This window comes from Balaenoptera ricei, chromosome 3 (genome assembly GCF_028023285.1).
Source record: "Balaenoptera ricei isolate mBalRic1 chromosome 3, mBalRic1.hap2, whole genome shotgun sequence".
NCBI classification, from domain to species: Eukaryota; Metazoa; Chordata; class Mammalia; order Artiodactyla; family Balaenopteridae; genus Balaenoptera; species Balaenoptera ricei.
Window position 1 is genome coordinate 7,062,447 of NC_082641.1, and position 1,153,433 is coordinate 8,215,879.

The 1,153,433-nt window shown below is 41.4% G+C and overlaps 4 protein-coding genes and 1 non-coding gene across 12 annotated transcripts; 3 read left to right on the forward strand and 2 right to left on the reverse strand.

The window, feature by feature from the left end:
* Positions 1–150,276: 150,276 nt before the first annotated feature.
* SEMA5A (semaphorin 5A) lies at positions 150,277–655,510 on the reverse strand. Of its 8 annotated transcripts, none has more exons than XM_059916090.1 (24): positions 655,068–655,509; positions 531,063–531,157; positions 527,026–527,246; positions 479,685–479,881; positions 427,673–427,772; positions 401,134–401,179; positions 333,480–333,542; positions 322,413–322,511; positions 320,597–320,810; positions 301,094–301,379; positions 298,526–298,661; positions 287,563–287,767; positions 257,803–258,010; positions 242,663–242,780; positions 229,083–229,264; positions 222,434–222,577; positions 212,007–212,154; positions 178,899–179,124; positions 177,441–177,659; positions 173,791–173,961; positions 172,096–172,251; positions 170,634–170,681; positions 165,278–165,489; positions 150,277–158,148 (listed from the first exon to the last, which is right to left on the reverse strand). In XM_059916090.1, exons 4-24 carry the CDS (start codon positions 479,803–479,805, stop codon positions 158,029–158,031), a joined length of 3,222 nt encoding a protein of 1,073 aa, XP_059772073.1. In that variant the 5' UTR covers positions 479,806–479,881; positions 527,026–527,246; positions 531,063–531,157; positions 655,068–655,509; the 3' UTR covers positions 150,277–158,028. The 8 variants fall into 8 exon arrangements, with proteins under 8 accessions (XP_059772073.1, XP_059772072.1, XP_059772077.1 ...); XM_059916097.1 differs by lacking the exon at positions 527,026–527,246 and adding an exon at positions 160,626–160,723 and having other exon boundaries at positions 158,038–158,148; positions 655,068–655,510; XM_059916089.1 differs by lacking the exon at positions 527,026–527,246.
* Positions 511,004–511,499, forward strand: LOC132363524 (small nuclear ribonucleoprotein E). Its single transcript, XM_059919213.1, has one exon. The coding sequence runs from the start codon at positions 511,062–511,064 to the stop codon at positions 511,338–511,340; it is 279 nt and encodes a 92-aa protein (XP_059775196.1). The 5' UTR covers positions 511,004–511,061; the 3' UTR covers positions 511,341–511,499.
* On the forward strand, positions 655,383–659,775 carry LOC132362255 (alanine and proline-rich secreted protein Apa-like). The gene is made up of 3 exons (XM_059916434.1): positions 655,383–655,548; positions 655,661–656,015; positions 658,410–659,775. Exons 1-3 carry the CDS (start codon positions 655,383–655,385, stop codon positions 658,507–658,509), a joined length of 621 nt encoding a protein of 206 aa, XP_059772417.1. The 3' UTR covers positions 658,510–659,775.
* Positions 658,241–658,310, forward strand: LOC132364223 (small nucleolar RNA SNORD123). The gene has a single exon (XR_009502768.1). It is a non-coding gene; the product is annotated as a small nucleolar RNA SNORD123 (small nucleolar RNA).
* Positions 659,776–736,289: 76,514 nt separating the features above from the next.
* TAS2R1 (taste 2 receptor member 1) lies at positions 736,290–737,186 on the reverse strand. Its single transcript, XM_059919214.1, is given in 1 exon segment — positions 736,290–737,186. A coding segment is annotated over 1 exon segment (897 nt).
* Between the last annotated feature and the right edge of the window lie 416,247 nt (positions 737,187–1,153,433).

A 1,153,433-nucleotide genomic window follows, 5' to 3' on the forward strand; every position in this document is an offset into this window, starting at 1 on the left:
CATAACTGCCTTGTTTTACCTACTCTCCTGAACACTAAAATCAACACCTGTTAATACCAACATTGAACAGTAAAATACTAATACTAAAAGTGAACAATAAAATCTAACCGGTGTTGAGAAAGTATCAATCTGTACACTTTTAACACAAAGAAAACACTTCAGATTTTTATTTTCAGTATTCAAAGATGTGGACAGAGAACACAGAATATGACTAAAGCAAAAAAAAAAAAAAACTATTTGGAGGCTGAGTAAATAAATGTCTGTTGATTAGTTGTAAATCCATTCAAGCACTAGAATTAAACCAAAGTGTTAGGAGACAATCCTCCATGTATTTCTCAAGTTTCTGAGAGTCATGTGAACCAATTGGATAATTGACTTTATTCTGGACTATCTTTCCAAGGAACTTTGTATAGCAAACAGCTTTGGAAGATAGTGATAGAGGGCACACTTACTGCTTAGTAAAATAAAGACACCGTCTCCCTCTAAACAAACAGTAGGCATGTTTACTGCCTATTTTAAGAGATTCGGGTTCCTGAAGCACAGGATTCCTCTTTTTTAATGCAATCCCTGTGTGGGTACAAGTATCATCTAGCCCTCCTCACATCTTCCTGTCGCAAGTGAAAAATGTATGCTTGAGCTCATCTAATGTGAAATAACAGAGATATATAGCTATGGAATTCAGTTAATGAAAGGTTCATGAAGACTACTCTGGTTCCAAAGACAGACCTGAAAACAACTGGAGGGATTGGCAGGAAGGTCAGTTTCTGGAAATTCTGAGCTCATCAGAATTGAATTGGTTAGTTTTTGAGGAAGTGTATCCCCAGCTCTTTAGCAGAGTCTGTTATGTGTTATGTGAAGAGAGGGATCTGTGCCTCAGGGAATGTTGGTTAGATGAGCTCCAAGTGGGCTCATTATATTCCTTTACTTTGTGGCTGGAGGACCTGGCTATTGAGAATGTGGAAACCAAAGGCTCAGCACGCAGACCAATGTGCTCTGCATATTCTATATTAAAGCACTTGCAGTCACTGAAAACACTACTAAGAATGCTAGCAATGTGCCTGCTTTCCTATCCTAACACCTTATCATCACTAATCATCACTAATCATCACTAATCATCTTTGTGTTACCGGATCCACTCCCTCTGCTTGCTGCACCACAGGCCAATGAATCGGAGACGAGGTGTTGAGGCAGGGAGTACGACTTTATTCGGAAAGCTGGCAGACTAGGGTCCCCCCAGAAACCATCTTATCGGGGTCTGGATGCCAGTTTCTTTTATAGAATCAGAGAGGGAGAGGCGGTGAGGAAGTAAAGTAAAAGGGCAGTCAGTCTTGCAAAACATCTCCTGGAATGACCAGCCTCGGTGAGGGTATGTGTTAGTTTCTTCTTTTCTGCAGCCGTCCACAGGTGGGCAGGGTCAGGTTGTCTCCCAGTGAGCTGAACTGCGGAGGGGCAGAGTTCCCTGAGGCAGGCCGTTATGTACGATTATAATAACAAAAGCGACGGAAAAGCAAAGGTTAAAGTCAAAGAAACAGATCCAACTTGGAGTCTGGTTTAGCTCTTCCCTGTTACTTCTGTTTCCTTTTTTCTTCTGGATAAATAACGGGAAACATTCATATTGAGAGGAAGATCATTCATCAATAAAATATGTCATATGCCGTTCATCTGGGATTCACCTTTAAGGATTATCCCAGTATAAATTTTCATGGTGGTTACACAACTCTCTGCATTTGTCAAAACTCAGAAATATACCCCCAAAAGAGTAAATTTTACTGTAGATTAATTAAAATGTAAGTTTTTTAAAGCTGACTTTTAAGATTTCTTCCAGATCTAACAGTCTTTATTTAAAGGAAGATTTTCACTTCCCAGAAATGTTTTCCAACATTTCAGCAGAGACTGTCTTTGAAGGTTTGCCTTCATAAGGTCCTGACTTATACCGGAGATCTAATTAATATTGAGAGAGGGCTACACCGTATTTTTCTTGGGCTGAAAAGAGTTTCAAATTACTAGTAGTCATGAAGTTGGCTTTCGAAGGAATGGAGTCACTGATTGAGTTGAAATAGCTTCCCTTGGAGTTTGCAGAAACGCAGCATGTTTATTTGATGCAAAGTAACACCTGGTGGTGTTTTTTACTTCCATAAATGACTGGAAAAAAATTTTTTAAATATACTGACATGAACAATCTTGGGGCACTGTGCAAAATGTTTCAAATGGATTGTTACACTTAATTCTCACAACAAATTTGCGACCTTGATACTATATGTTATTTTCATCTTTTGCAGAGGAATAAAATTAATTCATTCATGCATGATTATTCAACTATAACAGACAAGGCTGAGATTTGAACCCAGGTCTGGCTGGCTCAGAAGCTCACCTTGTCAATGACCTGCAGTAGGTCACACACATCTCAGTTTCTCTGAGCTCTATTTAAATTGATTTTGAAGCTCTCTCAGAGGCTGGATAAACTTTGTAGCCTTCTTAGAAAGCAGTAGGAACTCACCCCTCTGTTAAACATAATATCCTACAAATAGGGTGTGGAAATGCTGCTTTCTATGACTTAAATAATCACTTTATTTGACTTAATTTTTTTAAATCTTTTTTTAAATTTTTAAAAAATTTGGGCCACGCTGTGTGGCATATGGGATCTTAGTTCCCTGACCAGGGATCGAACTCACGCCCCCTGCAAAGGAAGCACGGACTCTTAACCAGGGAGGTCCCCGACTTAAATTTTAAATCAACATTTAAATCCACCATTTTTGCTTCCCATTTGAAATAAGGAAACAAAGCACTATTTGGGATTGTGAACATTCTCAGCCAATGTGCCTGCCTATGAGGTTTAACCTCTTTGTGATTCTCCTAAAGTGAGACGTGCCCTGTGGATGTCTGCAGGCTCCAGGGCTGGGGTAAGGTGGAGCTGGAGGAGGAGGAAGGCAATGAAGAGTTTCCTTCTCATCCTCAGGTCCCCTGAGGTTCATATGTTCCTGATGACATCATCCAGTGGCTGCCCTCAGTTTTCCTGGAGGGACAATATGTGGATTGGGGGCCAGCAGGGGGCGACACATTAAGATGTTCAGCCAGACATTTGCTTCTGCACGTTACATTGAACCAGAAGTCACTCTCCTCTGTGTCTGTCATATTAAGTTGTCTTTGACAGATCTGAGTAAATTATTTCTGGAAAAGTTCAGTGGCTTGTGAACCTCATGCTTTTTTTCTGATCTATAGGCAAAGAAGTTCTGTTAGTGATTCAGTGGTTGGGGCGGAGGGGGGTGAGTAGAGGGGATCTTTCTTTGCCTGTGAAGCCTCCAGGTGGTCATCCTGTACAATGACGGGAAATGAAATTACTGACCTCGGTAATTTAGTCTATGTTGCTGTTTAATCACTTTCATACTATTGCTTTAGGGAGGTTCCAAAGTCCTTTTCATGTGTTTTCTACAGATTCCTTTCCCACAGTCGTATTCTGTTCCCCCTATAAAATTACCAGTACTTGGGAAATATTCAATACAAGTAAAGCTTCTGTATTTTCCATTACTACAACTTTGTTTTCTGTTATAACAATCTGGTTTATGAAGCAATAGAAAGGACCTATGTTCACTTAAGAAAAGAGAATAATAAAGTCACCCCAATCCGTTCAGTTTCTTAGTGTCAAGGTTTAGGTGGAATGGAGATAAGTCTATGATCATGGCTGTAAGATATTTCTCTTCTTCCACAAAGCTATGCTTGACATCTGTGGACCTTGCTCAGAAACTGTCTGAAGAACAGGAGCCACTCCAGAAAACATGCTGCATTGTGTGTGTGAAGGAGGTTTTCCTTTTGCTTAATTTGGAAATGCATGCTGCAGTGGTTCCCTACAGAACATTAAAATCACAGGGCTGTGAAGCGTGAGTTCCTCTCACTAATTTATCATTTATTTGCACTTGGATCATTCTCTGACACTGAACATCTGGTCAGGAGCTTACCGGGCCCAACACGTCCCCCCAGAGCTTCTCCAGCGTGAGAGCAGCAGACCGACCTCAAGACCAGCCCAAACGAAGCTCTGTGCATTTCCTTTTAGTAGCAGGTGCTGCCTGAGCTACCATAAGCCTGACAACTTAGAGAAGGAGAGAAAAGATACAAAGCGATAATGCCACAAAACATAACTGCTTGCTGAGTCTCCTAAGACTCGTAATTTCACAACTTCTGCTGGGAACATGAATGGGGAATTAATTAGCCATTGTTGTGACTGATACTGAAGTCCATGATTTTTCTTTTTATGGGACTGATGTGTTCTCTAGGCTAATTTGCAGAAGTTTAATAACCAGAGGTTTCACACCAGCATGAAAAATAAATCCCATGTGATGAAAACCTATTAAAAACATTCAGATAATCAGTCTGCAAACTGCCACTCCCAATCACTGAAGGTCATCAAAAGATAACAACCAAAGGAATCCATTGAGAGCTTCAGCTAAAATTCCACATAAAAAAAAAAAGGACAATTTTCACATCTTGACTGGAATCAGAATTCTTAGAAACTCAACCTAAGTATAGATGCCTTGAAGGGCAAACTGTGCTTAAATCAGGATTTAAGAAAAGAAACCAGTACCACTGGCAGGTAATGACAAGCAGGAGGATGACATCCAAAGGATCAGGAAGGTAGACAGAGGCAGGACCGTGTGGGTCCTTTCAGGCCACACAAAGAAGTTTGGATTTTGTTCAACTTATAATGTGAAATTATAGTGGCATGTCAGTCTTTTACATTTGAGGAAGGTAATCCTTCTTCCTGAGTTGACAATAGGTTGGAGGAAGGCAAGAATAGAGGAGCAGAAAGACTCTAGGATGCTGTAAGAGAGATCCTGGTGCCACATGATACTGGTCTGGACCACGTAGTTAGCACTTGAAACGTGAGAAGTGGATGGATGATTGAAACATTTTTCAATGTAGAGCTAACTGGATGTGAGATGTGCAGGGAAGAGAAGAAACAAAGATGGCTGAAGTGTTGGCCAGGGCAACTGAATTTTTGGCGTTAGCAACTCATGAGATGGGGAAGGCTTTGCAGGAAGCAGATGTGTGTGTGTGCAGGGTCGGGGCTGAGGTGGGGAGGGAAAGCTACAGTGTCAAAGTTAAACAAACGTGAGGAGTTACTGTTGATTTCACTTTCCCTCCCTCCTCACCTGCTCAGTTCATCCATGAGGAGGTCTAGTTGACACTACCTCTAATACATCTATATCCTGGGTCCTCCCATATCCCCCAATTTCCGCAGCCACTTCCCATGTAATCATCATCTCCACCTGCATCCATTCTTTACTTCCTATAGTCCATAGTCCATTTTCCATGCAACAGTCATGTAAAGTCCTTTTAAAAATGCAAGCCTGATCCTATCACTTTCCTGCTTAAAATCTTCTAATGAATTCTTATCAGATTTAGGGTAAATGTCAAACCCTGGCTCATCAAGGATCTGTATGTCCAGTTCTGCCATTTCTTCATCCTCCAGCCTCACCACGCTCCCCTCTCCCACTGCAATCTGGCGTGAGAGCCTCCTTTTTGTTCCTCAGCCACCCCAAAGAGCCCATTTGTAGGACCTTGGGAATAACTATCATCCCTGCTTGATCTCTACATAGCTGGCTTCTTCCTGCCACTCAAATCACAGTTTAAATGTCACTCTTCAGAAAAATGTTGTCTGCCCCGCCTCCATCACATAACGCTATCGAAACTCTCATTATTACTCTCCTTACTGGCATTGTTCTTGTTAATTTGTTTGTTGTTTATAGGCTGCCTCTCCCAAATGTAATTAAGGTACATGAAAAGGGGCTCTGTTCTCTTTGATCAAGTCAGACAGTACCTGACACCTAGAAACTCAAATATTATTTAAACAAATTAATTGTTATTTCCCCAGTACCTCACAAGTGCACTTGGCACGTTCAGTGAAGGTTTTGAAGGGTTTTTTTTTTTAAATAAATGAATTCTGGAAGAAAGAGCCCAAAAGACACTCAAGAGTCATCCAAGTGTCTGATTTCTCTTCACTGTATCACTTGAGTAGGCAGTAACATGTAATTTTCATAATCTTTGAATCAAAATACCTCTGTGACAGCTGGCAGCCAAGTACTCTGATATGTCTAATATTCTCCTTCCGTTTTGGACATAGAAGCCTTATCTCAGGATTTTCAACTCGATTTGTCATGTATTGTTAAAAATTGTCACTAAGTGTTATCCCCCATGAATCACAACCATTTGTCCTGTTTGCCTGAGGATGGAGATTAGTGCACCTGCCTCACCCATAGAAGATTAGACTCCTCCTCTTCAACTGGGTAGGGGGGCATTTCCTTCTCTACTGGGAAACATTTCACTCTCAGATGCAGGGGTCTGGTTAGAAAAACAGGAGCATATTTGCAGATAGGCTGCAATAACCATTTATTGTAGAATAAATAAGTAAATTAAGTAGATATTCCTTTACTTCCCCACAGAAAGCAAAAAGCTAGTTCAGTCTGAATAATGAACAGAATCAGGTCTCACTAAAACAACCATATTACCAAATTGACTCTGTTACTCTCACGGGGATGATGGAGGAGAGAGGAAAACGAGGGTATTGGAAACATCATCACCCAACTGGGGTCTGAGCCCGAGAGTACAATGAGGAGGTCAGCAGTCTCGGGATAAACACGGCTTATTATACTGCAGCACTGATTTATCTCAAAATTTTGGAGAAAATGTTAGGCAATTAAACTTACAAGTTAAGATCATCATTTTTTTAATTAAAATAACACATTCTTAGGAGTGCTAAGAAGCAGAATGCATGTTCACAAGAATTTATGTGATACAAGATGACACTGTAAAGGGAGACCCCTTAGGCTTAAGGACCGTTTAGGTTATATAATCAGGGCCTCTGGGGAGTTCCCACTGCCATTCATTTCTCACTGCTATTAGAGATTTCAGCAGAAAAATTCAAGAAGCCCAATGATGAACAAGACCACCTTCCTACTGCCTTTGCCCTAAACCCCAACAGACACATCCACCTTCCAGGTGTGCTTTCTTTCCTTTCTTGGCAAACCCTAACTGGCTCTTCCATGACCTGCTCTTGGGCGTTCCCTCAAGGAGATTTTACCATAAGGAATCCACGTAAGGTACCCACCCCACATTCCACAAGGTGCCGAGATGTGCCCATTCCACTGGCCTTCACGATCTGTTCCACCACCAGAATGCAAGCTCCATCGCTCTAGCAGCCAGCTTCATCTCTGCATTCCTGACTTCTGGTACCATCAGGCCTCGATAGATACCTGAAGATTTCATGGACTTACTTTTCTTCTTAGATAATTGTGCTGGACCCGGCGATAGAATAGTGGACAAGAAAGTCACATGAGCAAGAAGAAGCATAAAGAGGGTAGGAAGTGAGGGGTATAACGATGTGAGATGACACTGGAGAGGTAAGGAAAATCAGACCATGCAGAGCCTGGAAGTTCAAGGCAAGGGATTTGGACTCAGAAGAGGTGCAATAAGAAGCCTTGAGAGTTTTCATGGAGGGCACTCATAAATTAGCAAGTTACTGCAATTTGCATATGATGGCTGAAGGACATTTTGCAAAGTACTTTTAAATCTTAAATTCATATAGTCTAAAATAATCTTAAATGTGCAGAGTTTATATGCAATTAAATGGAATGCAGAATGCCAGAATAGGAAGTGGTTTCATTTATTTTAAATATTTAATATGATTTAATTAAATTTTCTTTAAATTTAAATAAAATTTTAGCAGCAATAAAAAATTTGACATAAAATATTGTATTCAATAATTATGTTTATATTCTAACTTAGATGCATAATTCTTAATGTTTAACTTTTTGTCACATTTCCTTTAATTTAGATGTTTGAGGAAAATAAATTCAATTTTGTATACTTCAAATACAATTACATTTTACTTTTAGTCTTTTAGATTATATCTATAGACTAAAAAGTGAATTTGTCTCACAAAATTGGTGTGAAAAGCTTGACTATAAAAACAGTAATTTTGTCTCAATATTATTATTTATCCAAACATTGTCATCCTACTGACAGAATACTCAGACATAGGCAATTATAATTTGTTTCAGTTATTTTAATATTTTGTTGACTTTCAGTTATGTAAAAAACATACCTTTATTCTTTTTCAATGTAATCATTTTAAAAATATATCTGGAAATCTAGGATGAGAGAACATATTTTATTGGACAAATTGTTAGCTTGGTTTATATGTATTATCTGTGACATAGTTTGTCCCCTTGTCATGGGTTCTGCAGTGTTAGGGACAGATCCATTGCCCTTCACAGTGAAGCACAATCAACTCTCTTACCCAAACTGGTGATTCCTTTGTCCTTGTCTTTCCACTTCAACTCTGATCCAAACCCTGACTGTGATTAACACAACCATACTTCATGCGCCTCCTACACCCGGGAGCTGATCTGAGTGGGGCAGGGTCTGGGTGGGAGTTTGGGTATCCAGAATCATACAGATGGAGTTACCACAAATTTGTCCTGTTGCATTGATTGGCCCCTCAGTGCTTCACCACAGAGACTGTGTATCCCATAAGGCTGTTTTCTCCTCTGATGATGATGATTATTTCCACTCTCTGCTCCTCTCCAAAGTGAATGCTGATGAGTCAGAAGAGTTCATTGACAAGAGCAAGTATTTGAATTCTATCTCCACTATTTATTTAACTTGGCTAAATTCCAGAGCTTCTCAGAGCTCAAGATTCCTCACTTGTAAAATAGAGATAATAACCTCTATCCTTCAGGGTTGCCATAAGGATTAGACATAATCAACAGAAGGTGCCAGTCACACCTGATATGATATGTAAATGGTAAGAGTGTTACCAGATCCCTCTCCTCAAAAAACTCTCAAAGAAAATGTCATTACTTCTCACTAACAGAAAATAGGAGCCATGAAGCAAGACCTTTCTCAACTTCCTGAGTGACCAGTTAGTAATTACTCATTTTTTTATCCCTTCTCTTCTGTTGTAGATTGTCCCTGCCCCCCATAATGTAAATTTCATACCCTTACTTTCAACGACTACATTTCCTCATCCAATCCCCACTTTATTGTATCTTTACCTTCCACTGCCCATTGGTTGATACTTATTGGCTTTTAAACTAGCTTATACAATACAAAACCCAACAATTTTCTCCAAAGGAACATTATGTGGCTTAGGTCTTCTGTCCCAAACCATCCCCCCTCCCTTATGATCACATTCTTTATGTGGTTTTACTGGTAGTGATTTTTACTAAGGTGTGCCCATGGAAGTGAACAGGTCAGATGGGTTTTCCCCTTGATTCTACCAGAGTTGCTGGTTTCATCAATCCAGGGCTACTTTGTATGGTCTTGTTCCACTTCGTATGGTTGGTATTCCTGATCCGTGCAGGTAATGCAAATTCAGACTCCACACCGCTGTGTGGCCAGAACTCAATATTAATTTTCCATAATTCAACAGCTATTAACTGAGCACCTGTGATGTATGAGGCATTGCTCTGGATGCTGGTTACAGCCGTGAACCAAAGAGGTAAAAAACCCTGTCCTCATGAAGCTTACATTTTCAGAGGGTATAGGGTCTCTTACCCTGGGGTTACAGGAAGAGAGCAAGCTCTTTTGCCAGTTCTGGGTGGTGGTGGTTTTCCTTACATACTTGGACTGGCAACATTGAAAGAACTCTGGCTCTGTGCCAGGCAATCAGCTCTATTTCCCCTTCTTGGGTAGACTCAAGGCCACAAAACCTCCTTCCCATGGGAACCCTATCTATGCAGGATATATGTTTAGAACCCTATCCCCTTGTGCTGGTATCCAGAGCCTATGTCACCTTAAGCTGCTAGGAATTCAGCTTGAGTTCTCCAACACTCAGTGTTTCTCTTACTTTTGAGCTAAGCAGTTTATTAAGGTCATTTTTATTATTTAGTACATCTCAGGGTATCCACAGAGCCCGGAAATAGAGATTTTTTTATACTAAAGATGCCCTAGATGATGTTTCACATATTAATCTATGTTTTCAGACTTTATGGACACAACTGCCTGTAGAGAGCAGGTTTTGATCCCACTCAGTCCACCAAGCCACTGAGGATACATTCAGAAATCCTGCAGTCTTCACGTTGGGTGCCATGTCCCCCTTCCCACTTCTCACTTTAACATATTCTTATTGTGCAGCAATAGAAAAGGAATGAGTCATGGACCCTGTCCTGATGAGGATATACCGCTCTGCACAATCTAAGGCGCCAACGCTCTCTCCTCCTTCTCTTGCAGGACCGTGATCTCTGAGTCCATCCATTGTATGTTCTCTATTTTCTTCCAGGGTTTTGTCTCTGCCACCTAAGCACTGGTGGGGTATAAGCCTCGGTCCTCAGGTCTCTTTGCTTCCCACTCTACCCTAGGTGGTAAACAACATTTGTTCAGCCTGCCCAGCATCTCCTCCTCCATCCTTGGTTACTGTGGTCCTCTCCACCTAGGGAACTCTTTTCTTCCTCCTCCATGGTTGCTGGTGGGACTGTTAACATGAGTGCTCTGCTCTCCATGACGACAGGAGGGGAAAAGTGAGCCAACCTGCCCCATTTTATAGCAACTCCAATATTTCAGGTATCACAGCTGGGCAGTAAAATACCCCAAAGCTCAGATTCTTAAAGCCACCTTAATTTATATTCAGTAATGTGTTCTGTGAGATCGTAGGGTAGGTCTTCTCCTCTAAGTGAAGTGATCTGGTGCTGGTAGGTGTCCCACCTGTAATTCCTTAGGTCTGTCCACTTCTTAGTCCCCTTCCCCTGTAGCCAATTTACATCCCTCATCAATCCTTATGGCAACAGACTCCTTCCATTCATCTGATCCTATCCCAGTGCTGTTCACACTGTTGTCATGGTGATATTGCTGAAGCACACATCTGATCATGTCCCTTGCTGGACAGAATCCTGCAAAGTCTCCACTTAGACTTCAGAGTAAATCCAATGTGATGATGTAGCATGAAAGAACCTGTAGTCTCCTCAACCCTGTTATCTTTTCCAGCCACACCCCTTACCATATTTCCCCTTGCTTCCCCTGGGCTTCACCCATACTGAAATTGCTTCAATTCTCTAAATATATTGCACTTTCTTTAGAAACAGGGTTTTGAGACTCTGACTGGATTCCCTTTTTTGTCCTTTCATCTGATCCCCCACTCAGAACACTATAATGCTTGTGTCCAGGGGATTTTGGTAAGATTGAGGCAGCAAGTGGGAAGGAAACTATGAAATGAATATTAATCCAACATAAAAATGGACTTATCCCTGGACTCAAAAATTATACTTCTAGTTACATAGTAGAAAAAAGTATTCAGAGTTGCTCCAAAATTATTTCACTGCAACATATTCCATCACAGCAAAAATTAAAAACCATCTATATGTCTCTCCCTAGAGAACAAATGTATGGATACCAAGGGGGAAGCGAGGGGTGGGAGGAATTGGGAGATTGGGATTGACATATATACACTAATATGTATAAAATAGATAACTAATAAGAACCTGCTGTATACAAAAATAAATAAAATAAAATTCAAAAATTCAAAACAAAAAAGAACCTATAGGTCTCTTGGTAAGAGACTGATTAAAAAATGTTTTGCACATCTATGCAATGAAATATAATACTAGGACCCTGCTAGAGCCATATGTAATAGGACTAAGAGAAAAATCATATTATTAAAGAATATGAAGAAGCAGAGAGGCTGAACACTTGGGAATGCTGCACATAAGAGACTGTTACTTCCTCTGTTGATTAGAATTTTATTATTTATTATCAGAAAAAATGTATATGTCATTTCTGGAACATAGAGGTAGAGATGGGTTTAGATGTATCAGCAAACAAATCTTAACTTCTAGGTCAGAATTAGAAAACTTTCATCCTATAATAAAATCATCTCTTTTTCCCTTTGAGTCTTTCTAGTTTAATTTTCTGCCTGCATTTTGCTGCTAAGGTGCATGAAAGATCTATGGAATACAATCAGCTATGTTTGAGGAGTCACTTTTATTCTAAACTCTTGTTCTTAGTTACTTACAACGTCTTGGAAAATATTGGATTTGGGCCTAAAATTTCTCTAGCTGCCTTTAAGCCAACAGTAAATTTTATTTTAGAAAACTTAAAGGGGGAAAAAAACGTAGCTCCTTTCAGTTATTAATATTTAAACCAACGTGTTTCCTTATGCACTGAGAGAAAAATATAACATTTAAAGCCTTCTGCCCTTATTGATTAAAACCTGAAAAGGTTTCCATTGAATTGACCTCAGATTAGCATGGCTGCAGTCTGAAATTTTTTTTTCTTTTTTTTTGAAAGCTAATTTATTTATTTATTTTTATATTTATTTATGGCTGTTTTGGGTCTTCGTTTCTGTGCGAGCGCTTTCTCTAGTTGCGGCAAGCGGGGACCACTCTTCATCACGGTGCGCGGGCCTCTCACTATCGCGGCCTCTCCCGTTGCGGAGCACAGGCTCCAGCTGCACAGGCTCAGCAGTTGTGGCTCATGGGCCTAGTTGCTCCGCGGCATGTGGGATCTTCCCAGACCAGGGCTCGAACCCGTGTCCCCTGCATTAGCAAACAGAGTCTCAACCACTGCGCCACCAGGGAAGCCCTGAATTCTTTTTTTAGTTTTCTCTATTTGTACCTACGTCCAGGTGAGTAAAAGTGAGCGGCAGCAAGGAATTGCCATTGCCTTTGTGACTTCTCTGTATAAACGTCAATTTCCATGTGGATCCATGCAGATAAGTAAGTCTTTTCATGGAACCAGACCATTGTTTAAGTCTTTCCTTACATGAACACATTTATTTATGCTTGCTTTTAATTATGGCAGCAAGTCAATATGGCATCTCTCATATTTTTACATTATTCTCTCTCTCTCTCTCTCTCCCTCTCCCATCTGTTCTTTGACTCCAGTAGACATTTTTTCTCTTAAAATGATGAACGCTGGCATGGGTCTATTTTATAGGATACTATTTATCAAAACATTTCCTTCCACCTTCCTTATTTTAGCTCCTTTGTTCCCATGCCCTGAGATGCTAGATGGTGCCAGCTTGTAAGCCATTTGAAGAATCTGCCATGTAAACTGAGTAAACTGAGGTTCCCACCTTCTCTCAACATGATTTTAGAGTAGATGCGTTCTCCCTCAAATCACAGCATCATCTGGAAGCCTCGGGTGTCCCAAGTCTGTCACCAGCATCTTCTTCCAGATTCCAAAACCCCTTTGCTCTTGTGGCCTCTCCCGTAGTTTTGTGTTTTTTTAAAACTAGTTCTGTTGATTTCTGGAGGGAACAGATTTACTTCTTATAGCTTGAATTCCATCTTCCAACTTATCCTAGAAGTTTGTATAAACTTTAATACGAGTGCAACGTAATTCTCCCTTGTAAGTGGTTCTGGTAAGCTGAAATGGACAAAGAAAATTTGACCATGACATCCACGATTGATTCCTTATTATCTTAGGCAGAAAACAGGCTGAACTCTTCAGAACTACATGTAATAGACAGAATAGTATTTTATACAATAACAAATTAAACATATACCAAAGCAGCAGTACTAATGCATCTAAGTTCCTGTGTTACTGAAATATTAAAGAATCATTTAATATCTTACATGTTAAGATGCAAAGTTAAAACCTTACCTGTAAAATATACAAATAAGTTAAAAGAGAATTATGTAATGCCTCTGCATGAGGTGGATAATTATTGATAACTTCCCAGCTCTAAGATATTTGTTCTAAACCATGAACTAGAGGAACATTTGAAGTGAGTTTTATGGTACATTTTTTATTATACAATTCATCTTCTCCTAAAAGTACAATTAGAAATTTATGAGAAAGGAATCAGATCTCATTAAAGAGTAAAGCTGATATCAAATTTCTAATTTGTGGACTTTCAAACTTTTAGCCTTCTAAATTTACTTCTGAAAAACATAACTCATGAGCATTCCAAATATGTTTTTTTGGAAAATGGGTCTATACTCCTTAAAAGTGCATAGAGTGAGGGACAGTTGCTGGAAAAAAAAGTATGGCAATTATACTAGGAATGAAGGTAACTGTAAATTGAAGAAAGGAGAATTAAAGAAAACAATTTTATTTATTTCAGCATTCCACTGAATTTCTCATTTTGCATAAGCAGTCACACAGAAAATTAATTTAATACATGATTAAAATTTTGAAACATTTCTAATTGTTTTGTTCTTCACTGATTCCTAAAGTGCTTTATGATAATAAAATTCATGGTTATAGCTATTATTACTATGCAGAAGATGAAAAGATGTATATTTTTTTGCACTATCCAGAAATAGCATATATTATTTTCAGTCCTCCTCAGGCAGTTATTGGAAATATGCTTGTACATTATCAAAGTGTTTCTGCATTGATATAATAATAATTATTCTTCTGTTCTGTGACATACAAGTTTTGAGTTTAGTCAATAGAGTTTAAATGTAACAGCTTCTAGATTTGCCCCCGTTCAATTAATATTTGCAAATATCTTAGATATATATAACGTAAAAGGTTACTATTTTCTAGACGGATGACAAATTCTTTTGACTTTCAAAAATACAAAAACATAGTGCATGCATTTTATCTCAGAGAAATAATAACATATGGCATACTGCAGTAAATTTATATTTATGTGAAATTCTCTCTCTTTAAAAAAAATTCAGGGGGTATATCATAACATTCAGTATTCGGAGTGATGTTTCTAAGGCCCTGCAAATTCTTGACTCTTAGATAAATGAATGCTTCTCAACCTGCCAGCTTCTCCCAGGATCCCAATCAATTAAGAACTGAAAATGGGGCTCAGGCATAAATTTATTTTTAAAATTTCCCTAATCATAATGTGGATACAAGATTGATAATTACTGACAAAGTTCATCAAATAGAGGTGTCTGTTATATCTCAATTGTTGTTTTTCTGATAAATATATATATGATAAATAAATACATATTTGCATATCAACTATTAATCAGAAATTTAATTCCAAATAATTCTGGGTAAGTTTGTATTTTATATTTGTTTGTTTGATAGAATATATTAAAAATAAAAATTTAATACAGAATAATAGGGTAAAACTAGGGTGCCTTGACATATATCATACAAGAGAATAAATATAATCTCACTGAGTTCCTCCAATAACACTATGAACTTCAGGGACATAACTACTGCCATTTTAAGGTAAGGAAACCAAAGCACCAAATAGCAAAGTAACTTGCCCATAGTCACAGGAGAGGGAGGAACCAAGGATGAACCCAGACAGCCTGGCTTCAGAAGTCCCTTCCTTTACACTTACACCCACACTTTCCTACTCATATAGCAGTGATTTCCAATGAAAAATAGCCTTCCTGGAACATCCATTCCAAAGATGTCTTCCTTCTGAGTCTCCTAACTCCTGAATTGTTTTCTATTACTACCTCTCAAGATAACCAGAGAAAATATTTTCATTCTTTTTTCTAAGGACAGTACCCCCGAGTGTTGGTCCCTATTATTTCTATGGGGTATCCTGGCTCGATTTACCATGTACACACAGTTCACCAGTAACTCCTTCAAACACCTTCTACTCTACAGCAATGTGAATGTGGCAGATGCTCCAAGTCCATGCCCATATCCCCTAAGGCCACCCAGAATTTACCTGCAGCTTTGGAAGAGAGCTTCCAAATACACCTATGGCATCATTGCTCATGAACCCATGTCTTTCTGCCTAAGGGCTGTTCCTGGGAACAGGAGTGTCTAGACTCACATAAGTGGCAGGGAGTTGATGTTTCAAAAAGCAGTCCTTTACCATGAAGTGAGGGAGAACAGTGGATAAGAAGCCCAGATTCCTTGCTCCTCAGTGGTATAATTCTGTGTTGTGTTTTACACATTCTCTCAGAGGTTGCCCAGTGAGAGCCCTCTACCCTGTAGCCCATGGTGATCGCCCCCTTATTAATGCACCCCTTACTGGCTTTCCCTATTCCCACTTTGTGTTCCTGGGGTCACCTTCAAATAGATTACATGCACCAAATTCCTGATTCGGAGTCATTTCTTGGGGGAACCCAAACTAAGGTGATGAAAGATCACTCTTCTGGTTCTCCCCTTCCGTTCCTTGTTACTCTTTGTCCACCTCCTAAGGAAGCTCTTCTTGCTCTGTCCATTACTTGAAGGACGGTATCCTCAGGAAGCTGCATGGACCTATTCTCATCTCACTTCCAGAGGGATCTCATCCTTTCAAAATTAAATTATCTTAAATTACCATCTGTATGTTGATTGTTCCAAAATCATTAACTTCAGCTCACATGCCTCTCCTCTGTTTTATCATTGTCTTTCCAGTCAGTTATTCCACAGTACTAACTACACATTTATGTTGTGTCTGACACTGTTCCGGCCATGAATATAAGATCTTCAAACACAAATCCTACCTCAGGGGGTTCACATCCCATTATGGAGAGAGAGAACACCAACAGACAATTACAAAGTATAACTGACAAGATTATCTAGTGAGCATAACAGAAATACAATGGAAATTGTGTCAGAGATTCATGGAGTTGAAGGAGAACTTTGGCTAAGATGGAAGGCCTTCTGCAAAGTTAGTACCTGAGAGGAAACCTGAGTTTCCTCCTCTCCATTGAACAATCCCATCAGGTACCAGATTGCCTTTGTGAGAGCTCCACTTAGGTGTCTAGCTATTGAAAATGGAGCACACCCCACACTAAATGTGGGATTTTCACCCAGATATGCTTCTTCTGCATTCTTCCCCGTGGTCAACTCTCTTGGTCCAGTTTCTCTGGACACGGGAAAAACTAATGACCCATTCAAGTCTTGCTTTTATGATAAGTTAGGTGTGACCAGGGCAGTGTTTAATGTAGACTTAGGTATTCCTCACTATGAAGGCAGGACCCTTTGAGCATAATTCCATCTCTGCAAATTAGGAGATGTTGCAGTCTGGGTCATGGGAGCAGGTGCTCTTCTATCTGATTCTCTTGGTTGTTTCCTCCCCCAGATTTGAGGAGTTTATTTACACATATACACTATTCAGTACTCTGTGAAACATAATCTGTGAACATCTCCAGATCAAGACCCTCTGAAGACCTCTGGGTTTCTTTCTCTCTACGGGTCTCTTTCCTCTCTGATTCTCTGTCCTGGCAACTCTAGCCAGCTTGGTCTTCTGCTGATATTGGAGGAAGTAGTCAATTGATGTCTATTATATCCAGCTGATTGATGGTGCTATTGAATTCAACTATGTTCTTCCAGGTTTTATGCCTGCTGGGTAGTATGTGTCTATTTCTGATAGGGGGTGTTTCCAACTATAATAGATTCATTTATTTCTCCTGTATTTCTATCAGTTTTTCCTCATATATCTTTTTTTTTTTTAATTTTTTTTTAAAATTTATTTATTTATTTATTTGGCTGTGTTGGGTCTTCGTTTCTGTGCAAGGGCTTCCTCTACTTGCGACAAGCGGGGGCCACTCGTCATCGCGGTGCGCGGGCCTCTCACTGTCGCGGCCTCTCTTGTTGCGGGGCACAGGCTCCAGATGCGCAGGCTCAGTAATTGTGGCTCACGGGCCTAGTTGCTCCGCGGCACGTGGGATCTTCCCAGACCAAGGCTCGAACCCGTGTCCCCTGCATTGGCAGGCAGATTCTCAACCACTGCGCCACCAGGGAAGCCCTCCTCATATATCCTGATGCTCTGTTTTAGATGCATACACATTAAGGATTGCTATATCCTCTTGGAGAATTGACCCTTTATTGTTATATAACACCCCTCTTTACCCTTAATAATTTTCCTTGTGCTGAAATCTGCTCTGTCTGAAATTAATACCACTACTTCTGCTTTCTTTTCGATAGTACTAACATTGTATGTCTTTCTCCTTCCCTTTACTTTTAATCTATATCTGTCTTTTTATTTTAAATAGGTTTCATCTAGACAGCAGACTTAGGTCTTATGGTCCACTATGAACATCTCTTTTAATTGGTATACTTATAACACTGACACTTAAAATGATTATTGATGTAGTTGGATTAATATCTACCATATTTATTGAGATATAATTGACATAGAACTTTGTATAGTTTTAGGCATACAACATAATGATTTGATATATGTATATATTATGAAATGATTACCTCAAAAATTTAGTTAACATGCATCACCTCACATAGGCACTAATTACATTCTTTGTCATGAGAACTTCTAAGATCTTCTCTCCTAGCAACTTTCATATAAGCAATACAGTATTGTTGACTATAGTCACCATGCTGTGCATTACATCCCCAGAACTTATTCATCTTGTAACTGAATGTTTGTGCCTTTTGACCACCTTCACACAAAGCTTTCTGTTTTTATTTGTCATCCTTGTGTTTGTTCCTATTTTTATCTTCCACTCTTTGTATGCTTTTTTTGTTTGTTTTAACTGAGCATTATATATGATTCTATTTTCTCTTCTTTATTAGCATATCAGTCATATTTTTCTTTACCTTTTTAGTGGTTGCTCTAGAGTTGGCAATATACATTTAAAACTGATTCAACTCCACTTTCAAATAACACCATACCACTTTATAGGTAGTGCAAGTACATTATAACAATGACAAATTCCTATTTCTTCCTTCCCATCCCTTGTATCATTACTGTCATACATTTTACTTATACATAAGGATATATATATTTGCATACATAATCAAATACATTGTTGCTATTATTTCTAACAAAATGTTATCTGTTAGATTTATTAAAAGTAAGAAAAATAAAAGGTTTTATTTTACCTTAACTTATCCCTTCTTCCATACTCTTCCTTTCTTTGGGTAGATTCTACTTTCTGAACAATATCATTTTTCTTCCCCTTGAAGAACTTATTTTAACATTTCTTGCAAGAAAAGTCAACTGGCAACAAATTCCCCTAATTTTTGTTTGTCTAAGTGAATCTTTATTTCTCTTTCACTTCTGAAAGATAATTTTGCTGAGCATAGACTTATAGATTGGTGAGTTGTTTTTTTCTCTCAACAATTTAAATATTTCTCTCCATTCTCTTTTTGCTTGTATGGATTCTGAGGAGCTGACATATGTAATTCTTATCTTTGCTCCTCTCTAGGTAAGGTGTTTTTTCCTCTGGCTTCTTTCAAGATTTTATCTTTGATTTTCTGAAGTTAGAATAATATATGCCTAGGTGTACATTTATTGGCACTTATCCTACTTGGTGTTCTCTGAGCTTCCTGGATCTGCAGTTTACAATCTGACACTAACTGGGGAAAATTCTCAGTCCTTATTGTTTCAAATATTTCTTCTGTTCTTCTCTCTCTTCTTCTTCTGGTATTCTTTTATGCATATGTTACACATTTTATGTCATCCCACAGTTCTTGGATATTCTGTTCCATTATTTTTTGCCTTTTTTTTTCTCTTCTCTTTTCTGTTTTGGAAGTTTCTCATGACATATCCTCTAGCTCAGAGATTCTTTCCTCAACTGTGTACAGTATATTAATGTGTCCATCAGAGGCATTCTTCACTTTTGTTACATTGTTTTTGTTCTCTAGCATTTTGCTTTGATTTTTTTCCTTAGAATTTTCATCTCTCTGCTCACATTACCCATATGTTCTTGCATGTTTCTACTCTTTCCATTAGAGCCCTTATTATATAGATCATAGTTGTTTTAAGTTCACAGTCTGACAATTCCAACATCCCTGCCATATCTGGGTCTCGGTCTGACACTTTCTCTGACTCATTAAATTGTGTTTTTTACCTTTCTGTTTGCGTTATAATTTTTCTTGAAAGGTGGACATGATATACTGTGTAAAAGGAACTGCCGTAAATAGATCTTTAGTAATGTAGTGGTAAGGTGTGAGGGAAGAGAAGTGTTCTATAGTTCTATGATTAGTTCTGAGTCTTTTGTTAAACAAGTGCCCCTGGACTTTGAACTTCCACCAGTGCTTCTCAGTTATTATTCCCCTCCTAGGTGGGACAGGATGGCTAGAGGGGGCTGGATTTGGATATTTCCCTTTCCTCATGTTCAAGGCTAGAGGGAACTAGAGTTGGGCATTTCCCTTCCCCCAGGCTTGTTAGGCTCTAATAATACCCCAGTAAGGTAGGCTCTGGTAAAATAATTGCTCTTGAAGGCAAACCTTGTTAAGAAGACAGAATGCTCTGATGTATTTCAAGATGCTTACTTTTCCTCTCTCCCTGCTGGAAGCCAAGGGGATTTTTCTTAGATCTCCACTGTGAGAATCTGTTAAGAGTTCTAGGAAGTAAAGCTCACAAATGCATGGGGACCTCCCTATGACCACGTCCTCCTGAAGTTTTTAACTCACAGATCTGTCCATACTTAGTCTCCTGCAATTTGTCAATTACTGTTAATGTTTTCCTACCCTAGCACTGGTTCCCTGGGAGTTTTCTGCTCAGGGGTTTCTGTGTAGGTTAGTTGTGATTCTCTGCATCTGCCTGTCTTTCCAATTTTGGAGGCAACAGTTTGCCCTGTGATCTCACATCTCTGAAGGATCTAAGAAGAGTTGTTGATTTTTCAGATTGCTCAGCTTTTCACGTGTTGTCAGGAAGTAGTGGCAAATTCTGAACTCCTTACATGCCAGACCAGAAAACAGGAGTCTCTGATTCTACTTTGATTTTTATACTACTTCATAGATTAACCTTCATACAAGTAAGGAAAAGAATAAAATTTTAAATATAAACTCACTTTTTAAATACTGAGATAAAAGTGCCATGAGATAGATGTACAGTTTTCTTGGTTGTTTTTATTTTTTTTCTAGTGTGATATATATGGTTTGAAAAGAAAAAAAATAAGCAATTCAGTATTTATAAGTCCTGATATTAAATATATCTTCATTGAACACTATATTATGCTTTTAGCCCACACTGAAGAGTAACTTATAGGACTATATCCAGAAGCATGTTATTAAATATCTATGAAATAGAGATTTTATACTTTTTGGAGTCTTTGCTCACTTGGTAAGACTTCTTAGCAGAAAAGGAGGGTATAAAATCTGGATCCCTTGTGAAACTTGATTCTCTTTAAGAGGTGTCCCCTCCCACCCCAAATCATGCATCAAATTGGTAGTCAGATATTTTAATGGACAACACTATGGTAATTTTAAGAAGAGTTTTAGGAAAGGAAGACATTTCTGATATTAGAGAAGCATACTATCTTTGTTGAGAGTGCTTCTGTAGAGCCTGGTGTCCATGGAAAAAGGAGACTTCCACACACCTGGCCACTCTCACTGTGGAGTTAACCCAGGTCAAAGGAAATTCTCTGAAAAGACAGTTCCCAATTGTACCATCTCTTTAAAAGGTCATGCCACATTTAACCTCAGCCTGACGTGAAGTAATGTATTGCAGAAAATGTTTTTTTAAATATTTAAAAATTTTGGTGCAATATGTGAAGAAATCATATTAATACTTTACTTAGAGTCTTTTTGAAGTGATTGTCATATGTGGATACATCACTATTGAGTAACCCAAAAACCTCTTTGCACTTAAATAGACAAGATGCAAATATATGTCCTCAACCTCCAACCAGGTCTCATTGCTCTCTCTTTTCCTTGATTTCTTCTCTCTCTCTCTGTCTCTCTCTCTCACACACACATGCACACACACATATACACACACAAACCAGAAAATCTAAATTCAGTGGTCAAAATTCATCCCTTCGCGCATCTTATATTAATTGTTTGCAAGTGTTAAAGAAAGTTTATATGGTGATCTCTGAGTTATTCAGATAAAAATTCAAATTATTTTCTAATTATATTCTGTTATGTTAAATTAAATTAGTTCTCTAATTTAAAAATATTGTGTTACTGTGTAATCAGCTACAGAAGATAAATGAATTCTACTCAAAGTCCTCAGTTTGATCCTTCATATAGTGAATAAATATGAAATGGGACTTTTAAAATATTTATGTTTGCATTATCAAAAAAATACTTATTTTTTAATATGAAAACATTGAGAAATCTAAAAGAAAATTGACCTGAAATTTTGTCTAGAATTAAGATTAAGAGTAAAAAGTAGTTATCTGACCATTCCACAGACAAAATATAGAAAGTTCAGAGTGAAATTCTCTATTATTATTAAAATTGCAAAATTTTATACCACAAAAACATTATTTCACTAAAACATATAAAGGATAAAATTATCATTCTGTTCATGCTGCTCTTTGATGAATAGAGTATGAAATATGTAAATGCAATTTAATATACAAAACAAAAAATTAATATTAATTCCTTTACATGTATCAATACTTTTATTAAGATCATTGTCTGCATTTAATTATATTTTCATTTTTTTGAAGCTATAAAATCTTACTAAAAATACCACTTAAAATACACTATAAAATAACAGTTGTTAGAATAATAGCATTTTGTAATTAAAAAGGTTTTTGCGGAAAATCATATAATGTACCAAATATTTCATTAGTTTCCCGATATGTACTTTTTCAGAAGTTATCATTTATAACAGGGGAATTAATCCAGAAAATTCATCCTGAGTTATTTTTTCCCCACTGATCAATGGCAGAGCTAAATGCTGATGCAATTGGAATATTTCCTACTTACATATATTTTTCCTGAGGACAGTTTGAAATTACTTACATTTCAGTCATTAATTTAAATAGCTTGTATCACAAAAAATTCAAATTCAAACAGGTCACACAGAGCAGCTCCTTGTTTACGGTTTACTTGTTGATTGATTGAGCCATTGATTGATTCACACAGTATGTACTTTCAGAAAGGCTTTAAGGCAGTTCGTATTAATGCACACGATGTAGTAAGATAAAATACAATTAAAGCTTAACTGGAGCTGGAGAGTGGGCCATTCTTTCACTCGTGTGTCTCCATCCTGCCTTCCTCCACAGGTCACACAGGGTTACTCAAAATCCCTAATTCTTTGAGGGAAAAAAAATGGACCCATCAAAGCAAGTCGAATCTGACTAAGACACATGGTGCTGAATGTTCTAGAATGTCACCTGTGGGAATTCTGGCCATTCATGGGTCTACAATTTGGGCAATTTTACATCTGGCAGACGTATTTCACATGTGACCACCTGACTATTCTCACATTATACCTCTTTGCAGACTCTTTTACTTCACTTTTTAAAGTGGAGAGGTTGTCTTCCTAATCACAAGCTCACACAGAAGGAATAAGAACTGGAATTTATGATACTAGTGTTGCGGAAGCTTAGAAAATGCAGACTTAAATGCTCTGTGCTGTGGGACCAGCATCTGCTGGCCATCCAAGGTAAATAGCCATAAGCACCTGGAGCAACGAAGGAGCAAGCCACAGCCTCTGGCCAGGCCACCAACACATTCACTTTCTCAGGGAACAACCTCAAATAGGGCCTAATCAAAAGATAATTATAGCTACACACGACCTCTTGATTTGTCCTATTTGGTAACATAAAAATTTCCACAAATAAAATTATATTCATTACTTTTACAAAAGTCTCCATTACTTTAGCAAATTTTCTTGCTTCATAGATGTGTAGTTTTATACCACTTCTCAAAAGTGAGGCAAAATGAAAATTTTCGCAGGATAAAAATTTGTCCATCTTGACAAACTGGTGGTTTACCCTTTTCTTTCCTAAAGCCGATTGGACAAGTGAAGCCTAGAAAATGTCATCAGACCTCTGTGATTTCCCTGAATTCTATTCTGCCCCCTCTTCACTCAGACCACCAGTCAACTGATTATCCACCAGGTGCTTAGGGTGTGGGAGACCCATGCTAGATCCCAAAGACACAAACCCTACAGCATCTATCTCGATCTAGATGCTCCTGAAGCTCTAGGTCCATCGGAGTAGATTGTCCAAACAAGTAAGTAAGTAAATCAATAGGGAAATGATTAGAAACTGTGATGTGTGTTACAAAAGCATGAGAGCAGTGATGTGGAGTGAACCACACAAGCCCCAGGAGGCTGGGCTCTGGGCTGGGCCCCCAACAGGGTAAGAATCCAGAGGTAAGAGATGGGGGTGGGGGAGTGGATTAGGAATTAAAAGTGACTTCTAGAGGTTGTCATACTGAGTGAAGTAAGTCAGACAGAGAGAGACAAATATCATATGATATCGCTTATATGTGGAATCTAAGAAAATGGTACCAATGAGTTTATTTACAAAACAGAAATAGAGTCACAGATGTATTTAAACAAACTTATGGTTACCAAGGGGGAAACGGGGTGGGGAGAGGGATAAACTGGGAGATTGGGATTGATATATACATACTACTACAGTATATATATAATAGATAACTAATAACAACCTACTGTATAGCACAGGGAACTCTACTCAATACTCTGTAAGGCCTATATGGGAAAAGAATCTAAAAAAGAGTGCATATATGTATACATATAACTGATTCGCTTTGCTGTACAGCAGAAACTAACATAACATTGTAAATCAACTATACTCCAATAAAAATTAATTTTTTAAAAAAAGTTCTTCTAACCTCTAACTTCTAACTCTATGACCCTGGGCTAATAACCTCTGACCTGTTTCCTCACACTGTGACTATTGAACCTGGCATATAGTACAGTAGGAGTGAGTAAATATTTACAGTCTGTTCACCTTCCCTTTCCTTTGCTCTCCCTTTTACAGTGCACTTCTTCTCACCTCCATTCATACCCCAACCTGCATTTCTCTCTATTCTTGAAGAACTCACTGGGTCTGACCCAGGACTCATTCTACTCTTTAAGTCCTTTCTAATCTGATGACCAGGGAACCCCATATATACCTGAGTTCATCTAAACAGGAGAGGTGCCCTATGCTATCATGGCCTTTAGTCCAGCTTTCCCTTAAGTCAGCGACACAGGAGTCCAACCTGGGGAGCTATGGAAGGAGACAGTCACAGAGAACACTGCCACTTCCAGCTTCAGAGTAACAAACCTACACATGACCTGTGGCCACTCCAGGGATATTGCTGTACTGATGAGGGCACATCCTTGTTACCTGAGGATTAGCTACCACTGCTTCCAGTCACAGGTGATCCAGGGTCCTTGATTCTTCTGTTACAGATAACCTGGTCCTCAAATTTTATGTGTAATATATATATACCTGCACTCCCCACTAGTCAGAGTTATTGTAGTTTTTACTATAAATCTGTGTTGCAGACAGAATAATGCCCCTCAAAGATGTCCACATTCTAATGCCTTGGTCCTGAGAATGTCACCTTACATGAAAACCCAGGGGCTTTGCAGGTGTGATTACATGAAGGATCTTGAGATGGGGAGAAAATCCTGGATTTCCTGAGTGGGTCCAATCTAATGAAATAAGTCCTTGAAAGCAGAGAACCTTTCCAGGCTGTGGTCAGAGAACTACGTGACCACAGAAGATAGATCAGAGAAATACAATGCCGCTGGCTTGGAAGAAGGAGGGAGGATGTTTTGTATGCTTTCATGGATGATCAGTCAGGTACGACCAGAAGAAGACACACAGGAGAGATGCAGGAACACAAAATGTATCTCACTACAGGTCCTAGAGAGACAGAGTTACCGTACATCATGAGGGGGCCACATGGAGGGAGGATGAAGGGAGATGACTCCACCCAGCAGGGGAGGAGCCCAGAGTGAGGACCCTGGGCCAGTGCCTTTAACGGGGTCAGGGTGAAGTACACGAGCAAAGGGCACAAGGGGGTTTCATTGGTGCATGTGAATGTCACTAGGTCACAGTCAGGGGAGGGCAAGAGGGGAAGCTGGTCCCCTGGGAGGGGTATTTGCAGTCTGTTGGTGGGGACGTTCAGGCAGCAGGAAAATACTGTAAGTTAAAATTCACAAAACTGACCTAAATGGGAAGGAAATCTAAAAAAGAGTGGATATATGTATATGTATAACTGATTCACTTTGCTGTACAACAAGAAGCTAACACAACATTGTAAAGCAACTGTACTCCAATAAAAATTAATTTTAAAAACTTAAATAAATATAATTTATTTATTTTTGTGGTGCTTCAATATCAGCAGTACTAATTGGGATGGATGACATTTGCCACCTGGGTTGTGGAGAAGTTTAGGTGACTAGGACCATGTGACACAGCCCCTGAAGGCAAACTGATAAAGGCAACAACTAGGAAGAGTCCCGTTAGGCATACGATGAGGGCTTAGTTCCCACTTAGTACTTTGTGGGACTAAGTACTTAATACTTTGTCAGGCTCCTCTGGATTAAGGGAATCTGTTGGAAGATTTGGTTATGTTATGAAAGACCTTTATCTCTTGGCCTATTCCTCATACCTTGGCCTGCACCTGCTTTTTATGTACATTCAGCTGGAGGTGTTCTGAATGGCACAAACCCCTCCTTCCCTGGCTAGTAAAGCCAGTCAAGAGCCAGTCTCTTACCCACACCCGTGGCCCCTGGGGACCCTGGCAAATATGGGAGAAACGTCTGACGTCCAAAGCTGCCAGGGGTGCTGATATAACCAATGACCCTCCTAACATACATCAGCCTGACCACTTTCCTCCCTGCGGTCCCCTCCCAGTGCTACAGAAGCAGAGGATCCCCATGCAGGCGCTATCTGGAGATATGCCAGGGTGGAAATCTCTGTTCATCACCTCTGGATGTGACCTTGGGCAATTACTGAGCCTCCCCTGGCCTTAGCTTTGTCCTCTTTAAGATCGGGAAAATAAGTAGTATCCACCTCCTTGTGTTTCCAGGAGAATTAAATGAGTTGATATGTTTAACTGCTTAGAATGAGAGTGAGCAAGTAGTTAGGGCCAGTAAACTGTATTTTTCCCATGGTAATTATACCTCCTGACATTCATCTGAAAGGGGAAAATTTAGAGGAAGAACAAAAGCAGTCAAAAAACACAAGCACAAGAAACACTGGCTTAGATGCACAAAATTTTAGGACAGAAAGAATCCTAGATACACTATCTAATCCAAATTCCTCATTTTCTGAAGTAAGTACCCTCAGTGAGTTAGCAGCAGGACCTAGCCGCAATCAAAAATGGAACCAAGTGCTGGATCAGTGCCCTTTCTATACCACTGAGACTTCTCTGCAGACTCTTCTTCCAGAATCCAAGTGGAGAATTTATTTGAAAACCACCAGGGAAAACCAGGGTAACAGCATGTACATTCTGATGAGATATATTTGCTTCTTTTTCTCACTTATAATTCATTTTTTATTTCTAGTTTTCTACCTATGATAAAAAAGAGGAAGAACTACTTACTATCAACTGTTCCACTTGTGAAGAGATGCTAAATTGTCTATAAAAATCTTCTAAATCAGGCTGGATAAAGAAAGACCATCTAAGTCATTTATCTTCTTCAGCACACCAAGTTCTGACAGCTCTGTAAATGTCACAAGGCAAAGATTTTGTTGTCACCTGTTGGGTTCAACAGGGCTTTGAACTCTTCATATGAGAAAGGCTTTTAAAAAATCCCTCAAACACCAGGACACACACAAAGACAATTATACCAAGGAAACAGTTAGAATTGGGTGGTCTAGCTCTCATTCTAGGCGCTTACCAAGAGAATTCTAAATAAAATGGGTAAATATTCACATGATGAGGATTGAGAGATGCATGAGAATTGCCCTTTAAAAGTCAAAAATTTCCTTTTGCCCCCAAGAAAATAAAATTTTATTTCATGGGTACCTGGAAGCAGAGGTCTGGAGGAAAGGAGTGAATACATATAGGGCTGGCCTTCCTGATTTTGGATTACTGAGATAAGCCTGGGGTCAAATAAAAATATATCTCTTGTCACAGAAGTAGAGAACAAACTTATGGTTACCAAGGGAAGGAGAGATAAATTGGGAGATAGAGATTCACATATACACACTACTATATATAAAATTGATAACTAATAAGAACCTACTGCATAGCACAAGGAACTCTACTCAACACTCTGCAATGACCTACATGGGAATAGAATCTAAAAAAGAGTGGATTTATGTATATGTGTAACTGATTCACTTTGCCATACAGCAGAAACTAACACAACGTTGTAAATCAACTATATTCTAATAAAAATTAATTTAAAAAGAAAATGTAGGGACTTCCCCTGTGGTCCAGTGGTAAAGAATCCACCTTCCAATGCAGGGGACGCAGGTTTGCTCCCTGGTCAGGGCACTAAGATCTCACAGGCCACGGGGCAACTAAGCCCGTGCACCACAACTATTGAGCCTGCCTGCCACAAACTACAGAGCCCCTGCACCTAAACCAAACATCCCGCATGCTGCAACTAAGACCCGATGCGGCCAAAAATAAAAAACAAATAAATTAATAAATAAAATATTTTAAAAAAGAGAAAAAGTACCTCTTATCCCAGATACGCAAAATATAAATGTTTTAAGTTTCTTTTTGCTTCCCAGGCTGTTGCTAAGGTGCTATTTGGTCCCTATGCACTGGGTCTGTTCCTCTCTTCCCAGCCCAATTTGGCTCATTACTTTTTGTTTGGTTGGCTTGGCTTATTCCTGTTGTTTCCCAACCTCAAGTTTAGGTGTCACTTCCTCTAAGACACCTAGCTGACCCTCACTGTAGAGGGCTGGGTGTTCTTCTGTATGAGACTCTGTTCAACCACTGTCATAATGATTATCACGCTGTGTCTCCATTGTTTTGTCTATCTGTTCCTCTGAGCAGTGAACTCCTAGAGCACAAGAGTCTTCCATCTCTGTCTCCCTGGCACAGAACACACCTCCTGGGGCATAATGGACGTTTGGAGAAGACTTTACTCAATTAAGCTCCAGCCCTTTCTACTCTCTGACACCATCAGGGCACATGCTAGCTTCCATACCAACCCTTTATTATCCCCTCATGAAAGAGTTATTAGAATGTAAGTAATGGAGGGTCAGGTTCTCAAGGTAGCACTCCATCAACTTTGATACACAATAAACAAAGGGATACTATGAAACCACTCTAACTAGTAACAGATGGCTTGTAAAACACCTCATGTCAGATTACAATTGATAGGTGTTTTACTAACCTGGAGCTGATAAACTATACTCATGGATAAGGAAAAAGAAAGTTCTGTGGAACCAATATGTCCCCAAAACACATGAAGACACAAATATTACCTTGGCTCGTGTGAATTATGAGAGCTACACCTGTATCATTGACACCAGATGCTCCCCCATATTGCCCATGTTAAACACGAAGATATGGGGTGAGAGGAGCAACTCTCAAGAAACCCAAGTTAAATGCTACTTTACAATAATACAAGTGTCTGCCTATAGCAAATATATAATGACTCTCCTCCAAGGCATGTTAAGTACTAACCATAGAGGGGTAAGGTATAGTGAATTTAGGAACTACTTCTGTTATATCTACTTAGATTTATTTGGTAGCCAAGTCTACCCTGTTTTCCTGCCTGTGATTTTAAAAATGTAACTGTTGACTCATACTGTCAACCCAGATTACACTCCTAGTTCACAGAACTACAACAGGAGCTGAGGAAAATCGGCTGAGGAATTAACATCAAGAGAAACTTTACGAGATGATGAACTCTAAGCTGAAAAGAAACGTTCTGCCTTTGTTCCATGGTCATTAAAGTGAAAAGTGTTCTGGGCGCCATGGAGCGCACCTAATGACCATCCACGTGGAGGGATCCATCCTGTACGCAGTTGTCTCCTGGCAGTCAGGTGTGTACAGAGCACCAACCTGGAGACGTCAGCCCCCTTAAGGGAGAGCCAGATGCCAGTGCAGGGTTTCAGAATCAACACTGGCAAAGAGAGACGATGCTTTAAAATCAAAATGCTGTGCACTGTTCAGAATTTTTCAACATCTACTTTCTCCATGGAGGTCAGTGCTGATGGCATCTCCCATAGTAATTCAGTCCTGTGAAACCCCAGTTTGATGTTCAGCTCTGTTGTGGTGCATTTGCTGTTACCCTGTGTGAGGGTGTGGACCTCACAGGGGGAGCTGGGCAGGGAACATAAAGGCCAGGCTCCAGCCTGGCCCCCATATTGCACTTGGGTGCAGGGAGGTCTCTGCACTGAGCTTCGTCCAGCGATGATGACAGTGAGTGAGGACCTCAGCCCAGCGAGTCCACCAGAGAGAAATATCTGCCAGGATCCCTTGGGGTGTTTGAAACAGAAGCGAGCATGAGAAATGGGCATTGACAAGGAGTGAAGGATGATTAAAAGCATCAGATATGACAACCAGGGTGCAGTTTTACCCCAATTGTTTCAATGCTGCCCTCTCATTAAAGTCCATGAGCAACAAATGTCTACATCTTAAGGCTTAAGGGGACTCATAAGAGTGAAGGCAACTAACTTATGCAATAAGTTGCAATAATTTTTCTGAGATATCGAGGCCTCACTTTCGTCTGTTTCTGGGTGAGGTGAATCATAAGAACATTCCTTTTCTACACTGATGTCCCCCGTGAGCCCCCATCCAAGCCCATGTGAGCAAAGCTTCAATAGTAGCTTTCCGTGAATGTGATTTACTGGCTCATGGATAACTGACAGGAATGCTACGGACTTGCACATCAATGTCTCAGTCTTTTGTGTAAAAACCATCAACAGCACATAAAAGGTATCCAATTAAACATATGTGGGATGTTACAAAAGGCAAAGTTCCACATATGACAGAAAATGTGCCAGCCCTCTTGGGAAAACAGAGCCCATCAGTAAAGTGGGTTATATTTTTACTCTGAAATTACTGATTAAAATCAGAAAGTAAACAGGAGAGAAAAAAAGAGAGAGATGAGAGAATTTCATTATATTTGGATTTTTAGTTCATGTATAATTATTTCTGTAGGCTGTTGGATTTTTTCCATTGGAATATGGGATTGGTCCAATATTTTTATTTAATAATAAATATATTATGAGACCATGCAGCGATATCGTGCGTGTATTAAGGACTTTGTTCTTTTTATCCTACAAGCACTGAAAAAAATCATTGGAAGCTTTTATTAAGGGCAAGACATGATTAAATTTACTTCAGAATCTAAAAGAACATTCCCCATAGAGTACAGAAAATGGATTAGAGGATCAAGAAAGCTTGTGTTGTTGGATTGGACTATTTCCATGTTTCTCTTTGGCATTAAATGTCATGATTCTAAGATGAGAGTCTCAAAGCAGCCTTTTTTCCTTGTATGTGAGTCACATGAACTTGACCAAAAGTTACATTCTGTAAAAACCCTTCAAGGAATGGTATTACTTTTTCCAAAGATGCAAAGAACAGCTTTGAATCTATAAGACAGCAGAAATTCTAAGAGGCCAACAACAGATTCAAACAGGGTATTCAACAAATTCTGCATCCAACAGATTATCAGTGTTCTGTATCAAATGCCTTTCAGGATGGTGAGATTTCAAGAAAGTTTATATGACAACTGCAAAGATCATATTGTGTTGTAGGTCATTTTAGAATCTGTATGATATATATATACATACATACATATGTCATTTACCAAAACTAAGAATTTCAATATAGGCCATTTACTAAAAGGATGGGAATTGTGTGGATGAACTAAGTTAGTACTTTCATTGGACCAAACTCAAGGAGGTTTTGTGAATACTCAGATGTACCTTTCCCCCAATGAATCAGTTATGAAGTTCTGGTTATCTATTGCTGAGTAACAACCAACTGGATTAAAACAATTTGTTGTCATCTCTCACAGTTCTGGCAATTGATTCACAGTTCTGGTTCATCTGGGCATCTCTTTCTTGGGGTCCCCATCAGCTGAGGCAGGTCAGGGCTGAGCCTGGAGACATCTGAATCTCTCTTCACTACATGCTTGGCATCGGTCCTGGACCCAAGATGGATAGAAAAGCTGGGGGTAGACCAAGCACCTCTTTCCATTTGTTAAAAAATCTTGGGATCCTTGCATACACAGTAGTTTCAAGGGGTCAAACATCTTACATGTCATTTGGATTGCACCAGCGCAAGTGGTCTGAGAAATCATGGCACAAGTTTCATAGTGTCATTTAGGTTTCTTGTAACTTAGTCTCAGAAGTCAGACAGCATCACTGGCACTACATTCTTTTGGTTACACAGAGTCAGCTTGACTTAATGTAGGAGAGAGCTACCCAAGGGGCATGAATGCCAGTAGGCATGGTTCATTGGGTCATTGTTCATCAGGGCCATCTGGAAGACTAGTTACTAGGAGGTTATATTCTTCTACTGGGGGCTAGTGGAGCAAAGAAGGTGTGACAATAAGGGAGTATAGGTTTTCAGCCCAATTTCTTTGAGTAAGAGGGATGTGTGTTACACAGTATATCAGTGCCGTGATGCCTCAGTGAGCACACCCCACACAGGAAGCCAGTTTAATTAAAAAGGAAACTCATTATTATTTAATATTTGTTAATATTTTGGGAGGAAGCAGAGAGTAAGATAGGCACTGAGCATTGCTATTTCTTCCTCCTAGAAAAGGATTAAACAACTGAAATATCTCTTGGAGTCAGCAGGTTAAATTCACTTGATAAAAATTTCAGGAATGGTTATTTATTGCCAGGAAATGAGGAACCAGTCCAGTCCTTAGAATCTACCAGACCCTTGAATAGTCCCAGCAATCAAGGAAATTAGTAAATGATTTATCTGGAAACCAGAAATGCCATTTGTCTCTATCACCGACCAGGAAGATGTCCTCTTGAGATGCTGTAAAATGTGCTGCCTGGTACAAATTACCCACGATGAATGGATCTCTCTCTCTTCATTTTCCTCATCCTTTGGTGGCTACTGTCACAGGAATCACTCCAGAAACTCAAAAGCCCCAGGGCCTTTCTGTTAAACGCTGCAGTTATCTAAATTCTCATGATTACGAAAGCTGCATGTCAAGAGAAAAAGAACAATTCCAAAAGTGCTCTAAAAGTACCTCCTTGTTTAACTTGGCTGCCAGACAAATCGGCTAGCCTCCAGCAGGACAGAAGCTGCCTTTCCAGGAAGTGTGGAAGCCGCTGACTAATACAAAGCAACCCGACGTGAGAGGTTAAGTCAGGAAAGAAAAATGCATATGCGATTGGAATCCCAGGAAGGAGAATCTCCGTGAGCACCAGGAAGTATTCCAAACCCTGGGGAAGAGCCAGTGAGGCCCGCGGCCCCGGGAGGAGCTGGGCTTAGATGCTCAGGGGAGCCTCCGCCGTGGGAAGGCCCGCCCGCCCCCGGGCCCCGCCAGTGGGGGTCTGGGGCTGTGCAGGGGAGCTCCTTTGCCACCTGCTGGGCCACTGAAGACCCAGGAAGGTGCAGCCATAAGCACTAAGGCAAGAGCGGTGCGGCACACACACACAGAAGGTAAAAGCATCCGAGGACGAGCTAGTTTATGGACGTGCTCTCAGGGGATGAGACTCAACGTGGGTTTGCAGATACGTGAAAGGACAGTCATCAGATTGCTCACGTGCCACATATTTAAGCTTTTTCTTTTTTGCTAGTTCTGGAAGTCTGAAGTGAGGCAGTTTATAAATTGACTCTGTCTCGGAGCAGTTTAACAAACAGGAATAGATATGCAAGGCAAGCGGCACATCTCCACCCGGAGGACCAGGAGAGCTGCCAGAGGCGGGGCAGGCAACCGGGCTCATTTCTCTTCTCTCGAAAGTCCTCTTTGTGTTGGGCGAAGGGGGTGCTTTGTGTCACCTCCCAGGGAAGGATGTGCTGGGGTGCGGACGCCTTCAGGGCCCGGTCACACTCACTCGTCAACCAGGGACACCAAGCATGCTAGTGAAATGGCACATTCAGGCCCAACCTGACCTCAGGAAACAAAAGCAAGTTTGGCTCTGAACTGACTCCGTCAACGCAAGGACTGTTCCCAGCAGCCGTGCAAGACTGTTAGTGAACTCAGTCAGCACTATTCTTGGTTGATTTATTTCTCCTTAGTTCACTTTGCTAAGTCTCCCCAGATTCCCAGGATCAACAGAAGAATGCAATGTGGGGAGAGGTAGACACAGAACCCTGCGCTGGGCCTTAGGACTTGTTTCTAGAACTTTGTAGTTTTACAGCCTTGCTTGTCAACTCCATCCATTTGGATTTCATCCTCCTTAAACCAAAACACAGGGTTTGGACCAGCACATCTCTGACCTTCGGTGGCATTTAGAGGAAGCCATGAATGATCATGAAGCATAATCAGGATATTGCTGATTTCATTCATTCATCACTCACTTATTCCATGTATGTCTTTAGAGCCTGATACATGCCAGAAAGTTATGATAACAGAGATGATACAATGTAGCCCTGGTTCTCAAGCGGCCACCACCATAATGAAGAAACAGAGGCACAATGTCTTTGATTATGTTAATTGATATATTAAAAGTAATTAAAGTTTAATGTTCATTAGAAAAAAGAATGACCTCTGACCTGACTCTTCACAATTTGACACCATTTGGTTCCCCGGCTGTCAAAGAGCCCACACCCACGAAGCTCCTGTGATAACGGGAGGAGTGTAAGCACGCATCTCTTAATACAGCTTGTAGGGGTTCAATGAAATAATAGCTCATCAGGTGAGCAGGACAGATTAAAGTCCTACTACCTTCTCTGTCACACTGTTGACAGGTCACTAAACCCTGAGACAATTCTAGGATCCAACTCAGAAATTAAGACGTCTAAAGGACACCCCCAAAGTGAGGCTTCAATAAAAGTATGACAAACACTCTACGTGACACGTGACATTCCCCCAGCCACTGTCACGTGCGATATTGCATTTGATTATCTCAGAATCGTGTGAGGTACACAAATGAGAACGAGCTAGGTTATGGGAGTTTAGTCTTCTCAAATATTCCCAGCTCATAAATGGTGTCAGTGAATTTCTTTTAGTTGGAAATGCCGTCCTGTTTGTTGAAACAAAGGATGCCAACCCCCATCTGGCCTTCGTTCAGGTAATGCTTTTCCACGGGGCTCACGACCTGGGGTGAGTTATCAGGAATCCCACGCACAGTCACAGCAGAACAGCTTCTCGTGATGACCTTCAGCCCGTCCCCCAAGGCGGCCTCTTCAGCATTTGTAGCCACTTCTTAATCCTCATGGCTTTTGCCCTGTGCTGCTTTTGCTTGACCTCTAGAGTTCAAGCTGTTCTGTGCTGGGTTTGGCTTTTTTTGTTTTTGTTTTTGTTTTCTTTTCCACTAGTTCTGCTCTGTGAGGCACCAGCTCTCTGCACAGAGTGAGCTCAGGGTGACCGTCATTCGAATCTATGGGCAAAGGTCTAGAGAGAGACCACACTTCACGGAGAAGGTCAACACACTAAGCTGTTAGCAGATCATCAGGGAGAGGACTCAAATGTCAGGGGCAATCAGAAGTGCTCCTATAAGGTCAGAGCTGAGAACCACAGACTCCAGTAAACTGGGAGGAGCAGGGGGTTGGCTGGCCTTGGCTCTGTCACCTCCCCACTCCCAGTCAGCACGGGAGGGGAAAGGCAAGGCGGTGGGAAAGGCTGGGGACAGGCCCTCGACCGTCCAGAGCGTGTGGGCAGCGCTGGGTCCTGCAGTCGCGCCCCCTAATTCCCAGCCCGGAGCCCTCTGACCTCCCTGGGACCCTGTGCCTGGCTTTTCCCTTTGCCAGTTACAATGACCATATTTATCCAAGAATGGTGCCCATGGGGCTTTTCAGAAGACGTTGGGGAAAGGGCATTTCTTGCGAGGCCAGGATCCTTGACACTTAAAGCTGAAGACTGACGTGAGACTAAATCACACAAGCCGCTTGTGCCCAACAGACACGCGCCTCAGTGCTTGTCGTGGGAGCCTTGCAGGCGGGGCGGGTGCACGTTCTCTGCGCCCGTACTTCTCCTGAGCTGGGGGCGGCTGAATGCAGGCATTCCGGGGGCGAGGAGCGACGCGGGGAGTCTCAGCTTTCCTCCACGTCCAGCAGCCTCTGACGGGGCGGGTCCCACGGAAATGCCGCTGAGTGTGTGTGTGTCTGTAGCATAGGTTTGAAAATGTGTTTGCTGAGTGATGACGAGTGTAAGAGAGTGCGAGTGCGTGCGTATGAGAGTGTGCAAGTGTGTCTGTGAGTGTGAGCACCTTGTGAGTGTGTGTGGACGTGAGCCAACCGTGTATGAAAATGCGAGATTGTAGTTGTGACTAGGCGGATGGGTGTAAGTGTGCAGGAGAGCGTGAGAGTGTATTGGTGTGTCTGTGAGTGAGTATGAGTATGTGGGTGTGAGAGAGCATGTGTGTGAAAGGGGGTGTGTGCTTGCGTGTTCTATAGGATTGGGGAAAGGTGGTGAGAAGGGACATTGAGTCTTAAGCACTTTCCTAGGAAAATACCGACCCTGGCATTTCCCCTAACTCACGCTCGCATGTCTTGCTGAACCACAGGCCCCGAAAGCCTGTGAAAATGATGTGGCAACCCTGCAAAAGGAAAAATAGGCTCCCTTGTAAATACAGCGTCCCAGCGTGCATTCTCGCCCTGGCCCTGCAGCACCTGTACCTCGCGGGCAGCTCTCAAGGCAGGTGTGGGCTTGCGGTGCGGCTGGAAAGAAAGTCCGCTACAACCACCTGTGGAGATCTGGCGTCCTGCTCTCTTCTTTTTTCAGCCTGTCCTTTAGTCCCTTCGTACTTTCAGAACATATGATGCTGATCACTTGTGGGCAATAACGTTCAAAAAGAAATGATTTGGAAAAGGCCTGTTTGCTCATTTTAGATCCTGCTTCCATACACCTGTTAAAGCAACTTAGGTAACAAAATCAGCAGAAACTAGACGAATTTATGAACTTGCTGTTTCTGTTTTGCCCTGAAGGAATCCCCGTAATTGGGCACTGGGAGCTCATTTGAAAGTGTTAACCGGGGAGCGCGGCCGCACTATTTTCCCTTGTAGACAGAGCGTCCCTCCCCTGCTGGGGAAGGTCTTTCTCTCGCGGGCACTGAAGGGCTGTCATGGAGCAAAGGAAAACCCTCATCACGGCCGCCTCTTCTGCCCAATTGCTCTGAGAAAATGAGTGTTGTCAGCTCACAGCCCCCCAGACAGCTTCTTTCAATCCAGGACTTCTCTAGAAGAAGGAAACGCATTCACTTAGGGAGAAGGCAAAGAGGCAGCAACAAGGAAAGAAGACAGACTGTTGGAACGTCCCATGGGTGAGAACCTGGGCTCAGGAGTCAAGACCCAAGGTTTCCTCTTCAGGCTTGGATCTTGACATGTGATTCCAGTTCTGAAATATTGACATCCCATATAGATATATTCAATAATTATTTTGAGAAATCTTGCCTTATTCTATGAGCATCAAAGATCACATTAGAAAAGTTTATTAACTACAGACTTTTGAGGCACAAGCTAAGAGCTGTCAGTGGTAGCACCTCAACATGGGGGAGTTTCTGTGTCGATGATGCTGAACTACTGGCCCAGGCAGACAGGGATGGAGACATTTCAACCTTTCCGCTGGCCTTTGTCTTGGGTCCATTCTGCAGCTCCATACAGTGACCACTGTGGTCATGGTGTCAAGAGATGACCTACATAAAGAAGAGGCAGAGCTGGGTCAGGGTCTCCGTGCTCCCAGACATTGTGACCCCGCCCTGTAATTACTTGGTCTTGGCTGCTTTTTCTTTTCTGAAAATGCAAATAATGCCTCTCCTTTATCTATTCATATCGGTATATGTGTCATACATATTGATATAGTTGATCTTACTGGAAGAATATTCCTCCTGATTTGTTTCTTTATGGATTTTCACTTTTACGACCCTCATGGTTCTAAGATTCAACCCAGAGCCAAAGAGAACATACCTGTTAATACTGAGAAAGGCATTTCAGTGTCATTTCTAACATTTTAAGAAGCCAAGATATTTTCATTTCCAAGAAGAACAGCACCTTCAGCAGGGACTATGCCCTGAGCTTTCCTTACTGACTTAAAATAGAGACCCGGAAGGATTTTTAAAACCTCTTGATTGAAGAATGTGGAGAAGAGTGCAGTTCCACATATTAGTGACGTCTCTGGAAAGTTACCTGGGTCATCTGTACAGGGCCTGTCTTAATCTCTCTACACCAACACCCATCGACTTGCACTGGTTTCCTCCAGCCTCAGAAAGGCAAGCCAACATTCTCCAGTTAGGTGTGTGCTACAAAGAATTGAGAGAGAAACAAGGAAGACAAAACTAAGATTCCACATTGAACACTAGAGTATTTTTCATTGTAAGGTCACTATATTCAGATGAAAATCCCTGTATATATTGCTGTATGGTGACCAGGCCTTGTATCCAGTGAGAAAGGTATCTCCTTCAGTGAAGCTGAATATGAGTGTTTTAAGTTCCTTTGATTTGTTACTCATTGAAGAGAAACCAGGTTGTTGGTTCTGAGAAAATACTGAAACTAAAAGATCAGTGTGATGTTTAGATTAAAAAATTCAGACTTCCAAAATGGTATATTCCGGAGCATGGAGTTTAGAAGAAGTGAAGTACTTTTAGTGAATGCTGGGGCGAAATTTAAAAATGTGCATCCTGGCATAGTTGAAAGATTTTGTTTTTGGAATGTATGGAAAATGCAAGTACAGTGTTGTGTTACCCTACCAATACATGTCCCAGGAACATAATGAAAAGAAGAAAGAATGAATTCATATATACCAATTTAGACATTAAGAGAGGAGGGGCATTGAAGGAAAATGAAGAAATCTAATTGCCAATCAATGAATTATAAATTAAACCCTCATCTAAACAGAGATACATCTATTTAAGTAGAGCTAAAAATAAGAGTATTTCTCATATTGTTCTAAGTGTACCACAACCATTTTAGTTTTGTATTCATTGTCTCCATAGTATTTTGGACAACTTGATACGGGCTTTCCATGTTCTGAAACAAGTAGCGGAATTTGAAGCTTGTGGAAGCGTACCGTACCCTTGCCTACACTCAGAAAAACCATTGCCACTGAGGCAAATTTGCTACTCTTAAACATACCTTCTTGCAGCTGTGTGTTTTAGTCAAGAATGTAAGATTGCTTAGGGGAAGGTAAACCACACTGCTTGGATATTCCATTTGCTTTGAAAGATATAAAGAATAAAATACAGGTACTGAGTTGGTTCCCCAGTTGCTGCTATGACAAATGACCACAAATACAGAGGCTTAAAACAACAAATTTATGACCTCACAATTCTGTGGGCTGGAAATCCAGGTGGCTTGCCTGATTTTTTTGCTCCTGTTCTCACAAGGCTGGAATCAAGGTGCCAACAGAGCTGTGTTCTTTGCTGGACACTGGAACATCGCTCCTAGGCTCTTGAGGACGGCTGGCAGAATTCAGCACCAGGCGGCTGCAGCATTGAGGTCCCCATTTCCTTGCTAGCTTTTGCCTGGAGGTCATTCTTAGCTTCTAGAGGACACCTGAATTCCCTGGTGCATGACTGCCTTCATTTTCAAAGCCAATGTCAAATCCCTCTCAGGCTTCAAATCTCTCTGACATTCCTTTCTGCCTCAGCAGAAAAAGGTGCTCTGCTTTTATGGGCTCATGTGATCTGATTGGGCCCACCTGGATAATACAGGAGAATCGCCCCCATCATAAGGTCCAGAAATTTAATTAGATCTGGTAAATCCCTTTTTTTTTAAAGTGTACATTTCTTTCATTTTTAAAAGCATGCACACGAGAAGCCATGTGTTTCACATAAGAATGTACACATTAATAAAGCATTCCTTACAGTTTTCTAAAACGATTATAGTAGTATGAAATTTATTGATTAAAAATATCCAAATTTTTAATGTTACGTTGAAATCCCTAGAACTACTGGACATGCTAGACTTTTTCCAAAATCGAAAGAACAGAGACTCTGAATATGGTTTGTACTAAATAAAATTTAGTTTTAGCTCTACTGAATATATTCTATAAGATGCACCTTTGGGCTTCCCTGGCGGCGCAGTGGTTGAGAATCTGCCTGCCAATGCAGGGGACACGGGTTCGAGCCCTGGTCTGGGAAGATCCCACATACCGTGGAGCAACTAGGCCCGTGTGCCACGCTACTGAGCCTGTGCTCTGGCGCCCATGAGCCACAACTGCTGAGCCCACGTGCCACAACTACTGAAGCCCATGCGCCTGGGGCCTGTGCTCTGCAACAAGAGAGACCACCACAATGAGAACCCCATGCACTGCAACGAAGAGTAGCCCCCGCTCACCACAACTAGAGAAAAGCCCTCGTGCAGCAATGAAGACCCAACGCAGCCAAAAATAAATAAATAAATAAAATTAAGGAAAAAAAAAGATGCACCTTTATTATGCCTTTACAAACAGGATAACTTTCTTTAAAAACTGACCAAAATTTTCAACACTTATAGCTCTATATGACAGGTTACTGTGCAACACTATTCTCGTTGTGTGATTATAGACATATTATAGAACCCAAGAGCACCAGGTAAGGAAAAGAAATACAACTCTGAGCCATCTGAGCAAGATATAATGGGAAAAATTCACGGGATTCAGACATTGGGGTGCAGACATCTCTGTGTAGCCATTATTCTTTCTGTCTTGGGTACTGTTTTTAAATAATACAGAAAGTTTAACAATTATCCCCATATAAGTATCTCCTATTTTGGAATAAGATATTAGAATTTTGAATTTAAACTATTTGGAGTTATTTAATACTGAATTACATTGTTCAAGTATCTTGGTAAGGATGTATGTCTCATATTGTTTCCATTACTTATGTCTCTCACTGCACATGCACACATAATTTGTATGTTTGTATTATATATAAAATATAGCATATGTATACATGAATGTGTGCATATTAAAAGTATAAAATAAAGGTCACCGAATTTTTCTTATCTGTATTGAGTGTTTCAATCTCTGATGATTCATTACTTTCTCCTTTCTACTGTTTTTTGATGTTTGTTTGTGGTTTTGTTGTTCTTGTTGTTTTTTGTTTTAACGGTTATCATTTATTTTCTAAGTCATTACCAAAACTTTTAAAGACAGTTTCACTGGGGAAGAAAATTGCTCAAATAAACATGAAGGAGATCTGCCTCTCTTCTCCTACACATTTTCTCCTATAATATAGTGAATTATTTTAGGGCTTGTACAAAATGTAGTGGGTTATCTCTCAACCCAAATGCTATGATTGTTAATAGGGAAATTCTGAATTAATAGGGGAAAACTAAAATGATTATAGTTCACATTTTATTTATCTTTATAGTGGTCCACATTATTTTTAAGGGCATAATATTTACATATATATTTTGCATGTACATTTTTGCATTCATATTTACTAGAACCAAATATTTAACTTTCAAATTGCAAACTGGGTTGATTTCTAAGAAATACATTCCAATGTGACCCCACAGAGGAGAGATAGTTGCAAAGCCAGGGCCAGATGCTAATACCTGATGCTTCAGAAATCTTCATTCCAAAACAATGACTAAAAGACTGAGAAAGTACCCAGCACATCTGCATTTCAAGGGAAGCCTTTGGCTTTTCTCAGGCCACAGAGAAAATATACGAAAACCCTTAAAAGCCTGAATGATTTTTGTTGCTCTAATAATTTGTCACAGTTAACACTGTACGGGAGAAAACTTTGCTCCTGTCTGTCCAAGTTTCTAAACAAAGCACTGAAATTCAGATCACCACATTGCCAATACTCAATATGTTTTCTTCTTTTTTAAAAAGTAAATTCTTTTTTAAACAACAGCTTGTAATTTCTGTTCAGAATAAAAGGCTGATTTCAACTCATTTGCCATAGAAAATTTCTAATGTAAGAAATTCAGAGCAAAACAAATTGAATTAAATTTCTTCTAATGCGTTGCTTAGTGACGTCACCCCAGGCAGGGTGAGGGCAGGTCAGTCGCTCCAGCCTCACGCACAGGAATGAGAACACACGAACAAGGATGTGGTCACGGCACAAACAGTTCAGTCTCCCCGCGACAGGCAGGGGGTGACGGGGAGACCAAGGAGTGGGGTGCGACCCCCCCGCCCCATTTCCGCACCTGCCCTCGGCATCAGTCGGGGAGTCAATGAGCAGATGCCTCATTGCAGCACCACCCCCGTGCCTGGTAAAGGCTGTTTGGAGGACACAGGCTCCTGCAGAGGAAAGGGTGCTCCCTGAGCCCGGGAACCAGCCGCTCTCCCTCCTCCGCCCAGGCCAAGGTCAGGGTTTGCAGGGCAGACTCACTGGGTCGGGCAGGTGCCCCCGGAGAGGCCAGGACAGGATGGCGCCGGGCAGCTCAGCTCGCTCTTCACAGGGTCCCGGCAGGACACGGCTCTTCCCTGGGCGCAGCGGGGAGAGCGGGGAGAAGCCGGGAATCACGCTAAGGAGCTCCTTTCCTGGGATGAAGGATCAGGGATGGGACTTGCCCCCAACACACAGGCTTCAGGGTAGGACACCCCTGACCTTGACTCTGGACCAGCCACCCAAGGTAGGCAAGCTTCCTGATTCTCATGAGGTTTCCTTTCCTCATATGTAAATGCAGATACAGTTCATTATGTAGATTAAGGGATGGGAGATGAAATATGTGAAACAGCAGATGCTTAGTAAGTTAATATAAAAATTGTCACCCTGAGCCAAATGTATATTTAGTCAATCATGGTTTTTTGATACTTATTCATACATTAACATCTGACTGGTTACAGTTACACTACAGAGCCACTCTCCACTTAATCTCTCTGCATTCATTCTGATACAAGTCAAAATATCCTGGGCAAGGATAATGGCATATTTTCAATCAAATGCATGCAAGTGTAACTAGGTTATAGCCACGTGCTATGGATGGAACGTTTGTGTCTCCCCAAAATTCATATGTTGAAACCTAATCTCCAATGTGATGTAGTAGGAGGTGGGGCCTTAGGGAAGTGATTAGGTCATGAGAATGGAGCCCTCTTAACAGGATTAGTGCCCTCATAAGCGAGACCCCAAAGAGCTCCCTCACTCTTTCTACCATGTGAGGACACAGAGAGAAATGGCTCTCTCTCTCTGAACCAGGAAGCAGTTTTACCAGACACTGAATCTGCCAGTGTCTTGATCTTGGACTTCTCAGTGTTCACACTGTGAGAAATAAATTTCTGTTGTTTATAGGCTACACAGTACGTGACGTTTTTATTATAGCAGCCTGAATGGACTAAGACACCAAGTTTTCCCCCAAAAAAATCCCTCTATTAATTTTACCTTCTTAATATGGCTTAAATTTGTTTACCTTTCTCCCCTTTCTCAGATACAACCTTGGTGAAGGCACCTCTTACCTGTCCTCCTAAATAGGCTCCTGGTGACTGATCTGCTTCCTTCAATCTCTACCCCAGCTAACTGAGAGAGATTAATCTAAAAATGCAAATCAATTCAAGTATTTCCCTTTGCCTCAAGACAAAATCTAGGCTCTGCTTCTCTCTGCAACTTTATCAAACGCAGTCACCTCCTAGAATCTGGGCTCCAACCGTCCTTGCTTTAGACTGAGTCAGTTTCCCCCGTGTGCCCACCCTCTGGACCTTTGCCTTCTCTCATCTGCATCCTGCCCTCCTCTCCTGGCCTGGTAAACTTTACCAGCTTTTCACCTTCGTGGGTATATCAGTCTTCATATTAGACATGACTTTCTCAGGAAAGCCTTCTTTGACCACCCAAGCCTGGAGTAAATGCTTATATTCAGGCCATAATCTCATATTTCACTTTATGTTATAACTTAATTTTTAGCTGCCACTCCCACCAGACTGGACACTCTGCCAGAACACAGAGCAAATGACTTCATGAATGTTCTCACTACTAGGCCCAAGGATAAGCATATATTATGCCTTGAATAAACATTTCTCCAATTGACTAAGAATGAATGAATAGGATAAATGTTCATGACTTTACTTCAGTGACTCTCCTCTCTCTGTCCCCATTCAATATTCCTATTTTCCCAGTCACCACCTTTCCATCCCAGAGATCAGCTATGACAGTCCTTTACACTCCACAACCCCTAGTGTAATTAATGCCACACTTCCTTCTTTATCTGGCATAATCAGGGTAAGATTCAAAGTCAAGGTCGCTATTGTGACATAATGGTGCAATCAGTAGAGTTCTCAGCATAAAGATTAAAACCATAGAACCCACTTGGTGCACCCCTTTGAGAATCTTTTTTCTTGGGGTTTCTTCCTCTTGGATTTCTCTTCTTTTGCATCCTGCTTAGTACTTCCTCCTTCTGCATGTCATAATCACCCCTCTTCTTTTGGACTGGTCAACTTGAACATTCTTTTGGCTTTTACATAGTCAGTTATCAGCTAAAGCTGGCTACATCTGCACAAAACCAACATCCGGAACTTCAGAATGGACAGGAAAGAACCCAGAGGAAAAAAATTCAAGTCTTTGACCAGCTATATAAGACTTGAAGAAGTAAGCATCTCATTCTTCTCCTTACGAAGTGGAAACCTGTGGAGGGTGAAAAGGAGGGGCAGGTCTAGGTGTGTGAAAGATGCTAAAGACAAGTGGATTTTATTCACTTTGGCTGTCCTGTACAGGTCAGAACCAAGTCTGTGCAACTAACATCCAGTCCAGACTGGTCCACCAGGCACAAGTCTTCCACACTGTGTTCCTAGATCAAAGAAGAGAGTGATAAACATTTGCTTACTCTTCCCTGCTGATCTCCTTCAGATCCTTGCAGAAGTGGGAGGCGGTCAACTACTGGAGGTTTTAAAGACCTTGTATCCCAGCTACTTCTCCATGGGTTCTACACAGACAAGGAGGATATCATTGCCTCCTGATGAGAGGCAATCCCCCTCCTAGTGCCTCTGACTTTATCTTACCTTGCATGATTAAGCATGACTTCTATCTCGTGTCTCCTTTCTTCTCTCTGGTTGCCCCCTTCTTTTAGCATGAAGCAGTCTCTATTAGTCATCATCTCTAAAAGAAATCTTTCCTGAACCTTCTCATCATTTCTTCCTCTCATGCAGCTGACCTATCTCTATCCTTCCCTTTTCTTCCAAACTCCTACAAAGAACCATCTAGAGCCACCGAAACCACTTCCTTAACTTTCATTAATTGTCTAAGTTCCAGACTCTGTTATTTCCTTGAAATCAATTTGGTTTCTTTCTTATTTTTTGGAAATTCCATTTGCCAAGGTCAACAGCGGCCTGTAATTTGCCATATCCAATGATTTTCTTTTCATTCGAGGGACCTTTTCTAAGTAGGCTGTTAAAATATGTTTGGGGGGCTCTTTGGCCTTCTGAAAGCATGGCCCTCTCCCTGACATCTTTACTGACAGCAGTTCCTCACAGCTCACCTCTCAGTCACTCAGGTCTGCTCCTCCTCCTCCACTCTCTCTCCTTATCTGGTGTCACTCAGAGGTCTAAAATGAGGCCTAATTTCTTCACCGTCTCTGTGTCATTTACAGATAATACTATCCATCCCCATGTCTTTAGCTACCACTAAAAACTTTTAAATGTCTTTCAGCATTTTGACTTTTTTTTTTTTTTTTTGAGGTTTAAATCCACATTTCCAAACTGCAGAGAGCAGTTTCATGAAAACATCTTAAGGCAACTGAAATTTAAACTTCTAGAACCAGATCTTATTATCTATCCCTAAACACACTCTACTTCTCCTATACTCCTTATGGAGCCAAGATGGTTTTGTTAATAATGGTTTATTAATTATTTAAAATCATTACTGTTTTCCATAAGGAAGGTCCTATAACAGAGGCATTCTTATTGAGCTACAGAACACTTTCGGGTGGATGTAAAGCTGAGTTTATCAATGAAAGCTGGAGTGAGTTAAATGCTTGACATAAGTAAGAATTATGAGTGCCCAGGTGCTTTCCAGGAGAAAGAATGAGGAATTAATACAGGATAAAGGAAGAAGAGAAAAGAGCAAGTAAAATAATAAACTGCAGCTTGATTTGGTAAAGAGGAGTTAGTGAGAGACTGTCAGGGTCAGGGTAGCTAAAAGGAGACACAGGTCATTGTGAGTTTCAATTCATACCGAGTGCAAGGTGAGCCCTCCCAGCATTCCAGGAAAGAACCTTCTAGCCAATTTAGTGATTGCCTTAGATAGAGGGAGTAAAGCAGAAAGGATTATTTCTTGGGTCTGGAATGATACCAGGGCAATGACGTAAGGACCATCTTAAACCAGACACAAGACGATCAAATTCATAGAGGTAATATGTTGACAACAAAGACAAGGAAACGTGGATCCTGATGAAAATTTGGAGACATCTGGGGGATGTGATCAGACTTCCACAGTTTTTGGAAAAAGGGTTGGAATCAATCTTTTCTGATAACTCCCCCCAGAGTGGATTTCCTCAACTGAATTCACAACTTGATCACAACCAGCTATCTGAGTCACACTCAACTGAGAAATATTCACCATTACCACCTACATCTCCAACAGGTTCTGCTTCTGGACCTGTTGGTCTTTACCCCATTCTTCACCATCTTCTTGCTACTTTCTAGCACCAGGTCCATCTCTGCAGGCTTCATCTCCCACTTTCCCATGACAGATTTGTTCTGGTGGGATATGGCCAATGGGAGGCTCCAGAAGGAAATGAGAGGGTAAAGAGAAGGGAAAAATCAGAGCATTTCTTCCCTCCGTCTATTGTTGGTGGAGTCTTTGTCAGCCGCTAAGTCTCCTCTGTGGATCCAGACAGAATTCTGTGCTTGTCCTGCCACCGAGTGACCCCAACCCTGGGCTCTGGAGACTGTCTCCTGCCTTTGAGCTTCCAGCCTGCAGAGGAGTAAAGTCCTGTCCTGTGTGGCTCATCCCTCGGTGGCCTCACCAACACGTTCAGATTCTCAATTTCTCCATCACATGTATAAGCAACGTTGTTTAAATCTTCTCTGCTTTAAATACACGAAATGGTTTCCTTTTTCTTGTTTAAAGCCTCACTGATAAATTACTTATGGACGAAGTTTCCCCAAAAGGCTCTAATGAGACATGTACACTTGTGTTTCAGTTTGGATAGCATATTTCAACCGATATCATTTCTCAAATTGAATATTAGAAAGATATCTAATGTATTAAGTACATAATCTATACTAAACAGGGCTATACCAAGGGTAAAAAAGCTCTGGAATGTAAAATGTTTTCTTGGCATTTTGAACAAACCAGAGAAAGGAACAAAAGTCGTTCATCCATTCATTTCTCTGCACCTATTTGTTTAACAAACGTTTAACAGCATCTTCCATGAATCAGAAATTCTCTTTTGTTTCTGCAGGAGAGGGATTAGAGTGTGTGGACAGCGGTAAATTACAGCAAAATCAGAAACAACAACAGCAACAGAACCGGTTTCTGCCTCGGAGGAGTTCAGATTCAATTGCAGGAGGAGAACATAAATAATTACTGGCTCCAAAGAGGTTCTGCTCCCGCATAAATCAGTGCCAGCTGGGGAAGGAAGAACCCCACAGTCATTCTCATTAAAAACACAGAAGTGTGATTTTTAAATAAATATTTATTATCTCCTGTGTGTTTACTCTTACTGCAATTCGCTTTTATGCATCTTCTGTTTGACTTTCTTAAGCTTGTCGGATGCTCTGTCCTGCAAGCCTTGCATTGTCACAGCTGCTGGGGACTGAAGTCCATGCTTTTGTGTGAATTTGGTTTATCATACAGGAAACAAATGTGTGCTCTGCCAAAAGGACCAGAGCAGCCATATAACAAGACCTACTTTAAAACTGACTACATTATGTATTGCTTTTTTTCCAATTCTTTGAATATTTCCCAGAGCAGAAATACATTTAAATTTGTTATTTCGTAGACTTATCTGTGTACCGCCAAGCACAATACTTCATTTGATTTGAAAGCCGAATGCAATCTAAGCTGTTCCCCATATCTTTTATGAAATGTTACAGCGTGGCGCAAACCTCGAAGAATCACAGATTGTGAGTGATGTCGTGTGGATCACCTCGGGATCTGTGGGGCCAGACAAATCTCCGTGATTCGTAGCTAGGAGCATAATTTAAAAGGGGCACAAAAACGTTTTTGGAAATCAGTTGTGTGACAGACTGTATATACAAATGGACAGTGTCAGACCATATATGACAATAGAACTCTGACCCACAATCTGCAGCAACCAGCCCAGGAAACCAAACCATTATCCACATAAAGAGCCCAGGAAGCCAGCCTGCTTTCTGTGTCACACTTGTAGGAAGTCAGCCCACTATCTCTAGTGACTAATCCTAGAAGCTAACCAATAACCCCTGTAACAATTGGCCAAAAAGAACAAAGACTTGGTTACTAACTGACAGCTTCCCTAATTTTTGCTCCCACTTTTAATTTAGGACCAACCAGAGGAAACCAAATACTCACCCTTAACAGTCACATAGGATACCTCACTTCTAATGAACCTGCCTGCACCTTCCCCAGGCCAACAGCTTCCAATCAAGGCACACCTGAAACTGTCCCTTTTTTTCCAAACTAGAATTTCCCACTCCTCTGCCTGCCTTTGAGTCTCTGCCAAAATGCAAGTGATAGTAGCTGACTCCCTTGCTATGGCAAGTTCTGAATAAATAGCTTTTGCTTTTCTCATTTGGTTGGTCTTTATTTTCACATATGATTTCTCTGCTTTCTCTTTGCACGTGCATATAGTGGGCCAGACAAAGAGTTCATTACTGTGTTGAACAATACACTCAGGTTTTAAAGCAAGATTAATTATCAGAGCTTCAATAAGCTACTTCTGAGAGAGATTGTGAAACTGTTTATCATAGCATCTTGACTCTAAACTTGAATATATCTAATAAACCCAATAAATGTACTAAGAGAAATTCCCTACTGGGGTCTATGTCATTTGTGCTAAGCAGAAATGTAAGTTCTTATGGGGACAAAAGCTAAAGAGGTGAAATTAGAATGTGCCTGGGGAACAACTCGGCCATATGAAAGAGGATCCTTAACAACTACAATAACCGGGGAGAGGGTCAGCAGGACAACAGGGTGGGTCTGGAAGCCTCGTTAGAATGTGCCAGTTACAACGGGAGACAGTCCACCCATAGCAGAGATAAAGAAGAATTTCACAACTTTAAAGGGATCTGTGGTTGGAAGGAAAAGGCGGTCTGTTTTGTGCTGCTCTAAAATACAGTACAGGGATCAGCATGTTGAATGTATATGGAAAAAGATATTTCAAACGTATGATTTGGGGTGGGCGTTAGACTGGATGATTTCTTATCTGTCTCTAAGATTTTATGATTCCACACAACTATAATTATTATACTGAGACAATAAAGTAGCCAGATATTTGCATTGCAAATCTCCTAACTAGTGTACTTCCACTGAACAAATCCAGGACAGTGTTTTGAATTCAGGAAGGAAGTTTTTCTCTCAACAGTAACAAGAGCTTGCTTTATAAGAAGAAATGATAAATAAATCCAATGTTTTATCCTAGGTGAAATCCTGGAACAAAAGAAGGAGAATAGGGAAAAACTAAGATAATCCAAATAAAGTATGAAGTTTAGTTAATAATAATGTATCAATATTGGCTCTTTAGTTGTGATAAATATACCGTACAACGTAAGATGTTAACAGTGGGTGAGAGTGGAAGGAGATCAAGATGGTGGAGTAGGAGGGTGCTGAACTCACTTCCCCCCCATGGACACAACAAGATCCACCTACATGTGGAGCAATTCTCACTGAAAACTACCTGGAGTTTGGCAAAATGGCTCTTCTACAACCAAAGATAAAACTAAAAGAGTCCATCCATACTAAAATGATTTTACAAGAAGTGTTAAAGTGTCTTCTTTAAGTGGAAAAGAAAACACTACAACAAGAAGTAAGAATTTATAGGAAAAGAAAAATTCCACTAGCAAAGGCAAATATAAAGTAAAGGATGTGGATCAACCACTTAAAAAACTAGTATGAAGATTAAAAGACAAAAATTATAAAATCAAATATAATTACAATAAACCTTTAAGGGATAGACATGAATATATAAAATACAACATCAAAAACACAAAATGTAGGGGAGGGGAGTAAAAAATGTACTTTAGAATTGGAAATGTTTGAATTTATTTGAAATTCAAATAAAGTCAATAAATTCAAATAAAGTCAATAGTAAATGTTTGAATTTAAATGATTATAAGTTTAAAACAAGTAGATATAGTTACAGGTCAACATATATGAAGCCCATGGTAACCACAAATCAAAAACCTACTATTGATACACAAAAACTACTGAGAAAGGAACACAGGCATAGCTCTAAAGAAAATCAACAAACCACAAAGCAAGAGACTAAGAGAAGAAGAAAGAGCAGAGAAAAACTAAAACAAAACAAAACAAAACTCCAAAAAACAAGTAACAAAATGGCAATGCAATGTGTACACACCTATCAATAATCACTTAAATGTCAATGGACGAAATAATCAAATCAAGACATAGGGTGGCTGATTGGATAAAAAACGTGGATACACCTACATGCACCCTAGTTTTCATGGAAGCATTATTTACAATAGACAAGATATGGAAGAAACTTAAGAGTCCATCAACAGATGAACTGACAGAGAAGATGTGTGATACACACACACACACACACACACACACACAATGGAAAAATGGATGAAATTTTGCCATTTACAACAACATGGATGAACCTGGAGGGTATTATGCTTAGTGAAATAAGTCAGACAGAGACAGACAAATACAGTATGTTATCACTTATATGTGGAGTCCAAAAAATAAAACAAGCAAATAAATATAACAAAACAGAAACAAACTCACAGATATAGGGAATAAACTAGTGGTTACCAGTCGGGAGAGGGATGGAGGGAGGGCAAACTAGGTATAGGGGATTAAAAGGCACAAACTACTATGTATAAAATAAATAAGATATGAGGATATATTGTATAGCACAGGGAATGCAGCCAATATTATATAATAACTTTAAATGGTATGTAATCTATAAAAACATTGAATCCATATGTTATACCCAAAACTAATATAATATTGTAAACCAACTGTTTTTTAATAAAGAAGAAAAACAATAGAGGAAAGAGTGTAAAATATACAGGAACTCTCCAAACTACCTTTGCAGCTTTTCTTGAAATCTGAAACTATTGTAAAATTAAATGTTTATTATAAAAAATTAATGCTCCTTGAAAATGCAAATGACTGAAAGTGCATAGTTTTTTAATTCTCTTTCACTAGGGTTATTCAAGTAAGAACATTGTCAAAGTCATAACATATCAGAGATATTAGATTAAGTTCTAACCTAAATCTGTGAGGTGGGAGATTCAAATAAAGTGAACAGAGCTCATGCTACACAGACAATTCACAATAGTCAGTATATTTAGGAAAGTGTGAGAATCAGTCATTGCCATAGTTTCAACCCCAAACCATTTTTATTTAATAGTTTTTCCAGTGTTCAAGATTCATGTTAAGGCATGGGAGTAGAAATCTTTATTACAAAATGTATAAAATATTTTTAAATGGGCAGGTCCTTTTATGAGATTCCACTTATGGATTTGGATTTCCTTTCTAAATAGTGCAGGAATTTTACTTTTAGTCGCTACACTAAATTAACTGTTATAACCAAAGACTCTAGATAATGGTACATTATTTAATAAACAGCCACTAAAATATTCAATTATCGGGAGTGATGACAGAGCAAAATATAACATCTGCAGGCTCCACTAGATTAAACATCATGATTCACTCAACAGAACACTCCTTGAACAATTAGGTATCCATCATAAATTAAGCCTAATTAAAAGTTAAACACGAGAGATGAAGGAAAAAAATAAAATATTTGTAAGCAATTCAAGCAATCAACACTGGATTTCATTAGGAATCCATCATAGAGATATTTTAATGAATGAAAGTTAAATTATAGGAGACAATTAAAGAAAGATGACTTACTTTTGCATTTTGAAGTATGTATATATTCTGGAGCTTTAAAAAAGTTTTATTGAGGTGTAACTGACATATAATAAACCATATATAGAAACTGTAAAATATGTGCAAAAAACATGACTATTACCACAACCCAGATAGTGAACATATTCACCAACTCTGTAAGAGTCCTTGTGCCCTTCTGTAATTTCTCCCTCCCTTCAGTGTTTGCCTCCCATCCCCAGGCAAATACCAATTTACTTTCTAAATTTTCTAGACTTATATATAATTAGATTATAGGTAAATACACACACAGAGAAAGAATATACTTCTTTCACCCAGTCTATTTTGTGATTTATCAATGTTGTGTGTATTACTACAATAGCCCATCCTTTTTAATTGCTGAGTAATATTCCCAATATTTCATGGTATGGATGTACCAAACTTTGTTTATCCATGCACCTGTTCATAGACATATCAATTGTTTCCAGTTTTTGTCTGTTGTCAGTAAACCTACTATAAGCATTCACATACGAGTCTCTGTATGTACATAAGCTTTCATTTATGTTGCCTAACACTTAGAAATGGAATAGCTAGGACATATGATAGGTGAATGTTAATGTTCTTCCAGATGGTTATACCATTCTATGTGCTCCTCAGGAATGTATCTCTGCACCATCAACAATACTTTTTGTGGGATCTCTAAACTTTTAGCCATTCTAATTGGTATATATCTCATTATGGTTTTAATTTGCATTTCCCTAATCACTAATGAGGTTGAGAATTTTTCAAGTGCATATTCACCATCTATATATCTTCCTTGGTGAAGTGTGTTTTGATATTTTTTGCCCATTTTATTATCAGGTTGTTTCCTTTTTATTGAGTTTTGAGGGTTCTTTATATATTCTGGATACAAGCACTGTATCAAATATGTGACTTGTAAATATTTTCTCCCAATCTTCTGTAGTGTCTGTTTTAGTTCTCTTAATATTGCCTTTCAAAAACCAGAAGTTCTTAAATTGGATGAAGTAATGTGTATCCGTTTATATTTTACATATCTACATGTGTGTGTAATTTTATTACATATAAATCACTTCTTCCATATGTTGTTTGCTTGTTCGAATTTGCCCAGCACATTCTCATTCTCCAGGAATCCGTAAGAGCCAAATGTTTAAAAGACTCGCCCTCCCCCAAGGAAGTGAAGTATATCTTCTCATGCCTTAAGTTTGGGCTGCATATAGCAACTGCCTTCTGAAAAGTGCAATACTGAAAGGAGTAAAAAGAGTAATTTCACAGTGAAGAAACCTGACAAAACTACCTCAGCCAATTATCAAAGTTAACATCAGTAGTAATTAGTCATGTTGATAGTATGTACCTTTCATATGATGTGAGGAAAATGGCACTTTATCTCTGTGGTCTTCCTCCCAAAACCAAAAACCCCAGTGTGAGAAAAATAGACACAACCCAATGGAGGGGGATCCTACAGTATAAGGGACCATTACTCCTAAAACTGTTATGGTCATCAAAAGCAAGGAAAGTCTGAGTAACTGCCACAGCCAAGCAGAGCCTTAAGGAGACATGACTGACTAATAAATGCAATGTGATAGCCTCAATGTATCCCAGAACCAAAAAAAAAAAATTAGGTAAGAATTAAGGAAATCTGAATAAAGTATGGACTTATAATAATGTATCAACATCAGTTCATTAATTATAACAGATGTACACACTAATGTAAGCTGTAAATAATAGGGGAAATGGTGTGAGGCATATGGGAGCTCTGTGTACTATCTTTCCAAGTGTTCCTTAAATCTAAAAAGGCTCCATTTTCAAAAGTATATTTTTAAAAATTGTCTAAGGACTTGGACTTAATACCTTTAAGCTCTACTTTGGATGTAGATATTACGAACTGAAGGGTCATTTTCTATATTTCTTGTGATAGAAATTGGTCACCAACTGCCATAAAGCTGCTGATTATATAAGAGAGCAAATGTTCCTTTTCCTGTTCCTTTGGTCCAAGTGAGTTTTTATCGTGAAAAGTCACTGCATATGATTTACAAAAGTAGATAAATATTTCACATCAAAGGCTCCCATGGCTTATAGAATTTTCTTTGCTTGAGTGGTTTCTGAGGATGAAGTTCAAGCTGGAACAGATATTATAATGAAATCTTAGTGAACTTTGAAGAGTTCTGAAGGATTGAAAACATTTAGTGAAACAAGAAAAATATCACTCCTTTTCATAGATAATGCTGTAAAAACATAACCAACTGAAACATTATATTAAATAACTTTAGTGACATTTAATATTTTGACAGTTCCGTATTTACCATATGAACATAATGTGAGGATTTAATTACACGGTTGCTATAAAATCATTAATAACAGAGTGGTAATAACAGTAAGAAATAGTGCAAGGTGGTATGTCAGATTCTGGTCTCCACCCTACTTACTTGCTATACGATTTTAGGTAAACCATTTAACCCAGAGTGTTCATTTTTTTCCATTCTGTAAAAAAAGGGATAATAAAGTATCCACCTCCTAGGATTATGAGCTACTGTTATTTTTGTCATATCATTTACCTCTAAATACATCTTAAAACCTACTTTATAGTGCTGTTCTTTTAAAAGTCAATTTTCTTTTTTTTTTTTTTTAAAGTATTGTCCCCACCCCAGATCTACAGAGTCAGAGACTCTGAGGGTGAAGCCCAATAATCTTGTTTTTTTGTTTTGTTTTGTTTTGTTTTGTTTTGTTTTTTTAATTAATAGCTACTCTATTTATTTATTTATTTATTTATTTATTTTTAGCTGTGTTGGGTCTTCGTTTCGTGCGAGGGCTTTCTCTAGTTGCGGCAAGCGGGGGCCACTCTTCATCACGGTGCGCGGGTCTCTCACTATCACAGCCCCTCCCGTTGCGGGGCACAGGCTCCAGACGCACAGGCTCAGCAATTGTGGCTCACGGGCCCAGTTGCTCCACGGCATGTGGGATCTTCCCAGACCAGGGCTCGAACCCGTGTGCCCTGCATTAGCAGGCAGACTCTCAACCACTGCGCCACCAGGGAAGCCCCAATTTTCTTTTAAATGAAATAAAGAAGAAAGAACCACTGTCTTTTACAGTTAATCATCCATTTATCATGTATTGTGCTCACCATTCTTACCTCTAGATCCAAGTTTCCAGCTGGCCTCATGGCCTTCAGCCTGAAGGACAGTCTGTACTTACCATTTCCTGTGTTACAAATTGTCTCAGCTTTTGTTAACATGAAGGTATCTTGATTTCTTCTCACGTTTGGAGGATTTTTTGGCTGATAAAATTTTATTTTTTAACATCAATACTTAAAAAAAAGTAATGTTTCTGTAAATCAGTTTTTCTTATCTTTATATGCCTGTACATAATGTGTCTTTTTTATCCTCTGGCTGTTTTCAAGGTCCTTTTTTTTCTTTTCTTTGAATTTGGTTTATACCATTTTGACTATGGTATGTGTTGTGTGAGTCTTTTAATACTTATTTTGCTTGCGTTTTACTGAGATTCTTGCATACATAAATAAGTTTTTTCATCAGATCTTGAAAGGTTTTAGCTATTATGTCTTCAAATATTTTTTCTATTCCAATTTTACACTTTTCTGTTTCTGAGGAACAATTACATATACAATAGATAATTCAATATTATCTACAGTTCCCTGAAGAGCTCGTCATTCTTTTCCAATCTTGTTTTCAGATTGGATAAATTCAATACTTATATTTATATTTTAGTATCATAGATATTTACTATTTTATACATTTTATAGATAAATATTATAAATGTTTAATATGCAAAATAATATAATACATAACACATATACAATATATTACATATTTATATATCATATGTTATATATTATAATTTACAATATAATTATTATTAGTAAATATATAGTATAGTAATATGAATATATTATAATACAAATATAAATATTTATAATTCATGTAAATGATATATAAATAAATATATTTAACCTATAAAATTTAGACATATTTAATTTATATTTTGATTATATATAAGGTGTGTAGTATATTATATAAAAATAATGTATAAATATAATATTCTATGTTATATGTTTAATATTTTATACATAGTTCATGTAATATAAACATTTATATTTAATATAAATATGTAAGTATAGATGTATGTGACAATATGTGTGCATATATTTCAATATGTATGCATATTTTTGCTTTAAATAATATATGTTAATTTTTTATGACTCGGAGGCCTAGCTCCTCCATTTATCTTTTTGCAGATTATAATTATGTAGCAGTTACCACCATCCTTCCTCAGTAGATTTGTATTTCCTTGATATCCTGAGCTCACACATGGCCATACAACTTGCTTTGGTCAATGAAATGCGATTGAGAGTGACATGTGACAATTCCAGACATTTCTATAAGAGTCAGTGTGCCCTTCATCTGATATTTTCTTTTCTCTCTGCTTTGTTGTCTATCCGTCTTCCAGAAAGTTGAAGTCTCATCAGGCTGGGTTTGGCATGAAAATTACAATCATGCAAAGCAAAGATCTATAATGATCTGAGGGAAGAATAAATATTTGTTGTTCTAATCAATGAGATGTGGGTGTCACTTGTTACTGTAGCCAAGTTAATTTATCCTGCTGATACCTTAGATAATATATGTACTAATGTATTACAGTTTTAGAATAACATGTCATTTTTAACTACATTCCATTAGATATTTCTTGAAATTTTATTAGTCACACAGAATAATTCAAAGTAATAGACATATTTAGATTATTGAATCATCCCCTTCAAAAGGATAATGTGTGTTTCCATTTATGTAAATCTTCTCTTATGACACCAAGGAGGCATTTTAGTGTCTGTTATAGCATAATTTATGTCAACCTTTTTCTAATGAAGAGTAAGTATTTTTATCTTTAATCTATTAATAGTAGGATAATAAAATATTCTGCATAAATATTTGACATGACGTCTAATTAATCCCCCATCATAAATGCATAGAGTAGGATTATTAAATTAAAGATGATAATGATCTTTAAACTCTTGATTACTGCCAAATAATATCTTAGAAAAATTGTTTGCATTTACTTTCCCACCAGCAATATATCTATACTTGTAATTTCATACATACAATATTATTATTATTAAATTTTATCTTTTCTGCAGTAAAGCATTCAGATGGGTGAGTAGATGGATAGAGAAATAGGTAGATAATGTGTGTTTTGTGAGTGTTGGTGAGGAAACCTCCAACAAATAACAAGTATTTTAAATGCATGTATGTATATGTGCATATACACATGCACGTGTATTTTTCACCTAAACAGTGAAATATACAGATATATATTCTTACACATATTCATATATTGTTGGCTGTCGCTAGCAGAGCTAGAAATCATTATTTGGTCAGTCTTACTTAATTTGTAGCCTCTAACTTCCTATTGGAGTACAATGCAAATCCCAGACATCATATAATTTTACCTATAAATTCTTCACCCAAGAATCTTTCACAGATAAGAATGCAGCACCATTACTGCTATTAGCAAAATCATAGTACTTCCTTATATTGATAGCTATATGATATTCACTTTGCTCAAATTTCCCCAAATATCTCACAAATATTTGATGTTTCAGACTTTTTTGTTTTTTTGTTCCATTTATAAATGGAATTTTAGATGAAAAATTACTTAAAATAAGACTGCTTTTAACATGCTGTGCATATATCCTTGTAAATGTGTGATTCATCTTATCTTTGGTCTCTACATAAAAGTGGAACTGTGGGATCATGGAACAATGCATCTTCTCCTTTTTTGGGGGGATGATACTAAATAATTCTCCAAAGTGTTTATACTTATTTATCTAACCACTAATAGCAAATTATTATTCTTATTTCTTATTGATTTACATCCCAGCAGAATTTACTTATAATAGTCCATTATCTATTGCTAGATCTGCTTTCTCTAATTATTAGTGCAATCGAGAATCATTTCATGTTTAATTAAGGCTTTTGTGTTCTATCTTGATTTTTTGTTTAGATCCTTGGATATTTTTCTCTAATAAGAAGCTTTGTCTTATTATTATTAATTATTAAGATAATTTGTAAGATACCTATATATATTCTGAATATTAATCCTTTGTAATAAGCAATATAAACATTTTCTTCTAATCTTTGTTTTGACTTTTACAAGGTTTAATGGCACATAGAAGTCATGTAGAAGTTTTACATTTTAATGCAGTCAACCTCTTCCTTTATGCAGCCTTTTGTTTCCTGTATAAAAATTATTCCATATTACAAGACCATAAAGATATTTTATATATTCTCTAAACATTTTAAATGGTGCTTTCACATTTACATATTTAATCTATCTAAAATGTATTTAGGATATTTCTCCACTTGGTTAGTCACTTTCCTCAAAACCACTTTTTTTTTTCTCATTTTTCCCCCAACATTTCTGCTATTCCTAGGTCTCATATTCATGTTTCTACTTCTTGTTTACCCATTTTTTAAAAATTTATTTATCCCTCCAAGAAGAAAACTCAAAGATGGTATAATTATAATTTTCTGATAAATCATGTTATCTTGATTAAGTCAATTACTACTATTCCTCTTTTTCCTTCAACATTCTTCTTTATTGTTCTTAAAATTTTATTCTTCCACAGGAAGTTTAAAATTAGCTTATAAAATTTGATTTGAAAAATCTTATCAGGATTTTGATTGGAATTTATTAAATTCATACATTATTATAGATAAAATTAACATTTTACTTTGATTATTCCTGTATTTCCCCATTGTGTTATTCTTTTTTTTCTTTTCTTTTACATAACATTTCACAGTTTTCTCCATATGTTACGTCCATCTTTTTTTACTGTTCTATTTCTAAGTGATTGCAGTAGACTTTTCTGCTTTTTACCCACACTTCCATTCTCTCCTCTAGACCCTTGGAAGGATTAAACTACCCTACCTTGAAGTTAGATGTGGACAGTTTTCTTGATTTGACCAATGAGATGTGGGCAAAACTGATGTTTATGATTTCTAGATGTCAGCATTTAAGAATCAGTATCTCATTCCTTATGATCCTATAATGAACTCACAGCAACCAAGGATGTCTCATGTTACACATGGAAGCTAGGACAGTGTTGCTTCCTTCAGCCTGCATGGTTGGTATACGGGGGATATGAAGGATAATTGATCTGGAGACACAATCAGACTTGCAGTGGACACTGAATCACAAGAAAGAAGGTTTCCCGTGTTAAACTTCTCAAGTTGGGTGTTCTGCAGCATAATTTATTCTAATCTGATTGATATAGTACCCTCCCAGTAAATTTTCTATGTAGACTATATATATAACAGTAAAAATATTCTTTCTTCCTTTGTAACCCCTATACCACTTATACATTTTCCTCATCCTCTTGCATTGGAAAGAGTCTTCTGTGCATTATTGTACATGCACTGAATGCTCATTGGATAACAATGGGACAGAGGATGACTTTGTCTTGCTCCTTTGCTTAAGGGAATAGCTATTAAGGTATCTCTAAAAAGTACTACTTTTGTTGTAGGTCTCTGACAACTGATCTTTATCAGGTAATAGAATTTTAACTTTTATTCCTTCTTTATTTGATCAGTTTTTAAAATCACATATGATGTTGAATTTCACCAAACATTCTTTATATATCTTTCTCCTAAGACTTGGAATCTGGTGATAATTATTCAAGGTAGTTTTGTATTCTAGGTCCTTTGTTTTTACACAGAAAGTTTAGAATGGACTTGTAATTTTCAACAACAAAAATAAAAACAACAGCAACAACAAAACCCACTGTGATTTTTGAATTTGTAAATCTATTTGGGGAGAATTAATAGTAATAGCAATATGGAATGTTTGTTAACTTCATTATATGTCATTAGTTTTATATAAAAAAGACTGTAGACTCTAGGTCTGAGCTGTTTTGGTTTATCTGTTGGTTTGTTCTGCTTTTTTTCCCCCAGAAAAGATTATCCCTGTCCTGTTAGGCAGGTGTGATGAGGGGCTGATTTCAGCTCAATCAGGAGATGAAGAAGGTCCCAGTTGATAGCTGCTTCAGTAACACCAAGTCCTCCTCTGGTTTCTAACACGTGTAGCCTGTGAGTTCTGCTGTTAGGCTTGTTGCAGACTCTTCCTCCAGGGGGACTTTGTCTCCTGGACTCCAAAAGGATGCAGCCCTGCTGTGTACCCTCCCTTCCCAGTCCAACACTCAGCAAATGCCCCATGGAGAAAAGCAGCCTCCTCCTAGATGGGGTCCCCCTGACGTCTGACCTAGCAGCCTTCCCACTCTGCTGGTGTCTTTCTCTTGCAGAGTCCTGTGCCCTGAACCAAGATCATGACCATTCCCTCCAAGAATTGCCAAATGCCCCCAAGAAGATAATGTCCCATATCTCAGCCCACTGACTGAGGGCTCTTCTCCATAGAGAATTTTAGTTTAACTGGTCGCCTCTCTGACTCTCCTTTATCTTTAAAGATTTGATTTCTGTAATGTGTCCACATTTCTTCTGGTTTATGTGGTAGGGGGCAAGAGTTTGTCACTATCTACTATATACCCTTTAAAAGAGGAAGTTCTTGTAACATTTTTGAATGAACTCTTTGGCAATTTTGAAGAATTTTACCATGATTACCGATATTTTGAGATTCTGTACTTCTTGAGCTAAACATGGTAATACTGTTATCAGAGCATTATACATTCATACTTTCATGCATTCATTTGTTCATTCATTGACTTTTAATTATATTAGCATAGAAATGTACATAGCTGTCTACTACATCATCTTGTTACAAATTTAATTCATGTTTTCACTATTTCAAATTAATCAGTGATTTTTGTTTAAGCACCTTAATCTCTTTTTATCTCATTTTCAGTTTACACTTTTACTTTCCATATTTTATTCTCTTTGCTTTAATGTGTTTGATGTTATTTTCTACCTTTTCAAATATCCCTATATGTAAGAATACAGAGTGAAAATTTCTGCCCAAAATAATGTTATAAACATTAAATGAGATAATAATGTAAAGGCTCTTAACACAGGTCTTAGCCCATTTTAAGGGCTCAACATCATAATGATATATAAGGCTTTATTTAATTACATCTTTGACTTATACTATATTTTTGATACATATTACTCTCATCATAATTGTTACTTTATATAACTTTTAATTCAGTCCTTAGCCCATTTCTGATCCTAAACATATACATATAATATTTATATAAACTATATATGTCCATATATGTATATATTTTTATAGAGAGATACACACATGTATATCTAGAGGTATACACATATACATATAGAATAGAGAAGTTACACAGAAGGGAAGATTATATTTAATTGCTCTCCCTGATAAAGTCTCACCACGAACATCTCTCAGTGGCCCCCTCCTTTTGGATCTCCCCTCTCTCCTGCAATCGGCAGTCTCCTGCAGCCTCCCCGCCCCTCCATCGCCCACTGTGTCTGAGCATCTGTATCTAAGGAGCCATCCCCTAGCGCTCATCAGGCAGTGTTCAGTTCATTATGATTTTGGCTCATACCCCTCTGTATTCCTTCGTTACCTTTATTCTAAGCAGGAGGATAGGTTTCCTGCATTCACTTACACCAAATGAAATAACTATTTGAATAGTTATTACCTTACCTTCCCTGCACCCAGGAATAGTTATTACCTTACCTTCCCTGCACCCAGGGAAGGTAAGGCAAGAGGAGAAACTTGCAAGCAGTGGAGTGAAGCTTTCTTCTGCCCCATTTATTATTTGCCTGCCCATTTGTTGGAGGCACTTGCTAGCACTAAACCACCAACAGTCCCCTGTTTTTTTCTGTTGTTAGCTGTTGTGTGTCATCTAATGCATCACATCTCCATTTTAGCAAAGGCACAACTGATGTAATGCCAGAGACTTTCCTAGCTGCCATCATTAACCAAGAATTCTCCCTCAAACACCTGTTACCCTGCAGACAGAAACATCATTAGAGTATATCAGCCTTAAGGAAACATCTTGAACCCTAAAACATAGTGCTTCTGGAGAGCGGTGCTGCTTTCTTTGAGGGGTTGAAAAAAATGAAATCTTTCCCTCCTTGGCACTTTCACAGCACAGTCATTCAAGGGAGGGGTGATTCTTGCATATTTCTGTGTTCCCCGTGAGGACACAGTTGACTGTTTATGAGGCAACATCACCTAGAGTCTCCATTTTCATCTCACTTGTTAAAATATACACACCTGCCCTGATTCTAGTCAGTTTCTGCAAGAGAGCAATTTCTCTGTCTTACAGCAACACTTCTTAAGATCTTCCTCCTGACCTAAATCTCAGGGCAGAGAGAGAAATGGGACCACTTAGATGTCAGGGTGAAAGTATAGCTTCAGAGAAACTGAAATTCATACTGAACCCTCATGTTTCACCTGTAAATACCATGTGAATTTTTACCATGTGCCATTTACATTTATTTTTTTCAGAGAAGTAGTATTTTGTGTAACTCATCTTCAAGCAAAATGAATTCTACCTGAAAGTTCCCCGTCTTTATCTTGCAGCTTCTTATCCTCTCTGACATACTGAGTCCCAGTTTTTAAATTTAGGGTTTACGTTTCTTAGCTTCTCTTACTTGGAAATACTGTATCCCTTAAGTAGCAGATCATGGAATAGTTTATCAGTCAACTAGTCAATTACAGTTTAGTATGAATAAGCTTGTTAGATCTTTCTTAAGAAAGAGTTAGTGTAGAAGAAAAGGTAGTATAATTATGAGGATGCTGGTGAGCTAAGAGGGGAGAATGGACAGCACTGAGTGAAAACAATGACACCGAGCTGAACAGGAGGACCAACGAATGACTGTGAAGCAACACGCATCCAACTATTATTTTAGGAACTAGTACTAGGGATCAGAAGCTGGCCTTACTGTTTAATTAAGGCAATTTTAATAACTTCTATAAGCAGTAGTTCTTTTAATCTTACAAACTACATTCCTAATAACAATTAGCAATAAAAGGTAGAACATATTCCCAGATTAAAATGAGATCTAAGAGGAAATAGATATGAGTGATTGAGGCAAATGCAAGGTCATCTAAGCACACCTCACAAGGTTGGCACAAATAGCCTGCTCTAGGGGTTCAGTTCATGGAGAAGGGGCCATGGAGATTTTTAGAGGATGAAGATATGTTTAATAGCCTCATATGCATAATGTGGATAGTAAATGGATAGAATAGAAAAAATCAAGTTGTACAGGAAAAGAGCTCATGGCACATTTGAAAAATCACCAATGTTTAAAACCGACTTCATTTTTTTTAGAGCAGTTTTAAGTCCACAGCAACATCAAGCAAAAGTATAGAAATTTCCCATATACCCCCTGCCCTCATACACAGCAACTTCCCCATTATCAACATCCTCCCTCAGAGTGGTACGTTTGTTACAGCTGATGAACCTACACTGACACATCATTATCACCATAGTTCACATTAGGATTCACTCATGGTGTTGTACATTCTATAGGTTTTAACAAATGTGTAATGACATGTATCTTTCCTTATAGCATCATAGAGAAGAGTTTCACTGCCCTAAAAATCCTCTGTGTTCTGCCTTTTTATCACCCTCTCCTTCAATACCTGACACCATTGCTTTTTACTGTCTTCATAATTTTGCCTTTTCCAGAATGTCATATAGTTGGAATCAGACAGTATGTAGCCTTTTCAGATTGGCTTCTTTCACTGAGTAATATGCACTTAAGGTTCTGCCATGTCTCTTCATGGCTTGATAGCTAATTTCTTTTAAGTGCTAAATAATATTCATTTGTCTGATGTACCACAGTTTATTTATCTATTCACCTGCTGAAGGGCATATTGACTGTTTCCAGTTTTGGGCAATTATGAATAAACCTGCTATAAACATCTATGTGTGAGTTTTTGTATGGACACAAGATTTCAGCTCATTTTGGGTAAATACCAATGAAGACATTGCTGGATCGTAAGGTAAAAGTATGTTTAGTTTTGTAAGAAACCACCAAACTGTCTTCCAAGGTGACTGCACCGTTTTGCATCCCCACCAGCGATGAATGAGAGTTCCTGTTGCTCCACATCCTCACCAGCATTTGGTGTTGTCAGTGTTTTGGATTTTCATCATTCTACTAGAAATCATCAGTTTTTAACTTGGCTGGAATTCAGGGCATTTGTAGGGGAGTAGTAGAGGCTAAATAAGTAAATTGAGCTCAGGCTGTAACTGACCCTAACAGCCCCCCTAGAGAGACCACATCATTCACTAGACACATGATCTAAGTGTCCTCTTCCCATTTTTCAAAGGTCAACTCTTTCCAGGTCCAAGTGGAAAGAGAACAGAGTTTATCTTACAATCCTCCAGTTTGGGGCTCTGGACTTGCTTTTCCCTGGCCTCACCCAGTCCTTCCCAACCTGCCCCTACCCCCCAGCCCCTCCCACCTAGTGTCTCTCTGCTCATTCCCTCCCCTGCAGTTCCCTTCCTGGCCCCTTCCCACACTTCTCATTCTCTGCCCGCATCCCACCCTCCCTCCTACTTACCTCTCAGCCCCCGCCCATCTCCTCCTGCGCTTTTCCTCCCCCGCTCGCCCCAGTGGGACGGATGCTGCCCAGGAAGATGGTCCTCTGCGAGTGTCACAGGAAGGAGGCCTCAGCTGCCTTGACTTCTCTTCTTTTACACCCTGTCACCCGACCCCAGCCAAGGCTCTACAGGTGGGTCAGGGCACACCTGAGCTCCTAACACAGTACTTTCTCCTCTTCACGTGCCATGACTTTGAAGAAAGGGCACCACCCCAAACCTGTGATGGGTCAGTCTCTATCTGCCTTTCCAAAAATGGGACTCAAACTCATAGGGGTGGATTTGCCCCATAATCCATCCCCTCTCCCAGAAGTGCATGTTGAAATCTGACTCAAGAATGACCTGTGACACCCCAGGTGCCAAGAATGTCCCAGGAAGGGCTTTCATGATCCAGCTAAAGGTCCCAAGGGCTTCCTGGGACAACCCTGTCTACCCCCTTCAGAGATCATGGTTTCTCATCTTTGCAGGTGACAGTTTACTGTCAGACACAGGAACCACACACGTGTGTGGAGATTCTCCCTGCACAGACATGGACCGCTGCCACCAGCTCACCTGCAGCTTCCCCCACTGCCTAAAGGCCACTGGTCCTAGTGCAACCAACAGCCTGAGACCTCGCTCCCATCTGTTACCACAGGTCCCCATCCCAGTGATGCTGGTGTCCAGGTACTCATCCCTTCCTGGCATTTTTAGAGACAGCTATTTCATGAAGCCTGAAATATGGCTTGATCAATGCGAAAACAAATGCCTGCGTGCCTGCTTCTGGCTTGTCTGGAATTGGGCACCCACTCACTTGTGAGAGATAACGACATGGTGAGAGAGTAATTGAGGTCAGCTTCTGTCATGCCTGGAGTGTGGCTCTACCTTGCGTTTTTCATTTTTTCATTTCCTCTTAGCCTAGAAGAGATCACGGCAGTAACTGACCAGTTTGAAAAAACGCCAGTATTTTGATTTTGCATTTGAAGGTGTGTTTTGAAGGTGGTCATTGGAAACCATCAGCACACTCAAGGAGATTTTGTGAGAGCAGGCTTATCTGTTTCAGTAGTTTAAGCCTTTTGCTTACAAGAGGATAAATAACATTATAGAAAAAAATATTTTCGAAAAGCAATACTTTCTTATTAGTTTGTCAACCGAGGAAGGTAACTGGCATTCTGTTCTGGACACGGATGCACGTGAGGCAAGAGCACTAATACATGTGAGCCCTGAAGTCGTAGAGCTTGGGGCTTGGTTACCATGGCAATCACCCACCTCTCACCTATGGTGCACCTGTGACAATTAAGCTTAACTGTTGTATTTTACTTTTGGCCCATGGATGGACATCACAAAGAGCCAGTTTGGGAATTTATACAGTTAAAATCCCTGCTGGAATAAAGTATTCCCATGCCTGGATCCCACCCGGAGATTTTGGTTTGCTTGTTCTGTGATCAGACCTGGACATTGGAATGATTAAAATGTTCAGCCAGGATTATATATCCCTGATCACCATGCAAGGTGGGGATTAGGTCTCAGGCAACATTGTTCCAAAGCTTCTTTTCTCTTTTGAGTCTTGGTTTGAAGACTGATTAAAAAAATAATAATGGTCAGGCACCTCTGTTCACACATACTCTCCAGGATTCCAATTAGCTTTTGATAAGCACAAAGTTTTCTGGGCTTGATGGGATGTTATATTGAATCCAAGCCCTTTCCTTTTCCCAGGAGGTGCCTTACTTTACGTTAACAGACCCAGGAATGAATGACTTCACCAGGAACCTGGGGGCCATCTGAGGGCTGACCCACAGGGCCCTACCCTCCACCACTCATGGTTTTTCAACTTGTGAACTGAAGGTGTTAAACTGTGTTACCATGAAGTTCCCTCTCAACCTGCATTTCTACCAACAGATTAACTGTGTCACAGGCATTAGAGATATTTACAAATGGGTGTCTTATCCACCTTCTTCTGCACATGTCAAGGCTGAATTTCATTTCTCTCTTTAAAAGTGGGCTGGCATGTGAGTTGATTTGGCCATTCAAGTATGAATAGAAGTGAACTACATAACTGCAGAGTAGAAGCTTTAGGAGCCAAGGCATGATTTAATACATTCCCATTCACCTGCTCTGCAATGGTGGTAACTTGGGCTGAGATGAAGCTTTGTTAGTCTGAATATGGAATGATTATCCTGGGGCAAAACATCTTTGCCAACTCACATTGTAAAAACTAGAAACCTCAACTGTTTAAACCACTGAGGTTTCAGAGACGTTTGTTACTGCAGCACCACATGGTTCTTCTGACTCATACAATGTATCCCAACTTCTGAAACCTTCATGCGGATGTTTTAAATGCTTGGTGCCCCACCTAGAGTGACTTAGTCAAATGTGTGATGATCATGATAATCCTGATAGAGCAACTTGTTTGATTTACCAAAAAAGAGATTATTTTTCGTGTATGACAACTATTAAACATGTTTATGACTTCATTTGTCAATTTCTTGGACTTTGCCACTGTGGCTTACAGATGTTAATGCGAGCCAGAGATTTCTGATTCTAAGGATGAATGTTTAAGAATTTTGACTCTAAGTGGCAACTGCCAATGAAGCAGTGGGAGCTTTTTTGCAATTTAGTGGTCAACTATTTGGACATCAAATGCTACAGAACTTGTAAGAGAAGCTTCATAGGAAGTGAATTTCCCCCTCTGAGATTTAATATTATTGGGTTTAACTTTCATACCTGAGATTTGGTATTAGCTTATACTTGTGGCAATAAACTGGATAGATGGCATTCAGCTAAGATCATATGCACAAAATTACATGAAAAATTGAAATATCAAGGTTCATGTAGCACAGCTGCTTGCTAATGAAGACCCATTACTAATGAAGACGTTTATTCTCTAAAAGGAGCTTCCACCTGAGGCTGCGAAAATACACGAGAGATGAGTAAACTAAGACAGAGACAGGAGGCATTATTCCTAATTAAAGATCAGTGAAGTATTTGCTGAACCTCAGATACTGCAATGAATAGATCACTGGTTGTGAAGGTGGAATTCAGGCTCACTTCCTGGCTGATACTGTGCTGGACTAATTTAAATTTGAAATTGCCAATGTATTTTGCCCTGTGTTCCTGTCACTTTAAAATGCAGTTCCTTGTATCTTTGGTCTTGACTCATGCGTTCCCAAATAGGGCTGTGAAATACCAAACACTCTCGAACCTTAACAACAGTGGCCGCTGCAAACACGTACAGCAAAACTGTTCTCTTTCCTGCACTGAAGATGCTACAATACTGTTACCTGCCGGAGTCAAAGCAGGTCCTATAACTTGTCTGATGGTTGGAAGTGCATCTTTCTCTTTCAACACACTCTACAATGTGTACTTGCTTTGTAGAAAAACATGGTAAAAATGAAGAAAAAAAAAATCATCTATTTTGGATATTCCCAAAGAAGCTTTCAGGAATAAGTACAACATAAAGTAACAGAATGACAATCACTGAGGCTATTAAGTTTGAGGCAATAATGTGCAATACAGAATGGCCGACGGAGCCAATGAGGGGATACTGGCCAGACATGGAAGGCTGAAGTGCCAAGGACAGTTCTCAGCCCAAGGACAGTTCTCAGCCCAAGGACAGCTGATTGTAGATTCTCACCCCTGTGGTAGATGGCCTGATGCCACCCATCCACTGAGTGGTTATGCAAACAGGAATGTGTGGGAACATTTTGATGAAAGCTTATGTCAAAGGTTTTTTACAGACCTCAAATGATAGCTCATGTGTTGTTTCGTGTGCAGAGTTCTCCGGTCCACAGCAGCAGAGTGTAATGACATTTGGATACTGATGTCCACCAGTTCATCATGGGTATTTATTGTATGTCTTGGTGCCAGAACTGAAGATATATAAAAGGAAACAAAGCTAACGTCTGCTTTTCAAGGTGGCAAATCCGGGTGGCCCTTGAGGCTTATGTTCTCGTTTCTATGGGGTCTCAGCAAAGAGATAACTTAGCTGACTGGCTTAACTCAACAGAAGAACAGGCTGATACCAGCCACTGCTCACCTTTCCTAGCAAGGAACTTCTCACAACAGAGAGCATTCATTGGTGATAGTCACACAGGTGTTCCCTGCTCCCTGACCCTAAATGTCAATGAGCGCTCTACACTGGCGGGTTGGCCATGGGATGTGGCGATTAAGGTGTGGGATAGTAAGAGTTCAGGGGTGCACATGCTCTTCTGTTTCTCAGCTCTTAAGTTTTCCAAGCAAACCCCATGTTCTACCTGCACCAAGAACTAGTGCTATTGAAACCGTGCTACAGAGAGTTAACAGAAGCTGGTAAGTAGTAGAAATTCTTAAACTTGTCTTAAAGAACAACAGGTAAGGGAACAGATTATTAAAACCCCTTTGCTCATAAACTGCCTTCACTGATTAAGCTCATTTTCTTTTTTTTTTCTTTTTTTCTGTTTTTCTCTTTAACTGCATACCTTCCCAGCTTCATGCAGCCCAGTTGCTTCATAGGAATTTGGAGTCAGCTCCTGCCCAGTGAGAGTCGACTGGGGCTGGTTGGGACCACTAACCCTAAACCTGAGCCTGCACAGGTGTCTGATAAATGGCTGGTTGACATCAGAGGACTGGAAAACTCCACCCTCGGATCATGCTAAGCACCTCCATGTTGAACATGCATAAACATGTAACTGAGATGTACCTGTGCAAAACACTGTACAGGTTACCTCACGTTTTACCTACTTCCAATCATCTTTCCAAAGCCTCAGACCACCTTGCTTACCCCATAAATACCCCACCCCCCTCACCTTCAGGGGCCAGACCTGAGAATTGTTTCTCATGTTTCCCCACTTGGCTGCCTTGTAAGTAAACTCTTTCTTGGCTGTAAACCTCTGCATTCTCAGCATTTGGCTTGCTACACATCAGGCAAATGGAACTGTTTCGTTAGCAGTATCTGAAAGCAACCCCTTTCCACAGCTCAGGAGGAGCATGAACAAGTCAACCGCCAACCCAAGTACTGTTAAATTGGCAAAAAAGTAACCTTGTGTTGCAGGGAAAAGAGCACTAATTCCATCTGAGTCTGCTAGATGGTTTCACGGAGGATGAGGTCATTAGGTTGAGCCCTGAAAACCAAGTAGGATTTGTATAAAGGCAGAGAGAAGGCCTTGGGGTGAAAGCAGGGGTTCAGGAAGATGTGGATGCTTGGGTGGTGAGAAGCCTTGCAGGGCTGGGACGTATGTGCACTCAGCGCATTGCATCTGCCCAGAGAACCAAGCTTGCACTGGTGTTCTGGATCAGTGTCAGCCTATGATAGTGATGCTTTCGACTAGGAATGACTGGATACTCACCTGGTCCCATACTACCTGTGACAGTCCCCACAGACATTTCTCCACCAGAGCCAATGTCACGGCTGGACCAGTCCTTGTGCATCTTATTATAACTGCAAGTTGCACCACAGCTGCGTCCACCAGGTAACTTTAAAATAACAAAACTTGAGGAGGAGCTTCAAGACGGCAGAAGAGTAAGATGTGGAGATCACCTTCCTCCCCACAAATACATCTACATGTGGAACAGCTCCTACAGAACACCTACTGAATGCTGGCAGAAGACCTCAGACCTCCCAAAAGGCAAGAAACTCCCCACGTACTTGGGTAGGGCAAAAGAAAAAAGAAAAAACAGAGACAAAAAATAGGGACGGGACCTGCACCAGTGGGAGGGAGCTGTGAAGGAGGAAAGGTGTCCACACACTAGGAAGCCCTTTCGCGGGCAGAGAATGAGGTTGGCGGAGGGGGGAAGCTTCAGAGCCATGGAGGAGAGCGCAGCAACAGGGGTGCAGGGGGCACAGTGGAGAGATTCCCGCACAGAGGATCGGTGCCAACCAGCACTCACCAGCCTGAGAGGCTTGTTTGCTCACCCGCCGGGGCAGGCGGGGGCTGGGAGCTGAGGCTCGGGCTTCGGTCGGATCGCAGGGAGAGGACTGAGGTTGGCTGCGTGAACACAGCCTGAAGGGGGCTAGTGCAACACAGCTAGCCGGGAGGGAGTCCGGGAAAAAGTCTGGACCTGCCTAAGAGCCAAGAGACCATTGTTTCGGGGTATGCAAGGAGAGGGGATTCAGAGCACTGCTTAAAGGAAATCCAGAGACAGACACGAGCCGCAGCTATCAGCGGGGACCCCAGAGACGGGCATGAGACACTAAGGCTGCTGCTGCCGCCACCAAGAAGCCTGTGTGTGAGCACAGGTCACTCTCCACACCGCCCCTCCTGGTAGCCTGTGCAGCCCACCACTGCCAGGGTCCCGTGATCCAGGGACAACTTCCCCGGGAGAACACACGGCATGCCTCAGGCTGGTGCAACGTCATGCTGGCCTCTGCCACAGAAGGTTCGCCCCACACTTCGTACCCCTCCCTCCCCACGGCCTGAGTGAGCCAGAGCCCCTGAAGCTGCTTCTTTAACCCTGTCCTGTCTGAGCAAAGAACAGATGCCCTCAGGCAACCTACACGCAGAGGTGGGTCCAAGTGCAAAGCTGAACCCCGGGAGCTGTGTGAACAAAGAAGAGAAAGGGAAATTTCTCCCACAGCCTCAGGAGCAGTGGATTAAATATCCACAATCAACTTGATGTACCTGCATCTGTGGAATACCTGAATAGACAACGAATCATCCCAAATTGAGGAGGTGGACTTTGGGAACAAAACAATATATATATATTTTTCCCTTTTTCTCTTTTTGTGAGTGTGTATGTGTATGCTTCGGTGTGTGATTTTGTCTGTATCGCATTGCTTCTACCATTTGTCCTAGATTTCTGTCTGTCCGTTTTTTTTGTTTGTTTGTTTTTTAGTATAGTTTTTAGCACTTGTTATCATTGGTGGATTGGTGTTTTAGTTTGGTTGCTCTCTTCTTTCTTTCTTTCTTTTTTTTTATTACTTAAAAAAATTCTTTTTAATAATTATTTTTTATTTTCATAATTTTATTTTATTTTACTTTATTTTATTCTATTTTATTTTATCTTCTTCTTTCTTTCTTTCTTTTTTTTCGCCCTTTTATTCTGAGCCGTGTGGATGACAGGCTCTTGGTGCTCTAGCCAGGCGTCAGGGCTGTGCCTCTGAGGTGGGAGAGCCAAGTTCAGGACATTGGTCCACAAAGGACCTTCCAGCTCCACATAATATCAAACAGTGAAAATCTCCCAGAGATTTCCATCCCAATGCCAAGACCCAGTTCCACTGAATGACCAGCAAGCTACAGTGCTGGGCACCCAATGCCAAACAACTAGCAAGACAGGAACACAACCCCACCCATTAGCAGAGAGGCTGCATACAATCATAATCAGGTCACAGACACCCCAAAACACACCACCAGACGTGGACCTGCCCACCAGAAAGACAAGATCCAGCCTCATCCACCAGAACACAGGCACTAGTCCCCTCCACCAGGAAGCCTGCACAACCCAGTGAACCAACCTTAGCCACCGGGGGCAGACACCAAAAACAACGGGAACTACGAACCTGCAGCCTGTGAAAAGGAGACCCCAAACACAGTAAGTTAAGCAACACGAGAAGACAGAGAAACACACAGCAGACGAAGGAGCAAGGCAAAAACCCACCAGACGTAACAGATGAACAGGAAATAGGCAGTCTACCTGAAAAAGAATTCAGAATAATGATAGTAAAGATGATCCAAAATCATGGAAATAGAATGGAGAAAATACAAGAAACGTTTAACAAGGACCTAGAAGAACTAAAGAGCAAACAGACAGTGATGAACAACACAATAAATGAAATTAAAAATACTCTAGAAGGGATCAATAGCAGAATAACTGAGGCAGAAGAACGGATAAGTGACCTGGAAGATAAAATAGTGGAAATAACTACTGCAGAGCAGAATAAAGAAAAAAGAATGAAAAGAATTGAGGACAGTCTCAGAGACCTCTGGGACAACATTAAATGCACCAACATTCGAATTATAGGGGTCCCAGAAGAAGAAGAGAAAAAGAAAGGAACTGAGAAAATATTGAAGAGATTATAGTTGAAAACTTCCCTAATATGAGAAAGGAAATAGTTAATCAAGTCCAGGAAGCGCAGAGAGTCCCATACAGGATAAATCCAAGGAGAAACACGCCAAGACACATATTAATCAAACTATCAAAAATAAATACAAAGAAAAAATATTAAAAGCAGCAAGGGGAAAACAACAAATAACATACAAGGGAATCCGCATGAGGTTAACATCTGATCTTTCAGCAGAAACTCTGCAAGCCAAAAGGGAGGGGCAGGACATATTTAAAGTGATGAAAGGGAAACACCTACAACCAAGATTACTCTACCCAGCAAGGATCTCATTCAGATTTGATGGAGAAATTAAAACCTTTACAGACTAGCAAAAGCTAAGAGAATTCAACACCACCAAACCAGCTTTACAACAAATGCTAAAGGAACTTCTCTAGGCAGGAAACACAAGAGAAGGAAAAGACCTACAATAACAAACACAAAACAATTAAGAAACTGGTAATAGGAACACACTTATTGATAATTACCTTAAATGTAAATGGATTAAATGCTCCAACCAAAACACATAGACTGCCTGAATGGATACAAACACAAGACACGTATATATGCTGTCTACAAGAGACCCACTTCAGACCTAGGGACACATACAGACTGAAAGTGAGGGGATGGAAAAAGATATTCCATGCAAATGGAAATCAAAACAAAGCTGGAGTAGCAATTCTCATATCAGACAAAATAGACTTTAAAATAAAGACTATTACAAGAGACAATGAAGGACACTACATAATGATCAAGGGATCAATCCAAGAAGAGGATATAACAATTGTAAATATTTATGCACCCAACGTAGGAGCACCTCAATACATAAGGCAAATGCTAACAGCCATAAAAGGGGAAATCAACAGTAGCATAATCATAGTAGGGGACTTTAACACCCCACTTTCACCAATGGACAGATCATCCAAAATGAAAATAAATAAGGAAACACAAACTTTAAATAACACCCCATTTTCACCAATGGACAGATCATCCAAAGTGAAAATAAATAAGGAAACACAAGCTTTAAATGATATATTAAACAAGATGGACTTAATTGATATTTATAGGACATTCCATCCAAAAACAACAGAATACACTTTCGTCTCAAGTGCTCATGGAACGTTCTCCAGGATAGATCATATCTTGGGTCACAAATTAGCCTTGGTAAATTTAAGAAAATTGAAATCGTATCAAGTATCTTTTCTGACCACAACGCTATGAGACTAGATATCAATTACAGGAAACAATCTGTAAGAAATACAAACACATGGAGGCTAAACAACACACTACTTAATAACCAAGAGATCACTGAAGAAATCAAAGAGGAAATCAAAAAATACTTGGAAACAAATGACAATGAAAACACGACAACCCAAAACCTATGGGATGCAGCAAAAGCTGTTCTAACAGGGAAGTTTATAGCAATACAATCCTACCTTAAGAAACAAGAAAAATCTCAAATAAACAACCTAACCTTACACCTAAAGCAATTAGAGAAAGAAGAAAAAAAAAATCCCAAATTTAGCAAGAAGGAAAGAAATCATAAAGATCAGATCATAAATAAATGAAAAAGAAATGAAGGAAATGATATCACAGATCAATAAAACTAAAAGCTGGTTCTTTGAGAAGATAAACAAAATTGATAAAGCATTAGCCAGACTCATCAAGAAAAAAAGGGAGAAGACTCAAATCAATAGAATTAGAAATGAAAAAGGAGAAGTAACAACTGACACAGCAGAAATACGAAGGATCATGAGAGATTAGTACAAGCAACTATAAGCCAATAAAATGGACAACCTGGAAGAAATGGACAAATTCTTAGAAATGCACAATCTTCCGAGACTGAACCAGGAAGAAATAGAAAATATGAACAGACCAATCACAAGCACTGAAATTGAAACTGTGATTAAAAATCTTCCAACAAACAAAAGCCCAGGACCAGATGGCTTCACAGGCGAATTCTATTAAACATTTAGAGAAGAGCTAACATCTATCCTACTCAAACTCTTCCAAAATAGAGCAGAAGGAGGAACACTCCTAAACTCATTCTATGAGGCCACCATCACTCTGATACCAAAACCAGACAAAGATGTCACAAAGAAAGAAGACTACAGGCCAATATCACTGATGAACATAGATGCAAAAATCCTCAACAATATACCAGCAAACAGAATCCAACAGCACATTAAAAGGATCATACACCATGATCAAGTGGGGTTTATCCCAGGGATGCAAGAATTCTTCAATATACCCAAATCAATCAATTCGATACACCATATTAACAAATTGAAGGAGAAAAACCATATGACAATCTCAATAGATGCAGAGAAAGCTTTTGACAAAATTCAACACCCATTTATGATAAAAACCCTCCAGAAAGTAGGCATAGAGGGAACTTTCCTCAACATAATAAAGGCCATATATGACAAACCCACAGCCAACATCATCCTCAATGGTGTAAAACTGAAACCATTTCCACTAAGATCAGGAACAAGACAAGGTTGCCCACTCTCACCACTATTATTCAACATAGTTTTGGAAGTTTTAGCCACAGCAATCAGAGAAGAAAAAGAAATAAAAGGAATCCAAATCAGAAAAGAAGAAGTAAAGCTGTCACTGTTTGCAGCTGACATGATACTATGCATAGAGGATCCTAAAGATGCTACCAGAAAACTATTAGAGCTAATCAATGAATTTGGTAAAGTAGCAGGATACAAAATTAATGCACAGAAATCTCTTACATTCCTATACACTAATCATGAAAAATCTGAAAGTGAAATTAAGAAAACACTCCCATTTACCATTGTAACAAAAAGAATAAAATATCTAGGAATAAACCTACCTAAGGAGACAAAAGACTTGTATACAGAAAATTATAAGACACTGATGAAAGAAATTAAAGATGATACAAATTGATGGAGAGATATACCATGTTCTTGGATTGGAAGAATCAACATTTTGAAAATGACTATACTACCTAAAGCAATCTACAGATTCAATGCAATCCCTGTCAAACTACTAATGGCATTTTTCACAGAACTAGAACAAAAAATTTCACAATTTGTATGGAAACACAATAGACCCCGAATAGTCAAAGCAATCTTGAGAAAGAAAAATGGAGCTGGAGGAATCAGACTCCCTGACTTCAGACTACACTACAAACCTACAGTAATCAAGACAGTATGGTACTGGCACAAAATCAGAAATATAGATCAATGGAACAGGATAGAAAGCCCAGAGATAAACCCACACACATATGGTCACCCTATCTTTGGTAAAGGAGGCAAGAATATACAGTGGAGAAAAGACAGCCTCTTCAATAAGTGTTGCTGGGAAAACTGGGCAGCTACATGTAAAAGAATGAAATTAGAACACTCCCTAACACCATACACAAAAATAAACTCAAAATGGATTAAAGACCTAACTGTAAGCCTGGACACTATAAAACTCTTAGAGGAAAGTGTAGGCAGGATACTCTTTGACATAAATCGCAGCAAGATCTTGACCCACCTCCTACAGTAATGGAAATAAAAACAAAAATAAACAAATGGGACCTAATGAAACTTAAAAGCTTTTGCACAGCAAAGGAAACCATAAACAAGACGAAAAGACAACCCTCAGGATGGGAGAAAATATTTGCAAGCGAAGAAAGTGACAAAGGATTAATCTCCAAAATATACAAACAACTCAGGCAGCTCAGTATCAAAAAAGCAAACAACCCAAACAAAAAATGGGCAGAAGATCTAAATAGACATTTCTCCAAAGAAGACATACAGATGGCCAAGAGGCACCTGAGAAGATGCTCAACATTACTAATTACTAGAGAAATGAAAATCAAAACTACAATGAGGTATCACCTCACACTGGAATGGCCATCATCCAAAAATCTACAAACAATAAATGCTGGAGAGGGTGTGGAAGAAAGGGAACCCTCCTACACTGCTGGGAGTAATGTAAATTGATACAGCCACTATGGAGAGGAGTATGGACATTCATTAAAAAACTAAAAATAGAACTACCATATGACCCAGCAATCCCACTACTGGGCATATACCCAGAGAAAACCATAATTCAAAAAGATACATGCACCCCAATGTTCACTGCAGCACTATTTGCAATAGCCAGGACATGGAAGCAACCTAAATGTCCATCAACAGAGGAATGGATAAAGATGTGGTACATATATATAATGGAATGTTACTCAGCCATAAAAAGGAACGAAATTGTGCCATTCGCAGAGATGTGGATGGACCTAGAGACTGTCATACAGAGTAAAGTAAGTCAGAAAGAGAAAAACAAATATCGTATATTAACGCATATATGTGGGATCTAGAAAAATGGTACAGATGAACCTATTTGCAAAGCAGAAATATAGACACCGACAAAGAGAACAAACATATGGACACCAAGCGGGGGAATGGGGAGGTGGGATGAATTGGGAGATTGGGATTGACATATATACACTAGTATGTATAAAATTGATAACTAATGAGAACCTACTGTATAGCACAAGGAACTCTACTCAATGCTCTGTGATGACCTAAATGGAAAAGAAATCCCAGAAGGAGGAAGTATATGTATATGTATAGCTGATTCACTTTGCTGTACAGCAGAAACTAACACAATATTGTAAAGCAACTATACTCCAATTAAAAAAAAAATAGCTGACAACTGAAAAATAAATCATTCTCAAAAAAGTCAGGAAAAGAAAAAATGAAACATAAATATGCAATACAAATAGGAAGAGCATTAAGTACACACAAACCTAACAATATCAGAAAGCACACTAAATGTAAAAGGTTCACAATCAATGACACCTTCACTTATTTAAATTACACCTTAAGAAGACAGAAAAAGAGCAAATTTTAAAAAAATAAGTATACTGAAGGCAATAATAAAGAGTTGAAACAATGAAACAGAATACAGAACCACTAGAGAAAAACAATAAAACCAAAAGCTGGATTTTAGATTACATCAATAAAATTTATAAAACTCTAACTACACTTAAAAAGAAAAAAAAAAAAAAGCAAAAACAAACATTACCACTGTATTAATCTGCTCAGGCTGCCATAACAAAATAACACAGGCTGGGTGGCTTGAATACAAATGTATTTTCTCACAGTTCTGGAGGCTAGAAGTTCAAGATCGAGGTGCCTCCAGGGGTGGTTTCTGGTGAGGCTTCGCTTCCTGAGCTGCAAGCAACACCTTCTCACCGTGTCTTCACATGGTCTTCCTCTGTGTGTGTGCAGAGAAAGCAAGATCTCTGGTCTCTCTTCCTCCCCTTATATGGACACCAGTTCAATGGGATTAAGATCTCACTCTTACGGCTTCATTTAACCCTAAATACCTACAAATAGGCCCTATTTCCAAAGATAGCTACATGGGGGGTTAGGGTTTCAACATATGAATTTTGGGGAGATACAAATCAGTCCATAGCAATATCGCCCTCAGAAATAAAAGAATGAACATCACTAGAGATCCTGTTGACATTAGAAGGATGTGAAGTAATAGTATGAACAAATTTATGCCAGAAAAATAGACAACTTAAATAAGTAGATAAATTTCTCCAAAGATATAAACTAAATTAACAAAAAAAGAAGTAGAATATTTGAATAGTCTTATGCCTATTAAAGAAGTGGAATTTGAAACTAAAAGCCTTTTTACAATGACACAGCAGTTCTAGATGGCCTTACTGGTGAATCCCATCAAATATTTAAGGAAGAAAATAATACCAATATTACTCAATATTTTTAAAATAAAAGGGTAAAATATTTTACAAATCCTTTTATAAGGCCAGCATTGCCCCATTACCAAAAGACAAAGATAATGTAAGTAAAACTGTGACTTTCAAGAACATTTATTCAAAATCCTTTTAAAAATATTATTATTTAAGGGCTTCCCTGGTGGCGCAGTGGTTGAGAATCTGCCTGCCAATGCAGGGGACACGGGTTCGAGCCCTGGTCTGGGAAGATCCCACGTGCCGCAGAGCAACAAGGCCCATGAGCCACAACTACTGAGCCTGCGCGTCTGGAGCCTGTGCTCTGCAACAAGAGAGGCCGTGATAGTGAGAGGCCCGCGCACCGCGATGAAGAGTGGCCCCGCTTGCCTCAACTGGAGAAAGCCCTTGCACAGAAACGAAGACCCAACACAGCCAAAAATAAATTAATTAATTAATTAATTTAAAAAAATATATTATTATTTAGGGGCTTCCCTGGTGGTGCAGTGGTTGAGAGTCCGCCTGCCGATGCAGGGGACATGGGTTCGAGCCCTGGTCTGGGAGGATCCCACATGCCGTGGAGCAACTGGGCCCGTGAGCCACAACTACTGAGCCTGCGTGTCTGGAGCCTGTGCTCTGCAACAAGAGAGGCCGCGATAGTGAGAGGCCCGTGCACCGCGATGAAGAGTGGCCCCCGCTCGCCGCAATTAGAGAAAGCCCTCGCACAGAAACGAAGACCCAACACAGCCAAAAATAAATAAATAAATTTATTTTTTAAAAAAATAATATTATTATTTAGCAAAATAAATATAGTATAAAAAAGTATAAAAAGCTTAATTCATTATGGTCAAATGAAGTTATTCCCAGGAATATGAAGTTGATTTACAAATCAAAAATCAATTATTTAAATTCTTCATATTGAGAGAATAAAAAAGAAAAACTATATGATCATCTCAATAGAGGCAGGAAAAATATTGTCAGAATTCAACACCCATTCACAATTTTAAAAATTCCTCAGAAAACTATAATTAGAGGGGAATTGTCTCAACTTTAAAAAGATCATTTACCAAAAATAATAATAATAATAACTTTACACAAAGCATAATATGGAATTGTGAAAGAATTAATCCTTCCTCTCCAAGTTTGAGAATACTCAAGTATGTCTTCTCCCACAAGTTCTATTAAACTTTATATTGAAGATCCCAACCATTGAAATAATGCAGGAAAGTATTACATTGTAAGGCAGTGAGATGGGTTATAATGTCATGGACTCATCACATAGAATATCCTAAAGAATTTTCATTAAAGCTATCAGAGTTTATAAGTGATGATCGCAGGGTAATAGCATATAAAAAGTCAACACACAAAATAAATATATAATATACAAAATGAGATATATACTCATACAAATGAACACTTGAAAAAGTAAAACAAAATCTCTTACAATTACATCAAAAACATGAAACAAGACAAATTTAATGAAAATATTCAAGAGCTATATACTGAAAACTATAAATCATTGCTGAGAAAAATTAAAGATCTATATAAGTGAAAAGATATATTTTGTCCCTGGATCGGGAATCTCAATATTGTCAAAATGTCTATTCTCCTCGAAGTGTCTATGGATTCAAGGTAATTCCAAATCAAATTCTAGCAGGTTGCTAAGGAAATTGGCAAACTATTTCTAAAATGTATGTAAGAAATGCATATAAATTAGAATAATCCAAACAATTTTCAAAAAGAACTACTACACTTCTTTGTTTCAAGACTTATGTTAGAGCTAAAAGGCATTAAATAGGAGCAAGGTGGATAAACCCACATGTGGCTTCATTTTAACTCTGAGGCTGTAGAAATTATGAACTTCTAAAATCATGATTCCAGAATTCAGGATTCAGTCAATGACAGAATCATCAGAGATTGTCACTAAAGCCGTGGCTCACTTTTGCTCCAGGCTACACTAAGAACAGCGGGGCATGGACCTGTAGACTCAGTATATCCCCATTCAGAGGCCCTGACAGCCTGGGCATTTCTGGACTAAGGAGTTAAACATCCTTTAGCCTTATTTTGCTAATTTCTTATACCTGCTCTTATGGGGCGGTGGATGGTCTTCTTTTAAAATTTTTCTTAATCCTAAATAGTCTCCCTTAAAATTGCAAAGGCATGTTTAATGCATATAAAACCAAAGGAAACCATAAGGGAAGAAATTAAAATTTGACCACTGAATAATAAGAAGAAACTACTTAGTACTATTTTTCTAAAGCCATACAAGCAGAGATACAGGCAAATGTGAGATGAATGTCAAATGAATATTAAGAAGCTGGTTTGGACTTATCTGTAGCAATAAACGTCAAGACAGCAGTTGCCTTCAGGACGATACAGAGTAGGAAGGAGCACTTGGAAGCCTTCAGGATGCTGGAAATATTCTCTAGTCACATGTATGTGTAAATACATAGAATTAACTGTGCTGCACACTTGATTAAGTGTGCATCTTACTTTATGCATGTTTCCCTCAATTAAAGAGCACAAGAGAAAATTTGGGAACATTTATCTTGCTAGATGTGCTGGCCGAGAGAAAATACAAAATTAAATATGGAACTATTTTATTGCCCTGTCAGAATCTTTCTTCTTTTAAATAGATCTAAAACAAATTGGGGTCAGGAGAGGCAGGTTTTGTTTTATCACGCAGCTCAGCGGTCATGTGGGATCCAATTAATGAGAAGAGAAATAAAATCATCCCCCATCAATGAAAGTCCCCAGCACCCAGGCCTGGGGTTCTGCTGAAAGGCTGAGCAATGACCTGCTGACTTCACAAGCAGCACGCCTACGAGAGTGCCCTGTCAGTCTTTATTTATGACACTACACACTCTCCCACGACACACTCTCTCACACTTAACACAGGCATCCCATGTGCAGGTTGTGTGTGCCAGCAGATTTTTAACTACCAGGATCACTCTGGATCATGCCACTTGGGGGCACGTTCCCTCTCTGAGAATTGATGCCCATCAATTGTTCATCTTTCACTGATGCTACATTCAAAAGACATAGGCAAAGTAGCAGCAAATTAAGGAAGACTGAAAGCTGAACCCTGGGAGGCTCTCTCCAGACAGGTGGGTTTATTTGTTCTCTTTACAAAGCAAGATAATAAAGGACTTTAACGGGGCAGATCCCAATATTATTGCAGATGGTAATGACTGACTAAGGGACAGACTACTTAGCTAGCGTAGTGTAGAGTATGGAAGTCCTGGGCTTTGTAAAACAAAGGTCCTGCAAGGAGACAGGGTGAAATATTCTGCGTGAGCAATTTACAACCATTTCAAGTAAGACAAGCAAAATATTTGGAGGAAAAACAGGTGAACCAGAAATCCCAATGACTCAGCATAAGAGAAAATTATTTCCTGCTCCTGTGAAGTACAATGGATGTGTTCAACTTTGTGCAGGCGTTCAGGTGTCCATGCCACTAGAAGTTCAGCCATATGTAACATGTGGGTCCCCAGGCCACCTGCATTTGACTACCTCCCAGCTGATGGGGAGAGAGAGAGATTGCATGAACATAAATCATATCCACCCACATCCAATTTACCAGAAATCAGTGACCCCATTCAGATAAAAAAAAGGGGTCAGCAAAAATAGCTACATTATGGAAGAGATTCATGAGTCTTTGGTGACCAGAGAGCTGTCTCCACCACAGACACTGGAGTACTGTTTGAAATAAGTTTCAAGACTATTAATGCAGTAAGGTACTTGCATGGGTCCAAACCAGAAAATGCTTGCTCTGAATATCAAAATATCCGATATAATTAGGTGAGACTATCCAAAAATAATCTGCTAGAAAGATTTCTCTTTGGGATAAAATAATTTCCACTTTTAGGGGAGAGCAATAAGCAAAATTTAATAGGATGTGAATATACATGTTGAGAAAAGGGAATAGAGGCCAATATTTCCTAATAAGAGAGAGTTCTTAATGAGGATATGATTAACTAATTTCCTTATTAGGGTATGGGAGCAGAAAATTTAAAACATATACAACATTTAATTTTTTAAATAGCTGTTTTATTGAAATGTAATATATAAAAACTGCACAAGTGTGCACCTCAATGGATTTTCACAAAATGAACATCCTAGGAAATAAACACCCAGATGGAGATAAAGAACATGACCAGCAGCCCCCAGCCCTCTTCCGTCCTACACCAATCACAAGGCCAGATACAGTTAACTGCTCTCCTGGCTTCCTGCTATTCCATACCAGTTCTATCTGATTTTGAACATTATAAAAGAGGCACCATATGGTACGTACACCTTTATCTAATTTCTTTTCCCCAACATTGCATTTGTGAGATTCATACATGCTATTGCATTTAGCAGTAGAATACACACTTGGTTGCTGAATGATATTCCATTGCTACTTCTGAGACTACTAGTTTTCAGGAGTTTGTGCATAGCCTTTGTTTTCTGTTTTCTCTAAAATCTTTCTCTAGAATTTATCTCTAATTTCCACATAATACTGTACTCTCACTCATTCCACCTCAACCTAGATCCCTCTGCTAATGATAATGCCTGCCTTTTTTGAGAAGATACTAAGTATAGAGCCTTGAGGTACGGAGACTGGTCTATGTAAGTTCTGTCTGCAGCATTCTCCAGTCTCTTCAGTTAGGTATGGCCATATAACTGGATTTCAGCCAATGGCATGTGTGTCTAAGTGATGTCTGAGACTTACAGGAATGGCCCACAGGAATGGCTTTCATTTGATCCTCTGTGTTCTTTTCTCCCCATCACCAAGCATGGGGACCTTAGAAATCACCTGCTCAAGATGATGGAGGCTGCACTCATGAATCACTGCTTGAAGGAGAGACTTCTGCCAATCCGGAACACCAGTTATGGGATTTCTATGAGTAATAAATAGTCTTCTACTCATGCTTGAGATATTATATCTGTTTTTGTTTCTTACAGCAGCTAGAATCACCTTAACTAGTACACCCGCTGCAGGTGCACATAGCCAGCTGCCCACTGACAGCTCCCCTGTAGGTTTCATAGGCTCTTCAAGCTTGGCAGGTCCAGAATTGAACCTGTTTCTCCTTCCCCACCCCAAATGAATTTCACTTTCTCCATGCCATGTCTGCAATCCACCCACATATTTGGAAGTCAGCCTGGAACCACCATAACCCCAGAGTAATCCATCCCACCAATTTTATGGATTCTTCCTCCCAAGTATCTCTTTTCCCCATCTCCTTCTCTCATTTCTCAGCATCATTGCCTACTTTGAATCTCTATCATGTCTCACTTGAACCTCCTTGTTATTTCTGCTCTCTGATTACTCTCTGTATAAATCAGGGTTCTCCAGAGAAACAGAACAAACAGGATATATAGATATATAAGAGCAGATTTATTGTGAGACTTGGCTTACAATAAAGCAGTGATTATGGAGGATGAGATATGCCAAAATATGCCATATGCAAGCTGGAGAACAAGGAAAGTCAGTGGTATAATTCAGCCTGAGGCCAACGATTTGAGAAGTGTGTGTGTGTGTGTATGTGTGTGGCAAGGACAGGTAAGGGGTGCTAGACTAAGTCCCAGGGTCTGAAAGCCTGAGAAACAGGAGTTCTGATTCCAAGGGCAGGGTAAAATTGATGTCCCAGCTCAAGAGGAGAGAGAGAATTTGCCCTTCCTCTACCTTTTTGTTCTATTTGTGTCCTTCAAGGGATTAGATGAGACCCACCCACAGTGGTGAGGGCTGATCTTCTTTATTCAGTCTAATGATTCAAATGTTAATCTCTTCCCTAAACACCCTCACAGACACACCCACAAATATTCTACTGGCTATCTGGGCATCCCTTAGTTGAGTCAAGTTGACACATAAAATTAACTGTCATACTGTCTGTCAGAATATTATTCCTATAATAAAAATCATTCCAAACTTCAAAGTCCTTAATGGGACTTAATTTTTTTTTTAAAGGCCAAATATAGACGACTTTTTAGGATCTATGATTACTCTCCAGGCGCATCTGACACTTTCCCCAGCCCCTCCACTGTGAATGTCCACAGGCCTGACCACTGACACCATCCTGTGATTCACCGGTGCTAATGAACTTCCTCTGACATGTGAAGATGTGTATTTCCTGGAGATTTTCCTTGTTCCATGCTCTCTGCCTGGCACATCCAGCATCATTTTATGAATTTTGGGGGAATCTACTCAGAGCTCCCCGTTACCACAATCTACCTTCCTTAGAGGGGAGCCAGGGTTATTAAAATCATCTGTTTTCTGTGTCAAAAGCAATATTCTCTCTCTCTCTCCATACTGTTTTCCTTGGCATATCCACTTTTCTAAGCATTTCTGATCCTGGAGTTCCAAGCAGCTTCATTCATACCCAAGCAATTTAAGCCCCTATTCCAAAGGTGAGGTTTCATCTTCCATCATTAACAACTCATTTCACAGCAACCTGGCTTCCATGTCTCCTCCATGCTCAGATATTTCCTTTGATTTCCTAGCATAAGTTTAAACAAACAAACAAAAACTTCTTTTGGTCCTAACAACTTCCCATCTCCTTCAGCCATGACATCGAAGAGTTTAATTCCATCCTGACCTCAATTCCCTCCACATGGCTTGAGCCCTCTCTGGATTTGTTTGGGACTCTTGCTATAGTCACACTTCTTTGGCCGGACCCTCCCTCAAAGGCTCTCTCACAAGCTCTGTCCCTGACTCTCCAGGTTTCTGGTTTACACCCTTTCCTGGATGTCCTCGTGCAACTCCCAGGGCTGTCTGATAGCACCTGGGTGGTGAGGATTGAAAATCGGTACCCCAGCTCTCCTCTGGACTTGGGATTTCCTCTGGTGCCTAAAACTCATGATATCCCAAAGAAACCCTCTTTCTCTACCTGCCAATGTCCTTCTTCACTTTCCACTCAGCTTTTCAAGTAGTAACGTTTAAGCCTTCTTCAATCTTTCTTCCTTCCCTCCCCCAAATTCCTCTACCTCCAAAATCTCTCTTGTGTCTTTCCACCTCCATTCCTCACCAGGTGAGTTTCTGCCCTGATCACCTCTCTCCCAGGCCACTGGGTTTGCTTCCCTTCAACTTCCAAGCAGCTGCCAGAAACTTCTTTCTGAAGTGAAATTGGAGATATTACCATTCTGCCTAAAATGCTCAGGTGGCTCTTTATCAAATGCAGAGTATAATATGGGGAACCTTAAAGTAGTTTTGGGGTTTCCAACCAAATAATATTACCAGTAACTGAATCCTGTATCCAAAGGCTTTCTTGCTATGCTCTCCCCATGTGTCCTACCCTGGAGGCCCTCACAATGTTTTACCTTTATCTGAGCACACCATGCACATCTTCATATACCCTTCTGTCTAAGAAACCTTTAAATAATATCGTCTCATGCTCCTTTTAAATCTTAAGCTATTTTTAGAGACCCAACTCAGATATCTCTTGTGATGCCTTTTAATCCATCATTTCTTTGTATAACTGTAGCAGTTTATTAACATCCTTATTATAGATTTTCTTGCCATAAGTGAACACATAATACATTTCTATTTTCCTTCTAGAATATGATCTCTTCAAAATTAAGGACACCATGTTTTTCACTGTTGTATTCCCAGCACCTAGCATAACGCCTAGAATATGATAAATTTTTGGAAACATTTGGTTTTTGTCCCTATTGAAACTGAGCAGGACCCTGTAGGGCTCCTGGGAATGGAAGCCTTTCCATGTCTCCCATTTCTTGTTTGTAAGGAAGAGACTCCAGCCTCCATGACCTTACCTGAGCTCCAAAGGGCAGATTCAAACAGTTGCTAATCAGGGAAGGGAGGGGATACAGAGACAATGGAGGAGCAGCCAAGAAACAATAGTGCAGCCTTGGGGCAGGGTCCTGGTTCTGCCTCAAGGGATACACATAGCAATATTTTTGACTCTTTATAGAACCAAACCCCCAACAAATGGAGTTAGCCTTCTTCATTACAGAGAAGACCACCTGAAGCCAGATTAAAGGAACCAGAGAATCTCATCAAGAGATTACCTGAGACCGGATTAAAGGAGTGCAGGTCCTGCACACACCCTAATCATCAGCAACCCTGCCCTTGAACCATTGCTATAAAACTCCTTACCAAATTGGGTAAGGACTCACAGTTTTCAAAGGCGGTGTCCTGCTGTGTCCCACTTTGCCTGGCAAAGCAATAGAGCTATTCCTTTCTACTTCACCCAAAACTCTGTCTCGGAGATTTGATTTGGGACCGGTGCACAGAGGCCAAGGTTTCATCATCACTATCAAGCACTTACATTCTATTTTGTGTTATATTTCCATGTTGGAACTTGAGATACTACTAAAGCAAAGCCAGGAAAATTTGTATGATGTCATTATTAACTTGGAGAAAATGTTCTTTATTCGCATGATTATTTTTTCAGGGCCTCCTTTTTTCATAGAAGCTTTAAAGGTTATGTTCAGCACAGCATGTCTAACTACTGTGAACTCTGAGCTAATGGACTCAATGAGATTTTAGAACATAGAGTACTTTCTATCGTGGAACAACGTGATTGACATATTAATAGCAAAATAACAGCATTTAAAGTTGAGGATTCAAGACAAGTCAATCACTTTAAATACCCAGTAACTTAACCTATAGACAAACAATGACATTGGTTACAGTGGTCCTAAATATAATTTCATGTACTTTAAATCCTTAGATATTGTCTTCACCAATATGGGGGAAACACATGACAAATACACTGGTAGTGAAAATTAAATAGCAGTTAAAAGAAAAAAACCACTAACGGCAAATGTATCAGACTCATGAGAAAACCAGCTGGATATTCTTTTCATGACTTAAAAATCTTGAGATAATGTAATGTATATAAGAATAGTAAATAGTTGAATGCACCTCAGGCCATCTACAAAAACAGAAACTCTTTTAACCGTAGGAGAATTCAGATGCAGTTTCTATACCAACTACAAGGACAGCAAGGAAGCCAAAATGGGTCACAAGAATACCCATTCTTGAAAAGGTATTCAAGGGAGGATATGAACTTCCCTTTCCTGGAAAACATCAGCACTTACCTTATATCATGTACACATAAAACTGGAATTCCGCCAAGGACTTCTTGAACTAGAGATACCAAACATTCAGCTTCTGGACAGCCTACATTTTAAAGGACAGAGCTTAACTACATCACCTTGTTTCTCCAACAGAAATATATCCCTTTGAAAAGAAGAAAAGACAAAAATTCTCCATACTGAGCTCCGCTACATTTTTTTTCTTTTGTCTCCCTGCGTATTTTGTTCCAATGTCAATCTTTATAAAATCATGTTTGCTTCCTAGCCTGGTGCTTGGGCTTGGCTGTCTACCAGGATTATTGTTGATGTTGTGTTGCTGTTGATTCTGTAATTTAAGAGGATATCCAGATGAACCATTTCTACTTCCTGCCACCTGGTGTTGAAGGGCATGTCCTGGCTGGGAAATCTATGCCATGAGATGAGCATTACTTCTTTAATTGCTCTTCAAACAGTCCTCTGATCCATAACAGTCCTTTGCCTCTTCCTGAAGAAGAATCAGTCCTTCCTTCAAATGTTCCCAAGTCACAGAGTCGCTAGTACCCGTGTGACAGCACAGAAGGAAAGAACAAGTTTCATATACTAGAGGGAGTATATATTTCTTTTCTTCCGTTCATAAGTATACTATTTTTCATCTTAATAACTGAGTTTATTTGGGTAATTAGTTTTCAAAGAGGCTACTTTAACTCAGTTTTTCATTGATCTGAGGATTTTTTGTTTGTTTCTTTTTAAGACTGAGGAGTATTCTACATCATTTTCATTAATGAGTTACTGTGATTTTCTGCAACACATTTTCTCAATAGTTTTGTTCCATGAGCAGGTGATTCAGAACCTTCATCATTCTGTTGCATTGCTTCCTTTTCCTCAGTTCATTCCTATGGCTTCTCAGGGGAATTCCTGATGATCGGTTGAGAGAAAATGTTAAGATTCAAGCCTGATTTACAAGTGGGTCTGCACAATAAACTAGTAACACTTGAAAAATCAACAACTACAGTATTACAATCCCACTTGGAGAACTTTCTTTCACCACTGTCCTTCAAGGTCACCTCTGAGCGCTGGGGCAGACCCTTTCTCCCTCTCATCCTCTGCCTAGCACAGCCTACCTAGATGTCCAGTTCCTCTGAGACCTGGGGGTCTTCAGTGTTCTCATGAAGCTGGAGCAGCAAGAGGGTCCTCCATGGTCTTTGTAGTCCAAGGTCATGAGCCCATGGGAACTTCCTCAGAGAGGAGGACAAAGGGGCAGTCTTGTGTGTTTGGGGACACATAGGGCAGCCTCTAAGAGCTTCCAGAAATAACTGGAGGACTCTTGGGGGAAAGGACGGATGCTCCATCACTAACACAGAAGGAATTTATCAATTCAATGGCTACTGACTACATCATTATTTCACACAGCCATCTTACTGTCCCCATGAGCAGTTGCCATGGTCTCTTGGTTGAGGTGGTTTATACCATTTATACAGCAGACTTCACTTTCTCCTAAATAAATATATTCATGTTCTTACCATTTCTCATAATTCCAGAAGAATTCCACTCCCCAAACTGATTAAAATTGAAAAAAAAAAAAAAAAGATGATTCCCCTAGCATTATTCCTGATGGTCAATTCCTAGCACTAGTGAAGGTACTTGGAAACAAAGTAGAAATATATCAGGATAATCTTTCCAAACAGCAACTTAACAATCAAATAAAAAGCCTCAAATACATGCCTAACTTTGACCCAGTAACTTCTTTTACAGGAAATGTCTTGAGAAATGGAATATTTCTTGCCATATCAGTAAACAAAGGATGTCACAGTCAACATGATTGCAGCTACCTCCGATTGTGAGCTGGTGAGCCCTGAGGGAACTCAAGAAGGAAAAGAATACCTGCCATCTAGCAGCCATCAGACTTCAGCCACTCCCCATGGTGAGCCCTGAGGAAACTAAGATGTGAAAACACAGGATACTGGCCCCAGATAGCTGAGGTGCATATCAAAGGAATGATTTCAGTGAGCCCAGACTCTTGCATCTTCCTATACATAGAAAAGCACTAAATTCCTTAACTGGGCATACCTGGTTTTCTGTCATACAGAGTGAAGTGAGTCAGAAAAAGAAAAACAAATACCGTATGCTAACACACATATATGGAATCTAAAAAAAAAAAAAAAAAAAAAAAAGATCATGAAGAACCTAGGGGCAAGATGGGAATAAAGATGCAGACCTGCTAGAGAATGAATGGACTTGAGGACACGGGGAGGGGGAAGGGTAAGCTGGGACGAAGTGAGAGAGTGGCATGGACATATATACACTACCAAACGTAAAATAGATAGCTAGTGGGAAGCAGCCCCACAGCACAGGGAGATCAGCTCGGTGGTTTGTGACCACCTAGAGGGGTGGGATAGGGAGGGTGGGAGGGAGGGAGACGCAAGAGGGAAGAGATATGGGGATATATGTATATGAATAACTGATTCACTTTGTTATAAAGCAGAAACTAACACACCATTGTAAAGCAATTATACTCCAATAAAAATGTTTAAAAAAATAAATAAAAGTGCAAAGGAAAAAAATAAATCATTAACAATAATCTTTTGATGTTTAGACTACCTGCCCTTCATTGCAAATCCTGAGTCCCCCCTCGCCTCCTTGGAGCAGTTCTCTCGGGGTTACTTGAGATGCTGCCTCCCAGGCTTAAAGTCCTAAAAATTTCCACCGAATAAAACATAACTCTCAACTTTTAGGTTGTGTGTTTTTTTCAATCAACAGTCTTAAGACATACTTACAAAGACAGTCATCTCAGCCTTGTTTGTAATAATGACTCTTGGAAATGACCTAACTTCCCACAAATAGGGATTTTACATTTGTGACATGGAAACTATGGAGTCACTTAGCGTAATGGAGAAGAATACCTAACAGCTTGTTTCATGGAACAAATTCATGTACAATGTTAAGAGAGGAAAAACAGGTTAAAGAGTATTTGGCTGCATATTCATGAAAATATGTATAAATGCCTAATAATGCAAAGCCCTCACTGGAATAGGCACATTCTGGATATGGGTTTGCCTGGCTAGCACCACCATCCACAGATTCACAGAGTCCTTATCTATTATCATGGTGTCCACACAACAGTGCTTTTGATCAAGAACCCACTTCACACCAGTAAACACTGCAATGGGCTTCTATCCATGGAACGGACTGCTGTCATCACATTTCCCCTCCCGCGGAAGCAGGTGGCCAAAATGAATGGTGGAATGGTTTACTGGGGACTCAGGTATAGCACTAGTTTGAACACACTACCCTAAGAGAATGGCGTTCTTCTGTCTTACAGCTGCAGTTTATTCTTTGAATCAGAGATCATCATATGGTGCTCTCTCCCCCATAGCCAGAATGCATGAGCCTGGGGATCAAAGGTTGAAAGTTGGTATGTCTCTTCTCAATATTATCCCTAATAGGCAACTCACCAAAGTTTTGCTATCTGTTCCAGACACATTGAGCACTACTGGTTTTGGGGTCTTATTGCCCAAAGGGTAATGTTTGAATGAAGGGATACAGCAATAGCTCACTGTATTGGAAAATGAGACTACATCTGGACATTTTGGTCTTCTTATGCCATTGAACCAACAGAAAGAAAAGGGGTAACTCTACTGACTGGAATGATTGATCTTTATTACCATGAAGAAATGCAATCACTGCACAATGGCAGACAGGGAAGACTGTCTCTAGAACCCATAGGAATTCTCTGGGCCGATGCTTAATACTTCCATGCCCAATGGTAAAAGTTAATGGAACACTACAGTAATCAAAATAGTAGAACTCTTGAGTATCAATACTATAGAGGCATGAAATTTTGAACCACTCCACTAGCTAGAGAACCCTGGCCAGCTTAGGTTATGGCTGAGGGCAAGAGAAATGTGAAATGTTATTGGAAGGAAAGAGCCAGAGATAATCAACTACAGTCTTGTGACCAATTTTTAAAATGGGGATTATTGTATTGATATATTTGCATATTTCCTCCTATTTGATATATATTTATATTATTTGTAGATACTAATTTGTTTTTTTCCCCCTCCTTTCCATTTTTATTTTATGGGCAAGTTATTGGCGGTAATTTTACTATAAATATTTAGTGGCTGTTTTGGGAGAGACCAGCTTGCCTTTTAATTATCCATGCTTTCCTCCTTCCTCAGTCTTAACACTCAAGTAGGTAAGAAAAATTATTCCATGGGACTTGGTGAATATGCAAATGAATGGTTATGCCCACGCAAAGTCAATTATAATTAAATTTATCATGCTTTCAGCTTGGTCTGATTCATTACAGGAAGGTAAGTTTTCAGACAACTTTGAATTAATACTAGAATAGAATTCTGGTCTCCAGTTCCTTCCCTTGAATCACTATTAACAGTCAGCCAGTGGCTGTGATTTAAATGCATTCCATTTGGAAGCCAGCCAGAGGAACTTCCCTGCAGAATTAAGAGGAAATGAAATAACTTGGCATTTTCATAGGCTTATTTCAAACTGCACACTATTAAAATTCATTGAAAAATGTGTTTAAAATTCAGCTTCCCAATCTGTTCATCCTTGTTTGGTCACATTTCTAATGAAGTCGTTGAACTAACACACATCTTCCCAAAGTCACAGATGAAATCTCTGAACTTCCAGCAGTGCAAAAAGTCAAGCAACAATGCAGCTCAAAATACATGACATTACTAGCCTCAGTTTCCTTTTCTGTAAAATGGGGGTCAACTTATCAATTTCAAGATTTACTGGATTTAAATGAGATACTATTTTAATACCCAGTACCATGATTGCACCTCATGGTAGGTATGCAATTGTTATTTGTATTCACCTCCTTTTCTACTCACAAACTTCAAAAACTAACATCTGCTCAGTCTAGGGCTCAAGTTTATTCTCTGTTTGGCTTCAGTTTAACTTCTACCTTGCCTTCAATTTTTCCCCTAAGTCCTCAGCTCTCTCCCGAACTGTCTCGGTATCATCTTCCAATCACTGTGTGTTACCACCTCCAGCCTTGCTTCTGCCCTGCCTGCTCTCCCTTCCTTGCAGGCTCTCGGCTCTCTCCACCTCCCACACCTTGGCGACCCCCAGTTTTCCACCTGCTACCTCATGAGGGCCTCTCCCACCTGCTGCAGCATCCATTGGATCTTCATAGCATAGTCACTATCTCACTGTGAAGGCGAGGCCAGGTAGCACTGAAGTTAACGGGGCGGTTGGGGATCTAGAATACCTGACTTACTAGTCGTGTGACTTGGGCAAGTGCCTTAATTAATCTTGATGAGTCTCATACCCCTGTCTGTAAAATGGGATGACAGTGTGCCTGCGTCATAGATTTGTTATGGGTAAGAATCAAATGATGGGCACACCTGAAGTGCTTAGGATAGAGCTGGGGATCAAGCTCACTAACCCCAGCGCCCTGCATCGTGCAAGGACACGGATCCTCTGCTAGGGGGCCTGGCATCAGATGACTCATCCCAAAGCTCTCAGGGAAGCAGGATGCAAAGGGAACACCTTCTGGTATAAGCGAAATCTCACGTGTCCGCCATTGACAGCAAATAGGTTTCCAAAACAACAGAAACTGAAAACGCTACATTATACTTTTTATATTTCATGTGGTTCCACTTGATTTCTTTCAGTTTATATCTTAATTAGCGGCATGATTCCTCTAGGAAACTGAGAAACAATTAATTAAAAAGTAAACCGCCTGCTCTTAATTTTAATTACATTACATAGTCTATACATCATACTGTAGTTGAAAAATATTAACCCGGACTCTAAATCCAGCTTGAAAAATTACTGGCCACAACACCCTAGAAAAATGCATTTCCCTTCAAGAGCCCTATTGTCTTTATGTAATGAAACACAAATAAAACAGCTGGTCTCACAACCTAGTGTATTTACTGAGAGTTCAGATTGAATAGTTTATATGAAAGCTGTGTGAGAGCTTTGAACTACTGTTGAGTCACAAAAGTCTATCAGGAAGCTGAACTTACAACAATGTTTTAAATTACAAATTGCCTGGTGACAGGTTTTCAATGTATCAACTGCTCAAAGTTGCACAGAGCAAGGGGTTGTTACTTTAGTCCAGTTATGGCTTTTTGGAATTCACGATCAAATCAAACTGGGATGAAGTGTGGCCTTTTCTTTCCAATCTCCTTAAGTTAATTATTAATGAATCAGGTTTGATTTGTGTGTTTTTGTGTAGGAATAAGACACACAGCCATATATGCTAATGTCTAGACTCTCAGGAAAACCATAGAGAAACGACATAACGCTTCTGCTAGAACAGAGTGATTCAACGATTGTTTAAAAGGCAGAAAGAATGCACGTGATTCCAGATTTTTAAGGCTTCTTACTGTTTCCAGCTCCCTGTGTCCAGCAGGATTTCCCTGCACGGCACACCAGAACAACAAGAGTGTCACGATTGTGTGGTTCTGTCTATCTACCTGCTGTGACAGTGGCCATGAAGCAGGAGATGGGCACCATCACCAGATAAGCAGTGCTGTTTGTGTTTTTCTGCTGCTCAAATGCTGTCTATTTTTGCGGAAGTAGAGAGACGTCACTGCAGAGGTTGAGAGCCATTTAACTCTCCAGCATTCTATTGCTTCATGTACGGCATGGGGATGATGGGACCATCCTTCACAGCACGGTAGTAAGGATTAAACGAGAATTCACAGACAGTGTCATGGGAATCCTGTGTCTGGCTTTTCTTCCCTCTGTACCTGCCTGGACACACACTCCTTGCCTGCAGGCAGCTGGACTCCACAGGATTCCTTGTGCTAATATAGGAGGCGTCAACAGGTGCATCTGCCTTGAGAAAGCTTGCGATTTCTGTGGTTTCCGTGAGCGCTGCTTTCTTCTAAGTAGGATAAAGCACACAAAGCACCATTAGAAGTACCTTCCCGGGGTTTGCCAAGAGTGAGAAAGACAGGGCCTCCTTAACCTCTCCCCACCAGAGGCTGCAGAAAGTGCAGGAGAAGATCAAGGAAGGGAATGGAAAGAACTGGAATCACCAGACATTTTCATGTTCCCATTAAACCTCCCCAACAGCACTCTGAGTGAGGTTATCATTCCTCCCATGAAGAAGAAGTTGGGAGGGATAAGTCACATTCTTATAGTCACGCAGAGAGGGCACGCTGTTCCTGGTTGCCTAGGTACAGACTAGATCCCTTGGAAGACCCTGTATCCCCCTGGCAAAGGAGGGGACCAGTTCACCTCCAGGCACCCAGCCCCCTGGATGTGAGATGAAGGAGGGCAGGGGAGGCGGGGAGAATTACTCTGTGGGTTCACAAAACTTTTGCTTGGGGAGAATCTCTCTTTTGTTGACATGAGCAAAAAAGGTCTTCCTTTCTCCCTGTCAAGGTCTTTATCATTTTTCTCCTCTCAGTAACTTGGAGCCAACAAAGGATTGAGAAGCACCTGTGGAATGCCCCTCTCCTGTAGCTCAGAATGAAATGACAGGTGGCCCATGGGAGGGGAAAGTTTTGATGAAATGCCTCTCAGCCAAACCATTCACCTGGTAAAATGCTGACTCCACCGTATGTCTGCCTTAGCCTTTGCCAAGACATTTCTTGGCCAGTACGAGTGCAAGCCAAGATTCTTATGCATTGCTGGAAAGGAACAAAAGAAATACTCATTTAGTGAATCTGAAACTACAGAAAATTGGTCAAGTTAATGATATACACTTCAACATTTATCATAGAACAACTAAATTTATTCTGGATGTTGCAAGAAGGTACTATTATGGGACATTTATTTTCTAGTTGAAATTATCTTCTGTATAGCATGCATTTGTTGGCAGCAATGAAAATCTTTCAGATCAAGAATATAATGATTTGTAACTTAGCCAATTCAGAAATCCTGGTTTAGTAAGTTGCAATCAAATTCTGGACTGTGGTTGATACTGTGCCTCAGAATGGTTTACAAATCAAAATTGGCAAGTAATTGCCTCATCCATATATTATTATTATTAAACATTTATAACTGAATTCTTAATTTAAATGCGTTTCAGTTGCTTGCATTGGGAACACTTCTCATAAATGTATAAAAAAGGACTAGACAATTTGGATATTATGGCATAAATTTTTTGAAAGATTTTTTGAATACTGTGATTTTGCAGAGGTGACATTTATAGCTTAATACAAATTTTGAACACAAGATAGTAAGATGTGTGACATTGGAGCTGATATACTTAAATATTAATCTAAGGTGTGTGATACCAGGAAACTGAAAGAGCAGATACAGGTAGGTCAGGGCAGCAAACGTATGACACAGGACACATGAAATGTCTTCTGTAGAAATCATGAAGAAATTGTGCTGACCCCATGGTGATATGAGGGCAGTAAAGTTTGCATTTTCAGAAAAAAGAGATTGTAATTGTGCATTAAAATTGCATACTTAGCATGTTCCTGGTACCGTGCTGAGGATTTTACAGGAATGTCTCATTTAACCTTCAGGATTTATCAATGAAAGAACAGCAGGACTCAGCAACAAGGAATAGCAGTGAACTTCAGATCTGACTTAATAAGGTGGTATTGAAAATTACTGTTATGAATGGCAAGACATCCCCTGCCACCTAGGAAGAATTTTCTGCAAAGTGAGCGTTTCTTGACAGTGTATGCATGTCAAAGAGTTTCAGTTATTCTGAGCACCTTGTAAACTGATACAGTGTAAGGATAATGAATAAACAGAGAAAAATGCACTCAGGAGGAAAGGAAATTAAATAGGATCAGTTCATCAAACGAAATGGAGGACTTCCTCAGCCACGCCCCTCCAAATCCCAGAGTCAGACCAAACACATGACATCCTATCTTATTCTTATTACATCATAAGCTCAGCTGGGTCGGTGGTTAATTGAAGCAGAAGCTGAAGAATTTCTCTTTAAGTGTAGGTCATACAGTGTTCCTGGGCATGGCAGATGGAGGTGGTTTGGGGAGATAAATATAGTTCTTCGTATAGGCGCTAAACTGCAGATTGAATCACGAATGTATTTTCAAACATTTTTTAGTACCATAAATAATACAAGTTGGACATAAAATGAAACTGGGTCAGCCATCACACTTTTTGACCCATCTAGCTGTGACTTTGGGATACTCAGTTTTGGGGACTCTCATTTTCCTTATCTGTAAAGTTTGGGCAATTGATTACCTTGTCCCTTTAAGGGAGACGATTCCATGGCTCTGAAGAATATATCCCTTGCCAGGGAGTTTTATAATAGTGCTACACAGAAAATGTCAAAACATCCAATTTTCCTGCCCAATAGGTGAATTTTGTTTTCACTTCGGAACCCAACGTTCCCATAGAAAGATTGACACACCTACCCCTAAATAGAAGTAGTTGGGGATAGCAGTATACGACAGGTTCTCGAAATGGGGCCTGAGGACCCTACGGAGCACCTGCGTCCCTATCAGGCAAAATACAAGGTCAAAACTATCTTTATAATTATTCTAAGACATGATTTGCCCATTTTACTCTCATTCGGGTAGAGTTGAGTTTTCTAGAAGCCCCATGCATGATGTCACCATCACTCTGATAACTAGTAGAGCGTATGTTTGTATATTCCTGTATTTTCTAGAGTTTTCTAAAGTAGTATATTTAGTATATAAATATGTGTGTACATTTTCAGAGATTAACTCAGTTGTTCTCAGTATTCCTACATCCAGTTCTATCTTGAGCTATGTCTGCTAAATTTTCTTTAACCTCAGTATTATTAAGTAATAGTTATATTCACAGCTGGAAATTTTCCTTAGTCATATGCAGAAACACAATAAGAGGCAAGTACAATTTGTTTCTTTTGCAGTATATTTTTATTTTTTATGAAAAACTTTTCTAAATTTTAAAATTTTATTTATACCTTTATTTATTTTAGAATTTGATAATGCATTATTTTAAAATACAAGATTATTTATATTACCTTTCCATATTACCATATGACCCAGCAATTCCACTCCTCAGTCTATACCTAACAGAAATGAAAATATATGTCCACACAAAAACATGTACACGAATGTTCACACAAGCATTATTCATAATGGTCAAAAAGTGGAAACAACCCAAATACCCATTAAGTAAAATGTGGCATAGCCACACAATGGAATATAATTTGGCAATAAAGAAAGAATGAAGTATTGATACATTGTACAACATGGTTGATTCTTTAAAGCATTAAGAATGAAAGCTAAATAAAAGAAGTCAGTTACAAAGAATCACAAGGTGTATAAGTCCATTTACTTAAAATGTCCAGAATAGGCAGATCTATAGAGACAAAGTATATTAGTGGTTGCCTAGGGCTGTCCAGAAGCGGAAGTAAAAAGGGGAATGATTGCTAATGGGTAGGAGAGTTTTTTCAGGGTGACAAAATGTTCTAAAATTGCTTGTAGTGTTATTTTTCTGGATTTTGTGAGTTTATAGCACTAGTCATCTTTTTTAAATTTATAATTCGTTGTGATTTGTTCTCATTCTAAATAGTCTCTTCTGTAAAAATAAATAAATAAATAAATTTCGTCCACAAAATCAGAAAAAATAAAATAAATAAATAAATAAATAAAATAAAATACCTGATTATTTATATTACCTTTTCCTTGTGTTTGATGTTCCATCATTGGCCTAAGCAGGTGTTTCAGCACTCACTTTCTCGAACTGTAGTGGCACTGTCTGTATCTAAAAAGGCTCAAGAAATGGGGCTTCCATGTCAGAGTGCTCTGACTCATGAGAGAAAAGAATCTACTCCAAAGAAGCTGCGTAAAGCTATATATAAGATATTAAAATAAGATGCAGACAATTTTTCCTCTGGCTTCATAGGTGTTAATAACGGACTATATTGAATCTTATGTAATAGAACATTTTAAATAATATTATGGTGCCAGGTAAGCTGCAGCATCATTTTGAGACTAATCATTCGATGATTAAAGAAAAAGGAATTGACTATACTAAGTATAGATACAATGAGCTCGTTAAGAGACACAAACTGTTACAGACTTTCACACCAGAAATGAGAAAGCCGGAAAGCATCTTCCAGGGTGAGTTACTGCAAGGTATTGGCTGAGGGACCACAAACAGCTGAGACATGCACTGCTGAATGCCTGCAGGGTGACAATGCAACATACGAAGCATTGTCACTTTCCCAGGATTCAGTAACTTGTTGATTCACAAATTTTGCTACAAAGACTGAGTCAATATCTCAGGGACAGAATTGCACTTTGCCTTACAAATGGCTAAATCTATAGATGTGACAGGACTTGCTATTCTGCTCACATTGGTCCAATACGAGCACCAAATAGTCCTTTAAAAAAGATTTCCCAGTACAGTAAATGAATATTTAACACAAGACTTAAGTGGTGCTGAAATATTTGAACTATTGAATAGCTTTTAAAATTATAGTTTATCCCAGAAAAAAAACAGTATTGATGTTTTCACTAATGATACAGAAGCAGCGGTGGATAAAACTGCTGGCACATGAATCAAAGACGTTGCAGGAAATGGTACTAGCAGGCTGTATTCCTCCCTACCACATACTCCCATTAAACAAAAGAAACAAATTTCAAAAAGAGTTATACTTAAGAATGTCCTAGATGAAGCAGTAAAAATTATTATTATTAAATCTCAACCCTTTGGTATACATCCTTTTAAAAATATTTTGGGTGTTAAAATGGGAAATGTAATGGTTATCTCAAGAAAAATCGCTTGTGTGATTTTTTTAAAATTTATCTTATTTATTTATTTTTGGCTGCGTTGGGTCTTTGTTGCTGCGCGCAGGCTTTCTCTAGTTGCGGCGAGTGGGGGCTACTCTTTGTTGCCGTGAGCAGGCTTCTCATTGCGGTGGCTTCTCTTGTTGCGGAGCACGAGCTCTAGGCGCACGGGCTCAGTAGCTGTGGCACGTTGGGCTCAGTAGTTGTGGCTCACAGGCTCTAGAGCGCAGGCTCAGTAGTTGTGGCGCACGGGCTTAGTTGCTCTGCGGCATGTGGGATCTTCTCGGACCAGGGCTCGAACCCGTGTCCCCTGCATTGTCAGGCTGATTCTTACCCACTGCACCACCAGGGAAGCTCCTTGTGTGATTATTTGAGTTACAAATAATACTAGCTATTTTTCCACAGAACACATTTTACATTTGAAAAAATAACTGACAGACCAACTATGGTTTTTCGAACATAGATATTTGGCAGATACTTTCTTAAAAATGAATAAAGTGAGGCATTAACTTCAAAGGAAATAGCTGACAAGACTTGTTTCCAATGACAAAATCTGAGCTTTCAAGTAAAAACTGAATTTTGGAAACTTTATGTTGGCCACTGTGAGCTAGACAGCTTCCTGATATTTTTAAAATGTTTCTTATGAGCTCGGTAGCCATATTAAGAAACGTGATTATTTGCGTGATGTCTCAATAGATGGAACATTCATAAACAAAAGCTCTTTTGGAACACTCCTTAATTTTTTAAGAGTATAAAGTGGCCCTGGAACAACAACAACAACAATTTTGGAAAATTAGGGTAGTGAACTGTTGCAGGAAAACAGAAGAGAATCAGCGGGAAATAAATCCTGGTCAGACCTACCAGAAGAGAGACAATTTTCTTACTTCAATTCAACACCTTTGCGAGGAGGGACCAGCAGTATTTTTAATACGGAGCCACTTTAACATCAATATGGTTGAATCAATGCAGTGTAAACTGTGCCTGAGGAAGACCGGCTCTCACTGTGTGATGTGGGGCTCAGCCTGGCCTGGGTGAATGACCAAGGGACATCGGTATCATTGTTACACAGTCCACGCTTGCTCTGCTCGCCCCACGACAGGCCAATAAATCAGAGAGGGGGTGTAGAGGCAAGGAGTACGACTTTATCGGAAAGCTGGCAGACCAAGAAGATGGCAGACTAAAGTCTCAAAATAACCATCTTATCGGGGTCTGGATGCCAGTTTCTTTTATAGCACAGAGAGGGGGAGGAGATGAGGAAGTAAAGTAAAAAGGCCGTAAGATTTGCAAATGTCCCCTGGAATGGCCAGCCTTGGGGAGGAGATGTGTTCATTTCTTCTTTCTTGTAGCCATCCACAGGTGGGCAGGATCCGGATGTTCCCCTGAAAAACGGCACTTTGGTTTAACATTCAGGCAGAAGGGCAGGGTGCCTCGAGGCAGGCCATTATATATAGACAGTGTCCTTTTAGTGAACCAAAGCAGCAGAAAGCAAAGGTTAAAGTAAAAGAAACAGATCCAACACGTAGCCAGATTTGGCTCTTCCCTGTTACATCATGGCCAATGAAAGCGCTAATGTTGGGATAACAGGTGAGTCCTGGCTCTGTCCATAACCATTCTGTGACTTAAGTTGGGCCAACTGCCAGTTTTCTTACTTTTAACGTTAGGATACAGCAGTACGTAACTCATAGGGTTGTTAAGACAATGCACATGCATGCAATGTCCTGACGAGAGTGCCTGAAATAGAGTGAACCTTAGTAAATGTTCTCTGCCTGCAGCAATTTAGTGACCAGAGTAGCCAAACGGAAGCCATCTTCCTTAGAGCAGTGGTTCTCAAACTTGAGTGTGTTTTCGATCCTCAGCAGGACACTCCAGGGCCTTTGCAATCAGGTGCCCAGTTCTTTTACAGGCTCAGCTCCCACCACTGTATGAACAGACTGTGATCTCAGTAAATCACCGGCCTGGCTGTCCCCATTCCTGGGCCCCCTTCCCCTCCCTAGTTCCCTCCAGTTAAAGTGGAGCAGCTGTGCTACTTCTATCAGGGGCGTCATGCACAGCCAGAATCAGTGTCCCCACCTTCTGATTCATCATCACCCTCTGTGGTTTCTTATGACAGAATTATTTGTTATAATGTGTGCCATTGTTATATATGAACATACCCAACATTCTATGTGACACATAGATGACAATCTGGAACTGTTTCCTGAAGTGAACTGAGAAAATTTCCTCCATAAGGTGGCATATTATCAGAGAAGATAGAAACTTCTCAACTTCAGGGTGACCTTCCTGATATCAGTGTCTTGGTATGTAATGGTGGTATACCAAAAATGATAAGACATTGCAACAAACTCTATTGCTTTTAAATTAATGTGAGAAAATATTTCAATAAAAAGTCATGTCACTCTTTTGATGCAAGTCCAGTATAATGACAGAAGTGACTAGTGACAAGTATACTCTTAAAGTATTAAATGAGTAATAACCTTTTATGTTTATGTAAACTTTCAGGAAGCAATTTCTGAACTTTATTAACTTAGAAAACTATTAGATCATGTCCAGTCCCTGGTCATATAGGCAGTTCTTTAGAGGCCAGATTTTGTACCTATAGAAAGATAAAAAGAAGTCAACTGAAAGTGTGGCCTTGTTGCCTTTATTCAAGCTTGTTTCACTTCAAGTAAAAACTGTTGATTCAGTAGGATGGTAAAGTATATGTCATTCACATTTAATATGCAGAAAAACTAGTAGACACGTCTAAAAAAATCTAAGATCATAATACATGTGGAAAGTGAGTGTTTTATGGGATACAATCGTTCTTGGTTGTATTTGGTTCACTTGAATGAGTTGGGGTACCAAAAGTATCTATCACAGGCCTAATATTATGTTGCTTATTGGAACAAGTTTGGGCTTTGAACTTGGTCATCGACACCTGTCTTCACATTCTAACCCTTACGTGTTTGGCTATGATGCAATTTCCATTATTTCTCTGTGCCCCAATTTTTCTCAACTATACAGAGAGAAGGAGATTTTCACTTCTTTGCATTGTTGGAAAACTAAATGTGATACAGTACTCAAAGTGCCTGACAGAGGAATCATTATTTTTCTGTTTATTTTGTTTGTTTTTCTTTTTTTTGAATGTCGCAGGCTTCTAGGATCTCAGATATTTTAGAGGCTGCATGGGTGATCTCATTTCCTTATTTATGAAGGCATATAAAATATGGTACTGATATTAGGGGCAAAGGATGAATTAAACAATGAGTAGTATTTACTCAATAACAGTTCATTGCTACAAAGAAATTACTGGACAGAGACACCAAAAAAACTGGGTTTGAGACACTTGCAAAATGGGCATAATTATCTTTTTCTTCTCCCACAGATGTTTGTAAGATTCAAATCCAATAAATGGAAGTACTTTGAACACACACATATACACACATGTGCACACATGAAGGATATTGATTTTATTCTGAAAATTAAAGAGGAATTAGATTTAACATAAAGGAAAATATGCAACAAACTATAAACTAATCTAATTGTTCATCATTTTCACTGGATTCTCTTCAAGAACTTAGAATATGGATATTGAACACTCCCCACCACATATTCTTTCAACCAAATTATACAGCAAACTCTGTGCTGGACTCTGTGACAGGGAGAATGTCCATGCTATGAACAAAAAGAACACTATTCTGCCTTCAGAGAACCCTTTGTCAAGCCAAAAAGACAGACATTAAACAAACAAGAAACAAGGAAACAAAGACAACTTTAACTGCACATGTGTTAAGTCCTATAAATGAAAACAATTATGAAAAAGCAGTTACGAAAAGGAACCTGGGGAGGAGGCGGGGCCCTGATTTGGACCCAGGTCAGGGCAGTCTCTGCCAGGGTGATGTCTACCCTGAGATGGGAAGGGTGCACGGAGGTGAGGCAGGTGAGGCAGTGGGTGATCTCCAGAGGGGAGCAGCATGTGCCAACATCCTCAGCTAAGACAATGGGTCACCGTGGCTGGACGTTAGAGAGCAAGGGGGGGTGTCGGGAGTTGGGGTGGAGAGAGGGCATATGAGAGATTGTGTAACCTATGTGCAATGGGAATCCATGGGGAGCTGTCACAGGGGAATGGCAGGACCCAGTCAAGGACTGCAAAGGTCACTCCAGCTGCTCTGCACAGAGTACACAGGAGGGGAGCAGGTGGGTGAAGGTGGGTCAGCGAGGACAGCATCCCTGCCACCAGGTGTGTGGGGGGAGGAGGGCATCTCACTACTGGGAAGGGGTGGGGGAAGGGCCTCTCACTATTGCGAGGGGGAGGGGGGAGGAGAGCATCTCATTACTGGGAAGGGAGGGGGAGGAGGGTCTCTCGCTCCTGGGAGGGGAGGTGGGAGGAGAGCATCCTGGGTACCGGGATGAGAGGAGGGAAGACCAGACCCAGAGGGAGGGAAGGAGGTAAGTGGAGTCGGGATATATTTTGCAGGTAGGAAGGCCAGGTAGGTTTGCTTAAATTATAACAGCCAGACTGCATCATCATCTATCTCGCTGTGTGGGAGAGGCAATCCTATGAGCAGGAGGAAATAGGATGACTCTTTTAAAAAGAAAATTTTGCTTGACTAATGGCTTTTGAAAATTATTTGCAAATATGATTTAAAATGTTGTATAACTCTATTTTCCTCATGGGAGAAAAAGCAATATTCTAGTAATTTCTCAAAAAACAATTAAAGCCAAGTATTGGGTGACGCTAAGAGTGATAATTGGCAATGATTTTAGTCAATGTTATTGTTTCATTTATCCCAAAATTGAAAGTTTATCATCATAATTCTATAGTAATGATCTGTATCATTATTAGTTTTTGTGATTATACTTCAGCGGTATTATCATACATTTTCATTTGCTACTTCTACTTTTCTAAAGTTTCCCTACATATATTTTTACAGAGACATTTTTATGTTAAATTTTTCAATATATTAAGCATTCAATAATTATATTACTCACAGCTCTATTTGTATTTTTATCCTATTGTCTTTTTTTTAACTTGATTTTATAGCAAGGGCATTGCAAGATATGGCAGGTTTTCATAACCATTTTAAAAATAGATGTACTTAGGATGATATTTCTCTGTAATTTTGATAAAATATTAATAGCATTATGACTAGTTTGTCAAGGAATGGAAAAGGAACTTTTCACTATAGATACATAAATCATACACATAAATCATACAGAATTTTACAATAAACTGGGCAGCCAGCTAGCATCTGAGATAAACGTCTTCAGGTTTTATTCATCACCACATTTAAGCTTGTTACCTCCTCTGCATTATTATTAAGAACTCAATTATCCCTCCTCCAGCTCTGTCTGCACTCATGGTACTCCCTTCTGGGGAGCTGGGCAGGGTGGGAGGATGCACGTCGTCTCACATGAGGTACTTAAGCTGTCTGAAATTCTTCATCCTCTTGGCGATTTTCTCATAGCAAATGTTTCCATATACTCCTTCCTTTTCAACGTATCCAGTGACTGCTTCTGTAATGCATCTTTCATTCACCCAGGCACTCGTAAAAATAACGTAGTTTGTTCCATGACATCAATAATAGGAGAACTACACCTGCTATTTGCTATGACTGAAGATGCTACCTATCAGCCAATTCATATGAAATACATTGATCGTAGCAGCAACACTAATAAAGTTTTATATCAGCTTCATGTGTCTTAAGATTCTGAATTGTGACCAAAGCAGTAAATAATTAAGAATCAATCAACTCCACGAAGATTAATGGTTTCCAACTTAGCAGGAATCTCAGGAAGCCACCTATGGTACAGGGAGAAAGGCTTCCAAATTCCCAAGAGCTTCAGTTCATGACTTTATTGGGACACTTAGCCCTCCTGGAGGGGCAATCTTGGGGAAGAAAGAACTGGAGAATAAATTAGCTTGGCTTCTCTTAGATGTTTTCAGTTTGGTCAGAACCAGCGAACCTTAAGCCATCTTCTTAGGATCAATGATGCCAAAAGTGTTTATCTTCCCTCTGAGCCCTTAAAATTCATGTAACTTCAAATACTGGGGGGTAAAAATAGGGCATGTTGAGTTGCTTTGGTTCTATAGATAATATTCAATTACCCAGGAAATAAATCTAATTTTGTTTCTTCTCATAGTTCTGTCCTCTCTACAGAACAACATAATTACAAGGAGACATTGCGTGTAGTTTGTCTTCTCCTAAAGAAAAGAAATTCTACTAAAAATAGCAATGAAAGTTTTAAACACTCTTTGCATAATTCTAGAAAGTTGACATAGGCCTCATATCAGTCTCTCATTTTTATTTTATCCACATAGCAATGCAGTGAGGAAGGCAGAGGGGTTATGGGCTCTATTTCACAGATGGAAAAGGTCAGACAGGAAAGTTGTATAATTTCCCAAAGGAAATTGCAGCTTGGACATGGGGGCGAGAGATTCAAGCCAAGATGTTCTAGTCTCTTCCCCCAGTAACCTAAGCCTCCTCACTGCTCCTTTCTTCCCACTGGCTCACAGTGCTTTGGGACAGGGGATTCATGTAAATTCTATTGGTTTAAGGATAAACGTACATGAAAATCACAGATTTATTTAAATAATATTAGTACCTATTTTCATTATATTACTTTGTGTTGGCTTGGCTAGGTTTCTAACAAGTTATGGGTGGATTTGCACTCTTCTGATAATTGTATCAATAGATTAGTTTATTGCACTCCAACCGTCCCACCAAGAACAACTAGAAACACTGACAAAATAAAAGGGAATATCTGTGTGGAGGCTTTGTAGAACTACCAAGACAGAAGAAGCCAAGATCCCAGAGATAAAAGGAAGTGCAGAGAAGCAAATTGACCATGAAACATGATTTTTTCCCTTGAACCATTTGTAAATGAAAAGGCTAGTTCCCACTGGCTCAGAAGCCAATCAGGTAACTAAAGCTGAGCAGAACTTCCAGAAGTCTCATTGCATTAGAGACACCAGAAATGGAGTTCAGGTCTCAGCAACAGGAGAACGCCTGGCAATTAACCCAGGCATTCAGTGCAAATCCTAAAGCGCTACATAGTATGAGTAAGAACAAACTGAAATGAACCAACCCTTTAAGAAGAATACAGCTCAGCCTCTAGTTAGTTAATCCCTGATCAGTTTCAGTTTATGGTTTGCTTCTGAGCCACTGGGTTCTGAATTTTTAGTTCACAAAATCTCAAGGGTCATTGGTACTTAACAATGAATTATCTGCTTGTCAGAAGTAAAAATAGATCATCTCTAAGGATGATAGCAAATTATCTTTACAACATTTAAAAATGTATGTGTGGCATTAAATTAAAAAATTACTTAACACACCAGGAGATAAGACCAAATGATAGAAAACAAACAAAAGAAAACAGACACAGAACCATGAGAAATCCAGACACTTTATGTTATCAGACACAAACTTTAAATTATATACACACATATTAATATGATCAAGAAATTAGATGGCAAAATGGAGATTATCAATAAGGAAATTGAAGCCATAAAAGTGAATCTAATGGAAAATATAAAATTAAGTATATGGTATAAATATAATTAAGAGCATAATAGATTGTTTGACAACAGGATATTGAGAGCTGAAGAAAGGATTATTAAGTGGAAAGACAAGTCAAAAAAAAAATAGACTAAAACTGAGGGAAAATATGGTTCAGAGTATACAAGATAATATAGTTCACGATGAAAAAGATCTAACATTATTATGTTTAAGTGGAGTTTCAGAAGTAGAAAAGAAAGAGAATGCAGAAAATCTGTATAGGAAAAAATAAATGACAAGAACTTTCAAAAACTGATGAGCAATATACAGTATATACTAAAAAAATATATGAAGAGAAACACACCCATTGGAGTAAAAACTTTTAAAATTTAGGACAAACAGAAAATCAAGAGTGGATAGAGGGGAAAAAAAACCATAAAAACTTCAACGAGGAAAAAATTTGACAGAACTTCTCAACTGAAAAAATGCAAACCAGATTACCTGGTAGTAAAATCATCAACACGTTGAAATAAAATATATGCCAAACTAGAACTCTATCCCCACCTAAATATCATTAATTTTTAAAAGACAAAATAAAGATACTTTCAGACAAATAACAACTGGTGGAATTTGTAACCTCCACACCAAATAAATTATCCCAGATAGGAAGACAGGGATATAGAGAAGAAAAAGGGCAAGAGAAAGAATTAAATATGTGGGAAAACACCTAAATGAATATTGATTTTCTCAATTATATTGTTTCACTGAGTTTTAAATATCTAGAGTATTAAAATATATGGCAACAACAGCACAAAATATGAAAGAAAAGCAAATAAAATGTTCTAAATTCCATGTAGTAGTAAAAGTAAAAAGCATAGATTCAGGTTGTAAACTCTGGCATTTGTGCACCAAGAGACATGAATAAGAATGTTATAACAGCAGTATTTGTAATAGAAAAATGAAACCTGGAAACAACCCAAATAGTGATCAACAGGAGAATGTCTAAATAAAGTATGGTTCATTCATACAGTGGAGAACTATACAGTGATAAGAATGGACACACAATATGAATGAATGTCAAACACACAAGAAGCAAAGCACAGCAGAGTACTACTGTTCATGACTTTCCTTATAAAATTTTCAAAAATCCTTAAAGCTTAGCTATGCTATGTGAAGTGAAGATAGTGTTTTCCAACTCAGAGAAGAGAAAAGAGCTGGTGATGGGGAAGGGCAGAGGTGAACTTCTGATGTGCTGGAAATGCTCTATTTCTTGATATGGGTGATGTTTACAGGGTGGGTTCACTTTGTGGTAATTCAGTACATAGAACATCTACTATTTCTGCACTTTTCTGTACATATGGTATACTCCAATAGAAAAGAAAGAAAAGATGTCTTTGAAACTAGCAAGTAACGATAATCTGTGGCCCCTGATTCTCAGGGTAATATAGAATACCCTTTTCCAAAAGGCACCAGTGTTTGTGGCAGGCTGGAACCTCTACTGAACCAAAATATCTGCTTTTGCTAACTCGTGTAAATTTTCCTGTGTTTTCCCCAATGTTGATATTTTACTTTTTACTGAGGCTGGAAGGAATAAGGGAGAGGATGAGGAGGAAACATGAGGATCGTGTGGGATTGCATGAACGTGAGCCGTACAGAGCAAGCCACCCACGTGACTGGCCTGGAGCTGTGTTTATAAAGCAGTTAAGTTAGAATACATTTGCTTACATTAAGTAAAATGTCTGAAATTAAATTTAAAAATTAGAATAGAATTACTTATATTTATAACCATACCAACATTATTCATTTATAAGTTTACTTCTGCTGGAACATTACCCAAAGTGTAAGACCGGTTGAAATGAGTTTACAACTCATTAGCAACTGTATTAAAAGATCAGAAATCAACCACGGGGACTTTTTTCTAGTAAAATATAAAGTAGAGAGTACACACAAGTTCCAGTACTTCTCACTAGAATACTACGAGTAATACTTTTCTAAAGTTAGCTTTTCTTTATTCCTTTGAACACACTTCTCGCTTCTATTTTTTAGTATGGAATGATGTGGAAGAAAAAAGCTTTTTCTCCAAATCAGAAGTAGGCACCGAACAATATCATTGTACATTCCTTCTTTCGTTCATTTTGTGGTCTCTTATCTATTTGTCTTATGAAACCCCTGAGCTTTATGAGTCAGTATTGAAATCAAACTCTACCAGATCCTTACCAAAATAGTACATGGGAAAAGGTATAACCAATAGACACAGAAGCTACATCATATTCAGAGGGGATTTTCTTTCTATCTTCATTCAAAGTCATTACTAAAACTCTGCGAACTTAAATCAATGGTTTATTTTACAGTAAAGTTAACAAATATGTAGGAGAAGTTATCTTTAGTTTAAAATCAACATCCCAGAATGGAATGAGAATTTATTCTCATCCAATCCATTTGAGTCTCTAAACTATAACCAATTCACTTTCCCACTCTCTATGGGTTATTTCAAATATTTTCCCTCCTCCTAAAACTCCACTTCTACAGAAGCTCTCCTTTCTAGCATCTTTGGGAATTTAACCATTGCCTGATCTATGTCAGATTTTTATCACCAGTTCCACGCAGAAGTGCTTTCACTTGTATTCATCATTTCTTTCTCCCCTTCTGTCCTTGGGAGCAGGTGCTCCTGAGTTAGGCCAAGCTTCTCCCCACATACTCTGTGGGCTCATCCACTTAGCCGCCTCCTCAATTCACAGCAGCCCTGAACTAGCAATTATCTTCTTTCTGCTCTATATTCAACCTCACCTTTTTTTTTTTTTTTAATCTCATCAGCATTTTAAAATGCTCAAGATTCTCCCTTCCTAACAACAACAAAAAATGCCCTTGACCTTATATATTCCTCCAGTTACCCACATACCCCTCATTTCACACCAAAACCTTCTTGAAAATTTGCTACATTTTTTCCCTCCATTTCTTCACCACTACTCTCCAACTCAATCATAGCTCTCATTTCTCCCAACATGCAGTTCAAACTACTGTACATAAGGCCCTAGTGACTCCTTGCAGTCGGACCCAATGAATGTTTCGCATCTCTTCCCACCCAGAACGTGGTCCTCCTTTCCCAGCGGCACTGTGTTCTACCCGGAGTCAGAAACCTAGCAACGGGCACCACGGAGATGAGAAGAAACATCACCTTCCTGGTTCACTGCCCAGCCTCATGGGATCCTGCCGTGTTTCACAGACGAAGTAAATGCCAAACGCTTTTTAAGGCTCTTGAAATATTTTGGCAATTATCTTCGAGAATGTTATGTCAGTTTATTATTCTACTTAGAAGTGCACGAAAGGGCAGGATTTGACAACCCTGGGATATTTTCATTCTTTCTTTTTGTCTTGGCCAACGTGGTGAGTGAGAAATGGCATTTTATATTTTTGAATTCCAATAAGACTGGGATCTTTTCCCATGTAGCTCTTGGCCCTTTGTGTATTTGGGGCTTGCATTTTTATCTTTGGCTCATTTCCTTATACTATGTCTACTTCCTGGTTTGTAAACACTAAAAATTGATGTGACTCTTTTGAATACATTTTTTACCTATAACATATACCCAAATTATACGTTATTTTAAGTCTATTTACATATATATAAAATACAATCAAATAAAATCAGCTCAGGGTATGGTAGAAGGTCACCAACTGTCATTAATAAAATACCAGCATCACGGTAGACCCAGCTTTGGGGCTGGGTAGATAGTCATAGGGCCAATGAATTACGTCTTACTCAGAGCGAAGAAAAACCTTGAGTGTTTTACTAGTTCATTCTAGGACAGACACTACATTGCTTCTCAATGAAGCTCAGAGTTCTTGATTTTAGTCAGTCTTCAAGGCGGGAGGATTGCAGTCTGACTTTATAGCGAGCTGTGCGGTGCCTCCAATCTCTCCCGCGTGGGTGTATCTGTCACTGCGATGAATAGCTGCTCTGCTCCTGCTCTAGGGCTGGGTCAGGGGCAGTACTGGGAGGTCGGGGGGGCTGCAGAACTGAGCAGAACAGCTGTCTCATCAGGCCCCGGTATACGTGAGAGCTCTTTCTTTACAATTATGTGATCTCAGTGCTGACAAACAAGGATATGCAGAAATCTGGACTAAGCAAGAGATTGTTTTCAGCTCTTATCAGGCAGACTCCACGTGGTTTCCCGGGCGCTCTCACCCCAGCTCTCTCCACCCCTTACCTGGAAGATGCAGCTGGCCTTCCCAGCCTCCCTGCCTGCACTGTTCCCTCCCAGCCCGAGTTACACAAAGTCAGCCGATACGTCTCCCCAGACTTTGACTTTGGCGCTATCACTCTCTCCAGGCTCTAAAGGATAAGAGTAGGTTTAGGATACCTGGTTCAATGTCTGGCAGTTACTCCCTGAAGAAAGTATTCGTTCCTTTTCCAAACTTTGAATGATAATGATAATTCTTTTTTGTTTTATTCACTAGTTTGTTATGTTTTTTAGACTCCACATATAAGTGATACCATACAGTATGCCTTTGTCTGACTTATTTCACTTAGCATAATGCCCTCTGAGTCCACCCATGTTGCTGCAAATGGCAAAATTTCATTCTTTTTTATGGCTGGGTAGTATTCCATTGTATATATATACCACATCTTTATCCATTCATCTGTTGATGGACACTTAAGTTGCTTCCAGACTCACAGATTTAGAGAACAAACTAGTGTTTACCAATGGGGAGAGGGAAGCGGGGAGGGGCGATATAGAGGTGGGGAAAAAAGGGTCATTATGGTATTATATGAAATCACATGTGTGAAACTTCCGAAAATTGTAAAGCACTATAGAATTTAAAGAATCTTTCATTCAATAAAAAAAAAATAAAGGTGCTAATAATTCAATGAATCCAGTCTTTACAGATGGAGTGTAAGCATCTCGGTACCCAGCTGAAAGCCTTGCGTCCCCAGAGGTATCCACTGGCAGACAAGATCCTCTGTCCCCCTCTTCATTCTCCCCTAAAGGACTCGTGGACCCAACTCGCTTTGACCTGCCTTCTGCATTTACTAGGAGTCCTGGCTCCTCCCTGGGCACCCCGCCTCCCAACTCAGGCTGGGAAAACCCTGTCTTTCACCCAGACACTGTTTTTCCTCCAGCCCACATGGCCCTGAGGACCTCGAACTCCCAGTGCGGGTGTGACGAGCAGAGCAGCATCCCAGAGCCTCAGAAAATGCTGCATCTGGGCACACCCTGACCCCTGGCTCAGAATTTTAAAAACATCTGGAGGCCAGTCAACGCTCCTTCGAGTCTGAAAGCACTGATGCGACCACCCTCCACGTGTGACTACCCGCAGCTTTCAGCGCCTGTTTTCTTAGCTGCCGAGAAGCAGCCCCCTTCCTCTCCTTCCCTTTGCCCCTGGGCTCTCCAGGCATTGGCAGTGATCACAAATCCACTGGGCCTTAACCCCTGTCCCTCAGCCTCCTGGCTGACAGGTCTCAGGGCTGCCTCCCTCTCTTACCTGGAGCTTCTGCTGAGGCAAGTCTGGACCTGCCTGCTGGTACCTGGATTCCCTCATGTCCCACATGGGGCCCAAGGCTACACCTTCCCACAGAGTCTGTGGCTCAGCCCCTGCTTAGCCACACATGGCCCTGGGCTGGCAGACCCCAGCGCCCCCGGCTCTTCAGATGACAAGTAAATGCACCCTTCATCTGGCCTCCCCCTGATGCAGGGGTCCCACGCACAGGATTTCTGAGATTCCTGAAGAGGAAGGGGTTTCCTGGGACCGCCTGATCGCCCTGGGCACTGCTGGTATTAGGAGGAAAATCAGAAATCACAGAAGTACCTTCTCTCTGACACTCCTCCCTGTACCAGACAACGCAAAGAGAAAACCCAGTATGAGCAACCGGGAAATCTAAGCTTATATGTGGGATTATGATCTGCCCAAGACAGCTTGTTTTAGTGAGGCAAATGCCACCTGCAATTTGTGGGGAGGGGAATCCAGTATTCGTTCCAAATCCCCTGAACATTGGTTTGGGTTTGTAACTCCAGGGGAAAAAAGGACAGAAACAAAATCCCCCACTTTGCTGCCCTACATTCTACCCCCTCAACGCCCACACATGATTCTTAGAAAAAAGGAGGCAAGTACGAATAAAAAGAAAAGACCAAATGGCAAGAGTATTCACGTCTGATTCCTGTTGCTTTCGGAATGGTAAAAATCGCTTAACTCATTCGAATACAGAAGCCACTCTGATTAGTTCCTATGTGATCATAGCACATAGAACACTAATAAAAGATTTGGTTGATGAGTTAAGCTATTAAACATTTATAACAGTTTATATTCATTCAGATCAATTCATATTGACTTCTCATGAAGTCTGATTATATAGATCAAATTCAGGAAGAAATTTTGTAATCATGCAGTTACTGTCAAAGATGGTAATTGCCAAAAGAGATTAAGTCAGGTAAAAATGGCCTTCATTTCATGCCTCACTTATGAATTTTCACTGATCCTTGCAATTTTCCATTAAAAGGTCAAAAGAGAAAATCATGCAGTCTAGCCATTTGACAATAAAGATAACTACTAAGAAGGCTAGTTCTTCCTAATTGTGGCATGTCATTTCTTCTTTGATTTTGCAGAAAAGTTTATTATTTTCTTCTAACATCTCTTTCCTTTTTACCAAACTTGTAATCATAATAACCAGTAAAACATGTTGAGACTACTGTATCACTTTAAAATAAGGTGAATATCTGTCTAAATGTGTGTGTGTATGTGTGAAATATGAAAGTATGAAAGGTTAAATGCAATCGGGGTAAGATAAAGGAAAAATGAGTAGATAGTAACTACCTTATATTTGTCTAGTTCTGTGTTTCTTCTTGTTTTATCTTCTAATAAGTGCCTGTGGTCACATTTGGTTGCTGTTTTTCGTGATGATTGTTAAGATGTCTGGAATTCTATTGATACTTCTCATATTATTTTGTAACTTGTTTCAGAGTTTCCTTCAACTGCAAGTAATAGCAAACTGAATAGTGAGAATAGACTAATTAAATTTTCTCCAGAGGCACCAGAAGGGTAGGTTCATTCTGGTTGGGAGGAGTATCTCCAAACTGAACCTCAGAACCAAGTTCCTCCTACCTTCCTGTTCTGTGATCCTTAATGTCTGCCTTTCATCCTCATGTTCACGGAATGGTTGCTGTGCCTCTGGGCATCACATTTCTATTCCAGGCAGCAAAAAAGAAAGCGGGAAAGGGCAAAAAGAGTGTGCCAGCTGAGTCTGACACTTTTTATCAAAAAAGGAGCAGCTTCTCCAGAAGGCCCCCCCCCCAAATTTGGATTCTTTCTTATTGGGCAGAATTATGTCACATGGCCACCCCTAGCTAGAAGGCAGCCTGGAACATTGAGATTTTTTAGCTGGACACATGGCTGTCCAAACGACATAGAGGTTCCTTAGAAATGGAAGAAGAGGGGTAATAAATATGGGTAGACTAATTACATTGTCTTCTGCAGTTCCCGCTATGGTTAGGGTATAGTTATACGGTTATTTTAGATGTAATAATTAACACTGGATATGAGTTAGAGATATGTAAGACTCATAATATTTGTGGTCTGAGAAGAGGGAGCTGTGATCCAGTAGGGAATCACCAAACACTGTCTGACTAGTGTGTGGCAGTGCTCACGGGATTGTCAGATGAGCCCCTGGAGGACGGCTCTAGTACAGCTGCCAGTGGTGTAAGTGCGTGTTCCCTGGGTGTCCTGGTAGGAGAGTGGGTGGGAGAATGGCAGAGGGTGAACCGGGAGAGAAGGGGCTCCAGAGGTGCAATGTGGACCGGGAATGACTTACAGAAACGCTGAGAAGGTTCACTCCTGTGCAGGGCTTCAGATACCGCATCACCGTTTCCCTTGATACTGTGTTCATCACAAGTGAGTATATTTTCCTGCAGTCCTGCAAACAGAACACTGTCTAATTTCTCCACAGGACACTGGCTACCCCAGGGGAGACAGTGATGGTCATTATAAACACAAAAATTTATCCAACATGTGCTGGTAACTGAGTTAGATTTTTTTATTGATACTGCAGCAGATACTGTGTTGGTTTCTTCATCTGCAGGGGCTCTTCTAACCCTTGTAAAAGCCCTGCGAAGCAGGAATTATTAACCCCATTTACACACGTGTACCCGTGACCAGGCAGATCTCCTGCTGACCCAAGTCCACATGTCTACAGCATTGTATTATTCAGGGTTCTTCAGAGAAACAGAACCAATAGGATGTATAAATGTATATACCTGTGTGTGTATGTAGTGTGTGTGTGTGTGTGTGTGTGCACATGTGCACCTGTATGTGGGTATATGTGCATCCAGAAAGCAGAGGAGGGGAGAAATGGAGAAACAGAAGTACCCGCTGATCAGGTTAGAACCTCTTGGTCCAGCCATGCCCGAACTAGATTTCTGCTCTGGGAGTCATTAAATTCTCATTTTACATTAAGCTAGTTTGAGTTGGGTTTCTGTTTGGGTAGAATCTTTTCAACTGCATTTAATAAGCATCTCTTCTTCCCCAGCTGCCAAATGGATAACAAGCTGTACACATTTCCCTTTGAGGGGTTCTCCTTTCAGCATACATGAGCCATCCCCAGGGTGGGGGTGGGGGGGAAAGAACAGGTCAAGTGCAGCTATCACAAAAAATAAAACATGCACAAATACACCAACACACAGTTTCTAGCCATGAGAGAACTGTCCCTGCAAGGGTCTGCATGTGTAATTTTGAAGTCATGATTTAGAAAAATGGATTTGTACTCTTTTATAAAGAAAATGAATCTGCTCACCTTCTCTTCATCATATCTCCTCATTTTGGTGTTCTTTGCCAATGTAAAACAAATTAGGATTCTTAGTAGAATAGTTGATATTCTTAGATTGTGTTAAATCGTTTTGCATCAGGAAAATAAACAGAGTTTTGATCTGTGATGATACACATAATCTTTCTTTCATATGGAAGTCCTAATACGATGTGTCAGAAGGCATTTATATTCTCTCCCACCACTACTATGACAATTGCATCCTGAAAGGAGCACTTTCCTTTCCACTTAGTCCACTGTGAAACCCTCTGCCTCGTTTCCATCCCTCTGTGAGAATAAACTCTGCTTTCTCAATACGCCCTTTCATGCAGTCACTTTAAAATACAACCAATTTATTCTCTCTTTAAAGTATCTATTTTAAAATCTTTATAATTTCTGGAACTCATTGACCATGTTTCATGTTGACAAGAAAATCATCTGATTATATGATATATATTGAATGTATTCCATATGCACACAGCCAGACTTACTCTTCAGAAAGTAGTTTAGTAGCATAAATTGAGGACAAGCGAATTTACACATCTAGAAATAAATGTGGAGTTCTTTTATTCCTTTACTAATTTTCCAAAATGGTTGTCCTTGCATCCCAGCATTTGAAATCTGGCTAAATAAGGGAAAGCTAAACTCCTCTTAATCTTCTCAGATGTATCACCATGTCATAACTTCTCTTTCTGAGCAGGACTTTCTCTCCCCTGACCAGACTTCCCTCTGCTGGCACTTAGCGTCTCCCAAACCCAAAAATAACAGCTAATTTACAGGCCTTTTTGTTTCCACTTCTACCTAGTTCTGTGCCAATTGTTAAGAACCATTTAACTAAATTACTGGTGAAGATGATCAACCTTAAATTGACACTATTAGAACCAATTATTAAAAGCACATTTAGTGATTTGTTTTGTGTGTTTTTTCTTTTTCTCCTTTGGGCTTCAAGAAGTATAAAAGGTTTGTGTATTAGATTAAATCATAAGCAAATTTATCTTTGACCTTGTTTCCCAAGGTGGGGAGTCGTGTGGCTGGTTGAGGGTCATACAGATTGTTTTTGAGTTGGAAGAAGGCTTTGATACATGTGAAAACAACCACATTCAGGATGGACAGGGTCACAGGTGGAGCATCTTCTGGAATGTGTGCCGTGGGGTTTCATTTGCATATGACACTTGGGGAACTCGGTGAGCCCCAAGTGAATTTTTACTTGAGTCTGCCAACAACTGTGGCTATAAGGACATAGCTGTGGAGTCTCCAGCGATTATCTTTGGAAAAGCATGTGGGATCCAAGAGATTGCTAAAGCATAGAAAAAGATATTCTTTTTTTTTTTCATTAAAAAAAATGGCTAAAAGGAAAACCTTCCAAAAATCTAGGCGTAGATAGTCAAATTTAACACATAAAAGTACTGGAATGAATTGCCAAATAATCCATTTGTACTCACTTTCACAATCATAAGGGATTCAGTCCAGAAATCTATGGAGCTTTGTGAGGAACTTATTCAAGAAGACCAAACCAATTTACTCAGCTATTATGACATGCCTGAAAGCAGACAGGGCCAGTCTCCTGAGAAAGCCATTGTTCCCTCCTGCTCTCAGAACGCAGCTTAGAAAGTTTGGTCCTTGAGGTCTTAGAAGAGAAACACAAATCCCCTGTAAAGTTAGCCAGCACTGCAAGCCAGTAAACTGAGGATATAAGCAGACATAATTCACAGCAACTATTTACTAAGAAAATCAACCCTGGGCAAAAAAAAAAACAAAAAACACAAAACTTAAGAAGAGGCTCTCAGTATGATTATAATAAAATTAAGCAAAAGAGAAAACATAATTTGCACTGTATTCATATATCTCTATTGGAACTTTGCCTTCTGGGGCCTTAATTACTTAGTCATCTTAATTCATCTTATATTTTATTCAATAATCCAATAATATTTTTACTTACTATTATTATTGGTAATATTGAAGGAATACTATTACTATTAGGTATATGCAATTTCACATGCAAATGAACCCCAGTAATGATGCTGCCACAATTTCTGATTTTAAGGAGGAAGGATCTGGGTCTTCATCAGTTCACGTAAAGTGTCCCAAATATACACAGTGAGTGGCAAGAGCAGTGAGCTGAGTCAGGTTGTCTGAGCCCAGAGCCAAGTCCTGCGCACTTATGCACCGCTGCCTCCCAAATTCCTGTGCTTATTATCTGGGATTTAAACGTTGAAAAGGATCTTGAAACCAAGGTCACTAATTTCACCTCTGCTGGAGGCTTGACTTGTGTAGTTGTAGAAAATCCTCCCTCTGAGATTGTCTTTCTCTCAAGATGTTTAAATCAACTTTTGTAGCAGGTGCTTAAACTAAATGTCCACAGGGCCAGGCAGGTAACCTGAATGTGTGATTTCTCCGAGTATAAGAAGATACATTTCAAATATCTTCACCCGTCTGGTAGGCTGTCTTTTTGTTTTGTTGACAGATTCCTTTGCTGTGCAGAAGCTTTTTAGTTTGATGTAGTCCCATTTGTTTACTTTTTGTTTTTGTTTTCCTTGCCTGAGGAGACATATCTAGAAAGATATTGCTAAGACTGATGTCAAAGAATGTACTGCCTCTGTTATCTTTCAGAAGTTTTATGGTTTCTGGTCTTACATTCAAGTCTTTCACCAATTTTGAGTCAGTTTTTGTGTACCGTGTGAGGTAGCAGCCTAGTTTCTTTGTTTCTTTTTTTTTTTTTTGCATGTGACTGTCCAGTTTTCCCAACACCATTTATTGAAGAGGCTGTTCTTTCTCCATTGAATGTTCTTTGCTCTTTTGTCATAAATCGATTGTCTATATGTGCTTGGGTTTATTTCCAGGATAAAGAAGATGCAGAATATATATAAAATGGGATACTACTCAGCTATAAAAAAAATGATGAAATCTTGCCATTTGCAACAACATGGATGGACCTTGAGGGCATTGTGCTAAGTGAGATAAGTCAGAAGGAGAGAGACAAATGCCACATGATGTCACTCACATGTGAACTATAAAAAACTAATAAACAAACAAAAAACCAAAATAAATGAACAAACTGAACAAAAATGAATACATAGATACAGATAACAGAGTAGTGGTTACCAGAGGGAGAAGGCTGGAGGGAAAGGTGAAAAGAGTGAAGGGCATCAACTGTCTGGTGACAGATGGAAAATAAAATTTTGGTGGTGAGCACATCTCAGGATACACAAAATTAGAAATATAATGTTGAACATATGGAACTTATATAGTGTTAGAAATCAATGCTACCTCTAATAAATAAATAAAAATACAAGATGAAGAGGTCTGTATCTAAACATACACACACACTCACACACACACACGTGTGCACACACAAATACTACCCCAGGCATTCAAATTCACTTTTATAACACAATATAAGCTGACCGAAGGAAAGCACTCCACAATCCATATTGCACTTGTGGGCAAGGTTTTGTGACCCTATTTCTGACGTCAGCAATAAAATCAAGTGAGAAAAGTGCTCATTTAAAACTTTGCTCAAAGTACAATTAGTGAAGAAGATTCAGACTTTGAGGTACCTTTGCGAATGCTCTGAATAAGTAGGTTGTAAATGGATATTCTTTCACAAGATTGAAAAGGAAAACTATTGGAATGAAGTAATAAAATTATACTGTTATTCTGAGGGCTATTACACTGAGCTGTAGTGGAATAAAAATTGGGCCATACTAATATTCTAATTATATGCATTGTTGAATGCTGTTGCTGTTATAGACTTCTAAGTTTTTCGGAGGTTAAAGTCTTTTGTTCTTATCTGATGTGAACAATCTTCAGTTATTATAAATGAAAAACTAGGGATGCCAAAATGAAATATTCAACTCATGCAAACTCCTTGAGCATTTGAATCTATTCTGTAGCAAGTTTACTGAGAAAGATAAGGTTCTGAGCTTCTATAATTCATCTTTGTTTAAATTGTAAAGTAGTCTAGTGTTGAATCAAAAATGACTGGGAATTATATTTACCAGTGTTGGAGAATATTAAGGTACAATGTACAATGTAAACCTGCAACTGGGATTACCATGATCACTGGGCCACTTCAACTATCATAATGTAACTACCTTTCGGAATCACTGTTTTGGAAGAAATAACCTTTTAAATTTGTACTTTAGCTGCCTTTGGTTGTCTATACCTTACATCAGCAAAACATTGTGTTGACATTGGATTCACACTAATTTTCAACTGTAAATGGAAAAAAGAAACATAAAAAGAGGTAGGACTGTATGAGAAGATGTCCATGTGAAGGCAGAGACAAAGGGACAATGCCCTGTGAGACTGGAGGATTGGAGTGATGCATTTACAAACCAAGGAGTGCCAAAGATTCCCAGAAAACCACCAAAGGTTAGGAAGAGGCAAAGAAGGATTTCCCCACAGTTTTCAGAAAGAAAATGTCCCTGCCAACACCTTAAATTTAGACTTCTAGCCTTCACAATTTTGAGACAATAAGTTTCTGTTGTTTTAAAGCCACCTAATTTGTGGCACTTTGTTATGGCAACTGTGGGAAACTAATACAGTGGAGAACCAGAAATGAACCTAATCAGTACAATTGCCAAAGGCATTGCCATTTTACATTGGTTATCTTACTAATAACATTCCTTAACTCTCAAAAGTGACCCAGTTTGGATGAAAAATATTAGATGTTAATTCTATACCGTGCATCTAGCCAGTTTCAACTCATCTTTAATTCCAAGTGTTCCCATTCTTAAGCATGTGAGTGGAGGGTACAAAGAGTTAAGAGATAAAGCGAACAGTATCCTAGTAGGAGGTGGTAATTTTAAATAATCTCTGAGATAGAAAAGAAGTGTAGGCAACATGTACTTAGTTGACATGTAGGAAAAGTGGTTGCTTCAATTCCTAGCTCAGTTAATCTGCCTGTGAATGGCAAAGCATTCAAAGACTCAGGAACAGTGAGTAGAAACTCAGATAAAGAGAAGAGGACTCTGTGAGTTCCCATTTTTTACAGCTTTTAGCTGAGACCAGGCTTCAGTCAGGGCCATGCTGGGTGTCTAAAACCCAGATGGAAACACAAGGCCTTATTGGCTTGAGAAATGAAAGGACAGAGTTCAAAGTGAACATGGAAGCTGGAAAGAGAGAAAGAGAATCCTGATATTGGGAAAGCCACAGTGGAAGAGCCCCAAATTCTGTATATAAACTACCCACATCTCTGGCTGACTCCAGAACTATCCACATGTAGTTCTACATGTAGACTAAGCTAAGTTCATCTAAGGCTAAATGAACAGAACAGAGATTTTAGCTACTGCCCATTTCTAGGGAGACAGGGTGGGGAATTTGAGTTTAGTCACAACAGAAAACTAAATCGACACTTTTGAGAGGAATATGTCAGACTTCATAGTTTTTATGATGTCTCAGTCATAATTCACAAGATACAATCCAAAATTACCAGATGTACAAAGAAACAGACAATGTGACCGCATACTCAAGAGAAAAGGCAATCAATGGAGACCTCCTTCCCTGCAACTTCAGCAAAAAAAAAGAAAAGAAGCAAAACACTCAGCTATAACCACTTGCTGGCATATAGAAGCTAGGCAGAGCCTTACTGCCTTGGAGTACCCACAATATTCTCTTTTTATTTTCACAGTTCCATTGTCAAGGGCCCTTACTTCAAACCCTTATCAATTAACTTTATCCTTTATTATTAGAGTGATGGACAAAGATAGCCTGAGTGGGAAAGAGTGGAAAAGAGTAGGAAAGAGGAGGGAAAGCAGCTTTGTTTTCCTAGTTAGGTGAGTTTGTTTTACCTTTATTGGACTTGAGGATATATGACATTTATGGGAGCTGCTAAGGAACAACTTTCGAGTTTTGGTGATACTGCTACTCATTTACTATACTTTGCAGGATGGAGCAGAGGAGGTAACTATGTCCCTGTCAAAGATTGTGCATTGTCTCCATTTATCTCCACGTCATATTTCCTAGGTGCTTTGTTAATTTCACTCCATAAGAGCTTAAAGGGCCCTGGGTATCATCTGATCTACTCTCCTCTTTTAAGAATTAGTCCCAGAAAGCTCAATATATTTACAAACTTAAACAGCTGGTTAGTGTCAGTACTGGGCTACAACACCATACTTTAGTCCCCAGCACCTATGTTCTCTGCAATTCAGCATCCTTCCACCAATCAATCGTTTGATTAATATATTGAATGTAATTTTGTCACATGCCTATTAGGTGCCGAGAATTGTCCTGGGAGGTGGAAGTGCATTAGTGAACGTGATAGTGGAGGTTTATGCCCTCAATCTATACTTAGCATTCTGTCTTGGAAGCTATACAACTCCTGACTTGGACTTTTAATCAACTGATAAATTATTTATTTTTATTTTTTAATTTATAATTATTTATTATAATTTTCACTTCTGATAAAGAAATTTCATTTGTCAATTTTCCTAAACTGTTATCCCTCTGCCCCTGTTTAAGTGAGTTTGTTAAATAAAACTAGATGTTAAATAAAACCAGACACTGCAAAAAACTAAATGACACCTGTTTAACCTTTGCTATAACTAGGCTTGCTTCTAGGCATTATTCCCTTCCATTTATGCTATTCATCATTCATTAATGATTACTATCTATGAATCATTCATTCATGTGACAATGGACCCATTAAAGACCATTTGAAATGATACAAGTTACACTCCATGGAATATTCTCTATTCCAGAGTCATTTAAACATCTTTTACTTGCTATCCTCTTGCTGCTTTGTTCACTGCTGAGAACAAAGAAAACAACAGAATGAGTCATTACTTTTTACTTACTTCTTTTGGTAAAATTCATTGTGATCTAATAGAAATTCATATTCCAAAAATTTTAAAAAAAATTTTGCATATTAACATAAGATTCTTGTTGCTTTCCATGATTGTTTGTCTTCTCTTTGTTGAAACTTGACTCATGATATTTGGCCTTCACTAATTGGCTGTAACTATTAAAATTGAATTCAACTAAACTTTAAATGCAATGCAAACACTAAAATCGTGTGGTTATTCATTTGCTCTAAGGTGACTGAATAGGTAAGTGTGAGTGTTTATGAGTGTATATGTGTGGGTTTGGCTATTTTATTACATCTATGTTATCAAAATAAAAAATAACGTGATTTTTTTTAGAATGAACATGTGGATTACCATTTATGATATACTAGGCTATGATTACTTCTCATTTATATGCTGCAAAGAAGCCCATATCTTAATCTGCACTGTTGTACTATTCAAAATCTAATATCCAAAATCTAAAAATCGGTTAGCCAACATTTTAAGACATTAATTATACTACTCTCCAATTTACTCAATAAAAGAGTTTTGCTAATAAAGTATTACTGAATCTGCTAGTACTTTAATCTGTGCATGTACTTATATAACAACAGGAGGAAGAAATTTCTTTGATGATTTAATCAACCCTTGAGGATATTTTTCAGATTCTCTTCAAAGTTTCCTTTGTCCTACTTTCCAAAAGTGAATCATTATTTCTAAGATTAGACTTCTATTCAAAAGAGCAGAATATGCCCAAAGAACTCTGCCTTCCACTCAAAAATATAGAAAAAATGGAAACACACACACAGACGCATACACACACTCAAATACAGGTTAAAAAAATAAGCAAAATTGAGGTAATATATCTTTGTATATTTCTACAGAGGGGAGCCAAATATTTAGATGTCTAAATATTCTAGAATTAGAAGCAAGCAGTGGGGGCTCACATTTAATTTGTTCAGAGAAACAGCAATTGAATGCAGCCCACTAGTTGCAGGAGACCATAAAATGCCTCCCTACATGAAGTGAGGCCTAAGTCTGAGTTCTTTTCTTATGAGAAGAAGCTGAACATGCCCTGGGAAGACAGCTGCCATATTGTAAGGAAGCCCAAGCTGTCCCACACAGAGACCACAAGGAGAGTTCACCTTCAGTGGAATCCCAGGCCCTGGCTGAAAGCCAGCATCAACCAGCCAACATGTGAATGAATGACTCCTCAGGTGACTCTAACCTCTGGGTCTTCCACATGAGGACCCCGATATTGTGGGGCTGAGACCAATTGTCCCTGATGGTCCCTGTTTGAATTCCAGACCCACAGAATCTCTGATTGTAATAAATGTTTGCTTCACACTGCTGAGTTTTAGGGTATTTGTTACATAGCTTTAGTAACCACTCACAATTTATCTCTTTATACTTTACTGAATGTTGATGATTTTGCCAGAGCTCAGGACGAGAATATGATTTATTTTCTCCCAACATTTTCTTTTCATTAGAGAAAAATGCAAGTAGATATACACCAGGCCTGCTCTGCTGATCTTTTTCATTGGTGACTTTTGTCAATATGTATTTGCTATTTAAATTTATGTAAATAAATTGTACAAACTTTCCATAACCAGGGTTTCTCAGGATATTTTTTCATTAAGATTCATTATATCTCTTAGGTGGAGGTGAGGTGGGGAGAGTGTTTTTCTCACACTTGTTCCCATATTCTCCCCAAGTCCAAGGTTTAAGTAGACTCTGTGTTCTGTGTAAGAACTCGATACTCATGACACTTATGCTCCATTTCCATCCACACATACAATTTTGTCTTAAAAATAAGTAAAGTTCTAAGACCAAGTCTAAATAATTTCCACATCAACCAGAAATTAGCAGCTATGTGAAAAGTGAACTCAAGTCTGAATACATAATCTTTTTTTTACTATTTAATTGAAAGTTGGCTTTTATGTAAATTCTACAGTCCTCTAAAGACATATTGCAGGGTGTTCTTTGGCTAGCTTTATTTCTTTGAATAAGTTAATATTTTTGGAGTCACTTAGCATTTTTGTCACTATACCCTTTTTCCTGAAGCCAATATTACCAATGCAGTCATCTGACTGGCAACACAAACAGCAATTACGGTGGTTACTTGTCAGCTGCTATTCATGACTGTATCTTTTTAGTATTTTCATTAGACAGATTTCTCTCTAATCCACTGGCTTCACATATCATGTAGATTTGATGTCCTCCTCACTTGCACTAAGTATACATTTCCATAGACGATAACATGAGACACAGACTCTTTCAGGTGGAACTCAAGGGGTAAATTCCAGTGCTGTGCTGAAATTACAGTTCTTATGTGTTCTGCTGAGGGCAATTTAATTTCACTCTATCTTAATTTACTAGCAACGGTGATATAAAGTAAGATCTGGTTGAACACCTGGGGTGCCTACTCAGGGTGATGAAGATGGAGTGAGAGTCAAGATGCCCTTGGTGTTAGCCAAGCCTGGACATATCATGCCCCCAAATGGGTGATGATGAGTTTTCTTTAACACCTAACAGTGTCCTTCCTATTGTGAATAATTATGTTGTTATTTTGCATGTGGAAACACTCATGCTTCCCATAAGTTACCCAGTTCATAGTTATGAAACTCTACCCTCTTGACAAGCAAACTAAACTCCTCTCCAAACTTTTATATTTTTAGAGCTGTTTTCTGCTCTCCTTTTTCTTTAATTAAACAAAAATCTAGAGACGTAAACTAACATGACTACACGCCTCCTTATTTACGAAAAGGCAGGACACTGTCCACTACTAGTCACATCACTGGCAATTCAGTCCCACGTGTCTACAAGGAGCTGAGTTAGAGCAGTTGCAGCAAAGCATCAACTTGCACGTTCTGTACAATTCAAATTATGTGGAGATAAGAATTCTTATAATATGATTTCAACACATTGAATGGTCTATTATTAAAGTGGGAACAAATATTCTATTTATTTATTCACATGTTTATTTTTAAAATTTCTGAATCTAGCTTTCAGGGAAGACCTGCTGTATCTTATGTTAGACGCATTAGATGTGAAGGAGATAATAAGATAAAATCCTTTCATTCACAAAAAAAAAAGTCTAAAAGAGAAAAAATAGATGCTAACTGTAGAGAAAATAATCTACAGGCTAAGGCTGCCTTGTGTCCTTTCTTGAGTGAACTCTTCCATTTTTCTAAATTCTATAGCAGTGTTTGTCCTTGCATCTAATATGATGGGCATCTGTCATGGAAGTGGGAGAGAGATCATCAAGGTTTGGGGAAAAGATTATTTATGGTTGATGTTGAAAGAAAGCAAATTAAGAACATTGTTTTAAAATCCAGCATAAAATTTAAAAATCTTAAATTTTAAAATCTCTTAAGTCAATCAAAATATACTCCCCAATTTTAGGAATTCAATGCGTACTTACTTCAACGTATTCTACTTCACAATCTCACACAAGACTTCCATTGAGATAATCATTTTCGGGTGAGGAGTGACTACATTTAAGTGAAGCAATGCCTTTCTAGAAATGAGATGATTTCATGTTTGAACTTGGAATGCACAGGTGGAACTTTCTTCCCTACTTGAGTTGCAGAAAGCACATGTTTAGCCCCTTCTAATAAGTTAGCCCCTTCTAATAAGCTACTCATACTACTTTGCTGAAATCAGAAGATGTGAAGAAATGATCTTCCTTCTTTCCTTCTTCAGGACCCAGTGGGAACCTGGCTGGCCCTCCTCTGAATTAAGCCATCACTATTTACCACTCTTCTGGAACTTATCAATGTCTCCCTGGTGTTCTTACATAAACACATAATAAAGTATGAGCTGCTGCAGGGCAGAGTCTGTGATCATCTCGGATCCCAAACAGCCCCCATGACGGGGGTTGACTCTCTGAGGTTCATTCTGCACTGTGGTTTCTTGACTGTGAAAGGACTAGTTCCAGGATCCTCACGGATGCTTTAATCCCATCCCATCCTCAACAGGGCAACAGCTGCCGGTGAACAGTTCCCTTATATTGAAGAGAGACATTTTTTCCAGAGCGTGGAAACCGCTGTTATTTTTACTTGTCATAATGCACACTTGTGCTCCACAGATCTGCTCTCTGCCTTTTTGTTAAAATATGCTTGGCTTAGTCTACAGGCTTTTATTGATGGCATCTCTGCTTCAGCACTCCTGGTTCTGTCTATTATCCCAAACCCACATCAAGTGCAGCAAAGCTCCACGAATTTGTGCACAACCCAAGAAGACGGGTGTATTGATACATCCCCTTAATGAGGCTGGAAGATCAGTCTTGTCTGTAGGCAACTAGCGTAAGAGTGAGGACAGTGCCAAGCATGTCATCTGTGTTTTCATGCAGCTCAGGGTGCTTCGTGCCCTTTGCCTGGCTGAACTGAGAGGGGGGACCTTAGGGACCTGAGTGACACTGATAGGAGGGAGGCAGCCAGCATAGACCCTCCCACACAGGCTGCTACAGTGTGTGTTAGGACAGACGCACACTCAGGAGACCCCATGCCAGGACACCAAATGCAAGAAGAGTAGATCCCAGCCCTGACTCTGCCGCAGTGACATCTGGGACCTGGAAAGTCACTTTGCCCTCCTGCTTCGGTTTCCTCAGGGGTGGAATGATGGGGCTGTAACCAGATTAGCTCCAAAGGCAACGCAAGCTGTGGTACTTGGTTCTTTAAAAATGTTAGAGACAAACACAGTCATCTTGAGTTCTATCAGATGCCCAAGAGTTTTGTGACTGTAAAGGATGTACCTCTGTCTAGAAAGAGAGTTAAAACGAGATGTGTGCAGCTGCAGCTGGTGTTTCCTGGGACAGAGAAGCTTGAAGATGGTCATAAATGATCGCATGCCTGGAAGGAAACAAAAGGCATACAATATCCCAGGATTTCTATTTTTCTCCAAAGAATTTACAGAAGCCAAGGCCCTTCGATTTTATTCTTACATCGTACAAAAGAGAGGAGTGTACCCCAAAGCTGCACAACCTGAGGTATCAAGTTGTTACTGGAATAGGACGGTGAATGCAATTTTTGACAGTATTTTTGTTTTATGAGGAGAAAGGTTTCTATTTCATTTAAATTGTATTACCTTGAAATCCACGAGAAAAATAATGAGATGACAAAAATCAAAGAATCATTATCAAAACATGTTTATTGTATGCTTGGTCACTTTAAAGCATAGAAACAGTTTACATTGATTTTGCTACAGATGTCACTTTTTTCATAATGATCGTGAAAATTCTGTAACTATAATTTGGAATTAAGTTTTCTTTAAAGATACACATCTCTAAAACCTATCATGTGTAAAATATAAGTATTATCAGGTATAAGATGTAGCTATTTTTGGTAATATTCTTCTATGACTTGATTACCGACGCAGGGGATTATTACAGGGCATTCTCATGTCCAAGACACTCCTCTATGAGGTGATTTATGGATGTGGTCACCTTGGTCTTTCCTCTGGGGAGTTACAATCTGCGAGATAAATGCACACACAAATAACCACAAAACGTCACACTGACAGGTAAATACCTATACTAGTACTTCTTGGTGTAGATTGTTCCTTCTTAAACATTAACTTTGTGAATCCTCTTCACAAATCTGTGGAAGAGAAAAGGGTAGATGATATTATTCCAAGTTCACTAATGAAGATGTAACCTCAAATCACCCAAGGGCAGAGTCAGCAACTGAGAAATGCAGGATTTTACTTCATCCCAGTACACCAAGCTATACTTACAACTCAGGGGTGAGAATGGTTATTGCATGTCCCTGTTGAGATCAGTAACCAGAGGAAGCTTTTGATTTGAGTCAGAAGGAACAGGTGTAAGTTATCTTAATGGAGCCCAGGGTGTTGAACACTTCAGATGGAGGAAAGAGTATGAGCAAAAGGGCACGCATGACACAGTGTAAGGGAACAACACGCTGACTGATGTATGAGGCACCTGGAGGGGAACAGGGGCAGAAGGGCACAGAAAAGAAGGCTGCATGTGTCAGATCTGAGCTATCAGGTGGAGCTTGGACACAGAGAATTAGCCCATGGAAACTGAGAATCACTGGAACCATGTCAGCAAGCCAGTGATGGGTCAAGTAGGTGATTTGGAGAAAGTAACTTGGAAGCATCTTGTTGACTTAGCCTGAAAGAATCTAACTGGAAATAGAGTGAATTGGGAATTAATGATGGTGGAGGGTAAGAAACTCCACTGAAATTAAATAGCAACTCAACGATAAGCCAATTTTACGTCTAGAGGGCTGCCATTTCCTAACCACCCCAGCTTTAAAACCTGCCAATCCTAGTTGGAGAGATTGGGTTTAACAAACATGTATCTTCCTTGCTTAAGTAAATAAGAAACTCAGTGGCTAGATATATGATAGATGATGATAGATAGATAAATAGATAGATAGATAGATATAGATAGATATTTCATGGTAACCTCTTCCTTTGACAAGTGGTGGTTCCACCAAATTCCTTTGAAGAGCCTCTCTTGGTCTCATTCCAAGAAACCTGAAACAAGAGGAGGACCAAGAGGGCCCCTTGATCTCCACAATTGATAAGCCTTTTGAACTGCTGCTCATGAGTCTCGAAACAGTGATATCAGATCTGACTTATTTCATGGAGCTTTTACTGTTGAATTTATTTTGTTATTCTACAACTTGTTTTAAAAAATAGGTTTTTGAATAAAGGAATTTGACCTTTTCTGGGGAGGTGCAATATTTGGTAAATATCGTCATGACTAATCTGATTCTTGTACTGCTTGTCTCACTTTTACTTTTTGTTCCTCTGTCTGCACCGAGTCCTGTCTTGTATGTTTCCATTTTTTTCTGTATCATGTCTGTTGAGTGAACAAGGGGTTGCTCTAAGGGGAGATGCAGGCATGGGCCAAATAAGCCTCCAATCAAGAGAATCCCACGGACTGATGTTTGGAATCTGCAAGAATAATAACCAATTTGTGCAAAGGTCAGTGATGTTTGGGTCTCCTCTTCCCCCCATACTACCAACCAAGTCTATGTGAGGACATTCCTTGTCTTATCAAATCCTGAAAGAAGATCACGTTGCTAACTACATATTCTGAAGTCAGTCTGCCAGGTTGTATATCATATGGCTTTTTGCTAGCCTGTATTCTTCAAAGACCCAAGACAGCATTCATTAGTTTAGACTTCTGACAGACTATAGCCTCATTCATGTTTGCCATGAGCTTGTCTTCATCAAAGCCACAACCTCCTCCAAAGGAACTCCTGTTTCATATATTTGTCCTCTCAAAATAATCTCTGTGACCACCCTGATAACTGGCAATAGTTCATTAAAGAAGACCTAGAATTGCAACAGGCATTAAGTAGATGTTTTGGTATATAAAAGGTACATTTAAGAGGAACTCTAGAAAAGAGATAAAAAAATGAAACATAGTATGGTCAGCTTTCTCTGATTGGATGTGGAAGCATCAACAAAAAGAAAGACTCCAGGGGAGCCTCCCTTAAAAATTCTATAGGAAAACCAAGGAAAAAAACTTCACTGCCACTGGAGCCTTCTGAAACCTACACTCTTGCATCTCTCTACCTCTGACTTTGTCTTCGCCACTCATTCATACCACTTCCATTCCTTCTGTTCCTCCTTCTGACTTTCTTAAAGTGCTACATTTTGCTCAAGATTTGCTTGTGTCTTTACTTTTAAATAGAAAAGAAAAATCACATTGAAAAACTTCCTCTTAAAATTTCTAGATCCAAAGCAGATGAATTTATACCCTGGTCTAGAAATGAGTTGAGGACTTTAAAGTTATTTCCCTAACTTTTAAAAGTATTGATGCCTGTTTCATGAAGACAGACATTAGTGACAGAATTCAGGATTTTGTTACATAATTATTGTTGTGGACTACTAGGTCTGTAGTTCCTTTCATTCTTAGGCCCTTGGAAGGGGAAAATGGTTAAAGCAACATTGTGGGAAATTCCAGGAGAGGATTTAAATAATCTTACTGCACATAAATCAGAAAATGGTCTTAAGAGGGCTTTAGAAAAGGAAATGCATGATCTGAGGCCACTTCGGAAGTATTTCCCTTAAGTTCAGGTGGGGCAAAAACATAAAATTATAAACAAAATAAAGATGAATCAAAACAAAGGTGAATATCTTTTAAAATAGGACAGAAATAGTTCAAACAATATTCTGGGGGGACTTCCCTCGTGGCACAGTGGTTAAGAATCTGCCTGCCAATGCAGGGGACACGGGTTCAAGCCCTGGTCTGGGAAGATCCCACATGCTGCAGAGCAACTAAGCCCATGTGCCACGACTACTGAAGCCTGCACGCCTAGAGCCCGTGCTCTGCAACGAGAAGCCCACACACCGCAACGAAGAGTAGTCCCCGCTCGCCGCAACTAGAGAAAGCCCGTGTGCAGCAACGAAGACCCAATGCAGCCATAAATAAATAAATTAATTAATTAAAATAAAATAAACAATATTCTGGGGTACATAAAGAGTTGAATTGAAGAGAGATTTATTCCTCTTTAAATGAGGTTCAAATATTAAAAAGAGGCTTAAAAATGGAATTGGAGATTGTCAATTTAGAAGACTTTGAACATTTGGATGAATATCTTCAAAAAGACCTGGAAAGTATTTGCAAATCATTATCTGATAATATGTTAGTAATCAGAATACGTAAGAACTCCTAAAACTCAACAACAAAATGACAAACAACCCAAGTCAAAAATGAGCAAAAGACTTGAATAGAGATTTTCCAAAGAAGACATACAAATAGCCAATAAGCCCATGAACGAATGCTCAATATCACTAAACTTTAAGGAAATGGAAATCAAGGCACAGTGAGATACCACTTTACACTCACAGGATAGCCATTGTCCAAAATATAGAAAAAAACAAGTGTTCATGAGGATGTGGAGAAATTGGAACCCTTATGTATTGCTAATGAGAATGTAAATGGTTCAGCCGCTGTGGAAGACAGTATGGCAGTTCCTCAAAAAATTAAACAGAATCACCGTGTAATCCAGCAATTCCACTTCTAGTTATACGTCCAAAATAATTGACATCAGGGACTCAAACAGAAAACTGGACATCAGTGTTCACCAGAATTATTCATAATAACTAAAAGGTAGAAACAACCAAATATCCATCGATAGGTAGATGGATAAGCAAAATGTAGTATATACATACAATAGAACATCATTCAGCCTTAAAAAGGAATGAAGTTATAATGCATGCTACAACATGGATAAAACCTGAAAATATTATGCTAAGTGAAATAAGCCAGACACAAAAGGATAAATATTGTATTATTTGACTTATATGAGGTATCTAAAATAGTCAAATTCGTAGAGGCAGAATAAAAGAGGGGAGACTAGGGGTAGGAAGGAGGGGAATTATTCTTTAATGGACACAAAGTTTCCGTTCGGGATGATGAAAAATTTCTGGAAGTAGTGGTGATGGTTGTACAACAGTGTGAATGTATTTAATGACACTGAATTAAGCACTCAAAAAGGATTAAACTGATACATTTTAGGTCATATATATTTACCACAATTTTAAAAGAGAGAGAGAGAAAGTCCTAGAAAGTAAGCAAGCTAGGAAACAAAACAAATGTGTAGCATTCTATATAAAAAAAGCTGGATCCCAAAATAAAAACATGACCAAAAGACAGTTTAATTTTTTAAAACTAGGAGACTATGGATCAGGACACTTGTAGATAAAATAAGCACAAGGACTCCTGGAAGGACCAGTGTCCCATGTTGTCTAAGAAATAGAGAACAACTTTCAAAATCTTCCCAAAGATGCTCTGCCAATGGACACATCAGCACCCCCAGATTCCACGTCTGTAGTCCCCAAATCCAGTGTTGAATTTGTACATAAGTGTAAAATAACATGCCTTTTTTTTTTGTGGACGTGAGTCCCTCTATAGCTACCATTTATTTTGATCACTGACGATTTAGAGTATCGATGATTTGTGTGTAGGTCTTAATTTATGAAAGCAGTGCAGTGACGACACGCAGAGGTCAATGACATTAGAAGTTTAATGTTACCCACAGTTCCCTTAGAAATGAGAGGCACGGCGTGCCACGCAAGCCACAATGGGAAGGGAAGCATCAGAGTCGCTCAGGAGGGAGAAAGGAGGGAGGGGAAGGCATAGACCAGAGTCTTTACCGGAATCTCCAGGGGAAAGGCAAGGCAGGGAAGAGTAAACAGTTTAGGATTTGCTAGTTTTGATAATTCCAGCCAGCTTTGGGGCACACGAGCTATCCTTAGTTGTCTGATCCCTGGCCCTGGGTTGACTTAGGGCAGGGGAAATACCATCCTGGCGTCTGAGAGTCAGATAAAGGATGTGGCTGGGGGTATGGACTTGGGGTTAGTTGTTTCTACATGAAACACATAAGCTTTGTGAACTCAGAACTTATCTAACTTCCTTTATAGCTTTGCCTGAATTTGTAAGAAGAAGAGCAAATAGTAAAATTTAAATACAAGATGATGATTACATATCATATAGTATCATATGTCCGAGACAGTTTTACCTAGAACGACCACCTCTTTTTGAATCTGATGAGAACACGTAACACCCAGCCGCCCCCCTCTCATTCTCCCGAGACACACAAATTATAAATGGATAACTTACTCAAACTCCTGCAGATCAGAAAACCCACAGGACATTTAGCCTTCTTTGAAAAGAAAGGGAGCCAGCTCACCTTTCATATCCAGTCTACTTTCGATCTGACCTCTTTTACCTTTAGAACATGGCCCTTATTTGCCTGCCACTCATTTTCATTCCCAGGATTCTAGACAGGATTTCCCAAAGCATGTACTATGGAACACTGTGCCCCATGGAAAAAAACAAAGTTGTAAATAAATAATTTGGGGGGAACACTAATAAATAAATGAATGAATGAATGAATGGGAGCCAGAAGTCAAGGGAGAATCATCCAGTTTGGTTTAAATACTCCTTGACTTTAACCCATGTGTTGTTTGCAGAGTCATAGCTGATTCCATGATGTGAAAATGCTGAAAACAGAAGAGATGCCCTCATAATAGAAAGTACATACAATTTGATCTCTCCCATGGTGGTGGAAGGATTAAGAATCATTCATTTGACGTGCAAGCTAAAACCCATTAACATACTATTTCTTGTCAGTAAAAGTAATATGATCATGAATGTAAAACATTTCCTCAAATGTTATTCAAAGTTAATTTCAATTTTAATAATAACCACTCTTTCCTGATCTTTAGATGATTCATAATAACTGATTATGCGATATAGGAACCACTGAGTTGTCTCTTCTGTATTGGCATAATTTAAGAGACAGTAAAAGCACCTAATAATTTCAAATGTTTCTTTAATATCCTAGTTAACATTCTTCTTGCTAATGAGCTGTTTTTAAGTTGCATTACTCCTTAGAGAATATGCTTAAATATAGTCCTCCTTCAAACTCTATCATAACAGTTTGCTAATTAAAAATAGAGAATAAGTTATTCCTAAAGCTTTCGACAGAGTAGCAACTACAGAGTTTGAACAGAAATAAAAAGATACTACATAATTCCTATCTATTGCAGGTTTACCTTTTTTGAGACCCAAATCATGGTTGATACTGAGTGCAAAACTAAGCATGATGGGGTCTTTATGATTGATGTAATCGGAGGACACAATCTCTGAGGAAATCAACAACCACCACTATGCATAAGCTGTACATTTCAGAGACATGGTATATACTTAAGGCTGCATCAGTAGGTTTCCCAAGAACAATTAACACACTCCAATGGGGTATTGATAACGGTGTGTGCAAGGTTAAAATAGAACCAAAACGACGTTCTAACACCCCAAATTTAGCAATTGTAACGCTGTGACCCACCGTAGGTGTATGTCGAGGGGGGAGAGAAGCTTCCAGAACCCAACGAGAGAGTTGTAGCTACAGAAAAAGGTCATCCATAAGAAGCAGTGCCCTTCAGTGAAGGACCACACCCATTGTCCACCCATGGTCCAGTAGGCAGTGAACTGGGGTTAAATATTCAAACTTTCTTTTCCTCCCAAGCTATGATCTGCTCCTAGGACCTCTCATTGCACAAGTTCAGCTGGAATCCTGGGGACAAAGGAACCAACTGAAGCAGTGCATAAAGGCACAGGACAGTGGAGACAGGTGGAGAACAGATCTGGAGGAGCAGATAGAGAATATCCAGCACGCGAGCTTTGCTGCTCTTCACGTCTAGCGGAATTCTTCTTCCCTTCAAAGGGCAACAAGAACATTACCTTTCCACGAAGCCTGTCCTCTTTCAAGCAACAGCTACTCTTGGAGCCCTTTATACTGACCACACTGTATTGTTTCTCTCCTGCAGAGTTGCTCAGTGTGACCTCCTCGTGAACAGAGACACTGTCTTATTAATCAGTGTCTTCCCAGCACCTGGCAGGATACCTGGCATAAAGTGTGTATAAGAAAGGTTTGTTGATTGAATAAATGTGTACTTTATTGGCACAATAAAACTGTTTGGTATTAGTTAATATTATGAAAGGACTTTTCATTCAGTGGGGAAATTATAACTACAGTGGAACCCGGTTCTTCCAGAAATGCCCCTAGTGCTGTGTTCACTTCAGTAACAATCTTATTTTTCCCCACTAAGGCCGATTTCACGGAGTCTTCAGAATACTGCATTTCCCTGTCATTCATTACTACCATATGCCCTCAATCAGAGTCAATATCCTAATGAAATTTATCCATCACGGAGAAACTCCAAGCTTCCTGTCTTCCCCTAAATCCTGTGCTCTGCCCTGATTGTCCTTTGATCCTGGTCCCCTGAGTCATCTCCAAACACAGAGCAAGTGCCTTCAGTGGTCACCGAATTCATTTTGACTAGTCTCTCTGAATCAAACTAAGACCGAGGGAAGGTTTTCTAGCAAATTCCCTAAACAAACAATTTAAGAATCCAGTCCCTTTTCCTCACCTTCAACTCCAGCAGTTTTTCCAGCTGAGCTCTGCCCTCATTGACTGGGTCTCAGGGCTCCGCTTTCCCTTCCCAAGTTTTGTCCGGAGAATTCCAAATCCCTCTCTCTGAGTGTGTCTCTGGAGGCCTTCTCATGAATTGAAGTGGCTTTCTTATCAAAATATTTCTTCCAGACAAATACAGCACAAAGCTCAGTCTATTGTAATCAACAATGAATATTAATTTGCAGAAGAAATAATAGCTAACATTTATCTAGAGCCAGCTCTCCTTTTAAATGAACTCATTTAGTCCTCACTAACAACCTTATGCAATGGCTGCGATTATTCACCCCACTTTATGGGATGAGAAACTGAACATAATCAATTTGGCTTGACCCAGCCTGAATAAATCACCAGCAAGAGGAGTGGGGGACCTCGTGTGCTTTGTCCTAATCAAGACAATTCCAGCTGCCGGCTCGTGAATATCCACGCTGCACTGGTGAAGTGTACTTAATGCTGAGGAATAAATAGAAACATCTCATTTGCAGGTATCAGAGCATAGTGGCCAGGAGCACTGACTGGGGGGCCGGCCTGCCTGGGTGCAGATCCTGGCCCCGCCCTCACGAGCCATGTGACTCCGGAAAAGTTACTTAAGCTCTTGGAGCTTCAATTTTCTGATCTGAGGGGTAGGGTAATAATGGGACATACCGCAGTAGGCATGGTTTAAGGATGAAATTAGCTTAGGTGGCTTAATGTTGAGAAGCAACATACGGGCTGGTACACTGCCATTTCCAGTTAGATTTTATTGCCCAAACACGTATATAACATTTACTATCTGTTTGTTGAATGCCAAAGTGATGGTATAGCTTCAGACTAATAATAAAATTTCTCAAACTTTCATATTTTAGGAGTCTGTAATATTTTACACAGAGAGGGGGAAATTGGGGCCTGCCCGCTGGGTTTTAGAGGACACAGGGACCTTATGAGGGAAAGGTTTCAAGATCCACAATGAGAGCATGTGAGGCATGGGATGAATGGGCTAGGGAGAAAGAGGAGCTAGAAACTTCAAAGCTGGAAGTTTATTACTTTTCCTAGTAGAAAAACAGGTAAAAATAGTAATTTGTAATAGTAATTGAGCATTTCTAGGTGTCAAACATTGTGCTTGGAGGTTTACAGGTGTTAGCTCATGTAATCCTGCTAATGACGTTATGATCAAGTAATAGTTTCATACTCATCTTCTAGATAACGAAACAAAGACAGATGTTAAGTAAGCATGTCAGAATTATAGAGCTAGTAAGAAGAAAGAAAGAAAGAAAGAAAGAAAGGAAGAAAGAAAGAAAGAAAGAAGAAAGAAGAAAGAAAGAAAGAAAGAAAGAGAAAGAAAGAAAAGAGAGAAAGAAGAGAAAGAAAGGAGGGAGGAAGGAAGGAAGGTCCACCCGTTTCCCAGGCTGCTGCACTTTCCGTCTTACCACTGCTCCTTGCTGTTCACTGGGCTCTGTTACACCCCCAGACAGCTCCAAAGTGAAACAACACCACCAGGCGCCACCCTGTTTTTATTTAAAATGCATTCCATCCATTGCAGGCTAACCACGTTTCACTTTGCTCCTTTGCCAAGAGAATCCACGGCCCTGAGCACTTGCACCGGGTGTGTAAGGAATTCAGGGAAGCACAAAAGCCAATGCGCATGAGCGGGCAGTTTGCTCCGGGGGTCCAGCCCCCTCTCAGCCCCCCAGTAGGGTCCTTTCATTCCATTCACACCCATGGTGTTTGAGTTTGAAAATGGGAGGGGAGAGAGGATATTTTGGTGAGGGGAGACTAAACTGAGACGAGGAGAACTTTGAGGGGTCAAGGGACACCTGCTTGCTGAGGTCCCTGGAGCTGGTTTAAGCCTCCCAACAAGAGAGGATTCAGACGCTCCAGATTGCCTACCTGGCTGAAGAACTTCGTCACCTGGGTTGCTGAGCCGCTGACCTTGTGTCCAGAGTCACAAAGTAAAGCACCTTGTTGCGGGGAGACCCCTCCTGCCTCCCGGCTTCTTCTCCCCACCGGCCTGCAGCCTGGAGGTCCGGTAGCTCTGAGACAGAGACTGGGACAGCAGGGGGTCTTCCAGGGGTTTTGCAGGCAGAGCTGGCGGGACAGCGCGGGGCGGGGTGCGGGAGGTTGCCAAGAGAGGAGGGCAAAGGTACAGGATTGTGAGGGTACATGGGGCACCCTCGAAGGTCTTTCAAAAATCACTGGGGTGAAAAAAAAAAAAAAAAAAAATCACTGGGGTGGAAGGGATCCTTGCGGCAAAGGACTGATGCTCCATCATTAACATGCTAGGAACTTCGCAACCCAAAGACTGCCACCCACTGAATTATTTCACACAACACACCGCTGTCCCAGACCCAGTTCTGGTCATCTTCCAGCTGAGATGGTTTACGCCTTTCATACAGATGGACCTCAGCTTCTCCTAATTATCTGCATCTTCTTAGCACCGCTCACAGTTGCAGAAGGATGTTACAAAGATTTTTTAAAAAGATGATCCCCCTTAGCACTAGAGAAGGTACTTGGAAAACAGGTGGAAATACAAATTGGGGTAACCTTTCTAAAGGGCAATTTTGTAATCAAAAGCCTCAGATACCTGCCTAACTTTGACCGTAATTTCATTTACAGGAAATATCCTAAGACGTACTTACAAAAATAGTCATCACAGCCTTGTTTGTAATGACAGTTGGAAACTACCTAACTTCCCCCAAATAGGGGTTGAACATTCCTGACAGGGGAAAAAAGGAGCCACTTAACACGATGAAGAAGCAGACAGCTTGTTTCCTGGAACATATTCATGCACAGTGTTAAGAGAGGGGAAATGGTTTGAATGGTATTCAAGTCTGTATTTATAAAAACATTTGTATATTCCTAATAAAATGAACATAAAGTGATAGCAGTCATCTCTGGATGACAGGTTTATATGGCAGGTACTGTTTTTTATCCACATATTCACCCTCCTGCCCTTCTTCCCAAGAGAATCCTTCCTTTGTTTAGAATTGCAGTGTACCAGGTAAAGAAGGATACTTTCCAACCTCCCCTGCACCTGGAGGTTTAACCAGACGAGATGGCGCGGCCGTCTGACCACAGTTCTTAGGAATATTTTGCTGCTCTACAGCAGGACCACCCTTTCCTCCTCATCCCCTCTTACCTTCTTCCTGTCTGGAGTAGAGATAACACTTGGAGTTGCAGGAGGGCAAAGACCCCTTGCTAAGAAGAGTAGAAACACTTTGAATAGAGTTGCTATAAACATTTGTGCACAGGTGTTTGTGTGAATATAAAATTCACTTCTGTAGGAGTGCAATCGCTGAGTCATATATGTTATATATATGTATATAGATACACACCTATATATATGATTTATAAGAAAATGATCAGTTCTCCAAAGAAGCTGTACCATTTTGCATGCACATATCACAATCGTTTATCAAGGAATGAGGTTGGATCTGCCGATTGCTAGTCCGAAGACCTTTCTTTGAAGTTACCGTCTGCCAAATTTATGTTCAATTGTTCATATTTACTCTATGTTCTCAATATGTTCATATTTTCTCTAATATAACTCAATATGTTCATATTTACTCTAATATGACTCAGTTATGAATGAATGTCATAAACATTGCTATTATTGTCTTAACATTGTCATTATTTTAGCATGCTTCTACATATAGGTGTCAGCACCTTCTCCTCCCTTCAGTCTGTGACTTAGAATCATTTCTGTCTTGTCCAAGTTTGAGAAGTGCAATGAGACATACTACAAGTAGGTGCCGTGAAGGTTCCACAGCCAGCAGCAAGTGGAAACATGGTGAGATTTTTTTAGACGCTGTAAAGGTTGGTAATTAAAGTTTCTAAAACCTCAAATCATGGCTTCCAATTTTAGAAGCTTTCTCTCCTTGAAAGCACTTAAAGTATCTTATCTCCCTAGAGGATGCTATAACCTTATATTTTCCATTTCTCATCAATGCATAATCGCCATGAACCCAACAGTGATTTTTCACAGAGGCTTGACATTAAAGGTACTGAAATTCTCTCTAGGCATGACCTTGAGCAGTTCAAAACCATAACATAGAACCTCTGTCTCTTTAAGAAGTTACCTCTATTTTCTAGTAAGTACTTTGATTACTTTGGGCTAACGTGGAGAAAATATACATGGTGTAAGTTCAAGATCTTCTTATGAATAAGAGCCATTTTAAACACTGCTTGTCTCTAATGATACAGCAGAGGGAACTGACCAAACAAACAGTCTTGAAAAATGTTACAATTATCTTTTTAAAAGATCAAAGGGCTTAAATGCCTGAAAGAGGAAGCATGTTTCTATAGAAAGACACATTTTAAGTGATGTGTGTTAACATTTAGGGTAAGCTAACTGACTGAAAGAATAGATCTCAAATTGCATAATGGCTCAAACACCATAAGAGTTTGGTTCTTGTGTACATACATTATCCTGGTCAATGAGGCCAGGAGCCGGGGCAGGCGGGGGTAGGGGCATGAATTATTGATATATTGGTATATCAGCAATTAATTATCCTGAGTCCTTTGAGGGTCCCCAGTGGCAATGCCAATGCCTTAGCCGACACACAACTCCCAAGGACTCACGGACACCTCCAGTCAGCCCTGAGAGACTCACCCTGGAAGTGAGATGTATCCTTTTCCGTTGCTCACAGCCCATTGGTCAGAATCTTTACCCGATTCACTTAAAGGCACTAGGATAGGGAAATGAAGTCTCTCTCTACATAGCCACTTCCCAGGGAAAACTCTGGCCTATAATTGGGGGACACCAATCTTTTATGGACAGTTAGCTCTCTTTGACAAACTATTGTTCCAGAATCTGTCATTTGTTTTATTGATTTATAGAATACCGGGACATTGAGATATGTCTTGGATATTTTTCCCTAAATCTTTTCCTCTTTATTTTCCCTGAGTGTGTCTAATCCTTTTAGTTCTATCAACTGCATTAAATCTAAGCAAGATAGTATAAGCTGGTATCTGACAGTGCTTTTGAGTATTAATATACAGACGTAGCTGTATATTAAATCTTTTCATTGTTTTTGTCATGACTCTTCTATTTTGTATTTCATAGCTGTGGTTCATTTTGTCTTATTTCCTCAGTTCTGTCTTATAATTACTGTCTTCTCATCAGTCATATCTAATTTACCATTTACCCTTCTTTTGAGGTCTTTTTCAATGATTATAGGGTTTTTTTTCAGAATTTTGATGGATTTTCTGAATTTCCATTTTCTTTGTGCATCATGCCCTATTCTTGGCTTATAGACTCTACCATTTCTCTTATCTTTTCAAACATCTTAAACATACTTATTTTCAAATCATTTTATAAGATTTGAAGTAGCCCCAAACTAGAAATAACCCAAATGGTCATCAACTAATGGCAGTGTCTGAATATCTCTCAAGGTGGGATCTTCTCTTATGGGCCCATATTCTTTCCTTACCTTGTGTGAGAACTGTTTCAGGGAGACACACGTTGCCCCCTGGTGTGGAGAATTTATAATGAAACTTTACATTTGTCTCTGTCTGGTCCACAATATTTTATCAGTTTCTAGACTAAATTTTTTCCATTGGCATTACTGAAATATATAAATAACACAAAATAAATTTTAAGGGTAAACTTTCATCATTGTTGACAAATATATACATTCTTTTAACCATTAGAGTCATTTATATCACCCTAAAATGTCCCTCTAGCTCCCTTAGAAAGAAGGAGCTCCCTTCCCACCACAGCCCAGACAACCCCAAATCTGTTTTCTGAAGCAACAAGGATATACTATAGAGCACAGGAAATTATAGCCATTATTTTCTCATAACTTTTAATGGGGTATAATCCATAAAAATACTGAATCATTAAGCTGCACACCTGAAACTAATATAATATTGTAAATCAACTATACTTCAATAAAAATAAAATCTGTTTTCTATTACTATGATTTTGCCTTTTCTAGAATTTCATATCAGCAGACTCATAGATCACGTAATGTTTTTGTGCGTAGGGCTTGTTTCACTTAATATCATGCTCCTGAGATTCATATATTTTGGTGTGTATCAGCAGTTTATTCCATTTCGTTACTAAGCAGAATTCCACTTTATGAATATACCACAATTTATCGTTCACTAGTTGCTGGACATTTGGGCTGTTTTTACCATTTTGCTACTGTGAACAAAGCTGCTATGAATTTTGCATACAAATATTTGTGTCATATTTTCTTCTTTGCATGCTTGGTGTTAATGGATGCTGAAAATTGCAAATTTGTGTTGTTTAACGTTGAACTTTATTTTATTCCTGTATAGAGTATTGGGACTTGTTCTGATGACCAATTATGTTTTATTTCAATTGCTTTGATCTTTTTAAGATTGGCGTTTAAGTTTGTGAGAGTATGAGCAGATTTTATCATGATAGACTACCCTTCAACATTTATTTCTATATTAGATTTTTGCACATCACACAGGCTGTGGGTTCTTCATTGTCATGGGCTACTCTTTTCCAACCATAGCCCAGAACTAGTTCTCACATGGGCCTGGGATTCCTAAGTAGTGAGCACAGGTTGTTCATCCTTATGTCATGGATGGGCCTGACTTCCCAGTTCCTGACCCTATATCACAAGGTCAATTCTAGTTTGCTCCAGCACAAAGAATACCATCCTTGCAAAGGTATTACCTGGGTCCATGGTGCCCTACTTCTCTACAAGAAGGTCTATAACCTCAAGCCTAATTTGCACAACCTTCTGCTTTAATAGAGCATTTAGTTTAAGAGACAGCAGGCTTTATGGCAGAACTTTCTGGATGGGAAACCCTTAAGTATCACAGCTTTTTCTGTAAATGTATTCTATTTCCCTAGAGACACTCTTTGACTACGGGCAGAATGGGTAGCATAGAAATAGGGGACATGGTAAGCACTGGTTACAGTACTTTACAGGTGATATAAGAGCAATGCAGACCTGCTTTTCCAAAAGAAATAGTTTCCCTCTTCAAAACACATATAATCGTTAAAGGGAGAATCCAATGTAATGGAACAAACATAATGATTGTCTTCTCAAGACAAAACTGGCAATATTCTCTCTAATGAATCCATTTGTGAGTTACATGTGTTAACTTGCTTTTGTTTTAGGCTATCAAAATTTTGTAAATGACAATGCCCAGTTATGGCAGTAGAGATGTAGGATTGAGACGTGCCGGATATTTTCCCTAATCCCTTCCTCTCCGTTGTTTCCACGCATCTAATCCTTTTCGTTCCATTAGCCACAGTAAGCTGGGCAAGGACAGTGGGCTGCCACCCCTCAGGTGCTAGAAACAGATTCAAAGGGCATTTCCACCTGGGCTGGGTAACATCTCATTGTCTCACAAAGGATCACCTTCACAAGCCCAAGAAACTTCTTATACTGTTCGATAATAGGGTTGATTGTTACCTAGGTCCCATTTTCATTTTATTACACTCTTGAAAATTGTTTTCTGAAAAGCTCCCAGAAAATAACCTGACCACATTGTAAAGTTCACAGTGATGGGTTTTAAGATAAACAGGACGGCTGGCTGTTTTCTAAGCACTGAGAGCTCACCCTGGTGAGCGTCCTGGTCTCCAGGCCCGGCAACCTGACATTTGCTGACTGCCAAGGACCGAGGGCCCAACACAAGCCCAGCCCCTGCCCAAGGGGCCTTCCGTGTTCTCAGCACACCCATCTTCCCTCCTTCTTTCTCTCCCTCTCGATCACAAAGCCGTTTTCCCCTAGCTGTGCCGCGTTTGCTGCCTCCAGGTCTATGAAAGGACCATCCCTTCCCGGTGATGTCTTCCGGGCGCCGATTCTTCCCAGGGCAGCCGTGTGCTTGGGGGTTTGGACGGTACCTGCGGCCCTGGCCATGGGTGAGAGCTCGGAAGAAGCCGGTCTCTCTATGCCTCGCCGTACCAGCTCCACTCTTAACTGTTCTAACTGTGCTTCACATAAATTTATTTTAAAAAGAAAGGAGCTGCACGATTTAAAACAAACCAAAAAATAAGGCCACTCATTTTGCGTTGTTTGTGGTTTTGACAAAGGCTCCCAGAGCCGTCCGTGGCGGGCCCCTCCGATCTTTCTAACTTCTCTCTCCTCTCACCTTGCTCCGCAGAAACGCTCCGTCCTGTCAAACTCCTTGCTTCCTCCCGGCCTCACTGCAAAGTGCCCCAGGCGTCCTCTCCTCCTTTCACCAGCTAATACTCGCTGCTTTGCGCAGACGTACCCCTGCCGATTGTCACACCTGCCCTTCCTCTGCTCAGTCCCCGCCTGCTGGGAAGGCGGCCGCGGGGCCCCATCTCTCAGGAGTCCCCCCCCTCCCTGGTCCCGGCAACTCCACAGCGGAGCCCGACGCCTCTCCTCCTTCAAGGCGCCCGGGGCTGTGAGCATCGGCTCTGACCGCCCCTCGCCGCTCCTGTGCCCGCAGCAGCCGCAGAGTGGCCTGCTCGCCGGGGCCAGCAGTCACCCCAGCTCCACGAATTCCAGTGCTGCATAACTTTAGACAAAGATGTGCATTTTCAGGAAGGCATCTTCCGATGGGATTGCTCCTAGGAAGGAGTCGGTTTGTGTTTAAATTCGGCTGCTGTAAAAGGGATGCTTTTACTGAGTTACGTTTATCCGAGCAGGTGCCGGTCCCTCCCCAGGGACGAGGCGCTTGGACGCCGTCGGTCGACCTGATCTGGCGCGCGGTCCCCTCTTGTGAGGACAGGGACCTAGGGATGAACGGGAGGAGGAAGAAGAAAGGAGAAGAGCGCCGAATCTGGGCATCTCCCGATGAACGCCGATCGCACCTCGGTGCGCGCAGTCGTGAAACTTGCTGAGGTGCCCGACGCCGCCGTCCTGCCGGCCGTCCTCAACCCAGGCGTTTCCCACGTGGTGCCGGCGTCTCTGAAGGGGTTTCCAGACCCTCCCACTGCACGCGCCGTGGCCGTGCTGTCGTGATCACGCACGAACCGGCCCGCACTCCTTCCGCCACCTGCGCCCGGCGATGCGCGGCTGTCCTCCCGTGCGTCCGGGGCGCGCTCGCGCCCGTTTCTATTCACGTCTGGTTTCCCGGGGAACGTTCTCTGGCCCGGGTACCTTCGCGAGCGGGACGGGCAGCAGGTGGGCTGGAGCAGATGCGCTCCCGTAGCTGAGGGACACCTGCGCGCTCAGCGCTTCGCCCTCGCCTGCCCTCAGGTGCTCCGCAGGTGCTCGGCCCGCGGCCACCTGCACCCCAGGGCCTCGGGAGCCCCGGGCCGGGTCCAAGGGCAGGACGCCCACCCGTGGCCACACCGCAGGAAGGGGCCCCGTTCTCCTCACCTGGGACCACTGCCCTCCCTGAGATCGGCACCTCCTGCTGCCTCTGCTTGCACTTGCTACCACTCGACACCGCCCCCCCCGGGAGAAAGCCAGTGGTCCCGCCCAGGGCACTGCTCTGGTCCCCAAGGCCCAGGGCTCAGGGGACGGAGAGCTCTGGGCCCGCACAGAGCGGGGGAGACAGTGTTCTCCCCAACTCATGCCGCTTCTCATCACCACACCAAAGCTGTGCTCCCCAAGACGCCCCAAGATGCCTGCCTTCTCTTTAAAACCCTTCAAAAGCACATAAACACTCACAAAAGTAGCTTCACCCAAGAGCCAGCTGTTTCTCTGGGCGGCGGCCTCTGTTCTGGCTGAGGCTGCTCTGAGATTCCAGGCTGAGAAGCCCCGGCCCTGCCCTCCCTCCCCCCACCCGCTGACCCCATCACGCCTCAGCCCTCCTCACTGCGGGGCTCTCAGAGTCTCTGCCCGCCTCATTCTGTGCCCAACTCGGGGGCCCCCTTGCTTCTCAACACAGCAGGCCCGGGACCTTCCCAACTCCCCTATACATCGGGGGAGAGCACGGGGACCTCTGTGTCACCTGGTCACCCCGGACGCAAGGAAGACTCGGTTTCCTCTGCTGGCTTCCTCCTCACTCACAGCTTGGCTGGAGCACTAAGACTCACGGCCCAGCCTCAGTTCAAAGGGGACAGGAAGCGAGGAAAACAAACAAACAAACAAACAGGAAGACTGGCGTCAGAAATGCAAACTAAGTCATTTCAAAAGTGTTATCCTGGTTCACGTTCCAATCAGAGCGACACCTGAGCCCCTTTCCAGGCACAGGATTGGGGCTTTCACCCACTTTCCTACGTTGATCTCCCATCACCGGCTGTGGTGGGTTCTCCACTCTCCTTCCAAAGAAATCTCATCGCCCAGGTTCTGGTCACATGTCTAGGCCCTTCGCTTGGATGCCTCGGCCGGATTGGCGAGAGGCTCTGCCACGCGAAGCTGGTGCTGCCCCCGGTCTTCAAGCTGGGTCTGGACCTGGCTCTGTCCTCCTCGGGGGACAGTATCGTCAGGGCAGTGGGCAGCCGCTTTGCTGTCAAATGTCTAGACTTTCAATTCTTTTGTGAGTGGCTCTCCTTTGGACTGAATCACAATAGCTAAAAAGACATGTTTACATTTAGATCTGTTTTCTACAAAGTTTTCTTTTTCTGCTGCTCTCAAACACCAGAATCTGGCCAAGGCTACTTTGTAGTTATGTGAGTCTGTGCAAGTAAGACCCCACCAAGTGGCTTCAGAGTCCCTCCTGTGGGTGCAGCTAGCATGTCTCCATTCCAGCCGACTTCACTTGTTCATGGATTGCCTCTTACCTGGAGCTCCCTCCACGCAGGGGAACACTTCTGGGAAATTCCAGGACGCAGGCTGTCTGAATTTTGGTATTTTACAACTTTTCCATATCCTGATTTTCATAAAACTTCTGAAAAAACTGAAGCAGTGAAAAATCAAACCGAAAGATCAAATGAGAAAACATAAAATACATGGGTCATAAAATATGTTTTCTCTATCAGGTTTTTCTCAAGTTCTCAAGCAGCCTGTGTGGTGTCATGATGACCTTGGTCTCCACTTTCTGAAGTTCAGAGGTTGGATTTTTGTTGTTTTTTACCCCTTAGGGCTTCCCATCATCATTTCTCTTGACAAAAGAAAAATAGACCAGAAACAAATAAAATATTCAAAACTAACTGTCTTTTAAAAACTTGTTACTTTCTCTGGTTATCTCAAGGTCAAGGAGCCCAAGGTAACTAGCAATCTTGACTACTGACCACGAAAAATCTATCTTTTCCATAATTCTTGAAAATATTAAAGTACCTCACACTCTTTGTTTACATAATACATACTAATCATGAGAATATCGCCTTAGAGGTACAGAAAGCCTTCTTTCCAAGAGCTGTAAGAATATCATGTGTCTGAGCAAGTCCTTCCATTATACCGTGAAGAGAGGATACAGGTTGTTCTATATCCACAGAACAGAGCAATCAAGAATCTAAATGTTCCCTTCCTGTTGGCACCTCTACCATGGATAATCATTACTTGCCTGTGTTTTGTCGACCCTTGAGCAATCCCCTAAATGTGCATCTGACCAGCCAGATTCTCTGTTTCCCTGCAACGGATACATCTCTCTTCTGATAATCACTTGGCCTGAAAGCACATTTCCCCTCTTCAAATGCTGTGGGGTTTTTTTTCTTTTTAACTGTATAACATCCTAGTTGCCCCAAGGAGTGTTCAATAAAGTACCACTCGTTCAAATATTATTCACATTATCCTTCCATTTACAATAAAAGCAATAATAGTAATGACATGTTTGTTCAACGCTTTGTATGCGGCCAGGCCTTTTGCTATGTGCTTTGTTTGTGTTAACTCAATGAATCATCAAAAGGACCTTTCAATACAGGCAGATCTCTGAAATGTGGATTAGATTCCAGACCATTGCAGTCAAGTGAATATCCCAATAAAGCCAGTCTTATGAATTTTTTGGTGTCTCAGTGCATATAAAAGTTATGTTTATACTATACTGTAGTCTATTAAGTGTGTGATAGCATTATGTCTAAATAAATACATACCTTTATTAAAAAGTACTTTATTGCTAAAAAACGCTAACTATCATCTGAGCTTTCAGTGAATTATAATTTTTTGCTGGTGGAAGGTTTGAGAATTACCAAAATGTGACACAGACACGCCAAGTGAGCAAATGCTATTGGAAAAATGGCGCCAAGAGACTTGCTCTGTGCAGGGTTGCCACAAACCTTCAGTTTGTAAAAAACGCAATATCTATGAAGTGCCATAAAACAAGGTGGATTGATGCTCTTGTTATCTCCATTTACAGATGAGACACTGAGGCAGCCCCAAGGTCGCAGCCATAAGGACAGAGTCACTGTTTGAACCCAGCCCAACACCGCCTCCCTGTCATCAGGGATCCAAAGGCACAGCTGTCTTAGCCAACTCTGTTTTCCCATTTTCCAGCACAGACCTCGTGCCTAGTGGTCCAGAGATGGAGTATCATGGAGAGAATGGAGCACATGCTTCATCCCCTCACGTGCATATGTCATGTGGTTTTCTAAAATATGAGTGATTTTCTAAAATGTGATCAGGTAAAGAATTCAACTGCATGTAAGACTCCTTTCTCTTTCCATCCTGATTCCCCACCCCCCTATCACATTTCCCCTTCTATTAGGGGGCACTGGAGTGGCTGTGGGCATTTCTGGGAGGGTTTGTGGGGAAACTGAGGTGGGGAATACATTCAGCTGGACTTCGGGAAGAGTGTGCATTGATTTGCAGTCACCTCCATGTAAAGTGATGTTATTGCAGCGTCTTGTTGTCGATGTGGGAGCACTCAACCTCCCTCCGTCATGTCATCCACGTGCTGACACAAAGATGTGGCATCGGAGGGCCTGTCCTGCAGTGCACAGCCCCCAAGTCTGTGAATAGTGAAGAAAGATTTGGAAACACAGAGCCATAAGCTGGTCTGCGTAGGTAATCATCCTACTCCCTTAGCTTGCACATGAAGGAAAGTTGGTAGAGATGTTCCAGATGTTGACAAAAATCCTAAAATTTTACATGTGGTTACACATAACAGGGTAATCAACCTTGATTAATAATTATTTTCTATTCTCTCAGTAGAATAGTTTTTGTCTGGCAGTTAACACACATGCTCTGTTACTTTTCTTCAATTTATTACATATGTAGTTTCTGTTGTAATTTTTTTGTTTGAAGTTTGTACAGATTTCTTTTCTAAATCTGAATGAACATTAATTTTCATCCTTAACTTCATAGTCTGAATTTTGTATTCCTTTTCTTTCAAAGACACTCAAATTACATAAGCTCCAGATGCTTTCAAGTGGGATCTATCCTGAATATGTCCTACAAAATGCATGTGTCACAAAGAGTTAGGTTAGAATGACTTGAAGCCCATGGAAAATGTTTCTCCCAGTTCAGCTGTCTCAGGCATCTAGTAGCAGGAACAAGGAGGTGACAGCAGTACTGAGGTGGGAGAGAGGAAGAAGGAACTGAAGAGGAAGAGACCTGTGGACAGACCTCTGCACAGCACTCGCGTGTGGCTGTCTTCACTGGTCCCAGCTTTCTAAGGAAAGGTGGCCCATGAAACTGTAATCAAACCCAGGTTTGGCCAATAATTGGAGAGGCAAGTGTCAGCAGAAAGGAAAGGTGCTTTAATCAGTAGAAAGGAAAGGCGCTGGGGAGATGGTGGACTTGTGTCCAGAGACGAACTCTGAAGATTACACTCAGCCAGGTTGGTTTTTAAAGGGAAAAATGGGGTGGGGTGGGGGGAGAATCTTAGTGAATCATTGAGGCAGGAGGTTGGGTTCTGCATCTCCATTGCGTGCAGACGGGCTGACTCTTTCTTCAGACGTTATTCTGCCCGAGTGATCTGCCTGCAGTATTGCTTAGTGGGGCCTACTGGGGGTAGAGAGCTAATCTTACTTCTTTTTATCGAGGGGAAGAATCAACAGGTTAGACAAGACATGGTGAGCATTCAGGAGAGCATAAGACAGGAGTTAGTTTCAGTTGCTTAGTGATCTCACTCTTGTAATTAGGTTCTTTTAAGGTTAGGGGGGAAGAGAAATGGGCAAACAGGAAAGGGGCAAAAGAGCTGCTTTCAAAACCACCACTGTGACGAACAATTCACCCTCTGGCAAAGGCCATGGCAAATACCTGACAAATATCATGGAGCTCACATGCATTAAGATTGAAAAAGCATAGTTCAGCAAAGTTTTCTCTGTGTTTTATGGTAAGACTCATTTTCAAAATATTAATAATGGCTTTTGAAACTAGAGATGAACTTTTGCACTTCCTGTGTACTCTACGAGGGATCATTTCACAAAGGGTTACCTTTTGACTTTGCTTCCTCTGTTATGCTTTTGGTAACTGGTCTAAGGAGCTCTGCACTGCCCAGAACTATCAAATGTTTATCAAATGTGTTCCTGTTGCTTTCAGATCTGGTTCTGATTGTGATCGCAGGGGTGGGGTGAGAGCTTCATATACTCCCGAGGAAAATGTACGTCAAGCAGATTAATGAGAGAAAGGCCATTTCAGACATCAGTTTGTTTGATTTTATAAACAAACTCCTTTAAAGAAGTAAACCAAGTATAAACAAGTATAATTCCAGAAAATAAACATAGTTTCAGATACTATTTTAAGGAAAATTTCTTCTTACATTAATTCTCTACAGTTGTGCAGTCAATACAGTCAATCATCCCTACTATTCTTCACAAGCTGGGCTCAAGGAGGAGCTTTAAATGGAAATTTACATTGTATATTTCAAATATGTCCAGAAAGGGATTTTAAATGACATTTCAATTGTATTTGTTAAGAGTGAATGAAGTAGATTCTAAAAAGAGGACGTGGATACATGAGCATTGGGTGAGAATGTCTAAATATTAGAGTACATCACTGTAAATACAAAGATTCAGAAAAAAAATCACAAGGAAGAGAATTGTGGTACCGCATTCATTCCACTCACTTTCTAAACTAACAAACATTCAAATGTAGGTTCTTCATGGAATGCGTTAAGATTTTAATATTTCATCTAATACAGATACTCAGAATCCAAACTGATTTGGTCTGGGATGGGGTCTGGGTGATACATTTTTTTTAAAGTCCCCGGATAATACTAATATGCAGCCAGAACTAATAATCTCCTGGATTGTCAGCCTGCCTAATCAGGAAAAATAGACCTCCCCAAAAAGCTGTAGGAAATTATTCTTCTGCCCTTTTAGCACTAAAGGACATCCAACCTTCCAAAAGCAGAGAAGTCTTTTAATGTGTAGTCAGCCTGGATCATCTGGGTAAAGACAGATTTTAAAAATTAATATTTCATTAGTTGGGGTTAAAAGTAGGTTAATCATTATCACGTGCTTCGCTAGTTTATATTTTTGTATAGCTTTATTTTATTATGTTAATATTTGTATCCATATTAAATGGGCCTTTCAGCTTTGTGCTCAACTGGAAATTATATATATGTGCAATTATACACATGTATGTTTATATATACATGTATGTGAGTATATATTAGATGTATATGTGTGTGTGTGTGTGTGTGTGTGTATGTGTGTGTATATGGAGAGAGAGAAGGAGATGTAATGGGATCATGAATACTGAAATACATCTTTCAGGCATCTTCTAGCTGTGTTCATGCTAATAGTCAGCGGTTCATTCTAGAAAAACCTTGTTTTATGCAAGGGAGAATGGAATATGGTGTGCTGTAGAGAAGGCGAGCTTAATATAACAGCAAACTGATCATCAACAGTACAGGTTATCAACTCCTTGTAAATGAAAAACCTGATCGATTTTCCTTGGCCCACACTTCCTATTGTCCATAGAAATACTTGTAAAAGTTGTTTACGGCGTCACAGAATCATCACGAAGTTGGTTGGTCCTGTCTTGGCCTCCACGCAAGAGGCTGTGGCATCTGATCACATAGGAGCGTGTTATGGGGTTTTCCCCAGAGGTGGTCTGCAGTCTCACTCCAATGAAACGCTCTCCTGCAAGTAGTGATCGCGCCTCAGCACATCTGGGGACACAGGGGCCACTGAGGCTACGCAAAGAAAAATGCCACTAAATTGTTTCCTAAATGGTGGAATTTATTTCAATGCTAACTTACAATGGAATGAGACAGACTATTTACATAAAGCTTAAGTACAAAAAATATAATACATTTTTTACTGTACATAATCAGGATTCTCTTATTTTGTCCCCAAAATGTTGGCAGATAGAGATGAAGCGGGGGCTGGTATGGAAGGAAGCTTGGGGGACGGTTGGCAATACTCGGGATCATCCTTCATGAATTTATTATTCATAAAAGATGCAGAGGTTTGGGTTATAGAACCTGGCAATTTGCCAAGAGCAATGAGCGAGCGGGACACTTTCACTTTGGGGATACCAGCTCAAAAATATGCCTGTTTTCCTCTGAGTTGAGGCTGGGAGCCCGTGAGAGTTGGTTTCTGCTGACTTGTTGGGAGACACCCGCCCGCCCCTTCCCTGAACTTCCGGCATTGATCCAGGGCAGCGGGCAATGGGCTCCCTCCCTGCACTGCCTCAGCTGGTGTCTTAAACTGATTTTGAAAACAATGTATCTACCAGGTGTCATTAAACAACTTTTGTAGATATAGACCTGGACAGCTCTCAAGTGAGCATTTAAGACCAGTGACTTGATAAACAGAAAAAAATGAAGACCACTGGAAATCGGTATTACACATTTTTAACAACAAGGTTTCCAGTGAAACCTTGAAAGTCAAATGTAAGGACTGAAAAACCCCCATCCCCCATTGGTCCTGAGGGGGAATACCCAGAAATCCACAAGCATTCCACCAGGGCAACCAAAGCTCTGTTTTTCTCATTCCAATAAAGGGGAGACAGTGCTACCTCATTCTAAAAAAGCTCCATTATGATTAATATATATGGTCTTTTAAAAATTAATTTCAAGATCAGTAACTTTCTGTAAGTTTACCAAGGGGTCAAGGTGGCTTCGGAGAAGGTTCCATGAAAAAAAATGAAACAATCCCAAATAAGTTTATTTTGTATCACAGAACAGCAACAGCAAATTAACACAGAATGAGGCATTTAACATTTCATAACATCTTCAAAAGTCCCATCAAGTGGCATAACACACAAATTTAGTTAACACACTTTTGAAGAATCCTACATTGGACCAAGTTTGTGCACTTCCCTTGCAGACAGTGTAGAATTTTGGTGGTGGATGCAGGTGCTTGTGTTGAAGGTTCATAGTGTGCTTTCTTCCAAAGTGCAGAAGTTCAAGTTTGGTTTTGGCCAACGGTCATGGTACAGGGGAAAAGGAATCAAATTTAGCAGAGAAAACACTGTTAACTTTCTTAACCCAAATTAAGAATGAAAACTTTGTGAACTTACGAAGCAGTTTCGACATTGACTTCAAACAAACAAACAAGCAGCAGGCAATATTCTAGGTGGTTCTCATTCCACTCACCATATCTGTGTCAGTCATCACCAGCCTATGTCTGATTTTCCTGTATCTACAGACTTGCCTGAAGACAGACAGTAACAAAACCCTCTAACTTCTATAGGCATCCCATTGACATTCCTACTACAGAACAAACGTTAAGGTGTTTTTTGGAAAATGTAAAATTAAAGTGATGTCAGTTTCTGGAAGGCTGGGTTCACCTAAATTCTGAACACACCGTGGCACCCATTCTGGCATCATAGCCCCAGTGCGGGTGGAAATCACATCTGACAATGATGTGCTTCTTGTTCATTTTCTATTCCTGAGTTCAAAGAGGCATATAAGAATGATTTTCTTCAAAGTATAGCCAATCAGTCCTCTGCTTTCAACCAATAATATCCAGATGAAATGATAAATCATTATCTTAAACAAGGCACTGGCAACTTTTAATAGGAAATTAAACCATCTGCACTTACTAATCAGGCTCTTTCTTAGTGACATGTTAGGAGGATAGTTTGGATTTTCTGGAATCCAGATTTTGCTCTCCCAGCTTGTATTTATCTAAAACGGGGATCATTTTGAACTCTAATATTTGGGTCATTTTTGGCATTAAGTTGCCAAAAATCTGAGAAAGAACAGGATCGTGTTTGAACTGCTGGCCTCAGATTTCTGACTGATATGGAAGAGGTGGAATGAATTTTATTGCCCATCCAACATGTTAGTTTAAGAAATACCATAGAGTGGTTTTCTATCTCAATTTTTCTCCCTTCTGGTCTTAAAGTATCTTTCACTAGTTACCGTCATCATGGCAACAAAGTAAAACATGTTTGCCTGAATGAGAATTGGTAATGAATCATGGGTAATAAGCTTGATAGTTTTTTGGTTTTTTTTTTCTTTTCTATGGCAGAACTAATATGGTCTTTAGAAAATACTATATGAGACAGCTTTCACTAGGAACAGTACATTCATGTCAGGCTCTGATTTTGTTTTGTTTTGTTTTTATAAATTTATTTATTTATTTATTTTTGGCTGTGTTGGGTCTTCGTTTCTGTGCCAGGGCCTTCTCTAGTTGCGGCAAGCGGGGGCCACTCTTCATCGCGGTGCATGGTCCTCTCACTATCGCGGCCTCTGTTGCTGCGGAGCACAGGCTCCAGATGCGCAGGCTCAGTAGTTGTGGCTCACGGGCCCAGTTGCTCCGCGGCATGTGGGATCTTCCCAGACCAGGGCTCGAACCCATGTCCCCTGCATTGGCAGGCAGATTCTCAACCACTGTGCCGCCAGGGATGCCCTGATTTTGGTTTTGATGATGCTCTTAGACCCTTTGCAATATGAACTTACATTTTCAGAAGAGAACAGGTCGCCATTCCTAATGCTTCTGAAACATGTACCAAATGTTTGATGATGCAACTTATGATCATTAAAAAAAAACCCACTTTGATCCATCTGCTACAAAAATATCTATAACACATCTTTAACATAAAACCATAAAAAAGAGTATGGAATAGTCATTTTAAAAATCCCTGCCAATAGTCCAACTTTACGTCTTGTTCATTACTTTTCAATTTCCAAAAGAGAAAATAAGCAAGGATGAAAGCAATATATTTTCTTGTGTTTTATCAGGTTATCAAAATGGATAACCAGAATGCATTGGTTCTGTATTTATAGAGTCACAAAACATCTTTAAATCAACTAATATTAATGACTTCAATAGGAGAGAACAGCAGAAATAAATTCAACAATGGCCACTGGTCTCCAAATATTTTATCTTACATGGTAATACACTTGAAATATTTGGCATTCCCTTTTGTACATTTCTCAGGCCAAAATGAACGTTCTCCCACTTCACACCCATTGATCAGAATGGCTTTCTAGTGTCTGATAATAGTTAAGGATAGGTAATCAGAGGTAATCAATTTTGGTAATGTCATGTCGACATGAATCAGCAAGCCAACATAAATTACCATGACATGATAGAAACAGTAGAAGGAATAAATGTGCTGGGCATGGCCAATGAGATCTGTGTACTCCAATTTGCATCATCTTAAAAAATAAGAGCAGAGAGTTTGCATATGAGTAGATTTAAGGTTAGTGTTTTAATTCCCTGCCTTCATGAACGAGGACGATCGGAGCTGTGGGATTTAAGCACAGCCCTGCCACATGGAGAGCAGCGGCTTGGAGTCAGACTCAGTGCTTGGCATCCACTATTGCTACCCTACCTGTTGCCTCTGGATAGATGTTCCAGAGTCACTTTTTGAAACAGAAAGACAGAATTAAATATAGTTACCCCAAAATGCCACACATAAGAAAACTCCACTGAAATATAAAAGACACCCTGGGGCTAAGGAAAGTTGATGCCGCAGGGCTAAGTCAATGCTGAAGGTGGTTTGACAGTGTTGGGGTAATGGACACGATTGATTCTAAAAGTGACGGAAATCTCATAAAGGGGCACTGGGATATTTGTAAATTCAGACTCTAAGGAGGCTGCACCTCCAATGTGCATTAAGGACGTGTTTACACAAAATGACTAGCTGAGTGTAGACTTGATACATCTTTAAATAAAATCTCCTTTGATCTGCGGATACACAAACAGCATCCTTTCAGGTAGCCCCTGGGATTCCCCTGCTGAGACTTTGTCCATAACTTGGAAGGCATGTGACTCACGAACTCTACCAAAGATTCCAGTGGGAACTCTCTCCACACAGGCTTTGATTCCTATGAATTTCACCCTTTTGCAAATAAATAAGGAAACAGAGGCACCTTCGCCTGCACTCTGGGTAGTTGATCCCGGAAGATCCAGGGATCAGCCCACAGGGCTGTGCAAGCGGATCGTGGGTCCCCACCTGGGACCGTCCATGACATCTGGCTGGGAGGGACCAGGTCCCCTTCTTTTCAAGGTCACCTTCTCCCACATTCGCTTCCTTTCTCTTTGGCATCACTGGCGAGTCAATGGGGCCAGACCCCTGGCTCATGCCGTTCCCATGGGCTGAACCTTCCTGGGGACAGAGCCTTCTCCACGGCAGGGAGCCCTCACGTCCACTCACCCTTTACTCCTCTCAGCTCCTTTAAAATCTCTGCCCACCCTTGACACACACAGGGAACCCTCTTTTTTCCCAGTATTAATGCCGATTCTAGTCAGAATCTATAGGCTTAGTGAAATGTCTCTGAAGGAGCAGGGAAGCTCAGAACCTCCCATAAGTTTCCAGGGGCAGCAGCACAGAAACGTGCCTAAAGCGAGTCAGACAACTGGGTAAGGAAACACCCAAGTCAGGGGACGCTGGGAGTTCACATAGCAAAGCCTGATCCTGCGCCCCCAGAGCGCCTCAGAATTCATGGAGTCCATGTCATTCGGGGTGACAAAGCCCTCAGTGTCATCAAAGCCATCATCTTCAGAGCTATTTGGGGAAGGCCACCCGCTATGCAGCGAGCAGGGATTCTGTGGCACTGCAGGGTTGATATTAGACAGTGACTAGTCTAGTCTAGAGAAAGCACTGAGCACGGGGAATCACTTCCAAAGAATTTAAATGTGAGATTAAAGCCAGTTTCCTAATGAAAACCAGCCAAACTTCAATTGTATCCAGAAATAACCCTAGAAATTAAACTGTGATTAATGTCATTTGATGTGAGGCTCAGAGAGATGCAATTTAAAAATATTAGTCTCTGTCTGCACCGCTTGTACCAGAAAGAAAGAAAGGAAGGAAGGAAGGAAGGAAGGAAGGGAGGGAGGGAGGGAAAAGATAAAGAGAATGAAGAAGTCACACAGTAATTTAAAATGTGACAAGTGTTGCCAGGAATCCCAACCATCCCAGCCTAAGGAAGAGGTGCTTTATGAAGGTTCCAGCAGAAGTGGTAGGTACCAATGTGAAAGCCCATCACATGGGGGCTTGATGAGGAGTACAGAGGGGAAGCATAGACACAGAAGCAACAGCTCTACACTGACGGGAAAACAAAAGTTATTCCATAGGTGCTTAAAATACTTGGATTATAGCTAAAACTAAACAAATTGATATCCTGTTAAGTAAGAAGGAGGAATGGAGGGAGGGAAGGAGGACGAGAGAGAGGGGAGAACAATTTTCTTTTGAATAGAGTGTCAGGGAACAAAAATGAGTGAACTTCTTTGCAGTGATAATTGTAAAGATTTATGTAATCAACAACACGAAAATTCTGTTGTAGGGAAGGGTGGTTTCCCTAGTCATTGCACAAGATTGATTAAAGACCAACTTTGATGTCATTTGGGAAGCATTTCCCATCAAGACCAGTGATGCTTTTTTGAAATATCAATATCCTCTTTCCTAGGGGAAAGAGAATGAACTTTTAAGCTTTGAAAATATTGCGGGGGAGGAATTAAAAAACCGGCTAAAATGTGCTACACAAATGAGGACATTTTTCTAATAGGAAAGTGATGAGACAGGTCGAAGCATCCAATGAAAATCCAACCCAAGGACAATTAGAAAACTATCTGGCTAAATTTCACTTCCTAAGTGTGGACTTTGCGTAGAAACAGAGCAATCTCATACAGCATACAAGGAATACGGGAGATGTAGCATGAACTTCCCACTGGAAAGACCCGGAAAATCATTCATTTGAAATCTATCAGACCTCCCAGAGCCCAACTGCAATTTAGACTTTAATTTTAGTAGAGCCGTTTCTGAAAATTTGGGCATATAAGAATATTTTGAACTCACCAACATTCATTACTAAACATAGGATTTTTCAAATCTTTAAATTGGATAGGGTGAAAACCTAACCAACCTATGTAGGCTAAAAGTCTGTGTCCCTCAATGCCCACACTGTAAGTTTTCTCAGATCTGAAGGTTCATTTATCAATAAGAACATGTTTTTATGTCCACCCAGGCCTTTATCATGACACCCTGAGGCATAAAATGAATAATTTCAATCTTGTTCTTACTTTCAATAATTATTCAACCAACTGCTCTATGTTATGCATCAGTTTTTTGCGAGTAATTTATCCTGTTTTTTTTTTCTCCTGGGGACCCCTCTGAATAGTATCATAACACCCTGAAATGCTTATGAATGATCGAAGCTCAGAACCATGGGATCATTAAAAACCTTACTTGCAAACACCCTGACTTCTCAAGGTACTTCCTGAAATGCTGTTGCCCCCATGCAGGGAGAAGTGGGAGTGGATGGATGGCAAAGCAGCACTGAGATAAAAAACAAGAGGCACCAGAGCTAAACATCCCCTCCTCACCTGAACTAGAGGCAGCAAATGACAGCTTGGTACTTGGGGAGCACTTCAATATGTACAGCCACAAGCTGCAGAAAGCCAGCTTTACACATCATTAATGCTCTTGGTAGGGGCGGATGGCCATACATTAGTTCTATCAGGGAGACGGAAAATAAAAAAGTTGCTTTTCATTAAATGTCAGGTTTTTCAATACTTTCTGTAACATGGAAAATAAAAAAAGTTGTTTTCAATTATATTTCAGTCCTTTCAATACTTTCCTCATTAGTATCATGAATGTTCAAGATTTTTCTTTGCAGAGAGAGGGGAGGTGTAGAGTCTGTTATCCAAATGCTAAACAAGTGGTTATTTTACAGAGTGGTTCTTTACGATGTTACTGTGGACCAGACAGGTGGGCTACCTGGCCGACGCGCGACAAGGAGCTCCCTGAAATGCCATGAAATCCACAAGTCAGAAGAAGGCGAGCTTCACAACAGCATGTAGAACACGTTCCCCCTTCATCGTGTCTGTACCTCTGTTCTTTACACTCACCTCCCCCAGGGACAATACAGTAACGGCAGCAAGACCAAGGGTAGAGCATCTCACACCTCATACCATCACCTTTGAAGACATAAGCCAGGTTGAATCCCTGGGCGTCCTCAGGCAAGAAGCATTCCAAGTCCAAACATACACGGTATCATCCAGATTGAGAAGATGGAGATCCATGGTGAGTCATTGTATGGCCACATTCAGATTCTTCATTTTATCAATACTATAAACCGTGTGGAGGTGGGGAGGCTCTCACATAAAGTGCCTATTTTCTTGAATTAAAACATCATGAAGATTTACGCTCAAGGTCAAGAAGATGTTCATACTTCTAAAGACCCCTTCCATTGTGGGTGGTACAGTTATGAAAAAGCTCAAGAAAACAACTGACTTGTTAGAAAAATGGACTGAACACAATAAAAGAAACCTGCACACCATGGCTCATTAAACAATGATCAAGAATTGTAGACCAGATTTTCACGATGTCATGATTAGATTTTTGTTGCTTTTAAGAACGTGTCTTTTTGGCAGCAATGGGACACTCGTGGCTTGAAATGCACTTGAGATGTATCCAAACTCCATCTCTGAAGTCTTGGAGACATGGGCAGTCAGGGAGCACAGGCCTTGAGGAGCTGGGGAAGTTACAGGAAGCCAAAAATAGAAGAACTCTTAGTACTCATCATAGTTATTGAGATCTGTAAAGTAGGCATTAGAATACGTCTTCCCAGTGAGATGCGGGTTGAAGTATTTGTTTCTTTCCTCTAAGATCAAGTTGTTTTTGTTAAATGCCTGTAAAAAATGAAATAGAAGATTTAGGAATATTCAGTAAGTAGTATTTCAGAAAGAGACTATAGTTAGGAGACAATTACAGTTGACCCTTGAACAACGCGAGTGTTAGGGGCGCCGACCCTCCTCGAAGTCGAAAACCAGAGTATAACTTATAGTCTTCCCTCCAGATCCATGGTTCCTCCATATCTGAGGTTCCCCTGTACCCGCAGTGCTGCATCCTGGATTCAACCAACCTCCGATCGTGTAGTACCGTAGTATTTTATACAGTAAGTCCCTACATACGAACCTCCAAGTTGCGAACTTTCAAAGATGCAAACATGCGTTCCCATGTCCAATCACGTAAGTTAGTTCACGTGTCTGGCGTACTTTGTCACATGTGTGCATCCTCTACAAGTGGTTGTGCTTTTGTGTACTTTACTGTACAGTACTGTATAGAGTACAGTGGTACAACATCTTTATTTCTTGACTGTTCACTCGATGCCAGCCCCTGGATGCCAGCTGTTGTACTGTACTACTGTACTTTTCAAGGTACTATACTGTAAGATTCAAGTGTTTTCTTTACTTTTTGTGTTTGTTTTTTATGTATTATTTGTGTGAAAAGTATTATAAACCTATTATAGTACAGTACTATATAGCCGATTGTGTTAGTTGGGTACCTAGGCTAACTTTGTTGGACTTATGAAGCACTCTCAGAACAGAACTCGTTTGTATGTAGGAGACTTACTGTATTGAAAAAATCTGCATATAAGTAGACCCGCACAGTTCAGTATTGTTCAAGAGCCCACTGTATGTGGAGTTCGAACTCTCTCCTAAGGCTCCATTATTTTAAAATGTGTCTTCTCACTTCTCAGTTGCTTCCTCACATCATTTGCTGAGGACTTGCCTGGTAACTAGAATGAGGCTGGTAGGTTTTCAGACCAGACTTTACTTTGAGCTTTACTCAGAAAGTCTACTTTTGAACTTTAGTCAGGAAGTTTCCAAGTGTTAGAAAACCTAAATCAAAATCTCTTGGAAACCTAAAACTCTAGTGATTTCAAATTCATAAACACTTTGAATATTACCACTTATAACTGAATAGGTGTTTAAGCAGCTTTTGGATTGTCATGGTACATTGGTAAGAGATTTTGAAGGAACATATTTAAATAAATGCATGAGATTCTTAATTTCTCTTCATTTTCTACACTGTTGGAAGGTGACTACCGTGGCCATTTCTGACACAGATGCTCTTCCTCATTAACAGTCATGAAAGTTACCCGTACTTTTAAAGAGCTGAACTGTCCCAGAAAGAGGGTAACTTTTAAGAGGACCAAAATAAAGATGTGAGGTCGTAGGCATGCCCAAATGCCCAGGACTTGTCTGGGCAAGGAGTCAGAAGAAAGTTCTAGAAAGATTCATTAGAGACTAGGCAGCAGTACTTTGCCTTCAGAGCAGCAAGATTTCTGACGAAGTGCCTACTGGATCTTCAGTGAGAACAGAAGACCAGCTAAATTATCTTCCGATGCTTGAAGTAGTAGTCACCACAGATAAGCTGACGGGTTGGGATCACATTGAGAGGGGCCGCATTCTTGGGTCCTGGAGGTTTCTTCTTGAAGAGTCTTGCTCAGGGGAGCTCATGTTCCTCCTCACGCTCTGGGAGCTTGGTTCTGAGAGGGTGTGTGGGGTGTTATTAATTCCTAGTGCTTCACTTCCTGGCTCTGTCATCTGATCAGTATAAGGTGCCAATGGACTCTGGATCCTGCTGTAAGTAGGGCCCATGAGTAAAAGTGAATTGGCTCCATCTCTGTGCATGTGGGTGCCTCATGGCGGGGGTGGGGAGGGCAAGTGTGAACACTGCAGCTCCCAGCACACAAGACCTTCCAACCAGTGGCAGTTGTAAGGGCTGAAGATATTCCGTACTCCCACATGGGAAGGAAACTGAATTTCAAAGGAAACCATCATAGCAGAGAGAGGGCATCAAAATGCTCCCTAAGAATATTAAGGGGAACCACCAACTTAACAGAAATATCAAAATTTAGGTAACTTAATGAAATATTGCCATTTGCAGCAATGTGGATGGACCTAGAGATTATCATACTGAGTGAAGTAAGTCAGACAAAGACAAATATCATATATCACTTATATGTGGAATCTAAAAAATAATACAAATGAACTTATTTACAAAACAGAAATAGACTCACAGACATAGAAAACAAACTTACAGTTACAAAGGGGAAAGGTGGGGGAGGGATAAATGAGGAGTATGGGATTAATAGATATACACTGTTATATATAAAATGAAAAGCAAGGATTTACTGTATAGCACAGGGAACTAGATTCAGTATCTTGTAATAACCTATAATGAAAAAGAGTCAGAAAAATATATGTATGTATAACTGAATCACTTTGCTGTACACCAGAAACTAACAGTATTGTAAATCAACTACACTGCAATGGAAGAACAAAAGAGAAAAAAAAAACAAGAAAAAAATGAAGGTAACTTAGCTCGTGAGAACTCCCTGCATTCATGTGGGTGGTAGGGAAGGTTGGGTGCAGTAACAAGAGCCTGTGATGTCTTTCCAGCCACATTCCTGACCTCCTGTGTAGACACAGTAAGAACAACAGCCGCTATTTGCTGGATGCTGGGCTTCATGTACCTTAGTCCATTTAAACCTCACAACAATGATACAGGAGTACATAGTGTTAACCCATTTTAAAGGTTCAAAGAAGTAAGTAACTTGTACTCTGAACCAGGATGCAAAATGCCTCAAATAAAAACCGCTTTTATTTTGCCAGGCAGTGTTCAAGGCATCGTGTATAATTTACCTCACTTTATTCTCATTATCTCCAATTCACCAAGGAAAAAAATGGAGGCTCAGTTACTGTGAATACCTGGGAGAAGTCTACCTGGCTGGTAAATGACTCATGAACCTAGATCTGTCAGGCTCACCCCTTTTCCACCTTTTCTTCCTTAGAACAAGAAGGAGACTGGTCATTCACTCTAAATTTCTGGGTGAAACACTGGGTTATTAATCACCCACTCAGGAAATTTAACACAATGCATCACCTCCCCCCACCAATTGCACCAGCATCAACATTACACAGAATTGAAGAAACTTCATTAGGCTTCAAAGTTATTAGAAGATAGTCTTTATAATAATGTAACAATTGTTCCCAGGATGCCGTCCTGGGGGTTCCTGTAATGGATCTGTATATCTGATTGACCAATCCCAGTCCTCATTTCACTGCTCAGCATGTGCAGGTCCTCAGCACGGAGCGCTTCTCTTTGGTGGGACCGCTCTTTGGATGCTGAGGCACAGCGGAGGCAGATCTGGATGGTGACCAATCACTCGATAGTTTCCAGCATTTTATTTGTTGCCATTTCCATGTCCCATTTTTAACCTAACTCCCAATATGAGAAGCCACCTTTTCACAGGAACAGCAAAGCTTAAAAGGCACGTCAGAAAATGCTTGCTTGCTCCCTTTGTGGCTGTTGAGATGTCTGCCATGTGGCTGACAGGGTCTTGGTGCTTCGGCCAGGTGTCAGGCCTGAGCCTCAGAGGTGGGAGAGCCAAGTTCATGACATTGGTCCACCAGAGACCTCCCGGCCCCATGTAATATCAATCAGTGAAAGCTCTCCCAGAGATCTTCATCTCAACGCTAAGACTCAGCTCCACTCAACGACCAGCAAGCTATAGTGCTGGACACCCTATGCCAAACAACTACCAAGACAGGAACACAACACCACCCATTAGCAGAGGAGCTACCTAAAGCCATAATAAGTTCACAGACACCCCAAAACACACCACCGGATGCAGTCCTGCCCACCAGAAAGACAAGATCCAGCCCCACCCACCAGAACACAGGCACCAGTCCCCTTGATCAGGAAGCCTACACAAGCCACTGAACCGACCTCACCCACTGGGGGCAGACACCAAAAACAACGGGAACTATGAACCTGCAGCCTATGAAAAGGAGACCCCAAACACAGTAAGTTAAACAAAATGAGAATACAGAGAAATATGCAGCAGATGAAGGAGCAAGGTAAAAACCCACCAGACCAAACAAATGAAGAGGAAATAGGCAGTCTACCTGAAAAAGAATTCAGAATAATGATAGTAAAGATGATCCAAAATCGTGGAAATAGAATGGAGAAAATATAAGAAACGTTTAACAAGGACCTAGAAGAAATAAAGAGCAAACAAACAGTGATGAACAACACAATAAATGAAATTAAAAATACTCTAGAAGGGATCAATAGCAGAATAACTGAGGCAAAAGAACGGATAAGTGACCTGGAAGATAAAATAGTGGAAATAACTACTGCAGAGCAGAATAAAGAAAAAAGAATGAAGAGAATTGAGGACAGTCTCAGAGACCTCTGGGACAACATTAAATTCACCAACATTCGAATTATAGGGGTCTCAGAAGAAGAAGAGAAAAAGAAAGGGACTGAGAAAATTTTTGAAGAGATTATAGTTGAAAACTTCCCTAATATGAGAAAGGAAATAGTCAATCAAGTCCAGGAAGCGCAGAGAGCCCCATACAGGCTAAATCCAAGGAGAAACACGACAAGACACATACTAATCAAAGTATCAAAATTAAATACAAAGAAAAAATATTAAAAAGCAGCAAGGGAAAAGTAACACGTAACATACAAGGGAATTCGCATGAGGTTAACAGCTGATCTTTCAGCAGAAACTCTGCAAGACAGAAGGGAATGGCAGGACATATTTAAAGTGATGAAAGGGAAAAACCTACAACCAAGATTACTCTACCCAGCAAGGATCTCATTCAGATTTGACAGAGAAATTAAAATCTTTACAGACAAGCAAAAGCTAAGAGAATTCAGCACCACCAAGCCAGCTTTACAACAATGCTAAAGGAACTTCTCTAGGCAGGAAACACAAGAGAAGGAAAAGACCGACAATAACAAACCCAAAACAATTAAGAAAATGGTAATAGGAACATACATATCGATAACTACCTTAAATGTAAATGGATTAAATGCTCCAACCAAAAGACATAGACTGGCTGAATGGATACAAAAGCAAGGCCTATAAGACACTGATGAAAGAAATTAAAGATGATACAAACAGATGGAAAGTTATACCATGTTTTTGGATTGGAAGAATCAACATTGTGAAAATGACTATACTACCCAAAGCAATCTACAGATTCAATATAATCCCTATCAAACTACCAAAGTCATTTTTCACAGAAATAGAACAAAAAATTTCACAATATGTAGGGAAACACAAAAGACCCCGAATAGCCAAAGCAATCTTGAGAAAGAAAAACGGACCTGGAGGAAACAGACTCCCTGGCTTCAGACTATACTACAAGGCTACAGTAATCAAGACAGTATGGTAATGGCACAAAATCAGAAATATAGATCAATGGAACAGGATAGAAAGCCCAGAGATAAACCCACGCACATATGGTCACCTTATCTTTGATGAAGGAGGCAAGAATATACAATGGAGAAAAGGCAGCCTCTTCAATAAGTGGTGCTGGGAACACTGGACAGCTACATGTAAAAGAATGAAATTAGAACACTCCCTAACACCATACACAAAAATAAACTCAAAATGGATTAAAGACCTAAATGTAAGGCCAGACACTATAAAACTCTTAGGGGGAAAACACAGGCAGGACATTCTATAACATAAATCACAGCAGGATCCTTTTTGACCCACCTCCTAGAGAAATGGAAATAAAAATAAACAAATGGGACCTAATGAAACGTAAAAGCTTTTGCACAGCAAAGGAAAACATAAACAAGATGAAAAGACAACCCTCAGAATGGGAGAAAATATTTGCAAATGAAGCAACTGACAAAGGATTAATCTCCAAAATATGCAAGCAGCTCATGCAGCTCCATATCAAAAAACCAAACAACCCAATCCAAAAATGGGCAGAAGACCTAAATAGACATTTCTCCAAAGAAGATATACAGATTGCCAACAAACACATGAAAGGATGCTCAACAACACGAATCACTAGAGAAATGCAAATCAAAGCTACATTGAGGTATCACCTCACACCAGTCAGAATGGCCATCATCAAAAAATCTACAAACAATAAATGCTGGAGAGGGTATGAAGAAAAGGGAACCCTCTTGCACTGTTGGTGGGAATGTAAATTGATACAGCCACTATGGAGAACAGTATGGAGGGTCTTTAAAAGAGTAAAAATAGAACTACCATATGACCCAGCAATCCCACTACTGGGCATATACCCTGAGAAAACCATAATTCAAAAAGAGTCATGTACCACAATGTTCACTGCAGCTCTATTTACAATAGCCAGGACATGGAAGCAACCTAAGTGTCCATCGACAGATGAATGGATAAAGAAGATGTGGCACATATATACAATGAAATATTACTCAGCTATAAAAAGAAACAAAACTGAGTTATTTGTTGTGAGGTGGATGGACCTAGAGACTGTCATACAGAGTGAAGTAAGTCAGAAAGAGAATAACAAATACCATAAGCTAACACATATATATGGAATCTAAAAAAAAAAAGGTTCGAAGAACCTAGTGGTAGGACACGAATAAAGATGCAGACATAGAGAATGGACTTGAGGACATGGGGAGGGGGAAGGGTAAACTGGGATGAAGTGAGAGAGTGGCATGGACATATATACACTACCAAATGTAAAATAGATAGCTAGTGGGAAGCAGCTGCATAGCACAGGGAGATCAGCTCGGTGCTTGTGACCACCTGGAGGGGTGGGATAGGGAGGGTGGGAGGGAGACGCAAGAGGGAGGAGATATGGGGATATATGTATATGTACAGCTGATTCACTTTGTTATACAGCAGAAACTAACACACCATTGTAAAGCAATGTTAAATGTAAAGATGTTAAAAAATAAATAAATAAATAACTAAGGCAGGTCATCCAAAGAATTTGAAGAATAGATACATGTATATGTATAACTGAATTACTTTGCTGTACACCTGAAACTAACACAATGTTGTTCATCAACTATGCTTCAATGTAAAATAAAAATAAAAAAAAATAAGAGGAGCCACTTACCTTGTCCCCCACCCTGTCACCTATGCCACCACCACGGAGCTTTGCCGTCAGGGTCCACCTGCCGTCTTTGCACACCTGGCTACAGCGGAGGCTGCTGTTCTCTTACCTTGATGGCCTCCACCGAGTCATACTTGTCCAGTTTGTTGATGTGGTTAGTTATGCTGGTGTTGAGAGGGGCGGGCGCAACGGGGTGGATGACGGTGGCATCGTGGGACTGCTGCTGGTACCGCTGGCAGTAGGTGTAGACAAGCAGCGTAAGAAGGCAGCCCAGGATGGAGCTGCTGAGCCCCACGGCGATCATGTGGAACAAGTTGAACTCTGGGAAGACATCATCAAAAATGAGGCCACGCTGGAAAAGGATGTGCTCCTCCCCAGCTCAGTGGGCTCAGAGGAAAAGAGAAGGACCCAGTGGAAAGCTCCACACTCCTCCTAAGAGTCAGGAAATCATAGGGCCTTCCTTTGAAATGTCGTGGCCGCCAAGACACTTCTCTGCAGCGAGCTCAGTGTAGTTTAATCAACGCTCTTATGGATTATAGCCACCATAAAATATGGTGATCTTTTAAAGGTCACCCAATACGCTAGCAGAGACACTTTTTTCTTTAAAGGCTTGTAAGAGACCGTTCTTCTGTTTCAAGTGCAGCATGATCTGTGGTCTGGGGGGTTTCCAGGGAACATGTTTTCCATTTTCCTGAACAGGCTGAGTCCCTGCTTGCAGCCTGGCTGTGTCCCGGGAACAAAGCAAGGATGTATCTAGTGCTTCCAATTCACTGCTCACCTGCAAGCCCGACTATTACCCCCTCCTTTATCATTTCATTTTGTTTAAAAATGTGTTCCGATTCTATCGTTCTTATGTTTTCCATTACATGTTTTGGAACATGAAGATATACATATTGTATAACATATGATTGCATGAAAAAAAGTGCAAAAGGATATACAAGAATAAATCTTGTTTTCTTTCTGAGAGGGAACCACTGTCACCACCTTCTCCTGTGCTCTTCCAGAGACACTCTGCGCACTTGCATGCTGTGTGTGTGTGTTGTAAATATTATCCTGGGTACCATTTTTTCACTCACATTGTATTTTGGAGACTTGATAAAGAAAATGGCTTACTCCAGGGCTTCCCTGGTGGCGCAGTGGTTGAGAATCTGCCTGCCAATGCAGGGGACACAGGTTTGAGCCCTGGTCTGGGAGGATCCCACATGCCACGGAGCAACTGGGCCCGTGAGCCACAACTACTGAGCCTGTGCGTCTGGAGCCTGTGCTCCGCAACAAGAGAGGCCGCGATAGTGAGAGGCACATGCACCGCGATGAAGAGTGGCCCCCACTCGCTGCATCTAGAGAAAGCCCTCGCACAGAATCGAAGACCCAACACAGCCAAAAATAAATAAATAAATAAATTTATTTAAAAAAAAAAAAAAGAAAATGGCTTACTCCAAAGAAACAAAGGATTTGTGTCAAAGGAATATGATCTATTAATGGTCATGAAATGACCCTCTTTTTAAAGTGTTTTTTCTATCTAATAGCATCTTTAAGTTATTTTCTTTGAGTTATAAATACACATTGTTGAAAAAACGAGCTGACATGGACTCATGTCTCTAAGACAGGATTGGTTTGAGTGATATCAAGGTAGCTTAACCAAGAACTGCTTAATCTCTGACAAAGAGCAACAAAAGAAAAAAAGATATTCATTGTGTGTTTGTAAAACACCTTACAATCAAAATTTTTAAGGCTTTCAGGGAATAAAGCCTTTGAGGGAATAAGGACAACATCTGAGCCATGACCATGAAGCTGAGATGATTGAAAATCAGGTAAAGCAAAACAGGACCTCAATTTTTCTATGCTGTGTTGGCACCGTATAGCTAACCAGTTGCCTAAGGGTTCTTGGCCCTATGTCTCCACTGCACATCCTGGGGATCTGGCTTTTCTCCCAAGGTGTCCCCTCCATGCACCAGCAGAGGGCTGAGTGACACCCTTGCTCTCCCTGCACCCAAACGGGACCACTGAAGATGCCTGCTGGGCACCCCTGTAGATGCCGGGTGAGACCGCTGGGCCACGTGGGGAGGTCCCCGGGGCTCTCGGGGAGAGAAGACCCGTGAGCTTGTCTACCACACCCCGGTTCTGGGATGTTTTCTCCTTAAACACCTGGGCTCCTCCCGAGGACTCTGAGTTGTCCTCGCCTCACCTGGGATCCACAGCACAGGTGGAGCACCCTTCATCGGTCCCTAAACCCTCTAAGCTTCTCCCTTTATTTAAGCTGTGCCCCTTTGCTGTTCCTGGACACTGTGTTTCGGGGCCCTGGGCGCTGGGAGATACATTCGCTCCAGGGGGCGGATGAACACCGCGTGGGGAGGCAGCCTCGTCCTCTGTGCTCTGCGAACCGTCACCAACCTACTCCACCCACGCTGAGACTCCAAACAGGTGACTCCTGACACGCGCCTCAGGTGTCTTCCGCACCTGGAGCTGGATAATCCTGGAGGATGTTACTAGAACATTCCACAGATATCACCCACTCCCTGACATCCACCTCAGTTTTTCACTTCTTGATTATCCTGTCACTGGTTTAACCAAGTGAAAGGAATCGCTAAATCTTTGGCTGTTCCTGATTTTGTGTGAAGACTCTAGGGCTGAACTTGGGACAGCTGGATAAAGTATCCAGGGGCCATTCTACCAGCAACCGCTAGAAGCTTCTACTCTAACCCTGAAGCTGCCCTCAAGATAAGCAAGAGTGATTTCATACCTGTTGTCATCTCTCGATACTTTAGCCATTTGGACCCCCCAGGGTCAATGCAGCATATGGATAAAAGTACTTCTGCTGCACTGATAAAATAATATATAGAAGATGTATGACTCTCTCCCTATGCAGGTACTTTGTCATTAGTCAAATGAATCATTCCTGCAGGTGCCTGGGGAAGGCTGGGGCCAGCTGACATCTTTATGATGAGTCTTTGTGTCTCATGCAACTAAAAATAGCTAAGTTGGAACATTTCAATAGGCCTACATTTTTTCTGCATAAGAGAAAAATCAAGCCTATGAAATCTCTTGAATCTGCTTAGCGTGGCTCTTTGCTTTGAATACAACGCTTTTTGCTGTTGATTTTGGTCTATAAAGCTAGAATAGAGACCAACTACCCAGTCGATTCAACTGGCTGATTTTCTGTGCAAAGTTTGATTCTTTTCAACAAACTGAAAAAAGCACCCCCAAACTTCCTTGCTAGGTGATTGTTTTTACCGCTCAGCCCCACAATTAGCCCCATCTGACCTCTTACCCACCTATGCTGCTGTGTCAATGTCAGCAGCCTAAGATCTAAACGATTGGTTCTGAATATTATAGAGTAATTAAAGTTTCTATGATTGAATCAATAGCACCTCAAGGCTTGATTTGGTGCAGCCTTTGGTACAGCTGGTTCAAACACGCAGAAGCTGCATTTTAGGATGCAACGAGCCTTTGGCATCATGTTCTCCTGGGTGCTCAAGGCCTTGGCAGGACTCCCGTATCTTAACCCTGAGAAGGCTGGCCGAGGAAAGTGGTTTTTGAACTTGTGTTAGGCCTGGAGGGCCAGTCAAGCTGGCTGCCCCCAGGTTCTGCCTTGACCTCCCTCAGGGCAGGAACACTCTCTACAAGCTCTGCTCCCGTGGCGACCCCGGGTGTTGTCCAAGAGTGTCGCCTGGCCAGGGCTGCTGTGGCTGCATACCCCAGATACCCTCCTCTGGGACCCTCGGCACCAGGACCCTTTTCCCGTGGTGCTCCGGGCTTAAAGCTTACGCTGGGATCCCACTGCCTGGATCCGAAGCCGGCTTCACTTTGACTGTTTGTGTGGACCTCATCTCTCTGACCCTCATGATCCCTATTTATAAAATACAGATAAAAAGACGTGGTTGCTATTCCTTTTCTACAATTCCCCAAACGAAAATTTCTCTGAAAACTGACTTTTCATCACTCACCTGGCAGCGAAGCCTGACCTGACCTGATCGTTTGCTGCAGAACCAGGAGAAGCATTGATTAGTAGCTTCACTTCACCCACATTTCACGGCAACGTCATTAAAGAGGTTGGTTACGGAGTGCGACCCCCAGACCTCGGGGTGTCATACCTTATATGACCCGTATTACCCATCTATAATCTGAAGAATGCTGACTTCCGAACCCTGCTCTACCTCCAAAGCGTTTTACGTAAAGAACAGTGGGCTGAGGCACCCACGCGAACGCTCTTTGTGAGGATGAAACAGGATACCTCTACGGTGTCTGGCACACAGTGACTGCTGACCTAAAAATACTACAGCTATAATTCTGTTTATGTGAACCAGCCAACATTCACCCTGCAGCCGGATCCCCAAGTAGTGGCTCACTGAACTGACGCAGTCAGACACCAGACACTGCCCTTCTCAGGCACAGGGCTCTCTTGGGATATGACTTTTGGTTCCAGAGGGGCTGGGGGCTGTTTGAGTCCCCACTGTAAGCTCAACACCCCTCATAAAACTGACACAGAGTGGGTGCTCAGGAAAGATGATTGAACAAATGGAGTAACAGATGGCTGACTAAACAGATAGAGCGTAACAGATAGCAGATTCTTAACCAGTGTAGTCAATAACTAAGTACATTCCTAAAACACACCAATGAAAATCCAGATTCCTTCTGAGTGTGAGAGACCAAAGCCCGTTGGGCTGAGCTGCCTGGGGCTTCCCGCTGGAATGGATTATGTTAGAAATGGTTAGGAAGAGTCATCAGCTACACACATGAAGATGCCGGTCTTGTGTGTGGTTATTGGCTCTGACACCAAAGGTGGACCAGGGCTAGGCTCTGATCAATGGACAGCCGGTCCCTCCCACCCAAACAGGCTAGAACTAGATGGGAAAGTCCACAAGCATTATGGATTTGACCCAGAGAATGTGATTTCCGTCATTCAGGGTTGCAGGAAGTTAGAAAAATATCTCTGGAGCTATAGGTATAGCCTTTTGCCCATAATAAAATTCTGACATTTTATCATTTCAGCAGTTTGGAGATTTGAGGCTGGCTTCCATGGATTTGCAATCTAAATATAAAGAAAATGGTTGAATTCTGTTTTACTCATAGGAAATCTAACTGTAGCTAATACCGAGATCACTGGGCCATAAGGCTTATGTCCACTAGACTCACCTGAAGGGCTTATTAAGCCACAGAGTGCTGGTCCCCTCTCAGGGAGGTTCTGACTCTGTAGATGGTGGTGCAGCCTGAGAATCTGCATTTCTATCAAGTTCCCAGGTGATACTGATGATGCTGGTCTAAGGACCCCCTGAGAACCACAGATCCAGATGTCAAATATGGACTCCTTAGCATTTCTACTGCCAAAATATATAAGGTGTTTGGATTCAGGAGTTTCTCCAGTTTTATTTTATTTTTTTCTTGGCCAGTAGCAGAAACATCATATGAAACATATGGGAAGAGAAATGACTGGAAATACCTGAAATTAATTAAAAAAAAGAACTTACCTCCACACCTTTTCTCTTCTACGCTGCTGGATCTCGCCACAGATACTTCTGGAGAAACAAAGTTTAATCACAATGTATAAAGGGTGTAGGGAAGGAAGATCACATTAATGATTCATTTATGAAATGTCTAATGATTTTGAGTTTTATGCAAGTCAGTTTCCAAAAGCCTGATTAATTGTTTTTAAAAACATATTTCTTTCTTTTTTTTTTTTTAACCAACCGGAGATGTATTTGGTCAAGGTCACCTTGATTGGAGAGGGGTGAGATTCATTATTACAAAAAGAAAATGCTATGGTCCCTTGGGTTGAAACCAGGGCACTAGTTTCAAAATAAGGCTGGCATATGTGCTGATTTTCTGTTACAATGTATTCTGCCAGCTGTGGAACCCCACAGTGTTTGTCTGTAGTATTCCTGCCTCAGATTTTTTGTCTCATCAAAGTCAGTGTTGTCACATTCCCTGGGGAGGGGGACCACTCCACCAGAGCTCAGAGGAAATTGCCAAAACAAATAATCTTCCTACTCGGAGCCCATTCATGACCTCTGCCATGCCCCATGTGAAACTGACAAGTAGGATGCCAATAAAAGGAGAGATCCACCTAAATGTTTAACCCCAAGGATAAACACCATTTCAAGAGTCCAGAAACACTATTCTCTCCTGTACTGATTTCTCATTCGATAACAAGAATTAAAAATATGTCTATGGTTGAAAAGGAAACAACAATAAACACTCTTGCAGTTCTAGACCACAGAAGATTGAGGTGCCTTTTGAGGCTGAAGCTGATAGTTTTTTCTAAAATAATATCTTTCCTTTAGTGAAGGAAAACAAGGCATTCCCTGCTATTACCTTGTAAGAGGTTAGTCTCTGCTTTTGGTCCACATCAGAGCGCTAAGGCACACGGTGGGCATATATGAAATGATTTGTAAGTATCTAGCCCGTGCCTACAGTGAGCCTGTGATGGGTGACTAGCTATCACTAATAACTAAACATCGATTTCACATGGAAAAGCCTGTAGTCAAAGGGCCAAGCCAACCTCTTCTCCAAGACGAGAGCAAGGACAGCCTTCCATTTTCCCAAATAAACTAAGGCTGTATGAAGAGAATGGCCCTCTTTTCCCTGTGCAAACACATATGCACAACTTTGCCAAAGCATTTAACTTAATATTAAAGTAAACAAAGAACCTATTTTCATTTTTTGAACAAACTATTCTGACTGTGCTATAGGCAATAAATTGTAGAAGACATTGTGCTTAAAAAAACCTTAAAACTCATGGCCTAAATTCAAGTCTACAGACGCAGTTATCTACAAATCTATAATCGCCTTGAAACCATAAGAGTTGATTGAATCATCTCTGTTTCAGCAAACAGGACCTCATAGAACAGATAAAACTCCCACCTACGAATCACTGCCTCTCAAAGTACTGGAAATGATTTTGTTTGCACTAATAAGCATCTCCCCTCTTACCTGGGAGGAAATTGGAATCAAAAACACAGGGCCGGCTCTCCGTGGTGTTTCCGGAACACTGGCTGCCCACGGGGAACAGAAGAATGCATTGGCGGATGCGGACCTGGACTCCAGACACATCACACTCGGACCAGTCTGACCACTCCGACCAGCTCTCTGCAGCGGCCAGAAGACAGGAGATGCGGCAACAAGACCCACTAAGATCCATCAACCTGGAAGTTGGGTCAGCTTATGTACATTAAGGTTTCATATGATGTTTATAGTGGGTCTGTGTATAAATAAGATGGACTTGTATCTTATGACCAGTCCAGTAAATAAAATACAAAGGAGCAAGAATAAAAGAACTCATATACCTTTGATTAGAAATAATGTGCTTAAAATACATTTTCTAAAACTCACATTATTTTAATGCTCTAAATTAACTGTATTAGACACTCCATAAGCTAATGCATGAAGCCTGGCTGTGCGTGACCCTTCCTTGGTGGCAGAGAGATCATCAATGCAGACCCCATTCCTACGGGGTCATGCTCAAATCCTTCTCCAGAAAATTTCTACAGGCCTCAGTGCTCAAGCAAGAGAAATGACAGTGTGTTAATGAGAAAGTCCTGGTTGCGAAAGGGGTTCAAGCTACTACAAATACTTTCTTTCCAGTTGTGAAAACAACTTTGCAGGGTCAGTACGCCAAAGGCAGGCTGTACTCGTGGTAGAATTCACTCTATCCCTTGTTTACTGTCACTGAAGCACACAGGATCCACACACAAGTCATCAAGGCCAAAAGATGAACTAGCTAAAGTCACTTTACCCCAAAAAGGAAGATTCGCTAAGATGTGTTACATTCACCCGGACCTACAGATGTGTGAAAAGAGAGAATTAATACTCATTTTATGTAAGGAGGTTAAAAAAAATGAACTCTCAATAGTATTTATGAAATATTAATAATGTAAAATAATGTTTTTCTATGCAGCTTGGTTTTTTCCTCTTTTGAAATTAAATTTGGCAACCAAACTTGTGTTTTGATCCATTGTAAAGGGTATAATTTTTCCTTAGAAATGTGCAAAGTGCCAGTTTTGGGGATGACTGAGAATCTGGTTTCTAGGCACTTTTCAATATACATGGAACCTTCAAGGAAAGTCTGCAGGAGCTAGTTAAAAACGTGTGTGTGTGTGTGTGTGTGTGTGTGTGTGTGTGTGTGTTTCAAAGTCGAAGTTAGACTCAGAAGAGGTTGTCTCATTTTCATTCCAAGTGGTCCCTACATGGCAGAAAACGAAGCTAATTCTTGGATGGGTGGGCTCCTACAGGGCATCCACTGGGCACACGGGCCAGCTGGCCTCGGAGCCCGGAACCCCCATGCCCACGGTCCTGGGGGGATTCCTGTGAAGCCACTTCACAGGGGCTCTCCTGCTTCCCCACCTTGATTCTCAGCAACAAAATGTCAGCTCCCATTACCAGCTTAAATATTTTAAGAATGCTTGGTTATCACCGGTTTCTGTAACTAGTTCTGCAGCTACAGCGTGGTGAGAATGATTCCACTGCAGAACAATGTATCACGACGTCACTTCACTGGCAATAGTGCGGCATTGATGTGTCCCCCTCTTTTGGTCTTATCGTGATGTGGTTTCATCATTTCACCATTTGTACATCAGGAAAAGGGTGAGTCTGCCCTGCTGTCTGCACGGGCCTGGCCGGGGTGCTTACCGGGGCAGGGCTGCGTGTTGCAGAGAGCCTCTTCTGTGTGCAGGCCCAGGCAGATGTCGCCTCCATAGGCGGGGGCTGGGTTTGTGCACGAGCGGGTCCTCATGTAATGTCCACCTCCACATGTCGCTGAGCACTTTGACCAGGAGGACCAGCAAGACCACACGCCATCCACTGGGAAGGGACACAAAGTCACACCGCTTCTGAAATCCACATCTGACCCACGTGATGTGGCTACAGAGAGAGTCTGTGCTGTGCGAACGCGCTGTGCGCGCCACTGACCATCACAGGAGGGGATCCAGGATCTTCCACCTGGCTTTTCACATTCCTCCCTACGCTTCTTCAGTTCCTCCTATTCTTTCAGGAAATGGTTCTAAGCATGCAAAATGCAAGCACGAGGATGACCAAGGAGTGCATGTACACCTGTAGTACAAAACCCAGTCCCTGGGAAAGACCATGAACCCGGTTCTGTGGTTGTTCAGGTGAAGCCCCAGCTAGCGCGACCTCTGCCAGCCACCCAGGACAGAACCAGTGTCTTATCCTCCTTTTGTGTCACTTGCAGTTTACAGAACAAACTGTGGACTCAAAGATTTCATGGACAGAGAGGCAAGGAGTGTTCTTAGCACACCATAGGTGCTTAACTGATTCATCCACAGAACACACACCTGTCCAAATTCACTTTGATTCAAAAGGTCTCCCCTCCATGAGATACTCACTCACCGTTCCTTCTTCCTCGCACTTACTGTTTTCATAAGAAAGAAGAAATAAATTATCTTATTGAATTGGAATATGACTTAGGAAGAAAGAACCATCTGCTATCCTTTGTCGGCCAAGGTCTGGAATCAGTTCTGAATCAAACACGAATTGGGAAAAAGGAGTGATGGAGAAAGACCAAGCTATTGCTCAATGTTGGGAATAAATTATGTCGGTGAAAGTACTAGTTAAACCAAACCACAGAAGAAAAAGGATCATTTCAACATGGGCTCAACTTTCAAAGCTTACTGCAAGTTTTGATCCACATTAGAATTGGAGATCGAAGTTTTCATTGATTAATTTAAGAGGTATTTTTATATTTCTCAGGTCTTCGATTTATTTTCAAACTTAATCATAATGAGAAAACTTGTTTTTAAAGAAAATATACCACCCCTTTGTAACTGTTTCTTGTGGACCCAAGAGGACAAAGGAGGAGTAAATGCATAGGGAGGAAAGAGTCCCAAATGAAGTAAAAATAGCCTATAACTGGCCGGGCAGCTGAGCATCCAAAGCCCCGAGCTCTTCCAACCCCTCCGTGTTGAGTTGCATCCTGGCCTGTGTTAGGAATTTTCTAGGAGGTGGGAGAGAGAATTGACATTTGCCCCACTCAACCCCCTGAACTCATGTATTCCCAAGTGGAAAGTGAGGAGGGCCACTTTGAATATTTTCACAACCCTGTATGGAATCTTGGCTTTCAAAAAGAAGATGAGGACAGAGCTATTTCAAGACACTAAGGTTACGCGTACATGATACTGCCTTGACCATCAAATCAATGAAAATAAAAACAGCCACTAGATCATGTTAATGGGATGTCTCGGACGTGGGCCTGAGCCTTGCACCCGAAGGCCAGGGCAGCAACCGAGCATCTGGAGAGTCTGTACATTCAGCCGATGGCAGCATGGACCTGTGTCTGGAGCCTGGGGAGGCGGAGTGGATGGAGGGATCCTGACTTTCCCATGTGGCATTCCCTCCCCCACTTTACAGGATGGATCCTCATCTAATCATGTTGCCCCAGGGGTCCGCTCTCAGCCCCCCGGGGAGGAGCCCTTCCACTCTCCAGGCTGGGGCTGTGGGAAAGACATGTCTCTGTGACCTTTCCCAGCCCCTCGGCATCGCTTGGCCAGGAAAGCTGGGTAGTTTGGAGGGAAGCATCTCCTGAGGCTGGAGAAACAGAGACAGCCGAGGAGGAGTGGGGCAGCTGAAGGAGCAGGGACGTTACTGAGTGACCCAGCTACAAAGCTGGGAACTGTATTTTCAGTTTAATGTACATGTTGATTCATCCATCCATCCATCCATCCATCCATCCATCTATCCATCCATCTAATAGATGCTCACTAAGTACTGCTACAAGCCAGTTCCTTGCTTAAGGAACTCAGAAAGTTGTTTGTACCAACTGAAAAAGATGCTCTGTTTGCAGCAGTCTGTGCCTTTAAAACCAAGGTACACAGTATTTGGAATGACCCCTCATGCCCCACCCCTGCTTGTCTATATGGCCAAACCCCATCCGTCCCTCAAGACCCAGCCCAGGGGCAGCCTGCTCGGTAGAGCTGCCGTGATTCCAGCTCCATGGGTCCCCAGCTGACGTAGCCACTGCATCGTGTCATCGACCCAACCATACTGGGTTGACATTATTCACAGGATGCTTCCTCACTAAACTCTTCAGTTCCTTTCTGACCTGGACCAGGTCACTGTGTCTTTCTTTACTCAGTGAATAGCGCACAGCGGGCGATCCAAAAATGTCTGCTGAAAAACTGAATGAATAAAGAAAGGAAGATCAAGTAACCAACTGCTTATTTTCTCATCATTCAATAACCATCACTGAGAGCTATTTCGAGTGTGTGCCAGGCCCACGCTGGGAGCTGAGGGCACTGCTGTGAGTGAGATGGTCCTGCCCTCCTCGGGTGGTCACTCTGACAAAGTCAAAAGGCAGGATGCACAGCCAGAGGCCAGCACTCAGGATGGCCGTGAGGCACTGGGTTAAATTAAAGATCCTCTGACTGTGGGAAGGTCAGGGGGAAGCGATCAAGGTGACAGAGCTGCACTCAGAGCCGGGGCAAGAGGAAGGCACAGATGGTTAGAGCATTAAAGGCGACAGAGGAGCCTTCGGGGCTGTATTAGCAGACAACGCCCTGAGCGGGGGCGAGGGGGCTCCTTAAGGTCATTTTATTAACCCTGCGCTTGTGTGGGAATCCCGCGGAATGAAAAGCCAGGGACCAGGAGGAAGACCCAGACAGCACAGCTGCTGTGGGTCTCCAGGAGACGATGCTGCGTGTTCAGAGGACTGACCTCAGGAGGATGTAGACCCCTGTCAGCTGAGGGCACCAGCGACAGGCTTGGCAGGGCCCTGCGGGGCCACCTCTGGTAACTGTCACTCTGGTGAGGACTCGGGAGTATGGAGGGAGGTCAGTTCCGGGGGGCGCTGGGTGCATCAGAGTCTGGGAGGGACCAACCTCCAGTTTAAAGACAGGACACCTCTCTCTGGACCGTGGCAGCCCAGCCCACTTCTCAAGAGGTGCAGTGCTTGGGGCCACGATCCCTCAGAGGGGCTCCTGAGAATGCTTCAGTTTCTTTTAAAGCAGAAGTAATAGATGAACATAATCCAGCCTAGGTGATATCTGTCTTTATACCAATGCAATTGGAAGATTATATCTATATCTATCTATATCTGTATCTTTATCTACATCTGTATCCATATCTATATTTATAACTGTTATATATCTACATCTATATCTACATCGATACCTATGTCTACACTTATATCTACATCTACATCTATATTTATATCTATCTATTTATCTACCACAAATTATGTCTCAAACATAAAGCCAGGGAAGCTGAGTGAGAAAGTCTTCCAAGGCCCTTGATGTTTCGGTCTTTTCCAGATTACTCGATCCACTCACCTGGGCAGGGCAAGATGTTGCATTCCTGGTATTCCAGCGAGGGGCCCAGGCAAGGCATGCCCCCAAACTTGGGCTCCGGGTTGTTGCAAACACGCTTCCGGTTGCGAATGCCCCTGCTGCAGTCTCGGCTGCACTGTGACCACGAGGTCCAGGCTGACCAGGCCCCGTTGACGGTGTGGGCAGAGTACCTCCCAGCACGCAGGAAATCACCAGAAAGGCCTGCAAGGGAAATGGCCAAAGCACGATTCTGTTAGGAACTCTTAGAGTAACCAGAGTCCAAACTAACTTTCATTCTGTAGCGCTGTCTGCTTTGCTTCTGCAACTATACTCTCAGATATCAGTGGAACACTTTTTACACACCTCAGAAGCACAAAACCAAATAAAAATAAAATTGCAGTTTGCGTGATAATCTCCTATAACTCAAGCTTCTTTCTCTGCAGTTGCTATTAACAGGGGTGCAACTAAGAACTCAATTTGTCAATGTAGCAAAGTCCTTATACAAGTAAGAGGGTTTTTTGGGTAATAGGTCACTTATTGTTCTGAGAAATTTCTTACAAAGAAAATACACCTTTCTCACTTCCATTGGGAATTCTACAACAAATTGTCCTTGTGCAATTCATGTTCATTTTGATGGAAATGCCTACTGACTTAAAATATGAAAAAATATTCAGTCATTTTCTCAAAGGTAGGCAGTGTGACACAAGTTTTAACAAAAAACTCTCAAGGTATGCCATGAAGTTCTGGGGAAATGTGAGAAGGCAGATGTGTGAACAGTTCTATCCATTGTTAAGTTTCTTGGTTGTCTACTTAAAAATTCTGGCTCAGAAACCTAGGCAGATGCTCTTCAGAGAAAATAGATTAGAAACCTTTTTCTCTGATGAGAGAGTAGTTTGTGGTTAATCAATAAAGAACACACAATTTAGCCTCATTTCATGTGGTCAGAGGCAAACAAGTCCAATTTTGTATTCTCAATATATCAATACCAAAATGCATGGCTAGTCATTAGAACTTGAAGCCATTAAGACACAAGAAGGATGAAGTATTTTTTAAGCCATGCCCACAATATACTTTTGGAGGAAATATAAGAAGTCTTTTATAAATGTGTATCAAAATTTTTCCTTAGTTTATATCATTTAAAATGAATATTAGTGTTGGTTTTACATGTATCTGAGAATGGAAGGATTAAAAAATATATGTTCAGATAAGAGAATAAAGTTAAAGAAACAATGTCATTCATTTTCTCTGTTTTTACTTTGATGTCATAAGAAGTAAGTTCACAGCCTGCTCTGAAATAAGGGACTAAGTGATTGAATTGGAGACAGGGTTGTCAGATTTAGCAAATAAAATACAGGAAGCCCAGTTAAATTTTAGTTTAACTGGGCTCTTCTATGAACTTAGAGATAAGACAGAACACGTGTCCCTGGAAGCAAGTCAGTCCCTACAGAGTCGCTTACTCACCGTCGGTGGAGCAGCTGCTGGTTCCATCACTAGAACAGTACCGCATCTCAATTCTCTGCCTTCCCACTTCCAGCAAGTTTGGATCAGGCAGGCGGGCCTTGCACGTGTACCGAAATCGCTGCTCGTAGTGGCCCCCATTGTCAGAGATGTTGACAGGCGTCCAGGGTGTCCAGGGTGTGGTCTTCTTCAGCTCAGGGCATGGGTTGGTATTACAAGGCTGGTACTCCTGGCGGAGAAAACACATGAAGTATGCTTATCATACTGCAGAAATAGAGGCAGGGGCATCTTTCCTTAAGTGAAGGAGAGGGCGCTCTAAAACTTTAGGTCCTGACACCCACCAGCTACCCTGCAAAGTTAAAAGCACATTTTTTGGTCAAATTAGGCATTTAAGAGAATGTTCGGTGTTCAAGTTAACTGCAAAGGAATCTGCACAGTTTCTGCATCAACAATGAGAATGAGATAATAAATGTAATTGTATGTGAATAAAAATGGTGATTCCCCCCAAATCATCTTCCTTTCACTTGATAAGTGACCCAAAATGCTGAATATTTTGACGTTAACTTTAGCTTTTATTTATTTATTTTTAAGATTATAGTTAAAATGAGGGAACCAGAATTTGATTTTTGGACCTCATTATGTTCAGTCTGAGATTTATATTTTAAGCTCTGGATCGCAGATTCAAAGTGTTAGAATGGTAGCTTTCCAGTTGATAACACAATACATGATAACTTTTGGTCTATAAGAAATTTTCACAAGATTTCCCTAGTTAATACGTTGATGGCATTTTTCAGTCTCACCTCCCTTCCCCAGTACCAGATACCTCCATTGTAAGCACAGTGGGGAGGACCCTGGCAAGTGGGACACGCCATTTTTGGGCAGTGGAATTTAGGAGTATAAATTTAGGTCTCTTAATCTGGCAAGAATTTTAAACATTATGTCTCCAGAAACACGACCAAATCTAAGGGGCACAGGGTTTGACCTTGAACATAGCATTAGATGTTTCATTAGAGGGAAAACCCACAACATATAATACATTCAACTATGGCCATACTTTTAAAATAATTTTATTAATGTTAAACATACATAGAAAGGAAGAGTTAAATAGCTTTCTAAGATTTATTATGAAAAAGAGAATTGTTTTATCCTCCCCCCATCTCTTTCAGTTGATTATCTAGATACTTATCCCTTAGAGCTAACAACAAGAATTTTCCAGTATCAGGCATTGTCCATTAACTGTGCACTATGGGAAAAGATTTAGCTCTTTATTCTTTAACCCTTTACCCCTCTCCCTGTGTCTCCAGCCCTGATGCAGCCTTCCCATCTCCCATCATCTTAATGTAGTTATGCTGCACTTTTGGTTAGATCCAAATCCAGTGTTTGCACTTATCGCTAGATGAACACTATCCACAGATGACTGGTGCAGAGAGCTGATTGGTTTCTGTCTCATGTCCAGTTCCCTCCCAGTCTGACTCAAGGACTCGCCTGGTTTGTCAGGGTTGTTGTCTAATTTCTATGAACTTGTCATGAACTCACTCCCCATCAGGTATTTGGACACAGTAAGAACTGTGTTGGCTGGTTTATGCTTTGAAAATAAAAAAATCTCGGTAATATTGTATAAATGAATTCTGGTAGGAGAGAAAGTAGCCATGTGTATCCACACCAGAAGCTTTAACTGGAAGCTTGTTAAAATATTTATTTTGTCATGATTCTAATTAGTCTAACTAGTTTTCTTTACGCAGGGTCTATCTTTTAAAACTTTTTTACAAGGGACAATACTCGAGGGTTCTTCATGTTTGTGACTTCATACGCTTCTAACAGAAAACATGTAGAGTAATCATCACCACGTTCCTGATTTAACACCTCTTGCTTCCCTTCCCTGGCCCACACTGATGCTCTCCATCCCCACACCAACACACACTGGAAAACAGATGATTTCATTTTCCTTTGTTTACAGCACGTTTTATTATGGCATCTTTTGGATGCTGCCTTTTAAGTGAAAAAATAACCCCAATGGATGCCATAAACTCAATCATGTGAAATACTAGACAGAACATGTGTGTGCTCTTTTTCACTGGAATGGAGACCACGTAATAGGAATGCAATCGGCCTTGTCTGGGACCTTCCAGGCCCACTGTGTGGCAGCACTGCCAGCCCCAGATTGAAAATGCCATATGCATTCCCTTCATCACTCTGCGTCAGCCTGGCTGGGCAAGTGTCCAGGGGCGCCTGGCTCCTTGCCTAAATGGACTTAAAACATATGCTGTTTATGGACCCCTGCTTTTAGCATTAACAAGTTTGACATCACCTACAAAATAGTAAGATCCCATGTCTCAGTAAACAAACACAGAGGGTCCTCCCAATAATTCTGAGCTTCCTTGCACTAGAAATTTCACCTCTTCTATGGAGATGAAGTTTTTTTTTTGAAACAGATGAATAGAAAATATATTTTAAAGCCTGGGTTGGCCTCTGTGTACTGGTAAAATGCTCAGAAGGGTGGGGGGATGGTGGCAGCTGTCACATGTCCCAGAGGCGGGTACACCTCAAGGGTGAAGAAGATCAATTCAGGCCCATTAGACTTAAACCTCTGATAACAAAGTCTGTTCTTATGTTCCATTAGCTCCTCACTGTACAAAATCCAACAGGAGTCTCAGGACCTCTCCTTTCAACTGCCTTTTAAGATTTGATTATGATGCATTCAGTTAAAATATCAAATTATGAAATACTGAGAAATGGTATGACTGATCTGTTTTATATTAATGACCAAAATTATAAAGTGGTTCAATTCAGTGGTGAGTAGTTGTATGGCTTAACTGAGCCTGTATGCTCCAATTTACTGAGGAACTGCTGCTATAAGTAAAATAGAGAGATGGTGACAATCCAAGCAAACCCAAATTTGAATGGAACTTGAACAGCATTATATTTGATGCTAAAAAGAGAAATTATTTTACAAGGGATTTCAGGGAGCTAATTATTATACCTGTCACATAGGATTCTTAATCTTCTGGTGGAAAATATTAGATAAGAATGGTTAATAAATCAATCCCACTGCTGCTATATATCCAAAGGAATTAAAATCAGGATCTCAAAGAGATATCTACACTTCCATGTTCATTACAGCATTACTCACAATAACGAAGATATGGAAACAATGTAAGTGTCTAGTGACGAATTAATGGATGAAGAGCATGTGAGACAGACAGACACACACACACAGTGGAATATTATTCAGTCACGAGAAAGAAGGAAATCCTGCCACTTACAATAACTTGGTTGGACCTTGAGGGCATTATGCTAAGTGAAATAAGTCAGACAGAGAAAGACAAATTCTGTATGCTCCAACTTACATGTGGAATCTAAAAATGCCAAACTCAGAGAAACACAGAGTAGAGTGGAAGTTACCAGGGGTTGGAGAAAACGGGGAAATGTGGGTCAAAGGGTACAAACTTTCAGTTATAAGATTATCAACTTTGGGGAGCTAATTTACAGCATGGTGATTACAGCTAATAATACTGTATCATATACTTGAAAATTTCTAAGAAAGTAGTTCTCACCACAGTAAAGAAATGATAATTTTGTGACAGGACGGAGGTGGTAGCTAATGCTATGGTGATAATCATTTTGCAATTTATAAATGTATCAAATCAACACATTGTGCACCTTAAACTTACACAATGTTATGTTCAATTATATCTCAATAGAGCTGGAAAAAAATAAAAATAAAGACAGCAGCCGATGCAAGGACAAAAAAGAAAAGAAAAAGGTCAAGAACAACAAAGGAAAAAATAAACATGTTACTACATCAATTTTAAACAGTTCTCCTAACATGTTGCCTATGTTTTACATGTCCCAGTCAACAGTGATACAACCATCCATTTGAAAGTTTAATCTGGAAACCTGGGAGGTACCTGCCTGTTCTCCCTCACCTCTAGGCCAAGTCCTATAGATACGGCCTCTTAGGCTCCTTCTCTCCTCCCCATCTTAACTGTCTCTTTTCTAATTCAGGCCACCGTCCTCTCAGTCCTGTTTCACAGAATCAAAGCGTGTATTTCACTGACATTTAATTGTGTATTTATAAGTCTGCCTCCACAAACAGACTGTAAATTTGTGAAGAGCAAGAACTTTGCCATATTTATTTTATATTACCAGTCCTAAGTACAATACTATAATTTTTTGGTGAATGGATAAATCAATTCACAAATAAGCCCATTCTGGTGGAATCTGCATAAATCTGGGGAAAAATTAGATGGTTAAGCAGGGCCCCATTTTGCTGTTTATTTTTCCTTTGAGAAAACTAAAATATCTTATATTCCATAGGTTGAAAGTAAAATAGATGGTAACAATCCAAGAAAAATTTTGATACCATGTGTTTAGCACAAAATAAGAAAATTACCCTTAAAGTGTTTGCCTCAACAGCTGAATATATGAACTAAATATATTCTCGTATGGAATACGTATGGTTTCCATATGTAGTTATCAAATTCTCTTTCAGTAACTAAGTTGTTACACTCTGAAACAGAAAGCCATTCTGCACCAGAGGAACAAGAGAGTAATGCAGCTGTGCTCGCGAAGGTACCAAGGTTCTGAAGCATATGTACAGAGGTAGATCTGTGATCCCAGGAGCTTGAGGAAGCAGAGCCCAGATTGACAGGAAATCCTGGAAATTAGTTTAGTGGTCCCAGCAAGGAAGAGAAAGAAAAGGGAGACAGTGCATTCAAAATTATAATGCCACGGAATGACTTCTGCTTCCAACCAAGATGGGGTAACAGAAATGGGATGAACTCTTTCACCAAGAATAACTTTAAAATACATAAAACAACAGTTCGTAAGACATCGGACATTAGGCAACGAAGGTCAGAGATCACCAAGTTTCGGAACCATGAGGTGAGCTCCGCAACTGACCCAGCCTACAAACTTGAGAAGGTTTCCAGATGATGGTGGAGGAAGAAAAGACCCAGGCACAGACTAGTGACTGGGGAGACAGAACTGGGAGGTAAAGGAAGCCAAAGGGGCCGGGGTTCTCAGCAGGAGAGGGCTGCACAAAGAAGAAACTCCAGTTATGCACAGCTCCCCCGTTAGGTATTCAGCTGAGTAGAAACCCGTGAACGTATGTGTATGAAGAGACTACACATGGGTGGGGAGAGACCCACCTGAAAAGATCAGAGGGAACAGTGCACGCCACTCACATAGGGCTGGGAATACTGCTTGCTCCGAAGAGCCAGACTGAAAAGCTTCATAATTCTCCTCGCATCAGTTAGGGTACCAGGAAGGGTCTTGTCTCCACCATGGGGAAAAATCACCCCAGACTAAACTCTGGTCTGATATCAACTAAAGAGATCCAAAAACCAAAAAGATCAAACTAGTTTCACATAACTTGATCTTGTCCCAAAGGAGAGCTCTTGCATAATTTGGGGAATACAAAAGTGTCCAATGTACAACAAGGAAAAGGTCACAGTGTCTTACATCTAATCTAAAATTACCAGGTATGCAAAGAAGCTGCTAAAAAAACACAGCTTACAATGAGGAGAAAAATCAGTCAATTGAAATTGGCACAGAAAAGCCACAGATGACAGGATTTGAAGTGAAGAATATTTAAAACTGTTATTATAACTGTATTGCATATGTTCAAGGAGCTAGAAGAAAGACAACCTGTTAAGTAGAAACATGGAAGATATAAGGAAGAAATAAAATCAACTATACACAACATTCTATGAGGTCGACTTTAATCTGATATAAAAAACCAGACACAGACATAAGAAGGAAAGAAAACTACATGTGAATATTCCCCATTAACTTAGACACAAAAGTGCTTAACAGGATTTTAATAAGCAAAACTCCAAACTATTTAAAAAGGTCAATAGCTCATAATTATGTAGGGAGTACGTCAAGGGTGCAAGGTTCATTAACATTTAAAATTGGATCAAGGTAATTCACCTTATTAACAGTCTAAAAAGTAAACCCAGATGGACATCTCAATAGGTACAGAAACGTCATTTGATAAGATGCCCAAACCCACTCCTTATAGAAACTCTCAATCAACGAGGATAGAAATAAATTTCCTAAATCTGACAAAGGACATTTATTAAAAACATACAAGCAACATCTTAAAGGTTAAAGCCTGCATGCTTTTTTTAAAGCTGAAGAATATAAGATCAATATAAAATATTAAGTCTGTCTCTATGTACTAGCAATGAGGAATCATAAATTAAAAGAATGCCATTTACAATGCTATCAAAAATATGAAATACTTAGGAATAAGTCTCATAAAATATGTGCATGACTTGTACACTTAAAGGAAACTTAATCTTCTAAATGATCTATAGAATCAATGCAATCTTAGTCACAATTCCAGAAGGCCTCTTAAAAAAATAAAATTTGACAAGCTAATTCTAAAATTCACATAGAAATACAAAGTATCTATCAATAGAATAGCAAAAGCATTTTGCAAAGAAACGACATTGTTGGAGGACTTACACAGCCTGACTTCAAGATTCATTATAAAGGTACAATAATCAAAATGCTGTGGCATTAAGATTGAAAGATTGAGCAAAGGAGTGGAATGAAAAGCCCAGAAATAGACCCACATGCATATGGCTTATTGATTTTTCAAAAAAGGTACAAAGGCAATTTAGCGGTAAAAGCAGTCTTTTCATCAAATGGTACTGGAACAATTTGATATCCATATGTGAAAACCTGAACTTTGATCAATAACTTGCTCTACCCATGATAATAAACTCAAATGGATCATAGACCAATATCTAAAAGCATAAAACGTATAGAATAACACCTAGGAGAGTATTTCTGTGACCTTAGGTTAAGCAAAGATTTCCTAGATACAATGCCAAAAGCATCAGTCATAAGAGACGTAAAAATAAGTTGTGTTAATCAAAATCAGAAACCTCTACTTTTGAGAGACACTCACTCTTAAGAGAATGAAAGACTAGTCACACATGGGAGAGAGTATTTGCAAATCAGTTATCTGATAAAAGGCTCATACCCATTATACATTTAAAAACTTAAAACTCAACAATAAAAGAAAAAAACAGTGTAAGCATTGTCAAGTGTTATGGAGAGACATTTCACCAAAGAAGATATACAGATGGCAAAAAAGCATATGTAAAGGTACTCAACATCTTTTTTTGTTTTGTTTTTTTTTAAGAATAAAAGTAAATTAACACAGATGTAGGGAACAAATGTATGGACACCAAGGGGGGAAAGTGGGGTGGGGTGGTGGTGGTGTGATGAATTGGGAGATTGGGATTGACATGTATACACTAATATGTATAAAATGGATAACTAAAAAGAACCTGCTGTATAAAAAATAAATAAATAAAATTCAAAAAAAAAAGAATAAAAGTAAATTAAAACCACAAGAAACCACCACACACTTATTAGAACGGCTAACATGAAACAGAACAAAAGAAACCTCGAACCTGACAATATCAAATGCTGGTGAGCTTGCAGAGCAACAGGAACTCTCATATCCTGCTGGTAGGAATGTAAAATGACACAATTGCTTTGAGAACTATTTGACACTTTGCTAAAAGCTTAAACATACACTTACCATATGACCTAGACGTTTCCCTGCTATTTACCCAAGAGCAAAGAAAGGATATGTCCATACAAATACTTGTACATGAATGTTCACAACAGCTTTATTTGCAATAGCCAAAAACTGGAAACAATGCATATATCCATCAGCAGGTAAATATCTAAGCAAATCATATCCAAATAAGAGACTACTCAATAATAAAAAGAAATGAACTGTTGTTATATTCAACATAGAAGAATCTGTAAAGAATTGTCCTGAGTGAAAGAAGCTCCCCAAAAAGGAATGACAATGTATAATTCCATTCACATAAAATCATGAAAAGTGAAAACTATGTAGTGAAAACTCAAAAAATGAGTGGTTACCTGAGACTAGGGAGGGCAGGGAGGTATATGAGGGAGGGGTTACGAAAGGAAACAAGGAAACTTTTGAGTTGATGAACACATTCATTCTCTTGTGTTGATGGTTGCATGGATGTACATATTTGTTAAAATTTATCAAATGTTAAACATGTGCAGTATATGGTATACCAGTCATACCCAATAAAATATTAAAAACTATGTGGTCACTGAAAAACAATTCTCTTTCTAAAAAATGGCGGTTATTTTGCTAATTTAGAAGTGATATTCAAAACAGTTGTGTTTGCACGTACCTGCACACAAACTAAGATTACAATTATTTTATGGCATTCATGTTGGAATATTTGAGACCGAATGTAACTACTAAGTATTTGTAGATAAATGTTTCATAAATACAAAATGTGCATGATCAAGCCAATTTTACCTGTCATCCCACATCCCACATTGTATGATAGAAAATGTTATTTTCTATCATGCAATCAGCCAGTGTAGCAACTGCCTGTTTAGCCTACAGATACATGTGCATCAACTGCATTCTTTTATAATCTTATTCCTCTTACAATCAGTTTCTTTAGCTTCAGTGCATTTTCATGCTGCTACAGGTCTTTGAACATGAAGGAGTTAAAATGATCTTCCATGGGGTTTGGAGATGTTTGTGAGTCACAGGATGGCTTGATGGAAGGAGCACTCAGCCCCAAGGCCACCTTCTAACTTACTGTATAATCCTTGGCAAATCTTTTGAACATGTCTTAATCCATTCAGGCTGCTGTAACAAAATACCACAGATTGGTTGGTTTATAAACAACAAGAATTTATTTCCCACCATTCCGGAGGCTAGAAGTCCAAGATCAGGGTGTCAGCATGGTTGGGTGAGGGTCCTCTTCCGGGTCACAGATGTCTCTTTGTATCCTCACATGATGAAAGGGGCTGGCTAACTCTCTGGGGCCTCTTTTATAAGGACACCAATCCCACTCATGGGGGCTCCACTCTCATGATCTAATCACCTCCCAAAGGCTCCACCTCCTAATACCATCACCTTAGGCATTAGGTTTTCAACACATGGATTTTGGGGGGACACAAGCATTCAGCCTATAGCAGAACACACTGCAACAAACGCCAAATGAAGGGTTACACAGGATGATCTCAAAGAACTTAACAAACACATTTTGGAATCCACAATCTTGCTTTTAATTTAGTCGGCCAACCCAAAATAAATATTCAGTGCATGCACTTGAATCTGGTTCATAGAAGGTAAAACGATTTGATATCCAAAGGCTACATGACAAACAGTCTACGCTAGCTACTTTGAAGAGGGGATGCTGATTTAGAGATTTTAAAGAATATGCTTGTTTTATTTCCATTACTACTATTAGTCATTAAAGACCCAATGAAATAAAATAGAAATACTCTTTAAAATGTGAAAGCAATATTGGAAAAAAAAGAGTGAATATTTTTAAGTAGAAAATCCCACTGTTCTATTGTAGTAACTGCTTGCATTTCAGCAGACCTTCTCTGGGTAGCTACAGTCCTCTCTTTGGCCACGTTCATAAATCTTTACTGTATCACTTGTTTGCCTAAGGGTCTCCAAATCCTGCAAGCTTTTTGAGGGTAAAGCCTGGGGCTGATGCAACTTCCTTCCTCATTTGGGTGACTGGCAGCACTTCTGGCTCCAAAGGGGGAGAGGATTGAGATGAACATCTCAAGCGCTTTCAAATGGGTGCATTTATCAATACTTTCAACAAGCAGTCAACCTGCACTCTTCTAAGTGCAGAAAAAGCAGCAAAATATTCCTCTGCTTTCATATTAGAAAAAGATGTGTGTGCCTGTGTGCGTTAGATTATATGCGTGTGTATATCTATAAAAATGGAGCTGGCTTTCCTCCTTACACATACTTTTAGGCATTACTTTTTATAACACTGTAGAAATCCCAAGAGAATAAGAAAATCAGTGCTGTCGCGGGAAATCTTTTTTATTATAGAGGCTGTGATTTGTGGGCACTCTATAAACTTACATCTCAAATGAGAAGATCCATTTATTTGGTTTATTCTCTCACTATCATGCCCTTAAATTCTTAGTCCCTGAGAACGAACATCAAGAATTCAGATATCTTTTTTTCTGGCAAATACCTTGCAACAAGAGGAGAAACTACTTTTAGTTAGGAGTGAAAGCCTACCATTGGGAAAAATGTTTCCTTCTCAAACTGACCATTGAAATGGGTGACCTTGAGCAAAAAAGTCCACCCTTTATTTCCATTTCTCCATTTTTAAAGAAAAAAAATGCTTAACTGTAATATACTTGCTTCAGAATATTTGGACATATTTTAAGGGTTCTTATGAGGAATTTCGGAAGAACAAGAGTAAATAACACAAACCAAACTGATGTTGTGTTATTTAAGATTGAGGCTTTGAAAGGACAACTCATGGGGCATTGCTTTTACACTAATACATGGGGACAGTTGCCCTGGATTCTTTTAAGTACAAAAAAACAATGGTCACTTGCTTTCTTACTAGAAAATGATCGTGTGTGTGTGTGTCTCACCACCTCACCGCACATATACAACTGTAGAAAAACGTGGCTTAAGAAAAGAAAGAAAATACTCCCTATAATCACAGGATTTGGATGTTATGGTTATAGTCATATAGTCACATTTGTGTGGGCTAAAGTGGCTTAATTTCTTGGCAAGAAGATGCAAAATCAAATTAGAATAATGGAGTGGTTATGGAAAATTCAGTCATGAAGACACAGGCTAAAACCATACTCATGGTTTGGGCAAACCCTAATTAAAAAAATTAAATGTATTAAAAACTGTTACTTAGCAGCCTAGGCAACCGTTGGTATTTTACCAACACCTGGTTATTAGTCTGTGGTTTGATAAGTAAATATTTATTTTATATATAAATTAATTTCTAAAATAATTTGTTTTGAACTTTTGAGAAATGTATTAAAAATAAATGTGAGTCAGATGGTGTTGATAAATATATACAACTTGTTTTTACCTGACCATTGACTGCAAAGTAATTAAATACCATTTTCCTCTTTTAGATAATTTGGATGCTTTTACTTTTTCTTTATTCTGCTTGTGTAGCTAAAGGAACGCAGGCCAAAACAGAATTGTAATGTCTTTTTCTATTTGCTTACTCAATTGGCAAAATTCCTAAAGATATCAGTTTTCTTCTGCCTTTCGTCAGGCATGGAGGGTTGAGTAGTCGTCCTACCTGGAGCCTTGGGAGCAGCTGGTCTCTTTGTCATTAGTCACCTCCACCCTGATTCCTTGATTATGGCACAGCTATGACCTTAAGGGTGATCTGACAGTAAGCACCCACTCGCAGACTCTGGTAGGCAGAATTCTCACATGCCCCCAAGAGCCCCACCACCTGGGTATCACATCTTATGTAATCCCTTTCCTGTGAGTGTGGGTGGGTTCTGTGAAAATGATGGCATAGTGAGGTTCCTCCTAATCTAAGACCTCCTTGTAGTGGACAAAAGAGATTCTCCTGCTGGCTTTGAAAATGTTGGCTGCCACATTGTGAGGGGACCACATGGCTAGGACCTGAGGGCAGCCAATAGGAACTGACGACATCCTCCTACCTACAGCCAGAAGAAAATGAGGACCTCAGTTCCCGAACTTCAGGTCACTATGTTTGAGTGAAATAATGTTGGGTAAATATCTTTTGTTTAAGGGCATGAACAGAATTTAAGATGGTGTTCTGCTCCTTCCACGGAAGAGCTTTCCCTAAAGTGTATCTTCATGGGGTGCTCATGGTGCTACAGAGACAAAAGCATCTGTTGTCAGGAGGGACTGAGAAGCCCTGGGTTCAACAGAGTTAAACGGGTTTCATCAAACCAGGAGTGCTCAGAGCTGACCTTGGAGCCCTGTTTTTAGAGCTTCTCAGGGAACCAGAGTGGAAGAGAGGGCACCTTAGCAAATGCTGTCAGAGAGGATGTTACCTGGAATCAAACGAGTTCTCAAAAGGCGAGAGCAGTTTTCTCATCGGAGGACTGATGCTACCATCAACTTCATTGATTCAGAACTGAAAATAGGGGTGTATCCCCAGAGTTCTGAAGTTGTATGGAAGTCATCCCTCTCCTGCCAAACCTAAGCAGGATTTAAAAGATTGAGGATGCAGTCCTACGTTCATAAAATCTTTAGCCCACTTGACTCCATGTTCTAATCAGGAAAGCCATCTAGAATATCCCTCTCCTTCAAGTCTGTTGGTGGGCGGCTTCCCAGAAAGTGTATGATGTACAGGGAGCTGCACTTCATTTGTCTTCCTCCTCCAATGACTTCCAGTCTGAGTTTATTTATAAGTGGGCTAATCAGTTCTTATTGTGAGACTCTCTGCTCATTTCCAAATTCATTGCCTTATGTGATAACCAGGAGAGGCCACCAGGTCTTAACCTTAACCCAGGGCCTCATCTTTCTCATCTGAAAAATGGGCACATAAAGAAACATCATTGGGACCTCCCTGGTGGCTCGGTGGTTAGGAATCCGCCTGCCAATGCAGGGGACACGGGCTCGAGGCCTGGTCCGAGAAGATCCCACATGCCGCGGAGCAACTAAGCCCGTGCGCCACATCCACTGAGCCTGTGCTCTAGAGCCCATGAGCCACAACTACTGAGCCCATGTACCACAGCTACTGAAGCCCATGCGCCTAGAGCCCGTGCTCCACAACAAGAGAAGCCACTGCAATGAGAAGCCCGCGCACCGCAACAAAGAGTAGCCCCCGCTCGCCGCAGCTAGAGAAAGCCCACGTGCAGCAACGAAGACCCAACACAGCCAAAAATAAATAAAAATAAATAAATAAATAAATAAATAAATAAAATAAAAAGAAACACATCATAATTATCGGGGAGTGTTAACAAGATAAGGTGTTCACAGTGATTAGCAGGGATCCTGGCATATGGGGCATCTTTGGTCTGCACAGAAGCCTGGAAATGAAGATGGGATGCAGAACGTGAAAATATTAGGGGTTCTGCAAAGTTGGTCACTAGCAATCTTGAGAAATCATCCTCTGTCCAAGAAAATGCGGATGGTCACAAAAACCCCTAATGATCCCAGCAAGGTTACACACAAGGGAATGGATTTACCTAACTGGCAAAAAAAAGTTTAAACTTAACTTGCATCCAAGTTTCCATGTACATCATTTCACTCCCTTGGTAATGTGATCATCCAGTAGAAAATTATCTTCGAAATTTGTTCTTAACTGAGTTTACATGAAGCTGACTTTTTATCAGTTCACATTGCTTAAATAATTAGTTAAGGTTTCATGTCCTAAAAGATAGTAGTAGGAGCATTTATTTAATCTAAAATTCCTACACCATGAATGATGCATTTGGAACATTCACTGCTAGGGTCAAAGTTCTTCTGTCATTTCCTTTCACCAGTATGGAAATGTTCAGAACTCTTGGGTATTCTTTTGGCTCCCTAAGCTGGGATCCCATCATTTAATGGATCTGGGAAATGAAAAACACATATGTTTTATCAACATCTTTGCTTAGAATTTAAAGCACAAGGAACCCTTTTTTTGGTCTTCTTTTGGCCAATTTACCTTGGGAAATTATGTTCCTCAAATAAAGTTGTGTAAATGACTTTCTTCTTATAATTCAGATTAACTACGTTTCTATTACCTCATGAATCTTTCCTGCCAGAAATTATGGGTAATGTCCTAAGTACCTACATTTAAACAATTATACTTTTGAAATTAAAAGTCAAAGTAATATTGTACAAATGACGTTTTCAATGAACAACACAGTCATGAAAATAGAAGTATCATGTTATCCATCCATCCATCCATCCGCTCATCCATTAATCCTTATTCCAGTAATCATGTTGGAGCATCTATACCTCGTGCAAGATGCTAAGCTACATCCTCAGGGGATCTTAGATGTTAGTGGTGAAAATGAACGGGGGAAGTTCAAGGTAGACATGTGAAAGTGCCATTAAGTCCCACACCAACTATGTGTTATGGGAATTAAGATGCAGGGGGGACTTAATCTTAAATCACATGAGGACACAGTAATTGACACTGTGGCCAATGCCATGGGCCACTGGGCCTGGGGTTCTGTGTCTGACAGACCGACCAGTTTTATACCGAGGGGTGTATTACTCCACCCAACAGCTTAGCTGCCTTGAGCAACCAATTCTGGCTAAATTATCCATGCCTTCATAGTACAGTGTCACTGCTAATACAAAACAAACTTATCCAGTGCAATCTTATCCACTTTAAGAAAAGTTTCAAGTTTTGACTACAGAAAATAAAAAACCGACAGGTTAAAATATAAGTTGCCAAAAGAGCTGGGTATGTGTCCGTATTTTTTCTTAATAAAGTTAAAATTCGTTATGCCCCAATTTTATAAATGTTCAGAATGTGTGCACAGGGTCCCAGCAGCAGGCCTGATGAAAAGAGGAAAGTGTGACAGTAATCTGCTCAGGACTGTGGTCACAACTGATGGCCAAGGGTCATTCCAAGGCCTGGGTGGTGTCTCCAGATCATCATTACTCTACTGGCTTTCCTCTCAAAGCTGGGAGCTACATTCACAAGAGACCACCAATCTCCCAGCAAAGGAGACTCATTTCAACCTGAGGATAAAGGCGTTGCTCTCTCTTGGTTGAGTACAATCTCAATGCGGTAATATAAATATATAACGACTTTCCTCATATCGTTTTCAAATAGACTATCACAAAAGTGAATGATGTTTCTCACATAAACTATCACAAGAATGAATAATCTGTCTAAATGAAGTAACAACATCATAACACAATCATTTGTCTAAGACCGCTCTGGATGGATTTATTTCTAAGATTTATAAACTTCTCTCCCAGAACTTAATTTAACGGTTTATTGATGTCTTGGGCTTATAATTAAATTTATTTATTACTGACAATACTATTAACGTATTCGGTTTGTTGCTGTTGCTGTTTTCCAGAGCCTAAACACATTTCTCACATTTGCTTGAATTTTTTTTTTCCGTAACCTGAGTTTTCGGGCACAGCTCTGCTGTCTTATGCCCCCTCTTCTCGTGGTCCTCTTTCTCCCTCCCTCCATCTATGTGATATTCTGGACAATGGATCATTAAGCTGATTGGAGCACAGCGCAAAGAGAACAGCCAGAACTTGTGAGGGCTTGGGAGTCTGTGCCACAAGGCTGGACAGCAAAACCTTGGTGCACACCCGCTTCCTAAACGTGGCCCGACCCTGGCTGCCAGCGTTAACTGTGGCTGCTTTTCCGTCGATGAGGGCTGCGGTAGAATTAGGACATTCTAGATGTTAAGTTCGAACTTTAAGTTAAACAGTTCTGGCCTTTAATATACTTAACATGTGGCTATGATGCCAAACAGTTTACCTAGAAGTTTGCTATGAAAAATAATTGTCCAAATCAACTTTTAAAGACGGATCTACATTATGGATTTTCATCTACTTAAATATAAGTTGAACATCTATAAATTCCTAATATACAATACGGTGATCAAATTATTAAGTGGGTAAAATTCCGTCAAATCCATATATTTGTCAAAGATATTTATCCTGACGTAAGTTGTACATTCCTTAGATTTTAGCCATACAAAACTTTCCCCCAGTTGTCACTATATAAACACACTTGTATGTGTGTGCATGTATATATATATATGAAAATAGAAAAACTTATAATGGAGGTCACTTATGTGGAAGTTCCTATATGAAGATTATCTAAACCAATAAATGTGGTTACAAGTCTCTTGTTCTAGAATGTTGCTTCTTTAATAAAGCAGGGATGCTTCTTATTTAAAGTTATCTTTCAGGACTATAGAAAATGTCCCAGTTAAAATATTTAGGATTCTGTACTGTGAATGACTTTAAAATTCATTTTTTCTCTTCTAGGAAATATTGTAAAATTTAAGCAAGACTACTGACTGCTTTCTGCTTCAATTTATATTCATTTAGGCAAAGAAAAAACCATAAGGTGGCTGAATAAAAATGCCTGTTCTTCCAAAATATGACTGAAGTATCTCTAAATTGCTTTATTTTCCTACAAATATAAGTATATTGAATAAGAAAAATAAGCGGTACGTTAGGGTCACTATAGACATCTAAGTTTTCTCTTATGTTGTGACAGAAACAAGTTTCGTTTTCTTCTTTTAGATCACTCCTCAGTGTTAGAGGTTATTTGGCTTTATTATACCATGAAAGGTCCTAGCCCATATTCAGACAGAACATTACGGTCAGGGGAGTGAGATGTGCGGTTTTTTTCAAACAAGAGTTTATATGGGCAGGCAGGAATGACACCAGCAGCTAGAAGCCTAAATTTGTATTAACATATAGAATATGCAGTTATATATGAAATATATATATAATCTCACAGAATTATAGTCAAGGTCGTATACGAGGAGGCTCTACCGTAAGACAGTTTGAATGGTGGAGGCGGCAGCCTCAACAAACGCTGGCTAATTAGTGTTAACTGCATTTCCGTGACTCCATGTTACCAGCAGGATAAAGCCCAAGGTGCTCAGCTTTCCAGACTCAGAAAATTAGATCCACTGCCCTGGCTCAACCCCTCCCATCCTGTGGCCTTTATCTGAGCCATGTGGCACTGTCTTAAAGACCCACAAATACATAATGTGGCTTCAGGCTTCTCTGCCTTTGCTGCTGCTGCCTTTACTGTAACATATGATTCTCCTATATTTACCTGAAAATACCACTCCCTCCTTCATGTCACCATTGTGCCCTGGAAAGTAACAGAGGAAGGATGCAGGATCACAAGGACCTGCCTGCACAGGGGTGTCTCCAGTGATTTGTGAAGACACCTGCTACCTAGTTCTCGTGTTCTGTTTCTAGCTCAGCACTGGACACTTGCTGCTTGTCACACAGCAGAAGACCTCCCGGCCCTTCCTCCATCAAATATGGCACTAACGGGGTCCGTGCATCTGAAAACCAGCCTTAGCTCCTGTATTTTTGATAACTTTTCCTCAACGGTCCACAAAATCTTTAAAAATACGGAATAATCTTTCAATCAATAAACAATACACAAACAAAGATCAAGCGGCCATGGTTCAAGTGGGGTAGGGGCCAGGAGCTCGTCCAGCTGAGCACCAGCCCTGCCCCCAGTGCCACCTACAGGGGCTCAACGTGGTGTCCTTTGCCAAATACACAATAATGTCTGGCCTACAGCTAACGACTGGCCATTAACTAGTAGCCCCTGATCTTTGAGACATAGGTAAGTGAGGTGGCAGGAATCCTTGGGATAGATCATTCCCATCCTTGACCTGACAACTCTTATTTCTTTGCCTTGTTGCATTGAATTGGCCATGATCTCCAGAATAATATTAACATTATCAGTGCTGGCAGGAATCCACGGCTTTTCTTTGACTTTAATTGAAAAGCTTCTAACCTTTCACCATTATGTGTGATGGTGTTTGCTGTATCATTTTAATAGGTAGCCTTTGTAGGGTTAAAAAAGCTCCCATCTATGCTTTGTCTGCTGACTTTTTAAAAAACTGTTATGAATGAGTGTTGAATTTTATCAAACATTTGTTCTGCATCTATTGGAATGACTCTGACATTCTTTCTTCTTAATCTTATTAATATAAAATATATTATTTATAAGATTCTCCATTTGATCATTATAAATGTCATACTATGAATAGGAACATATAAGTGCAATGTAAATATTTATATATGTAAAATTTATATGTATACATAAAGTCTGATGAATTAAGGTTGCACAATATGTACACTGCACAAAAGAAGATCCTGGCAAAGGGGCATGTGAGGGCTCAAATTCAGCCTGCATCTTTTCCTAAGCCATGAGTTTTGGCAGAGGGCTGTCTGTCCCCAGAGGAAGGAGCAAAAGAACATGTTGGCTGCCTGCCAAGACCTGAGCCTAGGCCATTGTGACCCTCAGAAGGGGAAATATGTACTACTTCACGCAAAGGCACCTTACAGGTTAGCAGTGCTTCTGGGGCTCATCCATTTCTAGCCCTCGAGGTCAACGTCATTTACCAAGCAACTCAACCACTGGATATCTTATCTTGGGAGAACTTGCTACAGGGTTCTCTCACCTTTAAACAAATTGCCCCTTTCTGTCTACTGCTCAGAATCCTTGCCACCATCTCTATGAGCTGGCACCACTAGCTCTGATTTTTAATGCCTTTCCCCTACTCAAAGAGGTGGCCACGAGAAAAGGGACACAAATGTTTAAGTGAGGGAGAGAGATACAAATACAGCTTAAAATGATGAAGACCTGACTCTTCTTGCAAATATGATGATTGTTTGGGGACCTCTGGAGAGAATGCTTGATCTCTGCTCCTGGTTTAGATTTGTGACAGTTCTCCCTTCATCTGAATTTTGCCAGGGCCTTTCACACAATTCATTGAGCAGCTAGTTTGTGCCAGCTACCGAGAAGGTGCTGAGGGTGCAGGGCTGAGCCACAGAGACAGGGCATCTGCAGCTGGTGGCTTGGAATCTCACAGTGTTCTCCGCAAAGTATCCCCAACCCCCTGGGGAATCTCCCCTCTCTAGTGGAGAGGACCACAGAAAAAGCATCACCCAGCTTTCTCGAAATTCAAGCTCACCAATGATTTCACCCTGGTCCAGTTACAAGGACATGACTGACAACTTAAAACTGTGCCAAGCAAAGTTGTGTCTTCCACTGAGACATAAATAGGATGTCTGCAAAGTGCCAGATTGTAAACCTTTTTTTGTTTTTTTTGGCCGTGTCTCTCAGCATGCAGGATCTTGGTTCCCTGACCAGGGATCGAACCCGTGCTGCCTGCAGTGGAAGTGTAGTCTTAACCACTGGACCGCCACAGAATTCCCAGACATGTCTTTTATAACACTAGTCCCTTATCTTTTTTAACTTGAGTACATACGCTGAAAATTAATTAAGATTCCTTTCAAACAAATGAGGCAAAACCCGATAAATGTGTAGTAAACTCATAGCCACACCTACTCAGAGGCCTCCCCTACACAAATATTAATCTAAAAGCAACAAAAGGGAAATTGTAAGTTCTGCTAAAGAACAAGGAACAATGAGTACTGGGAAAAAAGTTACAATTTCTACTGATTATATATTTTTTTGCCAAGATCTCAGTAAAAGATAGAAGTGAAGAGTCAGAATTTTAAAAATTGACAATTTGTATCAGGATGGAATTGGATTTCCTTTGGCCAGATTCCTTTCATTATGCGGTGACCCCTGGGTCACTTCTAAGAATAATATGATGTATGAGCACCAAGGATGACAAACAAGACAAGAGAGAGCGGGAGAGGCCCTGAGAAGGTCATTTAAGATATATGCACCCAAGCAAAAGGCTGCCAAATCCTCACGAAGGCACACACATGGAATGATACCTCCTTAACAGCCCCAGGAATTGGGGTTTACAAAATATAAAATCAACCCCAATGGACCAGAAGTATTTACATTTCCAGTTTCCTGGCTGTGCAGGCTAAAGGACCCGTTTGTTTCAACGAGATCCACAGTGCATGGAAAACATAACAAATGCACTGGAGATGCTTAGGCAGATCTCTATTCCGCAGGGTAAACGGTGGGAGCTCCTCAGTGGATACGTGGGGGGTACCAGAGGCAAGGCCCCCCAACGTGCCCCCTCGGGGAAACGCCAGGGCCTCAGCCAATTCTAGTGCCAACCCTTCCTGTTGGAGCAAACTAATGGGGACACCATTTGTATTCGAAGTCCCATTGAGCACTCGTCTTCCTAACTCTCAGTCACCCCTAAAACACCCAACTGACTTCTCCTAAAATAGTGAGGTGGGGCTTGTCCAGGGAAACCCATCCCGTGTACAGGGGGCTGAAAATTGCAAGCTTGCCTCCTTGCATCCTCTGGACACCGGTAGCTTATCTTCAATATGGCACTGTCTACCAGGAGTTGATGTTATGGGGTTGTTAGTATTTCTCGTCCCAGGCTGAGAGCTCCTTGAGGTCAAGAATAGCAACTTACCCAGATTCACATTCCACCCAGCCTACATCCCAGGCTGTGGCTCATACTCATGGTTGCTCAAGACTCACTTGTCGAGGGAATAGAGCTCGACTCAACGTTGACTGTGAGCATGAAGTGCACCAAGGGAAATAATGCAGCATTTGACTAGCATGCAGGATGATGGTCTGCAAAGGGCTCAGGGCCGTTACATTTAATTCCTTATTTACAAAGGAGAGCTCCAATATTGGAATCTGTGCAACTTTAAAATATTAAATTCAGATTTTCTTTGCTAATTGGGTGCTCTGTAATAGTCATATGTACTCAAGTCTTGCCTATGGGGGTCTGATAAGGTCTTGGAAGGTCACTGCCAAGTATAATCTAATATCAAAACCAATTTTAATGAACTTCATACACTATTACTGCAGGCATACTGGCTTTCAGTGCTAAATTTGATTCGTTTGGAGCAGCCTTGTAAAACTAATTAGGAAGAATTCAAAATAGTTTAAGAATATGAACAAGAAATGAAATGTTCATAAGCTAATATCATGGAAAGAAAAATTAAATGTGAACGAAAGGCAGCTCCATTGGGGTATGAAGAGTCTCTGTGAAAGAGTAACCACAAAATATGTTCCTTTATAAGAAACTGTAAGAAAGAACCAAAGAGTAGACAAAAACAATATAATGCACAAGAATGATCACTTCGTTTGAAAAGATGTTGCTAACATTTTGCCAAGTTGCCATCATCTTTTAAAAACATTAGTACATAAATTTAATAACTAGTTTCATTTATTCATTTTCTTACACTCTGCTAGGTATTGAGGATACAATCACAAATAAAATAGATATTGTCCTTGACTTTAAAAATCTCAAATATCTTCTTTTGTGGTATTAATAAGTTTAAAAACAAATTAATTTATCTCATATTAATGTTATGGAACTTTCCCCTTTGAAATAGGACTAAACTCAAGTTTCTATGACATATTTGGGGGCAACACTGACCTTAATTTATGTTTTTTTAGGTTTAGAAGCACGTACTAAAGTTGAAATAACGATTGTGGGAAAGTAGCAAATTTCAGAATAAGGACTATACACCTACACCCCCACACAGATCTGCATGCCTAACGTCAGGTATGTATTTACAATTAGATGGCTGCTTTTAGATAGTAAAATCTAGACGATTTTTTTTTTTTTTTGCTGTAAGGAAAAATAATTGAAAACATGATGTGGTTTACCTGCTTGAAATCACTGATGGATTTATATTGTGGAAATATTAACACAAGAAAGTTATCCTAGCCCCAATTATGTAACTGCAGTAGCAAGTAAGTAAGCGTCAAATGGCTATCTATGCCCTTTAGTCTGATACCCAAGACCTTTCAGGAATGAAACACCTTACTTTCCCTGTCTGCGTCTTGCCATATTCCTTTATGCATCCTCAAGCACGCAAATGACACTACTTACGGCTCCCAGTGTATTCCCCACGCCCTTTGATTCACAGCCTTCGTTCATGTTTCTTTCATAAAGAAGCTCCCATTCCCATCTCAACTTGGCCAAATCCTAGCCACACCTTTGGGACCCTTGACCCAGCCAGCCAGAGGTAACCTCTCCCTCCTCTGGACTCATTGTTTTCTCTTAATGGTTCCATCGGCATTCCTGACTTCTTCCTTACATTCTGGTCATTAGATTTATATTTTTCTCCCTTGGTTCGGAGTTTTCTTGTATGCATCTGCATACCTTCATCTTCCATAGGACCTCGTACAGTTCTTTACACACAGTAAATAGTCAACATTTTTCGTTGACTACTTATAGAGATGAAAAGATCTGAAAATTCTACAGAGGGTAGAATGGAAGACATGAAACCAGTAACTGAAGCCATTGAGAATGTTCTTTTCTTCCATATGTAAAACTGTCTAGAAATTAACAATTACATATGAGATCACACCAAGCTTTAGGGAAATCAATTATCAAACACGACTCATGTAACAGGCAGAGTTCCTTTCCACCCTTCATTTTCAGATGTCAAGGCTTATCCCTAAAAGCTATTAGCAGCGGCAAGAAGAGAAGAGAAGGAAATCAATTACATAAGCTTCCTAAGGAAAACTGCTTGGCGAACATCAGAGAGCTCGCCCTGATGTCTGGATTCCATCTGTTTGCCCCTGCTATTTTTGTCTCTCTCTTTTTTGAGAGGCGATGGCTCATGTGCTTCTGCGGAGTCTGAATAATTTTATAAGGTAGATTCCACAGCTTATTTCTTACAGCCACTGCCATTTCTTTTTCCCACATGATGACACTCTATTTCCTTGAAAGACTGCTTTTCAATAGTTGTAAACTGGGCAATTTCATGGGACTAGGATAGACTGGAACAGATGTGGAAAACCTTTCACATCATGATAGAAGCAAGATCCCAAATAGTAGTGTGTAGGATGTGACTTTCTCACGCAGCTTGGCTTATATAATAATGCAAGAATGTGACATGGTACGAGCCAACTCCATCTTCAAGAGCCTTTATTGCAACTATTTCTTTCAAACCAGAACCTCATGAGATTCTGCATGTCAGACAGATCTTGAAAAAAACATGCCGTGGAGTGAAATGAACAGACAACTGTTCTAAGAATGTCTGTTATTATAGCACATCCTTAGATCACAGAGCAAAATAATTCAGCTTTTTAATTATTCTGACAAATGTTGAAAGCTTCTAAATGGAACCTTGTATTTCTACTTAGAAATATTAACAAAAAAATCTAAATGGAGAAGTAGCTTCTTTATTCTTTCTTGTATTCACATAGAAGAGTTCTGAGCTAGGCTCTTATTCTTAGAAAATTTGAGGATTAATAAAGGGATACCACTTGGGAAGAAAGAAACCACGGCATCTGTGAAAAATACTCAGTGCTTTAAACCATTTTTTTTTTCATGTTCCAACATCTGTTACTTCCTTCTTTACTTAATTACAAGTTGCTTTGAAAATTATTATGTATGTGTGTTGTTTTAACAACTGAAATTATACATGTTCAATAATTCCATTGGAGGCACTCAGATGAAATAATAAAAAATAGGAAATGCAAATCTTAAGCAAAACACCAATTAAAACATATTGTTGATATAATTAAACACTTATGCTACTTCCTCCAAAAGGAAGAACTGTAGGCCATGAATAAAACCAAGTGACAAGTATAATATGATCAAAACTTATTTTAAAACTCTCTGGCTGCAGTAGCATACATGTGAACCCTTTCTACAACACACCTCACTCTTGCTAAATCAAAATTGGCACTAAAGAATATTTTGAACGACAGCACCCACAAACCAAAACAAACTAATGAACAGACTTGTGCATAGACCAGTTCAGGTTAAGTTTCACAAGTGAAGAATCCTTCCCAAGTTTTAAGCAGGAACCATGAGTCCCTTACATTATTGAATAACTATTGAGCTTCTGCCCCATGACGGGCTCTGGGGATACCACAGTGAGTAATCACTGTGGTATCCCCAGAGCCCGTCATGGGGCAGAAGCTCAATAGTTATTCAATAATAATGGCATGAACATGAGTAAAAAAATTAAGATGCTCAGATTCTAGCTACATTAGTATGAGTGCATGCAAACATCTCTTAAGACTGTGATGTATGCAGGTCTTGCAAACCTGAGTCAGCACCACAAGAGGCACAATCAATTAAGTAAATGACAAAAGGCTTTGCCGATCAGAGGGATGTCTCCCCAGGCTTTTGTTTGCTTGTTTATTTCCTTGCTTTTAGAGGGGATTTTAGAAATGAGTCAGCTGAGGCAGTATGTTGGCTTCTATAACACAGAACCTACAGTAGATCAGACCCCGGCTTCCTTCCATCTTTCCCATCAGTTGGTTGAGCAGAGTTGGTCTCAAGTAGAACCACGGGTCTCAGATTGGTATGGCTGGATGGACAGAATGTTCTCATGCAGCCATGGCTCAAGATACTGTAAGATATGAAAATATCTCCTGGAAACATGGCCCCAGCCTGTGCAGTGAGGTGTTGGACTGAAATGTGATTTTTTAAAATTGGGGGGGTGGGGAGGGAAATACCCAAATGCAATAGTGCATCCTTGATGCTACAAACTGCACATGGAGGACAGGAAGTCCTCAACTCCAAATGAGAAGGATGGCAACACAGCACATCATATAAAGGCCAATTTGACAGGATAACTAAATTGCTTTTTAAAACTATGAACAAGCAAAGCCTGTTCAGACTCCAAGAGAGTGTTCTCTTTAATTGCAGTGGCAAGTGCCCGGCGCAACTAGAAGAAGACAAGGTGAGCTACAGAAATTGACCAAAAATAAGTGTCCAAATTGACAGAGACATCAAATCGACTAAATGACCCCAGGAGTGTTCTCTGTGGATAATCCACGATTAGCCCAGAGTGTCGACAGGTCTACAAAGACTGAAGATGCATTTGGAAAAGACTATTCCCTGATTGTTTTTATAGGAACTTCTACTAAGGCTTTAAATTTAGAAAGCCACATTTAATTACTCATTTTGTAGCAGGTAAAAATCTGGCATCATTTAAAAGAGGCCTGGGTTTCCTATAGCTGAGTATTTATTTATGCCTTTAGAAAATCAGTTTCTTCTGTGTGTACTGTGTATTTGTATAGGCCTACAAAAGATTTTTAAGCTCATGGCCATTTAGTGCAAATTGTTATGGCTGAGAATACTGTTACTGTGTTTCCATAAGTAAATTTTAGGTATTTTAATATCAGGTATTGGAAAATCTTTATCATGGAATTTATTGGTAAACTGTAAAGGAAGAATTTGTGTATGTGTTTGTGTGTGTGTGTGTGTGTGTGTGTGTCTGTCTCACTTAAGACACTTTTACAACAGAAAACCTCTATTCATGAAAATGTCTCTTTTCAACTAACTTTGCAATCACTGTATTTGAATTATTATAGTCAGAAACAAACCTGATTCTTTGCAAAGAAATCTGGGCAATAGACACTTCCAACACTGTAAATAAAACATTTTTGTGAAATGCTCCAGATCTCCACACCAATTATAATTACCAGAGATTGTAGAATAATTTTTATGTTCTAGAGGCAGACTTTTGATGGATTAACTCCTACAATCCATCATTTTCTCTTCTCTCCATCTGCATCATACATCATTCTTAAACTTGATGACCAAACTTCCAGTTCTAAATTTCAGAATGCTTACACTTCTTCAGCTCTCCACTGTACTACTACTTGATTTTGTGTACTTATATTAACTTTTTCAAAATACTCAAGCCTCTTTTAACAAAATGTGGCATTTTTACACTGACAATCTTTCATCTTTGCAAGGTCTTCACTGAGATCTCACATAACAAAGGAAAGCCAATTTTGCATTCCCATGCTTCGGAAGGTGTAATATCCAGCCAGTTTTAGCTAGGGAGAGCGATCATTCCCCTTGCAGAAGAATATGTGGAAATACACGTGAATGCATTTTATAAACACAGTGCAGTGGAAGAGTGATAGTGATGAAAAATATTATTTTTATCTATAAAAACTTTTCATTGTTTCCACTGATTTAGAATCAACTATTTGATTTTTACTTAATTTTATTTATTAAATTGTACTTCAGAAAATAGCCTTTTTAGAATTATGAAATGGCATTTTCATAAACAATGGATAAAGCTAGCTGTATTTAACCCAGAAGGGCCACTGGCTCATTAAAGTAACTAGAGCTTCCAGACAGCTCAATGAGGAGCCCATGCAAGAAGCCCAGGCGAGAGGTCAGCGTCTGTGACCGAGCTTTCAAGGTATTGCTGGGGCAGCAGATAAACATGCAGAAATGGATCTTGGTCCAAAGTGAAACAATAACCCTTTAACTAACACATACAGCTTAATGTAAACTGGCAATGTCCAAGTACCTCAATCTAGCATAAGCTGGGCTTACCTTGTACAAACTTAACAAAAGCAAACAAACATAATTGGACAAAGAGAAAACGTGCTATGTACCTCCTCGTAAAAATGTTCCTGTCCTCCACGGCAGGACTGTGGATCTCTAGAAAACCATCTTTAAAAGGAAACACTAAACCGGAGTGCAAGGGAAACGAACCACCCATACCATCAAGCAGCCAACTCAGAAACTACTTGTTCAGGTTTAAAAACTTCAGTCTCTCCCAGCTAAGGTTTCCTCTATATTTTATGCAGAAAGGAGGTGCCAGCTATCCCATCTGAAGAGAAGCAGGTGCCATTGCAAGGAGGTTATTATTCTCTTGAAGGTAATTTAGTACTAAAAAAAAAAAAAAAAGGGGCAGTAAAGATAACTTTATCATTTAGGAGAAAAGGAAATGAGCCTTCTAATAACTCCTTTTTGAACTGATCCAGCTTTGTGGGTGGGGACATTAGCTCCTGTCAGTTAATCAGGTCTTGTTCTAGCATCTTCTGAGGAGGCCACAGCATCCTGGACCTTTCAGCTCCTTAGCGGCAGAAGACCTGGACCCAGGGTCTTGCTCTGACAACCGCAGGGTTTCGCATCCATCAACTATTTTCTCTGGGCCCAGATTTTCTTATTTGGAAATCCAGGAACACATGAGATGACATTTCTCTAAATATTTTGTGAACTCCACTGTGCTACACAAAAACAAGTTATTTTTGTAATATTGTCATTATTTTCATACATTACAACCTATTTAAACTTCCAACTGCCAGGTTTTACTTGCTTCTAAATGTATCCATGGTGCCATTACTTGACCGGCGCCATTACTTGACCCAAACAAGTGTTAGCGTGTCATATCAACTCTGATTAACCTTCACGGAATCCCTTTGACAGCATGTATTGGTTTTAATGTCTTTATTCTAGACCCTTCAGGGGCTTCTGTGGTCCAGTTCTTTTGTATCTAGGATATAGATATCTCTCCTATAAGCTCCCTGCTGATATGTGAAATCACAGCTTTTGTCAACTGTTTTACACCGTGTGTGATATTTCAGTAATAAATATAGTGCTGGCAGGACTAAGTCTGTTTCTGCTTTTGAATAATCTTTGCTGTATGTGACACAGTCTTTAGCTTTATTCTTTCACACATCTGCTAAACATTTGAGGGAATTCCCAGTTGCATTAATTTGAGAAGCAATTCTATTTACATACTATAACATTTTGTCTTTCTTCCTTTTTTGCGTTGTAATTTTCAAACAAAACACATAATTAAGATTTGGGTTGTGAGTTCAACTTCAATTAATTTCCATGCTCATGAGAATCTATTAATGGAACTTTCATGGTTGGCAGAAAGGATATTATTGCAATATTATGGACATCAAGGGTGCTAATGAAGAAGAGAAGTGTTATGGAAAAAAAAAACCCTCCTCTTTCTTTTAAGATATACTTTGTACTTAATAAGAGTAAAGAAAAATAAAATCTTATCATTTATTACTTAACATTAATCAAAAATATATTATGCAAATGTAGTTGTGTCATTAAATTCTATTTGTGCCCAAAGAACCAGTTCTCAAATGCTGGCCTAGTCACCCACTAGCAGCTGGGTACTGGCTAAGTTCATTAATCTTTCTCAAGTTGAGTTTTCCCATCTCCAAGTGGAGATAATAATGAAAACTGCCTAGCAGGGACACAGGGAAAATAAACATAATCTATTTTGACCACTCTTAGTACACTGCATGGCAGTAGGTGCTCAATAAAAGTTAATTATCTGATTATGTAACACAGAATTTCTATCATAACACACCTAAATAATAACCCCAGTGTGCTTGGTTATAGCTTCCTTTCAACATTTCATTTGATATCATGCAGTAAGTTAGGATTTGTAAGACTTGATATAACAATGATCATCATGGCTATCATATATGACCGAAAAAGGTTAAAAATGAAACAAAAATATGCCAAAGATAATTAAGCCCCAAGTGGCTATTCTAAAATGATCTAACAATTTTACGTAAAATAATTATAACCTCGAACTTCTAAGTCACTGCTGTGATCTAGGCTTGAATCCCAGCAGTGGGACCTGGAACAGACCCTGAGCCTCTCTCTCAGCCCATCTTCTCGCAGGTAGAAGGGAAAGAGTGAGCAAAATGGTGCCACTTCTCCCTGAGGGCCACCCCTTTAGGGGCAGGCTCAGTACCCTCGGGCACTTTAGCCTGGGCTGTCTCACTTTCCTTCATCCATAAGCACTGGTGTAGTAGAGTCACACTTACAGAGTTGTAACAGAATGAGAGCAGATAGATTGCACCCAGCTCTCAGCAAGTGCTCAGTAAAGAACGTCATTTCTCCTTATTTCTATTGCCATCCAGGGTTACTGTGAGCACTTTGTTATAGGACACAGGGGTCCAGTCTATCATAACATGCCTGGATAACAACTCAAGTTTGTCTAATGATAACCTCATTTCAGTAATTCATGTGACATTAGGCAGTAAGTTAGGATTTATAAGACTTGATCTGACAATCATCATTATGGTTACCAGATATTATCAAAAGAGGTTAAAAGCGAAACACATATGCCAAATATAGGTAACATAAAATAATTTATATTTAATATAAATTTATATATCTATATAAATACAAATTCTACAAATATTAATATAAAAGTCATTTTAAATAGAAAAACATAAAATGTGACTTGTTAATGGTATATTATTCAAGAATAGAAAAATTTTCCTGGAGACTGTGACTTGATGCCAATAACGATGGTGACAATTTCTATTTCTGTTTGCCTATGTTGCTTTGTCACTGAGCTAGGATATATAGACATGTATCTCATACATTCTGTGTATCCTCGGAGACAGCCAGGTGTTTGCACTCGAGGATGCAGCCTGGAGACGCAGAACAGGGCCCCAGGTGTCCTGCCGACTCCGAGGCAGAGCTGGGGGGTGGCTTTTCCTCTCTCACCTGCCTACTCGCTCTGGGAGGCCACAGGCATGAAGGGATGTTGTGGAGAGCTGGGGAGGAGCAACGGGGACCGGAGGAACCCAGCACTCCTGTGGGTTCTAGACAAGCTTACTTGGAAGTGGGGGAAAATGCCTGTCCATTAAGTGTCCTGATGTATCTCATTCCAAACTCATCAGAGGCCAGAGAAGGGGTACCAGGATCACAGAATCAGTCATTTCAGGGCCAGGGAACTTGGACTCTAGCTGGCTTTGCCCTGCACTTCGCGGAGGAAGACAGGGGCCCTGAGGATAGTGGGTGGGCCTCGGAGTCACACAATTAACTGACTGCAAAAGATCCAGGCCCTCCCTCCGTGTGCGTCAATCAGCTCCCCAAACAACCCAAGGCTCCATGGGCCCCCAAGCCTTCAACATCTGGAACTTACTTTTCTTTAACTTTACTTTTTATTATTTTAGTTTGTCATGGTAAACATGACAAACATTTAACATGAGATCCACCTTCTTAAATTTTTCAGGGTTCAGTACTGTATTGTTGACAGAAGGCACAATGTTGGAGAGTAGACCTCTAGAACGTGTTCATCTTGCTTGACTGAAACTTGATTTCCCCATTTCCCCCTCCATGCCATCTCTGGCAACCACACTTGCACTCTTTGATCCTATGTATCTGACTATTTCAGATACCTCCCGTAAGTGGGCTCACATGGTATTTGTCTTTCTGTGACCGGCTAATTTCACTTCTAGCACCAATTTCACTTAATGTCCTCGAGGTTTGTTGATGTTGCCACATAAGGCAGAATTTCTTTCTTTTTTAAAGGCTGAGTGGCATTCCATTGTACATCTATACTGCATTTTCTTTATCCATTCATCTGTAGATAGACATTTAGGTTGTTTCCACATCCCGGCTATTGTGAATAGTGCTGCAATGAACATGGGAGTGCAGAGTGCTTTTCAAGATCCTGATTTCAATTCTTCTGATGTGGAGAAATTGGAACCCTTGCATGCTTTGGATGGGAATGCAAAAAAATGATGCAGCCACTATTGGAAACATCATGGAGGTTCCTCAAACAATTAAAAATAAAACTACCATACGACCCAGCAAGCCCACTTCTACATATTTAACCAAAAGAACTGAAATCACAATTGTGAAGAGATATCAACATTTGGAACTTTAAGAACAGAGTTTCACAGAAAAAACAAATGGCTCTCAATGAGGGTCTTTAACTGTCCGAACTGATCATCTCTTACTGAGATTTAAATAAAGGCGTGGAGGTTTCATCAAAGACAAGGATGTGTGAATTTCACGGGTGAAATATGGGAAATCTTTTCATGAAACTTCAGTTTAAAAATGGTGGAGCAAGAAAAGTTTCTCAAGTCTTTTTATCCCGTTCATACCTGAACTTGAAACCAACTCTTTTTTTATTGGCTGCTGTAGTGCTCAGGAAATTCAAGTTGTTATACTGTCCACAAAGCTGTCCTTTACCGTGTAAATAACATTCCATTAGTATACAGTCATTTGTAATAAGCTTGGGCTCAGAGAAGCAGCTGAAGCCCAGGAATAACAATTAAAGGAATGAGAGGAGGAAAGAGAACTCACAGGGAAGGTGAGACCTTGTGGCTGAACGTCACGGGCACCACCGCACTTGATACAGCAGCTCTGGGAGGGATGAATGATCACCCTCTTCTTAGTGGGGGAGACAGAGACTCAGAGATATCACCTGACTTGTCATCCAGCCAGATACCGGCAAGCAGATAATCAATTTCATGAATCCAAAATCCACAAATTACCTATACTTACAGCCACTACCATTTTTTCCAATTTAAAATGTCCTTACATTTGTTTCTTAATTCTGTTTTTTAATGTTTAATTTAATTTTTATTTTATATTAGAGTACAGTTGATTTACAGTGTTATGTGCCACTATCTTGGTACAAGACAAAACATCAAAAACGAACATACTTCGTGGCCAAAGATTTCTAAACTGCAACTAGAATATGATCAACATATTACTTTACTTAAATACCTATTAATTTTTTTTAAAAAATCTTAGGAATTGAATTGATAGGATACATTTGGTAAGCAATCCAGAGAAACCAAGCCCCTCCTTCATTCTGCTTATGTTCCTCATTTGGCATTCCTGCCTTAGAAGAGACAGAAACTGGAATAAATAGAAAAAAAAAAAACCATGCAGGAAAAAAATAAATGCTGTGCTTCTATCGTAAAAGAATAGATTGGGCTTCCCTGGTGGCGCAGTGGTTGAGAATCCGCCTGCCAATGCAGGGGACACGGGTTCAAGCCCTGGTCTGGGAAGATCCCACATGCCGCGGAGCAACTGGGCCCGTGAGCCACAATTACTGAGCCTGCGCGTCTGGAGCCTGTGCTCCGCAACAAGAGAGGCCGCGATAGTGAGAGGCCCGCGCACCGCGATGAAGAGTGGTCCCCGCTTGCCACAACTAGAGAGAGCCCTCGCACAGAAACGAAGACCCAACACAGCCATAAATAAATAAATAAATAAGTAATTAAAAAAACAAAAAAAGAATAGATTGCTCCAGTGTACCCTAATAACACCTTCCTGGAATGACATGGCCAGTAGATTAACTATGGTGGGGAAGAAAAAGAAAACTAAACTAAAATACCTAAAAACTTATATTAGACTTCTTAGAGACACTCATGATATTCCTCTGGATTTGAAAACTGATGTTATATTTTTTTCATAAACCATAATTCTGTAAATTTAGACACAAATAAAGCCAAAATACATGAACATTTTGGAAAGACATTCAGCTTTTACATTTATAATCATATGTATCACACACACACACACACACACACACACACACACACTCCAGTGACTACGTAGGAGATAGGCTACTCTTTCCTTAATGTAATTTTTCTTTCATTAAACTGTTTTTAAATGTAATAATTGAAGTCAGTTTGCAATAAGAAAATGAATGACTTGAAACGTTTTCTGAGTTCTTCGTATTGCAGAGTTTTAGAGACTAAAGTGCAAGATCAACTCAAGTCATCCATCCCTGTGGTTTCCCAGCAGAGGAGACAAATCTTGATATGGGAGTGGAGATCCCAGTGTTAGATGTCGAGCCACCGGGAACAGGACTGATATATTTCAGCAAAGAATAAATCTACCACATTTGAACTGTTTTCCTAGAACATGTGAATGTTCACAGATTTACCTGTCACATTTTCATAAATAATTTAAAATCTTAGCATCTGAAATATCAATAAATACGTCATCCGAAACTGGATGCTAAGATTTTCCTTGGTTGAAAGTTAGTTCAGGGTGACCTGGAAAGAAGTGCCTCTATAATCAGTGATAGATTCTATTAAAGTTACTGCAAACTTTGCCAGTGCAAAGGGGAAGAAATCTAATTGCAAATCCCAATAACAGAAATCTCCTTGGGTTGGGCGTAATATCTGGCAAAGCATCTAATAATCCTCTTCATCTCTCCAAATTTCCCAAGGCTATCTGGAGTGTGTGGTCTTTGCATCTCACAAAAACAAACTTTACAGCCACACAGAAACCTCCTAAGCCTCATGAGCCAACGTTACAAAATTGCTGCAAAGACCAACTGGAAGACCAGTGAGGAAGGGCGCCAAGCAAGACCTTCTCAGGCTGAACCTCTCCACCAAAACACCTGCACTGTCTTTGCAGCCACTCTGCAGGGCCAGCACCAGCGGCAGGCAAATAAAGTAAAAGCCCAGCAGCCTTTGGTGCTCAATCATTCTGACAGCTGACACAGGACAAGCAACAACAGGCCTTTGCACAAGTGGAATTTTATTTGAGAGTCTAAAGTGCTAAGGGAAATAGGACCCGTTAAGGCAGAAGAAAAACAAAACCATCATTTGTCTTTTATTCCCTCAGAATTGGCACCAAATGTGCTCTGACAATGGCCCCATAAAGTTTCTCAATCCTCAGTGTCTCCGGTTTGTCCGCATTTTATAACTTAGCGCGGGCCCAGTATGACGACCGTATCCCATTTCCCAAACCAAATATAGTGCCCAGAGTTAAGCAGACTGAAGTTTCTGTACTAGCTCAGAAATGAGAACTGGAAAACTCCTGGGGCAGTGTATCTTATATGAGAATATTTATTCCAATCAGCCTTCAGGATACTCTGAATTTCCAGTATCTCCTCCAGACATTCTCATTAACCAGAAAGACTTACGTGATTCACAGCATCTAGTGCCTGGATGTGTCATGTTTATGGAGCACTTAATGTTTGCAGTATATCTAGTGTCTGCTGAGGATCTTGTGTTTGCAGAATATCTAGTGTGTGAGAGCACCTAGTCCCTGCAGAGCACCTAGTGTTTGCAGAACATCTTGTGTTTGCAGAGCATTCAGTTTGCAGAACACCTTGTGTTTGCAGAACACCTTGTGTTTGCAGAGCATCTAGTGTGTGCTGACTCTGGACTCCCAGCTCTAGACTGTGGGCTGGGGATGAGGAGGACTACTCACCACACTACAGCCCGCACAGTCAGGACCATTCTCGCAGGTTCTGCGGCGAGCCTGAATGCCACCTCCACACTGTGCTGTGCACCGTTCCCAGGGACCCCAGCCTGTCCAGAACATGTGTGGGGGGCACAGCAGATGCTCATTGCAGTATCTGTAATGAGGAAACCAAGAGGAAAAAAGCAAGGGTTTAGTGGAACGTGAGGCCACAGGCTTTCTACTCTCTGGCCCTGCACGGGATGTTGAACCCATGGGCATGCTCCGCGTGAGGGGCGTTTCGTGTTCCGGGTGGTCACCCAGGGAAGGAGGCGGATGTGGCGCTGGCCATGCTGTGTGTGCACAGACAATGGGATGCGCGGGAGACAACGAGGAAAATGCTGGACTCACAATGCAGGATGGATCTTCCTGTGCAGCCAGTTAGAGGAGAAACAAACAAAAAACCCTTCAAATAGACACTCAGAAAATGAGAACACATAGAAAATACCTAAGTAGGGAGTTTATCTTCTAAACATAAACACTGAAAGATAAAGTAGGTTATGAATATAAAGGCAGCAAATTGTATTTGGAATTCATTTCTCATCGTCAAATCAAATAAGGCCCATAATCCTACTAATATGAGTAAAAGAAAAGTTAGTCTAATTTTAGCATGACGCTTCAAGTCACATACTGCCAAGTTATTGTATTTTTAAATTTATTTGTAGACTCTCAGAATGATGTCTAGCTACCTTAATTTAGATGACCACCTGTTACCCAAAAAGAGTTGAATTACTATTGACAATTAGTCCTATTTTTTAGTGATTAACTATACTTCTACACGTACATTCATACTGCCAACTTTTAGCCAAATATACATGGCTTTCCTTAGCCTTAGAAGGATCAAATTTCTCCTCATCTTTAATACTACAAGTGAAATAAAGCAAAGTGAGGGAAACAAACAAAAAATAAGAAGGAAACAACCTGGCAATGCGCAGGTTTACAGCTCATAGGGAAGAAGATGTTATTCTGAATGTAGCCAAACTTAGTGAGACACATTTGGCAATTGTGTCTCATTAAGTGCTCAAAAGCACAAAGAGTACCTCCCTATCACAGGTGTGTCCAACCTGAGATGCATACAGGGAAACAGACCCAAGTCCAGGATGTGCAGGATAGAACACACTATCTTTATTTTCTTATTGAAGTAGAGTTAATTTACAATGTGGTGTTAATTTCAGATGTATAGCAAAGTGATTCAGTTACACATATATATAAAATATACATTATATATATATTTTTCATATTCTTTTCCATTATTGTTTATTGCAAGATATTGAATATAGTTCCCTGTGCTATACAGTAGGTCTTTTTTTTTTAACCTATTTTATATGTAGTAGTGTATATATGTTAATCCCAAACTCCTAATTTATCCCTCCTCCCTTTCCCATTTAGTAACTTAAGTTCGTTTTCTATGCCTGTGAGTCTGTTTCTGTTTTGTAAATAAGTTCATTTGTGTCATATTTTAGATTCGGCATGTAAGTGATATCATATGGTATTTGTCTTTCTTTCTGACTTACTTCACTTAGTATGATAATCTCTACGCCCATCCATGTTGCTAGAAATTGCATTATTTCATAGTTTTTATGGCTGTGTAGTATTCCATTGTATATGTATACAACATCTTCTTTATCTATTCATCTGTCCATGGACACTTAGGCTGCTTCCATGCCTTGGCTATTGTAAACAGTGCTGCTATGAACTGGGGTGCATGTATCTTTTTGAATTAGAGTTTTTTTCTGGATATATGCCCGGGAGTGGGATTGCTGGATCATATAGCAATTCTTTTTTTATTTTTTTAAGGACACTCCATACTATTCTCCATAGTCAGAAAACACTATCTATCTTAATGAGCAAAACATACAGGTAAACAGCTGATTCCCAGAATGTAAGAGAGGTAATTCGGGGAGCGTAGTTTCCTGACAGCCAATGTTGATAACGATTCAACTGTCTTCCCATCAAACCAGGGACATTTAATGAAGAATGTGATGGATTCCGGAACAGGTACAGCCATGAAAAGCAAGAAGCCAGGCCAAGCTGAAGGGAGTCAACAGGATGAAGCAGAGTGAGCATTCTGGAAAAGAACAGAAGGTAGGAGCGGGAAGAGTGACGCAAAAAGGTGATGGAGGAGACGTGAATAGAAAAAGGCGAAAGGAGTGGAATGATCTCTCTTTACACAAATAGGGTGGAAGAACTTGAACTTTATTTGCAAGGAAGCAAGGAAATCCCACCAAGCTCCAGAGACAAAATAGCACCGTCAGAGTTAGAGTGAAGGCTGGACTACAGAAGTTGGCGTCTCATCATCCTGCTGGTGCTGGAGCCCCTGAGATGAGGGGAACGCTCCATGCTTGAGTGAGGGGTCTGAGCCTCCAAAGGCTCAGGGTGAGGGGTCACGTGCAGGAGGAGTTTATGGGGCAGATGCCGGCCAGGAGGGTATAGATGCCAGCCACCTGAGGGAGAGATAGCCCAAGTTGGACAAAGAGGATGGTGATGGCAAGAGAAGGGAAGGAACACCACATCCATGGCATCTGGTAGAATGGGAATAAGACGGCAGCTGTGTGGACGTACAGAAAAGCAAATAAGTAAACAGCAGAGTCCAAAGTCAGCCTCTCCAATGAAAGTGGGAGGCATGCTTACTTCTAGGGAGAGAGGGTCGATATTTCACAGCGGAAAGAGCCTTCAGAGAGTCGAGAACCAATCAGGAAAATGGTTAGGTCTCTAAATCTCCACATGAAAGAGTAGCCAGTGGAACTGAATAGTTATCGCTCTTCCTTGTGTGCTTGATTGTTTAAGACAGATAGTCCTCTGGGGCCCTGAGTCTCCGAGCTCAGGACTCTGGACAGTTTCACATGTGGGAAGGAAGGGGAAGGAGGCTTCTAATTAAGAGAGTGTGACCTCTAGATAGAAGAGCCAAAACAACACTGAGGACACAATAGATGAAAAGCATCTGACCTCAGGAAGCCTGTGCAGATGTGTAGAGTTACCATAAGTAAAGCAAAGCATCCTGACTCCTTAGTGATTATTAGCATACATGTTGGTGCAAGGATTGTTCTGTGAGGCAACTGCCATTTGTTTTAAGAACGCGTTTGGAAGAAGTAAGTCAAGAAAACTCAGAACATCAGAACTTTCAGCATTTAATTCAAAATATCCATGTGTAGCTTCTCTCATTGTGGATAGAAGGCCACCTCCTGCTTCCAAGGTGATTTTGCCCATATTTAAAAAGATCTGGACGTCCTCGACTCCTTGACATGAACTTCAGCTTGCAGAAACAGAAACAAACCGACAATAAGAGTAGGGAGGGCAAAGGAAAATCTTACTAAAAATACTTATAAAACCCTCGACTTTTAATAAAAGGCACAGCAACTGAGCTCCCACTTCCCCACAGCAAAATAAATCATAGTGCATAAATCCTTCCTCATCTCTGCCTACAGCAGGCCCTCCCTTGAATACGCTCAGTGTATTATTACAGCTGAAAGTCCACAGCTGGAGAATTTGATAACTGCGTGTAGCATAGAAATTTCAACCAGTGTTATAAATGATTTACTTGGCCTCATTTTTAGGTGGTCAACAATTTGCTTTCCCCCTTCTCTTTCTCTTTCTGTAGTAGTCCTATGACAAAAGGCACACCAGGATATGTGACTGTCGCCCTCTGCAAGGGAGGTCAGAGGGAACTAGAAATTGCCAGTCTGTCCCTTTATGTCTGGATTTCACTCATGAATTCAATCTGGGAGAGTCTGCTCAGAGGCTAAGCCCTTACAAGCTCCTAACTCTGGATTCTCTGCAATTTCAAGGGAGTACTGTCGCTCTGCCCCCCTAACTCCTTCACCCAACAAACACATGCCACTGAGAGACGTACCTCTTGTTAAACTGCTGCTTGGGCCTCTAGTGTTACAAACAACAATGGGTGTCTAAACTTAGTTACCTTGGTGACTCTGGGTGTGCAAGGATTTTTATTAATTTATGGATAAAATAGCTACACAGTAGACCAGCCACTGGTTCCTCATTCTCTGGTCCTTAACACACAGCTGGCTTTTACCAAATGATAAGCTAGACAGTTTTGAAATTTTATTTGCTCTCCTGGACCTCTAGCATCTTAAAGCGCTGACAGTCACAGATGCATTTCATGATGCATTAAAAATTAGGATTTTAATCTTGCCCATGACTGCTCATTCTCATTTTGCATTTAAAAATGAATTAATAGCCCAGCAATATTTCTCCAGAAATTATCCATTGTTCAACAAACCTAGTCTCTGTGAAGAGCATTGTCTTTCATAATCCTGTATAGACTAGACTTTCAATACCATATCATGTTCCTTGTCTTATTTCTTCAGGCTACAAATTGTGTTCTGTGGTGGTTCAATCCATGTTGGTTTCTCACTGAAACCTCTGTTAGCCTGAACCAATCAGAGCACTGTTAGAACTATTTTCTTCTTGGTTTGCTTTAAGTGATTGTTCCTTGGCTGGGCCACACTGGGATAATGGAATCTTTTGTGGCACCAGAGAAACTCTACATGTATTGAGTCCTCCATAATATTATTTTTTACCCCAAGGGAAAGCTAAGGGAACCAGTAGGATAGAGTGATGATAATGGCTTGCAAACAGCATCACTTTGGTTCATCACAGGATTAAGTAAACTTGCCCACGAAGACGAAGAAAAATCATATAATAAACCCCCATTGGTTCCTGGGTCTCTTAACTTTGGTAATGCAGTGGAAAGACTCGAGCATGGTCTTCATGAGCCTTGCTTCCTGGAATTCACATCCTGTGTAAACCCCTCCCACTCAGTGTGGGTGGGACCTGGGCCTTGCTTCTAACCAATAGAATATGGCAAAGATGACAGGCTGTCACTCCCATGACTATGTTACATAACAGTGTAATGTCCTTCTTTCAAGAAGTTCTCTCCCTTGCTGGCTCTGAAGTAGTAAGCAGTCAGATGCGTAAGGCCCAGGTGGCAAGGAATTGAGGGCAGCTTCTGGATAACAGCTTCGGTCCAACAACACGGAAGGAACTGAATGTGGCTGACAGCCACGGGATTTAGGAAGCAGTCCCCTCCCCTCTCCTACTGAGCCTCAGACGTGACCATGGCCACAGTCTACACCTTGGTGCACCCTTGTGAGACCCTGAAGCAAAGGACCCAGGTAAGCTCTGTCCAGACTACGAAACCACAGCAACTGTGAGCCAATAAAGCATGTGGTGTTTTAGGCAGCTAAGTGTGAAGTAATATTATTATGAATGACAACTAAGACAGATCTGGGCACCTAGGCATGTAGTGCTACTGTAAGAAATATCTAAAAATATGAAAGAGGCTTCAGGACTAGAGAATGAGTAGAAGCAAGCAGAATTTTGAAAAGCATGGTAGAGAAAACCCAAATCACCTTGAACAGACTGTTAGTATACATGTAGACTTGGAGGATGCTGCCAGTGAAGGTTTAGAAGGAGACAAAATAAAGAAGTAAAACTCAACAACAACAAAGCCATCCCAATTAGAAACTGGGCAAAGGCCTAGACATTTTCAAAAAAGATATACAGATGGCCAATAAGCACATGAGAAGATGCTCAACATCATTCGTCTTAGGGAAATGTAAATCAAAACAACAATGAGACACTTTATACTTGCTAGAATGGCTATAATCAAAAAATGAAAAATAACAGGTGTTGGCAAGGATGTAGAGAAATTGGAACGCTTGTACATAGCTGGTAGGGATGTAAATGATGAAGCCAATGTAGAAAACAATTTTGCTCTAAAAGCTAAACATGGAATTAATATATGACCTAGCAATTCTATACATATATATACACACACACTCCTACATATGTACACAAAAGAACTGAAACAAGGACTTGAACAGATACTTGCATTCATGGCAGCATCATTCACAGTAGCCAAAAGGTGGAAATAACCCAAATGTCAACTGATAGGTAAATGGGTAAACACAATATGATGCAGCCATGCAGAAGAATATTATTCAGCCTTAAAAAGCAATGAAGTTCTGATACATGCTACAACATGAATGAACTTTGAAAACAATATGCCAAGTGAAATAAGCCAGACATAAAAATGGCAAATATTGTATGATTCTACTTATATGAAATCTCCGAAATAGGTAAATTTATAGATTAAAAGTTATCAGGGGTTGGAAGGAGGAAATAATAGGGAGTTATTGCTTTTTGGTTTCAGAGTTCCTGTTTGGGGTGATGCAAAAGTTTTGGAAATAGTGTTATGGTTGCACAATACTGTAAATGTAATTATGCCACTGATCTGAACACTTAAAAATGGTTAAATGGCAAATTTTATGTTATATATATATATCTTTAGTGCAATAAAGAAATTAAAAGAAAATAGGATCATATTATTAGAAGCTAGAAGAAGGGAGACCCTTGTCATACAATGAAGAAATCTTCCAAATTTGTCACTGCAGTTATATGGAAAGCAGAATATGTAAGAGTGACTTGAGTTATATAGCTAAGGAAATTTCCAAGCAAAGTGTTGAAGGTGCCACCTGGTTTCTTCTTGCTGCTTATAGTAAAATGTGGAAGGAAAAATAATTGAGGGAAGCAATATTAAATGGAAAGAAGCAGGTCTGGATGGTTTTGGAAATTCTTGGCCTCTCCTGATGGCGAAAGATGCTAAAACGAAGAAGCAGCTTCTGAGCACTGTCAGGAAAGGTTGACATAGAATAAAATGCTGAGGATGTGACCGTACAACCTTTTGTTAAAACCTCAGAAACATCAAAAGATCAGAGTAGCGTTCAGTCATACAAGGAGTCCTTTCAAAAGGTCAAGAGCAAGAGTCGCAGATCCTCTCAGTCACAAGCAAGCTGGAGGGTGTTGTCCCTCAGCCATCTCAGCAGGAACCCCAGGTAGAGAAGGGCTATCTCAAAAAGATCTATGGGTGTAGATCTGTTTAGCGGAGTAAACCCCAAGGAAATTCACAGAAGACTTATAGAGTTTATTTCAGCAAAAAGATCACCAGCTTAGACTGAAATGTATGGAGAAAGTACAAATGAAATGAGGCTGTTGGAAACCCAAACTTGTACTGGCAGGAAGCAGGCTGATTAAACTGCCCAGCTGGAAGCACATGCTACCTTTCATGAGAAAGGAAGGATGATTCAGGGAACAGAAGTGAGAGCCCAGAACACAGAGCTAAGAATTGTGGAGAATCATGGCCAAGCCTTGAAACTTAATCAAGCAACTCCATACACTTGTCTGAATAGATTTCAGAATTTCAATGGAAATTTCTTTGTACTTTCCATTTCCCCCCTGTTTCAACGGAACTATCTGTAGCTGTAACCCTTTGCCTGTCCCACCATGGGTACACTGGGTGTGTTGGTGGCAGATAACGTGTCTCTCATTTTAAAGATGGACAGATTGAGATGAACTACACCCAGGAAGGCTCATTCACATATGGGTCTGACTTAAATAAGGTTCTGGACTTTGGGGAAATGACTGAATGGTATAAAATTTTGTGGAAACTTGGGAGGGGGGAAATGCATTTTGTACACATCAGGGACAGATAATCGACGCTAGCAGATAAACTATATGGTGATCCCAATGATCCCTGCCCTTCTGATGTTCACATCCTGTGTAATGTCCCCCTCTTGACTGAGGACCGGGTCTGTGACTTTCTTCTAGCCAACAGAATATAGAATGGTGGTGGTTTGTCACCTTTGTGATGACATTACATAGGAGAGTAATGTCCATTTTGCAAGGAGATTCTCTTCCTTGCTGGATTTGAGGAAGCAAGTGACCATATTGGGAAGGCTCACTTGGCAAGAAACTGAGGACCGTCTCAGGCTGACAACTAGTGAGACGCTGAGATCCCAGACTGACAGCCCACAAGGCACTGAATGCTGATAACAACCACATGATCTTGGAAGTAAATCCTTCCCCAGTTGAGCCTCAGATGAGACCACAGCTCTGGCTAAGCAGAGAGCCCAGATGAGTCATGTAGGAACTCCTGGTCCACTGAGACTTGAGTTGATAAATGTGTGTTGCTTTAAGCCATCAAGTTTGTGTCACACAGCAGGAGAAAACAAATACAGACAATGACATTTGCATTTTGATAATATTTATACACAGAGATCCATTGCTTCATCCTTGCTGGTAACCTTTTAAGGAGTCAGTGCTTCTATTCAGTTTCTGCTACTCAAGAAAATCATTTTCCAGGAAGTTTTAGAGCAGAAAAACAAAGTGCCCATGCCTTTTAAAGTACATCTAGAATATAAGTTACATATTTTCTTTATCCATTATGTAGAAAAAATGATGTAGCTATTTCTGAGATCTCTGTTGCAATAAAGCTCTCATTGAATTTTTCATATATTGGAGATTTTATCCCAAATCAAAAGTCACTGACTGTAGTCCTAACATTAACTTTGGGACTTTCCCAGGAGAGCCAATTTATTCATTTGTGGCCACTCAGGCGTTCTTTACGGTTGACGGTGTTTAAATAAACACAATGTGATTTTATTAATGATTGTGTATGTCTAGTCCATCGTCCTTTGTACCTTCTCAGGGAGACAAGGCTCTCCTTTAATCTCGAGTTTAGTTCTCAAATTTCCCTTTTTTCAGAATCAGAATGCTGTTTCTTTATATTACTTAGGTGGAGAGACTTCCTGCATAACATGGCAAAGAAACCTAAGAACCGTTTGTTTGTGAAGACCAAGAAAGTGATATCATGTGTTTGTCTTTTCTAGTTTTCATTATTTTCTTGAACGCCCCCTAGAAAGGCAGTTCCAAAGGGAGACTTCCCCGGGCCACAGGCCTTGTTCTTACCATCCAGGCGTCTATTACTTAAGTCCCAATGTTCCCTTCTTAAGCAAATATTCATCTAGCCCAAATGAGTGTTTCTTCTGTAAAATAAGAATGTTTTAAGTGTAAGTTCCCCAAACACATTAGCCATCCTGATCTCTTTCTGAAAATGAAGCTTTATGAACACTCATAAATGGATACAGAACATACACCTATGTTAACCACAGAATTAACCAGCTTCTTCCTTCCCGCGTGCTCAGCCTGGGAAAGGTGATAACAGGTGTGTGGTTGTGGAGGTGCCGTGATTCTAGGAGTGGCTTCGCACAGATGAAGGCGACTTTGCCTGAATGGGCTCTATTACGTGACAATGTATAGCATTTTACAACTTCCAACCAATTTAAGTCTTATAACCCTGGGAAATAGCAGGGAGACAACTTCCCCATAATCGGCTTTCCCACTTATCAACTGGTGTCAGATTGGAAATGACAAGCTTACGCAAGTCTGTCACTGGGGACTACTACAAAAACGACCAACCCTGCTTTGTAAAAGTCATCCTTCATTTTTCTCTCTGAGTCAAAAGAACGAAGTCTTAATTGGTGATTTAGGTACACAGTGAAGAAAGAAAAAAAAATGATTCCAGTTAATTTCACGTTGTGATAAATATTTAGTAGAGAATTATCTATACACTAAGCCTGTGGTTTTGTCTATATAAATATTAATCACATAGCAAATAACCGCATACAGTATTTTCCTGAGGCTCCCACTGAACCCATTTCACTGGCTATAAGCCTTACTACATTTTCATTAAAAAGTACTGAAAGCCAGCTTGTTTCTCATGGATCAATAGGATAAGTTTACCTGATATGGAGAGTAAGAATCCTGAAAGTGATGTGAAATTCACCTACTTGGATTTTCTCCCATAAACGAGAGTGTACTTTAAATATACAAGAAAGAGTCAATTATGACCACTGTAGATTTTTATGAGGCCAAAGCCAAATGTCTGAGTCTATAGAAAGCAACAAACTGTTAAATGCGAGACTGAACTCAAATGTCCCTATGATGTGCGGAAAGCTTAAAATACACGTGGTAAAGGATCCCCCCCTTCTGGGTTGTCCTGCAGCTTCACTGAGGGTACCTGTTAAGAGACTAGCACATAGTTGTAAATATAACCAAAATACTATGTTCTCACCTACATGCCAGTGCTTAATTTAGTTGTGATGGAAAACTTACCTCATCCAAGCAGTACCATCTGGGCCCAGGACCAGCTCAGGCCCTATTCAGAATTGGAGGTTTGAGACTAGAATTCAACTCTAGTTGAATTCCAACAAGAACAATCATTCTCCAGCAGACCCATATGCTTAGTCTCTGGGGAGCCCAGCGCAGAGGTGCCCAGTGACCTTGGATCTCCAGTCCCTCGGGAACTGCTCAGCTGGATGAACAGTGCAGGCTCCACCGTGGCCCAACGATGCTGTCAACCCCCAGCTTTGCTCAGAATTAAACAATGTCAGAAAAAGAGGAGGGTCATTCAGCTCAACACAAAGGGATGCCACAGAGAAGCTGAGCCGGATCCAAAACTAAAACTGCAGGGGAACCGACCACGCTGGGATGACAGTAAGCGCGAGGATGGCGATGCCGGGAGCAGGGAGGGTACCTACCTTTCCTCGCGGTTCTGTCCCACACACACCCGGCCCCCGTGCCGCGGAGTAGGGTTGCTGCAGGACCTCTGGCGCACCTGGAAGCCGATGCCGCAGGTGGTGCTGCAGGGAGACCACAAGGTCCAGGGGGTCCAGCCTCCACTCCTGGGGGAGGAAGCCACGGGGTCATTGGGTCCAACTGGCTCGGAGCCCAGCCTCTGTCTGCACCCGCCCCCAAATTCACACGTTCCCGACACGGACCACTGACTGGGGGCTGTGAAGGAAAAGCCCGCGAGGAGCCGTGGGAATAAAGGTCCTGTCACAGGAACCTCAGTCACTGTGAGGTTTTCTTCCCCACGTATCTGACTTTAGAATCAAAATAGGAAATCTGAGAGTCAAGTTTTAGCAATATTAGGAACAATTAAGAAAGTTTAGTTATGAAAACATTAAACTATAAACTAATGAAAAATAATGTTATTTCACTGAAAAGCAGTTAGAGATGAATCCCTGAAACCTGAGAGTTTATGAATTTAGTTGACTTGTACCATGTCAGGTGTCATCTATGAAAACTGCACATTTGAACAAAATACTCATCTAAATGCTTATTTTAAAAATCTGCTAACATCAGTGAAAATCAGTAACTTTCTCGATGGCATTCTTATTGATAAAGAGCACCAAAATGTGCGAAGTTTTAAAACAAGCTTTATTAATTAAAAATGAAGAATAGTGGGGCTTCCCTGGTGGCGCAGTGGTTGAGAGTCTGCCTGCTGATGCAGGGGACACGGGTTCGAGCCCTGGTCGGGGAAGATCCCACATGCTGCAGAGCAACTAAGCCCGTGCACCACAACCACTGAGCCTGCGCGTCTGGAGCCTGTGCTCCGCAACAAGAGAGGCCACGATAGTGAGAGGCCTGCGCACCGCGATGAAGAGTGGCCCCCACTCGCCGCAACTAGAGAAAGCCCTCGCACAGAAACGAGGACCCAACACAGCCAAAAATAAAAATATAAATTAATAAAGTGTAAAATTAAAATAAAAAAAAAATGAAGAATGGGTATTTTAAATTCAGATTCTTGGCTATTTTCTTGCAATTTGACAAAGACGTAGTGTATAAATAGGAAGTGCAAATTGCATATATCTTTATTTATGTTGTTATACATATAAAATAAGGTAGATATATTAAAAATGCAAAATAAAAGAAAAAGAAAATGAACCACTTTTATAAAAGTGGTTTATAAAATAAACTGCTACTAGCAGCTAGAGAAAATTTTTGTTTGATATTGTATTTTTCCCTTAAAATGGCTGCATGTAGAATATTTATAATTTAAATATCTCGCTTAGCAGTCTGTCCCTGCTATTTAAAAACAAGCTATAGGAATAAAAAAATTTTTAAGTATTAAAATATCTGTTAAATCCAGAGTCCAAACTCCCACATAGATGGCTTACTGCATGTAGAACTTTTTTTATTTCTCTAATTGCATATGTGTTTCTAAATAGCTGTTACCCTCATCTATAGGATTTATATTTCCACTGAAAAAAATCAACTCACATGAATTCTTATTTTACTTTATATGTTCCTTTAAAAGCATGGCGGTCCACAGCTATGCCATTGAAGCTCAAGGTATAAACAACAAATTAAATATGTAACTTCTAACACAATTTCAAATGAAAGTTCCTCTGAGAAAATACTTAGTGTATTTCATATTTCCCTACTTTATTTTCTGAAACTTAAAGATAATCTCAATAAAATATAAAGTGATACCTCAATGTACAATATAATAACAAAGCTGCTTTGTGATAATTTAACCAAAACAACACAAAATAAGACGGACTTCCCAATTTGCTTCTAAAAGTAATTAGTATCTTACACGTCATTACCTACACAATTTTAAAAAGTATCCAAGTAATTCATTGAATTACATGCAAAAATAGCAATTTCAACATGAATAAAATGACATTTTTACTTTCAAAGTTTCTTTATATATGAAAAAAGTGGTTAGATAACGCAGGAAACACTGCTTCCAAAATTGTTTGGCAATTCTTAATTTCCTAAACCTTTTAACAAACGTGACATCTGATGATACAGTCTACTTACAATCTATGGAAACTGATGTATACAGGGAGGTAGGTAAATGGAAGTGTTTGTAAATAATAGGAGTATAATACCTGAGGGAATAAATGAATATACTGTCCATGTGTGTGATTATTCTATGGAGCTGGGTTTGCACAACTAGAAACGCTGCTTGGGGGCAGATGTAGTAGCAGGCAACCAAAGAAGTAAGCATATATCAGCAGATGGATCATTTCTGTGATTAAGTCAGTCCAAAACAATCCACTTATGCATTTAAAACATCACTAAAGCAGATTCATTGATTTGAATTTTAGTCTTAAAATAACCACTAACTGTATCATGGCTCTGCTTAGTGAATGACATTCCACAACTAGAACCAGAGCAGAGGAGGTATCGATAAACAAGTCACAGTAATGCCTGTGATAGTCCTTTTTTTCCATTAAACAATATAAAAAAGAATATTATTCACTGACTATAATCTTCCAACAATAACAGTTCTATGGCTTTTATAAAGTTTCTGCCAGGCATCAGTGGAAACCAACTTAGCTTTATAGAAATAATGCAGCGCATAATGCAAGGTTGATATGCTGTTGTTTTCTGTAATAACACAAATAATCTAATCTCTGTAGCCCTGATGGGCTCCTTTCAACTTTGTGGAGTGATCTGAGCTGGCCTATGGAAAAGGTGAGCGGAGGGCAAAATCCACCCTTGTGGCTTGCCTTTCCTTATCTAACGGACCTTCTCCTCTTGGGCAGGCAGTGCCCTCACGCCCTGGGCTCCCATATGGTGTGGTCACCCTACGTGCTTTTCAGTGTTAGTGATGTCACAGACAACTCGCCCAGAGGTCTCTGCATTCTAAATAGGCTCCTGGAGAGAAGATAACACTTAAAAAAATATCCTACATGAAGTGAGGCAGAAGAGTTCGGAGACTGATCCAAGAAGCTTTCCTGGTGCTTGCTTTTTAAAATTTTTTATCTTTTTTATTGAAGTATAATTGATTTCCAATGTTGTGTTAGTTTCAGGTGTCCTGGTGCTTGTTTTAAAATATGAAATATTGCTGTGGTCACAGTGCTACAGGTGATGCAGGGAAGGGAGGACCAAATTGAGTATAGTTGTAAAAGAAAAATCAAACAAACAACAACAGAACAATATACAAAGGAGACAGGAAACCTACTCCACGGATCACACTGTTTGAACCATTCTCCGGGGTACCCAGCAGCAGACGTTAGCTGAGCTGGGACGTTCTGAGTACAGCGCAGAGCAGAGCTGTGTGATTAAGGACTTGGCTTCTATCTCCCAGCTACTGTCAAAGCGCGCAGTAGTGGACGCTGTGGTCTGCCTTTCTCCAGATGCTGAGGGTGCTGGTGGTTACTGCTCTCAGGTGAGAGGATCTAACAGCATCAAGGAGCTGCCAGCGCTGGAGCGCCCTGTGCGGCCAGCTGAGGTCTCTGTGCGGCCTGCAGCCCAGCTCTGCCCAGGTTCCTGCTCCCCTCCCCCACCCCAGGGGCAGGTGCTCAGAGGCCCCTGAGGTTTCATTACCGCACACAGACGGTCTCGCCGTCACTGGTTCTCCGGATCAACCCAGGACGGACACACGTTTTGCTCCTAGAGAAAAGTCCCCTAAGAAGGTACAGGTAAGGACTTCCCTGGTGGTCCAGAGGTTAAGACTCCGCGCTTCCAAAGCAGGGGCTGCGGGTTTCATCCCTGGCCGGGGAACTAAGGTCCCACATATATGTATGTAGAACTGAATCACTTTGCTGTACACCTGAAACTAACGCAACATTGTAAATCAACTATATTTCAATAAAAAAAAATTTTGAAAAAAGAAGGTATAGGTAACAAACGTTGAAAGTTGCGGACTTATTGTATTTAGGTGACGAAGTCCTGTCAAGGCTCCAAGCCTTCCTTGACGTTCTATCTTTCTGCTTAGCTAGCTACAGCTCTCTCTCTCTCTCTCTGTTCCTCCCTCCTGCCCCAGGAATTAGAATTCAGAAGTGACATACACATTCCTGTGTTCATTTTAATTATAAAATTAAACCAGATTTTCCTGATTGATAGGAAGTCTGACTTGACCCTGGTTTGATAATAAAGTCTGGCTTAGCTAATTACCTTATATTGTGGGTTCATGTCCATAAATTGAATGCCTTTAATCTGCGGCTCCAAGATAGTGAGAAAACAAATTTAAATGACGTGATACGATAAAAGCATTTCATCAAAGATATTATATTTGCAAAATGTATTGAATTAGCAATATTTTGAATTTCCCAACACTTGCTGAGTATATTGGATTAAACAATTACAATAATAAATAAAAAACAGGTTTAATTTAGCATCATTAGATCAGCCTTTGTAAAGACTTTTGGATGTTCTTTGCACAAATTGAGGAAGCACTTGACGTTGCTGACTGAGACAAAAAATATGGGTTTGTAAGTTAGGTGGTTTCCAGTTTTTTGCTTCCAACAAAATTGAGGCCAACATAAACAGGTTATCAACTGATAAAGGGCATTAAAAACAATCTCTGGTGTTAGATTACCATACTTTGGGCAGATAACTTCAAAGGAATATGTAGACCAGGAGTCCCCTGCTGCTAGATCAAAAAAACATTTGCTGCCAACTGGCCTAATCCACTTGCTCCACTGTCTCTTTCCTTTGACAGCATCAGTGGCTTCCAAAGGTTAGAAGCAAGTGAGTGCAATGGGCCGTCTCTCCAGACCCTGCCGTGAGGTGGTTCATAAGAGAGAAGGCAAATCTCAGATAGAATCTGGCGACACATGCGAAACTGTGACATGGCCTGTGTTTGTAAATGATGGAGTCCCAACTTCCTATCCCTCAGGCATGCTGAAATGTACACTCATGAGAGAGTCACATCAAGCAGATGTGATACTGCTGACAGCAGACAGCTGCTCTAGCCAGCTTTCTACTCAGAGCAGGGAAAGGTATCCTACTCCGTTATCATGGCAGTCACTACCCCCCAATCCATGCAAGGACACAGATGCATGCACAGGGTATCAGCTCACGTATTCTTGGACACCCCTTAATTCATCAACCAAAATTTACCCCTAACAGCCCATATACCAGTAAGTGCCACTCTCGTGCACATTTGGAAAGCAATATGCATTGTTAGAAGTGGGCTCCTCTGGAGTGTGAGCGCCAGTGTAGGATAGTTTTGGTAGTTTCAGAAGCGGCCCCTGGAGTGATATTCCTGAATCTGTAAAGGACAGATCTAGGGTAGCAACTAAAGTTCCCGTGATGTAGCTGTGATGGGACAGCTGTCACTCACAATGTTTGTACTTGGACAGTGTGGTTTCCGGGTGCGGTGGTCTTCATAGCAAGCTTCTCACCTGCCCCCTAAAAGAATGGTGATAAACTAGATACCTCTCAACTACTTGTAAGTTGGCATCGAATTTTTTTTTTCATCAAAAGCTTCAAAAGTAAAAAAAAAAAAAAAAAAAAAACTTCAAAAGTTGCAAAGGTATAATTTCTGTTACGTCACTAGTTAAATGCGTGAGGGAATTTAAATGCCATAGTGATTTTTGATAGCCACCTTCCCATTTAAAAACTTGATGAGCAGGGTCTAGTTAAACATTCAGAAATTTTATGTTTTTCCTTCTTCTAACGTCGTGCACACTCAAAATACTTTCCCTAATCTAACAACGAACACATGAATAGGTTTACATTTATCTCAACATATAAACAGGTTTAGAATCTAATTTGTAATTTTTTAAATTGAAGTACAGTTGATTTACAATATCCTGTTAGTTTCAGGTGCACAGTACAGTGATTCAGTTATACATACATATGTATATTATACATATGATTATGTATATATGTATATTACAAATCTAATTTGTAATTTTAAATCTGGTCTCATAGATCACATCATTTTTAAGTGGTAAGTGTCCCTGTCTTTTTTTTTTTTTTTTTTTTTTTCCTAAAAGGTTTCAGTTTTTATTTCCCTTTGCAAAATTGGCAGGTAGACAACCACACTTTTAAAGAACTGCATCTTCAGGGAATTAACCTAGTTTGTTTATTGGTTTCTCTGGTCTTTCAAATGCCTCTTGAATTCCTTTTGGGTTGAATGAGTTATATGCTCTTTTACCTAAAATCTGTACTTGGATGCTTTCAAATAAAGAAGGGCTTTTGTTGTTGTTAATATCTAGCAGAAATTCAAAGCAGTTATCTCTAACAATTCTTGTAACAATTCAAAAACACATTTCCTCCTTTTGACACGCTTCATCCACTCATAGCTCAGGCACTTATTAAGTAATTTGTGTTGCTTACTATATACATTTGAGAAATATAACAAAGAATCATGTGAAAATACATTAAAATGTGAGATAATATAAACTACAGGAACTATGAAAAGCTATGCAATACTCCAGGAGAAAAGTGATGAAAATGTGAACTAAGGCAGTAGCGGTAAGGAAAGAAGACAGAAGAGAAACAATTCTTTGTTAGAATGAGCAGGATTTGTTGAGTGTCCCTGTCTTTTCCTGACATTTCTCTTGAAGAGGGAAGGCATGTATTAGAAGTGGTTTCCTAAATTCCTCTGCAGGCTGAGCTCACTCTTGAGTTTAAGCCCGAGTGTTGCGAGGGACACACCTGGAACAGTTAGCGATCTCCATGCGGGGGCCCTCGCACTGCCAGCCGCCGCACCGGGGGGCCGGGCTGTCGCAGGAGCGGGTCCGGCAGAGGCAGGATCCCACGGTGCTGCCGTCGGTGTGCGTGCACGGCGCCCACGTAGACCACGCGCCGAAGTGCCCGTCCACGGTGAGATTCCTCATCTAGGAAGCAGACACAAACCTGGGTGTCGGAAAGGGTTACGGCTGCAAACATAATAGGGAAAAAATGAAGGGTCTCCCACAGGACCATCAGAGCTCATCTGGAATCTTTCATATTACGATTAAAAGGAGAGGAACAGGGATGTATTTTGAAGTAAAGCAGCAGAGGTCATCGGTGGAGACAGTGATGGAGGAGAGGGAGCGGAAAAAAGAGGCAGAGGGGAGGAGGGGGCAGAAGAAAAGAAGGGTAAGAAGGCGGAGGAGGAGGGGGAGGACGGGGAAGGATGTAACGACTTGTCAATCAAGCAAAATCAGGATTGTTCACTCATGTGAGAAACCCAAGGAACAAAAAGAATTGGAGTGAAAAATCACATATGTACTACTCTGTTGCATTTTTATGTACCTTAAAAAAATGAAAGATTGGTCAACTGGCATTATGTAAGACCTGGCCTCAAAAGTCACCTCAAACTGACAACATTTAATTTATAACATATTAAAAGAGTGTGTATTAAGCCACCGGAACCTACCAGTTGTCAGGTGTATCCCCTTTAAACCCGTCCTATATCCATCCTCCAGGAGTTTCTAAGCTGGCGAGGAGGAGCTGGACCGCTAATTATTACTGCAAGTAAATCCAGTGATGGAGCTCGGAGCAGGGGCCGTGGGCGGAGAAGGGGCTCTCGGCAAAGTCGCAGGATCCGGAAGGATCGGAAGGACGGTTAGGAGCCTGCGCTGGGCCCCGAGGCAGGAGAGAGGCAGCAGGTGAAGGAGCTGGCCGGGGCTGCTGAGGAGGCGAGCAGCCTGAGCGATGACAGAGGGGAATGACGCTGCTGTGTGGGACGGAGGGCAAGCGGGCTATAACGTCGCGGGGACGCGGGCAGCTGGTCCAGAGGCAGCAAAGCGGAGAGCTGAGCTAGGAGCCACGGCAGGGTCTGAGCAGGGGGCCCGGAAGCTCCGTGACATGGATGGTCTGAGGGCCTCCAGGGAGGGAGGAAGGGAGGGGCCTCTCTGGCGGCCCCCCCCCCCCCCGGCCCATGGTGACTAGGTCCAGTGCAGGTGGGAGACCGGACGATGTCACCGTAAATCTGACCAGGGGATTTTCTCAGGCGCCAGAGTGTCCTCAAGATTTGAGAGTCATGCGGCCCAGCCTTCAGATCACCCAGCCCCAAAAAGGAATCTCTCCTCTGAAAAGGGACAGAAGAAGGCCTAAAGTCCAAACCTCCTAAATTTAACATGGGGCCTTATGCATTTCTTAGAAAACATGACAAATGAAGAGAAGGGATTACAGGTAAGTTACGTGCTTTCACTTGACTCTCTGCTGCCTGCTGCCCCACCTTCTCGCCCAAATGTTCCCACCCTGGATGATTCTGGGGGATTAAAGACTCATCATTCACACAGGAGAGGACTCCACAGATGAGACAGTTAATTTCTCTGGGGCAAACTGTACCTGCACGACACAGTTTCAGAACAAAGCTGACACCGTATTTTGTGTGTGAAAATCCAAGTGAGCTTTACCTCTGATCTGTATCCAAATACAACAGGAAAGAGTAAACATTAAGTGTGTTCATTTCCTCTGACCTGGCTGGTTGCCCACCTCCAGCTGCCACAGTTATGACTCTATCCCTCTTGTTTCTTATCGGTACTCCAAGGCTTTATACTCCCACTAACCACACCTGGCTATTTCTATAAGAAGCTGGGACCAAAGGGAAGGGATGAAACCGCATGATCCTCTGGATTCAGAGTGATTCACCGGATCCCACCCAGAGTGAGGGGATGCACAAAGGCAGGTTTTTCCTAAGAGGAAAATATCCCCGTTTCTAAGGTCCTGTAACCTCCCCCGTCCCACCAGGATAAAAATACAGCTCCTACGCTGACCATAAGGAGACCCCCGTGTTTTCTCGGAGAACAGACCCCTGCGTGACAAGGGGGTTCACACCACGAATCTCTCCCTGAATTTGTTGTTCAAGCATCAAAGGCCCTGCCACTTGGGAGTTTCAGGATTCGCCCTCCATCCTTTAACAGCCCTCCTGCTGCCTCTGGCCGAAAGGGCTCTTGTGCAGGTAGAGAAGGGATCAGCTGATGCTCTCACTGGGACTGACCACGCTCACAAGTCCTCACGTGCTCTTAAGTCCAAACACCTGCCCGCTACGTAAATGTGGCTATGACTGTTCTCACCGTAAAAAGCGTGAAGCCCTTGCTCATGGAGCCAGCATCAGCAGTAACAGTGATCACACAGTGTATTTGTATAATATCTACACAGTATAGGTCCATATTATTTTGACTGATCGTGTTGATCATTACTATTACTTTGTGAATGTGCTCTGAGTCTGGGGAGCCCCCCTCTGCTGCTCTGCCCTCGGAGCGCCGCGCGGGGCTGGGCATGGGGGCTGACGCACCAGCTACCTGTGCTATGGGCATGGGGCGGGGAGGGGGCCCATCCCTCCCTAGTAAAGAGGGGTGATGAGAGTTTCTACCCTTGGGCTGTGCTCGGAGGCTAAGGAAAACGGCACCTGAGTACTTGTCAAGTGGTCGGCACAGGCACTACTGTCTAGTTAAGGGCCGACCAGAGGTAAAAGCGTTGCACGGATCACACAGAAATGATGCTGAGTTCCATTTCGATTTCACAAATGCAAATATGGTTCTACCTGCCTCCCTCAAGGCATCCAAATGATGCTCTACCTCCGACAAGACCCAGATCTGGGCCACAAGGAAGCCAGTTCCCTAGTCTTCCCCATCTGCTTCTGGCATGCAGGTGACAGCTGGAAGGGGAAATTGGGGACAAGAATTCTTATAGGGGGATAAAAAGGAGAAGGGGGGCTTCTACTACTGCTTGACACAGTTTCACAGTGAAAACATTTCATAACTTTTATTCAATTTCCTGGTAGGCTTGGGCCATTGGCTGGCTTTGTACAGGATATGAGGGATTCCTTACTGAGCGGGTTATTGGTGAACAGATAAACTGTGGAAAGGGGGGATTATCAGAGCACAGGACTGGATTGTGCTTCCATGGTGCTGCTCTGCGTGTGAATGTAGGAGCACATAGTTGTGCCTCTTACACCCCAAACACACACACAAACACATATGTCACAGCTCATGGAAAATCGTGCAAAAACCTAAGGAGCTTAAAAGTGAATTTTTAAAGCAACATGAAAAACCAATCAAAAGAGAATATCACCATCCATGTAGTTTATCACATCATGTTGACTCTAAAATTTTACATCAAAAATGTCCTCCTTCTCTGAGGGCCTGCTCTGCTGTGGACTAGACTCCAACCCAGCCCAGAAGGAGCCAGAAGCCTCTAGAATGTTTGCTGGAGGTTCAGGCACAGGGAGCCCACGAGTTACAGAGTATAAAATAACACGGCTTCATGATACCAGTGAGGTTTCAGAGATGAAGATCCAAGTCTTAAGTGCTTGCATTTATGATGGTCCTGGCAGAACTGTGGAACGAATGTGATGAAGGCAACCTGGGCAGAGGTGTGGGTGGGCTTAAGGGACCCATCAGGGGATGTGGAAGCCGCAGGTAGCAGAAACACGGGGAGCTACGACCGTGCTCATCCCGTCGGCCGGTTGGGGAGAGGGGAGGACAGGTTATGGGGGCCTGAGGGAAGAATAGAGCCTGGGAAGGGGCTGCCTGACAGGGGCTGTGATGCGGCATGAAGCCCTGGCCAAAGCTGTAGGCTGAGCTGAAGGAGGGCAGGAAGGAGGACCCCAGACTCCTTCTCCTGCCCGTGGTGCACACTGGCTAGACCCAAGACAACAAGAAAGCCTGGGAGGAGAGAGAGAACAGTCTGGAAGTGGGGAAGCTCAGGCCCTTGGGGCAGGGGTGGGGAGGGGATGTGGACTGACGAGCACAGACCAGCATCACCACCACCAGAGGCTCTCTGAGACTTCCGGTTCCTTCCATTTGCCTCCTTGTCTGTGACGATGAGAAGGGTCATGTAGGTCAGGGAAGTCCTTGTGATTTTTGAATGTCTACGAATCCCCCCAATACTGATTAGAAACTTTTGAAGGGGCAGATGATTTGGGGACCTGCAAAGATGGGTTAGTTCTCTTAAATCCCCCTTGGCTTCCGTTTCCTTGTCTAAAATGCAAAGGAAACAGCACAGAGATTGTTAGGATCTCTATAACTACAAGAGATCGTGAATATAGAAAAATCAAAGATTTGTGAAGTCAGGAGGAAATACAATATGATGGTGATGAATGAAGATGGAAGCAGCAATCATTCAGAATGTTGGAAGAGGACATTTTATGATGGGAAAAGATGTAGAAACTGGCAAACTAAAAGAATAAGTCAGTGACTTGTGGAAAGGGGCCTGCGGGGCCATAAGCTGAGTGCCAGCTGAGGTGGCCTTTGTAGAAGCTAAGTTTATCAGTGAGGTGAGGCACTGCACTGAGTGACGGACAGGTATTATCTCCCTGAATCTTCACAGTATCCCTAGAACGTACACCTCACTTTATAGATAGGAAAACTGAAGCCCAGGTGTCACTCAATAAGCTCAAAGTCACTCTGGTTGTAAAAGACCCAAGAATCAGTCTAAACAAGCTTAATCCAGAGCCTGTGATCTCAGCCATTTCATTGGGTAACGTGATTCTTAGAACTTTCTTTGATGAGAGTCTTATGGAAATCAGCTTCATACACTTTTACCACCAGTTGTGTAACAGCAAAGTTCCCTTCACCTAGGAAATAATGGACTTCCAAGAGCTGGCTAGATCCAACTTTTGTTAACAAGCATAATCCTTAATCCCACTTTTGATTTATTCATGTTCAATTCATTAATTCCCAAATGATGAAGGATGTAGATTCATTTGATGAGCATAGAGGTCCCTGGAGCATATCTTTAGGTTCTTACTGTTCTCCAACCATCATGTTCTTATGACTAAATTGAAGTCTTATACTTTCTATTTGGATATTTTTTCAGAAGTTAAAAGATTTTCCTTTATTTACTTTTAAAGGCTCATGTACCTTTGGTCACAAAACAGGATATTGGATGCACTCTTTGGAGAGGCTTGTCTCATGTTATGACATCAACTTAATATCGTCCTTAAGTCTATCTGTATAAATGAAGTACATGAAGGGAAGATAGCACCTTTGAAGAGAACTAAGATGGAACTCTGTGTGGCCTCTGCAAGATGGGTGAATAGAGGTAATCTTTATTGCCTCTGAATCCCACTTCTTCCATCTATGAGACAAAATGGAAGCAATAACATCATGAACATTAAATGAGATACTCCACTGAAAGTTGCCTGACATGGCACCGAGCACATGATCTAAACACCCAATTAATCTCAATTCCCTTTTCCTTCTTTTACAGTTGATTTCAGTGATACCTCTCAGGCTATCTGAACATAATACGCCAATGACTAATGGGTCACCAATCACTGAGTCCACTGACCAGCCACTGCTTTGGGAGATGTTGACAGCTGGGAATGACATCGTCTTGTAGACTAGGAATAATGTCAGAAGTACTGGATTTAAGCCGATTTCTTTCTCAATGTAGTTTCAGAATCTTGTGTAAACCTTTTAGTCTCTGGTCTATGGTACTGGCATCTAAATAAAGGGCTCTGGGCTTAATCACTGCTAAATTCTCCTTTCACTCCAAAGATGATAATTACACAGTAGCCAGGGAAGAATCTGTTATTTTAACACATTTAGGTGCTTATTTGGTCTATGTATTTTGCTAGTCACTGCACGACGTAATTTGGAATAGAGACTCATTGTATGCCATGGTATGCTAATAACCATATGTCCACACAGGGTGTGGATGACATTCACGTATAAATAAAGCCCAGGTAGATTTTTAAGATTACGCTATCCTTGTTAAGCAATATTGCAAGTTATGCAGGACGTATATATTTCTTGAATCACTCTAGGTATGTAAATTTAGATCTTGCTTGAGTACTTCAAATCTCTTAAACCGAGAACAATGTTTTAAATTACAATAATATAAGAAAAGAGAATGTTAACCAATATGTCGGTCAACTATTGCCCTGTCTCCTGGACAAAAGAAATCCATAAACATTTTTAAATAAGGATCTTTAAGTGGAAAATAGTTCTCTGTCTTTACTCTGGCCCATAAAGTCAAACCTTTCTTCCATTTCAGTCAAAAATTTAAAAAAAAATATATATATAGAAGCAAATTACTATTTTAATAGCTTTTAAAAATACTTCTTTAAGTCTGCTCTATATTAATGCTAATCATTTCATCTAACTCATTTCTTTCTAAGAGATTTTTTGAAAGGGATGTAAAATTAAAACAATATTTGGGTAATATGGGATTTCCCATTTTCTATCTGGTAGCCTATATAAGTCAGAAAAAATATATGTTTTTCTTTCCTGTGGTTTGCTAAAAGTGATATAATTTATTGTCTGTTGTCGGATGCTTTGCATATTCTTATCAGTAGTGTATCTTGATAAATGACAAATTACATTGGATGAGATGACAGAGGTGGTTTTGTGTAATGAAATCACCTCAAACCAGAAGAAAAAATACCTTGTTATGTATGTTTTAGGAACGGTGAATCAGAGATCACGTCTCAACTACATTTTTCAAAAAGAGATGGTGGAGGGGCAGCTGTGAAACCAGCGCAGGTCCACATCGCCCTCTGACCTTCCTTGAGTTTATAACAGAAGCTGTCCTCTCAGCAGAAAGAAGCAACTTTAGTGATAAACCTCCTGTCGCTTCTTAAATACCAGGTCTTTCATTTTCTGACCGTAGAAACATACAAGACGTACTTGTTATAAACTAAGTGGATGAGTGTGTATTTCGCCTTATGTAACTAAGCATGTCCCAGATATCCGCTAAAACAGCCTTGAGTCCTGGACCAATGGCTTTACTGCTTGAGAAGAACTGCTATTATCTTCCACCTTTTTTTTTAACCATTAAAACTGTAAGGTCAGACAGTTACAGAAAGATAGAGAAGATGAAAAGGCAGAGGGCTATGTACCAGATGAAGGAACAAGAAAAAACCCCAGAAAAACAACTAAATGAAGTGGAGATAGGCAACCTTCCAGAAAAAGAATTCAGAATAATGATAGTGAAGATGATCCAGGACCTTGGAATAAGAATGGAGGCAAAGATTCAGAAGATGCAAGAAATGATTAACAAAGACCTAGAAGAATTAAAGAACAAACAAACAGAGATGACCAATACAATAACTGAAATGAAAACTACACTAGAAGGAATCAATAGCAGAATAACTGAGGCAGAAGAACGGATAAGTGACCTGGAAGACAGAATGATGGAATTCACTGCTGCGGAACAGACTAAAGAAAAAAGAATGAAAAGAAATGAAGACAGCCTAAGAGACCTCTGGGACAACATTAAACGCAACAACATTCGCATTATAGGGGTCCCAGAAGGAGAAGAGAGAGAGAAAGGACCAGAGAAAATATTTGAAGAGATTATAGTCGAAAACTTCCCTAACATGGGAAAGGAAATAGCCACCCAAGTCCAGGAAGCGCAGAGAGTCCCATACAGGATAAACCCAAGGAGAAACACACCGAGACACATAGTAATCAAAGTGGCAAAAATTAAAGACAAAGAAAAATTATTGAAAGCAGCAAGGGAAAAACGACAAATAACATACAAGGGAACTCCCGTAAGGTTAACAGCTGATTTCTCAGCAGAAACTCTGCAAGCCAGAAGGGAGTGGCATGATATACTTAAAGTGATGAAAGGGAAGAACCTACAACCAAGATTACTCTACCCGGCAAGGATCTCATTTAGATTTGATGGAGAAATCAAAAGCTTTACAGACAAGCAAAAGCTAAGAGAATTCAGCACCACCAAACCAGCTCTACAACAAATGCTAAAGGAACTTCTCTAAGTGGGAAACACAAGAGAAGAAAAGGACCTACAAAAACAAACCCAAAACAATTAATAAAATGGTCATAGGAACATACATATCGATTATTACCTTAAACGTGAATGGATTAAATGCCCCAACCAAAAGACATAGACTGGCTGAATGGATACAAAAACAAGACCCATCTATATGCTGTCTACAAGAGACCCACTTTAGACCTAGGGACACATACAGACTGAAAGTGAGGGGATGGAAAAAGATATTCCATGCAAATGGAAATCAAAAGAAAGCTGGAGTAGCTATACTCATATCAGATAAAATAGACTTTAAAATAAAGAATGTTACAAGAGACAAGGAAGGACACTACATAATGATGCAGGGATCAATCCAAGAAGAAGATATAACAATTATAAATATATATGCACCCAACATAGGAGCACCTCAATACATAAGGCAACTGCTAACAGCTATAAAAGAGGAAATCGACAGTAACACAATAATAGTGGGGGACTTTAACACCTCACTTACACCAATGGACAGATCATCCAAAATGAAAATAAATAAGGAAACAGAAGCTTTAAATGACACAATAGACCAGATAGATTTAATTGATATATATCGGACATTCCATCCAAAAACAGCAGCTTACACGTTCTTCTCAAGTGCGCACGGAACATTCTCCAAGATAGATCACATCTTGGGTCACAAATCAAGCCTCAGTAAATTTAAGAAAATTGAAATCATATCAAGCATCTTTTCTGACCACAACGCTATGAGATTAGAAATGAATTACAGGGAAAAAAACGTAAAAAGGACAAACACATGGAGGCTAAACAATACGTTACTAAATAACCAAGAGATCACTGAAGAAATCAAAGAGGAAATCAAAAAATACCTAGAGACAAATGACAATGAAAACACGACGACCCAAAACCTATGGGATGCAGCAAAAGCAGTTCTAAGAGGGAAGTTTATAGCTATACAAGCCTACCTAAAGAAACAAGAAAAAGCTCAAGTAAACAATCTAACCTTACACCTAAAGAAACTAGAGAAAGAAGAACAAACAAAACCCAAAGTTAGCAGAAGGAAAGAAATCATAAAGATCAGAGCAGAAATAAATGAAATAGAAACAAAGAAAACAATAGCAAAGATCAATAAAACTAAAAGTTGGTTCTTTGAGAAGATAAACAAAATTGATAAGCCATTAGCCAGACTCATCAAGAAAAAGAGGGAGAGGACTCAAATCAATAAAATCAGAAATGAAAAAGGAGAAGTTACAACAGACACCGCAGAAATACAAAGCATCCTAAGAGACTACTACAAGCAACTTTATGCCAATAAAATGGACAACCTGGAAGATATGGACAAATTCTTAGAAAGGTATAACCTTCCAAGACTGAACCAGGAAGAAATAGAAAATATGAACAGACCAATCACAAGTAATGAAATGGAAACTGTGATTAAAAATCTTCCAACAAACAAAAGTCCAGGACCAGACGGCTTCACAGGTGAATTCTATCAAACATTTAGAGAAGAGCTAACACCCATCCTTCTCAAACTCTTCCAAAAAATTGCAGAGGAAGGAACACTCCCAAACTCATTCTATGAGGCCACCATCACCCTGATACCAAAACCAGACAAAGACACTACAAAAAAAGAAAATTACAGACCAATATCACTGATGAATATAGATGCAAAAATCCTCAACAAAATACTAGCAAACAGAATCCAACAACACATTAAAAGGATCATACACCACGATCAAGTGGGATTTATCCCAGGGATGCAAGGATTCTTCAATATACGCAAATCAATCAATGTGATACACCATATTAACAAATTGAAGAATAAAAACCATATGATCATCTCAATAGATGCAGAAAAAGCTTTTGACAAAATTCAACACCCATTTCTGATAAAAACTCTCCAGAAAGTGGGCATAGAGGGAACCTACCTCAACATAATAAAGGCCATATATGACAAACCCACAGCAAACATCATTCTCAATGGTGAAAAACTGAAAGCATTTCCTCTAAGATCAGGAACGAGACAAGGATGTCCACTCTCACCACTATTATTCAACATAGTTTTGGAAGTCCTAGCCACGGCAATCAGAGAAGAAAAAGAAATAAAAGGAATACAAATTGGAAAAGAAGAAGTAAAACTGTCACTGTTTGCGGATGACATGATACTATACATAGAGAATCCTAAAACTGCCACCAGAAAACTGCTAGAGCTAATTAATGAATATGGTAAAGTTGCAGGATACAAAATTAATGCACAGAAATCTCTTGCATTCCTATACACTAATGATGAAAAATCTGAAAGAGAAATTATGGAAACACTCCCATTTACCATTGCAACAAAAAGAATAAAATACCTAGGAATAAACCTACCTAGGGAGACAAAAGACCTGTATGCAGAAAACTATAAGACACTGATGAAAGAAATTAAAGATGATACCAACAGATGGAGAGATATACCATGTTCTTGGATTGGAAGAATCAACATTGTGAAAATGACTCTACTACCCAAAGCAATCTACAGATTCAATGCAATCCCTATCAAATTACCAATGGCATTTTTTACTGAGCTAGAACAAATCATCTTAAAATTTGTATGGAGACACAAAAGACCCCGAATAGGCAAAGCAGTCTTGAGGCAAAAAAATGGAGCTGGAGGAATCAGACTCCCTGACTTCAGACTATACTACAAAGCTACAGTAATCAAGACAATATGGTACTGGCACAAAAACAGAAACATAGATCAATGGAACAAGATAGAAAGCCCAGACATTAACCCACGCACCTATGGTCAACTAATCTATGACAAAGGAGGCAAAGATATACAATGGAGAAAAGACAGTCTCTTCAATAAGTGGTGCTGGGAAAACTGGACAGCTACATGTAAAAGAATGAAATTAGAATACTCCCTAACACCATACACAAAAATAAACTCAAAATGGATTAGAGACCTAAATATAAGACTGGACACTATAAAACTCTTAGAGGAAAACATAGGAAGAACACTCTTTGACATAAATCACAGCAAGATCTTTTTTGATCCACCTCCTAGAGTAATGGAAATAAAAACAAAAATAAACAAGTGGGACCTAATGAAACTTCAAAGCTTTTGCACAGCAAAGGAAACCATAAACAAGACGAAAAGACAACCCTCAGAATGGGAGAAAATATTTGCAAATGAATCAACGGACAAAGGATTAATCTCCAAAATATATAAACAGCTCATTCAGCTCAATATCAAAGAAACAAACACCCCAATCCAAAAATGGGCAGAAGACCTAAATAGACATTTCTCCAAAGAAGACATACAGATGGCCACGAAGCACATGAAAAGATGCTCAACATCACTAATTATTAGAGAAATGCAAATCAAAACTACAATGAGGTATCACCTCACTCCTGTTAGAATGGGCATCATCAGAAAATCTACAAACAACAAATGCTGGAGAGGGTGTGGTGAAAAGGGAACCCTCTTGCACTGTTGGTGGGAATGTAAATTGATACAGCCACTATGGAGAACAATATGGAGGTTCCTTAAAAAACTAAAAATAGAATTACCATATGACCCAGCAATCCCACTACTGGGCATATACCCAGAGAAAACCGTAATTCAAAAAGACACATGCACCCGAATGTTCATTGAAGCACTATTTACAATAGCCAGGTCATGGAAGCAACCTAAATGCCTATCAACAGACGAATGGATAAAGAAGATGTGGTACATATATACAATGGAATATTACTCAGCCATAAAAAGGAACGAAATTGAGTCATTTGTTGAGACGTGGATGGATCTAGAGACTGTCATACAGAGTGAAGTAAGTCAGAAAGAGAAAAACAAATATCGTATATTAATGCATGTATGTGGAACCTAGAAAAATGGTACAGATGAGCCAGTTTGCAGGGCAGAAGTTGAGACACAGATGTAGAGAATGGACATATGGATACCAAGGGGGGAAAACTGCGGTGGGGTGGGGATGGTGCTGTGCTGAATTGGGCGATTGGGACTGACATGTATACACTGATGTGTATAAAATTGATGCCTAATAAGAACCTGCAGTATAAAAAAACAAACAAAACAACTAATACTAAACTTTCATTGGGTTATTTGTATGGAAACATGTTAATATAAATGTTTCAGACATTACATGAAAAAAAAAAAAAAAAAAAAAAAAAAAAAAACTGTAAGGTCAAACATTTACAAGAAGATGCACTGATTCTTCTAAAGTGCGTGTCTGAACTTTAGAGCTACATTTCAGATACTGCACTTTGTGTTTTCTTCAGCTGCAAAGAATTTAAGGTGAACACCTTTGTGCTTTTAAAGAGTGTTTCAGACATTAAGAAGGAACTTCACACAGACAGTGGCATGTTTTAACCAATTTCACAAGACACTGCAAAAAAGTTTGCTTCTAAATTCAGAGATCCAAAGCTAAATAACCGAAACGATTAGCAGCTAACCCCACTGCAAGGCTTTGCTCAGAGCCTGGATGTGGTGATACACCCCCCTCTGCAGTGAAAGGCCTAGATCTCCTGCCAACATTTGGGGAACAACACTGGTTTAATAGCCCTTGCCTCCCTCATGACACTCTGCCTGATTTTCTCACTTACAAACTGAAGGACAGGCTTCGTGACATGTAGCTCAGATAATGGAAAGTGCAGGTTCCTTGATAAGAAGCGGACAAACTGTTCAGATGCCTCAGGCAGTTCTGAACAGAAGCAACAGCACGGATTTAAAATAACAGCCTGTGTCCCTCACCTTCTCACCTCTGTCTTGCAGAGGTGAGGCCAGAAATGACAGCATGGAGATCAGCAGTGATGTGACAGCAAAGGGACTTACTAAATTTTCAAATATGTTGAAGTCAATAGCTGTTGCTCATATTCTCTGAGAACAGAAAAAAACTTGGAATGACTTGATTGAGAGCTCTAGAGACAAAGGGGAAGAAAGGCTGGATCCTACAAGCGAGGACACAAACAAACTGGCAAAGGAAAGTGTGGAATCTCTTTTCTTGGATTCAGAGTCCGGCTCTAAACACAGGGGAATTTCTCCCTACTCTGCAGGGTTCCCTGTGGGAATGTACACTAGGCTGTTTCTCCCAGGACTTTTTGGGACCCTGAGCAGTAGCAAGGAGACTGTCCCATGTGGGGTTCCATCATAATATCCTTTAGTTTATTCTTTCCAATGCGCTACTTCTCAGCTTCTGGAATTACAGCTCCCAAGGGATATTGATGGGTGTGGAAGTTGCTATTTTATTAATGCTACAAAGGGCAAAATAGTCCACACCAAGCTCTGGAGATAAAAATCCAAGAATCAAACAGAGATGTGGCATCCCATTTTCAAATCAGCACTGTTTTCTCTTAAGATATTTCTCTTCAAAACAGACAGCAAGGTGCCAGCAGGATCCCGTGTGGCTCCGTGCAAAGAAGGGCTGAATAAGTTAAGAGAACACAGACTGGATTTGCGAGGAAGGTTCTAATACGAAAATGCATGGACACCGTGGAAGTGTGGGTTAGGATTGTAGGACAGCTTGGTTCCCACGGACAGTGTTTCCAGAGCGGGACACACGGACACTCACAGGACAGGCGGAGATGCTCTGCTCCCACTGCATCATGCTCAGGCTCTCCTCCAGGCTCGTGCATTTCTTCATCACCGAATCCCAGCCACAGTAAGGGTCCTGGGCCCCAATGCAGGCGCTGGAAACACACACCAAAGGGTCAAGAGAAAGGCAGGTTTATCTAGTACCATAGACGCAAGCTAAGAATTGACTCTTAGGACTTGACATGGGACCTAGCTATGAGAAACAAAGTTTTCGTCTGCACAGTAGAGAACATAGCTAACTGCATACACCAGTAAGTATCTAATTAAAATTAAATAGATTAATTTTATTTGAAATATCTATTTTTTTCTAAGATCCAGGGCTGACAACCAAATGATTGTCCATGCTAACATGACGCCTTTTGGTGTCATGAACAATCTAGAGTCAGAATCTTGCAAAGGCTCCAGAATACTAGCTGTCATCACCACCACCATCATCATTCTCACCCCCTTAATGACAGGTACTATTTGTTGAACATCTACTGTGATATATAAAATGATTACATCCTTTATACAGAAACAACTTTTACAGGAATGTATTCATGTTTTCACTTTATTTATCACCATCATAATCATTCTCACCACCACCACCATCATCGCTACTATCATTATAATCATCTTCATCCCCTTAATAATGGGTATTATTTGTTGAACACCTACTGTGATATATAAAATTATTATGTCATTTAACCATTTAAACGACTCTGATGAGGGAGGTATTATTTTAACTTTATTGATGAGAAAAATGAGACACCGAAGATTTCTAATATTTGCCCAAGGACAAACAAATACACCCCAAACCCTGCAACATGGTTGGTTCAAATTTAATAAAATAGAGAAGTGTTCCTTTTGAGTACCTAGCTTAAAAATGCATTAAAATTTTCAATTTAATAGTGGTTTAATATAGCCCTGTCTACAATATTCAACATATTATATCAGAAATACTGTAGATGGTAGATATTTTATTTTAGCTTTGTCTAAATGAAAGAGTTCATATACAACATGGGCATCATTAGATGAAGGTTTCAGCCCCCAAGTTATAAACACAATATAATGTAGATGTGGGGAGGGAGGAAACAGACAGAGATGACTGTGACAGAGTCAAAATTATACAGAAGATGACCCCACAGAAATGCAGGGCATTGGACACCTTCTCTCTGAAGGGTCAAGAGGTCAGGTGTGCAGGAAAGGGTTGTGAGGAAAGGCAGGTGAGTTCAGCGCGGAAGCGCCAAGGTCTTCTGAGTTAGGGCAGAGCTTACAAGGGGCTGAATCTGTTACAGAGTTACCAGTTCACCAAGAGTAGGACTAGAAATCATAGCATAGTCATCAAACATGGGGCCAGGGAGGCAGTCGAAGTAATAATGTCATTAATATTAATGATATTAAAATCCCCTTATTAACACATCAAATATGTAAACCTTGCATAAAGCACTGTTCTAAGAACTGGACCTCCATTTGCTCCTGTAAACCTCATAAAACCTTTAAACAGAGTACCTCCGTCAGCTACTCTGTTTATTCTCGTTTTAAAACGAAAAATTCGAAGCAGAGAAAGAAGTCCAAGTTCCACAGCTGGGGAAGATACATCTAAAGATAATAAATGAAGCAATAGAAGTATAAAACTATTACTGATTAAGTTACCATGCAATTATTGTGTATTAACCAGCCCCAGAAGTTCAAATGGTTAAAACTGGTGCTTCTCACAGCAGGACTAGGGGTGGCAAGGAGTGTGAAACAGTTACCTGTCACCATAACCTCGCTGGAACTTTTTGATAAGTGACCCTGTACCTGTTAAAAGATAAACTGAGGTCGATTAAACTGTTCAAGAGTTTATCTGAGCAAACATGTGGCAGTGCCAAGGGGGCACTGGTTAAGAGGCTCCGCCCACAGGGGCTGAGGAGAGGCTTTTACAGGGAAGATGGAGAAGCAAAGCTCGAAAGTTATTTGATTGCCTGCAGCCTGAGTGGTGCCGTATCTGGGAAAGCCTCGTTGTGCGCTCGCCGTTGGTTGCTCTTAAATTTCATCTTTTCCGATTCCAGGGCATTGCCAGGCGTAGGCAGGACCACAGCCCCTGTCCTACTGAACTGGCATCACTGCTGGATTCCACGGTGTACATCACACGTCGGAATCCTCTCCGTGTTGGATCCCGTTTTCCCGTCGGGGGGCAAAAAGGGCAAAGTTACCCTTCGAGAATTATTCAAGACGCCTGAATTCCGTTTCATGTTTCTTATTCAAGCAGTATGACCATGAGACAAACGTAAACTTCCAAAAACGAGGAAATTCCACCAAGTCCCTAACTTGGCGGCTTCCCCCTTGCAAAGCTGCCTGTAGAACTGAAGCAACGCCACAGGGTTACATGGAATATTTTAAGCTGTTTTCAATGAAAAGCTGCTTGTAATCACGTCTCTTTCTTCAGATACTGCGGATGGTTCTGTAGATTCTTAAGATTACACTTAAAATACTAAAACTTCTCTACAATCACAAGTGCCCATTCATTAAAAATACCGTTTATATTAACTATGTTTTCCTCACTTAAAATGTTTCATACCATGGGGAACATTCTGACGAGCTCTACCTTTATTCTAAATTATACCTTAAGAAAAACCAGTCATCATAACTTATTATTTTTGGAAGGTGTGTCCCTTAAGGAGATCATGTGGAAAATCACAGACTTCCTATGAATGTAGCCATCATGAAAGTGGCTTTTCTTTAGTCCACTTTGAAAATGTTTTTCTTTGTGTGATGAATATTTTTAATAAATTTTTTCTTATTTTGTTAAGAACCTTAGATTATTCTCATGTGATATATTACCCTGGTATCTGAAAGTATCTGAATTCAGAAAACAAGTTGGTCAGAATCTGAGGTTTAATTTGAGAACACATTTAGTGAAAGTGTATTTTAGAGCAAATGTATATTTAGAGGTAGGCCTTAATTCTAGAAGGATAAACTGCTTTCTTTCTTACAGGAAATTAATCTAATGACATTACAGTTTATATAAACACTTCCTTTACTTTTAAAGTTTGCTGTTATGCTATTTCTTGAGTAATAGAAATAAATGGGTATATTCATCAAAATCTTTCACTGTATTTCTGCAAAGCTGGAGCTAATTACTGAATATGATCCCCTTGCATATTAGATTATCTAAGTATCTATGACTTCATCTGGCTTGTTTCTGTCACACTAACTGCCATTATGTCAGTTTATTTCTGATATTAAGAACTCTTGCCTTATCAACAACATGTATTCATTAAACATGGGATTTCAAAAGTATTTCCATCATTCATTTATTCAGCACATACTTAGCACCTGCCTTGAACTGATTTTCAGAGTGTTTCCTGGGTGTACCGGGAAACAAAACAGACACAGTCAGTTGTACCCAAAGAACTCACCTCTTAGTGAATGAAATAAACGTTAAACAACTGCCCCGATAGGTATCAACAGCCAGTTGCAAAGGATAAAACAAAAGGGGGATGAGGAAACATGTGGGGAGAGACATTTAAGCTGGGACCAATGAGAGGAACAGAGTGATTGACGTGATATTTTTCAGCAAAAACAGAGTGTTTTGGCAGGAAGACTAGCACAGGGAAAGTGTACAACGTAGGAGGGAGTTAACTTGAGAGTTTGAAGAAACACCTGATAAATGAAGGTGGCGCTTTGGCGGAAGCTTGGGGTGTAGAATCTGCTGAGCCCTCAAGTCTCCCTCCCTAAGCATTTAGGTTCCCTTGTAAGTGCTGCACCTTTAAAGTGCTTCCCAAATTGTGTACAAAAATCACATGTCAAATGTCAGTATTTTTATTTGTATTATCATGGTGATGACACTGAGAGAGAACAATTTATCTATTCATGAATAATAGTGTCTTAATACCTAAGACAATCTCAGTTGCTTTATTCTTAACGGCTATGTCACCATATACTTCAGGATCTGCTTTTACTTTGAGTTGCATTAAAAACATTATCTTACTAAAAATAAGACTGGAAAATTCCAATTAGACAGTAACCTTCCTGAGGAATACATTCTAAGACATCCACAAGTCCCTCAATTAGTAAATCCACTGGAACATATTTTTTTTTCAGTTTCCTCTTCTGCAAAAGTAGGATAATACCTCACTGGGCTGTTCTGAGGATTAACTTACATCATGTGGTAGAAAAAAAAGTTTTTTTGAGATGGGCTGCATATACTTATTCTACTTAATCTATAAACATAATTACAAATTAATATATGCTGTCAACTTCTGGGAGTGTTTGAAAACATTCTATACCAAAAATACTAAATCTGTGAATGCCGTGGGGTCTTTATTTAATAAGGCGATGTGAAACACCACAGCGTGTTCCATTAAATGGTGCAAAGTATTTCAGCTACATGTCTGGATCCATTCACAATGGTTTTTTTTTACTACTTGCACGTGCAAGCACAGTGTCATGTCTTGAAGACACAAGGGTCAGGAATGAACTTGCAGTCTAGTGAGGGGGGAAGACGACGTTCATGACCACTGCTTGACAATGTCCTAGTGAGGAATGACTATTGAGAAGCCCTGACAACCGGTGCTATAGGAATCAGAGGAGCGAGCTGTGGCCCAGAAGAGTTTCAGGAAGAGGTGCTATTTAGGCTGTCCTTTGAATGCAGCTGGGGTTTGGCTGAATCGGAAGCACATCCCTGGTCATAGTGGTTCCAGGAAAGACGACAAGGAGTCATGGCCACATGGCATGATCCTGGGAGCTGAGCGGCTTGGCTGGGTTGAAGTTTCCTTAAGATTCCAGAGAAGTGTACTGATGTGATTAAAATATGGGGGTTTTGCTTAAGCAAGGGAAATTTGGCTGTGGTGACTAGGATTCTAGTAGATAGTGAAATCTACTAGAAGACGAATTTATAATTCCCAAGAAGAACTGAGATACAAGTACAATTGCAACAGTATTTTTGAAAGTTAGGACACATGCCAAGTAAGCAAAGACGCAATTACCAGTAAAAGTATATGTTTACACTCATTTTACATAACTTGCTAAAGGCATTTAATAAATATTCATGTTACATGCTATGATTTGTATAGGAAATTAATGAACTAAAATTTCAGTTAGTCACTAACCTTTAATATATTAAAAACTGTTCGCTATTGGCTTATCATTAAATTACACTGATTAAATTAAATGAGGATTTTTTCACATTTCAATTTGCTTTTTTTATTAATTAATTTTTAAAAAAGATTATTATAATAATAATTTTTTAAAAAAACTATAGTTCTTCATGCATCCTTTCCAACATGTTAAAGTGAATTATTTATGAATGAACCTTAGATGATGGTGATTCCATATTGACTACAGTATGAATTATCACTGACTGCAGTGCCCTGTAGGAAGGAGGTGCTCAATACATGTTTACTGCATGGCTATGAGGTCACTGCGCCTCTACTGGTTCTCTTTACTTCTAGCCCCAAGCTGTAGGAGCAGTCTCATGCATTCTAGAATCAACTTATGTTTGTTGTACTCTCTGAGAAACTTCTTCAACTTTATCTCCTAAACTGTTTATTGAGTTGCTCATATTAGTTTCTTATTGCTCTTAAAACAAATACAAATTTAAATAATATCAAATTTAAATAATTGATTTGTACTGCCAGTAATACTAAGCAAACGGCTTTTAGTTAAAATCTTAGGGACTTCCCTGGTGGCGCAGTGGTTAAGAATCCGCCTGCCAATGCAGGGGACATGGGTTCGAGCCCTGGTCCAGGAAGATCCCACATGCCACAGAGCAACTAAGCCCGCGAGCCACAACTACTGAGCCCACGTGCCACAACTAATGAGCCTGCACGCCTCGAGCCTGTGCTCCGCAACAAGAGAAGCCACCGCAATGAGAAGCCCCGTGCACTGCAAGGAAGAGTAGCCCCCGCTCCCTGCAACTAGAGAAAGCCCGTGCGCAGCAAGGAAGACCCAATGCAGCCAAAAGAAAAAAAAAAAAAAATCTTATTAGGTAGATATAAAAATTTTACAGTGAGGCATTATGGGAAAATTGATAGTTTAAAAAAACAGTGAAAAAAGTAGAGGGCATTTGAAGTAAGCAAAACAAAAATGCTTTCTGGAAATCTAGCACTTGCGGTCAGCTTTGGTTTCTGATGTGATATGGACAGTCCCATTTCACCTAATTTTCCTGCACAGATTCCTGAGCTGTTTACTTTGGCCTCTGGGTGGGCCTTAGTCACTGGGGACTTTTCTCTAGAACAAACATAACATTTTTCTGGAAAGGCCAATTCCGCCCGCTGAGGGCCCCTCTCCAGGGAAGGCAGCCTGTGCAGCTTTGTACTCAGGAACAAAAGGGGCGCAGAGACTAAACATGAGCCCTTCACAGCTCAGGGATGTTGAAGCAATTTCCAGAAGTGACTTGGAAAACGCTGTGTCCCTGTGCCCGGGAGGGAAAGAACAGCATCCACTGGCCTCTTCGTTCAGGGAAAAGCCTACACTCTGGTATTCGATCTTCTGTTGTCTGTAAACTAGAGGCGATTATAGGTTTCTCCAAGTCCACTCTCTCAGTCTACTCTCCTCTCCAGCCAGTCAAGGATAAAAATGAAGACACAATTATTTCTTGCCCATCTCATGTTTCTTCAAGAGAAACCCTTCTGTACATGAGGGTTTAGTAGGCAGAATCAGAAGACACAGGAGAGATTGAAGAGTCAGCAGTCAGACCTGAAGACTGTGCAAAGTGTCAAGTCATCCATCTTAAGTTTTACACAAAACCCTAGAGCACAATAAGTCCAGAGAAATTTTTTTATTATTACTATTATTTTGGCTACTTATAATTCACTTGACTTAACAGTCTGCCTGCGACTGAGTGAGTGAGGCTTGGGCCAAGGCGTCCTCCCGTGGGGCACAGCCCACTCCAGGAAGGACATCTGCCCATCTCAGCAGAACAGTTGAGGCACGTGTGGTACCCACCTTGCATCTGGATTCTCTGTTGCCCTCCCCAGCCACTGGGATGGGCAAAGGTAAGCACTTGGCTCTCCTCACACCCGGCCCTGTTCAGCCTCCATCAGCCCCGCTTGTATGCATATGTACCTGCTCACTTGAGACAGGGGATTACTGAATACCCACCCACAGACGCTCCTGCCCGTTGGCTGGGGCCATGTTGACATCACTCACCTACACACAGAACGTGCTCGAGGTAGAGTCTCACAACCGCCAGAAAATCCATTTGCCCAAACAGACCAGAGCGAGGTAAATAACTTAATGCAAGGAGCAGAATCTGGCCTGATGGGCCCTGTACATCTCAGACAAGGTGAAGTTGTTTAAAGGTGGAAGAACAAATTCACAGCAGGTCAGTTTGCCCTCTGTTTGGTCCAGAGGCAATGTGAAGTATATCTGGACAACGAAGGCAGATCACGCGTATGAGAGCAGCACGGGCTTAGCAGGAGGTACATGAACTGAATATAATGCTCAAGCAGCAAAGGAGAGGAACCGTCTCGAATTGGATTCTTCTTATTTGCCAGACCCATTATATGGTCTCTGTCTTTTTGCTCTAGTAACACACTGAGTAACCTCATAATCACACACTAAGCCAAAGGCTTATCCAGGATCCACCTGCATCCAAAGCTCATGATCTTTCTGTATGCGAGCTGCTTTGCAGACACATAGGGATGATGATTTCCTTAAGAATCATTAATTCACTGGACCAGGCTGCAAATACAACCTTAGGAGGAGCTCAGGGTATAAAAGCCAAGGTGTTTCTGCTCAGGATCACTCAGATGCAAGGATCTGGAGCTGAGAAAAACTGCTGCAGCCCAAGCTTTCCCATGGAGTTCTTTACATAGCGTTAAATCTGGGAGCTCAAAAGCAGGAGACCTGTAGAGTAGACGTTAAATAATGAAACCTCGCAGTGTGGGCCCTTTAGTTGTGCCTCTCAAACACACTGAGGTAAAAAGGCTGGTAACTGTACTGATTTTAAAACTTTATCCAAGTGACTATTTGGATTGCCATTTAGAAGACAGAAACATGCTCTTTTAGGAAACTGAACAGGGAGCGGAACCTGAAATTGTTGGGTGGCTATAGCATCTCTACAAGATGGCACTCAAATATTTTCTTTGCTTTTATTGTCTACCTGGATCAAATATATGTTTATATCATTGTCAAAGGTGGATTTACCATGAAGCTAAGGAAGCTTGAACTTCCTTACTTCATGAGACCCTTTAGGATTCTGTGATTGTAGGTGACATGGATGGAACTAGAGACTGTTATATTGAGTGAAGTAAGTCAGACACAGAAAAGACAAATATCGTATGATATTGCTTATATGTGGAATCTAAAAAAAATGGTACAAATGAACTTATTTACAAAACAGAAATAGAGTCCCAGATGTAGAAAACAAACTTATGGTTACCAAGGGGGAGGGGGGAGGGATAAACTGGGAGATTGTGATTGACACATACACACTACTATATATGAAATAGATAACTAATAAGGGCCTACTTATAGCACAGGGAACTCTACTCAGTACTCTGTAATGACCTATATGGGACAAGAATCTTAAAAAGAGTGGATATATGTATATGTATAACTGATTCACTTTGCTATACACCTGAAACTAACACAACATTGTAAATCAACTATACTCCAATAAAAATCAAAATAAAAAGCCACAGCCATATCTGATTTCTCTCTGTATTCCCTGCATTCAGAATAAAGCTTGCCTGGAACTGTTCAAAAAATGTTTGATAGATGAAAAAAAAAAAAGATTCTGGATTGGCCTCTGTCATGTTTGTATTTAAAATTTGATATTCTTTTCCTAAGAATAGAGAATTCCTTTTAGAATAGAGAATCCCTCCCAAATTGTGTGTCACACCTCACATAACCTACATTTTCCCCTGATTATTACAGAACAGTAGTATGACTTACATTTCTTAATTTACTAGTCTAGTTCACGCACGTTCATGTTCTACATATCACATTTTGACTGTTCCTTTTCCACCCTGCCCAGGACTTGGGGGTGTAACTTATGAGTTTCTGGAAGACACTGTGTTCCAGCCCAAGCCCACCTCGGACCCCCTCTTACAATGTTGTAATTAGCATGTTAGCATGTATTTCACAGTTGTAATTAGCATGTTGGCATTCATTTCACGGTTGTAATTAGCATGTTGGCAGGCATTTAACAAGTTGGCATGTATTTCACAGCTATGATTAGCATGTTGGCATGTCTTTCACAGTTGTAATTAGCATGTTGGCATGTATCTCGCAGTTGTGAATAGCATGTTGGCATGTATTTCACAGTTGTCATTAGCATGTTGGCATGTACTTTGGAGTTGTGAACAGCATGTTGGCATGTATACTTTCGGTCTTTTCCTTCTATGTTTTAAACAGTATTAATGATGGCAAACAAATGACGTGTCTTGCTTTTTCAGTTAATATCGTATCATACACATGTCTTCATTGTCATCATTTAATGCCTTCAGAATAACCCACTGAGTGAATACGCCACTGAGTCAGTATATCATAACCTGGTAATTAATTCCCTTACTATTGGAAATTTAAGATTGGAGCACTGGTTGTGATTCAGATATAGCTTAAAAAAATAATTGGACAGCGATGGCAGGCTTGCAGATCAGGTCCTAGTGGAGTCCAGGGTCAGACTTTAATGATAAATCGATTTGGGGATAAAGTCTAAGGCAACTCCAAGGCCCTTTGGCTTGAATCCACAAGAGACATTTGGGAGATTTTATTTATGTCAGAATTTCTCATTAGATTCTGAGCCCCGCGAAGACAGGGTCAGCGATGGCTCATCTATCATCATACACTCAGAGCCTGGCTTGGTGCTTGGTACACATAAGATTCAATAAATATACTATAAGTGAATTAACTAAGGAAAATCCACAGTCTTTAGAGGCTACACCAAAGCCAAAGCAAACAAAAACTCAAGATGTTGAGATTAGGAAAATATTAAGTTTATTTTGAAGGGAGAATATTTACTTTGTAAAATGGGTACATTTCAAAATGTCCTCCTGATGTTTATATGATTCATAACTGAATGGCTAAGGTTGTCTTGCTGGGGCACCTTGTGGGGATCCTGCAATTTCTCTCTATACATTGTGTTTCTCCCATCAGGCAGATGCTGTCTTTAGAGAATATGTAATTAATAAAGGTGACAACCTATTAACTCCACCTTTTAAACTGTAGCTCTTTCAAGCAATAAATATCCTACAGTAATTTAATTTCCACACTACTTTTCTTAATGAGATGTTATTTTTTTTATTACAGGCTGACTGAACTAAGAATGACTAGAAATCCATTCACAAATGGAGCCAACGTTTTTTTTCTTAATGGTTTCCTCTTTCCCTCCAGTTTTATAAAGCAAACTTTAGAAGCCGTGTCTCTTATGTTATATACAGGCTATGAATCTTCCAGTTCCCAGCTTTTCTTCTCTCTCCAAATAGTTTTTACAGCAAAGCAAAAATAAAATAAACACCTAAGGACTAAGGGTTTTCAATCTTTTGGCTAATGTTTTATATCACTACACTTTTCTGTAAAGGAAGCTTTTCTGTTACACAAGAACTGAGGTTTTCTTTCTAGGTTATAAAGAAAAATAACAGAAAGGGGAGAGGCAGAGTATCCATTTGTTAATTTGATAAGTATTTACTGAGCCTGTCTCAGGCCGGACACATGCTGAAGGCTGTACGGAACCTGGAAAGACAATGCCCAGCCTTCGGGAGCTCACATTCCCAAGGGCTGAAGGAAGAATTCTAATTTCTGTTCTCTGACTGATGATTCTTTGGACATTCTCCCTCTGATTCCGATTGATCCCTCATCTATAAAATGTTAACACTACAACCTGATAGGTTTATCTTACCTCAGAATTGTGGTGGGTGTCAAACAAAAAATAAAGGATATATGAATGTCTGAAGAGTAGAAAATGCTCTGTTGTTAATTTACTAGGGTTTAGAGTTAAATTATGGAATTTAACACCTAATTTTAAAAATTAGTGTATGTAATGATGTAAGGCACATTCATTCATTCAAAAGGCGTACATGATAATAATCTAATTCAGGAATCAGCAAATGACAGTGCATGGCCCTAATCCAGCCTGTTCCCTAAAGTTTTACTGAAACACAGGGTAGGAGAATGCTTGGCCCTGGTGCCCTGGCGGCTTTTCATGTCTCCACATAGGGCAAAGCTTAACTACAGCTAAGCTAAGCTTCGGCAGAGCACCCTGGGACCCGCCCGATCACGTGCATGGGAGGATTATGAACGCCTGCTACAAAGCTGTTTTCCTCCCACCTCCCTGTGCTCCAGGGAGGCTGTCAGGAGACGGTTTCTCGTCGCCTCCTGGGCTCTAATGAGGTATAAGGCTTTTTGCCCCCTACTCTCACCCCTACTAGGGTGCAGCCGCAGGCTATAAAACCGCAGCACAGAATCAGCCCCTCAGCAGCGTGGGGCCCAAGTTATCCCGCACATTGTCATCTGGCCTCTTCTGTTTTGGTGTCATCTGTGGGATAAGGGACCTGGGTAGCTGACACCTTTTCTGCTCTTACTTTTGTTGTCCACATAAGTAATAAACTGACTGAATCTAAAAGTGAATCCTTCCTTTGCCGGATGCACCTGTGTGCCTTTTGCTGACACACGGCCACACCCACTCACTATGGTCAGTGGCTGCTTCCATGCTACAAGGACAGAGTTGAGCAGCTGCAGCGGAGACCCTATAGGCTGGGAAGCCTAAAACATCTTCTGTCTGGTTCTTTACAGAGAAAGTTTGCCAACCCACTGATCTAATTAATGCACAATCCTTAAAATGGTTTTAAAGTCTCAGTCAAAAGCCTTTCCGTCACCACTTCCCCAAGCTTTCCTTTCCTTAGACCTGAGGAGCTTCAATCAGCCAGACTAACTGGAAGGTTACACTATTTCCTTGGGGGTGGTGGGGTGGGGAATAACAGCTTGATTTCTGGACGTGACTACTGCAGCTCAAGTCCTGTGATCATTCCTTTCTTCTTGAAGCAGGGAGGTAAGACCTCTATCAGCTCTTGGCCAGTCTGTTTTCCTCCAAGTGGCAAGTTATGACTTTATATTGGTACTTACATCAGTAGGATTAAGTTAGTGGCTATTCTTGCCTGCTTCACCTTGTGCATCCCTATGAAGACTTTTACCACTTTCACGCTGCTATTGGGAGCCCCTGGCTGGGCACCGGCCTCAGGTGAGGGTGGTGTCAGCTTACCTACCTTCCATTTCACATGCTATACCCATATGCAGCCCTTTCCAGATTCCCATATTCTTCAGAATTCAGCAAATCTTAATTCATTTCATGAAACTAACACATGCGTGTGGTAAGTAAGTCTTAGAGTACCAAGGATACACAGGAAAGGTAAAATTTCTCTCCCACTCTACATCCCCAGAAGTCACCATCCAGTCTGATGAGTTGCTTTATTATTTGCATAGCTTTTCCATGCTATTTCTTAAATGGGTTGTGCAAAAAAAAAGGTTAAAATCAAAACCAAATCTTTTTGCTCAGTTTTTGAGGTCAAACTCAACTGAAATATATTTTTAAAATATTGTTCTTTCCAAACAGCTTTCCGAGGAAAACAGCTATGGGAAGTTAAAAACACTGTGCCGTTGGCTCCAAGTTTCAATGTGTGCATAGTGTGGATGGCGCAGGCGTGCACTGTCTTCAGCCCCTCCTGGGTCCAGGGTCACCTTTAGAACAGCTAGAGAATGGAGACTCATTTTACAGTAACCCAGGGGTACACAACCTCTTTTTGGTCTGCTTAACCCAGCCTGGTGGCGGGCATCATAAGGCAGGCACTAATGGGAAGAAGCTGGGAGTAGTCATCAGTACACCTGAGTTCAGCCTGTCCTGGTACTAACTAGCTCTGGCTCGCAAGAACACCGTGAAAAATGCCATCAAATGGCTCGTCCCTGCTGAAATCTGGCCACTGAGCATGATGTCCTCATTGTACCAGGGGCAACACAGTGAACCAAAGATAAAGTCTGGGCCTTGAGGTCAGAGAGTCCCTCTCTGAATCTGGGTTTCACATCACATGAGCTATGTGACTTTGGGCAGGATGCCAGAAGTCCCAGACACTGTTTCCTCATCTGAAAAATAGAGATGATATCTGACTTTACTGTCAGGGTGTAATGATGAAGGAAAGTGGGGATAGGATCTAGCAGAGTGCCAGACATGTAAAAGAATCTTGGGAAATTGTATCAACTGTTATCATTTATAAGTGTTTTGATTGATATCAAACTGCACTGCCTCTGAAAAACAGATATTCAAAAAAATGAACAATGTGAATATGATTTTGAAGGAGACAGGTAATTTAGTTAAGCTCAATTTCTCTTCTAAACACTTCAGAATTCATTTATAAAAATGATTTCCTGATAACAAAATTACTTACATTGTACTATGAAAAATATATTTAACAAAGAAATGAGTATTTATTGTTACTCAATTGTTATCCTGTCCCTATGCCGTGTACTTCTTTAGGCATATTTCTTGAAAGTTAAAATTGCTTTTGTCCAGAAAAAAAACCCCACACTACCTTTCTCCATAATTTATAAAAAAGAGATCTGGTCATGTAGATACCAGTTCCTTAAAAATGGATTTTTTTTCTGCAATGAGTGTTAGAGAGGTTTTCCTATCTTTCTATAAGAGGAAGATGGCAGAGAAACATTGGGAGAAATCCAGAGAAACTCTTGGGTTGAAATCTTTAGATTTTCTTTTCTCTAATGGAATATTTAAGGGTCAAATACAAACTAACCCACTCTGGGTGTGAGCACACAGAAGACCACAGTCTATCAGTTTACAATAAAGTTATCATCTCTCACTGCTTTTCTCTGAGCGAGTGGACAGGCAAACAGCAGGGAGATTCAGCTCTAGATATAACTGTAAAATCTTGTCCTCCCAGGAGCCTGATAAAGACAGGCAAGGGGCTTATTCTCCTTGAAAGAAAAAGGGGGAACTGTCAACTCCTCCTGGGCGGCTGGGCCTGGTGGTGGTGATGGCTGTGGATTCATGGTTGAACTTCAAGTGCAGCTGCCTAGGAGACAGGAGTGGGCAGATGATGTCTGGCTTCCCTGACCTGATGCAGGACCTAGTTGCCTAAGTTGCACCTACAAGTTGCTGAGCTAGCAGAGCACCAGGAAAGAGGTGAATTGCCTCATGCTTTGCAAACCAGAAACTCCCATTTCAGCACCAGAAATACCTGTGTATGGCACAGACCTGTTTTCCTGCCTGTTATCCCCTGTCATGTCCCCCCAGAGCATGCTGGGCTGCAGCTGGAGGACTGGTGCCCTTCCAGCTTCATTTAACTTGTGACACTCCTGTTCATGAGACCCCAACCCTCCCTGTCGCCCACTGAACCATCAGCAACTGGGCTAGAATAATTCCTGCCCTAGGCTAGTCCTGCAGGAAACACAAACCAGAACAAACTTCAAGCAGCCATTGGTTAAATTTAGGGAAAAGGTGTTATATAAAAGATAGTTGTTAATCAATATCACTATTTGTTATTATTAATCACAACAGCATCATTATTAGTTGGGAGGTCCCTTATGTTATTTATTTCTCAACACTCTGATACCAAAGGAGGCAACACATTATATACCTCATTGTCTAAAATCATCTAGAAAGGAATATTGTAACGATTTTTATTAAACATAAAAACCTTCCTTCTACGTAAGAATACCCATTTGGCCCATTTGCATTTTACATTACATATATTTTCCCATTTGATTCTACAGCAATTCACATGTGTTAGATGAGAAAGTGCGGTTTAAAATACTTTAGTGGCCACAGGTTAAAAAAAGTGTGTGTGTGTGTGTGTGTGTGTGTGTATACTTGTAGCAGATTAATTCAGGAACACCAAATACCAGCATCATCACTGAATGTTATAACGCACTGAAAAAATTATTTTCACCCTGACATCTGCTTACAGATGTTATACAGTGGCTCCTCGTCCACAGATACTGATGTGTTACTGTCATCACAGAAACCTGGTTTGCACCAGAACTCTCTGCATCCTGGGATGCAGGATTCACAAGGATGCTAAGGTCCTCATCCCATTTAACCACGGGAAATCTGAAAGCCCTCGGGGCTCCTGTGCCCTCCCTCTTGGTGGCACCTCGACAAGGGGCGCCAGCACGCCGGAGGGTCCCCTGGGGCTGCCCTACCTGCGCGTGTGGTAGAACTGGCACCTCTTCAGTGGGATCTTGGCCACGTGCTCCCGCAGACCCACGAACAGGACGCTCTGGCTGTGGAGGATCTGCAGGCTTCTGATGGGCTCCGGCCGCCTCTCGGGGAAGAGCTCCATCTCTTCCAGCAAACAGCTGCCCGAGGTCTGAGTCAGGGGCGCCCGCACTTTTTTAATGGTGCCGTAATCTGCGGAGGCGACAGGGAAAGAAGAAAGTGAGGTCAACGGGTCTCACCAGCCACTCGCCAGCTGAGCCCCCGGGGTTCTCCAGCCTGGCTGCACGTAGGGTCATCTGCTGATGCCAGGGCCCCGCCCTGGACCTGTGCAATTAGCCCTGCTGTATGTGGGACCAGGCGCCAGTATTTTCCCAGCTCTCAGCAGCGCGGACACACAGCCAAGGACGAGAACCCCTCGGCTACTAGCTGCCCGGTCCCGATGCAAGTCTAGAGACCCAGAGCACAGAAAAGCTCACTGCGGCTCAACGCGGCCGGCTTTGCACCATCCCCTGGAGAGCATCAGGTGAGAGGAATCCTTGGATTCCCAGTGAGAGACAGAGGAGCTGGCCCTGCCGCCCCAGCACAGAAGACCCCGCATGGGGGACAGCTGCAGATACGCAGGGAGCAGAGGACCACCTGCTTCCCTCCTGCCCCGGAAGTAACTCCTCCTCTGCCTTTCTGGCTAGATCCCCTCCTTCCTCTCTCTCTCCCCCAAGCTTGTTCTTCGGGATGCTCTTCTGGGTCTCAGCTCCACGGCTTCTTCTCGCCTGTACTGATGAACATCCATTTCTTTTTTTTTTAAAATTAATTAATTAATTTATTTATTTATTCATTTTTGGCTGTGTTGGGTCTTCGTTTCTGTGCGAGGGCTCTCTCCAGTTGCGGCAAGCGGGGGCCACTCTTCATCGCAGTGCGCGGGCCTCTCACTGTAGCGGCCTCTCTTGTTGCGGAGCACAGGCTCCAGACGCGCAGACTCAGTAGTTGTGGCTCACGGGCCTAGTTGCTCCGCGGCATGTGGGATCTTCCCAGACCAGGGCTCGAACCCGTGTCCCCTGCATTGGCAGGCAGATTCTCAACCACCGCGTCACCAGGGAAGCCCTGAACATCCATTTCTGACCCGGTCCCCTCCCCACTCGAGGTTTTCTGCTCACCACGTGCTTACGCTCACTTACTTTGGCTATGAGCACTGCCTGGGGACAAGTGTCCTAGTGTCCCTGGAACCACACAGACTCTCCAGAGTGGCTGTGATGGGCACAGAGAAGGGTCCTCTCCACCAGGGAGGGGCACGGTGCAGCCAACCTCCAGGGTTGGGACCCAGACTTGAAACATGCTGTCGTCCTTGGTGCACTGTGGTGAGGCCCCCAAGGCCAGTGTGTAAATCCAGGGAATGAGACCCAACCCTCTAGAAGCACTTCTGAAAGCCGTCCACAAGTTCCTCAAATCACCCTGAAGGCACTGACTTCATAAAACCCATGGGGATCTGAGTTTCAAAACACTGTAATTCTTATTCTGTAAACACACATAATGAGGCTATCAAGTCATCTAAAGCAGGAAATAAAATCAAGAACCTCTGGCTTCAAGGCTTCCGATCAATCTGCTAATCTCACAAGAGGTTTGGACAGAAAATACCTTTCCAGTTTTTCATTCCTAGGAGAGTCCTTAGAGAGGAAGGATGTTTACATTTAGAGAGAAAATAACTAGGTGGATATATATTATCCTGAGTTCATTAAGAAACGTATATCCGAAACATCTCCAGTGAACATTTATTATGAACTGACTGTTTTAAGCACTATGCATGTAATAGTGTATAAAATTATGCATACACTAATGCATGCAGTATTAGTAAACCACTGCTTAATTTTATTTTAGGTTAGCTGGTTAAACATGTCACTTTTGAGAAAGTTCAAGCACAAACAGGATTACTATGTATACTGGGAAGATTAAAAATACAGTACCTGTCTTTTTTTTTTTTTTAACATCTTTATTGGAGTATAATTGCTTTACAATGGTGTGTTAGTTTCTGCTTTATAACAAAGTGAATCAGTTATACATATACATATGTCCCCACATCTCTTCCCTCTTGCATCTCCCTCCCTCCCACCCTCCCTATCCCCCCCCCAGGTGGTCACAAACCACTGAGCTGATCTCCCTGTGCTATGCGGCTGCTTCCCACTAGCTATATATTTTACGTTTGGTAGTGTATATATGTCCATGCCACTCTCTCACTTTCTCCCAGCTTACCCTTCCCCCTCCCCGTGTCCTCAAGTCCGTTCTCTGGTAGGTCTGCGACTTTATTCCTGTCCTGCCCCTAGGTTCTTCAGAACCTTTTTTTTTTTTTTAGATTCCATATATATGTGTTAGCATACGGTATTTGTCTTTCTCTTTCTGACTTACTTCACTCTGTATGACAGTCTCTAGGTCCATCCACCTCACTACAAATAACTCAATTTCGTTTCTTTTTATGGCTGAGTAATATTCCATTGTATATATGTGCCACATCTTCTTTATCCATTCATCTGATGATGGGCACTTAGGTTGCTTCCATGTCCTGGCTATTGTAAATAGAGCTGCAATGAACATTTTGGTACATGACTCTTTTTGAATTATGGTTTTCTCAGGGTATATGCCCAGTAGTGGGATTGCTGGGTCGTCTTTAAGGGAAGAGTGTGTGTTTGTGAGCGCACAGCAAGGGAGTGGGCGGGGACAGAGAGGGGGAGAGATGGGGAGAGGGAGGGGGGAGAGGGAGGGGGGAGAGGGAGGGGGAGAGGGAGGGGGAGAGGGAAGGGGGAGAGACGGGGAGAGGGAGGGGGGAGAGGGAGAGAGGCAGGGGCAGTATACGCAGCAAGGCAGCATTTTATCAAATGCTCACACTTAAAGCATGCAAAACAATTTGTATGTATTTACTGTGTAAGTCAACCTAATTTTGACTTGGAGACCACAATTTCCAGCTGGCGGGAAATTCAACCCAGTGATGTTTGGGTCTTCCTGCCTGCATGGGGCAAAGCATCAGAGATGAGCCCAGCACCAAGGCAGGGATGGGAACAGGTGGCAGCTTCAGGGAAGGTGACCTCCGCGTAGTGTCTCAGTCCCAATACCCTGAGAGGAGGTCTCCACCGGCAGATGGAAGTGCCAGCCTCCTGTGGACCAGTGACAGGCACGGAGCCTTTGCTGCCCTTTGGGACATCCTGACAATAGGACGCGGTCCGAGACGGAAGTTAGGAGCCAGGGCCTTCCACCATCCAGTGAGCTGCGAGGCTCTGATGGGTCTTAAGTAAGAGACTCTTGGGAATAAACACACTACTCTATATAAAATAGATAACTAATAAGAACCTGCTGTAGAGCACAGGGAACTCTACTCAATACTCTGTAATGGCCTATATGGGAAAAGAATCTAAGAAAAAAAAAAAAAAGAGCAGATATATGTATACGTATAACTGATTCACTTTGCTGTACACCTGAAACTAACACAACATTGTAAATCAACTATACTCCAATAAAAAATTTAAAAAGAGAGACTCTTGGGATAAAACAGAACATTTTAGAGCAATGCAGGGGTGGAGGTGAGGAGGGGCAAAAGAGGCGGGAGTCCAGGTGGCAAACTGTCATCTTTTGACGGTTACCACGCTATTTTCATGGGAAACATGGGTGAGAGAACTAAATCCTATTCAACAGGTGCACAGAGACTCCTGGCTGTTTATTATTTATTTTGCTGATGGATTATTACTCTGAGAAACCAAATCAGTAACAATTCAAACGTCAATATGCTCATACGCACTTTGAATTCTTAAGCAATTGTGCGGAGAAAAAACAAATCTTCAAAGATCTTTAACCATTTGATTTAAAAGAACTAACCAGCATTGATCCAAACTTCTCAACGTGTATTTCTGCACATCTTGTATCTGACTTTCCAGCTGACTGGGATCCAGCAAAACTGGAGGACTTCTTAGCATTTCAGAGAAGGGGACTTAGCGTGGACTTAGGTGCTCGTTCACCATCTACGCCTCTGCCGGGTCTTCTTCACTCTGAGCCCCCCGATCAAGTGAGGAACCTCGTGGAAGTTCCCCGTGCTATTGGTAGCAGGGTCAGCACATCCGGACCCCAGGAGCCTCCTTCTGTTCCCTCAACGCCTGCCCTCCCTCAGCCTGCACCTTGGCCCCAGTGTTCACACACTGTCACCTTAGTGTAGAATACCTTCCTCACCTGGACGCCCCCAGACACCCACCCTACTCTCCTCACTGTCTCTGGCGTGAGCATCTGGACACACGCACGACCACAGCCCTCTCCTGCCTCGGACCCTCTGCATCAGGTGTCAACACGGGACCAAGTCACCCATGGGCCATGTGAGGCCCGAGCCCAACCTGGTGTCAGTAAATCAGCTTTACTGCACGCGGGCAAATGGACCCAAGTTTGGTTTGGTAACAGAGCAAGGATGCGGCAAAGCCGTTTTTGTTTTCTTTCAGAGGCAGAAAGTCAGAGCCTCGCTCCTAAGAAACCAAGGAACAAAGATCCACTTCATATGAGAGGACAGAACTGCAGGACTCGGAGAGGTCTCTCAGAGTGCTTTTATGTTTTGTTGTCTTTGCTTTATAATATCTGCCACAGTTTAACTACTAATTTAATTGTCTTGTGGCGTCTACACTTGCCGTTATTAAGCTCCATGAGGGCGGACACTATTGGTTTTGTCCTCTGATGTCTGCAGAGCGGCCACCTCTGTGGCCCACGGAGATTAATAAATACGTGCTGGACGAGAGACTGAACTAACGAGTGAGGGAAGGAAGGAAGGAACATAGACAGGAGGGAAGAAGGCAGGAAGGAAGGCAACTGTTATGGGAATGTCATTATCACTTGTACCTTTGCTAAAAAGACTCCTGATTAATATGTTTGCATTGCAACATTTAATGAGAGGTACGCTATCAGTCAGATCAGTCAGTGTGAAGGTGAAACAAGTAACAGTATTTCCCCAATTCCCAAATGTTTCAACTGAAAGTGTCATAAACTAAATATGAATGAGGAAAATCATTTTCATTGGTTTCAGCTGAGAAAATATCAGCTCTGAAAATTTGCCATAGAAAAATAAAACCATATACACCTGAAACTCAGTACTCTAATCAAAGTCAGTGGAAGGAAAAGAATCAATGCTAGAAATACAGAAAACCTTCTCGATCAGTCTGTAAAGTTTTGAGATCAGAAAGGAAAGAGAAAATTGGCACTTCCTGTCAATTGCAGATTACTTCCCCCAGGAGAGAGGAGGAGAGAGAGCTTCTGGAAGTGCAGAATCGGAGCTGACAGCAAGACCACGGGGCTGGCACTGCCTTGGCCCCAATTCTCATAATATTCACCTTTTTGTGAGAATTCGAAATACTAATTATGTTACGGACACACATTTGAGGGTCAGATATTTGTAGTTTATCTCTAAAATTGAAAACCACAGCTACTCGTGAAAGAGAGCTACTGCAAGATTTTTCAGGCTGATGAAAGCTGATAGTATGGTTGCCATTTGAAAGACATGAATAGTTGTAATTACATGAAAATGTAAATATCGTGCTGAAGAACTTATATTTGCCTAATTTCAGCAGAACAGGAAGCATGCTTATACTTTAGGGGGTTGGCAGATTCAATAAAGGATGCCCACTTAAATTTGAATTTTAGATAAACCATTATTTTTTTTAGTATTAGTACATCCAATTCAATATTATTCATGGTTTACCTGAAATTCAAATTAAAGTAGGCATCTTATATTTTTATTTGTTAAATCTGGCAGCCTTATTATATCCACATCTCATTTAATCATCTCAGCAAGCTGGTGAGGATGTAACAAATATATGCATGAGTATTCCCACTTTACAGATGAGAAAACTGAGTTTCAGAGAGTAGAAGAACTGATATATATTTCCTGTGAACTGTACTTTCAAAATCCTGTAAGGGAGTCAGACATGAAATGGAGGTTCACGTCAATGTTGATGAACAAGAGAAAGTAACAATGGACCCCAAGTAAACATTAATTAAAAAGCCAGTGTGATACCTAGGAAAGGGTAGTTATACTTAGATTGTTTGCATACTCTTTTTATTCCATGAAATCTTCCAGAAGTCATGAAACGTAACCAGTCGGGAGGTAGTTAGAAGGAAGGCAACATCCTGATCCATCGGAAGCTGCCACGTGAAGGAAAAACGTTGTCAGCAGCTGCTTCAGAAAGCATGGGGGTCTCCTGGTTACCAGGACCACATTCCTTCTCACAGTCCAGGCACAGACAGGCAAACACGGTGACTGACGTCCGCGCTCCCTTACACCGTCTATCTAAAGACTGAGGCATGCAGAGCCAGATCAAACATGTCTGGATGAACAGAAGTTGTATGTACACTTAAAAGGCAGTATCTCTGGGAATAAGAGAAAGGGACAACTACCCCCCAAAACAACAGCCACGCAAGGCACCGTCACCAGACCAGACCTTGAACAAATGAAGGGCTTCACTGAAGTGCTTGCCAGGGATATGAGAACTCTTCTGGGCACAAATCATCAGACTGCAGGTCCAAACAATTCCTAATATTGATTTTTGCTGGTGACTAATAAAGTCATGGAAGACCAGAGGCACATCTGACGGCAGGTGGAAAACACAGAGGCAAAATTGGATTATCGTAATAAGAGAGGTATTCATTTCAACCTCAGTATTCTGAGCCATTAGGAAAATGACCAAAGGAAAAAGCAAAAGTCACAAACAAAATGGTATACTATGGTAAAGCTGGAACACTGTCACATGAAACAGTAATAAATCCAATTTTAAAAGTGACTTCTGGGGAAGAAATATTTACATAAAACTTATCAGAAGACTGGAGTGCTACTTGAAAAGGACATGAAGAAATCCTCCCCAAAATTCCAACCACAAGAAATGATCCATGAAACACTGAAGTTTGCTCCACGACCTCCAACCCACAGGAAAATATGTGCACGTCCTATAGCTAATGAGCTACCAAGCACCTTAGGGGAAGAGTAAGTAAAATGAGAACAAAACCAGGGCTTCCCTGGTGGCACAGTGGTTAAGAATCCACCTGCCAATGCAGGAGATGTGGGTTCGAGCCCTGGTCCAGGAAGATCCCACAGGCCACGGAGCAGCTAAGCCCGTGCACCACAACTACTGAGCCTGTGCTCTAGAGCCCGCGAGCCACAACTACTGAAGCCCATGCACCTAGAGCCCAGGCGCTGCAACAAGAGAAGCCACTTCATGTACATATATACACTACCAAATGTAAAATAGATAGCTAGTGGGAAGCAGCTGCATAGCACAGGGAGATCAGCTCAGTGCCCTGTGACCACCTAGAGGGGTGGGATAGGGAGAGTGGGAGGGAGATGCAAGAGGGAGGGGATATGGGGACATATGTATACGTATAGCTGATTCACTTTGTTATACAGCAGAAACTAACACACCATTGTAAAGCAATTATACTCCAATAAAGATGTTAAAAAATAAAAAGAGAGAAGCCACCTCAATGAGAAGTGCACTCGCTGCAACTAGAGAAAGCCCGCACACAGCACCGAAGACCCAATGCAGCCAAAATAAATAAATAAATAAATAAATAAATAAATAAATAAATAAATAAATAATTTTTTTAAAAAAAGAACAAAACCAAACAAACAAAAATGCATGTTTTTCTGCAGAAAAAAAAATATTTTGGTTTCAATGAAAAAATGATCTTAGAGCAAAGTGTGGTAGTAAAGAAAGCTGCCAGGACACATTCCTAATGCATTTCATGGGAACAGAGCGACTTGCACATGGGACCTGAGGAAGCAACAATGACTAGAATCCCCACAAAACTTTCGAGCACTGATGTCTGGACGCGAGAGCCCACAGAGTGGGTCTAGACCAGCATCATCCAAAGGAACTGTAGCACCATCCATGCAAGTAATTGAAATTTTTTCTAGCAGCCACATTTAGAAAAGAAAAAAAAGAGCAGGTGAATTAAATTTAATTACAAATTTTTATTTAACCTGATGTATCCAAAATAGTATACAATCTTCCAATATGTAATCAATATAAAATGCTTGAGCTATTTTGCATTCTTTTTTTCTACTAAGTCTTTGAAATGAGGGTTCAGTTCACATTACCCACGTTTCGGGTGTGCAGCAGTCACATCAGGTTATGGCTATGGTACTGGACAGCTTAGAGTTGTAGAGAGGTGGCCCAGCACTGCCCTGAAGAGCCAGGTGCCCACCACTCCCCAAAACAGGCAAGAGCTTCATAACCCACAACATGGCAAGCTTCATTTCACTGCATTTCACATATTTAGCCTTGCCATATGATTTCCACTGAAGAAAGGGTTCCAGCAGGAAGGGCTGAGAATCACTGAACAAAAGGTTCTGTCTCCACAAATGTTTGAGAATCCTTGCACTAGAGCTCCTACCGCAGGTAAGATGCTGTAGGTCCTCAAAGGTTAACTGAAGGCTCATGGTTGTCCAGCCAGTGAGTGTAGCCCTGATTATTAGAACCTGGCCCCTAACCCCTCACCTGGCCACCTGGCGTCACCCGCTGGTAATGTGCCCACAGGCAAATGACAGATGAGAGTGAATGCAATTATTGTCAGCTTATATCAGAACCTTATGGACTGCCGCAAAGTAAGCACAACCACTAAAGAAGATTCTTTCTATTTTTGTTCATTTGCTTTGTAGAGTTTTCCTTTAATTAGAGGTTAAGCTTGTCCCTATTCTTTTGGAGTAGAGCTTCTGTATCACTTTTCTGAGAAAACCAATGACCCTGACTGCCTTCCCAAACAGAACTGGTGAGGGCAACCTGACTTCATCATTCACAGCCTGGATAATCAACATATGAAAGCCAGTGCAAACAAGAAAAAAAAAAAAACAACACTGATGTATTTATACCAAAATTAAGCTAACAAGGAAAGAGAAGCATAGATGTAAACTTGACGTACAAATAGAAAACTACAGACCACTTTTATTTTCCTAATTCAGTCAATTTTCGGAATCCAAGATAAGTCTTTGGGGTAGAATATGAGCGATCCCATTGGTATGGGCACTCTAATTGCAAATCATCTACCATCATTATGATTTCTAAACTAAAATTTCAAACAGTCGTAGGACATTAGAGTTGGAAGGGACCTACAACAATATTTTGAATTTTGCAGGTGAGGAAAGCAAAGCCCAGAAAGGTTGAGTTCCAAAGATCAGACGATTGGGCCAAAATTTAGGTCCTCTGCATATCAATCAAGTGCTGGTTTCTAAATTTTTGAAGGTATTTTTGTTTTGAAAATATGGAAAGTATAATATACAATCCTTATAATGGGGCATCAGTAATAGTATGGCTGGTAAGTTTCTTAAAAGATCAGGTGGTCTGATAAAACAGTGCATTAAGCAGTAGTGGTTATTCAAGACAAAGATTAAGCTATGATTTACGGACACGCTTATCTTATCACAGAATTCCCTACACACGTAACTAATATATAAGTGGTGCCAGGACAGATCTGACTTCTCTACCAGGCTAGGGACTCTCATTTCCTCAAGTTCAGGAAGCAAACATGAGAATAAATGGATGAAAAATGCCTAGAATATTCTATTTCAGTTATTTTTTTAAAAAAAGAGGATTTAAGGTGACAAAAGATTGGTTTAAACAAAAAACTTTTACAATAAAAATGACTCTCTAACCACTAATTGCTTTATGTGATGTAATATAAACTCTAATGGATGTAATTCAGTTATTAGTGGTTGAAAATTCACTATATTTTTGACTTTGGGGGAAAATAGCTGGTCTTTCTCTAAATTTCAGCGATCACTTTGCTAATTAACATGGATTCAATAGTTTAAGCAAGATTCTATTCTGCATCTTGATAGGGATGTTCAAATACAGCAATCTCTCATTTGGTATGAAATATACCTTATAATAAAATATGGATTATTATGGGCTGGATTGTACCCCATCAAAATTCTTATGTTTAAGTTTTAATACATAATACCTCAGAATGTGACTGTATTTGGAGATAGGGCCCTTAAAGAGGTAATTAAGGTAAAATGAAGTCATGTGGGCGGTTCCTAATCTAATGTGACTGGTGTCCTTATAAGAAGAGGAAATTAAGACGTAGACTTGTGCACCCAACATGTGAGCATACCTCTGGAAGATGCCCGCCTGCAAGCCAAGGGGAGAGGTCTCAGAAGAAATAAACCCTGCCAACACCTTGATCTCGAACTTCTAGCCTCCAGAACTGTGTGCAATCAACTTCTGTTGTTTAACCCACCCAATCTGCAGTACTGTGTTTTCTTTGTTAAGGCAGCCTGAGCAGACTATTAGAGGGACTCCATGTCAAGAGTAAGAAGATTTTGTCACCAGATAATCTGCTCAAAGCAATTTCAAAACTGGACTGCAAATTATTTTTCCACATTTCCCTAAGATATTATGACTCAAATTCTAACGCAAAGGCATTATAAACTATGTTAGACAATTTTCTTTTTACCTTGTATGATTGCAACATAAGATTCATCTTAGTAACAGTCTGGTATTATCAAATATTGTCATGTATTTCACTTAATCCCCTGTACGTATGATCCTGGGCTAGAAACGCAGCAGGAGATGATAACAGAACATGTAGTATTGTGGAAAACGGATGCATTTCGATAAATATTATAAAATAATTCAAATAGCGGAAGCCTTGCTCACAACCTTTATGCTAACAACCCTGGTGATCTTTGGGGGACAACTAGAACTAAATGAGTGGTCAGGAATGAGCTTTCCAGTATTTGAGGGAAAGCTCATTGATTATAATGAGTTTCTTTTTGGAGGATGTCTAGAATTTTAGTTTCACCGAAATTTCGAGGTTTCATGAAAATATATATATATTTTTTTTTTGGAAAGAGGGAAGGCAGAAAGGAAGGAGGGAGAAGGAGAGGGAAGGAAAAGAAATATGATCAGCTCAATAAAACATTTACTACTGCTATAAATAAAAATAATAATTTTTGATTTTTCATACTTGAATACGATCAGACAGCCTTCTGCAATTCATTAAAGCTTCAACAATGAAACAATACTTAAAGAAAAAAGTCATCATGTCCTATGGTCCTATGTGTATAGCGGCATCAACTCTGATGAACTTGAGAACCCTGAATGACGAAAAAAGGCCAAGAAATCAATTCTTCTTGAGTATAGCAGCCCGAAGCACTTCCAAAACACAGAATAAATATATATTTCCTCTAAGGTGCAATAAAACACTTAAGAGGGTGGAGCTGTAACATACTGGATACATAGAGAATTTTTGTTTTAAGAGAGGGAAAAAGTCACACCATGAAACAAAGAGAGGGCTAGTTCAGGGAAATGTGATATAAAAATGAAGGATTATTGCAAAGCCCTGGACGGTTAAATCTTTTATCTTGACTCTGTTCTCCTCTTACTACTTTTCTAAGTTCTGTTGTGTTTTAAAGGGATGTTTATTATGCAAGTTGCCATGTGCTGAATCCAGTACAGAAATTAAACCTGTGAACGGGACAGGCAATTCTGACCATGGTTGCCTGTGACAGGGCTGGAGATTCACTGCGGACACCAAGGCCACTAATCAGGGAAGCTGAATTACTTTATTTCCAATTGTGCATTTGACTCTATTACATTCTCTGCTGTTGTATCCAAGAGACATTTTTCGTGTTTGTCTCATCGACCCAGAGTTACTGCAGAGTAAAAGGAAGCACGTTTTTTTGCATCTATTACTGTTCTGAGCATTATCAGTGAGGTAATGATGAAATGCCCTCTTCCACTCACTGGGCAGCATGTTGCCATAGCAACAGATCATTATATAAAGTTCATCAATTAAGCCAGTTGTGACTCCAAAGTAGCAGACAGCTAATATGTGTCAAAAGTTCTTTCTTTTAACCCATAATTGAGCAAATGAATTAAATTGGTCTTGGCAGTGGGAGCTCAGTATCGCATTTATATAGTAAAAGGGAATTAAAAGAAGAAAACAAGCCTTCTTGGCTAGGGTACGCCTGAAAAGGAGATTTTAATTAACTCAGTTTATCAGATTCAACTAATGGCTTATTTTTTCTCAAAAAAGGATATGTCAGCCAGCTTAAACATCCTAGTCATAAATTATATGCAACATTCTGTTATCCCAAAGTATTATTTTTAAACCATATTCCTGCATCCTCACCCTCGGCATACAAATTCCAGGTAGTTAGGTGCTGGGGGACCTAGCCTGTCTTATTCACCGTGATCTCACGGGTGTCTGTGCCTGACACACAGTAGGTGCTCAAGCAGAGCACACGGTTCCGTGTGAGGACCTGGAGCCCGATGATCCAAGTTAGACTCCTGTGTCCAGGTCACTCGCATCTGTGTCTCCTTCACCCTGGGGCCCAGCTCACAGGCCAGGGGCCATGCGGTGAGCTCATCTATGCAGAAGGCCCGGACGGTGCCTGGCACGCAGGATGCGTTACGTGAGAATTCAGTATTATTATTTTATTGCTATGTTTAGCTTATAGATTATAATCCTTACCCAAGTTTTGTCTAAAATGAGCAAGCTCCCTGCCTCTGTCAGCACTGGCTGCACACAAGGCAGAGGGGTGGATGATTGCTCTACTGCCTTACTGAAAAACAAAATGAAACAAAACACTCCTTTAAGTACTCCAAATCATAAGCTGGTGCTTTTAGGAAATTTACCAGTGGAGTAAATTTTTTATTTACTGTGAATAAATACATTTTTTATTTCTGTGAATAAAAACCATATTCCACTTAAAACGAGAGTGCCATTAATAGAGTCCGCTGGGTATCTTTTCTAAGCTCTCCTCTAACCCCACAGCTTAATTCTAACTCTCATCATTCTGCTAAGGAGACCATTCAAGTTTCTAAAAGGTAATTACTTGCCTTAGATTTACTGTATCTAAATTACAAAACAATGACCCAGGTGGCAAAGTCGGCAGCCCTTCTCTGACAGTCACCAGGCAGGAACACAGAGTCTAGATTAGCCTCTCACCCGCAGTGGTAACATTTATACTGTGCCTGGTCCCATTAGGTGTGGACTGAGATGGCTGAGAAAAATCTATGCAAAGAACTTTTGTAATTTTGCAACATTAATTTGGAAGAAAAGAGAGAGCTGTCTACTCAATGGAATAAGAAAATTATTTTGTCATTTTCCTGAATCACTACATTACACTAATTATGAACTAGTGGCTGAGATTCCAAGCTATTTTTTTTTTTAACATCTTTATTGGAGTATAATTGCTTGACAATGGTGTGTTAGTTTCTGCTGTATAACAAAGTGAATCAGCTATATATACATATATCCCCATATCCCCTCCCTCTTGCATCTCCCTCCCACCTTCCCTATCCCACCCCCTAGGTGGACACAAAGCACCGAGCTGATCTCCCTGTGCTATGCAGCTGCTTCCCACTAGCTATCATTTTACATTCGGTTGTGTATATATGTCAATGCTACTCTCTCACTTCGTCCCAGCTTACCCTCCTCCCTCCCCGTGTCCTCAAGTCCATTCTCTACGTCTGCGCCTTTATTCCTGTCCTGCCTCTAGGTTCATCAGAACCTTTTTTTTTTTTTTTTAGATTCCATATATATGTGTTAGCATATGGTATTTCCAAGCTATTTGGGAGCTAGACTTTCACATGCTTTCTTCAGGCATGATCTCATCCACTTCTATAGCTTCAAAGACAATCTGAGGTCTCCGTTACTGATCCAAACCTTTCTCTTTGGCCTCAAAGAAGGAGTTCCAACCGACTATCCGACCTACCACAGGAAACTGGAACTCAGCATATCCCAAAACTGAGCTGTGTCTCCCCTTTGGCTCGAATCTGTTCATGCATCTGAAATCCCTTTCCATTTGTTAGGATAAAATTTTCAGTCTGACACATCCCACATTTTAGCTTCATCTTCTGTCTCTCTATCCACAACGCCAGCCTTTCAGAACACTTTCGCCTTTCAGAACACTTCATGCCTTTCTATATCTGCAGGTTTTCCATATCCTGTGCCTTCTCCCAGGAAGGTCTGTCCAAACCTTCTCCACCAGGCAACCATCACCCTACCTTCCAAGGGCCAGTTCCCCCTCTCCTCTGTGGGGCGTTTCCGACCCTCTCAAGCCAGGTCATTGTTCCCAAGTCTCTGTGCCTCTGGGATCTAGAAGGAGAAACCCTTAACCAGTCTCTGAGGAGAGGATGGGGAAGGGAAAGTCTACAGTTTTCAACTGGACCTTGAAAGATGAATGTGCATTCACCCGGCAGAGAAGGAAATGAGGGCAGGTCGGGGAGGGAGAGTGTCCTGACCAAAGTGGGGAAGACTGGGGACCGTGGCTCACAGACGTGTAGGATTAAATGTTCCTTAGAAGGGTGATGCATTGGGTTGGAGCCAGGGAACGAACACTGGGAAACAGTCCAGTTTACATGTGTTTGTGCAATGCCACAAACTGGATCAAGTGCAATGAAGCTCTGATCTCTACAAAACACTTTGGCGAGCAATTTGGAATAGTGTAGCAGAACTGAAGATTCCCATACCCTGTGAATCAGCAACTTCAGCTTCGCAGCCCATGGGCCATGGCTAGGTTACACATATACCATGATACAGACCTCCTCCACTCCTGAGACAGTGTGGGCAGCTTTCCCCTGCTGGGTTGGTGCCCATGGTAGCAAGTAACCTTGATTTTTCCAATGTGCCATATACAGAACATCATTTTCTATGGCTGCCATGATTGGGAAGCCCTGTCCTGGACACAGTTCTTGGTACAGGCTTCAGGGGATGTGCACAGGGATGCAGGGACAGATGTAGCAGCACCACTTATAACAGCAAAAGACCAGAAAGCCCCCAAATGCAATCAACAAGATTACCTTAAATTCAGGCAGATAATGAAAAACTGTATATAGTGGCAAAGATGAAGGGACTTCAGTTGTGTGCATGAATATGGATGAATCGTTAATTTAAAAAATGTTGAACAGGGCTTCCCTGGTGGCGCAGTGGTTGAGAATCTGCCTGCCAATGCAGGAGACACAGGTTCGAGCCCTGGTCTGGGAGGATCCCACATGCCGCGGAGCAACTAGGCCCGTGAGCCACAACTACTGAGCCCGCGCGTCTGGAGCCCGTGCTCCGCAACAAGAGAGGCCGCGATAGTGAGAGGCCCGCGCACCGCGATGAAGAGTGGCCCCCGCTTGCCGCAACTAGAGAAAGCCCTCGCACAGAAACGAAGACCCAACACAGCCAAAAATAAATAAATAAAAAAATTAAAAAATTAAAAAAAGGAATTCCTTTAAAAAAAAAATGTTGAACAAAATTTTAAAAAGAGAATCTTAAGAGAATATACATAGATCCATTTACCTAAAGTTCAAAAGCATATAAAATTAAGCTGTGCCATCTAGGGAATAAAATATGGTGACATTATAAAAGAAAGCAAGGAAATAATAAAAACAAAATTCAGGGTAGTGAATACTTTGGAAAGAGGGCAGGGGTTTGGGGGGGTGGTGAAAAGGGGGGCCTTTAGAACACCTGTGCAGCTCTGCTGTGTGACTTGGTTGGTGGGTAAATTGGTGTGCCCATGTTATTACTCCTTATACATAAAATATATATCTAAAATAGTAGTCTAAAATTTCCCCCCCAAAAAACTTCTTAAAAATGGAAAACTACTATATAGAATGCAATTCTTGACCTTTGCAAACTTGGCTTTTTAGGTGGATGAACACATGTATCTCTTATACCATGTGCTATACGCCCCCCTCAAGACACACACACACAAACACACACACACATGCTTACACCACAGGAAGATAATTTAGATGCAAATATGTTACAGTAGAAGTGAGTATTAAAAACAAAAGGCATTATTAAGTATGTAATAAGGTGCATACACTCCTATTCCCTAATATTCCTCTGGGATGAAGGCAGGTATTCTTTGGAGCGTGTCCTGAACAGAGCTTGAGATGGGAGCCGACACGCTTCCCCTTTATCTGCCCTCTGCACCTGGATATGGGGAGGGGTGTCAAGGAAGGAAGGCTCCAGATGAGATAAGGGTAGGATTTTCGTTGGGAGCCTATTGAGAAAGAGTGAAAAGATAAAGGGGCGGGAGAGAGAAGGCAGGGAGATGGGAAACTGCCAATAAACCTTCCCGGTGACCATGGAACCTCCATGGCGTCTTCTAAACTCACACAATACTTGCTGTGTCTTGCTCTTTTTAAACACAATCTGGAGAAGGAGCTGACTTTGTGTCTGACAGCGTGAGAAACACAGTCTGCCTGAGATACACAGGACTTCGTGAGCATAAGCTCAAAATTAATAAACAGAAATTGTGGGAAGAGCTGAGACTTCCAAGGCCATGAAATTGGGAGTCTGAAATAAGGAACCAAATATTCAAGGGGCAGGCAAGTCCCAGCTGGTCTCCACTGGGCAGGCATGATACATGCCATTAAATGTCTGTGTGTAGGGGAATAGGCTTGCATTGTGATTCGTTTCCTGAGATGAAAAGCTGAGGTATTCAGCCACTAAACATGCCACACACTAACGATGCAGATTCCGGGGCCCTCGGCCTGCCAGCTTCAGCGCTGACTTTCCGATGTGGCTCCCGAAATTTCTGTGGGTGCCGATTTGTGACCCACATGGCAACCGAGTCCAGTTCTTACTCAGGCAGAAGACAAATTAGGAGTCCTAACAAAATTCCCCTAACTAGGATTCAAGTGGCTGAGGGCCAGGCTGGTCCCAACACCAGTTGTACATCCTCCAACCATGAAGGCCAAGGTGAGGGTCCCAATCAGACACCAAGAGAGAGAGGACCAGGGGGGCAACAGGTCGGTGTCTGGAGATGACCAGAAGGAGTGGGCACCCACTACAGGGCACAAGAATGGCCCTCTGCCTGGGATAAGAACATATCAGAGAAGATGGGATACAACTCAGACACTGGAGAGAAGATTGGATCACAGGCCACAAGAGATGTCAAAGGCCCAGTCACTAAAACTGGGTGAGGGGTCACAGCCCAGCCAGGGAAAGAAGACCTGGCACTGGGCTTGGGCCCTTGTGTTCCTGGCACACGTGGTGCTCAAGGCAGGAAGGCCCCAGAATCTGAGTAACCCAGAGGTACAGGTTAAGGAACCCCAGCTTTGAAAGTTAGAGGGTCCTGAAGACAAGCTGCAGGTGAATCATCACAGGTCAGCAATTCAATGAAGACCAGGATAACTGGCTCTTATCCAGTCCATGCAGAGAGAAATTAATGCTTCCCACAGTATAAAAAAAAAATGCCAACATTATGTAAGCAATACAATTTCTAATTTAAAAAAGAAAATTAAAATTTAACTCAAAGAGCAACAGTGCATTGTGAAGACTGCTTTTTAAACACCCAGTTTACCAAGGACAAGTCAAGGTCTCTGCCGATGGGGCTATCTTTCACTTTGAACCAGTGTTCTTTTGCTATGGTCAAGGTCAGATTTTTAAAATTAATTGATTATATCAATGAGGACCTGAATTAAATGCCTACACTGATAATTAATCTTTGAGATCACTTTCAATACTACAGGTAAGGATTTCATTTCTTATGAGATTTTGAATATTGAGACAATTATTGAAATTTTTATCATTAACACAAATACAAGAAAATTGAGGGCATAAAAACCTCATATCTGTTCTGGGGGTGTGAAAACCAACTTCTACTGGTCTTAACTCAGGATCATTGTAAGCAACTTATACTAATTATAGATAATTCTCAATATTTTAGCCTCACATGATAACAATGCTTAACACATATTTTCTAGTTAAAGAAAAAAATCACCTATCTTGAGCAAATTTTCTTTTCCTTTCTCTCCACTCAAGTTTAATGCCTCAAATAAAAAAAAATTACATATTTAATCAGTTTCATTATACTCAGTTGGAGGGCAAGATTAGACTAAAAATAGATAACAAGAACTGCCCTCTGAACATTGTTTTAATCTCAAAGTGCCTTAAAAATTTCAAACAGAGTTAAGCTTTTGTAGCCTTCAGAAAAAAAAAAAAAGTGATGATAATCATTCACTTGGTCAAAAAAGTTAATTTGCATTAAATGCTCTTAAATGGTGAAAAAGCTCAGAGTTTTTTTTCTTCTTTCATATTTGGGCTTAGTTAACACAATGACAATGGAGCTGGATGAGCAAGGACGGCTGGATGGCCAGATGGACATCTACCCATTTATTCAGCATTGATTTAGCATTTACTATCAGCCAATGCACAGCGGGGGAAGGTACTTTTTCCCTTCATGTTCATTTTTCTTTGGTCTACAAGAGTAACTTCGTGCATAATTATAATTTCTGATATTCTTGACTTTAGGAGTTGGTTAGGTTTGGGCTGCCTTGATTCTTCATCCAAGGTCTCATTAGCAAAAGTCACATCCTCAGCTTCTCTAAGGAAATACTTACTTATCCAACAGGTAAGTCAGATAAGACCAAGCAGGAAGAGCATTTGCCCCTAGCGACATTGGCTTAAAAAATTATTCCATTCTTTACACTCTGAGAATTGTATGGTTCCTTGATAAGAACCTCTGCAGCATCTTTTTGGAAAGACAATTCTGTTTACAGGCCATAAAATACCCTACTTAAGAAACATCGATTTGGCCACTTCAATATTTCAAAGAGGAAAGGGGGATGAAAATATTATAAACAAATAGTTGGACAGCTTTTTCATAGCACCGTGGGATTATCCAATTTTTTTGCAAGAAATAAATGAAAAGAAATTCTGATGTTGACATCTCCACAAATGACAAATACGGCTTCCCACACCCACACAGGTTTGTTTGCAGACCTGCACTGTCAATAATCACACCACCATCAAGCTGTTTGCACCAATCCCAGTTTGCTGCAGGCATCCTGGCGGAAGGATGAATTCCTTCCACCTGGGTTAATTCACCACTTCCTTTAATGGGCTCCAGGTGGGAAGTATAATATTAACAGGTATACCTCGCCCCCTGTACCTTAGTGCTCTCTTACTCCTAGGTCTGTCAAATCTCTTCCTTTTGCACTAAGGGATTTCTCTACCCACATCTCCTCTGCAAAGAAATGATGGGGTGTTATTTTCTTCCAGTCACTCTCCTGTGTAACGACTTCTGGAAGAAAGCCTGTATATAATGTCATTGCTAATGATATTTCATCTTTCGGTGGAGACTGCACTTATTCATTCCTGGTCCTTCTGTGTGCACTGCTGTCTGCTTTAGAATTTAATTACCTGGAGGCCACGGCCTAAATCTGCTTAGTAATGCTTGGCCATCATTGTTAGGCAAGGGTCGTATATACAAGCCAGTAAGGAAGGCAGAAAGTGCTTAGACGAGGAATGAGAAAGGTAGACGGCCAAAGCCAAGGCGTAAACAATCCTAGAAGTAATTTGCTGCCGTGATCAGATGTGGGTCCACTTCGGCCCAAGCAAACCGACACCTTTGCAAAGCTTCCATTACCATGTCCTCCTGCGTGTTAGACGAAATCATTTTAGAATGATTTACTCTGAAGGCCATGTTCCTTTCAAAAAGCGAGAGGGGCCAGCACTCTGGCCGAGTGGAACCCGAGTTTTCCTAGTGCAAAGATTCAATTTGTTAACACATCATAAACAGAATCAAATTATTCCAGATTTTATGGTACTAAGAAGAATGTCGCTTTCTGATTTAACAGCTTAGAGAATGACAGTGGTGGGCCAGTTGACAGCAATTTCACAGATTACTTGAATGCTCACCAGCAGTGTGGAGGGGTGGGAGAGTCCTAAGAGTCTGTTCCTTGCATCCCCAAAGGAATCACAAAACTGCATCCTGGTCCTGTGTGTTCACAGAGGTCCATGTCAACCTCAAGCGTCCGACAGGCTCTTCTTGTGGGAATCCTGAGAGTTCCCCAGTAGTCCTGGAATAACTGGGTGTCAGAGAGGCAGCACCCCCTGGGGGAGATAGGCGGTCGCCTCCCCGCCTGTAGGGTGACGTCAGAAGGATTCTTCTGGCAGGGTGTGTGTTTATCTCTATAGTCAGGAAAGGCCCATGCCTCAAGGTCACAGTACGAAGAAAGGAAGGAAGAGAGAGAGAAGGTAGACATGGTGATGGCTCTTACATTTTTAATGTTATAAGATATTTCATTTGTTTATTTGTTTTTGGCTTGTGAGGGAATTATCTGTTAAATGCCATAGAATATATGGCATTTCCCCCCTGCCTTCCACTTCTACGTTATTGATTTTTTTTTTCCAGTGCAGACATTAGCTCATGGAGCGCCACAGCCAATGAAAAATGACTTCATTCTGCCATGAGCACTTCAGCAGGGTCTAGATGACCAGGCACAGAACAAATAATCGATGCAACTAGGCAGCTCAAACTAGAGCAAGAGATGTTTTTTTCCCTTTACATATGAACAGCTCTAGTAATTCAAAGTGTAGATGTTTGCCCCAAGGAGAAACATTTTATATTTAATTTAAAACTTTCACAATTGAAACTTATATTTAGGAGCTCTTTTATTTGTTTGTTTGGTGGGAGTGGGTAGCAGGTATGGGGTGGGTGTTTCAAGAGAATTCCTGTAGTAGCAAATTTCTAGAGTGGCTCCACAATTACATGTGTGTGTATATATATATATATATATATATATATATATATATATATATATATATATATATATACCCCTTCTTCCTGAGTGGCCCAACCTGTGATGATGGTATGTCACTCCTGTGATTAGGTGACATTATATGGCAACAGGGAAGGGATTCTGCAGGTGTCATTAAGATCCCAAATGAGTTGATTTTGAGTTACAGCGGGATTGCCCTTTGTGGGCCTGACTTGATCAGGCGAAAGCTCTTCAAAGAGGGGCAGGACCTTCCCTGAGAAGAAAGGCTCTTTGCAGCCTGGACAGAGAAGACTGGCTGGGAAGGAGCTTCAGGCAGCCTGTAGGACATGAGAGTGGTCTCTACCAAGAGCCAGCAAAATCCTGGGGCCCTCAGTCACACAGACACGAGGACATGAACTCTGCCAACAGCCTGAATGAGCTTGCATGTGGATTCTTCACCAGTGCAGCCTTCAGATGAGACTGCAGCCCTGCCTAACATCTCGACTGCAGCCTGGTGAGACCCTGAGCAGATGACCCAGCTAAACCCAGGCTTCTGACCCACAGAATCTGCCAGATAATACACGTAAATTGTGTTAAACTGCTAAGATTACATATATATATTTAGATAAAATCCCTTTTAACAAGTTTTGTATGAAGAGAAGTAGTTAACAAGTGTTGGTAATAATTGTACAATGTATTTAACGTGTTTTGTCCCAGACGATGAAATGAATGAGGATGAAGTAGCCATTTAATTGGGAGATTTATTACCTATGGGGATGTTGGTTTTTAAGACTAACTAGAAAAGTTCTTTTATAATAACACTTGCAGGTTCATCATCAAATTGGCAGACAAGTGAGTCTTCTCATAACTGAATTTCCAGGATAAAAGTATCCGCAAAAACATATCCTAAGTTATGTATTTCAATAAATGGTGATCTACATTAGACTCACCTTACCACGGCATGGCTTGTGGGATCTTAGTTCCCTGCCCGACCAGGGATCGAACCCAGACCCCTTGCAGTGGAAGCTTGGAGTCCTAAAAACTGGACCCCCAGGGAAATTCCTCACAGTAAGTGGTCTGAATATTTCTCTGCAGAAGTGGAGATCTATAATTCACAAAACAAGAAAACCTGGGATATTGGATGGATGTTGCCAAAACCTGTTTGGAGTTATGACATCATTTCACACAGAAACAATGATATACTAACTAGAATTTTGTAGAAACAGGAGGACAGCAGGCCTGGGAACATGACGCCGGACCTGCCGTGACATCTAAAGGTGTTATATCAAAAATGCACATTGGGCAGGATTTATATGAAAAGATGAGGTGAAGAGAGATAGTTTGTATTTCTTTCGTCCACAGACTACAACGCTTTACTACCTGGGGCAACTGTCAGTCAATCCTGATCATGTGAAACATGAAAGAGAGAATGAAAGATTTACACGGGTCTAAAACAAAGAAAGGCAGGAGAGAGAAAGCAAATGGAGAAGAAAAGAGCAAAATTGTCTCCTCTCTAAAGGCAGAAGTGGATTGCATCAATTTAGAGTAAATTGGGACATTTACTAATTAGTGTACAACTTCAGATTATTTTGTGGTTGGGGAACTAGGCATAAAGTACTAAAATTATTCAGAAAACATGTTTAAAACCAAAACACATTAAAAAGCAAAAATTAAGGTTCCTATATTTAGTAAAACAAAACAATTAATTGTTGTTATACCATTTTAAGTGATTTGGTATATATTAAATTGTATTCAACAGATTTTTCATTTTAATTGGGCCTGACATAAAGTAATACTAAAATACTGATTTTGGTTTTTTTGTGTGTGTTTTCTTATGGATAATGAATGGATTGTTACTGTATTTATAAATATGCATAAATACAAAGTCATATCCTCAATTTATTATAATATTAGGTGAAGTGTAAAATCTATCCCATATTTTCTAACATTGACTTAAGATCCTGGAGAATTTATGAATAGATAATGCTGCTTAATACACTCATAGAGTTTATCAGATCCTAATATAAAATACTAATTTTGTTTGTTAAGTTCAGGACATCGAGAAGTGTCAGGGGAGCAGGAGAAAGCCAGGCTAACGTTTTAAATTGGCTGCAAGATCAGGTGCAAAGTGAAAAAGTATACCCAGGTGGATTGGTGTCCTGGGGCAGCTGTAATAGAATACCACGTTCTAAATGACTTAAAGCAATAGAAATTTATCATCTCACTGTTCTGGAGGCTAAAAGTCTGAAATCAAGGTGTTGGCAGGGCCATGCTCCCTGGGGACTCTGAGTAAAATCCTTCTTTGTATCTTCCCAGCTTCTGGTGGTGAATGCCCATCAGTGGGGGTCCCTGGCTTTCAGCCACATCCAACCTCTGCCTGTGTTGTCACATGTCACTCTCCTGTGCGTGTCTTTCTCCTCTTCTTATGAGAACACCAGTCATATTGGATTAAGGGTCCACCTACTCCAGTATGACTTAATCTTATCTAATTACATCTGCAAAGACCCTATTTCCGAATAAGGTCACATTCTGCGCTATTGGTGGGTTAGGACTGCAACATACCCTCCGTGGGAACACAATTTAACCATAACACCAGGTAACTGGAATTTTCCTACATTGCTGTTATTCACTACAATTACTTTATCATTAAACTCAAAATTCATTAAGTTTTATCAAATAAGCACTAGAACGACATAACGCTCCCTTTCAGCTGAATAGCCCATTGGAAGGAAAAACGAGAAAGGAATTTATTAGGTGGTTCCTTCCCATATCCTGCCTCTTGTTGGTTGAGATTAGCCTCACGGGAGTTAATCCTCCTGCACTTCCACGTTGTATCTCCCAGATCCTTTAGCATCTGCTTGAGAAGCCATATCCCAGGCCAGTGGTGTGATGTCTCATCCATGTCCAGAACTGGCACGAGGGCCTGGCCACCAGCTGGTCAGCACCAGTGGGAAGAACCTCATGGTCCTGCCCAGGCATTTATCAGCCCAGGTGGCAGCTGAGATGGAGCAAATGGTTGAGGGTCCAGGAGAAAGGAAGGCCAAGGAAATCTGAGGAGGGGCTTAAGACACGTCCAGTTCATGGACCTTCTCTGAGTGTTCTGTACCCACGACGCTTCACCAGCTCTCAGAGCCCTTCATGTTCTATACGACACTTTAATTTTTCTTTCATCTGAAATTAAAATGAATCCTCAGCTCACCACCCACTCTTTTTCCATGACTTCTTTCCTGATATTTCCGTTCTGATATTCTTCTTTAACTAGAAATCAAGGTTTTCTGTTTTGATAGATGCTATACCCCTAAATTCTCCATGTACCTTTATTTTTGAAGGAAAGATTAGCCTAGAATGAAACTCTTGAGTCACATTCAATTTTCCTCCAATTTTTACATATATTGCTTTACTTGAAATCTGGTCTGGAGTGTTCCATTATTTTGTTTTATTTTGTTTTCCTTTCTTTCTCAAAGCTTCTCCATCATTTGTTTGGCTGAATCTAGCCAGTAATTAGCCTTGTTTTGTGCTTGTAAAAGACACTCCTGGTATTTATTCTATTGCTTGAGATTTTCATTTTGTGGCATGTCTGCCTGTTTTCTTTATTCCTGGTTGAATATAATACTCTTGATTCATATTTTCTTTTTTTTTTTTCAGAATATTTTAGACCACATTTCACAGATTTATGCAGTCAGAGAGTGTTCTGGAACCACCTAACTTTTTTTTCCATTTGTAGGTACTTTTTTCTCCTGAGTACCTGAATAATTCTTTCTTTACTTTTGCAATTTAAAGACTTAACCTGACTACATTCAGTGTTCTTTTATTCTGAGTCAATATTGCTCAAATATGGTGTGCTTTGAAATGTTCAGCCTCAATTCTTCCTTTATTTCAGAGAAATCATTCCTGGTATTTTTGCCTGTCCCTGCCTAGACCACCAAGTTCTATTACATATGATTTCTGACTTTTTTTTTAGCCTGATATATTTTAATCATTCTGTATCAGCTTGCTGCATCCTAAAATATTTTCTTTCAAATCAAGTCACATCTGTTTTGCTAACTAGTTAGCAAATCATACCAGCAACTACAGAGATGAAATGTAAACATGTCTGCTCCGCTCATGTTGGATAACAGATTTTATATTTGCATCACAAACAATTAGAAATCAATCACAATAATGTCAGGGCCCAAGCACAGAGAGAGGCAAGGTACATTTATTATAGAGAAGTGATTCTAAGTTAAAAAAAAAAAAAGAGAGAAACAAAACAAAACTATAATTTCCTCTAGAACAGCAGTACTTAAATATGGAGCAGAAATGCCCAGCATTGAGTTGATCTGGGATCCTGTTAGAAACACCCCACTCTCTGTGCTGAATTAGAATCTCATGGGGTTGGGCTCAGGAACCCGCATTTCTCATGCCCTCGAGGTGAGTCTTAGCCATGCCCTCGTTGAACAGACACTGGTCTAAAATGTGCTCCAGAAATAAGAAGGGTTTGAGTTAAGGGAATAAACAGTTATGGGAAAAAAAAAAAAAATGGTTAGCAGAGGTGGCAGAGGGTTCAAAATTATAGAACGTGATACCTGAACAAAAGCAAGAAAGCATATGGGAGAAGGAGCAGATTGGTAGACATATTGGAATTGAGATCAAGTGAAAATAAAGTAACATATTTCACCCTAGAGAGGACAGTAGAAACTCTGAAACTGAATGGTATTTCCAGGGAGATACCATAGAATTAGAACAACCATAGCTAAGGGCAGAGCAACAGCCATAGGTGAGGGGCAGACAGAACACATGGAGCTGGCAAAGGAATATCACAGAGGGAGAAGTGCCAGAAGAGACAGGGTTCTGCAAATCAAGATTACCAGAATACGCGGATGGTCAACATGATGCTAATTTTATCTCTGTAGAGAGGAACTGAGCAGCTGTTTGGATATAAGACACAGCCACTTATAGATCTCCAGTCATAAATATCCTAAAGGAGTTACCAATGCCATTTTGCCTCCTGCTCTGAGAAGACCTTCAAAGGAATAACTTACAAAGTATTAGCACAGTCATGGCCCAGATAATGTGCCTAACCGCGGCCGGATTTCCAACAGGAGAAAGATGGGAGTAGCATGAAAACAGACCCAGAAGGGGTCCGGGAAAGGCTGTTTGACTCAGGGGGGTGGTCCCTGAGTCAAACAGCCTTCCCTGGTGGCCAGCAGGGAAATGCCATTCAAGCTGCAAGAAGCAAAGTGAACTGCACAATGAACAGAGGTTTCTTCACTTCAATTTTCAGATAATACTGACAAATAAAATTAACCAGCTTTCAAATGGCCATGGATAGGTGTTCTCCAATTTGTGCTTATTCAAGTAAACTCTAGGTGAGAGAAAACAAGTTATCATAAAACCTGATTCCCAAACCCAAGATATCAAACTGATTTTATTAGCAAGTTAGGAAGTATTCCATCTTCACATTCACTGGTTGTGAATGTTACCCTCATGCCCTGTCGGCTGAGTACTTGTTAATTCCTGAATAAGGTACAGCATGTGGACTCAGTTTATTCTCAAATGTATCCAAGGTTTGACTTGATGTAAACTACTTGGGCAAGGTATAAATAAAAGGCCACATAAACATCAGCCTTCTGAATTTTAAAGGTCAGATTCTGTAATCTTTGTCATCCCTACTTGTTAGGAGTTGTTCAGCTCTTAGCAGGTTTAGTTAAAACAGACTGGCGTTTTTGGATATTCTTTCTCATATTCCATTTTTACATTTCAATGCCTTGGAAATAAAGAAGAAAGCTATCTGCTGGATCATTAAAAATGATATCCTTTAAAGCTAAATTTTACTCTGAATTAAAACTTGTAAAAGAAGAGATCACCTTCAAAATGTATTCATCAGTGCGCTAAGAGATAAACAAAAAGATCCAGAACTTGGTTGAGACATGAAATTTGTACTTTAAGAGGTCCTAAAGTTAGAATCATCAAGCTAGTCTAAACAAACTTAAATACCATCTATGTATCCAGATGCTAGGAGAACTCTGCATGTCTGCCCTGAGTCCCTTCATGTGGTTGGGAGCAGGGCTCTCTTTGGGACCCCATGTATCCATGGTTATTTCCCTGCTGGAAGGGGCCTTCACCCACTGCAAAACCCCTTCCCCTTGAGTTTAATAAACAACCTGACTACTGAGTCATGGAAACTGCAGAAGAGTTCTATGTATGGCATCGTTCCCCATAATCCCATCCTGTGATTGCTGTTAGTAACATCTTTCTATGCCATGACTGAATTTACAAACAGGCAGTAGATTAAAACAAAAGCAACAAATCAGGTCTGCAGAACAAAAAAGTGAATCTCTGTAGGACATATTTGCTGAGTGGCTTGCGGTCTATCATTATCAGAATGAGAACTGCAAACCTGGAGCCAGGATCAGACAGCCTGGGGTAACCATAGCTACTTCAGGCTGAGCTAATCCCCTAGCTTTAGCGTGGGAGGGGATGGGAACCGGCGGGGGAGGGGAAGAGCAGCAGCCCAATCATGAGATCATTCAAAACAGACTTGAGCAAGCAAGTTTCTAGAAGGCTGTACTGTTTAAAAAGCCACAGATGCTGACTATAATTTAATCTCAGATTGGTAATTTATCTAAGTTGTTCTGTTGGAATTTGATTTAGATGCTGTTCAAACATGTTGTTTGTGATAAAAATCCTCAAATATTTTATCCCTGTGGCCATGTTTTAAGTTGATAGAACAAGTTGCTCATTGCTATGGACTGAATGTGAGTGTCCTCCCAAAATTCACACTGAAGCCCTAATCTTCAAAGCAATGATATTTGGAGGTGGGGCCTTTAGGAGTTAATTAGGTCATGAGGGTGGAGCCCCATGATGGGATTAGTGCCCTTATAAGAAAAGACAGGAGAGAGATGATCTCTCTCTCCACCAAGTGAGGACACAGCAAGAAGATGGCCATCTACAAACCAATAAGCACAATGGAAACAAACATGACCTTCCCATGGCCTTGGTTGTGGACTAGGTCAGGTTTCTCAAGTTGAGGCCATAGGCTGCTCTGTGCTGACCTACCCAGGCCTGCTCAGGACCAGCCCATCTCCCTTCACCATCCCTCCTCTAAGTACTGATGAGGAACTCAACAGCCTCCTAGATTTCCAAGAGGACTCTATTCTTTGTGGCATCAACCAGAACATTTATGGGAAAAAATAAAATAGGAAAATTTTGGAAAGGTCCATTTCATTCATTCCTCAAGCTACCACACCCTATGGGGGAATTAAGATGAAAATAGCAGAAAAAGGGTCATGGTTCCTTCTTAGACTCTGATGAGCAAGATAGACACTGTGATGGTAATTCCTTATCTGCTCTTAAAACAGACTTGAGGTCCCATCCCCTCAGGCTACCACATCAATCTTCTACAGGCCTTCACTGAATAGCTTCCGGAAGCCTTGCTCATGGTAGCTGTTTCCCCCTAACCTCCTCCATGCTCCCTCCCTGTACCCCACTCCTCCCTCAGACTGACCTTTAGAGGCACCAGTGGCCTCCTTTGGTGATGGAATGGTCACATCTCTGTCCTTAGCTGAGCTGACCACACAGCAGCACCAGCCACAGCTGACCACTGCTGCATCTGGCTCTTTGGCTGTGTCCCTCCTTGTGCAAAGCCAGCTCTTCCTCCTTGGTCAGCTCTGAGCTTAACCTCATCGGCCAAGCACAGGAGCCTTCCTGGCTCTCCTACCACATCACTTTAGTCACACCCACTGCATAAGCTTGGCATCACTTCTCACGATTTCCTTAGTAGTTGGTTCGTTATGTGCTGTCCCGCAGGAATATAGAGCAAGATGCTGCTGGTCTGCTCACCATCTCACTCATCAGCGCTCAGATGAACCATGAAATAGTAAAAGCTCAGTAAATCTTAGCAACTTTGTAAATAAAATTAACCAACTGATGGATATAAGATATTATTAACAACAACAGTGGAAACTGTGTTCTATGAAAAAGTGCCAACCATACAAAACACTGGACAGAGGATGTAGGGATGGGGTGGACTTCACAAAGTGAGATTTTTTATACGGGAGGACCTGAAGCAAGAAAGAGCTGGGCAAGTTTGTAAAACTAAGACCCAGCCACGAGGCTGGCCTCGGGCACCCCGTGCCATTCACATAATGAACAGAGATGGAACCTGCCTTCAACAGGTGAGTTACTGTAGAAACCGAAGAGGTCTAGTTGTCACTGATAATTTGATAAGCATTGTTGCCTGTGTTTTCTGTAAAATATTTTCTTATTTATGCCCCCAAACATATTCTTCAGAATGCTTCTACCTACAGTCCTACAACAGGAATATATTGCTGTGAGCACTGTTTGTAAACCAATTGGAAATCATACGACAATCTCAGGATAATATTTCACCGGACAATGTCCTCTAACAAATTTCACTGTCTTAAATTATCTGAATTAAAATGGTCTTGCCAAGAAAAGATGTATTTTATGAGTAGTTGAGAAATATTAGTTAAGAAATCAGTATTTACAATAGCCAAGACATAGAAACATCCTGTCTATCAACAGATGAATGAATAAATATATGATTTTATATATACATACAATGGAATATTACCCAACCATAAAAAAGAGTGCAATAATGCCATTTACAGCAACATGGATGGACCTAGAGATTATCATACTAAGCAGAGTAAGTCAGAAAGAGAAAGGCAAATACCATATATTACTTATATGTGGAGTCTAAAACACAACACAAATGAACATATCTATGAAACAAAAACCAACTCACAGACATAGAGAACAGACTTGTGGTTGCCAAGCGGGAGGGGGGGGGTGAAGGAGGGAAGGATTAGGAGTTTGGGATTAGCAGATCCAAAATAGTATACATATTATGGATAAACGACAAGGTCTTACTGTATAGCACCAGGAACTATATTCAATATCCTGTGATAAACCATAATGGAAAAGAACACAAAGAAGAATACACACACACATATATAACTGAATCATTTTGCTGCACAGCAGAAATTAACACAACATTGTAAATCAACTGTACTTCAATGAAATTGAAAGAAAGAAATCAGGCATTGCTTTTCCAATAAAAATTATAACTAACACAGTGAAAAAAGATGATGAGATTATTTTCGGAGGATGACGAAGATAAGGAAGCATCCTGGGCTTTGCTGCTTGGAGGAAAGAAGACAGGCCCAAAGCTTGACATTGAGATCTCATGTTTAGAATTTAAAACACAAAATCAGGAGATGATAGAAAGCTCCTCAGAGGAGGGCAAGCCCCTACCTGTGGCCAAATAAATGATGTGGATGAGCGTGTCCCTGCCCTGCACCAGGTCGACGGCCACGTGGGAAAAGCGGCTGTTGTCCTCCATGAAGGAGGGCACTGCAGTCACTGGTTGCACCACCTCATGCATCAGGATGAACTTCTGAGCGTCCTGCAGGTTCCTTTCCGTCAGGTTCACATACAGGCCCTGGTCCACGGTGCCACACTGCAGAAGAAGATATGCCGTTACTGGCACCACCCACCCCAGCTGAAGGGCGACTGGGAATCTGAACCCCTGAGTGGGCCAATGTGCTCCCTTCTCCATTTCCACCAAAGTCTCCATCCTTGGTGTTCCTCCCATTTTAGGTTTGAGCTTGTTATATTTCGGGAGTCTCTCCACTCCCATCATAAATGAATGATGAGAACAAATGAACTTATCTACAAAACAGAAGCAGACTCACAGACTTAGAGAACCAACTTATGGTTACCGGGGGGAAATGGTGGGGGGAAGGGATAGTTAGGGAGTTTGTGACTGACATGTACACACTGCTATATTTAAGACGGATAACTAACAAGGACCTACTGGATAGCACAGGGACCCCTGCTCAATGTTGTATAACAACCTAAATGGGAAAAGAATTTGAAAAAGAATAGATACGTGCATGTGTTTAACTGAATCACTTTGCTGTACACCTGAAACTATCACAACATTGTTAGCCAACTACACTCCAATATAAAATAAAAAGTTAAAGAAAAATAAATGAATGACCAGAAGCTTGAAAAAAATGGAGTAGAAGTCGTTGCTAACTTCAGTTCTAACAGCATATACAGAAAATCTCCTTATCACCTGTGGAGTCCCTTGGGAGCTGTCTGACCAAGCGCACACTATTCAATCTGTCAGATAAATCAGGTTCCCAGATGGAAAACACAGCAATCAAATGCATCACGTAGATTTGCTAGTTTTCCTTGGGATGGCGGGTTTATAAGAAAGATATGGATTCCACGGAGACAGAATTAGGTCATTTTAATCTGTAAACTATGTGATATTGTTCTACTGTCTTTTACATGGGCTACAAGACACTGTGCTGGCCTTATTGCTTTGTGCTCATATTCTGAGCTAGAAGAAGCAAAAAATTCACAGAGTCGAGCATCCAAGAAAAAACATGGGGCAGGGAAGCAAAACTTTCCACCCCAAAATGTCTCTCTGGCATGTGGATTATTTCGAGCTGAAAACAATGAAGGCCCAATAGACTCAGGAAGAAACTTTGACCTTCCCCCTAAATGCCTAAAAAATTTAGATGGAGGGCCTGTTCCTGGAACAGAGCTATCTCCAGAGATATCAGCAAAGAATATGGGCTAAGTGTGGTGGGAGAAACTCAGCAGGGCCTAGAGATCAGAGCCCCCTCTGGGTCCCATTGTCTCTGTAGGCCCAGCAAACACTTATTTACCAAGCATTTGCTTTTCTATCTCCAGGTCAATTGCTCTCCTCCCCTTTGAAGTCTCAAACCACTACCCTCAATATGCTCCTTCATCTTTAGCTAAAGATGGTATTTAAGATGAGGGTTTCGGCCACTTGGGTGAGTTACTCAGTTTTCCTGGGTCCCTCCCATGTATACGTGTTATTAAACTTTTGTTGGATTTTCTCCTGTTAATCTGTCTCATGTCAATTTAATTCTTAGACTGGTCAGAAGAATCTAGAAGGGCAGAGGAAACTTTCTTTCTCCCCAACAGTGATGAATTTTCAAGAAGAGAGGGGAGTAAGATATAGGAAGTGAGGAAGGAAGGGAGACGGGCAGAGAGAAGAGTGTAAAGGAAAAAATCAGAAGGAAATAGGAAGGAAGGAAGAAGATCCTCAGGTAGAAGAAATACCAGGAAGAGGAATCTGTGATACACAGGGAAAAAAAAAATTAGGCCTGGAAATTGCTGAGCATTAAACTCAGAGCTGTGCTGTGAAAAGGCTGGCAGGTGTTATGTAGGATGGTCCTGGGCAAGGATGAGGTTGAAAAAGGGGTAGGAGAGCAAGCAAAGCTTTCCTGGTGCAGAACATAGAATCAGAAAATTATCACCAAGCTTTCTCATTTCTTTCATGAACTTTAAATTGTGGTACCCATAAAGGCTGATCCTCGGCAGAACTTCATAGAAGTAGGTTTGATGGAAATGAATTTCCCTGTTCATACCATCTGAAACTACCTTTATAACATGTCATTTCTTTTTTTTTTTTTTTTTCCTGCGAAAATTTGTTTTATTTGGAAAAATGAAAAGGGAAGGAAAAGGGAATAATATGAACAAAAATACAGAGAAATGAAAGTGCAAAGCATTTGTGTGTGGTCAATGTGGTGGGAACTAGGGTGCATCCGTGGAAGAACTCTGGGTGGTGAGGCTCGAAAGGCTCTAAAGCGGGGTCGTGGCCAGAGTGGAAGGGTCTTGGATGCTGTGTTAAGGTATCTGGGCTTTATCTTGTAGGCCAACATGTGTTTGTTCAATGACATTGCATAAGAAGGGCTTCAATGTCAAATAAGGTTAAGACAAATACTGTATGATATCACTTACATGTGGAATCTAAAAAATACAACAGACTAGTGAATATAATAAAAAAAGAAGCAGAGTCACAGATATAGAGAACAAACTAGTGGTTACCAATGGAGAGAGGGAAGGGGGAGGGCATTGTTTTTTTTTTTTTTTTCACACACACACACTGTATTTTATTTTTACAAGAGATAAATCGACTGACACCAAGCATTGTACATGGATGACCACAACAAAAGCAACAATGATTGCAATTACGAAACATGAAACACACTCATACTATATAACATGTCATTTCTAATACTTGGTTTTATAATAGGTTAGAGGTGCAAAAGTATAAGATGGAAATGGCTTTTTAAGAATAGATGGTATTTTTGTAGCACTTGATAAAATATCCTACATGCCATAAAATGATAGGCTGATTTAGAATTAAAGTATCTTGGAGCAAAATGGATTCCAAGACTGGTCCAATGCTTAGTTTAATGTCACACCCTTGCAGGGGGCCCCAGGTACCAGGTGGTGGGATGGTCAGGTGAAGGTGAATGGCACAGCTCCGTGGTCTCAGGTGAGGCCCTGCCTCTCGGCCTCTGCCTCTTTACCTATAAGGTGGCTAGAAAAACACTTCCTCTGCTCCCTTCACAGGGCTGCTGTGAGGCCAACTGAGACTATCACTGGAGAGCATTTGTAAATTAATTGAAAGTGCCTGTAAGGGCCAAGGAACAAGGCCGTGTGCCTGGCACAGAGAAGCCATTCAAACAATGGTAAATGGTCAATGCCTCCGTCTAGTAGCAGGGCAGCAATTCTATGGGCCATTGAGCTGCAGGGGCCAGAGGGAATGAATGAATAAATAAAGGGAGGAAGGAATCAGTGGGTGAATACATAGCAGTTGTATTGGGGCAGGGGGGCGTGCCAGGAGATTTTTACATAATTAACGTGTTTAACAGTAACACTTGGAGGACAGAGACATTGCCTGTTGACAAATGTGTTACTAAATGCTCTGAAATCTATCCAGGTGAGTTCTAGTTCTGAGAGTGACAGTGTTTGGAGGTTTTCTATTCCTGAAATCAGCAGCAATACTTAAGTCACAGGTAGCAACGAGCAATCTGCCTGCTGGGTGAAGTTTTGCATGCAGGTTTTGTTTTCTATGCACCGTGTAAAAAATTGGCATCAGAAAAATCAGGAGACATAATATAAAACTGAGGACCTATGGCTGCTCTTGAAGAATCTGGGGACCTAAGTGACGCAGAGGCCTGGGTGGTCTGGGGCTTCAGAGCAGGAACCCCGACAGCTCCTTGTCGTTTTCACGACGCTTTATCTGACTTAAATCAGCAACCTGAATTGTCACTGTGATATTGTGATTTACAATAAGAAATATATATTTGGTCTTTGTCCCTGTTCTGTCACAGAGCTCCTAAAACCCTTGAAATTTCCTAAGTGATGAGAGCAATACAGGTGTCTTCTGTTATGTTAATGAGGTGACTTTTGGACCTCACCTAATGATGGGGGCTAGTCCTCAGGGGACCCAACCATGTGATTAGAGGGTTGGAACTTTCAGTCCCACCACCCTGACCTCCAGGAAGGAGAAAGGTGCTGGAGGTTGGATCCATCACCGATGACCAAATGATTTAATCAATCACGCCTATAGGGAAGCCTCCATAAAAACCCCAAAGGATGGAGCTCTCAGAGCTTCCAGGTTGGTGAACAAGTGGAGGTTCAGGGAGTGTACCCACCTCAGAAAGAGCTCCACGCCCTTTCCCCATACCTTGCCCTACTTGCCCTGTGAATCTCTTCCACCTGGCTCTTCCCGAGTTGTGTCCTTTATAATAAACCAGTGATCTAGTAAGTAAAATGCTTGAGTTCTGTGAGCCTCTCTAGCCAATTAACGAACCTAACGAACCTTGGAATGTCCCACCTGTAGCCTACAGGTCAGAAGCATGGGTAACTACCTGGACTTCAGAATGGCGTCTGAAGTGGGGCTCAAGGGCAGGGTCTTGCAGGACTGAGCCCTCCACCTGTCAGATCTGATGCTATCTCTGGGTGAACAGTGTCGGAATTGAGTTGACTTGTTGGACACCCAGCTGGTGTTGGAGAATTGCTTGGTGGTGTGGGAAAAAACCCCACAGGTTGGAACCGACTGACAAAATCTTTAGCCAAGAACTGGTTTTAAACTATACTCTATACTCTACAATGTCCTGGTTTCTTTTGCCAGTCTATAATGAATATCTCACCCAAGGATTCTTTTTCAAACATTTTGAAAGCTATTTAAATTTATAGCATATATTTATTGGATCATAAGGAACCCACTTAGCTCTCTAATGGGCTGCAAATTTTCCCACTGTGCCTTATACACCGGGCTCCCGCAGTGTCTGTGTGACACCCCGGCTACTCTGTGCAAGAGGAAAACAATAAAAATAGTAAAAACACAGCCATCGCCCTCCTGTGGCTTACCATCCATAATGGTTGTCTTGCTAACACCTCTGAAAGTAATAAGATCAATACTTGTACAAATTCTTAATACAATAATACTTGCATTCTTGTTTATTTTCTTCAAGGATGACAGATCCATCTTCGTCCTAGCTTGCCAACCCTTGGTGGGCAAGTCCACGATCACCTAGCCTCATGCTGAGAGGGCCTGATTTTGGTGGTACCTTTCCTCCCGTCTTGCTGCAAACATGTATCCTGTACCAAAGGGTGATGGCTTGGCCAAGTTCCTTCATCTGGTCCTCCAGCAGTGGCCTCCTCGTCTGCCTGACCACTTTTGAGGGTCTGTTTTCCATTTTGGCTCCATCACTTTTTTTTTAATAAATTTATTTATTTATTTATTTATTTATTTATTTATGGCTGAGTTGGGTCTTCGTTTCTGTGCAAGGGCTTTCTCTAGTTGCGGCGAGCGGGGGCCACTCTTCATCGGGGTGCGCGGGCCTCTCACCATCGCGGCCTCTCTTGTTGTGGAGCACAGGCTCCGGACGCGCAGGCTCAGTAGTTGTGGCTCACGGGCCCAGTTGCTCCGCGGCATGTGGGATCTTCCCAGACCAGGGCTCCAACCCGTGTCCCCTGCATTGGCAGGCAGATTCTCAACCACTGCGCCACCAGGCAAGCCCGGCTCCATCACTTTTGATTGGTGGCGATCAAAACCACCAGAGTCTGTCCCACTGCAGGTGTGCCACTGGATCTGAATAATGTTTTCTGGAAGTGACTGGTGCTTTTCCTAGTGAGGGCTCAGAGCCTGGGTGACTTTGGGGACTGCAGCCTCTAACAGGGCGGTCTTTCAGAGCACCACCTACCGTGGTTTCTAGATTGCAACTGATAAAAATAATACTTTGTTTTGTTTTGTTATTGTTTTCAATTGAGATTTCTGTATCAAATTTGAAACAGATTTCAAATCTTGAAAAATTATGCATTGTTCCTCCTAACCCATTCTTCCTCCTAAACCTGAATCATGTTTCTGCTCTCCTAATTAATTAGCTACTTCTAGTACATAAGTACTGCATAAAATTCCAAATGTCAGTAGGCAAACAATAATAAAAAAAATCTAACCACTTCTAACCGTTGGTTATTGCAAACATAAGGTCCTTTATACACAACTAGCGGAGGGATCCTTAATTCAAAACATATTCCCACCCTATGCCTGCCTAGATGGTCTCATGGAAGTCAGTAAGGTTGCCTTAAGTTAGCACGGTTATCAAGTATGGTAAACTGAAAGAAAACATTTGGTACCTACTTGCACCAGGAATTATACAAAGAATCACCACAATCTATAACTTTAGTTCCATGCAAATCTTTTTTTTTTTACCAAGAGTTATTATAACACTTTATTATTCGAGGCAGTATGGTATTGGCATAAGGGTAGACACATAAATCAATGAAGTAGAACAGAGTCCAGAAACAGATCCTTACATATATGGACACATGATTAGTGAAAAAAGTGGTACCAGATAGTGGCGGGGAGAGGCATTTCCACTGCCCTACAAAACTGGTTCTGGGCCAATTGGATATCCACCAAGAAAAAAAAAAAAAAAATCTCGACTCTCAGCTCACACTATACTCAAAAATTATTTTCAGTTGGATTGTAAATCTAAAAGTAACAGTTAAAACAATAAAGATTCTAGGGAAATAATAGGAGAATATCTTCATGAGCTAGGAATAGGGAAAGATTTCTAGGAAAAGATCAAAAAATTACTTTAAAAAACAAACATACTGGTATCAAGAGTAGAAGATATCTGAAAAATTAATTCCTCAGAGGAAAACCAAAAAAAAAAATCCAAATATAAAATTTAGGTGTATAAATTAACTTCCAACTTCAAATTTTTTAAATATGTACCTCTTAACTCCTATAATAAATATTTTAAAATATAAAAAAATCTTTTTTCCCAATAACCATAATCCAGAACCTCAATATTTTATTTTTTCTCTGATTGGATTGGGATGACAGATTGACCTTTCTAACTAGAAATCAAGGTCATATCAATTCACTGACACCCTTTCAGTCTTTAGTAGCTTTTATCTAAATTTCAAATATGGATCATTGGTTTTAATATTAAGTGGAGCTTGTTACTGAATAATGTTTGTCTGATGCTGATAATTATACTTCCGTATTTCAAATATATCATCTCCTGACAATCTGTTAGGGTACAGAAAGATGGCTGAACCCTTACTTTTATCTTATCTTTCATGACTTTTATTTTTATATGATTTTGCAACATATGTAATAAATCAGTAATGTTAGAAATATAGAATATTAAAAGTAAATACATGGATAAACAACAAGGTCCTACTGTATAGCACAGGGAACTATATTCAATATCCTATGATAAACCAGAATGGAAAAGAATCTAAAAAAAAAAGAATGTATATATATATGTATAACTGAAAAACCCTGCTGTACAGCAGAAATCAACACAACATTGTTTTTTTTTTTTTTAACATCTTTATTGGAGTATAATTGCTTTACAATGGTGTGTTAGTTTCTGCTTCACAGCAAAGTGAATCAGCTATACATATACATACATCCCCATATCTCCTCCCTCTTGGTCTCCCTCCCACCCTCCCTATCCCACCCCTCTAGGTGGTCACAAAGCATCAAGCTGATCTCCCTGTGCTATGCAGCTGCTTCCCACTAGCTATCTATTTTACATTTGGTAGTGTATATATGTCCATGCCATTCTCTCACTTCATCCCAGCTTACCCTTCCCCCTCCCCATGTCCTCAAGTCCATTCTCTACGTCTGCGTCTTTATTCCTGTCCTGCCCCTAGGTTCTTCAGAACCTTTTTTTTTTTTTTTAAGATTCCATATATATGTGTTAGCATACAGTATTTGTTTTTCTCTTTCTGACTTACTTCACTCTGTATGACAGACTCTAGGTCCATCCACCTCACTACAAATAACTCAATTTCGTTTCTTTTTATGGCTGAGTAATATTCCATTGTATATATGTGCCACATCTTCTTTATCCATTCATCCGATGATGAACACTTAGGTTGCTTCCATGTCCTGGCTATTGTAAATAGAGCTGCAATGAACATTTTGGTACATGACTCTTTTTGAATTATGGTTTTCTCAGTGTATATGCCCAGTACTGGGATTGCTGGGTCGTATGGTAGTTCTATTTTCAGTCTTTTAAGGAACCTCCATACTGTTCTCCATAGTGGCTGTATCTATTTACATTCCCACCAACAGTGCAAGAGGGTTCCCTTTTCTCCACACTCTCTCCAGCATTTATTGTTTGTAGATTTTTTGATGATGGCCATTCTGACTGGTGTGAGGCGATACCTCATTGTAGTTTTGATTTGCATTTCTCTAATGATTAGTGATGTTGAGCATCCTTTCACGTGTTTGTTGGCAATCTGTATATCTTCTTTGGAGAAATGTTTATTTAGGTCTTCTGTCCATTTTTGGATTGGGTTGTTTGTTTTTTTGATATTGAGCTGCATGAGCTGCTTGTAAATTTTGGAGATTAATCCTTTGTCCGTTGCTTCATTTGCAAATATTTTCTCCCATTCTGAGGGGTGTCTTTTCGTCTTGTTTATGTTTTCCTTTGCGGCGCAAAAGCTTTTAAGTCTGTGCAAATCTTAAATTCTACCCAAAGAAGACACACTCAGCTAAGCAAGCTCCCTGCCTGACAGGCACACCACATTGTGCAGGTTTCATTCATCACACTGCATGGCCCGACTCCCATCTCATAAACGTGAGTAAGCCCTGGCATTATAAAACCAGATGCCCGTGGACTCAGGAAATGAGGGGATTTGCTGTGTGCCAGAAATATATCCAGACAAAGGGGCTAAAAGTTATCCACTGCCTGGAGTCGGTTAGGCATCACAAAGTTTGTTAAGTCACTGTTCACCGTGAAGACATTTGCAATTGAAACGTCAAGACATTAAAAGAACCCTATAAGTATGGTGAGCATTTTAAATTTTTTTTTTTTAAACTTCAGGATTTTACAGTGGACTTTCTTAAAGGGAATGATATATTTCACCTTCATGGTTTTTACAAAGGGCCTTTTTAAACAGTTACATTACCCCAAGATCCAGGGGACACAAGTGGGGTTAAGATGCAGAGACTCAACAATGGGGCAAAGAGAGTCAGTGTTCAGTTAATAATTACATAAACCGTATATATCAGGAAAAGTGACTACTTCATGTCTGGTTCCCACTAAACTGTCAGCTTGCCTGAATTTCTTTGTCTAGTACTGAACTTGGTTAGTAGCGAGGCTTGGATAACAAATATAAATTTGATCACTCGGTTTCCTGACTTGTAAGTGGTGCTAATGATGCCCACTTCATAGAGCTGCTGAGAAGAGAAAATAAGACAAAGCATCTAAAAATAAATAATCCTAAAATAGTCCTCCTTCTTTATTTTATTGATGAAAATTAGGATGGGAGATGCTAAATAATTTTCCCAAGTAAAGCAGTAAGTGGTAAAGTGGACGTGTAAACCCATCCCAATTCCCAGCCCTGTGATCTTTAGGGAAAAAACCCTCAAAACAATTAGAATTGAATGGTGCCTGCCAAAGTCCAAGTAAAGTGTAAAGTAACTGAACTTTTCCCTACTAGCAGTTTTCTCAAAAGCCAGAGAGGTTTCATGTGTTGGGGTGACAAACCCATCAGAATTTGGAGGCCTGGATACAGGACCCAGTTCTAGCACTGATTAGTTACAAAAACTAAAGTTTCTCTCGTCGGAGGAGGTTGAGGCTTTGTATCTGAGGACTGGGGTTGGGAGCCCAGCTCGGCCACTAATCAGCCAGTGTTCTCGGCCTAATTACATGCTCTGAGGTTCAACGGACGCCCGTCTCTGTCTGTGGGAGAAGCTGTTACTGATCATAGCACAGTTGCCAGAATGCGACAAGATACATGGGAAGCACTGAGCCCAGTGTCTGGAACTTGGTGGTTCTAAAAATTACACCCATGATGACGATGATGACAATGTTATGAAAGTTCTTCTCAGAAGAAAGGCCCTCAAGGGAAGCCTGCTGTTATGCATGAATGCCTGTGTCTCCCCAAAATTCATATGTTGAAACCCTAACCCTCAGGGTGGCTGTATTTGGGGTTGGAGTCTCTAAGGAAGTGACTGAGGTCAAATGAGGTCATAAGGGTGGGCCCCTGATCTCATAGGATTAGTGTCACTCCATGTTCACTGAGGAAAAAAAGCCACATGAGGACACAGTGAGAAGGTGGCCGTCTACAAGCTAGGAAGGGAGCTCTCGCCAGAGAGTGAATTGGTCAGAAGCTTGATCATGGACTTCTAGCCTCCAGAATTGCAAGAAAATAAATTTCCCATCTGTGGTATTTTGTTACAGCAGCCCGAGCTGACTAATACACTTGCTGACCGACCAAACATGAGTAGATGGCTTCACCTCTTTGGGTTTCAGCTTCTTCTGAACATGGGTAGATGGGAGGAGATGATGTACAGAGCCCCTTACAGCTTGAACATGTGGCAATTTTGTGATTTGTACATGAATGGCCTCCACCTGCTCTTTATTCCCTCACAGCTGCCCCATCACATCCCATTCACCCCACCGGGAAATCTCACCACATTCCCAATTAGAGCTCAAATTCTGTTTGTGCATCTTCACTGCTCTGTGTCCTGGACCCCATTCATTACAGCGTCATTCATTAGGAGTCAGAGCTTCTGGGGACACAGAGTCTACCATCATTAGTACTAATTGAAGCTTGGACTCCCAACCTGCTGCATTATGCTGGCCTTTTTCAGTCCAGGCTCAGGCGTCACAGCTGACAAAAGGCCCTTTTTCGGTCGGGCGCCTCAGTAGACAAAAGGCCTCGGTCTATTTACATGAGACAAGCCGAGTGTGGGGCTGTCCCCAGGGGCTGGGTGGCAGCGGCTCACAGCCGCACTGTGCATGCGCTGGGGGGTTAAATCGCCCCAGCCAGTCTGTCTACACAAGGACTCTGCATGTTGTGTGGGGGGATGATGGGAAGAGTGCCCCTTCGTCCCCAGAATTACCTGGAAGTTGGGGTTAGGGTTGGGATACGGCAGCCAGGCGGACCGAGAGCTCTCCTGGTACTTGAAGGGCCCGTTAAAGGCCTGCGAGATGGCGCTGAGGTTGAAGACGCACACGGCGGAGGCGGCGATGCTGTTCCTGGGAGCAGAGGAGGAGAAAGGAGAAGGCAGGTCAGAAAGCCCCGCGGAGACCGCTGTCCTCCCACGGGCCCTGGGTGCCAAGGAAGCGCCTTCTCGGGGAAGACTCACCATCAGTCTCCTAAACACCCCAAGGATGAAGCTGAAACAGTGAACGGTGTCCCCCTGGGTTTTCTTTATAGGGGAACAAACACTTCACTCTAGGAACAAGGGTATTTAGCAGTTATGACACTCGTAATCCTGCCAGATGAGATGAATTCACCCAGCCACAAGGGGAGTGACAAAGGCTTTTGAGGAGCTGTATGTTATGCCTTCTGAATTCCTGAAGGGAAAAGACTTTCTCCTCCCGTGGATGGACTCCTCATCAGCCTAGCAGGGCTCTCCCCACCTGTTCATCTGCTTACTTTAGCTGGCAGTGGGGCAAGCTGCTGCTGCTGCTTTTTAAAAAAGCCCCAGATAGTTGTGGTTATATGTTATCCTTTAAAAAAAAACCAACTAAAAGCATTTTGCAAAAAGTGCCTGTCAGAGACCCTTCATATATATATATGTATATATAATGTATCAATATATATATATGTATTTTTTTAAATTTAAAAAGAATTTTAAACTCAAAGGGTCAGAGAGAAACATTTGACACAGCACCGACGCAGGACATCTTGAAGCCTTAATTTAGAATTCAAGCTGTGCAGAATTGAAGGCTATAAATGAGAGGCTCTCAGAATCCCGTGCCCTTTACTAAGTGGAAACAGCAATATTTTTTTGTTGTTAAATAAATCTGCATTGTGAGCTCAGCTATGGTTTTAAAATTTCGTGTTAATGCTTTTAGCCAATAACATGTCTACTTATCCATTTTTTCCCCGCTGAATCAAAGAAAAAGTCAAGAAACTCCAAAATGGAAATATCTACCTTAAACTTGGTTCGTCTGAAAAACACTGACTAGGTAGATGGTAGACACCTTCTAAAGGCTTTACAAACTCCAACTCATTTAAGCTTCATAAGGTAGGGGAAATTCACTGATAGGAAATTGGGACCCAGTGAGGTCAAGACACCTGCCCCAAATCACCCAGCTGCTAAATGGGGGAGCTGGACTGAAACTCCAGGTAGGTTGGTACCAAAAAGGGAAATTTTTGAATTCTTTGTGACACCTCTGTGTGGATGGTAATAAAAAACACCCCCATGGAAGGTTAGAGCCTTGAGAGCAGGGGTGCGTGTTCCCTCTGGAAGCTCCAGCACAGAGAAGAGAGTCTGGCGGGAAGACGCGTACCCCTCACTGCCGGCAAATAAACTCATAAACGATAAATATGAACTTATTCATATTGCTAATTTTACGCTTTTTTAAGAAGATAAGTCAAATTGTGTAAGGAAGAATTAGCCTTTGGACATGCGACGGGACTTCAGCAAGAAGTCGAAGACAGCTCTGCTGGAGCAATAATGGCCAGCCAGACCCACAGGAGGGGGTCTACCTGGGGACCAGGTGACCACGCCTTGGCCCTGGCACAGTGACAGTCGAGGGCGGAGTGTTAATAATACCTCCCTGAGCCCTCTGCCAAGTGCCTGAAAGGGAGCATCTTATTTATCACAGGGAACCTCTAGACCCTGAGACCAGCCTGATCTTACAGATGTAGGAACAAAAGCACAGGGAGGTTACTGAACCCAAGTCACAGACTGAGGGGAAGGAAAGCAGGATTTACACCTGCTTCGCATGGGGCCCGGGGGCTCATGCCTTTGACCCCATTGCTATGCTTCTTCCCAGGAAGGGAAGAAACGTATCGTCTCCCTGTTGGCATCCCATTTCTCAGTTCACTGCGTTCACTCACTCTGAAGGGGTCTGGGCGGGGTCCCTGGTGTCACTCTGGATGTCCCAGGGGCTGCCAGCCTAAGCATCCCTGACAGGTGTTGGTGGACACTTCTTTTGTCCCCCCAGTGAGCTGAGGCCCATCGGTACAGCACTTGTATGCCATGTGCACAACACACACACACACACATGAGCAGGGGTCCAGGTAAGAGTTACATTATCTCAAAGATCAAACTCTCCAGACAACACTGCTTTCATTACGCAGTGACATACGCGTGGCGTGACTTGTGTATAGGAGAAAAAAAGACATCTAATACATTCCAGCATTTCAAAAAGTGCCCAGAGCACACTGGTAAATCAGGAAGGAAAAACTTACAGAGAATAATTTGTCATGATGCTACCATGACAAAAGGATAGATCAAAACTTTCTGATTAGCTTTATTTTCCTAATACCAGTCTCAGAAATCACATCACTTTTTGTAACATTTAATTCATACTCAAAATTTCTTTTGGCTGTTAGCCCAGTAAAAGAAGAAAGATTACTTTTAAAGCAACTTGTAAACCTCAAAGGTCAGAGAACAGCAGACTCATTCAGAAGGAGTAGAAAAGCAGGGGAGGAATGATTTCCAGTTACGTACACGTTGGTGGTAAAGATGCCGTAGATCAGATCCAGCTCAGGCAGGAAGAAGGTGCCCTGCAGCTCATTGTAGTAGAAAGGGAGCTCGCCAGGGCGGGAGCAGTTGAGACGGGCCTTCATGAACGTGGTCCACGTGTCCTCCAGCAGGAACCGGCCCCCGATGTCGTTCTTGCAGAGCCGGGCCGCTCGGGAGAACACGGTCTTCCCACAGTCGTGCTCCACGGCATTTTCGCGGAAAAAGAAGTAGGTGAAATTCCCGATGTCATAAGAGGACACGAAGTTTGGTTCTAGAAACAGCAGGAAAGAAGAAAAGTCTCAACCTACTGTACAGCACAGCAAACTCTGCTGGATGTTATGTAATGGGAAAAGAATTTGAAAAAGAATAGATACATGTATATGGAGAACTGAATCACTTTGCTGTACACCTGAAACTAACACATTGTTAATCAACTATGCTCCACTATAAAGTAAGAAGGTAAAAAAAAAAGCAGGAAAGAAGAAAAGTCTCAACCTACTGGATGGCACAGCAAACTCTGCTCAATATTATGTAACAACCTAAATGGGAAAAGAATTTGAAAAAGAATAGATACACATATATGGAGAACTGAATCACTCTGCTGTACACCTGAAACTAACACATTGTTAATCAACTATGCTCCAATATAAAGTAAAAAGGCAAAAAAAAAAAAAAAAAACAGGAAAGAAGAAAAGTCTCAACATCCATGTGCTACTCCTTTGTGTCTTGCTTGCTCGGTATTTCTTCCAAGGAGAACTAATTTTGTGCGGAAACCCACGGTTCTTATAGAAGAAACAGGAGGCCCTAAGAGCAACTTAATGGTCTATGCCACTGGGTAGAACTCGGTACACGAGCTCTAAGTGACAGGAAATTGCCAGCATGATTCCAAACATCACACATAAGCATCCTGAGTTAAGGCAGAATAAGCATCCTGAGTTAAGGCAGCACTTAGGTACATAACATTAATACCACCAAAAATGGGCAGCAAAAATTTGCAATACACTTGAAAGCCATAGATAGTACTTCATTTGTATACTCTTACATCATCTTCAGAAACAGTGGGAGATGAACTGATTTACAAAACAGAAACAGACTTACAGACTTGGGGAATGAACTTCTGGTTACCAGTGGGGAGGGATAGATTTGGAGTTTGGGATTGACATGTACACACTGCTATGTTTAAAAGAAAATAAATAAATAAATAAAAGATAAAAAAAGAAAGGAAAAATAAATTAGACACAGTGAGAGATTAGCAACAATAACAATAAAATAGAACAATTATTTCAATATACTATAATAAAGGTTATGTGAATGTGAAAAGAAAAAGAAACAGTGGGAGGAAATGAGATTAAAAACATGAAATGTGATTCAGAATACAGGAGTCTGGTATCATGTTTGTGTAGAAGACACCAAAATTCTTTGATTTTACTTATATACACGAGCATGACTTTGACATAAGTTATGTGCTTTTAGTAAGGACTTTTAAAAATGTTTTCCATTTGTGAAAACTGAAACTATAAGGTTAGTGTCCTGAATCAGCTTTAGCAATTCCTGTTACTATGGTGACCATGTAAATGTGATGATCAATTCTTATCTTCTTATTTCCGGGTTTCTGGGGCATCCATTTAAAGGGGGGAAGTGTATTGAGATGGAGTCATTGTCTGGAAGCTTTCTGACCTCATGATTAGATTAAAATTAGGAACTTAGAAATGAAAAAATTATGGCAAACTTTTACTTAATCACCACGCTCATTAGGCATTCAGGAATTTATTATAGATTGTCAACTGAATTTCATACATAGCATTGGAAGTGTTATCTTCACAACTTCCTGTTTGAGTCTATTGATAATAAGGATGATACCCTTTCAGAAACAGGTGTGCCCTAATACTGTTCTTTAATAACCAGGTTTGATTCTTACTCTTCTCTCTATTGCTAAGAGCTTTCCACTCAATTAGCAAGTGTCTTAATTTATGGTGCAATTAGGATAATAGGACAATATCCTTTGGTGTTCAAAATTAATGGAAAGATACACACAACTATATCCACAAGGACGTATTTCAGGGACAATTAGTTTTGTAGGACAATTCAACTGGCCTTGTACTATGCCAGATCCAATCAGACTGTACCAACAGACATGCTATTGGCGGGACAACTAAAAATATGTTTGGCTACAAAATGACCCATTAATGTTAAGAGGAAGACCCACCACAGGCTCACCTGAAATGCAGACAGTGATTCAGAGGCTGACAGGGAGGTGGCACTGAGAACCCTGCTATTTTGTTCAGAAAGGCTACAGCCAGTTTTCAGTCAAATTCAACTGAATTTCAATCAATATTTGATGTCATCACAAAATGTTTCAATTTAACTCAACTTCACATTCTAAAAATGTAACAAATATTCTCCATTGTATATGTCATGTACTTTTCTCTTCAGCCCATGGTATTGTTCTTAAGTCATTTTAAGTACATTAAGTAACAGAGAATTTCATAAGAACTGATTTTAATTTATAAACTGTCAAACATAGTGGCTGATCACTTGCTTTAATTTGAAATGGATATTAAAAAAAAAAACCAAAACACCCTGGATTGCATTAACAGGTATGAGATGGAAGTTAGAAATATTTACCGTACAGTACGCTTTAATATCCTGGAAAGACGCTCACAAAAACAGGTTACACACCTCCGGCTTGTGTCTTCGGAAAGTAAAGCAAAGTATTGGGGGATTTTTGAACCTGTGTTCACTGTGAGTCTCCCAAAGAGACTTACTCACTGAAGCAGATCCCAAAAGCAAAGGTATGAAACAATTACAAAACTGTATTTAGTTTCTGAAGATAATATTCACATGTATGTCTAATTCTGAAGAGAAGGCTAAATCATATCAGAGCAGGTTCTGAAGCCAGGCTCATATAACCAGACTGCAGTTTGATCCTTGTACTGAAAACAAACAAAAAAACCACCATCATCAACAACAACAAACCTTACCTAAAATGAAGAAAACAAAGAAAGAAGATGCAGGACAGGTGTGTCTAGCTACAGGTCCCAGCACATGTGGACGAGGTATGAGGCAGAGTCCACAAGGTTTATCAAACACCCTCATGACTACCTTCTTCTGCTATTAACTTAGGGACAAACAGCATGAAAACCACATAGTAAAGAGTATCTAGGAAGTCTTGAGTAGGAAGTCGAGGAGCTGAAAAGGTAAAAAGATCTGCCTTGGTTTCTTCCAGCTCAAGGCTGGCCTATAGTTAAAAAACCCTGTTGAGTGGTAAACTCTTGTGTGAGGCTCTGAACTGGGCGGTCCCCCTTCATAAGCTCAGGAAACGCACAGGAATTATAGAGGGAGATACTGTGTTACTCCTCCCATTTCATAGATGAAGACACTAAATCCTGGAGGTTAAGGAACCTGTCCAAGTTCACACAGCCAGCAGTGGGGGTTGGGTTATGTCCCGAATCCAGACCGTCTGACCTCACAGCCTATACACGTACCATTATACTACACTGAAGAAAATAATGGACTGCAAGAGGACAATCAGTGGCATTAACAACGCTCAAGAACAGGACTTGGAATTCTGGGCAATGCTTTAAAAACCAAAGTGCTGAGTGGGGTTACTCAGAACCAAGGTGAGGAGGGTTTGGAAACAGACCAGAGGGGAAGACAGATGCCCAGATGAATCTTTACTCTGGAGCTATTAGAGACATCAAGGATGCCACAGAAAGAAGAGCAGGAAGAAGAAGAAGCCAACAATCCAAGGGCTTATTAAAGAAGAATATTGCTGGGAAGTGTTTGCCCCAACTCCAGAGATGACGTGTCCAATGGTGCCCACCAGAGCCCGGGAGTGCCCACCAGGGACCGTGAGAGCCTCTATCTGTGTTCATCATGTTCACTGTCTACCCACGGAACAATCTCACCCAGATATCTCATATGGGAGGAGTACTGAATCATGCCAAGCAGATTAGCCCACGGCTTCCTCTTTCCATGGAGAACCTCCAATGTCTCTCCAAACCACCCCAAACCCACTTTATGATAGGGTGACAAAGAGCCTTTTAGATAGAAATGCTCAACTATATTTTTTCCTGCTGGGAAAACAAGGGAAGAATTTGTGGCTGGTACGTAGTGTATGTGTTTCTCTAACTCACCACATATTACAGGTCATTTTAGTTGGGGAGCTAAACTACATTTGGAAACACATCGTGCAGCCCCACAGTGGTCCTGCAGGAGGATGATGGGCCCTGACTGGGTGACCTGCTGTCACATCAGGAGGCTCCAGACCCTTCTGAAACTCAGCCAGCATCCTATTCCTTTTCCAAAGATAGAAGAAAAGCAGAAATACTTGTTAAATAGACAGCCAAGTAGCTCTTTCATTTATAGATCTAAATCTGGAGGTAGGGGATGTTTGAATCTCACCAGGCAGGATAATAAGATGCATATTGTTTCCATTCCATTGTTTAAGCTCTGTCTCTTGTTAAAATGCAATTCACCATAAGCTAGTATCTGCCACTCCTGAGTGAACTGAACTAGCCATAAATCAGTCAATGGCCTCCTTGTCTACAATGAATGTGAGTGCATGAAAGAGCTCCTTTATTCATTATTATTATTAGAGGTACACAGGAATAGAAGGTGCTGCTAATTCAGAATAAAAACAGACATGAGTATGTGTCAGCTTATTACAAATATATGCGTGGAGAAGCTGGTTTTTTCCTCATGTTTGCAGACATACTGAGTTACAGATTACAGAGTATTCTACAAAATATGTCAGGGTTTAAGAAGAACTGTGTTTCATGATATGAGGACTTTTATTTGGCACACTGACTTACATAATAGCGACCATGCGGATGGGAGTACTGAGTAGGGAAACACAGTATAAATAAACATGAGCAATGAGGAGAGCAAAAGCATCAACGTCTTTGAGAAGATTCTGACCATGTAAAACCAAACACTGAACATCCGGATGGATCCTTCCCCTCTGCCTTCTGTCTAGAGGGGCACCAGGTTCAATGGCCCAATCTGATGATTGACTAGATCACTGAGAGGCTCTTGATGTAGAAATATTTGTCTAAATTGATGAAAATGGACATTAAAAGGAAAGGAATTCCAATTTTCCAACTCTATAAAAATCTTACTAGCATCAAAATCTATCAAAATTATTTTGCAATCAAAGGCCACCTGGTGATACACCTGTCAAAGGCAGACTAGAAAATGGTGGAGGTGAAGCCTGTATGGGTTTGACCCCGCCCATCCCAGCTTGAAACCCTGGGCTGGACCACTGACATCTGGAATGTTCCTTTATCCTGTACAACAATTCAACCTAAGGATTAAAGAGACTGGTACAAAGTAGCCTCGCAATAAATGATGGCTATAATTTTTCTTTCATGATTTACTTTTGATTTCCTTTTTAATAATTTATATTTAGTAGAACTTCACATAATGATAATGAGTAATCAAACATGTATCTATTAAAGGTGATCAGAATTTGAGAAACATAAATAAAGCCAGGCTGAGTTTTAAAGTAGCAAGCTATTCCACAAAAAGAAAGGAGTTAATGGAAACAATAATTAGATATGACACACCGTGAGCCAGAGGTTTTCAGTTCCCTAATTTGTTGATGTCGGTTACAACCAAAACCATTTCTGTGCATATTCCTAGATTTCAGGTACTCTCTTTATTGTGAACACTGTTTCCCTTGTCACAGCTACATGAACATGTGCTGCAGAGGGTTCCAAAGTAAAGCTAATTTTATCTAGAGATTTATTAAGAGGGGATAATTAAACCAAAATTAAATTAAGTAAAAAGTGGTTTAAAAGCCATTGATATACTAAAATTCTTTCCTTAAGATTTCTAGGAAAAGAATAGATATATATATAGATAGATAGATAGATAGATAGATAGATACAGATAGATGGATATACATGTTTGTGTGTGTATGTTTTGTGTGTGTGACATACATATGTATAGGATTGAGTTATATGTATATATGGCTCAATACTTCCACCTACTGGCTGTATGAACTTAGTCAAATTACTTAACAACCTACATTCTCAGTTTCCTCCTTTTAGAGTGGTGATAACAATACCCGATATGTAGTATCATTGTGAAAAGTCAAAGGCAATGCATGCCAAGTGCGTACCACTTGGTCGCTAATCATCAAAATATAGGTCACTATTTATTTATATATATAAACTATTATATAAATAATCAATACATAAATTAATAATAAGCATATACAAAAATATATAAATTAATACACATGCATAGGTTGGTAAGCATACCATCAGTATTTACTTAACAGGTTAACTCATTCAGTTTGCATTCTGTATATCAAATTAGGGTCCGTGTTCCTTTCAGCAGCTCTGGAACCAAACACGCCGGAGGGTCTGTGGTAGAGGTGGAGGCTAGCATGCCAGCCGGAGCACCTGCATCACCAGGCACTTCCTTACCACCCACTGTGGGGCTGTCCTACTGTCCTGGGCCCCGGGTATTCCACAACCCATGCCCTCAAGGCCACTTAAGGCAACAAACAAGACACAGACCAATGAGTCATCCCAATGAGGAGGAGGACCATGGGGGCCAGGGCAGCGAGGTGAATTCGAGAATCAGGAAGGAGGGGAGCAGGGAAAGGGCAGATGCCAGGTTGGGACGGGGCTCCAGGCCAAGAGCAGGAGAGAGAGCAGCCGGCGAGAGGACCCTAAGGGTGGCCAGGAACGGAAGCAAGCTAGTGTTGGCATGGAGGGAATCAATAGGACGGGCGGCAGACGGCTGGGCCAGGCCAGCGATCCAGAGAGGAATCTGGAATTCAAGGGCCACTGGAGAGACACTAAAGAGTTTTAAAGACAAGCTTATGACCCAAATTCCCATGTGTGTGGTGGCAGTGTCAGGTGAAGGTGGGAGTGGCACGTGGCCCAAGCGTGTCCTTAGTGATCACTGACATAGTAACATGAGCTTTGAAGCCCCAGGTCCTTCACTCACTGAGGACCCGGCAGAAAGAAAGCCATTGCTAAACCATCTCGGTAGGACTAGAAACATGGCTCCGGCACACATGATTCCTTCCTTCTTCCGGGGACCATAATCTGTTGAAAGTGTGTTACTCACATAGATTTGCTGGTTCAAGTAGGAGCAACTTGTACCACAGGGACACGTTGCTGTCTCTTCCTAAATGAGAACAGCCACCTGTACATCAGCTTGTACGCTAGGAGCCCAAACTCTCACCAAGCATTCTCCCTCTCTCAGTGTCAACAGGAGCTCCATTAACTGGCTATTTGTCTACCTGGTCTAGCTCACAGGGCCAGAGACATCCCTCTCTATCCTGCTGGCTCACTCCATTCCAAGCACCAAACCCCTGGCAGCCTTTCCAACCTCCTGTAAGATTCGACTAAATCAAACAGTCCAGGGCTCAATTAGTTATAAGTAATTTCATGACTATGTATTTCTGAACATTTTCAAAGCTGCAACTTTCCATTGACCATGTTTGTTTTTTCTTGATTATATTTTAAATGTATAGGTTCACTTCTTTCAGGAATTAATCATTTAACCTGCAGAACTGTAAAACTTAAGGAGTTTTAAAATTGGAATATTAACTTTAATTCAAAGATCTTAGAGATATTTTAATGCCTATAAAATATTTTTAAAGACTAAGAGGAAAACGTGCAAGATTGAATTGAAAGAAAATACTGGGCTACAACATTGTGCAGTTAGAATAAGTAAACTCGTATGATGGCTTGGTCTTTGTCTCTTGAGCTGATGAGGGCCAGGGAAAGAAAGAAGACAAAAACACAGAGATTATACCATCCAATGTTCAGCAGTGAATGAAAAAATGTGAGAAGGCATTGACTGAGGGAAAACAAGAAGTTTAATTGAATAATATGGAGACAAATTTAATGAAACACAGAGAACTGAGTATCTTATAAACAGGATGACAATATGATTTATGATCCAAACTGGAAATCTTTTGAGAGGGGAAAGGAGTAATGTTAATAATCATGCCAGGTGTCAGGAGTGATCCAGGACTGTCAACAGGAAACAGCTATGATGTCTAGACAATGAACATCAAAACATTTTCGTGAGTGGTTATATAAGTACTAGTCAATTTCTATATAGCATATTGTGTTCTCTATAATGGGGCATATCTTCTTTGTGAGGATCTTTTTTTTTTTTACGCAGGTTTCCATACGTCTTAGTGTATATAGTTGGTGCCTCTGGCCTCATAACGTCTTGATGGGGGAAGGAAGGGTGGGATTTATCCATTCTCTATTTTTTTAATAAATTTATTTATTTAATTTATTTATTTTTGGCTGCATTGGGTCTTCATTGATACACGTGGGCTTTCTCTAGTTGTGGCGAGCTGGGGTTACTCTTCACTGCGGTGCACAGGCCTCTCATTGCGGTGGCTTCTCCTGTTGCAGAGCATGGGCTCTAGGCACGTGGGCCTCAGTAGTTGTGGCGCGTGGGCTCAGTAGTTGTGGCTCATGGGCTCTAGAGCACAGGCTCAGTAGCTGTGGCACATGGGCTTAGTTGCTCCGTGGCATGTGGGATCTTCCCGGACCAGGGCTCGAACCCGCATCCCCTGCACTGGCAGGTGGATTCTTAACCACTGCGCCACCAGGGAAGCCCCATCCATTCTCTTTTGAAATGTGTAAATTGGAAGTCCAAATTGCAACTGAGCAGGACCCTTCCCAGGACAAACGCCCCACCCCCGCTGTCCTCTGCCTGCCTCTTGTCTGTAAAATAAGAAATTTGGCCAAAGAATAAATTTAATCAGAGAAATGGGAAAATACAGAAGCAAAGGAAAACAGTCAAGCAAGACAAAATAATAATCGTTTAGCCATTAAACAAAGTCAAGGACCTTTAGTTCCTCCTCAAGGGCTATAGATACTATTCTGAGCCATGTCCTTTGAGCTGTTTTGCAGATACTGAAGTCCCCACCAGGTGGAAGAAATTAACTGTATGCTGCCCACAAGCATGGAGACCCCAGACTGGGTGGAACCAGAAGGTCAGTGATGTTGACTCCTGGCTACCTCACCACTGCTCAATCTGAAACAGATCCACGAGTTGATCATGTACCCCGCAACTCTCTCCTCAGCACGTGGCCCCTTCCTCCTTTCCCTGTTTAATCTTTGAGCAAGACCTGGGGAGTGGAAGTTGGTTCCTGGGGACATGAGTCCACCTTCTCCCCAGAATGGCTGGCTTCCTCCATAAAGCCATCTTTCCCTTTACCTAACACTTGTCTCTCAGTACTGGATTCTTGAGGGACATGCAGCCGAACCTGAGTTTGGTGACAAAATGACTTATTGGCAAGTATAGAGCCTTCATCACAAGACTAAAGGGATTCTGTGGCTGCTCAGCTTTCAGGAACTCAGCACTCAATGACCAGGACAGAACACAACACTATTTTCAAAGAGCACCACAAGAATTGATTCCCTCCTGTCACCTACCAGATGTTTGTGTCCATAAAGGGCTGTGTTAAATAACCCCACAGGCGCTTCTTCTTTGGGTTTAATAACCCCAGCTCATTCTGTCTCCTTTTGCAAGCTTTCACCAATCAAGAAGCACCGGCCACTATTTTTCCAAAGTCCCTGTATCCCGCTTCCATGGCAACTTGTGCATAAAAATGTGGACATCAGGAGAGAGACGGAGGCAGCTTATGGTGGCGGTATTTCCTAAGATGTTGACTAAACAAAGGGGAGGCCAGGAGCCCACAGAGGGGGAAGGATCTGTCTTCAAATCCTAGCTCGTGCATGCTTCAGCATGTGGCCCTGGTTCAGATAACACGTACATGGAGTGTCCCATCCACCTGGTAAGTTGTGAAGAGCCACTGTGACTCCCCCTTGCACCTGGAGTAACAACTGGATGTACCAGAGACTCCAGCAGGTGCACAGACAGGCAAATGGTATGCAGGGAGGCCATTTATTTAAACTCTTTTCTGACCCTATAAAGATCATCAGACTTGGTTTACAACACTCTTTCCAAAGGGTGTTTACATCCGTCCCGCACAAGAGAGACAATCTGCCCAAAGCCCTCTGATAGGCTTGATCAAGCCTGAAAATTAGAAAAGGGCAGCTCGTCATGCTGGGTCTCATGTCACACAACTTTGCTCCCATGCTCTAAGTCCACGTGTCATCACCCTAACAAGTTGAAACTTCACGAGTCAGCTGTCAGCTGTTAGCCTTTCAGCTGCGGTACTGAACAGAGCCCACTGTTCACAAGGACGCCCCTCTGCAAGCATCTCCCCAGGTGCTGTCTGGTAAAGTACAAAACTAGGCTGCTGACTCCACAATCGTGATTTTTGTTCTGGGTTTTACCTAGCTTCTTCTCCTTGATAAACACTTCAGATTTCCTAAACAAGTATACTTCATTCCCAGGCCCCACTTGTCTTTATTTTGCTCGTCTGGGAACTCTGCCTGCATTTATGAATTTCCTGCTTTAGCAAATCTTGTCTGTCCAGGGAGAGCCTGGTGCAGACTGTTCACACCTTCAGGGACTGCACTGTGTAGACTGCCAAAAGTGATCTCACTGTCCCCAGGATGGAGCCCAACAGGGTCACCCCAGCCTGGCTGTGTCTGGACCCCCAAGAAGTGGTGTCTGCCCCCAGGGAGAAGCAGGGGAGCTCCACAAAGCACCTGTCTTCATGATAAGCAGAAACTATTTTTCCTTGAGTTAAGCACAGGATTTTTCTCCCTCCAAGTAAGTTATCTTTAATCACTAGAAGGTTAATCATTGTATTTTAAAGACCTCAAAGAGTCTATTTAATGCCTGGGTATCATCAATAGAGTTATTTCAAACCAGGAGAATTTGAGATTGTCACAGGCAGAGTTTTCTTAACTGGAAACATAATAGCTCATTAAAAATGATACAATGGATTTCAAGTGTGTTTTCCTCCAGGGCGAGGTCAAGGCTGGGATCTCAGAGAATGGGAGGAAGCAGCAGAGTTCGTGGAGAAAACCCAGGAGAGAGACAAACGCTGCCTCCAGGGAAGGAACATAAGCAGGTCACCACCTGCCAGTGAGATTAGGCCCCCCAAGATGTCCATGCTGAAAGCTCACTGATAGATTCCTTTTTCCAAGTTCCTACCGAGGTTTTAGCCCATGTGCAAGCAAGCAGTTCCCCCAGAACCCACAAACTCAATTTGTACAATGTTAATTTGGAGATGTATATTTTTTTCCCCTTTTCATGGGTTGACTGTTTCCCCGATTTGATTGCCAGTTTCTTGAAGGCAAGTTTTACAGCTTCTCTATTTTAAGCATAGACCGTTAAACATTTATTACCTTGCTTTACCATAATCATTTAATAAGGGTTATTAACAATTAGTATTTTAATGCATTAAGGCTGTTAAGGTATTTCTCTAAACACATAAGTTTGTTTTAAGAGTGATTTTGGCACAGGGGAAAAAATCCGATTTGGAAACTTATAGTCATGACCAAACATATAACTCAATGTTTCAAATTCCTCCAGAACATTATCCAATTAATCACACTGTCTTTGATAACTAACTGAATACGTAATGGTTGAAAATGGGAGTCCAAATGAGAATGGCAAAAGAAGATTCTTTAAATGTTTGGACCTGCATCGGTTTCAAACATACAAATCTATATTTTTAAAGTTCTGGGTTACAACTAATATGACACGTTCCCTTTGTTAACAACAAAATTCATATTTCTGCTACTTATGAATGTGCCTATCTCCTAGTCATTCAACAAATACTGATGAAGCCTCAACTGTGTTTCAGGCACCGTATGAAATGCTGACCACACAAAAATTGATCCCACCTAATCCCTGCCCTCAAGGAATTCAGAAACTCATGGGTGGGGAAAACAAAGATGTAAACTACTCATCTATTAGTTCATTTATTCATGTATGGGTGTATTGGGTGCTTACTATGTGTCCAGCACTGTTGAAAGTATATGGGATCCATCAGTGACGAACAAGTAAGCCTGGCCATTGGGGAACATTCATTCTAGTGGAGGAAAGGAGACAAGTACTAAGAGAGCATAACGCTAAGGATAAAGGTCTAACGCGGCTAAGGGGAATCAAGAGGGCTAGATGGGGGCTTCCCTGGTGGCGCAGTGGTTGGGAATCTGCCTGCCAATGCAGGGGACACGGGTTCGAGCCCTGGTCTGGGAAGATCCCACATGCCGCGGAGCAGCTGGGCCCGTGAGCCACAACTACTGAGCCTGCGCGTCTGGAGCCTGTGCTCCGCAACAAGAGAGCCCACAGTAGTGAGAGGCCCGCACACCGCAATGAGGAGTGGCCCCTGCTTGCCGCAACTAGAGAAAGCCCTCGCACAGAAACGAGGACCCAACACAGCCACATAAATAAATAAGTAAATAAATAAATAAATAAATAATAATTAAAGGTGCTAATAATTAAAAAAAAAAAAAAAGGGCTAGATGGAGGAGGGAGTCATTTCAAATAAGGTGGTCAGGGGTGAGGTCCCATTGAGAAGCGGCATTTGAGCAAAGACGATGGAGCTAAACCCACCGGCCAGCTGGATTGCCTGGGGCTGAGAGCTCTCCAGATAGAACAGGGACCAGCAAACTATAGCCCTCAGGCCAGATCCTGCCTGCTGGCTATGAATGAAGTTGTGTGTGCACGCAGCATTCGTGTATGCATTGGTGATGGCTGCCTTCGTGCTACGATGGCAGAATTGAAAAGCTGCAACAGAGACCATACGGACGCAAAATCTAAAATATTCGCTCTCTGGCCCTTTATAGAAAACGTCTGCTAATCCCTGGAAGAGAGGAGGGAGCCAGTGGCGATGCACGTAAGAGGTTAAAGCAGGAGCAAGCGTGGGTAGGAGACAGCACAGGGAAGCATTGGGGGCTGGCCAGCGGCACCTCAGCTTTCTCTGCAGGTGAAATGGGGGCGCGAGTGGGGTTGGAGCAGGACAGGGACCACGCGCTCCAGTACCGTGGGGAGAAGACAGCCACGCACAACGCCCGTCAAGAAGGGGTGAAAGGGACCCACCGAGTCTTGAGGAAACTGCAACTCCAACTGAACCTACAGAGGAGCAGGAATTACGGAGGAGGCAAAACTCAAGGGAAGAAAAACAGCATAAACAGCACGTGGGAAGGAGCACGGTGAGGAAGGCACGGTGCAGCCAGGGAAATGCACGCTCCGCCTTAAAGGATGCCGAGAGGGCACGTGGCAAGGTAGCAGCGGAGTCAGATCACACAGGCTGGGAAAGAGAAAACCCGATGGAGGGGTCATAGCCAGCCCTGCTGTCCTCTCCACGTCAGCCCTTGCTGACAGCTGAGGGCACGGCCACCACCTGGGTCTTGCTGCACTGGTGCAGGGGCGCAGGCGGGACACCCACTCATTGGTGGACAGCTGTAATGGGGGTGGTGTCATAAGACAATGCACCTGGAACTCTGGTATTAGATCCAAGGCGCTTAGCTTGCTCAGGGCAGGTTGTTGGAACTCTACCACGTAGTATTTATGCTGGGTCTCTGGGAGGTGTGGTGGGAAGATTAGAGGCTTGGTAGGTCCTTACGCAGGGCTGTCTGTATCCTGGCAGGACATCACCCTGGACAGCCTGATGTCACCATTTGCCTGAAGAGTGGCCCTGAAGCAAAGGAGGTCCCCAGAGGCTTGGGTCCCTGAAGGGTCATGACTTGCCGTGTTCTGTCTACATGTTCTGACAAGCTGAAGAGCATCCTTTGTGCTGCGTGCTTCTCTTGCTCTGGAGGGCCAGAGTGCTGATTTTTGCCAAGCCTTCACTGCAGTCCTTTGAGGGAGTAATTCAGACCCAGAATGAGGGAGGTGAAATCCACTTTAGAATGCTGCCTAAGAGAGAGGCACCCCTTCCCCAGAGATCGTGCGGTGGAGGAGGGATGCACAGTGGATAAGGTTACAGTTTAAGTGGATGGACTGTCCACCCCAGTGCTCTGGAGCATGGAAGGAGGAAACGGGTGCAGGCCGGCTCTGCCCTGGGCGAAGACGGCAGTCCCTTGAGCCCTACCTGAGGACTTCTGATGCTTATTATTGGGAACAAGAAGGCAGCGCTGTCTGTTGAGAACGAGGAGAATACAGCTGAGATCAGGAAACTGAGTGGCCAGAGGATTCACCCGCAACACAGAAAGAGATGTAACAGTGTCATTGGAAAATAAGACACAGAAGTTTAAGATTTCAACACTTGAGCGTTTCCTGATTAGGGCACTATTGCGGGTTGCATTGTATCATCCCCCCAAATATATGTTGGTACTTATAAATGTGACCTTGTTTGGAAATAGGGTCATGGCAGATATAATTAGTAAAGATGAGGTCATACTGGAATGAGGGGGGGCCCTAATCCAATAGGACCCATGTTCTTATATGAAGACGGCCACGTGAGGACGCAGAGCCACAGGAAGAAGACCATGTGAACAGAGAGAAAGACCGGAGTGATGCTGCCACAAGCCAAGGGATGCTGAGGGCTACGGAGCTAGAAGAGGTGAGGCAGGGCCCTCCCCTGGAGTCTTCAAAGAGAGCACGGGCTGCCGACACCTTGATCTTGGACTTCTCGCCTCCAGAACTCTGAGAGAACACATTTCTGTTTTAAGCTACCCAGTTTGTGGCACTTCGTTGCAGCAACCCTAGGAAACAAACAAAACAAACATGGCCAGCGCCCAAAATGTCGCCGAAGGCATGGCTTGAGCAAGGGGAGTTGGTCGGTGCCTGACTGCTGGCTGAGGAGGGAGATGCCTGCACAGGGCTGGCAGAGGCGAACAAGACACGCTAGCAACCGCTGTACCGGTCATGCCATGAGTTTGCCCTATATGAGTTAATTAACCCAATTATGGAAAGGGTCTACCTCCCTGTACAGGCAAATTATCCTATACACAGTTTAATCACAGCAGGGAAGCTGAAGACAAAAATTTTGCAGACCGCGGTTCATAGGTGCTGTCCTCCACACCTCCCCTGCCGAGAAAGTTCTCTTTCGTCAACAGAGAAATGTTGGCAAAAAACTGGTAAATGTCCAAACCAAAGACATGAGCTCTGCTTATCATAACCTGTAAGCAGCTGTCAGCTGAGTGATGGCCTCCCAGGGACCCTGAGCCCTGTGAACACCTGGAGGTACTGCGGACTGGGCAGTGAGGGGAATGCGTCTGGGGGACCTGGATGTGGCAGAAGCAGGACAGGGCAGCCAGGAGAGCCCAGAGCAGAGGGGCGGCAGGGGGCACAGTGGGGAAAGCACAGAGGAGGCTTGTCAGTGTCAGGAAAGCCAGGAAACAAGAGGCTGGTAGGTGTCAGCAATCAGGAACCACAGCCCAAAATGTTCCTCCACGCACTCAGCCAACAGTCATTTACTCACTGCCACTATGCATCCGATGTCGTATCAGACTTTGGGGAGTTCACAGTAATTACGTCTATTTATCGAGTCCCCGCTGCATGCCACTAATGTTCGTCATATCTTCACGGTCTGATTTTTTATCTCACAACCGCCAGGTCCGGTGGCAAGTTATTTCCAGGTTGCAAACGAGGAAACCGAGAATTGAGACAAATCAGCATCCTGAAGGGTGAGCACTGATTCGCCGGCAGGACTTTCCACCTCCAAAGCCTCCATCCCCTACCTTCTTATATGACCACTGAGCCCACGAAAAGACAGTGACCTCTGCCCAGATAACCTTGTAAGTTAACAGGTGTTTGCTACCCTCCTCTCTATCTCCTGCTCTTGACCTGGGATGGAGGGCTGCCCTTCCCCAGCTCCTGGGGCCTGGGTTCTGGGATCTGCAAGTAATAAACCTTGTGACTGTACTGTCTTTGCGTGAGTGTATTGAAACCGCACCTTCAAGCAAAGCCCCAGGGTTTTCACTTCCCCAAAACGGGAGGTCGGATGCTGAGGAAGGTGCCTGCCAACCCCACGTGGAAGCTTGTACCTCTTCATTCAGCAGGTCATAATCTGCATACTCTTAACACACCAGCCCTGGGATTTTCCAACACTAAGCTCTATCAAGAACAAATCTAACTCTCTGATCTCCATTTGGTGACTCCTGTGCCTTGATCCTCAATCAGTTGAAAACTCGGGAGAAGAATATGAGCATCATTTAGTGGGTACCTAATATCACACAGGAAATAGGACCCTTCTTGGATACTGCAGAACTAAGGATGTTTTTAGCTTCATTGCATTTCTTTGTCTTTGTCTCATGGAAGAGGGAGGAGATCTGAGCATTTTTATAAAAAGATAGTGATTGTCACCAGAGAGCAAGAAATTTAAGGATGTGAAAAAAAAGGATAACAGGTAAGGCACCAACCTCCAGTAAAGAAAGAAAATTACTCCAGAGCACAGCAGAAAGAACAGAGACAGGGTGTCTGGTCAAAGGGCAGATGGGAGGAAAAGTGTGGATTCCAAGGAGGACCGTGAGAATAAATGTCCCTGCATCCGGGCTCAGCAGGGGCACAGAAGCAGAGCTCAGTGGGGCTCAGAGGCCAGAATCTATGCTGGAGGGAGGGTCAGAGCAGAAAACCAGGGCCAATCAGAGGTAGAAATGATACCTCAGCGTTCAGTAGAAGAAGAAAGTGTCCCAAGAGAACACAGGAGAGGGAATCAACACTCAACACAGAAGAACTTGGGACCCTCAGGGCTCTCTGCGCTCTGCCCTGGGAGTGAGGGCCTTCCTGGTGGGGAACGAGAGGGCGACGCTCCCTGAGGACAGCGGGACAATTCAGTGCCATGCGAGTTATGATGACACCATGAGCAGAGTGACGGCTCCGCCATGTTCACCTTGGACTTATTTGTAATGGCCACAGTTGCTGGATAATATCATTTATGACTTTAGGACATATATGCCTACAGTGACTGTGGAAACCCTGGGTGAGCTCTTCAACTGTCCTTATGACATCGCCTGACTCTCAAATGGGAAAGATTGCACCCAGAGGGTTAACAGAATCTGAGCACCTGATCAGCCTGGGCATCTAAGTCACATGGAAAGAAACAGTGTTTCTAACTCATGCCATAACCTGAATTATTTTCCCAAGATATTCTTCATGCTGTCGCTTCTGGGAAAAGAAAGAGATTGTACTCCGAATTAATTTTTACTTCGCTTTCAGCAAACTCTAAATGCAATGCTTGTGGTTGGGGAGTAAGTCATTTTGATTTTTAACTGGAAACTGCTTGGCCAGTAAAACTCAACAAATGAATAGAAAGAACTTTAAGCTACACAGATGAAAGAAAGCATCAGAGCGGAAAGGAGAGTCGAAAGGTCCAGTTGAAACCAGTTCAACAGAAATAATGTTAACCTAGGGAATCTAGTTACTACTTTGGTTTGAGAAAACAATTCACGTTGCCCTTTGGAAGCTCACGGAGTCATTCAACTTGCTGAAGAAACTGGATGAAGACTCTTTTCTCTACAAGGGAGTCTTTTAAAGGCAGACTGTGATGGCTGGTTTGACTATCTTATTTGACAAAATGCTTGTGTGTATATATACACATAAGCATAAATATGCATAAGTGATCATTCTAAACCAGTGGTTCTCAAAGAGAAGCAATATTTTCCCAAGGGAATATCTGGCAGTTTCTGGACAAAGTTTTTGTTGTCACAATTCAGGAGGTGGGGAATGCTATTGCATCTTGTGGGTATAAGCCAGGGATGCAGCGAACCGTCCTGCAACAATCAGGACAAACTCCCTCCCCCAAAAAAGAATTATCTGGCCCAAAACATCAACAGTGCTAAGGTGAGAAACTCGGGTCTACAGTAATGAGCTTGTACTCGATGAAAAGCCAGTAAATCTTTGGAGGACTTGAAAGCTCAAAATAGTAAATATTATCATGGCAATTACAAGATTTCATCTTTATGCAAACTATCAAATAAACAACTGAGGGAATGGATTACATATGGTGCATACATCTATCAATAACATTGTGCTTGCTAGTGTGTGTGTGTGTGTGTGTGTGTGTGTGTAACCATATTCACACATGAACGTACCGATATGCAGAGGGCTGAATTTCAGCTGGCAGGTCTCAGTATATAGCCAACTTTAACTTCAATTTGGGTGGCTGGAGTCACTTTCTATTTGTTAACTGAGCAAGTGACCAAGTTCTAGCCCAGGATTCAAGGGAAGTCTTCTGGGGGTTTCTGATTTCTTCAAAAAAAGGACACAAGGAATGTGGTTCTTCTTCCACTGGATACTGTCATGTCTGGATGCAGTACCAGGAATTGTAGCCGCAGGTTTGCACCCATGAGCAGAGCTAGCCTGAGGGCCAACCTGACCGACTGTGGGTGGCAGAGACAGTGGTGACAGGACTTGGGTCCCTTACTAACTCTTGAGTCATTGAAGTGAGCAACTCTGAAGACACCTACCCTGACCTTCTAGTTGTATGACTTGATACCTTTTTTTAAAAAAATGTGGTCAACTTATATGTGGAATCTAAAAGAAAAAATGATACAAATGAACTTATTTACAAAACAGAAACAAACTTCGAAAACAAACTTATGGTTATCAAAGGGGAAACGTGGTGCGGAGGGATAAACTAGAAGTGTGGGATTGACATATTCACACTACTCTGTATAAAATAGATAATCAACAAGGACCTACTGTGTAGCACAGGGAACTCTACTCAATATTCTGTAATAACCTATATGGGAAAAGAATCTGAAAAAGAATGGATACATGTATATGTAGAACTGAATCACTTTGCTGTACACCTGAAGCTAACACAACATTGTAAATCAACTATACTCCAATATAAAATAAAAAATTAAATTAAAAAAAAATTGGTCAAGCTATTTGGAGCTACCTGAAGCCAAACACATTCTTTTACACAATTGCCTGAAACTTTCATGAAATGCTAGTAATTTCCCTTTTTAGGTATCTAATAAAGAAGTGAAGAAAGAATGCACATGAGGCTACAGATATCTTTGACACAACATCGGATTTCCTAAACTGCAAACAATAATATGAAAAAGCAGCTTCAGGTCTTCCCTGGTGGCGCAGTGGTTGAGAATCTGCCTGCCAATGCAGGGGACACGGGTTCGAGCCCTGGTCTGGGAAGATCCCATATACCGCGGAGCAACTGGGCCCGTGAGCCACAACTACTGAGCCTGCGCGTCTGGAGCCTGTGCTCCGCAACAAGAGAGGCCGCGATAGTGAGAGGCCCGCGCACCGCGATGAAGAGTGGCCCCCGCTTGCCGCAACTAGAGAAAGCCCTAGCACAGAAACGAAGACCCAACACAGCCATAAATAAATATAAATAAATAAATTAATTAATAATAAATAAATAAATAAATAAAAATTAAAAAATTATTAAAAAAAAAAAGCAGCTTCAGTTTGAGGAATGCTCATATCAGCATTAGCTTTATTATCATGCCCTAAGTGTGGAGAATATCACTTCTCTTCCGAGTTGGCAAAGAGCCACCTGATGCCTTTCCACACTGAAATCCAGAACCGGGTACATTTTGATTTCTTTAGAAAATGAAGACATTATTTTAGTTTTAGAAACGGTGACAGTTTGCTTTTGAGCACCAAGTCACCGGGTATCACAGACCAACGAGAGGGGAAACTGGGAGTGAAGGCAAGACTTACCGTTGAGCCATTTGGAGTTGTACTGCGCGGTGCGGAGAGGGGGCAAGACGCCCAGACTCCGGTAAATGGCGGGGTCGCGTCCGGGAAAGTCCATGGCCGTGGCTGCGTAGACCTCCCCGCCCGCCGTGAGGAGAGCCGTGGAATTGTGCCGAGGGCTGTAAGGACAGCGCGCCATGCCGCTGATCTGATCGTGGATCTCCGTCAGGTTGCTCAGCTAGGTGTGAGGACGAGACAGGGAAACAAATTATCCCCCAGGAAACCCCTTTAAGAGCGTTCACGGAGCATATCCACCCAAACTGCAAATGAAGCATGCACGATAAACTCTCTGGGGCTCGTACAACGTGACAAACCTCTGCACTCTGGCTTGGACAAGAACAGTACGCGGTGGTCATCCTGAGACAATCTACCCATCAACCTCTCTCATCATCCTTTGAGAGTTACTGAACCTCTGGCTTTTGGATACTTACAAAAGATGAAGTTAGATTCTTGTCTATGACTTTACTTACAATGCATGGGACAGTGCAGATTTTTCCACTTTAATTTAAAAACCCAACTTCCAATATTTATAGAAATACAAATTGCAATAAAAATTAGGTACAATTTTATCAATAAAAGTGAATCGAAATATTACGAATAGCCCAAAACTGCATTCATCGGTAAGGATGTGTGGATATTTAGCACCACGTAGCCCAAATTCCCAAGCCTTTAGTTTTTAGTTTTCAGAGAGGCAACTCAGTGTCTTGGAGTCAAGTGGTGGGAATCCAGCATTTGAGGAGCTGAACAACCACTGAATGAGAAAAGTTCTTTGGATGTGGAGGGAATCTTTGCTCCGCTGGTTTCTTTACTCTTACCTGAGAGGTACGAGAGCAGAGGGGTTAGGCAGGGGGGCTCAGATACACTGCCTGCTTTATTAGACGTGTAGCCCCGGGTAAGCTACTTAAAGCCTTTAAGCCTCAGACTCTTATAAAGCAGTGACCCAAAGGTTAAGCACCACATAGGGTGAACGTAAGGATGAAGTTGTACGGTGGTTAGGACAGGCCACGGTACCTAGGGATCTCTCTGTGAGCATCACTTCTTATCATCAACGTCCTCCCTTTCTTTCCAATAACTGAATGTTATTTGAAAATAATGAACAGTAAAAGAGGATGGTAAGCTCAGGTTTTGAGAGAAAGTGTGTAACCAGGAAATTAACATAGTGATATTTCTTCATCATGTTCCTGGAGGAAGATCAAATGAATATCCCAAATTAGGACGATTACACGTGTGCTCGGGTAACCCGGCAGTTCTACGGGTGTAAGACCTGGATGCTGAAAATTCCCCTGTCAATAACGACAGGTTAAAATAAAAAGAGGGTGGCATATAACTTTACTTTTCCTAGGGTTCCATTTGTTTGCTAGTTTGCTTTACTTTTTTTGACACCCTTCTCATCCAATTTGTAAACTGTATTTTCTTCACTTAGATTATGATTTTAGGGTTATTTTAATACCTAACAGCCTCCCTACGATAAAGAAGAAAAAGAAATAAGAATACGTTTAGGATTATGTTTAGGGTCTGGTGGGAAAAGAGCTGGTAGAAATAGTTTGAAAGCATATTTAAATTTAATTAAACAAGCTATAATTATTACCAGTTCTTTATACAATAGTGTTATTAGTAATAGATCAATACATCAAATATTTTTTCAGTTTGACAAAAGATGTTTTTTAAAATTAAAAAGCAACTCTTTGGAGAATAGAAAAACGTTTAAAACTAGGGTTTTAATAGAATGTTTGGATTTTCCCGGTATTAAAATCTGTCAAAGCTCCACCTGAAGCCGTACCGTGCGGTTGGTGCAGACCGGCGTGAAAGCGTTGGTTCCACAGGTAAATAACCTGTCGCCACCCACCAGCAGTACCCGGATGTAGTTCTGACATTCCTCCTGGAAAAAAAAAAAAAATCACAAGAAACTCGTTAAGGAGGCCTGAGCGCAAGAGGAACGGTGAATATGAATACATCTTGTCTAGTTAATAGATTAGATGTTAATTAACCAGTAAAAACAAAAACAAACAAAAAAATCCTCTCGGATACTGACCAAAAAATAACAACAGAACTCTAAAATAGTCTTTCTCTGCACACTTGCTCAATAGAGGAGGATATGTGTAAAGATAGATATAAATATATGTTCAGTTAAAATCTCAAAGCGTGTGTCTTCTTTTGATGAATGGGCTTTCATTTTGAGTTGTAGCTGATAACAGTGTGAGCCCTAAATTGCCTTTGACATATATTAGGAAAATAAATAAACACTGCTCATGAAACAGTGTCTTAGAAAACTTCCCCAGGAACTTGAAAACACATGGTGAATGCTTCTCCAGATGCTAGGGTCACATGTGAAACTCTGATTGCAAATTGGAAAGAGTTTTATATAAAGTTCTCAAAATGTATGCACAGCAAGAATCTATAAACATGTCTGATTCTTTGATGAAAAATTAAAATATAACTAATAAGTAAAGGATGTCTGGAACATGAGGCATGAAAGCTCATGCTAATGGATGACTCAGACCTGTGAATTTTTTTTCTGTGGTTGCAAAACATACATATAAATCTAGGGCATGGTCATAGTAGTGCAGGAACTTTCAGGTAGAAAGCTCTTCATTCATTCAGCCAGCAAGCATTTACTGATTAGATACTCTTTGGTAGAGACTGTGGAAGAAGTCACAATCGAGGCCCGTAGCGCAAAATTAAAATACACGGAGCTGCCAACATACTCTAATGAGGAGGCACCGGAGAACAGCATATTGCTATCTCCAGAGGAGAGGGGAAGGGAGGAGGTGTCGGAAGGCTTCCTGGAGGAGATGACACCTGAGATAAGTTTCAAAGGAAGAGGAGGATTTGGTGAGGCTTCCTGGAGGAGGTACCCCCTGACACTTGCAGGATTTTACCGAGCAAAGGAGGGAAAACACACTCTCAGCAGAAAGAATGGACTGACAAGGCATCACGGTTGGAGAAAGCACAGTGCTTTCACTGCGTACAGAAGAGGTGGACATAAGCTGGGGAGCCAGATACAGGCCAAGTGTGCCAGACCAGTGAGTTTACTTTTTATTCTGAATGTGAAGGAACCGTTTTATGTTTTCACTGCATGCAGTTTTTTTTTTTTTAAACATATTTATTGGAGTATAATTGCTTTACAATGTTGTGTTAGATTCTGCTGTATAACAAAGTGAATCAGCTATACATATACATATATCCCCATGTCCCCTCCCTCTTGCATCTCCCTCCCACCCTCCCTATCCCACCCCTCTAGGTGGTCACAAAGCACCGAGCTGATCTCCCTGTGCTACTGCATGCAGTTTTGACCTGAGGTGATGTTTGTAAATGAAGGACCACTCTGGACCATGTGGAAGCTAGTGGAGATGTGAGATGGCAGTTCAGGAGACAGGTAAGGAAACTACTTCCATAATTCAGTCCCTCCTGCTTCCGTGCCTGGACCACAGTGCAAGGTGTGAAAGGGCAAAGTCAGACTCCAGCAAATGAACAGGAAATGGTGACTGACCAACCAACCAGACCTAGAAGATGCTGCATGATGATATATCAGTTAGACACACATTTCCCCAATCAGGAGGATCTGGATCTAACGGCACAGCAATGCTCTCTTCAGTGGAATAGAGCCTCAGTCTCCACGAAATGTTGATTTGCCATAACTCAGCCTGTGGCATGGCCTAAGTGTGGATATAAAATGAGCTAAAATATTTGAATTCGTTTTCTAACTGTAAAGTGAAATATCAAAGGTAGATAATTTTCCTAATACTACTACTAACAATAAAAGCAACAAATTATCCTGCAGTATAAACAAACAAACAAACAAAAACTAATACTAAACTTTCTTTGATTTATTTGTATGGAAATATGTTAATATAAATGTTTCAGACATTACAAGAAATTTCTAAAAATCTTATATGTTCTGGTATAATGTTATAAGTCATAATTCTAGTTATTACTTTAAAATGTGTATCTCAGAAATAACTAAATTTCCTTGTCAATTGCATTATTATGAACTTTCATCAAATCTTTAACCGTGGTCATTTTTAAGTCTTTTGTCATTACAGACAGTTCTGTGTGTACTCTGATGCTTTTGCAAAAATGTTCCTATAAAAGGGTTTCATCTTCAAGGAATTCATGGAAAAGACTCTGACAAGTACAGGTTTCTGGTAACTGACTGTACTGCTGAACTGAATGAATAAGCATTTTCAGAACTCTAATGAAAAACTGATGAACTCATAAAAGTGCTAACAAAAGATCAAGATGGAAAAAAAAATTAATTACATGGGACTGAGTGAACTGATGAGGATGATTATAATTTTTGTGACTTTCTGTTTGTATAATAAAAAAAATACCACAAGGACTCAGAGGCAAAAAATATACAAATCAATTTTCACTGCAAAGTAAAGGAGCTGTTACAGTGGAGGATTACTGGACTGAATGTCAATATTATGACATAGTATGAGTGTGTTTCGTGTTTGGTAATTGCAATCATTGTTGCTTTTGTTGTGGTCATCCATTTACAATGCTTGCTGTCAGTCTATTTATCTCTTGTAAAAATAAAATACAGTGTGTGTGTGTGAAAAAAAAAAAGCAACAAACTATCATTGGCTGCTAAACTGAAGATACTTTGAGGAAAAAATAAAAAGGACAGAATGAAAGATCGAAGTTAACTATTAGAAGAATTAAGAAATGAGTGTCAACAGAAGACAATAAATTGAGTAACAGAGAAAGGTACACCTGATGGGGAGGCTTATTTTGTTCTGTTCTGTTTTGCTTTTATACCTGGGGAAAGGGAAGGAGAGTTCTGAAGAGAAAGAACAAAACCAGACTTCAAAAAGGCACATCGTTATCCGTTCCCAGGGTCAGGGAGCTCTCACTCGGAGAACACAGAGGAGGGGTACGCTGCCTCAGAGAGCAGAGGGGCACAGAGTTTGCAGAGACAGGATCAAGGCCAGGGTGGAAACACCAGACCTAATGGTGTCTGAGGGCACTCCAGAAAGACAACTCGGGGAACACAGGGCTGAGACGGCTCTTGATGGCTGGAATGGACAAAGCAGACACAACAATGACACTATAATAAAGAATGAGAGAAAATTACAGACAGTGGAGAGACGTGGGGATTTTGTTTGTTTTCTGTTGCTGCTTTTAGAACTCTTTCAAGAATGAGTCAAAACGTAAAAGAACTTTGCGCGTTTCGCTTTTTTTAAAGCAGGAGACTGACACAGGTAGAAATGCGCTAAAGGCAGTCGTATCACCGTGAACTTGGCCAAGGGTAAGTTATTCCAAGAGAATCATCCCCATTGAAAAGACGTGCTCTCATGGCTGAGTCTTACGGAGCCGGTGAAGAAAAAGCAAGGGCCTCTAATCCATTTTGGGAAGAGGAACAATAAAGATAACAGATGTGGTGTTTATCTTAATCTCCCAAAAGAAAGACAAAGGGAAAACAGGACTGTAGGTCATTAACCTTCCTGAAGGCCCATCACAAACTTGATGAAGAACTAGAAAGATGGCTGGCGATATGATACCCAGGATGCTGATGTGTGTCAGAGCCGAGGGACAAATCCAACTGGTTATCAAAAAAAAAAAAAAAAAAAAAAATCCTGGAAAAAAGTAAATGAGGGAGGGCACAATATTATTTCAATTAGAACAGAGAGGGACTTCCCTGGCGGTCCAGTGGTTAAGACTTTGCCTTCCAATGCAGGGGGTGAGGGTTCGATCCCTGGTCGGGGAGCTAAGATCCCACATGCCTCGCGGCCAAAAAACCAAAACATAAAACAGAAGTAATACTGTAACAAATTCAATAAAGACTTTTTAAAAATGGTCCACATCCAAAAAAATTTTTTTTAAAGAATTAGAACAGAGAATTTAAAAAGTATGTTCTGGAAATCACGAGAATACACTGTACCCTCTGGGAAAGGTTACCTGTGCTGTGTGTCTCCCCGATGCTGAGAGGGTCCCCCAAGTTGAGTGAGGATGTAGGGAAGGAAGCAGGTAAATGTCAGGAAACAGGACAATCGGACATGGAGGCCTATGCGGTCTTTACTAAGAGGATGCAGGCAGCACCAGCTCCGTGAAAGCCGTAGTTGCTTATGGTAAATGGGGCCCGCGGAGGGTAATGCTTTAGGTAAGCCCAGCATGCAAGATTGGAGGGAACAGGGAGGAGGATGGGGAGGAAGAGTTCTGTCTCATCACCAGTGAGGCTGGACGAGGTCTGCTCACCCTCTGTGTCCAATAGGAGGAACCACTGGAGGTGGGGTGATACTTTTGTGTTTCTTCTGAACTGTCCAGAGCTGAACTCATTCGCCCACAGTCTGGGTCAGCTCAGCTCAGCCCCTTCCTGTTTCACTCGCCTAAATGTTCCCTCATGGTTAATTCACAAATTGCTCAACTGATTCTAACTAGAAGCAGACTGGATGTGAATCCTAAGCAAATAAATACATTGAAAATCACAACTTTCTTTTTCTTTTTCTTTCTTTTTTTTGATGAGAGATTGGAGAAAGTCCAAGCAAAACAGAATGTAAAAACAGAAATGGAAGAAAGCAGAAGTACTTTGCTTTGGAGCAGAAGATAAATTTATGAATCAGAGAGTCAAAATTAAGAATGACAGGAAATGGCCTGAGAGCCAGGCCCCGTAATACTGAGTCTGCTCATGATGGTGATTCCCAAATCCAAATTCTCCTGTGGGAAAATCTGTAGTCAATCACTTTGTCAGTCTTTGCTACAGACAGGGGCTTTTCACGGGTTATCTGAACCTACTAGAAGTACTGCTTGGACCACCTGTTTTAAAATATAACACAGAAGTCCTTTTAGGAGGTTCTACTCTAGGTTTATCTTTTCAATGAGCTTATCTAAATGTCCATGATAAGAATCTCACCTGAGAATTTGTTTCTTTTATCCCATTTCTGTAGCTCAAAAATGGCATAAGGGGATTTAAGGAATTCCAGTTTTCCAAGAAGACACAGTGCACATTCCCAAGGCTCCTGGGAGCCTGCCAGCACATGGCTGCTGTTGTTACAACGAGACTCATCTACCTCACTTTGATAATAACACTTAAACATTAAAATAACCCATCTGTGCCTGCAGTCCCACAGGCGGGTCAACCTGTCCTTGACTTTGAAGCAATTCCTGCTTGAACTGATAGCTGACATGCACAGTTGCTGACTCACCCAAAGAGCTTTTAGATGCCACAGCCGATGCCCACTTGATCTCAAGGACATAAGACCAAGGCCCCAGCAGGGAGAGCATGTGTTTGGGAACAATTTTCTTCATGAAATAACTGGGTTTGCCCTGCAGCACTTCATCATATTTATTTCCCAAACAGATGTTCTGCTTGAAGAAAGACTCACTGGGTAGAAGGATGACCTATAAACAGGGACGAAGCCTCAGCAACCCCCAGCCCATCACCCACCCATCAATCTGAGGGAGGAGGAGGAGGGCGGAGCCCAGCAGCCTTTATGTTAATTACAGCACTCCCACTGACTGCCGTGTGTCTTTCCTTAATGATGCCATACCTTTGAGAGCATCCAAAGTGCAGAAGAGCAACTTATAGTAACTGCATGTGCCTTTTAGGCTGAATGTATACAACAAGAGTCATGATTACCAGGTGGATCTTGAAAAACTGTACCATCCAATCAGATGTAAATATATATATATAAACACATACACACACATATATAAGACATATATACATATATATGAGACATATGTATTACACATGAATATATATGCATACATATTACAGAAGCATTTATATAAATATAAAGACATACTATTATATCCATATTTAGATATATAAATATAGATATTTATATGTATATCTATAAAACTATAAATATACGGATACACATATATATGAATATATATTAAAAGAGTGTATGCTATATAAGTGTATCAATAAAGTATATCATATATATTTATTTACATAATGAGATTGTTTTCAACTGAGCTGACTCCAAGGGTAACTTGTTAGGGAACCTCAATTTTATGAACCAAAATTTGGTATGTGTAATCTGCACAGGTTGTTAGTACCTAATCTTAAAGAACCCTCCATTTTTGGAGCAATTATACAGAATAAAGGCAGTTCCGTAGTGTGCTGCCTGCACCAGTTAACTCATAGCTTTCCAAATACTGGCACCTTGGATGAAAATGTTGTTTCACCCCCTACATCACCAGGTTCCCAGGCGGGATGGCATCATGTTTTTCTTCTCTGGAATTTACCTGTTTACGAGCAGAATTTGACAAGCTGGGAAGCAGGACCACAGGATACAGCAGGAAGAACAACACACAGAGCACTGGATTCTAATCAAAACTCTCCCACTAACTTGCAAAACCATTCTAGGAACTTGGTGTTAAAAATACTGAAATGAGATCACAGACGAGAATCTTTTGAAAATTATAAAGTATAATATGTGCCTAAAGGAGCTCTTTCATTCCCTTAATAATCGGTTGTGTTTCCTCTGTAAAGTTCCTAAAGGTCACGGTGGGAAGGACTTTGGCTTAGACATAATAACCCCAAGCAGACAAGGAGCTTTTGTTAGATCACAAGAGAATCGACTATTTATGTTTAAAATAATATTTGTGTAAAACACATTTAAATACTTCTAGAAGCCAATGTCTATAATGATGTTTCAAAAATAACTAAATACAACAGATTTTATTATAAACCCTTTTTGAATCCATAAACAACACAGATTTCCCACTCCTGTTTTCATAGATAGGATGTTTAAGCCATTTCAGGCCAAGTCACCCCCTTTCTCCCAAGTGAGCTGAAAATTTTAAGTAAAATAGAATTCAAAGCTCACCAAGAATTGACAGTCTCCGTCCTCCCTTCTCTGCTACACAGGCCCAAATCAAAGATCTGGCTACATTTTCTTGACGTTGATTCCCTAAATGGTCATTTTAATCCACTGAATGTGAAATGATGTCCGTGTCGGTCCCAGCAACACGGGGAACACGAGGAAATGTGCCCTCTCTCTTCTCCCCTCTGCAGCCCGCGGAGGAATGCTCTCCCCAGAGGACTGAGTGGGCGCAAGCAGTACCACCCCTGAAGGCCCAGCGCCTCATCCACGCTCCACATTCTTGGCTCTGCAGTAAAAGGCATTATGTGGAGAAGCACAGACCACTTTTCTTAGGGTAGGAAAAAATGAGTTCAGACAAAATGGCTGGCATTTTTCTCATTTTTGAGATGTCACATTTTGCATTACTCTATTTCAGGGAGAAGGGGAACTTTGTAAATCTGTGTGTAAGTTTTCATATTACTCTAACGCCAACAAAAATAGAAAACAATTGAATTCTTATTTCTAAACTCAGGGCTACTAAGAAAATCTGAATTCCACTCCCCCAAAGAGATGTTACATTTCAGTCAAATGGACTCTATGGAAATGTCTTCTGATTTGGCTCCTCGAACTGTCAGAACAGGGAAATTGGGGTTGAATGAATTCTGAATTCAGGGGCTAGACCTTCGGAGCTGTTTGTTTCCTTCCCTTCTGTGTGCCAGGAGCTGGGCTCAGGTCTCTGATGGCTGCTGTGCCAGGTGCCACTTTAAGAAAGCCACAGAGATGCTAAATAAGGGAAAGGAACTAATAACAGAAAATGAAGAGCCCTGGATGTTCCTCTGCTCTCACCACCCCTGGACCAGCCCAGCAGCGCTGCCTAGGCTGCTGCCTTCATAGACCTATCACATCGTTTCGTGCACATGAACTTCACTGCACATGGTTCTGCTACAAAACCGAATTCTATTTCAACCAAGCGCAGGTTGTTCAAAACTGTCTGTGAGTTTATCAGTGTACTTCATGCAACCTAAAAGAATATGCCATTTCTCTTTCTCACATTGGCACTTTGAAATTCATCGTCATCTGTCTTAACGTATTCACCTTGAAAAAAAAATCTCATCCGCAAACACAGTTTGAATCGATTTATAATTACTGAGGTTTGCCATTGTTCTTAGTCCATTGAAACCAGAAACATGTGGAACTTAAAGGTACGATTTTCTTTGACAATGTTTGTTTTGCTCATTTTCTTTCTGTGTATCAGGAAACCTCAATTATGTATAATAATGATCTGTCCCTTCTGTGGATCAAAGATATATTCCTAATAGGCATGAAAGATGGCCCTTCCTGTGTGTTCTCTGGTTTTTACTTGCTTAACTTCTAAGCATCAAACAACCAATGATCACAGCTTAAGGAAGAATATGGGACGATTTTGATTCAGCAGAAGCAACTTTTCACCCCAAGGAGTAATAATCTACTCGTATAAGGCTACCACACAGATTGTTTTAAAGTGATAGACTCATAGGAGAAACCTTGGCTAGATTAAGTCATTGAATGTTATCCTTTAACACACAGGAGACTGAAGTCCACAGAGAGGACATTTTTTTAAAGCCCGTGAAATGAATAAATAAGTGTGATCTAGATGAAATATGAAAGTACTCTTAAAGGGAGAGCAAAATTCAAAACAGACAATGTAAAAGTTGCCAATACAATACCATCTTGGGAATTACACCCGAGTCACTGTCCGGCAATGTCTGGAGACATTCTTGGTTATTCTTGGTTGTCATGACAGGTGAGAGGAATGACCGGCATCTGGCAGGTAGAGGCCAAGAGGGACTCCACAGCAAGAAGTCGCTCCAGCGCCGGGAGCGGTGAGGGCAGAAGCCAGGTGAAGGCTTACGCGTTTGCTCGCTCCTTAGTGGAGTGAAACAGCCACTGCAGGCTGTGTCCTGGGCTCAACAAGAATTCATGTGGCCCAGCTCAGGGGAGGGGGCTGAATAATTAAAACACAGCCTGACCAGGAAATACAAATGGCTACTGAGAAGTGATGCAGAGTGGGGCGGGACAGGTCAGGCAGGAACCCCCGAGGAGAGGGGACACACACGTCCAGGGAGATGGGGGAGGGAGGCAGGGCGGGGGAGGGCAAGGGGGGCGGGGAACAGTTAGATGGGGCCTCGGAAGGGAAGGGAGGCCCAGCCACCCCCCGACCCAGGGCTACCAACTACACATGTCCCCAGACAGGCCTTAAGACAGGCAGGTGTCCACAAAGATTTTTGGCTGGGTTTCCCAAAACTGAATAGTGCTGCCTGTGGGTGTACCACAGCCCCAGCAAGAAGGAAGAGGAGGAAGAAGACCTAAAGTACCAGAGGAAGATTGAAGACAAGAAGAGAAAGGAGAGAAAAGAGGAAAAGTAAAAGGGAGAAGAAAGCATGGGCAAAATGAGGTCACAGATGGTGCCCAGGGACCCTGGGGGCACTGATGTCACCAGACAAAGGGGACAGTGTGTGCATGAGAACCCTGGAGAGAGAGGCCAATGCTTCCCATCAGTGGATCTTGCTAGAGGAAAGAAAGTCCTTTTTCCCACCCTCCCCCCCGAGGCAGATCTGATTCCCCAGCTTTCACTCCTCACTACGGGGGTCTTACTTGAAGAATTTCTTGTGCTCCGGGATGAGTGAGGAGCAAAAAAAAGTGCAGGAATCCACCTGTCATACCAAACATGCAAGCGTTACAGGGAGGAGAGGAAAAACCAAATAGGAAGAACGTTTTCAAAGGCTTCATACATAATTTATACAAACTCTTCTGAATTTGTTACAGGGGTAAATAAATTTACTATGTACTGATTTATTTATTTTGGGGGGTATTTTAAGAGACGGTATTCTGATTCTTTGGAACCTGGTGCCACTTTTAAATCTTCTTGTGCCTCTGATGATTTATCTCAGAGGTACTTTCTGAGGTTAGGTATCTTTCAGTAAACAGCATTCATCAATTTCTGCTTTTTTAAAAATGTCTCCAAGTGTTTCTCTAGCTAAGATCACATTTTCTTCCTTCTCTCCTTCCTTCTTCCTAGTTCTTTACTTCCTAGTTCTTTCCTAGTTTTGGGAAACCCAACGACTAAGTTTGCTGAGACCTGCCTCCATGTCTGACTCTCAAAACTGTTGAGTTAAAAGACGAAGAAACAGGAAATGAAATTGGGTAAAATAAAGTGCGTAACCCCCTTGGACAAACACAGGTGGTGTTAAGGATCTTTTACCAGCGCCCTCTCCACTTGCTGTATTTTTCCTCAAGCCCTTGGCCTTGGGACCACACTTTGTGCAGTGAGCCCTCTTTGCTGCTTCCCTGTGAGTCTGCTTTACTCGGTGACCCAAAGTGTGATTCACATCGGAAAGGCCCACGTTCCAATAAAGTATTAGATGATCAGTAACAGAATGAGACAATGAGCTTATGTACCAGCTGCAGAAGAGTTTCCTCAAGATGATCCAGTGGGATTTCCTCAGAAACACAGACTTCCTTGGAAAAGAGACTCATGTCTCTTACTGAGCCCACCAGTTGTGTGAAAGATAGGCCTGCAATGTGCACCGTAGCTCGAGAAATGTATTTCCAATGTTAGCTATAATCTGCTCTTTCCTTAGAAACTTGGTCATGTAGAGTTTCATATGGAGAGAGAGAGAGCTTATTTTAAAGACATGTTAAGATGAATTATAAAAAAAAAACCTCAAATCATTTTTGATATAATAATTATATTTATCATAGAGTTACTTTCTGGAGTTAGCTGTAAGATATGATTGGGGGAAATTAAAATAGTATTTTCAAAATTCAAGCCCATATCTTTCTAAATGACATCATAACCAATTAATTTCTTATCTTACTCTAATAACTGGGAGTGCAAATTAGATCTGATCATATGTTCTGAATCCTAACAGCCGATTGTTGTTAATCTTGCTTCCATGTTAAAACCTCGAGAATTTACTGTGCATATATTTTGAATCTTGCTTCTTTTTTCAGTTTCCACGGCATCATAAGTGGGAATAGCCTTCCTATTAAACGTTCTATGTACTGTCCTTCAAAGAGGTGGTGACCACCCATAATGGCGTCTTCCTTACCTGGGACTTGCCTTTGCTGTAACAGGCCTTCTTGGTTGCTTCGTCACACTCCCACTCAACAGCCTATAGGAAACACCAAAACGACAACAACTGAATAAAAGGACTTTGACTGAATAAAAGGGAAAAATATAATAAGGTATCGGTAACCAGATTAGGTAAGGTGGGCACACCATGGCATCAACATTTTCATACTAACATAGAATTTACACCAGAAACATGGAATTCAGTCATGTGGGTTTATACTGAGCTTTCACATTGAAGCATTTTAAAGGACTCACCCCCTAAGTATTTTCATTTACGCAGTAATAACGTGCTTTAAAACTAGTCACTATAAGAGAAGCACACGCCCTGAGTTGGTGACTACTTCGCTGATGACAGAAACACTCATTTCAGTGAAACTACGGAAGAGATTCATAGGATGCTAAAAAGAGAAGCCTTGAAACAAAATGATCTAAATCCTCATTTAGAGGTGTATATCTTAGTTTAACAGTCTGTCATTTATCAATAGTCACAGATAATGAAGCAAGAGTGATTTTGCATATCCTTACTCCCCAAAGACATATATAAATGATGAATGGTCAATAAAATAAACAGCTCATGCAAAAGCCCATCTACTACTTCCTCCCAATGCCCATAATTTTTATACAGTTATTAGCTCTGGCTAAATACTTAGAGCCACGACTTTTAAATTTTTTCCCTCACTTTCCAAATCTAACTCAGGCTGATCAATGTGATATGCAGTCTTTCACATCTGACGCTAACCTACAAATGGACCTGTGATTAGTTAAGATAACACACGGCGCCTACTTCACAGGAAGAAATGATACCTGCAAACATTAATGGCCAATATGTTGAGACTGTGAATCATATTTTGAAAAGATATAAGCACCTGAGATATTTATCTTTTCCATTATTTTATGGAATGTGGACTTTTATAGGGCAAAAATGTTTTCTCCATTCTGTCCACCTGTTATTACAATTATGTTCTATCTTACTATTAGAGTTGGATTTCTGAAGAATTCAAGATCTCTGAAGAACCAGTTAAATCATTTTCAGAAAAAATCGAAGCGAGGGACAATTTGTTTTTAATTTGGACTATTGTTACACAATAAACTAAACTAAGCCAACAAATACTAATGTCAAATATTATGAAAGAGAATAATGCCTTCACCCTTACTTCTAAAAAGAAGGGTTTTTTTTTTTGCTAATTCTTCTAAACTGAGGAGAATGACAAAGTCATATTAACACCATTATCTAATATCTACTGTTCTCCAAAGAATGTTACATAACAGAGATGAAAACATAAAACGCTGCATCTTGCATATCTTATCTTACTTGGCAAATATGAATTCATAAGAAAAGTGTTCTAGAGAGAACCACTTCAGTGCCTTTCAAACAGAAACAATACTATAACTGTTTTCCCTTGTGCAGACTTAGAGATTTTTGTCTGTGTCAACATCTGATAAGAGAATTTGTTCATTCTTCCTGTGATGTTTTCCTGTTCATAATGTTTAATGGCAACAATAAGGTTACAGCTAATTAGCATCTAATGCAAACAAATAACTTGAATTCCATACTAGAATGACAGATACTTTTATGAGAAGTGATGACATCTCCAGAGAAGAGATAAGAACTTCAGGTACAGTTGCATAATTATATATCCCTATGAAGCACAGATAAAACAAGCGCACTGCTGTTATTCTGAGTGGAGCTTTCCTTTAGCAGATCTCTGTATAAAAGCTCATTCTGTTGTTTTCATTTAAATAGAGATATCCATGCCTTCGCCCTTACTTAAACTCAAAACAGAATTGATACACTATGATACATTCTTTAGCAAAGCAGACCCCATAATAACTTGGATTTTATATCGTCAAGAGGATTTAGAGTTATATATCACAAAGAGGAATTTGTACTCTATAATTACTAGGAAAAGTATTCAGTGAAATGATTTAGATAAAGAGGAATTCCTAGTGGCTCTCACTGGTTTAGTGATTTTGTTGAAAGTTAAATAGTAATGCTGCCTTCAGTAAACTTAAGAGCTGCAAGGAGCAGAGTTAGTCCCGGAGTTACAAGAAGAATATTTATCAAATGCCATCAAAATTCTTCAAATCATTCTGCTGAAATGGCAAACAATCAGCTTCCCAAGTCTGCCTAATGTCCAAGTAACCTTTGCATTTTCAAGATAAACACTGGCCAAGGATTGGAAGGGGATAGTACTAGAAAAAAATGTGAGAGTTCTCAAAGATATTTCATTGCTTTATCCAGTTTAGCCAGAAAGAGCAACTGCTCACACAAGTTTATTAGGCCAACAGAAAATAGGAAAAATCTTATAGATTTTTCTGAAGACGGTTATTAAAAGTAGCAAAGTCACTTTCCTGGGGCATTTTTATTACAATATATCAACTTTCCAGTAATGTTCAAATCCAGAATTAATTAAAGACCATGATTGTATAGCTTTTCTGTTGATTCACTTTCTACCTGACTAGAAGGCAGGATAAAGGGAAATTATATTAAGAATGGAACTGAACTACCTATTGTAGCTGAACACATGTGATTGGATATCACAGAATTTGAAAAACAATGGAGTAGGAAAATGTGTCTTTTCCAGATTGGCCTAAAACTGGGTGTTCCAGACGAAATCGCCTACTGTCTGTTCACTCAGCAAACTAGATTTTACCTATTTGACCACTTGGCAGCAGTGGAGAAAAACACTTTCACTAGAGAGAAATATGAATATCAATGGAACTCCCCAGTACCAGATTTCTCAAAGTTACTCAGTTATTCTGTTTGAATTAGATTATGTTTTAACCTGGTCACAACTTTTCTTTATTCCACAAGATGTATTCTAATCAATTAAACTTCTTTAATCCAGCCTTCTTGTTCTATTCTCAATGGAGAGTCATTGTTATTCTTTCATGCATCATAATTTTGGAACAAATCCCACTACTGATTTACGAAGGCATCTTTCTGGTTGACTCCGTCTAAGACACTTTTCTACCCACCCAAACCTATGTTTATGACAGTCAAAACAAAGGCTAAGGGGGTTCTACATTCTACATTTCAGATCTCAATGCAACACTCATGATCTTCTATCCTGGGGATTAAATCTTTAATTTTTGTCATCTCTTGTCTTTTTCTATTGCACCAGAGCCTAGTAGAGAAAAGGGATCTTAATTCTCTACTCCATTCTGTATTTACTTCATTATCCCCTTCATTATATTTTTCAACAGCAGACACGTAGCAGTGATAATGTGTTTACTTGGATATCCAAAGGCAATGAGTTTGAAACATCTACATTTTAAAAGACACAGAGTTTCCTGTTTGTGGCACAGCTTTTTTTGTCTGTAAATAGTTAGAAATAACATCTGTGCTATTCAACAGTCTGCAGAGGTGTTGCTTTACGCAAACGCATTCACCATTCTCTCTTTCATTTAATAAATATTCATTAAATACCTACTAAGTGCAAGACACTGATAGATAATGAGTGATAGAAGGAAAAACACACATACAGATAATATTTGCACACATCAGATATTAGTCTACAATAAAATATAAGTGAATTCCATCAGCCTAGATAACATCATGCTAAATCTGAGAATGCATCTGTGGTCATTTTCATTGTTACAGTAGTCACGTTCATCTCAGAATCCAGTGGAACACTGGAACTTACAACATCATCAACTTTCAGGAATTGACAATGCTATGGACAGACCTAAAAGGAAAGCGAGTAGGTTTACAGAAAATCAGTTTATACCTGCCGAAACCCTGGGGATGTATGGAAGCACCTATTGTTTCATGACACAGTACACACCTCCCTGTTGTGCGCACACATTTGCTCAGGTTATGATAAACAGAACTGGGATCTCAGGAGTAAATCAGATGTGAGAAAGAAAAAGATTGGCTCCTTTTATGTTCGAGTTACATACATATAAATCCACAGTTCTCGGAAGTATATAAACAAAGTTGTGTATTATCACATTCTGCAGCGAGAGAAGTTAATTAGACAGGGACCAGCAAAGGCAGATACTTTTCATAAAAATGAAGAGAACAACATTCTAGGCAGATGGGCCAGTACTCTTTCAGCAGATGGCTTTGCTAATTAGATACCGGCAAAAGATAACATTAAAAAAAAAAACTAGTTTAATTACACAGTGCCAAAAATTAACAACCACCTGAGGGCTTTTTTTTAAATATGTTTGCATTCATATTCTTATGGCATGGATTTCTGTGAAATGCTGGAGAATGTTAAATTGTCATGGCGATTATAAACAAATTGCCAGGGAACGTGAGACTGTATGTGTTCAAAAGAGAAGCAGAGTGCAAAAGAGTCGGAACTTGAAACAATTGTGATTTTTATGTGACCTGACTCAAGTGTCAATCTAGTTATCCTTGAGCAAAGGCATCTTCTTTGCTAATGGCTTTTAGTGGTCACACATGATGGGTTCAAAACAAGTGGCACTTGGGAATTCCCTGGCAGTCCAGTGGTGAGGACTCCACGCTTCCACCGCTGGGGCCCTGGTTCGATCTCTGGTGGTCGGGGAACAAAGGTCCCGCATGCCTCGTGTTGCAGCAAGACATAAAGGGGTAGAGTTGAGTCACTTTGGAAGGATTTGTCCAGCTTGCCTCTCTGCCTTTACTCCTTAGCGGATATTTGGTGTATTCATTCACTTTTAATATCAATTTGCCATACCCCTGCACGTATGCCCGTGGCAAATATAGGCAAGTCCATTTCATTCTTACTGGTGGTCTCCAAATCAGAGAAGTGGAAGGGGACTTTCATCATATAGTCTAACTACTGATTTTTTTCTTTTAACATCTTTATTGGAGTATAATTGCTTTACAATGGTATGTTAGTTTCTGCTATATAACAAAGTGAATCAGCTATACATATACGTATGTTCCCACATCTTGCGTCTGTCTCCCTCCCACCCTCCCTAACCCACCCCTCTAAGTGGTCACAAAGCACCGAGCTGATCTCCCTGTGCTATGCAGCTGCTTCCCACTAGCTATCTATTTTACATATGGTAGTGTATATATGTCCATGCCACTCTCTCACTTCGTCCCAGCTTACCCTTCCCCCTCCCCATGTCCTCAAGTCCATTCTCTACATCTGCATCTTTATTCCTGTTCTGCCCCTAGGTTCTTCATAGCCAATTTTTTTTTTTTAGATTCCATATATATGTGTTAGCACACGGTATTTGTTTTTCTCTTTCTGACTTACTTCACTCTGTATGACAGACTCTAGGTCCATCCACCTCACTACAAATAACTCAGTTTCGTTTCTTTTTATGGCTGAGTAATATTCCATTGCGTATATGTGCCACATCTTCTTTATCCATTCATCTGTTGATGGACACTTAGGTTGCTTCCATGTCCTGGCTATTGTAAATAGAGCTGCAATGAACATTGTGGTACATGACTCTTTTTGAATTATGGTTTTCTCAAGGTATATGCCTAGTAGTGGGATTGCTGGGTCGTATGGTACTTCTATTTTTAGTTTTTTGAGGAACCTCCACACTGTTCTCCATAGTGGCTGTATCAATTTACATTCCCACCAACAGTGCAAGAGGGTTCCCTTTTCTCCACACTCTCTCCAGCATTTATTGTTTAACTACTGTTTTTTGATTCTTACAAAACTGAAGTCATCCAACATTAGAGAAACATCTAACCTCAGACAGTCCCATAAATACGTATTATAACTATTTTTTAAATCCTTATTTCAAAGCCCAAGATTTTCTTCCACAGAATGATACCAAATCAAACTTCCTCTGATCACTGCCCGGTGGAGCTGCCAACCTGTGAAACGCTCATTGGGGCTTTTCGTTTTCTAATCGGGCTTTTTAAATTGAGCGGACAATGTATTAGATTCCTAGGGCCTTTGTAACAAAGCACCACAAACTAGAGGGCTTTAAACAATGTAAATTTGTTTTCTCACAGTTCCCAAGGCTAGAAGTCTAAAATCAGCCAGAGTAGATTCCTTCTGGAGTCTCCAAGGGAGAAGAATCCCTTCCTGGCCTCTCCCGGCCTCTGGTGGCTGCCGGCCATCGTTGACCTGCCTCGGCTTATAGAAGCGTCACTGCAGTCCCCACCTCTGTCGTCACATCGTGTTTCCCCCGTGTGTCTCTGTCCGAATGTCCCTCTTCTTATGAAAACACTGGTATTTGAATTAGGGCCCATTCAATTCAGTAAAACCTTATCTTAACTAATTACACCTGCAAAGACCCTGTTTCCTAAAAAGGTCACATCCTGAGAGTCCAGGTGAGCATGAATTTTTGAGGGACGCCATTCAACACGGTACAGACAGCCAGACATCGTGACATTACGAACTCTGAAACTGACAATTGATAGCACACAGAGGGCCATTGCTCTGCTGCAAATTAGCTTCCAAATCTTATCAGAACACTGATAACAGTTGGTAAGACTTTGGTTACCTGCTAACCACAGCGCTAGGTGCTTTCACCCAGCGTTTATCTCATGTGTAAGTCTCTCTACAATTTTATGTGGAAAATACCGTTACGGTAATATTCCGGATGAGGACAGTGGCTAAGCCACTTTCCAAAAGCCACAAAAATAGTAAGTGGGGCACCAAGATTCAAATTTGGTAACTTGGAGGGAAGCCTGGGCTCTAAACCACTCTCCCTTCACTGAAATTGTCAAAGTAAGTGACCTTCATTACTGATTGTCACAGTTTCTTTCTTTTCCCCACAATTTAGAAAAATATATACCAAAAGCACAGAAATGTGTGCACATCTAAGGTCAGAGCTGTAGGCATTCAGTAAATATTAATTAATCATAAACGCCATCGATTCCCCTGTCATGGAATGTATTCATTTTTAAAGCCTCTGGACTCGCTCATGGTCCTAGTATTGATTTTAAAGGGGACATGATTCATCTAATGAAATTCTAGAGTTAACAACTGTATGGCCAGGGTATGATATAAAAACCTTCGGTTGATTTTGTGAAATTACACAACTTGAATATGAGAACACGGTCTGCTCTTGACACAGCGCAACGTTGTGCTTTTAAAACGGATGTCGAGATACCATCCCCTCTCTGCCACAGCCCTCCAGGGGCCCTTCATTCACCTGGAGTAAAAGCCAAAGGCATCTGGAATGTTCTGTGAAGTCGAGCCGCTTATTTTCTCTCTCTGGTTTCCGAGTACCCTCACTCTCACACCCTGCCCTGATCCTCAGACAAGGCAGACCTGTTCCCTGGGGCTCGTGCACCAGCTAGCCCCACTTTCTGGGACCCACACCCAGCTAGTGCCTCCTGCATGTCTTTGCTCAAGCGTTACCTCTTCACTGGGGCCTATATCATTATGCAGGTCAAGTGGCAATTGCTCTCCCCACCCCCTACTGGAAGGTGACTTCCACTTGGACAGGCATCTTGTCCTTTTGGTTCACTTCTATGTCCCCAGGGCCCAGAACAATGCTTCACACACAAGAACTCAGTTGTTCAACAATCCACTTGCTGAATAAACGCATGGGTATAGAATGCTCTCCACGTGCAGCCTTGGAAGTGGCTCCAGGTGCCCCCGAGTGGAAGGGACAGGTGAGGCTTTGGAGCCCTTGAGCTGGCTGGGCAAGACTACCATGCCCTGCACTTCTGCGGCCAGCGCCCTTCAAGGATTCCTCTTCCAAACCCTTCCCTGTATCCTGACAACAGGAAGAGGGACATCAAGGTGGGTGCAGAATCCACTAGAGCGCTAGAGCACGGATTTCCACACGTTTTCTGCAGAAGACTCATTTTGTTAAGTAAATTCTTACGCATAATTTCATATAAAAGAATGCAAAAGCGGTATTAACTAAATCCTTGTTATAAATATAATGCAAGATGGTAGCATTAAATCATTTAAAAAATGTGAGGCCGAGTGACCACTGAGTCATTGCACTCTCAGCTCCAGTCATTTCTGTATTTTGTTTCGGCTGCTTACTTGTGAAATAATACTGATTTATACAAATTAAGTAGTATTAAATAAGGTCACCTTTGAATCTCAGTTAATTTGGAGTAGAATTTGAAACGATAGCAGACAATTTATTCCCTGCTCTACAATAAACCAGGTTATCCAGGTAATATACAATAAAAGTTATTTCACTGAGGACGGCCAATGCCTTAAAATTTTGTATATGGTATACCCTAATGTAATTACTTTTTCAATAATAGAATTAAAACATATGCCATGCATAAAATCCCTCAGCATCTATAGAATTCTGGGGCTCCAGGAAGCATATTTGGTTCTAATGAACCAAGCATCTTTGATAAGCAATTTAAAGTGCTTGGAATGAACCTGAGGATGGAGAAAAACAAAGTAACAGAAAATGAGTTCTAATAACCCTACTCCTGGACATCAGTGAGCCCCTCTAGATGATTTTGTGAAAAAAAAGTGCATTAGGAAGGAGGCCAGTATCAAAGGACATTATAATATCTGGTATAATATTTAGAATTATGATTGTCAGACACCAATGCACCAAACAACTGTTATCCTTCCAAAATGTTGCCATCACTGAAAGCGTTGCTGGAAGGTAAGGCTAGTAAGAGCAGCTGCTCTTAGGTTCAAAGAAATTATTTTCATGAATCCAAGAGGGTTTGGTTTGAAAAATGGCATATTGTCCAATTTGTTAGCCTCAATGTAGGCAAAAGCATCTAATTACTAGAGAAATGACTAGTATTTTTATACATAAATTCGCTAAAGTATTTGTATATAAAATCAATCAAGCATGGGATAAAAGTGTTGAAATCAGAGTGGACTGACTTCTCAAGGACCAGCTCCCTAGCTGAATATTTCCCAAATGTCTGAAAACTGTGGCTTCGAATGCCAAGTTTTCAAACACACAATTACGTCCTCCATCACCCGGATGATGCAATTCAAACATCACAAAATTTGTGATGTTCAACCAAAATTGTCATGTTCATTAGAAATTAAATAGATATATAATAACTGAATTAAAATTAGACATTGTAGCTAATGTACCATTTATTCTGCACATGCAAAGAAGTACCCTGAAAGGAATAAATTGATTATATAGTCATGAAAAATATCAGACCAAGCTGAGCCTTTTAACACTACCTGAAGACGTTACAGGACAATGACGAGAGGTCTTGCAAAGTAAAAAGTAAAAATACAGGAGGAGCAGCATATTGGTATGGAATGCCCCGTAGAACCTCAATCGACTGGAAGGGTAAACAACTTTGTGTAATTAATGTGGTTTTGCAAGTGTCTTCACAAAGCTAAATTTGTAGTATGGCTTTGACCAAAGCATTCTTACGTAGAGCACTTGACTACTGGCAGTCACATTTTAGATCCATTGGGAAAACTGTAGAGAAACGATTCTGGCCCTGATACAGGAATGAGTTTCCCAGCCATACAACAAGATTTCATTTAGGAATACAGTTAAAAGATTCCAAAGGAATCTTCAGCGACCACAGCACGAAGATGCAGCAAATAAAGATGTAGACCCCTGTAAATCTTTTTTTAATTAATTAATTTATTTTTATTTATTTATTTTTGGCTGTGTTGGGTCTTCGTTTCTGTGCGAGGGCTTTCTCTAGTTGCGGCGAGCGGGGGCCACTCTTCATCGCGGTGCGCGGGCCTCTCACTATCGCGGCCTCTCTTGTTGCGGAGCACAGGCTCCAGACGCGCAGGCTCGGTAGTTGTGGCTCACGGGCCCAGTTGCTATGCGGCATGTGGGATCTTCCCAGACCAGGGCTCGAACCCGTGTTCCCTGCATTGGCAGGCGGATTCTCAACCACTGCGCCACCAGGGAAGCCCCAATAACAATCATTTTGAACTCCTGGCCTCTAGAACTGTGAGAGAATAAATTTCTGTTGCTTTAAGTCCCCACGTTTGTGTTAATTTGTTACAGCAGCCATAGAAAAATGAACGCAGACATAATTACACATGAATTACTCATATGCGCTGTGCGCACGCACGCACACACACACACACACACACACATGATTTTAACGTCATCAGGTGAAGAAATTCACCTCCACGTTTCTGCCAGACATCTGAGTTGGTCCCTGTACATAGGAAAGATGCAGTTTCTGTTATGCAAGGTCTGCTGGGGGGGATACTTGCAGTGGTTTGGGGAGCGCTGAAAACACCTGACCCAGGTGTGTTTAGGGATGAATCAAGGGAAGTTTCCCAGGATGGCAAGGCTCGAGCTCGACTGTGAAGGAACTGATGGTGGAGGGGCGGACGTTCATGAAAAGGGGAGGAATCGGCCATTAGGAAGGCCTGGAATGGGAAGAAAGTGTGTGTGTGTCTGTGTGAGGACCTGAGTCCCTGGGGCGGGGAACAGAGAGGGCCGTGGCTTTCTGAGTTGGATGCAGCTCAGGACAGGCCTCACGAAGCATGCCAAGGAGTTCACATGTTTTTCCTGAATTACAAGAAGCCACAGATAAGAGCGAGATGTTGGCATGGTGAGATCAGTAATTGAGAAAGAAGTCTCTGGGGATATGACAAGGCCTGGAAAGGAGCGAGGTAGGTGAACAGGAGATTGGCATAGGCAATCAAGCAACCAGCGGGCAGATGTCGAGGGCCTGAAATAAGCAGGGACAATGGGATACAGAAGAAGTGCTGAGTGACCAGCCACCTAGTAGTGGGAAGGGCATTGCCTGTTGAAAAAGTAGACGTGAGGGAGGGAGGTGCCCACTCACCCGGCCAGACAGTTGGTGGACGTCAGTAGCTCAAATCTGTCTAAACTGTAATACGAAACTGATTCCACCCACTCCTCTGGCTAGGTTTGGGCTAAGCGCTGTGCGCAATTCTGGCCTGCCTTCTTTCCACCCCACAAGTAACTCCAGTCTCAGAGAAACTACACTACGTTTACAATGCCGTTTGAAGTGAAACATAATAGAGCCGTAAATCTACTATCAAAATAGCAAAGTAGTTGACAAAAAACCAAATTCATAGGATGTTTTGATCCTCATACTTTTGAATCAAACATACTTTAGTTCATTGGTAATAAATTCTGGTTTTTCAAAACCACCTAAAGAAAAAACAGTGACAACCAGAGAAGCAAACCATATTCATCACATGAAAGGTATCACTAACATTATAGGAGTTCATAGTAGTTCAGTAAAAGGAATTCTTTTTCAAAGTCACACAATAATGACTTATTTGCTTAGAATTCTGCATCCTGAGATAAGCAAGTGAGATGATATATAAAAAAAAATGACACAAATGGAAATGAAAAATGAGGGAAAACTTATAACCCTTGACTTACAGGACATTTAATAAAGCTCAAGAAGTTGAAATTTTTAAGTGGAAAAAATAAGAAAAATACAATAGAAAAGATTAAGCTTTCGTGTCTGTTAGGAAGATTTCTCTTAGATTTTCACATATGTGGAAAATTCTGAGAAAGAAACATGCTATTAAAAAGTGAAATATTTATTCACTTCCTAATCAGCCAAATTCAGAATTCACACTGGAGTTTCAGGTATACTTGGGTTTCAATTACTATAATTCTCAATATTACCAGAGGAAATTTAATGCCATTTTTAGGGAACAATTTGGGTCTGACCCTGATTTTTCAAGTTGTGACTTTGAACGAATTCATTACTGCCTACCTTTTGAATCAGCATAGTGAGCTCAACCAGACCCAACAGACAAACATGGATGCAGAAAGCTGTCAGTCAATCTGGAGCTGACACAAAGTTACAAGAGGAGCAATACAACAGCAGAAACCAGGAATCAGACAGGAGTGACAGTAAAACACCCTCAAATACCTGCCGGAAAGATATATCGGGGAAAATATTCTAGAATTCCTGATGCGGATGATATCTGCTGTTCTCCTGCCCATCACTACAACGTCCTGCCCTCACAATAGTCACATAAAGCAGGCACTAGTATTAAGTTCATCCTACATAGTAGATAAAAAGGTAAACAACGTACAAAGTTATCCAAGCTATTAAGCAGATGACCTGGGATTTGAACCCAGGCCACCTGGCTTTAGCATCTCTGATGTTCGCCCATGGGCTATGGTCCCTTTTTTTAGAAAGTAGGGCACTAGCACCGCCCAGATTCCTAATGCCTTCCTGCCTCACCAGAGTCCTACACAAAGACGGAGTTTGCTTGCTTTGAACTTGTCAGAGGAAATAAAATGTGTTGCTTTCTCTTTGTAATAAAAAGAAGAAAGGCTCTTGGTGGGAAAATGGGAAATAAAATGATTTGGTTGAAGAGATGATTCCTGTTCACTCCGTCTTTACTGAGATTTTGACAAAACCATTCATAGTTTCAGCGTTGACTCCGGACCACACATACTCATTCATTCGAACGCGTTGGCAAGCATCCCCCTGCCCATCCCATTTGAGCTCTGAAAGGGCAGGGAGAACACAAAAGTAAATTTAATTGAGAATAGTCTCTCACTCTGCACTTCTGTTGAATTATTCAAACTCATTTGAAATAATATTCAAGGTAAGACACAGAGCATATATGAGTGGGTAAGTGTGTATATAATCCCATCATCCTCTGGCACCTTACATCTGGGTAAAGATTATTAAACTACATACAGGTAATTCAAACTGGGTTATATTCCCAGTGTGAGTTTATATGTTGGATTTGAGGGAATAAAGTAAAAACTCTCCCACAGAGATATCATGCAAGCTGATAAGCACCCAGGTCAACAGACCCCCAGTGTCCTGAATAGGGTATGACAGACCCACCCATTACAGGGGCACAGCCAAGAAAACAGGAAGTTCCAGGCTGAGATGATAACGTTCCATGTTCCTCCTGTTACAGCCCAAGGTAGGTCCCCATCTCCTCACGTGGAATATAGAGGCCAACCCCTTCTTCCCCCAGCACAGAGCAGGGAAGCCCTGAGGAGGTGTGAAGGGCCATTGAAGGGGCCATACCAGGGCTGGGAAAGACAAGGAAGAGGAACCGCGGGGCCTGGGGCACTCCTGGGTGCTTATACTCGCTGGGAGCTAGCCTAACTGGTCTCTCCTAGAATGTCACTCTTCCTTGTGTCCAAACAGTCTCAAGATTCCCCTTGCTCTCCTCTTACCAAAGGACCCAGCCCTGCAGAGTCTTCCTAAATGGTCCCCAGGTTGTCAACACTGCCACCATTAAAGGGGGAAGCCAAACCTTCCTCCGGAAGCCATCACACAGGCTGTAGAAAAGCACTGGCTCTAAATTTAGTATTTTCTAGCACAATCATACCCTAAAAAAGCCCTAACGTCCCTGAAATAAGTGATGCTAACGAGTGATCCTCCTTATTTCCTGAGGCCTACAGGTCTGATTGGGCTGAATAATTAAGCGAAGCTGTTTTTTCTTACTTGTTTTTCCAAACAGGATCACTTTTCCCCGTACACGTTTATATGTGCTCTCACCCAAGGGAAACTGGTTTAATGGATTATGATGATGGATAATTAGGTCTCTTAATTATTTTCTTAGGATTATTGTAGCTGTGAAAATCAAGCCATGCACACATACATTCAAACAGCAATGATAAAATATTTAATTGCTTTTTTAATTTAGAAATGATTTCTGGTTTCGAGAACTATCTCTGTCCGAGGGTGTTCATCATTTTTCTTTGCACATTCAAAGACCTTTTCAGTCTATTCATAACCATTTTGATTGGTTTATCTTCTATGGTGGTCTGACAAATGTCACTTGTCATTGGTTAGATTTGTGTTCATGATAATACACAATCTGGGTGATTCGACCAACATATAATGCTTAATTACCCAATTTTAATCGAATCTATTTAAAAAATGGATGCAGTAAGTCCAAATGTGGCCTACAAAACCTCAGAATTCCACCTTTTCTAGATATCCGACCCTGGGCATTTCTACATTTCATCCCTAGGGCTTCTCTGTCAGTTCTTGCTTTTCCTTTAAACAGTGATGGGTCCTAGGAGGGAGAAACTCTTAGCTTCAGGACATAGCTTCTGCGTTGCCATTACATACTGATGTTGCCATTACATCAGAGATAAACAAAATTATCATTGCATAATAGTCCTAAGACGGCAAAGCAAACTTTCTCTTCTGATGCTTAACGACACTAAAGACGGACATTGAGGCTTGTCTGTGTTTAATATTAATGAACTCATGAAACAGGAAATATGGATAAAAGCCCTGTGTAACCCTTAATCATTTGTAATTAGTTCTATGCCAAGAAAACACCCCTCCCCCAGACAGGCAATGTTAACTACCCAGTCATATTTCGACCTAACCCAGTTTACAACTTGTAAACTTATTTATCTAATATTTACTGACAAAGAATATTCTGCCTGTGACAGAATTCGGGATCCAACCGGCTCCTTTCCAAACCCTCCTGCGTTTTAGGAATTCTGAGCCTAGCAGAGGTGACAGAAAAGTCAAGAGTGATTATAACACAACTTGGGAAGTAAAAGTGTACCCCGGGAAAGCATGGAGAAAGGAACACACTGGGTAGAGGAAATGGAGCGTCACACGAAGCTCAGCCAGGCTCGCAGCTGAGCAGGGTTGGAGGAAAAAGGGAGGCTCCTCGGGTAAACGAAAGGGGCAGATGCTTCCTGGGAACAGGCAACAGCATGTGCAAGGTCTGTGAGAAGTGAAAAGGCATCTCAGGGTCAGGGAACTGCAAGAATGCGGTATGGCTGAAGGCCCTGAGGGATGGTGGAGGTCAGCAGGCTTTGATGCTGGAAAGAGAGAAAAGGTCGGACCATGAAGTTTCTTAGATGATGCGGTTTGAAAACAGACATTTTTGCACTTAAGGGATTTAAGTAGGAAAGTAATATAATAGTTTACCTACATTAAGACATTAATCACAGTATGAGGCAGGGGAAACTAAGGCACGGAGCATTGCAAACAACTGCCCAAGGTCAGGCATACGATCAGATAAGCAGTTCAGAAATTGACTGAGGAAAAAGGATTGAAAAAATGAGAAAACAGAAGACAACTCATGAAAGAACATTGCTTAGTGTAAGCCCATGAAGGATAAAGCAAAGAGGTCAAGTTCAAGAAGCCTGAATAAGGCAGAATCAGGTGCAGAAGCGGGCAGAATGTATAAGCACAGGCTCCATAACGGAGATGGGAAATTCCGAAGGCTTCGCGGGCTCTGGACAGAACATCCTGAGTCTGTTGTCTGAGATCAGTGTGAGGTGCTGAGTTCAAATGTCGGTGGTGCTATGAAAAAGTATTCTACTGTTCAGGAAAGAAGCTGAATTGGAGGTAAAGACAAAACGTTGTTTATTTTGAGCTTTATATTGTCTTTGCTTGGGAACACAGGGGCTATAGTGATATAAGAGTGGCTCAGAGGTTGCGATTTGGCTGTTGTTTTGTTCTTTTCTGGGAAGGGAATGGAACAAGAAGTTGCGATAGCTCACACAATCACGAATCTGCCTTCCACATGCTGATTAACAAACAGGCAGGGTCCATGCCCAGCTGCCGATCGTATTACCGTTATAACTGAGGATAAACCAAGACCCTTGTGTGAAACACTTGTTCAGAGTGAGAGATGATTTACTGGAACACAAAGACACATGGCCAGAGCACGGTGACATTAGGATCAAGAAAACTCAGTGCAGGTTGTTCTCCTGCAGAGCAGAGTGAAGCGTCCATCACAGCATTTGACTGTCTAAGCGTTTTGTTAATGACTTCTCAAAAGCATTAGAGACTTGACCTCTCTTTCCTTCTAGAACCACCTTCTCCCCACGCTCTTCAACTCTTACTGTCCAGGTTGTCTTCTTCACTCACTAGCTGCTCCTTCTCAGCTTCCTTTATCGGTTCTTCCTCTGCTGTGTTCCCTCCAAATGGTGGCCTGCCCCTGGCATCTGCCTGGCACTCTCATCTTTCCTCTCAAACTTTCCTTCTTGAGGACGATGACCTGGTCCCATGATGGTAAAAACCATCAGTACACTGTCTCTCCATTCCCATCCATTGCCAGGAACTATTCATTCTTCTAACCCTCTCTTGGATATATCCCATGGGATAATCAAAGGGGGTCTCCAGCTGAATGTATCCAAATCACCATGCATGGTTTCCTTCAGTGTGTCCCAAATTGTTTCTCCCCACGGTGTTCCCATATCACTACCCACTCGGTTGCTCGAGTAAAAAATATATGAGCCATCCTTGATTCCTTTTGTTTCCTCATTGCCAACATCCAAGCCACCAGCAAATCCTATTGACTGTAACAAATATAAAACGATATCAACCCATCCATTTCTTTACCAGTATCTCTTGTCTAAACTACTGCAACATTTTCCTAACTGGTGTTCTTCCTCCAATCTTTCCCCGTTAAAACCCCTTCTCTACACCTCAACAAAAAGTATCTTTTTAATATGAAAATTAAATCATATTTAATACCTTCCTGTGGCTTTCCACTGTACTTAAAATAAAATCCAGAGTCCCTGGCCTTGTTCACACACCTCATGAGATTTTACCACCACTTCTCTGACCATGTGATACCATTCCTCTGCCCCTTGACCACTAGGAACCAGTAACTCCTAACTTCTTTACATTCCTTTGGCTCACCAAGGTCATGCCCTCTTCTGGTCCTTTGGATCTGCTGGTCTCCCTTTCCAGAAAGCTCCTCCCCTCACCTCTGCCAGACTCCCCAACATTCAGACATTACCTCAAACATCGCTTTCTAAGGGTGGCTTTTCCCGACCACCTTATCTACAGAGCCCCACAGACACTGCCTATCGTATCACTGCATTTGATTCTCTAATACTTTCCTTAACTATCAATTGAGTAAATGTTTGTCTCCAACGGTTATCAAATTTCTAAGAGAAGAAAGCCCTTCTCTCTGGCTCACCCCTTTACTCCCTGCACTCAGAAGTCTGCCTGCCACATAGGACATCCTGATAAGAAAATACTGAAAGAAAAAATGAATCTAGGAGTTCAGGAAGGCACAATGACTTTGCCTTTAGAAACTTTCCGAACGGAAGATAACAATTGTTACTATTTTTTTTTTTGGCGTGGCATGTGGGATCTTCATTCCCCAACCAGGGATCAAACCCATGCCCCCTGCAGTGGAAGCACGGAATCTTAACCACTGGACCATCAGGGAAGCCCCTGGAAGGTGACAATTTTAAGGCAAAAAACCTCATTGCATTTGTTATCACGTGACCTTGTTTCAAGACCATAAGTTTAAGATGAGTGTGCAGTTTAGGCAACTCATTTTGCACATCTATATAACGGGAATAATAATCCCTGTTTTTCTTGTTTCATTAGATTGTTGTAAGATATGAAGAGATGGATGTGAAGCTCTCTATTAACTCTAGGGCAAAGTAAGTCAGTAGTAGCTGGGCCTGGGATCTTCTGTCTTCATTAGGCATTGGAAAGCTCATTCCTGTCCTGATGGATTTGCTGCCCATTGAGTGGGTGTGGCATAACCGGGGTGGTGGCCATCATCACACGGCCCTGAAGAGTTTTGCATCTGGCAAGAGTATTCGTATCAGAGAATAACTCCTTTGCAAGGTAAAAAACACAGAGAAAACTTCTTAGCTGTCATGTCTATTACTTCCTCAGAGCAGCCTGTAGTAAGACATTTGGATTGCTCTACAGATGAAAATCAGCTCACCTACTGCTTTCAATAGGATACATGGTACATGTACTATTACACTGGAGAAAGAGCCACACAATTATCATAACAGGAGAGAGTAAAGCTCAGCATATCTGGCAAACTATATATATATAATATGTATGTCTTTTTTTCCTACCAAATTAAGTTTCACTGAAAGCAAATCAAATGAAATAAAGGCTTCTGTGTCATATCTAAAAATGTTCATCAAAACAGACAGCTCGGGCTTCCCTGGTGGCGCAGTGGTTGAAACTCTGCCTGCTAATGCAGGGGACACGGGTTCGAGCCCTGGTCTGGGAGGATCCCACATGCCGCGGAGCAACTAGGCCCGTGAGCCACAACTACTGAGCCTGTGCGTCTGGAGCCCGTGCTCCGCAACAAGAGAGGCCGCGATAGTGAGAGGCCTGCGCACCGTGATGAAGAGTGGCCCCCGCTTGCCGCAACTGGAGAAAGCCCTCGCACAGAAACGAAGACCCAACACAGCCAAAACAAACAAACAAACAAACAAAAAAAACAAACAGACAGCTCCAGCACAAATTGTGTGGTTTATATTAGGGACTCAGATTCTGTATGGCTCTAAAAAATGGATTATAATTTCTCCTTGCAACAGATGAGGTCAGTGAATAATGTTTAGAAAAAATGAAGCCCCCTGCCTTCTTCCTCCCCCTACGAGAGCCACAAGGCAGCCCTAGCGATTCTGAACAGTGGTGCTGGCCGTGGCTTCCGGATGTCTGACGGGAGCAGCATCTCGAGGCGTCAGTGGGATGTGTCCACACGGTGCAGGAGTAGGTTACAGAAGAGTGAGCAGAGAGAGATGGGCTCTAGGCCACTCTACACACAGCAACGGAGGCCCCCAGGAGGCAGAGAGAAGGCTGGAAGAGCACAGGGTCGGCCTGGGTGATATCACTGCACCCTACGACCAGCCGCCGGCGCCTACAGCAAAAACCCAGAGGTCTGCCCCTGCTGAAGACTCATTTCAACTCAATACTGAAAACTGGCTGAGAAGGATCACTGAGGAGAAGAGTTGTCAAATGTCACACCGCTAACATCAAATAGAAATGCTCATGCTGATTTGGAAAGAATCTCTAGAGAAGTTACAAGTCCTGCCCTTTTCCCATCAAATAGGTTCCCCAAATGCTAGTCTGAGGTGTAACTCTATGTATTCATTTTAGTTCTTAAATGAGAAGGCTTGGTGAACCAAAATTTCACTACACAATCAAAATCCTAACTACTGGGTTAAAAACGTATAGCTCAAACTTACTCAGTCTCAGGGATGGTGTTATATTACCTAACGAACACTGATAGCCAAGCAGGCAGGCTGCCAAACAAGGGGAGAGACAGCAGGTCTGTCTGTCAGTCTGGCTTCTCCACTTGCAGACTCAAGGCCCAAGTCATTACCACCATGGGTCCTCTCTCTTCATTTGCTCCAACCATCCTTGGGTCTGCCTGGGGGTGGGGAGAGCTGAGCAGAATCCTGATGAAGGTGAACAGGACCCTGCGGGACCCGCCCCGGTACAAATATTTCCATGTCCCCCGTTTCTTGTTTGTAGCAAACAGGCTTCATTCAGCCTCCTTGATCTTCCCTGAGCTCCAAAGGTCAGATTCAAACAGTTGCTACTCAGGGACGGGAGGGGATGCAGAAACAAAAGAGGAGAAGTCAAGAAACTATAGTGCAGACAAGAGAATGAAGCTAAATGACTTATTCAAGGGCACTAGCCCAGCCAGCACTATGCTATTGATTTAGATTAAGAGTTTTTATTTGGCCAGTTGGATTGACCCCCAGAAAGTGAAAAAACAATTATCAAAGAGCTCGAGTCAAATACAAAATGGATATGAGCTTTTTTTTTAAATTTTTTATTTATTATTTATTTATTATTTTTATTTTTTGTCTGTGTTGGGTCTTCGTTTCTGTGTGAGGGCTTTCTCCAGTTGTGGCGAGTGGGGGGCCACTCTTCATCGCGGTGCGCAGGCCTCTCACTATCGCGGCCTCTCTTGTTGCAGAGCAAAGGCTCCAGACGCTCAGGCTCAGTAATTGTGGCTCACGGGCCCAGTTGCTCCGCGGCATGTGGGATCTTCCCAGACCAGGGCTCAAACCCGTGTCCCCTGCATTGGCAGGCAGATTCTCAACCACTGCGCCACCAGGGAAGCCCTGGATATGAGCTTTTATGATAATATAATATCCTGATCCTGGTGCCATATGGCAAAAGAGCTTGCACTGATTGAGAAATGGGACATTAAGTGTTGAAATAAATAGCACAAGGCAAGCAAGTGATACAGTTTTATAAAGTACTTTGAACTCTGACTTCCAGTCAAGTATTTTAACCAGAACTCTCCAAGCAGCATTCATATATATATCTTTAATATTTATTTTTGATTTAAATTCCAGGGTATCTTTAAATTTTTTTTCTTTTACCTAACAAGTATGTATTTATTTGACTTAGTGTCAGGAAGCTTAAATACATTTGTATAGGCATAGTTACTGAGTTTTAAGTGTCCAAGCTATAAATTTCTGAATATGGAATTTCAGATTGTAAATAAAAAATTCATATTTATATTCTTAAAAACAAACAAACAAACAATAGTGCAGCATTGGGAAAGTGTCCTGGTTCCTCCTCAAGGAATATACGTAACAATACCTTTGAGTTCTTCTGCAGGAACTAAGGCCCTCACCCAGATGGAGGATGGTAACTTCAGGCTGAGCACAAGATTCCCGAACGCTGCCCTTTTACCTCACCTCCAACCAATCAGAAGAAAGTCTGCACACAGTGGAAGCTAACAAAGGCTCTGACCCCACCGCCCAGATGATTCTTGCTTTAAAACTTTCATGGTCATGCAGACTCTTTGGAGTTGGTTTTTGTACACTAGTCTGCCTTCTCCCCAGGTTGCTGGCATCCTGCATAAAGCAATCTTTCCTTCCCAACCAGCACTTGTTTCTCGAGTATTGGCCTGAGAGCAGCGAGCAGCCGAACCTGAGTTTGTTAACACCGGCAATGTGAGTTGAGGGAATCTTTTCATTTCTCTCTCCCTTGTTATTCCTTATTGGTTAATGGGTATAAAAAGCAGCAAAAAATCTCAAGAGGTCATAGTGAGTACTGAAACTGAGCACGCCTAAAACTGAGTTCCCATGCCAAGGTTGATGAACCTCTCTATCCAAAACTGTATTTCCTTGTCCCATTCCTGTTTCCCTCAGGATTAAAGAGTATCAAAGAAAACGGGAGATTGAAAGGAGCAGAACCCCGAGGCGCCTTCCTGGGCACAAAAGCCCCTCCATGTCCCTCATCTCCTGTTTGCAGAAAAGGATTTAGTCTCCTAGCTACTAATTAGGGAAGTGAGGGGAAGCAGAAAAAACAAAAGGAAAAGTGGTCAAGCAAAAGTAATGATAGCTTAAACAACAGTTCAGTGATAAAAGAGAGACTTAGTTTCCCCTCAAGGGTTATACATAACAATCTTTAAGATGCATATCTTTGAGTTGTTCTGCAGAAAATAAGACCCCCAACCAGGTGGGATGGTGACCACACTGACCACAACACGTAGACCCAAGACTGGTTGGAGCCAGAAGATTGATGATTAAGATTCCAGAAACATCACCCTGTTCCCTCAACACCAACTAATGAGAAGAAGGTCCATGAGCTGCAGCCTTCACGCCAAATGTTGCCTTTAAAAACCCTTCCCTAAAAGCCATCAGGGAGTTCGGGTCTTTTGAGCATGAGCTGCCTGTTCTCCTTGCTTGGTGCTCTGCAGTAAACACTGTACTTTCCCTCCCCACAACCTGGTGTCAGTAGATTGGCTTTCCTGTGCATCAGGCTAGCAGACCCAAGTTTGGTTAGTATTAAGAAGGATTTATAAATGGCATTTAATACAGAGCCTTAATTAAATTTAATTATTTAAAGAAACATCCTTTTTAATCCCCTTCTAATCCTTCAGGTATCTGTCTTTAACTTGGAAATACAGCTACAGTGGAAGGGATAAATGCAAACAGCTACTGGGCAACAGTTTGCTTTTTATATTCTTAAAAGGTTCATAGTAACACATCTTTCCATGTGTATGGAAAAGAAATTGTTCTTTGCTTTGGGGCAGATTTGAAAATAAAATTTCAAACAAATGCTTAAAGAATTCCAAATGATTTGAAAAGCTAAATCCATTCAGTCAGAAAAAAAAAAAAATACAGATATCTGCCAAAAAAGTCTGTTCAGAATATTAAGTTGCTTATTGCAATATTTGGAGAAAGCTGGAACAAACAGTGCTATGCATTGAGGAATTCATGAAAATTTGTTATCAGTGTGTGATACAATGAGAAATGTATATTTGGTCTTTGTCCTATCCTTCTCACCCTCAGTTCCTGACACAGAGCTTCTAAAACCCTTGGAATTTCCTGAGTGATAGGAATATCTTTCGTTATTCATAACAAGCTACTTTCAACTACATCTGAATTTAAGCTAATAAGATGACTCTTGATGGGCCCAAAGATGGCTTCAGGATGGGGGCTCATTGCCGGGTGAAGCAGCCCTGTGATTTTAAGGTTGGAACTTACAGTCCTATCTGTAGGAAAGGGGAGAGGGGCTGGAGATTGAGTTAAATCATGAACACCCAAAGATGATTTATTCATCCATGCTGATGTAATGAAACCTCCCCCAAATGCCTAAATGATGGGGTTCAGAAAGCTTCCTGGTTGAGGTTGGTGAACACTTTAAGGTGCTGGGAGGGTGGTGTGACCGGAGAGACCATGGACTCTGCCACACACACCCTCACCCCATTGCCTTGCCTGATGCATCTCTTCCATTTGGCTCTCCCTGAGTTGCATCCTTTATGATAACCTGGTAGATGAGTAAAAGTAAAGTGATTCCCTGAGTTTTGTGGGCTGCTCTAGCAAATTACTGAATCTGAGGAGCGGGTGGTGCAAAGCCTTGATTTACACCTGTTGGTCAGACTACAGATGACAACCTGGATTTTCTGAAGCAGGTATCAGTCTAGTGGGGCTGAGTCCTGAAACTGTTGCAGGGTCTGGCGAACTCCAGGAAGTTAGTGTCAGAATTGAATTGAATTGTAGGACACCCAGTTGGTGTCAAGAGAGCTGGAGAATTGTTGGTGTGGGAAAAATACCCCTCATTTGATGTCAGAATTGTTGTGAGTAGACACAGATCAGACAATGAAAGGAATAAAATTGTCCCTGCTTTTTCACTCTGTCCCCCAGGTTCACTGAAGACACTGGAACACATGTATGTTGCCACTTAACCTTTATCTATGGCTTGAATTTAGCTTGCAAAACATAAGAGAAAATGCTCTTCAATGCCTATGACTTGTCCTAGTTCCCCACCATGTGATTACGTGGTGAAAATCAAGTTGTTCTTATTGATTACACTTGGGTTTTTAACCATGAGCTGCTCTAAAAGACGTCCATCTTGGCATGGGTTTTCCCTCTTTCACTTTGGTGTTTTTTAATATGCAGAGACGTTGCAGAAACAACCTCAAGTGCCATGAGGATTTCTCTTTTCGCAAACACATGCTCACCTCATCTCTCCCTATCTCCCCTGCAGAGACTAAGAGGTGAATTTAGCTTGTAAATCTACTTTTGTTGTCTTTAAGCAAATTGTAGGGTTGGAAACTCTCAAATGATGGCTATGTGCCTACTTTTTTTTTAGGAAATATGGGTCAGTAATGAAAGATGTAAACAAACTTAAATTCAAGTCTATTTTGGGGAATTATGTTGTAAGACCAGAAGAGAATAAAACATATCCTCGAAATAGATCACTTAAGTTTTAGTTTAGGTCTATTATTTCCTATCTGAGAACATTTCACATTTGCCCAACACAGTCCTATAAGCCAGGAGGAATGGGGCTTGTGGAATGAGGATAAAGATCATAGAAAGAAATAGGGGCAACAAAGGAGGGAAGGGAGAAAGAAACAGAGGCCAGGAAGAAGAGGGGAAATGGGTAACCTAGAAGCTAAGAGGGTGACAACGAGGAAGAGGGAGTTGGAAGGCATTAAACACCGGGCATTTTGTTTCAATAACGTTCTAAGAAAATCCCAGAATAAGGTACCAGAATAAGCACTTGAAGTTAAAACGTGGCCACACATTCAGGGAACCATTTTGTAAGGAAATAAGTTCAAAACTGATGTCAGATGAATGACTTGAGTAGAAAATATCCTCTGGTCCTCAGTTTCGAGATTCCAGGCTGGCCAGCAGTGGGGCATCCTCACGTTTACACCCTCCCTCTCACTTCACCTGTGGGTAACGTTCAGTGTTTCCTCAGTGGATGCTGGAGACTGAGATGGAAACACAAAAAAGGAAGTGCATCTCTAGTTTTATAATTTTGTATATCCTATTTGAGGACAAAGAAAGCTACCTTCCTCTCAATAACGACAGTATCTCTTTAACAAAGGACCTTCGTTGCTACCTAACATGTGATGTTCTCAAGATTTGCTGCCTCCAGCGTGGAGGGAAGTGAAGTGAGGGAGGGTGGCCTGTGGCCGAGAATCAAGTGTCTTTATCTACTAAGTAATTTATCCCTTATTTGGAGCCCCCAAAAGGTGAATAAGATTGTCTTTGATCTAAAATTCCTTCTAATCTGACTCTTGGGATTCTCCACTGTAATGTACACACACTTTAATATTTAGGAATAGAAAAGTAGGGAAAGAGTATTAATATATGAGCTGAGTGACCGAAACAATGTGTGAGTAGTCCATGGGGATTGCAAAGAAGTGCATTTTTTCTTTTTTCTTTTTTTTCAAGTGTGGCGGTGTAAGGCCTAAAATTAAGGTCTACTGTTATGTGCTGCCTCCAAATCTGGGGGAAACCTGGAGGGTCTCGAATGGTGTCACTGCCAAGCTCTCGTTCTGCTCTGCTCCAGTGAATAAGGTCCCTTAGCTAATGACCCTCCTATCACAGGACCAGGCACTGTTCCTGCTCATCCTTGTGTCATGGCTTCAGTTCCCTGTCAGCCCACATGGTTATTCAAACAAGCCCGTCACATCCTCCTGTGGGAACCAAGGGGCACCCCACCCTTTGATACTATAAAGCCTGCTTCCCACAGCCCCGGTTGCTCGCTCTCTTCCCAGTGTGGCCCTGCGTGCCTGCAGTGTCTTCCTACCCCAGCTGTGAGTACACGTGACTCACAAACTGTTATCATCTCATCTGTCCAGTGCTGGGTGTCCTGTGTTCAGCCATCTCTATAACCCCGATGGCAGGGGATCTCCTCGCTCACCATTGGGGTGAAAGAAGGCAATTTAAACAGACATCACCTCCAGGGTTAGGCTAAACCAAGTTCAACTGAGCTGCCCCCTCAGCTTCCTTCCAACCTTCACAGGACTCGTTTCGACCCACATTGAATGTCTGGGGTCCAGACACGGGAGCAGCAAGCCCGAGTCTGTTCCCCACCACGCGCTTGCAGGAATGTGAGGCACTCCACTGGCACGCCGTGTTTTCATGTTGAGGGCCTGGCATCTGAAAAATGCGGGAAGGAGAAGGGCAGTGCTTTGCGGAGGACGACCAAAGAGGAATTGCTAAGTTTTAGTATTCCTCTTCCCACAGCAGCCCCTCCTTCCAAGCCTCTCCCACATTTTCTCCCACCTCCACCAAAAAACCCACTTATCTTACATTTCCCAACCTGCTGGTGAACAAAGGACATCAGTGCTTGATTGCTCACTGTGTGAGCTCTGAATGTTGCCGGCTCTACGTCTGCCCTGAGGGCATCACAGGGGAAGCTGGATCCTTCAAGTCTCTGAACACAGGTTGATGTTTCCAAGGAGAGAACAGTCTTGGCCACAGTTTTGTGTTTTGTTTTGATGTTTCAGATAACACAGAATGTCAGAGTTCACCAGGGCACGTTCCAAAGCATTGAGAGGGTTTCTGTATTTTCTAGGTATCCTATAAATAGAATCTATTGGCAAACCTCTACTTGTAAATACTGTTAATAAACAGGATGAATAGAAACATATAATTTGGGGGATACTCTGTTATTTGTGACAATCTCTAGAGGGCTACGTCTCCATGAATGTGACTATTACACATTTACCAGGTCTCTATCAATATAATGATGTAATGCTTTATTGAATAAGCTCTTCTTATTTAATGTAATTTTAGGCTACAGTGGAAATCAGGTCCCTCAAAACATTACTAGAAAAGAATATGTTATGTTTAAAGCAACCTCTTCCCACCCTCTTGAGAAAGAATGTAGGAAGATTACAGCAGTGAAATTATTGCAACTACTCTCTTTCAATAGGAGGAAGCAAGCATGGTTAGACTAAAAATATCTTTGTTTCTCCCAGAGTGATGAAGAGAATTCGATCCATCCCAGAAGGCCCGCCACACTCTAGCCTCTCTCTGAACAGACCTTGTGTAACTCATCACTGTACCCCCAGGTCAGACTGCTGAACAAATTAATACAAATTCAACTGTATCGAAGCAATATTAACATGGAAGGTTTCAGAGGCTCTGGACATTTGAACAGTAAGTTCAAACACTAAATATCAAGCAACTAACTGAGTACACAAGAAAGGAGAGAGACTTAAATTATGGCCCCTTGCTAAATTTTCAGAGAACTCCTTAAAAATCCCATATTAAAGATTAGCAGGCTGAGGTTCAGGCTGAGGGAGATATCTCACTGAACCCTGCCCAGCTAGAAAGTGGCAGAATCAAGGTGAATTGCTAGGTTGCTGGCTCAAAACACTAGGATCTTTCCACGTCCCTAGGTACCCACACTACAAACAGTAGGATGAAGCTCTTACCTGGCTTTCATATTCAGAAAAGATTAGATTCCTATTTCATAAAACTATAAAGAGGTTGAGCTGAGAATCCAACCATACTTCACAGGCTCTTGGGTTTGGAGAGAGCCATGTGACTTCAATCTCACCTAAATTCCTTCTACCTGCCCCTCTAGGTCACGCTGCCAAGCTGTTGCCCTATCCACTTGATAAATCCTGTTGGTTGAAAACATCAGTTTCTTGTGACAGTCCATTGAATCTTCAGCCCACTTGGCTGTAGGAAGCTCTTTCTTGAACTGAGCTGATATCGATCACCGCATAGCTTTTACCTATTAGTTCTGGTTCTACGCCTTGGAGACACGAAGATAAATTCTTAACCTTCTTCCACATGATTGTCCCTTTCTTGTTTATGGACCCCTAAATCGTCTTCCTGGGTCTTCTACTCTCTAGACCAGTATACCCAAGTTTCTTTTCTCATTTCTCTGATAACATGGTATCCGATTCCTCTTATTATTCTGGTCCCTTTCCTCTCTCTTCTTTCAGATGGCCTGTGACTCAAAAGTATAGAATTCAGCCAAAATGTTGGGAGATGATATGACATGTTGTTTCAGATTTGCTTCAGAATAATCTGTGGCTAGGGGTGGGTGTGGGAGAAGTGGTTAAGGGAGTAGATGAAACAAGATTTGCAAAATACGTGGATAAATTTTTAAACTGACTGCTGAGTACACAGAATTTCATAATGCTAGTCTCTTTATTTTTGTCTAAAAGATTTTTAAACAGTATAACATCCGAAAACACACATGATACTTCAGACATGATAGGATTTGTTACAAAAAAGCTAAGGCAACACATTCTGTATCATAATATTGTACATTGATTAATGACAAGCATGATTGCTTTTCTTTTTTTTAAGAGCCATGTAAATTTTGTTGATTTGTGTTTCCTGAAAAACCTATGCTATTTCCTATTCTTGATTAACGTAATCGGTTCTTGTTTTTAAATATTATTTTGGAAAATGTCATCTGTTAAGCACCAAGGGACCCTAAAACTGTCAGTCAACTTATTCATTTTCGACTTTACACAAATATTTTTAGCATATCCTTTAAATCCTAATCTGAATCACTGGTGAAAATACTGAGAGGCTGAGGTTAGAAACCTGGAGAATGAACTTGCAAAACGTTTTGTGTGTGTGGAGGATGTGAGCAGTTAGCAATTCAGTCTGGAAGGCTGATTCAACAGACAATGGCAAGACCACCCGTTCACTGAGGAAAACACAGAAAATGAGGTCATGGAACTCTCAGAGAAGGAAATGTAAACCTTACTCCTTATCCTTTGTTTTGCAATAAAGTTCAGAATTTGTTGGTAATGTGATGACACTGACCCGGAATGTAAAAAGTCTTAATGACAATGGAACTAAAAATGGTATGTTTGTTAATAACTATTATTGTCCCTGAGTGGTAAGCGTTGCTGCAGAGGGAGGACATATTGAATCTCGAAGTGAGGGAAAGAGATAATTGGATGTCAATAAAGAATTTATTTTCCTTCCGCTGTGGCAAATTTCATTTATATCACACTTTATAAATAAGCACCTTCAACACTTCAACAGATTGCTGCAATTTATCATGAATTTTTAAAATGCTACCTTGTATATAGATAATGAATCAGCCCCAACTGTTTGATTTGTAATTGCTTAATAATTTGGGGATAAAGTATATTTATCTCTGTTTTAAACATACTAATTTATTTTTGAAGTAGGTATATTTCAACGTGTTTTAGAAACGATGACAATTTCATGATAAATAAGCTAGTAAGGTGTACAACATTTGCATCATACCATTATCTTCTGAGATGTTAAGCAAAAACACATTTTTTTCCCCCTCTAGATTGTAAGATCCAATCTTTAGACTAAAGGAACTACCAAAAATGCATCCCTTAGAATCATCACAGAAAGTCAGGCGTGGAGGGAACTGTACCACGAGAAAAACTATTAGATGAAGAGCTGACAGCCTCATGCCTCAAATTTGTTATGTCACGGAACCGCCTAAAGCCCTTACCTGCAACAAACTGCCAAGAATAGAATCCCCATCCCCAGTTTGAGACACCTTGGTGGCAGTTGGAGGAAAGGAGATAGGCAGGGAGATGACGTATAAGGGAAAGTTTAATACTATCTCTGGTAGGCATGAAAGAAACAAACAAAAAATTAATGCTAATAACAACCTATTGTGTTGCAGGTATGACTCTTATCTGACTCAGGACAAGACACTAGAGAAAGGTGTGGAGTTCAGAGAGCAATATAAGGACAGTGTTTGTGTGTTCTTTTTTTTTTTTTTTTTTATTAGCTATGCAACCTTGAGCAAATTGTCTAACCTGTCTAAGTTAGTTTGCTCATCTGGAAACACGGAAAAAAAATAAATGCCCTAGTTACCAAAAAACAGTGATACAGAGTTCAAAGGAGATAATGTCCATGAAAATACTCTTGTATTTTCACTAAAATAGACTATAAACACGTTAAGTACCATTATTCATGTAATACTAGGAAAAAAAAAGCATAAAATATAGAATGCAACATTTTGTATGCTAAAAGATGATCTTAAGGTTTCTATAAATGTGTATAGGATTTCTCAACATATATTCTCTTCTACTTATGCTGGATTAAAATATAAAAAATCTACATGGGCATAAAGTAAGGGGTAGTTCTAAGGGTCTTTTTTTTTTTTTTTTAAAGTGAGAACTCTTGTTTTTTGGGTTTTTTTTTAAATTTATTTATTTATGGCTGTGTTGAGTCTTCGTTTCTGTGCGAGGGCTTTCCCTAGTTGCGGCAAGTGGGGGCCACTCTTCATCGTGGTGCGCGGGCCTCTCACTATCGCGGCCTCTCTTGTTGTGGAGCACAGGCTCCAGACGCGCAGGCTCAGTAGTTGTGGCTCATGGGCCCAGTTGCTCCGCGGCATGTGGGATCTTCCCAGACCAGGGCTCGAACCCGTGTCCCCTGCACTGGCAGGCAGATCCTCAACCACTGCGCCACCAGGGAAGCCCTAAGGGTCTTTTCTGACTCAGGGATCCAGTGCTATTAAATTAAATTCCTCATGACAATGAACTCCAGTCCCCTTTTAATAACTGTACAGAAAGGAGTCCGTAGAGCAGATCTGAGAGTGTGATCCCTAGAAGGGCCTGTTTGCAAAGTTGGCCTTCAGCTGGTATCTGGGAGCTTGGATCTCGGGAGGGTTTCCACCATTTCCCAAGAAGAATGGTTCACTGCGCCTAAACCATTTATGGAAGGAGGTGGTTTATGCAGAAATCTGCTTTCCTTCAAGGAGTCTGGAGGTTTAGTAGGTCCCAGGCAGAGGATGCCTATGTGACCAGCCCTCATAAAACCCCTGGGCACTGAGTCCAATGAGCTTCCCTGGTAGGCAACGCTTCGCAGGTGTTTTCACAATCTGTTGCTGGAGGGATGAAGCCCATCCTGCATGGCCCCCCTGGGAGAGGACAATTGAAGTTCACGCCTGGTTTCCCCTGGACTCTCCCCTTGTGCCTTTTCCTGCCACAGACATGGCTGTGTATCCTTCACCGTAAGGAACCACAGCCCTGAGACAACTGTGTGTGGAGTCCTGTGAATTCTCCTGGAGAACGACGGCAGCTGGGGGGGGAGGGGGGCTTGGAGACCCTCCCCCGCCAAACACAATAACTTTACAAATGTATGCAGAAAGAAAAAAATTCAGAAGCAGATGGCCAGACACTTGAGCAGGTAGATTCCATAAGTCAACCTGAAACAATCACAACCATGTCTCTAGACTCTGGTCAGAAAAGAAAGTGTGAGGGGGCTGGGAGCGAGTCCTGGCAGCTCAGACACACAGCCTTTACTTTGAGACACCTTTTCAGGTTGTCCTGAGCGCTGCTGGCTTGGCCTTCGATGAACCACTGGAGAACGTCAGTCTGGACCCACTCTAGTCAGATACAGAGATTTCTCCAGGACAAGGTGATGAACCTTTGTTTTACCTGGAACTTTTGCTTAGGAAGAAGGTACTAGGAAACGTGAAGTTGTTTTTAAAATAAATAAATATATAATTCTATGTGGATGCGTGTCTGTGTTTATACCTTATAATTTAAAAATCTCTTCATTAACTTAACACAATTCCTGGTTGATAATATTAGTTAATATGAATTGAGAGCTTCTAGGCAAAATAAAAGCCATTTTGTAAGTCTCATGTAATCCTCACAATAACACTGTGAGGTAGGTGCCCTTGTCATCCCCATTTTATAGATGAGAAAATCAAATATATTATTATTACTGAATTAAGAGGGGTTATCAAAATTTAATTTCTAATATTTAACGATCTTTAAATCTACCTTTACCAGACTGACCTGGTAAAATAACAAAATACAAAAGCAATAGACAATTACTATACTTTGATAATGGCCTATTTACGTCTATCAGAATTAAATTTCCATTTTCCCTCTAACACAGAATGTCTCTCTACTGGAATTAAAATATTCTTCACCTCATTCAAGCACCTAAATTAATCCAGCCAACAGCTCCTAGGCAAACTATGTTTTCCTTGCTATTCTCGGATATGTTTATACCAGTGGTCCCAACTGGGGATGAGTCTGCCCCCTTAGGGACATTTGGCAATGTCTGGAGATGTTTTGGTTGTTACACTAGGAGGGGGTATGCTCCTGGCATCAGTGGGTGGAGACGAGGGTTGCTGCTAATCATGGTACAATGAATGCCTAGGACAGTCCCACAATGCAGAATTATCCACTCAAAATGTCTACTGTGCCAAAGTTGAAAAACCCTAGTTCATAGGAAAAGTAAATACCATCCCCATATTATTGAATATTTTATTGATTTTCTACTGATTTATTGATTGACAGAGCTATGGAGAGGTAACTAAGGAATATCCAGATTCTTACAAATATTTCTAAACAGTAAGGTAAAGAGAACCATGAAACTGGATTAAAAGAGATCAAGGAATGCTGCTGTCCCTGACAGGGGAGAAGACAGCTATTTGACATTTGTCAGGTCACTTAACCTCTCGGAATACTGGGGCCTCCTAAGGAAAGTGAGAGGCGGCTCGTGTCTCCTCTCCTTCCCACTTGACCACCAGAGCATCATTGGAATTCAGGTCAAACAAGGTTCATTCTCTGGAGCAAACAGATTAATGTCAAACATGCTTTTAAAACAATAATGAATACAAATAAAATTTCGAAGACCCAGCAAATGGAGGAAAGTACGAAAAGAAAAATGAAGCAAAGAGAAAATTAAGGTTGGAAGGATGAGAAGCCAGAACAAGCAGTGAGGCCTGTGGACATGCTGGTAGTGAGCCATGGATTTGTCCCTGGGCTTTTCAATAAGGCAAGCGAAGGGGACCCAGGACCCCATAAAGGCAGTGACTGGAAATGCAGTAAATGCACGTTCCCACAACTTTCAATCAAAGGAACACACATGTACAAAATGACACACTCTCTTTCTTTGTGAAATGAGTATTAAGGGAAATCTACATTATACAACATTTATTTATAGCTAAATCCACTTAATTTACTACCATTTCCAGAAATAGTGTAATCTCAAGGACCACAGGTACACTGAGGCATTACCCACTTGCTGGCAGTCATACCTGGCCAGATGGAGAAAGGAATTCCCAACTGGGCTCCCTGCCATGCCATCGGAATGGTCCTTCTGAAACACATATTCCACCATGTCGCATGTGTACGTCCCCAATTCCACGACATAAAACCTGAATTCCCAGTGGTAGGCAGAATAGAGATGTACATGCCCTAACCCTTGGAACCTGAGAATGCATTAGGTTACACAGCGAAGGAGGGATTTAGGCTGCAGATGGAATTAGGCTGCTAATCATTTGACTTTGAAATGGAGAGATTATCCTGGATTATCCAGTGAGTCCAATATAGTCACAGGGGTCCTTGTAAGTGAAAGGGGGACGCAGGAGGGTCGGAGTCAGAAAAAGAGGTGTGATGGAGAAAGCAGAACCCAGGGTGATGAAATCACTACCTTTGAAGATGGAAGAGGTCATAAGCCATGGAATGTGGGCAGCCTTTAGAAGCTAGAAATGGCAAAAGGAAAAAGATTGTCCCTGAAGGCCTCCAGAAGGAACACAGCCCTGCTGACACCTTGATTTTACCCATTTTGAACTTCTGACATCCAGAAGGGTAAGATAAAAAATTTACACTGTTTTAAGTGACTAACTATGGGGTAATTTGTTACAGCAGCAACAGAAAACAAATGCATTCTTGCTTTAGATTTCTATTGCTTCCTAACAAGTTGTCATAAACTTAGAGGCTTAAAGCAACCCATTCATTAGCTCACAGTTCTTGTGGGTCAGAAGTCCAGATGTGGCTTAACTCTGTTTAGGATCTCACCAGACTGAGGTCGAGGTGTCAGCTGGCACCGAGATCCCTTTTAAGGCTCAGGATCCTCTTTCAAACTCAAGGGCTGTGGCAAAATTCCATTCCTTGTGGTTGTAGGACTGAGGCCCTCTGCTCCTAGAGGCTGCTCATCAACCTTTGCCGGGTGGCCCTTTCCACAACATGGAAGTTTGCTTCTTCAAGGTCAACAGCAGAGCATCTGGCACTACTTTGGAGTCCCTTTTAAGGGCTCATATGGTTAGGTCAAGTCCACCTAGGATAATATCCCTTTTTGATTAACTTATACTCCACTCATTAGTGTTAATTACCTATGCAAAATCCCTCTACCATATAAGGTAACCTGATCATGGAAGTGAATCCTATGATCTTAACAATGATGCCCACACTCAACGAGAGAGGATTAGATAGGGCATGTCCACCAGGGGGCCGAATGCTGGGAGACACTTAGAATTCTCTCTACCACACTCCTTGGCTGGGAAAACTAGGTACTTGACCAGCTTGCCCCTGCCGACATATCTTCAACCAAATCCCACAACATAGGCAAATGAGTAAGTTGTAAGAGACTGCCCTGGGTATGCTCATGGTTACATAGAACCTGTGTAACCTCAGGCATGCCCCTCTCTCTCCAGTGATGGCCCCCAAGCGGTTCCCCCAGCTCCCTCTTACCCATCTCAAAGAATGCTTAAACTTCACTTTGTTTTCATGGTCAAAGTACCTAACACAGAACGTGGAATGCATGGAATTAATTACTATACACCTTAATGCACACGATCCATGGTTTTGGTAAAAATATGTATATAATGATTTTGTCTGTATCAAATGTGTTTTCCTGATTGAATACTCCAATTCCACGTGAAAGCACATTGTAATGAATATCTAGCAATGCAATCATTTTCAGAAGACTATAAAACAGTAGCTAATATAGAATTCTGAAAGAAACTAATAGTGACAAGGGGAAAGCCAAAGACCTTCATTTTCATAATGTAAACTCAAACCTAGATCTGCTTGCCTGAAAAGTATCAACGTTGACACATCCTGAATGAATTATGCGCAGAAGATGGCCCTATGGGAGTTAGCACTGAACCCTTGAATAAGGAAAGACCAGAATATAATTACTTCCGTTCCTTTTGTAGGACGGATCGGGTTGATTCAAATTAGACACTATTTATCAATTATTATTAACAATCACTAGTGATGGAATTGCTTTCCTTTATTTTCTAACTCAAGAACTCTTTCTTAGGGTCACATTTTGAGAAAATCACAAATGGAACAGACTCCCTGATCATGGGCTAGTGAGAACCTAGGGGGCTTTTATGTGAAATGAAGAACAGCCTTCTTCCTTGTTCTTGCAGTTTACAGCTGGAAGAAGCCTACCAGTTCAAAACGGATACGCTTTCATAAATAGCTCTCCTTGTGCCAACGCACCACACATTGCTTCAATTATAGTTCTACTCCAGCGCTGGGGGAGGAGGGATCAGTCCTCACAGCCAAGCCTCAGGAAATGTGATGGTAGCACAGGAAAGGGGGCTCCTCCTCGGCCAGCCAGATACGCTCAGCCAGTCTGGGACAGCCGGTCCAGCAAGAAAGCTCGCGTTTCCTAATAATTCTATTCTAATAATAACACCAAAGGAGAGGAAGGCAGAAGGAAACATCTGTAGCTGTGTGCTAAATTCCTCATGCCTCCAACACTTCCCCAGCCTCCACCCCGGCTTTAATTAGACTCATTTACACCTCCTCACAGTCTCCTTTGCCTTCCATCCACTAAGCCTAAGATGCCTTCCACTCTAGTAAGAATGTTGAGCATCTCTTGTTACAAACTGTTCCTGCCCACAAAATGCTTGCATTTCAGGATGCAACTCACCTACCTCCATCGTGTGGTGCTGGATTCTGCAAACCATCTGGGAGGGGATCCCAAGCGTCAGTCACTGAGATGGGAACCGGCCAAGACAGCGGCCTCTGTGAGTTAGCTTGAAAGGCCGAGATGCCTAGAGCTCTTCCTCTCCAAAGACACACGGGATTAACAAGGAACTCCTTACTTAGTCTCTCTACATCCTAATGTCCAAATTAAACACATCGTTTAACTTAAACCATAGTCGCCCTGTTAAAGCCATGAGTCATGAGACTCAAAACCAGCCAGGCCTGGTTCTTCTCTAAGCCAAACTTAGACATCAGCTCTCTAGTTTCCAGAACAGCTGTTTCTGGCTGCCTGATCCATCTCTCTGCCAAACAGTCATCTTGGGCAGGCAGTGGTGACCTCTGATGTATGGAGGGCTGATCTCAGGAACGCAGGTGAGGAGCATAATTTCCAGCGGGTCTCAGAACAACTGGCTCCCCCTGTGGAGGTGGTATCCTACGATGAATCATGACCCAGACGCTCTGCTGGTGGTTGCTTCATGGGCAGTGGAAGAAACACCATCAAAACACATGAATGCCTCCAAGAAAACTGAGGGAGAAGGTACAAGCTTTGAGGCAAATATTCTATAGAGCTGCACTAAATGACACTTAACTCTTTGTATAAAGCTTCCAAGAATACTAGAGAGTTATACCACCATCCTGACCAAATACAGATGCTAAATTAAAGCGCTACAATTCTATCTGTAATATTATATTGAAAAGAAACTACAAAGAGATTTCTCATGAAGCTATATTTGAAATGTACCTGTGTGCTGCATGTAGGTGGGATACCCTCACCTGATTGTATCAACATAAAGTCAAATTTTCAAATAGTTACAATTCTTAAAGAGCTATTTTTAAAAATTATATATACATATATATATACGGAATAGTTTTTTCCTACCATTTTATTGATAGCTTTACTTTCCATAGACTCTGGAAAATAAAGTAGACCTTTCTCTCTACCACGCAGTCCAATAGGTTAAAAAGGGTCAGATCCATCTTTGTGGCCTTATTTGGAATTCTCACATACTGCTTTGGGCAACAGAATAGACATTGGTGGTCTTCTCAGCTCCCCATGCGCAGTGCCAGGGAAATACTCCTTCAAAGAGTGGCCCCAAAAGACATGGGCAGTCTGCTTCCTGGTCTTAGCTGATTGGACCAGGCATGGACAGTTAACCTATCCCACTCCAAATAAGATATTCCTTAGTCCTTTGCTTTCGATCATCATTTATTGAACAATCATTTATTCAAATGTTCATAGTCAACCTCTTCCTATCTCTTACACACACACACACACACACACAATTAAGACTGCAAAACAGTAAATTGATGTCTGCCAACACCTGAAGTAAAGCCAATCAGCAGAGAAGAAAACAATCCGTGAAGAGACACATGTGAGTCTCCTGAGATCTGTCTGGGGCCAGCGTCCTCCCGTACTCTGACTTTGGACCCTTCAATCTTTGAACACATTCCCCTTCTTTAGATACAGTCACCACATGCAAGCCCATTTCGGCCCATTGCTTTTGTTCTGCATGCACCCTTTGCAGTGAAGGAGACAGCACACACTCCGCAGTGGTCAGCAATGCAGAAGACCAGGAACTAATGGATCGTGCACGCATGCACAAACACACATGCACACATGGAGAAAAGGAATGAGGACATTCACTTTTATATGTAACTCAAACATCAGCATGATCTGAAAAATATCATCTGTATCCACACTTGCTAAGGTTAATTAAATATCTGTTAAGTGGTTTCAGAGTCAGCAAAAGTATCAAATGTTATTTTTAGGCTTCACACAATACACTAAATATTATTCAATTCACACAAACTAGGCACTTACTCAAGTTCTTTTCATACATACGTAGTTCTTACAGGCAAGTATTTCTTTGTACACTGTAATTATTTTTAGACGAATATAACTAGGAGTTTTCTGTAAATAGAATTTAAATAATAATTTAAGCGGCAAAGTTTTTATAATTTTATCCATTGTGAAGCTTGGTAATTTATATGCCTTTAAAAACTCTATGCTTTTGAAAGGAATTATATCCATTTCCCAACCTTGTGTTACTCCAGTACAGAAATTAGCAAACCACAGCCAGCAGGCCAATCTGGCTCACCACCTATTACTATAAATAAAGTTTTATTTATACAGCCATCTCAGTTCATTTACATATTGTCTGTGGTTGGTTTTTGCAACATATGGCAGAGCTGATCAGTTGCACCAGAGATCACATGGCCTGCCAAAGCTTCAAAATTCACTATCTGATCCTTTGCAGAAAAAAAATTACCAACTCTTGCTGTAATCAAGTATGGCAAAGCACTTTGAAAATCTTTTTTCCTCAAATGAGGAAACCCTAACTTAAAAAATTTAAATGCTATCCTATTCAACCAAACTCAATTAAAAATGTAGATTCTTAAAAGCTCTGTCTCTCTTCAGAACCTTGATGGATAGAGAGAACTAGCAAATAAAGGACTAATGTAAAAGAAACACATGATGTATATGCTGTGTTCTAAAATAGAATTAAAATACTTCCAAACCTGGGAAAATCATAAAATACGTTTATAGGATACTTTATTAATCAAGGGTCATATAAGAAATATGCAACATCATCACATGAGATAATTTGAGGAAAGCTTAATAAGAGGACTATAAATTAAAATGTGAGTGGGTAGAAGGAAACACCAGAGTCCACAGTGGCTACCAGGGGGTCCAGATGGACAATGAGAGAATACTGGGTCCCTAAGGAGAGAGCCAGGCAGTACAGAGCTCTGATATGAGGCCCTGGGAAGCTGGCCTTTGGTCAAGAGCCACAGTCAGTCTGAGGTAACCCTATGGGAATGATAACCCTGGCCTCCCTCTCCTCTCTACCCAAGTTCTATGTGACTTCTCCATTGGTCCCATCCAACCAACCAGAAGCTTGAAGGCACAGCAATATGAAAGTGGTCCATGCAGCAGGGCCCCATGGAGAAGGGGAGAGTGTACTGGGAGGGGCAAGAGAAGATGCCCAGCACAGGTACACGTTCTTTCAAGGGTGATGAAATGGGAGAAAATAAATTCACTGCCATTCTCAGTGGTGTTCGTATTTCTAGCAAACACAGTCTCACAAATGAAATTCATTTTCTAAAATCAAGAATAAGGGTGTTCTTTTTTCCAACATTAAACTAAAAACCAATTTTACCAAAAACAGGTTGCATAATGAAGTGGTTGGAACCAAAAAGTAGTCTTGATAAGATTACAATTAATCTGGCAGTAGGGAATTCACAAGTTTTAAACTAGATCTAATTAATGCCATGTGATATTTGAAAAAAGTAGAAATGACAAAACAAAGCAAACAAAAAAGCAGAGAACATTTAATCATGTTCTCCAAGCAAAGGTTTTGTTGTCTAAAAAATATTTTTAAATGAAGTGGCTTTTTGCTGGAAAGAGAACCCTAGCTGCGGTAATATTTTTTTAAACTTTTTATTTTATATTGGGGTAGAGTTGATTAACAATGTTGTGCCAGTTTCAGGTGGACAACAAAACGATTCAGTTATACATATACATGTATCTATTATTTTTCAAATTCTTTCCCCAATTAGGTTGTTACATAATATTGAGCAGAGTTATATTTTAATTAGTTGTTTACGCTTCCTAGAGACCAGTATGTGATGTTCACAAAACATCTTTAATATGACTACCAGTATTTCCCAGAATGTTTTGCCCATACACTCTTATCAGGAAGACTTTTGACATTTACTCTCTATCAGTATATATTTCATCATTTATATATTATACACACATATTATATGCACAACTGTGCATGGGTACATATATATTTTCATTACATTTTAAAAGAATTACATACAGATACAGTGAAAGATATTATATAGAACAAATGTTGTTTTATATTTTAACTGAACAAGTTTTTTAAAATCTTGGAATAATAATTTATGATACAGTGATACAGTGATTTAAAATTTTGTTTAGAGAGTTCGTTTTCACATTCAGTTTATTTTGACTTTTAGTTTAAAACTGTTATAACTAAAGTAGACGTCTCAAACAGACAGGTAAATCCAATTGCATTCTTGACTATTCTTACTAAATTCTGATTTCTTTCAAACCCACCTTCTGATTAGATGATTTTTTTGTGTGTTGAAATTTGCCAGTACATTTCCATCCTAAAACCTCTTGCTTGAAAACTCATAAGAAAAGTTTAAAATGAGCACAAAGCACACTGAAACCCTCCAGTTGGAAGTTTTACAACCAAGTTAAAAGTGTAGATAAGAATGTTTAAAAAAGAATTTTCTAAATTTCCAAATCTAAAGTACGAATAAGGCCATTATTATAGTGACACTTTTATTTCATTTTCTTTCTTTTTTTTGGCCACGTGGTGCAGCATGTGGGATCTTAGTTCCTTGACCAGGGATCGAGCCTGCGTCCCTGCATTGGAAGCGTGGAATCTTAACCACTGGACCGCCAGGGAGGTCCCTTTTATTTCATTTTAAACCACAAATTCCTGTAAGGATGGAATTATTTTAAAGTGTCTGATTAAAAAATTACTTTTCCATTGTATTAGTTTTTATTGAAAAGCAGATTCTGTCTCATTCTTGAAATAAAGATTGTATTTTTTCCAAAAACACCTATTTAACACACTATTAAAAATCACATAAAGTTCAGCAAATTTGGACCACTTTTCTCTTTAAAAAGGATGGGTAGATAGATGGATAGATAGATAAATAGATGAATGGATAGATATTGAATAGATAGATGATAGATAAATAGATGAATGGATAGATATTGAATAGCTAGACAGTCGATAGGTGATAGACATATTCATATATTTGTATATACATACATTAAGTTTAATTATGTTTAATATATTAATATGACAATTTAAAAAATATGTTGCCACTAAATACCTATGGAACCTCTCTATGGAACACAAAGTAATGGTCCCTCCACACTTCATTACAAAACATTATGAAGATCCTACCACATAAATAACATAATGCAAAAATTCACTTTCCTAGCATTCGTAAACTAAAATCCTTCCCCATTTGTCCATGATTCCCTCAGGATACCCCAGAAACTGACCCCGACGTGTGTCAGCAGCTTAATATATTGAGAAAGTGAGGGCACCGGCATCACCTTGCATATTAATATTAGTAAATTTTATGCTACTTACTTTTATATAAAAATAATAGAAACAGAAATTCTAGTATTTCTTCCCATCTATTTTTGAAATAATTGCTTTTGACTCTAGACTCCCTGCATCAGACTCACCTCCAGGTGTTTGTTAAAAATGAAGATCCTTGGTCAAGGGGGTCAGAATCTATGGGAGGCGGAGTCACAGGACACAGGCCTTAAAGAGACAGGCAGACCGTGAGCCCTACAGATGGCTCCGCAGTGTCCCCCCACCACGGGCCCTTCTGCAACGGGACCTGCAGATCCCCCCCCAGAACTGGAGTCCAGGTCTCCACCACTTGGCATCCCTACAGGCCTGTGACTGCTTGACCAATAGAATACGACATAAGTGGCCCTGTCCCCGCTAGCTCCCCGCTCAGTCCTAACTGGCCTGACAGCCTAGCTTCCTGCCTCGTGAAGCCAGCTGCCAGGTAAGAAGCAGGACTGTCCTGAGAGCAGCGGGAGAGTCCCCTGGGGATAAAATGACAAGGAGGGGTAGGCAAGGAGATAGATGGGAAGAGTGGGGGGCTGGGGGACAGAGAGTGGGGAGAGAGAGAAGGAGGAGGAGGGGAGGAAGAAGTAGACAAAGAAGAAGGAGGAGAAGGGGGAGGAGGAAGAGGAGAAGGGGAAGAAGAAGAAAGCAGAAAGAGGAGGAGAAAAAAGCGGAGGAGGGGGGGAGAGAGAGAGAGGTAACCCAAGAAGCAATGAAGTGCAGACACAGTAGTGGATAAACCAGCTTGAATAAGGAACTTCCGGCTCCAAGGGCCTCCATCTGATGCCATGTTGGTCATACACCAACTCCCCAACTTAGGCTTCTGGAATTTTCCGATTCACAGAATTGTGAGCAAAATAGCAACAAAATGGTTGTTTTAAACCACTAAGTTTTGCGGTTGTCTTAGGCAGCAATCAATAGCCAACTGAAGCAAGGACTCTGCCACAACTCTGGGTGTCTAGTAGGGACACATTCCCTGCTAATCACAGGTGCGCGTGTCAAGCCCACCCTCCCGCGGAGTCTGCGCTCAGCCTGCAGCCCCAGAGACAAGCTGGCTTTCACCCCTGTCTCAACAGCCTGCCCAGGCTCCCTTTGCCCACCTGGGCAGAACCATAACTGGGGCAGGGACAGTCGTGGTACTTAGAAGATGCCAAATATTAAAATAATGATGTTTTTAAACGTATGCAAATGTTTAAGCCCCCTTCTCCCTTAGCAAATGCCTTTGGCCCCAAATTTACCAATGAATTCTGTGAGTCTCCCAGCCCATTCATGGTCTTCATCTTAAAATACAGCAGTTACCAGAATACACTTGAATTGTAAAGTTCGCGATTAAAACAGTAAAATAATAGTGACACCCATTTAGTGCTTATGACAGACCAGGCTGCTTGCACAGGGTTATCTGCATTCGCTCGTCAGAAAAATCTGCAGGAAGGCATCACAATTATTCCCAAGAGGAAACTGAAACACAGTGAGTTTAGGTAACTTTCCCAAGGCCACACACAGAGACAGGGATCACCCAGAGAGCATTTTCCAAAACTCCTCTGCACTGCCTCTAGTTATTAATACAGAAGTTGTAGATGAAATGCCAGATGGCTAAACTTTGCTGAATTTATAGGAAGATGAACTACTCTAGAATTCCTTGTAAGTTTACATAGTTTTCATGGTACTTTATTAAACAAAAACTAGCACAGAAAATAATATTTGTTTGAATGTCCTAAGTAACGTAATAGGTATTCAACTGCTCGTGTCACGTGGGTAATTCCAAAAGCTGAGCAATTGCTGTTAGTTTCGACCAGTAGCTCAATAGCCCCCCTCCGGCTCCAGGGAACATATGGAAATGCCTATGACATTTTGGTTGTCATAATTAGGGGGGAAAGGCACTGGCATGTGCAGATAGCCTCCTCCCTCCCCCACCCTTGTCATGAAAAAGGATTATCCAGCCCAAAATACCAGTAGGGCAAGGAACCCTGGTATGGAAGGTGACCTGAGCTTTGCCCTGTCTTCTCTGACTGTCTGGTCCGTGGTCAGTGATCCCGTCTGCCTGCTCTGAGCTCCCCTGTCTGATGTCACACCCTGGCACTTAATCACAGAGGGCCTGGGATAGCACTACCACTATTACTATTACTTTTGCAAGAGCATAAATCTTACCTTGTCAACTAGAACGTAAGATTCAACTGAGTTCTCAGGTCCCTTTCTTCCCTGACAGAACGCACTGCAAACAGTCAGCCCCTGATACCTATTTGTCAATATGATTTACCTTATGCTTTCTGTTTCTTGAAAACTTGAAGCGAGGGATTGAAAGCAATCAATCATTGTTTCCCTCTGAGAAAATGTCTTCATTCAACGTCTTTGACTTCTTAAAGGTTTATGAAGTCATCGTTTCCACCTCCCCCTCCAGAGCCATATGAAAAACAAACTCTCTCTAATTTTAAATTGCAGGAAAAAGTTATCATGAGAGAAACACAAATGGGAATTTTTGAACATGCAGTGTTGACAGCCAGCTGTTTTATATTCACTATATGGACGACTGGTTAATTGCTGCTTTTTTGCAATAATAATAATAAATCTAATGCATGTCATTAAATTCCACACTGTTCATACCTCAGTTTGTCACAGTTTGCAGAATCTTTCTTTCATGTCTGCCTCTCCTATACCATTTGCTCATCTAATTTCCTTTTCTCACTTTTCTCTCTCTTCTTCCTCCAAATTTAAATTTATTTAGATCATTTCTTGATCTGCCATATGCCTACGTTAGCCATGCTACACACAGTATTCAGAATTCAGAAACTGTTAACCCAGGTTAGTCACTGATATTCAGGTGGAGATGGAGGGGATGTTGGTATTTTTTGCAAAAATCAATAAATAAGTAAATAAAAAGGTGAATGCTATTGGCATCTATGTTAGCTCTATATTAACTATGTCAGCTCTATATTTTTCTCTAAAGTATGTTTTTCTTGATTTGCATATCATAATTACAGTCTATAAATTTCACCCTCTCTGACTTATCACCTGGTAGTACCTCTGCCAACAGAGGTATAAGTGGTTCGAAAAAATGTTGGCTTTTAATTAATCATATAATCGAAGGGAGAAAAGAGACAAGAAAATGCAATGGGGAACAGAAGCTCAGATCACACCCAGCAGTGGATACTCTCCAAATCATGTCTTTGAAAGATGGCCAGAAGGCACTGGGCTGGTCGCCATGCATCTGTGATGCAGGGACCCTCTAACCACCACCCAGCTCAGCTCCAATGTTGCTGCTCAGAATTTAAGAGCTGGAAGGGCCGTGACTCTTTGGAGGAGCTACACTTGGGAATAAGCCTCAGCACATGCAACCTGTATCACTTTGGGGAATCAGACACACCCATGAGATATTCTCCATCGACATCAGCAAAGTTGCCCCAGACCTGGGCAGCAACCCTTGCCTTGGGCTCAGAAGTCATGGTGCTGCCGGACACCACGAGATGGACACTGGAACTCATCCTTCCGTTCTCTCTTGGATTCTTCCTGCTGTTCCTCACACGAGGATTGACATTATGCCGCCGTCATGTCACACCCACTGGTGCCAAACTCCCTGCTTCACATATCCAAACACTCAGTGCTGTCCAGATGCCTTGGCCAAAAGCTCTTCATAGATCCGAGGACCAGCCTACTTACTTAACCTCTCAGAACTCCCAACCCTGCACCTGTTACCTGCTTTGTCCAAGGACACTGGAGTCCTAAGACCTCATCCACAGAGCAGACCGCTGTTTCTTCCTTTACACTGAGGACTCAAGGCAGAACTGGCTTCTTCATGAGCCAACAATCTAAGCCCCACTTCCAGACCTACCTGGTCCATAATTCATTCATTCATCCACTTATTCATTCATTTTCTCTCTCACTCTTTCACTTTCATTTGCTCTGTTTTCCTCCTCTTTCCCTCTCCTTTTCTGTCCCCACTAAGATTCTGAACTGCCTTTTCAAATACCCACTGGACAGCCAGCAGGATGCCTCACCATCACTCAAGGTCATTAGCATCAAAGGAGAATTTCCCATCTTCCATCTCCTCAACCCACCCACATCCAGCTCCTCCAACCCTACTCTTCTCACTGCTCTCCAGTACTTCTAGGCTTAGATGCACTATTTTCACAGCCCATGTGTGGATCCTTTCCCACAAAGTATGACTGACACCAGTGCTCAGTTCATGTTCATGAACTTTCCCAAAGTTCGTGTTCAAAGCAGGAATCCCAGTGGCTCAATCCTTATTCAGTAGGCATGGAAAGGATTTGGGGATTTTCACCTTTAAAAGTCTATTCAAGTGAATCCGATGATCTAACAGATTCTAGAACCACCGTGTTAAAAAATCAGTGAGCCTCTTGTCCTAACTTGCATTTGTAACATTCATGCTAGTGGAAAAGGCAACGCACAGAAATAAACTAACCTTTGTGAGTTAGAATTAAGTGAACAAAGAGAGAGATGAGAGACCAAATAATTCACAGCGAGTGCTTGGTAGAATTTTCCAGTGGTTCAGGTGGTATGCGGAAGCTAAAAGGGAAAGGGACGGACAATGGGGAGGGGAGGAAGAGGAGCCACTGTTTCCCCATCCTGCTCTTCAGTATTTATATTAGAAGGTTAAGAACATGCGGTACAGCCAGGAGGTCTGAGATCTAATCTGGAGTCCACACCAAGTTTACAGGTGTGTAATACTGACAAGCTTTCTTCAAATGCAAAATCAGGATAAAGATGGTGTCTATCAAATAAGAGTCCTGATAAGAGTCTAAGAGCAATGCACGCTGAGCTCTTAGCACACAGATATATATATATACACACACACACACACACACACCCACAATGATATCTCAATATTGGCTAAGGTCACCATCGTATCAGTAAGATTCAGGAAAATGTGACCTCCTTCTATTGTTAAATATCTTCAGAAAATTATATCTGGAAGATCTGGATGGAAATCACTGTCCCCATCCAAATAGCACCCAACAATTCTAGGTAGAACTAGAAGAAACTATAGTTTCTATTTGCCAAATAACAACTCTGATAACCAGTGGAGGAAATAGATTATTACTTATCATCTAAAGGGTATTTTAATGGGATGAATGATCATTAAGGACTCAAAACTTCAAATGCTACCATGTTAATTTAAAAGGGGATGTATAACTGGGGCAAGGAAATACAGAATTGAATCCCGCATGAGGAAAGCAATAGGGTCTAAAAAACACCAGTCATTTCAGAAGGTCAGGAAAAGGTTATCAGTGTATGAAATGTGTAATTAATATACTATCTATACCTCCATTTATAGGCTTATCATGTCTTAGAGGCTGACCTATGAATCTTCAAAGACGCTGGCTATATTTAAACTGCTATGACAAACTGAAATTTGTCAAAACCCGATAAAACAGGTTTCTTTCTAAAAAAGCTAAATGTGATATATTTATACAGAGCTCTCCAAGCATCAGGCTGAATGTATAGGATGTGGCATACCCTGTAACTATGAAATATACATTTTCCACGAAAATAGATAAGTCCCTGTGTTCTATTTGAAAAATGGTACTTTTCACAAATGTATTTATTAAAAACTAATGTGCCTTTTCTGGCAGAGTTCACTCCCATTTTGAATGCTATGGAAAACAATTAATAATTTGGGGCTTGAAATTTGACTTATGACCTAATAAATGTAAAAACAAAATTAACTGAAATTTACAGGAAGATAACAATGCTACAGTAAGACAAATAATTTCACTAGCAGTTTACTTATTGCATACGTGTCACGTACACTAAAGGGTTTTGTTCAAACTGAATCACCTTTTTCTCCTCCTTTCCAATTCACTTCAAGCCTATACATCTTCTCAAGTTTACCGCTCCTGGATCATGCATTTTCTTTTTGTGTATAAAAAGAAAATTCATGTTTCCTTGACCATGAGCAATGAGCTTAAGATCATATATATTTGCTTCAATCATGCTTTAAAATGACAAAGGCCATTTTAATTATGATTTCCTTGTGGGAAAAATCACCTATGATTAGAACTATACTTTTTTTTTTAAGCATTTAAAAATTTTTAATTGAAATATAGTTAATTTACAATGTTGTGTTAGTTTCAGGTATACAGCAAAGTGATTCAGTTATACATATATATATTCTTTTTCAGATTCTTTTCAATTATAGGTTATTACAAGATATTGAATATAGTTCCCTGTGCGATACAGTAGGTCCTTGTTGTTTATCTATTTTATATTTAGTAGTGTGTATATGTTAATCCCAAGCTCCTAATTTATCCCTCCCCCACCCCTCTATCCTCCTTGGTAACCTTAAGTTTGTTTTCTATGTCTGTGAGTCTATTTCTATTTTGTAAATAAGTTCATCTGTATCATTTTCTTAGATTCCACATATAAACCATATCATATGATACTTGTCTTTCTCTGTCTGGCCTACTTCACTTAGTATGATAATCTCTAGGTCCACCCATGATGCTGCAAATGGCATTATTTCATTCTTTTTTATGGCTGAGTAAAATTCCATTGTATATATATACCACATCTTCTGTATCCATTCAACAGTCAATGGACATTTAGGTTGCTTCCATGTCTTGGGTATTATAAATAATGCTGCTATGAACATTGCAGTGCATTATCTTTTAGAGTTTTCTCCAGATGTATGCCCAGGAGGAGTGAGATTGCAGGATCATATGGTAACTATTTTTTAGTTTTTTAAGGAACCTCCATACTGTAGAACTATACTTTTATTCACACATGCAAGGCTAATAAAAAAGCCATCAATGTGAAATCTCTATTTACCAAGGTAAATAAATTACACATTCTTTTCTGACTCAGGGAACACATTTACATTTATGGTTATGTGTAATTCCATTTTATACTCAGTTGTCAAAAGGCATTGTATTATTATGTGCTTGGTCAAATCTTTATAATGCCGGATTTTTTCTTTTTACACTTTATAATTTTGATGCTCAGGGTTAATTTGGTTACTTGTTTTTTCTAATTACAAAAGGAAATCTGCATTTTAGAAAGTCTCCGACCAAATATAAATGTAAAACATCATACAGAAAGTAACCTGGTCCAGATGGAATACTTTATTTATGATTTTTAAGTTTCAGGATTAGCTTATGAAATAATACCTCTGCAATATTTTATAATTTTTAAATTTCAGGATGAGTACGGATAGCAAAAATATCAGGCAGGGAAACAGGGAAAGGAGATAAGGGGAGGGAAAGACAGAGTACATTCTGTGTCTCAGTCATCATGCTCAAAAAAACATGTAAAAGTACTCTCCTTTCCTCGAGGAGCTTTAACTGAGTTATGGCAGAAGCTACAGGATCTCCCTCTGGAGGACAAGACAAAGGAAGCGATACATGACAGGCAAAAAATAACAGTTAAATTTCAGAGAGGACAGCCAGCATCACTGGATGCTCCGTTAGGAGGGAACAAAAGGGTGGTGAAAAGATGAACAACAAGGTGGCATAACTGAGTCGCTCTGCTGTACAGCAGAAATTAGCACAACACTGTAAACCAACTATACTTCGTTTAAAAAACAAAACGAAATAAAACAAGGTGGCATGGTGGTTACCTAAAAGAAAATCTAACAACAGCTGAGTGTTGTTGAAAAGTGATAAATTCAACTTAAAAAAAAAATAATTTTTTCTAAATTCCATACCATCAACTAAACTATTCCACCGGGGGTGGCGGGTGGGGGGGGGGTGTTGATTTACTTGTTCACACACGTGTGCAGAATTAAAGAATATGTAGATATGAACTTAGGTGACCAAAATGTCATCTATCATTAAAAATGATATTGATAGTGTTAAAGGTTGGATTGTGCCCCTCCCCCCAAAAGATAGGTTGAAATCCTAACCCCTAGTACCTCAGAATGTGATCTCAACTGGAAATAACGTTTTTATAGACGTAATCAAGTTCAGATGAGGTCATTAGGGTCAGCCCTAACCCAATATGACTGGGGTCCTTCTAAAAAGGGGACATTTGGACACAGAGATGGGTAAGCACAGAGCGAAGCTGATGTGAAGACACATAGCGAGAAGACGGCCATGAGACTAGGGTGACATCAACAAGCCAGGGATGCCAAGGACTGGTGGAAAACACCAGAATCTGGAAGAGGCAAAGAAGGACCCTCCCCTAGCGCCTTCAGTGAGGGCACGGCCCTGCTGACACCTTGATTTCTGGCCTCCAGACCTGTGAGGGAATATATTTCTGTTGTTTTAAACCACTCAGTTTGGTTGCTCTGTTACAGCACTCCTAGGAAACGAATACAGATAGAATAAAAGCATCCCAATCCAACCTTTTTTAGAAAGGTTTTTGAACAGTTCTCTCAAACGACCAAAAATGCATAAATAACAAGAAGTATTTACATAGTTTAATTTCCTAGTGCTGTACTGATTCCATTTTTTAAAAGAATCTTAAATATGAGTTCTGTTTTCTGGCATAGAATTCTGAACAAGGTTCTTAAAGGAAAATATCTGTAATTAAGGTGCTTTTTCAAGATTGTGGGAGTAGCTGACATTTTTGCAGCTTTAAATTACATAGTGACATCTTTAGTGAAAACGGCTGGTAAGATTTCAAACACTTTAAAATGGCCCCATTGTTGTATGATTTCCAAACCATTATCATAATATTTTAGCAATGAGCTCTCATAGTCTTCGGCTCTGCCCGCTGTAGAATGGAGGCCATTAGCCTAAGTAAATACTTGCCTCATGGAGCTGTTAGGAGCTTGGGATCTCTTCAGTTAGTCATTTGGACAGGCTTGATAAACCAAGCCCACAGTCAACTGGCCATTAAAGGCACAGAATGAGCTAGATTTGTTGCACTCTAATATTAATTAAACATTGAAAGGGAGCTTAACTGTTCTGAAGAAGGGGACAACCAAAGCAATTGAACATGTAAATCTCATAATCTTAGAGCCGAACGAGCCCTTGGAGATCACCCATCCATCTAGTCTAATTCTGCTGGGATGGAGGAGAGCAAATTAGAACTGGGACAGGAGCGTAATGAAGAAACAGCTGGCATGGAGGAGGACAATTAAAATAATAGTTGCCAAGAGTTGATTGGGAGGAGAATATAGACAAAGGCGTAGGGTCTGAACAGGAGAAACAGCACATGGAGACACAGGTGGGAGATCTGAATTCAGCTGGAGGAGATCAGGCCAACACTCAGGAAGCAGGAAAGTTGGGAATAATTAATTGATGCCCATCTTGTCCTGGGGACTTTCTCAGAGCTGACCTTGCATTTTTATCAGCTCGCTGTCTCAGGCTGGGCACTGATTGATGGACCAGGGAGGGAGGGCAGTGAGGGGGGAGAACAGGGCAGAAGAGTGTCACCAGCAGCCCAGCCGAAGTCCACCTTCGCAGGGTGGGGCTTAGGTGCCAACTTTAAGCATCCCCTTAGGCACAGCCTTAGGCAGAATTTCATCATTTGTAAACACCTGTCATTTGAACAGGTTTTGGGAAGGAGGCCATCAATGTGTAACACCTTTCTCTGCCCTCCTAACTGAAACTATAAAAAGTCAAAAAATATTTACAAGAAAAACTGGGCAGTGATTATTACAAATGGCAGAGAGAAGAGCTATGCTTCACGTTTCCTTTTTCCCTATGGGGCTGGACAACGGATATCCTAATGTATGAAATACAACAGAGGAGAGCTCCTGACACCCTTCAGGGGCCCAGCTCAAGTGAGAACCATAAGCCCCCAAGCCTGTCACCCTGACACATTACTGTACTGAAACAAAACAGAAACAGAAGGAAAACTGCATTCCCACCCTCTCAATTCCCCACTACTGTATCCAAAGGCGTTTCCAGTATGCTGTGCTCTCCCACAGCTGCCTCAGGGATGTGAGGATACCTGTAGCACCCGCTGGTGTAGCAGAACAAGCCGAGCTGTGATCATCTTCAAGGAGTCGTCTTCCAGGATATCACTGAGATGCGTGTTAGGACAAATATGCTCTATGCCACCATCAACCTCCTTGTATGTCTAAGGTATGTCCACTCCAGAAAAGGGTCAGAAAGGCAGGTTTCCATAATGCATTTGTTTTGCCAGAGAAAATCCATTCCTTTCACTTCGAGTACAGGAAAGGCAGAATTTACATTTGCCTCTGTGCTCTCCAATTTTCTGTTTTCTTATCTCTTTGCCTTTCTGTCAAAGACATTTATCATCATCATTGGGTGATGTGGGGATAGAGCCATGCTTCACAAGTGGGGACGATTTTGCCCCCCAGGGGACATTTGGTGATGTCTAGAGAAAGTTTTGGTGTCCCAACTGGGAGGCGAGGTGCTACTGGCATCTAGTATACAGAGGTCAGGCCTGAAGCCTCTACCCTACATCCTAGAGTGCACAAGCCCCCCCAGAAAAGAACCCCAAAGAATTACCTGACCTAAATGTCAATAATGCTGAGGTTAAGAAACCCTGAGACAGAGGAAAAAGGGAAGAGTCGTTATAAAAATGCTTGCAGAATAAAGACACAGACCTACTAGAGAATGGACTTGAGGATACGGGGAGGGGGAAGGGTAAGCTGTGACAAAGTGAGAGAGTGGCATGGACATATATACACTACCAAACGTAAAATAGATAGCTAGTGGGAAGCAGCCGCATAGCACAGGGAGATCAGCTCTGTGCTTCGTGACCACCTAGAGGGGTGGGATAGGGAGGGTGGGAGGGAGGGAGATGCAAGAGGGAAGAGATATGGGAACATATGTATATGTATAACTGATTCACTTTGTTATAAAGCAGAAACTAACACACCATTGTAAAGCAATTATACTCCAATAAAGATGTTAAAAAAAAAATGCTTGCAGCTATAGCACAAGGAGAAGTCTCAGAGCACCATGAATAGGTAGGATCTCTTTGAAACAAAGATGCATAAACTCGGAAAGATGTCTTCTAAAGACCCCCTGAATACTACCCACTTTGGGTTGAATGGCGGCCTCACAAAAAAGATATATCTACCCAGAACCTGTGAATGTGACCTTATTTGGAGAAAGGATCTTTGCAAGTCTAATTAAGGATCTCAAGATGAGATCCCCCTAGATTATCTGATGAATCCTAAATCCAATGACAAGTATCCTTATACAAGAAAGGTGAGGGAGATTTGAGACACTCTGACACATGGAGAGGATCATATGAAGATGAGGGAGAGAACAGAGTGATGCACCAACAAGCCCAGGAACTCCTGGAGTCGCCAGAAGCTGGAAGAGGCAGGACGGTTCCTCCCCTAGAGCCTCTGAAGGAAGTGTGGTCCTGCTGGCACCTCGACTTCAGACTACTGACCTCCAGAGCTGGGAGAGAATAAATATCTCTTGTTTTAAGCCACGAAATTTGTGGTAATTTATTACAGCAGCCCTAGGAAATGAATATGCCACCCAAAGGATCGTATGTTCAGACTTAACTTGTATGCTCTCTAAAGGACAGAACTGCCTGGTCTAAATGTGACTTCCAAATGAATTCTTTGAGATCTGTATTTATAAGCCAAGTGTGTTTCTCAGAGCTAAGTGACTCCCTTAACCAATGGTAATGTTTATTGTAAACAGAAGATAATCACACTTGGTGACCCAAATCACACTTTAGACCCAATGCTCTAAGACAGCCTCTTTTCTCAAAGGGTAGACAAATTTTAGGTGGTAAATGCATAAGCTTCAGGAGTCTCAAAATAAAGAGTACACTGGCATTCTAATCTATCTTGAGAAGTTTTAACATTAACATCAGACAAAATTAAAATCATTTTAACCAAGCCCTTAGAACTTGTCACTATCACTGTGACAAGTGATAAAAACTAAACTCCAATTGGTTTAAGCCAAAAGCAAAAGGTTTAAAATATTTTGTAACTGGGAAGTACAATATGAGAAACCCAGATTCAAGCACAGACAAGCCCAGGGATTCAAAGTATGCTGTAAGAATTCAACAGTGCTGATTTCTAGTTATGATAGCCTCTGTTGGGCCTTATTCTTCAGCAGACACCACATGGTGACAAAATGGCTGCACATAGCCTATAGTGACATCATCCTTCAAGTTCATGATTGCAAAGAAAAGAGATTAGCCTTGTTTCTTTCAGGGCATATTTTAAAGTCCTTTAAGGCAACTAATTAGCTGCACTTGGGTCATTTACAGAACCCTGGAGCAAGGAGATTGGATACTCTTATTAGGCTTCCTGGGTCACCAGCCTGACTGCAAGATATAAGAAATAGAGGTCATGTGCATTACTTTCCTGTGGCTGCTGTAATAAAATGCCATAAATTTGGTGGCATAGATGAATAAACTTTTATTCTCTCAAAGTTTTGGAGATCAGAAGTCAGAAATCAGTAACATTGGATCAAAAATCAAGGTGTCAGCAGGGCCAAGCTCCCTCTAGAGGCTCCAGGGAAGAACTCTTCCTTACTTCATCAAGCTTCCAGTGGCTGCTGCATTCCTTGGCTTGTGGCCACATCACTCCAACCTTGAAGGCCAACCTCTTCAAGTCTCCCTCTGCTCCATCTTCACACGGATTTCTTCTCTGCATGTGTGTGTTAAATCTCCCTCTGCCTCACTCTTAATAGGACACTTATTAATGCATTTAAGGCTTACCGATATAATTCAAGATAACCTCCCCATCTCAAGATTCTTCACTTCACTGAATTTTTGTCACAATAAGGTAACATTCAGAGGTTCCAAAGATTAGGACATGGAGATCTTTTGAGGGGCCCTTTTTCAACCTACCATACCAGGTCACTGGCAATACGGCCAGAATCACAGAGAGTGGGGTCCTGGTAATCCCAGAAGAAAAATAAACAAGCAAGGCAATGACATATGCCCCTTACAGGCTAAAACGTGGACTCTTTCAGTTAACCCTCCTGCTGTTGATTCTCTAGATACTCGAAAGTCATTAGAGTGGACCCTTGAACAACACGAGGGGTGGGCACTGACCCCTATGCAGCCGAAAATCATGGAATATCTTAAGTCGATCCTCTATATCCACGGTTCTGTATCCTTGGATTCAACCAACCACAGATCACGTAGTACTGCAGGATGTATTTATTGAAAAAAATACACACATAAGTGAACCTGTACATTTCAAACCCATGCTGTTCAAGGGTCAACTGCATGTACTTGAACCATCACATAAGCCAAATGGAATCTCAGACCTACTGTACCTTTACGGTGGGACTAAGAAGCAGATAGTGATGGAAACAGCATTTAATTTCATTCTCATTGTCATGTTCTGCTCATGACCATTGTGGGCTGTTTCTCAGGGCAGATTCATAATGATCATCAAGGCGTGATCCCAGATCACAGGTATCTAAGCTTCCTTGACAGTAATGTCAACCACATCCAGACAAAGCCAAAGCTTTAGAACTGAGACAGAAACAGCTGCTGTGCAGGTTTGAAATCTGAAGTCACTTGCTGGCACTGCAGGGAACCGTGTTGAGGGTGGAAAAGAAGATATGCATCCATTCTCTCAGAGTTTCTTCTCTGACTGCTCTACTGGGCTCAAGCTGAGAGGAAGAGATAGGGACCCCTCAAGAAACTCTAATTATAATACAGCAAGAAGTTCTGAAATCAGGGCTTCCCTGGTGGCGCAGTGGTTGAGAATCTGCCTGCTAATGCAGGGGACACGGGTTCGAGCCCTGGTCTGGGAGGATCCCACATGCCGCGGAGCAACTAGGCCCGTGAGCCACAATTACTGAGCCTGCGCGTCTGGAGCCTGTGCTCCGCAACAAGAGAGGCCGCGATGGTGAGAGGCCCGCGCACCGCGATGAAGAGTGGCCCCCGCTTGCCGCAACTAGAGAAAGCCCTCGCACAGAAACGAAGACCCAACACAGCCATAAATAAACAAATAAATAAAAAATTGAAAAAAAAAAAAAAAGTCTCCCTCCCAGGTTCATTAAAAAAAAAAAAGAAGTTCTGAAATCAGATTTCTTTTCCTTCGTGAGTCTATTTAAATTTATTAGCCTTTGATGATACTAGAAATAATGCATATATATGGCAGGCAATTATGAAAATTACAGTAAAGTTTAAAAAGGAGAATCCAAACCACCCACCACATAGAGATGAGCACCGGTTAACTTACTTATTTCAGATAATAAATATAAATTAAATATAAAAAAGGAAAGGAACTTGAAATCAAATTGAAGGAACGTCTAAATTTCATATTTCTTCACCATACATATAAACTGCTAAAACATTCCTAAAAGATACTATTAAATTTTGAAAATAAAGTTTTAAACACGTATAGGATGAGGTCATTAAGGTTGCTGTTTATTTTTTAACCACATATTTCTTTACAGAACATGTTTATGTTTCCAGGTAGTAAAACTTGGCTCAGTTATTTAAGAAGAATCAGAAAAAACAAGTAAAAAAAAACAGTTCTTGACAATTACAAAGTTTAACAAACCCTATATAAAATATTTTGAAATGGGACCAATTTTAAAATCTAAGCTTGCTTTTAGCTTGATTCTCAAAGAAATATAGAAGACAGAAGATGAGGATTTATCCAGCAAAATATCCCACTCATAAAAGACAAATCACTTGTTGGGGAAAAGTAAACATTATTGAAAATTGACTGTGTCATTAACTATAATAAATCTTAAGAAATTACATACAAATAAAATCTGCAGTCTTTATGCTCTATCCACATTCGTTGCTTTCAGTTTCTCATACTAAAAATCATTCCAAGTTTATTTTATATTTGGCGTATATTCTTGTTTTTAGAAAAGTTTGTTTTATATTTTAAAATGTTTGTTTTATATTCATTTTATGTTTACATTTGTTATATGTTATATTTGTTTTATATTTGTTTACATCCTGTTTTTAAAAAGTTTGTTTTATATTTGGAGTATATTCTTGTATATTTATTATTTATCTTTGTTTTCTCATAGAATTTATAATTGCATTTCTACTTTTCCTTTTGATAAAAATAGTCATCACATAACTAACCACTTTCCAGTTGTTAACCTTGTGATTTAGATAAAAAATATCTATTTTCTTCTTAAAGGCATTTTATGGAACCCTTTAGTTTCTTTCTGCATATTTTTGATGAATTGTATATATGAGACACCATATGTTTATTTCTATGAATTCTTTCTTGATAATGGTTTTCTCCTTTCCATGGCAGCCTTTTCATGCTTTATGGATAGAGTATCTTTCTTTATATTATTTTTTTAACTAAAGTTAAACAAGTACAGGGCTTAACACAGAAGACTGTGCTAAGCACAGAAAGCCCTCTATTTTGTGGCCCATAAACTGTTCTAAGTAAGAACTTCCAACTCTTTCACTGGCCTATTTTGGCATTTATCTCCAAGTCTCTAAATAATGCGGTTTCATTGCTGTTTCTTGATTGCTTCAGTTAAAAATATCATTTACTGGCTCCTTTTCCAACTTATCCCACTCCCCCATCAACACATACACATCCTTCCACCTCCACTTTTTCAGTATGGATTTATTATAATTCTGCTTGGATACTCCATGTTTACATATTTATGACTATGACAATATTCACAGATGTATACTCACACATACTCACAGATGTGCCATGGAATAAGATAAGTGTCTCAAAACAATTTTATTTTTTCTTGAAGGTAATAATAATGGTCTTAGCTTAGTCTGTTCAGGCTGCTGTAACAAAATACCAAAGTCTGGGTGGCTTATAAAGAACAGAAATTTATTTCTCAAAGTTCTGGGAGCTGAGAAGTCCAAGATCAAGGTGCTGGCAAATTAGGTGTCCAGTGAAGGCAAGATTCCTGGTTCACAGACGGTGTTGTAACCTCACATGGTGGAAGAGCAAAGGGATCTCTCTGGGGTCTCTTTTGTAAGGTTACTTATCCTATTCATGAGGACTCTGCTCTCAGAGCCTGTTCTTCAGTGATCCATTGCTTGTTCAGTAGCATATTGTTTAACCTCCACATGTCTGCATTTTTGGCAGTTTTTTTCCCCTTGTAGTTGATTTCTATCTCATAGCATTGTGGTCAAAAAAGATGCTTGATATGATTTCAATGTTCTTAAATTTACCGAGGTCCAGCATGTGATCTATCCTGGAGAATGTTCCATGTGCACTTGAAAAGAATGAGTATTCTACTGCTTTCAGATGGAATGCTCTATAAATATCAGTTAAGTCCATTGGGTCTAATGTGTCATTTGAGACTTGTGTTTCCTTATTGATTTTCTGTCTGATCTGTCCATTGATCCACTGATGTAAGTGGGGTGTTAACGTCCCCCAGTATTATTGTGTTACTGTCAATTTCTCCTTTTATGTCTGTTAACATTTGCCTTACCTACTGTGGTGCTCCTATGTTGGGTGTATATATATTTACAATTGTTGTATCTTCTTGGATTGACCCCTTGATCATTAGGTAGTGTCCTTCTTTGTCTCTTGTAACAGTCTTTATTTTAAAGTCCATTTGATCTGTTAAGTCTTTAATTTGTGACTACACCTCTCTGTGACTGCCAAAATATCCACTGGTCTCTCCCTTTCTGAACAGCAGCCATCTACTGGAGGCTCGGCCTCTAGCTAAACCTCAAATAGTTTTAGCTCCTCTCCAATTTTACTTGTTCTTGTGGGCTTGTAACGTTAAAAAAAATATGTCTTATGTCCTCAGAATGGTGTGTCAGAGAAGAACTGAGATAATCCTGAGTGTTCAGTCTTCCATTTCTCACTGAATATCTACAATATTTTCTTGATTCTCACTGAATATAACATTTGGAATTTCTTTAATATCCTATTATACTCCTTGAACTATTACTGATTCACCTGAAGTAATTAGTTTTGGTTTTATCTGGCTTTTACCATCATGTTTTGTACTGCAGTTTTCTCTGTTTTTTATCTTTCCAAATTTCCAAAAATCTGTTTCTCAAAAACACCTTCAAATTTGGTATATATATATATATATATATATATATATATATATATGATTCCATTTCTGTTCTTCATAGAATTTTTCCCTTTATGCACCTTTATCTTTATTTAAATGCTAAGTTTTGATGGATGGAAGGTCAGTACATGGGTTCTCTCCTCCTTCTTAAACCAGAAACTGATGGCTATACTTTAAGACTACCTTTGAGTTAAATATTCCTTTATTAAAATGATAATTAAAAATTTTCAGCAAAAGACTCTACAAGGTCTTTGTACTGCAAAAGTTAACACAACTCCATACATAGTTATACCCATTTCTTATAAATAGAATATTTATAATAGGAACTCTCATAGGGTAACTTGCCTCTGTGCCCTCTAGAAAACATGTAAATAATAATTGATTGCCCCCAAATCTTGAAAATAGGCTTGAACCTCAAGAGTTAAACTGTACAATCAACCCACATAAGATCATAACAGACATCATACCCTATAATTCGAAAGAGGCTGAGTAGCCTCCAGGTTAGTAAGAAATGATGCAAACAGATTAAATATTGTGACCTAATGAAGAAGTATTATATAAACTCTAAAAGGTTAGCTATGTGAGAACAGCAGAAGGAGAGTTTGATGGGTGTATACTAAGCAAAGGTAGAACCCCTCTCAGCTCTATCCACAGTTACTCTCGCCAACTCCATCACAGTCACTGAATAAATTCAGGATGACAAAGAATGTTAAAGAATCACCAAGTCAAGAGTTTCAATCCAGTCACTCCAGAGAGCAGTAGGTGTGCCAATGTGCCTCACATTTTTTCATTTATATTTCTCCCTTGTTATTCATTTTCCCTTGGCCCCTAGGTAGCCGGGACACTCCAGCTTCCAGGATACATAATCTCTTACCCAAACAAGAAATCCATTACTTAAATTTGAAACGAAGGCTTTTCCCGGTACGTTGGCTTATCTGTTTGTGTCAGCATTTTGGGAGAGGCACACAAATAAGGAAAAAGAAACAGACTAGAGAATTGTGAGCATATGCTCATCGTTCAACAGTTATGCCAGGCACTGGGGCCACTTTTGAAATAGAAGTAGAAATGCATTTTAGATAAACGAAATGGACCCCTCCATTTGTCTACAGCCTGTGACTGTCGGACAGTGTTTGCTATTGGCTTACAGAAACTGCTTGACCTCGTTTCAAGAAACCAAATGATACACATGACTAAGAAAAATATCCATGCATCTTCAATTTAGTTTTTGAGGCTGCAAATGAAGAATAAATTCAGAAATGGGTAGGAAAAATTATTAAAAAATAAGGCGTGTACAACGCAACAGAATGCGTTCAATAATCAAGTATGTGTTGCATTTTTTTCTCGAAGACATAAAAACATTTTGCTTTCTTGGTGGTGGGGACCAGTGTCTGTGCAGTCAGGGTCTAGAACATCAGGACAAGCTGAAGTAAGATACCTACAAATACTGAGGTACATACTATAGTGAGTGCTCCTGGCGCCCTGCCCAGCTCTCCTCACAAGCCAGTGCACCTTCCTCTGGCTGCTGTGTTGACGGATTCTGACTCAGGCTGCCCCCTTCTCCGGAGAACTGCTCTTGGCTGATGAGAACCACTCTGCCAGGAGATTCAACACCCACCCCCTGCCCAAACTCAAAAACCTGTTGCTAATGACTGAAGGACAAGGGGGGATAAATCACCATCCCCTTGCCTCAGAGGGGACCAACTGAGATTCCATTCATGCTCTGAAGTTCCCCTGGGATCAGGCTGATGCTGAACTCCAGCTGAGAGTAAATTCTCGTCCTGTTCCTTTCTCTGCCATATTCACCTGCTGAGAACACACCTTCAATAAAATACAAGCATGGGAATCTCTGTGTCAGACTTCCAGGGAATCCGACTGAAAGTCCAGATACAAATTATAATTATAAATTAACAACTGTATCCATTGTATGCCAGTGGTCGACCACAGGTGGTACGGCAGTCAGCACTAATGACTACAATAAAGTAGAGTGTACGTGATTAAGAGACTGTGCTTTGGGGCCCAACATGCCCCAATCCAAATCATAGTTCTGCCACAAACCAGTTGGGTGATCTTGGCTAAATCACATAAACTCTCCAAGCTTCAACTCCTCCTCTGTAAAATACTGAAAATAATACTTACACCTTAGTGCCCCTGAGAAAACAAAACTGAGATGATGTATGTGAAGAGCTGAGTACTCAGTAAGGGCACAGTAAACACCGTCTCCTATTACTGTTGTCCTCATTATCTTATGACAGATTAGGTCATTAAAGTTACATCGAATAAGCACCATGCCAAGTTTCCCGTTACAGGGAAAGTTTTCCGTAAAGAAGGAGGAACCCAGGAGTCGCATTCAAGCAGTGACAGAAAGAAGAGTTGGCAGAAGGATGGCACATATTAAGATCTTAATGCTGAAAGGGATTGCAGGGATGATCCAGCCTACGCTTCTCCCTGACTCTGCTCTCCAAACGCACCATCAAGACATCTGAGGTCCAAAGAGGTTAAGTGGTTTGTTCAAAGTATCCCTTCTTTGTTATTTACAGAAATGTTAGAAGCGTGGATAAATCTGTGTGTGTAGTAAAAAATTAGAATTGTTGGAATGGCAGAGGGTAGGCGCAGACAACAGGACCAGTTAAGTGCATCCCTAGGTGCTAATCTTGTTTTTCTAGCACCTTCTGGGAGAAAATGCTAATGCATGCCGATGGATGTCTGAAGGTCTGAGTTTTCTGCTTCTTCCCGGGTATGGAGACAAACTATAATCCCAGCCTCCTTGCAGTTGGTTGAGGCCACGTGACCTAGTGGTGGCCACTGGGCGGAAGGGAGGCATGCCATTCCCTGGCATGGCCCATGTAGATCTCCTCTGCATGATCCTCCACACTTTCTTCCACGCTGCCCTGGAGGTGTGGGTTGAAGATGGAGGCACCACAAGCAGAACACCCTGGGCTCCCAGATGGCAGCACAGAACAGAGCCCCTATAGCTGCTGCCCTGGACAATCGTCATGTAAGTAAGAAATAAGGCTTCTGAGTGTGCGTTTAGCCACTGAGAGTGAAGGGATATTTGTTAACAGCATTAATTCAATGTGACTAATATTCTCTGAAACTAGTAAAATCTGAGTCCTCATCTACACAAAATGTACATCAGCAACTATAAATCCTCCAGGAAGTTATGAGAAAAGGAAAGTAAATGTGTTTCAATAAACAGGTAGATAAAACAGCTCCTGACAGAGAATTTTCACCAAGGGAGTGGAAGAGACAAGAATCTGGGGGTGAGTGGTGACACTATGGGTTCCCAACCTATGGGTCACAGTCTAGGGAGGACCATGAAATTATAGCCCAGGGAGTCAAAATTAACACAGTTGTCCAAACAACCAAATATTGTCCGAAGAAAAGCAAAAACAAAGACAAAGAATTACACTGCATTATCCTGTGTTCACTCACCAGGAAATACTCACTGAGAACTTGATCTATACTAGTACCAGGTGACAAACTTTTCCTTAAAGGATCAGATAGTAAATACTTTAGGATTTGTATCCCAGACAGTACCTGATACAACTGGTCAACCCAGTTGATGTAGCAGCCATAGACAACATCCAAAGGAATGCACATGTCTGTGTTCCAATAAGATGTATTAATGATGACTATGGGCTGGCAATATGCAAGTGAATGGGCATGGCTGTGTTCCAGTAAAACTGTAACTATGATTGTCAAGCCTTAGTTTTTGAAACCCTGAAAGGTTTTAATAAAGATCTCTAAGCTCTTTAATCTCTAAGATCCCTGCCACTTCTATAACACTATGATTTCAAGAACATATTTGATAAAGAAGGCAAAAAAGAAAGTTTAGAATCATGACTGTGGATAACTACATGGGAGACCAGTCTCCCCTTGTCCAATATAAATATAAGACAAGATTTTAAAAATTAATACAAATATCTCATTTGAATAGTTACTCTAAATTACTAATTAAAATATCATTTTTAAATTATACAGAAGAATTCCAACAGAAGGTAGTTGCATCAAATTGTTATGACCCATTAGAGAGGGTACTGGTATTATAAATTGACTCTATTTTTAAATTTAATTTCATATTAATAAAAGGAAGCAATTTATACTCAAGAATCCCAGCAGCTTCTTTAGAAATGGCCACTAAGGGCTCATACACGTGTTTGGTTAAATATACAAAGGAATCTAAAGAGGAAAATTCCCCAAGCATATCAAAGATCTTCTGGATTCAATCAAGAAATGTTAACATCACAGATTCAAAAAGTGGCTTCTTCAAAACCTAACATAGGGTTTCTCAACCTTGGTGCTATTAGCATTCAGAGCCAGGAAATTCTTTGTTGAGCGGGGAGGGGCTGACCTGTGCATTGTAAAACATTTAGCAGTGTCCCTGGCCTCTACCCACTAGACGCCACTAGCATGTCCCCCTCCAGGGGTGACAACCAGATGTTTTCAGCAGGTAAAACAGCCCCTAGTTGAGAAACACCAATTTAGAAACGACTGGAGTTGAAAGGCAATTCCCCAAACCCAAATATACAAGAAACAAAGTTAACATTTACCTTAACTTTGGAGAGAATTCTCCACCAATATTGACCAGGTCGTCAGAGACTTAACAGTTTTCAATTTAGAAACCAGAGAGAGGCAGGTGGTAAACTGGAACACAGATTGCAATTTTTCTGCTTATTCCAGCAGTCATGAGTGAGAAACAAGCTGTGAATTCCTTTCCCTCAGTAACAAAACAATATAAAAATGGATTTTGAGCTATTTCCCAAAAGACTGTTAGGAAGACACTGAGGTGAAATGAGCTGCAGTCTCTTTGTGTTCTTAGGACCGTGCTCAGCGCACCTCTACCTCGGGCCATCCCAGGCACGATCCCAGATGGGCAAATGCTGTCAATTCGTCTTAGGGCCGGCTGCATTTTTATATTTTCCGAAAAGCTTTGTTCTTGTAACATAACCGCTGTGATCAAGGCAAGAAGCAAAGTGATGCTGAAGAGCCGGATCTGTTACCATGACAAGAAGTAGGAGAGATGCCTGGTGGGAAACCTCCACATCTTCTATCACTGTGCCTGAAAGTGACCAGTTTCCAAGACGTGATGTCTACATTTCAGCACACGGTGAGTTGCAAGGAGATTTATCACAGCCTCCGAGTGGAAAGACACCTTATAAATGACGTCACATGAATATTTGATTCTCCAGTCATTGATGAAAAACAGGTTTTGTTTCCTTCAAAGCAACTCTTGGTCTTTCACTTTAATACACTGAGGTATGTTTGAAAATCACAATATTCCATATAGAGCCATTCTACCACATGGTATATTTATATGTGAATATTTTTGTGGTGATGCTAAGAGACTTCCCTCAAACAGATAATGTTCACTGGGGGTAATAATAACCATGTACCGACCCGATCCTTGCTCAAATCTTGACTGCTTCAGAAACTCCACTAGTGACGTCTCAACTTTATTAGGGAGAAAAAGGGAAAAAGAACTCTTGATTCGGGGTTCTGTTGATGCCCGTTCCGGACTGTGGTTGGTATCAAGCTTATCAGGCAGTCTGACCTCACAGTTCATTTTCTCACTCTAAAGCCACTTCACAAAAGTCCATTTTTCTCATCAGTGGATTTCCACACGGTTCCACAAGCTGAGCCACAAGGCACAACCACGTTGGATGGACAACGTGCTCCTGTGAATAATGCCGGGAGCCCATGGCCCACCCTGCCCTCACCGCTCGGGCAGGAACAAGAGCTGGGACCCTTCTTCTCCTCTCACTAAAAACAGAAGTTGGGATCATCAAGTCACTGTGTGGGGACCACCTTGGTGTGAGGAAGGGAAGATGGAAGGATGCACCACGGGTGTGCCTCGTGCCCCCGCTGCAGCTGGGAACTGTGCCGGCTGAAGTACACACACTAGCGCATTGAATTCGGGGGTCATTGACTGGGGCGGGGGGGCTTAGAACTCTGTGAAAATCACTAAATAGAAGAATAAAAAAGGAACCTTGTTCAACAACTGCTTTCTCATTACTGATCCTAAAACAAACTCCAGGCAGAAGAATTTAGGGCAGAAGAAAAGTGCAGAGCAGTATCGAGCAGACAGGTGACTGGTACATGAGAAAGGAGTGGATCAGAGTCAGGGATTACCTGTACTGTCCTAGAAACTTCCTGTGGGGTGAGAGTGTGCACACGTGTGTTTTAGGATGCCTCTTCCAGCAGGCATTCCTCACTGCCCTAGTCGCTGGGTTTCATTACTTTCCTTCTCTTGAATTTAGGGACAAAAATATGAAATTCACCCATGCCCTACTAATGATAAGTTTTAAAAAGTTGCAGAGTGAACATATTTATTAAATATCAAGGGATTCAGACTTTCACAGACATTTGTCTTGAGTCTATCACCTGCCAGGTAACTGCATCTAATGACCTACTTTCATCTAATACTGAGGAGACAAGAAATCAAACCCTCCTCACAGCACAGAGTGAATTTCAATCTGAGACAAGAGGGGCTCATCAGAAATAAAGGCTGAGGCTATGAAATGCATCTGAGGGTCATCAGCCCAAAGAGACTCAAGGTGGGTTACAAAGAGGTGACAGTTAAAGTGAGACCAAAGGATTGGCAGTCTTCTTCTAGATCGAGAAGAGGATGGGGTTAAGATTGTTCACGAGAAAGAGGACATGAGTAGGTGCTAAAAGTTGGGAAATGGCCTCCAGTCTGGGAAGCTATAAGCAGCTTGGTGTTACAGACACAGGGAAGCGTCCCGAGGTGATGGGGAGCTGCCACTGGAAGTGGACCCTGCTGTCAGGCAGAGAGGGGCCAGGTCAAATGAAGCCTTATCTGGTGTTAAATAAGGGCTGTCACTCATTCTCAGTTCTAATGCTCTCCACTGTTTATGCAAATTGCTTTTCCTGCCTCATCTTCATTTCCTCATTTTCCCATGTTTCAACAATTACTTTCTATCTTCAAAGAGAGAAGGAAGGAGAAAATTTTTAGCCTACTATATCCAAATTAATCCGGATGGTCCCTGGAGAAAACAATATTTCTACAACGTAACTGAAGGCGTACAAGTCACAAACGCTTCTACTCCCCATGATCGTAAAGTGCACTGTCCAACTGGGTAGCAACGGCTCCACTGAGCTCTTGAAGGGTGGCTAGTCCAAACCCACATGTGCTCTAAGAGTGAAATACACCCCAGAGTTCGAAGACTTAATACAATTAAAATAAAGAAATGTATCTCATTAATTTTTTGTAATTATTGCATGTTAAAATGATATTGAGATATAACAAGTAAAATATCTTATTAAAAATAATTTCCCCCAAAGGGATTAAGAGGTACCAACTACTATGTATAAAATAAATAAGCTACAAGGATATATTGTACAGCACAGGGACTACAGCCAATATTTTATAATAACTATAAATGAAATATAACATTTAAAAATTGTGAATCACTATGCTGTATACCTGAAACTTATATAATATTGTACATCAACTATACCTCAATAAAAAAATTGTCCCCTGTTTCTTTGTACTTGTTTCAATGTGACCATCAGAAAATCTTAAACTACCCATGAGGCTCACATTATGTCTTTACTGGACAGTGCTGTTTGTAACACCAGTACAGCCCTTTCTTGATCAGTGTGCCAGTCTTTTTTGTCACCCTTAGAAATGGTCATTTAACTTAAAATAAAGTATTCATAGAAATCAAAAGGACAACTTAACTGGAGACATGTACGAAAAAGCAGTCTGTCCTGAAGAATTCCCAGAGTCCTCTCTCCACAGTGAGTGAAAGGCAGGCTGTAGAGCATCGTACACAACCACGAAACACAACAGAGGAGGGTCGCGCTGTGTGTACCCACCGCACCGCGTGGTCTGACGTCTGTTATTAGGGCCGTGTTGTCAAAGCTTCCATTCGGAAAGCCCCTGTCGTCCTGCTTGGCCCTATGTCAGCAGACTGTGCTCTCTCTTACCAGGAGGTGATGCTGATGAGTTTTCCAAACCTCAATAAGAACACTTCAATTTCATCAGTAACCTCAACCTGATTTCCACCAAAAGGTAGTCATGACAACGAGAAGCAATAGTGAGGAAACTACAGTTAGTTCCCTTGCCCCTAAAATAACATTATACACACAGTAATGGCAAATGCATCGCCTGATTTTTTGCAGCTATTTATTTCGAAATAACATCGAGAAAAGTTGCAAGCAAAGTTCAATGGACTCTCATAAACCCTTCACCTAGATTCTTAGGGTACCCTCATTAACATTTTATCGTATTTGTTTTAGCATTCTTTCTCTCTGTGTGCATGCATGCACGCGTGTGTGTGTGTGCATGTGTATGCCCATAAACACATATACATATATGTATATACACATACAGTAATTTTTAAAATCACTTCAGAATAAGTTTCAGAAATGATACTCTTCACCCTTATTTATCTCAGAAGGTTTGTCCAAAGAACAAAGACATTCTCCTTCATAACCACATTACAGTTATCAAAGCCAGGACATTAATATTAATACATTTCTACTATCTTCTCCGCAGACAGTAAAATTTCACCAGTTGTCCCAAGAGTGTCCTTTATAACAAGAAAAATTTTTTTTCCTGTTCCAAGATGCAATTTGAATCAAATGTTTCATTCAGTTGACATGTGTATTTTTTTTTCCCTTTATGATGGAATAGCTCTTCTTTCTTTTGACTTGGTGATTTTTGAAGAGTAGAGACCAGTTTTTTGTAGAATGGCCTTCAGGTTTGGTCTGTGTGATGGTTCCTCATGATGAAACTGGTTATAATTTTTGATTTTAATATCATGGAAATCTTGCTGTGGCCTTTTCAGTGCATCTAATCAGGAAGCTTATACTAATTCTTTGCCCCATTCCTAGTGAAAGTACCTTTAACTAGTTGGTTATCACGGTACTGGCCAGCTATCTTCATTATCAAGTCACAAGTTTTCCTCTGGCAATTAATACGTATTTTATAGGTAAAGACTTTGAGACTATATAGATATCTTGGTCATCATCAAACTCTCACCCACAAATTTTGCATCCATTGATCATTTTTGCCTGAATCAGTTTTTAGTGTGAGGGTTGCCAAATTATAATTTTCTAATCAAATCATTCCTTCAATATTTATTAGTTGGCATTTTAGAGTAAGGAAGAGCAGTCCCTTCTGTCTCATTTGTTTATTTGTTCATTTATTTTTATGTTAGTATTTACTCATAGTATTTACTCATATTTAATTCACTGTGCTATAACCTGATACTATCATTACTTATTCTAACAATCAAATTGTCCCAGATTTCTTCAGTGAGCCCACGTCAAGCTGGCTTCTAGATCCTTTTGACCTGCTCTCATCATTCTTTGAATACTCCCTTAATTTCTGAAACATCAAAATCTTGCAGGCTTATCTGGAACTTTGGTTGTCCAGGCCCTGGAATCAGCTACTTCTCCAAGAAGGCTTGGTTCTTTTTTTTTTTTTTTTTTGGCCACACAGCATGAGGGATCTTAGTTCCTGACCAGAGATCCATGCCCCCTGCAGTGGAAGCTCGAAGTCCTAACCACTGGACCACCAGGGAAGTCCCAAGGCTTGGTTCGTTTTAATGGAGAATGAAATTTAGAAACCAAGTACTGGGTATTAAGTGTGCTCATTGCTATTGGAATGACAATATTCTAGACCCTCTCAGCCAAAGGAGTTGGGAAACTAGGAAGTCAATGCACATGTATATGGAAACATACATTGGCACACACACATATCTGCACATTTCACTTTTTCAGCACACACAGTATGCCACATAATATACTATACCCAGAGAATCAAAATGAACATAATCCTGTCGAATGATCTATATATTTTATAAAAGATTATTTAACACCAGAGCTTTAAAATGGTATTCTGCATTAACTGCTGATCATTCTGAGTTCTTATTAATACACTCATAATTTTACCAATGATCAACTCATTTAAAGACTTCACTTATATTACCAAATTGCAGTGGAAGGACAATTCATTGTCCAGTGTGATGAAATAATTATAAGAAGTTATTATTTATTGTTATCACTTTTAAAAAACAAAAGCAATTAACATTTGTTGCAAAAGTACTATGCCTTATCTCTTGTGCATGCCTTACTTTATTTAATTCTAGCAAAGACAGTATGGGGTTGGTAGTGTTTTGTGGCCATTCCACAGATGAGGAAACCCACAATTGCTGGGAGTCACAGAGCTAGATAACAAAATCCAGGTCTATGGGTCTTCAAAGTGCTTTACCAATATTAGTTTTCTGGGGGGTATTGGCTTATTTTAAATCCCTGGTGAATAAAACATAGATCTAATATTAAACCCTAGATCTAAAGTTTCCTGAATGTTCACAAATATCAGCATCACGTAAGAGAAGAAAATAATATAAACTTCTCTCCAATCACTTCTTAGAACTTTAGTAGATGAGGGTGATTAAAGAATTTTTCCAAACTACACACAGCCCAAGGACTCTGGCGTGCTCCATGGGGAATTCCAGAATCTTGGTGAAGTGGATATTTATGCCATGACTCTGTCCTTCTCCAAGGAGACCCTTCTAAAAGAATAAAAGGGCGAAGTGGGCCTTTGTGGTTCAAATCTGCCACTAAAATAAACACTCCATTCAGGCATAAGCATCTCAGGTGCCTCCTCCTCCAAACCGCAAAAAAAACACAAGTAGGTAAATTTCATTTTTATCTATCGTCACTAATTCTTTGTTATATGTGGTTTTTAAACCGTAGAGTCATATTTATTTAATTATAAATAATAAAGAGGAAACAAAGATGTTTTTCTAAAGGAGGCTGATTTTTACAAGAATATGGCGGCTGGATGCATCACACTAAATAATCAATGATGATTCTAACAAGGGGGAAAAGGCCACTTCCTAACATTGAGGAAACGCCCTTCGAATTATCTGTCATTTGGTGAAGAGTAAATCAGGATGATACCCATGAAAGGAGGAGAGGCCGCACAGTAGGAAAAGGGCTAATTGGGAATTAAAGCAGGTGACGACTCATGTCAAAGAGGGCAGCCAGGCGTCCCGCGGCCTGACCCGCTGAGGAAGGAACGGCCTGCTCTGGCTCGATTAATACCTTCACATACATCTGTCTTCGTCCCCTCAAACACGGAGCTAATTGAGATGGAAAATGAAAGTTTGAGAAAAATAAATTGCACCTACCTGGATCAGAGACAAATCCTCAAGCTGTAACCTGAAGAGGTAGTTTCTACAAAATATAAAAAGAGAGCAGTTTCATTTTTAATAGATCTAAAAAAATTACAGTTTGTAAAAATTATGAGAACAAGGGGAAAAAAAACTAACAATTTTTGGCTCCCGAAGCAATCTCCTGCTAAGACTGTGTGTAACACAGTTTTCCTTGGAACTCAGAGTTCAAAGAGGCATTCAATACATCAACAGAAACACACATTTGAGACTGGTGAGAAAGCTAAGGAATAAAGGGGTGGGGACTAAATTATATCTAAATTATTAATCAGCTATCTTAATTGATGTGAAATGGACAAACGGAAGTGGGTCTTTGATGCTGAAACTGAATTTAAGTTGAGCAAGATGATATAAAACCACTCTTCACGAGCCTTCATCCTGACAGATCACCTACATTCACCATGTTGTATAATTAAAACACATCCAGGTTTTGAATTCACCAATGGTCTGAGCATTACACCGCTCTGCCTCGCTGGATGGATTCAGTGTGTAATAAGTTTAGAAGCACGAACTTGCCTGTCTGACTGTTTGAAAGAGTCAGCTCTGGCTGCCCAAGCGTGAAAGAGGAAGTCAGAGAAAAGGAAGCGATTAGCTTTCAACAACGAAGGGGAAGAACGGTGAAATACACAACAGACATCAGCAGAGCAAGGGGAAAAATGTAGATAGCAGTCACGTGAGACTTTGGACTGCACTGCTGTAACTTTTAGAAACAAGGGATTGGCCTCCAGCTTAAGCCATGAACGAACGTCTCCTTAACATCATGCAGATGAGAAGCTGGTGCAGCAGGAACAGCAACCCAGGGATGGATGGAGGAGAAAGTCCACCCAGGTGTGAACAACGACGGCAGGGAGAAATTGGCACGTAGTGGGAAGCAGCCCCTAAGAACGCCTGAGTGGGGAGGGGTCTCGGAAAAGCTGAGGCTATTGTTATAATGGACTGGTCCAAGGTGATTACTGTGGCGTCAGGAGAATAACAAAACTCTCCCGGCACCAGCAAGAAACAAAGTAAATGACTTTCATTCCCTGGGAAGGCGGGCAGATGTCTGACGTGAACACGCTCTCCCAGTAGAGGTGACAAGGGACAGCCACGTCAGGCCATGGGCACAGCCCTGAGAGAACCAAGAAACATCCCGATGGTGTGGATGCAATTTGTGTTTTGGAGCACAAATCAACAGGGACGACCCCATCCCGGGCTGGCTGCTACCAGTAGCACGCATGCGCACACTGCCGGAGGACGAGAAGGGATTTCGTTCACCTTTAGGGCGGGCTCACGAGTCCCAGGCAGCACCCTCTGCGCGCTCAGGGTTCTCACAATGTGTCCCCCGCCACGGGAACACTGCCATCCTGCACGCTGAAAACTGCCTCCTCAACCACTACAATGGCTTGTTCACCACACTCTTTCTGAGCCTCCAATTTAACCTCGGAAACAACACCAGAGAAGCAGTGCGTGGCACGTGGCGCTTCCCTCACAAAGCCATTGGGGGAAGCGTCCCCTCTCCTTCCTTACAGTCGAATCAGCCCTCTACGCAGAGCTCAGGATGCCTTTGAGGAGGGAATGTGGCAGCAGAGTCTACTTCTGTTTAGCCGGCCCCCTTGGAGAGGCAAGGTTTCCACCAGAAAGGTCGTCCTGCGGCGGAAGGAATGAGAACTCAGCGCAGATACGGGGGAGCGGAGCCGAGCTGCCAAGGTAAACGCCACTGGAGGCCGCCTGGCATTCGAGGAGTTGCCAGGCTCTCACGTGATGTGGAACAGATACCAGCACAGCTGCTCTAAGAGACGTTAGAGATCTACACGTACACACAGATAAATCTTTCAGAGGAGGGGCTTAGAAGAGCCCCCAGAGGCAATTACTGGCCCCGACGCACTCGCACTCATTGCTTCTATGAGCGCCACGGCTCCCTACCCTCAGGCTGGCTTCATCGCGGGCTTCCAGCAGCAGGAAGCTGCCAACAGCCCCTGCCCCTCCACTGCGGGGGGCAGTGTTGCCTAGTGGTTAAGGACATTTGTGTCCATCAACAGATGAATGGATAAAGAAGATGTGGCACTTATTTACAACGGAATATTACTCAGCCATAAAAAGAAACGATATTGAGTTATTTGTAGTGAGGTGGATGGACCTAGAGTCTGTCATACAGAGTGAGGTAAGTCAGAAAGAGAAAAACAAATACCGTATGCTAACACATATATATGGAATCTAAAAAAAAAAAAGGTCATGGAGAACCTAGGGGCAAGACACAGACCTACTAGAGAATGGACTTGAGGACATGGGGAGGGAGAAGGGTAAGCTGGGACGAAGTGAGAGAGTGGCATGGACATATATACACTACCAGACGTAAAATAGATAGCTAGTGGGAAGCAACCGCAGAGCACAGGGAGATCAGTTCGCTGCTTTGTGACCACCTAGAGGGGTGGGATAGGGAGGGTGGGAGGGAGGGAGGCGCAAGAGGGAAGAGATATGGGAACATATGTATATGTATAACGGATTCACTTTGTTATCAAGCAGAAACTAACACACCATTGTAAAGCAATTATACTCCAATAAAGATGTTAAAAAAAAAAAAAAGAACATTTGTGCAAAGGCCAAAGCTCTGCTACCAGACAACCTGGGGGGTTGGGGGGGGGAAACTGAGCACTGTATGCTTCAATCTTTTCAACTGTAAAACGGAGCTAATAGTCATATCTACCCCCTGATGTTGTTGTGAAGTTTAAAGGCAAGGAAAACACTTAGAACGGTGTCTGAGCCATTATCAGCACTCAATTAATAGTAGCTAATTCTAGGCAGTTTATGGAAAATATTAAAATTTCCAGCCATGTTGAAATTCTCAGCATCTTCTCCATTTAGGGAGAAGGAAAGAGCATTTCCGCCCTCCAGCAATGGCAGGTTACGGGCATAAGTGGGCACATTTACCTCTGTGTGTTCGGGTATTGGGGTTGTTGTCAGTAGGGATGGTGGCAGCACCACTGGATTTTTAGGAAAGAAGATAACACTGTTTATCTTGTCTTCATTCTGGGACCCAGTCATCACACTCTTTCCAACTCACTGGCTCTTTTAAGAAAAACTTTTTCTACAAATAGTCCCAAAAAAGAAGCCATTCATATTTTTAATCAGTGAATTAGTTGAGAGCTTTGATGATATTGCAAAGCTATCTCTCTCTCTCTCTCTTTCTCTCCTCCCACCCCTGTCCCGCACACATACACGTATACAAGCATGAATGCCCACACTACAGTATCTGTCTCTGAGAACTTTCTAGAAAGGCAGCTCTCATACACTAAGGAAGAGCTGGAAGGCCTTCACATCACTGAGGAAAGAAGATGGTAGTGTCCATGATTTTCTGTAGAGCTATGGGCAGGATGACTGGACAGAAAAGTTCAAAGTCTCTCTCGTTGTGCTAAGGGTTGAAGGAGGTATAGAGCCCATTCTCTGAAAACGCTGGGTCCCGTTTTCAGCTGTTTTTCACAGGGCAAGTGCTATGGTCTGAATGTTGATTTCTCCCCAAAATTCGTATGTTGAAATCCAACCTCAAAGGTGACGGTATTAGGAGGTAGGGCCTTTGGCAGGTGATTTAGTTATAAGGGCGGAGCCCTCACAAATGGGATTAGTGCCCTTATAAAAGAGGCTCCAGAGAGCTCCCTTGCCCCTTCTACCATGTGAGGATGCAGCGAGAAGTCGGCCATCTGCAACCTAGGAGAGGACCCTCACCAGAACCCAACCAGGCTGACACCCTGATCTTGGACCTCCAAGCCCCAGAAATGTGAGACATAAATCTCTGTTGTTTATAAGCCATCAGTCTGTGGTATTTTGTAAGAGCAGCCCAAATGGACTGAGACAGGAAGACATTGATTTACGATGACGAACATGCCACACTCTCAGCCTGTATCTCCCCAACAAAATCTAACTCTGCTGGCCACTTCTGTCTCTCAGGTCCCAACAGTCTGAAAAGGGACCCCTTTGTTCCCCGAGGCATTACCCAGGTGGATTTCAACCATTTACTCTTCCTTCCCCAGACACCTGAGATCTATGGTACCCTCACAACCATCTCACCAGTAATCAATCAGTATGGCAGAGGTATTCAATAGGTGAACAGAAGGGGCAGAGAAGAGGGGCATGCTTACTAGGAAAAACAACACAGTAATTATGAGATATCATCACCACCACCACCATCACCATGCCCAAAACCCTAATAAAGAGAAGCACCAAAGATTTGAACTTTTCCTTTGGTATTTCCTGGGTTACAAGATGTAAGGTGGTGATTTTTTAACCCATCCTCAATTCTTTTTGACCTAAAAAAATCATAGAACCCAAGAATTTGGAGCTAGGTTGTCATTAGAAAGTATATACCCCTCAACTTTTAGATGAGGAAACTTCTGCAAATTAGGAGGTGCACTGTGATTTATCCAAGATTATTAGGATTCAGAGAAAGTTCTATGATTAGAAACAAGACCTTCCCCCCACTTTGCTGTCCCTTATCCCATTGTGCCAAATGGCGTCACCAGTCAGTCATCCAATGTCCCTTTCTAATTTAACTGGCACCAAACACACACACACACACACACACACACACACACACACAGAGGAATCATTCTTACAGTACAATTATTTCATCATCACTGTTCATTCACAGGTGCATTTACAAATCATTTTGAGACAATTCAAGTCTTAGCACTACTCATGACAAGCTTTAGACAAAATTCAACACCCATTTATGATAAAAACCCTCCAGAAAGTAGGCATAGAGGGAACTCTCCTCAACATAATAAAGGCCATATATGACAAACCCACAGCCATCATCGTCCTCAATGGTGAAAAACTGAAACCATTTCCACTAAGATCAGGAACAAGACAAGGTTGCCCACTCTCACCACTATTATTCAACATAGTTTTGGAAGTTTTAGCCACAGCAATCAGAGAAGAAAAAGAAATAAAAGGAATCCAAATCGGAAAAGAAGAAGTAAAGCTGTCACTGTTTGCAGATGACATGATACTATACATAGAGAATCCTAAAGATGCTACCAGAAAACTACTAGAGCTAATCAATGAATTTGGTAAAGTAGCAGGATACAAAATTAATGCACCGAAATCTCTTGCATTCCTATACACTAATGATGAAAAATCTGAAAGTGAAATTAAGGAAACTCCCGGGAGGGGAGGTGTGGGTAGTGACCTGTGCTCGCACACAGGCTTCTTGGTGGCGGCAGCAGCAGCCTTAGCATCTCATGCCTGTCTCTGGGGTCCCTGCTTATAGCCGTGGCTCATGCCCATCTCTGGAGCTCCTTAAAGCGGCACTCTGAATCTCCTCTCCTCGTGCACCCTGAAACAATGGTCTCTTGGCTCTTAGGCAGGTCCAGACTTTTCCCAGACTCCCTCCCGGCTCGCCGTGGCGCACTAGCCCCCTTCAGGCTGTGTTCACACAGCCAACCCCAGTCCTCTCCCTGGGATCCCACCGAAGCCCAAACCTCAGCTCCCAGCCCCTGCCCGCCCCGGCAGGTGAGCAGACAAGCCTCTCGGGCTGGTGAGTGCTGCTCGGCGCCGATCCTCTGTGCGGGAGTCTCTCCGCTTTGCCCTCCGCACCACTGTGGCTGCGCTCTCCTCCGTGGCTCCTAAGCTTCCCCCCAACCTCGCCATCTGCCTGTCTCCACCATTGAAGGGGCTTCCTAGTGTGTGGAAACTTTTCCGATTTCACAGCTCCCTCCCAGAAGTGCGGGTCCTGTCCCTATTCTTTTGTCTCTGTTTTTCCTTTTTTCTTTTGCCCTACCCAGGTACGTGGGGAGTTTCTTGCCTTTTGGGAAGTCTGAGGTCTTCTGCCAGCATTCAGTAGGTGTTCTGTAGGGGTTGTTCCACATGTAGATGTATTTCTGATGTATTTGTGGGGAGGAAGGTGATCTCCATGTCTTACTCTTCCGCCATCTTGAAGCTCCTCTCAACAATTTTTTAAAAATTGTGAAAGATGAAACATACATGAAAAATTTGTGGAATTCCCTAATCACCTCCCTGGACCTCAGAATCTGACAAAACTTAGAGTGGATTCTACTATTCTCAAAACCCTATCCTCAAACTATTTGGTTCCAAATACAATGCCAAGTATTTTTGCTTGGAAAAATTCCAGCTCATCTAGCAACATGAGGGACCAGAAATCTCCCAAGACAGCTTGATCCATCACAGTTTAGGTCAATGACCTATGAAGTTAAAGGTTACAAAAAGAAAGAAAATCTTCTAAAGGGAATAAAAAATGGATACTCCCAAATGCTGGGTTACTCAGGCACTAAAGTAAGATCTATGGTCCCCTGCAAGTGGCTGCTCTCCAGGGCACTGCAGAAGAGGCAACCACTTTATCTTATAATTGTAAGCACACAGAGGAGGAAAAACAATATATGTGAGGTTCACGAGAAAGGCTACCAACCTTTCCAACAAGAAGGAGTAATGGTTCTGGCTCCCAGCCAAAGCGAATGTTAACCGAATGTTTCACATAAGGTCAGTTTCTCTAGTAGGGCAATGCTTTGAGCAACGCAAAGTATTTAAGCGGCCTCATTAATCTTCCTAACACCCCTAGATGTAAATAGGTAGTGATGAGGAATACTGCCATATTCTTCAGGGAGAAAGGCAGTGGTGCAGAAGGTTAAGAGATTAGATTCTAGGAGCGTATTAGTTGTGTAGCTTAGGGGAGCTAGTCTCTGTTGCCAGGTCCCCCCTCTCATCATAGAAATACAAAGTAAGAATTTAACCAGGCTGTAAAGGTTCAATTTTATGACCACAGTAAATGAAAGTATGGGATCTTCTTCCCTTGGTGTGAACTTACTTTTTTTCAAATGCCTTGGAATAAAATTTGACATTGCACATTCAAATGTAGTAACCTTATTACTTGTAGGAGTGATATATGAGGAATACAGAAATCCAATAAACTGAATAATTCATATCACAAAGCCATTTAATTTGGCAGATAGAAACTGACAATTGTGAAGTTCATCCTTCCCCCACTAGATACCTGAGTGTGTGGTCTCCCCTCTTCACCAGAGTGTATTTCTTTTTGACTATAGGACTGAATAACTCATTCCTGCCTCTCATCACATCCCCCAGTGGCCTATTAGAAGCAAATCACTAAGCACAACAACATATTCTCTGAGGTAGCAGTGATGGCCTTAATAGACAAAGTTCATTTGTGTCTTCATGTAAAGTAATAAAATTCAGCCAGCATTAAAGAAAAGGTTGAGCCATCATGAGCATATTAACTAAATGACTCATTTTATCTAGAGACACTATAAAACTCAACTCTGACCTCCATTAATTATGAAAGACACAGGTGTCTGAAAATGACATTCTCTTAGAATAACTCAATTGGTCTCTGATGAATATAGCTATAAAATCAAAGGAAAAAATTCCAAGTTCTTATTGAACATGTAGGTTAGAGGCTTGCTTATAACTGAGGCCCAGAAGATGGAATAATTAAGAAAGAAAGACTTGCACGTGGCACTAAGAAAATCAAGTAAATTGAAAAGAGACAGTAAACCTATAAAAAATGTTTTAAACAACAGTGATAGAAACTTATGTTTGTTGTTTAATAAAAGTTTAGACCATTGTTGATGATGAAACAATCTGAGGACAGAATACCCACTGCACGTAAACAGTGACCATTTGGGCAAATCTGATAGTGAAGCTAGTCTCACCTGTACCTGTGCCAGCTTCACCCGCTCTGTGATTTCCGTTCACTGCACGATTCTATCCTAACTTTGTCAATATCCCACTGGCACAGAGCCTGACACTGTGACTTCCTACATGACACCCGAATTTTCAGTTGCATTGATAGACCTAAAGATTAAAATATAAATGTGTGACTTTGAAGCTAAAGTAGTACCTATATCCTTTATAGCACAAAATGTTTTCATAAAAATTATTTTAATTATCTACATGTAAATATTTACTATCTCAGTCACATCAAAATTTTAAGAATATGAAGATTTAATTTCAGCATGTAACCTTGTCATGTAGTTCACGAACCTATCTGTACTTGCTATTCCTAAGACTTTCACTATGCCGATTGATTCTAAACAAATTCTAGGAGCCTTTATTTTTTTCTGTTATTATAACCATTCCAAAAATATCTCTTTAATGTTCTTTTCCCATAAGTTTCTGGGAGTTTAATTCAGTTTTAATATACCAAGTTATTTTAAAGATATAGCACTATATTTAAATAGTGGGATCACATTCAGATCACAGTTTTTGAATGCTGATTTTTTTTACTTTATTTTGAAATATGGTGACAAATGTATAATATTATGATGTCATATTATGAGCTACCTCCTCAGTCAGAATTTTTTCAACCCTCTTCAAAAAAAAAATATATGTACTTTGGGCTATAAAACATTTTAAATAATTCTGATTTTATTATTGTTGTTGTTATCATATGTGTCTAGTACTCACTCTCCCAAAATTGTATTGGCTTATCTCATTACTTAACCCAAAAAGTCTATTTCAAACCCCTGAAAAGTCTTGGTTACCAGGTTTCAAAGAATACATCAAAACCAAACTCAAACCATTTTAATAGTGCTCTTATATGTTTAAAGACCAAGATTAAAAGGCACAGAAGTAGATGGATAACCTCTTACTATTTTGCAAGTAGAATCAAATAACAAAGGTGGATTTGTAGTGGCAGGCAACAATTAAGACCAGAGTTGTTAGCAAATTTCAGAGATATGAAACCAGAAAAACCTTTTCCCATAAGCATATTTAGGGACAAATTTATTAATCAATACTGTCAATAATCACACTGATAATTTAAATTTTATTATGTTCTAAATATTATGTGCAAATCTCTAAGTGCTTTGAGGATTACAGATGGTGACTTATTGCTCTAAATTTAACTCACGACTTCTGCTTTTGCTGGTCCATTGGGTATTTGATTTGTTCCTTTCATTTTTCAGTTAATAGAGATCATTTTTCATTTGAAAAAATACCAACTGTGTTATTCTATGATTCCTTTAACCTATGCTTTCCTAGGAATATTCACTCTTCAAATTATCTCCATATACACTATTTTTCTGGGTTATCTTCAGAGTTAGTAAAATCTGAGATTTTTTTCTCATGTATCTTCAAATAATCGAAGAATTACAGCTCCTTTCTCAAATGCTCAATCCCAGCTGATGTTATTACAACAAGCCTCACTTTCAAATCTCACTCCCAAATCTTATCTTTGACCCTTGCCCTCATCCACCAATCGTGATTGGCCATCAACCACTGTCAAACCCAGCTCTGAAATGCTTCTCAAATCTGACTTATCTCCATTTGCACTCTCACTGTCTAAGTTTAAGTTCTCACTACTGTCTCCTGATCCACAGCCCCCGATTGCTAACCATACCTCCAAACTCTAGTGCATTCTGCACACAGTATGGTGGAAGCACCTCCCTAATGCAAATCTGAGCATGTAAATGTATGGCCTTAGAAATCTCCTGAGTTCCTACTGTCTTTAGCAGAGGTCCTCAAATTTTCCAGGCCAGGAGATTACCAGAGGCTTGATTAAACCAAACATTCCAACATTACTTCTAGAAAGTCTAATTCAAATGTTCTGAGGAGAGGAATGGCCATCAGCATTCTTGAAAGATTTCTCAGGCCACTCTCCTGACTCCCGGAATTGGAACCACTGGGCTAGAGGACGAAATCCCAGCTGCTCCAAAATCTAATGCTCCAGCCTCATCTACAATTACTCCTCCTCTCAGTCACTAACAGGTCCAGTCAAGGTGAGTTCTTTTCAGTGTCATCAGGATCTCTGACTTCCCCATTCTATGGTCCTTCTGGCAGGAAGACTCTCCCCCACCTGCCAGACCCCTAATTCCTCTCCAAGGCCCAACTGAAAAAGCACCTTCTCCGTGCACCCTTTTCACCCCCAAGGACCATCACCTTTCTTTCCTCTTGGTGTTTCCAGGGCCCTTTATTCAGGCCTCCCTGGAGAACTTAATTGCTTGTATTCCCCATACCCACCAGGCCAGGAGTGATGAAACCTTTTCATGGGCTAAGTAGCAAATCCTGCACCTTTGTGGTCCTGCTGGAACCACTCATCTCCGCAGTGAAAGCAGGAAGGCAGCCACAGGCAATATGCAAATGAACAGATGTGGCTGTGTGCCAATTAAACTTTATTTACAAAATCAGAAGGCCAACCTAGGGGCCTTAGCCTGCCAACCCTTGCGCTAGGCTCTAAAGTCTTTATCAGGTAGAGACCGCTGCATCTTCGTTTCCCCAGTGTCTAGGATATTTCCTGGCACACAGTAGGTTCAATAAATATTTGATGAAAGAAGAGTAACTATGTGAACTAATAAATTCTGATGGACCCCATGTGGGACTGGCTAGGAAACAAGCTCTCAACACTCAAAACTTGTAGCACACACACACACTCAGAGAGGCTGGTTAGTTTTTATCATGCTCCTTTGTTGACTCATTCAGGGAATATGGGAAAAGGGAAGACTGTATGTATATTTAAAACCTAATAAGTCACGATTCTGCTGGGTCTATCTTCTCCCCACCTCCAGCAGAGAAGAAAATGCAGAGATTATTTTGTTTTTTATAACAGCGAAAGGCAGACAATGGTTGGACGTCTTTCCCACAGGAATGTCTGCAGACCACCTGTTCGTTAAAAGCTCACACTCTGGGACCACCTTCCAGCCCCCTGTACCAACAGAGCTGGAGGGAGGGGCAGAGAAAGCTTCATTCTGAATGAATGCCCCGGGTGATACTTAGGTACACTGCTGTTGGTAAATTCTGGGCAGAAAGGTACCAAAGCAGGTAGACAAAGAATGGATTATCTTTTTTAACACAGATTAGGTTAATTAATCAAACGGGCCTATTGGCAGACAGGGGAGAAGAGGGAGAAGGAGGAAGATAAGCAAAGAGAATCTTAAGAGCAAAACACAGCTATGAATCAAGAGCCAACAGGGAGAAGGAAATATTTAAACCTGAAAGTACAATTTAAAAAAAATTCCTCTTGGGGTGGGCTAAAAATGAAAAGCAGAAATGACAGCTCCATCCTTCCTTTCCTCACCAGCTGTTTTCCTAAGTCATATTTAATGTAAATACAATGTCAACATCATCATTACCTCGGATTTCTTTGCATGATGGGGGTTTACTGCTTTTTGGATTCACTCCTAATTGCTGATTTCACTCCACTCAGCGGGAGTTCCCTTTAATTGTATAAACTCGACTAAAATGTGTCCTTTGGAAAACGGAAAGAAGCTGTGGCTACTGGAAGCAGAATTGCTGATCTCGTAAAAATCTCCAGTTTTTCTTTGAATTATAGACTGCTTCCAGCAGATTAATGCCAAGGTAAAACTTTAAAAGAAAAACAGTAATTATAACCACCAGAAAAAGAGAGAATTCTATTGGTCAGTTTTCAAAGGCGACACTTATGTGACTCTAAAATTTAGCTCCACTTGTTTAGAACCAATGGCAAAATCATTTTGAAAGGAGGAATTTACACTAATTACATAGAAGCCTGCTCATTCATTTAATGTGATCTTATGAGAACTTATGCTTGGAACACTTAAAGAAAATTCAGTCCCAGCATAACAAAAAGCAAGTTAATCTTTCCTTTTTATCTTTATTTCTGAAGATTCAAACCATGGGCAAAACAATGGTTTAAAGTAATACACTAAAATTTGTCAAGACCAATTTGCTGTGACTGTAGGAAAGACCGAGCTTTGTCTTGAAAGCACTTGGGTTTTAGTTTTTTGTTTTTAGTAGTAAACATGCTGATTAGAAATCCGTACTATTTGTCACACAGATACGTGTACAGAAATATCTTCCAATATACGGAAATAGTCTATTGACTGTAATGGCAAGTCAAAGAGTTCCGTACAAGGCACACACACGGCTCTGGGCTGGTACTCACGTGGGTCAGCTGTTGGAGGAGACTCATGCATCCCCGCTACCCTTTCAATTGATATCTTCATAATGTTCCCATTTTAATAGAGTTGAAATTAAAAATTTCCCAAGACATACATAAATCTTATCTTTGTCATCAGTTATGATTTTCACCTGACCCAGTGTTGGGTCTAAGAGCTTCAATCCCATCACCTTAATCATCGGCAGATGGGTGGGCCTCCTGGACTCCCAGGCACTTGCGCGAGAGCTCACGGGTGAGTGTCCTTCCTAAAATATCATAGGTTGCAAGACTATGCCCTTCAGTGATATGTTTCTATTAGACTGAAGCTTGTTAGAGAAGAGTAAGATAACCAGAAGTCAACTTACAGGAAGAAAATGAAGAAAGACCAAGAAACAAACAGAAAAGCTGAAAGAAACTCACTTTCTCTTTGATGAGAAGCTCTTTCTTTCATTACTATTGTATAGCTTTACACTTTACAAAAATATGGCTGATTTGTAAATGCCCTGATTATTGTCAAACACTGCTTTGTGTATGGATCAAGTTATCTGCCATTTGGAATAACATTTGAATTCGGCACAGAATCACTTGTCATGCATACACTGAACCCAAAACACTAAAGACAGATTCATTTGGAGAATAAAATGTCATCACTCTCTCTTAGATCTGCTGTTACAATCCTATACACCACAAAACTGAAACTTTTATCAGCTTTGTGAACTATTATTACTATCATTACTTTTATAATTATACAAAAACCTCTAAACGTCAACATAGGCTTTCATTTGGAATTTTCATGTATATATAAAGTAGAAACTGCTTTTAGTAGGTTCTTTTAACAAAGAAGTATACAAATCATCCATAAAATATTATCCCAATAGTATAAACAAACAGAAATCAAATACTGCGGGGATATTACTGAAAAGGTTAACTGTGATTATTTCTGAAATGGTGTTTTTTCTTTATGCGTTACAGTATTTTCTACATTCTCTAAAATGAAAGTGCCTGAGTCTCATCACTGAAAATACACATTATTAGTTTTTAAAGAGGCATGGGTAAAACAGAATATGAATATCAATGCTTTTAAAATAATATGAAAGATTATGTGCACCTTGGAAATGGTAAATTTAAGGATCCTTCCAGAAATTGCATGAATTCAGATGCAACTACCTTCTGGTACTAGATAACCACAAATCACCTCTAAAGAGAAGTGGCTTTTTGGGTTGGTTTTGTTTGTTTGTTTTTGTTTATGTTTTGTCTTTGTTTTTGTTTTGCAGCAGGAGAACTTCTTTTTGCAAAGAATTTTTAACTGATTTCAATTTCAGGAATATAAAGTATCACTGGTATAAAGTGAAACCATCCAATAAATGGCTTTACAAGGCCTAGTGCTAACTATGAAGAAACAAAAATACTATCACTGTATTTTTCCACTGCTCATATATTTAAACCATTACGGATTTCTGCAATATACACCTGCTAGCTAAACTTCTTTTGCTAGGTCAAGCCCTCCTAAACAGGAATCTGAGGGCTGGATTATTTTTAAAGTTTTATAACTGGCTCACACTCCCTCTCAAACCTTCTGAGCCTAATCCCACCAAGTATCTTAGGTAAAGTTGCTATTCTCTGCACTCAGTGGTATCTGCCCAAAATGCATATGCGCACGCATGCCGAAACCCACAGATACCCACACAGCTGCCCCACCACTGCACGCTTACAGGATGCCTGTCATTGTGACAATCTCTCTTCCTGGATTATTTCACTTAATCCTCACAACAGCTGAAAGGGGTAGAAATAATTATATCAACTTTAAAGATAAGAAAATTAGACTCCGAAATGGGCTCAAGGTCATGCAGTTAAGCAAGTCCATCTACCCCTTCCTTTCGTTTCGTTACTGAGTATCCACAATGTACCACGTCCTGTTCTAGAACAGAAATACAGCCCATGCTCCTAGGGTTGCTTATCTGAAATTCAAGTTTAACTGCACATCCTGAACTTTTATGTGCTAAGTCTGGTGATCCTATTGTTCCTGGTCACCATACCATAGTGCAAGCTAGGTTGACTCAGTGGGTAGGCCAATCCCTCCCATGGCTGCTCTGGGACTGTGGTGAGATGAGATGGATGGAGACCTTAAGAAACGCTGTTATGGAGACCTCCGGGAATGCTGTTATGGAAACCTCCAGGGATGCTGTTATGGGGACCTCCAGGGATGCTGGGATGGGGACCTCCAGGGATGCTGGGATAGAGACCTCCAGGGATGCTGGGATAGAGACCTCCAGGGATGCTGGGATGGGGACCTCCAGGGATGCTGGGATGGGGACCTCCAGGGATGCTGGGATGGGGACCTCCAGGGATGCTGTTATGGGGACCTCCAGGGATGCTGTTATGGGGACCTCCAGGGATGCTGGGATGGAGACCTCCAGGGATGCTGGGATGGAGACCTCCAGGGATGTTGTTATGGGGACCTCCAGGGATGCTGGGATGGAGACCTCCAGGGATGCTGGGATGGGGACCTCCAGGGATGCTGGGATGGGGACCTCCAGGGATACTGGGATGGAGACCTCCAGGGATGCTGTTATGGAGACCTCCAGGGATGCTGGGATGGAGACCTCCAGGAATGCTGGGATGGAGACCTCCAGGGATGCTGGGATGGAGACCTCCAGGGATGCTGGGATGGAGACCTCCAGGGATGCTGGGATGGAGACCTCCAGGGATGCTGGGATGGGGACCTCCAGGGATGCTGGGATGGGGACCTCCAGGGATGCTGGGATGGGGACCTCCAGGGATGCTGGGATGGGGACCTCCAGGGATACTGGGATGGAGACCTCCAGGGATGCTGTTATGGGGACCTCCAGGGATGCTGGGATGGAGACCTCCAGGGATGCTGGGATGGGGACCTCCAGGGATGCTGGGATGGGGACCTCCAGGGATGCTGTTATGGAGACCTCCAGGGATGCTGGGATAGAGACCTCCAGGGATGCTGTTATGGGGACCTCCAGGGATGCTGGGATGGGGACCTCCAGGGATGCTGGGATGGGGACCTCCAGGGATGCTGTTATGGGGACCTCCAGGGATGCTGGGATGGGGACCTCCAGGGATGCTGGGATGGGGACCTCCAGGGATGCTGGGATGGGGACCTCCAGGGATGCTGTTATGGGGACCTCCAGGGATGCTGGGATGGGGACCTCCAGGGATGCTGGGATGGAGACCTCCAGGGATGCTGGGATGGGGACCTCCAGGGATGCTGGGATGGAGACCTCCAGGGATGCTGGGATGGGGACCTCCAGGGATGCTGGGATGGGGACCTCCAGGGAGGCTGGGATGGAGACCTCCAGGGATGCTGGGATGGGGACCTCCAGGGATACTGGGATGGGGACCTCCAGGGATGCTGGGATGGGGACCTCCAGGGATGCTGTTATGGGGACCTCCAGGGATGCTGTTATGGGGACCTCCAGGGATGCTGGGATGGGGACCTCCAGGGATGCTGGGATGGGGACCTCCAGGGATACTGGGATGGAGACCTCCAGGGATGCTGTTATGGGGACCTCCAGGGATGCTGTTATGGGGACCTCCAGGGATGCTGGGATGGGGACCTCCAGGGATGCTGGGATGGAGACCTCCAGGGATGCTGGGATGGGGACCTCCAGGGATGCTGGGATGGGGACCTCCAGGGATGCTGTTATGGGGACCTCCAGGGATGCTGTTATGGGGACCTCCAGGGATGCTGTTATGGGGACCTCCAGGGATGCTGTTATGGGGACCTCCAGGGATGCTGGGATGGGGACCTCCAGGGATGCTGGGATGGGGACCTCCAGGGATGCTGTTATGGGGACCTCCAGGGATGCTGGGATGGGGACCTCCAGGGATGCTGGGATGGAGACCTCCAGGGATGCTGGGATGGGGACCTCCAGGGATGCTGTTATGGGGACCTCCAGGGATGCTGGGATGGAGACCTCCAGGGATGCTGGGATGGGGACCTCCAGGGATACTGGGATGGGGACCTCCAGGGATGCTGGGATGGGGACCTCCAGGGATGCTGGTATGGGGACCTCCAGGGATGCTGGGATGGAGACCTCCAGGGATGCTGGGATGGGGACCTCCAGGGATGCTGGGATGGGGACCTCCAGGGATGCTGGGATGGGGACCTCCAGGGATGCTGGGATGGGGACCTCCAGGGATGCTGGGATGGGGACCTCCAGGGATGCTGGGATGGAGACCTCCAGGGATGCTGGGATGGGGACCTCCAGGGATGCTGGGATGGGGACCTCCAGGGATGCTGGGATGGGGACCTCCAGGGATGCTGGGATGGGGACCTCCAGGGATGCTGGGATGGGGACCTCCAGGGATGCTGTTATGGGGACCTCCAGGGATGCTGTTATGGGGACCTCCAGGGATGCTGTTATGGGGACCTCCAGGGATACTGGGATGGAGACCTCCAGGGATGCTGTTATGGGGACCTCCAGGGATGCTGTTATGGGGACCTCCAGGGATGCTGGGATGGGGACCTCCAGGGATGCTGGGATGGAGACCTCCAGGGATGCTGGGATGGGGACCTCCAGGGATGCTGGGATAGAGACCTCCAGGGATGCTGGGATGGGGACCTCCAGGGATGCTGGGATGGAGACCTCCAGGGATGCTGGGATGGGGACCTCCAGGGATGCTGGGATGGAGACCTCCAGGGATGCTGGGATGGAGACCTCCAGGGATGCTGGGATGGGGACCTCCAGGGATGCTGTTATGGGGACCTCCAGGGATGCTGGGATGGAGACCTCCAGGGATGCTGGGATGGGGACCTCCAGGGATACTGGGATGGGGACCTCCAGGGATGCTGGGATGGGGACCTCCAGGGATGCTGTTATGGGGACCTCCAGGGATGCTGGGATGGGGACCTCCAGGGATGCTGGGATGGGGACCTCCAGGGATACTGGGATGGAGACCTCCAGGGATGCTGTTATGGGGACCTCCAGGGATGCTGTTATGGGGACCTCCAGGGATGCTGTTATGGGGACCTCCAGGGATGCTGGGATGGAGACGTCCAGGGATGCTGGGATGGGGACCTCCAGGGATGCTGGGATGGAGACCTCCAGGGATGCTGTTATGGGGACCTCCAGGGATGCTGGGATGGAGACCTCCAGGGATGCTGTTATGGAGACCTCCAGGGATGCTGGGATGGGGACCTCCAGGGATGCTGGGATGGAGACCTCCAGGGATGCTGGGATGGAGACCTCCAGGGATGCTGGGATGGAGACCTCCAGGGATGCTGTTATGGGGACCTCCAGGGATGCTGGGATGGGGACCTCCAGGGATGCTGTTATGGAGACCTCCAGGGATGCTGGGATAGAGACCTCCAGGGATGCTGTTATGGGGACCTCCAGGGATGCTGGGATGGGGACCTCCAGGGATGCTGGGATGGGGACCTCCAGGGATGCTGGGATGGGGACCTCCAGGGATGCTGTTATGGGGACCTCCAGGGATGCTGGGATGGGGACCTCCAGGGATGCTGGGATGGGGACCTCCAGGGATGCTGGGATGGGGACCTCCAGGGATGCTGTTATGGGGACCTCCAGGGATGCTGGGATGGGGACCTCCAGGGATGCTGTTATGGGGACCTCCAGGGATGCTGGGATGGGGACCTCCAGGGATGCTGGGATGGAGACCTCCAGGGATGCTGGGATGGGGACCTCCAGGGATGCTGGGATGGGGACCTCCAGGGATGCTGGGATGGGGACCTCCAGGGATGCTGGGATGGAGACCTCCAGGGATGCTGTTATGGGGACCTCCAGAGATGCTGGGATGGAGACCTCCAGGGATGCTGGGATGGAGACCTCCAGGGATACTGGGATGGGGACCTCCAGGGATGCTGTTATGGGGACCTCCAGGGATGCTGGGATGGAGACCCCCAGGGATACTGGGATGGGGACCTCCAGGGATGCTGTTATGGGGACCTCCAGGGATGCTGTTATGGGGACCTCCAGGGATGCTGGGATGGAGACCTCCAGGGATGCTGTTATGGGGACCTCCAGGGATGCTGGGATGGAGACCTCCAGGGATGCTGGGATGGAGACCTCCAGGGATACTGGGATGGGGACCTCCAGGGATGCTGTTATGGGGACCTCCAGGGATGCTGGGATGGGGACCTCCAGGGATGCTGGGATGGGGACCTCCAGGGATGCTGGGATGGAGACCTCCAGGGATACTGGGATGGAGACCTCCAGGGATGCTGGGATGGGGACCTCCAGGGATGCTGTTATGGGGACCTCCAGGGATGCTGGGATGGGGACCTCCAGGGATGCTGGTATGGGGACCTCCAGGGATGCTGGGATGGAGACCTCCAGGGATGCTGGGATGGGGACCTCCAGGGATGCTGGGATGGGGACCTCCAGGGATGCTGGGATGGGGACCTCCAGGGATGCTGGGATGGGGACCTCCAGGGATACTGGGATGGGGACCTCCAGGGATGCTGGGATGGAGACCTCCAGGGATGCTGGGATGGAGTCCTCCAGGGATGCTGTTATGGGGACCTCCAGGGATGCTGGGATGGGGACCTCCAGGGATGCTGGGATGGGGACCTCCAGGGATGCTGGGATGGGGACCTCCAGGGATGCTGGGATGGGGACCTCCAGGGATGCTGGGATGGGGACCTCCAGGGATGCTGTTATGGGGACCTCCAGGGATGCTGTTATGGGGACCTCCAGGGATGCTGTTATGGGGACCTCCAGGGATACTGGGATGGAGACCTCCAGGGATGCTGTTATGGGGACCTCCAGGGATGCTGTTATGGGGACCTCCAGGGATGCTGGGATGGGGACCTCCAGGGATGCTGGGATGGAGACCTCCAGGGATGCTGGGATGGGGACCTCCAGGGATGCTGTTATGGGGACCTCCAGGGATGCTGGGATGGAGACCTCCAGGGATGCTGGGATGGGGACCTCCAGGGATGCTGGGATGGGGACCTCCAGGGATACTGGGATGGAGACCTCCAGGGATGCTGTTATGGGGACCTCCAGGGATGCTGTTATGGGGACCTCCAGGGATGCTGGGATGGGGACCTCCAGGGATGCTGGGATGGAGACCTCCAGGGATGCTGGGATGGGGACCTCCAGGGATGCTGGGATGGGGACCTCCAGGGATGCTGGGATGGGGACCTCCAGGGATGCTGGGATGGAGACCTCCAGGGATGCTGTTATGGGGACCTCCAGGGATGCTGGGATGGGGACCTCCAGGGATGCTGGGATGGAGACCTCCAGGGATGCTGGGATGGGGACCTCCAGGGATGCTGGGATAGAGACCTCCAGGGATGCTGGGATGGGGACCTCCAGGGATGCTGGGATGGAGACCTCCAGGGATGCTGGGATGGGGACCTCCAGGGATGCTGGGATGGAGACCTCCAGGGATGCTGGGATGGAGACCTCCAGGGATGCTGGGATGGGGACCTCCAGGGATGCTGGGATGGGGACCTCCAGGGATGCTGGGATGGGGACCTCCAGGGATACTGGGATGGAGACCTCCAGGGATGCTGTTATGGGGACCTCCAGGGATGCTGTTATGGGGACCTCCAGGGATGCTGTTATGGGGACCTCCAGGGATGCTGGGATGGAGACCTCCAGGGATGCTGGGATGGGGACCTCCAGGGATGCTGGGATGGAGACCTCCAGGGATGCTGTTATGGGGACCTCCAGGGATGCTGGGATGGAGACCTCCAGGGATGCTGTTATGGAGACCTCCAGGGATGCTGGGATGGGGACCTCCAGGGATGCTGGGATGGAGACCTCCAGGGATGCTGGGATGGAGACCTCCAGGGATGCTGGGATGGAGACCTCCAGGGATGCTGTTATGGGGACCTCCAGAGATGCTGGGATGGGGACCTCCAGGGATGCTGTTATGGAGACCTCCAGGGATGCTGGGATAGAGACCTCCAGGGATGCTGTTATGGGGACCTCCAGGGATGCTGGGATGGGGACCTCCAGGGATGCTGGGATGGGGACCTCCAGGGATGCTGGGATGGGGACCTCCAGGGATGCTGTTATGGGGACCTCCAGGGATGCTGGGATGGGGACCTCCAGGGATGCTGGGATGGGGACCTCCAGGGATGCTGGGATGGGGACCTCCAGGGATGCTGTTATGGGGACCTCCAGGGATGCTGGGATGGGGACCTCCAGGGATGCTGGGATGGAGACCTCCAGGGATGCTGGGATGGGGACCTCCAGGGATGCTGGGATGGAGACCTCCAGGGATGCTGGGATGGGGACCTCCAGGGATGCTGGGATGGGGACCTCCAGGGATGCTGGGATGGAGACCTCCAGGGATGCTGGGATGGGGACCTCCAGGGATACTGGGATGGGGACCTCCAGGGATGCTGGGATGGGGACCTCCAGGGATGCTGTTATGGGGACCTCCAGGGATGCTGTTATGGGGACCTCCAGGGATGCTGGGATGGGGACCTCCAGGGATGCTGGGATGGGGACCTCCAGGGATACTGGGATGGAGACCTCCAGGGATGCTGTTATGGGGACCTCCAGGGATGCTGTTATGGGGACCTCCAGGGATGCTGGGATGGAGACCTCCAGGGATGCTGGGATGGGGACCTCCAGGGATGCTGGGATGGAGACCTCCAGGGATGCTGGGATGGAGACCTCCAGGGATGCTGGGATGGAGACCTCCAGGGATGCTGGGATGGAGACCTCCAGGGATGCTGTTATGGAGACCTCCAGGGATGCTGGGATGGAGACCTCCAGGGATGCTGGGATGGGGACCTCCAGGGATGCTGGGATGGAGACCTCCAGGGATGCTGGGATGGAGACCTCCAGGGATGCTGGGATGGGGACCTCCAGGGATGCTGGGATAGAGACCTCCAGGGATGCTGGGATGGAGACCTCCAGGGATGCTGTTATGGGGACCTCCAGGGATGCTGGGATGGGGACCTCCAGGGATGCTGTTATGGGGACCTCCAGGGATGCTGGGATGGAGACCTTCAGGGATGCTGGGATAGAGACTTCCGGGGATGCTGGGATGGAGACCTCCAGGGATGCTGGGATAGAGACTTCTGGGGATGCTGGGATGGAGACCTCCAGGGATGCTGTTATGGGGACCTCCAGGGATGCTGGGATGGAGACCTCCAGGGATGCTGGGATGGGGACCTCCAGGGATGCTGGGATGGGGACCTCCAGGGATGCTGGGATGGAGACCTCCAGGGATGCTGGGATGGGGACCTCCAGGGATGCTGGGATGGAGACCTCCAGGGATACTGGGATGGAGACCTCCAGGGATGCTGGGATGTAGACCTCCAGGGATGCTGGGATGGGGACCTCCAGGGATGCTGGGATGGAGACCTCCAGGGATGCTGGGATGGAGACCTCCAGGGATGCTGGGATGGAGACCTCCAGGGATGCTGGGATGGAGACCTCCAGGGATGCTGGGATGGAGACCTCCAGGGATGCTGTTATGGAGACCTCCAGGGATGCTGGGATGGGGACCTCCAGGGATGCTGGGATGGAGACCTCCAGGGATGCTGGGATGGGGACCTCCAGGGATGCTGGGATGGGGACCTCCAGGGATGCTGTTATGGAGACCTCCAGGGATGCTGGGATAGAGACCTCCAGGGATGCTGTTATGGGGACCTCCAGGGATGCTGGGATGGGGACCTCCAGGGATGCTGGGATGGGGACCTCCAGGGATGCTGGGATGGGGACCTCCAGGGATGCTGGGATGGGGACCTCCAGGGATGCTGGGATGGGGACCTCCAGGGATGCTGTTATGGGGACGTCCAGGGATGCTGGGATGGGGACCTCCAGGGATGCTGTTATGGGGACCTCCAGGGATGCTGGGATGGGGACCTCCAGGGATGCTGGGATGGAGACCTCCAGGGATGCTGGGATGGGGACCTCCAGGGATGCTGGGATGGAGACCTCCAGGGATGCTGGGATGGGGACCTCCAGGGATGCTGGGATGGGGACCTCCAGGGATGCTGGGATGGGGACCTCCAGGGATGCTGGGATGGGGACCTCCAGGGATGCTGGGATGGGGACCTCCAGGGATGCTGGGATGGGGACCTCCAGGGATGCTGTTATGGGGACCTCCAGGGATGCTGGGATGGGGACCTCCAGGGATGCTGGGATGGAGACCTCCAGGGATGCTGTTATGGGGACCTCCAGGGATGCTGTTATGGGGACCTCCAGGGATGCTGTTATGGGGACCTCCAGGGATGCTGTTATGGGGACCTCCAGGGATGCTGGGATGGGGACCTCCAGGGATGCTGGGATGGAGACCTCCAGGGATGCTGGGATGGGGACCTCCAGGGATGCTGGGATGGGGACCTCCAGGGATGCTGTTATGGGGACCTCCAGGGATGCTGTTATGGGGACCTCCAGGGATGCTGTTATGGGGACCTCCAGGGATGCTGTTATGGGGACCTCCAGGGATACTGGGATGGGGACCTCCAGGGATGCTGGGATGGAGACCTCCAGGGATGCTGTTATGGGGACCTCCAGGGATGCTGGGATGGGGACCTCCAGGGATGCTGGGATGGAGACCTCCAGGGATGCTGGGATGGGGACCTCCAGGGATGCTGTTATGGGGACCTCCAGGGATGCTGGGATGGAGACCTCCAGGGATGCTGGGATGGGGACCTCCAGGGATACTGGGATGGGGACCTCCAGGGATGCTGGGATGGGGACCTCCAGGGATGCTGTTATGGGGACCTCCAGGGATGCTGTTATGGGGACCTCCAGGGATGCTGTTATGGGGACCTCCAGGGATGCTGTTATGGGGACCTCCAGGGATGCTGTTATGGGGACCTCCAGGGATGCTGTTATGGGGACCTCCAGGGATGCTGTTATGGGGACCTCCAGGGATGCTGGGATGGGGACCTCCAGGGATGCTGGGATGGGGACCTCCAGGGATGCTGTTATGGAGACCTCCAGGGATGCTGGGATGGAGACCTCCACGGATGCTGGGATGGGGACCTCCAGGGATGCTGTTATGGGGACCTCCAGGGATGCTGGGATGGAGACCTCCAGGGATGCTGGGATAGAGACCTCCAGGGATGCTGGGATGGGGACCTCCAGGGATGCTGGGATGGAGACCTCCAGGGATGCTGGGATGGGGACCTCCAGGGATGCTGGGATGCAGACCTCCAGGGATGCTGGGATAGAGACCTCCAGGGATGCTGGGATGGAGACCTCCAGGGATGCTGGGATGGAGACCTCCAGGGATGCTGGGATGGGGACCTCCAGGGATGCTGGGATGGAGACCTCCAGGGATGCTGGGATGGAGACCTCCAGGGATGCTGTTATGGGGACCTCCAGGGATGCTGGGATGGAGACCTCCAGGGATGCTGTTATGGGGACCTCCAGGGATGCTGGGATGGGGACCTCCAGGGATGCTGGGATAGAGACTTCCGGGGATACTGGGATGGAGACCTCCTGGGATGCTGGGATAGAGACTTCCGGGGATACTGGGATGGAGACCTGCAGGGATGCTGGGATGGGGACCTCCAGGGATGCTGGGATGGAGACCTCCAGGGATGCTGGGATGGGGACCTCCAGGGATGCTGGGATGCAGACCTCCAGGGATGCTGGGATAGAGACCTCCAGGGATGCTGGGATGGAGACCTCCAGGGATGCTGGGATGGAGACCTCCAGGGATGCTGGGATGGGGACCTCCAGGGATGCTGGGATGGAGACCTCCAGGGATGCTGGGATGGAGACCTCCAGGGATGCTGTTATGGGGACCTCCAGGGATGCTGGGATGGAGACCTCCAGGGATGCTGTTATGGGGACCTCCAGGGATGCTGGGATGGGGACCTCCAGGGATGCTGGGATAGAGACTTCCGGGGATACTGGGATGGAGACCTCCTGCGATGCTGGGATAGAGACTTCCGGGGATACTGGGATGGAGACCTGCAGGGATGCTGGGATGGGGACCTCCAGGGATGCTGGGATAGAGACTTCCGGGGATACTGGGATAGAGACTTCCGGGGATAGTGGGATGGAGACCTCCAGGGATGCTGGGATGGAGACCTCCAGGGATGCTAGAATGGAGACTTTCGGGGACACTGAGCAGGAAACCTTCAGGCAGGCTGGGATGGAGCCCTCAAGGAACAATGGAATGGAGCCCTCCAGGGATACTGAGATGGAGACTCTCAGGAATAGGTGTCGCCTGGGGACAATTATCAGGTGCTGTCTGCAGTCAGGACAGAACTACGGTGATGTCTCTTCCAAATCTTAGTTTTCTCAGTGGCTTCTCACATCCCCATTAGGAGAATCGGTGTCACTGACCAAAAGCCTACCACCTGCAGAGTGTAGGCATATATGTGACACTGCCCTGTTTGTGTAGTGCCGAGGACCTCCAGAAACAATGGAGAGTCTTTTGAGTCAAGCTCACAGGAAAACTGTTTCCAAAGCTCTTTAGAGTTGAATGAGACATGCAGGACTCAGCTACACCAGTTGAGGCCATATATGTACCTGCTACCCCAGCAGGGGGCCCTTCCCCTTGGCTAAGGGTGAGAGTCCATTTTCCCTAAGGATTAGCTTTGGGGTTTAGAGGCTGCTACTCCCTGTGTCTTGCCCAACTGTAGGCATCTGGAATAAATTTGCTACAACTCGAGCCCCCCTTTCCCTAAGTGTCCTACCAAATGCAGAGGGTCACACATACAAATCAAATCCTGGAAATAAATATGGTGAATCAATAGATATCTCTTTGAGCTTCTACCCGGAGGAGAAAGTGTGCTACATTTTAGAGAAAACAAGAAAAGACAGCCCCATCCTCTACCATCTGGTACGTCACTATCTGAGAATGGGAAAGGGGAGAGTGAAACATGAACAGAAATAATGCAATAAGTACAGTAATGAAGAGAGATGGCAGGTGTGCCAACAGAACCGTACAGAGCAGGGAACATAGCAGCTCGGTCCCAAAGGAGGACCCTTGAGTCAGATCTTTACAATGAGTATGAGTTCACCCAGTGGATAACTTGAGATGTGGGTGGGTGGGTAGCTAATATTCTAGGAAAGCAAAAGAGATTACCAAATCCCAGAGACAAGAAAGAGAACATTCTATAGTTGTGGGCAACATAAATAATTCCACGTGCCTGGACTATGTGAGAATGAAAAGTGTGTCTCTATAGGATGTAGGATGACAAGCCAGAGGGTCTGATAGGCCACACCAAAAGAGCCTAATAAATCCAAATTAACCCAGATGATCCCTGGAGAAAATAGTATTTCTATAACATAAGTGAAGGCATACAAGTCATAAGAGCTCCAGTAGGAGCTACTGAGGGGTGTATTTTTAAAAGATGACTTTGACCATGATATGCAGAAGGAGGAGAAAATCTGGAGGCCAGGAGACCAGTTAAAAAGCCCTGCAGTGCACGGCCCAGGCTCCCAGTGATGGAATTTGATGGAAGTCAGCATTAGAAATCCCCCACGTAGTCCCAACGGGCTGAAGTAAGTAAAAGAATATCAAGTAAGCCCATCCAATCCACACTCACTGTTCACTCAATAAACACTAAAAGAGATACAAGTGACATGTTAAGTGCCAGGAACTAAGCCGACTTCTGTCTATTCATTTAAGTTATGACCGTACGTCTTGAGTCTTCAAGAGTTGGGTTGGATGAACGAGGTCTTCTTAAGATCTGAGAGCAAAAGCAGTGATTCTAGAAACTGTTCAGTTTTTCCAGAGCTTAAGCCAGATTTAGCTTCACTCATGTAGAAATTGCACAACCTCTCTTGCTATGAAAGGTATGTTTCATAATCTAGTACATTTGGCCAAAACAGATAATGTGCACTCCTCTGCCTAAAGTGCTTTCCTTGAAGGCCAGAAGAGTCCAAATCTACAAATCATCTCTTTGGGTTATTACATCATTTTTCCTAAGAGATGAATATAAAATGTTTTTAAAACATCATCCTCAAAACACACTGGCAGGATAGGTGATTTGAAGGCAGGGATTACACATGTTTTCTAAGGAAGTCATGGTAAATACGAGGGATGCAACACAAGATCTGTTCTGATTGGGTTCCAGTGGCCTCACCTTCAAACTAGAAGGTCAGGCATTGCCCTGGAGACAGGAGCACGTGCTCCTTAAGAGAAGTAAATAATAACAACACCCTTGAATTCTCAATTGACTGGTAACTATCATAATGGGGGTCACAAAGAAAGGTAGTGATGGGTGTTGGAATGGGTATCAAGGTCTCCTGATGTCTAGAATTGTGCTGAAGAGTATACTGACAAATAAGAACATGGCTTTTGGAGCCAAACTGTCTGGGTCTGAAACCTGGGTCCATCTTTGATTAAACATAATAAGTGTGTCCCCGGGGTAATATATTTATCCACCTTCTGTCTCAATTTCCTCATCTCTAAAATAGGGATGGTGACAATACCTATCTCTCAGGTTTCATAGGTGGAAAAAATGAATGAATTCATGTTAGAACTGCTCCTGGCACTCGGGAAACACCCAATAAACTCTGGCTATAAAGAGCAGCAGTCATCTTATTAGTTGTAGCACACTTCATGACACTCGTACGGAATTTCATTCTTAGATGAAACATTACTTAGCACTTGTCAACTATGGCAGAGAAGCTCATGTGTAACTGCAGAGATGTCAAATGAAGTCCGAAAATACCTGCGGAGGCAAAATGTAAGCTCTCTCACCTTGCTCCTACAAGAAGTTCTTTCTGTCCTGGGTCAAATGTTAACTGCGAGAAATCCACAGCATTCTTCGCTCTGAACTCCTGCAACCAGGGGCCAATTTCTAAAGAGGAAAAATAAATAAAAAGATAAAAATGAATGTTTTTTTCCCCCCTCTGGGGACCACAGACAATGCACATCAGGTAGCAAACATTACATTTCAGAGGATTGGAAGGTCCCCCCAGGTGATCATTTAGGGGCCACTGGAGGTTTCTGTCAGGGTGTCACATAACCCACACTGAGAATGTGTAAAACATAGAGGACAGCCACCCAATAAAAAGGGAGCAAAGCATCAATGCTTGGTTGTGATTTACAAGCCAGATGTGCATTTTCCCTTTGCCTCTGGACTGGGCAGAAAATAACACAGCATTCACATGATTCATTAGAGGAATATTGAATGCAAACAAGACCATTTCCTGTGCAGCTTGATGGGAAGGAGCCAAAGATGTGGAAAAATCACAAAAGCCACAGGAGCACCATTTGCCTTCTTTCAAAGTGGATATTCCATTTCCCTGTCCTTTAGATTTCTATTTGGGCCCCAAGATTAGACTAGTTAAACACACTCAGTCCTTTCTAGGTGAGAAATTCACAGTAAATTCTCGGCCTCATTTGCATTTTTTTTCTAAGGGAAATCAGAAAATAGCCACTCTTTAGAGACAGGTTTTTTATAAGCACTGTTAACTCCTATTAAATGACCTCCAGCCTAGAGTCTGATTATTACAACATGATAGTATTTGAAGAGGGATAGAACTCAGCCATATTAGCCATTTTTGCAACTTTCATTAGCTCATTTCTGACCCAGAAAAAATCTTCAGTGAGTTGTCTGCCATTTGTGCTGAACCTTATCATTATCCTTGACAACTAACCATGTGATCTGATTGTCTTTATCCTTGAGTTTAATATTCTGAGTGATATCACACTGAGTAAACAGGTGCATGACAACTGGCAAATCGACACAGTTATTGGTTTGGGGAAAAAGTGTATAGCACAGAAATAATCTCTTCCACAAAAACAGATGCTAAAAAAGATCTAATATGGAAATATGCCCATGTCTTAACACATGTCCTGTAGAAAGGCCTTTGCTGACGTAAATGAGGTAGATTATTTCCAAGCAATAGCTTTGTGTAACAAATATGGCTTTCCTCCACTATCAGTTATTGGGGGAAAAAACTGACATGAACTGAAAGTTCTATTCTGCTTAAAGGAAACCAGTGTTGAGTTATATAAAGATCTGTATTTGGTTTTTGATATTTTCATGGTATCTTGATTGTTTTTAGTATTTTATATAAAATTCTTCATTTTACAGGCAAGTCAATTTTTTAAAAAATCCTTATTTATTGCAAAATAAGTACAAAGGTCCTAGAGCTATAAAAAGATGTTAATAAATGATCTGTTCCAGGAGTTTTTAATTCAGTTAGGGAAGGAGCACAAATATCTTCTTTAAACACAGTATCTATAGATACAAGATCTTTACAGGTATTTGTAAGGTTACAGGAAGTATTCATACATAGAAAGGAGAGATGACTGAGGGGCTTAGGGACCAGGAAAAGAGAGATCTGACCAGAGATTCACAGAACAGATGTGTCCTGAGGAAGCAAGAGTGCCATGTGGGAGATATGGTGCCCCCTGTGGCTGTAACTGGTATTGTTCATATTCACTCCTAAGGGGCCCCTGATCAGTTTCTCTGCTCTTGGGCGAGAACACTAAGGCTCTTATGTCTGCATTGCTCACTGCAGTGCCTGCAGCTCAAGGTACAGTAACCTGAATGTATAGGCAATACTAAATGCGTGGAATGAAAAAGTAAGAAAAAGCTAGGGTCTGTCCTTTTTTTTTTTTTTAATTGCTTAAAAAATTATTTTTCTTAATAATTATTTTTTATTTCTTATTTTAATAACTTTATTTTATTTTATCTTCTTCTTTCTTTCTTTCTTTCTTTTTCTCCCTTTTATTCTGAGCCGTGTGGAGGACAGGCTCCTGGTGCTCCAGCCAGGCATCAGAGCTGTGCCACTGAGGTGGGAGAGCCAAGTTCAGCACACTGGTCCACAAGAGACCTCCCAGCTCGATGTAATATCAAAAGAAGAAAATCTCCCAGAGATCTCCATCTCAACGCCAAGACCCAGCTCCACTCAACGACCAGCAAGCTACAGTGCTGGACACCCTATGCCAAACAACTAGCAAGGCAGGAACACAACCCCACCCATTAGAGAGAGGCTGCCTAAAATCATAATAAGGCCACAGACACCCCAAAACACACCACCAGATGTGGACCTGCCCACCAGAAAGACAGGATCCAACCTCATCCACCAGAACACAGGCACTAGTCCCCTCCACCAGGAAGCCTACACAACCCACTGAACAAATCTTAGCCACTGGGGACAGACACCAAAAACAACAGGAACTACGAACCTGCAGCCTGCAAAAAGGAGACCGCAAACACAGTAAGTTAAGCAAAATGAGAGAACAGACAAACACACAGCACATGAATGAGCAAGGCATAAACCCACCAGACCTAACAAATGAAGAGGAAATAGGCAGTCTACCTGAAAAAGAATTCAGAACAATGATAGTAAAGATGATCCAAAATCTTGGAAATAAAATGGAGAAAATACAAGAAAAGTTTAACAAAGACCTAGAAGAACTAAAGAGCAAACAAACAGTGATGAACTACACAATAAATGAAATTAAAAATTCTCTAGAAGGGATCAATAACAGAATAACTGAGGCAGAAGAACGGATAAGTGTCCTGGAAGATAAAATAGTGGAAATAACTACTGCAGAGCAGAATAAAGAAAAAAGAATGAAAAGAATTGAAGACAGTCTCAGAGACCTCTGGGACAACATTAAACACACCAACATTCGAATTATAGGCGTCACAGAAGAAGAAGAGAAAAAGAAAGGGACTGAGAAAATATTTGAAGATTACAGTTGAAAACTTCCCTAATATGGGAAAGAAAATAGTCAATCAAGTCCAGGAAGCACAGAGAATCCCATACAAGATAAATCCAAGGAGAAACATGCCAAGACACATATTAATAAAACTATCAAAAATTAAATACAAAGAACAAATAGTAAAAGCAGCAGGGAAAAACAACAAATAACACATAAGGAAATCCCCATAAGGTTAACAACTGATCTTTCAGCAGAAACTCTGCAAGCCAGAAGGGAGTGGCAGGACATATTTAAAGTTATGAAGAAGAAAAACCTACAACCAAGATTACTCTACCCAGCAAGGATCTCATTCAGATTTGACGGAGAAATTAAAAGCTTTACAGACAAACAAAAGCTAAGAGAATTCAGCACCAGCAAACCAGCTTTACAACAAATGCTAAAGGAACTTCTCTAGGCAGGAAACACAAGTGAAGGAAAAGACCTACAATAATAAACCCAAAACAATTAAGAAAATGGTAATAGGAACATACATATTGATAATTATCTTAAATGTAAATGGATTAAATGCTCCCACCAAAAGACACAGACTGGCTGAACGGATACAGAAACAAGACCCATATATATGTTGTCTACAAGAGACCCATTTCAGACCTAGGAACACATACAGACTGAAAGTGAGGGGATGGAAAAAGATATTCCATGCAAATGGAAATCAAAAGAAAGCTGGAGTAGCAATTCTCATATCAGACAAAATAGACTTTAAAACAAAGACTATTACAAGAGACAAAGAAGGACACTACATAATGATCAAGGATCAATCCAAGAAGAAGATATAACAATTGTAAATATTTATGCACGCAACATAGGTACACCTCAATACATAAGGCGAATACTAACAGCCATAAAAGGGGAAATCGAGAATAACACAATCATATTAGGGGACTTTAACACTGTGCTTTCACCAATGGACAGATCATCCAAAGTGAAAATAAATAAGGAAACACAAGCTTTAAATGATACATTAAACAAGATGGACTTAATTGATATTTATAGGACATTCCATCCAAAAACAACAGAATACACATTCTTCTCAAGTGCTCTTGGAACATTCTCCAGGATAGATCATATCTTGGGTCATAAATCAAGCCTTGGTCAATGTAAGAAAATTGAAATCGTATCAAGTATCTTTTCTGACCACAATGCTATGAGACTAGATATCAACTACAGGAAACAATCTGTAAGAAATACAAACACATGGAGGCTAAACAACACGCTACTTAATAACCAAGAGATCACTGAAGAAATCAAAGAGGAAATCAAAAAATACCTGGAAACAAATGACAATGAAAACACAATGACCCTAAACCTATGGGATGCAGCAAAAGCAGTTCAAAGAGGGAAGATTATAGCAATACAATCTTACCTTAAGAAACAAGAAACATCTCAAATAAACAACTTAACCTTACACCTAAAGCAATTAGAGAAAGAAGAACAAAAAAAAAAAAAAACCCCAACGTTAGCAGAAGGAAAGAAATCATAAAAATCAGATCAGAAATAAATGAAAAAGAAATGAAGGAAACGATAGCAAAGATCAGTAAAACTAAAAGCTGGTTCTTTGAGAAGATAAACAAAATTGATCAACCATTAGCCAGAATTATCAAGGAAAAAAGGGAGAAGACTCAAATCAATAGAATTAGAAATGAAAAAGGAGAAGTAACAACTGACACTGCAGAAATACAAAGGATCATGAGAAATTACCACAAGCAACTATATGCCAATAAAATGGACAACCTGGAAGAAATGGACACATTCTTAGAAATGCACAACCTTCTGAGACTGAACCAGGAAGAAATAGAAAATATGAAGAGAACAATACAAGCACTGAAATTGAAACTGTGATTGAAAATCTTCCAACAAACAAAAGCCCAGGACCAGATGGCTTCACAGGAGAATTCTATCAAACATTTAGAGAAGAGCTAACATCCATCCTTCTCAAACTCTTCCAAAATACAGCAGAGGGAGCAACACTCCCAAACTCATTCTAAGAGACCATCATCACTCTGATACCAAAACCAGACAAAGATGTCACAAAGAAAGAAAACTACAGGCCAATATCACTGATGAACACTGATGCAAAAATCCTCAACAGAATACTAGCAAACAGAAACCAACAGCACATTAAAAGGATCATACACTATGATCAAGTGGGGTTTATTCCAGGAATGCAAGGATTCTTCAATATATGCAAATCAATCAACGTGCTACACCATATTAACAAATTGAAGGAGAAAAACCATATGATCATCTCAATAGATGCAGAGAGAGCTTTTGACAAAAGTTAACACCCATTTATGATAAAAACCCCCCAGAAAGTAGGCATAGAGGCAACTTTCCTCAACATAATAAAGGCCATATATGACAAACCCACAGCCAACATTGTCCTCAATGGTGAAAAACTGAAACCATTTCCACTAAGATCAGGAACAAGGCAAGGTTGCCCACTCTCACCACTATTATGCAACACAGTTTTGGAAGTCCTACCCACAGCAATCAGAGAAGAAAAAGAAATAAAAGGAATCCAAATCAGAAAAGAAGAAGTAAAGCTGTCACTGTTTGCAGATGACATGATACTATACATAGAGAATCCTAAAGATGCTACCAGAAAACCACTAGAGCTAATCAATGAATTTGGTAAAGTAGCAGGATACAAAATTAATGCACAGAAATCTCTTGCATTCCTATACAATAATGATGAAAAATCTGAAAGTGAAATTAAGAAAACACTCCCATTTACCATTGCAACAAAAAGAATAAAATATCTAGGAATAACCCTACCTAAGGAGACAAAAGACCTGCATGCAGAAAATTATAAGACACCGATGAAAGAAATTAAAGATGATACAAATAGATGGAGAGATATACCATGTTCCTGGATTGGAAGAATCAACATTGTGAAAATGACTATACTACCTAAAGCAATCTACAGATTCAATGCAATCCCTATCAAACTACCACTGGCAATTTTCACAGAACTAGAACAAAAAATTTCACAATTTGTATGGAAATATAAAAGACCCCAAATAGCCAAAACAATCTTGAGAAAGAAAAACAGAGCTGGAGGAATCAGGCTCCTTGACTTCAGACTCTACTACAAAGCTACAGTAATCAAGACAGTATGGTACTGGCACAAAAACAGAAATATAGATCAATGGAACAGGATAGAGAGTCCAGAGATAAACCCATACACATATGGTCACCTTATCTTTGGGAGGCAAGAATATACAGTGGAGAAAAGACAGCCTCTTCAATAAGTGGTGCTGGGAAAACTGGACAGCTACAGGTAAAAGAATGAAATTAGAACACTCCCTAACACCATACACAAAAATAAACTCAAAATGGATTAAAGACCTAAATGTAAGGCCAGACACCATCAAACTCTTAGAGGAAAACATAGGCAGAACACTCTATGACATAAATCACAGCAAGATCCTTTTTGACACACCTCCTAGAGAAATGGAAATAAAAACAAAAATAAACAAATGGGACCTAATGAAACTTAAAAGCTTTTGCACAGCAAAGGAAACCATAAACAAGACGAAAAGACAACCCTTAGAATGGGAGAAAATATTTGCAAATGAAGCAACTGACAAAGGATTAATCTCCAAAGCATACAAGCAGCTCATGAAGCTCAATATCAAAAAAACAAACAACCCAATCCAAAAATGGGCAGAAGACCTAAATAGACATTTCTCCAAAGAAGATATACAGATTGCCAACAAACACATGAAAGAATGCTCAACATCATTAATCATTAGAGAAATGCAAATCAAAACTAAATGAAATATCATCTCACACCGGTCAGAATGGCCATCATCAAAAAATCTACAAACAATAAATGCTGGAGAGGGTGTGGAGAAAAGAGAACCCTCTTGCACTGTTGGTTGGAATGTAAATTGATACAGCCACTATGGAGAACAGTATGGAGGTTCCTTAAAAAACTAAAAATAGAACCACCACATGACTCAGCAATCCCACTACTGGGCATATACCCAGAGAAAACCATAATTCAAAAAGAGTCATGTACCAAAATGTTCATTGCAGCTCTAGTTACAACAGTCAGGACATGGAAGCAACCTAAGTGTCCATCAACAGATGAGTGGATAAAGAAGATGTGGCACATATATACAATGAAATATTACTCAGCCATAAAAAGGAATGCAACTGAGTTATTTGTAGTGTGGTGGATGGACCTAGAGTCTGTCATACAGAGTGAAGTAAGTCAGAAAGAGAAAAACAAATACCATATGCCAACACATATATATGGAATCTAAAAAGAAAAAAGAATAAAAGGAAAAAAAGAAATGGTCAGAAGAACCTAGGGGCAAGATGGGAATAAAGATGCAGACCTACTAGAGAATGGACTTGAGGATACAGCGAGGGGGAAGGGTAAGCTGGGACAAAGTGAGAGAGTGGCATGGACATATATACACTACCAAACGTAAAATAGATCGCTAGTAGGAAGCAGCCGCATAGCACAGGGAGATCAGCTCGCTGCTTTGTGACCACCTAGAGGGGTGGGATAGGGAGGGTGGGAGGGAGGGAGATGCAAGAGGGAAGAGATATGGGAACATATGTATATGTATAACTGATTCACTTTGTTATACAGCAGAAACTAACACACCATTGTAAAGCAATTATACTCCAATAAAGATGTTAAAAAAAATTGAAAGAAAAGAGGGAAAAAAGGAGAGGAGAGGAAAGCAAAGCAATGACAACTCAAAGAACTATTGGGAAAGGTATATTGAAATATAACTGTAAAAAATTTACCTACAGGTTACCTCCTAGAGTAATGGAAATAAAAACAAAAATAAACAAATGGGACCTAATGAAATGTAAAAGCTTTTGCAGAGCAAAGGAAACCAAAAACAAGATGAAACAACCTTCAGAATGGGAGAAGATATTTGCAAATGAATCAATGGACAAAGTATTAATCTCCAAGATATATTAACAGCTCATACAGCTCAATATTAAAAAAAACAAACCACCCAATACAAAAATGGGCAGAAGACCTAAATAGACATTTCTCCAAAGAAGACATACAGATGACCAAGAGGCACAGGAAAAGCTGCTCAACCTCACTCATTATTAGAGAAATGCAATCAAAACTACAGTGGTGTATCACCTCACACCTGTTAGAATGGGCATCATCAGAAAATCTACAAACAACAAATGCTGGAGAGGGTGTGGAGAAAAGGGAACCCTCTTGCACTGTTGGTGGGAATGTAAATTGATATAGCCACTATGGAGAACAGTATGCAGGTTCCTTAAAAAACTAAAAATAGAACTACCATATGACCCAGCAATCCCACTACTGGGACTATACTCTGAGAAAACCATAATTCAAAAAGACACATGCACCCCAACGTTCATTGCAGCACTATTTACAATAGCCAGGTCATGGAAGCAACCTAAATGCCCATCGACAGATGAATGGATAAAGAAGTTGTGGTACATATATACAATGGAATACTACTCAGCCATAAAAAGCAACAAAATCAGGTCATTTGTAGACACGTGGATGGACTTAGAGACTGTCATACAGAGTGAAGTAAGTCAGAAAGAGAAAAACAAATATCGTATATTAATGCATATATATGGAATCTAGAAAAATGGTACAGATGAACCAGTTTTCAAGGCAGAAATAGAGACACAGATGTAGAGAACTAACGTATGGACACCAAGGGGGGAAAGCAGGGGGTGGTGGGCAGTGGGATTGGGAGATGGGGATTGACATGTAGACACTAATATGTATGAAATAGATAACTAATAAGAACCTGCTGTATAAAAAATAATAATAAAATAAAATTAAAAAAAAATTTACTTACAGGTTAAATAGTCTGGACTTGACCTCATCTGTGATAGCAAGGCTCTGAAAAGTTTGCAAGCAAGCACTCGACACATTAAAGCAAATATCTTAGAAATACAAATGAGCCATTGATAGGCAGGAAAGAGGAGGGAATGGAGGCAAGAATATTAGCTTTAAAAACTAAAAACGATACAATTTAGGTAATGGGTATGAAAATGCAAAGAAGATGTGATGGGAGAGTCCGGTTGGCCTGATAACTAATTGGAGAAGAGGCCAAAGGGAACAAGTTAAAGAAAACAAAACAGTTTTGAGATTCAATGAAGACGAGAATAATGATGACTGAGACATAGATGTCAGGGGTAAGGCTGGTTTTAGAGAAAGCTAATGGCTTTGGGGGCGACCAGGCAGAATGTTACCTATGAAAAATTTCCAGTAACATGTTGACTCCAAAGTCAGTCATCGCTAAGCATCCCTAAGACCTAGAAGTGTCAATCGAGTTGTTTTAGTTCGAGAGGCTCATCCGACAGATTGGAAACCCATGACCAGGGAGCCCTGCCCGAACTACAGTCCTGAGTGCACTTCTAGGGCTCCAGCCCCCCAAACTCACAGCTGCCAGAGCTGGGCACATGTCATATTCAAGGCATTGAGGGGGTCTAGGTTGTGTGAGGGAAGAAAAGAAGGCCAAGGGCTGACCCTTCTATTCCAGAGTGGAAATGTGAGCCTCATAAGGGGAGAGAAGACTGAAAAGGCAGGGGAAGAACAGTTAACGCTTCTCCCATGCATGCATCTTTCTTTTTATTGAGAAGAATTGCAAGAGTCTGATCAAAAGGAACCAGGATGAAGAGACATATTTCAGGTTTTGATTCCTATACTGAGCAACAGGAAAGTGATTACACTACTTCCTAAAGTAACTTCAAGTAATAAAAGGAGCCACATAAAGAGGGGAAAATGAGTTCACATCATAGAGTTCTATCAATATTGCTCAATTTTCCTTATTTAAATTTCTAATGAGCTCCCCCATGAAAACTGTATATTTTTATGGTTAACACTAGATCAAAGTTGGTCAATCTGCATATTCTCTTCTTTTCTTATTTCCTTGTGTGTCCTCCTCCAGAGGGTCGGAATATCTCATGATATTTGCATAATGCACAATCTTCTACATTACTGGTTACCATGAGGGCCTTGATGGAAAGTTCCTGCATCAATCCATCTCTCTAACTGAAAATATGCCTGCATCATTACATACTCTTCCGACTTCCTATATAAGATCAGAATCACAGAGTTCCATTCTCTTTTTGAAGACCAGTCCTTCCAACTTTTCTTCAATCCCATCTCTTCCTTCCTCTTTAATCCCGTCACTAAATTACCTCTTTTTTCCTCTATCATCTCCAATGTTACCAAGTCCCCTCCCCTCTGCCTGTAAGAATATGCATACTCCCGGCATTTAAGAAAAAACCTTTTAAAACACATTTTTATTACACTCTTTTGTTATTACAGATTCAAACAGCCAAACAATATACGTAATAAACTCCCAAGCGCAGTATGTTAAAAAGAGCTCAGTTGGTTTTACATGTAAGTTTTGCCAACTCCTTAACGAACACATAATCCCAGTTTTATACAAATTATTTCAGAGATTAGACAAAGGGGTAAAGCTTCTCTTCTCTCTGCAGTTTTGAAGCTCTTATAATCTTCATAATCTTGATACAAAAGCTGGACAGGATATTATGAAGAAAGGGAAATCCTGGGCAACCCTCATTTAAGAACAGGGCTGAACACATTCCTAAGGAAATACCTAGATTAACATATGACACACAGTGATATGCACACACACAGGTGCACACACGTGCACTATTTCACATGGGATAGGATTTATCCCAGAGACACAGGGATGGCTCAACAAGTGTGACATCAGAAAAGCTACCAGTAGAATTCCCCACTGCAATAACAGATTTCCATAGTAGCATGAAGAATTCATCAATGCTGCTTTCTAAGGACTCAGAAAATGAACAGGTATGGATGCATAAGTAGAGCTAGGAGAGAACGAGTCAAGTAAGGCAGGAGAGGAGAGAGCACCAGGGCAGGTGGTGGTGAACAAGCCCACCAGATGCCAAAGAAAGGTCAGGATGGACAGGAGAGCAGGGTGGGCACACAGCACATGGGGAGCTGGGAAGACACAATTTTCAGTAACCCTGACTTTCTTAATACGTCTAATTACCCCCAAATAATGAGTTTACCGTTCCCCCCCATCCCTCTCTTCTGATCTTGCTGAAAGAACCATATGATGAAATGGAACTTAAATATGGCAGCCAATATGACCACTGTTTGAACGTCAAGTAGTGACATAAAAACCTATAAATTCAAATTGAATAATTTATAGATAATTTTTAATATTTGATATTAATCATCCTAGCTAATCCATTCATTACACAAACATGGTTGTTGAAATATGGCCTGTGCCGATGACTTTCTATTGCAAGGTTAGTTGTTATGATTCATATTTGCCTTCTCTTACTGCCATATAGGCACCCACGTGATTGCTTTATAAACAGTCTAGCAAAGGTGTACCGATTCAATTTTTAGAAGAGCTCAGTGTTACAGCTTCAAGAAATAATGACTTTAATGAACATGTATCTATTACTAAATCTGGTCTAAATAATTGGCATATATAAATTAGAGACTAGTTTAACAGATTCAAGTTCATCTCTCCCCACCCACCAAAAAAGAAGAGAAAAAGGAAAAGGAGTAAAAGTTACTATTTAAAAAAAAAAAAAAGCAAAAACTCTAAAGCTGTCCAAGTTAGTGATGGTGGTATGTTAAGAAAGCCTTTTAAAGCCTGATGTGGAAGAATCACAGTAAGATTCTGCTGTTTAAGTCCAAAAGTCAGAAGTTCAGAAGTCCTGTCTGAAATTCTTCAAGTGATTATAGTAGATTTCAGCCCCAAAGCCTCAGGTGGTTGTTGAGTGGTGGATCAATTACAAAACACACCATCAGGGAGGGAATAAGCAAATTCACAAACATTTATGCTTGGGGAAAAGTATATCAGAATAACTGATGTCTCTTATTCACGCTTTTTTTTATTATCTATATTTTCAGTGTTTACTTGGTTTCAGGAACTATATTAGATATTTTTACATGTTAACAACTTCTTATTTCATTTAATGTTCATAATCCTATGAGGCTAGACCTGTACTTTTTGTTGTAGAAATAAAATTTTTTTAATAAAAAGCCCTGAGATTTTGACAAGTTAAATATCTTGCCAAATGCAGCAAAGTGGGAAGCAGTTTCATTGGAATTTAAACCCAGGTTAGGACTAAGGCAATATTTCCATAAGGTCCAAATTAAAAATCAACTTTCCAAGGCATGTATAAAGTACATTAATCCTTAGTACCTAGTAATATATCAGCATGGATTAATTTAGTGAAAACGGTGGTCGCCACCCACCAAAAGAGAGAAGAATTGGAAAGGAGGGACTTGGTGGTAGTTTTCCAATTAGGGACAGGAATGGTCCAGCCCAGGCTGTCTACCGGTCAGGGCACAGTTTGAAGAAAGAAGGTCCCAGAGGAAAGCAGAAAGAAGCCAGGGCCCGCCACAGGTGACAAGGCATCCAGAGGAAGAAGATGGCAAAAGTGCAAAATGTAACTCCTTCACCATTTTTTTCCAAGACAAGTCCTGGTTACATGGGCTAACTTAGAAATATGCAAATATGCTATGCCTTACTTTAGTTTTGTAGAAAGATTGGAAAATATCAGGCCAATTTTGTTTCTCCAAATGTATCGACCTCAATTATTTTAACGATAACTCCTACCCAGGACTTAGTAGAATGAAAGTAATTACAGTAGGACATGATATTAATTATCCTGCAATCCACCCTCCTTATTTTATAGTTGATAAAACTCAGGGCAAAGAAGTTACATGACCCCAGAGTCACAGGCCAATGAGTGGCAAAGTGGAAAACCTCAAGTCCTGTGACTTCTTTACCAATATATATTCTTCTCCATCACAGCAGGAGGACACCCAAGTGGAAAACCATGGACTGGTCTCTGTCAGACTTACCTGAGCACATAAAACTTTCCAAATTGTAGCATTTTAAGGGACCAAAATATCTATATCTATATTTAGGTATATATTTCTATATTCAAACATATATTGGTAGATCCATGTGTATTTACATATGTTTATTAACACATATATAAATACATAGATATGTAAATATGTATATACTTACATATATATCTAGATACAGATATATAGTTGTACATATTTATATCCAGATACAGGCATTAATATGTTCATATATACACATATGTGTATATACATATGTATTTACATAAGTATATGTGGAGAGATATAAATATATACACACACACATATATCTTACACACTGAAGACTTCAGTAAAGAGGAAAATAATGGTCTCAAAAACTTGCTACAGGAAACGATCAAAATGTTCCATTGATGTGAACTTTTCTTTAAAATAAAACAAAAATATTCAATAATAACCTGTTAGATAAATTAAAATATTTTTATATCAGTAAAAGCGAAATAATACAACTACCAAAAAAGCATAAAGTATCTTTTATTTACACTTTTATTTGCAAACATGACACATAAAACACAGCATTTAAAAATGCTAACAGTGCTTTGCCAGATCCTTTTTGTTTTTAGCTGCATATCTGCTCACCATGAGTCTAGCGTTTTATCAAGTCTCTTCATACGTTTCTTTGCAATGACATATAATAATCCATTTCTCACAGGTTCACTATAGGAAAAATCCACAAACTGCAAGTTGTACAAAATATTTGTGCTCTGGAATTGGGTTCTTCTAAAATTTACTGCTTCACCTTGGACAGCCTGCCTGGGTGGATTTCTAAGAAACCAAAAAGTTATGATAGTTCATTTTTCTTGAAGTGCTCCTGATTTGGGTGTTCTTAACTCAAAAGCAATTTAAAAACCACAAGTCTCAAATTAGGCTATGTTTTACAGCCTGGAATCCATGGTATAATAGGTATTCACAACATAAATCGACATTAAATAATAACCACAAATCAGTTAAATTATAGGAAAGAATGCATATATTATTCTAGGAAGGGCAAAAGCAGACAGCCTGTATCAGGGGGTAGCTGTTAGATAAGGCTGGCCAGGGGCAGGGTGAGGGCATGCTTCACTCTGAGAAGGACTTCTTGTGTGACTTTTGGATATAGCATTTCTCAAAGTTAGATAATTGCAGGATAACACAGAACTAAATAAATACATTTCATACTTATCCTGGGTATGTATTTTAAGAAAAATCTTAGGAAACAAAATTTCAGTGGGATCAACTACCATTTCATAACGAAATGAAATGTACTCCCTTTCTGAATGAAGTGTAGGATTTGTGATTTCCACTGTTTCCCCAACTTTTCATTCGTTTGCGTGATTTTCTGGCCATATCAGAAACACTTGTTCATTCTCAGGATCTAAATGTAAGTGTTAGGTGAGAACCAGGCTTCTCTGGTCCCCCAAATTCTGAGTTGTACAACGGTTACCGGAGACACGCCTGGCAAGGTATAAAGAGAAGCTTCTGGAAAGTTGTTAGTGAGTAGGGTTCAAAATCCACCTGGCAGGGGGCGTTGCCTTCTCTTTTGTTTATAACTTTTAAGATAGTGGAAACCTGTTTCATTAAACCATCTAGAGAACTTATTGCTGGTGACTGCAGGATAAGAAACAAGCTAATCAGTGGCAGGTTTTTACTGCTGGATAGCTCACACAAGAAGCAATTTCTATTCATCCATCCATCAAGGAAGATTTTTTTCGTTTTTTTAGTTAAAAGATTATGCAAATTCATATGTAAACTAGGCGAGACCCTCAAATTCCTGGCCTGTGGCTGGCTTTGTCCTCCAGGTTGTGAAGTTGGTGCCTGGGCTATCCTGCCCTGAACTCTGCTTGGCTTATAAGCACCCTGCGTCACCCACAGGAAACTTTCCTGGTGCAGAAGGTCTTAATTTTGCCTTGTGACCTGAAGCATATGACTGTGGGCTATAAAATCTAATTGCAAAATCTTAATGTTGTGCCAGAGGACATTAAAAAGTAATTTCCTTCACATTCACAACTTCAGAATTACAAATGATGTTAATACGACAAAAAGTATAAAAATGAGCGATTCCTATTCAACAGGCACTTAGATTATTCCAAGAGTCAGCCGTGTGCTTGCGTGTAAGCAGTCATGACCAGAAGTCTGAGAGGCACAAGTAAAGCCATTTGCCACTGGCTAACGACAGGGATGGCAGGAGACAGTTTCAGGAATTTCTTAGAACCTTAGGGTATTTGGTTTTAAAATGTTCTTACACTTTGTTCTGCCACATACTCAGGAATCGCCAGACTTTGGCTTTAATAAATCATTTGTTGAAGCTAACATCTCTTTCTGACAATTCATGCTCAGTTTCTTCTCTGTCTCCTTGCTAGTGGAAACAGCATATGTTCTCATCTAAGACTCTACCGCCACAGACCTCAGGAGTCAGGGGAAGAAGGAAGCCTCCACCACTCAAGAGACAAGCCAGGGTTGTCCCAGGAAGTCTCCTCATTTGAAGACATTTGAAAAAGTCCCCGCGTGGTGTCTGCACAAGTATTGATTCTATCTGTACATCACAACTAGAATGATTTCCAAAAGAGACCCGGATTTTTCCAGGAGCTTTAGGGTTAAGCATTAAGACAATATATACCAAGAATATTCTTAGATAGTTTACATAGTCAACTAATATTTCTTGAGTACCAGCTACATGGAAGAACCTACCGTAGGTACTGGCTAGGATACAAAGTTACATAAGACAGACCTCTGCCCTTGAGACACTTATAATTTAGTTTAAAAAGTGAGATATATACACAAGAGAGTTAAGCCAAAGAAGAGAAATGCTTGCTGGTCCCAAGGAAAGTGTGAAGATAAATGTTCCAAGGCTGCACTGCCAATGAAAATATATTGTTACCTACACATGTGAATTTTTCCAGTAGCGACATTGAAAAATGTTGATTTTCAACAATACAGTTTATTTAACCCATATAGCCACGATATTATTTCAACATGTTATCAAAATAAAAATTTTGGAGACATTTTCATTGCATGTGTATGTTCTAAGTCTCTGAAAGCCAGTGTGTATTTTGCACTACCTACCGTGCACCTCAGTTTGAACTAACACATTTCAACTGCTCAGTAGCCAAACATGGCTAGTGGCTACTCATGAGACAGCACATATCCAAGGTATTAGGAAAAGGGCCTCCTTGGTAATATAGAGGCGTGATTCTGCTACAGCCATTACTGAAAAGGAAGTTAACTCTGGGTCTTCTCAGAACCAACTGCCAGCACCAGTTGCCTTATTTTTTTTTTAACAAACAATAAAACAGGAAAATAATAGAACAATACTATGTGTTGGGAAGAATACGTAAATTAATTCCCAGGAAGCAGCCCGAAGAGTACCTAAAGCATGGGAGGGTCTCAAGAAATATCAGTTCCCAACCTCACCACTGGGGGCAGTAAAGGGTGGTTCTCACCCATCTCACAATTTTACCACGAGGATGGCTCTATTAAATCTTTTGACAACATCCTGCGGACGAGGCCACATATCTGACATCAGTTTTGCCTCCTCTTAGAACTACATTCACTTTCATGTATTGGGGCTGGCCAAAAAGTTTGCTCGGGTTTTTCTGTATGATGTTATGGAAAAACTCGAACAAACTTTTTGGCCAACCTAATAAATCACATTCTATCAATACCTACTCAGGGTGTAAGACCCCTGCCAAATTTAGAAAGGCATGAAGAACCATTCAAAACCAACTGAAAAAGTAACACCCTCTGTCAGAAAGCTATTAATCCAGTGAGAGGTTGTCCAGAAACGGGTTGACTCAGCAGGTCTGGGGCATTCAAACCCTGCACTTTCCGAATAAAGTCTGATCCTTTACCAGCTCCTGGGAGATAATCTCTAAGACCTTGGCATATCCTGCCTGATAAGAGTGATTCTGTGTACCCGGGAGCCCTGATTAATGGTGGAGACCTTTGACCGCGGTGTATCAGTCCGAGCTCCACAGGGACAGGAGTCTAAGTAACTAAGGTCAGCCACACGGGTGTTCCATGTCTACTGACTGAATCAAAAAAAAAAAATACCCTGGACCCTAAAGCTCAAGTGAGATTCCCTGGTTGGCACTATTCCATACATTTTGTCACGCATCTTGCTAAGAGAATTGAGTGCCGTCCAGATGATTCCACTGGGAGAGAACAAATAGCAAATTGCACCTGCTTGCTCCTGGACTTTGCTCTATGTGCCTTGTACCTTTGCTAATTTTAATCTGTATCCCTTTTGTGTAACAAACCATAACAATGAGTATAGCAACTTTGCTGAGTTCTGTGAATCTTTCTAGTGAAATCATTGAAACTGAGAGTAGTTTGGGGGACCCCTAACTGAGAGGTTATCCCCCTTGTGATGATAATCACAGTAAATAAAATAATAAGATCCATATAAATATTCCTGGGAGGTATTCAAATACAGACATGTGGGTTTAGGTGAGTCAGAAATACACAGAAATCACTCTCTCCCTATATCACAGGATTATTTAACCTGCTTTTCTAAGAAGAGATACTAGTTCCCTTGAACAGCTAAGACTCTCATAGGTAGCCTGTCTACAGCTTTTCCAAAGGGGCAATTCTTTCCTAGGATCAAGCTCACCAAATTCTTTTTGTGAGTTGTAATCGATCTATGGCTGGAAAACAGGTAAATGCTATTCATAATATTATTAGTACATTTCACTGTGATTTTCTTCACATATTTTACAGCCCCTGTCCTGTTTTTTGTTTTGTTTTCTTTTTGTTTTTCTTTTTGTTTTCCAATCCACTACAAGAAATTCTCTGCTTAGGAATTTTTACCTTGGATTCTTCCACAGAAACCAACAAGATAACAATAGATTAATGAAAATGAGCAGACATTCCATTAGAGTTTTCATTGTTCTATTCAATAATTAACACTGATATTCAATGAAGAAAGAAAGCCAAAATGCAACTGCTTTGGAGAGGTCTTTTAGGAGGGTTGGAAAAAAGAAAGTCAGCTTCCAAGGCATGAGTGTCCCAGTCCTCTCGTGCAATTCACACACACATTTGAAGGCACATTCTTAGTTTATGATGTCCCTGTGAACTTCCACCGACAGCCTTTGGAAGGCCATCCAATCTCAAGTGGGAAGGCTGCACTCTGTGTGCCCTGGCTTCCTCTGCCAGCAAGGTTCCATGGGCCACGGCCAACTGCCTCTGCTGGCCGTCAGCCCCTCTCAAACCCTCCTGCCCTTCACTTCTCTTCTGTTTTTCCCCAACAAAGCCCCGCTAGCTGCACCACAATCAGCTCTTCACTGAACTCATCCCCACTTCCCCACTTTGCTAACCCGATTCCACCTTTTCTGACCTACCTTCCTTCCTGCTCTCTAACAAATATAACAGGCTGGGAGCCACTTAAGAGTAGGGTGCAAGTTTATTAATATCTGTGTTTAGGATGTACTACAATAGGCCTCAAATGAATATGCACTTGAAAATGACAATGAACGTTGAATAATATAATGCTGAACATTTCAAGGCCCAGTGCAGTCCCAGAATCTACCTGCATCCTTCTTTAATAACCCTCACTATCCATTCTCTATCCCTTCTGGCCCACCAGATATCACCTGTATAATACCTCTTGGTTGTTGATTATGTTTCAGTGGCACTTATGAACTATGCCATTCTTTTAATTGTTTTATATGTGAACAAGTTCATATACAAATAATGTTGTATATTTATCTTTAAAAGCCATTTTTACTATTTGGTAAAGTTGTTGATATCTAGGCTCTAGAACAGGGACCAGTAAATGATGGTCCATGGGCCACCCTGGACCCGTTGCCTGTTTTGTAAATAAGTTTTTCTGGAACAGAGCATTCTCTTATGTATATTCTAGGGCTGCAATTGGGCTACACTGGCAAAGTTGAATACAGATTGTCTGACTTCCAAGGTCTAAGATATTTACGATCTGACCTTTTATAGCAACAAAAATGTATTCCAGCCTCTGCCCTAGAAGATCATAAACTAAGAAGAGCTCAATAAATATGTACTACAGATAATTAAACATAGTACGTATAATTCTTTAGTAACAGACACAAAAAATAATACACAACCTTTAAGTAAGAAGGAACCTCTAGACACATCTACTCAAATGTCCCATTTTAAGGATGAGAAATCTGGAGTAATCAATCACCCTACATGATTTGCTCTGTAACACTTAGCATCCATAATTAATAGCATTTCCAGAACATTTTATTCCATTAGTTTCATTTGTCCTTTAATATCTTTCAACTAAAGCAAAAAAAGGCACACAGAAAATCATTATTCTCCTCATGGACAAAAGTTGAGTGTTCCCTGCACAGAATCATTTTGAAACACCAGCTAATTACTATACTTCCATTTCCTCCCCCCAAAATAAATAAGCCTTTTGAAATTCCTAGCATGGCCTATCAGCTGATGTTATCTATGGTTCCAGAAAACTTATGCATCTCCCTCCCAGGCTTACTTTGGGACCAGTAGCACTAAGTCAAACACTCAAGATGTTAGACTGAAAAAAAATGTGTTTTAGGTTCGAAACAAAAGCTGACATCTATGGGTTTTTATTCCCAGCAGAGGTGGATTTCTGCGTGACCCAGCATCCCCCAGAGAGCTCTGCACTCCACGCCTTCAAATCACCAACCTCCACAAAAATGAGTTCACAAGTGGTGCACAGTCAGAGGAGACTAGGGAGGAAAAATGTTCTCTTTCCCTTTGTTTTGTCCACTCTGGGCTTATTTTGGTGACACTGTGGTTGTGTTCATTTCCGGTATTAACCTGACAGGGACCATAAGGCAGATTGTGTAAGAGCTGCTCTCATTCCCAGCAGGCAACCAAGCCCTGTGTGGACAAGCCAGGAGCTGGACTTCTAAACTCCTTGGAGAGAGCTGTGAATTCAGTGTCACAGTCACATTTCCAATCTTGTTTTAATTTTTTCTTCACAAGTTCACACTCTCATTCCCTGATGTACCTCAAATGATTTCAGAGACCCTTCCTGCTCTGTGCCCAATGTTCACGGCATTCCTCATGGTCAACTTTGATCACTGCTTGATCCCATTCATGTGTCCTCCCTGGACCACCCACTACCAGGCATGTGGTGGCTTTCATCTGACAGACACGTAGCAACTCTGCGTCTGGCCCTGTTTTAGGAACCAGAGACCCGGTGGGATAACAGACAGAGAAGGTTCTTCCTCTCATTAGACTCATATACTAGTGAGGAGGACAGAATCAGGTACATAACTAATAAGCGCCATGACGTAACTTGAAAGGATGACTTTTTAGGATGCGGCTTGGAGCTACATTACGCAGAGTACAGAGAAGACCGCTCTGCCGAGGGGAAACCTAAGCTGAGACCTGAGTGACAAAAACAGTCACACAGAGACCTGGCAGAAGGGCACTCCAGGAGAGGGACCTGTCTGGGGAGAGGCCCCGAGGTGGGCATGAGCCAGGGTCAGCGGGCAACACAAACGAGGCACGTGTCCTGAGAGCTGAGGCCAGGAGAGGCCAGAGGGAGGCAGGGCCAGCTCAGGTAGCGACTTGCAGGTGAAGGTGAAAACTTCAGACTGAATCCTACAGGAGTGACTGGAAAATTCTTGCTGTAAAGGGCCAGAGAGCATTCTAGGCTTTGCAGGCCATGTGGTCTCAGTCACGACTACTCAACTCCACTGCTGTCACTGCAAGCAAATACAAATGAGAGGGTGTAGCTAGGCTCTAATACAACAATATTCACATCGCTGGAGGTGGGCCAGATCTGGCAATGCGTTGCAGTTTTCCCCAACCCCTGTCCTATGGCACAAGGAAGCCAAGGTGTGAGGGAAGCGGGTGAGGATACAGGGAGAAGCATGAGCTACTTTGCATTTTTAAATTTCTTTATTAAAAAAATTTTTTTTTGGCCACAGCACAAGGAATCCTAGTTCCCCGACCAGGGATCAAACCCACACCCCCTGCAGTGAACGCGCCGGAAGTGAGGAGGCTTAACCACTGGACCGCCAGGGAAGTCCCAGCTTTGCACTTCTTAAAGCGCCTATGGTTACAGCGTGGAGAAGGACCCCAGGGGACTTAGAATGCAGGAAGGGGGCTATACCTCAGCAGTACAGGGGAGCCTGAGGGAAGGGGTGAATGTAGGAGGGGTTTTGAACTAGCTGATTGGGGAAAGATGGAAATGTGAGGGATTAAGGATGACACCCAAGTTTTCCCCTAGATGACTCAATCTATGGGGACATTTCTGAAATAGGAGAGATTAGAAGGAAAATAAGTTTGGGAGTTTGGAAATCTAAGTGGAGATCCCCACTAGAAATCCCAGTGTCGATACAAGTAGGTAGGCGCGGGGCAGTTCTGGGGCTCAGGAGTGGTTGAACTTGAGAGAGAGAAATCTGACCTCCATCCACACAGAGATGGTATTTGATATGGTTTTTGACAGGGATGTTCAAGGAAGCAAGTTATTCCCACATTGAAAGTCAGCAGGACGCCTTGTGGAAGGTCGAGCAAAGGAACAAATAGACACATGCAAGGATGAATGAAGGAATTCCACACTCTGCATTCATAGGGTCATGTTAGCCCTCCCCCATCATCTCCAGCTCCTGTAGAGTTCACTGTAGAATTTCAAATCTAATCGCCCTGATGGTACTGATTTTAGAATTAATTTGACTACTTAACCCCCTCCCTGAAACCAGTAAGCCCTTTATCTCATATGTGCTATTAAGTGTCTCCCAATTAGATGCTGTTTCTAGCGCCATAAATATACATTCTAATGTGCCTCCTTGCCCTTTATAGGTCCAGTTAGGTTCTTAGTCTCCCTGAAGGTGCATTTCCTCTCCGTGGGCTCCCTTGAAAGACATAAACTCTTTTGGTGGTAATTAGATGGATAACTAACATCTTTTTTGAACCAGTTACTAGATATTTGCTCTGATTTGTTTCTGCCTTTTTATGTTGTTACACCCATTTTATGTGCATGAGCAGAAAAAGGACCACGTGTGCGTCTGTGTGTGTATGTGTGTCTGTGTGTGTATGTGTGTGTGAAGAAAATTTAGTTCTGCCTGTCTTTGCCTCAGGGTATGGAATGTAACAGATGTTTCAGTAACTACAAATCTTTATGCTTTAAGAAAAGGATGAAGGAGGTGGAGTGGGCTGACTTGAAGGCTCTTTTGGATTCCAAATCAGACCAAAAAAAAAAAAGGCTTTGCACACAGTTACAAGAAGCGCAAGCAGAAAAGAACCCCCATGGAGTTCAAAGGGACCTGAGTTTAATCAGACAAAAACAATTTCTATAGCCTCAGGAACCCACTGGGTGAGCCAGGAAGTTGTGCATTAGGCATTAAAGCCAGCATGCATTTGTATTATTCTCTCTTTGTTTGCAACGAGTGTTCAAAGCAATTCACCTGGTAAAACAGATACTGAAGTGGACCAGACCCACGAATTAACATTGTCACGAAAAGCAGCTTCCTACTCTGAGCAAGATAACACGTGGCCTGTCAATTACACTCCCTGCCAAACTCCCCTCTCCCTGGGGTCCCATAGCCTGGTTCACTTTGTCTCTTCCAGTGATGCACTTGATATGATGACCATCAGGCTACCTCCTGACCTCACCAATGAGCCCGACTTCAAGAAAAAGCCCTGAAAGAAGGGGCAGCAAAAGCTGGCAAGATGTACAGCCCTTTTCCTCTGAAAAATCTTTCTCCTTCCTGGGCCCATTCACACCAGGCTTTGTCTGCTTCCTGCCTGAAGGTCACATGCATGGCCAGAACTCCATCTTATTAATTACAACTGTTGGCAAGCCATTAAAAATCTCATTTCATTTTACCGTTCACCCTCCTTTTAACTGACTTTTCATAATTATAATTCCATCTTTGATATACTAGACCTATTAAATTTAATGCCATACAGAGATTTTAGAACTCCTGAAGAAAAGACCAATGCTGGACTGTGTCCACTAAAAAAAAAAAAAAAAAAAAAAAATGTAGTCCTTGCTTGAGAATAAGTGAGGGGGAAACTGCAGAGAGTTCTATTTTCATGTGGAGAGAAAGAAAAGTCAAGTTAATTGCATATAGTCAGTATAATAATGCTGTCCTTCTGGAAGGGCTATAATTAGGCAGAATTGTTTTCACAAGCGGGACCGACCAAGCCTATGACTCTAGCTTGCATTAGTTCTTTTTTAAATTTCCCCACCTGTTATAAACATTTCTATTTTTATTCTTCCCAAAACATAAACACTACTACATTCAAGATGCCCAAGCATAAGAGATCCTGACAATATTTTTATAAACTCTAGGAATAAATATAAGCCTCTTTTCAAATGTTGTGTCTATTAAAAGGATTAGGGTGATGAGAGAGTAGTACTGTGACCCAAGGAGCCAACACTGAATTGGTGACGTGAAGACGAAAAGCCCCAGGTGAAATGTCTCTTGTGACTGTGTTAGTACTTGTACTAAAGGGAGACACACAGAAAAGTCATCTGATGCCCAGTGTAAAGATGAGAGGGTCATCTGAATCTTTCATGTCTTAACATTTATAAGGCCATAAAAAGAATGAAATAATGCCATTTGCAGCAACATGGATGGACCTAGAGATTATCATACCAAGTGAAGAAAGTCAGACAGAGAAAGACAAATATCATATGATATCGCTTATAGGTGGAATCTAAAAAAATGATACAAATGAACTTATTTACAAAATAGAAATAGAGTCACAGATGTAGAAAACAAACCTATGGTTACCAGGGGGTAAGGGGAGAGGGATAATGTGGGAGATTGGGATTGACATATACACACTACCATATATAAAATAGAGAACTAATAAGGACCTATTACTGTATAGCACAGGGAACTCTACTCAGTACTCTGTAATGACCTATACGGGAAAAGATAAAAAAGAGTGGATCTATGTATCTGTATAACTGATTCACTTTGCTGTGCAGCAGAAACTAACACAACATGGTAAATCAACTATACTTCAATAAAAATTTTTAAAAAAATTTATAAGGCAAACATTCTTTATCTCTACATCATACAGTATAATATCAATGAATATTTATGGATACATTTCTAATCCACTTTTTAAACCAAAGTTATTTAACTAACATTATTGGGACAAGAATTACGAGAATACATGTCCCAGTGCTGAAATTCAACTAAAAAGGTAGGAATGGTCAGGTTTTAATTAAACTGAACCGAAAGCAGTGAATTACCCTGGAATATACTGCAGTGACGCTCGCCCCGCACCCATTCATGGAATCCTGTTGCTTCTACTTCTTCAGTGTGCATTCTCTGTCCCCATCCCCCGGCCGTGGCTTTGCTGTGGGCCGTGGCTCTCCTGGCTGTGCGGAGGGTTGCTCCCTCAGTGCCCTGGCCCTGCAGTGTCCCCTGCCTGTGACCCCACGTCAACATCCCTGGATGAAACGTCAGCAGAACCACACCGACCTGGCTCCTCTCCAACCCATTCTCTCTGCACTTTGGGCTCTAGCTGTATCAAGGACTTTTGCTCCAGGGATTCTCCAGACCTCCCCTCCCCTCCCTTTCCTCACCTGGAGCTCTGCTACCTGTTTGCAGATGCCAGCTGTGACGGCAGCTCTTCGGGAGAGCCCGAGTCTCCCGAGACAAGAGGAAGGATACCTGCCACGCGCACACGTGGCACAAGCTTTGCCCTATCAGAACCCGGGATGCCTTGTCAATTTGCCTGTTCATGCAACTGTCTTCCCGCGTCCCGTATTCCCAGAGCCTAATACACAGGCTGACACAAAGCAGGCACCCACCGGGGAAAAACGTATTTAATGAATGAGCGGATGCTGGTTTAATGAGTAACTGAATGAATGAATGTTGAACACAAAGATGAATGAATGAACATCAGTCCTTAGGTAGCCGCTCTGCGATGAAAACCGTCAATCTGGAATATAAGACAAAGCTGACGATGTAGACGAGTTCTTCCAACTACACGTGGGTGGGCTGTCCCTCTGCAGTATAATAAAGAGCCCTGGAATCTAGCAAAGGAGACCCTTGTTTTGGCATGAGGTACATAACGAGATACTCTTGCCTCAAACTTTTTGACTCCAGGGGCACAGCGCTGGCTGAGAGCCCCTGGTAAAGCTGGCAGCCAGCAGGGCAACGAGAAGCTTCTGTTAACCTGAGGAGGGGCAGCATACATATGTAGGCTAGGATGGAGCTTTCATCCCTCCCATCCAGGCCCCCAGCTCCTCAGGGACACCCAACCCCCCCCCCCCCCGCCCCCCACCAACCTGCAACACACACACACAAACTGAGACATGCACAGAAGGCTGGAGAACATAGAACAAGCTCCTTCCCACCAACGCTAAGGGCTGCAGAATTTTAGAGCCTGACCTATGCATTCCAACAGGTCAGGGTTCCAGGCCCTGCTCAGCTACATATGCACCGCGGGCTTCTGGGCAAGCTACTTCACCTCTCTTAGCCTGTTTCCTGGGCTACATAAAAGGGTAGAGACAGTGCAACGTTATAGAAATTTCATAAAGACTAAAAACCTGTGGTATGTATTATAAAAGACTCAATAAATATTAGTTGCTGGGTTGTGAGGCATTGTTAGAATTCAAGACTGCTATTCTTTATTTTCTTCATAACCTGTCATGATTATCAGCACTGTTTTCCTGCCATAGATCCCCTTTGTAACACAGTGGCCCAAATAATGAAGTGGCCAGAGAGGGAACTTCCAAATATTAATTCAGATTAAAGCTGAACTGATGACAAGCTGACATCCATGGAATCCGAAATGAGTCCTTTCTCTCATCGAGGGCACTTTCATACCCATAATAATTATTCCCGTACACCCAATTTTGCCCCTTCCTTTAAAAAATTCAAAAAGTCATCAATGCCAGCTTGCTCTGTCTTTACGTTTGACACCACATCATGGTGGCTTGTTGAGCAGTGACATATCCACGTTAGTGTAACTCAACCATTTTCATGAGGGCGAGGGAAAAAAATCAACAAAAAACCACGGAAAAAGTTACACTTTGAGGACAAAACATCCACCCAGTTTCAAAAACCACTGAGGCAGAGGAGGCAGAATGATCTGGAATTCAAGACTGTGATAAGAAAGTTATTCCTTTGACAACCCTTCATGATTGATTCTCCTGAGGTCATGGTAACAGATTTTAGAATTTTTGTTGTCCTAATTTTATACGCAGATAATAAGAGACGATTTTTGTTTAGTTTTTAAATTCGAGATAAACAAGAATTTCAACTGTGACATCATCTCTTGGCAATGGCCTTTGAGCCCTTTGGGCAGTTCAATGACCTAGTCACCCAATGAACCACCGTTCACCTCTGTGGTGGGTACCATATCTCATCTGTACTGTTTGGACACTAATCCCAAGTTAGCATCAAGCAGGGGCACAAATACTTGGAGATAATGTTTAGGGCGCTATCCACAGGGATGGGATTTTGATCCTGTTAGCAACCCTAATAGAGTACAGTGAGCAAGATCTTAAGAAATTTGACAGATTGAATATATTTCAAAAGAGACAACATTTTAATAGTCTAAAAATCAGTAAAGGTGTTTTTTGAAATAAATACATTAAGAAAATAAAGGCAACTATAAAGAGAGGTTAGATTAAGAGACAGAGACAGAAAAGAACTATCTCAATAGTATTCCCCCCCAAAAATAATTTTTTATTACAACTCATACCTTGCTTTTTATAACAAGACAATAGCTACCAAATGAAATGAAGCCTTGAGGAATTTTACTTTGGATGATAGTGAAAATAATAAAATTACAACGAAAATAATAAAACCAGTGATGGTATGTATTTATTGCACACAATATTTTAGGCTTTAAGCTAAGAAAAAAGGTGGTTATTCTATAATATACATCCCTGAATCTTGAAAAGTCCTGAATGAAGCAAATATTATTATCCACATTGTAAGAAAACTAGAATTCTAAGAGTTAAAAGGCAAAGAAGAGCAAAAACCACAAATAATGAATACTATTTATTTCATAATTTTCTCTCAGTCTATGATTTACCTTTGAAATGCCTTTTTTTTTTAAATTTTCTTTATCCTATTGGAGAAAGTAAACCCTTTGAAAGCAAAGAATTAAATATAAAGTCATTCTCTCCACCATATCTGTGAAGTCCTTGTTTTGGGTACAATAACATATAAAACAAAAATCTCACCCTCTAAAAACCCAATTCTATGCAGAATCACATACTTTTCTCATTGAAAATAAGGGAAGAATATATGGCTCTTTTTAGAGAGAAAGGAGGGAAAGTGATAAAAATTAGACCATGGAGACTTCTATTTGTTTTCTGTGATGTAGGATTGAGTCATCTATTTCTTAAGTGTTATGATTTCTAGATAAATACTTAAATGAATCCCTGACTCTGAATTCAAAGAGAGATTAATCTATCCTTCTCTCTGTACTACATTTGCACAGATTTCCTCAGAATATTTTTCCAATTCAGACACTCTTCTTTGGTACATCTGTTTTCTGTCTCATCTATGCCCTGGCCTCTTGCACTGGACATTTTGATTCTACTTGGGTAACCCTTACACACTTTAAAATCTGTCGGGGGTTGGTCTCCTATACGGGTCTCGGGGTATAAGTTCTGCATTGACTGTGTCTGTTGACTCTCTTGGGGCGATTTATGGTCTCAGTGTTATGTCTTGTTTGACTCTGAGCTCATCTTCAGCAAGAGTTAGTCCCGCAAGAACCTATGATCCAGGAATGATGGAGGCATTTCTAGAGAGCAGAACACTAGAGGGCCCTCTCAGGGTCCAAGATCTGGTGTTTTCCTCTCAATTGTCAATTTCTTTGTTTGTGGCTCCTCCCTCACAGGGTAGTATATGTTTGGATCCACAATGGGATCCCATAAAGCAGGCGTGGTGTTTGAATTTCCCCTTCAAGGGTCTGTTTCCACCCACAGCCAGCTTCCCTCCCCCTGCTTCCTAGGGCCCTGCTTCTTCTGAACTTCCACTTGGCAGGTAGGACTTGTGGCTTGTAGCTTTATACTGGAAGTTGAGTTTCTACTCTTCCTGCCCATCAGGACCCCCACCACCCACTTCTATTCCTAAGCGTGTTTTAAAACCTCAGCCCCTAAGACTTTTCAACTTGGATTCCTACTGAGAATTCCGGACCTGACTCTTATGTTTGATACCTGTCCCCCAAGACTTTCCCCTTTTTGCTTTTGGAGCATCTCTGTATTTTTTAATGCCATTATATGAGGGTGAGGGATTTCTCCCATCAACTCAGTTTACTGTTTTGCTGGAAATCTTAAATAAGAACTGTCTTCTTTATGTTTTTGCATCAATTCCTCAGGAACTAAGAATATTACCCCAAAATGAACAGAGACTATTATTCCCAACATTTTCATGTCCATAAATATTCACATTTTAAAACTTCAGGGAAGAGCTGTGTAATTTTAAGTCCCTACTTTCTATTTAACATCTGCTTTTTTAAAATAGAATTTAAATTACTACGGTAAATCTCATTTAACTATTCATTATATCAAATAAATAAAGAAAGAAAGAAAGAACATAAACACCAAGTGAACACAAAATTAACCTCTGTGCCCCATGATTTGGGGATCCAGCCCACACACATCCTAATCTCTTTATGGGGCCTCCATGCTAGATAAATACCAAATGCGACATGATTTCAGTGGTTAGGAGCTGAGGTTAAAGTAGAAAACCTTTTATCTCCAACTCAAATCTTAATTTTTTCTAACAGTTTTATAAATCTTTTTTATTTCAGCCACCAGTCTGGTCAAAAAGATATGTGTGATAGATGCAAAAATCCTCAACAAAATACTAGCAAACAGAATCCAACATCACATTAAAAGGATCATACACCATGATCAAGTGGGGTTTATCCCAGGAATGCAAGGATTCTTCAATATACGCAAATAAATCAATGTGATACACCGTATTAACAAACTGAAGAATAAAAACGATGTGATCATCTCAATAGATGCAGAAAAAGCTTTTGACAAAATTCAGCACCCACTTATGATAAAAACCCTCCAGAAAGTAGGCATAGAGGGAACTTTCCTCAACATAATAAAGGCCGTATATGACAAACCCACAGCCAACATCGTCCTCAATGGTGAAAAACTGAAACCATTTCCACTAAGATCAGGAACAAGACAACGTTGCCCACTCTCACCACTATTATTCAACAAAGTTTTGGAAGTTTTAGCCACAGCAATCAGAGGAGAAAAAGAAATAAAAGGAATCCAAATCGGAAAAGAAGAAATAAAGCTGTCACTGTTTGCAGATGACATGATACTATACATAGAGAATCCTAAAGATGCTACCAGAAAACTACTAGAGCTAATCAACGAATTTGGTAAAGTAGCAGGATACAAAACTAATGCACAGAAATCTCTTGCATTCCTATACAATAATGATGAAAAATCTGAAAGAGAAATTAAGAAAACACTCCCATTTACCACTGCAACAAAAAGAATAAAATATCTAGGAATAAACTTACCTAAGGAGACAAAAGACCTGTATGCAGAAAATTATAAGACACTGATGAAAGAAATTAAAGATGATACAAATAGATGGAGAGATATACCATGTTCTTGGATTGGAAGAATCAACATTGTGAAAATGACTCTACAACCCAAAGCAATCTACAGATTCAGTGCAATCCCTATCAAACTACCACTGGCATTTTTCACAGAACTAGAACAAAAAATTTCACAGTTTGTATGGAAACACAAAAGACCCCGAATAGCAAAAGCAATCTTGAGAGAGAAAAACGAAGCTAGAGGAATCAGGCTCCCTGACTTCAGGCTATACTACAAAGCTACAGTAATCAAGACAGTACGGTACTGGCACAAAAACAGAAATATAGATCAATGGAACAGGATAGAAAGCCCAGAGATAAACCCACGCACATATGGTCACCTTATCTTTGATAAAGGAGGCAAGAATATACAGTGGAGAAAAGACAGCCTCTTCAATAAGTGGTGCTGGGAAAACCGGACAGGTACACATAAAAGTATAAAATTAGAACACTCCCTAACACCATACACAAAAATAAACTCAAAATGGATTAAAGACCTAAATGTAAGGCCAGACACTATCAAACTCTTAGAGGAAAACATAGGCAGAACACTCTATGACATACATCACAGCAAGATCCTTTTTGACCCACCTCCTAGAGAAATGGAAATAAAAACAAAAATAAACAAATGGGACCTAATGAAACTTAAAAGCTTTTGCACAGCAAAGGAAACCCTAAACAAGACGAAAAGACAACCCTCAGAATGGGAGAAAGTATTTGCAAATGAAGCAACTGACAAAGGATTAATCTCCAAAATTTACAAGCAGCTCATGCAGTTCAATATCAAAAAAACAAACGACCCAATCCAAAAATGGGCAGAAGACCTAAATAGACATTTCTCCAAAGAAGATATACAGATTGCCAACAAACACATGAAAGGATGCTCAACATCATTAATCATTAGAGAAATGCAAATCAAAACTACATGAAATATCATCTCACACCGGTCAGAATGGCCATCATCAAAAAATCTAGAAACAATAAACGCTGGGAGGGTGTGGAGAAAAGGGAACCCTCTTGCACTGTTGGTGGGAATGTAAATTGATACAGCCACTATGGAGAACAGTATGGAGGTTCCTTAAAAAACTAAAAATAGAACTACCATACAACCCAGCAATCCCACTACTGGGCATATACCCTGAGAAAACCATAGTTCAAAAAGAGTCATGTACCAAAATGTTCATTGCAGCTCTAGTTACAACAGTCAGGACATGGAAGCAACCTAAGTGTCCATCAACAGATGAATGGATAAAGAAGATGTGGCACATATATACAATGGAATATTACTCAGCCATAAAAAGGAATGAAACTGAGTTATTTGTAGTGTGGTGGATGGACCTAGAGACTGTCACACAGAGTGAAGTAAGTCAAAAAGAGAAAAACAAATACCATATGGTAACACATACATATGGAATCTAAGAAGAAAAAAAAAAAAAAAGGTCATGAAGAACCTGGGGCAAGACAGGAATAAAGACACAGACCTACTAGAGAATGGACTTGAGGATATGGGAATGGGGAAGGGTAAGCTGTGACAAAGTGAGAGAGTGTCATGGACATATTTACAGTACCAAACGTAAAATAGATAGCTAGTGGGAAGCAGCCGCATAGCACAGGGAGTTCAGCTCGGTGCTTTGAGACCACCTAGAGGGGTGGGATAGGGAGGGTGGGAGGGAGGGAGATGCAAGAGGGAAGAAATATGGGAACATATGTATATGTATAACTGATTCACTTTGTTATACAGCAGAAACTAACATACCATTGTAAAGCAATTATACTCCAATAAAGATGTTAAAAAAAAAAGATGTGTGTGTATGAAATTAATATGTGCTAGAAAGTAATGAATTTTTTAAAGTCTTAAGTTGCTGAATATTTTTTAATTAGGCAATTATTTTTGAGGTGTTTTTTGCTGTTTGTTTTTACAAAATTCTGCTTTGAGGATTTTTAAAAAAATTTTTTTATTGAAGTATAGTTGCTCAAATCTTAATTTTTACGTGCAAAACCATCTGTAAATGCTTAGAGGAGAAATTATGAGCTCCCCAGAAACCATTCAGCACCTCATCTGGCCCTAGGGAGTACTCAGGAGGATCCCTCAGTGACTTACTGGTCATGTAGGCATGCTATTTGTGAATGAGTCTTATTTTTTTTGTTTGTTTTGTTTTGCATTTTTCTTTCCTTTAATATGGTTAGGAAACCCACTCATTAAAGATCCCAGAACTCCACAGTACATTTCATTAGAGTAGGATTTTTCAAGAGATCTTATAATCGTGTTAGGTTCTTCGGACATTGTTTGTGTGGTTCTGTGGCCAGAGGAATTGGGTCTCAGACTATAAAAGGCATAAGTCCTTCTAATCTGCACATGAACAAACACAGCACACAGGAAATCATTGCCAAGTGCTGATAGAATCGTTTGTTTTACTCCATCTGAAGACGGCTGCTGTCCTCTCCGGGCGCACTGGTCCCTTAACGTTCTGCAGATGATAAAAACAAACAGCAGAATCTGCACCTAAAAACACTTACGGCTTCTACCCTCACCTACCGCAGTAGAAGAGGGAGGTCACCATTATATGGTAGGGCAGGAACAAGTCAAAAGCAAATTGCTGGGATGAGAGAAGTTCTAAAAGGCCACACGGTGGGATTGGCTGGAAAGTAGCTCCAGCTCTAGCAACTGCTTTTGCTTGGCTTGAAGTCACAGCAAGAGCTGTTGCTACATAATAGAATTACACATCCTTTGGGAGATATCTTTCTCTCACTTAGAGTGTGAAATTCCTGGCGACATCAACTGAAGTTTCATGTAGGTATAAACGTAGAAGAAACCCAGAGCGTTTGAGAATTACAAAACATGCCGCAGATGGAATATTATCTAACTATATGCCCCAGCCCCGCCCCCTGCTAGGCAACAGTTACATGGCTCTTGCCAAGAGCTACAGACCTGCAATGGGTCAGTTGCTCAGTTGCAATGAAAACAATTTTTAATTCATGCAATGGGATGGCTGAATCAAAAAATTAAGTAAAATAAAATAAAAAGGCATCTCAAGTGATCAGAAGAAAAATGAGTATATGGAAATAGGCAGGGCATGAGGCAGGATATAGCTGGGAGAAACACAGTATTTCATTGGTTGCTTACAAAAAAAAGGTTGCTTAAAAAACCAGGGGTGCTCAGGTTTGGCTCAGGAAGAAGGGGAAGTCTTAAATAAGAACAGTAATGATAAACACATGCAAAGCTCACTATAATCTTCCCACTTTTTCTTTCACTGTTGTGTACGTTAAATTTTCTCATAGCAGGCATCTTTAACAACCAACTATGAAAATTATTTCCATATGATCTTCCTTCTTTTCCCCTCAGTTCCAAACATTGCCCTCAAGAGCTTTCAAAGCTGAATTAAATCAGAGAAGACACTGAGCAGTTTTGTGCAGACACATTTGAGACTGAAGAATTTATATCTCATAAATGGTGTGAATAATACATTTGACCCTTAATACAAACTTATTTTATAGCCTTGCAGGAAATTCTCACAACATATCTATATTAGACAGGCTTCACAGGGCTAGATGAAATTTTTTCATATGAAATTTTCATCGTAGGAGGGTTACTTGTATTCATAAGGAATAGACTGATAGAATTTTAAAGCTTTCCCAGTGAGAGATGGTAGCCTTGCTTTTATCAGGTTCCTTGAGGGGAAAAAAAGCCTAAGAGGTTTCAAATAAACAGCTTATCAATATCACCTAAGAGTTAATCAGACCAAAGATAGAGTGAGATTAATATTACAGGAAGGGTGAATTCTTTTGTACCAGCTCTCATATTGCATAATTATAATTTCCACAATTTTGCAACATGAGTTCTTTGAGGACATTCTTAGTCACTCAGAGAGACTCAAATTCCCACTGCCCACTTCAAGAGACATGAAAAGGCACCAACAGATCTTTCTACCCTCTCAAACTTTTCATGAATCATCTTTTGTCTCAAGTCATTCAACAATATTTCTTTTAAAAAACGAGAAAATACAAAAGTGAGGAATTCTTGCTCTTCTTCATGGTGTCTCAGATTTGGTTGGAAACAATCTGCTAGGGGAAATTTTTTCTGTCTCCTATCATGAGTGTCTAGTCAGCGTTTCAGTCAAAAAGAGTATTGAGTACTACTCCTGTTCAGAAATAAATATAGAGTATACACTCTGTTTATTAACCAGGGTTTTAGACTATAAAATATTCTATGAAGCATATATAATGATTTATCCATGGGACAGATACACAAGAACCAGTGGCACAGCTCTGGAGACAAAAGCTATGAGCTGCTCGACAGTTCCACAGTTCCTCCTTGTGAAATTTAAGAGGGTGCCAAAAAACTCAGCAATCAAGATAATAATTTAATGCAATATTTTTCAAGGTGTAAATTAACACAAAAAAGCTCATGAAGAACAAACTATTAATATTTTAAATAAAGACATTGGCTCTCCATAGGGCTTGGAAGGAGACTGTACTGATCTTGACTATTTAAAATCTGGATAGTTTGTTCATCATGGATTTTTCTGTCATTTGTATTGATTTTAAAAAATATATATTGCATTAACGTATCTTAATTACCGAGGTTTTTTTGATGCCTCTTAAATATGCACCCAAGGTGAGTTCCTCATCTCACTCTATTCCCAGGCCTACTGGACTCAGGGGTTAATTCATGACTTTTCCCATTCCATTTTGCCAGATACTTCCTTTCCCTTTACAACTTGAGGCAGCCATGTGACATAGCTCTGGCCACTTGCATATAAACAATTCTGCACATGGCGCCCATGAAAGATTTTACACTTGTTGTTGATTTCTGATATGAAACAGATGGGTCAAGAAGTTGGTTATCCCCCATTCTCCTGCTGCTGCCAGCCTCTGAATGCTGCCAACAGCCATCCAAACATGAAATAAAAACAAAAATCAAAGGCCAACTCCATGAGGATGATTGAGCAAAATGACAGAGCTTGGGACATTGCTGACACTTCTGAGCTTGGATGCCTAATTCTTTAAGTCTAGTCAGGGAACAATAAATATCCTTATAATTTAAACCACTATTAGGTCAGCTGGCTGTTAGTTGCAGCCAAGATACTTCTAACTGATATTGTAAGTTTAACAGCCAGTGAGCTTTCAGAGTAGGAGTTTCTAAACGTCACTGCGTTAGTGACTTGAAATATAAATTAATATTTCACCTCTGAGTTGTTTGCTTCTAGATAGAAAAAGTGCCATGTCTAAAATGAAATTAATTCCACTTTAATACGTTAATTAATTGTGGAAATGTATGAAAATAAAAGGGCAAACCATTCTTTATATATGAAATAAATTCATTTTTCCTACTAAACATTTGTGAGAAAGATGCTGTCAACGTCAACAATGTCAATAGAAATCTCAATTTCTATTTTGCTTTTATAATACAGAACTTTACGTTACTATTGTTTGAGGAATAAGAGAGGAGGGAATTTTCTTAAAGACCTAAGGCGTGTCCCAAATGTCCTTTGGGTTACCTTATTATCCTAGTTTGAAGGGCAATAGCATCATAAGTATGGTAAAAACCTTTGATATAATAGTCCAGTATACTCATTTTTCATTTAAAGAAACTGAGATCAAAAGGAAAGACAACAAGAGATTGCCGTTACATTAGAGAAATAGTTAATAGCAGAATTATAACAATTACACAATTTTCCTTTCTCTAGCCCCGTTTTCTTAAAACATGAACCATGATGCTTTCCAAAAAACTGACTCAGAGAGGATGCCAGGACACAGGGCCTTTGCGTAGACACACAGGAGCCTATGCCAATATTTATTACATAGTGCTAGAAGCCAAAGGTCCGTACCTGTGCTATCCAACATGGTTGTCACCACGAATACATGCCTTTTTATATTTTAATTTTAGTGAATTAAAATTAAATAAATTTTAAAATTCATTATTTAAGTTGCACTAGCAACATCTCAGTCCTTAACCGCTACACATGGCCAATGGCTACCATGTTCGCCAGGGCAGAACGTCCTTCCATCCTCACAGAAAGTTCTATTGGACAGCGCTGCTTTACACAAATGGGTCCTTTAATTGCCCCATTCCTAACTGTAGAAGTAGGGAAAAGGAAAGGACCACTTATAGAAAATCAGCCCTGTAAAGAATAAAGAAGTATTATATGCACTATGACCAAAATTATTGTAGCTAAATGCATGCCTCTCTCATTTCCTCGCTATGCTTTTAATAGCTGCTAATTTCAAGAAGTAGTATTATCTCTTAAATTGAAAAGTAACTTACAAATCAGCAGTTCTCAGATGTGATGACATCTTCTCAAAGTACATATGAGTCAGAAATATTTTCCTCCAAAGATTATGCTTGGGCGGGGGCAGTGTTTGAAGAAGCACCTTTCTATATAAATTACCTCTCTTATACCAAGTTAACCTGTGCTACAGGGTTTTTGGCTTTTAAAATAGCGCTGGAGGGAAAAACTTTAATGATTAAAACAGCTTATGTGGTGGTTTTCCATTGAAGAACTGACTATCCTGGATTTTAAGTAGCTCTGCTGATACACACATACATAATACACACACGTCTTATTAAATGTTGCATAACATTATTACACATAACAATTTTTCTCATCATAAAGTTCTCACATAATGCTTGGCCTGAATGCCAAGGAAATATGGCACTCACTGTGTTTTGACAAACTCAGGCGATTTCTTAAGCAATTTGATCCTACATTCTGACAAGTCCATTCTTTTCCATTAGAGCTGGAACTAACATAGTTTTTATTTATTTTTTCCATTTTATTTATTTATTTTTTACATATACATGTATCTATTCTTTTTCAAATTCTTTTCCCATTTAGGTTATTACAGAATACTGAGCAGAGCTCCCTGTGAGAACTAACATAATTTTTAAAATTCACTTCACTGAGGTATCATTTAAACACAATAACATTTACCCACTTAAATTCAATTACTTTTACCAACTGTATAAACCTTATCACCACCACCTCAATCGTGACATACAATGATTGCATCAACACACACATTTTCTCAGGAACCTTTGCAGTGGATTCCTTCCCTTGCCCTGTACCCAGGCAACTATTAATAGGTATCCTGCTACTTTAGTTTGGTCTTCTATAGAATTTCACAAAATGGGACAACACAGAATATGTAGTCTTTTCTATCTGGAATCTTTCACTTAGTATACTACTTTTAAGATTCATCCATTTCATTGTCTGTGTTAAGTAGTTTATTTCTTTGTATTGTCTGGTAGTATTCTATTTTACATAATTAATTTGCCCACCCCCACTGATGGACTTTTGAGTTGTTTCCAGTTTGGATTAGATGGGACGAAGCTACTGTGAACCTTTGGGTACAAATCTTCCTGTAGACATTATTCAACTTTTTAATTATCCTTGGGCGAAGAGCTATGAGTGAGTTTGCTGGAATTTAAGGAAAGTGTATATTTAACTTTTGAAGAAACTGCATGTTTTCCAAAGTGGCTGCACCATGTTGCATTATCAGCAGCAAAGCATACGAGGTCCATTTTCACCGCATCCTCCTTGATGGATTATCAGTCTTTTTAATTTTAGTCACTCTGCTCAATGTGTAGGGATATCTCACCATGGTTGTCATTAGTATTTTCAAATTGTCTAAATCTCTAGTCCATTTATAAAAGTTGTAAGAGTTTCTTTATATATTCTGGACACAAGAAATTTAGGAGATACGTGTTTTGTAAGTATTTTCATGTAGCATCTGGATTGTTTTTCCTTTTCTCAATGGTGTCTTTGAAGAGCAAATGTTTTTAATTTTTATGTGGTCCAGTTTATCAAACTTGCTTTTATGTGCTGTTTTGTATCCTAACAAATCTTTGCCTAATCTAAGGTCTGAGAAATTTTTTTTTCCAACAGTTTCTTCTAGAGAGTTTATAAGTTTGTCTCTTAACTTTAGGTCTATGATCCATTTCAGTTAATTTTTGCATTGAGAGGTCCAGTTTTTCCAGCACCATTTTTTGGAAGAACTATATTTCCTCATTAAATTACCATGGCCACTTTGCTGAAAATTAATTGACAGTATATATGTGGGTCTATTTCTGGTCTCTGCTTTCTGTTACATTGATTTCTATGTTTATCCTTGTGCAAACATCACACTGTCTTGAATTCAAGTACTATAAGACTTCCAAAATTACTCTCCTTTTCAAAAGCTCTTTCAGCTTTTCTAAGTCTTTTGTATTTCCATGTAAATTTTAAAATCAAGTTTTCAATTTATACAATAAAAGCACATGAACTTTTCACTGGGTTTGTAAGAGTCTATAGATTGCAATGCATATGTTACAGTTGAATTTATATCTTAACATTAAATTTCTGATCTATAAATATTTATCTCCAATTGTTTTGGTCTTTTTAATTTTCTCAGTAATGTTGGGTAGCTTTCAATGTTTGGCTCCTGAACATATTTTGTTAAAGATATCCTTATTTCATATTTATGAGCTACTATAAATGATATAATTTAATTTCCATTTATAATTATTAAGTGATAGTATATCACAATGCAATTGAATTTTTTTATATTATGTATCTGGAAATCATGAGACATTCACTTAATAGTTCTAATAGGTCTTTTTAAAATTTCAGTGACCGCTCTTATTCTTCCTTTTTATGTATGCCATTTGTTTATTAAATTACTTTTATTATAATATATTATTTATTTATCTAATATTACCTTTCTCAGGGGCTAGTACAATGATAACCAAAAGCACTAAAAATAGTAATGGTAAACATCCTTGTGGGGAAAGCATTCAGGCTTTCACCGTTAAATATTATATTTAGATTTTTTTTAAGGTGCCTTTTGTCATGTGTGGCAACAACCTTTACTTCTAGTTTTTATCATGAATGTGTGTTGAATTTTATCAAATGATTTTTCTATATCTATTGAGATGAATTTAAAAAAATATTTTTGGTCAGTTAATGCACTGATTTACATTGATTGATTTTCAAGTGTTAAACCTTGGAAATCCTATGCAATCTTATATTTATGCAATAAAACCCACTGGGACATGATGTACTATCTTTTTTACAAATGGCTGGATTCGATTGCTGAACTGTTATTAAGGATTTTTGTGCCTATGATTGTGGGAGATATTGGTCTATAGTTTTATATATTAAAATGTCTTGTCGGATTTTGGTAAGAGTAATAATGACTTCTTAAATAAGCTGAGAAGTGTTCCATCCTCTTCTACTCTGGAAGAGTAGAATCAGTGTCCTTTTTTTTTCCTTGAGTACTCGTCAAAATTCACTATTGAAGCCATCTGGATTTGAAGTTCTCTTTGTTGGAAGAGTTTTAAGTACAAATTTAATTCCTTTAATGGATACAGAATTAGTTTATCTGACTTTTCTTAAGTGAACTTGGAGAGATTGTTTATCTTCAAAGAATTTGTCCACTTCATCTAAGTTGTCAAATTTATTGGCATAGAGTTGTTCATTGTTTGCTATTAATCTTTTTTAATTTCTGTAGGTTCTGTAGTGATGTCTCCTCATTCATTCCTAATATTGATAAATATATATCTCTCTTGTTCCTAACCAATCTAGTTAAAGGTTTATTGATATTATTGGTCTTGTTAAAGAACTAGGTTTTAGTTTCATTGATCTTCATTATTCTTTATTTCCACTTAAACTGATTTATACTCATCTTCATTTTCTTCTTCCTTCTGTTTCCTGTAGGTTTAATTTGCTTTTTTTTTGTAGACTTCCTTAAGGAAGATCCCAAAACCATTGATAGCAGATTTTTCTCCATCCCTAATATAAGTAAATAATGATATAAATCCCCCCACCCTGAGCTCTGCTTTACTATATACCACAAATTTGGATAAGTTGTGCTTTTATTGTCATTCAGATGAAAATATTTTAGAATTTCCCTTTAATTTTTTATTTGACCTATGAGCCAGTTAGAATTATACTGCTTAAATTCCAATATAATTTTCTATATACCATTTTGTTACTGATTTTTAGTTTGATTCTGATGTGCTCATTGATTACACAGGCACGATTTCAATCCTTTTTAATGTATTGAGACTTGATTTATGCTGGTCTATGTTTGTATTCTCCATTACTGTGCTATGTCTTGGAAACTACTTTCAGTGAGCTGAGCCAATCATAGGACTCATCTTGTTTATTTCCTTTCCCTAAGAAATTACAATCCTGTGCCATCCTCTGCCTGTTGTACATTGTCTGAAAACTGTACTTGCTAATATTTTGTCTGGTTTTCTTGTTTAAATCACGAAGGTAAATCAAATCCCTTTTTCCAATCATGGTCAGACAGAAAAGTCCCCTATATCATTTTTCAAATTAAAAATCATCTGTTTACCAAATCTTGGTCAAACAAGAAACATATATGACAGAAAATTTCTGTCAATTTATATACAATTTGCAAAATTAGTATTAGATGTTGTAGTTAAAAACTCTATCATGAAAGTAGAATTCACACATTCATATATTTTGCATTGGTTTGCATTTATAGTCCCGAAACTAATTATTTTGTGTTAGGGATTTATACTTTTATCCATGGATTTATCAGCTAAGATTTTGTTTTCTCACTATGAAATGGAGAAATTATTATTTCCATGCTGGAGCTTTACTTTTGTAAATATGTTTTTTTAAGTAGGGCTGACCCTTTGGAATTAAGAAATAAAAGCATTCAAATGAGCTCTAAATTTGAATGAGTCATGCTTTATATTATTCTAGTCTATTTTTTTTAATTCAGAAAATGTTTGAATCTGGCTTGAACCATCCATGCAATGATTTGAAGTTTTCTTTTTAACTACGAAATTATAACTTCTCAATATACTTTTGCATTATACAGTAACTAACATTAAAATCCAGACAAAAATCATAAAGACTAAATATTCAGATTTCTTGTTCTCTTCATCACTGCTAGTTTCCAAATTGCTGTGCCTCATAGAGCTTTCAAAAAATCGCTCCCCAGAAATACAAACTTGTATATGCAGCTGATTACTAGACATTTCCACTTGGATGCTAAAGAAACATCTCACACTTAACATGTCCAAAACTGAGCCTCCCAAACTCCTTCCAAGTGTGACTCTCTTACAACCTTCCTCATCTCAGTAAATAACACTTCCACTCTGATCAATCACTCAAGCCCAAAGCCTTAGAGTCTCTCTTGCTTTTCTCTTTCTCTCACAGCACATGTACAATCTGAAAGGAAATACTTTGGACTTGACTTCCAAATACACTCTATCCAGAATATGGTCACTGCTCCCTGGTGTCCACTGTTAACACTCTCAACTAAGCCACCACCATCACCAGTCTAGATCACCCACCAGCCCCCAAAATGCTCTCACTGCTCTAAATCCCACACGCCCAACCACAATTCAGTCTGTCCTCAGCACAACAGCCAAAGTGACCCTTTAAGTCATGTTAGTGCCTTACACTATCATTCCTCTGCTCAAAATCTTCCAGTGTCCCCCCTCCCCACAAAATAAAGGTCAAATTCATAATGGCCCTACAGAACGTGGCCCTTATTATCCTTCCAATCTCACCTCCATTACTCCCTCCATTCAGGCCACACTGGCCTCCCTGCTCTTACTCAGACCTGCCAAGTACCCTCCCACCTCAGGGCCCAGGCACTTGCTCTTCCCTCTGCCTGGTACACGTTTTCCTCATTTATCCACATGGCTTGCCCCCTCACCTCCTTAAGTCTTGACTCAATGGGTCATTCTGTATGCCGCACAATTTAGTCAGGAAAAGAGAAACCACCCTAGGTACCTCAAACAGAGAACATTTAATATAGGGAACTGGTTGTAAAGGTATTGGAAGATAAAGTACAAGAACGAAGGAAGAATGCATGACACGCAGAGATGAGCAGCTGCTAACAAGCTGGGCTGGACCCCATAAGCCCGTTCCTGCTGCTGTGCTCTTCTCAAGCAGCTGTGACTCAAGCTGTGACTGCCTGCTCCCCAACTGGGGACTTAGAATCGCCTCAGTCCTCAGCCACGCTACGCAGGCATAAACGTGATCCTCACTATTCCTCCAGCCTCCTCAGCAACTGCTGGTTCCTCCCATTCACACATCCTAACAGGAACCCAGCTGGGTCGGAAGCCTGAGAGATTTCACCGACTCTCTGACCAGTTGTACAAAGTGAAATATAAAAGGGACAGCTGTGGGGATGGAGGCAACAGGTAAATGCCGAGCACACCTGGTTACGCTGATGAAAACTGCACGACCCCTCCCCTCCTTAACGCAGTCCCTGCTTTATGTTTTTCCTCAGCCCTTAGCACCATATAACCCGGTCTATATTATATCATCTTATCATTGTCTGTCTCCCCTAATAGAACGTAAACTCAGCACAGGCCGAGATTTCTACTGTTTCACTTATTGGGGTAACCCCGTGACTGAAACCATTTCTGGCACATCATATGCACTCAATAAAGATTGATTGAATTATTAATGAACTGGAGCTCTGGTTTTATCTTCAAACAAGCAGAAGCTAAAGACTCTGTGTGATGAGGTGAGGGACTCCAGTGGCACAAAAATCAAAACTACGAATAAGAATGACAATCGTTAATCACCCTCTGAGAGCCACCAGGGGCACTCTGCCAGTCCAGCTGTTCTGGCACCAGGGTCTCGTTTCATTGATTTTATTTAATAGGGTTTGTAGTCTATCTAACACGCAGTCCAGAGGTGCTTTCAAGGTGGGAATGGTCAAATAGCATTACGACAAGTTTGTCATCTTGCAGATTGGCAGAATCTATTCATTTGGTGTGTTAGCATGCATTATCACCGCACTCTTGGTTATGAATGAGAATGCTTCCTGCCTCATGTGACCCATGTGATGAGGCTTTCTGAAGTCTATCCCTGACTCACATGAGGGAAATGGGAGAGCAAAAGAGAAATTAAAAAATAACTCCTTTTCTTTAAAAAGCTTCAGGAAAATAAAAGGTTATGGTGCTGATTAAATTAGTACACAAACTAAATAAGATTTAGAAAACTCAGTGTAGTCTTTTCTTTGTTATATTGATAACAGAAAAATTTCAGCACTGCTGTCTGCTGAAGTGGGCGTAATGTTTTGTCTCCTCAAATGTGACCATGGCAGATTACCTTGCCTTGATATTAGAAGAAGACAAGAAGTCATAAATCCAAGAAAAAGTATTGCTTAATTAAAAGTTTATTCACCCTACATTTAATCTCCAACTCTTACTCATAAATAAAAAAAGGATTAGATTTTTGTCTACCGTCATTGTGAGAAATGGATGAATTGCCCATTTAATGCTTAGAAAGACTATAACATGCTTAAAGATAAATAAAATACAATAACATACCATTTGAGGCCCAACGAAATGATCGTTTTAAATCAGAGTCCTGACAATAACTTCACAAACTCTTATCCCCAGTTTTAATGCAATCCCATTGAACTACTTAACTTCTAAAGTATTCCATTTGCAGTCTCAGAAAAATAGAAACTATTTCCCCACCCAGACAAATCAATCAAAAATTGATTATCTCAAGATAAAATATAGATGTGGAATCTTACAAATTATTTCATTAGTGGCGCTAGAACACAAAAGTAATCCAAAAGTTATTGATCATTCTCAAAACTCAGTAAGTTATTTTCATCAGAACTTAATCATTGTTTATAAAAAACATACAACAGGGACCCTCAGCTTTCATCAATCAAAGATCAATAAACATAAAAGTACAACACAGGTATTGCAACCAATTCACTCAATGAATAATGCGTAGTGGTTTTACAATGAGTGCATTTTCTTCTAACACCTCTATGCACTCATGAATGATCATTACATATCTACATTGTAGAGTTGAAAAGTAATGTGTTTTTTAATATTCCATTTTTTCAGATAGCAAACTAGCAACAGACTTTAAAATAAAAAATGTATTACCAAGTGTAGCTCTTAACGTATAGAATAGGCAGTGTACTTATACCTTAGTTGTTTCATTTGCATATAGGTTCAAATATTCTGCCCACATAATTTTGAGATTACATTATATGAAACATTCAGTCATTTGCATGATAACAGCAGTTAAATTATTGATGGGTCTAAGGACTTTTTATAGGATCCATAACAACACTTTTCTTTCCCAAATAAAGGCAAAGGAGGATAACTCATAACCCGTTATGAAACCAAAGAGAATCACACTTGATTTATGTAAATTTTAGTTTTTACAAAGAAAAGCATTGAGTTCAAGACACTTTTCAACAGTAATCGGTATCTTGCTATTATTTAATCAGATTCACATGAAAATATTAAAATGAATTTTATGCAATCTATTTTTAATTAAAATAAATTTTCCTAATTCTTCCTTGGAGAAAGTGGGCCATTGTCATGCAGTCATACACACTTATGATTTATAAAGGTCAAATGGCAGATCTGAGACTAGAAGAACAGGGAGAAATACTGTAAGCAATTTTAATCAAGGTCTTTACAGGGTCAAAGACTCTGAAATCTCTGAAATCTGACAGGGCCTCTAGAAATTATCTACGACAGTCCCTCCTGTGGTAATGAGCGTTCTAGATCCTAGGAGAAGAGGTAAAATCCAGCCAGGATCATGAAACCACATGCCTGTCTGGGGCATGAGAGACCACACAGCAAAAACCCAGAGAGAAAATGGAGCAGCGTGAGACATGTACAGAGCCCTGGGATGTTCATGAGGCCATGGGATAGGTATGGAGCCCCGAGACAGGCTTGGAGCTTTGATACGTGCATGGGGCTGTGAGGCCACATAGAGAGCCGCAGGACAGCTATAGAGCCATGGGACATGCATGAGGCCACAGGACAGGCGTGGGATCCTGGGACACACGTAAGGAGCCACAGAACAGGTGTGGAGCCCCAAGGGGAGCAGGTGGTGAGCCAAGCAATGCCAGTGGTCCCGAGGTCTGTGAGCCAGTCAAGGGAAGAGTGGTAAGAGGCAGGACCACGGGCAGGGTTGGCAGTTAACAGGGAGAGAGGAAATGTGTACGTGACACCCTCCAGACTGGGAGAAAGACAGCCTCTCGGAGGTAGGGAAGAGCTGGGGCTCCCAGTAAGTTAACATAAAGAAGAGCCAACAGAGAGTTACAAAACTTGCCACACATTTTTATTGTCAACACTGAACACATCAATGCCTTTAACAGGAAGGCAATGGAATATAGTTATACCATTTGAAAGAAAAACACAGGATCCGTGAAAAATAATCATTCATCCTGTGGTATGGGAATAGAACCCGAGTTTAAAATCCTGGGTTGGCCCCTTTCGGTCATGGTTTTTTCAATCACCCAAGGCTACATGTGGGGATAAGGCAGTTGTTTAAACTCCAGGGCCACATGCCACGTCCTAGTCCGGTCCCAGTGATGGCCCCAGCTGGAATAGCCATTTTGAGTCCCTCAGACCTGGGGCCAAATGTTGCTAATCTAGTGTCAAGCATCCATACGGTTCTTCCATAAGTTCCAAAACAATTCTCAGGCCAAACAACAAATCCAGAAGTAGGAAGACACTCGGCAGGAACATCCAGGAGTTACAGATAGAGATCCCAGGGAGCTGAGAGGAGAATTCACAGCACCTGGCCTGATTCTGCAGGCAGAAGTCATCTTGGGCATTAATAGTAAGTGCTGTCAATCCCAGTCCTGGGCAAATATGTGAACAAAACTATAATTCAAAAACATACAGGCATCCCTATGTTCATAGCAGAACTATTCACAATAGCCAAGACATGGAAACAACCTAAATGTCCATTGACAGATGAATGGATAAAGAAGATGTGGTACATATATACAATGGAATACTACTCAGCCATGAAAAAAGACTGAAATAATGCCATTTACAGCAACATGGATGCAACTAGAGATTATCATACTAAGTGAAGTAAGTCAGAAAGAGAAAGACAAATACCATATGACATCACTTTTATATGGAATCTAAAATACGACACAAATGAACCTATCTACGAAACAGAAACAGACTCACAGACATAGAGAACAGACTTGTGGTTGCCAAGGGGGAGGGGACGTGGGGGAGGGATGGATTGGGAATCTGGGATTAGCAGATGCAAACTATTATATATAGAATGAATAAACAACAAGATCCTACTGTAGAGCACAGGGAAATATATTCAATATCCTGTGATAAACCATAATGGAAAAGAATATGAAAAAGAATGTGCACATATATACATATATATGTATATTTATATATATATATATGTGTACCTGAATCACTTTGCTGCACAGCAGAAGTTAACACAACATTATAAATCAACTATATTTCAAATGAAATAAATTAAAAAAAATACTAAGTGCTGTCAGCTAAGACACTGAAAAAAGGCCTCCAAATTAGTCATGATATTAAAGCTGCAAGGCAAAGTAAGCCTGAGTACAGCATGACTCACCCCAGCGGTGGTCTTCCTCTGTGTGTTATGTGAAATTGCCCAATTCCTATAACTGGAGCACATTCTCTAAATTGCGAGCGTGCTGGGTGAACTTTAATCAATAAACAAACAAAAGCAGAATATGGCACTATCGCCTTAAGTGGACATTAAACATTTAAAACTCATTTCGGATACAGTTATGAGATTCAGTAAGCGTGCTGAGAAACACGCTGTCTTGAAGGGTCGCTATTTCCCCCCCTTTATTGGAACAGACATTTAAGCAAACGACAAGGACATAAGTGTGAAGGGTGCGTCTGTCACGGGTCAGGGTGTTTTAGCAGCCACTGCACGAGCAGGGATAAATATTCCAGAACATGCAGTCAAGGGAGTACCCTTGCAAACACAGCAAGCTGTTAGGGCTTGTTGAGCAATGAACTCCACAAGACAAGCGGAGCCCGAAGTGGTAAATATTTTACCAAGGCTGGGAAAAAAGATCCTGCCAGCACCTCCTGCCCAGCCAGGTAAATCACATCAAGACTTCAATGAAATGTGCTTCCTTGTACTGAGATGTTCCTGCAGACGCTTCCTGAGAAGCCTCCCGTGCAGGGTGCCTCCAACGTATAATGCTAGATCATGAAATTTTAAATGTACCCAGAAACCAAGATGGTAAACATCAAGATGATCCAGCCCTTCCTTTAGTTCTCTCTTATCAGTGTTTGATCACACCTTCTCAAACTTTCCTGTATTGAGCGCAGAAGAGTGTTTATGGGACATAGCCATGGCCCTGCTCAGCTATAACAGGAGACATTTCAAGGGCTGACTGGGCTCGAAACAGCCACAGGGAATCTTTTATGTCTGTTTTTGATCAACAGTCTTATCCTTTCTTAGGAGAAGCACTTCCTTCCTAAAGCACCCATACTCTTGGCCCATGGCCTGCATACTCCTTCTCAGCCAAGACGGAGGTCCCCAGGTACTCCCTCCAACTGCCCTGTATCCTGGGTGCCCTGGCCTCCCTCCCTCTGGGCTGGCTGGAGGTGGGGTCTCCTTCCTGTGAGCTAATCCCTCACCTCTGCCCAATATCCTATCCCCTCCTATAGCCCCGGGGACTTTGCCTAGTCAATTATCTCCCCCTGTCTTTTCTCTCTTCACCAGTACCATTTAAGGATGATTAAGTAATACTCTCTTGAAAGCCGTTCCCTGTCCTCATGTCCCTGCCAACTGAGACAGTAATTCTCTATTTTTATGTCTATTTCTTCACCTCACATTTATCCCTTCACTCATGAGCATCTAGTTTTATCCCCAGCACTGCTGCCAAACTGCTCTGATAAATGCCGTTTGCTACGGGTTGATGCGTCCACCCCACGCCCACCCAGAGATATGTTGAAGTCCTAACCTCATGCACCTGTGATGATTGTGACCTTATTTGGAAATAGGGCCTTGATGTAATTAATTAAGATGAAGTCATGCTGGGTGAGGGTGGGCCCTAAACCCAGTATGACTTGTGTCCTTATAAAAAGAAGGGAAAACAGACACAGAACACAGACGCACAGAGAGAATGCCATGTGACTACAGACTCAGAGAACTGGAGTGATGGGTCCACAAGCCAAAGAACGCCAAGGATTGCTGACAGCCCCCCGAAGCTAAGAAGCGGCCAAGATTCTTCCCTAGAGCTTTCAGAGCGTGGCCCTGGTGACACCTTGCTTCTGGACTTCTAGCCTTCAGCACTGTGAGAGAAGATACTGTGATTGTTTTAAACCACCCAGTTTGTAGTATTTGGTTACAGCAATACTGGGAAACTAATACACCATTGCTGACAGAGTTTCTGGGAGGGTGACCATCTGTCCCAGTTTTCCCAGAAGATAGTAGGGCTTTCAGTGTTACATCCCAAAAAGTCTCGGGCAAATCAGGATGAGTTTGTCACTCTACCTTCTGGCCCACAGGTGCCTTGAACTGGCTGCATCATGAGACACTCTGACGGCCACCTCCCTCTTGGAAAAGCTCTCCTTTCTTGGTTCCCATGACACCTGCTCTCAGTTAGTTAACTCCAGCCGATGGCAGCTAGGAACTCAGCTTTCTCGATCTGACATCATTTCAGATTCCCCTTCTTTATTTCGTCTGGAATCAACAGCCAAGAACTCAGGGCTCACTCTCAGTGCCTCCTGCCCCCTCCTGTCTTATATCCTCTAAAACATCAACAACTCCCTCTTCACATCTCCAGGATCCACCCAATTCTCTACATTTCTGCTACCACTCCCGCAGCTCAGGCCCTCATCGCTGCTCCCTTTGGTCACAGCAGTGGTCCCAGAATTTGCTCTTCCTGCCGGCATTTCTCCATCCTCCAAGGTGAGCCTGTGCAGACAAGAGGGGGACTTCTTTTTTTTTTTTTTTAAGACATTGATTATTCTTTTTTAAAAATTTTATGTATTTATTTTTGGCTGTGTTGGGTCTTCGTTTCTGTGCGAGGGCTTCCTCTAGTTGCGGCAAGTGGGGGCCACTCTTCATCACGGTGCGCGGGCCTCTCACTATCGCGGCCTCTCTTGTTGCGGAGCACAGGCTCCAGACGCGCAGGCTCAGTAGTTGTGGCTCACGGGCCCAGCTGCTCCGCGGCATGTGGGATCTTCCCAGACCGGGGCTCGAACCCATGTCCCCTGCATTGGCAGGCAGATTCTCAACCACTGCGCCACCAGGAAAGCCCAAGGGGGACTTCTTGAGATGCCTTTTGATGCCGTGCATTATTGAATCCTCACTGTAAGTTTCATCTCCTTCTATTTCCTCTCTGTAATCTGAACTAAGATTTCATGGCTTACTGTACTCGACACTTGCCAAAAACTGCTGTGCTCCCCTCATGAGATTCATAAACACCTTCTAACAATCATCTGGGACTCAGCTCTGGCGTTGCTGCATCCTAGAAAACCTCCTTAACCATTCCTCTACAGCCCAGGCTCTCTGCTTCAGACACCCCTTCCCTGGGCTCACACAGCACCCGGCAAAGAGAGGACCCTTAATACAATGTAATGCAACGGTCCTTTTGGTTTATATTCCTCAAGATATTCTAGACCCTTAACAGGAACTAGGTTTTTTACCTCTATCTCCTCCATATTTAGCACAGACCCCGGTACATATATAGGCAGTTATTAAATGTCTGTTGAATGTTCAGTACAAATTTTAAAAATGAAAATTAAAAGTATATTGAGATGCCATTTATGAGCTATGGGGTTTTCCCAAATCCCACAGCTTAACAGTGCACTCTGTTGGAAAGTCTAGTGCGAAACAGATACTCCTATCCAGGGCAACGAGAATGCAAAATGGTGCAACCTTCATGAAAGAGAATCAGGCAGTTATCTAGCAAAACCACAACTGCAGTCACCCCGTGACCCAGCAATCCCAATTCCAGGAATCTCTGTCAATGTTACACTTGCAAAAATATCAAAAGTGCAGGAGGCACTACACATTGTAACACTATACATGATCACTTCTCCCAGCAGGGAGTTGCTGAGTAGACTAGAGTTCATTACATAGAGGAGAGCTATGTGACTATGAGAAGAAGTGACATAAATCCATACTATTGGGACGTGGACTCCAGGGTATATCATGATGTCAAAAAATGCCAGATAGAGAAAACTCTGTATATATGCTACTTTTTAAGAAAAGAGGGTATGAATATATATGTGCATGTGTATGTGTGTGTGGAGTTTGGTTTATATTTAAAAAGAAGCATAAACTATAAACTATAAGTAAAAGGTGAGCTAAAGGCAGAGAGAGTGAACAAGGTAAGGAAAACAGTTTCTCTGAACACCGCTTGTTTTATTAATTTGACTTTAAAACACTACAGAATAATGTAATGTACATTTTGAAAACCTCGAAAAATCAAGTGAAATTAAACAAATGAAATTAACTGGATTTTGAGTTGGGGGCAAAACCCTACAAAGGGAAATTCTTTCAATTTCAAGGTGCTAATTTTGCTTCAATTTTCCGGTGAGATTTATACCCTGAGGACTAAAAGAAAAGAAGAAAAATCATCCGAAAGGGTTTTCTGTAGTCAACAAGGACTAAAGTTGCACAGAACTGTTATTCTGAAATGACTAAGTATGTATTACAGGAAAAGGCAAAGGAATAATTATGCTGACCTGCAGAGACAGGATTCTGTGCACAGGAGAGAAAGATAGAGACATAAAATGGAAGAGGATCAGAAAGTCTCTAGAGTCCTGGAGATGAGCTGGAAGTATCCAGAACAACTTCTGGTGCGTTTTAAAGAACGCTTTCCTTAGCTCTATACACTGAAAACACCTGACTTTGATCACCCCTATGCTTGAATCAGATAAAAATGGCTGATTCTCAGGTCAATAGAAGGAAATGGATAAGAGGAGTCTTATTATCCCGGAGAATAATCAAGCCATCCAAGGCCACTTGGGTTGTTGCCAAAGAACTCAGGGGCCAACCTCAAGAGGCTCCCCTAGGCCTGAAATGTGATGATTTCACCATCTGTAAGAACATAAGCTGCAAGTGATGGAAATATACCAAATATTGAAATCCATGTATTAAAAATAATTCTAATAACCACTTTTTTTTTTTAAAAAAGCAAACATAACATTTTATTTGTCCCCTCTGGATAATGTTGGAGAACCAACTAAGTAGGCTCTTTACAAAAATGGTAAAGGGAAGAAAAATAAGCATTCACTCTGCCTTTCCTATGTCAGTTGCACCCTCAGGATATTCAAATAGTTGAGGAGGGAAAGTTACTTTATGTAGAAATATTTTAGCCATTAAATGAAAAAAGAATAGTAAAATTAAAAACTCCCAGTTTTTCACCCATGAATGAATCAGGAGATATAGGCCGTGATCCTCGATGACTGATCAATTCACATCCCAATGAAGGACGCAGCACCATCCGTGACACAGCAGAGACACAAAGATGCACACCTGAATCTGGGCAGCCTCTGGATATCACTACTAATTTACAGACACGTTCAGGACGGAAAAGCGTCCGAATGACAGCAATGGGAAGCGCTGGGCAAACCCTGTACTGTGGAAACTCCACAGGACGATGGACTCAAGTTTCTTTAAAAATTAATTTGTAAGGGGAGAGCAACAACAACAAAACACAGCGAAGGATGAAGAGACTCAAGACATACACCAGCCAACTGCAATAGACGACACCAGCCAACTGCAATAGACGACACCAGCCAACTGCAAGAGATGAAGGTCCTTCCGTTCCTGACTCAGTTCAACCGTTACCAGAACAAGGCACAAGCATTCCTGGGACCATCAGGGCTCTCACAGGACTCACTGGATGTTTGTTAATTTTATGGCATTGGTTTTTGTCTGGGTTTCTGATGTTTTGGTGTGATTATGGCATCACGAATTCCTTATCTTCGATAGCCAAGAAGTGAAATATTATGGCACTATTGTATCATTTCTTGAATTTGCTTCAAAATAATTTGGTGAATGTGGGTAGAGCATGGGTGGGGATATACATGAAAAAAGGTGGGCCAGGGATTAATAAATACAGGGGCTGGGTGTTCCTTAGACTCTTCTATTTTTGTATATATTTCAAATCTTTTTGTGATATAAAAGTTACAAAATAACAGACCACAAAACTATTCATTGGATGAATTATTAAAATACAATGTCTGATTAATTATACTCAGTTTCATGATATAAGAGCAAGTTCCCTGAGGACAGAGACAAAGACTAGTTTACTTATCACCTTAAATGCTTAGAAATGTCCAGGGTGTAAAGAACCCTAAATAAATTTTGATGAATTAAAGAATAAAAGAATGTGTATACACACTAATCAATTGATCCTACAGATATGTAGGCATATTTGAGACAGTAAACCAATTCTGTCTGCCACGCAATGGCAGATAGAGACAAAGGCGTACATTGTGTGGTGGGACTAAGGCTTTGTTGGGAAATGCTGAAATGAAGAATTTTTTGTTTTGCTTGGTTTTGTTGTTATTTCTGTGGGTCACATTTTTCTCCCCCGGTTCAAATGCCTAGGAGGCTGACAGCACCTGTTAAGTAAAAGTGGCCTCAACTATGGGACTTTCTGCCTATGATTATTCTGAGCTTGGATTCTTCTTAAGATAGTGATCAGTTTCAGAATATGAAACTCTTGTGATGGGGGATTTTGTATTTTTGCTCTGATTTTAAACAACGTCTAAAACAAGACTCACAGAATAATAGAGTGATAACCAGTGCTATTATGAGTATGGAACGAGCATTTAAATGGTGCCTTTGCAATCAGAGCGTGCTCGACCCTCACCTTTATAGGAAATGACCGGGTGCTCTGCTCTCTGGCACTGAGATGCGTCTGTCTCCGGCTGGGCGAGTCTCCACCATCCCAGGCTTGAGAAGAGCCACGCAATGACGCAGGGTCCCTTCATGGTGGGCAGGAGACCTTAGGCTCTGGACACTTGTCTTTAACCAGAAGCTCGTCGTCCCGTCATGTGGGGAAAGTGCCTAAAACACGCAAAAGAGAACAAGTGCGTTAACATGGGTTCACGTTTTCTGGTGGGTGGTCTTTCAGTAAAGCCCCATCACGCCCTTTAAAAAAAAAGAGCCTTGCCGTGCTTGGACAAACACACCTTTTTCTAGGAGATATTTCAGAAATGTGTGAGTAATGATGTATGTCTCAATCTAGACCTCTTTTCCTCCCAATAATTTTATGAGATAAGCCATTGACTATAAAAGAAGGAATGTTCAAGTTTAAGCTCTATCAAGTTGTCATCATCCCCACCCCCGTGAAGAATTCGGTTTCAGAGTTGTGATCGTCGATTGGTTTTCCCTTGGAACATCATTCTTGCCCCCTCATGCAAATGCAGATCTATATGTGGAAGCCCTAAGAATCCCTCCCCTTCCCTTTTCAAAATACAAAAGCCCCTATTAAATAAGGCCATGACCGTTGTCTGTCCTTGACTAATAACCTGATTAACACTATGCTACCCAACTCTTAAAAATCATCCACAGTGGGTGCATTTCTCCTTTGAAATTTACAGATGACCTGCCTGCAAAGTTTTTGGCTAGAGATCAAGTGTGCATCAAATAAAACCTAGATGGAGCACCTACTGGGTGAAATGAAATGGCCGTGCTGGGAGCTGGGAAACTTTAAAGATTACGAATAATTTAAAAGATTAATAAGCTTTAAAATAAGATAGGCTCATAAAAATAACTATAATCCAAGCTGTTAGAAAATCATAAAAAAGAAGCAGGAGCGCTATGGGGGTTAGGAGAGAGAGTACGACTGCTATTTAGAGAGATCAAGAGTGGGTCAAAGGAAGACTTCATATTTGAGTTTAATAGTGGAGGATAAAGAGGATTTCAACAGATGGAGACTTCTGGAAGTAATCCAGGAGAGGATGAAAGGATGCACTTGAGGGCCAAGAGGAATGAGTAGGCAACATGTGTTTACTGTACTTGACCCCAGGGGATAGAAAGGGGAGAACTGGAAAGCAGCTTAGAGAGAATGTTGGGTTAAGATTTGGACGGTGAATGATACTAAGGTCTGAGGTCTCTGTTCTTAGGCAATAAGCTACCACAGTATATTAACATTAGAAGAAATAGTAATCATTCTCACCATAGCATACATAGGAAATCGGCTAAAGAAGAGCATAAAGGTCGAGAAGTTAAATTGAAGATACAGCAATCGTTCAGAAGAGAAAGAAAGGAAGCTGTGACTTCAGGTGGGGTCAATGTGAACAGAAATTAAGGCAAACCCAGCAAACACTCAGTGTGATGGGTAAGGCAAAGTACAGAAAATTAAAGATGCCCACAGCTTCTTCGACCTTCCTCCCACTGAAGGCTGGATCTTCACCCCCTCTCTTGAATCTGGGTTGGCTCTCTGACTGCTGTGCTCAGTCAGATACAACAGAAGTGATGGTACCCTAGTTTCCAAGCCCATACCCTAAGAGGCTAGCAGTTTCTACTTCCTGTCTCCTCTGGGGCACTGAGACACTGGGTCAGAAGTGATGGTACCCTAGTTTCCAAGCCCATACCCTAAGAGGCTAGCAGTTTCTACTTCCTGTCTCCTCTGGGGCACTGAGACACTGGGTCAGAAGTGATGGTACCCTAGTTTCCAAGCCCATACCCTAAGAGGCTAGCAGTTTCTACTTCCTGTCTCCTCTGGGGCACTGAGACACTGGGTCAGAAGCCCATTGTCCCTGAAACTGCCATGCCAGGGAGACCACTTATAGGTCCTCCTGGTGATGTTTCCGACTAAGCCCAGCTTCCCAACCAGCCCCACCAAGGCACCTGATATATGAGTAAAGTCGAAACCCACTGAGTGACTTTAGTATCACAAGAGCAAAGAAATCAACTAGTTGAGCGCTGTCCAATTTCCTAACCCCCGAAGTGTGAAATATAATAAATGGTTGTTGTTCTAATTTGTTAAATTGGGAGGAACAGAAAGCAAAGAGGCACAGATGGACTGAAGATAAAGAATGTGAGTCACTTTGAGGACAGTCATGCCATTTTTTAAAATATGATAATCAACAGAAGATGTTTTAGAGGAAGATATGATCATTTGGTTTTGTGCATGTTGGGTTTAAGATGCCAAGAGAATATTTAAGGAAATGCAGCAGATTGTGGAAAATCCAGGTTGGATGCTCAGGAAAAAAAAGAATTCAGAGACAGCATATAATCTTTGGAATGTTTAAAATCATGGGTGTGGTTGAGACACACCAAAGGAAAGCATGAGAGAAAAAAAGGGCTAAAGAGAAGTGAATATTTAGAATTTGTTCAAGAAAAGTAACTACACGAAGATGAGACAAGAGAACAGATATAGCGCATCAAGTGAACACAGCACCGTGGGAGCCAAGTTAAGTTGGAGGATAGAAATAACACGTTTTAAAAAGAGGTCTCAAATGTAAAATAGATAGCTAGTGGAAAGCAGCTGCATCGCACAGGGAGATCAACTCGGTACCAAAGCACCTAGAGGGGTGGGATAGAGAGGGTGGGAGGGAGACACAAGAGGGAGGGGATATGGGGATATATGTATACATATAGCTGATTCACTTTGTTATACAGCAGAAACTAAGACAACATTGTAAAGCAATTATACTCCAATAAAGATGTTAAAAAAATTTTTTAATAAAAAATTAAAAAATAAAAAGAGACCTCATCCACTGTACGCTGATGAGGTAGAGCGAAGACTACTGGCTTTAGTCAAAGGACAGTCAATGGTCAACTTTGGGGTCAGTTTCAGAAAAATAGGAGACAGAATCCATGACATGAGAAACCAAGAAGGGAACAGATGAAGCAAAAGTGGGGCAGAATATCTGTGGTACCTTGAATGCTAGGTAACCCCAGAAAATTCAATGAAATCAGGTAAGCACTGAAGGACCAAAGTTCAGAAAATTTTAGGGTACAGAAAACAGATCATTAAATGTGGCTTCTTTTCTGAGGAGTGGTGAGTGGAGAAGAGATTGTAGATTTAAGAGGGAGAGGTGGTATAAGATCCAGAAAAAAAACCGGGGTGGCAAACTATTAAGGTTCCAGTAGAGAGGGTTGTTATGAAAGGGAGGAGAGGGGTCTCTTCTTTAAAAAGGGGTGTGCACACGAATACATGGTGAGATGTCAAGATGGAGAAAACACGAAGTGGAGGGTACATCGAATTTCACAGTCTCCATATTTTGCGCCCCACTGACTCAATCCTCCCATGGATGGAAATGTTCAAATTAGGCAGAGAAAAAAGTAAAGGGGCTGCAAATCATGAGGAGGCAAGAGTATGGTTTCTGGAGGAGGGAGAGAGTCTGAGCATGAACGGGGAGGAAGGCATGGAGAGGAAAACTGGGAGCCAAGGATACATCTGTCCAATGGGTCCATAATCCCTGACCAGGCCAGTACATTGTAATGGACAATGGAGGCACACGTGCTATTTTTTCCTGGGTTATAAAGTTAAAAGTATGATTAATTTCACTCTTGGAAAAGGGGTCACAGTCTGCAAAACTGGAGACTGCTCCTGAACTCCAGTCTGGAGGCAAATACATGAAGCAGCCCATCTTTCTTCTCCCTCTGACCTGAGACTTACGACATGACATTTTACCAAATGACATATCTTAATAGGAGTTTGGGATTAACACATAGACACTACTATACATAAAATAGATAATCAACAAGGACCTACTGTACAGCACAGGGAACTCTACTCAATATTCTGTAATAACCTATATGGGGAAAGAATCTGTAGAACTGAATGACTTTGCTGTACACCTGAAACTAACACAACATTGTAAATCAACTATATTCCAATATAAAATAAGAAATTAAGTTTAAAAAGAGTAACACCTGTTAGAGGCGTTTTATTTTATTTTTTTTTATTTTTATTTTTTGGCTGCGTTGGGTCTTCATTGCTGCGCGTGGGCTTTCTCTAGCTGTGGCGAGCAGGGGCTATTCTTTGTTGTGGTGCGCGGGCATCTCATTGTGGTGCGCGGGCATCTCATTGTGGTGGCTTCTCTTGCTGTGGAGCATGGGCTCTAGGCACAAGGGCTATTGTGGCGCACGGGCTTAGTTGCTCTGCGGCATGTAGGATCTTCCCGGACCTGGGCTCGAACCTGTGTCCCCTGCACTGGCAGGCGGATTCTTAACCACTAAACCACCAGGGAAGTCCTGCTAAAGATGTTTTAGATGTAATTTTGATCTGTTCAGAGCAAGGAGATTTGGAGCACCCTCACCAGTCCACTTGGGAAAGGGCTGCAGGTAGAGTATCACTGCCCCACATCAAAACAAAATGGTGATTGTAAAAAATTATGGGAAGGATAATGAAAGTAGCAGTGAACTCTCAGCAAGTGCTAGCTAGCTCTGTGGCAGGCAGGACACCAAGCAATTACACCCACACCTGGCACCCAAGAGGCACCCAGAGCAGCGTCTCTGACACATCAACTCCCACTGAACAGAAATCCATCACAGAAATGGACGGGAGCACGGCCATCTCGACCTCTGAGACTGAGCTCAGGTCACCCTAGGGCTAAAAGCAAATTCTTCTCTTGCAGATAGTTTTCAGTGTGTCAGACCCAAGCCAACACAGAATCCCCTTCTGTTAACCATGAAACAAGTTATACAGACAACTGCCAATTGGACCTGTCCTGTATTTCCAATAGCCATGCATTCCCATCTCAATCCTAACATCTTGCTTCCCGAAGGAAAGGTGAAGAAGAATAACACAAGTGCCTGAAACGTTCCTTCCCTGGGATGTTGAAAGTGATGATTAGAGAAGAAAACGCCCTGTCAAGTGAAAGAGCTGCTAAAATAGGACAGACCCATGGTCCTTTGGGGATGAGATGAAATTATATGTTTGCCACGTTAAGCTAAGGGAAGCACATTTAATGAGAACAGGTGATTTTTAGAAGTTTATAATTTTCAGACTATAACATGTTACCTTTTTTAAAATAAAGGTACTGTAAACAGTCAGCCTGGTAAGGTACCAGGGAGGGGTGTTCACAGTCTTCATTTAGATCAGGGTTTTCTGAGCATCCTACCATGCAAAGCTAACTCGTTGAATAGTCCTTTACTCAAAACAGGCTCAGATCTAAATTATCAGGTCCTTCCATCCTGGACTCTCACCTCTCAGTGGGATATGGTGGGGTGGGGAGAAGCATATTTATATCAGAAATTTTAGTGCTCAATCTATTGACGTTTCGAGCCAGGTAATTCTTTGTTCTGGGAGCTGTTCTGTGCATTTAGCTGCATCCCTGGCCTCTCCACCCACTAGATGCCAGTAGCAACCCCCCAATCTGTGCCAACATTGGCTCCAGACTTTGTCAAATCGCCCTGGTTGAGAATCTCTGATTTCTATGTATCAAAATACCTCTCCCTCTTTAGAAATTAAATAAGCTATCATCACTTGAAAGATTATTTTTAAATATGCTTATATAAATCACCCAACTGAATTCGTATCGAGTCATTTCAGCAAAATTTCAATAAAAACGAAAGTCACGTTAATTATAACTATTTGCTACATCGGGGAAATACATGATGAAGGAATTTTCAAAGGATCAATTTCAATAAAAGTTGTTCGAATTTCATCCTACCACCTCTGGAAAATTAAAAATATGTTTGGTGACTTAATACTGAACAAGTTGATTTTGCCAATAGGAAGATTTATTACAGTAGGCCACTTTGGGCTACAAAACAGAAGCATTTTTGTTGCATCTACTTCAAAATCCCTGAAGCCTTCCCTTTAGTTTCCTGATGTGGGAGTAGGTTCTCTCTATAAGCTCGATCTAAATAAGCAAAACTCCGTATATACATGTTTGTGCAATAAATAACATTTCTCATTCACACCCACACTGCAAATGAATAGGCTTTGGCGAATAGAAAATAACTGTTCCTTTTAGTTAAAAAAAACTGCTGTCAGATAAAATAGAAATCAAAAGAATGAAAGCTTACACAAGAAGTTTTGCTTCAGGTACAAAGTCTAACTAGTGATTAATAAAAACAGATCCAAAATAAGCTTCATGTACTTTTTTTCAGGGGAGGCTGGTGTTCCTCTGAGTCTTTGACCCACTGTAAAGTTGGAAGTGGCCAGATCCATGGGCGCAACTCAGAGAGTCCACAGAAACTCTGCCAGCCCGGCTCCTACGTGATGGCTTTAGGACCTCCACTGCAGACAAGATGGAGAAGTCAGGTGAGAGAACTGACCAATGAGCTGCTCGGAGAGGACCAGGAAGCCGAGCCCCACACCCACTGGAGCACAGCAGCCCTTTGGAGGATACTTCGCGTGCGCATCTCAACTGCAAAAAGTTACAGTCTGTTGTAACATCAGAAGCACAACGACAGGATTTATAAGAAGGGGATGGACAGCTCTTCTGAAAGGTCTGTGTTTGCCCTCATCTTTCCTTCCATCTCTTGGCCCTATTCCATGGGATCAGATGAAACACTCCCCCAGAGAACTAAAGCCCCAGCCCGAACCGAAAGCAGCAGAACCACTGAAGAAATCAGTCCCTCATCTGAACAAACCATGGAGCCTTATTCCCGCACACCCTGGCACAGCCAAACATGGTGTTACGACATCTACTGCACAGTCGTCAGCTGCTGCCAGGTAAACAGCCTTGCCCTATTCAAACCCTCTCAGGATTTTCCACTGCTTTCCGAAGAGAATACTCTGCCCTTCCACCAACGAACCAACTCCTCCTAATTTCACCTCCACTACTCCCAGTGTCAGGGCTTCGCTTCAGCCCCTCCAGCCTAGCCACGGTCCTCCGGGTAAGCCTTGCACACTCTTTGCATGTTTGCTGACGCCTCGGGCCCCACTTCTGCCCCGAGTCTTCCCACTACCCAAGGTCAAGGCTGGCCTCCACCTTCTGCACACACAGCGGCCGCCTACTCCAGCCAAGGTGGCAGATCCTTCCTGGGAAACCCTGATGAACCAATTACAGTGCCTGCCTCCTCATCAAGGGTTCCATGGAAAGTCATATAACCTTTCGCGTTTCTAAGCTTTGACGTCTCCTTCGTATCGTAAACAAGCTAGGGGTTGAACACGCAGTTACAGCCCCAAATGTATGCATTCCAACAAGCTGAATCGGCCACCTGAATGAATCAGAAATCACGTAGCCGACGTTCTCTTTAGCATCACCAGAACTCAGCCATCCCTTGCCCCTGAACAAGCACCATTGTCGGATGGTTTACGCAGCCCCTTGGCACACAGGAGGCAGGAAGTGAGTCAACAACTCACTGAATCTGAGAGGTGGAAGGGCCGGCTGAAATCACCTCATCTCTCCCTTCACTTTGCAGCAGAGAAAGCGAAGGCTCAAATGAATTGAACAGATCTTACAGGTTAAGGTAAGATCAAGTGCGCAGTGTCAGGCCATGTCAAAACAGGAGCAAAACCCACTGGCCCTTTGCCTGGCACACTCAGCCTTCCTGCTCACACTGGTAAAAACCACACATTTATGGCCACAAGTTCAAACAACCCGAATTACCCCCAGAAACATAGTCTTCTCCCCAGAGTAAAGCGTAAGAGATGAACCCATGGCCTGGAAACAGGGGGCATCATTAATCCAGCCAGTCATACTGAAGGATGCCACCTGTGGGCAAGGGACAGCCCTCCAACACAGAAGAGGACACAGTCTGGGCATTTCCAGCTCACAGGTATGAGTAGTCAAGCAAGTAAAAGTCCATCTTTTGATAATTACCAAATTATCCTAGAAGTAGGAGCAAAGTCTTAGGGAACATAGAAAAGGGAGGAATCCCTCTGAATGGAGGAAGAAGACAGAAGCTATGGCTTCTGAAGGGCTTCAAGTTCAAGTGTTCAAAGAAGGGGGAATAAAGGTCAGGGGGCATCCAAGCCCTCAGTGTCTTCATGGCTGGAAGGAACGTGTTGAATGAATCTGTGCTCTTTCCTAGTAGTAATGTCAGACATTCTAGGTACTGAGCAGGAAATGGGATTAAATGAGGGATCAATAAAACAGTAAACTTAAGTTAATGCACAGTGTTCAAGTAAATAGATTCTTCTAACCTTTTTCAAAAACAATAACCGAACATTTTATTCTTTGAGAAATAAAGCAAAATTAAAGTTTTCTTGTTACTGCGTTGAGTCTATAAGGGCAATCAGGATGTTCACCAGACATATTGCATCTTCACTTTTTAGGTACATTTTTATGAAAATTGGATCCTCTTTATATTATTTTAACCCATGTACCGTGACTGCCAAATTTCAGCCAAAAGAGGTTTAACACAAATGAATTAGTGCAACGTTTTTAGGAATGTCTTAATGAAAACACTGACCGCCCTCAAGTACAGAAACACTGCCAGATGCCACCTTCAGGTAACTGAGTAAGAAAATGACTTTATTACTCATAGGTTTTCATCGTATCTGAACTGAGATGAGATAGGATTTTATGGCTATATAAAATGACTTCACGGAATAAAATGGGAAAAAGCAAACATTGACGTATTTTACACATTTCAATAATGGTTCAGCTCCAGTGACCTTATTTTATATCTCTCTTCAAAGGGAATTGTTATTACACTTTTGTTTTTTTTCCCCTTGTTTAGCTCCAGATCGCCTGGAGGGACCATAAAAATAAATGAAGTCCATTAGGTAAAATTATTATTTACACAAAGGCAATATTAATTTTATTTGTCAGCAGGTTTTAAAACTAAGTGTAGGTTCATTCAATCTACTTCTGTGCTAGCTAAATCAACAGGAATACTTTCTAAGAATGAAAAAAAAACCAAACCCTTAAATAACGAGTCTTTCAAGGCAACATAACTATATTGACAATTTCTAAAGGATTTATCTAGAGAGAGGAAACTCATAGGCACAGAACAAAATAATCACATTATAAATGACTCTCATAATGTGACAATTACTATTCATAGCTCCTGTTCATTTTTAGGTAAGATAGGCAGGAGCTGGAGGGCCACTTTGCCTCTTGTCACCTAGAAGGTGTGACGTCTATGATGACCTGCAAAAGCATGCAACATTGGCAGGAAGAAAAGAATGCTCCCCAACGTTTCTGCCCTGGTCAGCATCATTGGTCGACTTCTGATTGCCAAGTCCGGTAAGTTGATGCAACTGGACATCTATCACCATGGCATCTGCGCCCATGACCTCTCCAACTGAATATCTCCCCAAACCCTCTCCTCCCTGGTTTCCTTAACACCCCAATCTCCCTGTGTGCTTACTGCATCCAGAACTCTTACTCCCATCTTCCCTTTAAATGAAAGTGCACCCCACCCCAATTTCTCTCTTTGAGGACTCACCCACCATTTTCTCCTCCTTCATCTTCCCAAAGGTCATGTGTCATTATGTCTCTATGTTCTGACAACTCTTCCCTTTTACCCATATTTAGAATCATGCCCCACTCCCCACCCTAACCAACCCTCTCTATTTCTCACGTCTACATTGTTAGCTGTTTTTGACAGGTTTCCCTGCCTCTAGTTCCAATTCTTAAGCTTCATCTCTGAGTAGCCTTCTCTGACTTTTTCCCAGTCCCCCCCCCCCATCTCCATGTGGCCCCTCTGTACATCAACACTCATTTCTATTATAGTCGTTATCACCCTGAACTACAATTGCCTGTGTATGTGCCTCATTCTAAAATAGGCTGTGAAAATCTCAACCTCTGGACAATACAGGATGTAGCAGACACAAAAAGTTACCACCTGAGGAATGAGTTAATGGAGAAAAACAATGTAAATCAACATACACCTCTCTACCTTCTAATCAATATTTATGCTTCCATTAAAATGCAATTCTTGTTCCCTTTCCTTCTACGACTCTGCTATTCATTGTCACAGATGTTTTATTCCTCTATTAAAATTCTCTTAACATCTGGTCCAAATATGAGGATTCCCATGGTTTTGAGAAATGTCCTTTCTAAATGTCATAATTTTCCAATTAGTGGTCAAAGGGATGAAGGGATTACTATAGGCAGACCAGCTAAAAAGAGGAAGTCTCCCGGGTCTGGAAACATGAAAGCACATGGAAGATATAACTGAAGTGTGTGAACCCTGAGGGGTTTGAATAAATTATTCTGGCACACCATAATGTGCTGGAACCACTTGAAAAATCAAAAGACAAAAAAAAGAGAAAGATATTACAATTCACAGCAGAAGTAAATTCATCAAATTCATTATTCTAGGGTGAAAATACAAATACCTTGAAATTGTATCAGATAAACTTACAGATAATAGCCTACTGATACACTTGGGAAAACTAGGCTATTTAGTGAAAAGGCCTCTGATTGGTGTTTTCAGATTTCAGTTGGGAATGGCCCTTGTGTGTGATGTCTGATGATACCTATTAGGCCAGTGGACCAATACACCAAAGCTGATTCATTTGAGTTCAAATGTGTCACACTCTTTGGTCTAAGGACAAAAAAGATAGACCTCAAGAGCACTAATTACAATTTTGGGGTCCGTTTATTAAAAACAAGAATAAGAAATCCTTACAAAAATAAAAAATAACTATATTGTACTGCATATTTGAAATTTGCTAAGAGAGTAAATCTTAAAAGTTCTCATCACAAAAAAAAATACTGAGCCACATCATATCAAAATCAAAGATTCCGCTAATCGGAGAACAATAAAATACAAGAAAGTGCGAAGAAGGTTATATGTTGATGCACAGCATTAATACATCTCTGTTTTCCTGAAATAAGCCTGTAAAATAAGTATTAGCATTCTTTCCTAGTCTACAGATGTGAAGACTCAAGGAGGTCCCACAGATAAATGGAAGAGCTAACAATTCTAACAGGTACATCCCTGGCTCCAAATCCATGGTCATCTCGCTACACTGAAGGTACCGTCCCAGCGTATACCTCGTTTCTGCAGTTATCATTTATTGACTAGGAATCGGGAGCTCTGCTAGACACATGGATCCTCTGGCTAAAAAAAATTAGCAGGTGCTCTATTTCTACCAACTGACTTCAGTTGGGCCTGAATACGTGTTTGCTCGGGGACAGAAATTTCACGAAGTGACTGGCAGCATCATTCACCAGTCCTGGAGCCTGAGACCTCACTGATCATAATTTAATCTAGATAGTGAAGAATGTGCACCAGCCCTTGAACAACTACGACATGGGCTTAGCGTCTAGTGTCACCCTCTGCTCACCATCTACACATCCTCCTGGGAGCTCAAGTTATGGAAGAGCAACCATCAGCAGGTGAACATAGATGTATATCCCAGCTCCAACCTGACCCTGACACTGCAACTTCCATCCTCTCTTCTCTTCTACTTGAGTGCGGAGAATTACCTCCAACCAAACATGGACCTAACAAACCCTCAGTTGCCCCTCTTCCCCAAATCTGCTTCCCGCCTGAGTCCTCCCCATCACAGCTAGAGTCATTTTGGCTTCTCTAATTCCCCCACCTGCCACTCTAAACCATCAGTAAACTCTGTCCTATGGATCACGCAGCTGGCCCCCTCTCACCTCCATGGCTGCAGTCCCACGTGAAGCCGCTTCCTCTCTCCCCCCGACTCAGCAGAAGCCTCTCTAGTCGGGGTCTTGGGGCTTTCACTCTTGCCTCCCCTGCAACAAAGCCTATTATCTACGTTACAACCAGAGCAATCTTCGTAAAGAGACTGAACAAGTCAAACTCAGAGAAGCAGAGAGTAGAATTGGCTGCCAAGGGCTGGGGAGTGGGAGAAACAGGGAGATGTTGATCAAGGGGTACAAAGATTCAGTTATGCAGGCTGGATACGTTCTGGAAATCTAAGGGACAGCATGGTGACTATCGTTAATAATACCATATTGTGTGCTTGAAATGTGCTAAGAGAGTAGATCTGAAATGTCCTCACCACACACACACACACACACAAAGGTAACTATGTGACGTGATGGATATGCTCATTAGTTTGATTGTGATAATCATTTCACAAGGTGTACATATATCAAAACATCACGTTGCAGTTTGTCCTAATGATATGGTATGTTTATATGATTTCCTAATACTGGAGCACCTTTGCATTACAAGCCTAACTATAACTAAATCAAGGCAGATTGTTATTTTATTACAGCTGCTTAATTCACTTGACTAAGATCTTAAGTCAGTTGTGATTGTGTATTACCTTTTTTAGGTTTTGTTATCAAAGTTACATAAGTTTCATAAAATTGTTCACATAATTTTCCAATAAAATTCCCATCTTATTTGCTCTTTAAAAAAAACCCAAAAAACAAAAAAACACATCATGTTGTACGCTGTAAATATATGCAATTTTTATTTGTCAATTGTACCTCAATACAGCTGGAAACAAAGAATCAACGAAAATAAAATATCTGTATTCTTTAAAGGGTTGTCCCCACCCACTTCTGCACTTTCCCCAGCACTCCCATGCGCCGTGCTGGGGCCACGCACACGCATACACTCATCTCTCTGGTATTTTCGCCCACCGACTCATCACCTTTCAGATGCCACTTGCTGGTCCTTAGGTCCAGAGGTTGTTTCTCTAGGTCCTTCCAAGGGGCCTCCTTCTCATTACTCAGGTGTCCTTCAATGTCGCCTCCTCAGAAAGGCCTCCCCAACCAGGCCAGCTGAAGCACAGCCTCTTCCCCTCTACCAGATTCCTCTGTGTTCACTTCTTCAAGTCACTCAAAACTATGTGAAATCACTCAACTGATGTGTATCTGTTTATGGCCTGTTTAACCCACAAGAATATCAGAACTGGAGGACTGAGCCTGGGTCTTGCTTGCTGGATGTCCCCAGGGCCCAGAAGACAGTATGATATTAAGTATTATCGACTGACCGACTAGATCCTAGAGGGGAGAGAAACCAAGACAGCCTTAATCTAAGTGATGGAAAAATCATTGTAAAGGCCTGGATACTTTCTGCCAGTGCCGCTGAGGAGTGCTCACGGCAAGTTTTGGGAGCGTTTCCATGGAAAACTACAAGTTCCCTCACAAGGAATCAATCTATTAGGTGAGATTTCAGGAGAACAAGTCAACGAAGACCATGAATTAGCTGCCACAAAAACATCGAACGATTAGCACATAATGCAATGCGGGGACACGCAGACGTGCTGTGGACACGTGGTGTTTTATTCTTCAGTTCATTAGCCTGAAATGTGGAAAGGTCATTGAGGACATTACAATAAAGGTCTCCGTGGTTTAAAGTAATCCCCAAGTGTGTTAAATTCTGCACTTCAAAATATTAAAAGCTACGTGATGGTGGATATATTAATGGAAACACAAAAAGAATGATTCCTAAATACAAGTCCAGGAAAAGCAATGACAGATTGCACCAATTTGGCACACTGTTCCTTAACAGTGAAGGGGGCTAAACACTGCTGCAGGATGCCTGCTTGCTTGATTTTGCCTTGTGAAAATTAAGAACTACCTATGGTACCCCTCAGCCTACAATGTCCTGGTGACCCGCCCTGCCCACCACCGCTACTTTGGGAGAGGCAGCATTCCAGAGATGCTGAAAACACGGACTCTGGACCCAGACCGCCTGGGTTGCAATTAGCTCCAACAATAACTTTATGTCTCAGGTTCCATTATCTGTCATATGGAGATAAAAACCCATAGCTTAAGATTATACGAGTTAATTTGAAAGAACATAGAAAATTCCCTAGTGATTAGGAAGCACTAAAAAAGTTTTAATAAGTAAGAGCTATTTAAAAAAATGCTTCTTAAATCTTGCAGGAAAAGAAAATCTCTAACCACCAAATTAGTGTCTTCCTACAAAGAGATGATAAAATCAGTTCACTGTTTAAAAAGAGCTGTGATGGTGGGTGGCCTCAGCCTTAGGAAAATTCCACATCTCCCCAGGAAGCTTATAAAGGAACATTCATAGCAGCATTTTTCATAATAGCAAAGACCCAGAAATAATACAGGTGTCCACTGAGAGAATGGAAAATTTTATGGTGTATTATATCACGGGGAAAATGGATAGACACCAGCTACATACAACATAAACAGATAATAGAAACATCACAGTGAGAGAAAAAGTCAAGAATAATATATAATATAGTAAATCGCTATTTAGTGCAAATATACAAAGAAGCAAAACTAAACAATAATTTGAATTTGTTAAGACTATATTTAAACACAATATTGTAAATCAATTATATTTCAGTTTCACAAAGATAATAAATATCATGGAAACATGTTTTAAGACAATTTAAAAATGTGACAAATAAAACATAAAAAATGTATTTAAAAAGCAAGGAAATGTAAACAGAAACTTCACAGTCATGCTCACGTGAAAGTGAATAAATAACTGAATGAACAATGGAGATAATTCACTACTTCATCACGTCTCCATGATCAAACCACTTGGATCAATTAGACTCACTAATTCTCCTCAGCCCCACCCACCCTGTTTGTCCACTTCCACCTTTCTGCTTGGAACACACTCTCCTATATCTGTATTAGAACCCCATGCCTCCTCTGAGGTCCAGATCCAACACCAGCTTCCCCATTCCCGTGACCACTTCCCCAGTGAGAAACAAGGAGGCCCCCACTGAGCCTCCTTGTGCTACAATTGTCTCCACAGCCCTCAGCTCACACTGTCCAGCTTCTTCTGCCTGTGACATGGCATCCCTGCTGTATGGGAGGACCACGCAGGAGAGCCTGTGCCCTACTCGCTACTGTAGCCCCTCAAAGCCCACCACATTTTTTTGCACATAGAAAATGTCTAATATCTGTTGAATGAATGGATCAACCAACCACTTACAAATAGTGGAAAGAAGGGTCCGGCTAACATAGGAGGAGGTTGGAGAACAAGTGAGTTTTGGAAGCATGGGAATCATGTGACTGAATAAAAAGATCACATTTTGGGCAGAGAAACAGAATAAAGTCTCAGGGTAGAATTTACTGAGAATGGGGGTAGTAAACACATTTATCTGCATGAAATTTAAAGACCAAAGTTATAAGTAATGAAATCAAATAAATCATGGCACATCCATCCTATTACATAGTATACAGCTTGTAAAACCAATGTAGTAAAACTCTGTACATGGACGTAAAAATCCAATAATGATGCTGAGTGAAAAAATAAAGTGTAGATATTTATTTATCTCTAGAGAGAGAAAAGAGAGAGAAAGAAAGAGAGGGGTCCCATTTTTGACTGAAATAAACCAGATGAGTTTTATGTTTATATGTTTGTAGGTAAAAGAAAATTGTGGTTACTCTTAGGCAGCGGGGGTATTTTATATTCTTCTGTACTGTTTGAATTTTCAACAAGCATTGATTTAGTTTGTAACTTAAAGTGAGTAAAAATATTTAGGTTTAGTATAAGTGAATGGGGTGAGATGTGTTTTCTAGATTAACTAATGAGACTGGAGCCCTAATGTCCATCTTTAGATTCAGCTCAGGTTGACTCACTCGGGATAAGGGATAGAAGATGATGGGCGAACAGGAGCTGAGGGCAGGACAGAAAGCAGGGCATGTTTAAAGAGGGAATGGTTAGAAGGTAGAAATGTTGACAGAGCAGAAGCCAACTTCCTATAAGGATTCTCCAAACAAAACAGGAAATTCCTATTATTCTCATTTAAAGTCGGGTGAAGAACACTTATGATGAAAACACATGACATGCTTGTGTAAACCATGAGTCAGTACAGACATTTCTACAACTGGGACCTCCAACTCCTTTACTTACTACACTCATTTTACCTGGGAAAAAAAGGAAATCTTCACTCTAACTAAGAAAATGGGATTGGTTTTATCAGCCTTGGCAGATAAACCATAATAAGCAAAGCCCTCAGCTCATACAGAGAGGAAATGATCAGGCGGACAGGCTTTGACAAATGCTTTCCATCCTGACATGGCCATCCTGCATTTTTGTTCTCAAAGTTGCCCCTTTAGCTTGGTAAATAGCACATACTGTGAAATCATTACAGGAAAGTTAGCTCACATGTTTGTTTTGTCGATATGCGGTAGATCGTGTTTCCGGTTGAGTGCCTAGATGAAAGTGACGTACCTTCTCTAACACTATATGTAAGAGGCAAAATGTTATGGTTAAGCTCGCTATTCTGGAAAATTCACGCGGTTCTCTTTGATTACAACCACAGGACCACAAGAAGCAGGTCCTTACCCACAGAGATAAGATTGGAGGTGGAGAGGCTGTGCTTTCACTCACAAACACTTCATTCTGGAAAGTCGGATGTTTTCCAAGCACAAAGCTCGCTGTTTGAGGACAACCCCTTGCAGCAGGGACAGATCTATCTAGTTGGTAACTAGTCTCATGAATCATAATAAATTGGCAAGTTATGGAAGAAAGCTACGTATTTAAGAAGTCCAAAAGGAAAGCTCGTTTCCACCTTGCAGAATCCGGTATTGCTTTAACAATTGCTATTTTTGAAATGTGAACAACTAGGCGCTTGGCGGTGGCTATGGCTGCTTGACAAAACTCAATTTTTTTTTTCTTTGATACACCAACACACACACACACACACACACACACACAGAAAAATCTTAAGGGGCTTAATTGTATTCATACACTTTGCTTTGGCGGTTTCATCTCTAGGACTTTCTCCAAAGGAATTCATCAGATAAGTCAACAAAGATTTACTTTGAAATATATCCCTGCTAGTCTGATTATTATGTATTACAACCACGATCTGGAAGCTTCTGTTTACGGAAAGGGAAATATACAAATAAAGAAGATCAGGAAGGTCTGATCTGTTTTTAAGAGAAAAACAGTAAGAGGATACTGTTTTTAAGAGAAATTTTAAGGACATGAAAAATACTCAAGATACAATATTAAATGTGTGGGCAGAAAACTAAACTCTGTGCCTAGCATATAAACAAGTGCATGTGTGCACACAGAGCACACCCACAAATGCGAGCTCCCATGCATGGACACACAGACATTCTCATAGAGAAATGTAAACATACAAACACTGGGAGCCTGGGTGCTGAGTCTGACTGACATTGATGCAAATCTCAGTTCAGTTTCTTGCTGGTTGTATGGCCTGTATTTCTGTCTTCAAGTGGAGATAACCTTTGAGGATTTAATTTTTTAACCAATGTGAAACCCTTAGAACAATGCAAACCCCACTGTAAGTGCTCAATAATTGTTAGACACCACAACGTGGATCTGAATTGTTACAATTAACATCTGGAGGAAAATACACCCGATCATTAGAATCATCTGCGATGTGCGGTTCTGCATAGATTTTTAATACCTTTGGGGGTTGTTTTGCAAGTTTACTGCAGATGGGCATGTGTAATTATTATCATCAGAAGAAGTGTTTACGTATTCTTTTACTGAGAGAATGCTACAGAGGAGAATCAAGATGAGTTGGGAATGTAAGTCCCCTCTCTGACTCTTTTCATCACCAGAGGACAGAAGCAGCTCTAATAAGTCCAGTCTCTGAACATTTGTTACACGTGTCATGCTTGAAGATGCTAGCAAGAACAGGAAAGATGGTTTCGAAAACAACCATTAATCATTTTTAAAAGGACTAGATTCTTGCATCTCATCAGAGCTAGGTCACCACCTGAAAAGCATCCCCCTAACTCAGGAGCACCTACTACATCTGAGTGGTCCTCTTCTCAGAGAAGAGCTGATCAGGGCTGTAAGCTTCAGAGAAAAATGCAACAGAACAAGATGACATACCCAAATTCTCTGGAGGAAATTCCTCATGGCCAGAGATTTTGCTCACAGTAGGAAACTAGAATTTAAATTAGATTCATTACCTAAGCAGTACAGTGACCCAAGACCTGCTGGCCGAAGCCAGCGCAGAAAAAAACAAATCGAGAAAAACAGGATAATGTTCGAAAGCCTAGAAAAACTATGACGATGGTGTGGCATCAAATGTTAGATCAAATGAAGGGCGTTTGCGGTGGTCATCCATAGCTTCCTAAATGGAAGTCAGAGCTAAAGTGTTCAAAAGCATGTCGCTGGAGTCTTCATTTATCTTGTGAGTTTCTCCCATGCACCATACTGAAGGTAAAATACAAGGAGATCATAACCCTTCAAAAGCTTAGTTTATAGTCCAATATTTTTCACTAGTGGTTAATGGTGATTCTCAGAGATTAGAACAGAAGAGGTTACAGGAAGAGGCAAGAGTACAGACACATTGAGAAAACAATTTCCTAGCAGGTGAGAGCCACAGGTGAGTAGCCCGGTATAGCTTAGGATACCGAAGAGCTGCAATCCAGGTGTGCCGGGGACCACCCCGCTTCCGCCTCTAGGTAAGTAGTCTCCACCATTTACCAAATCTACCCACACAATGTTACCATTTTCTGCATGCAATGACAAGAAATACTTTGGAAAAAGCTGTGAGAGTTTGTGAATCACAGACCCGCGTTTTATCCAGTCAAGATACTATGACTCAGAGAACTCAAAACCTTTTGGCTGCAGGTTATCAGCCGTCTAGAAAGGGGCAGCGCCAGAACGTGAATTCACATGTGCTTGACTCAGAAACCACTGTGCCATCCTGTCTCGCCAATGGTATAATGACCGACTGCTTTAGGCAGACTGACAACTTTGCAGCCATAGAATACCAACCCCACTGGAGAAAGTCCCACATTTAAAAAATGTGTAGAGTGTATGCTGCATTTCAAATGTAAGATGGTACTAAACTACTTGTCTCTCTGTAAAAATGAATCCCAATGGTCTAGCAATTCCACTTCTAGGTATATACCTAAGAAAAATTAAAACACATATCTACGCAAAAAAGGTACATGAGTGGTGATAGTAGAATGATTCATAACAGTCCAAAAAAGAGGAAATAATGTGAAAGCCCACCAACTATTTAATGATGATTAGAAAAAGAAAATGTGGAATGTCCTACAATGGAATATGATTCAGCTAGAAAAAAGAATAAAGTGCTGATATAGTCACAACCTGGATGAACCTTGAAAACATTATGCTAAGTGAAAGAAGCCAATCACAAAAGGCTATATATTCTATGATTCCATTCATATGAAATTTCTAGAAGAGGCAAATCCATAGAGACAGAATATATGGGGCTTGGGGGAAACAAATGAGGAAATTTTGCTAATGGATACAGGTTTTCTTTCGGAGGTGATGAAAATATTCTAAAATTACATGGTGGTGATTGCACAACTCTGTGAATATATGAAAAAGTGCTGCAAACTTTAAAAGGGTGAATTTTATGGGATGTGAATTATATATAAAGTAAAGCTATTATAAAAAAATTCCAAATTCCAACTCAGGCTACCATGTTCTTGTGATGATGAAGCTGGGAGTAGAGAAAGAAGCTTTGTGTACAGCTGATTTCCAGGAGGGGTTTTAGGGGATCTTTTCAGTTTAGGGGAGGAGAGCCCCCAGCAGTGATGGAGGTGGCAGTGATGGTGGGGACCCCATAAGTAAGGAGAGACGTCTTCATATATAGAGCTTTTCATAGGCTGGGTTCCCCTTAGGCTGACATAAATGGGGTTGGGGGGCAGGGGTGAATGAACTACTGGTGTATAAAGAAGTAAAAGAGCCATACAAAACCCAATCTGAAATTGACATTGTTATTCAATACTTTGAGATCAAAGCAGATTTTTAAGTTGAGATGCACTAATTATCCAGATAGCTTGTTGCCGCATACATACTCATGAAACAACTGACTCTGCAATAAATTTAAATACCTTTCACTATTTATAATGAAAAATTACTTTATAACTTATATTATCCATCATTAGGAATTACCTGATCATTTATATTCCTTATATTCTATTAGTTAATAATTGTATTGGTGGAGACCTGGCTCTAAGCCCAAGAGTTGATGTCCCCAACATGCCATGTGCATGCACCTTTGGACAATCTCCAAAGACTATGCCCACACTTCCTCACCCAAACATATTCAATAGAAATTCCTATTCTTTTCCCAGTGTTTTTCCAGTGTGAGAGCAATTATATCAGATAGCTAAGGAAAGTTTTTCCAGTACTGTATTTCTCATTTTCCAAAGAGAAAAGTAAACAGAAGAACCAATGAGCATGCAGGTGGCTGGGTGGCATCTGTACCCTTGGTCCCCTTCTCAGCCTTTAAATATTAGTCTCACCCCTCCCTCCACTGTCCCCACAGCATGAGGTCACAGAGTGCTGTGAACTGTCAACTTAGCATTTCAGATCACAAAAGAGTAATGTTTTCCCCAAATCACAACCCTATATAAATCTTTAGCCAGCGTATCTTTACAAATCTATTCCTAGACCACGGAGCAAGATTCTCATCCTATGGGGATTTTCTGGGCAGGGTTCTCATCACATGGGAGTTTTCCTAAGGAATTCAAGGATAAGAATAGGCCTGGGGTTGCTAGCTAAGCACAACTCAGCCCTAACAAACAGCTGCCTCTTCTCCTGACTGTCACCATTCCTCCCAGAGCAGTGTCTCTGAGCAGGCCAGCGTGTCTTCAGCACGCTCTGATAAACCAAATGAAGCCTGTCCCAATCCAAGTGGGCCCCGTACGTGGCTCGCTAGACAGTCCTCTGCACTGGTCTACAGCATGGAGACTTGTGTCCTTATTTGCTGTAACCACGTGCTTAAAATGATTAACTCTGCACACAAACTCTCTCTCTCTCTCTCTCTCTCACACACACACACACACACACACACACACACAGGACTCAGATGTCTAAACCCTTTCCTCTTGGTGCACTCTTTTCACTGAATGTCAAAACCCATGAAGGAGGATCCATGAAACACCCACATATCTTATTATTAATAAAGTGATTTTGCCCATGGCCAGGGGCTAATTAGTTCCACATAAACATACAATCACAGAGCAACAAAGGACGTTGACATCTTGTCTTGTCTACTGACACTTCTCTGGAATTTTTAGAAGCAGCATGTTTCAAACTCGTCCTCCATCTCAGAAGAGATGCTACAGCTTTATCTCAAATCGGATTATTCCACAGGTCTTCCCAATGACTTCTGGAATCAGACAGATGTGAGTTTGAATTCAGCCTACCTTCTAGCTTGAGAACTTTGGAAGAGTTTCCTAACCTTTGCCAACTCTCTTTCCTCATCTAAAATACTAGGACCATCTAACTGTCATGGTTTGTGTGAGGACCACACAAGCTCATGCTTTTAATGCTCCCAACACGTCACCGGGCATATATTAATGGTACGTGGTGAATGTCCTTCTCTCCCTGCCCCAGCCAGCGTTCTGGTTGAATCGTGACTGGCTTTTTCTTTCTCTTCCATCTATCCCCAACATGGTTTAAACGCCTCTGTCCTGACCCTCTGCATTTGATCCTGGGGACAGTCCCTGAGCATGGCTGGCAAGACGCAACACAGTCTTACTCCAAACCCCCATCTCACCCTCCACCAGGCACCACGCACGATTCAGCATTCTTGAGACACCAGCATGCTTACCCTTACACACCCCTTTCACTCTTTACGCTCAGAATGGCTTCTCCCAACTACAACTCCTATCCTGTGAAGGCCCACCTCAGATGCATCTGCAACAGCGTGTTTATTTACCCACTCTCATCCCGCATGAGAACTAGTTGTTCCTCAGACCTTGCACTCAAAACCCATTGCACATATCTTTTATCATTCCACTTACAAAGTGATATAATTCTTCATGGACTTGGTATCCTCAATACAGCATCAGCCCATGGGCAGAGACAGTCTTATTAGTAGACTTTTTTTTTTTGATCACAATAGACAACTTAGATATTAAACATTATGGAGACACAGTCAATGTTTGTGAGACAAATGAGGAGGTACAGGAGTGGTTAGGAAGTCCAGCTCCACCATCAGCCTTCCTGAGTTTCTGCCCCTTGCTGGATGAGTGACTTTGGGTGAGTTACTTAACCATTCTAAAGCTCAACTGCCTCATTACAAAATGAGGATATTAATTGGACTTTCCCCGTGGGTTGTTGTGAAGGTTGTAATATTGAATTCTTTACATGCAGCATCTCACACTGACTAGCATGCTATAATTAACACACACCTGCTGTCACACTGTAACGAAAATTGGAACCCCTCATTTCAAGCCATCTCATACTCTGTTGAAAAATGGGCTAATCTTCTTTGCTGAGTGTTCCTTGTCAGTGCTCAGAGGTTTAAGCCTTAGAAACAAACAACTTAATAAGAGAGAAGAGGATGAGAGAAAAGACAAACAGAAACTGTACACACACAGCTCTCCTATTCTACTATTGGAGCTGGTCAGAAACACAGTAAAGGTGATACATGGCGTTTATATCCAAGTTCTAAGACAGGCTCAGTGTCCTACTGTGAATCATCTTTAGAAGACGTACATGTGGCCCTTCTCTTAATTTCCTCATCCATGAAACCCAGAGTTGTCATATTTCCCCTAACCATGGTGATACATGCTTTCATTAGCTGCCTGCCTTGAGGTTAAACTAAGCAGGGTACATCAATGATTTTTGTTTCTAATCAAAGTCATAAAGTCAAGTGGTTCCAACTAGCCCTCTCCTATATATATATAGGAGAAAAGCAGGCCTAAAATTGCAGCTTGGTTACCCATAACTTGGTAACCAAGTTATAGTTACCGTAACTAATACCAGTGATAAATCTCCAAGCCAAGGCTAAACCATTTATAAGATTTAGTAACAGCTCAAAGTCTCTAACACTATATCACTAGGTTCCTTATTTAATCAAATTATTTTGAAATGTATATTTGCAATGATGAGTGATTAGAAGGTTCCTCTTATAAAGGATCATTCCAGTGTCCCATTGGCACATAATTTGAAGACAAATAATTTCCCCTTATTAGGCAGAAATCATGATTAGACTCACCTCTGATAGCTAGTTCTTGAGATCACAGGATGAAAATAACCACAAATGAATGATCAAACACTAAGGCCTTCCAGGTAGACCGTCTCAGGTTACCTCCGAAGGTTAACTCATGTAAGGGGGATGCTGGCATTCCAACCCTAAACCAACAAGCAATGGGCTGTTTTGCTGTCTCCCTCTTTCCAACAGGTACTAGATTCTAGAAGGGATTATCCGGCCGCCCAAAGAAAGGGTGACTAGAGGGTAACCAGCTCTCAGGCATGTTCTCTCACTGATTTAATGTGGTTTGGAAGCAATTTCTAGAGTTACAGAAAGTTAATCAAGATACTCATTATTTTATCCTACCGTGAAATAACAGGCCCGAGCAGCCAACTCCAGGAACGTCCCCGGAGACTGTGTTTGCACACGTCAGGAAACAAAGGAGGGTGTTCAAAACACCTGCTGTTACAGCATTTGTGTCCCTTCAGAGAATCTGAATAACACTTAGAAAATGGCTTCACAGAAAAATGGTCTCCCCAGAGATCGAAAATTCTGCAGGAATCCCACAACGGGGACTGTCCTACATGCTCTCACAAAAATCCTCCCTATCACCCAGGGGCTATGACTTGGTCTATCTCAGGGCTTCTCAAACTTTCCATTCATACGCAGCACCTTTCCTAATTTTAAGCCATATTTAAAGGTAAGTTTCTGAAGGCCCAGGACAGCATTCCTTCCACACCTGGTCACCTTCCTTCACTCTCATGGAACTGAATGATTTATAATGTATAAAAAGCCAGTGGGGTTCTGGTGGAGAGACACAGTGAGAAGAATACATTACTTGGAGCTGGGCAGACGTGAGCCAAACACAGAAATACAAACCTTGGCTCAGTGACTTCAGCTCTGTGAGGTGAAATAAGGATACCACGCCCACCTCGCTGGATGATTGTAAGGACTAAATGAGCTAATATAATAACCTGCAAAAGGTTGCCAGGGTGCCTGGTGCCCCGCTGAGGGTCAGTAATCATGAATTCGTTTGCATGGCCTTTTAAAAGGGGGACTTTGAATCTTCTAGATTCTCTTCCATATCACCCATTACTCCTTACTGCTGAATGGACCACCTGGAGGACGTGTGTGGATAGACAACGTCTGTAAGAGGGGACACGAGCACAGCTGCCCTAAGTACGCAGAGCCTGCATCTTACACACTCACGTGACAGGCCAGCAGGAGAAAGGGACCCACAGGCCAGCAGAAATGACCAAGAATGATGAACGTCTGGGCTCTCCCTTTACCTACCAGGAAATAAGGAACTTTGGTTTGCTAATTCCCCATGATGAGGCTAATTCATGACCCCTGGCTTAACTAGTCAGAGAAAATGGACATGGGAGAAAGAATTTGTTAGAAATTAAATAAACAGAACACAGTGAAAATAACACCACCAAATCAGTTCTGTCTCAGAGGGTTTCACATGCCCAACAGCAGGAATCGTCCAAATAGATACATTTTCCTAAAGGCAACTGCTTACTCATCATTAAGTTTGGCAAAGTCATGGATATCTATTTATAATATCATAAGAAAAAGAGAGCATAACACAGGCTTTTCAAAGTTTGGCCAGCGGGAATAGTCTCATAAAGACTCTACCCTAGATTTATTAAAAATAAATACAATAATTAAAGCCTAGAAAAGTAGAAAGCTAAAAATATTTCCTCAAACATGAAACAAACTATCCTCATGTCAATATTCAAATCCAGTGAGATTTGAATGTATTTCTGCTTTGAGAGTAAAAGAAACACTGATTTTTCTCTTCAATGAAAGGAATTATGGATATCAAAAAATAGTATTTTGATTTATATGAACGCTTCAAGTATCCAATTTAAACATTAAATGTGTATTGGATAAGTAAAGCATGCATAGCACTAAACTACATGTTGTAAATAATTCAAAGAACTTTACACAGTATTCAGGAGCTTAAAACCAAATCTGGGGAGAATCAACCCATACATAAGTTGATTACTAAGAATTGATAAAAATACCAAGTGGAAATGCGTAAGATAGCTATAGCCTTAACATTTAAACTGGAAATGTTTGTATCTAGAGAACAGACAGAGAAGATATAAAAAGAAATTAGTCCAAAGCAAGAAGGTTTCTTGTGCTACACAGATTTCAAAGAGGCCTTTAAGTAAAGATTAGATGTTCACTGTCATGAAATTTGGAAAATGGAAGAGATTCTAGAATGAGAAACATGTATTCTATCAAATTTCTCATAGAATAAACACTACATACCAGAGTTTCTTAATCGCAGCATTACTGGCACTTGGATGGGATCATTCCTTGCTGGGGCAGGGATGGCGCTGGGGGGAGCTGTCTGAGCACTGAAGGCCGGTTAGCAGTATCGCTCGCCTCTACCTAGGAGATGCCAGTAGCTCAAGGCAATAGTCTTGACAATCAAAATGTCTCTAGACATTGACAAATATCCCTGGTTTGGGTGGGGGGGGTGGGGCCTGGCATCGCCCTCCCTCCCACTGAGAATCACTGCTACATACAAAGTTAGTATCTCAAAGAAGTTTCTGAGTTGTGACATAACAGAAGGACTACACGTAAAAAGGGAGCATTCCAATCTTTTCTTCGTACTTCCATTTTCTTGTCTATTTACTGTGCCAATATGATCCTGTAAACAGAATGTGCTGCACATATTAATCCAAACCGTACCCTAATCTCTACAACACACAATTTCGCCACAATGAACGGTGGGTTTCACAAAACAGTTATATAACGGAAACCAGATAAATGTGCTTGTTACCACAGTAACAAAGACAGCACAGTTTGGTAAATGAAATGAACACTGTCAAAATTTGTAAGCAAAGCCTTCACCTAATCCATTTCAAAAACCTGAACAGGAACACTGAATGTCCTGAGGAAGCGTCCTTTGATCTCTCAGCTACCTGGCTGCTTTTGTCTCGCTTTGCAGATGGGTAACGGAATTAGAAGCCAAGTACGCACCTGCGGAAGAGGCCATATGACCTTCACAGGGGTCAGCCATGAAGTATAAAAAGAAAGAAAGCTAACTGCCTATCCCCACCTCTCTTCTCCCCTTGCAGCTAAGGGCTTTCTGCCTTCAGTCCCAAGAGTCAACTGAGCCTTTTCTTATCAGTTGGCCTGGAAGCTCTGGGTGGGGACAGCACAATAGTTACTTAAGATAAAGAGGAGAGTCTCCTGTCCTGTCCAGTACCATCACCACCACCTCACCATCATCACCACCATTTCCACCATCATCACCACCACCATCACGATCACCACCACCACCATTTCCATCATCAGTACCACCACCATCACGATCATCACCACCATCATTTCCACCATCAATACCACCAACATCATCACCACCACCATCACGATCACCACCACCACCATTTCCACCATCAGTACCACCACCATCATCACCACCACCATCACGATCACCACCACCACCACTGCCACCATCAGTACCACCACCATCATCACTACCACCATCACGATCACCACTACCATTAGCTGGAAGGTACAATTCCTATAGCAAGGAATCCTGCAACCCTGCATTGTGCTCCAGCACAAGCTAAGCCCTTCTTGGACATAAGCCCACTAAACTTTCCCAGCACACACTTCTTACCCACACTACACTTTTCCACTTCTAGAACGTCTACATTTCCAAAACTTGCCCAAGTTGTTCTCTTGGCCTGCAACTTCTGCTCTACACAAATGCTTAATCTACCACTTTATGAAGCCAAGGTGCAAACACATTGGACACGCAGAAAATACTGAAACTGTTCACAAATTGCAGAAATTCTCTCCATGTTACAAAACAAGTTTTCCAGTGGATGAGCATTCATTTATTTAACTCTTACACAGCGCTTCTCGGTGCCAAGTGCCGTTCTTAATATTTTACAGCTATTAATCATCTTGCCCCATAACAACCCAATGAAACAATTTCTATCATTATTATCCTCTTTTTAAACTAATAGACTTTATATTAATTTTACATATATAAATTATGGATAATTAATACATTAATTTATATTTTTAAAGCTGCTTTCATTTCGTCGTAAAATTGAGGGAAAGGTAGAGATTTCCCACGTGCCCCTTGACCTCACACATGCAGAGCCTCCCCGCAATCAACATCCTCCCCCAGAGTGAACCTACACTGACAAACCGTTACCGCCAGAAGCTACGGTCCTCTTTTCACAGATGAGGAAACTGAGGCATGGAGACATTAAGAACCTTGCCTATGGTCATAGTAAACGGCAGAGCTGAGATTCGAACCCAGGAAGCAGTCTCTCCAGGGTCTCTAAACCACTCCACTCTGCAGCCACTCTAAACTGAAAACAGTTCCAAAGCTAATTTTGTGTTATACCTTTTGTAATATGTAATATTTTTTGTAAATTTGTAAGTTACACTTTTTAAATAAATGTCACAGATTCATACCGAGCTCCAGGAACCTTCGGTCTGCTGATTTGCAGCCTTTTTTCCTAACAACATAATCCTATGTTCAAAAGCCTTGACCCCTCTGCCCAGAGCACTTTGGGGAAAATCTGGGGCCATTTTAAACACAGTTTAGAAACCACCGATTTTACTTTGACCTTTTCTTTTCGCAGACATGGACACTGAGGCCCCAAGAGGGAAAGTCATTTGCCAGAGAACCACTGAGCTAGCTGATAACAGAGCTGAAACAAGAACACAGGAGTTCTGGTACCAACCAGCCACTCTTCGATTATTCCTTGGCACCCTGGCTAATCGACAAAAACATAAAAGCGCAGTTTATTATCTGAAAGTCTAGAGACGTGGCTAAAGACACACGAAAACAATTCCACAGGAAAGCCAAAAGATAACCACTCACTCAAACATACCTCTCTCTCTAAACCTTCAGGGTCAAATATCCTAGTGTGAAATCTGGGATCCGGGGCCGTATGTCTCAGCTACGGGGTCCAAAGCCTTTTCCAGGCAAATCTGGGCAACCAAGTCACCAGCACAGTTGGCCAGGGAGAAACTAGAACAAACACTTTGGGGATCTGAGTTGATGGCTGAGCAAGAACTAAAAGTCGGGTCCTCTGTCCTTCTGTCCATCGGTGTCCAGTGCGCTCGCAGCCCCAGGCTCTCCTTCCCAGCCCACACCTGGGAAGGGTCATTTACCTGCGTGTGGAGGAGACACAGCGGCTCCTAGGTGGCTGCTCTGTAATTAATTTACGAGTTGACCTTGAGACCTTCGCATCTTAAACCTTTCCATGACTAAGTTCCTCCCTGCGGATAAGTATTCCTCCCTCCCTGAGGAGTTGTTGAGAAATGATTGAACACACCTGGCCGCGGAGTGAAAGTGCCTCAGACAGAGGCACGAGATGGGGCGTCTGTGCTGTTACCAGGATGGTTCCCGTCCCTCATTCATGCAGCTGCTCAAACCAAAGTCTCCAGGCAGAGAAAAAGACTCCTGGAAAAATTGTGGTTTTAACAAATGAGTAAGACCCCCTACTGCTCTGTGGTCTCATGCTGAGATTAAGTGTGATCCTATATCCTTTGCTTAGGGTTTTTTCCCCTATATCCAGGCATGATGCAAGCTTAATAAAAAATGTTATGTATCTTCCTGTAACAATAATAATTCGATAGGAAAAAACTCTTCTAGCTTTTATTTTATCATGAGAATTTTTCTTTCCTAGAAACTGTTAATTAAAAGTTAGTGCTAGAGGGCTTCCCTGGTGGCGCAGTGGTTGGGAGTCCACCTGCCAATGCAGGGGACACGGGTTCGAGCCCTGGTCCGGGAAGATCCCACATGCCACGGAGCAACTAAGCCTGTGCGCCACAACTACTGAGCCTGCATTCTAGAGCCCGTGAGCCACAACTACTGAAGCCCGCGTGCCTAGAGCCCGTGCTCCGCAACAAGAGAAGCCACCGCCATGAGAAGCCCGCGCACCACAACAAAGAGTAGCCCCCGCTCCCTGCAACTAGAGAAAGCACACGCGCAGCAATGAAGACCCAACGCAGCCAAAAATAAACAATGAATAAATAAATTTATATATAAAAAAAAAAGTTAGTGCTATAGGTTTTATTTTCTGGCATCTTTCATTTGTTCTTATTAAATAAATGAAAGTGTATAAATAAGAGATAAGCATGTACCTACACCTATAATAGGACAAAAGAAATCGTATGGTTGTGTCAGTCTATTTATTAGCAAGTAAAAAATGATAACCATAATAATAAAGAACTCCAGTGAGAGCCTAAGATCTTATTAAAAATATCCTATGTGTAACTAATAAATTTTCTCTGACATTACATGGGCTCCAAAAGGTAGGACCTTTCTTTATTCACCTTTTCAAAGCATTTTGTTCCATTTTCCTGGGGCTGTTTTAATGTTTGGTTTCCCTGGACAGTCAGCTGTCAATCTCCCCAGGATTGGGATTTCCATTTCATTGGTCTTTAATCTTACAAAGCATCCAGGCTATTCTTTTCACAGATTATAAATAAGTAAATAAAACAATCTGCAAGTAAGGAAAAAAAGGCATACAAGCTGCTTACATTTCCACAACAAAGCATTCTGTACCTACTCCCTTTATTTATTCTTGAGTTACAGCAAATGACAATTTCCATCTGGTCATTCTTTTCATAAAAGGCATTTCGCATCTCATCCTGTGATAATTTGAAAAACTGTGTACACTGTGTAACCGTAAATAAAATAGCTTACAGCACCACTCCAAAAATTATTCTCCAACTGCATGCATACTAAAGCTAGCTGTTCCAGCCCAGCCAAAAGAAACAGCGTCAGATGATTGCACGATGGATGGGAAGAAATAAAATGGCATGTCTCTGGCATGTTCTCTGCTATGCTGCTGATTATCTTGTGGGGCTCCAGACTTTAATAAATCTTCTTAATTGGACACTTAGCTAGGCCACTGGGTTAAAGCAGTCAAGTAAGAGAAGACTCTTTTTCATCCATTTGTACTCTGTGCCTTGCCTATACCACAGGTATCCTCTGAATTCAGCCACTTCAGGGGCCATACATCTCCAGCCCATATCCAAGCAACATGAAGTGAAAGCAAGTGTGACCCTAGCTGCAGCCTGATAAAAGCCACCTGTCTCACGTATACTATCCTCAACTACAATAAGCTGGGCAATTCTCTTAAGTCACCCATAGACTGATAGTCAAGTCACATCATTACCATGTTTCACCCACTGCCAGAAGGATGGCTCATCTCCAACTCAAAGAATTAAACTGTGCTGTGAACTACCCACAAGGAAGGGATGGAAGAAGAAAGAAAGAAAGTTAAACTTGTGCCCACCCAATAGAAAGACTTACATTAAATATACAATTACGATTAGAAAATACCACAAATTATAACTTACAGGAGGATAAACTGAGGCTAAGTAAGGTCAAATGATATTGTGACTGCCAGTACTAGAGCTGTATTTAGAATGAGACACAGGGTCTTAGCTAAATCCATCCCTGGAATTAATAGACAGTCTCCTTTAAGAAGGCTGTGTCCTGTCCTTGTAAATGATGGGTGGAAATTCAATCTTGTCATGGATTCCTTGACCCTTCTCTTCTTCTGCTGCTTGTTCCAATTAAGCTAGAGAATTCTTCCTATGAAAACAAAATGTAGTCAACCACTTCCCAGATTATCCTATATGTAAATGACTTATCTTCGGAATGGCTATCCTGATTGACTAAGAATAATCTTTAGACATTCATATTAAGAGCATCATATAAAGCAAGGAACTATGAACCACTTTTACTGTGATTCCTCTACCACTTTACTATTGTTTTCAACACTGAACAGTCCCCATTGCTAATATTTTCCTGTATAAAGAGACTTCATTACCAAAACACAGAGTTCATCCATCCATCCATCCATCCATCAGCAATCTCTGGTGTTTCATCCACAGTGTTTACCATTCCATATAACCCACCATGTGAAATGTATGTGGACTTATTGCTAGTAGGTGGTAAAACAAAATCTGCATTCCCAGCTAGGGGCCATGAGGTCAGGCGGTCAGGTGTTGGGCTCCTTGGGGTCAGAGTGAAGAAAACTTTGGGAATGACAGGCACGTCCCCAGGAGAATGGGATATAAAATTACCCAATGACAGGACAGTGGGCAAAAATCTTTCCCTAAATCATTATTAGAGTACTCCAGGGAAGGAGAAAGGGCATGACTTAAACATATACCACCTACGATAGCAAATGTAAAAGTATATACTTGCTAGAGATGGGACTAATTGGAAATAAGGGAGTTGGGCTGAGAAGAGTGAGAAGGAATTCAACCGGCTTCTGCAGACTTAGATGAGATTTAGAAAGTTTAGGCGAAGAGTATGTAAGGCTTACATGGCATGCCCGTGCTATCGGGGAGGGTGGAGCTAGGACTTACATCAATGGGCGGGTGTACATTGCTATGTTGGGGTACCTTCTGGTACATTCAGTCCGACCTCCTAAAGGAAGAAGCGTAAGACTTACAATAGTATGAATTGGGAAGAATGAAAAGGTGAGCTGATTCCGGAAGTTGCTTTTTGAGGTAGTGTGCGGGATAGCGTGGTCTTTGTGAGCTTCCACCATGGCGTACCGGGGCCAGGGCCAGAAGGTGCAGAAGGTGATGGTACAGCCAATCAATCTCATCTTCAGATACTTGCAAAATAGATCTCGGATTCAGGTGTGGCTTTATGAGCAAGTGAATATGCGGATAGAGGGCTGTATCATTGGTTTTGATGAGTATATGAACCTCGTATTAGATGATGCAGAAGAGATTCATTCTAAAACAAAGTCAAGAAAACAACTGGGTCGGATCATGCTAAAAGGAGATAACATTACTCTGCTCCAAAGTGTCTCCAACTAGAAATGATCAATGAAGTGAGAAATTGTTGAGAAGGCAATACAGTTTTTTTAGGTGTGCTTTGTTAGAAGTGTAGTTCTAAAGCATTTATTCATATTGTTTTGCTCACCTTTATGTTATTACCAGATGACAATAAATGCTGTGGGATTGTTTTTATTAAAAAAAAAAAAAAAAAAAAAAAAAAAAGGTGAGCTGGAGTGTGTGACAGAAGGTGGGTAAAAGAGGGAAGGTTAGAAGAGAGAGTAAGAATGAATGCTTGAAATCGCTGCATAAACTGGAGAAATTAAGTCATGATGTATTTCCACCCTGTTGCATATACTTAGTTACAGGAACGGAAAGACAAATGACAGCAGATATTATTTCACAATGTTTTGTTATACATGGACAACAAAAGCTCTATCTGCTTAATAAAAATCAAATTACATAGCATTAATAATTTATTTGTTTCTGAAACATTTCTGTACTCTGCCTTTCCCCAACAGTCTAGCATTTACAAAGCCTATTACTTCCCCTTTAAATGAATTTCACTGAATGCAAGCAAGGTGTGTCCCAATATAGGTATGTAAAATCTCTATAAAGTAAAACTCATCTGAAGAAATTAGGAGACAACATCTCTAACTTTTTTTTTCTATCTAGTAGAATCTGATTCAAAATTATCATCTACTGTATTTCCTGTTTATCTAAAAGGATACCCAACTCTTTTGTCACTGTGAAATGAAAATTGATTATGTTATTATTTTAGGAAAACACATATTACATGCATAAATAGACAGTATAATCATCATATTTCATTGCAATAGTATCTGAGACTTTAAAGAATACCATCTAACAAAATTAATTTCATTTACAATAAATGAAGCATAAGATATGGAAAACCTTACTCAGTTATGTTCAAGATCTAGCAATTCACTATGAGTGAGAAAAAATTACTTTCATCTGAGATGAGGGTTTTTCTCCAGCTCTTTCTGCTGATGCCTAGACAGTATATTGTCTCCAAATGAGCATAAAATAAAAAAGTCCCTCTGATTAGATTTTATAACATAAATTTACATTCAGTGCTCTAAGTATCATGAATTCTGCATAAATATTAAGATGGAAATATGTCCATTTTCAAATGTTTATAAGGCATTTGCTTGAATGATGCTTTTATTGTCTACTAATCATAATATGAAAACATTGGCCACATTCTTTACTAGAAACCTTCACACAATGATACAAGAAAGTCATCCAAAAACCTTAGCAAAACCTACCAGATCTACTGATGAGAAGAAAATATCAACCGCAGGTATCATTCACAACTAACAGAAGAATATTTCCCAAAATCAGAACAAGGGTTTTTAAGTTAGACGATCCTGGAATGAATCTACCTTCACGATTCTATGCTGGGAAAGTTAAAAATGTCTGTGTCTCAGCTTTATCTATTAAATGGGAATAAAATCCTTTACTTTGCAGGGTTTTCATCATGACTGACATAACCCTCAAAAAACTCCTAGAACCATGCCTGACACATAGCAGGTCTGCTGTAAATATTACACCATTTCATAGATGGCTATTCAATAAATGTTACAGCATTTCATACATATGTCTCAATTTTGTGTGATTCATTGCCACCCAAAGCTTAGTGCACTCGATGCTGAGTTGGAGAAGATCTGGTCCCCATGGGTGATGATGGATCTGTAAGCAGATGGGCATTTGACCCAAATAAAACAGAGCCTTGTATTTTTCAAATGTTAAATCAACCACTTCTTGACTTATCCAGTAAGTGCTTCCAATCAGTAGTTACTTTTAAGATGCAGCTTTCAGAAAACTGTTTTCTTAAAGCAAAATTTCATCAAAGAATGAAAAAAAGATTCTCTGGCCAGTATACAAGAAGCTGTACCAACCAGAGGACCTTGACTGCTCACTGTCTAGGGTTCATCGGTTGTGAGATGGAGCTCTCCTACCTGATACAGTAAAGATGATCACTGAACACAGACACATGTAAGAAGTATTGGGCCTCGGAGTTGTTAAAGGACAGCAAGAGGAAGGGCGGGAATCTAAACACTCTGTTACACATACCAGAGGACAAACACTTACCAAAGAAAACTTAAAGGATCTTAATTTAACTTAGTTCATGTGTTAGAAGATGAAAAATTAGCATTGCTTTTCACATTCCTTTAAAATCAGTATTTTTATAATTTTTTCATCCTCTATCTTTTTTCCTTTCAGTTGGCAAGGTGTCAAAAGGCAATAGAGAAAATACTTCCAGACGGTGGGTCTAAGCAAATTGGGTGGAATTTTCCTTTAAATAAAATGGAAAATGTATGGAATAGAGGACGTGCTGAACGCCTATCAAATCAAAATGACTACTGCCTGCATTGTTATAATTCACTCACTGCTTTACGGCCTCACTCTATTTCAAAGAATTTCCCAAATTCACATCATGTTCTGCAGTTCCAGAGTTCGCATCAGGTCTCTGATTTAGCGCAAAGATACAGACTGTGTAATCTTCCGTTGCTAGAAAACATTCTTCTTGGGAACACAGTTGAGAAAGCTGAGCAACAACAAAATAATAATAATTTTTAAAAAAATTTGTGTCCTTTCAAAGGCAGCTTTAACCTGCGCTCACTCAGCACAATAAAATCCATGGGTCTCAGGGGTAACGTCAAAAAAACTCACTTTGACATTCCAAGTATACATTTTACTCTAATCATTGTGTTGTTTTGGAGGGTTGTCAGTTAAAATAAGGGAGGCAAATGAAATGATGGTAGAGGGTCATCAGATCATAGATTAACTCTCCAAGCTCTTAGAAAAACTTACTCTTAATTTCTTCAACCTTCAGTTGGGGGTTGAATTTTATTTGTTCCACCCTTTCCACTCTAAAATCCATAAATGAGGGAGAAAAGCGTTGAGATTTGGAGATGTGGGAAGTCAGGGAAGGTAGGGGTTAACCAGTGGCAGTGTTGGTCGACTCTAACCCATTTCTGATCACTGGTAACTACGGGGTGAGCCCCCAAGTCATGATTCATCAAAGGCAGGCCCCACACTACCCAGCAACTAGATCCAGGCGAGTTTCCCAGGGCCCCGAGGCGGGGGAGAGCAGACACTGTTAGCTGCGGGTCTTGCCCGCCTCCTTCCCCAGGCAGGGCTGTCTCACCCATGTACTGGCTAGAAGCTGTTGGCCCAAGGTCGGGAATACTGTCAAAGGCAACAGGAAAATTGCAGTGTATCGAGTCCAAGCCCTGGCCTTCACAGACGTATGGCTACACGAATACACACAACGTTTTCAAGACTTAGATTTGTCCTCCTTTTAATTCAGTAGAGTGCGTTCACATCAATAGCTCAAAACCAAGGGCAACTTTAGTCCCTCCACCTGGGAACATCTGGGAATGTCTGGAGACAATTTGGGCTGTCACAACCAGGGGATGTTACTGGCATCTAGTGAGTACAAGTTGGGGATGCTGATAAATTTCCTATAGCACACAGGAAAGCCCCCCATAAGAAGAAACTATCCTACCCAAAGTAGTGCCAAGGTTGAGAAACTGCTCCAGCCTAAAAAAAAAAAAGAAACCCTGCAATTTAGGGAGCACTGTGCCCTGTGAGGAGAGGAGGACTTGGTACGACCAATTACCCGTCGCAATGATCAGACCCCCTCCATGAGTGCAATGAAAGCCTTGTCATTTGCTCACAATTCCTGTCCCACCAGGAAAGCTCCTTATCCCCTGCCTGTGACACGTATTCTCCATAGCTCACAAGCTGTAAGCTATGGAAAAGTATAAGCTCCTTACCACTGAAACTTTTCTCAGCTGCTAAAATCGGAAGCCTGCTACAGTCATTGGACAACTTCCTAATTATCTTTTATATCCTATACAGATTCTCTTTTTATTCTACCATGTAAAAAATAAGAGAGGCAATTTATAGCAAGCATTTCAACTCTCTGCTATATTATTTCAAGACGCTGCTGCTTTTACATTTTACCCCAAAGAAGTCCCACTAGAATATAAAAACCAGTTGGACACAATTCATGAACAATTGTTTTTCAAAGAATATTTTTTTCAACGTCATAAGCTGCAACTTCTAATTAAATATTTGTTTCCACTGGATTGTACACGCAGAATGTATTTATTGTTTCTACTTAATGCACATCATCTGCTTTGTTAAAACATTTTTTTTAATTTCTCACGTAAATCTACATTTATTTAAGCCCTGAATGGGATCTCAGTTTGTGCATTTTTCCTCTCAACTACCCATACCCATCTGACCCCAGTTATTCCTTGGCACTGCCTATAACCTGCAAAGTAGGAACCGACTATTACTTCTTACAGTTTTCAAAGTTAAGAGGAATAAGAATGATCCTGAAGGTTCAATCCACCTGATTCCATAACTGCATTCCTGTCTCTGGAGACATTTTTCCCTCACTTCTGTGCTGTATCTTTATCGCCACAGATACTCAGATCCACACGACCCTTGCCTATCAGTCATTCTGTTTGATAACTTCATTTTAGCATTTATTAAATCCCTCCTGCCTTAGTCAGCTCAGGCTGCTATAACACATTACCAGAGACTGGGTGGCTTTTTTTTTTTTTTTTTTTAGACTAGGTGGCTTTAAGAGCTAATATTTATTTTCACAGCTTTGGAGGCTAGGAAGTCCAAGACCAAGATGTTAGCAGATTTGGTGTCTGGTAAGAACCCTCTTCCTGGTTCACAAAGGCTGTTTTCCTGCAGTGCCCTCACACTGCACAGAAAGAGAGGCAGGTGGGGGAAAGAAAGGGGGGAGGGGGAAGCAGTCTCATGCCTCTTCTATAAGGGCACTAATCCCATTCATGAGGGCTCCACCCTCAGGATCGAATCACCTCCCAAATGCCCCACTCCTGACATCATCACATTGGGATTAGAAATTTAACATGAACTTCAGAAGGACACTACCATTCAGTCCATAGCACCGTTTATATGAAAGATGGAGCAAAATTAGGGCACACGCTCCATTTTCCAAGTTCTTTTCCGCAGTAGGAGCAGCACTGGACTTCAGTCCACAATGATCAGACGCCCTCCCATGATTCCAATCAAAGCCTTGCCATTTGCTCGAAATCCCTGCCACCCAACAGGAGTGTTCTTTATCCTCTGCATGTGGCAACTGCCCTCCCTAGATGACAAATACTGAGGGCATGCTAAGTGGCAAGATCCTTAAGATCAGGAACTCTGATATCTGTCTTTATACACAGAGAGCAATAAACTTGTCCTAAATACGCTCCTGATGTTAATGAGGACGAGTAATGGGGTTTACTCTACTTGACACCCCCTGGTGCTCAGAGGGGCTCAGGTGGCCAACAAGCATCTTAACCATTTAGAACAAAGTAAAGGACAAATAGAACATGTCTTGGCCAGACTGTGTGCCTCACTTAGGAAGTAAAGGCAGAGGCAGAGGAAGAGTGGTGCAAAATCATGCTCACAGTCATGCTCAGTGAGGGAAACCTGCACCTCTGAGCTGAGCATCAAAGGGGACAAGGTGATGACAGCTACCTAGTCATGACAGGTAGCTACCTTGTCTCCTGGGTACAGCTGGGCAACCTTTGTGATGCTGTGGGTGCCCGAGAAGTCGTAGCCCATGGACGGACCCGATAGTGTCTTGACAGTGGGGATAACACTCGAGGCCTCGGGACATCCCTGGGGGTCCAGTGGTTAGGACTCTGTGCTTCCACTGCAGGGGGGGGGGGGGCCACGGGTTCGATCCCTGGTTGGGGAACTAGGAACCCACATGCCACGTGGCGTGGCCAAAATAACAAAAACAAACAAACAAAAAACAGGAGGCCTCAGCTTTCCTGGGGTCTGCATCCACGCACAAGTGCACGGCAGGTTTAAATATTTATAAATGACACCCACATGACTTCTGTTTATTAATCTGGGGAGCGTTTCACTTTCTTCAAGAACCCGTGTATGTCAAGATACAGCAAAGCCCAACTAAATGAACATATAACCGGTAAAAATAAATCAAGTTTTCAGAAAGGCAAATTAAGAACAACTTTTGTTTGTCTGTGGTGTCACATAGAGAAAAGTTACAACTAAGCAGACACTCTTTGATGTGCATCCTCAAAGCCCTACTAGTACATCTGCAGCCAAACCCCTGGCTTCAGGACGTGCTCTGCTGGGCCCCTGGCTACCATATTGGTTCCAGATGGAGTTCAAACACTGGAAGGGCATTTGCTCAAGGGCAGCACCACTGCATTTCTCCTTCGTGTCATTTGCTGGTACATGTGCTCACATGGCACTGGAGTGAACCATCATGAACCAAGCACGGTGCACTGGACATTTTCCAAAAGTGGACCAGAGAGTCTACTGAAACTCATGGGGACGCCCACGTTTGTCACTGGCTCACATGTATGTCACCATGCATCTTTCTCTCCTCCACCCCCTTGCCAGTTTCCCTTCTTTTAAGTAATAACAGCAGCATTCATGCACAAAGCAGTGCAGGAGGCTATATGAGGTTCAACCTTTCTGTTTATGCAGCACCTCTTGATAAAAAGTTACACCATTATAATTTACCTGAATTATAATATTTGTCACTACCCATAATACCCAAGAAAATTATGGTATTTGAACACACAGAAAGGGAAAAGGAGACCCAGGAAGCATTTTTGACTTGACCAGGTTACTCATGTGCTGGAGAGAAGGGGAAATATTAAATATCTGACATCAAATACCTAAGGGCAGACAGGATTTCTAATGTGCTGCTGGTGAATGTTTGCCTTCTATGAAGGGAACTTTCAAAGGAGAATGAATGCTATGAAAAGACAGTGAGAAAGGATTCCTGACATAAGGAAGCAATGGCTGGGGGATGAAGAAGAGCTTACACCCTTTGTAGGAATTATTTTAAGCACCTTAAAGAAATGCAAAGACTCTCTGATGATCTTACCTATATCCAGACCTCATCTACATCCAGAGCAACAGGATTAGTGTTCATGACCCCAGATTCCCCAGTCTTCATACTTCTGCAAGCTTAATGCCTACTGTAGGGCCATTTCTCAGAAGCTGCTTCTCCCCCTACCCACAGAGCCATCCTTAGCAGTCTGGTGGATACCCATCTAGATCTTTCCCCATGTTCACGTATCACACACAAACATGGTACACAGACTTGGGGGATGACGGTCTTTCTGCTTTATAACATGAGATCTACTTTTCTTGCTGATTAGGAAAATCTCTCCATGTTAACCAGGAGTGATTTAAATTAGTCTTTAAATTAGGCTGCATCATATCATAGGCATTCTTATAATCTAATTGATATATAATCTATAATCAATTGATACATACTCAATATTTGGGGTAGTTTTTACAGATTTTTGGGGGCAAAGGAGAGCACTGAAAACAAAGGTACCATAGACACCAAATGTACATACCCTTATACATGTACGCTGGTGTTTTCATTTTTATACTGTATATTCCCAGAAGTGGTAGTGCTGCCTCAAAGAATGTGTACATTTTAAATAAGAATTGCCAGACTGCTTTCCCCAAAATATAAACAATTCACACTTCCATCAGGAATGGGTGAGAGTCCTCTTTTACTAGCATCCTTACTACCAGCAGCAAGTGTTTTCTTTCCTTTTTCTTTTCTTTTTTTTTTTTTTGATAGTTGGAAGTGGATGGAACATTATTTCACCTACTTACTGAACATCAGAATTTACTCATATGTGAATTGCCTATTCATATCTCTGCCCATTTGCTTGTGGGCTGTTTGAATTTTTCTTATCAATTTACATAGCTTTTTGTATATTAGAGATATTAACCTTAAGGCCATCATATGCATTACAAATATTGTCTGTATGTGATACTCAACTTGTTAGATTGTTTACATTATCTCGTAGCATAGATAATTTTTTTAAATGGCAACCAGATTACATTCTAGTCCTTCAGTTGCCAAAAAAACAAGAGGAAATCAGCAGAAAATTCCCAGTCCGCAACTGCTAAAATTAAGACTCAAAAACCCATTGAAACATAAACTTGGAAAGGATCCAGTATAAATAAAACGACATGTCCAAAAGTGCACTCTTCACCATTGGCACAAACGTCATTTTTCCCCTTCCCTGGCTGAGAAGAATGTGACTACCCACACAGTGAATAGTGTGGCTGGTCCTGCCTGCCCCCTGGGGTGGATGTTACTAAATGTAGCGCTAGTTGTAATTCTTAAATCTGGGCAGATTGTTTGTTTGGGAGTTTTCAGCTACAAATACTACTCTGTGCTGTCCAGAGGATGGACTTTTTTTTTTGACCAGAGCAGATACATGGTATGCTTAGCTCAGAAACTATCTCCAGCATTGGGAGAATCAGGAATCCCAGAAGGAAACCAATGTAGCTGTGTATATGAAATGGGGTGAATTCGCGGGAGAAACTTCTGTCTCTTTAAAAAAGGTATGTGGCATCAGGGTTTTTCTCTACTTGAGAGGTAAAGAAACGAGAAGGCTAGCGTGAGGTACAGTCCTCCAGAGAAACGGTTCCTGACATTTTCATTGAGAGTTTGTTTTCCAGCTCTGTCATCTCCCAGAATCCTGCAAGGAATCAAGTCCCAGGCTTTTTCGTTAGGTGGTAAAGTGGGAGAGAAATATATTTATCATTTTAGCTGATCCTTGCAAGCACCTTTTAGTGTTATTGGGTTGTTTCATCTTGTTGAATTTTTATCGGACTTTCGTTGGTATCAATGTTAAAGATGCTGTATAGTGTTACTAATCCCAAAAATTGTGGAATAAAATTAAATGACACACTGGAAAAAAGTAACTTATTCTTTAGTTCAGAGCGCATCAGTGTTAACAAGTGCTTCATCACTGTGCCTTACAAATTATGGGTGTCCTTTTGACAACGGTCTCTGTGTGGATTCTGGATGCTCAAACCCATTACTTCTCAACATACAGCTCTATATCCTGTCTTACAGCAGAACACATCCGTCTCGGGGAATCTTAATGGCCAGTGCCAAATCTTATTTTCATTAACTAGGAGAAATGAGAGTCCTCAACTTTACATTAATCGGCTCAATGCATTTCTCTTTGACAGAAATCAGAATTCTAAGCCACTGATAAAATTCTGGTGACATCCTAAGATTTGTATCTTTGAGCCTTTTACAAAAGGTGTTAACAATGCAAGCGGGGTTAACTAGAATCCTTGCAGGGAATCAGACACTGAGTGGCTCTCTGGCCTGCATCATTATCCGCTGCATTATTATTAACAGCATGTCATAGAGTCTCTTACCCAGCACATTGCAAATGTTCATAGAGATTCATTTAGTCAACAAATATGCAGACGGCTGCCAGAACTGACGTTCAGAATGTGAAATTCACTGGCAAAAACATTCCCCAGGCCTCCTAAATACTGAACTTTCACTAGCCCAAGGTCCCTGGAAAAAAATATATGATTACAGTAATTAAAAGAGCACACTGAGGGATGAGAGAACAGTAGCACAAAATTTTAATGACAGAAAGTAGCATGTTGTTAATAAAGAAAACTGGGTAGGCAGTTAAAACCCACGTCACACCTTGCCCCATGCCTCCCAAGACTCAACTGGCAAGAGACTGCTTTTGAGAAACGGTGGGAACCGGAACTGCTGATTGGAAGAAAAAAGCAAAATAAAGGTTGAAAAGAAATTACATTACATCACATACAGTTGACCCTCTTATCAGCAATTTCAACCACAGATCAATCTGGGGAAACTGAGGACCAACTGTATTCACTGCACTCCACCATTTAATATAAGGGACTTGAGCATCCTCGGATTTGGGTATCCGGGAGGTCCCAGAACTAATCCCCTGCAGGTACCAAGGGAATACTGTACTTCACTCTAAGGATATGACCTTATTTCCCGTAACCAGAATGGCATTTTAGGTTACAACAGTGAAGAATTGTGCTGCTAACACGTTGAATGAATCCCTCAAGGGGAGAATTACCTCTGGGACTTTTCGTCCCTTTTAAGATCACTTCTGAAGTATCAAAGCACTAGTACGTCAAGCGGAGTATTGTGAAGTGCTCTCCAACGGATACCAGCCCCTGCTCAAAGCCTCCAACACCCACGGTTCTGCCTGAGGTGCCCTTTTACTCTTTACAGTCTCTCCTGGGTGAAAGGCCTGGACTTGAAATACTGTCAAATATGGAGGTGACTCCACAATACTGATCTCTGGTCCCAATCATCCCCAGACGGTCCAGACTCACATATATGACTGCCTATTCTCTCTGACTTTCAACCCCAGATTTCCATGACCCTAGGAGAATCCCTGACTTTCCTTCCAAAATCTACACAAGTCCCCAGAACTTCTGTCTCAGTAAATGGTCCACAATCCAACAACCTACTCAAGCCTAAAGCTTACTGTGGCTCCTAATTTTTCCTCCCCTCTCCCCCAGTGCCCAAGCCGCCAGAGTACCTTTGACCCTGCTTCTAGAAACATGCCACATCCATCCAGTTTCTCCAGCAAAACCCTAGACAGTACCACCATCATGCCTCCCCCGGTCCCCTGTGATGGCCATCTAGCTGGCCGTCCTTCTTCCCCTCTTGCTGCTCTACAATCCATTTTCTCCATGGCGACCACGAAAATTTAAATGACAGTTTAAAAATGCAAACAAATCCTGTCCCACTGCTACTTCGGCAAAGGCTTCCCAATGCCCATAATAAATATCGAGGTGTCCTGTCCTGTCTTACAAAGTCTTACGCGCCCTAACTCTTGCCCACCTCTTGCTCTCAATTCACACCACTCTCCCCTTCCCCACTGCACACAGGTGGTCCAAAGTTGCCCCCTAGTCACTGACTATCACATGACCCTATCTGGAGTCTCCGCATTGTACTTACCACTATATGTTACTTTTTCATTTATTGGGATGTCATTAGCGTTTATAATCTAACTCTCCCCCAAAACATACATTCCATGAGAAGTGGGAGGCTTCATATTTGCCAGTATATCACCAATACCTAAAAGAGTCTCCTACCCTGTGTGTACTCAATAAAGATCTGTTTGGAGAGAGCGGGTGGGTGGACACAGGTTATTTCTCCTTGTCACTTTCCTTGCAATTTTCAAGAAAAGTGGTTAGTGTGTTACAACAATAATAGAAACACAATTTCCAACCCGACATTAATTGGGTGCCCCTGATGACCCCCGTGTACAGGAAGAGATGCTTCAGAAGCACCATGTGTTTATACAGATGTTTTATCCATGACGGATTTTCCTTTAAGATTAACCACCAATCATGTGTTTTCTGCAAGGAAATTACACAGTGAGAGTGGGTTCCAACCCTCAAAATACTTGCTGCCTCAGTGAAATAAAACCAAGATACTATGTGCAGAAACCTATAGCTGCTTTTAAATAACACTTAGGATAGGTGGGTCTATTGCTCTATAATTCTTCTCTGTAATAGTCTGCCATGGGAGCTCCCTTGGTGACCATTATAAAATAAAGGGGGTAAAACACACTCTGGATTCAAAAGTTATATATTATTCACTGGGGTCGGCATCTGAGTAACCTCTAAATTACCTTAGCAAGTTTCTTAACCTCTCCATGCCTTGGTTTACTCATCTCTAAACTGCGGATAATATTAGAACCTGCTGTGTATGGTTGCTGAGAAGATGAAATGATATAAATAAAGTAGTTATACCAGTGCCTGGGATGTAGGGTGCGCTCAAATAACTTGAGCCACTGGTATGAATTATTGCTAAGTTAGTACCAGTGGTTTATAAAATGTTCCATATTATGAAATGCTGGAGAACCTCTATCAAGTTTCTATTATCATTTCCACATTACAAGGGGCTGTTCAATGACCTCCTCTTTTTAACTGGTCCAAGTCCTTCAGACCCAAACATGCAGGTAAGTGGAGGTGACATAGAATATTTACACTCCACCCTTTCTATGCGCGGGGAACTGGCCTGCATTCGGAAAAAGAAGAACCTACTCCAAATCAATAAAGTCTTCACAAACCATGCACCTGTGGTTAGAAATGTTAGCTGTAGGTATCTCTGACCAGTCAGGAGTTGCTTAAGAAAACAAAAATGACCTGTAAATGCTCTTCCATAAAGACAAAACCTGAACCAGAAAATGAAGGTCCAAGTTAGAATATACATGACACTTAACATTATAACCACAGAACAAAGTTAGACCATCATAATTCACTTTTCTTATTATTGCTATTACTATGAGATCCCAGAAGAAACTTCTAAGACCTTGACACCACCCTAATTACAGCTGGATTATGAAATAATCTTAGAAGAGCATAACAGCACATAAAATAGAAAGCTGCAAAAGAAATGTAATCAGCTCCTAGAAATATAGCAGTGGAATGATCAAGTTAGCGTATAACTACATATCAAATAGAGTTAAGAAGGAATTCCAGAAAAAAAAGAGAAAAGTCATAGTTGGGAGAAAAGAACTAGATTTGCCTACTAAAAATATGCTTGCTTCAGTGAAGATATTTCAGAATGAGCATTTGTATGGGAAATGTGGTCATTCAATACTTCACTGATGTTTTTCCTTCTTCTTTGGGTCCTACTGTGTGCCTGGCCTGTGGAAGCTTCCTACCTGCTGGTCACAGCTCAGCTCAGAACATATGTATGTGTTCTGGGACGGGTGATAAAAATGGTGGCCAGCGGTCCACACCATCCAATGAAAAACATTGTGTGTGTATGTGTATGTGCACGTGCTGTAGCACCAAGTCAGTGAAAGATTATTTAAAAGGTGCTGCATAGCTGTGGATCCTTCAGTAGCTATCAATTAATTTATCAGAAACTTATAATTAAGCCACAAAGCTGGGCTTTAGTACACTGTTTTAGACATTTATTTCATTGATTGTATTCCTGCCTTAGTGACCTTCATGAGCTCAAGGCTAGTGCTATCTGTGCCTATATCTACAATCCTATATATCTATCAATATATCTGTATCTATTTATATCTATCTCTCTATCTACCTACTTATCTATCTACAGATATACATATTCAACTGACTCAGAGCTGTACTCCCAGCATAGCAGGGACTCTGTAAAGGCACATCCATGCTGTTGTTTGAACATGCACATCCCTGATAACTGCTTTACAGGAAATACTACTTCAGAGTTCTGAGCCTGGTCAGCCCCATAACCTAAGAGTCATGCTACTCTGTGCTATTTTTACATTTAATAATACGTACTCCTTGAAGACGATACAAATGAAATTCCAGTGCGATACTAAGAGTGCATCTGAACACTCAATTTAAGAAACGTTAAATGCCAGGAAGAAGCAGACATCTGATCCTACTGCGTGGTGGAGGGGGCCATTGGTCTTGGTCTATGTGATACTAGACTACTGTCAACTTCTCTTCCAGTTATCTTCTCGACTCATAGACAACCATCAGGGAGAAACAGACTCCGGAAGGATCGTGCACTCTTTCCTCTCTAAGAAGTACTATGAATGATGTGCACTTACACTAGAAAGCAGCAAAGACTCTGGAAAAACAGTGGAATGAATGGCCTCAGCTGGACAATATGGGGACAGTCCATAATGGCTACCGCATATCTAATTATTTAATTATTGCAAAATCATGAAATAAGCATCTTAAATCAAACATAGCATAATCAGAAGGAGCACATTCTTATCACACTCTTAAGGACCATTAGAGTAAATCATGTTTTACAAAATTTTGGTCGGAATCACTTCACTAAATAACACGTACACATTCAGTGCTTATTGTATGTTAAGTACTGGGAAGATGAACACAATCAAGTCAAGGGTTCCCTGGTCTGAAAAGGAAAGACTGCATGTTTACAAGGAACAGTACAATGAATCCAACTTTAAATTGCCATTGTAGGGGCATGCCCAGGAACGTGGGGACACAAAGGAGGTGCCATGTAATTTATCTAGCCATGGAGAGAGAAGATAAGGGTCTATAGAGGAGGTGACATATGAACTGAGAATGGGTGAACAAGTAAGTACCCACCTGCTGGACAATATGGGGAAAATTATACCAAATACACTAAACTCTGGTTGGGGGGGTAGAGGGTGAATAATCCCATTCCTTCCTCTTGCAGACAATCTCATGTACTTCCAGTTCTGTATCCAAATTAGAAATAGGGTTTTTCTTATCCAGTTTGAAAAATCCCCAAAGATCCATCCATCCATCTACCCAACCAATAAACACTGACAGCTTTTATGTCTCAGGCTGTTCGCTATGCCTGAAGATAGAGCAATGATCAAACTAGGCAAAAATCCCTGCCCTCATGGAGCCTACATTATGCGTAGGGCAGAACTTATACAAATGGTGAGGATGGCGGGGGAAGAGGTGAAGTCAAGGCACTGAACCCTTCGGACTCCAATAGCGAAGGCGGATGAGCAGTTGAGGTGAATGGCCAGAGATGTGGGAGTGACACCAGGGAATGGTGGTGTCCTGAAGCCAGATGGAGCAAGTGCTTCTAGGAGCTGAGAAGGAGGGATTGTACTGTACGAACGCTGCTGACCCTGACTGTCACGTGTGAGGCTGCCTGCACGTCGACCACTGGATATAGCAACGTAGCAGGACTGATGGAAGGACCGTGTGGTCCAAGTGGGTTCAAGAGGAAGTGGACACACAGGAATTGAGGATAATAAATATAAACAAATGCTTTCAAGGAATTTTTCTGTACAGAGAAGAAGAGAATTGGGTCATAACTGGAGGGGAAATTCAAGTCAACACTTCATTTATTTTTAATGGTTTAATGTTTGCATTCCTATTGGAAAGATCCAAACAGAGTGGGGAAAGTAAAAACTGATGACGCAAGAAAGAAAGGGTCTTTGAGTAGAAGAGAAGGAATGGGATTTTGGTGCCCAAGCTGGAGTCTTGGCCTCAAGTAGAACTGTTCAGAGTGGCCACCAGGTGGGATGTGTGATTGGCCAGTTGGGGCAAGAGCCTCACCATCACTGGAGCAAGGAGGTGACTTTCTATGGAAGGAGGAAGAACAGCTCTCAAAGGCTGTGAAGCCGTGAGCAGGGCGGTCACCTCCCCCCATCCCCCCAAAAAATTCTGAGCAATGATAAACAATTTAGATATACCCACCTTATTCCTCAACGCTGGAAATGGAAGATCTGATCACTATTTTTAAACATTGTTATATGAGAATATGGTGGTATTTACTTCCCAGAATCTCCTGACCATCTTTCCAACCTTTGCTTTTTCTGCTTTGGTTTAACCAAGAGTGGTTACTGCCCAAGCTTTACGCAAAAGCAAACGAAACAAAATGACTCTGCGCCCTTTGTGGCCTGGGAGGCTAAAACAGACACAAACACACATGAAAACCGCATGAAAGGCCCCAGTGGATAAAACATGAACTGATTAGGTTTGTAACCCTGCAGCTATAGAAGCCTCTCCAATACTCTGATCTGGAGACCACAAGGCAGGAAAACCTCAAGTCCCATGAAATCCAAAAATCCAAACATGGGGTCATTTTTATGCCCTTTGGAGATTTCTGGCAAAAAAAGATCTTACGCACAGTTTAATCAAGGGGGCAGTATCCTCACACACACACACACACACACACGTAAAGCTTCAAATCCAAGCAATTAACCCCACACACCTCTGCCCCTCAAATCGGTGTCTGAGAATGAACAGTACACATATGCCATTCCCGGCCCGACTTAAACACAAAACGAAGGAAAGAAAATGGATTCTGAACTTCACCACACATCTGTGACTCACAAATATTTATAGTAGTCACAAAGCCGGGACAATAACACACTTGGCAGTTACTCACCTAAACAAGCAATTAAAAAAGGCCAAAATCGCAACAGGGAAGAGAACAGGAGAGAAAGCAAGGTTTCCCCAGCTCCGATGCCTCCTCGCGTAGATAATGGAAGCAGACAATTCTCCTGTCCGTGGACTTGGCTAACGTAGAGTGAGATGCACACGACAAAACAGATCAGATCTGCATGGGGCTTTTCCAGATCGCCTCATGGAGATTTTCCATCCGGCTGACTAGACATGGGACAAGAATAATAAGATGTGGAGACCACAGCTTTAGTATTCCAGACTTTATTGAGAACGACAGGCTAAATCTTGATCCCCAAATACAACCACTCAGTGTGTTTAAGCAAGGGCTGTACCTTGTGTCAATAATATACATAGAAATGCATTGCAAATACCACAGAATAGAATTCCTATCAGCACAGCGGCACCACCTGAAACAATGACAGCAAAACTCAGAATTTTACAGCCAACAAATCTAGAAAACTAAGGAAAGATGGAGACTTGAGTTGGGGTTCAATCTTTCCAGGTTCATGTCCATCTCAGAAAGAGAAATCTAGCTAATTCTCTATCTTTTATAACTTATAAACTATGAAACCATTATGGTAGGCACATGAAAATTAATAATGAAATTAATATCTTAGGTAAGTGCTTTAAAGTCAACAAGTGAAGACATCAACCAATACACATGAGATTCAACCACTGTTGCCTTGGTCTTTCAGATGCACCACAGAACATTTAATGCAAACACCAAAAGTTAGGTACAGAAATGAAACAAGAGGAAAAACACTGAGATATGACTTAATGCTGCTCAACATAATGAGTTAAGTTCTATTAAATAAAAAATGTGAAATACAGTTGTTAAAAAAATAGGTAAAATGCAAAAGTTAACCAAAAGAGGAAAGTAAAAGAATGAAAGAATTTCAGTTGTCTGGGTGTAAACTTGGTCTCTATTTGTAGGATGAAGCAATGTGTCGTTGAGATCTCTCATTCCTACAAATATTTTGATTGTCTGAACATATTCCTTAGATTAACATTGTCAGATAACTTTTGTCAGAGTGTTAAAAGAGAGGCAGAATAAAACTATGAGAAGAATTACAAAAAATGATAGCTATTCTTAAATAACTAAACTCTTCCCTGAATGAAAGAGTTGAATATTTTTAATAACATCAGAAGAAAGTAAAGGAAAATTTTTATTAAATTTCTAAGCACTAATGAAACAATTATGAAGGAACTATTTGGCGACACTAAAATGAACTTCTTTAAACTTAAAAGGATAAAGTTAACAAGCAAATAGAGTGGGGGGGGAATGACAACAAAGGGTTAATATTCTTAAAAATAAATTCTGTTAATATCTGTAAGAAAATGCTGAATCTCAAGAACTAAACGGGTATAAAATAAGGACTAACAATTCTTTCACACATGTAAGTTCCCTTTCTCCCTTCTACTTTCTCTCTCTCTCCTTCTCTCTTCCCCTTCTCAAAAAATGGCTAATTATCACATAAAATTTTACAAATCTACCAAATACCATAATGACTAAACAATAGAACATATAAAAGGAAGCAATACTATCAAATTGATTAAAAAATTAATGATGATAATGATAGTAAAGTTTTAGCAAAACAAACTCTCTAACATATTATTGGTGAAGTATAAACGTCTAGGACACTTCTGCAAAGCCGACTGGCAATCTGAGTAAAACTCACTGGCTCTGAAATAGCAAAGCAACTACAGCTATTCTGACTTAATGAATTAACCTTCAATTTTAAAAAAAGCTTTATAATAATAGCTGATATTATGAAGCATCTACTTTATGCTCCAAAATTTCTACTCTTCATAAGGTAGTGATAGTGTGAGGTGTAAAAAACCAGAAAGCAGCAGTGGAATCCAGGTGTCTGCTACACTCCCCTTGTCACGATCCTTTCACATTGTCTATGATTTTTGTTAACTGAAAATAATATATACCTCCAGCAAAGAAGAAGCAGTAAATTCCATTATAGTGCCTTTACATGATAGAATATTATGATGCATTAACATGAGATTTATTAACAATTTTCAATAAGATGATATAGGCAAAATTTTATGTCTAGTGTTATTTCAACTCTGTAAAACACTCACAAAAGACTACATTAACTGACAGCAGTGATTGTCTTTGGTGGAGGCATTACGGGTGAATTTTCCCCTTCTTTTACATAATTTCCATAATTAGCATTCACTATTTTAATCCTTTTTTTCATATTTTTAAACTGCAAAAATACAACATTCTTGAGAAAATTTTAGATAGTGAATATATGGCTCATAAAGGGCACACACCCTCAACCCCAGAGATAATCTACTGAGAGTTTGGTATGTACTGATGTATGTTCTAGCAGACTTTGTAACACACAGCCACTTGTGTGCAGAGACGGTGTGTGTGTGTGTGTGTGTTTAAGATGAATGGGATTATATTGAATATATTATTCTGCAATCTGCTTTTTCCAGTTAATAAGGTACCATACACAACTTTCCAATACTTTTATAATCTGAATTTTACTTTTTATATCATTGCCATTAAAGTGAAGAACACTTTTCTGTTACTTGTGGAACAAGTACCAAGGGACGAGTGGCTCTGGAAAAAGGCGTATCTTCAAAAGTGATCCTACATCAGGCTCACGGGCTTGCTACAGTTACTTATTTCTATGAAAGAATGAACAAACGAATAGGACAGGTCCCTGCTTAAACTCCTTCAAGAAACACAAATTGATTGGCTTTGCTTTACCCATCTTGCTAGATGATAAGCAGTGAGGTAGAGAGTCAAACAAGCCTTGAGGTGTCAGAAGTATCCTTTTGTAAGAAAAAGTTAAACAAAACACAAACCCACTTCATCTGATGTATCTGGCCAAGGGTATGGCCATGTTATCCCATGATTTAAGTATGTCAATCTTGTTCAAACTTGACTCTTGTAAACATCTGCTTTTGCTCAGAATAAAAGATGCAGATTTGATACCAGAACACTTCTGTGCAACGTAATTATAAGACAGCCCAAGATAATTGCATATTTGCCCTAATATGTATAAGTAGCAGCATGTATAAGGCTACAAAATAAAAATGTCACATTTAGAAATTATATGGAGACCAAAATAGGAAATGCTATCTGAACTTATCTTGTAAATGAGCTATACATTCTGGATTACCAAAATATTCTTGATCAGGCCCTGTTTTGAGCAGAGCTATAGTCTAGGTGCTTGGACTTAAGATTAATACACTCGGGGCATGCCGACCATGGAAAGCATTGGAACACCAAATGCACTCACTCCATGCAGTAGGTTTTTTCAGCTACAGTAGGCTTCGTTAAAAGTGGCTTATGAGTAAATTCTGAGCATCCAAGCTAAATTTTGTTAAAGGACTCATACCTACTGGCCACTAAAACGCTCTCACTCTCTACACTGGGATCTTTGAGCACTGCATGCAGATCAGGGTTCAATGAACTACAGCCTGAGGGCCAAATCCAGCTCAGCTTGACAAGTCTTTGTAAATAAGTTCTACCGAACACAGCTACGTTTGCTCATTTACATACATCATCTGTGGCTGCTTTAGGCTACAACACAGAGCTGAGTTAGTACAACAGAGATGATATGGCCAGCAAATCCTAAAATGTTTACTACCTCACCGTTTTCAGAAAAAGTTTACCATCTCCTGATATAGACTGCTGTTTGAAAAACTGATTGCTTACTATTTATTGTGAGCTTTTCTTTAAGGACCTGAGTATTTCCAGTACAGAATAAAAGTGTGTCTGTCCTTATTCTCAGGAGCCACTCTTAGTGCTAAGAGGTAGTAGTGGGTTAGGGCTTAGAACATCGGTTCGCATCACAGCTCTGCCTCTGACCGCTTGTGAGATCTTGAGCTGATTACTTAACTTCTCTGTGCTTTCACTTTCTTTCTGGAAGCCTGCTCATTCATTCACTGCCATTTCTAACAGCAGAGATAAGCGATGCTCATCAACCATCACAGTACCTCAATCTATAAAACTGTTGGCTTCTTCATTTCCTGTTTGAGTGTCCGACTTACCAAGGAGGGAAGGGATGGAGCGTTTCCTTGATCATGTATCACACCAAGGATCCACAGTCACTCGGGCAGTGCAGCCGAACTCTCACACACCAGTGCTTCAAAAAAGAAAAGAAAAAAAAATAGAGATTCGATTAACCCATTTTAAAAGAGGCCATGGTCATTTTTTATCGATTCTGGAAAGTTCCATGAATGCCCTGCCCAACCAGCTGCCTTGGCACTGTAAGGCTTAGCACAGAACAACAGAACAACCTGGAATCACAAATGTGACAGCCCTAGCCTCGCATCCCATGCACCAATGGACTTCTTTCTTCAGAAAAGAAGAAATAACAATTCAAATGTTAATATATGAGAACAAATCTCATGAAACTAATGAAAGGACCATCATTTCACACCGATTTGAATTACTTTTAGCAGTTTGAACATCAAATTCAGACAGGTTGCGTGAATCTACCCATTTTATGATGGCTCTTTCATTCTGTTTTTGGGAATATATAGTACCTTAAGTAATGCATTTCAAAAAATAGGAGATAAAGGCAGAAGGTATAGAATAAACTATAGTAGATTTTGAGCTTGTATTTTTATTTACATATTAATTTACCTGATGCACAATATGATAACTTTATTTTAAAAAGGAATTGTAAACCATAAAAATAATTCACTTTACTAAAACCAAGTAAAGTTATCCAATCTGCTCATTCAATTTAACACATAAAAATCCTGAAAACTTGATATCAGAATGTGATAAAAAACTACCACAAAGCACCAGCTTCCCTAGAACCATGTATGCCAGAAATTGAAGAAATGGGTTACTTTCCATTTCATATTCAAAAAAGAAATTTGTCCATTACTATTTAAGGATGCCTGTCACTTCATATACTACAATTTGGGGGCTCGTGCATTTTCTGTTGTCCTAGTTCATGTAGTGTCTTTCTACTCTCTTCACTCCGCAGTTTCTGGCTGCCATAAAGTTCAAACACACTGATGTTGCCTATCCCAACACAAACACTTGAGTAGCAGCTGAGGATGATGATGAGAAAAGGGGGAGAAGAAGTTCCCAGAACATTCTGGAACATTCTGGCTATCCCTCTATGCATTGATTCCTACACTGTCTACTTAGTAATTATCTAAAGGCCATCATCTGCCTGCAGAAGATCAACTGAATTACAGCATCTGGAAATTTATAAGATTTTCTATCTGCTGAAATGCCATGTGAAAGTCCTGAGGTTCAGAGGAGAGAGGGCGGTGGCTTGGTGACAATGTCCCTCTATGAGGCTCCTGGCCTCCATGAGGTGCCTTTGATAAGTTCATGGGAAGCAAGTGGGTGATCCAACATATTCAGAACTGCCCGGGAAGGCGCCACAGCCCAGGTGCACTCATGCGCTGCAACATCACCAATCCCTATGAGGTCCCAGCTGAGTCTTTGAAAGTCTGTGACTTCATACTTTGGAAAGGAGGAGGTGCAGATGCAAATCCTTGAGGCCAAAAGAGGAGTAAGGGAGCTCTCCCCAAGGTAAGAAGGCATACTCAGCCCAGGAAAAATTCCTAGGAGCAGCCAATTCCTTTCTCACAACACCAATAATATCTCCTTTGGGTGTGGCAACAAATATGTTAGTTGAGGCTTCTTTATTAAACAGCATGCTTGAATACAACAACTTCCTCTCTTGAGCCCTAAAATCTATTTTACAATTAGTACTAAAATTTCTTTGCATTTGTTTATCTCTTAATCAAAATTTAACTAATAAAGTTGGACAGGTCCATTGGTTACTGCCATGAGTACCCAGCAATTCCTACAGACTCCCATGTGTCAGAATTAAATTAAAAACAGGCCTGCTAATTAGGTCTGGAGGCTAAGCGCTCCCATCCTCCCTCAGTGAGATCATAAATTAGCTGATGTGGCCTCTCAGCTAGGACATCCAAGAGTCACGCCTACAGAGAATGGCCAGCCTCTTAAACGGCAAAGGACACAGAGGCCAAAAAACACATTGGAAGAACCCAGAAGCATTGACACAACCCCACGACAAATACCACAGGAAGAGAACATCCCTGCTGAATCCAGGCAGGGACAGCCTGCAACCTGGACAGCCACACACTCCAGGCCCAAACTTCAGACTTCAAAAGCGAGTCCCTTCCTTGTGAAAAGGCAACATTCAAGGCACAGAATGCCCATCGAGAGTTCACACAGCTTGGGGGACAACAGGACTCCCTTTAGAATCTGAAGTCTAAACCAGAAACTAGTTTCAGCAGCAGGATCCAGGGACATACACCCTGAGAGGCTGTAACTATGCCTGTAGTTACATCAAAGGTGAAAAGCACATTTTACCACCCTGGCCCATGACAGCCAAGCAAACAGCATCAGGACCTTCTACTATGGAGGGTAAAGCCTTGCCTGGGTAGGCATGCCACCCTCTAAAGGAATATATACCATTCAACATGACACCCACGTGTTTTAAGCAGTGTAGGGTCAGCAGCGGAAACCACAGCAACAAAGCAGTGACCTTGAATAGGCTAAGCTGAAGTCACAGATATTGGCCCCTTCAGGTCTGGAAGCTGAGCTCTCCCATCCTCCCCCAGTGAGGTCATAAATTAGCTGATGTATAAACTGTAAATCACTGATGTATTTTGCAGAAAACTGAGGGAAACTTCAAAAGGTTAAGAAGCTACAAAGCCCCAGAGGGTCATCTCAGACTGAGGTTGGAATATTTTAAAGTGCATATTTAACTTCCCATTAAATAAGAAACTGCTTATGTTTTATTAATATATATAAATGTCCCCATTTGACTCGATTCCATATTACCCTTATTATTTTCTCTTTTACTTAATAGCAACTTTAGTAGAAACAATTCCTGCGTCCTCTGCCTCATGATTCTCGATTAGAGCCTCACCACGGAAAAAATGCTGCCACCAGGAATATGTGGACCGGGTGGGGAGCACACAAGGCCAGTCTATCTGAAAGGCCACTCCCACGCACAGCTAAATTGGAAGGAAGGCTCAAAGGAGCAGCTCCAAGGAGCTAACAGACTAGAAAAGCAGACAATTAGGGCACGTTAACATGAAAAAGAGAGGAGACTTCATCCAAAGGAAGGGGGTGTCATGGAAGCCTCAGTAAAATGCCAGGATGAGAGTGGTATTTAGGAGAATCAATATGGCAGCTCTGCAGAGAATAGACAAGAATGGGAGGAACCACGGGCGAGAAGCTGCCACAAGAGAACTTTAGGTTTTAAAATATTTTTTTTTAAAAGACTATAAATCATAGCCCATTTTTGCAAAACATTAGTTGTACAGGAACATCAGTCTAGAAACTGAGTATGGACCCATGAGGAATGAATGTCTTTGAAATTAAGACAATAACAAGCTCTGAGAATCAGAATCTTCTCACTAGGAATGAAGATACAAAACAAGTAAAGGATATTGTTGTTCCCTCCCTCGTCCAACACCACTCAGAGGTGCACAAGGAGTTGAAGAAAATGGGTTGACTGTCTCTGTACACGCCATGTCGCTCCCCTCCCTGACACTGTCCCTGACTTTGCGGTCCTGCGTGAGGTCAACTCTGACAGTCTCTGCCGTTCCCTTTCAAACACCTGTGCCTCGCTGGATGGTGCTTGGAGAAATCAACAGCAGACACTGAGGGTAAAGAAAGACGCTGCCTGAAAGTAAGGCAGGCTCCTGTGGGCTGGGAGGGTCATCAGAAACCCCCAGGCATCCAGAAAAAGAAAAGTGCCAGCAACAGGAACAGGGAAAGGGGCAGGAAAGCAAAAATGGTAGAGAGGAGAGGGGGAAGAGGGAAAGAGGAAAGAAGGACACTTAGAAAAGCAGGGAGGGGAAAGAGAAGTAAATACACAAGCAGCAGCCTGCAGAGACACTGGGGCGCTCTGAAAGGTGCAGACTTCTAAGGACATAAGTGATCGCAGGCAGGCTGGGTTCCAGGCAAGAGGGACGAGGGCAGAGCCTCTGCTCCTAAGTTCCTAAGCAAAAATCCCAGCATTCAAGAAAACAACGTGAAGACTGAAGACGAAAAGCCAAATGCACGTAAAGCTTGAGGTGATGAACAAAGCATCTGGTAAAGGCAGCGGTCTGTACAGGGCCATTCTGAGCGTGCTCTGGGGAGCGGCCACCTGTCCCTCCCCTCCGGGCAGATGGTGGCTGGCGTCAGGGGCTGGTCCACGGGGCCAGATCTCCCCAGACATAAGACGGCCAACCGCTTTACACTTAAGATGGGGTCAGGATTCACGTTTTGAAAACTGTTTTGTTCTTAAGACAGGTCTGTTGTTTATTCAATATCCCCATCCAAACTTTGAACATTATTTGACATTATGATGTATAAATGCTGAAAGCAGCGTTAGAAAAGGATGTGATGAGGTGGCCCAACTCTTAGGATTTTTTTCTTTTTGGAAAGGTGTTCCTTCACCTCGAGGTTTGCCTGCACTGGCCAGCGTTACGGAATCTGTGCTGCACCCCCGTCAAATTCTGTTTACAAACAGTGTCTGAATCAAGTAGCGTTCCATAGGGACAACATCAGTGCAAATAGCTGTGGGTTTAGAAGGTTAGAGATCTCACACAAACATGCATGATACAACAAATGTATGGGGAGAAAAAAAAAAAATTTAAAATCTTTAGAGTTGTAACTACACAACAATATTGTATCTGAAAAAGCAAAATGGATGTTTTGCCTTACTTTCCACATCAGTATACACGGCCAATCAGTCAGTTTCCTGTGTCACAGTTGGGTTGAGGATGTATCAAAGAATGGCACACATAATGCGTGTAAGAGTCCTGTCCTCAAGGAATTCACCCTTTGGCTTTCCCCAAATCAGAAATAATCTCTTTAATAACCAACGAATTCATTTCTATACAAATAATGCCACATGTTGATCAAGACCACTTAGTAAAAAATCTCGTTGATAATTATCTCACCTACATTTAGAAAAGACAAGTACCAAATGTCACCATTTCCCTTCTTTAAATCTCTGGCTGTCTTAGGGCCAGAGTAGGAACCCCTGGAGACAAGCCCTAGCAATGGCCGAGGCTTCAAGTACAGTGTGTCCTCACGTGGGGACACAGGACCTCACATCTGGGTCATTTCACGACACAATCATCTGGCTCCGAGACCAGCAGAGGTAAACCCTACTTCCCTGAGTAGAAGAGACACTTCTGACAGTCGTATCCAAAGAGCAAGATGCACGAGGAAAAGACATACCCTAGGAAAAGACATACCCTTCCTGCTTGGAGCCTTCCCACCCAGATCTGCGCCGAGACCCCTCTCTCCATCAGACAGTCGTCACTGTGAAATGTGATGGTTTAGAAATATTAGACACAGCTGAGAACTACAGAAAAGGGAAGGCGGAAATTGGGGATTTCATTTCTCAAAGCGTTGACTAATCCTAACAACATTTGGGAAGAAAGAAACCCAGTTGTTTTCCATTTCGTCTTCCTGTAGCTCATCCTTTGGTGAGTATTTAAAGCTGGTAGGAATTGCTGACCCTGGAACAAATATATTGCCTCAGTAACTGACACAAAGCTTGTGTAAAAAACTCTTTCTATTCCTCTGCTCCCGCACCAGACAATGAAACATGTTCTGAGCTGCCAGGAGGCATGGGAACAGAGAGAAAGAAAGAGCAAAAAATGACAACTTTATTCAAGCAAACAAGTTGCCCAAAACTAAGCGACTGCTCAAAATGAGCAACTTCTAAGATCGGCTCTCTAAGGACACCAACGTCTCCGAATGGTGACTACTTTCTTCTTTCTGCTGCCATGTGCCTAGTTTTCAAAGGACAGCCTCACTTTTCACGCAGGCAGTTTTGAAGCTCTTGCACAAGTGGTTAATTTGCATGGGCAGTTGGCCTCTCAGCTTTCATTTTGACAGCTAAATTGATCCGTCCTTTGTAGACTAGAATATCAGTACTCAGAGAAAGAAGGCTGTCTGAGGCTTTTTGAAAAATCTGGTCTCTCAATTCCTACTTATTCAGAACAACACACTCAAGAAGACTACCCTGTAAGCAGTAGCTTGCCCACACAAAAGAGACTCAAGATTCAACTTGGGCTCGAAATTCAAATTTAACTCAAAAAATTACTTAACTACCGTTGCTACTTCTGTTAAAGAAAACAGGACGGGCTTGGGTTCTTAAATCAGCCCTTTGGTCATTACATAGGAAGAAGGAAATGCCTGCCACAGATTAAACTCACAACTGACACAAAAACCTTCTCAGGACGAAGCTGAGCTAAGGCAGACAAAGGTCTCGTGCAAGAGCATGAAGGAGAAGACGGTTTTTATCCCTGGAAAGATGGCAGGCTGTGAAATTCACAATGAACTGTTACTGAAACGGCAATGGAGTAAATCACTCAGAAAAAATATTTTCCTAAAAAAAGAACAGATAGAAGAAGTCTTTTGGAACTTTCCAGCTACAAAGGATGCTCTCTCTCCAATTCAGTAGAGAGAAACATAAAGATGTTTTCCTTTAACTCAGTAAAGACAATCAGATTAGTACAAACCCATACAAGCCAATCCAATATGCATGGTGGGCTGTGTCAGTTCTGGGTTCTCCATGTCTTCATTTATTTTATGTGCCCAGACTCTCATGCTGCTGTTTTACATGGGATACAGCAACCTGGGCCAAGCAAATCGTGTTTTGATTTAACAGTGAAACTATGCCCTTGTTTTTTGGCTTAAATCCAGCAAATGCACTGAAATCATTTCAGAACGTTCATATCTCCAAAGGCATGAAGAATAATGGACATTTAAAACCTGCTGAAATCAGTCCCAATGACCTGTTGGGTCTTCCATTGTCAAAGGTGGGCTCCAAGACTAAGAAAGAAGACAACTCCTTTCTTCATTACGGCAAGAGGCCAAGTTGCTCAGAGGTGCATTTGTTTCATGCTTTTGAGGCTACAGCAGGATTAACACTATATGAATCCCTGGGTGTGTTGCATAACCCAAAATCTACTTCTGTTCTATTTGCCAGCCTCTTAATATAAATTAGTGATAAAAATAAGAAATAGGCTACTCTGTGTTGAACCAGATGGTGTCTAACTTTCCTATAAACATGGCTGTGTTTAGAGTGTTTACACATGTAGGGGACTAAAAAGATCTTCATTTCTTTACATTTGGCAACGAGTCATGTCACCCATTTCAGCACAAACTGTACTGAAACTTCTTCCCCAGGAAGAATCAGCATAGCTTCACAAATGTTTAAAAACAACCATGTCAGCTGCCTTAGATTAGTCATGAAGCCGTTCTTCCCATCCTGCAGCCTCCAGCAAGGACAAGATCTGATCAAATCGGACTCGCTAAATGGAACCAGAAGGCCGGGCGTGTCCTGATGCAAACCTGCTGTAGAAAAGACACTCTTTTTTGTATGAATCAAAGATGTTTTCTCCATTTTCTTTGCGACACGCACCCTTAAACATGTCAGCCCACGACCCTGACTTAAGGGTGTCCCCCCTACCTGCATCTCTCTCCCCGCCCTTGATTAGTGACACCATGGACCAAAATATCAGACCTGGGACAGGAGTGTTGAATAATGGGGAAACATCTGAGCTTACTGACTATTAAAGGAGCCACAGTCAATTGCTAACCACCGCATTCAATACAAGCCCTGCTCCGCTGGACTAAGTGGAAAGGAAACGAGACTGGTTTGAAAGACAGACGGCATTTTACAAAATTGTGTTCCGTTATCTTCCACTGACAAGCTCTACCAGCAAATGTGACAACACAGGGAGAGTGATCCAGGTCACGTCTGACCCATACAAACCCCCAGTGACTGTCTGCCCTGTCCCTTCTCCCTGCCTCCACCGCGGGGTGGGTTTGGGTTTCCTTTTCATAAACTGTCGAGAAGACAAATCCCTCCTCTTTTGGATAAACAGGATGAAACTGACCACTGCCATTGCTTTGGTTTTTTTTTTCTTTTGATTTTACAAGCTACCGAGAAAGTAACTCCCTTCCTTGTGGTACGTATGAAGTTTATTTATGAATCTGAATCAAGAACTCTGTATTTCTTGCCCTTTTGGATTATATCTTGTTGGCTCAACCTCGTCACTCAAGCCAATCATTCTAAGAGCCGTTCCTGCATCCCAGCTGGTTCTCTGAAATCCACGTGTCCCCTGTGTCCCCATGCGATGCAGTCACCCCACCTCTGTGCCAGGACACCCAGTGCCCGCCTCTGGTTATATCATATCACCCTCTGTTGTTTATTTGTCTGCTTCCCCCATCAAGGGCACTCATCCTGTCCCGTTCAACTTTGAGTCCCCAAGCCCAGGCTTAGGTAGATGGGCAAACACCCGATAAGGTTTCCTTCATTTTACTTCCTGGCGTGTGCAGATGATAATGGATCCACGGACCCAGGGGAATAATCCTAAAGTCAGCTTCTTGAGATACTCTTCCAACTTGGCATCACATCATCCAATCTGACAGCAATCAAAATCACCCAGAAAAACAGAGCACGCCAAACCTAGGTGGGATCGAGATGCTGCCTGGCCCTCCTCCAGGTCTAGAAGATGCCAGGCGCTCAGCAGGTGCCCAGGCAGGAGATGGTGGGTGGCGGCTGTGTGGGAGAGAAAGTCCTGAGGAAAGGAAGTCACACCTTCCTGGACCAGAGGCTTGAGGCTTGCCTTGATCCCATCTCTGCTCAAAATAAAATTCTCCTTTCACCTCTCTTCAGAAGGATTTCAGGTCTCAGAGTCGGCTTTCTGACGTTACTCCTACAGGTTTGGGTCCCCTTTCTTACATCCTGTTTATGCTCTTGTAAGATCCAAACTTATCCCAGACTCTCCTGTGCAAAGAAGCCAAAATTGCTCTCTTCTTATCTATTAAGCCGACTGACATATACAAGGGTCCTTCTGCAGACTCCCTGGGGGAGCTGCCTCCACTCCCCCCGAAACCTCTCTAGGGGCTCAGAGATGTCCCCATGGAGAGATGGCCGCTCACGTGAACAGTCAGGACAGGAGAACAAGGGCAACCCGGTGGCCAACAGTGACCAGTCAGGAAAATGCCTTTCCTTAGTGATACACACATTATTTTTTGCAAATCGAATGCTTATACTGATAATTCCCTTAGTAAACCCATTTTTCACAGCTATCAGGTGAATTGCTAAGTAAACATTACTCTAAGTTCTGAACTTATAGTGTCCATTTGAACTGGAGTGTTTCCTACGTAGCAATTCTGCAGCGATTGATTAAAACAAAATCCACAGTGTTTTGTTCTTGGGCTTCCGTTCTCTCTACAATCAGGGGTTTCAGGCCCCTTCACCCACGCAGTGTCCTGAACATACTTGACCCTTGGCTGATGGCCTGCTCACCCTGTGTCCCTTCTCCCCAGTTAACTGCAGAAGAAGGAAGTATAAAGCAGCTCCCTTTCACCCTCCAGTTTTCCACGTCACACGTAGCTTTAGAAAACATGAACGGGCTCTGGCCCACGTGAACATGAAATTATGACGTGCCTTACCCAGTTAAAAACATATTAGCATTTTAGATAACTTAGCACCAGAAAATCAATCTGTGCTTGGGGACATTTTATGCTTGACTTTAAAATGTGCATTTTAATCTCGATGTTATATTTTTTGACTCCGTTCATACTTAGGCCTACAGAAGTGATGCTATTCCATGAGGGTAATGAGCCCAACAATTGAATTCAGCTTTTAAGAAAGGTCTATATGACTCTAGTGAAGAGGATGAAACAGTGACACAGAAAATAAAGTCAAGTGACAGCAGGACACAGACTTGTCCTTGCTTTGGGATTTTGTTTTTCAAACTATATACTCATGTTAAAATAAGACATTCTTGTCACATCAGGTTTCTCATCCACGTCCCCTCTCTTGGACCAGCAGACAGCTAGCCTCTCAGCACAGTGTTGGCGCAAAATCTGTCTCTCTCTCCTCACACATTTCACCAGAGGAACTACAGTCTAATTATGGACCATCCCATCAATGCAGCCATCACTGTGAACACCAGGGAAGTTAAACCATAAACAGAACCCCTCATTCGCATGGAAAGCTGATAGCAATGTGGGAAGGCGTGATAAGACCCGTTATTATTCTTGGAACAAAACATCTCGCCCTGTTGGCCATTTACGTCGTCATGTGCTTCAGATTGCCCTTGGGCAGGGCTATGCATTATTTACTGACAATTTCTCAAGTCATGCTGCCTTTCCAAATATTGTAAAAGAAGCTGTAAATCAGAAAAGTGGCATGAAATTTTGGTGACAGCTGCTTGTCTCAAAGACTCCTAAGGTAAACCACCAAACCATAGCTTGATGTAATAGCACGGTCTTTACCCACATTCCTTGACAAACTCCTAACCCCCAGCACATTAGGTCTCTCCTAGTTGCATATTCTGGGGGACACAGGGGTCTTTCAACAGAAGCTAAAAAGATGCAAATTGATCATAACCATCCTGAGATAAGAAAGACCCAGCTTTCATGATTTCCCTCTGCTGTGAACCTTGGGAGAGGTCAACCTCCCCATCATCATCTTCTTCTCTTGGCCATGGATGGCAGACGGGAACTCCACTTGGCAGACAAGGCACCTGACAAAGTGTGGACACCAGGTAAGAGTTTTGGTTCTATCTGAACCATACAGTAGTAGGAAAACAATAATCATCATGGAGGAAATCTGAAGAACTGGAAGGTTTTAGCGCTACACCTAGTCCTTCTGCCATCAAAGGACAAACTGTCAATAGAAAGACTCTTCCCCTCGTTCCCTTGCTTCACCTTTCCCACCAGCACTTTTTCCTTTTGTCAGTCCTACAGCCCACACGGGCTCTACAATGCTCCTTATGGCTACAACGGACCTTTAAAGAAAGGAAGGGCAGAGAACTTACAAGGACACGAGCTCTCCTCCCTCAAGGACATTCACTTTGGGAACTGTCACTGCTCAGAAGACATCTTCATCCCTGCCGAAATCACCAGAGGGAGCCCCTTCTCCTCGATTTCAGTTTGTTCTGACAGACACACAGTGATCGAGGAACCGCAGGCTTCCCAAAGCAAAATGCTGTGCAGGAATTTCAGAGCCGTCCTTGGCTTGTCAGCAGACGTCGGCAGCTCGGGGAGAAAGCTCTGTTGCAACTCAGCCAGCGTGCCAGCCCACGTGCCAATACACGATCTCACAAGCAGAAAAGCATCCCCGCCCAGATTATTCCAGCCCGGCCCCTTCTGGCTCCCACCAGGGCACGGAGGCCGGCACTGTGTTTCAGAAGGAAGTTTCACAGCCCTGTTAAAAGAAGAATCATGGTGGGCTCCCACAAATAAGGCCACATCTTTAACCCGGAGCAAATGAAACTTTCTTTTACCTTCCAGCCACACTCTCCCTAAGCAAAATTTAAAAAGAGAAACTAGAGATGCAAAGTAACCACTGTTGTCACTTGCTCAGTAGATGTGCCTAGTTTCCTCACCCAGCTTGTTATTCAAGGTGCTATTTATTACAAAAGCTCTAAAATCATTGTTCTCCTCCAGGTCAAAGCAGAAGCACTGATGTCCAGAGATAATGAGGCCACACAAGGACAGGCAGGAAAGTGTCCAAAGAGGTCTAATTCCATCAGGAAGAAGGAATGTCTGAGAGCTGCTTCAAAGGCTGGGAGGTTTTCCACCAGTGATGCTGCAAATACCAAGGACATAGGGATTGACAGAAAACGCTGCTTCCTTACCAGGAGCTTAAACATCTACTTTGCACCTATGGGATTCAGAGTACAAATGGAGTTGGACAACTCCAAACATTACTTCTTTCAAATGGTAACTGATATTCATGAAAGAAAAAGAAAATACAGTCAATCTTCATTATTCACGGATTCCACATTTACAGATTCCATATTTGTGAATTTGCCTACTGGCTAAAACTTATTTGTTACCGCAAAATGTGCTGTTAGCTGTAAGTGCAAAGGTAAAGGATCAACTATATATTAAATAAGGTGTCTTTATCAGAAATATGCATTAAAATGAGGTTCTTTATTCGTAGGTTGATGAAGATGTTGAGACCAGAAGCTCGCAGGAACCTAGCCCTGTATGTCCCCTAGGAGCAATGATTCAGGATTAGCTAATTCAGGGTTCATGATGAACTTACGGGGCATGAGTACTATGAGTCCTCCATAAGGACAGACTGTAAATAGTGAAGGTCATGAACAAAAGACAGAATACCATAACCATGTCCCAGCTCTACATGGGAATGTCAGACGCTGGCTGACGTAAGATGATGTGAAGGTGGGCGGCAGGATTGCGTGAGTGGAGTGTATGTCACACAGAGGAGGGGCCACCTCGATGGATGGAGATAAGGGGTCAGGCAATGGAAACTCCAAAGACACAAGCTACCTGACTGTTCCTGAGAAGAAAACTATTGGCCCTCTGGCTTCTGAGGAGCCCAGAACTCATCACGCTAGCAGCGAACTGTGGGAGCCCCTGGTGCCTGGCTGTCTGGCGTTAACCTTTCTAGAGTGACAATTAGACCCCTCAGAAACAGACATGGGGGTGATCCCGGGCATCAGGGATGACAGGCCAGTGGTCAAGGTCACTCGCTTGCCGACTGGGGGCTCTGGCTTTGGCTGGCAGGACTCTCTAGAGCCCTCATTATATGATGTGAACCAGATCCTTGGGTTCTGCAGCAGATGATGATCCTTGCTCCCTCGATTTAAAGGATGATGACAGTCTAAAGAGTTGATTGTGTCTCATTACACTTGAGATAATAGATGCCTGACAACTGAGGCTATTAACTTGAAGTTCCAAACACATCACACTGGCCCTCTGGTATAGTCCCATCGGTCACATGTCAAATAAGAAAGTGTTTTCTTGCTACACAGCGTGTAAAGGAGAAAACGCTAAACTGGTACAGAACGGCGAGTACTGTTTTTTTTTCCTAGTCCATGAAAGTCTTAATTCAATTGAGTCACTACACTACAAAGTACACTGAGACCTTTAACATTAAAAAACAAAATAGGCAAAGCAACCCATAAAGGCCATAAAATAAAAAGGCCCAAAGCCATTACTTTCTTGTTTCCTTATGGTTTTACAGGCTTTCTCCTCTAGAAAATTCTCCCCTTTTATTACAATATTAAGAATTATAGGGCTTCCCTGGTGGCACAGTGGTTAAGAATCTGCCTGCCAATGCAGGGGACACGGGTTCGAGCCCTGGTCTGGGAAGATCCCACATGCCGCGGAGCAACTGGGCTCGTGAGCCACAATTACTGAGCCTGCGCGTCTGGAGCCTGTGCTCCGCAACAAGAGAGCCTGCGACAGTGAGAGGCCCGCGCACCGCGATGAAGAGTGGCCCCCGCTTGCCACAACTAGAGAAAGCCCTCGCACAGAACCGAAGACACAACAAAGCCATAAATAAATTAATTAATTAATTAAGAAAAAAAATTAAAAAAAGAATTATAATTACTACCTTTTGGAATGGAACTGACTTCCTTGTAAACTACATTCCTCCTTTTATCATGAAGAAAAGGAAAGAAAACTGAGCATCTCCCCCCCCCCCCCAGCCTATACACAGGGAGTTGTCCAAAGAAAGAGAGTGAAAAGAACAGAAATGGCTCACATGTGCCCTCAGACTAAGAAAACATACTGAAAAAGCAATGCACAAACAATTTCCCAAGTTCAGAAAGAGTACTTTCAACCATGATCACAAAAATATAAGCCGGTAGGCGCCACAGACACATTCATAGAGAAAATCAGAATCATCTATAAATGATAAATCAAACCCAAGAATGATGGCTATGAGTCAGGTACCTGCATTTTTATTTCAGCAGCATCAGACAGGGCTGTATCTTGCCTACACCTGAAGCTGTGATTATTGCAGACTAACCACACCTCTCAAGGAGTTTCCTGGTTAGTTAGCAGACCAGGGGCTTAGCTCTCGAGACTAGGAGGTAATGTGCCTACATGAACAGGCCAGGACAGGAAACGGGTTTCAGACTGGGATCGAGCAATCCTGTAATAAGAAATCGTGAGAATTTGGTTTTTAACGACTATTCCATCTGGCTTTTCAGCCAAAGCTGGCTCTAAAAAGTCCCTGCTCTCTACGAATACTAGACGCTAAAAATAAGGACGTGTGTATACGTTAACTGAGAGGTTTGGAGAGATCTAGTGGCAGCACGAAAGGAAGGCTAAAGCACCATTAAAATTTTGAGCTGGAAAGCAGAGAAACAGTTGGTATTTGACTAAAACTTTCAGAAGACCCTTCCAGGTAGTGTGAGTCAGCAGGGTACACGTTATCTGGAGAGCCTCAGAGGCACAAAGCACAGAGAGAAGAACGTGCTCCAAAAGAGTTTGAGGACGACCAGAGAAGGTGCTTAGAAAGAATCAAGTCTCCATTCGCCAATTACTGCAGAAGTCAGCTCTTTGTTTCCAAGAAGCCTGCAGTTACGGGACTTAGATCGGGGCATAAATTCTAATTAAAGTAAATCCTTCTAGGTTCCCTGCAGAATTTCTACTCACCGGCTTCATCTTCCAGCAGGGTTTGAATTCCTTGTTACCCAGCTCAACAAAGAGCTACTCCGTCCCCAGCTGGGCCAGGGAGGGACATACGTGTCATGGTCACACTGTGTCTTCCTGGGCAGTTTAATCTCTCTTCTACAACCCACTGCAAATAATTGCTGCTATAAAGACAAGTGTCAAGAATCTGAGTGCAGGTGAGAATCAGGATTTGCCTGGGGAAGAAGAGGGGGTAATTGAAAGCAGAGAACAGAACATCACAAAAGGAGAAAATGAAAAACCCTGACTTTCAAGGGAATTCAAGGAGAACACAGAGAGGGGAGAAGAAAAGAGAAATGATTCTGGTGAGCGGGCAGAGCCCCATTAGGGGCACCTGTGACTCTGGGTGCTAACAGAAAGCAGATGTGTCCATGGCCGTGGTCTCCTGTCCCTTCAACCCGGTCCTAATGCTCCAAACAGTACCCCAAACCACAAAAGGGCTGGAGGAGACAAGGGAGAACTAAGTGGGTCCAGCTGCAATAACAAACCAGAAGGGTTGAACCGCAAAAGCTTTTAAAAATAAACAGTGTGATTCCAAGCGAGGGGGAAACCCAGCTCTGGGGAACTTCAAGGAGTACTGGACCTCACCAGAGCTCATTTTAAAAACCATTTAGAACTGCCTTTCAATGAGGTGTTTAAATGACAACAGAGGGGCCTGCCTCACCAAAAGAGAATAGGATCAAACAGGGAAATCCTCAGAAGAACTCTACTCAGACTGCTCTACAGAGAGACTCAACTCGCCTTTCCTCTCCCCATGGAAACTTCCTTAGTCTTGAACAGGCCTCAAAGTCCCCAGGGCTTAATACTGTTACCCCCTGAATTTTCTGAATCAATCCTAACAAATCAGCCCAACCATGTACCTATTTCAGAGCTTTTGGGAAATAATTGGTCTCCCTGTTTCTGCTAAAAACCTGCTGCTTCTAAGTTCAACTCCTGAAAGTACATGGCCCAGAACTTTCCAAGTTACTTTAAAAAGAACAGAAGAACATGTCACCCACCCATAATGGCTGTGCCTGAATGAATCCACAACTCCTTCTTCTCTAAGAAAAGTTGGAAAAAGGCTCCCCAGAGGACTAGAAATGGCGCCATGACCCAAGTTAAAACCCTGTTACTACTTTCTACCTGGGTAGCATGGACACGGTTTTTTGGGGTTTTTTATTTTGTTTTGTTTTTTACCTTTCTTAAGTTGTTTCCCATGTAAAAGCAGGGAAATAACAGCAATCAGGTTAAAAGAAAGTTATGAGCTTTCAAAACTATGAATGCCAAGTTCCTAGCTCAAAGAGTTGGTACTCAAAAATTCTATCACTATAACAAATGGAATTGTTCCTTAAACCAAAAAAGGGACGGCCTAGAGGGCCAGGGTTAACTTATTCTATGAGTCTGTGTCCACAGACTTACCTTTGTGGGTCTCATTGTTTAATCTATAAAATGAAGTTGGTATGTTTAGATAATTTTCTTTAATGCCAGTTTCAGGTCTAGAAAATCTAGTTGTCTGGGAATTTGGTTTCTTCCTCTGTATTGTGCAACTGCAAAGACTCATTCTAGGCCTATCATGACATTTTCTTCTCCTAGCAACTTTTCCAGAAAAAAAAAGCAAAAACTAAGAGACATCAATTTGATGCCCTCTAATATATAAGGACCATGTTTTGAAAGGGTCACAGGACAAGTTTTTGATATGAAGTACAAAAGGAAAAGGAAACTTATTCTCTAAAAATCAGCACCTCTCCATTCATATGAGAATGGGGCAGAGCAGTTATGCCTTACCATGTGGAAAGGTCCAGAGAGCTGATGACAAATGGGTCCCATTTTTTTCCCTAGTGATACTAGTTTTGTTCTAAATCTTCAAGTGGGCTACCTTCTAAAAATCGATCAGACCAGTCTTTTGGTCTTTCTCAACGATTCAGCATAACGTAGAAAGTATGAACCTGAGGTAACTGCCTGAAACTAAGAGGAGCATTTGGCAATGAGGCACTTTCCTCAGATGTTCAGCTGCTCCACTGTGTAAGCACATCAGTAATAAACCAGTTAATGAAATATGGACGCAGGCACCCATCCACGTGTGGTCCAGCATGTAGGTTCAGGCGCATCAATACATAGAAGGGGGCTGCAGACTGCTCTGAGGCTGCATGATGAGTCCATTAGCTGAAGCTCCGGGATGGACCAGGGAAAGTGTCCGCAAATGGCTGGTTGTCCATATGTAAAAGTCAAATTTTCTATGAAATATATTACAAGAAGCTTTGGATTGCCGTGGATGGCAGTGCCAACTCCGTGGAACATGTCTGAGTATCACCACTTGGGAGACACAATGACAGCTAACAGGCAGGTGTAAGAAGCCGAGAGGCTCAGCCAGGGAGTCCCAAAGGGGTACACATTTTATAATCAAATTTGCATCAACAGTGACATCCTTTAAAACCATCACATGCTACTACCAGCTTCAGTCAGGAGAAGGTAAGCTATGCTGGATGAAAACTGATTCAGGTAGTCTTAGAAGACTAAGCTCTTGATTTCATCCATTTTCACAAGATAAAATATGGACCAGGAAGATTTTTAATCAATGCTGGTGGCAATAATTAAATACATAGTGCATTTTATATATTATAAGGTTAATATCTAATATCTAATTTTTAAATTTCCCATAATTACATTGTTTTCTTTAAAAACTGGAAATGTCTTCCAGAAAGCTATTGATGGATCATGTTTCAGGAAGACTCTTAGACAGCTCCCAGGATACCTGCCTTGCAAGATCCCCTTACTTGAAGGTAGGTGGGACCTGTGACTTGCTTCTACCAACAGAACACAGCAAAGGTGACAAGCTATGAGTGATTACATGACTCTGTTATATTAGAGTGCAGCACCTGCCTTGCTGGAGTCTCCTTCTCCCTAGCTGGCTTTGAGGAAGCAAACAGCCAAGCTGGAGAAGTTCACCGACAAGGAGCTGTGGGCAGCCTCTAGTTGCTGAAAGAAGCCCCTGGCAAGAAGTGAAGCCCTCAGTCCTACAACCACTAGGAAATGAACCAAAAAGCAGATCCTTCCCTGTCAAGCCTTCAGATGAAACCCCAACCCCAGTCAACTGCCTTTGATTGCAGCATTGCTGAGAAGCCAAGAGGCTGTATCCAGACTCCAGACCCACAGAAACAGTATAAGATAATAGATGTGTTCTTTTAAGTCACTAAGTTTGTTGCATTATTTTAATATAAGATAACTGATACAGCCCATTAGAATGATACAAGCAATTTTATTTACAATAAGCATATATAGGATACTATTCCATTGAACTGGTCTATCATAAACTATAAATATATATTTCTTAAGTGACTGATTTTAATAAGATTATTTTTAACTACAGCACAAAATCAAGCATTGTGTCAATAGATGGCTGATCCTCATTTTCCACTCACTACTCCACAGTGGTTCTAAAGATAGCAAGGCCTTAACCTAGTAAGAGAAATAAAGTTGCATACGATCAAAACAGCAACATTTGATCATTAGTTACTAACCATAGATAGTTCACTTTTAAATTGACCTGTGATTACTAAAAAATGTCACATCATTATTGTCAAAGTTTATTTTCAAAATTCTGATAGTTTGTATAAAGCATTCCTGAGAACGCACACTAGGAGATTTTGATTTTCATGTTAACAATAGTATAAATGAAGGATCTGGTTGTCTGAACAGGCATGAGAAAGGTATTGCTAAATTGTTTTATGTAGACTGTTTCATGTTTGGGAGGTATATTTAGACTGCAGGATGTGTTGAAATAAACAGTCAGAATAGAAAACTAAAAACAGAATTACCATATGATCCAGCAATTCCACTCCTGGGCATATATCCAGACAAAATTATAATCCAAAAAGATACATGCACCCCTATGTTCATAGCAGCACTATTCACAACAGCCAAGACATGGAAACAACCTAAATGTCCATCGACAGATGAATGGATAAAGAAGATGTGGTACATGTATGCAATGGAAGAGTACTCAGCCATAAAAAAGAAGGGAATAATGCCATTTGCAGCAACATGGATGCAACTAGAGGTCATCATACTAAGTGAAATAAGTCAGAAAGAGAAAGACAAATACCAAATAATATCACTTATATGTGGAATCTAAAATATGACACAAATGAACCTATCTTTGAAACAGAAACAGAATCACACACATAGAGAACAGATTGGTGGTTGCCAAGGGGGAGGGGGTTGGGGGAGGGATGGAGTGGGAGGCTGGGGTTAGCAGATGTAAGCTTGTATATATAGAATGGATAAACAACAAGGTCCTACTGTATAGCACAGAGAACTATATTCAAAATCCTATGATAAACCATAATGGAAAAGAATATTTTTTAAATGTATATATAAATATAAATATATATATACATATAACTGAATCACTTTGCTGTACAGCAGCAATTAACACAACACTGTAAATCAACTATACTTCAATAAAAAATAAATAAGTAAAATTTAAAAATAAAAAATAAAAAGATTTGTTTCTTATAGTTACGGAGGCTAGCAATCTAAAATCAAAGTGTCAGCTGATTCAGTTCCCTGGTGAGGGCTCTCTTTTCGACTTGCAGACAGACGGCCACCTTCTTGATCAGCTGGCACAGAGAGAGAAGCAAACTCTCTGGTGCCTCTTCTCACAAGGGCGCTAATCCCCTCATGAGTGTCCCACCCTTATGACTTCATCTAATCCTAATTATCTCTCAAAGGCCCCATCTGCAAATGCTACCACATGGGGAATAAGAGCATCAATATACAATTTTTGGAGGGACACAGTTGCGTCCATAGCAATAAGCATGAAAGTATTTTTTAAAGCATGTTTATGAGTTAATTTAAACTCATGATTGGATGTTTAAATACATGATTTCTGTCTATATTCTTTTAAAGAGTCTAAAAATGCATGTAATAAAATATAGTATCCTAGATTTCCAAGTAGGAAAATTTTGCTGCTTACTCAAAGCTAAATGTTTTCAATCACATCTTCATTTGGGGAGGAAAAGGGGGAAATGTTTTCCTCATCTTGACATGTTTAGCAATTTGAAACAGAACCAAATGTTCCATGTTTACATTTTCTAGCTCCCAGAAATTATGGAATTCCTTAGTTCATAGAATTTATTCTTCTCTTGTCATTGAAAGTGTACAATACAATCAAATGAAAATAAATACTATATTAAAGCCATGTATTCCTCTACTTATAATTAACTGATAAGCCTTTGTCATTATGTTTTGAAAAATTTTAGATTATTTGTTGCCTTAAGACATAAATTTGGTTGGTTATCTATCAACTATTTTGCTATTCTTATGGAGAGTAAGCTTCCAATTATTCCCTCTGTTTGCTGTCTTAGACGTCCCTAAGCCTTGCTGAACAAGTAGCACAAGGCTTCTCTTTGGAACTAACCCCAAAGATGGCTAAGTAACCCAAATACGGACAGTCTACTGTAATTTACATCATTTGTGGAAATGCTCATTTTCTTAGTCACAGGCTTTGCCGTGCATTTAGCATAGAGATTTCCTAGCACAGAAATGATATTTAAAAGCTCTAGGGCAGAAGACCTAAATAGATGTTTCTCCAAAGAAGATTTACAGACAGCCAACAGGCACATGAAAAGATGCTCAACATCACTAATTATTAGAGAAATGCAAATCAAAACTACAATGAGGTATCACCTCACACCAGTCAGAATGGCCATCATCAGAACGTCTACAAATAATAAATGCTGGAGGGGGTGTGGAGAAAAGCGAACCCTCTTACACTGTTGGTGGGGCTCTAAGTTGGTACAACCACTATGGAGAACAGTATGGAGGTTCCTTAAAAAACTAAAAATAGAGTTATCATATGAGCCAGCAATCCCACTCCTGGGTATATATCCGGAAAAGATGAAAACTCTAATTCAAAAAGATACATGCACTATGGTATTCACAGCAGCACTATTTACAATAGCCAAGACATGGAAGCAACCTAAATGTCCATCGACAGATGAATGGATAAAGAAGATGTGGTACATATATACAATGGAATACTACTTACTCAGCCTTTAAAAAGAATGAAATAATGCCATTTGCAGCAACATGGATGGACCTAGAGATTATCATACTAAGTGAAGTAAGTCAAAGACAAGTATCATATGCTATCACTTATTTGTGAAATCTTAAAAAATGATACAAATGAACTTATGTACAAAACAGAAATTGATTCACAGACATAGAAAACACACTTATGGTTACCAAAGGGGAAGGGGGGGGAGGGAGGGGTAAGTGAGGAGCTTCGGATTAACAGATATACACTACTACGTATAAAATAGATAAACAACAAGGTCCTACTGTAGAGCACAGGGAACTATATTCAATATCTTGTAATAACCTATAATGGAAAAGAATCTGAAAAAGAATATATATATAACTAAATATATACATAACTAATATATATATATATCTAAATCACTTTATTGTACACCAGAAACTAACACAACACTCTAAATCAACTCTACCTCAATAAAAATTTTTTTAATGTAAAAAACACAAATGTCTTTATCTTGTATTCCCTATATACTTCCCCTTTGTCTTTTACTCCCCTATATATTTCCATTGTTATGATAGTTGCATTGCAACATACAATCTTGCCCTAAGGCCTGGAGACCACTATGACCAACCTTGACCTCCACTCCAGTGCTAGGAGCATCTGTATCCCAAGCCTGAACTAAATGTGCAGCAAGTCTTCCAAAAAAGAAGGATGCACCAAGCTCTCAAAAAGACTCATATTATGGGGAACACTCAATTTACTTAAAACAAGAAAGTCTTATTTGGGAAAGACATGACCTGAAAAAACACAAAGGATTTTCAAGTGTAAAGTAAGGCTTCCAACACAACCAGCACTAGGTAAAAGTTCACTGAAACAAAAACAAAACAAAAACAAAAAGAGAAGGGAGATTTGGTGATAAACTGCATTTGAAAGAGTTGCTTTAGATACAGAAAAAAACAAAGCTACACATAAGCGTAAGGTATCACCTAAACGGGAGGAGTTGCCAATAGCCTCTGGGAAGGACAAGAGGTCTGGACAATATTAATAATTAAGCATGGTTTTCTTAGCAAATTAGTTTGTTTTTTTTCCTTAAACTTAGTCAGTAGCAATCATTCTATAAAGAAAACATCCTTTCTCCTGGGTATGAAGTAAACACAGCAGAGCCGCGACAAAAATAAAGCAGCCAGAATTTAAAGCATACAAAAATCTGGGGCTAGAAATGGATACTCTCATTTTGCCTGTGAAATTATAGGTTTGGCGGGTGCTCCAGGCCACCAAGGTCTCCTCTGCCAACGCGACCTTCCTCTGTCCCCAGGGAGCTAGCTCTCCTCCAGCAGAGCCTTGCAATAGGAAATAACAAGGAATGTTTAACATACACATAGTAGGCGCTGAAACCACCGAAGTCATTCCAAACCAACAGATGCATCAATCAAACCCAGACTGGAACACGCTGCCCACAGCAGTGCCCCTCACCCCCGAAAGCGTTTTCACGGTCTATATTTTGTGGCTTTGGGGAAATGTTATCTATGTTGTTGTTACTGGTTGGTAAGCTACACTCTAAAGGCAAATCCTGAGGAGTCTTAAAATCAGTGATGCTATAGCAGGTTTCCTCCACAGTGGAAGCACTGACATTTGGGGTCAGCTAATTCTCTGTTGTAGGGACCAAGCCGTGCATTTAGGGAGATTGACAGCATCCCTGGCCTCTACTCTCTAGAGGCCAGCAGCACCCAGTACTGCCCCCCCGGGGCTATGAAAACAGAACCGTCTTTAGACATCGCCAGATGTCCCCCGGGGAGCAAAATTGCCACTGGTTGAGAGTCACAGGGCTAGAAGCATAGGATGGTATAACTTTCAAATGCAGGCATTGAAAAGGATGGGGTAAATCTATTTGCTGCCCTAGAACTATCTTTGAGACAAAGAGTTACATGAAAACAAGCAGGAGTCAGAACAATGTCTAAGTTCCCATTTCTTACAAAGAGTCTGTGTGGTATGTTTCCGTCTGCTTTGAAAACTTCTGGAGAAAAACCTGAGACTTAATCCTGCTTGTCTCTGGGGAGGGGGATCTCGTTTACATTTTTCTACCATTTAAATTGTTTGCTATACTCCTTTTCATCATTTAAGAAATAATTTTAATAACTTTCCATATTTTTAAAATTGTAGCCTTCAATATATTTTCCAAAAAACTAGGAGTTTTTTGTTTATCTTTTAGTCAAATTGCAGTTTATTTTTTTTATTGAAGTATAGTTGATTCACAACATTGGTTAGTTTCGGTTATACCTACATATATATGTATGTATACAGTGATTCAGTTATACATACAAATATATATTCATATATATATATGAAAATATATACCTATTCTTTTTCTGATTCTTTTCCCTTTGGGTTATTACAAAATATTGACTATAGTTCCCTGTGTTATACAGTAGATCCTTTCTGGTTATCTATTTTATATATAGTAGTGTGTGTATGTTAATCCCAAACTCCTAAATTATCTCTCCCCCTCCCCTTTCCCCTTTGGTAACCATAAGTTTGTTTTCTATGTCTGTGGGTCTATTTCTGCTTTGTATCAAGTTGAAGTTTAACTGGGGCTTGAACCTCGGAGCCTCAGCTGGGGAAGCTGGCTCTGGGGGCATGATGCCACCATTGCCAGCCTCTCTCGGCCCTGGCACTGAAGCCTGCTGACCATCGCCGCCTACTCTGAGTGGAAACGGGGAGAAAATGTGTGAAAGTGACACAAGTGCCCATAAATGATTGCTCGCTGTGAGGTAACCTTAGCCCTAGAACAAGATCATGACGACTAATGGACTCGGGCTTCCTTTCAAACAGATGCGGGCGGCAAGTCCCACCCGCTGGTCTGCAACCGCCCGTGACTGGAGGTTTGCTGCACCATGCCTCCATGGAGGAGTGTGGGGAGAGGTGCATGTCCAGGTTCCACGGGTCTCCTAGCATCACCCAAAACCTTTCGTTGCATCGTCAGTTTCAGGAGTCCCAGTTCCATCACCTGGAACGCACTCGAAGGCTGGATGACACGCGGTCGTTTAGTGCTGGCTTCTGGCTTCCCATCAGAATCAGTAAGGAAGCATCAGAATGCAGGGTCCCAGGCCCGTCCCAGACTCACTGAATCAGAATCTCGACTTGTGGGGCCTCAGAGTCTCAGTTTTAACAGGTTACCAGGTGATTCCTAGGAAACTGTCTTCTTATTTGTGAATTTCCTTGATTTTCTGGTTAAAATCAGAATCTTGGGGGAGGAGAGAAGATGGCGGAAGAGTAAGACGCGGAGATCACCTTCCTTCCCACAGATACAGTAGAAATACATCTACACGTGGAACTGCTCCTACAGAACACCCACTGAACGCTGGCAGAAAACGTCAGACCTCCCAAAAGGCAAGAAACTCCCCCCGTACTTGGGTAGGGCAAAAGAAAAAAGAAATAACAGAGACAAAAGAATAGGGACGGCACCTGCACCAGTGGGAGGGAGCTGTGAAGGAGGAAAGATTTCCACGCACTAGGAGCCCCTTCGCGGGCGGAGACTGCGGGTGGCAGAGGGGGGAAGCTTCGGAGCCACGGAGGAGAGCGCAGCCACAGGGGTGCGGAGGGCAAAGCGGAGAGATTCCCGCACTTCCCGCACGGAGGCTCGGCGCTGACCAGCACTCACCAGCCCGAGAGGCTTGTCTGCTCAGCCGCCGGGGCGGGCGGGGCTGGGAGCTGAGGCTCGGGCTTCGGTCGCAGGGAGAGGACTGGGGTTGGCGGCGTGAACACAGCCTGAAGGGGTTAGTGCACCAGAGCTAGCCGGGAGGGAGTCCGGGAAAAAGTCTGCAGCTGCCGAAGAGGCAAGAGACTTTTTCTTCCCTGTTTCCTGGTGCGCGAGGAGAGGGGATTCAGAGCGCCGCCTAAACGAACTTCAGAGACGGGCGCGAGCCGCAGCTAACAGTGCGGATCCCACAGCAACAGGGGCGCAGAGGGAAAAACGGAGAGACTCCCGCACAGAGGCTCGGCGCCGAGCAGCGCTCACCAGCCCGAGAGGCTTGTCTGCTCCCCCGCCGGCGCGGGCGGGGCTGGGAGCGGAGGCTCGGGCTTCGGTCGGATCGCAGGGAGAGGACTGGGGTTGGCGGCGTGAACACAGCCTGAAGGGGTTAGCGCACCACAGCTGGCTGGGAGGGAGACCGGGAAAAAGTCTGCAGCTGCCGAAGAGGCAAGAGACTTTTTCTTGCCTCTTTGTTTCGCGACGCGCAAGGAGAGGGGATTCAGAGCGCCGCCTAAACGAGCTCCAGAAACTGGCGCGAGCCGCGGCGATCAGCGCGGACCCCAGAGACGGGCGTGAGACGCTGGGGCTGCTGCTGCCGCCTCCAAGAAGCCTGTGTGCGAGCACAGGTCACTCTCCACACCGCCCCTCCCGGGAGCCCGTGCAGCCCGCCACTGCCAGGGTCCCGTGATCCAGGGACAACATCCCCCGGGAGAACGCACTGCGCGCCTCAGGCTGCTGCAACGTCACGCCGGCCTCTGACGCCGCAGGCTCGCCCCGCCTCCTCCGTACCCCTCCCTCCCCGCGGCCTGGGTGACCCAGAGTCCCCGAAGCAGCTGCTCCTTTAACCCCGTCCTGTCTGGGCGGGGAACAGACGCCCTCAGGCGACCTACACGCAGAGGCGGGTCCAAATCCAAAGCTGATCCCCAGGAGCTGTGCGAACAGAGAAGAGGAGGGGAAATCTGTCCCAGCAGCCTCAGAAGAAGCGGATTAAAACTCCACAAACAACTTGATGTGCCTGCATCTGTTGAATACCTGAATAGACAACGAATCATCCCAAATTCAGGAGGTGGACTTTGGGAGCAGGATATATTAATTTTTCCCCTTTTCCTTTTTTTTTGTGAGTGTATATGTATATGCTTCTGGGGGAGATTTTGTCTGTATAGCTTTGCTTTACAATAGCTTTATTTTACTTCACTATATTATAGCTTCTTTCTTTCTTTCCTTTCTTTCTTTCTTTCTTTCCTTCCTTCCTTCCTTCCTTCCTTCCTCCTTCCTTCCTTCCTTCCTTCCTTCCTTCCTTTCTTTCTTTCTATTTTTTCTCCCTCTTACTCTGAGCCGTGTGGACGAAAGGCTCTTGGTGCTTCAGCCAGGCATCAGGGCCGTACCTCGGAGGTGGGAGAGCCAACTTCAGGACACTGGTCCACAAGAGACCTCCCAGCTCCACGTAATACCAAACGGCAAAAATCTCTCAGAGATCTCCATCTCAACATCAAGACCCAGCATCACTCAATGACCAGCAAGCTACAGTGCTGAACACCCTATGCCAAACAACTAGCAAGACAGGAACACAGCCTCATCCATTAGCAGAGAGGCTGCCTAAAATCATAATAAGGCCACAGACACCCCAAAATACACCACCAGACGTGGACGTGCCCACCAGAAAGACAAGATCCAGCCTCATCCACCAGAGCTCAGGCACTAGTTCCCTCCACCAGGAAGCCTACACAACCCACTGAACCAACCTTAGCCACTGGGGACAGATACCAAAAACAACGGGAACTACAAACCTGCAACCTGTGATAAGGAGACCCCAAACACAGTAAGATAAGCAAAATGAGACGACAGAAAAACACACAGCAGATGAAGGAGCAGGGTCAAAACACACTAGACTTAACAAATGAAGAGGAAATAGGTAGTCTACCTGAAAAAGAATTCAGAATAATGATAGTAAGGATGATCCAAAATCTTGGAAATAGAATAGACAAAATGCAAGAAGCATTTAACAAGGACGTAGAAGAACTAAAGAGGAATCAAGCAATGATGAAAAACACAATAAATGAAATTAAAAATACTCTAGATGGGATCAATAGCAGAATAACTGAGGCAGAAGAAAGGATAAGTGACCTGGAAGATAAAATGGTGGAAATAACTACTGCAGAGCAGGATAAAGAAAAAAGAATGAAAAGAACTGAGGACAGTCTCAGAGACCTCTGGGACAGCATTAAACGCACCAACATTCGAATTATAGGGGTCCCAGAAGAAGAAAAGAAAAAGAAAGGGACTGAGAAAATATTTGAAGAGATTATAGTTGAAAACTTCCCTAATATGGGAAAGGAAATAGTTAATCAAGTCCTGGAAGCACAGAGAGTCCCATACAGGATAAACCCAAGGAGAAACACGCCAAGACACATATTAATCAAACTGTCAAAAATTAAATATAAGGAAAACATATTAAAGGCAGCAAGGGAAAAAAAACAAATAACACACAAGGGAATCCCCATAAGGTTAACATCTGATCTTTCAGCAGAAACTCTGCAAGCCAGAAGGGAGTGGCAAGATATACTTAAAGTCATGAAGGAGAAGAACCTACAACCAAGATTACTCTACCCAGCAAGGATCTCATTCAAATGTGATGGAGAAATTAAAACCTTTACAGACAAGCAAAAGCTGAGAGAGTTCAGCACTACCAAACCAGCTTTACAACAAATGCTAAAGGAACTTCTCTAGGCAAGAAACACAAGAGAAGGAAAACACCTACAATAACAAACCCAAAACATTTAAGAAAATGGGAATAGGAACATACATATCGATAATTACCTTGAATGTAAATGGATTAAATGCTCCCACCAAAAGACACAGGCTGGCTGAATGGATACAAAAACAAGACCCATATATATGCTGTCTACAAGAGACCCACTTCAGACCTAGAGACACATACAGACTGAAAGTGAAGGGATGGAAAAAGATATTCCATGCAAATGGAAATCAAAAGAAAGCTGGAGTAGCAATTCTCATATCAGACAAAATAGACTTTAAAATAAAGACTATTACAAGAGACAAAGAAGGACACTATATAATGATCAAGGGATCGATCCAAGAGGAAGGTATAACAATTGTAAATATTTATGCACCCAACATAGGAGCACCTCAATACATAAGGCAAGTACTAACAGCCATAAAAGGGGAAATCGACAGCAACACAATCATAGTAGGGGACTTTAACACCCCACTTTCACCAATGGACAGATCATCCAAAATGAAAATAAATAAGGAAACACAAGATTTAAATGATACATTAAACAAGATGGACTTAATTGATATTTATAGGACATTCCACCCAAAAACAACAGAATACACATTTTTCTCAAGTGCTCATGGAACATTCTCCAGGATAGATCATATCTTGGGTCACAAATCAAACCTTGGTAAATTTAAGAAAATTGAAATCGTATCAAGTATCTTTTCCGACCACAACGCTATGAGACTAGATATCAATTACAGGAAAAGATCTGTAAAAAATACAAACACATGGAGGCTACACAATACGTTACTTAATAATGAAGTGATTACTGAAGAAATCAAAGGGGAAATCAAAAAATACCTAGAAATAAATGACAATGGAGATACGACGACCCAAAACCTATGGGACGCAGCAAAAGCAGTGCTAAGAGGGAAGTTTATAGCAATACAAGCCTACCTCAAGAAACAGGAAACATCTCGAATAAACAACCTAACCTTGCACCTAAAGCAATTAGAGAAAGAAGAACAAAAAAACCCCAAAGCCAGCAGAAGGAAAGAAATTATAAAGATCAGGTCAGAAATAAATGAAAAAGAAATGAAGGAAACAATAGCAAAAATCAATGAAACTAAAAGCTGGTTCTTTGAGAAGATAAACAAAATTGATAAACCATTAGCCAGACTCATCAAGAGAAAAAGGGAGAAGACTCAGATCAATAGAATTAGAAATGAAAAAGGAGAAATAACCACTGACACTGCAGAAATACAAATGATCATGAGAGATTACTACAAGCAACTCTATGCCAATAAAATGGACAACCTGGAAGAAATGGACAGATTCTTAGAAATGCACAAACTGCCAAGACTGAACCAGGAAGAAATAGAAAATATGAACAGACCAATCACAAGCACTGAAATTGAAACTGTGATTAAAAACCTTCCAACAAACAAAAGCCCAGGACCAGATGGCTTCACAGGTGAATTCTATCAAACATTTAGAGAAGAGCTAACACCTATCCTTCTCAAACTCTTCCAAAATATTGCAGAGGGAGGAACACTCCCAAACTCATTCTACGAGGCCACCATCACCCTGATACCAAAACCAGACAAAGATGTCACAAAGAAAGAAAACTACAGGCCAATATCACTGATGAACATAGATGCAAAAATCCTCAACAAAATACTAGCAAACAGAATCCAACAGCACATTAAAAGGATCATACACCATGATCAAGTGGGGTTTATCCCAGGAATGCAAGGATTCTTCAATATACGCAAATCAATCAATGTGATACACCATATTAACAAATTGAAGGAGAAAAACCATATGATCATCTCAATAGATGCAGAGAAAGCTTTCGACAAAATTCAACACCCATTTATGATAAAAGCCCTGCAGAAAGTAGGCATAGAGGGAACTTTCCTCAACATAATAAAGGCCATATATGACAAACCCACAGCCAACATTGTCCTCAATGGTGAAAAACTGAAACCATTTCCACTAAGATCAGGAACAAGACAAGGTTGCCCACTCTCACCACTATTATTCAACATAGTTTTGGAAGTGTTAGCCACAGCAATCAGAGAAGACAAAGAAATAAAAGGAATCCAAATCGGAAAAGAAGAAGTAAAGCTGTCACTATTTGCAGATGACATGATACTATACATAGAGAATCCTAAAGAGGCTACCAGAAAACTCCTAGAGCTAATCAATGAATTTGGTAAAGTAGCAGGATACAAAATTAATGCACAGAAATCGCTTGCATTTCTATACACTAATGACGAAAAATCTGAAAGGGAAATTAAGAAAACACTCCCGTTTACCATTGCAACAAAAAGAATAAGATATCTAGGAATAAACCTACCTAAGGAGACAAAAGACCTGTATGCAGAAAATTATAAGACACTGATGAAAGAAATTAAAGATGATACAAATAGATGGAGAGATATACCATGTTCCTGGATTGGAAGAATCAACATTGTGAAAATGACTCTACTACCCAAAGCAATCTACAGATTCAATGCAATCCCTATCAAACTACCACTGGCATTTTTCACAGAACTAGAACAAAAAATTTCACAATTTGTATGGAAACACAAAAGACCCCGAATAGCCAAAGCAATCTTGAGAACGAAAAATGGAGCTGGGGGAATCAGGCTCCCTGACTTCAGACTATACTACAAAGCTTCAGTAATCAAGACAGTTTGGTACTGGCACAAAAACAGAAATATAGATCAATGGAACAGGATAGAAAGCCCAGAGATAAACCCACACACATATGGTCACCTTATCTTTGATAAAGGAGGCAAGCATATACAGTGGAGAAAAGACAGCCTCTTCAATAAGTGGTGCTGGGAAAATTGGACAGGTACATGTAAAAGTATGAAATTAGAACACTCCCTGACACCATGCACAAAAATAAACTCCAAATGGATTAAAGACCTAAGTGTAAGGCCAGACACTATCAAACTCTTAGAGGAAAACATAGGCAGAACACTCTATGACATACATCACAGCAAGATTCTTTTTGACCCAGCTCCCAGAGAAATGGAAATAAGAACACAAATAAACAAATATGACCTAATGAAACTTAAAAGCTTTTGCACAGCAAAGGAAACCATAAACAAGACCAAAAGACAACCCTTAGAATGGGAGAAAATATTTGCAAATGAAGCAACTGACAAAGGATTAATCTCCAAGATTTACAAGCAGCTCATGCAGCTCAATAACAAAAAAACAAACAACCCAATCCAAAAATGGGCAGAAGACCTAAATAGACATTTCTCCAAAGAAGATATACAGATGGCCTACAGACACATGAAAGAATGCTCAACATCATTAATCATTAGAGAAATGCAAATCAAAACTACAATGAGATATCATCTCACACCGGTCAGAATGGCCATCATCAAAAAATCTAGAAACAATAAATGCTGGAGAGGGTGTGGAGGAAAGGGAACACTCTTGCACTGTTGGAGGGAATGTAAATTGATACAGCCACTATGGAGAACAGTATGGAGGTTCCTTAAAAAACTACAAATAGAACTACCATACGACCCAGCAATTCCACTACTGGGCATATACCCTGAGAAAACCATAGGTCAAAAAGTGTCATGTACCACAATGTTCATTGCAGCTCTATTTACAATAGCCAGGACATGGAAGCAACCTAAATGTCCATCGACAGACGAATGGATAAAGAAGATGTGGCACATATATACAATGGAATATTACTCAGCCATAAAAAGAAATGAAATGGAGGTATTTGTAATGAGGTGGATGGAGTTAGAGTCTGTCATACAGAGTGAAGTAAGTCAGAAAGAGAAAAACAAATACAGTATGCTAACACATATATACGGAATCTAAGGAAAAAAAAAAAAAAAAGGCCATGAAGAACCTAGTGGCAAGACGGGAATAAAGACACAGACCTACTAGAGAATGGACTTGAGGATATGGGGAGGGGGTGGGGTGAGATGTGACAGGGTAAGAGAGTGTCATGGACATATATACACTACCAAATGTAAAATAGATAGCTAGTGGGAAGCAGCCGCATAGCCCAGGGAGATCAGCTCGGTGCTTTGTGACCACCTAGAGGGGTGGGATGGGGAGGGTGGGAGGGAGGGAGATGCAAGAGGGAAGAGAAATGGGAACATATTGTATATGTATAACTGATTCACTTTGTTATAAAGCAGAAGCTAACACACTATTGTAAGGCAATTATACTTCAATAAAGATGTTTAAAAAAAAAAAAAAAAAAAAAAGAAAAAAAAAAAAAAAAGAATCTTACGCAAAATACAGTAACTTTTCCGAGAGCTGAAATCTCAGGATTTCCCCCAAAGCCTCCACGTATCGATCTTGAAACAGGTGAGAGAAATTTATTCATCAGAGAACAGTTTCAATCACCCACAATGAGCTAAGTTAATATAATCCGTTTCAGTCCTTTGGGCCGACTGCCTGTAGATATTTAATTACACCATTTTGGGTCCTAGTCACTGCCTGGAGTTCTAGAAGCATGAAGAAGAGCGTGGAAGGCACTAACGTGGAGAAGCAAGAACAAAACTTCCATGAGAAGTTCCGTGTGGCTCAAGTGTAGACACCCCGGCAGGGAGTTTGGAGATGAGGTTACAAGTTAAAGTCATGCTCAGCTTTGGACCAGGAAGGCCTTAAAGTTCCCCTCAGCTTGACTAAACTTTAGGCACATTTCTTCCTGACCCTGGACCCCTGACCACCCTTTTCTTAGAACATATACTTTAGAAAACTTAGAGTCATCAATTCTTTCTCTGCCCCTTTGAGATACAAATCTTCTCACAGCCTCGTGCCAGATTTACAACCCAGGATTGTCTGTCTCAAGGACCCAGGGGCCATCCTTTTGAACTGTGATCCTCAAGGAAGATAGGGCGCCTGTCTCCCAGTCTCTGGGGGAGGGTGGGAGCCTAGCTGCTGGGTGCCAATTAGTAAACACAGGTGGTCTCATCACACCAGCCGGCCACCTCCCTAACGCCCTCCAGAACTTCTGCATTAGCTCTCCCCAGCGCCTACAAACTTTTCCACTTTTCATTTCAGTGGGATTGAGTTCAGTCTCTCTCCTCTGTTGCAACTGTCTTGACCCCTATTGCAATAGCCTTGAATAAAGTCTTCCTGACCTAAAGTCTAACTTCTCCAGTACAATTTTTCTTTGGCATTATCGAAGGCACCTGCACATAAGGAAAGTCTGCTTCTTACTTTATCTCAAGAGCGATGGGAATTCAGTGAGGTCTCAGAGCTGGGGGTGCACAGATCTGAGTGGCTGTTTATAAAGGTAATCTGGTTACCCTTGGGAGGAAACATGGATTGTTTGGAAACGAGGATTAAGCCACTAAATGGTGGAAACAAGGATTACGCCACTAAAACTAAGAGGAGTCATGAGGCCAGTGAAGGAATGATACCTCCATCTATCAAAGCAGAGAAAGAGAACGGAAAAGAAGGGCTAGAATTTTGGGGGTGGGGTGGTTTATGAGATAGACTTTGGCAGCTATTAGAGAAGGGGTGTGAAAAAAAAAGGATAGAACGTAGGATGAGTCTGAGATGTCTAGTTTGGAAAGCTAGGTAAATGTGTTTATATACAAAGATAAGGAAATCCAATTACCAAAGAGTCCTTAAATGAATACAATCTGTTCTTATGTTACTATAAAGTTATTATTTTCAATGTTTATCATAAATATTTCAGAGTTAATGAACCGAGATTGGTTTCACCTGAGTAGTTGGCTGATTTTTCTCATTCTTCCTCTTCCCACACTGCATTAAATAATTGGCATCCACTCCCAACAAGCATTTCTCAAATACTCTTCAAAGTCACTGCCAAGAGGGAACCTGTGTTTTCAGATCAGTGTGTCTCAGATTTATCACAGGAGTGCGCAGATGTGACAGAGAAGGAGAAGGAGGCCTGTCAATCCCAATACGGAGACAAGTTTCATTGTTTTAGTGAGTACCAGCAGACAGCAGGCAAAGGCATCCTCACAAATGAGTGTCCAAATCAATCCTCTTCCCCAGACACAAAGTTTCTGGCCTTTTCATCTCATGAGCCATATAAACAAAAGGAATCCAAAGCCGGAAACAGGGAACTGAGCTGCATGAACTGCCCTGAGCCCAGCTGAGCCTTGACTTAGTCCCGGATTATGACTTTGAGCATCTTCCACTTCCACAGGTAGGAGCTCTAGGGCACTCACTGGGGGATTCCAAGCTTCCACCTGGCCGCGCCACTCTGCAGAACTCCCGCAGCTTAGATGGAAAACTGTCTCTGTTTTCCTGGCACGGACTAGAGGGCTGTAAGCATGGGTGGCTTTCTACCTGGACAGAATTTGGTAAATAAGCCTCAGGAGGCTAGAAGGCAGAATCAAGCTGAGGCAGGTCCCAGCAGCTCTGGGCCTGGCGGTAGGGGCCAGGGTGGGTGGAGAGGCCAAGGCAGGCCTGAGCCCATCCTGGTCCGGCGTGGGCCTGGCACCATGCCTGCAGGAGGCTGGTTCCTTGTGCAGAATTACTAAATGCTACAAATAGGGGAACACTGCTGATGAAAGTTTTACGGGTTTATTAGTAATCGCACCATTCAGGGCACTACAACTTCAAAGTCCTAAGTCCCACTAATCCTTACAACACCCCAGTGAGCTAGGGAAGCAAAGAGGGATCATTAACCCCATTTTAGGGAGAGCAGAGAGGGGTAAGAAGCTTGGCTCGGAGCTATAGGAAGATCAGCGCTGCTCACGTCTTGGTGACCACCAAGTCCAAATTCAGAATGGCAGGCTGTACTGACTCACGCGAGGAGGGTCAGCTAAGGAGTCTTTCGTTACTCAGAATGAAACCTGTGATCAGATTTTATTTAAAATAAAAGAAGCAGACATTGTTTTTTTGTTGTAGCTTTAATAACAGTAAATGACAGTAATTTTGCCAAATTAGAAATGTCTGACTTGAGGCGCTGGCCGACTCCTCTACTGTCGGAATGTAGACTAAGTGATTTTGACAGATCTCATCCAGAGCTGGACCAGGATCTCCAGGCCTCCTCCCTGACGTTGCCCCATACTGCTTCCATGGCAACCCGAAAAGCTTAGGCGTGAGTACTAAACCATCCTTAGTGGTTTTTTTCAATCTCCTTTTCAATAAATTATAATATTTTTCTGAATATTTATCTATACTGTGAGAAATTTTGGAAAATACAAAAACGTAAAAAGAAAATAAGAGTCGTGAGACATCTCTTATTGGTGGATTATAAATGGCCTCTGGTAACCTTTGGGGGCATGTGCTACCTGTCAATTTTTAGGTATGTAAATACATTTCTATTAGGTAAAATTGGAGTTACTTTACCTATTTTTACCCAACTCCTTGAATATCATTCAAACATGGATTAAATAACTACATAACAATCCATCAAATGGTGGTATCCATTTATTTAGCCAATCCCCAACTACTGGGTACTTTGGTGGCTTCCAGTTAGTGCTAGCATGACACTAGATAAACCTTTCAAATAAAGCTCTCTGATTATTTCCTTAGGGCAAACTTGTAGAAGGTGAATCACTGAGTCAATGGATTCACACATACTTAAAGCTTTTCCTATATGTATCAATACTACCACACTATTCTCCAGAATGTTGTATCAGTTTCCACTTTTGCCTGCTTTAAGAGGTTAATTTTTCTGATCCCTCCAAAATTCCTCTACTGGTGGGGCTTAAGAGTAGCAATGGGTTGCAATCATGGCTAGAACATTTGGCATAAAGCCACGTTTCAAGGAAACATAGGTTTCAGTCAGATGGAATGCTTATTTGGGATGGCTAGTGAGGGCTGCCAGCCAAGGGAGAAAACTAACATCTCTCCATTCCTCCAAAAAGCCACCCCCATTCATTAAGTGACCATGGAAGACAATTCATGTTCAAGGCCCTTGCAAGGTGTCCCCATTTTACACTTGAGGAAAATGAGGCTCACAGAGATTCTCTAACTTGGTCATAACATGCTGGAGCCAAGATGGCAGCTCCTGGCTGTCTGCTCCCTCCCACCGAGATATAAATGGGAATCCTAACCATGCTGTAGACTCCGAGCAGTGTGGGTAAGTGGCCCTTTTGATCATGGCTATTGTCCCTCCTCTTCTTCAAATACTAATGGCAGAAAAGTTTTCAATCCTAGATCCAAAGCAACCTTTACCCTGCAATGAACCTCTAACAGGCCTGTACTGAAGGAGTGCTCTGTAAGAACCCGGGGTACTTGGAGTACTTTTACTTATACCCTAAGGCACAAAGGGTTTCAAAGGCAAGCTCTGAGTCAGACGACTGTGGGCTTTAGTCCTGAGTCTGCAACTTATGACATGTATGACTTCGGGCATGCCACCCACTCCTCATTTCTTAAATGAGGATGAGTAAGAGTGAAGGAGACAGTGCAGGGACTTCCCTGGCGATCCAGTGGTTAAGACTCCACGCTCCCAATGCAGGAGGCGTGGGGTCGATCTCTGGTCAAACTAAGATCCCGAATGCCACGTGGCACGGCCAAAAAAAAAAAAAAAAAAGAGAGAGAGAGACAGTGTACGCAGAGGGATTATCCCAATGCCCAAAACATGGTAAATGCTCAAGAAATGCCCTCTAATAAGAATTCCTATCATTGCAAACAAAGTGATAAGGATGTAGCACAGGTATTTGACTCAGAAGGAGATAGAAAATAATCTGGCTTCCACACGCTGCAAACTCCATCCTCAGGATGTTATGGTGTTCCCCTGGGCTGCATTACCCAGGCAGGCACAGTTAGAGAAGGTCCGGGAATGGCAAGTTTCTTGTCCCTGCTGTGCTGGCCTCAAAAGAATTCTGCAGCAACCTCGTGCAATGGCAAGAGCTATGGCTCCGGGGAAACAGACAAGACTAGATGCCACAACCAACTCTGTCCAACACTATCGGGCAGCTTTGAGCACGTGCACATCCTATATAAGCCTGTGTGTAAAATAAGGATCAGAGTTCCTACCTGTTGGGAGAAGTAAATGAGATGATACTACACATGAAAAGGTTAGGGTGACCATGCCTGACACATAAAAAAACAAACAAAACTAATTGTGAAAGCTGTTCACTTGTCTTCCTGGAGCTCTCCTCCCAGCACCTGGCAGAATATCTCACCTCCCCACCTCTTTGAAGTGGGCTATGGACACATACTTTCTCTGGCTGATATAAGTGGATTGGACTGGAGTCCCCTTGAGTAGAAGACTTTAAGAGACAGTGGTCCATATTACCATGTTCTCTCCCTCCCCATCAAAATGACCAGCAACAATCCAGGTGACAGTGGCCCCAGAAGTCAGCCTGCCCCCCAAGAGTGAGGATCGGGGTAGCAGAGCTTCTGGAAACCCCAGAAGCACACAGAGCATGAATGAGAAACAGACACTAGCTAATGTATGGAAATTTAGGGATCCTTTGTTACTGTAACTTAACCCATCAAATTGATGCTGATATAATTATGAGTAACCTGTCAGACTAGTTCAGAAGATGGAGAAAGGAGCCCAACTTTTGATCAAAACATTAATAATTGTGATTGAGGACTTTCTCAATGAGAGTAGGTGGCTAAGGAGAAAGGCTTTTCCAAAGCAATGGAAAGTCGGAAGCGAGAACTTTGTTCAGGACCAGGTGGGAGCAGACTCTTCTCCCTCTCCTGCAGGTCAGGAACCAGGAGAACCCAATTCCCTCACCTCCAAGGATCACACCCCTAAGTCTACATGAAGAGTGATGTCGGTGGTTCCTGCAGGACTATGGGTCTCCCCTCGGCACTGCCCAGCAGGTGCCCGGAGACAGATCTATTCAGGGGATACTGCACAGGGATCGAACAGATTTGCTGGGACTGGGCATGCACACCCCACCTCCCAGAGGTTTCTGTTATCATTGACTGAGTCAGTGAGGGAGAGAACGGTGTGACTTCTTCCCGCCAATCCATAACCACCAGAGACACAGGAAATGCTACAGTATCAGGTTTAGAACTAGCCACGACTTCAGAAAATTCAAAAAGATTGTTGTCAAAGCAACCGGTTTGGGGTTCGATTACAATAAGCAAGAGAGATTTGTTAAAATATCCAAAACATGCAGCATAATTCAGTTTTACAAGTCATGTGTAATATGTTGAATAACTGATGCTATTAACAGTTTCGTCAACCAGTTAAGTCTGTACATATTCATTTTAACAAGATTCATTAACAAGCTTGCTGAACGATACAGTTACAAGCAAGCTCATTTACTTAAAATTAAATGCTCTGTGGTACATTTTTATTTCCAATTTCGCTTGAAGGAATAATACAGAAAAGTAGAAAAAGTAACAAGTTGCTGCTTTCAGTAAAATGATGTAAAATACTCTTTACTGTATAAGATCTAAATGCAAATTATTAAGAATGGGGCTCTACAATTTTTAATTTTAAAAAAGCTATAAATTCTCACTTTTGTCTCTCAAAAGTACATACAGCCAGTCATGTTTTCTAAAGGCATCTGTCCTTTGGGAAATTTTTCTTCCACTTTTTCTCTAAAAACTTGGCAGTGTTTGCTTTTGTTTTTGCTTTTGTTTTTCTTCTATCTGACTCATCATTTTTGAGCATAGAAAAGACATCATATAGTGCTCTGGAAGAGTTTTTTGTTTTGATTTTTGTTCTTTTATGCCACCTCCTGATAGCATTACGTGACTCTGGAAATCTATTCTGTGCTCTGCGAATAAGGTATGAAATGGAAAGTTCCTGCCCTGTGTTCAAAGAACAGAGTCAGCCCTATTGAGGCTGTGTTGTATTTTTTCCTGGATTGTTCTATAGGCACAGAAATAATCCTTAGCTTGGTCTGGGGCAACAGCCAAAGGAATTGTCTAAAACAGCAGAACCCGAGGGGGATAAGAAGGTTAGGTGATGGGGGGAAGCAGTCAAAAAAACACTGTTTAATAATAATTTTTGTTCACTTCCAGATATGTTCTTAATGTTTTCATAGGCCTTTTTTTTCTTCATTGTGTAATCTGCATATATTCATTGTAGACATTTATAAAAGTATAAAAAAAAGAAAAATATCCTTCACAATCTGACCACCAAGAAATAATCACTATTATCATTTTGCTGCATTTCTTTACAGTCTTTTTTCTTAGAAATGTATTTTATATATATATGCACATATATTGCATAAATTTATATAGACTTCATAGTTATTGAAAAGGTATGCATAAAATATATTTCCAGGCATATAAAGTGAAACCTTTTAAGTGCAGGATTTTTAACAACTGCATAATATTCATGTTATTTATGCAACATTATTCATTTAACTGTTTCCTTACTGCTGGCCATTTCTTTGATCCATATTTTAAGTTGTTTTTTTTTTTCTATTTTTTTCCTGTCTATTGCCAGGGTTAACAAGAAGGATAAACATCAACAGGGAAGGAACTACCAGATCACCTAGTCAAGTGAATGATTTAAAATAACAATGAAAAAAAAAAAAAGAACTTAAAAAAAAAAACCTACTTGTAAGCACCAGTTTTACAGTGAATTATACAGCTTTAATTAGTACAACCTATTGGCAGAATATGGAAATCAGTAGTGAAAATGAGAACTACAAACTGACCAATAAGCCCAGCAAAGACCAGTACAACAGCAAGGTGCTGTGACTCTGGCTTCTGACTCTCCAGGGGATCAGACCAGACACTTGGGGATCAGACAGCCAAGACTAAGTTTCCCACCCAAGGAAAACAGCATGTAGGGCCTAAGGATCGGACCCTGAAATTTTGGCCAAAACTAGGGTACAGTATATCAAGTGGAGAGAGGAGTGAAGAAAGGGAGAAGATGGGGAGGGAGGGAGATGGGGAGGAGAAGAGGAGCCTGGGGAAAGGATGAAAGGAAGAGAGAACAAAGCAATCCAGGAGATGGGGGTGTGATGGCCCAGCGTGGGTGGGCACAAGGACCCTGACAAATGCCCAGCCTGGCCAGCTGACGTGTACTGAGCACATGAGCATCTGCACACAGGTCTTGGGGAAACCATAGCCAAGGACTGGAGACCCCATATGCCCTCCTGGGCTGGGGGCAGGGGGTCAGATCAGCAGGGCAGGAGCCCAGATGCTGGAAGCTGGAATAGCAGAGTTGGGAGTCAGTGATCAAAAGACAGGGTCACCAGAGTGACACCATTAGTGATGCCAAGGAGTCCAAAGATGCTGGTGAGAAGCACGGCCATGACGCCCACTGCACACTGCACGTGACGACTGCTTGTTACGGAGAATGCAGGACACATACCATAGCTGGCTGCCTCCAAAAGAATCTACATCTATACCTACGTCGATCTCTCTATCTATCATCTATTTATCGTCTATCTATCATCTATCTATCTATATCTAACTATGCCAAAGAGCTTTTTTTTAATTGAAGTATAGTTGATTTACCAAAGAGTTTAAGTACTAGAAAAATGGTGGACAATATGATAAAGGAAGAGCTAATAAAAGCTGCGGACGTTGAAATGTGGTATCACCTCACACCGTTCAGAATGGCCGTCATCAAAATATCTACAAACAATAAATGCTGGAGAGGGTGTGGAGAAAAGGGAACCCTCTTGCACTGTTGGTGGGAATGTAAATTGATACAGCCACTAGGGAGAACAGTATGGAGGTTCCTTAAAAAGCTAAAAATAGAACTACCATACGACCCAGCAATCCCACTTCTGGGCATATACCCTGAGAAAACCATAATTCAAAAAGAGTCATGTACCACAATGTTCATTGCAGCTCTATTTACAATAGCCAGGACATGGAAGCAACCTAAGTGTCCACTGACAGATGAATGGATAAAGAAGATGGGGCACATATATACAATGAAATATTACTCAGCCATAAAAAGAAACGAAATTGAGTTATTTGTAGTGAGGTGGATGGACCTAGAGTCTGTCATACAGAGTAAGTCAGAAAGAGAAAAACAAATACTGTATGCTAACACATATATATGGAATCTAAAAAAAGAAAAAAAAATGGTTCTGACGAACCTAGAGGCAGGACAGGAATAAAGACGCAGACGTAGAGAATGGACTTGAGGATATGGGGAGGGGGGAGGGTAAGCTGGGACGAAGTGAGAGAGTGGCATAAACATATATACACTACCAAATGTAAAATAGATAGCTAGTGGGAAGCAGCTGCATAGCACAGGGAGATCAGCTCAGTGCTTTGTGACCACCTAGAGGGGTGGGATAGGGAGGGTGGGAGGGAGGCTCAAGATGGAGAGGATATGGGGATATATGTACACATATAGCTGATTCACTTTTTTATACAGCAGAAATTAACACACCACTGTAAAGCAATTATACTCCAATAAAGATGTTAAAAACAAACAAACAAAAAAGCTGCGGACGTTGAGAGAAAGAGGCCCTCTCCAAGGTGAAGAGTTCAGTCCCTTAGGGCTGGCTCTGATCTGACGATCAGATGTGCCTGTGAGCAGAAATGACTGTCTATTGAGTCAGAACACCTCGAGAAAGGCCGCTCTCACACACCCGGCTGAGGCCAAGTTTGAACATGGCGTGTGGGGTAGGGCTGAGCCTGAGGGCAGGGTTAAACCAAATCATCTACCAGTTAGTGGGGTTCTGGGGGAGAAGCCAGACACATGGGGACACCAGCCATGACAGATGTGAATCAAAGGCAAGGACAGACCTTCCCACCAGGAAACAGGAGTCTGGCTTGAAAAAGACCAAGAAGTCAATAGGCACATCTGAGAAGCACCTTAACTTGTTTTTGTAGGACATTCTGATATTTCATCTGGAAGAGTCTATACATGTTTTAGAGATTTATCCATTCACCAAGTAATTAGGAGAGGAATACCCACCCATGTGCAAGGCGCTATGGAATTAATCTTCTACCTCAAAGTTAACTGGATTTTGCCCGTCATCTCAGAATCTTTTCCATCACAGGGTGCAAACAGCCTCTCCACTATGCACAGTGGCAATGCAGCCTTAGGACCACCTGTCACCTGCCATCCAGGCCCTGCCCGCCTGCCCTGCCTTCACTCTGGCCACACCAGTCCACTTTGGCCAACTCTCGACCACTGGATTCTTTTTTTTTAATTGAATGGAAGATTCTTTAAATTCTATTTTGCTTTACAATATTCAAAAGTTTCACACACATGATTTCATACAATCCCATAATAACCCTTTTTTTCCCCTGCCACTATATTGCCCCTCCCCGCTTTCCCTCTTCCCGCTGGTAACCACTATTTTGTTCTTCATATCTGTGAGTCGGCTTCTTTTTTGTTTTATTCACTAGTTTATTGTATTTTTTTAGATTCCATATATAAGCGATATCATACAGTATTTGTCTTTCTCCATCTGACTTATTTCATCTAGCATAATGTCCTCCAAGTCCATCGGTGTTACCGCAAATGGCAAGACTTCATCCTTTTTTATGGCTGAGTAGTATTCCATTGTAGATATGTACCACATCTTCTTCATCCATTCATCTGTTGATGTACACTTAAGATTGTTTCCATATCTTGGAAACTGTAAATAATGCTATGAACATTGGGATGCATATATCTTTTCAAAATTAGTGTTTTTGTTTATTTCAGATCTATGCCCAGGAGTGGAACTGCTGGGTCATATGAGATCTTTTCCTGTCTCCATGATTTAACACATGGAAAGCTCCCCACTGCTTGTATGACTGATTCTTTCCCATTCTTCTTGTCTACTTTAAAGTGTCCTCTCCTCAGAGAGACTCTTATGAACAGCCCTGTCAAAATCCAGCATGCTCATTTCCCATTATTTCAATTTTAATGATATATTCAACGCTTTGTTTCCATATTTGGTTTCTATTTCCTCAACTAGACTTTAAAAAGATAGAACCAGGACTTCCCTGGTGGTGCAGTGGTTAAGAATCCGCCTGCCAATGCAGGGGACGTGGGTTTGAGCCCTGGTCCAGGAAGATCCCACGTGCAGCGGAGCAACTAAGCCCCTGCGCCACAACTACTGAGCCTACGCTCTAGAGCCCGCGAGCCACAACTACTGAGCCCACGTGCCACAACTACTGAAGCCCGCGCGCCTAGAGCCCATGTTCCACAACAAGAGAAGCCACCGCAATGAGAAGCCCACGCACCGCAATGAAGAGTAGCCCCCGCTCACCGCAACTAGAGAAAGCCCGCGTGCAGCAACGAAGACCCAACGCAGCCAAAAATAAATAAATAAATAAATTTATTTTAAAAAAAGAAAATAAAAAAGAAGAAAGAACCACATGCATCCTGCTCATCAATCCATTCCCATTGCCCACCACGTAATCGGCTCTCTGTGAACACATTCTCCAATGTATGCATTTCAGACTGTGACGCACACGCAATAAGTTTTGAAGAAAATGCAGCTCTTAAAATAACATTTATTTCCTATATCATAATGATTCAAAAACTGTTTCAGAAACATGCAAAATATAATTCACTTGCACAGTACCGAATAACTTTATTTCTATTTTAACCTAATTGTCCTGAGCAACAAAGTAACTGAGGACCACAAAAATAGAAAATGGGATTAATTTGGCCAATAAGTATTTTTTAAAGTTTGCCTGAAAGCTACTCTAGAGCAGGAAAAAATGTCTCATTCACATTTGTGCCATCAGTGTTGAGCAGAGCACATGGCGATTAATAGGTGCTCAATAAATGTGTTCTGGGTGAAAAGGTTTTCCATTTTAAACTAATATATAACAGTCATCTTTAAAAGTATAGAATTATATAAAGTGCAAAAAAACCTCCCCTCCTTCCTCCCAATCCAATTCATTTTACAGAGTTAGCCAATGAGAACAGGTTAATGTATATTCTTTCATTTTCCATGTATTTATGACCAAAAATGTGCACACGAAAAGATTTACACATGCTATTTTATAACTTACTTCATTCACTCAATACATCATAGACATATTTCCATGGCTGCAAAAATAGATATGCCCCAATCTTTTTAAAGGACATGTATTACTCCATCCTTTATAAACCATTTATAAATGTCCCTTCTTGTGGACATCTGGATTTTTCTACCATTAAAAGTAAGAAATTAGTGAATATCTTCTACCATTGCACAATTAGTTGAGCATAAACAGAGGATAAATCCCTAGACATGTTACTGCCTGGTCAGTTAACCTTGAACGATACGTTCTAAACTGCCCAGTGGCTGTTACATTCCTATCAGTCCTTGCACACATTCCATTTTTTAAAAATGTTTGCCAATCCAATAGGTGAAAATCAGTTGACAGTTTAAATGTTCTTAATTATGAGTGAGGCTAAACAGCTTTCCATACTATTAGCTGCCTTTTATATTTGTTTTCTAGCTAATGAAGATGATCTGATGCCTCCTCGCCAGGCAAGATGCTAGACACTTGAGGAGGATGTTGGAAGACTAACAGCCCCGTGGGCAGAAGGCTGCATGAGTCAAGACTGCAATGCACACAGAGCCCGATCCACCTGCCCCTTGAGCTGAATTGGCCCAACGCACCCCTAACTCACCCAAGCTTCCACACAATATGCCTGATGAGTTGCTAATTGCATGTGTGTCGTTTCAGCTGATATATTCGCCATTATTCTTTACCATACCTTTGAATAAGACAAAATAAAAATGCCTGCTATCATTTGGAAATAACAGGGCTTCTCTTCCTAACAGGTTCAAAGAGAAGACACAGCAGAGATGTGGGATGGGCATGGACCCCGCTGCTTGTCAGCCGCGAGCCGGACACACAGCTTACCATTCCTGGGCCTCAGTTTCCTCATCTGTGACAGCATCAACCATGCAGGAAAGTTGTGTACAGTGCTCTGAACTTTCATGTGGATAAAGTGAGAAATCAAAGTGGATATTACTGGCCATGTGAGACAGGGTTTTCATGTTAAGCTGTAAAATCCCTCTTGAGGCATTATTTCTCACTTCACACAGAGCAGGAGGCATATCTGCTCTCTGTCCCCACCATGAATCACGACTGCTGTCTATCCATCTCAAGGCGGGAGTCATGCTGGGCGTGGCTGTTCCCCCGCTAGCCCACCTCCACCGGATGCAGCTGCCCGCAGAACGTGTAGGGCATGATGTTCACGCCCACTCGCATCATTACCCCCCCTGCCAGCCCGGTACCTGAGTATAACCGAGGCTCACATCATTACCCCCCCTGCCGGCCCGGTACCCGAGTATAACCGGGGCTCGCATCATTACCCCCCCTGCCGGCCCGGCACCCGAGTATAACCGGGGCTCGCATCATTACCCCCCCTGCCGGCCCGGCACCCGAGTATAACCGGGGCTCGCATCATTACCCCCCCTGCCGGCCCGGCACCCGAGTATAACCGGGGCTCGCATCATTACCCCCCCTGCCGGCCCGGCACCCGAGTATAACCGGGGCTCACATCATTACCCCCCCTGCCGGCCCGGTACCCGAGTATAACCGGGGCTCGCACCATTACCCCCCCTGCCGGCCCGGTACCCGAGTATAACCGGGGCTCGCATCATTACCCCCCCCTGCCGGCCCGGTACCCGAGCATAACCGGGGCGCGCATCATTACCCCCCCCTGCCGGCCCGGTACCCGAGCATAACCGGGGCTCGCATCATTACCCCCCCTGCCGGCCGGGTACCCGAGCATAACCGGGGCTCGCATCATTACCCCCGCTGCCGGCCGGGTACCCGAGCATAACCGGGGCTCGCATCATTACCCCCCCTGCCGGCCCGGTACCCGAGCATAACCGGGGCTCGCATCATTACCCCCCCTGCCGGCCCGGTACCCGAGCATAACCGGGGCTCGCATCATTACCCCCCCTGCCGGCCCGGTACCCGAGCATAACCGGGGCTCGCATCATTACCCCCCCTGCCGGCCCGGTACCCGAGCATAACCGGGGCTCGCATCATTACCCCCCCTGCCGGCCCGGTACCCGAGCATAACAGGGGCTCGCATCATTACCCCCCCTGCCGGCCCGGTACCCGAGCATAACCGGGGCTCGCATCATTACCCCCCCTGCCGGCCCGGTACCCGAGTATAACCGGGGCTCACATCATTACCCCCCCTGCCAGCCCGGTACCTGAGTATAAAACTGGGGCTCACATCATTACACCCCCTGCCAGCCCGGTGCCTGAGTATAACTGGGGCTCACATCATTACCCCCCCTGCCAGCCTGGTACCTGAGCATAACTGGGGCTCACAAAATGCCTCTCAAAGAATGAATGAAATGTCCACCCAGGAAGCTCTCTGATAAATGCTCATTTTTTTTTTTCTCCTTAAGAATCTGTTTAGACCAAGGGTTCTCAACCACGGCACTGCAGGCGCTTGGAGCCGGATGATCCTCTGCCGTGAGGGGCTGTCCTGTGCACTTGGCAGCAGCCCTGACCTCCACCTGGACACACCTGGCACACACACCCCACGTGTGACAACTACAACTGTCTCCAGACATGGCCAAATGTCCCTTGGGGAACAAAATCTCCCCCAGTTAAAGAACCACCGGTTTAAACCAAAGGAAAACAACCAAATATGTTTTTGTTTATTTTTAAAAATGCAATGCTACAACTTGCTTAATTTTTACTATGTTCCTGAATCCAGAGCCGTTGTGAGAGCTGAGCCAATAATATAAACTGTAAGTTAGCAAAATAAGTCCTCGGGGCTACTTACAACTGATTGGAGAATATTAACCACCTCAGACAAATCAGTCATTAGCTACTGCTGACCTGGTGGGGGACACAGCATTAATAACTCAATAAAGCAAAGGCTGCAGGGAATAAAACCTCGAGGTTATTTATAGCGAATTAGATTCGTTTTTGGTGGCAACCCTGCTCTTGTGAGTGGGAATAAGCCATGTGTATTTATCAATTAATCAGGAATATTGTACATCACAAATCTGCTCTTATAGCCTTTCAAGCTGGAAGATGTGAGGTGTGAGTGGTCCCCCGGCCTGCGGAGGAGGGAAAAACCAGCTTGGGAGGAGATGGAGACTCATCACTTAGCTGCCTCGCAGGGAAAAGAGAGGCACGGGAGGGGTGTGTAAATCAGACACCTTGGCCGCAGCCTTCCCGCTCCACTCCCTTGCAACTTTCCATCCTCAGTCCAGGGCAGGACAGGCAGGAATCCCACAAGGTGAAATTTAGATGTGCTGACAGGTGGACAGACACAGTTTATTACTGTTAGTGATGAACAATCCTATCTTAACCACTGAAAGAGACTGGAAAACATGGTATAAGCATACGTCTGGTATCATAAATGCAGGATTGTTCTGTTTACACCTTGCTCTCGATTTAGGATATGAGAACCATGGGTCCTGGAAGTGGACGTTTTGGGGAGGGAGGGGGTTATTTTGGTCCAGGTCACAATGTGTCCTATCAATCAGGAGTCATCTCTGAGCCCTATAGGCTGTGATTGCCAAATTGGGGGGGGGGGGGGGGTGGAAATCACCATTAAAAAGACTATCTAAACCTACATACTTTTGTTCACTGAGACAAACCAATGGAAATTCTAGAGATTTCTGCCTAAACTGCTGATATTTAGAAATGTCTTCTTTTTTTTTTCAGTTGCCTGTTTCCATTTCTAGTCTATACTTCACTTTCTTTTCTCCTTCTCTGTCTCCTTTCCCATTTTTTGGTTCTACTCATCTGTTCAGAGGCCAGCTTTATATTTTTTTAATTAATTTTTATTGGAGTATAGTTGTTTTACATTGTTGAGTTAGTTTCTGCTGTACAGCAAAGTGAATCAGTTATACATATACATATATCCACTCTGTTTTAGATTTCCTTCCCATTTAGGTCACCACAGAGCACTGAGTAGAGTTTCCTGTGCTATATAGTAGGTTCTCATTAGTTATCTATTTTATACATAGTATCAATAGTGTATATGTGTCAATCTCAGTATCCCAATTCATCCCATCCTCCTTCCCTGCTTGGTCACCATAAGTTTGTTTTCTACCTCTGTGACTCTTTTTCTGCTTTGCAAGTAAGTTCGTTTGTACCATTTTTCTAGATTCCACATATAAGCGATATTATACTATAGTTGTCTTTCTCTTTCTGACTTACTTATAAGGAGAGGTGCCTGTAAGCTCGGAGGCACCAGGAAAAGCCAGACGCTCACAGAGACCAGCTGCTCCCTGAAAGGCCACTGACAAGATTCCAATGAGGAGGTGGCCTCCTCTCTAGACAAAGAGCATGGCCCTACAAACCCCCCAAAGAAAGATTTCAAATGCACAGACACATCTATTTCAGCCTCCGTGGACACACAGGGTCAGTCGCGTGGCCCTGATGAAGGCACAAAGTGGAAGTCACATCTCTAAACCATTTCTGTTTCCCTGAAATTGAACTGATGTTTCAGTAAACAAAACATAAAGAGTATCTGCTCCTCATGAAATTTCACTAACCTCAAAAATTATCTTGGTCTACCCAACCATACTTTTCTTTTGTCCTTTAATGTGCTTTTGGTTGTGTTGCCCAAGGTCCGGGATGTACACAGGCAGATTCGGATGACACTGCTGTGACCTGAGGGCTGAACAGGGCCTGGCATTGCCTCCATTTAGGTGATGGGTTTGTCTGACTGCAGAAGACCTTTGTCATGTTTTTAAATGTGGCACCTAGGAGCAGTATCCTATTAATTCAATGCAGTCGCAGGGCCTTATACCAACGGAATCGGAAGCCCTCTAATACAGAGCAGTAGCTTATAGGAATGGAACTCAGGGCAAATACAGTTTGATTGAGGAAGAGAGAAAAATCAAGATATCCACAAGATACCCACTGCCTAGAGAGGATAACCTTAGAGGTCAGCATTCTGGGTGGGAGGGAGGTGGGATGGGAAACAGCCCCTTGTGGGCGCCCAGTAACAAGTGCTGTGGATACTGGTCACTGGAAGAAAATAAGGGGCACCCAGAGGTGTGCTGGTCAATGTTTAGTAACATGATTTCCCGGGGAGCCCTTATTTGTAGTATTTGCCAATTACCATGGTGTAAACACTCCCACCAGGGCCCACTTCAAGCTACCAGCAGGAGGTCACTGGACACGAGAATGGGAAGAGATGCACACAGTTGGCTCTCAGGAGGTGAGAGGATGGACCCAGCCCGGCCCACCACCGGCAAAGGAAGTAAGAACTGAAGGGGAACCGGTTTGGGGCCCTGAGACCCATTTCCCACGTGTGGGGACTTGCTCTGTAAGGGGCTTTGATCTTGATACAGCTGGGCTTTACAGATCGTGGTCGGTGAACGGAGCTTCTTTCCTTTATCTCTCTCCACTTGCCTTTATAAAATTCTTAGGAATTTAAAAATTCACGACGAGCACATATTAACTTAAACCCAAACCTCAAGGGACTGTTCATTTTCTTCCTGTTGTGACCCTATTGCATTAAATATTGCATGAAATTATCAAGCCACTAATTTGGATTCAGATGCACTTTAGTTATGCACAGATTTCCTGTTAATGGCATTCACGGACCAAAGATTATCACCTTCTCATTCTGAGACTTGCTGGTCTGTCTTCATCTCTCCCTCTATCACCCCCTTCTCTGTCCTTTCCTTCCCTCCCACTGTTTTCTCTCTTTGGGGGGATCCTCCATCTCTTCTCCATTTTTCTTTCCTAGTCTCTCTCCACATCTCTCTCAATCTCTCCTATTCTCTCTTCCTTCTCCTCTTCCCCCTTTTCTTCCCCCTTTACCATTCACTTCCCTCATACCTCTCTTTCTCTTTCCCACTCTTCTCTCAATTTCTCAGTAAGGCAAAGATTTATATGCCTATCCTCATAACATACCTGGCAACCCAGGCCCTGGTTTCCAATCATGTTTAAAGGAGTGAATGACAAGCCAGACTGTAAAGGGAACAGAAAGAAGTCAATGAATCTGAGCACAAAAAATACCACCGCTTAACAAAAGCCCAAACAAAGCTCAGAGTGCATAAAAAAGTACACATTATCTATACAGACTTAATATAATGTACCAAAAAGAAGTGTGGTGGGACAGAAAGCATGTACAGACACAAGAGAGTAAATTACTAACCATTTAATAAAGTTAGCTGAAAATGCTGCAATAAGAATTCTGAGTGTTATTTCTCTTTTATTTTCTGGTTTCCCCTTGCCCTTGTATGTACTAGCCAAGGCCTTAAATTCTTACGAATCAAAAGGTTCAGAAGAGAAAAGTAAATTAGACCCAAAGATTGAAAAGCATAAGTCACAAAATGAGTGCAGTTTAAAAAAAAAAAAAAAAACTCTAAGATTTAGGGGGAAGCAAAAAAAAGCAGCTGTGAGGGATTAGACAAAAAATAGAAAACCTGTTAAAGATATAGATAATGTCAAGGTCAATTACTCCTTTCTGCCTGACACAGACAGTGCAGCCAACATGTGCCTGAACAGATAGAAAGTAATATGACTCTAAGTGTGACAATTCTTTGGGAGCTAATTCTTTACTCACAGACTCATACTCTGCAATGCAGGGGTCCCAGGAAATACTAACTCAAAATGATGTCCCCTGAGAATAATAAAAAAGGAGAAAGTGAATTGTTGATATCCACAGACTTTGCAGAGGAAAAAGGAACAAATTTCCAACCTGAAAACATTAAAATGCAAGCAATTTTATACAGAACTTTTTTCCAAAGATTAAGGTAAAGCATGCACTCCATGTTCTTCTGCTAAATAAAAAACGAAAGCTACATTTATAGTTCTTAGAATCATTTTACAAATATGTCAATAATAATTAGCCACTAACATTACTTCATTGGCCTCCCACAGTCTGAAAAATATTAAAATTCCTTATGTGATCTCTTTGTTTTAACACACTCCTTATTTAGCACATCATCAGGAGGCTGTAAGCAAACAACTATTTAGCTAGCTGTCACAGTCAACATTCAACATCTTTGAAGTTAATGATACTAAGTGGAAACTCTAAAAGAACTGTAATTAGAGTGTGTTTTAATAATACGACTGAATAAGTATTTTAACATTTCAAGCAAAGTACTAGAAATAACTCAGTAGACTATATGGTATCTTATTTGAAGTGTCATTTATCATTATATGTCAGCATATTTATTGTTAGAAATTCATTTATTCACAGTTAAATATTATCTGAATCATTCATATACTTAATTATTGCTATGGTCTGAATGTTTGTGTCTCCCCTGAATTCACATGTGGAAATCCTAACTCAAAAGGTGATGGTATTAGGAGGTGAAATTGATTAGGTCATGAGGGTGGAGCCCTCAGGACTGGGATTAGTGCCCTTATAAAAGCAGCTGAGAAAGTTCCCTTCCCTTCCACCACATGAGGACGTGGTGCGCAGGCACCATCTATGAATCAGAACTCAGACCTTCACCAGACACTGGATCTGCTGGCACCTTGATCTTGGACTTGCCAGCCTCCAGAACTGCATATGATATTTTATTATAGCAGCACAAACAGACTGATTGTGAAGTAGTCATTGAGAAAGCACCAGACAATACCAGGTAAGTCAGTCTTGGTTCAACTACCAGTTTATTTGGTCCAGTTCTCAAAGTAGATGATCTGAAGCATCTGCATTGTCGGGATCTAGGGAGGTCCATCCTTCAGGGTCCCTAAAGTATGTGTCATTATCTCCTCTGCCCCTACTCTCCATCACACACGTTCCTGTAGAGTCAGTGCAGCTTCTGTTCACCAGACACCCATGGGTAGGGTTGCCAGACTCAGCAAATAAAAATATAGTATGTGCAGTTGAATTTGAATAGAAGATAAACAACACACTATTTTTTAGGTTAAATGTAAATTTCAGATAAACAGTGGATACTTTTTTTAGGTTAAGTACAGGACAGATTTATACTAACACAATTATGCATTGTTTATCTGAAGTTCAAATTCAAATGGGCACCCTGTATTTTATCTGGCAATCCTACCCAGGGAAAACTGTGTGAAACCATGTATAGTTCAGGGTCCTGACCCTGGGTACCTTCCTCCTCTTCCCATCCTGGGATCCTGGAGATGACAAAAAGGACGTGTGCGTTTAAAAGAAACTGTTCATGAAAGCGCTAGAAGATGAAAATGCCACACGGGCCAGAAATCTTGAGGAATCCCTGAAAGACAGAAAGGAAATCAGCTCACATAAAAAGAAGAACTCGCAGCCTCAAATATGACCTGAAAAGACTCTAGGGCTTCTCCAAGTTCAGAAGCAACAGATGCGATGATGAGCAAGAGAAACGAAGGCCTTGGGGATTAGTTGGGGAACCCCATTCAGAACCTCTAAACAATGGTCCCTTCCACCTCCACCCAGAGTCAAGTAGCATGAGCATCTGCTCTTGGGATGGAAGCACCGGCATGAGTACTTGGACCAAAGAGGCAGGAAGGTGCCCTGAATGACTGCTGACACTCAGGAAGCACAAGAAAATAAGACCTACTGTATACCCAACCTCATTATCCTCAGTCAATGCACTCCAACTATGGAAAGCAAAACAGCAACCACAGATAGAGGATTCCAGGCTCTTAGGATGATCTAATGACCCAGAACCTCAAGAAAACCAACATCAATATCAGGAGTCACCAAAGAGCTATATGGGTCCTACACATTCTTTTAAGTTAATTCTTAGATATTTTGTATTTGCACTGCCATCACGAATGGGGTCACATTATGCTGTTATACATTCATCATTTATTGCTGGTAAACAGAAAACTGTTGACTTTTGCATATTTATTTTGTAACTTGTAACCTGACTGAACTCTTATTTCTTCCAATACTTGTAATTGATTATCTTGTGTTTTGGGGCCAAAACACAACATAACATGGAATAATTTTATATTTTCTGTTTCAACATTCATATTTTCTTATCCCCTTTTCTATCTAATTGCATTGCTTAAAATTTCCAGTACAGCATTAAATCACACTGGGAAAGCCAGCATCATCCTTTTCCCACTTTAATGGGCATAGAACAGTTACCTCCCCCCACCCCCTTTTCTCTTAGTAGTTATGTTCTGCCTGGAAACATATGCTCTACCAGTGCTCACCTGTAAGGCTACTCCATCCGCACTTCAGCTTGAATCACTCGCTCTTTGGTCCCTCTTTGGAAAGATGAAATCTGTCTAGAGGGGCATCTCTACCTGCAGGTGAACTGAATTGAAGCTGGAATTCCCACACTTCCGGATGGGCCCACTGAGCATTTTACAACTTGTAAGTACCACTTATAAAATAACTCCAGATGTTAAATACACTGCCTGTCACAGGTAAGCTTGTCGTGAAAGACCACTTTGACCTGCCATATTCTAATGTCACTATATTCTACGATTTGTGACCATATTTTTCATTACTGCTCTCAGGTCAGGAAAATCAATAACTAGTCTCAGCCCTGCGTCTGTTGATACCAGCACCTGTACGGAGCTTATGCCTGCCACACACCTGCCGAAGACCGTGTCCTCAACTTAATTTCTAAACTGACCTGGCCCGTGTTCTCTAATGTGCTGCTTGTGTATCCCCAGAACACAAGTATTTACTACAATTATTTTCTTTTTATATTTTGGAGTAAAATTTGCCCATTGCAGAGTCTTTTCCGGAAACAGAAAGATATTTAAATCTATTTGAAATCCACCATCGGGTTAAAAATCGTGGAAAGGAGAATGTTAGAAATCTATGATAAAGTTGCTTCTGAAGTGAGTAAATTTTAGTACGAACTCTACTCCTGTGTTCTTTTGGACTTTAAGTCAACACGGCCTTGTTCGCAAAAGCACCTTTTGAAATGTTCACTAGTTGATTGGTTTGATAGGTTTGGTTTCTGTTGTTATTTATTTTGCGTTAAGCTCCAGCAAGAATCTGCTTAACATTTTCATGACTATCAGCCCTCTTTGAACAACCCAAAATCTCTGGTGGGGCTCACACACCATCTTCTTGCAGGCTTTCCCCAGGTCCAGACAGGAGGTGACACAGACCAACATTGCATCCAAAGAGTGTGCTTTCAGCACTTTGCCCCAGTTAGAAAAAAAAAAACTAGATTTGAATGCAGAATGAAACTAACAATGGCAGCCTTTAGTTGTAATGAAAATTGTTCAAAAGAGAACAAAATGTTAGCTTTTTCATAAAACCCGTTTACAGGCCCTTATTAAATGGCAGGCTCTATGCTTAGCCCAAGTTACAACGGTTCTTTTATTCCAATTAAAATTGCGCAAAAGGGAACAAAACATCAGCCTTTCCATAAAATGCATCCCCTTGGTCCCTCCTAGAAGACAGGTCCTCTGTGAGGCTCAAGAATGTAATCAAGAAGCTGCCATTGGGAAGGCAGCCAGGGCTTGGTGGAGATGGTGGTAATGTATTTTGCCACAAATAGATGGTACGTGCTAGATGTTGTGGATTACGCTGTGAATGGTCCATCGTGTTCATTCTGAGTATCAGAAATTTTGAGAAAAACCACTCTTCAAATAGCATGGTCAAAGTAATTCAAATAGAATAAAGGAGTGAAGTAGGTATTTAACACTTAAGAAATGACAGTGCCCTTGAAGCAGAGCTGGGAGGAGGATGAGAGCAGCTCCAAGTTGAAACAGCAGTCACAACGCTGCACATAGACGGATGCGTCACTTCTAACACTACCGTCCATTACGATACATTACAAATTTCTATCTAATAGGTTACCCAAGTGAGGCTCTGCTCTAAATACACTGCCTTCAAACACCACTCAAGACTTCCAATTTTTAGCTATGTAATGCTGAATTTTAGTTGGCACTGCTTTACCCTCATGCTGTCTTTGGCATTTTTCCTCTTGCTACGTGATCATGGAAAAGATACACAAGTGAGCCAATCGGCACAGACCATTTGAAATGAAATATATGAGAAACTTATAATTAGAGACGGGAATGATTCTCTTTTGCTCCCCAAACAAATTGAATTCCTTCGTGAGAATGCCTAGGTAAAATAGTCAAACATATTATGCGTAAAGTGTCTGAGCTGATTTCTTCAAAACAAATGCACTCAACAAATAGGACTGCCAACTTTCTTCTGCTCATTTGCTAAAAAAGAGCAACGTTTGCAATTTGAGAACATTAAAAAGGCCCCATTTGAATTCACTAAAGGCCTCATGCAGCAGGGAACAAAAGGCGAGCATAATACATCTTATTTAAATTGACACAAGTTTTGTTTTAGTACAACCCTAGCCTTACACTGCAGTTTTTGGAGACTATAAGTCAGATTTTGAGGAGTGAGTAAGATGGAAAAATAGAAGATCATCTTCTTCTTTCATGTGATCCATCATTAATTTCTCTGTATCAGGAAAAACATCCTGTGAAAATAATTTTACACTAATATTATGCCTTGGCCATCAGCATTTTATTTCAAAAACATTAATAAGGCAGATATATAATAAATAAATGTGTATTCCTCCTTCAGGGTGGTGTCCAGTTACTGTACTCACAGGGGCTGGCGGGGAGGGTAGCTGCAGCTCTTAAAATAACCAGCCTCAAAGCTCCGATGCTAAAGCCTAATCCCACGTCTGGTGGGAGAATGGGGCCGCTCTGTTGCTGCTTCTTGGGGAGAATACAATTAATTGACTTTCCCGTAGTGGTCCTAATTTATGGACATTCACACTCTTCCTTGGCATATCTGTGGTCAGGTTTCCTGAAATATAGACAAAAGGCACCGAGCAGCTTCGATAAAGCCTATCGGTTCCTTTGGAAACTTCATTCACTCATTCAACAGCTATTTATTAAGTGTATCAGACATTTTTCTAGGCACTGGGGATCCATCAGTACAAGTCAGATAAATAGATCTGCTCTCATGGTGCGCATGTTATTATAGAGGAAAAAAAGACAATAAACAACATGAGAAGTAAATGTTAGAATAAGCTGGAAAGTGATAGTTCAATGGAGAACAGTAATCTCCCGTTGACCACTTGTGTGCCAGGCTTTGTGCACACATCACCAAGAAGGCATTACTGACACCTTTTCTGGAAGAGAAAATCGAGGCTCAGGAAAATTCAGAATCTTGCTTAAATTCATACAAATGCGAAGCTGACTCACAAGTGGAGATTCAAAGGCACATCTGGATAACAATACAGAGTGTTTGTCTAATCATTACACTATTGGATTCTTGGGAAGTCCTAAAGAGACCTCATTAACTATCTGAATAGGGAAACCAGGTCCCACACCAAATGCAATCTGGGTAAGAAGTTAACACAAGGGAACTGGGCACCAGATGAACCAATGCCTCTCAACATCCCCAATACTCAAGCTTCTCCTCACTGTCTCCTTAGTTTCTGCAACACCCAAATTCCACTTCCTTGTCATTTTTACAGAACTCTTTATTTAAAAGAAAATAGCATAAAAGAGATTTCCTTTAAAAGCATACTGTCTTATCCAGAGTTGTCAAAACATGGGAGGAACCAAGATGTCCTTTAGTCGGTGACTGGATAAATAAACCATGGTACTTCCAGAGAGTGGAATATTATTCAGGGCTAAAAGGAAATGAGCTAACAAGCCAAAAAGACTGGAAGGGACCTTAAATGCCTGTTACTAAGTGGAAGAACTGAATCTGCAAAGGCTACATGCTATATGAGTCTCACTATATGACACCCAGAAAATGGTAAAACTATGGAGACAGTAAAAAGATCAGTGGTTGCCAGGGGTTAGGGAGGAGGGAGGGATGAACAGAAGGAACGCAGAGGCTTTGTTAAGGCAGTGTAACTACTCCACGTGGTATTACAATGATGGATACACATCATTATACATTTGCCAAAACCCATAGAATGTACAACACCAAGAGTGAACCCTAATGTAAACAATGGGCTTTGGGTGATAATGATGCGTTAATACAGGTTCATCAGTTGTAACAAGTGTACCCTCTGATGGGGGATGTTGATGGCAGGGGAGATTGTGGGTGTACAGAGCGGCGAGGGGGTATATGGGAAATCACTGTACTTTCCACACAATTTTGCTGTTCACCTAAAACTGTTCAAAAATGAAGCCTATCAATAAATGTGTGCATATAGATATACACATATATATTATATTTATATATATGTATTATATAATTAGATTTATATATGTATATAAATCTAATTATATAATACATATAATTATATGTATAATGTATAATTGTATAAATTTAATACAATTATATAATACATATAATTGTAATTATATGTATAAACGTATAATTTATACATTTATAAATACATGTGTGTGTGTATATACATATATACACATATAAAAAAATGTTAAAAAGCATACTGTCATCACCACGTATTTATTCAGAAAACTTACAGTTTTTCAAAACAGCTTCCCTCTATCTTACCCACATAAGCCCCATTTGATTACTGCAAGACTCCTCTAGAATGATGCCCTGGTAACATTAATAATTAATTTTTAACATTTATTTCTATGGGGAGAATGTCAGTACAGTCTATTTATAAAACAGAGCTAAAAGCCTGTTTTACAGAAACAGAATAGAACAAGGGAACAAGAAGAGAAAAATCTCATTAGGGCCTGACAGTCTTTGATAATGGGATTAAAGTTATTTTCCTCCCAACTACAAATGTGCCAAGTTAAGTCCATATTGTGTTTTCTCTTCTTAGAAATGTGCGCTACCTCCTTGCAAGGAACTTTCCCACGCTATCTTGTCCCTGATTCCCGGGAAACAAAAACGAAAAATGTAACTAGGTGATGGCTTTCATGCAACGTCAGCAAGAAGCCAGCACCTCATGAAGTGACACACACGCTAGCGGCAGCTCAGAACTGACCTTTATAGAAATGAACGTTTTCAAAAAAATGTTTTCTAGCGGCGAACCAACACATTCCCTGATCTTATCTCGCAGTGCACTCAGGGTCAATGCAACAGATGTAGGGTCACCATACTCTTCACAAGTAGCATCTGTTTCTAGCATGTGCTAAATATTCTGCCTATTTTTAGTGAAATTGTAAAAATACACTTTTAAATATGAGTGAGCCATGTTCTTATCTGGATCTGTACTTCCAAATGTCCTCCATAAAGACAGAGCTTAATTATCCCTTTTTTAATAAAGCCAAATTAAATCAGCAACTATCCACAGAGCTCTTTCCTTTTGCGTAATTAGCCAAGTGTTACACGAATAATAATATATAAAAGAAATGCAAGGTGTAGACCCTGACCTCAAGGTGCTTTACTTATGGAGGCTGAGAGAGAGCTAAAAGGATACCAAGAAGTTAGTCTTTTAACTCTCAGACTCAAGACAACTATAGAAATAAACTTAAAGGCAATACAATATTCACTCTGAAACTGACAAGGTAGACTGTATAATGAAAGAAATAAGTCTACTTCTCAGTATAATCTTTGTGCTTTCCAAGTGAGTTCCCAAAGACCGGACCCTTGATCAGAGCAGAATCTATGCAGGAGACATGTTGATACGATGGACCAGTGATTCTCCAACCAGCCTGCTCATCAGGCTGACCTGGGAAGCTTTCTAACCAACCCTGCTCCTAGCCCCAGGCCTCCGATTTTCTGATTATTACGTCTTTGATGAGTCAGCTTCCGCCAATTCCCCTTCTCTCATGGCCCCCGCCGACCCAATATTTGTATTGTACTTTAGAGTCTGCAAAATTTCCTTAAACCTCCTAACTTTGACTCTTGTATGAGATCATGATTGCCATCATTTTAGATGAGAAAACACAGGCTACGTGGCACATTCCTATTTGCAGCCAGCAAATAATAAATGCCACAGGTTAAATTTAGACATTATTCAAGATATATTTCCAAAATAAGTATTTTGTCCTAGAGACTGGCGTATATTAGTGGCATCAACTCACATTCAAAAAGTCATGCTTTCCAAAGTATCTGGTTAAAATGTTCAAGTTTCCCTCTCTAAGAAATAATAATAAACACTCCTTTTGGCCGTTTTTACTTTAAAAATTCTTGCGAACTGATTGTATATATTAAAATATTCATTCCGAAGGGAAAACTAGGAATTTCAGGAAAAGAACAATATTTGTACTTAGGTGCATGAACCTACTTCAAAACCAAAGTAGTTGTAAAATACTTCAAAGTGCTGAAATTCTTTATCTCCTTTGAGACTGCCATTATTTCAGGTACAACAAAAATCTGTGTTCCTTCTAAGCCATGGGGCTGCGACATCTTTAGCCCTACCTGCAGTACACGGGGGTCCCGACGAGATGAGTAATTACCCAGAGGCAGTGATTAAAGCGCCATTACTAGGAGTCAGCAGGCAGGCATGGGCAAGGACAGGGTCTCTGAATAACAGCTTCACCCAAGAGCAAATTCAAGAGCTAACCTGTGAAGCCTTCTCACAAGAGAGAAAGTCAATGAGGCAAAGCTGGAAATGTTCTGGGTGGGAGAAGCTGATCTTTACAGGTACCTCTACTGCCCTGACCTTCACGACTTCCCAAAGCAAGAAGACTCACTCCTTCATTTGCAGCAAGGACCGTGCCTAGAAAGAGAATCTGTGTTTTCCACCATTCGGTATGTATTTGCTGACTCCCTACCAAGTGTCTGGCCCAGTAGCAAATGCTGGACTATGTGAGGGAGCAAGACTGAGCCCACAGTGAGGAATTTACCTGGTTGAGTAACTAGTCCCTCAACCAGTAAGTAGTCACTTAAACAAACGTGTCTGCATGAGGCTGAGGAAAGGACTGGCAGGGACCATCCCAGCCGCAATAGTCAAGGGATATTCGTGTATTTTTAAGTGATTCTTGGCAAAGCAAAATAATATTTTTACATTTAAAACTAGACAGTAAATAATAAATCAGTCTATTTGAGTTTTAGCCTCAATTCTTCCAGTTTAGCAACTTATCCTTTTTCCCTAAGCTCTACTTAGAAAAACTAGGAAATGAGCTTCGAATGTAATTTTCTTTGTTTGTATTTCTGAATATATCTCTGCTCTTTAGTGAATGCACAGGAGATATGCGATTTGTTATTTGATAATTAAAATGCAATAATTCTTTCTTATTAAAAATTTCCTTCATGCCAGTTCAAAAACTACGGTATGTAACTTCATTTGTATCTTTTTTTTCTTTTTTTAGATTCCACATATAAGTGATAGCATATGATATTTGTCTTTCTCTGTCTGGCTTACTTCACTTAGTATGATAATCTCTAGGTCCATCCATGCTGCTGCAAATGGCATTATTTCATTCTTTTTTATGACTGAGTAATATTCCTGTGTGTGTGTGTGTGTGTGTGTGTGTGTGTAAACACACACACACATCCCACATCTTCTTTATCCATTCATCTGTCAATGGACATTTAGGATTTAGGCTATCTACAAAACAGAAATAGACCCATGGACACAGAAAACAAACTTACGGTTATCAAAGGAAAAAGGGGGGTAGGGATAAATTAGGAGTTTGGGATTAACACATACACACTACTATATATAAAATTGATAACCAACAAGGAACTACTGTATACCACAGGAAACTATACTTAATAGTTTATAATAATCTATAAGGCAAAAGAATCTGAAAAAGAATATATTATATATATGAGTATGTATACACATATATAACTGAATCACTGTGCTGAACACCTGAAACTAACATGACATTGTAAATCAAATACACTTCAATAAAATAAAATAACTATTTATTTATTTTTTAAAGCTGCAGTATAAATTCAAGTTGCAAAGATTCTTCTAAGCATTTATTTAAGGTTTTAGCTGGCTGAGAATTTATCCTCAGAGTAAAAGTAAGAAATGCGTGTAAACTGTAAAGTGCAGAAAAGGTCCCACATTCATTAGAAGAAAGTGTTTAGTCACCGTCCTGCTCCCATCTGGACCACAGCTGCATGATCGACTACAGAAGCTGGCGGCAAGGGGTTTGCCTTTCACAGTGTGGGGTGAGCCTGCAGGCATCTCCTGCACATGCAACACCTCCCCCCATCACCTCTGGGATCAGAAGGCTAGTGGTCTTCCAGAGGACAACTCTCCTAGGATGGGCGGGACAATCTGACATCACCAATAATGGACGAGTTTTAAAAGGAACAAAACCTAGCCATTTCCTAAAGGTCCAGCTAGGGTTTGCAGTGAAAATACATGTGCAAGCGTTTCAGAAAAATTTTCTACTAATACTGCTGCTTTATTTTATTTATCCTTCCTATCAATAAATAATTAAACAGCAGATATTCCAAATGTTTCTTTTTGCTAAAAAGAATCAAGAACACACTTAGTCATCAATTCCTTCAACAAACATGTATTTGCATGAACGAGCCTGCTAAGTAGCAAGCATGGTACTAGACACTGGACATGAATGCCCTCCAGATGTTCATGGTCTAAGAAGGACATCAGAAAATATATCATTGGTGTGAATAAAAAAGAAATAACATGATATGATGCCATGTTAGGACAAGAAGAGAATAACCAGCTTTGTGGGGAGATCAAAGAAAAACTTTCAAACGTTAGGAATAATCAGTTGGACAAGGGCAAAGATGGATGAAGTCACAAACCTTTGAGCTCCCAAGAAGAGCTGTCAATGGATACTTGTGAGTGTTGGTGAACAATTCTCTGTGGATATCTCATGCTTCGTTTTTTTTTTAAATTGAAGTATAGCTGATTTACAATATTGTATTAACTTCAGGTGTACAGCAAAGGGATTTGATTATACATATATATGTATATATCTATACTACATTCTTTTTTCCAATTATTTTCCATTATAGTTTATTACAAGATACTGAATATAGCTCCCTGTGCTATACAGTAGGTCCTTGTTGTTTATTTTATATATAGTAGTGTGCATCTGATAATCCCATACTCCCAATTTACCCCTCCCCCCTTCCCCTTTGGTGACCATAAGTCTGTTTTCTATGTCTGTGAGTCTGTTTCTGTTTTGTAAATAAGTTCATTTGTATCCTTTTTCTAGATTCCACATATAACTGATATCACACAATATTTGTCTTTCTCTGTCTGACTTTTTTCACTTAGTATGATCATCTCTAGGTCCATCCATGTTGCTGCAAATGGCATTATTTCACTCTTTTTTATGGCTGAGTAATATTCCATTGTATATGTACCACATCTCCTTTGTCCATTCATCTGTCCATGGACACTTAGGTTGCTTCCGTGTCTTGACTCAACAAATAGTGCTGCTGTGAACACTAGGGTTGTTCATCTCAAGATGCACTGACACCTTTTGTTCTGGACTATCTTTCCAAGGATGTCTGTAGAGCAAGCCGTCTTAAAAGACAGAGATAGTGTCTCTTTCCAAAAGCAGAGGGCAGATTTGTACAGATAAAGAAAAATACGGTTGACAAAATGGTAAACTGGTAGTGAGCCACAAATGCTGGGCTTCATCGCGGACAGCGTCCGCTTCAGACTCAACGCACTCCCATGGATGCTTCTAATGAAATAATATGGGTGTCACGGAACATTCTTGGTTTTCAAGTCAAAATCCTAGAGCTGCTAATCTAGTTTTAAGTGTATTTTCTACAAGTTCGTCAAACAGGCTCTATATGAAAACACCATTTTTTTACACCAAAGGAAGCTGTCCAAGTTGAAGGGAGAGCGTCTGTAAAAATTCAAGAGGCCATTTAACAGAGTCTTCTTTACATCTTATAAGGGACTGTCTTCAAGAGTGTCTAGGGCTTTCTAAGAGATTCCAGTGGCCAGGCAGTCTCAACGGGGAACATTACAAGGCAGTATCCTGGGGCATCATCTCTACCGCTTTATTAACAAGAATAATGCTGGTACACACAGTTCCTCTAAGAGTCACATCTACAGGAATGTCTTTGAAGGAGAAGCCTGAGGAGGTGAGAGCAGGTGCTCCCGCCCAGCTCAGGCGCCTCCCTCAAACCTTCATCGCATTGTAATTATAGGGACAGGGAATGAGCAGACCCTTGTATGACCCCAAGTTGGGGCCAGTCCAGACTGATCCAAAGTGCAAAATGTGGCGCTTCTCTGCCTTCTCCTACCATCTAACCAACATCCGGTCAAAATGCAGATGTTCCCAGGTTTTAAACCATATCAAATGTGGTAGAGGGGAGCTCGGTGGGGAGGAATAGGTAAATGAGATGTACATGACTATTTCCAAGCCATCTTTACTAACGAAAACAAATCTATCATGGTGTTAAGAGCAAACTATAAGTGAAGTCCATGCCAGCTCCACTACAGTACCTGTTTATAATTTTAAAGGCAAAAGAAGATTTTGCCATCAGACTTGATTAACAGGTCCCAATACCTGCCCTGATACATCCTATAGAGACCAACATAAAACGTGGCTCTTCTCAACCAAGCTGAATACTTTGTTTCACCAAAAGTAATGACAGTATGGAGGTTCCTTAAAAAACTAAAAATAGAACTACGATACGACCCAGCAATCCCATTACTGGGCATATACCCTGAGAAAACCATAATTCAAAAAGAGTTATGTACCAAAATGTTCATTGCAGCTCTATTTACAATAGCCAGGACATGGAACCAACCTAAATGTCCATCATCGGATGAATGGATAAAGAAGATGCGGCACATATATACAATGGAATATTACTCAGCCATAAAAAGAAACGAAATTGAGTTATTTGTAGTGAGGTGGATGGACCTAGAGTCTGTCATACAGAGTGAAGTAAGTCAGAAAGAGAAAAACAAATACCGTATGCTAACACATATATATGGAATCTAAGGAAAAAAAAAAAAAAGGTCATGAAGAACCTAGTGGTAAGACGGGAAGAAAGACACAGACCTACTAGAGAATGGACTCGAGGATATGGGGAGGGGGAAGGGTAAGCTGTGACAAAGTGAGAGAGTGGCATGGACATATATACACTACCAAACGTAAAATAGATAGCTAGTGGGAAGCAACCACATAGCACAGGGAGATCAGCTCGTGCTTTGTGACCACCTAGAGGGGTAGGATAGGGAGGGTGGGAGGGAGGGAGATGCAAGAGGGAAGAGATATGGGAACATATGTATATGTATAACTGATTCACTTTGTTATAAAGCAGAAACAAACACACCACTGTAAAGCAGTTATACTCCAATAAAGATGTTAAAAAAAAAAAAAAAGTAATGACAATTCACACAATTAACCTGCCCTTTAAAATTCTGTGAGAGCTTTCCCCACCTCTGAGAAGGCAATTGACATGACAGGGTTTTCCAAGGTATTGTCAGTGTTGGAGAAGGGAGAGGACAGAAATGGAGTCTCACAATTTAGGCTGCTTCATTTTTCTTCACAGAATCTGTTTGGCCCTGATAGACTGAATACTCACCTGTTTGCTCAGCAATGATCAGCTGCCCCTCCCGTGTCCACACACTCTGTGATGTCAGTTGCATGAGGAATGTAAACTCCAGATCCCCAGCGCGCCTGGCACACAGTGGGCACCAAATATTTCTTGAATGACCATTTGAGTAAATGTGAGGTCCTTTAATGAAGAATGTATGATTGCATATCCTGATACAATGTGTTTTGGAGGCAGCTGAAGGATAATATAATTATAGAAGTTTATTCCGTAGGAAGCACTAGACACTTCCATCAAGACTGTCTCTAAAAGCCATGAAACTGTTTGAAGCAGCTACCTGGAACACTGAAGCTGCAGTGAATACAGTCCCCCCAAATAATATTATATGCATTCTTCAGATCGTAAAACATGTCTAATTTAATCCAGCTAAGTAAGTGGCAGCATCAAAATTCAAAATTCAGGGCTGTTGAAATCTGAAGCATATGCTCTCTCCAGTCAATACACGAACCTGCCCACCAACAGACAACCCAAATCACTGCCCTGGAGCAGTTGGTAACTTGCCTAAAGAATGCTGAGCTTTTACAGCTGCTTTCATTCTTCATTTTTTTATTTTTAGGTATACACTTTCTAATTTACAGATTAGTCCATGAGAATATTTTTAAAGTCAAAAAAACCATGCACACTGTGCTACCAGTTACCAGGAAGGACAATATTCTGAGCAGCCTGAGATAATCACTGTTCATTTACATTTTAATATGCATGGAAAAAAAGGCCTTAAAATAGCCTTGCACACGAATCCAATATTTGTCTTTTAAATTAGTTAATCTGGAATGGGCTTCTAAATGCAGTGCCTTATTAAAGAGAACATCATATGGTACCATTTTTCTTTCTCCTTTTAGCTTAGTGTATCAGAGACTTACAGGGACATGATATTTCTCTCTGAAACACTTGGAGCTGGTGAAACCATCAGGATATGGAGACAATCAGCATTCACACTGGACAGAAAATGGTGACTTCTAACGGTAACTGGCCTGTGTATATTTAACGCCAGTGGTTTCTCAAGGAAAGCATCACCATCGTTCATACTGCCTCAGAAACTGATATGCTCGGGCTTCCCTGGTGGCGTAGTGGTTGAGAATCTGCCTGCCAATGCAGGGGACACGGGTTCGAGCCCTGGTCTGGGAGGATCCCACGTGCCGCGGAGCAACTGGGCCCGTGAGCCACAACTACTGAGCCTGCGCGTCTGGAGCCTGTGCTCCGCAACAAGAGAGGCCGCGATAGTGAGAGGCCCGCGCACCGCGATGAAGAGTGGCCCCCGCTTGCCGCAACTAGAGAAAGCCCTCGCACAGAAACAAGACCCAACACAGCCAAAAATAAATAAATAAAATTAAATTAAAAAAAAAAAGACTTTGTAAACTACAAAGCACTAAAAAAAAAAGCTCATATGCTCAAATATCTTTTTATCCTTACTTTAAAAAAAAAAAGGTCTGCATATTTTTTGGGGGGGGCTGCACCCCGCAGCATGCGGGATCAAACCTGTGCCCCCTGCACTGGGAGCGTGGATTCCTAACCACTAGACTGCCAGGGAAGTCCCAGACCTGCATGTTTTTGATGCTTGCTGATTTTCCATGGTATCTTCAAATATAGAGTCTACCCTGTGTGACACATTCACCTGGGGATAGATGCTACTATAATGGCAATGATGGAAGATGTACCAGAGCTCAGGTCATTATTTTCTAGGACATGTCAGTAATTGGGCACAACTCACATTATCTGAGACTTGAGGTTGAGTGTCATAGCTACTCTGGTGACAAATGTCTGAAGGGAGGTTCCCAAAAAAGATGGTGTTAGCTAATATTTAGCCAGCACTTCAAGCTAGGAGGCATCTGAGCACGACGGTGATGGTTCAGATTCAACACAGCCCCATAAGGAAGTATTAACTCTTGTCCTCACTTTACTGAAGAAGAATATGAACCAGAGAAGTCAGGATTTTGACAAAAGTCACACAGCAAGGAAGTCTGAGCAGTGATTCAGCCGGGAGCCTCCCTGTAAAGTTGCTGCTCTTAATCATTGGGCTGATTTGCCTTCATGAATTCTTGCTAAAACTGCATATTTCTGATGTCAGTCCCTCTTTCCCACCACGGCGTGGCCTCTCGTCTCACTCCTGGCTAGTGCTCAGGAGCAGATGGACTGCACTGGATTCTAAGTTGTAAACTGTGCATTGATGGTTGGGATGTGATGCGTGCAGAGCTGGGTACAGTGACGGATACCAAGACTTCATCCCAAGTGAACTGCACAGAGGCCGAGAGCAACCCCCGGCACAGTCCATCTGACCCTGTACATCACTGGTAAGTCATTGGAGTTTAGGCTGCCAATGAAGGCAGCCAGTAATGTTCAATGAACTGCCCCTTATTCTCCTCAACTGAACGATAACAGCTGAGTATTAAATTATTGAGTAATTGAAAATTATTCCTGCATCCTTAATATGTTTCCATCGCCAACAAACATTTTTCTTTTGATATTATAAAAAAACCTGTGTAACTAAGATAGCTGGGAGGACCATTTATCACATTCTGCTGTGACTGGAGATTCACGGTCACCTTTTAGGTGTGATGAGCTCTCATGGATCCCCTGGCCGACTCCTCACTTGGGACAGGACAGAGGCTGGACAAAGATGAAGGATGCTGGCCGGGGACACTCCTGGCTCCTCCCAGCCACCCTTCCTAATCTGCTCAAGTTCAAAGGTGTTTTAAACAGGTGTGCTCCAGGGAAAGGACACTTCACTGTACTCTAGGAAAGCGCTTCTTTTCCACTGGGTCAGAGAGGTAAGGACATGAGGGAGGAGGGACAGGGCAGATGGGGCCACTCGGGAGCTGGACAGCCCGGCAGCTCTGGGTGGGGCTCTCAGGCTCCCAATCTCTGGAACCAAGGTGAACACCAGCAGCTTCCCTGAGCTGACGCCGGCCTGAGAAGCCAGGTGTCAGCCCCTAAGCCTGAGCGTCCCGGGCACTGGGGAGCTCCTGACGGGTGCTCCTCTGCGCTCCCGTATTTGCTTCTTTTATATAGGCTGGTTGATCTTTTTCCCCCGATTGGCCTTGCCTCAATAGTGAAGGGGTCAAGATTCAAGCAGAGGTTTGCAGGGAAATGGGTGAAGAAGGAAACTTCGCCTGCTTGAGGACCGAGTTCCTAATGCAACAACGAATGTGTCCTTGCTTCAGATGGGGGGGTGGGGGGGGAGGAGCGGAAATGGAGGGGGTGGGACAGAAGACAGAGACTAAGCTGGGATTGGGGCACAGGTGCAAGAAGGTGCTCTGTACCTGGCCTTGGCCTTGGCTTCTGCACTTTCATCTCCCTCTGGAACCTGTCAGACGGTAAATGCTCAGAAACAGGTTCCAGGTGTTCCCAAGCTCCCTGCTGTCAACCTACGAATCTTACAATGCTTAATACGAAATTTACCCTGACGGGATGTCTTATCTATTCATGTAGAATTGAGAAAACATTTCCTGAAATTGGGTGCAATCACTGCCCACAGAGTACAAATTCTGAGCCCACACTCAAAGATGCATTTGTTACCTATATTCGAAAGAGAGTTTCTAGAATCACAGCACAATTATGACAATACATTTGATAGCATCGTTATCATAAATAAACACAAAGAGTCTAAAATAGGGCAATGCCACCAGAAAGGAAAATGACTTTCAGTTCACCCTCCATCCAGCTCTTTTGAGAAAACTACACCAAAATCTGTCATATTTTCAGTTCAGAAATAAATTTTAGAAACTGTAAAACAAATTTCTGGAAGTTATGACATTGTTTTAAAAGGCAGAGTTGCAGTTATTCTTCAATACGCTCAGACTCCTGTGTGGTTTCCAACACGGAAGGCACTCTGTCACTGAGGCAGGTCCATTAGGGAGATGAGGTATCCGCAGGGCCCATTTCCCAGCCCACAATACGGCACCAGGGAGCAAAACAACCGTGAAACAGTAGCTGAGCCTCAGATCACAAAATCTTCAGGCATTCTCTGCAGCTGCGCATTTCCCATGGGTATGCCATCCAAGTACGACAAAAACCAGCTCTGACCAAATAAACGCATCCCGCCTGGGGCCATTATGACTCAGGACTGGAGCTGAACAAGAACCATAACACAAAAGGCGATGTTTAGCATGGCTGGAGCCGGGTTGGGTTTAGCATAGTTCCCATTTGTTTTCCTTCTGTGTTTATCTCGTGTATTTGTTTTGTGTGTATGATTAACAATTACAGAATTCACTCTATCAAACAGATATATCAGTAACTGCAAGCTAAAGGAACGTAACGAAAATGTACGCATGCTGCAATTATGATAATGCCACAACCCAATGAGTAAACGCAAAGGAGTGGGTGTAAATACAAGCACAGAAAGGTCCCATGCTCTCCGGAGGGTGTGAGGATGCTTGTGATTTTGTGGTGCCACCTGGTGGAGCCAGGGAGGTGGGAGCACTGATCGTAAAAAAGGGGTGACTGGCCCCCACCTGCCTCCACCACCACCAGGAGACGTCACAGGAGTACAAAGCATTACTACTACTAAAACTTCAAAAACCTTTATGGAACATCCGAAAAACAAGGATTTTAGGGAAAACATCAAATAGTTTACTGTCTGTCGTTCCTTTACTTGCTTTCTATCCCCACCTGAGTTATTTTTCCCATATTTAAAAAAGTCAGCAAATGCCAAAAGGAACAGACAAAAATAATGGGTGTATTTGGTAATGAATGCACTACAAAATCACAGGAACTAAACTGTTAGAAACGGCACAAAGAAAGCTTGCTGCCTATGCAACATGAAGAGTGCCTCATTGATCTAATTATCTGGATATCTGTTTTCTCCTCCCCCCATTAAACTGCAATCTATCTGAAATCAGAGAAACACCTCCTGTATTTCTGAATATCAGCCAATGCCTTACATACAGCAGGCTCTATAAATAATCTATGTAGGAGCATAAAGTTTGACGACTGACTTCCTTTCCCACGGTCCAGAAACGGACACTTCGATTCTTTAGTATTTTATTCTTCTGTTATCATTTAGGATAAGGAAACTACAGCCATTGCAGATAAATAACAAAACCACTGTCATCAATACGTGAATATGGCCATTACCTTCAAAGTGTTTCAACCTGCTTATATATCATTAATTTCCACCCACTAATAACAAAAGCCAAACTCCAGGGCACAGCGAGTCCCACAGGAAGGTGACAAGAAGAAACAGAGATAAGAAAGTGTAGGGGGACTTCCCTGGTGGTCCAGTGGTTGGGACTCCACGCTTTCAATGCAGGGGGCTCGGGTTCGACCCGTGGTCTAGGAACTAGGCTCCCACGTGCTGCCCAGCACGGCCAAAAGAAAGAAAGCGTAGGAAAAGTGAGGGAAAAAAGGCTGAAATTAATGCTGTCCTGAGAAAGAAAAATTTTATTTTACAGGAATAGGTATATAAGTAATTAGAAAACTATAAGGAGAAAATATATGGGATGTGAAGCTCCACAAACAAGCATCCATCTGTTACTCGTATTTTAATATCTTCTGTATCACCCTACAGCACCACATATGCAATTAAGAAGAAACTGCAAAGCAATTGTTTTTGAATAAGTCATTGGCAACAGGCCGACCACACAGAGCCAGATGCAAATCAGAGGCAATTCAGCACCAGTTGATAAAGCCTTGATTAATCCTCAGCTCGTTTTGTGTTATTATAATTCATTATTAAATGCAACACACGGTTCAGACTCCACCCTTTGTAAAGTCACCCCATACGGATCGTGACGGTGGGGCAGCTGTCACCCCCATGAGGCCTCAGAAGCGATACTCTTTCCCAATGACAAGAAAACTTCTGTTCATAAGACACATGTGCAGATCTATGTGGCAAAGCACCAAACCTTCCAAAGGCTTTGAAATTTCATCACTTGGTAGTAAACACTGATAATACTGATATTTTGGTATATAACTGGCCAAACATTTTTCTGTCTGTGTGTATGTTTTATTAAGCCATAGACATGTATTTGTTTTGTTAAAATAGAATAAAATAATACAGATTAAAAAAAATCACACTAGCTCTTGATATGTGTGCATTTTTAATCAAAGTGTGCCTGTTATTCTACCCAGAGCACTCATTTTCTCCTGCCTGGTCCAGACACCACCCTTCCAGCCCTGGGGACGGCACTGAGCTGGTCCACGGTGATGGAGCACAGTGGCCATACAGAGGTCCCCTGAGGATGGAGCGCCAGAGAAAACCCGGGACACCCAGTTACATTTGTATTTCAGATAAATAACAAACAACGTCTTGGTATAACTAGACCCGAAGCAACACTTGGGACATACTTACACTAAAATACTTGTTAACTCAGGCAACCCTACTTGCATAACTTCAGGTTGTGGTCCGTGCCTGGCCCCGTCCTCGCTATTTGTTTCAGAAAAGGAAAACATCGGTGGATCTAGTTTCAAGTTCCCTTGCTCCCCTGTGGGTCTCTCCCTGCCTTTTTGGTGCTTGCCAACACATCCCTTCTAAGCTGGGCCTTTATTCCATAAGAATCTTTCATCGATATCTTCAGAAGCTAAACTGTTAATTAAAGATCAAAATAAATTAATTCCCCAGTGAAAGAATTAGCTATCCCTGCCTTTATGAAAAAAACAGACACTGATTTAAAAGCCCCTGTGTGAAGCTAGAATCTCTTACACTGATTTTCTTGATATTTATAATGATGTCACACAAAGACAATGGAAAAAAACTAATTACCAACGTTTTAAAACAGCTTTTCTCCAATAAAAACATGCCTGATTCACAAAATACATTAGCAATTTCGTATAACTGTGTCAAAACGGTTGCTAACACAGTTTAATCTCTAAGCTGTTAGAATTATAATATACCATAGAAATAAAATCCATGTATATGTATATTTAAAATGTAGGATGCTGCAACTTCCCTGGTGGCACAGTGGTTAAGAATCCGTCTGCCAATGCAGGGGACACAGGCTCGAGTCCTGGTCCGGGAAGATCCCACATGTCGCAGAGCAACTAAGCCTGTGCGCCACAACTACTGAGCCCATGTGCCACAACTACTGAAGCCCCCGCACCTAGAGCCCGTGCTCCACAACAGTAGGAGCCACCGCAATGAGAAGCCCACGTGCTGCAAGGAAGAGTAGCCCCTGCTCGCCGCAACTAGAGAAAGCCCACGTGCAGCAATGAAGACGTAACACAGACTTAAATAAATAAATAAATAAATTTTTTTAATGTAGGGTGCTGACATAAAAGAACTAGATTGCTGATCAATCACCTGTTACTCTAAAGGCAATTCAAATATACATATGTGTCTGTATGAGTGTGTGTGTATAAAATACTCTATTATAAAGTATATATACATAAATATAGACATGCATTTCTTTGAGTGTTTTTCTATGTGCTGAATTTTTTTTAAAAAATAGAATACAAAGTGGGCAAAAGAAAGCATCCAAAAGCTACATCAGTAATTGGAAGAGTTCAGGAACATGACGTAGACATTGGCGCTGCCCTCTCAATATCCCTTTTCTCCTTCCCCCCAACTCAGTCATCCCTACTCAACAGTCCTGGGGCAGCCACGTGCCCACCTCCCCCTCCCTTGCCATCAGGGTGACCCTGGATGGTTCCAGGCCACTGGGAGGCCAGCAGGAGGCACTGGGGGGAACTTTGGGAAGCTCTTTAAGAGGAGGAAGAACCGGCTGCCCTGCCCCTCTTCCTGCTGGAATACAGGCTCTCAGCTGGAGGGGGGCAGCCTTCTTGCACCCTCGAAGTGCCAGGCATGAAGACAAAAGCCACACACCAAGGATGGCTGAGGGAGGGAGAGAGGAGCCTGGGTCTCAAAAGGCTCTGGACATGCAGCGTGCTACATGAGAAAAACACAGGGCTTAGTTGGCTAATCTGCAATAAATCAAGTTTGCAGATACATGTGGCTGAACATTTTCCAAACTGTTACAAAAGGGGAAACGTAAAAAGCTCTTGAATCTACCTGCAGAAAAGGTAACTTGTTCAATTTCTAGATTGTTCTGCAGTAATTCCCAAACATAAGATGGAATTCAGGTATGTACACTGTTTTCATGGCATAAGGACAATACTGAAAACAATCAAAGCTACCGCAGAAACCAAAACAGACAAACATCTAATCATGAGCATTCTGAGCAAACTCACTCTCTGCCCTTAGAAGAGGTACAAACTATGTATAAAATATTACACAACACAGGGAATAAAGCCAATATTTTATAAGTCAAGTGTAACCTTTAAAAATTTTGAATCAGTATATCGTACACCTGTAACTTATACAGTACATCACCTATGCTTCAATTTAAAAAATTTTTTTAAATAAATTTATGTATTTGTTTTTATTTTTGGCTGTGTTGGGTCTTCGTTGCTGTGCACGTGCTTTCTCTATTTGCGGCGAGCAGGGGCTACTCTTCGGTGCGGTGTGCGGGCCTCTCACTGTCATGGCTTCTCTTATTGCAGAGCACGGGCTCTAGGTGCCCGCACTTCAGTAGTTGTGGCACACAGGCTCAGTAGTTGTGGTGCACAGGCTTAGTTGCTCTGCGACATGTGGGATCTTCCCGGACCAGGGATCGAACCTGTGTCCCCTGCATTGGCAGGCGGATTCTTAACCACTGCGCCATCAGGGAAGCCCTAAAAATTTTTTTAAAGATTTCATTTTTTAAATAAAAATGGCAATACTGCAGAGGCATCTGAAGGATCTTTGTTAAGAACTGAGAAAAAAACTGATGGGCACATACTGCATAGCACAGGTTACTCTACTTAATGCACTGTGGTGTCCTAAACGGGAGGGTAATGCAGAAAGGGAGGGGGGATATATGTATGTGTATGGCTGATTCATTTTGCTGTGCAGTAGAGGCTAACACAACATTGTAAAGCAACTATACTCCAACGAAAATAAATAAATAAATAATTTTGAAAAAGAACACATCTCTGGATGCAGCACGGATAGTTTTTCCTGGAGGGTAGAGTTCACCGCTCCGTAGCACTTAACACGGAGGCCAGGAAACATTTCCATGCATAATTGGCCTTTAAATAACAGCAGAAGCGGCTACCGATCTGCAACGCAGGCCAAGCTGTGCTTACACTTGAGGACTCATTCTCATCGATACGTGTGCATATCACAGGCACCAGGTGGCCCAGGGTAAGAATGCCTGGCTGTGCCAGCAGGTTCCTGAGCACACGTGACTGAAGAAACTGAGACATGCACGTGGTGGCCAGGCCGACAGGACGGACAGCAAACCGCACGCCAGAAATAGCAGAGCGCTAGCCTGGACTCCCTTCCAATCGTGCCCGAGCATCTGGACACATCCTGCATCTCAGGCTTACAGAGTTTCCACGGGCTTCCTTGAGTGTCAGCCAGCCTCCTCCTGTGCAAGGAAACACGTGCTGAGCTTGCCACCTGGCGCGCTCCTAGCCAAACCAGAGCGCGAGGTCCTGGCGGGAGGGCCCGGCACTGCAACCCCCAACTTCAAGGAGAGGAGGAAGTTCAGTCTGAAATCCATCAGGGACAAGCTGCCTGGGAAAACAGAGGCAACCCTGTCATGAAACACCCTTCCCAGAGGGAAGGGGGAGGAAAGAGGAAAGAGAAGCGAAGTTTGGGAAGGCAAGCATGGGGAATCAACAGGGTTCGTTCCGTTCTCTGATTTCCTGGATATTTCCACAAAGGGACACTGGAACGCTAAGCCCCGACTCAACCAGTACTGCAAAGTTTTCCTCCAGAGAAGACGTCTTCTTGATCATCTTGCACCGTGCTCTGCACATGGTACGTGCCCAAATAATGACAGTACAGAGAATGTGTGAATCCCTGGAATAGAGCTGTCAGTACAGGAAACAGAGCCTCTGGCCTCTCCCACGTTTAAACAAACAAAAAAGAGATGAGGAGGAAAGAGAGTATTTAAAACATTTTTATAATCCCACCCACTTGCAGGACTAGGTGTGCGTAAGAGGGGGGACTTCTGATCTCCACACCCCATGGGGAAGAGACTTCCTAACACCGTGCCGGGTGCCCTGCTGGAGGAGAGCAGCTCTTTCCTCCACAGGAACACAGAGCGTGACCTAAGGCAGAAGGGAGGGCTTCAGCTGAGGAGGAGAGGCTGAAAGAGCCCCAGGACCCCAGCACACGTTATTCCTTGGACATTCACAGCAGGCTGATGCAGAAAGCCTTCTATACCTGAGAGCCGCTGTCCTCCGAGGCTATGTATTTCCATGAAAAACTCCCAGTAAGTGGATTTCAGAGCCAAACACAGAAGGCAGGTGTCACAATACCCACGTCCATTCCATTACTATATACATTGAACAGACTGTCCATGTCCTGGGGCTACCCTCAAATGTTCTGAAACGCACATGGGGACCAGCTATGTGCATTTCAAACCACATACTAAAGTTATGTATGTTAAAAAATTTTAAAATAAACACTTCCAACAGAGGACAGCTTGTAATGGATAAAAGTCAGCACAGGGGCCCTACTCCTAGATGACATCACTCTTGACTAAGGATAGAGGAGTTCACTGCCCGACGCTGGGGAAAATATACAACTGCTTGTTGCAATGGGATAAAGATTGAGTCATTAATTTCTTTCAAACCCAACACTTGGTATCATTTGAGACAGGAAGTGTCCAGATGCCTGGCACAGAGAAAGTGCTCAGTAAATGACAGTTGACGTTAACTATGACTCTTAAAGGATGTTAACCAGTTACAGATGATGAACTGTGATCTTCTCCATGTTAATGTTATTAAGCCAAGAAAATACAAATGTTTATTTTTATAGTTTCCACAAAAGACAATGTTAATGCTTTCAAATACAGTACTCATTTTACAAATGTTGGAGCATCTACTGTTTTCCAGAAATTTCTGCCAGCCCCAGAGATGCACAGGGAGCCAGACAAAATCCCCATTCTCACAGAGGACGGCTGCATGCCAGGGGACAGAGAATAAACCAATAAATACATAGATATATGATGTAATGGTGGGTTATCACTGCTAAGAACAACAAAGTATGATGAGGGACAGCGAGTGATGATGGGTAGGACCACAGATGGAGCAGTGAGTGGAGCTGCCCCAGAACAGGTGATAGTGGGGCAGAACCCTTCCTGAAGGAAGGCAGGAGACATTGCACTCCCTGGCAGCTCAGGGACGAGCATGTGGGTGAGCGTGGCTAGAGGATGGGTGCAAGGGAGAAGGCAGTGAATGAGGACAGAAAGGGGCCAAGGGCCAGGCCATGTGAAGCTCTGTCATTGGTGAGTCCTGAGCAGAGACGCCATATTGCTACTGATGACATCAGTGGATTACATCATGGTGCCAACCGAATGCTGAGGGGCAATTCATTAGGTTTCTTCTTTATCCCATCGTCATTTTTCAGTCTGTCACCTCCTCCAAATGCTTGGACGTTCCCCTCTGTTTTCATAATCCCCTATGCTTGGTCTAGCAAACAGCTTGATGTCCAGTCATCTTTGGCATTACAGTAACTGCATTTTTCATGGAAATCAAAGTTCATCACCTAGTAATTTCTCCTGACCAAAAATTGCAACAAAATTCAGACTGCTGAAGAACTAAAAGTCTAATTTAGCTTCGCTATATTTCTTCTATCTGGGCAGAAATATAAAATAACTTGTGGGGGAAAAAAGAGTTCTGAAAACATCTAGTATTACTATAATAATGACTGAGCAATTTCACATGGAGGGGACTAAGGATGAGATGCCCAATTTCCTCCTCCTATCCTGGATCTAGCTCTTATTTTAATAGTTCACAGAAGGTAAATGCATCTTTCAACAGAGAGCCCATTTGGGCTTAGTTTACCCAATGAAGAAATCCATTTAGTAGAATTTTTTAAATTCTATTTCACATGTCTCTGACTCACACTTTCAAATCACAACCTCACTTCATCAGTGACTTTCACTAATTACCAGTGGGAGCTCTCAGATACAGCTTCACTGCCAGGGGAACAGGAGACAGTCTGTAAGATAGACGGCAACCTCATCTTCCCCTTGGGGACGGGTCCACAGCTTGTCAGAACTTTTTGATGACATGGTGGAGGCAGTTAACTCTCCTTTAGTCCATTTGACTTCCCTGAAGCAGTGGGAGGAGAGCTGCTTAATCACCCTCTTCCAGAAAGTAGAGCAGCCAGAGAGCCAGTGCCTGTACCCAACTAATCCCAGTCCTTGAGGCCTGAGGACCTGGAGAGGCAGAGCCCATGACACCCAGCACACCTCCACTGGCATCTTTTCCCGAGAGGAAGAGCAGATTCTTAAAGCTAAGACGGTGATCTCTTTTCTAACTGCTGCAAGGAGAGACAGCGTGGGCTTGAGAATGGGGAGCATGATTTTTCTCCATCGTTTTTCACTTCCAGGTTTAGAATTTCAGAGATTAATGATAAGAATAGTCTCAAAGTGAGCAATCAGAAATTTATCCGGGTAGATTAATGTCACACGAGCAGCCCTTCTCCACATTCACCAAGAACACAGCCAAATGAAATATGCCCCAAAAAGCACCTTGGGCCACCGAGGTGGGTCCTCAACCCCGTGGGAAACTTTCAAGTATAATTAAATTAACATATCCACCCGGACTTCCCTGGTGGCACAGTGTTTAAGAATCTGCCTGCCAATGCAGGGGGAATGGGTTCAAGCCCTGGTCCGGGAAGATCCCACATGCCGCGAAGCAACTAAGCCAGTGTACCACAACTACTGAGCCTGCGCTCTAGAGCCCGCGAGCCACAACTAATGACCCCGCGTGCCACAACTACTGAAGCCCAGGTGCTTAGAGCCCGTGCTCCACAACAAGAGAAGCCACCGCAATGAGAAGTCCACTCAACACAACGAAGAGTAGCCCCCGCTCGCCGCAGCTAGAGAAAGCCCGCGCACAGCAACCAAGACCCAATGCAGCCAAAAATAATAAATTAATTAATTAATTAATTAATTTAAGGAAAAAAAAACCATATCCACCCAGAATAATTTATATGATGGCTGCAGACAGCTGAAAGAAGAGAATTCAGGCTTCCTCTTGCAATCATTTAAAGATTAATTTAGCATTAGACAGGGGCCAATTTAATTGAAAAGCTTAATTTTATATTAGCTGTAATGGGGACACTCTTTTATCAGGCTACATGTATTAATTTCATACCATTAGTTAGGAGTTGCTAAAATTACCTGACTTCTTAGTTTGTTCATGTCTCCATTTAACTGCTATAAAATGTATTCATACTCACTTAAGGTTCCAAGTTTGTTAAACAGATCTGATGTTTAACTCCCAAATTATTTTTTTAACCTAATACCAATATAAAAGGTCTCTTTTTAAAACTTTTGGGCTGCAAATAGCTATCATCAGACAATCTTATACATGGTCCAGTTTTTAGAGAGACAACTGCAGAGAATCCCATTTAAGGAGGAGGCATATGTGCTGGTGGGGAATCCCTGTGGGGCTTTGTTGCGCCCCTTACAAACTGTGGGCAAAGGTGGCAAGCAGACATGTTGAGAAGGTGATGAAATCCATCCAAAACAAAGTCTTTAAAAGCCAAGGCCAACAGGGAGCTTCTGGAGCATCAGGTTCCAGTTATGAGGTCTCAGAACACAACCAGCGTCAATTCCCAAGAGCGCACTACTATCCTGAAGACCTGTCTCCCACCTACACGCCATCCCAGGACCAGCATGTTTTTTTACTGGGGAGTACTCCACTGTAACTTCTCTGAAGCATGAGCTTGTGCCAAAAGAAGCTTGAAAATTAAATAATTACTGAGGATTTGTTTAAAGCTGGTCTTATTATAAGTTTGCTACAACCAATAATAACATGAAATGGGTGTCAATTCCTCGTAGAAAAACATCCGCTCTTGTTAGAAACAGGATGAAATTAGTGAGGTAGCAAAGGTGTTATTTTACTAGGAAAAAAATACTGTTAAGCAATGACATGGTTGTGTTCCGTCACAATTAGATCTAATTATGTTTATTGCCATAAAGGATAAAGGAGCACGTGCTTTGGAGAGACTGAGTTTTTAACCATCGCCCCAGACTATCAGGTCTTCAGGTTAAAACCATCCCAGAATATTTGGGGCAGATTTACATGTTAACTAGTTCCTTGGAGAGATGGGATATGAGCAGTCTTAGAAAGCAAATGCCATCTGGCGCAGTATGACTTCTCGCTAACCGTTTATGAGTGCCATCATCTTGTGGGAACACACATGCCTTAATCATCTTCTTCAGAATAAATCGGCTGTCTTGTCAAACTTGCTTTTCCATGCCTTCTACACAATATAGTTACAGATGCTTATTACTTTGTGCAGGATGTACTCCTGAGGTCTTTCCTTATTTCCTGGCTTCCATATTTGATGCACTATGGTGCACCTAAAGCCCGTGACATAAGTTCTCAGTCGGCCTTGGGGGGAAGGAAACAGACTCCTATAACTGCCATATGGTGCCCCGGGCAGGACCCAGTTTCCACCCTAGGAGTGTCCACCACAGAAAGCTGTTCTTCCAGCACAAAGGAAAACTTTAGAAAGACAGTGTGGGGAATTGTTTCTAGAACATGATCATAAAGCTATCATATCAACTGGAAAGAGATGAGTCCCTGCGAGTGGGTTGAGTCTTGAGAGCCAAATATTTGAATTCATTCCCCCTAAGTCCCACCAACAGCAAAAGCTCAGATGCCTTCTCTAGTTGCTCACCTTGGAACAGAGCAGCCCTTCTTCTAAGGATCAAGCAGGAGATCAGTGAGTGTCACCTCCCATCATGAAGGCCCCTCCTCTTACCACATCCACTAGTCACCAAATCCTGCGCATTGAGCCTCCTAAATTCCTGCTAAATGGACCATTTCCCTCTCACCCACTGTTACCTCTCCAATAAAAGCTGCCACCATATTGGGCACGGGCTATTGAAGAGGCTCCCAAACTGGTCTCCCCACCTCCAATCTTGCCTTCCTCCAATCCATTCTCCACCATGCAGAACAGATGGTTTGGAGAATCCCACAGATGCATGCCACTGACCATGGGACAGACGGTAGAGGGACAGACGCTGGATGGACATAACGTTTCCAGGTCTGCAGCGGCTCCAAGCTTTCTCGCACCCCAGCTCCCTCTGCCGCTCCTACCGCCCCACCTAGGTCCTCTCCTTCTCTGGGGTGTCTACATAATGGCCTCCTTTTTAAGGTCTTCCCTGCCACCTCCCCACTGCTATACACTCCGGAGCCTTCTCTATTTTCCTTTCAATAAACCTCCTCCCACTTCAGTGCAGTTACTCTGTGACTTTCCTATCTTCTTTGGCACAGTGGAAGTTCTGTGAGATTCTACTGCCATATCTGTCTTGTTCACTACTGTGTTCTTGGTACTTATTACAAAGTAAGAGCTTAAAGTTAAGGACAAATGTAAAGTGAATTATAATGAAGGACAAAGGTTCAAGACAGTCTCACTGGCAACCCTAGAGGATGCTTATCAGAAGCCTTGTGGGTGCGACAGTAAAAGCAGAGTATTTGACAATGAAATCATGCCTCCGAAAGAGAAGAGAGACCAAGTCATCTGCAACCATTGACCAATTCTGGACAAGCAGAAGGTATCGGGGTAGGTGCAAGGAGAAGCCCACTACCTCTCTCCAGAGCTGCATTACTAAAAGTGGAAGGCAGCTGACGATGGGGGCTGAGGACATGAGAAATGGATGGGGGGACAGGACTTGGGAAGTCCACTTTTACATTTCTTCCAAGACCCACTAAGCATCCATTGCCCAGCACTTAGTGGGCACTCAACAAAAAAATGTTGGATGAAAGGATATTGGTTCTGGAGCCCCAGAGTCCCTACAGTACTGTGGTGTCAGCCCATCCACATGGGCCCAGGGGGTTATCATTCTAATATTCTAAATTCTGTCAGCAGTCTCAGCGCTTCATCTTAATGCTTAGTTTCTGGGGAAGATGATATACAAATCAGCTCATTTCACTAGACAGTTTCTTTTCAAATGATTTCTTCCTTCATGCATAAAATATTTACTGAGAACCTACCACGTACCACTCACTCTTCTAGGAACTGGAGATATATTATTGAATAAGATAAGGTGCCTCCAATCATGGACCTTAGTGGAGAAGACAGAAGAAAAACAATATATAAACTAGAAAGCATATGATTTCAAATACTGATAAGAATGAGAACGTAAAAAAAGGCAAAGAAGCAGCAGCTCTCTCATGGGAATAGCCATCCTTTTTCAGATAAGATGTCCACAAAAGGACTCTCTGTGATAGGTCAGGGTGATAGGAAAAATTAACTTCATGGAATCTGGAAAAAACTTTGAAAGAAAAAGCTTTAAGACTGGAAGACATACCACTTTAGTCCCGTGGCTCCTGGCACAATCCTGAGCCCCAAACTCATACGCATTTACCCACTCAGTCTTCCACTCATTTACTATCTCATTTATTCCTTCAACAAAGGGTCCACTGAGGATTTACAGGCTGCCAGCACTCTGGCAGACAGTAATAATCTACTATAATAAATGTTTGTTGTTTGACTGGAAAAATTAAAGTGAACCTGATCATATAAAATCTCTAATATCTGACAAAATTTGACCTACAAAATGGCAATTTCATATGATTCAGAGGTGATGTTTTATTCCTAAATTAGTAAGCACGAACTATTGGGAGGTAAATAACACGTTTTAGAACCTGGATTTTTCAAGTTTTTTGTAAAAGCTCATTTATACATCATCACAAAATATTAGTATTTTTGGTTAGCAAAGGAGTCTCATCTCTGGGTGATGGGATACTTTTTAAGGGATCCTTTGTTAACCTTGTTCCATTTACAGTTATGGCTGAAATGAGTAAAACTGCATGTTCTTTAAAATTTTTTTTAATTTTATACTTCAGACCCTTGTCTCAAGTTAATGCAAAGTTAACAATATTTTACATGTACTGATATACAATAGAATTCCTTCCATTTACCTCCCAACAAGAACTTCAACCTAAAATTATCTTTCCAATCCCTCAGGTGAGAAATGTTTTAAAATATAATTTCAGATAGCTATTCAAGGAACTGAGTTAAACAAGTTTGGAAAATATTTTTGGTAACAACCATTACACACACTAAAAAAAAAAAAGAAAAAAAAAACCCTGCTACAATGGAATGAAATCCATTTATTGGAATTCATTTAATGGAATGAAGTCCATTCAGCCTATCACATCAATTCCAACAGACACATAATTGGAAGTTGCTGTTTAAGTCATTCAAATTTCAGTCCACATTCTGTGAGTTAGAAATATTCTGAATTCTTTCAGTAGCCATTAATGGCTCTTTAATTTATGAGCTCTTCCAAACCCTTATGGAGTTCAGGTACAGTGAGTAATTATAATAGATTCCTTAACTCTTGGGGTGATGAATTTTAGAGGTGTATTTCCCACTGTGCAACACAGTCCTTCCACAGCTAGGCAAGAGTGTATCGAATTCAAGAGATTCCATGATGTACTAATATAAGGAAGTTCCTCTAATCTACGTTATTCACGGTGATACAGAATTGGACTCTGTCCTGTTCTCAGTTCACTGTAAGTCGAGGCGATATATCCTTTTTACAATAGTCTAATCTTTTTATCTGGATGATTCAAGAGGCAACCACAACTACAAGGGTGAAAACTCTCTGACGTTGTAAGTACTTGTGAATATCATTCCAGATTCTCAGAATCCAAGAAAAGAGGCATCTCTGATATACCGGAGACACAACAGCCCTGATGAAAGAAACTGAGGGCACCAACTCTCTCGGAAGACCCCTCCATCCAACCTGCAGATGTTCCAGTCTGACTTGTCTGGTACCTACGTCCCAAATATACTCTCTAAAAACAAAGCTAAATTACCCTGTTAATAACCAGGAAACAAATGATTTGAGGGGAAATTATGATAAATAATAGTATGTAACACAAATGCAAACAATACCTTCCTCAGACAAAGTGTGACTTCTCGTCGCATCTGTTCTTCTTGCACAGACATCTCGTTCTCTCTTAGCCAGGAACGAACAATGGAGAATCTGGAAACATCCTTTACATAAGTTTGGGGATGAATGAAGGCAGAGGGGTATTCATCGGTCTTAGGTTCCTGACATCAAAAGTTAGAGGAAGTCACAACCGTGGCTCCCAGAAGAGAGAGGAGCTGAACTAGCCCAGGTCCACCTCCCAAGCTTCACTGCATGGGAGAAGACCCAACTCTTCTCACTTTCACCCCAAAAAGTAAACAAGTGTACAAAAAATTTACCTTCCTTCTACTTCAGCCATGTTCAAAACACCCTCACAATTAAGCATTTCTTTTTACATAAAATTATATTTTATGAAGTGTTTGCATGGACCTAATTTTTAGATCCTCCAAAGAATCCTAAGTAGGAAGCAAGGTGCAGACTGCTATTTTGCAAATGAAGAAACAGAGGTTCATGCCTTGAAGGGATTGTCTAGAAATATGTGGGTAGGAAATGATGACTCAAAAAGTAGAAACCCTGGTCTTCTCATTCATAACCTAGAGTTATTTCCTTTCTTTTTATTTTTTTAAATTACATGTTCATAGCAACTGAGCAATCTCAATGCACATGGAGTGGATTTAAAACGGAACCCTCATGTTCAATTCCACTGCTGTGGACAGTATTCTGGCACCAGGGACAGACCTCAAGAAGAACCTGGTCTCCTGCCAGCAGGAACACAGTGATGCATCTTGCTTCTCCTTTTAAGGCATTTTAAATTAATGCCTTAGATCCCATCTCTTTTCCACTCACAACCAAATCCTTTCAACAAAAGCGCCCATTTAGTTTAGCGGCAGATTATTTTTATCTATTTTTGAAAGTCACGTAAACTTAACCTGAACAAATATGTTCCTCTGCATGTTCTTCCTGAATTGCAGTCAAAGTTTTTCAGTAATTAAGCATTTTTTCTAGAGCATTGTGAACCAAATAGTGCTGTGTGCCAAAGCAAGAAAAGCATTAATGAAAACGGAAAATAAAATGAAGCCAAGTTCAAGTAGTAAGAACGTTCTGCCTTATTTCATCTAAACGAGATGCAGAAGAAAACTACGCAGAGTAAGGAAGAAAGTGCGTTCATGGTTGTCGATGTGAATTCTCCCACTAAAATCTTTTAGGAAAATAAATTTCCCATCTCAAGAACTTAAAAAAAAAAAATAACGGTCACATGGGTTTAAGGTGTGTTTTGGTAAATTTAAGAATATTTATGATTCATTCCTATAACATTATTAAGCTGGAGAATTTTACTATCTTTAGAGGGGAAAAAAATAATCCAGAGAGAATCTTATCTCTGCATCTCATCCAAGAAGGTATCAAATCCTCTAGATTTCATCAAGTTACTTAAAAAATTTGTTTTTCTTTCTAAAATGTGTTAAATCAATTTTTAAAATATATATATCCTAGAGAGTAGTCTTCCAGAAAACATCAGCCCCTAGGAACACATATTTGTTTGAGGGGGCTGGGCAGAGAGGGAGAAGAGGAGGGAAAGGTTGGGAAGAAAGAGAGTATCACATCCTCAGCAAAATTTACAGTCTCTGACTGTATTATGCCCTGGCAGTAGCAGCCCCTTGCACAAAGCAGATGGTACAGCACAGGGCTGTGCCATAAAGTGCCAAGAAACTAAAGAATCACTGATCCTGTCTACTTCCAAAGCCTTCCCAATCTATACCCCAGAGTCACCTTCTGAATTTTCGCATTTTAATTCTCCCCTTATTCCAATCACTATAGCTATTACAGTTTCACACAGCCTCCATTATACATTTGAAAATTAATTTTATTTTTTAAAAACTCAATGCCCTCAGATGCAATGCTTACTAATTAGATAGTAAAGTGACATATTAGTTTCCTATGTAAGAAATTACGATAAACTTGTGGTTCAAAACAACTTAAATTTATTCCCTTGCATTTCTGGAGGTCAGAAATCTGAAATGGGTTTCCCTGGGATGAAACCTAGACCTCGGCAGGGCCTCGCTGAACGCTCTAGACAGCAGCCGTTTCCTTGCCTTTTCCAGCTTCCAGCGCTGCACTCCTGTATCCCTTGGTTTCATCCCCTCCATCTTCAAAGCAACAACAGAGCATCTTCAAAGCTCTCTCTGCTCCATCTTTACATCCTCCTCCCCTCTGTCTGTAGCAAATATTCATCTGCTTCCCTTTTACAAGGACCCTTGCGATTACATTCAGAACTCACATGGATAATCAGGATAATCTCTCATCTCAAGGCCCTTAACTTAAGCACATCTGCCAAGTTCCTTTTGCCATGTAAGGTAACATTCAGAGGGTCCAGGGATTAGGAGGGGGACCTCTTTGGGGTCCACTATCCCACCTAGCACAGCAGTCTACGTTTACCTCTCAGTGTCATCCTTCCAAACTATTTGCTAGTCACCTTCCCAATGAATACATGCTTTCTAATCACAACAATCAGATTGTTGAAATCTTTGATTAGTTTAATTTCTACTCCCACTTAATCTTTAACCCTGTGCATTATGAAACTCTTGGAGAAAAACTACAGGATGGGATCTTTGATTCCTTCATTCTGCCAACAGAGAGGGTGGAGAGTTTCAAGTCAGATTCCTCAAAATGTTTTCCCCACACACCCAAATCATATTTTTATAACAGCAGTCAAAACCCAGCTAGAAATTGGTCCTATTTGGTAATTTCTATCTGTCACTAAAAAAATAAAAGTTTATTAATTTAACATTAAATCCACTGCCCAAACACATCACAGTCATGGCATGTAAGAGAAAAATATCATCATCTGAATGTGATCATGGGATATTTGGGTTACAAAATAAATAAATTGGATATTTGAGCCCAGACCCTTGGTTATCTTCAAGGTACTGCTAAGCTGATTAACATTATATTTTTAACTAATAGGTCAGAAGGAATAAAACTTTCCAGTTGTAATTTTAAATTATTTCAACAAAGGCTGGATGAAACAACCAACTTCAGTAGGTCACAGGGGCCCGTGTGAACCACGCTGCAGCCCCCAGCTCATTCCTGCTGGAAGGTCACAGCCAGGGAAGACACAAGAGGGTCTGCAGCTGCTCAGGCTGGTGAGCCAGCTGTCCCCGCACCCCACCTGCTGAGCAGCATCTGATGCCTCTGCCCGCTGCACAAGCTCTCCTGCTCCATCACTCCCCTGGACGCATTTTCTGGTTGCATTTATTCTGTTGCTGCAAATGTCTAGGCTCCTCAGGTAGCTCTGCGTGTCCTTGGTGACATGTTGTCCTGTAGCCATGGCCCTCAGTAGTTTCTGGAACAAGCACCCCATCTCTTCAAGAACTTGGTCAGCTCTGGAGGGCAGAGCACCCATCCTATCCTGCACTTTCTGAACAAAGGCTTCCAAGGTAGAATTTGATTCACGCTGCTGGCCCTTCCCTGGATGCTAATTTAACTGTCATTAGGTTAGGGGACCACTGAGGTTAAATAAGTAAAGTACACATTACTGTGATCAGAATATAACTGCCTCTCCTCCATCCCAGAAAAATTAGTCTCCCTGGTCGCAAATATTTCATGTAACTCTGCGGTCTCTAATGTTTAATAAGATGAATAATGTTGCTGTTGATGACAATAAAAATAATACATACATAGTGTGCACCGGGCAGGGTTCTATATGCTCTTTTATATTAATTCATATATTAATTCATGAATCCTAACAAACTTCCTAACAGATGAGCATTAGCATCTGCATTCTACAGATAAAGAAACAGCACAAAGAGGTTAACTCTTTTGCTCCATGTCACACAGCTAGTAAGTGGCCCAGCCAAGTCCAGACGATTGGTGTCCAGAATCCATGCTTTTAACCACTACCCCAAACCACTTCTTTATTTAAAACATTTAGCATAAAAAGAATTCTAGAAGTTTATTCGTATTATTTTTTAGATTCCACATATAAGTAATATCACATAATATTTGTCTTTCTCTCTCCCCAGACCTCACTCCATCAGATGCCATCGGAGTGGTGCCTCACAGACAAATCAGTGACAGAATTCTGTTCTCTTATTAGTTCGTTTGCTCCTTTATTTGTTATTTGAGATTGGTGGATTCAATCTGAAAGCAATCGCTTTTCATTCCCTCAAACGCAGTACTCAACTCACTTTAACCAAAGAACCCTTCTGTACACCTACTCGATGTAAAGCATCATACGAGGCACTGCAGAGGGTACCAGGCTGGGCTCGACTCCAGCCTGCCTGCGAGGAGGTACACATGCACGCACACACACACACACGACATACACGTACACGCATACACACCACACACACATACACACACACCACAAACATACACCCCACTCACACACATGCACACATACATACCGCATGTACCACACAAACCACACGACACACACACAGACCCACATACAGACACCACGTGTATGTACACACATATACCCATAAACATACCACATATACACACACACACCACACAAAAACATATGCCACATGCATGTATAAAGACAACTGTACACACCACAGAAACATGCATGCATGTACATGCACATTCACAAGGGCATGCAGATACACATATACGTGCATATGCACACCCCACACATACACACAGATACACACATGTTCACATGCACACATATATACATGCATACACATACTGTACGCCTAATGTATAACCCACGAAGAGCAGGAGTTGTCTTATTAGTGGCAGGGAAAACTAAACGGCCTCCACAGGTAAGGGGTTTGGGAGCTCCATTGCTTGGGTGGAGAGGGTTCCACTTAGAATCCCTAGAAAAACAGACTCCTACCCACAGCTTCTACACGCTTTCACGGTGACCCCTCCACATACTCAGTTACTCGGGTTATAGCCCACATCGGGCAAATGTGAAAAATTTAGAAAACTGCCTTCCCTTTAGTGTGAACCAAAGAATCTCCCCCCAAGAGGAACCCAGTGCGAAGAGGCATGATGGTCTGTAAGGTCTTCCATTTACTGAATGGTTGACCATTTCCAAAGATGTTGCCTCATCAAAGCATCCGGAGCCCCAGCGTAGGGACGCCCCTTGAAGAGCGTCAAGGGGCAGCTGAGTGGAAGCAGGTCTGGCTGCGCTGGGCACATAACTGGAGAAGCAGCGACCAAGGAGTCCTGGAGCCACGCTGGAGTGACACCTCATGGGACACAGGGGGCTCCCTGAGAGGCATCATGGGACCACGGATCCACATACGCCCTTACTTAAAGAACATGCCCTCCGCCGTGAGACTCTGAAATGTGCGTGATATCCTAATGGAAGGAACACAAGTACCACTGAACTGAAAAGAGCCTCTCAGTTCTACCAAATCCTGGTATTATTCTCACATCAGCTTCTTTGGAAGGAAATAGAGAAAAAAGTCAGTCAGATCAGTTCCTGATTATTTACTTTCTTCTCAATGACATTAAAACAGGAACATCTACAACTTCTTGGTTGTAGTACAGTCAAAAAAAAACCAACTCCCAAGTCTAGGTGGATGGCGAAAAAAGCCCATCATTGTTGTCACCATTCAAATAACCAAACACCAGTGGAAAAACAAATTCTGCGATGCCTGTGGATAATCACATTTTTTTCTAAATAAAGAACAGTAAGGGGCTTCCCTGGTGGCGCAGTGGTTGAGAATCTGCCTGCCAATGCAGGGGACACGGGTTCGAGCCCTGGTCTGGGAAGATCCCACATGCCGCGGAGCAACTAGGCCCGTGAGCCACAACTGCTGAGCCTGCGCATCTGGAGCCTGTGCTCCGCAACAAGAGAGGCCGCGATAGTGAGAGGCCCGCGCACCGCGATGAAGAGTGGCCCCCACTTGCCGCAACTAGAGAAAGCCCTCGCACAGAAACGAAGACCCAACACAGCCATAAATAAATAAATAAATAAATAAATAAATAAATAAATAAAATTTAAAAAAAAGAAAAGTAGTAGAAAATGCCACCTATGAGAGAAGAAAACTACCTGTACTTTAAAAAAAAAAAAAACAAAAGAACAGTAAGAGTCAGCGGAAATTTTGCCTAGCCTGTTCACTAAATGTCTGTGGAGGAGGAAAAGGGAATTTACGCAGAGGTTTTTCAGGGCTCTGGAGCTTTGTGTAGCCTACTTGTGGCTAGTCAATTTGAGGGTCCAAGACAAGTAGCATCAGTTTCATCTGGGAGCTGATTAGAAATGCAGCATCTCAGGCCCTGTCCTAGAACCCTGGATTGGGATCTGCATTTCTACAGCATCCTCAGGTCCTCTGTGTGTACCTTTCGGGAGGCGAAGCAGTGGAATAAAAACCAGGAGTGCAATCAAGACCAAAAAAAGTCACTTATAGTTTACTTTTTCAAACTTTTGCCTATAATTAATTTCTCTAATTAATGAAGCTAGCCTAGCAATGACTTGGAATTCCCTGGCTAAAAGGATGAGTTTTACTATAATTAATCAGTGCAACAGTCAGTTTTTGTGCATCATTAAAGTTTACAAAGATTATTTTCCCAGCTCATTATGAAGAAAATAATATCACAAGAGAATCGAGGGACTGCAGCTTACCAATGAGCAACTCCCTCCCATTTGATTTCCTGTTAGCATAGCAGCTCACATTTGCAGACTTAGAACACAAAAAAAGCAAGCAAACTAACACAAAGGAGTTTTCCCCCTTCTGGTCAGGGTTTATGGTAGTAAAAGGTGAGAAAGGTCAAGACAAGCAATGATTTGCACCATCCCATGAAAAAGAAACATGAGTAGTAACTATGGCAACCAGACAAAAACTTCAAAAATGACTTGCAATTTACAAAAGGCAGGGCAACTCTATTTCCCTCACACAAAACAAAATTAACCATGGGCAAATCCACAGAAACTTTTCCCAGAAATAGCCCAATTTGCAGAAGACAGTAACACAAATGTTTTACTTAGGGACCTTCACAGATTGTTTGATTTGCTGTGGAATTGTTAAATTACATATTTTTACCCTTGGGTTATTTAGGTGTGACTCCATTTAAATCTAGGTTTTCATGTCGTCTAAAGACGACATGGGCCCTTACTTGAGTCAGCTCATTCTTTAGGTGAAAGGCATATTGTTTTCCAGGTGAATTAACTGTTGAAGGTAAGTAGGGCGGCATCTCACCAATTTTCAAGATTTAAGGAATTCACGTAAATTCTGAAGTGCCTAACTTACACCTTAGGAAGATGAATGATCTCAAGGATCCTGCCCATTATATGTTTACTAAGTTGGTCTTCTATAGATTTCCTATGGAAGGATCAATCTAAATTGACATATTATTTACAGAGAGAAAATGAAGAAGGAACACTTCAATGTTAATGTGAGTTTACGCACTGCCTAGAGATGTCTGTCCATCCAATCCCATTGCCGTAAGCGACACTCCCATGGGTTCCTGTAGATTCTCCCATTTATCTATTTGATGCTCTCTCTCCCGCACTTTCAGACCAGATGTTACCTTCTCCCTTTTCAGATCAGCTTGTGCACTGCCTGATGCTTGATGGAGCCCCACCAGGAGAAAACGGTCACTCCATTAACAAAATGAGAAGATACTGAATCACAACAGAAAGGAGTTTTAAAAAATTGTGAATATGAGTCTCAATGATACATTTACAGTCCAGTTTATCTTTCATTTATTTTTTTCATTCCACATCAGAGCAGAAAATATTTTGGGGGCTGGATAAATGAAGGCTCATTTGGGGCACCTGCCATCTGAATTCCCGCTCTCTGGGTTAAATGAATTACTCTGGCATATTATAAAGACATAAATACAACACTGAGCTCCATCCTTCCTAGTGTATTTATGTGAGTTTTTGCCTCATTTTGCGTGTTTGTGCTTGGTTTTCCTCCTGTCTCTGCAAAACACGCCACCGCTAATCATCACTGTTATTACTTACCCGCAGGCTGTGCAAATAAACGCTGACATTGTTTGCGAAGCTCTCCTGGTTGTGACTTTTTTTTTAAGCGAGTGCCTCGTTTTCAACTGACATCTAAAAAGAACTCTAAAACGTTTCAAAATTAAATATTTGATTCTACTATGTGCCTAGCACACTTCTGATGGATTGCCCCCCGCAAAAAAATTTCTTTAATTTAACGCTGGTTGTTTATGTGGCATTAAAAGAGAACAATGCCCTTGAACTTTCCGTTGTTCAACTCAGGGTTTACAAAGTGAGAAAAAGCTTTCCATCCCCCAAAACACAAAAACAACCTGAACTAGCTGCTGTGACCATTCGGCGACATTTTAATTTGGGGCTAATTCTCTAATTGGCTCATTTATTTTTTCTAACCACATAATTAACACTGAAAGAAACGTTTGAGAGGTTTGCCACTGAGTGCTCTGTGTCTTAGTAGAAGGAAAAATTCCTTAGATAGGTTTCCAATCGCGGTGCGTGTACTGAAGCCAAAAACCAACAAGCTATCACAAAATCCACACAATTAAGCGCTGAAACCAGTAGGGCCCAAGACAGCTAAGACCATGCTGAGACCAGCACAGGCTGTTTTTTCTGGCCTGTAAATGGGATTGCACTTCAGTGCTTTCTCTCACATGATCATTACGTGCTAATGCATCATTTATCCAGGATCTAAAACATCGATTACATACTCTCTTCCTTTTGCTTTCGAGTAACATGTTTCTGATAGATTCTGATGCATTTCCCTGATTGAAACCCATTTCAATACTCCTAGACTGTGTGCTTCTGCAAATACTGTCACAACACATACAGTAACCAGAAGTTCAGACCTTTGGGAAGAAAAGTGCTGAAGGAAAACAGCGCCACTGAACCCCACAATTCTCAGAATATAAGTTTGTGAGAAAAGTTGGCAGAAAAAAGCCAAGTGATTCGCACCAATGGTACTGGAGGAAGGCCCATCACCGTGGCCCAGGATCAGGCTTTATTCACCCCCAAATTGTAACCTCAGATGCAGAGGAGTGTGGTCTAAAGGCTGTGACCTTTCTTTTGACAAAAGGACACATAACCTACACAGGACGCTGGCAGTGATGAGCCTCACGGGGAAAACAGAGCAGAACAAAGGGTAGCAGAAGCGGGGCGGGGAGGAGAGGGCTGAGATGGGATGCTGAGAAAGGCACTGGAACAAGAAGACTCCGCGCAGGCACGGAGGGAAGGACAGCCGCAGGGGTCTGGGCAGTGAGGGCGGGAAGTTGGGGGAAGTAAGGACCGCAGGCTGGAGCTTGTTTAGGGCCTTGAACCCCTTCAGAGACTCTGGATTTATATATCATTCCATATTTTATGCCATCTCAGCCAGGTAATCAAGGTCAACATCATCGGGCTTCCCTGGTGGCGCAGTGGTTAAGAATCTGCCTGCCAATGCAGGGGACACGGGTTCGAGCCCTGGTCTGGGAGGATCCCACATGCCGCGGAGCAGCTAAGCCCGTGAGCCACAATTACTGAGCCTGCGCGTCTGGAGCCTGTGCTCCGCAACAAGAGAGGCCGCGACAGTGAGAGGCCCACGCACCGCGATGAGGAGTGGCCCCCGCCCGCCGCAACTGGAGAAAGCCCCCGCACAGAAACAAAGACCCAACACAGCCAAAAATTAATTAATTAATTAATTAATTTTTTTAAAAAAAGCTTGTGCTAATCTATATGCAATATATTAAAAAAAAAAAAAAAAGGTCAACATCATCAGTGACAAGTCATGCTGATGGCTGGACCCTTGATACCCAAGAGGATGACATTTCACCAGTGTGGTCTTCCTCCCAAAACCCCTAACTATGGTTTAGTCCAGCGAAAAACATCAGACAAACCCAAACTGAGAGACATTCTATAAACCACCTGACCAGTACTGCTCAAAACTGTCACCACAAACATGCACAAGGCTGAGAAACTGTCACAGCCGTGAGGAACCTAAGAAGACACATGACAACTGAATGTGGGATCCTGGGTGGGATCCTGAAACATGAGCCCACAGGAAAGGACGTGAGGGAAAAACTGAGGGAGTCCAGGTAAAGTACAGACTTTAGTTAATAATAAAGCAATAATGCATCAATGCTGGTTTTTCCTGGTGACCAGCGTAGCACTCTAACATAAGATGGTATATGGGAACTCTGTACTATCTTGGCAACTGTTCTGTAAATCTAAAACTATCCTAAAATTTTATATTTTAAGCTTATTTTGTTAAAAATATGCAAAGGCTCTCTGTCTAGAAATAACGATTCTGGAATACAAACTAAAACAAAAATGATGGATATGTAACAACTATGGAATAAATGATTCAGGATTTAATGTCTCTCTGCATGTTCCTGCTGAGTGGTTTATCAAATCTATTTGAACGCTCAAAGCCAGCCCATTCCATTCCTTTATGACTCTAAATTATAATGTTTTTTTTTCCCCATTGGCCCTAGTTCTTTCCTCTGGGGCACAAATGACAAGGAAAACCTCCCTCCCTATCAACAGTCCTTCAAGTCTTTCAAGAATGCTCTTCAACTCAAGTACCTTCTTGCCTTCACTCGTTCCAAGCTTCCCTGCATCAATAATGTGTGTCAGTGTGTCCCTTATATGTCCATGGTGTGTCCCTGATGTTTCCATGGTTGTCATGACTCCAGGGAGGGGGGCCAGCCTGGCATGTTCGAGGGAGGAGGTCACAGGTGAGACTGTCTGCTGGATATTCATGCAGGTACCTGAGACGCTCAGGTAGGGCTGCTGCCACACCTGCCCCGAGCCCCTCCTGCACCTTCTCTAGGCTCCAGGGCATGGGCTCAAGGTGGCCTCTCTGTATAAGAGCCCCCCTGTCGGCCTGGATTAAACCTTCTCAGAGACCTCACTTTTTCCCTCCTCTGTCACCTTCATAGCCAAACACAGCGCCTACATCCACGGATCATTCAATAAAAGATGCTGACAACTTCCAGAGAGTAAAGCAAGTTCAAGCTAATGTAATAAAGGATCTCATGCCTCTGGAGCAGCCAGGTGTGCATACGAGAGAGAAAATGAGGAAAAGATTAGGGGCCAAGGGAGAATAAAGGAGGTATATCTGGAATGATGCCCCACTCTCCTGAATGGGTTTTAATTCCTGAGCTTCCAAAATGAGCAATTTTAAACTGGAAAGTTAAACTAAGCCTTTGAGGTTTATCATAACTATAGAATTAATAATATTTAACAGAAAGTGAAATCTCCTAAATGTGGTCTCCAACCAACAAGCCTTAAATTAACATAATTCAGCTTCTCCCTTTTATGTTTTAGTTGTGGAACTTCATCACAGTTCTTGATCAAATTGATCTTCTGCTGAAATTGAATTCACACAGCTTTTTACATAGTCAGGACCATGCAGCTGCTTATAACATTATTGAAACAATTTATTGGAGGTAACTTTTTTCTTTTTCAAACTACTATGCACATGCATATTTTGAGCTTAAGTAAAATAAAGATATAAGCAATTTTACAGGATAAAGCAATTTGTAACTTATAAGAGATTTGATTTACATAGCTAATAAAAGAGTATTTAAAATCTATTAGAAGCTGAAGAAATCTGTCCTTTACTTAGATAAAATGGGAATTAACTCTTCCAATCAAGAGAAAAATGAAATCAAAGTTGAAACATACATAAGAGAACTGTGTAACTGTCAAACTGAGCTTCCACAAAGGACAATATGATTTGAGTAGAAAAACTGAATAAAGCACATTGGCAATGATGCATTCTTTTAAATGTTTAAATGTCACCTCTATTTCCAGATCCTTATCATATCACGGTCCTGTTAGAGACGTAAGCTCCTGTACCATTCACCTTCCTTAGAAGAAAGTGGTTTCAATTTCTAAAATGAGAAACTTAATCATGCTCACGGATCCCATAAAAATGCAGGAATTTTAAACATTTACAAAGAGAGAAACTTTCACTGCATACTTTTCAAATCTTAGCTGTAATTGTAACCCCTCTATATAGTATGCGATTGTTTATAAAAGCTCAGAAATCAAAACCATTAAACACATTCTAAGTGTTTTTAAATTATATATAAAAAGATATAAAGAGGGACCAAAGGGAAGGTGACATAAGTCAGTGTTTCAGCAGTGAATTATCAATTATCAGTCATCATTACCGCATCATAATCACCTCCTGGGTGACCCTATTTTGTCAGCAGTTGGTCTCGAAGAAGTGCCTCCCAGGCAAATTAAAATCAGCAAATGTTCATTAAGTGCTCAAAAACGTAACTCTCCATTCTAGGTCCAAAGCAAGTAACTTGGGACCACCCCAAGAGGCAGGAAAGTCTCTGTGGACCTGACGCAGCTCAACCATCAGGCTGCCAGCAAGGTACCGTCTCTGGCGCCGGGCACCCCGCATCCCTCCCTCATAGATGGTATACTGGGCTGAACAGTGTCCCCCTAAATTCATGTCTACCTGGAACTTCAGAATGTTATGTGATTTGGAAATAAGGTCTTTGCAGATATAATTAGCTAAATTACTTCTGGATGAGAGTGGGTACTAATCCAGTGACTGGTGTCCTCATGAGAAGAGACACAGGGATACACACAGGGCGAATGCCACCTGACGACAGAGGAAGAGCCTGGGGGGATGCGCCTACAAGCCAAGGGACACCAGGGACTGCGGGAAACCACAGATAGGAAGCTAGGAAGAGGCACGGAAGAGGTTCTGCCTCGCAGCCTCGGAAGGAACCAAGCCCGCTGACACCTTGACCTCAGACTTCTGGCCTCCAAATCTGTGAGAGAACGAATTTCCATTGCTTTAAGCCACCATGTGTGTGGTGTGATCACCCTAGAAAACAAATATAGGTAGAATCGACAACCATGACAACAATTACGAAAATCCCCCTGGTCAGAGTGTAAAGACTTAGGAAATCTCAGTCACTACTAATGTGATTATAAATATAAACATCTTTAGGGTAACCAAAAGAATATTTAATAGGCTCTAAGTTTTCTTCCAGTGAAGGGGTTTTGAGTTTAGGGTTCTGCATTTCATCATGAACTAAACATACACTTGCTGCATGACCAAAATATTTCAGGCTTTGACTTGGCCACCACGGAGACTAAAAAGCTTTAAAAAAAATAAAAATAAAAATAAAAATAAATAAAAACAGGAGGCTGAGAGAGATTCAGACGTATTTGGAGTAGAAATGAGACACATTCAGATGATAGTGAGCTTTACAACAAAGTATGCAATGTATTAGCTTGAACCATATGAAATTGCCAACAGTTGACCTTTTTTGAACTACAAAAATAGCTATTTCATATGCTTTAAGCCAGGGATCAAAAACTGCAGCCCATGGACCAAATCTGAACCGCAGCCTGTTCGTATAAATAAAGTTTTATTGGAACACAACCATGCCCCCTCCTTTGCATGCTGCCAACGGCTGCTTTCATGCTTCAACAGCACAACTGAGTAGTCATGACAGGGATCACGTGGCCCTCAAAGCCTAAAATATTTGCCAATTGGCCCTTTACAAGAAAAGTTAGGCAAGCTTGTTTAACTTAATAGTTACATCAAATGACTGGCAGAGACAGCAAGGTCAACAGAAGTTCAGGAGCAGGCAAGATGAATGCAATGTGTTTCCTGAGAGCCCAGACTTGAGCTGGAACTTGAGAAAGAACCGGATTCTGAACCAGAGGGAAAAAGGACTCTTCAAGGGATGGCAACAGATGATAATGGATGTGCTGGCCCTTGGGACCCAAATGCCCCAAATGGCACCCCCAGTCACTGGGACAACCAAAAATACCCCACCACTTGCTTCCAGGCACTGTCTCTGCTGAGCCCCCTGGGGTGAAGTGAAGCTAGAATGAGGAAAGTTTGGTAAGGTTTTCAGGGATGTCAAAATTCCCAGAACACCAGACAGAGAAATGGTATCTTTTTACTTTAAGCACGAATCAATAGAGGGGCGGGACAAAGGTAAGATACATGTGTTACGCTAGGGAGAGAAGTTCTATAGATGTGACATAATTAAATCTAGAGCAAAAACTGTATTATTTGGGATATCTATCTTTTTGTACCTTTGTAGGATTATATAATGAAGAATAATTATTCCAATGTTTGCAGTAATTATATTTTAAAGAATTCTGGGACATTTCAGACAATTGGGAACCCCTTTGGGTTATCAAATTGAAAAATAATCAAAAGGAGCATTTCTTCCTCATTAATAAGCCACACGTTTCCTCCAAAATATGACCTGCTACCAAGCTTCTATTTGTCCTGTACATTGAGTTGCAAAGTTCTTGCTACCAAATGCTTCCCAAAGATATAAAAACGTTGAAAAGAAGAGGGACATTTGTCTGTGTCAGGAGAGCCCTCCTCTTTTCCAAAAGCACATTACAATCTTGTGGTAACAGACACTGAAGCTGAGGATTCAGCTAGAAAGCCAAGTGGGATGTGGGTGTACAAACCAGTAAGTAAATAGATATTTGCATGTTTATATATCTGAAATTACATATATCTTGAATTCCATTTATGAGGACTGTTCAGGGTAAAATAGTTTACTGGTTTTATCAAAACTAATTCACAGCATACAGGTGCCTTTCATTACATAAACCAGCTATCCACTGCCCAGCGAAGACTTCAGTTTGGAAAATAAGAATCATCCAGCTTAGAGAGACTGATGTAGAACACGATTGCTCCCAGTTTCTAATGGAAATGCTGTCAGCCCTTAGGTACCTTCCAGAGGTGACTTCTTCCCCGAGAGCCACCAGCGACTGAAGAGCATTGGGCTTCAGGCCGCCAGTTCAGGCCCCTGGTTCCAGCCCCACTAGTGGCTGGTGAAGTTGGGCGATTAAAGGGCCAGGATTCTGGTCCTGCTCAGCACACGATCGTCTTTCTGGTGTCATGATCTGCTTCACACCTCCTGTTTTGTTTTTGTTTTTGTTTTTAATGAGGAAAACAAAAACAGAAACAAAAAGTAATTTACCTCCCAAAGTTGTCAAAGGAATAAAGAATTTTTTTTTCAAATTTTCAACTTTAATTTATAATCTGATACATAGCAATAAATATGACCCACAAAAACCAAAACACTTTGGAGGTTCTCAATAATTTTTTTTTTAAATGTTTCCAATTGAATTTATTTATTTATTTATTTTAAACATTTTTATTGGAGTATAATTGCTTTACAATGGTGTGTTAGTTTCTGCTTTATAACAAAGTGAATCAGTTATACATATACATATATCCCCACATCTCCTCCTTTTTACATCTCCCTCCCACCCTCCCTATCCCACCCCTCTAGGTGGTCACAAAGCACTGAGCTGATCTCCCTGTGCTATGCGGCTGCTTCCCACTAGCTATCTATTTTACATTTGGTAGTGTATATGTGTCCATGCCACTCTCTCACTTTGTCCCAGCTTACCCTTCCCCCTCCCCATATCCTCAAGTCCGTTCTCTAGTAGGTCTGCATCTTTATTCCCGTCTTGCCCCTAGGTTCTTCATGACCTTTTTTTTTTTTTCAGATTCCATATATATGTGTTAGCATATGGTATTTGTTTTTCTCTTTCTGCAATACTTGCAAATGAAGCAACTGACAAAGGATTAATCTCCAAAATTTACAAGCAGCTCATGCAGCTCAATATTAAAAAACAAACAACCCAATCCAAAAATGGGCAGAAGACCTAAATAGACATTTCTCCAAAGAACATATACAGATTGCCAACAGACACATGAAAGAATGCTCAACATCATTAGAGAAATGCAAATCAAAACTACAATGAGATATCATTTCACACCAGTCAGAATGGCCATCATCAAAACATCTACAAACAATAAATGCTGGAGAGAGTGTGAAGAAAAGGGAACCCTCTTGCACTGTTGGTGGGAATGTAAATTGATACAGCCACTATGGAGAACAGTATGGATGTTCCTTAAAAAACTAAAAATAGAACTACCATATGACCTAGCAATCCCACTACTGGGCATATACCCTGAGAAAACCATAATTCAAAAAGAGTCATGTACCACAATGTTCATTGCAGCTCTATTTACAATAGCCAGGACATGGAAGCAACCTAAGTGTCCATCGACAGATGAATGGATAAAGAAGATGTGACACATATATACAATGGAATATTACTCAGCCATAAAAAGGAACAAAACTGAGTTACTTGTAGTGAGGTGGATGGACCTAGAGACTGTCACACAGACTGAAGTAAGTCAGAAAGAGAAAAACAAATACCCCTAGTGCTTTATGTGAGCTTCGTGTGACGCCTCAAATAACAGGATGACTACCTACCATACAGGGATGGCAGTGACATCCACCTGAGAAGCAGCTGCTGCTATAACGCCATCCTGTCTGAGCGAAGAACAGACACCCTCAGGTGACCTACACGCAGAGGCGGGTCCAAATCCAAAGCTGAACCCCAGGAGCTGTGCAAACAAAGAAGAGAAAGGGAAATCTCTCCCAGAAGCCTGAGGAGCAGCGGATTAAAATGCCACAATCAACCTGATGTACCTGCATCTGTGGAATACCTGGATAGACAACGTATCATCCCAAATTCAGGCGGTGGACTTTGGGAGCAACTGTAGATTGGGGGTTTGCTGTATGCAACTGATTGGTTTCTGGTTTTATATTTATCTTAGTTTAGTATTTAGAGTTTATTATCATTGGTAGATTTGTTTATTGATTTGGTTGATCTCTTCCTTTTTGTTTTTAAAATATATATTCTTTTCCTTTCTCTCTTTTTCTGAGTGTGCATGCATATGTTTCTTTGTGTGACTTTGTCTGTATAATTTTGCTATTACCATTTGTCCTAGGATTTTGTCCTTTTTTTTTTTTTTTAGTATAGTTTTTAGCGCCTATTATCATTGATGGATTTGTTTTTTGGTTTGGTTGCTCTCTTCTTTCATTCTTTATTTTTCTTTTTTTTACTACATTTTTTATTCAATAATTTTTTAAATTTTTTATTTTAATAACATTATTTTTTCCTTTCTTTCTTTCTTTTTTTTTTCCTCCATTTTCTTCTGAGCCGTGTGACTCACAGGGTCTTGGCACTCCAGTGAGGTGTCAGGCCTGAGCCTCTGAGGTGGGAGAGACGAGTTCAGGACATTGGTCCAGAGACCTCCCGGCTCCATGTAATATCAAATGGCAAAAGCTCTCCCAGAGATCTCCATCTCAATGCTAAGACCCAGTTCCACTCAATGACCAGCAAGCTACAGTGCTGGACACCCTATGCCAAAAAACTAGCAAGACAGGAACACAGCCCCATCTATTAGCAGAGAGGCTGCCTAGAATCATAATAAGGTCACAGACACCCCAAAACACACACCAGATGCGGTCCTGCCCACCAGAAAAACAAGATCCAGCCTCATCCACCAGAACACAGGCACTAGTCCCCTCCACCAGGAAGCCTACACAACCCACTGAACCACCTTAGCCACTGGGGACAGACACCAAAAACAACGGGAACTACAAACCTGCAGATGGCAAAAAGGAGACCCCAAACACAGTAACTTAAGAAAAATGAGAAGACATAGAAACACAGAGCAGATGAAGGAGCAAGGTAAAAACTCACCAGGCCAAACAAATGAAGAGAAAATAGGCAGTCTACCTGAAAAAGAATTCAGAGTAATGATAGTAAAGATGATCCAAAATCTTGGAAATAGAATGGAGAAAATACAAGAAACATTTAACAAGGAACTAGAAGAACTAAAGAGCAAACAAACAGTGATGAACAACACAATAAATGAAATTAAAAATACTCTAGAAGGGATCAATAGCAGAATAACTGAGGCAGAAGAACGGATAAGGGACCTGGAAGATAAAATAGTGGAAATAACCACTGCAGAGCAGAATAAAGAAAAAAGAATGAGAAGAATTGAGGACAGTCTCAGAGACCTCTGGCACAACATTAAATGCACCAACATTCGAATTATAGGGGTCCCAGAAGAAGAAGAGAGAAAGAAAGGGACTGAGAAAATATTTGAAGAGATTATAGTTGAAAACTTCCCTAATATGGGAAAGGAAATAGTTGATCAAGTCCAGGAAGCACAGAGAGTCCCATACAGGTTAAATCCAAGGAGAAACATGCCAAGACACATATTGATCAAACTATCAAAAATTAAATACAAGGAAAAAATATTAAAAGCAGCAAGGGAAAGACAACAAATAACATAAAAGGGAATTTCCGTAAGGTTAACAGCTGAGCTTTCAGCAGAAACTCTGCAAGCCAGAAGGGAGTGGCAGGACATATTTCAACTGATAAAGGGAAAAACCTACAACCAAGATTACTCTACTCAGCAAGGATCTCATTCAGATTCGACAGAGAAATTAAATCCTTTACAGACAAGCAAAAGTTAAGAGAATTCAGCAATACCAAACCAGTTTTACAACAAATGCTAAAGGAACTTCTCTAGGCAGGAAACACAAGAGAAGGAAAAGACCTACAATTACAAACACAAAACAATTAAGAAAATGGTAATAGGCATACATATCGATAATCACCTTAAGTGTAAATGAATTAAATGCTCCAACCAAAACACACAGACTGGCTGAATGGATACAAAACCAAGACCCGTATATATGCTGTCTACAAGAGACCCACTTCACACCTAGGGACACATACAGACTGAAAGTGAGGGGAAGGAAAAAGATATTCCACGCAAATGGAAATCAAAAGAAAGCTGGAGTAGCAATTCTCATATCAGAGAAAATAGACTTAAAAATAAAGACTATTACAAGAGACAAAGAAGGACACTACATAATGATCAAGGGATCAATCCAAAAAGAAGATATAACAATTGTAAATATTTATGCACCCAACCTAGGATCACCTCAATACATTAGGCAAATCCTAACAGTCATAAAAGGGGAAATCAACAGTAACACAATCATATTAGGGGACTTGAACACCCCACTTTCACCAATGGACAGATCATCCAAAATGAAAATGAACAAGGAAACACAAGCTTTAAATGATACATTAAACAAGATGGACTTAATTGATATTTATAGGACATTCCATCCAAAAACAACAGAATACACTTTCTTCTCAAGTGCTCATGGGACATTCTCCAGGATAGATCATACCTTAGGACACATATCAAGCCTTGATAAATTTAAGAAAATTGAAATCGTATCAAGTATCTTTTCCAACCACAATGCTATGATACTAGATGTCAATTACAGGAAAAAATCTGTAAAAAATACAAACACATGGAAGTTAAACAATACACTACTAAATAACCAAGAGATCACTGAACAAATCAAAGAGGAAATCAAAAAACACCTAGAAACAAATGACAATGAAAACATGACGACCAAAAACCTACAGGATGCAGTAAAAGCAATTCTAAGAGGGAAGTATATAGCAATACAATCCTACCTCAAGAAACAAGAAACATCTCAAATAAACAACTTAACCTTACGCCTAAAGCAATTAGAGAAAGAACAACATCAACAAAAAAAAAAACCAAGGTTAGCAGAAGGAAAGAAATCATGAAGATCAGATCAGAAATAATGAAAAAGAAATGAAGGAAATGATAGCAAAGATCAATAAAACTAAAAGCTGGTTCTTTGAGAAGATAAACAAAATTGATAAACCTTTAGCCAGACTCATCAAGAGAAAAAGGGAGAAGACTCACATCAATAGAATTAGAAATGAAAAAGGAGAAGTAACAACTGACACTGCAGAAATAAAAAGGATCGTGAGAGATTACTAAAAGCAACTATATGCCAATAAAATGGACAACCTGAAAGAAATGGACAAATTCATAGAAAAGCACAACCTTCCAAGACTGAACCAGGAAGAAATAGAAATATAAACAGACGAACCACAAGCACTAAAATTGAAACTGTGATTAAAAATCTTCCAACAAACAAAATCCCAGGACCAGAAGGCTTCACAGGCAAATTCTATCAATCATTTAGAGAAGAGCTAACACCTATCCTTCTCAAACTCTTCCAAAATATAACAGAGGGAGGAACACTCCCAAACTCATTCTACGACGCCACCATCACCCTGATACCAAAACAAGACAAAGATGTCCCAAAAAAAGAAAACTACATGCCAATATCACTGATGAACATAGATGCAAAAATCCTCAACAAAATATAGCAAACACTCCAACAGCACATTAAAAGGATCATACATCATGATCAAGTGGGGTTTATCCCAGGAATGCAAGGATTCTTCAATATAGGTAAATCAATCAATGTGATAAACAGTATTAACAAATTGAATGAGAAAAACAATATGATCATCTCAATAGATGCAGAAAAAGCTTTAGACGCAATTCAACACCCATTTATGATAAAAACTCTCCAGAACGTAGACATAGAGGGAGCTTACCTCAACATAATAAAGGCCATATATGACAAACGCACAGCCAACATCATTCTCAATGGTGAAAAACTGAAACCATTTCCACTAAGATCAGGAACAAGACAAGGTTGCCCACTCTCACCACTATTATTCCACATAGTTTTAGAAGTTTTAGCCACAGCAATCAGAGCAGAAAAAGAAATGAAAGGAATCCAAATCGGAATAGAAGTAAAACTGTAACTGTCTGGAGATGACATGATACTATACATAGAGAATCCTAAAGATGCTACCAGAAAACTGCTAGAGCCAATCAACGAATTTGGTAAAGTAGCAGGATACAAAATTAATGCACAGAAATCTCTTGCATTCCTATACACTAATCATGAAAAATCTGAAAGAGAAATTAAGGAAACACTCCCATTTACCACTGCAACAAAAAGAATAAAATATCTAGGAATAAACCTACCTAAGGAGACAAAAGACCTATATGCAGAAAACTATAAGACACTGATGAAGGAAATTAAAGATGATACAAACAGATGGAGAGATATACCATGTTCTTGGATTGGAAGAATCAACATTGTGAAAATGACTAGAAAATGACTATACTACCCAAAGCATTCTACAAATATAATGCAATCCCTATCAAACTACCAATGGCATTTTTCACAGAACTAGAACAAAAAATTTCACAATTTGTATGGAAACACAAAAGACCCCGAATAGCCAAAGCAATTTTGAATAAGAAAAATGGAGCTGGAGGAATCAGGCTCCTGGACTTCAAAGCTACAGTAATCAAGACAGTTTGGTACTGGCACAAAAACAGAAATATAGATCAATGGAACAGGACAGAAAGCCCAGAAATAAACCCACGTACATACGGTCACCTTATTGTTGATAAAGGAGGCAAGAGTATACATTGGAGAAAAGACAGCTTCTTCAATAAGTGGTGCTGGGAAAAATGAACAGCTACATGTAAAAGAATGAAATTAGAACACTCCCTAACACCATACACAAAAATATACTCCAAATGGATTAAAGACCTAAATGTAAGCCCAGACACTACAAAACTCTGAGGAAAACATAGGCAGAACACTCTGTGACATAAATCACAGCAAGATCCCTTTTGACCCACTTCCTAGAGAAATGGAAATAAAAACAAAAATAAACAAACAGGACCTAATGAAACTTAAAAGCTTTTGCACAGCAAAGAAAACCATAAACAAGACAAAAAGACAACCCTCAGAATGGGAGAAAATATTTGCAAAAGAAGCAACTGACAAAGGATTAATCTCCAAAATTTGTAAGCAGCTCATGCAGCTCAATATCAAAAAAACAAACAACCCAATCCAAAAATGGGCAGAAGACCTAAATAGACATTTCTCCAGAGAAGATATACAGATTGCCAACAGACACATGAAAGGATATTCAACATCACTAATCATTAGAGAAATGCAAATCAAAACTACAATAAGGTATCATCTCACACCGGTCAGAATGGCCATCATCAAAAAATCTACAAACAGTTAATGCTGGAGAGGGTGTGGAGAAAAGGGAACCCTCTTGCATTGTTGGTGGGAATGTAAATTTATACAGCCACTATGGAGAACAGTATGGAGGTTCCTTAAAAAACTAAAAATAGAACTACCATATGACCCAGCAATCCCACTACTGGGCAGATACCCTGAGAAAACCATAATTCAAAAAGAGTCATGTACCACAATGTTCATTGCAGCACTATTTACAATAGCCAGGACATGGACGCAACCTAAGTGTCCCTCGACAGATGAATGGATAAAGAAGATGTGGCACATATATACAATGGAATATTACTCAGCCATAAAAAGAAACTAAAGTGAGTTATTTGTAGTAAGGTGGATGGACCTAGAATCTGTCACACAGAGTGAAGTAAGTCAGAAAGAGAAAAACAAATACCGTATGCTAACACATAGTTACGGAATCTAAAAAAAAAAAAAAAAAAAAAAAATGGTTATGAAGAACCTAGGGGCAGGACAGGAATAAAGACGCAGACGTAGAAAATGGACTTCAGGATACGGGTTGGGGGAAGGTTAAGCTGGGACAAAGCAAGAGAGTGGCATGGACATATATACACTACCAAATGTAAACTAGATAGCTAGTGGGAAGCAGCCGCATAGCACAGGGAGATCAGCTCGGTGCTTTGTGTCCACCTAGAGGGGTGGGATAGGGAGGGTGGGAGGGAGACGCAAGAGGGAGGGGATATGGGGATATATGTATACGTAGAGCTGACTCACTTTGTTATAAAGCAGAAACTAATACACCATTGTAAAGCAATTATACTCCAATAAAGATGTTAAAAAAAAAAAAAAAGCTAGTTGGCAATTCTTTGCTGTGTTGGGTTATCCCATGAAGAGACAGACCATGTGTTTAAAAAAAAATTATGTTCACTTAGCGCTGCAGGTGACAGGAGGAGAGTTCAGATATTCCCTTTTAAACTAACAGCCACATTTTTGTTTACATTTCGAGGCTTCCACAGATGCATATAACTTGATGGATATTATAACATCAACACCTTTATCCAAATTAAACATCCCAAAGGGAACAACCCACATCATCAATAAACTCTTCAAGTCTCAAACAATGTCCTGAAAAAAAAAGGGGGCTCCTTTAAAATAGGCCCTTTATTTCCAAGATATTTGCTAACATTCATCCCCAAACGAGGTGCTTCTCTTTCAGGCTTATATAAAAGACAAAGGGAAGAAAATAGAACAGAAGTCAGTTAATTCTTCTGGCTCACAAACATCTCTGCAATGAGAAATGATGGATGGACCACATCGGCACACAACCTGAGTGATTTAAACAGTCATTGGCATTGTGTCGTCATGGAACCCACTGATGATGGCTCAACTCAGAGAAAGGGAGCATTTGGGATACACGGAGGAAGACTTCTGGAAGAGAGAAATGACCCTCTCCAGCAGCACACGGCCTAACTAGGGATCTTGACCAACAAGCTGAAATCCCTCTACAAAGGAGCTTTCACATAAACCCGGACGCTATGCTAAGGGGCTCGCTCGAAATCAGCGTGAGAGAGGCAGGCGGAGTGTGCGGGCATCCCTGGGGAAGGCTGGCCGGGAGTGGGTCTTAAGCAGCTTAGTTATCTGACTTTGCTCCAGCGCCAATCCCCCTCTTCACATCCTGAGTCTCTTCAATTTCGGGAAAGGTCAGCGTCCCTTCTTTATCCTGACTGCAAAGTGCATTAGACACAGAAAATGACAGTTCTGCATTGAAGGGGGATTACGTGATTTCCGTCTCTTAAAACACACCAAGAAACCTATCTCACATTTGGAACCAGTGACATAAACACCTTTCTCCAAATCAGACAGTGAGCTAATCATACAGCGGTCTCGGCATCCAGCCCTGATGAGGAAGGACTCTGAACCACCCCACGGAGATGCCTGCAAACTTCTCTAAGATCCTGAAGGGAAGGCTGTGAACAGTTCCCTTAGCCATCTTGAAGCTATTTCTGGGTTCCAGGCCCTCTATGCACACAGAGAACCACATCTGAAGGCACGTATCCCGGCTGCACGTGCTCTGAATGGGTGCAGCTGTGCACCCAGAGTGGAGGGTCCTCCCCAAAGCCCTGGACCAAGTACCAACCATGTGTCCGTGCCAGTGGGGTATCTTCCCAACCTCCTCAGCTCCCTTTAGTGCCAGCAAGGAAGGAAGCTCTGCCAGGGCGTGGAGACAAGAGTGGTGTTCCAAATGTTCCCGTGCCCCTGTCTTCCACCTGCTGTCACCTCATGCTGGCTCGAGGTTCTAGGCAATCTTCAAAGTTTGATGGTGTCTGAAGCATCATTCAGGTTCTTGAGGAACACCGGAGAAAAATGGCATCCATGCCACGACAAGGAACATCCACCTGGAAAATCGGCACCAAGAGAGCAGAGACCATCTCTGTCCTCTACACACTCTGTATTCGCAGAGCAGGGCCTGGGATCTGGCACAGAGGAAGTTTCTGGTAAACACTTCTTGGGTGACCAAATGTCATCTTTCACCCAGTGCTCCTCTGGAGCTGGACTACAGTATAAACTAATGGCCCACATTATACGGCAACACCCATGTTAGTAGACAAAGAGATGCAGTGGACAGCCTCAACAGTGTCCCCCAAATTCTGCAATTCTATGGAATGGTTATATCAATTAGAAGGCAGTCAACAGTCAACAAGTAAGACACTATGCTTCAATCAAGTGCATTTCCCTTCCTTCGAATCAAATCCACCTCCCGGCTGCCATGTCTATTTAATTAAGACAACAAAAAGGGTTTGTCAGAATAAAGCTATTAAAAATTAGCCCATCCTCTATCAACTATAGATTACTTTACAAGCAAACAAAAAACCTACGGGAAAAACAGTCATCAATGAACACAGCAAAGGATAATTGTATGCTGCGAATATATTTAATAAGGAAGTGTTTCTCTACACATAGGGAAATGTAAACTTAATTCTTCCGAAGTGAATTGGTCATTTGTCTCTAGAATGATTGGGGGCAACATGTGTAAGAAGAGATCTTTTCAGGAGGGTAACTGTATCTCTCCTTTTTCTAGAGATGAAAGACCCCTGTGATCATCAAGCCTTTCCTGCCCTACGGGTCCCGTCAACCTTCTCCTTTGACCTTCTTTTCACGTAAACAAAACAGAAGAGGAAAAAAAAAATCTCAGCTGTTCTTTTTTATGACCCTACCAATAAAATTAAAATGTCCCTGTTAGGTATTTAACTGTTCTCATCACCAAGAGACTGTCACCTTCCAAAAGTCTGAAAGTGTTCCCAATTTTAGTCAGCACCCACTTTGCCTAGCACGTAATTCCATAGCTCCTGACCTCTTAGCTCACAATGAGAGGTTATCCTTTTGTTTTCTCCAAAGAATGATATATTGTTCGACCAAAGCAATCAATGCTAGCGGTAGATTTAGGTGGACAATTTAAAGATATGAAGCATACTGATCATTTGAACCCCAGACACTGTGGTGGCCAAGAGCCCATGACTAATTTTGGATCATTGGAAATCAGCCACCACAGGATACATTGGAACTCGTTAAAAATAGCCCAGCTACCCCTCGGAACATTTCAACTTACTGTGGCAGCCACAGAAACGTGCTTCTCATTTCAAAACTGCCTTCCTCCTGAGGAATGTAGTAAAGGAGTAGCATTTCATGATAGGGAATTTTTCAGGTTGCCCATAAGATTTTTTTAAACAGATTTTTCACTTTAGAGCTAACAGTTAAATAATTTTAAAAAGACTATTAATATAAAATTGAATGTCTTTTCTCTAAGTATAAGCAAGCCATAGTGCATATTGCAGATCAATAGAAAACAATTGATACTATTTTCAGAACACTCCCTGGGCCTCCGCTTCACTTAAATGTGAACATTGAATTAAATAAATCCCATTAATCATCTGGAAGCTAATGTAGGAAAAGGAAACAGCTAACAACCTCCCAATTGCTCAGAAAAGCCAAGCATTTCAAACATGTATAGTTTACAAGTTTCAAGTGTACCTCTAATTATATCTTTATATGAATTCCTTTAGCTTTCAACAAATTCTTAAATATCTAATGCATATTCTTTGATAGAAATACATTTATAATACAAATTGTTTTCTTCCCACATAGAGGAAAGACACAGGGATGGATCTGGCTGGCACTGATGGTCTCCTTCACCAGGGGCTTTTTAAAAATCTGACATAAACTGTAACATATTTGGGTCACATGGTCATTAGCAGGCAAAATGGATAACTGGCAGACATCAAGGTCCATCCCAACAGCTAGGTTTAAAAAGAAAGGGTACATATATACAATAGAATATTACTGAGATTCGTTCAAGGTGGCCAAGTAGAAGGACGTGTTCTCACTCCCTCTGGCGAGAACAACAGAATAACAACAACTGCTGAACAATCATCAACAGGAAGACACTGGAACTCACCAAAAAAGATACCCCACATCCAAAGACAAAGGAGAAGCCACAATGAGACGGTAGGAGGGGCGCAATCACAATAAAATCTAATCCCATAACTGCTGGCTGGGTGACCCACAAACTGGAGAACACTTATACCACAGAAGTCCACCAAGTGGAGTGAAGGTTCTGAGCCCCCATCAGACTTCCCAAACTGGGGGTCCAGCAACAGCAAGAGGAATTCCTAGAGAATCAGACTTTGAAGGCTAGCGGGACTTGATTGCAGGACTTCCACAGGACTGGGGGAAACTGAGACTCCACTCTTGGAGGGCACACACAAAGTAGTGTGCGCATCGGGACCCAGGGGAAGGAGCAGTGACCCCATGGGAGACTGGACCAGACCTACCTGCTAGGGTTGGAGGGTCTCCTGCAGAGGTGGGGGTTGGCTGTGTCTCACTGTGAGGACAAGGACACTGGCAGCAGAAGTTCTGGGAAGTACTCCTTGGCATGAGCCCTCCCAGAGTCCGCCATTAGCCCCACCAAAGAGCCCAGGTAGGCTCCAGTGTTGGGTCGCCTCAGGACAAACAACCAACAGGGAGGGAACCCAGCCCCACCCATCAGCAGTCAAGCAGACAAAAGTTTTACTGAGCTCTGCCCACCAGAGCAACAGCCAGCTCTACCCACCACCAGTCCCTCCCATCAGGAAACTTGCACAAGCCTCTTAGATAGGCTCATCCACCAGAGGGCAGACAGCAGAACTAAGAACTACAATCCTGCAGCCTGTGGAACAAAAACCACATTCACAGAAAGACAGACAAGATGAAAAGGCAGAGGGCTATGTACCAGATGAAGGAACAAGATAAAACCTCAGAAAAACAGCTAAATGAAGTGGAGATAGGCAACCTTTCAGAAAAAGAATTCAGCATAATGATAGTGAAGATGATCCAGGACCTCGGAAAAAGAATGGAGGCAAAGATCGAGAAGATGCAAGATATGTTTAACAAAGACCTAGAAGATTTAAAGAACAAACACAGATGAACAATACAATAACTGAAATGAAAACTACACTAGAAGCAATCAATAGCAGAATAACTGAGTCAGAAGAACGGATAAGTGACCTGGAAGACAGAACGGTGGAATTCACTGCTGCAGAACAGAATAAAGAAAAAAGAATGAAAATAAATGAAGACAGCTTAAGAGACCTCTGGGACAACATTAAACGCAACAACATTCGCATTATAAGGGCCCCAGAAGGAGAAGAGAGAGAGAAAGGACCCGAGAAAATATTTGAAGAGATTATAGTCAAAAACTTCCCTAACATGGGAAAGGAAATAGCCACCCGAGTCCAGGAAGCACAGAGAGTCCCATACAGGAAAAACCCAAGGAGAAACACGCTGAGACACACAATAATCAAACTGGCAAAAATTAAAGACAAAGAAAAATTATTGAAAGCAGCAAGGGAAAAACGACAAATAACATACCAGGGAACTCGCATAAGGTTAACAACTGATTTCTCAGCAGAAACTCTAAAAGCCAGAAGAGAGTGGCATGACATACTTAAAGTGATGAAAGGGAAGAAACTACAAGGAAGATTACTTTACCTGGCAAGGATCTCATTCAGATTCCACTAAGAAATTAAAACCCTGACAGACAAGCAAAAGCTAAGAGAATTCAGCACCACCAAACCAGCTTTACAACAAATGCTAAAGGAACTTCGCTAACTGGGAAACACAGGAGAAGAAAAGGACCTACAAAAACAAACCCAAAACAATTAAGAAAATGGTCATAGGAACATACATATCGATAATTACCTTAAATGTGAATGGATTAAATGTTCCAACCAAAAGACACAGGCTTGCTGAACGGATACAAAAGCAAGACCCATATATATGCTGTCTACAAGAGACCCACTTCACACCTAGGGACACATACAGACTGAAAGTGAGGGGATGGAAAAAGATATTCCATGCAAATGGAAATCAAAAGAAAGCTGGATTAGCAATACTCGTATCAGATAAAATGGACTTTAAAATAAAGACTGTTACAAGAGACAAGGAAGGGCACTACAAAATGATCAAGGGATCAATCCAAGAAGAAGATATAACAATTATAAATATATATGCACCCAACATAGGAGCACCTCAATACATAGGGCAACTGCTAACAGCTATAAAAGAGGAAATTGACAGTAACACAATAAGAGTGGGGGACTTTAACACCTCACTTACACCAACGGACAGATCATCCAAACAAAAAATTAATAAGGAAACACAAGCTTTAAATGACACAATAGACCAGATAGATTTAGTTGATATTTATAGGACATTCCATCCAAAAACAGCAGATTACACTTTCTTCTCAAGTGCGCATGGAATGTTCTCCAGGATAGATCACATCTTGGGTCACAAATCAAGCTTTAGTAAATTTAAGAAAACTGAAATCATATCAAGCATCTTTTCTGACCACAACACTATGAGATTAGAAATGAATTACAGGGGAAAAAAAGTAAAAAACACAAACACATGGAGGCTAAACAATACGTTACTAAATAACCAAGAGATCGCTGAAGAAATCAAAGAGGAAATCAAAAAATACCGAGAGACAAATGACAATGAAACCACAATGATCCAAAACCTATGGGATGCAGCAAAAGCAGTTCTAAGAGGGAAGTTTATAGCTATGCAAGCCTACCTCAACAAACAAGAAAAATCTCAAATAAACTATCTAACCTTACACCTAAAGGAACTAGAGAAAGAAGAACACACAAAACCCAAAGTTAGCAGAAGGAAAGAAATCATAAAGATCAGAGCAGAAATAAATGAAATAGAAACAAAGAAAACAACAGCAAAATCAATAAAACTAAAAGCTGGTTCTTTGAGAAGATAAATAAAATTGATAAACCATTAGCCAGACTCATCAAGAAAAAGAGGGGGAGGACTCAAATCAATAAAATTAGAAATGAAAAAGGAGAAATTACAACAGACATCGCAGAAATGCAAAGCATCCTAAGAGACTACTACAAGCAACTCTATGCCAGTAAAATAGACAACCTGGAAGAAATGGACAAATTCTTAGAAAGGTATAACCTTCCAAGACTGAACCAGGAAGAAATAGAAAATATGAACAGACCAATCACAAGTAATGAAATTGAAACTGTATTTGAAAATCTTCCAACAAACAAAAGTCCAGGACCAGATGGTTTCACAGGTGAATTCTAACAAACATTTAGAGAAGAGCTAACACCCATCCTTCTCAAACTCTTCCAAAAAATTGCAGAGGAAGGAACACTCCCAAACTCATTCTATGAGGCCACCATCACCCTGATACCAAAACCAGACAAAGATACTACAAAAAAAGAAAATTACAGACCAATATCACTGATGAATATAGATGCAGAAATCCTCAACAAAATACTAGCAAACAGAATCCAACAGCACATTAAAAGGATCATACACCATGATCAAGTGGGGTTTATCCCAGGAATGCAAGGATTCTTCAATATATGCAAATCAATCAATGTGATATACCATATTAACAAACTGAAGAATAAAAACCATATGATCATCTCAATAGATGCAGAAAAAGCTTCTGACAAAATTCAACAGCCATTTATGATAAAAACTCTCCAGAAAGTGGGCATAGAGGGAACCTACCTCAACATAATAAAGGCCATGTACGACAAACCCACATCAAACATCATTCTCAATGGTGAAAAACTGAAAGCATTTCCTCTAAGATCAGGAACAAGACAAGGATGCCCACTCTCACTACTATTATTCAACATAGTTTTGGAAGTCCTAGCCATGGCAATCAGACAAGAAAAAGAAATAAAAGGAATACAAATTGGAAAAGAAGAAGCAAAACTGTCACTGTTTGCAGATGACATGTTACTATACATAGAGAATCCTAAAGATGCCACCAGAAAACTTCTAGAGCTAAACAATGAATCTGGTAAAGTTGCAGGATACAAAATTAATGCACAGAAATCTCTTGCATTCCTATACACTAATGATGAAAAATCTGAAAGAGAAATTAAGGAAATACTTCCATTTACCATTGCAACAAAAAGAATAAAATACCTAGGAATAAACCTACCTAGGGAGACAAAAGACCTGTATGCAGAAAACTATAAGACACTGATGAAAGAAATTAAAGATGATACAAACAGATGGAGAGATATACCATGTTCTTGGATTGGAAGAATCAGTATTGTGAAAATGACTATACCAGCAAAGCAATCTACAGATACAATGCAATCCCTATCAAATTACCAATGGCATTTTTCACAGAACTAGAACAAAAAATCTTAAAATATGTATGGAGACACAAAAGACCCCGAATAGCCAAAGCAGTCTTGAGGAAAAAAAGCGGAGCTGGAGGAATCAGACTCCCTGACTTCAGACTATACTACAAAGCTACAGTAATCAAGACAGTATGGTACTGGCACAAAAACAGAAATATAGATCAATGGAACAAGATAGAAAGCCCAGAGATAAACCCACGCACCTATGGTCAACTAATCTATGACAAAGGAGGCAAGGATATACAATGGAGAAAAGACAGTCTCTTCAATAAGTGGTGCTGGGAAAATTGGACAGCTACGTATAAAAGAATGAAATTAGAACACTCCCTAACACCATACACAAAAGTAAACTCAAAATGGGTTAGAGACCTAAATGTAAGACCGGACACTATAAAACTCTTAGAGGAAAATATAGGAAGAACATTCTATGACATAAATCACAGCAAGATCTTTTTTGATCCACCTCCTAGAGTAATGGAAATAAAAACAAAAATAAACAAATGGGACCTAATGAAACTTATAAGCTTTTGCACAGCAAAGGAAACCATAAACAAGATGAAAAGACAACCCTCAGAATGGGAGAAAATATTTGCAAATGAATCAATGGACAAAGGATTAATCTTCAAAATATATAAACAGCTCATGCAGCTCAATATTAAAAAAACAAACAACCCAATCCAAAAAGGGGCAGAAGGCCTAAATAGACATTTCTCCAAAGAATACATACAGATGGCCAAGAAGCACATGAAAAGCTGCTCAACATCACTAATTGTTAGAAAAATGCAAATCAAAACTACAATGAGGTATCACCTCACACCAGTTAGAATGGGCATCATCAGAAAATCTACAAACAACAAATGCTGGAGAGGGTGTGGAGAAAGGAACCCTGTTGCACTGTTGGTGGGAATGTAAATGGATACAGCCACTATGGAGAACAGTATGGAGGTTCCTGAAAAAACTAAAAATAGAATTACCATATGACCCAGTAATCCCACTACTGGGCATAGACCCAGAGAAAACCATAATTCAAAAAGACACATGCACCCCAATGTTCACTGCAGCACTATTTACAATAGCCAGGTCATGGAAGCAACCTAAATGCCCATCGACAGACGAATGGATAAAGAAGATGTGGTACATATACACAATGGAATATTACTCAGCCATAAAAAGGAACAAAACTGGGTCATTTGTTGAGACATGGATGGATCTAGAGACTGTCATACAGAGTGAAGTAAGTCAGAAAGAGAAAAACAAATATTGTATATTAACGTATATACGTGGAACCTAGAAAAATGGTACAGATGAACCGGTTTGCAGGGCAGAAATAGAGACACAGATGTAGAGAACAAACATATGGACACCAAGGGGGGAAAGCGGCGGGGGGGGGGGTGGTGGCGGTGGTGGGATGAATTGGGAGATTGGGATTGACATGTATACACAGATGTGTATAAAATGGATAACTAATGAGAACCTGCTATATAAAAAAAAAAAGAAAAGAAAATTCAAAAATTCAAAATAAATAAATACCTTGTAACAAACAAAACAAAACAAAAAAATAGAATATTACTCAGCCATTAAAAAGAATGAAATAATGCCATCTGCAGCAACATAGATGGACCTGGAGATTTTCATACTAAGTGAAGTTAAGTCAGACAGAGAAAGACAAATATCATATGATATCACTTATATGCAGAATCTAAAAAAAGAAAATATGATACAAATGAACTTATTTACAAAACAGAAACAGACTCACCAACTTAGAAAACAAACTTATGGTGACCAAAGGGGAAAGGTGTTGCGGGGGGCAGGGAGGGATGAATTCGGAGTTTGGGATTGACGTGTACACACTGCTATATTTAAAATGGATAACCAACAAGGACCCACTGTATAGCACAGGGAACCCTGCTCAATAGTCTCTAATAACCTAAATGAGAAAGTAATTTGAAAAAGAATAAATACATGTATATGTATAACTGAATCACTTTGCTTTACACCTGAAACTAACACCACATTGTTAATCAACTATACTCCAATATAAAATTTAAAAAATTTTAAATAAGATAAAAAGACAGGGTAGCACTCACCTGAAGAGTAACAGCGATAAACACGAGGGTTCCCACACTCTTTCAAGCAAGCAGCCTTCCCTAACGTGCTTTTGACTTTTCGTAAGTCTACCCCCGCAGGCTTAATTAAACTGGGTGTTCACTCAAAGGTGCAATTAAAGAAGAACCCACAAAGGGCACTTGGCCCTGCGGGTCTCCCACATCAGTGCCCGATCTGAGCCGTGCACTAATTGTGCCCTTTGCCCGGGCCTCTTAATGATGATTTTTGCCAAGCCTCCGATCACGATTTTAATTCTTCCCACTTATCCCCGTCTCCAACAACCTCCAGGCAGGAAATCTGGGCCCCGAAGCCAGTTCTTCCGGCAAACATACACTTTTAATTTAAAAATGAAAAATTAAAAGCCCACTGAAAGGCACTTAGCGGCAAATCCAAAACCTGCATCAACGTTCACGCACTACCACCAGAAATGAAAGAGACTCCAGATCACAGATCATCCGGGGGTGAACTCGTAGCCTCGCTTTGTGGGTCACAACCTCCATGGCGCCCACTCCAAGGGGCAGGTTGGCCAGTGTCCCAGTCCACTGGGGCTGTGCTCCCACGCAAATGTGTGACATGGTGCTCCGTGGCTCTTCTGCAGATCACAAGCTCGCTGATGACGGGAAGGATCAGAGCTGTGATTGCTTTTGCAAAAAAAGGATCACTGTCTGGGTTGCAGGAGGAGGACAGAAAAAGTCAGTATAGAATTTATTAAAGGAAAAAAAAAGACTAAACGGAACCAACGTTCTCTGGAGCGCAGAAGGATTTCCAGCATTCAGGACACTCTTTTCCTTTCTGTGTCCCTTCTTCATGTTGACCCCAAACCAATGCACCAATGGAGCTGGGCATTCTGATAGAGGACAAAGATCTGGGTGACACTCTGGAGAAGTATGAAACAAGATCTGCACCTGACTGAGTTTCTCCTCTAACCCATACTTCCTAGGTAAGAGGTCATGATATTCTTTTCCCTCTTGACAGAAAAGAGCAAAGTAATTGGCCACCAGAAGAAAAACTGAGATTCTTCTGAAAGATTATCAAGGAACTCAGGGTCCCAAAGACTAAACGAAGAATGTGTATCTGGTCTTCTCTTTCCCAAACTCACTCCAAAGCTAGTACTACTCCCATTCACAAACCCAAACAAATAAATCAAATATACTTCTAAAGTGGGTTTGAATCTGAAGTGTTTGATCTTCTGTTATTATTTTCATTATATGAGAAAAAAAAAAAAAGTCCCTTTTAAATACTACGTAGGCCTTGGGAAGTACTATTCTTCCCAATCAAAAACGTAAGGTATGTTACTGTCTGTATTCTCCTCCCCATGTTGGGCAAGTCAGTCTCCCCTCTAGCCATGGTCCAAGTTCAAAGCATTGATTTCCTTGAGCTTCCCTCAATAAACAATTAATTCATTGACAGACACTCTTCTTAAAAGTGTCTTCAAGGTATTTGAATTGACAAGGTATCTAACCACTATGAAGACTGACTGTTCCCCTCTACGGTCTAACTGGGGTTTACAGCTTTAGCAACTAACATCCAAGCACTGGTATTTACTCCACGGAGTTCAAAAGAAGTGGACCTTACTGCACAGGGTCAGGGATGAGTGAGGTGTGGGTCATCCAGAAGGCCCTTCTGCCAGTACCATCTCTGGGGCGTGTCTGCCAAGATCCCCACTGTGAGCCCTTTACCACCACGGACTTTCCTCTGCACCAAGATAAACCACAAGGAGATGGAAACCCAGTAGGTAGGCCTGGAGAAATTGTTCGAACTTAAATAAAATTTTCAGGCGTCAGCTTTCGAGTGAATGAATCTTTGCAATTCTTACTCACCAGCTTGCAGTTTCCTGAATGATTTCTTTTCACGAGCTGGCGACAGAAGCTAGGGATTCCATCACTGCCGGCAGACGGAGTAAATCTGGCTCCAGGCCTGACTTAGGAGTCTGCTTAGGAAGCCTTGACAGCCAGTGTGCCCTGCCTGGAGGTGCAGAGCTCCGGGACCTCCCATCTCCACCCTCACCCAGCCCCACCCCCGACTACGGCACAATTTCCATTCACGAGGGGCATTTACACTGGTTTCAGATGTGCATTGTAAGGAAAGTGGGGATAGACAGGTAGAGTGGGAAATATTGTCAACTCAAGCATCTGGGTTCAGGTATCCTCACCTTCCTGGCACCAGCTTTGTGACCAGGGGCCAGGGAAGTGAGAGTTCAAGGTGGAGAAGAGGAAGGGCCTTGAGAAGCATAGCTCCAAGGCTTCCGATCTCTTCCATCAGGACGCAAGCCTGAGGGATGGAGAGGTTCCCACTGCTTTCTCACAAGTGCTTCTCTCACGTGATAAGCCGATGCATGCTTCTCCCAGCTGAAGAGCACCATCAGATGTGAAACAAATGCTGGGTTGAAATTAAACAGCCACTGCGTTCCCGTCATACTTGTAACTGACCTAGATGAGGACTGACCTATACGAGCCAACATGAAGCAGCCCAGGAACAAGACTGAGCCAAAGAGCATGTCCATCGATGAAACCTATGGTATCACATCATCCAGCAGCAGCTCTGAATCCCCAGAGCAAAGAGCCAGGTACTGGAGATGCCACTGTCTAAACAAAGCCTGGCAAGTCCCTTTCACATGGGGGAGGGAGTTGAAACAGAGGAGGGAAGGGCAAGAGAGTGAAATGATAGGCAATTCAACATGTATCTCTACCCATAACCTAATCTCAGCTTGTGCTTTAAACTGCAAAAACATGTCAAAGAAAAATAGAAAGAGCCAGAAGTGATCCTATGGCTCTTCTTCTAATGGGGAAAAAAAAAGGCACTCTTCACTTTAACCATTCAGGCTCTGGGCATTCAAAAATCTGCATTCTGCCACTGGCTCTGGCTGTTAGAAGTAACCTCACCAGCAGAAGCAAAAGCTCTGCTAAGTGAACAAGGATACAGAAGCAGGTGTCGTGCACTTCGCTCCATCCCAGGAAAGCAGCATCCCTTGGCGAGCAGAGCCATGCTCTTGAAGCCCCAGACCCTGCAGCTCTAATGAGATCAGGAGACTGTATGTTTTCAAAGATTTCCACCCCCCCTCCCGGAGCGATGTCCATGTACCAATAAAACTGGCAGAAGAGAAGTATCCTCTAACAAACGACTGGGAATCGGGGTGTAGCAAACGTTGAGTAGCCAGGTGGGCCGATAAGTTTAATGGATTTGATTCGGTTCCATGGTCTCATCTGGAAACAACCTGGGTTTGCTTGTTTTCATGACAGAGATCACAGCTCTGATACACTTCCCAGGAAGTGCCGCGGGATCAAAGAGACGCTGCTCATCCTGGCATCTGGTGGCCAAGGCACTAGGCTTTGTGAAAATCCTGGAAACACAGACACAATTCCCAGGAAACACAGCAGGATTTGTTTAGGCCATGGCGGTTTCACGTACTCTAACTTTAGAGATTATGTCCCAGTTTTCTTTTTTTTTTTTTTTTTTTTTTTTTTTAATTAATTAATTAATTTATTTATTTATGGCTGTGTTGGGTCTTCGTTTCTGTGCGAGGGCTTTCTCTAGTTGCGGCGAGCGGGGGCCACTCTTCATCGCGGTGCGTGGGCCTCTCGCTATCGCGGCCTCTCTTGTTGCGGAGCACAGGCTCCAGACGCACAGGCTCAGTAGTTGTGGCTCACGGGCCTAGTTGCTCCGCGGCATGTGGGATCTTCCCAGAACCAGGGCTCGAACCCGTGTCCCCTGCATTGGCAGGCAGATTCTCAACCACTGCGCCACCAGGGAAGCCCTCAGTTTTCTTTTTTTGTAAACAACTTTACTGAGGTATAGGTTACATGACATAACATTCACACACTGTAAGTGTACAATTCGACGATCCTTAGTAAATGTATAGAGCTGTGTGACTGTCCCCACAATGCAGTTTTAGAACGTTTCCATTGGCCTGAAAAGTCCCACCTGCCCATTTGCAGTGCCTTCCAACCTGCAGCCCCAGCCTCAGGCAACTGCGAATCTGCCTTCCGCCTTCACAGGTTTACCTTTTCTAGACATTTCCTATAAATGGAATTATACGACATGCGGTCTTTTGTGACTGGCTTCTTTCACTAAGCACAATGGTTCCAAGTTCACGCTTACTGCAGCCTCTATCAAGAGTTCATTCATCTGATTGCTGAATAGTAGTTCATTGTATGGCTAGACCACATTTTATTTATCCACTCATCTGTTTCAGCTTATTAAATCTATAAATCCAACTAAGTGACAAGGCTTATGGGCCTCCTCGCAAAAATAAAATAAGAAAGGCTTCCCTAGTTCTAAACTATTCTAGAATTTCTAAAAGTCTCTGTAATGTGTGAAAATACATCATGAGGATACAATACATTCCCTGGAATTTTTGTGCCTATGGGTGGGCGAGGGGAGGGAGCTGGTTTCAATAAGTAAACAACATCCCTGAATTTCACTTTTTTATGTTTTAATAAACATAAACTATTTGAATACACATAAAGTGTTTTATGCTAATCTCCAATTCCAGCAAGGTCATCAACTCACGGAACAAGCATTTACAATGGTGCAAATAGCCCTGTATTAGGATATGTGAAGTGCACAGTCTTTGGCTCACAAAGACATCTTTATTTCAAGACTGTGCAAATAAATCAGTTTGGGGGTATTTGAAACACTTTTCTCCACCTAAATAGTGTTTAGCTTCCACGGTTGGCCCCCAAAGTCTTAGTAAAGTCACAGCCTTTATCCAGGACACTATATCGCAGTCTGTACTATTTATATACCACGTAAAGGCATCTACCGATTCATTCACTCACCACACGTACGAACCCAGGGCAGCCTGTGTGCCAGGCGCTGTGTTAGACACGGAAGACTCACCAGTGGCAGTCTCATGTGGCTGCTGAACTTCCATTCTCTGTTGGTGAAAGTCTTTAAGAAATACAGCATGTTGGGTTGGAGCAACCCAACATCTTCATCGCTCTGGTAGGGAAGTCCTACCCCACCTCCTGGCTCCTCCTCCCCTTCTATCTTCTGGAGGACCTGCTTCTAAGGGGAGGACCCCCAGGGGCGAGGCAGGCCTGACATCCTGACCCACCAGTGCCGCCTGGCCGTCTCCAAGTCCATCCACATGCTCCGCCGGCATCCTCTGTGCAAAGCCCTCCCGGGACCTCTATCTGACACCCCTCAGTCACACGGGGACAGTTACGCCACTGTCAACTGCTGCTGCCCTCATCACCCCTCTGCAGCTGGCCTGCGACCTGTCCAACCACCACTGACATCGCTCCAGCACAGTAGGCGGGCCTGTTCTGTGGGGACCTCTCCCTGGCCATCAAGTGCTTCATTGGAGGCCGAGGCCTCTCCCAACTGCCCTGCCCAATTAGGCAAGTACTCTGTTAAAGCCCGGGCTTCTGGTAATTTATTCTACCCAGCTTTCCTAGCACTAACTTTCCCAAAGTCAAGTCCACAGCTAGAAGAGGCAGGAATTGACTTGACAGGCGTCTCAGAAGCAAATTCTTACTCAGTTCCCACATGTACCTCGACTGGCATGAACCATGGCTTAAGAGCAACGTCTGCTGAACAAAGAAAGGAAGGTTAACATCCAGAGCAATTATTTTTGCTTCATGCCACCAGTTACAAACAATGTTCTCAGCTTTACAATCGGTGAAGTTTTACAGCAGATCTAAATCTCAGCCACGTAAAAGGAATCACAGAAGCAGGGTGTGATGCTAATGCCCATTTGGCTGCAGGATGTCCAGCCATAAATGTCCCTGGCCTCCGTCGGGGACGCTGGCCTGGCACTGAGAGCTTGAGTAGTCCTGGCCGCGGGGCAGCTGCATCCTTGGTGACTGACTGAGCACAGCCTTGGAAGCCCTCCCCAAGATGTGTCACATCTCCAGTTTCTTTCACAGAAAGGGAAGTTCTTTGTATGGAATTGCATTGGGGTCAGTTGGTGAGAAACGGATCTCTTCCGGGAAGTCACAGCAGGCACTAACCATCTTATGTTTCTGCAGACAACTTAAGGAAACGGCTTAGCAGAATTTTTCTTAATGCTTTTTTTTTTTTTTGACTCTGTTTTTCTTTGCATAGGCATATCATATATCGTTGCCAAATGCTGGGTGAATTTGAACTGATTGAAAGAGGCTCTATTTCCTGTGAACAATTTGTCCTTGCTCAATCCTGATTGTCACTTGCCTAGAACTTATTTAATTTCACATCTCAGCAAATACAGTATTATTTCTCCAGTAGAGTTGTCTTCTGATAGCATCAGTCTCCTGGTTATTTATCATACATATCTGTAATTGAATTACCTACTGCAGTAATGTAATCTACTCTCAAATGGACATAAAAATGCAACATAAAATAAAATTGTTCCAATGTGTACCTCCTCATCATTCTACGTGAATCCTAGTGTAGCTGATTCCCCAGAGAGATGGTGACAAATAATGAATGACAGATGGGAAGATAAAGATTAGTGAGTTCATGGCCTTCCAGAAATAAAAGAAATTCACCCTCTAAAACTTTATTCTCTTCTAAAATATAGTGTTTTTCAATATTAATCAGGAAGCCAATTCTAGTGTATGTAGGAAAAAAAAGAGTAAAGAATGGAATGATTTAATTTTTTCCAAATGCAACAGTACTACGCTAATATATTTTAAAACTTAGGAAAGAGAAGTAAAGTGCTCAACTTTGCTCTTGTCAAACAACCATTCATCTTGGACAATAAAAGAAGGTAAAGAAAAAGACAAAGACGACAGCAATTCCTTTGAGAAAATTTTCTGTTTTCTTGAGCCCACCATTGGGTTCATACTATTTTAAATGTCACACCCCAGGGAACTATATAACTTATCTTTGAAGTTGCTTCAGAATACTCTGCGAAATTCAGAGCCAAGTTTCCCTAGCTCTAGAACCTTTAGATGGCAAAGATTAATTGTGTCAATACTAGTATGTTATAATAAGTTACTTGTTATACTGGACCTTCTCTTGGATCAAGTTTTCGTTTGCTTTGCTCTGTCTGGCATAAATTCTGAATCAAAACAAGTTTGTCTACGTATATTCCAGCTTACTTTAATTTTTTTCCTCTTTTCTTGCCGTTAGAAATTGATTCTATATATATCTAAGATAACCAGTACCCGGTAAATTCATCAGAGAAATCAGTGATATCTTTATCAAGCACAACAAAAGCTGCTTCTTCAAACTGCTTCCCAATGAACTAGCTACTCCTCACCTGTTGAATTTATCTTTAAAATGCCACCAATTTGTGCAGGAATTAGAGACAGCAGATTGCCCCCTATCTACAGCTGATTGTTTCTACAAGGCAGCAAGCAGAGTGATAAAAGCCAGTAATTTTCAACAAAACTTCTGCATCTCAATTTTAAAAGGTAGCCAGAGACATATGTGAAAATGTCTACGTTATCAACAACAGTACACAAAGATAGTATAAACAACTTAAAGTGCTTATGTGTACTCATCTTAGGACTCAAGAAAATCGTTCACTTTCTCTGTATAAACATGCAAATAGACGCGTGTGGGCAGAAGTGTACCAGGTTCTGCACACAAACTTTGCACTTCGGTGTAACTCAATTTGCTCGAGGGCAAAAGCTACATTTTAAAAATTATTTAACTCTAAACATAAAAACGTGTCACTTTGGTGTTATAATTATACTCTAAGCAATTTGTCTGCATACCTGTAGCAACAATGTCAGGAGCATTTTTAAACACAAATATGGTGTGATTTTAGAATCAAGAATTATGGGGGATTTACTGCAGGATGTGGGACTTTTCTCAAACACCTGTGCGTAGACTACTCCATAAACGGAATCCTTGACTCTGACATATTATAAACTAATTAACTTGTTCTGTCTCACAAACTGGAGGATTTGTGATCCAAATTTCTTGTTAGGGATTAGTTCCTAACCTTAGTTAACTCTAGAGTTGCTGATCACTTGTTTACATAATGGAATGCCTTTAGACCTTTGGCTGGACCTTTAATAAAGGTCTGTTCCCCCCTCCGCCACTTTCCGGTATGCATATCAGAAGCAAAGCCTTAATTTCGATGACTTTATAACAACAAATACAGACATTTGGAATCATTAAAAATAATCACGAAGTTAATAAAAATTATGTAATGATTCAGCTAAGCAGCTCTCTCTAGTATCAGGGGCGTATGAGAGAGTCCCAAGGAACTAGCATCTGTTATTTTGAGCAATTAGCATACAACACAGAGAAAAGTTTGCTGCTTTTTAACATCTCCGATCAAGAATCTAAAGTGAAGCAAGATTTCTCACTACAAAGCTGTGAGTGGGGATTCAGAAGGTCTACAAATGCTAACACTTAAGCAAAAGATTAGAACGTGCATAATTCATCATGCCCCACTGGCCGACACCTTTTAACAGCCACTGCGCTATACGTTTCTATGTTTCATCCTATCCGAACATGGAGAAGGAATCATTTTAAAAGGAGACAGCAGTGAAGAGCACAGGCTTAATTTTACCTAGTTTTGAACATCTCAGAAACTTCTTTTGGACAAAGGAAAGCTTTACCACCCAGGAGACCAAAGTCTTTGCTCGCAGCAGGAATCTCACAGCTGTTTGCCATTAAAGCAACCAAATAAGTTAGTGCAGTTTGTAAAAGGCATAAAATGATTAGCATCATTCATCTTCTCCCTATTAAGGAAGTACGTACAAGGCTAAAAGCATGTAAAAGCAGGTACCAGTTCATCACCCCCACGATTCCATGAGCGTGCAAATGATGAGCCTGAGCTGCTATTTCGTGGCAAAGTTTCTGCAAGGAAGAAACTCAAGAAAAAAGAAATCTGCTTCAAGGGGCCCAAGCAGTTACATTTCAGACTGCTTTTTCATTTAAGACAAGCATGGCAAAAAAATCTTTGGGGGTACAAAATCCCTGTTTCCTCTGCAGTAAACGCAGACATAGCAAAAGTTATTGAAATGATACACAAGTTAAGGTATTATCTGCTTGAACTGAAAGTGTGACTTGGTCGCTCAAAATAGTGTATGATAAATTTTACCCTCTCTTCAATAATGAAAGTGGCATTAACTAGCAATTAATTTAGCAATCCTAATTAGGTGTTAAAAATCTTCCCTGGTAAAGTCTGTTTTTGTCTTTCTGTGTCTCCTTAGGAAAGACTAACTCTATAATTAATAACATACATATCTGTCGTTTCCAAAGGTGGCCATCGTGACAGAGCTCTTCTGGATAAGCTAACTGTGACATACAATTGTTTTGCTTAAATACGAGATTCAACATAAACCTCAATTAAAAAAAAAAAAGATGCGACAATCATTTGTAACTCCTGGCATTTTAACTAATGTGCACCTGAGAACTTAATGTCAATATTAAACATAACTCACCTTATCTTCACTCAATTTCGATTTCTTTCTGAGTAAATACAGCGGTCACAGGGAGGAAGACAGATGCACAAACAGGAAGAGTTTACAAGGATACGTTTGTCTCTGAAAGGAGTCTTTCTACTTAAGGGCCTTGAGTTTGGAAACCACCTTTCCTGTCCCTTCTTCTAACAAGGCTGACAGCTCCCTCAGATCAACAGATCAACTCCTCCACCACCCTCCGCCTCTGTGAAATTGCTGCAAGAGCCGCCTGGTCTCGCTCTGCGGACTCGGACCTCCACCCACTCACCCAGCACGGTGCTCCTGGCATCCTCTCGCCCTTTTCCTGCGCTCGCTCTCAGCGCCCCCTGCCGGGGATCCCGGGGACGCCGCAAGTGCAGGAAAGTTAAATCCCAACTCTGAACAGCCGCATCCAGGTACAAAGCGAGGAAAGGGCGAGGAGGTGAACGCGCTTCCCGCCAAAGCCCGGGGAATCGGGATCTGACTGCGCTAGGCCGGGCACCGAGCGCCGCGGGGAGCGATCCCGGGGAGATCACTCCTCGGCGGCGGCTCCTTCGCACGTCTTCCCTCCGGCCCCGAAATCCTGAGCCAGGGGATGCGAAATCGTGGAGCGGCGTAGAGATGCCCGCGGAAAGGGACTGGCCTGGCTACAGCCCACGGAGCAAGCGGTTCCCCAGGCCCCTACATCCCCGGCCGCGACGTTCAGGGCGACCGCCAGCCTCCGTCTCCCTCATTAACCAAAGCGCTCGGTGGAGTTGAGCCCAAGTCCCACCGCCTCCCGGGTTCTCGCGGGCGCCGCAAAGCCCCAGTAACTCGACCAGAAAAACCTTGCCCCAGGCGGCGATTACCGGACTGCGAAGTGTCGGCCACCGGGACCCCTGCCTTTAGCTCCCGACGATGCGAGCCTGGACACGCGCCGGCTGCGTGCAAAGACCTCCACTGCGCACCTTATGGAGGTGTTGGGTAGGGGTGCCCTCTCTCCCACCGCCCGGGCGCCCACCGGGTCGCTTCCGCTCCTTACCTCTGCACACTCAGACCTCTGCAAAGGCAGACAAACTTCCAGCCAGTGTACTCGCTCAACTGTGCGCGCCCCTGCACTAACGGTAGTCCAGACCCTGCCCCCGGGCTGCCCCCCGCCCAGTGCCTGCAGATCGACCCGGCCCGAGATCGACTCGACCCACCCGCCGACCACGGCCGCCCCCGGGTCCTGGCCCCAACGGGGCTCGGTCGGGGCTGCGGCTACGGTCACGCGGGGACGGGGCGGGGGGTCGCTCACCAGGTGGGAGGCGCGCTCCTCGTGCCAGTCATCCAGCGCCGGGGACCCGGAGCGGCTCTGAGGGTCTTCTTCAGCGCCCGGCGAGGGAAGTCGAGGCAGCAGCCGCCGCCCCCGCCACTTCCCCACAGCCACCCCCAGCTCGCTGCGCTCCGGGCTGGGGCGCCGGCTCGAGCGCCAGGCGCACCGTCCCCGGACGCACGGGCGGACCGCGGTTGAGCAGGTTCGCGCCCAACGGGGTCGTCAGACGAGGAGGCAAATTTGGGTGCTCCAGCCAGCTCCGCAGAGGAGCCCGAGTGGGAGAGGGGAGCCCCTCGGATGCGCCACAAGGGCCGGGCCGCCCCAGCCGAGAGAAGTGGAGGGTGGGGGCCGCCGCCGGGGAGGGACCGCGAGCGGCCGGGCGCTGCGGAGCCCACCCGCGGCGGGAGCGCGGCGCGCGGGAGCGGACGCAGGGAGAGCAGCCGCCGCCGGCGCCGCCTTCCCAGCGAGTAGAGCTGCGCGGGGAGCACGGGCCGGGAGCGCGGGGCCGCCTCGCCCCGCCCCCGGCCCCGCCCCGGCCCCGCCCCCGCCGCCGCGCCTCCTCCTCCTCCTCCCAGCCCGGCTGAAACCCGAGCGCCCCTCCCCGTGCCTGACCTCCCTGGGCCCCTCTCCTGACACCTCCCCTTCCCGGGACCGGACCCCCTCCGCTCCTCCGGCGTCCCCCCGGACTCCAGGGGCCCCACTGCTGCCTGCCCAGTGCGACTGCGCCCGAGCGTGGACTTTCAGGGACTCCCTCTCGCCCGCCTTGCAGAGACTTTCTGTAGCTCCTCCGCCCCCGGTCCCGCAGCTCCGACGTGGCTGCTGCGGGGGGAGGGGGCCGGGGGGAGAGTGCGGGGGCGGCATAAAGGGCCGGAGGCAGCGCGGGCGGAGACCCGAGATGTGGCGCGTCCACTCCGCCGGCCTCAGCTCCAGGTACGTGCGCGTCCCCCGGCTGAATGCGGCCGTGTGATGAGAGCGGGGGCAGGGGCCGCGGGGTCCTCCCGACTCCGAGTCTGTGATTTTGTTCTTTCTGTGCGACATCCTCCTGCGCGCTCTGAGCTGGAAACTTCTTAAAGACCGAGAGAGTTGCTGCGGGTTCTTGGAGGAGTGATTTGGGGGTGCGCCTCCCGGCTAGATCGGGTCAATTTCGGCAGAGTTGAGTTAGAGAAACGAACAGATGCGGCGAACCAGGGAGGCAGGTCAGGGGGTCCCCAGGTGGCCACGCTGAGCGTTAAGAGAGGGGCCCCCAGATGGACAAAGTCATCTCGTCCAATTATGGGGCAAATGTTATTGATACTTGCTGCCCTTTTGCCGGATGTTTCGCCTTTATCGAGCGAGTACTCAGGTGAAAAGATTCGTAATTGGAAAGCAGAGTACCTTTCAAGACTCCTGAAATTTGTTGCAAAATTTGTTGATACTCTGTTGCAAAACTTCGGCAGGGAAAGCTGTAGGGCCGCGCCTGACCCTCTCCTTCTGGATGGGGGTGGGGAACAGTCTCTCTGAGCCCTTTTTTCTCCATCTCGGCCTCAAAGAGTGGCTTTCAAGTTTCCCTTGCGTATGGAAACTCATGAACGTCCCCACCACGACCCTCTTACCGCAGTGACAATGGAAAGCTCTACGGCCCACATTCACACAGCCGCTCCAGGGCCAGTGGCCGGGTCTTGGGATTCCCGATAGTGGGAGTGGCCCAGCGTGCCCAAGACTGTGCCCTTGAGTTCATCTACAAGACAAAGAACCCATCTCTGGCTGCAAGGTGTCATGGCTCCCGCTGTAGCCACCCAGATCCAAGAGAAAAACAATCGAAAAACAAATTGACATTGATTTGTCTTTATTTTCTAGAAATATTTTTTAATAAAAGAATTAAATGAAAGTAGTTCCGCAGGTTTCCATGGAAGCTCAGCCCAGCCTCAGAACTCCAGCCTCTCTGTAGCGCTGGTGATGGAGCTGCTGTGGGTACTCAAGGCCTCACTCGGATTTCCTTTAAGACGTCCGGAGGAAATGTCAGTAGCTGGGCGGGTCTCGGAGGTGCATTCTTCCTTGGGTTGTGCTGGGGGCGCTCAGCCTGGTGCCTGGCAGCTGCCGGGCCTTAATGAAAAGCTTAACACGCCTCCTTCTGTGCTTGACACGTGGGGCACTAGCTCCATTCCCGACATTCCGATTCTCCTGTCTACGTGGCACAGAGGCCCAGGAGCGCTCCCCCGGGAGGAGGAGGCTGGCCAAGGTCTAGCCCGGCTGCTCTGTCCCTGGGGAGGTGGGAAGGGGAGGGAGGACACTGCCTTACACCTGCCCTTGCAACCCTTGGGTGGATATGCTGACCTTGTATCCTCCAGACGCCAGGGCAAAGGGAGAAAGAAACTGGAACCCAAATGTGTTTAACTACTCCTTGTTCTTTGCCCCTCAACACTACAGTTAAAGGCGTTAAAAAAAAAAAAAAAAAAATTCTCTGCATATAGAGAGCTAAGCAGTGGGAAGGAAGTAGCTATCTACTCCATAACCCAGGAGGGCTAGTAACATTTAACTCAATAAGTTATGTAACTTTATGTGTATGTTTGGGGGGTTCGATTTTACAGGTACTTTACAGACTATACCGAAGCATTATTAAAATATGTATTTTTAGTGATAATGAATTACAAATACATTAATAATAAAAATGAGGAATGGGAGAAACCAAATAATAATTTAGGGTGCATCCTTAGTTTTAAAGCAAAATGGAACTAAACTGAAGTCATGATTTTGCCTTGTGACCTGGAGAAAGTTCCTGAACTTTTCTGAGGTATAGTTTCTTCATCAGGAGCTTAAACAAACCTGATGGCACATAGGTCCTTTGTAAACATTAAAGGAAAAAGAAAGTGACATAGGTGAAATACTCACCCAGGGCCCAACACAGAAGTAGGCTGTCTACAACAAAAATTATTTAAAAGAATCCACAGGTGTTTCCTTTTTCCAAATGCAATTTCTGGGATTTTTTCCTTAAAACTACTCACTGAAGAAATTCTGGCATTAAGCTGCTACACATCGCAGTCAAAACTGGAGGTGATCATTTCAAAACAAAACCGTTTAGTTCTCTTCCTTTAAAAATGAAATCATAGCTTTCCCTAAACTGTGTTAGGTAAGCCGTGCAGTTAATGTAAAAGAATGAGGAATCCAACCAAACACGTGGTGGAAATGATGAATTATGGGGCGCTGATTCATGTGATTTGAAAAACGCCATCCATTTCCTGATTCACCTCAGTTTCTGGGTGGAACTGTGAAGGATCTCTTATGTCTCTGAAATAAGTAATTGATTTTGTCTTGTCTTTACTTCCCTCCCTTGTGCTTGAATTCCAGCCACATGGTTAAACTGCCACCTGAGAGGAGAGAAGCCGGGAGGGGGCTGCAGAGAACATCACCCAGAAGAGCTCACGATGCTGCTGTGGGTCACAAGTGACCTTACAGGGAAACCTTGCTGTTTGTGAGCCTTACAATGCGATGAGATTATATTAATATCATGAAAAACTTCAGCCCAGAAGTTGTGACTCTGGACATTTACATCGTAACTGGATTTTCCTACCAATGAGGCGGGAACACATTACAATCACCATCAACATACGTTCTCTTTTCACCCCTGTTTTCCTTCTTTTAGATCCATGGCATTTAAGAATTGAAACAACTGCTGGATCATCTGATCAACCCCATCAGTTTTTTTTTTTCTTAAAATGGCCAAACATTGATAAAAAGATATCTGTTTGAGCATCACTAAAATTGCACAATGCTGCTTTTTGTTCACCAATTTTAAGTATTTGGAAGACCCATGATTAAGGTTGCAGGTGACATTGGGATGCTCCCCAGAATTTTTACAGATGAAGAATCACTGAGAAAGGAGAGTTCAGGGAGTCGTAAGCTCCTACTCACATCCCTTGAGCTTCCCCAGAAACTCTTTAGGTTTTTTTAACCCAAGAAACGCTCACTCCCCTTTTGGTGTAGCAGCCCACTCCCCTGGCAGAGGTAAGCAGACCAGTTTTATTCAACAAAAGCAGCCCAGAAACTAGGACAGAATAGAAAGAATAGTTATAGCACATCTGAGAATGAGCATGGGCATGGGACAAAGTGCAATTTCCTGGACCTTAAATGGAAGGACCAGGTCAACCACGTGGGCACCAACGCTCTGCCAGTCTGTGCACTGGACATTCCATCGTGTCCCCTTCTCTGAAGTCTCAGTTTCCACCCAAGTCCATCCAGGGCCTGCTTCAAGCTTCCCACGTCTGGTCAGGTGAACATGCTTTGCCACTGCCGGTTGTTCCGTACAGGTTAGCACAGAGTAACCTGGCCCTCGCCCCATCCAGGTGAGCTCTGGTCACCAATGAGCTCTCTTGATCTCACTTCACAGGTGAAAACCACCTTCCCAGACTTCACAGCCACGTTCAAGGGAACAGCCTGCTTAAAATCTATCATCTACTGCGGACCTCAGCAAGAACTCAAGGATACAACAATCAGAGCATATATTCAACAAGAAATGCTCACTTATTTTTTACTTAGAAAAGCTTAGTAATTAATCTCACTTTCAGTAAGGGTCTATTAATAAAAGATGTGTTTTACCTCAGCTATGTATCCAGAAGACCAAAGTATTCTAGAAATCTGAAGTATGTTTCCTTGTGTTTATGGTTAAATGTCTAGATATATTTTTCTAGCAACCCACTTTCCTTAAAATAAAATCGGTATGCTCAAAATACCTCAAGTTGCCTTTTTATAAGTATTGTATGGGCGGGGTTGGGGGGGGAATGCTAAGTTTAAAAGATTGTGGGAATACCTAGAGGAAATGCAAATGATTTGCAGCATAGAGATAAAACACTCCTGAGTGTAATTTTCTGACATTGAGCCTTGTATATATCTTGAGTATCTATAAGCAAAGAAAGACTGTACTTTTAAAAATATATATATGTTTAATACTTATTAATGGCCTCTATATTCCTCTGTCTTTGGAAATAGAGCTTTGGTGGGGAAATAAGTACATTTGGGAATATATTTTAAAAAATAATGTTTATCCTACATAGATTTAGAAACACAAATTAGTCTGTCTTAATTTATTCCGTCATTTACCAGGGAGATCAACTCATAATGATCTTGAGTTCAATGAAAAGAATATCTACTAAGTGAAATTACACCAGTAGGCAAAGTGTCTTCTGAAGCAAATCAGCAGGAAGATGAACTGTTGAAGATCCTGTCGCACCGTCTGTCAAATCTCATTTCAGACCCTCCTTTCCATTCCCGTTATTGTTGCCTCAATGCAGAATGTCAACTTCTCTCACCCGAAATACCAACCCCTCCTCTTACCTGTCTCCTTGTCACCCCTAGTCTATATCACTACACCACAGTGATCATCTGCAAACAGCAACCCCTGCCCCCATCACCCTTAATAACACAGACCCCCTGATTATATTTAAACTGCAATCTTCCTGGCTTTGAAAATAATTTTTTTTCTTGCACCTAGGTTTGACCGTGGAACTTAGCCATGACGAATAAGATGTAAGTCCCTGGGATTCCAAGGAAGGCTTCATAAAGGGGGGCAACACCTACCTGGGTGTACTCTTTCTTGCCCTTCCCTCCCCCTTCCAGATTCCTGCCTGGAACTTGGTTGTGATAGTTGTAATTCCAGCCACCATCTTGGATTTGTAAGGTAACCTTAGGATATAAGCCATGAGCTAAGGATAGTAAAGCTGGGAAGAAAAAAAAAAAAAAAAGGCCTGAATCCCTAGTGACTTTACAGAGCCTCCTTATCAGCCCGGGATTGCTACCTGCAGACTTCGTCACATGAAAAAGAAATGACTTTCCCTTCTGTTTTATCCATCATTGTCTCTATTCTGGTTTTCGCAGAAGAATGGGATTTCTAACTGACAGAACATGGAAGACTCTTCCAGATCCAGCGTCCCTGCAGGTTCATCTCTCAGCATTACCCCCCATGCAGCCCTCCTTCTCTCCATCCCTCCCTCCCACACTGCTTTTCTGCTTTCAGTATAGCTTGTTGCCTGGCATGTACCCGGCACTTGGATGCAGGTTGAGTAGAAGGGAGAGCAGCACAGCCAATGCCCGCCCTTTCAGAATTACCTTGGGGAGGTGGGAATCAATGACTGATCTCACAAGTGTGTCAGCATAAGCCCTGGGAAGTGCTATGAAAGGCAAGTTTAGGAGTGTCTGCTTTAGTCTGGGGAGTCAGAACAGTCATCATTGAGAAGGTGGCATTTGAGCTGACATTGGAAGGATGAGTAGTGACTAACAAGAAAATGGGGGAAGAGAGTAAGATTCCAGGAAAAAGCAGAAATATTTAACTTTAGAAGTTAACTCATACACAGTTGTTAAAATATCAAGGATAGTAATCGTAATTGCAAAAGAACAGCCACAGATACAATCTTCTAAAACAGTAGAGAGGAAAAAAGATGAAATAAAGACAACTTCATCAATCCAGTAGAAGGCTGGAAAGGGAATGAAGACAAGTGTAAAGAAAAAAATTGTAGAAAGAAAAACTAGAAGAAATTAAGTAAATATATAAAATCCAGTTATATCAGAAAGCACAATAACACCAAGGGAAAAAATACAGCAGGCAAACATCAGTCAGAATAAAGCTAGTTTACAAATACTAATATCAGAAACACAGATATTTAGATTAAAATCTTTTTCACTAAAAATATTTACTATCTAAAAAAGATTCAGTTTATTAGGAAATACAAATACGTATACAACTAACAAAAGAGTTTCAAAATATAAAAAGTAAAAATCTACAGTATTGTAAGGAAAATCACAAATCCTCAATCATTGATGGAGCATATTTCTCTCACTAATTGACGGATCCACAGGAAAAAAAAATAGTATGAATTTAGATATCCTGAGAAAAGCAATTAGCAAGGTTATTCTAATGGATATATCAAATGCTCGTGCAAGATTTAGAAAAATTAATCAAGCCTGGGGCTGCAAAGCAAGCCTCAATAAATTCTGAAAGTTAGTACCATGATTAGGTTACAAATTAATAATTTTAAAAAAATTTAGAAAACTTCACACCTGTCAGTTGTAAGCCATATTTCTAATAACACATGTGACAAAGAAGACATAATGGAAATCAGAAAAATTCATATGTTGCATAAAAATACAACATGTAAAACTTACATGATATAGGTAAAGTCATATTTACAGAGAAATTTAGCCTTAAGTGAAATTTTAGCAGTGAAATTTTTTTCTTCCAACTTTATTGAGATATAATTGACATGCAGCACTGTATACATTTAAGGTGTACAGCATAATGATTTGACTTACATCATAAAAAGATTGTCACAGTAAGTTTAGTGAACATCCACCATCTCATATAGATACAAATTTAAAGAAATAGAAAAAAATGGTTTTTTGGGGGGGATGAGAACTCTAAGAAGGACTGCAATTAACAAGCTAAATGTCTAACTCAAAAACCCAGAAAGGGCTTCCCTGGTGGCGCAGTGGTTGAGATTCTGCCTGCCAATTCAGGGGACACTGGTTCAAGCCCTGGTCTGGGAAGATCCCACATGCCGCGGAGCAGCTGGGCCCGTGAGCCACAATTACTGAGCCTGCGCGTCTGGAGCCTGTGCTCCGCAACAAGAGAGGCCGCGAGAGTGAGAGGACTGCGCACCGCGATGAAGAGTGGACCCCGCTCACCGCAACTAGAGAAAGCCCTCGCACAGAAACGAAGACCCAACACAGCCATAAAAAAAATAAATAAATAAATAAATAAATAAATAAATAAAATTTAAAAATTAAAAAAAAAAAAAAATCAAGTAAGGCCTCCGTTTCTTTAAAAAAAAAAACAAAAACAAAAACCCAGAAAAAGAACAGAGCAAGGAAAATAATGTAGTTACTATCACATTTTAATGAAATAGGCTATAAAGATACAATAGAGAGAATGGACAATACCGAAGCTGTTTTCAAAAAATCATAAAAGATTAATAAAATAGACCTCTGAAAAGATATGTAACTCACTAGAAAAAAATCAGCTTTAGAAAACTAACTAAAGAAGAAATGAAAATCCAAAAACACTTACAACAGTTAAAGAAACTGAATCAGTAAAAAGAACAAGCAAACAGGCCTGCATGGTTTTCTAGGAAGATTCTACCAAATATTCAAGGCACAATTAATCCCTATTCTATGAAAGTTATTCCAGTGAATACAAAAACCATACACCAAACTCCCCAAAATTCAAGGATGTTTTATCATTAGAAAATATACCAATATAAAGCACCTCATCAACAGAATAAAAAAGAAAAACCGTATGATCATTTCAGAAACTACATAATATGCTTTGATAAAATTCAACATATATTTATCATTTTAAAAAACCTCTTAGCTATTAGACTAGTAGTAGAGACCTAAATGTAAGACCGGACACTATAAAACTCTTAGAGGAAAACATAGGAAGGACACTCTTTGACATAAATCACAGCAAGATCTTTTTTGACCCACCTCCTGGAGTAATGGAAATAAAAACAAAAAAACAAACGGGACCTAATGAAACTTCAAAGCTTTTGCACAGCAAAGGAAACTACAAACAAGACAAAAAGACAACCCTCAGAATGGGAGAAAATATTTGCAAATGAAGCAACTGACAAAGGATTAATCTCCAAAATATATAAACAGCTCATGCAGCTCTATATTAAAAAAACAAACAACCCAATCCAAAAATGGGCAGAAGACCTAAATAGACATTTCTCCAAAGAAGACATACAGATGGCCAAGAAACACATGAAAAGCTGCTCAACATCACTAATTGTTAGAGAAATGCAAATCGAAACTACAATGAGGTATCACCTCACACCAGTTAGAATGGGCATCATCAGAAAATCTACAAACAACAAATGCTGGAGAGGATGTGGAGAAAAGGGAACCCTTTTGCACTGTTGGTGGGAATGTAAATTGATACAGCCACTATGCAGAACAGTATGGGCGTTCCTTAAAAATCTAAAAATAGAATTAGCATATGACCCAGCAATCCCACTACTGGGCATATACCCAGAGAAAACCATAATTCAAAAAGACACATGCACCCCAATGTTCACTGCAGCACTATTTACAATAGCCAGGTCATGGAAGCAACCTAAATGCCCATCGACAGACGAATGGATAAAGAAGATGTGGTACATATGTACAATGGAATATTACTCAGCCATAAAAAGGAACAAAATTGGGTCATTTGTAGAGACGTGGATGGATCTAGAGACTGTCATACAGAGTGAAGTAAGTCAAAAAGAGAAAAACAAATATATATTGACGCATATATGTGGAATCTAGAAAAATGGTACAGATGAACCGATTTGCAGGGCAGAAATAGAGACACAGATGTAGAGAACAAACGTGTGGACACCAAGGGGGGAAAGTGGTGGGGAGGTGGTGGTGGGATGAATTGGGAGATTGGGATTGACATATATACACTAATATGTGTAAGAAGGATGACTAATAAGAACCTGCTCTATAAAAAAATAAACTAAATAAAATTCAAAAATTCAAAAAAAATAGACTAGTGGTAGAAAGAAATTTACCTAATCTAATAGACTATCTACAAAAAAAAAAAAAAAAAAACTTGACATTTAATTCTGAAAAGTTGGAGATATTTACTTGAAAGAGAAGATCAAGACCAGTATGCACATATCAACACTTTTATTCAACACAGAAACAATGGTTGAAAAGGAAGGAACAAACTTTAAATTACAGACTGTATAAGTGTCTCCAGTAAAACCACTTAAGAACATCTACAGATAAATAATTAGAATAAAGAGAAAGTTCTGCAAGGTTGCTAGATAGAATCTCAACATACAAATCAATTGTGTTCCCATAAGCCAGCAGCAAATAGCAGAAAATATAATTTAGAAAAGATAACTTAACAAAAAAAAACAATTGTTACCTAGGAATAATGTTGGCAAAAGATATGTTGAACCTTTGTGGAAAACTTATAAAACTAAATTTAAAGATCCTAAAGATGATCTAAATAAATCAATCCTATCTCACATTTAAGGGTGGAATGATTCAGTGTATAATATCTTGAACATGACATATTCATTTTGAAATGTCCATCCTCCACAAATTCATCCTTAAATACAATGTAGGTCCGATCAAGATCTCGACTGGCTCTATGGAACTTAGGTAGATCCTAAAATGTATAAGCAAGGCAAGAGCAAATGTTTAGGAGTGCTTAAGTAATTTCTGTAGAAAATGAACAAGATAGATGGGGGTCATTAGATATCAATACTGTTCATAAAGCTATAGCAATTATGACATTTATATATTGGCACAGGGAGAGGCAGAGAAAACAATGGAGCAGAGGGTCCATAGACAGACGCCCACGTATGCCAGCTTTAACATGCGACAAAGGGGCTCACTGGGGAGAAGTGGGGCTCAAATGGGTCTAAGACAATTGACTATCCCGATGCAAAAACATTTCATCAGATACTTCCCTCAAGCCAGTCATAGAAATAACTTCAAAGTAGATTAAAGCCAAAGTGAGAAGCAGAACATTCAAACATTTAGGAAAATATGTTAAGCATCTATCTATATGACCTCTGGGTAGGGAAGCAGTTCTCAAAATAAGATACAAGCACCAGTCTTAAAGAAAATAAAAAAGATCAGTACAGCAAACAACATTAAAGTTTAGAACTTGCATATGACAAAATACAACTTAAAGCAAGCCGTAGCCCGGGAGAATTGTCAGTGCATACAAATGACAAAAAATGGTAGACAGAATATATCTTCTAACTCCCACCCATCCACTGGAGAAGGAGGAAGCAATAGAAAAATGTGCAAATGGAACAGGAAGCTCAGTGGCCAATAAACAAGAATAGAATACAACCTCCTTAATAATCATGGAAATTTAATTAAAGCAAGATGACACCATGCCAAACCAATCAGAGTGGCAATAACAAAAAAGTCTGGCAATACCAAGTGCTATCACACATTGACTAGGGGAACTTTAGAGGTGTAAATGGGTACAATCACTTGGGAAGGCATTTTGACCACCCCTATAAAGTTGAAAATGTACATTCCATACAGCCCAGTGGGCAAAGTTTCAGAGGACATTCAGTATACTGCCGGTTCATATAAAGTAGTACAACCAAAAATCATATCTGTATAATGTATGGATATATACACAGTAGTTAAATAGCAACAGAAATGATAAACATTCATGTCTGGGGAGGGAGGGGAGAAGGAGATTGTAGAAGGATAAACAAGGGACACCAACTCTATCTGTGATTCTGTTTTCCATTTAAAAAAAAAAAAAGATATGAAGCAATATTGAGAAATGTTAAGATCGGATAAAGCTGGTTTGGTGGGTGTTCATTAGATTATTATCCTTTTCTGTATGCTCACAAGATTTCATAATTCAATAAAGAAGTTTCATGGGAAGTAAGAAAGTGCACACAGTAGGCAAAGGAAACTCATTAGAGCAGTTTTGTCCTGAAGAGGAACAAAAGGACCAGTACCAGCTGGAGAGATGTGTGTACAGAGGGCTATTTATTAAAGTGGGTCATTTGAAGCATGTTTGTACATGGATTGAAATACCTTCAGAGACAGAAAGAAATTGCCTATGTAATAGAGGAAAAAAGATAATACCAGGAACAAAGTCCTTGGGAAAATAGGAGATAATAGAATTTGTGTTTGGAGAGAGCAGGGGTTTGTCTTAGCGTTGTCATAGGAGAGAGGGCCAGAGAGAGAGCAGGCACAGGGGGGAATGGAGCTTTGTTGGTACAGATGCACGCCTGCCCTTCTGATAACTTTTGTTTTCCTAGTGAAGTATGATGTCAGGTTCAGGCGGGGAGTAGGTAGAGGGCATGAAGTTTAGAGAAGAGAAGCTGTGAAATCAGCATCTTGGAAATCAGGAAAATAATCTTACTGGGATCTCCATGCTGCACTGAATGACAAATGAGGCTTGTGGTCGTCATCATAAAATGAACCCCATCCACGTGCTAGTGCCATTTTCTCCAGCAAAGTTCAGCAGCCAAGGCACTGGTGTGGGGAAAGCCAGTGATTGGGTCCAACCAGGAGATGGTTTCTCCAGGCAACGGAAAAAGAGAAAAGCAGGAAAACTGGAGATGTTTACAAGGAAGTGACTTTACAGTTTATGCAATGGAAGCCAACTAAGGAGGACGTGGGGACAAAAATGATGGTGGCAGTGGACTGCAGGATAAGATAAAGTCAGGAATCACTGTAAGGGATCCCTTTGAAAGTGAAGCAGAGAAGTTGTTATGGGGGAGGGGGAGGGGGAGGAGGTGCAGTGCATCAAGGTGTTTCCATGGAGACGGGGACCCAGGGGGAGAAGTTAGTGGTTGTTGAAAGTAGGGAGGACAGATGGGTCATGGAACAGAAGCCCAGCATCTTAGATGTGTGATCAGTGTAGATGCTGAAATCACCAAGAGGAGCCTTCAGTGAGAGAGGCAGGGTGACGCAGGCAGGTCAGCAGACAACAGCCACGAGAAAGCGGTACCACCTTATTCATTTTACAGAGTTTGAAAATGTGGTTCAGAGAGAATGAGCCTCTATGAAGTAACCCACAAACTAATCACCAGAGGAACCCAGAAGGGTTGGACTCCAAACGCCACCCTCTTCCCACTGTACTAAACTTCTCATACAAGTTTCAACACAGTAAACCTGAATAACTGTGCAATGGAATTCGATGTTAATCTCCTGTATCTCTTCTAGAAGGAACTGATCATCACAATCCTTAACCAGTGTGACTAATCAGAAATATCTCGGGAGTTTGTCAACAAACACAAGCCCAGGCTGACCCTCAACCCAGTGAATTCGTCTCTAGGGGGTGAGTTCAGATATGTGATTTTGAAAAAGCTCCCTGGGTGAGTCTGAAACACAGCCCATATTGACTCGGGTTACTGTCAGTTCAAAAGCTTACTTGTCTCTAAATCATGAGTGGTTCTGATAGTCCTGAGGAAGAAATGATCCAATAGAACAAAGGCTTGAGTGCTCAACTGGGAGTGTTCTTCTATCCATCTCTAAGCTTCTGGAATTCTTGCTCTGAGTAACCTATAGAGCAACTCATTCCATACTAAGCTATATTGAGAGACATGTTTTTCTGTTTAGAATCTTATATAATCAGAGCAGATTCTTAATATTTCCTCACCTTGCCCCAAAATTCATTAAAATTCAACTTTTATCAATTGATTTCTATAGAATATTTTGTTTATCTGTAGTATCTCCTGCAAAATGTTGCCTTGATTATTAGTTTAGAGATTGCCTGTATTATGAGAGCCTCTGTCTCTGTCTCTCCCTTTCTGTCTCTGTCTCTCTCTCACACACACACGCACACACATACACACACTTCACTTTTCTCTTCTGCTAGGATCAGATTTTGCAGTTTTGTACATGGAAAAGCACCTTCTGTGGGATATGGACTGAGAAAGGATTCCCCATTGAGTAGCACCAAAACCATTTTGACCATTGTTTACTCTCTCCCTACCCTAAATTCTCAGCTCAACCGGCACAGACATGTTTCTTTAATCATGCAAGCATAGGAGCTACAATAATATTTATTTCACCTTTCACTGCCCCTAGGAGATGATATCATTCCAGCTCACCCCGGAGAAACATGTCAGACTCTTGGGTGGGTGAGGAAATGGCCTGTAGTTACCTCATTCCCAGAAAATTATGCCACACCTGCCAGCCTCCACCGAGTCCAATACTGCTACCCTCTCCGAGTGGGCAGGATTGTCTTCTATGTCATTCCTCAGAGCCTCGTGCTGTTCAGGGCATGTGATTCATCATCTATGGTGACTGCTCAGGTGAAGTCACAAACATCTGAGGCTCAGACAGTCCCCCGCCAAGTGTCTTACAGTGTGTCTTTCATGTATCAACAGTTGACATGTGTTGAGTATTTCCTGTTTACCAGGCTCTGGACTTAAAGGTTTAAGCTATTAACCTGCTAAGTCCTCACAAAATCTCTACATGCTGGAAACGATTATTATCACCACTTTATGGATGAGAACACTGAGGCAGAGAGATTAAGTCATTTCCCCCACAATCAGACAACTGGGAGGCATAGATGGGATTCAGTTCCTGTCCTCTGAGGCTGGATCTTCTCTACCACCTCTACTATGCACTAGACCAGAGGTTGGTGAACTTTTCCTATAAAGGCCAGGTAGTAAATATTTAGGCTTTGTGAGCCATGGGGGTCCCTGTTGTAACTCCAGACAAGAGATAAATGAATTGTGTTCCAATAACACTTTATTTACAAAAGCAGGTGGAGGGCCACCTTTGGCCCCCGGGTGGCTGATCCCAGTGGCGCCCAAACTTGAACATGCCTCAGAATCATTGGGAGAGTTCATTAAAACCAAACTGGTGCCCAACACCCTCCCGAGTGTCTGATTCATTAGGTCTTGGGAGAGGCCCAAGACTGCATCTTTAACCTGTCTCCAGGTGATGCCGATGCTGCGGGTCTGGGGACCGCCCTTTGAGGACGGCAGCCGCGGGGAATGCTAGCACACACAGCCTGCATGTTACCTTCTGAAGGTAAATCAGAATTACCATAAAGTCTTGCCATTCCTATAACTAAATCCCTGTCATCTCCTTCCCCTTGCAGCCTTTACTCTCAGGAATTTTGTTTCAGGAACATCAGCTTTTCAGACCTGGACCAGATTTTATCTTCTTGGTATTCACAGTGCCGGCATAGTGGCTTACGTTACCAGGAGTTCAAAACTATTTTCTTGTAGAGTGAAAACAAAATGAATGACTCTAGTGCTCTGTTAGATTATTTCTAACAGTTTTTAGAATGTGACCAAAATATTAAGGATTTCGGTAAATTGCTCAGACTCAGAGCATGACATGACCCAGGGTGGGGAAATCATTTGTATGGTATAGTAGCTAATTTTTCCCCCTTCACAAATTTAAGGAAAATCTACATTTTAAAACAGTCCTGAGTTTTGTCCAAGTCACATTAAGTGTAGCCTGTCATTTTCCATAGAAGAAGCCCTTGCCTGTCAAAATATTCCTTAAAGATTGGAGACAAAAGGAGTTGTAAGTTATAGGATTTCACAAAAGGCATTAGCAATCTAGGCAACAACAGATCTTACTGTTAAAAGATTGGGTTAAGGCTGACTGGACATGTGTAGAAATAACTCGAGCACAGGATACCTGTCCGGACTGACTCCCCTTCGGGGTAAGTAGCCAGATGTAAGGCAAGGAGCAAGCCACTTACAGATCTCAGTGCCCTGGCCGAACCATAAGGGCATCAAGGTTCCCGGTTCTCTTTATTTAGAAAAACGGGTGGGAAATTTAAATGTTCTCCAAACTATTTGAAATAAAAGAAAAAGGAATCTTGTTTAGCTTCAAAGCATGATTTTTCTTTTCTTTTTTCCCAATTCTGGGAAAAACTGAATGCAGCAGCAGAGTGAAAAGATTGTTCGCTGTGTCTGGTACCCAAGCGTCAGGGCCGTCCTGTGTCCAAATGTTAATTTGAACTGACAAAACACGCTTGGCACTTTAATTTTATTTCATAACAAAAAAGGAAAACAATTTCTAAGTGTTTTTATTCCAAGTTTAATGGCTCCTATTCCCAAGGTCGGCAAACAGATGGAGTTGAAGGCGAGAATGTATAACTGCAGATTAGGAAACTGCAAAATTAATATTACTTTGTTAACGTCAAGATAAGATTTGAGAGCCAAATGGGATTTTCAAGATCATTGATCTTGAACTTCATCACACAGATGAAGACACTGAGGCTGAAGAGATTATGTGTCCCTTCTGGATTCACAGAGCCAATTGGGGACAGAGCAACATCTGATCCCGGCCTCCTGGCACGTAAACCAGGCCCCCCGCCCCTATGCTTCACTCTCCCTGTTAATTCCTTACAGGAAAGGGGCTGTGATTTACCTCTCACTGCTTCACCTTCCGATGGGCGTGTATGTGCACAGGTGCACACGCATCTATAATAATTATCTGGCTATACATTTGAGTTTAGTCCCCCATTTTCAGATATTTCATAATTACTTGGGTCTGTCAGCAAAATATTGTACAAAGACCATGAAAGAATTATTCAAGTATGACTTAACCTCGCTATGTGTGGTAACAAGGATTTAATTGGGCTTTATATGACAGAGACGCAAAATAACAGGGGCTTAGACCCTGGGGGCAAAGGAAAAGCCAGGGCTGTGATGATAGATCACTTCCAAAATTCCTCAGGAGACTGGCTCCTCTCTGGGGCCATTCGTAGTGGGCTTCCCATGTCTTCACGGTCCAACATGTTTAACCACCACTCCAAAATTCCAGCCATGAAAGAAGGGAGGGGAAGAGAAAGGGAATGCATACTCTTTCTCATGTGGACATGCCCTGGAGGCTGCACACACATGACCTTGGCTGGAACTTAGTTACAAGGTCAGATATAGATTCTGAATCACCATGTGCCCAGCTAAATATAGTGTATGGAATTACATACTATAGAAGAAACAATGGTTATTGCTTTTGCATTAGTTCTGTCTTAATTGGCCTTTCCGTCCATCCAAGTATCCAAGGCTAATCATCTTCTCACATGAAGACACATCCAACCCCTACCCCAGGCAGGCAATCCCATATTGTCATTGCATTCGCCTCCAAATGTGTGCTGTCTTCACCAGGTCCAGGCTTGGTCCCCTAGTCTAGCAAGTGTACATTAAAAGATAAGTTTTCTGCCCATCCATCACATCCAATATACAATGGTAAAGTAGGAACAGGAAAATTCATTGAAAAAAAAAATCTCCCAGTGGAAGACAAATAGCAGCCACGGGTTCTTACTGGTTAGCACATCCTTCTGAAGTCGCCCTGCCCAGGAAGTGGAGTCAAGTCTCTGGTCACTTCATCTGGACGCCCTGGGCAGAGCTCTCTGGAAGGAGATCCTCGTCCTTTGTCTTGCATGGCTTTGTCTGCTGGGTGTACCTGTGTGGTCCCTTTGCCCTTGTGGTCCCTTAGCCTGTGTGATCCAGCTGGGGCAAGCACAACCTCCAACAGGATGACAGTGGGTCACCAATCACATAGGTACGCAGGCTCGCCTTGTGGTTTCCTTAACAACACGCTTTTCTCAGAAAAACTTAGCAGTGACTGCCATTTCAACCTTAAAATTCAGCATTTTAATTTCCTCATCTCGGTGCTCTGCCAGAATTCAAGTAAATGGTGACTGCCTTGAGGGTGTCTCAAGGAAATAAGGAAATTTCCTTGTTCTGGTCTCCCATTGTCTGACAGGAAACTCCTGATTTGAGGAGCATGAGAACAATTTACGAGCTCTTGCCTTTGTCGTCTTCTCTAAGCTGCCTCTTGTCACTGTTTCAGTTTGGGGTAGGATGAGGATTTATCAGCCTTACCAAGTCCCAAGAGGACCCTTAGTCAACTCAATTGACTACAGGGGAGTTAGTCGCTTCCTCAAGAGAGAAGGTGACTTAGCAGAGCTGAGGTCCTTCCATTTTTGCTGAACGTCTCGCTGGCTCTATTTGTAATACACCTCTCCTATGTGCCAAGTAGCAGCCCGAACACACCAACGTTCTAATTTTCTGATCATTTTCCTGAATGGTGGTGATGGCATGTGTTTTGCCTCCCAAGATACTGCAGAAAACAGTATCACTGAATGTTTTGTCACTGCATAACAAAGATCACCAGCTTTCCAGCCTCCAAGATCTGTGTCTTTGCCACCCACTGTCAAAATGTTTCCTCTAAGACAATGGCATCAATTTTAGTTTCTAACAAAGGCAACGTTGCACTCCCAGGAATCAAATTCTGCTCTATAGATTCACCCAAATTTATGATGGCTTAGAAGTTGACTTCTTTCTCACTCAGAATCTAAACTGGTATCTCTGTTCCACAGGGTCACCAGGCACCCAGGATCCTTTTTCCTAGTCGCCTTGCCATGCCTTGGTAACTCTCTGGTCTTCAAGGCTCAACATTTCTTAGGACCATGTCCACCAGTAAGGAGGCAGAACAAGGGATGCTATATCCCTGGAGATTTCACACATCATTTCTCTTCAATCCTATTATTCAGAATTAAATCTTAAGAAGAAACTCATTTTTCAGCATGGCTTAGTGCCCAGACAAAACTCAAGGTTTTTATTGCTAGAGAAGGAAGGGAAGTTGATATCGTGGAACCCCTGCCACATCATGGAATCTTTTTAATGTGAAGCATAAATATTTAGAAAACAAACTATAATTAGTTTACAGATGTAATTGCAGGGCGACTATATATTTTTACCTCTGAATCTCCCTCCTCTAGAATATTGGCGATATTGCCAACAAGGAAATTTTAGGAAATTCCTTATTCGAAATATTAGGGCAATTTACCTCACCCTCCAATGTCATTTGATCTCCCCTCTGTTCCCAGACGTGGGCATCCACCCTGGGTGATGCCAGAACAGGCTGTCCTTCTATATGAAATGACATTAAATTGAGTGAATAAGTCGTTAGGTAACTGTTTGAAGTTCTCATTTCAGATACAACTGGTTTAACTCCTTATTTTAACATGCCCATTAGGCTTTTATTTTCAATGGGCATAATTTTCATTGTTAGAGTGTACGTGGTCTTTTTGTAAGAATATTGAGCTTATTTTCTGCTTTCTTTTGTGGCATTAGTCATCTCAAGTAGGCTAATTTTGTCCTCAGTATCCTATTTTTCTACTGTCTGAATCTACTGTTTGTGTTTTCTGCTCACTTGTGCACATGATAGATTGTTCTTTTGTGATTTTTAAGTTTAGATTGTGAGTTTGTGCTCAGTGGGACTTTATCTGTGAAAACCCTGAGTGTCCTGGATTAAAATATGTTCCTTGGAGAAGCTTTGGGGTTTCCCAGGAGTGATACCAGACTGGGGTTACGTTTTTGTTGTTGTTAATTTCCTCCTTTGGGGATCCCATGTGTAGTAACGTCAAACTCAAAACCTTCGTGAAAGAAAGCTCAGGGTTATAATTTTTTTTTTTGCCCCCAGCCCCCCACCCGCCCTATAATTTTTAAGAGAAGAGTTTTTCCCACCATGAGCTCAGGAGAAAATCACTTTATTGTCTCTTTGCTGGTGAGTGGACGTTTCACATTCCCTTTCACTGAGGATATAGCCAATCAAGGGCTTTTGGGGTGGAGGGCGGGGAAACAATGTCCTCATACCCTCTTGCATGCCCCAAAGCCTTATTTCCTGTGACCTTAAAATCTACACCCCTTATTGCTCACCAAGATAGGCATGCCCTACCTACCCTCTCCCCCAGTTCGCACAAAGCAACCAAGTGAATTTCTATTCTCTCTTTATTTTTAACCCTTGAGGGTTTCCTTACTTTGTTGTGAGCACAGCTATGCATTTTAAAGAAGTTTGGTTTATTTTTATCCAGCCTTTCCTGGTGTTCTGCACTTCAGAATACCTAGTGGACCATGTTTCCATAAAAAGAAGTCAACTCCTTATTTTGTTCATGTAGAGGAAGTTACATACTTCAACCTAATAAATTACAGCAGAAGCAACAGGCTAAAAGAAAATATTTGCAACACTTGTCACAGACAAAGGCTTAGTATGTTTGTATATCAGGGCACATCTGGCTATTTGAGCTGGATCCCAGATGCTCCTAGGTATAGACAGCTGTTCTACTTCCCTTCCCAGGCTCCTCATCCCCTCTCTTATGCCTGGCAAATTCTTGCACCCAAAGGACAGCCGTCCGCAGAGTTTACAGGAATGACACTACTGCTTTGCCACCCTAGAGAAGACCGTTTCTCTGTTTATTCCCAAGAGTATTCCTGACCATTGATGGCAGCTGTATGGTTTCCCAATATGGTGTCTTGATGGTACACATGGCAAGTGGGAGGCAGACCAAGGCGGACAGAAGTCAAACAGCAGGTGGTGATGGCAGCTCACTAGCTCGGCTTATTAGCATGTGGTCAGGGGGCTTCCCTGGTGGTCCAGTGGTTAAGACTCTGTGCTTCCACTGCAGGGGACACGGGTTCAATCCCTGGTCGGGGAGCTAGGATTCTGCTATCATGCGGTATGGCCACAAAAAAATAAAATAATATAAAATAAAAATAAAAATAATTAGCATGTGGTGGAATTCCTCTGGGGTCTCTCAGAAGTAATAGGGAGTAGATGCTTTTCAGTGAGCTGATTCCTGGCAATCAACCTGGGGGCGACTAAGTTTCCATAATTGATTGGGTCCCTAAAGCTAGGGTGACTTTATACCGCTAAGACGTGGACCACCTGCATGATGTTAAATACACAGAGTGCTTAAGAAAAAGAAAATCCCATATAAAAGATGAATGAAGGATAATTCATAAAAGGACCAAGAAAATAGATATCAAACATACACCTTAATTTTACTAAAAAAATTAAATAACAATGAGATATCCTTTTCAACTACCAAATTGACAAAGGTTATCAAATATGTATTTTACCTTCTTATTTTCCTGACTGATGGGCATGTAAATTTATATAAATGTTATGAAGAGAAATATTTAGCAAGAGCTTTTAAAATGAACACACCATTTTACTCCAAATTAATTTAAAGAAATAATAAGAGGTTTACAACAGTTGGGGACAGAGATTGTCACAGTGGCACTGTTATACACAGTAAAAAGATGGAAGCAACATAAATATCTCACAAGAGAAGTATAAATACATGTTTTCCCATCCATTACATAGCTAGTATGGAAACATTTGAATCTCACTTTCTTCTCAAAGCCTATTTCAACTCATGGGAAACTGCTTATGACATTCTTATGAAAATTATTTACAACGTAATTATGTTATGACATAGGTGAAATACACTGGTTATAAAAATACACAGTATATAAAAGTATGTAAAATATATAGTCCTAATTTTGTATTTATACAAGTATTCATGACAAAACAACTAGAAGCATGTATACAGATGAGTGATTATCACTTCCTCCATCATGATTTTCTCCATTTTCTCAATTTTTCACAATGAACATGGGTTATCTTTATGGTCAATGAAAAGGGCAACAAAAGCCATTGTTATGACTATATTGTCGCTCTCAGTTGGGTTTCCATGGCTCTAGAGTTTTTACTCCCATTTCCCCTGATGTACATGTCTGGAGAGATGCTCACCGAGAGGATGGCTCTGTGTTCCCATGACCAGGGCTGGTCCCTCCTGGTCACTGCCCACTGCGAGGAGGATCCATGGGGACCACACTGGCTCTGGGCTTGGAGGGGTCCCACTCACGGTCAGGATGTTCCCTGAGTTGTTTGTCGTTATTGAAGACTCGTATTTTGCGTTCCTTTTCGTTTCTTTTTTTTCTTTTTCCTTTGCTCGGAATCATCTCTTTCTGAGTTGTTCTGCTCGTTAGCGATTTCATCACTCTTCATATTGAGGTGCCCGTACATATTAGGTTCAACCAGATGAAAGTGCCAATATTTAACATTTTTTTTACTTCTGTAGAAAAAACTTTCAACTGGTTTAACTTACTTCAATTGCATCTGTTCCTCATTTAGTGGAAAAATCTTTCTCCTGATTGATTAGACATTCCAGTTAGCTGGTTGCCCCACGTAGGCAATGATGCTGGGTAGAGCTGTATGGGCTCTGAGCAATGTTTTCACATAAGCACAAATTGGTTGGTTTTTACTTAGTATTTTTAGAATAATACTTTCCCACCCATCAATTTACAGGGTCAGGTTGGAGTACTGACATTGAAATGGGCTTTATATATATATATATATTTTATATATATATATATATATATATACATATATAATATATATACATATATATAATATATATGTATATATATTATATATGTATATATATGTGTATATATATATATTATATAATATATATACATATATATATAAAAGTACAGTTTCCACCTGCCTTCAATTTAGAAGAATAAGCCTGAAAAAAAATTTACATTTTATAAATTGATTAGATTTGTGAGGTATTTCAAAATAAATTTTAATTCAAATGTTAAAAGCTACAGATGGCTGGAAATAATGTAAAAACAGAAAATCCAATTTTAAAATACATAGTTCATGTCAGAGTAGAAGAAATATGCATCTCAAATTATTCCTGAAGTTTTCAAAGAAGAAGAATAAAGTAAAATGTAATCTAGAAACAAAAGCAGAAAGATGTTAGCAGTTCTTGGGCAACGATTAGCAAACGGTCAAGCAATTCCATCTTAAAATAATCTATATTCTCTTTCTAATATTATTTTGCTTTTAGTCTTGGTTTAAGAAATGAGGTTGTCTTGGTGCAAAGTGATGATACAAAGTATTCCTCGGGCAGGCAGTTGGGGTGTACAAGTCTGAAATTGAAGAGAGGGATTTGGGAGTCTTCAGTTCAGATATGATTGGACAGGCTAAGAACAGGGATACAGGGATGGGGAAGACCAAAGTGCAAAGAGTGAGCCCCAGAGCTCAGAATTCTGGATTCGGGGGTGGGAGGAGGTGGAACGAGCAATGGATTCAGGAGTTCCCAATGAGACAGGAGGAAACCAGGGATGGCTCAGTGACCTGGAAGCCAGGAGAAGGAAGCAGGTCCAGGGAAGGGGTGGAAATCAAATCCACTGATGCTGCTGAGAGGTCAGCTAAACAGAAAAACACCCACTGGATTTAATCACATGAATCGATGAGAGCAGTTATTGGGAGTAGAGGGGCGGAAGTCTGAGAGCTGGTGAGGGAAGAAATGGAGGAGCATGGACCATTTTTCAAAGGTTTCTTGCAACTATCTCCTAACATTTATAGACAGAATGAACAGTAAAAAGAGGCCCACTTTACTAAATATTTTAAAATGTAAATGCAACTAATAAGCTGTTACAGAAAAGATGCTCAATCCTCATACTGAAAAAAAAAAAAAAGATACTTTTAATGCAAGATGTTGCCATTAGAAAAAAACCAAGTAAATCGTGTCTAGGATCTCGCTGGAGATTTTCTTACCACTGCATGTGGGTCCACAATTTCTCAAAAGTTATCATTATCTCAAAAGTTAAAAGGTGCTATTTTTGAAACCTGGAAGGCCATGTTTGAATATGATATTAGAACTCCCTCAACCTCTGTTTCAGATCTGGGAGAAAGGACTACGTGTATCATTTGCAGGACAAAGTGCAAATGAAAACTTGGCGGGGGTCATGTTCAAGAATGATCAAGAATTTCAAGATGTGGCCATTAGATGTGGCTTCAAGCATTAAACCAAGTGTGAAGCCGATCTGAGCAAGGCTGTGTGCCTGCCCGGGCTGCGCAACCCCTTCTAGCAGGGGTTTGGGCTAGACCTCCTGGGGCACCACCGCTGCACTGACATCTGGGGCAGAAGGGGAGGGAACGGCAGCGGTGTTCCCTTGGAAGCTGTCAGCAGCCATACATCAAAACGGGGTCAAACTTTTTCTTACACGCTCTCACCTCCTCCAAGCGTCTGTCCACATGTCGGTTTCCCAGTGGTGCCTACCTGATGGTTCCATTTAAAATGTCACCACCCCCCATACACCTAGTTCCACTATGGAACTCCATCCTCGTCCCCCATCCCCAGGGCACCTATCACTTTATAACAAACTATACATTCTATTTTTATTAGGAAAAGAATACTTTCACTAGAAAATAAGCTCCGTAAGGACAGGGATTTTTACCTGTTTTGTCCTGAAAACAGTGCCAAGCTGATATTAAGTGCTCAGTCATATTTGTTTTTGAATGAGTGGATGGATGGATAAATATAAGGTCTAATAAATCAGCCTTGATGCGAGCGCTCCCTGCAAAAGCCTCCAACCCAGGACATCTCGTCTCGCGGGTCTTAAATTACACCAGAGGAGCCCACCTCCTCCCTCTCCCTGTGGTCCTCTCTAAAATGCCAGCATTGCAAGGGTTGAACATTATTTAACACTAAGATTGTGTCAGCATTTTATTGCTTTTGACCCCAGAAGGTAGAAAGACTCACAAAGCAAGGAAGGGTGGAAATATCACCTTTAAAGTTTAAAACTGAAAACACCAGAAGTTAGAGAGTGACTGGGCAGAAGAATAGGCAACATTTTAAAAGCTGATTTCACAAAAGCAGTCATCAGACACCACTGTGTGATTTTAACTTGAGATGCTCAAGTAGCTCTTGCTCTGATTGTTAAAACAGGAGAATGATTGGCTTTAAGAGGATTTACTCCTCCAGGGAACCTGAGATTCCCAGATTGTCTGGAGGAACCAGAGTGCTTGTGATGGGGGAGGGTGGTGGGAAAGAGGAGAGCTGTTAAAGGGAGAACATCCAGGGGTCCAGAAAGGAGGGGATAGGAGAGGCGTCACGAGCAGATTTCATCCTTTCCCCAGAGCCCCTCAGTGCCAGGCCTGATCACCTGAGTCTAATTGGGAAGCATGGACTTTAGATCTCATTTCAGGTTAAACAATGAAATCAGTCTCATGTCAATTCATCTTTCTTCTACTGTCCACGTTTATTGAGCTTCAGAAATAGGGGAAAGGCCAAATGAAGAGCTCCTTTCAGGCTACCCACATTTTACCGTATCTCTGCCCTTTATGATCCACCTGAGTAAGTTCTACCTACACTTCCATGGAACTGAACCCACTGTGTTTCTTTATTATTTAAGTTCTGAATCAAGATTAAGTCTGATTTATGGGCCTTCTCGTGTCTGCTTATGGGGGCAAGATAAGAGAGTAAAATGAAGTTGCAAAAAGGACAAGAGGAAATAAAGTAAGTTCATCTGATCCAACCCTACACTCACCAGTACGCTGCATCAAAACCAATCTCTTTATTTGATGGTCCTGATTCTGGAATCTGGATTTGCCCCAGCTGTGAGGAGAGCCCGCAGTCTTTCATCCCCTGCCCTGGATTAATTTCTCTACTTTGCCAGCCTTCTCTGTGGATTAGGGAAACGGCTGTACCTCAATCTTCATACAAAATGGGAAGGAGGAACACCAAGGAATTATCATTTCTACCGTTGAGATAGAAATATATTAAAAAGAAAAGCAAAAATCCTTACTCACTGCCCGGAAATGATCATGAGTTTTCCCCTGGGACATGTAAGGTTACACTATTAGATAATGGTGTCATGCATAATATGTCAGTCTTTGGGCTTCTGTATCAGTCATAACATTAGCAAGAGAAGAAAACCTTCCACACACCCTACCCAGCCGCAACTGGGGAAACACACCAAAGTCAAACTAGGGAGTTTTTTAAAATAGTTGGACTGCTTGCTAAGGAACCCATTTGTGTTTCAATAGCATTGAGGGGAACAATAGTAAAGTTCCAACATAGCAAATCAGTAACTCTTGTAAAGAATTCAAGAATCACAATACCCTACCCCAGGGTAAGGAGATTTAGCAAACTTTGCCCAGCTGATGTGACTGATGTGTGCCTACTATTCCTTAAAAAAGGAATGATTATTGTGTGCTTTTTCTTCAAAGATAACTTTTTGGCCATTTGTTTGTTTTTGTTGTTGCTCTTGTTCTTGGGTCTCCAGATAAGACCTGATGGAGAGACTTTGTGAAATCCTGAACTTTGATTGAAAGGGCTCTGGGGAATATTTTCCTCTGCAAGAGGGTGATGTCTGTTGCGTGCAGAGGTGGGTAAAGGAACATTTGTGACCGAGAGATTGCACTGGGATAGCTTTTGCTACTGTTGTTAACTATTGGCTCCTCCTCTTCCACTTGACCGTGTGACTTGCGGTGGCTGACAGGTGTGAGCTGACAGGTGTGAGCTGACAGGATGTAGGCTACCTCTGAGCAGGAGCTCCAAGAATCACGCAGTGTTTGCCCCACCTCTCTCGTTCTGCTCCTTTAGCCAAACCCATGGCATGTCCCCATCAGAGGCCATTCCTCCAGCTCTGGTGCTGGAAAGAAGATACCTGAAACTGACCCACAAAGGACATCAAGTGTGAGTGAGAAACAAACCAGAGATTTGGGGGTTGTCTCCACAGCAAACTCTGAAAACTGATGGATGGATTCTGGAATAACCGAACTCTTTGTTTAGTTGATTATTCCCATAAGGAGAACAAAGCAATGCTCTGCCTGTGAAGTGTCATGTAATATAGTCAAAGGTATTTGTCAATTAAAGTTTAAAAAATCTGAAAGATGAAGGGCTGACAGCATGTAAACAACACATCTGGATTATATACCAAAATTTGCACTCAAGTGAAGATGTTGCCTACCCAAGTATTGTTTGACTCTAATCATCATGTTATGAGAATTCTTAATGCTTTTGAATTTAGAAGTACCCAGTAATTAGAACTTGCTTGCACTCTGCTTAACTGTAATGTGTGCTGTTTGTGATTTTTCTCAGGGAGTAATCAAAACTGACTTCTTCAAAGATGAAGCAAAATTCAGAAGTTCTTTTAGCTGGATATCTGTGAGTTTAGAATGGGATATCCACCCGTAACTGATTCAAATGTTATTTGATTTCTCTCCTGTTTTTATTTTTCTTTCTTTATTTTTTTTGATGTGGACCATTTTTTTCAAGTCTTTATTGAATTTGTTACAATACGGCTTCTGTTTTATGTTTTGGTTTTTGGGCCACGAGGCATGTGGGATCTTAACTCCCTGACCAGGGATCGAACACGCACCCCCTACAGGCGAAGCCTTAACCACTGGACTCCAGGGAAGTCCCCTCTGCTGTTTTATATAAGTTAATTTTAGAGGAGAATTGACACACTGGTATTCTTTGCCCTATTCCTCTCTTTTTACCCCAGATAAAAATATGAAGACTCAACAGATTATTTTTTTTAAAAAAATCAACATTTAAACTCACATATTCAAAGTCATTTGTATAAATTGCCAGGAAAGCTGTTGCCCTCCTCTGATCAGTGGACTCTAAACAGAAGTTTGATAAAGCCTGTCAGTCTGCTTGTTAGAGTATCAATAACCTTGGCCTTTAGGAAGGAGGCTGAATGAAGATGGATGGGTGGCAGGCTCTGGCCAGGCAGCCTCTTCCACTGCCAATTGTGGATGCTGACACATTTCCCAGCGGCAGCGCTACCCAAGTGCAATTAACAGATGCCACGGCCAGAACAACTGTTCATCTCACTCTATGCCATCACTCTGACTTTGCTTAATCAAATCTTAATCATTTTAATAAAGTGACACCCTGCTATTTTTGTTTGTTTGATACACGCTGGAGTGACAATATTTTCCAAAGAATTATTCACAATGTGATAAAATCCATAGGTTAGTTGTGAAAGGTTTTTGTTGTCTTTTTTTAATTGTGACATTGCATAGAGTATATTCTTCTTTTTCCTTTTATTTTAAATTAATTTTTGTTGGAGTATAGTTGCTTTACAACAAGTTTTAAGTATTTTTAATTGCAGGAAAATTAGCACGCATGAGTGTAGTACTGACAGTAAAAGAGGCACCTTGGAGTCTCCCAGTCAATAGGAAAATATAACCACACGTATACCTTATGTTTCCTTAAATATAAACACTTTATATTTGCTTAAAGATAAAATATAAACCTACAATGCATTACTTTACTTAAGTTGTTTTTTATTTGTATACTTTTTTTTAATCTATACCTCGGTTTTATTAGGGCAGTGCTATAATAAACCCAACATTTGGATGTTTTAAGATAATGGGATTTTTTCCTTCTTGTTCGTGTAATAGTACAAGGAGAAATTCCTGGTTGGTAGACAGTTTTCCTCTAACTTGTGATTCAGAGACCCTAACGCTTTCCATCTTGTGGCTCCACCATTCCTGGGTGCTGTGTTGGACCCCTGAAGTATTGTTTTCAACCAGCAGAAAGGCAAAAAGACAGTGGATAAGGCTCCTCTGCTTCTTAAATACCCCAGCGAAGACGTGATACGCATCACTTCTGCTCATATCTCACTGGAGAGAAATGGTTCATGGCCAGACGTGGATAGAAAGCTGAGCTGAAAAATGTCCTAAGTTGGGCAACCACCTACCATAATGTCTCTATATTGTGGAAGAAAGGAGCACAATTTGGGGTTTATAGCTAGTTTTCCTGCCATAATCACCTGGTGGGGTAATATACTTTATGATTTTTTCCCCATATATTTAAAAACACTGACCTTCTTTTATGTCAATGATATGTCAATTCTATTTTGAAATTCAAGGGATAACGTCTACATACAGCCCTGAATTATTCACAATCCGACTCCATCTTTCTATAGAAACACTTTGCATTCTAGTTCTCAAAGCATTGTTGTATAAACACTTGCTAATTAAAGTTCATCTAGTACTACTGGGCCCACTTGGACAGTTTCAGTCTACACTCATGATTTGTGGGTGGGGACAAACCTGGTATCATGCAAATCACACATTCCTTCTTTCAGATACCATAAAAATATTAAATCTGATGACCTCAGAAAGTTATTCCCTAGGAAGGAATTCAGATAATTTTCAATTATCTCATTCATTCATTCAGAAATATTCATTATTCTCCTACTAGGATCCAGGCACGAAGTCTCATTTTACATTCCGGTCAGTATAAAATATTTAATTTAATTACCTGTAATTTTTAATGTAAATTTGTTAAGGATTTCCCAAAGGGAAATAAATTGTGTTACCTGATTCTCCACCCCTCTCTCCAACATGTTGAACTTGTTGTTCATTTCCTCAAAATGCTCTGGTTTCTGGGTCAGTCAGGGAGCTGTTCTCCTGGTAGTGCCCTATTTATTAAAACATAGACGTTGAGCTGGCTTTCCTGTTTGGAAGCCATGACTCACAGCCCCAGAGACCATACTCTCCACTTCCCTTCCCCAACTCCTTTTTGTGCTTTCTGCTCACCCAGGGGACCCAGCGGTTCTGTAGCTTTTTAAGGGGTAAAAAGTCATTTTACTGAACAAAAGCATTCCTCTTACTGTTCCTTGATATTCCAAGGTAGCTGTCTCAGAGATGCACACTTCGAGAAATGGGGAAATGAGTCTATACTAATGACTTGATAATAAGTCAGATTGGTTTCCAATTTTTTTTCAACAAAATTAGAGGAGAACTTAATTGAATTGTCAGCTCATCGAATATTGAAGGTAATTTTTGATGATAGATTGTAATATGATTTCTGAAGTGTAGCTTGGAAGAGTTCAAAGAATTGAGCAACTTAATAGGAATAGAATTGATACTGAATCCTCTATCATTTTAGCAAGAGGTAATATTCATCCAGAGACATATGAACTAAAAGAAAAAACAGAACCAAAAAAAGGAAAAGAAAAAGAAGGAAAAAAAATCACCCATTTCACTAATGATGCATTTTTTTCAATAAAATGTTATGTTCTTTCTTATAATTATCAAAGTTTGTGAGACATTTTCATTTTTGTTCCATTATGCAATAGTAATTATTGTGATGATAACTAAATCCAGAAGTAATTATTCAAAATGTAGAGCAAGGTTTTTAAAATATCACATGATATTTTAGAAAATTAAATTTAAATACAGACCCATATTTATATTGTAGAGAAGCATAATGGAAATGCAAATTTAATGAGCAAAAGAAATGATGCAAAACTTCTCCTGTAAAAGAAGAGTTTGTTCATGTAGTTTAAAGATAGCTGGTGGTGGATGTCAGATCACTTTGGGATTGAGATTCCACTGAATATATTTAAGTATATTTAAAAGAGAAAATATTAGGGTTTTACTCTAAGTTTCCAATGTTGACAAGACATTTGAAATTATAACCTTGCAATTATTTAAATTTATGATAAGACATTTTGGATATTAACCTAAACATGTGTGAAGGGAAACATTCACACATTCAACATTCTGTTAGGAAAAATATTTGAAGATGCCAGTCCCGGTGTTGGTGCATTTCCACATCGGCATGCACCTGATTGGGCTAAAAGCACACAGTGGAAGGATGCACAGATCTTCATCCAAAGCTCCTGGGGCTGGAGACGTATGTTTACAAAGGTTTTGGGTACCTGTATTGTAGAGTACATAGCATCTCGTGGTGGGTTAAGAGTGGTCACCAATTCTTTTCTTTTTAATTAATTTTTATTGGCGTATAGTTGATTTGCAATGTTGTGTTAGTTTCTGCTGTACAGAAAAGTGAATCAGTTATACATATACATATATCCACTCTTTTTTACATTCTTTTCCCATATAGATCGTTACAGAGTACTGAGTAGAGTTCCCTGTGCTATACAGTAGTAGGTCCTTATCTATTTTATATATAGTAGTGAGTATACATCAATCCCAATCTCCCAATTTACCCCTCCCCCACTTCACCAATTCTTTACCACGTCTCCCATTGAGAGGTAGAGTCCGTTACCCTGGTCCTTGAATCTGGACCGGTGTGTAACTCGTTCTGGCCACTAGAAGGCAGTGTAAGTGACACCCTAAACATGGAGCCTGTACCTTGAGAAAGCTGTAGCTTTTCTTCGATCTTCTTGGAGTTCACCCTCTCAAAATTCAACTGCTGTTCTGAGGAAGCCCAAATGAGTCACAGAGAGAAGGTTGTGGAGGAGACCTGAGACATCTCAGCCCAAGGCCCGGCTCAGCGCTGGCTGCCAGCTGTGTGAGTGAGCCGTCTCAGAAGTCTCCGCCCAGGTGGACCTCTGATGACTTTAGCCCACAGCTGACACCAACCGGAGCATAAGAACCACCCAGATGAGCCCCTCAAACCACAGAATCTTGAGAGATAATAAATTGTGATTGCTGCTTGAAGCCATAAGTTTTGAGGTCCCTCTTTGCATAGCACTAAGATAACTGGTATACACCAGTATAGAGACATCTAGAAATAGTCACGATGTGGGATAATAGCAATTATAAATAGCCTCACATCAGTTCATGTCAAGTTTTCACTAAAAAGTTTATTAGGTCATTTCTTGTAGCCACATGAGTTATGAATAAAATGGTTTTTGAAGCATTTTGAATTTTGGAATTGTGGGTATGGGATTGGGGTTATGGTTATGTATAACTCTCATTGTGAATTTAAATCTGACCCTTAGTTTAAAACCCAGATGAAATCCAAAAAAATGCAACTAATAACACCTATCACAGTTTCCCTATAACCTGATAGCCATCACTGTACATTCAGAGGTACCTTTCCTCATAATTTTGTATATTTTCTCGTTGCCAAACTAGGTTGTATGCTCCCATGAGGCAAGGAAATATCCTTCTTCTTCCCTATCTTCCTAGTAATTTCAAGAATCGGGTTTTACGCCCAAAGGTAGACATTTGCCATTCTCACTGTTCCAATGTCTCATCTTTATTATATGTCTACAATTATCCCCATTTTGTAGATGAAGAAACTGAGGCCCAGAGAGGTTAAGTAAGCTTCCCAAAGTCACAGAGCTAATAGATCGCAATGTCTAGATTTGATTCTAGGAAGGTGAGATTTGGAGCCCTACAAATGCAGCCTGCATTTTGGAGAACCACCACCTGAGCTGGCAAACCCAACAGGTAGGCATTTCTCAAATGAGAGGAGGTTATATACGAACCTGTGCTTTTTTTCTTACAAACACTTGATACAATTCACAGATCTTTATAAAGCAGCCAAATATTGTATTCGTTACTCAAGGCAATGCAAAGATAATTGACTATTCATGGAAATCTGTAAATATACAGATATAAAAATGTATATTGCTCAATTAATTTTGTTGAATCATTGAATGAATAAACTACCAGTTCGACTTCCCTGGCTCTTCTGTCAAGGGAGACCCCCTTCACTAAGAAACTAAAACACAGATTCATCAAAGTAGATGCTCTTGTTAAAAGCAGCACGGTCCACAGAGAGCACATAGTAAAAGAAATATAAGCTTTAGTAACAATCACAGTATGCCTGAATAATGAATAATGCTTATCAGATATAAGCTTGACCAAAGTATTTTTCTTTTTTACACTTAGCTTTTGTTTTTCCTCCTTTCCAAGACATCACAGACCTTCTCAACACCCCTATTACTTCCAATGCCAAGTCCATTTCATTCCAAGGTTCCTCTCTGTCTCTCTTAATTCTTTCTGCTCTCCTTGTTTTGCATCACCAAGATTCTTCAACCTGGGCTGGTAATTGACCCTTCGTTCCCTTCTTCAAAACTGACTGATTCAGAAACCTCCCCTCCTGGTGAGTTTTCCAGTTTATAACTGCCTTCTACAGAAGCCAGGTTCTTTTTCTTCGGAACATTTATAAGCCAGCAAAAACAACCAAACATTTAAAACAACGTGTGAGTAGATTCCCTAGAGGTGCATCTAAATGAGTGTAACCAGTTTGCTGCACTGAGATTATGACATAGCACGTTGGAAGAATGTACAATTTGGCAACATTTCCAAAGTTGGTAGATTCAGAACCTCCAGCAAATAATTGGCCTCCTTATTTTGGGAGCAAACACTTTTGGAGAAAGCCAGCATTCCACTTGCTAAATCATGTAAAACAATATGGAAGAGAAAAAGATTCAATTAAATAATCATTTGGGGATTTCAAGGAAAAAAGATAGTAATTTCTCCTCATAAAAACCCTTAAACCACAATTATGATGAAGTTGAATGATTAGTAATAATCTTTCAGATTTAAAAGTCAGAGAACTTGATCACTGAATTGGAACAATCTCTTATTATTTAAATCAAAGTTATTAGAGGTTGAGCTTTTAAGTTTATGGCTTATGTTAATAAAATTAATATAAACAAATGAGGTTAATATTTGTATTTGTAACATAGCTTCATATATAAATGCACGTTTTGCCATTTAAACGGTTAACATCTAGAGCATTGTGTAATGCATATTTAGGTTCATGCAGAGATCATATATTTAGGTAGTATTGTTGATAAGTATTTTTTGTCCCAAAAGACTGTTTCTGAAATAAGAGAAGCTTTCATATTTCAAAAGAAATGCAAATATTTGCCTATTTGCTGCTTACTCTTATTGTACCAGAAACCCACCCGAAGGGCGACTTGCTTTTAGACTTCCTCATCTTAAAAGTAAATTGTGGGACTTCCCTAGTGGTGCAGTGGTTAAGAATCCACCTGCCAATGCAGGAGACACAGGTTCGAGCCCTGGTCCAGGAAGATCCCATATGCCGCGGAGCAACTAAGCCCGTGCGCCACAACTACTGAGCCTGCGCTCTAGAGTCCGTGAGCCACAACTACTGAGCCCACATGCCGCAACTACTGAAGCCCACGTGCCTAGAGCCCGTGCTCTGCAACAAGAGAAGCCACCGCCATGAGAGGCCCGCGCACCACAAAAAACAGTAGCCCCTGCTCGCCGCAACTAGAGAAAGCCCTCGCGCAGCAATGAAGACCCAATGCAGCCAAAAAAAAAAAAGTAAATTGTGTTGACAATGAAAATCATCCTGTGCCTTGCTGCAGATCTGAATTTTCAGCTCGGTGGAGGGTGAGGTGTCTGTGCCCAGTGGTGTGCATTGCACCTGGAGAGGTTAATAACAACTGTCCACACCTGGATAGTCTCCTCCTCCTCTGCCCGAGGTCAGGTTACAGCTGGGGCCTCAACTCAGAAGATGAAGCACATGTGTGAGACACAGTCTCCCTGACAAAGTTATTCCAAAAATTCAGGTCCTTTTTTTTTTTTTTTTAACATCTTTATTGGAGTATAATTGCTTTACAGTGGTGTGTTAGTTTCTGCTTTATAACAAAGTGAATCAGTTATACATCTACATATGTTCCCATATCTCTTCCCTCTTGCATCTCCCTCCCTCCCACCCTCCCTATCCCACCCCTCTAGGTGGTCACGAAGCACAGAGCTGATCTCCCTGTGCTATGTGGTTGCTTCCCACTAGCTATCTATTTTACGTTTGGTAGTATATATATGTCCATGCCAGGTCCTTTTGTAACTTGTTATCTGATCCAAGAGAGCTGTCTGCATTTCTCCAAAGCAGTCAGCTCCTAAAGGCTGGTTAACATAACTAGCTAACCAGCACGGGGCTTCCCCCAGCGCTGTTCTGGGCATGTAGGCTGAGCGCACAGCACTGATGAGACAGACAAGGGCATCAGGGCTGTGTTCACAGAACGTCACCCACTTGCCTTAGGTGGCCGTTCTGCGGTTATTCTAAACCTCAGGTTGGTAATGATCGTAAATTAATTGTACCAAGGTGCCTTCATCAGGGTGCTTCACAGACTGGAGATTGCACCTTGATGAAGTCTCTGGCCATCCCCACACTTCCTGGACAGCTAGCTTATTAGGAATACATCCTTGTCATCAAAGGCTGTTTGCTCTCTGCAGAGAGGGCTACAAACTCCTCTTACCCACGGCAGGGGTAAATGTCCCTGAGGGAGGCTGGTGGGAATGTCAGGCACAGTCCAGGGAAACTGGTCACTGTTTGTGATGTGGATGGGAGGAGTGGGCGTAGAAAAGACCAGATGGGTTGTTTCCTTCTGGTGGCCCTAGAAGGTTAGATTTTGATAAAACAACCCAACAGTAATAATGCCATTTTACATCATTTATATCTGTTGGGATTAGGTTTGGCTGTATGGGACAGAAAGCCCCAATTGGCAGTGGTTTACACAAATTAGATATGTTACCTGTCTTGCCTGCAAAAGTAGTCCAGAGGCAACAGTGACGGCATGCATGAGCCTGCTCCCCTAAGTCTTCAGGACACAGGATTTGTCCAGCCGACACCTCTGCTATCCCCAGAATGTGCCCCAGGACCTCAGAGTCCCAACTGAATGCCAGAGCTCTAGCCGTCACAGCCATGGTCCAGGAAGGAAGAAGGTGGCCCTGGTTCCTTTAGAGACACTTCCTGTGACTTGCACAAAACACTCCGACTTACATTTCCTTAACCAAAACACATGGTCACATTTAGCTCTGATGAATGTGGGTAAGCAGTCATTTGGCTTAGCGACAAAAAGATTAGAAAAAAAATTAAGAAAAGGGGAAGGCGGAACTGGGGAGCCACTGAGGTTTCTCTTGCATATAATTATAACCTCTTACCATGCAAAGCATTTTCATTAGGGACTACTCTTGGAGAACGATTTTCTTTTTTAAAGCAATCATATCATATAACGCTACAAAAAAAAAATAAGTGAAGAACATTTGCCTATTCATTATGATGATACATAGAATTACCTCCTGACTAGAAATTATTTGAAATCCTGTAAAATGTATGAATTATATATTGAATCATCAAGTTTCTAAAGAAACTTGAATACTGTAAAGATAACCATAGAATGAAAATAGGATTCTCATTTTGTTAAACCAGAGAAACAGCAAAAAATCTGTGAGAAAAAGTTATATTTACCCATCTGGAAGTTCTAAAGCTCAAATCACTAAAGCTTTCTATACAAGCATTTGGATTCAAGTCATAGAAGAATTAAACTTTATTTATTTACTTGGAGAGGGGTTTCTTACTACTATCTCCCCAGTGCCCTCCCAAAATATAAAATCAAAGTTTATATTTTGAATTCTAAATCTGGTTGCTATGACAGTTACAATAATGACACTCAATTCCATTGGATCATACGGATTTCATTTGTTTTTAAAGGAAAGGGTATATTTTAGTCCCAGGGAGACAGGGATGATGGATAGAGTCTCAGACAAGAGGTCGGAAGACTGGTTTCTATTCTCAGCTCCCAGCATTGATTTGTGTGGCCACAGGCTAGTTACTTAAAGTCTTTGGTTTTATATCTACTTTCCACAAAGCTTGGCTACTTGCATTTTACAGCTACTCCATAAAGATGATAAGTATTAATTGGGGAATCTACTATGAAAACCTTCGAGGTCCTCACATTCTGAGTACTGCCCATCTTAATTTCCCTATGTAGGTAATTCCTCTACCTCACCCAAGAAAGTGTAGTCCATGTAGCCGATATATTTGGAATGCTCTTTTCTTGGCAAGACTTTCTCTCTCCAGACACCTGAACACCTGCAGACTCAGCAGCTTCAAAGAATTTTTGGATTCAGATGTATTCAGATTTTTAAAAACTCATTTATAACCCATTTGCAGCCAAGGCATGGGGAAGCAGGTTTCTCTGGACACTTTGTGTGGAATTAGACAAGACCAAGAGAGTTCAACCAAAGCTCTGGGAAGTTCAATGCCAAGTCTCAGGTCTAGGTAGAGATGTGAATGAAGAACACCTGGGATTATCCATTTCTGGCGCAAGACGGTCATTTTCATCTGCCACACAAATGTGCCCAAGGAGTTTTTCCTTGAATGGTTTCCTGCCACACTGAAAAATACGGTGAGATCGTCAATTGCTCTCTTACCGTAGAGTTTGGAGATAAAACTACTCATGTCAAAATAAACCAGTCCGCTAAGAATATTTCGGTTCACTAGAGACTTTGAGACTGCCTACATGTCCATAACTGGAAACCCAACCCTTTAAAATATTTTAAAAGGTCTGTCAAAAATAAGAATATGTGAAGGGCCAGTATGATAAGTACCGTGCACAGAATCAAATTGCTGCTTGTGAAAGAAGTCATAGAGTTTTTATAGAGTTAATAAAAATCTATGTCCTGAGGACCATTATGATATTTGAGACCAACATTGGTAGCACTTTATTTGTTTTATTGGGGTATAGTTGCTTTACAATGTTGTATTAGTTTCTGCTGTACAGCGAAGTGAATCAGCTATATGTATACATATATCCCCTCTTTTTTGGAATTTCTTCCTATTTAGGTCACCACAGAGCACTGAGTAGAGTTCCTTGTGCTATACAACAGGTTCTCATTAGTTATCAATTTTATAGATAGTATCAATAGTGTATATATGTCAGTCCCAATCTCCCAATTCCTCCCATCCCCGCTTTCCCCCCTTGATGTCCATGCGTTTGTTCTCTACATCTGTGTCTCTATTTCTGCCTTGCAAACAGGTTCATCTGTACCATTTTTCTAGATTCTGCATATATGCATTAATATACGATATTTGTTTTTCTCTTTCTGACTTACTTCACTCTGTATGACAGTCTCTAGGTCCATCTGTGTCTCTGCAAATGAACCAGTTTCATTCTCTTTTACGGCTGAGTAAGATTCCATTGTATATAGGTACCACATCTTCTTTCAAAATTGATATCACTTTAGATCATCAACTTTAGAGTCAGACAGACCTAGAATAAATCTTATCTTTGTCATTTACTATTTGTGTGGTCTTCAGCAAATACTCTCTCTGAGCCTCCATTACCTTATCTGTTAAGTTGAAACAATGTCTGCGTTTCAGGGCTATGAGGGTTAAAAAACTTTAGGGATGAGAATGCAACAAGGCTTTAATATCGTCAAGTATCAAAAAAGTTATTTCCTTTCTGTTTAGAAGTTGTCTCAGTGGAAGCAGGAGGTACATCCCAGGCAGGTGGCAGGATTTTATGCTCATGCCTGAACGACTTTGACACCCTCCTTCCAATTTCTGTAAAACACATAAGCAATAAAATAAAAACTGGAGTTCCATAATCAGTGCAAAACCCCATCAAGACCAGATGGAGTCTCTGTGTCTCACTCTTTGTTTTCTCTTTCTGCTTGTTTGGAGGAACATCTTTATCCTGTGGACATTTAAAGAAATGTCAAGGTGTGATTAACATAGACACACTACTATATGTAAAATAGATAACCAACAAGGACCTACTGTATAGCACAAGGAACTCTACTTAGTATTTTGTAATAACCTATAATGGAAAAGAATCTGAAAAAGAATATATATATATTCACATATATATATATATATAAAACTGAATCACTTTATTAAAATTTTTATTTATTTATTTATTTATTTATTTTTCACTGCATTGGGTCTTTGTTGCTGCGCACAGGCTTTCTCTAGTTGTGGCAAACGGGCTGCTCTTCATTGCGGCGTGCAGGCTTCTCATTGTGGTGGCTTTTCTTGTTGAGGAGCATGGGCTCTAGGCGTGTGGGCTTCAGTAGTTGTGGCATTGGGCTTCAGTAGTTGTGGCATACGGCTTCAGTAGTTGTGGCTCGCAGGCTCTAGAGTGCAGGCTCAGTAGTTGTGGCGCATGGGCTTAGTTGCTCCACAGCATGTGAGACCTTCCCGGACCAGGGCTCAAACCCATGTCCCCTGCATTGGCAGGTGGATTCTTCACCACTGCGCTACAAGGTAGGTTCCAAAACTGAACCACTTTGCTGTACACCAGAAATCAACACAACACTGTGAAACAAATATACTTCAATAAAGAAGAAAAAATGAAATAAAATCATATAAAAATAAATAAAGTGAAAAAAATAAAGAAAATGTAAAGGTACCTGTAGCTGGTGCTGGGGACACAGGACTCTGTAAGAGAGGAGAAAAGATTCTGGTTGTGCTTTTGGCTTAGTTTCACCACCTTGATAAGAGCATCACCCAACCCTGCATTCATGGAGCTTCAGGATGGCATGTAGGACTCAGAAGTTTCCCTGGATGTTCGTCTTCTTCTGTCCTTGCTCATCCACAGATGTGAGTGTAAGGTCTCAGGAACGTGGAAGCTGGGCTATCCTGGAGCAGGAGGAGCCCCTTAACACCTTGGCTTTCTTTCCTATCCCTTGGTAGGCTGAGTGGAGCCCAGGGACTCCATAGTTAGGGAGTTTGGGATTGACATGTACACACTGCTATATTTAAAATGGATAACCAACAAGGACCTACTGTATAGCACAGGGAAACCTGCTCAATACTCTGTAATAACCTATATGGGAAAAGAATCTAAAAAAGAGTGTTTATATGTATATGTATAACTGAACAAACAAATGAAGAGGAAATAGGCAGTCTACCTGAAAAAGAATTCAGAGTAATGATAGTAAAGATGATCCAAAATCTCAGAAATAGAGTGGAGAAAATACAAGAAATGTTTAACAAGGACCTAGAAGAACTAAAGAACAAACGAACAAAGTTGAACAACACAATAAATGAAATTAAAAATTCTCTAGAAGGAATCAATAGCACAATAACTGAGACAGAAGAACGGATAAGTGATCTGGAAGATAAAATAGTGGAAATAACTACCACTGAGCAGAATAAAGGAAAAAGAATGAAAAGAATTGAGGACAGTCTCAGAGACTTCTGGGAAAACATTAAATGCACCAACATTCGATTATAGGGGTCCCAGAAGAAGAAGAGAAAAAGAAAGGGTCTGAGAAAATATTTGAAGAGGGGGGACCTTCAAGATGGCGGAGGAGTAAGATGTGGAGATCACCTTTCTTCCCACAAATACATCAAAAATACATCTACATGTGGAACAACTCCTACAGGACACCTACTGAACGCTGGCAGAAGACCTCAGACTTCCCAAAAGGCAAGAAACTCCCCACGGGCCTGGGTAGGGCAAAAGAAAAAAGAAAAGACAGAGACAAGAGAATAGAGATGGGATCTGCCCTCTGGTAGGGAGCTGTGAAGGAGGAAAAGTTTCCACACACTAGGAAGACCCTTCACTGGTGGAGATGGAGGGTGGGCAGGGGGGAAGCTTTGGAGCCACGGAGGAGAGCGCAGCCACAGGGGTGCAGAGGGCAAAGCGGAGAGATTCCCACACAGAGGATCAGTGCCGACCAGCACTCACCAGTCTGAGAGGCTTGTCTGCTCACCCGCCGGGGCGGGCGGGGGCTGGGAGCTGAGGCTCGGGCTTTGGAGTTCAGATTCCAGGGAGAGGACTGGGGTTGGCTACGTGAACACAGCCTGAAGGGGTTAGTGCGCCACGGCTAGCCGGGACGGAGTCTGGGAGGGAGTCTGGACCTGCCGGAGAGACAAGAGACCATTGTTTCGGGGTGCACGAGGAGAGAGGATTCCTACCCCACATGCCCACAGAAGGAAGAGCACTGCCTAAATGAGCTCCAGAGACAGTCACGAGCCTTGGCTATCACCTCAGACCCCAGAAATGGGCATGGAATGTTAACACTGCTGCTGCAGCCACCAAGAATCCTGTGTGCAAGCACAGGTCACTATCTACACATGCGTTCCCCCACCCCCGGGAGTCTGTGCAGCCCATCACTGCCAGGGTCCCATGACCCAGGGACAAATTCCCCAGGAGAACACATGGCGCTCCTCAGGCTGTTGCAATGTCACATTGGCCTCTGCCGCTGCAGGCTCACCCCACATTCCAATTATGACTACTGTACCCCTCCCTCCCCCCAGCATGAGGGAGCCAGAGTTCCCTAAGCAGCCGCTGCTTTAACCCCATCTTTTCTGGGTGGGAACAGACGCCATCAGGTGACCTACACACAGAGGTGGGGCCAAATCCAAAGCTGAACCCCAGGAGCTGTGCGAACAAAGAAGAGAAAGGGAAATCTCTCCCAGCAGCCTCAGGAGCAGCGGATTAAATCCCTACAATCAACTTGATGTACCCTGAATCTGTAGAATACCTGAATAGACAACGAATCAACCCAAAATTGAGGCGGTGGACTTTGGCAGCAACTGTAAACTTGAGGTTTTCTGTCTGTGACTGACCTGTTTGTAATATTTATGTTTATCGTAGTATAGTTTCCAGCGCTTGTTATCATGGTGGATTTGTTAGGTTGGTCTTTTCTTATTTTTTTTTTTATTACTTTTTTATTTTAATAATTTTTAAATTTTTAAAAAAAATTATTGTATTTTATGTTATTTTATTTTACTTTCCTTTTTTCTCCTTTTCTTCTGAGCCCTGTGGCTGACAGGGTCTTGGTGCTCTGGCTGGGTGTCAGGCCTGAGCCTCTGAGGTGGGAGAGCTGAGTTCAGGATATTGGAGCACCAGGGACCTCCCTGCCCCATGTAATGTCAATCGGCGAGAGCTCACCCAGAGATCTCTGTCTCAATGTTAAGACCCAGCTCTCCCCAATGGCCATCTAGCTACAGTGCTGGACACCCTATGCCAAACAACTAGCAAGACAGGAACACAACCCCACCCATTAGCAGAGAGGCTGCTTAAAATCATACTAAGTTCACAGACACCCCAAAACACACGACTGGATGCAGCCCTGCCCACCAGAAAAACAAGATCCAGCCCCAACCACCAGATCACAGGCACCAGCCCCCTCCACCAGGAAGCCTACACAACCCACTGAACCACCCTTAGCCACTGGGGGCAGACACCAAAAGCAACAGGAACTATGAACCTGCAGCCTGTGAAAGGAGACCACAAACACAGTAAGTTAAGCAAAATGAGAAGACAAAGAAATATGCAGCAGATGAAGGAGCAAGGTAAAAACCTACCAAAACAAATGAAGAGGAAATAGGAAGTCTACCTGAAAGAGAATTCAGAGTAATGGTAGTAAAGATGATCCAAAATCTTGGAAATAGAATGGAGAAAATACAAGAAACATTTAACAAGGACCTAGAAGAACTAAAGAGCAAACAAACAGTGATGAACTACACAATAAATGATTTTTAAAATTCTCTAGAAGGAATCAATAGCAGAATAACTGAGGCAGAAGAACGGATAAGTGACCTGGAAGATAAAATAGTGGATATAACTACCACAGAGCAGAATAAAGAAAAAACAATGAAAAGAATTGAGGACAGTCTCAGAGACCTCTGGGACAAGATTAAACTCACCAATATTAGAATTATAGGGGTCACAGAAGAAGAAGAGAAAAAGAAAGGGTCTGAGAAAATATTTGAAGAGATTATAGTTGAAAACTTCCCTAACATGGGGAAGGAAATAGTCAGTCAAGTCCAGGAAGCGCAGAGAGTTACAACAGGATAAATCCAAGGAGAAATATGCTAAGACGTATATTAATCACACTATCTAAAATTAAATACAAAGAAAAAATATTAATTGCAGCAAGAGAAAAGCAACAAATAACATACAAGGGAATCCCCAGAAGGTTAACAGCTGATCTTTCAGCAGAAATTCTGCAAGCCAGAAGGGAGTGGCAGGACATATTTAAGGTGATGAAAGGAAAAAAACCTACAACCAAGTTTACTCTGCCCAGCAAGGGTCTCATTCAGATTCAATGGAGAAATTAAAACCTTGAAAGACAAGCAAAAGTTAAGAGAATTCAGCACCACCAAACTAGGTTTACAACAAATGCTAAAGGAACTTCTCTAGGCAGGAAACACAAGAGAAGGAAAAGACCTACAATTATAAACCTAAAACAATTAAGGAAATGGTAAGGGGAACATACATATCGATACCTACCTTAAATATAAATGGATTAAATGTTCCAACCAAACGACATAGACTGGCTGAATGGATACAAAAACAAGACACGTATATATGCTGTTTACAAGAAACCTACTTCGGACCTAGGGACACATACAGACTGAAAGTGAGGGGATGGAAAAAGATATTCCATGCAAATGGAAATCAAAAGAAAGCTGGAGTAGCAATTCTCATATCAGACAAAATAGACTTTAAAATAAAGACTATTACAAGAGACAAAGACGGACACTACGTAATGATCAAAGGATCAATCCAAGAAGAAGATATAACAATTGTAAATATTTATGCACCCAACATAGGAGCACCTCAATACATAAGGCAAATGCTAACAGCCATAAAAGGATAAATTGACAGTAACACACTCATAGTAGGGGACTTAACAACCCACTTTCACCAATGGACAGATCATCCAAAATGAAAATATATATGGAAATAAAAGCTTTAAATGACACATTAAACAAGATGGACTTAACTGATATTTATAGGACATTCCATCCAAAAACAACAGAATACACTTTCTTCTCAAGTGCTCATGGAACATTCTCCAGAATAGATATCGTGGGTCACAACTCAAGCCTTGGTAAATTTAAGAAAATTGAAATCGTATCAAGTATCTTTTCTGACCACAATGCTATGAGACTAGATATCAATTACAGGAAAGAAATGTGTAAAAAATACAGCCACATGGAGACTAAACAATATGCTACTAAATAACCAAGGGATTACTGAAGAAATCAAACAGGAAATCATAAAATACCTAGAAACAAATGACAATGAAAACACGATGACCCAAAACCTATGGGATGCAGCAAAAGCAGTTCTAAGAGGGAAGTTTATAGCAATACAGTCTTTCCTCCGGAAACAAGAAATTTCTCAAATAAACAACCTAAACTTACACCTAAAGCAATTACAGAAAGAAGATCAAAGCTAGCAGAAGGAAAGAAATCATAAAGATCAGATCAGAAATAAATGAAAAAGACATGAAGGAAACAATGGCAAAGATCAATAAAACTAAAAGCTGGTTCTTTGAGAAGATAAACAAAATTGATAAACCATTAGCCAGACTCATCAAGAAATAAAGGGAAAAGACTCAAATCAACAGGATTAGAAATGAAAAGGAGAAGTAACAAATGACACACAGAAAAACAAAGGATCATGAGAGATTACTACAATCAGCTATATGCCAATAAAGTGAACAACCTGGAAGAAATGGACAAATTCTTAGAAAAGCACAACCTTCCGAGACTGAACCAGGAAGAAATAGAAAAGATAAACAGACCAGTCACAAGCACTGAAATTGAAACTGTGATTTAAAATCTTCCAACAAACAAAAGCCCAGGAACAGATGGCTTTGCAGGCGAATTCTATCAAACATTTAGAGAAGAGCTAACACCTATCCTTCTCAAACTCTTCCAAAATATAGCAGAGGGAGGAACACTCCCAAACTCATCCTATGATGCCACCATCACCCTGATACCAAAACGAGACAAAGATGTCACAAAAAAAGAAACCTACAGGTCAATATTACTGATGAATATAGATGCAAAAATCCTCAACAAAATACCAGCAAACAGAATACAACAGCATATTAAAAGGATCATACACCATGAGGAAGTGGGGTTTATCCCAGGAATGCAAGGATTTTTCAATATACGCAAATCAATCAATGTGATAAACCATATTAACAAAGTGAAGGTTAAAAACCATTTGATCATCTCAATAGATGCAGAAAAAGCTTTTGACAAAATTCAACACCCATTTATGATAAAAACTCTCCAGAAAGTAGGCATAGAGGAACTTAACTCAACATAATGAAGGACATATTTGACAAATCCACAGCTAACATCGTTCTCAATGGTGAAAAACTGAAACCATTTCCACTAAGATCAGGAACAAGACAAGGTTGCCCACTCTCACCACTATTGTTCAGCATAGTTTTGGAAGTGTTAGCCACAGCAATCAGAGCAGAAAATTAAATGAAAGGAATCCAAATCGGAACAGAAGAAGTAAAACTGTCCCTGTTTGCAGATGACATGATACTATACATAGAGAATCCTAAAAATACTACCAGAAAACCACTAGAGCTAATCAATGAATTTGGTAAGGTAGCAGGACACAAAAGTAATGCACAGAAATCTCTTGCATTCCTATACACTAATCATGAAAAATAAACCTGCCTAAGGAGACAAAAGACCCATATGCAGAAAACTGTAAGACACTGATGAAAGAAATTAAAGACAATACAAACAGATGGAGAGATATACCATGATCTTGGATTGGAAGAATCAACATTGTGAAAATGATTATACTACCCAAAGCAATCTCCACATTCAATGCAATCCCTATCAAATGACCAATGGCATTTTTCACAGAACTAGAACAAAAAATTTCACAGTTTGTATGGAAACACAAAGACCCCAAATAGCCAAAGCAATCTTGAGAAAGAAAAATGTAGCTGGAGGAATTAGGCTCCCTGACTTCAGACTATACAGTAATCAAGACAGTATGGTACTGGCACAAAAACAGAAATATAGATCAATGGAGCAGGGTAGAAAGCCCAGAGATAAGCCCATGCACATATGGTCACATTATCTTTGATAAAGGAGGAAAGAATATACAATGGAGAAAAGAGAGCCTCTTCAATAAGTGGTGCTGGGAAAACTGGACAGCTACATGTAAAGGAATGAAATTAGAACACTCCCTAACACCATACACAAAAAATAAACTCAAAATGGATTAAAGACCTAACTGTAAGCCCAGACACTATAAAACTCTTAGAGGAAAATAGGCAGAACACTCTATGACATAAATCACAGCAAGATCCTTTTAGACCCACCTCCTAGAGAAATGGAAATAAAAACAAAAATAAACAAATGGGACCTAATGAAACTTAAAAGCATTTGACAACAAAGGAAACCATAAACAAGATGAAAAGACAACCCTCAGAATGGAAGAAAATACTTGCAAATGAAGCAACTGACAAAGGATTAATCTCCAAAATATACAAGCAGCTCATGCAGCTCAATATCAAAAATCAAACAACCCAATCCAAAAATGGACCAAAGACCTAAATAGACATTTCTCCAAAGAAGAATACAGGTTGCCAACAAACACATGAAAGGATACTCAACATCACTAATCATTAGAGAAATGTAAATCAAAACTACAAGGACGTACCACCTAACACTGGTCAGAATGGCCATCATAAAAAAATCTACAAACAATAAAAGCTGGAGAGAGTGTGAAGAAAAGGGAACCCTCTTGCACTGTTGGTGGGAATGTAAATGGATACAGCCACTATGGAGATCAGTTTGGAGGTTCCTTAAAAAACTAAAAATAGAACTACCATATGACCCAGCAATCCCACTACTGGGTATATACCCTGAGAAAACCATAATTCAAAAATAGTCATGTACCACAATGTTCATTGCAGCTCTGTTTACAATAGCCAGGACATGGAAGCAACCTAAGTGTCCATCGACAGACGAATGGATAAAAAAGATGTAGCACATGTATACAATGGAATATTACTCAGCCATAAAAAGAAACGAAATTGTGTTATTTGTAGTGAGGTGGATGGACCTAGAGTCTGTCATACAGAGTGAAGTAAGTCAGAAAGAAAAACAAATACCATATACTAACACATAGATATGTGTTATATGGAATCAAAAAAAATAAAATAAAAAATGGTTTTGTAGAACCTAGGGGCAGGACAGGAATAAAGATGCAGACGTAGAGAATGGACTTGAGGACATGCGGAGGGGGAAGGGTAAGCTGGGATGAAGTGAGAGAGTGGCATGGACATATATACACTACCAAATGTAAAATAGATAGCTAGTGGGAAGCAGCTGCATAGCACAGGGAGATCAGCTCAGTGCTTTGTGACCACCTAGAGGGGTGGGATAGGGAGGGTGGGAGGGAGATGTAAGAAGGAGGAGATGTGGGGATATATGTATACGTAAAGCTGATTCACTTTGTTATACAGCAGAAACTAACACACCATTGTAAAGCAATTATACTCCAATAAAGATGTTAAAAAAAAAAAAAGAATCGTGTACCACAATGTTCATTGCAGCACTATTTACAATAGCCAGGACATGGAAGCAACCTAAGTGTCCATCGACAGATGAATGGTTAAAGATGATGTGGCACATATATACAATGCAATGGAATATTACTCAGCCATAAAAAGAAACGAAATCAAGTTATTTGTAGTGAGGTGGATGGACCTAGATTCCGTCATACAGAGTGAAGTAAGTCAGAAAGAGAAAAACAAATATCATATGCTAACACACATATATGGAATCTAAAAAAAAAAAGTTTCTGATGAACCTAGGGGCAGGACAGGAATAAAGACGCAGACGTAGAGAATGGACTTGAGGACATGGGGAGGGGGAAGGGTAAGCTGGGACGAAGTGAGAGAGTGGCACTGACATATATACACTACCAAATGTAAAATAGACAGCTAGTGGGAAGGAGCTGCATAGCACAGGGAAATCAGCTCAGTGCTTTGTGACCACCTGGCAGGGCAGGATAGAGAGGGTGTGAGGGAGACACAAGAGGAAGGGAATATGGGGATATATGTGTACATATAGCTGATTCACTTTGCTATACAGCAGAAACTAACACAACATTGTAAAGCAATTATACTCCAATAAAGATGTTAAAAAAATAAAATAAAATAAAGTATCGTTGTTTTACAATATTCAAAACAAAACCCAAAAAAACAGAAACAGACTCACAGACTTCAAAAACAAACTTATGGCTACCAAAGGGGATGGGTAGGGGGAGAGATACGTTAGGAGTTTGGGATTGACATATACATACTACTATATATAAAATAGTTAATCAACAAGGATCTACTGTATAGCACAGGAAACTCTACTCAATATTCTGTAATAACCTATATGGGAAAAGAATCTGAAATAGAATGGATACATGTATATGTATAACTGAATCCCTTTGCTATACCCCTGAAACTAACACAACCTTGTAAGTCAACTATGCTCTAATATAAAATAAAAATTAAATTAAAAAGATTTTCCACTTGTGATTGGTGAGGTATCAGACAAGATAGATTGGACAGTGCTGTAGAAACCACCTGAAACATCACAGTGGTAGATGACATAGTTTATTTCTTGCTTACACTGTGTGCTGCAAGCTCCGCTCATCTTAATCTCTCAGAGACCCTGGCTTCCAGGGGCTTCCTGCTTCCATCATCTCAGATGAGGGAAAGGGAGCAGGGGCTGGCTCGTAAAGCTTCCATCCAAACACACTCGTATTTCATTGGCAAAGACAAGTCACGTGGTCCCCTTCAAGGCACTGAATAAGACTGGGTGCTGATGCAGTCTCCCACATGGGGAACTTTGGGGGAACTGAGAACACGAGATGCTGACCATCATCACTTATTTTTCTTCCCTGGTGTAGTTTTGAAAGAGGAGCACTTTCTGTAATGAGGGGGAGGACACACCCTCAGTCAGCCAGGTGAGCGGGACCAACCCTTGTTCTCAATGGGTGAGTATAGTCACACTGAGAAACAGTCCATCCAGGCAATGATATACGTATTAACTCTGCATAATTAGAGGGTCTCCTGGGTGATCAACAATAACTTACTTCCATTTTGTTCAGTGTGTCCAGTGGATTACCCTAAAGAACGCCTAAAGAAAAATGACCGCATAATCAAAATGTGGGGAAATAATCTCTTGGTGGAGATGTGAAAGGTTCTGTATTTATTAGCTTACGGATAAGGAACAGGGGGACACAGTCCACAGACATTAAGTAGATGAGCTGATAATATGTAAATAGATTTCCTCAGTCTTCCTAGAGAGGAGAAAAAAGAAATTATTTCATTAATAGCAGAGTCACCTTAGGTTAAACATTAGAAAGAGCTGACTCTGCATTTCATTGTCTAAGGAGGCTGTGAGGTGTTAAGATCCTAGTAAATGTATTGATAGTATCATTGAATTAATGTCCAGATCCACCCCCCACCTCAAATCAAATTTGGAAACATTTACTAAGGCTTTGCCCCTTATGTACTAAATCAACCTCCTGTTTACCAGAGCAGTCGACTGAGCATATGCATGGTCTCTGCAGGTCTATAAAGTTTAAAAGAAAACAAAATAAAAATGAATTTTATACTGCAGATATTAGGGGCTCGGAATAAGTTGCTAATTTTTTCAGGTGAATTATTTTGCCATAAAAGTAAGTTTCTGCATTTTCTAGAAACCCTCATTCTGCCTGGGGATCTGATAGAGCTGCTTCTCAATACTCACATGGCTCGGCTTGCAAAGGGAGAAAAATGATTGTAAATAGCTTCGCTTCTCCTCAAATGGAGTCCTTTAGGGCTTTGGAAGCTGAGGCTCTAATGAAGGGAGACGCGCTGCTTGAAACACCAGGTGCAGAGCTGTTTCTGATAAGATTAAAAGGATGTTTTTTCTTACCAGATACATTCCCTCTGAATGCTGTATTTCCTAAACAGAGTGGATTATATGCCAAATGGTGCAATTTATCTCATAGGAGCCCGATTACTCGCTTCTTAGTTCCTGATACAGTGATTAGCTCTGGATTTTTTTTGGTCATATTTTGTCCCTTTTTTTTTTTTTTTAATATTCGCGCATCAGAAGACAAACTCAGAAGCTATGGGCAGAAGAAATTAATGTCCATTATGAATCTGCTTTATTATCAAATCATACTAAATTATGAGCCTAATTTAAGCAAATTATTTCAAATTTGGTGAATTTATTTCATTCTTCCCATTGATTTAAAACCAAAAGTATTATTATATTGATGCCCAATTATTTCTTGCAACTTGTTTTATAATACACTCAACCAACTAATTTTTTTACTGTGATAAAATACAGATAACATAGAATTGACAATTTTATTGATTGATTGCTTGATTGATATTTATTTTTATTGGAGTACAGTTGATTTGCAGTGTTGTGTTAGTTTCAGTTGTACAGCAAAGTGAATCAGTTATACGTATACATATATCCACTCTTTTTTTAGATTTTTTCCCATATAGGTCATTACAGACTACTGAGTAGCTCCCTGTGCTATACAGTAGGTCCTTATTCCTTATCTATTTTATATACAATAGTGTGTATATGTCAATCCCATAGAATTGACCATTTTAACCCTTTTTAAGTCTACAGTTCAGTAGCATTGAGTTCATTCACAATGTTGTACCAACCATCACATCTATCCAGTTCCAGAATTTTACTAAAATTGAACATGTGTAATAATTCAAAGAAATCTCCCTTCCCATGGAAAATGAGTATCTGTTGCCAAAAGATTTTATCAAACAGTATTTTTTTCCAAAATAATTTCTCGAGCATAAGGACAGGAAATCATAAGGGATTTTCCTTTGGAAATCCCACTCTCCACTCAAGTTCTGCTGCGTGCTACATCTAGGGTATCTCTGGGATGACACCATCCTCCCATGCAACCGTCACCCTGGCCATACGCCAGCCCCAGAGGGATGACCCCAGAGTGACCTGCCACGGACACAGTTAAATCTAGAGAAGCAATCAGTGTTAATGAACTGTGCAATGGCTCCTTGTGTAACAACTCACTTGCAATCTCAACCATCACAAGTGTGGGGGGGATACCAAGGCCGACGCCTTCAGAACCAACCGAGAAGCTTGACATTTTGATAAGAGCAGTTGCAAAAGTGAGAATTGAGTCTCACACCTTTATTTAACCTGAAGGTTCTCTTAATTCCCTGCGTAACAGTGCCAAGAACTCTGCTTTCTGAGACTCAACTGGACTAAGAAGACATGTGGATTTGATTTCAGAGGGAAAAAAGGGCCAAGACAATGAAATGAGCACCTTTCCAAACGTAACATTTAGGTTCATGAAATAATTTCATCCTATTCCTCAGCTCCCTCTCCCCACCCTCCCCATGCAAACCCCTCATCAAATCCCAAACGCATCTGGCTGCTTTCAAATATGAAATAAGCCTTTTAATTCATACCAAAAATGCAGGCTACAACTTTAAACCCTTAATCATTCCTGTGGATGCAAAGGCTTAAGAAATCTGGGGTAAAATAATCTTTCTTTGAAATATAAACTCTAGAATTTTATAATGAAAACAAAACGTGTTTCCTAGTAGAGAAAGCACTGCATGTCTCACTTGAACCTGAGCCTCACTGATGTATCCCAGCACCTAGAACACGGTCTGGCAAGGAGTAGGCACCCAAAAATATTTGCTGGATGAATAACCAGTGTTGTAGCGCCTCGTGACAACATGGTATAACTTACTCCAGAGACAAGTATTGGGTCCGGGGGTGGCAGCAGGGCGAGCTGGGTACCTCACAGTACAGTTTCCACTACCCTCCCTCTATCTCTTCTTATGCTTATTCATCGTGTTCCCTGACCATCCTCTCTCCCTGCTACCAGCTTCTCTATAATATTATACATTTAGATGCTGCTTTCTTCTCCTCCTTCCCACCACAGCCCTGTGTCTTGCTCTAGGCTGAATGTATGTGTCCCCCCAGAATTCTTATGTTGAAACCTCATCCTCAATGTGAGAATATTTGGGGGTGGCATCTTTAGAAAGTGATTAGGTCATGACGGTGGAGCCCTCATGAAAAGGATTAGTGCCCTGATAAAAGAGGCCCCAGAGCTCCCTCTCCCCTTTCACCACAGGAGGACCCAGAGAGAAGTCCACTGTACAGGAATCAGAACTCGGACTTCACCAGACACCAGCTCTGCTGGCATCTTGAGGCTGGACTTCCTAGCTTCCAGAACTGTGGTGTTAGAGTTTTTTTTTTTTTTTTTTTTTTTTGGCTGCACTGCACAGCTTGCAGGATCTTAGTTCCCCAACCAGAGATCAAACCCGCGCCCCCTGCAGTGGAAGTGTGCATTCTTAACCACTGGGCCACCAGGGAAGTTCCTTGCTAGAGTATTTTTATTGGAGCAGCCGGAGTGGCCTGAGACCTGCCTTTTCTCCTTCTATTTAATTCCCATTTCTCCCTCTGTGGGTTTTCTCTTCCCTCTTGCTCTCATTTTCCATTTTGCTTCCTCTCTCCTGACCATCTTCTCCCTTTTTAAACAAATACATGAAACTAAGCTGTATTTTAAATTGGTATTCTGATTTATTAAATATTCGTCTCCCAGTTCTCAATTTTTTCCTATGGAACATTAAAATTTTATAGGTGTCTGCACTGCAACAAAGAACAGTTATTTTTTACTTGTCTTCAGCAAACAAAAAAACAAAAAAACAAAAAAAAAGGCTGTCTCCACGATGGCAAGTGCAGTAGTGTTCCGGAAAGTTGGACGGTTCCATATGATGGAAATAAATTATTCTATTGCCCACAACTCCTACTTTATGAAGAAAATAGAACACAGACTCAGGGGAAAAAATAATGCTTTTGGAGATAAAGGGTAATGTCGCTCTTTTAACTGGGATGACTCAGGTGGTGTCTTACCTGGTTAGGGGACTAGGTAGATGGCTTGTGAGGAATGGATACTATTATCCACAATCTCTGCTTTCCCATTTCCAGCTTCCAGTTAATGTTGGTACAGCATACATTAAATTGAGGGGTATCCACGCATGCAGCAGAGTGCAATTCCTGAATTCCTGGGAGAAGAGAAGCCTATAGTTTATTTCTTAAGTTAACAAAAGTAAGCATGAGCCTTATTTCTAGTGTTTTCTATAGGACAATCAGTACTTACTTCTCATCATATATCTTTCTCCTTAGTTTAAAGGAATAACTGACAAAAGTTAATCAGCAATGTCAGCACGACACATCACACTTTTTCTGTCCTGATTTCATTAAAAAAAAATTATATAAAACTGGAGGACTGGAAAAGAAAGCAAGATAGTTCATCCTTCCTAGTTTCAAACACCTGAGTTTTCAAGTTCTCCAGATAAGTTAAACAGATTCTTCCAAATAATGGAAGAAAGAAAAATCTTTTTCTGCTCACATCCTATCCATTTGTACTCTTTCTTTTTGCAAACTTGTAGAAGAAGCAATTGTTAGCTTGTCTTCCTAGTCGGCGGCTTAACTTGCCTCCACTGTGTGTCTCTGCAGTTTTCCCATTCATTCAGATTATACCTGCAAAGTCAAGAAATATGATTTGACAATTAGCCTACCTGTGATTTCCAGAGCCTTTGTTCACCTCCTGTTGATTCCTAAGCTCTCGCCAGGGAAGGTAAGCTAGCATGTCAGTAGGCAAAGACTCTTCTTTAATAAGTGTGGGTGGGTGAAGGAAGGTTGAATAGCAAGAGAACAAAAAGGGAAGAAAATAGCATAGTTTGTCATTTCTATAACCTTTGCTAAGATTTTTCTTCTGAGGCTATAAATTCATTTCTTTCAAACAAGAAGCTTTGTTGAATAAAACTATTCTTAAAATTGCCATTAAGTGCATCATTTTGTTCAAGATGAACCCATTTAACATTTTCTTTATTGTAATTAAGTCCAATACACAGCAATTGGAAACATTGTCCAAATACTAACAGATTAGCTATCAGCTTTGTGTGAGGTGGGAAGCCAAAGAATAGATGTGTATTCACTAAGCCCCAAAGAGCTTGTTTTGTTTTGACGCTAAGGGAGAAAAGGCAGGTGCCTGAAACCCAGGACAACTGCTTTGTCTCCTCTGTATAAGCCTATTTAGCTCGGCTTTGTTCACATCTACAAATGCAATCGTTTGGACCAGGGACGGAGGGGAGTCCTACGACCACACCAGTGACCTGTAGAGGAGAGCAGACAACCAGGGCAAGGCCAAGGGCAGCCTGCGTGGTGCACCCAGATGGGAATAAACCTGGTTAATGGGCTGTTATGTAAGGAAAGCTGGTCACCCAGCCTCCCAGCGCTGGCTGTTAGAACCTGGACTGTTTTCAATTGCATTGCATGCCGTCTAGATGTTTATCTGCAATGCTGTCTGTGACTCTTTAAGGCACAAAGGGATTGACTGATAAAGACTGTTCATGTAGAATGAAAACTACTTACGGTTTACTGAATCATCAGTTTAAGTCTATCCAACAGACTGTAAATAATATGGAACTGCAGGATAACCCGATTGAGGACATTAATTTTTTTCCTGCGGTTATAAAAAGAAAAGAAGCATATTTCCTTTTCTTTTCTCAAATGGAAAAGGGCTCTTGGAAGGAAAGAGCTGGATCCTTGCAGAAGAGGTGTGGAAAGGGACAGGGAGTGGACCGGCGCACATGGCAGGAGTCACTGGGGCTCGGGGATGGATATCGATGGGGAGTTTGCTGGGGACACCTGGCCTCCAGGGCCTCATCTTGTAGCCACCTATTAAGGTAGTTTGTAATGGCTTGAAGACTTACCCCCAAGAGCTGTGCCCTTTGAGTTTGCATGGAAGATCCAAGTCACCAGATTTGTTGCAAGGGAGTGGAAGTTTGCCTACCTTTGGGTGGTCCAAGGAAAAGTCCGCTAACTGTGGCATGTGGACCACATCCAGGCTGCAGCCTGTTTCCTTAAATAAGGTTTCGTTGGAGTGTAACCGTGTCCATTTGTTTACGTATTATCTATGGCAGCTTTCACACTACCAGAGCAGAGTTGAATAGTTGTGACAGAGACCACAAAGTCTAGAGTATTTACTATCCGGCTCTTTATAATAATAATGTGCTAACACCTGAACGGTTAGCCTGGAATGTGGGTTTAGATGATGGGCACCTCAGCTGTTCTTGTCAGAGCCTGAAGTCAGGAGATCCTTTGTAAATCGTCTGCATCACCTAAGTCCTCAAGGATACAGGTGAGATCCTAGGCCAGGAGAAAATCGATACTGACTCATAAAACACCTCTCCTTATCATCCCAATTCAAGCCAGTTTAGTTCTAGGTTTAAATATGAGATGATATTCTATATTTCTAGGATGACATACATGTTAGAAATTCATGTGTTTCTTGGACTAAAGCACTGTGGCACACATCCATACCCGTTACAGACTGCATGAGTTTCCCATCACTGCTGTAACAATGACCACAGACTTAGTGACTTAAAACAATACAAATGGATTATCTCACAGTTTGAGCTCAGAAGCCCCAAATCAGCCTCACTGGGCTGAAATCAAGGTGTTGGCAGGGCCGTGCTCCTTCGGAGGCTCCAAGGGGAGAATCTGCCCCTTGCCTTCTAGAGGCCCCTGCAGTCCTTGGCTTGTGGACGCTTCTTCTATCTTCAAAGCCAGCAGGACAGCATCTTCTCTCCTCTCTGACCTCTGTTTCTCTGTCACCTCTTCTTTGACTCTGACCATCCCCCCCCCGCCCCACTCCCCTTTTATAAGGATCCTATGATGACATTGGACCCACCAGGTAATCCAGGATAATCTCCCCAGTAAAATCCGTAACTGAATCACTCTGCGAAGTCCTTTTTGTCATGTGAAGTCACATATTCACAAGCACCAGAAATTAGGACGTGGTGTCTTTGGGGGTCATAGTCAGCCTAATGAGGCTATGATACTGCCCTCAACATGTAAGGAATTGCTGAACAACTATGGAAGGCTACAGGAAATGGGTCTGTTCTGGTCCAGTACAGAGTCTACTTTTTATCCATCTGGAACTCTCGTTCAGGAAAGGGGTGAGTGGTAATGGCAGAGGTGGTCCCTTGTGGTATCACCACCTACTGCTGGGTGAGAACAGCCCCACCCGAGCGATAGAGTGAGCTCTTGGACTTGCTGGTTCTGTGACCTCAGAGGGGTTCCCTGACTCCTGCTTTGCTCCCTAAGATGGACTTCATTGTCTGTGTCACATCCCTCCTTGGCCACATCTTAAGAGGACTTTGGGAAGGAAAGCAGAGTTTTAGTAGAACAGTTCTTGTGGTTGCAGGCTTACTGACCAGGAAACTGTCTCAGGGTCAAATACTCAGAGGCTATTAGTGACTGGACTCCAAATAGCTTTAGAAAGGGTTTTCTTGAAAGAAGGAAGGAAGGGAGGAAGGAAGGAAAGAAAGAAAAAGAGAGAAAGGGGGAAAAGAAGGAAAGAAAGGAAAGACTTCTAGTCTGCTATGAGCTGAATTGTGTTTCCTACAAAATCATGTGTTAAAATTCTAACTCCCAGGACCTCAGAATATGACTGCATTTGGAAATAGGGCTTTTAAAAAGGTAATTAAGGTCAAATGAGATCAGATGGGTGGACCCTAAATCAATATGACTGGTGTCCCTGAAAGAAGAAGAGGTTAGGACATAGGCAGACACAGAGGGAAAACCATATGAGGACACAGGGAAAAGATGGCCACCTGTAAGTCAAAGAGAGAGGCCTTAGGAGAAACCAGTCCTGCCAATACCTTGACCTTGGACTTCTAGCCTCCAGAGCTGTGAGAAATAAGTTTCTCTTGCTTAAGCCACCCAGTCTCCGGTTCTCTGCTGTGGGTTCTCTAAGAACCAATACAGGCTCCAGGAAGTGGAAGCTCTGGAAAGGCAGGGGGCATCGGTGAATCTTTAGCAGCCAATGCTCCCAGCAGCTGGGGACGCTGGCCCAGAGAGGGCATCTGGGCCACCAAAACAGCGTCTACATAGCAGGGAAGGTGCAATCATAAGAAAGAGTGCAGATGCTGGAGAGTGAAAAAGAATGAGAGCTTTTCACAGCTCTGAGCTGTGAAAATCAAAATTGGGACACTATCTGGAAGGTTTGAAGTTAGAGTTTGAAGCCTCTTTGCAGGCAGAGTATCTTTGCCTTAAAAGTAGCATCCGGGGGTGGGGGGGAACACCCAATGAAAAAAAATGGCACCCAATTAAAAATATGGTAACCAAAGTTAAGGATGAACAACATCTAAATCTGCGTTGCATTGTCATAATGGGCTACAGTCTTCCCACTGGGTTGACATCAATTTCGTTCTCCTCTTTGCCTAAAGTATGGCCTGGAAAAGCTGATGAATTCCTAAGGCAGGATGGAGAGATAGGTCATGTTTTCTTCCCCTCTACCTAGATGCTTCTCAGTGTAGAAGCTTTCCACTTACAAGATACCCTACTTCCCTTTGTCCCTTAATCTTCTCAAACTTGGTTGCGGTCATCACTCCATACTAGATGGATGGATTTTCCCTGGTTTCCAATTTTCCACCCTGGTACTCCTGTCCCTTGCAGGAATAACAGAGCACTGTCCTTCTCTTCCTTTAAAAGTTCTGTCCTACAGAAATGCTTCTCTTCGATGTTCTGGTATAAACCATGGCATCAACCCCTACTCATGATTTCCCTGACCACAGATTCTTTGTGGCATAGATTCTTATTTCTCATTTCTCCTGTGATATTCCACCCTGTGTCAAGCGCAGAATGAATAATGGAAACAACCTTAACCTTTATTTTCCATGCTTGGTAGAACTGCAGAGGCTTGTAGCACATGGCATCAAAAGGTGAAGGTACAATAAGACATTCAATTTCGTAATCAAAGAGGTCACTTTAAACAAGATGGAACACCAGCTTGTGGGCTAATATTGACACAGTTGTTTAATCCAACAGTGACTCAGGTTATGTTTTTTAAGCAGCCTACATGTTTTCTGTTGCATAGGACACCAGACAAAGAAATACAAATATTTGGGGTTTTTGTTACAATCAAAGCTGGGAAAGTTTAGGGTGTTTTCTTAGTAAAATGTCTTGGTGTGGTCGGGAAGAGGTCTGTGAGGCCATGAGCAATTTCTCTATAAGAAAACTCTATGACATTGCGCTTTCTGCTGAATTGTTTTCAGATACTGAATGCATATAAACTAAATGGACATTAATAAAAAGGATTCAGTGAGGGGAAAAAAAAAAAAGCAGATGAAGTCTGGACCTTTCTTTGTTGCTGATCTGAGGACTGCTACATCCAGAAGTGAATTACTATGAAGAGTGTAGCTCAAGCAGCAGAAATAATTAGGAACTATTAGGAGCTATTTGAAGAATGTAGGTGGACAAGCTGATCCCAAGTAGGCAGGTAAAAAGATTTTGAGCCACTAACAATATTGTGCAAAGATGCGCAGAGCAGGAATGAGGAGCTGCACGGCTGGTTGTCCTCACTGTGTTCGTGAGTGGGGTAAGGCCATGGGGACTGGGAGCTCAATGGAAGAGGCCAGTGTGGAGAAAAGAGTCTTTGCTATTCACAGGACTGGTATTGAAATCAGCTCCATGTGTGTTTGGCTGATAGTAGCTCAACAGGAGGTGGATTCCACAGGAAAGAAGCCTGCAAAAGAACTATGAAGGAAGCAAGTCTATTCAATATCCTTCAGTTCAGCTGGTGGTCTCCTTAACTAATGCCATGGCTCATCCCTTCTACCTGTGTTTACTGAAGGACTGAGATGTGCAGTCACTCGGTCGATACCAGGAGTGAATCAGGCAGTATTCAGGCTGCTGTTACAAAACACCACAGGCTGGGTGGCTTATAGACAAAAAAAAGACTATTTCTCACAGTTCTGGATGCTGGGAGGTCCAAGATCAAGGCACCAGCATGGTCGTATTCTGATGAGAGCCCTCTTCCCGGTTCAGAGCCAGCTCCTTCTTACTGTGTCCTCATATGGTAGATGGGGCTGGGGACCTCTTTAGACCCTCTCTTTCAAGGGCACTAATCCCATTCATGAGGGTTTCACCCTCATGACCTAAGTACCTCCCAAAGGCCCTGCCTCCTACCATCATCTCTGAAGGTGAGGGTTTCAATATACGAGCTTAGCAGAGACGGAAACTTCAGACCATAGTCGTCTCTTCCCTCGCAGAGCTAACCTTCCCGAGGAAGAACAGGGGATCCTGCTACAATGCAGGTGACGGGCTGGAGAATGCGGGGGAAGGGAGTAAGGTTTTCTACTGTGTGTTATAGAAGGCCTCACTGAGTGGGAGGTCTTTGAGCACAAAGTGGAATGGAATGAAGAAGTGAGTCGTGTGGAGACCCTGGGGCCGGGGGAGGAGGGAACATTCCAGGCAAAGAGACGACGTGCAGAGACCTTCAGGTGACAATGAGGTTGGCAAGCTCCAGGAGGAAGAGGTCAGTGGGGCTGAGCAGGGATCACGAGGGAGATGAGAGACTCAGACAGTGGCCAGGTGTGTGGGGTCCTATAAGGAACCAGGATTCCATCCTTCATGGAATGGGAAGCTGTCGGTTTTTCATGATTAGAAAGAATGAACTAGAAAGAGATGAAGTCCAACTGGTGGTCTCACTGGCCATCACCATAGTACACTGGAGTAGTAATCAAGAACCTGAAATCCCAGAATAGGCTCTATCACGTATTAGCACATTGGCTAAAGCAAATCACTTAAATCCATCTGGGACCTGGTGTTTCACAAATCCAGGTGCTGAACTCAAAGACTCCAAGTTACTTTTTGCTCTCAGTGAGCTGTATAATGTATAAGTGAAATACGGTGATATCAAAAACTTTAATATTGAATTTTATTGTGCTTTACACATGATTTTTATTCTATTGCAAAAATAGAATAAAAATGTTACAGGACTCAAAGTGTCCCAATTATCTCATTTAATTTATTTTTAGCTTTGTATATGAAAAATAATGAAAAACACAAAAAGTTAAAATAACTCCATTGCATATATATGTATATTACGCACACATCCTTCCACCCCAAAGGGGTGTTTCCATGTTGTAAGTGCCATCCCAATGTGATCAACACTCCCTGAAATTCTACCATGGAATTCCAGCCACAACAACCCCTCTGTTTTTACCCTCCAGAGATGATCACTGTCTACATTAGTTTGGAACCTATCTCTGCTGGACACGTCATATTTTCTGGCTTCACAGCAAATTTGAACACCCTTGGTATGTCTGGGCATTTCTAGCCCTCTGAGTCCCACCTCCCTAAGGCAGATCCCAGAGGACTTGGGGTCCCAGCTCTTGGAAGCTGGATCCCACGTGTTTCCAGCCTCCACCAAGCTGATCCTCACACACAGGCCCTGCTTTGGGAAAGAGCATCCTGCGAAAAGAAGCTCCAATGGAATCCACTTTTGGTGGAGGCATGTGGCTCCTGGGGGCAGCCGCGCTTTCCTACCTAGTCCCTGGAACAAAAGTGGTGTGTGATCTGGGGCAGCTGCGACTGTGGTCAAGCCTGGAAGCAGTGCACACTGTAGCATCCCAGCTTAGTGACAGCAAAGGTCCCACTGTCACTGTCACGCCAGTCTTTGTACATGGTTTGGAACACAGTTCCTGTAAGTGGGGAGCTTATTTCTCAGATGTCTCAAGAATATCAAGGGCTCCTCAGTCTCTTCTTTTCTGCTGAATCTGCCATAATTAGTTATTGTTACTTGCAACTACTAACTTGGTCTGATCCTGGCTGTCGTAGCCTTGTGAAAACATCACCCCAGAATCTATACACATATAAGCAACAATGTACTTTCATATTTAAGAATGGAAGTCTGCTGTATGCACTAGTTAGTTTAGACCCGTAATCTCTTATCAACAGCCATGATGTTCCGTGGTACTGTATCCTACACCATAATTTGCTTAACATGCTCCCTATCAATTTACACTTGAGAGATTTTCCTAAAACTGTTATATACAATGTAGCAGTGAGAACTCTGACACGTTTATGTTTGCCAACTCACAGTACGGTGTTTGTATAGATTCCTAGCAGTAAGATTGCTGGATTATCATATATACATATTAAAAATTTTAATATATGAATTATATTTTAAAAGGTTGTGCTAATTCATACTCCCACTACAGACGCATGAAGAAATCAATTTTTCCCACACGTGCTCTAACACTTGATGTTATTAGCCTTTTTAGATGTTGCCATTTTGAAAGGCAAAACTGCATCTCATTTTAATTTACATTTTAAAAATTATTAGTGAGATTAAGTATATTTTCATATATTTATTGGCTCATTTGTATTTTTCATCTTTGTTTTGTCTATTTATATCCTTTGTCTATTTTCTATTTTTTTATTAATAGAGATCACATTATATTATATATTCTAAATATATAATATATAACATATATATTGTGTATATATTGTAAATATATAATATATGTAACATATGTTATGTAGTGTGCAATTTGTATGCATTGTATTGAAAATAATTTCTCTAAACCTCCCACTTACCTTGTAATTTTATTTATGATATCTTCTACTACATGCATTACACAAAAGTTCTATTCCAGGTTTGCTGAAAATGGTTCAACTTTAAGGAATCTAGAAATATTATTAAATATATTAATAAAAATTTGAGTAAATATTTATATCATCATATCCTGAGGAAAACCTAATCAAGAAGAAAATTTTGTGATTAAAAACTTTAAGTAAAATAGAATTTCTAATTAAATACTTCAAATAAAATAAAAACTTCTTAAAATGATTTTTAAAATAATGCCAGATATTATTATAAAACCTCATATTAAATAGTAAAATCCTAAATGTATTCTTACCACACTTAGAAACAGGACCAAGGTCAGGGATTTGCCTACTAAAATTCAGTCTTTTCTAGAAGAATTTAGCTAATGCAATAAGCCAGAATCAAGTAAACTGTGTAAATATTGGAAAAGAGGTGAAAGCAGTATCACTATTTGCAGCTAATGTGATTTTATACATAGAAGATTCAGGAGGCTTAACTAAAAGAAAACCTCTTAGAACTAATTTTTTAAAACAGCACCGTATGAAGATGCCACTATATAAGATAAATATTTGAAAAAGCCAACAGTTTTACTCAATAACCATTTAGAAGTTGAAATGGTAAAGATTCCATTCATGACAACAGTAAAACTACAAAATGACTAAAAATAAATTTATCAAGGAAGTCATAAGATTTTTTCAGTATTAATATTTTATAGATGACATAAAAGAAAGCTTCAGTAAATGAAGACATGTCATATCCCTGAATGGGAAGACTGAATATCATAAATGCATCTCCAATCAGTGTGTAAAGTTAATGCAACTCCAATCAGAATCCTAATGGTTGTTTAAGTATTCTGATCTTGCTTTTGAAATTAGACAAAATGATTATAAATTTCATATGAACAATAACCTTGATCATTTCTGAGAATGTTTTGGAAAAGAAATTATAAGGGACTTATTTTCCAGATACTTAAATGTATGTTAAAGCTACTCTAATCCAAACAATATAGTTTGGGAATACTGGCACAGGAATAGAAAAATTGATGAGCAAAACAGAACATAGAGTCCAGAAACCAAACCAAAATTGCTTGAGTTTTTAATATATGATAAATGATACTAGGACAAATAGCTAACAATTTATAAAAGAAAAAAAATATATATATGCATTTATACAAAATTTAAAAATGATTTCTAGATTGATTAAAGATCTAGAAAGGTACAACCCATTTAATGATATAATAAGATACAGGAGTTATGCTTTTTTTTTTTTATAATCATTAAGAAGGGAAGGTACTTCTAAGCAAGACTGGGAATTCAGATACCATACAGAAACCAAAACAAAATAACCCCCTTATCTCTTTGATTATATATTAACTCCATCATTTTACAGGTTTGGATATAAAGCCTACAGAGGAGAATAAGTAACTCATCTAAGATCACTCAATTCAGTGGAGATAGGGAATAGATGGCTACTCAGGTGATTAGAATATTTAACTGCAGTCAATTTAACACTTTTCTCTTTTCCAGTGGTTCTTAAACTTCAATGAGCATAAAAATTACCTGAAGTACTTGTTAAAACAGTTATCTGGGCTCCACTCCTGGTTTCTGATTTAATAGATCAGGTTAGGGCCTGAGAATTTGAATTCCTAATTAGCTCACAAGTGATGTTCACACTGCTGGCTGGGGCCACACTTGGAGTCATATTTCACTATAAAACTTCCTTATACAAACTTTAGTGGTGCTAGTATATACACTAGTTTGAATACCATCAATAAATACACATTTTAGGAGTGTACTCATGTTATAGGACAGTGAAAACTTGGGCCAAGGGGGATAAGTAAGGACCAAGAATCAGGGTCAAATTCCTTCAGGAACAGAGCTATCAGGTCAGGCTGAGGTTACATAAAAGGAGCATAATTAAGATATTTCATGTATCAAAAGAAAGTTAAGGGGCTTCCCTGGTGGCACAGTGGTTGAGAATCTGCCTGCTAGTGCAGGGGACACAGGTTCGAGCCCTGGTCTGGGAAGATCCCACGTGCCACGGAGCAGTTGGGCCCGTGAGCCACAACTGCTGAGCCTGCGCGTCTGGAGCCTGTGCCCCGCAGCGGGAGGGGCCGCGATAGTGAGAGGCCCATGCATCGCGAAGAAGAGTGGCCCCCGCACCACGATGAAGAGTGGCCCCCACTTGCCGCAACTAGAGAAAGCCCTCGCACGAAACGAAGACCCAACACAACTAAGAATAAATAAATAAATTAATTTAAAAAAAAAAAGAAAGTTAAATGACATCAATGAAAAAGGCAGGAAATTCTTTTCTCCAAATATTCTATTCTCCATAAAAGCAATGAGACAACTGGCAAAAGTTGTCAGAATCAAATTTTTCAGACCTCTGGAAATTAACCAAAGGCATGGAGTAATCTGAGGAGCATTTATTAGAGAATAACTGGCTAAATCTCAGTAAGACCAGTGAGCTTCATGGCATTTAACTTGCTCTAGTCCCATCCCCTGCTCTCCAGATCTATAATAACCTTGAAAAATGAAAGCCTGTATTTCCACTGCAACCTAGCAAACACTAGAGGTAACAGAATGGAGCTGGAGCTCTTGCAAAGCCCCAGTCCCAAATAACTGTCATTATTCGACCTGTCTCAGCGTTCCCTGGAAGATCTCACTTGCAGGGTTATCTGCATTTAACTTGACTTAGAGCTTGCCTAGTGCAAAAAGCCTTCTCCCCAAGGGGTGCTTGTTGAAAACAATTAATGTTGACATGTTTAACTTTGTAGCTGCCTGAGGTGGTGGATAACAGTTGGGAGAAACCCTAGACTAACCAAAAAGCTTAAGAGAAAAAACTGGGGAATGAGAAATTCATAGGGGCTTAGCAAAGCTCTGACATATTCCTGGGAATCTAGAAAGACAGCGCACATGCCCTGGACTGTTTGCTTGCTCAGGAAAGTCCTAAGAAGGTCCTGCTCTCACCTTTGGCTGACCTTGAAGCTCTGCGCAAGCAGGAAAGGAAGGCAAAGGCAACATTATCAACTGCCTGACTGAGAGTTGAAGGAGCACCTCAAAACACATATAGAGCCCCTTGGCAAAAACTGGGAGACTTTTCTTTCCTTTTATGAGGTTCCCAATGTTTCTTCTATCAATAGATAATTATTTATGCAAGTCAGGTGACTCTTAGACCAAAACACCATTTCATGATAAACAGATTATCATTAGGTGCTTATCTTATGGATATTTTGTGAAATGCTATACCTGTTTTGCAAAAGTTGAATAGTTTTGTCTTTATATATTGCTGTCCTCAGTGTACACATGTTTTACTTAATTAAACGTTACTGTTTAATATTTTCTTCTTATACAAGAGACCATGCCCTTTTGTATGACATGGTTTTTTTTTGAAATTTTGAATTTTATTTTATTTATTTTTTATACAGCAGGTTCTTATTAGTTATCTATTTTATACATATTAGTGTATACATGTCAATCCTAATCCCACCGCCCCCCAGCCCCCCGCTTTACCCCCTTGGTGTTCATATGTTTGTTCTCTACACCTGGGTCTCTATTTCTGCCCTGCAAACCGGTTCATCTGTGTATGACATGTTTTAATAAATGTTATCTGTCAACTTTGCAAAAGTTTTGTTTTTCACTCTGGAAATATAACCACATGTCTTTGTTTTCATTCTGGCTTTTGCCTCCTGAGAATAAAAGTTATATTGTGGCCTTTTGACAAGTAAATGCCAAATAGACAGCCTGAAAAAAAAAAAAACTGGGAGACATCGGTGTCCAGGCATTTAAGGAAATCTCTGTCCAATCACTAGCTGACCGCTAAGTTGAGCAGAGACTGCAGTGGCCACACATGAGGAAGATACAGACTTCGTAGAATTAGCTCAGAAAAGCCACCAGACAAACAACAGTGGCAACAACAATCCAGGGTGGGGCAGGGGTGGGGGGCAGGGGTGGGGGGCAGGGGGAAGTCTGATTTTCAGAGTTGCCACATTCTATTATTTTAATAGTCTGATTTCAACAAAAAATTATGGGACATGCAAAGAAACAAGAAAGCATGGTCCATATACAGCAGGTGGGCAGGGGGTAAGCAATCAATAGAAACTGTCTCTGAGGAAGATCAGACATTGGACTTATTGGACAAAGATGAAAGATTTATATGATCTGAAGAGAAACCAGAGTATGGACAAAGACTTTAAATAAGCTATTCAAATATGTTCAAAGTGTAAAGAAGGCTGTGTCTAAAGAACTAAAGGAAAAAAATGATGTCTTATCAAATAGAGAATGTCTATAAAGAAAGAGAAATCATTAAAAATCACATAGAAATTCTGAAGTTGAAAAGTACAATAACTAATATGAAAAATTCACTTCAAGGCTCTTGAAGTTGAGTTCTGAGCAGGCAGAAGAAACCCTAAGTGAACCTGAAGATAGTCAATTGAGATAATCTATTTTGAGAAACAGAAAGAAAAAAAAAGAAAGAAAAAGGAACACAGTCTCAGCGACCTGTGGAACACAAGCAAAATTCTCAACATATGAATAATGGGAATCTTAGAGGGAGTGGAGAGAAAGGAAGGGACAGAAAGGATAGTTGAAGAAATAATGGCAGAAAATGTCCCAAGTTTGATGAAAAACAATCTACTCATCCAATTAGCTCAAGGAATTCAAAGTAAGATAAACTCAAGCTATCCACATATATACATCATCATCAAACTGTCAAAAGCAAAGACTGAGGGAGAATCTTGAAGGCAGCAAGAGAAAAGTGACTGATTTTGTACAAATGATCCTCTTTTAGATTGATGGCTGATTACTCATCAGAAACCATGGAGATCAGAAGTAAGTGGCATGACATATTCAAAGCACTGAAAAAAAAACCTGTCAACCATGAATTCTATATCTGGTAAAACTATCCTTCAGAAATGAAGGAGAAATGAATATAGTCTCATATTTCAAAAACTGAGATAATGTGTCTCTAACAGAACTACCCTACCAGAACTACTAAAGTGAGTCTTTCAGGTTGAAGTAAAGGGACATCAGACAGCAACTTGAATCTATACAAAAAAATCAAGAGCACCAATAAAGGTGAGAACATAGGTCAATATAAAAGACAGTATAAATGATTGTTTTATTTGTAACTTTTTTCCTCCTATCAAATGTAAAGGACAACAGCATAAGGAAATAACTATAAATCTGCATGGATGGGCATACAGTTTACAAAGATGTAATTTGTGACAATAATACCACACAGGGGCGGGAGGGAATGGAGCCATACAAGAGCAAAGTCTTTGCATAACACTGAAATTAAATTGATATAATCTGAACTAGATTGTTATATGATAAGACATTACTTATCATCCCCAGGGCAACCACTATGAAAATAACTCAAAAATATATAGTAAAATAAATGAAAATAGAATTATAATGGTACACTAGAATACATGTATCTAACATAAAAAACAGCAGTAATAGAGAAATAGAGGAACAAAAAAAGACATAAAACATATAAAAAACCAACAGTTAAATGTCAGATGTAAAAGCAAGGTGAGCATTCTTGTCTAGGGTACAAGGAGTGGGAGGGGATTGATGGCCAATACCAGGACTTGGCAGGAATGAAGAAGGACCAGGACAAGAACACATGTAGAAGAACACCTGGAAGCATAACCATGGCAGTAAATCCTGTCCCCTTACCCTAGAAGGAAGTCCCATCTGTCTCTCCTGCAGGCTTTTGAACCATTCCTACCTGCTCCAAAGTTGGCTCCTGCTCAGCAGTGAGGTTGCCATGAAGAGAACGAAGCTTACACAAGCTGTGCTCTCCTCCAGGGATGCAGGGAGGTTTCAGCAGCTCCAGCTGCTGGCCAGAGGCATGGAGCACTGCCCCATCCTAGGGTCACCTTTACGCCCTGCTTGTGGGGACCAGAAAACTGCCAGTACCATGTCCCATCCTGTGGCCCCAGCATCAGCCTGTTTCTTGTGGATTCATGGAGCATCTTTGAACTCAAGGAGAAGGATCTGAAGGTGCTGCTCTGTCCTCTGCTTGGAGAGGACCACGCCTGGTGGGAGGATGGACCTGCCACTGAGGCAGTGACTGGGGGAGGCCATATCCAGAGAGCCTGGGGGATGAAGGCTGTGGACCTCTGAGGACTTGACCTGATCCTGCACCCATCCCACCCGCCTGCCAGGAAAGACCCAAGGTCCCCGAGGGCTTCCCTTGACTCTGCATCCCTCCCTAGTCCCTCTGGGAGGACACACTGAGCAAGAAACTGCACAGAAAGTTACCACTGTGACATTGCCATTTAAGGAGGTGGCTCCGAAAGCAGCTTTTCCAAACTATCAACAATAAAAAACAAATTTCTGTCAACCTTGCTGGAGGAAAGATGGAATTAGCTTTCTGTTCTCTCTACAGAAAATGATATTGCTAAATTATTGTCATAGGAGGAAGCAATAAAAAGGTACAAGGAAAACCCAGAGAAGTGAGCATTGCAGACGTGTGGCAGAAAGTCGGTTACGGCTACTGCTAATAACAATGTCATGTGATTTTTCTGGGTTTTACGATCTTTGTGATATTTGTCAGCTTTTTAGTATGTAACTTTGTGTGATTTTTCTCTCATGTCATATAAGCTTCAACCCGCACCTCTCCTGGGCTGGGCCTGTCCCCGCTGTGTACAGATGGCCAGCAGGGGGCGTCAGGGCAGGCAGGGCCCCCAACTCAGCAGAATCTTCCATTTATTGTATGAAGTCGGTCAGGGAAGTCTCTTATAATTTTCAAAACTTTTCCTTTATCTGTTTTACCTCCTTTGTCATCACTAATATAATTTCTTTGTGTCTTCCTCTTTTTGATTTAATCTGCTTTCTCAGTAGTTTATTTTCTATTTTCTAAAAACAGCTTTTGCTTTTGTGATTTTGTTTCTTTGTCTTCCAGTTCATTAATTTCTGCTATTGTTCCCTCTCTTTCTTTTCACCAGTAAATGTGGACCAGGAAGTTTTTTGGGGGGGGAATTGTGGATACAGCAAAGAACAAGCCAAAATCTCCCCATGATGGAGTTTTGTTGCAGGCAAGAGAGGCAATAAACAAACAACGAACCTCTCATCAGGTGGTGATTGAGGAGCTTTACGGAAAAATAAAGGTAAGTCAGGGGAAATGGAATGATGGGGAAGGTTCTGTTTTAGATTAAATGATCAGGAAAGGCTTCTTAACGGGGGTGACACTCTAGCAGAGACCTGAATAAGTGAGGAAGAGAGGCTGACTGTGCATTTTTCTGGGCCAAGGGAAGCAAGTGCAAAGGCCCTGGGGTGGAAATGGACTTGGTGTGTTAACTAGAACAGCATTGAGGCCATTGTGTCCCATGCAGACCAGGTAAGGTAAAGAGAGAGGGAAAAAATTCAGGGAGGTGCCAGGGCTCAGATTTCATGGGATCTTATAAGCAACGGGGAGAGTATGGTTTTAATTATGAATTTGAAGGTGAGACAATGGAGGATTTTGAGCAGCAGAGCGATAAACCAGATTTACATATTTCAGAGCAGCCGCTGGTGCCCATAGGCCTCCTTTGGCTTTCAATTCTGCTTCTGGGAACTCATTCCTGATGTGAAACCCGGAGCCTAAAGGAGCTGGATCCCGCGGGGAACGGCTGGGCAGGAGTTAACATGGGATGTGGGCCTGATAAAAATGAGAGAAAGAGTTACAGGAGAGTCTGGAGGATTCAGACCAAAGCCCAGCTTTGAAGGTAAGGCAGAAAGTGGGAAGTCAGAAAGAGTCATCCACTTCGAACAAGTTCCAAGAATCAGAATAGGTAGCGAAAAGGCTGCTCAAGAGTCACAGGGTCTCTTTTGATTTTTATTATTTTGCTTTTATTATTAGTTTATTACACAAATAATGCATGTTGCCTGTCAAAATCTTAGAAACTACGGATAAGAGAAGAAGAAATGAAATCATTCTGATTTGCAAATCTACAGATAGCTACTGAATGATATTTTGATACATGTAGTTCCAATTTTTCTATATATTTATGTATAAGTATATGTAAGTATACTTAGATATTTTACATAAATAAAATCATATATAATACCTTAAATCTATTTTTTGCCTTTAGGATTTTATAAACATCCTCATGTCCATAAGTGTAGGTCAACATAAATATTTTTAATAGATTCAGGATTATTCCATTGTATGGTTCAACTGGGGTTTATTTAAACTCTCTCCTAGTCATTTAGGGTTTTCCACATTTTTGCCTTCATAGCTTCACGTCATGAAGCTTTCTAAATTTTTGTTGGGAGTACTTATTATTTCTTGATACTAAGTACTTAGATGTGGAGTTGCCAGTCAAAGTACTCAGACTATCCAGTCTCAACGTACAATGGCCAACGGTTCTCAAAAAACTCTACGCTGATACCAAACCCTCCCACACACCACGTCCTCCACCTGCAGAATCTCCAGCTCTGGCTACCGCATCCTTCTGCATCTTTGTTTACCTGCCAGCTAAACTACAGTTCTACCCAATTGTTGTTCCAGTTTGCATTTTGGGTACAAGTTTCTCATGTATTTTCCAGCCTTAGTTGAATCGCCTACTTCCTATCTTTGCCGGCTCTGTTGAGCACATTAAATCTTTTCTCGTTGCTTCTGAGATTTCTTACTATGTTAATATTAATTCTATTGTATAGGCTGTGATTGTTTCCCAATATTCTGATGATTATCTTTCAGATTATTTTTCTGTAGAGATATTTGAAATGTTTCTGTCATCAGATTTGCGAATTTTTTGACTTTGGGTTTCTGCTCGGAAAGACCTCTCCCACCCTCAATTCTATCAGGACGCGGTTTATCTTTCTGTTGGTAAAGACTTATATTTACATGTTAACCCAGCTGTCTGTCTTGGTCCCCCTAGCATTCTGGTGAGAAAAAAAAAAATTAAAACAGAGTCATACTCAGAGAAAGAAAAATATATGATACCACTTATATATGGAATCTAAAAAAAGGGTACAAATGAACTTATCTACAAAATAGAAATAGAACTACAGAGGTAGAAAACAAATTTACAGTTACCAGGGGATAAGGCAGGGGGAGGGATAAATTGGGAGATTAGGATTGACATATACACACTACAATATATAAAATAGATAACTAATAAGGACCTGCCATATAGCACGGGGAACTCTACTCAGTACTCTGTAATGACCTACATGGGAAAAGAATCTAAAAAAGAGTGGATATATATATAACTGATTCACTTTGTTGTACACCTGAAACTAACACAACATCGTAAATCAACTATACTCCAATAAAAATTATAAAAAACCAAAATGAAACCAGAGTCATACTGTTACACTAGCGCTGCACACTGTTACACTCACAAACATTCCTTGCGACACTCGCCCTGCTTGTGCGGTCAGAGTCTCCAGAGAGCAATCAACCTGTCGCCATTTGCCGGGAGGTCTGCACGGGCTCCCATCAGATAAGGCACAGTCCCTCCTCAGGGGGAAGTGCTGTCCCCAGCTCTGAGAGTGGCCACACATAGCTTCTCAGGAAGGAGGCGAAGGGCAATAGCACTGCTGGCTGTACAGCCCGCCTGCTGGACTTGACCTCTCCCCCAACGCATCTAAAGAAGTGATGGATGACGGTGCTGGAGACACCCTTGAACTCTCTGCAGAGGCTTGTCTGCACCCCCAGTGACCCGGCAGGCAGACAGCGGACGCCGCGGAAGAGGAGCCTCTGACCTGGTCTTCCTGCACTGCAGTTGCCCCCATTTGCACTCTGCGCTCTAAAACCCACGCAGAGCATCAGATGGTGTTGTCCGGGCTTTAAGGACAGCGTCCTCCTTAAGAGGAGCTACAAACAAAAGGACGAGGCTAGTACGTACCCATACTACTGAAATGTCCTTATTTGGGGGATATAACAGCTGTTTCTCAGAGGCCATAAACAGTGGTTTGAAACAGGAAACAAGGGAGACCATGTCCAGGGGAAAGCTTCTGGGAGAAAGACAAGAACAGAATTTGAATCTGGCTCAAATGGCACAGTTCTGAGTTTTATCTGGAAGGTGATATTCACAGAGACTCAGTACTCTATTATTTAATTGTATAATTAGTACCATAGTCACAGATTACTTTTAAATTATACAAGTGTCCATCTGCATATTTATTAGTCCATTTTCCCTTTGTAGAGCAAAATAAACGAGTTCTGCTAAGACAGTTGTTCCCACGTGGGGGTGATTTTGCCCCTGAGGGACGTTTGGCAACATCTGGACACATTTCGTGCTGTCACATCAGGGAGGGGAAGTCCCGCTCCTGGCATCTAATGGGCAGAGGCCAGAGGTGCTGCCTTTCATCACCTCCGTGCACAGGCCAACCTGTCTCCCCTGAATGATTACCCAGCACCAAACGCCTATAGTGTTGAAGTTGAGAAACCTGGTCTAGAGCAACGAGGAAAAGGGTCTCCTCCACGGTCCCTTTCAGGTTTTCTCTCAGTTTAATCCAAGAAGGAGAATGTTGACCTATACCTGGAGAAACCTGAGTGATGCAGGAAGAACGTACATGAGGAAACAGGGCTCATTGCTAAACTGATGGAGAGGTTCTGGAAAATCAGCTTTGCTCAGGGGGCTAGGTCAGCCCCTTGCCCTGGGTCGTGTCACCCCCATAGTGTGACTTGAGGGTCCCTCATATTGTGAAAATCCACCAGCAGAGGCTCTGCGGAAACGTCCAGCCAGTCTGCTGGCCAGGGCACTGGGAACTTCCCGAGTGCTTGACTGCGGAAGCGCAGGTCTGCGGTGGCCTTGCGGCTCCATCCTCAGCCCCTACTTTGTAGGAACCACGAGGTCCACAGGTGGCTCTCAAGGTCCCTCTCCACCCCCTTCTTAGCTCCTTCTCCTGCTCAAGGTGAACTCTGGCCAGCCCCAGACCCTCCATCCTGTCTGTCTGTCACTGTCCCAGCAACACATCTAGAGGGTCTCCCATCTCTCCCTGCCCAGCGCCCCTCCTCCTGCCCCTGGTCGCCTATGACGACCCTGAGCCCACGTACCAGCCTCTCTCCTGAACCCCGCCCCCCACCCCGGCCACTCTCTTGCGCACGTGGCTTCTGCTTGCTGTCTGCCCCGTCACCCACAGTCCTGTGTACCACACCCGCTGCTGAGCACCCCACCCTCAGCGCGCCCTCAGGGCCGGCGTTGCTACCCTGCCCCTCATGCAGATGAGTTAGGAGACCCGCTGGGAGTCATGGCTGTGCCCGCCACTCCATCTCTGGGGTTCAGTCTCCTCATCTGTAGTGGCGTCGACAACAACCTACTCAGGTCTCAGTTCTTAAAATACTAAGATCAGGACAATTAGTGCCCATCATCATCTTCATCATCACTGGTACTTCCATGTATTATTGATTCAATATTAATTTCTAAACGATAAAGAAGAAGACAGCGTGTAATCATTTGACACACGTGTGACCTTCTTTCCGGGTAAACCTCACTCCAGGTAAGACTTTGAAGGACTCACACCAGCCCAGGGTGTCCCTGTGCCCCAGCACTGCAGGACAGCCCTCCGAGCAAGGAGCCCTCCGATCTGTGGAGTCAGATCACCTGAGCCTGGATCCCAGCGGCCGAGGCATCCTGGGCAAACAACATCCCCAGGGCCGCATCCTGAATCTGGAACGTGAGGATGAAAGTGAAGCCGCCTTGCACGCCACCGTGAGGATTTAACAAATAACTGATGACCATGTGAGGACAGACTGGCCGATGTGAAGCACGAGGTAGCTGCCAACCCCAAGAGGGCTTCGGGGAGGATTGTCAATAACAACCTCACGGTCTTCCACACACATCCCGCCTGAGAGCCTTCCCTGCCAGCCGGGGGCCACCCTGAGCCCTGGGCCTCGGCCCTAGAAGAATTTAGTGACAGCACGCAGTGACAGCTACCATGGGCCAGGCTCTGTGCTGCGGGTGGTTAAGTGGTTAGGGACAGTCCAGTGACTCAAACTTGTCCCCTTTGCCACACAGAGCCAGTGCAGGACGCCTCCCATGCTCACTTTGAGACTCTCCGACTCGCTGAAAGAAGGTTTCTTGAGAAACGTTAAAAGCGGATCCAGTTCTGTGTCAGGCCGTAGGAAAAGACTTCTAAAATGAAGATAAAACGCGAAAGTTACTCGGTAATGATTTTAAAAGAGATTTGCAAATTGAAATCTCTCACTCTCTCTGCACCTATGAGATTAGCAAATATTAAAAAAAAAAAAAAAAGTCAAGCAAACAGTGCTGCTCAGGAGATAAAAAACCCAGCTGTCTTATGCATTGCGAAGTGACAATGCAGCAAATCTGTACAATCTTCTCATAAAGGAATTTGCTGGTGCACTTAATAGTCACCGACCTAGGAATCCTATTTCCAAGAACTTTTCCTAATGAAATTATGCAAAGAGTAGGAAAAATCATAAGAGCCATTAAACATTATTTAAAATAGTCAAAATGGAAACACACTCAATGCCCCAAATAAGGACGTAGATAAGTAAAAATATATTAATTTATCTTTTCAACAAATATATGTTAATTGCCTCTATTTCTAGGCATGGTGCTACATATCAGCTCAGTAGAATATTCTGTAGTCATTAAAATAATCAAAAAGAAAAAAACATAATAAAGGAAATGAAATTTATAAAAATATACCTTTGCCATGATGATAATAAGGTAAAAATTAAATATTTTAATTCACAGCATTTGAATGGGAACATGGACAGATCCAAATGGTTGATTTATTAGGATGTGAATTCTGGATGATTTTCTTCTTCACTGCTTGTTAGTCGTTTTTATGTTATTTGCAGTAAATAAAATAATCTAATTGAAAATGTAAAAATCCCCTCTTCCAGCCCAGTGAGAGGACGGCTGGACCTTTGGAGCCCACAGTCCCTTCAGGATGCCCCACACTTGAGAGGGAAACCGCCAGGTCTCACTTGATCTTGGCCCCAAAGGCTCAGCCCCGAAGGCCCAAGGCGCCTTTCTCAGTTAGTCTTTGCCAGCTTGTCTGCCCTGTTCTGCTTTATTTTATTTTTGTTCTCTCCAGTATGATTTAAAGCCCCGAAGAGAACATGCTGGAGAGTTATTTCACACGAGGTCCGTTCATTCTCTTCCTGTAAAAACAGGGAGAATGAGAGCCATTCATACTCCGGATCCCTCCAGGAATTCTTCAGAAGGAGTGGTGCTCAGCCTGTAACTGATAAGCACATTCCAGTAGATCTGGGTGGAAGGGATGAAGAAGCAGCTGCGATTTGCAAGGGCAGAAACCTGGAGGGTAACAAAGCAGGGAAAAAAAGAAAAGTACTGGGCTTCCCTGGTGGCGCAGTGGTTGAGAATCTGCCTGCTAATGCAGGGGACATGGGTTCGAGCCCTAGTCTGGGAAGATCCCACATGCCGCGGAGCAACTAGGCCCGTGGGCCACAATTACTGAGCCTGCGTGTCTGGAGCCTGTGCTCCACAACAAGAGAGGCCGAGACAGTGAGAGGCCCACGCACCACGATGAAGAGTGGCGCCCGCTTGCCGCAACTAGAGAAAGCCCTCGCACAGAAACAAAGACCCAACACAGCCAAAAAAATAAAAAATAAATAAATAATAATTAAAGGTGCTAATAATTAAAAAAAAAAAAAAAAAAGAAAAGTACTACATTTTCAGCTGAAATTGCCCAGGTGAGCTAGCTGAACTAAACGCTGGTCACATTCATAACTGGACAAGGTCAACGATCCCCAAAGAGGCACCCCAGCTTGCTCCATTTGGGGGCTCACGTTGACAAATACTGGTTCCATCCAGGGAAGTGTTTTTATTTTGAAGGTTCTGGAAGCAGGCAGTTCGTAATCAGCTTATTCTCTCTGAATTAGCTACCAGTGGCTGAATCAGCCTTTAAAATTCTCTGCTATAGCCAATCAAGTACAACTTCGACCCCCTGAGGGGTAAGAATTTCCATTCCCTGGCAATTTGCCCCAAGTGCCCTCTGCCTATTAAAAAAAAAGGAAAAGAAAAAGAAAGAAAGGAAGAAAGAAAAGAAAGAAAGAGAGAAAGAAAGAAAGAAAGAGAAAGAAAGAAAGAAAGGAAGAAAGAAAGAAAGAAATTTACTTTTTAGGTTTATTTGGCTTTGACCCTTGGGATGAACTTTTTGAAGATGATGTCAGAGGACTTGATTTTTTTCTCTATTCTAAACAACCACTGCTATTCTTAGGGTCAATGGCCTGTAAAAGCCTGTGTACTTAGTGGAGTAGGATCTCCTATTTGAATGGTAATTATCTATTTAGATTCTAAAAGCATCTGGATTCGTCATATTTATCTATTCCCACAAGCTGATTCTAATGAGGAAGGCTGATTTAAGATTTAACAGTGAGTTAATTCATGATGGAGAATTATCTCTGACTTGTTTTGCCCATGAACTATACCACAGCACATTAGGAGTTTGGGATTAAGATATACATACTACTATATATAAAATAGATAATCAAGCAGGGCCTACTGTATAGCACAGGAAACTCTACTCAATATTCTGTAATAACCTATATGGGAAAAGAATCTGAAAAAGATGGATATATGTATATGTATAACTGAGTCACTTTGCTGTACATCTGAAACTAACACAACATTGTAAATCAACTATACTCCAACATAAAATAAAAATTAAACTAAAAAAAAAAATAGTACACCCAGCCCTTGCCTGTTTCCTTTTCTGGTAGAATTTTTTTATTGTGGTAATACATACATAACATAAAATTTACCACCTTAAGTGTACAATTCAGTGGTATTAAGTAAGTCACAGTGCTGTGTAACCATCACCACTATCTAAGAACTTCTTAATCATCCCAAACAGAAATTCTGTACCAATGAAGCAATAACTCCCTCCTCCCTCCAATACTTGATATCCTCTTTTCTACTTTCTGTCTCTATGAATTTGCCTTCTCTAGGTACCTCATATAAGTGGAACTGAAGCCGAGCAGGACCCTGTGGGGCTCCTGGGCATGGAAGCCTTTCTGTTTCTTGTTTCTTGACTCCAGGCTCCAAGATCTTCCCTGAGTTCCAAAGGGCAGATTTCAACAGCTGCTAATCCAGGAAAGGAGGGGATGAAAAGACAAGGGAGGGGCAGCCAAGAAACAACAGTGCAGCCTTGGGGCAAGGTCTTGGTTCCACCTCAAGGGATACACATAACAATGTCTTTAAGGGCTTTAAGATGTCAGCATTCTTCATACCATAGAAAGACCACCTGAGGCTACATGAAAAGAACCAGAGAAGCTCATCAAGAAGATTACCGAGACCAGATTAGAGGAGTGCAGGCCCTGCACACACCCTAATCTTATCAGCAACTCCACCCTTGAACTTTTGCAATAAAACTCCTCATCAGATCCTCCCGGCTTGGGACACACAGTTTTTCAGGGCAGGAACCCGCTGTGTCCCCCTTTGCCTAGCAAAGCAATAAAAGCTTTCTTTTCTACTTCACCCAAAGCTGTCTCCAAGCTTCGACACTGGTGCACAAATGCCAAGCTTTTGGCATCAGAACCGTACAGGACTTGTCCTTTTGTGTCTGTGTTCTATCAATCACTTACAATGTTTTCAAGGTTCATGTATATTGTAGCATGTATCAGAATCCCATTCCTTTTTGTGTCTGAATAATATCCCATTGTATGTCTATTCCACTTTTTTTTTTTTTTTTTTTGGCTGTGTTGGGTCTTCGTTTATGTGTGAGGGCTTTCTCTAGTTGTGGCAAGTGGGGGCCACTCTCCATCGCGGTGCGCGGGCCTCTCACTATCGCGGCCTCTCTTGTTGCGGAGCACAGGCTGCAGACGTGCAGGCTCAGTCGTTGTGGCTCATGGGCCTAGTTGCTCCGTGGCATGCGGGATCTTCCCAGACCAGGGCTCGAACCCATGTCCCCTGCATTGGCAGGCAGATTCTCAACCACTGCGCCACCAGGGAAGCCCCTATTCCACATTTTTGTTACCCATTCATGGACTCTTGGGTTGTTTCCACTTTTTGGCAATTGTGAACAATGCTGCTGTGAATATCAGTTTATAGGTGTTGGTGCAAGTCTCTGTTTTCGGTTCTCTTGGGCATTCACCAGGGAGTGGAATTTTGGGGTCATGTGGTGATTCTATGTTTAAGTTTTTGAGGAGCCAGCAAGCTGCTCTGCACAGCAGCTTCCTCATTTTACTTTCTCATCTGGTAGAATTGTTTTTATTCCCAAATAGTTGGTGTAAGATTTCATCTCTCTCCCTTCTTTCTGTTGGATTTGGCCACTTGCCCCTGGGAGTGGATATGGAAGAAGCTGTAGAACTGCCCTGTGACTCCCCAGCCTTCGTTCTTTTCCCTCTGCCTCAAGAACAGTGCATCCCAAACAGGGGCTGCGGCTTCAGGACTCAGAACAGCAACAGGGCTGCTGCAGACTCACAGCCATCACGCAACGTACGTGAGAAGGAACTCGTGGCTGCGAGGACTGAAACGCTGGCCCCACTTGTTATTGCAGCAAAGCAGCCTGATACACCCGTCATTCCTCCTTTCACTCTTGAGCTTTTCTATGTTTTTATTTCCTTTCTTTGCCAGATACCTCTACACATGCTGCTTCCTTTATCTGGAATTAGCTCACCTCCAAACTCTGTGATTGTTTGTTTGATTGATTATTGGGGTGAACCGTAGGAAACTGTCATTTCAGCAGATCAAAAATGGCCCCATTTCAGCAGTTACATATGGTTTAACAACAAAAAACAACACTAGCAGCAGCCAGGCATGGATTCCACTGGCTCATTAGCATATCTCGTTCAGCCCGGGATAATCCATGTGCCCACTTCAAAGATGGGGAAACATGAGCTTCAGACTCATCAAGTCACCCAGCTCATGAGTGCTGGGTCTAGATTCCAAATCAGGCTTTAATATGACCCTCTATTGTTCAACAAGTTTCTCCCCAATGCCCCCCACCCCACCCCAAGGTGCTGCTGGAGATTCCCTGAGACCGTATCTATTTCAGCCCCTTTACTTGGGATTTGCCTTCATTACTGCTCACAATTACATACCTGGAACTTTATTAAGCATGTGGTACCTATCATTATCATCCCCATTTTATAGATCAAGGAACAGAGGCTCAGCTTACTACCACGCTTATGGCATTGCACAGACGTTGCATAAATCACCCAAATAAGCAGGGGCAGTTCTAGCAAGAACTGAGGAGACCAAGTTACTGGCTTTGGAAGACAGTGGTTTGTTTTGTGTATGGATTAGTTTCTGATCTCTATAAGGTATGACACAAATTTACTTAGCCTCCCAATCTAAATTATTATGCTCAAGGTTTCCTCTCTCCTCCCATAGAACCTGTTCTCCACATCCGTCATCAACTGGTGCCGTTAAGGGCATCATGCCTCCGTGATCAAAGGCACAAGTCCTTGACTCAAGAATTTCAAGTATGACAGCAGACACGCAGTGGTGCATATGCTAGAGAATATTTGTCATGAAACCAAGTTTTTTGACTATAGCTGGTCAATGCTTTCTGGAAGCCAATTCTCCGGGTTTCAAGTGAAGTAAAACTTATTAATCTGCAATCACAAGCATAGCTCTTGCTGTCCAAATGAGTGAGTTTGTGGCCAGAGGGCCTTCCATATATTTAGTAATACAATATCCTAGCTGGCTTTTAGCCACTTATTTTTTTTTTTCCAATCCTTTTCCACCTGCTTATCTTCAGAAGAAGCTGAAGTTTCCCCAGTGGTTCTGGAATCTAGGTCATTCAGAGCATGCTTACCAAGTGCTGAGCCCAGTCTAGCTATGGGGCCTTAGATACTCCTAAATTCAAATTCTACCTGGTTAACACACAGTGCGTGCTTATATTATATGACTTACACAAATCTATAGAGGAGGAGATTTTAGTTACTAGAAACTAAAGATTTCACTTAAGAACATGCATTCCAACCTCAAAAATTGAAATAGTCACAATGTGTGTTTTTGCTCAGGAATGTTGAGGTTGAAATAAAATGGATCTTCAGTCATCATTTTAAAAACAGACATGTTTTCAGAGATTTAAGTAGATATTTTATTCAAATTTATGTCATATTGCTCATCTTGTGGAGAAACATTTAAAACAGAAACAAATAGAGCACCAAAAAGAAAAAAGGAAACCCACACTTCATTGATTTGAATGTTTTGAATTACAGGCTAAAATCACCAACCTGACCCCCAACCAGAATGATTAAGTAGATCCAGATGTCACAGATATGATGCCAAATGTTTAAATCACATCTTAAACACAATCATTATTTCGTCCTGCAAAGGTATGGAGTGATGCATCGGATGGTCTAATGTATCAAGGAGAGAGAGAGGGGGAGATGCTAGCTTTACATAGGAAGACAATGAAACAAAAGCCCACGAGCTATCTGAATTTTTGTTGACTCTCCCCAAAAGCTTGATGTTTTCAGCTCATGGTGACCGATTTTCTCAGTCCCTACCCTTTTCCCAGCATAAAGTTTTCAGATGACAGTCTACAATGATTAGGTGGCAAAAGAATAATTCTTTCAAAAAGAATATACCACTGACATTAAGTTTGTGTTAATACAATCTCTAATGTGATTCCAAACTCATACCCTAGCAAGACCCTCTTTAAAACAGGTGAGTGTCCCTGCCCCTGTCATTTGGATTGTTCTCCAATATGAGCACCATCTGTCTGCAACATCTGTTATCTCACTGATTGCCAAAGTTGATTTGCATGATCTGGCTGGTTTCTTTCTTTCTTGGATATTTCTGACTACCTATCCCTCCTCTCACCCAAAGAGATGTAGGTCTACATGCCCAAAAGTTGTGGAAATCAGATTTCCCAAGCCTAAAATTAGAATACTTATAGTTTGACAAGAACGACTGTATTTAAGCATATGGGACATAATATTTAAACTGTCTGAAGTCTCTAGAATGGGTGGTCCCTAACCTAAAGAAGACAAGTAAACATTAAATGCTTATGTCTTCCTCCCATTTTTGGTCCAGATTATTCTAACTTCAAGCCATTACTACATTTGAATGAGAGACTGAGAATTTAAAAGGCATTCTTAATCTGTGAGAGTTTTAAAATTGTTGTGTTTATTTCCTGAGTCAAACTGTTGCAGCATTTATATTTTGAGAAATCTGTTGCTATAAGCACACAGATTTAACCTTCTTGGTTGGAGTCACAATCTTATGGTCACTGAAACCTCGGAGAATCCCTGGACCTTGGGCACTGAAGGGGTCAACATCAGAATGGCGAATGGGACGCAAAGTGGCAACATTTGTCTTCTGGTTTGGGGGTGTCTGACCTCTCTCTGAAATGGAATGGAATGCTATTGCTGGCCCCCTTTTCAGTGAGAGCCTGCCTCTTTGCGCATCTCCTTTGCTACTGACTGAGCAGGGAGGCCACAGGAAGGAGGGGAAGGGTGGACAACGCCTCATCCTGCAATCAGCACTCCTCTGGCTGGACCCATGTGCATGTGATCCCACAGCCAAGTCTCCTGGGCAACTGTGCCCCACTCCATCTCAAAAAATTCAGGGACGGGGTGGAGGACAATGCCGTACCACGATAGAGGCTAACCCCATGCTAAATGAGCGGGACAAAAACAATTTGTCAAGGTTAGGGAGTCCACATAAGGGTGGCTCCAGAGACACAGAGACCCAGTTAGTTTTGTTTCAACGATGGAGCAATGAGTGTCCCACACACTACCCATCAACGTGATAGCTAGGCGACGTTTCTGGAAGAAATATATTTCTAGGAAGGTAGACTGCAAAAGTGTTTCTAGAAGAGTTTGCTTTAGCATGCATTATCTTTTTTATAACTATGGTAACTTTTAAGTATACAAACAATCATACCTTCATGTTCATCTTATTAACCAGCATTATTAAAGCAGGAGTTGCATGAAATTGAATGAGAATTTGGCATCTGAGTAAAAAAGTCACATGAGAATGGTATATTTACAAGTTTTCCCCTGAATATTTGAAATCTCTTCTGCTCTCCTTTTCTCCACCTGCAGGTATACACACCATGATTCAAGGATAAGGCATCTGAACTTGAGATGTACAGAAAATAAAAGTGATCCCTCACTGTCCCCTCCAAAGGAAGGGGCAATCATCACCTCCATTACACAACTGCTCTTCCCAGAGTTGACCACCTGACTGCACAGTTAGCTATAAACCTCCCACCTATTGGGACGTGGGAAAACAAAATAGCGGGAAGACCAAGGCTGTTATTTTGCTCCTTCCTCTGTGGGAAGAGGAAGAATAACCTCAGAGCTTTCCCACACCCAGGAAGATGAATACTTCCCTGGATCTTCTGAAGCAAAGACCTCAGTTTAGTACAACCACGCCTGTGTGTCTTAGGCTTATAAACCAATATTTGAATCCACATTATTGGTGATCGGCAAATCCAAACCTAAACACATTTTCTATCATCATGTGTGAACTTTAAGCTATAGCCAAAATGAGGAATGTCTTTTGCTTCACTGGGAGCAGAAACGTTCTGAAGTTGTTTTAGAAATATACATATATATCTTAGCTAGCATCCAACATCATTGTCAAATAGAAAATGCATTTGTGACTTCAAGCAGATGGAGATACCCCCAGCCCACCCACCTACTGATGTTGCTTCATTGGGAAGACATGCAATGTGGTAGGAGTTCCAAATTGCCACCATCAGTTGAAAGGGTCCCAAAGCTGAGAACACAAGTGCAAAGTGAAATATATTTGCAAGCTATTGTCTGTCGGTGTGTCTAATTAAGGGAATGGAAAAAAAGAGTTCAGCTCTTGATTTTTCTTCCTCTTCCATCTGTCTGCCTTTTTATCAGTTGATGGGACACGTCACCACGGCATCTAGGATCTTGGCACCATGGAGCAGGTGAGCCTACTTACAAGGACAGAGAAAGTCAGACTGTCCTCAGCTTCCTCTCTGATCTGATGAGGAAAAATGGTTCTATTGTCTGTGACTCTAACAAACAGTGCAGAAATAATATCCAGGTAAACAAGAAATGAGCAATCAGCGCTTCCAGCCAGGCTAAATCATCTAAGACCAGGCATCAGACACACAGGGTCCCCACGACATTCGTGCATCCTTCTGCCATCACAAGTTCAAACCTGTGCTTCCCTTTTTCTTTAAACTTTTTATTTTGAGATAATTGTAGATTCACATGCAGTTGTAAGAAATAATACAGAAGGATCCCTGTAACACTTACCCAGTCTTCAACAGTTAGGTAACATCTGGCAAGGGTACTGACATTGATGTAATCCAGCAACATGCATTATGCTTTGAAAATCAGTGTAACCCTTTGAAAAAGGAGAGAATCCATAAAAATGTCTCAGGTTGGACAAATAATCTTTAGATGATGTTTTGTATATTTATGAACAGACTTCTTCGTTTGGTTAAGGAGGCATGGCAGGCACTGTTAACTCACTGAACTGCCAGTTCTTTGATTGGATCAAAGTTCTCTCTCACTGACAGCACTTTCCGTAAAGGAGCAATTTCTTTGCATCTTGTTTCATTTTAGGATTTCCTAAAATTAAGGTAATAGAGTGTCCAGAGTGGTATGAACCAACCCCCAAGATGCAGAACAGAAATATGAAGCTTCTAAAGTTGAAAATTTGAGAATAGAGCAAAGCAGCTGTCATGGAGTGGCAGAGATAGAAGACCAGAAAGGACAGGATGGAGAGAAGAGGGCTGATGTGCACGCATGTGCGAGGGTTCCTGGGGCCTGTTGCTGTGTTTCTCATCTGTCAGATGTGTCTCCCCAGGGAAAATATCAAGAGCAGAGAAGAAATAAGGAAGATAAGTAATGGCAATGAGAACTCAGCAAAAAGAAAGGCAAACTGTAAAGCAGGTATTTCTTTGATTTGAGTGGTTGCATTTGGGGAGAAAAGGTCCAGGAAGTGTTCTTTGGAAAATATCCATCTGTGTTTGCTGTGGAAAACAGCCGTACTAGATGCATATAGCAGGGACTCAAGTATCAGCCAAGGAACCAACCTGGATATCCTCATCTTCAACCAGAAGAGTGGGTGAGCAATGGTGGCAATCTTGGCACAGTAGAGAAGGCTGAGCCATGTGGCAAACCAAAGTCCCGATTCATTTATAAATGTGAGAATTACGAACTTCTCAGCAAGCTGAGGGAATTCAATCAAGGAAAGGACAGCCAGGTTAATGTAGAAGATGGCTAGCTGCAGACAAATCCTGGAAATCGCCAGGCAGGAAAGAAGGAGATCCAATGGAATCATCTTTCGCTGCTTGATCAAGTGAGTGCCATTCACAACCACAATGATACCATTTACTAAAACCCCAACGAGAAATTGTATCACTGCCAAACAGAGGTGGCTGGTGAGGTGAGACTCCAGCATTTTGAGAAGAAAAAATCATTTACTGTAAAAAGTGATATAGTTATAGATTTTTGGGACAGTTTGGATTGTTCAAGTTTTCTATTTTTCTTCAACTAGATTAGAATGCCTTTGGAGGACATGACTCTTAACAATAAAGGCAATGAGGTAGCAATGTGGTGGACATTTGTTTGTATCACTGTTTTCTCAATTTAGTTCCGAGGCAGCAAAATAAGAAAGAGACTCTAGCAACAATTTGCTTCTTAATGATGGTGTTGGCATTTTCCAGGTCTACTTAGCATTCAACTTCACCACAAGCGAATGGTGGAATCACCTTCAAGGCTGGGAGAAGGGCTTCTCCACTACATAAGCAGTGGAAATTTCTTAATTCCTTCATCTCTACCATGAATATTTAATTGTGTCTACAGGTGTGATTCTACTTAACATTTGTGAGTCTTTCTTTTTTTTTTTTTAACATCTTTACTGGAGTATAATTGCTTTACAATGGTGTGTTAGTTTCTGCTGTATAACAAAGTGAGTCAGCTATACGTATACATGTATCCCTATATCCCCTCCCTCTTGCGTCTCCCTCCCATCCTCCCTATCCCACCCCTCTAGGTGGTCACAAAGCACCAAGCGGATCTCCCTGTGCTATGCGGCTGCTTCCCACTAGCTATCTATTTTACATTTGGTAGTGTATATATGTCCATGCCACTCTCTCACTTCATCCCATCTTACCCTTCCCCCCATCATGTCCTCAAGTCCATTCTCTACATCTGGGTCTTTATTCCTGTCCTGCCGCTAGGTTCATCAGAGCCATTTTATTTTATTATTATTATTTTTTGATTCCACATACATGTGTTAGCATACGGTATTTGTTTTTCTCTTTCTCACTTACTTCACTCTGTATGACAGACACTAGGTCCATGCACCTCACTGCAAATAACTCAATTTCTTTTATTTTTATGGTTGAGTAATATTCCACTGTATATATGTGCCACATCTTCTTTATCCTTTCATCTGTCGATGGACACTTAGGTTGCTTCCGTGTCTTGGCTATTGTAAATAGAGCTGCAATGAACATTGTGGTACATGACTCTTTTTGAATTATGGTTTTCTCAGGGTATATGCCCAGTAGTGGTATTGCTGGGTTGTATGGTAGTTCTATTTTTAGTTTTTTAAGGAACCTCCATACAGTTCTCCATAGTGGCTGTATCAACATACATTCCCACCAACAATGCAAGAGGGTTCCCTTTTCTCCACACCCTCTCCAGCATTTATTGTTTGTAGATTTTTTGATGATGGCCATTCTGACCAGTGGGAGGTGATACCTCATTGTAGTTTTGATTTGCATTTCTCTAGTGATTAGTGATGTTGAGCATCCTTTCACGTGTTTGTTGGCAATCTGTATATCTTCTTTGGAGAATTGTCTATTTAGGTATTCTGCCCATTTTTGGATTGGGTTTTTTGTTTTTTTGATATTGAGCTGCATGAGCTGCTTGTATATTTTGGAGATTAATCCTTTGTCAGTTGCTTCCTTTGCAAATATTTTCTTCCATTCTGAGGGTTGTCTTTTCACCTTGTTTATGGTTTCCTTCACTGTCAAATGCTTGCAAGTTTCATTAGGTCCCATTTGTTTATTTTTGTTTTATTTCCATTTCTCTAGGAGGTGGGTCAAAAAGGATCTTGCTGTGATTTATGTCATAGAGTGTTCTGCCTATGTTTTCCTCTAAGAGTTTTATAGTGTCTGACCTTACATTTAGATCTTTAATCCATTTTGAGCATATTTTTTTGTGTGGTGTTAGGAAGTGTTCTAATTTCAATCTTTACATGTAGCTGCCCAGTTTTCCCAGCACTACTTATTGAAGAGGCTCTCTTTTCTCCATTGTATATTCTTTCCTCCTTTATCAAAGATAATGTGACCATATGTGCATGAGTTTATCTCTGGGATTCTATCCTGTTCCATTGATCTATATTTCTGTTTTTGGGCCAGTACCATACTGTTTGGATTACTATAGCTTTGTAGTATAGTCTGAAGTCCAGGAGCCTGATTCCTCCAGCTTCGTTTTTCTTTCTCAAGATTGCTTTGGCTATTCGGGGTCTTATGTGTTTCCATACAAATTGTGAATTTTTTTGTTCTAGTTCTGTGAAAAATGCCATTGGTAGTTTGATAGGGATTGCATCGAATCTGTAGATTGCTTTGGGTAGTATAGTCATTTTCACAATGTTGATTCTTCCAATCCAAAAACATGGTGTAACTTTCCATCTGTTTGTATCATCTTGAATTTCTTTCATCAGTGTCTTATAGGCCTTGTTTTTGTATCCATTCAGCTTGTCTATGTCTTTTGGTTGGAGCATTTAATCCATTTACATTTAAGATAATTATCGATATGTATGTTCCTATTACCATTTTCTTAGTTGTCTTGGGTTTGTTTTTGTAGGTCTTGTCCTTCACTTGTGTTTCCTGCCTAGAGAAGTTCCTTTAGCATTTGTTGTAAAGCTGGTTTGGTGGTGCTGAATTCTCTTAGCTTTTGCTTGTCTGTCAAGGTTTTAATTTCTCCATCGAATCTGAATGAGATCCTTGCTGGGTAGAGTAATCTTGGGTGTAGGTTTTTCCCTTTCATCACTTTACATATGTCCTGCCACTCATTTCTGGCTTGCAGAGTTTCTGCTGAAAGATCAGCTGTTAACCTTCTGGGGATACCCTTGTATGTTATTTGTTGTTTTTCCCTTGCTGCTTTTAATATTTTTTCTTTGTATTTAATTTCTGATAGTTTGATTAATAGGTGTCTTGGTGTGTTTCTCCTTGGATTTATCCTGTATAGGACTCTCTGCACTTTCTGGACTTGATTATTTCCTTTCCCATATTAGGGAAGTTTTCAACTATAATCTCTTCAAATATTTTCTCACTCCCTTTCTTTTTCTCTTCTTCTGAGACCTCTGTAATTTGAATGTTGGTGTGTTTAATGTTGTCCCAGAGGTCTCTGAGATTGTCCTCAATTCTTTTCATTGTTTATTCTTTATGCTGCTCTGTTGTAGTTATTTCCACTATTTTATCTTCCAGGTCACTTATCTGTTCTTCTGCCTCAGTTATTCTGCTATTGATTCCTACTAGAGAATTTTTAATTTCATTTATTGTGTTGTTCATCATTGTTTGTTTGCTCTTTAGTTCTTCTAGGTCCTTGTTAAATATTTCTTGTATTTTCTCCATTCTGTTTCTGAGATTTTGGACCATCTTCATTATCATTACTCTGAATTCTTTTTCAGGTAGTCTGCCTATTTCCCCTTCATCTGTTTGGTCTGGTGGGTTTTTACCTTGCTCCTTCATCTGCTGCGTATTCCTCTGTCTTCCCATTTTGCTTATATTACTGTGTTTGGGGTCTCCTTTTTGCAGGCTGCAGGTTCGTAGTTCCCATTGTTTTTGGTGTCTGCCCCCAGTGGGTAATGTTGGTTCAGTGTGTTGTGTAAGCTTACTGGTGGAGGGACTAGTGCCTGTGTTCTGGTGGATGGGCTGGATCTTGTCTTTCTGATGGCCAGGGCCATGGCCGGTGGTGAGTTTTGGGGTGTCTATGACCTTATTATGATTTTAGGCAACCTCTCTGCTAATGGGTGGGGTTGTGTTCCTGTCTTGCTAGTAGTTTGGCATGGGGCGTCCAGCACTGGAGCTTGCTGGTCATTGAGAGGAGCTGAGTCTTAGTGTTGAGATGGAGATCTCTGGGAGAGCTCTCACCAACTGATATTACAAGGGGCTGGGAGGTCTCTGGTGGACAAATGTCCTGAACTCAGCTCTCCTGCCTCAGAGGCTCAGGCCTGACACCCGGCCAGAGCACCAAGACCCTGTCAGCCACACACCTCAGAAGAAAAAGGAGAAAAAGATAAAAAAAGAAAGAAAAAAAGAAAAGAAAGTTATTAAAATAAAAAAATATTAAAAAATTATTAAAATAAAAACAAGTAATTAAAAAGAAGAAGAAGAAGAAGAGAGCAACCAAACTAAAAAACAAATCCACCAATGATAGCAAGTGTAAAAACTATACTGAAAAAAACAAACAAAAAGAACCCTAAAAAACAAATGGACAGGGGCTTCCCTGGTGGCGCAGTGGTTGAGAGTCTGCCTGCCAATGCAGGGGACATGGGTTCGAGCCCTGGTCTGGGAAGATCCCATATGCCGCGGAGCAACTAGGCCCATGAGCCACAACGACTGAGCCTGCACGTCTGCAGCCTGTGCTCCGCAACAAGAGAGGCCGCGATAGTGAGAGGCCCGCGCACCGCGATGGAGAGTGGCCCCCACTTGCCACAACTAGAGAAAGCCCTCACACATAAACGAAGACCCAACACAGCCAAAAAAAAAAAAAAAAAAGTGGAATAGACATACAATGGGATATTATTCAGACACAAAAAGGAATGGGATTCTGATACATGCTACAATATACATGAACCTTGAAAACATTGTAAGTGATTGATAGAACACAGACACAAAAGGACAAGTCCTGTACGGTTCTGATGCCAAAAGCTTGGCATTTGTGCACCAGTGTCGAAGCTTGGAGACAGCTTTGGGTGAAGTAGAAAAGAAAGCTTTTATTGCTTTGCTAGGCAAAGGGGGACACAGCGGGTTCCTGCCCTGAAAAACTGTGTGTCCCAAGCCGGGAGGATCTGATGAGGAGTTTTATTGCAAAAGTTCAAGGGTGGAGTTGCTGATAAGATTAGGGTGTGTGCAGGGCCTGCACTCCTCTAATCTGGTCTCGGTAATCTTCTTGATGAGCTTCTCTGGTTCTTTTCATGTAGCCTCAGGTGGTCTTTCTATGGTATGAAGAATGCTGACATCTTAAAGCCCTTAAAGACATTGTTATGTGTATCCCTTGAGGTGGAACCAAGACCTTGCCCCAAGGCTGCACTGTTGTTTCTTGGCTGCCCCTCCCTTGTCTTTTCATCCCCTCCTTTCCTGGATTAGCAGCTGTTGAAATCTGCCCTTTGGAACTCAGGGAAGATCTTGGAGCCTGGAGTCAAGAAACAAGAAACAGAAAGGCTTCCATGCCCAGGAGCCCCACAGGGTCCTGCTCGGCTTCAGTTCCACTTATATGAGGTACCTAGAGAAGGCAAATTCATAGAGACAGAAAGTAGAAAAGAGGATATCAAGTATTGGAGGGAGGAGGGAGTTATTGCTTCATTGGTACAGAATTTCTGTTTGGGATGATTAAGAAGTTCTTAGATAGTGGTGATGGTTACACAGCACTGTGACTTACTTAATACCACTGAATTGTACACTTAAGGTGGTAAATTTTATGTTATGTATGTATTACCACAATAAAAAAATTCTACCAGAAAAGGAAACAGGCAAGGGCTGGGTGTACTATTTTTTTTTTAGTTTAATTTTTATTTTATGTTGGAGTATAGTTGATTTACAATGTTGTGTTAGTTTCAGGTGTACAGCAAAGTGACTCAGTTATACATATACATATATCCATCTTTTTCAGATTCTTTTCCCATATAGGTTATTACAGAATATTGAGACCCAACACAGCCATAAATAAATAAAAAACAAAAAACAAAAAACAAAACAAAACAAAACAAAAAACCCAAATGGACAGACAGAACCCTAGAACAAATGGCAAAAGCAAAGCTATACAGACAAAATCACACAAAGAAGCATACACACACAGACACTCACAAAAAGAGAAAAAGGAAAAAATATATATATAAAAGGAAGAGAGCAACCAAATCAATAAACAAATCTACCAATGATAATAAAGTCTAAATACTAAACTATGATAAACAGAAAACCAGAAACAAATTAGATGCAGAAAGCAAACCCTAAGTCTACACTTGTTCCCAAAGTCCACCACCTCAATTTGGGATGATTCATTGTCTATTCAGGTATTCCACAGATGCAGGTACATCAAGTTGATTTTGGAGATTTAATCAAATCTGCTCCTGAGGCTTCTGGGAGAGATTTCCCCTTCTCTTCTTTGTTTGCACAGCTCCTGGGGTTCAGCTTTGGATTTGTCCCTGCCGCTGCATGTAGGTCACCTGAGGGCGTCTGTTCTTCACTCAGACAGGATGGGACTAAAGCAGCAGCTGATTCGGAGGCTCTGGCTCACTCAGGCAGGGGGGAGGGAGGGATATGGTATGTGGGGCAAGCTCGTGGTGGCAGAGGCCAGCGTGACGTTGCACCAGGCCGAGGCGTGACGTGCGTTCTTCCGGGGAAGTTGTCCCTGGATCACAGGAGCCTGGCCGTGGCGGGCTGCACCGGCTCCCGGGAGGGGCGGTGTGGAGAGTGACCTGTGCTCGCACACAGGGTTCTTGGAGGCGGCAGCAGCAGCCTTAGCGTCTCATGCCCGTCTCTGGGGTCCGTGCTGATAGCCGCGGCTCGTGCCCATCTCTGGAGCTTGTTTAGGCGGTGCTCTGAATCCCCTCTCCTCGAGCACCCTGAAACAATGGTCTCTTGCCTCTTAGGCAGTTCTGGACATTTTCCTGGACTCCCTCCTGGCCAGCTGTGGTGCACTAACCCCTTCAGGCTGTGTTCACGCCACCAACCCCAGTCCTCTCCCTGGGATCCAACCTCCGAAGCCCGAGCCTCAGCTCCCAGCCCCCGCCTGCCCTGGCGGGTGAGCAGACAAGTCTCTCGGGCTGGTGAGTGCTGGTCGGCACAGATCCTCTGTGTGGGAATCTCTGTGCTTTGCCCTCTGCACCCTTGTTGCTGCGCTCTCCTCTGTGGCTCCGAAGCTTCCCCCCTCTGCCACCCGCAGTCTCCGCCCGCGAAGGGGCTTCCTAGTGTGTGGAAACCTTTCCTCCTTCACAGCTCCCTCCCAGAGGTGCAGGTCCCGTCCCTATTCTTTTGTAACTGTTTTTTCTTTTTTCTTTTGCCCTACCCAGGTACGTGGGGAGTTTCTTGCCTTTTGGGAGGTCTGAGGTCTTCTGCCAGCGTTCAGTAGGTGTTCTGTAGGAGTTGTTCCACATGTAGATGTATTTCTGATGTATTTGTGAGGCTGAAGGTGATCTCCACGTCTTACGCCTCCACCAGCTTGAAGGTCCTCTCTGTGAGGCATTCTTTACAGAAAACTCTTTTTTGAAACCATCACTTGTGCTATAATGATGTAGTACAATCGGCAACACAAGCCTCCTAACTAGTAGTTCTCCAATATGCAATTGTTGAGCAATTCAGGACCACCTAAAATTTAGAAGAGATATATATTAAAACATATGTGATAAAACACAAAGCGTGACATACTATAATGGCAAAGTAATTAAGCTTACATGTCTGTGTACACAGTAGGTCAAAAGCTTAAAGGAAGGTAATATAAGAGCCATTCAGCACCATTCCCATCAGTAGCCAACCATCTGCAGGATAATGCAGGGCTTGAAACCTTTTCCCTACTAGTTTTTCAAAATTATGACAATTTTATGACATGAGCTGGTTGTTCCAGGAAAAATGTAATGATAAAAGAGTACATGATTCAATTTGTTGTTATAACTGTCTTACGGACTGTTTTTGGAAAAATTACGTGAGCGTTTATTAAAATGTATTCTGTGTGAGGTGTTATGCTAAACCAGGTTTTCTCCATCTTGACAGTGTTGACATTTGGGGCTGGATATTTAAGGGGGGTTGGTGGATGCTATCCTGTGCAATATAGCATGTCTCCCAGCCTCTAAGCATTAGATGCCAGCAGTACACCACTTGCCCCAGGTGTGACAACCAAAAGTGATTCCAGACTTTGCCGAATGTTCGCTGAGTGGCAAAATCACCCCCCACTGAACACCACTGTCTTAACATGTGGGGACAAAGGTGGATACAACAGTTTCTGTCCTCAAAGCATTCAGAAACTAAAGGCAGATAAAAGCAAGTCACCTTGTACAGTGTGGCATAAAACTAAATTCAGTATTTGGAGAATTCACCAACAGAGCACAAACTGGGGAGTGATTTATTAAACCTTTGTGGAATGGAAGCTTTTCCAACCTAGCAGTTGATCACAATGGACCCAGCAGAGCCCCAAATGGGGCATATGTCCCTATGGATACTTGTTACTTTGTCTGAAGGTGTCCTGAAGGGCTCTTAGGATGAATCTCACTTTTAGAAAACTGGAAGGGAAATCATATGAAACCATTCAAGGTGAGAGCAGGTGCCTAGATTTCTTTGTGATTCTTCTCTGAATATGCAGTGTCTGCGCTACCCAGGACTCTACTCTGTTCTTTGTGTTACAACTTCAATGAGTTGTAGGGAACAGCCGTGAACATCTTCAAGGAGACGTCGAGGAATGTGGTTCATGGGTGGGCCCTATCAAAAGTGATCCATATTCAAGCCTGACGATCAGGATAAACCTTGTTCTTCTCCCTTGGATGGAAAGAGAAAAATACTAAAAACTTTCCAATTTTACATTCTGCAGGCAAGAAAAGTGAAAAGGGCAGGGCATCCTCCTATGAAATGAGGAAGCCAGGAGCTCTCAGAACAGCAGTTACAGCTTCTGTGATTTCTCCATCAAACCTCCATCGTTGTGCCTGTCACTTTGCCTGCAAATGCTGGGTCCTTGTCTGTACCCTGCAGACTCTGGGAGGGTGTATCTGGGTTTTCTTCTCATCCCCAGAATTCCTTCTCCCTTTTGGTGTTTGGCAGATGGTACATTTTTAAGTAGAACAAAACTCAATTATATTAGGGTTTTCATAGCAAAGGAAAGAGAAAAAAATATTACAAAGTCACTTTAAAAGAGAGCTTTTGTTTTCTAATTCTCTGTTCCTAAAGACATCAGGCCACAGGACCAGCACGTGCCTCTTCCCTGTCACCCAAGTCTTGCCATGATGTTTACATACTGAGCCCTTCAGCATGGTCTGCGCACTTCAGTTTCGCAAAAAAGTCATGGTAACACTAAAGGGGAAAAAATGTTAAAAAAAATTCTGTTCTGAGTCTAGACTAGCAACATCGTTTTCAGCACTGACTCGAACCAGCGGAGGTAACGCACAGCACACCGAAGACTTAAAGGAAATAACCATGCCGGATTCTACGTATTCATGTGCTGTTTGTCTTTTGAATTCAAGCACCTGGAGGGGGTATTTGGTTCTCAAATATTCTACTGTGACTTTTGTGAGAACTAGCTTGGGGAGTAGCAGTAATTCTTCATAGAAAACTGTATTTCACGTAGAACAGGTCTTCTGGCGCAGGAATCTCGAGGAGTAAAAAATAAAAATTCATGAGGCTTAAGCTACATTTTTTTCCCATTCAATAATTTCCATCACCAGTCTCTTCAGTGAGCATGCGCAAAGGCTACTGAAGGCACATCAACTCGCCTGAGACGCGCACTGGTTCCATGGAAGGATGGGGGGATAAGAAACGTCTGTCCCAGGCACGCAGCCTTCCTACCGCTGTGGAACTGATGCCATTGGGCCCCGGAGGCTGCATTTCAGTGCTCGTGGGAAGACCTCCGAGGTCGCCTGGTGCAGCCTCCCCCTTACAGTCTAGCACATCAATCAAGATAACCATGGTCGTTGGTCGTGCTCTTGTGCTAAGTGAGGGTGAGCTAAGTATTTTAATGAGCAACGCAACAAACCAAACAGAGGAAAATGGTCCTGAATACAGAACCGCTTTGTGTCTTTGAAGCCATTTGTTTTAGTGAGAAGGACACATCAGAGAATTTCTGACTCTGAGATGAAAAACGTACAAAAGTCTGGCCTCACCTGTCAGTCATCAGCTCGGAATGGTGACAGTTTTACATGGACAAATGGCTCGGAACAGATGGAACAAATCCTGATGTGGAGGAATTCACATGATGATTACCCCATATTACCCTGATTAAATCTGCTCACTTGCACTCATCTGTAATGAGCAGTCATTAAAAGAGACAATACTAAATATTCTTGAGGTAACTGACAGGCGGAGAGGGTCGCTTATTTATATTCAAATCATTCAGCTCCTCCAGAGAAAGTGCTATTTTTTTTCACATGCAGTTAACTTGACATTGGCAAGCTTCTCACCAGGTAGACAGCTATAATGACCATCCTTCTTCCTTTCCAGCGAACACGGACATTTACTTTGGGATTAGTGTCATCATGAAAGTGAGCGATAGTTTTAATACCTTTCCCAAGTGGGTCTTCCCACTTCATTATCAAGGGAACAATTCCTGCTTTAAGGAACATGCATCTGTATTAACGTTATTGTATATTTAATAAGATTGTTCAAATAAGAAAGAAATAGACTCTGGGCAAACCAGGGCAGACATCCTTTCTGAACCTTCCCTGTAGAATAGCTCAGCCCTTAGAAAGCCTATATGGAATTTATTCCGTCTAAAATTCACAACATTTTGGTTGAAAAGCTCCAGAGTCTTTCAGACTAAGAATTCTTTAAATCCATTCATTTGCTTCTCTCCACTTGAATTTGAGGTTGATCTTTAGGACTAAAATTTTTGTCTTTAATATTCAGGTCACTCCCAGATGCTTGTCCCTCCTCTGCTCTATTTATCCTGATAATATATTTCTGTGCTTTTCCTTACTCCTCTCAATGTCCTAAAATTTACTTGCATTACAGCAAATAGAATAATGGAGCCATGTGATACATTGAATTTGTCTTACACATAAAGAACTCAAAGTGCTTTACAAGCAAGAATCCCTTGTTAGTTACAATGAGGAAAGGGTGCTGCACTTATATCACTTGAGTAACTGCTGGTTCTCACGATTTTGTCTTCAGCTCTGAACTGAGCTGGGGAATTTCAAATCCTTCCTTGCTTCTTCCCTCCCTTCTCCCTTCCTCTCTCCCTCCTTATGTGTCAACACATATTTATTGGGCGTTATGACTAGGCACTGTTCTAAGCATGGAACATGTAGCAATGAACAAGACAGACAGAGTCTCTGTCATCTTGGACATTACATCTTAGTTGGGAAGATGAGAATTGAGCAAATAAGGAAATAAATACTTCCAGGTAATGCAGAGAGAGGTGCACTTTTAGGGAGCATGGTCAGGGAAGGTAGACTCCTCCAGAGAGGAAGTGATAACTGAAAAGAGAACTGAACGAGAAGCGATCATCTATAGATATCGAGGGAATGAGCATTCCAAGTGGAGTGGGCAGGAGACAGCAATGCCCCCTTGAATCAAAAAAAGAGCTTGAAGTGCTCCAGAAAAACAAAGGCCCAAACTTTGCGGTGCCTGGAGAACATGAGCAAAGGGAAGAGCCCAAGGAGGGGAGAACAGAGGGGCAGGCAAGGCCAGATCATGGCAGGCTTTGGGCCATGGTAAGGACTAGGTTACATCCTCATGTGATAGGAAACCATTGCAAAGTTTGTGTGAGTGTATGTGTTTGGCAGGGGGTTATGTTTGGTATGTTTGGTATGTGTTATGCATTTGTCATAATCAGATCTATGTTCTGAAACATTTACTCTGACTGCTGTAAGAAAAGAAAAGAGAAGAAAAAAAGAAAGTAAAGGAAAAGAAAAGAAAAGCATTTCCTCTGGAGAACAGACTTGGGAGTCAGGAAAGAGCTAGAGTGGGAACAGAAAGACCAGTCTGAAAGCTGCTGTGGTACACTAGGCAAGGGATGCTGTCGCCCCAGATGAGATTGGTAGAAGAGGGTGGAAAGAAATATCTGGATTTGAAATCCCAGCAGGGCTTTAAGATGGTTTTGATAGGGGGAGTAAGGGAAAGAGAGAAATCAAGAATACTTTGGGGTTGTTGGCATGCTCCACCGGTGAGCAATGGTGCCATTTTTCAAGAAGGGAAGATTGGGGGGAAGTTAAAATCAAGAGCTCTATTGTAGACATTTTCAGTCTTAGGTGCCTATTCCAGGAAAATCTGTTACTAAGCAGTGAGTGATAAATTTGGAGTTTTGGGGGAGTGACAAGGGCTAGAAATATGCACTTGGAATTTACTTGCATGTCCATGAGGCTGGACAAGATTATGTAGGGAAGAGGTTGCCAACTGGAGTGCCCAAGTTCTATAAATAAGAAATTATTTTGTGCACTCAAGTCACTCCAACTGTCCTGTCTGATGCCACCTCTCTGGGGAGGGAAGGGTAATGAGAGCAGAGTACGTGAGTTAATACTTGCAACCCTGAAATCAACCCTACCAGTCATGGGAGCCTAATCTCATTATATATGGCTTATTCTATTTGCTGTTTAATTTAGAAATACCGCTCCTTTATTTACAGGGAGGATTGATCCGGAGATTTTTCTGGTGCTGTATTTGATCAATTTGATTATCCATGTTATGCTAGATTTATCAAAAAGTTGTTAAGCTTTTCTTATTTTCTATGCACCAGAACAATTTAAATTGCATGGGAATTATCTGTTTCTTGGGGGATGGAAAGAATTCGCAGTGAAAGAATCTGAAGCCAGAAGCTTTTGGGAAAGAGCAGAATCCTTACCATTTATTTAGCTCTTAAAATGCTAAACAGTTGACAGACACAGTATCAATTTGCCTTCTTGAAGACTCTATGAAATCAACATTATCTCCACTTTACAGATGATTAAATTGAGGTGCACAGAGGGTTGGAAATTGCCCAAAGACATGTAGTTAAAAAGTAACATTTCCCAGATGTGGACCCAAATCTGATATTAAATACTATTTGTGTCCTTAAACATTAAGCATCACTTCCTCCCACGTTAAAGCTCAGTGACAGTGAAAATGCCTTTGAGCGGTTTAGGGATAAAGGTTGGACAACGGCTATTTTTGGCCTTCCCCGCATTCGTTCCCTCCTCTTTACCCTGACTTCCTTTGGAGGAACCAACACCCCCGCACTCCATCCTTGTTATGTCTCTTATTTGGGGCTGTCCTCATCTCTGAATCCAGGAAGAGGCACATGATCAAGTGTTAACAGTTAACATAACCACTCACCTGGCCAGGGGAGATCCATTCAAGGATGAGCATGAGGTCTAAATTCATCAAGTCAGAACGAATCCCAGAATTTTTGATATAGCAGGCTGGGCAAAATGAGCCTCTCTGTTCGAGATAGGATGTTTGCCTGAAGCTGCTGGCAGCCATCTTGCCACCATGAGGAGGGACCTGAACCTGCCAAAGAATGGATTCTATGCAACGAACGTCAGTGCCCAGAAAAGAGAGAGCAAGACCAGTGCTCAGAACTCGTCAGCCTCCAGAGTCAGCCCTCGTATTCTGTTGGCCTTGACATTTAAATGAACGTTTAAATTCCCAGTTTTTGCTGAAGAAAGCTTGAGGTGGGTTTTTCTCACACTGGATATACTATAATATAATACCTGCGGGCTATATAGAAAAGCAGAGATGTGCTTTTCATTTTTCACATTTAAGAATTAGAGCCAGAGAGGTGACTTTCCTACAGCCAGGCATTCAGTGATATTCCTAGGGCCCAAACCTGTGAAGTTAAAGCTGAGTGCTCTCTTCACTAAAGTCAAAGTTTTTTCAAACATATTTGTAGGAGAGTTGTTTAGAAAAAATAAAAAAATTCTTTTCTGGGGTTTCCCTATACATTTTTTTTCCAGTTTATTTATTTATTAATTTTTGGATGTGTTGAATTTTCATTGCTGCGTGCGGGCTTTCTCTAGTTGCGGTGAGCGGGGGTTACTCTTCGTTGTGGTGCTTGGGCTTCTCTTGTTGCAGACCACAGGCTCTAGGCACTCGGGCTTCCGTAGTTGTGGTTTGGAGGCTCTAGAGCATAGGCTCTGTAGTTGTGGCACACAGGCTTAATTGCTCCGCGGCATGTGGGATCTTCCTGGACCAGGGCTCGAACCTGTGTCCCCTGCATTGGCAGGCAGATTCTTAACTACTGCACCACCAGGGAAGCCCTCCCTATACATTTAATGATTTCTTCCCCGTCACAAACTCACTTGAACAGCTCAGGGTTTTATTGTGCTATAGGAAGAGTTCACAAAGCGTGAGGTTACCATATGGACATCAGTTTTATTCACTCCACACTGCATAGACTGTCACTGGCATTGAACACTGAATGGCTACACTTTGTTCAGAGGATGCATGGTCCTATAGACTTTAATCTGCTTTGGCGTATGTTGGTTGCAAACAACAGACTGGACACATGGATGAAGATGGTGCATATGTGGTCTTGAAAACCATAGTGCGGTTTCTGCCCTGGTCCAATCTTGAATGGTTCCCGTTTAACCTAGGAGCTGAGACTCTTTTTCCTGCCCCACAGAGAAAGGATATTACTTAGGAATTACAATGAAATGGTAGGACTGGGCATTCTGGGTTTTCATGCATAAAGACTTGTTTCTCCTTCTCCCCCTCAAGACAGGCTTCTCCAGATGTAATTTTGTCAGCTTCTAGAAGACTCAGATTGTTGCTTCTTGCTTTGTTTCCCCAGCAGCTGGGAGTAGGCTTCATGGTCTCCCATGTCCTGTGGTTTGGAGACACGGCCCATCCCCTGCATCCAAGAAGAGACATATATGTGTGGATATATACTGTGATACTCTAGAAACATCTGCTGAGTGAACAACAGTGAAAAAATAAATAAACAAAGCTTCTCAGCTTTAGGAAGGTGTTGCTAGTCAGACTTCAGTATTACATAATCTTTGTAATGGTTTTCCTCTGGCACAGAATGTTATTCCATCTACCCACCATAGTCTAGCATCTACCTGTTGTGAACATTTCTGGGACACGTGAGTGGGATGAAAGATACAACCTGTGACTAGGAAATGGAATGAATCGCACTGATTCAGAGGGAGTGAAAAAAAAAAGAAAACATGAACTTGACTTTCTGAATTCAATACAGTAAACTTAATACAGAACCACATCACCTCAGATCTGCAAAGGATATTAGTGCTTATTTGTGGCAACTCCTTATTGTATGAAGAAAGAGAAAGCAGAATCCCAGAAAAGATAAACAATCCTCTTTGACTTATTCCAGGGAATAGTCAGATGTATTCTAGAAGAGTGGATACTGTGGATTTACTTCTCCTAGTTATGACTAGGGCAGCCTTCATGGGAGCAGGATGGAATAATGGTAGGACATTGATGAATGGGACATGGTGGCTATGGTCCTTCCAAGGCATGACTAATGACCATTTTGGGGGGGAGAGATGTGAAGCCCCCCATATATGTACCTGTATCCCACCAATGTTGACTGCAAAGTATAGACACAGGAATTTGCAGTCTTTTCTCCAAATGTGAGGAAAAAAAGAACATTTAACAATGGTATCCAAGGCTCTTCAGCCATTCATAGATTAAAATTGGTCCAACATAATTTAAATTGCAAGGTAATATATTAGAAATGGAAACCCAAAGGCAACCTTTCATTATAATTTTCTGTTGTCATTAATACTTACCCTTGTACATTTAAGGCTCCTTACATATATAATAAATGATGATAGGGAATTTTCATTTTATGAAATATTATCCTTCCTCAATTACCCACCAATCTGAATATTGTCTTGTTATAGTTAAATCGATAATACCAATTTTTAAAATCTACTCTTCCTTCCAGGCACAAAACATGTTTTAGATAATCATAGATTCTACTGTAGCAGAGGAGATTTGGGTAATGTTAACAATTAAGCCATCAGGAGTAGCTTAATTTTTTTGTTAGGTTTAGGTGACTCTTTGTTAGGTTTAGGTGACTCTTTTTTTCTAGTTATGGCTTAACACAGTGATTTACAAGACTTACTTCCTCCTAAGAATTCACACAATCATGAAAAAAGAAATTTTGGCTATAAAAACGAGATGAGATCAAATATACCCCAAAGTAATTGTTGTCAGAGATATTCCGAATGCATCATGCTTTGATCTAAACCAGAGAAAGAGAAAGTAAATATGACCGTGGATACACAGTGGTATGGAGCCGGAGAGGAGGGGAAAACAGCACGACACATGAGAGAAAAACATGGTCTTAATTATATGGACTGTTAATTTATGCAGCTCAGATCTCTTGTGTTGACCCAGATTGCCAGGAACAGACATTTAGACCTCATTTTAGTTTCTAACCACTTTTAAAACTGATTTATAAAACCTATTTTCATGCCTTTTTTCCCCCCAAATAATCTATCAGGTCTACAGTGGAAGTGATCTGCATTGCTTCTGCGTCATTTCAGGTGGGCCGAAGTGTGACCGGAAGAGGCCAGAACCACACCCTCTGTAAGGTTAGATGAAGCTCCCATGCACTGGGCCTTGGGGGACATGAAGGCTACCCCAAGCAGAAGCAGAGGCCACCTACTTTCGCCAGGTCTCCATCGGCCCCATAATCGCCACTACTGGAGGGACAGCAGTAAGGCATGACACATTCTTTGCAAAGCAGGGTCCTGGCAAAATGAAGACCTCAATTTCTTTTGACACCTCTGCCCTTTTTTGATAGGGACTTGTATCATCATGTAGGAAGAATCTATAATAATGATCTACACCCAGTGACATCTAGCAAACATTTGGATCTCAACCTCAATTCAGTCCTAGCAAGGCTGTCCACTCATGTAGAGGGGTGGGAAGCAGCATCAGTACCAAAGCATCCTTGAAGGGTCTCCTTTCCAGCTTTTCTCCTCTGGAAAGCCCCTTCTCCATCAGCTCACTCCTGACTCTGATTTAAAGCTCTTTTATCTTGTGGTTCTGATAGTGAGTTTGTTGTGAGGTCCATAATTGCTCATTGCTAAAAGGGAGCTAGAAACACCTGCTTAATTCTGAGGGTCATCATCAAAAATGGACCTGACCAAAGCAGTGTAGGAATGATTTAACAACTGAAAGCTATCTTAAAGATCCACTAACTACTTCATTCAGCAAATGTACCAAGCACCTTGGCACACACAGGTCTTTGACATTGCACTTATTTATTTGTCCACTGAACAAATACTTCCTGGGCACCTACTGTTGTGTTTATTCATATGCCTCATTACCAAAGTCTGGAAGCAGCAGAATGATTAAGTTAATATAGCTACTCAAAAAACTGTTCACAGAAACAGACTCACAGACATAGAGAACAGACTTGTGGTTGCCAAGGGGGCGGGAAAGGGATAGCTTGGGAGTTTGGGATTAACAGATGCAAACAATTACATATAGAATGGATAAACAACAAGGTCCTACTGTATAGCACAAGGAACTATATTCAATATCCTGTGATAAACCATAAGGGAAAAGAATACAAAAAAGAATGTATATATATGTATAACTGAATCACTTTGCCCTACAGCAGAAATAAACACAACATTGCAAATCAACTGTATTTCAATAAAATAAATTAAAAAACAAAAAACAAAAAACTGTTCATGATTGCATTTGAAATAAGTTACTTGCCACTATTTTCTTTTAGAGCCCATAATATAGCAAATGTTACGTAGAGAAGTATAGTTAACAAGAGTTGGGAGTGTCTGCAAAAGATCTGTGCAAGAGCTTGCCGACTCTAATGTTGTAGCCTCAGTGTAGTGTCTCAGGGTTACTCAAGCTACATCTTATCTTTCCAAACTACTCCTGGCCGATGCCTCGCTGGAATGCAACTTTATCAGCTTCTAGTTTCCCAATTTCCTCTAATTCAATCAAAAGTCAGCAGTCACATGTCCTAGGGCAAATTCTATCTCAAATATGGATTTTTAATGACACACAAATATGTGCTGCATGTTCCAGCAAGGTATTCTGTGCTATGCAAAAGTGTATTAAAAGTGGAGCCACATTTACATTTGTTTTGCACTTGTGACTGAGGAGGTCAAACTATGCAAACTGCATCCACTCTTGTCAATACTTTCAAGCAAAAGAAAATTTTATTCAAGTAAAGTTAGATTCATGACTAACAGAACAGCTAATATTCCTCATTTTGGAGAAAAGGCTGCATTTTTTTTTAAAAAAATTAGGCATTTATGTTTTATCTAAAGCTGAGAATACTTAACAAATATGCCTGTCTGTTTTAAACCAGGTATAATAGCCTGCATATAAATATGCAGTTAAAAAGCAGATTTAATTATAAGCAGTTTACAGCCCAAATGGAGACAGTTATACAGTCTGCAATTGGTGCTGGAAATTTTCATATGAAAAATAAAATTAGTAACAGAGGAATAAAAGACATTTAGTGATTTCCAAGGAGGTGTTTTAGAGACAGCCAGTTCTTACCCAACATCTACAAATAAAGACTACATCCATAAGAAACTTTGTATTTTCTAAGTGAGGTGATAGAAAAAAATCTTCCCTAACATAGCTACAGAATTATCATCTTATTATATACATGCTGGACTTATTTATAGCTGCTTCACCATGGGAAAATTTTTTCCAAATGAGAGAAATCGGATTTTCAAAAAAAATCATCAACAGTGTTTGTCCCTGAAAACACTGAACACCAAATGGGGGCGGGGGAAGCAAAATAACAATTTCACCTGTGCAGTGCACTTCCCATGTACCCTTGGCCGTGTAGAGTGCATAGATCCATGCTGGCATTTCTATAGAGTTGCCTGGTTCCTCTATGAAGCTCCAGATCTGCCACATCAGGGATAATGGGACTTTATGCCTCTGGTTTTGCAGGGATTTTTGCTGGGTGTGGTGCACCCCATGCCAGGATGGACCCTGTGGTGTGCAGGTGTCGCTATCCAGGTAGCCTGAGTTTAACATGCTTGCAACACTCTTCTATAGCCACACGATTCAGGCCCTCTCCTAATCCAGGTCAAATGTCACCTCATCAAAAAGGCCTTATCTGATTTCCCGATCCCACACCATCATCACTCTTCACGCCTCCCCCGCCCCCGTTTCAGTCTTCTTTCCTTCCATAACACTTAGCACTATTGAACATATTAACTTTTTTCTTTTAACATCCTTATTGGAGTATAATTGCTTTACAATGTTGTGTTAGTTTCTGCTGTATAACAAAGTGAATCAGCTGTATGTACACATATATCCCCATATCCCCTCCCTCTTGCATCTCCCTCCCACCCTCCGTATCCCACCCGTCTAGGTGATCACAAAGCACCAAGCTGATCTCCCTGTGCTATGCAGCTGCTTCCCACTAGCTATCTATTTTACATTTGGTAGTGTATATATGTCCATGTCACTCTCTCACTTCATCCCAGCTTACACTTCCCACTCCCCATGTCCTCAAGTCCATTCTCTATGTCTGCGTCTTTATTCCTGTCCTGCCCCTAGGTTCATCAGAACCTTTTTTTTTTTTTTTTTTAGATTCCATGTATATGTGTTAGCATACGGTATTTGTTTTTCTCTTTCTGACTTACTTCACTCTGTATGACAGACTCTAAGTCCACCCACCACACTACAAATAAATCAATTTCGTTTCTTTTTATGGCTGAGTAATATTCCATTGTATATATGTACCACATCTTCTTTACCCATTCATCTGTCGATGGGCACTTAGATTGCTTCCATGTCCTGGCTATTGTAAATAGTGCTGCAATGAACATTGTGGTACATGACTCTTTTTGAATTATGGTTTTCTCAGGGTATATGCCCAGTAGTGCGATTGCTAGGTCTTATGGTAGTTCTATTTTTAGTTTTTTAAGGAACCTCCATACTGTTCTCCATAGCGGCTGTATCAATTTACATTCCCACCAACAGTGCAAGAGGGTTCCCTTTTCTCTACACCCTCTCCAGCATTTATTGTTTCTAGATTTTTTGATGATGGTCATTCTGACCAGTGGGAGGTGATACCTCATTGTAGTTTTGATTTGCACTTCTCTAATGATTAGTAATGTTGAGCATCCTTTCATGTGTTTGTTGGCAATCTGTATATCTTCTTTGGAGAATTGTCTATTTAGGTCTTCTGCCCATTTTTGGATTGAGTTGTTTGTTTTCTTGATATTGAGCTGCATGAGCTGTTTGTATATTTTGGAGATTAATCCTTTGTCAGTTGCTTCATTTGCAAATACTTTCTCCGATTCTGAGGGTTGTCTTTTCATCTTGTTTATGGTTTCCTCTGGTGTGCAAAAGCTTTTAAGTTTCATTAAGTTCCATTTGTTTATCTTTGTTTTTATTTCCAATAGGAGGTGAGTCAAAAAGGATCTTACTGTGATTTATGTCGTAGAGTGTTCTGCATATGTTTTCCTCTAAGAATTTTATAGTGTCTGGCCTTACATTTAGGTCTTTAATCCATTTTGAGTTTATTGTTGTGTATGGTGTTAGGAAATGTTCTAATTTCAATCTTTTACATGTAGCTGCCCAGTTTTCCCAGCACCACTTATTGAAGAGGCTGTCTTTTCTCCATTGTATATTCTTGCCTCCTTTATCAAAAATAAGGTGACCATATGTGTTTGGGTTTATCTCTGGGCTTTCTATCCTGTTCCATTGATCTATATTTCTGTTTTTGGGCCAGTACCATACTGTCTTGATTACTGTAGCTTGGGAGTATAGTCTGAAGTCCAGGAGCCTGATTCCTTCATCTCCGTTTTTCTTTCTCAAGATTGTTTTGGCTATTCGGGGTCTTATGTGTTTCCATACAGATTGTGAAATTTTTTGTTCTAGTTCTGTGAAAAATGCCAATGGTAGATTGATAGGGATTTCACTGACTCTGTAGATTGCTTTGGGTAGTATAGTCATTTTCACAGTGTTGATTCTTCCAATCCAAGAGCATGGTATATCTCTCCATCTGTTTGTATTGTCTTTAATTTCTTTCATCAGTGTCTTATAGTTTTCTGCATACAGTTCTTTTGTCTCCTTAGGTAGGTTTATTTCTAGGCATTTTATTCTTTTTGTTGCCATGGTAAATGGGAGTGTTTCCTTAATTTTTCTTTCAGATTTTTCATCATTAGTGTATAGGAATGCAAGAGATTTCTGTGCATTAATTTTGTATCTTGCTACTTTACCAAATTCATTGATTAGCTCTAGTAGTTTTCTGGTAGCATCTTAGGATTCTCTATGTACAGTATCATGTCATCTGCAAACAGTGACTGTTTTACTTCTTCTTTTCCAATTTGGATTCCTTGTATTTCTTTTTCTTCTCTGATTGCTGTGACTGAAACTTCCAAAGCTATGTTGAATAATAGTGGTGAGAGTGGGCAACCTTGTCTTGTTCCTGATCTTAGAGGAAATAGTTTCAGTTTTTCACCATTGAAAATGATGTTGGCTGTGGGTTTGTCATATATGACCTTCATTATGTTGAAGTAGGTTTCCCTCTATGCCTACTTTCTGGAGAGTTTTTATCATAAATAGGTGTTGAATTTTGTTGAAAACTTTTTCTGCATCTATTGAGATGATCATATGGTTTTTCTCCTTCAATTTGTTAATATGCTGTATTACATTGATTGATTTGCATATATTGAAGAATCCTTGCATTCCTGGGATAAACCTCACTTGATCATGGTGTATGATCCTTTTAATGTGCTGTTGGATTCTGTTTGCTAGTATTTTGTTGAGGATTTTGCATCTATATTCATCAGCGATATTGATGTGTAGTTTTCTTTTTTTGTGACATCTTTGCCTGGTTTTGGTACCAGGGTGATGGTGGCATCATAGGGTGAGTTTGAGAGTGTTCCTCCCTCTGCTATATTTTGGAAGAGCTTGAGAAAGATAGGTGTTAGCTCTTCTCTAAATGTTTGATAGAATTTGCCTGTGAAGCCATCTGGTCCTGGGCTTTTGTTTGTTGGAAGATTTTAAGTCACAGTTTCAATTTCAGTGCTTGTGATTGGTCTGTTTATATTTTCTATTTCTTCCTGGTTCAGTCTCAGAAGGTTGTGCTTTTCTAAGAATTTGTCCATTTCTTTCAGTTTGTTCATTTTATTGGCATATAGTTGCTTGTAGTAATCGCTCATGATTCTTTGTATTTCTGCAGTGTCAGTTGTTACTTCTCCTTTTTCATCTCTAATCCTGTTGATTTGAGTTTTCTCCCTTTTTTCTTGATGAGTCTGGCTAAAGGTTTATCAATTTTGTTTAACTTTTCAAGGAGCCAGCATTTAGTTTTATTGATCTTTGCTATTGTTTCCTTCATTTCTTTTTCATTTATTTCTGATATGATCTTTATGATTTCTTTCCTTCTGCTAACTTTGGTGTGTTTTTTTGTTCTTTCTAGAATTGCTTTAGGTGTAAGGTTAGGTTGTTTATTTGAGATTTTGCTTGTTTCTTGAGGTAGGATTGTATTGCTATGAACTTCTCTCTTAGAACTGCTTTGGCTGCATCCCACAGGTTTTGGGTCATCATGTTTTCATTGTCATTTGTTTCTAGGTATATTTTTAATTCCTCTTTGATTTCTTCACTGATCTCTTGGTTATTTAGTAGCGTATTGTTTAGCCTCCATGTGTTTCTATTTTTACAGTTTATTCCCTGTAATTGATATCTAGACTCATAGCATTGTGGTCGGAAAAGATACTTGATACGATTTCAATTTTCTTAAATTTACCAAGGCTTGATTTGTGACCCAAGATATGATCTATCCTGGAGAATGTTCCATAAATACCTGAGAAGAAAGTGTATTCTGTTGTTTTTGTATGGAATGACCTATAAATATCAATGAAGTCCATCTTGTTTAAGGTATCATATAAAGCTTGTTTCTCCTTACTTATTTTCATTTTGGATGATCTGTCCATTGGTGAATGTGGGGTATTAAAGTCCCCTTCTATGAGTGTGTTACTGTCGATTTATCCTTTTATGGCTGTTAGGATTTGCCTAATGTATTGAGGTGATCCTATGTTGGGTGCATAAATATTTACAATTGTTATATCTTCTTCTCGGATTGATCCCTTGATCATTACGTAGCTTCCTTCTTTGTCTCTTGTCATAGTCTTTATTTTAAAATCTATTTTGTCTGATACGAGAATTGCTACTCCAGCTTTCTTTTGATTTCCATTTGCATGCAATGTCTTTTTCCATCCCCTCACTTTCAGTCTGTATGTGTCCCTAGGTCTGAAATGGGTCTCTTGTAGACAGCATATATACGGGTCTTGTTTTTTATCCATTCAGCCAGTCTATGTCTTTTGGTCGGAGCATTTAATCCATTTATATTTAAGGTAGTTATCGATATGTATGTTCCCCTTACCATTTTCTTAATCGTTTTGTGTTTGTTTTTGTAGGTCTTTTCCTTCACTTGTGTTTCCTCCCTAGAGAGGTTCCTTTGACATTTGTTATAAAGCTGGTTTGGTGCTGCTGAATTCTCTTAACTTTTGCTTATCTGTCAAGGTTTTAATTTCTCCATCGAATCTGAATGAGATCCTTGCCGGGTAGAGTAATCTTGGGTGTAGGTTTTTCCCTTTCATCACTTTAAATATGTCCTGCCATGCATTTCTGGCTTGCAGAGTTTCTGCTGAAAGATCAGCTGTTAACCTTCTGGGGATACCCTTGTATGTTATTTGTTACTTTTCTCTTGCTGCTTTTAATATTTTTTCTTTGTATTTAATTTTTGATAGTTTGATTAATATGTGTCTTGGTGTGTTTCTCCTTGGATTTATCCTGTATGGACTCTGCTCTTTTTGGACTTGATTGACCTTTTCTTTTCCCATGTTAGGGAAGTTTTCAACTATAATCTCTTCAAATATTTTCTCAGACCCTTTCTTTTTCCCTTCTTATTCTGGGACCCCTATAATTCAAATGTTGCTTTGTTTAATGTCCCAGAGGTCTCTGAGACTGTCCTCAATTCTTTTCATTGTTTTTTCTTTATTCTGCTCTGTGGTAGTTATTTCCACTATTTTATCTTCCAGGTCACTTATCTGTTCTTCTGCCTCAGTTATTCTGCTATTGATTCCTTCTAGAGAATTTTTAATTTCATTTATTTTGTTGTTCATCATTGTTTGTTTGCTCTCTATTTCTTCTAGGTCCTTGTTAAATGTTTCTTGTATTTTCTCCATTCTCTTTCCAAGATTTTGGATCATCTTTATTATCCTTACTCTGAATTGTTTTTCAGGTAGACTGCCTATTTCCTCTTCATTTGTTAGGTCTGGTCGGTTTTTACCTTGCTCCTTCATCTGCTATGTATTTCTCTGTCTTCTCATTTTGTTTAACTTACTGTGTTTGGGGACTCCTTTTCACAGGCTGCAGGTTCGTAGTTCCCATTGTTTTTGGTGTCTGCCCCCAGTGGGTGAGGTTGGTTCAGTGGCTTGTGTAGGCTACCTGGTCAAGGGGACTGGTGCCTGTGATCTGGTGGGTGGGGCTGGATCTTGTCTTTCTGGTGGGCAGGGCCGCATCCAGTGGTGTGTTTTGGGGTGTCTGTGACCTTATTATGATTTTAGGCAACCTCTCTGCTAATGGGTGAGGTTGTGTTCCTGTCTTACTAGTTGTTTGGCATGGGGCATCCAGGACTGGAGCTTGCTGGCCATTGTGTAGAGCTGGGTCTTAGCTTTGAGATGGAGATCTCTGGGAGAGCTCTTGCCAATTGATATTACTTAGGGCTGGGAGGTCTCTGATGGGCCATGTCCTGAACTCAGCTCTCCCAACTCAGAGGTTCAGGCCTGACATCAGGCTGGAGCACCAAGACTCTGTCAGCCACACAGCTCAGAAGAAAAGAGAGAAAGAAAGAAAGAAAAAAAATTATTAACATAAAAATAATAATAATTTTTTTAAAAAAGAGAGCTACCAAACCAATAAACAAATCCACCAATGATAACAATCACTAAAAACTAAACTATGATAAACATAAATCAGAAACAAATCACTTGCAGTCAGCAAACCCCAAGTCTACAGTTGTTCCCAAAGTACACCGCCTCAACTTTCGGATGTTTCATTGTCTATTCATGTATTCCACAGATGCAAGGTATATGAAATTGGTTTGTGTGGATTTAACCCACTGCCCCTGAGGCTGCATGGAGAGATTTCCTTCTCTCTTCTTTGTTCGCACAGCTCCTGGGGTTCAGCTTTGGTTTTGGCCCCACCTCTGTGTGTAGGCTGCCTTCAGTGACTGTTCCCTGCCGAGACAGGGGGTGGTTAAAGGAGTGGCTGATTAGGGGCTCTGACTCACTCAGGCCAGGGGAGGGAGGGGTACGGAATACGGGGCGAGCCTGGGGCGGTAGAGGCCAGCGTGATGTTGCACCAGCCTGAGGCGCGCCATGTGTTCTCCCGGGAACGTTGTCGCTGGATCAGGGGACCCTGGCAGTGGCGGGCTGCACCGGCTCCCAGGAGGGGTGGTGTGGAGAGTGACCTGGGCTCTCACACAGGCTTCTTGGTGGTGGCAGCAGCAGCCTTAGTGTCTCATGCCCATCTCTGGGGTCCGCGCTGATAGCCGCGGCTCGCGCCCGTCTCTGGAGCTCGTTTAGGCAGTGCTCTGAATCCCTTCTCCTTGCGCACCCCAAAACAATGGTCTCTTGCCTCTTCGGCAGCTCCAGACCTTTTCCCGGACTCCCTCCCGGCTAGCTGTGGTGCACTAACCCCTTCAGGCTGTGTTCACGCAGACAACCCCAGTCCTCTCCCTGCGATCCGACCTCTGAAGCCCGAGCCTCAGCTCCCAGCCCCCGCCCACCCCAGCGGTTGTGCAGACAAGCCTCTCGGGCTGGTGAGTGCTGGTCAGCACCAATCCTCTGTGCGGGAATCTCTCCGCTTTGCCCTCCGCACCCCTGTTTCTGCGCTCTCCTCTGTGGCTGCAAAGCTTCCCCCCTGCCACCCACAGTCTCTGCCAGTGAAAGGTTGAAACCTTTCCTCCTTCATAGCTCCCTCCCAGAGGTGCAGGTCCCGTCTGTATTCTTTTGTCTCTGTTTTTTCTTTTTTCTTTTGCCCTACTCAGGTACGTGGGGTGTTTCTTGCCTTTGGAAAGTCTGAGGTCTTCTGCCAGCGTTCAGTAGGGGTTGTTCCACATGTAGATGTATTGCTGATGTATTTGTGGGGAGGAAGGTGATCTCCACGTCTTATTCCTCTGCCATCTTGAAGGTTCCCCCCGAACATATTTCATTTTCTGTTCCTCTTCCTAGAATCTAAAATTCCATTAACACGGAGAAAAATTTTTCCACTGATGTGTCCCCAGTAACTAGATAGTGCTTGATACGTATAGTAGGTGCTAAAAATTCTTTGATGAATGGATGCTTCATTAAATTTTTAAAATAAAAATACCTCTGTTCCTCAATGACACTGTGGAAAGTCCACTAGAGAATGCTGCCTGCAGATTGGCTGGGTAATAATTATTATAATGGCTACTGTTTGGAACACTTAGCAAATATCAAGATCACTTCATGTGTTTCAGACAGACTCAGAGTATGGAAAGTATCAGAAGATACTGTGCTGTGCTGTGGTGTGGAGAAATCCCAAACAGAAAAACTGAACATGCTCTCTCATCAGACCCCATCAGACTGATGCCCTTAGGGTGATTGATTTGGCAGCCTGGGTGAGGGGCAATGTTTCCAGTTTCATACATACATCTCTGAATTGATCCTCAATGCAGCTACTAGATTTAATTAACACAAATCTATGCAGAGACTTCTGTTTTAAATAATGGGGTCAATAATTATTCACACAGGTACCAGTATGGAGGAGGATAAGGTCTTGGGTTGCAGAAGAGATCCAATCCAGAAACAGGCAGCGAAAATTTCCGGAAGAAAAGTGTGAAATAATTCCACAGTGTGTTACTTAAAATCACCCAACATGCTAAATTCCGAGCTGATAAACAAGATAAATTGGGAAGTGATTCACATTCATGAAGATTTTTCATCTTAACGTGGGCATATTTAATGGAGAAATCTGCAACAAATTTTAAAGCTTTCATTTTAAAAAAATTATAACCCAGACCCAAAATTTTATGAATATATGTATAATATAAATACAGGTGAATTTATAGCTCATTCCCTTTGAATGAGTGCAGCTCAGCTCTGTGTAGATATTGGTGTTTCTTAAGCAGCCCTGGTGAGGGTTCAGGAATAGTGAACACTCCAGAGACCAGGAGCCAACTTAGAATCCACAGGAGCTATGGCTGGGGCTCTGCAGCCCCCTAAGCCCCTCTATCCACTCTCCTCCACTTCAGCTCCAGACCATCTTGGATGGCGTTTTGTGCTGGTCTCAGCCTATTGATAACCAGTGTTGGAGTTGGATGAGCCCTTATGGTTCTTATGATTGCAAGATATTTTTCAATAATAACCATCAGGAAACTGAAAAAATAGAGGTTTTATTACTTACAAGACCTGGAAGTTACACAACACACCTGGGGCCACATTGCAGTGTTGAAGGGGGGGTGGGTGGTGAGGTGAGCCTGAGGTTCTGATTTTATTGAGATGGAGGGTGGAGGTCTAGGGTTTCAAGGGTCCACTACTTACTGGGGAATTTAAAACATGAGAGGGGGAATTTATAGAACAGGAAGGGAAAAAAACAAGTAGCCCAAATGGTCAGTTATCTAAATCAGCTGGGCTCTCTCAAGCAAAGGACCCTCAGAGCAAGGACGCATCCTGACCTCCACCTAGTCCTGTGGCTACAATTGTGTTTACTCGAATTAGCTTTCTTTGAAGGGGATGCCTCAGCATCAAAGCTTACGTCGGGCACTTGCATTACAAAAAAGGAAGAAACAAACGACTGTCCAAGCTTACACTACAGATGGGAAAGTTGTCTAGAACCTAGCAGTGAGCCTCTAGTTACTGGGTTTCCATATTCCCATCTGTACAAGTGGTGCCTGTCAAGTTTCTGGACCATCACTTCTATGAACTTGATCTGATCCTAGTAATGACTAGCACGGTAAGAGTCACTTCACTTGGAACGTCAGGAAGAAGTTTCGAGGTCAGTTGCTGAAGCAACCGATCTTCATATCAAAATGTGGCTTAATTGAAATAACTATATGTATAGTTACATGACTGCAAATTATCATGCTAAGGCAGCGGTGTGGGACTGATTGGGTAGACATCATATCTCTCTTCTCCCCATGAGAAATATCTTTCCTACAAAATTCTGACTGCTAGGATTGTTACTGATCTTCTTATCATGTTGTTATGTCCTGCACAATGTCTGTAGCAGAGACCCGCAGTTCCCAGGAATATCTGAGACCCACTCTTCCTCTGACACAGCTGGACTACATTTCCCAGTGTCCCTTGCGTGAGGTGTCTCCCTGTGATGGAGTTCAGGCCAGTGGAATATGACCAGGACAGATATGGGCCCTTCTGACGTCTGGCCTGTAAAAACTGCCCAAGCACTATCCTCACCCTCCTCTTCTTTGCCTGGCTGAAGAGAGAACTCCAAAAAGCCAGAGGAAGGTGGGGTAACGCGATGGAAGAATGTGGTTCCCTGAATGACCGCATGGAGCAGTCATCCCCACTGCCACCTGCCCCCTTCAAACCCACAATGGGTGGAAATATGAGTGAGAAGTAAACTTTTATTGCGTTGAGTCGTCCAAATTTGGGAGATTGTTTGTTTCATAGTTAATATACCATGACTAATACAATGATCCTGAAAGGTTTTTTAGAACCTGGAATTCCTAGGATCTTTTTATGTTTTATTGGCTTTTTAAAAAGATTTACTTATATTGTGCCAAAATATATGTAACATAAAAGTTACCATTTAAACCATTTTTAAGTGTACAGTTCAGTGGCCTTAGGTACATTCAGATTTTTGTGCAACCATCACCACCATCCATCTCCAGAACTTTTTTCCTCTTGCAAAACTGAAACTCTGCACCCATTAAACACCTTCTCATCCCCGCCCCCTCAGCCCCTGGCAACCACCATCTACTTTCTGTCTCTATGTTCCTCATCTGAGTAGAATCATATAGTATTTGTCCTTTTTACATAGCATATTTCACATAGCATAATGTCTTCTTCTAGGCTCCTTCTTATTGTAACAAGTGTCAGAATTTTCTTCCTTTTTAAGGCTGAATGGTATTCTGTTGTGTGTAGAGATCACATTTTGTTTATCTGTTCCTCTGTTGCTTTCACCATTTAGCCACTGTGAATAATGCTGCTATAAACATGGGTGGACAGATATCTGTTCTTGTCCTTGCTTTCCATTCTTTGGGGTATATACCCAGAAGTGGAATTGCTGGATCATATGCTAGTTCTATTTTTCATTTTTTGAAGAACTGCCAGACTGTCTTCCACAGCAGCTGCACCATTTTACGTTCCCCCAACACGGCGCAAGGGTTCCAATTTCTCTACATCTGCACTAACTCTCTTTTCTATTTGGATTTCCTAGGATCTTAACATCCAGCTCATGTGAAGGTAAAAAGCAACATGCTATTGCATCAATTATTGTCTTAAATTTTAATCAATATCTCTGAAAATTAGTCCCCAAATAAGAGCTATTCCTAAATATTCAAAGTCCACTGTTCTTTCCTTGATGTGGAACACAGCCACTCTTTCTCCCCAAACCAAGCCTCATGGTCCTATGCTGACTTCTGAGCATGAAGTAAAGTTGCAGGTGGCTTCGTGGTTAGTCAGTGATCTCCAGGTAACAACTTGCTCTATCCGTGGGTGACGTCCAGCAAGGTCTGGATCTGACAGCTCAGCTAGGTTGTTTTGGTAATATGCCTTGAGAATTTTGTAACCTTATCTGGAGCAAATTAACAAGAAATGTAAATTCCCTTCCAAAAATAGATTCCAGGAAGTCGAGAACTTTTAAAATTACTTTCCATAGGAATTTCCATAGTGCTTGAAGGTCTAATTAAAAGGACTCCTGAACTTTAACTCAGTATGGAATTCAAAACAAAAACAAAAATCCTTCCTGCATTTGCTGTGTAGAAAATACACCTGTTTCTTTAAAAAGTAATATTTTTATTATAGGCATATATACACTACTATATATAAAATAGGTAATCAACAAGAACCTACTGTATAGCACAGGGAGCTCTACTCGATACTCTGTAATAGCTTACATGGGAAAAGAATCTGAAAAGGAATAGATATATGTATTTATATAACTAAATCAATTTGCTGTACACCTGAAACTAACACAACATTGTAAGTCAACTATACTCCAATATTAAAAAAAAAAAAAAAAAAGGCCAACATCTATGTTACAGGGGTTCCAGAAAGAAGAAAAGGAAAACCAAAGCAAAGGCAATTATCAAAGAGATTATACAAAGTTTCCCATTGCCAAAACGACCCAAATTGAAATGGCCTGTTGCAGGGTGACTGAGATGAATGGGAAAAGACCCTGCAACATGGTGCATCACCATGAAATTTGGAACAAGGATAAACAGAAACTCCTAAAAAGTTCCAAAGTTGGGGGAAGGGACAGGTGACTTGAAAGGAATGACAACTAGACTGGCATTAGAACACTAGATGCTAGAAGTCAGAGGTATATAGGAGAAATCCTGAGAAATGGAATTGCTGGCAAAAAGTGTATGAAATTTAAAAAAATTTATTGATGTTGCCAAAGTGTTCTCCCAAAATGCTTACCTAATTTACATTCCCAAAACCAGTGTGGAAAAATACTCATTTCCCTGCATTCTCACCTATACTGAACAACTATTGTCTTTTACATTTTTCTTTTGATTTAACTTCAATCTGACATATGACAACGATTGTTTTAATTTGCATTTAGATGACTACTAGTGAGATCGCACATTAAAAAATACTTGAGTGTAAAATAATAATAATATTTTGAGCTATTATTCCCTTGGGCAAAAATTTACAGAAGGCTGGAACAATCTCTTAATTTTATTCTCTATCCCTCCATCACTCCTTGACTTATAAAAATCAAACTTTTAGGGAAATAATCTTAAATGTCAAGGAAAACTAAAGGTATAAAAGAAGCCAGAAACCTTTTGGAACAACAAGGACAAAAAAGAGTAAAGAGGAGTGACTTTCACTCTCAGATATTGAAATGTATTATGAAGCAACAGTGACTAAAATGGAGCAAAACTGGCCTCAGAAAACCAGAGAATAAATGATAGTCCAGAAAAAGAAAAGTGTGTATATAAAAGCATTTGGGTATTTAAAGCAATGGAGGGGCTGTGGACTCTTTGATGAGCATTGTTGAGGTAAGTGGCTAAGCCCCCAGGGAGACATAAAGTCAGATTCCTATTGCCTCAGAATTTACATGGAAATTAATTAAAAATGAAACAAGTGGCGAAAATGTGGAACAAAGCGTCTTGCTGGTGGGAGTGAAAATGATATGGCTAGTCTGGAAGATAGTTTGCCAGCTTGCTATGCAGTTAGACATACACAGTGATCCAGTAATTTCATTCCTATCTCTTTATTTACCAAAAGAGGTAAAGCATATATCCACAGAAAGACTTGTACAAAGAATGTTCAGAGCAGCTTTCTCATAACAGCCAAAAACATGAAAGAAATCAAATGTCCACCAAGAGACATTTGGATGACTAGATAACTACACTGAAATATAGTCATGCAATGGATTACTGTTCAGAATGAAAAGGAACAAAGTACTGCCACGTGCAACCACACGGATGGATATCAAAAACATTATGTTGGGTGGAAAGAGTAAATACTGTGTGACTGTATTTACATGAAGTTCTAGAATAAGTGAAATGAGTCTCTGCTGCTAGAAATCAGAACAGTGGTGGTCTGTGGTCAGAGCATGGTGTGTGGAGATAATTGGCTGGTACAGAACAGAGGGCGCTTTTTGTAATGAGAGAAATATTCCACAACTACATCGCAGTGGTGGTTACATGGTGCATAGATTTGTCAAAACTCATCAAACTACAAACTTCATAATATGACAATTATATCTTAATAAAATTATTAAGTAGAGGAGGGTTAAATATTGAAAGGAAAGGCTGACAAATATGGCTGTTTAAATTTCTGTGGGATCAAAAAAAACAATAAACAATATTAAAAGATGAGTAACAACCAGAAAAAAAAACTTTATGTATAAGAGACTGAGTGGATACTTTATCTTAGAAAGAAATCTCAAAACTAAAAAGACAAAAAAAAAAAAAATCCACTGAATGAACAAAAATTATAAAATAGGCAATTTATTAAAGAAGTATATAGGCCCTAAACACTATTTTAAATGTGTGATTGACCAAAGGTTAATATAACTCTAAAAGGGTTCTTAGAAGAGCAAAAAACACCAAACCCTTGGATGTTTAAGCAAAAGATATGAATAAACAGTTCACAAGAAAGATATACATATATGACCAATAAGTATTTAAAATGTTCAACTTGTCTAGAAATCAAAGAAATACAAATTAAAACAACTGCATGCCTTGTCCTGACCTTGCCCTGTTTCCTCCTGCCACTGGGTTTCCATTCTTTCTCCGGGACCACCATTTCCCAGCTTGAAGTCTGGGTAACTCCTATTAATCCTCAAGATCTCAATTCAGATGTCACTTCTTTGATAGCTTCTCCTGACTCCCAATTCTGAGGAGGGACCCTGGCTCTGCAATGCTGTGCCATCCGTGCTCCCTTGCAGGGCATTCACCTTACTGCACTTAATGTGCAGCTTTCTTCTGACAATCACTGTGATAATAAATTCTGTAAGGACAGTGATAGAGCCTGAGTGCCTGGGACATACAGGTTCCTAATCAATATTTCTTGAATGTTTCATCGACTGAGAGTGCACTTTTAAATTGGGAAAGATTAAAATGAAGCACAATATCCAGTGTTGGCAAAATTTTAAATTAAGGCACTTGTACCCACTGCCGGTGGAAGAAGAAACAGGTATAATTTTGGGAGGAGAGAGGTAATTTGGCAACATTTAATATAAGCCCTTAAAATGTTTTGCCCTTTTGATCTAGCAAGTCAGCCTTTAAGAATGTGTTCTAAGGAAATTATCAGATGTGTCCATGAATATTGGAACATGAGATTTCATTGCTCATTGGTTATAAGATGAAAAAAATATTTTAAAAATACCTAAAGGAGTAATTAAATAAATCAGGAATTACAATAAAATACAATTCAGTAATTAACAGTGATATACAACCTATAATTGTTCGTGTTAAAAACTCATTCACAATATGTTAAGTTTTAAAACCCAGTTAAAAAGAGAATATAGTATAATCTAAATTCAATTTAAAATATATATCCAGACAAACCTGCAGAACCATACATCTAAAAAATTAACTGGTATTTTCTCCAGACAATGGAATTATGGGTGAATTTTTTCCTTTTGCTAATCTGGTGTTTTGTTTTTGTTTTTTAATTTATTTATTTATTATTTTTGGCTGTGTTGGGTCTTCGTTCCTGTGCAAGGGCTTTCTCTAGTTGCGGCGAGTGGGGGCCACTCTTCATCGCGGTGCGCGGGCCTCTCACTGTCGTGGCCTCTCGTTGCGGAGCACAGACTCCAGACGCGCAGGCTCAGTAGTTGTGGCTCACGGGTCCAGTTGCTCCGCGGCATATGGGATCTTCCCAGACCAGGGCTCGAACCCGTGTCCCCTGCATTGGCAGGCAGATTCTCAACCACTGCGCCACCAGGGAAGCCCCTGGTGTTTTCTAATTTTTATTTCAACAAACATGACTTATTTGTGAAATTTTAAAGAACCAAAACATTAACCTTGTGCTTTGGAAGCTCTGTTATCTTTACAGTGATGGGCTTCACCTTGAAGTTCAATCTCTCAGTATTGAAATGAAAAGCAGATGACTGAGATCCTCTCCTTAAAAGTTTTATTTGCTTCTACTACATATATTCCTCCCCTGAATGGTCTGAACACTGGCCTACACTTTACCTGATGTTACCCTAGCAGGACAAGAGACTGGGATGATGTTTAGAAAGAAAGTTTCGAAGACAAAAGTGACCTTAAAAACCAACAGGCCAGTGGTGGTGAAGAAATGTTCATCAGATACATTCAATGGTGTGGTCGAGGCCTTGGAGATACAAGCCTATTCTTCCTGTGCCATATCTGGGGCTCCTCAGCCTTCAATCACCACCATTCAGAGGCTGAACTCTCAGCAAATCAGAACCAGTAAAGCAGACACTTGTATATTCTCACTCTATCAGCCCTGGAAGGAAAGCAATAATAATAGCAAACACTTAGCACATGCTTCCTATTTGCCAGGTACTGTTCAGAACACACTTTACCTGGGCTGACTTGGTTAACCATCACAACAACCCTGGGAGGTAAGAACCATTATTAAACCCATTTTACAGATGAGAAACTTGAGTCTCAGAGAGGTTATAAGTAATTTCCCCAGAATATCCAGCCTGCAGTGGAATAGCCAAAATACAAACCCAGGCAGTCTGACCCTAGAATCCATGCTCTTAACCATTTGATGCACAGAAGAATCACCCAAAAGATTCATTAACACCATTTCCTGGACTCAGTCCTCAGAGAGTCTGATTCAGTAGACCGTGAACCTGCATGTCTGTCAAGCTCCCAGGTGGTGCCAATACTTCGGTCTGAGACCCACAAGCTGAGCAGCTCTGCAGACACGAAGGGGTGCAACAAAGTGCACAGCTACTTCCAGAAAGTACCTGTACTTTCTGGAATTAAATCTAGTAAACAATTAATAATGGATGAGTTACCCACGGATCAAATTAATTTACCACAAATGACTTCCTATTGATATAGCAGTGATTGGTAGCAAAGTTGGTAGATAATCCAATTTAAAAGCTGTTACTTATTCAACTACGTTGCGGCAAGTATGAGATGATGCCTTCCCGTGTCAAGCCTGCTGGGAGTCCAGAGCAATGGAAAACCGAGGGGTATCACTTACCGTAAAACCGCCTGAACGGCACAACATGTTCTTCTAATCACTAGAGCCTCGTTTTCAGAAGTCATAGAAGACACAATATGAATACAACATCCCACAAAGCCCTCATGCTCCCTTTGCTCTTGGTCTACATCTGTTTTTCCTGGAGAGATTGCCTTGGATATAAGTATCCTTACGCCTGCAAAGTCTATCCCCTGTGGCAAATTAGCAAATCGGCATTCAGTTTAATAAATCTGCCTGCTATTAACTTTCCTAAATGGCTCAGACTCCCAGAGATTTCAAGGAGATTTGATAATCTCTGTGAAAACCGACAAAACCAGTCCCTGGACTCTCAAATTGGACAGCTGAATCCAGACTTCTGGTGACCATTGTGGGGGCACAGGGACCGCCCTGAACTCCTGCCCCAGGGGAAGGAGAGCTTCCTTCTTGCTAAAGACACTGGGACTGCAATGACTGAGGTTGGCTTCTGAAAAGCCACCTGGACTTCCCTAATTATACCTAACACTCAAGACCTAGACCAGCTGCCCTCCAGGAAGGATGACAGTACTGCATCCTTAATAATGATCTCAGGCTTGAGCTTCCACTGCTTAGAAAATCAGCCAGGGCAGTAGCATGGGACTGCTTTCCTCCTGCCGGGAGGTCTTCCATCCCTGTGAGCACCCTGGAGAGCTACCATGCTGGTGGCCAGTGGACAGAACCACATGACATCATTTGGCTCCACAGTCAGGTCTATCTGATGTATAAGAATTTGGTGAGCGAGCACATACCTAGTGATGGCTCCATGGCACCACAATCCAAAGCTATTAGAAGGGAAAACACATGACATGAGCATTTTGTTAGGTCATAAGGGGTCAGGCCCAATAGAAGATCTTCATTTTATTACTGGATTCCCTTTTGTATTTATCCTGCCTCTGAACGAAATCCAAACAATGGTCCCAAATAAATTCCCTTGCTATTTGCACTCTCCATTCACCTGTGCTTACCGTGAAAGAGGGGGACCTGTCTGGGTCAGAACCATTCCCCACAGAGTCAGGAGAGGAGACTGTGGGACATCCTTCAGGTTGTCTCACTCTGCAGTGAAGAGACTCAGACGTCAAGACTCAGATTCACCCTGAGCCCCGAATTCACCAGCGAGTGTCTCAAGACTGGGGAATGAAAAGCACTAAGCGTTCATCTACGAAGGAATTCCCACATAGAAGGAGGTAGTTAAACATGCTTTTTAAGAATAAATAAAAGGTATTATGGAAAAGTCCGATATATTTCTAAACAAATTGGCAAAAAATAAGGCCTACACATGAACCTCATTCTTCCTTACACAGAGCATGCCCTAGCATTCACCGAGTTCCCCAGATATCCTAATCCATTCCCCAAACTGCCCAGACTGGGAAGTGAGACCCAGTAGTTATGAGGTATTTAAGACCTACACCTCTAATCATCCTATGCCTCTCTGTAGGCTATGAGGGGCTGAATGATGCCCCACCCTTGGCAACAATGCCTATGTCCTGATCCCTGGAACCTGTGAATATGTCATCTTATGTGGTGAAATGGACTTTACAGATGTGATTACGGGACATACCTGGAGATGGGAAAATTACCCTGATTATCTGAGTGGGTCCAATCTAATTGCATGAGTTAAAATTGGAAGAAGAAGGCAGGGGAGTGAGTCAGAGAGATGGCAGCATGAGGAAGATCTAGAGGTAGGGAAAGTGTGCCAAGATCTGAGAGAGGCCTCTGGGAAGTAAGGGCGGCTCCCCGCTGACAACCGGCAAGGAAATGGGACCTCAGTCCTACAACCTCTAGGAACTGAATTATGCCAACGCCTGAATGCATAAGGGAACAGGTTCTTCCCTAGAGCCTCCAGAAGGGAACTCACCCTGCTGACACCTGGATTGGAGCCCAGTGAGACCCACACTGGACTGGACTTCTGACCTCCAGAACTGGAAGATAAAAGATGTGTATAGTTTTAACCCATGTCATCTGTGTTTATTAGTTATAGCAGCAACAGAAAACGAATACATAGTTTTCATGCAAATTTCCTTTTTAATTAAAACCTTTCCAATAGCTAAAACATGGAAGCAACCTAAGTGTCCATCGACAGATGAATGGATAAAGAAGATGTGGCACATATATACAATGGAATATTATTCAGCCATAAAAAAGAATGTTACTCAGCCATAAAAGAGAATGAAATAATGCCATTTGCAGCAACATGGATGGAACTAGAGATTATCATGCAAAGTGAAGTAAGTCAGACAGAGAAAGACAAATATGATATCACTTATAAGTGGATCTAAAAAATGATACAAATGAACTTATTTACAAAATAGAAATAGACTCACAGACATAGAAAACATACTTATGGTTACTAATTAGGAAGGGTGGGGAGGAATAAATTAGGAATTTGGGATTAAAATATACACATTACTGTATATAAAATAGATAACCAACAAGGACTTCCTGTCTAGCACAGGGAACTGTACTCAATATCTTGTAATAACCTATAATAGAAAAGAATCTGAAAAAAGAATATATATCTATATACATATATAGGTAAAACTGAATCACTTTGCTATACACCTGAAACTTACACAACATTGTAAATCAACTATATTTCAATTAAAAAAAAAACAACTTTCCACTTTAACCAATCCTATTCTTTCCAGTTGAAGACTTTAATCAGCCTGAACTCTGGTTCTGTCTTATAAACCAATCCCCTTCCTTAGTTGAGGTAATTTAGAAATGTTTTTATAATTTTTATACTAACTTTTCAAATATATTAAAAGCATCAGTGGATTTCCATGCTGCATTTTAGCCCAAGTGATTCCAGCTTGACTAATCACAGCAGTGTCAGTTAGGAGTGATGTAATCCTGAACTCCAAAAGGAGAATGGACACTATCTTCCTGACCCTGAAGGTGGTCTCAATCACATCTGGCAATGACTGCATAGCGTATTCTGGAATGCATCAGGGCGTAGAGGGAAAAACAAAGATACTGATCTTCTAACCTCACAATCTGGTTTTAATATCATTTGTCTGCAGAAGAATCATTAGAGAATGATTTCCTCAAGTCCAAATTTTAAGACCCCTTTAATCTAGCCATCTGCTAAGATTATCTTGATAGGAATGAGGGAAATTTCAGTGAACATATGAATTTCTTTGTTTATAAAATAAAAACGGAATCACATTCTTGACCCAGTCTGCTGATAAAAATTATGTTGACATATACACATCAGTACGTGTGTATATGTATATACTTAATGTATATACAGATCTATTCTATACACACACAATGATACATATGTGTATGTGTATGTATAACATAGTCACATTTATATGACACACAAACACATAACTACACACACGCATTATTCAGGATAAGCTAGTTTAAGCTGCATCTGTTATCCATTGCCACATACAAACTACACTACCTTAGTGGCTCAAAACAACAAAATTGTATTCACTCGCAGTTCTGTGGGCCAGTGGTTTGGACTGGGCTCAGCTGGCAGTTCTTCTGTGAGTTTTGCCTGGGGTCACCATGTAACTACATGGCCCGTCTGTGGCCCGTCCAGGGCTGAATGGTCCAAGGCATGTCTATTCCCATGCGTGGAGGTGGATCCTGGCTGTCAGCCAGGTCTCTCTCTGCACGTGGTCCCTCCCTATGGATGCTGGCTACACAGGGTGGTCCAAAGGCAGCATGGAGGTCGAGCAGAAGTTACAAGGCCTCAAGACGCCTTTGTTGGGGACTCCCTCAATGTTACTTCTCAGTTTTTCCATCAAAGAAAGTCACACGCTCTGCCCAGTTTTGGGGGCTGGAGAAAGAAAATGTACCCTCTGATGAGAAGAGCAACAATTCACATTGTGAAGGTGACAGAGGAATTTATGGCTATTTTCATAATCTATCATAACCCCCAAATCTCAAAGGTTTATTTTTACTAATGCTGCATGCCCACCTTGGTCTGCTAGGGGCTCTGCTCCACATTATTCCTCATAAGGAAGTGCGGGGTGATGGATTTCTTCCTCGGTGCAGAGCACACTGGGTTGGTTACCATAGCTGAGGGAAAGATACCAGTCAGGTGTCTTGCGGGCAATTAAATGCTCTGTCAAGGAGTGACACGAGTCACCTTCAGCCAGTCACGGTCCGAAGTAAGTTACAAGGCCACACCTGACCTCAGAGGAATGGGAGGCAAAGTCCTTATCATGTGCCTACAAAGAGGGGAACTCAAATACGAGCAAACATATATGCTAATAAGCAACACAATATATATGCACACACACATACATGCATACCCTATCAATCTGTTAGTTTCACACAGACATTTCAAATATTTGGAAGTGTCCAGAATGCTATCAGTGTTCTGGAAATTATATCTTCTATCTGTTGAGAAAGAAAAACAACAAAATTGGTAGTATTTTTGTCTTTTCCATAAGAAATTTTAGTAGGAAGACTAATTCTCTCTTGTTTGTTCCAGAGATAATGATGAAAATGGAATTTGCTTGTCAATATCCAATTACCTTTGATCAGATATGGAAGGATTTTATCCACAATCTGACGAAAAAGATATTTTGCCATTTTGTAGTAAGTCTTTGGACATTCCAAGCTGCGGTAGTTCAGGTGTTCACAAATGTTCAGTCTCTTTCTCTTTCTGAGTGCTGGTTAGTCCCCCATCCAAGTAAAATTAAATGCTGTCATGCGACTTGATTTGACCAATGAAATTCCACTTTATATTTGCATACAATTCTACATTACAAAGCATTATTACAAATATTTTAACAAAGTTATCAAGACAATAATTAGAAGTTAGCTTGCTCTCATGAAAACTTTGCTAAGTAAAGATGATTCTACAAACAACATCTGTGCTTTTAAAAAAAAGGCAAACCAGGGCTTCCCTGGTGGCGCAGTGGTTGAGAATCTGCCTGCTAATGCAGGGGACGGGGGTTCGAGCCCTGGTCTGGGAGGATCCCACATGCCGCGGAGCAACTACGCCCGTGTGCCACAACTACTGAGCCTGCGCGTCTGGAGCCTGTGCTCCGCAACAAGAGAGGCCGCGATAGTGAGAGGCCCGCGCACCGCAATGAAGAGTGGCCCCCGCTTGCCACAACTAGAGAAAGCCCTTGCACAGAAATGAAGACCCAACACAGCCAAAAATAAATAAATAATAAAAATAAGTACATTAAAAAAAAAAAAAGTGAGAAAGATATATGAGAACTGCATTTAAAAAAAAAAAAAAAAAGACAAACCAAACACTGAATCACCTCGACCACCAGTTAGAATTGTTGGACCCAACTAATGGTAATATTTTTTAAAAATTTGAAATGAAGGTGGAAAATAGTTTGTATTTTTTAATTGTATTTTTTCTTAATATTTTATTATTTTTCATGTTGGAATCTTTACAAGTCTGGAATGTAGTAGGAGGAGAGGTTTATAAATTCTAGTTGCATATAATGGCCCAACTTTTTTCAGGGACTCAATCTTTTCTTCCTTCTTCTAAGAATGAGCTTTTCTCTTCATGCAGAAGATTATACTAATATTTACCTGAAATCCAAATTAGAGAATTTTTTTAACTTAAAATGCTACCGCCATAAATTAGCCACATTGGGTTTGCTCTCTTTTTCCTCGTATAATTCCACATTTATTTAAGAAGGTTTATGCTATTTCTCAATAGGTTTTAGGTAATAGTCCATCTAAGGATTTGAGTGTCCAACCCCAGGAAAGGTATGCCCAAGTCCTACCCCCCAGGACCTGTGAATGTGACTATTTGGATCAAGAGTCTTTGCAAGTGTAATTGAGTTGAGGATTTTGAGATAAGATCACCCTGGATTGCCCAGCTGGGCCCCAAATCCAAAAACTAGTGTCCTGATAAGAGACATAAGGAAAGAGGAGAAGGCCATGTGAAGACAGAGGCAGAGACTGGAGCAATGTATCTATAAGCCAAGGAAAGCCAAGGACTGCCAACTGCACCAGAAGCCAGGAGAGAGGTAAGGAAAGAGTCTCCCTCAGAGCCTCCAGCAGAGACCAATATTGCCAAAACCTTGATTTCAGACTCCTCACCCTCAGAACTGTGGGAGAATAAATTTCTTTTGTTCTAAACCACCCAATTTGGGGTGATTTTTTGTGGCAGTCCTAGGAACCTAGGAAGACCCTCCATGTCTCTCAGGATTGCCTTCCCTCCTACATTTTTTTTTTTTTTTTTGGCATTTCCCAACAAGGCAGCAGAACCATAATCTCTGAATTAGTGCTGTTTAAAATCTCAGTGATTTCATTTCACAAGACTTCCTTTGAGTTCTGTAGAAAAGTGATGGTTATCATACCACGTATACCAGGTGTCAATCACAGATGTGAACGTGCATCTTGTGCTTTACACAGTCATTTTTTAGCTCTCATTTGCACATACAGAGTAAATGGTACAGAGCTGAAATAAAAATGATCCCTGTGTTGGTCCTGCCCCTGACAGTTGTCTGTGTGAACATATGGGCTATAAACTACTGTATATATTCTATACTGATTTCCTTTTTTTTTTTTTGCTCCTGTTTTATTTTCCAGGATTGAAAGTTGCCTCCAAAAGATGCCACAGTCTGAGATCAGTTAATGTTCTTCTGCCTGTTAAAATGCAAATTCATACTTCTGCACGAGTGATAGATTTGGGTAAACTGTAGAGTTTTTTCCTGTCAATTCTTCACTGGTTTAATTGTAATCTGGATTGTCTATCAAAACTCAGCCTACCTCTCAAAGTTCAATTAAAGTGCCATTTCCCTTGTTTAGTTTCTTTCTTTCACTCTTGACTCTTACAATCTATTTTTTATACCTGTGAATTGCAGGCACATTTATTGAACTCTTACTAAGTGTCAGGTGCTATGCCAGACTGTCATGTAATGATTTCATTTATTCTTCAAAGAACACACCTACCATAAAGCCCTCTTTACAGATGAGGAAACAAACTCATCAGGGTTCAGGAACTTGTCTGAGGTCATTGTATTAGTATGTTATTGCTATGTAACAAAGTTCCACAAACTTAGCCGCTTGAAACACCAATTTACTATTTCACTGTTCTTTGGTCAGAAGCCCAACACAGCAGGACTGGTTACTTGACTTGGAATCCTTCAAGGCTAAAAATCAAGGTGTTGGCCAGGCTGTGCTCGTTTCTGGAGGCTCTCTGGTAGGCTCTGCTTCCAAGTTCAGGCTCATTGTTGGCAGAATTCAGTTCCTTGTAGTTGTAGGACTGAGGTCCCCATTTTCTTGACACCCGGCCTCCTCCATCTTTACGTCAGCAACAGCACATCGGGTACTTCTCGTACTTTGAATCTTTTCGACTTCCTCTCCTGCCTCTGCTTTTGAGGCCTCCTGGGATTACACTGGGCCCTCCTAGATAATCCAGGATAATCTCACTATTTTAAGGTCAACTGATTAGTAATCCTGCTTACATTTCAAAGTCCCCTTGCTGTGTATGGTAACATATTCATGGGTGTGGTATCTCATCATTTTCAGTCCTGGAGATTAGGATTGGAATGTTCTTAGGGATATAATTCTGCCTACCCACATTTTTCATAGCTTGTAAGGGACAGACCAAGGCCGTAAACCCAGATCTCTTTTATTCTTTGAACTATGTCCCGTTTCCTCCTTACACTCACCTTAACCTAGACCTGAGCTGTGGAAACACAAACAGTAAACTCTGAGGATGCTAGTGAGATGGTAGAGTGTAATGTCTAAAGCCACAGACTCTAGGTTGTCCTGTCTGGAGTCAAATACTCAGTCCCCTCATCTGTAGGATGGGTGTAATATCAATATCCACCTCTAAGGGTTGTTATGAGAATTAAGTGACTTAATATTTGTAAAAGCCTGAGAACATTGCCTGGCATATGGCAAACATTGTAGAAGTGATTTTAAATAAATAAAAATAAATGAACATAAGGTGGGAGAGAGAAAGAGACAGAGAGGACAGCAATTGAGAAGTGATTTTTCCCATGTTATTACACCATGATAGTTTATAACTTGTTTAAAAGTTGAAGTATTTGTGATTGTAACACCACCCTACTTTTCAGCTAATACTGTAAGATGTATCTTCACCAAGTTTCAACCTACTTTTGGGGATAAGGAATATGATTTCTATGAATTAGATGCTCACTAATCACTTGAGGAGTTGAAATGGATTCAGGAAAATTATATAAAAGGGGCTTCATGATTTTTTTTTTTTTGAACCTATTTCCGGACAGGTTATTAAGTGGGAAAATAATTGTAAAAAGATATTTTTCTGTTCTTAAAAAAGTTTCATTTTAGAAAGGATTTGGAGAGTTTTATTTATTGAAGCAGCTGCTCTGACTGAGAGTAAAATCACAACATAGTTAATAAATAGTTAAAACAATCTCTGTGATTGAAAGACCCTCGCTATAACTGTGGTGTTATAGCTGACATAGCCGCCGATGTCCTCCACGGACAGCTCTGATGTATAATATGAAGGTATCTACAAAGCTTGCATCTGCCCTACAATTCCATGTCCCCTGGCTGACCACAGCTATGGGAACTGCTCTTAATGTCTAACAAAATATCTTTATTAATACTCATGATATCTGGGAAGGATAAGTCTTCATCTGTGAAATAGCACCTGGTAATTTATCAGATGATTGAGAGAAAAATAAGAACTATTCCTTTCTTGGAACTGATGCTTAGAAAAAAAACAGATTTTTCCCAATGAAATTATATATTATATTTTCATACTAGCATATTTATAGTATAAATATACTGGTAGAACCTTAACACTAAATAATAGTAGAATAAAAATAGGTTGCATGTCTTCAACTCACTAGAGAGTGAAAAAATACAGGAAACAATATCTAGATCAGCAGATGAGAGGGAACAAAAAAAGGAAACAGGAAGCAAAAACAAAGAAAGCAGAAGTAAGAACTAACATATCAGTTATAACAGTAAATATGAGTTGAACTCAATTATAAAACAAAAGATTCACAGAGTCACAAAGCAAATTCTACTATATGCTATTCAAAAAGAGACACACTTAAAAAAATAATATATGGCTTAAAAATAAAATGATGGGAAAATATGTAAGACAAATGAAATTAAACAGAGAGAAGTAGGAATAACAATATTAAAAGTCAATTTCAAGGCAAAATTTTTTTTAAAATGGTCATTTTATGAAGCTAATTGATATGTTCCAAACTGGAAATTCATGAGACATGAAACATTTGTATTGATTTCTAGAGTTCATTTTTCCTATAAATATTTAATGCATGTCTACCATGTGCCTGGCATCGTGTTAGAAATTGAAAACACACATTTTTAACACATGTGAGTATAGTCTCTGCTTTAAAAGTTTAAGCTTAAAAAAGTAAATTAATGTACTAATAATTCAAATATACATGTAGGAGAAAGAGACTGGAAGGAGATACAACAAATGTTAAGTGTGTAGGCATTATGATTTCTTTTTTATTTACATGCTTGTTTATGCTTTTATCTACTTTACAATTTTTCTACACTAATAAATACTATAAAATCATCATATGATACTTGTGCTCCCAACCACTGCTCATGGCTTGCCCTTGCCTCCAGCCTCTCTGCCCAACTCAGAGAATGTTGGGAGGTTCTCCTAGGATTGCTTCACTCAGTTCTGAGGAGAGCTGGTCCCTCACAAAAGATGACATCAGCAATTATGCTCCTTTTTCACAGTTTCTGGCATCAGGATGGCTTTTTCTCCTGGTTTTCAATGCTGACTGAGATTGAGAGTAGACATACATATAACAAAAATATGGAGTAGCCCCAATAACTGTATTTTACCTGCAAGCTATGTCAGGCCCTACAGAAGAGTCAAGCCAATACTTTCATACCATTAATCTTGAATAGAATATCATATTATGAAACATTTCAGATATTCAAAAAAGTATGAAGAATACGAAAATGATCAACAATGTACCAACAGCATAGCTTAAGAAACAAATGAGTACATTTCCACTTAAACATCCCACATATTCCTAGAACATATATGCCAAAGACTGAATTAATCTTCATCCAGTATTACATGCAGATAAGAATTATATATGGTTAGGAGCATTGATCCTGGGGCCAGATGGTCTGGATTTAAATCTAGTTCCTGCTGTACAACTAGGTAGCTTTCAGTAAGTTACTTAATTTCTTCATGTCTCTGTTCCTCATCCATAATTGGAGAATAATAATGGTATCTACCTCATAAAGATTAGTAAATATTGAGTTTAATATATGTAAATGCATTCAGGGTAATTCTTAATACTTCTAGGAGTTTCCTCTCTTGATGAATGGTGATGCTTCACTGCTTCAGTGTCCAAGCCAGCTACGTTATACTTGCTGATAGTCACCAGGTTCTACAGATTTGTCATTTTTCTTGAATCCATCTTCTCCTTTAAATTCTCCCTTCCACAATTTTGAAAACAATTTCGTAATTAGGCTACTGCAATACTACCTCCTTTTCTACTTCTACTCCTTTTCTCATGTAACTCAGAAATTCATCATTTAAAAATTAAATTATGGGAATAAGGCAAGGATGTCATCTGTCACCACTCCCATTCAACTTCATCCTGGGAAACCTAGGTAGTGCAATAAGACAAGAAAAGAAAAGGTAAGTGAATTAGGAAGGAATAATTAAAACTGTCTTTGTTCACTGATGACATGATTGTTTGTGTAGAAAATCCCCCAAATAAATCAACAAAAATACTCCTGAGACTAACTAGTGATTATAGAAAAGTTGCAGGATACAAGGCTAATGTTCAAAAGTCAATTGCTTTCCTATATACTAGTAATAAATAATTGGAATTTGAACTTTAAAAAAAAATTACTTAGCACCGAAATAAGATACTTAGGTATAAATCTAGCAAAATATGTATAGGATGGATATACAGAACACTACAAAGCTGTGATGAGAGAAATCAAAGAATCTATAAATAAATGGGGAGATATTTCATGTTTGCAGATGAGAAAACTCAATATTATTACTATATCCATATTTCCCAACATGATATATAGATTCCACACAATCCCAGTCAAAATATCAGCAAGCTATTTAGTGGATATCAACAAATTGGTTTCAAACTTTATAGGAAAGGCTAAAGATCCAGAACACTCAACACAATACTGAAGAAGAAAAAAGTTGGAGGACTGACATTACCTGACTTTAGCACTTACTATAAAGCTATAGTAATCAAGACAGAGTAGTGAAAGGGTAGATACGCAGATCAACAGAATAGTATGGAGGACCCAGAAATAGACCCATACAAACATCATTAGCTGATTTTTGACAAAGAAGCAAGGGTAACTTAACAGGGAAAGAACAGTGTTTTCAACAAATGATGCTGGTACAATTGGGCATTCATATTGCAGAAAAAGTGAATTAGACAAAGACATACAACTTTCACAAAAATTAACACACATAGATCATAAATCTAAATACAAAATACAATGCTATAAAACTTCTGGAAGAAAACATAGGAGAAAATATGTGACTGAGCTTAGCAAAGAATTTCAGATATAACACCAACAGTATAATACATGAGAGAAAAAAATTGATAAATTAGACATTACTGAAGTTAAAATTTTGGATATATGAAAGACACAGTTAAGAGAATTAAAAGATAAGTCACAGACTGGAAGAAAATATTTACAAAAGACTTATTTGATAAAGGACTGTTATCTGAAATATATAGAGAACTCTTAAAACTAAACTATAACAGAAGGAACAACCCAATTAAAAAATGGACAAAGATCTGAACAGACACCTCACCAAAGGAGATATACAGATTGAAAATAAACATATGTAAAGATGCTCAACATCATTTCTCATTAGGGGAGTGGAAATTAAACCAGGTAGATATCACTACACATTTATTATAACATACGAAATCCAAAAACTATGAATACTGAGTTCTGGAAAGGGTGCAGAACAATAAGAACTCTCGTTCATTGCTGGTGGGAATGCGAAATAATACTGCCACTTTGGAAGGCAGATTGGCAGTTCCTTACAAAGTTAAATGCTAAACATAGTTTGCCATATGATCCAGCAACTGTGCTCCTAAGCACTTACCCAACTGACTTGAAAACTTATGTCCACACAAAAACCTGCATATTAATATTTATAGCAGCTTTATTATAATCACCAAAAACTGGAAGCAACCAAGATTCTTTCACTGGTGAATGGATAAACTGTGGTACATCCATACAGTGGAATGTTATTCAGCAATAAAAATAAATGAGCTATCAAGTTACAAAAAGACAAGCAGCGACTTTAAATGCACATTGCTAAGTGAAAGAAGCCAGTCTGAAAAGGCAAGATACTGTATGACTTCAAATATATGAAATTATGGCAAATGCAAAACTATAAAGGCCATAAAGTGACCAGTGGTTGCCAGGAGCTCAGGGAGAGGGATAGAAGATTAAATGGATGAAGTGCAGGAAACTTTTAGGACAATAAGACTCTTTTTATGATAACATAATGATGAATATATGATGTTATGCGTTTGTCAAAATCCATAGAATTTTACCAGATAAAGAGTGAACCTTAGTGTATGAAAATTTAAAAAAATCATTTGGAATGTTGGGCTATCCTAATAAGAGATACAGAATGTGACAAGAGAATATAAATCTATTACAAATGTGTATAATTTCTCCTCACCCTCATTAAAAGGAGTGAGGAGGAAAGTTGCTGACCTAAGTGACTTTGGAAATGAGCAGAGTCTCTAAAACTAAAGGCCATAGGAACTGCTCATAAACACAGTACTCTAGTTGATAAAGTTGTTTCCTATGGGGTGTGGGTTAATGTTGATACTGCTTTACATGCACCCTGGAATTAAACAAATAAGTAAATGGATGGCAAGCGGTGGGAAGAAGGTTTCTCACTGTAGGACTGAGAATTTACAGGTAAGCACAGGGAGGAGGCTAGAATGATACCTGTGGTACTGGATTAGAGATGGAAACATGAGTGTGAACTTATGTGTAGCCTAATACAAACGTAAATTGTTGCCTACAGAAATATAGGCAGAGAGAGCCTAAAAGAAACAACACCCTAGGAGCAATGAAGAGCCCTAGCATCCAAATCTTGATATCTGATACCATCTTCCAATAGAAGGAATCTGGGCTCCTTGAAGAAATGGCTGGTTCTAGAACTGGGGCAGGGAAAATACAAGGTAAGCCTGGAGCATCTTGTAGTCCCAGATAATGAGAAAGTACCAAAAAGGAAACACCCTCATGATGGGTTATGTCAATAAGACATAGGTGCCACTCGAAGAGTTCCCAATAAACAAAGATGGACAGTGTGAGCAATAAAATTAATAAGCACTGAATAGTAAAATAAATAAAATAAGATAGCCTCTGAAGAGTAAAATAAATATTCATCAGTCGGTACTGATATAAATGATTGAATAAAATCGTAAATGGGAAGAAGAGACCAATCTCCTATGCAGTGTATTTCCAAGTAACTTATGTAGATACTCTGTCCCCAAGAAGAAGGAGCGTAACTCCTACTCCTTAAGTGTGAATCGTGAATAGTAACTACCTTCCAAAGAGCACAGCTTGGAAAGGGGTTGGGGGAGGAGTAACTTCACCATAGAGAAACTTGAAAAATACTAGTTCAAGGACAATAACAACAGTCATAAGTCATGTTGATATTATGTACCCTCAATATTATGGGATGAAAATGGCACTTTCCCTCTGTGGTCTTTCTCCCAATAACCAAATAATCCCAGTCTTATCAGGATAAGAATTCCAGGTAAATCCCAATATTGGGGCATCCTACAAAATACCTGACCAGTACTCCTCAAAACTGTCAGTCATCAAAAATAAGGAAAGTCTCAGAAACAGCCAGAGCCAAGAGAAACCTAAGAAGACATGACAACTAAATCTAATGTGGTATCCTGGATAGGATCCTGGAACAACAAAAAAAAAAAGGACATTAGGTGCAAATGAAGGAAATATGAATAAAGTATGGATTTTAATAAATAATAATATATCGATATTGGTTAATTAATTGTAACCAATGTACTATGCTAATGTAATATGTTAATAATGGGAAAGATTGGTAGGGAAAATATGGGAGTCTTCTGTAATATGTTCTCAATTTTTCTGTACATTTAAAACTATTCTAAAAATTAAAGTCTGTTAAAATTTTAAATTAGATCATGAAAATTCCCTTTAAGTTCTTTAATACCCCCAGTCACTTGCAGGATAAGATCGAAACTCCATCCTTAGCACTGAATTCCATCACTTATTTTCTCCTCTTTCCAACACACGCTCCGTTTCACACTTGTGGGAGCTTTTCATGGTTCAGCAACAACCAAAACAAACAAACAAACAAACAAAAAACAAAAAAAACCATCACTCTCTTCCACAGTTCCTCACCTGGAACTGGAAATTCCTTTACTCCAGATCTTTCCTGACAAATGGCTCATCTTTGAAGATTCAGCTTAGTTGTCCCCTCCTCAGAGAAGTCTTCCCTGGCCTTTCCAGAATGGACTGGGTGAATGCACCTTCTCTGTGCAGTTTGGCTCTTAGGGAGAGCAATTTTTTGTATAGCCTTGCTACTCGCTACTCAGTGGGGTCCATGGACCGACAGCCTAGGCATCACATGGGAGCTCATTAAAAATGCAGCATCTTACCTCACCCTAAGCCTACAAAATCAGAATCTGCATTTTAACAAGATCTCCAGATGATTTGTAGCCACATTATAGTTGGAAATGCTTTGAGCATCCAAAATTTAGTTCTCTCCAAGCCCTTCACATGTGGTTCTCTGAATTTTTTTAATTGTCTGTATCCTTGCCAAGTTATGAAATCATTGAAGACAGGGGCCATGTTTCATTTGTTTTTTCTTTATCTCCAATATTATCACAGCATCTGGGACATTCATGGGAACAGAACTGAATTAATGAGTGGCTCAAGGACACATTAAATGAGAGGCTGTATTGGAAAGATATAAGTTTTATAGGTTAATACCTAACACTCCATTTATCCTTGTCAAAATTTAGGAACCACTGAGAGACAGGCCAAGGGTCAGGCAAATGATGTACAAAACATCAAGTTTATTGCCGATAAAGCTGATTTGGGAGAACATGACTTTGCTCTACAGCTAGGCAGCTTCTTTACACCTTGCCCAGAATTAAGCAGACATAAAGCTTATCCAAGCTTCCGCTTGGGGAATGGGGATCTGCTCTGATAAAACGTAAGGCATGGAGGCACAGACCTGTATTGTTCCCTCTCCAGGCAGAGTCCAAAGAGTGGAAACAGAGGTGCCTGCTCAACCTGGTCAGGGTCTTCTTTCTAATTCTCAGGCAGCCCTGCTCCGTCCCTCCTGTAGTGAATAGTTAGTAGGTTACCCTGGTGAAGTAATAAGTACTGCTACCCACAGTGGGAAATTCAGAGGAAGAAAGGAAAGAACAGGGATTATGGGAGAAAACAGAAATATAATACACGAGATAAGATCCTGAAGAACTAGAAAGCACAGAGTGAAGATGGTGCAACTGACATGCCTATAGAATTCTGAAGGGCTTGACTTGGCTGAATTTTGCCTTCTTTAGGATGAGAGCCTCAGACCTGCTCTGCTGTGAACCAACCTAGATCTGAACTGTCTCCATGTGGTTTCCAGGTAAGCCAAGGGTGGTCTAAAATGCCTGGCTCAGCATCCAGCCCCAACTAGTCACACCAAACTGAAGGGCATGAGGGTCACTATTGTTCCACTTCTTCCAGTGAGCTCACTTTCCAAAATCTCTTCCTCTATTGACTGGAAAATTACATAATATGACACATAATGGCGTCGTTAATCCATTTGATTAACAGAACCAACCAACAGAAATAAGTTGAATTTTGAGATGACCAGGGACGTGGAAAGATCCTTGAATGTAGTCTAATACAAAACTACAAGAGCTCAGAACCATGTCATTTGAAGTATTACTTATTCTTTGCCTTTTGTACAATTGAACTCACAAAATTTGTGTTTTTCCCTAGAATCTTTGGTTTATATGTATTATAGTATCATATGCATTATAAAAATGTAATATTATAATGTCATATTATTATCATTCTCCATCAGGCAGAATACCATACTCCGTAAGCTTCCAAGTCTTTTTGGAGAGCCTTTTACACAATGATTTAAGACCCATGTGTACGTTACCTTAAAAAATTAAGATAATGATACTCACTAGTCATATACATTAAAAAAACACACAGTACAGTTTGGCAGCCATAATTTTGGAAGGTTTAAGTACTGATATAATTACCCTGGGGGAGCAGAGTCCTCCTGAGGCACAAGGGGCTTTAAACACAACTCAGCAAACCATTCTTATGCTCAGGCAAACATCCAGTGGTGGTTTCCCCTAGTTCTGTTAGAAAGAAATCTATGTTAGGAATATAGGATGTAAATGCTTAGAATTCATGACCATGTACCTCTAGCTACTGCCCCTGGCAGACATCACTAATTGATCACAGCAGTCTTCTGTCTCAACCTAGATGGAGCCCTCTCAACCCAGAGCTCGAGGCAGCCACGATTAACTGATGGGAGTTTGCACATGAAATGAAAACTATCTGCTTTCCAGAGCTGGGACCTTCCTCTCTCACCCGCTCTTCCCCCCATACACAGAGCTGCACGTACATGCCTCAGCAGCTTCTGCTTTTGCTGTGATTTTGTCAGAATGTCAGCTCAAGCTCTATACGCCTTACTGTCACGTTGCCAGCATCTAGCCAAGTGCGTGGCACATTTTTGTTATAAGATTAGAAGAATGGGTCAAGGGAGGTGCCAAAAACTGAAACAGGGACTAGGGGAGACGAGCAGGTCTGAGCTAAGCCCAGAACAAGTTCAGTTTGAACTGAGTGAGTCTGAGGTTTTGGTAGGATATCCCTGCCACCCTCCTCCGCTGCAATCTACACCCCAAAGAACAGAGACTTTGGAGGGTTCAGAACTGGCTCTGCAGCTCATACATGTCCAGACTGTATTTGCTGAAAGTAGGGTGAATTCACAGGGCACATGCACGAGGCCTTTGCATGTGTGGGTCTGGAGAGCAAAGGTAGACTGGATCTGCACCAGGGGTAGGTATGAGAGGCATCAAGGTAAAGTTCACAGGCAAATCTACAGGGAACGGGACCTATAACATAACCTGGTAATATTCTCTCCTGATGAAAGTGCTAGAGAGCAGTTTTATCATTTAAGCAACCAAAGGGGAGACTGTAAGAAAAAAAGTGGACTTTTGCTCTTTGAAATGGATTAATTGACCACACAATACAACCTTACAGAAGCATAGAAAACACTTCATCTCGACTAAAATATGTCAAGGAAAAACACTTTTGGAGTGCTAAAGATACAATAATTAATATTTGTATATTATATCTATAATATAGTTATATATTTATAGTAATCTCTATTACACTATCACACTTTATAGTATTGTATTACGTTATATCATAAATATAAAAATGAAACTGGACAAAATGTCTCTTGGAAATCAAGTACGCTGGAACCACAAGCCCACTGGGATTAGTCACATATTTAACAACTGGGCTGAAGTCTGGGCATATTAGTTTTGTTGTTATATATTAGCATCAGGTCTTGTAGGACTGTGTATAGTGCTGGTGCAAACCACCCAGCCAGAGCTGATGGCAGTTGATAAATGACATATACTAGTATAAGTCACACTATAGGGTGCCAAGGAAGAATTCTAATTATTTCTACAAATCATTCTTTTTAAAATTTTATTTATTTATTTATTTCTGGCTGTGTTGGGTCTTCGTTTCTGCGCGAGGGCTTTCTCTAGTTGCGGCACGCGGGGGCCACTCTTCATCGCGGTGCGCGGGCCTCTCACTATCACGGCCTCTCTTGTTGCGGAGCACAGGCTCCAGACGCGCAGGCTCAGTAGTTGTGGCTCACGGGCCTAGTTGCTCCGCGGCATGTGGGATCTTCCCAGACCAGGGCTCGAACCCGTGTCCCCTGCACTGGCAGGCAGACTCTCAACCACTGCGCCACCAGGGAAGCCCACTACAAATCATTTTTAAGAAAAGCATAGGGCGGACGATCAGAGAGACGGCAGCACTAGAAGGACTTGACTGCTATTCCTGGCTCTGAAGATGGAGAAAGAGATCACGAGCCAAGGAGTGTGGGTTCCTCCAGGAGCTGGAAAGGGCGGGGGAATAGAAAGGAACACAGCCCTGCTCACATGTTGACTTTATTCCAGTAAAACCCTTTCAGATTCTGAACTATGTGACTGTAAGATGATACACTTGTATTCTTTCAAGCCACTAAGTATGTGGTAATTTGTTGGACTAGCAATAGGAAACTATACAGGTACTTACTGAAAACAGGAGGAGCGAATGCATATTTACCTACTAAGTGCTGCAATACCCATTAGTCTTGGTCTAATGGTTTCCAGAATACTGGCAGCCAGGCCTTTGCCCTTTAGGCGGGAGCCTGGAAGAGTCTTCTCTGGGGAAGCTGATCAGTCCAGACAGATGATGGAAAGATGCTGACATCTGGGATTGACCAATAAAATGGATCAGTCAGGTCACTTTATGGGAAAGCCCACAGTTGAGAAGCACCGCTGCGTACTCAAGTTTACTAAAGCTTTTGAGTTGTCTCATGCCTAAGGCTCAACAGACATTAAAAAAAAAAAAAAAAAAAAAGAAAAGCATAGGGCATTGTCCTATATATAGAATTAAGTGTTTCTACGTAATGCAGGCAAACTTTACAGATCACGCCATTTTGATTGTATCTTTTAAACAGCAATTGAATGACTCTGTTTCATAAAATCTTCAATTCCTAGATTTATTCATCAGCAACTCAAAAACAGATAACTGTCCTGAATGCCAGAGTGTCATCAGGAAGACAAAGCTGTTGCCACTGGGAAAAATCTAAAAAAAAAAAAAAGTTCTTATTCTTGAGGAAAGAAAAAAGAATGTTGACCCAGCAGTCCTTACTGTTACCAGTAGGCGTTTCCCGGAGACTAGATTACCAGATGGGAGATCTGGTCCACGGTGAACTCCTTCCTAGGGGCCATTAATCCTGAGAAATTCCTTGAGACTTTGCTTTGTCATGTTATTAATCACACACAGACCTGTAGTGTGATGTTCAGGGTAACTTTATTTACAAGAGTAGCAAGAAAAAAGAGAGAAGGAAGGAAAGAAGGAAGGAAGGAAGGAAGGGAGAGAGGGAGGGAAGAAGGGAAGGAGGTAAAAAATAGGAGCAAAGAAAAGAAATCATCTAAAGGTCCAACGTATGAAGAAATGGCCAAACAAATAACATTATATCCATGTACTGGAAACTAGCCACTATATGCCTGGGAATATTTGCTTCTCAAAAAACTTAATGTTATGGAGAAATTCTCCTAATAAAATGTTAACTTTTAAAAGTAGAATTTAACGTATATATATATATACCCCCAAATATATATATATATATTATATATAATATAATAATATATATATATAAATAAATATATATAAATATAAATAAATATATAAATATAATAATATATATAAATATATATATATATATATACCCCCAAATTCCAATTTTATTTTAAAACACTTGTTACTATAAAAATGAACCTAAACATTAATAGTAATTATATCTTGGTAACAGTTTAATGGATTATTTTTATATCCTTCCACCTGTTTTTCTGTATTTGATATTATTCTGTATTACCCATCAATATAAATATCTAGTTACCTTTTGTGTGTGTATTTTTCACACATATAAAATATTCAACAAAAATTTTAAATTGTGATGTTTTTGTATAGACAAGAGAAAGATAACTTGAGTTATTAATATATAATTCAAATACATGTCCTAATATACGATGTACTTTAATTCAGAGTCAATAACTTATGATGCCTTTTAAAAAAACCCACAGAACAAATGGAACTTGCTTTGGTGTGTCAATTTACAGAGCCTGCCGTATCTAATGATCTCTCAGAAGCCAGTGCATTATGACATAACAGTACATCACTGGAAATGAGTCTTAAGAGCATCAGTATCTACAGGCTGCAGAGAATTCTATCCATGGTTTTGTTGCTTATACTAAACCATTGCCAGATGAAACAAGGGCCCCCAGTGAAAGGGGAAGCGTGGACGCTTTCACTCTACTTGGGAAAGGTTTTTGACTTTCAGGTGACGCTGGCGTCCTTATGCAGTTCTATCTTGTGATCTTCCTGTCAGTGAGAGCCCCAGGACGACTGCTTGATGAGACTGATGGACCGTGGTGGGGAGTGGAAGGGCCAGGCAAAGCCTGCCCTGGGCTCAGATGAAGGTTTAAGGACCCCAGCATGGATCTGTTCTTTCTGCTTTATATTGTCCGACTCCCTTTAGCCAACAGAGTCATTTGTGCCTGCGGCATATTCCCCAGCATTTCCAAGGGCCACGCGCAGAGCAGGGCAGAAATGGTTGTCCAATGACAGTAAATTTCCTGGTGTCACCAGCTCCATCCTTGTACCTTCTCTAAAGCTTCAAGGGCAGAGTTGGTGTCGCATCCTCCTTTACGGCTCTCTGAAGCGCCTGCAGAGACGACTCGCCTGCAGTAGGTCTTCAATTAGCACTTGCTTTGTTTAATTGAATGAGGCACTGAGAAATAGAAGGTGAGAGCCCTTCTATAGATGAGAATCGATGGGGAACTTCGTGGGTAGCTTGGTGCTGGATGTGCCTAGGTCCAATCAAAAGAGGCACTGCGAGTCACTGACGTGGGAGAACGGACTCTTGCATAGAGAAAAAAGTAACCAAAAACTTATTTCAAAACAAAGCAGCAAATGAACCATTGCCCCATGCCTGGGAGATTTGAGTACCAGAAACCTCAGAACAAAGATGTAATTTTTCATCCTATGCTTAGATAACTATGCTAAGTGATATTAATTATCTATCAATAGAAATCTGGGAACCCTTTAAACCATTAATGGAGTGACCTTTACAAAGCTTCAATATTCTTGCCGTGTATGGAGGGTTGATTTATCACTTGCGCAGGTTAAATGAAGTCTTACATGGTTATATGAAAATGTGTCCTTTTCAGAAATAGAACAATTCTAGAAGTCTATTGAATAAAGAATAATCTGTTGGGATTGTTTTTAAAAACAGAGATTCCCAGATATCCCTCAAAGATTCTGATTGAATAAATCTGAGACAAGGCTGGGATTTGCATTTTCGACAAGTACCATAGGTGAGTTGGACGCAGGTATTTCTTTCCTTTTTTTTAAATTAATTTTTATTACAATGTAGTTGATTTTACAATGTTGTGTTAGTTTCCACTGTACAGCAAATTGAATCAGTTATACATATACATATATCCAGTCTTTTTTAGATTCTTTACCCATATCAGTCATTACAGAGTATTGAGCAGAGTTCCCTGTGCTATACAGTAGTAGGTCCTTATCACTTATCTATTTTATATATAGTAGTGTGTATATGTCAATCCCAATCTCCCAGTTTATCCCTCCCCCTTCCCCCCTTGGTAACCATAAGTTTGTTTTCTATATCTGTGACTCTGTTTCTGTTTTGTAAATAAGTTTATCTGTACCATTTTTTTAGATTCCACATGTCATACGATATTGCTTATATGTGGATGAGTGTATTTCTGATGTACGCTGGACAATGCAGACAGAGGAAAGAGACAGACCGACTTTGGTGTTAAGTTGATGCCCACTTCCACACAATTCTGGGGGCAGGGGTGAGTCCCCTAAGTTCTGGAAGGCTCAGCGTCTGCATCTTTATTATGAGGACCACATCAAATGCCATGAAATGTTGGGAAAAAAAAAAAAAAGTTACCAAGATTTATCAAATGACTTTCCTGAAGAAGCACTTTGTTTAATTTGATATACTCAGAAGCATTTGAGAAAATAAGATTTTATGAATTATATTATTGCATAATAATTTAAAAATAAAATGTCCAGGTTTGTGAGTCTGACCTCACAGCTTATGCACTGACCAACTTAAGGCGATAACATTTGCAGAGACTCTAACACAAGTGGCAGCCCTGGATAGACACAAAGTGGTGGCCCTCAAATGCTTTTGTCTTATCAGGTGCTTTAAATCTATTCTCATTAAAATTAAGGACATAACTCAGCTTGCGGAAAATCGCCTTCCTATCATCTAATGAGTCAAATGAGTCATTGTCAACCCAATCAAGTCAGCCTTAATTTCTGTCAGGGAAAAAGAAAAGTCTGCCTTCATTTTCAGTTAAAAGTGTTGATGCCTCCCTTGACCAACCATCTTACTTCTGAACTCTAAAGTGGAGACGGAGAGATAGATAAATAAGGCAGAGATGCCCACTGAGGTTGCAATAAGACACAACTGGCTTCAGTTCCAACACCTTTGCCTCCATCGTGTTGGTGGGACTCGTCCCCCTGAGCAAGCCATCCTCTGCCAACAATCAAGGAATAAAAGGGAGGTCATGAAAAAACGAACGAACAAAACCCTTCTCACTACCCACTCTACCATATAGCTGAACTCAGATCCTTCAAAACCAGGCCAAAGCCCCTCCCTCTAATACCATACTTCACTCTTTCCAGAAATGCGTGTAACCCCAGGAGATAACTCAGTCCTGTGCGTGTGGGGGGGGGAGGGGTGTGTGTGCACTGCAGTGGGTTGAATGGTGTCCCCGCCAAAAGATACATCCGCATCCCAAACTCTGGGGCCTGGGAATGGCACCGTATTTGTAATGATGTTAAGGATCTCAAGACGAGATCATCCTGGAATACGCTGGTGTCCCCTAGATTCACAAGTGTCTTTGGAAGAGACACACAGAAGGAGACAGATACACAAGAAACAGAGGAGAAAGCCACGTGAAGATGGAGGCAGAGGTTGGAGTGATGCAGCCACAAGCCAAGAACGCCTGGGGCCACCAGGATCTGGGAGAGGTGAAGAAGGAACCCCCCCAGAGGCTTTAGAGGGAGCACGGTCCTGCCAGCACTTTGATTTTAGACCTCCAGCTTCCAGAACTGTGAGAGAATAAGTTTCTGTGGTCGGAAGACACCCAGTTGTGGTATCTTGTTCCAGCAGCCCCAGGAAACAGCACCTACACTCTTCGATTGTATGAGGCTTGCCAGTGACACCCTTCCTAAATGTGCAGAGCTTGCTGTCCCCAAGCTTCTGGGAAGATTCCAGGAGAGTGAGAAATGTGCCTTTGGTCTGTATTATAGGTGATTATAAAAGGGGAAGGGAAAGTAATGCTGGCATGACTATGGAAGAGGTGAAGCGAAGTCATGTTCTAGAGCCAACCAATGTGGGCCAATGTTCTAGTCAGAGAACAGGCAGGACGAGGGAGCCCTGCGATGCTGATTACTTGGTGAAACAAAATGAGATGTCTAGTGCTTTATTTGAGGTCTTTTCTTAGTTTCTGATTCTACCAATAGGACTTACTCAGCTTAGACTTAAAAAAAATGTCTACAGACTACCTATCCCTTAAAAATGAAGCTGAGATTCAGGTAGGGGCAGATCAGATGATACTTTCCAGGAGGATTAAACAGGGGTGAAGTGCAGCCCCCCATGGCCCTTTCCCTGGGACTTGAACGCCTCGGGGCCACGGCCAGAGATGCCGCCTGTGGGCCATCCTTTCTCTGTTGTTTGGAGGGGGTGGAATCTAAAATATGACACAAATGAACCTATCTATGAAACAGAAACTGAATCACAGACATAGAGAACAGACTGCTGGTTGCCAAGGGGGAGGGGGTAAGGGAGGGCTGGAGTGGGAGGCTGGGGTTAGAGGATGTAAGCTTTTATATGTAGAATGGATACACAACAAGGTCGTACTGTGTAGCACAGAGAACTATATTCAATATCCTGTGATAAACCGTAATAGAAAAGGATATTAAAAAAGAATGTATGTATGTATAACAGAATCACTTTGTTGTTCAGCAGTAATTAACACAACATTGTAAATCAACTATACTTCAATAAAAAAAAGAAGTCTGGCCTCTGTCCTCAGCTATTTCTCATTCTCATGAAGAAGAGCAGGGGCCTTATACCTGGGCTGTGTCCTTAGCTCCCACGCCACACTGAGCCCAGCTCCAGGGACTGTCAGAGCTTGTGTTTCTTCTCTGGTTGTCAAGGACACCAGCCTTCTAGGTGCCAGGCAGAGTACACCTTGGCCTCCAGTCAAGGGTTACCAATACCTCAACTCAGAGAAAAAATATTGGCCTAGGGTTGCCTGAGAATCGGAGACCACCCTTCCTCCAGACTGGTGATTCTTAAAAAGTGCGGGTCTCTGTTCCAGAGCCTGCTGACCTTATGGAATTTCATGAGGCCACACACTCAATTTTTGCATACAATTTTATGGGGGTTATAGCCCATTCCTATAAAACACAATGATTTTAAATATTAAGCTTTTATTATTGAATTAACTCAGACTATCAAAGAGCCTAGGCACATAGTTTGGTTACCTGTTAAGATGCTCAAACCAAATAGCACTTTTGTTTGATGCCATCTGCTTCCAGTAAGGGATACTGAACCAAAGGGCAATTCTCACTTGATTTGTGGTCCAACTATAGTGGACCCTGTAGCTCATGACATCACAGGGCACTGTCTCCATGAAACAATGAGAGGACTGAAAAGAGCTGTGCCTCCCTTGAATAACATGTTTATATTTTATGGACGCCAAGAATTACATGACAAAGCATGTTCTCTCTGCGTGACATGGAGCTGGCTTTACGGCTCACCTATTCATCCATAAGCCTCATCCTGACCCCATCTTACTTTTTTTTTCTTCACCCTGACTTTCTCACTTATTTTTAAAAACTTATTTACCAAGAAAGATGACGTTCACTGAGGACGTGTGAGACCCATGTTAAAGGAAGAATCATTTCTCTTGCCTGTGTGGACTTGTTGAATTCAGAAGCCGTTTCCCTCCCCACCCAGCTATTTCCACAAGAAGAGCTTTGAAAGGCTGTTACCCATCAGTGGATGAGCCCTGGGCTTGAGCAAAACACAAAGTTGATGGTGAATCAGAGATGGTTGTCTGCCTTCAGTCCACCAAATGAAAAATAAATATATATAAACTTAAATACAGATAGATACAATGACGATTTAAAACACTTGGCTTCTTCAGGTATTTTACAAAGCTTCCTCAAAGCTTTTTCAATAGAGAGGCACAATAAAGAGGCAAAACCTTTCTTAAATTTCTTGTTATCTGTATCCCTTGCTCAGTGGTAGCACGATCTCTGTTGTGATGCTTTCTGTTGCCAAACTGAGTTTGCTGACTACGTTGCCTTTTTTAAAAAATATGTTTTATCACACAGCCAGCAGTTAATCAATGCATGGGTCCATTTGGAGTTTGGTTTGTGTGTAGTGTTAGTTATCATACAGCAGTTTAAATAACATGGCCAGTTCTTTTCTTTTTTTTAATTTTTATTGGAGTATAGTTGATTTACAATGTTGTGTTAGTTTCAGGTGTACAAGAAAGTGAATCAGTTATACATATACCTATAGCCACTCGCTTTTTTTTTTTTTTTTAAAGATTCTTTTCCCATATAGGCCATTACAGATCATTGAGTGGAGTTCCCTGTGCCATACAGCAGGTTCTTTTTTTTTTTAAATTTTATTTATTTTTGCCTGCATTGGGTCTTTGTTGCTGTGCGCAGGCTTTCTCTAGTTGTGGCGAGCAGGGGCTACTCTTTGATGCGGTGTGTAGGCTTCTCATTGCAGTGGCTTCTCTTGTTGCGGAGCATGGGCTCTAGGTGCACGGGCTTCAGTAGTCGTGGCTCGTGGTCTCTAGAGCACAAGCTCAGTAGTTGTGGCTCGTGGGCTCAGTAGTTGTGGCTCGCAGGCTCTGGAGCGCAGGCTCAGTAGTTGTGGCACACGGGCTTAGTTGCCCTGCAGCATGTGGGATCTTCCCGGGCCAGGGCTCGAACCCGTGTCCCCTGCATTGGCAGGCAGATTCTTAACCACTGAGCCACCAGGGAAGTCCCAACAGCAGGTTCTTATTAGTTATCTATGTTATATATAGTAGTGTGTATATGTCAGTCCCAATCTCCCAATTTATCCCTCCCCCCACCTTATCCCCTGGTAACCATAAGTTTGTTTTCTACATAACATGGTCAGTTTTATGCTCAAGAACAATTTAGAGTGTAATACTTTTTGATAGAATTAAACCAGCTATTATGACTCAATAACCCTCACCTCCAAGATTCAAGCATAGACTATCTTCAAAGAAATTACTAGCTTTTTTATTTTTTCCCCTGTGTGGCATCAATTTTAATAAAGCTATTCCAGCCCTAGTTTTACCATGCAGGGAAACTGCTTCTTAGTAATTCACAAGGGAAGATTTATAACTAATTAGGCCCCCTTTGCCAAAATTAAGACACAAATGAATCACAAAATCAACCCTTTTAAGTGCAGCCTCTAAAGATGTTTGCAGCTGTTGACAACAAGAAGGCAGATGATAAATTGTAACAAGTGGAAAAAACAAAATCAAACAAGGTTTTAATTCACAAAAATATGGAAGAAATTAAGTTGAGATCAAAGGAAATTTAAGTAGTTGCAAATCAAACAAGAGACGAACCCACAGTGATTTCTTGTCTTAAGCTTAAGGGCCACCAAACTAAGGCCTTGAAACTAATATTTTCTTCCAAAAATAAAGGTAAAAAGAATAAGAAGAGGGGATTGTGTTACCCTACTTATAAAACTTTTTATTAATTTTGGCTTCCAACATTTTAATAGGTGCCATTTAGTGTTTGAAGTATATTACTTCTTCTTGCCACCCGTAAATCTGTGAAGGGAAAAGTTAAAGGGCCAATTGTTTTCTAATGGGTTTATGTTGTTTGATCTTAATTTTACATCTTTTTCTATTATCTCACTTTAAATCTAGTTTTGTAAGTGATGATGTTTGGTAGACAGTTGTGACAGTTACAACATAAGCATTGAAGAGGATGGTATGTGAAAATTGACTTGAAAACCAGTAAAACAATTATTCTTTAGCTCTTTCTCGCATATGGATTAGTTAGGTTAATTTTGATCATTACTATCCCATGGGAGTCATTCGAGAAATTTGTCTCTTTTTCAGTAGCTGTCTTTAGAATTCACTGAATTTTCAGTTTTCCATCATGTTACTTCACTAGTTCACCATGAAAGGACTTTTCTCAATTCCATGACATTGTTCAGAGTTTTATTCTTGTGCTCTGGGGGTAGACTAAGTAACATGTAAAATTCTTTCTTGTCCCAGTGCACGGTCAGCAGTGCTGATTCCAGAGTTAAACTGTCTGGATGTTCCGACCACTGTTTACCTGCTGTGTGGCTTAGGGGCAGATTCACCTCTCTGTGACCCTTTCCTCATCTGTAAACAGGAGGGAATAATATTATCTATTACACAGAGTGTATTAATAAAGTAATTCAGTAATTCATGCCTGCTGCTCAGGCAAGCTCTTAACAAAATCATTTCTGTCATTGCTCTTTTTACTGTAACTAGTAGTAATATCATTATTGTTTTTGTTGTTTCAGTTTGTCATCTCATGATAGCCCTGAGAAAGCGTCAAGAAAGCCACAATTCGTCTCTCAATAAAACAACTTTGAAGATACAAGGGAACATGAAAACTCATAAACTAGATCTACATCTGACAGAGTTACACTTCTACTTCCAGCATTTGGAAAAAGTTTGCATCAACCCTGAGACATATGGAACTGGTTTGAGATAAATTTGGGCCAAAGGAAAGTCTGTATGATCTTCCATATTCCCTACACAATGAACTAAGGAGGGTGGGGGAAAGCTCAACCTAGATGCTGGATATTGAAGCTGTAAAGATCGACAGAACCTCCCTCTGAATATCTAAAAGCTGTGTGGGTGCCCCCAAGGGGATGGAGAGTAAGGCTGTCTGGAGCTCAGAGACTCAAACTTAGAGAAATGGCGGGTCTCCATGACTGCAGCTGAGGATGACCACAGGAAGAAAAGACCCTCACACCCAAGCAGCACCAGTGAGAAATCCCCTCAGGATGAGCAGGGGGAATGGCATCTTGAAGATGCAGCAGGGGGACCGACCTCAGTCACATATCTACCATAACAATTGAAGCATGATTCAGGAAATGGAGTGTGAGGGAGACAAAACAAGTAGGAAGCTAGAAGATGTCACTGCTGAGAAACAGCAAGGAGAAGAACACAAAGAGAAAGGCTTCAGTGAAAAAGACACTGGATGAAATAAAGAGAGATTACCTGAAAAGTGTTTAAGTGAACTACATAAAATATACACTAAAGAAAGTAATAAGCCACAATAATGGTGTAGAAAATAATTATATAATGGATGAATTTAAGTGGGCTGCTGACAGTACAGAAGAAAACAAATGCAAGACAAAAAATAATAAGTTAATGACAATAATTTATTTTGAAAGTCTCAGGATATATTACAAAAGGCAGATGGAGAGTAGAACTTCTGTGATTTTTCCTATTACCTGGTAGAGTCAAGGTAAAGGAGAGATTTTAGTCTTCCCTTTGAAAATAGGAGGTTAAACAACTTTTGTAAATACATCAAATTTTAAAATAACCTACATAACCATTGGTTTAAAATAAAATCAAAATCACAAGCTATAAACATAATAATAATAATGAGAATAGACCATATAAAACGTTAAAGCATATTGCCAAGTATGTAATCAGAGGAAAGTTCACAGCTTTAAATGCTTTCATTACCGATGAGATAAAACAAAGATAAGTGAACAAAGCAATCAACTAAGGAAGTTCAGAAGGAACAATAAATAAGAAAAAGAAGGAGAAGAACAAGAAGGGAAAGCAGGAAAGAAAGAAGGAGGAAGGGAAAGCAATTGCAATGGAAATAATTGAATTCAAATTCAATCTAAAAACTGTCTTAAAGAAAAAATAGATAACCTCTTGAAACAAAAAAGAGATAAAACAGGAATAAATACTATCAGGAAAATGAAAGCGGAAATTGTCCCCCAAGCGCAGAAGATTTTGTTACAGTTAAAAGAATACTAGACTGTGGTGAAAGAAATTGAAGAAAACACAACAAGTGGGAAGATATCCATTCACGGATTGTTAGAATTAATATTGTTAAAACGTCCACACTACCCAAACCCATCTAAGATTCAATTCAATCTCAATCAAAATTACAATGACGTTTTTCACAGAAATACAAAAGACTATCTTAAAACTCACATGCAACCACAAAGGACCCCAAATAGTGAAAACAATCTTGAGAAAGAAGAACAAAGCTAGAGGCATCATACTTCCTGATTTCAAATTATACTGCAAAGCTGTAGTAATGAAAACAGTATGGTACTGTCCTAGACTCATGGAACAAAACCAAAAGCCTAGAACTAAACCCCATATGTGGTCAACTAATATTTGACAGGGAGCCAAGAATACTCAATGGGGAAAGGATAGTCTCTTCAACAAATGATTTTGGGAAAACTGGATAACCACATGCAGAAGAATGAAATTGGACCCCTATTTTATATCACTCACAAAAATTAATTGGAAATGGATTAAAGTCTTAAACATAAGAACTGAAACCATAAGACTTCAAAAGAAAACATAGGATAAAAGCTTCCTGACATGGATCTTGGCAGCAATATTTTGGATATGACACCTAAAGCACAAGCAACAAAAGCAAAAATAAACAAGTGGGACTACATCAAACTGAAAAGCTTCTGCACAGGAGAAGAAACAACCAACAAAATGAAAAGACAATGTATGGAATGGGGGAAAATATTTGCAAATTATACACCTGATAAGGGGTTAATATTTAAGATATATAAAGAGCTCATACACTCAATAGCAAAAAAAAAAAAAAAAAAATCCAATTAAAAAATGGGCAGAAGCTCTGAATAGATATTTTTCCAAAGAAGACCTACAGATAGCCAACAGGTATGTAAAAAATATGTTCAGCATCACTAATCATCAGGCAAATGCAAATCAAAACCACAATGAGACATCACCTTACACCTGTTAGAATGGCTATTATCAAAAAGACAAGAGATAAAAAACATTGGCGAGGATACAGAGAAAAGGGAACCCTTGTGTACTGTTGGTGGGAATGTAAACTGATGCACCCACTATGAAAGACACTATGGAGGTCCCTCAAAAAATTAAAACTAGAATCTTAATATAATGTAGCAATCCCACTTCTGGGCATATATCCAAAGGAAATTAAAACAGGATCTGGAAGAGATATCTACACACCCCATGTTCACTGCAGCATTATTCATAATATCCAAGATGTGGAAACGACCTAAGTATCTATGAATGGATGCATGGGTAAAGAAGATATGTGTATACATATACAATGACAAATTATTCAGTCTTGAGAAAAAGGAAATCCTGTCATTTGTGAGAACATGGATGGACCTTGAGGGCATTGTGCTAAGTGACATAAGGCAGACAGAGAAAGACAAATACCATAAGATATCACTTATGTGTGGAATCTAAAAAAGACAAACTCATAGAAACAGAAGGTAGAATGTTGGTTCCCGTAGGCTGGAGATGGGGTAAATGGAGAGATTTTGTTCAAGGGTATAAACTTCCAGTTACAAGATGAATAAGTTCTGGGGATCTAATATACAACATGGTGATTATAGTTAGCAATACTTGATAATATACTTGAATAGTTGCTAAGAGAGTGGACTTTAAATGTTATCACCACAAAAAGAAATGATAGTTATGTGACACAATGGTAATTATATGATGTTAACTGATGACATGTTGGTAATCATATAAATGTATCAGAACAACATGTTTTACACAAAGTTATATGTCAGTTATATATTGATAAAGCTGGACAAAGAATATAGCATATAATATCTACAATGGAATTTAAAATTGTTTTTTAACAAATGGATTATTTCTGAGGAAGTATGTGTGTGTGTATGTGTGTGTATTCTGAATGAAACAAAAGCTACAAAACACTACACACCATAAAGATTTCAGAGCTATTTTACAGATGAGTTCCTTGAAACTTTAAAGAAAGAAGTAGTCCCTATAATATGTAAATATTCAGAGGATAGGAAAATAGACAAAGCTAACCAGTTCGTTTTATCAAGCTAGCAGAAGAGCATTTGACCAATGTGTAACATATATAACACAAAATAAATGAAAACTCAAGTCTAACTTCACTTGGAAATATGGGTGTTAAATACAATTTAATTATACCTTGAAAAAAAGTACCCCAGAAAAGAAAGTTGACACCACCAATGCAAACTGGTTTAATATTAGGAAATCCACTAATATAATTTTATAAATTAAGAGAACCAATATGAAAAATGAAGAATTATGCTATTTGCTAAAAAAAAAAAATTCATGGAATTTTATCACTATTTTAACACTATTTTTTAAAAAAAGCTTGGGTAATATACAAATAAAAGATTACTTTCATAAGACAATTTTTTTAAGTATCAAACCAACAACTACCACACTTAATCTTAAAATACTAAGGACTCGCTGGTTAAAATAAAGAACAAGATAATCATTGCTGTTATTATTTTATATAATTCTGAAAGTCTGATTTATGCAATAAGATATAGAACAAAAATTAAAATGTAACCATTAGGAAGGATAAGGCAAAAGTTATTACCAACTGCAAAAAAGGAGATTTAAAAATCCAAGAAAATCAATAAAAAAAAAATCTCTGAGAATTAGTAAGAAAACTCAATAAAGATGACAAAAATTAATATTAGCCTCTGTCCCAGAAATATTTTATAGGCAGGCAACTTGTTCTCAGCACATTCGGAACATAAAGCATCAAGAACTAACCTCATTAAGGAAAGATAATGTTATTGTGAAAGACAAAATATTTTTTAAAAAACTGAAGGAGCAACATGCTATGTTCTCAGATAAGAACATGATGAATATTTTAACATGTCCATTTTCCTTAGTGAATCCATAGTTCTAATGGAATTCTAATCAAAATCCCAGTAGTATTTTTTCTTGGGACTTGAAAAACATGATTCAAAATGTCTTGAAAGAATAAGCTTGTATAAATAGTTTAGGTATTCTTTATTAATAGTTTTCAAATGAATTATTTATATGTGATTGCTACAGCAATATCATAACATAAGATGTATGCCTCCTTTAAACATTGTCAACATAATATCAAAATTGGATTCCTAAAATCCTGGTTAATCTATTTCAACGGTTGTACAAAAAGTGCCTTTCTGTAAAGTTGTAGTATTTAGTTTTGTTTTTAGTGAACATGAGACAAATTTTTCCATTGACTTGCAAAGTTTAAAAATGTGCAGGAAAACATAAAAGGAAGGAGGTAGATATCCTCACAAATACAAACACACCTGAGAATAAAATCAGCAGATTTTATTTTAACAACAATGACAACAAATTCTTAATAATTACAACCCTTGAAGGCAGAGAATATTCTGGAAACTTCATCCTTTACAGTTTGTGAAATTCTTGTGAACCGCAAAGTTAAGTGGCTAAACTGTATGCAGATACAGCCAGAGGTCATAGATTTCATGAATGTTAATTTTTAAAAAAATTTTTCAAAGAAAATGACTCTGTATATGTTCTTTCTCAGTGTTTGTGTTCCAAATTTGTTTGCCCCATTCCCCCATATTTTAGTACATATAGTGAAAATGGAGTGACAGCCTGTTATTCTTTTATTCCAAGAAAAGAGTTATTCTTTTATTCCAAGAAAGGAGTTCTACAGTAAAGGAGACTTTCCTATTTAAAAACTAGGCTGAAAATAGATTCCAGCTTACCTCAGCGTGTGTAACACCCAGCTGGAAGAATTTCAAGAGAAATGTCAGATGGTACAATCCCAAAGAATAGATTGAAATTAGGATCTCGAAGAGATATTTGCATTCCTGTGCTCATTGCAGCATTATTCACAGTAGCAAAGATATGGAAACAACCCAAATGTCCATCATAAATGCATGGATAAAGAGAATGGATAAAGAATATATACTTACAATGGAATATTATTCAGTATTTAAAAAAGAAGGAAATCCTGTCATAGTCAACAACATGGATAAACCTGAAGGACATTATGCTAAATGAAATAAGCCAGACACTGAAAAAAACACGGCATGATTCCACTTATATGAGGTAACTAAAATAATCCAACTCAGAAAAGCAGAGAGTAGAATGGTGGTTGTCAGGGGCTGGGGGGAGGGAGAAACAGGGAGTTTTTGTTCCTGGGTATAAACTTTCGGGTATGCAAGATGAGTAATTTCTAGAGCTCTAGTGTATAACATACTGCCTATAGCTAACAACACTGTATTGGAGACTTAAATATTTTAAGAAGGTAGATCTCATGTTAAGTGTTCTTACCACTGAAAAAGTGGGTACAGGGGCAGGAAACTCTTGGAGGTGATGGATATGTTTATTACCTTGATTGTGGTGATGGTTTCATGGGTGTGTGCATATGTCTAAACTTATCAGATTGTATATATTAAATATATGTATTTTTTTGTATATCAATTATATCTCAACAAGCTGTTTAAAAGGAAAATTATATAGGTAAACTGTGAATTCAGTGAGAATAGGCCAAGACATATAAAAATAAACTTGTTCTCACAGTCACCCTCAAACTATAGAACAAACATAATGATTAAAAGCATCTAGTTCATGTAAACATACTGAATGATCTACCTTGTAAGTCCAATCAGAGGTGTAATTAACTCTATGAACCAAAGTCAAAGGGATGAAGCTGAACATCCATGAAAAGAATCAGTTCCCTCTGATGCTTTCACGCTCCTATTAATATGTAGCTGATGCAGCTTTTTGACTTCTAAGGATGGTTTGTTCCTCTGGGGAAGATTTATATGAGTTGCAATGATACAATCCTCTTTCATTACTTGTGCCTAATGCCTTGAGCCACTACCAAATAACAGAGATTCACATCAAAAGCCAAAGTGAGATTCTATCACCAAAACTCATATGGTCTCCGGGATTCTGTGATTGTTTTTTTTGGCATCTAAAAGTCTGTCTCTAAACACACTTCCCCCTGTGGACCTACATTACTCACCGGAAAGTCAAGTGCTCTGTTGTTTGGCCATACTTGTGGGCAGCTTGATAGGACCCTGATGTGCTACAGGCCAACTGTCCCTCGGCCACCTTGCCTTTCTTCTCTCAACAAGCCTATATTCTTTTAATTGTGACATGCTGTTTCTGATTCTCGACTACTTTGACAAAGACATTGTTAGCTAAAGGCCTATAACACCTTCGAAGTAATAATTCACTTTTTTCTTATACCAACATAAAGTTAGCAGGGTCTGTGGGTCATCATAAGCCCAAGGAATAACCACAACTATGCATCTTTGATGGAAAAGAATTGAGCCTATTTCTTCAAAATTCTTCAGAGAAAGATAACCTGTCATTTCTCTGATAATCTATTTTAGTATCTTTTAAACTCCAAAGAAATTCTGGTGTTTAACCTAATCCCAATATATGAAAAACAGAGCTTCGCTCTGCCTTAAACAAAGAAAACTAATCCATAAAATTCTGAACACGGTGAGATTTTTTTCTCATCTTTTTCATCACTGTTGTCTCATCAAGATTCTAAGTGAGTTGATTTTAAAAATGACTCTGATTCAGAATCCAGCTTATGTTTCCTAACATTGTAATTGAATCATTCATCAAGTTCACAATTTTGAAATAATGAGGTTTTCGGACCAGAAACTGTGTCTACTCTAGTTCCATTATGAGTACAATTTAACAAATAATGAAAATTGTGATCTAGGCAATGTATTGATTGAATTCAGTTACAGACTAGCCATAGATGTAAGGGAAAAAAAAATATATATATATATACATGTATCTCCATGGAGATGCCCTTCATTATCTTTGCCCTTATTTTCAATGTCTATAGTTGGTCAGGAAGCAGTAGAAAAGACAGACTGGGGAGGTCATTCTAAGGAATTTAAGGACTCTATATTACACAATTGCACAACAGACTTGGAATATAGTATATGAGTTTTCTAAGGCTACCATAACAAAGTACCGCCGACTGTCTGGCTTCAACAACAGAAAATATATTCACACAATTCTGGAAGCTGGAGGTTTGAGATCAAGGTGTTCAGCTGGGTTGGTTTCTCCTGAGGCCTCCTCCTTGGCTTGTAGATGGCTGTCTTCTTCTTGTGTCTTCACATGGTCATCCCTCTGTGCATGTCTGTATCTTAATTTCTTCTTCTTATAAGGACACCAATCTGTTGGATTAGGGCACACTCCAGTGACCTCATTTTAACTTAATTCTCTCTTTAAAGACCCTATTTCCAAATATAGTCACACTCTGCAGTACTGGAGGTTAGGATGTCAACATGTGAATTCTGGGTGAGGGAGCGGGCATAATTCAGTCCATAGCATATAGGAAACACCAGCATTGCAACAACATTTCTCAAAAGAATGATGGAGCTGTTCAACAGTTCTGATATAGGGGAACACCACTGGCCAACTAGTGTCTCAAAAGTAGAAGTGGTAAAAACAAATTACATTTCCCCATGTACATAGGCGGTAAGCAATTCTTGCTGAAAAGAGGTTACTATTTCATTCGCAATATGGCGGACGTATCACATAGGGAGTCTTGTAATGATATTCATCTCTTTCTTCCCTGAACTCTTCTTTCATTGAAATGCCTTCTCTTCATATGTCTGGCAAGATGAACAGCAACTTTTCTGGGACTAGGTTGGATAACTTTGAGTTACTGCATGGAGCAAACTACTTTTCTGACAAGAAAAATAAAATGTGATGAGGTGACACTGGTGTTTCAAAAGTCTTATTAATATTGCATATGAGTATAACTTGGTACAATGACAAAGGGAAAAAGATGCTTGTTCCTCTGTGAAGCAAGAAACCAATGGTCGGTATACATAAACTGAAGGAAACCTAAACACTGGAAATTAGAACCAATGATGATTTAACAAATACAAATGTTAAAGCATACCTGTATGTGTATTAACTCCAAATACTTTTGTAAAGTTGTGTCTTCATATATTGGAAAAAAATTTCCAATTCTTATTACAACAGGCTTTCACATGTTCCATATGTCTTGAAAGATTATTAAACATTTCCCAAATCAAATTTACACAAATTTCTCTTCTTTCTTGCAATCACATTGCTACCATTCATGATCAAAATATTTCTCAAAAGTTAGAGAGTCTTTTTTAGAATGGACTATTTTAAAATTTAATATAATTAAAGTCTCTGCTGGAATGAGGTGAGTATGACTTGCAGGGGACAAAACTGGCCCAAAGGTCACTTTATGTAGAACGGAATGAAATTTAGATGTCCCATCTCAAGAAAACTTTAGAAGAGATGGTGAGCACTGAATCTACTGTTAAAGCTGTGTGTTTTCCACACTCTCATTTCTCTAAGGCAGTCAGTTGCAAGGCTATTTCCTTCCTCTTTTTCTTTTAAGCCTTGAAATACTCCTCCTGGTAAGAGTCTATCAAAGGTCTGTCCAATAAGTGTCAAATGCTTCTAAAATTTTTGCATCAGTGGGGAAAAAAAATGCATTCACTTATTAAACATACATTTATTCAGTTCTCAGTCTTTCAGCTATTGTAATAAGTCAGTGCTTCTCAATCAAGGGCAATTCCCCCATCCCAACCTCAAGGGACATTTGCAACGTCTGGAGACATTTGGGGTTGTCACACTGAGGAGGGGGTTTGTAACCAGCATCTAACAGGTAGAGACCAGAGATGCTGATACACAGCCTACAATGCACAAGACAGACCCCCCCTCCCCCGCCGCCCCGCACACAAACAAAGAATTATCTGGTCCAAATGCAAATAGTTTCAAGGGTGAAAAGCCATGTGATAGATCCTTGGAAACAAAAATAAACTCATAAAGTAGAAACTTATAAGTGCACAGAAACTCACCCAGCTGAGCCCAGCCTAAATTGCTCACCAGAAGAACTATGGGTTCAATAATTATTGTTTCAAGCCACTGTGTTTGGGAGTGATTTGTTACACGAAAATAGCTAATTGACATGAATTGGTCATTTAAAAAATTGACCTAGATGAGAACACCCAGAATGATCTTGTCAAGCTAGAAGAGATGAGGGGAGAAGGACGCAGTGCTGGAGATAGGCAGGTTTTAAAGGGATGGTGGAGTGATGGAGAGAGCCAACAAAAGTGGGGGGGGGGGAAAATACACAAGAGAGACAGAGCTAAGGGAGCCAACAGTGACGAGAAATGAAAAGGAAAGGAAAGTTCCAACAACAAAGGGGAAAATAAAATCAGACAAAATGGAGAGGCCAGTAAGAGAAGCACTGAAAGGGCCGGTTAAACAATATCTCCTTTAACATTATCGCCTTTTTTTTTTTTTTTTGGCTGTGCCACGCAGCATGCGGGATCTTAGTTCCCTGACCAAGGATGGAACCCCCGCCCCCTGCATTGGGAGCACGGAGTCTTAACCACTGGACCGCCAGAGAAGTCCCATAACATCATCGCCTTAAAGCAAAAACAAAGCTAAACCCCAGTAGATTGTTTCCAGCCTCATGTACCAGGGTACTCTTGGAGACTTGATTGCTCTCCTGAGAGGAGATGTAGAGATTTGGGACTCTAATACCAGAATACTCATAATACCAGGATTAAGGGCACCCCCTCTGCCAACAACTAGAGGACAGTTCTTATTGGAGAGAGAAGATGTCCAAAGGAGGAGGAGGAGGAGGAGGGGGTGGGAGAGGGAGGAGGAGGAGGTACGGGCATTCCATCAGGGGCCATGGCTGGTCTGTGGCTGGGGTGACTCTGGGTGTGATACTGTTCAGTAGAGACACAGACTCTAGTACTTTTCAAACCAACATCCCCCAAAGAGAAGACTGGGGAAAAAATGAATAAATAAGTCTACAACACTGATCAGTGCTTTAGAAACGGAGCTCATCAGACTGGTCAAATTGGGCATCCAGTAGAAGGACAGTCAGTTTAGGGAACCCTCACTTTGTAGAACAGCTACGAGAGCACCAGTTTGGGGGAAGCAACAAGGGCCACATGGAGACAAGAGGCGCAACATCCAGGCAGAAAGGATCCAACCACAAATACACAAAGGTTCATCCCACTCAGCAGAAGTGACTGCAAGGAATGAGGTAGACCAATCCTTGGTAAGCTAGGACGGCCAGCCATCGAACAGAACCTAAGTGGCTACCGAGAAACCATGTAACTGTTCTCAGAACATGAAAGCCAAGATCTTTCGGGAAACTTGGCAATCCCATCATTTTCCAGGTAGACTCAGAGCCTGGCTGACATTGTATCTGTGCCCACAACTGCTCAGATCTGAGTGGATGGTGAGGCAGGACTGACTATGAGAAGGAGAATTTGTTCATATTCTTATAAGATGAAGTGTCTTAGCCACTAGATGAAATTCTTCCTCTGGGAACAAGCAATATCCTCTAAGATCAAGATTTTAGGGCTGAAAGATTCAACTTTATTATACTGGAAAGTGATTCCAGAGTGGTCAAAGTTATAAAGCTGATTTGTAGTAAAATCAAACAAAGAGTTATTTACCCTGAATTCCTAGTCTAGAAAATTTTTAACTGTACTATGTTCTATTTAAATTAAATAGGAAATATTAACTGACACTGATGGATGGATAAAAAAATTACAGGAAAAAAACTAATGCAGTGATTTCCCTACAATAGAAAACTTAGGATGAAATTTGAATTCAGACCACAAGTGTCGGACCCCATGAGTTTAAGAATGCCTTAGCTTTTTATTTTATGTTATGTTCATCTGAAATTTCTGTATCACCATTTCTTCCCTCAAAAACTTAACCCTCCTTAAAGTATCTTCTTGTTATTGACCCATGTTCTTTATCCACTTCCTGCAGCAACAGCTCCACTGAGAAAAAAGTTTAGATATTATAAATCTAATTTGCTAAGTGAAATAGATCCCATGAGATGCAGGCTGACTGTTCATGAGCTTCAGTGAGATTTAAGTATTTAAATGTAGACAGTTAATACCCTCAAAGAACAACAAAAGGCAATTCATGATGAAGAAAGCAAATAAAATCATCCTAAAACTATAGGTTTTTTTAAGAAGCAGAAGCATGCAGATTTCAAAAAGAAGGAAAAAATGGATATGAAAAATTAGTCCACACACAAATCAAACAAGTGGCCAGTTAGTGACCAATTTATTCAGGCCAACAGTGAACTGAGATTCAGCTTAATTTATAACTAAAATAATGCAAATAAAATTATAGCTTATTTTTCACTATCAGATTGCCAGAGATGAAGAAGTTTGATAATACCCAGAGATGATAAGAGAGCTTGAAAACATTCTCACGCATTGTTAATAGGAATGTAAATTGGTGCAATGTATCTGTAAACACTTCTAAATTGTCAGAATGTAAAATGGACATATACGGTGGTATTGCCCCCTCTAGCAATTTATCCAGTAGGTACATGTGCACACAAATGTGCTTACTAGTTTATTCACTGCAGATCGTAATAGCAGAAAGCACAAGCTAAATATCCACAAGTGGCCAATTTGACATTGCTCTTTGGTGGGAAGAAAACTATACAGTCATTTTTTTAAATTTAAATAAATGTATATGTGTTCTTAGGGGTGGAACTTCAAAATAGAGTTACTGCAAGGAAAAAAATGTGGAAAATTGTTTGTAATGCATGTATACCTGTGTATAAAGAAGCATTTATATGCATTGAATATTAATAGACTATCATCAGGAAACTCTTGAGAGAGCCCCGGGCTAATGGTTGGAAGATCTAAAGGATGGGTTTTTTTGTTTGTTTTTTTTTTGTTTTTTTTGGCCACACCCCTGAGTTTTGTGGGATTTTAGTTCCCCGACCAGACCAGAGATCAAACCCAGGCCCTCGGCAGTGAGAGTGCTGAGCCTTAACCACTGGACCACCAGGGAATTCCCTGGAGGATGACTTTTAATTGTTATGCTGAACTGTTTTGTCCTGTTTGAATTATTTCCTGTGACTATGCTTATATTGCTCTTCTAATCACTACTTAGTGAAAAGAAGCCATATTACTTCAGAGATGTAAACTAAAATTGAAATTCTGTTCCTATTGATTGTATCTAAAAACCCCCAAATCCTAATCATCGTTTTGGTCAACCTAGTCCTGAGCCCAGAGGAGTCTAGGGGTCTTGGGTGACCAACTGCCCCAGCATGTCTGGGACTGAGGGGTTTCTGGGATACAGGGTTTTCAGTGCTAAATCAGGACAGTCTGGGCACAAGGTAGTCACCCAACTGGAACCACTGAGATGCAGCTACCTGGGTGAGCAAGTTTCCTCAACAGGACCCAAGCTATTATGGGTGGGCTTTTCCAAGGTCCAGTCCGAGTTTGGGGGAAGGAGTTATCAAGTCCCTTTTGCCCTCCTACCTAAGGCACATTCTCTAAAATCAGCTCTGTTCGAAATACATGTACTATTTTGATCTCCATCAGAATTTAGGCCCAGAAGATGGGTGTTTGCTTTTAAACCTTCCTCAGACCCTCAACAAATAATTCTGGGGCTGCTACTACAAACTAGCACCATTTTCCATGGTGCTAACAATTCAAGTGTGGTCACCGCAGCTTTAAGGAATGCCGAGGCTACCTCAGGGCAGGGGTGTGAAGGAGAACGCTGAGCTGCGCTCATACTTGGGACCAGGGGAATTGGCCTGGCCATCAAGGCCAGCAACCCAAACCCCGGTGCCCAGGTCAGCCTCCACTGGGGCCAAGACATCGATAAGAAGGAACCATCCAGTGGAAAGACAGGGAGTACCGAGCAACTCCTGGAGTGCTGCGGTCCCATCTCCTGTGTAATATTCTGAGCAAACCCCAAAGCACCGGTGGGGACCTGGCCAGTGAGCGTTAGATGCGGGGTCCATGCTCCATGCAACCAGGCAAGGGTTTAGGGAAAGCCACCTTTCTCATCAAGGGGGAAATACTATTGGGAACCAAACAGAAGTTGCGTTGTGCAGCCCTGCAGACCCAGGTGTATTTGAGTAACTGAGAAGGGCAGGCAGAAAAATAGAGCTCAGAGGCTATTTGGGTGCTCAGAACTCACCACATGCTGCCTGATAAAGAGCAGAGAGCATCGAGGCTAGTTCTGCACACTGGCTACTGGTGGGGAGGGGGCTTCAGGCTTGGTAAGGCCCGGTTTACAAATACGGTAGTGAAATTTTGAACCTTCACTGAGCAGAACTGGTGAAAGCAGACCCTGACGTTAAAGGGATATTTTGAGATATTAAATGATGCTGTTTTTCTTGTGTGGGGGTTTTTTCCTTCATTTTACTCTCCGTCTTTTCTCACGTCTTCCCATGCAAGATACCTATGAGTTACTCTGCGCATTGTTGCCTCCGGGGTGGGATGTGACAGAGTGAAGGACAGAAAGATCTCAAGACCTTTATTGCTGCTCCAAAGCCAAGAGAGAATTCCAGAGACAAAATTTCCAAACCCTTGAGAAGAGAAGGATTTCCTCAAGACTAGGGATGGATTCCCTCTGGCTGGTGGTAGAGATGGGAAGAGGAGTGAAGAAGCAGGAGCCCAGGGAGAACAGAGAGGTCTCCTAATTGTACCTCGAATGCCAGGTGGAGCTGCCAGATCCCTAGAGGACACCATGGTGGGGAATGTCTGGTCCTCATACTTCAGGACCCTGGATGGCCTCACAAACGTTTCTACCCCTCAAACGAGCTTGGAAGACCAGAGAGCCTGCCCACCTGAACTTACCACTTACAAAGACTAAGTGATGCCTTAAGAGCCACTGTGGAGCTCTCAGCCCATCTGTCCCCGAGCTTTGGCACTGTGTACCATTCTGGAACCAGGGCACCAATCCTGTGGGGAAGTGATGCAAAATAACTCAGATTAACTGCTGTACCAGAGCTGTGAAGACCCCTACCGAGACCCCGGTGGCACTCGCTGGTCCAAACCACACTATTTTCTCACTGCAGACACATGTGACTCTCTGCCTGGGGCTGCTTCCCACTCAGGGTTGCTGACTGAGCTCAGCTGTGAGGCTTCCATCTGTAACTCTTATCTCTAGTGTCTACTGAAAGTGAGGGAACAGAAAGGACTCGACCATAATACTCTGTCTTTATGGTACAAGCTCCTACTAGGATATGTCATCATTTGAAGGTAGCCTAGAAAATGGAAATAAACTTCAAAGTCCAAAGGGGAAATAAAGAAGATCCCATAGAATATCCTTCAAATGAAATTAGCTGACCAACCAGCGCTTTGAGGTTTTCAGGCTACTCAGTTTAAATGAGAGTGAACATATAATACGGATGGCAGAACCAGCTTGGCTACAGACCATCACTTCCTTTCGGTTCTCAAATAAGAATCCTTGAAATGCTGGGCCACATGGCAGATTCAATTTTGTTCACTTAATTTTCATCTCTCTGACATAGTTTTCTTCTGCAAAAAAATGGAGATACCGTTTTCTTCAAAGGCAACTTACCATTTAAAGAAATACACATAGAGAGGGAACAGAAAATGAAGATTCTCATAAAGCAATGCATTATCATACACAGTGATGTCTCTCTTTTTGTACAGTCTAAATTTCACACACATTGACTAGGATCTGTCACTCACCATCTACATTGGAGTTCTGTAGCAAAACAAAGACAAGTAGTCTTTCTTTTTTAGCCCCATGACTGCCAGCTTGGTTTAGGCTCTCAGCATCCTTCCTTTCATTCATTTGTTCACTTCCTCAGCATGTGTTAAGCATCATACTAGACATGAGGAATATGAAGATGAACTAAGCATGGTTCTCTCCTTTAAACATCACCTGCTGGTCTTTTTCACGTGGATGTCCCACAAGCAGGTCAATTTCAGCAGAACTCGTATGGACTGGACCCTGCTCTCCTTTTATCTTTTTCATTTTATCGAACATCACCATCATCTACACTATTTATGAAACAAAAATGTTGCATAGTTTTTATTTACTCTAGTCTTAAACCAATCAGTCTTAGAGCTTGAAATGCCTCTCTCTCCCCCTATATGTCAGGAATGCTTTCAGCAGCACATGACAGAATGGACAATTCACGGTGGCTTAAATTCGTAAGATATTTATTGTTAATGTAACAAGTTCTAGGGTTGTTTGGTGACTCAACAATATCACCAGACACTCAAGGTCTGCCCATCCTCCCACTCCACCACATCAAATATAATGATTTGTCACCTCATTGTCACAAAATGGCTGCAATAGCTCCATGCATCCCATTCCCACACAGTTATATTCAAAGGCAGGAAAATTCAGGGAGAAGCCAGGGAAATTTTAGTACCTTCATTCTTTAGCTCTCTCTTTGATCAGGATAGAAAAATTTTCCCAGAAGTTCCCACCATCAGACTCTCTTATTGATTAGAAATGAGTCATTGAATCAGTCACAAGGTTTCAATGATTTTATTTTTTAAGTATTTGTCAACTCAGTTTCTCTTTCTTTTTTCTAATTATAATAGCCCCTCATCAACATTCTACTGAACAATATTCTCCTAAAAGGTCCCTACCTCAAATCTATCCTCTACATAAATGTTAGCCCAATATTTAGTGTGGTAACCATACTTAAAGATGACCACCAATGATCCTTGCCTTCTAGTATTCACACCCTGTGTAGTCCCTCCCACATTGTTCCAGGGTGGTGGGTGGCCAGTAGAAGATGGCAGAAGTGATGGAATTTCACTTCTGAGGTTAGATTTTACAAGGCACTGTGGCTTCATCTTGGGCTCTCTTATCCCTTGCTCTGGGGAAAGCCAACTGTCATGTCCTGATGATGCTCAGCAGCTCGATGGAGAGGTCCACACGGCGAGGACTGAGGCCTCCTACCAACAGCCACATGAGTGGGCTTGGAAGTGGATCTCCATCCCCAGTCAAACCCTCAGCTGACATCTTGACTAACAAGTCATGAGAAGCCCTGAGCTAGAACCACTCACAAAAGCTGCTCCCCAGTTCCTGATCCGTAGAGACGGTGAGATAATAAATGTTTTTGTTTCGAGCCACTACATTTGAGGATTATTTGTTATGCGGCAATAGATAATGAATTCACTTAATGTGAAATTGTCCTGTTTGAAACCTGTAAGTAGTCCCCACGACTTAGAGCAGAGGACCTGCCCTTACCAGCAAGGGATGTTTGGTCCACAGATTTAAATAGTTTGAACTGACATTTCAAATTAGGAGATGTCACATAAGCATCAGAACAACTGGTCACACTAGCTCCCCATGTCTACAGAGCACCGTGTGCTGGGCCAAGGGATCCTTTAAAAATAAATGTTTCCTTTAAAAATTCAATTCCAATTCACTGAGTGTCCTCCACTATTATTCCTTCAATGGTAGTAAGGACACATGATAGTTGCTATTTTTTATCCCTGCTTGTACCATTATTTGGGGCATAATGGAGACATACTCTTGTGTAACCATACCCCTGTCCAAAATAGGGAAAAAATAGACCAACAAGTCTCTGTTAAAAAAGCAGCTGGGGGACAACCTTCATAAAAAAGAATGTTCTCATGTGTTTAGTATGTAAACAAAGTGTAAGAAATATAAGCAGGTCTCAATTCACCCATTTATCTTACCTGCCTGGTTCCCTTAGGCATCTGTGTTTATGATCCCAGATCTACAGGGCAATGGTAGTTCATTAGCACAGCTCAGCTTCTCTGGAATCCAGCCCAAGATCACTGATTTATCATGTTCACCACCCCTTGACTCATCACCCACTGAGAGGGTTTTATGTGTCAAATCGGCTAGGCTGTGGGACCCAGTTGTTTGGTCAAACACTAGTCTAAATGTTGCTGTGAAGATTTTGTAGATGTTATTAACATTTAAATTGGTGGACTTTGAGTAAAGCAGATTGCTCTCTATCATGTGTGTGGGCTTCACCCAATCAGTTGAAGGACTTAAGAGCAAAGACTGAGGCTTCCTGAATAAGAAGCAATTTGGTCTCAAGATAGCAACATAGAAAACCCTGTCCAGCCTACCTGGCCTGCCACGTGGAATTCAGGCTCAAGACTGCAACATCCACTCTTGTCTGAATTTCTTGCCTGCTGGCTCATCCAACAAATTTTGGACTTGCCAACCTCCACACCGTGTGAGCCAATTCTGTTTCTCTCCTTTCAGATACATATAGTTCTGTTTCTCTGGAAAACCTTGACTAATATACACACTACTATTGACTGAATTGTCTCCCCGAATTCATATTGTTGAAGCACTAACCCCTAATGTGATCATATTTGGAGATGGAGCCTTTGTGACGTAATTAGGATTACATTAGGTCATGAGGGTGAGACCCTCGTGTTGGGATGGGTGTCCTTATAAGAAGAGAAAGATAGAGTAATCTCTGTCTCTTTCTGTGTCCCTTCTTCTCTCCCCCGCTCCACAGCAACACAGAGGAAAGACCCTGTGAGCTTTCAGTAAGAAGGCGACCACCTGCAACCCAAGGTGAGAACCCTCAACAGATACCACCCCTGATAGCACCTTGGTCATAAACATCCAGCTTCCAGAACTGTGGAAACATAAAGTTCTGTTGTTTAAGCCACCCAGCTTTTGGTACTTTGTTATGGTAGCCTGAGCAGAGTAAGAGACCCACCTTCTTCATCCTTCCTGATTCTATCTTCCATGGCCTCGGTCACGCCACCCCCTTCCACCCAGGTCACCTTGCCCCCACCTTCACCACCATCACCGTCTCCTCCTCTAAGACTCAGCTCAGCCATGACCTTGCCCAGGAAGCTTCCCATGACCATGCAGCCTGGGACACGAGGTCCTCCCTGATGACACTTACTTTGCAGTACCCCCTCCATGCACATGTCAGATTGGAATATAACTATCTCCTTTATGTGGCTACCAGAGTAGGAACTGACTCTTGTTCTGTCCGGTGAATGAAGAAATAAACAGATGAATCCTAACATGTTGTCAACGAGGAGGACACACAGAAAATACCTTTAGACACAGAGAGTCAGATTTATTTGCTGAAATGTGATGAGAAGTTTGATAAGAGACATACTTTACACGCGGCGCCAGTTGCTAGCACAGCTGTATTTCTGAGAAATATATTTTAGTCCTTTTGCTCCATTTCTTTTGTAATTTAATATCTGAAGTACAAAGCTCATGAAAGCTGGGAACATGTTGGAAGGTCAGTGAGAAAAAATGTGTGTGGTATAGTTAGGAAAGATGAGGGAGTTAAAATAACAGGGTAAATTGATCTTTCTGACCAACGGTTGATGGTTAAATGTCTGTTTCAGCTAAAGACCAAACATTGGCTTACATCCAAAAAAGGGTGGAACAATTAACAAATTCAGAGTCAGAATTACTTTTGTTCCTCTACTGTCAGTATAATTATTTGTTTAAAAATTATTTTGTTTAAGGCGAATAGAGTAATATCGTCATGTCAACATATAAAAGCAATGGTGGCACTGGTTCTGCTCTTTGAATGACAGACCTACACATTCAAACCTTTTTTCTCAGCCAGCACAGAGCCTTGCATGCAGCCTATGCCATGTGCACAAATGGCTTTATGTCAAAAATCAGCATGCACTGAGGAACCAGAAACTTGAACAAGTCACTAATAATGGGCTGATTATCCTCCCTGAAGGACAGTAGTTTGCAGTCTTTACTTGGTATTACATCTGTAAATAGGATGTAGATAATATCTTCATGGTTTCCAGGGAATCTGGTGTTATCCACACCAGCGTTCATGATAACAAACTCAGTGTCCCAACTGAACTTTTTCATCAGCACTTTCAGGAGAATGAAGTCTGCTTTCATTTAGCAAATGTATTTGATGCTATTGAACCATCTGATGCTGTGATGAAGTACAGAACACAGTCTCTGTAATCAGACAGAGCTCCAGCCATATCCAGGTTTGGCCTCACCAGATGTGTGATCTTGGGCAAGATGTTTTGCCTCTCTGAACCCCAGTACCCTACTCTGTAAAAGGAGGTAAATAAAAGCCACCTTACAGGAACAAAATGAAAATTAGTTCAAGCATTTGGAATAGGGATTGGCACACAAGAGACGATCAAAAATGGTAGAAGGTGTTTGTAACAAAATATGGTTGACACCCTTCCCTTTGGTTCAGGATTCTGGCTGAAGCTTCAGACAAATAGGGGGAAAGCCCCTCGTGGTCCAAAGTAAAGTGCTTAACACATTCCTCTGGACTTATTAAAAGACTGAAGAGCCAGTCTAGTGACCAAACTGTGTCTAGCATGATAATGCAATATGTGTGCAATATGCAACTTATACATCTATATCATATATATATACACATCATATATATGCTATATAGAATATTTATATACACACATACATATATGTGAATAAATGAGTTCATTGAAGGGAATGAGCCAAAGCAAGATTTGACAACCAGAGAGGAGACGGCTGTGGACTGTCCCTCTAGGAGAGAGGGAAGTAGGGTGCTTGCCCACCCTTTCAAGCTAAGGAAAAGGAAGCTCCAGGAAGAGATATCAGAGGAAACTATACGCACTTTAAGAGGGAGAGATTGGCATATTTCTCCCCATTACAGCCAGTGCCCTGCATGTTAAGTAAAGCAAGAAAGGGAGCTCCTGGGAGGGTTAGATCTGTGTTTCTTAGAATTGGGGGGTATATGTAAGAAGAAACTGTTGCCTGCTTCTCTCCTGGAGAATTTGGAAGATGAGAGGCTGGCTGGAACAGTGCAGTGTAAGAGTTAGGGAGAGAGGACCCACTTGGGGCCCTTCTGTGCCCACCATCTTGAATGATAAGGATACTCGAGATGGTGGCCAAACCACGAAGTTTGGAAGCACCCACCCATAGGGAACTTACTGAAGTGAGGGTCCCCTCACCAGGAGGCCGTGGGTATACCATAAGAACAAAAGCAGAAGGAGGATTTCAAAAGGTCCCCCACAGAATTCACCCATATATTTGTAGAGGCCTCTATGGGGCTGCCCGACAACCACAGAACCACCTTCAAAAGAAGTACCAGCTTTGGAGAACCAATCACACAGAGGGGGCAGGTGGATTGCAGCAGCATCAAGCACTGAAGATTTGTCCCCTTTCTTCCATTCAGTTTTGCCTTGCCTCTGTCCTGGAGAGGTGAGGAGAAGGAAAAAGGCAGGAGAGGAGGGATGGAGGAGAAGGTGTCTCCCTTCTGCACTGCGGGACCCTGAGCTGGGGTTGGGGAGTGGCTCTGCACTGAATGTAAGATTCAAGCTTTTAATCTAACTAGATTTGTAATACCTGACAGTGAATCTTCTCTAAAACTGAGCCAAAGCATCAAGAAAACTGTATGAATCTGCCTAAGATGTCTTCAATGGGCAGAGAGGGAAACTCCAACAGAGCAAGATTGAAAATATGAGTGGGGGGAAAATGAAGTCATTTCCTGTTTGTATATTTCAGAGTTCAGAGGGCACAATAAACCAGTTACATCCTATCATGTTATTATGGCATCCCCCAAATAGGGAGTGGCACACCCAATTTCACAAGTCAGATAATGTTTTACTGCCCAAAGTCAGAACATGGCAGGGAAGGGTGTGGGGAGCAGTGTATGGTGCCATTCATTTGTGAATCTTATTAATTTAAACACAACCTAAATTAGAGTGCCTAAATTACTATAGTGGGACAAAGCCCCAGGGACGGCAATCAAATTAAGTCAAATCCAGATTTCCACCAAGTCTATGTTTTATAGTTTTTACCTGAACTTACTCCTGAAACTCTTTCCTCAAAATCACCCAAACATTGGACTAAATGGATTCCCTAATCTGTGTCCTCAAAGTTTCCCTGAACAAGCCCCTTTTGTGTAGAGGCACAGAATTTCTTCATCAGTTGAAATTGCACCTTCTCTTTACTCCATAGTCTGTGAACATACTCAAGTCTTTCTCCAGTTGGGGGAAAGACAACTTCTGATTTGAAATTTAACTCTAGGCTTGCCTAGATATCAAGCTTGTTAAAAATACAGTCTTCAGGGTTGGGAGAACAATGATGGGAAGGTTCTGAACCTTGGCTTCCCTTCCAAAACAACCATGAAATCAATAAGGAAAAGAAATGAAACTTAAAAGAACTCATGCCTTCAGCACTGCTAGATGACAGAGAAAGCCGCAACCTTTAGGCTACTTGAGAGTAGAGAAAAACAGCAACAAATTCCATTGGTGCTCCTCTGTCCACTCTTTGCTTCTGAGAACCTGTGGATGGAGAGAGCAGAGAGGGGAGACCGGGAACAGCTGTGAAAAAGAACAGAGGGAATAGAGGGCTTAGAAGAAGTACAGAGATAAGCAGCCCCAGAAAGAGGAGGTGAAATTATAAACGCAAAATTACTCAACACCAGTCAGGAGTTGGAGATTCATAGGACTGCTGTGGAAAAGGAGCTTGGAAGTGGGACAGACCAGAGAGACAGCCTCAAAGAAGCATTACTTGTGGGAGAGACGCTGACATGTAGAAAAGACATGGTAATCCTTGGAGATGAGGCAGTGAAGGGGAAAAAGGAAATAACAGGGGGAAATAAGTATCCTGCAGAATAACTGAACAAAAAGAACAACATCCCTTGTTCTTCGTTCAGATGTCTCAATGTTATCCAGATGTCAGTACTCCCTAAGTTAATTTATAAATGTAATGCAATCCCAATAAAAATTCTAAGGAGCTTCTCAATGGAGCTAGACAAGTTAGAAAAATAAACACACAAGAATAGCTAGGAAAACACTGACAAGGAAGAGCTCAGTGGGTGGGGGAGTTTGCGGGGAGGAATAGGCCTACCAGATGTTAAAACATAATACATATCCTATACAATTAAAACAGGGTGGTACTGGCACAGGAGCAGACAGAATTGTGGAACAGAATGCAAAGTAAAGGGAAAAAAATGCAAACAGGTATCTCAAATCACCGGGAAAACAATAATCTCTTTAATAAATGATGTTGGGACAATTGGTCAGTCATTTGGAAAAAGATAAAATTAGATCCATTCCTCAAACCATACATAAAAATAAATTCCCAGCAGAAAAGTGAGCTAAATGTGAAAAAGAAAACGATATGCATATACATACTAAAAGAAAACAGAGGTAAATTCTCCTATAAACTGAGTATAGTAAAAGGCTTGCTAATTATGACTTAAAAATTAAATGCCATAAAACATTAAGTTTAGCTGTAAAAATAAAATAAAAATTTTGGATGGCATAAATACAACATAAGCAAAGTCAAAAAAGACAAATGGGAAGAAGAGACAACATATATTACAGAAAAAAGGATTCATGTTACTAATTTATTTTAAAAATTGTAGTGTTTTAAAGCCATCTATAAATTCAATCAAAATCCTAATGGAAATTTTTACATAAATAGAAAAAAACAATCCTAAAATTCATATGGAATCACAAAAGACCCCAAACAGTCAAAGCGATATAGAGCAAGAAGGACAGAGCTAGAGGCATTGTACTTCCTGATTTCAAAATATATTACGAAACTACAGTAATCAAAACAGTATAATACTGGCAGAAAAGCAGACATACAGACCAATGGAATAGAACAGGGAACCCAGAAATAAACCCACACATATATGGTCAACTGTTCTTTGACAAGGATACCAAGAATATACAAAGGGGAAAGGATTGTCTCTTCAATAAACGGTGTTGGGAAAACTGGATATCCACATGAAAAATAATAAAATTAAACCCTTATCTTACACCATCCACAAAATCAACTCAAAATAGATTTGACTTAAACATAAGACCTGAAACTGTAAAACCTCCAGAAGAAAATATAAAGAAAGAGTTTTTTGACATTGGCCTTTGAAACTATTTTTTGTATATAACACTGAAGCACAGCAACAAAGGCAAAAATAGACAAGTGTGATTACACCAAACCAAAAGCTTCTGCACAGCAAAGGAAATAACAAATGAAAAGGCAAACTATGGAATGGGGAAAATATTTGTAAATCATATATCTGGCAAAGGTTTAATATCGAATATATAAGGAACTCGTACAACTCAGTAGCAACAAAACAAAACAAAAACACACAAAACCAACAAATAACTCCATTTAAAAACAGGCTAAGAAACTAAATAGACATTTCTCCAAAGAAGACATACAAATGGCCAACAGATATATGAAAAAGTGCTCAACATCACTAATTATCAGAGAAATACAAATCAAAACCACAGCAAGAGGGGACGCATAGTTTTTTGGGGCGGGAGCCTGCTGTGTCCCCCTTTGCCTGGCAAAGCAGTGGGGCTGTTCTTTTCTACTTGACCCAGGACTCTTGTCTCCGGGATTTAATTCGGCAACAATGCACAGAGGATGAGCTTTCAGCATCACCAGCTCATTCTTATAACCCAACCAAATTTTACCAATTATCTCAATAACATCCCATATAGCAATAAGTCCAATTTAGAGCCACACATTTCATTTTGTTGTCGCATCTCTTCATTCCCTTTAGTCTGGGACAGTTTCTCAATCTTTTGTTCACTTTCATGATCTTGAACATTTGAAGATTACAAGCATGTGCTTGTGTAGAATTTCTCTCAGTGTGGGTTTATTTGTTGTCCTCTTGTGATTAAGTTCAGATTACTCATTTATAGCAGGCATAACACCTAAGTGATGGTGTGTTGTTCTCATTTTATTCTATAAGACTGTGCACAATTTTGGTTTGTCCCATTACTGATGTTCTATTATTTTTACCAATTGCTTAAGGTGATATCCACCAAGCCTTTCCAACATACTCTTCTCCCTTTGTCATTAGTGTTTTTGGAGAAGTGAATGTCCTCCTCCACAAATTTTCTGTTTGTTTACACCTTTAATACCTCATGGTTTCCAATTTTTATTCAATCGGTTATAATTCTTTACAATTATTTTTTACTTTGATCTTTAAATTGTTTCCTTTTGGGTCAATAGTTTCAGCTGACACAAGCTTTCAAACTGCTTTCTTATTCTTTTGATGTATTCCCAACATTCCTGGTCCAAAGAGGTATTCCAAGCTCATCTAATATTTTTCCTGCCCCAGTCCTGGAATCAGTCATTTCTCTAAGGATCCTTGGTTCCTTTTAGTGGAGAATCCAAGATCTGGGTGTAGGATGTTCTCATTGCTGTTGGGGTGTTACTGCTTTAGTTCTAAGTGGACAGAGTTAGAGGAAATGTACACACACACACACACACATACATGCATTTACATCTATATTTATTTCTATATTCAGTTATAAATCTTGAAAACTATGAATTCATATCAATAACTAATTTTAATCCAACCTCACTGGGTTCATTCTAGTTTTCTTTCTTTCCATGAATGCAATTCCCTTTACCAATAATGAGAAAACTGGCTCTCATTATGTTTAAGTATTTACTTATTTATAAAATGTCCTGCATTTAACTATTTCCTGCCTTTACCATGATCCTATCTCCATACAGATTTACTTCTCTCCCAGCTCTGGAAGTGTGGGCTGCCTGCCAAATGGAAGTCTATTACCTCCTTGTAGAGTTGCCAGATAAAATACAGAATGCTCAGTTCAATTTGAATTTCTGACGGGCGATGAATTGTTTTTTAGTATAAATATGCCCCCAAACATACCTATAACACATATACATCTATATACATACTTGTACTAAAAAATGATTCATTGTTTGTCTGAGGTTCGAATTTAATGGGGCATCTTGTGTTCTGGCATTAAAAGCCAGGCTTTCTTCATACTGGTCAGATTTTGTGTCCACTCCCTGACCACTCCTGATGCCGGAAAATCGGTCTCTGTGCACCAGTGCCGGGTCGAATCTCGGGGACAGTTTTGGGTGAAGTGGAGAGGGATAGTTTTGTTGCTTTGCCATTTAAAGGGGGACGCAGACGGCTTGTGCCTTGAAAAACTGTGTGTCCCAACCTAGGAGGATTTGGTGAGGAGTTTTATAGCAATGGTTCAAGGGTGGGGTTGTCGATAAGGATCAGGGTGTGTGCAGGCCCTGCATTCCTTTAATCTGGCCTCAGGTGGTCTCCTGATGAGCTTCTCGAAGTTATCAAACTGTGATCTTGTCTAGAATGAAGAATGTTAACATCTTCCATTTGTTGGGAGTTTTAGCTCTGTAAAGAACTCAAAGATATAGTTATGTGTATCCCTTGAAGTGGAACCAGAACCCTGCCCCAAAAATGCATTATTGTTTCTTGACTGCTCCTCCCTTGTCTCTGCATCCCCTTCCTTCCCTGATTGACAACTGTTTTAAAGGCTTCTGTGCCCAGGAGTCCCACAAGGTCCTGCTCAGTTTCACTCCCTCTGCATGCCCCTCCATTCCCACTTAGGACTCTGTCTCCCTGGCCAAGCTGACTCTCTGTGGGACAGTAGTTCTCATTCTGTTGCAACACTGGCCCTGAACAGGGCTCTGACACCCACACCAGGCCCATGGTGCAGGGCAGCCCCCCCATCAGATCCTCCCACCAGTCAACAATGCCACCATGCTCTGGGCCACTCCATCTCCCCCCAGTTCCCAAGATGATACCCACATTCTTCTGCTCCACCCAGTAGTCTCTAGGATCAAGTGTTCAGAGAGGGAAGAACGGGAAAAAAGAGGGGGAAAGGGGAAAAAAAAGCTCCCAAACCTTTTTGAGTTCAGATTGCAGGATTTAACACCAAGTGCTCATTTCATGATAGCAGTAGATCACCAAGAAATATGTAAGAAAAATGGAAGAAGTTCCTGATAACAGCAAGGATGAATTATAATTTATACTTTCTACCAGAGAATAAAAATTAAAAGGTGAAAAAAAAAAAAAAAAAAAAAAAAAAAAAAAAACCACAGCAAGATATTATCTAACACTTTTTAGAATGGCTATTATCAAAAAGACAAAAGAAAACAAGTATTGACAGGGATGTGGTGAAAAGGGAACCCTTGTGCACTGTTTGTGGAAATGTAAATTTGTGCAGTGACTATGGAAAACAATATGGAGCTTCCTCAAAATATTAAAGCTAGAACTAAAATATGATGTAGCAATCACACTCCTGGGTATATATCCAAAGGACTTGAAATCAGGATCTCAAAGAGATATCTGCATCTTCATATTCATTGTAGATTGTCCACAACAGCCAACACATGGAAGCAATCTAAATGTCCACTGAGAGATGAATAAAGAAAATACATTCTATACAGACTATGATATATTATTCAGCCTCAAAAAAGGAAGGAAGTTCTGTCATTTGCAACAACATGAATAGATATAGATGACATTATTCTAAGTGAAATAAGCCAAATACAGAGGAACAGTAGGTTTATTTATTATAGTGATATGGACAAAGCAATTCTGACACTATTTTAGATACAGGACTGAGCAACTTAGTAAACATGTTAATATTTTTGGAAGCCAGAGTTCTCACTATGGAAGAAGGGACATGTTTATATGGGAAATGGAGAAGGCAAGAAAGAACCTTATGGGAATAGACTGAAATTACTGTGACTGTCTTCAAAAATGTGTTTACGTATGTGTATATGCATGCTTATGTGTACATGAATAGATGTATATTTATACGCATACAGGAAGTGTCTGGCTGATCTTGGTGGAGATTTTCTGGCCGTGGCTCTAAGCTACAGGCTAGTCTTGGTCTGCTCTGTGTGTGTCTCATCCTTCATGGAGCAGTGGGTTGGCTGGGGCATGCTTTTATGGCAATGGCAGAAGACAAGAAAGCAAATAGAAATTAGTTATGTCTCTGGAGCCCTGGGCCCCGAACCGGCTCACTGTCATTTCTACTCACATGCCACTTGCTAAAGAAAATCGAAGGTCAAACTCAAGTCAAGGAGCAAAGAAGGATACTCAGTCTCCAGTGGGAAAAATGGCCAAGGCTCACCAGAGACAATATGGCCACAGGGAAGGACGCGTCTGGAGCCCTCTAGAAGCAAAAAGTATGAAGCCATTTGGAAACTGTCTCAACTGGCTCTTGGTAAGGGTTCCTGTAACTGAAATGATGGCAGCAGAAGCACGCAGGCATCGTGGTGAGGAGCCACGGGGGACCGACCAGTGTTCTTCATGGTGGGGACACAGGTAAGTACAGGTGTCAGGGAGGGGGCAGACAGAGCATCCACCTGGAATATCCATTACGTGGAGGTTTTTAAAGAGCCTTTCTTTTTTGGGGATGGAAGGCCAGATCTTCCACTCTCTAAGGTTTTTAGATTTCTTCCCCCACCCCACATTTCTGGGGAGCTTCAGGGGTGTCACAGTGAACTTGGGGGGTTGCTGCCCACACTTCTCCTGGTGCTGTCATTTCCAGTTCCTTTGGGCATGTGCAGTGGCTGCTTTGCTGCCCTGGACCCTACAGGTGATGTGGTGTCTCCACTGGGACCCCCGTATGTCCCATCCCCTCACTTCCCCATCCCCGCCTTCCCGAGGCGGTAGCTGAGAACCGGGGGTGTGTGTGTGAGCTTTTCCCTGCCAGTGGGTAAGCTGCTCACATCGACAGCTAATAAAGCCTGTTATGGCAAAAGTTCTCTGACAGGCTAGGAGCAATGTATATACCAGCAAAGAGCAAAGGAGTTTTCCAAAACATGGCTCTTGTGAGAATAGTATGTTTGATACAAAGGCTACACACAGTTTTTAATGCATTTGTTTTTTTTCAAATGGTCCAGAAGAAAACTATATATGACAGTACTTTCTAAAACCAGAAATATGGAGGAGCTGTGGAGCATAAAGGTTAAAGCTACAGGCTCTGGGGTTAGGCTGGGTCACAGCCCTGGTGCTGCTAACAAGCTTTGTCATCTTAACTCTCCCAAGACCGCATTTCTCCATGCATAAAATATGGCCCATCCTAAGCTTGCAGGGTTGTATACGAGTGAAACGGAAGACTGTATTAAAAGCCCTTAGTGTCCTGACTGACCCACTGTAGGCACTGAATAAATAAAACCTTAGGGGGTTTCCCTGATGGTCCAGTGGTTAAGACTTCGCCTTCCAATGCAGGGGGTGCGGGTTCGATTCCTAGTCAGGGAGCGAAGGTCCCACATGCCTCGTGGCCAAAAAACCGACATAAAACAGAAGTGATGTTGTAACAAATACAATAAAGACTTTAAAAATGGTCCACATCAAAAAAAAAAAAATCTTAAAAACAAAAAACAAAAAACAACCCTTAGTATCCTGACTAATCCACAGTAAGCACTAAATAAATAAAACCTTTAAAAAATGTCCAACAAAAAGTATTATCATCATCATAGTTTGAGTGTTGCTGGAGTTTTGTTGTTGCTTTTTCTCTTTCTTGCTCATCCACTACAGATGTGTTACTCAGTTTTGACAGATTTAGTTTTGAATATTTTTAACCCCTTCATGTAATCTCCTCCCCTTGCGGGTGGGCTGGGCATCACTTGCTTCTAACAAGTGGCGTGCAGCAAGAGTGATGGTATGTCACTCCTGAGATAGCTTATACAAGACTGATTTCCCTCCCGCTTTTACTTTCTCTCTCTTTGGTTCTCCTGGCTTGTTTGCTCTGCTGAAACAAGCTGCCGTTTTGTGAGGTAAGGGGCCAAGGAACTGATGATGGCCTTTGGCCAATAGCCAGAGAGGAACTGAGGCCCCCCGACCAACAACCGAGGTTGGTCGGTTGTAATGCAGTGTAATTTTTTTATGTAACAAGTACCTAACTGATACATCTACATTGTACTAAACAAGATAAGGAACTTTGGGTTTAACCTCCAAGAGGCGAACAGGTTGAACTTGCAGCTTTCTAGAGAAACCCAGTGGATTGCATTCTTGCCAAAGCACTACACTTGCCTTTCGAGCAATGGCTGTTTTGGAGGGTTCTACTGAAAAAAATTAAAACGCTAAGCCTCATCATCATGGGTTGGCCTCAGATTTGCAAAGCAAATGTTTAAATTCCCATATTCTTTTCACCTGTATCCAATACCTATGGTTCTATCTTCTTTCTTTCTATTGCCTATGCTATTTTCTGCAAAACTGATCCCTCACACAACCTCCTAAGCTTACTACAGAGAAATACCACCTAGTACTTAGAAAGTCAAAAGCACATTGTGAGTGAGCAGGCGTATTCACAGCACATAGTGATGCCAAGGCTGAAAAATTGACGCTTGGCGTATACCCAGCACCATCACTCCAGATTAGGCCCTCGCCAGCTGCCATCAGCTCGGCCTATACTGCTTACACAGAGATGGTCATTCAGGCTGTAAAATGGCCCAACAGAGCAGCCCATCAGTGTGCCTCTGCTGCAGGACAAAGCTTTGCCCAGTTCTCGAATGGGCCACCTGCCTCCAAAGCAGATGGACACGAGGGAAAGCAGGGTGGAGATCAGGAGTGTGCACAGAAATATTTCTGTCTGGGGTCACATTGGCATTTGGGAGCTTCCCACCATCTGCTGCCCCAGGGTTCCAAGTTTGCTAATCCAGCTTGCAGATGGATTGACATTCTGAAATTCTTAAACCTTGGGGATAGATTCAATGGTTCTCTGCGGTTGCCATGAAGATCGTGCCCATGCTCTGTCAAAAGACAGCTGAGGTCGATAGCTCTAAGGCTCCAATATTTTACCATCTAATTATTATGGGCCTGTAGTCTTTTCCTAAGGGGAGAGTGCATTGTCACTGTGGACTCTGAGGGACAAAACCTTATTACCCATCTCTCCATTGTGTCACGGGGGGCCCACAGCACATCTTTTTATGAACAGAAGACAAATTGAAGAGGTGAGGCCAACGTCAACTCCAGCCGCTCTTATTCCCTGTGGTCCAGCCGTGGACAATTTCTTACACAACATTACAACTACCACCAACAGCAACAACAATAACAACAAAACCACCAGCAGCAATACCACCAAAAACAGCACACTGACCACCACCACCAATGACAACAAAACCACCAACAACAAAACCACCACGACCATCACCACCAACAACAAAAATTTAAAAAGCACCACCACAACTGCCCTCAGCAACAGCAAGGCCACCATGGCCCCTATCAGTCACCACAACAACATCGCCACCACCATCCCAACCAACAACACAACCAGCGACAACAAAATTATCATCATCCAAAATAACCACAGAGCCATCACCCCACATTTATCAGATGTCCCCTCTGTCAAGTACTGTGCTAAGTGTGTAAGTGTTGCATGTGGATTCTTGTACTTACTCCCTACTCACTGGGGTCCTTTGAATGGCTCATTCTCTCTCAAGCTTTAGAACTTGTGCACATTTACTGCTTAAAATCCAGTACCTCTATCCCGTCACTCAGCGCACCACCACTTCTCACTCTTTGGCAAACTCTATGCATCTTTTAAAACTTGACTTAAGCATTTTAGGGAGAATCAGGTGCCTCTTTCCTCTTCCTGTGAGCACTGCTCTCCCAGAAGTTATCACGTTGTAAGGTAATTGCGTCTTTCCGTGTGTCTCCTCCAACTGTGATTAAACTTCATGAAGGAGACAGATTGTGTCTTCGTCACATTTGTGTCTTCAATGCCAAGCACAACTACATAGTATTCACTGCAATGAGTAGTAAAGCTCTACTGGAAGGAGGCAAAAGGGGCGGTGGGGGGGGGGGGGGTAGAGCGGGTGTGAGCTAGATTTGCATCTATCATAATAGAAAGTCAATAAATAGTTTAATATTTACATATCAGTAATGAATCACAGAAGACATTTGTTTCGTGATAGGGACCTAACTACTAGAGGAAACAGCTCAAAGAATTAAAATAGTTTTCCCGGAAAGTGGGTCTGGATTGAGAAGGACGGAAACCTGGGGATTCTTGTTTTACATGAGAAGCAGATAGAACTTGGAGAACATATTTCCGTAGGAAAAGATACGCTGCTGTTCACCAAATACCACGTTCCTGCCTTTTCTTTTTTAATCATCGTAACACCCAAGGCCTTCAAGTCACTAAGACCCCAAGCTCCCAGGTCTCCAGCAGGAGGGCAGCAAGGAGCGTGGGTTTGATGTCGGATCTGGGCAGCTGTCCCAGCTCAGCCAGTTACCCAGCGTGTGATGCTGGGAAAGTCATTCATCTCTCTGAACCTCAGGTTACATATCTATGCAGTGAGGAGGACAATTCCTACCTGACAAGATTCTTGTGGGAATTAAATGGGGAGATAAATGCAAACTGCTCAGCATAGAGTAGGGTTGCTCTCCCAAATCCCTCCCCCCAAATATACCAGCACCAGTTTGCAACACTGATGAATTACCTGGGCAAAGCCAGTGTCACTCCACCTAGATTGTGCACATTTGATTTTTTTTAAGATCCATAGTGGCCTTTTATTGAAGTTTGTAAACCCCGTCTTTCTTTATCTCTACCATTGGTCCACGTGTGTGTGTGGTACCTGCTTCTCCGATGAGAATTTTTCTATTTTTGCCTCTCCCTGCTACTGCTGCTTTCTCTCTGTCCCCGGCATGGCTCTGCTTTAAGCTCTCCCACGCTGGGCCCAGTTTTCTCTGCGCTCCCTTCTGGAGCAGAGTTTCTCACCCTTGGCCCTGCCGACGTTCTGGGCTGTGTAATTCTTTGTTGAGAGGCTGCCTGTGTTTGTAGGATATTGAGCAACATCTCCGGCCTCCACCCAGTACGTGCCAGCAGGACACCACGATTCGTGACAATGAAAAATGTCTGCTGACAAATGTCCCTTGGACAGCAAAATTGTCCTTACTTGAGAACCACTGTTCTAGAACTGGGCTTTGTCCCGAAGCGTGTGCTTTTGCCCTAGCCCCTTGCCTTCTCCTGGCCTAGGTTTCTCAATCCCTATAAAGGCCCCTCCAGGATCTGCCTCACTAGGAACATTGGGGAGCCCTCCACCTGCTGTCACAGCTGCTGGCCACCCCTGGTGGCACTGGTCAGGGAAGACCCCACCCATCTGGTATGACCCCACCCATCTGGTATGACCCCACCCATCTGGTATGACTTTCCCAGGGGCGGGGCCCAACCAGCCCGCTCAGGGTTCTCCAGCGGGGCCAGGCCCAGGAAAATACTCAGGGTTTATTTTATTAAAAAGAAAGATAATTTATAAAGAAAAGAAATGTGGGCATCTGCAGGACAGAGAGCCCCCGACCGGTCCACATCTGCAAAGAGACGTCCACGTGTGAGTGAAGCACACTGACCATCACCAGCAAGGAACCCAGGCTGATTCCACCCTCAAGGGGATCAGTGTCAGGTGCCTTCAGGACACCTGACGGAGACCAGGGATCAGAAACTGGACGCTCTCTTCACCCTCTAAACGCACCTGGACCTCAGGTAGGGAAGGGCTGGAGCTTTGGGCGGCTCTTTTCAAGCATGGAGACATAGACAACTCTGTGTACTGGGGACCTCACTTCACTTTCCTGTTATGGTAAAATGACTCTTTTTAACAGAATATATAAGAAAGGTGAAATTTTACAATCCCTGCTTATATACAGTTATAGTTGCAATTATATTTGAAGAATAAAACACATTTTGGGGGAAAAGAAGTGCTCTCCACTCTCTCAGTCCAAGGGGAAGCTTTTATATTGGATTCAGAGGTAAAGAAAGAAAATGTAGCGTCACAACAAAGTAAAACTGGGAACAACATCGCTGAAATAAAGGAGAGCATCCTCTGTCTGCTTTCCTTCATCCCTTCGGAATGACCTCATGACCCTTGACCTGTGGACCTGGGGCACATCTCAGACAGTCTCCTGCAGGCCTGTGATTGAGGATCGCATTCATCCCTTTGCAGAAAGCCTTTCCCTGTGAAGACTCAAGGAAGAAATAGTTCCTTTCTCGGTGTCAGGAGGAGCAGATACTTTCCTGACCAGTCTACACCTTCTTAAAATTCAACTCTGAGACTGATTTCATTTGTGCCTTCTTTTTGACCTCATCGGGCCCAGAACTAAATTTGTGATTTACTTCCTACTATGTGTAAGACTGTCTGACCTGCCAGGAGACCCTCCCTCTGATTCTGTTTTCATTTCAGAACCCTTATCCTTTATTTGGCTTTCTAAAAATGCTTCTCTTAGATATTCCTAAATTTTTTATTATGTTGAAATATTGCATCTTCTTAAGCCATTTTCTGTCTTTGCAAGGAGATACAATATAAATGAATCACTCAATATGCAAAAGGAAACTTTCTCCCAATTTTTATTCCCAAGGGGGAAAAAAAACGGTTTAAATTCTGCCGCACGGTGGATGGACTACAAATGTAGTCTTTGTGTTTTTTTCCAGCACATCTTCCAACAAGACCTAGCACCTTCTGTGAGCCATGGCGGCAAATTGTATCCTTGTGCGGGTAACAACGGACAAGTCCCCGATATCATGCAGCCAGTCTGAGTACAAGAATGGCCACATTTCTTTTTTTAATTTTTTTAATATATTTATTTATTTATTTATTTTTGGCTGCCTTGGATCTTCGTTGCTGCGCGCAGGCTTTCTCTAGTTGTGGCGAGCGGGAGCTACTTTTCATTGCGCTGCGCGGGCTTCTCATTGCGGTGGCTTCTCATTGCAGTGGCCTCTCTTGTTGCGGAGCACGGGCTCTAGGTGCACGGGCTTCAGTAGTTGTGGCACACGGGCCCAGTAGTTGTGGCTTGCGGGCTCTAGAGCGCAGGCTCAGTAGTTGTGGCGCACGGGCTTAGTTGCTCTGCGGCATGTGGGATCGTCCCAGACCAGGGCTCGAACCCGTGTCCCCTGCATTGGCAGGCAGATTCTTAACCACTGTGCCACCAGGGAAGCCCAAGGATGACCACATTTCTTCAACATGATTTTCCCTTGAGGGAGATCTACGAGCAAGTGTTCTCTGATGGCGTGGCTTCAGGGCCAAATCCTAAGCGTGTACCACGTGCGGCAACCTGGCTAGACGCTGGGCAAAGAGTTGAAAATGGTTTGGAGAAACTTCTCTCTGAGGACTTTATAAGTTAGGAAAAAATACTGATTGCAATGTAATTCTTCCAGAGCAGTGATAAGATCAATAAATCCAGAATTATAGAATCCTGAGAAAGTGTGCCTTAAGCCCTGGAGTTAGGGAGGCATTTCTTCAGGCAGTCCATTTTGGACATGCTTGTGTGATACGGTAAATTTTAGGATTGTATTTCTGTGAACAATGCCACTGGAATTTTGATAAGAATTGTATCAAATCTATTGATGACATTGGGTTGTATAGACATCTTAAGAATATTAATTTTTCCTATCCATGAACCACATGGGGCACTGGGTCCTTGAGCCCTAAACATACGGTGTGCATAGTGATGCAGGGGGAACTCCTGAGAGAATGGGGTGAACCTGTTAAAGGAACCCTAGAGCCTACTGGGTGTGATCTTTTGTAGATTTTCCAAATTTAGAAGTGTGACTTCTAAACAGAGGGACTACACAGTAAGTCTTCATCAAGCAATTTTTCTTATGATAAGAGAGTGTTCATCAGCACAATGCATCCCCTATGGAAGACCTGTCTTCACACTGGTGTACCTACCGACAGATGATGCTTTTCATGTCAACCGTGAGCAGCTGAGGGACACATTTTTCAATGTTTAAAGCTGGATCTGCAAATTGTCCTGCTCCATCCCTTCGGGAAGGATCCCCAAATTGCTTCACATCCATGGTAAAGCAGCAATTTCAAATTCTGGACACAGCATTCCTGAGCTCCAAACAATACCCAAGAAACAATGCAGATGCTCTAATAGCCCCAGGTGACCTGATCTCCGCTACCAAAGTGCTTTGTTTACACCCTATTATCACCCTTTTCACACCGAGGCAGCTCATTTTTTTCATCACCTTCCTGAGTTTTTAGGCCTTAAAGAGACAAGGTATTGTCTGATATTCACCTATGCATCCTATAACCTTAGTACATTTCTATCAGAAAGCAGACTTTCAATAAATGGTCATTTAATAAATAGAGCTGATGAAAAAGAGAAACTGTTTGTCTCAGATAAAACTTTTCAGTACTAGCTGACATTACCCTTCCATACTGGCTTGGACTTTTCACCCTTTTACTCTACTGGGGAAACCAGAAGGAGAGAATTCATGAGCTCAGGTAAGTAATGTCACAGCAGAAAGCAGTGAAGAGGCTTTAGAGTTTTACAAGTCTAGGTTCCAAGTAAAAAAAAGTCTTTCCAACCTTTTCATCCAGGAAAGATAAGGATCCCCAGGCTGGAAGGAGAAAAATCATCATAAAAACAATGGGAGCTAAGATGCTGGCAGGGCTCTGAGCAAAGCATGGCACCCGTGCTCCCCAGAGTCTGAGCCTGAGGGGTGTGGACAAGGATTCCGGAGTGGTTGGGGGTTTGGGTCTGGCTTCACATGGGGGTTAAGGAAGCAGCAGGACCCAGAGTAGAAGTGCTTGTGTAGGGTGTCTTGCTGGAAGAACTAAAGCAGCCTTGCAGAGTTCCTGGGACCACAGTGAGGTGCAGGAATGGCTGAACACTCGATGCACCCAAGCATGGCATGGAAGTCACCGCACTCAGCCCCATGGGAGTTGCTCTTGCCCAGTGTGTGTGGAGGAAAGGCAGGATGAATCCTTGGTAGAGATGTTCAGACGGTCACCGGATCTACAGGTGAGCCATACAGAGATGGAGGATGGTGCAGAGACGAGGACCAGACATACAACAGGAGATGCTGAGAATTCTGGACATACAAGTTCCCAATGTTACAAGAGCTCTCCCATCTTCTCTTGCAATCCTCTTAGAACTTACATACAACCCCGGAAATGTTGGGATAACCCCAAGCTGACAAACATTTCTACCACCCCAATGCAATGGAGTCATAAAGGTAAATTACAGAAGAACAAAGAAATATCATTTCCTGCACACCAAGACAGTGCAGAATGAGATCTACCCAATGCCATGGACAATGTGTGCCACCTGAAATACAGAAATGAAGGTACAGCAGATCTGATTTCAACACAGCTTTCCTTGGTATCATAACTGAAACATCTAAAAAAATAAGGGGGAAAACGAACAAAGTTCCAATATAACATTCTGTTTACATAGTATTTTCACTACCTGAAATCCAAATGCTCGTAGACAAAATAGTCCAACCTTCCCTACACTGTCACTGCTGAAGAATGCCATTGAGTGTCGTGTTTTTAAGTGTTCAAGGGAGAAAACAGAACAGGATTCTAAGAAGTCTGCTAGAAGTCAAGTTTGCCCAAAACTAATTCACTGCGAACTCTGGAAGCTTGCCCTACCAGCGTGGCCATTTCTGTGTGGATGTGAGTAGTGAATGTGAAGTGGGAGCCGCTGGGATGCAGAGGCACAGGGAAAGAGAAGCCCGATCCTAGGCGAGGCCAGGCCAAGAAGAGTGGAAGCAGAGGGGAGCTGGCACATCTGAACGTAGAGCCTGTGTCCTCTTCTGTTCTTTTTCCAGCCCTGAGTGTCAAGATCTTGGGGCTAGGAGTTTGAAAGACTCAACACACTTGCTTCTTGGAGAAAACCAGAGGCTTCCTGGACACCGGAGAAGGAAGATTCTTGCAGAGAAACTGAGGCCCAGAGGGGGTCTTGTGAAGGACCAAGGGGAGCAGGCAGAAGGCAGGTCACCAGACCAGGCCAGGCTCCCGTGTGGCTCAGAGGGGAAGAAAACAACATCCACCTGTGCCACACAGGTACCGCCGCCTCTCTTACCCTCCAATCCTGGCCTTTTCATCCCGTCTTGTAAAACCGCACACTCGGGGGTAAAGCCAGGGTGGACCCGGGTCTGACGGAACCACGGACCCGTCTCGCCATGGATGCGTGCGTGTGTTTGGTGGGGTGGCTGTTGGAGAGTGCAGGAAAGAAGGTCTAAGCAAGAAGGACTCATGCCCTCGCGGGGGCGACACTCTCAGGGAGAGGCCTGTGGTCTCTGACATCACAGGGTGATCACTGAAGAGTAGGGGTCCGTGTTCCAATGGCCTGGCCTCGGCCTTCAGATCACCAGGCAGCTTGGAGAAAGTGATGCGCCAGTCGGTCTTAATTTCCGCCTTCCTGACCAGCTGTGACAACGCTTTGCTCCTAACTGGGGCCCCTGTTTATTCCTGGGCACATCCCCTACCGACACACCACCACCAGCATCCCTGTCGAGAATGTCTGGGAAGTCGTGAAGAAGCTTCCGGAAACCAAAAGCCAGCGAAAGGCCCTTCCTGAACCAGAATGGAGACAACTAGGGTAGAGTGAGTTAAACCAGAGACAGAATGGGGCAAGTAGGCACATACATTTCTTGGAAAGTTGTTTTAAAGTCTACCTTCGCCTAGAAATTCTTTTAAAATGTTACTGGTTAATGGTCAGTTGCCTGTTATTTCAGAGAAACGTCGACACTGCCGTCCTCCACGATGCACTTGAAAGAACAAGGTTTGCTGCCAGTATGTGGGCCGACTCAGTGGCCCTCGGGGGACGTGGGGAGGGGGTCACAGTTTGCGTTACACCTCATCGAGCAGTGTTAAACTTCTTTTTTTCCCTTTTTCTCACTTTTCATGCTGATACCCACGGACATCTTCCTCTAATTTTGTGTGATGAAACTGCCGAATGTGTCAACAGTGGACAGGTTAGATGCAGGAGGCAAGAGTTCAGAAGAGGAAATTCTACGGGAGGAAATTTGGAGTTTATAAACATATAAATAACAGCTCCTTGTTTTTATGTTTTTAAAGACATCTTGTATAGCATACCAGTATAAAATCATAGGATATCGTGGGAATGATTCCTATTCGTCTATGTGCATCTTTAGATATTAACTTTTTCAAAAGACCTAAAGATGATTTTGACACATATGGATTGCAAAGATCACTGCGACATGAAGAGGAGGCTCAGGCAGAACCAAGAGAAAAATTTTACTTTGGGATCTTTCATCCAAGGTTTGGGTTCTCCGCCACTGCCATCTCCTTGACCCTCATAGTGAGTTTGTGGGGTAGGCTGAGGGAAGAAATTTACATCTTGGCTGTGCATAAATGGCAATGGAGACAAAAGTCTCATCTTCACACAATGACCTTTTGGAAATAAAGTACAAGGCTTGGTATCTGATGTGTTTTATGTGTAGCTACAAAGCAGCACATATAGGCAGGTGTGCTATACCTGTGCAAGTAAGCCGATGAGGTACAGACCACAGAGGGGGCTCGGAGTAGGATGGAGCCATGTAAATAAGGTGAGGATGGGAAGGAAATATGTTTCAGAGGCAAAAGCAGGAGGCTGGGCTGCCTTCAAGGATTCTGGCTTTAATAACTGATGGATTGGTTTCCTGAGATGGGAAAGATTGCTGAAAGGATGGATGGATGGTTGAGTGGATAAGTGGATGGACGGATGAATAAACAAACAAATATGTAAAGATAATAACACAATAAAAAAGAATAAGTCTTCAGGGCAAAAAGTAGTTCATCAGGCATATTTCTCCTGTATCAGTCAGGGTTCTCCGGAGAAACAAATCTTAAGATATATAGATATATATAGATATATATATATCACATGCCTGGGGGCCCTGACAAATGTGATATTTTTAGGGTAGACCAGCAGGCTAGAAACTCAGGCAGAAACTGGTTTTTCAGTGTTGAGGCAAAATTTCTTCTTCCTAGGGAAACCTCAGGGTTATGTTTTGTTTTTTTTTTTCCCTTTAAATCCTTCAACTGATGGGATGAGGCCCACCTACATTATTGAGGATAATCTCCTTTACTTACAGTCAACTGACTATAGGTGTTAATCACATCAAACATTCCAAATGCCCTTCACAGCAGCACTTAGATTAGTGTGTGATTAAATAACTGGGTACTCTAGCCCAGCCAAGTACATAAAAATAGCCATCAGAGCTGCAAATAACTGCTCGATAGAAACTGCTAGACTTCACTAATGGTATAACTCAAAGGTCAGCAAACAACAGTCAGGGGGCCAAATCCTGCCCATTGCCTGTTGCTGTGAGAAATGTTTTTTTGGAACACAGCCAGAACCATGCATTTGGGCATTGTCTACGGCTGCTTTTGCGTGACAATTGCAGAGTTGACTATTTGTGACAGAGACCAAGTGGCCCGCAAAGCAAAAGTGTTTTTGCTACCTGGCCCTTTACAGAAAACGTTTGTGGAGTTACTCAGGCAAGGCAATGCGACTGCTCGATGGAAAAGATTCAGGATTCAAACAGTCAGCAGGTCTGAACCCAGGGGAGATCTCGGGAAATTTTAAAAGAATAGTCAAACATGACATTGGGGAAAGAAACCCAAAGCATTTGCATTTGCCTTCAAAGCAGCTCACAATCTGGCACAGGGCAACTGTTACCTCATTGCTCAAAAATGAAAGCTTGGGGCCTCTGGACAAAACGCCAACTCGTAAGAAATCTCACACAGGAAATAGCACCTGCAAGGCAAACCCGGCCCACTTGCTTGATTTTGCAAGTAGCAACTGGCTCATGTTTTCATCTAATTTTTAAGCAGCTTATCATCACCTTGAAAAGAGGGAAAAATAACTTTCAAAAACTTGTAATCCTTTTTTTCTGGTAAGAGCATATGATGACATTTTAAATTTTAATGAAATAGTTTTCCCATGTAATTATTCCTAAGTTTTGTCTACCAGGGGATATATTTGAATATTTTATCTTATCACTGGAAACTCCCTCCTTCCCACCATCCCGTCGTTTCTTTTTTGGGGGTAAACTTTGCTGAAACCAACTGACTCATATCTCAATTCATCACCCTATATCTGAACCAAAATAATGTTTGTTGAAATACCAACTGAAAGGAAAATTTTTAGATTTTTTTTATTGCCAAGGTGTGAGAAAAATACATAATAATATAAGCATATGATGAAATAAAATTAATTTTTACAAAAGACAAAAAAATCCCACAATGCTTGATCAAATAAAATTAACTCCAATACTTTATCATGTATTGTAAATATAATACATGGTACTATTTACCTGGTGCTATACCATGTTTTTTGCATAGAAAATCTCCTGTAATCCCTATGGTAATCCTGGGAGATGCATACATTTTAATCTTGGGTTTACAGGTGAGAAACCAAGCCGGGCTGAAAGACCCACCTCCAGCCCACATCCCAACCACTGCATGAAGCGCTATCCCTAACTTAACAGAAATTGCTATCCCGAAATAATCAATTATATAATTGTATTCCTCTTGGCTGACCTGAATAGTGTTTGTTTCTATCTAGGAATGTAACTTTTTAAAGAATGTATGATTTCATTTAAGAACCTGTGCAGCTATCTCATATAACGGAAATATGCCTGTCCTTATGTTCTAGATGGAGAGCCCTGAAACAGCCAACTTTCCCTCCAATATTTGGTCCACGTTCTCTGATGGGTGACAGAGAGGACACAAGAACTTAGCATCTGAGCATCATTTTCTTTGTCACCCCTGCCAAGACTCCATTCATCCAATTTGCAGACCTTATACTTGTTTCCTTATACTGAAAATGCATCATTAATCCTCTAGTGTTCTTTGCATTTTAACTAGTTTCACCTTATTCTCAGTGCACAGTTTCATATAAAAGCATGGCCGAATGGTCCACTGCTTGTCCCAATGCATCATACAGGTGCTGTTGAAATGGGTATCCCTGCCTATCGGTCCTCTTCCTCTTTCTCACCTGTCAAGGCAAAGTAAGAATTTATCTGTGAGAGACCCCAACGTTCTTGAAAAGACTTGCTTGTAGCTTCCCTGGCTGGAGAACCACAGAAAGACAGATTGCACATGCATCAATACGCCACCCACTCCTCTGTGCTCACACATTGGTCCAGGGTCAGCCAGGAGTCCCATCTGCTCTCCTGTGGCGCAGACCCAAAGTGTCCAGGAATTAATGTCCCTTGGGTTGAGAGTGGTGGGTCACCACCCCAGCACCCTTGGTCCTCTTGTGGGATAACTTTAAGGTGCATCCTCTAAACCATCTCCCAATGGCTTGTCCTCCATGTGGTCACAGTGGTAACTTGCTTGGAGATGCACCCTTTCTCCCTTGCGTGCCTCGAAAAACCCACCTCCTACGTGGTGTTACTTGGGATGGCCAACAAAGTACTCGTGTTGAAACCCTTGTCTCAGGATCTCCTGGGAATCCAAACTAAATCAGCATGATCCATGACTTATCCCACCTCCCCTGCTCAACGTACACTTCTCTTGAACTGTCTCTTATTTCAGTCCTGAGTTCCATCCTAGCAAGTCTTGTGGATCCCCAAGAGGACCTGGATAGAAGAGGAAATCTCTCTGCTGTATCACATGCAAGGTCACAGAGAGGAATGACCCTGCCCGCCTCACTCCAGCCCTCACTCTCTATCAGGTGTTCCCTACACACTGTTCACACTTGGCCTTTCATTAAACTCTTCCCATTCACATATTTTGAGACCTTGGTTGATTTCAGCAGCTCTACTCTACCATTTTTCATTGTACAAGAGTCTTGACGGAGTCGTACAAACGGACAGATTGTAGAACCAGAGATATCACTATCCCTATAGATTCTGAGAGTAAGCAGTGACCCTGGTCTTCATTCTTTCCCAGTGTATTCAAAGGACTCACAATCTCACCTCCTACCAGGTTGTAGACTCTTCTTTCCCCATTAACAATTGGGGTGTTGAGGCACATGATGAACCAATGTAGCTGTAAGGGCTTCTGGAATCTGACCAACGTGGCTCTATCACTAGCTGAGTGACTTCGGGGAAGTTATTTAACTTCTCGTAGCCTCAAATTTCTCATCTGGAAATTGGGAACAATAGTGATAACTATGGCATTAAGTCTTCATGAGATTAGGTGAAATAATGCATGACAAGCACTACTATTTTTGACAGCACCTGGCACATCAAAGTCTTCTGACTGATGTCAGTTGTGGCTGACATCCTTCCCCCCTCCCGGGGCAGACCCAGCCTCTGGGGGGTAGTGGTGAGGGTGGGAGAGGGATGTGGTCTCCAGCCCGACAAGATAAGCACAAGGAGGTTGAGGTGCTGCCGTTCCTTTTCCTGGCTCCTTCCGGGTGGCCCTGTGGACAAACAACAGGCAGGACATTGTGGACATGCAGCTGAGCGGTATTTATTCACACTGACTTAACTGGAGTAAGTTAGCAATATCCCAAAACTCTGAAGGACAGAGGCTCAATTAGTCTTTCTATTCATAAGTCAAATTCCTTCCCTTCATGACTTCCTTCTTTATGAGCCAAAGTGTCCCAAACCCCTCCCAGACCTTCTCCAGGGTGGAGCTGACTCTCAGCAGTGGGGTTGCCTCCTAAAGACTGAGTCCTTCACTTGTGTGTGTTTTGTCCCCATGTGATGCTATTTCCATCAGTGGGGTTTGCATGCCAGGACGACCCAGAGAAGAACATGCACAGGGCCGTCTTCATCCAGCTGTTCCCACCTGTTTGGAGACCCACTTCACTCCAGCTGCCCTCATGCTTGTGGTTAAAAGTATATAAATCATTTCACCATTCTGCCTTCTCCCTTTCTCTCTCTCTCACTCCCCGTGTGTGTGTGTGTGTCTCTCTCTCTCTCTTCCTGCCTCCTTCCCTCCTCCTGCAAGATGTGATTTGTTTTCTCTTCAGGGTCTGACATTGTTTTACTTTCTGGGAAATTACTACTTTTTCAGGAGCTATTACCGTTCCATTCTCAAAGTTTCTAAGTCCATGAGTGAGACATGATCCAACCAGAGCTGGAGCTACTGTTGGAAATGAGAAGCCAGTCTCTGTGTGCCCTGGCCTGGGAGAGGGGACACTCAGGCCCTGGTAGCTGTCCTGTTTCCTGAAAAATGAGCCAGAGAAGTGAAGGAAGCAGATAGGGAGAGAGGAGGTCAGAGAAAACGGTGTCTCCTGGGGTTTAGATTCCTGATTCCAAGCTTTCCTGAAGTCAAAGCACAGTCCTTACTTCGGGTCCCAAAATGCGACACAGTATTATTCTAACAGCACCACCTTTGTTTAGTCTAAGTTGAGAATGGTCATTAGCCAATCCAGCAATGAGTGTTATATTATTTAAACTGACCCCATTTCTGTTTCTTCAGGGTGCTAATGAATGACCAGCCCTCTGGTTGATGAGCCAGTTCACGCTAAGATGGTGACAGGGAATAACAGTCACCGTGCTAACTTTGCCTTGAAATCTGACGTTTAGTGTTGACTCAAAGTAATGACTTATAAACCAAGTGTCAGCTCTGGAGACCCTCGGAGAACAAGCTTCAGTGCAGATTGGCCTTCAGACAGCCCTGGGTGTCTCTCTCCCTGGGTGCACATATGCTAAGGCTTGAGTTTAATTTTTTTTCACACTATAGAGATAAACTCTGCCAGTAATTCCCACGTCAAGCTGCTAGAAAAGCCAAACTCATATCATCGTATTTTTCTGACTGTTTTAACTCGGTTTGAAAAAAACCCACAAATTTTCTTCAGTGCCTGCGTAGTTCTAGAAAAAGCTAACTGGAAACTAGAAACACAGAAGACTGCCTTTACCTTCCTCAGTAATGGAACTCGGTCCCTTTGCTTCCGTGCCCTTCCTTTTCCAAGACAGTAGTCCGTATTCGCTTATTTGTAGAGCACAAGCTCCCTCACTCCTATGAGTTCAAATCCAGTTGTCTTTCCCCTTTGGTACTTTTTCTGGTGAAGTGGTCGCACTCACAGTGAACAGTGGCCCATCTGGTTCCTCTGGCCCAGTCACCTCCTCAAGCCCTCCTCTGCCCCCTGCATTTTGGGTGGGTCAACAGTGCCCGGGAGGAGAGGGGCTTTGCCTTACCAGCCACAGGAGGGACTATTTATTGGGCAGTGGGAAGCCCAAGGTAGATTCCAGATTCACTCACTTGAAAATGGAATTAGTAAAACTAAGGATTAATAAATAATGATATTTTGAAGTAGTTACAACACGAGCCATGTAAACGCATACTAACATCCAGAAAAAATGCTGGAATTCACTCTGTCATCTTTGATGATGTCCAGTCTTGTTACATCTTTAGCTGCATAGTCTGTAAAAGGCAAGTATGATTCCCAGCAATTCCTTAGAGTTATGGTGAAAGTTATTCATGCAAAAATTATATTTAAGAGATTCAAGCATAAAGGCTTTTAATGCTTAAAAATCTCTTTCTAATGCTCTTCTCCTTCTCCTCCTTTCAAGCCCTACTAGCCAAAGCATTCCTAATTCTAAATACGTGAGTACTACTTGAATTTAGGGAATTTAAGCTATCTCTCAATCAGGATGAGTCTTATAACAGAAGCCATGTCATAGTTTAACTAACAGCATTTTTTTCCTTAGAAGTACATAAAATAATGGTGCATTTTATAACCAGTGGCATTTTAAGATTCTATGAAATACAGCAACTAAATGAGTCCTTCTAGAATTCAAGGTCTTTTCAAAAGCAGGTTAACTTTGTTATTGGATTTAATTCATATCTCAGTAGCTTTTCTCAAAATTCACAGAAATCGTGTCTGTGGACCTCCTCATGGAATTGGGAAGGATTATAGAGGTCATCTGGCCCCATGTTCCTCAGGGGTGTTCCTTGGTGATAGAATTTAATGCAAAAAGGTTCCATTGTTTAGTAAGTTTGGGAAGTGTCGTGACAAAGTTTCTCAGGTTCTCTGATGCCCTAATATAAATGATGGGTGTTCTAGTGTTCAGGATTTCCCTCACTTATTTGACCACTAAACCTTTTTCTTAGGACTGATTTGTAGGTGAATAGAGATTATACAATTTGCCCCAAAGACCCAGCCAATAAGTAATAAAGGCAGGAATACAGTCTGGATCTTCCCATTCTAGTTCCAGTACTTCTACCACGCAGCACTATTTCATGCATCATTTTTCAGTGACGCTAGTAAGGCACCATGGTACAGTTCTCTCTTTCTTAAAACACTGCCTTACGAATTTCAAAACCAGCAAGTTAGTGGAATCTAGTTAAAGATAATTTCACATTGGAGATCAACAACTACCTCAGTTGTGGGATTTTTTAGTGCACTGGGATGTCCATTGGAATTTGTCACCCGATTGCCTTCCAAGAGCCAAGAGCAGCTTTTGGAGCACAATTTCAGAGCAGGTACAGGTTCAGAGACAGAAGCTAAGAGATAAGCAAAGACACCTCCATTGCTCCAGGTCCCTGTGCCTTAAATTTGACAGAACCCTTGAGCAGGTAACACCTCCCAGCAGCAAGTCCATGTTGCTGGCTTTGCGACGCCTTCACTTCTGATTATGAAAATATCCTGATTATGCTGCACTGCACTATAATCATTTTCATTTTTATTGTTTTCACTCAAAAGCTCCTAACTTATTAAGATAAGCACCATTAAACAAAAACCTGAGTAATTAGTTCTTTTGATGCATCCTGGTGGCAGCAGAGAAACTCAAAGATGTTTATTAACAAAAGAATCATTCTCAGGTGAGACTTATTATAAACAGAGCTTAGTCCCAATGCAACCTCTCATTAAATTCTGATCAGGAATTAGGTATTTTTCTTTTCCTATGCCATACTTCATCAACCAGCCTCTGCCACTTGGGTAGGATCATTATACCTTTCCCTCCACTAAAATACCACAAATCACTGCTAACGTGGTGTCCCAGAGGGTGGTCAGAACACAAGCACATGCTCCTTCAGCATCCACAGACTCAGAGAACTTTAAAATCAGAAGAGGATCTCAGAGATAGTCTACCTTACTCCCCTCATTTGACCCATCAGAGAAAGAGATCCAAGTAAACTGAGATTCCCCAAAGGCCCACAGCTGGCAGTGCAACCCATCTCCCATTTTTTGTCCCCGTGAATTTTCCGGCCCACAACACTCCAAAGTGTCCCACTGAAGCTAGTGCCTGAAAGTCACCAACAGATTCCTGCTGTTCTAAGTTACTTATCTACGGCAAAACACCCACACTCTCCCCAGAATGACAGATGTTATCAATGTCAAATGTTGATGTGAAGTGCATTAAAATAAGGACATTTGTGGGATATTAGAAAATTACCAAACAAAAGATTTACATGAAGAAAAGAGCGATTTTATTTTGCATTCGTTGGAAGACAGAACTGTGAGTTGATTGGCATCTATGGCAGGCAGGGGACCTGTGGTCTCATCTGTCATCAATCACCTCTGAGATACCCAGCGAACGTTGGACCTGTTGGGGTCTCAGCCCCACATCTGGAAAACAGGCTGACCAGCAGCTGACTTGAACGCAGTGGGAGAGGGAGGGAAATGAGCCAACTGACCCTTGAAAGTGCCTTGGAGCTCCAGGAGCTCCTCTTCCATTTAGATGCCTTCCCTCTTGTAGGCGGGGCTGCTCTACAGTGTAAGTGTCGTTGTTAATGAGGCTTTCTCTCCTGTGTCATGTAACATACAACAGCACAAACAAGATTTCAAGTAAAAGACTTCCTGTTAATCTCTCAATGTTTTGTGAACACATGATCTCCAAGGAATAGACATAGAAAGAGAACATTCACCTGTCTCCTTCACCCTCGTGAAAACGTTAGCCGGGTGTCAGGTGTCATGGAAATGAACTTCTACCTGCATACCTACTTCTGAAGCATCATACAAAACACATGCTGAGTCTTTAGTGAAACAGCTGTACTCCCCCCAAAATATTTAGACACAATCTATCTCTCTAACATGATATTTTCTACATGCAAAAACAGAAAAACCCAAGTTTAGAGGGGAAAATACTTCAGATGGGCAAAATATCTCTGAATTTGACCCTAACTTCCTAGTTTTCCTCACTTCTATAGCTAAGATCTGTGAAAAACAATGCAAAGTTTAGTACTGATTTTCTTAAGAAAATACTTGAGTTGTTTTTTTTTCCATACGCAGACTTTATTTTAACTCAAATTCCTGCTGTCACCATGTACCACATTAATAACCTCATGTGCCGAGAAGATTTGAAATGGGAGGTGGGTGAGGCTTGGCTGAATCTAATTCAGTGTCATTCACAGGAGAGGCTGAAAATCTTTATCTGCCTGAAGCCCTAAATGGTAAAGGAAGAGAAAACCCAAAAGCTAAATGAGAGATGCATGTCTAGGTTAGACCTGAACAGGGGAAGTTGGTGACATAGAGGATCAGAGACAAGAGTGGTAAATTCAAATGTGAGGAGTGACTGGGAGACATTATTAACATAAACAAAAGCCCCCGTCAGGAACCAATCAGAAGGGCAAACTCAAATTTGCTGACACGTGAAAAGCAATAAGTAATGCAGAAAAAAGCTTGTGTTCATTTCTTCTCCATTTTCTCCAACCAAACAACGCACAAAAGAGACTGTACTTGCAAAAAGTTCCAGATTAACTTTACCAACTACATTGCTTGCCTTTACTGTTAATTAGCACCAGAAGCAACTCCCTTTTGCTCTTCTCTCTCCCAGGATTCCCCTCTGGATGCTAATGAAGTTGAGAGAGTTCTAAGTTTCACAGCCTGCCTTGAGCAGTGCTATTCTTTTCCACTGGCAATACAGACAAAATAAATTAACTTGGAGGATTTCTTGATGGAAACAGTTTACAATTAAACACCCTACTGTTGACAAAATCGTCATGACTGTCACTTCACTCCTCTCTGCCAACTGCATACTTAGTGTCATTACCCAGTAAGTCATGGGAATATAAATGAGTGTGGATTATACAACACACAATTGCATAAATATGAATATTTTATAGAACCTAAGAATGTTGCAAATTGTACATGACACGCACTTGGCACTTGCTTCTAGAGGATCTTAAGATCTCTCACCCAGACTAAGTAAACCCTCTCATGGTAGAACTTTAGAAAGATGTTTCTGGGTGGATATTCCTGAAGGCAAGTGATGAGGGGGAGAGGAGGGGGAAATATTCTGTTTGGAACTGATTTAAAAATACATAAATTTGTTAGCACATTTTTATGTTTAGGACAGCCATTTCGTTTATATATTTTCCTAAGTGGAACATAATTTCCTAAAACAATTTTGAAAGAACAGAGTTTAAAGCCAAATGCGTCTAATTTGGTATCACCTACTATTCTGGATCATTCGTGTTTGAACACTTTGACAAAAATGTTAGACCAGACCACTCTGCACCCAAATTGCCTGTAATTCCTCCACCAGGGATGCCCTTCTTCCTTTCCCCTCTGTCCAAGACCAGCTCAGGATACGGTTTTTTTTCTCCCTTCTTTGTACTTATCAAGCCTGGATCCTTGGAAGTATATCCTTTGACATTTCTTAGATTCTGTAAGATATGACTGTCAAACTCTTTGTTTGTGTTAATTACATCTATGACATTTCCATACTTTCGCAAACCCTCCTCTTCTCAGTGTCCAAAACTGGGCTCAGAAGTCATAGGCACTCCCTAAATATGTAAAGGAAATTATTAAATAAAATGGCATGTTCTTCAGTTTCTATAGAACATAATACAAAAATGGGAAAATAATAGAAGAAGCGTGAGTACTCCTTTCAGCCAGGTGAAGTCACAACCTTGGAAACCATAAATTCATACACAAAAAAGTAGTGTGTTCATTAAAACTTGCTAATGGAGGTTGGTAAATACTTTATTAATCAAGATTATTTATTACAAGTGTGGGTGTAAATTAAGAAGCTGCTGAGTCTTACATGGTATCACTGGATTATGAGCTCCACAGGAAAGTTTTGTCTCACTGTACATAGCTATGATAGGCAGAATAATGGCCCCCAAAGAGGTCCACAATCTAATCCCTGGAAACTGATTGTGTTAGGTTACCTACTAGGCAAAAACAAAACACAAAGCTCAGTCTTAAGATCCAGGAACTGCTTATCATGTTTAAATTCTCCACTTTGACTCAGTTATTATGCTTTATGTATATTTGTACAATGTAATGGCGAAGTTTCAGAAAATCTTTGAAATTTGCAACTGCACTAAACTAAAGAAAAATCCACTTGTTCAAAGTTCAAAATACAGATTTTTATCCAAGAGATGAGGCTGGAGTGATAAAAGTTTGAAACTTCATCTTACAAGGAACTTTATTTTATAAGGTTTGAAGTGGTACCAAGCAATTGACACGATAACATTTGAGTTTGTGGAAACTCATTCTAGGCACAGTACAGAGAATGAATGGTTTGAAAAAGTCAGCAGAAAGACCAGGTAGGAAGTACTGCATTAACTCTAGCAAGAGGTTCAAGGGCTTGGCCTTGGAGAGTGGCCATGGGAGTGGAGAGAAAAGGATGAATTCTAGGAAAGTTTATGAGGTAATATTGACAGGAATTGGTGACTGGAGGAGGGACAGAAAGAAGTCAGTGGGGATTACAATGTTTGAGTTTGGACAACAGGGTGGATGACAACCATTTAGTAGGTGCAGAGCATGAGATACTATGGTTGAGTATGAGATATATTATGCTTGGTCATAATGTAATGAGCCCTGATCTGGACATGTTGAGGTTGTAATGGGGGAGAGGACAGTAAACGATTGTGGGAAATAATAATAATTGGATATATCAATCTCCAGCTCAAGGAACAGATTTTGTTAGAAACAGAGATTTGAGAGTCATCAATACATGAATGCAGATAGAGGCCATTGGGTATGACAGTACACAAGATAAATGTATAGATTAAGAATCTAGGGGAAAACTCTGGGGAACACTATTTTTAAGGGGTAGGATCAAAGAAGAATGTACACAGGAGATTAAGTGTATAGCCAGAGAGAAAGAAAACCAGGAGAATTCAGTGTTATGACAGCCAACAGACCATTTCAAGATTGTGGATGTAATCCAAGTTGCCAAATGCTGCTGAGAGATGGAGCAAGATGGAAGGGTGGGTATTGAGTTTTGCAACAGGGATACCATTAGGAACCAGAATGAGAATGTTTTTAGTGGAAAAGTGGGGACAGAGGTGTCCTGAAGGATGTTAAGGAGGGATGAGTGCAAGGGGAAGAAGAGGGAAAAAGAAGTCAAGAAGCTTGACAAAAAAAAGAGAAGGAAGAAGTCAACTGATAGGGAATTGTGAAAAAACACTGTATTTTTAAAAGAGAGAAACAAGGATCTGAAGAGGGCAGTAGAGAAGATGAGGTTGATAATTTAGGTTGACTAGGAGATAAATATTATCATGAGGGGATGGATCCAGAACAGAAGGGAAGGGATGTGCTATGGATGGCGGTCCGAGACGTGTGTTCCACTCTGGTGAGAGGGAGTGAGGAAAGGATGGATGTAGGAGATTGAAGGTCAGTTTTTAGGTCTGACAGAGGAAAACGGATAAAGTTGCCATCTGTTGGCTTTTTATTCTTTTGTTAAGTAGGAGCTGAGGTTATCTAAATGCTTAATTTTGAAAAGAGAGATAGATGTTCTAGAATTTAAACCAAAATTTTAATACTAATAAATTCAACGTCCTCAAGTGGTACCATCTTAGCATAGGTTTGAATTTTTAAAACCCTAATCGAGTGGTCTGAAGTAATTTAAAAAGGGATTGCAAACTTATTTGATGTTCAACATGGTGGAAAACTCATTCATAATACAAAGAAAAAATTCTCAAACCTCTTTCTACTCCCCCATGAATCTCTCGCTCCTATAGGTTTTCCAGAGCTTCTCAAACATCAGACACCAAACATGCTTCTTCATACCCAGCCTGTGACCACTTTCTTATCCTCTTCTCATTTCCTGCTCTCTGACTTTCTGTTATGAATATAAACTGAAGCTCTTTCATTAAATTATTTTCTCTTTCCTCCTACTTCTCAGGCTTTTTTCTCTCTAACCATTCTCTAGATTCAAAAGTTTGTATCATAAAAGATCCAGGAACAGTTCCGGAAAATACAGAATTTTTCTTGGAAGACTGGGACAGGAATATTAAAAAAAAAAAAAAAAAAAGGAACAAGGAGAAAGAACTCACACATTATTAAGTTGTGGGACAGCCATCTCAGTACGAGAGCAGCTTTTGTCGAATGTGATGTCAACATTGGTGAATGACCCAGCATGGCCATCACCTTGGAGTGTAGACCCAACCACTGAAGGCTGCCTCCAAAAGGGGGCAGGGGTTAAGTGGATAAAAGGGTGATCGATAACTCTGAAAAATTGACCATGACACAGTACCATGGCTGACACTGCACAAAATTTGAATTATTGGTCATGTATGTCATGTATATATTTTAGGCATAATATTCCAGATACTGAAAGAATGAAAAGGAATGAACAGGAATATTGACCACATGACTCATTGGAGACTTGAGGTTAGGTTGAGCCAGTAACAAAATCCCCTTTATGGGTTTTGAACGGGATAATGAAGCTTCATAAATCCACAGGGAAACAAGGAGGTGCATTTCACTCCTCCATCCAGCCATTGAAGGGATTATTATCTTTGCACACAAACAAGAGGAACATCAAAACTCCTCCCCTGCAAAGTGCCTAAGTGCCTATTCAGAGTGGTTGTCTTAGTCAAGTACAAACAAACAAAATCTCACTGACAACACAGCGAGATCATTTCTTGCTCATGCAAACTTATTGGTGGATCCAGCAACCCTTCAGGACAGCTGTCCTCCAAGTGTGGAGCTTAGCCCTCCAGGCTGCTCTGAACCTGTGTCTCTTCCATTGTGCCCACTGCAGGGGAGAGGGTGCTAAAGGATTCTGTGTTGGACAGCTCCCTTTGCCCTTCCAGAGCCCCTTGCCAGCATTCTCCAGCCTATTCAGTCGCAAGAGTCTGATCTGTGTGATCTTGTTCTCTGGTTCTCATTGCCTTTGACCGATGGGGTGTACCACACCAGCAGAAGCTAAATGAGTTCGGGGTGTTTTTCCTCCACTCACAGTCTGTGGCGTCATGGTGGCCTGGCTGCATCCCTCTACTGAGGACCAGAACTTTCTCTCTCTCTCTCTCTCTCTCTCTCTCTCTGCATTCTGATACTGACTCCTTCTCTTGTCTTTTCAAGCCCAGGTGCTGTAATGCCTCCCTACTGCTACTAGACCAGAGTGTACCACCATCACGTGCTGCTTTCTTAAAACCTAGCCCACATGTTTGCAAACATTTTTGCAAACTTAAAATCCAACACACTCTTTTAGTAAACTCTCTTCAGTTACCCAGATTTTAAATGCTTTGGTCTGAAAATGGCCCATGTCATTTCCACTTGAAATCATTGACCAGAATTAGTTACATGCCTTGCTTAACTACAATGGGCCTGGGAAGTTTAATCCCCTCAATTACTCCAGAGGAAGAAAAACCCGATATTGGTAAAGACCAGAAGTCTCTATCACAGAGGCCCAGCAATCAGTATAACGTGATTTACGTGATAGTTAGAGAGAAAATGGTCACTTTGCCACTTTCATCATTAGAAACAGCACATAACTCATCACAATTCCTTTTTGGTGTGAAGAAAACTGGAGCACTTCCAAAAGCAGTGATCAAATGACAAAACTGCAAAATTAACCACCAGCTGGCAATCAGATTGAGATAGCTGTTTCCTCTCAGGTTAGAGAAGATGAACCATTAGCTTTACAAGAATAAGCAAGGCAAGTCACAGACCTCAAGCAGTAGTGACTGGATGTGCCCTCACATACAAAACGTTGTAGAGTAGCTTTCAAAGAGCTATTACAGGGACCTCACTGGCGGTCCAGTGGTTAAGGCTCTGTGCTTCCACTGCAGGGGGTACGAGCTAGATCTCTGGTTGGGGAACTAAGATCCCACATGCCATGTGGCCAAAAATAAATAAATAAATAAAGGGTCTGGACTTAATTCTTAAAAAAAAAAAAGAACCTATTACACAACTGTCACAGAAGGGGCAGAAACACAATGTTATCTTTGAAATACTTTGCTGATTGATTAAAACAACGAGACAGAGGTAAGCATAGTACCCAATCCTGAACAGATGTGCCGAGGGCGCACAGGATATAGTACTCCCCTGACTCTTACATACTACTTAGAGTAGTATGTAAGAGTCAGGGACCCCAGACCATGCTCTCCTAGTAACTGGCTGGAGGCCCTTGGCCACATCTTCTAGTCTGGTTTCTTATGTGTAAATTGAGGCAACTGGATCAAGAGCCTTTTAACCTGTGATATATGGATATATCATGAGAGCTGCTAAAACTGTGCAAATTTTGGAATATATTTGTATGTTTGATTTTATTTTTACAGAAAGGATTCACAGGTTTCATAAAGCACCAAAACATCCTTTATCTCTCCCCTCAAGAAAAAGTTTAGGACCAGTGGGCTAGATGATGTCCAATGACTCTTCCTGATCTAACATTTGATGATCCTATGTTCATTTCTGGTCAATATATAGGCCAGATGAAAAAGCATATAATATATTCTCATAAAACAATAAAATTGTCTTAGTATAGTTGACACTCAATAGAGGTATGTAAATCAGAATCTGCATCTTATTTTTTTAAATTTTTGAATATGTCATCTTCAGAAGGCCATAGAAGCATATGTTACAAATAATATTTTCTGTTTCTTTTTCCATTACTTAGTAATGAGTCCTTCACTTGCTTTACATTTCATATTTTGATTTTACTCTCAGTGACTCTATACAGAACATGAGGTTGACAATAATTTCGTCCAAATGAAGTGAGAGGACACAGTTAAACTATTCAAGTTGGAGCCAAATCCTAAAACACCTATTTAAATAACTTGTAATTGTTCTGCCCAAACTCTTGTCCAAAGTACAAGCTTTAAAATGATTCTGAGCCACTCTTAATGGACCAAGTTTTCTGACTTACATGTCCTAAGGTACCTAAACCGCCATCTCTCAGCTTCACTGGCCAGGTGCTTTAATTAACCATAGGTTCAGTTTTACTTGCATTCTAATTGGGTCTTTGACTAATTGTGCATTAAATACTTGGCAGTACATTACAGATAATCTTACAAAGTTTTCATTGCTCCCAACTTTAATTTGTACATAGGAACAAATCTGGGAAGGTTAGGATATCAGAGTATTACAGTTGGTAGTTTCCCAAGGAAACAAAGGAAAGAGGAAAAGATTTAATATGACCCAAAAGCATGATCAATATCCACAGGCATACAGCAGAGGTTGGAAATCTTTTTTTAAAACAACGCTTTGTGTTCAGTTAGGAACACTTTCCATCCTGGCATTTTCAGAGTGTATTTGGGGTGAGGCTGAATACTTCTTTGGTCTTCAGAAGGGGGTTGAATGTGCAGATTCTCACAAGGACAGGTGAGCATGTGTCCTGTTATTCAGTGTCCTGTCAGCCAAGATTAACTTTTGGTAATGGCAGAAAATAAGTATGAAGGAACTTTTGTACTCTGTATTACAGCCTCAGGCTTCTCACTTAACACACACTGTTTTTGTGCTTGAACACACAACTCTCATTTAGGGATTCTTAGCTAAGATGTCAGCATTAAATTCTTGTCCAATATTGTCTTCCTATAATTTCCACTTTGGGTTTTAAAATTTTTTTGATGAGACATGGGATTGGTCAGGTGGGTTCATTACCCCACTTCTGCATACCTCAAAAGCAGAATTATCAAAAGAGTGCCCCAAACATGGACTCAGAAACAGGCAAATCCAATGAGCTGCTTGGTGTTAGATGAACGACGTGAACTGGACAGACTGTTAAAAGATGATTTTTCAAAAGGATCATTTTCAAATTCACAAAATCACAACTGTTGTATAATATAAAATGAACATATGTAACTGGTTCAAAGAAGAGGCTCAAGACCAGATATATGTAGAATATCAAAAATGCTAAATTTGCTGATAGATGCAAAACTAGACGCAAAATGTAATCTTTGTAATGATAGTTGGATCATCTTTTCTACAGGGTAGAAATGAGTTGTATCACTACCAAAGTTCATCTGCATTTCTGTAGACAAGAGTCATTTGCATTTCTACCAGGTTTCTACAACTTACAGAGCTGTGGTATAGCCTAGACAAAGACAATCAAAGGTGCATCCCTCTACATAATCAAATAACCCTGGAGGATCTGCTAGATAATTCCCAGCATTGTATTTAAAAGGACAACCTTAAAAGTTTTTCAAAAATGTTCCCAACAAGCTTGCCCTGGGGATCATAAACACCATCTGCTAATATTCTGCTTGATCACAAAAGTGCTGGTCTCATTGGTTTGGCCTTCTTATTTCCATAGGTGCTGCCCAAGGGCTAATTAACCATGTATTTGCTTTGTTAATTGAGAACCATGCCATTCTGTGCTACTACTAAGGCTGCAGAATTAACTTCTGTCTTAAAGTTTTCATAAGGAGATTGAATTTTATTTTTTAAAACCTCTGTCTTTTGCTATCCAGAAGCTAGGAAACCAAAATTCAAAGAAACTTTCTCTACCAGATTTCACTGGCTAGGCCTACAAATTTATGTGAATTCCTTCCTTCTCAATGTTCCCAAAACTTGCTAAGTTTCTTGGCCCAACTGGAAGTGACCTTCCTCACTATCTGTAAGGCCAGGACCCTAAGTCAGGCTAACCCTAAAAGATAACCTTTCTTCTTTAAAATAGCTTGCCATTCTTGATTAAATAACCATTCTTTTCAAATATGACACCCCTTGAGGGGCCGTGGTTGCACAATCTAATTATATTCTGGTAAAAAGGTGGAGAGATTTGCATTAAGCCTACGTAAATAACTATATTGCCATGAAAAGACTCAGTAAAAATTGATGATTTCTGAGGGATGAGTGAGAATCAGATATCATTTCAAAATGTTTTATTTCACTTTACAAAAGCAGAGTCTACTTATCAGTTAGTGATGATTCAGAAAGAAGAAGGACCTCTTAATATAAACATGAAAAATAGAACATTAACCAAATATTTTAAAAATTCCAAGCAACTAATCACAACAAAACTTCTGTCATCGGTTCATTCGGTCTCTTCTTCTGCTGAATCGTGGGTCACCAGCCTGTTTCATGAAGCCTTCTGCTTCCAGACTAGGAAGAGTCCTGGAGATCCTGCCTCAGGCCAGTGGTAGGATCTGAAAGCCTTTAAATGATGTCAGTTCAGAAACCTGTACCCAAGAGTCTTTACTTTGAAGAATCAATAGATCAAAGTACCTGCTATAGTCATTTCCATGAGGATCTAAGACTATAGACAAAACTGCTCACCTGTACCTTATAGTAGAGCCTTCAGGCCAGCATCAGAATACAATAAAAATTACCTGTAGATGACAAAGACTTAGTGATTAGTATCATCATTAATATCAGAATGCAGGAGAATAAACTCCCTATTGGAGTACAGTACATAGTTGTTTCATAAGGGTTGGATCAATGCATCCCCCGAGAGTAAGACAAACCTCCAGAGTCTTCTCAGAAGACACATACTGTCTGTAATATTTATACTAATAGCATTGTACATCAACAAACTCAAGAGAAGGCTAAACGTCTCTTCTAATTTGATGACTTTTCCCATGTAGCTCTTGCGATAGCATTGAGCTAATTTAAGAGATATATAGTACATTAAAATAACTTAATTATTTCTTGTGTTTCTCATTTTATGAGGTAAAAAATAAATCTTGGAGATTGCTCTGGGGCCTTTGCAAAATCTCAAACATAGTTTTAGGTGTAAAAGATATCCTGAAGTTTTTATTTTATTTTTTCTAAATATAGGAGCCGATCTTGGTAAGGCAAAATCAAAACAGCTGTCAGAGGAGATTTTGAGCACTTGATTTTGATTGGATCATAGGTGCCTGAGAACCAACTGCATGGTGACCTATTTAATCAAAGTGACAACAAAATGTTTTGAAATACACATAAAAGGTAATAAACTCGTAAAGAACCTCAGCTCTTTCACAGTGAGAAAACTTTGTTCTTTGGTGTTTTTTTTTTTTTTTAGCAACCAAGGACATAATATAGTTAACATAATGCACAAAAAGTTGTTCTGGTAGACACAGGTTCTCTGCTATGTAGACAGATTTTGCAAAAGGTAAAGAATTTTCTTTCATCTTGTAAATGAAGGTATTATGCAGTAAACTGATGAAACCAACCCATCAAAACTGAGCAACCTTAGCTAAAATGTTAACTTATGCCTTCTTTTCAGATTCAGTTGTTATAAACCGAATCAAATAAAATTTATTTTTTGGGTCTTGCCTTTTTTCAAGCTCTTTCATACTCTGGAAGGAACTGACTCACATGAGAACAAAACTACTCTTTTTCTTTAGAAAATAAAGGCACACACCCCCTTGCATTTCTCCATCATCATTGCTTGTAGTATAGTCTCAGTCATGTATGTTAATTATAACTCCTGACCGGTGTGAAAATTTTCTATTTCACAGAGAAAACTAGAGAATATATGACTGAGAACCATCTGTCACTCTGTAGCTTTTTAGCAGAATGACATTGCTTGTGAGTATACTTAACACAGCTTTCTACTTCTACACTCATTGCTTTTATACCTTCTTAAGGTAGCACAAATGAACATATTCAGTAACATGACCCAAAGATACAGACCCTTGTAGCATATAGAAATATGAAGCTTAAAATTATGCTTAGACATTAGTATTTCAGAATTCCATATCACTTAGAAAATATCTAGCTATCTAAGAATTTTCCATTAATTAGCTCAATTTAATATTAGTTTAAGGTTTTAAATTACCTGAAGACCTTGGAAATTATGTTTAAACTGACACACTACAAAACATAATTACTACTGATATAAAAAGTTTGCTGGAATAATGATTCAATTTAGTTGAGCACAAATTACTTTTCATAATCTTTAACACTGTGTGGGAGTATTATTAGCTTGTTTGATCATGAAACTGGCATAATTTTAGGAAGTTCAGACTATGCTCTTTGTGAATGAGAAAATCAATCAACTAAAATAACATATATGCTTTTATGTAGTTAATACTGGTAAATGAGACAAAAGACATAGACTTCTTTTGAAAACCGTAATTATTATACCAGTCCAATTTGCCAAACCTATATCTTAATTATGTAAAATTGAATCCTTAAAATGTTTCTGATCTAGCAATATAATTTTTAAGGGTAACTCTCTTAAATTATTAGAAATTCAATTTCATTATTCTGCAGGAGCTTTAAGAATATTTTATTTATATAAGTGTATATTTACCTCTATAAACAATCAGAAGGGAGCTCCTTTAGTTTAAGCGACATAACAACCTAAGTCATTAATATTCTCTGGAGAAAGGGGGAAAAATCCTGCTAACACAGTGAGAGGAAAATACCTTTCTCAACTACCCACACAGACACATAGACATGAAGACACATAGAGAACTTACAGCTTCAGTTCTACTATATCAGTCTCAGGTCAAAAGTAAACACAGACACACAAAAACTCTGTGGCCCACATCTCAAAAAGCTGTGTCCCATCCCAGAAATTCTTAATTAGAATTCAAAATAGACAAACAAACAAACAAAAAGGACTGAAAATATGAATCCTTTGTTGTATGTCATCCAAGAGAGAATAGATCACTATCCTCTATCTATAGAAATTAATAAACCATGGGCGATAGAACCAAATTTTCAATAGTTGACTCCAATGGGGAGTAAATTAGCTTCTATGTGAACCACCTGTGTGAACCAGAAACAAAGACTAAACACAAAATCAAGGAAAAAAAAGAAAATAAAATAGAGCATGAACAATGTTAAAGTTCTATGGTCTCTTGGAACTCAGACTGGAAGCCAAGCAAAAAACAAACAAAAAAAAACCCCACACAGGCTTAAGCAGTCCAAGGTACACACTTCTCCAGCAAGACAGCTTTCCAGGTAAATCCTGACATCTCAGTGGGACCTCCAAGCTAGAAAAAATAGTTTTCAAATGTAAACCCATGACTCTCCTAAGTACATAACATAAACACGGGTGAAAGATTTTATTTTCCGCTTCAATTAATGAGGGAACTCTGATATGTAAGCATCTGTGTCTAGAATGTTCAGCTGGATTAGTGAACCATGTCATTTTGTACAGCTTCCGCAAGTCGTAGGTATTGACTGTGTAGACGTCAAAGCAGACAGCAGTGACACCATTCTCTAATCCTGTTGATGAAACATCATATCTGTCACATGCTCTTTATAATTTCTAAAGCAATTATGTATGTTCCTTATTTAAAATTTGATTTTTATAATTGTTAAAGTACATTCAAAGTTTAGTTGGATAATCAAGCTGGACAATCATTGCCAGTGTCCTGAGCTGCACATCATTGTACAAGGAAGCAGAAATCGTGGGCTGTTTCCAGCACAGCACTGCCCCCTCTAGAGGTCCAGTATCTCATGCATAAAATGAAGGGTCAAGATGCATGCACTCTGAAGGCCTTTCCAGCTCCACGGTCAATGGCAATATTCTCAGTGAAAGGTCAGCAGGCCACTGCATTGTACTCAACTGGGGTGCTTGCACAATTAATAATTTTCTGGTGTGTTATGTCTACTAATAAGTAAATTGGCCTAAAATGCCTTTTATGTGTGCTTAGGATATTTTTTTCAATATCTGAAAGTCCAAAGTATTTCTGTCATAACTGTAAACAAACTTATCCTAAATGTATTAAAACGATCTTGGGTACTTTTTGTATATCCTACAAGCCCTTAAAATCTGAAGGCTAATCCAAATTGGCACGTTTTAGAATATTCAAGAAGACAAATAACTTCTTTTAATATCAGCCTTTTAGATTTTATGAAGATTTTGATGAGGAATAATAGTGACAAATTGACAATTGACAATTGACAAAACTTTGAAAGTTCCTTTCTATAGAATATAAAATACTCAATATCTAAATCCAAGTCAGGCATGGGAGATCAGTGTGTAACATTGGATGTTTTGTGTTTTTATATTTATATTAAAATGTTTAAAATACAAGTATAACATTTAAATATTGGTCAACTTGACTTTACAAAAGTAAATCCTAAATCACTAAGCTTTATTTGTTCATCTGCTCTCATACTTTTTCAAATCACTGTAAGGAATTACTTATTGTATATTTTAAAACTCCCTTACCCCCCCCTTCAAAATAATAATAATTTTCTGGTCCCCTCTACAGAGATACTGAGTAGAATTTGGGTGAGATCCAGAAATTTGCATTTTAAATAATCTCCACATTATTCTTACCCAAACTGAAGTTTAAAATTTTTTTTCCTGGGAGGAAAAAAGCAGTTATGATTGAAAAATAGTTTTTGAGTTTTTCTGGTAAATGATACATTACTTGGTGCCTTCAAAGCAAAGGTCACCCATATTTAAACTCTTCTGGAATGACATTGAAAAGAAACCAGATTGTCACTATTTTTAAAGTGGTAGTTTACCACTGTTCATTATACCTGGCATAAGATTTAGAGTGCCTACTCGGCTTCACCAGAGTGCAGCTGTAAACCAACGTGCAGTTCCCTTTACTCATTTCTATTGCCTTTTACTTCCTTCTTTCTTATAAATGGTTTAAAGAAAATTAATGGAACCAAAAGCTGGATCTTTGAAAAAAATCAATAAACTCAATAAACCTCTCACGATACTGACACAAAAGAAAGAAGACACAAATTATCAATATCAGAAATGAAAGAGGAGTCATCATTCTTGAACCCACAGGCATTAAAAGGTTAACAAAAGAATACTGTGAATAATTCTATGTCCACAAATTTTATAACTTAGGTGAAATCGACCAATTCCCTGAAAAACACAAACTACCAAAACTTGTACAAGAAGTTTTTAAAATAGGCTTGTATTTATTGAAGAAATTAAATTAATAGTAATAACCTTCCACAATAGAAAGCACCAGACGTAGATGGGTTCACTGGTGAATGCTACCAAACACTTAAGGAAGAAATAATATCAATTCTCTACAAACTCTTCTAGAAGATAGAAGTAGAGGAAACACTATCTAACTCATGCTATGAGGGCAGCATTACCATGATGTCAAAACCAGACAAAGACATTACAAGAAAGGAAAACTACAGACTAATATCTCTCATGAACACAGATTTTAAAATCCTTAAAAAAATTAGAAAATAAAATCCAACAATGTATAAAAATAATTATACATTACAATGAAGTGGGAAATGTTTTAGGAAACATGCAAAGCTGTTTCAACATTCCATCCTTGTAATTCATCATATCAACAAGTTAAAGAAGAAAAATAATATAATCATGTCAATTGATGCAGAAAAGCATTAAGAAAATTCAGCACCCAGTCATGACAAAAACTCTCAGCACATTGAAAAAAGACATGAATTTTCTCAACTTTATTTAAAACATCTCCAAAAACCAGTAGCTAACATCATATAGAGACTAGATGCTTTCCTATTTTTTAAAAATTTTTATGGTGTATAGTTGATTTACAGTGTTGTGTTAGTACCAGGTGTACAGCCAAGTGAATCAGTTATATATATACATATATCCACTCTTCTTTAGATTCTTTTCCCATATAGGGACCATTACAGAGTATTGAGCAGAGTTCCCTGTGCTATACAGTAGGTCTTTATTAGTTATCAATTTTATACATAGTACTGTGTACATGTCAATCCCAACCTCCCATTTTATCCCTCCCCCATCCCTTACCCCCTGGTAACCATAAGTTTGTTTTCTACATTGTAACTCTGTTTCTGTTTTGTAGATAAGTTCATCTGTACCCCTTTTTTAGTTTCCACATATAAGTGTTATCATAAGATATTGATATTTGTCTTTCTCTGTCTTACTTCACTCAGTATGATAATCTCTAGGTCCATCCATGTTGCTGCAAATGGTATTATTTCATTCTTTTTTATGGCTGAGTAATATCTCATTGTATATATGTAACACATCTTCTTTATCCATTCCTCTGTTGATGGACATTTAGGTTGCTCGCATGTCCTGGCTATTGTAAATAGTGCTGCAATGAACACTGGGGTGCATGTATCTTTTTGAATTATGGTTTTCTCCAGATATATGCCCAGGAGTGGGATTGCTGGATCATATGGTAGCTCTATTTTTAGTTTTCTAAAGAACCCCCATACTGTTCTCCATAATGGCTGTACCAATTTACATTCCCACCAGCAGTGTAGGAGGGTTCCTTTTTCTCCACATCCTCTCCAGCATTTATTGTTTGTAGACTTTTTGATGATGGCCATTCTGACTGGTGTGAGGAGATACCTCATTGTAGTTTTGATTTGCATTTCTCTAATAATTAGTGGTGTTGAGCATCTTTTCATGTGCTTTTTGGCCACCTGTATGTCTTATTTGGAGAAATGTCTATTTAGATCTTCCATCCATTGTTTGATTGGGTTGTTTGTTCTTTTGATATTGAGCTGCATGAGCTGTTTGTATATTTTGGAGATTAATCCCTTGTCAGTTGCTTCACTTGCAAATATTTTCTCCCATTCTGAGGGCTGTCTTTTCATTTTGTTTATGGTTTCCTTTGCTGTGCAAAAACTTTTAAGTCTAATTAGGTCCCATTTGTTTATTTTGTTTTTATTTTCATTACTCTAGGAGGTGGATCAAAAAAGATCTTGCTGCAATTTATGTCAAAGGGTGTTCTGCTTATGTTTTTCCTTTAAGAGATTTATAGTTAGATACTTTCCTCTTAATCTGGGGAAAAGGAAAGATGTTTTCTCTCACCAATCTTACTAGATGCCATTCGAGAAATTCTAACTAGTGCAATAAGACAAGAAAAATAAATAAAAATTATACAGATTGGACAAGAAGAAATAAAACCACCTTTATGCGTAGATGATATGACTTTCTATGCAGAAGATCCCAAAGAATCTACAAAATAACTTCTGGAGCCAATAAGAAATTATAACAAAATCAAAGGACAGAAGGTTAACACACAAAAGGCAATGGCTTCTTTATAAATGGTTTATCTTTCATTATGGAAAAATGTTAACCCAAATAAATTAACATTGCCACTCTGAGAAGGTTGTGGCCAAATTGAGGAGAAAATACACCTTCCCCTGAGGAATTAATAATCTTCTGAAAGAGTAGCACAACATATGCTTTTTAAAATTACTTTGTATTCATTTTAGATTTTCTTTGGAGTTGGATGAGAGAAAGGATTCTAGTTAAGAGTCAGGTATTAACTGGTAAGTGACCTAAATTAAGAAGATGGACTTGATGGCTGTACTTTAATAACAGAAAGAAAAAACTGTATAGTTTGATGCAGGAAAATGGGGAAGTTATCCTTCCTTTACACAAATGATAAAATGGAAGACTTAAATCCCTATGCTACTTCAAAGGTTCAGAAGGATAGACAAAATTGTGTTAATACCTTTGCAAAATAATTTTGATAATTTTCTTCTTTCCTATGCATTTAGTTTAAACAAGGGCCATTTATCATTTTTCTCTAAACTCCACCTGCCTTTTGAAATTTTTTTTATATAGATGTTTAGTGTCTTTGCTCAGTTATTCAGTGGGTTATGACTCTCTGTTCCTGTTCTCTGACGATGTGTGTGTGTCATCAAACACAAGAACTGAGACAGTAATTATTACTCTGTTACTAAACAGCCCAGTAATCGCTGCAATAAAACCAGACATAAATGTTCAGACCACATCTGGACATTTAGTTTGGCTCCAGACAGTTTTCGTTCATGAAGCCTACTTTACCCAGCTTTTTGTGGAGCTCCACTGAACAGTTTTCCAGAACCCTGAAATCTAACAAAATCCCCAAATCCTGGAGCTAGTCCCATGTACTTCTCTGAAGAGATGCAGCAATAGGAGCCTGGAGGATGTTAAGGGGCACTGTCTTTAGGCTAGTGTATGTGAGTCCCCTCGAGCCTTGCACTACCCACCATTATTTTCCTGAATGCTCAGAGCCCTCAAAGAGCCAGAAGAGTTCTCCAAAGCATCACATCCCTCTCTTCTATTTTGAGAATGTGAGACCCTTTCTTCAGCCTCACGTTGCTAATGATAGAAGAATATCCTGTCTAAATTCCTTCCACACTTACCGAGCAAGCTGAAGCTGCCAAGGGTGGATCTCTAGCCTATCCAGCGCTCCTTTCACTGTTCCCACCCCCGCCTACACAGCCCACAAAATAAAAGAACCCTAAGAAGCAAAATATCTATTGAAAGGAATTTCTACACATAAAGGCACAAAACAAGATATTGTACCTCTTATTCTTTCAGAAGAGCCAAAGGACCCCAATCTTGGATTATTACAATTACTAAAACCTAGTTTATATCACCAGCTTCACAGAGGATAAAAATATGTTAGATTTCACAGCATTTCCAATTAAATTATATCGTTGGTAATGCATCTTACCCAACCCACAACAAAGACACCATTTGTGTTACTACCTGCGTAAGTGTGTGTGTACGTTGCAACACAGAGCTGGTATGTTGTCCTGGGAACTTTCCCTTTTCCAAATTAGGTTTCTGTACGAAAGTTCGCAATGATCTGAATCTTTTCCTTTCGTTCCTCATTTTTAAAAGATAGCACAAAAGCTGCTAACAAGTCTGGGCTTGACACCTACTTGGTAGAATTCAGAAAGGAAAGGGTGACAAACTTCAAACTTCGCACCACTTGGGAAGAGGATCTCTTTCAAAAACACCCTTCTGGCCATTGAGAATGATTTGCAATTTGTAAGAGTTCCTTGTCTCTAACCTTATGTTGGAAATATTTCCTCTGGGATGAGAAGCTTTGCCGAAATTGGAAACAGAAAGAATTCTCTTTGGGGAATTCCTATCAAAAAGAAAGAAAAAATATGTCCCATTGCCATTTCTCAATGGAATTCTCTTCTACAAACACATGCCAAGATAATAAAAGATAATATTCCGGAAAGCCTCTTTATACAGGCCCCTTCAGAGAAAAATATATGTGGATTTGTGATAACAGAAGGTAGCCGCTGAAGCACGAGTTTAAATTCACTTTTACTCTTCCTCAATAATGCCCATATCAAAACCTTGTTTAAGCTTAACCTTTGGAGAATTAGTTTTGTAGGATTTAAAATAAACTGAAGAAGTAGAATTGAGAAAGTCACAAAAAGGGGGTGTTAGATATATTATGTATGAGAGAAAACAGCAATGCCAGCTTTCATTCCATGACTCCATGAATCCCAACGAAAATCTAGAAAAAGAAGCAATCATACGGGATTGTCTATAAATGCACCAGATGTGCACCAACATCTGAAATCCTGCTCTGCCAAGGGGCAGAGAGGGGAGGAAAGTGAGAATCAGGGGAACATAGGGAATCACAGGAAGAGAGATAGTACCGGGAGCCCGGGGTTCAACAGAGAATTAAGTCCATCAAAACCACAGTAATGGGGCATTGGACTCGTCCAGGAACAAAGGAGTAGGAAATAAACATGAAACAGACGATTTTCAAATGAACTGCTGTGTGCTCCTAACCAATCTAGAGCAGCATTGTTTAGCTAGTAAAACAATATGGAAAATAAAAATGAATGTTTGTAGAAGTTCAAAAAGGAAAATAATGTAAGAATCTAATTACTTCACAATTTAGGGAGGATAAAAGAGAAGACACAAAAGATTGAAGGGAAAATCAAAATGACCTCCTAGCCTTTATCCTCCCTAGATTTCCACAGGGATGCTACTCAAAAATAAATTAAAAGGTCATGTGTTTAACAGTCAGACTGCAGGAGGATAACAAGGGGCCCTGGGAGAAGAGGGGTGATAGACAGTCTATGGGAAACAAAGTTGGGTTTTGAAAAATTAAATGCAAAATTCATCATTATTTTACCCTAATTCTGGGAAGGATTATAAATCACTTGTGCATCTGAAATCCTCATAAAAGTGTGGCAATTACTTTTCGTCCCCTGGTAGGACTTACTTCTCATATTTGTTCCAACATTTTTCATTGCTTTTTAGGAAAACACTTAGTTCTATAGAAATTTCAAAGGTCACCTTTGAAAGTATCTTTCAGATTAAAATGCCCTGATAGGATTGGGGTTTTTAAGATTAAAATAACTTCTGGCTAGCCTTTTTGAGCTGCTCCCAGCATCTTATTTAAATACAGGTATTAAATACAGGTATGTAAAGACCACCTGTAAAGACAAAATTCGCACTTCCAACATAACTAAGAAGCATAGTCAGTCAGCTTATCGCTTGGGTCCAGGAAGAATTTCTGATAAGGAAAAGGCAAATTTAAGAAGAATTAGAATGTATTTACTAACGTGTATGTTCATTGTCAACCTCAAAGAAGACTACCTTGGTTGAATGGGTCTCATAACCCCTTATAAGGCTGTGATCATGGATCCATTATCCCTGATCAATGACCCCCTCCAGGTCATTCACACCCTCTCTGTCCTAACTCAGAGAAGCATCTGTATGGGAAACAATTTCTCCTGATGTATCAAACAAGAGCAGATAGCCCAGGACCCAGTGATCCCAGTTTTAGAAGCCAGACCTAAAGAAAGAACCAGAGATTTCAACTGAGATTTATGCATAAAAATTTTTTATGGCATCTTTTAAAAATTCAGTTAAGAAAGGAGCAACCCCCTGAACAGCCACTAGCAAGGGAAAGGTTAAATAAATCATGATATAGCCATGAGCTTATTTATAAAAACTGTGTCTGGGGAAAATTTAATAACACGGGAACATGCTCACAATACAATATCAAGTGATGAAAAGTAGAATATAAAATTTATTTATAGCATGAAGCTAAATATGTTAAAATAACATACATACACAAACACACGTCTAGAGAAAGGCTAAAAGTTCACATATAAATGAGTTAACAATGGTTGTCTCTGGGTGGCAGAAACACAACATTAATTTTACTCTTCATACCACTAAATTTTCCCTATAATGAGCATATGTAGCTTTTAAAATAATAAAAATAGTATATAATTAATTTAAATAAAAAATAAGTGAAGTGTTGGTCGTGAGGCTTAAAACAGCATTGAACTTTGACTATCACTTTTTCTTATATTAACACAGACAAATTTATTGCTTTTTTATGAATCTCAGATAATATATGCCCCCTCAGTTGAGATGGAATTAAATGGAATAATTTAATTAAAATCACATATTTTAAGCGCCAAATACAACTGTAGCACAAAGTAGATATGAATAAATGCCAGCCAAACCTGCACACATACAACAGAAGTAGTCAGTGATGTATCAAAAAAAAAAAAATAGCCCATTCCCGATCAATATTTCAATGGCTACTTCTCCACGGGTGTGGGAATATCACACCCACACTTGATTTTTAGGGTCCCACCATTTGGGAGGGGATTCTAGATGCAGGAAACAACCCATCCTTTGCTGGATTGCCAGATGGCATGGAAAGCTTTGAAGAGTCCCTTCATCATGGTGGCAGAAACATGACAGCAAGACATACAGAGATGAAAATAATGGAAGACCTAATACAAGAATAAATGATCCAGTACCTAATTCTACAGCAAGTCCTCACATCAGTGCTCCTGGAATAAATTTACAGCATATCGTTAAAACTGTGTTTTCATGTCCCACAAGGACATAGACTAGATTACACTAAGACAAAAGCATCAGTGTGTCAAATGCACAGATAGGTGGCCTAAGGCAATTAGAAATACGTTTTCATCTCGTTCTATTAATATTTTATCTGAATTGCCTTTCTTGTTGTCTGGTGCTCTGTGATCACATACGGATGAGTTATTCATAGCCAAGATGCTACTTGGCCTTTCAGATTTATTCTTCATCATCTCCAAATAAAATAGTTAAGCTTTATACAGGAATACAGCACAAAAGCCAAAGATCTTATAATGCATTTTTTTAGAGTAAATCATTATCATCCATTTAGAAAAGCAACATAATGGAATATTTCAATTTCATTGCTGAAAACCTTCAAGAATCCTAGATAAACCTGACTATGTAGGTGTTTAATATTTTTAATGCAAAAAGATGTTAAATAAATGTTTACAAATGCTTACTTTAGATTCAAAATCAGTTACTGTGTGAAACCAAACATGTGGGAAAGAGTGGTTGAGAATGTTTTACTTTTTAATTTTACTCTTTTTTAAAAAAATTTGAAGCTGGCTGAGGATCAGACTAAGACAGACTTCAGGCCCTCCTTCTTGGGGATTTCCTTATGGAAACAAAACAGAGATGTTGAAAGAAGGCAGGACGCAAAACAATTAACACGAGACAGCCCATGATGTAGGATTTCCCACGTTGCAGATCTACCTGGGCCGGTTCTGAGTCCCTCAAAGGATCCCAGGAGCCACCTTGGTTGGATAGGTCTCATAACCCCTGATAAGGCTGTGATCACAGATCCATATCCATCCCCCAGCCTGTGGTGTCCCCATACACAACCATCAGCCAAATACAAAATCAGGCTGGTGTTCCCAATGTGGGCTAGACTTTGCACCACTGTGTTGATACGTTTATCTGGGTAAGCCTGAGTTTCTCTTCTGTCCCAGCAAATCCTATCTTAGAGGGTTGACTCAGATCAAGGGTCACTCCTTGTCTGTTCCCAAATTCAGGAAATAGCCAGGGAAGGAATGCCATGAGTTCAGCTGAAGAAGCGCACAATATCGGCAGAGGTTAAAGAACAGAGAGAGAGAGGGTTAGAAAGTCCTTGGGGTGGGGTGGTTAGTTACAGTCTGGTCAGAGCTGGGAGCTCACAGAACCCCCCCTTGGTCTCCTCACACGTTCCTGGCTGCTGCCCCTTAGTCTCTCACTGAAATCCCCTCTCGTTGACACTGAGGCTGGAGAGTCCCACACTCAATCGCCATCTTCTTTCTCTTTCATGTACAGTCTCCTCCTTTCCATGGGTCCATCGATACATCTATACATCCGTCTCTACATCTATACACGATCTATACATCCGTCTCTCCAGCCCCAGCCTCTCCACAGCTTCAATGAGCGCATACGACTCCCTACGCCACAGATCCACAGAAGTTTCTGGAAGGCATGCATACCTTACCATATTCAAAGCTTATTATTTTCTCCTCCAAACTTGCTCCTTTCATGGTTCTTCCCATCTTGGCAAATGGTACTACCCACCCACAGAGTCGCCCGGACCTCAAATCTAGAAGCCATCCTTCATTTCTCTCTTTACCCTGCAGTTCGTGTGTAATTCATATCTGCCAGTTCCATCTCAAAAATATACCCTGATCCTGCTCTCTCCTCACCAACTGTCCTACTTCTTTCCGCGTCTGAGCCATCCAGATCTCTCAGCCAACAGATGCAGCATTGCACCTGGCTCTGAGCCTCACATCTAGACCCAGACCACCAGGGTTTGACTCTTACCTCTGCCCCTTATTAGCTGGGTTAAATCTGTGCCTTCGTTTCCACAGCTGTAAAATGGGGGTAGTAATATTTCCCAGTCTCCTGGGGTTGCTGAGGGGCACATAGTGAGCACCATCTCACAGGGTCTTGGTCTTCAATAGACCTCCTGACCAGTCTCTCTTCTTCCACTGTCGTCCCCTCACAGCCCATCTCCTCGGCGGCAGCCAAGGTAAAAAAACATAAACACACCACATGGCTCCCTTACTTCCACTTCACCATGCATTGGCTTCCACTTTTTATTAGAATCAAATCCACCCTCTTTCCTGGGGCGCACGAGCGTGATCTCTCTCCTGCACCATCTCTGACTGCATCTGCTACCAGGACCCTCTTGGTTCAATACCATCCAACACGTCCATCCATCCTTGTGTTCCCCGCACACTCCAGTTACATTCTTCCTAGGAGCCAGTGTACTCTCTCTATCTGGAATGTTCCACCTGCAGTCTCCACTGGGCTGGCTTCTACAGGACTCAGCCCAGATGTCACTTGCTCAGAGGATTTGCCTTGACCATCCTATTCTGCCCCTGTCCCAGCCACTCTCCCTACGTCCCTGCTATGTTGTGCTGCATTCATGACACTCACCATCCCTCTCTCTCCTCCCTAAAGATCCTAGCTTTGGATCTCATGTCTCCAGACTATATTACCCACTAACCCTAATGAGGCTGACAACTCTCCCTCTCATTTCTAGCAGGTATGATTTCCTAAGTCAGTGTCACTCTCCCAATGCCACTCTCTTTTATTCTGGGCAATTTCAATACATCTATAGTCCAGCCTGTGGACTCTTGCTTAGTTCCTTGAATTCCTCTCTTCCACAATGCCTCAGCCCTTCCACCTTTCCTCCCTCTCTCCCTCCTTACTCGGCTCCCATTCCTTGGGTGATCATTACAATTTTTCTTTGCCCATATCCTTGACTCTCTTGGCTTCATGTATTTTCATCCTTGCTTGGCAAAACCACTACCCTGAAATCCATCTCTGCCAATTGAATGTAGCTGGAGAAAAACACATGCTGACTGATCTCACTTGAAATTCACGATGAAGAAACTCAGGTGGACCTTTAATAATGTCAAACATATGATCTATTGACCCTGGTTTACTCACTTTCCCATTTCTCCTTAATGACTCTTCACCAGCTTTTCCTCTTTCCTCAAATTCCCAAAACCTTCTCTCCTCTCCCCACTTTCAGCTAGTGACCTGGCTTTCTACTTGACTAGGAAGCTGGAAACACTCCGAGGAAGATGTTCAGACTGTCCCCACGCCATCTCTCTTCTTCCAAGCATCTGTGTTTACATATTCTGCCTTCCACCTGCTCACGAAAGTCCGTGGTTCTCAGAGTGTGGCCCTAGACCAGCAGCATCAGGGGCTCTGGGAACTTGTAAGAAATGCAGATTCACAGGCCACATCACAGAACTCTGTTTGAACAAGCCCTTGGGGAATTCTGATGCAGGTGCAAGGTTGACAAACACTGCTTGAGAGAAACCCACGATTAGCTACATCAAAGGTCAACCTTTTGTGTTTCCCATCCCCTCTGCCCTACTCAAGGGCGTTGCTCCAGCAAGGCCCCCTTTCTCTCCTAAATATATTATGAACCTCCCCCCTTTCTCTGAGATCATCCCCATCAGCATAGAAATCTGCTATGAATCATCTCATCTTACCGAAAAAAATTATTTGACCCTCAGACAGAAGCTCACGCTTCTGTCTTGGGGCAGAATTCCTTCTTCTGTAGAAAACCTCAGTTTCGCCCTTAAGGCCTTCGACTGATTGGGTGAGGCCCACTCACACTGTTGAGGGTAATCTCCTCGACTTACGGTCAACAGATTTGACCACATCTACATCTAACTATGTGTATAAAATACTTTCAGAACAACACCTAGATTGGTGTTTGATTAAATTACAGGGTACTATAGCCTAGCCAAGTGGACACATACAACTAACCACCCATGTGCTGTGACTCCCCAAATCCATATTTTAGTCTAGGCCACTTTCCTGAACTGCAGACTTGTGTATCTGCCAGCTCAATATCTTCACTTGGAGACCCAACACAATCTACAAAGTTGAACTTTACTGCCAACTTCTCCATCTCACTTGGTGGCAACTTCATCCGTCCAGCCCCCCATTCTTAGACCTCTGAGTCATTCTTAAGGCCTCCCTTTCACACCCCTCAAGCAAATCTTGTTAAAGCTCCCTTTCTCACAGCCTTCTCTGAGACCACCTTGGCCCCCAGCACCGTCACCTCTGGCCTGGACGCTGTAATCGCCTCTGAAACGCTTCCACCCTTGTTCCCTAATCTCAACAGCAACCTAAGTGATCCTCTTCAGATGTAACCTGAAACATGCCATTTCTTTGCTCTGGACCACACCCCATCTCCACCTTGCATTCAGAATAAAAGGCAAATCCTCACCACAATCCACCAGCCCTACAGGATCTGCTCACTTTCCCTCACTGACCAGATCTTCTGCTCTGCCCTTTATGTGGACCTCTCTGACCACACCGGCTCCTGGTGCTCCTTAGATACAGCAGACAATCTCCAGGACGTTGACGCCAGAACATTCCCTCTGCCTGGGATGCTCTTCCTCGGATAACCACATGCTCACTCCCTCCTCCTTCAAGTCTTTACTTGCATCTCACTTCTCATCAAGGCCTCCTGAGCCTGTTATTCCAACCTGCACACCTGTCCACTCCAGTGCTCTGACCATCCTCATCCTGCTCTGACTCTCCCTTGGGTTCATAACCTCCTCACTACATTTATTTCACTCCTCACCTGCATGGTCTAGCCCTTCCTCTAGAAGGCAGCCTTTCTGTTCCTTACATGGCATCTCCCATATGCACAGAGGGCACCTGGCACATGTGGAAGGAATGAGCCGTCTTGTGAATGTATCTTCTCGATGTATTTTTGCCTTATTTCTCTCCTGTGCTAGAGTAGAAGCCCCTTGAGGACAAGGACTTGCCTCTCATTCAAGTGCCTTGAACAGTCCCTGGCACAGGGCAGGTGCCCATTTTTAGGGGGTGCTGGGAGCTTGTCTTAGTCCAGCAGAAAGGGTGCGGGCTCTCTTTTATGAGGCATTAATCCCATTCCTGTGGGCTCCAACCTCATGACTTAAGCATCTCCCAAAGTCCCTACCTCCTAATACCATGACTTGGGGGTTAGGACTTCAACATACGAATTTTAGGGGGACACAAACAATCAGACCACGGCAGAGCCCCTCTGACTAATGATGGTCTTCAGGGATGAAAGACAGGCCAGTTCCTGCGAGTTGCACTAACTCATCATCCTCTTGCCCAGGTGCAGTGGGCTGGGCTTGCTGGCTTCTGGAAGGTTTGGAAATGAGCACTACTTTTAACAACACAATATCCATTTTACAGACACCCCCCATTCTGCTCTTTCCCCTGCAAAACCAGATGCTCAATATCGTATAGCATCACTTCTATGTGGAGTCTAGAAAAATGGTACAGATGGGCTTATTTGCAAAGCAGAAATATAGTCACAGATGTAGAGAACAAACTTATGGTTACCAAGGAGGGAAGTCGGGGTGGAATGAATTGGGAGATCGGGATTGACATATATACGCTACATGTATAAAATAGATAACTAATGCAAACCTGCTGTATAACACAGGGAACTCTACTCAATAATCTGTGGTGACCTAAATGGGAAGGAAATCTAAAACAGAATGGAACTGATTCACTTTGCTGCACAGCAGAAACTAACACAACATTGTAAAGCAACTATACTCCAATTAAAAAAAAAAAAAAAAACAGATGCTCATATTAAGCTGATTTCTCCTGGATGGGCACCCCGATGGGGTAAGGGAGGTCCCACCCACACAGTAAGTCCTGATCTTGCTGAAACTGACCTGAACATTTGAGCCTCAGAACAGGTCAAAGAGAGGCCCCCGGAACCCAGCCAGGCATCCCTTTAGAACCCTGGATCTATCAGCTGCTCCATCTCCAGGCATCGGAGATCTGTCTTCCCATCATTCAAGAGCACGTTAGCCAGAGACTAAAAGGTATGCGTATTATAACTCTCATCTACCTCATCCATGACTTCAAAACATTTTTAAAGGCAATAGCTTTCTCTTTTCCTTCTAATGCTGGAACTAAATGTTGTGTTGTCAAGGAAAAGGATTCCTACTTATAAAAATCATCCTTTGGAGAAAGGGGGAATGATTTTTATCTGGAAACCAAAGGGGCAAAAGGGCTAACAATTGACACGCTGCAATCAAAACCAGGAAAACTCCTCCGAATGAGGACAGCTGGGGAAGGGCAGAAACTCCTGAACAAGAAGACAGAGTTGTGGCTCTCAGGTGGGTGTTGCTGGAGCTGACAAAGATCCTCTCCTCCCGATGGCTGTGTAAGGGGCTTGTCTCCAGCTTCCATCAAATTGCTGCAGCCCCACTGCCTTCCCCTCTCTTCCCTCGATTGGCTTCTGAGTATGTCATTAACTTTTAAATCTGGCCGTTTAAATGCTTGCATAGCCTGGTTCCCCTTCACCTGAAAGAATCATTACAACCTGTGTCTCTCCTCATACACGTGAATCATCTCACTCAGGTACGTGGAAAGATCATCTCGATGATTCTACTTGAACTCCTTAGCTATTAAGAAAAGCAGTAACGTCAGCAGGCCCAAGTGGCCCTCGAAACAGGAGCTGCTCCCAAGAGCATCTGGTCAGCTTAGCTGATGCAAAGGCCTGGCTGGCCCGGGGGACACCCCAGCCAGAGTCGTCCTCTGGAAACCAGATGGCCTCGGGACTGTGTCCATCTGAACTCCACTGGGGCCAGGGGTGGGGTTCTACTTAATCACCTTTGGGCCTGCCCTGCCCCTACGGGAAGTCCTTCCTCATGTCTCACCTGAACTCCTCAAGCCCATGTCCTCTTCTCTGCATGACCATTTCCTGAATAGGCTTTTGGGTCTGACTTCCTCCAGAATAAAAGTATTCTATACCTTTTTAAAGGAACAAGATTATTCCATGTTTTCTTTTTTTTTTTTTCTTTTGGTTATTTCTAGAGCTTTAAAATGTAAATGTAAAACACCAAAACTGTATGTTATCATCTCAGGAAGGCCAGAATGTTGTGAAATATACAGTAGCCAAAATGTGTCTCAGTTCACACGCTCATATTTCAGAAGAAACCACACGCACTTAAGGAGTTAATGAATGTGACACCTTCAGAACGGGTACTTGCTCAGCCCTGGAGTGTCCAGGAGTCTTGGGGTTGTGTTATCCAGTGGTCACGATCCAGCCCCTGGGAGCCGAGCTGCCTGCATTCAAGTCCCAGCTCCTCCTCTTGTTAGCTCTGTGACCTTGGGCAAGTGGCTTCTCCTCTCTCTGCTTCAGTTTTACATCAGTAAAATGAGGATGACAACAGTACCTAGGGCATTAGGAAGTGGTGAGGTTTAAATAAGTTAATTAACATAAGAACAAAGTATGGTACTGAACATCTTGTACCATAGAAAGGTCTACTATGATCATTCATTCTTAATTTTCTATAAATAAATACAATTTTGATTCTGAGAATCCATCTAACCAGACTAGCAGGAAACTTACTTCTGGTGTTCAGGGGTTCCTCTGGGGAAGGGAGAGCCTCTGAGCCCCTGGGACGTCAGCAGGCCCAGGTCTGTCCGCACAGACCCCTGCCAGGCCCTGTGATCTCCAGCAGGTCCTGGGCTCCTGGGCCAGGCTTGGACCACAGCACTCTGCCCAGGTCTCCCAAGAGTCCACATGCCAGGGCACACCTCAGGCACAGGTATTCCCAGCACCTGGTACAAGGCCAGGTGTGTGCCCTGCACTCAACACAGGCAAAGAAGAAATGACAACAGTCAGGCAGTAGGAATAGGACAGGGTCCCAGCCTTCTACTTAAGCATCGGTGAAGAGGATCCCTCCCCAAATCCCCAACCTGCCCTTGAGGACCCAACTGGAGCAGAAAGGCCCACAGTTCACTTTATAAGGTCAATTTACAGGACACGAAATGCAGCCATACTTTCAGAGTACAGATACGATTTAATCTTGGATATTGTAGCAGAAACTTGAATGACACGGAAAGATGTTCACAATATTTTGTTAAATGAAAAAGGTCAGGTTATAAAACAGAATCAAGAATTGTGTCTGTATGAATTTTCCAGGGCTGCCGTAACCAAGTGCCACAAACTTTGTGGCTGAAAACAAGAGAAATGTATTCTCTCATAGTTCTGGAGGCCGGAAGTCCAAAATCAAGGTTTGGGCTGGGCCATGCTCCCTCCGAAGGCTCTAAGGGAGGACACTTCCTCGCCTCCTACAGCTTCCGCTGGTTGCCAGTCCTTGATGCTCTTTTGTCGTGCTGGCATCATTCATGAGATGTTCCCCCGTGCGTCTGTCTTCACATGGCCATCTTCGTTTAAGGACAGGGGTCACACTGGATTAGGAGCCCACTCTACTCAGATGACCTCATCTCAGTTTAACCACGTACGTCTGCAATGACTCCAGTTCTAAATGAAGTCATAATCTGAAGCTGCGGACTTCAGTGTATCATTTTTGGGAGACACAATTCAGCCTATAACAGTCTCCCATGTTAAATGAAAGAACCTATGTCTTTTTCAACAACAAAAAATGAATGCATCTCTTTATGAAGCCATACATACACATACTTTTACCTGAATGAGATCTTACCCTACATGCTGTTTTCACCACTGCTACCACCTCCTCCCCAGCTCTTCCCATCACCCCACTCCCACTACCAGGTGAGCTATGTTGACACCTGTATCCTTCCAGATGCCTATATTTACCCATAGGTTCCTGCCCATGCCTTTGGAGACATACACTCATGATGTAAATGTGCATCTTCAGGAGAGGGTTTAGTTTTTTAAAAACTAAAATATTTGCTGTGCCTTTTCTGAACCTTGTTTTTCTCGCACCATAACATCTAGGAGAAATCCCTTCAAGCCATCTAATAAGGCTCTCTATCATTATTTTTAACGATTGTGTAATACATTCTACAGTGTGGGCATTAGACAAACATTAACCGTGATTATCTTAAGATACTTGGGGACAGGGATGACCTTCCGTTATCTCTGTTTATCTGAGCCTAGCACGGCACCTGAGATAGGATAGCTCTCCAATAAACACGTGTGTCTTTGAGTTGCAGCTAAAGCATTTTTCAGAAATGTCAACCCTAACACCAGTAGAGTTGAGACCTAAGTAATCTCATTCCTGCCTGAGAAGGACACTGACATTTTAGGGTCCAAGAGACTAGTGTTTACCATTCTACATAAACCATCACATTTAGTTATCCTAGCAGTTCAAGGGGGTGAAGTTCACCTACAGATAAGGAAGGGGTCTCTGGGATGTGAACACCAAGCTGTGTAGCCTAGTGGTCAGACTGAGGAGTCAACCCCTAATCTACTGATCCCGCAAGAACTTCACTCGGGTTTCATAAGAGAAACCTCAACTCATTTGCTAGAACTGGCTCAGAAAAATCTAGATTTGGTTGTTCCCAAACCCACCTTGCAAAGTTTCATGACTATTGAAAAGATACAAAACAACGAAGCAGACCAAAAATTTTTGAAGTTTTGGCTATCCAGGATGCAGCCACTCTGCAGAGAACTGTTTTAATTCTCCTTTGCTTATTTAAAATCAATGACTTGGCTTTAGAGCCAGATGTGTTACACAAAAAGGGTCTAGATTCTAAGGGCAGAATAGAAACATTAGCTCATACACGATGGGGCCGTGAGTCAGCAGGAAGTGGTGAGAGAGGCAGGAACCTGGGGTTTCAGGCTCTGAATTGAGGGCGGACAGTGGTGACCCGTGAAATCTTACCAGGGCTAAAGTTGCTACGTATGCCTGTCATTTCTGGGAGAATACTTCCTAGGAAGATGTTTGAGAGCTTTTGACAAAGACGCCATATGAAATTTCCATTCCTTTAGTTACTTGTAAATTTATGTGTGAATTTGACAGATGCTGTAAACCTTGATGCAAAAAGTGACAAAGGACCATTGCAATTAGGAAGGGATGTGAATTTCAAAGGTAAGTGTTGCCTAGAATTTGCCTTTCTTACCTTCCTTAAATAGCAGATAGTAATGTGGTTCTCAACCCAGGCTGAACATCGTAACCACCCAGAAGGCTTTAAAAGTACTGATGCCTGCATCCCAATTAAATAGTATTGGATGCAGCTGAGCATCGAGATTCTAGAAAGCTCTTCAAGTGACTCTAATGTGCAGAAGAAGTTGAGACCCACATCCCTAGAAGATTAAAGGATTAAATCTTTAGTTTAAGAAGTGGAAAGGATTAAAATTGCTAAAAACTAGAAGGGCTGTTTGTGAAATAAGATAACGTTAAGAATGAGAAATAACCTTCTTCAAGTGGCAACACAACGTTCTATGATCTGATCCACACCTCGCTCTTTAGCCTTCCCTCCAATTACTTCTTGCACTTTCTTGCAGCAGCTGAACTGAACTTTCTCTGCATAAACCACACCATTTCTCTCCTCCGTTCCTTCATGTGTCCTTACCCGCTTCCAGGAATCTTTCCTTAAAGACCTGTGATTGTTCTTGGCAATTCAACCCATGGTCTATCTCAGTGAACCTTTCCTATGATCCTCTAAGGTGTGAACTCACTGCATTGCATTTAGTGATCTGTTCTGGTGCAGGTTCTCCACTTGACACCAGTGAACATCCTAAAAGCAGAGATTCTGCCCATTCATTTCAGGTTCCCATCACCTATGCTAGCAGGTGGCCCATCAACAAATGATTGTGAGATGAAGTCAGGAAGCAGGACCACATTAGGAAGCATTGTAATATCAATATCATCAATTGTAATATTGGGAAATGTATAGTCTTGACAGGTATACACATTTAAAAGAGAATTTGCTTTGTAGATGATAGCATCCAAAAGTTTAGATGAGAACATTATGGAAAAGGAGGGCAATATAGAATTAGTTGTATTTTATACAGTGTTTATAAATTTGTCTGCATTTCCCCCCTTTGTCCTTATTTTAAAAAGCCATGTAACACTCTATGCGGAAGCTTTTCACAATGTATACATGTATCAAATCATGATGTACACTTTAAAAATCTTACAATTTTATGTGTCAGTTATACCTCAATAAAGCTGAAATTTTTTTAAAAAAGACCAAGTAACATAAAAGCATCTTAGTAGCCAGGAATTTTTTCCAGCCTGTTGGAAATATAAGATACTCAATTTCTACAAGTGGCCCTTCAGATGAAAGGCTTTCCCTTGGGGAGATTGCAACGCCCTGAAACATGGCTGCAAACATTTGCTGACCTGCCAATCATCTCTTGCAAGCGAAGTAGCCAAATGGCAGTGACACTTCAGAAATATCAGAACCTGGTAATTTATTCCTTGACTGTCTTCCCAGACAATTAAGAACCGAACATCTCCTGTGTGCTCAGTAACCCCTGGGCTACTCCTTTCCAGCAGCTTCGCAAGAGACACTGCCAGAACTCCTTACCAACAATCAAGTCTGAAAGAGAGGTCTCTGGAGAGTGTCTGCATTTGAGCAAACAGTGCTGGAGCCGAAGCAAGGGCAAACTTCTCCTGCCAAGTGCAGTGCGTGCTGTTAGAGATGAAGTTCTTATCCAGGGTTTCTCACAATTGTGTGGCACTCTGGATTAGACTTTGCAGAATGACAGCAATTGGACCAACAGTGCTTGGCTGGCGGATGCTTTATGTACCCTGTCAAGCTTAATGTGGCACGCTCCAGGCGATTCTGCAGTGCTGGGCATGTGGCAAGCCTGTTGAAGGCGGTCAAGGGTCCCACAGGATGAGGATGGAGCGGAATCACAGGGTGGTCAGCATTCGAAGGGGGTCAAGAGATCATCTCTGTCCGCCCCTTCGTATTGCAGATGAGCTAAGAGAGAGCGGAGACTTAATGGTTTCTTGCTGAAGGATCACACAGATAAGTAGGTATATGTGTGCCCGATCCAGATTTGCAGGCTTAACTGGAGTTCTCTGCCTGCATGCTCTAAATTGGCTGTTTGCACTGTCCAAACACAGCAGCTGCTTTTCAGAACTTCATTTGACTCTTTACCCTATAGGCAGCTTAAGGATGACTGACTGTATCAACTTGGGCAAGTCAAGTTGGAGCTGTACAAATGGTTTATATCCATTCACTTCTGCTGTGTATCTCTAATACGGCTCAACTAATCCCTGCTGGCATCCAGTTATTTTGCTGTCACTCACCAAGTCTGGCTGACCCTTATCTTTGGCCTAAAAATCCTTGAAAGTTAATTCTTGGAATTTAAAGAGTTTCCAACAGGTATGTGAGGGTAGAAGCACTTCTATTAAGATCTTTGTCTCTTTTAAAAAAAAATAGGAATAAAGGAGGAGATAGGAAGCCGAAAGGAAATATAATTATAGCTCTCTTTGCCTTGCCTTTCATCTCAGAGGGAAATGTGGAGTCTTGCGTAGCCTGTGGGTTGATTTCCGCTGAAGCACATTCAACTCATTAGAAGCTGTTAGGGTATTTTGGAAGAGACTACAGAGTGGAGGTTGTGAGTGAAAAATGAAAATGTTTTGTGTTCTAAAACAAGAATAAATTGTCTTCAAAATATAGAGACAAAATTAAGAGAAAAAGAAAGAAGTGCGGTCTCAGATTAATTTCCCCCCCCCCCCAACCCATAGGTAAGAGCTATGCACAAACAGTGCCTGAGTTTTTACAGGCACCTATGTACCCTGAGTATCTATTTTCTCATATGGATCATGATTTCATAACGACGATAACTGTCCCCTCCTGTTAGAAAGCAAATACAACAAAAGTGAGTTGGCAGACGCAACTCTCTTGACCTATCCCTCCCTCACATCCAAATAACTTATCCGTTGTTTTAAAAAAAAAATGCCAGGAAACCATAAGCAAGACCAAAAGACAACCCTCAGAATGGGAGAAAATATTTGCAAATGAAGCAACTGACAAAGGATTAATCTCCAAGATTTACAAGCAGCTCATGCAGCTCAATAACAAAAAAACAAACAACCCAATCCAAAAATGGGCAGAAGACCTAAATAGACATTTCTCCAAAGAAGATATACAGATGGCCAACAGACACATGAAAGAATGCTCAACATCCTTAATCATTAGAGAAATGCAAATCAAAACTACAATGAGGAATCATCTTACACCGGTCAGAATGGCCATCATCAAAAAATCTAGAAACAATAAATGCTGGAGAGGATGTGGAGAAAAGGGAACACTCTTGCACTGTTGGTGGGAATGTAAATTGATACAGCCACTATGGAGAACAGTATGGAGGTTCCTTAAAAAACTACAAATAGAACTACCATACGACCCAGCAATCCCAGTACTGGGCATATACCCTGAGAAAACCATAATTCAAAAAGAGTCATGTACCAAAATGTTCATTGCAGCTCTATTTACAATAGCCAGGACATGGAAGCAACCTAAGTGTCCATCATTGGATGAATGGATAAAGAAGATGTGGCACATATATACAATGGAATATTACTCAGCCATAAAAAGAAATGAAATGGAGGTATTTGTAATGAGGTGGATGGAGTTAGAGTCTGTCATACAGAGTGAAGTAAGTCAGAAAGAGAAAAACAAATACAGTATGCTAATACATATATATGGAATCTAAGGAAAAAAAAAAAAAAAGGTCATGAAGAACCTAGTGGCAAGATGGGAATAAAGACACAGACCTACTAAAGAATGGACTTGAGGATATGGGGAGGGGGAGGAATGAGATGTGACAAGGTGAGAGAGTGTCATGGACATATATACACTACCAAATGTAAAATAGATAGCTAGTGGGAAGCAGCCGCATAGCACAGAGATCAGCTCGGTGCTTTGTGACCACCTAGAGGGGTGGGATAGGGAGGGTGGGAGGGAGGGAGATGCAAGAGGGAAGAGATATGGGGACATATGTATATGTATAACTGATGCACTTTGTTATAAAGCAGAAACTAACACAGCATTGTAAAGCAATTATACTTCAATAAAGATGTTAAAAAAAAAAAAAGCCATCTAAATAAGAAAAAGGAGCATCAGCTGCAAGCCGGGAGAGCTTCCTCTGGGGCATTGGAGACAAAGTAATGACTTCAAACGCAAGGAAACAACGGGAGGCCTTAGATCTTCCTTCCAGGAACAATTTGACATTTGCTCTAAAAACAGCACTATTTTTTCCTTACTTGGAGGATATACATACACAGAGTCCTTTTCTTCATTAAAGTGCCTTGTAATGAACAAATCCTCTGGCAGATTTTTCATTCAGGATGCTTGAGAAATGGGCACAAGTGATTCAGCATGTGAAACAAAACGAAACATGGCGCCTCGAAGTGGGGCAGCTACTGTTTCATGGATTCTAAGACGACACGATTGCAAGACACACTTTTATTTTTCAAATGACTGAGAAAAACAAATTGTAAATTAGGTTACAGAGGGATGCCTTAATGACAGTCTGTGAATTAGACGCGTGAATTGATCACACCATTCTCTCCTTGCCTGAACGCCTTTGTTCTGTTCTCTGGGATTTGGCGATTTCTCTCACTTTCGGTTGCGTTGGTGGTCCTGCGCTAGGCAATCCGTCTGCATAGATTTCCGTAGCACTTTACTTCCACCTACTTCTTCTCTTAGGCCCCTCTATTAGTCAGCTTTTGATAAGTCATGTGTGGTAAAAAACCACCACCAAAATCCCAGGGGCTTACAACAACAAAGGTTCTGTTTTCGCTGGGTTCAGTGTGCTTTTGGGTTGGCTGTGGCAGCTCACCTCCACAGGTCCTCATTCTGGGGACCAGATTGAGAGAATGACCCCTACCAGGGACGTGCCATTCTCATGTTAGAGGGAAAGTGAACAGTGTGATGTCTCCTGAGTCTTCTGTTCAGGAATACATGCATCACTTTGCTCACACGCCACTGACCAAAGGAAGTCACGTGGTCAAGTGTGGCATGATTTGGCATGAAATAAGCTCCTCCTACAAGTAGATGCAAGAAGGAGGGAGGAATCTGGTAGAGAAGGGCAGCAAGTGTCTTGAACCAATATTATAATCTGCCATTAAGCCTTTGGCGGTCCCTCTGCGAGAAATAGGAGACTATGCCATTCTACTAAAAAGCCATGTTTGCTTTACTAACAACACATTATACCCTGCTACTCTGTTTTTGTGCCTTTTTGTGTATTTAATAAATTTTCCTTTAAATGCCAAAATGTATGTAATTTTCAGAGATCTTTTAACCATCAGATAAACTCAACTATATAGTTACTAATCACACTCATGACTCACTGAAGTACCATCAGTGTGACAGCCAGGACCAAGTGTACCTGCACATGGGCAATGTCAGCTGTGTTGGCTGTTTCTTGGTCGACAGCAAACATAAGACATCATCGTCTGGAAGATTGCACATTTACTGAAATGTGGGAAAAAATTGAAATATTACAATCAACGAAAAATGGTATTTGTGTGTGTAAAATAAGATTTACTGATTAGTCTTTAAGTGCTCTGTATCCTTGCTCCTCAAAGTATGGTTTGTGGCTCAGAGCAATTGATGTCCCCTGGGAGCTGGTTAGAAATGCAAAACTGCTGGACCCCAACCTAGACCCATTGCCTCAGAACATTAACAAGATCTGCAGGTGATCCTGTGCGCAATAAAGTGTGATAAGTAGTATTATAAATAGCATCAGCCTCAGAGCTGTGAAGTGTATTACGCTAGAGTGAACACACACACACACACACGTGCACACACACACATTTGCATGGATCATGGGGACATTAGGATGACTCCCCTCCCCATTCCTCTCTGCATCCTGGAGCCCCAGCACGCAGCACAAGAGGAAAGAGCATCTGAGGGTTATTCCATTCATCAGAGGAAGTGTGATGACAAGGACAGATTAGGTATCTCAACCCCGGCTGCACATTAAAATCACCTGGAGATGTTTTTTTAAAAATACTGGTTCCTGGTCCCCACCCTCAGAGATTCATTTGGTTTGGGGCATCCGTGTTTTTAAACACTTCTTAGGTGACTATGGGTGGGGTTTCTGATGCAGTGGGGGACAGAAGATCTACTTGTGAAGTGAGCTGTTTGTGAGCTAGGCACAGAGCTGTCAAGCTCTCCTGTGAGCACATGAATCCTCGCCGTTACTTTCAGGACCACTACATAAATATGTTCAAATTTAGGGGCAGGAAAGAGAAAGAGGTTGGATAGTGTTTAGAGCCACCAGGAGTCAGGATATGAGTAGCACACCCAGGACTCCTGATCTGATTTGACTACTCCTTGAGCCTCAGTGCTCTGCTCTGTTAAATGGGTTTAAAAATAATAACTGCCACCTGCCCTCCTCTGTCCACATTTCCTGGGATTCTGAGTTTACAAAGATGCTCTTTACGGGATGAAACTTATTAATTGTGCTACACAGATACAAAAGTGTACTCATTTTTGTACACATTTTTAGAATTATTCTTGGATTATTTTATCTCTCGAAAGAGGTCCTGATTATTTATAGTTAAAAGAGATTGCCTCCTACTTTATATCATTTGAATCTGGGTAGACAACCTAAAATCAAGAGTTTTCAAACTGGGTTCCTTGAGACACTGGGATTTACTAAATTTGGATTGAAGTATGACTAGCTTTTTTTTTTTTTTTTTTTTTGGTGATTTTATTTCCACACTTTAAATTTATGAGAAGATATTTTATCTGAATTTAGTTTTTTCGTCTTCTATTTCAAAATTATGTTTCCATATTATGATGACATCATGTGGGTCTGTGTAAAGGAAGCCTAAAATTACACCAGAAACTACGCAGCAAAAACATTACCACTAATGGGCAGAATATTTGGAATAGTATTTAACTATTTTGGTGTTACTATCATTTTTTCTGAGTTAATCTAAGTATTTTTTTACTGTATATATATGGGGGGTGTATACATATAATACTGATAGTATTTGCTTTTCCATGTAATTAAAGAAGTATCATTTAAGTTTCATACATGTATATATATGCACATATATATGTATATACATGCATGAACATTTGTATTCACAGATGGTAATTTTGAAGAGGTGGTGAACTTCTGCTCTTTTAAAAACCTCTTAGGTTGTCAAGGTCATAGATATAGAATGAACCCATCTGTTCCAGCTGATAGCTTGTAAATATGAAGACCTGGGGTGGATTACATTATTATTGGAGCAAGAAGACTTTCTTCATGTATTCTAACTTTGAAACGTCTAACCATCTGAGTGGGTTACAAATGTTAACAACAATCACCCAGACTTTTGAAGAGGAAAAATTACTTGCACTGAAGCTACTGACAACAGACCTTTTATTCCAAAAGGATAAAAAATTCAAAAGTGAGTATGTATGTTGGTGACCCCGCATTTCTTTGCTCAGGTGTCAATACTACATCTTTGGGAAGTTCCCAAAAGACTACTCCTGCTTGACGACTTATGAGGAAATGTGGCAGTGATCATTAATCTCATGGGGAAAGTGATGTGTGTAATGAGAAGAGATCTCTCTAGGAATCTTTACTTTGGGAGATAAAATAGAGCTGACTGGGAGGAAGAAGTTGAGGCCCCTATATCTTTTCCACTTTTCATCTTTAAACTGGTGATATTTTGATCAAAATGTTCATTTTACCTCAAGTCCAAGTGTATGCTCTTGGAAGTGAAGACAATCTTAAGATTAAAAGCAAGAAGCCCAGGGAGTTCCCTGGCTGTCCAGTGGCTAAGACTCCACGCTTCCAGTGCAAGGGGCACGGGTTCCATCCCTGGTTGGGGAACTAAGATCCCACATGCTGCGTGGCACAGCAAAAAATAAATGAATAAAATAAAATCCAACGTCTAATTATTATTATTTTTTATCTTTAAAAGCAAGAAGCCCAAATCTCTTCCCTATGTTGGTAGGGATAACATAGCATAAAAGAGAGCACCTTCATGAAAGAGAATGTCCTTGGGCTCATCTACAAATAGAGCGTGAAGGCCACCAAGAGGCTGCAAAGGACCACATTCAACCTACTAAAGTCCCAGAAAGAAGTGCTAATCAGAATAATGGAGACCTTTTATTTTTCTTTTGTAGATTTTATGGAGGAATGGTAGGGGGTCAAGGGAGATAGGATATGTGTTGAGGTATAGTCTAGAAACAACTGGATGCTACCCACGGTGTTAAGGGCTAATCGGTAAATAGATAGTTCTTTCAACTCAAGTAACAAAGAGAAAACAAAGCTTTGATCACTTCAAAGGAAACCAAATACCACAAATGGGAAAACCTTTAGGACAAATGGAAAAGGAGAGTGTTAGCTTGTGAGGGTGTAATAATAAAGCAGCCCTTGCAAGACACAATAAAATGAGCCCAAATACCCTATATGCACCCATGGTGTAGGTTTCTGCTGCAGTTCTTCATTAAGGATGGCATCAAGTCCACAGTCTGAGGGAGATGAACCCTTTGGCGTTGGATGCAGAATGTGGTCAACTGAAGAGAAACCAGATGCAACACTTAAAGGGTGCAGAGTCTTATCGATTTAAGTCAAGACATTAAAGGCTATGAATCATTAGGATGCTAATTTTTAAAAAGTGGGTAAAGAGACAGCACGAAACATCAGGAAGCATGAAAAGTGATGCTCTGAGAAGTCCTATCGCCTATGAGCCCATTGTTCTGGACATGGTGCCAGATCTCTGTCTGGGTCCAGACTCTGCAAACATACCCTGGATCTTGAACCACTTTCCAGAACTGAGCCTTAAAGGTAAGTTAGCTCCCTTGGGACAGTTAAGCAACTTTGTAATCAGGAAGGTGAAGAAAAAAATTCAGAGATAATGAGGCAAATCTAACCCACAATATTAGTACTTCTGTACTGAATTTAGGAATGAATTATGTGATCATCATTTTTTAAAAAAATCTGTGTCATTTAAATCACTTGAAAAATCTATAGGATTTCAGCATATCAGAGCATAGGACATATTGGCCCAGGGGTTTGATTTGAAATTTTCAGTTGATTGTAGACTTGTGGTTTCAGTGTGAAAGGAAGAGAATTTGATTAAGTTTGTAAAGAGTTGTTGATAGTTTATTAGAACTTGGCTTATTCACTTGTTATATTTATAAGAGATGAGTAAGTGCTTAGAAGGAATTTACATATTAGATTTGTAAGTCTGTCCTGTGGGAGATATGAAATATTTCAGATATATTAAATTTCGAGAGTAGAGTTTTAAAATGCTTAAGTAAATTTAACTAATTAAGTTTCTAAGTTTGATTGGTTATTTAGGTGATTTTCATTTGTTTAATCCTATTTGTTTAATTTGTTTAAACGAATATTCATAAGCACAAGCAGTTATTTTATTTTATACCAAAATTATTAAATTTATTAGTTAAAACAAAATTTGACATTTTAACTTAACAGCTTGATAAAAAATTTAATTTTCCACTTTAAGAACTGAGCATTGATTTAAACAAAATTATTCTAAGTAGTCTTTTCTCAGATGAAATCTTTACTAAAATGTCCTTTAAAAAAATCTAAACTATTGTATACCTCAGATAGACTCAGAAAGAGGTCACATTTTGCTTTGAAATATCAGTAGGGTTGTTTTGGTTTTTTTAAATAGTCATTTGAAGAGTGATCCTAATATTGCAGTGAATTTTAAAGCCCCTACTGCATTGAAGGCTATAGTTTTTAGTATAGTATCTATGTTGCAACCATTCACCTTCCACTCAATAACAATGTAATAATGATATTTTTAGCATTTTGGTTCTTGAAGCACGTCCACTGGCTGTCTAATCAGTGTTTGCTACATAGCAACCAGAAGCAATTTACAATCTGGCTCTTATCTATGTCCACTTGAAAACTGTAGGCACATGCACTCCACCAGCATCATTGTCAAGTGTCCTTAGACTGGACAGCTAAAACTATTGCATTTCTAGGAAGCTTTTTTTCCCCTTGGGGCTGGAGAGAAAAGCAATGGCCTCAAAAGCTAAAAGCTCTTTAACAAGAAAAGGGCTCAGCACCACATCTAGCACGCAGTAGGTGCTCAGTATATTGGGGTCCCCCTACTCTCAGCTGCCTGACATCAAGCCTTTTTTTTTGGCCACGGCAGGAGGCAGGTGGGATCCTAGTTCCCCGACCAGGGATGGAACCCCTGCCTGACCACACTGGAAGCGTGGAGTCTCAACCACTGGACCACCAGGGAAGTCCCCCTGACATCAAGCCTTCATTGCCTTATTCCTCCAGGAGAATAAGGAGCCAAGATGGAAGGCAGGAGTCTTAGAGGGTTTCAGGCAGCGTCTCCAGGACTCAGAAGATGCGGCATTTTAGGGCTTCATGCTTAACCTGCCTCCCCTGGACATGCTCAGCCCCTGGAGAGCCCACCCTGGGCAAAGCAGGAAGACTTTTCTCCAGCACAGTGCCTTTCTTCAAGTTTCTGCCCTCTGGTCTTTCCTGTGCTCTCAGGGGTCCCTCATGTGGGAACCCTGCCCAGTTCACAGAGCCCCCAAGCTCTGGGTCAGGGTCCTTATCCCGATCCCTATACCCAGGGGACCATGGATGGATCTCAGGGGGAGTCCTTGAACCTGTGTGCCCAAGTGGGGTACATGTAAATACTTATGGAGAGAGGACCCCCATTAGAGAGCAGCTGCCACCCTGTTCTCTAAGGGCCCTACAGTCAAAAAGGTTAAGGTCAGCGCTCCAGGTACTTCCCAGGTCCTCCCACTGCCAAACCCCCTGACCTCTGTCCATTTCCTGGGATCTCTCTGAGCTAGCTCTGCAGGCATGTGGATAAATCAACCCCAACCGAGATGTCAGGGGCTGCCAGGGGCCTCAAGTTACTCTTCAAGACTCAGCATCAACTGTACAGCAAGAGAGTCAACCATGGGGTATGTCAGGCAAACAGAAGGAGATGAAAATGTTTTTAGATATACACAGACTGAAAGAACTCATCACCAACAGACTTGCACTACCAAACATTTTAAAGCTCTTCAAGCAGAAGGAAAATGACAACAGAATGAAACTGCAACCTATACAAATTCATGAAGAGTACTGGAGAGAATTTGTGACCTTGAGTAAGGCAAAGATTTTCTAGATACGATGCCAAAATCATGACCCATAAAAGAAATAAAATTATAAGTTGAACTTCACCAAAATTAAGAACCTCTGCTCTTTGAAATACCCTAGTAGGAGAATGAAAAGATAACCCACAGACAGGAGATAACATTTCCAAGTCACGTGTTGGATAAAGAACTTAATTTAAGAGTATATAAAAGCTCAGTAGGATAATTTGGACGAGACCACACAGTAGGCACCCGAGTGCTCGCTGGACTGATGTGCTTTCCACCGCCCTCCACTCTGGACAAAACCCTTTGCACTGACGCATTGCTCACAGCCTCCGTCCCGCCCCGCCCATGGGCCGGCCCCCCAGGAACGCAGGGATGTGTCACCACACCCACTCTCCATGAGAAGACCCTGCAGCTTCAGGTTGGAGAGGGCTCTTCAAGGTGACAGGGCCAGCCAGGGTCACAGGTAGGACTTGCTGCAGCACGCTGCCTCTTCTGAGCAAGTTGACCATATATCTTGGCATTAGCCCAGAAAGTCCTGCATCCCAGGAAACCTCTCAGTCCCTGAAAATTTGGGTGCTTGTCCTACAAATGAAAATCCCCAAATTCCCCTCTTCAGGGGAAGTATTCAGAGCTCCGTCCTAAGCCAAAACAAGGGAGTGGCCCAGAAGTCTTTTAAAAGTGTGTCATTTGAAAACACACAGGAAAACCTTTCGTGTGGAAAACTGCTCTTTTTTTTTTTTTTTTTGCAAAAGATCAAAGTGTCCCCGTGCCCTTTGCCAGGGACACAGAGCACCAGCTCCTCTCTAAGTGGCAGACGTGGCCATCGGGTGGGCGGCCGTTTTTGACTCAAGCAGCAGTTGACTTCACATCAGAGTTAAATAAAAAGTTATTTCCCCTTCAGGCTGTCATGTTCTCATCCCCTTGTTTCCCATAACATCCTCCTCCGCGCCCGAACATGTTTCCCTTCATAGTGAAGCTAATACTGCTCCAGTCATGGGTAACATGGACCCATTTACAGAGCGCCTTGTCTCTGAGCCTTCAGCGCCCTCGTGGGGTCCTCCAGGGTCTGGGAGAGGCCTGGCTGGATCACCAATCCTCAGCCCCTCCAGAGAAAGAGCAGGGCAGGAGGTGGTCTCAGACCCATCCCCTAACATCTCCTTCCAGTGGGATCATTGTGTTCCAGCCCCCAGGGATGTTGGAGTCTTTGTTGTCACGACTGGGAGGTTTACCACTGGCGTCCAGTGGGTCGTGGGCTGGAATACTGCTAACACACCCTACAATGCACAAGACAGCCCCCCACTGCAAACAATCCAATGTCAGTAGTGCCAAGGGTAATGGGGGGACTCGCAGGGGCTGGTCCTGGGGCACTTAGGGGACTTTGAAGATAACATAGCCCAAAGCTTGCACATTTATCACCTTCTCTGTTGAAGATTCTCACTGTTTCTGAGAAGGAGAAAAACATCTTCCTTTTAGAGGGAGAGAGAAGAGAGTATAAATTAATAGCAAAAAATTTCAGTCTATAGGAAAAATATAGCTCCTACCCATCCCAGGTATTAGGAAGAATTAGAGCCTAATAAAGGCTGCTGGCAACGATCTAATGATGTTGATTATGTCACTGATGGTTTTCCAGCTCTTCTCCCTGTTATAATTGTGTAATACTCTGTGACTAGGAGACGAGGGAAGAAGGATGTTGTACTGGTGTTGTTTTCAGCAGTATAACGAACTCTCTTTGAAACACTTTCAAATTCCCTTTAAAAATTTACTGATACATCCACACAAAGACTTGTGCCAAATGTTCATAGCAGCATTATTAATAACAGGCAAAACAATCCAAATGCCCATCAACTGGTGAATAGGTAAACAAGATGTGGTATAGCCATTCCATACAAGGGAATACTGTTTGGTAATAAAAAGGAATGAAGGGACTTCCTTGGTGGCGCAGTGGTTAAGAATCCACCTGCCAATGCAGGGGACACGAGTTCAATCCCTGGTCCAGGAAGATCCCACATGTCGTGGAGCAACTAAGCCTGTGTGCCACAACTACTGAAGCCTGTGCGCCTAGAGCCTGTGCTCCGCAACAAGAGAAGCCACCACAATGAGAAGCCTGCGTACCGCAATGAAGAGTAGCTCCCGCTCAACGCAACTAGAGAAAGCTTGCACGCAGCAACAAAGACCCAACGCAGCCAAAAATAAATAAATAAATAATTTTTTTTTTCTAAAAGAAGGAATGAAGTACTGATACAGACTACAACATAGATGAACCTCAAAAGCATTATGCTAAGTGAACGAAGCCAGACAGAAAAGACCACATATTGTAAGATTCGATTAATATGAAAAAAAATTTAATTTAAAAAAGGCAAATCTATAGAAATGGCAAACTAGTGGTTGCCTAGAGCTGGGAGAAGGGGGACAGGAATGGAAATTCACTGCAAATTGGCCTTCATGATCTTTTTGGTCTAGTGGAAATGTTCTAAAATTGAATTGTAGTGAAACTTGCACAAGTCAGTAAATTTATTAAAAATCATTGAATTACACACTTAAAGCAAGTGAATTTTATGGTATGTAAATTATACCTCAATAAAGCTCCTACCAAAATATCTATCAGACTTGGAAGGATTTATTTTCTAATCTTTGGTAGAGAATGTTATAGAAAGAACACTTAATTGGGAAAAAAAGACATTTATGTCCTTGTCTCGATTCTACCCCTAATTAGCTGTGTAACTGAAGGCAAGGCTGATTGCTCCTGGACTCAGTTTCCCAAACTGTAAAGTGACCAGCAACTGTCCGTCTCTCATGCTGTGAGATTTGGATAACTGACTACTCACATTTCAACAGGAAGAGCAGCTCCTACAGCTTAACCCATGAGCATAGGTCATTATAATAATCAAATCACATTGGAAGCCCACTTCAGTTTATAGAGAGTAGGTGACTGTGCAGATATAAGGCAAGTCCAGGACCACATGGATGGCTGAGGCACTCTCTCTCCCAAACCCTCCCTGTTAGCCATCAGGAGGGGCTCTTCTTCCTATCACTACCCCAGTCACAGACGAGGGTGTCACAGATGAGGATGTCTGCTGTCAGGCCAGAGAAGGGCCAGCGCGGGGTCTTCTCAGTCAGGTAGACTCATGCCCAAGGGGGTTCCTCTTCCCCTCCCATGTCAGGCCATGGTGCCACTTCACCCACTTTGGACAACAGCCCGGGACATGCAACACAAACACAGACCTCATTTCCCGAGGCAGGACAGTTGCCTCACCTCACTGGGCTCATCCTGTTTGGGGGATGATGGATGAAGGTGAGCAAGCAGGATCATCCTCGGGGGAGCTCCCGCCTCTTCAAAGGGTCAAGGACTGCAAGGGCCTCACCATTGTTCTGTGCCCATATACCCAAAGAGGAACTAGGAAATATCCACCCCACCTATTGGGATTCCCCAGACAGAACTGTAGCCCCACCAAGTGGGCTGGGACACTAGAGCCTCCATGTACAGTTGTACAGGTTGTTGACTGCACAATGACACCCAGCCAAGGGGACAGGGTAGGAGGTGAAATCCATCTGTGCTCTGCTTGCTCAGCTCAGTGCCCCATGTATGATGATGACCACGCAGAGGAAGGGCACGTTCTAACTTGAACCAAGACACCTAATTTGAACAAAAACACTGTACAGGCAAGATGCAGCCCTACACATCGCTGTACTGTGCCCACAAGGCATCAGATCTTCCCTGCTCAGTGTCTTCTAGAATCTCAGGAAGGGCTGCTCCTGCCCTCTGCCCGCAGCCTCCTCTCTGGCTCAGACATGATCTGTTGGTCAAGCAGGACTTAGACACCTCCTGGTTGTTCCAACTCCCACCCCAATCTCCTTCCCTCCCACCGCTCCATACCCTAATGGCCCCAACTACCCTCCTTCTCCTTCAGTCAAATAGAAAAACCCTCATGTAAATGTTTTCAAATAAACCAATGCCTCTAAGTTGCAGCTGAGAGCTCTTCATGGTGCAGAGGTGACATAAGATGAGGGCCCTTGTGATGTGAGTGCAGGGTCTGGCTGGGTGCAAGCGCTGTGCCAGGATCTCAAGGATCTCACAAGACAGCTCTTACTCTCCTTATTTCACAGATGAGAAAACTGAACCTGCAAAAGTCAAACAACTCGCCAAAGCCACAGAACCCAGGGCGATGGCAGGTCTATTCAACTCCACGCCTCCAGGTCCCTTTGATTCCTTAGTAGACTCTCCAGAGTTAGCTTTCCTCTCCCTTTTGTCTTTCAAAACCCACCCAAGCGCCATTCCCACTGAGCACCACTCAGATGATTCCTTGCCCATGATGACCTTCACAACAAAACCATGTAAAGAGGGCCTCTCCTTCTAAGCTGCTTTTGCACTGCCCTTTCATCATGCATCTCATCCCCATTAGGGACTGTAATCTGTTCCCTTTTCAGGATGGGTCTTTAAAGTGTAAAAGATTAAAAATATTTTTTAATTTTTAAAAATTAATAAAAACCCAAAAACTTATGGTTACCAAAGGGGAAAAGTGGATGGGGATGGGGGGAGATAAATTAGGAGGTTGGGATTAACACATATATACTACTATATATAAAACAGATAATCCACAAGGAATATTCTGTAATAACTGATATGGGAAAAGAATCTGAAAAAGAATGAATATATGTATATGTAGAACTGAATCACTTTGCTGCACACCTGAAACCAACACAACATTGTAAATCAACTCTACTCCAATATAAAATAAAAATTAAATTAAAAAAATAAAATAAAATGATTTTAAATGATGCCAAAGATGAAGTCCCTTCATGAGACATTTTGGGAAACCCAAATTTATTGTCCTGGCCCCTAAGTCCAAGCAGCCGAGAAATTTCCGTATTTCTGAATTTTGCAAACACACAGAAAAACACCTTCTCGCTACAAAGGTGGAAAAGCATTGGTCTTACCTCATATCTTTTTCAGATCACTAAATGAATGGGAGGCCACCTAACTCAAAATATTTTCCAAAATACAGTCCCTCCCACTCCTGATTTCCCACCCATGTCATACATAGTGATGATAACCGCTTCTTCCCAGTTATCTGACATGATAACCTTCCAAGGAGAGTTCGCTTAGCAAGTAGAGGAGACTTAACCAGGCTGCATGGAATTGGGAAGATTTGCTAAGAAGGCCAAAAACTTAGGGTATCATCAGACAGAGGGTTCGCCCTTTGCACCAGCTGGTGACTGACACCATAGAACATCTTTGTTTCAATGAGAACAAGAAGGAGAAATATACGGCGGTCCGGACATAACTAATTATCTCTTTTACTAAAACAATCCAGCTGTGTATTTTTATACCGTGTTAACTTCACGAATCCTCTGAAATAATTTGCAACTCTGTCACTGCATTACTAAATTAGGGGGCATAATTCTTCCAATTAAGCATTTAAGTCAAAAAGGAAGAGGAGAAAGAAAGAAACATCTCGCGGCATCTTTCACTCCACTTTAAAGAAACTGAAGACTTGTCCTTGCCGAAGAGTGAGTGCTACATCCTGAGGGCTGTCACAGCTTCAAACGCGCTAACACGTGTGTTCTCAAGTGCATTTTCCTCTCAGTGGCATTTTGAGGATATTACAAACTTACTGACACAGTATTTCAGTGGAAACTTTTTTAAAAGATTATTTTGTTATAAAAAAAATCCAACAAGCGTTTTTGAATACACATTGGCCTATGTGAAACAACAGATGAGACGTAGCGACTTGGGGAAAAGGTAGAGACTGCAGAGGTGATGCCTTCACACACGAACTTGGCTGTGAACCTCAGAGCAGGATTATTTCTTTCTTCTTTGGGATGTCCTCCTCCTGAGTATTCCTAGTATATACCAGAGGTTCTGAACCGGGGGTGATTTTGTCCCCAGCGGGACATTTGGCAATGGCTGGAGACATTTGGGCAGTCCCAACTGGGAGATGTTACTGGCATCTAGTGAGTAGAGACTAGGGCTGCTGCTTAACATCCTACCATGCACAGGACAGCCCCCAGCAAGAGAATGATCCAGCCCCAAGTGTCAGTGGTGTCAAAGCTGAGAGATCCTAGTATAGAGAGAAGGTAATTAAGGTAATTTTATCTGGGTTCAGATCACTGCGAATGAGACATGCTTTCTGCCTGTGCTAATTTTGCAGTCTACTCAGGGCACATAAGCACACATTCCCAATGTAATGCAGGGGTGCTCTCCAGTACAGGGAGCTCTGTACTGGGGACTCTATCTTGTCGGGAGCAAGAGGGAATGTACTTGACACAGTCAAGGACTAAGGACAGGGCTGTGATGGAAGATTATTAAGAACTGGCCAAACTAAGGAGAAGGGTAAGGGCAAGGAGATGTGTGCACACTTCCAAGCAGCTCCACCTTACCAGGTGGAAAGCAAGGGGAGGTAGGGAAAGCTCCTGCAGTACCAATGGATGCCAAACGAGGGCTCTGTCTGGTGGGTCATGGTTGTGAAGGTCATGAGCTGAAGGTCATCCCCCTGGTGCCTGGGTGGATATTGAATGTCAGGGGGAGGCTTCTAGACAAGGAGACGAGGTGTGAGGTTACTCCTGGGGAGAGAGGAACTGAGCATAGGAGGTGGGTATGGAAAACACGGAGCAGAAGCAAGAATTAGGAGGTAAAATCTTGATGAATTTGCACGGAGGAAGTAAAGAAAAGGAAGGCCCTAGCATGACCTCCAAAATTCTGGCTTGGGTGACTGGTGCTTCCTCTGGATGACTCTTCAAACTCCCTAGCCTCTTGGTCCCTTGACCTCCTCGCCTCCAGTGACCATTCGCCCCTCCCCCTCGGCCACCTGCACGATAGTCATGCCTTATTATGGGCAGAAATTTCAATCAGAACTTCGGTCATCCATTTTTTTGAGTTCTTCCTCTTCTGCTTCTAGAATATTTACTCAGCCGTCTTGATGCACCAAAACACCCAGTCCTTCTCATGCCACCTCTTTCTCACTCGCTGCTCGTTGACTCTCTACACTTCACTTTTCTGCATGTCCAGCTTAAAGTCCTTGATCCACTAATAAAAACCACCACCTCGATGACACTCTCTGCCCTTCGCACCTCTCTGCTTCCATTGTCAATACCTGTCAAGACCCTCATCCTTACATGAGATCTCTCTGTATTTCTTCTTACAGCTGCATGTGATTCTACAGTTGTCTCAAAATGAAAGTTTTCATTTAAAAACCACATCTTAATCCTGGATGATGCCAACTTTCTGGCACACCTACAAGTGAACAACTAAAGTTACTAGATATATAATCAGGCTGATTCATGATCACAAACCTTGCACGGAACCTCTCCCATTTGTCCTTTTCCTCTCCTTCGTTTATCCTGTATTTTATTATTGATTCGCATGTATGTGAAACACATGTAGACCATAGGTTGATTTTTGCCATGGTCTCTGGGACAGAACAAGCCCACTTTTAGCACATGTGCCAGAGAAATTTACATCTCAGTCAATCTTCAAAGGACCCCAATCTGTCTCCTGCTTCCACCATCCAAGGAAACGTCTCTCAGCAAGTTCCCCAAAGTCTCCATCTGCCAAAACCAAAGGAAGTGATTGAGCTATTACTTGACCTCTAATTAGCGTTTGATACAGTCCCTTCTCTGAAAATATTCTTCTCTTGGCTGCTGCGAGTCCTCTGTGGCAGGATATGAACATGTCAGCCTGTAGGAAGATGGGAACTTAGCCATTCTGGTTTTTTCTGCTCGTTTTGCACTGCTTGTGACCTTGGTCCCTGTGACCTCTCAGTCAGCACCACTTTCACAGCTCCCACTAACTCCTCTGCCTTGTCTCCCATGTGGGTCAGGAACGCTGAATATGGAAGAAATGCTGGCAGGAAAAGCAGTGGAAACCCTCCATGTACTCTTTGTCCCACACAGTCCCTTAACCCTGTAGCATCCTCACAGAATGGGACTGAGACTTCGGGGGGGGGGGGGTCTAAATGCACACCTGTATGTGAACTTCCAACGAGAGCTGAGGGTAGAGAGTGACATTAAACCCTCATCAGGGCACCAAGGCTGCTCGCAACTCTTAGTCTATCATCAAAAAATTGGGGAAACCCCTTAGTTATGAATCACCATGGTAGGTACAGGAAACGAGTGGTGACCAAAACAAACATGGTCCCTGCCCATAGACAGTTCATGGTTGGTGAAAGACAATGGTTTGTTAGCGGAGACTGTGCTTTCCATAAATTCCTTTCTCCTGCATTTTACCTGAGCATCTAGCTGCCCAGGTGATAACTACATGTCTCAGCCTCCCTTGCAGTTTGTTGTGGACCTGGCTAAATTTTAGCAACAGGATGTGAGCAGAAGTGAAGCATATCATTGCGGGCTGAATTGTGTCACCCCCAAAATTCACAAGTTGAAGTCCTAATCCCCAGTAGCTCAGAATATGACCTTAATTGGAAATAGGGTCTTTATAGAGGTAATCAAGTTAAAATTAGGTCCTTAGGGTAGGTTCTTATCCAATATGACTGGTGTCTTATAAAAAGAGGAAAATTGGACACAGAGTGATGCATAGAGGGAAAATGACATAAAGACATATAGGAGAAGATGGCCATCTCTAAGCAAGGAGAAAGGCCTGGAACAGATTTTTTTCCTCAAAGCGTAAGAAGGAGCCAACCATGCCAACACCTTGATTTTGGACTTCTGGTCTCCAGAACTGAGAGACAATAAATTTCTGTTGTTTAAACCACCCAGTCTGTGGTACTTTGTTTCAGGAACACTAGCAAACTAATGCAGGTTCCACTTTTAGGTCATGACCCTAGAAAGGGATATGGGTGAACTTCCTGGCCCATTTCCATCCCTGCTGGCCTGCAGATGACTAGATCTAGAGCACACATCTTTGGTCCAGAGTGGAAACCACATGTTGATTTGGTAGAACCACATCTCTCTGAACAGAGCACCGTAGACTGCTCCACTCTGGACTGTTACAGAAGACAGTCTATCTTTTCTGAGCCCCTGTGTTTAGGGTCCTTTTGTTACAGTAGCTTAACCTATATCCTAAGTGATACATCTTGCATAGAGGCCATGGTTAGCTGTAAATAGATTGACTTGTGACTTCCAATGAATTACACTTGGCCTCTCATCATTGTTATACATTATTCATCATATTTATGGAATTTAAAGTACATCTTGTCATAGCCATCCCTGCCTCCTAAACCTCCAATTTCATTGGTCTCATCAACTAACTTGGTTTTCACTGCCAACCTTACTTCTCTTTCCATCTGCAAATAACTTAAAACATCTCTTCCGAGATTTTTTCTTCTTATCTCCTCAACCACAATATTCCCTTTAGTTCACTCCAATCTGGTTTTCAAGTTCAAAATGCTTTGTGGAATACAAGCCTGCCACTGCATGATTCTTCTTTTCTTTTCAACCCAGGCACAGTTGAATGTGACTTAGCCATCATCATTACAGGTAAAGCACTTTCCCAAAATACTCGTCCACCTTTTCTTTCTTTTGCTTTGAAGTAAAATCCCCTTTGAAATTAAAGGGACTTCTTTCCGAAATAGAATCCAGTGACAATGGGACTTGGCTAGACATTTTTGGCCTTCTGAAAATATCGACATTAAAATCTGGATTTGCTGTTAATTGATACCTAGATGCCTGATTTTTCCTAGTCAACAGAAGTAAAAGGAAAAAGGCCAAAAAAAAAAAAAATACTAGCACAAAATGCCAATTAAACTCTGTCTTACTTTAAGGAAACTCCATGGCAAGAATTTTCTTTTATCTAAACTGGAATATCTGGAGTAAAAATTTTGAACATCAAACACAGGTTGTTTCGGGGTTTTCCTTACGATGAATTCCATTGTTTCTGAGCCTTTTTCTCGTACAGACAGCCTATGAAAGTTCAAATAAGGGATCCATTCTGCATTTCAGATAAAAATTAAAAATCACTGAAGCACTTGTCTACGAATGCAAACTAATGAGTCAGTCCTACATTCTTTTTTACTCTAGAATGAAGATCAACATGGATACATTTCAATCATCCAACAATGACATAACTTACCTTCTCTATGATCCATGTTTACTTACAAAATTTTAGGCTCAATGGACTAAGCAGAAGATAAAATACGGAAAAATTGTATTTCTTTCCCTGGCTCTGTCAGAGAAAGAGTGTGTGACCTTGGGAAAAGAAAATATCCTTTCTCTGACTTTGCTTCCTCATTTGCAAAACAGAGAAAGCAAAGTCCCACTAATTTACTAATAAATTATCTCATTACTGAGTGTAAACACTGTTATTGTTTAGCATTTATTTTTGCAATCTGTCAGGACATTTTGAAATTTCTGCATGAAATATACAACTTAATGCAATGTTTCTCCTTCTCCCTCTCCCATGTCCTGTCAGAGGAGGCAAGGCAGAATGGTGAACACATGGGCCATGTAAATGAAATGCTATTTATTTTGAGATGGATAAAAGGAAATATAATTAAGCTTTCTAAAAGCCTTCCAAATAAACTTCCCTTAAAGAAAGAATGGAAAAGAAGATTGTAACTGATCAAAGTAGTGCATCAGGTTCCCTGACACTGGAGATGAAAGACAGATTGGGGTAACCAACAGAGAGTCTATGCAGTGTAATCTAAAGACTTTACAGGATGGAGGGGAAGAACCAGAAGTATGGATCAGATACTTGTCAGCATGGAGAAACAAACTCCATGTCTGAAACCTTGAGCTCAGATTGACAATTGGTATAAGTGAACTCTTTCTCTTTCTCTCTCTCTCTCTCTTGCTTTTCTTTATGTATGTACAATTAAATATATATACAATCTATGTTTTTATTTAATGGTGAAAAGCCAAGATGACTCACAAAAAGGAGAGAGAAAGCTCTACAGATCTGCAGACCCTTAGAGAAAGATTTCCTTCTGCTACATATGCAAGCTATCAAGGATATCAGAGGATCCACAGCAAGTAACCACAGAGGTGTGTGTTGTTCGTTGACTAAATTCTGGTGCCTGGTAAAAAAAAAAAAAAAAAAACTTTAATAAAAACAAGTACAAGCATAAACATACTCAACAGCCCACATATATTTTTAGCTTCTCTTCAGGTTACATTTGCAAACTAGTTCATAAACTCCACAAAATAAATATGGCTTATATTTGTTCCAAAAATGTTCACCCTTCAGGAAACTCAAGCTAAAGTAAATCTATATTTATTTCCCAGGACTCTATAATTCTACTTCCTTTGAAATTACATATATAGGAAGTGGTCACCCTCTTAGGGTCATTAATGTTCCTGAAATGTACCATCATAGAAACTGGAATTTTAATCCTTTTTAAAATATATGTGCATGCTTCAACTTATCAATAGCCTGAACACATGGAGGGACCCCACTTTGAACTGACTGAGGAATTAACTGTTAGGTGTCAAAAGAGATGAATTTATCAAGTTGTAAGTTTCCTCTCTCAAGGGTTATATGTCTTTATTGTAAAACAAAATTATGAGTTTTCATTAAAGAGTGAATATTTTGTGATCTATAATTTATCAACTGCCACCTACACTCTGTGTTGATTATTTTCTTTCCCCCTTTTCAACATGATCAATTATGAATATGGTATTAAGCCTGAATCTATCTAGCACATTATTCTTGAAAAAATAATATACAATGTTAATCTGCCCATAAAATAACATATTACTATGCAGGATAATCAATTACGATTGATTTTTTTGGTTCATTGTCTTTCAATCAAAGACAGTGAAAATCTGAAACATACTCTTGTTAAAATAAGGTTTTAAAACCTGGAATAAATATGAAACAATGATCAGAAATGGAACAAAATTAAAACACAATATAAAATCCTTGTAATAAAAACAGCCTTTGAATCATGGATGAGCATAAATTGAAAAATCTATTGCTTTTTTTCTGTAGACATTTCTCAGGATAGTGTCGTGCTACCACTCATCGGAGTTACTTATCAGAGATAGCCAGAAATAATTTATCTCAGGGAGAAACATTTCATTATTAGGTGTGATACAAAGCAATATTGTTATAGAGACATTCTAATCATCAAGTTCTCTCAGCCTGTTCATAGTTTTCGTAAAAGATATCCACACATATGCATGAGAACCATGAAACATCAAAGCAGTTCATGATTTTAATAATAATATAGTTGATAATTTATATATTTTAAGTATAATTTTCTACCAAGCTCATCCCAATTCTTAAAGTTTAAACTAAAATGTGCAAAATAAATGTTTAAATGAAATACACCAAGATGATAACAGTGGCTAATTTAGGGTGGGTCTCATTAAGGGTCATTTTTATTTTATTTACTGTAGTTTCTAAATTTTCTGCAATATACAGTTAATATTTTATAATAAAACATTTCAATATTATATTTAATTTTTCCAAATTTATTAATATTTTCATTACCTACAAAATGTCTCCCTATATATGGTACTTCATGTGAGTCAAAGTCTTTAATAAGATTCTGAGGTCTACAAAATTAAGCAGAATATGATAAAAATTATTTTCAAACTCACGTGTCACAAGTTGAAGGAATGTGTAGATGAGCATTAATATCTGTAAAAACATCCTCTTCTCCTAGAAAAATATACCCTAAACTGAAAATAGCAGTTGTCTCCATGGAGATGGGAGTGAGAGTGGATTTTACTTTCTATTTTACACGTACCCACTTTTAATTTTCACATTGCTTTTATTTCCATATTTCTTCTATTTGAGAAAAAAAATCCTTCTGTTTTCCTTGAAAAAGTTTGACTTTTTCAATGAAAATCCTACATGACTCACAAATGTACACATTTTCTGATTGCACAGTAAGAACTGATGTAGAAAAAATTCATCTTGGAAACTCTACAAACTGAAAAAAAGTTTAGGAAGTCACTGAGGTAATGAGTATGGGGTTTCTTTTGGGAATGATGGAAATGTTATAGGATTAGATATTTGCACAACATTGTGAATATATCACTGAACATTACACTTTAAAATGGTGAATTTTATTGTATGTGAATTGTATCTGAAGAAGAAGAAGAAAAAGAAGGAGGAGGAGGAAGGGAGGGGGAAGGAGGAGAAGAGGAAGAAGAAGAAGAAGAAGAAGAAGAAGAAGAAGAAGAAGAAGAAGAAGAAGAAGAAGAAGAAGAAGAAGAAGAAGAGGAAGAAAGAAGAAGGAGAAGAAGAAGAAGAAGAAGAAGAAGAAGAAGAAGAAGAAGAAGAAGAAGAAGAAGAAGAAGAAGAAGAAGAAGAAGAAGAAGAAGAAGAAGAAGGAGAAGGAGAAGGAGAAGGAGAAGGAGAAGGAGAAGGAGAAGGAGAAGGAGAAGGAGAAGAAGGAGGAGGAGGAGGAGGAAGAAGAGAGAAAATTACCTGGGCACATTCCCCCATAATCACTGTGTCTCTTTCCAGCCAAAAAGTAGAAGATGAGGAACAGACACAGGATGCTCAGGACGACCAGCAGAGGCTGTAGAATTCTCAAGCCCATCTTACACACAACTAAGACCTTTTTAACCAAATTGCATTGTACAGGTAGACACCTTGGCTACATCAAGAAGAGACTCTCAGTGAAGACATTTCACCTCATGTCTGAAATGTCCTCCCTAACTCAGAGTTAGAGACTTTTGCAAGACCGTGTGCCTTTGGTGTGGTCACCCTGAGCCTTTTGTCATGTTCTATAGCCATGTTGATGCCTCTATCAGCTGGCTTTTGCTGAAAATTTAACCATCTCCAAATTTAGTGGCTTAAAATGACAGCCATTTATGTAGCTCATGATTCTTGCAGGTTAGTCATTTGGGCTGGGGCTCAGTGAGGCTCACTCAGCATCCACATTCAGCTGCAGGTCAGGTAGGTTGGCTGGCTGTGAGCTGGGGGATTGGGGTGATGGCCACATCTCCCTCTTCACCTGGCAGGCTAGCCCGGTCATGTTCACACAACACAGCAGGCTTCCAAGTGGACAAGTGATGCTTGCAAGACCTCTTGAGCTGAGCCTCTTAACCAGCACAGGCCACTTCATCCACATTCTTGTGATCAATGAATCACAGCCCAGTCCAGACACCAGCAGTGGGGACATAAGCTCCACCTCTCAATGGGAGGAACCATGGCATCACCTTGTGAGGCATGGGATACAGGGAAGGGAATCTTTGTAGCTGCTTTTTGAAAGCAACCCACAACATGCCCCTAACAGGAGACCCCAAAATTGTAAACACAAGGAAATAAACATTCAAAGGCTCTCAATTCACAGGACTAATCTTCCTAGAGGGACACAAGGAACATGATGATTTAATGACTTCAATGCCATGTATTATTCAAAGAGAGAGAGAGTTTTCACTAGAGAAAGCATACCCAAATGAATTGAAATGCATCTGTATCCCTCATCATTGTGTAACCCCCCTTTTCTTTAGAGCTCCTCAGTTACTATTTTAGGTAGATAGAAGGAAGTTTGATTCAACAGGAAGGAAGGCTGTAGCCCTTATGTAACCTCAGATGAGGATTGCTGAGGGAGGTCTAGGGATGGCCAAGGGAGACTTAGAGACATCTCAATGAGTCTGCATCAAGAGAAGGTTCTGAGTTTTGGGTATTTAAAACAAAGGATTATTTATATGCTTGAGTTCACCATCCCTCGAACATGAGGCTGTCAGGTCAAGTCACATGTTTCTCCAGATCCATTTCATGTGGCTTAATTTTATAGGTTGAGAGAAAATAACTGGGCAAATAGCAATAATCTCAAAATAAAGAAGAATTGAGTAGAAGCACATCAGAATTGGTCAGTAAATTTATTAAAAATACTTCTTCTTGGGCTCCATTCTCAGATATTATGACCCCAAAAGTTTGGGGTTTAGTACAAAAACCTGTAATTTTAGCAAGTGTCCCAGTTTGGCCAAGTTTAGTTTTATTATGTAAGAAATGGGACTAATTATATCTGCTCCATGCCATTTAAAGGGGTGAACAAATAGGCATCGATGGGTGCAGCATGTTGACCTGAGGTTCCTTTAAGCAGATCTTATAAGCCAGATTAATCATAGAGGAAAAAACTCTGAAATGTCAAGCTTATATAAGGCACATTCCTACCTTACTTTCCAGGATTTCTATTTTCTCTTGCCATCTACTGATCACACATTAAAACCTAGTACCTTCATGTTACCACAGGTATACTGTAGGATTGCACACAACTGCAAGTTACAAAGACCTCAAAAATTAATACTTAAGATAGAAATGTATTTGTTGTCAGTAAGGAGACCAGCACTGACATGAAACCATATGGGATTCCACTTTTCCCACCTCACCTTGTTGCCACTATTCAGCTTCATGGTGTAAGGTGGAATTGGGTCTCCAGCCATCACTGGAAGAAGGAGAAAGAAGAAGCAGATATCCTTTTCCTTTAAAGAAACTTCCTGGAGTTTGCACTTTTCACTTCCACTCACACCCCATTCATCAGAAATTAGTCACATGGAAAGGAAATCACTAGAAAAGAAGACTGGAAGATACAATCTCTGTCTTAGACTGAGAGACGGGCGCTGAATTTCTATGGAAGAAGGAGAAACAGAAATCATAGGACAAGAAGAAATCCCTGACTTAACCAGGCTATGTCAGAACATCTACCTATGTTCACAGCCTATAAAAAGTTTTATGCACAAAGGTGTTCACTACAGAACTATTCATAATAATAGTAAATATTGGGAAATACATCAAATGGTCAACAATGGGAAATCATTAAGTCAACTATGGTACATCAGTTTAATGAAGTAACATAGAACCATCAGAAATGTTGGTTATGAAGACCACATAATCATTTTCAACTTGAAATAGTGTCTAGCTTCTTCCAACTTCTCTCCTAAATGAAGCACAAAAACTCATAGCACTAAAAACTAAAAATGAGGGACAGACTGATTCCGCAGTCTTGGAGGAAATAGCCATATGTAGCACGAAGAGTTTAAGATAAATCCACCCAGGCTTCAGTTCATGGCAACCTCAAACGGTACTTTATAAAACAAATTCATTCTAAAAGTGAAAACAAAAGGACTAAAAGAAGACATTTTCCATCCCCTAAACAGTGTCCCAAGACACTGACATTCTGGCCCATAATCCCAGGCCACTCTTGAAACACCGTCAGATGAGTGGGCTTTACTTCCATCAACATTCCTATGCTGTCTTGCCATTGTCAACTGATATCTACACAGAAATACAAATCCCAGGAAACAGCTTGGCAGGAAGTAAGGAGGAAGATGCTAGCAGAACCTTGGTGCTTTCTGGTTGATGCTGTCTCAGGGGTAAATCTTTAGAGGAGGGGGTAGAGACAGTCTTGACAGCAGTGCAAGCCAAGAATTGTAGCTTTTCATATACTTCATTGGATCTGAGTATAAGAAACTACACAGGCAGGGTCTCTCTCGGGAGAACAGATGTACAGGAGGAAAGACTTAGAGGCTGGGAATCCTAGCAGGAGAACATCAACAGCACCCTCTTCCAATTGTAGATTCAAGGAGAGATCCATTCATCTCACAAGTGGGCAGAGAGAAGATTCAAGAACACCCCCCGCTTGCCTTCTTTCTTCACAAGCACTCTATTGGAACAGATGTTTCCTTGTTTGATGATGAGTATCAATGAAAACACTACTTCAAATCTGAAAGATCAATGGTGGAACAGATCTTGGATGAACCTTTTGCATTGGACAGATGAATTTTGCAGCCATTATTTGCCAATTTTAGAGGAATGCAAGGTCTGGCTATTTTGAAACGCCTGCAGAGTATCCATAAGGTAAAAATGAAAGATGAGAAAACAAGAGCATGATAATAAATGGGAGATGGTGGAGTAGGGTTGCAAAGAGATTCGAGATACTATGACAAAGTTACGATTGCAAGGAGGGATAAATGCTTTTGTTGCTGTAGAAAGTAGACAGTGATGAGTGGCTAAAACTGGACCCCTCTCTCAAAATGAAAACATCCTCTCCACCCCAAAAAAATATCTGAACTTGGAAAAACAGAATAAGAAAGGTACGAACTTATGTTTTTCAAAAAATAACTGCAAAACATCATTATTAAAAAAAAAAGACGAACAAAGACAGATTTTTCTGGTTTTTTGTTTTGTTTTGTTTTGTTTTTTTGATTAGAGACTTAAAAATAGAAAGGAAACAAGTCTCCCTCTGTTGGTAGGAGTGTAAAACGCTGTGACATTTCTTGAGAGGAGGCACTTTGGAAGTACATCACAGTGTTTCCCAACTTTTTTTCTTTTATCATCTTCATCCCCTCTTCAGAAATTTTAGACTTTTTCTCCAATCACCCCCTACCACAAAATTTGAATACTACATGTTTGCTGAATATCTGTTTATGTACTGTACATGTAACTGTGTTCTTTACATAGAAGAAGCAAGTTTTTTCCACCCTCTCCCAAAAAAATGTTATAGATGCATGGATTTTCACATATACACCCTATAGAAATCAACCAAAATCAAGTTTATGCTCAAATTGTTATGACTGGCCAATGGGAGCGCTTTCTAGCTTAACCCTGTGTCTTTTTGTCGATTAATCTGAGAAACCTTCCTTGCTCTCTGGCATAACAAGCTGTTCCAGTCTCACGTTGTACCTTTCCTAGCCTGAAATAAGTCATTTATCGAAGACGCCATGATCCCCTCTGGGGTGAATAGTATCAGTATTAAAGGCCAAGATCTGATTGTTAGGGGTGCTCATTACAACTGAGGTGATATTGTTTCTAGGTCATATCAGTGGACAGAAATAAAAAATGTAATTTTTAAATTATAAATATATAAGCTATTTTCAATTTAATTTTGCCATTACACTGTTCTTAGCTTTATCTTACAACATATATAAAATAAATTTAAAATAATGACATTAATATTATAACTACTAATAAAACCACTGAATGAATTTTACAATTTTTTACAACTCTTTTATCTTTAGATGAATGATATTAAAGATTTATATTTAGTACTATATATTAGTCACTTGAAATAAATCCTTTCTCTGTTATGTTACCGATTTGATATACAAATATATCTGTTTCAATTTGCTTTAAAATTTACTAATACCTATATGATTCAAAAGTTAATGTAAGAAGGAATACACTGAAATGTCTCAGTAGGTAACTATTTCATTGGTTCCTTGTTTATTCTTTCACTGTTTGTTTTTACAAATATGTACATAAGAAATAAAAATGTCTCACTCTTGCAAAGTTAACTTTACTAATTAGTAGAGTTTTCATTTAATATATATTATAGATAAGTTAGCATCTTTTAAAAACTCAGACAAGATATTTTTTATAGCTACACATCAGTTTGCTTTTTTTTTTTTCAGTGATCATGTACTACTTTTGACCTTAAAACATAGTCAACATTTTTTTTTAAATTGAGACACATTTTAGCCTTAACCTTGTTTGTCCTCTAAGCAGCATTTGGCTTTTACCTCCTTTTGGAAACATTCTCTTTTTCATTTCCATGGAACACACTCCTTGATTTTCCTGCCACCAAATTCTCAGGTTCCTTTGAAGTCTCTTCTTCTCCTTACCCCTTAAATGTAAGTGTTCTTTGGGAACTTCCTGATTTGATTCATATCCTCATTATTCTGTGCTTGAAGCTAAAAAATCTTGTGAGTGTCTAACTTGTAGCGTCATGTAGAGATAGGTGGGAAAAAAATCATTCTGAATGATACAGCTGGATTCCAGATCATTGTAAATAGCTGTCTATTCTTAATTAAAGGCAGTAAATCATACTTTATCATATATTCATATTCCCAAACTCCTGTAAATCAGAAAGATGATGCATTAACCTTGAAACATCACACTTAATAACAGGACCCCAAAAATAAGGTATAGCCTCTTGTATTATTTCAGGTTAGTAGAGAATAGTTTTATTGCATCTATTTGGTATATGGACCCTTCTCTGTAGGCACATTCACTGTGAGGCTAAGATTACAGAAGTGCTATGTCATGAATACAGAGGAAATGTGTTTCTGCATAGTGTGAGTGATAATTAGCCATTGATAAAGAACCTCAGCTGTGTTGAGAACTTGAAATAAATGGATTTATGTCAAAAGAGAAGCCAACAAATGTAAGCTTACATACTGCTAGGGAGAAAAATTACTGCAAAGTAATGATTGTTTAGCCAGAGGCCAAAATTTCTGCAAAAGCTCTGAAATAAAAATTTTGAATAATCAAAGGCATTAAAGGCTCATGTTTTATTAAGCTATAGCTCTGATAATTCCTACTAAAAACAAAACAAAAATGCCATGCCATGACAAGTGGGTAACATAAAGAGACAAGAATCATGGAACAGGAAAGGCTTCCAGACATGCTACCCAGTCATTCCTCTGAGAACATCTCAAGACATTGAGACTGTAACCTATCTTTGCAATCATAGACAAAAACATTTCTCATCCTCAAAAGTCATTTATATGATTCAAAATGAAAATCTCCTCTTGATGACCAATTAATTTAACTATAATTGTTGAAATTAGAATCCAGATATATCTCTTTTTCTGCTTTCGATTGCAAGAGAGAAAAATGACCCCTACTAATTTCTGCCTCAGCACCCTGCTGGAAAGGCAGAAACCTGGGCTGCTAAACCCCAGCTGAGGGGTCAGGTCCTGGAGGGACAGGAACTGTCCCTTCAGCTCTAGAACTGTCCAAGTAACCCAGACAAGAAGACCCTGCAGAGATCAGGACAGAGAGGTATAGTTGAAGTATAAGTCAAAACCAGAGGCAGTACAGCAGCAGAAACAGGGGGTTCAGAAGAGAAGGCAACAGAGATGGGGGAGATTACCTGAGCAATGGTATGAGGTCACAAGGGCTGTTGTCTACAACACCTACAGCTCTGTCTGGGGAGGGAAGCAATAGGTGTTAAGAGCACTAGGCTTGCTCAAGGAGTTACTGAATAAAGAAAGACAAGACATAGGCATATAGATGGATAGATAGATAGGTAGATAGGTAGATAGATGGATAGATAGATGATAGATAGATAGATAGATAGATACATAGATAAAAGCAGACATCTGGGTATAAAATTATCAAATCTTTCTTGGAAGATTCCTTTGCTGGAATCTTGTTGGAAAGGATCTTGAGGTCTATCTGATACCAAAATAAGAGTCATTGCTCTGGTATTTCCAACCGATAGGCCACTAACTCTGAGGTCTCTGCTCCATCTTCTCCAAGAGCATAGTTCAGTGGTCATTAAGATGATCTCATTTGATACCTATTTAACAGAGTTGAATATAGATGTGGAGAAGAAAAGTGACTTGCTCAAGCTGTGGCATTTTCCCTGAGGCTGCATTCACTCAGAGGTTTTAGTCTTTCCAATAAATTCCTATGCACCATGGATTTTTAAAAATCATCTCATGTGTGTAGGTCCTTGGGAAAACTAAGTTTCCGGTGACTGGTCAAAACAACTAAGACACCAACAAATAAATGGATAAAGGACTTAAAGAGATGTTTACAAAAAGAAGAAAGGAACCTTGTTAACAAACTATGTAAAGTATTCGTGTGTGTGTGTGTGTGTGTGTGTGAGAGAGAGAGAGAGAGAGAGAGATAGACAGAGAGAGAAAATTGAAGCAAGTAATAGTTTTCTCTATCAAATTAGCCTCTAATTATAACATAATTACATAATTAAAATATGATATAAAATTATAATTATAATTGCTGGAGAGTACACTGGTGAGACCGAAAACACATAGTTTTTAGGAATGCAACGTGATAGAACTTTTCTGGAAGGCAATTTCACAATATAATCTACAACCTCAACTTGTTCATTTCCATTGATCCAGGAAGCTCAGGAATAATATCCCATTATGGAGAAATAGTGAGAATCTAGAGTAAAGTGTTATGTAAGATGTTTTCTACAGGGTTATCACAGAAGCAAAAAATTATATGACTATATAAATGGTGGCATAATCTCAGAAAAGACTAATATGTAGCCATACAAATGTTTACAAAAAATAACATTTAGAAATGCTCATTTTAATATAAATACAAAATAACAAGACACTGAACTGAGTATATGCAACATTATTTAGACTTTTTTTAACCAGAGAAAAGTGCTAAAAAAAAAATCCAATTAAAGATTAAAGGTGAGTTTGGGGGTTCAATTATGTTTTTGCTTTTGTGTGTATGAATTCTTTGGTGATTTTACAGTTTTCTCTAATGAACATATTGCATTATTTTCAAATCATAACATACTAGCTTTAAAGACAAGCCAGGCTTCTTACTAGATTCATTTTTTTTTAGATTACTGTGTTATCTTAAAATTATTTTCAACCTCTTGTCTTTTCTCTGCCAAGGCACAATAATTTTTGCTTTTTAAACATTTTATTCACAGGTCTTACCTACCAACTCTTTAATTATATTTATTACTCTTTCCTGAAAAGATCTCAAGGTCCTTGTTTAAGAACTTTCCAAAGAAAATTCTGACATATTAGAGAGCTCATAGGATCACTAAGTTGTTAGGAGATTCTTAGAGTTATCTTAGTTTAACTCTGACACTTTTTAATGGAAAAAAATACAGGCTGAGAGAAATGACCTGCCCTTCATGGTTTCACAGAACCAATCAGCACCATGGCTAGCTTTTTCATTTATTCTTTTACTTATATAAAATAGCTGGACCTGTTAGCAAGTCCAGTTCATCTCTAGGTTGGGTTCTCATCCTCTTTGATCTACAACCTACTCTGGGTCTCATTCTCATAGTTCTGTTGTTGATTAAACGTAAGGATAAATGAAACTATGCATACATTGACCTCTTTGCATTGCACCAGTTCTCAATAAAATAAATGAGCAACATTTTCCTTCCTTTACTCCCAGACTTCCTCATGCTGTCCTTATGCACATACTGGAAAGGAGCAGAGATGAGTTTTAGCAGAATACAGGAGGCAACTCATATAAAGGAGAACTGTGCTTGCCTTGAAATACAATCGAAGACTCATGATTGAAAATAAGTATGGATTAATGTTTGGAAACTTTACTAAAAAGATGAATCATGAATTGAAGCAAAAGGCCAGACTCTTGATAAAGAAGGCTGACAATTCTGCCAATGTCTGCTCCTGGCCAAGTTTCTCCCTACAGCCGTTCCACGCTGGAAAAGTAGTTTTTCTCTTGGCCCTAATCTGTATGATGATTATGCATTCCTTGAAGCAGAGGAGACAGTTAACCATTGAGATTCAAAGAGTTTCCCTCTGGGACACGTCACCTACATGTGAACAGAGTAAAGTGAGCAAAAAAAGATCATGACACATCAATGGAGCAAGTGACTCCATGCAAGCAGGCAAACTTTGAAATAAAATTAATTAAAAGAAATGATAATATATAATGAGCCAAAATATTGATAATAGATTTGAAGGGCTCTAAAAATATTTCACTATGTTATGTAACTTCCTTTAACTTTTTCAACATTATTGCTAACAATATCCTTTACTATAGAAGACTCTCCTTGGTAAGTTGTGAAAAGACTAACTTAAGGTAAAATGACAAAGAAGAATTAAAAATAAAAGGATGACCTACTGTCCATGGTTGAATGCAAACTAGAAGACAGCTGGGTGACGATTAACATCTGGTAAAAAGGAATGCTGTTATCCCAAAAGAGGGGAAGAGGACTAAGAATAAATATCTATAAAAGAAGAAAAATATCTGGATGGCATAAAGGAAAAATCATCCCACCAAATCACCAAATCTGATTAAGGGTTGTTTCCTTTGTATTTATAACTATAAACATAAGCATGTATATAGTTGCATCATATGAAATTGCTGTTTTAGTAGGTCAAGAATAGCTTAATATGCAGGTTGATATGGTTTAAGAAAATGAATTAATATATAAGATGCATATGCTTCCCTTGAGAGTGGGAACTGAGTTCCTTCAAGCCAATCCTTTTGTTATAGCTCTAAACGCCTTAACTTAAAGATGACCTTTACACATCAAGCAAGATCTTTACTAACCAAGCAAGTAAAACAAGAGAGTAGAACAACTTAAGTGAGTGATTCCTGCTGGGGTGGGGAGGGGTGGCCTTCGGCTGGTGATTTCTTAGCTCAGTATGGAGGTTACTTGACTCCCCAACCCTCCCCTAATCTCCACTTTCACTTTCTAGGTCCACGGCCTGGAGGTCACAAATCCTATAACAGCACAAGGTCCCTTCGCATGTTCAGAAAGGGAAGCAAGCAGCACTTGGCCCAGTTTAAGATGCTCAGAGTGTAGACTCAGGAGCCAGACTGCCTGGGGTCAAGTCCCAGCCGTGCTACTCCACAGCATTTCTTCAATATCCTGTTTCTTCTTCCTTCCTTGGAAAACAGAGGCACAGTCTCTCTCTGAAGATTAAGAGCCCTGAATTAGCACGAGCAAAGTGCTCATACCAAAAAGTGTCCAGCCCATGAAGAAACTCAGTAAATATTAGCTAGTGTTGTGATTCTATATTTTGGCAGACATGTGCAATTCCAGAAAAGAAATTTGCACACACACACAAACAGAATAAAAATATGCCCAGGGTACAGAATTCTTTATGTTAAAGAATGTGCTGCAAACTGGAGAATAATTATACCACAGAAGTTCACCCACTGGAGTGAAGGTTCTGAGCCCCACGTCAGGCTTCCCAACCTGGGGGTCTGGCAATGGGAAGAGGAATTCCCAGAGATTCAGACTTTGAAGCCTAGCAGGACTTGATTGCAGGACTTCCACAGGATTGGGGGAAACAGAGACTCTACTCTTGGAGGCACACACAAAGTAGTGTGTGCATCAGGACCCAGGGGGAAGGAGCAGTGACCCCATAGGAGACTGAACCAGACCTACCTGCTAGTGTTGGAGGGTTTCTTGCAGAGACAGGGGGCAACTGTGGCTCACCTTTGGGACAAGGACACTGGCAGCAGAAGTTCTGGGAAGTACTCCTTGGTGTGAGCCTTCCCAGAGTCCGCCATTAGCCCCACCAAAGAGCCTGTAGGCTCCAGTGCTGTGTCACCTCAGGCCAAACAACCAACAGGGAGGGAACTCAGCCCCACCCATCAACAGACAAGCGAATTAAAGTTTTACTGAGTTCTGCCCACCAGAGCAACACCCAGCTCTACCCACCACCAGTCCCTCCCATCAGGAAGCTTGCACAAGCCTCTTAGATAGCCACATCCACCAGAGGGAAGACATCAGAAGCAAGAATAACTACAATCCTGCAGCCTGTGGAAAGAAAACCACATTCACAGAAAGATAGACAATATGAAGAGGCAGAGGACTATGTCCCAGATGAAGGAAAAAGATAAAACCCCAGAAAAACAACTAAATGAAGTGGAGATAGGCAACCTTCCAGAAGAAGAATTCAGAATAATGATAGTGAAGATGATCCAGGACCTCTGAAAAAGAATGGAGGCAAAGATTGAGAAGATGCAAGAAATGTTTAACAAAAACCTAGAAGAATTAGACAGCAAGCACCTAGAAGAATTAAAAGAACAAACAAACAGAGGTGAACAACACAATAACTGAAATGAAAAATACACTAGAAGGAATCAGTCGCAGAATAACTGAGGCAGAAGAATGGATAAGTGACCTGGAACACAGAATGGTGGAACTCACTGCCATGGAACAGAATAAAGAAAAAAGAATGAAAAGAAATGAAGACAGACTAAGAGACTTCTAGGACAACATTAAATGCACCAATGTTTGCATCATAGGGGTCCCAGAAGGAGAAAAGAGAGAGAAAGGACCCAAGAAAATATTTGAAGAGCTTATAGTCGAAAATTTCCCTAACATGGGAAAAGAAATAGCCACCCAAGTCCAGGAAGCACAGAGAGTCCCAGGCAGGATAAACCCAAAGAGAAACAAACCAAGGCACATAGTAATTTAAATGACAAAAATTAAAGACAAAGAAAAATTATTGAAAGCAGCAAGGGAAAAATGACAAATAACATACAAGGGAACTTCCATGATGTTAACAGCTCATTTCTCAGCAGAAGCTCTACAAGCCAGAAGGGAGTGGCACAATATATTCAAAGTGATGAAAGGGAAGAACCTACAACCAAGATTACGCTACCCAGCAAGGGTCTCATTCAGATTTGGTGGAGAAATCAAAAGCTTTACAGACAAGCAAAAGCTAAGAGAATTCAACACCACCAAACCAGCTCTACAACAAATGCTAAAGGAACTTCGTTAAGTGGGAAACACAAGAGAAGAAAAAAACCTACAAAAACAAACCCAAAACAATTAAGAAAATGGTAATAGGAACATACATATCAAAAACTACCTTAAATGTGAATGGATTAAATGCTCCAACCAAAAGACACAGGCTCACTGAATGGTTACAAAAACAAGACCCACATATACGCTATCTACAAGAGACCCACTTCAGACCTAGGGACACATACAGACTGAAAGTGAGGGGATGGAGAAAGACATTCCATGCAAATGGAAATCAAAAGAAAGCTGTAGTGGCAATTCTCATATCAGATACAATAGATTTTAAAATAAAGAATGTTACAAGAGACAAGGAAAAACACTACATAATGATCAAGGGACCAATCCAAGCAGAAGATATAACAATTATAAACATATATGCACCCAACATAGGAGCACATCAATACACAAGGCAAAGGCTAACAGCTATAAAAGAGGAAATTGACAGTAAACAATAACTGTGGGAGACTTTAACACCTCACTTACACCAATGAACAGATCATCCAGACAGAAAATTAATAAGAAAACACAAGCTTTAAATGACACAATAGACCAGATAGATTTAATTGATATTTATAAGACATTCCATCCAAGAACAGGAGGTTACACTTTCTTCTCAAGTGCAAACGGAACATTTTCCAGGATAAATCACATCTTGGGTCACAAATCAAGCCTTGGTAAATTTAAGAAAATTGAAATCATATCAAGCATCTTTTCCGACCACAACGCTATGAGATTAGAAACGAATTACAGGGAAAAAGTGTAAAAAACACAAACACATGGAGGCTAAACAATACGTTGCTAAATAACCAAGAGATCAGTAAAGAAATTAAAGAGGAAATAAAAAAATACCTAGAGACAAATGACAATGAAAACACGATGACCCAAAACCTATGGGATGCAGCAAAAGCAGTTCTAAGAGGGAAGTTTATACAATACAATCCTACCTCAAGAAACAAGAAAAATCTCAAATAAAAAATCTAACCTTACACCAAAAGGAACTATAGAAAGAAGAACAACAAAACCCAAAGTTAGCAAAAGGAAAGAAATCATAAAGATCAGAGCAGAAATAAATGAACTAGAAACAAAGAAAACAATAACAAAGATCAATAAAACTAAAAGCTGGTTCTTTGAGAAGATAAACAAAATTGATAAACCTTTAGCCAGAATCAGCAAGAAAAAGAGGGAGAGGACTCAAATCAATCAAATTAGAAATGAAAAAGGAGAAGTTACAACAGACACTGCAGAAATACAAACCATCATCAGCTACCACTACAAGCAACGCTATAAAAATAAAATGGACCAATTAGAAGAAATGGACAAATTGTTAGAAATGTATAACCTTCCAAGACTGAACCAGGAGGAAATGGAAAATATGAACAGATCAATCATAAGTAATAAAACTGAAACTGTGATTAAAAATCTTCCAACAAAGGTCCAGGACCAGATGGCTTCACAGGTGAATTCTATCAAACATTTAGAGAAGAGCTAACACTCACCTTTCTCAAACTCTTCCAAAAACATGCAGAGGAAGAAACATTCCCAAACTCATTCTATGAGGCTACCATCACCCTGATACCAAAACCAGACAAAGATACTAAAAAAAAAAAAAAAAAAAAGAAAATTACAGACCAATAACACTGGTGAATACAGATACAAACATTTTCAACAAAATACTAGCAAACAGAATCCAACAATACATTAAAAGGATCATACACCATGATCAAGTGGGATTTATCCCAGGGATGCAAGGATTCTTCAAAATACGCAAATCAATCAATGTGATACACCATATTAACAAACTGAAGAATAAAAACCATATGATCATCTCAACAGATGCAGAAAAATCTTTCAACAAGATTCAACACCCATTTATGATAAAAACTCTCCTGAAAGTGGGCATAGAGGGACCCTACCTCAACATAATAAAGGCCATATACAGCAAAGCCACAGCAAACATCATTCTCAATGGTGAAAAACTGAAAGCATTTCCTCTAAGATCAGGAACAAGACAAGGATGTCCACTCTTGCCATTATTATTCAACATAGTTTTGGAAGTCCTATCCATGACAATCAGAGAAGAAAAAGAAATAAAAAGAATACAAATTGGAAAAGAAGAAGTAAAATCGTCACCGTTTGCAGATGACATGATACTATACATAGATAATCCTAAAACTGCCACCAGAAAACTACTGGAGCTAATCAATGAATTTGGTAACATTGCAGGATGCAAAATTAATGCACAGAAACTCTTGCATCCCTATATACTAACAACAATACATCAGAAAGAGAAATTAAAGAAACAATCCCATTCACCATTGGAACAAAAAGAATAAAATACCTAGGAATAAACCTACCTAAGAAAGCAAAAGACCTGTACTCAGAAAACTATAAGACACTGATGAAAGAAATCAAAGATGACAGATGGCAAGATATACCACGTTCTTGGATTAGAAGAACCAATATTGTGAAAATGACTATACTACCTAAAGCAATCTACAGATTCAATGAAATCCCTTTCAAATTACCAATGACATTTTTTTACAGAACTAGAACAAAAAATCTTAAAATTTGTATGGAGATGCAAAAGACCCTGAATAGGCAAAGCAATCTTTAGGGGAAAAAATGGAGCTGGAGGAATCAGACTCCCTGACTTCAGACTATACTACAAAGCTACAGTAATCTAGACAATATGGTACTGGCACAAAAACAGAAATATAGATCAATGGAACAGGATAGAAAGCCCAGAGTTAATCCCACACACCTATGGTCAAATAATCTATGACAAAGGAGGCAAGGATATATAATGGAGAAAAGACAGTCTCTTCAGTAAGTGGTGCTGGGAAAACTGGACAGCTACATGTAAAAGAATGAAATTAGGACACTCCCTAACACTATGCAAAAAAATAAACTCAAAATGGATTAAAGACCTAAATGTAAGACTGGACACTATAAAACTCTTAGAGGAAAACATAGAAAGAATTCTCTTTGACATAAATTGCAGCAATATCTTTTTTGACTCACCTCCTAGAGTAATGGAAATAAAAACAAAAATAAACAAATGGGACCTAATGAAACTTAAAAGCTTTTGAACAGCAAAGGAAACTATAAACAAGACAAAAAGGCAACCCTCAGAATGGGAGAAGATATTTGCAAACGAATCAATGGACAAAGGATTAATCTCTAAAATATATAAACAGCTCATGCAGCTCAATATTAAAAAAACAAAAAACCTAATCAACAAATGAGCAGAAGACCTAAATTGACATTTCTCCAAAGAAGACATACAGATGGTGAAGAGGAACATGAAAAGCTGCTCAACATTCCTAATTATTGGGGAAATGCAAATCAAAACTATAATGAGGTATGACCTCACACCGGTCAGAATGGGTATCATCAGAAAATCTGCAAACAACAAATGCTGGAGAGGGTGTGGAGAGAAGGGAACCCTCTTGCCCTGTTGGTGGGAATTGAAACTGATACAGGCACTATGGAGAACAGTATGGATGTTCCTTAGAAAACTAAAAATAGAATTACCATATGACCCAGCAATACTACTACTGGGCATATACCCAGAGAAAACCATAATTCAAAAAGACACATGCCCCCCAATATTCATTGCAGCACTATTTACAACAGCCAGGTCATGGAAGCAACCTAAATGCCCATCGACAGACGAATGGATAAGGAAGATGTGATACTTATATACAATGGAATATTACTCAGCCATAAAAAGGAACGAAAGTGGGTCATTTGTAGAGACGTGGATGGACCTAGAGACTGTCATACAGAGTGAAGTAAGTCAGAGAGAGGAAAACAAATATCGTATATTAATGCATATATGTGGAATCTAGAAAAATGGTACAGATGAACCAGTTTGTAAGGCAGAAATAGAGACACAGATGTAGAGAACAAATGTATGGACACCAAGGGGGGAAAGCGGGGGTGGGGGGGTGGGGGTAGTGGGATAAATTGGGAGATTGGGATTGACATATTTACACTACTAAATATAAAATAGATAACTAATAAGAATCTGAGGCAAAAGCTTCAAGATGGCGGCGAAAGCTTCAAGATGGCGGAAGAGTAAGATGTCGAGATCACCTTCCTCCCCACAAATACATCAGAAATACATATACATGTGGAACAACTCCTACAGAACACCTATTGAACGCTGGCAGAAGACCTCAGACCTCCCAAAAGGCAAGAAACTCCCCACGTACCTGGGTAGGGAAAAAGTAAAAAGGAAAAACAGAGACAAAAGAATAGGGATGGGGGGCTTCCTTGGTGGCGCAGTGGTTGAGAATCTGCCTGCTAATGCAGGGGACACGTGTTTGAGCCCTGGTCTGGGAAGATCCCACATGCCGCGGAGCAACTAGGCCCGTGAGCCACAACTACTGAGCCTGCGCGTCTGGAGACTGTGCTCCGCAACAAGAGAGGCCACGATAGTGAGAGGCCCACGCACCGCGATGAAGAGTGGCCCCCGCTTGCCACAACTGGAGAAAGCCCTCGCACAGAAACGAAGACCCAACACAGCCAAAAAGAAATAAATAAATAAAATTAAAAAAAAGAATAGGGATGGGACCTGCACCAGTGGGAGGGAGCTGTGAAGGAGGAAAGGTTTCCACACACTAGGAAGCCCCTTCGCGAGTGGAGATTGCAGAGGCGGAGGGGGGAAGCTTCGGAGCCATGAAGGAGAGCGCAGCAACAGGGGTGCAGAGGGCAAAGCGGAGAGATTCCCACACAGAGGATCGGTGCAGACCAGCACTCACCATCCCAAGAGGCTTCTCTGCTCACCCACTGGGATGGGCAGGGTCTGGGAGCTGAGGCTCGGGCTTCGGTCGGATCCCAGGGAGAGGACTGGGGTTGGCGGTGTGAACACAGCCTGAAGGGGGCTAGTGCATCACAGCTAGCTGGGAGGGAGTCCGGGAAAAAGTCTGGAGCTGCCGAAGAGGCAAGAGACTTTTTCTTGATTCTTTGTTTCCTAGTGCATGAGGAGAAGGGATTAAGAGCACCCCTTAAAGGAACTCCAGAGACATGAGCTGCGGCTATCAGCGTAGACCCCAGAGACGGGCATGAGATGCTAAGGCTGCTGCTGCCACCGCCAAGAAGCCTGTGTGCAAGCAAAGGTCACTATCCACACATCTCCTTCCCGTGAGCCTGTGCAGCCTGCCACTGCCAGGGTCCCATGATCCAGGGACAACTTCCCCAGGAGAATACACAGTGCGCCTCAGACTTGTGCAACGTCACGCCGGCCTCTGCTGCCGCAGGCCTGCCCCACATCCGTATCGCTCCCTCCCCCCGGCCTGAGTGAGCCAAAGCCCCCGAATCAGCTGCTCCTTTAACCCCATCCTGTCTGAGCAAAGAACAGATGCCCTCAGGCGACCTACATGCAGAGGTGGGTCCAAATCCAAAGCTGAACCCCAGGAGCTGTGTGAACAAAGAAGAGAAAGGGAAATCTCTCCCAGCAGCCTCAGGAGCAGCGGATTAAATCTCCACAGTCAACGTGATGTACCTGCATCTGTGGAATACCTGAATAGACAACGAATCATCCCAAATTGAGAAGGTGGACATTGGGAGCAACAATATATATATTTTTTCCCCTTTTTCTCTTTTTGCGAGCATGTATGTGTAGGCTTCGGTGTGTGATTTTGTCTGTATAGCTTTGCTTTTACCTTTTATCCTAGGGTTCTGTCTGTCCGTTGTTTTTTTTTTTTTTTAGTATAGTTTTTAGCACCTGTTATCATTGGTGGATTTGTTTTTTGGTTTGGTTGCTCTCTTCTTTCTTTCTTTCTTTTTTTATTACTTTAAAAAAATTTCTTAATAATTATTTTTTATTTTAATAACTTTATTTTATTTTATTTTACTTTATTTTATTTTATCTTCTTCTTTCTTTCTTTCTTTTTTTTCTCCCTTTTATTCTAAGCCGTGAGGATGACAGGCTCTTGGTGCTCCAGCCAGGCATCAGGGCTGTGCCTCTGAGGTGGGAGAGTCAAGTTCAGGACATTGGTCCACAAGAGACCTCCAGCTCCATGTAATATCAAACGGTGGAAATCTCCCAGAGATCTCCATCTCAATGCCAAGACCCAGGTCCAATCAATGACCAGCAAGCTACAGTGCTTGATATTCTATGCCAAACAACTAGCAAGACAGGAACACAACCCCACCCATGTGCAGAGAGGCTGCATAAAATCATACTAAGTTCACAGACACCCCAAAACACACCACCAGCTGTGGACCTGCCAATCAGAAAGACAAGATCCAGCCTCATCCACTAGAACACAGGCACTAGCCCCCTCCACCAGGAAGCCTGCACAACCCACTGAACCAACCTTAGCCACTGAGAGCAGACACCAAAAACAACAGGAACTACGAACTTGCAGCCTGCAAAAGGAGACCCCAAACACAGTAAGTTAAACAAAATGAGAAGACAGAGAAATACACAGCAGATGAAGGAGCAAGGTAAAAACCCACCAGACCAAACAAATGAAGAGGAAATAGGCAGTCTACCTGAAAAACAATTCAGGGTAATGACAGTAAATATGATCCAAAATCTTGGAAAGAGAATGGAGAAAATACAAGAAACAGTTAACAAAGACCTAGAAGAACTAAAGAGCAAACAAACAATGATGAACAACAAAATAAATGAAATTAAAAATTCTCTAGAAGGGATCAATAGCAGAATAACTGAGGCAGAAGAATAGATAAGTGATCTGGAAGATAAAATAGTGGAAATAACTACTGCAGAGCAGAATAAAGAAAAAACAATGAAAAGAATTGAGGATGGTCTCAGAGACATCGGGGGCAACATTAAATGCACCAGCATTCGAATTATAGGGGTCCCAGAAGAAGAGGAGAAAAAGAAAGGGACTAAAAAAATATTTGAAGAGATTATAGTTGAAAACTTCCTTAATATGGGAAAAGAAATATTTAATCAAGTTCAGGAAGCACAGAGAGTCCCATACAGGATAAATCCAAGGAGAAACACACCAAGACACATATTAATCAAACTATACAAAAATTAAATACAAAGAAAAAATATTAAAAGCAGCAAGGGAAAAACAACAAATAACATACAAGGGAATCCCCATAAGGTTAACAGCTGATCTTTCAGTAGAAACTCTGCAAGCCAGAAGGGAGTGGCAGGACATATTTAAAGTGATGAAGGGGAAAAACCTATATACAAGATTACTCTACCCAGTGAGGATCTCATTCAGATTTGACGGAGAAATTAAAATCTTTACAGACAAGCAAAAGCTAAGAGAATTGAGCACCATGAAACCAGCTTTACAACAAATGCTAAAGGAACTTCTCTAGGCAGGAAACACAAGAGAAGGAAAAGACCTACAAAAACAAGCCCAAAACAATTAAGAAAATGGTAATAGGAACATACATATTGATAATTACCTTAAACGTAAATGGATTAAATGCTCCAACCAAAAGACATAGACCGGCTGAATGGATACAAAAACAAGACCCATATATATGTTGTCTACAAGAGACTCACTTCAGACCTAGGGACACATAGAGACTGAAAGTGAGGGGATGGAAAAAGATATTCCATGCAAATGGAAATCAAAAGAAAGCTGGAGTAGCAATTCTCATATCAGACAAAATAGACTTTAAAACAAAGACTATTCCAAGAGACAAAGAAGGACACTACATAATGATCAAGGGATCAATCCAAGAAGAAGATATAACAAGTGTAAATATTACGCACCCAACATAGGAGCACCTCAATACATAAGGCAAATACTAACAGCCATAAAAGGGGAAATCGACAGTAACACAATCAGAGCAGGGGATTTTAACACCCCACTTTCACCAATGGACAGATCATCCAAAATGAAAATAAATAAGTAAAGATGAGCTTTAAATGATACATTAAACAAGATGGACTTAATTGATATTTATAGGACATTACACCCCAAAACAACAGAATACACTTTCTTCTGAAGTGCTCATGGAACATTCTCCAGGATAGATCATATCTTGGGTCACAAATCAAGCCTTGGTAAATTTAAGAAAATTGAAATCATACCAAGTATCTTTTCCAAGCACAACGCTATGAGACTAGATATCAATTACAGGAAATAATCTGTGAAAAATACAAACACATGGAGGCTAAACAATACACTACTTAATAACCAAGAGATCACTGAAGAAATCAAAGAGGAAATCAAAAAATACCTAGAAACAAATGACAATGAAAACATGACGACCCAAAACCTATGGGATGCAAGGAAAGCAGTTCTAAGAGGGAAGTTTATAGCAATACAATCTTACCTTAAGAAACAAGAAACATCTCAAATAAACAACCTAACCTTACACCTAAAGCAATTAGAGAAAGAAGAACAAAAAACCCCCAAAGTTAGCAGAAGGAAAGAAATCTTAAAGATCAGATCAGAAACAAATGAAAAAGAAATGAAGGAAATGATAGCAAAGATCAATAAAACTAAAAGCTGGTTCTTTGAAAAGATAAACAAAATTGATAAATCATTAGCCAGACTCATCAAGAAAAAAAGGGAGAAGACTCAAATCAATAGATTAGAAGTGAAAAAGGAGAAGTAATAACTGACACTGCAGATATACAAAGGATCATGAGAGATTACTACAAGCAACTATATGTCAATAAAATGGACAATCTGGAAGAAATGGGCAAATTCTTAGAAATGCACAACCTTCCAAGACTGAACCAGGAAGAAATAAAAAATATGAACAGAGCAATCACAAGCACTGAAATTGAAACTGTGATTAAAAATCTTCCAACAAACAAAAGCCCAGGACCAGATGGCTTCACAGGTGAATTCTATCAAACATTTAGAGAAGAGCTGACACCTATTCTTCTCAAACTCTTCCAAAATATAGAAGAGGGAAGAACTCTCCCAAACTCATTCTACGAGGCCACCATCACCCTGATACCAAAACCAGACAAAGATGTCACAAAGAAGAAAACTACAGGCCAATATCACTGATGAACACAGATGCAAAAATCCTCAACTAAATACCAAGAAACAGAATCCCACAGCACATTAAAAGGATCATACACTATGATCAAGTGGGTTTTATCTCAGGAATGCAAGGATTCTTCAGTGTATGCAAATCAATCAATGTGATACACCATATTAACAAATTGAAGAATGAAAACCATATGATCATCTCAATGGATGCAGAGAAAGCTTTTGACAAAATTCAACACCCATTTATGATTAAAACCCTCCAGAAAGTGGGCATAGAGGGAACTTACCTCAACATAATAAAGGCCATATATGACAAACCCACAGCCAACATCGTTCTCAATGGTGAAAAACTGAAAACATTTCCACTAAAATCAAGAACAAGAAAAGGTTGCCCACTCTCACCACTATTATGCAACACAGTTTTGGAAGTTTTAGCCACAGCAATCAGAGGAGAAAAAGAAATAAAAGGAATCCAAATCGGAAAAGAAGAAGTAAAGCTGTCACTGTTTGCAGATGACATGATACTATACATAGAGAATCCTAAAGATGCTACCAGAAAACTACTAGAGCTAATCAATGAATTTGGTAAAGTAGCAGGATACAAAATTAATGCACAGAAATCTCTTGCATTCCTATACAATAATGATGAAAAATCTGAAAGTGAAATTAAGAAATCACTCCCATTTACCATTGCAACAAAAAGAATAAAATATCTAGGAATAAACCGACCTAAGGAGACAAAAGACCTGTATGCAGAAAATTATAAGGCACTGATGAAAGAAGTTAAAGATGATACAAATAGATGGAGAGATATACCATGTTCTTGGATTGGAAGAATCAATATTGTGAAAATCACTATACTATCCAAAGCAATCTACAGATTCAATGCAATCCTCATCAAACTACCACTGGCATTTTTCACAGAACTAGAACAAAAAATTTCACAATTTATATGGAAACACAAAGGACCCGGAATAGCCAAAGCAATCTTGAGAAAGAAAAACAGAGCTAGAGGAATCATGCTCGCTGACTTCAGACTATACTACAAAGGTACAGTAATCAAGACAGTTTGGTACTGGCACAAAAACAGAAATATAGATCAATGGAACAGGATAGAAAGCCCAGAGATAAACTCACACATATATGGTCACCTTATCTTTGATAAAGGAGGCAAGAATATACAGTGGAGAAAAGACAGCCTCTTCAATAAGTGGTGCTGGGAAAACTGGACAGTTACATGTAAAAGAATGAAATTAGAACACTCCCTAACACCATACACAAAAATAAACTCAAAGTTAATTAAAGATCTAAATGTAAGGCCAGACACTATCAAACTCTTAGAGGAAAACATAGGCAGAACACTCTATGACATAAATCACAGCAAGATCCTTTTTGACCCACCTCCTAGAGAAATGGAAATAAAAACAAAAATAAACAAATGGGACCTAATGAAACTTCAAAGCTTTTGCACAGCAAAGGAAACCCTAAACAAGACGAAAAGACAACCCTCAGAATGGGAGAAAATATTTGCAAAGGAAGCAACTGACAAAGGATTAATCTCCAAAATTTACAAGCAGCTCATGCAGCTCAATATCAAAAAAACAAGCAACCTAATCCAAAAATGGGCAGAAGACCTAAATAGACATTTCTCCAAAGAACATATACAGATTGCCAACAAACACATGAAAGAATGCTCAACATCATTAATCATTAGAGAAATGCAAATCAAAACTACAACAAGAGATCATCTCACACAAGTCAGAATGGCCATCATCAAAAAATCTACAAATAGTCAATGTTGGAGAAGGTGTGGAGAAAAGGGAACCCTCTTACGCTGTTGGTGGGAATGTACGTTGATACAGCCACTATGGAAAATGGTATGGAGGTTCCTTAAAAAACTAAAAATAGAACTACCATACGACCCAGCAATCCCAGTACTGGGCATATACCCTGAGAAAACCATAATTCAAAAAGAGTCATGTACCACAATGTTCATTGCAGCTCTATTTACAATAGCCAGGACATGGAAGCAACCTAAGTGTCCATCAACAGATGAATGGATAAAGAAGATGTGGCACATATACAGAATGGAATATTACCCAGCCATAAAAAGAAACGAAATTGAGTTATTTGTAGTGAGGTGGATGGACCTAGAGTCTGTCATACAGAGTGAAGTAAGTCAGAAAGAGAAAAACAAATACCGTATGCTACCATTTATGTATGGAATCTAACAACAACAAAAAATAAAGGTCATGAAGAATCTAGTGGCAAGATGGTAATAAAGACGCAGATGTAGAGAATAGACTTGAGGACATGGGGAGGGGGAAGGTTAAGCTGCGACGAAGTGAGAGAGTGACATGGACATATATACACTACCAAATGTAAAATAGATAGCTAGTGGGAAGCAGTCGCATAGCACAGGGAGATCAGCTCGGTGCTTTGTGACCACCTAGAGGGGTGGGATAGGGAGGGTGGGAGGGAGGGAGATGCAAGAGGGAAGAGATATGGGGATATATGTATATGTATAACTGATTCAGTTAGTTTTAAAGCAGAAACTAACACACCATTGTAAAGCAATCATACTCCAATAAAGATGTTAAAAAAAAAGAATCTGCTGTATTAAAATAAAATAAAATAAAATATTTTTAAAATGTGCTAATTCTTTATGCTAATTCACACCTATGGATAAAAAGTTCATAGCATGAAAAGAAAATTTTAAAGATCAAACACAGGATAGCAACCACATTAAATAGTTGCATTGGTCTAGTTTCATCTCTGTAGACATCCCCCCCGGGATGTGGGCAATCCCTCTCCCTGTGCATCATAAAGATGACTGTCAAAACTAATCTGCAGTATTAAGGGCAGTGTTGACAGCCTTATCTCTATAAATGTTATTACTGTATTTTTTTAAACCCACAAACCTCTGCCCATCTTTCTCCATCCAGGCACTTGAAGGGCTCTTCTGGGGGAGAAGCACTTGTTGTCGATAGAAATTCAATTTGCTGCACAAGCTAAGATGCAGTAAGCTTCTTTCCCCCTTGCTTTACTGCTGCTTTCACAATCATAAAACGAGCCTAATGTTTAAATGTTAGAAAGCACTTAATGTTTAATCGTTGGAGATTAAGTCTCTTTCATGACGCCTGAGCTGCCCGGCAATAGGTTGGAAATTGATTGCCCCCTTGCTCCAGGGGCACTGCAGGGTCTCAGAGAAACATCTGCCCCAGCTTTGCAAGGTTCGTAAATGCAAAGGGAATGAAAAGTTTCCTTTTCCAAGGCAGTTGCATGTTTCGAGGAGCCAGCACAGGGCAGCACAGGACAGTATTTGGGCTGGTGAAGGGGAGACATGTACACATAGGATTTTGTGATGTTCTGGGGCCCAAGAGTCCAGGTCCCAAGCCAGGGGTCTCCCAGAGCATCCTTCCACTGTGGCCAGGAGGGGCCTCGCTGTCACCACACTCATGAATTAAAACAAGCAGCCATGGCCTCTTGTGAGAAATGCCTGGACATGGCCTGTTCAGCATTTGCTCCGAGTCATGTGGCTCAGACCAATTCACAGCCATCCGCTGGCACTTACGCCCATAGAAACGTTCTTTTGTGCCTCTGAATAAGACCAGAGAAGACAGGCAAAAGACAGAAAGGAATAATTGCTTGCCATCACTCATTCAGTCTCTAAAAGAGCCAGTTTTGAAAGAAAAGAATTCAGCACCACTTGTCAGCAGTCTGTTGATGCCGTGAATGACATCACACAGCCAGACCTCAAGTGACCAACGACGCCTCGTGAAAGAGGAACAATGCCAAATAAGGACCCCAATGATGCCACCGTGACAGCTGTATCCTGCTGAGTCGGTCCTCGGAAACAGAGATCCAGAGTTCAAATCCCTGTTCTGCCCCTCAGGGGTGCTCTGAGGTTGGGCAAAAACCTCTCAGAATCAGTTTCCTCTTTATAAAACTTGGCTGGTGATGCCTAGAGCCCAGGGTGTCTGGGATAATTGTGCAGGAAGTCCTCCAGGAGAAACCCAGTAAATGTTAGCTGACACTGAGTCTGTAATAAATTCATCATCAGAGCCCAGATAAAATCAGGTTTTTGTGTGTTATTGGAGCTTCAGCATTAAATAAAATCTATCATCATTCCATCCCTTTATATCTGGGTTTCCCAGCCTCAGCACTATAGCCATTTGGGCCGGGATAATTCTATACTGTGAAGGGCGGTCCTGTGCATTGTAGGGTGTTAAGCAACAGCCCTGGCCTCCACACGCTAGATGCCATTAACATCTCCCCTCCTCAGTAGTAACAACCAAAAAATGTCCCCAGACAGTGCCCTTTGTCCCCTGGGGGGCAAAATTACTCCCAGTTGAGAACCACTGCTGTATATTATCATGGGATGCTCGGACATCTAACTGCAAGAACTATTCTTTGCTGCTCATCGGATACACATTGAACATGAGGAGATAACAGAGAGCGACAGAATCAGGAAATCGCCTTTTCTTGATAGTTAATGATAAACTTTCCACAAAATAAATAGACCAGCCACCCCTGGTGCCCTTCATGCTCTAGAGGCATAAACAAAGTCTGACCAGGAGGAAATGACTTGTACTCAAGAAGAATTTCAAGATTTTGCCCATTTATATTAGCAGAAACCTGGGGAATGTACATGAGAAGAGATTCTAATGTTGTTAGACTACAGAGCATAAAATTTAACACTGGGTTGGTCCTAATTTATCAATCACGGTGTATTGATGAATGTTTCTGGACTTGTTAGTTTATGTAGATGGAAGTGGCTCTAACAGTTTACTTGGTTGGTTGGTTGGTTGGTTGGTTGCCTGACTGGACTGTAAGGTCCTTGAAAGCAGGGATCTTCTCTGTCTTGTTCACTGCTGTGTCCCCCAGCATCAAGAAAAGCACTAGACACATAGTAGGTACACAATAAAGAGGTGTTGAAAGAAACATCTGCTTGCTGTTGTGTAAGACAGTGTGTGTCTCTAATGGTCTCCCCTTTTCTCTAATATCTTCAAGTCCCAGGCTTGCTTCCTCAGTCTCATCACACCACAGACCAAGCCTGGCTATGGTGAACATCTCCATCAAGCCCATGGGCGATATACAGGGACTTCTGCCCCAGGGATGCAGTTTCCAAACCAGCATGAGGATCAGAATCCGTTTGGGGAGCTTTCAAAGAGCACAGACCCCTGGGCACAGTGCCTGAAATTCTGGTTCTCTAGTTTGGGGCTGGGGCCTGGGAATCTGTAAAAGTGTCTGGGCAGTTTGGGGGTGCCCTGCTCTGTCCCACTCACACTCTGCATCCCTGACCTCCTCCAGAAACATCAGTGGGCTCCTGGTTCTTCCCCAGAACCCAAGTCTGAGAACTCAGTGTAGGAACAAGAGTCCCCAAGAGTGTGTGAGAGCACAGGAGATTGGAGAGGGGACCAGAATATTCCTCTTAAAATGCAGATGCCTCATCTAAACAGCCTGAGGAGAGGTCCACCCATCGTGATAGCCGAGACATCTCCCAGCCCTATTTTTTTTTTTCCCCAAGTATGCAAAGAAAAAGCTGCAAACAGAACTTGTGGTATGCAAGTTATGCATAAATAATGTGAAGTGACACCTCGAGATGTAGAGATTTCTGTTCTTCAGAAACTGGGGGTTATCACTGACATTTGCCTCTGATTTTAATGTCCACAGTTCTCAAGATGAAATCAATCAGAAGTTCTGGCAGCTTTAAACACTGAACAACACTTTCGTTCTGAAAGAGCAGCTCTCCTCGGCATCACACCATAACAAGCCCAGGGAAAAGAATTCTTTGATGTGAAGATTTTAGGAAGGGAGTAAGGTGCGATGATCTCATTGTGAAGGAAGCTCAGTCCCTTAAGGTCATCTTCAGAGCTGGAAATGATTCATGTCGAGAAAACTGACCTTCAGTGTTTTCTCTGCTAGGTGTTTAAACAGCAGCAGCGGACTAAACCAGCGATCTGAAATGCCATGTGAGTGGGGAGGTTGGGAGACTCGAGTTTCAGACTAACTGGATATGTACGTGCAGGCTGGAGCGCTTATTGCAGAAGCCTGTGAAAAGACATGTCAACTGAAAAAACATGCACAAAGTGAGAGTTGAGAGTTAAGTTTCTTGGGGAGCAAAATGAGGACTCTAGCCTGGAAGACAGCATTTCAGATAGCTCTGAGAAACTGCTCCATAGAGGTAGGGGGGAAGGTCAGTATATATGTTTTTGGTGAAGGGGGAGTACTTGCAATCAAGCTCATATTTTTGGCAGAAGGTTTCTGCTAGTCTCATGAAGGTTACTGCTAGTCTCGAAGGTTACTGCTAGTCAGAAGGAGCAGACGTCACCATGAAGGCTTTTAGTGCTTTTCTAGATACCAGGAGATGGAAGAATTGGGCTCATAAAATCTTCTCCTGAAAATATCTAATTATCTGAAGACCTGTTCTGCCAGTTTTTCCCAGAGCAGAGAGTGCCTCATTCCTGATCGCCACCTTGAACCCCTTTCAGGGATTGTTGAAGGTCAGCAGCTGCAGCAGCTCATGATTTCACCCTTGTGGAGGTAGACGGCAAGTGCCAATTTGTAGTTGACAGACATCATGTTTTAATTTTAAATTCTTAACTCAGGACCATGACATAGTCAGCATCAGACAAGCCTCTGTCACCACTGCTGTGATGGCGACTGAGCTTCACAGGCACCAGGGGAACCAGGATGTTGTGCTGGCCATTGGGAATCCAAGGAGACAGATGTGCCACATAACCAGGTCTTGTTATAGCAGCAGAGGGGGCGGGCATGAAGGCAGGAGAGGATGATGGGAACTCATTGCACACATGCAAAAAGGAAAAATAATTTAGGCTGAATTCCCACGTTTTTGACTCTCAAGCTGCCATGTGAAAAGCAAGAGGTAAGAATTCATACATAATATCAGCAATAAAACTAATCTTGTTTTGGAAAACAATGAAATACACTAAAGACAGCCTTAGTCTTTTATAAAGACAAGCAGATCTCGTAAGTGAATGAAAATCTAGTCCATTACTCTTTTTTTCCTTAAGACAAAATAAAGAAGAGAAGCTTTCAGTGAAATGATGGAACTCCTTGAAATTACAATCACAACACCCTAGACAGTTTCAACATGGGGAAGGTGTTTTTCTGCACCAAAACATGAGAAATTGTGCTTGAGGAACCCAATAAGTACAAAATGACTCAAAGCTCAGTTATGCTGTCAATAAAGAACGAATGAGCAAAATTCTTCCCAAGTTTCACACCAGAGGTATTGAGTATCTCACAAGACTCAAAAGCAGATGGCTATTTTTTATGTACGGTTTTGTCAGGGGGTGTAAAGGTAAACACACCTATGTAAAAAAAAAAAAAAAGTAGTCCATTACAGGAAATTATATATTTAAAATTATAGTCATTATTCTTGCTTTCCAACATTTAACAATTGTGTTTATATCTTGGCTAATTTAATATAGAATATTTAATGTGATATATTATTCATTATGACATTTCAAGGGGAAAAGTAACTTTCACCCCTCTTCTCATATCAGACCCAGTTCTACTCACCATTTCAAAACTTCTGTACTCCAAGAAGAGCTCTAAATCCAATCATTTAGGAGGTGACTGTGGATGGATCGTGATTACCAGAAAAAGAGATGACTATGCACTAGAAGCTTTGGACTCTTGTGCCCCTCACTGCCTTGTATTTCAGGTGCATCTGGTTCCTTCCTGGGGATTTGCTACCCATTCCATCAGTCACTTCACTGTAAGCCACAGACAAGGTGAGATAAACTGAGGACTGACCTGTGCAAATAGAATATTCCTCACTCTTCTTCAATTCTACCTGGAAAACAGATGCCTCAAAAAAGCTTATCCCTGGCCCAGACATCTCTTCTGAGAGCCACATTAATTCATCCAACCACCAAATTTACATCTCCTCTTAAAACTCTTCCAGAGTTCACCATCTGAATGAACGACACCAATATTCACTCTGTTTATATTTTCCTATCTCTGTCCTCTGTTTTTAGTTTATACATTATGTTACTGTCTTTTAGTGGTGACTGTAAAGATTACAGCATGCATCCTTGACTCTTTAAAATCTAACATGAAGTAAGATTTTGGAACGTTATTCTCCAAATAATGTTACGAAACATTAATTCCATTTACCCACTCATGTCTTTTGAAACATCACGGTCATGCATTTTAGTTCTGTATTTTCTACATATATTTTAGATCCCAAAACTTTGTTATTATTTTGTAGTCAATATCCATTTATATTTACCACTTCTCTTGCTCTTCATTTCTTACTGTATTTTTGTTTTTCCAATGGGATTCTTTTCCTTTGGCCTGAAGAACTCCCTGTAGAATTTTTTTCATGATGGTCTGCTAGTGCAAAATCTCTCAGATTTTATTTATCTAAAAATGTCTTTATTTCACATTGAGCTTTAAAAGACATTTTTACAAGTCATAGAAATCTAGGTTGGTCTTTATTTTCTTTCAGCACTTTAAAGATGTCATTCTATCATCATCTGAATTCCATCATATTCTTTGAGAAGTCAGTTGTCTGTCATTATTTTTTCTCCTTTGTGTCTTGTTTTCCTCTCTGCTTTCTTTCAAGTGTTTTCTCTTTGTCATTTGGTTTTTGCAGTACTATTGCAATATTTTAAATTTATTAAGATTGAGAATCACAGGGCTTCTAGAATATGGGGTTGAATGTGTTTAATCTATCATTTTCTCTTGAAAGATTTCTTATGCCTCTTTCTCTCTTCTGTGAGGACAACAATTATATATATATTAGCACTTTTCACAGTAATTCATGTTTCTTACTTTATATGTGTTCAACTTTTTGCCTTTCAGTGCTTCAGCTTGGATATTTTCTATTCTCTTAGTTTAAGTTCACTAATTCTCTCTTCTGATTGGTTACATTTGTTATTACATTCATCCAATGAGTTTCTAATTGTGTTTATTGAGTATTTTACTTCTAGAGTTTCAAATGATTCTATTTTACAGATTTCAGTACTTGGTAACATTCTCCACTCTATCATCTATTTTCTGGAGCATAGCATGTTGGGAGAGGCAATCTCTCTTGGGCTCTAAGCATCACTTTCTCTTTCTGCTGTGGATGCCAAGAATGAAAGGCCCTGGCTGCCCTTTACCTAGACCATTTCTCAAGATTGCATTTTCATCCAGCAATTTTGAGGAATAATGCAATGTCTTTCTCTAGGACGAAGAGTAGGCTTTCTTATTGCTAGCTACAAAGCAGGGATTTCCTAAGTTCAGTGTTCCTCAGCTGTCATGCAAACCCACTGAATATGTAGCATTCATCTGCGCCATATTACATTACCCCTGTGGAACTTGAGAGGAAAGGAGCAATGCAAATTTGCCAATGCTCATGCTGCTTGCTGAGCCAAGAGTAATAAAGTCCTTCCTCTGACCCAAGAGTCTCATGTCTTTTGCCAGCATCCATGAAACAGCAACAGATTAATGTATTATCTTGAAAGTAAGGTGAAGTCAAATTCCAGCCCAGACAATCAAGCACAGTTTTTTTTTAAATTGAGGTATAGTTGATTTACCATATTATATTAATTTCAGGTGTATAACAGTGATTCAAAATTTTTATAGATTTACTCTATTTAAAGTTATTACAAAATAATGGCTATATTCCCTATGCTATACAATATATCCTTGTAGCTTATTTATTTTATACATAGTATTTTGTACCTCTCAATTCCCTACACTTATCTTGACCCTCCTCCCTTCCCTCTCACCACTGGTAACCACTAGTTTGTTTTCTATATCTTTGAGTCTGTTCCTGTTTTGTTTTATATGTTCATTTGTTTTATATTTTATATTCCACATAAAAGTGATAACAAAGAGTATTTATTTTTCTCTATCTGAGTTATTTCACTAAGCATAATACTCTCTAGGTCCATCCATGTTGTTGTAAATGGAAAAATTTCATTCATTTTATGGTTGAGCAGTATTTCATTGTATATATTTACCACATCTTCTTTATCCATTAACCTGTTGATGGACACTTAGGTTGCTTCCATATCTTGGCAACTGTAAATAATGCTGCTATGAACATTGAGGTGCATGGATCTTTTTGAATTAATTTTTTTTTGGATATATACCCAGGAATGTAATTGCTGAATCATATGTTTGTTAGTTCTATTTTTAGTTTTTTGAGGACCCTCCATACTGTTTTCCATAGTGGCTGCACAAATTTAAATGGAGCCTACTACAGAGAAGTCTATCCTCACTGGTCAGCTGTAGGTCCAACTTCTAACTAGCCTTAGTCCTTTCCACAGCAGAACACTGTACAAGCTCCCATGTCTTCCCAGCAGTTGCAGATTTCACAGTTGACCATATTCCTCATGAGCAAACAAAAGCTGGGTCTCACTCCATAGCATGAGGGTTTCTTCAGAGAGTCCTTAATTATCATGGAGCAGACATGCTGGGGCAGGAAGCTACATTGTAATCACAGGGCAGGGGAGGGAGAGCGAAACTTTATTTTGTGTAACTCAAACATCAGTGAAATGGCTGCCACCACCACAAGCTATACATTTAACTCAATGTTTCCAGTGAACTTGATGTCTTGCTCGGAAAGCGGATGCGTATCTGTGTTTGTCATGAAAACTTACCAGCAGAAATTCTCATTCCTTTGCTATAGATTTACCAAAATTTGTCAACTCTTTTCAGTTTAGAAGTTTCCTTAAATATATAGTATTTTAGGGGAAAAAATCAATAAACAGTTGATCTGAAAAAGAAAGTTGGAAAATTAAACCACAGTTATTTTCATGTACATGTGTGAAAACTCTATCATCTGTGGGTCTGTTTCTATTGTCTTTTTTTTCTCAGTCCTGTTAATTGGTATGTCTGGTAATTTTTTATTGAAAGTCAGGCATTATCTACTAAAAATAGAAAAGTCTCTAGAGAAAATTATCTTCCTGCAGGGAAAGTTCACCCTACATTCTGGTAGGCAGTCTATATTGAAACAGACCACCTTAACCTAATCTAAGCTCAAATCCCATGCTAAACTGATTTGAGGCAAGGTGGAAGTTTTTGTAAGTCTCTGTCTGTCTCTGGTTAATTTCAACTTCTAGGATATAGCTTTCCATTGGTCCCAATTGGAAGCCTGGGGTATTTGGTGTTTAACTGGTGTCTCTCCTCCTTGGCAAGTCCTGACCTCTAATTTTTGTCTACTGAAAACCTCAAGACAGCCAAAACCTCTTTTCTGCTTTTTAATAGCTTCTTAGCATCTTTCCCAGAGCAGCTTAATAATCAGGCAAATATCCTGAGGGGGGAAATCACTGAAGGTTGGACTTACTTCTCTATGCTATGCTTATTTCCAGGGCTTTGGCATCTCCTGTTCTACCTACCTTGGCACTATCAAATTACAGATTTTTGTTCTCCAACCTCATGCTAGAAGTTTGGTTGTTTTCTCTACCTTTTATCTAGGGATCTCTTCCTGGTTTTTCAACCCCTCACACACTTTAAGTGTTCTGAAGAAATAAGTAGCTCACAGAAATTTAGTTTACCTCTCTGTAATTCCCTTCCCTCTGGATTATTTGCCCTTCAAGTCTTGGTTGCTTCAGTATTTCTAAAATGTCTTTAATCATATTTTTTCAATATATTTAATCTGCAGGTTCTCAATTTTTCAGGAAAGTCATTGATCCACCACAAGCCAGAATCCAAAGAATCACTTCCTACATGTCCTTCTTTTACCCTCTCCACTCAGTACTTCCTAAATGTTTCTCAAATCATTCTACTCCTCTCCATCTCCCCATCTCCCCACCATTACTTCATCTCTCACCTATGTTACTGATCTGTCCTCATCCACTCTTTTCTCTTTCAGTCTGTTCTCTAAAAGCAACCACAGGGATGTTACATTAAAATAAAGTATTTGTTTTCTATTGCTGCATAACAAATTGCCAAAACTCAGTGGCTTAAAATAACACAATTTATCATTTCACAGCTGGGTCAGAAATTCAGATGCAGCTTAGTTATGTCCTCTCCTTGGGGTCTCGCCAGGTTCAGGTTGCAATATAGTTGTCAGTTGGGCTGTATTTTCATCTGAAGGCTTGGATGGGTTAGAAACTTTTTCTAGGATCCTTCAAGTTGTTGGTGGAATTCATCTTCTTGCAGCTGTGTGACTGCAGGCTCCAGGTTTTTGCTGGCTGACCACTAGAAGCTGCCCTCAGACCCTAGAGGTCTCAGTTTCTTGTCATGTGAACCTCCTCAACATGCCTGCTCACTTCATCAAGCCAGGGGATAATGTCTTACTCTAGTCTGTTAAGGCAGAGTCTAATGTGGTGTAATGTTATCATCAGAGTGACATCCCATTGCCTTATTCTATGAGGTAGAAGAAAGTCACAGGTTCTACCCACACTCAAGGAGAGGAGATTATACTGGGTGTATCACCAGGAGGCAGAGATCATCTTAGAAGTCTGAGCATTTACATCAGCCTCCTCAGATTAACCCCTTTCAATGGCTTGCCATTACTGTTAGGAAAAAATATTTTCTTAGAGTGACTTGTAAAGAGCCGCATGATCTAAACCCAAGCTCTCCATCTTTATCTCATGCTACGCCATCCCCTATTAGCTGTACTACAGCCACATTTTAGTCCTTATGTTTGTCCTACTCCCCCTAATCACAGGGCCTTTGCACAGGAAGTTCTTCTACACACATTAATTTTTACTTAGGTAATGCCTATTCATTCTCAAAATTTCAATATAAGCACAATTCCTCTAAAAGTTTTCCCTGACATCCCCAATCAGGAAAAATCCCTGTTACACGGCCGCAAATACATCTCTTTTGTAATTTCAGTTACAGTATCCACTTATTTATGGGATGATTTTGTTTTAGTCTGTCTCCTCCTCCTCCCTCCCTCCTCCCCTTCTCCTCCCTTCCCCCTCCCTCTTCTCCTCCTTCCCCTTCCTCTGTAAAGTCAAGTGTCATGTCTGGTTTGGGTTCCACTGAATCCTCAGTGCCCAGCACACTGCCTGGCACACAGGAGACCCTCAGGATGCATTTGTTCAATAATTGTTCAGCAGATGAACTCAGGTTTTTACCAGCTCTGCACTGTGTATGTGCAACTATTAATAAAGTGGTGTTTTGACTCCTAATTATCTATTGTTTCATATGTTACTTTCACAGGAACCTAATAGGGTGAAAGGATAATTGTCAGGAAAGATTTGATCATTTCTAGGACAAAAATCTCACCTTAAAAATATCCAAGTGCAAGAGGGAAGAGATATGGGGATCTGTGTATATGTATAGCTGATTCACTTTGTTATAAAGCAGAAACTAACACACCATTGCAAAGCAATTATACTCCAATAAAGATGTTAAAAATAAATATCCATGTTCTGCTAAATTTCTTTCACTATTCATGTGTACTCCTGAGACAATAATAATATATATTACAGAATACAATCTAAACACTAAATACTAAACATTGGGCAGACAATTTTAGATAGAGTATCTCAATTAACACTCACATTGCCTCTATTCTATAAAGTAGGTACCATTATCCCAAGAAATACAACTCAGAAAAGTTAAATAACTTGCCTGGGGTTAAGCAGATGGCAACTGACAGTGTGAGGATTTGAACAAGAATAGAACAACCTCAGAGTCTGCTATTAATGGCCCTACCAGGTCAGTGCTTCTCAAATGCTCATTAATAAAGATTCAATGTATTATCCTTAATTTCCAAGAAACCATGGACCAATACCTTTGTAAAGTACAATAAAAATAAATTATTAAAAATAAATACAATAATAAAATGTGAGTTCAACTTTTTAAAATTCAGCAAACAAAAGTTTCTAAATGCTCATTCTCAATTTCTGTACTAACCTCATGGTCGACCAGCAGCAAACTCTTTGCAAATCAGCACAGACCTGACTGGTACCAAGGGCGACTTCTTCATCAGCTATGAATTCTGTATTCTGCATTTCCTTGAGGCCTTTTGCAGTGGATACACTCTTATACAAAAAAAAAAAAAAAAAGATTATAGGCAAAGTCTTTCCTAAGCCAGTCAGTTCTTGAGGACAGAACCAGGATATCACTGATCATGATATCCTCATGATCAATGGCATCAATGGTATCAATTAACTTCAATTTTTTTTCTACATGCATTCCTTATTGGCCTCGAAATGTCCTCTGTAATCTGAGCTTAACCAACTTTTCCAAACCTATTTCTTATTATACCCTGGACTAAATGTTTGTGCTCTTCCCCACCCCCAAGAGTTCATATGCTGAAGCCTTAATCCCCAATGTGATAGTATTTGGAGATGGGGCCTTTGGGAGGCAATTACATTTAAATGAGGTCATAAGGGGAGACCCCCGACGCACCAAGGAAAGGCCACGTGGGGACACAGTAAGGAAGCGGGTGTCTACAAACCAGGAAGAGGGCCCTCATCAGGGCCTGAGTCTGCTGGCACCCTGATCTTGGACTTCCCAGTTTCCAGAACTGTGAGAAATAAATTTCTGCTGTTCAAAATACCCAATCTATGATATTTCATTCTAGCAGCCCGAGTTAAGACACACCCCTCTGAATCCCAGGCTCTGCTGGGCTTTCTACTGTTCCTCACGTACCAACCAGGCTTTATTATCAGCTCCACCATTTTGTGTCTGTATCTTAGATTCTTTCCCATTATTAAACTCATACAGACCTACATCAATCCTTAAAAACTGAAGTATGTGAGGATACTTGGAAATGTATAAGTGAAGTAATAACAAATAAAAAACTAGAGCACATGAATATTATATTCTCCATGAATGTCACAACATTAAGTATATGATACAGAAATAAAAGTCAAAATAAACTGTCATTAGATATTCATAGTGGGGCTTTTACATTTTACATGAAACCATGGTTTTTTTCCCACTGTTAAACATATAATAAACTGTTTAGAATCCACAATAATGAATTCTGTTCATTTTTGGTGGCCAATATCTCATATTATGTAGTGCACAATTAACCCCAGAGCCCACTCCTGTCACCTGCAGTTATACCATTGCAACTATTTTTCTTCCTGGAGGCCCAAGGCCCCCCAGATTAAGTCCACTGACCTTACTTTTTTCTATTTACACCCACTCTGCTTCTCAGGATATAAAGTGGTAAACCAAACCCAGTAAAAAGATGTGGTCTTTCTTCATGGCTCTGGTTGTACAAAAACAGGGGATTCTTTTTCTTTTTCAACTATTTACTACTGTTCCTTACAGGGAACAAATGGTGAATTTAGAAAATATTTAAACAATTCAAAACATTTTATTAGTAGTTATTTCTGGCCCATATTCTGGGGTGATAGAGCCAGCTCACACTGGCTTAGGAGAGTCACTTCTGTGCATTTCTTCCCAACTTCACATCCAGTAACATCAGATTGATAGCTTGAAATCAGCTGTACTGGGAGTATTTACACCATGGTTATGCACAACTGCCGCAATAAGCACCGTCCCCCCCCCGCCCCCGCCCAGCCACCCCAGAGAGTCCATTGATAAACATTTACCAGCTTACCACTGTCTGTACTGAAATATAATTGGGGCTGGCTCAGCTGACTTGAATGATCAGCAGAATAAATTCCTTCTCCATTGTTTGCTAGAAAATAATTACCTTCAATGAATTCCATCAATTTCTTTTTCTCAACACTCCATTGTCATTGAGTTTATACCCCTCCTAGAGTCTTGATTCCATATTGCCTTGTACTGGGTATTATTGTGATAGTGTTCGTTGACAGATTCATTTGTGCTACTAAATAAAAAGCTCAGTTTATTCTACTTTATCTCCCCCATAGAACCTGGGCTTGTGCTTTGCATGTGGTAAACATTTAATAATATTTGTGGAATAAATTAGACGCAAGTGAAATCAGTTTCTGCTTAAGCTCCTAACTGAAGGCAAAAGAAATGTTAGTGCTCTCCAGGGATAAGACAGTACTTCAGTGTGTCTTAGTTGTCAAGTTTGAAAAAGATGCAAGGCACCAAGTATGGTGCACTAATTCAAATGAAACTGAGCCTTAAGTACTTCAGAAATGTGACAGACAAGAGCTAGCGTCACATCAGGAGAGCAAAAGAAGGAGAATGCATAGAAGCTGAAACCAAAGTAAAATGAACCTGTTTGCAAATTAAGCCTAAACTAAGGACCAAAGTAAGTGATGAAATGAGAAAACCCTTGGAAGGTGTCCTCTACGTGCTATGGGGTATTACTGTTATTCTTTTTAATTTGATTTACTGATGGGTCTAATGATTATGGATAACATAGTCAAGAATATCCTGGAAACAAAAAAAGTATATCCTGGGAAAGCAATCCAAAACAAGAACAAAAATAAAAATAAACCAAACAAAAACAGGAGAGGCAATGTCAAATGCTAAATAAAATCTGAAAGAAGTGAAAAAATATTACTCTTACATTAGCACTAGCTTGAGGATAATGTTTCACTCTGGGACCAATTACTGCACGGAAGGAGCTAGAAAATGGAAGCAATAAACTATTTTTTAGAAGAGCAAAAAAGGGAGGAGAGACATATATATAATTAGATGAGATTTATATGAAACAAGATTTCCAGTGAAGGGCTAGAGAACAAAAAAGATCTTTCAGTGGAGAAAATGGGAACTTCAAGGGGAAAATAACAATGTGCAAAAGTTTACAAGGTCCTGAAACTTTGAGCACCTATTGATTAATACCTGTACATTGTTTCCCTAAATAGGACCCTGTCTCTTGGGGACAAGAAAACAAGTCTGGAGGGCAGCAGTCATGTCTTACTCATCCCAGACTCCTCCTCAGACTCTCGGATACTGCCCTACACACAATGAGTGTCGGATAAACTTGAGTCACACTGCTGGTGCTTCCCTGACACTTCAGTTCTATGGATTTGCCTTCACACACACCTCTCATCTCTCTTGGAATAAGATAAAATAGCCTGAATAAAGGCCATTTGAAATAACCTTCCCCCATCTGCCCATCATTGCATGCCTATCTCCTCTTAAAAAACGTTCAGTGTTCACCTTCTCTGAATATATTTATTTGGGATTCTGAGAAACTGCATTTAGGTGAAAATGTTTGCTCACGTCTAAACCAATCACTAAACACACACACACACACACACACACACACAAGACAAAAATGAACGCTACTTGTAGAGCCGAAAATTGCTCAAGGGCTCAGAAGTTCATAACACCAATATTTCAACATATGTCGAATAAAGTTAACCAACTGAAAACAAAATTGGTCCCCCATTTTCCAGCCTCACTGATCCTTTTTTATAATTCCGTGTAGATTGTCTCCTTACTTTCTTTTAAAGTCTGCTTTTCCCTTGGGTATAACCCAAGCGGGCAGCCTCGAAATTTCTGTCCCAGGCCATCTGTTCTTTGCTGCTCAGTGTCTCAGTAACCTCATTAACCCTCACAATCTAACTACAAAGTGTGAAAATGATTCCCAAAGCTGCAGTCCAGCCCTGACAGCTCACCCTCTCTCAAGCTCTGTGTATGCAGGTACCTACAGGCAACCTTCACAGACAACCCTAAAACACACAAAACTCTCATAAGCCAAAACCCAAGTTGGTCTTCTCTCAAAACAACCTTTTCAAATTGTCCATTATTACAGAGAGCTTCATCATATTCACAGACTTCAGATGTCAACCACCTGGGAAACTTCTGTACTTCTCCTTTGCCCCACGTCTAATCTTATATAAAATGTTACACGTGGTGAGTGGATCTATGTTAGCTCTTCTTTTTTAACAGAAGTTATTTGGATTGTCCTACTTCTATTTCCACAAAACTGTGTCCTCAACACCTAATGTCTAAATCCCTGAACAATATACCAGTGGGTTTCCTTGTTTGGGGTTCTCCCATCTCTAGACCATCTGGCTCAAGTAAGTTTCACTAGAAGCAGAATCTGAGATACAATTTCTTGATCCCTGTGATTGACTGCAGGGGTGCTCTGAGGGGAAGGGGAGGGGGGGACACCCGGGAACAGCAAGGTCAAAATGCTAACCAAAAATATGTTCTCAACCAGAGATTAGCTTGAGTCGATGTCACAGGGAAGCTTTGGAGAATCAGTGACAAGACAGAGTTGACTCCATCTTGAGACAAGAGGACAAGCCTTTGATAGTGTGTACCTGTTGGGTGGGGTGCTTTACCTCCCAGAGGGTTCAATTAGCCAAGAGCAACTCCCTCGAGACAGGACAGCTATGGGGTGTGACTATATTCAGAGCAGATGGGGATGGGTGGAGGGCATCTGGGCAGGACACCAGCAACATCCCTGACACCAGTGGTTCTCAACGTGTGACGCCTGGACCACAGCAGCAGCATCACCCAAGAATTTCTTTGACATGCAGATTCCTGAGTCCCACCCAAGGCCTACCAAACCAGAAGCTCTGGGGTGGTACCAAAAAAATCTGTTTTAACCAGCCCTCCAGGTGACTCTGCCACATACTAAAGATTGCATCATTCAACACAGAGCTCGTGAACATTTCTAAGTCCCGTATGAGTATTTTTCCACTAATCAAGAGACGGTAGTAACTCTTACTCAAAAATAAACTCCCAAGGTTAACAGTAAATGCTTTCATCCAAATTAGACATCTTCTATTCCTCCAAAGGTCCATCTCAGCAACCCCTCTTTCTCCGTGGCTATTAGTTATCACAGAATCACAGAATACTGGAAGAAAACTTTGAGGTTAATTAATCTAGCTCCCTACTTTTGGCATAATGGAACCATAGAGACCCCCAAATTGTAAGCATCTGAACCGAGTTTAAACAACAGGAACACCCTTTATTTCAAGTTTAATCTTTTTTGTCATCTGCAATGCCAACTTTACTCCAAATTAAGAAAATTCATTACGACACGGTCTCAACTTGCTCAGTTTTACCTCTTTATATTTGTGGTTTTCACCTCTAGTTAACATGCCTACCCAACTGTTTTTCGATCTATTTCTGTCACCTCTTCCAGGAAATCTTTCATGACAGATGCTATATATTGTTATTATTTACCAAATATCCACTACCCCTCCCCACCTCCAACCTTTCCCTCCCCCACTGAGGTTGCTCTTGGTTGTGGAATGTGAGGAGGTGTGATGTTTGCCGAGGGGGACACTTTGCTTGGCTTGGACCCCAGCACTCCTGCTCTCTGCCATGATGTCTCGGACAGGAGGGGCTCCTGGGATCTAGACCATGGAGACATGTGGACCAGACTTAAACCAGACCCTCAGCCTGAGTCCAGCAAGTCAAACCCAGCAGAGACATCCCGCAGTCCCCAGACGCATGAGCAAGAAATGAGTAGTCGGTGAAACGCCACCCTGGTTGTGTGTTGCAGCACTGCCGCAACAGTAATGACACCAACAACAGCTCACGTGCCCTGGTCAGACCCTGGAGGACAATCATGTTTCCATGCCCTAAACATACACTAGCACATTTAGTTTTCAGAACAACCCTATGAAGTGGGTGCTACTTTTAGGCTCATTTTACAAGTGATGAAGGTGAGGCAAGAAAAGTGATGCAACTTGCCCAAAGCCACACTGCTGGGACCCTCCCAGGACCCCTAGCTATGAAGGTCATGCTGTCTCCTGCTCTGTGGGTGACATTTCAGGCGTCTGGCTGCTTCTGCACCCCCATCTCTGGATTCCCAGATTTCCACAGGAATTCCTGTAGCTTTGACCTTATTTCATTGAACTGAGTTGCAAAGGTCTCTCGATTTAACTCCCCACCTAGGTGGAGAGGCCAGGTTTGGCGTGGTCCACACAAGGAGCCTGTTGCAAGGAGTTCAGGAAGTGTCGGCTAAGCGATAAATGATGAAGCCCTAATACGGCTCTCAGCACCGAGGCACCAAGGGTCAGCGCTGTTGCTGTGGTCACTTAACCGAGCCCCCATCTCCCCACTACCCCTCTCCCCGCACCCACAGGCAATAGAGCTCTGTCTTGACCAGCTCTCCAAGGCCAAACTCTCAAACTGGTGCCTGGTCCTCCTGTGATCTGTCCTCAGAATATCTTTCCTCCCTCCTCTTTCACGGCTCCTGGTTCACTCCACACCCCAGTCAAGCGCTGCACTCCCTCACTCCTGCTGGCACATACAATTCCCTCCATTCCCTCCACCTGGAGTGGTCCTTCCCACCTAACCACAGATGCAAACCCTCCCCACCCTGACGGCCCAGTGCACACGCCACTGCCCAACCCCACAGCTGAGCAACCTCTGGACTCCGATTGCACATCTCTGTAGCTTTGGTGCATACGTCTCTATGCTTCTAGCGTTCCTTTCAAGTCAACCAACTCTCGACATGTGTGTCTGCCTCGAAAAGCTGGGATCCATTTCAAATTCATCTGTATCACCCAGGAGCACCTAGCACAATGACTTGCAAATAGTAGGCATTCAATAAATATTTCCACAAAGAGTAAGTGATGTTAGAACTGGCTTGCTTTTGTGAGGTATTCACCGTTAGCTTGTTCTAGAGGGAGCTGGGTGACAGCGTGCAACGGAATCAATCACAGAGGGCATATCTCCTGACAGTTTCCCACCGGCAGATGTTGCCCATTGCAGAGCAGCACGCTGCCCCATTCAGGCACTGCTGCCAAACAGAAGGTACTCTTGGCAGGAGTGTTGGTGCATGCCGCATTCTGCAGTCCGCACCTCTGAACCAGATCCTCCGTTGGCAAACGAGCCTTCTTGGAACTGGCCTGTGCCACCCTCCACAGGCTTCCTGCCACCCAAACAGATGGGCACAAATGTAAGTGTGCTGGGTAGCAAGCATGCACACCCACTTGGAGGTCCCAATAAAAGATTTGTCTCTCACACATGGTGTCACCCCATCCAAACAGCAAAAGCACACTGCTGTGTTATGTGAGATGCTGCAAGGGAATTGCCCTCATATTCTAATTTGAGAAACCGTTAATTAAAGAGTCCCAGGGCTTCCCTGGTGGCGCAGTGGTTAAGAATCTACCTGCCGATGCAGGGGACACGGGTTCGAGCCCTGGTGTGGGAAGATCCCACATGCCGTGGAGCAACTAAGCCCGTGAGCCACAACTACTGAGCCTGCACTCTAGAGCCCACGAGCCACAACTACTGAGCCCACGTGCCGCAACTACTGAAGCCCACGCACCTAGAGCCCGTGCTCCACAGCAAGAGAAGCCACCGCAGTGAGAAGCTGGTGCTCCACAGCGAAGAGTAGCCCCCGCTGGCTGCAACTAGAGAAAGCCCATGCGCAGCAGCAAAGACCCAATGCAGCCAAAAATAAATAAATAAATAAAAATAAGTAAATTTAAGAATTGCTGTAAAATTGAGGGAAAAGGATGGAGTAGAATTAGGAAAACCAAAACCCTATATTTCCTGTTACTAAGTGCTACTCTTATAAAAAAAAAAAAAAAAAAAAAAAAGAGTCCCAGACCTGGAGGAGGGAGCAAGGATGAGAAAGAGATGAAACAAAACATTCTGTCTCTGTTTAAAGCTTTGGCTGGTAGTATCTGTGGATTGGGGGAGATGTTCCTTCCAGGTGGAGTTCAGATTTAAGGCAGCAGCTAAATCCATGAGTGGGGCTTCTAGGGCTGCCAGCAAGGCAGCAGGAGGACAGACACTCCTCCCAGGGCCTGGTATGCTTCCACACACAGGGGTGAATAAAAGTTTAAACTTCCCATCTGAGCCAAAATCTATAAACCGTGTTCCAACCACATAGGTTCAGAGAGAAGAATAATGCGCTCAACAGGCCACCTTATTGATAACCTGGTTGCAGTTATGTCCCAACCCAGGCTGAAAACCTTTATTTACTCAGGAGTTATCTTAATAATCTGACGGCCTGAACCGGCTAGGCAACACAGTCAGCCTAAGGAGCAGCCAATGCAGCCTTTGGCATACATTACAATTTTAAAAGCCTGCAACTGACAAAGAAATAATACCACCTACAACTCTAAAGCACTTTAATTCTGGTCTTTTTTGAGACACTAAAGACAAATAGGAACTGCATTGATCTTGCACGGTAGATCTCACAAGTAATTTCTTCCACTGGGATCTGTGGTTTTACTTTTACTTTCCAAACTCTAATGTACCCGTGACTCATTTGGCTACAAGAAGTGCAGCTCGAACTTCCCAGTCGGTCATCGGCAGAACATGCCAAACAGCTATAGCACCTCAGGGAAGCCACAGAATGGAAAAATGGGTTATAAATATTCATTCAGGGCTGTAACATTTGGAAGCTGAAACCTTTAAAGACCCCAAGCTTTGCTGGTCACACTAGGGGTGCCAGGGGCTTCTGTATAGATAAAATCCATACAATCTGTTTATTGTCTGCCTTTTAAGTTGTTCCTTGTTTCCAGACAGCTCCAGGCAGAGACTTGACTGGGGATTAAGCATCCATCATAAATGTGGCCCAGAGACATTGAAAAAGAATAAGATAGGAGAGAAGTTTAAATATCTGCTGTAGAAGGGTTATCTCACTGTGACAGCTTGGAATGTTGCATTGATTAAACAATGGAGGATAACATATAGATCTATTCTGCATCACAGTTGTGCTCGAAATATTTTTCTGCAAGGAAAAAGCAAGTTTATTTTTAATAATGGGTCAAGACCTGGTCTCTGGAATATTTTACATCACAGGTTTTGAAGAAATTAATCTCTAATTTTATTTACATGCATTTCAAGAGCTTCAAAAGTATTCAGAACCCACTGGTTTTTCTGTCAGAATTAGTCCAAGAGTTTGACTTCAGCATCTTTGGATGACTTAATTGTAGATCATAAGTGTGTCCAAACTTGTCTTCACTGCCCAGAATTTTTTTTTTCATACTCTACTCTCCCTGGCAGGAAGTCACTACAATGTTCGTTTGTCTGGTAGCAGGATGAATGGCCAACTCCTTCCTGGCATGTACAAGTTGAGGAAGCTGGAATTTGCTCCCTGTTTCCCTTGAAGGTCACTGAATTTAATACTGTGATTGAAACCCAGTGCCTTCTATAAATCTCCAAAGAACTGTGATTCCTAAGAAGGCAGATAATTTGGAGGTAGTATATGTTGACCTGTGCACACATGTTAAACAATTATAAATTGTTTCCTTTCATCTGTCTCAGAAGTAATCTGTAGCAAGACTCCAAAATATAAATCCTCTCTAAAATGAGACAGCTAGAAAATAGCCCATGAGGATTGGTAGGTTCATCCACAATGCTGACACCCCTGTATAGCTTCAGATGGTGACAAATGACACTGATTTTCAGCCTTGGCTTCATTTGAACTGGTCGCTTCTATCTCTGGCTTCCCTCTTGTAGGAAAAAAAAATGTCTCATTCATCCCCTTGGCATTATTCCCAGTCAATGAATGAGGGTGACACTTCTCCCAGGTAACCATCTCAAAGTTTTCTAGCTGAGCTAGTTAGTGTTTTTGGCATTGGAAAATACACTATAAAAATCATTTTTTCACTTTGTTCCTGGGAGGGAGGGTAGGGCACTTAGGACAAAGTAGTTCTGCCTTTGCCTCTACCAGTTCATGTAATCTTTGATATCCCAAAATGGAAAATTGGTTTTATCCCTGGATATACATGAAACCATCGGAGGTCCCTGGGTCCTCTAACTGGGGATAACTAAGGGTGCCTCTACAGGAATGTAACTTTGTTGGGTAACAGTGGCTCCTGGCAAAGTGGGAATGGACATGTGAGAGTATTTGAGGCAGAAGAATTCAGGCAGAGTGATCCATGATGGAGGGTCACAATAGGAAAAAGCATGTTTGAGAGTGAAGAGAAGGTCTAAGGTACTAACATATAACCCCAAACCCAACTCCCTATAATTTCTATTGGTCTGAATTGAAAGGGTTCCCAATATTTTTAAATCGTCCTTCATTTCAATGTAACTCACACAATCTCCCATTTTAGTTTCCTAGGGCTGCTGTAACAAAGTAGAGTGGTGGGTGGCTCCAACAGCAGGATTTTACTGTCTCACAGTTCTGGACGCCAGAAGTCCAAGATCAAGGTGTCAGCAGGGTTGGTTCCTTCTGAGGCTTTGAGGGAGAATCTGACCATGCCTCTCTCCTGGCTCTTGGAGGTCAGCTGGCTAGTGTTTGGTGTTCTTTGGCCAAAGAAACATCACCCCGATCTCTGTCTTCATGTTCATGTGTCATTCTTCACATGTGTGTGTCTTTGTGTATAAAATTCCCCTTTCAATAAGGATACCAGTCATTTTGGCTAAGTTACCCACCCTGCTTCAGTATGATCTCATCTTAACTAAATACATCTGCAATAACCCTATTTCCAAATAAGGTTACATTCTGAGATACTGGGAGCTAGGACTTCAACATATAATTTTGAGGAGGACACTATTCAACTCATAACACCCCCTAAACAATATTTCTATAACAGTCTGTATCTTCCTCCTTAGGCAGAGGGATCAGGGCCTCATAAAAAAGAATAACAGTGAGCTACAAGTAAACTCTTCTTACACATCTATGGAGGAAACTGTAGAGGAGGTTGTCTTGGCCCCATTTGTAACAGGTAAAAAAGAAAGGAAAAAATGTCCCTAAGAAATTATAGCCATGGGCTAACCTTTACAGCATTGCCTGGGTGATCCAGGTATCCTCAAGTTACAAACTTGGTTATGGTGATCCCAAACTGGAAATGCTCCTAGAACTTGACACTAGCAAATGCATATCCTCTCTGGAGAAAATCACCTTTCTCTTGGCCCTCAAAAGATTACTATAATAAAATTCTGAGAATAATGAACAGCACACCAACAACCAAGCTCACCAGGAAAGAAATCACCATGATAAAGCTTAGGAAGAAACAGCAGACAGCAGAATTATATTTACAAGACTATAGTATTAAAATCGTCAGAAATAGATTATAAAATAATTATGATTACTATATGTAGGGAATAGGGTTTTTTTTTAAAAGTGACCTAGCACGTTTGAAAGACAGCTAAATAGAACTTCTAGAAATAAAAAAATATATAGGAAAAAAATGTTTAATGAATGGACAAGCTTAACAACATATTAGAAACAGGTGAATGTAGAATTGATGATCTGGAGGATAACCCAGAAGAAATTATCCATGATACAGCACAGAAAGACAGAGACCAAAAAAAACCAAAACAAAACAAAAAGAGAGAGACAGAGAGACAGAGAAAGAAAAAAGAAAAGTGTGGTGGTTAGTGTGACAAAAACTTAACATCCATTTAAACAGAACTGCAAAAGAATAATAGAGAGAGAACAGAGCATAAGTGACATTTAAAAGTAAAATTGCTGAGAATTTTTCAAAACTAGTAAAAGATATAGGAAACCCAACAAATCCCAAGCAGGGAAATAAAAGAAATCTACATAAATATCCATCATAGTAAAATGAGATAAAAACAAAAACAGAAAGAAATTTTAAAAGCAAAAGAAATAGAATACCATCAAAAAAGCAACAGTTAAATGCAGCTGAACCCTTAAGCAGTAATAAAATCAAGACTACTTTGAAATAATGTCTTCAACTAAGTTTAAGGGAAATAACTTCCAACTGTCAAAATATCATTTAAGAATGAGAGTAAAACATATTTTCAGTAAACATAAGCTGAGATAATTTACCACCAGCAGACTTTCACAAAGGAAATCTTGAAATATATGATTCAGGCAGAAGGAAAGTAACCACAAAAGGAAAGTAAGGAACTGAAAAAAAAAAAAAAAAGATGTTAAAGGGAAATATAATTAAATATACAACAATAAACTGTTTTGTTATTGATATTGATTAAATTTAAAATGTGATAAATTAAGTATGTAGGTTGTGATTTCTAAAATAACTACTAAAAAAGACAGAGACATAATATATCACTTCAAAACAAGAAGATGGAAAAAATAGATTAATAAGAACTACTCAGTCACACAAAAATAAAACAAGAGATAAAAGAAAAAGAAATATAAATAGGAAGAGGCAAATTGAAAGTGCAATAAAAAGATTGTACATTTAAACCCTAACATTTAAATCATTATATTAAATGTAAATGGATTAAATGTTTCAGATAAGAGCTAAGATCAGCCAATAGATTTCTAAAAGACCAGCTGTATGTTGTGCATAATGGATACATCCAAAATATAAGGATTCAGAAAGACTGGAGAAAAGGATTCAAATATATATGCCAGTAACTGCTAACCAAAAGAGAAAAGCCATGGCTGTTTGAACATTAGATAAAATAGACTTTAAGACAATAAATATTTCTAGAGATAAAGAGGGTCCTCTTTATCTCTAGTTAAAAGATTTATAAAGTTATAAAAGACTAGTAACTGTATACTAACTGTATATATAAAAGTTATATATACAGTTATAAAAGATTTAATTCACCAAGAAGACATAAACATTTTAATTCATATATGCCTGTAGTAGGCTGAAAGGTTGCCCCCCAAAATGTATTTCTCCATCCTAAAGCCCAGAACCTGTGAATGCTGCCTTATTTGTAAAACTTCTCCTGAGGTTAATTAAAAATAAATAGATAGAAACCAAGAAAACTCAAACTCCTGATATCAAGAATTTTAAATCCTAAACAAATATTAGCACATTGATTAAACAATTTATTTTAAAAAATAGAGTATATAATATCCAAGAATAAGTCAATGGGTTTATTCTAGGAAAACAAGCTTGATTTAATATTAGAAATTGAATTAATGTACCTCATTTCCAACAGCTACAGATTATCTCAGTAGATGCTGCCAAACTGACAAAATTCAACATCTATTCATAAAATCATTTATACAAACAAAGCATAGAAGAGAATTTCCTAAACATGATAAGGGAAATCTAAAAGTCATTTCCTATTTGATAATAACATGATGAAAATTTTCACCTTGTTGTCAGGAATAGAACAATAATGCTTGTTATCACTACTTCTGTGTAAGGTTGTATTCTAGGTCCTATCCAGTATAGTAACACTGTAAAAGGGGGGAGGGGGAAGGAAATGTACAAAAAAATTTTAAAGGGAGTATCAAAGATCTCTATTTTCAGACAGTATAGTTGTGTCTTTAGAAAATCCAAAATAATCTAAAGATGCTAATCAGAAATTATAAGTTTAGTAAGTCTGCCCAATAATGAGGGCGAAATGCAAAAATCAATTGTACTTTACAGTTCTATGCTGTACTACCATCAAGCAATTAGAAAATAAAAATTGTTTTAATTACACTTACAGTAACGTCAAAAAACATAAAATACCTAAGAATAAATGTAACAAAGACATCACAACCTCTGCAATAAACACTATAAACATGGCTGAAAGAAATTAAAGAAGAATTAAGTACAGAGACATGCCACATTCATAAACTGGAAGATTCAATATAGTTAATAGAGTCAATATAGTTAAATGCCATTCCTTCCAAATTAATGTAAAGATTAAGTGCATTCCCAGTCAAAACTCTGGCAGGTTTTTTTAGTAGATATTCACAATCCGATTTTAAAATGTGTATGGAAATGCAAGAACTTAGAATAATCAAAGAAATTTTGTAGCTGAGAACAAAGATGAAGGATTTAGCCAACCTGGCTTAAGACTTACTATAAAGCAATAATGATCAACGCAGTTTGGTTCTGACAAAAAGATAGACATAGATCAATGAAACAGAATAGCAGACTAGTGAGTGCAGAAACAGATCCACAAACATATGGTCAATAAATTTTTGACAAATTTTTTAAGGCAATTCAGTATGGAAGGGAAAGTCTTCAACAAATGATGCTGGATCAAATGGGTATCCATATAGAAAAATAATAATAATAATAATACCCCCAACCCTTACTTCACATCATTTATAAAAATTAACTCAAAATAGATCATAGGCAAAGAGTAAAACCTAAACTATAACATTTTTAAAAGAAAAAATAGCAGAAAATTTTTGTGACCCTATAGAAGGCAAAGATTTCTGAGATGGAACTCAAAAAGCATAAAATGGAAAAGGAAAAAAATGATAAATTGGAATTTATTTAAATTTAAAACTTTTGTTCTTGGACAGATGTAATTTTAAAACGAAAAGACAACAGAGCTGAAGACAATATTGGGAACATGTGTATCTGACAGAGGACTTGTCTAAGAAACATGTACAGAACCACTCCAAGTCAGTACAGAGACAAAGAACACAATTTTTTAAATGGGCGAAAGACTTATTCTTTATCAAAGAAAAAGTAAAGATCTTCCTTGACTTACGATGGGGTTACTTCCTGATAAACCCACAGTAAGTTGAAAATATCATAAGTCAAAAATGCATTTAATACACCTAATGCACCAAACATCATGGTTTAGCCCAGCAAAACTTAAACATGCAAGGAACAGTTAGGTTGTTAGCCTATAGTTGGGTGACATTACCTAACACAAAGCCTACTGTACAGTAACGTGTTGAGAATCTCATGTAACTGATTGAATACTACACTGAAAGTGAGAAACAGAATTGTTGTCTGGGTACAGAATGGTGTAAGTGTATCGCGTCGTTGACTGGGAGCTGTGGCTACTGCCACTGCCCAGCATCACAAGAGAGTACCACACCACATATCACTAGCCCTGGAAAGGATCAAAATTCAGAGTTCAAAGTATAATTTCTACGGAATGTGTGTCACTTTTGCACCCTCATAAAGTCAAAAAATCACAAGTTGAACCATCGTAAGTTGGGGACCAGCTATACAAGTGGCCAATAAGCACGTAAGTGGTAGCATGAGGACAGGACAGAGGAAGAGATGGCTTCCAAAGGAGCACAAGGAAACTTGTGGGGTTGGTAGAATGTTTACCACGATTGTGGTAATGGTTTCATGGGTATATACGTGTTAAAACAGATCAAATTGTGGACTTTAAATACAGCTTATCATGCTTCAATTACACCTCAATAAAGTTGTAAAATATCAATTTTGCATACATATGAAATAATAATTTTATGTATATTTGGAAATATACATTACAATAAACAATAAGTAAAACCTTAAAAATGATACCATTGACAGTAACATAAAAAATATAAAAATATAAAGAATAAATATAACAAATTATGTTCAAGACCTCTTCAGAGGAAATCAATAAATTTTAGTGAAAGACATTAAAAGACTTGAATAAATTAATTTATCATGTTTGTGGAATAAAATATTCAATATTTTAAAGATTTTTAAAATGTCAATTCTTCAAATTAACTATACACTAAATGCAATCCCAATCAAAATACCAGCAGGTTAATGTGTGTGTGGACATGTGTGGGAATTGAAAAGCTGATTCTAAAACATATAGGATGATGCAAAGGCCCAAGGGTAGCCAAGACACTGATGGAGAACAGGGGCTTTAGACTTGCTCTACCAGATATGAGGACTTGTTATAAATCTTAGGTGACGAAGACACATTGGTCTTGGTGCAGTCACAGGCAAACTGACAAATGAAACAGAATATATGGCCTAAAAACATACACATGTTTATGTGGATATTAGATCAGTGAAAGGGGTGGCGTTGCAGATAAGTGACTGAAGATGAACTTTTCAGTAAACTGCGCAGAGATAATTAGGTATCCGTTAAGGGAAAAAAAATGAAATTGAACCCTTGCTTCACACTACAAACAGAGATAAATTTCAGTTTAATTTAAATGCTAAATGCCAAGACCAAAAATATAAAATTTTTAGATGATCATGTATGAGAATATCTTCAATACTGTATTAGTCTTCTTAGGCTACCACAGCAAAATACCTCAGACTGGGTGGCCTAAATAACAGAAATTTATTTACTCACAGTTCTGGAGGCTGGAAGTCCAAAATCACAGTGCCAGCAGGGCTGGCTTCCTCTGAGGCCTCTCTCCTTGGCTTGCAGATGGGCTCCTTCTTGCTGCCTCTTCACATGGTCTTTTCTCTATGTGTGCATCCCTTGTATCTTTGTGTGGGTCCAAATTTCTTCTTCGTTATAAAGACAGCAGTCAGATTGGATTAGAGCCCACCTATATGATCTCATTTAACCACACCTCTTTAAAGGCCCTATCTCCAAATGCAGTCACATTCTGAGAAACTGGGGATTAGGACTCTAGTATATAAATGAGGGAGGGGATGGGACATGGTTCAGCCCATGACAGATACCTTGGGGTCAATAAGGATTGCTTAAACTAGACCTGAAATGCACCAACAATAAAAAGATTGATAAATGTCCCTGATTTGAAATTGGGAACTTCTGTTCATAAAAAGCAATCTAAAGCTAAAAAGAAGACAAACCAGAAGAGACGCTTTTTGCAACATTTATAGCTAACAAAAGACTGCTGTACAAAATATATAAAAAACTTCTACAAGCCAAAAAGCAGAAAACAACGCCAAAGGAAAAAACAAAATGGACAATGGACTAGAATAAGAACTTCAGAAAGGAAGAAAATCAATTGTCCAAAATACACATGGAAAGGTGCTCAACCCCCTACATAATCAGGAAATTCAAATGAAATTGGCAAAACTTGAAGTCTTACAATACTAAGGGTTGATGAGGATGTGCAGCAAAGGGGAAGCCTATACACTGCTGATGGGAGTGTAAATGGTATAAATACTTTGTAAAACAACCTGCATTATCTAATAAAGTTGGAGATAAATATATCATGGGACCCAGCAATATTTTTCTTGGGTATCAACCCAGAGGGATTTCTACTGTGTTAACTCAGATATGTGTATCAAGGCTGAAATGAAAGCAATCTAAACGTCTGACAAAAGTCATTTGAATTATTTTTAAATGGTGATACAGTCATTGGATAGGATACTCTATAATAATAAAAATGCATGAATGACGGCCACATACAACATCTTTATGAAGCTCACAAACAGTATTGAGTAAAAGAAGTCGACGAAAGAACACGTTCACTCTGATTCCATTTATGTTTAGTTCAAGAACAGGATGATCTCAATTATATTGTTTAACGATGCATTTATAAGAGACAAAAATACTTTTAAAAAGCAAGGGTATGATTACTGAAAATACCAGGACAAGGGTTAGCCCCTGGACAAGCAATAGATCTGAGAAGGAAATTTGGAGCCTGGTAAGCCTCTCTATCTTCGACGGTGTGGCCGTTATGGGGTTGTTTGCTTTATAAGTGTTCATCAAACAGCAGTTCATATCAACTGTAAGCCCTTTCTGTATGTGTTATATTTCACAATAAAACCAAGAAAAATAATTGACAAAAGGCAATGTCTCTAGGAAGTCTCAGACTTCAAAAATGAAAACAAGAATTGGTAGGTAGCAGGTAAGCCACGGAAAATCTTGCACAATTGGGTATATGAAGTGGTGTTGGCTGCTGGTTTTCCTGTCTCAGTCACCAAGAAGAAGTAGGCGAGTTCAATAGCTATGTTTAAAGTGTCAGATGCAAGAACAATAACAGTCTTTTCTTAAATGATTTTTTTTTTTTTTTACTAATTCCCTACCAGCTCAAGAAACTTTTCATTATAATGATCTTTTCCCGTCTGTCGGGGACAATTAAACCCTCACTTAGCAGCACCCTGGGTCTTAGGTCAGCCACTCCCCTTGGCCCCCAATGTATACCTCCAATCCTCTCTAACCTGGGCTGGATTCACCACATGGTCAAGGTAGCCGAGAAAGAAAGCTATGGAAGAAATCAAATAAAAGCAAAGATACAGAATGGTGGGAGATGTTAGTCTGTAGAAAGAAAAAGCTTAAGGCATTAAAAATGAGCACAAGAACTTTCTGCCCACCAGTGGATGTATTTCACTTACAAACCACATTTTCTTTCTCATAGAGTAGGTTCATCCTCATTTAAGAACTGAAAATTCAGCACTCTTTCGAAGGTGCATTTTTTTCAAGTTGATGTAAGAGCCCCAGATGGTTTTGCTTAGAGTGTCCCATTGATTATTGCATTCTGCTCCCTACAAGCCACAGACCTCTTAGAACCTAAGTGACTGGGGAGGGTCCGTTGTTTTGGTTTCAAAGCAATTCTGTCCTGAGTCACACACACTCACAGGCAAAGCAATGCTGAGGGACTGGATGAAAGCTGCCCATTAGAAACTTCAGTGGCTGGTTATTTCTTCCACAGAACTGAATATATTACTCCAGCTACTGTCAACAAACATGCATCGACAAGTCTTTACACTGTCTGGACGAAGACCCCTGAGTACTAGAGTGAGTGGGTTCAAGTCTGCATCACCATCATCATGGCAAGGACAATGTTTCTTACCTCTCACAGGATTCAGTGAAAAACTGAACAAATGAAAATGGATTGGAAACATCAGTATAAAGGAGCTAAAAGTACCAAGTGCATTGTTATAAAATATCAAGTCAGCAATCCCGTTGTGTAACACCCCCAAAGTCTAATGTCTTATCTGGCAGGTTGTGAACTTCCGGAGACCTAAGTTGGAAGTGTGTGTGTGTGTGTGTGTGTGTGTGTGTGTGTGGGTGGGTGGGTGGTGTGTGCACTCACCTGTGTTTGAGTGTGTGTTTTAAGTGTTAAGTGAGGGGAGTGATGACAAGGATAAGAAGGAGAAGAGACAGACAGGAAAGGAATCCAAAGAAGAAATAATAAAGGGGAGACCATGACCTCTTTGCTCTGTAACTATACGAAAACATTCAGTTGAACCTTTGAGGAATCAGACGGCAAAGCTGGTTATTGGGAAAGGCCTTCACTGCCCTCTGCAGGAAAGACATCACCCACCATCGCAGCCCACTGTCCAGACCTGTCTACCTTAACCTCTTAGCCTGTGCTGCCTCCACCCTCGGAACTTTGTCATTGCCAAGCTCCACTTTCCTCCCCACCCACTTGAATTCCAGCCCATCTCCTTGCCCTGCAGCTCATCTCCCCATCCTCTGGGCGCCTTTGAAACTATCTGAGGCATCGAGTAACAAGCCAGGGAAAAAAAAACAAAACAATAGGAAATAACAAGCTAAGGAGGAACCAGAATTAGAAAGGAGACTCCCATTCAACCAGAACTTCTGGCACCTTGTGTTAGTTTGGTTCTGCTGAATATTCGACGTGCAAGGGATATATTGGGAGAGAGCAGGCGAAGGCAGGAAGAGGTTGAGACTGCAACCTAGGTCTGATACTCTGGAAGGAGAGAAGGAAGGAAGAAAGACTGGGGAGCAAGAACCTCAGCTGCAGGAAGAACCAAATTTGGCCAAGTCTATGGGCAATCCTGAGACAAAGTCGCCCATTGGAGGAGTCTGCATCGTGCTTTAGTACCCAGCCATGCCCAGTCATTGGCTGGTTGCAGCCTGCAGCAAGGGTGGCCTCGGTATAACTGTGGGAGTGGATAAGAAGGGGAGTGAATAAAGCGGACCATTGGTCACTTATGTCTCCTGTAGCAGGAGACAGACCTGAGCAGCTGCCTCTCAAGAACTATGTTCCCTAATCTATTGGTCACTTGAAATTAAAAAGCCCATTTTAACTGCTTAACCTACAGCACAGAAGTCACAAACTGACTGCGATGGATAGAATCTGGCAAAGATGATTTTTTTTGTTTTTGTTGTTTGTCTGGTTTTGGATTTAGGGATTGATAATGTTTTTAAAACTTTTGAGCTAGTTACCAACATTTAAGAAACCAGAGATTTTACATGTTATACATTCAGATTTCCAGTTTCTCTCAAGATGAGATGCAAAGGGCCAACATTCCTGCAGAAGAGCAGGTGCACTTTCCCTCTCCAGGTGGCCACAGTCCCCACCACTCCTTTAGGTTTACACTAGCTCACACCACTCATTATTTTACTGACTGTCCCCTCTGGTCATCTGAACTTTTGACTGGCCTGCATTCATGCCTGTGTCACTGTAAGAATATAAACCCTCTAAGGGCAGTGATTTTGTCTGTTTGGATCATTGAGGCAAATCAATGGTCTGGAGAAATTCCAGGCACATAGTAGCTGCTAAAGAAGTATTTGGCCAATGAAATGGTGTGCTATCTTCACAGAGGACTGGAAGATATTGTTTGGGTTGGTGGTGATGAAGAAAAGGAACTTGTTTCAAAGTTTTGTCTGCTCAGTTCACACAGAACCAAGTTGGCACCAAAGGAAGAAAATGAGACTCCAGACACAGCAGTAGAGTGCATTTGTTCTCAGGAGTGGGTGGGAGCAAAGTAGCTGCAGAACGGCGCAGAATGGGTGTGCGTCCAGCAGTGGGCATGCTACCATTGCACATCCTGTACTCTCATGCGGGGATTCTTTCTTCCCCTCCTAAACTTAGGAGGAAAGAGTGGGTTTGCAAAGGGAAGTAGTGCTTATCTCAGTTCCTTTGCTGGCCCTAATGCAGCCTGAAGCATTGCTACAAAATACTTGCTGGGCCACATTCCAGGGCAGCCCGGCATGTGGGGTCCTCACCCCAGAGCTAACACACACTTAGGCATGATGGAAAGAATCAAGCTCAGTGATGATGTGATGTGCGTTCCTCAAATGCATAAAAATGCACATGGACAAATGGTGCAAATCAAACAGAGAACTGCCTGCCAGAGACAATCCCCCGTGGTGTCTCACTAGCTCTGAAAATGACTACCAGATGATAAAGGAGAGCAGGCCCCATGCAACCTGATTACCAGGAGGGAATGGCAAATCCATTAGAAGCAAATAGGTTCCTTCAAGTCCATTTTACTTGCTAAAAACAAGAAACTTTAAGTCTAAAAACTGAGTCAATTTTTCAACTCATTTCTTACTGTCTTATATTTGCTGCATCCATCTCCAGCTAAAAGACTAGAGGTTTGTGTTTTGAGGTCAAATTTTGCTGCTGTTAAAACTCTAAGTTAGATCTAAGCCTGACACGAGGCAGAGAGCTAGAACCTTCAGTTTGTGGGCAACTTGCTCTGTTGTCCTCATCTGTAGAAAAACCATCGGGGAGGAACAGAAGTATTGAATAAGTCTGACAGAGCACCTTCAATGCATCAGACTGCAGAGTCTTCTGCATATGTTTTGTCACTGAACCTGCTATTCCAAAGCATAAGTAGACTTATAAAGAATCCACTAGAAGAAAAATGGGGCAGCCATTATGGAAAACAGTATGCACGTTCCTCAAAAAATTAAAAATAGAACTACCAAATAAATAATCTAGCAATTCCATTGCTGGACATTTACCCAAATGAATTGAAATCAAGGATCTCAAAAGCAACCTGCTGAATGGGAGAAAATATTTGCAAACCATGTATCTGATAAATTAAATTTAAAAATAATAAAAATAAATAATAAAATAAATAAAATCTGATAAATCCAAAATTTATAAAGAACTCATACAACTCAATAACAACAACAACAAAATCCAATTAAAAATTGGGCAGAGAATCTGAATAGACATTTTCCCAAAGATGACATACAGATGACCAATACATACTTGAAAAGATGTTCAACATCACTAACTATTGGGGAAATGCAAATCAAAACCACAATATCACCTCACACCTATTAGAATGGCTATTACCAAAAAGACAAAAAACAACAAGTGTTGTTGAGAATGAGGAGAAAAGGGAACCCTCATGCACTGTTGGTGGGAATGTAAATTGGTGCAGCCACTATGGAAAACAGTATGGAGATTCCTCAAAAAATTAAAAATTGAACTGCCATATGATCCAACAATTTCACTTCTGGGTATTTATCCAAAGAAAATGAAAACACTAATTGGAAAAAATATATGAACCCCATGTTCATTACAGCATTATTTACAATAACTAAAGATATGGAAACATCCTAAGTGTCCATTGGTGGGTGACTGGATAAAGGAGTTGTGGTATATATATACAATGGAATATTGTTCAGCCATAAAAAAGAAGGAAATATTACCATCTGTGATAGGAAGGATGGACTTTGAGGTCATTATGCTAAGTGAAATAAGTCAGACAGAGAAAAACAAATACTGTATGATCTCACTTATAGGTAGAATCTAAAAACAAAAACAAACAAACAAAAAAAACTAAGGTCATGGATACAGAGAACAGATTGGTGATTGCCAGAGACAGGAGGTGGGGAATGGGCAAAATTGGTGAAGGGAGTCGAAAGGTATAAGCTTCCAGTTATAAAATAAGTAAGTCATGGGGATGTGATGTACAGCGTGGTGATTATAGTTAATAATATAGTTAGTAATTGCATGTTTGCTAGGAGAGTAAATCTTACAAGTTTTTGTCACAAGAAAAAAATTTTTATAACTGTGACAGATATTAACTAGACTTATTGTGGTGACCATTTCACAATGTATACAAATATTGAACCATTATATTGTACACCTGAAACTACTGTAATGTTAAATGTCAGTTATACCTCAATTAAAAGAAAGAAGATCTCAAAAAGATATCTGGGGCTTCCCTGGTGGTGCAGTGGTTGAGAATCTGCCTGCCAATGCAGGGGACACGGGTTCGAGCCCTAGTCTGGGAAGATCCCACATGCCGTGGAATAACTGGGCCCGTGAGCCACAATTGCTGAGCCTGCGCGTCTGGAGCCTGTGCTCCACAACAAGAGAGGCCGCGATAGTGAGAGGCCCGTGCACCGCGATGAAGAGTGGCCCCCACTTGCCGCAACTAGAGAAAACCCTCGCACAGAAGTGAAGACCCAACACAGCCATAAATAAAATAAATAAATAAATAAATAAATAAATAAATAAATAAATAAATAAACAGGAGCTGTTGTTTAAAAAAAAAAAAAAAAAAAGATATCTGCACTCCCATGGTCATTGCAGCATTATTCACAATAGCCACAATATGGAAACAACTTCAGAGTCCATCAGCAGATGAATGGATAAAGAGACTGTGTTATATATATATGATGGAATACTATTCAGTCTTTAAAAAGAAGGAAATTCTGCAATGTTTTATGTGGATGAAATTTGAGGACATTGTACTAAGTGAAACAAGCCAGTCATAGGAAGATAAATACTTCACGATTCCACTTACAGGAGGTATCTGAAGTAGTCAAGCTCATTGAATCAAAAAATGGAATGATGGTTTCCAGGAGTTGGGGGATTGGAGAAATGAGAAGTCACTAATCAGTGGTCATAAAGTTTCAGTTAAGCAAGATGAATAAGCTTTAGAGATCTGCCTAAAACGTTGTACCTATATTGTAGACTTAAAATTTTGTAAAGACAGTAGATCTCATGTTAAGTATTCTTCCCAAAATTAAATTAAATTACATTAATTAATAAAATAAAAAAGAATCCGCTACATTACAATAGGAGGGGTCTTAGCAGGTGTGCAGTCCATCTTTCTCTTAGACTTATTTAAAAACTATACCTTTTAATAAGCACAATAAATGTGCATGCCCTCAAAAGATGCTGGCTCTCAGCTCTACCCCACCTCTGCCTTGCTCTACATCCGAGAAGCCAGTAGGCTTTAGAGTTGCATATTATATAGAGTATGTAATGGGAACAGTGGAAACAAGCTTAGTGAGAGGCAGAGGGTGATGAAGAGGTCTATAAACCCCAATGGTTAAGGATGATTTCATCAGACATAAGGATTTTAGACCAGAGAAGAAATGAGTGAAAACAGGGACAGAGGTTCTAGCCAGCCTGCTGAGGCCAATACGAATACCCAGAGTATGATTGACCCATCAGACATCCCCCGCATGCCCTATGGCCAGATGAGGGACCAGGCCCTCAGAAACCGTAGCATCCACACCCAGCTGATGGAGTATAGTGCTGTCCTTGCAGCAAACCATGCAGGATCATATCACACAGCTGACAACCAGACACCAGCAGAAGAAAAAAAATGGAAACAATGAAAAAATTTCCCCCCAATATAAATATATACTACAATATTAAATATGCTTTTCAAACCAAACACTATCTCCCCAACAAGATTCTGAAGTAGGCATCGCTGACCTAGTCTCATTTCACACAGAGAGCAGCTGAGGCCCAAAGATGGTCACTGACCTTTCTTCTTGGTGCTAGGAGCTAATCCCATGTTTCTTGACTCATGGTAGATTGCTCTCAGTGCTCAGGACTCAGTACTGCCCAAGACATAAGAGCAAGCTATGAAGATGATCATATAAACAGCAATCAATCACATGTCACTTTGATGGTGATGTTGGTCCTTAAGGACCAGTATGAACACACTCCTCTCCTTCCAAAGTTCTGGACCATAAAGAATGTGTTCAAAGGACAGTTAGCCAAATAGAGTCCATGGTCTGAACCCAATTAATGGCTGAGCAAGTCCCCAGTAACCAGGAGAGAAGTGGGTTTTCTAGTAAAAGCTCAGTTAGAGAACATGGCCTAGAACTGAGGCCAAACAAGGGTGTTCTATTCAAAACCTGACTCTTACTACCCACACAGCTAAAGACATCTGGATCCACCAGTCTGAACTAGAACAAAACAAGCTAAGGAAAAGTCCTCCTGGCGATAGGAAGAGGGAACCCCTGTCCTGCTGAGCCTTCCTCAGGGTGGCAGGCACAGACCCTCAGTTGTGCTGGAACACACACCTGAAGGAGCAGCCAGGGAGCCCTACTCTGTCTGAGCGAGTGGCACACCATGTGTGTAGGAGAGAGAGGCAAGAGATGGAGCATATTTTCCCCACCTCATGAAAAGAGGAAGCCTCTGTAGAAGTTTCCCATCCTTTTCTGGAATGTGAAGTTGCCTATCTTACAACCTTCACATCATCACCCAGTTCCTATACATTTAAAAACTTAACCCGTTAATGTAATGGTAAAGAAGAAAGGCATTCCTTGTTGAACAAGCAACTGAGGGATTCCAGAAGGATGGAAAGTGATAGGGCACAGATAGAAGAAGGAAACTTCAGTCTGAGACCCACAGGAGGGCCCTGCTGCAAAAGAAGAGAGGGATGCCAAACTGCCCTGTGATCAAGGAACCAGCTTGGGGCTGTGATCACAAGGGCACCAGCCAGGTGCTGTGGCAGCTCAGCAAAGAGTAGGAATCTACATACCTTCTCCCTTCCTCAGGTCAGGGAGCATTGCAGGAATGACCACATCCAGGCAGTGAAGGAAGAGCATGATCTGGACCAGAGAGAAGTGATTATGGAGACAGATTCACTTAGACTGTCGGAGGATCACTCTGGCTACTGGTGGAGAACAGACTGCATGAGTTGCAGAGGGAAAGTGGGGAGGCCAGTGGGTGTGGCTGCAGTCTTCCAGGAAAGAGAGATCGTCTACAGCCTGGACTAGATGTGGGTGGAGGAATAGAGAGGACAGAGATTCAAGGGACGAGCAGGATGTAAAATCAGTAAAACAAGGTCAGTGATCTTGAATGATTGTTTCCCACTGTACCTGTGGATTCATAATGCAATGAAGTGCACTTAGTACTTAATACTCTCCATTTACTCAGCTTCCAAAACTTGTGCTTTTCTTCTCATGTTTGTAATTAACACGTACTGTTAGACATCTTGATATGTTATTTTTGTTGTTTTTATAGTCAATTCCATTTCCATTTTCTGTTAGTCTTCCTTTCAGCATTCTATATCTGCACCTGGGATCATTTTCCTCCTGACTGAAGAACTCCCTTCATGTGCTTTTGGAAAGTATTCTTAACTTTTGCTTCTCTGAAAGTGTTTTTATTTCACCTTCATATTTTAAGATTATTTTGCTGAGTAAAGCATTCTAGGTTCACAGTTATTTTCTTTCATCTCTTTGAAGGAATTGTTCAATAGTCTTGTGACTCCCATTGTTTCCCATCAGAAGTCAGTTGTTGGTCTTGCTGTTTCAAAGTCCTCTGCCTTTTCAACACCTCTGAATGTTTTTAAAATTTCCTTTGCCTTTGGTATTCAGAAATTACAGTGATGTGATTAAAGCTTGATTTTCTTCATCTTAATTCTGTTGAGGCTTGTAGGCCTTGATTTTGAAGCTTGCTGTCCTTCCAAAGTTTTGAAAAATTCTTGACCACTATTTCTTCAAATATTGCTTCTGTTCATTTTCTTTCTTCTCTTTTTCTGTAACTACAATTACATCTTTTCATTATGTCTCATATGTTTCTTCTTTTCTTTATATTTATTCTTTTGTCCTTCTGTGCTTTAGTCTGGATATATTCTACAGTTTGTTTCCAGTTCACCCAAATATGATGTTATGCCCATCAATTAAGATCTCAATTTTATTTATTTTTATTTTTCCATTATATGATTTCAATTTGAATCTTTTTATGGTTTCTAATTCTCTACTGAAATTCCTCATCTTTCAATTTTATTTCTTGAACATATTAATTATAGACATTTAGTGTTCATGTACAATAACTCCAATTTTTTACTGTCTAAAGGTATGTTTATATAACTTCTTTTTTTCTCTAGTTTTGGGTCAAGTTTTTTTGTATACCTGGATTTTTTTTTTAATGTGTGCCAAATGTGTATGAAAAATTGTAGAGACAATTCAAGGCTTTGGATAAGGTTATTACCCTCCCAAGTGTGTTTAATTTTTCCTCTGGCAGATCATCTTTTTCTTGTCTAGGATTAAGCTGGTTGAGAGTTGTTTTTCAGTCTTTGTGAGTTATGGGATGTTTTCAGTTTAGCCTTACTCTGAGGGTGCAAGCCTTTCGTGTAATAACCAAAAACCTGGAGCAATTATAGGACTTCTTCTTCTTCTTAAAATGTCCTTCACTACAGTTTTTGACTCTTCAGCCTTGTGACACTACCAAAAGCTTTACTCAGAATCTTAACTTCTCAGATGCCACATTTGTTTTCTGATTTTGCATTTGCTTTCTGGGCAAAAGCAACTGCAGATGCCAAACACCTCTCTTTATTTCTCATTTTTTCTGTACCTTAGCCCCAGAAATTCTCACTGTCTTTGTATCTCTTTGAAGCCTTCACATATGAAGAGTACACATATATATGTATATGTGTGTGCATGTGTGTTATAGTTTTTCTCACTATTCCCCATGGATCTAAAACCACACAGTCAGCCAAAGTTGGCTTAGGAAGATGCTTAGGTTTCTGACTTGCTTAAGAGAATTGGTGATAGTGTCATTCACCAAGACAAGGGATTCTAGAAAAGGACTCTGCAGTAAAGAGTTAACATAGTAGGCCTGACTGCTATCCAAGTTTACCCCTTGGCTGGAGTCTGAGAACTTGACTTCTGGAGGGCTCCTGTCATTACTGATAAGAGTATCTCGCTGTGCCTAAACATTTTGTAATAACTATTGGTTTATGCTGAACATCTACTTTCCTTCTGGGAGTTTGGAATTTGAGTACGTGCCAGACAGAGGGTGCCAATGTGACCAGCCAAAACCCTGGGTACTAAAGCTCTAATGAGTTTCCCTTGTTGGCAACGTTTTGCACATGTTGTCATAACCCATTTCTAGGGTGCATTAAGTGCATCCTTTGTGAATCCATTTGGAAGAGGACTCTTGAAAGCTTTCACCTAGTTTCCCACAGACTTCACCCCATATGCCTTTTCCTTTTCTACTTGTGACCAGGATCCTTTTTCTCCATAATTAATCACAACCATGAGTATGACTATATGCTGAGTCTTGTGCGTCATTCTAGGGTATCCCCAAACCCTGGCAGTGGTCTTGGAGACCTCTGAACACAGACCAGTTGAGTTGGGAACAAAAATGATTTCAGATTCGGATAGATTAAGTTCGAGGTACTCTTTATCTTACTTGACCTATTATTTATTCATTGTTCTACCAGGTATTTCTTTGGTTCTCATTTGATCTTTCAACAGCACTAACATTGTTGACCATCCATCTTTCTGGAAACATGACTGCGTTGCCTTTTACTGATCATTTGTCATGGGGTTTACTTCTTACTCTCTTCCTCTGACAAACTTGCAAGCACATGATTTTAGATTCCTGGGCCCTCTACTCTTCTCATGATATCTTTTCTACCTGGGAACTCTTATCCACACCTACAGCTTCAAATGCCTCCTATGTACAGAGCACTCACACATTTACAGCTGTGGTCTCGATCTTCCTTTCAGGCTCTAAAACTGGATGCTGAGCAGCCTACTTATCTCTCAGATAAATCAGAGTTACCCCAAATGCTGGGTGATTCCAAGATTCCTATTAAAAACAAACCAACTGCTTTGCCTCTCAGCACCTCCTCTTCACCTACACTTTTCACTTTTTTTGTGCCTCCACTTAAACTTTTTAATCCTAGCTATCGCATAGTGTGTCTCCTCTCTGTCCACAATCCTTTCAATTTCTGGGTTCAGACAATAAGACTTTGTTGAGCATCTACTACATACATCCTGTTAGACACCAGGGATATGAAGATAGTTAACACATGGAACCCATCCAGTAAATAGTGGCAGACATAGAAATAAATAAGTACCATAAAGAATGATAAATGTGAATACAGAACAAAGTCAGGACATACGATGAGTGCTCAAAAGGGGAAGTGGTCAGATCTCCCAGAAGATGGAGGAGGGGATGCTTAAGCTACATTTTGACAGCTCAGTGGATATTCTCCATAAAGACAGAATGGATGAGAGGATGAAATGCACACAGCAGGGAGAAACGGCCATGTCAAAGTCACTATGCCTATGGAAAACCACAACAGAAAATGCACAGGAACTAAGCTAATTTAAAATGCAGGGTATTAATTTTCTTAAAACAGCATTCATTTGAAAACCTAACTACCAGGAGAATCTAATGAAATAAAAGAACTAGCGTTTCTAGAGTTTTGCTGAATGATGCGGGGTTCGAATTATTAAGGCTCTGGACATGTCTGTCCCTGTTAGCTCTCAAGAGAGCAGCTGGTAAGCACTTTCCTTTCTTGAGAGCAATAGACAAGAGCCAGATTCAAGTTCCAGGGGACATCAGGGGAATGTGAGCAAAACGGATTATAAGAGGAAATCTTTAAAAGGAAGGAATTATGATAAGGAAGCCAGTTAAAGACCCCAGTAGTCAGGGCAAAATCTCTTCCCCAGACAACTCTTGATGATTACAGGGTGGGTGGAGGAGAGGCTCTCAGGGAGTGTCTGTTTGACCACTTCCTTTCCAAGGTTGTCCAGAGAATAGTTAACAGCTGCTGTTTCAGAAGTTGGTTGCATTCACATCAGCATCAATTTTCCTATAGTCAATGTCACAATTACTACTCACAGGAAGGTTTGGGTGAAGAATGACTCCCTGGCACATCTCAAATCTCACCACAGTGTCCGCTCTGCCTGGCCCAATTGCATCCCTGGGCACAGACACAGGACCCCAGCCTGGGCTCGCCAGAGCAATCACAGAGAACCCCTCCCTTGCCTCCCCCACTGCTCAGACTTGGCCTCGGGGAGCGTGTTCATTGAGACCCATAGTGTCCACAGGAGGAATTTTACCCCAGGACTTTCCTCTCTTCATGTGTGAAAAGGTGCCTCCTGAAATTCTCCCTCTGCTCCAAATGGTGCCCAGACAAAGGAGGACAGTCCAAGGATAACTGGTATTCATTTTAACAACTGTCAAAATTTTTCTGTGGGTAAGTGGCTGCACTAGTTACCACTGAGCTTTTTAATGTGTACAAGACATGCTCCCTGCCCACCACAAAATAAATATATCCTAGGAAATGGGAAATTCAACCAAAGTGTCATAATTTGTCTATTGTTAACAAACACAATGATCAAAGAGCAAATCTCCAATATGGACATAGGCTCAGGGCAGAAAAAGAAAACCAATAGGAATAAAGTGATTGCAAATAATCTTGACTCATTGCCAACTTCAAAAGTATAGATTTTATTATATAATAAAGTTATATCTATGTATGTAAATATACTAATATAATACATAGTCTTTTTTTCTAAGTCAACAAAAGTACCTTTATTTATATATATTATTTTTGCTTCCACGCTTATAAACACTTTTTACAGTATTGTGGCCTTAAAAAACAAGAAAGAAAATATTTCCTGCAATTTTCCCAAAAGGCTCCATGTAATTCAGAGAGCTCAGTGATGGTACAGTGATTGGCAAATAGACATAGCAATGTAATTCACACCCAGCCGTTTAACTTTTTATTTTCTAGACTGTCACCATTAGCTTGATTGGAGGATGACTCCTCCAAAGTAGTTCACACTAGCAAAGAGGGAATCATATCTACGACCACAAGTTCTAATTTTCATAATTTTCCCCTTTGAGAAAGCCTGTTGCTCAAGACAGTACAAAACCAATAATAATCATTCAAAAATCAAAAGCCTTAGTCCAGTCTCTAACCACCCATCACTTTGGGTAGCAGAAAGAGTAGGCTGGAATTAGATACTCAATCAAGTATTTCCAAATGGCCCTCACACTTTTTATTTTCCAAGGCCCTTATGACAACTTTGGAATTTTCTATCTAAAATTGAAACATGATACGTGAATGCAGACAAATACCAATATGTCCAGAAATTAAATTTCACCTGTAAATTCATCCCCCCCCAGGCCACTAACCAAAGATGATTTAGGTAAATTAATTAAATAGTTTAATTCTAGCACATGAAGAAATGATTTGTTAATTAAGCTGGGGAAATCATATATGCAAGCAACAGATGATAATCGCACTGTCGGACGCATAACTGACTTGAAGAAACAGCACGTCTAATCCTAAAATTCACCGGTGCCCTGTTATCATTAGGTCATCCATTTATTCCATTAATCTTTAATCTGTCAGGTAATGTTCTGGCCTTGTAATAACTGCAACTGTCTTTTGAGGGTGTATGGCACGTCAAGAGTGGTCCTAAGAACTTCAAAGATACCACAATAGCCCAATGAGGTAGGACTATTCTGATTTTCACTTTACGAACAAGGAAATAAAAAATTCAGGTTAGGTAACCTGTCCTGAGTTTGAAGCTAACAAGTAGAGGTCCTGGCGTCAACCTGGGAGTCCACCTCTGAGCCCCAGGCCTCACCCACTGTACCAGACTTGTGCCACCCACTGACCATCCTTCCCTGGGCACCGGGGTCCCTCTCGGGTATATTCTTTGTCTGTGATGGATGCCGGGGACCTCAGACTGGCAATCCTAAATGACCCCCTTTGAGCCCATGCAACTAAGCATCTGGCCTGCTTTCTCCTGGTCCTGCACAGGGAAAGTGAGAGAAGCCACTGGAAAAAATAGACTGTTTTTAACTTCCTCTCAGACTGCAGAAAATATTCCACATATGTAAAATATTATCAAAACTCCATACCAGCCCAATTCTTAGTGTCAACTGTGATAAAAACAAAGCATGACATGGAATGAGTTGGGTAACTAAGGGTCACTTGATTTCACAGCATCAAATATATCTTCCTAAACTGACAAAATTATTGTAAAAGCAAAATATACAACGTAAAGTTGTATAATGTATTTTCTCTGCATTTGATATTTTAAACAAAATCCTTTATTTTTATTACCTTGTTGGTATAAACTTGCCAAATATTTTTCTTTGGAAGGACTGTTCCCACTTTGAGATTATGCCCATCCTACTTCTTTAGTTTTAAAAAAGTCCTTTATCTTATAAAATGATAGAGATAGTAGATGGTACTAGTTTTACTTTGTTTTATATTCGGTATCCTATATGGCAAAGTGAGATGTTGACAACATTAGGTTGATCAGGAAAAACTATTGTTGTGATTGTCTTTTTAAAAATCTGCAAAATCTAAAAGTGGAGAAATAACCTTATTTCTCTTCACTGACTGCACAGCATTTATCCCTCAGGTGGAGATTCTGGGGTCCTGTTTCATGCTCTGAGTCAGACCTTTAAGGCCAGAGTGGAATCTCAAGGTCCTACTAAGACCTCATCTCTGCTACCTTCTTCAAGCTGCAGGACATAACTACCATAGGATTTTTTTTTCCTCTTCTTTTTAAAATTATTTTTATGCCTGTTCCAAAGTTAAGCTGGATTCATCTAAGACCCCACACTAGAGGACTTTCCCTTTTTTTAATCAAAGTATGTATAGTTGATTTACAATACTATATTAGTTTTAGGTGTACAACATAGCGATTCAATATTTTTATAGATTATACTCCATTTAAAGTTATTGCAAAATAATGGCTATATTTACATTCTGGGCTGTACTATATATCATTGTAGCTTATCTATTTTATGCATATCATTTGTATTTCTTACTCCCGTACCCCTATCTTGTCCCTCCCCACCTTCCCTCTCCCCACTGGTAACCACTAGTTTGTTGTCTATATCTGTGAGTCTGTTTTTGTTTTTTTATATACATTCATTTGTTTTATTTTTTAGGTTTCACATATAAGTGATAACATAGAGTATTTGTCTTTCTCTGTCTGACTTATTTCACTAAGCATAATACTCTCTCGATCCATCCACACTGTTGCAAATTGCAGAACTTGCTTCTTTTCCATAGCTGGGCAATATTCCATTGTGTGTATATGTAGATAGATAGATGATAGATAGATAGAGAGAGATAGATAGATCACATCTTCTTTATCCATTCATCTGCTGATGGACACTTAGGTTGCTTCTACATCTTGGTAATTGTAAAGAATGCTACTATGAACATTGGGGTGCATGTATCTTTTTGAATTAGTGTTTTTGTTTTCTTCAGATATATACCAGGAGTGGAATTACTGGATCATATGTTAGTTTTATTTTTAGTTTTTTGAGGAACCTCCGTACTCTTTTCCATAGTAGCTGCACAAATTTACATTCCCACCAACAGTGTACCAGGGCTCCCTTTTCTCCACATTCTTGCCAACATTTGTTATTTGCAGTCTTTTTGATGATAGCCATTCTGACAGATGTGACATAATATCTCATCATAGCAATATTTTTTGATCTATCTCTTAAGGCAAAATAAATAAAAGCAAAAATAAATAAATGGGACCTAATTAAACTTAAAAGCTTTTGCCCAACAAAGGAAACGTTCAACAAAACGAAAAGACAACCTACTGACTGGGAGAAAATATTTGCAAATATGACCAATAACGGTTTAATATCCAAAATATATAAACACCTCCTACAGTTCAATATCAAAAAACAAACAACACAATTAAAAATGGGCAGAAGACCTGAATAGACATTTTTCCAAAGAAGGCATACAGATGGCCAACAGGCACATGAAAAAATGTTCAGCATCGCTAGATGACTTTCCTGATACAGAGGTGAAAGTTGCAGACTTGGAGTCAAGAGATCTGGGCATAGATGCTGTTTCCACTCTGTCTGAGCAAATCGTTCAATCTCCCTCAACTTCTCTTTTTCCATTTCTGAGTCAAGGTGTAAGATCTCTGAAGGTCATGCACTGATCTTACCTTTTATGTGATTCTATCAACTTCCCATCTTCAAGCCAAATCAATCAATTTCAAGCAGAAGGACCTTATGCTTCAGACTCAAGTTTTTTGGCATCTGTACAGTAATAATACTTCCAGAACATTTCCTCTTGTGCTAAGGGAGGTGCTATGAAGGGAGGTGTGGCTCTTCTCTGATGCTGGGAAGTCCAAACAAGGGCAAGAAGACCTACCGTGCATAACAATGCTTTTACAGACTTCATGGAGGGGGATGCATTTTGAAAATTAGACAGCAGTTAGCCATCCTTTCCCTCCTCCATTTAATCACAAATTCAGATGACTTTAGGAATCAGGCAGCTCAGATAAAGAGAGAGTGAGCAGGAGGCAACAGGGAGTGGTGAGGACATGGTGACTTGGAAAGGGGAGGTCCTACGAACAGGTATTCAAATTCAGATATTTTCATAACTCCGTGCCAGCCACATTGAATAAGGCTGTCACCTGAATCCAGCTCCCGTGCTGTCAGCTTGCAAATTCACATCTGGACTATTCAGTGCCTGAGAAAGGGCGTTGGTCCTTGGGAGACACACTTGAGAGTTTGGCGCATCCCGTCAAGTAGGAAAGGAACGACATGCAGGCACTCACAGTAGTGTGGGAGCCACCAAAGGTCTGTTCTCTCAGCGGCCCATCATCTAGTGTGAAATCCCACAGCCTTCCCCCAGAACTGTTTCAGGCTTTGTGGGGAAGAGGGGGCCTGAGTGCATCGGGGGCCAGCATTGGCCATCCTGCTGATGCTGTGGTGTTAGCCATGACTCAATGTCTCAGAGTGAGGACTGCTCGGATGGGAGAAGGGTGCGTGTGAAAGGGGAATGTGAGGAGTCCCCAAAAGTGAGGAACAATTCGTTTGTGATAGGTTAGGAAGAAAAAGAGATTTTTAATGACTGACACACTGGACAGGGGGGCAGGTAAGTCTTGTGGGAGAGAGTTTATGAGGAACTTAGTTGGAAAGGGTTTCATCCCTTAAATGCTTCTTATAGACCTCTGGAGACTGTCCTACTTGCACCTAGGTTTAACCTGTCCATTTCTGCATTGTAATTCCCATCTTAAATTGCCCCATCTCTTCAGGAAAGACATTTGCATAAGCAGGTGTGGGTGCAGCTGGGGAACTTGAGACACCAGGTTGAAAAGAGGAGCGCTGTCTTACTTCAAGCAGTCTGCTGAGTCCCACAGAGAAAGCAGCAGCATATCCAGGGATCCGGGGCTGCTCAGAAACCCAGCATCCAGGGAAGAGCAGACACAAGTGGGGAAGGACCCTTTCCTGCCTGGACAACTCCAGAAGGACAAGGATCTGGGAGTCATGGGAGCCAGTTACCTGCTGGACGAAGAGGGCCTCTGAGAAGTGCAGGAGGAAAGAGGTGACAAACCAAAAGATGTGCAAGGGGTTCAAATATGCATTAAATGTCCTGAAGGGGTGAGCCAGTGGGGTCGCTGAGTTGAGAAGACATGGCGAGGCGTAGCTTAGAGTAATGAGATTATTCCTGCATTCACTTCTTTATGTTATTGTTAAAATGAGAACTCCAGATCTGTCCGTCTCCTTTTTCTGTACTTATAACTGTTGAAGTCCGTAATTGTTCTCTTGCACATTTGGCTAGGAAATCCAGTCTTCACAGGAGTCCCATGGAACATTCTATCTAGTCCTAAAGCGAAATCTGTCGCATCTCAGTAGCATAGTCTTTCTCCCGTTCTGTGTGTAATGAACATTGCCTTTCCTGGTGGGTTTTTAAAAATATTACTAAATAAAACCTTGCCAAATTTACTTTGCAGAAGTATCTTTTATGGAAAGCAGATGGAAAAAGCTAACCTAAAAATGCAAATCATAGCACTATAATGACTTCTTAATTTTAAAAGTTATGGATCCAGCTTCCCAGGAGGGACTGAAAGAGATGGTGACAACAGCTGCACAAGAAACTTCAAAACTGGGAGGTGACGGAAAAACAAAGGGAGGTTGTAGAGTTGCAGAGATCATAAAGAATATTCTTTGTCCTGAAATGTGTCAGTTTGAGCACTCACACGTGTTCAATTCCACAGCGTTTATTCAGGTAAAGGAAGAGAACAAAGACACCACCAATCCCAGGATACAGATTACTCCCAAATGTGTCTACACATGCCACAAGGAATATAGAGTTCCCGAAACACATATTTAATGTCCTTCCTCCAAATTTCTGCTCAACTCCTCAGACAGGAACATGAAACCACAGTTCACAAATGCTCCCTACTCTAATATATTTACTCAGATGTTAAACTCCTCCTGAAATGACTATTTAACACAGAGGTTTCTTTATATTTTTGTAACTGGCCTCTCTTGAAACCCACTGTTCAAGAGGGTTGAACTCAAGCACATTCTTATTTTTGTAGAAAATAGTTGGGTTTCCTCCCCAATCTGTGTTTTCTACTGTCAATTAACCCCTCTCCTTCCGTCTTTCCTGATATAGAAGAGATTTTAGAAACAGTTTCAACCTACCAGTAAGTTTTAATATTACCCTTGTGAATAAAATTCAACATATATGCAAAATATGCCTCTTTCACCTTTTCAATTCTTTGTACTTTTTGGGGTTTTTTTAATTTTTATTTTATATTGGAATGTAGTCAATTAACAATGTTGTGTTAGTTTCAGGTATACAACAAAGTGATTCCATTATATATATACCTGTATCTATTCTTTTTCAAATTCTTTTCCCATTTAGGTTATTACAGAACACTGAGCAGAGTTCCCTGTGTTACACAGTAGGGCCTTGTTGGTCATCTATTTTAAATATAGTAGTGTGTATATGTCAATCCCAGACTCCCATTCTTTGTACTTTTTGAATAACAAGTGACCACAGGTATTAAAATACACACATGCAATCTCCTGATTAACACATTGAGAAGTACATCCAGGAACTGATCCTGTCATTGGTGGTGTCACCTCGTTGACACACTGTTCAGGGCCATCTGGCCTGTGTCAGAGTATTAACTGCTGTCCTCTGGGTGAATGGCTGACACGCATGTACTTTCTCGATAGAGCCGACAAATTAAACAGCTGGAAGTATTTTCAAATTTCTGTCTGGGGACCAGTTAATATATCGGAACTCAGCATGAATTTGCCTCTGAGATAAAAGTGTAAAAGTTGTTCTTTCATTTTCCTCCTTTTTTTTTTTTCTGTAAGTCACCTCCTTCCCCCCTCCCCAAAACAGAACATCAATAGAATATCGTGTCTTTCAAGTTCTGATCACAGGTTAGAGAAAAGAAAAGGACTCTAAACTCAGCTGTCATTTGCCTCCTAATGGAAAAGTGGATCAAAATTTCGCTGGGGGAAGAAACCAGAGGAGGAGGACACGTTATAGCTTGTGGCTGCTCTTTCCCTCCACCAGAATTAGACACAATCTACTAAAATGGCTCCACTGAAAGCCAGTAACGGGAGTCATTTGGACTATCATGTGTGGGGAACACGAGTCATTGGGGAGCTCTCAGTCAATTCGTAGGTTCGGAAAACAAACACAGTCACTGTAGCATCATAGCATTCGGCAGAGAGTAGAATGCAATATAAAATGCTTCATCTTGAACTGCATCCCGGGCATTAAGCTCCTGGAACACCGGGAGCTTCCTCAACATTCCTCCACTTCGGTGGGAGAGTTTCTTTTAGATACTCCACCCCATGCCCGGCACCACCGCCCATGGGACCCTGCCATGGAGGGTGGTTCCAGGAGGATAGGTCATGCTCATCAGAAGACTTTCGCTCATTAGCGCCTTGAGCTACTTGATGAGACTCAACATGCATAAGCATCCAAACAGAACTGGCCATCTAACAGATAGAATCCGACAGCATTTGGACATGGACCGAGAACCCTTGCAACGAAGCAGTGCTGTCTGATCACTTAGACAATACAAGCCTTTCAAAGCTAATTGTCTTTAGTTTGGGGTCGTTTTTACTTAGCTCACGTGGCTACATCATCTTTCTTGGTTTACAGCTATAAGAATGCTAGTTACAGCGGGTTCCAAACATAGTAACTGTGTCAGGGTAGGGACACGAAGAGCCATTGGGCATCCTGTGAATGCATTTTTAGAGAAACTTTTGGAACCTAGAGGCACTCATCAACACCTTCCACAAAGAAGAATAAAATCATGCAACACGTTGGAATGTTCTAGTGATTTTGACCTGTGTCAACTAAGCTAAGCTTAAAGCACATTTCCCAGGTTCCCATCCCTGTGTGGTCCTGGGTTGGTGCTGGCCACAGGGGACATTTTACATGAGATTTGGAATGCAGAAGTGAAGTAGTAGCTATGTCTTTTTAAGCTCTGAAGGTCCACGCGGGGCTCCAGGCATGGTGGCAGCTCACAGACATTGTCACTGACCAGTTGGCTGACCTTGGTGGTGTGGGGCAGCTCTCCAGGTTCCACAAGCAGGGAGAGACTGGGGTGAATTGAGTGAGACACTGGCCTCAGGGCACACAATTTAAGGGGGAATCAAAAAACCCAATAATCAAGATAGATACTGTATTAATGTGATTTTTTAAATGAAGGCAGAAAAATATACAGTGAACAAATTATCACAATATTAAATAGACAGGAGGGGTCACAGTGCAGGAACAAGCCATATAGCAGTCTGAGACAAAAGGAAAAATCAGTAATATTGATCTCACAGGCCACGAGGTCTTCTTCAGCTTGTCTGAAGCCTGGCACCGGCACACGTGTAGCTCTGTAGCAGAGGGTGTGTCTGTCCACGGCACTGATGGAGACAGCGAACGACATCTGCACTTTCCATTTTTCCCTCTCAGGGTCCTGCTCTTCATCCTTGGGTGCTCCAGTTTGTCTCTATGCCCTTCTACATGCAGCTTTCCAATTGTCATTCAGGTGGACCTACAGCAACTTCATGCTCAGCGCTCAAAGCAGAAACCGGATACCATGGCAACAAGTAGCACAGAAGGTTTCAACAGCATCCCCATACTTCATACCGCTGTTGCGGTTCTACTTCTCTGATTGATAAGGACATGATTGCTGTATACAAACTAGATTATGTCAGATAGGAATACAACACAAGTTCCAGGAGTGGTAAGGTCAAATTGTACAGAGAAGTAGCTACAGCTTTCTCTCTCTGTCTGTGTGAGCCATCTCTTTGATGTGGTCAAGATGTTGCCTGGTGCATTCTTTTGCTAAATTATCAGACGCTCCATATCAGTGGAGCCTATTGTTTATACCTGATAGAGAAACAGATAACCAGGATGTCCCTGTCTCTATTCCGGGGCAGAGATATTCCTCATCAAGTTTGGGTTAGTTTTTTCTTTATCAGCGATAAAGACAAAACCATAGTCCCCTGAAGAAAGCATGCTTAATAAACTCAAATTCCACAAACCTGGGCCTCATTGGAGGAAGCTACTATTGTGTTTGAAAGCACAAGTTGCAAAGTTCAGTCAAACTTAAAATATAATTAAAAGAGAAGAATTGTTTATCTTCTTTAAGGATTTTTATGCAGGTTCCAGATTACGAAATCATGGATTCGTTTCTGAATAATTTTGGTATTGTTATATGTCCTGGAGCTGGTTAAGGTAGAAACTGGGGTCATGATCATGAAAAGACTCTCATAGAATCTCTGGGGAAGACACCTGCTTTTTGAGGAATTTTGGCTCAGTTGGATAAATCACAGTTTATCAGAGAGTGAGCAACTTTGCTGCTGAGACTTGCTATGAGAAGAGCTGGAACACAGAGAGGTGGGCACCCAAGGGCAGCTGTTGGAGATTAGAGACTTCACTGTTGAGGGACCCATTCTCTGTGACAGATCTAGACCAGGGTTTCTTGATCTCAGCACTACTGATAATTCTTTGTTGTAGGGGGGCTCTCTTATACATTGTAGAATGTTGAGCAGCACCCACAGCTTCTATCCACTAGATGCCAATAGTCCCACCTCCCCCAGTGGTGACAGCCAAAAATGTCTCCAGACATTGCCACACGTCTGCTGAGTGCCAAAAGTGCCCCCAGTTAAGGACCACCACTGGTGTAGATGGCAACACAGTCTCCTTCTAGCTACCAGGGCCAATGCCAGGGTAGCAAAGTCAGAAGTGGAGGCCAACCCAAGATCAGACATTGAGAGTTCAGAGGCAGATAAGGATGAAGTCTGCCTACAAAATAAAGGCAGGTTGTAGACAAGGAGAGGCTGATACCAAGTCCATCACCAGAGATACTATTTGCCACATAAAATTCAAGTCAGGCTCAAATGAGGGAACAACTAGAAGACCAGACTGGGGAATCTGAAAGCATATTTTGCACTGATGTTGTCGACATCATGTATTTAGTAACAGAGATTGGAAAGATTGAGGACCTTGAGAACATGTCACTAATATTTAAAGACAAAGCTTCTCAGCCCTTTCAGATAAAATTGATTGTGTCAGCTAGCTATTGCTTTGTAACAAGCTGCACCAAAAACTCAATGGCATAAATGGTATTTTTATTTCTCTTGAGTCTATGGGTCAGCTGGGAGTTCTTCTGGTCCTTACTGGGCAGTTCTGAGGCACTTAGGCTTTCTCATGTACTTAGAATAAACATAATGGAATATCTAATGTGATACATTTTCATCTTAATTGTTGAGACAAAAATCACTATTATTGGTTACTAAGGTATCATTCCACAGGGATCATAATGGTTAGATTCTGTCTGTCCTGTCACCACAACTATTATTATGCTGTCAGCCTGGCAATCAACAGTAGGCACTCTCGCCAACACTAATTTCTCTCTCTCAGCTAATAACCCTTATTTAAACCTTAGCTCCAAATAACTTTGACCTTTTTTAGAAAATAGCTGTATTTAAAAAAAAATCATTTCTTTTTCTACATTCCCTATCATTCAAATTGTGCTTTTTGTTGTCACATGGACCCTTGCTACACAAAAAAAATGGCTTTACATTTTAAACTGACACTCACTCTCAGTCCTAAGTAATAGTTCACCAGTTGCAACACAGATGTAACAATGGCAACGAAACCAGCAAAACAACTAGCGTGTACTGAGTACCTACTGTGTTCCAGGCAGAGAGACCATATACATGGATAACTCTTTTCATCTTCACAATGACATCTTTTTACAGACAAAGAAACTAAGGTACCAAAAGGATAAATGACTCACCAAAGGTCACTCAGTTGATACAGGTGTCAGGATTCAAACCCCAGCAGTCTGATCCTGAGCCCCTGTTTCCATCTATACAAGCTACTGCCTCTCCAATGTTGAATAAATTACAGATATTCAATGAAATTTTGATTTTTTGATAATCATTACGACATTATAATTTCTTTTTTTGAAGAAAAGTTAAATATAAGTGCAGCCGTTTGGTTAAAAATACAAAATTTGTGATCACTTTGAAATTCAAACACTGCTGACTTGGCTAACTAGAGACAGTATTAATTCCTTTAATTTGTTTTATGTAGATATCACTGTAGGCAAAACACAAACACAAATTATTTAGTGTAACAGGATGCAATCTCTTGCTATAATATACTATAACTTTGTTTCTGCAGCACTGCTCTAATTGACTCTGATCAAACATTTTTCAGTTATGTGGTGTTGTTAAGTTTGGATGTTTCAAGAAATTGAACTACAAATGGTATAAGTCAGGGAAAAAAGAAGCTCAAGTATGAGAAGGTACAGTTTCATCAATAGTTCTCTGCAGCCTCCAATTAAAATGTAAATTCATCCTTTAAGAGAAAAAGAATGATTTGATCAACTGAAAATTTATGTGGGAGAAGAACATGTGTCAATGAGTCAGAAAAGCTTAGGGCAGGGGAAGGATGACATGGCAGCAAATTAACCTTTTAAGGAAGGGAGGCGTTGGTGTAATAAATGCATATGAAATATAAAACACAGGTTAGAATTCTTTCTAACAAAACTAGCAAAGTGGTCATTTGAAAATCCATCTGCAAATAAATAAGGAAAAGTATTTTGGGGAAGAAACATCAATAAAATTATGAGCAGTATCAAAGAACTGGTTTCTCATAGAGAAATGCTATTAAGAAAACTGAGGATGGTACCTACCTTTTTACTAACTTAAAATATATAACATTATTTATATTTTTGACATAAGTTCTTTTATTGCAGTTAAACACACAGATGGAGACATTACAAGGCTTATGTATGCATTTCAATGAATTATCAAGAAGTAAAACATCCACGTAACCATTACCTAGGTCAAGAAATAAAACATTTCCACACACCACAAGCCTCTTTGAGCCTTCTCCCAATTACTACCTCTTGATTTTTCCCCAAATGTAACAACTCTCCTGGGCTTAACACAACAGAAGTTTCCCTTTTTCTTAAGCCTTATAAGATACTGAATCTCACAGTCTCATATTTTTTCTGTCTGCCTTCTTTCTTTTAACACTATGTTTGTGAGATTTATCCATGTCATTTCATTCTGCAGTATTTCACTGATTTTCATGTCTGTATAGAAGTTCATTGCATTATTGAATTTACCAAAATCTATCCATCCTACTGTTTTTTTTTGGGGGGGGGGGGTTGAATTCTAATTTATTTAATCTTTTTTTAAATAGATCTTTATTGGAGTATAATTGATTCACAATACTGTTAGTTTCTGTTGCACAACAAAGCAAATCAGCCATATGCATACACATGTCCCCATATCCCCTCCCTCTTAAGCCTCCTTCCCATCCTCCCTATCCCACCCCTCTAGGTCATCGCAAAGCACTGAGCCGATCTCCCTGTGCTATGCTGCTGCTTGCCACCAGCCAACTATTTTACATTCGGTAGTGTATATATGCCGACGCTACTCTCACTTCACCCCAGCTTCGCCCTCCCACCCCATGTCATCAAGTCCATTCTCTATGTCTACCTCTTTATTCCTGCCCTGCAATTAGGTTCATTGGTACCATTTTTTTTTTTTAGATTCCATATATATGCATTAGCATAAGGTATTTATTTTTCTCTTTCTGATTTACTTCACTCTATATGTTAATGGACATTGGGGTTGCTTCCTGTCTAGAACCATTATGTCTAATGACACTGGGAACGTTCTCACACACAGCTTTTGGTGAACACATGCCTGCATTACTGTTGGGGGTGAAATTGTTGAGGCATAAAGTATATGTGTGTTCACTTGAGTAGGTCCTGCCAAACTGTTTTCCAAAGTAATAGAACCAATTTACATTCGACCAGTAGGACAAGGGAGTTTCGGTTGTCCATATCCAGCCATCACTTTTATTTTAACTGAAACGTAACTTGATCACACCACAAACTAATAATCACAGGCAGTGATTTAACTCCCAGCAAATCTCTTCCTGTCTCCCCCAGTTTCCTCAACACCCTGGTCGAGAACTTCAAGGCCTTTTCTTCCTACTTCCCTGACCACATTCGCTCCACTGACTTTGATTATCCACATGTTGCCTTTGTCATCCCCCAGTACTCGACTCATCACACAAGGCTTTTCCACCACCACTTGTAAATCAAAGGTGGTGTTCCAAACCCCCAAACCACCCAGAACACCTGTCATCATTTACTCACTTGTTCCAACCATAACCATTTATGCAACGTTGACTGTGTGCTTGTCACTGAGCTCGCACTACAGATAAAAAGTGAATAAGACCTGGACTCTGTCCTGAAGAGCTTACAGTCCAACAGGGAAAACAGATATGAAAATGAACAAGTGAGATAAGTTGTAATAAGCATAACTAGGGAAATAGAAAAATATATGGATGTTACACAGGAATAAAAAGAAAGGATTACAAAAAAAGAAGAAGGAAAGAAGGAAGGAAGGAAGAAAGAGAGAAAGAAAGAAAGAAAGGAAGAAAGAAAGAAAGAAAGAAAGAAAGAAAGAAAGAAAGAAAGAAAGAAAAAGAAAAAGAAAGAAAGAAAGTCAGTTTGCCTGAAAAGAAAAGATAATCGATGGAACTTTGAGCAGAATCTTGAAAGCTAAGTAGGAGTACTCCCAGAAAAGGGTTAGGATTCACGTAATATAGCAAGGAAACAGGAGCAGAGGCAGAAGAGTGGAAACAGCCCGCTGCCCTGGACCAATCCTAAGTACATGGACAGAGCTGGGGCTTAGACAAAGCTGGAGAGAATCACTGACGTGACCCATAACCTCTGAGTCTCTCACTGTCCATCCCACCATAACCTCCCCACACCCAGACCACCCTTCCTGCCCCTTCCTCTCTCCCTCCCTTTCCATCTGGGGCAGCCTCATGGCTGAGTTTCCACAGTGGCTGCCTGATGCTGAAACACCCCAACTTTCTTCCTTTTCTCTTCTTGCTCTAGACTGACTGACAAAGGGTTAACAGTCACAAAGAGTGAGTCTCCAAAAAAATGGATTCGACCTCGCCTGCATTTTCTCTGTTGAGTCACTTCCCCAAAGCCTGAAAGACTCTTAACGCTCTGTCAATTCTAAACCAGCTTAGCAATAGGAACAGACTTCTGCTGTCCTGAACCTTCCACACTCTGCTGGATTATTTTTTAAATTAATCAATCTGTAATGCATGTATGGAGAGCCTTATGTACAAAGCATGTAAATTGCTGAGCGAGCACTTCATGGGGTGGACCAGGAGTTATACACAATGGTGAGAAAATGGCTCACTGTCATCCCCCCAAAATGGTCCCAGATCTCACCAGCCTACAGTCTGACTGAGGAAATAGACATGAATCAGAGTTCCAGAAACAAACGTCAAATTGCAGCCCATATAAATGCACAAGCAACCTAAATGTCCATCGACAAAGAAATGGACAAAGGAGATGTGGTATATACACAATGGAATATTACTCAGCCATAAAAAAGAATGAAATAATGCCATCTGCAGCAACATGGATGGACTTAGAGGTTGTCATACTGAGTGAAGTAAGTCAGACAGAGAAAGAGAAATATCAGATGATATAGCTTATATGGGGAATCTAAAAAAGGGTGCAAATGAACTTATTTACAAAACAGAAAGAGACTCACAGACTTAGAGAATGAACTTATGGTTACCATGGGGGAAGGGTGTGGGAAAGGGACAGTTAGGGAGTTTGGGATTGACATGTACACACTGCTATATTTAAGATGGATAACCAGCAAAGACCTACTGTATAACACAGGGAACTCTGCTCAGTGTTATGTGGCAGCCTGGATGGGAGGGGAGTCTGGGGGAGAATGGATACATGTATATGTATGGCTGAGTCGCTTTGCTGTGCACCTGAAACTCTCACAACATTGTTAATCGGCTATACTCCAATATAAAATTAAAAGTTTAAAAAATAAATAAATAAAGACACAGAGGAAACATCCATGGTTCTCACAGTATATAACAGAGGAAGGACCTGGAGGGGATACAGGGAACCTTTTCTGAGAAAGCAGTGCCTGACTCCCCCAGAGGAAGAGCATCTTTCTTCAACTATGTGGAGCTGAGGAAAGGGGGAGAGCGCTCAGGTCATGGGGAAAGAAAGCGTGAACAACGCCAAGATGGCGGAAGGAGGGTGGCACCATTGAGGAAGTGAAAACTGACAAGTGTGGCCAAAGGGAGGAGTGTTTGGGGGACCATTTCTGGGATGAAGAGAGGGGAGCACATAAAAAGCAAGCTATGCAGAAACTTGAAGGCCAGCTTGAGAATTTTAGATTTGAGTTTGTACTTCCGATAATGGCTCAGTAACTCCTATGGGACCAACATCCCCTCAAATTATTAAAAAGAAAAAACTTCCTTAAACTGTTAAAAAAAAACAAAAAACTTGAGGCCAGATATAATAAGCAACTGTCTGAAGGGTTCTGGAGGGTGACTAAAGCAGGCAGAGACTGAAGGGATGGGGATGTTTATTCGAAAAAGGGACAGGAGTTTGGTTGTGTCTTTTGCTCCGAGGACAGGCCCCAGTGTGTAGCATGCGGGAGCAAGTGAAAATTTGCAGTCTTATTGAATTACAGATGAGAAGACAGAGATGGAAAAACCCCAGCATCTGGAAACCATGGGGGGTGAGTGTCTGGTAGGAAGAGAGCCCCAAATTCTGTGCATGAACTCTGCCCATATCTCTGGCTGGCTCAGGACTGTGCAGGCCCAGCTAGAGCTCAAAGAACCAGACTCAGCCAGAGTTCCATGCTCCACCAGGAAAGCAGTTTCCATTTCTGAGTTAAGCCTTTGAGCTTACAGTTTGCATTAAATCATCACAGAGGGTATTTTGGATCACTGCTTTTTATTAGGAGGGTGGACTGCATGACCAGATTTGTATTTTTGCATTTTCCAGTGCTGATTCCGACTTTATTATATGGAGCAGATTGTGGGGCAACAGGGGATGCAAAGAGGCCTTAGGAGACGGCAGCCAAAATCCCACGGGAGGCCATGGTGCCCCAGCGGGCCTGGAGGAGGTGACAAGTGGACATGGGGTCACCAGAACCTGGGAAGAGATTAAACAGGGCTGGGGAAGCATGAGGGTGAGGAAGGCCTCCGAGGTCTCCGACTAGAAACCCAGGGGATGACGTTCACGGCAACACACAAGACAGAAAGAAGACCACACTTGGTGAGGAACGTGCATCTGCATTCAGACAAGTGCAGTGTAAGGGATATTTGAGATATCCCAGTAGAAATGTCAATATAGAAGTTTAATATAGGATCAGAGAATAGTCAGAGCTGAAGATATCAATTTGTGACACAACAGGGTTTCCAGGTAATGAAGCTGTGAGTATGGGTGAGATCCCCTAAGGATAGAATCTGGGGTAGGGAGAAAATGGGACCCAAGATCCAACCTTCAGAAATCCCACAGTTTCATGGCCAAGTTGAGTGGGATACGCCTGCAGAGGAAGTAGAAATGGCAAAGTCAAAAGAAACCAGGAGACGTTCCACTCACCAAAGGCAGCTAGCTACAGCGGTTAAGGGCACAAAACTCCTAACCTGCTCTCATCTGCAATTCAAATACTTTATCCTAAGTTTACCCATAAACTCACCCTGGACTGGTTTAAGATTTAACCCTCAAATTCACCCTAAAACCTAATCTTCCTTTAAGGTACCCACCTCCTCCTAACATGTAAGGACCAGTGACGTCAGTACATCTCTCCATGCTCTCACTTTTACTCCATTCAGATCTGGCATCTGCTCAGCAGTGCATCCGCCTCCTCACAGGACTCACATCATCCCCAAATGATAAAGAATATCACAGAGTCACCTGAAAGCATAATTTGAGAGTCTGATCTGATCCCCTAAAAGTGACCTAAAGAAAGAAAAAAAAAAAGTTTGGCATGAGCAGGACTGAGAGTCTATAAAAACTAACATCTTAAACATGTGAGTGTCCATGTGAAAGAACCACTTTTATTTTTTTAATTAATTTTTTAAAAATATTTATTTATTTATTATTTTTGGCTGTGTTGGGTCTTCGTTTCTGTGCGAGGGTTTTCTCTAGTTGTGGCAAGCAGGGGCCACTCTTCATCGCGGTGCGCGGGCCTCTCACTGTCTTGGCCTCTCTTGTTGCGGAGCACAGGCTCCAGACACGCAGGCTCAGTAGTTGTGGCTCACGGGTCTAGTTGCTCTGCGGCTTGTGGGATCTTCCCAGACCAGGGCTAGAACCCATGTCCCCTGCATTGGCAGACAGATTCTCAACCACTGTGCCACCAGGGAAGACTTTAATTAATTTTTATTGGAGTATAGTTGCTTTACAATGTTGTGTTAGTTCCTACTGTAGAGCAAAGTGAATCAGCCATACATGTACATATATCCCCTCCCTTTTGGACTTCCTTCCCATTCAGGTCACCACAGTGCATTAAGTAGAGTTCCCTGTGCTATACAGTAGGTTCTCATTAGTTATCTATTTTATACATAGTATCAATAGCATATATGTGTCAATCCCAATCTCCCAATTCCTCCCAGCCCCTTCCCCCTTGTTATCCATATGTTTGTTCTTTACGTCTGTGTCTCTATTTCTTCTGTGCAAAAAGGATCATCTGTACCATTTTTCTAGATTTCACATATATGCATTAATATACGATATTTGTTTTTCTCTTTCTGACTTACTTTACTCTGTATGACAGTCTCTTGGTCCATCCACATCTCTACAAATGACCCAATTTCATCCCTTATTATGGCTGAGTAATATTCCATTGTAAATATGTACCACATCTTCTTTATCCACTCCTCTGTTGATGGACATTTAGGTTGTTTCCATGTCCTGGCTATTGTGAATAGTGCTGCTATGAACATTGGGGTGCATGTATTTTTTTGAATTATGGTTTTCTCAGGGTATATGCCTAGTAGTAGGGATTGCTGGGTCATATGGTAGTTCTATTTTTAGTTTTTTAAGGAACCTCCATACCGTTTTCCATAGTGGCCGAATCAATTTACACTCCCACCAACAGTGCAAGAGGGTTCCCTTTTCTCCACACCCTCTCCAGCATTTATTTTTTGTAGATTTTATGATGATGGACATTCTGACCAGTGTGAGGTGATATCTCATTGTAGTTTTGACTTGCATTTCTCTAATAATTAGTGATGTTGAGCAGCTTTTCATGTGCCTCTTGGCCACGTGTAGGTCTTCTTTGGAGAAATGTCTATTGAGGTCTTCTGCCCATTTTTGGATTGGGTTGTTTGTTTTTTTGATATTGAGCTGCATGAGCTGCTTGTATAGTTTGGAGATTAATCCTAGTCTCTTCAGTAAGTGGTTCTGGGAAAACAGAACAGCTACATGTAAAAGAATGAAATTAGAACACTCCCTAACACCATACACAAAAGTAAACTCCAAATGGATTAAAGACCTAAATGTAAGACCAGACACTATAAAACTCTTAGAGGAAAACATAGGCAGAACACTCTATGACATAAATCACAGCAAGATCCTTTTTGACCCACCTCCTAGACAAATGGAAATAAAAACAAAAATAAACAAATGGGACCTAATGAAACATAAAAGATTTTGCACAGCAAAGGAAAACATAAACAAGACGAAAAGATGACCCTCAGAATGGGAGAAAATATTTGTAAATGAAGCAACTGACAAAGGATTAATCTCCAAAATTTACAAGCAGCTCATGCAGCTCCATATCAAAAAAACAAACAACCCAATCCAAAAATGAGCAGAAGACCTAAACAGACATTTCTCCAAAGAAGATATACAAATGACCAACAAACACATGAAAGGATGCTCAACATCACTAATTATTAGAGAAATGCAAATCAAAACTACAGTGAGGTATCACCTCACACTAGTCAGAATGGCCATCATCAAAAAATTTATAAACAATAAATGCTGGAAAGGGTGTGGAGAAAAGTGAACCCTCCTGTACTGTTGGTGGGAATGTAAATTGATACAGCCACTATGGAAAACGGTATGGAGGTTCCTTAAAAAAACTAAAAATAGAACTACCATATGACCCAGCAATCCCACTACTGGGCATATACCCTGAGAAAACCATAATTCAAAAAGAGTCATGTACCACAATGTTCAGTGCAGCTTTATTTACAATAGCTAGGACATGGAAGCTACCTAAACGTCTGTCGACAGATGAATGGATAAAGAAGATGAGGCATGTATATACAATGGAATATTACTCAGCCATAAAAAGAAATGAAATTGAGTTATTTGTAGTGAGGTGGTGTGTTATCTGTGTATGCTGTCTGTCATACAGAGTGAAGTAAGTCAGAAAGAGAAAAACAGATACCGTATGCTAATGCATATATATGGAATCTAAAAAAAAAAAAAAAAAATAGGGGGCTTCCCTGGTGGTGCAGTGGTTGAGAGTCTGCCTGCCAATGCAGGGGACATGGGTTCGGGCCCTGGTCTGGGAGGATCCCACGTGCCGCGGAGCAACTGGGCCCGTGAGCCACAACTACTGAGCCTGCGCGTCTGGAGCCTGTGCTCTGCAACAGGAGAGGCCACGATAGTGAGAGGCCCGCGCACCGCGATGAAGAGTGGCCCCCACTTTCCGCAGCTGGAGAAAGCCCTCGCACAGAAACGAAGACCCAACACAGCCAAAAATAAATAAATTAATTAATTAATTAAAAAAAAAAAAACAAAAAAACAAAAAAACAAAAAATGGTACTGACTGATGAACCTAGTGGTGGGGCAGGAATAAAGACGTAGACATAGAGAATGGACTTGAGGACCGGGGGAGGGTAAGGGGAAGCTGGGGGGAAGTGAGAGTAGCATTGACACATATACACTACCAAATGTAAAATAGCTAGTGGGAAGCAGCAGCATAGCACAGGGAGATCAGCTCGGTGCTTTGTGAAGACCTAAAGGGGTGGGATCGGGAAGGTGGGAGAGATGCTCAAGAGGGAGGGGATATGGGGATATATGTATGCATATGGCTGATTCACTTTGTTGTACAACAGAAACTAACACAGTATTGTGAATCAATTATACTCCAATAAAGATATATTAAAAAAAGAAAAAACTCTTAGAGGAAAAAATAGGTAGAACACACTTTGACATAAATCGCAGCAAGATCTTTTTTGACCCACCTCCTAAAGTAATGAAAATAAAAACAAAAATAAACAAATGAGACCTAATTAAACTTAAAAGCTTTTGCACAGCAAAGGAAACCATAAACAAGGCAAAAAGACAGCCCTCAGAATGGGAAAGAACCGTTTTTGGTTGGCTTTCCTTTACTGTTTATTTTTCTTTGAACACTTCAAAGTTTAAATGACTGACCCGGTGAAATTGCCTGGCTCTGGTTTTGAGGGCCACTGTGACCTACTTATAACCACATATCAGCCTTAACACGGGATTCCAAAAACAAGAAACAACTGCACACAGAGCAAAGAGACGTAGAGGAGAAATCGTAGCCAAAAGTTGATTATACAGGGTTTGTGCAGAGCCCCGTTCTTCCCCGTGGATGTCCCTTCAGGGCAGCGTCCTTCCTCTCCCTCAACAATTCTCAGAATGTCTCCGGGCATCTCTTGAGATCCCATGACCCTCTTGAGGGGCCACGAAGTCAAAGCTATATATATCTGTACTAATATTAAGTCAATATTTGGCTTTTTGTACCTCATCCCCTCACTAGACTTTTTTTTTTAAATAAATTATTTTATTTATTTGTTTTTTGGCTGTGTTGAATCTTCATTGCTGAGCATGGGCTTTCTCTAGTTGCGACAAGTGGGGGCTACTCTTCGCTGTGGTGCGTGGGCTTCTCATTGAGGTGGCTTCTCTTGTTGCGGAGAACGGGCTCTAGGCACACAGGCTTCAGTAGTTGTGGCTCAAGGGCTCTACAGCGCAGGCTCATTAGTTGTGGCTCGCACGCTCTAGAGCTCAGGCTCAGTAGTTGTGGCTCGCGGGCTCAGTAGTTGGGCTCACGGGCTTAGTTGCTCCACGGCATGTGGGATCTTCCCAGACCAGGGCTCGAACATGTGTCCCCTGCACTGGCAGGCAGATTCATAACCACTGCACCACTAGGGAAGTCCCCACCACTAGTCTTTAGTGGAGTTTTAATGCAATATAAAAGAAGAATATCTACAACTATCTGGGGTTAAAAAAAAAAAAAAAACATTAAATACCCCTCCCTTCTCCAACCTCATATCTGGAAAATAACAAATTGCCAGGACTGAGCACAGAAGCAGATGTGAGAAGGCAGCCTTCTTCCATGAACGAGAAACGCAAAAAAGAACATAAAACAATGCTAACCTCTCACCAAATATTTTCTGCTTTGGAGAATACTGTTATTTTTCATAGAAATATATTATTTACATTGTCATGTAATAGATTTATCATTATTGCCTTTAATGAATTATTAAACAAATATTTTTAAAAGTTAATTTCGAATATGGTACGTTTTGATAGATATAACCCATATGAATAAGTTCTTTGGGGCCAAGGGCAGGTGAACTCTGAGTCCCAACCACAGGTATGGGTCCAGATGGCGACTGCAGAGGGCTCAGCCTACGCCCACTAGCCCCGCTAACCCACCAAGTGTACTTCCTTCCATGTGGCTGCTGTTTTTCCAGAATCCTAGAAGCAAATTGGGCAAGAGCCCACAGCCCACGGTGTCCTCACGGGCTCATCTAGAATGCCAGCATGCACATCCTCCTCTGCAGGTAGAAGCCCAGAGAACATATATTAGACCAAGGCTCATGTTCAGCCAGCACCCACCCTTGCAGCTGGACCAGTTGTTAAAATATTGAAGAATGTCTGTGCCCCAAGTCTCCAAAGTGCTTCTCCCCCAGAACCCCACGGGCAGAGCCCCACTATATGCCAATGAAAAAGGCAGAACCTGGAGATCCGATGTCACAGCATCCCACCTCACCCTCTCTGGCTTCCCCAGGACCCTCGGGCTGCCTACCCTTATAATCCACCCCACGTTCTGTACTGGTTGTTACATCTGGAATGTCACTGCCCATCAGAATCCGTGTGTTCTTCCCACACCATGACCCAACCACCTCATTACTCATTTCTCAAGCTTTGGAGAACTCTTCCCTGCAACAGTACCCAGGCATTGCCATCTTTTTCTTGCCTTTCTACTCTTTCCTTTCCAATTACATCTTTGATAAGCCAGCAGATCTTAGTCACTATGTACTAGAATCACTGGGGGAACTTCAGAAAACGCTTGTGCCCGGGATGAGCCTCACACATACGCGTCAACCTCAGGGAGAGACCCAGGGACCAGCGGTGGCTAAAACTTCCCAGAGACGCCAACATACAGGGAAGATTAAGAATCAAGGGGCTTCCCCGGTGGCGCAGTGGTTGAGAATCTGCCTGCCAATGCAGGGGACACGGGTTCGCGCCCTGGTCTGGGAAGATCCCACATGCCGCGGAGCAACTGGGCCCGTGAGCCACAACTACTGAGCCTGCGCGTCTGGAGCCTGTGCTCCGCAACAAGAGAGGCCCGCGCACCGCGATGAAGAGTGGCCCCCGCTTGCCGCAACTAGAGAAAGCCCTCACACAGAAACGAAGACCCAACATAGCAATCAATCAATCAATCAATCAATCTTTAAAAAAAAAAAAAAGAATCAATGGTCTAGGCTAGAAATTCACTGCATATCTTCTTCATGATTCCCTGCCCTGGGCACCGCACCACCACTCCATGTCTGGAATTCTAGAACTGCCAGGGAAAAGCACTTTCTCTGCCCATTCTTTCCATTGTAACCCTCCCCTGGCTGGCTGGCTGGGCCAGTGGAAGCAGGCTTGGGGCCAGGTACCAGAGCCTTATGCTCAGGAAGACAGCCCTTCTCCAGAAGACTAAGGCTCATTTCTATTTCCTTCTTCCTTCACTGATAAGGAGTAAACTGGCCAAGGAGCCCTGCATTCACTTGTCCCATGGTCACTCCCAGGAGTGTGCAGGGCAAACCTGACCATCGATTGTGCTCAGCCCAGGCCACGTGCCCCACGTCAGAATCATCCAGGCAGCTTTTAGAAACTGCTGATGCCTGTACCTCTACCCAGACCGAGTCCATCAGGCTGTCTGGAACAGGGCACGGGGAGCAGTACGTTTAAGGCCACCCAGCTAATCCTTACGTGCAGCCAGAGGCAAGAACGTCTGAGCCTCACGGTCTAGGGAATCTTGGCAGGTCCCGTCCTGCCTTCCTCTACTAATATCTGGGTGATGCCTTGGTTGACGTGGCTTTCCGTTTCATGTTTTCTCCTGTCCATCATCTTGTAGGTCACCTGAGCCACCTGTGCTTCTGTCTGTGAGTCTGCCAGTCTGTTCTGCCTCATCCTGAAGCCCCACTAAGACCCCACCTCTGAGCTCCTTAGCACAGATGGGTACTGATCTTAAAATACATGCTCCTAGACAGAGCCCAAGGTTCGTTCAACTGTAGTTTTCCAATTAGACTGGTCAAAGATCCACTTGAAAAAAAGGCTTTATTTTTAAATTAATACATACATTTTTATTTTTTAAAAAATAATACAAATACAAAAGAAATCTAAACAGCCCCCACGTGTGTAACAATGAGATGAGTCTTTTTCCACTCTTGCTCTCCGGCCCCTTCCCAGAGGGAGCAACTTCTAAACAATGCATGTTTGTCTTTGTACATCTATCCCCTCAGGGACTTTTCTATTTTGTAAAAACAGAATAGATTCCTAAGACCTGACTATTGCTTAAGACTCTCGGAGGGAGATGGGGGAGTGTCCCCTAAACCTGCACCTTTAAGAGCTGCTCAGGGACCAAGGATCAGACGGGTATGGGAACTGTCCCTAACATACAGTACCTGACACAGCCTGCAGGAGCTTAGGGTGTTTTGATCAAAAGTGATAGGATAGCTCCTAACTGTGGGAAGGGAATGGGAACAGTCATCACATGCACTAAAGTAAGTGTGGGCTGATTTGTAGTCTCCCAAAATTCGTATGTTGAAGTTCCAACCCCCAGTACCCAAAATGTAACTGTATTTTGTGTCAAGGTCTTTAAAGAGGTAATTAAATTAAAACGAGGTCTTTCACATGGACCCTACTGCAATATGATTGGAGTCCTTATACGAAGAGGAAATTTGGACACGCAAAAAGAAACAACAGAGGAAGGTCCCTGTGAGGACGTGGTGAGAAGGCGGCCATCTCAAGCCAAGGAGAGAAGCCTCAGAATAAACCAAACCATTGACACCTTGATCTTGGACTTCCAGCCTCCAGTATTGTGAGAAAATATATCTCTGTTGTTTAAGCCAGCTAATTTGTAATATTTTGTTATGGTAGCCTGAGCAGACTAACACAGGTAAGTTAATTCCACTCTGGTCACCTACAGATATTAAGGCAGGTTAGAAACAGAGTTACTAGACACTGGAGACTCTTACAATGATGTCATCAGCCTCAGTGCCAGGGGACATCCTTGTTGGTGAAGCCACTTCCCAGTAGATTTCTTCGTGTGGTGCAGTTATTACATTTTTGGCCAAGAAACAAAGCAAAATGTCCATATACCGACTTCAGGACAAGAAGAAAGTAGGCAGCTTGATGCATGAGGTTCAACATTTTTCTAAAATTTAAAACACGAATGCCAAAAAGCGGTCCACATAAACAGCTAACATAAATCAGCCATATAATGATCGGGACAGTTCTTGATGAGCAGGAGTGCAGCTGAGGCTAATGAAGAATGTTCCGAGTAGTCCGTGACAAGTTCAGCTCGCTCTGCATCTTTAGACCAAAGCCGTTGCTTTCTCGTGCCTAAGCAAGATGGACTGCATGGGGGAGACAGGGGAGTGGGTGTAAATGCACAATGGCTCATGCAGAAGAGCTGGGACTGCAAAACCAGTGCCTTCTGCTGGAAAACTAACTCACAAGGAAAGGGCACTTGGTTTCCTCCTTGCTTTGAAAGGGGACCTGGCTTTGATCAATAAGCTATTATAAAGATGATGCACAGTTGTGAGAGAAAATAACTTCTGTTTTCAGAGGAAATGGTACAGATGAAGGCACCACTGCCTAGGAAAGGTGGCTACTTCCCCAGAAGGCTAAGGATGGTCTCCATTTTTCCTCCTGTTGATACTTTATAGAGAGGTAGTGTGGTTTTTTCTCAAGAAAGCTGGATTTGCAATTGATGGGTTCCAGTTAACAGTCCACCACTGTGAACATAATATTAGGCAATATATTTAATTTCTTTGAGCTTCCAGACACCCATATATAAAATGGAAATACTGTTTATCCAACAGGGTCATTGTGAGGCTTGAATAAGCAAAGTGCTCTGTATATTCTAAAATGCTATACAAATGTAAGCCTTTGTTACTTTCAAGTATTCACGTTTTTTGACAGCAAGATCATCTTGAAAGTACTATTTCAGTCTGAAAGGTCCATTAAACTCACACAAATAACATATTAGAACCTTTAAATAAAAAGAAAAAAAACTTTGTAAAAAATTCCTTCTTGGGCTTCCCTGGTGGCGCAGTGGTTGAGAATCTGCCTGCCAATGCAGGGGACACGGGTTCGAGCCCTGGTCTGGGAGGATCCCACATGCCGCGGAGCAACTGGGCCCGTGAGCCACAATTACTGAGCCTGCGCGCCTGGAGCCTGTGCTCCGCAACAGGAGAGGCCGCGATAGTGAGAGGCCCGCGCACCGCGATGAAGAGTGGCCCCTGCTTGCCACAACTAGAGAAAGCCCTCGCACAGAAACGAAGACCCAACACAGCCATAAATAAATTAATTAATTAATTTTAAAAAAAAATTCCTTCTTGAATTAAAAATGCTGCATCTTGGAAAGACTTTTGTTTTTATCAAAACAGTTGGTGAATACAGAATTTCTCACAGATTTTCTATCTTACATCTGGGACTTTTTCATTTCTTTTCAAAACAGAGGTAGAAGTAATAAACTAGAAGCGAGACAGTTTATTTCCGTTGGCAGTCGAGGTGATTCTGGAGGGCAGTGTAAAGTTCTAAAGCAAGCATGTTGACCTCAGCTAACTTCAGGAAGATCTACCTGTGCTCATTTTGTATGTTAAGCTGCAGACAGCAACCTCCCCAGAAGTTGGAGAGATGCTTGCTTTTTTCAACTGCAATAACTTTCTTGGAATGACAAAGTAGGCAAGTATCTTTGCCTAAAGTCAAGTTTTATGAGATCATCCATTCCCATTCTTAGGAGGGTTCATTTTTTACTGAATTAACATTAAGAAGAAGTCATTTGGCTTTATTAAGCATGTTTCTTCCACTTGAGTAGACAAAGCAGTTCAAAATGTGCCAGGAAGATGACAAAAGCAACGAAACCATTTATCTGAAGGGAAAGAAAGATAAAATCACTAGGAGACTGCAGATGAAAGAACCCACGTATCTTCAATGTTCTCCCTCTAATTTTAACTTTAATTAATTCTCTGTATTTCATAACAATGTATTTTCTAATTACACGGGGTGTCTCTTCTGAATTCTAAGTAGGACTATTACTGTTCATAAGTCATCCTTGTGTTTCTAATGACTCAGTTTTAAACTATTAATATATATCTCAGCTTAGGTTAATCAAATAGGCTAATTTTCCTTGCCTAACAATTGTTCATAATAATCTGATATTTTTTAAACTCCAAAATAACCATCTGGAAAATATACATCCTCAACTTAAGTTTGTATCTGTGTTAGCGCTCTGCAGAGAAACAGAACCAGTAAGAGGTATACTGATATATATACAAGGAGACTTATAACAGGAATTGGCTCATGCAAATATGAAGGGCGAGCAGACCCGCAGTCTGTCATGTGCAAGCTAGAGAACTAGGAAATCAGGTGGCATAATTCAGCCCAGAGGTCTGAGAACTAGGGGGGCCATCAGTGTAAGTCCTGGGGTCTGAAGGCCTGAGCATCAGGGACCGCAGTGTCTGAGAGCAGGAAAAGATGGACATCTCAGCTCAAGAAGAGAGACAGAATTTGCCCCTCCTTTCCGTTTGTTTGGACTTTCAACAGAGTGGGTAATGCCCACTAGCAAAGGTAATCTTCCTCAGTTTACTGATTCAAATTCAAATCTCTTCCAGAAACAACTGCACAGACACACCCATAAATAGTGTTTCACCACCTCTCTGGTGACTCCTTAGCCCAGTATGGTTGACACATAAAATGAACCATCACCGTATCCTATTATTACCAGGGGAAAAAAGTGAAAGTAGATTACTGAGTAAGACATTCACAGTTCCCAGGCACAGAGGGATCCGAATTTCAAAGTACCTCCCATTTTGTGGCACAATAATCTTATCCTCAGCTCTTGGCTCTGGGATAAGAGGGAATTCTTTAAGCAAGCAGAGCAAGGCAGAAACAGCTTGTGTGTGTGGTTTTGACAACCCTACTATGGTAAGCTTGCTCTTGCCAGTAGATGTTGGTGGTGTCCAGAGATGAGAAAGGGCAAGAGGGCCCCTTCCATACAGCCTTACTACCACCAAAGGGCACATCACCATGAAAGTAGGTTTCAGACACAATTCTGCCACACATGTTTCTTGGCAAGCACACACGTTTCATGTTTCTTGGTAAGCTGTCATGAAACAGTCTGCTCCTGGAAGTTTGATGGAGTCCCATCTCTCTGTCACTTCAGCACTCCTGGAGTGCCTTGTGTGATCCGGACACAGAATTCTCAATTAAGAGACTAGAAGGAAAATGCAGCAGAGCCTTAGGTCAAGGGCAACACTCCAAAGGAGCACACAGAGCCTGCTGGACCCCCAGATTCATGCACCCTGTCCATGGGAGGGCAGAAGGACCTGGGCAGGTTTTAACCAACACACATATGCCAATTATTATGTGTATCTCTCACTTACCTCAATAAGAAATACCTCCAATGGTCCTTACATGAATTAACCAATCTCTAGTGCAGAGATTTGTGGATGAGGATAGTTGAGGATTTGGGGCAGAGGACACTCAACTGTGTACTCATGTTCAGCATTTTTAAAATGCTAAGTGTGCCTGTCAGTGGAGTGTGCGTTCCTCTTCAGGACACTATAAATGCTAACTAACCATCCCCAGGAGAGAGAGTAAAACTAAGTAGCTCACACATATAAATATTTTATACTGTCTATGCTAAAGCTTTTTCAGGAAAATCATTTGTGTGTGACCATGGCACTCAGAGTGATGACCAACAGAAGAGTGCAGAGGGACTGGTGTGACCAATCTCTTAATTTCTCTGGCCCACTCCCTTTCACACGACCCAGGTTTTCTAAACTAGAGCACGAGGAGGGATTTTTTCCCCCCAAGTTTGAACACAAGACCAAAAAAAAAAAAAAAAAAAAAGCTAGACATGAAAATTTTAAAGAAGCAGAACTCTAACAAAAGATGAAAACTGGGGTCTGAGTAAATAGACATAGAAAGCAATGTGCATTGTAAGTGCTTTCTTCTGATAAATGTTCTAGAAAAGATTCACATTGTTGCCTTATAATCTTACAGTGCTTTTATTTGAGCAGTAATCAAAGTTGAGATGCACCCAGGGAGCCCAGGTGGTCAGGACACCTTGGGAAGGTGGTCTGCAGCCCAGAGTCCAGTTCCCTAATAGGTTAATGGATTTCACTCTGTTCAATTTCAAATGCAACACCTCATCCAAGAATGCCTGAACACACAGCCCACCCCTGGCAGAATACAGTTGACTTACACAAGACCAAGACATGTGTTTCATTCTGTATAAGTTATCACTCTATGTTTTAAGATACACTTGCTCAAAGGGATTTAATTTGTGTCAGAAAGAACAATGCCATCTGTGCTCAGCCGCAACAGAACAGTTTATCAGGGACAGAGACTGTTTGAGGAGCGTGTCACTGAAACTCAGTCTTCCCCCTTGGAGGGCAGGATAGCTGGACTCAGATTTACTGCTGCTTTGCTTTGTACCACTTACTCATTCATCAAATATTTACTGAGAGCCTCCCCCGTAGAGCACGGAGGTGGACCCTGAGAACACTACAAGGAAAGATAGGACGGGCATGGTTCCAGCTCTCAAGGAGCTTTGATTCTGAACTTGATTTAAAAATCAGAACAAACGGCTTTGAAATGTAGTGACTGACTCAGTAGAAATGAATGTCTCAGTCCAGAAATGATACAGTGCCAAAACAGGAGACTGTATAAGAAAAACACCTATGTTTGTCCTTTACTCCCACTCTGACACCTGGTGTGTGGGGTTTTCCACACATTGACTAGCTCTCCAACACAAGCTGGGTATCCTACCATTCAATTCAATCCTGACACGAACCAGAGTTGGCGCAGACCACACAGGTTAAGGGCTCAGTCCCACGAGACTGCCCTCCACTTCAGACACCAATGGCAAGTAGTGGGTCCCCAGGTTACCCACACCTCTATCCAACTTGGCTACAAATCAGAGGTTCTCACAGCACCCTCCTTGAATTAAATCATTTGCTAGAACAGCTCACAAAACTCAGGGAAACACTTACTTGTGTTTACCACTTTATTACGTAATAAAGACTATGATAAAGGATACAACTGAACAGCCAGAGGAAGAGATCCATAGGTCTGGGAGAGTCCTGAGGGCAGGAGTTTCTGTCCCCATGGAGCTGGGGTGTGTCCAGTATGTGGATGGGTTCACCAACCTGACATGACCGATTATTAACTCCATTTCCAGCCGTTCTCCCCACTTGGAGAATGAAGAGAGGAGTTTAAAGTTCCAAGATTCTAATCATGGCTTGGTCTCTCTGGTGACTGACCCCCATCCAAGAGCCCACCAAGTGTCACCTCACTAGAACAGAAGCGTTCCATCACCCAGGATATTTCAAGGAATTTAGGAGCTCAGTGTCAGACGCTCCTATCACTCAGGAAATTACAAAGGTCTTAGGAGCTCTGCAGCAGGAACCAGGATCAAAGACTAAATATTAGAACAAAAGATTTTCCTAGCACCTCTATTTACAAGGGTTTTAGGAGCTCTATGCCAAGAACCAGGGGCACAGACAAATACATATATATTTCTTACTATTTCACAGAGACACTGGAAATTGAAGAGGTCAAAAAATAAAAGAAAAACAAGCTTCTTAAAGAAGCTGGTTCTGGTAGGACTTGAAGCAGGCACAGAATTTGTTTGGGTAGAGAAGAGAGTGTCCACTTGAATAAAGAAAGGGTGCAGGCAAAGAGACAGTCATAGAAAGGGACATTTGGTCTTCTGGAAAACAATATGGCCAGAGGTGAAGATAGGTGCCAATAAATAATGAGAAAAAATTATTGACAAGACTGTCATCTGAACACAGAAGGTCTAGAATATTGGGTGAAGTTTATACTTTGTCCCGTATGAGGGGGGCGGGGGGATTGAAAGCTTTTAGAAAGGGAGTGTACATGATAATGAGGTATTTTAGAGAATAAACCTTCCTGTAGTAACAATGCTTTGGAAGAGAGAAAGACAGAAGGCAAGACAACCTGTGGGAAAACAACTTCAATTATGCAAACATGAAGTGATGTGGGTCTAGACCAGAGTGGGGCAGTGAGACTGGACATCAAATTGTTCTGTTCATTTTCCATAGGGGGAAAAAAGCACAACTGCCCTAGAAGAATTGTTTTGGCAGGTGCCCCATATAATAGATTGTCCTTCACTTATTTCACCCATGGTTTTTTTGCTTTAACTGACCAGTGAATAATTGCTCCAGCGCCAGCCTATTTATCATTCTCCCAAGTCCAGCCCAGCAGACCTGAACAGCATGAAAGGATTCAGAACTGGTGGGCTCACTGGACTGCAAGATCACATTCTTGTTGATCTTCCATTACTATTTGATGTGTCTTCTGTCTCCCAGATATCACCAGCAAGGTGTGCGAAGAGAGCACAGATGACATCTGGGGCCAAGCCAGGATTTTACCCCCAACATAGTTGTATAGCTCTTAAACTTGGTGTGTCATTGAATATCATGCTCTACCATTTAGCCTTACCAAGGATCTGTGAAGTTGTAAAGTCTTTATTATAAATTTAAAAAATTATTATTGAATACTACCTATGCATATATGCACTGAATGTAGCAACTGCTCTCCTGAGGGTATGTACTACATATGTAAATGTGCTTTTGTGTTCTTCCCCAAATCCAAAAGCATAGCTGCCTTATCCCGCATCCTAGAAACAGGAACCCTAACTAGCACACAGTGCCTCAAAGTTACCCCAGCTATGGCTGTCACTGGGCTGTCCAGCAACAAATGAGATTCTTTTTATAAAATTTCAACTTCTGGTTTCCAGTCCAGCACGTAATGAGCTTGGAAGTCACCACTTCATCCTAACAACAAGTAAAAAGCTGAACAAGCTGAAAAATCAACCACACCTTGACAAATTTTAAAGAGTAGAAATCATATAATGCCTGCTCTCAGACCATAATAGAATTAAACTAGAAATAAATAATAGAAAGATAGCTGGAAAATCCCAAAAAACCTTGGCAATTAAACAACATATTTCTAAATAGCACATGGGTCAAAGGAGAAGTCTCAAGAGATATTTTAAAATATTTTGAACTAAATGAAAATAAAAATACAACTTAGCAAAATCTGTGGGATGCAGTGAAATCAGTGCTTAGAGGGAAATTTGTAACATTGAAAGTATACATTAGAAAAGAAGAAAGCTCTAAAATCAAAAATCTAAGCTTCCAACTTAGGACACCAGAAAAAGAGGAGCAAAGTAAATCTAAAGTAAGCAAAAGGAAAGAAATAATAAAAATTACAACAGAAATCAATGAACTTGAAAACAGGAAATCAATAGACAAAACCAATGAAGCCAAAAGCTGGTTCTTTGAAAATATCAATAAAATTGATAAGTTTCTAGCCAAGCTAGCTAAGAAAACAACAGAGAAGACACAAATTACCAGTACCAAAAATGAAAGAGGGGACATAACTACAGGTTGCATAGGCATTAAAAGGATACCAAAGGAATACTATGAAAAACTCTATGCCCACAAATTTTATAACCTACGTGAAATGGGCCAATTTCTTGAAAGATACAATCTTCCAAAACTCACACAAGAAATAGATAATCTAAATAAGCCAATATCTATTAAAGAAACTAAATCAATAATTTATGATCTTCTAAACAGAAAGCACTAGGTTCACTGGTGAATTCTACCAAATATTGAAGGAAAAACTATACCAATTCTCTACAATCTCTTTCAGAAGACAGAAGAGGAGGAAATACTTCCTAGCCATTCTATGAAGCTACCACTACCCTAACACCAAAACCAGACAAAGACGCTATAAGAAAAGAAAACTAGAGATAGTATCTTTCATGAACATAGATGCAAAAATTCTTAACAGTATATTAGCAAATCAAATCCAACGATGTATAAAAAGAATTATACACCATGACAAAGTGAGATTTATCCCAGGTATACCATACTGGTTCAACATTTGAAAATCAATGGATGTAATCCATCATATCAACAGGGTAAAAAAAAGTCATATGATTTTATTAATAGATGCAGAAAAAGCATATGAAAAAATCCAACACTCATTCATGATAAAAATTCTCAACAAACTGGGAATAGAGGAGAAATTCCTCAATTGCATAAAAAGCATCACTCAAAATCCTACATTAATATCATATCATACTAACAGTGACTACCAAGTGATACTAAGCTAATATCATACTTAACAGTGAGAAATTAGAAGCTTTGTCACTACAATCGTGAATAAGGTGAGGATGTACCCTCTCACCACTCCTTTTCAACCTCATACTGCTAGTAGTAGGTAATGCAATAAGACAAAAAAAGGGGGAAAAAAGGTATATAAATTGGGAAAGAAGAAAGACATAAAACTGTCTTTGTTTGAAGACGACATAACTGTCTATGTAGAAAACAAAAAGAATTGACAAAAAACTTCTGAAATTAGTAAGTGATTATAGCAAGTTTTCAGGATACAAGGTTAATACTAGAAAGTCAATCACTTTCTTATATACCAGCAATGAATAAATAAAATTTGAAATTAAAAACACAATGTCATTTACAGTAGAACCCCCCAAAATGAAATACTTAGATATAAATCTAATAAAGTATGTACAAGATCTATGTGAGGAAAACTATAAAACTCGGATAAAAAGAAATCTATGAAGAACAAAATAAATGAGGATATTTTCCATGTTCATGGATAGGAAGACTCAATATTGTCAAGATGTCAGTTTTTCCCAACTTGATCTATAGATTCAGAATCCCAGCAACTTATTTCATGGATTATTGACAAACTTATTCTAGAGTTTCCATGGAGAGTCAAAAAACCCAGAGTAGTCAACACAATATTGACAAAGAACGAGGTCAGAGGAGTAACAGTTCTGAACTTCAAGACTTAATACAAAGCTACAATAATCAAGACAGTGTGGTACTAGTGAAAGAACAGACAAATAGATCAATGGAGAGAATAGAAAACTCAGAAATAGACTCACATAAATATGGCCAACTGACCTTTGGCAAAGGAACAAAGGTAATACAATGCAGCAAAGATAGTCTTTTCAACAAATGGCACTAGAACAACTGGACATCCACATGCAAAAAAAAAAATAAAGAATCTGGACACAGACCTTATAATCTTCACAAAAATTAACTCAGAATGGATCATAGACCTAAATGTAAAACACAAAACTATAAAACTCCTAGAAAACAACGTAAGGCAAAATATAGATGACCTTGGACACAGTGATGACGTTTTAGATACAACACCAAAGGGACAATCCATGAAAGAATGAACTGAGAACCTGAACTGCATTAAAATTTATAACTTCTATTCTGTGAAAGCCACAGTCAAGAGACTGAGAAGACAAGCCACAGGCTGGATGAAAATTTTACAGAAGACATATCTGATAAAGGATGGTTATCCAAAATATGCAAAGAGAAAAAAAAAAGCCTCGATAAGAAAAAAAAGCCTCAATAAGAAAAAAACTGGTTTAAAAATGGGCAAAAGACCTGAACACACACCTCACCAAAGAAGATATACAGATTGCAAACAAACATATGAAAGAATGTTCCACATCATATCTCATTAAGAAACCGAAAATTAAAACAACAATGAGATGCAACTACCATCTATTAAAGTGGCCAAAATCCAGAATACTGACAATACCAAATGCTGACAAGGACATAGAGCAACAAGAACTCTCATTTACTGCTGGTAGGAATGCAAAATGGTACAGCCACTTTGGAAGACAGTTTGGCAGTTCCTTACAAAACTAAACATACTTTTATCATACAATATGTCAATCATTTCTTGGTATTTACCCAAACGAGCTGAAAACTTATGTCCACACAGAAAAACTGCACTTGGATGTATACAACATCTCTATTCATAATTGCCAAACTTGGAAGCAATAAGAGCAAAGGTGCCTTCAGTAGGTGATTGTTACATAAACTGTGATACATCCAGACAATAGAATATTATTCAGTGATAAAGAGAAATGAGTTACCAAGCCAGGAAAAGACATGTAGTAACCTTAAATGCATATTACTAAGTGAAAGAAGCCTATGTGAAAAGGCTACAAACTATATGATTCCAGTGGAATGATGTTCTGGAAAAAAGCAATACTATGGAGACAGTAAAAATATTAGTGGTTGCAAGGAGTTGGCAGGGAGAGAGGGATGAATAGATAGAGTGCAGAGGATTTTTTAGGGTGGTGAAAATACACTGTATGATATTATAATGGTAAATACAGGTCACTATACATTTGTCAGAACTATAGACTATAAAATACCAAGAGTGAACCTTAACGTAAATTATGGATTTTGGATGATAGTGATGTGTCATCGGAGGTTCAATTGTAACAAAAGTATCACTCTGGTGTGAAATGTTGATGGTAAGGAAGGCTGTGCATTTGTGGGGTCATGGGGTATAAGAGAAATCTCTGTGCTTTCTGCTCTATTTTGCTGGGAACCTAAAACTGCTCTAAAACATAAAGTCTATTTTAGAGGAAAAAAATGGAATTGAGACACAGAGTGAAGTTAGAGCCAGCAGTAGGGGCCTGAGCTAGTGGGTGAGAGTTGTTAGTACTAAGTAACCATACAGAGCTAGGTACAAGACAAAAAATATTGCAAGATGAAAACAGAGATTGCAGCATAACAAATCACAACAAATTTAGGGGCTTAAAACAACCCACATTTATTGCCTCACACAAGGACGTGCACATGAGGAGGCAGGGATCATAGGGACCACAGTAGCCCCTAGCCACCAGACAGATCATGACAGACGGAATCGGAGAAGAGAGAAACACGAAGCCCTGAGGGATGAGAGTGAATCAACCTCTGCTTCTGATTCTCCATTCTCCTCCAGTTTCAGCCAGCCCCAGGGGTATTTCCTGCCTTGGATTTCAGGAGATTATCCCTAGACTTTCAGTAAAACAAACAAAAGCCCAGCACCATTCTTTCAGATACACCAGGGCAGATTTCTGCTTCTTAGAACGTAAAGAGTCATAGCTAGGATGGATTGGAATCTTCTTGTATCGTATGGCAAATGGTTGGGAAGGCATACAGATTTAGCCTTGACTCTTGATCCCACAACTTATAAATGAGGCGAACTTGAGCATTCATGTAGAGTAAGCCTCAGGGTTTTGGGGGTCTTTTTACCTGTAAAATTAGAATTAAATATCTACCCTGCAGTAGATACTTTTTTCAAATGACATGTGCTATAAAGGAATAGTTTCTTATTTCATCCCATTCTTCTTTCATTAAATTTTTTCTGATTTTCTTCCTTTCTTTCTTCCCTCCCACATAATATTGTATTACTGATAGTTTTCTAGGGCTGTCATAACAAAGTGTATACCACAAACTGGGTGGCTTAAACAACAGAAATTTATTGTCACAAAGTTCTGGAGGCTGAAGTCTGACATCAAGGTGTTGGCAGGGTTGATTCCTTCTGAGGCTGTGAGGGAGAATCGGTTCCAGACCCCTCTCCTTGGCTTGTCTTCAGGTTCATACGGCCATTCAGACAGCTGTCTTTATGTTCACATGGCCTTCTCCTTGTGTCTCCGTGTCCAAATTTCCCTTTTAATAAGGACACCAGTCATATTGGATTAGGGCCCATTGTAATGACCTCTCCTTAACCAATTACATCTTCAATGAACTTATTTCCAAATCAGGTCACAGGTGCTAAGGTGCTGGATATTAGGACTGTAACAAATGAATTTTTCAATTCATTGACAACCATGACACAATTCAATCCTTAACAAATGTATGAAACACAGAACATGTTACACTATTCTCCTAATTCATCTATTCAGTTCTGCAAATGTTTGTGTCTCACCTAACTTCTACATCTAAACACACAGCTATAGGTATTTTCTCTAAGCATCTCCGTTCTGCAGATGAAAAAACTAAGAATAAGAGAGCATGTGAAAGATCTTCACATGGAGGGAAGTGGAAGAGATCCGGAAGGCATGTGAGATGTATACAGGAGCTTGTGGAGTCCCTTTTATCTGGTCACTTTTCAGGAGTATAAGCAGTGAACTCTAACATCTTTGACAGAATGTCTTAGGATTCTTGTAGTTGCACACAGGAGGATATATTGTATCAGACATTATTCTTCCAAGCTACTGAGCCCCAGGTGAGGGGATTTAGGAGGCAGGCTGGGAAGGTAAGCTGGGGGAGGGAGCTGCTGTGGTCTCCATATCACTAGAAAATGCCCTAGCCAGTTACATAGTAGTTCTATGACCCTAAATTGGCTCAGACTTTGGTTTGGATTCAGGAGCTGGGTGAGGGCTATCCTATGGTGCCATCCTAGTATTTCATCCTTTGCTCAAAGACCAGGAAAGCAGCACAGGATAAGGACCAAAACATAGGGGCTTAGAGAATGTGAGAAAGCCTGGACGAAGACCAGTGATGAAGAGCAATGATAGGGAAGAGTCAGGGTCCCCTGAGACCAAACTACAGGAGACTGGTCCTCAGCGTTGGAGAGGATCATTACATCCATCCATGACTTCTTATTTTTCTTTGGTTTTGCATTTTAGAAAACATATCCTTTAGTTTAGATGACTTGGTGTGGGCTGAGATTGCATTGTGATTTTCATTCGCCAACATAATTCTATTTCCTTATCTCAGTTGGAGAATCAAATAGCATATTAGTATAATACATTACACTAGATTTCACCGAGAGCATGCAGTAAAAGCTATTTTCCAACCTTTTCAGCCTGAGCTCAAATAAAGTTAATCAAATTTAATTTCATTAACAAAAGTTGGTCTATGGACCAATAGTTATTTGGGAATGGGGGTTGGGGGCAAAAGTTTGAAGGACAATTTAAAGGTCAGTTTGATTTAAGATGAGTTCAAGTTTAGCAATGCAATTTCACTGCATTTACTATACATCTCTGTGATGAATGCAAGGCAGGAAAACCAACCCTTATATTTTCTATCTATAATTAATGAGTGGCTTCTAGCCAGGTTGGGGAGAGGAGAGAATTGTGATTACAGAAGACCAACTCAATTGAGCAGCGTCAAATCTTCTAGAGGCCAATTTAAAACAGCTTTGGTGTCAGCTTTCTCACTTTTGTATTATGAGGTTTTACAGTGTTTTTTTTTTTTTTAAAGTCATGATTGGATGAAACATGATTAGAAAGGAGACAGAAGAGACTAATGATAAGATGATGGTTTTAAATTATTAAAGCCAATTACAGGACATGAATGCACCAGTCACAGTACTGTGGGGTTTCTAAGGAAGTGGTGGGGGATAGGGGGTACTTAGCACTTCTCTGGTTCTCCAGAGCAAGATCTCCCCCAATGGTCACTGCCCATAGACCAAGTCGACCCCAATGGAGCAGCCATAGTGGGAAATTCCAAGAAACCTTAGCCTCCCTGGACATCCAGAATTTGATATTTCCTTCCATCAGATGAAGCCCAAGATCTGGGGCTTGCTGACTCCCAGGCCTCTCTCTCCCTCCTCCCTGTCACTTGAGAGCGGCCTCCAGGAGAACTGCAGGGATCTTTGATTCCATCCACACTAGGTGGGGAAAGTGCCATGTTGCATGGGAAGTGGGAATACTGCATGTCTCCCATCCTTACCATGACACGCCCCCTTCCTGAATCTAGCTCACCTGGAGACCATGCCTAGCCTCCTGGCAAAAAGAGTCCTGTTCCTGCACCTCACCCACTGACGAGGGCCTTATTTGGAAAGCACAGACTGGTGGCACTACAATCCAGCCTGACCAATCAGGGCCCAACACATTGACTTTGCTAACTGGCCGGCAGTGCCTCCCAGGATGGATACCACTGCTCCCTGTGACCCACATCTCCCCCATTCCTGATCTCCCCTTCACAGTGGATATCACAGAGCCTGCTTAACCCAGTCCTTTAATAAGAGAATCCAAACATAGCACAGTTTATTTCATTAAGGATATGTTGTTTTCAGCACCTTGGTCTGTGGTGGTCAACCCTGACTATGCACCTGAAAGTGTTGGGTTTTTTTTAATGCTAATGCCTAGGCCTCACCTCCTGAAGATTATGAGCTAATTGGTCTTCATGAGGCCCAAGCATTGGCATTTTTGCTGTGAAACACAGCCAGGGGTAAGAACGTGAGTAGTGAGTTGAGTTCAACTCCAAACCCTCTGGTCACCACACAGCTCCCATGTTAGAAGGACACCTTTCAGCACCCCTCCGGTTTGCGTCCACTGGGTCTCTTGCTCCTAAATGATGAGCTTACATGCTAAGGATGCTTCCCACCTGTTCCCCACACCAGTTCCCCAAGGTGAAGCAACGTGATTGTGGGGAGGAAAAAATACGAAGAATGAAGCCATGACAGTGCTCCTTATTGAAATGTCTGACGAGATTACTGAAGCAATTAGAGTGACCGAACTAATGTTTCAGGTCGTGCCTTACACCAGGAGGACTGCAGTAAGAAATTCATGAAGCTTGAAAGGGGTCTTGTCAGACCCTTTTTTCTGTGGCTATTCTGCACAGAGGAAGAGAAACCTCTTTGCTAACTTCCAAAGGAAGACTCCACAAATAATTCATCTAACTGGCTCCAGAGCAGGGTATCGCTGCTTCCTAGAAATTCCTTCACTTGAATCCCTCTCCAGAGGCTGCAGGGCTAGTTTCCTACTGAAAGAGAAAAGGGGAGCCCTAAAGTCCAGTCACTAATATCAAACAGCAATACACCTTCAGTTAGATGAAAGAGTGCCTTACTTCACTTTTGTCATATTAATAAAACATTGACGCATTAAAAAGTTTGCCCCACTGCAATGCAGCATTTCATGGCTTTATGTTAGGAAATTGCATCAGCCAATACAATATATGATATTGTAAGTAACACCCAGAAACAACAAAAAAATAAAGCAAAGAAAAAGCAAAGAAATAATAGTCCAGCCAAAGACCCCAGACCTCTCAAATATTTTCTACTAGTGTCATCCACTTCAAATCAAAGATTTACTCAAAGGATGAAAGACTAAAATGATGAAAACACAGAAAGGTGCTACCTGTAACCAAATATGTTATGAACTTTCTGAGAATTAATCATGTAATCATATAACAACCAATAAATCATGCACCTCTTTCTTGTTTGAACATATATATGGACCATGGTGGAAATAAAATTTATAAACTTGAAAAAAATTGATATGACCTTGATTAAAAATTTTAAAAAACCCTCCAATGTTGGTTTCCTGGTTTTGATATTGTACTAGAGGTGTGTGAGATGTTACCATTAAGGGAAACTAGGACCTCCCTGTACATTTTTTTAAACTTCTTGTGAACCTATAATTATTCCAAAACAAAAATTTAAAGAAAAAAACACTCTACCCACAAAGGAAATAAAGTGGGACCTTGGAAGGAAAGAAGCTTGTGATCTATAGAAGATCATCATCAGTAATAATAGTAGTGGTAATAGTCATCACAGTAGTACCGGTAGTCATCTTGGTAGTAGTAGTAATAGTAGTAATTGTACTAGTAGCAGTAATTTTGGTAGTAGTGGTAGTAATAGTAGTAGTAGTAGTAGTTGACAGGAAGCATTTACATTCTGTGACCATTGGGGCACAGTGAAGAAAAGTAAAGGGGAAACATCTTATCTAAATTTAAATCTATGTAAGATCAGTCTCATTATATTTACTGAGAGAAAGCAAGAAAATTCTCAAAATAATTCAATTCCAAACTGTATATTTCTCACTTAACTTCCCAGGAATGCAATCTTCAATTCAAAAGCATGTGAAGAGCTCAAAGCATGTGAAATAATGCATTGTTCCTTAAATCTACAGAATATGTTTATTATAGGATATGGAATTTGTTTATTTAACACACAAATTAAATCCTCAGCCTTGTACTAATTGCTCTATACTATATAAGTCGTGGGTTCTTCTAGTATTCAGAAAGCACCAGACCCTCTGGGACTTACTTATCTTTCTCCTTACAGGCCAGCTTACAGATAAATAGTTATTCCAGCAGATTCAAGACCAAACACAATTCAAAGTTTGCTTCTTTGTGAAGTGTCTCCCACTATCAATCCAAATGAGAAATAGGGTGATGGAGCTGGAGAGGGAATATGGCAAAGATCCTGGAGATGTTTAGGATGTAAAGCACCTACTATATGCAGGTGCCACTCTAGACACAGAAGACTCAACAGTGAGCAAGACAGTCATGGTCTTCCCTGTTCTCAAAAAAGAATAACCATAAGCATAAAATCCAACAAACAAGAACATTTCAAGTAGGGTTTAAAACTACGAAGAAAATAAAACCCAGAAGATGTGATAGAGAACAGTGGTTTTCAGAGGCCCTGGGTCAGGGGAGGTCCCTCTACTGGGTGACACTTGAGCTGAGACCCAAAAAATAAGCAGGCCAAGGGGAAGAAATTAATTTCCTGTAATAGGGAAATCAAAGGCCTTAAAGGGAAAAATCCATTTGGTCTTTGTGACAAACAGAAATGGCTGAAAGGACAATAGTCGGTAAAATCAGAGAGGAAGCTTAGGGCCAGATTATTCAATCTGAATTATTAAATTTGGATGGATTGGGGATGGGAAAATGGGGAGGGGCTGTAGTGAGAATTGTTTCTAGATTTCTGTTTTGTTCACTAGGTGGAGAGAACATCACCAGCTGAGGCTGGGGAAGAAGGGCTGGTAGAGGAATTGTCCAGTACAGGGTGCTGTGGAACACCTTCTAGTCTCAGGTTCTGGCTTGTGAGCCAGGGTAGCCCAGGGTCCCAGTTGTCCAGACCCCCCACTGCAGCACCCCCTCTAAGGCCTGGGCCCTCCCCCAGGGCACTGCCTGGGGACAGGTGCAGCCTCCTCTCCTCTCAGGGCCCACAAACGCCTGTCCAGCCTCTACCCTTCTTCTCCCCTGAGCCCGGGAGCGGATCACCTCCAACTCTTCTGCTGGTGCCTGTACTTGTTCCCACTGCTGCTGTAACAAAGTGCCACAAACACAGTGGCTTAAGACAACACAGTGTATTTTCTTGTAGTTCTGGAGGTCAAAAGTCCAAAATGCACCCGAATGGGCTAAAAATCAAGGTGATGACAGGGTTGCCTTCCTTCCAGAGGCTCCAAGGGAAACTCTTACTTTGCCTTTACCATCTTCTAGGGGCTGCCTACCTTCCCACTCAGTGCTGACTCCCATTCGATGAAAGACCAGGAGCTGGGCACTAAAGCAGCACCACTGTATACATGCCTTCCCTGGAATCTGGGCCAGATCCCCAGCACAGAAACCACTTCTGGGGAAGGGATGAGAGTCATTATTTAAGAATAAGAGCAGCCAGGGACTTCCCTGGTGGTCCAGTGGTTAAGACTCCTTGCTTCCACGACAGGGGATGCGGGTTCGATTGCTGGTCTGGGAACTAAGATCCTGCATGCCGTGTAGCATGGCCAAAAAAAAAAAAAAAAAGAATAGGAGTAGCCTAAGGGCCTGCCTGGACCGCGCTGTGCTGGTGGACACATTCTCCTGGGAATTCTCAGATAGATCGTTACTGTTGCCTCTGCCTGGGAACATGCATCTCTTGGGTATAGGCTGTACCTCCTCTATCACCTTGAGTGCTCTGCACACCCACCATCTTTCACAGGTGAGCCCCTCAGAGGAAGAGGTAAATGGGCATCATGTGAAGGTCAGGACCACCAGCCCAAATGTGCCTCCGATACCACGTTGCATGCTAACGGGCTCCAGCATATCCCTCTCTCTCCATGACCACCATTTCTGGTCTTCTATACTCTTCCCAGCCTTTCTGCTCACAACTCCCCACCTTCCACCTCCCTCCATCAAAAGTCCAAAAAGGGAATTGCCTCTTACTCAGGTTGTGATGAATAATATGTCAATCATAATGCGTTTCAGTCATAAGGAGAATAGCTCTAGAGAGTCCCCAGGGAGGGTGAGTAGGTGACGAGAAAGCATACTCTTGCAACTTAGATGACCTATTTTTTTTTAGATAAAAGTTGTCAATGAGAAAATGGGTCTTCTTCTGAGCTACTAAATTGTTAACATCTGTACATACGTAAAGAGACACAGATTCCCAATCTTTCATCCCTCACATCTGTAAAATGCTTTGGAGTTTACAGTTTATTCTAAATCCGTCCCCACCCATAGGGATGGCACCAAGGCTTACCCTTAAAACACCCTATTTGCAGCAGCTGAGTAGGAGGACCTTGGGGGCCTGAAGCCTGGTAGGATGGCAGGGCTCTGTCACAGGAAAACTGTCACACATGTGTCACAGAGCCTTCCCTGCATGGTGTGCAGGAATCGCCCAGAAGGACAGAGAGCTGAGACTTTCCCGGGTCGACACTATCCACTGTGTAAACTGTTCTCGACTGCTTTCTGTAGATGACAAATTTGGTTTAAGACTTGTTTTCACTACGAACCAGTAGGGAAGTTTGCGAGGCACAACCACCTCTCACTGTTGACAAGATACAATGACCTGGTGAAGAGCACTTCAGAGCTGGGAATGGTGCAGCTGGCTCAAGGCAGTTCTCAGCAGTGAGAGGGAAGGCCCACGATGTGCCCTGTCAGGGGCACCGAGATGGATCTCAGAACCAACCTCCCTTTTCAAAGTGGGCTCCCCTCCTGTAGTCAATGGTCACATGACCTCGCTGAGCTGGGTAAGACCAGCAGTACAACCTGAATAAGCACCGAAGCCACAGTTTCCAAGAGGAGCCAGTAGAAATCTGGCTGCCACACACCATGGAGGGCCCAGGAATGCACTGCCCATGGAGGACCCCATAGCCGATCCTTGGTCTCCAGGCCCTGGGCTCTCTTACTTGGATGAAAGCCCTGGACAAAGACCATTGCTAAAGGCAGTGCACATCCCCCAGGTCCCTGCAGACTTTGGGTCCCCAACAATCATGATCATAGACGTCCAAGGTTTGCAAGGTAAGACTGTGCACAGGAGGAAAATGCCACAAGCTCACAGGAGGGGAGTCATGTGGGCTTGAATGGAGAGAGGATCCATGAGCATACATGGAAATAGTGAATAGTGCACACAAGATTACAAGAGGAGAATGCACAGAAGCTTACACAGAGAGAGTGCACACAGGCTGGCAAGGAGGAGTGCATGCAGGCATGTGGGAAATTGCATGTGGTTCTCATGGAGACATATGCATGGACTCCCATGGAGAGATACACACGTGCTCAAATGAGGAGATACACACAACTCTCGGAACCTAAAGCCTGTTCCCCAAACATCCCCATTTACAGAGAAGAAGAGTGACCCAGGAAGGCTCAAGACTCACCCACATTGCCAGCTCGGGTCTAGAACTACACACCAGCATCCATGTGACAGGATATGACTTTTGGGGAGGGGCCCTTCTTTAATTTTAAAAGAAACTGAAACAAAATTTCTCTCAAGACATTTCCAACATTGTGTACAAGCAGGATGAGGAAACTTGAAGTCCAGTTTTGAAGCTTTGGGGACATTTCTCCAAAGGCTGCCTGTGAGCTGGTGAAGGAGCAGCCACTCTTTTTACTACAGATTGTGATTGTGGAAGAATAATCAGTTCAGGAACCAAGCACTTGCCTCCCCCGGGGCCACACTTCTCCTCTGCATGCTCAGGCCTGCTCACAAGGCCTCCTTGTTCAGAGCCTTGCCGCCTGGTCCCCAAACACAACAGGGCCTCTCGCTCTCACCCCAACTCCTCTTTCAGTTTTCTTCTCCATGTTTATGCTAAGGACTTTTGATTGCTCATGTTTTGTTTCTTTACTGTCTCTCTCCTCTCTAGAATGTTAGCAGAGTGAGGGTAGGACTTGCCCCTGGTCTGTACACGGCTCTGAACAGAGCCTGATATATAGTAGAGGCTCAGTCAACGCAGCTCAAATAACAATAAACAAACTATATGCCTCAATGCACATAGTGTTCGGTTTCCAAAGGGCTATATTGGAAGACATAGGATGTTATATTAAAATAAAAAATTCTCTGGTGGGTTCCCAGAAAGTAGTGATCTCGTGTCCCTATAACTCACTCTTGTTCCTGAGACAGTAATCGTGGAGTGACTTTGAGTGGTTATGGAAGGTTTCTTTGTGATCCTGCCCCAGGTGAGGCACTTCTCTGAGAGTCAGTCTTTCCAGGTCCACCAGCCCTATCCCGAGGGCGGGGGAGCCACACCGTGTGACACCTCCTCCCTGGGCACTGGGGCTCCAGGGAACCATCAAGTGGTGCAAGTGAGCAACTGTAATTTTTCATACAGTTCCCAAGACTCCTGCCTAGAGCATATTTGTAAATGATTCAAAGGTGGTGGAATATGACACTGTACCAGAGTCTGTCATTTTCCTGACAACCTGTCATAAAATCAGATGCAATCCATGACGGTGGTCTTCAAGATCACTCCGTGCTTGGAAGGTTGTGTCAACACCAGAGCACTCTGGGAGATATCAATTAAGGAGGTAAGTCCAAGGAGTCAGTTTTTATTGTAAGCATTCCGTAGCAAGTCTTCAGTAAACATTCACTGGGCTGCAGGGTTCCTCCCAATGGTGTCCACATGGGTGATAAAAAGCCTGAGTGAGAAGTCACCACCAGCTCACCCTTGGAGGACACCCCTGACAAGTGCTCAGATCCTGAATGAAAGGTATAAAACTGGTTCCCCAGGCAGGTCTCGTTACCCACAATGTAAAATGTCTGTTTAACACAGGCCACTTTGTCAAAGTGGCCGCTAGCGCCACCTGGAAACCGCTGCCCTCGAATGGCCGGTAAGCAGTATGATCATTTCTATGCGTTTTAAATCATATTGAAGGATAATAACGAACTATCCAAACACCCAACATTTGTAAAAGCAGAATCGCAATCCCATCCGTGAGACCTAGATGTTTAGATAGGAAGTTCCAAATCTTAGAACTTCACACAGTATCAGCCTTTGTGTCCTTTTCCCCTTCTTCCCCCACCACACACACACACACCATCCACACTGAAAAAAGCCTCTACCCACATCAGCCTCTTTAATAATGCAGCGTGGAGAAGAGGGCTAGAAATTGTTATCTTGTTATTCTGCCCGAACCTAAGGGACAGGAGAAAGTATTTCCTAGCCCTCGCATCCTTGAGATGCTAAAATTTGATTTGCAATTAGTTTGGTGCTGAATACAAGCGCCCAACAGAACAGCATTGTAGCAAGACAGATGATGCCACCGTGGAAAACCATTAGTAGCGCACTTGTTGAAGACGATTTGAATGCAGAACAAAAGGTACCTTGGAAATATCCACCCGGCTAACGAAATTACATTCCTGAGTGGCGAGGCCTGAATTTAATGAAATGATGTAGAATGCATGCTTGAAGTATTTAAAGGGTTTGGAATGTACTCCCTCATTCTCTTTGGAATGGTTTGGGTTTGCAGTGCTAAGTAATACAAGTTCTCAGTGAAGTTTTGTGTGTGTGTGTGTGTGTGTGTGTGTGTGTTTATGACAATAACAAGTACCTACACCAAAACACACAAGGCCAGAAACTGCATTTCTATAGAAAGGAACACCATTACGTTTTAGCATATGCAGGATTTGGATATATGCAGGAGGCTGCTTTAGGGATCAAGATGGTCGTGTTTCTGTAATGATTGCTTCCTTTCCACCACTGCCAGCCTCTGTATGCAGAGTTATCTAATGGAGGTCCACAGAGAACAATCCAGAAGCTAGGAGGCCACAGGGACCGTCAGTAGACAAACATTAAGACATAAGAACAAACTCGGTGAATGCAAAAAGAAAATTAAATTACCTTTAAAAGGATTATGAAGCCAGCTAGGAATGCTAAAGAAATTCATCCAAGCCTATTGCTGGCTGTCTTTGCTCATAGAATCTTAATTCCAAATGGTGTTGATGGGCACTCACTCCAAATCCTTAAAAACACATGGATTCCTGTCACATAAGGATGAGGGTTCAATGAAGAATCAATATCCAATTCTCATATGAGATGGAAGAAAACTTCAGGGAAGATACCTGTTAACAAACTAAGAGAAATGACAGCTTAAATTTGAATTTGAAAAGCACCTTGTAAATTGTTTGCACAGATGTGACATTATTTACATGATAATTTCATGCTTCTCAGCACACAGAGGAAAATAAAACTTGTTAGATGACATAATGGGACCATTAATTCTATTAATGGATCAAGGGTTGTTTCTAGAACTTTTCTGTTGCTTCATCATCTTGATCTGATTGGCAATATTGTTACATCTAGAAAGAAAACAAGTTTGCTAGCTTGCCCAGAAAAACAATGTGTCAAAATATTTGAGGCACTTAGATTCATTTATTTGGAATGACCCCTTAGACAAAGTATTAAAAGTTGTTTTAGGACTAAGTAGTTTTCCAGTCACTGAAAGAACAGAATGAAGAGCTTTGTCTACAATACTTATTTCAGAAAGCATGAAAGAAATAAGCATGTATCAGCCACAAAACCGCTAAGCTTCTTTAACTTGATGTTGCTACTGTTTCCTCAAACTCAGCTGAATCAGCTGCATTTCAGTGGCAATGCTCTGGAAGCAAAAAATGATAGATTACCATTGTGGCAAGCTGCATTTCGAAAGCGCAGAGGAATTCTCTTCTCAACGCACTCACATTTCATCACTCACTTGCAATTTCCGTAGAGTACTCTCCAAACGGAGAGCGATGAGGAGGCGGCCATGGGATAGATTCCGATTCAAGAGATGCGAGACTAACCCTTCACCCTGAAAAATAGTCCACATCGTCCATCTGTAAATAGAATTATAGCTCCACCAACAACCAGCCCTGATGCAAAAGTGCCTGGGCGAACAAAAATTAAATGCCTATGAAAAATGGTTTTCTGCCCATCAGCATCTATCTGTTCTGGCCTTCTTTGCTTTTCCCATTTTTCTCTCTTTTCATTTAAAGCCATGCAGAATGCTGCCTTTCACTCCAGGCACACTTCCTCACAGCCCTGGCTGTGTGTGACTTGTCCTTGTCACCTATAGAGCTACATGGGAGAAAGAAATTACTTATTGATTTTCCTTCCTGTGGAATGGTGTCTTTGGAATAGTTTTTTGACCCAGGTCAGGAATGACACAGCTCCAGCATTGGGAGCGTAGACCCTGCCGTGCTGGGGACGTCCTGCTCACCCGTCAGCCCATCTCAGCTGCTGCCCGTCCCAGGATCACCAGCTCCGAGCTCTTTTGATAAGACAAAGAAAAAAGTATGCACTTCAGAAGTTGAAAGAATGAACAAAAAATGGTATTTTCCCATCTGAGCACTTGAAACAGCATGGTATGAGCTTTGTTTCACTCCTTTATTCTAAAAGGTTCAGGAGGGCTCATTTTGAAAGGAGGATGCAGCTTGGGTGTGCAGAGAAAACAGAAATGGACAAAGGCATAAAGCTGGACCAGGCCCAGGCACATGGAGTCAGCATGCCGAGTGTCACAGTAGGGTGGAAAACTGGGTAGGAACCTAAAGAGGAAAAGTCCTTCATAGCAGGCGGAAGCGTTTGTGCTTTATCCAGGCAGCGGCAAACTGTGGCCCGTACACCAAATCTGGCCCACTGCCTGTTTTTTGTGTGGTTTTTGTTTTATCTTGTTTTGTTTTGGGGATAACATTGATTTATAACATTTTGTAAGCTTCATGTGTACATCATGTTCTACCTATGTGTACCCTACAGATTGCTTGCTCACCACAAAATTTAGTTTCCAAATAAGCTTTTATTGAATCAGAGCATTCCACCTGAGATCAAAGTGTTCCAGGCAGTGGCCCAGGTAGACCTGTGTCTGTGAGGATGAAAGCTGTATATCTGGGGGAAGCTGAGTCAGACAGCAGCTCACACCCACCAGCCCCAGGACCCCACCTGTAACCGAGCAGGACCCTATGGGGCCTTCCCAGGACAGACCTCCCACCATGTCCTCCACCTGCCTCTTGTCTGTGGAAAAACCTTAGTGAAAGAATAAATTTAATCAAAGAAGTGAGAAAATGCAGAAGCAAAGGAAAACAGTCAAACAAGACAAAATAATAATAGTTTAGCCATTAAGCAAAGTTCAAGGACATTAATTCCTCCTCAAAGGCTAGAGATAATATTCTGAGCCATATCCTTTGAGCTGTTTTACAGATACTGAAACCCTCCCCAGGTGGAAGAAGTTAACTACATGATGACCAGACTGTAGCCATGACATGAGCTGCTCCATCTTGCATTGTTTCAAGAACAGGGCTCAAGGAAATGGGAACAAAGTGACCCTGGAACTAAAGATTAACTGTACTTAAAACAATCAAGATGACGCTGATCAGACCACCGCATGACCAATTTCAAGATGACTGTCAGAGCTGACTGTGCTGTTTTGGATGCAGTCCCCTCCCCTACCTGTACAGCCCCTGAAACTCCCCTTTAAAAGCTCTTGCCCCCTGATCAGAAGTTGGGAATTGGCTTTTGGACATGAGTCCACCTTCTCCCCAGGTTGCCAGTCTCCTGAATAAAGCCACCTTTCCTCTCCTACCAACACTTGTCTCTCCAGTACTGGCTTTCCAGTAGTTAGCAGCCAAACCTGAGTTCAGTAACGCACCCCCGGCAGTCTCTGCCTTTGCTCCCCTCAGCCTCATCCCAGCGCTGCTACTGTGATCCCACTGGCCCTCTAAGGGGAGCCTCTCATTCTTCTTATCATTCTGACAAATGCTCTTCTTGCTGCCATGACTCTCCCCCAACCCCAGATTCCTGCCATCAGCTCAGAGCACTCTGGAAGTTCCAGAGGGTCAGTTGGTGATACTGACTTCTTTTAATGATTGAAATAAAAGCCAGTTGAAACCTCTTTCTCCAAATCGTACTTTAATTTTGTTCAAATGGTCTGCTCTCTGTAAGAGATACAATAATCTTTGAAGAAGACCATTTTCAAAAGTAATCTGACTACCCTATGCTTATATATTAAGCTCTCGCTGCAGCTTATTGGAGAAATAGACAAGTCTCTGACCCAAATCATGTTATGCTTAATTCTAGTTAAAGAAGAGAAATAATTAAGGGAAATGAGTCATGAACTCTTCTAAAAACAAAATTGTACAGATATAGATATACAGATATATACATCCTACTGGTTCTGTTTCTCTAGAGAACACTGGCTGATTCAGCATGCATATATAGTAGGATCTCATTTTGTTAAATTATTACAACTATGTAGATTTACTTGTGGTGAAGTGACTGCAGTATGTCCCCAATTTGTTCCTGTATCCATACCTTTTGATAGTCCCTTTCACTCTGACTCTAGGCTCAGCCATTTAGCTTGAGTTTTACCAGTGAGACAATAGCAAATGTGATCTAAGAGAAGACTTGAAAAGTGTTTGGGTACTGGAGCTTACATTTCTGCTGCTCTTGAAACCTGAGGCCACCTTGTGAACCAGCCCCGGGTAGGCTGTTGCAGGAAGCAGAAGCCATTGAAGAAAGACCCCAGACACCCAACCTGTGCTGGTTAAGGCCGATCCACCGGATGACTTTTGGCAAAGGAGCAAGCCCAGGTGAGGTCACCTGAGACTTGCCTGTGCCAGAATGCCCAGCTGAACCCAGCCCAAATTGCCTACCTGAAGAATCATGAGCTAAATAAATGGTTGGTATTTCAAGCTACTAAGTTTGGGGATAGTTTCTTATGAAGCAAATAATAACTAATACATTATAATAGAACAAAAAATGCCTGGCAGTCTATATCCTAAAGAGTGAACAGCAATAATTTCCATGTAGAGATTATAGATGACTTTCCATTTATTCTTCTCAGCATCTTTTCCCACTGTTTATAATGAGCATGTATTATGTCTATGAGCATAAATAATAATAAAAGCACATTTTCATTTTGAAAAATTAATGTTTAAAAGTGAGCTCTCTCTTCTCAGATTTTCTGCCGTAATTACTATTTGCACAACTAATTCTCTGATTAATCATGAAGTGTTTTAATATCTTGAACTGATATTTAAGGCTTTCCTTGCTATTTGACTATGGGAGCAGAATAGGAAGTGGTACATATTTGTGTGTGTATCTTCCAGAGTTATTAACCTATAACTGACATATAGCATAGACTCATAAATGATTTGCTTCACTTTGATTAGAAATCACTATTTTCTATTAACAAGTAAAGCAGGGTAAGGAATAGAATATTTGCAAAAGAAAGAAAAGGAGATGGGGCCATTTGTATCTGCCTGTGCCTTGTGTAAACGGTGGGAGTTCCTTTGGTTACACCACAATTCCCTGCTTCCACTTCCAATTTCAAGCTTAACTCAGACTGATTTAAGCAATAAATATACATACAAACCAGTAAATTAAACAAATCATGGAAATTTAAAACGCACATCTAAAGTTCCATTAGAGAGCTAATCTGGAAAGAGGATAGTTTTTAAAGACAAGTAAAACAAACAACATGGAAAAATTGCATAAGCCAAAAGAGTTCAAGTGTGAAAGAGATCACCCTCAATTAACTTTCTGGAATTTAATTTTTAGACAATATGACCAAGAAGCCAAAAAATTATTCACTGTCAATCAAGTTAGTAAAGAAATATAAAGCAAGCAGGCATTGTTCAGCTTTCTTTGATTTTTCAAAAAGACTCCATGTAAATTTTTAAGAGGCAGATGACACAGAGCAAAATAGTAGATGATGAAAACGAGGTAAATGCTAGATGAGAAATGAAGCGAGACTGTCACTGCCTTCAACTTCTAGAGGGTCACTGGGCTACTTCGGGGAGCGCTGTTATGCACCATAAAACTGAGTGGCTCTGACAAGAATCTGAACGCTGGGACTCTAAAATCTGCCGACGGCACTAAGATGGGAGGTGGAAAAAACGAGGAGCGGTGTGACCAGGTTTAAAAGAAGTGAGTCGTTTAGGTAATGGGGCCAGCAGATGGCAAATGCAGTTCCTTCTGCAAGACTGTGAAATAATTAGTCCGGGAGAGAGAAGCTAATCTAGTAATAATGATCCTCCATTTATGTAGCATTATTCTTTACAAAGCACCTTTCACCAGGAGGTTCCCACAATGCCTCTGTGATGACCCTTCACAGGGCGCTAAGGTGTTAGTAGGGATGGAAGAAACCGTGTCAGGGGAGACGTATAATCCACATGACTGGGGCAGGAGGAGAAGGCGGAGCTCAAAAGAGAAGCAGGGAAAGCCCAAAGTGATGCACAAACAGAAATGTCTTCTGGACACTCACTGGAAAGAACTAAAACAGCAGAATGTTTGCTGGATTCTTTTTTTTTTTTTTTTTAACATCTTTATTGGAATATAATTGCTTTACAACAGTGTGTTAGTTTCTGCTTTATAACAAAGTTAATCACTTATACATATACATATATCCCCATATCTCTTCCCTCTTGTGTCTCCCTCCCTCCCACCCTCCCTATCCCACCCCTCTAGGTGGTCACAAACTACCGAGCTGATCTCCCTGTGCTATGCAGCTGCTTCCCACTAGCTATCTATTTTACATTTCGTAGTGTATATATGGCCATGCCACTCTCTCACTTTGTCCCAGCTTACCCTTCCCCCTCCCCGTATCCTCAAGTCCATTCTCTAGTAGGTCTGCGTCTTTATTCCTGTCTTGCCCCTAGGTTCTTCATGACCTTTTTTTTTTCTCTTAGATTCCATATATATGTGTTAGCATACAGTATTTGTTTTTCTCTTTCTGACTTACTTCACTCTGTATGACACACTCTAGGTCCATCCACCTCACTACAAATAACTCAGTTTCGTTTCTTTTTATGGCTGAGTAATATTCCATTGTATATATGTGTCACATCTTCTTTATCCATTCATCTGTTGATGGACATTTAGGTTGCTTCCATGTCCTGGCTATTGTAAATAGAGCTGCAATGAACATTGTGGTACATGACTCTTTTTGAATTATGGTTTTCTCAGGGTATATGCCCAGAAGTGGGATTGCTGGGTCTATTTGCTGGATTCTGAATGATGACTCATGAGGGATTAAACTGCTATCTCCTTGGGGTAAGATTAAATATATATATGCACCAGATTTTGAGGTTTTTCTCAAAATAAAAGTTTAAAGGGTTTAGCTTTTTCTTTCTAAAAGGATGAAACATACACACACACACACACACACCTTTCAATGGGCCAAATGAAACTTCTCAAAGTTTTGTACATTAATCCAAAGATTGAATAGGTGATTGAGTGAGTGGCAGTCCCAGGGAGAATGAAGAGAACGTTGTTCTTTAACTGCATTTGTTGGACTGCATTTGTTTCCCGCCTTCAGAAGCAAATTTCTCTTCTTTCTTTGTACCCCCCTGCCCCACCCCCACTCCTCCCAGCTCTTAGTGAAGCAGAGGGTGTGACGGGACATGGTTAGACTTTAGTACAATAAAGAACCAGCTGTCCAGTCCTGGCAACCCCTCCACCCGGCCACCTCAAGTAAACAAACATGAGCCTCTGGAACATTTTGAGAGCTTGAATTTTCTATCCACCTTAAACATATTGATATCACCTATAGATCACATATGGCTTAGGGTGAGTCAGGAGTAGATAGTTGGTTTATGTGGGATGGTTGAGTGATCAAAAGCCCAGAAAACAGAGAAGATGGAACTTGCCCTGCACATCTTTGGAAGCACTTGAATTCCAAGTTCCCAAAGCTCAGCTGTTAAAAAACACAGTGCCTCTTGTTTATATAACCAGGACAATTATTTACATTAATCACCTCTCCCAAGAGGAGTAGGTGGGAGAGAGTCCTGTGGAGTCTACAAGTCAGATTGCTGTAAGAATGAGGAAAGATCTAGGTCTGCAGACACACAGAGAGCCAAAGGAATGGTGATTCTTGCTTCCATCTCCCCCGAGGGCTTTCTTATTGCCAGAGCGTCAGATCCAAGTCAGACCTCAGCCCACCTCACACTGAGGTTGCCCTAGAAAGATTGTGAACTCTGTTAGATGAGTAGCAATCTCAGCCTGTACCATGTAGATTCCAGGGCCTGGGACTATTTTCTCCCCCAAGTCCTTTCTCAACTACGTTCAGGCATCACGGCATTCAATCCCAGGCACCATATTTCAAGGGAGACATTGACAAATGGATGTTTGATCACTGGGGTGACAAGCTTGGTGAGCTCTCTGGAACCAGATCATTTCAAGAGTAACTGACGGAATTAGGGGTATTCATTTTTTAATTGGGGAACTTAAAATGTTTTAAAGTGTGATCATGCATAAGAGAGATTCAACTCATTCTGTGTATATAACTCTGGAACAGCACTGTCCAGTAGAAATATAATGTGAAACACATGTATAATCTTAAGTTTTCTAGTACCAATTTAAAAAGAAAAGAGAAATTGGTGAAATTAATTTTTTATTCACATCATCATCTCATTATTTTACTGAGATATAATTGACAAGAAACATTATATTAGTTCCAGGTATACAACATAATGATCTGATATTTATATAGATTGTGAAATGATCACCACAATAAATCTAGTTAATATCCATCACCACGCAGTTACAAATTTTTTTCTTGTGATAAGAAGTGTTAAGATCTGCTCTCTTAGCAACTTTCAAATATTCAATACAGTATTATTAACTGTAGTCACCAGGCTGTGCATTATATCACATGAGTTATGTATTTTATAAATAGAAATTTGTAGTGAAATTAATTTTAATAATGTACTTTATTAACCCAATATATCCTGAATAGCATCATTATAACATGTAATCAATATTTTTAAGAACTATTGAGATACTTAATAGTCTTTTTTCTTATTAGGTCTTTGAAATTCAAAGTGTATTTTACACAATTCATGCCAGCCACATTTCAAGGACTCACCAGACACGTGTCGCCAGTAGCTGCCATACTGATCAGAGCAGCTCCAGAACCTAAATTGGGCCATGATGTCCTAAAGAGAAATATCAGAAGGTCTGTCTTCAATGTCCTGTGTGACCTGAGGCCCTTCCTTCTCTAAATCATTATGAGCCAAAAGTGTTTACTGCTGATGGTAATTTCTCAATTGGAAAAATAGTCACAGCTCTTGTCTCTTTTCAAGTAATGTTAACAAAGAACCACCTTTCCCGAGGTCCCTTTCTCCCTGTCCTAATCCACACCTTCCCTCCTACTTGTGCAAACACCTGCATCTCCTCCTCTGGCCTGCCATCTTCCACGTCCTCTCACATTCTGAACAGGCACTCCATCTCCGGGAGCATCTCACACCTAGTTCGCACTACTGAGCGCCCATGGACTAAATTGTGGTGGCACATTACTGCAAACCACAGGCAGCTTTACGACACTATCAACAGCTACAAGCAAGGCCGTCCAAGATGGGGAGTTCTCACAGTGACGGTGCTTCAGTGCTTCATTGGTGCCCTTTGAGTTTCTCCTCTGTCTTGTGTTTTTTATTGTTGTTGTTTTAACATACGCAAGCTACAAAAACTATTCTGAAAAGTATGTCCTCCAAGACCTGCCTACCTTTATCTAATTCCAGGGCCCTAAGAAGTTTTCTTAGCAAAAGTTTTATTCTAGAAAAGCCCCGGAGTGTTTTACCCAAGGGGTGCTCCACCAGGAGAAATCCACAGCTGACCATATCTGGCAAAAGTCAGCACAACGGCTGTTGCAGTCTTGGAGTGTCTTGGGAATTGCAGACATTTGGCCTGTGGTCCCTCCTTAGATCCTTTTACATGTGGCAGCTTTATAATACTTTATGCTATAACAAGAAGCTAATAAGTAGGGGCTCTTGCCTCCTTCTCTTCTAACACCAGAAGAAAAGCAGCCCCTGGTTCTCTCTAGCTGCATCTTCTCACTGTTTTTGGCACCAGACAGTGCCAGCAAGTAAAAGTTGCTAAGTGTCACTTTTAGAAAAAAACTAAGATGCACACATTAGGTCACAGTATGACTTTAGCAAAGTGCCATGTTCGGTACATAAAAATATCCTCACTATAGGGACAGGAGGGGGAAAAAGTGTCAGAATAATCTGTGAATCCAAATGCTTTTTAATTGTAATGTTGACTATAGTTTTCATCCGCTGGTTTAGCAAAACCTCTGCATGCCAAGAAAGAACACACACATTAGCAGGTATGACCCCTGCCAGGTGTCTCTGCAGGCACTGGGAGTGGGGACCTTTGGAGTGCAGATTCTTTTAAGACATTATTTAAGGTTCTCCTCAACTGTCCACACCACATATTGATTTTCTGTCACAGCTTTATGTCTGGAGGGTTGGTACTCTCCATTGATCCACAGAGAGCATTTATAGTGCATCAAAGAGGTACAGAAGGTGAGACTCAGAGGGAAAGACGGAAGCCATGCTTTCAGGGCTGGACACAGCTGAGGAGTATAAAAGTTACATCAAATACTAAGTTAAGCTTGAGATTTTTTTTTTTTGGATGTTCTGAAATCTGTTGACATGTGAGACTCAAGGGGACACAAAAAAGGGAAAGGATTATTACTTCTTCTAATGGAAAAATTCTCCCTGATGGAATGGAAGCAAGACATGGGAAGTGATAAATTGAATTCTGCCTTTATCTTTTCATGGAAGACTTCAGGTTGTAAATCACAAGCATCTAGGTTGTGAAGTTCAATCAGTCCAGAAGTGATGTTAATAGGTCAAGGTTGCGAGTCAGTCCGAGGACAAGCTGGTTAGCTTTGCTCCATCATCAAAAGCTGTCCCAGGAACACTGATGATGGAATCCATGCTGTTACCAGGAGCAGGGAGTGGTTGTCGTCATGGAATCTATTACAGCAAAGGGAAAAACTGCCCTAGAACAGAGCTGCTCACCTCCCAGGCCAGAATACCAACTGGCCATGGCACTCCTGCATGCATCAAAATCTTAGATTCAGGCTGACTGTATAAGTCAGCTCAGGCTGCCATAATAAAAATATCACAGACTAGGTGACTTAAACAACAGAGATTTATTTCTCACAATTCTGGAGGCTGGAAGTGTGCATGGTCAGGTTCTGGTGGGAACTCTCTTCCTGGCTTGGAGATGGCCACCTTCTCACTGTGAGTTCGCTTGGCGTCTCCTTGGTGCATGAACATGGAGAAAGAAAGAAATCTCTGCTCTGGTGTCTCTTCCTCTTATAAAACCACCAATCCTATCAGATTAAGACACCATCCTTTGACCGCAGGTAACTTTACCTCCTTAAAGCCTTATCTTCAAATACAGTCACATTAGGGGTTAGGTGTTGACGTATGAATTAACAAGGGGGGGACACAATTCAGTCCATAACACTTACCTTCCTTACACAACCTTTTTTCACCTTCCTAAACAGACTTGGTCTTCACTTAAAAAAAAAATGAAAGAGGATATCTTTTCTCCTTGAGTAAGACAGTTTAGAGTTTAGACATCCTTTACCCAAACTTTTTAAGGTACTAATAGAGTTGAACATGTAAATGAGTAATAAAAAGATAATCTACTCATACTCAAGTGGATAACTAACTCAACTCATGAAGGCTACGAAGACAAAAAGCAAGGGCAAAGGAAGACAATTATGAATCTGTAAATTTGAGTTTCCGATATAATGAGTCACATAGTTCCTGGTACTAAATAAACCCTCAGTGTCAAATGAATGAATGGATATATTCCAATAGTGAAAAGAGACTAATATGCATTAAAATCAAAGCCAGAAATGACCCCATTCATCAATGCTTATTCAAGGCTAAAGTTGACCTAAGATGACTTCCCTTTTAAAATCAGGATTTCAAAATATAAAACTGTAGCATTTCAAACACACATAATTACATTTCTTATCAAATGCACTATTTCTTGTAAAATAATTCAGTTTAATATATATCCAGTTTAATTAAAATTTATAAGTGGTTGTGGACCAAACCAAGTGTATCTTAATTACATCTGAACATGGCTCACGAAGTTAAGGTCAACCCCAATTTTAATAAAGGATGAGCAAATACAATCATTAGAGACTTGGCTGAGTAATTCTGGTCAGGTGGAAAGTAAGATGAATGGGAGGCAAGACAGTCCCTTCTACTCAAGGCTGGGAAGTAAATGACCCACTAGCCAGAACATGCAGAAGATGGGCTGGCCAGTCCAGGAAATGGAAATAGGAGCTAATGGATGAACACTCAAGTCAATCACCAAGTAACAAACTTATACCTGATAAGAAAGGAGGGGGCACCTGCTCTGACTACTCACACATGTTGGAAGTTCCCAGCCAGTTGTGCCACTGTTCAAATGCATCATACGTGGAGACAGACAGTATAGCCCGTGCTCAGGGCTGTGGATCCACGTGAATAAGGTTACCAGATGAAATACAGCAAGTGAGGGAGATTAGAATTTCAGATGAACAACACGTCATTTTTTGCTATAAGTATGTCCCATGCAATACACATCCTGTATTTTTTTCCCCTAAATTTGACAACCCTCTACATGAACCATCTCAGGCTTGTAACAAAAGCCTTGTCAAGAAGCTTCCTGTAATTCCAATATAAACCACAACATTGGTTGAACAATTTTCATCAATGGCTGAAGGAAGTCTGAAATGATAGCTCTACATCTGGATTTTGCTCTTTCCAGCCCTTGGAGGGCATTGGGGGGGACAACCTGTCTTTTAACAATTGGGTCATTCCTGTCCTCCTGGCTGAGGGTCCTTCTTTTTAATGTACTTCCCCCCAAGCAGACCAGACCTGGAGGAATGTGTCAGTCAGAGGGAACTATGCTGGTCAGATAATCAATCTAGAAACATTCATCTCAGGTCTGCTCTGTAAACAGAACTGTGCTGCTGATCACATATGAAACAGCCTCATGGTACCTCTGCCCTCCAGAGCTACCCTGGATGGAGTAAGAAACTAAGGCCCTGGAGGGACAAGAGGCTTTATCAAGGCTTAGCTTGGTCTCACTGGCAGAGCTAAGACTAGTGTTCTCCTATTACAAGTTACCTTCCATGAGCTTTTCAGTACATAATAACGTTTATAAGTGAAACTGACACTCAGGAAAAAAAGTTAATCTCTTCCAATTTGGATGTTTAGGAAAGATTTAGATAGGCTAAAACATATTTATTCATTCATTCATTCAACAATATTTATTCATTATCAGCCCCATGCCCAACACTCTTGTAGGCCCCACAGACGCAATGCCTGCCTGCAAGGAGACTGACCATATGCTCACCACTCCCTTTCCTACCTCTGCTGGACACAACCAGACTACATTTCCCAGCCTGCCTTGCAGCTCTGTGGCCATGTGACTGAGCACTAGCCAATAGAATGTAGGCGGGAGTGGGACTTCCCTGGTGGCGCAGTAGTTAAGAATCTGCCTGCCAATGCAGGGGACATGGGTTCGAGCCCTGGTCTGGGAAGATCCCACGTGCCGCGGAGCAACTAAGCCTGCGAACCACAACTACTGAAGCCTGCGCGCCTAAAGCCTGTGTTCCGCAACGAGAGAAGCCACCGCAATGAGAAGCCTGCGCACCTCAAAGAAAAGTAGCCCCCACTCGCTGCAACTAGAGAAAGCCCGCACACAGCAGCGAAGACCTAACACAGCCAAAAATAAATAAATTAAAAAAGAATGTGGGCAGGAGTGACGGTGGGTGTTCCCAGTCCAGGTCCATTGAAAACCTTCCATATGAAAGCCTCCATCTTTCTCCCTCCCCTGTCTGCCAGCTGCAAGCAGAGGATCCTACAGAGAAGTCTTAGCAGAGGAAGGAGACACAAAATGAATATCCGGAATTCCTGAGCACCAGGCACTCACGTGGAACTGACATGTGAGGAAAGAAAATAGGTAACTCTCTGCTGTATGAAACCTGGGCCATTGAAAAGGGAGGCTGAAAGACAGGGAAGCAACCTAAATGTCCATCGACAGATGAATGGATAAAGAAGATGTGCTACATATATATACAATGGAATATTACCCAGCCATAAATATCAATAGAATGAAATAATGCCATTTACAGCAACATGGATGTACGTAGAGACTATCTTACTAAGTGAAGTAAGTCAGACAAAGACCAATATCATATATCACTTATATGTGGAATCTAAAAAGAAATGATACGAATGAACTTACTTACAAAACAGAAATAGACTCACAGACATAAAAACAAACTTATGGTTACCAAAGAGGAAGCGGGGGAGGGGATAAATAAGGAGTTTGGGATTAAAAGATACAAACTACTATATATAAAATAAATAAACAACACAGACCTACTGTATAGCACAGGGAACTATATTCAATATCTTGTAATAACCTATAATGGAAAAGAATCTGAAAAAGAATAGATATGTATGTATATGTATACATATACATGTAGAACTGAATCACTTTGCTGTATACCTGAAACTAACACAGCATTGTAAATCAACTCTACTTCAATAAAAAATAAAATAAAAAAATGAAAGAAAAGGGCAGCTGAGCACACAGGGCAATTGAGATGGAGCTAAACAAATCTCAGTGTTCAGACTGACCTGGTCCCACAGCACCCTCAGGTTATCTCAAAGGATGATCAAAAGCAGATGCATCGCACAGGGAGATCCGCTCAGTGCTCTGTGACCCCGTAGAGGGGTGAGACAGGGAGGGTGGGAGGGAGACGCAAGAGGGAGGAGATAATGGGATATGTGTATATGTATGGCTGATTCACTTTGTTATACAGCAGAAACTAACACAACAAAGTAAAGCAATTGTACTCCAATCAAGATGTTTAAAAAAAAAAGGGCAAGGCAGTGGGACCCCGCAGTGCCTACCCGTGGGACCCACTCAGATGCTGACAGGAGAGTCTGCATGGGCTGGTTCATCAAATACCTGGCTCCCAGTGATCTGGGCAGAACGTGCTGCACTAGGCTGACTCCGTCTCTCCTACTCACGTCCCCCCCTGACCCTGGACCACAGACCTCCCTTTCTGCTCCCACCCTCTCCAATCCCCCAGCCTGCACCTCCACAAAGCACTGAATCTTCATCCAGTAGGGTGACAACATAGTCTGGCACTATCTCCATTTCCCCCAATCCACCTTTTACAGTACAAACATTATAATCTATACACAGTGACTTATTTAGCTTTTGAGAGCCGAAGACAAGGCAATGAATCTCAAACATCTTTTTCTTTTTCAAAAGGCCCAATTCCTGCAAATCATTAGCCTTGAATCTCAAGATCATTGTCTCTTTATAAATTGTAAAAACCAGCTAAGAAACTCCAATAGCAAGACGTGGTTTCTCCATGGGCTGCACAGTTCACGCTCTTCATGACCTTTCTGGGAGAAGAACGTGGAAGTCCCAATTCCAGAAGCCTGAGAGCAAGGAAAAGTAGGTGTGAAAAGCACCAAAAATTCTGTGTTTGCAGGTATATTACACTGGTTAATAAATCAAAATGTTTTCGCATAACAGCAGTTGGATAACTGCTGCAAAAAATGTCTTACATGCTTGTAGAATGGTTGGTCCCAGTTGTGGATATCTGTGTATTTGCCTGGGAAAACAGGGAGCAATACCTTAGAATCGTAGAAGACTAGATTCTGGCTAATTTATGGATTTCTGAATTATTCCAATATTCTATCCTGGACATGTACCGTGATTATTGTTAGAAATAAATAATAAATAGACTTTTTGAAAGAATGAACAATAAAAGTAAAATAAAATTGTTAAAGCCTTTGCAAGTGCTGCCTGGTTTTGAATTCCATGTCTGTAGCAGTCAAGGAAACTGATGTTAAGGAACTTGCCTGCAAGTGTAGAGGGTCAGGGACCAGCCGGGTCTCCACTCCTCCCGTCCTGTTGTCCCCAGGGGTCAGGGCACATGGCAGAGGATGCCTAGCACTTCGAGATCTTTCTGGCTCTTTGCAGACAGAATTGATTCCTGAGGACATGCGCCAGCCCAGGACTTTTGCACCCTTGTCTCCATGTTCCAAGGATGGGAGGTTTCCAGAATCGAGACACTTGGAGAATCCCACTGCATCTTCAGAGGCTCAAGAGAGTCGTGCTACATCTAGCTGCAAACAGAAGATTCGAGAAAACTTGCTCGCCTCATTCACCCTCCAGAGGAGATGGGGCCACTTCCAGCCTTTGTCAAGTCTGGGTGCCGGATTCATTCTGAACCTCAGCCCTGTCTGAGAACTGCCTGGTGTGCTGGCTAAATAGTAGCCCCTGCAAGATGTCCACATACCCGTCCCCAGAACGTGTGAATATGTTACGGTGTATGTCAGAAGAACACCACGGATGTGACTAAGGATCCTGAGACGGGAAGATTATCCTGGATTATCCAGGTGGGCCCATGTTTGTAGGCAGCCCGGAATGATGCAGCCGAGCAATGAGCAGCCTTAGAAGCTGGCATACATTCTCCCCCTGCAGGCTTTCTGTCATCACCTTGATTTTAGCCCACTCAGATACATTACAGATTTCTGTAACCCATAGAACTGTGACAGAATAAATGTGTGTTGTTTTAACCCACAAAGTTCATGGTAATTTGTTATAGCAGCCACAGAGACAAAATACACCTGGTTTAAAGCCAGAGAGAAGCCCCTCTTTCCCATGTCCCCTGTCCTATGGGATAATGGCCATCGCAAGGCTGCAGGGCTCCCCCGGGGTTTGTGGCCTTGGTCCTTCAAGCTACACGGCCAGCATGTGTGCCTTCAGGGACAGGATCAACCGAAGGGTCAAGGCAAGAAGCACAGACCCTGCTTGCCTTTGATTTCACTTGCTTCTAGGGCAGGAATTTCAATGCTGAAATCCCATCATCATAAAGTAGTCAAGTGTAAGTTGTGTTGGTGACAAGAATTAACGATTCGTGGCCACCGTATTCTCGATCAGAGGCAGCAGACTGAAATTCAAAAGGCAGCTGTGAAAAAAGGCACCAGGGAAACCAGGCTTGCATGTCACATGCTTGGGTTCCAGCCCTGGCTGTCTAATGACCCATCCAGTGTCCTGCAGGGCATCCTTCAGATAGTTTGCATTTCCAGATTTTCATCTCTAAGATCAGGATTAATTATGCCTTCTCTCCAGAGATGTTGTGAAATCTGTTGAATTAAATTTGTCCTAATTTTCCCACTGTCTGTAACTAGCCTCTGACTTGAACACAGCCTGATAGATGGAGATTTCAAGCACCTTTGAGCCAGGTGAGATGGACCATTGTTATACATTTCCTGAAACATGTGCATTTGACACATGGGGGGAGGGTAGCAACGGGGGTTGGGGAATGGAGCGGAAGATAGGAAAGCAAGACTGTTCTGGAAAAGAGAGAACCTATAGTCACTGTCTAGGTAACATCTCCCCAGAATACTCAGCTGCAATGTTTTCAAAATGTTTAGCTAAAAGAAAATTTCTTCAAAGGGAAATGTAAGTAGAAGCCCAACATGTAAAACTGACAAATGTGGCATTATTTGGATTGACACGGGGAACATATCTCAACACCCAGCCAGGTCCCCTGTAGCTGCCCCAGACCCTCTGGAAAACCTCTGTGCTGCTCAAGGGAGCTCAGCTCCAAAACCACTGCTCCAATCTGTGCTCATGGATGTTGGAGTCGAGCCGATGCTCCCATGGGCTCTAGGATGTTTTCCATGAAAATGGAGACCTTTCATATGAAAAAGCAGAGGCCAGAATTATTGTCTCATCAGGCAAACATCAAGCTAGTAGCAGAGCGTGAATTATGGGACAGCAGGACACTCTAAGGATCCTATAAATCAGCTCCTTGTTTCCCAATACCCCGGTCACCTGACTTTCAGCCACGAACTATTTATATTAAAACACACAGCCTCTCACACCTTCTCACACTATTTCATGTTCTCCTCTCTTTGCAGCCCTGATTTGCTCCTTTAGAGGTTAACGTCTTCTGGCCTTCTCTCTATTTTTCTTTCATAATGAGCTTCATATAGTCACATATGCCTAAAAAATCTCTCTTACTCCTAGATGTGTTCCTCTCAGTTTCCATAGGGTAGTAGAAAATAACCGTTGGTTTATCCCAAATGCAATGCCACTCAATAAACTAAGGAAAGGCCTAAGAAATCTAACCCAATTTATAAACTGCCTGGGCTGCACACACAAATATCTTTTAATGTGTGCAGATTTTAAGGATGGAGTTTTGAATGGTTTCGGTGGTGCATCCTGGCATGTCATCATGGGTCCTATTGTTTCCACCCCCTGGTGGCCCCGGTGCCACTCAGTCCTTTGCTCATTGCATCTCCCAGTCCTGCCCTCTGGTGCCACTCAGTTCCACCAACGTGACATGGCTCCTCCTTAGCAGCAGGGAGGCATGACAGTGTGGAAAGTGATATGAAAGGCAAGGTAGCTCCGAACTGAGAATGTTTGCCTGATGCAGTCAGAAGAATGGCAAAGGCATGTGGAATAAAGAAAGACCAACCAAGTGCAAAAAGCACAGGCTCAGGGTTTGCTCAAGTAAGGGAGTCGGCCACCATCGCTTGCACTTGGCAGAGACTCGAGTCAGGTGCAGGAGTGGGAAAGCTTCCAAGGGGAGAAGGGAAAGGCTCCGGTATGCCCTGATGGAGGTTGTGGGCTGGGGAAGCTGGAGGAAGGCTAAGTAGAAGCAGGACATCCCATGCCATTGGGTAGGGCTGCACACGTGGCTTTCCCTGATTGGTCCTAAGTTGGAAGTGGGGACAAAAATTAGAAAAGTTGTCAGTTATTCATCTGTGGCCAATTATTACAGGAATTATTGCTTAGCTTCCTGGAAGCACTACTGAGTCCACCCTTGTACTGCTTGCCACACGACAGGCCAATAGATTGAGAGACAAGTTGTTGGGACAAAGAATAGCAACTTCATTTGGAAAGCCAGCAGACCAAGAAGATGATGGACTGCTGTCCCAAAGAACCATCTTCCCCGAGTTAGAATTCAGGCTTCTTTTATACTAAAAGGGGAGGGAACAAAGTCAAACACTTCCTGGTTCCCATCAGCCTCCGGAGGGGATGTGTTCATTACGTCCTCCCTGCAGTCATTCACAGGTGGTCCTGGTCAGGATGTTTCCTGTGAGCCAAACAAAGGTATTTCAGCTTCCTGCTCATTACCTGGGAGGCATGGTTCCCAGAGATGGGCCATTATGTATAATTGAAGCTTATCGGCAACATCCCTTTAGCGATTGACTTGTAATATATAGAATACAAAGGTTCTTCCCTATTACAGAAGGTCACTAGACTTAGAGGTCTGACTTCCTACAAGTCTGACTTACAGAGAGTGGACTGGCTTCCTGAGCTGGTTACGCAGCTAAGGGGTTGGCTTCCTGGGCAGGTTGCTGCAGGTTGTGGGTCAGAGTTCTATTATTATGTACATGGCCTGGCCGTCGTCTATGTGTGTATTCGGTCTCCCAGGCAAGTAAGCCAAGCCGCCACTGTCCACTCTGTCCACGTCAGCCTCCAGTGGACAGGGGAGTGTAGTGGGCTGAATGGTGGCCCCCAAAAAGGTATATCCATGTCCTAATCCCTGTAACTCTGAACGTGACTGCATCTGGAAGAAGGATCTTTGCGGGTGTGATTAAGTTAAGGGTCTGAAGGGGAGATCATCCTGGATTACTGGGTGGGCCTGTTGTTTAACCACAGTGTCCTTAAAAGAGACAGAAGAGGAGAAGCCACGTGAAGAAGGAGGCAAAGATTGGAGGGATGCGGCCACAAGCCAAGGGTACCTGGAGCCTCCAGAAGCTGGAAGAGGGAGGAAGAATTATTTTGTAGAGTCTTCAGAGGAAGCTTGGCCCTGCTGACACCTTGATTCTGGACTTCTGGCCCCCAGAACTGTTAGAGAATAACTTTCTGTTGTTTTAAGCTTCCAAGTTTGTGGTAATTTGTTATGGCAGCCCTGGCACAGGGGTTCCTGTAAGCGTGGGCATTATAACCCTCCCACCCCAGTCCTGCTTTGCCTAAGGAGGGAGACATAGGAAAAAGGATGTTTCCTATACTTGGTTCAAACAACCAAAATATGCAGAAGAAAATTGAAAAACTCGAAATTTCGATATTCCAAAGTACCTTTATATCTCACAGCATGAAGATAAATATGTGGATTTGTTCTGATGTCCCAGATCTTTGGCCTTTCATAGATACAGACTTTTTTGGCATGTGGTCAACAGTCTCTGAGGGCATATCTGTGACTATTGACTTAAATATGCACAGCAGCCAGTGTCATTTATATGTTAGTGATTAATAATAAATATAGTAGAAGAACTTGTCCATAGCACCAGGGTCATAGGCATGACAGGCCATACATAGACCTGTTACCTGAAGCATATTTAGGATTTGGCAGTTTACGCCATCTTCACACAATCTCCCCTGGAGTTTCTCTTTCCCTTCTTCCTCATTTCTTGTCTTCTTTCACTCATGCGTCTGGTCACTTCTGAGCTAACCTTAGTATTTTAGAAGTAAATGAATGTGTCTATATTGCATTTCTTTCCAAATTAAAACCCCCAGTTGTTCAAATTCTGGATTGATCACCACTTTTTCAATGCAACGTACTTTTCATGTTAATCCTTTGTCCCTAATTAACTCCAGTGGTGTCTTTATTTTCAAATAATAGAGTTTAGAGATGTGTTTAATGTGTGCAACAAAAGCTCTTGGGCTTACACAGTGAGGACGTTCTGCTGTCATCACCACATGCCCACAGCATTGCAGGTGGGCAAAGTCACAGCCACGCAGAGGCAAACACTTTGGAGAATAAAGTGGTACATGTAAGTGCAGGGGACTCATGGGTTCAACTTCTTTCACCCCAGCTCTGTTGCAAGATGTTGACCTCTGTCACCTAGGAGGCCTCCTCCAGACAAGAACATGCCCACTGACCACCAATTATATAAATCAGCCTCCTCCCTGCACTATTTTAGCATCTCCATTTTCTCCTCTTTGTAAAGAAGAAGAAAGGGAAGAAGAAAGGATGTTCTCTCTTAGCAGATCTGGTTTCATAAATGAAAGTGACAGGCTGATGAAGTCACCTGGTCACCAACAAATTTACGTGGAGCATCTCCATATCTCAAAATCAAATGTCAAATGTGTGTCACAAACCTTTAAACTTCTAGAACTGCACTTCTAGAAATCGATCCTAAGGAAATATCAGCAAAGTGCAGACGGATATATATAAAGGATATTAATCAAAGTGGTGTTTACTATAGCAAGAAGAAAAAAAATATCTGAACGCAACTTAAATGTCCAGCCATAGATCAATAAATAAATTATGATATAGCTTTATAATGGAAAACCACCGGGGTCATTAAAAATGAGGCTAAAGGAATGTGTCTATGGACATGGAAATGTTTATTACATATTTTAAGTGAAAGTTTTAGTTTTCTATTCCTGCTGTAACAATTTATCACAAACTTATTGGTTTAAGGCAACACAAATGTATTATATTGCAGTTCTGGAAGTCAGAAGTGAAACTGGGTCTCACTGGGCTAAAATCAAGATGTCAGCAGGGCTGTGTTCCTTCCAGAGGATGGAGAGGAGAATTTTTTTTTCCCTTGTCCAGCTCCTAGAAGCTGCCTGCATTCCTTGGCACGTGGTCCCTTACTCCATCTTCACATCTCTCTCTGACCCCTGCTTCTGTCATCACGTCGCTTTCTCTGACTCTGATCCTGCTACCTCCTTCTTACAAGGACCCTTGTGATTCCATTGGGCTCACGTGGATTATCCAGATCATCACCTGTCTCAAAATCCTTAATCACCTCTGCAAAGTTCCTTTCACCATTTAAGGTAGCATATAAATTCCAGGGATTAGGACATGGTCAACTTTGGTGAGGGAGGGTGGATTATTCTGCCTGCTGCAAAAGTTCCAATTGCAAAATAATAATATACATAGGTAAGTGTGATTCCATTTTGGGAGGTTTTGATGAAAATTATATAAATACTAACAGATTTTAGCAAGAGAACTCTAGGAGATTTAGGGTTTACGTGACATTCGCACTTGAACACACAGCTCCTGGAACCCACCACCCCTCCCAGTTCCTGGAAGCCCCTCCTGATCTGACCAGCCCCCTCGCTGGCATGCTGGCGCTTTTCCTGCTGCTTCTATGCCCCTTTGCAGGTCAGGTTCAGTCAACTACAGCTGCCTACACTAAAACCCAAGGAATTTCACCAGGGTCCCAAGGGACAGTTGATTCCACTCTGGGGTCTTGCTCTCTGGGGGCACAGGGCCTCTCTGCTCTCATAGCACACAAAACCATCTGAGGTTTCTGCCTTTGATGGCACTTGCAGGAAGGCAGGACCCTGGGACTCCCTTTTCAGGGGTCCACCCACATCTGTGCCCCATTGCTTCCCCAGGGCAGTTGTTCTGGTCTTAAAGGATGGAAACTCTGCTGGCATCGGTGTCCTGAAGCTTCTCCCTCACTGACCTGACACTAATTCTCTGATACCCCCTGGTGTCCTGTGACTCCATTCAATTCTGACACTAAGTCCTCAGAGTTGGAGCAGACCCTGCTAGTTAAGGACAAAGTCCTCCACAAGACCACCCCAAGGCCAGAGGCCTTGAGGGCCAGCTGCACTTCTGACCAGTGGCTATAAATTCAGGGGTTCCCCATGACCCCCTCGGTTTTGATAATTCACTAGAACAAGTCATAAACTCTCTGCACTTACTATCACAGTTTTATTATAAAGGACGTAACTCAGGAACAGCTGGATGTAAGAAATGCATAAGGCAAGTCCTCGGAGGGTCCCAGACGTAGAGGTCCCAAGCCCCATCTCCATGGAGTCAGGACACATCACCTTCCTGGCACATCAATGTGTTCACCAAACAGGAAGATCTTCCAACTTTATTGAGGTCTTATTATGTCATTGGCCACATGACCAGACCCTCTCTCATATCTAAGGGCCCACCTTGAATCACCTCATTAGCATAGACTCAGGTGTGGTTGAAAGGACTCATTACAAATAACAAAAGACACTCCTATCACTCAGGGAACCCCAAAGATTTTAAAGTTCTGCGCTAGAAACTGGGAACAAGGACCAGATCTATTCTTTATGATACCACACTCAGTTTTCACAAGCCACAAGCCAGAAGGAGACCCACCTGCCTTTCTCTACTCCTTAGGGGATGATTGCAGAATGGCACAGATGTACCAAAAGAGAGGATGTATAATGAAGGAGAAGGAACACATTGGGCTAATATTTACCTCTCTTTATGTTGCCACCCACCATATATATTCTTGGTTCCTGACCTTTCAGGCTCACATGAGAGCTCCCCCGGCACAGTGACCACGCATCTCAGATTCTCGTTTATTTTTCTATTCAACAAATATGTAGCAAGTCCCTGGAATATGGTGGGCACAAAGCGAAGCTTGGAGAAGACACAGTACACACAGTGCCTGCCCCAGGGAGCTGACAGGTTAGCAGGTGAAAGAAGCTAAACAACGGTTAACTATTTCATCACCATGGTGCAGTGGTGGGGAAAGTACTGGGTGCTGTGTAAGCAGATGGCAGGGACAGCCCACCCAGATGGACACCCTATCCAGACTGGGCACCTACAGTCGTTGTGAGAGCTGGAGCGTGAGTAGGTGGCAGCGGGGTAGAAGTTGGGGAGGTGGAAGCAGGAGGGGATGATCCAAGTGGGGGACATGTGCAGGTGAGCTCTGAGTTGGGAAGCTTTGGTCAAAGGAACTGAATGTAGTGTTGCATGGACCAGAGAGAATGAGAGAGGAAGGGGACAACGTGATCAAGTTTATGTTTTAAAAACATAACTCTGCTGCAGCATACAGAATGAGCTGAAGGGAGCTAAGAGGAATTTGCGGAGGCAAGTATTTTTTCTTTTTTTTAAATTTTATTCAAGCATAGTTGATTTACAATGTTGTAAATCATTAATTTCTGCTGTACAGCAGAGTGATTCAGTTATACATATAAATATATACATTCTTTTTTATATTCTTTTCCATTGTGGTTTATTACAGGATAGTGAATATAGTTCCCTGTGCTATATAGTATGACCTTGTTGTTTATCCATTCTATATATAATAGCTTACAACTGCTAACCCCAAGGTCCCAATCCATCCCTCCCCCACCCTCCCTTGACAACCCCAAGTCTGTTCTCTATGTCTGTGAGTCTGTTTCTGTTTCATAGATAAGTTCATTTGCGTCATATTTTAGATTCCACATATAAGTGATGTCATGTGGTATTTATCTTTCTCTTTCTGACTTACTTCTCTTAGTATGACCATCTCTAGGTCCAACCATATTGCTGCAGATGGCATTATTTCATTCTTTTTTTATGGCCGAGTAGTATTCCACTGCATATATGTACCACTTCTTTATCCATTCATCTGTCAATGGATATTTAGGTTGTTTCAATGTCTTGGCTATTGTGAATAATGCTGCTATGAACATAGGGGTGCATGTATCTTTTTGAATTATAGTTTTATCTGGATATATGCCCAAGAGTGGGATTTCTGGATCACATGACAACTCTATTTTGAGTTTTTTGAGCACCCTCCATACTGTTTTCCATAGTGGCTGCACCAATTTATATTCCCACCAATAGTGTAGGAGGGCTTGGGGAGGAAAATCTGATTGCTGTGTTTATAGTCTACATAGATATGATTGTGGCTTCACCCAAGATGGTAATGTGGGGGTGGAGAGAAGCAGTTGGCTCTTAGGAAGTACAATCAATAGGACTTAGTAGTTGGTTGGATAAAGGAACTCTACAAGAGACCAGTGTCAAGGATGATGCCTGACTTGAGCTACCCAGTGGTGCTTTGAACTAATAAATAATGGTAAAGAGTCCAGTTATGGGACAAGGGGGTGTGGGGGGAGAATCAGGGTAGAGCATGAGTTTAGTTTCACTAATACAATCCCAATTTCAAATATTCTCCTCTCTTCATAAACTCTCAACGTCTCTCAGAAAATCTGCTATTTTGGTAACTAAGCCACATTTCCAGATTCTTTTTAGTACAAAAGTATCCCCAAGTTTTATCAGACCAAGAGCCTTTGGATCCAAAAATATGGTTACCAAATCTGTAAGATATTCCTTTACACTTACAAAGTTGTTTAATTAACCACCTTCCTAAAGCTTATATCCATTGTAAATTTTAGCACAGTGACAGTAACACAAGTAAGCTATTTTCTTTTAAGCAAAATCCATTTGGAAACCTCAACCTGGAGACATAATTCTATCCCAGCAAAGAATAGATCCCTCTGAGATGATGATTACCACCACCACTCCACTCCATTTTCTGTAGTCAACCTTGATTAAATAATGGGAAACACTTGCACATAATGAGTCGCCTGCAACTGTCAACAGCCAAAGATCTTTACCCCAGGTCCCTCCTGCAACATGGCAGGTTGCCCTGCTCCACGGTGATTAATTCAGGGATATGAAGCTAATCTACAACCAAGTTCCAACAGAAATATTTTCGTACTGCTTGTCATAAGCAGAAAGGGATGGAGCGTACTGAAACGGTTACTAGCCAATTTTCATAATCGAAAAACATTGTACTATATTGGCCAAAACATTAGTCATGGGAATAGAATCCATCCTCCCCTGAAAAGTCTAATCCTCTTAAAATGGCTCAGAGTAATCAGGTTAGCATCACTGTAAATTTTAGTAAACCCATCACTCTTATAAAGGAGTTTCAGCAAAGGAAAGATCAAACAGTTTCTTAAATCCTTGATGCTGATGAAACGTTGGGCAAAATAAAGGTCCTACGGAGCACTTATATAATTGATTTAGGCTAAAATATACTAATAGAGATACATTTGTCATCATAAATGGATTTGTACTCTAACAGCTTCCACTGTGGAAACAAATTCTGAGTGCTGGTTTTCTAAATAATGTGACAGCAACAAGGAAAAGCATGGGGAAATAATCTCACTGATCACCCTACCTTCTAGCCATTATTATGTAGAAAGAAGCCCCTTTTAACAAGGCTATTTAAGTATGTGATGACTAAACAGAGTGGCTGATTGTTTTGTGACTTTCTGGTGAGCAGAGTATCCTGTCCCAGTAGGCAATGCCGACTTGACAAGCAACAAACTCAGCTCAAGCTTTTCAGCGCATCCAGTTGGCCTTGGCAAATTCATCGAATCCATGCTCACCTCAAGTCTCCTAAGTCTTTTTTACACATACCACATGACTAAGCCACAACTCCATCTTCCTGCAGTTTGCAGAAATGCTTAAGAAGCCAAGAATAGGATCACAATGTGCTCCTGCAAGTTTCTACTTAGATTCAGTTCTTTATTTGAATCTCTCCACATATCCTGGCTCCTTAGTTACTTGTCTTACTTATCCACTGCCCAATCAAGATTCATAACACCAAATACTTGTAATAATCACACCTGCCTATTTTTATTCAGGCTACATATAAAAATGATGAAGGTTACAGATTCTAGAACAATGTTCTTTTTCAAGTTCAAATTGACATAAGATGACATCATCACTCAACTGATCATTCTTTCCAATAAGCATCCTTTCATCCAACCCAAAGTTTTCTACAGGCTTACCTGAAGCTGGACAGACACAAACACAGTGGTGTAGGGCTCATGAACTTACACTGAATGCAGCCCCTCAAACAGGTTCCAAGATTCACACTCCTCCACTGACTAACTTGAAGGGGACAATTCCCCACAATTCCACCCCACCTAAATATGGGTTCCTGTGACTGTCCCTTCTTTGCCTTTTATGCAGTCAACCATCCCATCAAAAGTGAAAAAACTGCTGCCAACATAATTCCAATCAAAATGCTTTCACGCTTTCGGAGAGTATTGGTGTGATGGTTAACTTTATGTATCAATTTGGCTGGGCCACGGTGCCCAGATATGTGATCCAGTATTATTCTGAATGTTTCTGTGGAGGTGTTTCTGGGATGAGATTTACATTTAAGTTGGCAGACTATGAATAAAGCAGATTGCCCTCCATAATGTGTTCATCCAATCCGTTGAAGGCCTTAACTGAATAAAAGATTGACCTCCTCAGAACTAGAGGGAATTCTCAGCAGACAGCCTTCAGTCTTTTTTTTTTTTTTTAAACATCTTTATTAGAGTAGAGTATAATTGCTTTACAATGGTGTGTCAGTTTCTGCTTTATAACAAAGTGAATCAGTTATACATATACATATATCCCCATATCTCTTCCCTCTTGCATCTCCCTCCCTCCCACCCTCCCTATCCCACCCCTCTAGGTGGTCACAAAGCACTGAGCTGATCTCTCTGCTCTATGCCAGCCTTCAGTCTTGAACTGTAGCATCAGCTCTTCTCCAGCAGCAGGACAGCCTTTGGGCTTGAACTGCACATAGGATCTTTCCTGGGTCTCTAGCTGCAGATTTTGGCCTTGCCAGTTTATATATTATATAATCAGTATATTATACTATTAGTATATTTTATTATGTATTATATACGTTATATATATTATATAACATACATACATACATCCCGGAGAATCCTAACACAATTGAAAAGTATTTTAATACAAAAAATACAAAAATGTATTAATACATTGGACAAAGACAATCTTATACGCATAATCCTCCTAATTATTCATTAATGATATCTTAATAGCCTCTTTATTCTCTTTAAGTGATTCCTGTCCATTGTTCTTTGGACGTCTTTCAGGACGTCTTCACCTTCTTATTCGTTCTTGAAATCTTGGGTGAAGGAAAGTATATAAATATCACGTCTCTGTAATTCCCGTTTTCCATTCTTGGGCAGGTATCTATGGAGCCTTAGGTCAAAGATACAGCCACTCTCTGGTGCCAAAGTCATAAGGTCATTAATAACTCCGAGTGGATTTATGAGTCAGGCTTATGGAACAAAAAAATTACATTCAGGGCACAAGAGCCCCTCAAGGCAAATGAGAAGGGAAGTCTGATGGAGAGTGATAGGAACTGGGCTCACTCAGTGCAAGATATTCCTGCAGTGGACACTTCTGGGGGAGGAAGAGAAAGGCCACGTGGATGCTGCCATCAACAGCCACTCTTCACACACACACACAAACACACACACGCACGCGGACACACACTGCGGCTAAAACAATGATTTTTTAAATGACAAGTCACTTCTTAGGAGAGGTCTTGGTTTAACGAGATGCCACCGTAAATTAACAAAACCACAAAAAGACTGTAGAAACACAGTGTTTCTACACTATGGGATGGATTCCATCCTGTTGTGATGGGATTCTAACACTATCTAACACTGCCAAGTTATCTGCTCATTTCAGTTACTTGAAATAGGACACAGATAGAATATAGGTAATAAAGAACCAACAATAACGAACAAATCTAATTTTAGCAAATGGTTCAGTCTTCCCACAAGATCCTTCACAAAAAAGATTGACAAATGTTGCATTTTCAGGGAAGAGAGCCTCAGAAGCTGCCTGAGAAGACCAATTAGAACTCAGTCTCCCAGGACAGCAGCGCTGGGCGAAGTGGCTTCGTCCTCGGCTCTGCCAGGTACCCAGAGGTCTCCCAGGAAGACCAGTTGTCCTCGAGATGCTGGTACGTAAGTGAGAATGGCGGTTTCTCAATTCACAACAAGAGAACTCCTTACTCACCATGTTACTTACTTCCTCAGGTCAGCACAGTCTCTCCACTTTGAAAATTCCAATGTGGACAGTCAAATTATAAACAAAAAGGTTGTATGATGGGCATGTAGTGACAACAAGGGAAGATTGTGGAATAATTTGATGGTTTGTGACATGAAGTCATAGAAATACAGACAAACCTTTCAAAGAGACCAAAGCATGTGTCTGCTACACAGGGCATCCTGTCCCACTGATAGTGAAGTTCCTGCCCCAGAAATGTCCTGCTCTCCAGCTCTCATCCTCTGGCCTCATGTTGCTAATCTGCCTTCTGTTAACATAGCCTCTCTTCATACTAGATGGTTTAGGATTGACTAGGCAACACTTCAGCTGTGCTGATGCAGCCATAACTTCCCGAGAGTACACACTGACGTCGTGATGGGATTCTAAGTGCTTCTAAAACTCCCGCAAATATTTACAGATGATTGCAGAGAATGGGTGTAATGGGCTGAATTGTGTCCCCCGAGAATGCATATGTTGAAGTCCTAACCCCCAGTACCTCGGAATGTGACTGTATTTGGGGATACGGTCTTTATAGAGGTAATTAATTAAAATGAGGTCACTTTAAATAAGACCCTCATCCAATATGGCTAACATTCTTATAGAAAGGGGAATTTGAACATAGAGACAGACACGTGTAGAGGGAATACAGGGAGAGAATAGCCATCTATAAGCCAAGGAACAAATTCTCCCTCAAGTCCTCAGAAGGAACCAACCTTGCCAACACCTTGGTTTCAGACTTCTGGCCTTCAGAACTGTGAGAAAATGAGTTTCAGTTGTTTAAGCCATTAGTCTGTGGTATTTTGTTATGGGGGCCCCAGGCAACAAATACACTGGGTTACTTCAGAGCTTGTGTGTGAATTTTTCACTCTCAAAGGATGGGAGAGTGAAAATTTCACAATTTTAAGAGGTTTTTCCCCCTCCACACCACCACCATCAAACCCTAAAAATTACTATCTACACCCTAGCTAGTGAGCAGAGATAGGGTTATTGCCAGAGACTAAAACTTTAGTTTAGTAAATGATACTTTAAAAGGGGAACAGGGACATTTGTTTTGCCAAGATCACATAATTAGCTCCAAGTAATTCATGAGTAATTGATGAGTATAGACATAAGAAGCCTTGCATGCATATTCATTCACACTAATAAATATTCATGACTGATTGTTTCCATTTAGAACCTCAACAATCACCTGCCCCTTTATTCTCAACCGCTGCACTCCTCCCTACCAAAATCATTCCACCTCGAAAGAAATTTCTTATGGCTCTTTATTACCAAATCCATGAATGACTTTCTGCTACTATTTTCTAGACCTCTTCTACATTCATTCCCTTCCTCCTTGTTGAAACTCTCCACTACCTTCCATTTTATCACATCCCAATGAACCGACTCTTCCTACATCTCTGACTATCCTTTTTGGTTTCTGCCATGGATATCATTCCTCTAGTTGCCTCTTAAATACTCTTATTCCTTGACTTTCTGTCAGCCCACTTTTAACAACACATACATTATCTATGACTTATATGCTGATGACTCCCAAATCTACATCACGAACCAGCCCTCTCCCCAGTGCTTTCAGCCTAGCACAGCACATCCAACGTTTGATAAAGAAACTCAATATTAGTTCCACTTATATTCCATCAGAGAGAACCATTTCTGTGTCCCCTCCTGCAGCCCCTTCTCATCCACATCTCCACATCCTGGAAAAGGAAGACCCTATTTTGTTGGCCTCCCTCTGCCATACTGGCTTATAAGTACCTGAGAATTTGTACTGCCTATAGAATAAGCCAAAAACACCTTAAAGTGGCAGGCAAGACCCTTCACGAAATTGGCCCTAGTTTGTCTTTCCAGACTTAACTTCATTATTCTCTCTCTACCTGCCAATCCAGTTGTAGCAGACAATCTGTCCCTTCTCAGATATTTCCAGGCCTTTGCTCATATTCTCCATGTTTAGAAGAGCCTTCTCTGCTAATGTATATTAGGAAGACATATTCATCTTCCTAATTTTAAAAAAAATCCACACTTCTTCCCTTTAGCTTTCACTGAACCTTATCCAAGAAGAATTCCACCATATGCTATGTTCTCATTGCATTTACAAATTTCACCATTACAGTGTTTATACTGTGTCATGGCCATTTGTTTGTGAACCTACTTCCCCATCATTTCATGACCCGTCAGGGGCACCGTGACTCTCTCATCTCTGAAGTCCCTTGATCCCGCTACCATCATGGAGATAGTGGCTCATGAGTGCTCCTAAAAAAAGTTCAACAACTCAGGTTAGGAAGTATGTACAACACATATAAAATTAGGAGAAAGACCAGCTTTGCTAAGAAATACAAAAGAGTATCCACATGTAGAATCAGCATATTACTCACCCTATTCAGGACTTAGGACTTTTGAACAGTAAAATGTCCGGGAGGTATCATGGAGAATAGCATCATGCAAGATTGAAACATCCACTCTAAAATTCCTGACATACAGCCCTGCCGACTACAATTTCAGATGGTCTCTTCTTCAATTAGGCTTTGTGAAAGTAAAAGTTGACCTTTCGCCTACCTGACAAGATTTTTGTTAAGATCAACACAGCCTGTGAAATTAAGCTCTTGATATTTGTGTAAGAAGATGCCCTATTTGAAACTGGTCTCTGAGATACCTGGAGCTACAGAACTGTCTCAAGAAGTGGAAGCTTGGGGATGGCTCATTTGTTTGGGGAAAGTCTCTGAATGTAGCCTCCCAGTTCCACAGATGTAAAGTGAGTGCCTGCCCATTGTTCTAGGAGAAAATTGTGACGTGACCTGATACAAAACCAGATTACATATGACTGAGTTTGAACTGTGTCTTTGTTGACTTTTTATTGGAGGGTGGGGAGAAGGAGATGAAAGAAGTGGTCCTTGGTTTGGTGTGAATAAGCTAAGGCTTGTTGAAGATAGATGTTCATCCTTCTCAATAACTCACTGAACACCCAACTTGAAACCTGGAGCTTCAGGAAAGTCGGGAAGACATGGATCTTCCCCTAATGCTGGAATTTGGGCTATAAAAGGTAATAGACTTGACATGGCAAGACAAAAGCTGGGCTGTTAACATGTGTGCTGGTATTATTTGCATGTACTCTCCTGGACCCTGGATGGTATCCTGATATTGAACTATCCTCTTCTGACAGGATCATTCTGGGAGCTCCTAGGGTGAGAGATGAGCAGTTGCCCCTGGAGTGAGTGTAGATTACCAGAATCCATCCCCCTGGGAAAGGGAGGATATGGGAACATGGAATGCAGACTTCGAATTTAGACCTCAGTCTGGGTGAAGGGGACCACTGTCTTCTCTTTGACCTTGTAGTGGTTGGACTTTGAATGTGTGGATATGATGGGTAGGTGGAGTGACTCCCTCTGAAGGCTATGCCTCATAACAGTCGTAAACTATTCTTGGTGTTGTACTTCCCTTCTGTTACCCATAGACATGCAGTAGAACCTTACTGATGCAGCCTGATTTCAACTCTGCAATGGACCTTAAATGGAAGGACTGGATTTATTTTGGAGACAGAAAGGCAAAAGGGGGTCAGTAATGTCCCCTCCTATGGCCAGAATAGTGGCCTTTAGCCTTCACCAAAAGGGGGAGGCTGTGTCCACGAGAGGGGACTCCCCATGAGGACTATTGATAGCAGGGGCTGTGGGGTAGTGACAAGAAGAGGAGGCTGGAGACGAAGGTCATGAGAGAGCCAAACACATGAAACCCAAATACACAGAAATCCCCCCAAATACCCAAGGAATCATTGAAAGGGTGAGGCACCTGCAGGGGTAAGTTTAAGGTCATGTCAATTTGAGAATAAAGAAAATGTGATTTCAGCTGACCCCTGCAGGCTGATAAGAGATGGACACCTACTTACCATTTTGAAGCAGTTCTTTTTTATGAAGATGCTTCATTTTACTTTTCCACTCATTAAGTTGAGCTCCAACAATCAGGTTGCAGAAGAGCATAATCATCATTTCTTAGTTCCAAGTTTTCCTGGTTGTGAAATACATTCTCATTCTCAGCAGGAGACTCTGGGGAGTATGGTCCATACTGAACAAGTGTCAACTGTAGAGATCATAACTCTTCTGTTGGCTTTTTCCAGTCTTGTCCATTTAAGAATTAAAAGATGTATTTGTGTGTGTGTGTGTGTGTGTGTGTGTGTGTTTACAGTTTACATTGAAAGGTATTGTAGAAAAATGTACTATGTAAAAACTTTTTTTGGCAGTTTCATATAACCAATGAAAAGTTATGTCTTTAAAATTTTTTAAGTCTTAAATTTATTTGACAAAAATTAATGAACAAGTGAAAGAAGAGCATAAACACTTGGAATTATTACCCACAACATCTCATACTTATCAATTCATGCAGGAAGACCAGCTCCCTCATTAAAGCTAAGAACTGGACTTTGGGCCCATAATTATTTCTAGAAGACCAATCCTAGATGTCACTGACTAATTGGGCTAATTGGAAGAGAAAAATTGCACAAAATGTTCCTGCAACATATACAGTAATTTGCTTCTATATTCAGCCAAGACCTTTGTATCTAATTGTATTGATTTGTAGCTCTGAACAAATGAAAAATCCTAAGGGAAAAACATTTATAAAGGGCAATTCTAAAAGAAAATAAAGATAAAGAAGAAGAAGGTCAAAAGTGCTATAAAACCTAAAATATTATTCTTTTGACAACCTGCTTTAAGATACTACAGTCACTTAAAACTCACTAAAAGTATCATCTTGAACACTCTTAGGAACTGAGAACTGCGTGTCCCAAATAATTGTCAACATGACTTAGAGATTTTGCTGTGCTGTAAGGCAGTTCCCAGCTGACAAATGGGTTGAGCTCAGAAAGTTCTTTTGAAGTTAATTGTTCAGAACTCAGGCCAGCTCACCAAAGAAAATTAACCCTAAATGCTCCTTGTTTTAGTTTCCTTGGGCTCCCATACAAAGTACCACAAACTGGGTAGCTTAAACACAGAAATTTATTGTCTCACAGTTCTGGAGGCTGGAAGTCCAAGGTTGAGGTGTTAGCAGGGCTGGTTCCTATCCAGGGCTGTGAAGAAGCCTCTCTCCTAGTTTCTGGGAGTTTGCTGGCCATCTCTGGCATACCATCTCTGCTTTCATCTTCACATTGTGTTCTCTCTGGGTGTATGTCTGTGTCCAAATTCCCCTTTTTATAGGACAACAGTCATGCTGAATGGGGGACCCAACCTGTTCCAGTAGGACCTCCTCTTAACCAACTACATCTGCAATGACTTTATCTCCAAATAAGGTCACTTTCTAAGGTGATGGTTCAACATATGATTGGTGGGGCACAATGCAGCCCACAACCCTCCCAAAGCGTCCTTGAGAAGCTGAGAGCACTGCTTCTCTGGGCTCACAGCTCTTCCACACCTAGAACAGGGGGAGGGGGAGGGCAGGGCTGAACCTTCTGCACCAGGAAAGTGTGAGTCTGCACAGGGCACCGGAACACCATCCTGGAGGAAAGCGTGAGTCCCCTGTGAGGGCGCCTAGCTCCACAGCAGAGGTTCTCCAACTTGAGACACCCAGGATGCCCTGTTGGAACACAGGCTTCTGGGCCACAGCATCCCTTCTTGATCCAGCAGGCGCGGGTCCCGGAAACTGCATTTCTAACAAGATCCCAGGGGAGGCCCATGCTGCTAGTCCTGGGCCACAGTTTGAGAACCAGCGCCCTGAAGGATACATTATTGAAAACATCTGCTTTTAGAGTAAAGGAAAATGCTTATAAAGCAGGTAAAATTCACCTCATCAGGAAATACCTCTGCAGGAAGAGGGGCTGCAGTGGGTTGAATGCTGGTCTTCCCAGAAGTCATCCCCCGGCGTGGTTTTGTGCGTTTCAATAAATAAATACATGTGCAACCACATAGATCATAAATGATATAGTATAGATGATATAGATGTGTTATTAACATTGTATTATGTCTGTATTCATGTAATATATAACATATTAATATATTACATATTGCATATATTATATATGTAATATAATAATACACACTACCTCTATATGTATTGCATACCTATTAAGATACTATAGATATTACATATATAATACAATATTATGCTAGCTCATGAATTATTTATATATTTATGTCTATGCCTACCCATCTGTATCTATCTATCTTGCTCCAGAATGCAGACCTAGCTGTTCTCAACACATCCCTTGCCCACCTTCATAAAAGCCTGTGTGGGAGACCCTACCTGACCATTGCAGGTGGAGTTTCCGAGCGTGCCTGGCAGGCGCCACGTTGTGAGACTTAATTCAGCCTGGGTGCGTGATGTGACTCACGGCTCTGTACCCACAAACAGGAGAGAGGCCCTTGTGGCTTCAGTGGTTGTTTCCGAGTTGGAAGCTCCTCTGTCCCCCTCAGTGAGCGTCCAGGGAAGTCAGCTGGTGGTCAGGAGAGTCGTGTCCACGCTGCCCAATTTCCAAATGGCTTTCTCCAACCCTGCATCACACCAGCCTTTTTCTCTTGCTCCAGTTCAGACAAGCCCTGGGGAGTAAGGTGAGCTGGATACCCCCTCACTGCCTTGATAGGACTTCGCCTTCCCGATCCACTCCCTCCAGGCAGCGGGGCGCACACACCTTCCCGATCCACTCCCTCCAGGCAGCGGGGCGCACACACAGGATAAACGGTGTCATAGCAGAGCTCTTTGGAGCAAATAAACTGCTAACTGCTTTCATCCTGGGAGCATCGGACTTCCTTCTGCTTTCTTCATGGCCCTCCAGCCCGCCTGGCCACACTTTGTAAGCCCCAGTGCAGCTACTGGGTCTAAACCAATTTCCAATGAAAGGGGGAGAACAAGATCAAAGACCACTGTGTCAGCACAAACTACGTCATGTCTAGGTCACCACTCTAAGAGTTTATACTGTATGGCACAGGGAACTATATTCAATATCTCCTAATAACCTACAATGGAAGATAATCTGAAATATATATATAACCGAAAATATATACCTAGAAGTTTCAAGAGAATGATTTTTTCCTCTCCATCTCTACGACTGAGTTCTAATAATGGTTTCTCTTGCACATCTCTTTTCCAAGTAATTAAAATTGAGGGCATAGTATGTAAATGGCCTAAAGTCTCAGTGCTAGAGAGGGTGTTTGTGTCTCTTGTCTAGTAAATGCTATCAGAGTTTCCTGGCACTGAAGAAACTCAATTTACTAAAACCAACAGAAAGCCCTTATATGATAAACCGACAGTACCATTTTCCCTTGGAAACATTTGTAATCTACTGTATCAGGGATGGAGAGTTTCTATTAAAAATATATCAACACCCTCATAAAGACCATATTCCCCTTACAATTTATTCTGAGTAATAACATCCAAGCCACAGACTTGTTGACAATCAATTTTTGCTTCTCCATGCGATTCACCTGAAGAGTATCTGTTTCTTAATAACAGAAACGGCTCAAACACAAAGTAACATTCAATTACCAGGCGCGATGACACTGCAAACCCCATGATGCTTCTTCTTTTGTGGTGACATATCCACATATCAGCCATCGGCCCTATGGGCTTGCTGCTCTATTTGCATTTTAGTTCCCAAATGGGTTTAATTGACTCCAAACATGGGTAATATAAATACTGAAGCTCAGCTAAATCATGAAGAATGTCTCCTGGGTATAGATATGTAAAAGTCACTTAGATGCTGATGAGGGGCACCCTCTTGATCCTGTTTCTCATCAAAGAAAATATTGGAAGGCAGGAAACAGTGAGTCTGATGGATTGAGTAAATAAAGGCAGTGTTTCCTGCTTCTTCTGGAAGTTGGCTAGGGTGCGTTGTTGTAATTAGAATTTTTATCCTCCTAATTTCCTTCCCTCCCCTTCTTCTAGTAACAGAATCCCTCATGGGGAACTCCTTCTGATAGATGAATTTGGCGCTGACCTCTTCCCCTGCCCGAGGGGAAGGAACATGACTCAAGTTTGGTCCCCCAGAGAAACCCAAACCCCTGGCCAGAGCGATTACTGCAGGGACCAACACCCACTGGAGACAGGCAGGCAGCCCCTCTCCCCACAGACACTTTGCTGGAATCATCAGAAAAGAGACACTCTCTGTGGATTGCTAGCTTCATCACTGGGAAGATGTACACCCAGGTGTGTCAGCAGCCACTCTGCCACCATGTGGAGAACCTGCTTGAGAATGAAGCAACTCAGGGGGCAGCAGATTCGAAAGGTAGGGAGGCAGCTTCCTGATGTCACTGAGTGTGACCCTCAAGCCTAGGCAGCCCTGGTCTTCCCTGATACAGGAAACATATGTTATATTATATTGAGTTTCTGTGCCCTTTAGCTAAAAATATCCTAATACAGACACTGAGGGGGGAAAAGCATCACCTACATCTAGGCTAAGAGAAAACGCTTGTTTCTTGTACTCACAATACTTCTGACACCAAATGTTTTCCACATTTGGTTTGCTTGGGTTTTCCACACCAATGAATTCTGATACTAAGTATCCGAGTCAGCACAGACTCCACAGGTCAAGGGCTCAGGACCACAAGACTGCCCCTCACTGCAGACACCAATCCCAAGTCTGGGCCTCTGGGACTTGACCAACTAACTGCCTGTAAATGAAGGGTTCCCATGACACCCTTCTCGGGTTCCATAATTTGCTAGAACAGCTCACAGAACTCAGGAAAACACTCTACTCACTATTATTGGGTTTATTATAAAGGATACAACTCAGGAAGAGCCAAATGGAAGAGCTGCATAAGGCAGGGAACTGCGGGGAATGGGGAAGAGACTTCCATGCTCTCTCTGGGTGCACAGCCCTCCCAGCACCTAGATGTGTTCACCAACCCAGAGACTTTCTTTACCCTGTTGTTTAGGGGTTTGTGGAGGTTCCATTACCTTGGCATGATTATTTAAATCATTGGCCATTGGTAATTAGCTCAATCTTTAGCCCCTCTCTATTCCCCGGAGGCCAGGGAGTGGGGTTGAAAATCCTAACCCTCTAACCATAGGTTGGTTCCCCTGGCAACCAGCCTCCATCTTCCTCTGAGAGTTCCCTTATTAGACAAAGTCAAGTATGGTTGAAAGGCTTTGTTATGAACAACAGAAGATGTCCCTATCAACCATGTTGGGAAATTCCAAGGGTTTTAGGAGCTCTGTGCCAAAAACCAGGGATAAAGACCAAATATCTATTTTTTACTATGTCACAATTTCACGTAGACAAATCTTGCTTTATTTTTAAAGATGAAGTCTTTTTGAGCTTGGGTTGTCAGCTAAACTTTAATGTATGTAGTAAGGAAAAGGAAAGGTTTTTTATTCGTTTTTTATTTTTGTTTTTATCTTGTTTTATTGGTGTCCTAGGAATGTTAAGATACAATAGGACAAGGGACATAAAGGGACATAAATTGTCTTAAATGGCATTTCTTTAATCAAGTGTTAAGGAGGCAAGTGTTCCCAGGGATAGTGCTGCTTAATAGGACTGTGCCTTCCATGTCTGGACGTTTCCATCCTTGGCCACAAAATAGCCCTCTCTGCTGTTATCACCCAAGGGCCTGAAATCCATGGAGAATCAAGATGTTGGCCCTTCATTAGAATCTGACCTGCTGGGATTAGAAAAGTTGGCCTCCCCGTGGCAGAATAGCAGGTCCTGATGTGTGAACCATGGCTCATGGGTTATCTGGAGGCTGCTTTCTCCCGACACTGCAATTAATAAGATAATTGCTACATTTTCCTCCCTGGCTTAAATACTTTGTGGCAACCCTCCCTGCAATCTCCTAAGAAAGTACAACAACTCTAGCCCTTTTGTTTTAAGAAAGTTATTTTGGGGGATTCTTTTGGGTTTTGGGGGGAGCAGCAAAAAATAAACTAAGAGGAATCAAATGTTGTAGGGTATGTCCATTCAAAAAATATGGATTCAGTGTCTCTTTCAAGAAAAAGATTACTCTAGGGAGGGTGGGAGGGGGAAAGAGACATAGAAAAGTGAGCCATCAGCCTGTCCCCGCTGAGTTTGCAGTCTAGTTGGAGGTGGAGGAGAGACATTAGGCAAGGAAGATAAGACAAACACACACATCTGAAAAAGGGAGAAAAATATGCCATAAGAAGACAAAAAGACATCAAAAATACCAAGGTAATATTCAATAGGCAGAAGAGAGAGATTTTTCTTAAAGGCTGTTCTCCATCTCAAAGCAGTAAGGTAGCTGCTTTGAGATGCATTTATTTAAGTGTTTCCCAAAGCTTGTCCTATAAAACACTAGTCCTATGATGCACTTGGGAAAAAATGGTTCTATGAGAAATACATTTAGGTAATGGTGATTTCCATTTTGCCACTATTATCTCAACTTAGAAATTCATAGCGTACCTTAGCTTACTAAAGGCTCTGATTAGTCCTGCTGTAAAGAAATCTATTTAACTTTAATTAACCCACTATTTCCCAAACTTATCTGACCACAGTCTCAGGGGAATTTTCTGTGGAAAACACTCTGAAACGTGGTAATATATGTCACCTAAGGAAAGAGCCGTACAAACCCAGACATTCTTCAAAATCTCTCAGATTGTTGCCTCAATTGTTGGCTTCAAATTATTTGGTAGAGTAAACTTTGTTTGTTCCGCCAGAAAAAAGAAAGAAAGAAAGAAAGAGACAAAAAATGTCATGAACTTTCTAAAGAGAGAGTCCACATTCTACTAAAATTTCAGAAGTATTTAAAATTTAACATGAGCTGTAAATAGTGGAGAGTGGATATCTTCAAATTTCTGTTTAAAAAAAAGATTGTGCACATCTGTGTGTGTATGTATATATACACAAACACACATATATATATACACACACATATATGTATGTATATATCTCATTTATATACCGATCACTAATAAGCACTTTCACATTTATGTAGTTTTAAAATACATATATATTAAGATACAACTTAACCTGTTGTTCTCACTGTGAATGACTAAGCTCTCATTTAAAAAGACGAGAAAGGTGGATGGAAAGGAAAGAGAAGGGGAAGGATAAAATGGGAGAGATCAGGATCTCTAAGAACATGGCCTGGGTAGATTTTGAGAACCAGAGGAAGGCCAAACATTGACATGACACAAAAGAATGTGTTTATCATCATTTGACAACTGCTCTACATCTGTCTGATGACGCCATTCTCACCTCTGAGCTTCTCTGACCCCCTTGGTGTCTGCACTCATTCAAGCTCTTCCTACAGTACTGTCTTCAACAAAGACCTCTCTCCCATCATATTACCTGGAGGTGGGCTTACTCAGAATAATCAAGTGCAGATGCTGGTCCCCTTGGGATCGTCAGTCAATAAACTTATAGTTTGGAGCCTGGGATGAATAGGGGGTCCTAATATTCACTCTTTCTCACCTGTAGGTTATAAGCACAGGGGGAAACTGACACAAGGAGCTGGTGGCCATAAAGAATCAAGGACCATAGGCTCCTCACTTGGGCCAAGGCTTCCCCCTAAAACAGGATGAGAGAACACAGCTTGGGCTGAGGCTGCAGTGGAGCTTTTCCTTTTCTGATCCTAGACCTTGAGACTTGTCCAGAGCACTGCAGGACCCCAGGCCTAGCCCGGACGCCTATCGTTGCGTGGAAAGAGTGCAAGGGTGGGAGAGAAAGCACCTCCTCCTGGGAAGCCCTGAGCAGTAGGTTTACTGATTGGAAATGAGAAGTGGGAGAGCTGGTGCCAGCCACCTCGCCAGAGCCAGAGAACTTTCCAGACTCAAGTAGAGCCCTTGAACCCTGGACCCACCCAATGGCACAGGCCTGGACAGTGGCTATTCAGCTCTCATTCTGGGCATACGTCCAGGAGCCCATCAGCAGGGAGAAGGAACTCACACTACTCCCTTGAACACCCACCCTCTGTGGGAGGGGAGCAGAGATCTTTCTAGAAACCCACACAAGGAAAAAATGTCCGCCTTATGTACATCATCAGTACAAACACATATAACCTGTACCCTGCAGAATTCTATATTAAAAAGGACCATAATAAGGTCATTGAGGCTTTATCTTAATCTTAATTTATAGAACCATAGGCCCTGCTCTTTGTGAGGCCTCCAGTGGTGTGACAGGTGGCTTCTCTGCCAATGAATACTCCCAAAACCCTTCCAATCTGCATCTCTGGGCTACTCCCATTCTGAAAGGGGGCCATGAGGTGGCATCATTTGACCTACACAGCTCTACCCTAATTGGCAAGAAAACAATTCTTTTGATATCCTTCATTTGGAGATGACCAGATGGATGGATTGGGGTTACTTCTCAAGAATTGTGTTTCTCTAGGCTTGGCACCTAAGGTAAGTACTAAGAAGATGGGTTTTTACTGCAAGCACCCAGAGGGCAGGGTCTGTACTCAGTTTTGTAGAACATACAATGGTATTTGCATGCTACACTTAATGAAATGCTATTGTGAGGTCAAGAAATGTTGAAAGAGTCTCTGTCGTCAAACAATCTGATGTTTGACTTACCTGACATTCTTTACATTTTATCCCTTTTCAAGTTAGCAGGTGCTCTTTGCCCTACATGCCTCTTTTTTCTACCACCAAATAATGCCTTTTCTTTTTGGGTCGCTTCAGATCCCATATTTGAGACTCATTCTTCTCACTCTAAATAATTCAGCTTCGTTCCTGGGTCTTATGGAATTCATACAGAGTATCTAAAAAACATGACAGGTAAGAGTTAACTTTCTCTGGACGACTTTAAGGGAAGACTTAATGGATGACAATTAACTGGAGCTAATACTTTATTGATGAATTGGGGTGATAAACAAGAATAAAGCAAGAGCACAGCCCAGAAGTCCATGCCAAGAAAAACTTAAAACTATTGATAAAACAGATAGAAATTGTAAATATTTTTAATCAATACTGACTTTGGCATATGAATAAATGTTTGACTAAGGCATCTTACTACTTATAATTCAGTTTTGAACTGCCATAAGATGTCCTAAGACCATCTGAGAGGAAATTGGGGGTAAAATGCCTAAATCAAAAAAATCATCATCTTTATGGCATTTGTACTGGAATTATTTCTAGAATAATGCAGCTTCACAGCTATAATTCAAACTAAGTTTTAGTCTATTGGTTTAACTGCAGCATATCTAGCATTTAGAAGTTTTTATAGCCCTCAATCCCACATAATGATTGTTAAAAACCTTAGAGAAAATTCAATTATAGTAGAAGAGAGTTTTGTTCCTTTTTTTTCTTCTTAAAAATAGACTTCATTTGGAGACCTGCTAAATATATAGCAGCTTCAAAATTTCCAACCCAATGTCTATAAAGATGGAGTGGATTACTAATCCAGAAATGCTATAGAGGGACACCTAGATTGTTAATTATGGCATAGGAACATTAGAAGAGAACTTAATTCTCTAAGAGTAATTCTTGCTCAGGTAAAATATATCTGGCAAAGCTTTAAATATATCACATGACAAAATAATTATACAAATTTCCTTAAGTACATGTGGCATCAGAAAGAATCCAGAAAGGGCCCAGTAATGCTGAGGGCTAGAGGTCTCACCTTTCATCTTAAAGAACCTAGAAAAGGGAAGAAGCACTAAGCCTCCAGGATGCTGGCACATGGTCTACCAAGGACAGCTCCACACCTGGCAGCTGTTTAAGGGGCTCCTGCTGCCCTAGAGAAAGGCAGCTGGCTGCCCGGTGATTTATCCACCTCTTGTCTTCCTCTCCACACCCACCTACCTAACTAAGGCCATTCTTCAAGCTATAAGTTTCTCTTGGAGAGACGCAGGGTAGGAAATGGGTTAGGAGGTGAGGTAAGGGGTGGGGCTCTGAGGAAGGGATTGCAGAATTATTTAGAGTTCAAGATTAGAGACTATTCATCCAAATCTCTCAGTTTGGTGTGAAAAAATGAAATCCAAAGAAATTAAATGGCTTGCCCAAGTTCAGAAACCTAAGTCACAGTGGACCCACCTAGAACTCAGCCTACAGATTCTGAGTCTCCGGCAGCTTCTTCTACACCAGAGCCTGCGTGCCCTGTTCTCCTGGGATGGGCATCCCCTTATCATGACCTTCTCTCCTCCAAGCAGTAGATGCTTTGGACCGGCTGAACTGACCGGAGTCACAAAAAGACCTGGCCTTGACGTCTGAAGGGTGACCATGAGCTTTCGGGCTGGATTTGCACTCAGTTGTAGAATAAATCTTTATTTATAGGATTCCACTGAAAGCAAATTCAAGTGTGTCACATGTATTAATGTCTGTCTTGGAGCTTCTGCACACAGTGCTTTATCGATATACACGCATTATGCAACACGCCTGGGCTGCGAGCCGGTGTGCAGGGAAAAACCAAGGGCTGCAGCAACCCCACAGGTGTCTCAGTCACTGGGAAGCCCCCAGGCAATGATTTGTAGCCTCCAACTACAGTTTTGTTGTTCTTCCAGTGGGACAGCATTAAATGGATTATTTTTCAAAACCAAATATTTAAGAAAGGGTACAGCAAATATGAAATATACAATAGGTTTGTTTACCCCAAAAACAAAGCCAACTTTCTATTTTGGAGTTACAGTTGTGGGGAAAACTGAACATTTATGCATATTAGCATTGTGCCAAGAGCCTTGATTTATTTCAAAACCATGAAGATTCCATTACTCTAAGCAAATTTTAGAGATTTTCTTTAAGAGAATCATTTGTTTGCTATTCTATTGAATGATGCTTTATCTCCTTTGTGTGTATGTGTGTATGTGTGTGTTTCAGTCTTATAGCTTCTCATCCCCTTTATTTATTTTTATTAGTTTCATATGTATTCAAAGAGATTTGCAGAGTAAGTCAAATCCATTTGTATTTTTAAGGATGCTGTATTTTTTCAGAATTAATGTATTTTTTAATGAATTTTTAAAACATACACTAGAAATTGGATTAACATTTTAAAGGGGAGAGTAATAATAACAAATTTGTTTGCATTCCATTAAAATCATGTATGTGAAATGAACTATATCCTACCAACTATCTCTTGCAGGATACTGAAGGATGGAGCGGGAGGGAAGAGCTCCCTGTGGTCCTGTGAGATTTCCACTGGCTTTCTCATAATCTCCAAACAGTGCCGGTTTCCTTTCAAATTCTGAGGACTGCCTGCTGGATCAGGCATGGTTATGGCTGCCACCAGAAGCAGACCCAGTTTTTATCCCATCTGTGCTCACTCACATCTACGGAATGCGGACCATGCTTTCTTTAATTGCAAACAGCATTCTTTCTCCTTGGTCAGAAAATTTTGTCCATGACGGGTCAGTACCTCAAGCACTCCCCTTTTTATGTCCTTGGTTAGCACTGATTCCCAGTTATTGGGATCAGGGCACTGAAGAGTTAGCTTTATCAAATTACTGGTTATAAAATGTATGGGAATCGGGCAATAGCTGCTAGTCATCCTAGGAGGATAGAATTTCATAAAGACGACATTAGGCTTCCGACTTTTTCTTCTGTTTTTTGACTCCTAATCAGAGAAGGCTAAAATTTCATGCTGGACACAGTGCATGATGAACTGAATTTATGACTCAAGCTACACATTTTTCTTAAGCATTTTCTGAGTGCTAGCACTTCTCTGAAGGCCTGACCTGAAATGATTAGGAATAGTACGTGTCATCATGAAGTAGTATTGATGTCTGCTAAGTATTTGTGGAGAAGATTTCCAAAATATTCTGATTAGAATCTGTACCTTTTATGGTGAAGGCCCTGTGCCTTTAGGAGTTTTTCTAGTAAAAAACACTTTCTCGATCTTAAGTGGCTGCCCCCTCCCTGATTCTTTCTCTCATCTTCCCTGTCAGAGGATTGAGGAAGAGAAGACCACCTCAACATCCTGGAGGAAAACAGTTCTGAGAATGAGTTGACTGGGACAGGTTGTAATTTCCTACCGTTGCTAAGGAGTTGCTAAGCAAATATTATAAAACAAACAGAAAGGGGGATACATTCATTTCACTTCCAACAAAGGAAAACAAAAAGTTCGCTCCCTGGATACGAGAAATAAAGGAAAGAGGGGGAGTTATCGTCTCCATGTTTGTTTTCTAAATAAGATTTGAGCCTCATTTGACTTTTTTGGTTTGGTTTGGTTTGGTTTTTGCTTCAGATGAGAAAAAAATGGGAGGTCTGGTCAAGAAGAAAGGCATGGAACGCACCAAGTCCCTGTCCTCTGAGAACTCTCCAGGGCAGAGGTGGAGGTAGAGGCTTAAGGCAGCCTCTTATAGGTGAGAAGGAAGCCACAGTGGCCTGGACCTCACACAAAGCCAGAGCAAAGGACCTTCCCTGGTTTCACAGTGAGAAAAAGAAGTCAGGTTTCTCTCTGAACAGTAGTACAAGATGAAAGATCACCCGCATGTCACTGAGATCCCACATGTACTGTGAAAGACACAAAGAAGTAACAGATCTGGCCGCTAACTGGGGGAATCTATCATCTCTGGTACACACATAAGCTAGTCCCCACAGGAAAGCAAGGCAAGGACAAAGGTAGAATATATGCCAAATTTGCCATGAGTGGTTCTTAACAGTGGTAGTGTAGGATGCCTTTCTCTCTCATGTCCTTGGCTATGGCTCAGGTTTCCTAAATTTTTATCCCCATCCTTGATCTCTCCACTGGACTCTTGATTTGTGTATTTAACTGCTTATTTGACATCTCCACTTGTATATAAATAAGAATACCAAACTTTTCTTCCTAGACCTCTTCCTCCCCCCGTCCTCCCCACTTTAGCAGTGATTTTTTTCCCCTTACATAGCATCTCGAGTCAAAAGCCTGGGAATCATCTCTGATGTCTTTATTTTTTTTTCGCACCACACATCCAGTCCATCAGACCCTCCTGGCTCTACCTCCAAAGCTTAACCTGAATCCATCCATCTCTCACCATGGTCACACCACCACCATCTCTGGCTTTTACAACCGCAAAGGCCTTCTTCACTCGCTCCTGTCCCTCTATGACCTGTTATCCATAATGTAGCCAGAGGTCATTTCCCATCCCCTCTCAGGACATTTGCAGGAATATTTCTTGGCCAAGAAGGTACTTCTCGCAGACCTACCCCTGCTGGCATCATCCTCATCCTTCAGGGGCCCTCGACTCAGAGTGGTCCATCCTGATTTCCTGATCTGAGGAGCACTCGGTCATTCTCTGTCCCTCCACCCAGTTTTATTGAAGAACTTTATTACAAATGGCTGTTATTTCTTGTTTGTGTTGATTGCCTGGCTTCCCCTCAAGGATTAAGCTCTGGAGAGGAAAGACTGGGTCCTTCTATTCAGTTGCTATGTATGTAGGGAACCAGAATAATGCCTGGCACGGTGATTGAATAAGTAACCAGATAAATAAATGAATGTCCCAATCCTCTACATTGAAGCCAACCAACACAGCAACATGAAGGCAATGACAACCCCCAAATGTGTCTGTAGTAAGGCCCTCCTTGCCCTCTCACAGTTCACATCTGCTCCCTCATCGCACGCTCTATCTCTCATTTATGAACCTGCTCCTGTCCTTTGGGCTGGTGTTGTCACGAGGCCCCCCTAACTCCCACCTCTGCTTATTCTAGAATGGGGAGCACACATGTGGGACGGCCCAGGGGGTGTCCTGCAGCAGGCGAGACCCTCTGGAACCCACAGCCCACACCCCCAGGCCCCACGCTTGTACTGATGCCTCTGCTCTCCCTCAGGGGGCTTCAGAGAAAGTCACAAGATAGCACCACAGCTATCACCCCTTCTACAGCCTTGACCAAAACAGTTCTGAGAATTCGTTGACTGGGACAGGCTGTAAGGAAGGAAAGCTTCCTGGAGAAGTCTGGATGTGATCTGGGCCTCAAAACGTGATGAAGAAAATGACCTCGTTTAACATAGATCAGTGTTTCTCAACTTTTTTTCATCATCATCCCTCTCCCACAAAGAGCCTTTTTAGACTTTTCCTAATCGTCCCTTCCCATGAAATCTAAATGGCACCAACACACTGTATATCTGTCTATGCCCTATGACATTTTAGAGGTCCACAAATCATTGTAATATCTAAGATTTTTCTCACCCATGCCCCCCACCTCTGAGGACCAATTTTTGCCTCCTTGGGGGCAGCATCACTCTGTAGAGAATGCATGTCAGACATATGTGTTTCTCTTGTATAAATGATGACGTTCCTCTGATATCTTATTCTACTGTTGGTGGACAAATTTCTCCTTTAAGAAAGATCTTTTCCAGTGTGGGTTACTTAAGAAAATGTTTAGATCCTCTTGGGGGAAAAAAATTGAACCCCTCATAAAATGAGCTTATGTTGGCAGAAGAGGAGACACTTCATCTCTCCTGTGGCTTTGCTCTTGGCTCTAGACTTCAAGGAGTTCAGATGTTTTAGAAGGGTGAGAGGTGGCTCCTGAGTCATATCAAGCTGGACATTGGGAAGGCTGCCTTTCTTGGAGCAGATATTACCTAGAAATTAGAAAGAATGTTTGGGGAGCTAGATTATTTTTTCATGTTATTCTATGTTTATACACATTTGCTATGTCTGTGACTTCATGAGTCAGCAAGAGTAGGAAAGAAAAATGAGAAGTAAGATGGGAAAGTGGACATGCTATGGGTCATTTAGTGGGATCAGTGAGGGCCATGGACCCCTTTTCCTGAAGATGTAAGGACAGCTTCATAAAAGAGATGAAAACCAATCATTGCCTAGGTCTCAGTTTTGCATAGAACTAACAAGTGCTTGTAGCCTTGACCTTAACTGGATGAAACTGGCCTGCCTCCTTCCTTCCTTCACTCATTCTTTCAACAAATCTTTGAGTGTCGAGCATTTGTGAAAAATATAAAAAAGCAAAGGTCAAGATCAATTGACTTTTCCCCCAAAGAGCCTACAGCCCATGGGGAAATCACACAGATGATGAGATTCATGGAGTGACTGTGACGTTCCCCAGCGTATTTGCTCCAGGCTCCATACTGGGACCCACCGAGGACATTCACTGTTTGCTGTTTTTCAAGGATGAACTCACCCTTTGGGAACTTAATGTTGCTGTACTTCCGAATTCAATGTTTTTGAAGAGCATAATCAAGTGACATAATGTCAAGCTGCTACCTAAATTAAGGTCCCTTCTCTCATTTCCCTCTCCCCACAAAATCAGTGATTACAATCAAAGAAACAATTACCTTTGTTTCACAATTAAAACATAGGTTTTAATTAACCTATGTTTGTTCCCCATTGAAAATACCTCTACTAAGAGTACATCTAATGAGTCCTTCTGTTCTGTGCCTGGAAGAATAGACAGGCAATAAGCCAATGGCCTGATGCCCCACAGTTGCTTCATTCTTAAGACCTTAAATCTCAAGGAAATCAAGTCTGTACATGGGATCCCAGGAACTGGGGCTTGCTCCAGACAGCTTTTGAGCACACAGGATTGTCCAGAGAACAAGACAGAGGAGGCTGGCCCTGAGAGATCGAACACCGAGACTTTTTTCCTGGCTATTTCTTAAAGGAATTATGTCAGTTTCAGAAGGTGTTGTAATGACATGCTCCTCATCTGTTGACCTTTTCGCATCCTTAGGACCAACCTGGGTCTGTAGATCTCCTTGACCACCAGCCAGTTCTCACAGCCAACTGCAACCAGGCAGCTGCTGTGCAGGAGCCTGCTGAATCTTCTGGTTCTGTTCAGAAGTTGCAGAGGCCAATACAACGGCTAGCCTGCTGAATGAGTCCTCAAGAAACCCAATTCTAAAAGTGCATTTCTTATCCTATGTGAGCTTACCTGCTGACCCTGCTATGCAGTTAACCCCTCCCTCTAGCAGGAGACCTGTGTCCTAACACATTGTGCTAAAGCTCCCACTTCACAGCCTCCTCTAAATGGCCATCACCATGTCTCAATCCTCTGTTGTAGAATTCTTACAAAAATCCTTATCTTGTCCATAGAAGAGCAGAAGTGTGTAGGGCAGGGAGACTTTGGGCTGCAAGCGTGTTTCAGTAGTATGGTTCTCAGGTCTGAGATGCCTGTGCTTCCATATTGTAGGCAACTGTCACGGGGAAATGACCTTGAAGACTCACCGTGAACTGTCCTTTAGCCTTAGTTGATCTAAAACTGTTTATCAAGCTGACCTTTAACATTGGAGATCAAATTGATCTCCAGACAGGAAGAGAAAATTCCTTTTGAACATTATGAATTCTTACCTTGGGCTTCCCAGGTCAGGTGCTAAGTTTCAGAAGAACCTCAGGACTTTGAGGCTGCTACACACCTTCAAAGTCCTCCTGGCCACTGCCTCTCCACCTTCTGGCCACTTGATGCTTTTCTCCACTGCATTGACAAGTAGGCCACTGCCATGGTAGAGAAAATAACCAACTAAAAAATATCTTCCATTAGTCCCTTTCAGAAAGTTCCAGAATCCCATCAGATTCCCAAATTCCATCTGTTCAAACAAACAAACAACTATGTATTGACACATAAATGAATCACCTCTCAAAAACACAATACAGATTGACTGCTTTTCTCTGATAAATTTCCCCATCATCTTCGATTTTCCAAAGATGAGTAAAAAGCCTCCATTACATTTCTTTCTTGCTTCATTTAATTTGAGCTCAAATTTAAATGCAGTGTTTCCTTTAGAAACGATTGCAGCCTGAGTCTTTTATGGCCAGTTTCTAGCTACAAACTCAAGCTTATTTATGAACATAAGTTTTAAAATAATATTGAAATAGAACTTAAAAACTGAGGTTCTAGCGTTTTTTTTAAGAAGAACTTAGTAAAGAAATGAAAAAGATAAGGAAATAAAGTTTGGTGTATGAAACTGAGTATGCTGTTTCATAAAAGCCATACCTCTGAAATGCATTACGTGAATAGCTGAACATGCTGGTGGCTTTCGAAATTTGCTGAGAATAAATTTGAAATCATATTTCCATGGAAGTAATTGCGTATCCTCTAGAGCAATTGTTCCTAACTTTTTCAAAGATCCTTTTTGAGTACCAAGAAATTTAGTGAGAACTCTCTCGTGGTTGGAAAAATGTAGAACACATGCAGAGAGATACTCACAGGTCTTTGTATTAATTCCACAACCCCTCAGGAATCTAGGTCCCACTGGCTGGCTTCCACTGATTCTGTACTGGGAGAGCCATAAAATTATCCAGAAATGACGGCCCCTATGCAGACATCCTAGAACACGTTCACTGTTGGCCTTAAAACTTCAGATTACTGTGTGTCCACCAGATTTGCCTATGTCAGAAAACAAATATCTTCCATTTTTTTCTTTTAGTCTGAATACATAGGCTACTATGGATGCTTTATACCCTCTCAATTTACCTTTCTAGTACTCTCTAATTAAATCTAAAAACTGTTCACCTTCTTCTCTAGCATAAGGTTGAATTGTGAGAACCCAGAGAATTCATGAAAGACCTTTCTATATGCAAATAATAAATGTGATAACTTATCATTCCCACCATTGGGATGATTATCCACATAAATCTTAACTGTGTTACTGAGAGCCGCATTAAATCATTCCACTAATCCATTGCATTATGGGTGATAAGCCAGTATTTTTACATATTTAACCTGATGACACTTTCACAGGAAATTCACACCCCAGCCTGTCTGCAAGAATCTCTGGAAGAAACTCAGGCCAAAAACGACCCATGCCAACCCTTGCCTACTTCATGGGCATAAGAACACAATGTCATACTGCTTCTCAATACTTTATGCCTCTACAATGAATATTTTGCCATTTTGAGAGGGATTTTCTCATTTCCACCCTCTCTAGAAGACCTTCCCATGGGCAGATCAGGAATATTGCAGCTCTTGTTTAGACATTCTTCTTTCCCAGCCTCTGGCATGCCTCCCAACCTGTACATCATTATGCATCTGCCTTTGGGTAATAGAATCATAGACATTATTGGGGTTGCATGAATTAGGGAATCTATAAACTTGGATGGGAAAAAAATTACATCTTTATTTTCACTAACCTCTAATTGAAATTTAGCATTTCCTTCAAATGTGAATGCAGGCAGCAAACCACAGTAGTTTCAGGAACTTTATCACCAAGAGAAATTACAGGTATTTTCACATCACATTAAGGTTGTGCAGATGTCTGAAAATATTTACTCTCATCACTATTTCAAACTTGAGGTAGCTTTTAGACCTACCATGAGTAGGAGCTTGCTGGAGCTGGAGCTTGCTATTTAATATGGTAATAAAGAAACCCATATATTACTAATCACCAAATATATATATATATATGTGTGGGTATATATATATATATATATATATATATATATATATATATATATATTTGGTAATTATATTTTACCACAGTTGGTTTTCTTTGTAATCCTATGTAGTTCATGTATTTAAAAACATTATTTGGAAAAAGGTACATGGGCCTCATCAGATGGCCAAAGGGGTCCAGGGGAAAAAGAAAGGTAAGAATTCTTGCCTTGAAGGTGTGTGTCTTTGAATCTTCACTGCTTCTGCCACATCCTTGAAGATCCTGCACTTGGTTCCATTGCTCTTAGTACCCCACTTCAAGGAGTCCTGGTTTACAATCTGTGAGCCCAGGCTTCCTTGGATGGGGCTAGTTCTGCCTCCACAAGCAAGAGACATTCTGGGCAGAAGGCCTGTCCAAGTGGGCTGATCTCAGTAGACACCCTTTGTGGTTTTTCACCCTTTGTGGAAATGGCAAGGACCTCAGGCAGTGCAGAAACATGCCCTGGCCCCTCATTCATTCCGACGAATGCTTAAGAGGCCCTTGGAGAACATTTCATCTGCCTCTTAATTTCACAGTCAAATCAATAGAATCAAAGAGCAAAATGCCCTGCCTCAAAATCCACAGTTAACTAATAGCCCTGACTCCCAGGAAAGCTCTCTTCTATATACTACACACGGACACAGAGCAACAACCACTTACATTGACACTGTGCTCATTATATACTATGCACTGTTTCAAGTGCTTTTCATGTGTAATTTCTTTAGTTATCACAATGACCTTGTTGGTAAGTTCTGTGATGATCCTCATCTTACAGATGGGGAAACTGAGGCCAAGAGTGGTTAAGGAAGTTATGAGGTTACACAACCAGTAGATGATGGAGACAAGATCCCAATCGGGCAGACAGACTCCTCTCAGACTTTTGACCATCCTGCCTCTCCAGCCAGGCAGCTGTGGAAGCTGATGACAAAACCCCAAGTCAAACTGAGCAGAAGTAACTTCACAAAGCTCCAGTTTCCCCACCTTGTCAATTAGGGATAGAAAGACCTACCTTGCAGGGCTGCTATGAAAATTAAGTTAAACATATATAGCAAGTGCTAAGTGTGTCTGCTACATAAGCTCCTAAAAATGGTAGTTATTATCATTTTTGCTATTACTTTTACCAAGCTGGGCACAAAAGATTGCAGACAAAGATGAAGCAGATGGTGAAAACCAAAACTTTGAGAGTAAGGGCATGAGCAGAAAACCATGGCCCCCAAGTGGAACAGAGGTCAAGCAATCCAGCCCACATTTGCATCAACCTATTGATACTGAGAAGGGCCCTTTGGTGCTCTTGGGCACAAAAGCCTTTCTGTGTCCCCCATTTCTTTGATTACAGGAAATAGGCTTCATTCAGCCTCCATGACCTCCCCTAAGTTCCAGCAGGCAGATTCAAGCTGTTATTAATTAAGGAAGGGAGGGGATGTGAGACAAGGAAGAAACAGTCAAGAGAAACAATAGTGCAGCCTTGAGGCAAGGTCTTGACTCTCCATCAAGGGATACACACAGCAATATATTTGAGCTGTTCTGCAGATACTGAAACCCCTCCAGGTGGGAGAAGTTAATGCTTAACAAGGGTACGCTGCCCACAAGCACATAAACCCCAGACCGGTTAGAACCAGAAGGTTGATGATGCTGATTCCCAATTACCTCACCACAAACCAATCAGAAGAATGTTCACGAGCTGATCACATCCTCTTTGAACCATTACCATAAAACTTCTCACTACCCTTTTCAAGTTGGGACACAGTTTTGAGGGCATTAGCCCTCTGTGGCCATTTACCTGGCAAAGCAATAAAGCTATTATTTTTTACTTCACCCAAAACTCTGTCTCCAAGATTTAATTCGGTGTCGGGATACAAAGGTCAGTTTCAGCTTCACTATGAGATTCCTCCAGACCCATAAGGTTTAAAACTCTACCCATTGTCTCTCTTTTCCCCAGAATTTGTTCATGTATTCCCTTACTTGGAGAATGTTGCTATATTCAACTTCCTTCACCTTCTTTCTTGCCCCTCTCTTCCTATCCCACCCACAAACCCTGCCAACCTGCCCCAGAAATATCTCCTATGGTTCAAAATATGATTCAAGCACTAAATTTAATCCCTTCTCAAAATTAGCATCAGATGACAAGAAAATCTACATCAATGCTGGAAAATTGGTAAGGGAAAATGACATTCAAATGATACTCAGGGGTTTTCCATGCAATATAGTGAAGTGAGGCCAGCCGGGGAACAGGCTACTCTAGCTCACAGCTGCCCAATGCAAGGGGAAACCCACATGGGAAACAAGAGACAGCAAAGGCAGGGAGCCCTGACTAAGCCCCACCAGCAGCTCCTGGCTTGTGGAGCATAAAAAATGAATGTTTGTTTCACCTACCTTAACTTTTCCTTTGGAGGAACTATCCTACCCTACTATGTCCCCAACCACAAGACCTGCCACACCCTAACCCCAGGGTTGAGTGTGTGACCATGCTAGGTCAAAGAGACTTTTCTTCCTGGGATTTCAAGGGAGACACACAGGAGAGAAGGCATTTGGAGTTGAATCATCGGATTGACAGCCACAACCTAGACACATGATCCGGAAGCCCTTGTTTCTAAGAATCCAGAACTACAGCACATCCTGTCCTCCCGAGGCCCAGTGGTTCCTTCTTCCTTTGATTCTATAAGGTATTCCAGTATCCTGAGTGTTTATCGTATTACTATGCTTCACAGTATACACGTACACTACATAGTTCTTCTACATAGATCAATATTTCATAATTGAGGTTAAAGAATAAAACAGAAAAATAAAGAGAATTTCTAAAAGAGATTCACTTCAAGGCAGTGGGGTGGGACTCACTGTGATGCAAATAAGAGGAAAGAATTATGTGCTAATTCTGTGAAGGAAAATGGAAACCATTAAAATTATTTGAAAGAGCTAAATAAATGTAAAATCTAACCAAGTAGGGGAGGAAGTTAGTGAGATCTCAGTGAGAATGAGGGCTTCATTCAACTCACAGTTAATTCAGTAACTGGTGAGAGTTAACTTGAACCCAGAGGACATGGGCTGCAAGGCCATCCCATTTGAAGGGTGTGGTCTAGGAGTCCCTATAGTCTCCCTACGGATGATTATTAAAAGACTCCACACATCCATCTGAAGCACAAGAAGACCTGGGCATCCAGGACATGGATCCCAGACAAAATTCTCTTAAAGAGAAGTGACATCCTTCTGGTCAGGATGAGAACCCCCATATTCCTGGAATGGTGTATCAGTCAGTTCAGGCTCTCTTAACAAAACACCACAGACTCAATGCACTCAAAAAGCAGAAACTTATTTCTCATAGTTCTGGAAGATAAAAGTCCAAGATGAAGGTGCCCACATGGTCAGGTACTGGTGACGACCCTCTTCCTGGCTTGCAGGTGTTGCCTTTGTCCTCACATGGAGGTGAGAGGGGGAGGGAGGAAGCTCTCTGCTATCTCTCCTTATAAAGACACTAATCCCATCTTGAGGGCCCCACCCTCATGACCTCACCTAAACCTAATTATCTCCCAGAGACCTCACCTCCTAATGCCATTGCATTGGAGATTCATAGGGCTTCAGCGTATGAATTTGAGGGGTGGGGGCCTGGGGTGGGGGGCTGACAAAATTCAGTCCCTAACAAACTCTAAAACTTCCAAGGGCATCATTTACCCTTGGAAGGCATTAAGATGCGTATAATCTATCTTAAAATACTTTGCATAGGCAGTGCTATATATCAGTTTAAGTTATACCTTAGGTATAGTCAGTGGCCTTATGAAGAACCCCAGCCTGTGGTTGGCACTCTCACCAACAAGCCTACTGTACACCAAGAAGGCTACACTAAGAGCTTCAGCCACCCAAATCTCCATCAAAGCCCAAGGTTTTTCTAATTAATATAGAAAGAGTCTGAAAAGGGTTTTTGTTAGTGAAATTAGTGGTATGCAAGTTGTGTGATTAAGTAAAATATGTTAATTACAATCCCCACACTTCATGAATAGGATAGAAGAACCCAGTAAGTGATGTCACCAACATTTGATGTCTTAAAACTCCCATGTCTAGCCATCAGGTTGGGAGAAGTCTGGCCTGTGGATAATGTCATATCGTCCTCAGATGAACCTTCCTGCATTGCAGTCAGACCACTGACAAGACAGAGAAATGGGACTTCACTGAGTTCACACCCTTAATAATAAGAGTTTGTTTAATAAATATCCATGTGGGGGCTTCCCTGGTGGTGCAGTGGTTGAGAATCTGCCTGCCAATGCAGGGGACGCGGGTTCGAGCCCTGGTCTGGGAAGATCCCACATGCCGCGGAGCAACTGGGCCTGTGAGCCACAAATACTGAGCCTGCGCGTCTGGAGCCTGTGCTCCGCAACAAGAGAGGCCGTGATAGTGAGAGGCCTGCGCACCGCGATGAAGAGTGGCGCCCCCTCGCCACAACTAGAGAAAGCCCTCGCACAGAAATGAAGATCCCACACAGCCATAAATAAATATAAATAAATAAATAAATAAATTTTTTTTTAAATAAAATAAATAAATAAATATCCATGTGGAAGGCAGAGTTTGGTTCTAGATCTGCTCCTCTCACCTGGTTGGGCCGTCACCATCTGCCTAAAAGAACCTGAGAGCTTCTGACAATCAGAGAACTAGCCAGCTCCCAAGAGAAGGTTAGAATATAAATGCTTGTATGTTACAATGTGTATGTTTGGTATTTAAAGTGTTTGGGGATAATCTCCTCTATCAGAACCAATGAATTCGCTTGGTGATTCCATTAAAATGTGCATTTTATTTTAGGCTTGAGATTTTAAGCTGAAAGGTTTAAGAGAATTTGGCTAGGTTTGTAAACAGTGCTGGAATGCTTAAGAGAAGTTGAGATTTACTATATCCATAAGTTTAATTTATTATATCAACTACAGAGGAGAAATCAAATACATTATATTTATAAATGCAGTAAAAATGTTTAAAGGAATTTAATTAACCAAGTTGTAAAAGGAGCTGATTATTTAAGATAGTTTTGTCTGTTCACTGGAACACTAATAAAAGCACCCTTGAATAGGATTGTTAAAATCCACTGGATTTATAAAAAGAACACTAAGACTTACAAGTGGAATTTACAGGCTTAAGGAAAACAAAACTTGGATGTTTTTTAATTTGAATAAATTGAATGTTAATCTAAAACCCCCAATAAATGTAAGTCATCCGTTTTAGGGGGAAAAAGCCACCCTAACGACCAAAAAACTCATATCAACCAATGAGAACTTATGAGTTATTATTAACTGAGGTATTGGCATTTTTTTCCCACAAAAAGAATCAGCTTTCAAGGTCGGTGGTTAGCCAACTTTTTGATTATGCACCCTTAATAGTAGAACACTCTGGAGAATGTATCTTTACAACATGTATATTTACTGACTCACCATGGTGGGCACTACAAGGCAGTGCCAGGAGTCCCCTTAGATGAAAGATGTGATGCCCAGCTACTCGGAGTGCTGGGGGCAGACAGACCTAGGTGGCCAGTCCTTTCAGGGATACCTCTGCTGCAGAGAGCCACCTGGCTGACCTCATGTGCCCTCTCCACATAGCCCCCATCCAGAGAGTCCGCTGAGCAGATGCATAAAGGCCTGGCTAGCCAGGTCCAGCTCTGGACAATTCTGTAGACTCATCTAGCATCGAGTTCCACACAGGGTCATTGAGGCCGCCATGGCTAGACCTCTCCCTCTGCCCCATCCTGCTTCCTTCTGCTTCTCCCACAGAGGCCGATGCCTGGGACACCCCCAAATAAACATCCTGCAGGCTCTGCTCCTTCTGGGACACCCAAACTGTGCCACAAACTATGTGCACAAACCTCTCAATGGCTTTGTTAAACATTTGCCAAGTTTAATATCCTTCTGCTATTAAATACCTTCAGACTGGCAAACAGAAGTGAGGAGACCAGAATTCTTGTGAGCTTTAAAATATGGATAAGTGAGAGATTACCTGCTATATGGTCTGTAACTTACAGGAAAATACTCATCACAGGCTACATAATATACAGTATTGCATTCTAAGACTTTTTTTCATCTATTACCGCCTCTGACTTAGCTCCTGGTGAGGCAGCTGTCGTTATGTCATTGTCATTGCCTGTGCAGGAACAAACATCAAAACTACCAGCATCAAAACCTGCAGGGTGGAGTTCTGCTTCCAAGAAGGGAATAGATGTCCTTTCCCAATTCCTTTCAATATGTACAACTGAAAACCTTGAACATTATATTTAAAACAAATATAAGGAGACTCTGAATTGTGAGAGAAGACAGACAACTTGGATGAATACCCAGAGAATTATGCTGAGTAGAAAAAAAAAATCTTAAAAAAGGTTACATACTATATGATCCATTTACAGTGGTCCCCCTTATACATAAAGGATATGTTCCAAGGCCCCCAGTGGATGCCTGATGTAGCAGATTTCAAACCAAAACCCATACATACCATGTTTTTTCCTATACTAGCAGGTAGCTAGTATATACAACATGGATACACTGGACAAAGTGATGATTCACATCCTAGGCAGGATAGAGCAGGTCAGCAAGAGATTTCATCATGCTCCTCAGAAGAGCACACAATTTAAGACTTATGAATTGTTTATTTCTGGAATTTTCCATTTAATATTTTCAGACCACAATTAACTGTAGCTGAAACCACAGAGAGCAAAACCACAGATAAGGGGGGACTACTGTATACAACATTCTCAAAATGACAAAATTTTAGAAATGGAGAACAGATTAGTGGATGCGAGAGATCAAGGAGAGGACGGAGGTGGGAGGGAAGTGGGTGCGGCTACAGAAGTTCAACAGGAAGGATTCTGATAGTGATGGAAATTTTCTGTGTCTTGACTGTATCTGTGTCCCTATCTGGGTTGTGATGTTGTACCATCATTTTGCAAGATGCTACCATTGCGGGAAACTGAGTTAAAGGGGCACAGGGTCTTTCTATATTATTGCCCACAACTGCATGTGAATCTACATTGTCTTCAAATAAAAGGTCTAATTGGAAAAATAAAAAACAACCTTTCAGGTTGGATGTTAGCAATTTAGAAGAAAATCCTGTAGATGAAGTAAAATACTTTTTAACCCCTAGGAGTCAAATAGTTGTAGGGAAGGGTTGGAGAATGGTGAAATCACATGTGTTTTGGGATTTTCCCATAGATGGCATCAAAATTAAGTTAGTTCTCAGAGATGGATTTACCACAAAACTAATAAAATTTAAGCTTCTGGTAGGGTCACTTGCACAGGACCCTACCAAGGCCCTGAGATGCACCCTAACAGTGTAACTGCATGAGTTAAACCTGCAAAGGTAAGATATTCAACCAGTACTGGTGAGGACCATTGTCTTCTTCTACTCTGAACTGTCCCCACCTCCATTCTCCTCAGGTTGGGTAGGGATCTTGTTAAGGGGAAGTTGAACAGGAGAAACAGGTCATTTGGTTGGTAGTTGAGGTTCGATGAGGTTTACATGGCTCACAGACACTTGGAAGTTTAACCAAGTCATCGCTAGTCATCTCATTATAAGAATGCTTCTAGGTTTGCCCCACCACCCGCTATGTCACCTCACCCAGCAACCTGGCACAAACGTGTAGGCCCAGAAGTGTCCCTCTACCCCCACCCCAAATTCATAGATTGAAGCCCTACCCCCAATGTGACTATACTTGGAGATGGGGCCTTTAAGGAGGTGATTAGGTTAAATGAGGCCATAAGGATGGGGCCCTAATCCAATAGGACTTGTGCCCTTATAAGAAAGGGAAGAGTCACCAGGGATACCCGTGCAAAAAGAAAAGGCCCTGTGAGGATGCAGTGAGAAGGCAGTGGTCTACGAGCCAAGGAGAGGCCACAGGAGAAACCAAACCTGCAGACACCTTGATCTTGGACTTCCTGTCTCCAGAACAGTGAGAAAACACATTTCTGTTTTTTCAGCTGCCCTGTCTGTGGTGTTTTGTTATGGCAGCCAAAGCAGATGAATACAGCTCTAACACCTCAAGCATGGGAGTAGTGAAGGGAAAATAAGGTTCGAAATGTACAGAGCCAAAAGCTAGCCTATGCAAACTTCTTCCAGTCATCAAAGGTGTAACACTGCAAGCAGAGGGCTCAGTATCATCATCAATCCAGATCCACGTGGAAGTGCTCTTCTGTAGAGAAACTCAACAATGACATGTTTACAACTGGAAACAAACCATACTTTATTATGAAAATCACACAATTTATTAGAAGTCCTCTGTTTTAAGAGGACAAACATGGAACTGTGCCTCAAACTGCAAGTACTACAGACATCTCCGTGGGTGAAGTTTCATACATTCCAATACATGAGATGGCTTTTTTTAGTGTAACTATAGCATCTTGTCCTGATGGAATCTGGCAGTCTCATATGAAATGGCATGAAAAATCAAATCGAAGTGGTGAAATGGTCTGAAGAACTGCGTGTTCCAATGACAAAAACTGCTTCTCATATTAAAGCCAATTTGATAACTATTACATAGCTCAATATGATGCAGCAATCACTGAGTTTGCAGCCAAAAAAAATGTAGGGAAAAGAGCATTGTTGAGGCAGGCCAAGTAGTCAGTTAATGAAAGAATTTTTTTTTTTTTTTTTTTTTGGTATTTTGGACTGTTTGTGGTATTTGACAACTCCTGATTGCAAAATTTGACTTCACAAATTTATAATATTTTGTAATATTTGTTTTTCTCATTCTGAATAAATAATCATGATCATACCTAATTTTGCATCTGTGATTTTGTGTTCTTTTTTTGAAAGCCTCCCTCCTCAAATTTTATAAACTTCAGTCCCCACACCACCTATCTCCATCCCTGCTGCATCTACATGAGGACAGAGCCACATAAGAGCCAGCACCAACGGCTTTAGTTATTCTAAGAAAAGCTGCATGCATCATCACAGGCTTTAATAACACAAAGAAGAGCACTGGGTTTAAAAAAAAAAAAAGACTTTCTTAGTCAAGAAAGTGATTGAAAAAAGTCAACCTTGGAATAGAAAGATTTTTTTAGGAAAACCATAAACAATTCTGCATATACTTTTTTTCTTCTTAATCTATGAACATGCTCAACATACGGTAAAGGTTTAAGTCTAATCTAAAAGTTTCTTTCAAAAAATACAAAATAAAAAAATTTAAGTGATTAAGAAGTATTGTATCAGTTTTATTGGCAGCAATTTTTTCTTAGTGATATATAAAATAGTGACATGTCTTACAAGTGATGACATCTTAGATTCAGTAACATACACAAGTGTGTGTGAAGCAGTTTTCATCTACAACCCAGGAGTGGTTCACAAACATTTTAAATACCCCAATCAGGACTCTACACTCCAGGGGCAGTTCCTTCATATTTGAAAGACCCTTTTCAGAAGCTCACAATGCAGAGTCTTCAACTATATCACTCTGACTAGCAGAGGGTTTGTTAATTAGCAAAAAGGGTAGTAGAAAGAATTTTTTTGTTGGTAAAATGAGTGGTGTTCAAGGTCTGTGAATTAGGAGCTAGAAATATTTTCCAGGCACCTCTGCGCAGGTATGAGCAAGGTCCAAGAATCTAGCTAGCAGAGTGACACTACACCTACAACCCTCTGAAGTCGTGGAGGAAATTGCTATGGATTCTGCCGCATGGTCTGACTTTCAGAGAGGCTAAGGACAGACAGCTGAGCCTCCCCTGAGCTTCCAAGGACAGGTTTCATTCTCTTTGTTCAACAAAGCTTGTTTGGTGGCTGAATGCATTCTGAGACTTGCTTTCATTGTCAACACTTGGTAGTGAGGTTATGGAGAACAAAAACTAGAACCTTCACCCATCTCTGCTCTTGGGAGGCAACCCGTATCCACAAAAAGCCCCAGACAACTGTGAACACCCAGCTGACCATCTACAGCTGTGAACCCCCCCAGTTCCCCACCTCCCTTCACCATCATCACCCTCCCAGACCAAAGCCACTTCTCCGAGCCACTGAATGTGTAACTGATTCGAGAGCCACAACCCAAGTCATGAACCCTCATAATCACGAAAATCTCTCTCCTTGGCACAATTATGTGAATGAAATGACATTGGCATAGGTTCAGCTTTTGGAAATTTGTTTAATTTTGCCTCAGGTAATTAGCTTATTTGTTCTCCCAGCATGACCCAAAACTTATCCATTTGGAGTCTCTGTTACTAACAGACATATAGTGGTTGCTTAGCAACACCATGCATTGTTATTTCTTCATCTAATTTAAAATTCTCAATTCACCATAAAGGTCTTCAGAGAGAAGTTATTGCTCAGGGTGGGCCAAATACCATTTTTCACTGTAGCCCATTCAATTTAGAAAAGAAATTTCAGTGTACTGTTTAATCAACATAAAATGATTTGTACAAAACATTTAACATCTTCTTGAAATGTAGCTGTCTTCTTTCACTAATCAGATCTACTTAATTTATTCTGAACTTTCCCAGGGAGATTTCCTTTCTCCTTCCATCGTTGCTCAGTCTTCTCGTCCAACTTCCAAGGTGATTTATGGATACCCTTTGGACGGGAAGTGGCAGATCTGGGAAGGAAGTTTGGAAATATAAGATACACTTTTATTGTCCTGCAATTCGTCATGGAAAGGAGCCTCAAGTAGTCATTCCAATGAGTCACTTACTCCAAATTCCAACTTCATTAGAATATACATTTAACATCAAAGTTTTCTGATAAGAATACTGCAAAATGAATCAATTGTTTGCTCTAATAATAGTCTGGCTTACCTTCAAGTACTAGGGGAGAGTGTCTCTGAGGTGCCCTCCCACAGGACAGCACGTCATATTTTTTTATTCACCAAACAATATTCCTTGACGTTAAGATGAACTTCTTGCCAGAACTCATTGGAAAGGACTCATTTTCATAAAGCAGGCAAAGGCATTTCTGCAGGGACCCTTTCATTATGTGCTGAGTGTATTGAAACAGCAAGTGAATCAAAATGGATTAAAAAAGACTCGATTATCATGATTGCTTGGAATCTGGAGCAATCTGGAATAAAAACTCACAAATTTAGGCTAATGGAGGAAAAGAACCATAAGAGTGAATAAATGGGCAACAATAAATGGAATGTTTTAAAGGAAGTGCAATTTTGTTCCTATAACAGTATGGAGAAAATCTGATGTTCGTAGCAATAAAATCTCTCTGAGGACAGACAAGATTGATTTTTGTTGGCTTAAAACCTCATTACCCCTCTCGGTTTGTGTGTGTGTGGTGGGACGAGGCTCCCCAGAGAGGATGCTTAAGTTACAATAAAATAAATGGTCGATAAGTCACTGGGGTGGGGGTCAGTTTATTCTTGGCTTTGGGATTTGTTTTCATAATGGAGACTGTGATCTTAGGGGCTAAGAGGAGGGGCAGCTAGCAACACCAGAAAAGAAACTTGGGAAGAAGAGTCCAGCCATCCAACCGAGGGGCTTTACTGAAGGTTTGCTGTAAGCGTGGTGCCAGTACTCTCCTCCCTAGAGAGGCAGCAGAGGGCGCTGCTTAAGGGCTCACGTTGGAACCAAGAATACCTATGTTCCAATCTCAGCTGTGCTGTGTTTTAATCCTGTGACATTAGACTGATCACACTTACCCATCTGGACCTCAGCATTCCCATCTGTAAAATGGGGGCAGTAATTCCTCAAAATGTTGTTATGAGCATTAAAGAGTGAATACACAACAGAGGAGGCTTCATGGGCTTGTGACATGAGCAGACACACAGGGCCCTCCCCATCACCCTCCCCCATGCATAGAAGGGTCCCTATGCTTGGTTTAGTGATCCGCTGTCACTGTCTTGATATGCCTAATCATTATTGAAGAAGGGCCCGGTATTTTCATTTTGACCTGAGCCACACAAATTCTGTATCAGTGCCCTAAACACATTACATTAAGTATTTAGAACAAGTCCTTGCCCATAGTCAGTGCTGACTGTTACCTTTATTCCCCTTCTCCGAACACAAAATTTTTAGGAAAATTCCCAAGATAGCAGTGAAGCTAGAAATTGGGTGGGAGAGAGGGAACTGGGAGTTGACAGAGGAGCCAGCCTTGGTGCCTAACGTACTAATTCCTGCAATATCCCACCAACAGAGCAGGATGAGAACAGAGCTGCACAAGGGCATCTAGTCTGTTTTATTTGGGACTATTTTACTTTCAAGTCTGGATAGAAACTATACAGGCTGATGAAACCTGCATTGACAGAGAGGTCCTCAAGAACCAAATTTAGTGCCTAGTTACTGGCACTTGTGATGAACACACCGATTGTTTACACGCAAACCAGAACTTTAAAGGCACGAAAGATCATCTGAAGATCCTTCATCCTTTTGCAGATGTTGAATACGAGCACCCATGCCCTGCCTCTCCCAGCCCCACTCCCACCCCACCCACCCCTGCCATCATTCTCAGGGCCCAAGGCAAAAATACAGTGGAGGCCCGTGTGCCTTATGTCTAAATATGAACAAGTAATTCATCAAGCCAACAAACTTTTAAATAAGTTATTTTCTATTCTACTACCTTGTCAAATACACCTTCAAGTGACCTGGAAGGCCAAGTTCCAATTTAAAATTCCTTTCACTTCTTAAAGTTGTTCGTGTGTATGTGTGTGGACACCCCTGCCCTCACAACCAGGCTCCACCCCTTATTCCTGAAACCATTCAAGCTTCAGCCACTCTTGGGACCTTGGGACAGATGCTCCAGTGGGTGGGCCGCTCCCCATAGGACAAACCTGAGGAGGACACCAGCACAGAATCAGAATCTTGGATCCACTAGCAGGTTTCAAGACCCACAGCCCAGTGACGGCATCTGTGACATCCAGGTACAATTATGAAAAAGAACATCTGATTGGTCACTCCTAAGCCAATGGGGTTACCACTCTTTGGGCCAATCCACAATGTCCAGGGGTAGAGGGTCACTGGATGAAAAAAAGGCTACCTAGACACACTTTCTGTGAAGGTGGCATAGACTCATTTGGTAATCTGAACAGGACTGTCAAACATTTACACACATATCCCAAACTAGGTAGTTCCCTGGGCAGGATTCTCTGGCAAACCAGTGATGTGGTGGATAAGCCAGTCAGTATTACAGTACAGAGGGAGGGTTATCTAAACACTAACTGGTGCTGAAGTGTGCAGGTCACTCACTGATGCTCTTTACATCCATCCCTGATGGACAACACTAGCCATCACCAATATCCCATCTCTTTCTGTTCTGGCCAAAGGAAGACTGCACATCTCAGGCCTGTGCATTTGGGAGCTGATGGACCATAAGACTAGCTTCTGGCCGATGGGTTGACTGAGGTAGCAAAGAGCGTCTCTCTTCCCCTGCTGCTGCCATCTAGAAGTCCATGTGTTCCAGATGGCACAGCCAAAAGATGGTGGAGCCTCCATCATCCAGGGCCCCTGATGACTGGGTGGGCTGAGCCATCTACCCGCTGTGTTGGATATGAAGTACAAGTGAGAAGAAACTCTTGTGTTACTCCATTGAGCTGTTGGTGTTGCTTCTTACTGCAGCAAAACCCAGCCTGTTCCAACCAATACACTCAATCCACTCAATTAAGTTCCAGGTGAATCAAACTCAGACATAAAGCCAAAAAAAAAAAGGCCTACAGATGACCTTTGATATTTAGAGCCACCTTTCATAATTAGCAGGATTTCTGGTTCTTGTATAAGTGGGAAAGAGAAAGTACCATGAACTTTAAAATTATGGAAACCGAATTCAAAGGGAGTTGAATGTACAAAAGCACTTAAGACGCTGACAATTAATTCGGGGCTGGATGAACCAACCATGGCTGATCAGAGCACACCAGACCACTGCTTCGAACCTTCATGAGAAACATCGTCACTGTCAGAGCAGTGGTTTGTGCAGTCCAATAACTTGTCTCAATGACACAAAATTGTGCCTCCACCTTTCTGCCTTCAACTGCACATGGTTTTAACCTAATTTCCTATCATCTTGTTTCTCCCCACTTTTTACCCTCAAACAACCTTTAATTGTGATAATTAGGAGCATTAGAGCAGACAGAAGTTTGTAAGGGGAAATCAGATCCATCCAGGGTCTTGCCCTACCCAGTTAAGGTAATTATCTTAAAATTCCAATGCCGAGACCAGAATTCAGAGCTTCCTACTCACAGCCGAGTCACACCCAGTCACGTCCATTGTGTTGCCCGTTACAAACAATTGCCATCACAGATACAAACTCACTGCTTCATCAGGCAAGGCAGGAGAAAGTCCAGGGCTCTCTTTAATTCACATCCACACAGACGTGATGACCAGGCCGCCTTAAAACCCAGCAGCTGTCTTGGTCAGTCTCTCTGCTATACTTGACCTTGATGACTCTCCTCAAAACTCTCTATTCCCTTGTCCCAATAACAAGGCTGGCTCATGGCCTTCCTCCTACCCCTGTGACCACTCCTTAGTGGACCCTGACTCTTCTCCCTCCCCTTAATTGCTGGCATTCCTCAAGGATTCACTCTTAGTCTCTGCTTTCCTTGTGGTCCATGTTCTCCTTGAAAGAGCTTAGCTATTCTCATCTACCCAATGTAGACAATGATACCCAAGCCCATCTCCTCAACTCCCAATTCATATACTTTTTGCACATCTCCACCTGGACATCCCACAGACACTTCAACATACCCCAAACTAAAACTTGCCACTTTTCCCCCAACTCCTTCCTCTTTGGTGTTCTCTATTTTGTTCAGATGATACAGTGGGTTGAATGGTGTCCCCCCTCAAAGAGACGTCTATCTTGACATCAGTATGTAACCTTATTTGGAATAAGCATCTTTGAAAATGTAATTAAGTTAGGGACTTCAAGATGAGATCATCTTGAATTCAGGGTGGGCCCTGAATCCAATGACCGATGTCCTTCTAAGAGAAAGACAGAGGGAGATTTGAGGCAGACACACACAGTGGGAAGGTCACGTGAAAACAGAGGCAGAGACTGGAGGGGTGCCTCTACCAGCCCAGGAACACCAAGGATTGCCCGCAACACCAGAAGTGAAGAAAGAAAAAGCCATGGAAGGGATTCTCCATCAGAGCCTCCAGAGGAACCAATCCTGCTGACACTCTGATTGTGGACTTCTGGCCTCCAGAATTTTAGCACAATAAGTTTATATTGCTTTAAGCCACCAAGTCTGTAGTCATTTGTTACCCAGCCCCAGGACACCAATACAGATGGCATACCTCCCACCTTCTGAAACCTGGCAGTGACCTTGGACTCCTTCCTCCTCTCTCTCTTCCCATTCCCAAACAGTTGCCAAACCCTGTTGACTCTTCCTCCAAAATATCTCCCAGATCTGCCTCGACCTTGTCTCTCTCAAATCCAGCCATTGTATGTCTAGACCACATTTTGTTTATCTTCTCATCTGTCAATGGACATTTGGGTTGTTCCCACCTTTTGGCTCTTATGAATAATACACAATGCTACTATGAACATTGGGGTACAAACATCTGTTCAAGTTCCTTATTTCAATTATTTTAGGGGTTTTCTTGGTGAAATTAGTGACATTTAAGATTACTGGTTGGTGGGACTTTCCTGGCAGTCCAGTGGTTAAGACTCCACTATTCCAGTGCGGGGGCAAGGGTTCAATCCCTGGTCAGGGAACTAAGATCCCACATGCTGTGCGGTGCAGCCAAAAAAAAAAAGATTAGTGGTTGGTGGGGCACATGCAGGAAGGGGTCATAGGGATCAAGCAGGGCCAGCAGCCTGTACCAGAGGAGCAGGCGGTTGGTCCCGAGCCCCATGGGCTCATGGCCATGTGCTGAGCTGCTACAAGAAGGCAAGTCCTGCCCCCCATGGCCCCAGTGAGAGCCTTACCTGCAAGGCAAGGCTTGCAGCCTGAGGAAAGAAAAAGGGACAATACCTTCCTCCCTCCCTGGTTACCTACTGCAAACCTCCAGGGCCTCCCCATATTTACCCAGATTAGCTCAGGCCAGCTCACAACGCAGGGAGACCCTGGTATCAGCACAAGGCAGGTCAAACAAGATGGTGAGTGAATACACACACAGCACCTGGAACGTGCCAGGTTCTCAGCTGAGTGCTCGCCAGTGTGAGCTAGGATGAGCTAGCACAGTGGGGAGTGGCAGGTTTGATCCAGGCAGGTGGTCAGAGTGGGCAGGTACAGAAGATGCTGGGCCAGGGAGCTGGGCAGTGAGAAAAAGTGTATGAGTTTCCTATTGCTGCTGTAACAAGTTATCATGAATGGAGTGGCTTAAAACAATACAGATTTACTATTACAATTGTAATTTACAATTAATTTAATATAATTGCAATTTGCAATTACCCATTTACTCACAATTCTGAAGGTCATAAGTCTAGAGTGGGTCTCCCTGGGCCAAAATCAAGGTGTCAGCAGGGCTGCATTCTTTTCTAGAGGCTCTAAGGAGAAAGCCCATTCCTCACCTTTTCCAGCCTTGCAGGCCGCCTGCATTCCTTGACCTGTAGCCCCTTCCTCTATCCTCAAAGCCAGCAACCAATGGCAGGTCCAGAATCTCACGTATCATCCCTCTGCCCTCCTCTTCCGCCTCCTTTCCCACTTTTAAGGACCCTTGTGATAACGTTGGGCCCACCCAGTGAATCCCAGGTCAGCTCCCCATCTGCTGGTCAGCAACCTTAATTCCATCTGCAACCAGAATTCCCCTTTACCATGTGACCTGACGTATTTACAGGCCCCAAGGATTCGGACATGGACGTCTCTGGGGGGCTGTGGTTACGCTGCTCACCATACACGATCTGGGGAAGGCAGTATGGGGAGATAGAGGGGAAATCAGAATCAGGGAGGAGGGGTAGTTGGTAGCAGCACTTCAAAGACCAGGGAGAAGTTTAAGAATCTAGAATGGCTTTCCAAGAGCAAAGCAGGGTGTCAGACTCGGGAGACGGGGGGTAACGGGCGTGTTATCATAGCAAAAATGGAGGTCTAGCGAACAAAGCCAGGGCTGGTGGGTGAGGCTGGGGTACCGGTGGGGACTTGGCCTCAAGGACAAGGTGGAAGTACATTCACAGTCACTGGGGCAGGATCAGAGCAGCCCTGCCAACGATGCTTATGGAACGTGGAATCGTCCGAGAATGTAACCAATTCTCAGGGGATTCACAAGTCCCCTGGCTTTGTAGCAAGCCAGATCACAACCTGAAGTTAGAAGGCAAGTGTTGGCAGGAAGCAGCCAGGGCATCCTGGTTCTAACCCACATTCAAAAATGCTGAATGCTGTTGGAGTGCGAAACACAACCAACAGGACCAATGGGAGGAGGAGTTCTTCCACTCGGGACACAGACTCAGCCAAACAAGGGGATGAATGCAGACACCAGGGGCGAGCCAAGGACCACGAACAGATAGCACCGCTCAGGTCCCTTGCGCCAGCTTTGCTGAGTGAGCCGGCAGGCTGACAGCCAACGCGCCAAAACGGACCCAGAAGATAGAAGGGAACTTTCGAGGGTGCACTTGGATTGGAAGGCAAAGAAGAATGTTGACAGGGATCAGAGCTCTCCGTCGGGAATTTGATTCCATTTCAGCTGGGCAGCGGTGATGAGTCCTCACCATTTCTGCAGAAAATAGGAAGCCAAGCATCCCTTTCTTATTAATGTACAGTCAAATCAGTTGTGCTTGGGGGATGCTTAGAAACACCAAGTCCCGCCTCGAGGTGGCTTGGGCATGAACGTAGTTGCCCCACAGGTCCTGTGTCACCAAAGGAAGACAATTATAAGGGATTCATCAGTCTTGCAACAGAATTCTCACTTCAGATGCCAAATAAGCACAGGGCATAAAAAGGACCTCTCCGCATGTTGATTTCTCCCTCCGCTCTTAGATTCCATTTGATTTCCTAGGAGACCTTAGGGCATTGCTTTGTTTAAGATGCTGAAAGCCCAGCGATCCCGAGCTGTAATTAGTTTTCTCCATCAGCAGAAAGCAACTTTGTCTTATTTCTCAAAAGTCAAAGCCAATCAATACACACTACATTTTATACCTCCCCTGGCAAATCAGAAGGTCAACTGGCAAGAAACTCTCCACCCTGGGCACAGCAGAAATCCTTAGGACTACAAAAAGAGCAAAACTCACATTGTCTCCCCCTGCCTTCCTCTGAGAAGTTATCAAAGGTGAATCCAAGGGTGCTGACCAAGCAGGGCAATAAGGTGCCAGGTTAACCTCAAAATGCAGGCGCTAGGACCCAGACAGAACCCACACGCATTTCTGAGTTAGTGCCTTTTCCTAGCCTGGGGCCCCACTATTAAAAATGAATATATTAATTGGATCACAGCTAACACTTTTAACCGAGGCTCCGATTTGCAATTTGATAAACTCCTGCTACAGTGACTAGTTTATGAAAACTAGAACATTAAGACCCCATTCAACCACCTCCTCGCCAGCCTTGTCGGGCTGGTTATCGAGAGCATCCAGTTTTCAACGTCAAGCCTTTCATTTTGGAAAGCCTCAAGATCACACATCGTTTGCCATGCAAGAGTTTTTACTCCAAAGTGATGTTAAGTCTGCTTAAAAGGTACAGGCCTGGTTAGGTCCAAAATGGAATATGATTTTCATATTACTGCTTCCAGAGGAAAGTCTCAGCACCCAGACATTTCCCATCAGATAAAACAATAGCCCAACCCAAGTGATTTAAAAGTAGAGCAGGGCTTCCCTGGTGGTGCATTGGTTAAGAATCCGCCTGCCAGTGCAGGGGATATGGGTTCGAGCACTGGTCCAGGAAGATCCCACATGCTCGCGGAGCAACGGGGCCCGTGCGCCACAACTACTGAGCCTGCGCTCTAGAGCCCACATGCCACAACTACTGAGCCCGCGCGCCTAGAGCCCGTGCTCCACAACAGGGGAAGCCACCACAATGAGAAGCCCGCGCACCGCAACAAAGAGTAGCCCCCGCTCGCCGCAACTAGAGAAAGACCGCGCGCAGCAACGAAGACCCAACGCAGCCAAAAATAAATAAATACGTTAAAAAAAAAAAAAGTAGAGCAGGGTGTTGGGTGGCTGTCAGGGAGCTTTCGAGGAAACTTCTCCTCCTGCCATCTTTGTGCCATCACTAGGAAAGAAGAAGAAGAGTAGATAAGGAAGAAGAAGCAGGTCACACCCAGGCATTAATTTCAGGAAATCGAATACAGGCTTTAGTCTCCATTCAGCTGCCACTCATCTCTGGTTAGAGGAGAACAGGTCAAGGTCCAGAATAAATGGGGGCCTACAGCCTTCACGAGCAAATTCTAAGGGCTTGGAGCTGTTTGGTGGCAAACCCATCCCTGTGGAATCACTCCCCATAGTGCCTGGGCGGTTTCATATTCCTCTCCAACTGTTACCCCAAAACGGGATAAAGCAAGACTGACCCACCTCCCCACTGCGTTGTTTGGCACCCCCGTTAATCAAGGCCAGCAGATTCGGCCGGCAGGAATTTGTGTTAACACTTCTCAGGTGACTGACCATGGCAAGGCTGATATGACTTAATAGTATGGATGAATGAACACCTTCCATCTTGTCCAGAAGTCCTTCACCTGACTTTCAAGGTTCTGCATGAGCTGGTCCAGGCCTACTTAGCGACCTTTACTTCTAGTAAACATCAATCTTCCAGCTGTCCTCTGCAAATTTCCTCTTTCTTCTCCCCTCTCGTAGAGCCCATCCCTCTTGTGTTCGCCATGGTTCTCAGACCCCAGGGCACCCCAGGACTGAGGCCTGCGGAAGCTCCATTTTTACAGACTCTTCGGGAGACATGGCTCAAGGCTCCAAATCCAACCGTTCTCCAAGCCTCCCCCTCGTTATCTACACCGGCATGTCCCAAGCTGCAGGACGTGGCCCCCAGCGCAGGGGTTGAAGTCAATTTAGGGAGTTCAGAGTGAGACAAGCATTTTTTATGAATCAGAATAGAATCTGAAAAAGAATATACGTATATATAAATATATATATGTATACATATCTGAATCACTCTCATGTACACCTGAAACTAGCACAACATTGTAAATCAACTCTACTTCAATTAAAAATTATTTTTTAAAAAAAAGTCACAACAACACAAGATGAAAAGTGCTGGAACACCAAAGACAGCACAAGGTAGCTGTAGAGGAGAGAGCGCATCAGTGTTCCCGCAAGAGGCAGGGAGGCGTCACCAAGACTGTGCAGGCTGGGTGGCGGAGGCTGGGTGCGAACAGGAGGAATGACTCTCTGGACAAAACGAGCCCACACGATTGGCTCTTCCTGCCCTTTGCAATCACCTGGGCACTTGTTTAAAATTCCCCGAACTCCTCCTCCCAGAGTCCAGCTCGGTAGCTCTGGGGCAGGGAGAGCCCAGCTTTTGCACAGGGCTTCCATCCCCTCTCTTCTGTGCCCCTGTGACAAGAGGGCAGAGGGCTGTCCAGTGGACCTGCAGCATTAACTACACATGGATTAAAAAAATCCAAGATTCTCAGTGTATGAGAATAGTGTACGTACATATAGGAGCCAGCAAGGCACTCGTGCAAACTTCTTTTTTACATTGATATAGTCCAGCCTTGCACCACTTACACTCAATGAGAAAAGGCTTCATACTCCCAAACGCTGTTCAGCCAGATATCCTTTGTAGAAATTGCTTGCTAACTGTTTCTCCATCTACCAGCCATGATGCCTCCTCTCTCCTCCTTTTGGGAAACTACCTCTCACACATTCTGGGGTTCTCACTCTGGCTCCAGGATGGAGGATATGACCAAGCCTAAGGGAATCATCAGCAACCCTCAAGCTACTGCAATTGATTTTGGGGGTAGAAATCCACATAGAAAATTAGAACTAAGGGGATATAAGGAAACCTTGGCTGGGATTGTTCTTGGAGAGACACATACTCTTTCCTTCTCCATCCCCACCTGAACCTAAGATGAAGTGATGCTCAGGCTGCAGCAGCTGGCTAACCACCGTGGGATGGGGGAGGGGCCATTCTGAGAAAGAATTCACACAGAGAAAGTAGAGCTCATACCTAGAGAGAGAAGCCAGGTTCTGGTAACAGTGTGGGAGCCCTGGAGCTTGGTCCACCTTTTCCATTATATAAACAAAAACCTTCCTATTTTTGTTTAGGCCAGTTAGAGTAGCATTTTTTATTACTTGCAACTGCAAGGGTCCAACTGATACATCTTCCACCTCCTAGACACACTGTAAGGTGATTAGAGGCTCCTAACTCCTTGAGCTTCTACACACCTTCTACACACAAGGTGGGCACTTGGTAAATTTTTATTAACTATATGAACAGACAGTTCTTTTCCAAAAACAAGCTACAACAGAAAATTTCATTTTTCCAAAGAGCAATTTTGGACATGACTATTGTACATCCTCCATGATCATATATCAAAATAAAGCCACTTTCTTAAACATCTAAAAGAGAAACTATAAAACATATATAGCCAAAATTCATTTGACCTGTATTATGCAATATGCATGATATACTGTGGCTATAAGATGTTCCCCTGATCCTTAATAATCTGATTCTATAATTTCCTAAGATTCTCTTCCAAAACCCAAATGTAAAATTAAGATTAAAGGATCATTACAACTGAGTTAAGTGCAATTAAACATGCATCCATTCAACAGTAAATCAGTTAACAGGGGCAGCATGCCTTTATGTACCACTAGATGTGAGATGCCTTATAAGCTATGATGATACTGGGCTTGATAACTAGAGGGAAAGAGTGAAGTATACCAAGTGGTTTTCAGACATTTTGTAGAAAGGAATTCTGTCCTATCTGCAAGATTAGCTTTTGGATCCTCTAAGAAACTCTAATTACTATTTAAAATGTTTCTACTCTTTATTTTGTAAGTTTCGTAAGACTGGAGAAAATTATAACTAAAAGGATTAAAAGTTAGAAACCCCTGACTTGTCTAGGAGCAAACATATTGTATTAGGATTCTTTGCTCAGCAATTGTCAGAAACCCAATTAGAAAAGTGTGGGCAAAAGCTGGCGATCCATTGGCTCACATTAAACATGTTGTCCTTGCCAAAGGTGGGGAGAGATGGAACCAAAAACTCAAGTGGTTTCGGGACTTTGTTTCTATCTCATTCTCCACAAAGAGACTTTATTATCTCAGACAAGGTTAGTCCTGGGATTGAAAGCAGAACTGCCAGCTACTCTGCACTTACATCTTCACAGTTTTGTGGCCAGAAAGAGAAAGACTTCATTTCTAGTCCAAATCTCCCAGGTCCAAATCTCCCAGGGAAGAACTCTGATTGGCCAATTTTGGTTAAATGTTGGATGACCATCTGTCCCAGTTTGCCTGAGACTGAAGAGGTTCCCCGGATGTGGGACTTTCAATTTTGAAATTGGGGAAGTCTGAGCAAGTATAACCCTAGTAATGCTACCTCCAGACCAATTATTGTAGCTATCGAGGTGAGTTACCAACACTCGAATTTAGGTCAAATGTCTGCCCTTTAATGGATCACAGTTGGGACCCATACAGGACCCACGCAGACCTCAAAGTGGGACAAGGGGAAAGAGCCAACAAGAAGGGTGACTTAGAAATGACCACCAAAAGATGACTGTAAGGTGGGCACCTGCCCCAATCTGTTTCTATCATACATACCTAATAATCTGGTTAACTGATTCCTGGAATCATTCCAATAAAAGAAACTTACCGGGGAATTTTAATTCTCTAAACTCCCTAGAATGAGTCTTAGTCCATTATTGCTTCAATTTGACAAATGCTACCCCAGTGAACCAAAATATTCATACATGCCTTCAACCACTTCCATATCCAAGAAAACTAATTCATTTCTTAGAAACTATCCAACTAAGTACTACATTAATCACTTGTCTTCAAAACTACTGTGCTCTGTCAAAACACATCCTACAGTTTGATGTTAAACAATCTGAAGCATTTATAACAATATAATATATGCACACTGTCAAATTGCATATTTCACCTTCTAGCAATTTTCTTTTCTTGAGAGCTTAGTTTCTCCTTCATGTGCTTTAGAATTGCTTGAATTCTTTAGCTTATTGTTTCAGGAAACAGAATTAATATTTAAAAACAGTAACAGTGTTATTTCAAGTATGTCTCAGTAATAACCAGAGTTCCCATAACATAAATTATCTTCTCCTTTTAGTAGTCTTATTTCCTTTACCAAGTCACACAATCAAGACAAGCCAGGGAGGAAAAAATGTTTGAATTATATTACATCTCCCAGGAAGACTTAAGTTTGCTCTACCAAGATGCACAGTCAACAAAGACACACAGACATTCTGGGAGGCCTTCAGTTGCTTATGCTTTTAAGAAAATAGATTAAGTACCATGTGTGCAAAATAGCAGCATGTAAGGAATCATCCTGGGTTATAAAAGCACAAAAAGTCGCAACTGTCCCACTCTCAGAATTGCTTCTCACTACCTTTGACCCCATTGCCAACAGACTATTTGAGTTTTCCAGGTAGACGGTGGTCCCTCTGGGACCACGTATGGTCTCTAGGGACATCCTGACCTCTACAGCAAGAAGGAGCTCTTTTTCCTTGATTCAGCTGGTTCAAGTTGGATATTTCCCCAAAGGATATTTAATAGAAAAATAAGGACAAATAAAGCAGTAGAAAATACCAAAGGACAGGCATGCATATGTTTGCAGAGCAAGGGTGCTTTTTTCTGAGGTTACTGAAATAGGATAGGTCTTGTTCCCTCCTTCACAAAAGCAGGGCCTCCTGGTCCTCAGCTCTAGATGACCCAGAAACTAAGCAAAATACTCGCATTCTAGTAGGAGACCCAAGTTCTAAGTGTTCCCTAATCCCACTTCATCTCACTCTCAGCATCTTTGCAAAAATTGCACAATGTTAGGTATAGAGGAAACCGGAAAAAAGACTGGGGGGAAAGTACATCCTGGAGACTAGACAGAAAAGTTCAGAAAGAAGGGGAAAGCGCTAGAAAGGAAGGGAAGGGGAGGTATCTGTATAAAAGAGAGTATAACAAAGATGTCTTGGTGAGAACATTGATGGGGGGACCAAAGGAGCCCCACAGCCATGCAGAGGTGGAGCACCCAATAAGTCCAGGACAGAGAGGTTCTGTCTTATATCCCAGGCCCAGCTGCCCTCAACAAGACTTGGCTGAGGTCAGTTCCCAATTTAGGAACTGGTGAAAGACACATTGAATCATGAACTATATCCCCTAATTTTAAAATGACTACTTTTGTTGGAATCCTTGAAATTGAAGGCAAACTGAGACAAATGAACTTAAACACGGAGAAAGGATTTTTCTCAAGTAAGTTTGCAACACAGCACTTTGAATTCACCTTAGAATTAAACCTTAGAATTAAAGGTTTAATTCTACGGACCAAAAAAAATTGACATATTAAAGTTAAACTTCACATAGTACTTTTATTTTTAGTAATAATATGTGCACGGATATCTTACAGCTGCTCACTTGGCATTGTATGATCAAGTTATAAATAACTATACATGAATGATTTTTGTAGGTTGAATAATGACACTTCAAGAGAGAACTGCAACTTAATCCCTGGAACCTGTGAATATCACCTTAAAAGGGAAAAAATTACTTTGCAGAGGTGAAAGAGTTAAGGATCTTGAGAAGGGGGGACTAGCCTGTGTTATGCAGGTGGCCCCTAAATGCGATCACGTGTCCTTATAAGAACGAGGCAGAGGGAGATTTGACACAGACACACAGAGGAGAGGATGATGCAATCACAGAAGCAGAGACTGGAGTGAAGCAGCCCTGAGCCAGGAAGACTGCAGCCACCCAACACTGCAGTGCAGGAACAGACGCTCCCCTAGAACCCCCTGCGGAGGCGCAGCTCTGCTGACACCTGGATTTCAGTCCAACAATAACGATTTTGGACCTCTGGCTTCCAGAACTGCAAGAGAACGAATTTCTATTGTTTTGTGTTACCAGGTTGTGGTAATTTGTTATCGCAGCCACAGGAAACTCATACAAGGATGTTAGGAATCCATATTTCTAGGGTAAGAGGAAAGATGTACCATTATGAAAATCACAGAAACTAAGTGTACATACTATTATTAACATAAGTTGAAACTATCAGTACGAACTCATGGGTTTTTTTCATTGACACACAACATTATATCAGTTTCAGGTATATAACATAAGGATTCATTATTTGCATACGTTGAAAAATGTTCACCACAATAGATCTAGTTAACATCCATCGTCATACATAGATAGAGAATTTTTTTCTGTGATGAAAACTTATAAGATCTGCTTTCTTAGCAACTTTCAAATACTGTATTTATTTCAGTATTATTAACTATAGTCACCATGCTGTATGTTTTAAAATAGAATATCGCATTGAATCTAAGATTCACATTTTTTGTTACATTTTAACGTCTCTGAAATCAGGAGTTATCTTACAATTAATGACAATTCATACGAAATTGGTTGTGAACTATTTTTTCAATGTTACCTAAAATGATGCTGCAACATACAATGAACGAAGCCTTGGTATTGATGAAATGTAGAATATACTTCCTAGTTTTAAGCATTGACATGGCCTAGAAGCTTCCACATCCAAATCTATGACAATCTGAGCAACAAAAAGAATCTCAGTTATAGTGGATTGAAACACAATGAATCAGTGAAAATAGGTGAGTCCACAATGATGCTAAAAAAGAGAGAGATTAGGAAAAATTTCTTCACAATATGCTGTAAATTGAAAGTTGGTAATTACAATGAAATAATTAAGCATTTATCAAGCCTTCCCAGTAAAAATAGCATTTCAGAGAAATCAATTATCTGGTTGATGAAGGAAAGCTCTGCTTTACAGAAGAATGCCAGATAATAGTGAGAAGAAATAATGGAATTCAAAAATCAGCATTCTGCAAACTTTTATGAAGCCATTGGCCCAGGCAAAAATATCCAGGTGATGTTAGAGCTATTGGGTATGAGTGGATATATGTATATGTATAAGTGATTCACTTTGCTGTACAGCAGAAGCTAACACAACATTGTAAATCAACTATATTCCAATAAAAATTAATTTAAAAATAAAAAATGGGTAAAAAATTTAAATAAAAATTTTTTAAACTATTGGGTATGACTGATGGAAATTGGATATTCATATTGCACCCAAGTAGAAACATACAGATTATTTTCTCATGTCAAGGAGAAAAATCAATAATTTTACCATGGAGGAATCAAGCCACTATCATCGTAATCTAGTGGCCAAACTCACTAATGGTGTCCTAAGATATGATGTGTCCCAATGCAAAATGAGGTCGCAACATCATCTACGATGGTTTCTAATCAAAAATGTGTGAATTGGATCCATTAATCCTATAAAACTAACTCCTAGTTCATAGGAAATAGAGGGGAGAAAGCTCAAGTCCAATGGCACCATGAGAGACAAAACTGACAAATGCAGAAAGTGGACAGCTTGCAGGAAAGATGCCTGACCAGCTCAACAAGTCGAGGTCATGGAAACAAAGAGGGAAGTTGTGTCTGAGTAGAGAAGACGTGGGGATTCAACAACCAGATTCGGTGAGGGCTCCTGGGTTGGGGTTGAGGGTGAACAAATCAACCGAACTGGACATTTGGGCACAGTTGGAAAAACCGGAATAGGGACAATGTATAGGATAAAATAAAAATGTATGGACATGCAAAGGTGGACGTTACTAACTGGAAAAGCACCTTACTACTTAGCATGAGAAGTATGATATTATGTTGGCTTTTAAAAGCATACAAAGATATATATCATGTCACACACACACACACACACGTGGAACAATATACCCTAAGGTATTAAAAGTGATCATCTGTGAGTGACAGGAATAAGGTGTTTTTATTTGGTTATTCCTATTTCCCTGTATCTTCTAACTTCCTAGGATATTCATTTATTGCATTTCAAATAATGAAAATTATAGTTTAAATAGAAAATAAAATCCATTCAGGACTTCCATTTCGGTCAGTGTAAAAGACTAGATACCCTGGTTGACTCTCTCACTGAAACAACTAAAAATCCTGGATAAATAGAAAAACATCTTTTAAATCTATTAATGAAATAGAAAAAGAGTAAAGACTTCTCCAAAACCAAAAGAAAAGGAAAAGAAGGAGCCAGAAAATTAACTTCAATGTACAAATTAAAATTTCAAAGATAAACACTAAAAGAATTGAGGAAGAGTATAGAGCTTCTAAATTATTAGTGAGAATATGGGGAAAGAAGACAGAAAAAAGGAGAAACAAATAACAAGAATAAAAACTTATGGTAAATATTAACCCAAATATATGTATGACAATAATGTAAATGGATTAAATGTTTCAGTTTAAAGACAAAGATGTTCAGATTGGACTAAAACACCCAACTGCATATAGTTTACAAAAGGCAAATATATAATGAAAGGACACATGAAGGTTCAAAGAAAAAGGTTATGAGAAGATAGGCCAGGAAAATAGTAACAAAAGAGAGTTGGTGTCACCCTGCTAGGTATTCTATATAGATATGTAGATAATATGTAGATAGATAGATACAGTAGATATAAAGAAATAGGTAAATGATCGATAGATGGATGGATAGATAAATAGATGGAGAGATAGATAGGTAAATGATAGATAAGATATAAAGAAATAGGTGGATGATGGATAGATAGATAGATAGATAGAGTGACACATATATAGATACATACATATAGATACACACACACATGAATTTATATTATTAGATATATAAACCTTAAGGCAAAAAGCATTTCTTAACATGAAGTTAAAATAAAAATTTTAACTTACTAGGAAGATATAATAATTTGTAACTTGTACACAACTCATAAAATAGACTCCAAAGAGAAAAAGCCAAACTGACAGAATTATGGAAGAAAATTCAAATCAATAATCATATGGGAAATTTTCACATACCCCTTTTAGCAATTGATAGGTCAAATTAATTTGCTTAATTAGACAAATGATTAGCCTAATTAAGGCTATAATATAATTAAGGCCATAGCAGACTTGACTATAATCACTAAGATTTATTTAAGGCACTATAAAGTTAAGACTGCATCCAAAAAATAGGAAATACAAATTCTTCTCAAGCACATACAAAACATTTACAAAAATCGACCATATATTGAGCTACAAAGCAAGTTTGAACACATTTTAAAGGATTTGAGTTGTACAGACCACTATGCAATTATTAGAAATCAGTAACAGAGATAAGAAAAATATTTTATTTGTATAACCATTGAGTTACAATAAATTTGGTTTCAGCAGATTTATAAAACAATACAATACAATAATTTTGGTTATAGCAAAATAATGTGCCTGACAGGGTGAGCTGGCCTTACCGATTCTCTTTAGGATTCTAACAGAAAAGTATGAATGAATAACCACCATTCATCCAGGGATGAAATTAATGTTTGCATCTGCACGTAAGGGGTTAATTTGGACTTAATGGCAACTTTTCTTTTTGGAATGTGGGAAGTCACTTGCATCTAAGCAATACACCGTGTTTTCTGTTTCAGCCCTTGTGCTTTTCCAAGCCAAAATCTTCCTTCCCACTGTCCAGCAAGATAAAGGATGTAGGACAGTCGGATTTTACAAACACCCTTGTGAGTTGGGTCTTTATTAGGATAAGCACCCAAAAAAATCACTAAATTTAGTTCTTCTTTCATATTTTATATACTTGGGATCGAGTTCTAAGTACTAGCACCAGAAAACACAAATTGGGCACATGGACTTTGCACATTTAATTCACGCTAAAAAGAGGAAAGTTGTTAGACAAACTTCAATCGAACTTCTTGATAAAGGCCAAAGAAGCACTGTGTGGTCATTTTATGTTTGATGTGATCTGTGGTTCTCTCTGCTTTTATTTGGAAGATATTCTGGAGCTTAGAAAAGATGAGTGTGAACTTAACTAACAGTAATGGGAAAATTCCAGAATGCCATTAGAATGCTCGGCAGACCCTTCCGGTTGTAACTAGAACCTTGAATCATCATTCTGGGCACGATGGGGTTTTCAGGTCTGTTTCTATTCTATGTATATAGCATATATAGTGTAAACATGTATGTGTATATTCTATATGTGTATGTCCTATGTACAACACTCTAGAAGAAATTGTGAACTCAGAGATCTAGTCTACCTTGGACAGTTTCATCTCCCAGTGAAAACAGATCAGAATCCCAGGCAATTGCTAAAAGACTTTACAGTAAAATATTGAAGAAAAGGAAGAGGTGCATCAAAGAAGTGATCACTGGAGGACAGAGAAGGAGGGGAAAGGAGAGTGAATTTCAAAGTGATATCAACGCAGCTGTGTGTATGTGGCTCATTGCCACATACGAGCAGACTACAGAGTATCCAAGGGATAATTAAGACCCTGAAATGTCTTTTTGTTTCTGGTCTAATCTTCTCCCTCCTGCCCCCAGCCTCCATCATCCCTTGCCTGGTCTCCCTGCTTCCACTCTCACCCCCTCTCTTCCCCAACAATCTATTTTCAGCACAGGAGTCCAAGTCACCCTTTGAAAACCAACTGAAATCACATCCCCTTTTCTCACTCTCTATTGATGTCCCATCTCACCCAAAGCAAAGGTCAAAGTCCATCCAATGCCCAACAAGGCCTCCCATGGTCTGGTTCTCCAGGTACCACTCCAGCTTCACAGCCCATTCCTTACTCTTCGTCATCCCCTTCATGGTCCCCACTCAGAGTTTTGGCACATGTTGCTCCCTCTGCATTGAACATTCACTCCCAAATATCCACGTGGCTGCCTCCCCCATCTCCCTCAGGTCCCATCCTCTCATGGAGGCCTTCCCTGACCTTTCCACACGGAACCATGATACTCCTCTCCACCCTGGCTGCTAGGCCCTAGCTTTCTCTGTAGCCCTGAGAACAGGGCTTCGGCGTGGCAGTCCCTCGATGAATACTTGCTGCACCATTGAAGAAATGATGCTTCTCAATGCCCACGACCTCCTGCTCAGACCCAGAGGAACAACTCTCCATCTGTCCCATGATGCCAACACAGTCTCACACTGGGGAGTAGGGTCTGCCTGACAGGTGGGGAATCTGGGCCAGGAAAGAAGGAGAACTGTAGCTTGGACCATCCTAATCTACTAAAGGCCAGGGCAGTGTGGTTTAATGGGAAATGTCAAAGAGTTTGATAAGATAGCCAAATAAGAAGAAAAAAAGAGAAAGAGAATCACCCATGAAACTACTCGTGACAAAGAAAAAGAAAAATAGGATCAGAGAAGAAAACCTATATGCGGAAAGATAGGTTTGAATGTGTGGGGTTCATAGAGACACCAGGTTCATACAATATATTTTGGAGCCATTATTTTTTTTAAAAAAAAGAGCTGTGGTACTATTGTTATAACTTCCCAAAAAAGCATAATGTCTTTACCACTCATATGATTATTTCATTGTATTGAGGAAGAGAGAATGAACAGGTGATTTGCAAAATACATTCACAGGCAATTCGAAAAAAGAAACAGAAGAAAAGAGAAAAAAGCCAATAAACATTGTGTTTTTTGAAAAAGTGTGTTTAACCTCACAAGTCATCAAAGAAGCACTCATTAGAACAATCACAAAAAAAATTTCCTATATTCTGGGTAGGATTATTAAATGATAAATCTGATGAATTTCAGAACAAGCATGGTGGGAGTGTAAAACTGGCATAACCCTTCTAAAGGAAAAGTTGGCATTATCTGTCAAAAGGTTTTTAAAATTCCTATTTTATGATTCAATGACAGCACCTATAATCTACTCCAATTCACCCACAATGCTTTCTGTACTTAAAGAACCATTGCTCCCGGGAAGTGCCAGAGATGGGACTGGAACTGAAGTCTTCTAGCTCCAAAGCTCAGGAACCTATCAGGCTTTCAGCCTCCCACAGAAAGGAGAGTGGGTCCACAGAACTAGAAACAGAGCATTTATATGCAGAGCTACTTTCAGTCTATCAGCAAACGGGATGGAAAATGTTTAAGTAGTTCTAAGTCATACTTTGACCTGCAGAACATCTAAACCCAGATCATGCCCAGCCAAATGAGACAGTACACTGAGCATTTAAAAACCCGAGCGCAGATGACTTCTGACTATAGGAACACATTACCAATTCACATCACCATGATATACTTAAGAAGGTTATCTTAACAAGAAATTTCCTGACACTCACATGAATAAATGCATGTACACATCTGAATAGATTTAAGATGCTCGCTCTAGAACGCTTTGCTAAAAAGAGGTTTAACTTGAGACACAAAACACCGGTTACTCTGCAGGCTCAAGCTTAACCAATCTAGCATGATTTTGAACGCCCTTGTCATAAACGCAAACAAAAGACAAGGGAGGTTCTGCAGCATCTCAGGCTCTCCCTCCAGTCCGCCCACTGCTGTGGGATTTTACAAGGTTAGTTGCAAATGTGAACGAGACAACTCCAAGCTAGCTGTTCTCTCAGTATTAATACGTTTTGAAGTGGAGAGCCACACAAGTGGCAATGCTAATCAAGCAAGTGACAGCATTAATCTCCTTTGGCTCAGCTCAAAATAGGCTTTGCCACAGGTGACCCCAAGTCCTTCCCTTCCCTTCTCAAACCATTAGCCAAACATCATATTTCTTTCTGCTGCCAGTGATGACGCCACCAGCAGCACAATTCAAATGGGAGAAAAGAACACACATGATGAGAACGGCTTATTAACCCCGTCTGGGAATTTCTATGCTCACCTATGGCTGGTTCTAAGGAATTCTTCTGATTTGCCAAAAGTAATGAGAAGATAGCTCACAACCAATTATCTTCTCCATGGTACAGGAGGATGAACAAATAAGAACATTAGGATTTAAATTTAAATTGAGTGTTATAATGACCAAAGAGAGGCTTATGCCACAGGAAACTTCAGGAAGTGATTTCAGTGCGAATGAATTCTCAGAAAAATATAGATGTTCCTCTTCCATTGCAGGATCTCAACCATGACCAGGGGCCACGAATGAACTAGACCTGAAGTATGACAAGGTACTTGATCTCCTGAAACCTGGACTAGCTCTGCCCAGAAGGGATGGTTTAAAGAACAAACCAGATAAGAATGTATCAATCATTCTCCATAAACAAGGGTTCTATAAAGAACCTAGCAAACTAAAACATAGTCCTGTAATCATCCACACAAATGAGAAATGCCCTCGACTCTAATTTCCACCCCTTAAAATTCCAAATGCCCCTGAATTTAAAGGCCAAATGGCTGGCAATTTCTCTTTTAAATATTCTTTACTATTTTATGTAGAGGCCCCTGTGCCCTTCTCTCCAGGTTAATTGGAATCCAGAATTCTGTCCCTGTGGCCTTTCCTCTGATCTCCTTACAGACAACAGGAGGCTGGTGCAGAAGGACATCAGCTCTGCTTCCTTTGCCAGCTTTCAACTCTCGTCAAGCACAGAACCTGAACTTTCACTGCTGATTTCCAGACCTGAAATGCATCCTTATTTGTCTTCTCCTTCCTGGAGCACGTGTTCTTCAGGATGATGCAGTGTCCTTCCCTACTGAATTGCAGATTCTAGCAGAAGTGTCTGGATCTATTCCCTTTGGAGAAGGCAGTTAGGGAAGAAATTACCTTGAACGTACTTTCCTGCATCCCTCCGCTGTGAATAACTCGATCAGGCCAGTGAGGACCTGGCCCAAGGACAGCCAATCAGCAGGCTGGCAAGTGACCTGAGACAGAAGCTCAGTGGTAGGGGACTTGGGGAGCATGTGCAGTTTGATAAAGGACAGTAAGATGCAATTTAGAGTTTGGAATGTACGGCCGAAAAAAGTAACACTTGCTGTTTTCATAATACACTCTATAGAACATAACGTTTGACAAGACTTTCTGGGCCTGTGGAGGAACACAGGAGCTAATGATGCGAGATTTCAAAGGTGGAAGGAATATTGAATAAGCCCCAAAGAGAGTGAGGATGGCCCAATGAGTGGAAGCAAGAGGGAAGGACCAGCAGGGTCACTGTCGGGGTAGGGTGGTCTTTTCGAGGCTCCAGGGTATGTGTGTCCTGCAAGAAAATCCTAAATACTTAATGTAACACAAGTGGGTCACTCTTCTATTAAATGGCATTGAAATTAATACCTAAAGAGTTAAAGGGGTGTTGGAATTAACCTATGACTGAAATATCATTACAAAATTATTTGCCCATTAGTAACTTAAACTACATTCCCTTAAAAAAATTCCATTTCTAAGAATGATGATTATAGTTTATATATAGTGATATCTATTCCTTTAACATGCAATTTCAGGCATGGGACTCATTTCCACTGTTTACCAACCAGCTTATATACTGTATGTGGATTTCTGTGGATGGTATTTCACTGAAGATAGATCTGAAATGGTTTGATGAGAAAAGGAAAGATAATATGTTCAACTGCATTTTAATGAAGTTAATTGACACAACTAGTGCTCGTGATTGCTTTCGAGAGACTGAATATATAAATGGACAGTGGCCAGATTATATATGGACACAGAGCTCTGACCCACAACCTGCAACCACCAGCCCAGGAAACCAGCCCCTTCTCTACAGTAACCAGCCCAGGAAGCCAGCCTGCTCTTTAAGTCAGACTTGCAGGACGTCAGACCACATCTCTAGTGACTGATCCCAGAAGCCAACCAATAGCCCCTGTAACAATTGGCCTAAAAAGGCCAGGACTTGGTTAATAACTGACAGCTTCCCTAATTTTTGTCTCCACCTCCAATCTAGCACCAACCAGAGGAAGCCAAATGTGCACCGCTAACCAATCACACAGGATGCCCTGCTTCTAGTTAGCCCACCTCCAGTTTCCCCATAACAACAGCCTCCAATCAGAGCCCACCTGAAGTCCTCCGGCTTTTTCCCCTGTAAACCTTCCCCAATCCCCTGCCTGCCTTTGAGTGTCTGCCAAAACACAGCAAAGGTGGTTGACTCCCTTGCTAGGGTGAGTAAAGAAAAAATAGCCTGTGCTTCTTCTCATTTGGTTGGTCTTCATCAATTTCCACATTTTTATGGCCATTTCTAAAAAGAATTTTTTTTAAATTAATTAATTGTTTTCTTTGTTTGTTTGTTTATTTATTTACGGCCGTGTTGAGTCTTCGTTGCTGCGCACGGGCTTTCTCTAGCTGCAGCGAGGGGGGCCTGCTCTTTGTAGCAGTGCGCAGGCTTCTCATTGCGGTGGCTTCTCTTGTTGCAGAGCACAGGCTGTAGGCACACGGGCTTCATCAGTTGTGACACGTGGGCTCAGTAGTTGTGGCTCGCAGGCTCTAGAGCGCAGGCTCAGTAGTTGTGGCGCATGGGCTTAGTTGCTCCGCGGCATGTGGGATCTTCCCGGACCAGGGCTCGAACCTATGTCCCCTGCATTGGCAGGTGGATTCTTAACCACTGCACCACCAGGGAAGTCCCAAGAATTCCTATAGTGATAAAGACAAGCAAGACAATAAAGCAAGGAAGGTAAAGGTGAAGTGACCTGTCATTATAGCACCTGGACACAAGAATCTTGAGTGTTGTCTTTTGTGCCACCTTGTCTGAAACAATGACCTGAGTCCAAATCCATCCTGCACATGGATACGTTTATGAGTCCATTTCTGTAAAGCGTTGTTTCCATAGTATGTACACTTCACAGTCAAAACAAGAGTACTTTTTCGGCAGGCTTCCAAAGGATACAATGAAAAGATTTATAAAAGAAAGCTGGGCCAATAGAGAGCTCCCAAGTCATCACAAAAATTAGAAATTGAAGAGTATGGAAGACATCCTTAATTTTTCAATCTATTAAGAAATATGAAACCAATGATATGATGAAAGAGGTAAAAAGAAAAGCCAGAAGCCAGATGTCAACAACTCTCCATTTCTCACTGAACCTCAAGCCATGTGTCTTAAGGTCTCCACTGTGGGGTTTAAAGATCTCTGCCCAGTAGATGCCCAGAGGTAACAGCACTCCCAGAAATGGGGGAATAGTGATGGACGAGAGCAAGGGAGGAAAAGTTCTAAAGTATCAAAAGCAAAACGATTTCCTCCCAGCAATTGTGACTCCTGGAAGGAATGATTCCATGTACTTGACTACACGGAAACTCAGACTCAGAAATTAGTGAAACAAACAAAAAGCCCCACAAAGGGGAAATGAGGAAGAAGCAAGCTCACTGCCGACCTTGGTGCCGCATGAACTAGTTAAACAGGGAACACCAAGCGTTAAAACCCAAGCACACTACCCACCAACATTCTGTGGGATCTGGTTCTGGTGAGAACCATGCTTTCACAATAGGCCTCCAACCTGTCTGCAATAATTACCCGAAGAGCAGAAAGGTAGCATTTTAAATTTTAGCAACACGTTAATGAACGAGGTAATTCTCTTGAGAGATGCAGAGAAAGATTCACCCCACGAAGCTAAGCAACAGTTCCTCAGGTCAAAACACAAGCCAAGGGCTTCCCTGGTGGCGCAGTGGTTGAGAATCTGCCTGCCAATGCAGGGGACACGGGTTCGGGCCCTGGTCTGGGAAGATCCCACATGCCACGGAGCAACTAGGCCTGTGAGCCACAACTACTGAGCCTGTGCATCTGGAGCCTGTGCTCCGCAACAAGAGAGGCCGCGATAATGAGAGGCCTGCGCACCGCGATGAAGAGGGGCCCCCACTTGCCGCAACTAGAGAAAGCCCTCGCACAGAAATGAAGACCCAACACAGCCATAAATAAATTAATTAATTAAAAAAAAAAAAACCACAAGCCAAGTGGCTGGCCTTGGTAGTCCCATTGCGCATCAGAGCTGCCCCTCAGGTAACTGTGTCCCCTTCAGACACCTGGCAGCTACTGACAGGTCTACTGATCTTATTGTCCCTGGCAGCCTTTGGCAGACACCTCGTCTCAGAAGATTCGAGCCTCTGTCTTGGAGTCGGGGGTTAATAGGACCCCTCAACTGCAGTATCAGTTATAACAAGGTCCTGCCTTTTTTAAAGCAATGCTTCTTCAAGCTTAGGAATTGGTCTTCCAGTCTGAGATGGTATCATCTCAAAGCTCAGCAATTCGAAGGACAATGCTAGGACATGAAGAGAAGTAGACTTTCCACATAGTAGGATACTTTATGGTCATGCACACGTACCCAGATACGTTCTGTGGCATCTTTGGCCAATCACCAGAGCCAATGAGGAAAGGGGTGGGTGTCACAGCTCCTGGGTGACTCTCCTGAGGCCCCTGAAGGCTCCTCATGGTGACGGGTCTCCTGCAGACAGTTTGAACAAGAACTAAGCTCAGGGTCACTGTCGGGGGTTGAAATGTGCCCCTCAAATATCCATGTGTTGAAGTCCTAGCCCCCAGGCCCTATGCCTCCAAATGTGACCTTATTTGGAAATAGGATCATTGCAGATGTAAATAGTTACGGTGAGGTCCTTAGGGTGGATGCTAATCCAATAGGACTGGTGTCCTTATAGAAAGGGGAATTTGGACACAAAGATTGTCCCTCACAGCCTCAGAAGGAACACCTTGATCTCAGACTTCTGGCCTCCAGAACTGTGAGACAGTACCTTTCCATTGTTTAAACCACCCAGTTTGTAGTACTTTGTTAGGGCAGCTCCAGGAAACAGTCACCCTTTGTCATTCTTGTAATGATCATCTCAACTTCCAATAACCACATAACCATTGGTAGAAACCCTTGACCTGGAGTGAAAACTGGGACTTTTCCTAAATTCCCAGCACATTCTTCTTTGGTTTACTCTTCAACCCACCAGCTCTTCTTATATTCTGAAACTGCCCATTTCATATTCTAAAACATTCACTTACCTTCCAACTAAGGTACTATAGTCATTGGAATGTCAAGAATTGAATGTCCTGTACTATGACATTTTCTTGACTTAAGGTCATAGGTTTGTAAAGCCTCTAATTAAGGGATCAAAAGGAAGAACTACAGAGAACAAGGAAGGGGGAGAAAATGTAAGGGAATTCTAAACGGTTGCTCTCTTCACCAATCTAATCCACATTAAAGCGGAAAATTGAGCTGCCATCTGTTGATGGTTGTTCTAAAATCCAAGATGGTGGTCCTCAAAGTGTTGTCCCCATCAAGCAGCATCAACAGCACATCTCTGTCCCCCCACCCCCACACCCCACTAGGGCCTATTAAATCAGAGGGAGTGGGGTCCAGTTCCTGTGTTGGAACAAGTCTTTCAGGGGCTTCTGATGCCCACTCAAGTGTAAGAACCACTCTTACTACATTCAAAGCCAGTAGGCGAGTTGGTTCCACCTGACTGCAAATTCAGTTGGGAGTGACAGTGCAAGAGCACTGTGTTCAGAAGGATTCTGAAGCACACTCTGAGCTCTGATTTTAAAATGGGGAATCTCCTGGGAAGAAGAAGAGGGGACGGCAGCTAGTAAGCCACTTAACAACCACCTCATGAGTTTCAGACTCAGGTCGTCACCACTATATCTTTCTTCATATCAATGTTTCTAATTTAAAAAGGTCCCAAATTTCTGAAGGGATTTGGACCCTAAATATACTGACATAAAAATGAAAAGAAGAAATGGAAAACTTCTTCTCAGTTCTGAGACAAAACTCAAAATAAGCACTTGATGGCATTGCTCTGTCTTCTACTAAATATTTATTTCCCCCTTTTCTCTCCACACCAGGCTTCTCTTTCAGGACGGCATTACTTTGGTGGTGGGATAAAAGAAATGAGGTTGTACTTCACTTAATTCAGGAAAACAAGCGATACACAAAATTTAAACTTATAATTGAATTTGAAAGTTACCGTTTTCACTGCATTTACATGATGAAGGATTCACTTCATTTTTAAAAGGATTTACAAAAGAGTTCTTTAGAAGATTGTTTTCCTCTGAGGTATTTCATATCTGATTTGATTTATCTTAAAAATCACCTACTGCTTCCTGTTGCCTTCAAATCTGAACTCCTGGGGATGAAGGGCTACAGCCTGAGTGCAGCTCACCTGGCAACCTTCTCTTCCCTCCTGGTCCTCCCTGGGTCAGATGGAGCCACTCTAGTGTCTCCCAAAGTGCTTTCCTTTGTCCTGCTGCCTCTCCTGTTGCCATGGATACCACGCCCTCATGGATACTACACCAAGGTAACATCCTCCCTTCCTCTGGACCCCTGTTCTGCCCCTTTGCCTCCTCACAGCCTTGCCTGACCAACCCAGACTTGGGTGCCTCTTCTCTCCCTAAGGTCACATACTTTGTGCCATGGTTCCTGCATATTCCACCCTTTCCCAACCATTCCCTGAGGGAAGCCATTTCCATCTTATCTCTCAGAGCAGCAATACAATGATTGAATAGATTCATTGCATGCATAGATTCCTTGCTGCCTTGCTGGGAGATGGCCTATGACAGGCTCCAAATGGAATGACTGGATTTCTTGCCTGTCAAGGGTTGTTCCCAGGCTCTGGGAAGCATTTGGAGCGATCTAGTTACCAGATCGTGAACAGTTGGGGAGATTGTGTGACATACCTAGACTGGAAAACCAGGAAACCGGATTCTTTCACTCAGCGGCCCCTAATGAAGTGTGTGGCCTGGGCATTGTCTCTGGCCCACGCTTTGGCCATAGGATCTCTCTTGTCCATTCTTAAGAGTAATTCATTTGAGGATCAGCTAAAATGGCTTAAAGCATCAACTGACCTCTGCATAACCTGAACAGTATTATGAATCATTTGCCTGACCTCCTAAGATATTCCTTTAATCCGTATATTTTCTAGTACAAATGACAGGAGGCATCTTTATCTTATTTATAGCTTTAAATAAATTGGTATGAGCATCTACCAAACATATTTATTTCCCAAGAAATATACCCCCAGAAAATGTCAAGGAAATGATCTTTGAAAAATGCACATCTGAATGCAGTATAAAATATTTAAGGGAATGACTGTGCTCGTGGTTTCCATTTTCTGTTAGATTATTCTACAGGCTCCTACAAAAGTCAAGTCAGTGCTTTTAAAGGTGGAAAATGGCTACGAGTTAAGAAAAACCTTCAAAGCCCTGGGGTTCTCCTTGATTTTGCTTTTACTTTCAGCAGTTTGCCTTGAATGAACCACCTCAAATAACTTAGATATTAAAAAACTGTTGGATAGTACTTAGCAAAGTAAAACTCAGATAAAGATGGTAAGAACTAAGCCAGTCACCAATTGCTTAAAAATTCCCAAATGCGTTTAGTGTTTCCTCATGAAGCATCTCTTCACACGACACTTTTCAGTGGGTTCTCTCCCATCCATCCACCTTCCCTCAAAATCCTCCACTATTAAGGAACATTTCCCACATTCATTTGCGGTGTCAAAGTAGCAAATCATGTTGTCAAAAAAAAAAAGGATTCTAGAAAAGAAGACTATTATTTAAATCTTAACATAAAGCCATTCAATTGAGTTGGCTGGGGAGCAAATCCTCACATAGATTAAATAGTTTAATCCTCCAACAACCCTGTGAGGCACGTACCATTTTATCCCCATTCTAAGAGGAAGAAACTGAAGCACAGAGATGTCCAATCAATTGCTCGACAGTTGCACAGCCAGGAAGTGGCCAAACCAGAGTTTGACCATGCTACATGCCCCGACCAATACAATCATTCTGTGTGTGCTGATATTAGTCTCATAAATGATGCATTAAATGAAAATTTTTAATGAACTGAAGTTCATCAAATTCATCAGTAAATTGCATTGATACAAATGGCTGTTTCAGAGAAGAAAGGTGAAGCCTATAAAAAATGAAGACTTCCTCAGGATCCATGAGAGTGACCCCAGGAGGATGAGAACGCCCAAGAGGACATGCCAAGATCAACTGCTAAGGTCCAGGCAGGCAAGGAAGATACCAGCACGCAGTGTAGCTCCCTGCCCACAGCTCCTGGATGGCCGGTCCATGGTGGGGCTCATCTGGGGGGAACAGCTAGAGGACAAGCCTGAACCACAGTTTTGGGCAGCTGCAAGGTGACCTAAACCCAACCCTCATCTACCCACCTGTACAGACCCCCTCTAGATACCTGGGCAGTTGAGGCTCCTATCAACACATTCTGCACTGGCCTCTTTATCACTGGGATCAGCAGTCTAATGAGGTCTAGCCATCACCCTCAGGACACCCTCAGCCAGTTCCTGAAATCTGCCGTGCTGGCCACAGCTCTCACTGGCTGATCGGCCATTTGCTTTGGGTCCAACCCAGTAGGCAACAGAGGTGTTCTGAACTCAGGCACTGGGGTCAATATCTCTGCACTTACTAGCTCTTGACCTTGGGAAAATTTAGAAATTCTTGGAGCCTCAGTGTCCTTACCTGAAAGATGGGGATAATAAGACCACTCTGCCAGGTTACCATCAGGATGACACAAGACGATGAACATAAGATATAGGGAATAGTGAAGTGCCCCAACACGTCAGCTGCTACTCTTACTTTTGGTGTCACCTATAATGGCAAAGGGAGCTGAGAGCACAGGCTCAGCTCACCTGATGGCATCTGTTGACCATCTCCATGTCTGGACTTCCCTTTAAAATACTCCAGATGTACCATGCGATGTTAAGTGTGCTGCCAGTATCCTTGACAAGAGAGCAGAGCTCAGGGTGGACCTCTGGTGGTCTGCTCAGGAAGCCCAGACACAGGGCAGCTACTGCCAGCACTTCTGTTGTCATCAAACAAGGCTTGACAGAATATCAACAAATGGTTCCTATAAGTTCAATTAGTGTCCTATCAATTGTCATGAAGGCTGCTAGAAATGAGCTCTCTGTGGTGACATTAAAGATATTCAAGATACGTGGAGTGGCTGAAATGTTTAAGAAAATATCCCCCCCTTGCAGGAAGAGAGTGCATGGGTCCGGTGATGCCTGGACCCTTTCTCGTGGGAAGAGGTATAACAACACTCCTTATCCCCACGCCCGTGGAACCTGAAACTTGGAGGTCTTAGCTTGCCTGATGCCGGCTCTCAGGGTGACAGCATTTGCCTCTGCAGTCTTGGCATTAGCCTCGAGGCTCATTCTGCCCAGGGGTGGTCAGAGCATCTAAGGGGCAAGGAGCTGGCACTTCATTAAGCTCACAGAACAGGTTGATGAGCACTTGGGGCCTGCCAGCAAATTAATGCTTCTTCAGTAAATGTCTTGTGTGTGGCTGAGCTGGTTTGAGAGTTTCTGTCACAAAAACCAAGGAGCAAAATGTCAAAGGACAAATCGGCCCTCACCTGCCTCAAACTTCTATAGCTGCTACCCAAATGGACCAAAAAGAGCCCAAGAGATGCGCATGACCACACTGGCTTAGGTCTCTTCTCACGGTACTTGTGTCTGTAGACCTCACGGGGGAAGATCTAGGGCAAGTTTCCTCAGCTCCGACGAAGCCACTCAAGCTAAGGACAGCTACAGCCACCCCCATGGAGTCAACAGAGGAAGCCCACCAAAGCCAGGAGATCACGTCCAAGGTCACACACGAGGAGATGAGCTGGACAAGAAAACAGTTTCAGTCAGGAACTGCTTCTCCCTAGTTGTTCCTATATGTGAAGCAGGCAACCGTAAATAAAACTCTTTTCCTCTCCCGCAAGGTAAGTATAACCCAGAATCCCTAGTAGAGGCAAATAGTAGTCTTGGAATTTGGGGTCCCCAAATTGGGGAAGAGAAGAGTGGGTAGTCATCAAGGCGAGCCTCAGGACTTCCTGCCCTTTAAGGATGTCTGTCCCCTGGGCAGACCATTTATATCAAAGAACCTGCCTTAAGCTCCATCCTGACCTGCTTTTGCTCTACTGAGAAATGTGTATATAAACAGAGCGTTTCAGTAAAAAAGGCAAATGGCAAATGAGGGTCTGATCAAGGGCTCAAAGGAGACACAAGCTGCTTTTCCACTGAGCTTCTATAAAGTGCCCAGCACGACCACAGGTGCTGAAGCCCATGTCACAGGGGACACAGGCGAGGACATCATGGTCAGGCAGGCAGATATCCAAATCCTGAGCTGCAGTGTGGAGCTGAATGTGTGAATCAGACGATCACAGAGAAATGCACTTGCCCTGTTTAGATCCCCTAAAAAGACCTTGAAAGTGAGGAGCTTAGTGCTAAGCAATGCCACACTTTGGAAAACCCAGACTTTCTGGGGTAGCTTAACACCATGAAGATGTTCTTCCTCATGGGGTCTGGTGTGAGTCGGCCATCAGAGCATGCATCCAGCAAGGTGGCCATAGCCAGGGAGGGTCACACGGGATGGCTTAATTGCTTCCACCCACACCCCTTGTCAGTCCCATGGCCATCGTGCCTGCAGGGAAGCCTGGATAAGTGGGGCCAGCCTCTGCCCTGGGGAGGAAGAGCTCTGGATGTGACATGCGTACGGGACTTGTCACACAGCCTATGCGGCCCCCCCCCCCCGCCTGAACGGGCCTCCAGGAATTTGGCCCTTTGTTTGCCCAAAAGGAAAGAAGTCATCTGCCAGCACCTTTCCTCTTAGCTGCTTCCTGGGTCCCTAGTTCTGTCCTGGTCGCCCGGTTCTGGTGTCATCCACCATCTGACATGAGAGTGAGATTTATCTTTTTTTTTTTTTTAATTGCTTAAAGTATGGGTCTTAAATTTGCCCTTTCAAAAGAGTTCCTTTCCTCAGCCTGAGATCTTGAATTTTTCTTCAGCCACTTCAAGAAAGTGTTCTGCTTCCTGTTCTGCCTGAGCTATCAGAGAAAACCTTGATTCTCAGCATGAGAGCATTTATCTCAATGGGTCACTTTTTGGAAAAGATTAAAGCAATTGAAAGAAGCCTTTTCCTTGATATCAAAGCCATAGACTTGGATCATTTTTTTAGGCCAAAAGAAACCCGCTGTAAAAAATAAAATAAAAATAGGCATTTCCTAAAAAGAAAAATGCCTGCTGCTTTTTCGTAGCCCAGAAAATTATTAGTTCACAAGGTGAATCTCCCCATGAATAAACTCAATATGGATGGGGAAATAAATCATTTGACTGTCTACCTTTTTTCTTTTTGACAGTCATCTTGTTGAAAAAGGCCATTATTTTTTTGTGCTAATGGAAGTGTCTCGCTAGCTAAGACTTATAGGTTATCTAAAATATATAGTAAGCTTCATCTTTTCGGTGCACTTTATTCCCTTTAGCTAATCATTTTCTGTAGAAGTGCTACAAATTAAGTTGCAGATGTAAATATCTGCATTTCAGAGATGTGACTATTGAGAAACCTTACCTGAGATCACTTTCAAATGACCTTGACATTATCTTGGACTCTTACCCCTTCATACACTGTACCAAATGAATCAATGAATCACCATCCTTCCAGGGTAGGGCCATTCCTTAACAACCACATGCTCCAGAATTTCCATCTTTTTTTGCCAGGTTGTACGTCCAAACAAGCTATCTCACCTTTTCATTTGGAAAGTATGTCCATCAGAACTACAGTCAGGTCTGAGATCAGTCAGAATGTTTTGGTTCTATACCAGCCTGCAGCTATTCTGATGGGTCAGCACATGTGCTACACCAGTTGTTAAGTAGCTTGAATAGACCCTGGGTCACAGCTCATCTATCTCCCATTTCTGAAGATGCTCTCTGCTCCTTTCTCCTTGATCCATCCAACATAACTTCCTCCTGCGAGGCTCCATTTGGACTGCTCTTTCAAGATCACCAAGGACCTGCATGTTCCCAAAGGCGTGGATGGTTTGAGCAACAGTTAGCAGCAGTACAGCACAAATTACTCCTTTCTCCTGGTTGCTTTGTCTTATTTTCTCTACCACCACACTCCTCTGGTTTTGCTTCCACCATCCTGATCCCTTTTGGGGAGCCCATGCAAGCTCCTCATCTTCCACTCATTCTTAAATGTGGTCATGTCTCAGAGCACTTTTCTGTCCTTGCTCTACAAAGTCTCATCAACCATTTGACTCTAAATGGTGAGCTCCAGCCCAGATTTCTCTAGGCCAATCGGCAAATCCAGTAGAACATCACTCAGGAACTCAAACTCTACATATCCACAACTGGACTCCACGTCATTCCACAATTCCAATAATTCACATTATTTCAACTACTACTGAAGGAGAAGTCACTCACTCCAGTGCACCCTGGAAATGGCACCTCAAAATACCTGCTCGTCCCCATCAGAAACCTGGATATCTTCCTTAATTCCTCCCTCTCACTTTCCATCGAGTGCCCTTTATTCTACCTCCTCAACAGCCCTCCAATCTGTCAGTCTGCTTTTGACATTCCCATTGTCGCCATCCTCTGAGCTGACATCCTTTCTTGCCCATCCCAGCCCATCAGTCTTGATGGCATCCTTGCACCATCTTCCTCTCCTCCACTCTCACCTCCACACTGCAACCAGAGTGAACTTTCCAAAACTTAAATCTGATCCCATCACTCCATTGCTTTAAGACTTTAAAACTCTTAAATATTTTCCATTGGCTTTAGGATGACACCTGAACTCTTGGTATGAATCAAGGTTCTCCTAGACACAGGTACTGCTGCATCTCTGCTTCATCTGCTGCTCTTCTCTTTGCATCTTTGACATGCAGAACCACTTATATGCCACCCTCTCACTCACCTGCAAACATCTGAACAAGCCGTTCTGCCTGTGCCTCAAAGAGCACTCCCTCCCTACACTCCAACTCCTGATACACACCCACTAACACCTTATTCAGGGGCCAACTCCCACTTAACCCTTCTCAGTGTATCTTAAAGGATACTTCTCTTTGGCAGGAGTTTCCTGGCCTTCTAAGATGTGTCTCTTTGTGGTGGGTTCCCTTAGCACCCTGTATTCCCCATCACAATAATTATTATACATGATTTTCATTTTTTTCTAAATCTTTTTTCCCTTTAAACTGTAAGACCTATGCCCACAGAACTGCTTTGGTTATTCCCTATCCTATTCTCCATGACAAAACTGGTACTGGAAAAGAGTAGGCACTAAATAAATATTGAGCAAATATGAGAATGAATGAAAGAAAAAGTAAATTATATGTCACCTCCTCCATAAAGCCTATACCAGCATTTCTCCAACTTAGAGCTATTGCTATTTTGAGCCAGACAATCTTTTATGGAGGGTTGTCTTGTGCACTGTAGAATGTTTAACAGCATTCTTAAATACCTTAAATAGCACCCTGCCTGTTTGTGACAATCAGAAATGTCTTCAGACACTGAGGTGTGCAATGTGAGAACCACAGACCCACACTGACCTCTGTCCCTTCTCATAACTTCTTCACTGCCACTTATTATCACCTAATTGTTCTTCACCCCAAAAGAACTGAAAACTCCTTGGAATCAGGGCCCTGTCCGCTAGTGTCCTCACAGCATCTTATCCTGGACTGAATGTAACAAATGGAATCCACATATGTGTCCGTAAGTGGAAAGGCATGGAAAGCTAAGATCTCCATTCTCATTGGCAGGTAGAATTCTGACTCTCCATCTTAACACTATCCTACCTGCCCAAACCTTTCAATACTGGAAAATTCAGCATTATCAGAAAGCCTTTAATGAACTATTAATTTTATTCAGTGCTAGTGATGGTTAATTTTATGTGTCAACTTGACTGGACCACAGGGTAACCAGATATTTGTCAAACATTGTTCTGGATGTGTCTGAAAGGGTGTTACTGAATGAGATTAACATTGAAATTGGTAGACTGACTAAAGCAGATTGCTCTCCCTAATGTGGGTGGGTCTCATCCAATCAGTTGAAGGTCTGAATAGAGCAAAACAGCTGAACTTCCCTAAAATAAGGGAAACTCTTCCTGCCTGATTGCCTTCAAGTTGTGACATCAGTCTTTCCCTACCTTCAGACTCGAGCTGAAACAGCTGCTCTCTTTGGGTCTCAAGCATGCCAGCCTTCAGACCAGAACAACACTAGCAACTCTCCTGTGTCTCCAGCTTGCCAACTGCAGCTCTTGGAACCTGTTAGCTTCCAAAATCACGTAAGCCAATTCCTTATATTAAATCTCTTTCTGTATATACATACATCTTATTAATTCTGTTTCTCCAAAGAACGAACCCAAACACAGTGCTGTTCTACATGCTGTGTAAAGAAGATTTAAAACATTGCAGAACTAATAATCTCCCCATCTGAAATTCATTAACCTCTCATTTTCTAAAAATTCAACAAAGTTAACTGAACCATGGGCAGCTTGCTACAGGTTCACTGGTCACTCCCTTGGAGTGCTTTTTTCTCTGGATAACTCAGTTCTACATACCTTCTGGCACATTTGGGCCATAATCAAAGGGAATGGAACCAGCTTGCCCTTGACCTTCTATAATGACATTTGACTTCTCCTAAACTATCCTAGATGTCTCTAATGTTCTTTAAATAAATAATGATGATAATTAATATCAGCCAAAAAATATGGTTAAAAATTAACCATTTATATTAAATATTTAGCAAATGTTTATGTATGATTTTAACATTGTAGTAGTCCTGCTTAAAAAGAACCCCAACATGCCATTTCCTAAGATTAGAAAAACACTATTCTATCTAGGAAATCACCTCAATTAATACATGTACATGTAGTAAAAAGAGACAGTAAAAAAATTGCATCTTTCCTTTATTATGTGCTCATACTCAAACACACAATAAACAGGCAGGTCAAACCAAAGCCTCTTCTGTGAGTGCAGCCATGTGGTATGGTGGGAAGAACAGTTCTTAAAGTCATCCCCCCATGTTCTGAGCCAAGTTCTGCCACCAGTCACCCCGTGAGCTTGGGAGCATTCCCTGTACATCTCTTTGGCCCTCAGTTTACTCATCTTTAAAATGCAGAGCTAAAATTTCAGTTTTGAGTATGTCTATGACACAATTCTTCAATCTGATAATGATTTTTATACTCGTTTTTCAATTGGCAAATTGACAAAAGTAAAATTGGTTTAAAAAAAAAAAAGCATTTACACTGCCCTGGAATGAAATGGCACAAAAGAGAAAGCTCCCCTGCCAGAAGATGGGAGGGTCAGAAGCAGTAGAGAATAAGGAGTGGGGGCAGGATAAGAAGAAGACTCAGAACTCAAGCTGCAAATGGCAAACTTGTGCTATGGCACAGTCCTACCTCCATGACATACGCTTATAACCATGGTGAGTATTACCAGAGTAGTGGTGGCAACACAAGACCACACAGAAATGGACAAGTAGAATTATGGGTCCCAAGAACCAAATGCTGATGGCCATGGTTGGTACTAAAAACTTTGACCAGTAAAGGAACTCATTCCTCAAATGCAACATGGAAACCCCCAAGTCCACAAGCCAACAACATTGCCACGGCTGCTCTGTGACTTCCCTGTGTAAAGAGCCATCCCATCCCAGGGCCCTCAACCCAAAATCTGAGTGTCACAGATGTGCTTCCCATTAGTCATCTGTCCCAGCCTGGTCTACCTCCAATAAAGTTAAGCTTCACTTTTAAGTCAAAATTTCCAAATATTTTCTTATGTCCGTTAGCTATAACTGGAATGCTTGTCCCCAGGTAAAATCCTGTGCACTCAGGATGTTTTGGTGCCAAAGATTTGGCCCAAATCCCCAGAAACATTCCTCTGGAGTGGAAATCCTAATAGGTTTAGAGTGAGTGAAAAGTATTTGACAACAACCTGAAACTTGACTATATAGAGATAGCTCCATCCTTGACAACAAGGGACACAGAGAGAGACAAGGGGGATTCATTTTGAGTGGCATGTGTCAAAGATTGTGCACAGCTTCAAATTTCTCCTACAGCCGCGTGTGCTAGAAACCGTAAAGGGGGACGAACAGCAAGCAGCCAAAACACTTTGAGTTTGTTTTTCAAAATAAGCAGATAAAAGGCCCAATGGGCATTGATATCAGAAAAGAATAAAGCTAGTTAAGCCTAAAAAGGAGTCTAATGCAGCTCATTTTACCTAAAGTCTCCTATATTTTTGCCCTGTTGCAAATTGTAGGTGGATACATAAATCGTTTAAAGTCATTTCTGTCTTTTCTCTCTAAATTTCCAATTATAACACCCGCGGTACCAAATAGAGGGGGAATTGTAATCAATTTCTTAAATAAATTCATGTAAAATAAATTTAGACCCAAAGGATCTGAACAACAAAGCCAATTCATTCAACCAGGAAATCAGATTTTGACAGCCAGGCTTTTTAAAAAATTGAATTTATTTTCCAGAGAACTTATTCAAGTGCTCACTGCCACCAGGCACTGTAACAGAACCGTAACCAACGCACTCTTCCAATATGGGTCCTATTTGTAATTTAAGGACACATTAGATAGATGGGTGACATGGATTTTACCCCAGCTTGACCACCAAGGAGTTGTAGACCCTGAGGCAATCACTTCCTCTCAGCCTTGTTTCAGTATTTGTAAAATGGGGCATAGTAGTTGATGCACTAATGGCCCAATTCTTCACCCCTCTTGTATCGTCACCCTTTGCCAAGTAAGTTGGTAATACTCTCCCAATCTGACTCTAGATTTGGCCATTGACATTGGTCGATAGAATATAATAGAAATAAAAGTGCATCAGTTCCAGGCGTCCCTGGTGGTGCAGTGGTTAAGAATCCGCCTGCCAATGCAGGGGACACGGGTTCGAGCCCTGGTCCAGGAAGATCCCATATGCCGCGGAGCAACTAAGCCCATGCGCCACAGCTACTGAGCCTGTGCTCTAGAGCCCGTGAGCCACAACTACTGAGCCCATGTGCCACAGCTACTGAAGCCTGTGCTTCTAGAGTCCATGCTCCGCAATAAGAGAAGCCATGGCAATGAGAAGCCAGCTCACTGCAACGAAGACCCAACGCAGACAAAAATAAATAAAATAAATAAATTTATTTTAAAAAAGAGTGCATCAGTTCCAAGCCTAGGCCAAGAGGCCTTGCACGTTTCCACCTGCTTTCTTGAGCTTCTGCCATCACCATGGGAAAGACATGCTGGGACTCTAGCCCCCAAAGAGGGTGAGAGACGTGTAGAGCAGAGCCAAGTGTGCCCTGCCACGTCTCTCCTGCCAAGTCAAGCTGACACCCATTCCACAGCAGCAAATGTAACTGAGATGAGCAAAGCCATCCATGAGAATAAATAACTCAGAGTGGATGTTACACAGCCAAAGCTAACTAGTACAGAGGCAACATCATCTGCCCCAACTACCTCACTGGCATGTTGGGAAGATCAATTGAAATCATGTATGTAAGAGCACTTGAAAGACTGTAAAGCTGCCTCCCGCCCATGGGTAGGACCACATGCTCTGTACTCCATTAAGTTCTATTCTGCACCTTGGGCAGATTCTCCAGGTGGACGCTCCATTCTGAACTTGGTTTTCCTAGCCTGGTGACAGTTTCTATACCACGTTTCATGCATATCTTCTGACTTTCTATCCAATCCCTTTGGATTCTGGTGGACAGCGTGCTCACTCATTACTCTAATTCCCATCCTCCATCCCCCAAATAGAAAGTTTCCTCTAAAATCTCCATTCGTTCCATGTTCTGCAGAATCCAGGGCCAGACCTTCCCCCTCCCTTTTACCTATTCTGTTTCCCGTACCCCTATCTGATATTCCCTAGTCATGACTTAATCTGAAAGGGTGCTCAAACATATGATATATCATTACTACAAAGCATCATGGCAAAATTAACTTTGTCCCTGAGGAATTGTGTGTGCTACTAATTGTCACTTGAAAGGCTTGTTGAATATTGGGTAGGTGGGTAGACAAACCCTTTCCCAAGGCTACTTAAGCGTATGTTTCTTCTCGTTTTTGTGCTAGAGTGAATGTTACCATACTTAGAATAACTTCTCTCAGGGTGGGCTAAGAACATTCTTGGAATGCTACCTTCCCCATCACCCAGCTTGGAGACAGGCAAGGGAAGGTCGCTGGCCATCCTAGGGCAAACTCTGCATTTCATCAGTAAATTGTGGGAGTCCACGCCATGCCTAGAGAGGGTTGCCTGAAGAAAATTGTGTATCCAAGAGCATGGTCACTAGGATGAGGCCACCAAGGCCATGTGAGGTGAGGAGGAGTGGAGAGGGCAGCAATTCTTACCACGGTTAGTGACCAAAGCCAACTGATGCACGGAAGAAAGGCAATGTCCAAACAGAACCGTGCACAGCTCACCACTGGGCTCGGCCCATCAGCAGGACACCAGAGACAGACAGAGCTGTGGTCAGTAGGCAGCCTGAAGAAGAGGTGCTCTCTGTCCTGGAACCTCAGTATTGGCTGCTACAGCCGACTGTGGACCACTCCAAAGATGGGTGCTCAAGCCCACGTAAAAGAAGGCCAGTGATGCCTGTGAAAAGTCTGGGTGCCATCAGATGATATGGAGACCAAGATATGGACCTTGAAGCAAGAAGGAATCCAAAGGAAACAGTTGAGAAACTTATGACCAAAGACCCAGCACCCGCAAGAAAAGCAGAGTTTCTTTGAGCAAAGAAAAGTGCTTTTAGTCATTAGACTAGCTACCCGTTAGCATTTAGCATCTGCTAAGAGCCTGTTATGGGCCCGTTACAGTGCAATGAAGGATAAAAGGAAAATCGAGATGTATCACCTGCCTGCAGAGGATTGTAAAAATGGTTTAGAATTAATTGCTAAAACATAAGAAACAATAGTCAAGAGTAACACAACAAAATATAATTAAGTGCAAACACGTTATACACCAGTTGTTCTCAAATTCTAGTGTACTTCAGGATCACCTAGGAGGTTTGTTTAAAAAGATAGAAGCCCTAGCCCACCCCAAATACATCAGGATTCACAGGAGAGGGTCCAGGCAGTGGCGATGCACACCTGATTGGAGACAGGGGACACACACGAGAGCTCTGAGAGCTCAGAGGAGGCGGGATCAGAGGCATCCTGGACCACAGGAAACAGAGCTGCCCTTGACCCAGAGGAGCCTGACCCCCAAATCAGGCAAAGAAATATTGGATCATGGCCCTGGCACACTCGGTGTTACTTTTTAAGATACTGTTAAAGATACTTAGCTCCTGTTTTTATCAGATTGGTCTTGAGCCTTTCTGAGTATGATGTTTGCTCAATTCAACCATGATTTAAACCACCGAGAAGGAAGTGATCTGAAAACTCCATATCGGCTTTGAAAGAGCTACATGCCTTACAAGTATCCAACCATTTCAAACAATGGTTAAGACAGGCCAGTGGACTCTGTGTTATCAAGTTCCCATCCACCTCAAATAGAAAGCTTCCCCAAATCTATTTCTATTTTAGCAAATTATGATCAGTAGGAGAGACCTGAGCAGCTTGATGTCTTTCTGCCTTGGTACAGTCACTGTAAGGAAATGCAAATTAAACAAAGGAGGCAGGTTTATACGGGATGATACATTGGATCCTCTGTGAGTCGGCTTGGGCTGACATGACAAAATACCACAGACTGGGGGGTTTACACATTAGAAATTTATTTTCGCACAGTTCTGGAGGCTGGAAGTCCAAGGACAAGGTGCCGTCAGGGTTAGTGTATGGTGAGACCTCTCTTCCTGGCTTGCAAATGGACCCCTTCTTGCTGTGTCCTCACCTGGCCTCTCCTCTGTGCACGTGTGCAGAGAGAAAGAGAGAGACCTCTGGGTGTCTCTTCCTCTTCTTATAAAGACACCAGCCCTATTGGATTAGGGCCTCACCCTTACAACATCATTTAACCTTAATTACCTCCCCAAAGGCTCTATCTCCAAACACAGTCACATTGAGAATCAGGGCTTTAGCATATTAATTGGGGGAGAAGGAGGGAGGGATACAATTCAGTCCAAAACAGATCCCAAAGGAGTACTCAGACAATGCAGTTTTACACTGGCAAGTCCATACCTTCCTACCCTAGAGGAGGCAAGTCCCTCGGTTTTAATGGATTTTTTAAAACATGCTTTTATTTACCAAACCCATACAAAGTGTCCATCTCTGGCAAGCTTTGTACAAGGTGCAGGGAATGCAATGGTGGGAAAACGAGACATGGTCCCCACCTCTCAGATCTTACAGTCTAGTAGAATGAACTCTGCTCATCACCCAAGTACAGAATGAGGATAGAGGGGTGAAAGTGGATGTGATGATAATCCCACAGAGCTAGATCTTTCCAATCCAGAACACATTCACCACTTCACTCTGTCTATGCCCATTTCACTTACTCCTTCCAAATTAATCTACCAAACAGCTGTTCCAGTCTACACACTCTCACCAGCAGGATACAAAGGGTTCCCCACGTTCAAGTCAATGCTTGATATTTTCCAACTCTATAGCTTTTGACAGTTGGATGGTTATCTTGATTTAATTTGCATTTCTTTGATTACTAATGAGATTTCTTACAAGCCGTTAGCTTTTTCCTCTCTGAATTGCCTCTTCTTGCCCTTTGCCATATTTCTATTTGTTTCCTGACTTTTTCTTGTTGATTTACAGGTGGTTCCTTACATACACTAGAAACTAATCATTCACTGACTGTGTGTTTTAGAAATGTTTTCTCAGTCTGTCAACACTGGCAATGATGTCAGAGTAGACATGTGTTGCCCTTCCCTGAGGGAGGATTACACACGCCTGACCCATTGATAACAAGCTTGGCCATATGACTTCCTCTGGCGAAAACATGTGAACAGAGGTGACGTGATCTTTTCAAGCCAAAGCTTTAAGATTCATGACATGAAACTGCCATGTACTTTGCTCTCAGAGAGGGGCCACCCCTTTGGCCTGGATCCTGGAACAAAGGAGACACATGGAGTAGACCCCCAGCCAGCCCATAGTCACCTCTGCAGACAGAAACTTTTGCTATTATAAGCTATAGGTTTGGTTGTCTGATTTTGATGTTGATTGTTTTGGCAGAAGAGCTGAACGATTCCAAGACTGATACCAGAATAAAGTGTTACTATAATAAACACAAAATGTGTGCATGGGCCTTGGGGTCGAGTGGCAGGTGACAAAAAAAAAAAAAAGAAAACCTGATATTAAAGGCTTTTTATGCAGTGCCGAAGCATTTGATAAAACTATCACCTGCGATAATCTGGAAGGCAGAGTGTCACTAATGAACTTGTGGTTTTGGGGAGAAAGCAGAATGTTGGTAACACTGGATATTTGCTAATGGCTGTTTTTGACAATGCACAATAAAAAAGGAATAAGCTCATAGAAGAAATGGCCATTTTGCAAGCAGACTTGAAAGACAGTTTGGAGAGGCCATAAATTCCAGGATTTGCAGGTTAAAAAATAGTGCTGTTTCTCATCTCCAACCTGTAAAAGATAAAACTGAGAAGGCCTTGAGCTACAAAACCCAATTAAGACTCATCCCTGGGGCAAAGATGAAATCAAGTAGCCTGGGTAGCCCACTGTTCAAACTCTAATGGGGTAGAAATGGGGGGACGGGATCAAGCCTTGTAAGTGAGCTACTCTTCACCCATCAGAGAACAAGGTGATACAGGATGCCAAAAATGAACAATTCCATAAATGGCAACAAAAGCCCTTTGGTTAGAAATACAGAGGTGTAATTGCTTTCTATCTCTGTGTAAAAAGTGCCACAAACCCTGTTGCTTAAAATGACTTACTATCTCACAATTTCCATGGGTCAAGAGTCAGTGTGGGTTAGCTAGGTGCTACACTCAGCCTCACATCAGGTTAAACTAAGGTGTCAGGCGGGGCTGTGGTCTCATCTGAGGCTGGAGGTGCTTCTCCAAACTCACTGGTTATTGTCAGAATTCAGTTACTTGTGGTTAAATGACCGAGACCCTCAGCTCTCAGACACTATCTACCACAAAGTTCACGTGCATTCATCACCAAAAAAAAAAGTAAAGGTAACTTACATGAGGAAATGACATGTTAATTAGCTTGACTGTAGTTTTTATTTCACTATGTGTATATATATATAGCAAATCATCATGTTCTACAGCTTAGATATACATAAAAATATATAATTTAAAAGGAAGCAAAACAGACAGTATGGTTAAAATAGAATACATGCGTAGATTTATCATTGGACAAAGAGGGTCATTACATGTTAAAGGAAGGCAAAATTCACAGGGAACATGTTAGTCTTTGCTATGTGGCCAACCATGCCAGAATTTAGTGGCCTAAAGCAATGATTTTTTATTTATCTCACTATTCTGTGAGTTGGTGATTTCAGTTGGGCTCCACTAGGCATTTCTTCTGATGGTCTCTGCTGGGCTCAGTCTGCATTTGTGGTCAGCTGCCATGGTCAGCAGCTGGGGTTGGCTGACTGTCTGCAGGGCCAACAGGAGCAACGCTGAGGATGGGGCCAGGCTAGCCGGGGATGGTCATATGGCCGTGGTGGCAGGAGTCCCCAGAGCAGCAAAAGAGCAAGCTCCAGTGGGCCAGTGCTTTTCAGTCTGTGCTTCTGCCATGTTTGCACCTATGCATGTTTATAAATAACTTAGCATCAAAATAAGCCAAACTAGAGCTCTCAGAAATATAAGAAGAATCAAAGGGCTTCCCTCATGGTGCAGTGGTTAAGAATCCACCCGCCAATGCAGGGGACACGGGTTCAAGCCCTGGTCCAGGAAGATTCCCACATGCCGTGGAGCAACTAAGCCCGTGCGCCACAACTACTGAGCCTGTGCTCTAGAGCTCACAAGGCACAGCTACTGAGCCTGTGTGCCACAACTACTGAAGCCCATGTGCCTAGAGCCCGTGCTCCGCAACAAGAGAAGCCACCGCAATGAGAAACCCGTGCACTGCAACACAGAGTAGCCCCCACTCACGATAATTAGAGAAAGCCCGTGCGCAGCAACGAAGACCCAAGGCAGCCAAAAATAAATAAATAAATAAATAAATAAATTTATTTTAAAAAAAAAAACCACAGCCATAGCTTTACCTTGAGTTCTCAATCTTTACATAGACAAAAGAATTAGGATTCAAATAGTATAATGAATAAGGTCACCAAATATCAAAGTCTGTTTTCTATAGAGAATATGCATCCTTTCTTCAATGTCTTTGGAACAGTTACAAAATTTGACCACACGTTGAGGTGATAAAAGAAATCTCAGTAAATCAAAAATAAAGAAAAGAAAAAAAGAAGACACTGTTTAGGCAATATTCTCTGACCAAATGCAATAAAACTAGAAATTAACAAAACTATAAACAAGAAAGTTCAAACCACATGGAAATTAAAACACTTTCCTGGATAACTTGTTGGGTCTATAATTATAGACTACTTAGAAAAAAGTGATAAAACTATATATCAAAAACTATGGAATGCTTCATATTAGGGGACAGCAAACTTTTTCTGTAAAGGTCCACACAGTAAATATTTTAGGTTTTGTGGGCCATAGGTCTCTCTGTAACTACTTAATTCTGCCATGGTAGTGTGAAGCAGCCATACACAACACACAAATGAATGGGTGTGGATATGTTCCAGTAAAACTTTATTTACAGGAACAGGCAGCAGGCTGGACTTGGCCCATAGCCTTGGTTTACCAACTCCTGCTTTATATTAATTAAATGTTAAGGACTTAGAGAGAAATTCCTAACTTTACATGTTTTTATTGCTAAACAAGAAGGAATAGAAATCAATGAAATAAGTAATGTACTCTAGAAGCTAGAAAAATATCAACAACAGCAAAACAGAAAAAGCAAGAATAAAAATATAACACTAAAAACAGAAATTAATGAAAGAGAAGACAGAAAAACAATACCATTGGTAAATAAATCCAACATTAGAGAATACCAATAAAATATACAAACCCCAAACAAATCTAATCAAGAAAAATGAGGGGAAAAGCACAAACACACATTATTAAGAATTAGAAAGGAGCCACAACCACAGATGTAGAAAATGCTTTTTAAAATCATAAGCAAATACTATGAACGACCGTATGGTAATAAATATTTAACTCTCAATGAAATGGTTAATTGTCTAGAAATAGTCTATTTACTAAAGTTAACTCTTCAAAGGGGAGCAAGTCTGAACAGATCAATAATAAGAAAACAGGTAACAGGCTTCCCTGGTGGCACAGTGGTTAAGAATCCGCCTGCTAATGCAGGGGACACAGGTTCGAGCCCTGGTCCGTGAAGATCCCACATGCCGCGGAACAACTAAGCCTGTGAGCCACAACTACTGAACCTGCGCTCTAGAGCCCGTGAGCCACAACTGCTGAGCCCATGCGCCTAGAGCCCATGCTCCGCAACAAGAGAAGCCACCGCAATGAGAAGCCCGCGCACTGCAACGAAGAGTAGCCCCCACTAACTGCAACTAGGGAAAGCTCATGCTCAGCAATGAAGACCCAATACAGCCAAAGATAGATAAATTTATTTTAAAAAAAGATGTTTAGGAGAGACCTTCAAGATGGTGGAGGAGTAAGACGTGGAGATCACCATCCTCCCCACAAATACATTAGAAATACATCTACACGTGGAACAACTCTTACAGAACACCTACTGAACGCAGGCAGAAGACCTCAGACTTCCCAAAAGGCAAGAAACTCCCCCACGTACCTGGGTAGGGCAAAAGGAAAAAGGAAAAACAGAGACAAAAGAACAGGGATGGGACCTGCACCTCGGGGAGGGAGCTGTGAAGGAGGGAAAGTTTCCACACACTAGGAAGCCCCTTCACTGGTGGAGATGGGGGATGGCGGGGGGGAAGCTTCAGAGCCATGGAGAAGAGTGCAGCAACAGAGGTGCAGAGGGCAAGGTGGAGAGATTCCCGCACAGAGGAGCAGTGCCAACCAGCACTCACCAGCCCGAGAGGCTTGTCTGCTCACCCGCCGGGGCAGATGGGGGCTGGGAGCTGAAGCTCGGGCTTTGGAGGTCAGACCCCAGGGAGAGGATGGAGGTTGGCTGCATGAACACAGCCTGAAGGGGCTAGTGCACCACAGCTAGCCAGGAGGGAGTCTGGGAAAAAGTCTGGACCTGCCTAAGAGGCAAGAAACCATTGTTTCAGGTGCACAAGGAGAGGGGATTCAGAGCACCACGCAAAGACGCTCCAGAGACAGGCGTGAGCTGCGGCTATCAACGCAGACACCAGAGATGGGCATGAGATGCTAAGGCTGCTGCTGCAGGCACCAAGAAGCCTGTGTGCAAGCACAGGTCACTATCCACACCTCCCCTCCCAGGAGCCTGTGCAGCCCGCCACTGCCAGGTTCCCATGATCCAGGGACAACTTCCCCAGGAGAACACATGGTGCGCCTCAGGCTGGTGCAATGTCACGCCAGCCTCTGCCACTGCAGGCTCACCCCGCATTCCATACCCCTCCATCCCCGCGGCCTGAGTGAGACAGAGCCCCCTAATCAGCTCCTTTAACCCTGTCCTTTCTGAGCGGGAACAGATGCCCTCAGGTGACCTACACACAGAGGTGGGGCCAAATCCAAAGCTGAGCCCCGGGAGCTGTGCGAACAAAGAAGAGAAAGGGAAATCTCTCCCAGCAGCCTCAGGAGCAGTGGATTAAATCTCCACAATCAACTTGATGTACCCTGCATCTGTGGAATACCTGAATAGACAATGAATCATCCCAAAATTGAGGTGGTGGACTTTGGGAGCAACTGTAGACTTGAGGTTTGCTTTCTGCATCTAATTTGTTTCTGGTTTTATGTTTATTTTAGTTTAGTATTTAGAGTTTATTATCATTGGTAGATTTGTTTATTGATTTGGTTGCTCTCTTCACCTCCCTTTTTTTAAAATACATAGATATATATTTTTTTCCCATTTTCTGTTTTTGTGAGTGTGTATGTTATACGTTTCTTTGTGTGACTTTGTCTGTATAACTTTGCTTTTACCATTTGTCCTAGGGTTCTGTCTGTCCGTTTTTTTGGGTTTTTTACTTTTTACTTTTTTTTATTTTTAATAATTTTTTTAATTTTTTATTTTAATAACTTTTTATTTTATTTTATTTTATTTTTCTCCCCTTTCTTCTAAGCCATGTGGCTGACAGGGTCTTGGTGCTCTGGCCAGGTGTCAGGCCTATGCCTCTGTGGTGGGAGAGCTCAGTTCAGGACATTGGTCCACCAGAGACCTCCCAGCTCCACATAATATCAAATGGCAAAAGCTCTCCCAGAGATCTCCATCTCAATGCTAAGACCCAGCTCCACTCAACGACCAGCAAGCTATAGTGCTGGACACCCTATACCAAACAACTAGTAAGACAGGAACACAACCCCACCCATTAAAAGAGAGGCTGCCTAAAATCATAATAAGGTCACAGACACCCCAAAACACACCACCAGACACAGTCCTGCCCACCAGAAAGAGAAGACCCAGCCTCATCCACCAGAAAACAGGCACCACTCACTTCCACCAGGAAGCCTAGACAACCCACTGAACCAACCTTACCCACTGGGGGCAGACACCAAAAACAAAGGGAATTATGAACCTGCAGCCTGTGAAAAGGAGACCCCAAACACAGTAGGTTAAGCAAATTGAGAAGACAGAGAAACACACAGCAGATGAAGGAGCAAGGCAAAAACCGACCAGACCAAATAAAGGAAGAGGAAATAGGCAGTCTACGTGAAAAAGAATTCAGAATAATGATAGTAAAGATGATCCAAAATCTTGGAAAGAGAATGGAGAAAATACAAGAAACTTTTAACAAGGGCCTAGAAGAACTAAAGAGCAAACAAACAATGATGAACAACACAATAAATGAAATTTAATATTCTCTAGAAGGAATCAATAGCAGAAAAACTGAGGCAGAAGAACAGATAAGTGACCTGGAAGATAAAATAGTGGAAATAAATACTGCAGAGCAGAATAAAGAAAAAAGAATGAAAAGAATTGAGGACAGTCTCAGAGACCTCTGGGACAACATTAAAAGCACCAACATTAAAATTATAGGCATCCCAGAAGAACAAGAGAAAAAGAGACTGAGAAAGTATTCAAAGAGATTATAGTTGAAAACTTCCCTAATATGGGAAAGGAAATAATCAATCAGGTCCAGGAAGTGCAGAGAGTCCCATACAGGATAAATCCAAGGAGAAACACACCAAGACACATATTAATCAAACTATCAAATATTAAATACAAAGAAAAAATATTAAAAGCAGCAAGGGAAAAGCAACAAATAATATACAAGGGAATCCACATAAGGTTAACAGCTGATCTTTCAGCAGAAACTCTGCAAGCCAGAAGGGAGTGGCAGGACATATTTAAAGTGATGAAAGGGAAAAACCTACAACCAACATTACCCAGCAAGTATCTCATTCAGATTCGACAGCGATATTAAAACCTTTACACACAAGCAAAAGCTAAGCGAATGCAGCATCACCAAACCAGCTTTACAACAAATGCTAAAGGAACTTCTCTAGGCAGGAAACACAAGAGAAGGAAAAGACATACAATAACAAACCCAAAACAATTAAGAAAATGGTAATAGGAACATACATATCGATAATCACCTTAAATGTAAATGGATTAAATGCTCCAACCAAAAGACCTAGACTGCTTGGATGAATACAAAAACAAGACCCATATATATGCTGTCTACAAGAGATGCACTTCACACCTAGGGACACATACAGACTGAAAGTGAGGGGAAGGAAAAAGATATTCCATGCAAAAGGAAATCAAAAGAAAGCTGGAGTAGCAGTTCTCATATCAGACAAAATAGACTTTAAAATAAAGACTATTCCAAGAGACAAAGAAGGACACTACATAATGATCAAGAGATCAACCCAAGAAGAAGATATAAAAATTGTAAATATTTATGCACCCAACATAGGAGCACCTCAATACATAAGGCAAATGCTAACAGCCATAAAAGGGGAAATCGACAGTAACACAGTCATAGTAGGGGACTTTAACACCCCACTTTCACCAATGAACAGATCATCCAAAATGAAAATAAATAAGGAACCACAAGCTTTAAATGATACATTAAACAAGATGGACTTAATTGATATTTATAGGACATTCCATCCAAAAACAACAGAATACACTTTCTTCTAAAGTGCTCATGTAACATTCTCCAGAATAGATCATATCTTGAGTCACAAATCAAGCCTTAGTAAATTTAAGAAAATTGAAATCATGTCAAGTATCTTTTCCAACCACAACGCTATGAGACTAGATATCAATTACAAGAAAAAATCTGTAAAATATTCAAACACATGGAGGCTAAACAATACACTACTTAATAACCAAGAGATCACTGAAGAAATCAAAGAAGAAATAAAAAATTACCTAGAAACAAATGACAATGAAAACACAATGACCCAAAACCTATGGGATGCAGCAAAAGCTGTTCTAAGAGGGAGGTTTATAGCAATACAATCCTACCTCAAGAAACAAGAAACACCTCAAATAAACAAACTAAACTTACACCTAAAGCAATTAGAGAAAGAAGAACAAAAAAAACCTCCAAGTTAACAGAAGGAAAGAAATCATAAAGATCAGATAAGAAATAAATGAAAAAGAAATGATTGAAATGATAGGAAAAATTAATAAAACTAAAAGCTGGTTCTTTGAGAAGATAAACAAAATTGATAAACCATTGGCCAGACTCATCAAGAAAAAAAGGGAGAAGACTCAAATCAATAGAAATAGAATTGAAAAAGGAGAAGTTAACAACTGACACTGCAGAAATACAAAGGATCATGAGAGATTACTACAGGCAGCTATATGCCAATAACATGGACAACCTGAAAGAAATGGACAAATTCTTAGAAAAGCACAACCTTCCAAGACTGAACCAGGAAGAAATAGAAAATATAAACAGACCAATCGCAAGCACTTAAATTGAGACTGAGATTAAAAATCTTCCAACAAACAAAAGCCCAGGACCAGATGGCTTCACAGGCGAATCCTATCAAACATTTAGAGAAGAGCTAACACCTATCATTCTCAAACTCTTCCAAAATACAGCAGAGGGAGGAACACTCTCAAACTCATCCTTTGATGCCACCATCACCCTGGTACCAAAACCAGGCAAAGATGTCACAAAGAAAGAAAACTACAGGCCAATATCATTGATGAGCATAGATGCAAAAATCCTCAACAAAATACTAGCAAACAGAATCCAACAGCACATTAAAAGGATCATACACCATGATCAAGTGCGGTTTATCCCAGGAATGCAAGGATTATTCAATATACACAAATCAATCAATGTTAACAAATTAACATATTAACAAATTGAAGGAGAAAAACCATATGATCATCTCAATAGATGCAGAAAAAGCTTTTGACAAAATTCAACACCCATTTATGATAAAAAACTCTCCAGAAAGTAGGCATAGAGGGAACTTACCTCAACATAATAAAGGCCATATATGACAAACCCACAGGCAACATCATTCTCAATGGTGAAAAACTGAAGCCATTTCCACTAAGATCAGGAACAAGCCAAGGTTGCCCACTCTCACCAATATTATGCAACATAGTTTTGGAAGTGTTAGCCACAGCAATCAGAGAAGACAAAGAAATAAAAGGAATCCAAATCGGAAAAGAAGAAGTAAAGCTGTCACTGTTTGCAGATGATGTGATACTATACACAGAGAATCCTAAAGATGCTACCAGAAAACTACTAGAGCTAATCAATGAATTTGGTAAAGTAGCAGGATACAAAATTAATGCACAGAAATCTCTTGCATTCCTATACACTAATGATGAAAAATCTGAAAGAGAAATTAAGGAAACACTCCCATTTGCCATTGCAACAAAAAGAATAAAATACCTAGCAATAAACTTACCTAAGGAGACAACAGACCTGTATGCAGAACTATAAGACACTGATGAAAGACATTAAAAATTATACAAACAGATGGAGAGATATACCATGTTCTTGGATTGGAAGAATCCACATTGTGAAAATGACTATACTACCCAAAGCAATCTACAGATTCAATGCAATCCCTATCAAACTACCAATGGCATTTTTCACAGAACTAGAACAAAAAATTTCACAATTTGTATGGAAACACAAAACACCCCAAATAGCCAAAGTAGTATTGAGAAAGAAAAATGGAGCTGGAGGAATCAGGCTCCCGGACTTCAGACTGTATTACAAAGCTACAGTAATCAAGACAGTATGGTAGTGGCACAAAAACAGAAACATAGATCAATGGAACAGGATAGAAAGCTCAGAGATAAACCCACACACATATGGTCACCTTATCTTTGATAAAAGAGGCAAGAATATACAGTGGAGAAAAGACAGCCTCTTCAATAAGTGGTGCTGGGAAAACTGGACGGTTACACGTAAAACAATGAAATTAGAACACTCCCTGACACCATACACAAAAATAAACTCAAAATGGACTAAAGACCTAAATGTAAGGCCAGACACTATCAAACTCTTAGAGGAAAACATAGGCAGAACACTCTATGACATAAATCACAGTAAGATCCTTTTTGACCCACCTCCTAGAGAAATGGATATAAAAACAAAAATAAACAAATGGGACGTAATGAAACATAAAAGATTTTGCACAGCAAAGGAAAACATAAACAAGACGAAAAGACAACCCTCAGAATGGGAGAAAATATTTACAAATGAAGCAACTGACAAAGGATTAATCTCCAAAATTTACAAGCAGCTCATGCAGGTCAATATCAAAAAAAACAATCAACCCAATCCAAAAATGGGCAGAAGACCTAAATAGATATTTCTCCAAAGAAGATATACAGATTGCCAACAAACACATGAAAGGATGCTCAACATCACTAATCATTAGAGAAATGCAAATCAAAACTACAATGAGGTATCACCTCACACCCGTCAGAATGGCCATCATCAAAAAATCTAGAAACAATAAATGCTGGAGAGGGTGTGGAGGAAAGGGAACCCTCTTGCACTGTTGGTGGAAATGTAAATTGGTACAGCCACTATGGAGAACGATATGGAGGTTCCTTAAAAAACTAACTACCGGGCTTCCCTGGTGGCGCAGTGGTTGGGAATCTGCCTGCTAATGCAGGGGACACGGGTTCGAGCCCTGGTCTGGGAAGATCCCACATGCCACGGAGTGGCTGGGCCCGTGAGCCACAACTACTGAGCCTGCGCATCTGGAGCCTGTGCCCCGCAATGGGAGGGGCCGCGATAGTGAAAGGCCCGCGCACCGCGATGAAGAGCGGTCCCCGCACCGTGATGAAGAGTGGCCCCCGCTTGCCGCAACTGGAGAAAGCCCTCGCACGAACTGAAGACCCAACACAGCCAAAAATAAAAAAAAAAATAAAAAAAAAAAACTAACTACCAAAAAAAAAAAAAAAAAACTAACTACCTAACTAACTACCATACTAACTAACTACCATAGAACCCAGCAATCCCACTACTGGGCATATACCCTTAGAAAACCATAATTCAAAAAGAGGCATGTACCACAATGTTCATTGCAGCTCTGTTTACAATATCCAGGACATGGAAGCAAGCTAAGTGTCCATCGACAGATGAATTGATAAAGAAGATATGGCACATATATATAATAGAATATTACTCAGCCATAAAAAGAAATGAAATTGCATTATTTGTAGTGAGGTGGATGGACCTAGAATCTGTCATATAGAGTGAAGTAAGTCAGAAAGAGAAAAACACATACCATATGCTAATACATATATATAAAATCTTAAAAAAATAAAAAATAAATAATGGTTCTGAAGAACTTAGGGGCAGGGCAGGAATAAAGATGCAGACCTACCAGAGAATGGACTTGAAGACACGGAGAGGGGGAAGGGTAAGCTGGGACGAAGTGAGAGACTGGCATGGACATATACACACTAACAAATATAAAATAGATAGCTAGTGGGAAGCAGCCACATAGCACAGGGAGATCAGCTCGGTGCTTGTGACCACCTAGAGGGGTGGGATAGGGAGGGTGGTAGGGAGGGAGACGCAAGAGGGAAGAGATATGGGGATATATGCATATGTATAGCTGATTCACTTTATTATTAAGCAGAAACTAACACACCATTGGAAAGCAATTATACTCCAGTAAAGATGTTAAAAAAAATTTTTTTTAATAAAAAAGGATGTTAAAAAAAAAAGAAAGGAAACAGCTAACATTTATCCAGCATTTGCTGGTGTCAGATACTCGTTGGCTGTCTCAATTTGTACTGTCTCAATTAGTCTGCCCATCAACCTTATGATGTAGGTACTGTCATTATGCCTGTTTGCTCAGATGAAGACAGAGAAGTTAAGTAAAATTAAGAAGCTTCCCACCCTCTAATAACTGGAATTAGAGCACCTTGACTCTGGCATTTCGATGGCTGCCACCATTGTTACCTTTGCAGTGCAGAAGATATTGAACGTTATGTCAAAGAGCAGCCCCCAAGGACCGAAGGGGGGCAACATGATTTCCCCAGCAGGCTACTTCAAACTCTTGAGCAACTGATAATGTCTATGGAATTAAACTGTTTCAGAAAATAGCAAAAAAGGAAGTGTTCTATTTTATTTTAAGAAGCATGAGCCACCTTAAATCAAGACATGACACAAAACTAAATCTCACAAATATAGATGCAAAAATCCTGTTATATCAAATCTAGAAATATATTAAAATAATAATATGCCCTGAACACATATCATTTATAACAGGAATATATAAATGGTTCATAGTGAGAACTAAATTCCAGACATAATACATCATATTAACAGGTCAAGGAAGGAAAATGATTCTTCTCAATAGGTACTAAATTTAACCTCCTTTCTGATTTTTCTTTTTAATTTAGAAGAATAGGAGTAGACCAATGCTTCTTTAACATTTTAAATGACTTCTTTTTAACCAACAGCCAGCATGATGTTTACTGTTAAAATAGTAGAGTAGCATTTCTCAAACTATGATTTATAAAATATTAGCTTCAAAAGAGAGAAATTCTTATTGTACTATTGAAAGAATTCCATATTTCAATGAACACAGAATATAATACATATTGTATCTCCATTTTGGAGATTCAAAATATACCTTACTGGATTAACTCTAGAAGAACAGCGAAAATAGCAAATAGATTCTGAAAAGGTAGACACAGATTATAAATACTCAGTATTAAAATACTGTGGTAATAGTAACTGAAGGTATAGACATAATAACACGTTCCACAAAGAGTAAATATAAGATTGCAGCATGTGATAAACATACCGTTTCAAAACAGGAACGAAGATCAGATTATTCAATAAAAAATATTGGGACAACTAGAAAACATATATATCAGACCTCAAGTTCATATTTTACCAAAAGAAAAAAGAAAATGCCTGATGGCTTAGTTATATGTCAAAATGAAATAAAGATTAAAGAAAACGTAAATGGGCTTCAAGTGTAAACATGGTTATTTAAGTCTACATTTCTCTTTCTCCTCCTCAAAATCATAAAACAACAAGAAGCATTACTGAAACAATGCAGGAACTTCATTCTCTGTAAAATTTGGAAAACAGTGTAATCAACAGACTTTAAAATATATGTAAATACGAATGAATGCAGCTGAAATGAGCAGAAGCCACATAGAGGAAGGAAAAGGAAAAGCACAGAGAATGGAGAGAGGACATAGTGTGGCCAGAGGTCAGAAAATGCCACCAGGACACACCTCCTAAAGATGAAGGGCCGATACTCTATTATAACAGGTGTGTCTCTCATCTACAGCAGTTGTGAAAGATGGAAGGTGGGCAGAGCCAGTGGCAAAAGCCTTCCTTGAAAGGCTTTGGTTGAAAGAAGCAGAGGGGAAGGGTGGATATAAAGAATCACATAAAAAGTCATATTTGCGGGGCTTCCCTGGTGGTGCAGTGGTTAAGAATCCGCCTGCCAATGCAGGGGACACGGGTTCGAGCCCTGGTCCCGGAAGATCCCACATGCCGCAGAGCAGCTGGGCCCGTGAGCCACAATTACTGAGCCTGCGCATCTGGAGCCTGTGCCCCGCAACAAGAGAGGCCACGACAGTGAGAGGCCACGCACCGTGATGAAGAGTGGCCCCCACTTGCCACAAGTGGAGAAAGCCCTCGCACAGAAACGAAGACCCAACACAGCCATAAATAAATAAATAAATAAATAAATAAATAAATAAATAATTTTTAAAAAGCCATATTTGCAAGAAGCAGACTGTCTCTGAAAAGTCACCTTAGCCTCCATACCTGGTCCCCAAACAGGAACCACTTACCAGCTGGTCAAGGAAAATATGACCATTCAATGATAAGTAATGAAAAAGGAATTAGCTCAGTATTAATACAAAGATGACTAGGAGATAATGGGGAAAGAGCAACAAAATGTATCAAAGATGAAAAATGCTCACCAGAAAAATGTTGCCACGGAGCAGATAAAAATTTTAACTAAGTATCTCACCATGAATTTTAAAATATTCAATGTGGCCATTATCTCTACAAAGGAAGATCAGAAACACAGAAACCTAGAACAAATGTGGCTACTCAACAGAAAGAAAGAAAACATAAGCTAGTATACTCCAAGAAAGGATAAATGAATAAATACCAGAAGGGCAGAAATGAGCCTAGATACTCTGGAAACTCAATAAGAAACGTAAAGAAGAATAATGAGGAACATGAACATTAGAAAACAAAATTATAGAAAAGATTTTTTTGTTGTTGTTAAAGAGAAAAAGACCTGGAAGACAGGTAAAGGAGATTCAACAGATACATAATTGGAATCCTGAAGAAACCCAAAACAAATATTTAATGACATAATCCATGAAATGTTCATGAAATTAAAAAAGAAGAATGTAATCTGCACAATTGAAAGGGTACACTGTGTACCAGGAAAAGAAAAGTTGACCTAGGATGGTTAATACCAAAACTTAATCATAGTCTTAATCATGTACTTTAAAAAAGAAAAAAAGAAAAAAAATTCTGGACTAAGAAATCAGTCTGGCTTCCTATTTATCCACCATTAAAACCAAAAGATAATGGAACAGCATTTATAAGATACTCATAGGGAAAATTCGACTTGTCCTTTGAGTATAAAGGGTATGTTTGTTTTTAATTGCAAGAAGTTAGGGAATATTGTTATCATGAACCATTCTTGAGAAGCTACTAGAGTATATACTTCTGCCAACCAGAAGATGATCAAGAAAACCACAGGCACAGAACCTGGTAGTGAGTATTGGATATATTTAATTGTAAAATAAGACCAAAACAAATGTATAGACTAGGGTCGCAGAGCAGAAGTAAATGCTATATGCCACTACAATGTAGAAACGATACAAAAACAAGACTCAGCAGAAGGGGATGAGAAGGTAAAAGGCAGAGTGAGTTTGTCAATCGCCTCATTTAAAAAAGCTGAAAGATCACAAAAGTCATTACAGCTGACAAGTGGTAGAAGTATAAACATATCTACCTTACAAGGATAAACACTAAGACAGATGGGTATTATTGACTGAAACTGGGTATGTGGGAGGGGGAAAAAAGTAAACATATTAATTTATTGTTACAGTCTGCCCTCCATATCCATGGGTTTTGCATCCATGAGTTCAACCAATCGTGAATGGATACTGACGCCAAACCTGCAGATACTGAGACCGACCGTATTCATTGTACTCCCCCATTTTACATAAGCAACTTGAGCATTGGCAGATTCTGGTATCTTCCGAGGCTTCTGGAACCAATGCCCCATGGATACAGAGGGAGAACTGTACTTTATTCAGAGTAACAAACATACACTGTGTGAAAATAGAGGACCAAGGGTGTTCATTTTCAATGAAATTTTTGAAGCAACCATTAGAATAAAATTACAAACCTTCCTAAACCTCAGGAAGATTTTTCAAAGAAAACAGACCACATAGTGGATGACTTTATATAAAGCCATAAAAACTGAAAACAATGTAAAATAATATGAAAAACTAAGATCAAATCCATCTATCATTATAGAGGTAAACAAGCTTAACTCATCTGTGATGGAAGGAAGGAAAGAAGGAAGGGAGGAAGGAAGGAAAGGAAGGAGGGAAGAAGAGAAGGAGGGTGGGGGGAGGGAGGGAGGAATAAAGGAATCAGGGGAAGAAATTGGATGCCAAAAGCAAAACCCAACTCTAAGCTGTACACAAGAGCTGTTCCAAAAACAAAATACTTCATAAAGACTAAAAAGTCTTTTGACTTTTGAATAAAATGTTTTCAAAACTCAAATACAAAAAAAAAAGAGCAAGAGTTGTGATCTTAATAGCAATGAAGACAGATTGAAGACCACTTAATAGCAATGAAGACCAGATTGAAGCATTTTTTAAAAGACAAAAATGAGCACTTTATTAAATTAAATGGTGCAATTTCACAATAAAGGTATAATAGCCCTAAACATCTATGCACATCCATCTGTTCTTGATACATAAAGTAGACAGACAAATAAATAAATTACAGAAGACCAATATAGCACAACTAATAAAGTAATTAAGTAAGTAATTAATAAAGTAAGTCTGGTTTATATATACACAAATATATTCACACATACACCCTAAAAATAAAGAAAATATCTTCAGTTCAAGTGTTATCATAAAAACTGGACTCAGACCAAAAAAGAAAATCTCCAGAAAGCAAAAACAGGGCAGAAAAATTTCTATGATCACAATGCAAGAAAACCAGAAACTGAAAATCGAAACAAAACACACAAAAAATCTCTCCACCTAGAAGGAAAAAAAATGCCCTTAAATTCTCCTTGAGTCAGAGAGAATGGATGAACAGAAATACATAACATCTGGAAAACAATAATGAAATGGTCACAGGTAAGAATCCATAGGAAAGAGCTAAGCAAAGCTCAGCAAAAAACACTTCCATTCTATCCATTAAAAAGAGAAGAAAAATGAAGAATGAAAGGAAAGAAATTAATTAAACACCCAACTCACAAAGGTAGATGAATGCAATGCAAACTAAAGGAAAGTTGAATGAAGAATTATTAAAGAAAAATGTAGAAAATAATAAGTTAGAAGACAGAAAAACAATAGAAAAGATAAATCTGAAAGCCACTTTTGCTCAGAGAACAGCTTCTTTTGGCTGAGCCATTTTTTATAGTGGTGGCTGGACTTAAATGCCTGCAAATGTTAAATGACCCTGCAGTACAGCAGGGAGGAGAAAGAATTTCCAATAGAGGGACTTGACTATTCAGGAAAGTAAAGGGGAAGTTCCCAGAGCATAACCAGGGCAGGCCAGGGAGACAAAGACACGACTGGATTGCTTTGTATAATAAAGTGAGGGGGCTTGGTGGGGACCCTCAGATGAGGGGTGAGTGTTCTAAAGAGGAGAGGAAACAGGAAATATAAGAAGAGGAGAGAGAGATGGAGAGGAAACAAGAAATATAAGAAGGGGAGAGAGAGATGAAGGCAGAGATGGAGAGACAGACAGAGCAATAATGATATAATAAGAGGGCTGAGCAATATTAAACCTCTGGGGGGGCTCCACCTCCTCCTACTTTGTTGCTTGCTTGTTTGTGACTCTTAGAGCACATCCTTTAGTAACCCCTAACACCAGAAAGTACACTGTGTTCTTGCGTGTCTGAAAATGCCTCCGAGTGTCTCTAAACCTTGATGGATGTTTTCCGCATAGAATTCCATTGGCATTCTAGTGTGAACTCACTTTCCCTCAGGATTTTCAAGGTGCAGCCCTATTTGTCTTCATATCCTGCATGAAGCAGTTAGAAAGAACACAACAGATTGGTATATACTAAAATGGATAGCTCTCCAAGGCACCATGCTGAATGAAAACTACAAGTCTCCAAGTCATTTATAAGGTGTGCACCTTTTATATCAAAAAATCTGGAAAGGGATCCACCAGCGGCTCCAGGAGGTTCCAGAACTGTGGGACTCTGGTCAAAATGTGAGTTTATGTATTTCCTGCATATTTCTCAATTTACCTTGCAATTTCCTCACTAATCCAAAAATTAAAAAAAAAAGAAAGTAATATTCTAGAGCTCTTAAAACCAACACTAATCCAAAAACGGTTTGAACAAAAATAAGAAAGTAATATTCTAGAGCTCTTAGAACCAACACTAATAATCCAAAAATGGTTTGAACAAAAATAAGAAAGTAATATTCTAGAGCTCTTAAAACCAACACTAATCCAATAAAGTTTGAACAAAAATTTCATCCCACTAGGAGCTCAATAAGTACACAATAACGTTTTCTTACAGCTTACCATTTTTATCACTTTTTTGTTCGATTTTTTAATACAACTGGGTCTTATTTCGTTGTATGGTATGACTTGATGTCCTATGGTGATATTTTTCCTATTTCCTTACCACTTTTTCCCACACCATTTATTGAGTATTCTTTCCCTTCCCTACTGATTTAAAGTGCCTCCTTGAGGCATGTATGAAATTGAAAAATATGTAGTACAGAACCCAGGCTTCCTAATTCCCAACCTGGTGACATACCACTACTTTGCCAAGCTGTTATTAAATTACTTTTGATTTTCTTAATTTTTATTTTATATTGGAGTGTAGTTGATTAACAATGCTGTGTAAATTACTTTTGATTTAGACGCTTTTTCTCAAGTTTTACAATATTTCACATTTCGAATACTCAGTTTTGTTCTTGGCTTTGAATCTAGTTAGATTTTTAGCCTCTATTTTGGGAGGTGTTTTTCCAGGCTGTGGACAAGGTGTGGAGAGGAATGCTTGGGTTCATTTGTTTATTCATTCAGCAAACATTCCTTGAGTCCTCACCATGCTCCAAGTACTCTTCCCAACGCTGGGGGACATTAGGAAATGAGAACAAGGAGCTGCCTCCTACTTTTTTATTTTGCCTTTTACTTTATTGCAAGGTATGTAGCTTTTCCCCCAAGTCTTTGCCGTTTTATCACTCACTCCTTCTACCCTATGGTCATGATTCCACTGATGAGCATCTGACAATTCTTGCTCCTTGGTTTGGGAGGATGGGTAGTTTTGACATTTAGTGACTATCCCATTGGTCCCCCCACTTTCCCAATAAGCCAACTTTACCCAAGACTTACAAAGACCAAAGCCTGCCCTAGTCCCAGGATGTGTCTCACTTTGTAGAAGTGGCGGTACATGGTGTTAGTACCCAACACCCCATCCTTTTCTACCTCTACCTCCACTAAAAACAAAAGGGACTGCTAAGGAGATCTACTACACCCTTTCCAAAGAGGAAGTGTTCTCTGTAGCACAGACAATAGTCCAGGGGGCTGGGAGGGGCGCGGTGGCGGCAGCACTTGGAAACCTCTTCCAGTTAGTTCTGATTTATTATACAGACTCCAGGCCTCCTGGATCACGTGGCTTCATGGAACGCTCTGTGGTGGCCTGGATCTATAAACCAATGAATAGATATCACATCTAACCACAGGAATCATCTCCACATCTGCAGTAAGTGTAGCATGGGCAACATTCTTCATGTACTAAGCCATCTAGAAGCAATAAGTGTCTGAAGTAAGGAGGAGACACTCTTCATTATAGGTTAACTCTTGCTTCGATGAACTAGACTCAGTGGAAATTAAAGCAATAGGGGATTTTGCATTTGGATGCATGACAAATTAAAAAATTAGCATGAAATGTTGATGATCATTACATTTCTTTGAATCAACTGGTTATCATTTTCCTTAATGATAATGACTTTTTCTTAAAGATACAGACTTTGACTGCATGCATGACTGTCTGACTAATAATGTTGATACTAGGGTGCAGATTCTCTTAATAAAGATAAGGATTGTGAACCTGAAACAGCCCTTGAAAAGAGAGATTCCCAAGCAGGGTGCCATATCGCATTGGCATTTGGCAAATGTGTTAAAGATGGTTGTATAGGGTTTGATCCCCTCAGTCCCATGACACCCAGAGTCCAGACCCCTCACCTCACAGCTGCCTCCAATTACCCCAGTTTCTGTACAATTGCTGTCATTTTCTGCACATGCCATGATGTGAAAAGAGGTTGTGAAGCACCGCTACAATATAACCTAAGCCAAGGAAATTCCCATGTTAATTTTATAGAAAACAGAAATACTGTTAAGCAAATTGCCAAAGCTTGTGACATTCCCAATGTAAAATCAGTTTCCTTATTTTTCTTCCTTGCAGTAGGTGAGGTAAGAAGACTCTCCTGCCTTAGACTGTCCAGAGCCTGGAGCTACAGTTAGACAACACCCCCCGCCCATTTGATGGTGTTCATTGTTTTGTCTTCCCATCACTCCTCCACGTGTTCTTCCTTTATTCTGCAAAATGTTTCCCTTTCACCCTAACCACGTGTTTCCAGTGGGGGATGTCAATTGCCTACAGACCCCACCTCCTGTCTGTGCTGACCGGTCCCCAGAGGGCACCTAACCCACATGGGCAAATCCAACACTTCCCTCGCAGACTTGAGCCTGGTCCCTGAGGGGCATGAATGGGGGGGGGCAGACATGTGACAGGCATGAATGGGGGGGGGCTGACACGTGATGTGGGAGGATATGCTGTTGGAGGGGGCTTTCTACCCTGGGACAGCATCCACGTGAGAGGTGGAAGTCGGGGACTCTGAAAGAAGCAAACAGATAGTTAGAAAGACGGTCAGACCAGGAGGCCCAGCTGCATCTTGCTCTTCTCCCAGTGACATGTTTTTTTTCTTGTTTTCTAGGCCTTTGCTACTCAAAGGGCGGTCCTCAGCATGTCAGCACCAGCACCTCCAGGGAGCCTGTTGGACATGCAGAATCTCAGCCCAAGCCCAGACCCAGTCGACTAGATGCTGCATTTTAACAATATCCCCAGGTGGTCGGGCGCTTGTTAAAGTTGGAGGAGCCCCAGCCTAGGCCCCCTTCAAGGTGGGCCTCCCTGTCACTAGGAGACCGGGTTGGTACACCCTGACACCCAGAGCCTTTGTGTAAACCCTGCAGGTACTTCAACACCCGCATGGGAAATTATATTGAAAGACCTTCTCCTTGAATCTACTGTATAGCACAGGGAACTCTACTCAATGCTCTGTGGTGACCTAAATGGGAAGGAAATCTAGAACAGAGTGGATGTATGAATACATATAACCGATTCACTTTGCTGCACAGCAGAAACTAACACAACATTGTAAAGCACCTATACTCCAATAAAAATTAATAAAATAAAATAAACCTTAAAAAAAAACCTTCTCCTAAGCCACAAAAGTGTTCTTGAGACTCACCTCAATCACTGACAATGGCCCTTCAATGGAGGGAACAGGCCTGACCAGCAGCATGATGGGGGCCAAGACTAAGGTGAGGAGAATGAGGCATCAGAGTCTGTGGGATTAAGGACGCACTCGCTCTGGGGTCTTTCAAGTGCAGAGTCGGGACTTGCCTGACCCTGGAGGTATATGCCTCCTTAAAAGTGAGTGCCCGTGAATTGCTGGTGGAAGTGTGAAATGGTACCGCACCTGTGGGAAACAGTTCAGTGGTTCCTCAAAAATTTAAACGTAAAATTACCATATGACCCAGCAATTCCACTTCTAGGTATATCCCCCCAAAATTAAAACCTGGCACTTAAATATATATACATACACATGTACTCATGGCAATGGTAGTCACAATAGCCAAAAGGCAGGAACAGCCCAAATGTCCATCACCAGATGAATGGATAAACAATATGTGGTCTAGCCACACAATGGAATCTCTTTCAGCCATAAATAGGCATGAAGTACAGGCATACCTTTTTTTATTTCTCTTTATTTTTTGCACTTTTTGAACTTTGCAGATATTGCATTTTTTACATATTGAAGGTTTTTTTAAATTTTTATTGGAGTATAGTTGATTTACAATGTTGTGCTAGTTTCTGCTGTACAGCAAAGTGAATCAGTTATACAGATACATAGATCCACTCTTTTTTAGATTCCTTTCCGTTACAGGTCATTACAGAATATTGAGTAGAGTTCCCCACACTATACAGTAGGTCCTTATGAGTTATCTATTCTACATATAGTAGTGTGTATATGTCAGTCCCAATCTCCCAACTTATCCCTCTCCCCTCCTCCCCCCGTAACCATAAGATTGTTTTCTACATCTGTGACTCTATTTCTGTTTCGTAAATAAGTTCATTTGTACTTATTGAAGGTCTGTGGCAACCATACCTCCAGCAAGTCTGTCTGTGCCATTTTTCCCACAGCACTTACTCACTTTGTGTCTCTGTGTCACATTTTGGTAATTCTCACTGTATTTCCAACTTTGTCATTATTGTTACATTTGTTATGGTGATTTCTGAGCGGTGATCTTTGATGTTACTACTATGATTCCCTGAAGGCTCAGATGATTCTTAACATTTTTTAGCAAAAAGTGTTTCTTAATTAAGGTATGTACCTTGTTTTTTTAGACATAATGCACACTTAACAGACTACAGTATAGTGTAAACATAACTTTTTATGCACTGAGACACCAAAAAATTTGTGTGACTCACTTTATTGAAATATGTGCTTTACTGTGGTGGTCTGGAACCAAACCTGTAATATCTGTGAGGTACACCTGTACTGATACATGCTACAACGTGGATGAACCTCAAAAATGTTATGCTGAGAGAAAGAAGACTGACACAAAAGGTTATATGATTCCAATTACATGAAATGTCCTGAAAAGGTAAATCCATAGAGAAAGAAAGCAGATTGGTGGGTGCTAGGGGGTGGGGGAGGGGACAGGTGGAGCCACAACTTAGCATACTACGTGTTTCCTTTTAGGGTGCTGAAATTGTTTTGGAACTAGATAGAGGTGATGGTTGCACAACACTGTGAATATACTAAATGCCACAGTATTGTTCGCTTTTAAAACGATTAACTTTAAGGTATGTGAATTTCACATCAATTTTTTAAAAAGAACTCTAAACAACAACAAAAATTGTTGCAGCACCTGGCCCTGAGCATAATACCAGTCAAATGGTAACAGCCATAGAACGGTCCCCACGCAGGACCCAGACCCACGGAACTCAAGTTTGTCTTTCCACACCTCTGCACCTTTCTCTGACTGCAGAGTCTTTGCCGAGTCTGATTTCTGCACAATACCACAACTTATACGCATACGACACTACTACACTCCTTGTCACTTCTGAGGGGCTCATGGATGTAGGAAATTTGTCCTCAGAAAGAGCACTGGAAAGGAAATGGACAAGGAAAAACAAACCAGGATCCGTACTTCCACACAGAGGATCTCATGCTTGTGTTCAAAAAAAAAAGCGAAACTTATTTGTCCTCAGATATTCAGAGAAAGACCAGTGGAAAGCTTTGCGGCAGGAAGATCCTGCCAGGCTGGCGGACTCGTGGGACCCACCATTTATCATTTCTGGATAATTTACATGTCTAGCCTGCTTTACCATCATTTATGTGCCACTTGAAACTGGACACAACAGTCAGTGATTTATTATTTTTAGGAAGGAAACGAAGGCACAAAAAGGTCAGCGTGACTTGCTGAAACCACAGACCAAGAATTAGAACTTGGAACCCTGAGTGGCAAGGTTCTGGGCCCCATTTGCCGTGTTGCTGGGGAGATTTTCCAGACCTGGCACAGCTCTGTCACAGCACAGAAGTTGGGGACATCAGAGGTCCACAGGGATTTCTCTTTCTCCTTGTCTCCTTGTCCCCCTCATCTGACCCATCCCGCAAACTGAAGCTGAGACTATTCTTCAATACCTCTTCTGGCAAGTCAGACTCCCACAGGGACTCCCCAGGCCCTCCGCTCTCTAACCCATCCTGGCCTCCCTTAGCCGATGGTACTTCCCCTCCTCCTAACATGGAGAGTCCCTGCTCACCTCTACATCCCGTACCTTTGCTCTGTGCCCTTTGCACACCTCTGCCCATCCAAATCCTCCTCCTCCCGAAAGTAGGGAACCAACCTCACGGCCCCAGACACGGAGCCAAGAACTTCATTAAATACTTGAGTAGCTGCTTCTCTCATATGATTGAGAAAACATTTGAGTCAGCTCCAGTGAGCCCTCAGACAACAGAAAGACAAAATAACCCACCATCTCTGAAATAAATCTGAGCTCAGCAGCCTCAATCCCCAAACCAGCCTGTGATCTGCTACACAACTCACCTGTGAGTGCAAATAGGGCCAAGCTGACACACACACACACACACACACACCGGACCACCCAAGAAGAAAATGAAGTTTCTGATCTTTTAAACTATCCCCAAACACCTCTTCTAAGAGGATGTATTAGTTTCCTAGGGCTGCCAAAAAAGTGACTACCACCTGAGTGGCTGGAGACAACAGAAAATTTTTTCTCTCACAGTCCTGGAGGCCAGAAGTCCAAAATTAAGGTGTCAGCAGGGTTTTGTGCTAGCTAGAGGTTCTGGAGAGAATCCTTCTTGCCTCTTCCTGGCATCTAATGATGTTGCCGACAGCCCTTAGCATTCCTCGGCTTATAAATGCATCACTCCAATCTCTGCCCTGTCATCACATGGCCTTCTCCCTGCCTGTCTGCTTTCTCTTATAAGGACACCAGTGTCCTTACTCCAGCCCCGCTCCAGTATAACCTCATCATAACCAATTACGTCTGCAAAGACTCTATTTCCAAATAAGGTCACCTTCTGAGGCTCCAGGTAGACATGAGCTGGGGTGGGTGGGAGCAGGAAGGGGAGGGAACCTATTCAATCCAATACAGAGGAGAAGGTGAGGTAAAGGAAGAGAAGGTTTGGAATTAGGATTGACAGAAGGGTGATTCCAGGTTTTTTTATTAGTATTATCATTATTTTTTATTTTTTGGCCATGCCGCATGGCTTGCAGGATCTTAGTTCCCTGACCAGGGATCGAACCCATGCCCCCTGCAGTGGAAGAGCAGAGTCCTAACCACTGGACCGCCAGGGAAGTCCCTGATTCCAGTTTCTATAACTTCATTTCCTCAGCTGATAAGAGCCCCCAAGGAGGACGCCCCTGAAATCCCGAGTGACACCTCGGCCTTGGCTGCGTCGTCCCTTTGTCCTTTGCTGTCCACGGATGAGTGGCTGCCTTGGGTCAGTGGCTTCCTTCTCCATCCTGAAGGAATTCCCCAGCCCCCGCCTTCCTCACCTCAGTGTTCAGTTTGCAGAGATGGATATTAAATCAGGTTTTCACCTGGTTCATTACATTCTGATGATTTTGAGCTACTGGGATTTTCAATTTGAAAGGAAGTGTTTTGATCCAGCGATGCCCACAGGACAGCTCTAGGCTGAGGACACTTGGAGCGTTCTGGCGAGCCGTGGAATGTTGAGTCTGTGTACGGACACGTCACCTAAAACCCACTGGTTGACTTGCTAGTTGGCCCATGGGGACATGTAGTTGTGTGGAAGAGTTTTCATCAGAATTCTGGTATAAAATGAAAAGCCTCAAAGGAAAGAAAGCCTTTCAAAATCTGTGTTGCATCCCTCTGATTCGGTGCATCTTGTTTTCATGCAAAGTTTACTAAGAGAGAAGAGGCAACCCAGTGGCGTCGTGTGCAAATCATAGGATTTACCAACATGATTCAAGGTGAGATCTTTGACTGGGCTGGCCCATGTTGTTTCAGAGGCTCCAGCTCTTTTTTTCACTAATTGTTATTAATAGGATAGGCCACTGCATCTTTCAGTCTAAGGACTGTTCTGGAGCAGACCCTCACCACTGCTGATATGATGTTGTATCTGCACTCACACCTTTTCCCTAGTCCTCCATCCTGTCTATGCCTGATGCTGTCCTGAGTCTGATTCCTTTTTTGTCTCTTACAGCCCTTAACAGAGTTCCTGCCATGGTGCCTTACCCCCAGCAGGGGTTTAGCAAATGGGGTGCAATGAACAGAAGGAATATGATGTGCTGATGGGATTGTATTCATAAACAGAAAACAACATTTGGCATACACACTGTATTCACAAATAGTAGCAAGTGATGGATGTCGGGCAGCAGAGAGGATGCTGAGAAAAACGAGATGCCATTGAGATGCAGGCTTCATTTCTCTCTCCTGACTCTGGCCACCAGCTGAGCTGTGCAGCCCTCAGCTCTTTCTCAGCCTGCAGGGCCTCTTTACCAGTGGTTCTGGGGGTGACTACCAGAAGTGAATGCCTGGTGAGAGCCAGGAGAACAAGCCCCAAGACAAGCTGCCAGTGAGAGCAGAGCTAGATGAAAACTAAGCTAAGATATGCAGCCAAAAGAGATGGAGCCCAGACACAGGGCTCAAAGCAGGTGGGAGGTAAGCCTGGAAAAACTCGGGAATTGCTCCAGAGCACATAGACGCCTGCTGTTATGGGTGGAATTGTGTCCATTCCCTTCCAATTCGTATGTTAGAATTCCAAGCCCCAGTACCTCAGAATGTGACCTTATTTGGAGATAGGGTCTTTACAGAACTAATCAAGTTAAAGTGACTTCATTAGGGTGGCACTAATCCAATATGACTGGTGTCCCCATAAGAAGGGGAAATTTGGACACAGAAACACACAGAGGGGAGATGATGTGAATAGACAGGGAGAAGACGGCCGTCTACAAGCCCAGGAGAGAGGCCTGGAACAGATCTTTCCCGCATAGCCTCAGAAGAAACCAACCCTGCAGATACCTGGGTCTCAGAGTTTGGCCTCCAAAACTGTGGAACAATAAATTTCTGTTGTTTAAGCCACCCAGTGTGTGGTAGTTTGTTACAGCAGCCCAAGCAGACTAATACACCTATGATGACTATTCCTGTGATTCCTGCTCTACTTGTAAGGCACATGGGGCATTTAAAGGACCTTTGAAAATGGGATCCATGCCCAACAAGCCTGCAACATGCCCCTTTGGTGGTGGTATTGTCAGTCTCCATCAGTGATGTTCATTTCAATCACTTTCTATCTTGAGATATAGTGCAGCAAAAACGGCCTGGCAATTTGGCAATATCAACCAAATTTTTTTAATGTGACTATTTTTGATCCAGCAATTCCATGTCCAAGAATGTAGAGTATTTCCCCAAAAAATGTTGATACAAGGGCTCAAAGACATGTATAAGAATGTTTCCTGCAGCCTTTTTCTGTCCCTTGCTCATTTTTTCTTACTTTTTATTTGCAAATAATTCAAACTTACTGAAAATTGGCAAGAATGAAAATAGTACATAGAATGCTCATGCACCATTTACCCCGAATCTCTTACTGTTAACATTTTGCTTCATTTGTTTTATCATCTTTAACTGTCTCTCTGTCAGCCTCTCTCAACCCTTTGAACAAAGACTACTTACATCATAGCCCTTTAATCTTAACTACTTCCGTGTGTGTTTCCTAAATGTAAAGATAATGTCTTACATAATCACAACAGTTATCAACCTCCGGAAATTTATCATGGAAACAGTACTTTTATCCAATCTGCCTTTCTTATTCCAGCTTTATCAACTGACTCAAAAATGTCCTCTGAGAATTGTTTTCTTCCATTACAAAGTCCAACCCAGCTCAGGTACTGTACTTAGTTACCATGATTCTTTAATATCTATCAGTCTGTAACATTTCCCACAGCCTTTCTTTGTCTTTTATGACATTGACACTGTTATGGAAGGAATGTTTGTGTCCTCCCAAAATTCATATGTTGAAATCCTAACCCCCAAGGTGATGGTATTAGGGAGGGCATTAGGTCATGAAAGTGGAGCCCTCGTGAATGGGATTAGTGCCCTGATAAAGAGACCCCAGAGAGCTCTCTCACTCTCTTTCCAACATGTGAGGAGGACACAATGAGAAGTCTGCAGTCTGCAACTTGGAAGAGGGTTCCCACCAGAACCCAGCCAAGCTGACACCCTGGTCTCAGACTTCCAGCCTCCAGAGCTGTGGGAAATAAATGTCTGTTGTTTAAGCCACCCAGTTTATGGCATTTTGTTATAGAAGTCCAGATAGACTAAGACACACTATTAAAGAATACAATTTATTTTTAATAGACTCTTCCTCATTTGGGGTTTATTCCATGGTCCCTCATAGCCGGATTCAGGTTATGCTCTTCCAGGACAGAAAACGCCATGAGTGATGTCTATCCTTCTCAGGGCATCATATCTGGAGGCCCTGGATATTCATCTACTCCTCACAGGTTAATTTTTACCTCCTCATTAAATTAGTGTCCAATTTCTCCACTGCGTAGTTGCTATTTCTCCCCTTGTAAGCAACAAGCAGTCTGTGGGGAGACGTTGTGAAACCATACCAAGATCTTCCTCCTCTTCAAAGTTTCCCTCTTGGTTTAGAACTCATTGAGGACTTTTGCCTGAAGCAATCATTAATGGTCATAAAATGATAATTTTCCAACTCCAGCATGCCCTCCACATTTATCTTGGCACTCAGCAAGCCTTAGTCCTCACAAGTGTGCCACAAGGTAGAGATAAACCTGGGAAAATTCAGGAGCCTGGCACATCAAGGAAGGTGGTCAGGATACCTCCTCTGCAATGAGAGACAAGTTACTGCCCTTGCGCTGATAACCACGAAGAAAGAGGCACAATCTTTATAGGTTTCTTTGGATTGGGGAGGTAAGACAAACCACGTTTGAAAATGCTTCTCTAGCCATATCGCCCATAAAGTAACCCTGTCAACGCGGATGGTGCCAGTTTCAAGCAGAGTCTGGAGCAAGGAAAGTCTCCACGGAGAGCTGAGACTGCAGTGAACGCTGCCCTGGACTTTGACTTTGGGGCCGTTTGACCCAATGATACTGGAAGTGTCTGCAGCAGGGGGATGCTGTGTGGAGCCTCTGAGAGTCTCCAAAAAGAGTTCACAGCACAGACCCTGAAGGTGCAGGAGCAAGTCACTGCCTCCCTCTGCCAAGGACCTTCTCCATTGCGCAAGCAGCTCCTTTCTTACCCGACCTGGTAGAAGAAGAAAGACTAACCACGAGGCACAGGCACAATGTGAGCTGAACTGCCCATCGAGAACTGGATGTCTGATCTACCAAACCACCATGAAGAACAACTGAATGTGCATGAAAGCATTCCATTATAAAATGGAAACGGTACGTGGAGATCTGGTCCAAGCAGGTGTAGGCAACATAATTGACCTGCAAAAGGAGGTGGTTTCAGCCTCCAAGATGCCTCCTTAGAGTGTCTGTTTCACCCCTCTGTCATCCTGCACTATGGCCTCATGGGGATTCCATAAGGCCAGTTAATGAAGGAGGAAAGAGTATGAGCTTGACTCATGGATTAATTGCGTGGTCACCTGAACACCCTGGAAGAGGGTGCCTGCTGCACTCAGGACCATTTCTGAAAAACAATGGATAGGAAATCTTCCCCCAAGATAGAACTTCAGGAGGCACATCTGGTTTTCATGTGAAGGATAAATGGTTGAAGATGTGAATATACCCTGAGTGATCAGCACAGGGGTCAATGAGTTGACCAACTAGTCAGGGCCTTTGAGAAAACAAAATTGAAAAACTGGTAGTAAGGAGGTTGGGGGAGAGCTGTGTGGAAGGACTTCTGAGAATGTGAACACATTTGTGTTCATGCAAATGCCCACCAGAGGGCAGCCACGGTGGAAGAGGCACTCTATATCAGGTGGGCAAGAAGACCCGGGCATGGGGTCAGGATGGATGCCACACATGGACTCAACAGCCTAACTGCATGGCTGCCTTCGCCAAGATATATGTGGCCACCATTGCTGCCGAGCGCCCAAACTTCCAACAATGGAGGAATATACTGAGCCTCCACTCTGGAACCATCCCTGGGAGGACCAGCTGGTTACCTGGTGGCAGGTGAATCCCCTCGCTTTATAGAGGAGACAAGTCTTTGTCCTCATAGGGTAGCACACATTCCAAGTGTGAGTTTTCTTTTCCTGCCCTCAGCACTTCTGCCAATCTCACCATTAATGGATTTACAGAATGCCAGAATCCCTGAACAAGCACCCTGGTGTCCCGCATAACATCAACTAGGGGACACTTAAAGGAAGTGACTCAGTGGGATCATGCCTATAGAATCCCCTGGGTTTACCTATTGCCCAGAATCAGCTGGCTCGAGAGATGATGGGATGGTCTGCTCAAAGCCCAATTACAGTACCAGCTGGAAGCAAACATCCTATAAGGTTGTAGGGTAGAATGTCTGTCTTAAAGTTTAAGGATTAAACCAATGATCAACATATGGTGCAATCTTCCCCCACAGCCAGGAGCACAGGCCAAAGGAACAAGGGGTGGAGGTACAAGTGTTTACTGTTCTAGCTCTTAACACACCAGAAGTTTTACTTCCCATGCCCATGACCTTGGGTTTAGTGGATTTGGAGGTCCATGACCAAAGCAGAAAACAATCATGTTTCTGATCAACTGGAAGCTGAGACACCTTCCCCTGTCCCCCCTCCACCTCCCAGTGAACCAACAGCCAGAGTAGGGGTCCAGTGGAAAAGAGGATATCAAGTATTTACAGCCTACAGGATGTGTTGGGGTACTTCTTTGTTCTCCCTTGCCCCACATTCCTGGCCAAGAAAAAAAAAACCTGCAGAAATGGCACCAAGATCTCACACCCTGCAAGAATGAAAGTGGGGGTCATCTCACCAGTAAAGAATCCATCCAGCATGGGCTTGCACATGGCAGGGAGACTAAAGTATGGGTGGTGGGAAAAGATGTCTCTCTAGGCCCCCTGACCTACCAAGCTGGGAATCACGGCAGCTGCGGTGATAAACCTAGTTGCTGATCCCTGCCCCATGTCTATTTCCTTAAATGAAGGACACAGGCTTGGCTGACAATTTAGATTTCACATGGAAACATGACCAAATTAATATCACTTTGCAGTGAGAGTAGCTGGTGGGACTTCACGCATTCCCTCTGCTGGGGACATGAGCTCTTCATGCAAAGGACAGGAATGGATGCTGAGGGCAAAGGGGTCGCCTGTCCCAGATCCTTCCATTTGCTTTTCTGGGTCTGTCTCCACCCTTCTCCACCCTGGTCCCTGCCCCAGGACTCTGGACTGATTAAACTCTACAAGAGGCTCCCAAAGAAGTTGGCTTCCAGTTGGGTTCAGCTAGCAAGAGCCCCAGCAGGAGAGGGAGGGAGGGAGGAGAATAAATCAGGGTGTTTATTCTCTGGTTCCGCCATGGAGGTCACATCGGTCTGGTAAGTCCGTCCACAGACTGTCACTGTTCCTCTCAAGGTGGCTTGTTCCAGCCACTCTCTCCTCTTCTGGGTTCCAGTAACCTGTCCCTTCCCTATTCCTAGGGTGGCAACTGCTCCGCCATTGCTAGCCCTGGTTCCCACGCTATGCCATGGTTTCCCAATACCTGCCATACCTTTGTAATGAGTTCCTTTAAAAAAAAACCTCCTCAATTTATCCTAACAGAACATGCCATCTGTTACCCCTGGGGACTCTAATAAACACAAAAGTTTAAATACCATGCCCAGGATCATGGATCTGGGAGATGGTAGGAAGGGGCAGTGTCTTGAGAGTAGACTCTGTACAGCCTTGTGGGAAGTGCACTTGGGTCATGTCCGGGACCCTCACCCCTCCAGAACTGTGAGATAATAAATGCTGAGCATTTGGTCATCTGTTATGGCAGCAAAAGAACACATAGGATGATGAAAATTTCTCTCCCATGCACCTTTTCTTAGAAAACTACCCAAGGATGTGCTCTAACAAAATTAGGGAGTAAACAAAGAAAGGGGGAGGATAGACTCCAGGAAATAGAGTCTTCCACCAAGGACAGTGGAGAGGGAAAGGCCCCGGGGACCTTTGGTGGCACACCTGGAGAGGAAGGCATGGTTGGAGAAGGCGGTCAGAGCCTCCAGGAGGGCAACGAGCAAGGGAGGCTGTGCTCGCTGCCCAGGAGGGAACCATCAGCCATGAGCCTCTGGCAGCCATAAGTGCAGGACACGCCCAAAGCTGGGAGTGTCTGGAGAGGGGCCCTGAAAGTGGAAAGAAATAAAGACCCAAAATACCAAGCTGGGAGGAAAACCCCAGGAGAGCAGAGGCTGCCTTCCTATGACAGCTGGTGGCCAGGGGCACCTCCACTGTAAATCTCAGTGGAAGGAGTGACACTTGGCAGGGGTCCTTGTAGAGGAGTTTGTACATAGACAGTTTTGATCTTCCTTTTGAATCCAGATAATGAAACGTCGGTGTGGGGAGAGAAAGAGAGAGAAAGGGAGGGAGAGACAGTGTGTGGTTTTCTCAAGCTGAAGTAACAAGAATTAGATGTTTAAATATATTATTTAGAGTTACACAGTTAAACAAAGGTGCAATGAAATAAGTGATGTAGCTATTGGGATGGGGAAGGAAGGAGGGGCTGAGGGGCCGAAGCCTCATCTCTCTCAGCAGGAAGCCAGTAGATGGTGTTTGGAGTTGATAAATCAGGAGAGAGCCAGGTAAGAGCTTTAGCTTAGAGACATGGAGGAACGGCCAGGAGATTGAAACACAGAAACCCTTCAAAGCAGGTCTGTCTGAAGCCCTCAGCTGGGCTGAGGGCGCAGAGCAAAGCACTGTCCCTTTTCATTATATGGCCCCCTGTACTATTTGGTTTCCTAATCCTGTGCTTGAAACCTTTTTTCTACACCAGAACAGATGGGGGGAGAGGGGGTGGGGAAGGAGGGAGGCATAGAATGAAGGGAGTGGGGGAAGGGAAAGGCGGAGGAAGGGAAGAAGGGAGGGATGGAGGCGGGAGCGGGGGTGGGGGAAGGCCCCCTGGACCTGCAGTCACTAAAGCCGGAACCCGCGTCTTCTACTCCAGGCCGTCGCAAGGAGCCCCCGGCACCGCTGTACCGCCAGGCGCACAGGAGAGGCTCAGGGACAGGAAAGCCCGGGTCAGGCTGGCCGGATGGTACAGTGGGAAGCGTTGAGCTGAGCTCACGCAGGGCGAACCATCATCTTGGGGACAGCTTGAACAGGTGAATCAATGAAGGAAAACTGGACAGATGACTGGACAGCCCCTGCTCCTCCTACCCGGTGTCCTAAGGGAGGTAAGATCGAGTCTGACCCCGGGCAGAGCAAGGGAGTCCTCCGGTCTCACGGGCCCATGTGAGCAGATCGGGCCCACCCAGATAATCCAGGTCGACCCCCCACCTCAAGCTCTGTGACTTTAACTCCATCAGCGAAGTCCCTTTTGCCACGTAAGGTCCATGTTCCCAGGTTCCAAGAATCAGAATGTAGACGTCTCTGGAGATCCTTACTCTGCGGACCCCATCCTGCAGGTCTGAAAAGACGTACGATGTTGTTTCTCTCCCCTGAGAGAGGTGAGAATTCAGAGGTGAGAATCATTTCCTCTCCATCTTTGAAGGCTGCTCCCTGGTCCTTGAGTGCTCAGGTTTCAGGGAGGCCACAGGCACAGAGGATGCTGCAGGCACGGAGGATGCTGCAGGCACGGAGATGCTACAGACACAGAGATGCTGCAGGCACAGAGGATGCTGCAGAAACGGAGGATGCTGCAGGCATGGAGGATGCTGCAGGCACGGAGGATGCTGCAGGCACGGAGGATGCTGCAGGCACAGAGATGCTGCAGACACAGAGATGCTGCAGACACAGAGGATGCTGCAGACACGGAGGATGCTGCAGACACGGAGGATGCTGCAGGCACAGAGGATGCTGCAGGCACGGAGGATGCTGCAGACACGGAGGATGCTGCAGGCACAGAGGATGCTGCAGGCACGGAGGATGCTGCAGACACAGAGGATGCTGCAGGCACGGAGGATGCTGCAGGCACGGAGGATGCTGCAGGCACGGAGGATGCTGCAGGCACAGAGATGCTGCAGACACAGAGGATGCTGCAGGCACGGAGGATGCTGCAGACACAGAGGATGCTGCAGACACAGAGGATGCTGCAGACACGGAGGATGCTGCAGGCACAGAGGATGCTGCAGACACGGAGGATGCTGCAGACACAGAGGATGCTGCAGACACAGAGGATGCTGAAGACACGGAGGATGCTGCAGGCACAGAGGATGCTGCAGGCACGGAGGATGCTGCAGACACAGAGGATGCTGCAGGCACGGAGGATGCTGCAGACACGGAGGATGCTGCAGACACGGAGGATGCTGCAGGCACAGAGGATGCTGCAGGCACGGAGGATGCTGCAGACACGGAGGATGCTGCAGGCACAGAGGATGCTGCAGGCACGGAGGATGCTGCAGACACAGAGGATGCTGCAGACACGGAGGATGCTGCAGGCACGGAGGATGCTGCAGGCACGGAGGATGCTGCAGGCACAGAGATGCTGCAGACACAGAGGATGCTGCAGGCACGGAGGATGCTGCAGACACAGAGGATGCTGCAGACACAGAGGATGCTGCAGACACGGAGGATGCTGCAGGCACAGAGGATGCTGCAGACACGGAGGATGCTGCAGACACAGAGGATGCTGCAGACACAGAGGATGCTGAAGACACGGAGGATGCTGCAGGCACAGAGGATGCTGCAGGCACGGAGGATGCTGCAGACACAGAGGATGCTGCAGGCACGGAGGATGCTGCAGGCACGGAGGATGCTGCAGGCACAGAGATGCTGCAGACACAGAGGATGCTGCAGACACAGAGGATGCTGCAGGCACGGAGGATGCTGCAGACACAGAGGATGCTGCAGGCACGGAGGATGCTGCAGACACAGAGGATGCTGCAGACACAGAGGATGCTGCAGGCACGGAGGATGCTGCAGACACGGAGGATGCTGCAGGCACAGAGGATGCTGCAGACACAGAGGATGCTGCAGGCACGGAGGATGCTGCAGACACGGAGGATGCTGCAGGCACAGAGGATGCTGCAGACACAGAGGATGCTGCAGGCACGGAGGATGCTGCAGACACAGAGGATGCTGCAGGCACGGAGGATGCTGCAGACACAGAGGATGCTGCAGGCACGGAGGATGCTGCAGGCACAGAGGATGCTGCAGACACAGAGGATGCTGCAGGCACGGAGGATGCTGCAGACACAGAGGATGCTGCAGGCACGGAGGATGCTGCAGACACAGAGGATGCTGCAGACACAGAGGATGCTGCAGGCACGGAGGATGCTGCAGACACGGAGGATGCTGCAGGCACAGAGGATGCTGCAGGCACGGAGGATGCTGCAGACACAGAGGATGCTGCAGACACGGAGGATGCTGCAGGCACGGAGGATGCTGCAGGCACGGAGGATGCTGCAGGCACAGAGATGCTGCAGGCATGGAGGATGCTGCAGGCACGGAGGATGCTGCAGGCACGGAGGATGCTGCAGGCACAGAGATGCTGCAGACACAGAGATGCTGCAGACACAGAGGATGCTGCAGACACGGAGGATGCTGCAGACACGGAGGATGCTGCAGGCACAGAGGATGCTGCAGGCACGGAGGATGCTGCAGACACAGAGGATGCTGCAGACACGGAGGATGCTGCAGGCACGGAGGATGCTGCAGGCACAGAGATGCTGCAGACACAGAGGATGCTGCAGGCACGGAGGATGCTGCAGGCACGGAGGATGCTGCAGGCACAGAGATGCTGCAGACACAGAGGATGCTGCAGACACAGAGGATGCTGCAGGCACGGAGGATGCTGCAGGCACAGAGATGCTGCAGACACAGAGATGCTGCAGACACAGAGGATGCTGCAGACACGGAGGATGCTGCAGGCACGGAGGATGCTGCAGACACGGAGGATGCTGCAGACACGGAGGATGCTGCAGGCACGGAGGATGCTGCAGGCACAGAGATGCTGCAGGCACAGAGGATGCTGCAGACACAGAGATGCTGCAGACACAGAGGATGCTGCAGACACGGAGGATGCTGCAGGCACGGAGGATGCTGCAGGCACGGAGGATGCTGCAGGCACAGAGATGCTGCAGACACAGAGGATGCTGCAGGCACGGAGGATGCTGCAGGCACGGAGGATGCTGCAGGCACAGAGATGCTGCAGACACAGAGGATGCTGCAGACACAGAGGATGCTGCAGGCACGGAGGATGCTGCAGGCACAGAGGATGCTGCAGACACAGAGATGCTGCAGACACAGAGGATGCTGCAGACACGGAGGATGCTGCAGGCACAGAGATGCTGCAGACACAGAGGATGCTGCAGGCACGGAGGATGCTGCAGACACAGAGATGCTGCAGACACAGAGGATGCTGCAGACACGGAGGATGCTGCAGGCACAGAGATGCTGCAGGCACAGAGGATGCTGCAGACACAGAGATGCTGCAGACACAGAGGATGCTGCAGACACGGAGGATGCTGCAGGCACGGAGGATGCTGCAGGCACAGAGATGCTGCAGACACAGAGGATGCTGCAGGCACAGAGGATGCTGCAGACACAGAGATGCTGCAGACACAGAGGATGCTGCAGACACGGAGGATGCTGCAGGCACAGAGATGCTGCAGGCACAGAGGATGCTGCAGACACAGAGATGCTGCAGACACAGAGGATGCTGCAGACACGGAGGATGCTGCAGGCACGGAGGATGCTGCAGGCACAGAGATGCTGCAGACACAGAGGATGCTGCAGGCACGGAGGATGCTGCAGGCACGGAGGATGCTGCAGGCACAGAGATGCTGCAGACACAGAGGATGCTGCAGACACGGAGGATGCTGCAGGCACGGAGGATGCTGCAGGCACAAAGATGCTGCAGACACAGAGATGCTGCAGACACAGAGGATGCTGCAGACACGGAGGATGCTGCAGGCACGGAGGATGCTGCAGACACGGAGGATGCTGCAGACACGGAGGATGCTGCAGGCACGGAGGATGCTGCAGGCACAGAGATGCTGCAGACACAGAGGATGCTGCAGGCACGGAGGATGCTGCAGGCACAGAGATGCTGCAGACACAGAGATGCTGCAGACACAGAGATGCTGAAGATGCTGCAGGCACAGCGATGCTGCAGACACAGAGGATGCTGCAGACACAGAGGATGCTGCAGGCACGGAGGATGCTGCAGGCACAGAGATGCTGCAGACACAGAGATGCTGCAGGCACGGAGGATGCTGCAGGCACGGAGATGCTGCAGACACAGAGATGCTGCAGACACAGAGGATGCTGCAGGCACAGAGGATGCTGCAGGCACGGAGGATGCTGCAGGCACAGAGATGCTGCAGGCACAGAGGATGCTGCAGACACAGAGATGCTGCAGACACAGAGGATGCTGCAGGCACAGAGATGCTGCAGACACAGAGGATGCTGCAGGCACGGAGGATGCTGCAGGCACGGAGGATGCTGCAGGCACGGAAGATGCTGCAGACACAGAGATGCTGCAGACACAGAGGATGCTGCAGACACAGAGGATGCTGCAGGCACAGAGATGCTGCAGACACAGAGGACGCTGCAGGCACGGAGGATGCTGCAGGCACGGAGGATGCTGCAGGCATGGAGGATGCTGCAGGCACAGAAGATGCTGTAGGCCATGGTGTCCATGTCAGCTGGGGTCTCCTCAGAAGCTCAGACAAGGGTTTGGGTATGATGGTTTATTGGGAGGTGACCCAGGGACAGGGAGGGGTGAGGAGGGGAGGGGAAGTGGGAAAGCTGGTGAAGGGTGTGTCCATGGGCAGGTCACCCCCGGGGCAGCTGGACCTGGGGCTGGAGGTCTGGGGGACTGCCCAGTGTCACCTGTTCCCATCCCTGTTGGGTGAGGGGCGGGGGGGATTGTCCCCCGTGCAGCATCTCCCTGCCCTAGGCTCAGGGTAAGCTCTCCAGCCGCCGGAGAGAGGCCTAGGCAGAGGACGTGGGGCTGGAGGCAGCAGGCGTGGGCCTGTGGGACTGTCCTCCAAGCCGCAGGAGCCTCCTGGGCCGGATGAGGGGCAGGGGTGGGAACCCAGTGCACTCCCCGCAGGGCTGTACGCAGCCTGACCTCATGTCACTGCCTGTTCCTAGATCCACAATTCTGGGCACGGCATTTAAGCTCTGCCTGTTGGTCAGGCTGGATCCAGGCTCCAGCAGTGCCAGCAGGTCTCCCTCTGTGTCCTCCCCGACCCCACCGCATGCTTTGCCCTCTTGCTGGTGGTCATCTTCCCTGGGCAGCCTCTGGAAGTTCCAGGCAAATATCCCACTAGCCTTCCACCTGGTAGAAAGAGCAGGGCGTGGAGAAGAGTCGGGGTGGGATCTCGTGGACTGACTTGGGTCATCAGCCCACCTTGATTCAACCACTAAGTCAGGAGATAGAGATGCCCTGGGAGCTGGGGTGGGGGTCAGGCCCTTCTAACTAAACACAGGACCTGAGAGTGGGGAGCCCATGTGGTTCCCAAAGGAAAATCGAGATGCTATTTCCAAAGAACAGAGAAGCTCTCTGTCCGCCCAGGGTGTCACAGGACGGCAATGCAGGACCCACCTCCACCAGCTGGGGCCCAGCTGATTTCTAAGCACCACCAGCACACGCCAGCTACCAGGACACGCTCGGTCACAGACACTCGAACAGACCAGTCCCATGTTTGATGAGACGTGTGGTAGTGACACTCAGACACTCAGCCAAGAGGATGTTGAGACAAAGAACCAATTTTGTCATGAATATAATCCAAATGTTGGTGGGCTGGGTGACCCAGGAGCTCACTTTTCCTTTAATATGTAAATGGAATGGTTTAAGCCTCTTTACCCCAAAGTGGACAGCCCCCCACCCTCCCTGTATGTTTGGGGGTTCTCTGCAGCCCATAGGTCCTCCAGTCCCCTTTTCCTCTTTCTTCCTTCACAGATTCCATAATCTCCGTGCAGATAACCCTGGACTTGAATCTTCTAGCTCCCCTTGCTATAAACCACCCACAAAATGCAGATCTTTTCCTTTATTTCTCCAAAGACAGCTCCCTCAAGGTAGCAGACTTTTACTAAAGACTCAGGGTGATGGTGAGGAGTTATATCACAGAAGATAAATTAAATAGCAGACATTTCTGGTTTTAAAAGGAGAGCCATTATTTGAGGAACTAACTTGAAAGCCAAATTTCTTCCCAGATCCCCCAGGCCTCCCATTGCAATTCTGTCCCTGTCTCTTTTGAGGCCTTTTCCTGTCACTATTGCTATGCAACAAACCACCCCAAACTAAAAAGTGAAAAACATTTTCCACTACTCACCTTCTAGAAAGGCCAAAATCCAGAACACTGACAACACTAAATGCCGGTGAGGGTGTGGAGCAATGGGAACCCTCATTCACTGCTGGTGGGAACGCAAAATGGCACAGCCGCTTGGGAAGACAGTTTGATGGGTTCTTACAGAATTCAGTATAATCTTACTGTACCATTCAGCAATCATGTTCCTTGGTATTTACCCAGAGGAGTTGAAAACTTATGTCCACACAAAAATCTGCACACAGATGTTTATGGAAGCCTTATTCATAATTGCCAAAGCTTGGAAGCAACCAAGATGTCCTTCAGTAGCTGAATGGATAAATATATCATGGTGCATCCAAACAATGGAATATCATTCAGCACTAAAAAGAAATGAGCTAACAAGCCATGAAAAGACATAGAGGAATCTTAAATGCATATTACAAAGTGAAAGAAGGCAATCTGAAAAGGCTAAATACTGTATGATTCCAACTATATAACATCCTGAAAAAATCAAGTAAAAAGTGGTTGCCAGGGATTGGGTGGCGGTGAGAGGGGTAGGAAGGGATGAGTAGGTAGACCACAGAGGACTTTTCAGGCAGTGAAAATATGGGAAATCTCTTTACCCTCCTATCAATTTTTTTTTTTTTTTTTTTTTTGGCTGCAGTGTGCTGCATTGCATGCAGGATCTTAGTTCCCCAACCAGGGATCGAACCCATGCCTCCTGCATGGGGAGCTCAGAACCTTAACCACTGGATCACCAGGGAAGTCCCTACCTTCCTCTCAATTTTGCCATGAACCTAGAACTGTTCTTCAAATCTTTAAAAATATTTGTAATGTATTATGCTGACACATTCTAGGGATCAGGAATCAGACAGGGCACAAAAGGAACAACTTCCTTCTGCTCCATGATTTCTGGGACCTCCTCTGGGAGGACTCAAAGGCTGGGTGTGATTTAATAGCTGGGGGCTGAAATTTTCTTCTCTCATATGTCTGGTGGTTAAGGCCGATTGTTGGCTGAGAACTTGAGCAGACTGTGGACCATAATATCTACACATGTGGTCTCTCCACCTGGGCTCTCTTGGGCTTCCTCACAACATGGCCGCCAGGCTCCAAGAGCAAGCATCCCAGGAGAACAGGGTAGAAGTTCACGGCACTTTTATGACCTAGCCTTGGAAGTCATATGGTGCAACTTCTGCTGTATTCCATTGATTGAGGCAATCACAAAGGTCTACCCAGGGTCCAGGGGAAGAGGACACGGCCGCCACCTCTTGATGGAAGAGCCTGTGGGATGGGAGATGTTTCCATCTTTGGAAAATACACTCTCCCATAAAACCTCTTCACATTTCTGATATCCTCTCTTCCATACTTCTCAGCATCCCAGAAACCTCAAAATCCCTCTAACCTGATTACACAAAGCAATTCATTGCTCCCTTTGTCTCTCCGGGCTATGCCCTGGGAAACTTCCCCTTTCACACCAGAGTATTTTCCTAAATGCCAGAGTATTTTCCTAAACAGTCAGCACTATTTAACAGCATGCAGGTGCTCAGATTTAGGTATTATCATGAAATACCTAGCCAAAAAGAATATTTTCCATAAGATCGATTGTGTGTTACTCAGGCATAGAAATACTGTTTCACCATAATGTATGGAAGCCACATCTGCAAAGCTGTATTAATATAGTTTACCCATAGCAGGGGGGCAAAAATATTTAGTAAGTGAGTAGATAAATAAATGAATGAATCAAATATGAACTATCAGCCAAGACATGGAAATAACCTCATTACTTGGAATTGAGTGTTTTAATGTCATTCATTAAAATAGATACTGTCTGTATTTGTGACATATGTGCACTTAAAATTCATGGAGAGAATGAGCATTTTAATTACAAAATGCTAAAATCATTAACAATTTAAAGATCATCAAGTAAGCAAGTCTGCTAAGCCCTTATAGACAAACCAGACAAGTGCAAGGGCACAGCTGAAGGACAGGTGCAAGAGGAGGGAGGAAGGGGCAGGGCCAGTTGCCCCCTACTCATGGACCCAGAAGAACTTAACCCAACCTACCAAAATGTAAGAGGCCCAGGGATGCTGTGGGAGAAGGGGTAGGACCAGGAGTCGCATGGGGACTATGACCCCCTGGGAGATCTCAGCCTCCGCTAAGAGACCAGGGCCACATCCACCCCTCCCCCACCGCGACCCCCAGTCTAGACAGCCTCCCACGTCCCACTGCCGAAGGCAGCCTGCCTTCTCCACCTTGATTCCTTCGTCTGCTTTCCCCTCCACTCCCAGGAAGGCACCTCTCCTCAGTTCCTACCAACTAAATCAAGCCCACCCTTTGACACCCAGTCTAATGCCACGGTCCCCAAGAAGCAAAATCATCCCCATCACCCAGCCCAGTGCTGATTTCATACCCTCTGTGCTCCCCTGTTCTCTATGTTCTCTGCGACTGTACTTACCTTACCCGAAGGGAAGTCTTGTCTCTAAAGAATCACGAAGGCCCAGCATTCAGGCTGCACTTGCTTGCTGAGCTGACGCCATGTTGGCTCCATTTCATCCACTCAGCAGGAAGCGCTGTGACTGATGGTCCTCATTTCATGGGACTGAGGCCAGAGAGTAAGCGACTTGTTCAAGGCCACATGACCAGTTTGAAATACAGGTGAACCCTGGGCTGCCTACTGGGTCCGTGTGATGGCCAATCCCAAGGTCTCCTGGAGTGAGGGGAGGGGGATGGACACGCTGGGGAGTTCACGGTGGTGCCCTCACGTCAGGGCTCCTGTTGAGGGTCTGGTGGCACAATGCAGTCACTTCTGCCTAGTTAGAGACCTGCAGATTACACTCCTTATAAGAGCAGAATATGCAATGAAATAAGGAACCACAAGTATCTCTTATTACCTCACAAAGATTTATTAGTGTAGGCAAAGTGCTTATAACAGTTGTCAAATATAAAGAGGTTAGTTGCACCAAAAAAGTAAGTTTTCCCGATTGCCTTGACTTTTGTTTAAGACAACTAGTAAGTATTCAGTTACCATAAAAACACTTTTGAAAAAACAGACACACTCCATCTGTCCCTTCAAAGTAAAAGTAACATTTTAAAATGAGTATGAAAGAAAGAGTAATGTTATACAGAGAGCTTCTGAATACAGATATATGGAAATGTTTTCATTATTATATGACTTTGCTGGCCAAAACAAGATAATACATCATCCACTAAACTCTCTTACCTGCACACTTAAAACAGAATTTTCTAAGCTGTTTAAAAGGTTTCCAAATGAATATTTTGAATGGATTTTGATTCC

Bases quoted from the DNA above. Each gene is read 5' to 3' on its own strand.
- SEMA5A (XM_059916089.1), bottom strand. From the start codon at position 479,805: ATGAAGGGACCCTGCGTCATTGCGTGGCTCTTCTCAAGCCTGGGATGG. The intron at 427,773-479,684 runs GTGAGGGTCGAG...TTTCCTCTTTAG, and splicing joins CCCGGTCATTTCCTATAAAG to AAATTGGCCCCTGGTTGCAG. The intron at 170,682-172,095 runs GTAAGAGGGGAG...TTGTTTCTCCAG, and splicing joins TGATTCCAATTTCCTCCCAG to AAGTATCTGTGGCGAGATCC.
- LOC132363524 (XM_059919213.1), top strand. From the start codon at position 511,062: ATGGCGTACCGGGGCCAGGGCCAGAAGGTGCAGAAGGTGATGGTACAG.
- LOC132362255 (XM_059916434.1), top strand. From the start codon at position 655,383: ATGCGCCACAAGGGCCGGGCCGCCCCAGCCGAGAGAAGTGGAGGGTGG. The intron at 655,549-655,660 runs GCGAGTAGAGCT...TCCTCCTCCCAG, and splicing joins CCGCCGGCGCCGCCTTCCCA to CCCGGCTGAAACCCGAGCGC. The intron at 656,016-658,409 runs GTACGTGCGCGT...CTTGAATTCCAG, and splicing joins TCCGCCGGCCTCAGCTCCAG to CCACATGGTTAAACTGCCAC.